The sequence below is a fragment of the Pelophylax lessonae genome (assembly GCF_965119305.1).
Source record: "Pelophylax lessonae genome assembly, chromosome: 3".
Classification (NCBI taxonomy): Eukaryota; Metazoa; Chordata; class Amphibia; order Anura; family Ranidae; genus Pelophylax; species Pelophylax lessonae.
The window spans coordinates 347,028,584-348,135,616 of NC_138770.1; the positions used below are offsets into that span (position 1 = coordinate 347,028,584).

A 1,107,033-nucleotide genomic window follows, 5' to 3' on the forward strand; every position below is an offset into this window, starting at 1 on the left:
TAGAGTTTGAATACCATGTAATAGATATATTGCTTATCAATGTAAAATAACATATTTCACAATTCTTTTTCTTTTTTTCAATTTTTGTGTAAAAAAACAAAAAACAGCTTTGAAAAAAAAAACTAGAAAGTTTTCCTTTTTTTCCAGGCCTTCCCATCTCTAGTTGAGAGCTATCCAAAGTTTAATGTCTTTTGATTGCATGCATCATCAACTTCCCAATGGCCAGATAATCGTATGGATAGCATGAGGGAGCGTCACTGATTTGATAAAGCCTGCGTGCTGAAGGCAGTTAAGTGAGAAGCACAAAGGTACTGCGCAAAACAGAGATCACAAAAAATAGTGGATTAAAATTAAAGTGGGATAAAAATGCTGGGAGTAGAGCAACCGATACAGAGACAAAGAGCACATTCAGAAGACAACACAAAGGTAAATAATCCGATACAGACCAATGAAGCTAAATAAATTACATTTTTGATTAAAAAAGTGACTCATGCCCATCGCTATGTATTGCTCCACCATTGCAGAGGACTAGATCCTGAGGTGAATTGCTAGCTTGCCTTGCCTCTGTGGTATCTTGTTTGCTTTGGGGGTCAGGGGGGTGCTGTGCAAAGGAAGATCGACTGTATATTAGTGTATGTGGCATTTTTGACACCTTTATTGTACTCAATTAATTAATTTCTTTGGGCAGGTAACTGTTACAGAACAAGGGCTTGTGTAGAAAAATATTATCAAATGCTACCTTTTGCATGTGAATGCATCACTGTTCAAAGGCACGTGATTTGACGCGTTTCATACACATGCCAAATGCTTGTAAGCAACACCCCCTAACGCTGCCAGAAAAGGATAGACTCGGGTATCAAGTCACTGCTGCAGGACATTGTGGCATCTTAACATTAGAGTTAGAGCCAGCAAGTAAATAATCTTTCCTCCAGTCATTCGCTTGTCCATCTGCTTTATTTCTCTCTGACTCTTAACTCAATCTGACTTATGTCTTATGCCCTGTGAGTACTGAAATATGAACTCTGTATTGCATTGTGAATACAGGTTTGAGCACAATATACTTTACATATTGTGAACCCTACTGAAGTGAAATAAGGAGGAATATACTAAGCTTATTAGAATATGAACTCTGTACTGTAAGATGAACATTAAAGTATGGTCTCAGTATTATACCACCAATACTGAAATATAGACTGTATCATGAATACTGGAATACACAATCTATTTTGTACTGTGAGTAGTAAATATGGACACTGTACAATGAAAACTGAATTCTGAACAGGGCTATATTTAATTTCACACTTTGCTAGATACACATGGATGTTGACACTCTTTTGTTTTTAAATATATAACCATCTGATTTTGATATTTTAACCTATTTAGCAAAAATCAAACTATGTAAGGATAGATTTTAATATTTTTTTTTTTCCCAGATTGACTGTTCAGTCTATACAACATTCAATTGTTACAGTGTATTTATAAAATGTATAGTATCATTAAACAATTGTCAATATATTCAGTATGAAGAGAACAAACAAAAATTTTTAAGAGTAATCATTATTTGAAATGAAATATGCGTAACGAAATTTATTTCTACAAAATTTATGAAAAACTGACATACTAATACTAAACATTTCACCCAGTCAAGACAAAAAAATGGGGCTGTAAATAAAAAAATAACATTATTTTTGGGAATCATATCTTTTAACCACTTAACCACTTTACCACCGGAGGATTTTGCAGCTTAAAGACCAGACCCCTTTTTTCAACTTGGCACTTCGTGACTTTAACTGATAATTGCTCGGTCATGCAATGCTGTACCTAAACGAGATTTATGTCCTTTTTATCCCACAAACAGAGCTTTCTTTTGGTGGTATTTGATCGCCTCTGCACTTTTTATTTTTTGCGATATTAATAAAAAAAAGAGCGAAAATTTTGCAAAAAAATGACATTTTCAACTTTGTCTTTTAAAAAAATATCCAATATACTCAATTTATGTCTTTTTTTTGGCCAAAATATATTTAGCTACATGTCTTTGACAAAAAAAAAAAATCAATGAGCGTATTTTTATTGGTTTGAGCAAAAGTTAAAGCGTCTACAAACTATGGTGTAAATAGTGAAATTTACGCAGCTTTAATTTCTGACTGCCTATCTCATTTCATGAAGTGCTAAAATGGCGGGGCAGTACAAAACCCCCCCAAACTACCACTTTTTGGAAAGTAGACATCCTAAGGAATGTCCTGACAGGTATGTTGAACTCATTGAATATTTCATTTTTTTGTCACAGGTGTTTGAAAAATGACTAAAAAAAATTTTTTTTTTTTTTTTACACAAAGTTGTCATTGAAATGATATATTCAAAGGGTTGTCCTCGACCAAAAGCCCCCTATAGGAGGAGGTGCCACATCCCGGGAGAGGATTTTATATTACCCCTGAAGAAGAAGCGAATAGCTTCGAAACGCGTTGGGTATTTGACTGTGAAATCAGTTGCACGTCTCCATAGCTGTGTTGCACTGTATTATCTGCCTGCCCATTATTTTTATGTATATGTACTATATTTGTTGTTTTTAGACTTTCAATTGTCATTAATAAAATTATGTTATATTTTTTCAAAAATTCTACATTTATACTTTTTTCTTACTACTTTTAGTTCCGTTAAAGTCCCAACCCCTTAGGGGAACCCTCCTTTTCTATTTTGTTTGAAATTATATATTGCTCACACATGCCATGGGTATATGTGTAATTACACCCCAAAATATATTCTGCTGCTTCTCCTGAGTACAGGGATACCACATATGTGGGACTTTTTGGGAGCCTAGCTGTGTACGGGACCTCGAAAACAAATCACTACCATCAGAATTTCAAAGGGCGTACATTTTTCATTGCATTTTCTCACTAGCTATAACGGTTTAGGAGGCCCTGAAATGTCAAGATACCACAAACCCCCCCAAATGACCCCATTTTGGAAAGTAGACACCCCAAGCTGTTTGCTGAGAGGCATGGTGAATCCATGGAATATTTTATATTGTGCCACAAGTTCCGGGAAATATATATATATATATATATATATATATATATTTTTTTTTACACAAAGTTGTCAGTAAATGATATATTGCTCACACATGTCATGGGTATATGTGAAATGACACCCCAAAATACATTCTGCTGCTTCTCCTGAGTACAGGGATACCCCATGCGTGAGACTTTTTTGCAGTCTAGCCGAGTACAGGTCCCCGAAAACCAACCCCCACTTCAGGCATTCCAAGGGCGTAAATTGTTGATTTCACTCCTGACTACCTATCACAGTTTCGGAGGCCCTAAAATTCCAAGATAGCACAAAACCCCCCCCCCCCCAAATGACCCCATTTTGGAAAGTAGACACCCCAATCTATTTGCTGAGAGGCATGGTGAGTCCATGGAATATTTTATATTTTGCCACAAGTTCCGGGAAATATATATATATATATATATATATATATATATATATATATATATATATATATATATATTTTTTTTTTTTTTTTTGTTTTTTTTACACAAAGTTGTCAGTAAATGATATAATGCTCACACATGCCATGGGTATATGTGAAATGACACCCCAAAATACATTCTGCTGCTTCTCCTGAGTACAGGGATACCCCATGTGTGAGACTTTTCTGCAGTCTACCCGAGTACAGGACCCCGAAAACCAATCATCGCCTTCAGGCTTTCCAAGGGCGTAAATTGTTGATTTTCACTCCTGACTACCTATCACAGTTTTGGAGGCCATGAAATGCCAAGACAGCACACCCCCCCCCCCAAATGACCCCTTTTCGGAAAGTAGACACCCTGAGCTATTTGCAGAGAGGCATGTTGAGTGTTTTGCAGATCTCACTTTTTGTCACAAAGTTTTGGAAATAGAAAAAAGAGGAAAAAAAATGTATTTTCCTGTTTTTTCTTCATTTTCCAAAAAAAATGAGAGCTGCAAAATACTCACCATGCCTCTCAGCAAATAGATTGGAGTGTCTACTTTGCAAAATGGGGTCATTTGGGGGGGTTTTGTGCCATCTTGGCTTTTTATGGACTTCAAAAGTGTGATAGGTAGTAAGGAGTGAGATCAACAATTTACGCCCTTAGAAAGCCAAAAGGTGCGCATTGGTTTTCCGGGTCCTGTACGCGGCTAGACTGGCAAAAAGTCTCACACATGGGGTATCATTGTACTCAGGAGAAGCAGCAGAATGTATTTTGGAGTGTCATTTCACATATACCCATGGCATGTGTGAGCAATATATCATTTACTGACAACTTTGTGTAAAAAAATAAAAAAGAAATAAAAAATAAAAATTAAAATTTTCCCGAAACTTGTGGCAAAATATAAACTATTCCATGGACTCACCATGCTTCTCAGCCAATAGCTTGGAGTGTCTACTTTGCAAAATGGGGTCATTTGGGGGGAATTTTGTGCTATCTTGAAATTTCAGGGCCTCTAAAACTGTGACAGGTAGTCAGGGGTAAAATCAGCAATTTACGCCATTAGAAAACCTGAAGATGTGGACTGGTTTTCGGGGTCGCGTACACAGCTAGGCTCCCAAAAGTCTCACACATGTGCTATCCCTGTACTCAGGAGAAGCAAAAGAATGTATTTTGGGGTGTTATTTCACATATACCCATGGCATGCGTGAGCAATATATCATTTAGTGACAACTTTCTGTAAAAAAACAACAACAAAAAAAAAATAATAATTTTTCCGAAACTTGTGGCAAAATATAAAATACTCCATGGACTCACCATGCCTCTCAGAAAATAGCTTTGGGTGTCTACTTTTCAAAAAGGGGTCATTTGGGGGGTGTTTGAACTGTCCCGGCATTTTATGCTCAATCTTAGCCACACATCACCCACTCTTCTAACCACTTGAAAACCAAGCCTTTTCTGTGCCTTTTTGTTTACATGAAAAAAATTTTTTTTTTTACTAGAAAATTACTTTGAACCCCCAAACATTATATATTTCTTTAAAGCAGAGGCCCTATAGAATAAAATGGTGGATGTTGCAAATTTTTTTGTCACACGGTATTTGCGCACAGATTTTCCAAACGCAATTTTTGCGAAAAAAATATATATTTTTTTATTTATTGCACTTATTATTAATTATTAAAATACACTATATAATTCCAATTTTTTTGGTAAAATGTAAACGATGATCTTATGCCGAGTACATAGACACCTAACATGACATGCTTTAAAAATTGCGCATGCCTGCGCAGCGGCAAAAACATACGTACATTTTTAAAAACCTTTAAAAGTCTCTACAGGTTACCACTTTAGACTTACAGAGGAGGTCTACTGCAAGAATTACTGCACTCGATCTGGCGATCGCGGCAATACCTCACATGCATGCTGCAATTGCGCTTTACATATGACACTAGACCAACGCTTGCGTGCGCCATTGCGCGCAAGCACGGGGGGAAAGGGGGGGGCTCGATTTTTTTTTCTTTTTTCTTTTGCTTTTTTATGTTATTTTGACACCTTTCTTTTAATTTTTATTGTTATCACAGTGAATTTAAATATCCCCTATGATAGCAATCTGTAGTGACAGGTACACTTTTTTTAAAAAATTGGGGTCTTTTAGACTCTAGATCTCTCCTCTGACCTTAACGCATCTGACCACACCAAAATTGGTGTGATAAAATACTTTCCCAATTTCCCAATGGCCCTGTTTTTTTCTGGCGAAACAGAAGTCATAAAATGCTCGTAGCCTCCGGCATCTTAGGCCATAGAGATGATTGGAGCCATTCACATCTCCAATTAGCTCTATGGTTAGATAATTGAACCACCGGCTGCACTCTCGGGTTAACGGGTGGGACAGGAGAGCTCGAGAAAAACCACGGAAGGCTGCGGAAGGCAGCGGTGGGGGGGGGAGGCCCCTCCCACTGCATGTAAAAGCAGTCTAGCGGCCAATTACTAGTACATTGCTGGTCCTTGTTTGGCATATAGGTTTTTTTTTTTTTTTCATGCAGCCTGTGGGCTGAACGAAAAAAAAGAGAACCTATCAGAAATCAGCACAGGAATAATGCGTAGTATTACTCATCATTAACCGCCCAAACAACCACCCACTGAATTTAATGATGGGTATACACGACACTATCCACGTATACCAAAATAGGGTTTTAACTGCAGTGCTGAAATCAGAAAATCACCACAGCTGCTATCAGCAAAGGTATCCATATATGCTGAGCGCAAACACTGTTTGTGTCAGAATATATAAAATCAATGTCATGGTAGCCGACGAGTACCTGCAAGAGAAACAGGTCACAAAAGAATGAAAAAAACAAACAAAGGACATTAAAAAAAGTACAGTAGGAAGAGTAGAAGAACATATAAAATGACTGACACAACAACAGTTTTTGGATCCTTTTATTTTTCTTTCTAACTGTTTCTTGATGTCTTGATTTGGGACTGCGATCTTCCAGCTTGGGTCTCTCAAAATGTCGATGGACATCCAACATCCTTCGAGACCCTGTGTTTGTGTGCCCTACACTGTGTCGTGCTGTACCCTACACTAATACTCCACTAGTGTATGGTAGCGCTCAAAACATTCCCCGATGCAGAGACCAGGTTGGTCAGGACATTTGGGACAATAATAACGGGTGTCACGCCTACATCCGCCCCTGACACGACATCTTTTTGGGGGGTATCTTTGGGTAGGGGTACTCGGGAGGACATAAGAAAAATGCCTCTCATGCAGCCGGCTCACTGCATCTGGAAGGGGAAGTTGGGCAGGCATGCCTCCTGGGTACAGGTAGGCAAGGATGATCTCTTCCTGGAATTCCCGGAAAGATCCAGTTTGTCCTGACGCCCTGTATAGGACAAAGGCGTTCAGCATAGCCAATTGGTAAAGGTAAACAGACACTTTTTTGTACCAGCGTCTGGCTTTACGGGCAACTAAATACGGCGCCAAAAGCTGGTCGTTAAGGTCCACCCCTCCCATGTTAAGGTTATATTCGTGGACACAGAGGGATTTCTCCACAACGCCAGTTGCCGTAGTGATTTGGATCGCCGTGTCTGCGTGAAGGGAGGACAGAACATAAACATCCCGTGTATCCTTCCACTTCACCGCAAGCAATTAGTCCGTTTTCAAGCAGGCTCTCGCCCTCCGACTAAGATGGGAATTTACAAGCCGTTGGGGGAAGCCCCGGCAATTAGGTCGCACGGTGCCACATGCGCCAATTTGTAAATCGAGAAGGTGACTAAATAGTGGCACGCTTGTATAAAAGTTCTCCACATACAAATGGTACCCCTTTCCGGATAAGGGTGACACCAAGTCCCAAACAATCTTACCGCTGCTCCCTATGTAGTCTGGGCAGTTCGGGGGCTCCACACAGCTATCTTCTCCCTCATAGAACCGGAAACTAACTGTATAGCCTGTGGCCGTGTCACACAATTTATACAGTTTGACCCCGTACTTGGCACGCTTGCTGGGGAGGTACTGTTTCATAGCAAGGCGGGCAGTAAATTTAATCAGGGACTCGTCAACGCAGACAACTTGTTCGGGGGTAAACAAGGCTGCAAACCGCTGATTGAAGTGGTCTATGAGGGGCCGAATTTTGTGGAGCCGATCGTATTCAGGGTCTCCCCGAGGACGACAGATTTCATTGTCGCTGAAATGCATAAATCGCAGAATTTGCTCGTATCTCCCCCTGGACATGGAGGCAGAGTACATGCGCATATGGTGAACTGGGCTAGTGGACCAATATAGCCGCAATTCACTCTGTTTAGTTATGCCCATGTGGAGGGAAAGGCCCAGAAAGATTTTAATTTCCGAAACCGTTATAGGTTTCCAGCCGAATTGTCTGGCAAGGGGCGAATTTGGGTTGGCGGCGATGAACTGTTGTGCATATAAATTTGATTGATCCACAATAGATCTGTAAAGATCTTCCGTGAAGAACAGCTCATAAAAGTTCAGGGGCGTAAAACCAGCTGTCTCCACGTGGATTCCAGGTTGGGCGGTGAATGGGGGAAGTACTGGCACTGTAGAATCAGTGGGTTGCCAATTGGGATATGCCAGCGCATCAGGGAGGGCACTATGGACTCTACGGGCCTGTCTACGAATACGCGGTGGCTGCGGGCCACTACTTGTGCTAGCCACCGCACCAGCTGCAACTGCACTTAGGGGACTCGCCACGTCACCAGGTGATACTGCAGTGATGGTTGTACTAGGTCCAGAGTGTACTAGGCTGCTGGCGCTTGCCAGGTCACCAGAAAAATGAGCGGCACTAGTAACCACACTCTGCTCCATACGAACACCCTGCGATTCCTGCATCTCAACAACTCAAGAATGGGGTAGGGTACGCCTAGGTCTAACAGGGACCCATCTGTTGTCGGAGCTATCTGTCAGGGAGCCGCTGCTGTCATCTGGTTCGTATACTGACAGTAATTCGGTCATTGTAGCTTCCCCATCGCTATCAGATGACACGGCCAGTATACTATAAGCCTCTTCACCACTGTACAAACGTTTAGACATTTTGGTAACTAAATTTACCTGTACAGTGGTGTTGACTCACAGGTAATAAAAGCACCTGGTTGTCAAGAACTATTTCAAGCGCTACCAAAAAAACTGCTAATGCTAGCAGGGATCAGTCCTGACTCTGCTAACACAGCGGTTTTGTGTGTTGTGTTTTTTTTGTAAGTGACAGTAATCTATTGATTACTACACTTACCTGGGTGAAAGGGTTAAACGCAGGTGCTGGCAGGAATCAGTGCTGATCGTGCAAACACCGCGTTTTGGGAACCCTAAACTATGGGGGCGCTAGTATAGTTCTGATCAGATCAGATATTGATCTGTTCAAACACTATACTAGTAATGGAAGTGTATGTGCGTGTGTGTGTGGTATTTCTAACTATGCGCCGGGGATCTGGGGGGGGGGGGGGTGGCGGTGACCCTAAACCTCCTTTGGGAAAGAAACAAACTCGCTAGCGCAACCTCAAGTCACAATCACACTAATACAAAATACAGTAAAAACAGTATATTATGTGTGTATTAGTGTGCAATGTGACAGGGGGGAAGGGGTTACCTGGATGTGATCAGGGGGGGGATCAGGGGGTTAAATCTTTATTGGAAGGGGCTGGCGGGTATCCTAAGGATAAAAGGAACGGTGGCAAGCGCTAAACCTTGTCACAAGTCACACTTATATGGGTATATAGAAAATGCTATATACTGTATACAGTGTGTGTTGTGGCAGGGGGTGTAGGGGTGATCAGGGGGGGTCAGGGGGTTAAATCTTTATTGGGTGGGTGGCGGGGACCCTAAACCTTCTTGGGACAGAAACGTAGTCGCCTGCACTTATTCCGATCACAATCACACTAATACAAAAATACAAAAACACTGTATATTACGTTTGTATTAGTGCTGATGTGACAGAGGGTGTAGGGGTTAACTGGCGGTGATCAGGGGGGGGGTCAGGGGGGATCAGGGGGTTGAATCTTTATTAGGGGGGGTGGCGGGTAATTCAAGTGGAAAAGGGGGGGTCGCAAGCGCTACACCTGACCACAAATCACACTTATACGGGTATATGAATCCAAAAAGGATCATGGGAGAAGAGGGCACGTCTTTTCTGAGTCTGTGTTTACATTTCACAGACTCAGAACAGGATCTGATTGGGCAGGACCGATCTACAGGTCCAGGCCAAAAATCATTGGCCTGGACCTGATGACTGATCGGTTCTGAACCCAATTGAGCCATCGGTGTCGGCGGGGACGCGCGGGAGCGCGCACAGGACCGGCGGCAAGTAACGACGTAGACCTACGTCACTCTGCCTGGCCGGGGCTGACTGCCGCAGTAAATATACTGTGCGCAGTCGGCAAGTGGTTAAGGACTGCCCGCCGCAGTTATACTGCAGCAGGCAGCCCCTCCTGCGCAAACCAACGTAAGTATACGTCGGTCGCGTGCCTGCAGTTCACTGTAAGGCCTCATGCACACTGGACGTTATAAAAAACACCAGTAGCTTTGTAGGGAGTTTTTCAGCATTTTTTTAGCTTTTTTGCATTTGCATTTTTCAGCGTTTTTCAGCGTTTTTTTAGCGTTTTTTGGCGTTAGCATTTTTTGGTGTTTTTAGCTAAAATTCACCTCTCTGCTATTTTGGTAACTTTGACTTTCCAACAATGCAATGCTTGCCAGAATTGCATTGCATGAGTGTTCACACCCATGTGATAAGATTTAGGTTCGGGGGAAAAAAGTGTCCTACAACATTTTTGGGGCAAATGTGATGCAATTTGAGCCATACAAAATATATTGCTCAAATCGCATCGCACAGGCATTCCATGTGATGTGCACAGGAATGCGGTGCATTTTTGGTGCAAATCACATGCGGTGTTCAGCATGCACCAGTGTGAACCCAGGCTATGTTCCATGAACGGCACCTCGAAATAGAACCCAGGCTTAAGCAATGGAATAAAAAAAACGTCAAAAAACCCCAGTTAGCAGCATTTTTGTTGGAGTTTTTTGGTGTTTTTGAGGCTTATCTGGGTTTGTTGACGTTAGAGCATTTTTTACAGCTGAAAAACGCCACTCAAAGCCCACTAGTTTTTTTTTTTTTACAGCCAGGAAATTCTTCTGCCAAAAACTGCTGATAACAGCCTGTGTGTGCATGGACACATAGATTAACATGCTGGGGAGTTTACTGGCTGTAGAAAAAATGATTGACCCCAAAAACAGCAGCTGTAATAACGTCCAGTGTGCTAAAGGCCTAACAAGGAAAATAACAAATATGAACAGGGCTTTTTTTCTCAGAGAACAGGTGCAGGAACTCCCCCCTTCTGAATCACCCTTATCCTCTGCCCCCTACCCACCTCTGAGCACTATCTCTTGGCTCAACCCCCTACCCACCTCCCAGTACTACCCCTTTTAGAGAATACAGAACCGAGTATCACTTTGTGCTGCTAAGTAATTTGTATGGAATTTGATACACCCCACCCTAGCAACAATAGACTCCCCCAGCAACAGCAGACCCCACCACAGCAACAATACAGACCCCTGCCCCCCCCCCCAGGAAAATGGACCTCTGCAACAAAATACCACCCGAGCAACAATAGATCCCCAACAGCAACAATAGATCCCCTAGCAGCCAGCAACAATAGATATTTATATGTTTCTTTGCCTAACTTTTTTGCTTAATTCTTTAACCCTTTTCTCTTTTTTTTGGCCCATGCTCTGTTTTTTTTGCACAAGTGCATTTACCACCCAAATGATTTATGATATCTATTAAATGTGCTAATTGTCTAAAGGTGGAGCTTGCCTATGTACATAAATCTTGACATATTTGTTCCAAATTAGCTACGACTAGGGCTTTTGCCAAAATGCATCAGCATTATTGTTTTATTTGTCACTCTGATGTACCAATAAACTATACTTCAAGGAGTTCTGTGTTGCCGGCTGTTTCTACTACCAATGATGTTGGATTGTGGTGGGATACACTGAGCTAAGGCACCTTTATGTGGAACTGGTGTATAGATTGGGTTTTCCTTGCTGAGATTGCTGTTACCCTTCTATTTTCCAGCAACCATAGACTCTCCAGCAGCCAGCAACAATAGACCTCTTCCTCAACAGTAGATCCCTTCCAGCAACATAAGACCCCCCAGCAACATAAGACCCCCCAGCCAACAACAATAGACCTACCGAGCAACAATAGACCCCCCAACAAAAATAGATTCCCACCAGTGACAATAGATCCCCCAGCAACCAGCAACAATAAACCCTCAAGCACACCTTGCCATCAAATACATTCAGTGCTGGAGGTGTCGGAACTGCATTACCCCTCATAGCTGCTGATAAAAAAGCCCTGATGAAGTAACATTTCTCAACTGTGTATAGTAGAATTTGTTCAGCACCTTTACCAGACATACAAGATGCTATTCTCTTATGAGATCATCTTCCTTCTTAGGGCCAGGTCGGACTGGGTGATTCTGCCACTGGCGGCGGGTCTTCAGCAGCAGAATTACCCAGGCAAGGGTACTACTTTCTCAACTAAAATTACTTCCTAACTAGCCTGTAATACTGAAGAGTTTCACAGCACATTGGAAGCCCTGATTGGCTGAAGCAATGAAGGATTTGTCAGAGCCATGACTGTAGAAAGTAATGATGACTGTGCCCAATCGTGACTCATTGCTCATAGACCTGCCCGACACTATAAAAGGTTCCTTCCCAGAGCAGCCATTTGCAGTGTGATATTGGAGTGGAAAAAGATAGAACAGGACTTGCGACTAGCGAGCTAGTATGCTATAGTGTGCTATTGTGAGTGTAAAGTATCAGTGTAGTGTCAATATAGTGATCATGCAGCATGAGTGTAGTACAACCGTTCATTTTTACTGTAGTGTCAGCTCAGTGTTTCAGAGCAGGTTACCTGCAGTATATTGAAGTGTGTCAGGGCAGTTTTACTGCAATATGGTAGTGCGTCAGGGCACCTTTACTGCAGTATATTGAAGTGCGTTAGTGCACATTTACTGCAGTATATTGAATTGCGTTAGTGTACGATTACTGCTGCATATTGAAGTGCATTAGTGCGCTTTTACTGCAATATTTTGAAGAGCGTTAGAGCACATTTACTGAGGTATAATGAGATGCATTAGTGTGCGTTTACTCCAGTAAAGTGAAGCGCGTCAGTTTACTTTTATGGCAGTATATTGAAGTGCATTAGTGCAATTTAAAACGGTATGTTGAAGTGCGTAAGTGCACTTTTACACTAGTATATTGAAGTGCGTCAGTGCAGTTTTACTGCGGTATATTGAAGTGCATCAGTGCAGCTTTACTGTAGTATATTGGAGTGTGTCGTTGGAGTGTGTCTAGGTATTGAGTACTCAAGTTAAAGTGCAGCAAACACCACTTTCTATTGATTAAAATGCATCCAAGAACACATTTCCCCTTCTCTATTACATTTCGGTAATAAGCCCCCCCCCCCTATCATGTCTGGGAAGCCAACAAGGAGAGGGAGATGTTCCCATGGCACTGTGAGGGGGGCCAGTAGTGTCTGTGTCTGCAGGCAAAGGTGGACGTGGCCTGTCCTCAGACAGAACACTATTTCCTCTGTTTAGTGATGTTGTTAATGCTATCCAGCCACAGCATGCAGAGGAGGTGGATGACCAGCTTACTAAACCATCCTCATCCTCCTCATCCTCTAGCAGAGACTAGTGCTCAGTCAACCGCAGCTGAAAGATCAGCTTATTCTGCCTCCTTGTCTACAGCTACTCCTGCCATAGCCCCAGCAATCAGCTGAATTATTTGAACACAGCGTCAGAAACGTGCTCCCTGACGAAGCGCAGGCATTACTTGATTTATCAACAGTATCTCTATAGGGTAATGGTGTAAAGGCACCACCAACACCCAAAGCCCAATTTTTCCTCACCTGTTACTTCTATCCAAAGCCTGTGAGACAGACACCAGAATTTATCTAAATAATTCTCAAATCTTGTTCCGAGTGCACACAATGTTCTCGCACAGTGTCCTCATCATACAGACTGGCTCCCCAAGCCATTGTTTATAAAATGAAGCTTGCAGGAAAAATGTCATTTTTTGCCTTTATAAATGTAATTTTTGCTGCAGCAGGTTCTATACACGGTACAGATGCGCCAATTTACAGGCAGATTTAGGAGACCCCCCAGGCACTATATTAAAATAAGTTTGCATTTTTATTGTTTCACTTTAGGCATCAGTAATAGACTGTTTATTTAAGAATGATGTTTTTTTACAAACTTTTTTCATTAATACATGTCTCTAGGGCAGTACCTGCACCCTTATACCCTTATACAGGTGAGCTTGAAAAACTTGGTAAGTATGTAGCTTTCTTCTAGCAGATCACCATTACTCATATATTTTGCTACATTAAAATGCATTACAAGTAGAAATCCCATTGTTTTCTATGTGGCTGTTCACATCTATGCCTTACAGTTAAATATGTGTTTGAAAGGAAAATCAGGTGAGCCATTCATAGCTAAGAGGTTGTGTTAGCATGCATACTGCAATGCAAGCAGAATATACAGTATTTCACAAAAGTGAGTATACTCCTCACATTTTTTGCTGCAGCAGGTTCTATACACGGTACAGATGCGCCAATTTACAGGCAGATTTAGGAGACCCCCCAGGCACTATATTAAAATAAGTTTGCATTTTTATTGTTTCACTTTAGGCATCAGTAATAGACTGTTTATTTAAGAATGATGTTTTTTTACAAACTTTTTTCATTGATACATGTCTCCAGGGCAGTACCCGCACCCTTATACCCTTTGTATATCCAATAACTTGCATCTAAGACCTCAGTTCGGGTCCCATAGATTTCAATGGTTTTTTTTTACTCAGCTCTGAACTTTCAAAATGTTCAAAAGTTCTGGCGTGAACCGAACCAGGGGTTGTTTGGCCCATTTCTAATTGTGCTTTATAAATGGTGCTATGTTCTGTGACAGAATTTGACCTCTGAGTGAATAGTGAAGACGGAATTAACTAGGCAAATCACTCATCTTGTACTATTGGTAGATTTGTCCAGTCTGTAGGCATCATACAATTCATATATGATGACCTGGATGACCTGGCTTGGATTCCTAAATTGCAAGGGTTCAAATAGATCCAAAAGATGTTCAGGATAATGGGAAATTTTCCTGACAAATTACGACATGAGCTCTGTATTTAGGAATATCACTTCTATATGTTGCTATACCTACACATTTCTACTACACTGCACAGGATTCTAATGCAGTCTTGAGCCTAGCACAATATCTGCAACAGACACAGTAGTAGTAATGCCTTATATACCACTATATTAGAGGAGAAAAGCAGAGGCGCTTCTAATAGTTTTAGAAAGGTAGCATTAAACATCTATTCAAGACACCTCACCTCACCTGTATGATATAACATGACAAACACCATACAATTGATCACTTGAAACAGGTGAGCTTGAAAAACTTGGTAAGTATGTAGCTTTCTTCTAGCAGATCACCATTACTCATATATTTTGCTACATTAAAATGCATTACAAGTAGAAATCCCATTGTTTTCTATGTGGCTGTTCACATCTATGCCTTACAGTTAAATATGTGTTTGAAAGGAAAATCAGGTGAGCCATTCATAGCTAAGAGGTTGTGTTAGCATGCATACTGCAATGCAAGCAGAATATATCTCACAAAAGTGAGTATACTCCTCACATTTTTGTAAGTATTTTATTATATTTTTTCATGTGACAACACTGAAGAAATTACACTTTGCTACAGTGTAAAGTAGTAATTGTACAGCTTGTATAACAATGTAAATGGTGTCAAGAGCAAGGATTTGGCTTTGTTTCTCATGATAGCTCTACTTGGAATAGAAAGGAACTGTACAAAAAAGATGGTTTGCATCTTTCTCTCAAAGGAACAAATGTACTTAGTGAACAACTCCAAGAATTTGCGAAAGAGTATTTAAACTAGGAAGGGAGTGGCAAAAGAGTGGAAATACAAGAGTCCAATTGCCCCCCGAAACAATGCCAGAACAGGTCAGAAGCACAGAGGTTAAGAAATGATAAGCTCAGAGTCCTGTCTACAAATGCTCGCAGTTTAGGTAAAAAAATCAATGAACTTGGGTCAATAATGGCATCTGAGAATATAGATTTAGTGGCTGTTACGGAGACATGGTTTAATGAAAGAAATGACTGGGACATAACCATACCATGGTACTCTTTATACAGAAGAGACAGAGAAGGCAAGAAAGGAGGAGGAGTGGCCCTGTATGTGAAAGATAGCATTAAATCTAACCTAATACAAGTTGGTGAGGCCAACATAGAGTCAGTTTGGGTTACGTTGCAGTTTGCTAATCATGCAGTAACTCGTGTAGGTGTGATATATAGACCACCTGGTCAAGTTAAAGAACTAGATGATCTACTAGTTGAAGAAATAGCTAAAGTGACAATGAAAGGAGAAGTTATCATTATGGGAGATTTCAATCTTCCAGATATAAACTGGAAAACCAAAATAGCAAGTTCTACCAGGAGTACAGATATTCTAAATTCCCTACCGGGGTTGTCTCTGCAACAAGTGGTTGAGGAGCCAACCCGGAGGGAGGCCATTTTGGATTTGGTATTCACAAATGGGGATTCGGTATATGATGTTATTGTAGGCGAAACCTTGGGATCTAGTGATCACCAGTCAGTGTGGTTTAATATAAGAACTGTGAAAGAGTCACACCACACAAAAACAAAAGTTTTAGATTTTAGAAAAACAGACTTTTCAAAAATGAAATTAGTCATAAATGAGTCCTTATCAGACTGGAACGGATTACATGGAGTCCAGGAGAAATGGGACTAAAAAGGTGCATTATTGAAGGCAACAGAAAATTGCATTAGAGTTGTCAGTAAAAGCAAAAAAAGGAAGAGACCACTGTGGTACTCAGCAGAAGTGGCCCAAATCATTAAAAATAAAAAGCTAGCATTTTGTAATTATAAAAAAACCCAGAGCAATGAAGATAAGGAAATCTACAAGATTAGGCAGAAAGAGGCCAAGCAAGTTATAAGAACTTCTAAAGCGCAGGCAGAAGAAAAACTAGCTCAGTCTATGAAAAAGGGGGATAAGACATTCTTCAGATATATAAATGAAAAAAGGAAGTTAAAACAAGGAATAACTAAATTAAAAACAAAGGACGGAAGGTATGTAGAAGAGAATAAAGGGCTAGCCGACTGCCTTAATGAATACTTCTGTTCAGTTTTTACAGAAGAAAAAGAAGGAGAAGGACCTCCACTTGAAAGGATGACTAATGAATCGTTTAATGCATGTGTCTTTACAGAGGAAGACGTTCTAAGATTGCTGTCTAAAGTGAAGACAAATAAGTCACAGGGTCCTGATGAGATACACCCAAAATTATTAAAAGAGCTTAGTGGTGAGCTGGCAAAACCATTAACAGATTTATCTAACCAATCATTAGTAACAGGAGTCGTCCCCGAAGATTGGAAATTGGCAAATGTCGTGTCCATTCACAAGAAAGGTAGTAGGGAGGAATCGAGCAACTATAGACCAGTGAGTCTGACATCAATAGTAGGCAAATTAATGGAAACCCTATTAAAGGATTGTGGAACATCTTAAATCCCATGGATTGCAAGATGAAAAACAACATGGGTTTACTTCAGGGAGATCATGTCAAACAAATCTTATAGATTTTTTTGACTGGGTGACTAAAATAATAGACGGTGGAGGTGCAGTAGACATTGCATATCTAGATTTTAGTAAGGCTTTTGACACTGTCCCACATAGAAGACTTAGCAAAAAACTGCAGTCATTGAGCATGGACTCCCATATTGTTGAGTGGATTAGGCAGTGGCTGAGTGACAGACAACAGAGGGTTGTAGTCAATGGAGAACATTCAGAACAAGGTCATGTTACCAGTGGGGTACCTCAGGGATCTGTACTGGGACCAATTTTGTTTAATATCTTCATAAGTGATATTGCAAAAGGCCTCGATGGTAAGGTTTGTCTTTTTGCTGATGACACAAAGATATGTAACAGGGTTGATGTTCCTGGAGGGAAACGCCAAATGGAAAAGGATTTAGGAAAACTAGAAGAATGGTCAGAACTCTGGCAACTGAAATTTAATGTGGATAAGTGCAAGATAATGCACCTGGGGCGTAAAAACCCAAGGGCAGAATATAGAATATTTGACACAGTCCTGACCTCAGTATCTGAGGAAAGGGATTTAGGAGTAATTATTTCAGAAGACTTAAAGGTGGGAAGGCAATGTAATAGAGCAGCACGAAATGCCAGCAGAATGCTTGGATGTATAGGGAGAGGTATAAGCAGTAGAAAGAGAGAAGTGCTTATGCCGCTGTACAGACCACTGGTGAGACCTCACTTGGAGTATTGTGCGCAGTACTGGAGGCCATATCTCCAGAAGGATATAGATACTCTAGAGAGAGTTCAGAGAAGAGCTACTAAACTAGTACATGGATTGCAGGAAAAAAACTTACCAGGAAAGGTTAAAGGACCTTAACATGTATAGCTTGGAAGAAAGAAGAGACAGAGGGGATATGATAGAAACTTTTAAATACATAAAGGGAATCAACTCGGTAAAGGAGGAGAGCATATTTAAAAGAAGAAAAACTACCACAAGAGGACACAGTTTTAAATTAGAGGGGCAAAGGTTTAAAAGTAATATGAGGAAGTATTACTTTACTGAGAGAGTAGTGGATGCATGGAATAACCTTCCTGCAGAAGTGGTAGCTGCAAATACAGTGAAGGAGTTTAAGCATGCATGGGATAGGCATAAGGCTATCCTTCATATAAGATAGGGCCAGGGACTATTCATAGGATTCAGATATATTGGGCAGACTAGATGGGCCAATTGGTTCTTATCTGCTGACACATTCTATGTTTCTATGTTTCTATGAGTGCACGTGCTCAGCGTCATATCCAGAGGTTGTCTTTGGAAAATAGACGTATGAGTGCTGTTGCAGAGGTTGAAGGGGTGTGGGGTCAGCCTGTCAGTGCTCAGACCATACGCCGCACGCTGCATCAAATTGGTCTGCATGACTGTCAACCCAGAAGGAAGCCTCTTCAAAAAATGATGCACAAGAAAGCCCGCAAACACTTTGCTGAAGACAAGCAGACTAATGCCTCGTACACACGCAACGATTATCGGCCGACCGGTCATCCGACTTTTGTCCAGAGTTGTGTTTTGTTGGTTGGAATGTGCCTAGACTGCACACAAATTTTCTCGGCCAACAAAAATCTACTTCAGAAGTGATGTCATGTGCTGGTTTACTTTCCGTGTGTTTTTTCTTCTCTGAGCATGCCCAGTCTTGCTCATCAGATTTTTGTCTGCCGAAATCTGTACTGACTGACGGAAAATCGGCCGTTGTGTTGACGGCCAACAAAAATTTTATAGCCTGCACACCAGATTTTATTCGGCCGAAAAGTCGGAGTCGGTTGTCGGAAGCATCATACTAACAAGCCGAAAATCGGCCGATCGGACGTTGGCCGAAAATTCACGGCCAATAATCGATGCATGTGTACGAGGCATAAGGACATGGATTACTGGAACCATGTCCTGTCGTCTGATGAGACCAAGATAAACTTATTTGGTTCTGATGGTGTCAAGCATGTCTGGTGGCAACGAGTTGAGGAGTACAAAGACAAGAATGTCTTGCCTACAGTCAAGCATGGTGTTTGGAGTGTCATGGCCTGGAGCTGCATGAGTGCTGTCGTCACTGGGGAGCTACAGTTCATTAAGGGAACCATGAATGCCAACATGTACTGTGACATACTGAAGCAGAGCATGATCCCCTCCCTTTGGGGACTGGGCCACAGGGCAGTATTCCAACATAATAACGACCCAAAACACACCTCCAAGACTACCACTGCCTTGCTAAAGAAGCTGAGGGTAAAGGTGATGGAATGGCCAAGCATGTCTCCAGACCTAAACCCTATTAAGCATCTGTGGGGCATCCTCAAATGGAAGGTGTAGGAGCACAAGGTCTCTAATATCCACCAGCTCCATGATGTTGTCATGGAGGAGTGGAAGAGAACTCCAATGGCAACCTGTGAATATACAAAAAACAGAAAAGTGCCTCTAATTGTATTACTTTATTATACAGAGAGAAGAGCAGTGACAATTTGCAACTCACAAGATGAGAGTATATAAAAAGTCCCATCAGATAGGATGGAAAGATCTCCTACAGGTGAAGAGGGCAGCTATGCTGATCCGACTATGCAGAGACCGTGGTCAGGACAGGAAGAGAAACAGCATCATCATGATCATTCTGGGTTCTGTATTGAGCCACAGGGTGGAACGCAGCACCAGAGGAGCGTGTGACCTCACCAATGATCCAGGAGATGACACATCTGAGCATGCGCCAGGCTCATACTGAGAATGCGGACGTCGGCGGACGTTGTTATTGACGATGGATTTACATCGAGGGACACTATTTTTTTTTTCTTTTTAATAAAGGACTTGTCAAAAACTGCCTTATGTGTTTTTCCTTTTTTACATTTTTCTGGTAAATGGGTAGGGGTACTATGTACCGATACCCATTCACATAGGTGGGGGGCTGGGATCTGGGGGCCCCCTGTTAAAGGGGGCTTTCAGATTCCGATAAGCCCCCCACCCACAGAACACCACAACCACAGCCCAGGGTTGTTGAGAAGAAGCCCTTGTCCCCATCAACATGGGTACAAGGTGCTTTGGGGGACACCCCAAAGCACCCTCCCCATGTTACGGGGAAGTGGCCTGATATGGTCCAGCAGGGGGGTGGCGCTCGTCCCCCCCTATCCTGGCCTGCCAGGCTGCATGCTCGGATAAGGGTCTGGTGTGGATTTTGGGGGGTACCCCATGCGATTTTTCTTTAATATTTTGGCGTGGAGTTCCCCTTAAAATCTATACCAGACCCAAAGGGCCTGGTATAGATTTTGGGGGGGGCCCCATGCCATTTTTTTTTTAATTCTGTCATAGGGTTCCGCTTACCACTTAAATACAGAGCACTTTAACCCCCTTCCTGCCTAGACAAATTTTCAGCTTTCAGCGCTCATTGGCATATATGGGAATCATTGGTCAGCTTGGCATGACACTGCTCACAAACTATAAGTGACAGGGACACAAAACTTGGGGAGCACCGTGAGGAGACCCAGGACTACAATATTTCTATACATTTTAAAAGTGGGGTATGCCTGCACACTACACTGACTGCACTAAACTAACTCAACACACTATCCACTAACTACCTGCCTAATCTCTATTGTCACACACTATACACGGCTTCCATGTAAGCAGCAGACTTATATAGTGTAGGGAGTGGACTTAGCTCCTGAACCGTGATTGACTAAAAGCACCCTGCCCTTGGCCAATCATGGCTCTGACATTGTGCTGTAATTTGCCAAAGCATACAGGTCAGGTGCATGCTTTGGCCAATCACAAGCACTTAATGCACTGCAATCGCGCAGTGTGTTATGGGGCGCTCATCGGCGGGTGAACTTGCCGCCAAAGGCCCCGGGTGTTCGTCTGTTCGGAGAACAGACGAACACCCGATGTTCGAATCGAACTTACGTTTGACTCGAACATCAAGCCCATCTCTACTGCTAGTAATGTATTTTTGTGAATTTAGATAGATGGTTGATCTGTCTTATTGCATGAAGAAAACGTACTGTTTGTCTGTCTTTTTATGCCGCATTCTAGCTCCCTATGCACTTTTTTAAAACCTAATGACATCATTTGATACATACAATCAGTAATTGCCCAGTCTACTTTTCTACTGCATAGACAAAACCTTTTTCTTTTTTACTTGGATTACTAGTTAACACCTAGCAGCAATGCACACTCCTGATGATACCTAATGACCTGTCAACATACCTTCTTTCACTTACGAAGTATTTTGTATGTACATTTTCATCAATCAGACTAGGCTAATTAATTTGAAATAATATATCAACCAATGCATTTAAAGTAGTCAAAAGTGTGTGTGAAATTTTAAACCTATTAGATATATCTCATGTGAATTTGTTCTCGTTAGCAAGTAAGCTAATGTATTCATGGATGCAAAACACTTAATTTTTTTCATTTGGGAACTAATGATCAAATGCATTTAACTCATTTCCAATTTCTACAGCATATTTCCTCTGTGATATCTTCAAGGTTCTGTACAGGCTTTCTTGGAAGATTCCCAGTGTACCATCTGTGTATTACTAATATCTGTTGGCACTTGTTGATGCCTCTTTAGTTCCTGGCTTCTTTAAAAGCCTGTTTACCCTTTGAAAATTAGCTAGTTGTGTCAGAAGGTATGACCTGCAGAATGCCATCATCACTCAGGTTTTACTGATGTAGCACCCTCCTAGGTAGGTGCTAGGAAAAAGCTTATATGTGGCCCTGTCTGCTTATCAGGGGGGCCTGATCATTTAGTTAGGCTGTCACATGTTTCCAGGTCTGATCTGTTGAGTCTGGGGAGTCTCCCCACTGTTTCCAATGAGGGATCTTATTGGACAGTGGAGGAAACCTGGCCAATAGAACAACAGGGCTTATAGCTGTCTCAGTGGGCGGAGATTTCCACAATGCACCCTGGGATGAGTTATAAGTCTGTGGGGAGCATGTGTCAGGGTGTCTTTGGCAGGAATCAGAGTCCCAGGAGGAGGCTGGCGGCTGTCTCTCCTCCTGTCAGAGCAAGTGAGGGTGTCCTGGGCAGTCAGCCTATAGGACCAGAGGTTGAGCTGGGCGGCAGGAAGGATCCAGAGTGCTGTTGGGCAGAAGTTTCCAGGAAAAACAGTGTTGTGAGTACTCAAAACTGCCAGGGGGTCTGTCTGAGAGAGGGGGCCACTTCAGAAGGTCAAAGGGATCCAGGAGCCAGCTAACCAGTAGTTGTGATTGAGAAAGGGGGTGCCAGTGTCTAAGCCCTGAAAATTAGTGAGAGAAAGAGGGCGCCGGTGCGGGCCCTGAAGTGTTCAGCAGTGTATTCAAATAGCTACCTCAGCAGGAGTGCTTAGGGGGAGCTTAAAAGAGGACTTCTTTAGTGTGAAAGCAGTCTCAAGTCAAGCCAGCGTCAAGTCAGCGTTAACAGGCATCCGGCCAGTGTTAACCAGCATCAAGTCAAGGTTAACAGTATTGTTCAAGTGTCCCAATTTAATGAGCCTAGTTTAGTTCAAGGAGTATCCCACTCATCCCTTCTCCTATCTAAGTTACCAATAAATACAAAAACCTAAAGATACCGGACTGGTCAATATCCCAGTGCTCACACTTGGAGAAACATGCTTAAATGTGCTGTTGTTGCTAGCGGTAACCCAGGGGGACCCATATCCAGCAAAACGGCTGGGAATTGTGCTACACTAACCTACAATAGATGTGAATAAATAAGACATGCCCCTCTCTGAGAATTCCATCATCACTCAAGTTTTCCTGATCTGCAATAGATGTGACTAAAAAAGACATATGACATTCTTAATTACTTTCAGTTTCTCAATCTTCAAACTGGTGGTAATTCTTTTAAAGCATATTTTTGGTAAAAATGTATAACCATATAATAATTTCCACGTCATATTTCAATTATTTATAGTCTATCTCCAATAATCTGAATGATCCTGAAGTTTGTAGGCGCACTTTGTCAAGATCCCCATACTCCTACTGCCTTGAATTCGCTGACATGTATTTACTATACCCTGTATGTAGGCACTGCTGTGTCACACATTTCACAGAGCCTGTGAGAGACAGGGGTGGGATAGGGGGTTGGCCCCCACACGAATTACCTAAATGAGTACCAGCAGTTTGAGGCCATATTAGGTTCCAATAGGGTCTTTAAAATTCCTGGGACTTGTTAAACATTTACCAAGTAGCCCTCATTTGAATAAACTGAATACAAGTGTTCTTTTCCCAGGCCAAGAGTAAATCCATGAATGCAACATTATCTAGTTTGGTTGCCCGTTCCAGTATTGAAGGGGCAAGAGAGGTCCACCAATGGCATGGGATAGATGCTCAGGTGGTAGGGAGGAAGTGTCTAAAGATTTCTTTATTTGCTTTCTTAACAGAGCCTGGAATCATAGAGACGAGTTGGGGTTGATGATATCTGACTCTAATATTTTAAGAATCTGATCCCAGAACCCCTTTATAGGGGAGCATGTCTTCCAGTTATATGACATCATCCATAGATGTGTTAGACATCACCAGCAACAATCAAATGCCGATGGGTAATCAATTTCTTTTGAAGGCAGCACAGCCAGAGTAGAAAAGACTGTCCCTGGCAGCAGCTGCAGGTAAGGTCCCTTGTCCTCTGTGGGGAAACAGTGGTCTAGTGGAATAGGTTCAACATGACTCCATCTAAGGCAATCATTTAGCTTTGCAATCAGCAAAGCTCCCTGATGATTGGAGAGCTCTGCCACTGATTTAGCAGGGGACGTGTCGGACCTCTGCAAAGAGATCACTGCATTCACACAGAACACAAAGGTCCCACTCTGTAGCATGCTGACAGGACAAATACTTTTTTTGCCCCGGCTGTGGCTGATTTTTTAACTGATTGTTTAAAACAAACTGTTGGACATTGAACACATTTAGATTTGATGCACTTGGATTATATTTAACTGATTTAAACCGAACGTTCAGTTGGGCAATAACCTAAAATGATTGTTAGCACAACCATTGTATGATGAATTCATTAGAAGTAAAAAATTGCACTCCGACTTGAAGATGAATAAAAATATATTTATTGAAGAATCCAAAAATCCATAGATGACAAAAATATCAGAGACAGGAGACAAGACATAGTTGATGCGTTTCATGAAATTAAATTAGCTTAAGCATAAGTATAGTTATGATTAAACAAATAAACAAATTTAATTTTGTGAAACGCGTCAACTATGTCTTGTCCCCTGTCTCTGATATTTTTGTCAACTATGGATTTTTGGATTCTTCAATAAATATATTTTTATTCATCTTCAAGTCGGAGTGCAGTTTTCTACTTTTAATGAATACAGCTGCCGGGATTGCGGATCTAACGAGCACCCGACTTGGATGTTTTGGACACTACCCACCTGAGGGGTTTTCCCTGTGTATTTATGTGCTTATCTTCATTGTATGGTGAAGCAAGGTAAATTACCACAATGCAGTACTAGCATGAATATATTTTACATTCACATTGGTAACAATAATATTTGCTGTTTTACAATATATTGTAGTGTTTTACTTGCTTTTTAAGGTTTTTTAGGTTAGTTATTGTTTAATAAAATAGTTATATTATTGCAGCAGTGTTGCGTTCTTGCTGAGAACGTGATTATGACAGTAAGTAATTAGAGTGTGCATAGCTGTGCCTGTAGACAACAATGAAAGAACCCTTTGACCCTTTACGCTAAGACATACAGTACTTAACTACATCATACAGTCCATGACAGTGGAAGACGTTTAGTGTCATGATCTTTCAGTGACATTTTTAAAAAAGATGTCAATCCATTGTACTAGGTGAAGCTAGTACTCATTTTATTTTTTATAAGTGATTGTAAAGCTTCCTTCTTTTTTAATTAAAATAATAAACATGTTATACTTACGGTACCTGCTCTGTGCAATGGTTTTGCACAGAGCAGCCCTGATCCTCCTCTTCTTGTGGCCCCCTCTGGTGCTCCTGGCATCCCCCCTCCAACTGAGTGCCCCCATAGGAGCACTAGTGCGGGCTCCCTGATGGGGCTGTTAATTCAGATACACAGCCTGGCTCAGCCCCTCCACCTGCTCCATGCTCACAGGTTTGACTGACAGCAGCAGGAGTCAAGGCTTCTGATGCTTTTAACCAAGCCTGGGAGATAAGGGAGAAAAGCTGCTGAAAATGTGCACAGCGTTGGTCCAAGATCAGGCAACCTGTCACATCAGATACACTAGGAAGCGTGGGTAGAACTTCCATTGTTCCTCTCCCTCTGTGACGTCAGAAACGGGAAACAACGAGAATTTCTCCACTTATGGTGTTGGTTTGTTTGTTTACAAGCCGCTACCGGCTTGTAAATCAGCTAATCAAATCATCTCAATTTGATCAGCTGCAATGGAGGGCAGAGGAGAGATCTGGGGTCTATTAGACTTCAGATCTCTCCATAAAGGGGACCTGTCATGGCCCATAGATGTTGTTCATCCCATTATGATAGCATTAAGGTTTAATTAAAAAAAGAGATATCGGAAAAGAAAAAAATAAATAAATTGAAATAAAATAAATAATACATTTTTTTTTTTAATTAATGCGCCCCCGTCCCCCTGTGCTCAACTGCGAATGCTAATGCACACATAGATCCCACATGCATATGTACACAGAGATTACACCACACATGTGAGGTATCACTGCAAATGTCAGAGTGAGAATAATAATTCTAGGTCCAGACCTCCTGTGTAACTCTAAACGGGAATCCTGTAAAGGCTTTTAAAGCATAGCCAATGGATTAATTTAATAGTATTATGCAATTTGCAATTTTAAAATATGACATGGTAGGTATATGTTCACTCGGTGTAGCATCACCTTTTAAATTTTACCAAAAAAATGGGCATTCCAGTTTGTTTGTGAGTATTAAAAATCATTAAAGTGTTTTTTTTTTCTGAAAATTTATGTTTGGTAAACCGTTGTGCAAATATCATGTGACATAAAAAAATTGCAAAACCCACCATTTTGTTCTCCAGGGACTCTACTTCCAGAAAATATATGTTTAGGTGTTGTAAGTAATTTTCTAGCAAAAAAAAGCATATTTTTACATGTATGTGAGAAATGTCAAAAATGGCCCAAAAAGGCAAGTGGTTAATTCAGAATATGTATTTAAACAGAGGCCTAAAGTGTTAATAAGATGCCAGGCTGTCTATTTAATTTAGTACTGGAAGCTTTGCTTTTTATTTTTATTTTTATTTTCTAGTCTCACTGTGAGGAAAAAAAAAATAACACTGGCATGTACACGTAACATGCAAAGGAAATTGGGCTACCAAGCTCTACATTCTTCTAAAATAATGGTAATGATGCAAAAAACTAAATGTCCAAATTCTATACAGTACACATTTTCACTTCCATTTCCATAATGCTGTCTCTTTTACTGTATAATGTTTTAGTTATCACACAGTGGTGTGCTGTCAACTATATTTTCAGTTTTTTGAACAAGTCTCAAATCTTGCTAGGTGATGTTGGTAATATAAGTAAGTTTTTGTCCCTGCATCCCTACCCGCCCTCATTTTATTACTTTTTTGTTCAAAAGAGTCTTCTCAGTAAAGGAATATGGGTGATGTTCTGTTTCTTTAAATATTTTGCTGTTTAATGTGAGGTGAAGAACAGGAACAGGAAGGACAATGTTTGAAGTATAAGTCTTTTTTTTTTTTTTGGTACCCTTCTCCTTGTCTCCCTATTCCAGGCATGCACTGCAATATTCACTGTACCATTGGTCACATGTAATGATGTGAGAGCCTTTTCTCAAGGTGGCATGTACAAGTAAATTCATTTTGTCACTGTACTTCACAGAAGTGGTGGCACCTTGTTTAGGATTCTAGAACACTGGTTTTCATAATTACAATTTTTATTGGGATTAAACGTGTTGACAGTACAGGAATTTTTATAACAACATATATGTTTTAGGTGTTTGAGCTGAGATATACCGTACTTCAGGGGTGGGGAACCTTTTTTCTACCAAGGGCCATTTGGATTTTTGTAACATCATTCGGGGGCTGTACAAAATGTATGCATAAATGTAATAGGCATTGCTTTGCGGCAAAAAACGCTGTAAAAAATTGCGTGACTTTGAGGTCACAAAAGCGTGAAAGGGGCCTTCAGTAATCAAGGTATAGTGTGCCCCCTTTCAATGCAGACTGACCACAGCGTGCCCCCCCTTTCAATGCAGACTGACCACAGCGTGCCCCCTTTCAATGCAGTGTGACCACAGCATGCCCCCTTTCAATGCAGAGAGACCACAACGTGCCCCCTTTCAATGCAGACTGACCACAGCGTGCCCCCCCCTTTCAATGCAGACTGACCACAGCGTGCCCCCCTTTCAATGCAGAGTGACCACAGCATGCCCCCTTTCAATGCAGAGAGACCACAACGTGCCCCCTTTCAATGCAGACTGACCACAGCGTGCCCCCCCTTTCAATGCAGACTGACCACAGCGTGCCCCCCCTTTCAATGCAGACTGACCACAGCGTGCCCCCCTTCCAATGCAGACTGACCACAGCATGCCCCCTTTCAATGCAGAGAGACCACAACGTGCCCCCTTTCAATGCAGACTGACCACAGCGTGCCCCCCCTTTCAGTGCAGACTGACCACAGCGTGCCCCCCTTTCAATGCAGACTGACCACAGCGTGCCCCCCTTCCAATGCAGACTGACCACAGCGTGCCCCCCTTTCAATGCAGAGTGACCACAGCATGCCCTCTTTCAATGCAGAGAGACCACAGCGTGCCCCCTTTCAATGCAGACTGACCACAGCGTGCCCTCCCTTTCAATGCAGACTGACCACAGCGTGCCCCCCTTTCAATGCAGACTGACCACAGCGTGCCCCCCTTTCAATGCAGACTGACCACAGCGTGCCCCCTTTCAATGCAGAGTGCCCACAGCGTGCCCCCTTTCATTGCGGAGTGCCCACAGCGTGCCCCCTTTCATTGCAGAGTGCCCACAGCGTGCCCCCTTTCATTGCGGAGTGCCCACAGCGTGCCCCCTTTCATTGCGGGGTGCCCACAGCGTGCCCCCTTTCAATGGGGAGTGCCCACAGCGTGCCCCCTTTCATTGCAGAGTGCCCACAGCGTGCCCCCTTTCATTGGGGAGTGCCCACAGCGTGCCCCCTTTCATTGGGGAGTGCCCACAGCGTGCCCCCTTTCATTGCAGAGTGCCCACAGCGTGCCCCCTTTCATTGCAGAGTGCCCACAGCGTGCCCCCTTTCAATGGGGAGTGCCCACAGCGTGCCCCCTTTCAATGGGGAGTGCCCACAGCGTGCCCCCTTTCATTGCAGAGTGCCCACAGCGTGCCCCCTTTCAGTGCGGAGTGCCCACAGCGTGCCCCCTTTCAGTGCGGAGTGCCCACAGCATGCCCCCTTTCAGTGCGGAGTGCCCACAGCGTGCCCCCTTTCATTGGGGAGTGCCCACAGCGTGCCCCCTTTCATTGGGGAGTGCCCACAGCGTGCCCCTTTTCAATGGGGAGGGCCCACAGCGTGCCCCCTTTCATTGCAGAGTGCCCACAGCGTGCCCCCTTTCATTGCAGAGTGCCCACAGCGTGCCCCCTTTCAATGGGGAGTGCCCACAGCATGCCCCCTTTCATTGCAGAGTGCCCACAGCGTGCCCCCTTTCATTGCAGAGTGCCCACAGCGTGCCCCCTTTCAGTGCGGAGTGCCCACAGCGTGCCCCCTTTCAGTGCGGAGTGCCCACAGCGTGCCCCCTTTCAATGCGGAGTTCCCACAGCGTGCCCCCTTTCAATGCGGAGTGCCCACAGCGTGCCCCCTTTCAATGCGGAGTGCCCACAGCGTGCCCCCTTTCAATGGGGAGTGCCCACAGCGTGCCCCCTTTCAATGGGGAGTGCCCACAGTGTGCCCCCTTTCAGTGCGGAGTGCCCACAGCGTGCCCCCTTTCAGTGCGGAGTGCCCACAGCGTGCCCCCTTTCAATGCGGAGTGCCCACAGCGTGCCCCCTTTCAATGCGGAGTGCCCACAGCGTGCTCCCTTTCAATGCGGAGTGCCCACAGCGTGCCCCCTTTCAATGCGGAGTGCCCACAGCATGCCCCCTTTTAATGCAGAGTGCCCACAGCGTGCCCCCTTTTAATGCGGAGTGCCCACAGCGTGCCCCCTTTTAGTGCAGAGTGCCCACAGCGTGCCCCCGTTTAGTGCGGAGTGCCCACAGCGTGCCCCCTTTTAGTGCGGAGTGCCCACAGCGTGCCCCCTTTTAGTGCGTAGTGCCCACAGCGTGCCCCCTTTTAATGCGGAGTGCCCACAGCGTGTTCCCTTTTAGTGCGGAGTGCCCACATTGTGCCCCCGTTTAGTGCGGAGTGCCCACAGCGTCCCCCCTTTTAGTGCGGAGTGCCCACAGCGTGCCCCCTTTTAGTGCGGAGTGCCCACAGCCTGCCCCCTTTTAGTGAGGAGTGCCCACAGCCTGCCCCCTTTTAGTGCGGAGTGCCCACAGCCTGCCCCCTTTTAGTGCGGAGTGCCCACAGCCTGCCCCCTTTTAGTGCGGAGTGCCCACAGCCTGCCCTCTTTTAGTGCGGAGTGCCCACAGCCTGCCCCCTTTTAGTGCGGAGTGCCCACAGCCTGCCCCCTTTTAGTGCGGAGTGCCCACAGCCTGCCCCCTTTTAGTGCGGAGTGCCCACAGCCAGAACAGCGTACCAAGCCCCAGTGCACTTCACTTACCTGTTTTAGCGGCGGCTTCCTCTTCAGTCCTCGCGTCTCTTCGAGTCCTCCCGTGTCCCGCCTCCTCCTCGGTCAATGGCATTGGCAGAGGAGGAGGAGGATCTGTGAGACAGTAGCGAATTTTCATTCGCTATTGTCACACAAATGGGCGGGCTCGAGGCGCACTGCTCTGTGTCTCGGGTCCAGCCTTTTCGGAGATTCACAGTGTCAGAACGGAGCCATCGGCTCCTTCTGACACAGCGGCACGGGGGGCCGGACAGAACGATCGTGCGGGCCGCATGCGGCCCGCGGGCTGGAGGTTCCCCACCCCTGCCGTACTTTAACACGGTGCTATGTATATATGCTGCAGCAGGGGGAAATGGCTTTAATGCCCAGCCACTGCAAATATACAGTATGCATCACCAGGGCCGCTGATAGAAATCATGGGGCCCCGTACAGCCTACCTGACGGGGCCCCCTTCAGCCCCACCCCTGGCCCCTCCCCAGACCCCGCCTTGAAACAAAGTGCAGGTTTGTCTTCAATTGATAAATTTATCATACCACGCCATGCCATTCATAGTAAATATGTGCAGAGCGCAGTACAATCACCACACCATGCCATATTGACATGCATAGTAAATATGTGCAGTGCAATGCAGTATAAAACTCACAACGGACAATCAGCTGCTTCTGCCCACCGCACAGCCACTCGCTCTCTGTCTCAGGCCTAACTCAGAGCTGAGCAGAGGAAGATCACTCTGCAAGGGAAGAAAATAGACGGCAGGCAGCCGGGACCTGAAATTGAGCCACTATAAGGATTGGGCCCGGAATACACATGCGTCCGAAATATCTAAAAAAAAGTCCCTCCACTCGCACCAGCACAGAGGTCAGAGAGGGGCCCAAAAGTGGCAATTACACCCCTGCTAGTAAGAGTCACTAGGGTTGGTGTCACCTGGTGTGGTAAACCATGGTGTCACCCCCCGAGCTCTCTCTTGCAACAGAGACTGAAAACATGCTACAGGAGACAACCAGAGAGTGCAGGCATCATACAGGAGACATTTAGAGAGTGCAGCCATCGTACAGGAGACATTTAGAGACTGCAGGCATCATACAGGAGACATTAAGAGACTGCAGGCATCATACAGGAGACATTTAGAGACTGCAGGCATCATACAGGAGACAGCCAGAGACTGCAGGCATCATACAGGAGACATTAACTACTTGCCTACAGTGCACTTTCACCCCCTTCCTGCCCAGACTGATTTTCAGCTTTCAGTGCTCTCACACTTTGAATGACAATTACTCAGTCATGCAACACTGTACCCATAATAAATTTGTGTCCTTTTTTTCACACAAATAGAGCTTTCTTTTGATGGTATTTAATCACTACTGGGTTTTTTATTTTTTGTGCAATAAAAAAAAAAGACTGAAAATATTGTGAAAAAACGCATTTTTCTTTGTTTCTGTCATAAAATTTAGCAAATGAGTAATTTTTCTTCACAAATTTTGGCCAAAATTTATACTGCTACTTATCTTTTGGTAAAAATAACCCAAATAAGTGTATATTATTTGGTCTTTGTGAAAGTTATAGAGTCCACAAGTTATGGTGCTAATCATTGAAAATTGATCACACTTGACCACACCTGATGTACTGAAGGCCTATCTCATTTCTTGAGACACTAAAAAGTAAGGAAAGTACAAATACCACCCAAATGACCCCTTTTTGGAAAGTAGACATTCCAATGTATTTAATAAGGGGCATGGCGAGTTTTTTGAAGTTGTCATTTTTTCCCACAACTCTTTGCAAAATGAAGATTTTTTTTTTTTTTTTTACAAATTGACGTATTAACAGGTTATTTCTCTCACACAGCATATGTATACTTGCAACTACACCCCAAAACACATTCTACTACTCCTCCTGAGTATGGCGATACCACATGTGTGAGACTTTTTCACATCCAAGTAGTACCGTCCGGCATTCTAGGAGCACAAATTACACATATAATTTCCTGACAACCTATCGTACTTTTGAAGGCCCTGGAGCACCAGGACAATGGAAACCCCCATAAAATGACCCCATTTTGGAAAGCAAACAGCCCAACGTATAATTTTTGAGGCATAATGAGTCTTTTGAACTTGTCATTTTTTTCCACAAGTTTTTGGAAAATGTGGAAAGAAAATGAAAACACAAGCTGTCCATTTATGCAATATTTCTAACACATAGCATGTACATAGCAAAAATTGCACCCCAAAATACATTCTGCTATTCCTCCTGAGTATGGCAATACCACATATGTAACACTTTTTCACAGCCTGGCCACATACATATGCCTAACATTCAAGTAGCACTTTTCACAAAGTTGTCCATTTATCCACTTTAAGACTGGGCCTATTTTTGACACTTGGTGTTTACAAGCTAAAATCATTTTTTTTGCTAGAAAACTACTTAGAACCCCCAAACATTATATATTTTTTTTAAGCAGAGACCCTAGAGAATAAAATGAAGATCGTTGCAATATTTTTTATCACACCATATTTGCGCAGCAGTCTTCCAAATGCAATTTTTTTGAAAAAAATCCCTTTTTTGAACTAAAAAATAAGAAAACAGTAAATTTAGCCAAATTTTCCATAATGTTAAAGATAATGTTACGCCGAGTAATTAGATACCCAACATGTCATGCTTCAAAATTGCGCATGCTCACAGAATGGCGCCAAACATTGGTACTTAAAAATCCCCATAGGCAACATTTTAAAAATTTCTGCAGGTTACTAGCTTAGAGTTACAGAGGAGGTCTAGGGCTCAAATTATTGCTCTCGCTCTAACGATCGTGGCGATACCTCATATGTATGGTTTGAACACCGTTTACATATGTGGGCGGGACTTGCGGATGCGTTTGCTTCTGCGCGCGAGCTAACGGGGACAGGGCGCTTTAATTTTTTTTTTACCTATTTATTTTATTTTTTTTTTTTTTATTTTTACACAGTTTAAAAAAAATGTTTTGATCATTTTTATTCCTATTACAATGAATGTAAACATCCCTTGTAATAGAGATAGGCATGACAGGTCCTCTTTATTGTGAGATCTGGGGTCAAAAAGACCTCACACCTCACAACTACACTAAAAAAGAAAAAAAAAATTGTTGAAAGAGGAAAAAAAAAAAGAAAAAAAAAAAGCGGCCCTTTAAACCGGTTGCTAGGCAACGTCTTTTGACGTAGCTCCGGTCCTCCAAGACCATAGAGTCGAGTGAGGGCCATCTTGCCCTCACTCGACTTCCTGTCTCTGAGGATCCGGGACCGGATAGTTTTCCCCACTGCCGCGGCGGGTCCGGTAAGCTGGCACCGTAAGGTTACTTCCGTGGCGAATCTGCCACTGGGACCACCCTTATCTGAAAGCCGACCGCCCGCCGTTTCAAAAAATACCGGGGTTATGGGGGCTATCTGCTGCCATAACCCCAGTATTTAGCTTTTAATGGCCGGCGCATATAGTCGTTAGGCGGTCAGTAAGTGATTGCATGTATATGGCAAACAGGTGACGATGACTGATGGGGTGACAGGTGACAATGACTGATGGGGTGACAGGTGACGATGACTGATGGGGTGACAGGTGACGATGATTGAGGTGACAGGTGACGATGATTGATGAGGTGACAAGTGACGATGATTGATGGGGTGACAGATGACAATCACTGACCGGGTGACATGTGACGATGATTGATAGGGTGACAGATGACGATGACTGATGGGGTGACAGATGACGATGACTGATGGGGTGACAGGTGACGGTGATTGATGGGGTGACAGGTGACGGGCGATGGTCACTGATGGGTGACAGGTGACGGGCGATGGTGCACGGCGGTACTGATGGCAGTCTCTGGTGACCGGTGAACTTTAGGCTATGTTCACATGTGAGCGTAGCGATCGCGGGCAGAATCACTGCGATTCTGCCCGCGATCCAGAAATCATTGCAAATGGCGGGATGCCTGTGCGTTGCCCCTGATTTGCAATAGCACCCCAAACGCTGTGCGATGTTGCAGCGATTTCCGCCTGCCGAATCGAGGTAACATCACGCAAACAACGCATGACGCCCCAAAGAAACTCTTGTACCTTTTTTGGGCGTCATGCGTTGTTTGCGCGATGTTACCGCGATTTGGCAGGTGGAAATCGCTGCAACATCGCACAGTGTTTGGGGTGCTATTGCAAAAAATGGGCAACACACAGGCGTCCCGCAATTTGCAATGATTTCCGGATCGCGGGCAGAATCGTGGTGATTCTGCCCGCGATCGCTGCGCTCACATGTGAACGTAGCCTTATGGGTGTCAATTTCTGGGCACTGATGAGGTGACTGTTGGGTGACAGGTGACATTGGGGCAGTGCTGTATTTTAGCCTAGGCCAACAAGGCCCAGGCCTAGGGCGGCACTTTGCAGGGGGGCAGCAAAAAAGTCACCCCTCCCCTCCACCTGAGACTCTATTGGCCACTGGTTACTAGAGCCGCCTCTCTCTTACCCCCTCTATCTCACCCCCCCTCTCTCTCTCCCATCCCCCTCTCTCATCCCCCCTCTCTCTTGCTCTCTCTCTCATCCCCCCTCTCTCTCTCACATCCCCCTCTCTCATCCCCCTCTCTCTCACCCCCCTAATCTCTCTATAGCTTTGATCTCTCTCTCTCTCCCTCCCTCCCTCACCCCCCTCTCTCTCTCTCTCTCATCCCCTCTCAGCCCCCTCTCGTGAGATCTCAGGGGTTCATGCTGGGACTTGTAGTCTTTCAAATTTGGAAGGAGTCACATCCGTTAAAAGGGGAGTGGGGCACATTTACATAGGAGGAGGAAGGGGGGGGGCGCCCAATTTTAGTCTGGCCTAGGGCAGCACAAAACCAAAATACACCACTGCATTGGGGGGGGGGGGGGGGGGCTGAGGACTGTGTGGGGACATTTATTAGTGTGATTTTACTTTTGACAGGTGTACAGAGCAGTAACTCACTGTTTCTAGCTCTGCTCTCCTCACACTGGAAACTGTATGAGGGGAGAAGAGCTAGTAACAGTGAGTTACTGCTCTTTGTTTACATTTTCTGATCGGCTGTGAATGGATTCACAGCCGATCACATAGAAAACAGTCACTGTCAGTGACTGTTTACTATCGCCGGTGACAGCTGTGTTCCTACGGCACACAGTGCCACCGAAATGACCGCGCTGCGTGCTCCCGATCGCGCTTGCGCGGTCATCTTGTGGGCACCTCCATTGTGATCGGCTGTGTCATTGGAACACAGCCGATCACGTGGGAAACAGCCACGCTCATTGGCTGTTTCCCCCCTGCCGGTGACGGGGGGTGTCCCAGGGACACCCCGACACCGGCAGTGAAGGGCGGCGTGCACGCGATCGCGCGCCTGCCCTGTTTCCTGGGATCACGTCATATGTCGCGGGCGGCAAGTGGTTAAGAGACTGCAGGCATCATACAGGAGACATTAAGAGACTGCAGGCATCATACAGGAGACATTAAGAGACTGCAGGCATCATACAGGAGACATTAAAGCCCCGTGCACACGTACGGATTGTCGGCCTTAAATATTCGGCCGACGACCGATCGGCCGATTGTAGGCTTGTTAGTATGATGCTTCTGACAGCCGACAGCGCATTTTCGGCCGAACAGAATCTGTCGTGCAGGCATTAAAATTTTTGTTAGCCAACACCAGAACGGCCGATTGTTCACCAGTTAGTACAGATTTCGGCCGACAGACAGCAGATTAGCAAGACTGGGCATGCTCAGAAAAGAAAAAAGACAATGAAAGTTAACCATCACATCACATCACATCACTTCTGCAGTCGGCTGTTGTTGGCTGACAAAATTCGTGTGCAGTCTTTTGCAGTTTTCAACAGACACGACAGCCCTGGACAAAAGACGGCTGATCGTTCGGCCGACGATCAGTACGTGTGTACGGGGCTTTAGAGACTGCAGGCATCATACAGGAGACATTAAGAGACTGCAGGCATCATACAGGAGACATTAAGAGACTGCAGGCATTATACAGGAGACATTAAGAGACTGCAGGCATTATACAGGAGACATTTAGAGAGTGCAGGCATCATACAGGAGACATTTAGAGAGTGCAGGCATCATACAGGAGACATTTACAGAGTGCAGGCATCATACAGGAGACATTAAGAGACTGCAGGCATCATACAGGAGACATTTAGAGAGTGCAGGCATCATACAGGAGACATTTAGAGAGTGCAGGCATCATACAGGAGACATTTACAGAGTGCAGGCATCATACAGGAGACATTAAGAGACTGCAGGCATCATACAGGAGACATTTAGAGAGTGCAGGCATCATACAGGAGACATTAAGAGACTGCAGGCATCATACAGGAGACATTTAGAGAGTGCAGGCATCATACAGGAGACATTTAGAGAGTGCAGGCATCATACAGGAGACATTAAGAGACTGCAGGCATCATACAGGAGACATTTAGAGAGTGCAGGCATCATACAGGAGACATTTAGAGAGTGCAGGCATCATACAGGAGACATTTAGAGAATGCAGGCATCATACAGGAGACATTTAGTGAGAGCAGGCATCATACAGGAGACATTTAGAGAGTGCAGGCATCATACAGGAGACATTAAGAGACTGCAGGCATCATACTGGAGACATTTAGAGAGTGCAGGCATCATACAGGAGACATTTAGAGAGTGCAGGCATCATACAGGAGACATTTAGAGACTGCAGGCATCATACAGGAGACATTAAGAGACTGCAGGCATCATACAGGAGACATTAAAGCCCCGTGCACACGTACCGATTGTTGGCCTTAAATATTCGGCCGACGACCGATCGGCCGATTGTAGGCTTGTTAGTATGATGCTTCCGACAGCCGACAGCGCATTTTCGGCCGAACAGAATCTGTCGTGCAGGCATTAAAATTTTTGTTGGCCAACACCAAAACGGCCGATTGTTCACCAGTCAGTACAGATTTCGGCCGACAGACAGCAGATTAGCAAGACTGGGCATGCTCAGAAAAGAAAAAAGACAAGGAAAGTTAACCATCACATCACATCAGCCCACAGCGTGCCCCCTTTCAATGCGGAGTTCCCACAGCGTGCCCCCTTTCAATGCGGAGTGCCCACAGCGTGCCCCCTTTCAATGCGGAGTGCCCACAGCGTGCCCCCTTTCAATGGGGAGTGCCCACAGCGTGCCCCCTTTCAATGGGGAGTGCCCACAGTGTGCCCCCTTTCAGTGCGGAGTGCCCACAGCGTGCCCCCTTTCAGTGCGGAGTGCCCACAGCGTGCCCCCTTTCAATGCGGAGTGCCCACAGCGTGCCCCCTTTCAATGCGGAGTGCCCACAGCGTGCTCCCTTTCAATGCGGAGTGCCCACAGCGTGCCCCCTTTCAATGCGGAGTGCCCACAGCATGCCCCCTTTTAATGCAGAGTGCCCACAGCGTGCCCCCTTTTAATGCGGAGTGCCCACAGCGTGCCCCCTTTTAGTGCAGAGTGCCCACAGCGTGCCCCCGTTTAGTGCGGAGTGCCCACAGCGTGCCCCCTTTTAGTGCGGAGTGCCCACAGCGTGCCCCCTTTTAGTGCGGAGTGCCCACAGCGTGCCCCCTTTTAATGCGGAGTGCCCACAGCGTGTTCCCTTTTAGTGCGGAGTGCCCACATTGTGCCCCCGTTTAGTGCGGAGTGCCCACAGCGTCCCCCCTTTTAGTGCGGAGTGCCCACAGCGTGCCCCCTTTTAGTGCGGAGTGCCCACAGCCTGCCCCCTTTTAGTGCGGAGTGCCCACAGCCTGCCCCCTTTTAGTGCGGAGTGCCCACAGCCTGCCCCCTTTTAGTGCGGAGTGCCCACAGCCTGCCCCCTTTTAGTGCGGAGTGCCCACAGCCTGCCCTCTTTTAGTGCGGAGTGCCCACAGCCTGCCCCCTTTTAGTGCGGAGTGCCCACAGCCTGCCCCCTTTTAGTGCGGAGTGCCCACAGCCTGCCCCCTTTTAGTGCGGAGTGCCCACAGCCAGAACAGCGTACCAAGCCCCAGTGCACTTCACTTACCTGTTTTAGCGGCGGCTTCCTCTTCAGTCCTCGCGTCTCTTCGAGTCCTCCCGTGTCCCGCCTCCTCCTCGGTCAATGGCATTGGCAGAGGAGGAGGAGGATCTGTGAGACAGTAGCGAATTTTCATTCGCTATTGTCACACAAATGGGCGGGCTCGAGGCGCACTGCTCTGTGTCTCGGGTCCAGCCTTTTCGGAGATTCACAGTGTCAGAACGGAGCCATCGGCTCCTTCTGACACAGCGGCACGGGGGGCCGGACAGAACGATCGTGCGGGCCGCATGCGGCCCGCGGGCTGGAGGTTCCCCACCCCTGCCGTACTTTAACACGGTGCTATGTATATATGCTGCAGCAGGGGGAAATGGCTTTAATGCCCAGCCACTGCAAATATACAGTATGCATCACCAGGGCCGCTGATAGAAATCATGGGGCCCCGTACAGCCTACCTGACGGGGCCCCCTTCAGCCCCACCCCTGGCCCCTCCCCAGACCCCGCCTTGAAACAAAGTGCAGGTTTGTCTTCAATTGATAAATTTATCATACCACGCCATGCCATTCATAGTAAATATGTGCAGAGCGCAGTACAATCACCACACCATGCCATATTGACATGCATAGTAAATATGTGCAGTGCAATGCAGTATAAAACTCACAACGGACAATCAGCTGCTTCTGCCCACCGCACAGCCACTCGCTCTCTGTCTCAGGCCTAACTCAGAGCTGAGCAGAGGAAGATCACTCTGCAAGGGAAGAAAATAGACGGCAGGCAGCCGGGACCTGAAATTGAGCCACTATAAGGATTGGGCCCGGAATACACATGCGTCCGAAATATCTAAAAAAAAGTCCCTCCACTCGCACCAGCACAGAGGTCAGAGAGGGGCCCAAAAGTGGCAATTACACCCCTGCTAGTAAGAGTCACTAGGGTTGGTGTCACCTGGTGTGGTAAACCATGGTGTCACCCCCCGAGCTCTCTCTTGCAACAGAGACTGAAAACATGCTACAGGAGACAACCAGAGAGTGCAGGCATCATACAGGAGACATTTAGAGAGTGCAGCCATCATACAGGAGACATTTAGAGACTGCAGGCATCATACAGGAGACATTAAGAGACTGCAGGCATCATACAGGAGACATTTAGAGACTGCAGGCATCATACAGGAGACAGCCAGAGACTGCAGGCATCATACAGGAGACATTAACTACTTGCCTACAGTGCACTTTCACCCCCTTCCTGCCCAGACTGATTTTCAGCTTTCAGTGCTCTCACACTTTGAATGACAATTACTCAGTCATGCAACACTGTACCCATAATAAATTTGTGTCCTTTTTTTCACACAAATAGAGCTTTCTTTTGATGGTATTTAATCACTACTGGGTTTTTTATTTTTTGTGCAATAAAAAAAAAAGACTGAAAATATTGTGAAAAAACGCATTTTTCTTTGTTTCTGTCATAAAATTTAGCAAATGAGTAATTTTTCTTCACAAATTTTGGCCAAAATTTATACTGCTACTTATCTTTGGTAAAAATAACCCAAGTAAGTGTATATTATTTGGTCTTTGTGAAAGTTATAGAGTCCACAAGTTATGGTGCTAATCATTGAAAATTGATCACACTTGACCACACCTGATGTACTGAAGGCCTATCTCATTTCTTGAGACACTAAAAAGTAAGGAAAGTACAAATACCACCCAAATGACCCCTTTTTGGAAAGTAGACATTCCAATGTATTTAATAAGGGGCATGGCGAGTTTTTTGAAGTTGTCATTTTTTCCCACAACTCTTTGCAAAATGAAGATTTTTTTTTTTTTTTTTACAAATTGACGTATTAACAGGTTATTTCTCTCACACAGCATATGTATACTTGCAACTACACCCCAAAACACATTCTACTACTCCTCCTGAGTATGGCGATACCACATGTGTGAGACTTTTTCACATCCAAGTAGTACCGTCCGGCATTCTAGGAGCACAAATTACACATATAATTTCCTGACAACCTATCGTACTTTTGAAGGCCCTGGAGCACCAGGACAATGGAAACCCCCATAAAATGACCCCATTTTGGAAAGCAAACAGCCCAACGTATAATTTTTGAGGCATAATGAGTCTTTTGAACTTGTCATTTTTTTCCACAAGTTTTTGGAAAATGTGGAAAGAAAATGAAAACACAAGCTGTCCATTTATGCAATATTTCTAACACATAGCATGTACATAGCAAAAATTGCACCCCAAAATACATTCTGCTATTCCTCCTGAGTATGGCAATACCACATATGTAACACTTTTTCACAGCCTGGCCACATACATATGCCTAACATTCAAGTAGCACTTTTCACAAAGTTGTCCATTTATCCACTTTAAGACTGGGCCTATTTTTGACACTTGGTATTTACAAGCTAAAATCATTTTTTTTGCTAGAAAACTACTTAGAACCCCCAAACATTATATATTTTTTTTAAGCAGAGACCCTAGAGAATAAAATGAAGATCGTTGCAATATTTTTTATCACACCATATTTGCGCAGCAGTCTTCCAAATGCAAATTTTTTGAAAAAAATCCCTTTTTTGAACTAAAAAATAAGAAAACAGTAAATTTAGCCAAATTTTCCATAATGTTAAAGATAATGTTACGCCGAGTAATTAGATACCCAACATGTCATGCTTCAAAATTGCGCATGCTCACAGAATGGCGCCAAACATTGGTACTTAAAAATCCCCATAGGCAACATTTTAAAAATTTCTGCAGGTTACTAGCTTAGAGTTACAGAGGAGGTCTAGGGCTCAAATTATTGCTCTCGCTCTAACGATCGTGGCGATACCTCATATGTATGGTTTGAACACCGTTTACATATGTGGGCGGGACTTGCGGATGCGTTTGCTTCTGCGCGCGAGCTAACGGGGACAGGGCGCTTTAATTTTTTTTTTACCTATTTATTTTATTTTTTTTTTTTTATTTTTACACAGTTTAAAAAAAATGTTTTGATCATTTTTATTCCTATTACAATGAATGTAAACATCCCTTGTAATAGAGATAGGCATGACAGGTCCTCTTTATTGTGAGATCTGGGGTCAAAAAGACCTCACACCTCACAACTACACTAAAAAAGAAAAAAAAAATTGTTGAAAGAGGAAAAAAAAAAAGAAAAAAAAAAAGCGGCCCTTTAAACCGGTTGCTAGGCAACGTCTTTTGACGTAGCTCCGGTCCTCCAAGACCATAGAGTCGAGTGAGGGCCATCTTGCCCTCACTCGACTTCCTGTCTCTGAGGATCCGGGACCGGATAGTTTTCCCCACTGCCGCGGCGGGTCCGGTAAGCTGGCACCGTAAGGTTAATTCCGTGGCGAATCTGCCACTGGGACCACCCTTATCTGAAAGCCGACCGCCCGCCGTTTCAAAAAATACCGGGGTTATGGGGGCTATCTGCTGCCATAACCCCAGTATTTAGCTTTTAATGGCCGGCGCATATAGTCGTTAGGCGGTCAGTAAGTGATTGCATGTATATGGCAAACAGGTGACGATGACTGATGGGGTGACAGGTGACAATGACTGATGGGGTGACAGGTGACGATGACTGATGGGGTGACAGGTGACGATGATTGAGGTGACAGGTGACGATGATTGATGAGGTGACAAGTGACGATGATTGATGGGGTGACAGATGACAATCACTGACCGGGTGACATGTGACGATGATTGATAGGGTGACAGATGACGATGACTGATGGGGTGACAGATGACGATGACTGATGGGGTGACAGGTGACGGTGATTGATGGGGTGACAGGTGACGGGCGATGGTCACTGATGGGTGACAGGTGACGGGCGATGGTGCACGGCGGTACTGATGGCAGTCTCTGGTGACCGGTGAACTTTAGGCTATGTTCACATGTGAGCGTAGCGATCGCGGGCAGAATCACTGCGATTCTGCCCGCGATCCAGAAATCATTGCAAATGGCGGGATGCCTGTGCGTTGCCCCTGATTTGCAATAGCACCCCAAACGCTGTGCGATGTTGCAGCGATTTCCGCCTGCCGAATCGAGGTAACATCACGCAAACAACGCATGACGCCCCAAAGAAACTCTTGTACCTTTTTTGGGCGTCATGCGTTGTTTGCGCGATGTTACCGCGATTTGGCAGGTGGAAATCGCTGCAACATCGCACAGTGTTTGGGGTGCTATTGCAAAAAATGGGCAACACACAGGCGTCCCGCAATTTGCAATGATTTCCGGATCGCGGGCAGAATCGTGGTGATTCTGCCCGCGATCGCTGCGCTCACATGTGAACGTAGCCTTATGGGTGTCAATTTCTGGGCACTGATGAGGTGACTGTTGGGTGACAGGTGACATTGGGGCAGTGCTGTATTTTAGCCTAGGCCAACAAGGCCCAGGCCTAGGGCGGCACTTTGCAGGGGGGCAGCAAAAAAGTCACCCCTCCCCTCCACCTGAGACTCTATTGGCCACTGGTTACTAGAGCCGCCTCTCTCTTACCCCCTCTATCTCACCCCCCCTCTCTCTCTCCCATCCCCCTCTCTCATCCCCCCTCTCTCTTGCTCTCTCTCTCATCCCCCCTCTCTCTCTCACATCCCCCTCTCTCATCCCCCTCTCTCTCACCCCCCTAATCTCTCTATAGCTTTGATCTCTCTCTCTCTCCCTCCCTCCCTCACCCCCCTCTCTCTCTCTCTCTCATCCCCTCTCAGCCCCCTCTCGTGAGATCTCAGGGGTTCATGCTGGGACTTGTAGTCTTTCAAATTTGGAAGGAGTCACATCCGTTAAAAGGGGAGTGGGGCACATTTACATAGGAGGAGGAAGGGGGGGGCGCCCAATTTTAGTCTGGCCTAGGGCAGCACAAAACCAAAATACACCACTGCATTGGGGGGGGGGGGGGGGCTGAGGACTGTGTGGGGACATTTATTAGTGTGATTTTACTTTTGACAGGTGTACAGAGCAGTAACTCACTGTTTCTAGCTCTGCTCTCCTCACACTGGAAACTGTATGAGGGGAGAAGAGCTAGTAACAGTGAGTTACTGCTCTTTGTTTACATTTTCTGATCGGCTGTGAATGGATTCACAGCCGATCACATAGAAAACAGTCACTGTCAGTGACTGTTTACTATCGCCGGTGACAGCTGTGTTCCTACGGCACACAGTGCCACCGAAATGACCGCGCTGCGCGCTCCCGATCGCGCTTGCGCGGTCATCTTGTGGGCACCTCCATTGTGATCGGCTGTGTCATTGGAACACAGCCGATCACGTGGGAAACAGCCACGCTCATTGGCTGTTTCCCCCCTGCCGGTGACGGGGGGTGTCCCAGGGACACCCCGACACCGGCAGTGAAGGGCGGCGCGCACGCGATCGCGCGCCTGCCCTGTTTCCTGGGATCACGTCATATGTCGCGGGCGGCAAGTGGTTAAGAGACTGCAGGCATCATACAGGAGACATTAAGAGACTGCAGGCATCATACAGGAGACATTAAGAGACTGCAGGCATCATACAGGAGATATTAAAGCCCCGTGCACACGTACGGATTGTCGGCCTTAAATATTCGGCCGACGACCGATCGGCCGATTGTAGGCTTGTTAGTATGATGCTTCTGACAGCCGACAGCGCATTTTCGGCCGAACAGAATCTGTCGTGCAGGCATTAAAATTTTTGTTAGCCAACACCAGAACGGCCGATTGTTCACCAGTTAGTACAGATTTCGGCCGACAGACAGCAGATTAGCAAGACTGGGCATGCTCAGAAAAGAAAAAAGACAATGAAAGTTAACCATCACATCACATCACTTCTGCAGTCGGCTGTTGTTGGCTGACAAAATTCGTGTGCAGTCTTTTGCAGTTTTCAACAGACACGACAGCCCTGGACAAAAGACGGCCGATCGTTCGGCCGACGATCAGTACGTGTGTACGGGGCTTTAGAGACTGCAGGCATCATACAGGAGACATTAAGAGACTGCAGGCATCATACAGGAGACATTAAGAGACTGCAGGCATTATACAGGAGACATTAAGAGACTGCAGGCATTATACAGGAGACATTTAGAGAGTGCAGGCATCATACAGGAGACATTTAGAGAGTGCAGGCATCATACAGGAGACATTTAGAGAGTGCAGGCATCATACAGGAGACATTTACAGAGTGCAGGCATCATACAGGAGACATTAAGAGACTGCAGGCATCATACAGGAGACATTTAGAGAGTGCAGGCATCATACAGGAGACATTAAGAGACTGCAGGCATCATACAGGAGACATTTAGAGAGTGCAGGCATCATACAGGAGACATTTAGAGAGTGCAGGCATCATACAGGAGACATTTAGAGAGTGCAGGCATCATACAGGAGACATTAAGAGACTGCAGGCATCATACAGGAGACATTTAGAGAGTGCAGGCATCATACAGGAGACATTTAGAGAGTGCAGGCATCATACAGGAGACATTTAGAGAATGCAGGCATCATACAGGAGACATTTAGTGAGAGCAGGCATCATACAGGAGACATTTAGAGAGTGCAGGCATCATACAGGAGACATTAAGAGACTGCAGGCATCATACTGGAGACATTTAGAGAGTGCAGGCATCATACAGGAGACATTTAGAGAGTGCAGGCATCATACAGGAGACATTTAGAGACTGCAGGCATCATACAGGAGACATTAAGAGACTGCAGGCATCATACAGGAGACATTAAAGCCCCGTGCACACGTACCGATTGTTGGCCTTAAATATTCGGCCGACGACCGATCGGCCGATTGTAGGCTTGTTAGTATGATGCTTCCGACAGCCGACAGCGCATTTTCGGCCGAACAGAATCTGTCGTGCAGGCATTAAAATTTTTGTTGGCCAACACCAAAACGGCCGATTGTTCACCAGTCAGTACAGATTTCGGCCGACAGACAGCAGATTAGCAAGACTGGGCATGCTCAGAAAAGAAAAAAGACAAGGAAAGTTAACCATCACATCACATGACATCACTTCTGCAGTCGGCTGTTGTTGGCTGACAAAATTTGTGTGCAGTCTTTTGCAGTTTTCAACAGACACGACAGCCCTGGACAAAAAACGGCCGATCGTTCGGCCGACGATCAGTAAGTGTGTACGGGGCTTTAGAGACTGCAGGCATCATACAGGAGACATTAAGAGACTGCAGGCATCATACAGGAGACATTAAGAGACTGCAGGCATCATACAGGAGACATTAAGAGACTGCAGGCATCATACAGGAGACATTAAGAGACTGCAGGCATCATACAGGAGACATTTAGAGAGTGCAGACATCATACAGGAGATATTTAGAGACTGCAGGCATAGTACAAGTACTGTGGGTGGTGTGGTTGCAGTGTAAATAGCTCTGGGGAAGCCTGCCCTCCCTCTCCTTCTAATATAGACCTGTGTGACCCCTCTCCCCCTCCTCTGTGACCCCCCTCCCCTGTGTGCAGCTATGGCAGGAGCTCTTCTCACTTACATTAGTTGTCCCGTCCAGATAGCATGTCTCCTCACACTCCCAGCCCTTCCGTTGTCAGTAGTGATGTCGCGAACCTAAAATTCGCCGTTCGCGAACGGCGAACGCGAACGTTGGCAAATGTTCGCGAACCGCCATAGACTTCAATAGGCAGGCGAATTTTAAAACACACAGGGACTCTTTCTGCCCACAATAGTGATGGAAAAGTTGTTTCAAGGGGACTAACGCCTGAACTGTGGCATGCCAGAGGGGGATCCATGGCAAAACTCCCATGGAAAATTACGTAGTTGACGCACAGTCGGGTTTTAATCCATAAAGGGCATAAATCACCTAACATTCCTAAATTGTTTGGAATAACGTGCTTTAAAACATCCAGTGTGTGAATACGATCAGGTATGATGTTGTATCGATCAAGTAGTGTAAGGGTTACGCCCGCTTCACAGTGACAGACCAAACTCTGACAGACCAAACTCCCTGTTTAACAGTCAGTCAGTCAGTCCATTTGCACAACCGCAAACTCCCCATTTGCACAAGGTTGGATACCAAGCTAGCCATGTCCCGTTCCTTGTCCTCACTGACATCATTGAAGGTCTCTTCCTCCACCCAGCCACGTACAACACCAAGGGTCCCCGAAAGGTGACAACAAGCCCCCTGGGACGCCTGCTGTGGCTGGTCTTCCACCTCCTCAAAGCCACCTTCCTCCTCTGACTTCTCTTCTTCAGACTCCTCTCTCTGCGTTGCCACAGGTCCAGCAATTGACAACGACAAGGCTGCTTCTGGTGGTGATGGGGACCACAACTCTTCCTCTTCATGCTCATCTACGGCCTGATCCAGTACTCTTCGCAGGGCACGCTCCAGAAAAAACGCTTATGGGATGAGGTCGATGATGTTGCCTTGGGTTCGACTGACCACCAGGTTTGTCACCTCCCCAAAAGGACGCATGATCCTACAGCCATTGTGCATGAGCATTCAGTAACGCGGCCAAAAAATACCCAGCTCCGCAGAAAGAATGAAAGAAAATGAATGTTTTTTCTATGAAAAATTATCCCGCGGATCGCTTTTGGTCTGTTCACAATGAAGCAACGACCTTATCATCTGGGGTGTGCCAACACACTCCTAGAGGTGATCGCTTCATTGTGATACGCAAGCCCCTTCACCACGACAAGGTAACGATCACGAAGGGGAATTGACACATGTATGTGCCTTTTTTTTTGTTTTTTTGCAGCCACAGTGTAGCACCAGAGGCCAGAAAAATTAGGCATGTACACATGCATGAAAAAGCAGGTATTGTTGCAGCCGCTGCTGTAGCAGCGGCCTGAAAAATTTAAGTTTTCAAGGCAGAAAGTGCACTAAAACATTGCGGCTTGAACCGTAGTTGGTGGCGGAGACGTCACGTAAGTCATCCGGCATGCAGAGAATGATTAAATACAGCAGCGTGTGGACCATTTTTAGCCCAAGGCATTTCAGTCATCACCAGGCCTTTTTTAGTCAAATGCATCCCCCACTGTCAGTCCCTTCGAGATCCATGCCTCATTCATCTTAATAAACGTGAGGTAATTAAGACTTTTTTGACCTAGGCGACTTCTCTTCTCAGTGACAATACCTCCTGCTGCGCTGAAGGTCCTTTCTGACAGCACACTTGAAGTGGGGCAGGCCAGAAGTTCAATGGCAAATTGTGATAGCTCAGGCCACAGGTCAAGCCTGCACACCCAGTAGTCAAGGGGTTCATCGCTCCTCAGAGTGTTGATATCTGCAGTTAAGGCAAGGTAGTCTGCTACCTGTCGGTCGAGTCGTTCTCTGAGGGTGGACCCCGAAGGGCTGTGGCGATGCGTACGACTAAAAAAGCTCTGCATGTCCTCCATCAACAAGACGTCTGTAAAGCGTCCTGTCCTTGCCGGCGTGGTTGTGGTAGGAGGTGGATTACTTTCACCTCTTCCCCTGTTGGATTCCCGTTGTGCTGTGACATCACCCTTATATGCTGTGTAAAGCATACTTTTCAACTTATTTTGTAGCTGCTGCATCCTTTGCGACTGCCGGTAATTGGGTAACATATCAGAGACTTTCTGCTTATACCTCCGTATAAGCGTCGTTCTCCTTCAGCCTTTTTATACGAGGGTCCCTCAACAGGCATGACAGCATGAAAGATCCAATTTGCACAAGGTTGGATGCCGAGCTACTCATGTCCAATTCCTCGTCCTCACTGATGTCATTGAAGGTGTGTTCTTCCCCCCAGCCACGTACAACACCACGGGTACCAGATAGGTGACAACGAGCACCCTGGGATGCCTGCTGTGGTTGGTGTTCCTCCTCCTCAAAGCCACATTCCTCCTCTGACTCCTCTTCCTCAGACTCCTCTTCCAGTGTTGCCGCAGGTCAAGCAAGCAATGGTAAGGCTGTTTCTGGTGGTGATGGTGACCACAATTCTTCCTCTTCACGCTCATCTACGGCCTGATCCAGCACTCTTCGCAGGGCACGCTCCAGGAAGAAAACATATGGGATGATGTCGCTGATGGTGCCTTCGGTGCGACTGACTAGGTTTGTCACCTCCTCAAAAGGACGCATGAGCCTACAGGCATTGCGCATGAGCGTCCAGTAACGTGGCAAAAAAATACCCAGCTCCGCAGAGGCTGTCCTAGCACCCCGGTCATACAAAAACTCGTTGACCGCTTTTTCTTGTTGGAGCAGGCGGTCGAACATTATCAGTGTTGAATTCCAACGTGTCGGGCTGTCGCAAATCAAGCGCCTCACTGGCATGTTGTTTCGCCGCTGAATATCTGCAAAGTGCGCCATGGCCGTGTAGGAATGCCTGAAATGGCCACACACCTTCCTGGCCTGCTTGAGGACATCCTGTAAGCCTGGGTACTTCTGCACAAAGCGTTGTACAATCAGATTCAACACATGTGCCATGCACGGCACATGTGTCAACTTGCCCAACAAATTGCTTCCGTTGTCACACACCACTTTGCCGATCTCCAGTTGGTGCTTGGCAGCCGCCAGCAGGTTTACCCAATGCGCAGTGTAAGTGATATACCAGCCCTGACCGTGCTTTGCAGACCACCTATCAGTGGTCAGATGGACCCTTGCCCCAACACTGTGTGCCAGACGTGACATGACTTCCTTTTCCACAATAGAGTACAGGTTGGGGATTGCCTTTTGTGAAAAATAATTTCAGCCGGGTACCTTCCACTACGGTGTCCCAATAGCGACAAATTTTTTGAAGGCCTCAGACTCCACCAGCTTGTATGGTAAAAGCTGGCGGGCTAAGAGTTCCGACAAGCCAGCTGTCAGACGCCGGGCAAGGGGGTGACTCTGTGAGATTGGCTTCTTACGCTCAAACATTTCCTTGACAGACACCTGACTGTGGGCAGATGAGCAGGAACTGCTGAAGGTGAGAGGTGGAGGGGCGGGTTGTTGATAGGGGGCATGGAGGACAGCAGTGGTTGACGTGGCTGAAGATGCTGGACCAGGAGGAGGATGGTGGCTTTCAGTTTGTGTGCTGCTTTTACTCATGTGTTGATCCCATAGGTGTTTGTGATGTGAGATCATGTGCCTTCGCAAAGCAGTTGTACCTAGGTGGGTGTTGGACTTCCCACGACTCAGTTTCTTTTGGCACAGGTTACAAATGGCATTGCTGATATCAGAGGCAGACACACAAAAAAATGCCACACTGCTGAGCTTTGCAAGGACGGCATTCTGGTGGTGGCAACAGCTTGCGTTGATTGGCGTGCTGTCTGGCTGACCCCGGGTGCAGAATCTACATGCTGTCTGACTGCGCCACTAGCTCCTTGCGATGACCTCCTCCCCCTGCTTCCAACTCGTCTCCTCCTCCTCTCTGTCTCCCCATCTGAACTTTCCCCCTCTTCTTCTGTTCTTCGAGCAGGCACCCAGGTGACATCCACAGACACATCGTCATCATCAGCCGCTTCACTTGACAACTCAGCAAAGGCAGCAGCAGCAGGTACAACATCATCATCATCATCACAATGTACGTCCATGTGTATAATGCTGCCTGACTGAGACATATCCCCGTTATCTACATCCTCTGGCACTAATAGTTGCGCATCACTTATTTCTTCCAACTGATGTGAAAATAACTCCTCTGACGGATCAAGTGAAGCGACTGTGGTGCTAGTATTGGTGTTGGTGCCGGCGGGCGGGCGAGTGGTAAATTGACAGGTGCCCGAAGCTGAGCTGGAGGAGGATGGTGCATTAAGGTTCCGAGCGGAAGCTGTAGACGATAGGGTGTCCTGTGTAAGCCAGTCAACTATGTCCTCAGAATTTTTTGAGTTCAGGGTCTGTGGTGGCCTCTGAACACTGGGCATTATTCTAGGGCCTAAGGAAATCACAGCACCACGACCATGACGGCCCTTGCGGGGTGGCCTGCCTCTGCCTGTCATTTTTTTTTTTAATGTGTTGTACTATGAGTGCAAGGTGCTGTGCCACCCTATAGGAGTGTTGGGCAGTGGGTACAGTACACTCTGTGGACCTGACAGTCACTGGAAGCCCAGGCAACTGCAATTATAAAAAAATATATATATTTTTAATTTGAAAGCTGCTGTGCCACCGTATATATCAGTGGTGGGTGGGCAAGCAGTGGCACTGCAGTGGGCACTGTACACTCTGTGGACCTGACAGTCACTGGCACCCAGGCAACTGCAATTATAAAAAAAATATATATATTTTTACTTTGCAAGCTGCTGTGCCACCGTATATATCAGTGGTGGGTGGGCAGTGGCACAGTACACTCTCTGTGGACCTGACAGTCACTGGCAGCCCAGGCAACTGCAATTATAAAAAAATATATATATTTTTAATTTGCAAGCTGCTGTGCCACCGTATATATATCAGTGGTGGGTGGGCACGCAGTGGCACTGCAGTGGGCACAGTACACTCTGTGGACCTGACAGTCACTGGCACCCAGGCAACTGCAATTATAAAAAATATATATATATTTTTACTTTGCAAGCTGCTGTGCCACCGTATATATATCAGTGGTGGGTGGGCACGCAGTGGCACTGCAGTGGGCACAGTACACTCTGTGGACCTGACAGTCACTGGCAGCCCAGGCAACTGCAATAATAAAAAATATTTTTTTTTCAATTTGCAACAAGATGCTGTGCCACCGTATATATATCAGTGGTGGGCAGTGCACTGCAGTGGGTACAGTGCACTCTGTGGACCTGACACAGCACTCACTGCAATTATGACAGAGGAAAAAAAAATATTTTTTAAAATGCAAGGTACTGTGCCTGTGCCACCCGAAATGAGTGTGGTGTGCACACAGTACAGTCTGTGGCCTCTCACACACAGCGGGCAGGCAACTGCAGTGTACAATAGATATATATATATAAAAAAAAAATACTCAATTACCAGCCCTTAAAAGGGCTTTTGGGGACACTAGATATATATATATATATTTAAAAAAATACTCAATTACAAGCCCTAAAAAGGGCTTTTGGGGACACTAGATATATATACATATATATATATATATATATATATATATATATATATATATATATATTTAAAAAAATACTCAATTACCAGCCCTAAAAAGGGCTTTTGGGGACACTAGATATATATATATATATATATATATATATATATATATATATATATATATATAAATTACACAAATACCAGCCCTTAGAAGGGCTTTTTGGGGTGCTGTCAGGATGCTGTCCTTACAGCAGTAGTGGACCAAGAACACTGACTAGCAAGACCAGGAACACTGACTAACAACTGTCCATAGCTATTAACAGCAGCAGCAGCACTCTCCCTGCTCTCACTAACACACTGCTTCAGAATGATCTAAGATGGATGCTGCCCTTGCTTATTTATAGGAGGTGGGAGGGTGTGGGAGGGAGGTATGCTGATTGGCTGGAATGTGCCTGCTGACTGTGAAGTTCAGGGTCAAAGTTTGTCTCAATGATGTATTATAGGGGGCGGACCGAACATCGCATATGTTCGCCCGCAACGGCGAACGCGAACATGCGAAGTTCGCCGGGAACTGTCCGCCGGCGAACAGTTCGGTACATCTATAGTTGTCAGTGGGAAGTACAGCAAAGGGGGAGGTGGAGCAGCTCAAGACAAGAAGTTACAGCTTCCTTATCCCGGGGTCTCCATGCACCTGATTGGTTGCTGGGATGCTAGACGGGCCCAACAACCAATCATTTTGACAGGCGGGACTTGGACGTTCCGGGAGCTCTGCCATTGATGCAGGCATTTACCCGAAGACTATCAGACGGTCTCTTAAGCTGCCCGGGCCCCCCTGCTGAACTGAGGACACAGGGCCCGGTACAACAGGGCCAGTTGTACTGGCCTATCAGCGGCCCTGTGCATCACTATCTTGTTCTGGGGGGTACTCCGTTGGCACCTCCCAGAACCGTGGCTGAGCTGTCACCTACTGTCATTTAGGAGCCTGTAGGTGGGGCTCCTAATGATGTCAGCACTGTTCTTCATTTGTTAAATGTGCATAGTCAAGTGTAAATCTTTATCAGAAGGTTCAGAGCCAGCACTACAAGCAACAATAATAAATAGATGCAGAAAGAGCTATTTATTAAAAAAGTTAAACCTTTTCACTAAAGGAATTGTATGAATGTTTCTTTAAGTTATTAAGTTATTAAATCATGTGAAAACCATATAATTGATTGGGCCTTCAAAGCTGGATAATTATAGTAAATATCCTCACAATTTTTTGAGTGCAAGCTCTCAACATCTTTAGTAAATCAGCTCCATGGTCCCCATGGTATGTAATTTACTACTTAAAATCTCTTTAAACTCTTTTTATTTAAAGGAATACTATACACTTTTGATAAACACACACATATATATATATATATATATATATATATATATATATATATATATATATATATATATCTATAGAGAGAGAGAGAGAGAGAGAGAGAGAGAGCAACTAATTGTTTCATAAGTGATTATGTCATTTATTGTTAATATAAATTACCATTCCATTTCAATGGCTGTGACTCTCTACAAGTGCCAAAAAAAGCCATGTCAACTTCTATGTGCAAAATGTGCAGAATTCCTCCCAAAAGTAAATCTTCTGCATGTGTGATTGGGTTGTGAATTATCTAAAAAGTCTTCACTAGGATACAAGTACAATTCTAAACATCCTTCACAATAGGAATTTATTTTTGGCAATTTACTCCCTATAGCAGCCTATACATTAGTCGTTTTTTTTTTTTTTTTTTCGTTCAGTAGGTTGAACGAAAAAAAAAAAAGACTTGATTCCCCCATCGACATCGAATGTGTGGATGGGGGAATCAAGTTCTTTTTTTTTTGTTCAACCTACTGGTTGAACGAAAAAAAATCCTCCCTGCTGAGACTTTCCCACCATCAGAACACAATGATCAACGCTGCCAGCTATAGCCGGCAGCGCTGATTGAGCAGCAAAAATCCGACAGGGCAGTTGTACAAAAGTCAATCAGTAGATCAACTTCTAAACAACCACCCATAGACAGATCAAAATTCGGCCAGTCCCTGCTGAACAAGTATGGCTGGCTTAAGGCTTGTCAGACATTACATTGTTCTGTATTAGAACGCTGATTTGCTCAAGTGATTATTACGAGTGCAGACCCTCTCATTCAGTCTAGAGAGAACTTGGTGAAAAAAAGCTTCTATTTCTTCAGAGCAGAAAAGGTAGGAATGTGCAACAAATTTTGTTAAAATCCTTACAATGCTTTTTTTTTCCAACAAAAGTGGAATTACATTTTAACAACACATACTGTGTATAACAATACAGTAGCTATAGTGTCATGGAACATTAACATATATAGCATTATTAGTTACATGTTAGTGTCCTGTTTTTAAATAATAAAGTAGGCTTTCACAGTATGCTGATTATAATCCTCTATTTATCATTCAGTGGGCAGATTATTCTTGGTTTTAAGATATGAATAAAAAGTACATTCAGTTCTTTGATGGATTGCTGCTAGAGACTCTCACATTGACAGGACAGATAAGCTGTACTTAAATATTTTACATTTTTAAATTTTCAGGCTATTAATGTTTTACAGAACCTAACCATATTCAGAGGAAGCACTTTAAAAAGTCAGATCCTTTATTTTATTAATGTAACCATGTAATATTTAAAATCTCCTAAGCCTTACCATGCAAGTATAGGTGATAATGAGTTACAAGTCAGAATAAGCAAACCTGCCTCTGTTTGTTTCGCAGGAGATTCATTGAATCCTGTTTCAAATTTGTGAAACCCGAACAAATGCCATTAAAGTACTTGACTCTTCATACAAACTTATGGCCATTTTCAAAGCTAATAGGCAAGTTATTGTACAGCATTAAAAAATGGCCATGGGGAGCTGGGCACTGTTATGGTGAAAGTTTTAAACTACTATACTGTGGGCAAAGGGTCTATACTGTATAATGTAACTTCAAGGATCTAATGGAAAATACACCAATCCTTTACAGTGGTTGCAAACCACAGCTGGTTTAAAAAAAAAAAAAAAAAAAAAGCACCTGTAAGACAAGGGCATAATGTGCTATTATGCGTCACATACTGTACTAGCACATTATGAAATACCTACCTTAGAACAAAGCCCTACAGCAGCGCTTTGTCACCACTGAGAAGGCTGACATCTTCCCCAGGTCTTTCTTCCAGGTTCACATGCTCCAGCTGTGTAATTGGCCAGAGCCTCGATGACGTCACTTCCGCACATGCACGCAGGAGCCCTCAGTTCCACCACGAAGCTCTGAAGTTCCGGCAAGGTATGCCGGACCTTCAGAGCGCATGCACCAGTAATGTCACTGGCTGCACCCATGGTGCACATTAAGGAGAGATATTTATTTTACCTACAGGTAAGCCTTATTATAGGTTTACCTGTAGGAAAAAATCACAAAGCAGACTTTACTACCACTTTAAATGGCATGTTTATGAGATTCTTTTTAGCTGTATGTGGTATTACAGAAAAGTAAAAGTTTCATGGACAGCATCAGTGACACCGAATTCAGCATCACACAACTTTTTTAAGATTTACATCGAGCTTGCCTTACATACAGCAGCAGCTATCTGATCTGATTTATTTTAACTTGCAAAAAAATATTTTTTAGGTAGTTTTGGCTGTAACACCTGCTTTTATCAAATAGCAATAGAACTGATTGGTAAAATCAGCAGCCAGAACAGATTTAGAGTCTTCGGCTTCATTCAAACTGGCCAGTAGCAAAGCAGTTTAGGGCCCTTTGACATTGGTGTGCTTAAAAATGTGGTATGCCATTTTATTAATCTTAGTAAAAGTACAAGGTCTCTTACTATCCGTGAAACATCAATGAACTCCTCAAAAGATGGTATTTTACCCCAGTAAAGCTACATCCTATCTTCTCAATGGTACTACTTGTTTTAGAAGATGTCCCTTTACTAGTACACTTTCTCACATTTTCTGGTCCTGGAGCAGGTTTGTCCATTCTGGCGAAAGTTAGATGAGTTCTCCTCAAAGATAGCCAGTAAAGCTAATAAACTAACTATGGCTAACTGCCTACATTTTTGCCGCCATGCAAACCCATGGTGTGTATTAGGGATTAGCTTCGAGTTCGAGTCAAATGTAAGTTCGACTCGAACATTGGCCGAATTGGCCGAATGACGAACAAATGGGCTTCTTTGCGGGAACTTTGAGTTCCCGCATTATCATGGACTCTGGCTTCTGAATTCCAATAAATAAATCACTGACTGGCAGGGGGAATCAAGATCACAGCTCTCATCATTGCAGGCCTGGAATTCTACCACCTATGCCACCGTTAAGCCTGCTTAAGCTGAACACACTCTCCTCAACTTTTATCTCATTTACTGTGTGTAGGGTGAGATAGGAGTTAGTTAGGCAGGGAAAGTGTGTTCAACCTAAGTGTACTTGACTGGTGGCGTAGCTGGTAGAATACCAGTCCTGCAATTATTATGGGTGTGAGATCAAATTCCTTGGCCAGCGGGTGATTTATAAGTGACATTTTATAATTAATAATACATTGCTAGCAGGGAGATATATTTTTGCATTTTACAGTTTGTTGAGATCAGATAGTGCAGTGTATACCACAAAGTTATATATATATATATATATATATATATATATATAGGCACTTCAGATTATATCAGTTTATGTCAGTTTTGCTGAAAAAATGGCGTGGGGTCCCCCCCCAGTCCATACCAGGCCCCTCGGGTCACAATTTTTAAAAAAACAGCTTGGGGTTCCCCCTAGAATCCATACCAAACCCTTATCCAAGCACACAGCCTGGCTGGCCAGGATGGGGGTGGGGGCGAGCGAGCGCCCCCCTCCTGAACCATACCAGGCCACATGCCCTCAACATGCCCTCACCCCAAAGCACCTTGCCCCCATGTTGATGGGGTCAGGGGTGTCTTCCCCACAACCCTGGGCTGTGGTTGTGAGGGTCTGCTGGGGGGAGGCTTATTGGAATCATGACAAAATAATGACAAAAGCCAGTTTTGGAAAAGTCTTATTAAAAAATAAAAAAATAGTGTCCCCCGACGATCTGTAGCCCGTCTGCCCGGAAAATAGAAAAAAAAAGCTGCTGCTTCTGAGCTGTTTTGATTTTGACAGCTCTTATATAGTGACCTAACGTCACAAGCCGCCCCACAATGCACTGCTTAGGTGCAGTGAATACATTACATGACCTCAGTAATATATTCACTGCACCTGAGCAGTGGATTATGGGGCTCTGGTAACGTCAGAGCCCTATAAAAGAGCTATCAAACTCACATAGAAGTTAGTTAGGCAGAGAGAGTCTTAGGTTAATCAGCTGGCTCGTGGCATAGCTGGTAGAATAACGGAATAGCAAATGAGAGACTGGGCATTCGAATACTATTGCCAGCGGGTGAACAATATTAATTATGAATTTTAATTAAAACCTATTAATTCTCCTGCCCCTTCTGACATGACATCAGTAATTTATTCACTGCACCTGAGCAGTGGATTATGGGGCACTGGTGACGTCAGAGCCCTATAAAAGAGCTGTCAGACTCAAATAGAAGTTAGTTAGGCAGAGAGAGTCTTAGGTTAATCAGCTCGGTGGCGTAGCTGGTAGAATAACGGGCTTGTAATTTAGGGGCTATAAGTTCAAATCTCCCCTGGCCGGAGGGTGATTAATAGTCACTTACATTTAAGCCTTTAAAATGAGGACTGATGTTGGTGATTGTTCGTGTTCGTATGTTCGCTAGAACATTTCCCCTGTTCAAGATGTTCTGGTACGAACCGAACAGGGGGGTGTTCGGCTCATCACTAGTGTGTATGTGAGCCACTCAGGCTGCTAGGAAGTGTAATTCTATGCTTGCTGCTATGAGTGCTGGCTGGGAAGGAGCCTGCCCCCACTCCAGACAAGGATAAGAGCTGAAGATCCCGGGAACCGCACATCAGAACAAGACCCGCCGTTTGAAGAAGAAAAGTGTCAGTCTCAGCCTGGACCCCCACAAGGCTGCACCCAAACTGATTACTTTTTGCCTCCATCCCAGATATACCCCATCCCCTAGTGAGACTTGTTCATACAATACGTATGTGTAGCCATTCAATGGGCTATTGCATTGCATTGGAAAACTTCTACTGTCCCTATCTCGCAGGTTAAATCTAAAACAAACTCCATTCTGCTTATGGAGAAGATATTTTCTACACTATATAACCCAATAGCATTCTTAAACAGTAAATTGTATTCTTGGTTTAACCACTTACCGACCAGGCCTATTTCTAACACTTGGTGTTTACAAGCTAAAAATCATTATTTTTGCTAGAAAAGTACTTAGAACCCCCAAACATTATATATTTTTTCAGAGACCCTATAGAATAAAATGGAGATCATTGCAATATTATTATTATTATTGCTCTCGGTCTAACGATCGCGGCGATACCTCACATGTGTGGTTTGAACACCGTTTACATATGTGGGCGGGACTTGCGTATGCGTTCGCTTCTGCGTGCGAGCTAACGGGGACAGGGTGCTTTCATTTTTTCCCCCTATTTATTTTATTTATTATTTTTGATTTTTACACAGTTTTAAAAAAAATAGAAAATGTGATCATTTTTATTCCTATTGCAAGCAATGTAAACATTCCTTGTAATAGAAATAGCCATGACAGGACCTCTTTATTGTGAGATTTGGGGTCAAAAAGTCCTCATATCTCACAAGGATACTAAAAAGAAAAAAACATGGTTTAAAAAAAAAATCAGCTCTTTAAGCCGGTTGCTAGGCAACGGCGTTTGACGTTTCTTCGGTCCTCCAAGACTAGAGAGCCGAGTGAGGGCCATCTTGCCCTCACTCGACTTCCTGTCTAACAGTATCCGGTCTAAAAATACCGGGGTTATGGCAGCTATCTGCTGCCATGATCCTGGTATTTAGTGTCAAAATACCGACGTAAAACGACGGTGGGTGGTCGGTAAGTGGTTAAATATGTTTATATTTTCCAATGATTTGTTATCTTCTCTTTCTTACCACCTCCTAATGTGTATTTCTCTCTTCACAAATTATAAAATGTGATTTTGTCATTAACGTATTTGTTGTATCAATAAATGATTTTAGTATTGCTTGATGAATATTATATGCTGTATATCCTTTTCCAATCTCTAGTCTGGATAGCTTTATTGTTTTTGTTTTGTACTTTTGTACTATTTAAATACTGGTTTATATCTATGCTTGTACTTTTGTATAGCTGCATTTTATGTTTATGCTAGTCAATAAAAAGTTTATAAACAAAAAAAATTAGGTATGCTTTAAAGTGTTTTGGTTTCCTGACTCCCAGCATACACCTGTGAAACATGGACATGTGACTCAAAAAATGCACCAAAAACACAGATGTGGTGCTCGTTTAATGCAATGCTTTTGACTTACAATGGAAGGTGCATTTTTGGTGCACATTTGAAAGCATGTCAAAAGCGCACTAGTGTAAAAGGGGCCTTAGAGACCCAAAAGTCCTTCTTTAGGACTACCTTTTTGTGTGTCAGCTACAACTGTAGCTATCCCCTTTGCATTTTTTCACAATTATGTTTTTCTTATTTTCTGCTAGGTTAAGAAACATTGAGTTGGACTTTAGTGCTGCTATTTTGGGGGGAGGGGGGGGAGAACATTTTTTATTTTATTTTGCTGTGACCTGTTTTCTTTACCAATGTGCGCTTGTTGTTCACACATGCAAAGCTACTCTTTGTTTGCAGAAGGTTATGGCATACTTAAGCAGTTAAGTATTGTGCACCAAATCACCACAGCTCTCTTGGTGAGTGCAATGGTTCCCAATGCCACAACCACCTAACATTTTGTTAAATCGCCAGCAGTTGCTTTTGTGCCTCACTCCCTTCCATCACTTTCCTTGTGGACTCCGTGCAATTTCTTGGCCTGACATATGGGTTCCCTCCCCCAGAACCATCCTCAGCACGTACTTCTGCAAGACAAGCTGCAAGAGACGTGCCTCCTTCTCCTAGGCACAAAGGCACACACACAAGGGACCCCAGTGGACGCTATGTATCCTACAAAGCATACCTGGTTAATCTTCTAGCGACTCAGAAGGATGGTGGTACCACCAAAAGTCTTCTTCAATGGTGACCGTTCAGACCCTTGTACCCCCTTCTTCTCACTGACCTCATCCTCTAAATCTATGAAACCTTCCTTTTCAATGTCCAAGGCTAAATGCTGCCATGCTGTGTTGTAGCTTGTATAGCTGGAGGAGAAGAGTCAGAGTAGGCCAAAGCTCTTCAAGCCCAGGCCAAAAGGTGGATAACCCAATGTCATCCTCAGCCAGGTAAGGCTGTGTGTAACAACAGCATTAACCTGCTGGGCCCTCTTTTGACTGCGGAAAATCACCCATGTACCTGTCCTAGCATATTACTTTAACCTGATGGTGCAGTGGTTCCTCATTAGGAACCCTGGCTTCCAGGAGGTCTTTTGCCATGCCAGAAGGGTTTGTGGCAACTTTAGGTGGGTATACCCAGCCAGTGTTTACATAGCAGACATGGAGTCTCATCTGTGACACCCCCACTCAACATTGGCCATGCTGCAGGGGCTGCTCCAGAAGCTGCATGCCCTCAATGAGAACCTGTGCAAATATGGTAATAGGACCGAGTTTGGGGAGCTGGAGTCCTTTTCATTGTGTCAATGGCTAATTATTTAGGATGTGTGCAGCATTTTGGCACCTTTTGAAGAGGTAACCAAAATGGTGAGTCCAATAAGCAAGGATTAGTAAAACAAATCCTTTTCTGTTCCTCCTCAAGTACACATTGCATGGCCAGATAGACTGGGCAATTTAGGCACAGCAACAGGAGTTTAAAAAAGAGGACTTGCTGCTGTCTTATGGCCAGCAGGAACCTTTGCCTACAACTTCCATACCTGTGAGCCATAGGCAGTAAGAGGCCTTGGAAGAATATGAGGGGGTGTGCTTAAATGGACTGCATGTGTTTGCTTGATTCTCTGATCCCCCTTCCTCCTAGCAAGTGGTGGAGGGACCAGTCAGTAAAGACTAGAGGAAGATGATGGGACATTTAGTTCCCTAAGATGCGCTGCCAATTGAGAGTATTGGCGCCAAAACTACTGCTCTCACCAAGCCTGGTTAAAAGGAGAGAGCAAGATCTTCCTGGGCAAAAATTATCCAGAGGAGTCAGTGTAGTTGAGGCAGAGAAAGGGAGAGGATCTGCCGTGGGGACCATACTAAAGAGAGAGAGAGAGAGACCGAGTGTGTGATGTGGCAGCCTGTTTTATTGTAACTAAGAATGATTCTTCTTGAAAGAGTTATTACAAAAACTATTCTAAAGTGGATTTTTGCTTTAACGAAGTGGAAAGAAAATTATACATTTTTTTTCAAAAATTTTTACAAATAAATATCTGAAAAGTGTGACATGCTTGTGTGATTTATATTCAATCCCCTGAGTCAATACTTTGTAGAACCGCCTTTCGCTGCAATTACAGCTACAAGTCTTTTTCAGTATGTGCCTCTACCAGCTTGCGCATCTAGAGATATTTATTTGTAAAATAATTTGAAAAACATTTATCATTTTCCTTCCACTTCACAATTATGTACCACTTTGTGTTGGTCTATCACATAAAATCCCACTAAAATACATTTATGTTTCTAGTATTAACATGACAAAATGTGGAAAATTTCAAGGGATATGAGTATTTTTTAAGCCACTGTATATTTCTCTTTAATGTGGATTTCTGGCAGGATCACTTTTTTTTTTTTTACTTTCAGTTTCTTTAGACTTTCAGTCTCAAAAAATGTGCATGAATCACAGAGATGTTCTGAATTTTTTATTTGAATTTATATTTTACCCTGACATACATTGGTAAAGTATAGCTACAGACAAAAGTTTTTTTCTTAGTTTTGGATAGAGTGGAGGTTGGAGAGGGATTACAAAACTTGACAGTTTTTTTTTTAAGTGTTTATTGATATTTATCAAGTATAAAGAAGTAACAGTGAACTTTATACAGTAGTGTATGTTCACATTCAATATCCAGCACAAACATCCAATCAAACTATAAAAGAGAGGATAAAAAATAAAGAATGTTGGATTTCAGCAGTTATAAAGCTGTATGTGATTTCTTTGATATTCAATAAAAAATATTTTGGATGAAAAAAAAAATAAATAAAGAAAAAAGCAATATGGGGAGGAGGAAAAGGGGAAACATTTAACACAAGTGGTACTAAAACATTCACCATAATAAGTCCCTGCCAGTTGGTATACCATAGGTGAAAGTTGCTGGCCACTACCATCCTGGGACCTCTAGTGGGAACAAACTGTGCCAGGGTGGAGACTAACAACCCTGTAAACACAGAGCGCATGTCCTCAGAATAGAAAATGACATCTATAAAATACAATAAGCATGAGTACGATAAGAGACCATTAGAGGCCTTTGGGTGTTTTAGCCATGGCTCCCAGAATTTTTGGAAAGAGGGAAATTTAAATTCTTTAAGATGTAGGAGTTTTTCATATTGGCAATGCACATTTAGCTGCTGTAATACCTCCTCTAAGGTAGGCGGCGAAGGGGATTTCCAATGGCTTGTGATAACTATTCTATCTGCGAACAGAATGTGAGCTATTACTATTCTGTAAGGATTAGGATAGGAATCGATGCCAATGTTAAGTAGAACCAGTTCTGGAGAGCGGGTAGTTTTCTTCCCTGTAACCTCTTCAATGAGGATGGCTACTCTCTTCCAGAATGGTTGGATGTATACACATTTCCACAATATATGGTATAAAGTTCCTATCTGTGTACACAGCCTCCAGCATAGATTAGAGGAAGCCAGGATTGTTGATAGTCTATAAGGAGTCAGATATAATTTGTGGTACATTTTTTGAAAAACATCCCAATGGATGGTGGATACAAGCAGTGGCTTGGAAGCTTTTGTAACTCCCTGTCGCTTAGAGCCGCAGTGAGGATCCCAAGCTCAGCTTGTATGCGGCCATATCCTTTGGATGCCGGCCACGCCCCCCAACACTTGTCAGGTTTTTATTGCTCTCTGTGCCCCCATTAGGAAGATTCACTCTCTTTATATGTCCTGTTTACAATATCACTGAGAGCTAAGAATAACGAAAATCTGTAATTTTGGGTCATCCCCAAAACAGGAATACAGGGAAATTCTTCTATTTGGGTTACTAGGTCTGCAGACCTTGTTGACAAACCAGGATTCACTCTCTTTTGCTGTGAATGTGTTTTGTCACATGAGAATCAATGGGCTGTCTCTTGATTGGCTGAATCTTTAAGGGGGCAGTGATTTTTTTTTTATTAGGCTACAGTGGATCAAAACTATGCATTGGTGAAAAACTGAAAGGCTAAGTTCACACTGTTGTGATCCGATTTTAATCTGACTTTCAGTGCAATTATGTAATGCAATTTTAATGTCACTTGGCTGCTACTTTGAAGTGGTTTGTATATTTTATGGGGCCGTAATAGAGCTGGAATCACACCAAAGTAGCACAGGAACCTTTTTCAAAATCGCTCCGTGGAGAGTTGCATTGATGCAAACCGGCACCATTGTCATGTGATTCTGTGTAGCATCTGTAATAGCATGTGTAAACAGAGCCTTACAGTTTGTTTTTTATTATAATAAAAAATAATAATTGTGTGAAAATGGAATGAATTAACATAAATTATTCATGGAATTGAAATGACCATCACAAAAAGCACAGCCTACACAATGTCCCTGTATTATTATTATTATACAGGATTTATATAGCGCCAGCAGTTTACGCATCTCTTTACAACTTGAGTGTAGACAATACAATACACTGTAATGCAGTAGGAATCAGAGGACCCTGCTTGTTAGAGCTTACAATCTAAGAGGGTGGGTCAAGAGATACAAGAGGTAATAACTGTGTTGATGAGCTGATGGAGAAATAAATGTACATTTGTTAGTTGGGGTCAGTTAGGCTTCTCTAAAGAGATGATTTTCAGGGATTGTCTGAAAGTAGACAAAGTAGGAGATAATCTGACAGATTGGGGTAAAGCATTCCAGAGGATGGGAGAGGCTCGGAAAAAGTCCTGGAGGTCAGTATGGGAGAAGGTGACAAGGGAGCTAGAGAGAAGGAGGTCTTGGGAGGAGGAAGAGGACGATTTGGTTGGTATTTAGAGACCAGGTTAGTGATGTAGCTGGGGGCCAGGTTGTGGATGGCTTTGTAAGGTACTGTTAGTATTTTGAATTTAATTTATTGGTTGAGTGGCAGCCAATGGAGCATTGGCAGAGAGGGGTAGCAGATGCCGAGTGGTTTGTAAGGTGGATGGGCCTGGCAGCGTTCATGATGGACTGAAGGGGGAATAGCCTATTTAGAGGTAAGCCAATAAGGAGGGAGTTGCAGTAATCGAGGTGAGAGATGATCAAGGAGTGAATTAGAAGCTTTGTAGTGACGTTGGTTAGGAAGGGGCGTATCTTGGAGATGTTGCGGAGATTGAGAAGGCAAGCTTTGGACAGCGATTGGATGTGGGGCCGAAAAGATAGTTTGGAGTCCAGGATTACACCTAGGACCTTGGCATGGGGGGACGGGTTGATAGTAGAGCCATGGATTTTGACAGAGAAATCAGGGGAAGTGACATGAGGGGGGAGGAAATATCATGACTCATGAGCTCTGTTTTGGATAGGTAATTACTATGTAATTACCAAATCTGAAGAAAAGGGGTATACAAGAAGATGTGTATTAAACTGAGCTGTAGTTGTAATCCTAAACAGATTAGGTTTTCAATGCCTCAAGTTTTCCCTTACAGCAAACTAATCTATAAATCAGGCAGTGTCTGTGTACATAAATTGATGTTGTCTCAGAAGATTTTAAATGGTATTGCTTAACAGCATGGAAAAGTCCTTAGGGCTCCAGCAGGCAAGGAAATAGAGAATAGTGTTTCTAGTTGTGTTATAAATAAATAAACACAGATCTGCATCTGATGATTTTTGATTGAAACTCAGCAAATAAAAAGTGGCCATTTACGGCTCCTCCACATTTCTTTTATAAGCGAATACTGGGAAATTTTGATAAATTGCACATATTCACTTCGCATTAAATTGCTATCATTGGAGATGTGAAGACATCAATAAAACCTTCACCATAAACATTTAATGAAAATTGCAGTGAAAAAATAAATGTCATGGGGTATAAAAACTTTATTTGCATAGCAATATAAAGACAGATGAATTGAAGATTTGTGCCCTGTATCATTTACTGCTACAGAACTACACTTTTCATAATCCTTGTGGGAAAGTACTTGAGAGTGTAGATGTTACAGCCATGCAAACTCTATATCCCAGGTGATGTGAACTGCTCTACGCTGTCAGTCACAAGGCCTTTGGGTGCAGCTGGACATGTCCTGCTGCTGAATGGCAGGGTACAGCCGTGCCTAAAAGTCTTAGGAATGACACAAATATTAATTTTCACAAAGTCTGCTGCCTCAGTTTTTATGATGGCAATTTGCATATACTCCAGAATGTTATGAAGAGTGATCAGATGAATTACAATTAATTGCAAAGTCTTTGCCATGAAAATGAACTTAATCCCATAAAAAAATTTCCACTGCATTTGTGAAGAAGGATTCAGGGCTCCCAAGAAAGTCCAGCAGGCGCCAGGACCTTTTCCTACAGTTGATTCAGCTGCAGGATCAGGGCACCACTAGTGCAGAGCTTGCTCAGGAATGGCAGCAGGTGGGTGTGAGTGCATCTGCACAGACAGTAAGGCAAAGACTATTGGAGGATGGCCTGGTGTCAAGAAGGGCAGAAAGGAAGCCACTTCTCTCCGGGAAAAACATCAGGGACAGACTGATATTCTGCACAAGGTACAGAAATTGGACTGCTGAGAACTGGGTTCAAGTCATTTTATCTGATTCCAATTGTTTAGGATATCCATTGAGAAGAAAAGGTGAGCGCTACCATCAGTCCTGTGTCATGCCAACAGTAAAGCATCCTGAAACCATTCACGTGTGGGGTTGCTTCTTATCCAAGGGAGTGTGCTCACTCACAATTTTGCCTAAGAACACAGCCATGAATAAAGAATGGTAGAAAAATAATTTACTTTCCATCATGATGGAGCACCTTGCCATAAGGCAACAGTGATATTTAAGTGGCTTGGGGAACAAAACAGGAAAATTTTGGGTCCATGGCCAGGAAACTCCCCAGACATTAATCCCATTGAAAACTTGTGGTCAACCCTTAAGAGGCGGGTGAACAAAAAAAACCCCACAAATTCTGGCAAACTCCAAGCATTGATTATGCAAAAATGGGCTGCCATCAGTTAGAATGTGGCCCAGACATCGATTGACAGCATGTCAGGGAGAATTGCAGAGGTCTTGAAAAAGAAGGGTCAACACTGCAAATATTGACACTGCATAAACTTAATGTAATTGTCAATATAAAGCCTTTGACACTTATGAAATTATTATAATTATATTTCAGTATACCATAGTAACAACTAAAAACACTGAAGGAGCAGACTTTTTGAACATTTATTTTTGTGTCATTCTCAAAATTTTTGGCCACAGCTCTAGAGTAGGGTCAGCAGAAAAAAAGTTTATACAAAAACTGTTTCTCCTAGAGGGGAATGCCAAAATCCCTAAAACAATCAAAAATGTGGATCCTTTTTAAGCATTCATTATGTGCATACACAAAATATAAAATAAATAATTGTATAACAAAAGTTATATATATAATATAGTATATATATATATATATATATATATATATATATATATATATATATATATATACACAGTATATATATATATATATTGTATTTATTTACGTATATGTGTACACTATATGTATACACTATATTGTCAAAAGTATTGTGACGTCTGCCTTCACACGCACGTGACCTTTAAGTTCATGTGCCTTTACACGCACATGAACTTAAAGGTCATCCCAGTCTTAGTCCTTAGGGTTCAATATTGAGTTGGCCCAGCCTTTGCGACTATTACTGCTTCAACTCTCCCGGGAAGGCTGTCTCAAGGTTTAGGAGTGTGTCTATGGGAATGTTTGTCCATTCTTCCAGAAGCACATTTGTGAGGTCAGGCACTAAGGTGGGACGAGAAGGCCTGGCTCGCAGTCTTCACTCTAATGCATCCCAAAGTTCAGGCTGAGGTGCAGGCCAGTCAAGTTCCTCCACTCCAAACTCGCTCATCCATGTCTTTATGGATCCTGGTTTGTGCACTGGTCCAAATCATTTGGTTAAGGGGGGGATCATGGTGTGGGGTTAATTTTCATGCGTTGGGCTCAGCCCTTAGTTCCAGCGAAGGGAACTCTTAAGGCATCAGTATACCAAGACATTTTGGTAAATTTCATGCTCCGAACTTTGTGAGAACAGTTTGGGGATGGCCCCTGCCTATTCCAACATGACTGCACACCAGTTTTACATTATGTGTACGCATAATAGGAATGCCTAAAGAGTTCCACATAGAGTTTTTGTGATTGTATGTTGAGGGTTAGCAACAGTGATGACACACATCTGAATCTCCCTTGCTTCTGAAGACTGATCCGCATTCGGATTGTGTTCCAGAGGTTACTGACAGGCAATGAGGAAGCGATGCACGCTGTTGGGAGGCGTTTGCGGCACTTCCCCATTGACTTAAATTCATAGTGTTTTGGGTCAACTTTGCTGCGGGCGCAGATAAACACCCTTGTCTGCTGCCTATTGCACCTTGGGGGGGGGGGGGGGGGAGTCTAAACAAGGCCCAACATGAACACCAGGGGTGTAACCAGTTTTGTAAGACCTGGGTCACCCTTGGGCAACCTGAGAAAAGCAATGATGTGGCATTCACAGCACTCTGCAGCAAATGGTGGGTGTGGCCTAATTGTGCTAGCAGTGAGTGGGGATTAAATATATATGCTTAAATACTGTAAAAAGTAGTCTTACTTCTAGTACATGGCACACAAATGCCCAAGCCATACCCACAAAATATGCTTTAATTACTACGCCTCAAGCAAGAGTCTCCCAGACATGACACTTGTAAGCAGGGGTTAGGACCGCTTTTAGGGAAACTCTTCCCATGGGTGGGTACTGTGGGTGGGACTAGCTTACTCCTTTATATAAAATTTAGGGCTGGAAGCACTTTAAGACAAAGGCTGATGGGAAAGAATAGCCTTTAAGACATCACTATGTAGGTTGTAGTTTTTGTGGAGTTTGCCCTTTGAGACAATCCTGGCATGGGCCTGCCCTTTAAGATGGCCAATCCAAGGGAAACTACAACTGAGAATTATGAAAGTGCTGGTCGGAATTGTGATACATTTAAATTCAGACTGTACAGATACACTTTTGACCGGTGAACGAAGTGGGAGGTGTACTTATGCATGGGAAAGTATTATGCACTCTGTTTGGGTTACAGCAAAATGTTTAAAAATGTGGACATTTCTTTATTTCTGGAGTTGGACCTCCAGCTGGGAGCATTTGAGTAACTAACATAGCAAAATTCCCCCATAGCCCAGATGTGTTGGTACCTAATCTCGTTCCTGTCGCTGGAGGATGGTGGGAGTAGTATATGGCTAGCATATGACCCTCAGTAAATAAGGGCCCAGCTGACACTTAGGGTATTCAGCAGAATGGGTTACATCACCACCTGGGGAGAATGTTTCAGCGTTGTGGATGGAGGTATGCCAGAAGGAGGACTTATAGAAGGAGTGGACTATACATGATAGCAAGAAGGCACGACAAATGGTCAGCTGTAAGAATAGAATGCGGATATATTCCAATTTGCATGGAATCAAGCCTCGGAAGAGGGGATTAAGCCCTAGATTTCAGTATCCATATACAGGGGGGTGACAATGGACACCAGTCTGTGGCTGGTGCTAGGTAAAGGGTCCACCTTGTTTTGCTATTGTGTGAGTGAAACCTTTGTCCTTATTTACCCAAACTGTAACAAGCTAACAGAACATGTAACAGTTGGATGGATGCCTAGTTCTTATCTGCCACCTGATTGAGGGAATAGATGCCAGTTTACCCACTTATCACAGAACCAGCATTATTTGATCTGCAGAGTGCTGAAACGTTATTGGCTAAACTTTCCATATATCCGTAAGGCCCTTTTTCTGGTCATTGAAATATGGGAACATTTGCGAGCGCCCAAGTCAATGCTCTTTCTTGTAAGAGAAAGACTTCTGCGGGTGTTTTACAGAGTGCAACTATAGAAGACATACAGTATATTTTTGGACAAAGTAGTGTTGTCTAGGCCCGGGGGTGACAACCTATACTTTTATGTTCACAGGCAGCATGCTGTCATTGCAGAATAGAGTGAGTTGCCTAATCATTATATGTGAACTACTTCTAATTGTTCTAGAGAATGCAACTGTTAATGATTGATACTTTATATACTCTACATGTTTTGCTGTGTTATCAGTGTTTGTAACTAACCAAGAGTGTCATGCCTGTATGTGCACATTTGTATATCTGTGCATCTGTCTTATATATATTGTGACAGCAGGCAGGTAAAATAGCCTGGTTGCATCCAGGGTGGCAGGTATGTGTGTTCTAGATTCAGGCTCTATGCAGATTTGTTCAACTAGGGCGAAGGGCTGAGAGTCCTTCAGTGGTAGAGGTAATGAGTCCAGCTGAAGTAAGTTGGCCTCTACAAAAACTTCTGACCTGCTTAGAGATTTTCTCCGTCCTGGAACCAGTGATACCAGCCTGTGCAGTGAGATATAGCTTGTGTGGCAATCCTCTTAGACAGGGAGATAGGTGCTGGGGGCAGTACAAGGCTGCACCTAGTTGATAGCCAGGGTACCTATGTGTGTAGTAAGTTGGCAAATGTTTATTTTCATGTTTCTTTTTTTTTGCCATTTTTTTCCTTGTATACACTGTAGTGTAAATAAACTGCACCTTTGTTTTTCACCTGCAATAGTGTTTGCTGTGCCTAATTGCATGTCGTGAACTCATCCAGGGGGTCACACACACCGCTGCCGAGGTAACCTCCTAACAATATATGTTTTATATTTTTTTTACTGGAATACATTAGATCATTATATGTTAAAACTCTGGTTGATTCACCAGCCTTCCAACAGTTGTGGCACTCATGTAACAGGGATGTTAGGATCTATTAGGAAAATCCCTCCCCTGGTTGGATACTTTGGGTGGGACTAGCTTATTTCTTTATAAGCTGGGGCATGGAGAGTTTTAGGTCAGAGGGCGAAGGGAAGGGATAGCCTGCAAGACTATCTATAGTTCATGTGGAGTTTACCCTTTGGTAGAAGCCTGCTATAGGCCCACCCTTCAGGAGGGCCCATCTAAGGGAACCTACAACTGAGGAATATGAAAGTACTGATTGGCATAATGATACATTTGAATTCAGACTGTACATTTATACTCTTGACTGGTGAAAGATGGAGACCTACTTATGTATGCCTATAAGATGTTAAAAAGGCTGATCGTGTGGACATTTCTTTAGTTCTAGAGTTCGATCTCTGGCTGGGAGCATGTGCGTGTAGCCAGGTGTGGGCTACAGCAATATGGAGAACATCTACTGATGTTATCATGCACCATCCTCTTCTGGCCAGAAGGAGAGCTAAAGCCAAGCAAGGCAATAGACTTCTATGGGGAGCGCTAAGAATCCTGAAAGTTGTAGTTTGAGATGGCTGCCCAGGAAATGTCTTCCTTTTGTCACTGAGGGAGTTAGAGAGAGCACCTCTGTCTGGATAGTCACCTTCCAGTGGGAGATCATACTAGTGGAGATCTGAGCCTGAGCCTGAAACTGAGAGTGAAGACACCTGGGGGCAGCGCAGCAACGCCTACATCACAGCAACTGCACCACTGCCACAGGGTATTTGGAGAGTCCACTCATGTGCTACTTCCCACCGCTGATCACTGGAGGCTTTAGAGCACAGACAGAATAGGACTTCTACAGTGATAGGGCACTGCAGCATCCCAGGGACCGGTGGGAGGGGTATTCGCCCATTGCTGATTCTGCCAGCAGGGACTGAGCCACTCAGAGCAGGACACCAAGAGTACCCAATCCATACAGCACCCATACTACACTCTATACCACACTTATTCCAAACCTAGACTGCACCTATACCAACCCTCTACCCCATTTTACTGTACCTACAGTGATATAGCTACAGGAGTCACAATGGCAACCTGCTCCTGGGGACCCGTGCAGCTCATAGATAATGGCTGTCAGATCAAACTCCCCATCGTGCAGCAGCAATGGGAGCTCCATCAGACAGTGAAAACACTCAGCAAAGTGCAAGCAAAGAAGGGAGAGGTGTCTTACCGAGTGCTGTGCTCTCTGTCTCCCCCTACAGTGCAGTACCCAGCTGTGTGATTGAAGGTACCGTACTGCTGATTTTTTGAAAGGCTGTGCATATACATATGTATGTGTGTGTGCGTGTAATTTAGATTGTGTGTGTGTGTGTGTGTGTGTGTGTGTGTGAGATTGTGTGTGCGTGTTTTTATATCTGTTTGTGTGTATTTGTGTGCAGAGCATTCCAGCCATCCCATGATACACTGCAGAGTATTTCACTCATCTAAAACACACTGCAGAGTATTCCACCCATCCCACGATACACTACAAAGAATTCCACATATCCCATGTTACTGCAGAGCATTTTACATATCCCAGGACACACTGCAGAGCATTTCACCTATCCAATGACTCACTGCAGAGCATTTCACTTATTCCATGACACACTGCAGAGAATTCCACCCATCACATGACACACAACAAAGTATTCCACCCATCCCCTGATACACTTTAGAGCATTACAACTATCCCATGATACACTGCAGAGCATTCCATCCATTTCATGAAGCTGCAGAATATTTCACCCAGTGGCAAAACTACCAGGTACCCAAACATTACACTTGTGACCGGGCCCTGGTGTTCCTCCACCATTGGGGGCTCCAAGACAGCATAAAGGGGGCCCATTGCAGAACATGTGAAAGGGTCCCACTGCGAGGTCGTAATGAAGGGCCCCATGATAGTAGTGAAGGGGCCCGGGCTTAGATGGAAGGGCCTTGGGTCCAGTGGGTCAGGGTTTTTTTGCATTGGGGCCCTGAAGGTTCTAGTTACGCCTTTGCTTACCTATACTGTACCTATCCTGCAACCCAGTTAACTGGGACTGTCTTAAGGTGCACTGATGATCCTAAAGGGTATCAACGATAGCCTGCAGAAGAACATCTCAAAGGACTTCCTCCCCCGTGATAAGCCCCCTTTGTTCCCTTGCCACCTTCACTACCATCCTCCTTTTCTTTTGGACAGTGCATATGCAGTCAGTACAGGTCTCGCATCACCGCCATAAATGTACTTTGGAAGTATAATTCCAGCATTTGGCAGAATAAACTTTATTTCTGCTCACTGTCTCACTTGAGGAGGCCTTGTTACTGTTTCTGCTGATCTGGATACTGCATGTCATCTTTGCCTAGTCCCTACTGTTGTGTACAAAAGTGTTACAAAGTATACAGTCACTTTGTATGCTAAATTGTATTATTACCATCATTAATTTATTTTATGCTTGCCTAGTTATTAACCATATTGGTTAACAGTATTTTACGTATGCGTTTACTACCTGTTTTAGTGCCTGTTTTCTTTGATATGGCACTTCTGTTGGGTAATGAGTAATACTTTCAGTGAATTCCTGTGATATTGTATGTTTGTACATTCAAACTACTGTGTCAGAGGGGCTGAGATTGAGGCAAAGAACAGAGGACATCCTATCCAGCAGCTCCTAGGGAGGGTAGTGCTACATGAGTAACTAAGATGGCAGACTTCCTCTGTAGCCCAGATGTACTGGTACCCTATCTTGTTCCATTTACAGGAGAATATTGGGGGGCAAGTATGACTATTGCTGGTGGCGAATCAGGGCCCAGCTAGCACACTAACCCTAGCAACTGGAGCGTGCAAAGAAGAAAACATGCAGTGCGCAACGATGATAAGTGGGTGTAGCTGAACAGAACTGGATATTGGGGGGGGGGGGGGGGATTAAAGTAACATGGTTCAATATAGTCTAAAGCCAGCCATACATGGATCAAAATCCAGCCAGTTCAGAAGAATCCAGCTGAGATTCGGTCCATCTATGGGCAGGTTGATTGTACCCAAGTTGATCTATCAATCAACTTGGGTACAACCAGCCGTTGGATTTTCTACGTTAGATTACTTCTGGCAGCTACAGTATAGCAGTAATCAATGTGTTCTGCTGGCAGTGAAGGTTCCCCATGCCCCACCCAACAGAACACAAAAGCTGTACAAGGCAGGCCCCCATCAACACTGACTGTGTTTAATGGGGCAATCAAAAGATTTTTCTTTGCCTCCACCAGTGGTGGAAGCAAAGAAAATCGAATCGTCTTTGTGCTGCTTTAACTTACTCGTAGTAAACAATGTCCATAGTCTTAATATCCACAAATACTTATAACTACTGTACCACAAGTGAGGGTTTCATAGACACACATAAACCTAAACATTCATCTTCAAAAATAAAAATAAAAATTTGGACAAAGAGCAAACACCTTGTCTGAGCCAACCTTAAAGAGGGTTTTAAAATAGTCAGGAAATACTTAGTAACCAACAGCATTTAGAAATGTGATCTATGAGTGGAGGATGGGCAGTTGACTGAACGGTTAATTTCCTCCATTCATAGAAGCTGTAGTAAAGTTTTTCTAATTTTGAATAAGCGTAGGTGTTAAAGCAAAACTCCAGGCAACATATTAACATCTGCAGGACCACCCATCCTGACACCCCTGTTCGTCGCTGGCCTCTTCCGGGTACAAGGACCACACTCACCCCCCCCCCCACCCCCAACTTCCGCTGTGATTAGACATAGCAGAATTTTGTCAGCAGGTCCCAACCAATGATTCATGCAGATCTGCTGTGTCTGATCACCACCCAGAGCCCTATGTTGACAAACAACACAGGGCTCTGTACAGAGGGAACAATCCTTTGTTTCTTCTCCCTGTACACATTCCACTTGTTGGGCACACATTTGCCCCTTGATTACCCTGAGATGTTAACCGATTCCCAGCTAGTTTCATTAGTACAGTGCATAGTATTATCACTAATCACTGTATCAGTGTTACTCGTAATGTCAGTGTTAGCTAGTAAGTTCCTACTCAGTGTCAGTTTGTCTCAAACTGCCTGCCCCACTATCACAGTACCACTATAAGTCACTGATCCTCACTATTACTAGTATATAAAAAAAATCCTAGTATATATATATATATATATATATATATATATATATATATATATATATATATATACTATAGTTTGTTGATGATATACCTTTCACACAAACCAATAAATAAACTCTTATAGTGATTTTTTTTTTTTTTTACCAAAGACATGTAGCAGAATACATGTTGGCCTATAAAGAAATTTAATTTTTTATATAATTTTTTTTTTTTTATTATTGGATATGTTTTATAGCAGAAAGTAAAACATATTTTTGTTTTTTTTTTTTTTGGTCTTTTTTCATTTATATAATAAAAATTAAAAAAAAAACCCAGTGGTAATCAAATACCACCAAAATAAATCTCTATTTGTATGAAGAAATTGTGTTTGGGTATAAAGTTGCATGACCGCGTAATTACCAGTTAACCACTTAAGCCCCGGAAGATTTTACCCCCTTCCTTACCAGGGGGTATTTTGCGATTCGGCTCTGCGTGACTTTAACGGACAATTGCGCGGACGTGCGAAGCTGTACCTAAAGGAATTTGACGTCCTTTTTTTCCCACAAACAGAGCTTTCTTTTGGTGGTATTTGATCACCTGTGCGATTTTTTGATCATGCGCTATAAACAAAAAAAGAGCGTCAATTTTGCAAAAATAACAATATTTTTCACAGTTTTTTATATGAAATTCCCCCCCCCCCCCCCCCAAAAAATGTAAAAATTTTAATTTTTTAACATTTTCGGCCAATTTGTTTTATGCTACATATGTTTGGTAAAAAAAAAATCGCAAAAAGCATATTTTGATTGGTTTGCGCAAAAGTTATCGCGTTTACTAACAAAGGGAAAGATTTTTGTCATTTTTGTTGTTTTTTTTTTTTTAACGAGTAATGGCGGCGATCTGCGATTTTTTTTGCGGGACTGCGACATTGCGGCGGACAGATCGGACCCTTGACTGACATTTTTGACACTTTTGGGGTTACCAGTGACATTACTGCAGTAATCAGTGCTATACATATGCACTGTTACTGTAAAAATGACACTGGCAGGGAAGGGGTTAACTGTATTGGAGAGGGAGGGGTTAAGTGTGTCCTAGGGGCGTGTTTCTAACTGTGATTGGACATGGCTACTAGTGTAAAAACAGAGATCAACGGTCCTACATAGTAGAACCGTCTGATCTCCATTTTTACACAGGGGAGAATGACAGGCGGCTTGTTTACATTAGCCGCCTGCCTTTCTCCCTTCCCGGCGAACGGTGACGAGTGACCGGCGGACATCCGGTCCGCCGGTCACACGCACTGACTTGTTAGGGAATGAGCCAGGGCGGGCGCGTGCCTCAGCGGGCGCGTGCCTCAGCGGGCGCGCGCTCGCCCGCTATTGGCTCACAAGCGAGTGACAGGCTAGTGACGTACCCATACGTCACTTTGCCTGGCCGGGGCTGACCGCCGCAGTATATGTACTTGCGGCGGTCGGCAAGTGGTTAAAGTAGGGCAGTGCTAAAAGTGGCCTGGTCATGAAGGGGTAAAACTTTTTGAAGTGGTTAAAAATTAACCACAAGCAGCAGATGTTAGAAACCCAACCAAAACCCAACCCCAGCGGTTGTTAAAAATAAAAATGCAGTAAAGATTGCCATACTCACCTTCCAGCAGTTTTCTCCAGTTGTCCTCATTCTTCTGGAATGAACGAAGGTCTAACATCCATAAGGCCTAAATTGAGCTTTAAACTCTTCATGCAAAAATAAAAATCTCTCTGTACATAGTTCACAACAATTTAAAAATATTTATATAATGCACATCTTTTCTGTCCCCTGCTGTTACTGAGAAGATAACAGTTGATCCTGCCAGTTCCTTGTCAAGCAAGTGATTTTCCTTTTCAGGCTAAAAACACTATGTAGCCATCATTAAAATATAGAATACCACAGCTTTGCCAAGGCCCCTATACCTTCAGGAAGGCATAATGTGCAGGTCTGCCATGCATAATGAAGACAATCATAGACCAGTCCTTACAGTACTTCACTTTCTCGCAGCCTCACATCAGTCAGCCAAAAGTACATGTCCACCAGCCACAGAGGTGGAAAAGGTGATGTACCTGAGGGTTTGAGGTGTTTTGATCATGTATACATCATTAAAATGTAGGTATTTATAAGCTTATGGCTCATTTCCACTGAGCTTTCTGGTACGGTTCGGTTCAGTATGGTACGCTATTTATGCCGTTTCCATTATGAATGGAACCCTAATTCTGAACCGTACCGTACCACTTTTTTGGTACCCTTTCGTTGGGGTACCAAGCACATTAGTAACGTACCAACAGGGTGGAGCTACACTCTGCAGAACTTTGATTGGTTGACAGAGAATTGTCTATCACAGCTTTCCTGCTACACTACGCCTATCATGAAAGGGTACTATTGGCAGTGGAAACGCAATGTGTACCGCTCCGAACCGTAACATACTGAACCGAACCGTACCGTACCACCCAGTGGAAACGAGGCATTAGATAATTATATATTTCTAAATAAAATCTATGTAGGAAATGTACATGCAATAAGGCAGTTTTGATTTGATGCCTGGTAATATTTACCCTGTTACTCTACTTTAAGTCAGAAGTCATTATCTGCATAACTGTCCTTGGTAAATGACTCAAAGTATTGAAGCAAGAGGGTAAGCCAGGCTACTGGCATTTGAATCCACAATGTTTCTTTTGTTTCCTAAAAAACTTCAACCAAAGCTTTAAAAATACTTTCAAACCATACAGAGGCCTCTAACTAATTCATTCTTTTCATGAGCAGCATTTTGTTCTTTTAGTGTCCCCCCCATGCTATTTATTTGTTTGTAGTTCATATAACCTTATTTCCTGAGCACCTAGTTCTTTGTTGTATTCTGCATTTGTCACTGATGCACACTTGGACCCTCTAATAATGCATGTTTCCTTGAAACATAAAAGACAAGCATTGTACCATTCATGAGAAAGACCACAGGTATGAATTTTTCAATAGTTCGTGTTCTCTACGCTCCCCCTTGTCTTAGCAAACAATGCAGGCACTTTCATTATAACTTTTGACTTGTGGGATTAATAATAGTTTCATAGAAGAATTATAAGTTGAGCAATTTTTCAAGGAATATAGTTGTAGAGGAGAAAAGGAAATGGGAACATAAAATAAGCTATTGTCCAGAGGGTTCAATTAAATACATTTTCCTAGAAAATAAAAAATTAAATCTGGTAGGCTATTCATAAATAGGACCCGTAGGGCATAGGCTATTCATTATCTCTGGAGTATTGCCAGGCACATATGTCACAGGTGTGTATAGATAGACTATGTACTGAGTATAAAATAACACAATGTGCATTCACATTTGATCTGCAGTCAAGTGTACCACGTTTGTTAGAATTTAGGCTAAAAGACAAGCTGCCTTTAGTGTCTGCACAGGAGAGCATCTTGGCTCAGAGCCTCAGACCTTTATATATTTGGTCCTCTGAAGCCCAACTCCACTTGTATGCTATAAGTAAAAAAACCTATTGCTCAATCTATTTATTGCAATATTCACCTCCTCTCTTATGCAACCCCCCAAAGACTCACAAATACAAAGTCCAGCACTGGTCCTTTTCTGGATTAAATGACAACCAGTATCGTTCAGTTTACTTTCTGTGGCTTAACATCAGTATGAACACATCCCTTGGGGTGCATCATCTATCTGCCTTGGGCTCAGTACTACTGGACAGAGTGTCATTCACATGCTATTATGTGAGGGATGCTCTGTCCAGGAGTGAGGACCCCCCAGCACTACAGAAGAGTAGGAACTGTTGCAGCACATGACCAACCTGAAGACTGCAGGTATGTATAAAATTTAAAAAAATGAGTGCTGAAGCCATCTACTGAAATATAGACTGAGTACCATAACATATAATGAATACAAATTTACTTCTGATGAAGTTGACATTATAATCAAAACAGGTCAGGTATGTGTATGCTGAATTAAAGTGGAGATAGCTGACAAAGCTAAACGAATTTCAGTGCAAATCAAAGTATTCATGGATGAATGTAATACGGGATTATTCTGACACTGAGTTTGATCCATTTGTGGGATTTATTTGTTTTGTCTCCCTATGGATGTTTGAATAGACATGGCTAATATGTATTTTTATAACACCAGGTTCAGCAGATGTGACTTTATATAACATTTGTCTTTATAAAAATGCTACACTGCTGGATGTAATGCTGCACCTACAAATTGTATATACAGTATACTGTATATTATATAGTTATAGATGTGCCATGCCTAAAGGTCTAGGAGACGAGTACTGTAGCATAAATGAATGCAGTATTGAGGTGGACATTACAAAGCTTCAATATTGACACAAATGTGGGGTTCCACAAAAGGTGAGGCTGGACTTTAGGTTGTTCCTGAAATCTGTTCGTATGATTTGGATGTTGTTAACCACCTATTGGCTTACTACACATTTTCTTTATTATTTTGTTTGTTATATTGTAGGGACAAAATAATTATTTCTTTAAAAAATATTTTTAACAGGTAATTATAAATGATTGCATATTAATATTTTGCGGTCTTTTATCCAGCCAGAAAATAGATCTCTAATCTCTATCTTCAAATGCATGACTATTTAAGGCATTAACAGAGTCCTGCTTTTAAAAACCGTGAGCAGACAGGCTTTTTATTGCAGAAGACGCATGCAATTCCTTCTACAATAAAATAAACCTACCTGCCCCCCAGTCTAAGCAGTGTACCGTATATACTCGAGTATAAGCCGAGTTTTTCAGCACATTTTTTTGTGCTGAAAACGTCCCCCTCGGCTTATACTCGAGTCAAGGAAAAAATGTCCTCTCCGACGGGTTTAAGGTTTAAAAATGGCGCCGCCCGTCGCATACATGTTACCGCGCACGCGCCGCTCGTGTAATTTCGGCTATTGCCGGCGCCGCTCGGGAGAGGCCGGGAATAGCCGAAAGTATACGAGCGGCGGCGGCGCGTGCGCAATGACGTGTCAGCGCCGGGCGGCGCCATTTTTAAAATGAAGGCGCCTCTGGAACAGGTAAGTGAAACAGCTTCACTACCTGCCATGGGCTGCGGGCACACTACAAGGGATGCAGTGCTGCGGGCATGGTCCACATGTACCATGCCCACAGCACTGCATCTCCTGTAGTATGCCCACAACCCCAGATCCTCTAGTACCATGCCAGTACCCTGCAATCTCCTGCACCATGCCAGTACCCTGCAATCTCCTGCACCATGCCAGTACATGCATTCTCCTGCACCATGCCAGTACCCTGCAATCTCCTGCACCATGCCAGTACCCTGCATTCTCCTGCACCATGCCAGTACCCTGCATTCTCCTGCACCATGCCAGTACCCTGCATTCTCCTGCACCATGCCAGTACCCTGCATTCTCCTGCACCATGCCAGTACCCTGCATTCTCCTGCACCATGCCAGTACCCTGCATTCTCCTGCACCATGCCAGTACCCTGCATTCTCCTGCACCATGCCAGTACCCTGCATTCTCCTGCACCATGCCAGTACCCTGCATTCTCCTGTACCATGCCAGTACCCTGCATTCTCCTGCACCATGCCAGTACCCTGCATTCTCCTGCACCATGCCAGTCACCCTGCATTCTCCTGCACCATGCCCGCCGCCCTGCATTCTCACCCTAGGCTTATACTCGAGTCAATGATTTTTCCCATCTTTTTGTGGTAAAAGTAGGGGTCTCGGCTTATACTCGGGTCGGCTTATACTCGAGTATATACGGTAACTGTGATCTTTACAGCTGACCCAGTTATGGTGAGATAGCTATAATAATCTTAGTAGTGTAGTGCTACCCCCTCAGAAGCTGCTGAAGATAAACACATACACACCAGTGAGATAGATGTTTAACTTATATTAATGTCACGGAAATGGCAAAATAGGTACAAGAATACAACTGGCTGACTCTTCCAAATGCCAAAAGACCAATGAGAAAAGGATATATAACACAATACAGTATCACTTTAAGCCACTTCCACCCATCTTGCAGGGATGAGAATTTAACCTTTACCTATCAAACCAAGAGAATTTCCCTAAGTGAGCAACTGAAATAGGAAGAAAAGGACAAACACAGCGCTAGCTCACTTGTAGACAAGTTGCTCACATGCATGTAAATTTTCCATAAGGTACCCTAATACGTTGGTACACAATAAGAATGTATTCTCTTTGAGGAGAAACGGAGTTACCCAAGGGTTGGTAAAGTAGCTAATGGAGTTCTCCTTAAGTAAATACAAGAAGAGTAAAGAGGTCACTTTAACCACTTTACCACCGGAGGATTTTGCTGTCTTCCGTCCAGGCCACTTTTTGCGATTCGGCGCTGTGCGACTTCAACTGACAATTGCGCGGCCGTACCCAAACGAAATTTACGTCCTTTTTTTCCCACAAACAGAGCTTTCTTTTGGTGGTATTTTATCACCTGTGCGATTTTTACTTTTTGCGCTATAAACAAAAAAAGAGCGTTTATTTTGAAAAAATAACAATATTTTTAACATTTTTTTATATGAAATTCCCCCCAAAAAAGATGTAAAAACCAATTTTTTTAAAAATTTTTGGCCAATTTGTTTTATGCTACATATGTTTGGTAAAAAAAATCGCAATAAGCGTATTTTGATTGGTTTGCGCAAAAGTTATTGCGTTTACTAACAAAGGGAAAGATTTCTGTCATTTTTGGTGTTTTTTTTTTAACGCGTAATGGCGGCGATCTGCGGTTTTTTTTGCGGGACTGCGACATTGCGGCGGACAGATCGGACCCTTGACTGACATTTTTGACACTTTTGGGGGTACCAGTGACATTACTGCAGTAATCAGTGCTATATATATGCACTGTTACTGTAAAAATGACACTGGCAGGGAAGGGGTTAATTTTATTGGAGAGGGAGGGGTTAATGTATGCCTGGTGCTTACTGACGTGTAGGGGGGGAGGTGACTGTGTGAGTCATGGACAGATCGGATGTCCAGCTATGCTGAACAGTCCGATCTGTCACTCCCTGTCACTATGGAGATCCGCCCGCTGTGTTTACACACAGCGGGCGGATCTCCAGACTCGATCCCCGACGATCGGGTAAGAGCAGCGGCGATCGCCGCTGCTCCTCCCCTGGCCCGACTCCCGCTGTGAATGAAAACAGCGGGAGCGAGCCTCCGGCGGCGCGCAAGCGCCGCCCAGAAGGGGGAGTGTCTAACGACGTTAATACTACGTCGCTGGACGATAACGAACCACTCTGCCGCAGTAGTATTACTGTGAGCGGTTCTAAAGTGGTTAAAGATAACAGATTGTAACAGAGGTTACTTTCGAAGGAAAAGGAGTGAAACAGATTTTGGCTAAAGTATGTCCCTTTAAATGGAAACCAGAACTTAAGCAGATAATTCCTTTCTTGGATAGCTTGAGCTTGAAGTGGAATGTATATAGAATTCCTGTCTGACAGGGAGGCGAAAGGGGTGATCTCTGATATTCTGAAGGTAGTGTTGATATAGACAGTAGATACTGTATATGGGTGGTAGATTGCAGCACTGGATGGGCTATAGCATCTGTGCCTAAAGGTAGAGGTCTGTACTGTAAAGTGTTCTGAACTCAAGCAACTGAAAACAAACCAGCTTGAAGACCATGGCAACATTGTGTGAGTTAGGAAACCTCTCGCCTGGTCCCACAGCACAGCAAAGCGATGACCTTCCGGTTGGAGGGGGCCCCTTTGTCCTCCGCAGGTATGGCTTTGAAGATGGTGATGTCCATCTGCCAGTAGGCTCCTGTAACCTGTTTCCTCGGGTTGATCAGCTCTCTGGTAGCTTTTGCAACTTTTCATCTCCAGCAGTGTCTCTCCCATCTACCCCGAGTTCTCAGGCTTTCTCCTTTTTAAATGCTCCCGCCCTTTTCTCAGTTCTCCTGGGCTGTGTAATTCAGTTTTTAGCTTATCTGGAAGAAAGATTCTGCTTACAGCATACAAGTACCAGCGTTCCCAGCATTCTTGTATTGGGCCTTGTGATACAGTAACTATGTCGCAGAGCACTGCCATCTTGTGACCAATTACAGTTCTGCATAACAGTAACAATGCACAGCGTTACTGTCACGTACCTGACATGTAGAGGGAGACCGTGTAGAGCCTGACGTGTAGAAGGAAACTTCTCTTACAACCCTGGCTTAAGGGCCACTGGTGTTGCGACAGTGGCCACGAGAGCGCTGTGAGGTAAGAGTGTCTGCAAGATCTTCCGTTGGTCACAGAGGTGTATGGCAGGTGTGTCACCAGAGCTGGGCTGATGGCAGCAGGAACAGCAGATGCAGGCAAACAGCAGATGGAGAACCAGCATCACGAGGCACTATGCAGAGGAGGCTAGATGGATAACTGCAAGCAGCGTCAGACAAGCAAGGTTAGCAATGGATGATCAGATATAAGCATAAACAGCAGACAGAGAATAGTCAAGATTCAGGCAGAGGTTGGCAACAGGATAACAGGCAGTTATAACAAAGTCTTAAGGCAAGCCGCGGTCAGTACAGGTGGAAGCAAGCATGATAAGGATAAGCTGGGTCAAACACAGGAATCAATATACAGGGCACAGGAACATTGGTAAAGCTACAGATCAGATAGAAATTCTCTAGTGCAGCTGCTGCCCTTATATAGCCTATTTGGCGCCAGCATTAAAGGCTAATATGCGCATCTGTGTGCGAATATTTGTCCTCATGTGCCTAGGCGTTTGCCTGTTCCCAGCATGACGGACACATGCAGGACAGCGTCTGTGCATGGGTATCTGCCTTTGCCTAGGAACTTTATCCCTGACAGCTACAGTAGCAATGGCAGACAGTGACTCAATCCAAATGACATCTTGCAGAGAGTAGAAAGCATTATTCAAAAACTTGCGCAGATTTTGTTGAATAAACATCATAGTGTGTCTGGCTCCGGTAGAATACAGTAAAAGTAATGAATGGGGGCTAAAGCATGAAGAAGAAGGGTCTGACTAACTATACAGAGCATCCCCTAGCTACGAAGTGAGGTAAGGACAAAATTATTAGACTAAAACAGACAATGCATGTGTAACATGATACTCCTTGTTGAAAAATTAAAATAAATGAGAATCAAGTTCAAAAATTAAAGTGTAGTTCCAGTTGTTTTTAGGTTGATTAAAAGTCAGCAGCTACAAAAAGTGTAGCTGCTGACTTTTAACCACTTAAGGACCGACGTGATTTTGTAGATGGGCTCTAGGCGGTGCGTGCTCACCCCCAGAGCTGCACTCCCGCTGTTATTGGACACAGCAGGAGCCAATCAGCGGGTCCGGTGGCTACTCGAGTTTGTTCAGGAGAATGACAGAAAGGCGGTCTGCCTATGTAAACATAGCAGACCGCTGTTCTGTCAGACCAGAAGAGAGAGATCTTGTGTTCCTTCTAATCAGGAACACAGATCTCTCTCTTCCTGCAATCAATCCATTCCCCCAGCAGTTAGAAAGCACTCCCTAGGAGCACAATTAAACCCTTGATCACCCTTAATGTTAACCCCTTACCTACCAGTGTCATTTATACAGTACAGTGCATATTTTTAGCAATGATCACTGTATTAGTGTCACTGGTCCCCAAAAAGTGTCAGTGTCAGATTTGTCTACAGCAATGTCGCAGTCCCGCTAAAAATTGCTGATCGTCACCATTACAAATCTATTCCCTTAGTTTGTAAACGCTATAACTTTTACGCAAACCAATCAATTCACACTTTTGGGATTTTTTTTACCAAAAATTTGTAGCAGAATACAAATTGGCCTAAATTAGATTCTTAAATTTATTTTATCGGGAATGTTTTATAGCAAAAAGTAAGAAATATTGTTTTTCAAAATTGTCGATCTTTTTTTGTTAATAGCGCAAAAAATAAACCGCCAAAAGAAAGCTTTATTTGGGTACAACGTCGCATCTTGCGTTGCACTTCCTGAGTGGCCAAGCAATCTTCTGGGACCTGTGACGTGTCCCAGAAGATTGCAGGAAGGGAAGAGGAGAACTTCTGCTCAAGTGGAAGTGGTAGCGGGTACCCGCTCCCCCCCCCGAATAAAAAAAAAAATCACATGCCAAATATGGCAAGTAAGGGGGTGAAGAGTGCCTAAAGCAGAAATTCCACTTTTGGAAGACTCTATTCCAGAAAAACCTGAAAGTCAAGGAAGGGGAGAACAAGAGAATAATAATGCTAACACTAACATACTGAAAAACTTGAAAGTCACTACTGGTGTCTGTAAAATGGCACAAAAGACAATTTAGAAGTGTATTGTCAGAGGGGAAAGCAGCCACATGCACCCATCCTTCTTACCTCACTTTGCATTAAGTTCCTCAGAGGGAAAGGCAGCAACATGCACCCATCCTTCTTACCTCACTTTGCATCACGTTCCTCAGAGGGGAAGGCAGCAACATGAACCAGTCCTTCTTACCTCACTTTGCATCATGTTCCTCAGAGGGGAAGGCAGCAACATGTACCCATCCTTCTTACCTCACTTTGCATCAAGTTCCTCAGAGGGGAAGGCAGCAACATGAACCAGTCCTTCTTACCTTCCTTTACATTAAGTTTCTCAGAGAGGAAGGCAGCAACATGAACCAGTCCTTCTTACCTTCCTTTACATTAAGTTCCTCAGAGAGGAAGGCAGCAACATGAACCAGTCCTTCTTACCTTCCTTTACATCAAGTTCCTCAGAGGGGAAGGCAGCAACATGCACCCATCCTTCTTACCTCACTTTGCATCAAGTTCCTCAGAGGGGAAGGCAGCAACATGAACCAGTGTTTCTTACCTTCTTTTGAGATGTTATCAATCTCCTGCGAGGACACTTCATGTTGAACAGACTGAATGATGACCTTTTCTATGGTGTTAATTCACAATATAGCATTGTTGTATGCACTAAGAAAACGTACTGCTTTCAGTACTTTCTCAGCAGGTTGTGAGTGTGACATGAACCACTGCAACGCAATGACATCCTGGTAAATTGCATTGCACTAAAATGTTACTTGTCACAACTCATAAAGTTCTGTGGAAAAAAAAGCAAACAGTGCCATACGTGTTGCAGAGTGCGATCACTGGGTGCAGCGGAGTCCATTCAGATCAGACATTGTGGAGTAAACAGGAACTGGCTTCTTTATTGGAACATAACACAGAAATCAAAGATGTCACCTTCTCATTTGTAAGAAGAACAACAGACAGGAAGAGATAACCAACAAGTACAGTGCAGTGTACAGGAAATACAACACATCATAGAAAATGCATTGCATATCACTTAGCATTAGCGACATCTACTGTCCTATTTGTGAACTGCAGTTTATCGGATAAGCTGAAAGCTGTTGTATCTCCAACAATACGCTGGGGTCGACTCATCAGCGCTGTCTCACACACATTGCACCAAACAGTCCCTGATTTTGAGGGACTGTCCCTGGTTTGGAACTAAGTCACCCTGTCCCTCTTTCCTCCTCTCTTGTCCCTCATTATGATCTGATCTCTATAGTTGTATATAAAATGCTTTTTTTATCAATCAAAAAGTTTTTCCCAGTGCTAAACTTCTCATTTAATTTCTAAATTGCTGCTTTTGTAAATTACAAAAACCAGTATAAAGGAATACTAGTGATAAAAAAAGCACTTGTGGATTTAAAGTGGTTGTATCCTCACAACGTAAAAAAATAAAACCTGCAAGACAAAAGCATAATGAGCTAGTATGCATTGCATACTAGCTCATTATGAAATACTTACCTTAGAACGAAGCCCCGACACGGTCGCCTGGACAACAGCTGTCATGTTCCCTCGGGGGCTCTTCATGTTCCCTGCAGGTTTAGGAGATATTCATTTTACAGGTAAGCCTATAATAAAAAGTTTAATGGCGGAGTATACTTCCGCTTTAACTAATCACTTTTTTTTATATATATATCATTCTCATTTATGGGGGCATGGCAGGGAGTGTGTTCTATGCTTACATACACTATATTGACAAAAGTATTGGGATGCCTGCCTTTACACCCACCTTAACTTTAATGGCATCCCATTCTTAGTCCATAGGGTTCAATATTGAGTTGGCCCATCCTTTGCAGCTACAACATCTTCAACTCTTCTGGGAAGGCTGTCCACAAGGTTTAGGAGTGTTTCTAGGGGAATTTGACCATTCATCCAGAAGCACATTTGTGAGGGCAGGCACTGATGTTGGACGTGAAGGCCTTGCTCGCAGTCTCCATTCTAATTCATCCCAAAGGTGTCCTATCGGGTTAATGCCAGGACTCTTTGCATGCCAGTCATGTTCCTCCACCCCAAACTCACTCATATATGTCTTTATGGACATTACTCCATCGGACACAGAGGATTACCCGGAGCAGGCACAATCATGTACCGCCCATGTCCGCTTCCTAGACACCACAGTATACATCAAGGATGACAAGCTGCACACTTGATGTACAGGAAACGGATGAAACTATCTCCGCAGTTCCAGTTTTCACCCACAACACACTAAACGGGCATCATACACGGCCAGGCCATCAGATACCACTGAATATGTTCAGACCCAGAAGACAGAGATAAACATCTCAGAACACTCCTTCCATAAAAAAGGTTACAAAGACAAAACCACCAACAACAGCATAAACACAGCTTTGAAAACCTGAAGAGAAAACCTCCTCCAATACAAAGAGAAAAAAAAAACAAATAACTGTGTACCTCTGGTCACCATGCAACTCAGCACTGGAAGGGATAAAAAAGATAATCAAAGATTTACAAACCATCATAACAGAGGATGAAACTCTGCAAGCAATATTCCAACAACCCCCAATACTGGCTTTCAGACAACGACCCAACCTCAGACATAAACTAATCAGAAGCAAACTTCATTCTGATTATGAAGTCTTTAACCACTTGCCGACCGCCGCAAGTACATTTAATGCGGCGGTCAGCCCCTCCTGGGCAAAGTGGCGTAGTACTACTTCGCGAGCCCGCGAGCCTGTAGGGGGCGAGCGCACGCCGCCGGAGGTGCGTTCCCGCCCCTGCTCGTTCACTAAGGTCCCTGCGCGAGTGGCCGGTGGCTCCGATGTCCGCCGGCCACTCGCAATCTCCCGTTGGAGAGGGAGAAAGGCAGGCGGCTGATGTAAACAAAGCCGCCTGTCATTCTCCCTTATGTAACAGCAGAGATCATACGATCCTGCTATGTAGGATCGTATGTCTCTGTGGTTATGTCAAAAGCCACACTCCTCTACAGTTAGAAGCACGCCCCTAGGGACACACTTAACCCCTTGATCTCTAATAAAGTTAACCCCTTCCCTGCCAGTGTCATTTTTACAGTAACAGTGCATATGTATAGCACTGATTAGTGTAGTAATGTCACTGGTACTCCCAAAAGTGTCAAAAATGTTAGTTAGATCTGTCCAATCTGTCTGCCACAATGTCGCAGTCCCACAAAAAAAAAATCGCAGATCGCCGCCATTACTAGTTAAAAAAAAAAACAATAAAAATGACATAAATCTTTCCCTTAGTTAGTAAACGCAATAACTTTTGCGCAAACCAATCAAAATACGCCCATTGTGATTTTTTTTACCAAAAATATGTAGCAGAAAACAAATTGGCCTAAAATGTAAAAAAAGTTTGATTTTTAAATTTTTTGGGGGGAATTTCATATTTAAAAAATTTGAAAAATATTGTAATTTTTTTCAAAATTTACGCTCTTTTTTTGTTTATAGCACAAAAAGTAAAAATCGCACAGGTGATCAAATACCACCAAAAGAAAGCTCTGTTTGTGGAAAAAAAAGGACATCAATTTAATTTGGGTACAGTGTCGCAATTGTCCGTTAAAGTCACGCTCCTCCTAGCAAGGGAGGAGTTTGCACAAAATACCATCAAGGGACATAAAAAAGATAGTTTCTGCACACCTGTGGGTCCTTATTCCTCACAACCAGACCACACAATGGAAGACCTCAATGTCTTAGTTCTTAAAGGGAATTTTAGAACTATCCAGTAAAGGAAAACCTTTGAACTAAGAATGATACTTCTATTTGACACAAAAAAAAAAAAACGATCTAGATTTAGATATGGGTTTCCTTACTCATTATCTAACAGTTTTATGACCCCCTTTGTGACTGTACTCCCCCTCCCCCCCCTGCCCCAATCTATAGCTCTCTCTCTATCTTTTCTCACTAACTATGCTACTTTTATTACCATTGCCACGTACATGGGTTTGTGTGTGTGTTTTTTATTTTTTTTCCTTTCCTTTCCCTCAGAGATTGTGTTTTTTTAATATTCTGCTAAAACCTTTGTGAATCAGTACTGCTTGGATCTTGATAAAGGGGACATACCCCAAAAGCTTGTCCTGAAAAATTGTATGTTAGTGCAAATTAAAAAAAAGTATCATGGACAGAACTCAATTGTCTCTGTCGCAAGTGCACTAATATAGCTACAATCACTTCCAGACATAAATACAGAAATCGCGCCCCATTGTCCTCTGTAATGACCTGAAAGTGAATAACTCAACACTTCTGAATATTTCTATATGCAATATACTGTATCTATTGATTTGCAGAGAATCATGGAGTTTAGGAATCTGGGTCATGAAGGTTTATGAATTGAATGCTTTTCTGCAGAATGCTGCTTCAATATTTTAAGAAGATTACAAATAAACATTTCCAGTTGCTGTTTTACTTTTTTTAACCTGGTTTTCAAACCAATTCACGTTACGTTCTTTGTTAAAGCCTCATGCACACAAGGTGCTTGCCCAGGTCTTCTGAATGTCTTTGTCCCTGGAAGGAGAAAAGCAGCATAAAAAAATGTCTAAATGAATGCAAATACTTTTAGGCGCGTTCAGGCACGTCAGGCATTTGGGCGTTCATTCATTTCATTGGCCAAAATATGAATTTATTCTGACCATGAATGAATGCACAGGGCATTCTAAGGCATGTTTAGTCGTGTTTACATGCGTATAGGCACGTTTGGCGCTTTTTATTTTTTCTAAAATGCTCCTCTCCTGAAAATGCAAGTGGGTTTTTTTCCTGAACATTCAGAGGCAAAAAAAATAAAAATAAAAAATTGTGCATGAGGCCTAAAAGTGGTAGTAAAGAATTTTACTTTAAAATGTATACCTACAGATAAGCCTATAATAACGCTTACCTGTAGCTACAGTAAATATCTTCTAAACATACACCGTTTAGGAGATATTTACTTTAGCAGCGCTGATAATGCCACCGGCGCATGCACACTGGCCATTCATAGAGAGAGCTGTGCCGTGACCGCGGCCGTGACTTGCGAGAGCGACATCATCAAGGCTCAGCCAGATAAACGGCGGCTGACTGAAAATTGACCGAACACGGAAGACTGGGTGAAGATGGAAGCCCTGTCAGCGATCAAGAGCTTTGTGCTCAGGTAAGTCTTTGTGCTAGTATGGGATGCATACTGGCACATTATGACATTAATCACTTGAAGACCAGGCATTTTCTGGCACTTTTTGCATACATGTGAAAATCTTTTTTTTTTTTTTTTCTAAAAACATATTTAGAACCCCCAAACATTATATGTTTTTTTTTTTTTTTTCTTAAAGCAAAGGCCCTAGAGAATAAGTTGGTAGGTTTTGCAATTTTTTTATTTTTTTATGTCACATGGTATTTGCTCAGCAGTTTTTCAAATGCAATTTTTGGTAAAAAAAAACTTTTTAAAATTGTAATGCAAAAAAACACAATACATAACCCATTTTTTTTGTAAAATATAAAAGATAAAAAGATGATGTTGCACTGAGTAAATAGATACTAAAAATATCATGCTTTAAAATTGTGCACTCCCACGCAGTAGTGACAACCTACATAAATTTTACTATCCATAGGCGACACTTTAAAAGCCTTTACAGGTTACCACTGACTATCTACAGAGGAGGTCTAGTGCTAGAGTTACTGCCCATGGTCTGACATTCACGGCAAAACCTCACATGTATGTGACGATCGCTGTTTGCTTGCGTGCGGGACCAACGCACACGTTTGCTTTTGCATGTTAGCATGGGGGGTCAGGGTTTTTTCTACACTGTTGCTTTCATTTTATTTTTTTGATCGCTTTTATTGCTGTCAAAAGAAAAGTAAAAGTAAACGTCCTTGTGATAGCAATAGGCATGTGACAGATGCTCTTTATGAAGGGATCTGGGGTCAATAACACCCCAAATCCCTCCTTTGCACTTGAAAGCATTCAAAACGCCAAGATCTGCCTTTTCGAATACTTTTAATTTAAAGACAATGGCGAGCTTGTCAGCCAGGTAAATCGGAAGTAACGTCATCGCTTCTGGGTTACCATAGTGGAAACCCCATCTAAGCCAATTTTGGCTTTGTATGGGTCTCTGGCCAGCCGACAGACATGTCGGCTGGTAGTTTGGGTCTCCCAGTGGGATGGGGGAGCCATAGAGAGCTGCGGAAGGCGGCGGAAAGAGCCACAAGTTCTACACAAGTGCCAACAGTTGGCTCTAAAAAGGGTTCCGGGGTGATGCCTGCAGTTGCAGGCATTATCCCGGCACAACCATTCAAAGTCAAATGATGTACCAGGTACATGATTTTTATTTTTATTTTTTTTCTTGCGCTTTACTACCGCTTTAATGAGATACAATAAGTCCAAAACTGTTTCTGTATGTTTTCCTCCTATATACATAAGCCTTTCTATATTTAGGATAACTGTATAAACTGAACAGAATCTCAAAAGCAGTCTTTAATATTCCCATGGTAGCCATTGTGCTCCAAGTGTAGAGAATTAAATGGTATATAACACCATGAACTGCTCTCTGTTCTGTGTGTTCCAGGGGCCCCAGAGATAAGAATTCTCTGCTTATGATAAGCTTCATAATAAATATGAGTTTTCTTGAAAAACATTTTCATGGAATGGTAAAATAAAATGTGACTTTTAATGGATAAAGGAATCAGCAGAGATCTTGCTATTAATATTTATTTATAGCACCTGGGCACTCTGCAGCATTATTATGACTATTAGGATTATAGGGAGATTTTGTCGGTGTTCAAAATATTCGAAACCAGCGTTCCATATGACGATAATGGAGAAGTCAAACAGCATGATGCATGACTGCAGATAAGTAAAGTTGTTTATTAAGAAGATGAGTCAGAAATTAAAAGCAAGCCCTCCGAAGATGCAAACACTTCCTTTTGACAGTAGAAGAGAGAGTGCCCTAACCTTTACCTGGCGACAAGCCTGTAAGAAATGATGTTTACCATGACCTGCCCAACAAGATTGAGAATTCCTGTCTTGTAAAAGATTGTCTAAGGAAAATCTCTCTAACTGAGCCTCTGATAGCGGCAAAGACTAACAGGGGATCTCATTTTTCACCACTCTGTTCAAAACCAAAAAAAAAAGTTTTAAATATAGAACTCTATAAAGGGTAACTTCACTTTCATGGGGGAAAAAATAGCCAATCAAAAAAAAAAATATATAGCATATTTAATTATGACACAAGTCATTGTAAATTAATTTTATTAAAAATGACCTTTTCTTTTCAATCTGCAGCGCTGTCATTTTCTGTAAATGCAATAAAATATGGCTACCTAGACGCGTTCTTTACACAGATGGTGTACAGAATGCCCCTCAGATATGTCATTTCCTGCTGGTGTTATTGACTTACATACAAGATACAAGTCAAATTTTTGGCATCCCCTGCAAAATGACATTTTCGGTGAGATTCTCCCAAAGGGGAATCATGTCTAGAGGGATGTCGACCTCGCTGCTTTCCTCATTAGAGCCATGCAGGTGCAGCAGCTGATTAATAATTATTAAACCACTCCTATACACATTCGCTGTGCACATGGACAGGAATAAACAAATATCTATTTCTTCAGAATAACAAAAGGTAGAAATCTGCAACAAAGTGTGTTAAAACCCTTGCAATGTACATTGATCACCGAGAGGGGAAAGTTTTTCTCTCAACAAAAGTTGCTCTTTAAAGCTGAACTCTAGTCAGGTAAATAAGACACATATGCATGCAGCTCTGTGGTCAATAAAACATCATTAAATTTATTTTTTAAATGTAAGCAGCATACTTACCTGCAATTGACCTGATATAAACCTATTGTAGACCCTGTACAGCTGAGCTAGAGTGTAAGGGGAAGAAGTAGTACAAGAAGCAAACCAGTTTGTGTGCTAACAAGAAGCATGCTGATAGAAGGAGAAGCAGAGTTTACAGGGAGACAAACAGTGCCCTGTACTGGGCTGCATGGTCAGCACTTGCACTCTTAGCCCATTCATACCTGGGCAGGGAGTGGTTCCCCTAAGCACATTGAGATTCTTTGAGTGCAGGGCCTTGGGGTACCTTCTGTTGCTTTCCCTTACATGTTAGCTCACCCCTTCAGAGACAGCTGGCCTGGTCTAAACTATTTTACAGCTGCGCTCCCTCATTTCCATTACAGGTCCTACAGACATAAGTCCAACAGCAGCCCACACTCACACAAGCCCTTTACCAGGAGATGTTGGACGAAGGAAGAGTCCATAAACAGAGAGCCTGTTCAGTGCCTTACAAAAACAATTAATTCTTTCTTTATACTGTATACACGGTTACAGTCATCCTGATCCCAGATGACTGCCAAATCCCACAGAGGGTTGAGGAGTAACTCGTACCTTACAGGTGTTGCCCCTAGTCAGGGATGCCAATAATCTAAAAAGTCCTACTCCTCTCCTTGCTTGCTTTCCCTCTGATGGGAAGTTATGGGAAAGGTCTTCACAGCCCACATCCTGCTGTAGATTGACTTTCCCTAGTACTTCCCATGAAAACTAAACACTGGCGGCTCCTTGCCAAAACTTTTTATATCCTAGCCTCTCACCCAGCATTCCCCACTGCTGGAAGGTACTGGGCTGAAATTAACTTTAAGTGCCCCCTGCCTCCCATTGCCATCCTACTTATGGGAACCTCTAGTGGCATCTAAAGAACCTACACTGCCTATCTTTCCAAGTGGTCCTGGACCTACACAATTTATTAACTCTAGGACCATCTTGTGCCCAGAAAGGGGAACTACACCAGGCAAATTCTTATCCTACACTTATACAAACAGTGTACCTGTACTACAAAGGTTAACAGCTTGTTTCTGTGTAGAGGACTTGATAAAGACTATTACTTACCCAATCTTCCACTGCTGCAGGCTCCTCTGCACTGCTAGACTGGTTCCTGTAGCCTCCTCTGCCTTATGCTCCGACATTCTAAGGTCTTCTGGCATTACCAAGACCATTGCAGGGACCATAGACCTTAATTAGATAAGAAGATGCTGGGGAACCATCCATTAATGTAATGGAGGGAATTACCATATTTCAGGGACCAGGGAATGGGGTAAGAAAAACTGCTTTTAAATCTCATAGTCATAAATGAGCAGTTACCCCTTACAGTGCAGATATAGGGAGGGATAAAGAGGTAAAGAGCAGAGGACAGTGGCGTTGGGTGGGTGGGTTGAGGAGTAGGAGACAGCAGCTTCAGATGAGGGGTTTTTAGGTTTCCTGGAGTTCCCAGATAAAAGAGAAGGTAGCGATGATGTCTGGCACAACTCATTTACCCAACCTGGGAACACAATGTATGATAAGCTGTACCTGTTTTTAGTACACCGTTGCAGGTTTGCTAAAAAAAAAAAAAACCCAAAACTTGCAATTGTTTGTCTATCATTACATGATTTTAAGGCTTCTGATGATGTCTAATTGAAAGACAAAACCCATGCAAGTAGGGGCGAGCTGTTCTCTTGGCTCTCAGAGTCCATACACGGATAGCATCGGCTTGCGCTTTCAGAGTGGCAGCCAGTGGCGGTTATAATAATTAGAGGCAGACGACCCCTGGGTGCCGGAGTGGGGGCACCTAAAAATGTGAGTTTTTTAATGATGTGTTGATGTGTTTTAATAAAGACTTTTGCGCAATTATATCCCTCTCTGCTTTATACACATGTTTAGCGCCAACTGGTCTGTGTAAAAAGAAACAGCATTAAAAGCTTTCTTTTGATCCCTTTTGGCATAACCCATAAGGGGTCAACTACATTTGCTGAGTCTGAACCCATTGGGGCTGGGGCATAGCGCACGTGGAGTGAATTGAAGTGGAATAGCACTGCACTGTCACTTTAGGAGCACTGGCATTGATCATTAGAGGATGTGATTGATCTATACCCCAATCAATTTTTTTGATGAAAACTTTGCACTTGCTTATCACAATGGACAATTTCTTGTTTGAATGTTCAATAAATATTATTTTTATGGAGCCACGAATTGCACTTCAATTCAGGCACCGGCACGTTTTGGCACATTTTACTTGATTTGATATTTGTATCAAACATTTTATTTATTTAATAATACCTTTAATACTTATTTAGGCTCTTTTGTTTTTGGATATATCCAGCACATGTAATAAAGAGTAAACGCACTTTATACCATTTGTCTCTTCAAAATCAATGCATCTGCACTTAGAGAATGCAGCTGCCCTGCTGAGCTCGTTGCTAATTAGCATTGCGCAGGTGTTATAATATAAGCTGGATTTTTCTTTTTTTTGTGCCTGGAGTTTACAGGAAAAAAAAAAATAAGATCCTTAATTATATAAAGAAATACCCTTCTTCCGTTTTGGTCTGGGGTAACAGAAACAGGGACATGTAACTCTTTGAATCTGTTTCTGGTTCCCCAACGGAAAAAGTATATTAGGATACACAGTACACTTTATTTGGGTTACCCACAAACTACAAACTGACAGCCATCTGACCTCACTTTCTCTTCCCCTCCTTCTTCCTCCCCCAAATTGCTTCATTGCCACCCATCTAAACCAACCTTCACCCTGGACACAGTGCTTTTCTGCTACTTTCCTCACGCTTTCACTTAGGCACAGCAATTACCCACCCCCACCTCACCCTCCGGTCAAAATCTAGTGATCAAGACAAAACTAGCTAGCTGCTTTACATTTTTCTAAAGTATTTCTTTTGTGTGTCCGGTGTGTAAGGCTGCTGAAATCCAAGGTATTTGCATAAGAAAATTCAGGCTTTGTTCTCCGGAACCCACTAGTATTTATGGCACAGTGCTTTCAGCACTAAGCTGGTAATACACGTAGATCTTGCTGAAACATGATTATTTGCAAATATTTCTCCAGATGTATATATCTCCCAAGCTTCATGTTTGCATGTTGCAATTCAAAGCATAAAGATATTATATATATTGTGTATATATACACAAAAAAAATATATTACTACCACAAAACAGTAACCAAAAAAGTAAAATTACCAGGCATCACATATAAAGTGTCAAACCTTTGGTGACATTTTAAGATTTAAATCAGATTGATGTCTGTGGGTGAAATATGAATGTTCTTAGTGCTGCTGACACTTTAATACATGAGGGTCTACTACTGTATTCAACTTTTTTTTTTATTCGGATCTACTCAGAAATGAATGTGAAGAAATCAAAATGGTATTTGTATGCATTGTCCTGGTTCTGGATGATCTATACATCCTTTTGATAATGGTGTGTGCTATTTTAGGCTGATTGACAATATTTCTTGTGGGACTTGAGATTCAGAATCTAGAGAATTTTTAGCGAGCATAGGAATTGTACAATCAGTGGATATTCTATTAAGTATACCTAGTACCTAATAAGGGTGGTTTTGGAACGTTTTGGAGTTTTGCTCAAGCAGATAAAAGGATTACAGGTCTGAATGGGAAGCGGGTAACTATATATAACCCAATGTATGTCACTGACAGCAGGTTCTGCCCTGATGGCTTTCTAGATGGTGTTTCTCCACCCAGTGTCACCAGCTCAACATAACTTAATGCCTGTACCCCAGCCCAGTCCAGTCCTCTCATACCTATTATCTCCACCATTACCCCTAGTTTGCACTAAGATCAAAATATTCCTTTTTTCTACATCAGATTTTGTCTTTATCTGCATTTGACAGCAGAATTGCATTTTGTCAGAGCAGGTAATAGTCTTCAGTCATTTACCTCTAGTGACCCCAAGCCCACTGTAGCTCTCATTACTTGTTTTTATCTGACGAGAGTGGAATCTAGTGTGGTTTCCAGTTGCTAAAGCACATCCTCTTCAAAGTCTGTCTGTAGTGTATAAAAATCTCAGAAGGTCAGCATTCACTTCTGGCACCAACACTCATTCCACAGTCAAAGTCACTTAGATCATGCATCTTCCTCATTCTAATGTGTGGTCAAACAACAACTGAGCCTCTTGGCTATGTGTGCATGAGATATATTTGGAGTTACAACCACATTCTATTTCAGTTAAGTAGCAGTTGTACTTTGCTTTAATAAGATTCTTTTGTTTTCAGTGTTTCTTTTTAATTTTTTAATTTTATTTATTTATTTTTTTTTAAATCAAGGAACAATACCCTTTAAATTTACAGTTTACATGCCACACTTTTATCTGTACACATTTCTAGGTATGTACCTAGATTAAAATATTAAAGAGAAAATGGGCCATATGTTAAGGGAGTAATAAGGGTCATTTTACAGTGGTCAGTTTGCAGCATAATGACTTTCATCATACAGGACTGGGCAGGAAGACTAGATAAAAAAATATTAAACTAAATTAAATATTTTTACTCACCCAGTAAAAATATGTAATTTATTTAAATATTTTTTTATCTGGTCTTCCTGCCCAGTCCTGTATGATGAAGGTGAGGTACACTGCGAAGCACCATGGCCTTCCAAATGTGTACAAATAGCATTTGTAATAAAGAGCAATAAGAAAGCAAAACATTTAATGTACTTCTGACATGGTACAGCGATGCAATAGAATCCAAGTTCTATGCAATGTGATGCACCTTCTCTCTATTTCAGATAATGTATAGGTCTTGGATGAGTACACAATGCAAAAAATAAGGACAAACCATTACAGCCTGGCTGTAAACTATGATCGTTTTATTGTTCTTTTAATTTGTGAAGGAATAGTTTTTTACTTTGAACTCAGACGGAGGTTGCATGCACCTTTTGTGTGTGTGTCTGGTAGGAAACCTCCTACATGATCTATAGACCACATGGCTTGCAGTTTTCTCTGACTATTGTGAAAAATGATTTTCCTGATAGACTCCATGGCAGCACATGTATGGGTAGGCTCCGCCTCCTCTCCTACCCTATAGGACCCCACTCCCATAAATCTTTGCTCCATACCAGGAGCCGTGTTCCATTTTTGTCCTCCTCCTGCAAGAAGGAAGTCTTACCTTATAGGACACTTATCGGTTTCAGGCGACCTGGTGGCGTGTGAACATTCCTGTTAATGAATGCCTCCTTGTTTTATGTCCAGCAATCTCGGTATTTACTGGGTGGACCCGGGCAGTATTTCATGATGCTGAAGATGCCGTAAAACCTGCATGAGAGGTGGGCTGCATCGTTGGCCAAAACGTCCTTGCTATTAAGCGGATAGGCCCTGATGCCCTGTGACACACGCAAATATTTCTCCAGGCCTGAGACTGTCCTGCTATCGTCATGGTGATGATGTATAAACTTTCTTTCTTTCATTGTACTTCCTGTTTGTAGCGGCTGGAGCACTCCTGCATTCCAGATCGCAGCTTCGGCTCCTCCCCCCGCTTCTCCGGACCTCTGGTCGGTTGTCCAGGACGAGGCTTGGCTCTGGCATGGTTCGCACATGTGCGCGCACTGCTGTCGGTCCCCCATGACGCTATTGCGTCGAGGGGGGGCATGGCTTTGTGGCTCCCGGGAGATTTAAGCAGCTGTCAAATCTGTTTTCATTGGGATGTCTGCAGGCTTTGCGGTGGCTTCCCCGTGCTGCGTCTCTGCTCTTCGGCGGTAAGTCATGCATTGGGCCAGTGGCTGTTGGGGGTTGGGGGGCGGTGGAGAGGTGAAAGTTATTACATATATGCTTACTTTCTTCCTGTTGCAGTCTGTACTTCTATCTGCATCCCCCAGTGGCCAGTCCCTTTGCAACAGGTAAGCTAGTTACCTTAACTCTTACATGTTTGCGTTGGCTGGTTGTGTGTCGGAGCCTAATTGTGTTTTTCCTGTTTCTTTCTCTGTTCAGCCCTTTTAGGTCTGACCAACGCCCCATCTCTGGATCCAAGGATCGGTCTCCTTCAGTCCAGCATCACTCTTCATCAAAATCTAGTCACCATAGGTCTAGCTCCAAGTCCAAGCGTCATGAAGACACTGCCAGTTCAGTCGCACCACGACATTCCCGCCATTCTGACCGCGGTTCAGGGAAGTCATGCTGGGGCTGCCGAGCCCGTGTCCCTGAGGATAGGTCCTTATGTCGAGATGAGAACATATGGAGGACTCTTAAAGACTTTTATATAACATATTCATATATCCATATTCAGTATAGCAGTCTAGAGTCCCCTCTTAATCCCTGAATATATTTAAAAATCATAGTTTTAGAAATTCAGTCTTGAGTCTGTTATGTTGTCTTTATTATGAATATGTGTCAAATATAACATGAAATGTTCTTCCAAAGATATGATAAGATTCCCGGAAAGAGATGTTTATGAAAACAAGCCCCTTATTACCGTAAAATGTAAAAAGCCCCCAATCAATCATTTTTAATTGTCAGACTAACTTTTCACTCGACGTCATTATAATGTCAAGATGACCGTATGTGTAATTAGATTGTATTATGAAATCTTGTGTAATATTGTGAAACTTTGTGTAATCTGTAACTTGGGCTTGTGCCCATTTATGACTATAAAACCTGTAACCAAAATGTAATCTGGGTCACACATCCATGGAAGGATGGTGTGAACCGTTGTACGGCGTGTATTCTGAGTAAACATATGGAGACGAATGCAAACCTGATTGGCGTAGATTATTTCATGGCTCAAACTTAACATTTGAACTTTAACATGAACTTAACACTTATGCGATACCTGTTATTCCAGGGAACTAAAGGAAAAGCAAGACACTGTACAACCAGTGGAGTCTATGGTCAGGCGGATTGTACAGGAATCCCTATGAGACTGGGATTCTGGTAGGCTGTCTGGTCACTCTTCGGAAGCTCCTGGTCCCCTTCCAAGGGATGAATTGGAGCCAGGTACTTCCCAACCAAGTCGCTTTTCGGAAGATTCCACGGACAGCGAGGATGACTTGGAAGACCAGAATGTAGGTTTTGAAATTGCCATGGTCCCACCACTAGTTAAAGCAGTTAAGGAGGCGCTGAAGTGGGAGGATCCAGCGGAATCCCCAGCTAAACAAAATAAATATTTCAAACATCTCAAGAAAGAGCGTTCCCGTTTTCCCCTTCTGGGGGAATTGGGTGAAATTATTACAGATGAGTGGCAGGGAGTTGAGAAGAGAAACTCCTTGTCATCCAAGATCTCCAGGATGTATCCCTTTAAGAATGATAAACTGAAACATCTTGATTCTGCTCCCACGGTGGATGCGGCTTTGATGAGATTGGTGAAACACGTGACTTTACCATTAGAAGACTCAGTCTCCTTCAAAGACGCTCTTGACAGACGGATTGACACAGATCTTAAAAAGATTTATCTCTCTGCATGTATGGCTTGTAAGCCGGCCCTGGCTTTGGCAGCCACATCTAAGGCGATGGAAGCCTGGGTGGACAACGTGGAGGCTATACTTCAGAGTGTCTCCGAAGAAGTGGCCAGGAGCTCGGCCATTCAAGAATTGAGGCTGGCAACGGCTTTCTTGGGGGAGGCATCCATTTATATCATCCGCTTGGCGGTGCGGGTCATGCTGTCCTCCGTCACGGCCTTTTTGATATCGAACCTGTCCAGACAGTGCAAGTAGGCACACGCTTACTTCAATTTGCGCACGTCTGGGCAGCCTCGGTCGAAGATCAGTGGACCGTCAAAACTGTATCACACGGTCATGTGTGGATTTTCGACAAAAGTCCCATTCTTCGTTTCATTCCTACGGCCTTAGCCAGTTCAGAAGAAAAGAAGCTGACTCTTCTATCATTTGTAGAATCCCTGGTTGCCCAGGGTGCAGCAGTGCCTGTTCCAGTAGAGGAAAGGTTCCAAGGCATCTATTCTCTGCTCTTCATGGTCTTGAAGAAAAGCGGCTCTTGGAGACCGGTTATAAATTTAACACACCTAAACACCTTCATCAAGAAAGAGAGGTTCAGGATGGAGACACTTTTCACAATTCGCCAGGTGGTGCAGCCAGAGGATTGGATGATATCCATAAACCTGAAAGATGCTTACTTTCACGTCCCAGTCGCGACAGAAATGCAGAAATTTCTTCGATTCGCAGTAGGTCAAGTGCATCTCCAGTTTACCTGTCTCCCTTTTGGGCTTACCACATCACCTCAAATCTTTTCAAAGATCTTACTGGCTGTAGTAGCCCTGATCAGGGCAAAAGGGATTCGTCTTTACCATTACCTGGACGATTTGCTTCTCCTGTCAAAACACCAAGATCAAATTCTGCATCACAGGTCTCAAGTGATTTCCACCCTTCAAGAATTCGGGTGGCTCCTGAATTTGGAAAAAAGCCATTTGGAACCCACAAAATCATTGGTCTTCCTAGGGGCCCTCTTTGATACTTCCAGAGGCACCATCTCCCTTCCATCAGAGAAAATTCCGGTAATCCGCAGCAGGATTCGTCCAGCATTATCAGCCTCTCATCTCCGGGCTTCCCAGTGCATGAAGATAATCGGGACCATGGTCTCCACAGCTCCCATGGTGAAGTGGGCACAGTGGAGGATGAAGCCCTTTCAGATGGGATTCCTCCAACAGTGGAGTTTCGAGAGTTCGGATGTCTTCATATGGATAACAGCGTCCATGAGGGAAAGCTTAACCTGGTGGCTTCAGCGGGAAAATCTCTTAAATTGCCATTCGATCATTCCAGCATCCTGGTTAGTCGTGACTTCAGATGCCAGCAGGACAGGATGGGGAGCGCTCTGCCTGTCGGAGGTGGCCCAGGGCAGATGGGATTTCCCTACCCGTAGGGTGGTCTCAAATGTACTGGAGCTTCGGGCAGCATTCTGTGCTCTCCAGGCCTTTCAACATCTGGCGACCAATGCCTCGGACCTCCTAAGGCTGGACAACACGACAGCTGTTGCCTACATCAAGAGACAAGGGGGCACCCGCAGTTCTTCTCTTCTGAAAGAGGTGAAACCAATTATGGAATGGGCTCAAAGACATCTGCCCAGAACGTCCAGGCAGACTTCCTTTCGAGGTCTGTTCTGGACAACGAGTGCTCGCTTCATCCAGAGATCTTCAACATGTCTCTAGGATGCCTTGCGGAGGTAGATCTATTCGCCTCTCCAAGCAATGCCAAACTGGAGAAATTCTACACGAGGTGGCGTTATCCCCAGGCCTACGGGGTAGATGCCCTGACGGACCACTGGAGCTTTCACAAAGCTTACGCTTTTCCCCCAGTGCCAGTCATATTCAAGTTTCTTCAGAGACTCAGGACGGAGAGAGTGGAAATCATAGCGATCCTTCCCTTTTGGCCAAAGAGACCGTGGTTCCCTCTGTTGCTCCAGCTGAGCTGCCGGGACCCGGTACCTCTGCCATCCAGGCCGGACCTTCTGTCCCAAGGGCCTATTCTTCATCCCTGCCCAGCAAAACTTTATCTCAAGGTATGGCTCTTGAGACTGAAAGCTCTTGTTTGTCCAAACGAGGCGATCTCCACCATGATGAGTGCCAGAAGACCCGGCATCAACAAGGTTTACGAAAGAATCTGGTCTAAATTTAAAGATTATGTGGATAGCGGGTCTGGTTCCGTTACTGATCCGGGAATCCAGGATATCTTAAGTTTCCTCCAGTCCGGGCTGGACTTGTCGCTGGCAGTCAGTTCTCTTCGAGTCCAAATTTCAGCCATTTCTGCTTTTACTGGGACTACATGGGCGAAACATTCGCTGGTTCGCCAGTTTTTCAGAGGTGCTACCTGTAATGTTCCGGTACCTATGGTACCCTTGTTCCTATATTTCTCCTCTCTTTGCGTCCCATCTTGTATATACAAAGGACGCATACACCTTTAAGACCGGATGACATCACTGCCGAGCGCCGCTATGAGCGGCTATTTCAATCGCCGGTTTGCTCTCACTCATCGCTCGTTCAAACCCACATGTTCATCGCACCTACGCCTGAGAAGTCGGAGCTGCTGACATACCCTCCTTGCTGAACTAAGCCGGAAACCTCGCTGGTGATCCGTATCCCGCTACGGGATCACCCCTCTCCTCTGGACATTGTATTTCCTAAACTATCTAAGTGATAAGTACCCCGCAGGGGATTCTTACTAACCAATCTCCTACTGTCATCTACTGCAATTACCAAGACTATCTGTATCTATCTATTCAATATCATCTGCATAAGACTGTTAGCTCTTGGGACTACCTTGAACTATCCTTGCACTAGGTTACTCTGTCTAAAGTATACTCCATCTGTGTCCTCTTACCATCTGCACTATACTTGACATCAGAACCTATCTGCTTACCATCACCTGCAACTCTCCTATACTACTTCTAGTGCTCACCATATAATAGCCTGTCTCTCATCTATATCCTCATATACTCTGTCCCTCCATTAAACATCTATTAATATATATAGTATATAACAGGCTGTACACGGTGATGAAGTCCTGAGAGTTGGATATGTTGTTCAACACATTTTCTACAAGGCTACTGAGTGTAATAATTCTGCAGCTGTAAATCCATCCGCAAACAAAAACGCATGAACGTTACAGATTGAACGAGCCTTAAAAAAAATATGGATTCAGCAGAATTATCCACTCATGTACTACAATTAAAACAACAAGTAGATGCATTGATCCATGCACTTACAGAGGTAAAAAAGGACAATCAAACCTTGAGACAGCAGCTTGGCTGTCTCACACAGCCTCCTGCTGCTCAGCCCCGTGAGCCTAAGATAAACCCTCCTATAGTGTTTTCTGGTGATCGGAGCAAATTCGGTGAATTTAAAAACGCATGTCAATTGTTTTTTTTGTTAAAACCTCTAACCTACACCACTGACCAAATTAAGGTTTGTACCATCATCTCCTATTTAACGGGTGAACCCCGGGCCTGGGCAGATGCTCTCTTTGAAAAGGATGATCCACTCCTTAATTCTTATCCCTTATTTCTAGCACAACTTGCTACTTTATATGAAGACCCCAACAAGCAGAGTACCGCTGACACCCAGTTACGGGCCCTAAAACAAGGAAGGAGACCTGTTGAAGATTTCGTGGCGAATTTTAAAAGATGGTCCCCTGATTCAGGGTGGAACGACACATCTTTGCGAACGCAGTTTAGACTCGGTCTATCTGAGGCCGTTAAAGACGAGCTCGCCCGAGCGGATTTACCTGGCACTCTAGAGGGACTGATCCAGACCAGTATCAATATTGACAGACGACTACGAGAAAGAAAGGCTGAGAAGATGGACTCACCATTTTCCAGTCCTTCTCGGATGTTGCCTGCTGACCCTACTCCTATGGAAGTAGGAATGATACGTCCACCTCTGACCCTTTCTGAACGTGCCAGGAGGAAAACCGAACATCTTTGCATGTACTGCGCATCCCCGAATCATCTGGTAAACGACTGTCCTCTTGTCCGCAGAAAAGAGGGTGAGTGTTCAAATGTCTTGCTAGGGGGACTCACAACTTCCTTTCCTAATCCTTATCTTTTTGTTCAATTAACATTGCAGTGGGACCAAACTAGGATCACCACCAAGGCTATGATTGACACAGGATCTTGTGGAAACTACATTGACATTTGTTTTGTCTCCCTTAATAAAATACCTATTATTTCAAAACCCAAACCTGTCTCCGTTAGTTTTATTAACGGTACACCTTTATCCTCTGGTCCTATCACCAGTCAGACACAGGCACTTCTTGTAACTGCTGACGAGTCTCATGTGGAGACCACCACCTTTGATGTATTAACTTCGCCACATTTTCCAATCATTTTGGGACTTCCCTGGTTACACATACATCAACCAATCATTGATTGGAAAACAAGAACGTTAGCCTTCTCCTCTCACTATTGCGAGACGACGTGTAACCTCCCCACACATGATAGGATCCTGTCTGTACTGCCAGATGACATTATTCCTAAGTGTTATCAAGATTTATCGGAGGTTTTCCTCGAGAAAAACGCTCAAATGTTACCTCCTCACAGGGACTATGATTGTTGTATCGATCTGCTCCCTAATAGCAAGTTGCCTTACGGACATGTATATCCTCTCTCACAGGATGAACTCTCTCACCTTAAAGAGTATCTGGATGAAAACTTGGCAAAAGGATTCATCCGACCTTCTACTTCCTCCACTGCTGCTGGGCTTTTCTTTGTCCGCAATAAGGACTCTAGCCTTAGGCCTATCATTGATTTCAGACAATTAAATGCCATCACAATAAAGGATCGTTATCCTTTACCTCTTATTCCTGAACTTATCGAACAGGTGCGTGGGGCTTCTTTCTTTTCAACATTGGACCTAAAAGGGGCATACAATTTAATTCGAATCCGTAAAGGGGATGAATGGAAGACGGCATTCAGAACCAGATACGGACTGTTTGAGTACCTTGTAATGCCATTTGGGCTATGTAATGCCCCCGCAGCCTTCCAACGTTTTATAAACGAGATATTCCGAGACTTGCTTGATGTTTGTGTGGTAGTATATTTGAACGATATACTTATCTATTCTCATTCCTTACCTGAGCACATAAAACATGTGAGACTTGTGTTGTCAAGACTACTTGCACATAACTTATATGTTAAATCAAAGAAATGTCTCTTTCATAAAGAGGAGGTACTATTCCTAGGATATATTATATCTAAAAGTGGAATCAAAATGGACATGAGCAAAATATCCTGCATTCTGGATTGGCCTGTGCCAACCACTCGCAAAGCATTACAAAGGTTCCTAGGATTCTCTAATTACTATAGGAAATTCATTAAAAACTTCTCTGCGATAGTGAAACCTCTCACACAAATTACAAGCACGAAGAGACCATTTAATTGGTCAAAGGAAGCAAATGGAGCATTCTCTCTGCTGAAATCAAGCTTTACTACTGCCCCCATATTATGCCATCCAGACCCATACCTTCAATACATCTTGGAGGTAGATGCGTCTAATATGGCAGTAGGAGCAGTTCTCTCACAAAGACCAACAAACACCTCACCTCTTCACCCAGTTGCTTTCTTTTCAAAGTCATTAAGTAGCCCCGAGGTGAACTACCCAGTAGGTGAGAAGGAGTTATTAGCCATAAAACTGGCATTAGAGAATTGGAGACATCTACTTGAGGGCACTCAATTGCCAATTCTGATATATACTGATCACAAAAACCTCCAATACCTTCAGACTAATAGAACTCTTTCCCACCGGCAGGTACGGTGGTTGTTATTCTTTCTGAGATTTAATTTTTTAGTAACTTACACGCCCGCAGACAAAAATAAAAAAGCGGATGCACTCTCACGACTAGCCGAGAGAGATTGCACTGAGGTTCCCTCAGTTCCTATAATACCACTTGAACGTATTATCGGAGTCGTTCGCTCACTAAAGGAGGAGATTTTGCACAGCATAGGGTTGGATTCACCTCCACCACAACTAACTACTGACGCAGAAGGCTTCCTCTACTACAACGATAAATTATACATACCCCCTACTATGCGAACCAAGATCTTAGAATTGTCGCATGATGTACCTATAGCAGGACATATGGGTATGACTAAAACTCTCAATCTACTCACTAGGCAATTTTGGTGGCCAGACATGAAGACAACCGTAAAAAAGTTTGTTTCATCTTGTGATATCTGTGCAAGGTCTAAAATTGACAACACGAAACCATCAGGATTACTTTGTAGTTTACCGATACCCCAGGTTCCATGGGAAGTGGTATCCTTGGATTTCATAGTGGAACTACCACCTTCCAAAGGATTCAACACCATCTTGGTATCAGTGGACCATCTGACCAAGATGGCACATTTCACCCCTATCCGAAAACTACCTTCATCCAAACAAACAGCAGAATTACTTGTGAAACATGTCTTTAAGTTACATGGTATTCCAAAAACACTGCTGTCTGACCGTGGTTCACAATTCATCTCAAAATTTTGGCTAGCTCTATGTCAGATACTGCGAATAGAGCGTAACCTTACTTCTGCCTACCACCCTCAGACCAACGGACAGACAGAGAGAGTTAACCAGTGCATTGAACAGTACCTGCGTTGCTATACTTCGTATCTACAGGACGATTGGGCAGATCTCCTCCCACTGGCGGAATTCGCCTATAACAACGCTACTCATAGCACTACTAAGCAAAGTCCATTTTACCTGAATTATGGGTTTCATCCTACACTCCTTCCTCCACGTATCTTACCATCAAGTAATCCAGTAGCATCTGATTATCTTGCCCAGATAAAGGATTCTCTGGGATTACTCAGCAATACAATATCTCATGCTCATAGCCAACAAAAAAAATACTACGACCTCCGTAGGAAACCCTCTCCCCAATATGCCATTGGGGATCTTGTTTGGCTTTCTACAAAAAATCTGAGACTAAAGATCCCTAGTAAAAAACTTGGACCTCTATTTCTGGGACCTTTTCCAATAGAGAAGCTTATTGGAAAAGCTGCAGTACAACTCACATTGCCAGTAGACCTCAAGATACATCCTGTCTTCCATGTGTCTCTACTGAAGCCCCATGTTCCTAACCAAGGAATAAGGCCTACTATCTCACCTCCACCTCCTGTACAAGTGGAGGGTGGAGAAGAATTTGAGATAAAAGAAATTTTGGATTCCCGTTTCAATAGAAGAAGACTCCAGTATCTTGTACGATGGAAGAATTATGGGCCCCAAGATGACACCTGGCTGGATACCTCCGATATCCATGCCCCTAGACTGATTCGCAATTTCCACTCGAAATATCCGGAAAAAACAGCTCTAGAGGCCTTCTGGAGCAGGCCTTAAGGGGGGGTACTGTAATGTTCCGGTACCTATGGTACCCTTGTTCCTATATTTCTCCTCTCTTTGCGTCCCATCTTGTATATACAAAGGACGCATACACCTTTAAGACCGGATGACATCACTGCCGAGCGCCGCTATGAGCGGCTATTTCAATCGCCGGTTTGCTCTCACTCATCGCTCGTTCAAACCCACATGTTCATCGCACCTACGCCTGAGAAGTCGGAGCTGCTGACATACCCTCCTTGCTGAACTAAGCCGGAAACCTCGCTGGTGATCCGTATCCCGCTATGGGATCACCCCTCTCCTCTGGACATTGTATTTCCTAAACTATCTAAGTGATAAGTACCCCGCAGGGGATTCTTACTAACCAATCTCCTACTGTCATCTACTGCAATTACCAAGACTATCTGTATCTATCTATTCAATATCATCTGCATAAGACTGTTAGCTCTTGGGACTACCTTGAACTATCCTTGCACTAGGTTACTCTGTCTAAAGTATACTCCATCTGTGTCCTCTTACCATCTGCACTATACTTGACATCAGAACCTATCTGCTTACCATCACCTGCAACTCTCCTATACTACTTCTAGTGCTCACCATATAATAGCCTGTCTCTCATCTATATCCTCATATACTCTGTCCCTCCATTAAACATCTATTAATATATATAGTATATAACAGGCTGTACACAGTGATGAAGTCCTGAGAGTTGGATATGTTGTTCAACACATTCTCTACAAGGCTACTGAGTGTAATAATTCTGCAGCTGTAAATCCATCCGCAAACAAAAACGCATGAACGTTACACTACCAGGCTAAGACCTCCTAGAAAACCCAGGTTCCCTAAATGGGACCTTCCCACGGTTCTGGATTTTCTCTCTTCAATCACCTTGAATCGGGAGGATCCATTTTTCCTAAAAATATTTCCATGAAGACTGCCTTTCTAGTGGCTATTACATCAGCCAAACGGGTTTCCAAACTAGTGCCTTGGGATACAAGGAACCATTTCTTACATTTTTCCCTGATCGGGGTAGTATTGGTTCCGATGCTTGGCTCCAATCCGAAGGTAACATCAGTCTTCCATGTTAACCAGGAGATTGTTTTGCCTACGTTCAAATCTCAGAATGAAATGTCCATCCATCCTTTGGATGTGGGGGAAACCCTACGGTTGTATCTGGAGATCACGGCTCCCTTTCGCCAGTCAGACCATCTTTTTGTTCTCATCTACGGGAAAAACGAAGGCAAACAGGCATCCTCAAGATCCATAGCAAGTTGGATAGTTCAGACCATCCAGTGGGCATATAGAGCCAAGGGACTGGCTCCTCCTGAGGTGGTGATGGCTCATTCCATCAGAGGGATCTCTACGTCGTGGGCAGCTTCTCTTAATGTAGCTCCTGATGTAATATGCAAAGCGGCTTCTTGTTCATCAATCAATACCTTCATGTTGCATTACTATGTTGAACCAGCTTCTTTGTCCTCGGTTAATTTTGGTTTAAAAGTTTTGTCTGTTGACGGTGCAAATTAAACCTATTTTCTGTTAAACCAGCAGTTACCCGCCTGGGTGTGTATGGCTAGTTATTTCCCATATGTGTGCTGCTATGGAGTCTGTCAGGAAAACAGAAAATTTATATCAATACTTACCGTAATTTTCCTTTCCTGATGGACTCCATGGCAGCAGGAGTCCCCTCCCATCTGCTGGAGTAGTCTATTTATGGAACACGGCTCCTGGTATGGAGCAAAGATTTATGGGAGTGGGGTCCTATAGGGTAGGAGAGGAGGCGGAGCCTATCCATACGTGTGCTGCCACGGAGTCCATCAGGAAAGGAAAATTACGGTAAGTATTGATATACATTTTCCGTTTTTTTTTTTTTTTCCTTCCTTTTTTAGACCAAGGCTACAGTTATTTGCAGTTTTTTTTTTTTTTTTTTTTTTTTTTTTTTTACTGTATTGTACCTGGTACAACCATTCTACTTTTTTTTTTTTTTTTTTTTTTCAATCAAATGCTTTTCATTGAATTTGAAGTTTTTTTTTTTTTTTTTCTTGCACATATACAAACAAAGCACATCACAAATACCTATACAGATCACAAAAAAAGCAAAAACAAGTAATAACATTATTTTAAATAAGTAAATAAATGTAACAATACCAATAATTTGCTCCAGTATATAGCATTGATCGCTGGGAAATTTTTAGCATTACAGAGCAATAGGTGATTCAATTAAATTTCACACCCATTGACCCATCATAGTGCAGCAACACTAAAGATAGAAGCAAAGAGATCACCCACACTAGTGGATACTATACTGTATATAGGGAGGATAACCAAAAAGACCAGAGCCTATTAAATGTATACATACAACCCCTTTGCTTATAAATAAGTCACTTTCTATCCAGCACAACAACCATTCTTTCTTAGTCTCTGTAGAGTAGACCATACAGCAAAGCTTGCACTTTTCCCTTGTGACAAATCTAGTCAACGCAAGAAATAGAGAATCGGCCTGAGGCTCTCTGTTTTATCCAACAAAAAAACACATACTTTATTATCACACAATGCAATGCCTGCAGTTCTCCTAATGAATTTGGTCATTGTACACACGTTATTTTCTCTATTGGGACATGAGGCTGAGTAGCTGCAGCCTGTTATTATATCCATTTGTGTATCTGGCCAAACAATTCTCAGTAGGTCACCCTGCAATACCAGCAGTTCTTCCTACTGACAAATCTGGTTGTCACTTCAGAGAAATTCTTTTTTTTTTTACTTTCACACTCTATCTGCAATACTTGCAGTTCTTCCTATTGAAACAGAGAAGCAGATTTATAGTAAAGCATTATGAAGTGTAAAATTTAGGAGAAGTAAAGGTGATCAAAAATAAGTGAACCTATGGTGGGAAAACATTGATTCATTTTTGTTGTCATGATCACAGTGCAGCATTACTGCCAGTTACCAAAACTTAAATATAGAGAGTAAAATATTTTATCATTTTGATCTGAGGCTACGATCCTTTTCAGCTTGATATCTGATGCGTTTCAGGTTAAAGCTAACACTGAAATAGCATCTGTATGCCACATACATCCCCGGTCAGCTGTCTAGGTAAGTAATAAACAATCCTAGGGACTTGTTTTCTCAATAGAAGTTGATCCTTTCATTGATCCACAGGCTTATAAAAATGTACTGGCTTATAAAAATGTACACAGGCTTAGAAAAATGTACTTTATAACCCTATGACAGTTCTGAATTGAACTCTAAGGAGGCACCTATACCCCTTGGGTTGGGTCCCACCTACAGGTTTCTGGAGGTTTCTTGTGCATTGTTCTAGTGGGATAACATATATCATATATACAGTGGGTACGGAAAGTATTCAGACCCCCTTCAATTTTTCACTCTTTGTTATATTGCAGCCATTTGCTAAAATCATTTAAGTTCATTCTTCTTCCTCATGAATGTACACATAGCACCCCATACTGACAGAAAAACACAGAATTGTTGACATTGTTGCAGATTTATTAAAAAAGAAAAACTGAAATATCACATGGTCCTAAGTATTCAGACCCTTTGCTGTGACACTCATATATTTAACTCAGGTGCTTTCCATTTCTTCTGATCATCCTTGAGATGGGTTTACACCTTCATTTGAGTCCAGCTGTGTTTGATTATACTGATTGGACTTGATTAGGAAAGCCACACACCTGTCTATATAAGACCTTCCAGATCACAATGCATGTCAGAGCAAATGAGAATCATGAGGTCAAAGGAACTGCCTGAAGAGCTCAGAGACAGAATTGTGGCAAGGCACAGATCTGGCCAAGGTTACAAAAAGATTTCTGCTGCACTTAAGGTTCCTAAGAGCACAGTGGCCTCCATAATCCTCAAATGGAAGACGTCTGGGATGACCAGAACCCTTCCTAGAGCTGGCCGTCCGGCCAAACTGAGCTATCGGGGGAGAAGAGCCTTGGTGAGAGAGGTAAAGAAGAACCCAAAGATCACTGTGGCTGAGCTCCAGAGATGCAGTCAGGAGATAGGAGAAAGTTGTAGAAAGTCAACCATCACTGCAGCCCTCCACCAGTCGGGGCTTTATGGCAGAGTGGCCTCTCCTCAGTGTAAGACACATGAAAGCCTGCATGGAGTTTGCTAAAAAACACCTGAAGGACTCCAAGATGGTGAGAAAAAAGATTCTCTGGTCTGATGAGACCAAAATAGAACTTTTTGGCCTTAATTCTAAGCGGTATGTGTGGAGAAAACCAGGCACTGCTCATTACCTGTCCAATACAGTCCCAACAGTGAAGCATGGTGGTGGCAGCATCATGCTGTGGGGGTGTTTTTTAGCTGCAGGGACAGGACGACTGGTTGCAATCGAGGGAAAGATGAATGCGGCCAAGTACAGGGATATCCTGGACAAAAACCTTCTCCAGAGTGCTCTGGACCTCAGACTGGGCCGAAGGTTTACCTTCCAACAAGACAATGACCCTAAGCACACAGCTAAAATAACGAAGGAGTGGCTTCACAACAACTCCGTGACTGTTCTTGAATGGCCCAGCCAGAGCCCTGACTTAAACCCAATTGAGCATCTCTGGAGAGACCTAAAAATGGCTGTCCACCAACGTTTACCATCCAACCTGACAGAACTGGAGAGGATCTGCAAGGAGGAATGGCAGAGGATCCCCAAATCCAGGTGTGAAAGACTTGTTGCATCTTTCCCAAACAGACTCCTGGCTGTATTAGATCAAAAGGGGGCTTCTACTAAATACTGAGCAAAGGGTCTGAATACTTAGGACCATGTGATATTTCAGTTTTTCTTTTTTAATAAATCTGCAACAATGTCAACAATTCTGTGTTTTTCTGTCAGTATGGGGTGCTATGTGTACATTCATGAGGAAGAAGAATGAACTTAAATGATTTTAGCAAATGGCTGCAATATAACAAAGAGTGAAAAATTTAAGGGGGTCTGAATACTTTCCGTACCCACTGTATAAGTAGTGTGCACAGAGATGGAGATGATCATCACTACTGTACATTACACATACAGTTCGTATGGTGCACCCAAATGTTTTACAAACTGAGAACTGAAAGAAGATGAAAGAAAGAATTACGATGATGCAGATTAAAGAGGAAAGGTAATTTTTAATAACATTCAATTACAATTTGATTTGAGTCACAGTTATATATGATATATATATATATTTTTTTTTATTTCTTTTTCACCAACGCGGAGTTACCCTTTAAGTGACAGGCTGTAATGGAAACCTGATATCTATTGTTAATGTATTAAGTACTATGAACTATGTAATAAGTTCACCTTTTTAAAAAAATAAAAAATAAATGCACATCTTTTTGGAGGTAAAACAATGTGCATTTACTTATTTATTTATTTTGTTGAGAGCCTGGAAAGCATTGCACCCATGATCAGCAGATCATGGATGTAATGCAGGGCTCTTACAGACTGTGTGTAAGCTGTTTGTCCATACATTGTACGGGCAAGCAGTTACACACTAGGAGGAAGCATCATTGAACCACCACAGCACTCAACAGCGCCATGCTAGTTCACTGAGAACTACAAGTCAACTACAAGGCTGCTGGACCTTGTTGTTTTCTAATCACAGAACTCTGTGAATGAGAGCCTGCCGCCTGTCACATTAGGAAGCCGGGAAGGTTCGGGGGCCGGTGCATCTGTAAAATGTTGTGTGTTACACCCTGAATATATGTGTAACATGTAAGATGTTACAAAAGGCAAACTTATCCTTTAAGTTGTTATTGGGTACATTACATTAATACAGTATTTTCTCAATAGAGTCTTTAACCACTTGGCGCCTGCACTATAGCCAAAAAACGGTTACAGCGTGGGCTTAAAATGCCGAGAGGGCATTCATGGACGTCCTTCTGTTCTCACGCTGCCCGTGGGCCCCCTGAGTATTATATATTGTAGCACTGTAGACTATAATAGTGCTACTATAAAGAATGTAATATTCACTGTTCGCTATAATGCAGATATTTTTTGCATATATTATATAGTGTTGCTAAATATAGTTTTCCTGTTGAAAGGTTTTTATTGAATTAACAAGAAACAAAAATACAATGACAATAGCAATAAAGTAGGAGCAGAAGATAGCGAGAGCCGCACATCAGAATTTGCTGTGTGTAGAAAGTGGCAGTCCCAACGTGTTTCACTCCGTCCCTTGGAGCTTACTCAAGGCTCACATTCATACCATGGGTTCTCAAGAGCAATAAGATAGTTCTTTGCACAGAAGTTAACATGCATTTGTTACATACATAGATACAGACTCAGAGCAACCTGAGCTGTTATGTAATTAAACAATGATACGGAGCAAAATGTCTATGTCCTATTCAAGTACATTGTTAAAGTGTCTTAAAGAACTCATTGGCCTTGAACATTACAAACTGCTTGAGCAAATCATGTGAAGGCTACAGTGTGAAAAACGGGGTGTCTTAGTAGACATCTGGTGAAAAGAAGCCCAGCACCGGAAAACCGGCTTGTCCACATAGAGATTAATAACAACATGGGACAATAAGGCCAGTGCTGAGGAGGAGATAAGAGAATTGAAGATAATAGAAGAGAAAATAGAAAAGAGGAAAGATATGAGGAGAGATTCTCCAAAGGTGACGAAACCTCCAGTGAGACTTCAGGTGACACACAAACATGACTTCAATCTACCATGGCATGAGCACTATCTCGTCAAAGTCTGGCGGTAGACAATGCTTAATCCACAGCTGCCAATATTTGTCAAACTTGGATATTTGTTTTTTTACGAGGCCTTCCATCTTTGCTTGGATCAGAGTGTGGTTTATTCTATGTTTCATCTTAGCCACAACTAAAGAGGGGGATTTCCATGTTTTAGCTATTATCTGCTTTGCAGCTGTCAGGAGTTGGATCAAGAGTTTAAATTGTTTGCGCGTCAAGATTTCTGGCCTCACATTGAGGAGGGCAGTTGTTGGTTCTGGTGGTAGATATAATTTGAACAAGTGCAGGCAAGTGCAAAAATCGCTTTCCAAAACACTTGTACCATTGGGCAATTCCTTTATATGTGCACATGTGTGCCGAGTTCTGAGCAGCCATGAAAGCAGAGAGCTGAATAGCTGGGTGCAAATTTGGCTATTCTAGATGGGACTAGGTACCAACGAGTCAGCACCTTGTAGTTCTCGTCCACTGCAATCAGGTTGGGTGAGGATGCCTTCGTTACTGGCCATATCTCCCACCATTCTGCTGTGTCAGAAGTGCAGCCTAGGTCCTCTTCCCATTTAACAACATACAAGGGTTGGCCCTCATCTGGTTTGACCAGCAATTGGGGGTAGAGAATCAAAATGAGTCTTCTATTGTGTGGTTCTCATTTGCAGACATGTTCCAGCCATGAATATTGGTTCAATAGAGTACCTGTGGTTATATTAGATGCCCAAAAATGTTTGATTTGTAGATATCGAAACATTCCTGGCTAAATATAGTTTTCAAACCATTTCAGCTAATGTGTCAAACTAGTCTAGGCTATAGGGAGGAAGAAATTTGTACAGTTGTTAAAAAATTACAATTAAAGCAGAACTCCAGCTAAAAATAATAAAATAAGCCTAAATAGCATATTTAAAAAAAAAAAATCTTTTGCTGCAACATTCACCTATAAGCCAGGAATTTTTTCCACAGTACTTTTTTTTCTGCTGCTGAATATCCTGAGGTGGATGGATAGCGTGATTTATCTCACTTCCTCTGAGCCCAGGGTGTCCTGCACCTGCTCCTGTCTTGGACAGTAAAAGGAAAGCAGCACAATGATGAGCCTATCTCTCTGTCAATCTACTCTCTCCTCCTATCAGCATGCTTCTATTCAGAAAGCAGGTTGGCTCCGTGTATTGCATATTCCTCTTACATCAATAGAACAAAAACACATGCCACCATACTCAAAGTATCATGTGTACTATGAAACAGGTGCACTCACTATTATTAATGATACAAAAAATAAAACATATATAAACAAACTGTGTTGCACTGTCTCTTTAAATTATGAACTAAAAAATGTACAGCAACCTTCTTTCAGTATATCAGAAAAGCCCCTCCTGTCACCGTGATCAACAATGTGAATCACTGTGCTCCAAATACAAAAGTAATACATTAAAATAAGGTTCAAACGTATGTGAATAACACATCACTGCAAAAAAGGTGTTACTCCTCTGTGCATTCAATCCATCCAGTGCTAATCCACCTGCATGCCAAACTGCTTACCAGATTTCTAGTTCCCACAGTTACAGAGGTTTATTAGTGCTTGGTGCTTGGCTCAGACATTCACGCAATTAAAAAACCTTTGTAGGTCTCCAAAGATCAGTCGTACTCGTACACCAGTTTATTGAAGAAGAATGGGTACGTTCAAACAAAAAAATGATTCAACATGTCACAGAAGAGTTCCACTCTCTCTGGCAGGCATGATAACATTACCGCTAAGCTTCCCCTTCACGTTTCATCAGAAGGGATGTCTTCCAGGGGTATATAGGTGACTCCCTTGTGACGAAACACATAGGGTGGAGCTTAGTGGCTATGTTGAAATGTTGGATGTTGGACCTATCCTTCTTTAAAAAACTGTTGATTGAATGACTGCACTATGAAGTTCTGTTCTGTGTCTCTTCCATGCTGGGTACTATTAATCTTTGGAGATCAAGAAATATTCCACTTACGTGATAGCCCTCCTGTATAAGGACTGGAGGGGGTTGATACTAGTTAAAGTTAAGATACTTATGTTGTTTGTATTTAAAAATTAGTTTGATAACGTGTTGATATCTGCATTGTTTTGATCTGCTTTCAAGTTCAGTTGATCTGCATTGTTAAGTTCAAATTTAAAGTGTAACTCCACTTTTGTTGAGAAAGATTACCCCCCCCCCCCCCCCCCCAGGTGATCTATGTACATTACAAGGATTTTAACAAACTTTGTTGCAGATTCCTACCTTTTGATATTCTGAAGAGTCCCTGTGTGTTTTCTCTGTGTCCATGTGGGAAAATGAATCTAATGGGTGTGGTTTCATTCTTATCAATCAGTACCTGCAGGGCTCTAGTGAGAAAAATTGTAGGGTCTGCATCCCTTTAAACGTGTTGCTATTGGGAGTATGTCACCAAAAATGACGTTTTTGTTGCAGGGGATGCCTGAAATCCGACTTGTATGTTAGTGCAGATTTCTGGGAAAATCAGAAAGCCAATCACACAAGCAGGAAATTATGTTTCTGGGGTGTGTTCAGTACGCATTTTGTGTACAGAACCCCTCCAGGTAGCCATTATGCATTGCATTTTCAGAAAATTACAGTGGCTGCAGATTGAAAAGGAAAGGTCATTTTTAATACCATTCAAATACAATATGATTCGTGTTGCAATTGTATCTGCTATATTATTTTTTCTTTATTTGCTATTTTTTTTCCCCCATGAAAGTGGATTCAATCCTTTAAGGTTAAAGTACAAGGTTAAAGCAGTATTATATCTTTCAGAAGATAAAACGCACAATTATAACACTTCTTTACGAATTGAAATGCCTACTTTGCAATAGGTAATCGCACCTCAACATGAAGGTACCAAATTACCTGATACCTTTTTATTGCTGATTAGGGTTGAGCGGACACCTAGATGTCCGTGTTCGACGGGTTCGGCCGAACTTTAAAAAAAAGTCCGGGTCCGTGTCCCGGACTTTTACCGAACTTTTCCCGGACACCGAACCCCATTGAAGTCAATGGGGACCCGAACTTTAAGGCACTAAAATGGCTCTAAAACACCAAAGGAAAGGGCTAGAGTGCTGCAAATGGCAGCAAAACGTAATTAAGAGCATGGCAAGTGCTCTGCAAACAAATGTGGATAGGGAAATAACTTAAAACAACAAAAAAAAACAGAAAAATAAAACAATGTTCTTCTTCATCTCTGAAGGACGAGGCCCATATGGAGTAGGAGGGAGGTTGAGGTGGTGGTGGATGTGGCGGTGACATAGGCGTGCGCACAGGGTGTGCTGGGTGTGCCTGGGCACACCCTAATCACCTAGGGCACATAGCATTGCCAGTGAGGAGATGGGAAAGATCTCCCTGGGACCTGCTCTGCTCTATTTCTCCTTGCCTACAGGTACATGGCCCCGATACATTACTCTCCCTGCTGGCAAACACATGCATGTGTATTTCAACTTTGGGGTGCACACCTTAATGCAATAGGCTGCGCACACCTATGGGCGGTGTAGGTGGAAGCGGCGGTGGAGGAGGACCAGGGCCGGATTAACAGCATCATGGGCTTGGTGCTGAGGATTTTGAAGGGCCTTAGGGCCGTGCCTTGCCATGCACCCAGAGGAGGAAGGGTGCAGCCATGCATGCCTAATTCAACATGGGATGCTGTCTCTGAAGCCCATAAACACATCCATGCATCGCCAACTGTCCCTCCTTGTCCGGCCTTCGCGCTGTGTGGGGAGGTTCTGAGGGTGCTGCCTGGGGAAGTGAGCATAGAAGCTAGACTTCTGTGTTTACAAGTGACAGAAGAGCGGTAACAGTGAATATGGCCAACCCGGGGGCCTATATAAAAGGTAGGGGCCTGGAGCTGCAGCTCCAATAGCCCCTACATTAATCTGGCCCTGAGGAGGAGGACGAGGTAGCCAACACTGCTTCTTTTCACAAATTTTAAATGAGGGTACACCCCAAAAGAGTGAGAAAGAGCAAAAATGGAACAATGGGTGGGTAAGGTCGGTATCCATTGCTATTCTGCACAAGGTACGGAAAAGTCCCGTGGGATCCATGCCTGGTTCATTTTAATGAACGTGAGCTTGTCCACATTGTCTCTGGACAGGCGGCTGCGCTTGTCTGTTATAACGCCCCCAGCCGTGCTAAATACCCGTTCAGATAATACACTGGCTGCAGGGCACGCCAGCACCTCCAAGGCGTAAAGGGCAAGCTCAGGCCATGTGCCCAATTTGGAGACCCAGAAGTTGAAGGGGGCAGACCCGTCATTCACTACATGTAGGCGTGTGCACACATACTGCTCCACCATGTTGGTAAAATGCTGCCTCCTGCTAAGACGTTCCATCTGAGCTGCTGGTGCTGCTGTTTGTTGTGGCGTGCTGACAAAGCTTTTCCACATTTCGGCCATGCTAACCCTGCCTTCTGAGGTGCTGGCGGTGCCCTGGTTGCGTTGGCGACCTCCTCCTCCTCCTCCTCTGCCTTGTGCTTCCACTGTGGCCCCGCTGTCAGATGGGAATGCCAGCAGCATGGCGTCTACCAGCGTGCGTTTGTACTCGCGCATCTTGCGATCGCGCTCCAGTGAGTGAATTAAGGACGGTACGTTGTCCTTGTAACGGGGATCCAGCAGCGTGGCCACCCAGTAATCAGCACAAGTTAGAATGTGGGCAACTCGGCGGTCGTTGTGGAGACACTGCAGCATGTAATCGCTCATGTGTGCCAGGCTGCCCAGAGGCAACGAAAGGCTGTCCTCTGTGGGAGGTGTATGGTCCGTGTCCTCTGTATCCCCCCAGCCACGCACCAGTGATGGCCATGAGCTGGCCTGGGTGCCACCCTGCTGTGAACATGGTTCCATCTCCTCCTCCAGCTCCTCCTCCTCCTCATCCTCCTCATCCTCCAGAACTGTGCCCCTGCTGGACAATTGCGTCCCTGGCGTTTGCGTGTGCAGGAACCCACCCTCGGAGCCCCTTGCGAATGACTGCCCTGAAAGCCTTGGAAATGTTACCTCTTCATCCTCCTCCTCCTCCTCATCCTGTGCCACATCCTCTTCCATCATCGCCCGAATTGTTTTTTCAAGGAGGCATAGAAGTGGGATAGTTAAGCTGAGAACGGCGTCATTGCCACTGGCCATGTTGGTGGAGTACTCAAAACAGCGCAACAAGGCACACAGGTCTCGCATGGAGGCCCAGTTATTGGTGGTGAAGTGGTGCTGTTCCGCAGAGCGACTCACGCGTGCGTGCTGCAGCTGAAACTCCACTATGGCCTGCTGCTGCTCGCACAGTCTTTCCAGCATGTGCAAGGTGGAGTTCCACCTTGTGGGCACGTCACATATGAGGCGGTGAGCGGGAAGGCCGAAGTTACGCTGCAGCGCTGCCAGGCGAGCAGCAGCAGGGTGAGAACGCCGAAAGTGCGCACAAACGGCCCGCACTTTCTGCAGCAGCTCTGACATATCGGGGTAGTTTTTAAGGAACCTCTGCACCACCAAATTCAGCACATGCGCCAGGCAAGGGATGTGCGTCAAACCGGCTAGGCCCAGAGCTGCTATGAGATTTCGCCCGTTATCGCACACCACCAGGCCGGGCTTGAGGCTCGCTGGCAGCAACCACTCATTTGTCTGCTGTTCCATGCTCCTCCACAACTCCTGCGCGGTGTGTGGTTTGTCCCCCAAACAGGCAAGTTGTAAAACTGCCTGCTGTCGTTTACCCCTGGCCGTGCTGAAGTTGGTGGTGAAGGTGTTACGCTGTCCGGATGAGGAGGCGGTAGAGGATGAGGAAGCGGAGTAGGAGGAGTTAGGAACAGGAGGCAAACTGAAGCGCCCTGCAATCCTCGGTGGTGGAAGGACATGCGCCAAATTGCTATCCGCCTCAGGCCCATCCGCCACTGCATTTACCCAGTGTGCCGTTAGGGAGATATAACGCCCCTGACCGTGCTTACTGGTCCACGTATCCGTAGTTAGGTGGACCTTGGCACAGATGGCGTTGCGCAGTGCACACCTGATTTTTTCCCCCACTTGGTTGTGCAGGGAAGGGATGGCTTGCCTGGAAAAGTAGTGGCGGCTGGGCACGACGTACTGTGGGACAGCCACCGACATAAGGTTTTTAAAACTGTGCGTCTCCACCAGACGGAATGACAGCATTTCAAAGGCCAATAATTTTGAAATGCTGGCATTCAGGGCCAGGGATCGCGGGTGGGTAGGGGGGTACTTCCTCTTCCTCTCAAGTGTTTGGGAGATGGAAAGCTGAACGCTTCCACGGGACATTGTGGAGATGGTTGTTGGTGACCCAGGTGGTGGTGTTGCTGACAGATCGTCTGTTTGCGGGGTGGCAGGTGCCGGTATCACTACAGATGTGGCTGGAGCGGCCGAGACTGCAGCAGAAGAGGAAGCAGGATGAGCCAGAGACGTTTCTTGGTTTTGAAGGTGTGTACTCCACTGCAGCTCGTGCTTTGCACTTAGATGCCTGATCATGCAGGTTGTGCTCAGGTTGAGAAGGTTCATGCCTCGCTTCAAGCTCTGATTGCACAGGGTGCAAACCACTCGTGTCCTGTCATCAGCACATTTTCTAAAGAACTTCCACGCTAGAGAACTCCTTTGAGCTGACTTTGGTGCGCTCGTTCCCTTGCTGCGTTGGGCAGTAGCGGGCGTAGTGTCTAGGGCACGGCCGCTCCGCTTCTGCACCCTGCTCCCTCTTCTGCTGTGCTGGTGGCTCTGTGCGACCACCGCCTCTTCCTCCAAACTACTCAGTTCACCTGCATGACGTTCATTCCATGTGGGGTCGAGGACCTCATCGTCCTCCACATCATCTTCCACCCAGTCTTCACCCCTGCCCTCCTTGTCGGTCTCCACAATGCTGAACGCCGCAGCAGTTGGCACCTGCGTTTCGTCATCATCGGAGACGTGCTGCGATGATCCTTGCATGTACTCATCTTGAGAAATAAGTGGTTGGGCATCGCTGCACTCAATCTCTTCCACTTCTGGGGCAGGGCTAGGTGGATGGCCCTGGGAAACCCTGCTGACAGAGTCCTCAAAAAGAATAAGAGACTGCTGTATGGCTTGGGGCTCAGACTGCTGGCCTGATTTGCAAGGGGGTGAGGTGAAAGACGGTTGGACATTGGCTGCAGGTGCCAACTCTGACCTTTCTGCAGTAGACTGGGTGGGAGACAATGTGAAGGAACTGGAGGCACTGTCAGCAGCAAACCAATCTACTATCGCCTCAACTTGTTCTGGCCTCATCACTTCTAGGGGCGTTTGATGCCCTACCAAATACTGATGCAGGTTCTGTCGCCTACTCACACTTGAGGAAGGTGTTTCACTTGTGCGTGTAGCTGGCACAGATCGACCATGTCCTCTCCTTGCAACAGGAGCTCTACCAGCAGCACCACGACCCAGGCCACGGCCCTTATTTGACGGTCTCCTCATATTTCTGTAATTTAAGATCTTGCCCTAGAAAGGTTTTTATTGAATAGCGGAATAGAAAATATGATCCAAAAAAAGTGTATGTATATCACACGTACACAACCACACTAGGCCCCAATTACTATTGTTTGTACCCCTAAAAGGCTAGGAGTAGGGGGAGTATGGAACAGGCAGCACCCTCAAACCTTCAGAAGTATGAGATGAACCCCAACAACTTGGAAAGGTGGATCTCTCTCACACGTACCAACACAGACTATCCCCCAATTTAACTGATCCCCAAAGGTTTTTGATTAAATAGCGGAATAGAAAATATGATCCCAAAAAAGTGTATGTATATCACACGTACACAACCACACTAGGCCCCAATTACTATTGTTTGTACCCCTAAAAGGCTAGGAGTAGGGGGAGTATGGAACAGGCAGCACCCTCAAACCTTCAGAAGTATGAGATGAACCCCAACAACTTGGAAAGGTGGATCTCTCTCACACGTACCAACACAGACTATCCCCCAATTTAACTGATCCCCAAAGGTTTTTGATTAAATAGCGGAATAGAAAATATGATCCCAAAAAAGTGTATGTATATCACACGTACACAACCACACTAGGCCCCAATTACTATTGTTTGTACCCCTAAAAGGCTAGGAGTAGGGGGAGTATGGAACAGACAGCACCCTCAAACCTTCAGAAGTATGAGATGAACCCCAACAACTTGGAAAGGTGGATCTCTCTCACACGTACCAACACAGACTATCCCCCAATTTAACTGATCCCCAAAGGTTTTTGATTAAATAGCGGAATAGAAAATATGATCCCAAAAAAGTGTATGTATATCACACGTACACAACCACACTAGGCCCCAATTACTATTGTTTGTACCCCTAAAAGGCTAGGAGTAGGGGGGGTATGGAACAGGCAGCACCCTCAAACCTTCAGAAGTATGAGATGAACCCCAACAACTTGGAAAGGTGGATCTCTCTCACACGTACCAACACAGACTATCCCCCAATTTAACTGATCCCCAAAGGTTTTTGATTAAATAGCGGAATAGAAAATATGATCCCAAAAAAGTGTATGTATATCACACGTACACAACCACACTAGGCCCCAATTACTATTGTTTGTACCCCTAAAAGGCTAGGAGTAGGGGGAGTATGGAACAGGCAGCACCCTCAAACCTTCAGAAGTATGAGATGAACCCCAACAACTTGGAAAGGTGGATCTCTCTCACACGTACCAACACAGACTATCCCCCAATTTAACTGATCCCCAAAGGTTTTTGATTAAATAGCGGAATAGAAAATATGATCCCAAAAAAGTGTATGTATATCACACGTACACAACCACACTAGGCCCCAATTACTATTGTTTGTACCCCTAAAAGGCTAGGAGTAGGGGGGGTATGGAACAGGCAGCACCCTCAAACCTTCAGAAGTATGAGATGAACCCCAACAACTTGGAAAGGTGGATCTCTCTCACACGTACCAACACAGACTATCCCCCAATTTAACTGATCCCCAAAGGTTTTTGATTAAATAGCGGAATAGAAAATATGATCCCAAAAAAGTGTATGTATATCACACGTACACAACCACACTAGGCCCCAATTACTATTGTTTGTACCCCTAAAAGGCTAGGAGTAGGGGGAGTATGGAACAGGCAGCACCCTCAAACCTTCAGAAGTATGAGATGAACCCCAACAACTTGGAAAGGTGGATCTCTCTCACACGTACCAACACAGACTATCCCCCAATTTAACTGATCCCGAAAGGTTTTTGATTAAATAGCGGAATAGAAAATATGATCCCAAAAAAGTGTATGTATATCACACGTACACAACCACACTAGGCCCCAATTACTATTGTTTGTACCCCTAAAAGGCTAGGAGTAGGGGGAGTATGGAACAGGCAGCACCCTCAAACCTTCAGAAGTATGAGATGAACCCCAACAACTTGGAAAGGTGGATCTCTCTCACACGTACCAACACAGACTATCCCCCAATTTAACTGATCCCCAAAGGTTTTTGATTAAATAGCGGAATAGAAAATATGATCCCAAAAAAGTGTATGTATATCACACGTACACAACCACACTAGGCCCCAATTACTATTGTTTGTACCCCTAAAAGGCTAGGAGTAGGGGGGGTATGGAACAGGCAGCACCCTCAAACCTTCAGAAGTATGAGATGAACCCCAACAACTTGGAAAGGTGGATCTCTCTCACACGTACCAACACAGACTATCCCCCAATTTAACTGATCCCCAAAGGTTTTTGATTAAATAGCGGAATAGAAAATATGATCCCAAAAAAGTGTATGTATATCACACGTACACAACCACACTAGGCCCCAATTACTATTGTTTGTACCCCTAAAAGGCTAGGAGTAGGGGGAGTATGGAACAGGCAGCACCCTCAAACCTTCAGAAGTATGAGATGAACCCCAACAACTTGGAAAGGTGGATCTCTCTCACACGTACCAACACAGACTATCCCCCAATTTAACTGATCCCCAAAGGTTTTTGATTAAATAGCGGAATAGAAAATATGATCCCAAAAAAGTGTATGTATATCACACGTACACAACCACACTAGGCCCCAATTACTATTGTTTGTACCCCTAAAAGGCTAGATGAGGAGTAGGGGGAGTATGGAACAGGCAGCACCCTCAAACCTTCAGTATGAGATTGTGTTCACTGTACCCCACAAAGATTGAGTTCACTGCACCCCACAATGATTGTGTTCACTGCACCCCACAAAGATTGTGTTCACTGCACCTCACAAAGATTGTGTTCACTGTACCCCCCAAAGATTGTGTTCACTGCACCCCACAAAGATTCTGTTCACTGTACCCCACAAAGATTGTGTTCACTGCACCCCAAAAAGATTGTGTTCACTGCACCCCAAAAAGGATGTTGTTCACTGCACCCCAAAAAGGATGTTGTTCACTCCACCCCAAAAAGATTGTGTTCACTGCACCCCACAAAGATTGTGTTCACTGCACCCCAAAAAGATTGTGTTCACTGCACCCCAAAAATGATTTTGTTCACTGCACCCCAAAAAGGATTTTGTTCACTGCACCCCAAAAAGGATGTTGTTCACTCCACCCCAAAAAGATTGTGTTCACTGCACCCCAAAAAGATTGTGTTCACTGCACCCCACAAAGGATTTTGTTCACTGCACCCCAAAAAGATTGTGTTCACTGCACCCCAAAAAGGATGTTGTTCACTGCACCCCAAAAAGGATTTTGTTCACTGCACCCCAAAAAGATTGTGTTCACTGCACCCCACAAAGGATTTTGTTCACTGCACCCCACAAAGATTGTGTTCACTGCACACCAAAAAGGATTGTGTTCACTGCACCCCAAAAAGATTTTGTTCACTGCACCCCAAAAAGATTGTGTTCACTGCAGCCCAAAAAGATTGTGTTCACTGCAGCCCAAAAAGATTGTGTTCACTGCAGCCCAAAAAGATTGTGTTCACTGCAGCCCAAAAAGATTGTGTTCACTGCAGCCCAAAAAGATTGTGTTCACTGCAGCTCACACACAGAAAAATGGATGTGGATCACTGACACCTGCCTATCTCCAATCCCACACCACACAGCAATATCGATTGTAGTTTGTAGAACACAGTTTCCCTAAAATTCAGCAGACTCTGTCCCTAACAGGATTGAGAAGAGATCGTAGATCAGGATTGAGTGCAGACCCCACCCCCCACACAGCAATATCGATTGTAGTTTGTAGAAGACACTGACCCTATATAATTCAGCAGACTCTATCCCTAAAATGCCTACAACTCGCCCTGCCTAAACACTCCGACCTGTCCCTCAATTCTATCCGGACACAAATGGTTTTTTCCTGCCTATCTTTCCCTAATCAGCAGCCAGCACGTTGATGTGTGCTCTGTCCCTGAATCTAAGCAGCATAATGACGCCGCTGCGGCTGCCTCGAACTTATAAAGACTTGGTCACATGCTTCAGACGGCCAATCACAGCTACTGAGACATTTGCAGGCATGGCTGGGATGGCTTAAGGCACACCAGTTAAACGATTGTTGATTGGCTGTTGAAAGCCCGCCATGAAAAGAGCGCCAAAGCATGCAAAACCCGGAAATAAAACGACCGAACACGGATTTTTACCCGAACATACAGTAAAGTGTCCGTGTCCGTGTTCGGGTACAAAAAATCCAATTATTCGGTACGAACACGAATAATACAGTCCGTGTTCGCTCAACACTATTGCTGATAGCTGCTACATGCCCATAACATCTCAAAGCTGAACTCAAGGCAGATATAAAAGAGGCAAATTAATCAGCAATCATTGTATATTGAAAAAGTATACCTACGCTGCTTACAAAGCAAACTAATAAATACGTCTCAATAAATATTGTGTATAAATAATATGTGTAAAGTGCTAGTGCTCAACTTAAAATATACATTCCTATGTCATAAATACCAATCAATATATAAAAATATATAAATACAAATATTATACACGTGAAGATAATGAATGTGAATAAAATCCTTCAATTAAAGACGTGCTCAAATTGTGACAGTCTTTATGCAAAACATAAGTCCAAAGTGCTGCGTGCTCGTAAAACAAGTGCCGGTGCTCTCTGTACACGAGTAGGTGCTCCCCTCCTGGACCCCTACTCACCAGAAGCCAAATAATACACCGCTTTCAGAATATCCTTAGATAGGACGAGCCTTATTGGACCATCAACTCAACAGCTTTACTGTAGATCACACCATCCAGGTATTGCTCAAAAAAGAAAGAGATGCTGGCATCGTGAAGTATGTAACCACTTTATTCGATGCACACAATACAAGATACACTTACAATATGGCAAAGGTTCAAACGCCTAAAAATCATCCCACGGGTTGCCAATCCAAACGGCTGTACTCACTCCCCGTGACCTCGTATATCGGAAGGTGGATGTAGTCGGGCGTAGTACGTACTCGGACGAACGACTTGACGCGTTTCGCTCCGCACACAGAGCGTTATCAAAAAGTTCAGCAATCATTAACACAATATTACCTGTATCTTTTTCTTTGTAATGCAAGCGGTGTAAGTATCTGCCTTCATATCAGCCTCTTGCTGCCCTTGTATAGCACAGCTAAAAGGAGCTTGCTGATGGAAGCAGAGAGTTGAGTGACAGAGAGAAGAGCTCATCAGCCTATTGGTTCTAGTTTCACTGTCCAGTCAGGGGCATAGCTACATGGGTCGCAGGGGTCACAATTGCTACCCGACCCCATCCCCCTGTACACCTGGATAGGAGGGGCAGTGGGGGAAGGAGCATATAGAGGAAATGATTCCCCCATTTTCCTCCTGCAGTCGCTGAATGCCCACATCTCCTTCTCTCCCTCCCACAGGAATTCGGCAACTTTAGGAGGATAATGAAGGGGATTGGTTCCTTTAAATGCTGCCTCCCCTCCTGTCCAGCTTTCTTCTGCTGCCCCCGGGCCCCTGTGCTTTGCCACGGCCCTCCTGTACTTTTTCCGAGCCCCTATGCTCTCTTGGGGACCCTGTGCTCTCTCCTGGCCCCCCTCATCATTTCCCGCTTTCTTGTCTGAAAAAAGAGGGTCAGTGATCCATACTGATCACTGACTCTGTAAATTCATAACTGAAGCATTGTATACTGTGTTTACTATGCTTAAGTTTGTGAATGAACAGGAAGCCTTTGTACAGAGCTATTCCTGTTTATTAATTCGATGCAGCTGAGGCTGCAAAGATGGAGATTGAGAGCTGTGTCCTTAACCCATTTGTCTGTGTTAAAGGTGGAACATCAGAGATCTGTTTAGACTCACCAAAGCCCCCAACAGGGCTTCTAAAAATAACTGTAAAAAATGATATTGTAAAAAAAACAAAAGAACAAAAAAAACACTGATATTAGTGGCAGAACTACCAGGGTTGCAAGGACTGCACTCATGACCAGGCCCTGGCAACCACTGGGCTCCAAGGTAAGGGCCCCAGGCCCAGAGGTCATGGTTTCTTGTACCGGGGCCCTGAAGGCTCTAGTTACTGTTTAGACCTCTGATATCTTACCAAAGCCCCCCAATGGGGCTACTAAAACAATTGTAATAAATAATACTGTAAAAAAAAAAAAAATGGTAAAAAATAATTTAAAAGATAAAATAACAAAAAAAAATACTGATACATGTGGCGTACCTACCAGGGTCACAAAGGTTGCACTTGCAAGTGGGCCCTGGCATTCTGCAACCAGGCTCAGAAGGGCCCAGCCGGGGGTCAGGGGGCTCTTCATGATTTCTTGCACCGGGGCCCTGAAGGTTCTTGTTACGCCTCTGTGTCCAGTCACTAAACTGCAGCAAAGGAAAAATAAGTCTTCTACTCTGCCAGATAGGACTGTACTGTGTGTAAAAACTGTGTAAATCTCTGAACTTAATGAACAGAAATACCAATGACAGGTTAAAAAGCTTCCATTCGTGTATTTATCCTGTGTATTTAGCTGTTTGCCTGGAGTTTATCCCTAACTGCCTAAGCCATGATCTTAATTGTAAGTCTACTGGTCCTGTAACATTACAATCATATATTCTGGGTGACACTGCCATCAGAAAACAATGTTTTATTATTACACAGAAGATTTATTTTTATAAAGGTTGATCATTTGGTGTGTAATTTGCTTGTCAACAAGTCAGAAGATGGACTAAATGAAAGATGTGGATAAAGCTATATCTGTAGATAGTGTATTTATAGCCATTGATTAAAGCTAATCTGCTTGGTGAATTTATTCTCTGGAGGAACTTTAAGTTACAGCAAATGCTTTTTACCTTTTGCTCTGAATAAATCCAGTAATCTTGGAGAAAGCTTCCTACTGGGTTATGCAGAATTGCTTTGCTCTACAATAAATTTGCTGAATGTTAACATCTGCATATAGCGTAGTTTCTTGGTTAAATGATCATTTCTCTGGCTTTTAATATTGCAACATTTTTCGAAACTAACTAAACAGTTTTCTAAAGACATAGACAGAGTCATAATATATCATGACATGCCCTTTTTTTGCTATAAGTTGTCGGTTGACAACTAATCAGTATAATGGGAATTCCAAACCACAATCAGCCGAACGTAACCGAGGGATAGCTAAACCCCTCTGCCCGACAGAGCCTGAGCCCCACAACATTTTATAATGTTAATATCACATACTATTTAAACAAGTGCTGTAATGAGGAAAGTTAGAGATAAACATTCATTAATCATGGTCATTTCCAAGATTTTGCTAAAGCACGTTATGCATGAAAGTGCAAGAATTATGTTGGTTATGTTGCATGTTACTTTTGGTCCATTTTTGCAGGCTGTAGCATCTCAGTCAGAAGTTCAGGGGATTAAGTGCTGCGTCCTTTACAGCCAATAAGGATACACAATTGCAATGTGAGTCTACCAGTATACAAAATTAGGTTTTTGTGATTCACTACTACACTGTAAACACTGTTCAGTTGTATTCCCCATTACAAGCTGTGTAGTTGCCCTTCCTATACATATAAAAAATGCAATACCCAGAATACCTTTAGAATAGGACCTGGGGTACTAGTGGACACCAGGCTTGGCAGTGGCATGCAATGCCAAGCTGCTGCAAGCAAAGCCAACAGAATACTGGCATGTATAAAAAAGGGGATTCACTCCAGAAATAAAAAGAATATTCTCCCACTCTACAAGACTCTGATCCGGCCACATCTGGAGTATGCTGTCCAGTTCTGGGCACTGGTCCTCAGGAAGGATGTGCTGGAACTGGAGAGAGTCCAGAGAAGGGCAACAAAAATAATTAGGGGAATGGAGGGCATCGGCTATGAGGAAAGACTACAAGCACTGAACTTATTCTCTCTGGAGAAGAGACGCTTGAGAGGGGATATGATATCAATGTACAAATACTGTACTGGCGACCCTAGCTTATGGAAAAACCTATTCAGAGATAGGGAATACAATAAGACACGTGGCCACTCAATAAAACTAGAGGAAAAACGTTTTAACCTTAAAATACGTAAGGGGTTCTTCACTGTCAGAGCAGTTAGGATGTGGAATTCACTTCCACAAGCAGTCGTATCAGCAGGGAGCATCGATAGTTTCGCAAAACTATTAGATATGCACCTTAAAGACCACAACATACAGGGGTATACAATGTACGGTTAACAGCAAACACACACATCATAGGTTGAACTGGATGGACTGATGTCTTTTTTCAGCCTCACAAACTATGTAACTATGTAACCTTTCATCTACACTATGGCAGATTCTGCAAGTCTTTATTTTACATTAAAATGCAAAGTACACATTCAAGAAAAATAGCTATTCAGTGATACTGGGTGCTGTAATGACGTAAAGAAAATGTCATCAGCACACAAAGGATTCCTCAAAAGGGTCCAAAACTTTAGTCTGTGGTCACATGATAATTATACAGCAATGGATCAGAGCCACACAGGGCCCCTTTATCAGGGAAATGCACTTGCTTTACAAAGGGGCCCTACGTGGCTCCAAAACGTTGCTGTATATTTATCATGTGACCCCGGAATAAAGCTTTGGACCCTTTCGATGAATCCTTGGTGTGCTGTTGACATTTTCTTCACTTTATTTTACATTAGACACTCCTGGACTAATGTCTATGACAGAAAGGTAAATGAGAGCAACAACATGCACTTGATACACATCGGGGTTGATTTACTAAAACTGGAGAATGCAAAATCGGGCACAGCCGTGCATAATATCCTATCAGCTTCTAACTTCAGCTTGTTCAATTAAGCGTTGACAATAACACCTAGAAGCTGATTGGATTCTATGCAGAGCTGCACCTTTTAACACTCTCCAGATTTTTTAAAATCAACCCTACTCTTTCTTTACATTTATTTCATTGTTGGTTGACCTGTGCCTGTGTTGACCCTTGTTGGTAAGTTGAACTACAGAGGAATAGTGGTAAGGTGTACAAGGTCTACTAACTTAAAAGTCAGTGCAAGACTCTCTGTAGTAAAAATTGTGTAAAACTGTATCCCATTTCTCAGAAGGAGCTTGTGTTGTAGACAATGCAGTACAATACAACGTTACTTTGCATATTAAGGATTTTTTTCCTTATCTTTAAAAGTGCATCCCAGTTTTAGTTTGTAAAGTTAACTGGGTAACAAAAAAGATGGTAGAGCAATCAAAAAAGTATAAAGTAGTCCCCCGTGCTAAAAAAATCTATAAATATCAAATGTCAAAGATCAAAAACAATGCTGCTACTTTAAACAATTAAAATAAATTACCTGAGTGAAACATATACAGTATCTCACAAAAGTGAGTACACCCTCACATTTTGTAAATATTTTATTCTATCTTTTCATGTGACAACACTGAAGAAATGACACTTTGTTACAATGTAAAGTAGTGAGTGTACAGCTTGTATAACAGTGTAAATTTGCTGTCCCCTCAAAATAACTCGACACACAGCCATTAATGTCTAAACCGCTGGCAACAAAAGTGAGTACACCCCTAAGTGAAAATGTCCAAATTGGGCCCAATTAGCCATTTTTCTCTCCCCGGTGTCATGTGACTATTTAGTGTTACAAGGTCTCAGGCTTGAATTGGGAGCAGGTGTGTCAAATTTGGTGTTATTGCTCTCATTTGTTTCTGCTCTGTGGTTTTTGATGACCACGCTTGCAATGAGCATGATCACAATCAATATGCTCATTTGATGTGTTCATATTATTTTCGATATTATAACATCCAGTAATGGAGCACCTGAAAAGCATTACTGTGAAATTATTATATTTAAATGTATATCTGATTACCTACACATGTTGAGTTGCAGAGCTTGTAGTACATTATTTCAGGGAACATAAATTCTAATTTCTGGTAAGCCAAACAAATTCCATTTCCTTTTAAAACCACATACATTGATAAAGATACTTGACAGCTTTTTAAAGTGGAATAAATTGGTATGCAATTTCAGAAGCATACAAATGGTCATTAATAATTGTTATTTTTTTAATTTTCTTAATTTGCATATTTACAATGGAGAAAAGATTGTGGGCTAAGGATCTCTACATTAAAAATAAAAAAAAAGTCTGTGAAAAAGCACAGCACAACCAGCCTACAAAAAATATTATTTAAATCTAGCTCTACTCTTAATACCTTCAGAGCTCCAAGTTCTTTTCCTGTCTGTGTGATTTGGACATGAAGAACTTTTGCATTTTTCAGTTTGTATTTTGGGCGATAGCAGTAATGGAAGTCACGTCATTCACCAGTTGTTACACCCTTCTCAAGTGCCTTACCCACTCTAATAACAGTGCAACTATATGTGTGTAAGTGGCAAACAATTTACTTTTCCGGATCATAGGTTATATTTAACTTTCTACTGTGATTATTATTGTAAAATAAAGCCAACTCTCCTGGTATTTTAAATTCCATTTTGTATTATGCTAGAACAAAAGATTAGACCTAATTTAATATGTATGAGACTTGGAAGGTACAAAGTGGTAAAGTTGTTAATATAACATGCTTTACTATAAAACTGCTCACCTACCAGTACAAAGCGATCCCTTCGTTTTTTTTAATTTCTTCAGTATGAAACTCCGGCTAGTATTTACTTTATTTAGTACCTTACTTCATAAAATATTTAATCAATATCATTTTTTTTTGCATTTTAATTTAAAATAATAATAAAAAAAAAACATATACAAGTAAGCTGTTCAGATAATTACAGCTAAATTCAAGGCTAACAGCAAAAAGCAACCAGCAATTCAATAAAAAAAAAAAAAAAAAAGTCTTCCCACCAAGCAATTAGCATCCTCACAAATACATTTTCTACAATCCCAAGTGGCAGAAAGCAGTATATCTATATATATATATATATATATATATATATATATATATACACACACACACACACACAGTATCTCACAAAAGTGAATACTCCCCTCACATTTTTCTCAATATTTGATTATATCTTTTCATGTGACAACACAGAAGAAATTACACTTTGCTACAATATAAAGTAGTGAGTGAACAGCTTGTATAACAGTGTAAATTTGATGTCAAAATAACTCAACACACAGCTATTAATGTCTAAACCACTGGCAACAAAAGTGAGTACACCCCTAAGTCAAAATGTCCAAATTGAGCCCAAAGTGTCAATATTTTGTGTGGCCGCCATTACTTTCCAGCACTGCCTTAACCCTCTTGGCATGGAGTTCACCAGAGCTTCAGAGGCTGCCACTGGAGTCCTCTTCCACTCCTCCATGATGACATCACAGAGCTGGTGGATGTTAGAGACCTTGCACTCCTCCACCTTCTGTTTGAGGATGCCCCACAGATGCTCATGCTCAATAGGGTTTAAGTCTGGAGACATTCACCTTTACCCTTGGAGGTGTGTTCGGGGTCGTTATGATGTTCAAATACTGCCCTGTGGTTTACATTCCTTATGACAGCAATAAAAGTAATCAGATTTTTTTTTTTAAACAGTGTTAAAAATAAAAAATAAAATAAAATAAATAGAAAAAAAAAATGTTTTTTCGAAGCACCCCTGTGAGCTCGCGCATCAAGAAAATCGCATATGTAAGTCACGCGCGCAAATAAAAATGGTATTCAGATTACACATGTGAGGTATCACCGTGATTATCAGAGAGCGAGAAATAATTCTAGAAAAATACCTCCTCTGTAACTCTAAACTGGTAACCATTAAAAAATTTTAAAGCATCGCCTATGGAGATTTTTAAGTACGTTTGTCGCCATTTCATGAGTGTGCGCAATTTTAAACTATAAAATGTTAGGTATCTAAATATCACGTGAAAAAAAAATATTGCAAGCAATTTTATTCTCCAGAGTCTTTGCTAAAAAAAAAAAAATATATATATATATATATATATATATATATATATATATATGTATTTATTTATATTTATATTTATATATTTATATATTTATATATTTATATATATATATATATATATATATATATATATATATATATATATATATATATATATATATATATATATATATATATATATATATATATATATATATATATATACATAAAAAATGTTTGGGTGTTATAAGTAATTTTCTAGCAAAAAAATACTGATTTTACCTTGTAAACAACGAGTGTCAGAAATAGGCTTGGTCCTTGGCAAATTTGGCAATTTTTTTGTCTTTGTTTTGTAATATTTGTTTAGTTACTATTATTGTCAACAAATTGTCCCATCTCACCCTCCGAGGTACGAAATGAGGCAGCTTGTTGATATTTCCCAAGTTCATTCTGAATCTCCAGAATTTCTGTGTCGATTCCAACGTTTTCCGAGTAGTGTTCTTTCAATATTTTCAACATATAAAGTGAACAGGTGGTCAAGTTATCCTCTCATTTGGTTCGTAGGGAGGCTGAGGGATTCCTGAGGGTGGGAAAATCAGATTCTCAAACCCAGAGGAACTACCTTATTGTCCATATAAGATTGAAAAAATCTAGACCTGTTTTCTAAGAGCTCTCTGAGATGTGTAAATAATGCCCGCATTTCATTTGTTTTAACATTTTCCCCCAATGCACAACTTTTGATATTTTTCATATGGTCCACCCATGCATTTCCACAATAGTCTGCCTTATATTATTAGCTATATATCTCCCATAAGGTCAAAAGGAAAAGAGGGCTTCAGTGCTAACCCACATGGAAAAAAGGGACCAAAGGATATCAATTGTAAATTTCTAAAATGGTTATTTGCTATATTTCTTTCTATTTTTCTACAGTAGTTTTGATAGCAGAACAAGAGAATTGGCCCGCGGGACTTTGTATGAGGTACGTGCTCAGTGGCTGGAAATAAATGACATGCATAGTATATGAATAAAATAATGATTGATTTTATTGCATAATACATAAAAATGACAACATATGCTCAATGGCACATAAAAGCTCAATGGCTCAAGTACAAATGACATGTAACATGAATAAAAATATCACATTATAGTAGACAACTTGGTGTAACCTCTTGCTTTTGTAGGTAACATAAATAATATAATGAGATGACATGGCATTTGGAATATATATTGTGACCTGACGCGTTTCGGGAGAACATCTCCCTTCTTCAGAGATCGATATATTCAAGGTGTCTCTATAAGAAGACAATATATTACAGTATGCAGTGGGAATGGAATATGAATGAAATAAAAAGGTTCAGTAAATGATAAGAGCTAAAGGAGTACTCAATACTCACAGATCATTAAAGCTAAAGTAGTTTTGATAGCAAACACTCTCCCCACCAAAAGGTGTATTAAAACCTATATAGAGTCAAAAACATATTTTGTGTGGGGGTAGAGTGTGAATCAATACGCAACCTTCAACTCTTCTGGGAAGGTTCTCCACAAGGTTTGGGAGTGTGTCTATGGGAGTGTTTGACCATTCTTCCAGGAGCACACTTGTGAGGTCAGGCACTGATGTGGATGAGAAGTCCTGGCTCATAGTACCTGCTTTAATTCATCCAAAAGATGTTCTATTGGGTTGAGGTCAGGATACTGTGCAGGCCAGTCAAGTTCCTCCACCCCAAACTCGCTCATCCATGTCTTTATGGACCTTGCTTGGAAATGCTTCATATTGAAACAGGAATGGGCCATCCCCAAACTGTTTCCACAAAGTCGGAAGCATGAATTTATCCAAAATGTCTTGGTATGCTGATGCCTTAAGAGTTCCCTTCACTGGAACTAAGGGGCCAAGCCCAACCCGTGAAAAACAATCCAAAATCATAATCCCCCTTCCCCCAAATGATATGGACCAGTGCACAAAGCAAGATCCATAAAGACATGAATGAGAGGGTTTGGGGTGGAGGAATTTGACTGGCCTACACAGAGTTCTGACCTCAACCTGATAGAAGACCTTCGGAATGAATTAGAGCAGGGACTGAGAGCCAGGCCTTCTTGTCCAACATCAGTGCCTGACCTCTCAAATGCGCTAATGGAAGAATGGTCAAACATTCCCATATACAAACTGCTAAACCTTATGGACAGCCTTCCCAGAAGATTTGACGTGGTTATAGTCGCGAAGTGTGCGCCAACTCAATATTGAACCCTATGAACTAATGGGCCATACACACTATAAGATTTTCTGAAGACTTTTTCCTTTAGACTTACCAAAACCATATAATATGAGGTCAAACCTAAACACTTTCAATTTGCATGCAATCAGGCAGGCCCTTGCACTACATAGAAAAGGTAAATCTGAAGGGAATCTAACCACAAAAGTTGGATAGTGTGTATCCAGCTTTAGACTAGGATGCCATTAAAAGTCATGTGCGTGTAAAGGCAGGTGTCCCAATACATTTGACAATATGGTGTATTTGTATTCTGCCATAAGAAGTCAGGGGTTAATTTAGTTATTATATGAGAATGTATTAGCCACTTTGAACATGCTTACTGCAGTGTTGCTCAATTTGATTAAAAACAACTAGTTTTATTAATGATGTCTGATGAAAGATTTTTTTATTTTTAGATAGCTTTTGTGCAACAGTCTATATGAGGAACAAAAATGCTTTGAAACACCAAAAAGTTACACGACAATAAGGAAATTTTCAGCTAGTAATCCACATAGATTTATGCAGGGCTTTTTTTCTCAGAGAGTAGGTGCAGGAACTCTCCCTTTGTCTCTGCCCCCTACCCACCCCCAAGCACATACCTTGGTCCCACTTCCTACCCACCTCCCAGTACCGCCCATTTTAGAGAACCGAGAACCAAGTATCATTCTGTGGTGCTAAGAAATTTGTATGGAACTTGTTAAATAAAACAAGAAAAGAAGCAAAATAGATCCCCTGCAGCCAGCAACAATAGACCCCCCCCAGAAACAAGAGATCACCAAAACAACAATGCCCCCCCCCCCCCCCAGCAAAATACCACCCCAGCAACAATAGACCTCCAGCATCAACATTAGATTCTCCAGCAGCCAGCAATAATAGACTTCTCTCTCAACAGTAGATCCCTCCTAGCAACAACTGACTCCCCAGAAATATAAGATCTCTCCCAGCAGTAATAGATCCTTCTCCAGCAACAATAGACCCCCATGCAAAAATAGATCCTCACTAGTGACAATAGATCCCCCAGCGGCCATCATCAATAGACAGCACACCCCAGCACCCCTTGCACTTAAATATATTTGGTGTTGGAGGTGCCGGAACTGCGTTCCCCCTGAAAAAAAGCCCTGAATTTATGTGTGTTCAGACAAAAGATGTCTGCATTGTTTATACTATGGAAAACGTGTGTTCAATGGATTACACTGGGATACACTGGGAGAATCAGTCTTCCCCAGTCCGGGTTTCTAAAAATGAGAGAAACGCCCTGCAATTGTAAATCTTATGGATAGGAAGTAAAATATAATGGATGAAATTTAGCTGAAATACTTAGCTACAGAACATAAAAGGTCAACTGAAAGGGCAGGCAAGAATCTGCTGTGTATATGTGTATAGGATGTACAACTACTCAAGTTCTGAATGGCAAGTCCAGCCTTAGGACAAGTTTTCTAAACTGAACACACTAGCCTAGCTTCATTAGTGGATATTCAAAGCATAGCATCAGCGAAACATAAAAAAGAAAAAAAAATGACTTAACCATTTTCGTTCTTTGGAAATGTTAAACTTGACCTCTTTCTACATGGCTATTTTCAACAAGGCAGATGGCTATTCAGTATTCACACATATATCACAGGTACACCCATCGTTTTATTGCAAAATAGTATTGATAAGAGCATGTCAGAATATTTTATTTGTAAATTGCCAGATTTTTTTCACTTGCCCTTTAGGTTGCTTTGAAAGCAGATCCATGCAAACAGTCACACACATCACTAAAATACATCTATGCAAATTGTTTTACCTGCTAAAGGATTTGTAATTTTGATAAGCCAGTCCTACGATTTACTGGCCTTTGCTAACCTGCGCAGCTATACAGGTGGCAACTCAAATTTCATGATTCAGATTTTCAATTTTCCTTGTCAGCTTTTTATTGCTCCAGCCCACTAATTCGGCTAATTAGTCAATAAATTAGAATGATCACAGTGCCGATTGTTGTTTGCCTAGAGTTCTGCTTAACACTATTTCCCTTAACTATTTATGTCTTTCTTGGCTACTTCTATTCATCTCTGTGATCTCACTCTCAGCTAATGCAATATTCAGTGCCAGGGAAATTCAGGAAAATATTGCATTGTCTGCAGATGGTAAGGAATATAATGACAATGTTGCTGAGTAAGCAGCTCTCAGAACAGATTTTAACAGGAAAATATTTTATACACTGATTTGCTGACAAGTAACTTCAAAATAATTATATAACCAACTTTTCATTTCCTAAAAGAAAAAAAAAATACCTGCTTAGTGGAAACATATGATTTCATGAATAATCCTATTCTCACATATGAACAAAGAAAGGTAATAGAGTCCCAAAATAAGTACAAACGATTAAAACTCGTGTTGCGCAATGCTTTCTGCTTGTCCAAAGTTCTAAAATGGAATGATTTATTGATGAAGATCACGCAGACTGTTAGGGCTGCAGTAGAATTTAACATATGTTTAGAGCAATTATCCTTTTCAGCTTAACATTCCCTCCCCCAGCACATTCACAATAGGTTATTCTTATTTAGAATTCCAATACTTCAAGATCTTTAGTGTGCAGCTTGCCCAGCACACCAATGCTGCTGCCTATTATCCTAAGAATGGTACCCATACATGCATAGCACCTCTCGACAAAGCTTAGAGACAGACTTGGCTCTGCAGGCTCCCTCCAGGCTGTAAAGCCCCGTACACACGCATCGAAAATTGGCAGGGAATTTTCGTCCAACGTCCGATCTGCCGATTTTCAGCTTGTTAGTATGATGCTTCCGACAACCAACTCCGACTTTTCGGCCGAAAAAAATCTGGTGTGCAGGCTATAAAATTTTTGTCCGCCGTCAAAACACGGCTGATTTTCCGTCAGTCAGTACAGATTTCGACAGGGAAAAATATTATGAGCAAGACTGGGCATGCTCAGAGAATAAAGAACACAAAGAAAGCAAACCAACACATGACATCACTTCTGAAGTAGAATTTTGTCGGGCGAGAAAATTCGTGTGCAGTCTAGGCACATTCCAACCAATAAAACACAACTCTGGACAAAAGACGGACAATATGTCGGCCGATAATCAATGCGTGTGTACGGGGCTTAAGACCAGGCCCTGCAGCCTCTTCTCTCCTATTCTCCAGCAGTCACAGGTCCTCTGATGTCATCAAGTCAAACGCAGAGCCCATAGCTTTGCATTAGACATGAGGAAACCAAGGTTAGGTCAAATGCCAGAGTGTAGGGGAAGAGAAAAGAACTGGCTGCTAGGGGATTGGATGATTGAGTACGTAAATGGCTTTTTACAGCTCCATAGACCTATATGAGCATTTAGACATACTCCCTCATTTTAAGGGAGCCTTTTTTTTTCCGGAGATGGCCTTTAACCAGTTGCTGACGACACGCCGTGTATTTACTGTGGCAGTGAGGCTCTCCCAGGCAAACCTTTGTAGGGCTACGTCGGTCGGAAGCCTGCAGCTAGGGGGCGAGCGCACGCTGTCGCCGGTGCGCTCCTGCCCCCGTTTGTCAGTGGGGCAGCCGATGCATTAATCAGGCGGCTCTGATTGCCGCCTGACACCCGTGATCATTACCCACTGAGAGAGAAGGACAGGCAACTGTTGTAAACACAGCTGACCGTTCTTCTCTCTGGAATGATCACATAGCCCCTGGGATCCTTCTATATAGAATCACAGGTCTATGGTCATTCCACAAGCCAAAGCTCCCCCACAGTTAGAAACACGCCCCTAGGTGCACATTTAATCCCTTGATCACCCACACTGTTAACCCCTTCCCTGCCAGTGTCATTATTACAGTAACAGTGCATATTTTTAGCACTGATTACTGTAGTAATGTCACTGGTCCCCCCAAAAGTGTAAAAAATGTCAGTCAGGGGTCCGATCTGTCCGCCGCAATGTCGCAGTCCGGCAAAAAATCGCAAATTGCCGCCATTACTAGTAAAAAAAAAAAAACAATTAAAATGACATGAATCTTTCCCGTAGTTAGTAAACGTGATAACTTTTGCGCAAACCACCACTTATTGTGATTTTTATTACCAAAGATATGGAGCAAAAAACTAATTGGCCTAAAATGTTTAAAAATGTTGGTTTTATTTATTTATTTATTTTTTTGGGGAATGTTAGATAGCAGAATGTGAAAAATATATTGTTTTTTTTATTTTTTTCAGAATTGTCGGTATTTTTTTGTTTATAGCGCAAAAAATAAAAATCGCACAGGTGATCAAATACCACCAAAGCAAAGCTCTATTTGTGGGAAAAAAAGGACATCAATTTCATTTACGTACTGCATCACAAGACCACGCAATTGTCTGTTAAAATAGCGCAGTGCTGAATCACAAAATAGGGCCTGGTCTTTAAGGGGGGAAATCTTCCGGTCCAGAAGTGGTTAACAGATATCAAAATAAAAAGCCTTAAAGTGATTGTAAACTCTACCTATACCCAGTGAAGGGACTTGCCTGGCATGTAGAGGTAAAACAAATCCTTCTACATGAATTATACCTGTGTATTTGTTAGACATTTGTCATGTACCTCCTTGAAAAGCTTGGAGACGAAAAATAATTTTCACAGACTGACAAAGCAATGGACAGAGAGCTGCAGCCTGTATAAATGCTTTGAAAGCTGATTGGAGTGAAGGGACCCCCCCTCACACAGCACACAGGCACAGGGCTGAGTCCATCAATCAGCTGGAGATCCCTCCCCCTGTCGCATTTTAGCTCTTGGTGTCAGGAAAAATTGTCAGAAGTGACTCGTGCAGAACAGAGGAACTGGACAGCAGAGAGAAATGACACTTAGTGCATCGGAGAATGGCTTATACCATATAAATATATGCTTTGTTTAGATTTAATGTCTGAGGCTTATAACTACTTACTGCATTTTGCACAGGACTGTGCTTATTCATGTGTCATGGCTTTTTGCTCTTGATATCTATTAACCTATCTCTTCACCTCTGTTCCAGTGACAATTTGTATCAGTGACAAGGTTACCTGGCCAAACAGATAATCAAAAGCTATCTGTGGGGTTTTGAGGTGCATTCTGCCCACCGATATACTGAGAGATGTAGATTCATATCTAGGTAGCCAATACAATTGTGTCTAAAATAGCAATTTAGTTGAAAGAACTCTACCCATTAAGAATATTTTATAATTATACTATTTGTGCTTCTTTTTGAGGGGGAGCGTACTGTATAATTATAAGTAAGCATTTAAAGCTCTTGAGGGGTGTCCTAAAAAACATAACTATATTTTAAACATGAGGTTTTCTCTTCTGATCTAATCAATGAAGATAAGGCCTTCTACTGCACAGAGAATATGTGTATCATTATGACTCCGTCTTTAGAACCTGAAAGTGGTTCTAAAGGCAGAAGGTTTGGGTGAAGTCCCCCCGTCCCCTTCTACTTACCTTGGCCCCATTTCAATCCAACAATGTGCATCAGAGCAGCAGCTCTCCTGGGTCTCTCTCTCCTCATTGACTCACACAGCAGCTGGGACCCTATGGCTCCTGCTGTTGTCAATCACAGGCAGTGAGCCAATGAGGAAAGAAAATGTGTGAATGTCCATTCACAGGAGCATGGCTCAGGAACGAGCCTGCTTGAGTGCCCCCATAGCAAGAGGCTTGCCATTGGGGGCACTCATAAAGGAGGAGGAGCCAGAACCACCAGTGGGGGACCCAAAAAGAAGAGGATCGGGGCTGCAAAATCATTGCACAGAACAGGTAAGTATGTCATGTTTGTTATTTAAAAAAAAAAAATCTTTACAACCACTTTAAACTGCTGGTTTAAAACCCTCAACATGTTTCTGGGGTCAGAAAAACTCCCCCTTCATCAGGGTTTCAGTTAAAATGAGACCCTTTGATTGACTTGAAATAGAGCTTTTCTGCTTGAATCTGGGCAGAGCAGCTAATTACTGGATCAGGAGGAGTTTTTGGTGTTTTTTTAGTAGACACTAATAAATTAATCTGGACTCTTTTATCTTTTGGTCTGGAGCTCCTTCCTATTGTGCATTTTTTGCAGTCACCTGCTGGGACACTCACTGGAGGGTAGCCTTGTTTGTTGTGAGCAGCCTAACCTGAGCCAGTGAGCTCTTCAAATATGTTTGCCCTTGCACTACTTTGTAAGACCCCAGCGCCTCTTGGATAATTTTTGTTCATAGCGGTCTAAGACTCTGACAGTGCACAAAAAGAAGCCAGAAGGGAGAAAAGATTAAGTGAAGTGGTGCCTGGGATATTCAAGGACACATGGGAGCTGATTTACAAAAACTGGACAGTGCAAAATCTGGTGCAGCTCTGCATAGAAACCAATCAGCTTCAAGGTTTAGAAAACTACTTAGAACCCCCAAACATTATATATATTTTTTTAGCAAAGACTCTGGAAAATAAAATGGCCATCATTGCAATATTTTTTTTCCCTCGGTATTTGTGCAGCGGTCTTTCAAACGCCATTTTTTAAAAAAATTATGAAAAATCACATTTCACTGCATTTAAAAAAACGAAACAGTAGAGTTAGCCCATTTTTTTTATATTGTGAAAGATGATGTCATGCCGAGTAAAAAGATACCCAACATGTTACAGTTTAAAATTGCGCACACCCGCGGAATGGCGACAAACTACAGTCAATAAAAATCTCCATAGGCGACACTTTAAAAAAATTTTTTACAGTTACCAGTTTAGAGTTGGAGTGTAGCTCTTTTTTTTAAATCATTGCTCATGATCTGGCGATTGCGGCGATACCTCACATGTGTGGTTTCAACAGCGATTTCATTTGCGGCGCGACTTCCATTTACGTTTTCATTCATGCGTGAGCTCACGGGGGCAGCTAAAAAATTTTTTTCCTATTTATTTATTTATTTATTTTTACATTTTAGCACAGGTTTAAAAAAAAAAAAATCGAATCACTTTCCTTGCTGTCACAAGCAATGTAAACATCCCTTGTGAGAGCAATATACAGTGACAGGTACTCTTTATGGAGGGATCGGGGGTCTAATAGACCCTAGACCCCTCCACTACACTTCCATGTATTCAAAACGCCAAAAACTGCATTTTTTAATACATTCACTTTTTGAAACTGCCGCCTTTAGCAGACAAGTAACCCGGATGTGACGTCACGGACGCTGCCTCCGGGTTACATCATCGGAGCCCCTGATCGAAGCCGCTTCCTGGCTTTGATCGGGACTCCATCAAGCTGGCGGACATGCCGGCTGGTTGCTCGGGTCTCCCGGTGGGACGGGAGACCTGGGCAGAGCTGCGAAAGGCGTCATGGGGGGGGGGCATCCCCTCCCGCTCGCCGGGGTAACGATTGAGCGGCTCCTGAGCGCATCAGTCTTTACCGCCGGAAAGCCGACCGCCGGCTCTAAAAAACGGTACTGGGATGATGCCTTTAGCTAGAGGCATCATCCCGATACAACCACTTAAAGTCAGCCGACGTAGGTCTATGTCAGTTTGCGTCAAGTGGTTAATTGAACAATCTGAAGTTAGAAGCTGATTGGTTACCATGCACAGCTGCACCAGATTTCCAAATCCAAACTTGCACCAAACTCTCCAGTTTTAGTAAATCAACCCCTTGGTGTCATCTGCAAGATGTGCAATCTTTTACTTTTAGTCCTTAGTGTTTTTTTGTATTGTCCCAGAGCTCCATACAAGTTATGCCAGTGGTTCTTTATGTAAGGCCCATGGTAGATCAAAGAGGGACATTCTCGTGAAGCCCTGTTCTTAGTTGAGAAGGAAACTTAGAAGGAAACCCCTATTTTATTCTAGGACATTGAAGGCTCTATAAAGTCTACACACCACAATTAGGAACTGATCCAATATTTTAAATTCTGCATAGTGAACAGATATATTGTTAGTTAACGTTATCAATAGCCTTCTCAGCATCCATCATCTCAAGTAAAAGAGCTGTTTAGTTACAGGAAAAAAAAGATTCAAAATTTCCCTAACAGCATTGGTTGTCTATGTATAGAAGAGAAGCGATTTGCCGGAAAATTTTCACATTTCTTAATGCGTGTGTTTATCGAGAATACTGTCCTATTTTCACAAATAGTATTATCATGATTAGGCTTGGGAATGACAACTATAGAAACTAGGAACATATCCAAAGAATGCATGTCATAACATTGGAGCATAGAAATGAAAAAGCTGATAAGTTCCAAGACAAGTTCAACTTTAGGCAATTTTATCCATTTAGAAAAGCTAGGAGAAGCAGTAATAAAAAATGGAATCATCTCACTGATACTGTATATACATATTATACAACACTAGGGGGCACAAGTATATTTCTTTGCCTGTCTGACATTTGAATTAGCTTGATCTGCACAATGTATATTTTCCAGATACAGTACAAAATTGTTTCACAGATCAAAGTTGTCCTGCATTTAATTTAAACAGAGCAAAAAGATTACATATTTTAGTTTTGTATCAATATACCTAGCGCACGGCAAAATAATGTGCTTAGTTTGTGGAATTATTTTTAAGAAAATACTTTGTAGCCAGAGTCAGCACATTCTAACTGGAGATACAGAAACCGCTGAAGAATTAGACACTAACCTGACAGCTGAAACACAGAGCACAAAACCTTGTAAATGGTGGACTGACTTCATCCCATTTACAATTCAAATTACAGAGAGCTGACTGTAGGGGCTAAAGACACACTCAATGAAAAAGCTACAGAGAAAACACAGTTTATCTGAGTCTTTTTTTTTTAACAGCCACATATATGGCCTTAATATTTTTCCATACCAAGGGTACACAACCAGAACTAAATATTTTTTTTTTTTACTACACCAGGAATTAATTGGAGCTGTACTAACAATCTTACAATACTCTCTTTAATTGGCCAAGCTGAGACGGTCATTTTGTCAGATATACAAATATCAATAATGGAACAACAACACTAAAGTACTTCAAGTTCTTATCCCCCCCCCCCCCCCGACTGGCCTTTAACCCCAATTTAAATGTAACTAATAGCTATGTTTAATTTATAAGCCCCTTTAATTACCTGAATCCGTAGTCAGATTGCTCCAGGTCCTGAGTCTTCGTCTGGATTGCAGAGTGGGAGGGTCCTGCTTCAGGTGCCCATGTCACTAGCTATGTCATATGGATACTTTCCATCGGCTATCCAGCAGCAGGGTCATCACAGGCTCCTGAAGACTCAAGCATCATGAGGACATTACTACAAGAGGCGGGTAGATTGTGGGACTAAATTGCTGAGGTGGGTCACCAGTCTTCAGGCATAGCAGTGGGTCTCAGGTGAGGTTTTGACATTTTTGTTTAATTTGTTGTAGGCCTTTTTTGGGGGGGTTATGAGAAATGACCCCCCCCCCAAACAGGATATTGTGCTACACCTGTAGGTAAATAAGAGAACCAGAACCTTAGCTAAATCAAAGATTGGGCTTGATAAAAAAGTTAGCAGTGCTTCCACCCAGGACAAGGCCTCTGTTAATAGAGGGGATTATCTTTCTCATAAATGAACCATCAATCTAATTAACCAGTTCTGAACCGGAAGGATTTGCCCCCTTAATGATCAGGCCATCTTTTGCGATTCGGCACTGCGTTATTTTAACGGAAAATTGCGCGGTCGTGGGACACTGTACCAGAATAAAATGTATGTTCCTTTTTTTCCCCCACAAATAGAGCTTTCTTTTGGTGGTATTTGATCATCTCTGCAAATTTTTATTTTTTCCACTAGAAATAAAAAAACAGGGACAATTCTGGAAAAAAAAAAAAACACAGTATTTTTCACATTCTGCTATAAAACATTCTCCCCCCAAAAAAATGTAAAAATCAAAATTTTTCATCCTTTTAGGCCAATTTGTATTCTGCTACATATTTTTGGTAAAAAAAAAACACAATAAACATATTTTGATTGGTTTGCGCAAAAGTTATAATGTCTACAACTAGGGGAAAGATTTATGTCATTCTTATTCATTTTTTTTTTTTTTTTTACCAGTAATGGTGGCGATCTGCGATTTTTATTTACTGGGACATTGCGGCGGACAGATCGGACCCCTAACTGACATTTTTTACACTTTGGGGGGGGGGGCTGTGACATTACTACAGTAATCAGTCCTAAAAAATATGCACTGATACTGTAATAATGACATTGGCATGGAAGGGGTTAACACAGTGGTGATCAAAGGGTTAAGTGTGAGCCTAGGGGAGTGTTTTCTAACTGTATGGGGGATGAACTTATAAAATGACCACAGAGACCTGTGATCCTATATACAATATATAGAATACAGAGAGAAGAACGGTCAGCTGTGTTTACTCTCAGCAGGAAGCGATTGCAGGTGCCCGGCGGCAATCGCAGCCACCGGCCTTGTGCATTGGCAACCCCACTGCCTAGTAGGGGCAGGAGCACGCCACCGGCGGCGCGTGTTTCCCCCCCAGCAACATGCACGTGACCGACATAGAGCTACGTCGCTTCACGCAGCCGAGACAGCCTGCCGCAGTAAAACTGCCGTGGGCGGTCGGCAAGTGGATAAAGTAATTAAGTAGAGGATCTATTACTACTACACTGATTTCCAGCTTCCATGGGCATCCTCCAAGTATAACACATGCATACTTACATTGGTCCAAGCTGTACAAATGTAACTATGGAAAAACGAATTGGAAACTAATATGGAATATACGCACAGCATTCCGGAAGTGAACAGTAGAGATGTCCCAAACTATTCGCCAGCGAGCAGTTCCCGGCGAGCATCGCTTGTTCGCGTTCGCCTCGGCGGGTGAACATATGCGATGTTCGGTCAGCCCTGAAGTCATGGTACAGGCATGGCACAGGTGATGGTATAGGCATGGCATAGGTGATGGTACAGGCATGGCACAGGTGATGGTACAGGAGATGGTATAGGCATGGCACAGATATGGTATAGGCATGGCACAGATATGGTATAGGCATGGCACAGATATGGTATAGGCATGGCACAGGTCATGGTACGATAGATGGTATATGCTCCCTTTCAATGCAGAGACCAGCGTACATGCCCCCTTTCAATGCATTGACCAGCGTACATGCCCCCTTTCAATGCAGAGACCAGCGTACATGCCCCCTTTCAATGCAGAGACCAGCGTGCGTGCCCCCTTTAATGCAGAGATCAGCGTGCGTGCCCCCTTCAATGCAATGAACACTGTGCTGTGCCCCCTTCAATGCAATGAACACTGTGCTATGCCCCCTTCAATGCAATAAACACTGTGCTGTGCCCCCTTCAATGCAATAAACACTGTGCTGTGCCCCCTTCAATGCAATGAACACTGTGCTGTGCCCCCTTCAATGCAATGAACAATGTGCTGTGCCCCCTTCAATGCAATAAACACTGTGCTGTGACCCCTTCAATGCAATGAACACTGTGCTGTGCCCCCACAATGCAGAGTTCAGCGTGCATGCCCCCTTCAATGCAACTGTGCTGTGCCCCCTTCAATGCAATGAACAATGTGCTGTGCCCCCTTCAATGCAATAAACACTGTGCTGTGACCCCTTCAATGCAATAAACACTGTGCTGTGCCCCCACAATGCAGAGTTCAGCGTGCGTGCCCCCTTCAATGCAACTGTGCTGTGCCCCCTTCAATGCAATGAACACTGTTCCGTGCCCCCATCAATGCAAAGTTCAGCATGCGAGCCCCTTCCAATGCAGAGCGCCACAGCATTGTCCCCAATCACTGCAGAGCGCCACAGCATTGTCCTCAATCACTGCAGAGCGCCACAGCATTGTCCCCAATGATTGCAGAGCGCCACAGCATTGTCCCCAATGATTGCAGAGTGCCACAGCATTGTACTCCAATGATTGCAGAGTGCCACAGCATTGTACCCCAATGATTGTAGAGTGCCCACAGCATTGTACCCCAATGATTGCAGAGTGCCACAGCATTGTCCCCCAATGATTGCAGAGTGCCACAGCATTGTACCCCAATGATTGCAGAGTGCCACAGCATTGTACCCCAATGATTGCAGAGTGCCCACAGCATTGTACCCCAATGATTGCAGAGTGCCCACAGCATTGTCCCCCAATGATTGCAGAGTGCCACAGCATTGTACCTCAATGATTGCAGAGTGCCACAACATTGTACCCCAATGATTGCAGAGTGCCCATAGCATTGTACCCCAATGATTGCAGAGTGCCCACAGCATTTATACCCCAATGATTGCAGAGTGCCACAGCATTGTACCCCAATGATTGCAGAGTGCCCACAGCATTGTACCCCAATGATTGCAGAGTGCCACAGCATTGTACCCCAATGATTGCAGAGTGCCCACAGCATTGTACCACAATGATTGCAGAGTACCCACAGCATTGTACCCCAATGATTGCAGAGTGCCACAGCATTGTACCCCAATGATTGCAGAGTGCCACAGCATTGTACCCCAATGATTGCAGAGTGCCCACAGCATTGTACCCCAATGATTGCAGAGTGCCCACAGCATTGTCCCCCAATCAATGCAGAGACCAGCGTGCGAGCTCCCTTCAATTTAATGCACTTACTGCTAACAGAACTAACTACAGAGAAAACAAGGCACAGCAGCTAGCCACAGAAAGAGTTTTTCAGGAAGCAATCAAGGATCTGGTTTGAGTTAAAAAAAAAAATCGAAAAAATTAAGGACGCCCTGCTGATAATCTGTGGACAGAAGAGGGAAGCAGTTCTGATTGTCTGTGGCTGGAAGCTGTGCTGATTGGCTACAGATAAAAATTGGTAAAATTCTGAACACCATAGGTACAGATATGGACCTGGGAAGCAGAATTTAAGTCGTTCTGACACAATGATGCCCCCACACCCTCCTCTTTTGGGTAAATGACACAAAGTGTCATGTAACCTACTTCTTGTTAACCCAAACTGTCATTGGCACACTTCACAAAGGATATCATCACATATCCTGGCGGCGGCTCGGCTCCCGGCGGCGGCTTCTCCCCTCCTCGATACTTCGTCCTCTTCTGCGGCGGCGGGAAAGTGAGTGGCTTTTCCCTCGTCTCGGCCTCTCCTCTTCTCTGCGGCGGGAACCGGCGGGAAGGTGAGCGGCGGTGACAGTGAGTGACTGATGCACGCACCGGCACCGCCCCCATTGCGACGTCAGCGGGATGTCCTGGATGATGATTGGTCCAGGCTGGAGACTGGACCAATCACAGCCAGGATATCACGAAAGTGGGGGTGTCCTAGCGCTGTGCCCTGCGCCCAGGTTACGCCCCCAGAAGTCAGCCAATCGGCGCCTTTCTGGGTCGTAAACCCCCCCCCCCCCACAGCCTCCACATAGGCCGGCGAACGCAATTTCTTTTTTTTTTAAACTTTATTGCTCTTTTTGTAATTTTTTTTTCTTCTTTTAGGGGGGGGGCAGCGCCCTGGCGCCCCCTATGCACAGGCCGCCACTGCATTCCAGCCAATCAGCATACCCTCCTTCCCAGACCCTCCCACCTCCTATAAAAAAGCAAGGACAGCATCCATCTTAGATTCATTCTGAAGCTGCAGTGTTAGAGCAGGGAGAGTGCTGCTGAATTAATAGGGAAATTGTTAGCTAGGCCAGGGTTTTGTGTCCACTCCTGCTGTAAGGACAGCGTCCTGACAGCACCCCAAAAAGCCCTTTTTAGGGCTGGTACATCAGTCTGCTTTTATTTATTTTATATATATATATATATACAGTATATATATATATATATATATATATATATATATATATATATATATATATATATAGCAAGGGTAAGATGATGCTGCACATCCTCCAGTCAAAAAATGAGGCCGGTTTATCTGATTTGCTGCAGCTTCCAATGCACACTGTGAGAAGCCCACAATATACAGTTCACAGCAAGCAACTTCAGTACAGGAGAGGAGCCTGCACAAGTGCACGAGAATAAAGGGAAGGCTGGAGTTAAATTTTAAGTGCTTTCTCAAAGAAAAAGAAATGTAAGTGCATTTTTTTGTAGTTGTTTTATTTTAATTCAGAGTATTATTATTCCTTGGTATGTGAGCAAATGGTAGGTCCTATTACATCAGAATGTGACAGGTGTTACATTTATATATCTGAGACGATGGCCTTTACAAGATAGAAGTAAAGTATTGCTATGTTCCTGTCTGCAGTGCCATGATTCAAAAAGATAAATAGTATTAACAGTTGCCCTGTGTGCTTCTAGTTTAGGAAATGAGTTTGATTAATACACAGTAAAATCTTAGTTGCTGCTAGAAAATCTCAGTGGCAATTTTTTACTTATAGTTATGTGCTTTAAATAGTATACACTGATATTCTATCTACTAAGTTCCTCTGAGCTTTGTTTTTGAGTAATTCGTATCTAAATAATGTTGTTTCATTTGTTAGTTCATGCAAACTGACATTCCAACTTTTGCAGATTTTTAATAACCTTCAGGGACTTCAGCAGCAAGATCTCTGCATGCAATTTGTTAGCATTATGCATCTTCTCTAGCCATAATAAGAGGAGAATTGTTGGATTCTTAGAGAATTAAGATGCCCTTTTCCCCAGCAGTGTTGGGAACTATGGTGGGCAAATTGCACTGCTGAAGAGACATATGATAAGCCAGGGTAGGTTTTCAGACCATCAGCATCCTTCAATAATTGAAATATCAATTTCGGGTGAATAATCATCTAGCACAACTTTTCATTGCCACAGGCAGCCACATAAAAGGTGTTGAGTTTCATTAGCAGTATTTCTGAAATCTGTATGACATTAGCTCTCAACTGCTAATCGTTTGCCTGTTTGTGGTCTTCAGAGAGATATCTGGTCTGTAGGCAATAACCCAGGCACAGCACAAACCGATTAACACATTTTGATCTTTATTGATCTCAGAATGGATAGACTATACTTTTTGTTCCAAATTAAAGCCTAACCCCAGCATATATTTTTAAAACTCTTGTTTTCCCCTGTTCTTATATGAAACCTAAAACGTTTTGACTCTTCCTGTGTGTCAAGAAGTGTTACACTGATGTTGTCTATCAGAGAATTACTACGTCAGTATGGACCCTTGAACTACTCTATACAAGATACCCAACAGGAGGTAGCAGGCTGACAGCATGTTCCCAGGATATTGAAGCACACTGAAACTAGAAGAAGTTGGTAACTGAAACTGGAATGTGGCCCTCACTGGATCTGGGGCTTGCCAAGGCGTGAAGTCTAAGGCCCAGCCAGTAATCACCAGGGACCCCCTCACATGCACTGACCCCAGATTGTGACCCCTAGATTCACCCTGTAATTGACACCATGAGACGCAAGGTATTTGCATTTAAAGCCCATGAAATGATAATAAACTGAAGCAAACAGGAGGACTGTGGATCACACCACATCAGGCAATAATTTGACAAAAACTAGTACACCAGCTAGAGGTCAGAAAAAAAAAAGAGGTCAGGTCAGGTAACAGGCACAGATAAGAAAAATACTGGAGAGAGGTCAGGCCAGGCAGCAGACAGATAACTAGGATAGTTGTTAGAAGTCAGAGCACAGGCAGTGGACATAGAAAACCAGGTAACTTGCTAGGGGTTAGGGAAGGCAGCAGAAATGAATAACCAGGAACAAGCCAAATGTCAGGGTAGGCAGCAGTGATGGAGCATCAGGATACAAAGCCAAAGGTTGGTACATGGAAATCAAACAGTAAGGGTACAGAGGTGGGATGCTAACAGAACTAACTACAGAGAAAACAAGGCATAGCAGCTAGCTACAGAAAGAGTTTTTCAGGAAGCAATCAAGGATCTGGTTTGAGTTAAAAAAAAAAATTGAAAAAAATTAAGGACGCCCTGCTGATAATCTGTGGACAGAAAAGGGAAGCAGTTCTGATTGTCTGTGGCTGGAAGCTGTGCTGATTGGCTACAGATAAAAATTGGTAAAATTCTGAACACCATAGGTACAGATATGGACCTGGGAAGCAGAGTCGTTCTGACACAATGATGCCCCCACACCCTCCTCTTTTGGGTAAATGACACAAAGTGTCATGTAACCTATTCTTGTTAACCCAAACTGTCATTGGCACACTTCACAAAGGATATCATCACATATCCTGGGCTCACATGTCACAGTGTGTTGCATTATCAACATTTAGGACCCCCAGCATTCCCAGGGGGTACCAGTGAGGCCCTGGCTACATCACCATTGCCTTTAAAAGTTAGGAAGTAGGATCAAGGTAAGTTTTAAATACGGTAACTGGATTGTGTTTTAAAGAGCTGCATGCATCTGCTTTTTTGTTTAGAGACGAGTAAGGATGTGTTTTAGAAGTGCTGCCACTAGGGGGGCTATTTATAAAGCAGTAAGTGGGACATTCACAGGTGGTTAAAGTGGAACTATAGCCTTAGGGTGAAAAAAAGGTGGTCAGGCAGGCTTAAAGTATATTGCAGAAAAGACACTGCAGGTCTCTTCTGCAATAAAAGCTTTTCTTCTGCCTACCTGCAATGTTTCTCCTAAATGTACACAAAGCCATGCACTGGCAGCTCATTTTGCATTTCCAACATGCTCTGGGTGCCAAGGTGAATTTGTTTCTGTGCACATGCATGGGAATTACGTAATATTGAGCCAGCTAATCAAATCAAGATGACTGAAGAGACCAAACCCATAAGGAAACTGAATAGTGATGTCAACAGTAGCAAAAGCTGCCTCTGCTCTTGGACACAGCCCGATAGAAATCTATGGGGCATTAATGTTTAGATGAAGCCAGGACAGTGAAGACATTGCATGTAACCAAACAACAGATCTGCGACCAATTGATCGAGGTAAGTATTTAACTGTGGAGGGAGAGGGTGGGTTGGGTAAGGTCAGGGGGTGGGCCAAAAATGATAAATGTAGTTTGTGTTAAAATTCACCTATCCTTTAATAAAGACTAGAGTCAAAGTATTTCAATCATGTCATTTTTCTTTATACAGTATGTGAATAATTATGTTTACTTGTATTTTTTTTCTGTCTGGAGCCTTTACAGAACAACCAATTAGTTTAAAAAGTGACAAATAGCCCTTCTAATAATCCTGAGAATGGCATAGTACATGTTGTGCCCCAAACTGCCATGACTGGTCATTTTTCTAGAATAACTGTTACTGATCTAATTAGAATAATAATAATATTACTAATAATGATTTTGCAGGAGCACATAAAATGTTACCCCTACTTCTAATGTGCTCAACAGCCTGTGTTTTAGTTATGGTTTCACATAAAGACAAATTAGCATTGCACAGATATATTTAGATTTTCTTGTCTACATTTAATACAAATGAGTAACCTATATAACTGATGATGATCACATTTACATAATGACCTCTATTTATTGTGAACGCAATCATATTAATTGAGTTGCTGTCGTAAGGGTAATTTGCTGCAAATTACAGCACCACAGGCAACATTGCAGTGGCCCTTTTAACTTCTACAGTTCCTTTATCAGTTTCTCTCCTGCTGTTTAGCATGCATAGAATATACTATATAAAATCAAAGAATAATGTACATATGACTATGTCAAACAGGAATAGGTGAATATGCAACGTTTGATTTGCATACTTTCTTTAGGTTTTTTTTTTTTTTATAACAGACAGTCTTAAATTAATATATTTTTATATCATAAATATTGTATCCACATTTAATGTGTTTTGTTGTCTAAGTCTGGTGTTGATTAGATAGATAGATAGATAGATAGATAGATAGATAGATAGATAGATAGATAGATAGATAGATAGATAGATAGATAGATAGATAGATAGATAGATAGATAGATAGATAGATAGATAGATAGATAGATAGATAGATAGATAGATAGATAGATAGATAGATAGATAGATAGATAGATAGATACAGTCATCATTTAGGACTATTAGAATCATGTGATATTTGTATTATTTAAGATCTACTAGCTAGCATTTAGTATACTGCGGTACATGAGTTAATCATATAGAATGTTATATAACAGGAGAAGTAGTTTACGAACATCACTGACAGCTGGTCATCAAAGACTGGAGGGCATAAACAAAGATACTAAGGAATTACAGTGCACATGGATATATAAAAGTAAATACATTTTAATCTTGCAGAATACTTAAAAAAGATGAAACAAAGCATTATGGTAGCTTCTACTACATGTCAAACAAATGACTTACCTTAGAATATTGGCTCTGATAGGCAGAGTAGTATATTTTTTTGTCTCAAAAGGCAACTGTTTATTTAGAAAAGTTGCCTATTTATAATTCCCCCTTCCCACAGAGTGCAGCCCATGTGGTTAACCACTTTAAGACTGCTCACGTTGCTGCTACTGCAGCAAAGTGGCAGCCATGGGTCCAGCGACATAGACCTACGTCGCTTGATTCCTGCCTCACTCGCTCCCTCTGTGTTTAGACACAGCGGGAGTCGGGCCAGAGGAGGAGATGCGGTGATCACCATCTCTCTTCCCCGATCGTCGGGGAAAGAGTGAGAAAATCCGCCCGCTTGTGTAAACAAAGCGTGCGGATCTCCTCTGTGACAGGCAGGGACAGATCACAGGATTCAGCATAGCTAAACCTGCGATCTCTGTCTCTGTCACAGAACCCCCTCCCCCCACATACACATTTAACCCCTTGATCGCCATTAGTGTTAACCCCTTCCCTGCCAGTGTGATTTTTACAGTAACAGTGCATATTTTTAGCACTGATTACTGTAGTAATGCCACTGTTTTTTTTTTTTTTTACCAAAAATATGTAGAAGAAAACAAATTGGCCTAAAATGTTAAATAATTTTGATTTTTAAATTTTTTTTGGGGAATGTTATATATCAGAATGTGAAAAATATTGTTTTTTTTTTTCAAAATTGTCACTCTTTTTTTCAAAAATTTAAAATTGCACAGGTGATCAAATACCACCAAAAGAAAGCTCTATTTGTGGGGGGAAAAAAAAGGATGTAAATTTCATTTGGGTACAGCGTCGCACGACCACGCAATTGTCCATTAAAGTAAAGCAGTGCCGAATCACAAAATATGGCCTGGTCAGGAAGGGGGTAAAATCTTCCGGTCTTAAAGTGGTTAAAAATACACTCATTGAGAATTTTTTTGTCAAAGACATGTAGCTAAATAAATTTTGGCCTAAATATATGACAAAAATTGAATATATTGGATATTTTTTAACTGTCAAAGTAGAAAATGTCAATTTTTCGCCAAATTTTCGCAGTTTTTTTGTTAATATCGAAAAAAAAATAAGCGCAGAGGTGATCAAATACCACCAAAAGAAAGCTCTGTTTGTGGGGAAAAAAAGGCGTAAATTTAGTTTGGGTACAGAATTGCATGACCGCGCAATTGTCAGTTAAAATCGCGCAGTGCCAAGTTGAAAAAAGTGGCCTGGTCATTAACCAATTGCCGCCCGCCCACCGTCAAATGACGGTGAAGCAGAGCGGTGTGGCCATTGTTCTGGGCTGACGTCATATGACGGCGGCCCATTCAGGCAGGGCAGGCGCGCAATCATGTGCGCGCCACCCTGCACTGTCGGTGGCGGCGTGTCCCCGAGACACAGCGCGTCACCGGAAGGGGGGAAACAGCCAATGGGCATGTCTGTTTTCCACGTAATCAGCTGTGAACTAATCACACACCCGATCACAATAGTAAAGCCCAGAAGAAGACCGTGCATGCGCGATCGGGAGCGCGCTGCGTGGTCATGTCGGTGGCTCTGTGTTTAATAGAAACACAGCTAGTCACTGGCAGTAGTAAACAGCAACAGTAGAATCCATTCACAGCCGTTCACAAATGTAAATACAGAGCAGTAACTCACTGTTACTAGCTCTTCTCCCCTCACACACTGTTTCCAGTATGAGGAGAGCAGAGCCAGAAACAGTGAGTTACTGCTCTGTATACCTATCAATGTAAAAGCACAAGCACCTGTCCCCACACAGTCCTCAGCCCCCCCAATAGCACCTGTCACCCAACAGTCACCTCATCAGTGCCCAAAAATTGCCACCCATAAAGTGCACTTGTCACCAGAGACTGCCATCAGTACCGCTGTGCACCATCGCCCGTCACCTGTCATCCATTGGTGACCTTTGCCCATCACCTGTCACCCCATCAATCACCGTCACCTGTCACCCCATCAGTCATCGTCATCTGTCACCCCATCAATCATCGTCACTTGTCACCCCATCAGTGATCATCATCTGTCACCCCATCAATCAGCGTCACTTGTCACCCCATCAGTGATCGTCATCTGTCACCCCATCAATCATCGTCACCTGTCACCCCATCAGTGATCGTCATCTGTCACCCCATCAATCATCGTCACCTGTCACCCCATCAGTGATCGTCATCTGTCATCCAATCAATCATCGTCACCTGTCACCCCATCAATCATTGTCACCTGTCACCCCATCAGTCATTGTCACCTGTCACCCCATCAGTCATCGTCACCTGTCACCCCATCAGTCATCGTCACCTGTCATCCCATCAGTCATCGTCACCTATCAACCCATCAGTCATCGTCATCTGTCAACCCATCAGTCATCGTCATCTGTCACCCCATCAGTGACCGTCACCTGCCACCTATCAGTCACCTGCCACCCATCAGTGATCATCCGCAGTCAATCGTCACCCGTCGCACAGCCCATCACAGCCAGCATGTCAAAAAGGATGTACAGCAATGAGGAGGCCCTCCAGGTCCTCTCCATGACTGATGAGAGCATCGGGGAGCTCTCATCAGTATCTGAATCCAATTCCGAATCCGATTCGGAATTTGAAATCACTGATAGTAGCGGATCGGAGATGGACTTGGACTATTCCCATACACTTTCCTTTATAAAATGTATTTTGTAGTGTAATTCTTGGTAAGTACATGCTATGTGTTAGAAATATGAGGGGCCTTCATAAATGATAGGTTGTCAGGAAATTAGATGTGTTTTTTATGTTCTCAGAATGCCTGACGGTGCTACTTGAATGTTGGGCCTCTGTATGTGGTCAGGCTATGTAAAAGTCTCACACCTGTGGTATTGCCATACTTAGGAGGAGTAGCAGAATGTATTTTGGGGTGCAATTTTTGCTATATACATGCAACCACTTACCGACCGCCTAACAACTATATATGTCGGCCATTTAAAGATAAATACTCGGGTTATGGCAGCAGATAGCTGCCATAACCCCGGTATTTTTTTAAACGACGGGCGGTCGGCTTTCAGATAAGGGTTGTCCCAGTGGCGGATTCATCGCAGAATTACCCTTACGGTGCAGGGGAAGAGGTGCCCCCCCCTTCCGCCGCGTCCCAGACGTTTTCCCAGCTTACCAGACCCACCGGCAGCGGGGAAAACTATCCGATCCCGGATCCTCAGAGACAGGAAGTCGAGTGAGGGCAAGATGGCCCTCACTCAACTCTATGGTCTTGGAGGACTGAAGCTACGTCAAAAGTCATTGCCTAGCAACTGGTTTAAAGGGCCGTTTTTTTTTTTTTTTTTTCTTTTTCAACAATTTTTTTTCTTTTTTAGTGTAGTTGTGAAGTGTAGGTCTTTTTGACCCCCAGATCTCACAATAAAGAGAACCTGTCATGCCTAGTTCTATTACAAGGGATGTTTACATTCCTTGTAATAGGAATAAAAATAATTAAAATTATTTTTAAAAAACTGTGTAAAAATAAAAAAATTAATAAATAAAATAAATAGGAAAAAAAATTAAAGCGCCCTGTTCCCGTTAGCTCACGCGCAGAAGCGAACGCATACGCAAGTCCCACCCACATATGTAAACGGTGTTCAAACCACACATGTGAGGTATCGTTAGAGCGAGAGCAATAATTTGAGCCCTAGACCTCCTCTGTAACTCTAAGCTGGTAACCTGTAGAAATTTTTAAGTACCAATGTTTGGCGCCATTCCGCGAGCGTGTGCAATTTTAAAGCATGACATGTTGGGTATCTAATTACTTGGAGTAACATTATCTTTCACATTATGGAAAAAAATTGGGCTAAATTTACTGTTTTCTTATTTTTTAATTAAAAAAAGTGAATATTTTTCAAAAGAATTGCATTTGGAAGACTGTTGCGCAAATATGGTGTGATAAAAAATATTGCAACGATCTCCATTTTATTCTCTAGGGTCTCTGCTAAAAAAATATATATAATGTTTGGTGGTTCTAAGTAGTTTTCTAGCAAAAAAAAATGATTTTAGCTTGTAAACACCAAGTGTCAAAAATAGGCCCAGTCTTAAAGTGGATAAATGGACAACTTTGTGTAAAGTGCTACTTGGATGTTGGGCCTCTGTATGTGGCTAGGCTGTGTAAAAGTGTTACACATGTGGTATCACCATACTCAGGAGGAATAGCAGATGGTATTTGGGGGTGCAATTTTTACTATGTACATGCTATGTGTTAGAAATATTGCATAAATGGACAGCTTTGTGTAAAAAAAATACGTTTTCATTTTCTTTCCACATTTTCCAAAAACGTGTGGGGAAAAAAAATGTCATATTCAAAAGACTCATTATGCCTCAACAATTATACGTTGGACTGTTTGCTTTCCAAAATGGGGTCATTTTATGGGGGTTTCCATTGTCCTGGTACTCCAGGGCCTTCAAAAGTGCGATAGGTTGTCAGGAAATTATATGTGTAATTTGTGCTCCTAGAATGCCAGACGGTACTACTTGGATGTTAGTCCTCTGTATGTGGCCAGGCTGTGAAAAAGTCTCACACATGTGGTATTGACATACTCAGGAGGAGTAGCAGAATGTATTTTGGGGTGCAATTTTTGCTATGTACATGCTATGTGTTGAAAATATTTCATAAATGGACAACTTTGTGTAAAAAAGAAATGCATTTTAATTTTCTTTCCACAGTTTCCAAAAACTTGTGGAAAAAAAGAACACGTTCAAAAGACTCATTATGCCTCAAAAATTATAAGTTGGGGTATTTGCTTTCCAAAATGGGGTCATTTTATGGGGGTTTCCATTGTCCTGGTGCTCCAGGGCCTTCAAAAGTGCGATAGGTTGTCAGGAAATTATATGTGTAATTTATGCTCCTAGAATGCCGGACGGTGCTACTTGGATGTTAGGCCTCTGTATGTAGCTAAAAATATTGAGTGAGCATAAACAATACTTTGAATTTAATGATAACTTGGAAGTTAATAGGTTTGTATTATGGAATGCATATAAAGCATATATGAGGGGCATTTTGATCAAAATGTCATCGTACATTAATCGACAGAGGGGAAAAAAGATAGGAGATATCATGGATAGTATAGCAATAAATGAAATAACAAATAGAAAAAACCCTACGCCACAAGGTACACAAACCATAATAAAACGTAGACAAGAATTAAGGTTATTATTATTAAATAACCAAGAATATCATTTAAAGGTCCTTAAAGCAAAAGAATATAGCATGGGGAATAAAGTGGGGCGCTGGTTAGCTAGGAAAGTAAAGGCAAAACAAGTTACCAAAAGAATTGATGAGCTCATACACCCTATTACACATAAGAGACTTATAAACCCTAAAGATATTGCAAATGCCTTCGCAGATTATTATCAATCACTGTATGACCTAAAAAAAAACAAAACTATACACCAGCCAACAATAGAGATAATTTCAAATTATTTAGCACAGATTTCCCTACCTAAGCTTACGGAAGACCAATTAAATTCAATTTCTGAACCATTTTCCATTCAGGAGATTAGATTGGTTATTAACAAGCTACCTAAATCAGAAAGCACCAGGAGAAGATGGCTTCTCTAATGAATATTATAAGAGTTTGTCCTCAGAAGTGGCCCCCCAGCTAAAATCACTATTTGAATTGGTAGCCACTACTGGTTCATTCCCGTCGGAAATGCTGAAGGGGTTAATAGTTACTATCCCTAAACAGAAAAAAGATCCTAAAGATCCCTCATCTTATAGGCCCATTGCCTTACTAAATACAGACATAAAGATTTTTGCAAAATTGGTCGCGAATAGACTACAGGAGTTTTTACCTCACTTGGTACACGCGGACCAAGTGGGGTTTGTGCCAGGGAGACAGGCCCCCAATAGAAACTAGAAGAATTGTAAATCTGCTGGCGCGGATGGGATATTGTCGGACGCCTTCACTGCTCCTATCTTTGGATGCGGAGAAGGCGTTCGACAGGATCCATTGGGGCTACTTAGAAGCAGTTTTGGGTAAGTTTGGGATAGAGGGATGGCTGAAAAAGAATATAATGGCTCTTTATTCTGCGCCAAAAGCGAATGTATCATTATCTGGATTGTTATCTAAAACCATTGGGATAACCAATGGGACGAGGCAGGGATGTCCCCTCTCACCAGTTGTCTTTGCGTTGCTTATGGAGCCTTTTGCTCAGAGCGTTAGAGACAACGCGGGGATAACTGGCTGGAGGGTCGCTGAAATAGAACATAAGATCAGCTTGTTTGCTGATGACGTTATGTTAATCATCACAAACCCACTCTCTTCCTTGATAGAGGTTGAAAGAATGATAAATTAATTTAGCGCAGTGTCATTTTATAAATTAAATATTACAAAATCACAAATTATGGGCATTAATATCACCACTTTGGCACAAAAACGGATAAAAGCAAAATTTTCATTTGCATGGTCTCCATGTATACCTTTCTTGGTGATTATCCTAACCCCACATACTTCCCAGCTTTACGATCATAATTATAAACCGTTTTTTGATAACCTATTATTACAAGCTAGGGATTTAAAAATACAAGACTTGACCACAGCAGGAAGAGTGGCTACGTTAAAAATGATTATTTTGCCTAAATTACTTTACTTGTTCCGTACATTGCCAATTACCCTTCCATCTCAATATTGCACTTCGGTTCAAAAGCAATTTAACCAAATTATATGGCAAGGGAAACCACCTCGATGCTCATCCCTTATTATGAGGAGACATAGGAGGCACGGAGGGATGGGGGTCCCTTCGGTTCTCGCATATTATAGAGCATCTGTCCTTGACCAACTGAAGTATTGGTGGTCTCCTGAGCAGCATAAAAGATGGCTGAGAATAGAGATGAACGACTGTAAACAGGAGAACCTTAGAATCACAATGTTGGCTGTAATATTAGGAGCCGAGGTCCCTGTTATACAATCTATAGTGGTTAAAACAGCCCTAACAGTCTGGGCAGAAATTGTAGGAAAGCTACTAGAACATGGGATGATGTGCGAATTCCCCACTCCACTGGCAGTTCTTTCGTGCTTTATCCCTAACCTTGATATAAACCTATGGTTAAGAAGTGGTGTTGATAGTTTGAAAGATTTGTATAGCGACACAGGTATCTATTAATTTGAGAGTTTGACAGATCGGTACAAAATACCACCATCAGCATTAATGAGCTATTATCAAATACATTTGTTTTTACAGAAGAACAATCTCACTTTATATCTTAAATTACCAACTACTATGTATAAATTGTATCAAGAACCAATGACTACCTCTAATGGTATTTCAATTATCTACGATATATTGAATAAACATAATATTTACTCTAAATCCACTACTGTTTTGAAATGGGAGAGAATATTGGGGAAAGTTTTTCCCGAAATAAGCTGTTTGAAAGCCTTTGATATTACATACATCTCATCCAAATGTATCAACCATTGGGAGTTATACCAAAAAATCTTGAATTTTTGGTATTTAACTCCTATGAAATTGTCGAGATTCTATTCCTCAACATCAGCATTATGTTGGAGAGAATGCGGTGAGCAAGGATCGTTATTTCATATAATTTGGGACTGCAGATCGATTAGAGCATTTTGGTACAGAATATTCTCCCTGGTATCAGAACTGGTGGGAAAAAATATAGTCCCAAACTCTGAAATGGCGATCCTTTACTTAAATATATACGAGATTCCCCTGGAGTTCCGAGTAGTATGCATCTCTTATTAGCGGCAAAGCTTTTAATCACTAGAAGATGGAACTCTCAGGAGGTACCAACTCCATCCGACGCGGTTGAATTATTAAATCAACAATGTCAGATGGAAAAAATTGTGGCTACCTTAAGTGCAACAAAGAAAATGTTTGAAGTTAGTTGGAAATCATGGTTAAATAATAGAAGATGCATAGTAACATTGGAATAGGATTAAAGCAGCTGGGATAATATAAATATCGTTAGGCAGTTTTAGACTTGCTTTACCTCCCTCCATAAAAATTAATGTTAAATGAGAGAGATTTGAAATAACGGTATTCTAAATATGGTAACCCCCCTAGTGGGGGTCAAAACTATACTGGAAGGAAGGGGAGGAGTGGTTGTTTCTTTTTTTTTTTTTTCTCTTCCTTTTCCTCTGGTAGTATAATGTTATAACTGACAAATTTACTGCAACAATGTTGTTCTTGTTTTTGCTACTGGATTTTGTACTATTTTTTTGTGCTTTGTATATTATTTTGCTATGTGAAAAATTTAAATAAAGAGATATTGAAATTAAAAGTGCAATAGGTTGTCAGGAAATTATATGTGTAATTTGTGCTCCTAGAATGCCAGACGGTACTACTTGGATGTTAGTCCTCTGTATGTGGCCAGGCTGTGAAAAAGTCTCACACATGTGGTATTGACATACTCAGGAGGAGTAGCAGAATGCATTTTGGGGTGAAATTTTTGCTATGTACATGCTATGTGTTGGAAATATTTCATAAATGGACAACTTTGTGTAAAAAAAAATGCATTTTAATTTTCTTTCCACAGTTTCCAAAAACTTGTGGAAAAAAAGAACACGTTCAAAAGACTCATTATGCCTCAAAAATTATAAGTTGGGGTATTTGCTTTCCAAAATGGGGTAATTTTATGGGGGTTTCCAATGTCCTGGTTCTCCAGGGCCTTCAAAAGTGCGATAGGTTGTCAGGAAATTATATGTGTAATTTATGCTGCTAGAATGCCGGACGGTGCTACTTGGATGTTAGGCCTCTGTATGTAGCTAGGCTGTGAAAAAGTCTCACACATGTGGTATCGCCATACTCATGAGGAGTAGTAGAATGTGTTATGGGTTGTAGTTGCAAGTATACATATGCTGTGTGAGAGAAATAACCTGTTAATACGTCAATTTGTAAAAAAAAAAAAATCTTAATTTTGCAAAGAATTGTGGGAAAAAATTACAACTTCAAAAAACTCACCATGCCCCTTATTTAATACATTGGAATGTGTACTTTCCAAAAAGGGGTCATTTGGGGGGTATTTGTACTTTCCTGACTTTTTAGTGTCTCAAGAAATGAGATTTCAGGCCTTCAGTACATCAGGTGTGATCAAGTGTGATCAATGTTCAATGATTAGCGCCATAACTTGTGGACTCTATAACTTTCACAAAGACCAAATAATATACAATTATTTGGGTTATTTTTACCAAAGATAAGTAGCAGTATAAATTTTGGCCCAAATTTGTGAAGATAAATGACTAATTTGCTAAATTTTATGACAGAAACAAAGAAAAATGCATTTTTCCACAATATTTTCAGTCTTTTTTTATTTATAGCACAAAAAATAAAAAAAACAGTAGTGATTAAATACCATCAAAAGAAAGCTCTATTTGTGTGAAAAAAAGGACACAGTTTTTCTTATGGGTACAGTGTTGCATGACTGAGTAATTGTCATTTAAAGTGTGAGAGCGCTGAAAGCTGAAAATCGATCTGGGCAGGAAGGGGGTGAAAGTGCACTGTAGGCAAGTGGTTAAGCAGCCAAATCCTCCAGGGCTAAAGTGGTTAAATACCTGCCTTTCTCCCCATTGAAGTGATCATCACTGTGCAGCTCTGCCCAGCACAACGCAGCCTCTATAATGAAAATATTCCTGGCTGCCTCTATTTATTACACATACCCTGCTTGCCATTTCCCACATATGTGTGCCAGTATGATTATTGCTTACACATAGGAATAATTGGTTGATGAGTTACATGTGGAAGCAAGAAGAGGAGCTGGTTGTGGATGTTTTCTCTTATATTGAATTGTACTATCACTGTAAGGTCCCCCTTTTTTTTTGTAAAGGGCTGTGCAACTGTTGGCACTAAATAAAAAATGTTTAACGTTCAAATTCCCCAGGAAGTTCTCCTTTATGTCCTCCTCCCTCCCTCTTACATTTGTGGCACTCTTTAGGGGATAGGGAAGTAGTTACCTGGTTATGACAGGTAGCCGCTCCCACTTCCAGTCGTATCACAGCAGTTGCAATTGCCATAAGTACCAATGTACTGATGGTCATCAAGCAATTACAAATGTTTGTTTGTTTTTGCTGTGGCAAAAATATGACCAGAATTCTAATCTTCATTTTGAATCAAACCTATGAATAATTGATTGCTTTACATATAATATTCTTTAGCTTTTAATTCAATTGATTTTTTACTGATTTTATTATATTGCAGCAAACTACATTTGGTAACAACGTATTCGAATGTAGCTATTTCATTGCCTTTTTTTTTTTTTATTTACTGCAAAGTGGTTTTTCTTAAGTTTTTTTTTTTTTATGTTCAACCCTAATGAACCTTAAATAGCGCTAACAAACTCATGTGTCCTCTTTTCTTTTTAGCTGTTTTGATGTTATCGGTTTTTATTATTCATATGCAAGCAGTTTTTTATGTTTGCTTTGCTTCTTTGTAATGTTGTTTTTGCAAAAAAAGAAAAAATTTCATTTCTTGCTTAGATAACTTCAAAAGGCTTTGTTGTTAAAAAAGAGAAAGAATTTCAAAATAAAATGAAGTATCTTATATCTGTAAAGACACTAGTTTTAAAATAATAATTGGTCTGACAAAAAAATGTGTTTATATTTTTGCTTTTAAAGGGTGTATATAATGAATTCATTTTTGGAAGACAATGCCATCAATAAAGCCATAAGCAATGTTAAAGCTATTGTCAGTCAATAGGCTGAAACTTACTGAAATAACAGAAATATGAGAATTGTTCAGGTCTATAATGGACAAACAGGAGAAAAGATTATAAAATAAATTAAAATTAAATTGAAACTCAGCATACTAATAATAACATACAAAGCCATCCACAACTCTGCTCTGCTCTGAGCTACATTATCAACTTCATCTCAAAATATTACTAAAACCATGCTCTTTGACCCTCCTAAGATCTCCTGAATTCTACCCACCTGATAAACTCCCACCATGCTCACTCCCCAGGACTTCCCCAGGGCTCCTTCAATCCTCTTGTATTGAACTGAATTGAATTAAATACTGTACTGTCTCCCTTTATTTCCCAAAGTGTGGCACAAGCTGTTGCTAATATGTAAATCATGTATAACAAGAATAATAATAATACTTTTCATGTAATTGCCATATTGCCAAATGTTTGTTTAGGTCAGCTTGTAAATTGGTCTAAATCTTTAATGGATGTTATCACGATAAATAATTTTGTGTAATGTGCAAACATAGAAGCAGCACTTTAACCACTTCAATACTGGGCACTTTCACCCCCTTTCTGCCCAGACCAATTTTCAGCTTTCAGCACTGTCATACTTTGAATTACAATTGCGCGGTCATGCAACACTGTACCATATTTAATTCTTCTTATTTTTTTTTTTTGAGACAGGTAGAGCTTTCTTTAGGTGTTATTTAATCACCACTAGTTTTTTTTTGCTAAACAAAAAAAAAAATGTTGAAAACAAAAATCTTTTTCTTAATTTCTGTTATAAAATTTTGCAAATAAGTAATTTTTATCCTTTACTGATGTGCGCTGATAAGGCTGCCCTGATGGGCACTGATAGGCTGCACTGATGAGCGCTGATAGGATGCACTGATGAGGCTGCACTGATAGGCTGCACTGATGGGCACTGATGAGGCGGCACTGATGGGTACTTATGAAAAGGCACTCATGCGGCACTGATGGGCACTAATAGGCAGCACTGATAGAGGGCACTGTTTGACAGTAATAGGTAGCACTGATAAGCAGCACTTAACCACTTGCTGACCGCTAACATGGAGCGTACTGCGACAAAGTGGCTCGTTATCGTCCAGCGGTGTAGGTCTAGGTTGCTGGACTTCTCCCCTTGTGGGCGGCACGCGCGCGCCGCCGGAGGCTCGCTCCCGCTGTATTCAGATCACCGACGCTCTTCCCCGATCGTCTGCGATCGAATGAGGAGATCCGCCCGCTTGTGTAAACAAAGCGGGCGGATCTCCTAAGTGACAGGCAGTCACAGATTACAGGATTCAGCATAGCTGAACCTGCGATCTGGGCCAGTGTCACACAGTCCCCTCCCCCCACACACGTCAGTAAGCACCAGGCATACATTAATCCCTTGATCACCAATAAAAGTTAACCCCTTCCCTGCCAGTGTCATTTTTACAGTAACAGTGCGTATTTACAGCACTGATTACTGTAGTAATGTCACTGGTACCCCCAAAAGTGTCAAAAATGTCAGTTAGGGGTCCGATCTGTCCGCCGCAATGTCGCAGTCCCGCAAAAAAATGCCAGATCGCCGCCATTACTAGTAAAAAAAAACAATAAAAATGACATACATTTCCCGTAGTTAGTAGCTGCGATAACTTTTGCGCAAACCAATCAAAATACGCTTATTGCGATTTTTTTTACCAAAAATATGATGTAGCAGAAAACAAATTGGCCTAAAATGTTGGGGAATTTAATTTAAAAAAATGTGAAAAATATTGTTATTTTTTCAAAATTGTTGCTCTTTTTTTGTTTATAGCGCAAAAAGTAAAAATCGCACAGGTGATCAAATACCACCAAAAGAAATCTCTATTTGTGGGGAAAAAAAGAACATACATTTAATTTGGGTACAACGTCGCACGACCGCGCAATTGTCCATTGGGGTAAAATCTTCCAGTCTTAAAGCGGTTAAAAATATGCTCATTGAGAATTTTTTTGTCAAAGACATGTAGCTAAATACATTTTGGCCTAAAAATATGACAAAAATTGAATATATTGGATATTTTTTAACTGTCAAAGTAGAAAAATATTGTTATTTTTTCAAAATTGATGCTTTTTTTATTAATATCGCAAAAAATGAAAAGCGCAGAGGGGATCAAATACCACCAAAAGAAAGCTCTGTTTGTGGGAAAAAAGGGACGTAAATTTTGTTTGGGTACGGCGTTGCATGACCGCACAATTGTCAGTTAAAGTCGCACAGTGCCGAATCGCAAAAAGTGGCCTGGATGTAAAGCAGGAAAATCCTCCGGTCCTCAAGTGGTTAAAAGGAGGCACTGATCGGTGGCACTGATGGGGCTGCTCTGATAACGAGGACACTGATGATCAGTGGCCTCGTTATCAGTGTAAATGCATGCCGCCAGAATTGCCAGTTACCGGCTCTTGTGTCCTCACACTGTGACAGTGTGAGAGGAAAGGAATGCCACTAACAGGCAAGTTTGTTTACATGTGATTAAGTACAGCTGAGCACATGGTAAAGGCCCGCTGTGATTGGCCCTTTACCGTGATCACAGAACACCCGGGATGTACATCCCAGGGGACGCAAGGGGGGTGTGGATCTGGGAGGACGTCCCTCCCAGAATGAGAGAGCCATGCTGTAGCCATCTTTCAGCTATAGTGCAGTCATTAAGTAGTTAATCCCAAACTCCAGTAATAGTACAGAAACTAAACCTTAGAATATACTCATTTTAACATAGACCATTTTATACATGAGTCATGGCTCTCTAGACATGGTCTTTAATCCAGTTTTTTTCCATGGCAAAATGTATTTTTTAAGCTAACCTTCCTTTTTTTACATATTAGGCATCTGTAAGGCACCACATCAAAGACATTAGCAAAGTCCAAATATGCTACATCCACAGCTACTCTGCTATCCAAGTTTCTGTGTACTCATAAACAGAGAATAGATTTATTGGACAACCATTTATCTTTAATAACTCTGCATTGGCTATTACTCATGATATTTTTCTCTATTATTTTCCTGAATGTGTTCTCGTAACACTAACCTCTTTAACTATCTCTTCAACTATAGAAGCAAAACTTGTTTTCTATTAAAATTATAAAAACTGCATTGAATTTATGCCAATCTGTTGGAATAAGTCTGGTTATTTAAGAGTGTCCAAAGAAACACTAACATATGTTATTTAAGGACTTATATGCAAAGACTGACTTGTGGGGAGGGAGCAAAAACAATAAATTACTCATGGTACCTGGCTCGCAGCTAGCAGTGGTTAATTTGCCTATTACTAATCTTAGGGCCCACTTTCCAATTTACCCAAAGAAATAAAGAGCAGCTGGAAATCTTTTTCAGTGGGTTGCAGCAGCAATATTTCATACTGTGGGGTTGATTTACTAAAACTGGAGAGTGCATAATCTGGTGCAGCTGTTCATGGTAGCCAATCAGCTTCTAACTTCATCTTGTTCATTTATGCTTTGACAAAAAAAAATGGAAGCTGATTGGTTCCTATGCACAGCTGCAGAAGATTTTACAACCTCCAGTTTTAGTAAATGAACCCCTCTCTGTCTGGCCCTTATCTTGCCCTTGTGGGCCCACATTGACCAGGTTACTTTGTGAGTGAAGTACTGGCACTGCTGTGACCCGCAGCAGATTAGGTGTATTAGAAAATATAATTCAGAAGCTGCTACAACATTTGATAAAGGCAGCCCAGACGTAAGGTTAGGTGGCTCAGTAATATGTAGGCTACGAAAAACACTTAAAATACTGTCAGAAACCAAATATTTTTAAATACCTTAAAATATGCTTTAATATAATATAATATTACAATTATAAAACAGCTTAAGAAAAAAGTAGAAGGCGCAGAGACCTAAGTGCAATATATAAAAATCGCTTTAATTGCACTTGCAGGATGACTGTAAAAATCAGCTTATCATAAATCCAGCATGAAGCAGCGATTGGCAGCTCTCCCTGCTGTTCTCCAACTAGGAAGAGTTTTCCTTTCTCGCTATCTCTGTTCTGAGCCATGGGCACGCTATCATACAACTGATGTGTCACCATCTTTTGGCGGTTCCCACTGGTCTGTTTTTATCAATATCCAGCCAAGATCCAGGACTTATTACACTGCAGATCAATTTCCATGCCTGGCCAAGGGGAGATGCCTAAGCCAGCTTTCTGCCTGGTTTATGATAAGCTGATCTTTATTGTCATCTTGTAAACGCAAGTTAGGCCTCATCCACATTGGATATGTATAATGTGACTATTGGGGGCATCTGGTGGTTTTTCTTTTCTGCCTCTAAGTGCCCCGGCATGTTAGCCTATGTTTCCATATACACACATAGGCATTTGGAGGCAGAAAAAAAAAAACTCCAGGAGCAGCAGTGTTTTGGCAGAACAAATGCCTGATGCGAGTAAACACGTGTGAACATGTGTAAACGCACATTAGTGATAGGTGCGTTTGGTGCTTGAGCGTAATTTTATTTCAATAGCCAGAATAAATTCATATTCTGCCCAATTAAATGAATTATTGCCCAAGTGCTTGATGCTCCTAAATGCACCCAAACACATTGCACACGTTTAGAAGCATCAAGAGTTTTTTTCTGCCAAAATTCTGCTGTCAGGAGGAAAGATATCTAGGAGAGTTAGTAAAACATCCGGTGTGCATGAGGCCTTAAACCAACCTCTTCACCTTCTACTTTGTTTTTGTTGTTGTTTCATATAGAATGTTTTTACGTAATTTTCATTTACCATTCATAATAGAAAATGGAGTTCTTTACCAGCCAACCTTGTACATCAAGTTGTGATTTTTTTCTGTGGTATGTTACAAATATAAAAGGTTTAATGAAAGCTGAGAGATTGATTTTTTAGATGTATCATACATTCAGCCATAGTTCTATCTGAAGAAGAATTAATGAAAGAAGGTCGTGTTATATACTGATTTTCACTCATATAATGCTTCAAATCTATTGATAATTAAAGTTTTCAGCATGTTTCCCCCCAAAAAAAACAAAAAACAAAAAAACCATATACGCTTTTTAAAGAGCTGCTAAAACAGAATAGTTAATATGATGTGAAAGGCTAATCGCAAAGTTCACATGGAATGCCCTTCACTTAATGATTCTTACTAAGTAATTTAATGAAATCTTCCTGTAATGTGCTTTTCGGGTAATTTTATTGTCTGTTGATTCATCAGACACTTCTCAGCTGACAAAAATAAGGAGAAAGGCAAATTCCTTTTTGACTGCCCCTCTCCTCACTGCCAAATGGTTGATATGAGTTTGCTATCAGGAAAAACATTGCACACGGACATTGTACTACACTTAAGCCCCGTACACACGTAGCGATTGTCGGCCAAACGATCGGCCGTCTTTTGTCCGGTGCTGTCCTGTCGGTTGAAAAGTGCTAAAGACTGCACACGAATTTTGTCGGCCAATAACAGCCGACTGCAGAAGTGATGTCATGTGATGGTTAACTTTCCGTGTGTTTTTTCTTCTCTGAGCATGCCCAGTCTTGCTCATCTGCTGTTTGTCGGCCGAATTCTGTACTGACTGGCGAACAATCGGCCGTTCTGGTGTTGGTCAACAAAAATTTTAAAGCCTGCACACCAGATTCTGTTCGGCCGAAAAGTCGCAGTCGGTTGTCGGAAGCATCATACTAACAAGCCGACAATCGGTTGATCGGACGTTGGCCGAATATTTACGGCCGACAATTGCTATGTGTGTACGGGGCTTAAGGGGTTTTAGGCTGTCATTCCTATCCCCCAGGCACTGAAGAAGGGAATATCTTGTGACCCACTGAAACATGCTAGCTTTCTCATATTCATGGATTTTTACATATGATTTGTCCATAGATTTTACTTTTTTTTGGGGCAATTTTTGTTAATTTATAGTTTTATCCAAGGTCCACATTTGCACTGCGGAAACCTTAACCCCTTTTTTTTAATACGGAAATACTAATTAAATCCAGCTTGAGATCCAACACCACTTCTCACAAACCTAGAATAAACAGAAGAACAGCTTGATCATGCCTGTTGTTTTTTCTTCCAAATCATTCAGTTAAGAAGGTACCTAAAAGACAAATGATTTCACTTTCCTGGTGATAGAATGTCATATACTAAAAAACTACATACAGTCAAAAACATGCAATACAATAGATATCACAAAAATGAAAACACCAGCAATAACTCTCAATTTCCTATCCAAGTAAGTTGGAATGCTGAGTTATTCCAAGGGCCAGAGCCGATAAGTTTGTCTGGATTGGATTTTGTTGGAACCAGGAAAACTGCGTTGAGTAATTTTCACCTTTATTCACTTTTATTGTACTGTTGCTTATTGTCTATTGCGACTGGTGAGTATCCTTGCTACTGGTGAGTATCCTTGCGACTGGTGAGTATCCTTGCGACTGGTGAGTATCTTTGCGACTGGTGAGTATCCTTGCGACTGGTGAGTATCCTTGCGACTGGTAAGTATCTTGTGACTGGTGAGTATCCTTGCGACTGGTAAGTATCTTGTGACTGGTGAGTACCCTTGCGACTGGTAAGTATCTTGTGACTGGTGAGTATCCTTGCGACTGGTAAGTATCTTGTGACTGGTGAGTATCCTTGCGACTGGTGAGTATCCTTGCGACTGGTGAGTATCCTTGCGACTGGTGAGTATCTTTGCGACTGGTGAGTATCCTTGCGACTGGTGAGTATCCTTGCGACTGGTGAGTATCTTGGCGACTGGTGAGTATCTTGGCGACTGGTGAGTATCTTGACGACTGGTGAGTATCCTGCGACTGGTGAGTATCCTGCGACTGGTGGGTATCTTTGCGACTGGTGAGTATCTTTGCGACTGGTGAGTATCCTTGTGACTGGTGAGTATCTTTGCCACTGGTGAGTATCCTGCGACTGGTGGGTATCTTTGCGACTGGTGAGTATCTTTGCGACTGGTGAGTATCCTTGCGACTGGTGAGTATCCTTGCGACTGGTGAGTATCTTTGCGTCTGTTGGATCTTTGCGACTGGTGAGTATCTTAGCGACTGGTTAGTATATTAGCGACTGGTGAGGACCCCAGGTTTAGTACCAGGGGAGACAGAGGTAGTGTAGGTAAGGAAGAGCAGGTCGTTAATATTATCCCCATAGAGTAGAGGGTAATAATGTCCAACAGGATTGCGGATGCTACTCAGTGCACTTCTTGCTGCATGTATGCGTTCCTTGATGAACCAATCGAGGGCGAATACTGCTGTGCAAGATGTGAGCGACTTGTTGCTCTGGTAGACCAGATCCTGGACCTACAGAACACAGTGGCAACACTGCGTGGCATCAACAACCTGGAAAGGAGCTTGGACATTGCCTATCAGGCGCTGGTAGGGGCCAGCATAGAGGAGGGAGGAACAGAGGAGACGCAAGCAGCAGAGGTACGCAGCTGGGTGACTGTTAGGAAGGGTAGAGGGATGAGTGCCAGGGAGGCCAATCCTGAGTTGGTACACCCTAACAAATTTGCCGAGTTGCAGGTTGAGGGGGATATCAACTCAGGGGTGGCAGAGCTGGAGAACGCGCCCTCCCCCAGCTGCCAGGGGGGGGTCGGCTCCAGGAAGAAGGGGGGCGGTAACTCAGGAAAGGTTAGAAAGGTTGTGGTAGTTGGGGACTCAATTATCAAGAGGACAGAGAGGGCAATCTGTAAAAAAGATCTCGTGAACCGAACAGTTTGTTGTTTACCGGGCGCCCGAGTTCGGCACATCGCAGATCTGGCAGACAGATTGATGGGGGGGGCTGGGGATGACCCAGCGGTCATGGTGCATGTGGGCACTAATGACAAAGTTAAAGGTAGGTGGAGGATCCTTAAGAACGATTTCAGGGACTTAGGTAATAGATTGAGGAAAAGGACCTCCAAGGTGGTTTTCTCTGAAATACTGCCTGTACCTCGAGCCACACAGGAGAGGCAGAAGGAGATTAGGGAACTTAACAAGTGGCTAAGGAATTGGTGTAGGAAGGAGGGGTTTGGGTTCCTGGAGAACTGGGCTGACTTCTCAGTCGGCTACCGGCTCTTTAGTAAGGATGGGCTGCACCTTAATGGGGACGGTACAGCTCTTTTGGGGAGAAAGATGGCCACCAAGTTGGAGGGGCTTTTAAACTAGGAGACGGGGGGGAGGGCTCAGAAGTAGAGTCAGTCAGGAGGGAGGAGAGGACTGAAGGCAGCTGTAGGGTCAGCAGCGACAGTAGGTCCACAATGTCATTTGGCAGGTCTGTGCGGGAAAATCTCAGACCAAACAGGAATAAACATAACCGCCAATTGCGCTTAACTTCCGTAAAACTAAGAGGGGTATATGCTAATGCCAGGAGCCTAGCTAATAAAATGGATGAGTTGGAAATATTGGTACATGAGGAGGACATAGACCTTGTGGGAATAACAGAGACTTGGTTCGACCCCTCACATGACTGGCTGGCCAATATCCAAGGGTATTCGGTGTACCGGAAGGACAGGGTAGGAAAAAGAGGGGGAGGGGTATGTCTCTATGTCAAGAACAATATAAAGGTGATAGAAAGGAGTGACATTACGGATGGGATGAGCATGGATTTAGAATCTGTGTGGGTTGAACTCCATAGGGAAGGAGAAAAGGGGAAAGTAATTGTGGGGGTTTGCTATAGGCCACCTAACCAAGGGGAGGAGGTAGAGCTGGAATTCTTAGCACTAATGAGTAAAGTGGCAAAATTGGGATCAGTCGTCATATTGGGGGACTTCAATTATCCCGACATTGACTGGGACGAGGGGACTGCACACTCACAGAAGGCCCGCCTAACCTTACTGGATAATTACATGTCACAGTTGGTGGATTCTCCGACTAGAGAAAATGCAGTCCTGGATCTATTGATCACTAATGACCCAGACCTAATCTCGCAGTTAGGAGTCCAGGACAATCTGGGCTCTAGCGATCACAGGATGATCACATTTAGTATAAATAACAATATAAAAAGGCAAGTGGGGAACATAAGAACCCTAAACTTCAGAAGGGCAAACTTTCCAAAATTGTACTCATTGATGGAAAGGGTAAACTGGGACCAAACCCTGGGATCCCTGACCACAGAGGAAAAATGGGAATGCTTTAGGAACATATTAGGCAAAGGCATCTTGCAGTGCATTCCTATGGGAAATAAATTTAGAAGAGACAAAGCCAAACCTGGCTGGCTAAACCGTAGCGTCAAAAAACTTATTAGGGGAAAAAAATTGGCCTTCAAGAAGTATAAATCAGAGGGCACAGTATCGACTTTCGAGCAATACAAGGAGGCAAATAAGAAAAGTAAACAAGAAATCAAGATGGCTAAAATCAACTTTGAGAGACAAATAGCGGAGGATAGTAAAAAAAACCCAAAGAAATTCTTTAAATATATCAACAGCAAAAAAACTAGGGCAGAGCATATTGCACACATAATTAACAATGATGGGAGGATGGTTACAGAGGATACTGAAAAAGCAACCGTGCTGAATGCTTTTTTCTCGTCAGTCTTTACACAGGAAACGGAGGGGTACACTGACCACGACTGTTTGGTTAGTAGTAATACACAGGACTTGCCACTATGGCTAACAGAGGGTGAAATCAGGGAAAGGCTGGATAAACTCAACACAAACAAATCACCAGGCCCGGATGGCGTACATCCGAGAGTACTCAAGGAACTCAGTAAGGTTATATCCAAACCACTGTTCCTGATCTTTGCTGACAGTATTAGGACAGGAGATGTACCAGGGGATTGGAAGAAAGCTAACGTGATTCCGATATTCAAAAAGGGCCAGAGGCATATCCCGGGAAATTATAGGCCTGTCAGTTTGACATCAATAGTATGTAAACTTCTGGAGGGGATGATAAGGGACTATATCGTAGAGTTTGCTAAAGACAACAACATCATCAGCAGTAATCAGCACGGGTTTACAAATGGGCGTTCTTGTCAAACCAATCTATTAACATTCTACGAGGAGGTGAGCTGTGAGCTAGATAGGGGGAGACCAGTGGATGTGGTGTACTTGGATTTCGCTAAGGCGTTTGATACAGTTCCCCACAAGCGCTTAATTTATAAAATAAGATCTGCAGGTATCGACAGCAGGGTTTGCTCTTGGATACGGAATTGGCTTAAAGGACGTGTCCAAAGAGTGGTAATAAACAGCGCATACTCAGACTGGTCTGAGGTAGTAAGCGGGGTGCCCCAGGGCTCAGTCCTGGGACCAACCTTGTTCAATTTATTCATAAACAACATTGAGGTCAGGATCAGTAGTTCGATATCAGTTTTTGCAGATGACACAAAATTGGCCAGAGCAATAACTGCACAGCATGAAGCAGATATCCTACAGAATGACCTGGACAAAATTACAGAGTGGGCAACGACATGGCAAATGAGGTTTAACGTGGAGAAGTGTAAGGTTTTGCACTTGGGGACTAAAAACATAAAAGCACAATACACGTTAGGAGGGGAACCCTTGGGGGAATCAAAAATGGAGAAGGATCTGGGAGTCTTGGTTGATGATAGATTAGGCAACAGCATGCAATGTCAAGCGGCAGCTGCCAAAGCCAGCAGAATATTAGCATGCATAAAGAAAGGGATGTATTCCAGAGATAAGACTATAATCCTTCCACTTTATAAAACTCTGGTCCGACCGCATCTGGAGTATTCTGTCCAGTTCTGGTCGCTAGTCCTCAGGAGGGATGTGTTGGAGCTGGAGAGAGTCCAGAGAAGGGCAACTAAACTAATTAGGGGATTGGAGGACCTTGACTATGAAGAGCGTCTACAATCGCTCAATTTATTCTCCCTGGAGAAGAAACGTCTGAGGGGGGACATGATAGCAATTTATAAATATCTTAATGGGGATCCCAGCTTAGAAAAAAAGCTGTTCATTCGAAGGGATTGCATGAGGACTCGAGGGCATACAATGCGATTAGAGGAGAAGCGTTTTAACCTCAGGCAACGTGGGGGGTTCTTTACTGTTAGGGCTACAAGATTGTGGAATTCTCTACCACAAGAGGTGGTTTCTGCGGGTAGTATGGTGGCTTTCAAAAGACTCTTAGACTTACATCTCAAGGATCAGAACATTCAGGGGTATGTGAGATGATTACAGCCACACACACCTACACAGGTTGAACTGGATGGACTATTGTCTTTATTCAACCTCACCTACTATGTAACTATGTAACTATATGTCTATGTTTGTCATAAGTTTTTTTTTTTTTCTGTAATAATTTTTCTTGCACGTTTTCTCTTTCTTTTATTAAAATGAAATTTAAACATTGCTACGCTTTATCTCTAAATGCTATAAAACAGAAGTTATGCCTCTTGAAGGAAATTACTATATGATGAACTTTGATTCATTTGTAGCTGGTGTCTCAGTGTGTGTCACAAACATTCTGTAAAAGCCAGTATTGCTTTAACAGATACTGTGAACACAATAGTGTTGATTTACTGGAGAGTGCAAAATCTGCAGGTCTGCATAGAAACCAATCAGCTTCCTGTTTTTTTTTTTGTCAAAGCCTTATTGAACTTGCTAAAGTTAGAAGGTGACTGCCTACCATGCAAAGCTACACCAGATTTTGCTCTCACAAGTTTTATTAAATCAACCCCAGTGTGTTTCCGGTAAAACATGTGGTAGCAGCTTTTTGTTTGTATAGTATCTCTCAAAAGTGAGTGCACCCCTCACATTTTTGTAATTATTTTATTATATCTTTTCATGTGACAACACTAAAGAAATGACACTTTGCTACAATGTAAAGTAGTGAGTGTACAGCTTGTATAACAGTGTAAATTTGCTGTCACCTCAAAATAACTCAACACACAGCCATTAATGTCTAAACTGCTGGCAACAAAAGTGAGTACACCCTAAGTCAAAATGTCCAAAGTGTCAATATTTTGGGTGGCCACTATTATTTTACAGCACTGCCTTAACCCTCTTCGGGATGGAGTTCACCAGAGCTTCACAGGTTGCCACTAGTGTTGAGCGAACACGGACTGTATTATTCGTGTTCGTACCGAATAATTGGATTTTTTGTACCCGAACACGGACACTTTACTGTATGTTCGGGTAAAAATCCGTGTTCGGTCGTTTTATTTCCGGGTTTTGCATGCTTTGGCGCTCTTTTCATGGCGGGCTTTCAACAGCCAATCAACAATCGTTTAACTGGTGTGCCTTAAGCCATCCCAGCCATGCCTGCAAATGTCTCAGTAGCTGTGATTGGCCGTCTGAAGCATGTGACCAAGTCTTTATAAGTTCGAGGCAGCCGCAGCGGCGTCATTATGCTGCTTAGATTCAGGGACAGAGCACACATCAACGTGCTGGCTGCTGATTAGGGAAAGATAGGCAGGAAAAAACCATTTGTGTCCGGATAGAATTGAGGGACAGGTCGGAGTGTTTAGGCAGGGCGAGTTGTAGGCATTTTAGGGATAGAGTCTGCTGAATTATAGGGTCAGTGTCTTCTACAAACTACAATCGATATTGCTGTGTGGGGGGTGGGGTCTGCACTCAATCCTGATCTACGATCTCTTCTCAATCCTGTTAGGGACAGAGTCTGCTGAATTTTAGGGAAACTGTGTTCTACAAACTACAATCGATATTGCTGTGTGGTGTGGGATTGGAGATAGGCAGGTGTCAGTGATCCACATCCATTTTTCTGTGTGTGAGCTGCAGTGAACACAATCTTTGTGAGGTGCAGTGAACACAATCTTTGTGGGGTGCAGTGAACACAATCATTGTGGGGTGCAGTGAACTCAATCTTTGTGGGGTACAGTGAACACAATCTCATACTTCTGAAGGTTTGAGGGTGCTGCCTGTTCCATACTCCCCCTACTCCTCATCTAGCCTTTTAGGGGTACAAACAATAGTAATTGGGGCCTAGTGTGGTTGTGTACGTGTGATATACATACACTTTTTTGGGATCATATTTTCTATTCCGCTATTTAATCAAAAACCTTTGGGGATCAGTTAAATTGGGGGATAGTCTGTGTTGGTACGTGTGAGAGAGATCCACCTTTCCAAGTTGTTGGGGTTCATCTCATACTTCTGAAGGTTTGAGGGTGCTGCCTGTTCCATACTCCCCCTACTCCTAGCCTTTTAGGGGTACAAACAATAGTAATTGGGGCCTAGTGTGGTTGTGTACGTGTGATATACATACACTTTTTTGGGATCATATTTTCTATTCCGCTATTTAATCAAAAACCTTTGGGGATCAGTTAAATTGGGGGATAGTCTGTGTTGGTACGTGTGAGAGAGATCCACCTTTCCAAGTTGTTGGGGTTCATCTCATACTTCTGAAGGTTTGAGGGTGCTGCCTGTTCCATACTCCCCCTACTCCTAGCCTTTTAGGGGTACAAACAATAGTAATTGGGGCCTAGTGTGGTTGTGTACGTGTGATATACATACACTTTTTTGGGATCATATTTTCTATTCCGCTATTTAATCAAAAACCTTTGGGGATCAGTTAAATTGGGGGATAGTCTGTGTTGGTACGTGTGAGAGAGATCCACCTTTCCAAGTTGTTGGGGTTCATCTCATACTTCTGAAGGTTTGAGGGTGCTGCCTGTTCCATACTCCCCCTACTCCTAGCCTTTTAGGGGTACAAACAATAGTAATTGGGGCCTAGTGTGGTTGTGTACGTGTGATATACATACACTTTTTTGGGATCATATTTTCTATTCCGCTATTTAATCAAAAACCTTTGGGGATCAGTTAAATTGGGGGATAGTCTGTGTTGGTACGTGTGAGAGAGATCCACCTTTCCAAGTTGTTGGGGTTCATCTCATACTTCTGAAGGTTTGAGGGTGCTGCCTGTTCCATACTCCCCCTACTCCTAGCCTTTTAGGGGTACAAACAATAGTAATTGGGGCCTAGTGTGGTTGTGTACGTGTGATATACATACACTTTTTTGGGATCATATTTTCTATTCCGCTATTTAATCAAAAACCTTTGGGGATCAGTTAAATTGGGGGATAGTCTGTGTTGGTACGTGTGAGAGAGATCCACCTTTCCAAGTTGTTGGGGTTCATCTCATACTTCTGAAGGTTTGAGGGTGCTGCCTGTTCCATACTCCCCCTACTCCTAGCCTTTTAGGGGTACAAACAATAGTAATTGGGGCCTAGTGTGGTTGTGTACGTGTGATATACATACACTTTTTTGGGATCATATTTTCTATTCCGCTATTTAATCAAAAACCTTTGGGGATCAGTTAAATTGGGGGATAGTCTGTGTTGGTACGTGTGAGAGAGATCCACCTTTCCAAGTTGTTGGGGTTCATCTCATACTTCTGAAGGTTTGAGGGTGCTGCCTGTTCCATACTCCCCCTACTCCTAGCCTTTTAGGGGTACAAACAATAGTAATTGGGGCCTAGTGTGGTTGTGTACGTGTGATATACATACACTTTTTTGGGATCATATTTTCTATTCCGCTATTTAATCAAAAACCTTTGGGGATCAGTTAAATTGGGGGATAGTCTGTGTTGGTACGTGTGAGAGAGATCCACCTTTCCAAGTTGTTGGGGTTCATCTCATACTTCTGAAGGTTTGAGGGTGCTGCCTGTTCCATACTCCCCCTACTCCTAGCCTTTTAGGGGTACAAACAATAGTAATTGGGGCCTAGTGTGGTTGTGTACGTGTGATATACATACACTTTTTTGGGATCATATTTTCTATTCCGCTATTTAATCAAAAACCTTTGGGGATCAGTTAAATTGGGGGATAGTCTGTGTTGGTACGTGTGAGAGAGATCCACCTTTCCAAGTTGTTGGGGTTCATCTCATACTTCTGAAGGTTTGAGGGTGCTGCCTGTTCCATACTCCCCCTACTCCTAGCCTTTTAGGGGTACAAACAATAGTAATTGGGGCCTAGTGTGGTTGTGTACGTGTGATATACATACACTTTTTTGGGATCATATTTTCTATTCCGCTATTTAATCAAAAACCTTTGGGGATCAGTTAAATTGGGGGATAGTCTGTGTTGGTACGTGTGAGAGAGATCCACCTTTCCAAGTTGTTGGGGTTCATCTCATACTTCTGAAGGTTTGAGGGTGCTGCCTGTTCCATACCCCCCCTACTCCTCATCTAGCCTTTTAGGGGTACAAACAATAGTAATTGGGGCCTAGTGTGGTTGTGTACGTGCGAGATACATACACTTTTTTTGATCATATTTCCTATTCCGCTATTCAATAAAAACCTTTGAGGATCAATTGAATTGCGGGATAGTCTGTGTCGGTACGTGTGAGAGAGATCCACCTTTCCAAGTTGTTGGGGTTCATCTCATACTTCTGAAGGTTTGAGGGTGCTGCCTGTTCCATACTCCCCCTACTCCTCATCTAGCCTTTTAGGGGTACAAACAATAGTAATTGGGGCCTAGTGTGGTTGTGTACGTGCGAGATACATACACTTTTTTTGATCATATTTCCTATTCCGCTATTCAATAAAAACCTTTGAGGATCAATTGAATTGCGGGATAGTCTGTGTCGGTACGTGTGAGAGAGATCCACCTTTCCAAGTTGTTGGGGTTCATCTCATACTTCTGAAGGTTTGAGGGTGCTGCCTGTTCCATACTCCCCCTACTCCTCATCTAGCCTTTTAGGGGTACAAACAATAGTAATTGGGGCCTAGTGTGGTTGTGTACGTGCGAGATACATACACTTTTTTTGATCATATTTCCTATTCCGCTATTCAATAAAAACCTTTGAGGATCAATTGAATTGCGGGATAGTCTGTGTCGGTACGTGTGAGAGAGATCCACCTTTCCAAGTTGTTGGGGTTCATCTCATACTTCTGAAGGTTTGAGGGTGCTGCCTGTTCCATACTCCCCCTACTCCTCATCTAGCCTTTTAGGGGTACAAACAATAGTAATTGGGGCCTAGTGTGGTTGTGTACGTGCGAGATACATACACTTTTTTTGATCATATTTCCTATTCCGCTATTCAATAAAAACCTTTGAGGATCAATTGAATTGCGGGATAGTCTGTGTCGGTACGTGTGAGAGAGATCCACCTTTCCAAGTTGTTGGGGTTCATCTCATACTTCTGAAGGTTTGAGGGTGCTGCCTGTTCCATACTCCCCCTACTCCTCATCTAGCCTTTTAGGGGTACAAACAATAGTAATTGGGGCCTAGTGTGGTTGTGTACGTGCGAGATACATACACTTTTTTTGATCATATTTCCTATTCCGCTATTCAATAAAAACCTTTGAGGATCAATTGAATTGCGGGATAGTCTGTGTCGGTACGTGTGAGAGAGATCCACCTTTCCAAGTTGTTGGGGTTCATCTCATACTTCTGAAGGTTTGAGGGTGCTGCCTGTTCCATACTCCCCCTACTCCTCATCTAGCCTTTTAGGGGTACAAACAATAGTAATTGGGGCCTAGTGTGGTTGTGTACGTGCGAGATACATACACTTTTTTTGATCATATTTCCTATTCCGCTATTCAATAAAAACCTTTGAGAATCAATTGAATTGCGGGATAGTCTGTGTCGGTACGTGTGAGAGAGATCCACCTTTCCAAGTTGTTGGGGTTCATCTCATACTTCTGAAGGTTTGAGGGTGCTGCCTGTTCCATACTCCCCCTACTCCTCATCTAGCCTTTTAGGGGTACAAACAATAGTAATTGGGGCCTAGTGTGGTTGTGTACGTGTGATATACATACACTTTTTTTGGATCATATTTTCTATTCCGCTATTCAATAAAAACCTTTCTAGGGCAAGATCTTAAATTACAGAAATATGAGGAGACCGTCAAATAAGGGCCGTGGCCTGGGTCGTGGTGCTGCTGGTAGAGCTCCTGTTGCAAGGAGAGGACATGGTCGATCTGTGCCAGCTACACGCACAAGTGAAACACCTTCCTCAAGTGTGAGTAGGCGACAGAACCTGCATCAGTATTTGGTAGGGCATCAAACGCCCCTAGAAGTGATGAGGCCAGAACAAGTTGAGGCGATAGTAGATTGGTTTGCTGCTGACAGTGCCTCCAGTTCCTTCACATTGTCTCCCACCCAGTCTACTGCAGAAAGGTCAGAGTTGGCACCTGCAGCCAATGTCCAACCGTCTTTCACCTCACCCCCTTGCAAATCAGGCCAGCAGTCTGAGCCCCAAGCCATACAGCAGTCTCTTATTCTTTTTGAGGACTCTGTCAGCAGGGTTTCCCAGGGCCATCCACCTAGCCCTGCCCCAGAAGTGGAAGAGATTGAGTGCAGCGATGCCCAACCACTTATTTCTCAAGATGAGTACATGCAAGGATCATCGCAGCACGTCTCCGATGATGACGAAACGCAGGTGCCAACTGCTGCGGCGTTCAGCATTGTGGAGACCGACAAGGAGGGCAGGGGTGAAGACTGGGTGGAAGATGATGTGGAGGACGATGAGGTCCTCGACCCCACATGGAATGAACGTCATGCAGGTGACCTGAGTAGTTTGGAGGAAGAGGCGGTGGTCGCACAGAGCCACCAGCACAGCAGAAGAGGGAGCAGGGTGCAGAAGCGGAGCGGCCGTGCCCTAGACACTACGCCCGCTACTGCCCAACGCAGCAAGGGAACGAGCGCACCAAAGTCAGCTCAAAGGAGTTCTCTAGCGTGGAAGTTCTTTAGAAAATGTGCTGATGACAGGACACGAGTGGTTTGCACCCTGTGCAATCAGAGCTTGAAGCGAGGCATGAACCTTCTCAACCTGAGCACAACCTGCATGATCAGGCATCTAAGTGCAAAGCACGAGCTGCAGTGGAGTACACACCTTCAAAACCAAGAAACGTCTCTGGCTCATCCTGCTTCCTCTTCTGCTGCAGTCTCGGCCGCTCCAGCCACATCTGTAGTGATACCGGCACCTGCCACCCCGCAAACAGACGATCTGTCAGCAACACCACCACCTGGGTCACCAACAACCATCTCCACAATGTCCCGTGGAAGCGTTCAGCTTTCCATCTCCCAAACACTTGAGAGGAAGAGGAAGTACCCCCCTACCCACCCGCGATCCCTGGCCCTGAATGCCAGCATTTCAAAATTATTGGCCTTTGAAATGCTGTCATTCCGTCTGGTGGAGACGCACAGTTTTAAAAACCTTATGTCGGTGGCTGTCCCACAGTACGTCGTGCCCAGCCGCCACTACTTTTCCAGGCAAGCCATCCCTTCCCTGCACAACCAAGTGGGGGAAAATATCAGGTGTGCACTGCGCAACGCCATCTGTGCCAAGGTCCACCTAACTACGGATACGTGGACCAGTAAGCACGGTCAGGGGCGTTATATCTCCCTAACGGCACACTGGGTAAATGCAGTGGCGGATGGGCCTGAGGCGGATAGCAATTTGGCGCATGTCCTTCCACCACCGAGGATTGCAGGGCGCTTCAGTTTGCCTCCTGTTCGTAACTCCTCCTACTCCGCTTCCTCATCCTCTACCGCCTCCTCATCCGGACAGCGTAACACCTTCACCACCAACTTCAGCACGGCCAGGGGTAAACGACAGCAGGCAGTTTTACAACTTGCCTGTTTGGGGGACAAACCACACACCGCGCAGGAGTTGTGGAGGAGCATGGAACAGCAGACAAATGAGTGGTTGCTGCCAGCGAGCCTCAAGCCCGGCCTGGTGGTGTGTGATAACGGGCGAAATCTCATAGCAGCTCTGGGCCTAGCCGGTTTGACGCACATCCCTTGCCTGGCGCATGTGCTGAATTTGGTGGTGCAGAGGTTCCTTAAAAACTACCCCGATATGTCAGAGCTGCTGCAGAAAGTGCGGGCCGTTTGTGCGCACTTTCGGCGTTCTCACCCTGCTGCTGCTCGCCTGGCAGCGCTGCAGCGTAACTTCGGCCTTCCCGCTCACCGCCTCATATGTGACGTGCCCACAAGGTGGAACTCCACCTTGCACATGCTGGAAAGACTGTGCGAGCAGCAGCAGGCCATAGTGGAGTTTCAGCTGCAGCACGCACGCGTGAGTCGCTCTGCGGAACAGCACCACTTCACCACCAATAACTGGGCCTCCATGCGAGACCTGTGTGCCTTGTTGCGCTGTTTTGAGTACTCCACCAACATGGCCAGTGGCAATGACGCCGTTCTCAGCTTAACTATCCCACTTCTATGCCTCCTTGAAAAAACAATTCGGGCGATGATGGAAGAGGATGTGGCACAGGATGAGGAGGAGGAGGAGGATGAAGAGGTAACATTTCCAAGGCTTTCAGGGCAGTCATTCGCAAGGGGCTCCGAGGGTGGGTTCCTGCACACGCAAACGCCAGGGACGCAATTGTCCAGCAGGGGCACAGTTCTGGAGGATGAGGAGGATGAGGAGGAGGAGGAGCTGGAGGAGGAGATGGAACCATGTTCACAGCAGGGTGGCACCCAGGCCAGCTCATGGCCATCACTGGTGCGTGGCTGGGGGGATACAGAGGACACGGACGATACACCTCCCACAGAGGACAGCCTTTCGTCGCCTCTGGGCAGCCTGGCACACATGAGCGATTACATGCTGCAGTGTCTCCACAACGACCGCCGAGTTGCCCACATTCTAACTTGTGCTGATTACTGGGTGGCCACGCTGCTGGATCCCCGTTACAAGGACAACGTACCGTCCTTAATTCACTCACTGGAGCGCGATCGCAAGATGCGCGAGTACAAGCGCACGCTGGTAGACGCCATGCTGCTGGCATTCCCATCTGACAGCGGGGCCACAGTGGAAGCACAAGGCAGAGGAAGAGGAGGAGGAGGTCGCCAACGCAACCAGGGCACCGCCAGCACCTCAGAAGGCAGGGTTAGCATGGCCGAAATGTGGAAAAGCTTTGTCAGCACGCCACAACAAACAGCAGCACCAGCAGCTCAGATGGAACGTCTTAGCAGGAGGCAGCATTTTACCAACATGGTGGAGCAGTATGTGTGCACACGCCTACATGTAGTGAATGACGGGTCTGCCCCCTTCAACTTCTGGGTCTCCAAATTGGGCACATGGCCTGAGCTTGCCCTTTACGCCTTGGAGGTGCTGGCGTGCCCTGCAGCCAGTGTATTATCTGAACGGGTATTTAGCACGGCTGGGGGCGTTATAACAGACAAGCGCAGCCGCCTGTCCAGAGACAATGTGGACAAGCTCACGTTCATTAAAATGAACCAGGCATGGATCCCACGGGACTTTTCCGTACCTTATGCAGAATAGCAATGGATACCGACCTTACCCACCCAAAAGAAGCAGTGTTGGCTACCTCGTCCTCCTCCTCAGGGCCAGATTAATGTAGGGGCTATTGGAGCTGCAGCTCCAGGCCCCTACCTTTTATATAGGCCCCGGGTTGGCCATATTCACTGTTACCGCTCTTCTGTCACTTGTAAACACAGAAGTCTGGCTTCTATGCTCGCTTCCCCAGGCAGCACCCTCAGAACCTCCCCACACAGCGTGAAGGCCGGACAAGGAGGGACAGTTGGCGATGCATGGATGTGTTTATGGGCTTCAGAGACAGCATCCCATGTTGAATTAGGCATGCATGGCTGCACCCTTCCTCCTCTGGGTGCATGGCAAGGCACGGCCCTTAAGGCCCTTCAAAATCCTCAGCACCAAGCCCATGATGCTGTTAATCCGGCCCTGGTCCTCCTCCACCGCCGCTTCCACCTACACCGCCCATAGGTGTGCGCAGCCTATTGCATTAAGGTGTGCACCCCAAAGTTGAAATACACATGCATGTGTTTGCCAGCAGGGAGAGTAATGTATCGGGGCCATGTACCTGTAGGCAAGGAGAAATAGAGCAGAGCAGGTCCCAGGGAGATCTTTCCCATCTCCTCACTGGCAATGCTATGTGCCCTAGGTGATTAGGGTGTGCCCAGGCACACCCAGCACACCCTGTGCGCACGCCTATGTCACCGCCACATCCACCACCACCTCAACCTCCCTCCTACTCCATATGGGCCTCGTCCTTCAGAGATGAAGAAGAACATTGTTTTATTTTTCTGTTTTTTTTTTGTTGTTTTAAGTTATTTCCCTATCCACATTTGTTTGCAGAGCACTTGCCATGCTCTTAATTACGTTTTGCTGCCATTTGCAGCACTCTAGCCCTTTCCTTTGGTGTTTTAGAGCCATTTTAGTGCCTTAAAGTTCGGGTCCCCATTGACTTCAATGGGGTTCGGTGTCCGGGAAAAGTTCGGTAAAAGTCCGGGACACGGACCCGGACTTTTTTTTAAAGTTCGGCCGAACCCGTCGAACACGGACATCTAGGTGTTCGCTCAACCCTAGTTGCCACTGGAGTCCTCTTCCACTTCTCCATGATGACATCCTGGAGCTGGTGGATGTTAGAGACCTTGCGCTCCTCCACCTTCCATTTGAGGATGTCCCACAGATACTCAATAGGGTTTAGGTCTGGAGACATGCTTGGACAGTCCATCACCTTTACCCTCAGCTTATTTAGCAAGGCAGTGGTCGTCTTGGAGGTGTGTTTGGGGTCATTATCATGTTGGAATACTGCCCTGTGGCCCAGTCTCCGAAGGGAGGGGATCATGCTCTGCTTCACTATGTCATAGTACATGTTTGCATTCATGGCTCCCTCAATGAACTGTAGTTCCCCAGTGCCGACAGCACACATGCAGCCCCAGAGCATGACACTCCCACTACCATGCTTGACTGTAGACAAGACACACTTGTCTTTTTACTCCTCACCTGGTTGCCGCCACACACACTTGACATCATCTGAACCAAATAAATGTATCTTGGTCTCATCAGACCACAGGACATGGTTCCAGTAATCCATGTCCTTAGTCTGCTTGTCTTCAGCAAACTGTTTGCTGGCTTTCTTGTGCATCATCTTTAGAAGAGGCTTCCTTCTGGGACAACAGCCACGCAGACCAATTTGTTGCAGTGTGCGGCATATGGTCTGAGCACTGTCAGGCTGATCCCCCCACCCCTTCAACCTCTGCAGCAATGCTGGCAGCACTTATACGTCTATTTCCCAAAGACAACCTCTGGATATGACGCTGAGCACGTGCACTCAACATCTTTGGTCGACCATGGCAAGGCCTGTTCTCAGTGGAACCTGTCCTGTTAAGCCACTGTATGGTCTTGGCCACCGTGCTGCAACTCACTTTAACTTTCTCACTTCTCAAGCTTCTTATAGCCTAGGCTACCTTTATGTAGAGTAACAATTATTTTTTTCAGATCCTCAGAGAGTTCTTAGCCATGAGGTGCCATGTTGAACTTCCAGTGACCAGTGTGAGAGAGTTAGAGTGATAACACCAAATTTAACACACCTGCTCCCCATTCACACCTGAGACCTTGTGACACTAACGAGTCACATGACAACGGGTAGGGAAAATGGCTAATTGGGCCCAACTTCAACATGGTCATTTAGGGGTGTACTCACTTTTGTTGCCGGAGGTTTAGACATTAATAGCTGTGTGTTGAGTTATTTTGAGGGGACAGCAAATTTACACTCATACAAGCTGTACACTCTCTACTTTACATTGTAGCAAAGTGTCATTTCTTCAGTGTTGTCACATTAAAAGATATAATAAAATATTTACAAAAATATGAGGGGTGTACTCACTTTTGAGAGATACTGTATGTGGAAAGGGATAACTTGCAGAGATAACTGACCCCATTGTTGATCACTGTGAGTGTGCTTGTTGTCCCACAAGCTGGGAAATCTCTGTGCAAGATAAGGCTGAGACTTCCGTTGTCATAGCTATGTAAACAATATTCTGCAAAAAAAGAAAACTCAGATTATTTTGTGAGTATTCCGTAGGTCTAAAGTCCATGTCACATCAGTGAATTTGTAGCAGCGATTTGTAAGAGCAACAATATGGCTCTCCTTGGCATTTTTGTTGCTAGGAGAAAATGAATTATAGCCAATGATAGGTCTCTGAGCGATTGACTTCTTTGCAGCATTTGGCTACAGAGTCACCTGCATCAATATGTTTATGATTTCAAATGCAACTAGTTTTCAAAGCACACCAGCAATTTGTAGCATAAGTAAGTATTGTGTCAGCTACAACAGCAACTCTGTAGCCAGCTATAAAAACGCTAGAGAAAATATGTTAATAAGAGAGTAGCTGCTACAAATCTCTGCTACAAAAGTTTCTAGCGGAACATAGTATTTGCTACTTTCACTGCACAGAGAGAATATAAAATAAAAAGCTTTTGTATCCTGTAAAGATTGCATTTCTGGATTCCAGAACTATCAGAAATTTATCAGGTATTCAATACATTTAAAACAGAACTAACTTGCAAATATTCTACCAATGTCGCAAGCTCCATCATCCACTCTTCTTCTAGGTTTGGTATCTTCAGTAGGGTTGAGCGAACACGGACTGTATTGTTCGGGATCGTACCGGACTTTTGGGTGTTCGGTACCCAGACACAGACCCAAACATTTTACTGTATATTCGGGATACAGTCCGTTGTTCGGTAATTTTATTTCATGTTTTGGCGCGGTTTTAATGTTTTTGGTGTGGTTTTAATGGCGCGGTTTCAACAGCTGCAGGGCAGCCAATCAACAAGTGTCTAACTAGTGTGCCCTTCGAAGCCATCACAACCATGCCTACTAATGGCATGGCTGTGATTGGCCAGTGCAGCATGTGACCCAGCCTCTATATAAGCTTGAGTCACATAGCGCCGCACGTCACTCTGCTCCAACTACTGTAGGGTCAGGTTCCTGCTGCTGCTGATATGAGGGAGAGATAAGAGATTATTGTAGGGGCAGGCTGGAGATTGCTTTCAGAGAAAGAATAGGAGAATCTTCTTTAATCAGACAGCGATCTACATCGATTTTATTGTGTGGGGGTGCAGTGCACGATCTTTTTGCCCTGACCTGAGCCAATGAGGAAGAGGGAGACATTTTTTTTTTATCAGTCTGTTAGGTGGGCGGTGTGAGGCATGTAGCAGCCATGTAATGCAAGCTCAGTGCATATGTGTCTGCTTAATCTGGATTAAAAAAAACAAAAACTTTTTTCCTTCATATTTTACTGTGACATACAGTGTTTAGACACTGCTGTTCTAAGCTGCTATTCAAAAATCACCAATTAAAGGGAAAAATAAAAATATTTAATTCATACGTTACTGTGAGATACACCCTTTGGATACTGTTGTTCTATTCCGCTATTCAATAAACACCCATTTAGGGGAAAAAATTAAATTGCGGCCTAGTCTGCGTATTTTAATGTGAGATACACCATTTGGATACTGTTGTTCTATTCCGCTTTTCAATAAAATCCCATTTAGGGGGGGAAAAAAAAATTGCGGCCTAGTCTGCATATTTTACTGTGAGATACACCCATTGGATACTTTTGTTCTATTCCGCTTTTTAATAAAAACCCATTTATGGAAAATATATTAAATTACTGCCTAGTCTGTATCTGTTCGTGTGAGAAACACCCTTTGGATACTATTGTTATATTCTGCTATTCAATAAACACCCATTTAGTGGAAAGAAAGATATTAAACTGCGGCTTAGTCTGTATCTGTACGTGTGAGATACACCCTTTTAGATACTGTTGTTCTACTTTATTATGTGCACGCAGTTTCGGTAGTGATTAGACACAGCAGGAGGCAGACCGCGGGAGGAGCAGGCTCGGTCACCACCAGCCTCCCGCGATCTTTGGCAAAACTGACAGGAGAGCCGTCTGGTTTATAAACAATGCAAGACAGCTCTCCTGTCAGAGAGGCAGGGAAAGATCGTGTGATTCAGCTTAGCTGAATCATCAATCTCTCTCTGCCTTTGTTAAATCCATCATCCCCACAGTTAGTAAGCACAAATAGGGAACACATTTAACCCCTTGATCACCCCCAGTGTTAACCCCTTGAATGACAGCTCCATGTCTGAATGGATACATGGAGCTGTAGCTCAGCTCGGGTGCCCCCATAGCAAGCTGCTTGCTGTGGGGGCACTTGATAGGAGGGAGGGACCAGGAGCAGGAAAGAGGGAACTGAGAAGAGGAGTATCCGGGCTGTTCTGTGCAAAACCAACTGCACAGAGGAGGTAAGTATAACATGTTTGTTATTTTTTAAAAAAAATGAGACTTTACAATCACTTTAACCACCTGCCAACTGCCCCACACAGATTTGCTGTGGCAGGGCAGTTCAGCTGCGCATAAACACGTAGATGTACATGATTATGTGCACGCGGTTTCGCCGGGGTATGCGTGCCACCGAAGTCACGCTCCCGCTGTGATTAGACACAGCGGGAGGCAGACCGCAGTTGGAGCGGGATCGATCGCCTCCGGCCTCTCGCGATCTTCGGCAATACTGACAGGAGAGCCGTCTGGAATGTATAAAATGCAAAATGGCTCTGCTGTCAGAGAGGCAGGGAAAGATCATGTGATTCACCCCCAGTGTTAACCCATTCCCTGCCAGTGTCATTTATACAGTAACAGTGCATATTATTTAGCACTGATCACTGTATTAATGTCACTGGTCCCCAAAAAGTGTGACTTAGTGTCAGATTTGTCCGCTGCAATGTCGCAGTCCTGATTAAAATCGCTGATCGCCACCATTACTAATAAAAAAAAAAAAAGTCCATAAATCTATCCTGTAGTTTGTAAACGCTATAACTTTTGCACAAACCAATTATTATATGCTTTTTGGGATTTTTTTTTTTACCAAAAACATGTAGCAGAATACAAATTGACCTAAACTGATAAAAAAATTTAGATTTTTACATTTTTTTTTTATTGGGAATGTTTTATAGCAGAAAGTAGAAAATATTGGTGTTTTTTTCAAATTTGATGCTCCGTTTTTGTTTATAGATCAAAAACAAAAAAATGCAGAGGTGATTAAAATACTACCAAAAGAAAGCTCTATTTGTGGGAAAAAAGGACATCAATTGTATTTGGCATCGCACGACCGTGCAATTGTCAGTTAAAGCAACGTAGTGCCGATTCGCAAAAAAATGCCTGGTCATTAAGGGGGTAAAACCTTCCGGGGTAGAAGTGGTTAACCGGTTGCCGACTGCTCACAGTATATTTACTGCGGCAGTCAGCCCTGGCCAGGCAGAGTGACGTAGGTCTACGTCGCTCGCCTGTCACTCCTTTTAGAGCCAATAGCGGGCGAGCCCGCACCCGCTGAGGCGCGCGCCCGCCTCGGCTCGTTCACAGAGGAGTGCGGGCGTGTGACTGGCGGACCCGATGTCCGCCGGTCACACTACGATCGCCGGTACAGCGGGAGAAAGACAGAGTGGCTTATGTAAACAAGCCGCCTGTCATTCTCCCCTGTGTAAAAATGAAGATCAGACGGTTCTACTATGTAGAACCGTTGATCTTAGTTTTTACACTAGGAGACCTGTCCCCCTACAGTTAGAATCACGCCCCTAGCACACACTTAACCCCTCCCTGTCCAATACAGTTAACCCCTTCCATGCCAGTGTCATTTTTGCAGTAACAGTGCATATATATAGCACTGATTACTGCAGTAATGTCACTGGTACCCCCAAAAGTGTCAAAAATGTCAGTCAAGGGTCCGATCTGTCCGCCGCAATGTCGCAGTACCACAAAAAAAACGCAGATCGCCGCCATTACTCGTTAAAATAAAACACCAAAAATGACAAAAATCTTTCCCTTTGTTAGTAAACGCGATAACTTTTGCGCAAACCAATCAAAATACGCTTTTTGCGATTTTTTTTTACCAAACATATGTAGCGTAAAACAATTTGGCCGAAAATGTTAAAAAATTTAGATTTTTACATTTTTGGGGGGGGGGGGGGGGGAATTTCATATAAACAATAGTGAAAAATATTGTTATTTTTGCAAAAATTACGCTCTTTTTTTGTTTATAGTGCATGATCAAAAAATCGCACAGGTGATCAAATACCACCAAAAGAAAGCTCTGTTTGTGGGAAAAAAAGTACGTGAAATTCGTTTAGGTACAGCGTTGCACGACCGCGCAATTGTCCGTCAAAATCAAGCAGTAAAAAATCGCAAAAAACCCCCTGGTCAGGAAAGGGGTAAAATCTTCCGGGACTTAAGTGGTTAAACTGCGTTGACTTCAATGCTAATCTGGATAATACACTAGACACATTAAACTCACTCAGAGTTGTCCCTCTGGATTTGGCTGTTTGGGCAGATGTTCTTAATTTGCAAGAAATTTGTCAGTGGAAGCATCCGGGGTTCAAGTTTTATTCTCATGTTTCGAGTACCCATAAATCAGGTTCTCGTATCGATGACATGTTTGGATCTGCCTCGGCCTTCTCCTGTGTTCGCATGGCCTCCTACCTCCCGGCAGGTCTTTCAGACCACTCCCCTCTCGAAATATTGTTATCCTTGGGTAAGAGCTGGGACCCGGGATATTGGAGACTGGCACCAAATTGGTAACCCCAAGGTTCAGGAAACCGTATTCCCTAAAATGTCAGAATTTTGGCAGAGCAATGAAGATTCCACTTCCCTTGATGTGGTGTGGGAGGCGTGCAAGGCTCATGCTAGAGAGGTGAATACATTTCCTCTATTAAGGCCCTGCGCTCCGATTTCGCCTAGCAGACCACTCAACTGGAACAGCGTTAGTTGGAGGCCTCAATGGCTTTTGGAGAGGATCTGACCCCTGAAATCATTCTCAGGCCACAGATTAGGAGAGAGCTCAAGCTCCATTACACCTCATTGGTCCAGTCTGATGCACAATGCCTGGCTGCCAAAGTGTTTGAATTAGGCGATAAAAATGGAAAAATGCTAGCCAATTTAGTAGCAGAACCTTCCTAACAAACTGGGATTCCTGGGATACAGTCTCCTGCGGGGGGCTATGTTGCTGACCCAGAATACATCCTAAGGGAATTCCATCAATTCTACAACATGCTGTATCAGGATTCCCCTCTGGACCCAAAGAGGTCCCTGCTGGATTTCCTGGGAGACGTACGGTTGCCGCTTTTGTCTGCTGAGGATAGGGAGATACTTGACAAACCCCTATCACTCTTGGAGATTGAGGCTGCTATCCAATCCTTTCCCATTCATAAATCCCCAGGGCCAGATGGTCTGCTAGTAGAGAGGTACAAAGTGCATATGGCCCTATTGGTCCCTAGGTTACAAAAATGTTTTGCTCATTGTTTGGATGTTGGACAATTACCAGATAGGATGTATCAGGCACATATTATGCAATTGCCCAAGTCTGACAAAGATTTGATGCAATGCTCTTCCTATAGACCTATATCACTTCTGAATTACGACCTAAAGATCCTCACTAAATCCCTAGCCGACAGGATAATGCACGTGTTACCTTCAATTATCAACAATGACCAAACTGGCTTTATGCCTGGCAAATCCACTGATGTTAATATCCGTTTTCACACTTCTCCAGCTTCAGCCTGCAGAGACCTCGAGATTCTTGGTAGCCTTTGATATCGAAAAGGCTTTTGACACAGTCCGATGGGGTTATTGATGCAGGTGTTTGAGTTCTTTGGTTTCAGCCCGGCCTTTCGGAAGTGGATTCAGATATTATACAAAGTCCCTGTAGCTAGCATTAAGCTGAATGGCAAGTTGTCGTCTCCCTTTCCGATCCAGAAGGGGACAAGGCAGGGGTGCCCTCTTTCCCCTGCTTTGTTCGCTCTGGCAATGGAAACATTGGCGGAGGCATTGAGGGTATCTGATAAGGTAATTGGGATTTGTGTGGGCTCCATTGTAGACAAGGTAGCGCTCTATGCAGATGATTTAATTGTTTTCTACGGGACCCTGGCCCTTCACTTTCGGAAGCACTATGGATCCTGGTCTGCTTTATGGCCCTTTCGGGTCTACATACTACCGTATTTATCAGCGTATAACACGTGCCGGTGTATAACACGCACCTCAATATTAGGAGAGAAATTTCAGGAAAAAAGTTTAAATTTAAAATAAACAGTTTTGAACTCAGAACATTTTTTTTAATCAAATGACATCTCTCCAGTGCCCATGAATGCAGCCTCATCAGCAGTGTCCAGCAATGCAGCCTCATCAGCAGTGTCCAGCAATGCAGCCTCGCCAGTGCAGTCTCCAGCAATGCAGCCTCGCAAGCGCCATTGACACTATCCAAATCAATTTTTAAAAAGGCCGGAAACCAGCGCCGAGAGCAGAAGGGGGTGGGCCAGGCCAAGGAGAAGGGAGAAAACGAGCGTTCATTGTCATCGGAAGTACCGCCTATGATAGACGTCACACGTCTCGGTAGAGGAGGCGGGACTTCCTATGACAGCTCTTCCTTCCTTCTCCTCGGCCCGGCCCGCCCCCTTCTGCTCTCGGCGCTGCTTCCTGGCCTGTTTTTTTTTAATATCTGTGTATAACACGCACTATTGCTTTTTCCTCCATTTTTAGGAGGAAAAAGTGCGTGTTATACGCCGATAAATACGGTAATTAGGGTAAATCCCTTGTGTTATCGATTGATCTATGGGCTAAATGGTTGGCTGACCCAAATCCTCTTTTGCAATGGGCATTGACTATTAAATATTTAGGAATCAATATTTCTCCCAACACTAAGGATTTTAGATATTTAAATGTGTCCCCAGCTCTTCGGTGGTGTAAACAGAGATTAAAAGCCTGGTCACATCTCCCTTCATCCCTTTTCGGGAGAATTAATTTATTACAATGAAAATCCCAGTTCTATTATACAGCCTTAGGCACGCCCCAGATTGGCTATCGAAATCCTTTTTTAAACAATTAGATTTACTTCTAGGCTCCTTCTTATGGCAATTCCAACCAGCTAGATTTAGCAGGAAAGTTTTATGCAGACCTTGGATGCAAGCGGGCTTGGCTTGCCCAGATTTTCATACCTACTATTTGGTGGCCATGCTTACCTACACTCATAACTGGCTTATCTCTGATGACATAAATATTAGAAAGCTGCACCTTCAGGATCCTATGAGACCCTCTGTAAAAGTTATTAAAGCCTGGCATGCTGTCATTACTAAACCCAATATAGTTAGGGGTAAAAGGTCCATCAACATCGCTTTTGTTCAATCCCATGCTATCAAAATTGTATTCCTTACCAGACCCTGGTCTTTGGGCTGCTAAAGGAATCAGGTACCTTTCAGATATTTCTGATGGGAGTGAACTATTTACGTTTGATAGGTTGAAACATAAATTTACACTGCCTAATGCGTTCTTCTGATTCCGGCAACTCTGACACGCCTATGCAGCACAATTTGGGTTCCCCTTTAATAGATTGGAGCTGTATGATTTGAAGGTTCTCTTCCGGGATGACGCTCTCAAAAAAACACTTTCTGTGATCTACAAGTCACTACTTCCCTCCGTTCATATGGGACTAGATGCCCTGTTAACTGAGTGGCGTTCGGAGGAGCAGGACTTGGATAATGAAGACTGGGAAGATCTCTGGGTCAGCCCATTTCAAGCACTAATATTGACTAAAGACCGGCTGATCCAATTTAAAATAGTGCACAGAATTTATTTTACACCACAATGGCTACTTTGCATATACCCTAATTCCTCTTCTTGCTGCTGGAGATGCTCTAGTGACCTTGCTGGATTTGCCCATATCTTTTGGGAGTGCCCTCAGATTAGTAGCTACTGGTGGGAAGTGACCCAGTTTATATCTACCCTAAGTACGCTACAGGTCCCTGTAAAAGTTGGTGTTTGCCTCCTAGGGTTAATTGACTCTCTGGCCATTGGTAGGGTGCGTACTCTCTTGGGTCTCTTATTATTTTATGCCAGCATGCCGATAGTGCTCAAATAGAAACCAGACACAGCCCCTAATCTGCCCTTCAGGAAGTGTTTAATCAATAAGATTGTACCCCTATACAAAGCTACCTATTTGTTGCCCTAGGAAATTTGAGAAGGTCTGGCACTTGTGGATGGATTCTGAGTTTACAACAGTTGATCAGAAGTCCACAGACTGAATTCATTCCCCCTTGATAAGGTTTAGTTTGTGATATGAACAAATGTATTACTCTGCATAGACTCACATTACATTTGTTCAGGTAGAATTCTAAACACCAGTTAATATTCTTCCAATACATTATCCTGATGGTTGAGAGGGAGCAGAAATCTCCTTATAATTTATCAATCCTTGAAGTGATTTTATAAGAGAATGACAAAGCGAGGTGTATGGAAGGTGTGTTGTTTCTTTCCCCCTTTTTTTGGAGGGTTCTATAATATGAGATGTTATTAGTAGGGATGATTGAACTTTTGAAAAGTTCGGTTCGACCAGAACACCCGAACTTCCCAAAAGTTCGGTTCGGATTCCAGAACCCCATTGAAATCAATGGGACCCGAACTTCTGGAATCAAAAAACACAATTTTGAAGCCCTAAAACCCAATACATGCCCCTAAAAAGTGCCTAGGATTCTGGGTCATGCCCCAGGGACTATTAATCACACAAAAAAAAGTTCTTAAAAATTGTCGTTTTTGATAGAGAGCCAATTATTGAAAAAATTATTGAAAAAAAAAATTAGTTTCAGTTTCAGTTTCAGTTCTGTAGCATGTCCAGAACCAGAAAAAAAAGATAATTTTTCTTATAATTTTCAGTAGCGCAGGGATGGGGTTCCGTTCCTTTCACACCTGGGCGTTTTTGTTGTAGGCGTTTATTGGGCATTTTTTGGGCGTCTTTGGAGGCAGGCATAACATCTGAACTTCTGTATAGGGGTGTATATATACACACACATATATATATACACATATACACACACACACATATAGGTGTGAAAGGAGCGGAACCCCATCCCTGCGCTACTGAAATTATTTCATTAGCGCAGGGATGGGGTTCCGCTCCTTTCACACTTATATGTGTGTTTGTGTATATGTGTATATATACCCCTATACTGAAGTTCAGATGTCATGCCTGCCTCCAAAGACGCCCAAACAATGCCCAATAAACGCCTGCAACAAAAACGCCCAGGTGTGAAAGGAGCGGAGCCCCAACCCTCCCTGCGCTACTGAAATTCTAAGAAAAATTATCTTTTTTTTCTAGCGGTCACCCTGACATGGAAGAGTTCTGTCACCCTGGCATAGCAGAGTCAGTTCACCCCACACTACGGTCACCCTGACACTTAACACTTTCCCTACAGAAACTAGATTATTGAATCTAACTATAGTGGTATATAGTACCCTAACTACACTGCATATTCCTTTCCTCACACTAATAATTGCAAAATGACACTGGAGCAGCAGAAATGCTTCCACTCTATTCCACAGCCTCTGTAATACAGTGCTAGAGATTTGGCGGGGCTATGTTGTATACTGGGGGGCGTATACACTCCTGATTGGCCTCTGGACCCCCTAGTCACTCCAATCTGCTTTTACTGATGTTTCTGGGCCAATCACTGGCTTTTAAAGCCCAGTTCCTGTCCCATTGCATGTTGGGTGGTTACCGCAAAAAGTTCGGAATTCGGCCAAATTTCAAACAGCCAATGTTCGGGTCGAACCGACGGTCGACCCGAACCGTTCAATCGTCCCTAGTTATTAGTAGTTGTATGTTTTATGTATTAGCTGGGGAATGCCCAAAGGCTATGTTTTGTACCTATACATCTCAATTTTTCAATAAAAAGACATTTTCAAAAAACGTATTTGTAGGAAACATAATTTTTACTAATTATCAAGTCTATAGCTTAAATTGTTCCAGGCCTGACCTGGAATGTCCGTCACCCAGTTTGCCACAATATTACTGCTCTGATGTTTTAAGTAGAGATCCATTAGGCAGGACATCAGCACTATAATCTTGTTTTACATCTGTTACCTTGTACTTTACTTCTTCTAGCAGATTGTATCCTTTCTCAGCCTGAGACACAGGACATATTTGTCCATGTCAAAGAAAATCTGGAAAGAGTATATACAGTATATGTCTATGAACTATGACTGGGGACATGGGCCTAAGTGTCAGTTAAGCTCTTAAAGGTGGTATCATTCTCAACATACATTTCAGATATCAGTAGATGTAATAGATGTAGAGCTGCAGATAGGGAATTATAAGCCTGTTTTTTTTTTTTTTTTTTAAACCAATCTAATATTCTATATGTTTGCAGCAAGTGTTATATATATGAGGTGCTAGGCCTAAGCTTTGTTTTGCAAGGCCATCAGAATATTTAAAGCTTGAAAATAAGATGCAGGAGGAAGTAAGCGGTTTTGATTTGCACTTTCCTTGTACAGAAAAGGAGACAGCTTAAACACAAGCTCTGTGCGTAGCCTCTACTGCATCTCACGTCACTGAGTACACAGAAGTCTGAAACACTCTTTCAGCACAGGGTTGTTTTGCTGACAGAAAGGACTACAGATATGTGCAACGCCATCAAATATTTTATTAACAGCATAACATACAAATCCAAGCACACTACTGCTGATAAGATAAAGAAGTAAATAATACTTAAAGGCTGATTAAAAATATGACGTTAACTGAGTGCTGTTAACAGAAGATAGCATAAAGGCGTATATGAAAGAACTGTCTATGTCTGAACAACCACCTCCTTTCACCTCTCAAACCTTAGAAAACTATGCTGGTAAGTACAAGACACACTGTGCTTAACCACTTCAGCTCCAGAAGGTTTTACCCCCCTTAATGACCAGGCCATTTTTTGCGATTAGGCACAGGGTTGCTTTACCTGAGAATTGCACGGTCGTGCAACGCCGTACCCAAATACAATTGATGTCCTTTTTTTTCCCACAAATAGAGCTTTCTTTTGGTGGTATGTGATCACCTCTGCGCTTTTTCGTTTTTGTGCTATAAACAAAAAAAGAGCGCCAATTTTGAAAAAAACACCAATAATTTCTACTTTCTGCTATAAAACATTCCCAATAAAAAAATGTAAAAAAAACTAATTTTTTTTTATCAGTTTAGGCCTGCTACATATTTTTTGTAAAAAAAATCCCAAAAAGCATATAATAATTGGTTTACGTAAAAGTTATAGCATTTACCAACTACGGGATAGATTTATGGACTTTTTATTTTTTTTATTAGTAATGGCGGCGATCATCGATTTTTATCGGGACTGCGACATTGCAGGGAACAAATCTAACACTAAGTGACCCTTTTTGGGGACCAGTGACATTCATACAGTGCACAGTGCTAAATAATATGCACTGTTACTGTATAAATGACACTGGCAGGGAAGGGGTTAACACTGGGGGTAATCAAGGGGTTAAATGTGTTCCCTATATGTGCTTTCTAACTGTGGGGGGGATGGGTTGAACAGAGGCAAAGAGAGAGATCTGTTATTCAGCTTAGCTGAATCACACAATCTTTCCCTGCCTCTCTGACAGGAGAGCTGTCTTGCATTGTTTACATTCCAGATGGCTCTCCTGTCAGTATTGTCAAAGATCGCGAGAGGCTGGCAGCGATCGAGCCTGCTCCAACCATGGTGTGCCTCCCGCTGTGTCTAATTACAGCGGGAGCTATGGGGGCATCTGAGCTACAGCTCCGTGTGTCCATTCATACATGGAGCTGCCGTTCAACTCCGCTCCCCTCGCTCCTCATTGGCTAACTGACTTTGGTTGACAGCTGCGGGAGCCAATGGTGACACTGCTGTGTCTCAGCCAATCAGGAGATAGAGTCCCGGACAACCGAGGGACCGGTGGATAGAGATGGACCTCAGGTAAGTATTAATGGGGCTGAGGGAGGCTGCTGCACACAGAAGGCTTGTTATTCTAATACATTTAATGCATTAGGATAAAAAACTATCTGACTTTACAACTGCTTTAATTTGCTGAATTGTGATGCTAGTTCAAGTGCACAATAGTGTGCAGGAACATTAAAGTCCACTTGTTTATTTATACATACAGGTAAGACTATAATAAGACTTACCTTTAGGTACAGTAAACATCTCCTAAATGTGCACCGTTTAGGAGATACTTACTTTAGTAGCAGCCGGTGACAGCATGCAGCCATTCAAACGTCTAGAGCTTGTGAACCTGGATGTAAGACTAGGTGAAGATGGAAGCCCTGTCAGTGGTGACAGCGGATGGTGCAGCGGTCACCAGGAAAAAACTTGGTCATTTTAATCCTGTAAAGCAGCCCTGGCAAGGTGGGACCTACCTACACTATCACAATGACAGAATTTGCCTGTGTAGCTGGCTGGCTGTCCTGACCACAGCTATTACTGTACGTCTTCGGCATCCAATTTTTGTAGCATATTTGTTGTCCAATGCCACCACTAAAATAATTTGGAGAGGGCTGAAGCCTGGGCATTGGAGCAAAATAAAAATAGGTTTTCTGTGTCATCTGGTGATTACATGATGCTGCATAGGCCCGAGGAAGTCAGTGAATATCACTGGTTGCCTCAGAGGATGTACCACCAGTCCAGGGCAGTAAAGGAGTCCTAACTGACACTTTTGACACTTTTGAGTCCAGTGACATTACTACAGGGACATTACTACAGTAATCAGTGTTAAAAATATGCACTGTTACTGTACTAATGACACTGGCAGGGAAGGGGTTAACACCAGGGGCAAACAAAGGTTTAAATGTGTGCTTTCTAACTGTTTGTGGGATTTACTTACTGGATGAACACAGAGATCTGTGTTCCTAAATAGGAGGAACACAGGATCCCTGTGTTTATCACTGACAGAACAGCAGTTTGTTTACATCGGCAGACCGCCATTCTGTCTCCATGGGGAGCGATTGTGGGTGCCCAAAGAACATTGCATCTGCCAGACCTGCTGATTGACTCCCCCTGTAGCCAAACGTGCACACGCCCCACTATCTGCTACACGAAACGACGTACAGGTAAGTTGTTTCGCGTAACAGAGCCAAACTGCCGCAGTATAACTACGGCGACTGGTCGGTAAGTGGTTAATGTTCATGTGTGTGTAAAGGCAGGCATTCCAATACTTTTGATAATATAGTGTATGTTTATTATTGTACCTGTCAAAAGTTCGTAATTATGTTTGGCCAATTCCGTGATTTACATACCGTTTTCATGCTGCAAAGCCAAGACACGTTGGGGGAGATTTAATAAAACAGGAGCATGCAGAATCTGGTGAAACTGTACATAGTAACCAATCAGCTTCCAGGTTTCAATCTCAAAGCCTAATTGAACAAGCTGAAGTTAGAAGCTGATTGGTTGATTGGCACAGCTGCGCCAGATTCTGTGTTCTCCAGTTTTAGTGAATCCCCCGTTTTGTGTTTTTTGGTTCAGCAATGCTTTTTGATTTAGCAATTCAGCTTCCTCTTCACCTCCACATACAGTGGGGACCGAAAGTTTGGGCACCCCAGGTAAAAAATTGTATTAATGTGCATAAAGAAGCCAAGGAAAGATGGAAAAATCTCCAAAAGGCATCAAATTACAGATTAGACATTCTTATAATATGCCAACAAAAGTTAGATTTTATTTCCATCATTTACACTTACAAAACAACATAAAACAAAAAAATGGTGTCTGCAAAAGTTTGGGCACCCTGCAGAGTTAATATCTTGTACTGCCCCCTTTGGCAAGTATCACAGCTTGTAAACGCTTTTTGTAGCCAGCCAAGAGTCTTTCAATTCTTGTTTGAGGTATCTTTGCCCATTCTTCCTTACAAAAGTCATCCAGTTCTTTGAGATTTCTTGGCTGTCTGTCACGCACTGCTCTTTTAAGGTCTATCCATAGATTTTTAATTATGTTGAGGTCAGGAGATTGTGAAGGCCATGGCAAAACCTTCAGTTTATGCCTCTTGATGTAATCCCCCGTGGATTTCGAGGTGTGTTTAGGATCATTATCCATTTGTAGAAGCCATCCTCTCTTTAACTTCAGCTTTTTCACAGATGGCATCAAGTTACCATCCAAAATTTGCTGAAATTTTATTGAATCCATTTTTCCTTCTACTCGTGAGATGTTCCCTGTGCCACTGGCTGCAATACAACCCCAAAGCATGATTGATCCACCTCCATGCTTAACAGTTGGACAGAGGTTCTTTTTATTAAATTCTGTGCCCCTTCTTCTCCAAACGTACCTTTGCTCATTCCGGCCAAAAAGTTCCATTTTAACCTCATCGGTCCACAGAACTTGTTTCCAAAATCCATCAGGCTTGTCTATATGTTCATTTGCAAAGTTCAAACGCTGATTTTTGTGGTGAGGACGTAGAAGAGGTTTTCTTCTGATGACTCTTCCATAAAGACCATATTTGTACAAGTATCTCTTTATAGTGGAATAGTGTACCACAACTCCAGTGTCTGCCAGATCTTTCTGAAGGGATTGTACAGTCAAACGTGGGTTTTGAATTGTTTTTCTCACAATCCTGCGAGCTGTTTTGTCTGATTCTTTTCTTGGTCTTCCAGATCTTGCTTTAACTTCCACTGTTCCTGATGACATTTCTTAATTACATTCTGAACAGAGGATATTGACATCTGAAAACGCTTTGCTATCTTCTTATAGCCTTCTCCAGCTTTGTGAGCATCAACTATATTCAGTTTCATTTTTCTAGACAACTGCTTAGAAGATCCCATGGTGCTGATTGTTGGGGCAGGGTCAGATGAGTCTGGGCATTTAAAACCTTTGAGATTGACATCACCCGGTCTTCCCAGACGATGATTGAGAACAATCCATGACACTGGCAGGTCTCAGCCCTGCAAAGGGGGCAGAGCATGCTATAAATTCTGCAGGGTGCCCAAACTTTTGCAGACACCATTTTTTTGTTTTCTGTAATTTTGAAAGTGTCAATGATGAAAATAAAATCAAACTTTTGTTGACATATTATAAGAATGTCTAATCTGTAATTTGATGCCTTTTGGAGATTTCCCATCTTTCCTTGGCTTCTTTATGCAGATTAATACAAATTTTTACCTTGGGTGCCCAAACTTTCGATCCCCACTGTACATCATTGGACAATAAATTATTGTTATTATTTTCCAAAGAGCAGAAGCTGTCTCAAGAAGCAATAATCTGAAATCAAGAAGTAGCAGAGTGGTCCTTCTGGCTACAGAGGTATGTGCATGATCACAATAATAGTTGGCCAGAAATATGAATCCATTGACAGGTAATACAGAAGAAACAAAGAAAACATGACAAATCACACAATGTGGCTCTACTAGAATAATTTCATGCACTTGGACAAAGGCAAAGCCCAACTCCATGGGGATCCCTGAACCCCAATGCTGAACCCTAGTATGAACCTGGGAAATATTCTGCCCCCCACCCACTCCATTTCTTCCCTCTGTTGCTCTTCTCCTGTCTCTTTTACTCTATTTTATCACCTCGCCTTCCTTCCTCCCTTTTTGTATATTTATTGAATACACATCTTGTCAACTAAAAACGAATGCTTGAAGTTCTACTAGACCTGTAAGAAGGGAGCTTCTCCACAATACAATACATAAAAAAAAAAAAAAAAAAAATGGATAGCAGCTAAACCTTCCCTCACCTATATCAATGTGTAACTAATATGTGTTGGTGACCATAGGTCAACCACAAACACATCATAAATATGGGCTCAATGTAAAAGCGAAAGGGCTACATGTGGTGAACTTAATTAACCTTTAATCTCAAACAAAGCATGATAAAACATACATTTAGACATGATATCAGAAAAGACATTTAAAATCCCCACCCCCCATGTTTCTCATCCCCCCCACTGGATGTATCTCCATCAAATCAACTCCAATTTGCAGACCAATCTGCATCCTGTCACGAATACTGACTTGTATTTTGTATCATACCTTGGTAACGGTGACATGTTTCATACTGTGCTTCATGGTACTTATTCTGAGTCTTAGAAATAAAAGATTTTACTAAAATAAACAGAAGAAACATCATCTGAAGTTTTTATTTCGCTATTTGTCTTAAATTTCAGCTTCATAAAAATACAAATTTTTCCTATGCTAGATTACCAGTGTTGAAGTATTAAAATGATAAGAAAAAACAGATGAAGAACAGTGGGAATCTGATGAAAGGACAAATGTTGACAACCCAAGCTTGTTTGTTACTACTCAGCTATTTATTAGGCTTGTCAGCATATGGCAGAAATGCATTGCTGGTGTATATTTTCAGCAGAGAAATGGATCCTCCATCAGAGTCGCTGTGGTAAAACTAAAGAACAAATACATGAGGTATTTTTAACACGTGTCTCGCTTTTCTTTTATTTGTGCCAAATGGCATCCTAACTTTTTCATTGGATCCCTCCCCCCCCCCCCACATGTGCCCCTGCAATATTTTCTGGGTTCCACATGCCCATAAGCAGACCCAGGAGCGACATGGTGGGGGGCAGGGTTTGGAATGCAAACATCAGTTTAGTAAAAAAAATTAAATGAACACCCAATAACTGAAAATCCCCCTCCCAAAAGGAAATTTGACTGGCCCCCACGTTTACATGCACATACGAATGTAAATGCATACATCTGGGGTGCCTATACATAAAAACATTGATTGTGCTACATAGGGATGGGCCGAACGACCCCCTGTTTGGTTCACACCAGAACCTTCGAACATTGCAAAAGTTCGGAACCAAATACCAAACCCCATTGAAGTTTATGAGACCCGAACTGCTGGAAAAAATCAAAAGTGCCCATTTTGAAGGCTTATATGCAAGTAATTGGGCATACAATGGTTATGGGGGTCCGAGTACTGCCCAGGGGGACATGTATCAATGAAAAAATAGTTTGTAAAAAATGTCATTTTTAAATGAGCAGTGATTTACTGATGCTTAAAGTGAAAGCATCAAAATGAAAAATAACAATAAAAATGAAAAATTCCTTTCAATATAGTGCCTGAGGGGGTCCCCTTAGTCTACCTGTAAAGTGGCACATCTCTGCTGTGTATAGAAGCTGCTGCAGAAATAATTACATTTATAAAGCCAAAAGCCTGCAAGCTTTCTTTATTTTGTAAACAACGGCTTGGGGAGACATTCTGTATGATAAGGCCGCAATGTAGTGCACTGAGAACAAGATTAGAGATTTTTTGGGTAAAGTCTGGTGTCCCTTCTGCAGACTTTTGATAGAAGCAACAGATGTAAAAAAATAGGTCTTTGTGTGTCAACTCTATAGGCGTACTCTTGATGAAAGCAAGAATTGGCCTTGCTGTCAACAATTTAAATGATATGCACCTGTCAAACAGGTGCAGAAAAATTGGTCTTTGGGTGTCCATGGCACCTTCACTCCGTAACCCAGATAGAGGTACTCTTGATGAAAGCAAGAATTGGTCTTGCTGTCAAAAATTGAACTGATTTGCACCTATCAAACAAGTGCAGAAAAATTGGTCTTTGGGTGTCTCTGGCACCTTCACACCATAACCCCGATAGAGGTACTCTTGATGAAAGAAAGAATTGGCCTTGCTGTCAATAATTGAAATGATATGCACCTGTCAAACAGGTGTGGAAAAATTGGTCTTTGGGTGTCTGTGGCACCTTCACACTGTAACCCTTTAGAGGTACTCCTGATGAAAAATTGGTCTTTAGGTGTTAATTGTGCCCATGAAACCTAAACCAAAAAAATTCTTCCAGATCAAATCAACCCCACATCACTAGGCAGCCTAGAAGTCTTTCAGAGACTCCACATTCCAAAAACACTTATTCAGTGACATTCAGGGCTTCAAAGCTTATGGTAATCCAGGACTGATTCATTTTGATAAATGTCAGACGGTCCACAGAGTCTGTGGACAGACGTGTTCTTTTATCAGTAACAAAACCTTCAGCAGCACTGAATGCCCGTTCAGAAAGCACTCTGGATGCAGGGCAGCCCAATTACATACTGGGCAAGTTCTGGCCATTGGTCTATTCCCATGACTCAGTAACCCAGTGGATCGTCAACTGGAAAGCTTTCCATCTATTTTTTGCCCCTAGATAATCATCCATCATATGATGCAGACGTTGGTGATGGGATGTGAAAGCTGAGAACCCTGGGCAGCAAGGGCTAAAACAATTGTGAAATGCATCACTTAGGCAGCCCCCTTCTCCACCGCTTCCCTCTTGACCAACAGAAGCCTCAAAACTATATTTTCCACGGCTCTGTAACCTACCAGAGTTGGGAAAAGCATTAGATAAACTCCTCTTAAAGTGTCCTCAAGAGATTTCATCTTCTGCACCCTCTGTGGGGACAGGATGAGTTCTGAGACTTTCCCCTAGTAACATTGGTCAAGGAGAGTTGCCAGCCAATAGTGATCCTTCTCTTTGATGCCACGTATTCTTGGATCCTTTTGCAGACTTTGAAGCATGAGGGAGCCCATGCACTGCAAGTTAATGTAGGCATGAGAAGCAGACTCCCCTGGGTCACTGAGGATTACAGTATCTGGAACTGCCTCCTCCCAGCCACGTACTACTCCCAAGGGTTCTGGGGTTGGAAAACCATCTGTTGACGGTTGACATATGTCTTCCTCTGCTTCAATGCCTCCAAAACTGCCAGAATCCTCCTACCTCGCCTCTAGCATGTTCTGTGGTGTAGGAAGAATGGTGTCTGCATAAAGCAGGCCTTGAGAGGAAAAGAAGTCCTCCTCTTCCTCCCGCTGCTCTGCCTTGAGTGCCCTGTCCATAATGCCACGCAGAACCTGCTCCAGTAGGAATACAACAGGGATTGTGTCACTGATGCATGCAATGTCACAGCTCACAATCCTTGTGGCCTCCTCGGATGGTGATAGTACAGTACATGCATCCTTTATCAGCAGCCATTGGCATGGTGAAAAAAAGCCAAACCGGCCTGAGGCTGTTATTGTGCCATACTCACACAAGTACTCATTGATGGCCCTCTGCTGCCGCATTGCCAAAGAGTTCCACCTGATGGGCATGTCACAAATCAGGTGGTTTACGAGCAGGTGCAATTCCCGCTGAATTTTAGCCAACCAAGCACTGGCTGTGTATGGCTGAAATGGCTACAGACTCTTCTGACCTGCTTTAGCAGATCATCCAACCCTGGGTACCTATTTAGGAAATGCTGCACCACCAAATTGAGGACATGCGCCAGGCATGGCACATATGTCAACTTTCCCTGTCTAAGGGCGGACAGTAGGTTTGTGCCTTTATTGCACAACACCATTGCTGGCTCCAGCTGACGTGGTGTGAACCACCTCGGGGCCGCCCCTGCAGAGCTGCAAGAATCTCTGCTCCGGTGTGGTTCCTGTCTCCTAGACACACCAACTGAAGCACTGCATGGCACCTTTTAGCCTGACTCATTAAATAGCCCCTTGAACGCTTAGAGGTACTTGTGGTTCGTAGGATAATTCAGCAAAGGAGGGCATGGAGGAGGAGGAAGGGGGTATAGCTGACAAATCTCACATTATAGACCCTTCATTTCTTTGTAAGTGGGCAAACCTACAAAATCTGCAAAGGATCAAATTATTATTTTCCCCACTGTATATTTTGTCGTGGGAGTGAGACTAATACTTCCAGTTAACTCTAAACTGATGCCTTGTAAGGAGGCTTTTAAAGTGTCACCTATGGAAAATATAGAGCATGAAAGTTTGCCACGATTTCATGGGGGCATGCAAATTTAGAGCTTGATATCTATTTACTTGGTTCAACCTAACCTTTTACCAAAATATTCGGTAATATATTGTGTTTATGTGCCCTAAAATATTTTTAATGTAATTTACTAAATTTTACTTTTAATGAACCAGTGAGCTTATATGTGGCATAAAAACATTGGACTTATTTAAAAATTGGAACCATTTTTTTTTCTTTGCTGGGTCTGCTTTTAGGTCCAGTTTACACTAGGAATAGCGCAGGAATGCACTGCGTGTTCCTGTGCAATTCAGATGTGCTTTAGTGTGGTGCGTTTTAGCCTATTCAAAATGAATGGGCTCATATCACACTGCACAGCACCAAGAGTAGTGCATTCGCTACTTTCAGAAATGCACTGCTGTACCATGTGATCCATTGTAGAAAAACGCACTCATTGCCACCTACATTTGGGGTGTCTTTAACGTAATATTGACACCCACTGCATATCGCAACTGCAGGGTGCTTTAAATGCGGTGCGGAAAATATGCACAGAAGTGTTTTGGTGTGAACGGGGCCTAAAAAATACATAATGTTTTGATGGTTTTAAGTATAGTAATCTTCAGGCCTAAAACAATCATTTAAACTTGTGCAAAAAATGGTCCTGGCAGCAAAAGGGCTGAAATGATGGTTCAATTGGGCTTTAGTGGAGTTAAAAACAACACTTTGTTTTTTTCATTTTGGATAGAGTAAGTGAGGGTTTTACCTCACTTTTTCATTTTTTTGCCATCTGTATCCCATCTGGGAGATTCCCTTCAGGTCCTGTCCCATAGCCAAAAGGGAAGTCAGAGAAAATCCCTTGCTAGTGAGCAAATCCCAGGGTGTCCCCAGGGGCACCAAAACTAGTCCCATTTATTACTATTCTTGTGTCATTTTCAAATAGGTGAAGCTCCCTAAAAGGGGCATAAACAGCAATATAAACTACCAGGTGTTCCAGTCCATCTCCACTCCATCCAAAACTAAAAAAAAAAAAGTTAAGTTCGACTTTACCTGTGCACACCCAATAGATATTTAAGCAGAGTAATGTGAAATTTAAAGTGGCATTAAAGGAGTTGTAAAGACAGAAGTTTTTTTTATCTTAATGCATTCTATGCGATAAGATAAAAAGCCTTCTGTGTGTAGCAGCCCCCCCCCCCCTCAGCCCCCTAATACTTACCTGAGCCCCATCTCTATCCAGCAATGTTCACGAGTCCCCTGGCCATCCGGGACTCTCCCTCCTGATTGGCTGAGATTACCTCCTCTTTTTCAAGTCCCCTGCCATGCTGTCTGCTCCTTCTTCCTCTGAGTACCCCCTTAGCAGGGCATGTGCTATTGGGCACCAATTCAGGTGATCTCCAAAGCTGGACTGCGTGTGTCTATAGATACACACAGTGCCTACAAGCCATATCCCCATCAAGCCATGTCTCCCTTCTCACAACAGTTTAACTGACAGCAGCAGGAGCCTATGGCTCCCACTGCCTTCAGTGTCTCCTGTGAGATAAGGAAGAGAGGGGAGCATCCAGGATAGTGCTGGGTCAGTGATATGACTACGGTAAGTTTTTAGGGATGGGAAGGCTAGTTTTTTTTTTTTTACCTTAATGAAGAGAATGCATTAAAGTAAAAAAAAAAGCTTTTGAGTTCAGAACCACTTTAGGGCTCAAATCTAAGTAGCTATTAGAAAAACACAAATAATTGCAGTTTTGTACATATTTAACAAATACCTCTGACTTGATTTTAGCCTCTTGTAATCCCATTGTACAGCAGTACTCACACAAGTACAGGGAAAGGCAGCATATGGGCCATCCAAGTGCCCTGAATTTACATGTGCTGACAAGACACATGTTGACAGGTGGAGAGAGCAGAGAGATGACTTCATCAGTCTTTTGCTTCATTACTGTCCAATCACAGAATGGGAGCAGGAAAAGATCAAACTGTGTTGCTTTACTGTAGGTCAATATAGGTAAATCCCAGGACTGGATGAACATAAAAAAAAGTGATTTGGCAGGTACCAAAGCGTTTATATTTTTTACCTGTGTATTTATGTGTTAATTGGAATTTAGCTTTCATTTGAAAATGTATACGTTGTGTCAAGTTAAGTTGTATATAGTTGTATAAGTTGTACAAAGAATCATATAATAAAGTTATTTTGTAAAATGCAGGAGAACATTATGCAAAATAGAGTTAAAGGGAGTTTGGCCCAATAGGCCCAAAAAAAGTCAATCAAAATACATAGACTTAAATTTGCTTATATATTAAGACAAATGCTATGTAAAAAATGCAGTAAAACGACGACCTGTTTTAATACACTAAAATGGGGTTGTGTTATTTTAATATGCTTTGCAATATTGCTATTTGTAATGTTTTAATATAAACAGACTTTACCTGTGTGGTAAGATCATCATCATGCAAAGTAAAGTTATCAGTAGAGAAGAACAAATATCTAAACATTCCTCTGCTTATCATTAACACATAAAGTACCTGCTTTATGTGGTGTGCTGTTCTGCCAGGAGCCAAAAATATTCCTAATATGGGTTTTTAGACAGTTAAAGAGCAGTTCCAGGCAACAAATAAAAGAATTCAGTGAACTACTAATGTTATCCATCAAATGCTGCAACTGTGCTAAAAATACAGTTTAAAAAAAGATCAGCATTAAGGCAGCTGGACTGTGTGTCCTGGGTCTGGGCTGTGCTACTTCCTTTTTCTCACTGCATGATCAATTAAACTTCCAAAATATGTTTTAAGATGATTAATGGCAATGTCCTAACTCTGGCATGTTTTTACTTCACATTTTCTGTATGTAAAGGATGTAAAGGGCCTGTAGTTGATGTACCAATAGCACATGCAAGTATGCTCTAAAATCACTTGATTATCAACAATTGGTACCTGGGTATATTACCGAAATGCCAACAAGAAGCTCAACTTAAGTTTTCCACCTTTGTGATACTGTATTTGCATGTAAGGGTAGGGTGGTAGTTGTTTGTCATGCCATATTTCCCTCCTCATTGAGTTCCAAGCAAGGGTCACATGAGAGGCCTATCCCAGGGTGGGTTCTTCTGGGCTATGCTAGGAACCTTGTACAGGGTCACTTTATTACACATGGGGTACCTTTTCTTCGTGCTGATTTAATTAAGGATCTGGGACAAGGCTGAGGCTGCCATGGAAGAATACTTGAACTTAAGGCGGGCCTCCTGTCAGGGAAAAAGTCAGAGAATAACTTGCAAATATGCCCAATATGGCCGCGCTAATTCAAATCTTTATACACAACGGCGCATTGGCGTACGCAGAACATGCTAATTGCCAGTGTTCACTGGCCTATATAAAGACACCAGTGGCTATCATAAATTGCTAGATTATCTTCAGCTTGTATCCTGTGTTCCAGTGCCTTGTGCTTTTGTTTGATTACCAGTTACCGACCCAGCTTATCCTTGACCTACTCTGGCTTCTCTCATGGCTCTGAACCCCGCTTGCTTTATGGACCTGCTCCTTTCTATTCCTGATTGTCTTCCTGTGTTTGATCCTGGCTTGACCTCAACTACTCTACCTGTCTCTGTTCCTGATTGACATCCAGTGTTTGACCCTCTGCCTGGCTTCTGACCTTGCTCTTGCCTATCCTACTGTCAAGACCCGTCAGCACCTCCAGAGAACCATTGGCTGTGACTACCTTCTCTACCGTAGGGTGTCTCCACATCTGGCTTCATCAGGCAAGTTCACCGGCAGGCAACCCGTGCATCTTTGGGCATAGCACCCTCTGTCACCACCTTCAGGGGTACTCGCAAGGGGAGCCCTCTCGTAACCTCAGCCTCCAACCAGGTACGTGACACCTCCACTCTGAGAGAAGAACATAAACCATGTACACTTCCACTGTAACTGTTCTCCAGCTAACTCTCGGGTCCCCATGACAGTATACACCTTCTCTGTATTCTGCATTTAGGAGGGACATGCTGAGCCTTGTCCACATCCACCTGTCAAGTGTTTTCAAATACCATTCCCCAGTAGCAGACTGTGCCCCGTCGAGCACTCTGTGATGGCTTCACACATACACTAAACTATTGAACTTCCATACCTCTGTACAGGATGGGAACCTCTGCAGCGCAACGCTGCTTCTGTTGCATTGGGAGACAGACCACTGTCGAAAGGAGTGCCAACAACATCTCCCTCCCTGCTAGAGGCCATTGCACCTATAACAGGTACACGCTATCAACAGGCTGCTGTAAAACTTCTATTACCTTAGGTAACTTCTTGTGTCTTCACACTACTCCACTCCACACTGATGTCTACATACCCCAATGTTTTTAAGACCCACTGAGTAGACTATGTGTCCCGGGTTACTTGCATTACATCCCTTTCAGTAACTTCAGACCAGTCAGGGACAACAACTCAAATGCTTTAACTTAGGAAAGTGCAAAGGCCATTACAGAGTCCAACATTCAAAGGCATAATTCTTCTCCAATTCCCTAACTCTAGCTACAGGCTATGCACTGCCCCAACATACCTGCAGATACATATGTCCAACAGAGGCATTCTTCCAGAGCTGGTGTCTTTGGGGCAAACCACAGGTTCTGATGACTTTACATCCATCCAGGCAGTGATGAGCAACATCCTTCTGTTCCTTGCGAGTATTGTTCTCTGTCTCATTCCCTTACGGGCATCGGACCTGATGCGGGCCCTGGACCTCTCAGCTCTATGTTGTGGGTTCTACACTTTCAAGCTCCCCTCTCGGGGGACTCTGTGTGTGTTCCTTGTGGGCCTTCCTGTGGTCTTCTCTCTGGGGCTTTTCTGTGGGTTTCTTGTACTTGACAGGATCAGTGGGCTGGACCCAGAGAAGAGCCTGCAAAAAGACCAAAGAACTGGGAAAGGCGTTTCTACCATCCTGGCCGGGACAGCGTCTAACTGGCTGTTTTAACCTGCATACAGGCATTATATGTTAATTATGGTAACTTATTTTTGCTTACAATTTCCTTGCTTAGCATACTTTTTTCTCTTAGTGAAAATGCACTTCCTGCACTCCCACTGAAGTGCTCTATGCTGTTGTATTTTGGTAATGGCCACACCCACAAGCACCGTCATGCTCACTTGTAGTGCAAAAAATAGGGGTTGTGTTTGACTAGGTCTGTTAGCCTGTGGATTGCACTGGGCAGTGTGGTCAAACCCTGGGGCCCACTCTATTTAGTCCCCCATTGCAACCACTATAAAAGGAAAATGGAGATTACGTGCACACAAATAATGTAGCTGCTGACTTTTACTAAAAGGACATTTACCTGTCTAAGGATCCAACTTTGTCCTCACCAGGACTGGTTCTTCACTGCTCTCTGGGTTCTTGGCGCTTGCATGTATAGTAAGGGAAGCCAGCTGTGACTTTTCACAGTCGGCTTCCCATTTCTCATGTGTGAGCCTCATTTCTCATTTGTGAATAGTCCCACAGCCTTCTGGGACCTGTGATGTGTCTCAGAAGGCTGCGGGCAAAGGCAGGGGATAAATGTCCACTCGGATTACCTAGGCTATCTGAATGGAAGTGGGAGCGGGTACTTGTCAAAACCAGGTACCCACTCCCCCAAAAAAATATATGTAGCTAAAAATGATAGAGGAGGAGGGAGGAGGTGGAAAAGCATAACTTTCCCTTTTGGGTGAAGTTAAGCTTTACTTTAGCCTTTGAGTACTAATTGGATAGATTGTGCTCTCTGTATATCATGTTAATCTCAAATTTATTAATAAAGTTTTTTTGTAGCTTTTTTTTTTATTTTATTAAGGACTAATCCAACATTTCCTAAATTTTAACACACAAATGCCATTCTTTTGTATTTAAGCAAACACATCTAAAGTGATGGTTTAAGAGTACAAATTATAGTAGAAAAGAATGTAATCCTAGCGAGTTTGAAAAGACTTTGTTTTCTTTTTATGAATTAGTGGTATCAGCTCCACTGCGTATTTCAAGGTTCAGACAAGGAAGCTGATGCTAAAGAATAAAGAATTAAATTTTTTTGTGAGTTTACAACAAGCCATTGTAGCCTTCCAAATGTGAGGGATCTATCAACCTCGAAAGAGACCAACAAGTCAACAGGTCACATTAAAGGTGGAAAAAGTTTATTTGTTTACATCACAGAAACCTGACATTTTAACAGGGGTGTGTTGACTTTTTATGTCCACTGTATGTATGCGTTCGCTTCTGCATGTGACCACAACGGGTTAAACTGTGCCTTTTATTTTATTTATTTAATTATTTATTTGATCACTTTTATTCCTGTTACAAGGAATGTAAACCTCCCTTGTAATAGAAATAAGGGATGACAGGTCCTTTTTATGGAGAGATCTGGGGTGTATAAGACCCCAAATCTCTCCTCTACCTTTGAAAGCAAAAGATAAAAAAAAAAGTGCCAGTAAGAACAGTAAGCCCAAGAAAAAAATGGCGAGCGCCAGGAGGGGGGGTGACCCCCTCTGCTGCTTCTGAATGTGATCCAGCAGCTGATCAGCTGCTCAGATTGCTTTTATGAGAAACAGAATCGCCGTCTGATAAAACATTTTAAATATATCTAAAGCACAAACCTTTTTAAGATTTGAATAGGGTTAGAACACTGCCAGATTTATTAGCTCTCTGTGCTCCTATTGCCCCCATTTCACCTCACTTCCTGACCTGTTTTGTGACACTAGGATAAGGAATTGGGCTTAACTGAGGCTGCCAGTGCTGATTGGATGCCAATCGACAGACCTTTTTCGGTCATGCCTCTTCGTCTTCTGTTGGACTGGCTGCCGTTCTCACGGACTGAACGTCAGCCAGTTTCTATTAAACCAGTTGATGCCCAATATTTGGCCTGTGTGTGCGACCCTTTAGTGTGCCTCAGGTCTTTTACAATCCTAGCAATGTTCTTAATATCATTAATCTTAACATAAAGTATGCCTAAATCAAGGACAGGCAGCAAGGACAGCTGAAAGCATATTCAGTACACTACGAGGGACCAGTGTTGTGGATAAACGTTATAGTTGTAGTAGCAATAATAATAATATTAATAATAACTATTATAAATATAATCTGTCCTATAAGGATTGTGCTAATGTTCCTATCCCCCTCCTTTAACAAAATTGGATATATTTTTTGGGGAGGCATACCTTTTTTGGGGAATGTGCAATTCCTTATTTCTGCCTCAGAAGGCCAAAGGGGGCTCTATAGTGCATACTCTGCATTACACCACAAGCAGAGCAGCTGCCTATGCATTCTTTTTGAGCCGGGCCCTGATGATGTGGCGCAGTACATGTGCATCTTCACAGGGATGTTGCATTACCAAAGAGACAGCCAGCCCTGGTGATGTCAAATTAAGATGGCCGTCTAGGACTGGATGTGCTGCAGTGAAGAAGCAGGCCCCAAAAGAACACTACTGGATCGCTAGACTTGTGAGTGTGCTTTTGGGGAACATCCTGGCTATACAGGTATAAGGGATGGCAAAAAAAAAGTGATGACTGAGACTTAAATGCACCCTTAATGTAATAGTAAAGGCAAACATTTTTTTATTTTTATTTTAAATAATAAACATGTCATACCAGCTCAGTGCAGTGGTTTTGCACAGAGCAGCCCTGATCCTCCTCTCTGGGACCTCCTGCCGCTCCGGACCCCTCCTTCTCGCCAAGTGCCTTCAGAGCAAGCAGCTTGCAATGGGGACACCCAAGCAGGCGCGCTCCTGAGCCATTCCATTCAGACACGGCGCAGCTGTTTGGCCCCTCCCCCTATCTCTCCTCATTGGCTCACTGTGCACATCGCTGGATCAAGAGGGAGCTCAGAAAAGTATTGGGGGGGGGGGGGCTGGAGGCTGCTGCACACAGAAAGTTTTTTTTTTACCTTCATGCATAGAATGCATGAAAGTAAAAGACCTTCAGTCTTTAGAACTACTTAAGGCCCCTTTCACACTTGTACAACTCCACGAGTACAAGTAGCGCCGACTTTGGAGTGCAACTTTAATGCAACTTTGGATGGGTGCAATTTGGATACGACTTTGGCCAGTTTTAATGGACAACTGTTGCACACAAATTGCATTGTATAACATTCAGGTATGACTTTCATGCAACCTCTGACGGTTAACATTGAAGTCTATGGCCCTCAAGTTGCATGAAAGTCAGACCAAAGTAGTGCATGAATTACTTTGAAGTTGCTGCAACTTTAAGTTGCCTATATATGAATGGGTATCTTTGGAAAATATGGGTGAAACATGTCGTGCAACTCTGATGTCCAAAGTTGCAAGACAAGTTGCACAAGTGTGAAAGGGCCTTAATAAGACCCCTCCTTGCCAGGCCCATAGTAGTTGGGTAGGCTGCTATGACTATTGTTATGCCACTGCCAGAAACAATGTGATTGAAGCTGCCTAGGCTGAAAGCCTGGGGAATTTAAAGCACCTATTTATTTATAACAAGCAGCAAGTATACATTTTTTTTAGATCTAAAATAACAATGTGGTTATTTTAATCCTATTCTTTTCATTTCAAGTGTAAATTTCAATGACCGGTACACTTTAACATCCTGAATTTCAAAGGGGAATGCTAAAGTAACTTGCACACATTTATATTTTTCTCCCTCATGGTTTAACTAATTTGTCAAAGTGTGATTTCCACCATACATCAGTGAATGTGTATCCTGCTTTTGTATTGCACCTCTGTAACATGATCAGAGCAAGGAAAATAGCAATTACCTGATAAATATAATCAGATGCATTCTAGAAAGAGAGAAATCCAGTCTGACAACATATTCCCCTGATTGTTCTGACTTTCTGTCAAACACTTCAAGCAACTTTAAGACAGTTTATAATTTCTTTTTTTAGTTACTTTTTTCTACAGAGCACCTTTGAAAATAGATATGGTAAGATACATTCAACATAACCTAAAAAGTATGTTACCCCAACAGTTAATATTCCTGTTATGTGTCTGTTATATCATGCACATATCCTGTTCTCTTTGTATTGCTTCCTTGTGTAAAATACCTGGTGATCCTGCCAGTTCCCCTGTTTTCCTATTTCAAACTGACCATGCTAGGCATAGTAACACTCCCCTCCTGTGTGCTCAGTTTTCTTGCTGTGCTAGGAGCTCAGCCTGCCTGTCCTCCAATGGCCAAGACTTGTGCTGAGACACCCCTTGCAAAGCTAATCACTGGGAAGATCAGAGAACTGCTGTTTCTCTCCCTCTGCTCACATGCCCCACTGTAGTCTCCACCCCCAGCTCTCTAAGGCTGACCATACAAGGAGCAAATTTATTACCTGCAACCACAGGTTGCAGGAAAGAAATTCGCACAATTCCCGCATCCACACAGACATGATGTATTGGGCTGTGCCATGGCCCTGTCATGTCCATTGGGACTATATAAAACAAACGAGCTGGTTGGACTACAAGCCGAACGTAGCTCCAGCGGCTTCTTTAAAATATATGCAGCGGCAAAACACAAGGTGAGAATTATAAGGACGAGATTATATGGGCATTATAGGTCCTGGGAGCGGCTGGCTGGTTATCTATTGTTGTGGTTCCATGGGTCTACCTATGTGTGTGGGGGGTGTTCTTTTGGGACCACATAGATGGATGTGCCATGCCTGCAGCTGTATTGAGGTACTATTGATTAACATGGATGTCAGTGTGGATGGTTGCTTTTGATTATTTGCCTCTTTTGTTTTTTTTTTGGGGGGGGGGGTACTCTTGTGAGTTTTGCTGGTTTGTATGTAGGGAGATGTTGGATGAAGTTGTGTGGGAAGTGGGAGAAGGGGTGTGGTTGTAGTATTGGGATATATGTGGGGATTTGGGAGGTGGGTGGATGGATTGGGAGATTGGTTGAGGCTGGGTCTGCATACTTGGGTGGATGGATTTGGGTCTGGCTTTGTAGATGTTTGGGCAGGATATGGGTATGGATGTGGTTGGATGTGGGATATGGTTATTTATGTTACTGATAATATGTATGTATGTGTGTTGATATATTAGATAGATAACTAGGTCCATTAGCATAGACATATACCCACTCAGTGAAATATTTTTTCATTTTAGTTATTGGGCAACATTTTGGTCCACCTGATTTTCGTATATGTATGGTCCAGTGTCCATCAGACCTGGCCCTGGGTTTTGACCAGAGGCCAGATGGTCATTGAATGACCCAGATTTTTCCATGTGCTTTTGGAGGTTTTAACAGTGTACTGTAGCAAAATTGGTGAGCACATATATTCACTATGATATGAAGAATAAGTGGTTATTCTTTATTACATTTTTGATGTATAATATGTTTTCCCTCTTTTAAATTTCATAATAATGTAGATACACATTAAAGTTCCCTGAAGAAGCAGAGAAAGTATTCTGCGAAACACGTTGAACCCTGATATACTTATGCAAGCACTGGATATGTGTAGCAGTTGAAGTCGTTGTGCTATGGTTTTGTACACATGTTTTTATGTCTAAATTGGAGACCTTTTTATTCATGTTTATACAATAAAATGTATCTTTTACTATATATACTTCTATGTGCTCATCTCAATTATTACAACACCACTTCCTATAAAGTCCTGTTCCTTTTGGTAGGGGTACGTCTTGTTCCCTCTTTCTTTTTCCAATTTGATGCAGGAATCCCTGCAATTTTATTCTCATGGTATGTGAGTTGCCAACTGTATGGTTCTCATTAAAAAATTTTAATCCTACACTTAGAGGCGCCTCTCCTTCTTATAGGGAATTTACACTCTCTATTTGTCCTGTTTACCATTTATCATCACGTTAAAAAAAAAAAAAAAAAAATCCCAAATTTTAGGTTGCCCCAGAAAGTAACAGTGTGGAAATCTTCCAATGTCGACACTAGTTCTGCTGATTTGGGGGTCCCCACAGAATTCCCTTAATTTGCAGAGATTTCCTCTCATTTCCTGTTTGGCTATGGGACACACAATTAAGGGAAATCTCCCAAATGGGAAAAAAAATCTGACAGGGGTTATAACCCTCGCTTTCTCTATCCAAAATGAAAAAAAAAAGTTTTCCTTTCAGTTCTACTTTAAGTTACTATTGTAATTTAGCGAACACATCTCTGCTTCCACTATGTAATTCTAAAAACTGATCTATTGAAATATGATCTCATTTATGAAAAAAGGATTAATGCAGTTTTGACTATTTTGATCGAATCACACTTCAATCAGATAATACAAACAAAGCATGTATCACCACCATTATGGAGCCCAGATAGTAATAAAAAATGACAGGCGTTCTAACCTTTCTCCATTCTATCCAAACAACTAAAAGTTTAGGGGTAGAGATGCACTTTATCCCTTGCAGTTCTGAGGAGGCTGACCTAGCCTCCGAAACACGTTCCTGATTGACTCCTGTGTTGCTGGCATCTGACAGCTCCCCTGACAGTTTGGTTCCCTTGTGGCAGTGCACTGATACCTCTGCACCGAGCCCTGCAGCAGACCTGTCACCCTGGCGGCTTTAGCCTGGATTGGACTCCCCACTATCAATCTCTTTGGAGCTTATTACATGCTCGCTTTACACTGACCCTTGTGAGTGCATCTTTTATCTGGAAACTTAATTGTTATACAAAAAAACATGCTACACCATTGGCGGCTTGGCGCCTCTCTTTCCCCTTTACTTCTTCGATAGGAAATTATTCAGTTTTAATTGTTTTGATAGAATCACACTTCAATCAGTTAATAAAATAAAAGCATGTATGGTCACTATTATGGAGCCTCAGATAGCAATAAACCCTGACATGGGCTCCATTCTATCCAATAAAAAAAAGTTTGGGGTAGAGGTGCCCTTTAACCCTTGCAGTTCTGAATTGTTTCACACATGTTATGTAGCAGTTGTTGATCACTACTACAATGAATGACAAGTTCCTAAATATTTGGATATTCTCACTTAAAGCGGTAGTATACTCTGCTTTTTCATTTTTACCTACAGGTAAGCCTATAATAAGGCTTACCTGTAGGTAAAATTATTTTCTTCTAAACCTGCAAGGTGTAGGAGATATTCACCCTGCATGCAGCTGCTGACAACAGAGGCGCATGCCCTCTGAAGGTCTGGCGTATCTTGCCGGACCTTCAGAGCTCCTTGCCGCCTACTTGCCAGAAAGTGAATTCCTGCGCGCATGTGCGGGAGGGACATAATTGCGGCTCCAGCCACTCACAGCGCTGGAGCCGCCAAACCCGGAAGAGACACCGAGGGAACATGTCAGCTCCCTTAGCGGTGTTCGGGCGGCCGTGTGGGCGCTTCATTCTAAGGTAAGTATTTCGTAATGTGCTAGTATGCGGTGCATACTAGCACATTATGCCATTGTCCTGCAGGTTTATTATTTTTTATTTTTTTATTTACACTGGGGATGCAACCGCTTTAAGATATGAAATCAGTAGTGCTGGCATCCAACAGTCCTGCGCTAGAGGAAAATGACATATCGATATTTCTCAGTCACTTGCATTTCCAGTTACATTTGTTTTCTGCTTTCATTTAAACTCAGGGCGATATTTCACAAGCCATGCATACAAATGTAATGTTCTTATCCTATTAAACTGGAATCCTTTCCATAGGTGGCAGTACAAAGGCTGCCCCTTTAAACAGCATTCAAAGTTAGAATGTACAATTGATCTGTGAGAAGGAAAGGCATTATTTAACTGCACAGAAATTGAGCTTCCAGGATAGAGATGTAGTGCTGTGTCTGCTCTGATCTCTCCAAACAATCATTGTGACCTGTCTCTGTGGGTATTTCCTGAGAATTAAGGGTCATTCTATCTCCACGATCTGTGCCTGCTGATCTACTGTTTTAATTATAAGCAAATGCTTATGTGAAAATATTTCTCAGTTTTGTATGCATGCGTTCCATCTGCTTCTCCTATACAAACGTACATATTGTATAAACAGAAACCATATATATATATATATATATATATATATATATATATATATATATACATACATAAAATATATATATATACAGTATATAGATATATATAAAAAACAAATATATATATATATATATATATATATATATATATATATATATATATATATATATATATATATATATATATATCTAGATATATATAAGATATTTTTTTTTTTACACTAAATTATCATGGGACACCTGCCTTTACACGCACATGAAGTTTAATGGCATCCCAGTCTTAGTCCGTAGGGTTTAATATTAAGTTGGCCCACCCTTTGCAGCTATAACAGCTTCAACTCTTCTGGGAAGGCTGTCCACAAGGTTTAGGAGTGTGTATGGCAATGTTTGACCATTCTTCCAGAAGCACTTTTGTGAGATCAGGCACTGATGTTGGACGAGAAGGCCTGGATTGCAGTCTCCGCTCTAATTCATAACAAAGGTTTCCTATCGGGTTAAGGTCAGGACTCTGTGCAGGCCAGTCAAGTTCCTGCACCCCAAACTCGCTCATTCATGTCTTTATGGACCTTGCTTTGTGCACTGGTCCAAATAATTTGGTGGAGGGGGAATTATGGTGGGGGGTTGTTTTTCATGGGTTGGGCTTGGCCCCTTAGTTCCAGTGAAGGGAGCTCTTAAGGTGTCAGCATACCAAGACATTTTGGACAATTTTATGTTCCCAACTTTGTGGTAACAGTTTGGGGACGGCCCCTTCCTGTTCCAACATGACTGTGCACCAGTGCACAAAGCAAGGTCCATAAAGATGTGGTTGAGCGAGTTTGGCGTGGAGGAACTTGACTGGCCTGCAGAGAGTCCTAAACTCAATCTGAACACCTTTGGGATGAATTAGAGTGGAGATTGGGAGCCAGGGCTTCTTGACCAACATCAGTGCCTGACCTCAAAAATGTGGTTCTGGAAGAATGGTCAAACATTCCCATAGACACACTCCTAAACCTTGTGGACAGTCTTCGCCTGAAGAGTTGAAGCTGTTATAGCTGCAAAGGGTGGGCCAACACCATATTAAACCCTATGGACTAAGAAGACTAGGATGCCAGTAAAGTTCAAGTACGTTTAAAAGCAGGCATTCCAATACTTTTGGTAATATAGTTTATATAATATATAATATATATTATATATATATATATATATATATATAAATATAAACCAAAGAAGAGAGCGGCACTCACGGGTCTTGAAAGGTCCTGAGGAAGACAAGCTTGTGCCTCGTCGAAATGTTGATTAAATCATCATTGTCCATTCACCTTGCTAGACCCGTGAGTGCCGCTCTCTTCTTTGGTTTATATACGCTGCCTCTGCTGTGCACCCGGACTTATTTTTTATTCTGATTTGTGTGCGGTGGCAACCATTGGATATTATATATATATTTCCACTGCTTATTGCTTGACAAGATCTTTATGATTTAAATCGGCACCGTATTACTGTGATCTTGCTTGACATGGCAGATTTCTTTTAAAATAGATGTTTTACCCTCCAGTTTAGCAATCTCCCTAATAAATCTTGATATGGTAATTTGTACACGGTGGCACCTACTTTCCAGATATGTTTTTACAGCTGTGACATCACTAATCAACAGCAAAGAAAGATATGTTTTGCAGGATATCTATTAAAAGTATAAATTAAAGTCTAGTTCCTAGAAAAGTAAAAATCCTCATTGTAGTGGGGCTGCCCCTCCCACTTCACATAGGAATGTTCCAGCCTTGCATTTAGCTATTTGTCTAGAGCTCTGTATTTTTATTTTCAAAGTAACATTTTTGGATCTCTCCATTTGGATATTTTCACGTAAGAGAAGCCTCAAATGGAAACATACGTAAACTTACATGTCTACGATGTATCTTTATGGTAGCCATACATTGAGTTTCATTGTGTTTTCTTTTTTTGTGTGGCTATAGGGTGCACCTTGTGAATGCACCCTGCCTCCGATTAGATGTGAGAATCCCAGTAGGGGTTCCTGCAATTAGCCACAGGAGGCAGTACCCTCCCAATGCTTTCAATGGGACTGCTCCCAGCAGCTAATTGTAGGAACCTCCACTGGGGTTCTCACATCTAATCACAGGTATGAATGCACCCTTAAAGAAGAACTGCAGAAAGGAATACTTTTTGCTGTGTGCTGGGTCCAGCTTAGTTACTCTAATTCTTGGTATGCTACATCTGGAGTGTTGCTGGGAGTAATAAACTATTAGTTGTATTATGCTGGATACCACTTTGATTATTTGGCTGCCCTAAACATGGATACTTTTCTGTGCAGTGTCAAGCCACCAGGTATTTCAGCCATTGATTTTGACCAGCTGCTGGCAGCAGGGCTGGATGGTACACTGCGCCTCCTGGGCACATGAAAATGCCCCTATGCATGTAGCCTAATAATTTTAGTGGAAGTTTCCTAAGACCTGCAGGGTTCTTCCAATGTAAAAAGCTTGACAAATGCTGTTCTAGGGTGTGCAGGCTGCTTGTTTAACCACTTAAGCCCCAGAAGATTTTACCCCCTTCCTGACCAGGGCCTATTTTGCGATTCAGCACTGCGTGACTTTAACGGACAATTGCGCGGTCGTGCGAAACTGTACCCAAATTAAATTGATGTCCTTTTTTTCCACAAACAGAGCTTTCTTTTGGTGGTATTTGATCACCTGTTCGATTTTTTGATCATGTGCTATAAACAAAAAAAGAGCGACAATTTTGCAAAAATAACAATATTTTTCACATTTTTTTATATGAAATTTCCCCCCCCCCCTTCCCAAAAAAAAAATGTAAAAATCTAAATTTTTTAACATTTTAGGCCAATTTGTTTTCTGCTACATATGTTTGGTAAAAAAAAAAAATCGCAAAAAGCGTATTTTGATTGGTTTGCGCAAAAGTTATTGCGTTTACTAACTAAGGGAAAGATTTTTGTCATTTTTATTGGTTTTTTTTTTAACGAGTAATGGCGGTGATCTGCAATTTTTTTTTGCGGTGGCGGACAGATCGGACCCTTGACTGACATTTTTGACCCTTTTGGGGTTACCAGTGACATTACTACAGTAATCAGTGCTATACATATGCACTTTTACTGTAAAAATGACACTGGGATGGAAGGGGTTAACTTTATTGGAGAGGGAGGGGTTAAGTGTGTCCCTAGGGGCGTGTTTCTTACTGTGATTGGATGTGGCTTTGTGTGTAACAGCACAGATTAACGGTCCTACATAGCAGGACCGAGTGATCAGTGCTTTTACACAGGGAAGAGTGACAGGCGGCTTTGTTTACATTAGCCGCCTGCCTTTCTCCCTCTCTTCCCGACGATCGCGAGTGACCGGCGGACATCGGGTCCGCCGGTCACACGCGCCAGCTTCTTCGGGTATGAGCGGGGGCAGGAGCACGCCTCCGGCGGCGCGCGCTCTTCCCCTATTCGCTTCCAGGCTAGTGACATACCAGTACGTCACTTTGCCTGGGAGGGGCTGGCCGCCACCGTATATAGTCGGGCGGCGGTCGGCAAGTGGTTAAAGGCCACCCGCAGGAAAGATAAAAATCCTCCCTTGCCATGAAGCTGCAAGGTTTAAATGCTAATTTAGGTCTGGGAGACTTACCCAATCGCCCGCTGGCCCTCCGCTATGCTCCAGCAGTAGACTGTTCCTCTCATGTCTTTGTGTCTAATTCAAGGCTAGGGTTCCTGCATCAGTTTTCATGACTTAAGAGGTCCTGTGAACATAAGATGGGAGAGAGGAGGCTTCAAGGACCCATCTTGCAGCACGAAGGAGCCTGTAGTAGTGGAGTATTGGATAATTAAAACTGTTTTTATTGGTTTCCCTAGTTTAGGGTTCTCCAGACTTTCTAGGCAAAGGGCCAGTTTACTGTCCTTCAGACTGTAGGAGGGCTGGATAATACCAGTGGGAGTAAAAAATGCTTCAGACATGGTGATCAGCAGGGGTAAAAAAAAAAAAAAAACAGGAGCAGGAGCCAATTAACCTACCAGCATGTTTTTGGAGTGTGGGAGGAAACCTACGCAGGCACAGGGAGAACATGTGATTCGAACCAACAACCCTAGTGCTGCCAGGCAAAAGTGCTAACCACTTAGCCACTGTGTTCGCCACTTGATTTGTCAAGTCCAATGCAGACCCCATAGCCCTTCAGAACCTGAGGACATCTAGGGACAGTCCACTGTTAGAGTGTGGGGGGGTACAATAAGTCCCCTACTTACAAAAGAGTTCCATTCTGGCAGCACTTTTTTAAGTTGAACTTGTTTATAAGTCCAGCAAAGATTAGTGCTTGCAGACAAAGGCTGCAAGCACAGTTCAGTGTGTTCTGGCAGGGGGAGCACAAAGGCACAGCATTGGAGTTTGCTGCACCAACATTGCTTGTGTTGGTACGGCAATCTGTCCATTTTTTTTTTTTTTTTCGTTCAGCCCGCTGGGTTGAATAAAAACATAATGAGTGTGTGTGCCCAGTTTTACAGGATTGGACACGTTCGTGTCTGTGAAAGTTTGTAAGTAGAATGTTCGTATGTAGGGGACTTACTGTAGAGGAGAGCGCAAGCTACTGGGAGAAGCAGAGATGGTGTCCCTTGAAGTGAAAGTTAACTTCCTTCTTTTGCTTTTACCTATAGGTAAGCCTATAATAAGGCTTACCTACAGGTATATCTACTAAACATGCACTGTTCAGGAGCATGCGCTCTGAAGGAACAGCCACCCGTGCCGTTCCTTTAGAGCTCTGTGCCGTGAATCATCACCGCTCAGGCTAGTCACAGAGCCGGAGTCGGTGAACCTGGAAGCAAGATGGGTGAAGATGGGAGCCCCTGCAGTGCTGACTTCTCAGCATGGGAGGGCTTCATTTTAAGGTAGGTTTAACATAAGCACATTATGACTTTACCTTACAGGTTCCCAAAAAAAAAAAAGGCCAGCAGTTTACAACCACTTAACCAAGCATTGGGACAACTCCACTGCAAAGGAGCATTTTTCTTGAAGATCAGCTTTTTAAAATAAATGATCCTCCAGCAGCTTTGGAAGCCATTTGACATTTGAAGTAGGAACAGAGTCTCATTAATTGTTTCTTTGAAATATGTCATTGAGCATTTTCTCCTAATTCTGTAAAAGGGTTCACAGACTGCTTCTCCTTCTACCCCAAAGCTATTTAAAGGGTCAGCTCTTGCTGGGCTTATATAATGTGGAGACAGCAGTAGCAGCAGCTCCCTCCCTTCCCCTTAAAGCCCTTAAAGTGGAGTTCCAACCATTTTTTGAAAGTCCAATTACTACCATGCCCACCCTAAATGCTATAATTATGGCAATACATTTTTTTTCTTTATAAATACCTTTTTATCACTTTTATTCTGCAGCACTTCCGACTGTGCCTGCCTAGGTGATTACGTCACTAGTCGATTTGCAAGGGTGCCTGGGATAGTGGGCTCATGTATGCCAGGAGACGAAATCTCACGCATGGGAGGACCGGGATGTCATTATTGACAGCTTGCTGTAGCAACGGGGCAGGACCTTCCACTGACGCCGCAATTGCTTTGGCAACCTTTCGGGAAGAGAGAGACACGCTCAGTGACTTCACTGCGCAGGTGCTAGATTCGGAGGTGCATGCTGAGTAACCCAAAAATACGCCGGAGCGGGCTTCAGATGCCCACATCTTTGATGGCCACTGCCTGTGTTCTGCCGAAAACTCCAACTTTCCCGAGATCTCCAACCACGTTATTTTCGCTGACTGTGCACCCGGGATAATTGGAGATTTCGGCCACTTGGGGTTTTCACACAACACCGACAGCCTATACACTCCGGTAGTTGCTATAATTAGTGCAGATTGTTAGTCCACCCGCTACTTGTTGCTGCCTTGGAGGCCGCCATGTTTCTGGTTACCAGCGGCGGACTAACAATCTGCACTAATTATAGCATCTACCGGAGTGTATAGGCTGCCGGTGTAACGTTGAAAAACCCTACCTCGTGAAAATTCCCTACCCTCGTCACTTCTTACGTAATGAAACAGCTGAGCAGCTTAGCAGTGCGCATGCTCACAGCTCCGGATACGTCATTGAACAGCTGAGGAGCTTAGCACTGCGCATGCTCGGAGGGTAGGGAATTTTCACGGTAGTGTGTTGTAACGTTACAACGCCTCAGCTGTTGCCGCGGTTACAAGAAAACATCTCCGCTGCAACATGAATCATCTCCGCTCCTACCCCTGTCACTTCCCTGATCTCGGCTACTAAATGTAAAAGCGCCGGGTGTATGAAAATATAAATCACGGAGATCTCTGCTCCGTGATTATATTTTCATACACCCGCCGCCGCTTTTACATTTAGTAGCCGAGATCAGGGAAGTCACAGGGGTAGGAGCGGAGATGATTCATGTTGCAGCGGAGATGTTTTCATGTAACCGCGGCAACAGCTGATGCGGTGTAACGTAAAAGAATCCCTACCCCGTGAGAAATCCCTACCCTCCGGAGCTTAGAGCATGCGCACAGCTAGGCTGCTCAGCTGTTCAATGACGTAGGTGCACCGGAAGTGACGAGGGTAGGGAATTCTCACGGGTAGGGTTTTTTCACGGAACACCGGCAGCCTATACACTCCGGTAGATGCTATAATTAGTGCAGATTGTTAAGCCTCGTACACACGCAACGATTATCGGTCGACCGATCGGCCGTCTTTTGTCCAGTGTTGTTGTGTTGGTTGAAATGTGCTCTAGACTGCACACTAATTTTCTCGGCCAACAAAAACCAACTTCAGAAGTGATGTCATGTGCTGGTTTACTTTCCGTGTGTTTTTTCTTCTCTGAGCATGCCCAGTCTTGCTCATCAGATTTTTGTCTGCCGAAATCTGTACTGACTGATGGAGAATCGGCCGTTCTGTTGACGGCCAACAAAAATTTTATAGCCTGCACACCAGATTTTGTTCGGCCGAAAACTCGGGAGTCGGTTGTCGGAAGCATCATACTAACAAGCCGACAATCAGTCGATCGGACGTTGGCTGAAAATTCACGGCCAACAATCGTTGCGTGTGTACGAGGCTTAAGTCCACCCGCTACTTGTTGCTGCCTTGGAGGCCGCCATGTTTCTGGTTACCAGCGGCGGACTAACAATCTGCACTAATTATAACATCTACCGGAGTGTATAGGCTGCCGGTGTTGTGTGAAAACCCAAGTGGTGGAAATCTGAAATTATTCCTGGTGTACACCCACTGGAAATAACGTGGTTGGCGATCTCGGCAAGTTGGAGTTTTGGGCAGAACACCTGCTTCCCAGATCAAGCAAGAGATTACAGATTTCCAAGTAACAAGTATGAGGACAGTTATGCTAATATCCAAATAATAAAGTACAAGTACTAGGAATCACAGGGGGGTGCTTTTATCAAAAAATGTCTTAGGAGACTGGAGCTGTACTTTAAGTTTGTGGTTGCACCTGTGACTTGGGGCTGTAGCTGTAGACTTGCAGGAAATAGAAAGCCAAGATGCAGTGGTGAGGAAGGAGGAATGCAGCCAGCTGCCTCTCCCCCACACTTCAGCCTGTAGTCTCAGTGTTAACAGCTTCTGTTCATCCCCCCCTCCTCCACTCCCACATCAGCAGCAGCAAATCTGTAGAGAGAGAGCCCAGATCAGGCACATGAAGAAGTGCTCAGCATCAGGCAGCAGGCAGCAGCAGCCCCTCCATTGACTATAGTGCAAGTGCTGAGGATTGGCAGCGCTCAGTAAAAGTTAGGAGGGAGGGCTAGGAGCTGCCTACAAGTTGGACTGGCCGCCTCTGCCCCCCCTCCTTTGACAGCCACTTGATCCTATGTGTGTGATCTGTTGTTTTTCCTCCTCCAGCAGTGGATGTAGGGAGCTGTGGGATCACTTGTGTTTGCATTGAGTGCTGTGGCCCCTCCTGTGCACAGAGCAAGGGAATTCCAGCTCCAGGCTGATGGGATCATCTTCAGGTTCCAGTGACAGCTGATGACAGCACAACCCCATCCCTGAGCTTTATTGGTGATCGGATCGCACTGGATCTAACACTTTGTAAAGGGTTGCTGGTGTGAGTGAAGGAGGCAGACACCAGTGGGTAGAGAGGGGTGGTGGGATGATGCATCCGATGGCAAGGCGGACTGCTCCTTGAAGACTATGCCGAAGTTTAAATGACAGTGAAGGATTTGTGACATGTGCTGTGTATCCGATCTGATCTGACAGCAGCCTGCGATCTCCCTCTCCAGGCGGTGCCCCTGTGTGCCGGGGATGCCATGCCCCGTAACCATAGCGGTGGCGAGGAGCCTGGCGGCTCTGGGCTCTGGATGAAGAGCGGTTCAGGAGGGAGAGGACGGGGCAGAGAGCGCTACTACGGTATGAAGGATGTGGAGTGCGGCCGGGGCAGCAGAGTCCTCCTTAACTCCAACCGAGGAGATGGCTTGCTGCTGCTGGGGACAGGTGAATCGGCCCGGAGTGCTGGGGTAGGAGCGGGGAACCTGCAGGAGAGCCGGCGGGGGAAGCAAGGAGCTCGGATGAGCTTGTTAGGGAAGCCACTGTCTTATAATAGCAGTCAGAGCTGCCGGAGGAACGTCAAGTACAGGAGGCTCCAAAACTATCTCTACAACGTGCTGGAGAGACCCAGGGGCTGGGCTTTTGTCTACCACGTCTTCGTGTGAGTACATCCATTTCACTGTGCCAACTCTGACAGGTCCATCACTGGTGGGCCATCATTTCTGCATTGGGAGGGGGTTGCTTTCTTGGCTTTTGGAAGTTTGCTGAATTCTATCAGTTCAACATTGTTGTGTGTTGTCCTTTCTAATCAAGTACTGTCTGTGATACTTTTTTAAGTTCATCTCCTGAGAAAAAAAAATGTTCCATTGAACCTTCTTCTAAGGTCCAGGTAGTACTGGTGGTTGGACCTTGGAAGAAGGGGTAGACATCTCAAAAGCTTGCCCTGAAAATGTAATCCAAGGAAAGGAAAAATGGGCTGCCCCACAATGCAAGGGTTAAAGTGGTTGTAAACCTCAGGTATAAAATGTGAACAAAGCATATCCCTCTATAGCAGGGTTTCTCAACCAGGCGTCCATAGAACCCTAGGGTTCCTCCAGGGTGAAGAGAAAGGAACCCCCCCCCCCCCCAAGGGACAGAACTCCCTTGGGGTTTCCTCAGAGGTTGCTAGGAGTTCCTTGGGCAATGGGTAATTTCTGCTAATCAGATACGTTCCCACTGACTCCATTGATTTTGTTAACTATCTGTAAGGAGGTAATTCTTCCCACTGACCATCACACAAATACATCATGAGTTGTAGGTATAGTCATTTTTAGTAGGGGTTCCTTAAACAATAAGCAATTTCTGCCACTCAGATAAGTTCCCACTGACACCATTGATCTTTTTTAGCTATCAGTAAGGAGGTAATTCTTCCCACTGACCATCACACAAATACATCATGAGTTGTAGGTTTAGTCATTTTTAGTAGGGGTTCCTTGAGCAAAAAGACATTTTCTGACACTCAGATACGTTCCCACTGACACCATTGATTTTTTTTAGCTATCAATAAGGAGGAAATTCATCCCACTGACCATCACACAAATACATCATGAGTTGTAGGTATAGTAATTTTAGTAGGGGATCCTTGAGCAAAAAGGCATTTTCTTACACTCAGATAAGTTCCCACTGACACCATTGATCTTTTTTAGCTTATCAATAAGGAGGAAATTCCTTCCACTGACCATCACACATCATGAGTTGCAGGTATAGTCATTTTTAGTAGGGGTTCCTTGAGCAAAAAGGCATTTTCTGACACTCAGATACGTTCCCACTGACACCATGGATCTTTTTTAGCTTATCAGTAAGGAGGAAATTCATCCCACTGACCATCACATGAATGCATCATGATGAGTTGCAGGTATAGTCATTTTTAGTAGGGCATCCTTGAGCAAAAAGGCATTTTCTGACACTCTGATAAGTTCCCACTGACACCATTGATCTTTTTTACCTAGCAATAAGGGGGAAATTCCTTCCACTGACCATCACACATCATGAGTGGCAGGTATAGTCATTTTTAGTAGGGGTTCCTTGAGCAAAAAGGTATTTTCTTACACTCAGATAAGTTCCCACTGACACCATTGATCTTTTTTAGCTATCAATAAGGAGGAAATTCATCCCACTGACCATCACATGAATGCATCATGAGTTGCAGGTATAGTCATTTTTAGTAGGGGTTCCTTGAGCAAAAAGGTATTTTCTGACACTCAGATAAGTTCCCACTGACACTATTGATCTTTTTTAGCTATCAGTAAGGAGGAAATTCATCCCACTGACCATCACACAAATGCATTATGAGTTGTAAGTATAGTCATTTTTTTGTAGGGGTTCCCTGAGCAATGAGCAATTTTTGCCACTCAGATAAGTTCCCACTGATACCATTGATCTTTATTAGTGATCTGTAAGGAGGTAATTCTTCCCGCTGATCATCACACAAATGCATCATGAGTTGCAGGTATAGTAATTATTAGTAGGGGTTCCTTGAGCAATGAGCAATTTCTGCCACTCAGATAAGTTCCCACTGACACCATTGATCTTTTTTAGCTACCTGTAAGGGGTAATTCTTCTTCATGACCACAAGTGTAAGGAGCATTCTTCTCACTGACAATCACACTAATGTATCATGAGTTGTAGATATAGTAGTTTTTAGTAGGGTTCCCTGAAATCAGAAAGTTATTTCTGAGTTGAAAAGGTTGAGAGAAGCTGCTCTATATTGTGTATTTGTCTCAATTAAGAGTACTGTGTCACTTTTGTCTACTGCTTCCTCCCTCTGCTATCAGCATGAGTCACTTCTGACATGTTTTCCTGACACCAAGAGAAAAAGGTGACCACCAGTTGGTTGACAGTCTCAGCTCTGTTCCTGTGTGTTGTATGGAGGGAAGTGTGTCCCTTTATTCTAATCAGCTTTAAGAGCTCTCCTTACTCTGAGAGTGTAACTTCAGCTGTCCATCCCCTATTTTTCTGATTTCTCAGACAAGCTTTAAAATTGAGCACTTTGAACAGATGTAGAGAAGAGAAGACTGCAGATAGAGGGATACAACTTATGTAGGATGATTTGTTTCATCTCTGTGTATCATTACCTGGGGCCAGTCACTTCACAGGGTATATGTGAGGGTTTACAATTGCTTTTAGCCCTCGTTCACAAGTCATACCCTATTGTTGATAATGGCCATGTTCAAGTTGATGAAACGCTGAGTTTGCGCTGCCGCATCAATTAGAAAACGTAGATCCTGTACTACTTTTGGCAATTTTGGATGTGACTTGAATAGACATCTGTGCATAAAGCCACACGGATGTCTTCAATGACATGTGGCTTTCAAATAGTGTGATTTTAGATGAAGTCAGACAATTTCAAAGCTAGATTCAATGTGAACAAGGGCTAAATGTTTATTTAGATCTTCGAGGGCACAAAAAGAATGTTTTTGTATCCAGTTCCAGGCAGCTGACACTTTCCTCTACTTCCCTATGGTGGTGGACTGTTCTTTGGCATCCCCATGTCCAGTGCATGGCTATAGGCTCTACATTGGACGAGATGAAGTCAGAGGACCTGTGATCAGCAGAGCATAGGGGAGAAGAGGCTGCTGAGACCAGTCTTAAGGGAAAGGAGCCTTCCAGAGTGGAGGATTGAGGCAGTAAAGCTGCTTTATTGAGGTCACATAGAACTCAAGAAACATTTATCCGTGCAGTGCAAGGGCAGTCCATTTTTCCTTTCCCTGGGGTTCAGCATTACATTTTCAGGACATACTTCAGGGGTGTTTACCTCTTTCCTTGAAGGTCCAAGCAATACCAATGATCAGTACTGCTTGGACCTTAGAAGAAGAGCTAACACCCGGCAATCTTTAATTCCTGAAAAATCTACTGTTTGTGTAAATAAAAAGTATCAAGGAGAGTATTCAATTGTATTGCAAGTGCAATATTATAGCTACAATTAGTGGGGTTGATTTATTAATACTGGAGAGTGCAAAATCTGATGCAGCTCTACATAGAAACCAATCAGCTTCCAAGTTTTCTGTCAAAAGTTAATAAAACAAGCTGAAGTTAGAAGCTGATTGGCTACAACGCAGCGGGACCAGCTTTTTCACGCTCCAGTTTTATTAAATCAACCCCTGTGTATCTAAACCCAAAAACAAATAATTCAAATGCAGTTAACCAATTCTTATATGGTGTTCACATTTTTTTTTCTTATTAGGCTTTTTCCTTTATTTTAAATTGGTTAAGTCTTTTATTTTTCAACTTCCTGTAATAGACCAGCAAAAGTGACAGTTAGAGAGTTGAGACAACCCATTTACCACTGATTGGCTGCTTACAATGGTTTAGCTTTTTTATATTTATGTAAAAACTTTATCCCAAAAGGAAAAAAAAAATGTTGCTTTAACATAAACATAAAACTTTAAACATGTCAGTTGAAAGCCAACTTTTATATGTTGGTCACATCCTTCTAAATCTTCTAGTGCATCTAACACTTCCCCAGATAGAAAATGCAGCTGTCAAAGGGTATCCCCATTGCTCTTCCACTGGAGCGGAGCCACCCTCAGACAGGAAGTGTGTTACTCACTAGGTGAAAATAAAGGCTAAAAAAAGAAAAACACTGCAGCCATCACATTTAAGAATAGGAAAGCTGCTTTTGGTTTTAGATACACTTTTAGTCCTTTAAGCTGAATTACACACAATGTGGGGATGTTTTGTGTTAAAATAGTTGAAGAGTTAGTGCCCTATGAGTAATATTAGTTCATCACTAAGATGGGCACATCTTGTTGCACTTGTTCTTTAAGGATCCTGATGCAAGAGTTTATTATGTTAATGAATGGGCAGTCAAAGCTTGTGTTTTGTCTTCTGCTCACACATTGAAAAGGAAGTAGTGTCACTTGGTTTTAAGAAGTGAAAGAAGGTTCTGAAATAGTAATATGGAGTGTTAGAAGCTTGTTATCCAATACATAATTAGATTTCTGCTTGTGGGGAAGGAAGGCGGAAACCACAAACTGTTGCTGGTGGGCTTTGCCTGTGACTCACAGTGTACTTTGTGAAAATGGCTGGGGACGTGCAGCTTTATTGTATGTGAACTCTGTTCTTAGTCACGTGCTTTGGCTTTCAGGTCATACAAGTGTTCTTATTATTTGTGTAAATTGGATTTCAATAATGCATTAGGGGACTCACGTTGCTTTGGTCTTCAGGTTCATATTGAATGCTGTTCTGAATTCTTTGGAAATGTCTCTGATTTGCTGTAAATTTCAGCATCGTCATGGCTGTATCTCGTTTGCAAAATGTCACTTTTCTATGCGGTGGAGTTGATTTACTAAAAGCAAACAGACACTTTGCAAGGGAATTTCACCCTGAGCTTAAAGAATGTGGGGAGATTTCATTTGCAAAGAGCACCCAACCTTGTGCGAGGAACATAAAGAAAAAGCAGCATTATGCTTGCACATGATTGGATGATGCAAAAAGTAACTTCCATTGCAAAGTGAAAAGTCTATTTGCCTCCACTGATAGTATGTATGCAATTGTAGCCTGTTTATTTTATTTCATTAACAAATGTTTCAAGTAGTTTTAGTTTCATGTTTCTTTTCTTTTTTGTTTATAAATACTGTACTAGTAAGGGAGCTAATATTTGTTGCAAGTGATAGGTTTCTATTGCTCCTTCCTTGGTTTGTCATTTGAAATGATGCACGGTGCAGCTGCTGCACACCAAACACCTGCTGCTAAAATGAAGAACTCATGTTCTGTATAATCCTTCAGCAGTTGTATCCGGTACGCGGCACTGTGCTTTAGTAGGGGGCTTTTTGGTTCCTTTTGGCCCTCTCACTATTCCCTGGCCGGTTATATTGGCTGGATGTTTAACACTAGTGAAAGTAACTGGAAGCATCTGGAAATGGTACCTAACCTACAAGCTTTGTGTCCATCAGCATCAGGCTTGTGTTTCAAGTAGAAAAGATGCATAGAAAATAAACATAAGCCCTTCCGATCCGGTGCAGAAGGGTATCGGGTTCTTTTACAGTTCTGGTCTCATAGAAGGATTTACGAGTAATTGGGGTGCCAACTGTGAATTCAAAATCAAAGAATAATTAAAAAAGATATTTATGGTAGTCTTTTGTCTTCCATATTCAGTGCAAGCTTCTGCTCTTAAAGTGGAGCTCCTCCCCTGTCTGCCTCCTCCCCCCCCCCTCTTCGCTGCCACATTTGGCACATTTAGAGGAGGAGGCGGTACCTAGCCTTGACAGGTACCCTCTCCCACTTCCAGGTCAGTTCACGGAACTGAGCCAGAAGTTTGGTCCACTCTCCTTCCCCCACGACCTTCTGACCCTTCACAGCTCCCAAAAGACTGTGGCCTATTTACTAAACACAACGTGCTTCATGCATGCACAGTAGGAAACCAGCTGTGAAGCCACAAAGCTTCACTGCTGGTTTCCCTTAGTCAAGATGGCAGCACCAGCACCCGATAGCCGATTGAAAAAATAGCTAAGGTAAAGACATTGCAGGTAAAAACAAGTAGACAGGTAAGTGTCCTAACATTAAAAGTCAGCAGCTACAGTATTTGAAGCTGCTGACTTAATTTTTTGGGGGGGAGCCTGAATCTCCTCTTTAAGTAAAACATGATTTTAGGGTTAAAGTTACATTCATTTAATGGGTGGCTAGGTTTGTTCTACTATATGTAGAGATGTAGCCACCCTCATTCCCGAGATGGACAATGGATTAGAGCAGTGTTTCTCAACTCCGGTCCTCAGGGCACACTAACAGGCCAGATTTTAGGTATTACCTTGGGGAGATGCAGACTGGAATACTGCAATCACTGAGCAGCAAATGATATCACCTGTGATGTATTTCAGTTTTCTTGCAAACCTGGCCTCTTAGGCTCCTTTCACACGGCCGCTCCGTGTGAAAGGTCCGCTGCGGGACTTTTTTTTTTTTTTTTCCACGGAGCGGATGACATTTCTGTCATCCGCTCCGTGTGCCCGCATATCATCCCATCCGTTTGCGGATGATATGCGGACATAATGTAAGTATATGGCACTGCGGATGTCAGCGGATGACACCGCTGACATCCGATTTTCCTTCCTTTCCGTTTTTTACACGGATGGAAAAATGGGGTTCTGTTCCGTTCCAAAAAACGGAACAGAACTGAAAGGAGGAAAATCGGATGTCAGCGGATGGTATTCCGCTGACATCCGCAGTGCCATTCACTTACATTTATGTCCGCAAATCATCCGCAAAAAAATAGGATGATTTGCGGACACACGGAAAGCAGCGGAGCGGCCGTGTGAAAGGAGCCTTAGTGTGCCCTGAGGACCAGAGTTGAGAAATACTGGATAAGAGACTATGGGATTTGTAGTGTGTCGCTTGATAAAATGATACGGAAAAGCTAGAGGCCCACCGCTTATTATATTGATACATAGATGGTGTTGCTCTTTGACCGTTTAATTTATACATGGTGATATTTTCTATATGGCTGAATATGGAGGGTTATGGATGCCCAGTGGGGGTTTCTTTAATACACTTTCCTGTATACACCTTTTGTAGTATAAAATAACTTTCTGCCCCCCTTTCCCTATGGGAGAAAGATGCTTTACATCCTATGGATTCCAACTAATCTATGTTTTTTTGAGAGAGAATTGTGGGTTTCATCATACTGATCATTCACATGGACTCCTGACAAAGATCATTTTAAACACATTTTAAGTCCACATGTTGATTACATTGGTTACGAATAATTGAGTGAACCCGGAAAATTTACATTTGACTGTTTTTGTTCTCTGAATTATGTTTTTTGTATTTTTTTTAAATGTAAAAATAAAATTGAAGGTTTTTATATATGCAGTGTTATTCTTGATTCTATATGTCCCTTAAAAAGGTCCATGGATTGTTTTTACATGTTAAATTTAGGAAAGAGGGCATATAGCACACAGTATATTAGACAGACTATTTGCATATCCCACTAGATGCCACTAAGATCAACAGTTTTGTATTGTATTAGCCTGTATGTTATGGTGACCATCAGGGCCGGGACAAGGGGTGGGCAGGAGGGGGGGGGGGTTGCCATGGGCACAATGGTTTATTGCAGGGATGGGGGGCACCTTGACCCTAAACCTAAGGGAAGGGGGGCTGCTGTTTGTTATCCTTGCCCTGGGCGCTGGATAACCTTCTTCCGGCACTGGTGACCATATCATATATATGGCAGCCATACAAATGGCAATCTGATTTAAAGATTCTTCACAGAATCAAACTACATGATCGAAACTATGAATTATCGAAAACGCACATATTGTGTCATTAATCGATTTTGTTGAAATGATTCTGGATGGAAAATCAGGCTGTTGGAAAGTACAGTAGATAAATCAATATGATATTTAAGTGTATGGCGCATGGACCGTTCTTTTCAGTCTTCTAATTTTCTAATCTTATTTTTCTCTTGGATAGTAAATTGGTTGACAATACAGTCATATATAGAAGCGTATGACCACTATTACATTACAGGCATGGCAAACCACTGTCACCCCATTACATTTAATGATTTTCCTGTCATTTCTACCACAACCACCATTGTTATAACCAGGGAGAAAGGACTACACAACTACAGCAACACCCCAAAGGTTACAAACTGGTTCCCCACAGCTTTGGGCAAGTTCCCAAATAATGAATTATAATAGGGTTAGGTTCAATGTAGAAATTTAACTGTAAGTAATTGCTGTTTGGGGACCAGAGCCCACAAAAGCAGGAGTTTAGCAGAGAAAGGTCTGATTTGCTGCTGCAGGCCAAAATGTTTTTTTTTACAGATAGTGCCTTCAAAGGCAAAAAGCAGAATCACAAATAGCTAATCAGGTTACATATTTATTTCAGAAGTCATTTCTTTGTTTTGTTCACAGTTTGCCTTCCAAACTTTGGTGTATATTACCAATCCATTTATGAGAGTTCTATGCACAGAATGCTTGCATTTCTCTGCTTGGGAATTTCATGCTTGGCACGGTCACCAAAAGAAAACAAATCTACTTCCACTGCTGTTTGGAACTAAATATAGACTAAACATCATTTTATACATTGGAATAAATATAAAAACACTACCTTATATAAAGAAGTATTTCATTTATATTCCCTATTGGTTGTCAAGTACTCTTCTAGAAACTGCCTGTCTATACAACTGACTGTCAAAAGACAGCCTTTCTAAATATATAATGTTACACATTCAGGATTACACTAAAACATATGCAATATTCATATCGGTTATAAATTGTTATTATGCATGAGCACACATCCCTTCACAGACATTTAGACTCTGCCAGCTTCGCACACCAGAAAAATCAGGCTAGGCCAATGATGAACTATTGTTTATATACAAACCAAGAATTGTTATATTTTGTGACTCATTGGGGCTGATTCATTAAAACTAAAAAAAGGAAATGGGAACAGAAGTGATGTTGTTGCCTACTGATCAATCAGTAACCTTGATAAAAGTAGAACTAAGGTCAAAACTTTTTTTTTTTACATTTTGGATGGAGTAAGGAAGGGTTATAACCTCTGTCAGTTTTTTGTCATTTCCTTTCCCTTAATTTATGGTCTAATAACCACAACAGTAACTGAGAGGAAATGCCTCCAAAGTGAGGAAATCACCAGATGTGGTGCCCGCAATGCAAGATTTCTGATCTATTCCTGTTTTGGTGACAACTCAAAATTTTGGATTTTTTTTCAGTTTTACTTATAGTGCTAATGGACACCAGGATGAATCTCCCTAACAGGAGCACAGAAAACATTAAAAAACCTGACGGGTATTCTGATCCCACTCTACTGTATCCAAAGCCAAGAAGAAAAAAGTTTTGCCTTCCATTATAGTTATATTTTTAATAAACAGAACGCTGACTGGTTTCTGTTAGCAACAATGCCACATTTTTTCTCATTTTTTTCTGTTGTCACCAAATCAGGCCCATTAATCTTGATATCTGTTTTTATTGCAGGCACTTCCTGTTCAACACAGATATTGCAGGAAAAAAATGGACATTGTAATAATATAACCTACCTTGCACGCTCAGCGGTCAGATAACATAACATGTATTATGTTACTAGTGAGATGCTAAACCCCAATTACTGCCTGTTGTTGGTGTCACTGGGGAAATAGTGTCCCATTTTTGGTATCGGTGGAAAGAATTATGCCCCACTGTTGGTGTCATTGGAAGGAATAGTACCTCAAGGGCCAGATAAAGGCAAGCAAAGGGCTGCATCTGGCCCCAGGGGCATAATTTGGAAACCACTGACTTAGACTAACAGTACTGGCCCTTCCATTCCAATCCCTGTGCTGCTTTGCAGGGGATAACAACATGCATGAATTTGGGTATTTATTCATTATTTAAAAAATAATACCTTTTTTTTTTTAAATGAATAGACACTTTTTAAACTTTTTGCCTGGAATAGTACATAACATAATATCTGACTGGCTCATATATCTTTACTGCTGCAGGGTGGCCACTCTGCGCAGAATCATATAATATATATATATATATATATATATATATATATATATATATATATACATATGTGTGTGTGTGATTCTGCATATCTGGGAAGGGGGCACACGCACCCACCCACCCGCACTGTGATTCATCAGCCAGTGATTGACCACGGGCACCCAGCGATCAGAGTCTAACAGAACACAGCTCTGTGAGTGTAAACAGCACAGAGCTGTGTTTAGTGACAGGTGATCTAGTTGTTTTTTTTTTTTTTATTCCCTGCTAAGCAGGGAGTAAAAACAACTAGATAACCAGTAAAAGCAGCAAACAGCATACACACAAACATTTGTTAGGCACATATTTTACCCCGTGATCGCCTTAGATGTTAACGCTATCCTGCCCAGTGTCGTGTGTACAGTGACAGTGTATATTATTAGCACTGATCATTGTAATAATGGCACTGGTGATATTAACTGCCATTAACATCACCAGTGCCATTGTAATAATGGCACTGGTGATGTTAATGGCAGTTAGTTCCACAAAGTGTCAGTTAGTGTCAGATTGGGCAGCACACTTTCACAGTCCCGTTATAAGTCGCTGATTGCCACCATTAGTAGTATAAAAAAAATAAAATTCCAGTATATATCCCATAATATGTAGACTTTATAATTTTCCCACAAATTAATCAATATACAATTATTGGGTTTTTTTAAAATCAAAGACCTGTAGCAGAATACATTTTGGCCAAATTTGAATAAGAGATTTAATTTTTATGGGATATATTTTAAAGCAGAAAATAAAAAAATATTGTTTTTTTTTTTTTTCAAAATTGTCAGTCTTTTTTTTTGTTATATAATAAAAGGTGATCAAATACCACCAAAGGAAAGCTCTATTTGTGTGAAAAAAATAAAGATATCAATTTTGTTTGGGTACATTGTTGCATGACCACGTAATTGTCAGTTAAATTAGTGCAGTACAGCATAGTAAAAAATGGTCTGGTTATGAAGGGGTGTAAATCTTCCGGAGGGCAAGTGGTTAAATACAATTGCATAATAAACAGTTCCTTTTAAATATTTTAGTTATGAATTTAATGCAAATTTTAAATACAGTCCTATTTCATTTACAGTTTGATATTTGTCAGTTTGTTTCATTCTTATTTTATACTGTCACCAATACATGCAGGTCTTTGGCTACACAAAGTATAAGCGGATATTTGTTACAGTGGGGGTTGTTAGAGTTGAAATCTTGTGCAGGAATGCCCAATTAGCAGGCCAAGCTGCCTTCTCGTGCTCTTACTATGGCCTTGTCTGCAGCCTTGGATTATCAGAGAAGAAAACATTTTTAAAGCATTAGTGATTTTTCTTTTCAGGGCTGGAAAGATACTGTAGCAGGTTAAAAGCAGTGGCAGGTTGTGTTGTTTATATTAGGCCTCATGCACACTTGAGCTAAAAAATGCTACTTTTACAGGCGTTTGAGCTTCCATGTTAGCCTATGTGTCCATGCACACTATAGGCATTTACAGGTGTTTAGAGGCAGAAACAACCTCCACCAAAGTCTCCCTCAGGAGAGGAGCTTTAGAGTTTAACCACTTTACCACTAGAGCATTTTGCTGTCTTACGTCTGGGCCACTTTTTGCGATTCGGCACTGTGCGACTTTAACTGACAATTGCGCGGTCGTGCGACACCGTACCCAAACAAAATTGACGTCCTTTTTTTCCCACAAACAGAGCTTTCTTTTGGTGGTATTTGATCACCTGTGCGATTTTTACTTTTTGCGCTATAAACAAAAAAAGAGCGTTTATTTTGAAAAAATAACAATATTTTTAACATTTTTTTATATGAAATTCCCCCCAAAAAAGAAGTAAAAACCAATTTTTTTTTAAATTTTTGGCCAATTTGTTTTCTGCTACCCATGTTTGGTAAAAAAATCGCAATAAGCGTATTTTGATTGGTTTGCGCAAAAGTTATTGCGTTTACTAACAAAGGGAAAGATTTATGTCATTTTTGGTGTTTTTTTTTTTAACGAGTAATGGCGGCGATCTGCGATTTTTTTTTGCGGGACTGCGACATTGCGGCGGACAGATCGGACCCTTGACTGACATTTTTGACACTTTTGGGGGTACCAGTGACATTACTGCAGTAATCAGTGCTATAAATATGCACTGTTACTATAAAAATGACACTGGCAGGGAAGGGGTTAATTTTATTGGAGAGGGAGGGGTTAATGTATGCCTGGTGCTTACTGACGTGTGGGTGGGGAGGTGACTGTGTGAGACAGGGACAGATCGGATGTCCAGCTATGCTGAACAGTTCGATCTGTCACTCCCTGTCACTGAGGAGATCCGCCCGCTTGTGTTTACACAGGCGGGCGGATCTCCACACTAGATCCCCGACGATCGGGGCAGAGCAGCGGCGATCGCCGCTGCTCCTCCCCTGGCCCGACTCCCACTGTGATTGAAAACAGCGGGAGCGCGCCTCCGGCGGCGCGCGAGCGCCGCCTACAGGGGAGGAGTCTGGCGACGTAGGTCTACGTCGTCAGACGGGATCGTGCCACTTTGCCGCAGTACTATTCCAGTACTCAGTGGTAAAGTGGTTAAAGGATAAATCCACCCTAAACACTAAAATCCCTGCATCTATAGACCCCCTCGATCTAACACTAACCTATCTAGCCCTGTAAAGAAAAAATCAGTATACATACCTTTTTTTTTTAGCCGATCCAACCTGATCCAATGCTGAGCTGTCAGCCATGGCTCTGCTGTGGAGGTGGGTGCAGAGGACACATTTGAAAACGGAAGCCCCATAGTAACTCTATAGGTGACGTCACTTCCCATTCATTTCACAGCCGTTGTCAGCCGTGTCCTCTGCAGAACTTCCACCGCTGGAGATCGGGTCGGATCGGCGAAAAAAAAGGTATGTATACTGATTTCTTCTTTACAGGGCTAGATAGGTTAGTGTTAGATCGTGGATGTCTATAGATGTAGCGATTTTAGTGTTTAGGGTGGACGTATCCTTTAAAAAATGCCTAACGCACCTAAACCTGGGTAAACACACTTATGCGCAAGGCACGTTTAGCACTTGCACTTTTTTTCATTTCAGTGGCCAGAATAAATGTATATTCTAGCCAATGAAAATAAAAAAATGTCCAAGCGCTTGACACACCTAATGTGTTTTGCAAAGACTAGGTTTAGAGGTGTTTTTGAAGCTGCTTTTCTCCTATTAGGAGAAAAGCGTTTATAAAAGCTTCACTGGTCGCAATGTCTGGCATATTTGGCAGCACTCATCCTCTGTAGCCATTCACTGGCTCCCTACTGCTAGTGAAGAACCCAAGTGTTACTTGTTGATGGATGAAAGTACTAGATCAACGTATCATTGCACCTTAGCTGGGGTTTAATCTGTATTGCTGTGAACCAATAAAAGATGATTTTACACATTTTTTTTCTTCCCTTAAAGAGAAAGTTGCCTCTTTTTTTTTTTGGTCACATAATGAGCTAGTATGTATCGCATACTGGCGCATTATGTGAAACTTACCTGAAAACAAAGCCCTCGTTGTTCCCACTAGAGACAGCATCCATCTTCACCCATCTTCCTTTGGGAGCTGCCAGCCACGGCACAGGGCCCTGAAACGGCTCAGGCGGTCGTTCCTTCAGAGCGCATGCGCCAATGACATCATCAGTGCAGTGAACAGTAAATATCTCCTAAACTGTGCACATTTAGGAGTATTTACAGTGCCTATAGGTAAGCCTTATTTTAGGCTTACCTATAGGTACAAACATTAGAGGGAAGTTTACTTCCTCTTTAAGGTTTGCATGTGACGTGCCCCTATAAAGGGATGTTCACCACAGATGAATTCATCGAAATAGACTTATTGTCTTTAAATGTGTGTGTGTGCAGTTTTGCTTTTTACACATTGTTAACATTGCATGTTTTGTGTTTGACCCGATGAAACTTTGATTTACAGTCATGTGTTTAGCAGTGATGATAGAGAGCTAGCTAGTCGTGTGTGCATTGTCACATTGGTAGCTCGTAAATACAGCTCGGGTCCAGGTACTATGATTATCTGTGATATTTGTCAAAGTTGGGTTTTGCATTTATGCAAATCATTTCCTGCATACTAGAAATAACCATTGCTACATAATTTTAAAAACGTGTTTATTATTTTTAAGACATTATAATCTCTATTGCTCATGAGAATATAGAGACAATAAAGTATCTAACATGAATTGATAAAGATAAAGGTATTTAGTGCATCTGTCTATAAAACAGGTGTCATATGTTGACCATTTCATATGTACGTAATTGTGACTTTGTCAGGTGGAGAGTCTGGCGTGTTACTTCCATTTTGTCCATTTCCACTGAATTGGCCAAAATGTGTTCAGTTGGTGGCCCTGTTGGCACCACCCAGCCCAACTAAAGTCAACTCTAAAGCAGAGTTCGGTCAGTTTTTTTTACATACATTTTGTCCATTTCCAATGAATTGGCCAAAATGTGTTCAATTGATGGCCCTGTTGGCACCACCCAGCCCAACTAAAGTCAACTGTAAAGCAGAGTTCCGGTCAGTTTTTTTTTTTTTTCACAAAAAACACCACTGCGATAGTCTTGGGTTATCTAATCCAATTCAGGTATGTTGTAAATAGTGTCTTTTTCTGTTATATAGTTATAAAATGTGCTCACAGTAACCTCTGTAACAAGAATGCTCCCATCTTCAGTGTGAGCATCTGAAGTCCACTCATAGCTTCTTCCAGGATATGGTTACCCAGCATGCACCTCAAGATCTCGTGCATGAGCAGTGTGTACAAAGCGCAGCGTGCTCATTAAAGTGGAGGATGCCATTGGCTCCTGGGATTGATGACACTTATATCCCAGGAGGCAATGGGCGGCTGGATATGACATACCTCGCCGTGGCGAGGTACAGAGAAAGTGGAGTTATTTACTGACCAAAAAAGGTAATATGCTTTACAAAAAAAAATCAAAAACATTCCGAACATTAATGGGACTGTGATTAGCAATACTGGGGGCTGAGTATCTAAAATAGGGTGGAACTCAGTTTTCATTGACTTTTGTGGTAGGGCCAGATGGAATATTCTTGTCTTGAGCAGTGGCTGCATAAAAATTAGTTGCTGTTTAGCATGGATGGGGGAATCAAATGATTACTTTCATTCTGCCACATGGGCCAGCCTAGAGAGAGAGAGTTTTCACTTCACTGTCTTCACTTTCTCAATACTTGTTCTTGGTCCATACCTAAAGGCCCGTACACACGATAAGAAAATCTGAAGGGAAAATTCGTCCGACGACCGATCTGCCGATTTTCGGATTGTTAGTATGGTGTTTTCGACAGCCAACTCCGAATTTTCGGCTGACAAAATCCTGATGTGCAGGCTATAAAATCTTTGTCATCCGTAATACAACGTCCGATTTTCATCTGATTAGTACAGATTTTGACGGAAAAAAATCTTAAGAGCAAGACTAGGCATGCTCAGAGATGAAAGAACACATACAAAGCAATCCAACACATGACATCACTTCTGAATTAGAATTCTGTCGTACGGGAAAATTCGTATGAAAATAACCTCTTCACTTTCCACATCAGACTAGCATGCCACAAAAAACGGACGACAGATCGTTCGATAATCTTATCGTGTGTACGGGGCTTTAGGCCCCATTCAGACTTTTCTAGTCTTGTGCAGAAATGCAAACACCTTGACATGCACAGCTTTAAGGTAGTTCATTCATTTGATTTTGATGGCAATGCACCACATTGGACCAGAAAATGCACCTGCGCTATGTTTTCTGATGCAGTGCACCACAACCCACTGTAGTGTATTACCATGCATTGTGGGGTGCTACAATGCAGGTGCATTGGAGGTGTGATCCTTAAGTGCATTGGGGGGGCATTAAAAAAGAAAATGGCAGTGCAACACATAAATATATGCAGAGTGTGCCACTGTGTGTTGCAGTAATGCACGTTACTGCAGTGCAAAACCAGCCTGCTTTTAATGACTTCCCTTCTGAAAATACTAGTTTCTTGGCTGGAATGCTGTCATAGACAGCTAAGCAACTAGCACTTTCAGGGGATTGGCAACAAAAACCTTCACATTTTTCCTTGTATATGTATCCTTAGAATGCCAGGAGGGGTTTAAGCTCCAGTTTGGCACAGCATATCAGTGTAATAACCCTTTATATTGCTATAACACCCCATCCAATTTGATAAATGTGTCAAAATTTAGTAGATCATATTATGTGGACCTGCAAGACATTTCTGCAAGATGGCCTTTGGTATTTCAGCTAAGTAGTAAAGTGTTGGGCAATTATTTGAAAACATTGACAGGCATGGTTAGATCAGTTCATCAATTTCAGAAGCTAATAGGCCATATTGAGTAAAAAGTACAAGATTAGATGTCAATGTCGATGTACAATGCTAATGTGAATCCTCTGTTTGTGTCTATTTAGTAAATGTGATTCCTCAACGCATTATTCCTTTAGTAAATGCGATTTCTCAAAGAAAAATTTCTGTAGTCAGGGTGTTAGCATGCGTCAAAAAAAGTGTGCTTATAAAATGTCACCTCTTGGCTGTCACAGGCCTTTAGTGTATTATTGGCCTTTCTCAGTGCCAAGACTGTACGTCTGAGCTGGAAATGTAATGAGAATGAATTTGTTCTATAAAGCAGCGACAGAATGCCTGATTTAACCTGTAGAAAGTTAAGGAAACTTTGGGAACTGTTGAACTGATGGCATGAATCAGATTCTCCATCAAGCAGAGTACATAATGAGCCACTGATTGAAAACAAATGTTTGCTTTGCCCTGAGGACTCGAATGTTTCTAGTGATTTGGAGGAGTTGCTACTGTTTTCCCACAATGTTTGCTTGTCATTTATGTAATCTGTGGTTAGAATTAATGTCCTTTGTGACTCTGAAGCAGTAACTTGTTTTTATTGGACTTGTATCTCTCTATACGCAAATTTCAACTCATTTATTTTTTTTTTTTCTTCTACTTTTAGCAAACCATAAATTAATATTTCAGTCTTTCATCGGGAGCGCTAGCTATGGTCGATAATGTTTCAAGCATGACTGGTAATAGCTGTCAAAGCTTAACTTTGCCTTGTTGATTTTATATAAGACTGGCCTGCACTGAGATGGAAACAGAATAAAATGTGTCTAGTTCATGTTAGTACCTGTAAAAGTCAGTAGAGATATGGCTTTAGGTAATGCAGACAAAAAAAAAAGGAATCACAAGCTTCAGCTAATTTCAGGTGATAGAGGATGGCTGCAAAAAAACGTAAAAGGTTCAGAAAAGCATTCGATTTATGGCAGAGGTTTTCTGCTTTTAAAAAAATAGATTTTCCGCTTGAGGCACCCTTGGGGGAACTACAATATTTTGGCAGGAAGATAGCAAGCATATATAAGACAATAAGTACTGTCATATGGCTGGTAAAAGTTTAAAGTGTACTCCACCTTCCCTCTGTATGTCGCTATTGTCCATTGAGGATATCCATCACATTTAGCAGCCAATAGCAAGATGCTGTAATTGGAAGGGGGTATACAAACATACTATTCTCCTCCCAAAATCAAGACTGTGGTTCTGGGGTACTTTGAAGGAAAACTAATATTGTGTTCAGGCACTAGGTACTGCCTTCTTTATATTTCCCAGCAGGTAAAACATTTATGGGTAAATCCACTTTTGTGGCAAAAAATAACAAATAAAAAAAAAATTGCATCTAATATAGCATGTGCAAGCCTTGTTGTAAAGTAATGTTGTTAAATATGACCTTTCCTTTTCAATCTGCAGCCGCTGTAATTTTCTATAAAATTCAATGGAATATGGAAACCCATAATGCTCCCAGGAAGGTTATTTTCTGCACGGGTGACTGGCTTACTGGTTTCCCCAGAAGCCTGCAGTAAGATACAATGACATTTTAGGCACCCACTGCAAATGGAATTTCAGCTTTCATGAGATACTTCCCAAGGGTTAACTGATATTGTCACTAAACCCACATCATAAAAAAAAAACTATCAATAAATGGTGTATTACATGTTGTTCATACTCAGTCACTATGAGATTTGTATTCTGCCAAAAAACTGGTTGATCCTGCTGCTTTCCATCTCCACCTTCTATCCATGTCCCCAATTCAGCTAGGGAGTTTGCAAAACAGTGTTGGCAGTGGGTGTAATTACCACTTGTTGTACCTACTATACTGTTACATTGTACCTAGTTACCATATGATGTGGTCATTTTAGGGCTAGCCACCCATGTCTGTTTCATATGTATGTATTATGTCTTTTTTATTTTTTACTCTTTTTGAATAAAATTATATTTTTTACATAAAACCCCTTTTTTTCATTGCTAACAGCAGTACATTATTTTTGGAAGACCTTTAAAGTCCCATTGGGGGGTGCTCTCCTCCTCTTTTTCGTGTTGGCAACTCAGCACATGCTCAGTTTTCAGTGAGTTTCAATGCTGAACATTTCCTCCCAATCACATCTGAGCAGCCCATGTGACTATGGAGTCACACAATTGGGAGTATACACAGTGATAAATGACAGACCACTCCCTCCTTCCTCCTCCATGCCCGCTAATCGGCTAACCAGCTAAACACAATGAGGGTGGAATATTACATGTAGATTAATGAAGGCTTCACCTTCCTCTTATTCTAAGGCACAGGCTGGAAGGGCGTGTGACTGGCAGAAATCTGCCCACACCATGTTATTTCCACAAAATAATAAAGATTTAATTTCAAATATATATTTCTATGACAATTTAAACAGTTTATTGATATCATTTATGTTTTTTTTATGTTGAACATGTGACCAGCAGCAGAGGACTAGAAGCTCCCCCTGCTTAGGTTTCCCTGCACACAGGCTGGGAAAGATCTGGGTCATGTGAGAGCTGTATAACGATTAGGAAGAAGTTACTTTTTGTTTTTTTAATTAAAATAATTACAGTACCATCATCCACATACAGAAATAGAAGGGACAATGTAAATGAAACAATGTGTGTTTGTTATCGCTTTAAGGGACACATTAGAACACTGAGAATGCACCAGCTGATTATAAAGAACCAGACACTTCATTCAGAATCAGTCTCCAAAGAACATGGTAAAAAAATATATATATTTCTGAAAAGCAACAAAAGGTAGGATTCTGCTACAAAGTTTGTTAGAGCCCCTACAATGTGCGTAGATCACACTGAGGGGAACGTTTTTTCTCAGTAAATGTGAAGTCACTCATAGCATAGCATAAGCATAAGTGCAGATACACATTAACATGTATGTGAACCTCTAGATGCTACTAAAAGCACTCATTTGTTTCTTGCACTACTTCCTGTAAATGATCTCCATCCTGCTTGTGTTCTCACATTCGGTCTTTCTGCTTTTCAGCTTTCTGTTTATGTTATCAGACAGACTAGTTTGTTTTAGTTGACTAGGGTTGCAATACTAAGCTACGGTCTTTATTTAGTAATTAAATAATTCTAGAGCAGTTTCTTGGCAATAAAATAAATGGCTCTATAATATGTCAATTAAAGTTGTCATGGACCCTCAGTAAATAAGCACTGGCTGTATTATCCAAATATGTCTAGAATTTGGCCTGATCTGAAAGTGAAATCATTTTGGGTTTGGATTTTTGACAAATACTGCAAGTTCAGGCTCCCTGCCTGGTATAATGCAGTGGTTCCCCAGGATTTGGTTTATAAAAAAAAAAACATTTAGAGGGAATATATAACTTACTAGTGTTAACCACTTAAGCCCCGGAAGATTTTACCCCCCTCCTGACCAGGGCCTATTTTGCGATTCGGCACTGCGTGAATTTAACGGACAATTGCGCGGTTGTGCAACGCTGTGCCTAAACGAATTTGATGTCCTTTTATTCCCACAAACAGAGCTTTCTTTTGGTGGTATTTGATCACCTGTGCAATTTTTTGATCATGCGCTATAAACAAAAAAAGAGCGTCAATTTTGCAAAAATAACAATATTTTTCACATTTTTTTATATGAAATTCCCCCCAAAAAATGTAAAATTCAAAATTTTTAACATTTTAGGCCAATTTGTTTTATGCTACATATGTTTGGTAAAAAAAATCACAAAAAGCGTATTTTGATTGGTTTGCGCAAAAGTTATTGCGTTTATTACCAAGGGAAAGGTTTTTGTCATTTTTGTTGTTTTTTTTTTTAACGTGTAATGGCGGCGATCTGCGATTTATTTTGCGGGACTGAGACATTGTGGCGGACAGATCGGACCCTTGACTGACATTTTTGACACTTTTGGGGTTACCAGTGACATTGCTACAGTAATCAGTGCTATACATATGCACTGTTACTGTAAAAATGACACTGGCAGTGAAGGGGTTAACTTTTTTGAGAGGGAGGGGTTAAGTGTGTCCCTAGGGGTGTGCTTCTAACTGTGATTGGATGTGGCTTGAGGTGTAAGAACAGAGATCAACGGTCCTACATAGCAGAACCGTATGATCTCCATTCTTACACAGGGAAGAATAACAGGCGGCTATGTTTACATTAGCCGCCTGCCTTTCTCCCGCTGTAACGGACAATCGCGAGTGACCGGCGGACATCGGGTGGGTCCGTGAGCGAGCGGGAGCGCGCCTCCGGCGGTGCGCGCTCGCTCCCTAGAGCCTCACAGGCTAGCGACGTAGTCCTACGTCGCTTTGCCTGTGCGGGGCTGACCGCCGCCGTATATAGTTGTGCGGCGGTCGGCAAGTGGTTAAGAAAGCTTAAAGTGGAACAAAACTTAGAAAACTCAAAGCGGAGTTCCATCCGTTTTTGTGTATATTAAAAGTCAGCAGCTACAAAAAGTGTATCTGCTGACTTTTAATAAACACACACTCACCTGTCTTACGGTCCAGTGATGCAGCCAGCGGGAACCTCAGTTCTCTCCTTCTTCTCCATGCAGTGACGGCATTACTAGTGCGGGCACCCGGTTGTGACAGCGTGCGGCTTCCCAGCCAGGTGTGCACTGCGCATGCACGAGTCATGCTGCGCATCCTGAGTGGACGGACAATCTTCTGAGACCTGTGACGTGTCCCAGAAGATTGCAGGGAGGGAGGGGGAGAGGTGAACTTCCGCTCAAGCCACCTAGGCGGCTCAAGTGGAAGTGGGAGCGGATACCTGTCAAAACTAGGTACCCACTCCCCACCTACAAAAATGACATGCCAAATGTGGCATGTTAGGGGGTTAGGAGGCCGTAAAGCGGAAGATCCATTTTTTGGGTGGAACTCCGCTTTAAGATTTGCTATGCTATAGAACACAATGAGAAATGTTAATTGTGCCTAAACAGTACTCTATAAAAAATTTACATTTTGTCTGAAATTCCTCTTGAAAAATAACAGTGCACTTCCTGATAAATGAGTAAGCATAGACACTTATGTGCCTGCAGCCTCGCACTTTGGGGTTAATTTACTGAAGGCAAACAGACAGTGCACTTTGCAAAATGCAGTTGCACTCTGCAAGAGCAGTTGTTCCAGAGCTTAGTAACTGAGCAAAATCTCTGTTGACTTCCATCATCCAATCATTTGTAAGCAAAAAAGCATTTTTTTTCCCCTTGCACGTGATTGGTTATTGTTTGAAAACTGAAGCCTTAACTCATCTACTAAGCTCTGGAGCAACTGCACTGCAAAGTGAACAGTATATCGGCCTATAGTAATTCAACCCCTTTATATCTGCTGTGTGAGATCTAAGGCACTGCTGCTCCTGACTGCTAGTCTCAGGGGTACAATTTTGGTGATTTTACTGCTGTGATGCTCACTGTACCTTTGCTTGGAGGCTTTGACACGAGGAAGCAAAGGCCTGCCACTACCAACATGGCTGCTTCCCCACAGAGACACAGTACATAACAAAGAATGGTGAGGGCAGTATTGGTGAAAAGATCAGCTGCAGGGAGACCACAGGCATTACTACTCCTTTTCCTCCATGTCTTCCTGTTTTTTGGCATGGCTTTGAAATCTTAGTTTCTCCACTTTACGACCACCCACCACACTTATACTGCGTCAGGGAAAAAAAAAATAACACATTGCTTAGTAAAAAGTGTACACACGGTAAACATTCTTAGGCACACATTTAGCCCCTTGATCGCCTTAGATGTTAACCTCTTACCAGCCAGTGTCAATAGTACAGTGACAGTGAATATTATTAGCATTGACCACTGTATTAGTGTCACTAGTGATATCAGTGGCAGGTAGTCCGTTAACCCCCCCCCCCCCCCCCCCCAGCATCAGTTAAGGGCCATACTCACTATAAGATTTTCTGAAGACTTTTTCCTTTAGACTTACCAAAACCATATAATATGAGGTCAAACCTAAACACTTTACATTTGTATGCAATCAGGCAGCCCCTTGCACTACATAGAAAAGGTAAATCTGAAGGAAATCTACCCACAAAAGTTGGATAGTGTGTATTCAGCTTTAGACCTCAAGTACACCGCAGCTGCTAAACGGACGTTTAGGAGCAGTCGGGCATTTTTTTCAGCAGCCCCTGAACTCCCCTCTATGTTATCTTATCTGTCCATGTACACTGAGTCATTTAGAGGCAGTTGAGTTGAGTGCAATTTTTTTAAAGCAAAAAATTGCATTCAAGATGAACGCTTATTGGCATTTGAAACCCCAAATGCTTGTAACAGCGCGCGCGGTAAACACGGTAACTCACGCTTATAAGCATTTTGTTTATAGGTGTTTTTTAATGGGGATACATCTCTGACCATTTTACAATGTAAAAATGCTTCTAAACGTAAACGCCGTTAAACGCGCATTAAACACGGCATGTAAGCGCGGCAAAATGGACGTTTTTAACCATCAATTACTAGCTGTCAAGTTCCTGCATTCAGGAGAGGTTTTCAAATGTCCCATGTACATGAAGCCTTAGGCTGGCCATACACTATACAATTTTCTTATTCAATTTCCTTTAGATTTACCTTAAACTATGTAGTGCAAGGGCCTGCCTGACTGCATACAAATTGAAAGTGTTTAGGTTTGACCCTATATTACATGGTTTTGGTAAATCTAAAGGAAAGTTGAACAAGAAAATTGTATAGTGTATGGCCAGCCTTAGTGTTAGCTTATCCGTCGCACTATTGCAGTCCCACTATAAGTCACGGATTACCGCTATTAGTAGTATAAAAATAAAACATAAAAATTACAAAATCTACAGTACACTATAGTTTGTAGACACTATAACTTTCATGTAAACCAATCAATATACACTTATTGGGATTTTTTTGTACCAAAGACATGTAGCAGAATACATTCACCTACATTTCTGAAGAAATTCGGTTTGCTTTTTTGGGGGATTTTTGTGTTTTATTGGATACACTATGTTTTATAGCAGAAAGGAAAAAAAAATGTTTTTTTTTTTTTTAAATGTATAATTTATTTCACAAATATTAAAAAAATCCAGGTGATCAAATACCATCAAAAGAAATCTCTAATCTCTAAAAAAAATTATATAAACTTAATTTGGGTACAGCGTTGCTAAATAGCAAAAAATGGCCTGGTCATGAAGGGGGTAAAATCCTCCGGAGCTGAAGTGGTTAAAGTACAAATTAATGCTTGGGATTAAATCTATCCAGCCTATGCCCAAAGCTTCCTCAATAAAACCATTTAACCCTTCCAACCCCTGCAGTGTTATAATTACATCCTCTGACAGCTGTGGCCTTCCAGGTTTGTTTTGCTGAGGGGGTTAGGGAGGGAAGCATGATATGCTCCATTATTGCTTAGAATAATGTTAGAATGTAGTATTAAGATAAATTTGAAGTTTAGGTATGCCATTTTTTTTACATAGTTACATTGCTCCAGCTTCGACCAATGTAAGTATGCATGTACCATGCATGTAATAGCACAGCTACTACAGTCATCTCCACTAGTTTCCAGGTCCCATTGTTCTCTATATAGACAAGGTGGAGAAGTGGGGAGATGATATCATAATCTCTACCTTGTTCAATCAGAGAACACTTTGCATCCATCAAGGATGTTCAAAGTGTTCTCTAGATGAATGCAAAGTGTTTTCTGAATGGTGCCCATGTCAAGTGGATAATCTCCTGTATTGGCAATGCAGCAGCTGCTCGGCAAAGGATCTGGAAACCAGCGATGATCACTGTTGTATTGGTGCATACTACAGTGATTTTCAGTTTCCAAGGGGATCCCGTATGGGAGATACATATTTACATTGGCCCAAATTGGACCAATGTACAGGTAACTATGTAAAAATTGCCATACCTAACCTTCAGCTTCAACTGTGGTCAGCCATGCGGCTTTGATCGGGTCTCCGATGACGTAACCCGGAGGCGGCGTCCATGACGTCACATCCGTGTTACTCGGCTGCTAAAGGCGCCTGATTTAAAAAGTGAATGTATTCAAAAATGCCGTTTTCTGCATTTTGAATACATGGAAGTGCAGTGGAGGGGTCTAGGGTCTTTTGGACCCTCGATCCCTCCATAAAGAGTACCTGTCACTGCACATTGCTGTCATAAGGGATGTTTATATTGCTTGTGACAGCAATAAAAGTGATCAGATTTTTTTTTTTTAAAAACCTGTGCTAAAATGAAAAAAATAAATAAATAGGAAAAAAAAAATAAGAATTTTTAGCCGCCGTGGCTTGCGCACGAAAAAAAAACGTATACAGAAGTCGCTCCACAAATGAAATCGCTGTTCAAACCACATATGTGAGATATCGCCACAATCGCCAGAGCAGTAATTTAAAAAAAAGAGCTACACTCTAACTCTAAACTGGTAACCGTTAAAATGTTTAAAGCGTCGCCTATGGAGATTTTTATTGTTTGTCGCGATTCCACGGGTGTGAACAATTTTAAACCCTAACATGTTGGGTATCTATTTAGTTGGCGTGACATCATCTTTCACAATATACAAAAAAATGGGCTAACTTTACTGTTTAGTTTTTTTTGAATGCAGTGAAATGTAATTTTTCGTAATTTTTCCAAAAAATGGCGTTTGAAAGACTGCTGCGCAAATACCACGTGACAAAAAATATTGCAATGACTGCCATTTTATTCTCCAGAGTCTTTGCTAAATATATATATATATATGTATATATATATATATATATATATATATATATATATATATATATATATATATATATATATAATGTTTGAGGGTTCTAAGTAGTTTTCTAGCAAAAAATACTTATTTTAACTTGAACAAATAAAATGTGTCAAAAATGGGCTTGGGGCCATGTTTAATGTTTAAAGTGGTTAATGTAAAAACACAAAAAATGTTCTCACAATGATGTAAGCATCAATGACATGTAATTGTAGTAAGCACTGCAACAATTCATACCTGTCCATGGGGTGACCGATCAGGATGGCCTCTTGCGGCTATGGCTCGTGGGGGTGCTGCCGGTGGATGTCGGCACTTCCTAGGGCCGTGGAACGCACGGGTGACTCCTCCTAATGTCACTTCACGGATGTGATGGGATGCCGTGGGCGCATATATATATATATATATATATATATATATATTTATATATCTGTGTTCCGGTGCACAGGTGCCTCCCTGTAGCAATGAAACTGCTATAGAGCGGACCTAAAGTGTTTAATAAGGGCATCCAACAACGGACCTTTCATTAAAAGCCCACATGATCATAACTATTAGAGAAAAGATTATTGAATATATTCATGTTTTGTGTTCATTGCTATTAAACTCTGTTAGATAGAAATTTTATATGGAATAAACTAATGGCAAATACAAATGATGTCTTAGCTCGGATATTATTCATGTAATTCTGAAATGATTCTACTGGTTTGCTAAAGAATTTGTACCTGTGAATATGCCTCAGATCAGAATATGGAATAATGTCAAAAGAAGACAGGTGCTCATTTTTAGTTTCCGTTTTACTCATCCAGTCCCAAACCGAGTGTGACATTGTGACAATGTGATCTACTGCTTCCTAAAGCTCTTTTATAGAACATGCCAAGCAGAGGCAGAGGAGATACATAATGGCCAGGAGGATGCTGGAAATAATAAAAAAAAAAGCTGAGAAATTATAAAATAAATGAACTTTTCTGCAGCAATTCCTTTCTGAAGAACCGATTCCTTCCAGCTCTGCAGCTGCCCCTCCAAAAATCTCTTTGGCAGCTTTATGATCATTAATAATCCTGGTGAATAATACGCAGAACAAGTTACTGAGATACTGATCCGTTTGGATAACAAGTGCAGGATGTGTAATATAACCTTATAAGACGTTTGAATAGTTACATTGTATACTTACTATTTACATATAAATATTACCAAACCTACTGCTGTTATATATATGCCTTCATTTGTTTTGAAAATATGACCATGTGCAGATTGAATTATGCAAATAAACGTGGTATTGCACAAAGCGGGACATTAGTGCTGAACAATAAATCTGTGTTCTGCTGAAATGGATGTGATGCAGAAACACAAATGGTGCTCTTGTCCGCCTGTAGGCTGACATACAGGTATAGAGCAGCTGCTATAGAGCATGATATTTCACTATTCTAGGGAATGCAGAATGCACAAGGTTAGCATGACGATGCTCTGAGCAGTTTCATTTTTAAATTTGGACTCTTGCCCGCAGGGCAGCTGATAAGGCAGTACAGCCAGCCAGCCCTCCTGTACTGGGCCCAGGCCCCATCAGTTCAAAAGCGGGGGCTCAGGCACCCACTGTGCAGGAGGGCCGGCTGTACTGTCTTATTGCCGACAACGATCTTCTTCTGTCTCCCACTGCAGTTCTGCCAGATTTTCCTTTCCCTCCCTCCGGGTGCACTGCAAGGGGATTGGTTCTAGCACATGCACCCTTACCATCTGCTGTTCAGGGCCCCCTGTGTGCCCCTTTCCCCTGCAGTGCTGCAGTCTTGCCTCATTTCCATTTGACAGAATCTGTGGGCACACAGGGGGGTGTCATTTACTGGCCCCTTCCTTTCCTGAATGAACACAGTGAGCGATCGGTATCATCGGCGGCCCAACTCTGGGTGAGAGCTGAGACTGACAAGGCTCTATTGAGCGAAACGCATCTTGTGACCGCCTTAGAGGCAACTGTGAGGACTCCTCTACACCACACAGCCCCGCGCGGCAGAGCCGCCTGTGACGTCATCTCCAGGTGACCGCTGTCAATCGATTTGGTTACCTGGATCTCAATCCTTCTCTGGGCTCGGTCAGCCCTGTATGAGGTCAAATAAAGTTCATATTCCTATCACACACCTTCCTGGTCTGTAGGCACCTGTATACTGGGAGCTGAAGCGATCACCAGCTGGCCACTGGATCAGTTACAAGTAGATACATATTTGCCAGCACACCATGGATCTTGCAAAAGCAGTCCAAAAAGCTTTATTGCAAAGAAGATCACATCAAAAAAACATGTAGTGCAACATTTCGGAGCCACGCAGGACCCCTTCGTCAGGCATGTGTGAGGTAGAGACGTCTTTTCAGGGGCAGGATACTGGCCACGCTGTGCCGAAGCCAAGCAGCTCTCACCCAGGGTTGGGCCACCGATGCCATCACGAGCCATCTCATTTAAGGGTCCGTGCAAGTCTGCAGTGGGCAATGAGTAACACAGCCGCAGGCCATAGCACATCAACCTCAGGAGTGTCAACTACATCCTACACAAAGGCAACTAGACTGACCAGTGTCTGTTGTTGTTGTTCTAAGAGAGGAGGAGCGGTGACTCTAGTTAAATTGTCATTTCTATCCGCAATCTACAAGTTTTTTGGAACTTTTTTTAATTTTCATTAATTTTTTGTTTTTCATGTTTATGGAATAAACCGTTTTTTTTTATCGTCAAGCAAGCTGGTTTTAATGACTTGATAAATTACATGATTTTTTATGTTTTAGGCCACGAATGCAGCAATATGTCGTTAAGCGATGTCTCAGAGAGAACTCTTTGAAGTTTTGTTACTTTGAAAAACACCCCTTAGCATTTCTAGCCATGGCCATCTCGAGTAAGGGCAAATGATTCATGTAGCATTTACTTCCTGGAAACCATCTGCCCTTAGCTCAAGCATGAATGCAGGAGAGTGTGCTTAGCTGGGAAACCCCCTCCCCCCTCCTGAAGAGTCCTGGGATGTATGACATCATTTGCCTAGGCAAGAAACCAGGAAGTAGCTGAAGAAATGTAAAAAAAAAAAAAAGTTTAAAAAAATAAATATCATATATTTTCCAATCTATATACTATTGCTAGTAGGATTACAAATAATCGATATTGATTGGTACAGTGAAGTTCCACTTTAATAGCATAGAGAACCATATGCCTCAGACCAGTGCTGAGAATAAGGAAGGCGTCAGAAAGCATTATAAAAGTCCACTCAGCTTTTGTGTTTTTCACTGTTAAAGTTTAGAATCACATGGTATAGAGGGCTGGCGCGGTTTATCTAGATATATGAAGGGCTGCCTACTTCTAGCAGTTTGTGATCTGTTTCACCAGTCATTACATGAATGCGTTGCACTATAGATCAAGCCATTTATGGCTCCTGGCACTAATTTACAAGGCTAGTTGTTTTATATGCTATATGCTGTTCTGTGGATCAGTGTTGACCTTTTTTGTAAAGACATGCATTTTTTTATACTCACATAGACTAAGCTAACAAAGAACAGGAAAAAATGCAGAGGCAAGAGGTTATACTTACAAAGTTGGTTTATATTCCTATATATAATGACAGAGCTAATGTATATTAAAACTATAGTCATTAGTTAAAGCTGAACTTTGGCCAAAAAATATGTTGGGACATTAGCACTGCAAAAATAAATGACCACTCATGAAGTGTATGACATGTACGATTGCTGCTGTCTTTGGGAAAACTTTCATTTAGCTCGTACAGTTCCAGAAGCAGTACACAGATCATAGCGGGTTGCTTGCTTCCACTCTCATTCATTAAGAAAATGTGTTGCATGCTTTTCACAAAATATAAGTGCCGATTCACATATATGCAATGCGGGAACCCTGTAAATCCACTGCGGGTTCCCGCATCACATTCAAATCGCAGGCAGTTCACACTGCCATATGCGAATCGCTGGGGGTGTCAATACAAAGTTAATGACACCCCCAGATCAGTTCGCATATTGCAGTGCGAACTGTCAGTTCGGACATGAATCGGATCGCATACCTTAATTATGAAGAGCGTTTACAATCGCTTGATTTATTCTCCCTGGAGAAAAGAGACGCCTGAGAGGGGACATGATAGCAATTTACAAATACCTCAATGGTGATCTTAGCATAGAAAAAAAGCTATTCAGTTGCAAGGATTGCATGAGGACATGAGGCCATACAATGCGATTAGAGGAGAAGCGTTTTAACCTCAGGCAACTCAGGGGGTTCTTTACTGTTAGGGCTACAAGATTGTGGAATTCTTTACCACAAGAGGTGGTTTCTGCAGGAGTTTGGCTACTTTCAAAAGACTCTTGGACGTACATCTCAAGGATCAGAACATTCAGGGGTATGGGAAATGAATACGTCCACACACACCTATACAGGTTGAACTGGATGGACTATTGTCTTTATTTAGCCTCAACTACTATGCAACTATGTAACTATGCATAGGTGTGAACCACCATGCGATCTGATTCTGCTGCGGACCCAAAAAAGGGTCCTCTGCATGTTCTGTCCGAATCCGATGCAAATTCAGCCATACAATCCGTATGGCTGAATTCTGATCGCGCAGACATTGCATGTGATTTTCAGAGCAGTGCGCTCCGAATCACATGCAATGTCTGTCATCGCTATAGTGTGAACCGGGACTAAGGCTTTATTGGAGGAGGGGAGATTGTGATCTTCCTCCTCACCTACTCCAATCCCAAAACACCTTGCATTCCGTGAAAATAATGCAAGGTGTTATCTTAATTGACGAGGTTCTAAATTAGTGTTTTGCTTTGGTCAGTGTACTCCAGCCAGAACTGGGAGTTTTACTGGTGTGATGCGGGAAACCCTGTGATTCAGTGCCGGTTCCCGCATCGCACCAGAATTGCACAGTGGGTCACACTGAGATCTGTGAACCGCTGGGGGTGTCAATGTAAAGTTAATGACACCCCCATATCGGTTCGTAGATTGCAGTGTGAACTATAAAATGGTGCAGGAATTGGATCGCATAGAAGTGTGAACACCCATGCAATCCGATTCCAGTGCGGACAAAAAAAAGGATCCTGCACCAATTTGGTGCAAATGCGATGCGATTTCAGCCATTCAGCTGAAATCCCATCGGACAGACATTGCATGTGATCTGTACAATAATGCGGTGCGAACTGCGAATCACATGCGATGTCTGGCATCACACTAGTGTGAACCGGCCCTCAGTGCTAAGTGCTTATTGTACTATACAAGCTAAATTACTGGTCATTTATTTTTACAGTGCAGATGCCCAAAAATAGTTTTAGCTGGAGTTCAGCTTTAAAGTGTAAAGTGGAGTGGGACCAGAACTAATGTAAACTATTCAGTGTACCCTGAAATGTGTGACAAATGATGAAAACAAAATAAAAATGGCTATTTTAAAAACGGTGAGGTACGGTAAGGTGAAGTACAGTGAAATAAATCTGTGTTGTTTTTTATTTTTTTATTACTAGTACAATTAAATATGTAAATTCTGTAGCTACAGCGTACCCTTTTTCCAGGGGGTCAACTGCTGTAATTGCTGCTTTGATAACACTGCTATTGTTAATTCAGTCTCTGCAAAATATGTTTTGTCCAGTATTAATAAAACTTTAAAAACTGCTAGGCTAGTGTAAATTAATGGAATACATTTAATGATTAGGTGAATACAATTCATTTGTTCTGTAGAAAAATAATGATGTATCCACATAATAAACTGGTATTTTGATAGTAGCTGTATGTTTCCATTACATGAAGTTATGTGTATTTTTTTGTTTCCTATATTTACATAGCAACAGCATATGCAAAGTTTTACAGAGTGCATTTGCATCTATCTACCTTTACCTTCTAGGAGCTTATAGCTTTCTAAATACAAACATGCTGTTCTAAATTCTTAGTGGTCCCAGGGCTATGATCTTACAAGTAGGTCACTTTCCAAATTCACAATTTGTTTAAAGAAGACGTAGAGTCAAAGCTCTTTTTTGGCCTTACTCCTCCTGTGGGTCACTGGGGTGTACCTAATTCTGCACTCCGATGACCCTGATTCAGCCAACAGCGGGGTAAATCCCGCTGTCAGCTGACGTCACCCAGCCAGTCTAAGCTCTGCAGGGATCCAAACTTTAATGTCGGGATCCTCCCTGATCGCCCTGGCATCTGCCTGAGCAGCACCTGGCTCAGCTTCTCAAGGCCTGAACCAGACGATTTCGCCCCTCCACAGCTCAGCACTCCACTGGCAGTCCCTGGCTCTCTGCTCACTGAAGACCGGGAACTGAGTGATCAGTGGAATTTGATTGCTTAGTTCTCAGGGTAGAGGCAGCAGAGAACAGCCGCAGCATTGGACGGGTACTTAAACCACCTAGATGAATATGTATGCTTGTAATTTTAGGTACCACTGACAAGCTACAAAACATCAAAGATCATTTGGGTATTACTCTGGTTAAATGTCTGTCTTCTTAACTATTTGTCCTCTGCTCCATATCAATTTTACTGCTACAAGGCAGCAAGTGAGCACCGAATCACATATCACACACACACACACACACATATATATATATATATATACGTGATTTCTGACTTCCACCTGCAGGGGGCGTGCACACACCACCAAGGGGCCTCTTCTGCTGTGATAATTCACAGCAGAAGCCGAATGGCGGGTGCTGGCCACTCAATGTCCACAGGCAACTGCTGATCATCGGCAGTACACATAGAACTGAAATATGCAGCCAAGGCATACTGTATCTAATTTCTGACAGGGGGAGGAATGTATTCTGTGTTCCTGCAAAGCAGGGACTAGAATCCATTACTTCCCCTTGTAAAAGCAGCCCATACAGTACACATAAACACAGGCTAGGCACACAGTTAAGCCCTTGATTACCCTAGATGTTAATCTCTTGCCAGCCAGTGCCATTAGTACAGTGACACTGCATATTTATAGCACTGATCACTTTATAAGTGTCACTGGTTCCAGGAAAAGTGTCAAAAGTGTCAGTTAGTGTCAGAATGGTCACCACAATATTGCAGTCCCGTTATAAGTCACTGATTGCCGCCATTACTAGTATAAAAAATAAATAAATGCATAAACATTCCAGAAATGTATCCCATTGTTTGTAGATGCTATAACATTTGCGTAAACCAATCAATATATGGGATTTATTTTACCAAAAACAAGTAGCAGAATACATATTGGCCTACATTTATGAAGAAATTCAATTTTTTAATTTTTTTTTATTGGGTGTGTTTTATAGCAGAAAGTAAAAAAAATGTTTGTTTGTGTTTTGTGTTGTTTTAAATTGTTGGTCTTTTTGTGTTTATAGGGCAAAAAATAAAAAACACAGAGGTAATCAAATATCACCCAAAAAAAAAAACTTATTTGTGGGGGAAAAAAATGACAAAAATGGTATTTGGGCACAGTGTTGCATGCCCGCACAATTTATAATTAACCACTTTACGACCAGTCACATTGCTACTACTGCGGCAATGTGGCTCGTTTTCGTCCAGCGACGTAGACCTACGTCGCTGGACTCCTCCCCTTGTGGGCGGCGCTCGTGCGCCGCCGGAGGCTCGCTCCCGCTGTTTTCAGTCACAGCGGGAGTTGGGCCAGGGGAGGAGCGGCGGTTATCACCGCCGCTCTTCCCCGATCGTCGGGGAATCGAGTGTGGAGATCTCCTAAGTGACAGACAGTGACAGATTGCAGGGTTCAGCATTGCTGAACCTGCGATCGATCCTTGTGTCACTCAGTCACCTCCCGCCACACATGTCAGTAAGCACCAGGCATACATTAACCCCTGCCTCTCCAATAAAATTAACCCCTTTTCTGCCAGTGTCATTTTTGCAGTAACAGTGCATATTTATAGCACTGATTACTGTAGTAATGTCACTGGTACCCCCAAAAGTGTCAAAAATGTCAGTCAAGGGTCCGATCTGGCCGCCGCAATGTCGCAGTCCCGCAAAAAAATCGCAGATCGCCGCCATTACTCGTTAAAAAAAAAACACCAAAAATGACAGAAATATTTCCCTTAGTTAGTAAACGCAATAACTTGTGTGCAAACCAATCAAAATACGCTTATTGCGATTTTTTTTACCAAAAATATGTAGCAGAAAACAAATTGGCCAAAAATGATAACAAATTTTGATTTTTTTTACATTTTTTTTGGGGGGAATTTTATATAAAAAAATGTGAAAAATATTGTTATTTTTTCAAAATTTTCGCTGTTTTTTTGTTTATAGCGCAAAAAGTAAAAATTGCACAGGGGATCAAATACCACCAAAAGAAAGCTCTGTTTGTGGGAAAAAAAGGACATAAATTTCATTTGGGTACGGCGTTGCATGACCGCGCAATTGTCAGTTAACTTCGCACAGTGCCGAATTGCAAAAAGTGGCCTGGATGTAAGACAGCAAAATCCTCCGGTGGTAAAGTGGTTAAAGTAACGCTGTATCGCAAATAATTGCCTGGTCATAAAGGGGGAAAATCTTCAGGAGGCCAAGTGGAGAATGTCAGGCATAAATACTGGCAAAAGCATACACCGATGACACCTGCCTTCTGTTTGATCTTCTTGGCTAGACTACAATGTCCCTTTGCTGCATCCTCAGTCAGCAACTAGCACATGGCAGGCACCACAATGTGAAGGCTGGGCCAATGTTGTTAATCTTAGATGGGTGGGAATCTGCTGGTGTCTAATGGTCAGTAATACAAACCAACCCAGCAGGGCTGTGTAAAATATTTGATAGTACCAGTGCTTTCCCTTCTCTGGACTAGTTAGGCCAGAACTACATATTTATGTGCCTGTGTGCTTAAAGCGTTTGTTACCCTAACATTTCATATTACTGATATGTGCCTTTTGTACCATGTACTTGTATAGAAAAGTATCCTGTTCTCTTCGTATTGCTTCCTTTGTGTGAAATCCCTGGTGTTCCTGCCAGTCCCCCTGTTCTCCTATTAAAAACTGACCACACTAAGCAGGATAACACAACATGGTCAGTTCTCTAGCTATGCTGGGAACTCAGCCAGCTCTCCTGCAATGATCAGACCTGTCCTGACACACACACCCTGCACTTGAACTGGGAATATCAGTGTGCTGCTGCTTCTCCTCCCCCAGCTACTATGTAGCTGAGAACAGAGGATATGCGAGCACTTAAAAAAGGGTAACAAAGGTATTTATATATTATATATTTTTTTATATCTATACATAAATGTTTTGCTGTTAATTTTTATTTTAAACTGAATGGGTTGATAATTTACAATCACTTTATGGTTGTCCTGGTCTATACCTTACTTTTTACCTACTCACTTTTTTTTTTACAGTTTCATCACAATTATACTATTTTGGGCTAAGGAAGACAGTGGGGGTTATTTACTAAAACCTGATCATGCAATATCTGGTGCAGCTCTTCATCAGTGCTGCCGCCAGTGCCCCACCAATCAGTGCTGCCCACCAATGCCCATCATTGCCATCTATCAGTGTCGCCCAGCAGTGCTCATTATTGCCCACCAGTGCCGCCTATCAGTGCCCATCAGTGCCACCTATCAGTGCCTATCAGTGCCGCCTATCAGTGCCCATCAGCGCCACCTATCAGTGCCCATCAGTGCCGCCTGTCAGTGCCCATCAGTGTTGCCTATCAGTGCCCCCTATCAGTGCCCATCAATGCCGCCTATCAGTGCCCAGCAGTGCTGTCTATCAGTGCCCACCAATGCTGCCTATCAGTGCCGCATATTAGTGCCACCCCATCAGTGCCACCCCATCAGTGCCTCCTCATCAGTGCCTGTCAGTGCGGCCCTCATCAGTGCTCATCAGTGCAGGAAAAAACGTATCTATTTACAAAATTGTATAACATAAACAAAAACACTTTTTTTTTTTCAAACTTTTCAGTCTTTTTTTCTATTTGTTTAGCAAAAAAGAAAAAACCTTGCGGTGATCAAATACCACCAAAAGAAAGCTATATTCGTGGGGAAAAAAATGACATAAATTTGGTTTAGGTACAGTGTTGCATGACCGCGCAATTGTCATGCAAAATGAAACAGCGCTAAAAGCTAAAAATAGGCCTGGGCAGGAAGGGGGTGAAAGTGCCCGGTATTGAAGTGGTTAAATGACTATTTTCACACATAGGAACAGACAAGAATTTTCCTACATGAGTATTTTCAAATGTGATAGTGAAAGCCTACTTATGAGATACAGTAAGCAACATAATCTGTCCATTTTAGGAAAACTGGAGTAAAGCTGGTCACAGATAATAAGATGAGCAGATGCTGCTTGCCCGTTGATCAAATGGACAGTCATGAAAATCTTGTTTTTCACTGTTGTTTCTCATAGGATAATCCAAGACCATTAGAATGTTGTGCCTGCTTATTCCCAATCTTCCTTCCTCAACTAGCAAAGACATAAAAGGTCATGTTAAGCAAAAGGTCAAGCAGCTTACGTATTTTATTTCAGCCTGAAACTGGACAAAAACAGCTCTTTTCTAATGGTTAGGTAATGCTTGCAGTTATCTGAGGCATGTGGCCAGCATAGGAGTAAACCTGTCAGGAGGATAAAAATATGGTTAACTTTCCCCCTTGTGTTGTCTTTGAATATGCAGATTTTGGGATCACAAGTCTTGTCCCGCATTTGCTATTTAATGAATCACTCCTCTGGAACAAGCATCTAAATATATTTTTTCTTTGCCCGACAAACTAAATAATGAGGCAAGAATACAGCTATGGAGTTTACACCTGCCAATACATGTGTGTAATGGCAGTTACCATAAGTTTAATCTCACACATCCATAAACATGAATGGCTACCTACAGAGCACAGTGGTGGATGCACTATGAAGATATCTCTGGCATTGGCTAGCCAAAGGGAAAGCAGGAGCAACTGCATAAAGTCTTTTAACCTAGCCAAATCGTGTTTCATCAAGTGAGCCTTAGCCAACTCTGCAGTTACTGCAAAAATATAATATTGTCAGATTGTCGTCCAATGTCCAGAGGAAGCTTAACCACTTTACAACCGGAGGATTTTGCTGTCTTCCGTCCAGGCCACTTTTTGCGATTCGGCGCTGTGCGACTTCAACTGACAATTGCGCGGTCGTGCGACGCCGTACCCAAACGAAATTTACGTCCTTTTTTTCCCACAAACAGAGCTTTCTTTTGGTGGTATTTGATCACCTGTGCGATTTTTACTTTTTGCGCTATAAACAAAAAAATAGCGTTTATTTTGAAAAAATAACAATATTTTTCACATTTTTTTATATGAAATTCCCCCCAAAAAAGATGTAAAAACCAATTTTTTTAAAAGTTTTTGGCCAATTTGTTTTATGCTACATATGTTTGGTAAAAAAAATCGCAATAAGCGTATTTTGATTGGTTTGCGCAAAAGTTATTGCGTTTACTAACAAAGGGAAAGATTTCTGTCATTTTTGGTGTTTTTTTTTTAACGCGTAATGGCGGCGATCTGCGATTTTTTTTGCGGGACTGCGACATTGCGGCGGACAGACCTGACCCCTGACTGACATTTTTGACACTTTTGGGGGTACCAGTGACATTACTGCAGTAATCAGTGCTATATATATGCACTGTTACTGTAAAAATGACACTGGCAGGGAAGGGGTTCATTTTATTGGAGAGGGAGGGGTTAATGTATGCCTGGTGCTTACTGACGTGTAGGGGGGGAGGTGACTATGTGATTCATGGACAGATCGGATGTCCAGCTATGCTGAACAGTCCGATCTGTCACTCCCTGTCACTATGGAGATCCGCCCGCTGTGTTTACACACAGCGGGCGGATCTCCAGACTCGATCCCCGACGATCGGGTAAGAGCAGCGGCGATCGCCGCTGCTCCTCCCCTGGCCCGACTCCCGCTGTGAATGAAAACAGCGGGAGCGAGCCTCCGGCGGCGCGCAAGCGCCGCCCAGAAGGGGGAGTGTCCAGTCACGTTAATACTACGTGGCTGGACGATAACGAACCACTCTGCCGCAGTAGTATTACTGTGAGCGGTTGCAGAGTGGTTAATACAAACCAATGGAAACCTGAATAATGTATAATTAGGTTTGTCACCCATTGCCCTCGGGTCACAATATCCCTTGATAGCCATGGGTAACACTTTTGTTTTTGGATCAACAACAGTTTTCCTAAATCAGCTGCAAAACACTTTCAGTTTTTCTTAACTGTCTTCGGAGCAGATGAGTCTTCCTGAATAATATTGAAATTCTGAGTATATAGCATATGGGGTCTTTCTGAGATGGACGTTAGAAATAATATAATTGCTAATACATATGAAGATCTGATGGTTACACTTTATCACAGAGTGCCTTATGACTAGGGAAGAATGCAGTTCAGAGTTTTCATTTCCCCAAATGTAAAAATTCAGGACATCTCTATGAGATATCACCACTTTGGCATAATGCATTAGGGTTTTTAGCAAACCGCTTGGTGGGTATTGTAGATGCAGTGGGCTTTAAATGGCTTTTAGTGGTCCTTTGCTATCTTGGACCTGTTTTTGCTTAAAAAAATGACTCCACATTAGCCTCTTATTTTTAAAACAAGGAGGTTCACAAAAAAAGTAAAACCTATAGTATACAAATAATGGTCATATACAAAAATACCAAAAATACCAAAAACACTAAATGAAAAAAAAAAGGAGCTGCCCTAAGAACATGCTCAAAATTTTCAGAGTTTCTGTTGAGGCCAAATTTTTCTGATGGTGAAAACAGAAATTTTACTACAGAATACATTTTGGTTAAATCACTTTACTCATCCCTGCTTATGAGCAGTGCTGGGACAAGGTCCTTCAGCGCCAAAAAGGGCTCTCTTTTGGAAGTTACATACTCTTCAATGCAATAAAATGAAGCAGGTGTAACACACTAGATTTATTGTATCCTTCGATACAGCCTTTCAAAGGACAAGTAACCAATATGATTCCTAAGTCTATGACAACTTTATGGAATATAATCCTATTGACGATAAGGTTAATGTGCACAAGCCTACACACACAGATTTGAAAAGCACGATAAATAGGAGGGAGTGAAAATACATTTCGGAGAATGTGATGCGCCAGAGCAGCATGGTAAACAAGGGTAATCGCCAACTGCGTTTAACTAATTGTCTGTGTGGAACGAGTGCCAATTTTAAATTGCAAATAGCATATCTGGCAAGTGGAAATGGCAAAAGAGCTGAGAAAAGCAGCTTACTTTCTTAATGTGTTTGCCTGAAATGTGCATAGTTGGTGTATGGTATCATTTTTCTCTTTTGCTTGGTTATGTGCAGCACGGCAACCTAATTCTAACACTAGAATCTAACAAGAGTATAAAGATATATTTACTCTCTGCTGAAGACTTTTTCATTTACATTTCTATAGAGCACAATGCTAAAAGCTCCGCTATATTAATCATCCAAGGAAGGTCTTGATTGAAAGCAGAGCCAATTTGACGACACTTGCTACGTTTCAGTGGGCAGATTTCCAATAATTTAGACTTGCTAGGATAAATGACTGTAGTCTGCATATCTGTAAGTATGTTATTATAAATAATTAACCTTAGCAATATATTCATACAGTATATTCAATGTACCCTGTGCTTTTCATTAAAATGGTAATTGAAGTGATTGTAAACTGGCTACTGGTTTACCGCAATGAACACTATAATACAATGTAATCAATATGTCCCAAATACAAATTTTTCTATATTTTTACCTTTTTGAGTTGAAGTATGCCTTGTCACGTGAGCGCAATCTCCCTGCTTTTTGATACAAACTGCTGCCGGTGGGTGTGTACATTAGGAGCATCACCTGCAGGAGACCTCAAGAGCTGTAAGAGGTCGCTCATGATTGAGCCTTAGAAATCTATAACATAGACATGAGCCGGGTGAGGTGGAGCGGATGGGGGTCGACAGGGCAGGACTGGCTGGCAGCGAAGAATAGAGAACGACAACACTACGAGAAAGCATCAGTGAGCAGCCACTGCTTATCACTTTTCAGAGCATAACCAACCTATGTGAAGTGCTACCCCCTGAAGGAGCTGTTAGTATGTTTGGATCCCCCTGCCCTGCTTCAGAGATGACCTGTCCTGTATCTGAATTCAAAGGACACGGACACACCTAAACATTTAGAATGGGTCTTAATAAAGCCCAAATTTAAGGAAAAAACGTTTAAAAAAATTGGCACAAGGTTTGTTACTTACATTTGATTTGAAGTGTCCCTCGTGCTAGTGCCCTCTAGTGCTGGCTAAAATAGTGTAAATCTGAGGCTCTCTGCTAACCTGAAGCCATAATCTCCCTGTGCTGTGGGGGTCAATACCAGCACTGCACCTGTGACAGACACTAATCAAGAGTGCAGACTATGCCTTCCCTTTCTGCCCCTGCCCCTGCATCTATAAGGAAAAATGATCTATGTGTGGAGGACAGGCAGATGAATGAAAGGTCACTCTTGTGTACTTGATCCCACTGCAAGGGTAGAATTTGTCTAATTCCTGGAGTTGGGCTTTGAACTGTAGTGATATTATATTATATTATATATTATAAATATCATATTAATATGTTTAGGTTTAAGGGGTTTATTTACATATATAGTCCGATAAGAAATAACATTCTTTACTCTGAGTTTAGCAAAAGGCAGAGGAAAAAAGCATGGTCCAATTTGTACCGAAGGGTAAAAAAAATTCCTTTGTGATCCCCCAAGGCAATTAGAAATCCCCTACATCAACATTCTATAGACGTCCTCCCATGGTCGTGCTGCTCGCTCGCCCCCTGCATCATGTGGGCAGCACACTCGGTGATCATTGAGTTCTTCTGACTTGGCTTATCACAGAGCAGGGTAAAGGGCCAATCACAGTGGCCATTTACCACATGATCAGCTGACAGCTGATCACAGAAGTGAACAGAAGCTGGATATCTGTTTTTTTATCCTCGCTATCAGCATGAGGAAAGAAGAAGAAAGCCGGTAACCGAGTTCTGTTACAGGGACATCGGTCCCAATCTGTGTCCACCAGTGCCCTTATTTAGTACCCACCAGTACCACCTATCAATGCCCACCAGTGCTGCTAATAAGTGCCCATCAGTGCCGCTAATCAGTGCCCATCAGTGCTGCCAATCAGTGTCCAACAGTACCACCTATCAGTGCCCATCATCATTGTCACCTATCAGTGCTGCCTGTCAGTGCCGCCTACCAGTACCCATCAGTCCTACATATCAATGCCCATCAGTGCCACCTATCAGTGCTGCTTATCAGTGCCCTTCAGTGCCTAACAGTGCCCATCAGTGCCACCTATCAGTGCCTCCTCATCAGTTCCCATCAGTACCGCCTCATCAGTGCCTGTCAGTGCCCATCAGTGCAGTCTATCAGTGCCATTAGTGCAGCCTCATCAGCGCACATCAGTGAAGGAGAAAAATGACATGCTTGCAAAATTTTATAACAAACTATGAAAACAATTTTTTTTTCAAAATTTTTGGCCTTTTTTTGTTTCTTTAGCAAAAAAAAAGAAACCCAGTGGTGATTAAATAACACCAAAAGAAAGCTCTATTTGTGTGAAAAAAAAGATGAAAATTTTGTTTGGGTACAGTGTTGTATGACCACACAATTTTCATTCAAAATGTAAAAGCGCTGAAAGCTGAAAATTGGCCAGGGCAGGAAGGGGGTATAAGTGGCCAGTAAACAAGTGGTTAAGATGGTTTTCTGTCCATTTGTGCAAATTTTCTAAGCCAATAAACCTTGATGTAAGCATTAGCCTTGTGTGGGCAACTGTGACAAACACTTTTGCAAAATCAAACCATATATCCACAGCTAATCCTTTGTTTAAAGCTGGCCATACATGGGTCACTTTTTTGTCAGTGGGTTGAACGAAAAAAAACTGACCCTCATCCACACACTCAATGTGGATGTGTAAATCCTCTCTGCTGTGTCATTGTAATCTGACAGCAGGGAGACTCCCTTGCCATCAGAATACATAGATCAGCACTGCAGTCTATAGCCTGCAGGCCTTATCGAGCGATAAAATACTATCAGGGTGATCGAACAGAAGTCGATTGCTAGATGGACTTCTGTTCAACAACAGTGACCACATATGGATTGATGTTCGGCTGGTCCCTGCTGAACCAGCTAAATTTTAATCCATGTATGGCCAGCTTACGATTTTGCCTATATGTTTAAAAAAAAAAAAAACTAGATATTTTTGACAATTTTCAACTTTCTTGAATTGATGTTGACATCACTTAAACGTAATAATGCTTTATAGCAAAAACTTTCCTATGTGGTCTTCAAACCCTTAAGTATCTTCCTAACTACAGAAGTTAAACTTACAGGTCTGCAGTTACTTGCAAAGACTTTGATCACTTTATAGGCACCAATAACATTGCGCTAATTCTTCGGTTTCAAGCTATTTAATAAAAGGTCTCTAAAAATTAGAAACAATGGATTCAAAATAACAGAGCTTCACTCTTTGAAGACATGTGGGTTAAAGTCATCTGTTTCAGATGCTGTATTCACCTTTGTTTTGTCTGTCTCTTTTTGGACCGTATTCATGTAGAGTCACTGTGTTTTTTTGTAGTTGAGGTGGTACTATGCCCTATAGACATGAGTGCCAGCGTTTTGTTTGTATATACCGAGCTGAAAATGGTAATTTACAGGTTTGTCTTCTCTTTGTCCCCAGTCACCGACACAGAATTGTCTTGTAAGGGGCCTTTGACTGCTCAGACTGGAGCATTTTACTATTAATATAGTCTTAGGCCCGTACAAGGGGCAATGTACAGAACACCTGCACAGAAATGCACAGGTGTTCTGTACATTGCTGTGTAAGCAGTACCATTCATGTCAATTGGGAAGCAGCAGCTGCACAGACACTGCTGCTGCTCCCAATTTGAAATCCATGCTGGTGCATGTGAGTCTCCGAATGCACACTGTCTGCTTTCGGGGACCTGCAGCCACACGGATGTAAAAAATGGGAGCAGCCACTGCATCCTAACTGACATAAACAGGAACAGATGGGACAACTGTGCATCTCCATGTAGGCAGACATAACCCTTGCATGGACGTACACTTAAATACGCCCATGTGAACGAGACTTTTTGCAACCAGTCTTTTTCGTTTTGAATTTTTGTGTTCTTGATTTCCTTTTTAGATATTTTGTTATACAGTATTCTTTGTCATGAAAGTTTTCCTTTACCTTTAGATTTAGAAGTTCAATCTTCATTTTCTTTATGGCTTTTTAAACATTGGATGCGAGCCACATATGTTTAACGTTTAGCCCTTTGAATGTATTTCCTATGTGAATATATTTTGTAGTGTGTTTGCATACAGGCAATTTGCTATCTTAAGATGTAGTGTTTTATCTTTCCTTCTTTAAGTTTATTGTTTACAAATTAAATTAAATCATGTTATGGTCACTGATACTCAGATTTTCTTTTATATGAAGATTGTTGGAGATTATTAGGTTCACAGATTATCATTTCTAGTTGGAGCTTCGATAAACTGTACCATAAAATTGCCTTGTAATAGGTTTACACATTTCCATCCTTTTACTGTTCAAGTAGTGTCATTACAGTCAATTTCAGTTAATTTCATGGTAGTTAAAATCACCAATCCTTACCACTGTCCAAGCCCCTGCAACCCTTTTTGGATGTGTAAGGAACTAAGGGGTGAATTTATTTAGGGAAAAAAGACAATGCGCTTTGCAAGTGCAGTTGCACTTTGCAAATGCAGTTTCTCCAGAGGTTAGAAAATGAGGGAAAGCTTTGGTGACTTCCGTTATCCAATCACGAGCAAGCAAAAATGCTGTGTTTTTTTTTATTTTCCTTGCATGTGATTTGGTATTCTTTGCAAAGTGAAGCTTCATCTCATTTACTAAGCTCTGGCGCAACTGCACTTGAGGAGTACACAGTCTATTTGTCTTTAGTAAATCCACCTCTAAGTCTCCAACTCTTCTTTATCACTGGGGGGCCTGTAACAAACTCCAATAATTAACCTCACAGTATGCACACTCAACTCCACCCATGGGCACCATCACTATCTCCAAAACAAGGTTCTCTTTTACACTGACTTTAGGATCATTTCTAACACAGAGACAGACACTGCTACCTTTTTGCATTACTTTTCTGTCTTTCCTAATGAGATCATAGCTAGGAATATGAATAGCCCAATTGTATGAAGGATGAAGCCAAGATTCAGTAATACCAATTAAACCATAGTGCTCTTTATGCATCAAAGCTTCCAACTCTCCTATTTTGCTTGGCAGATATCTGGCATTGGTGAGCAAAACTATAAAACATTATTGCATTTTGCACTCGTATTTATTAGATTTTTTTGTAATACAAATAGTACTGTAATTTCCAATGTTTGTTTGTAAGATGGGATCTTCTTATTGTCTGCCGTAACCCTCCCCCATCTTCCCTCATTCCATCTTCCATTATTGTCTGACTTGTCTGAATTATCTTCCCCATTATATTCTAACTTTCCTTCACCCTTCAATTCTAGTTTAAATAATCCTCCAACCTTTCAATACATAAATATCTCCTGCAGCACAGCAGACTCCCTTTCATTTTGGTGCTATATTTAGCATTTTTGGTTGTACCCCAGTGAAATGTCATCCCTGTGCTCTAGAAACCCAAATCCTTACCTCTTACACCAGGTCTTTATCCATGCATTTAGCTTTCTAAGCCTCTGTTGTCTTTCCTTGGTCATGGCACAGGCATTACTCCAGAGAATATAACCTTGGAGGTCCTTCCCTTTGGCTTACATCTTAATTGATTCTTAAGGATCTTCAATGTATTCATTCATTTATTGGTCTCAACATGGACCAAGATATCTGTATCATGTTTAGCTGTGCTATGCTCAGTAATTTGTTTACCCGATCCACCTCAATCCCTGGCACCAGGCAAACAGAAAACCACTTGGCTGAGGTGATCCAGGTAAGAAAATATTTGATCAGACCTGCTAATTATAAATTCCCCAACTACCAGCAACTGTCTAGTCCATTCTGCATTATTCTTCCCACTCCTACTAGATAGACTGCTCCACTAGCTGTTAGGTTTAGTTAGGTCTGAATGATCTTGAAGTTTGTAAACTTGCCTTTTGAAGCTCCGTACACATATACTTCTTTGAATTCTGTGACACGTATTCACTATGTTCTATGTGTAGGCACGGATGTCACATATTTAACAGAGCCTGCCTTCTGAACTACAGAGGTGCTGAGAAGAGAATTTTTAGGAGGCAGAGTCAGTACAGGAATCACTGCTTGCAGGCAGCAAGGTACCATGGGATACATAGTCCTTAGAAATTGAAAGTAAACAGAGAGAAGAATGTGCAAAGCTTGCAGGGAATCCAGGAAATTGTGGAAAGAGATGGCCAGTAGACACAATCACAATATGAAAGGAGATTTTTCAAGTAAGATTATATTGGATTGTCAAATTTAACAATTTTTTATATTGCTTTTACGATGCTGATGTTATAAAATGAAAGTGCATTCTGTGATTATAGAACTTTAAACCAACAAAAAAATGTGTACATGCAAAAAAAAAGTCATTAACAATACCTTAAGTCAGCGTTTCCCAATTGGTGTTCCGCGAGAACAAAATTGGGGTTCCGCGCTGTGATGCCAACTGCCCATTAATCTACGGGCAGCCCATAAAATTTCAGCCCGTTTTTGGGCTGCCCGTAAATGTCCATTATGGGCAGCGGTGCCTGTAAAGAAGATGATTGCGGGACTGACATTGTAACGGCGCATGCACCGTTTCAATGCCTGCTGAGCTTGGGAAAGCTTGTACAAGCTCGGCCTTAAGGACGCATGCGCAGTTATGTAATGGCACCACGTGGCAACATTTTTAAATCAAAGGCACTCATTCTCTGCGACGCCTAACCGCAACAGCAGAGAAGGTCAGACATGAAGGTAGGATGTGGTAAGGGATAAAAGGAGTTATGGAAAGATGAAAATGATGGAGGGTGAAGTGGTTGGAGGGACCTACAACAGAGGGATGGTTGAATGGACAGTTTAATGGAGGGATGGTTGAATGGACAGTTTAATGGAGGGATGGAGGGATGAAGACAGGGGGTGAGGGAGGGATGGAGAAAGGTAGTGAAGGAGGGATGGCGACAGGGGGTGAAGGAGGGATGAAGACAGGGGGTGATGGAGGGATGGAGACAGGGGGTGTAGGAGGGATGGAGACAGGGGGTGAAGGAGGGATGGAGACAGGGGGTGATGGAGGGAAGGAGACAGGGGGTGATGAAGGGATGGAGACAGGGGGTGATGGAGGGATGGAGACAGGGGGTGAAGGAGGGATGAAGACAGGGGGTGAAGGAGGGATGAAGACAGGTGGTGAAGGAGGGAAATCGACTTGACAGAACTGCAGGCATGCGAATATAAGTGTCAACAATAAAACCAGATATAAAAAGAATTTGCCAGCAAAAGAGAACATTACACTCTGCTCATTGAAAGGTTTGCGCTGCGTTGCGCCGCGCCACTCTGCGCTACTCTATGGCACACATTTTTGGGTTTGGGTTCCAAATTTTTGCTATACCATGTCAAAGGGTTCCACAGGAAAAATTAATTGGGAAACCATGCCTTAAGTTAATAAGAGAAAAAATATATAATATAAATAAAAATATTGTCTGGTGAAAAAATAAACCTAATAAATTAAATACATTAATATATTCATATAGAAATATTATTTCTAAAACATGGTGCATCATACCATCCAAATTTATATCATTCAATAATAAGGGAACAAAAAATGCCCAGATATATAAACAGAAAATAATCAAAATCCACAAATAATATCCAGGTGCTCTAATGGTGCTTGGTGATGAACACAGATAAATCGATCTTCTTGATGTTTTTAGAGTGCAATACCTTTTATAAAAAAATCCTAATGCTGATACTATACTGCACCATGAAGCTTCTTCTATTCCTTGCCCACTTGTGAGATCTGTGTTGGAAGGTATTCACCTGCCTGCTTTGGTTGCTTCATCTTACATGCCTTGTGGTGACACCAGTGCTGTGAATTACTGACAGAGCCATATTTTTATTTGCCATTCCGTGGTTGAGAGCAGTGGCTCTTCTTGCAGAAGCGAGTTTGACCTCTATCATTTGAGATCAGCTTAGTCTGGTAAGAGGCATGATTATATGTAGTGATAGCACCTCCAGATGATGCCAGAATGTGTTCCACCTGCGTTCCAAGATGCGGAAGTGACGTTTTATACTTGAGCCCACCCTGCACATTTTGTCAGTGTACATGATGTCGTCAGACGCACACTGATGAAACGCGTAGGGTCAGATCAAAACATAACACGTCACTTCTGCTTCGTGGAACGCATTGTGGCATCCTGTGGTTTACAATTATGCTTGGAAATTTTCATTCATTGTAAGTGTGTTTTTACCTTTTTATAAATAAATATACTAGAACATACTGCACTATGAGAGCTTCTCTCTTTTTACCTATACATGGGTACCATGAGTATTTAGACCTACAGGAATACAGTTACTGACAGGCTCTCCCAGACTCATCTTTCTACAAGTGGGAATTTTAATTGCATGCTGGTTTTGACTACCTGTAATGGGGGTCAATATCGTCTGGTGAGTGGGATGCACTTATGATTGTTGGTGGAGAGGAGACACACCAGATCACGGGTGATTCGTTAGTTTGGGTGTTTGGAGGATATTAATCACTTATGCGTCTGTGTTTTTCATGAATTGGTTTAATTTGGGACTTTATTTCACTTATCACTATATTTGTTTGTTTTGAAAGCGTGGCCAATTTTTTGTTTGTTTCAGAAACTCAGTGTCACTGATTTTCTGTGGCCTCTTTGCAGCCCCTTCCTGTGTACATGCATGTACTCCAGCAATGACAGTGTGGCTTTTTCAGGGCGGGTTTCCTAGTAGTTACAAAAATGGACCATACTTGCATATAAGGTATCTTGAAACAGCCACTTGTAGTCTTCATCAGAAGCGTGTGTAATGGGTAACAACACAGAAGCACAATTGAAAGATAAGGATATATCGTTGTCACTCTTTAACAGAAAATGCCTGAACAAGGATCTATATAGCAGAATCACTGCGTATTGTTTCACTGTGAGCTGGAAATATTAAAATATTGAAAAATTATAAAAACAAATTAAAGCTTATGTAAGATTTTAATGATTGGGTTTACATATACTTTAATTTTCAGTACTACTTCTATATATACTGTACTCTGCAAAAATGTTAGGCAGGTGTAAAGAAATATTGTAAAGGAAGAATGCTTTCCAAAATAAGTATTTTTTAATTGTTTAATTTTATCATTGTCCAAAATGAAAAGTGAGCAAACAGAAGAAAAATCTAAATCAAATCAATATTAAGTGTGATTATGTTATAGCTTCAACCCAGCATCAATTCTTACACTTGCATAAAGTCAGGAATTTTGTAGGATTAGAGTCAGGTGTATGATTAACCAAACATACTAAGCAGGTGCTAATGATTATCAATTTCATATGTAGGTTGAAACACAGTCATTAATTGAAACAGAAACAGCTGTGTAGGAGGAACAGTCAAACTGTGCTACTAAACTGAGGTTGTGGAAGACAGCTTCATGTCACAGGTCATACACCATTGAACATAGCAACAAGACACAAGGTAGTTATACTGTATCATTAAGATCTCTCCCAGGCAAAGATTCCAAAGCAGACTGTGGTTTAAAGATGTGCTGTTCAAGCTCTTTTGAAGAAGCACAGGAAGAAACGGGCAGCATTGAGGACCGTAGAAGCTGTGATTGGCCAAGGAAACTTAATACAGCAGATGAAAGATGCATCATGCTTACTTCTCTTCCACATCGGAAGATATTAAGTAGTGCCATAAGCACAGAACTGGTGGAAACCTGTGGGACCAAGCTATACCTATCCTCCAGAGAAGTCTGGCCAGAAGTGGTCTTAATGGAAAAATTGAAGTCAAAAAGCCATACCTCCTACATGTATTTAAGGCTAAGCGACTCAACTATGTATGAAAACATAGGAACTGAGCTGCAGAAAAATAGCAGCAGGTGCTCTATATTGATGCATCAAAATGTGAAATGTTTGGCTGTAGCAGGAGGCAGTTTGTTTGCCAAAGGGGCGAATGGTACAATCATAAGTGTCTGCAGGCAGCACTGTAGCATGGTGGAGGATCCTTGCAAGTTTGGGGGCCACATTTCTGCACATAGAGTTGCAATTTGGTCAGAATCAATGGTTTTCTCAATGCTGAGACAGAAGGCCTGTGGTTTGCCCCAAATTTTTTTTTGCAGCAGGACAATGACCCCAAACATACAGCTCTTGTCAATAAAAACAATCTTCAGCATAGAGAACAGAGTCCTGGTAGTAATGGTTTTGCACCCACAGAACCCTGATCTCAACATCATCGAGTCTGCCTGGGAATACATGAAGAGACAGAAGGACTTGATGCAGCCTACATCCACAGAAGATCTGTGGTTAGTTCTCCAAGATGTTTGGGACAATCTACCTGCCGAGTTCCTTAAAAAACTGTCTGCAAGTGTAGAAGAATCGGTGCAGTTTTGAAGGCAAAGGGTGGTCACACCAAATAATAATTGGATTTGGATGGATTTCTCTTCTGTTCATTTAATTTCCATTTTGTTAATTGATAAAAATAACCTACTTTATTAACACATCTATTTCTGAAAGCATTCCTAATTTACAGCATTTTTTTTTTACATCTGCCTAAAAATTTTGCACAGTAGTGTATAAGGCATATTTATTAATTAAAAAAAATTGAAATTAGTCTTACTGTGTCTGGCCCCTATAAAGCTTCTCTCATTTTGTCTAATAAAACATAGATCTGGTTGCAATGATATCCCGTACTGGACACACGAAAAGCTGTAGCAAGCAGTCATGTTCAGTTATCATAGATCAGCCATGACAGTCTTGCAGAACAGTTACACATTGCAGGAAGTGATTTTCCCCTCCCTCCTCCTCTAACTAATGGAATGCATAGGTTTTACACTTCAAAACAGCAATTATCTCAACTCAGAGACATCAGGAACCAGCGCTTAGGCCTGTGCAGAGCTGTAAACAGCTAATTGAGTCCTGGCAGGATGTCTGTTGATGCTGTCCAGGCCTATCGTAAAACTATGACCATGCCATAAAGGATACCCAGAACTAATGGGCACAGTAAAAGGCAATCAGAGAGCTCTGCCCAATTCAAAACTTAACAAATTCACACACAATTCATAAACTCAGACAGGAACATGACACATTAATAATAAGTATATATTTGAATAAGAAATGTCGTACTAAATAAAATAAGGTCATATATGACCACACTAGCACATATAGAAGGGAAGATAGCTGTCAGATATTTCCTGGGTGGCAAGTTTATCTGAGCTACCCTGTACCCTTTAGTATCCCTGGACACGAAATTCAATGCTGAACAATAATCTATCAGTTTAAAGAATGCAACCAGTACATATTGGAAGATATGAATAGAGGTATAAAACTGTCTGTAGAGGAGGGACCTGATATTGTCATAAACCCAGGACAGCCCATGGACACTCCATTTTATTGGTCAGGGGCATCTGCCAACACCCCCTTGATCCCAGAGAAAAAATAAGATGCCTGACCAGTAGAGTGTACTCATGGTACCATCAAAGCAGGAATATCTGTCAAGTTTGAGAAACAATAACACCTGGCTCATTGACTGAACTCTGATAACACCCAGGACATTGATTGCAAGTATTCTTCCTCCTCAATTCTACATTATTTTGCTATTGCTGAATTATGTCTCTATTTCTTTGAAACACTTTTTTTCTGAAAATATTTTATTTTCACCAACTTTGACCTTTTCATTATTAAAACCATATTTTGAAAAGTGTTAACCTTGTCCCTAAGCTCTTAATGCAAGCTAACAAAGAACCAGTCTCTTGAAGAGTGCTACTGTATAGGATAAATCCTATGAACATACCTGTCTGCGGTGACAGTGTATGTTACAGACGATTATTCTAAAATCATTATTGGTATTGCTAAAATTACGATTTTCCCCAAAGTGGGTGGTGGCAGTTAAAGGGTTAATTGCTCATTTAGCCCAGTGTCAATCGTTGTCAGCCTGCTGGCACCTAGATTGTGGTCCCGCGAGCTGGAAAATCTTTGTGCAGGGTGCAGCGGAGAGTGGCATAGTTACGTAAGTAACAGCGTGGTGTGAGAATGGCTGGTCCTTTGTCACGAGATAGTGAGAAGGGCATGGATCTGATATCTGCGTCTGTCACAGTGGTAATTGCAATACTCATGACTATTGTAGTTCCTTGTTATTTGAGTACCTGCTGGCACACTGTTGCTTATGTCTAGTATGTATTATTATTTTACTGAACTGTTTCTTTATTGTTAAATGGAAGTAGCACTAGGATGGAACTCTAGGAATGTGGAGTATCATTATGAATAGTCAGAATATTATGACCCACATTTGTGCTTTAATGGGTAGCTTCTGGTAGGCTGGTTAATGATAAGCAGAGGTGTAACTAGAAACCACAGGTCCCCATAGCAATAATTGTAATGCGACCCCAACAACAGGAAAGTATTGGTTATTTCTTAAAGTGTATGCTCATAAAAACATTTTATTCTTGGTTAAAATGTTTAAATATACCTTTATGTGTAAAGTTTTATTTCTTTTCAGTTTCAAAACTTATATGAATAAAAATCTTCTGGGTTTTAAAATCAGTGGAAAGATATGCTGTACAGGAGTGTTCTGAAAATAGGGCATGTTTCAACAGGGAAGCTAATTTTCCACATATTGTGTAGGTTTGAAATTGCCACTTTTTTAGCATTTAATGGAATAACACATGCAGATGAAAGATCTCATGCTGCCTTTTGTAAATGAAAATTTACATAAAATCCCTTCATCCTTACATTTTTCTCTTTTGAATTACAGTTGGGTAGTTGCCATGCAACTCCAAAACTTACATTTTTTTCCCATCTGATCTTCTCACCATGTATGAACCACTTGCTGACTGTTTGGGACAACCTTAAATCCCCTCGAAGTAACAGCAGGCAGAAAAGTGAATATTTAAGGTAATGATCACAGCATTGAGGGGCATGCAGTGCAGTCATTTTAACCTAAGTATGCTGCAGTTTTGAAAACACACTAAGATTAAAGCCTGGAATTTACAGGTTCCGCTGTATATCATTCACACTGATAGTTTACATAGATGATACATTTTGGATATCCTAATGTTACCTTATGACTACCAGAGCTTTCATTTCAAGAAAGATTGTCTATAAAAAGAACCTAAAGCCAAACATGTATTTTTATTTGGATATATTGTGTCAATGTTAAACTGCTTTTGGGTTTTATATTAATAAATGTGTATCACTGGAAAGATTCACCCGTACTATTTGTCCTAGTGACCATTATTACAGGTTAAGGCTAATCCTTACTATTTGTCCTAGTGACTTTCATTACAGGTCAAGGCTTATACTCACTCTTTGACCTAGTGACCATTATTACAGGTCAATACTAATCCTCACTATTTGTCCTAGTGACCATCATTACAGGTCAAGGCTAATCCTCATTATTTGTCCTAGCCCCATCATTACAGGTCAAGATTCACCCTCACTACGTGTCCTAGTGACTATCATTACAGATCAAGGCTTATTTTTACAATTTGTCCTAGTGACCATCATTACAGGGAAAGGTTCACCCTCAATATTTATCTAGTGACCAGCATTGCAGGGAAGGTCCCACCCTCACTATTTGTCCCAGTGACCAGCATTACAGGTTAAGACTTACCCTCACTACTTTTCCTAGAGACCGTCATTACAGGGAAAGATGCACTGTCACAATTTGTCCTAGTGACCATCATAACAGGTTATGACTTACCTTGACTATTTGTCCTAGTGACCATCATTACAGGAAAGGAGTCACTGTCATTATTTGTCCTAGTGACCATCATTACAGGAAAGGAGTCATCGTCATTATTTGTCCTAGTGACCACCATTACAGCAAAAGACTCATTCTCACTATTTGTCCTTGTGACCATCATTACAGGCAATGTTAACAATTGCAAAATTTTACAGTAGACACCAGAAAAGGAATAGAGCTCAAATCTTTCACTGCCTATGTCAGCTGTTTTAGAGGGGACTTCCTGACCTTGCAGAGGTTTCTCCTCACTTTCTTCTTTGTTTTCTATTTTTTTTACATATGTGTTGATACGTTGGTTTAATGACAGTAGCCTAGTCTATACTATACAGTATATATCTTATAGTGTATTATTGGACTACAATCAAACATTCTCAGTCATATCATAAAAGTGTAGACTTTGTTTAAAATTCTACTAAACAGAGTTTCCGTTTAACTTCCAGCACTCAGATACAAGTCAAAAGCAGAAATAAATAATTTGCAAATCAATTATTGATCAATTTGAGATTAAATTTGAGATTAGTTGAAGATCATTTTAAAGCCAATTTAAGATGTGTTTCTAGATTCATTTACATATTCACAGAGTCTAACCATAGATAAGTAATGGGACAAGTGTAATTATTTCTTAAGTCTGCACAGTCATAAATTAATATCTGACCGAACATTCTGCTTTTTTGAAGAAGGCGAGTGTTGACTTGTTCTCTTTAAAGCTATCCTCTGATTGCTGCGGGTTAATAAGCAACATTGCTGTTTGCATTCCTATTAAAGCCCTCAAAACATTATCTTTTAACATTAATTTCTATTTCTCCCTTTTACTTATTCAGAAAAGCTTTCTCTTCCATGATGTTCACCTCACAACACCCACGCACCTGTATTTTATGTGCACAGTATGAACAGTGTATGCAACACCTCACAAAATTACATGAAGGAAAGCTGCAATACAATATAAACAAAAGGGATAAATGAAGCATGCAGTGTATAATGTATTTCTGTTCTATTTTTAAAGTGGAACTCTAGGCTGGTAATAAAGCCCTCATAAGAAAGAACATCATCCACTGTGCAAATTGCCTATAATTAAAATGTAGCGCTATTGGGATAAATACCATAAAAATGTTTATCCAAGTAGTTCTCCTATGATTCACAGTACTCAAAGTAAAATGCAAATCCTGTCTGTCAGCAGTAGGGTTCACCTTTGCTTGCTACAATATGCCTGTGATCCAGGACTGTCACTTATGGCAGTGCATGACAGCAGTTCATGAGCGTTAGCTAAGAGAAATGTGCAAGTGAGTGGGTGAAACAAAAGCAAGTAGTCAACAGCCACTTAATATACTGATATCATCTTCACTGCCAGGGTTTAAAAGCCTAGCCTGATGACACCTGAAGCAGAATTATTACCATTTTTTTTTTTTTTGAGTGTGGCCAAAATGTGTGGTACTTCCATGTTTTACATGAAGCTGTCTCGGAAAATGAATAATCTGCTTCTTTGTTACTATTATTAGCATTCACATGCCATTCACACTTGTGCAATACAGAAACACACTCAAAAACAGTAATATCACCTCAATGCACGTTATGTTAGAAATCATGGGGTAAAAAGGATGGTGCGGCACAGCTTAAAAAGAAGGAAAAATGCACCTATTTGGTGCAATTTAGATGCAGTTGGCAGCTTATTGAAATGAATGGGCTGCCCATACGTAATGTAAGGTAGTGCATGTAAAAAATGCATGACAACATACGTACACTGGCATGTCACACACATGTGGACCCAGAATACCATTGGCAGTGTGACTACCTGCACTCCTCTTGTCTTTTATTTAATAATGAAAAAATGAAAAAGTGTGCTTGTTGCTTGATTGGGACTAATAGAGAGATGCTTAATTAAAATATGAACAGCATGTGTATATACTTAAATGTTATGTTTTTTTTAATGTAAAATGAATTAATTTGATATGAGTTATTATAGTAAACTGTAAGACAGGGTTTCTATTTTACGTAGGATGTGTAATTTCTCCAAGCAACTTTGAGGATGTGTGCTTGATAGGATGTAAAATTGTGTAGACAACTGTGTAAATAGGAAGTACTATTGTTAAAATGAATAATTCAATATTTAAAAATGCACCATGTACATAGGTAATAATGAGAATATGTGTGATAGGATGCATGACTAGAGATACATATAAACATATATATCTATCAAACCATGTCATTGTTATTTCACTTGTTAGTTTGTTAGGATGTGTAATTTCGCCAAGCTGTCATGTGTCCAAGCAACTTTGAGGATGTGTGCATGATAGGATGTATGATTGTGTAGACAACTGTGTAATAAGTAATGTTGTCAAAATTAATAATTATATAATATTTTAAAATGCAGCATATGTATATATATATATATATATATATATAATATATATATATATATATATATATATACTCTATATATATATATATATATATATACTGTATACATATATACATAAATATATATATATACTGTGTGCATGTATGTATACATATATATATATATATATATATATATATATATATATAGATATATATATATATATATTTATTTATTTCAATTGTTAGCTTTATGAATGAATTATAAAATACATGCTTAGGTGCTACCATAAAAGCAGTGTTGGGGGTAACTAGTTACAAAGTAATGGATTACAGTAACTACATTACTTTTTTTGGTAACTAAGTAATGTAACTAGTTACAATATTAATATTGGTAACTACACTACTTTACTAGGCTATAGGAGGTAACTACACTACTTTACTAGGCTATAGGAACGCGCTTTCCTGCGTTACCCAAGCCATGCGATACAATCGTTATTTTGAAGAATAGAGAGGGAATGAAGTTTATGAATTTTTGTTGCACTTTATGTTTTATTCTGTTTTTTCAGCTTTTGTTCTCATGTTTCCCAAAGCCTGTGTTTATACAATAAACTCTATGCAGAAAGAGTGTCATGTATCTTCTTCTACATGGTCAATTAAGAAAGAGTAAAGTAAAGTAATAAGTAGTGAAGTTACTTTTCAAATGCAGTAACTAGTAAAGTAATCTCATTACAATTTACAGAAGTAACTAGTAACTAGTAACTAGTTACATTTTTTGAGTAACTACCCCAACAATGCATGAAAGTGTCTTTGTGGCATCTCAATAAAGTTTGTTTAAAAAAAAAAAAAGGAAACAGTGCGATCCGCCAAACTCAGAGCATCATCATTGTGCTCATCTAAGCCAGATCGCACTGCACACCAGCCCTTAGGCACATAGGCACAGAGAATTGACACAAAGAAGCAAATATTTTCAGTGTTTCACACACAGTCTATATAATGATTGCCAGTGTGGGGAAGGAGGTTTGTGGAGCTGTCTGAATTGATTTCATGCATGCGTTCCTCCTGGATAGCAGCCAGAGAATGGCCCAACATAAGTTAGCACCAGTAGTTCAAAAAGAAAAACAATTAAATAGCTACTTTTTTTGTAAAGGTGAAAGTCGCCTGTAACTACACTCCCCACACATAATAGAATTTTACAAGCTATTAACTGTTACTTTTGAGGAACTTGAACATGCAGCGAAAACCCTTTAAACATCTTTCACAGATGGGGCTTTTTTTGTTGTATCAAGTCATTTTTATTGCATTTTAATTAGCAAATAAAACACATATGGCACAAAACAATCATCCCGTATTCTTTGCCCCTCAAGATCTATCGTGAATTGTCATCCATAGGATTCTACAAGACAGCTCAAAAGAACATCATAAAAATCAATCATTACTTTAATATTGAGGATTGTACATTTTCCATGAGGATTGATCCATCCCCATCATTATCATGTTGCAGGTAATAACCATTTATTCTCCTAGGGGGACTTAATGACCGGGTAATTCTTACATTATTGTTGGAATTAATTCATGATTCAAACAAACAACCTTTATAACCATTACTGCAGTGAATCTTTTTTTTAATTAGATTTTATTTTGAGATTTTTTGTGACAAATACAAAGAAAACAGATTAAAAAAAAAAATCACTGCAGTAACTCTTATACAATTATACAAATCAGATGAATATAGTATACCATTTGACTCAAAGAAAACTGTTGAGACTGTTGTGTTTCATTAAAATGGTAGTCTGTTAGTAATAAGTGTTTTAGATGCTAGACTAGGAACTTGATAACCAGGGATCCCAAAATGAATTACATTTCTTTGGACTCCCTCTGTGCTGGAAAATCAGTTTTATCATTGGCAACTTGATTCCTTCACTTTGCCATGGTAGGTGATTAGGAGAACAAAACTTCCATGTAATCCCCTTGCCAGCTACAAATAAAAGTCTAAAACCTGGAGCAAATATCGCAGGAGGGAGAGCCTCCTCATCAAGGGAACTGAACAAACGTAAGAACAAATCTAGGGGAATTGAGCTATGGAATGCATTATTCAACGTGTATTTAATAGATTGCTAATGGCAAAAGAGTTTAGGACATTTCCACATGGAATGAATGGGGTCAGGAGTACACTGACATCCAGGATCATTTGCAGTATCCCTACAACACTACTGAAATAATTCTTGTTCAGTACAATACATCCTATTCAAAAAGTTAGCTCTGGGTGAAGGAAAGAAACACCATGGGGACCCCTCCAACACCCTTTTCTAACTCTTCCCTGACATAGGTCCCCAGATGCCCCCCTTTCTACATGGTAAAGGTATTTTAGAAACTAAGTTTTGGCGAAGGGTGAAGTAAAAGTGTGAAATAAACCAATTTCCATGGTAGATTGTGTCAGGAGTGATATTAGTGGAGCATTATTCTGATTCATTTGCCAGGAACCTGATTGTGAAGCCAGACCTTGTCCTAATTGTAAGAATGGAAACAATTTATGGTGTGCCCACCAGCGGTTGTCTCCCAGCAGCTGGACTGTACATTTAATTAGGCTGCACCTGAAGTGGACTGCTGAGGGAATATAAGCCTGCCCTTCACTGAGGTTCAGGGCTTCAATATCTTTACCTGCAAGTTGTGTCCCTGTCTGAGCCTGAACCTGTTCTTGAACCTTATACCCTGATCCTGATCCTGTTCCCTGCTTCCTGTACCTGCCTTCCTGCTCCCCTTGTCTCCTGTCCCTGTCCTGTCTTGCTCCTGTTTGCTCCCTCCATTTTGTATATAGTTAGGTTCGTTTTGAGTTATTGCACTGTTACGTTATATTTCTCTGTCTTGTTTATGGTCTACTGGTGTTGGTATTGGAGTGTGTCTTTTGCCTTATTAAACATATGTATACCTTATCCATCTGGGTCCTGATTCCTTCATGCAGCCAACTGATCTGATCACCCTTGCTGGATGCTTGCATATGGTATCCCTGACACTCCTGACACTGGGAAGATATAAGCCCTTGTTAGAAAATAATTTAATAATTGTATAATTGATATGCTGTATATCTTTAGATTACTGAAAATTAAAGCAATGTACCTTGTTCAATTCTGCAAAATACATATTATTTAATATTGAGCTATATTGAGTATACCCCTCCTAATGCATACTAAGCCTCATCTCCCACCATACATTTTGAAATAGAAGAGTGTAGGTTGTCAGCTAAGGAGTCTACCTCTAATTGGGAGATGGGAAACGTGGTTGATAAAGACAACACTATTCCCTGGTTGTGCTCTTCCCTATAAGTGGTACCCTATCCAGCTATGTGTTGTAATTGAGATGCTACAAAATAAAGCCAGCCATAGACGGATCTTTACTGCAACCACGGGTCAGTGTTCATGGGGGAATCTGTCTTGCAGAACTATCCGGTTCTCCTGGTGGTGGGTGTCCCAGCTGGGAGAACACACAGTAATTCTTACTAACAGCTATTGCCACTGGCAATTATCGTATGAAAAATCCGACAGGCTAGTTGTACCCAAGTTGATCAATCGATCAACTTGGGTACAATCAGCCTACTCATACAGGATTGGAATTTCAATCCCAAATTCAAATCGTCAATGGTCGGCTTAAGTCTTTGCGCATGTAACAGCAAGACCTCTAGAAATATTTTGGTAGTAACGTGAAGAAAGTGCTGCTTCTTCATAAGTGGCTTTTTACATAAATCATTCATACAGATGGCATTCCAGCTGGATTATACTCATAACTTCAGCTATGTGCGTATCTTCAGCTACTTGTATCCTTGGATCTGTTTAATATTTTCACAAGTTTTCACTGAAGTTAACTTCAGATCATGCATTTGTTTGTCACAGGCTCAGCTAGAATAGCGTAGGTTTGGAACAAGCCTACTTTTAGAGCTTGTTCACACTATGTGAAGTGACCTGTGTTAATCTATAGATTAAAGCAGTCATACCACTAGGGCACATAGAATACAATTGTTTTCTATATTCCCTGCTCCCCAACAATGCTGCCATGAGGTAGGATCAGTCATGCTGATTTTTGTGAAAATGCACCCCAGCTCATTTAAAGTCACTGTGGGTTAGCGCCCCACAGTGGTGCAGTGTCACAAATGTTAGAAAAGAAAAAAGCTAAACAGATACTTGCTTTGTAACAATGCAAGGCACCCCCCCTCCCCAACTGCCATACATAGTGTTTTAGCATGCTGGGTGGTACAGTCGAACCGTAAATTAACTTAAAAAGAAAATTACAGTAACATATTACTTTTTTTTTTCCGTTGACTCATAACCATCCTATCATTTATTTGTTTATCTTTATATTTTTTTCAAATACCTAGCAAACTAACAATGGTATGGTGTACCCCCTACCAAGGCACATTAGGCATACAGGCTGGTATCCCTATGGAGGATAAGCATGCATTGTCAGGGTCTTCTGGGAACCTGAGACATCATTTTGTTTAACAAAAATCCCTGATTAAACTTTTTATTTATTTTTTTTACGATTGTGTTTAGATGTACTATTGTAATTCTTTTGTTCCAGTTTGTAAGTCCTAGTTTGCAATATGGAAATATGTTACATAGGTCACATCACAGTTTTAGCTGCTGGGGTTACTTTGCATTTAGGTGTGTGCTCTTTGTAAATTAGATCGTCCAGTCTGGCAATGCTTGCTGTACATGCAAATATTGTTCTGTAAACCTTCTCTCCAATTCGCAAAATTTTATGTGAGAAAGGCCAGTCTATATTGCAGCAGCTGCTCCTTAATTACATCTCCTGTTTGATGAATGAACTTCATCACACACTGTTTGGGAAATAAGTGCAGTAACCCAGAGAATTAGGAATAGTCTTTTAAAGGGAAATGCGGTCTGTTTAACTATATTCTTTGATCATTTTTTCATGCTTTAAGCTGATGTTTTATACATATCTTTTACATTTATTTAAAACATAAACATCCAGATCTTGTTGAGCATTCATTCATTTCTAAAGGGAAGCCACAGTAGAGGCATCTATCTTTGAGACTCCAGATAACTAAATTTCTGTACAGTCATACAGAGCAAAGCTCCTAACTGTCCCCTGATTTTGAGGGACTGTCCCTGATTTTGATCAAAGTCCCCCTGTCCCTCTTTCCTCCTCATTTGTCCCTCATTTTGGTCTCATCTATATAGTTGTATATAAAATACACTATTTATCTTTAACCACTTTAAGACCGGAGGATTTGGCTGCTCAATGACCAGGCCCTATTATGCAATTTGGCACTGTGTTACTTTAACAGACAATTGCGCGGTTGTGCAATGCTGTACCCAAACGAAATTGACGTCCTTTTTTTCCCACAAATAGAGCTTTCTTTTGGTGGTATTTGATCACCTGTGCGATTTTTATTTTTTGCACTATAAAAAAAAATAAGAGTGACAATTTTGAAAAAATAACAATATTTTTCACATTCTTTTATATGAAATTCTCAAAAAACAAAAAAAGTAAAAATCTAAATTTTTTAACATTATAGGCCAATTTGTTTTCTGCTACATATTTTTGGTAAAAAAAATCGCAATAAGCATATTTTGATGTTGTACAAAGTAAGAATCTAGCTCTGGGTTATTCGATTTTTACTTGTTTTACTTTTACTTGCGTTCATTTACTTTTACTTGTTTTTATTCGATTCTTACTTTGTACAACATATTTTATCGGCAAATTAAAATAAAACGATTTTTAATGGTACTGCACTATCGGAGCACTCATTTGTCCTTCTCTTGATTTGGACCTGGAGGATCGGTCCCCAGACACAGGAGTATCACGGACCAGAGTGAACCACAGAGCCCAGCAGTTACCTATAGGCTTGGGAAGCCACAAGCTCGTAAGGTCTTGTTACTATATGTTACTCAAGACCCAATAAGTCTGGTGAGTGTGCACCCCTTTTGTTACAAGTTATGCCGATTATACCAGCAGCTGAAATATTGGAGAAACATTACTAGGACACTATTTGCACAAGATCATTGAAGGAACTTCACATTGGGACTTTTAATATTTTTAATATTAATATTTTGACTAATTGATTTTAATTTTATTTATTGATGTAATTTATACTTCATCTAGCACTCTGCATTTTATCATAGTTTATATATTTTTTGGCTATCACCTTTAGGAAATTAATTTTCTTCACTTGATTGTCCACTATTCAGGTGTGTGAACAAGGAATTGCTCACCCCTGACTAATTAGAAGCAAGCGCTATATTAATCCCTGTGGGATTCATACCTTTATATATTTTAAACTATAGCAGCTGCTAATTAATATTTACCCACTTATTTATTAATATATTTATACACATCACTAGACACACATTTTATTTATTTATTTATTTATTTAGTTACTCCCTTAAATTAGGCTCTCCAGAGGCGCAAGGATATATACTATTTTAGTATATAATTTTTACTAGCAGCTACAAATACTATAGTTGCTGACTTTTAATATTAGGACACTTACCCGTCCAGGGATCCTGATGTGTCTTCATCCCAGCCGATTTTTCAGTCGGCTCTCGGGTTCTGCCGCTTGTTGTAAGGGAAACCAGCAGTGAAGCCTTGAGGCATCATAGCCGGTGGCCTACTGCGCATGCGAGAAGCGCGATGCTCTTTGTGAATGGCCTGGCGGGGGGGGGGGGGTGCGAACTTCCAGGTGACTTCAACATGACAAAGTCATCAAGAAGTGGGAGCGGGTACCTACCAAAACCTACCTACTCCCTCCTTCCCTCCAAAAGGTGCCCCTTTTGGATGGAGCTCCAAGTTTATGAAAAGGTAGGTTTTAAATGTATTAAAGTTAAATTATAACTAAAGGGGCAAAACTTTGTTTTTGTCATGGATAGAGGGGAGATGGATTAGAATACCTGCCAGTTTTTATTGCTGTCTCTCCCTCATGAGATTCCCCCTCTCTATTTGTCCTGTTTACCATTATCATTGAAAGTAAAAGAAAATCCCAAATTTTGGGTTATCCCCAGAAAAGTAATAGGGGGGTGATCTTCTAATATGGACACTAGTTCTGGTGACCTGGGAGCCCCAATAGATTCCCTTAGCTTACAAGGAGTTCCTCTCACTACCTGTTTGGCTATGGGACAGGAAGTGAAGAGAAATCTCCAAAAAGGGGACAAAGATGGCAAAAATAAACATAAATTATGACCTTACTCGATCCAAAAAGAAAAAAAGTTAAATTTTACCCTATAATGAATAAAAAGGGCTGTCATTGCTGGTCTCCTTCTGAAAATGTGAGTTGCATGGCTATTATGCTGCTTTTATATTATCTAAGGCACTGACGTGAAATACATGTCTGGATTAGGAAAGTCAAAAATAAGTCAAAACCCCTGATCTGTATACCTGTTCTGATTTAATGGCTGAGAAAGTAGCCAGGTCATTTGATCAACTTGACAACCAGACATCCAGCAATTTCAGAAGGGATCAGCAATGGCAGATTCCTTGTTTCTCTTATTTTAGGGTTTATGTCTGGGCAAAATATTTTAAGGTTTATGTCTGAGAAAAATATTAATAAAAACACACATGTAGTATAGCTGTCAGTGACCTCTATACCCTCTATAATAATATATTTTTGGTGGGCCATCAGCTTTATAAGTCCTCCTCAGGCTCACAGAACCACTTTGAGATATTGTGAGTTGTGCTAGCCTTTGTCTTCTTCTGGCTGTAGATCTGAGTGCTCAAGATTTCCTATAGACATGTTTTTTTTATGCAGAATGGGGCAACAAAGCGAGTGGAATGGATCACCTCCACTTCCACTCCACCGATGTATAGTCCTTAAGTTCTTTAACACCAAAATCGTTGGATTTGATTATACTAAAAGAAAGTTTATGGAACGAGTGCATTGTGACCTTTCACATATTATTCTTAAAAATACTTCTGATTATATGAAATAGTCATATTATAGTGCCATTTTGCTGTATTATCACTTTTTTATCTTAAGGTCACTGAGTTATTAAGTTTGACAATAACATAGACTTCAATTTAATTGTTTTGTTACTTGACAAATATCCTTTTTTCACTGCTCAATTGCTTGCTGTCACAAGTCAAGGCTGTATTTCCACCAGGTCAACAAGCTCACAAAAGTTATTTCTGTACTTAATATGAAAGCACCTTTGAAAAGAAGATTGCACATTTGTATTACGAAGAAATATAGAAAAGCGATGGCAGAAAAAGAGCAAGTGGTCCTTCCAATTTGCCGTTTTTTGGGGGTTTTTTGGGTGGGGGGGGGGGTGCTCTTTGACTATTGATGTGTGTTTGTCAGAGGCATATTTCCTAAGTGAGTTTTGATGCATTTACATGTGTTTACATGCATTTTGATGTGTTCCAGAAAAAAAAAACAGCAGATTGTACTTTTGTTACAAATGGACTGGAACTGACCGCACTGGTGTGGACAAGGACCATTAAGATACATTGCAATTAGTGTGCATGTGTTCTGGATGCACTGGAGAGCATATGGTGTGAACCAACCCTTATTCTTAGGATCCACTTAGTGCTTTTGCTTGTGTTTTGGATATTACACTACCCTACTCTGGCTCACAGATTACTTGGCTGATCTGAAACAGATTTGTCTATTGATTATAGAAAGTGTCCAAGCAAACTACTGCATCATGAGCAATCAATAGAAACGAAAAAATTATAACTTTATACTACTGAGAACAGGACTGTTCTATTAGAACAATTGTTTAATATTTAGGGGGAGTCAAATTTATACATGCACAGGCCATTTATTTGCTGATGATATCTCAAGCAACTTTATTCCTAAAGTAATCAGTCTGTATATGGGTAGCTTTATTCACTTTGAGAGTTCTAGTGATAGAGTCTACTGGCTATGAGTTTTTCAGGTTCTCCACTTATACCCCCAACTCTTTTTTTAATAGCAGAACACTAGGAATTCAGACACTTACTAAATATGCTGGTTTACTATAGGTTAAGTCCAACAAGGTGCTTGACACCTCTTAGACCTATTTCCTTCGGGTCTTAGCTCCATAGAGTTGCCTGCAGCTGTTCTGCCTGTCCCTCCTCTTGTCTTTCTTAGTCGCAGAGTGCTTTCTTTATGTGAATCCATTCACAAAATACAAGGCCTTCTGTGAATGAACAGTAGAGGGGAGGGCTGCGGACACAGTGGCTGCTGTGTGAGAAAGCAGAATCCCTCCTGTTAGAGTACAGGGAGTATAGTGATAGTGATAGCTATGTTTTTGCCCAGAGTGTAGTGATAGCTCCCAGCACTCAGTAAAACTGTCCGTTGTAAATAGAAGAGATAGGTCCACAGGTGGATTGCACCTAGTTGGACATAGTATGCCAGTACATTGTAGAAAAAGTTTACAAGTCCTGGAGTTCGGCTTTACGTGAAGAATGTATGTACTGAAATTGGCGCCTGCTTTCCCCTTGTTTAAATTGTGCTCTATTTAACTTCCTTCAAATGAATTCCGCTAGGAAGAACCAGGATGGCTGTTCATGTGCATAGTTTGGAAAACTCTTAAATTGAGATAACAATGAATTACTGAGTACACAAATATTGTACTCTAATCTGAAATGGATTTTTGGCAAGGCGTTCCATAGCTCCTTAGGTCCAGTACATTGATTTGATTATTATGGGTATAGCACATTGACATCGCCACTCTGATGACTTCATTTCTTATATGCACAAGGTTTATTCACATGTTGTTCCTGCATATGTGAATGCTTTCAATGGCTCTTGCAGGTCCCTACAAGCACAGGAATTAGGAATACAGGATTTAAGACCACTCCCACCCTTCTCTTAAAAAGCTATTGAGGTTAAAACTCATACTCTATGTAACCTCTATGACAATGTATCTGTATTCTTTATGTCCATATTAGTTCAACTGTACATTTTATAAAAATGACTTATTCAAGTGTGAGTTTTCAATAGATACAAAATTATATAAGTCTATGCGACTCAAAAGTTATATAATGGGCCAACAATATTATACAGTAAGTCAAAATAGCAAAGAATTTAAGTGCAATCAATAAGGTTTCAGTTTATTGCAGTTAGATCATTAAATTATTGAAGTATGCATTAATCCTACATGGATGACATTTAATTTTCCAAAGCTTTGTAAATCATAAACACTTTACTGTTTTTTTCCATAAAATTCTGTCTTCAACCTTTTTCATAATTTTTTGGATCTCAGCACTGCCGATCTCCTATGGCCTCTTTTAACCACATTCTGTCTACATAAACTTGCTTCGGTGTGGGCTGCACATCATTGCTCTGGACCTTCTGATAGTGACAACAGTAGACCATGCCTTGAAAATTTTTTCTGGCATGGCTGCTTGTAGTCTTTACCTAGGGTGCCTTTGACAGAGTGAAAGCACAGGAGCACAATTGGGAGGCAGTTGTTACTCCATAACAGGAGGTGCTTAAACAATGACTTCATGGCAGGATCACCAGGAATTAATTCAATGAAAACTACAGAACTAAATACTTTTTGATTTAGTGTATATCTTTGAAGCTTAAGTGGGATTTGCAAATAATCTGAGGTTCAGCTTTATTGGTTATTAATATTTCTTCAAGATTCATGGTCGTTGTTTATTAAATGGTACCTGGTTTTTGGTGAAAGAATTGTTCTTTATTCTGGCTGCAGAAGTATCACAATGAGAAAAATTAAAAAACCCCACAAAATGACATGCTATTGTATCCTAAAGAGGATAGGGTACGTATGAATCATTGCATGCTAATTAGACAAATTTCTTCAAGTTCGTTGACAGTCCAGCTTAGAACAGAAAGCGTCCTGTCACATTATTATGTGGTCTCTACAGAATGATCCTTGCTAATGTTAATGAAGAAGAATAGATAATGGATGTGATTCATAATTTCTAAAGATATTTGAATAATGTTTATACAAGTATTTCTATGAATGGTGTATATAAGTAATGCTTTTTGAAACTAGAATGGAACACAGCTGAGGAAGAGCAGAGGTTTAGGTACAGATCATGGGGCCCCATAGAATTTTTTCTGTCTATCTTGGGTCAGGCAGAGCCTATTTAAGGCCTTGGCTCCCAGTCTTGGTTCACATTTCACGTGTGGATAGTGTAGGGACAGGTCACCCATCTGGCAGGGACAGTGATTAACAGCAGGGAGAGGTTCCAGTTAAGTAGGGAAAGGATAGAGACACGCCATCTTTCCTGGACACCTCACTATTTGGGTGCAGACTGGCCAGGCTGCATTCAGCTCCTTAGAACAGACACTGTCGGAGCACTGGAGACCTGCTATGCTGTTGCATTCTGTGAGTGCCAGGAGCCTTCCTGCCACACATGTTGTGAATTTCTGAGCCTTTACATTAATACAAGTTCTGCTCTCTGCAAGTGGGCTGTAAGTGTTTACTGCGGCCGCACCTCACTGCCCCCCCCCCCCTACCCACAAGATGGAGAAGGGTTAGAACCTTTGATAGGATTTCTCTGCCATTTAGGTTTCTGCTAGTAAGAAGTCTGCTTACTTTCTGTGTTGGTGTCCACCTTCACTGGGAAAGAAAGCTAAAGCTAGAGCTTCGCACACACCTCACCAATGTGCGAAAAGCCTGCACAAAACCTGATAGACTCTTTATAAAAGTAAAACATTTTTGACCTTGGGATTGTTTATATATATATATATATATATATATATATATATACACACATATATTTATATACAGTATATACACTGCTCCAAAAAAATTGAAGGAACACTTTTTAATCAGAGTATAGCATCAAGTCAAGTAAACTCCTGGGATATTGATCTGGTCAATTACGTAGCATAGGGGGTTGTTAATCAGTTTCAGCTGCTTTGGTGGTAATGAAGATAACAACAGGTTCAATAGATGGGCAACAATGAGATGACCTTCAAAACAGGAATGGTTTTACAGGTGGAGGCCACTGACATTTTTTCCCCTACTCATCTTTTTTATTAGTTTTGAATTTGGATAGGGTCAGTGTCACTACTGGTAGCACCTGGTCCCTATAGAGGTTGCACAGGAAGTCCAACTCCTCCGGGATGGTACATCAATACGTGCCATTTCCAGAAGGTTTGCTGTGTCTCCCAGCACAGTCTCAAGAGCATTAAGGAGATACCAGGAGACAGGCAGTTACTCTAGGAGAACTGGACAGGGCAGTAGAAGGTCCTTAACCCATCAGCAGGACCGGTATCTGCTCCTTTGTGCAAGGAGGAACATAATGAGCAATGCCAGAGCCCTACAAAATGACCTCCAGCAGGCCATGGTGTGAATGTCTATGACCAAACAATCAGAAACAAACTTCATAAGGGTGAGGGCCTGACGTCCTCTAGTGGCCCCTGTGCTCACTGCTCGGCACTGTGGAGCTTGATTGGCTTTTGCCATTGAACACCAGAATTAGCAGGTCTGCCACTGGCAGGAGAGGAGAGAAGATTCACCCTGAGCACATGTGACAGACGTGAAAGGGTCTGGAGAAGCTGTGGAGAATGTTATGCTGCCTTCAACATTGTTCAGCATGGCCAGTTTGGTGTTGGGTCAGTAATGGTCTGGGCAGGTATATCCATAGAGGGACACACAGACCTCTACAGGCTAGACAATGGCACCCTGACTGCCATTAGGTATCAGGATGAAATCCTTGAACCTATTTTAAGACCCTACACTAGTGCAGTGGGTCTTGGGTTCCTCCTGGTGCACTACAATGCCCGGCCTCATGTGGCAAGAGTATGCAGCCAGTTCTTTTAGGATGAAGGAATTTATACCACTGAATAACCCCCAATCTAACATGACCTAAATCAAATGGAACACCTCTGGAACAATATGTTTCAGCCCATCCAATGCCGCCAGGTTGCACCTCAGTCTATTCAGGAGCTCCGTGATGCCCTGGTCCAGATCTTGAAGGAAATACCCCAGGACACTATCCATTGCCTCATTAGGAGGATGCCCAAACGTTGTCAGGCATGCATACCAGCACGTGGGGGCCATACAAACTACTGAGTACCATTTTAGTTGCTGCAAAGAAATTTCAGTAAAATGGACTAGCCTGCTGCATCTTTGAATTTAGCCTTCTGTAGATTGATCATTTTTATTTCCATCAAACAATGTGACATCTTGTCATTCCTAACACATTACCCAGTCCATATCAGTATAGATATCCAGCATGATATTTTTCTCCATTGAGATATAATGTGTTTTTAAGTGTTCCTTTAATTTTTTTGAGCAGTGTATGTATCTTTTTTTGATCAGTACAAACTGTTTCACAAATTACCATTGAAGGCGTAGTCAGAAAGTCAATTTCCAATTTAAATTTTTTAATTTGTCTCCTCTTATTTCTAGATGAAATATATAGTAAAATGTGTGTTATGGTAAACAATAGTTTTGAGCTTTTTGTTTTATTTAGATGTATATTTGAATATATATGAATCATGTAAAAAATGTATATTTACATAATCTTATAAAATAATTTTTAGTGCCATTAGAACTTTTAGTATATAGTTTGTAAATATTTGTAGGTAGTTAGGGCAGCCATATGCTTCCTGCTTTAAAGGTTTTCTGCATGAAATGTTTTTTTACCTATTTACTATGGATCAAAAGTAAAAATAAATCTGTTCTATCTTAAGGAGGCTTGGAGTGTGGACCAAGCTGTCTTTGCTTTACAACCTTTGGTAAAATCCCCTAACTTTAACTTTTTTTTCATTGTCTAGCTGCCCACCTGCCAGATCACATTTCATTACTTGTTCATGTGAAATGTGGGCACTGGCTGGAACTGTAATGCAGTCACATCTATATAACACGTGATCCCTACTTTCTGCTAGCACCTTGTAAAAAATTGCAAACATGGCATAAAAGGTTGGCCAGCCTGACTTCAAGATAAAACTTTAAATTATTCAAAGGATAATTATTAACCTTTATACATAATGCTGGAGCTGTTCACAGGGCTGAAGGAGATGTAGAGGCGGTTGGCCCCCAAGCTGACATCACTTCCACCCTATACCCACGAGGTCCCGGAACTTATCTTCCAGCCCTGTGAGCACTTCCAGTGGCCTTACTTTGCTATCATCGTCAGGACTGATATGTACTGTGAATTCTAACATTTTTTAACCACTTGCCGACTGCCTCACGACTATCTACTGCGGCAGTTGGCCCCCTACAGGCAAAGTGACGTAGGGGTACGTCGCTCGCTCCCACGAGCCTGTAGGGGGCGAGCGTGCGTCGGCGCGCTCCTGCCACCACTCATTCCCTGCCTAGCCAGCACGTGTGACCAGCGGCTCCGATGTCCGCCGGCCACTCGCAATCTCCCTCAGGAGAGGGAGAAAGACAGACAGCTGATGTAAACACAGCCGTCTGTCATTCTCGCTGAAGTAATGACAGAGGCTATACGATCCTGCTATGTAGGATTGTATGTCTCTGTGATTACTTCACTAGCCATGCTAGCCAGATAGAATCACGCCCCTAGGGACACACTTAACCCCTTGATCACCAATAAAGTTAACCGCTTCCCTGCCAGTGTCATTTTTACAGTAACAGTGCATATTTATAGCACTGATTACTGTAGTAATGTCACTGGTACCCCCAAAAGTGTCAAAAATGTTAGTCAGGGGTCCAATCTGCCCGCCACAATGTCGCAGTCCCACAAAAAAAATCGCAGATTGCCGACATTACTAGTTAAAAAAAAACAATAAAAATTACATAAATCTTTCCCGTAGTTAGTAAACGCAATAACTTTTGCACAAACCAATCAAAATACGCTTATTGTGATTTTTTTTTACCGAAAATATGTAGCAGAAAACAAATTGATCAAGATGTTAAAAAATTTGATTTTTACATTGTTTTTTGAGAATTTCATATAAAAAAATGTGAAAAATATTGTTATATTTTCAAAATTGACGCTCTTTTTTTGTTTATAGCGCAAAAAAAAAATCGCACAGGTGATCAAATACCACCAAAAGAAAGCTCTGTTTGTAGGGAAAAAAAAGGTCATCAATTTTATTTGGGTACAGTGTTGCACGACCACGCAATTGTCCGTTAAAGTCACGCAGAATAGGGCCTGGTCATTGAGCAGTCAAATCCTCTGGGGCTTGTGTGGTTAAACTGTTCACTAGATGGTGGTTTTCCCTTTCTATACACACACAAACACAGGAGCGGTGGGGAAAATCATATGCCATTTGGACAGGAATCGCATCACATTCCTGTTCAAATCGCATGCGATTCTTTGCAGTGTGATTTGTGCCAAATTTTTTTTGTATTGACGCAAATCGCACCACAAAGTATTGGTAGTTGGTATCAGTGAGTACTTGACCAAAAGTATCAGTACTAGTACTCCCCAATAAAAACCCGGTATCGGTGCAACCCTAGTGTACATCTTTCCAGTAAGAAATTAGATATCAGAGAAACCTGACAAAAGATGATAATCCTTCCTCACATTCTTAACAGAAAATTGATTGGAGTTTTTTTTTTTTTTTTTTTTTAATGCCACGTTGACTTCTGTGCCAAATAATACCTTGTAAGGTTTTTATTATAGGATTAAAATAGCTTGCAAGATTTTACGCAATAGACTCTCACTACAAAAAAATAAATATCACTTCCCTGTCTAGCGATTCATTATAGCTATTGGAAATTGAACCCAAGCATCTCCCACTCAAAATAAATTCAAAGCAAGATCTACTTTTTTCTATTATTGTCATGGCGATTGCAGAACAGAGATCACCAGGGAAACACCTGCAATTGCTGTGGAGCCGTCTCTGTCTAATCAAGTGTGTTTCTTTTATTTATTTCTTTTTTAATTCTAGTGTATAACAGACAAAAACAAATGTGAACAAGCCATAACATTTGTATCGTGATGACCCGCAGCATTTTGAGAAACCATAAAAATCGTTATATTTAGTTTTGTGCAGAATTTTTCTATATTTATTTACAATCTATATTTATGTCTAAAGCACCATTTGTGCTATTATTTAATTGAATTGTTGCTGATGTGACCCATGCATACTACAGACACCTTATGTAATTCTTGGTCATATGGCATGTTGACATAAATAAACAAATTATCAAGCTTCGATCAGGTTATTAGTTAACAATGAAGACTCTAATATTCCTAACGTGTTTGTCACAAGGTTTATAACCTGAAAATCCCGTAAACCTAGGACACTACTATAAATGACTAATGTGACCTGAACAACAAATTCGTCATAATAAAGCAATTTCCGTATAATCTGGGGCATTGTGTTCAGATGACAGTCTGCTCTTGCAGGCTTTATTTTCTCTACTCATGAGAACATCCTACTGATGCTACAAAGTGGCCTGCTAAAAATGATTGTGCAATAAAGTTCCTAGGTAGTCCCTAATCACTATAGATACACAGTACCTGTTACTTTTCCGCGCTATGCATTACACCTAAAGTATAACTAAAAGCAAACGTTTTTCTTTAGTTTTGGATATAGTAAAGAGGGATTAGAACACCTGTCAGTTTTTATTGCTGTATGTGCCCCTGTTACGGAGATTCATCCTCTTTAACCACTTTAAGACCAGAAGATTTTCCTGCTTAATGACCAGGCCCTATTTTGCGATTCGGCACTGCGTTACTTTAACGGACAATTGTGTGGTCGTGCGAAGCTGTACCCAAATAAAATCGACGTCCTTTTTTTCCCACAAATAGAGCTTTCTTTTGGTGGTATTTGATCACCTGTGCGATTTTTATTTTTTGCGCTATAAACAAAAAAAGAGTGACAATTTTGAAAAAAAAAAAAAACATATTTTTCACATTCGGCTATATAACATTCCCCCCCCCCCCCCCCCAAAATGTAAAAATCTAAATTTTTTAACATTTTAGGCCAATTTGTTTTCTGCTACATATTTTTTGGTAAAAAGAATCGCAATAAGTGTATTTTGATTGGCTTGCTCAAAAGTTATTGCGTCTACTAACTACAGGAAAGATTTATGTAATTTTTATTGTTTTTTTTTTTTCTTTACTAGTAATGGTGGCGATCTGCAATTTTTTGCGGGACTGCGACATTGCGGCGGACAGATCGGACACCTAACTGACATTTTTGACACTTTTGGGGGTACCAGTGACATTACTACAGTAATCAGTGTTAAAAATATGCACTGTTACTGTAATAAAGACACTGACAGGGAAGGGGTTAACAGTGTTGGTGATCAAGGGGTTAAATGTGACCCTAGGGGAGTGATTCTAACTGTGGGGGGGTTGGGCTTGTGAGATGACCATAGAGACATGCGTTCCTATATAGCAGGATCACATAGTCTCTGTGATCATCTCAGGGAGAAGAACGGACGGCTGTGTTTACATTAGCCGTCCGTCCTTCTCTGTCAGCAGGGGGAGATCGCCGGTGTCAGGCAGCAATCGGAGCCACCTGACGCCTGCACTGGCTTCCCCAGCTGACGATCAGGGTGGGGAGCACGACGCTGGCAGCGCACGCTCGCCCCCTAGCCTCCTGAGAACAAGCGACGTAGAGCTACGTGGCTTTGCCTAGGAGCGCTACCTGCCGCAGTAAATCTGCGGCGGGCGGTCATCAAGGGGCGTTTTTATAGCTGCTTTTAGCAGCATGAGATGTTTTTTTTTTTTTTTTTTGCAGCTTAAAAACGCCCCTTCATGTTATTCTATGGCCTCATGCACACACAGGCTTTTAGGAGCTGTAAGTGGCATAGGCGTTTTCAAGCTGTAAAAAAAAAAACCCAGGGCCAACACGTTCTGGAGCAGCAGCGTTAGGCTATAAAACCGCTTGACGCGCCTAAACGCGTTAAGCCACGTCAAGCTTTTTTAAGCTGTAGTAGTTGGATTTGGGAGTGGAAAATAGAAAAGGCCAGAGAAAGGCTGCTTTTTCCTGGCGTCAGAACTGGCTTTGCAGCTCGTTTTTTCAAATGCCCTGTGTGCATGAGGCCTTAGCATTGAAAATGAAAATTAAAGAAAAGCCCACATTTTGGGTTGTCCTCTGATAGAGGAAAAATGGGGACACTAGTTCTGGTGGCCCCCAATGCATTCCCTTAATTTGCAAGGATTTCCTCCCACTTTCTCTTTTGGCAATGGAACAGGACGTGAAGGTATCACATAAAGCACAGGCATTCAAAGGTTTGAGAAACCTGATGCAAAAGCAAAGCTGACCCTTTCTGTTTTGGGTACGTGTAGTTGGCGCATGCATGCACGTGACGTCAGTACATGCTGTGACGTCGTGTGCCGTGCCTCTGTGCACGGGGCCACAAATCTCCTCAATTTCCTTTACCCAGGCTCCCTCTCTCCTGGAATGATAGCATCGGGGGCCTGGGGCTGAGGGCAGTGGTCCACACGGCTGCTGGTGTCAGTCACTGCGCAAGCTGCGACTCGCAAGTATTTATTTTTAAAGGGGAAAAATAAGCCGCTCTTTACCAGTTTTCAGAGCGCTGATTGCCGCTCATGTGACCCGCCGCCTCTCTCCTCCTCTCAGCCTCTCCTCCTCCCATGCCAACTAACATCAGTAGGGAATCCTCGGCCCCACCCGCTGCAGGCAGCTGTCAGACAGGGAGAGGAGAGAACTAGCAGGTCACGTGAGCGGCAATTGGCGCTCTGAAAACTAGTAAAGAATGGCTTATTTTTTTAAAGCACATACACAGACACGGGCACAGGTGCACAGGATTATTAAACAGACCAAACAGGATTGTTTAAAGTGGCTTAAGAACCATTTTAAAGGGGAAGTTGAGATTCTGGGGGGGGGGGCACTTGCCTCCCCACGCAGACGCCCATGGATGACGTCAATCAACGCGCCAGGAAGCCGGACAGCAGTCTGAGGAGCGAGCAGGCAGTGGAGGGCAAGCCAAATCGAGTTGCTTCTGTCACTATGGCAACATGTTTCGCGCCCCTGTGTCTTTCCAAGCCATTATTTTACATTTGGTTAATAAAGACTGGATTTTTATGATAATCACCGTGGGGTGATTATCACTTGCTGTCATTGCGCCGTTATCAGTGATTATTGGCCATTGGGCTTTTCCTTTACCAAAAAGCTTGATTCTAAGTGCTCTTTTGTTTTGTGTGTTCTACTCATGGCAGTCTTACTCCATTGGACTATGTTCTGGCACACTGATACCGCAGGGGAAGTATACAAGGGAGCAGATTGCTATTGCATTATTGTTGCTGTTGTAGGAATGCATACAGCTTGAATGGTTTGCATTATAAGTGGACCTATAATAAAAATTCACATCTTCCTCCCACATTCTGACCTTCCTGCTGTGCATCTATAATAAATTATTTGCAAATAATATATAATCATATTAATTCAGAAAATGTTACCTACATATTTGATTATGTAAATTCATCTGAAGTGAAAGATTTGATTTCAGGCATGACCAAGTGCTTGGACTATTGCATCACACGATGCTGATTGGCTCCAGGGGGCCATAATTGTTTTTTTTTTCTGCCACAGAGGTCAATTCTAAAGGCTGTTTTTTAAAAGAAATTCTTTTAATTATTGTTTAGACAATTCTCATTTTAAGTTCAATATCAGAACACATCTATTTTTTTAAATACTTTTCTGTGCTGATTGATCTTCCTATGCACAGATTGCCAACCCTATTTAACAGGATGGTGAAAAGTGTAGTAGCTTAGAATAAAATATAAGTTTAAGTATGTAAGTAAGATAAATATAAAATCTAACTGATTATAATAGGATACCGCATTATGGAAATAAATCTCTTATTTATAACAAATAAACCTGTTGGTGCATATTGCCTAGATTTAGTACATCAGCAATAATATTTATTAAGATCAGCTAAACACAGTGGCTTAGTAAAATATTTTTTAATAAAGAATCACCATTAGTAGAAGTAAAGCCCAGTATAACTGAGACTAAGAAGTCTACTGTTGCTTCTTGTTAGCTGGACATATGCAGTGCCAGTTACTCATACTCCTATGACTCCTTTTCCCAGCAGTGTTCATCAGAAGCTCTTCTCAAGAACAGAAATAATGCATTGAGGCTCTTGATTCCCTGCTGTGACGCAGCTGTAGCTCAGACTGTATTCAGCCTTGTAGACCAAGGAGCTCATACAGTGCTTGTTCCCATAGTAGTTCCTTATTTGGCAGCAAAGCCTATCCAGATGCACACTAAAGACTTAGTAAACTTTTAATCTTCAAAAGAAACATCTTTAGAAAACAATTGTCAGAATTATTATGCATTTTTAAAATTCTGATTGGAACTCAGATAGCAATGATCATTTTACCAACATGGGAAATTCAGATTTTGGCCATTACACTTCATAGCAGTTTTCTATAAAACCTGGTGGCTGTTTGAAGGTCTGCGGGCTCAACACAGTTCCTCCTTGCAAATAAATACAGCGCAAGAAATGGTACTCTTAAAGGGGTATTAAACCCATAAAAAAATGAATATGTCATGGCTGACCAATCCTTAAATGTGGTGGATGCATTAGTTTTCTTTTTTCCTTCATTTTCACCTGTTGATCAGGCCAGTAGTGCACCTCTTGTCTTAGGCTGGCCATACATTATAACATTTTCTTACGATTTTCTGTACAATTTTCTTTAGATTTACCTTCAACTATGTAGTACAAGGCCTGCCTAATAGGAAACAATTGCAAGTGTTGTTTACTTTTGACCTCATATTATATATTTTTTTGGTAAATCTAACAGAAAATTGTACAAGAAAATTGAACATGTATAGCCAGCCTTAGGCTGTTTCGACTCCTTGGTTGAGGAGCAATAGAGACACCTTTGGACAGCAGCATTGTCAGTCTGGATAAAGTGTAGTGTTAGAGGTACTAGCAAGCAGATTTAGATGAACTTAACCAAAAAAATTGAAGCTGAACTCCAGCTAACATTTTAAAGCAGTTACAGCAACATTTTATTCCTCTTGGGATAAAGGTTTTACATAAATGAATAAAAACTGGCCAGCACCCCTGTCAGTGTTAAATGTCTAACTGCTACTTTTGCTGAACAGTTGGTTTGATAAAGGATAAATGACTTACCGACTGGAACACCAGGGGAAAAGAAAAAAATCCTTAAAAAAGAAAAAGGGTGAGGGGTATGTCTGTACATTAAGAACAGTGTACAGGTAAATAGGAGGGATGATATTAATAATGGAGCTATGGACGAGGCAGAATCCCTATGGGTTGAACTTAAAAGGGAAGGCACTATGGGGAAGGTAATATTGGGCGTATGTTATAGGCCCCCCAACCAGAGGGAGGAAGGGGAGGCGGTCCTCCTTTTACAGATAGGATTGGCAGCAAGGAGGGGTAATGTCATTATAATGGGGGACTTTAATTATCCAGATATAGATTGGGCAGAAGGGACCGCGCACTCAGCCAAGGCTCGGCAGTTCCTAAATGTTCTGCAGGACAATTTTATGGGTCAGATGGTGAACGCACCGACAAGAAACAATGCGGTACTTGATCTACTGATTACCAACAATACAGACCTGATCAAGGATATATAAATACGGGGCAACTTAGGAGACAGTGACCATAGGTCAAATAGTTTCAGTATTAATCATATTAATAGGGTACGCAAGGGTAATATAAGAACACTGAATTTCAAAAGAGCCAATTTCTCCAAACTGCGCTCTCTGCCCGAAAATATCAAATGGGATAGAACCCTGGCAACAAAGAACACGGAGGAAAAATGGGAGTGCTTCAAGAGCATACTAAACAAAGGGATTGGCCAGTGCATTCCAAAGGGAAACAAATTTAAAAGAGCAAAACTAAACCCTGGGTGGCTAAACTTCAACATAAAAATGCATATTAATACTAAAGAAAAGGCCTTCAAAAAATACAAGACTGAGGGGTCATTGGCAGCATACAAGCATTACAAAGAGTGTAATAAGAAATGTAAAGACGAAATCAAGGCGGCTAAAATAGAACACGAGAGACATATAGCGGAAGAGAGTAAAAAGAACCCCAAAAAATTCTTTAAGTATATAAATGGTAAGAAAGCGAGGCCAGAACACATTGGCCCCATAAAAGATGACAAAGGGAATATGGCCAAAGAGGACAGAGAAAAGGCGGAAGTGTTAAATAATTTCTTCTCTTCAGTCTTCACAGAAGAATCGGGGGGCTACACTAACCCAACTGGTAAGGTTAATCTAAATAATACAACTCAGGAAGTACCGATATGGCTAACAGAGGATAGAGTTAGAACTAAACTAGAGAAACTTAACATAAATAAATCACCGGGACCGGATGGCTTGCACCCGAGGGTTCTTAAAGAGCTCAGCCAGGTGATTGCCAGACCATTATTCTTGATCTTTAAGGATAGTCTACAGACGGGTATGGTGCCAGCTGATTGGAAAAAAGCCAACGTGGTACCAATATTTAAAAAAGGGCCGAGATATATCCCGTGTAACTATAGGCCGGTCAGCCTAACATCAGTAGTCTGCAAGATTTTGGAGGGGATGATAAGGGACCACATACAAGACTTTAGTAATGAAAATGGTATTATTAGTAGTAATCAGCACGGATTCATGAAAAATCGTTCTTTCCAAACCAATCAATTAACCTTCTATGATGAAGTGAGTTGCCATCTAGATAAAGGTAAGCCTGTGGATGTGGTGTATCTTGACTTTGCAAAGGCCTTTGACACCGTTCCCCACAAACGCTTACTGTTCAAACTAAGGAAGGTAGGTATGGACCATAGGGTGAGTACCTGGATAGAGAACTGGCTCCAGGGGAGAGTTCAGAGGGTGGTGATAAATGGGGAGTACTCGGATTGGGCGGGTGTGGAAAGTGGGGTCCCCCAAGGTTCTGTCCTGGGGCCAATCCTGTTTAACTTATTCATAAATGATCTAGAGGAAGGGATATCCAGCACAATCTCAGTATTTGCGGACGATACTAAACTAAGCATGCCAATATCTTCTATGCAGGATGTGGAAGAGGATCTGAACAAAATAATGGGGTGGGCAACTACATGGCAGATGAGGTTTAATGTTGAAAAATGTAAAATAATGCACCTGGGCATTAGTAATGCGAAAGCAAACTACTCTCTGGGGGGGGAAACCTCTGGGTGAGTCTAGGATGGAGAAGGACCTGGGGGTACTGGTAGACAACAGTCTTGGCAGTGGCATGCAATGCCAAGCCGCTGCAAGCAAAGCGAACAGAATACTTGGATGTATAAAAAAAGGGGATTCACTCCAGAAATAAAGAGATTATTCTTCCTCTCTACAAGACTCTGGTCCGGCCACATCTGGAGTATGCTGTCCAGTTCTGGGCACCGGTCCTCAGGAAGGATGTGCTGGAACTGGAGAGAGTCCAGAGAAGGGCAACAAAAATAATTAGGGGAATGGAGGACATCAGCTATGAGGAAAGACTACAAGCACTGATCTTATTCTCTCTGGAGAAGAGACGACTGAGGGGGGATATGATAACAATGTACAAATACTGTACTGGCGACCCTAGCATAAAGAACAAACTTTTCAGAGATAGGGAATACAATAAGACACATGGCCACTCACTAAAACTTGAGGAAGAACGGTTTAAGCTAAAAATACGTAAGGGGTTCTTTACTGTCAGAGCAGTGGGGATGTGGAATTCTCTTCCACAAGCAGTCATATCAGCAGGGAGCATCGATAGTTTCAAAAAACTATTAGATGGGCACCTTAAACACCAAAACATACAGGGGTATACAATGTATGGTTAACAGCAAACACACACACACATCATAGGTTGAACTGGATGGACTGATGTCTTTTTTCAACCTCACAAACTATGTAACTATGGGGGGAATTTATCAAAACTGGATCAGCCTGAATCTGGAGCAGCTGTGGATGGCAAGCAATCAGACTCTATCTTCAGCTTGTTGTGTTAAGCTTTGGAGATAAAAGATAGAAGATGATTGGTTGCCATAAACAACTGCCCCAGATTCTGGCTGCTCCAGTTTTGATGAATTCTCCTCTATGTAACTAAAACAAATGCAGCTACTACATCTAAGAATCGGCTTCAACAAAACCTTTTTTTTTTTTTTTGGGGGGGGGGGGCAGTGAGTTAAAGAGGAACTTCCATCTCTAAATTTTACCTATAGATAAGCCTATAATAAGGCTTACCTATAGGTAATGTAAATATCTGCTAAACATGCACTGATTAGGAGATATATACTGTACATGCAGCCAGTGACATCACTGGCGCAGGCGCTCTGATGGAACAGCCACCCATGCCATTCCATCAGATCCCTGGGCTGTGACCGGTGGCTCCCACACGCATTCGCGGGGGCAACGCCATCGCGGCTCCGGACAGTCACAGAGCTAGAGTTCGCTAATCCGGAAGCAAGACAGGTGAAGATGGAAGATGTCTCCAGCAATGACATCACATTGCTTGAAGGCTTAGTTTTCAGATAAGTGTCACATAGTGTGCTGGTATGGGATGCATACTAGAACACTATGACATTACCTTGCAAGTTTAAAAAAAAAAACGTGCAGTGGTTTTCAACTGCTTTAATAGCACTTTTACAGCAGTATGTTTTGTTACTACTACAAAATGAAAACATGTATGCATTCTTTGACAACAAGTCATGTTTCTAATAATCCAATATATAGTGAGTTACGCACAGTTTATATTTTGCCTTATACAAACTGTTTTTCACTGGACAAGCAGTAATCTTTCTCCAACCCCCCGGAACAAATTCAGCTAGTGAAGAGGTAATATGACTATCCATGTGCAACTTTGGACCTAAACATAATCTACTCAAATTAAGATCAAAGGGAACCCTGCCTTCAAAGCAAATATGCCTGCAATGAACTGTGAATTTGTTTTAATACAAAGAAGAATGTGATATAAAATATCTGTGTGGAGCTGTAAAATGTTTAGATAAGATTACCTAACAGAATAAAGTAATTGTGCTGTCAGGATTGGGTCATAATTAGCATTTGATATCTAAACACCAGTTATCATTTTGATAGGAAACTTAGAAAAGTGGTCAAATAAAGACTATTTGTTAACAAGGTGTTTCCTTGTGAGATACAGCTGTTAAAACTAAAGTGATTGCAAAGTCTCGTTTTTTTTTTTCTTTTAAAATAACAAACATGTTATACTTACCTGCCTTATGCAGTGGTTTTGCACAAAGCAGCCCGGATCCTCCTCTTCTCGTGTCCCTCTTTGGCTCTCCTGGCCCCTCCCTCTGGTTTAGTGCCCCCTCAGCAAGCAGCTTGCTATGGGGGCACCCGAGCTGAGCTGCAGCTTTGTGTATTATTCAGACACAGAGCTGCTGCTCGGCCCCACCCCCTCTCTTCTGATGGGCTAACTGAGTTTGATTGACAGCAGTGGGAGCCAATGGCGCCACTGCTGTGTCTCAGCCAATCAGGAGAGAGAGTCCCAGACGGCTGAGGCACTCATGGACATCGCTGTATAGAGAGGGGGCTTAGGTAAGTGCCGAGGAGGGCTGCTGCACACAGAAAGTTTTTTGTCTTAATGCTTAGAACTTCTGCCTTTACAACCACTTTAAAGTGATACTAAAGTCTTGTTTTTTTTTGTTTTGTTAAAAATAACAAACATGTTATACTTACCTGCTCTGTGCAATTGGTTTTGTCCAGAGCAGCCTGGATCCTCCTCTTCTCAGGGTCCCTCTTCAGTGCTCCTGGCCCCTCTATCCTTTTGAGTGCCCCCACAGCAAGCAGCTTGATATGGGGGCACACGAGCAGAACCACAGCTCCCTGTGTCTATTCATACATGGAACCACTGTCCAGCCCTAGCCCCGTCCCCTCTCTCTCCTTATTGGTTTACTGACTTTCAATGACAGCAGCTGAAGCCAATGGAGCTTCGCTTCTGTCTCAGCCAATGAGGAGGGAGAGTCCCGGAGTCTCTCATGCAACATGGCTGGATCCAGAGGGGGCTCATGTAGGTATTAGAGGGGCTGAGGGGGGCTGCTGCACACAGAAGGTGTTTTATCTTAATGCATAGAATGCATTTAGATAAAAAAAACCTTCTACCTTTACAACCACTTTAAGCTGCAATACTAGTCTCCTCACACTCTATCTAGAAAATAATTCACTAACTTGGCTTCTTTAATGAAATCCAAAGGCTATTGAGCTTTTTCTCTGTATGATATAAAGGTTGTATAAGGCAAGATATCGCACATTTAGCAGCTACATTTAGGTGCATAGAATTTAAATTTTAATCAACTTCAGGCACTAACCCCTGCATTGGGTCCTTCCTGCCCTGCACTGGATAGGTTAAAAGCTCATTAGTAAATTATTAAGCCTCAGGATCCGTAAATCGATGCCCACCTATTTAATTAATCCTACCACTGTGCCAAGCAATAAATGTTCACAAGGGATATGTGTAAAAAGCCGCCACTTTGAAAATAATTACATTTTAATTTGTCTAAATGCTCATTAGGTTTAAGAATTGAGAAATGTAATACTTATCTTATTCCATGCACCAGCATCCCTAAAACCTGATATCTAAGCTGAAATTCAATCAACCTGGGGTTTTTGCCATACATATTAACAGCCTGAGTTTTAGATGTTTTTGTCATTAAATGCAACAAATGTATAGTCTACTTCAAAAATGTTCCCTAATTCTGCTTCATATATAAACAGTTCTGTGTCTGTTTGAATAAGGATAAGCAGGATAGGAGTTGGCGCATCACACATACCTATATAGCATCAAGGGGTATGCAGTTCATGTATAGTCATTAGTCTGGTGTAGTTGATGGCTGAAATAGATTACACTCAGGGCCAGCTCAGCTGCAGAGAGAAGTCAGCTCTGAAAGTGGAAATAAAAACAAAAAGCAGAGCGCCTCTAAGTGTTATCAGTTTAATTAAAAGGGTAAGGCAGGTACAGGAAAACTGCTCACATTTAAAACAGTATAAAATAGCTCATCTGTTAGGTGGTCTGCAGGAACTCAGGGGTCCACGGCTGGATGTTTGTGGCTCCAAGAGGTGGTGCAGGGGATGGTGAAGGAGGGAGATGTCTGGAGGGCCAAGACTGCACTTGAGAAAGGAGCGCGCACGCCCTGTCAGGCTACTGCGCACGCTCGGAAAGGCGTTGTGCGATTGGCTGCTGGATCTGTCATGCTGGGCTCCCCTATCTGTCGGTGACGGATGTACTGAGGAGCAGGGCACCCTTCTGAAGCCGCCAGCCATCCTACCTAACGGTCTCTCGGCTCACCAGGTGTCTCCCTAAGGAACAGAACACCTTCCTGAAGCCGCTGGCCATCCTACTATCTGGTCTCTTGGCCCTCCAGACATCTCCCTCCTTCACCATCCCCTGCACCACCTCTTGGAGCCACAAACATCCAGCTGTGGACCCCTGGGTTCCTGCAGACCACCTAACAGATGAGCAATTTTATACTGTTTTAAATGTGAGCAGTTTTCCTGTACCTGCCATACTCTTTTAATTAAACTGATAACACTTAGAGGCGCTCTGCTTTTTGTTTTTGTTTGAATAAGGATGGGCACAGTCTTCTGTTGGAACTTTTAGTTTATCAGTTGGGGGCTACCTGGTTTTAGGTGTACACCTATAAATTGAATCCGTTCACTGGCAAGGTCTTTTGATTACCCATTTTTTTGCAAACATGTTAAAATGCACATTTTAGGCCTGAAGAATACTTAAAACCCTGACTCGTGTATTTAGGCAGTGTTTGTTTAGCCCGGGTTAGGAGTTAATAACTCCCTTCTATCAAAACCTGTCGGAAACTGATCTCTTTTATGGGGGGTGATGGATTTAGTTGTTACTCTTTCCTACAGTGCAAAATAGATCCAATGTCCCCTCTTCATTTAAAATCTCCTCGGGGTGTTATATTTAATGATGTTGAGTTAATATGGATACGCACTATACACTTTTCTTTAGATTTACCAAAACCATATAATATGAGGTCAAACCTAAACACTTTCAATCTACATGCAATCAGGCAGGCCCTCGCACTACATAATTGAAGGTAAATCTAATTGAAATTGAACAACAAAAAGTTGTATAGTGTGTATCCAGCTTAATGCTATGCGGAATTAAAACTAGTCGGGTAACTGCAACATGGGATAAGGGAAGATACCTTTTATGCAACCAGTTCTCACTCTATCATAATTATTTGGCTAACAACACTGACTTTCGTTGCTACATTATTTTTACTGCACAAATGCTCATGTTCTAGGTTGTGAATGCCAGCATTTGTTTTGCTGGCATAGTTTCATGCATATACACTTGCCCGTGCCTGTACTCCAACTAATCTTTCCAAATGATTTACACATTATGCAATACAGGCATGTTACACAATTCATAATAATCCACAACAGTCCACACTGTGATTACATCTATTTTATCTGTGATGCTAGAATTCAATACCAGAGTATAAGCTCCGTGAGCAAGACTCCTGTTCTTTCTGTATTGAACTGTAGTGTAATTGTACTGCTTCCCTTTATAATGTAAAGTGTTGGTACTATTTAAATTCTGTTTATTAATATTAACAATAATAATCATGTTAATACCATAAGGTTTTTTGCATAATGCATGTGTAGCACTGTCCCCATAGGGCTTGTTGTATGATAACTTGTTGGACCTCCACTGATTACCTGCAGACAGTCACTTAGGGACAGTTCACACATAAATCCTTACTCCACATGGCTCATTACTCAGTAAACCGTCCTGAGGTTTTGGTGTTTATTGTGGAACTTGGATGGGAGAAGGGAATAGTGGGATACTCCAACTTGAACAATTTACAGTTGATAAGGACAACTCACACTGCTTTAACCATACTGCCAAGGGTATGGAAAGGGTTATGTCTCATTGCTCTCTCTAGGAACAGACATGATGAACTACATTATCTTCAGTACACTCTCTAGCATCCCTTTATTGACACCCGTCCACTGACTCTTCTAGCTAAACGGGTTGGCCCTCTCAGAACAGGCCTCTTGAAACAGATCTGTACTCACTGTATGCAGAATCAGATCCTTTCAGTTCTGCAGGACGTCCAGATTCAGTTCCTCTCTACTCTTTAGGCCCTCAGGTCAACTACCTGAGGCCACATGGCAACTTCTACAGAGGCAAAGGCAGCTGCCCCAACTCCACTCTCCTGCTGAAAGACCCCGGGCACATGTGCCCTTGGCATTTATACAGCATGCACCGAGGCATTTTCCTCTCCCAATCACCAGGGCTGTACTAAATGCATGTGCACTCATTTGTCAGGTTTCCTCCCACTGTCCAATATGCCTCTCTATTGGACCAGTGTAAAACACTTCAGACAAACTGAGCTGCACCTGAGCACACTGAGCAGATCTCACTAGTAGATCCTGCTCTTTGGTAGGCAGAGAACAATATAGATTTACCTGGCAGTCCTTGTGGTAAGCAGAAAAGATCCAAAACTATACTCTCTCTCTAGCACCTATCTAGGAGGGTGCTACACATGCATACTGGAAGTCTGTGCATAAGGACGCATATGTGTATCTGTTTATGATGTCCTTTACTTATGGTGCAGATCACCAATTCCTGCTAGGAATTGCAACTCAAACCATGTAAAGACTGAATGGTTATTCCCACTATAGTTTCAGGATTGCTGGTGTTGTGGAGGGGCTTGAATAATATTCATATTTATACGTGATTCTGCCTTTTTATAATGACTGTAGATCTTAGATAATGCTTTATTTTCAGGGTACTATGTCATGTAAGGTTCATTATATAGCAAATAAAAAATATATATATTTTTTAAACTAAACATAATAATTGGGTATCTTAGAAACATAGTGGTAAACATTTGAGGGGTCAAAGAAGAAAATATGTTGGGTGGCAGTGCAGAGGTTAAATCGACCCTGCACAGAATGGTACCACTCATTTGAGTGTACCTAAGAGTTATCTCCTCAGTGATAGGGAACCTCTGGATACCAGTAAACATAATTATGTATGTTTCTCTAAAGTTATTTTTCTTTATTTTTTTATGTATCTTTCTGCCACATAGATTGAAGCACTCTTTTTGTATATAAGCATTGTGATTGTACACGTGAAGTTATTGCGATAAACACAGCTACTAATCACACAATGCTTGCATTGTCTCTTATGTACCTCTTCTCTTTTGTTTTTGAAAACTAAAATAAGGATTATATAAAAAAAAGAGCATAATATGAACATCACCCTTTAATGAGCATTTGGAGATAGTAGAGCAAAAATAATCAACCTTCTGTATGAAAGTGCTAGACATTTCAATGCAACAGACACTGCTGCAGGTAGAGATACATGAATGAATTGATAAAGTGTGCTATAATACACTTCAGCATTTAGGTCTGTATTGCATCTAGAGTAGTTGAAACAAATTGAATGAAGAGTATCACTAAACAGCAGTTTAGACAATTGCCGCAATATCTGTGAATTCATGATGTGTGTAAACGCACATGAGACATTGGAACTGTGATCATTGCTTTCCTACTGAACACTCTACAATAGCACAGATATTAATGTAATCAAAAGCATATAATATAACATTTTGTTAACAGTTTTGATGATTTAGATAAAAATAAGTAATAGAGGGGCTGAAATACTCACATTTCCTAGATAAAAGAGTTCCAGTTTCCAACGCTGCCTAGGTCATGTGATCTTTTGGTCTTGTGATCTTTTCTGAAGGGGTGGATTAAAATTCAGACTGGTTGATCATCTCACCTTCAGAATAATTTAGGTAGCAAGAATCCTATGTTTTGATTGGAACCTGGAGCATCATATTCCATAGGAAAAATAATTTCAGGTTCTCCATTTCTCCATTTTATGTTGACATTTGAGCATAGGTCTACTTATGACCTTGTTTGTTTATGGATAATACAGAGAACAGTTTAGCAGGCTATGGCAATGACTCACAACAATGTCTTCTATGCATACCATATGACATAAAGCTACCTACATCTTAAAGATGTAACTTACACTTAAATGCTTGTATCTATTTAATCTAAGATGCATTTTAAAATAGGGTTCTGTACATATATTTCCTTATTGCAGCAAATGACTTTGTCCACTCTGGACCTAGCCCCACCTGATCTTACCATTTGAAGCTTACAAACCATTGGCCATATACCTTCTTTTGTCAATATATTGGTTTTGCAAAAACATGTTAGTTTACAGTACATGCATCTAGGAAATAGATTATAAAGTTTTGGTAATTTCCAGTTTTGTTGTACCACCTACCATGCTTCCCTTGTTTTTGTGCAATTCTAAACATTTTTATAGTAACCTTTGTTAGCATTTAGCTATTTCTTTGGTTTTCTACATACAGATGCTCTAGTTTTACAGAAATACATATTCATAAATCAAAATAAGTATGGGGTTAGAGTAGACTGGATCATAGCCAAAAAAAAATGACATATTAATTAGTAGCAAGCTCAAACTGAATTTCTGCACAAGTTTCCACAAATTATGTCAGTAATTATTTGGATATTGCTGGTTGAATTCACATTATTTTAAAGAAAATAAAGGATGTCTCATCTTAAAAGCAAGAGTTGCCATATTATAGTTGTTAGCCTTTTTTGCGGATTCCAAAATGTGTTCACTGTGCACAAGTACCTTTTAGTGAGATATTATTACTAGACTACCTTACATTGGTGTGCCAAAACTCGGAGCAGCTGGTCTCTGGTAAACTTGTCTGCCTACACAAAGTTGTCGGCACAATTTTCATTGTCTCTTCAATTATTTTTCCCCAGTACAGCACAAAACCCTGCAAAACAAGCTACATATTACTAAATAGATACCAGAGAACCATACATGGGCACTAGCTGGTAGAGAGTGAAAGTATAACTTTGTGAGCCCCAAACAAAAGAGTATAGGTCTTGAGACCAAATGCGTTTTAGTGGGAAATATATTTAGGTAGCCAAATATGTGTGGATAAACTACTGAAAAACTGTATGAATAATTTGCAAGCCAAAAAACTTTATGTGATTTTTAGTACCACCATTTATACAACCACAAGGCTTTCTCTAGATTTTTGAAGCCTGCTAAGCATGTGCCTTCTGCTAAATCCAGCATTGGGCATCACAGGCTGTGCCAAACTAAACTACATTTTGTAAGGTTTCTATTTATAATCTTGTATATTTTTAGTAACTAGGGCAATGATTTGTTGCTAAGCTCAACAAGCAAGCACCTGGGATGGGGAAAATTGTGACTAACCTGACTTTTAAAGTCAATTAAAGATACTTTAAAAAATGGTATATATTAATAATGCTTACAATTTGTAAAACATGGTACTTTTTTGCAGACATCTTAACTAATGTGGTCACATGCACCTCCCTTATTTCTCACCCCCATCCCTCCCTTAAGTATGTTGGGGGGTTACCAGGAACAGACCCACACGGAAGGACATTATTTGATTGTTAGCTGATGGTTAGATATGCTATATTGTCTAGAGAAAGTTAAATACCTAATTTTGATACATACTGTGCATAAAATGTTACTATCTGATGGCATAATAATGTTGTTTTAGATCAACACCTCTGAACATTTCCTACCAAAGTGGGCACCTGTCTATGAAATGCGTAGATATATTATGCTCCCTCTTCTAATTATGGAACCATAAGCAAGCCTTGTTAATGGTGGAATATAATACTATACAGTCAGTAATTAATGTTGATTGTGAATATGTTCAATAAATAACATTTTAACCGTATTCTTAATTGTCTGATGACATTAACACCATTAAAGGAGCCAGAAGGTATTTTTAACTTAATGCATTCTATGCATTAATATAAAAAGCCTTCTGTGTGCAGCAGCCCACCCCCCTCAGCCCCCCTAATACTTACTTCCTGAGCCTCATCTCTATCCAGCGATGTCCACGAGTGTCTCGACCGTCTGCGACTCTCCCTCCTGATTGGCTGAGATACAGGAGCGGCACCATTGGCTTCCACTGATGTCAATCAAAGTCAGTCAACCAATCAGAAGAGATAGGTTGCGGGGACGGGAGCTGTGACTTTGCTCAGGTGCCCCCATAGCAAGCTGCTTGCTGTGGGGGCACTCACCAGAAGAGAGGGGCCAGGATCACAGAAGAGGGACCCGATTAGAGGAGGATCTGGGCTCCTCTGTGCAAAACCATTGCAACAGAGAAGGTAAGTATAACATGTTTGTTATTAAAAAAATTAGACTTTACAATCACTTTAAAGTCCAGATTTCTGATGTTTTTTCCTAAATAAACATATAAGAAGTTGGTTTGGCTAAGCTACATACACAATTTCCACACATTTACTGTTTAGGTTTCTTTGATAATACCAGTCCTGCCCAAATGCAATGAGCTACTTAGAGGCAAACTCAAACACTATTGCATGTTTGCCACACATTATAACCCAAGTTGCAAAAAAACAATAACCCTTGCCTCCAAAAACAAGGCATTGCATAGAAGCATTGAAATAATTAAGAGCTTTTGGTAGCCAATTCTGCTCACGTTATAATTGTTAGTGGTGGGGGAAGACATAGAGAAGCTCTCATTTGGTCTCGGTATTCTTTCAGCAAAGTTTACAATAAGCTGTGCTGTTACTAGAATGCAAATTTTGACTTTTTTCCAAGAGTCAGTAGCTACATTGCTTCCTCAGACCTACCAATGTATGCAAAAAGCAGTAATCTATTATTGTCATAGGAAAGCAGTGTGTCTTTGATATGCAGGCTGCACTCAGTGGGGTTTCTAATGTTCAGCCAGCCTTTCTCATAAACTGACCGTCTGCTGGTTTTTGACTAGTTAGTGCCTGTTTACAACTCATTGAAAGTACTTCTTATATGTATATTTTAAATAAAAGGACCTAAATGTTATCAGGCTTCAGTATGCTTGTTCATTTTTTTTATTCCCAATCCATTTGGAGCTGCTGCTGAGCAGCCTACGCCTATCTCGGATGCCGATATATTTTGTGTTTTTTTGACCATTGTAATTTATGGCCCATTCTATCTGGTAAGAAGCATATGTTAAGTGTTGGCGCTTGGGGGTGGATTTCATCAATCAACGTTACTTATACACTTTTTTGCACTTTTCATTGAAAGGACTTTTTTATGTTCATCTAACACTGGATTTTGCACCTATTTCAAAATATCACGTTCATATGATTGATTTTTTGTCAATGATGTATTTTGCTCATGATTTATTCACAGCATGTTTAGTTGTTTTCATGCCACATTATTTACCATATGATTATTAATGATTGCACTACTAGGATTTACAGCCACTTCTTATTTTTATTGATCATTTACAGCTGGTATCATAGTTGGTTAAGTGGCTGCTTACCTTTTCGTTCTTTTTGCTTGACCTAGCGCGGGTCTTATCCTGTTTTATACTCAATAGGAATTTATTTGGGTTTTGTGGGACAGAGCTGAGCAGAGTTATTGTTCACTGTTTATACATCAAATAATTGTTTATAAGCTGAAAATTTATATTTGACAGTATTGTATTTTTTTTTAACATTGGTAAAACAAAGGGTTGCTTTAGGAGACAGAACTGCTATTAGGTTATATTCAAATAATAAGGCATACAAAAGTTTTAGAGCTACCACAAATATGTTGCCATAATAAAAATATATGCATATCTTGCACTCTTGAGGGATAGTTATAATTGCATTCTGCCATCATACAGAATGTTTTTAGTTGACCTGCATCTAAAAAAAAAAAAGAACATCCTTCGAAAAGCTCTGCCATATGAAATTGTTAAAATATTTTTGTTTAGATTTGAGTATTCTTGTTAAACGGTAAATATAAAGGCAGTAGGAAAATAAAAATATTTAAAAATGTATAATTTTTTCGTAAATGTTTTTTATTGTACAAATACTCATTTAATAACGGTTACTTCCATGATATTGCATGTGAAGACTATACTGGGCTTTCCTATTAAGAAGCCAGGCAGTTGCCCTTTGTATAGTTTATATGAGCAGAGAGATAGAGGGTGCATGTCCCTTTTTTCACAGAAGATTCAGATACAGCCAATGTATTACTAAAGTGTAAAATGGTGGTGTAGAGCTGACTCCTGACTCGATTTTACCACCTTCTGACTGCAAATGGTAAACCATGTGCAATATTTCCTATTTACCTATCTAGCAAAAAATGCATATAATGCTGTCTAAATGTTTATGTTTCAGAATGGAATAAGTTTATAAATCTATTTAAAAACACTATATAATTCCTTTAAAGCTAGTTTGTGATATATACTGTATTTTTCTTAGTTTGATTTTTACAACCTATTTGCTTTACCAAGTGTCATTTAATATCATATGTATATTTTCTATTTCTTGCATGAGGTTGTTTTATGCTGTGCTGCTAACAAAGATACATAATGTAATACAGACTGAACATCGCTTGACCCACAACATGTAACATTGCATGAATTAGTAATGTGGAAAACACTACAAAAGAAGCCCTCGAATAGTTTAATATCTGGATGTGAAATTCATTAACTAGTAACTTCTGCAATTGCCCTTTTAACTGCCTTTCAAGTCAATGGCACATAATGTGTAATCTTAGTGTAATCGCAGCAATTACACTTTAATGAATCTTTCCCTTCCCAGCATATAAATACTTTCCCCGCATCTTGTATTGCCTTTAAACCGAAATAAAAATCACAACACATTGGCCTGGTAACTAATACATCACCTGATAGAAAAAGATCTCTTGAAACATATTGATTATGTTTGATTTGTTTAGATTTAAATTTTTCTGACTAATTTATATTAGGTCAATGCTAAATAGAACACTGCGCTATGAGGTAAGCTGCTAGCACTTGAAATAAAGATACAGATTTCCAAAAACAAAATCACAAACAAATAGTGCAGCGCTTTTGAGACTCAATTCACACCAGCGCGACTTGTCAGGCGACTTGTCAGCCTGACAAGTCGCGGTCCCTATCGGTCCATTGACTGCTACAGGACCCGTTCTAATAGGAGCGACACAAGTCGCTCCGACCTAGAAAAAGGGTCCTGTACTACTTCGGGGCGACCTCGGAGCGACTTGCATAGACATTCATTATATGAAGTCCATGCAAGTCGCGCCGAAGTCGCGGTGCACTGGACTTCACAAGTCGCCCCCGAAGTAGTACAGAGTCGTGTCGCCATAATGTGAACCGACTCTAAAAGATAATAGAATCTAATAAATTAAATATATGTATGACAGTATATATAAATCATATAGAAAAGTACATAAATGAATGGTCAAATCAGGGAGAGAAAAGGTAAATTACACCAGCATTCCCAGAAGAACCATATGCAGATAAGGGAAGAGGGTGACCCGGAAAACCAGAAAAAAGCTTCACACCCTATGTGGCATAGGTAATCACCTTACCAGGTCACAATGACCAATAGGTGGTCAAAATAGGCAGTCAACCGATCATCCATCCATAAGGCAATGGTGCAAATAGGGTCAACTGTCATCCAGTATTGTGCTGCAGCGGTTACGAACCCCACAGGAACGCCACAGCACAATACTTTTACACCTGTATAGTCTAACTTGATGTAAGTGCAACTTATTTTTTAGCCACAATAAATGGTTTATCTTTTAATGCACTATGGGATCACTCTTATCTTTTGCCTTTTATGACATATGAGCTGGTTGACGGTTGACCCTATTTGCACCATTGCCGGTGATTACCTATACCCCATAGGGTGTGAGGTGTTTTTTCTGATTTTCCAGTCACCCTCTTCCCTTATCTGTATATGGTTCTTCTGGGAATGCTGGTATCATTTACCTTTTCTCTCCTGGATTTAACCACTCATTTATGGAATTTTCTGTATGATTTATATATACTGTCATACATATATTTCATTTATTAGGTTCTATTATCTTTGAATAACACTGCACTATGTGTTTGTTATATTAGGTCAATAACACTAAAATAACTGGACTTTTATAGAACTTTGTAAAACACATGTAAATACTTTTCCAACTTTCTGAGATGAGAGGAACACCACTTAGCATTACAAAAAAAATGTTGGTTAAAGCCACAAATGCCTTTTTTACTGCTTCTGTTTCTTGCTACTTGCTTTTCACAATAACAAATGCAATATTTTTAGAGCTGAATTAAAGGTTTAGTATGATATAACACTTTTCAAATACTTTTTCATACTTCATCTATACATCAGGTCAAAAAAAGGACAGCTGAAGTTTGGTAGTTAGGCACTTTGCACATATCTTACTTAAGTCAACAGTAGGTTGATGAATGCAGACCTGGATGTGTGAAGACCTCCTTGACTATGTTTACTCATTTTGTAACCTGCTAGGTGCCATACAGCCTTGCTTCAAAATGTTTCTAGTCTTGCAAGCCTAACACCTTGCCCACACTCCCCCTTCCCCTCTGCAGGCATTTTCTGGATTCCCTGAATTTCAACTGAAGACCTTTGAACAGGCTGATTGGGTGAAGACAGGGATTTAAGTAGTAGTATAGAAGTATAAGGAGTGTGTTCCGCTAATGTGTGAGCATTGAAGTGTAGAAGTCAAGATAGGCTGCATGGAGTCAATCAGGTCATAAAGAAAAGATCTCTATGGGGCAGCCCCTTAGATAAGTATAACCTGTAAGAAATATGCACAGCATTGGGATTAGTAGCTGAGGGTACTGCGCTAACATTTTATTTATCCTTGAACTATCACATATTTTACTTACATAAACCTGCAGTGAGATTGCAAAGGCTATATATGGGGCCCCAGACATCTGTGCTCTTAGAGACTGCAAACTAAACTTGACCAATGCAGAGAAATAGAAAGAAATGAACCACTTCCCGACCACCCGCCGCCTATATACTGCGGCATGGTGGCTCTCCTGTGCTAAATGATGTAGGTCTACGTTGGTCGAGTGCGGGAAGCTAGGGTGCAAGCACGCGCCGCCAGTGGCGTGCTCCTGCCCCCACTCAGCAGTGGGGAAGCCGATGCACGGGTCAGGCGGCTCCAATTGCCGCATGACACCCGCAATCTCTCTCAGCTGAGAGAGAAGGACGATCGGCTGTTGTAAACACAGCGGACCACTCTTCTCCCTGAAATGATCACAGAGCTCATGTGATCCTTCTATATAGGATCACATGTCTCTAACTGTCTCTAAGGAAATTTCACAAGCCACACCCCCCCACAGTTAGAATCACTCCCCTAGGGTCACACTTAACCCATTGATCACCCATAGGGTTAACCCCTTCCCTGCCAGTGTCATTATTACAGTAACAGTGCATATTTTTAGCATTGATTACTGTAGTAATGTCACTGGTAGTGTCAAAAATGGCAGTTAGGGGTCCGATCTGTCCGCCGCAATGTCCCGCAAAAAAAACGCAGGTTGCCGCCATTACTAGTAAGAAAAACAAAAAACAATAAAAATGACATAAATCTTTCCCGTAGTTAGTAGACGCAATAACTTTTGCGCAAACCAATCAAAGTACACTTATTGCGATTTTTTTTTTTACCAAAAATATGTTGCAGAAAACAAATTGGCCTAAAATGTTAAAAAATTTAGATTTTTACATTTTTTTTTGAGAATGTCATACCAGAATGTGAAAAATATTGTTTTTTTTTTTTTTTTCAAAATTGTCGCTATTTTTCTTTTTTTTTTTAATAAACATTTTATTGAGAACTTTTATAGACATACATGTAAGGTTACAAAGAGTGTATAAAAACTCAAGATCAAGTGTCAACAAACAACATTAGTTAGTTAGGACAATAACAAGTACCGAGTGATATGTAACTCATGACTAGTAAACAAGTGATGTTCAATTGGGGGGGAACACAAAAGCATACAGCAAAAAGAAAAAAAAAAAGAAAAAAAAAGCCCCAGGGATAGGGCAACTTGTGCATGGTAAGCAGCGCTCAAGTACCAATAAGTGTCAGAACTGAAGGTGTTAGTACTCCCCATAGAAAAATGATACCTCAGAACCCCTCGGGCTATTTTTCTGTTTATAGCGCAAAAAATAAAAACCGCACAGGTGATCAAATACCACCAAAAGAAAGCTCTATTTGTGGGAAAAAAAGGACGTACATCTCATTTAGGTACAGCGTCGCACGACCGCGCAATTGTCCGTTAAAGTAACGCAGTGCCAAATCACAAAATAGGGCCTGGTCATTAAGGGGGAAAATCTTCCGGTCTTAAAGTGGTAAATTAGAATGGCTGGTCTGGAGTAAGCATGCAGCAAGAAAAGTGAAGTTCAATTTTCTAATTGGCTATTTGTTTTGGGTCTATGACTCAGAATGTTTTGAAACCAAGTAATGGACAGTTTCTGGTTGATAAGTAGCCCCAAGAGTTTTAATAAAGTTTATTTTTAATGTGGCTAATGTTGTAGTGTGAATAGGCTCAGACCATGCCCTTCTAAGCCACATCCAATATGCAGTCCTTTGTAGCCACACCCAATATTTTTCATGGCACACAAAGAGTACAACGCAGTTGGCGTTCCTTCTGCTTTTCTCTGGTGGACCCCAGGTACGCCAGTTCTGACTCTAGCAATGTAGATTCAGAAATATACTGATTAGGAGTTTTGACACCACTGGTTGCAAATTTGCTCCAGATAAGTCTTTTGGAAGGTATTTTAGCTAGAGGATCATAATGATGAAAAGCACATGGCAATTGTAGCCTATGTATTTTTTATATGTTTATAATTTCAGTTGAATGTATTTAGTAGGACCACTATTTGTTGGACCACCTCACCTTTAGTAAACCACAGCCATGCTTTGTGTAGGCATCAAATATGGTTACCTGATAATAGACTAGACATGAGCAATTAGAAAAGTATACATTTCATCCTAAAATGTGAAAAGCGTGTGCCTTCTAGTACGAGAAATGATGTGATTTGGGATATAGGTACTATTTTAGACTGATAGCATATAAATATAATAATTTTTTACCCATCACTTATTTGCATATCTTCACAAAACATTATCTCTGCACAGCTATAAAGTGTAATTTTCAAAAATAGTTTTAAAGACAGTCTTTTACATTTTTTGCACACTTTTGTTTTCTGAGACCAAACCTGAAGCTTATTTTATTATTATGTCTGTGATACTATTAGATTGACCGCACAATCCCCTCTATTAAAAATAAATTAAATCCCAGTACTTTAAGATAACATTAATATATTTGTATTATAGGGAACCTGCTGGTTAAGTATTTGTTCTTCTGCCAGACCTCACTTTCTGAGTCATTATAGTCACATTTAGGCCCTACTGACAATGATAAAACACAAACAAAAGCGCTAAGCGAGTAAACGATATTAAGGGTATATTCTGTTTACTTTCTTCCTATTAGTAATAAGTTGGTTTACAAGCTTATGATGGCCCCCACTTGCCTGGGGTGAAAAAGACTAAGGTTTCAGAACATATAGCAAATATATGAGATATTAGTATAGCGCCTAGTGATTGATCATATTAGCAAGAAAGATAAATATCAATTACACACTAATTAATCTGCAGTAATGGCTCACATTTTAGGGAGTCCTTTATATTGGCACCAGCGCATTTTTTCTTTCATAGTGGATTGCATAGTTAGCTTGTGTAGATTTACCAGCACATTGCTAAATATTGATAAATTGCACCAGCGTTAAGAAAAGGCATTTAATTTAGTTGCCTTGTGATTGCTTTGCAGATGAGTAAAAACTCTCATTTCAATTAACAAAGTAGGCTGTGTGTTAATCAGACGGCAAGTAATCATTAAAAGGCATGACTTATTAAGAGTGATTTATGCTCTTTTTTAGAAGCTTTCCAGAAAATTATTGACTTTTTATGCATTAGAATTTTCATAAGATAACATCGGCTCACATGGAAACTCAATCTGCAGTATAATGAAAAGGTATGCATTTATGAGTTCTCGTTGCCTTACAAATATTATCTGTCTGATTCATATTACACTATCCTGCTGCCCTAACAATTCAGGGCTGACACATGATGCAGGTGTGTTATTTTTCAGTAACAAAATTTAGATACAACATTACCAATTTTTCTGAAGGGATCCTTTTCACATACTTTACTTTTTTTTTTTTTTACTTGGGGCTTTTTCCAAAAAGCTTTATTAAACAAAGTTCACATCAAAGAGAGAGTAGGTTTTTATGCATGGCAGAACTATTTTTCCCTGTAAAGTTCAATGGAATGAAAAGGCAACTTAAAGAACCTGTGAATGAACTGTCTCAAAATGATTTCAAATGCAAGCTTAAAGTGGACCTCCCCCTCCTTTCATTAAAAATCTCCCCCTCCTTTCATCAAAAATCAGTGTACAGTTCTACATGTTGATGTGAAACCATCTTACATTCATTAGTTAAAAAAATATCTTTTTCTTTTACTTGCAGTTCCTGTTTTGTTACTTCCTGGCTGAGTGAGGCACTAGTGATGTAACCCTAGCCTCACTGCTGAATGCTGGGAAGTTCCTATCACATGCTCCAGGGGGCATACTCAGAGTTCCAGGAAGTAAAGTGAGGTGGATTCATCTGCCTTTAGTAAAAATGGCTACCATGAGAAAAATGGGAAGGAATAGAAAAATAAGATATGCAAAGAATGATAAGGTTGCAATTATCTATAGGTATCTCTTTGTAGATTTCCTTTATGACAAATATCTAAAGGTGCCTGTGTTTATTTTGTACAATAAGGGTAAAATTCCTCTTTAATGAGCCCAAAAGTCTGTGTTTGCCCATCTACACAAGCCCTTACTGATTATTTGAACAAGCATGCCACTTTTACAGTCAAATCATATACAAGTACATAATAGATTGGAAACTTTGAAGAAAGTTTTTTTTTTCTGTTGTATCCAGTCTAGAAAAGTTTCCGAAACCTGTCAGTAGCTACATCTTCCTGTTTGGGAGTTGTTTGGCATCACACATCATGGAGCTTATTTCGAAAGCTGCAGAAAAAATTAAGTTGTACCTGAAAGCAACCAGTTTGGTTGTAGCTGTCATCGACTGCAGGTTAGAGAATCCAAGCAAACAGCTTCATGGTATGTACAGTGTGGGAAACACTTTTTTTCATTTGTAGCAATTTTTATAAATTGATCTTGTTGCAGTTTAGGAATACCTTTGGCAAGAGGAATATATTGTTTTTAGTGAGTTATATTCAGATATAAGCTGTGGGGAATTTAATGCTTAGGGAGGTCCTTTCTGTGCCCCCTGCTTAGAAAAATAACAAACCAACCTGTCTGACAAACCAAATAGTTTAACCTATTTTTGTATATACAATATACCTCACAATTTAGGACTCAAATTTTGCTTATGTACTGTTTTTGTTGTTCTAAATATCCCAGTAGTATTCTCACAAAAGTTGTAAAATCAATGCATTAATTTCCACATTGAATTTCAATTATTTCTAGCCTACTCTTATAAAGCCATCTTCTATAAAGAAGTGCACTTACTTTGTGAAGATCCCCACACATTTAGTTCCTTGATTTCTGTGACATGTATTCACTATGTCCTGTGGGTAGGTACTACTGTGTCACACATTTCACAGAACCTTCCTTCTGAACTACAGAGATACTGGGAGGAGGAGTTTCAGGAAGTAGAGTCAGTACAGGAATCACTGTTTGCAGACAGCAATGTACCATGGGATTTGTAGTCCTTAGAAATTTAAAGTAAAGAGTAGAGGAGAAGATGCAAAGCATGCAGAGAATCCAGTAAGTTGTGAAAACAGATAGCCAGAAGACAGGCAGCATTTACATACTTACCTAGGTGGATGCAACATTGGTCCGATGCTGCATCTGTCCCCCGGCGCCTCTAAACTCAGAACCAAGTGATCGAACACCGCGATCACTCGGTTCTGACAGCTCCCCAAGCAGAGAGCTGCTGGGTCAGCAGCTCTCTGCTCTGCCCCCTTCTTGCTCACTGGAACGCTGGACCGTGGAGGGTCGGGGAGCGGCCGGCTCAGGCTCTCAGAGAGGCTGAGCAGGGTGTTAATCCAGAACACTGGCGAATCCTGACTTCTATTGTCACAATGACGCGGAGCCTGGACTGACTTCTGTGATGTCAGCAGAGAGCAGACTTCAGCCCGCTCTCTGTTGAATATGGGTCACAGCAGTGCAAAACGAATTGCTCTCCTGTGATCCATTGGAGAAAAACAGCCACACAAGCTTTGGCTATACTTATCCTTTAAGTAAGTGATTAATACTGTACAGGAAAGAATGATCAGAGGGAATCTAATGGGCACCACATCCCAGCTATATTGAACAAGATACAAAAGGGTGCTCTGACAAAGAGCAGGCATTTTTAAGGTGCGATTAACCTGACACACAACATCAATTTAAAATTCATATATTTTATTTACTTAATTATTATTAAAAGGTATATAACAAAAACAACAAAAAGGAGATTTAGGACTCATTAAAAACATTGGACCATTTCATTTTGGATATTTACAAAGATGATTTCTCAGAGATGATACTTGTGGTATAGCAATCCTGACATGTTTCGCCGATTAATAGGCTACTTCAGGAGATATGTGCTACCACACATGAATAGATAGATCAAATATGGAAGTAAAAAAAAAATAATGTATATATATATATATATATATATATATATATATATATATAATGTATGCACATTAAAAATATATCAATCAAAAAAAAAACTAAAACATAGGTAACATTGAAGATTGGTGGAGGGCATCTTACCAGTTTAATACATCTATATCATTATTAATCCAAAAAAGAAATAGGAAGCATTAAAGCCCATCAGAGCTCAGCACAGGAAGGCACCCAAAAGGCCTCTTGCACACGATACTCCTGTTTGAGCATCTACTTTTTTATCTGTTTTCTTTTTGTATGTATTTGCGTTCGCGCATATGCGCATTTTCACGCAAATGCGCAGAAACGTATTCTCATGTTCTTGTTCTCCACATTTTTTAAATGGCCATTTGGGCACATTTGTGCGCAATCACATGTATTTGCATGCATTTGCGCGCATGAGATGTAAGTTACTGACCAAAAATGCCGATTTTTCTATTTTGTTTTTACTAAAGAATGCACTGCACTTGTTTATTCGCCTGTGTGCAAAGGCACCTTACAATTAATGGGCTGTATTTTAACTCAGGAAAATTAAAAGCTGTACTGAGCTTTTTCAAGCTGCAGTGTGCAAGAGGCCAAAGGAGGGGTGATAATATGTGTTGTTGACAGCAGGAGAGATAATTATGGCCAATGGTATCTAATGATCATAAATAATCAAAAAAGATTAATTGTAAATAGACCCACAAATCAAGGAGATCAAAAAACACCATATTTGTCTATAAATGCTTGCATAATTGCCGCATATACAGAGTGTAGTCAAGCACATGCAGGGGTTTCAGCAAGGTAATCAACATATAAGTATTCATATTAGTATTGACTAATGAATTACCTTAGATAGTGTACAGCACGACTGTCAATGAGCTTATTACCCCAGCCCATCCTGGAGGTGAATCCAGATCAGAACTCTCTTCAAAGGGATTAAAGAGAGAGGCATCAGAATTGCTGTAGTACAAACAAGGGTTTTGTAGATATTTCCAAATATTTCTCTGTGATAAAGCTCACCGTGCTTTAAAAGAGATGATAAATGCACCTGATTGGTGCACCTCATGACTCCCCGCCAACCCTCTCTGATATAACCCTCCCACCACGCCTGATGTGGTGACCTCACAGCATGAATAACGCTTATCCTCATCCCACAGTAAACTTATATTGGAATGTCAAAATAATCATTGTTTGTATGTTATTATAATACTGATGTTATAAAATAAAAGCTTATGCTGTTACGATAGATCTCCTTTAATTTATAGAATGAAAGGTGCTAAATACACCTATAAGCACTTGAGAATACGCACTTGAGTCAAATGAGACTTTAAGTGAACTAATTTGGCTTGTAATACATCAATTCTTAACAGGGTAATAGCTAAACAAAAGAAAGTTTTAGTAACATTGTTGTATCTCTTGCAGCTGTGCAGAGACCACTTTCCCTGCTTCCCTCTGACTATGGGGATCAGATGTATTCTATTTTGTGATGATTAGAATTTTATCCCATCCAGTGAAACAGCATTCCTTTTCCTTTCAGCTCTTAGTAAAAATGTTAGTATTTTAACTGTAAAAAATTCCCTAGAGCCAGCTGTACTAAAAGTGACCTATTAGGACCCCATGAAAATATAAATTTGGTCTTCTATAATCCTCAAAAGGTTCTTGTATATTATTTTATAATCCTGAAATATGGTAATTCAGTTGAAATTGTACCATTTATATTTTCTTAGCTGTCTAAATAAGCTGTGTGTCTGTGGTATATCATTCTTGAAGGCTTTCAGAACAGTTTTAGCAAATCTGATAATTGAAGGTCTTTTTCAAAGACTGCCCATAAAACTGCAGTCCTCTGATGTCCATGTACACCTTGCCACTGCCATTTTGCAGTGGTTTGAACACAAAGAGTAAGGCATACATTCTAAGGCATACAATCTCTTATGACCTTAGAATAATTCTACCAACAACAATAATTCTACTGAATACTAAAAAATAAATTAATAAAAACACAGTCTTGCCAAAATTACGAGCAGTATATGTCAGAGGTCATCATCACTTCATACTGTACGTCTTAGGAAAGCAGAGTGACTCTGCAGTCAGATGGCCAGGGGCATAATACTCAGTAATGCTTCTGTCACCACCCATTTATATGCCAAAAATCTACCTATTACATTATGATGCAGCATTGAATGCCAGGTGGTCCTGGAGTAATACTGTAGATCACCAGATATAGTAAGGGACGTGATCACCAGATTCAAACTTTTGGGTGAAAATGAAGGTCTGTTAACAACCCTTTTTTATTCCATGAAATTCCTTTAGTTGTGGTATGTGTTTGAGGAGGGGAGATAGAAAACACTGCACAAACTAATTCCTGGAATTTTGTTTTCAAGTGTCACGAAAATCCGGTGAGCTTTTCATTTATCTGTAGTGTTGAAATTTTTGAAGATCAACATGTTTATTGTTATGTGAGTATAATATTGCTTGAGTCAGACAGTTTGGATCTTGTACATGCTATACTATGAACTTATGTATGTTTTAATGCTGGTCTGAGCTGGGGAGTATTGGAGGCAATCAGGGCTCGAAGCTGGAGTAATAGAGGAGAGGAGTGGGGGAGGATAGAAAGTCTTGCTTATACTGTACAAAAGAGTCCTGACTAATGGGCCATACACACTATAAGATTTTCTGAAGACTTTTTCCTTTAGACTTACAAAAACCATATAATATGAGGTCAAACCTAAACACTTTCAATTTGTATGCAATCAGACAGGCCCTTGCGCTACATAGAAAAGGTACATCTGAAGGAAATCTAACCACAAAAGTTGGATAGTGTGTATCCAGCTTAAGGGGGAAAATACTGATATCCAGCCAACTATATTCATCTGAAACATGCGTTTCTTGATTCAGTTATAAGGGGTCATGGGAATTGGGTAAGCCTTTCAACTATTCATATGACACATTTGTGAAGTTGTGGAGATAAACACAAACTGGACACAGACTTTAAATCACTGATGATGTTTTTGTGTATTGGTTCTGACCGGAATTAATTTTGTACTTTATACATTTTTGATTTTGTATTCACACTATTGTTAAGTTAAACTTTATATAGTGCTGGTATATACAGTGTATGGTTTTGTTGATCTATGAATGTTTGTCTCCTGGCATTTAACCTATGATCTTGCTGCTACCCAATGTAAATTTCTGAAGTTGTGATATACCTAAGTTAACCAATCCTCTGGATTCAAGAGGATATAAAAGACCCAAACCTTTGTCAGGCACAAAGGTTAACACACTGGCATGGCATATTTTCACTTTTTAATAGGAAAAAAAAACACATTGAAATAAGAGATACAAGACTTGTTTACCAAGAACATTTGTTGATACCCCCACCTTGAAGTACCATTGGGTGTTGAACTGACCAGCTGGTGTTAGGGGTTTAGCATGATCATAACTCTCTTTCTATTGAAAAACTTGACCAAAGGCTTGGTGTGCTGGGACAGTAAGTCCTGAAGTAAAGTAGAAAGTTTATTATAGATTTTTAGTAAGAAAAAAAGAAGAAAGAAATGGCAGATCATCAGATCTGAACTTCTCAAAAACAAATAGCAGATGTGAAAGTGTAAAAAAAATGCATTGCTGTAACTTGCTCGATTTCCCACTTAAATTCATCTTTTCAATCTACCTGATACTGAGCTTTAAGAACACAATCCAGTGTTGCTCCCTTCCAGTCCTGCTGTTTACGATACTACTATTGAATCAGTACAGTTCACTAGCCATGCTTCTTCTATAATACTGGTTAATGGATTTATTTTCATTGTCACCTGGATCTGCCGTTTAGGAGGTCACAAACCATAGCAACATCATTATTAAAAGGGATCAGAAATTGCAAACTTGACAGTGCACACTACTGTTTTGAAAGGAAGTCCCAAATCAATATGAATCAAGCTACTGCCACAAATAATTATGTATCCGGTTTGGTTTTGAAGCAATTGTTACAAAAAAAAAAAGCAAACATGTAAATGAGCCTTATGGGGGAGATATCAATCTGAAATTTTGCAAAGCAACGGGGAGGAAAGTCTTTTTAATATTCTCAAGATACATATTAGAAAGAAGCTTCACGTATCAATGTTACACTCCTATTAGTAACTGAAATTTCAGTGTATTGTTAAAAGCTGGCATATGTACAAACCATCCTTATTAGCTATTACTTTTCAGCCTTGACCATCAATAAGAGCAAAACAATTTTGTAGAAAGAAAGGTACACAAATTGTCACTTCTTATAAGGAGCAGGGTGTTGGCCATTTTGGAGATGAAGGGGATGCATATAAGCATCACCCCGGAAAGGAGAATGGGGTAACATTTATCCCAAAACAGTCACACTCTGCCCTTTGAAAGAGGCAACATTCCGTGTACATTTTAATCTGCAAAATATTTTTTGCCTTTTTTTTTGTGCTCACATATTTCACAAAAACACATTAAAAAGGAGAAATAGCTGCTCAGAAAGCTATAAGATAATATTTTTGTTTTGTTTTTCATGTGAAATTGATTCGATCTTATGAAGAGGGATACTTCATCAAATCTGAGCTGAGAGTGATGCATTGCCTGAAGAAAGGAGAAGAGCTATTTTGACAAACATTGACAGTCTGTAAATGTTACAGGGCTGAAAAACTGGGAAATGAGATCCATGCAAACGCTGTGCGATCTCTGGATGCTGGAGCAGTGAAGACTTTTAAAGGCTGTGTTTATATGCAAGACAACAAGCCAATAGAGTGAAAATATACTGTCAGAGCATCTGCCATTCTTTAGCAAGTCATCAGGCGTTTAAAGATTAGTCAAAGTTGTTTCAGGGCATTAACAATGATTCATGGCACATTCTAATTAACAAAATATCCTTGACTGAAACCCTCAAGTCCTGCAATTTACCATCATTAAATGTGCTGCAAACCCAGTATTTTAGGTTATTTTGTAGTAAATAACTAACAAAATAGATTTTTTTTTATCATGCCTATTATTGATACATTTTATCTAGATTTCCATTAAAAACGTAATGAGCCCAATGTATATATTTTTAAATAAACTTTGTAACTTAATTTTAATACTGGTCCATCTTTTCATCTAGTTTTGGTCAATTGGTAATTTGCTTTACCCACCTGGATACTATAGTAGCCCAAAAAGTAAATGAATTCTATGCATGAAGCTAACCTTAGTTTGAATGGCTAGATGTACAGTGCCATGAAAAAAGTATTCATACCCCTTGACATTTTCCAAATTTTGTCATGTTACAACTAAAAACGTAAATGTTTTTTATTGGGATTTTCTATGACAGACCAACACAAAGGGGCACATAATTGTGAAGTGGAAAGAAAATGATAAATGGGTTTCAAAATGTTTTTTGTATATCTGAAAAGTGTGGCGTGCATTTGTATTCAGCCCCCTTTACTCTGATACCCCTAACTAAAATCTAGTGGAACCAATTGCCTTCAGAAGTCTCCCAATTAGTAGATAGAGTCCACTTGTGTGTAATTTAACCTCAGTATAAATACAGCTGTTCTGTGAAGCCCTCTGAGTTTTGTTAGAGAACCTTAATGAACAAACAGCTTCATGAAGGCCAAGGCATAAAGTAGTGGAGAAGTTTAAAGCAGAGTTAGGGTATACATAAATATCCCAAGCTTTGAACATCCCACAGAACACTGTTCAATCCATCATCCAAAAATGGAAAGAGTATGGCACAACTGCAAACCTATCAAGACATGGCCGTCCACCTAAACTGACAGGCCAGACAAGGAGACCATTATTCAGAGAAGCAGCAAAGAGGCCCATGGTAATTCTGGAGGAGCTGCAGAGATCCACAGCTCAGGTGGGAGAATCTGTCCACAGGACAACTATTAGTCATACACTCCACAAATCTGGCCTTTATAGAAGAGTGGCAAGAAGAAAGCCATTGTTGAGAGAAAGCCATAAGAAGTCCCATTTGCAGTTTGCGAGAAGCCATGTGCGGGACACAGCAAACATGTGCAAGAAGGTGCTCTGGTCAGATGAGACCAAAATTTAACTTTTTAGCCTAAAAGCAAAACGCTATGTGTGGTGGAAAACTAACACTGCACATCACCCTGAACACACCATCTCCACTGTGAAACATGGTGGTGGAAGCATCATGTTGTGGGGATGCTTTTCTTCAGCAGGGACAGGGAAACTGGTCAGAGTTAATGGGAAGATGGAAGGAGCCAAATACAGGGCAATCCTAGAAGAAAACCTGTTAGAGTCTGCAAAAGACTTGAGACTGGGGCAGAGGTTCACCTTCCAGCAGGACAACGACCCTAAACATACAGCCAGAGCTACAATGGAATGGATTAGATAAAAGCATATTCATGTGTAAGAATGGCCCAGTCAAAGTCCAGACCTAGTGTTGACTCAAGGGTCTGAATACAAATGCATGCCACACTTTTCAGATATTTATTTGTAAAAAATGTTGAAAAACATTTATCATTTTCCTTCCATTTTACAATTATGTGCCACTTTGTGTTGGTCTATTACATAAAATCCCAGTAAAATACATTTATGTTTTTGGTTGTAATATGACAAAATGTGAAACATTTCAAGGGGTGTGAATACTTTTTTAAGGCACTGTATGAAAGTGCATACTGTGGAGAGAGCTACACATGAACTGGTTAGCATATTTTTTTAATGTTGATTTTTGTTTTCTGACGTTGGGACATCAGAACTATTGTACGTTTTATAATATTAATATTATAAATACTCTCTTTTTTTATCATCGCAAACAAAAGTGCTAGAAAGTGCAAAACATAAGCTAGAAAACACTGGGTGTAATTGTTGTGGCATCTGAAGAAGGAGTGGGCTGGATTTCCCATTTCCAACTTGGAAAGTATGAGATGTCCTAATTGCTCTTTATATCACAGCATGCGTGTGGGCTTCACTTTCTCCTATTCACATGGGAGAGTCATATGAAGTACACAGTGTCTTTCAAAACAGTTTGTCATTTTATTTTACTCATCTCCAAAATATTTTGTTTACTTTGTCAGGAATTATGAAATTTCATAAAGCTGAACTCCAGCCTTAGCTTCATCTCCTGTACTGAAATTGCTCACTCTGATAACAGTGTGCACTGTGAGATTCTCTAAAACTTGCACCAATTTAAACAAAGCTCCCCTCATTTCCTGGCTGGAGGACATCCAGCATCATCTATCCCTTCCTCCATTAGCTTGACTGTACTTGGCCTACCCCTTTCATTAATTGGAATTCAATTATTTTAATCACGGAGTCTGGGCATTATATGTGAGCATCCTTCAGAGTAATCAGCCTAGGAAAGCTCACTTCTCTAGAATCATGTCCACCCATCCAGGAATTTATATAATTGCATAATTCCTCCTAAGAGTCAGCCCGCTGCTTGCATCATGGCTGAGGGAGGCAAGATGCTGTAATGTTTTCAAGAACCTATATAGCAATGAAAATAGAAAGGTTTTATTTTTTTTTTAAAAAAAGGTAGGTATATCTTTATCCAAAAAGGCACTGTACACAAAACATTACATTGACAGCTAACTGAACACCTTTTCTTAGTCAGCATATTATTGCTACACATTGAATCAGCAGAGGAATATCAATAAGTATTGTCTACCTATCTACCAGTAAGTGCATGATAAGTTGTATTGCAGATTACAAAGTTTTACTAGGAATGGGTGAATCTGCCTGGGTTCGATTTGCGGGGATAGAAGGGAATCTTAGTTGATCCCTGTTTGAAATTTGAGAAACACCAAATTAGCAATGAATGCCAAGTTTACGTGATGTAACTCCTGTTAGTAGATTCAGGCCAACTTAGGGCTATATAGGCAGATTATTGTAAAAAAGGCATTGCAAACTGGGCACTGCCATAGGAAGCTATCACCGTTTTTAGTATGTTTCACTTTTGTTTAATGAATATTATTTACAGGTTTACTTTTTAATAATTTGTATTATGTTATCAAGTTTTTCTCATAAGGCCATCCCTGCCCAAGTCAAGCAAACAACACTGAAAACTGGAAAAAAATATTGGCCGCTGAGAAGGATGCTGCAAGGGTTTTTTTTGGGGTGACCACATATGTTAAAAGAATCATTTCATATCCCCTTCAGTCCTCATTGACTTTTTCCTGTGAGTCTTTTTCCAGGGACAAATTTCCTTTTTTTTTATTATTATTTTTTTACTTCTTATAAGGCACAGGTCAAGCAAACATTGGTTACATAGTTAGTCAGGTTGAAAAAAGACACAAGTCCATCTAGCTCAACCATTAAAAACAAAAAAGAAAACACAACCATACAATCCCAAAAACACAATGCTATACCACAGTTGATCCAGAGGTAGGCGAAAAACCCCAGCAAAACATGATCCAATTTGCTACTGCAAGGGAAAAAATGCTTCCTGATTCCTCAGGAGACAATCAGATATTCCCTGGATCAACTCTACCTTTAAATATGAGTACCCAGTTATGTTATGTACACCTAGGAAAAAATCTAAGCCTTTTTAAAGAAATTTACTGAGCTGGCCAGAACCGCCTTTGGAGGGAGGGTTGGTATGGCAATTTAAATATTTTAAAAATCCACAATTTAAAGTTATGTTCTGTTTGTTGAAGCTTGCCGAGGACTCCTGTAGTCTATTCCATAGCAAAACATGCTGGGGTAAGCAACAAGAATAGTGCCTCGGAATTATACACGGTGTAGAATTGCTGAAATCAGTCCCCTTCCTCCAGTTCATGCCCTGAGCAGTTCCCCTATCCACTATCACAACTTTTTTTTATATATACTTATCTTTAGTTTATAGATTATTATGAATTACATAAAATTGAATTATTGTTTTTTGTAAAGCCCTCCCTGCCCAAGTAAAGCAAACATGGACAGGAACGACACTGCAAACTGGGTAAAATATTGGCCACTTGATGCTGCAAGCCAGGCCCAAATGGACTTTGTGAGGCCACCACATGGGGTGGACTCATTTCAATCCCCTCCTTCAGTCCTTGTTGGCCTTTTTTGTGCATCATTCTCCAGGGACAAAAGGGGAAGGGCAGTCAGCAGCAAAAGTTAAGCATACAGTCCTATGTCAAAAGGCTCCCACTCCCAAAATTAAGCCTTGAAACTCAAAGCAACACTTTCCAACACCAACTCCACCCTTTTCAGTATCAACCTTCCCATAACAGGTTTCACTCCCCCCAGTTGCTGGATCAGAAGAAAGAAACCACCCCTAAGGCCAGCACCTGAATGCAAGCTTGGCAAAGCTGTCTCAACAACTTCTATAGCAGCTGGTGAAAGCACACACTCCAGTGCATGCCCTGGGTGGTTTTAAATTAACACATTTTCACACATGTATATGTTTTATTTTGTTCAATATTTACTTTTTAACTCTTTTTTTAACTTTTATTATCTTATATTTTCCCCCTAATGTCTTCCCTGCCCTGGTGAAATAAACACAAGCAGGGATGGCAAGGTTGTAAATAGAAGAATTAGTTACTGGGTGTTGAGGATGTACCAGGGCAGGTGGTGGTGGCCCAATATGTGCTTTTATTAATAGCATGCACTGCTGCAAGTTTCATGTTAGAGAGAGCCTTCAGTGTAGTAGGAGGATTTGTGACTAAGAAGTTGAACTTTATAAAAATGAATTAAGCCTGGATCACAGAGGACTACCAAACACTCACTACGAATGCTATTGGTAAAATCAATGCATATATTTTACATCAGTTTAACTAAGAAAGACAAAAAAGTTTTCCACTCCTATTCTCACTGCTGCTGCCACTGATGCCAACATTTCTGCCTCCTGGCATCTCTCTCTTCTTTTCCTTCCCATTGCCAAAAAGAAAAATTACGCTCCAATTTTGTCGGAAGAGAACTCGCTGTGCCTTCTGTCCTAACATTTGTTCTCACTGTCTTGTGTCTCCACATTTAGGCTGTGCTTGTTTTGAGAATGTGGTGCCTGAGTTGCCAATTTTCCTGAGACCTGAGGTGCAGAGTATAAGGCACTGCCTAATGTTCACTTCACTGTAGAATAAAGTCAAGTTGTGGCCCTTGGGTACAATAAGGGATATACATATAAAATAGTGAATGTAACTCACTAAACGTTCACTGGTGGTGACTTTTTCACTGTCATTTACTGTAACACACATGAACCAGTTGCATGTTTTGAGAATTTTAGATTAACTGCTTAACTTTATGCCCCAAAGGCTGGCATTTTTTCTTAGCATTTTGCTAACAAAAAAAAAGGGAAAACCTTACTTGTGTTTTTGTGTTTACAAATTATGTCCTATCTGATCACGCAATCCCACATACTGCCCTGCCTCTTTTTAATAGCTTTTTTTTTTTTTACAACTGTATCTGAAGTTTGCTTTGTTTGTGTCTGAACAATTTCTCTAGCTTGATTTGTTAAACTTCCACAATGCTATTTTTTTTCTGAAGTGTCTCTGGACTGTATTCTTTTATTTTAATTGAAAAAAATGTCTTCAATCCACAAAACTTACCTGCTGCTGGTCATCTTTTGGAAGGGTCCCTGGGGTAGTACACTTGATTTTCTTTTTTTTTTTTAACATAATATGCATATGAAGCTGATCATGGAGCACCCTAAAAGCCTAAGGTAAAAAATAAATAAATAAATAAAGAATACGTTTCTCACATCCACCTATAAGGTTCAAGTATGACTTGGAGTTTGAATATGATTGGTGATAAATAGGATCACAGACAACAACAGAGAGAGAGTAAGTTACACAGCAAAGGCTCCAGGACTCCAGGAGGTAAACTCATATTAACTTTGTTTAGAGGTGTGTGTGTTTATTCTGCAGGGTTTCTACAGAACTTCCATGAAGGTAAATTGAGTGAACCTTTTGACCTTAACCCCTTGGAGTTGGCTCCCACTGGCTGTTTAAGGGGTTTGGATTTCCGGGGGGGGGCAGGACTTATAGCAATAAGACTGTGTGATTGGCTGTCATGGCACTCACATGATCTGAAAACTCACAATCGCAAGCAGCAGGGCGTGCGCTCTCAGCACATCTTTGTTGGCGCTATTGCACGCAAATATGCAGCCCCTCGCTGTCAAGGCCCGAGAGGCGGCATATTTACGTGTGCTTGGCACCAAGAGGTTAACACAGTTGGTTTGTTTTTTGAATTCCATCAGTGGTTCACTGAATTCTTTCACTTGTCAAAATTTGCTCTTTAAGTCCTGTGTTAACTGATAAAGAACATCACTAAAACAACAATTGATATGAGAAATGCAAATTAAGCTTTCCTGGACTGAATGAAAAAAAAGGGGGTCCTGCATCCAGTAATGTGGATGCAGGAAACTTCCCTTCCGGGACATTGTATTCTGACAGTGGGGACTCAGCGATGTCTGAATACACTGATTACACTGCAGCCGATTGGCTGCAAGCCACTGATTGAACAAGGTTCTAGTCCAGCAGTCCTGCTTGACAGTCAAACTGGGAGAGATATACTCAGATTAAAAATTTGGCTGGTCCCTGCTGAATCTGCTGAATTTTCATTTGTATGTACCCAGCTTAAGTCTGGCTATGGTTTGTAAATAAATGACAACAAATAAAACAATTCAGTGCAATAGGTATGTGGAGAAAATTCTACTATGGAAACTGATAAAAGCATTTGCAATATTTTTAGAAATTGCTTTTACATACAGATTTTCAAAAAATCTGTTTTATTTCTTTCATACTATTCAGATCAATTTCTCAATTTCTCCGCTACTCAATTTTATTATAACTGAGTACATCTCTGTAATACATGTATGTTTCCATGTGTAATCCATTTAAAGACCCTGCAACTTCAGAAAAATACCTTTTGATCTGCCAGAAAAGCACTCGGCCATACATGGATCAAAATTTGTCTGGTTCATTAGGGACCAGCTGAGATTCAATACATCTATGGGCAGGCTGATCGATTTGGGTACAGCTAGTCTGTCAGATTATTTAAATGTGATTACTGCTGGCAGCTATAGCTGCTAGCAGTAATGATTCTTGTACTCCTAGCCAGGAAGGCTCTCCCGCTGGCAGAACACAATAGCGCTGCGGAAGGCATTCCCCATAAACACTGACTGCAATCAAATATGTGTTGCTAAGTCCTGTTGTGGACTGACAGCGCACAGCATTTTGTTAAGGACCAAGCCTATTTCTGACACATGTTGTTTACAAGTTAAAATCTGTATTTTTTGCTAGAAAATCACTTAGAACCCCCAAATATTATATATATATTTTTAGCAAAGACTCTGGAGAATTAAATGGCGGTCGTTGCAATATTTTTTGTCACGCAGTATTTGCGCGGCGGTCTTTCAAACCCAATTATTTTGGAAAAAGTACATTTCACTGCATTTAAAAACAAAAAACTAAACCATAAAGTTAGCCCAATTTTTTATATATTGTGAAAGATGATGTCATGCCAAGTAAATAGATACCTAACGTGTTACTGTTTAAAACTGCGCACACTCGTGGAATGGCGTTAAACTACGGGGTACTTAAAAAACTCCATAGGGGGTTCACGCGTGTGCCGCCAGCGAACGGGCCATGCTGTGATTAAACACAGCAGATGTCGATTAGCAAGTGCTAGCCAATGGATTACCGCTATATGTTTTATAGCAGGAAGTAAAAAATATATATATATTTTTTTTTTAAATTGTCGATCTTTTTTTGTTTATAGCGCAAAAAAAAAAAAAAACCGCAGTGGTGATCAAATAGTACTGAAACGGCATACATTTTGTTTAGGTACAGTGTTGCACACTACTGCAATGACTACACAATTCTCAGGTAAATTTACACAGTGCCATATCACAAACAAATGGCCTGATCATGAAGGGGGTAAATCTTCCGGAGGTCAAGTGGTAAATATCACTTTAAATGTGTTTGCATGTATATCCTGAACTAGGAATTTGTAGGCCAAAGATTGGAGTGGATTTGCCCTACAAAATACAGAAGTCTGTATAAAGTTAAAGTCTTTCACTTCCCTAAACAGTATCTCATTATAGCCTCTTTACTTATCCATGCTATGCTATTTATTGTATGTTCTTCAGAATAGGTTTAAATATTAGGCATTGTCTTTGAACTTTTATGTTTTAATAGAATGTATTTTTCTGTTGTGCTGCATGTTAAGTGTGGAGATAATAACAGGTAGCAATCTAAAAAGGGGAAAAGCTGTTTTTCTCCTTCACTGAATTCCCTAAGGTGGTGAACTTTTTGTGGCAAACTGTTTACAATAAGAAAGGCACAGTGCATTTTGAAAAGGGCAATATAATTCCATTCTAATTTATGATTTTCTATTTATAAATTTTAAAACTTGAAATGATGGCACAGTAGTTTGTTTGATTAGTTTAATTTTTGAATTTGTCAAAACAACACCTGGAAATTCAAAATGCATCAAAAACAAAAAGTTAATTATATCAGCTAATTACACATTTTTAATGTTTTGTGGAAGAAAAATAACTATTTTGAAGATCTGTGAAAGGAAATAAATGTGAAATTCTTATTGTGACTGGTATTTGTATTCCCATATTTGTTGATGTAGTGGCCTCCATCTCACCTGTGATTTGGCATAAGGGGGTAAGGTATGAATAATAAATGTACAGTATATATAAAATTAAAATAATATTTTGTAGAACCTTTACCTTTTCATGTATTCCTTGCCCCCCTGGAATCTGTCTCCCAATCCCTCAATCTTCCTATGCGTGTTTTGAGACTCTTAGACATAGAAAATAACAGGGTCATGCAGCTTCCTTACCTCCTGATACTGCTCAGACATCAAGCACCACAGTGTTGGAGAAAAGAAGACTTTACATTTTGTTCCCAAGCCAAAAGTCTTGGTGATGGGGGAGCAAAGTAGACAAAAGGGCAAATACCCTATGGTGCATGTCATGCAACTTCAGGCTTCACTTTTTATTTGCCCTACAGATTTTTAATTGGTTTGTTATTCCATATCTGTGTCCCCAGATTGCAAAATATCCTAGCTACATTACAGTAATGTACACATTTAACATATATGTCACTTAAATGAAGTCAAGTTAGAGTTGCCCAGATAAGACTCAAACTAGTTATTTTGATGCCCAGTTCAAGTGGCATCTCAGCTCAGCAAGGAGCCCAGGCTTTTCAAAAATAGGAAATGTAAACATATTTAGCGCAGGCTTGGAAGATTCAAATGAAGTGGGCTTAAAGGCCAGATTTTGTAACATAGCTCTTTAATACGCTAAATTAGATCTACATAGGGCCATACCCACTAATTCCTAAAAGTGCAGCCCTCTTACATGATAAAAATATTAAGAGCTTCAACAAAAATATTTATTATTAATATTTTATCAGTTATAAAAGTGCCCAAAAAACTTTTTTGAAGTATTTTACTCTAAAATGGTGCAAATAAGTTTAGGTTGTATAAGCTATGGGCAAAACCCAACTCCAGGCGTTTCGTCTTCTTTACATGTCCTGGGACCTCTAAAATACCAAAAACTAAACAAAGGGATCCTATGCTGCAATACTCACCTTCAGTTCAAAGCTGCCCCATATAGGACCTCACAATGTTCTCAGTCTTCTGGGATGAATGACACCCAGAATCACTCAACCAAGTAGAATATGCCCCACCCCCTGAACATGTTCCCCTGCACTCAAAGTGTGTTGATGCATTGAATAGTGCATCATCCAAGATCATACATCTCCAGCAGAAAAACAGAGAGAAAAAAAAACCTTAGAATGTCATGTGATCGGTCAAAAGACATCAGAGGAGGGTAATTAACCACTTAACGACCAGCCAGGCTGACTTTGAGTGGTTATACCGGGATAATGCCTCTAGCTAGAGGCATCATCCCGGTACCGCTGTTTGAAGCCGACGGTCGGCTTTCTGTCGGTAACGATCGATGCGGCTCGGGAGCCGCTCGATCGTTACCCGGGGGGCGGGAGGGGACGTCCCCCCCCTCCCGCCGCCTTCTGCGGCTTTGCTCGGGACTCCCGTCCCACCGGGAGCCCCGAGCACCCAGCCGGCGCGTCCGCCGGCTGGATGGAGTCCAGATGAATGCCGGAAATGGCATCGATCGGGGCTCCGATGACGTAACCCGGAGGCGGCGTCCATGACGTCACATCCGGGTTACTGTGCTGCAAAAGGCGGCAGATTTGAAAAACGGCTGTATGCAAAAATGCCGTTTATGGCGTTTTGCATACAGGGAAGTGTAGTGGAGGGGTCTAGGGTCTTTTAGACCCTCGATCCCTCCATAAAGTGTACCTGTCATTACATATTGGTGTCACAAGGGATGTTTACATTGCTTGTGACAGCAATAAAAGTGATCAGATTTTTTTTTTTTAAAAACCTGTAATAAAGTTAAAAAAAAAGAAAAAATAAATAGGAAAAAAAAAAAAAAAAATTTAGCCGCCCCCGTCACCGTTAGCTCGCGCACAAAAAAAAACGTATACGCAAGTCGAGCCGCAAATGAAATCGCTGTTCAAACCACACATGTGAGGTATCGCCGCGATCGCCAGAGCGTGGGCAATAATTTAAAAAAAAGAGCTACACTTTAACTCTAAACTGGTAACCGTTAAATAAATTTAAAGCCTCGCAGATTGAGATCTCTATTGACCATAGTTTGTCGCCATCCCACGGGGGGGCGCAATTTTAAACCGTAACATGTTTGGTATCTATTTACTCAGCGTGACATCATCTTTCACAATATACAAAAAAAATGGGCTAACTTTACTGTTTAGTATTTTTTAAATGCAGTGAAATGTGATTTTTCAAATTTTTTCCAAAAAAATGGCGTTTTAAAGACCACTGCGCAAATACCGCGTGACAAAAAATTTTGCAATGACCGACATTTTATTCTCCAGAGTCTTTGCTAAAAAAATATATATAATGTTTGGGGGTTCTAAGTAGTTTTCTAGGAAAAAATACTGGTTTTAACTTGTGAACAAAAAGTGTCCGAAATAGGGCTGGGGGTAAAGTGGTTAAAGAGCATTTGGGAAAAGGATAACATATTTCCAGGGTGCTAAAGGGAGGATCCCAGAGTGTGAAGTTGGTCTTTAAAATGATCACGATTAGAAAACGTGTAAGGGGATGACCACATGACTAAAAATTACCAGGTCAAGATGCCTGCCTTGGATAATATAATCATACAACATATAAGCTATATGTAAAATATATTGGAGTTTAAGTAAATAAGAAATCACATGTATGTCCTCTTAGTTTTCAGAATTTTACGTTTTTTAATTTACTGAAAGCATAGTGTCTTCCTGCAAGACTTATTCACAGAATGTAGATGATAGAAGAGAGAGCATTTGTCTATAGCAACTAGTGAGAAATTGACCTCCAACACTCTAAGGCAGTGGTCCTCAACTCCGGTCCTCAGGGCCCACTAACAGGCCAGAATTTAAGTATTACCTTGGGGAGATGCAGACTAGAATACTGCAATCACTTAGCAGCAAATTATATCACCTGGGATGTATTTCAGTTATCTTGCAAACCTGGCCTGTTAGTGGGCCCTGAGGACCAGGGTTGAGGACCACTGCTCTAGGGCATATTTTTTTTTTTAATTCCAGCTCCTAGTAGATTGCTATGTCTAGCACTGTTGCTTTTTTTCCCTTTTACTGTGCTTTTTATTTCCAAATATTCAATGTTAAATTTAGGTTGATTGCCATTTAACTCTTAGAACACAAAATCTATATCTAATTGTAACATTTCCATTGTTATGGAATAAATTGTCTGACAACTGCTCATAGCAATATGTTTAATGCTGAAGATTTAAGTTTTGAAGGATAGAACCAAGTTTAGGAATGTACCCAAAATGTAAATCACATAATGTTATACTACTAACAAATGTATATTCCTGACTATTTGTTTAGGGGTTTTAAACCATTATCTGTGTCATAAGATATTGAAACTCCTGTATATTATATAATCCTCTTTAACAGATATTGCAGATAAAAAATTCAGATTTTCCATACATTCAGTATCAAATGCCATTGTAGCCACACAAGCAGTGTTTTACCAAGTGAACTACAGCCTGACTGGTTCTATACTGTTCAGAGAGTTACAGGTAATCAAGATTCTGGAAGGGAAAGTCAAAAGTGTTTTAATAGTAATTATACCAATTTCTTCCAAACTGAAGTCTAACACCATCTATTTCTGTGACTTTAGTCAGGCTATAACACACAGGCTATATCTACAAACTGGATATTTGTAAATGGATGTAAACCCTCACTTATACCCAGTGAAGTGAACAGACTCAGATGATACACATAGTTGAAACAAATATCCCTACATAGGTTTTACTTGTTTATCTGCGATTTTCTCTACCCTACACCTCTTCAAAAGGGCAGATCGTGTTAATATCTTTATTCATCTGTCAGGGGCACAGAGGAGGGGGTGGAGAGGCTGCAGTTACTCTGTGAGGGAGCTGATTGGAGGAAGGAAACACACCCCTCCACACAGCAGAAGAACTGTGTTGTGAATAGGCAGGCTTCATTCTGAGCACCCCCCCCCCCTTTCCCTCCCGACACAAATTTATCTCATGTGTCGAGAAGACTTCTCAGAGGAACAAAGCACCAGAGAGAACCAACACTTAGAGCTTTAGAGAAAGATAAGTAAACACTACAGATACACTCAGGTCCATAAATATTGAGACATCGACACAATTCTAATCTTTTTGGCTCTATACACCACCACAATGGATTTGAAATGAAACAAAGAGGGTTTATACATCCAAATCAGGTGAAAGGTGTAGGAATTACAACAGTTTGTATATGTGCCTCCCGCTTTTTAAGGGACCAAAAGTAATGGGACAATTGGCTGCTCAGCTGTTCCATGTCAGGTGTGTGTTATTCCCTCATTATCCCATTTACAAGGAGCATATAAAAGGTCCAGGGTTCATTTCAAGTGTGCTATTTGCATTTGGAATCTGTTGCTGTCAACTCTCAATATGAGATCCAAAGAGCTGTCACTATCAGTGAAGCAAGCCATCATTAGGCTGAAAAACAAAACAAACCCATCAGAGAGATAGCAAAAACATTAGGTGTGGTCTACTGTTTGGAACATCCTTAAAAAGAAAGAACGTACCGGTGAGCTCAGCAACACCAAAAGACCCGGAAGACCACGGAAATCAACTGTGGTGGATGAACGAAGAATTCTCTCCCTGGTGAAGAAAACACCCTTCATCCTCTCCAGGAGGTAGGTGTATGTGTGTCAAAGTCAACAATCAAGAGAAGACTTCACCAGAGTGAATACAGAGGGTTCACTTCAAGATGTAAACCATTGGTGAGCCTCAAAAACAGGAAGGCCAGATTAGAGTTTGCCAAACAACATCTAAAAAAGCCTTCGCAATTCTGGAACAACATCCTATGGACAGATAAGACCACGATCAACTTGTACCAGAGTGAAAAGAAGAGAAGAGTATCTAGAAGGAAAGGAACTGCTCATTATCCAAAGCATACCACCTCATCAGTGAAGCATGGTGGTGGTAGCGTCATGGCGTGGGCATGTATGGCTGCCAATGGAACTGGTTCTTTTGTATTTATTGATGGTGTGGCTGGTGACAAAAGCAGCAGGATGAATTCTGAAGTGTTTCGGGCAATATTACCTGCTCGTATTGAGCCAAATGCTTTAGAACTCATTGGATGGCACTTCACAGTGCAGATGGACAATGACCCAAAGCATACTGCAAAAGCAACCAAAGAGTTTTTTAAGAGAAAGAAGTGGAATGTTATGCAATGGCCAAGTCAATCACCTGACCTGAATCCGATTGATCATGCATTTCACTTGCTGAAGACAAAACTGAAGGGAAAATGCCCCAGGAACAAGCAGGAACTGAAGACAGTTGCACTAGAGGCCTGGCAGAGCATCACCAGCGATGAAACCCAGCGTCTGGTGATGTCTATGCATTCCAGACTTCAGGCTGTAATTGACTGCAAAGGATTTGCAACCAAGTATTAAAAAGTGAAAGTTTGATTTATGATTACTTTTGATCCCATAAAAAGTGGGAGGCACATATACAAACTGTTGTAATTCCTACATTGTTCACCTGATTTGGATGTAAATACCCTCAAATTAAAGCTGGAAGTCTGCAGTTAAAGCACATTTTAAAGCACAAAGATTAGAATTGTGTTGATGTCCCGATATTTATGGACCTGACTGTATATATGCTTTGCTCAGATTCCATGATTGAGGTTTACAAAACCACTTTAAAAAAAATAATAGAAAATGTAATGCATATCAGTCTCCGAATTGGATTTGCTGTTTTAAACTTGAAAAAGAAAAAATATGCTTGGTAGCCAATGTTCTTTATGTGCTCGGAATGGTGTTTGTGCTGTGTCTTTAGAGACAGCTGTAATTATTACTTACCTTTAGCTACCTGTAGTTGTAAAGGACTAATGTGAAAGTCTCTTATTTAGAGAAACTGTCTCTCTTTTGGAACCCTCTGTCCTGTTTTTTTGTCTGATGCAGAGATCTGTGTAAAAAAAAAAAAACCTCTTATTTGTTTATAGTGCAATAATATTTTTCATCCATACTTCAAATCATTTCCTTGGTAGGTAGTGTTAACAGCAGTGTAAAGGAAAATGTAGTTGTGAAAGAATGAAGTAGCAGTGGGTCTAATAGATTGTTGTCATTCTTGATGATTCCTCATTCTCTACAGTACGACATGGGTTTGTCTAAAAATGTTGAGCTAAAATGTTGACCTTTATTAGAAAATGCCAACTATTTTCATTTCCACTATTTTGAGCCCGTGTGAACTGATTATTGGAATTTTTCCCAATCAGTCTGAGTTGGAAAGCTGCACACTTGGCTAGAAATTGAACTGACCAATAGAATGATTATACCATTTACCCACATCACTTTATACTGGTTTCAAAATGCTTGGTGAGACACTCTAAATCTAGCAAAAAATGTACAATCTGATTTTAACAGTACAAATGCATGTGCAAAACTTTACAGCGCACTGCAACAACTTCAAGTACTGGACATGTACTAGAGTGTCTTGGGATTCCCAGCAGGATAGGGCTTTTCCCGATGCAGATTCTTTCTTGGTATTGCTATTGGAAAGCAGATACTTAGTGCAACACTTGGCTTGAGCTATGGCATGTGTTGGCAACATGGCGTGAATCATTTTTGCACGGAACTATAGCAGCTAACAGAAGGTTATTACTGGCAAAAATACATACAAAAATGAGAACTAAACTTTAAACTCTTTGTCAATTTCACATTGTGACATTTAAGTAAAGATTACTAATATTTTCCATGGTGTTAAGATAATAGGGGGATTTATCAATCAAACGTCAAACCAAAGCAAAGCAATACTGAGTCATTTCAGCAGTTTTTTCTGTATTATTTCAGTCTGGTTCATAAACTCACTCCATCTGCTACTTGAAAGCAGTGCAATGAAAAGAAAGAAAAAACATTTCTCTGAGCACTTCTTACAGTTGTCATCAATGCAAAATCTTTGATAAATAAGAATCAGTTGGATTTAGAGCCCGTTCACATACAGGCGACCCGACTTCCCGGGGTGACCTGTGAAGTTGCGGTGCGGTGAAGTCGCGGTGAGAGACTTCATATCATTGAAGTCAATGCAGGTCGCTCCAGGTCGCCCTAAAGTAGCTCAGGACCCTTTTTCTAAGTCGGAGCGACTTGTGTCACTCCTATTAGAATGGGTCCTGTGCTAATCTATGGCAGGCGACCCGCGGTGACTTGTCAGGCGACCAGATCGCCTGACAAGTCGCCCCAGTGTGAACCGGCTCTGACTCTACATACTGTATGAGCTTGATTTGTTGGCATCTTGCTTAAAAAGTCTACACAACTTAATAAACCCCCCTTTTTTTTTTGTCATTGTAAAGTTTACTTCACCTTGTCACCATAGCCCTGTCTTTTTAGAGCTGTGAGGTCAAGATTTGGTACAGTTCTGTTTAAGGGGCAAAGGTTCAAAAAAAAGTACGTGAAAGGGCATTATTAGGAATCTGAGTTTTAATTCTTAAGTTGATACAATATAGCAACATTACAACCTAGGTAGATCATAGACAATGCAAATTTATTTTCTGCAACCGCACAATTCCCCAAATAACACAGACAGTGTTGACAGGGGAATCTCTCCTGCCAAACAATTGTCTTTTCCCTGGTAGGGGAGGGCGTGGGAAGCTGTCCCCACCAGGAGAAGACAGTGATTATCGCTAGCGGCAGGCTGGTTGTGCTGAAGTTGATCGATCAATCAAATTGGTACATTCTGCCTGCCCATTAATGATTCGAATCGGGGGCCAGTACAGCAGGAACCAACAGAGATTCAAGCCTTGTATGGCTGGTCTTAGGGATAGATTTGAGTGCTCCTGTTTCAGCCAGAGCAGAAATGCCAGTTCAGTAATTAACTCAGTGCTGGTAAACTTTAGTTTTCTTTGGGAGATCCTGACAGCATCTTCATTATCTAATAGAAGGTAGGATGGCCTGATACTCAGCATGACAATTCTGTTTTGACAGGGAATGCATAGGATTAAAGTAAAAACCATTTAATCCCTAAGAGCCCTTTCACAGGAGTGGTCCATTGAGGCCTGCCTGTCAGTTTTTCAGGCGGACCTGATCGGACCCTCCATTCACCCCTATGGACCTGCGGATATCAGCGGTGACATGTTCACTGTCACCCGCCGCTATCCGATCCGATTCTGTCCACCAAATCCAGATGGATGGTGACCCTATTTTCATCCATCTGGAGGTGAGCAGAGACTGACCTGTTATCTGCTTGCTTAGCAAGGATCAGCGGAGCGATACCCCGCTGAGCAAAGCGGTGTCCGCCGAGCGGACCGTCCTTGTAAAAGGACCCTAAGAGGTAACAACTCAGATAAGTGGAAATTCAGACACTTTTAAGTGTATTGGTGAATGGTTCTTTTTGTAAAAAAAAACTGCACATTGACTAGCTCCCTTCAGTTCAAACATTTTCATTCCCTGAGAGGTAAAGCCAAACTGTTATACCAGTTAAAGAGTGGAAATGCTTATTATTACAAATGTTCAGAACTTGGTATTATTTAAATTGATACTAAAGTCTATTTTTTTAAAAAAAAATTAAAAAACATGTTATACTTTCCTACTCTATATAGTGGTTTTGCACATAGCAACCCGGATCCTCCTCTCTCCTGGTCCCTCTTTGGTGGAATTAGCAAAGAGGGACCCTCCCTTCTGTTGAGTGCCCCCACAGCAAGCAGCTTGCTATGGGGGCACTTGAGCTGAGCCACAGCTTCCTGTGTCCATTCAGACACAGAGCTGCGGTCCCGCCCAGCCCCTTCTCTCTCCTCATTGGCTCACTGACTTTAATTGACGGCAGCGGGAGCCAATGGCACCACACTGCCTTCATAGACAATGAGGAGAGAGAGTCCTGGGCAGCCGAGACACTCATGCAATATCGCTGGATCAAGATGGGGCTCAGGTTAGTATTAAGGGGGCTGAGGGGGGCTACTGCACACAGAAGGTTTTTTATCTTAATGCATAGAATGCATTAGGAGAAAAACCTTCTAACTTTACAATCCCTTAAATATCTTTTGACTTAAACATTCTCTTTATGTAATGGCATACATTGTTTATTATATGCACTTAGTTTACAGTACATCAAGACCCAAAGCTCACACTTAAAATAACAGTTTCTCTAGAAAAATGCTTATACAGTATATATGCGTTTTTTTTTTTTTTTTCTCTCTCTCTTGGAAAACGTGTACAACTTTTATTCTATTACCTTTTCCAGTATGATCCTTCAAAAGAGATAGGTGATTAAAAGTCTGCCACTGACATTCCTAATGCTGTGCTAGTGATAGATATCATTATACACAAGGCATGCTACATTAACAAACTCAGTTTCATAGACACTATCATTTCAGGTCTATTCAAAGAAGCTAAGAAAGAGGTATTTACCAGATCTAGCAGATTGTCTGTTATAAAAAAGCAATTACAGATAAAACCTTAATCAGAGGATGATCCATAAAGAAGAATAGCTTTACAAACCACATTTGTTCCAGCCAAAATCCGAAACAGTCTTATCAGCTGTTGCCTTTCAGTATATAATGAGGTAGATATCTGAAATGCAAGAATTTAAAGGAATAGTTTCCCTCAATTTTTCGACTTTTGATTGACTAGCTTTTTTTTCTTTTATTTTTGATTCATGTCATTGATGTGAAGAACTTTCTTAGCACTGATAATACAATGCAAAACCTAACTGATGTAGTATTACAGTATATAGAGAGTCAGAGTTGAGTTTATTGCTCAGCTGCCTATTGGCAATACATTTCTGGTTCCTAAAGCCTCCTCCGTTACCACGCTTCAAACATCATAGTAGACTGTTGTGATCAACAGTTATAGTCATTGCCTAAATATTTTCACAATTGCCATTTGTTGCCCATATATTTTAATGATTGCCTGCTTGTTGGCCACATACTATAATGGCTGCCCATTTATTGTCTGCATATTGTAATGATTGTCTATTGTTTGCCTTTTCTTGTGTTTTGCAACATATGCCTGTTTGTTGCCCTTGTATTGTAACTCTTTTCAATTTGTTGCCTTCATTTTATAACGATTGCACATTCGTTGCCTCCATATTATAACAAATGCCTGTTAGTTGCCGAAGGATTGCCCATGTTATATTATAATAATTGCTTGTTTGCCACCCTTGTATTGTAATGGTTTCCCAATCCTTGCCCACGTAATGTAAACATTGGCCATTTGTAGTCCATGTATTAGGATTGACAATTTTTACATCTTTTTTTTTTTTAGCAGCACATATTAGTATAATTAAATTCCCTGTAAGCCTATTACTATCAAACTACATCACTATTATCGTCTGGTTTCAACAAAATGAACTATGTATGCTGCTTCTTAACCGCTTGCCGACCGTATACAGTACATATCAAGCGGCAAGGCAGCTCTCCTGTAAAAAATCACGTACAGGTACCTGATTTTGCACTTCCATGTCTGGGGCGCACACGCATGCCATTGGGACACGCATGCCATTACGTCCACTGTGGACACAATGACAGCCAATCAGCAGGTTCGGCAGGCTTAATGTCCACCAGGACCCGTCCCGAGAGAGGCAGAACGGCTGTCTGCCTATGTAAACAAGGCAGATCGCTGTTCTGTCAGTAGGAAGGTAGTGATCCTGTGTTTCTGCTAAGCAGGAACACGGATCTCTGCCTTCCCACAGTAAAAGCACTTCCCTCACAGTTAGCAAGCACTCCCTATGAACACATTTAATCCTTTGATCGCCCCTAATGTTAACCCCTTCCCAGCCAGTGTCATTAGTACAGTGACAGTGCATATTTTTAGCACTGATCACTCTTTTAGTGTCACTGGGCCCCAAAAGTGTCAGTTAGTGTCCGATTTGTCCTCTGCAATGTTGCAATCCCATTATAGGTCACTGATCGCAGCCAATACTAATAAAAAAAATACAAATTCCTTAAATATATTCCATAGTTTAAAGACGCTATAACTTTTGCGCAAACCAATCAATATAGACTTATTGGGATTTTGTTTACCAAAAATATGTAGCAGAATACATATTGGCCTAAATTGATAAAGACTTTTGATTTTTTATAATTTTTTTATTACATATTTTTTAGAGCAGAAAGTATAAAACATAGTTTTCTTCCAAAGTGTCTTTGTCTTTTTTTGTTTTTTTTTTTAGCACAAAAAATAAAAACTGCAGTGGTGATCAAATACCACCAAAAGAAATCTCTATTTGAAGGGGAATAAAAGACATACATTTTATTTGGGTACAACCGTGCATTTGTCAGTTAAAATAACCCAGTGCCATATCGCAAAGAATGGCCTGGTCATTGGGGGGGGGTAAACCTTCCTCAGGTGAAGTGGTTATAACACACTTTATTCACTGTGCTGTACTACACTTACCATTTAAAGCCCCATCCTCCAGCAAGCCAGTGAAGATAATTCTAAAGTGCAGCCGATTTTATTGTACCTCCTTCTATGTAAATTTTGAATGCTGGAGGTGGTGGTGGGGGTGATTAGAAACTATTGACCTTTGCAGCTAAATTGGGATAACACCTACTTTATATTTGTTACATGTTCCCATTGATAAAGCATAACTTTATCAATATTTAAAAATGATTGCTTACCTTTTTACTTGCTGAAGAATCCTACTTGGCTGGGAGTTATGTTTACCATAATTAACCCTGTCAATACTGTGCTGGCAGATTTTCATTATCAGTTGTAAAATAGATATGCACACTGTCTATTCTAACAAAGGGTTAAACATTTCAGGGTTTGTATGGTACAATGTATGTAAATGCACTTAAAAAAACTATCACTAGATCTATACCCTAATTGCACATTGCAAGCTATTCTGAATCATACTGTACAAGCTGTCTATAGAGTCCTATGCACAAACCTACTCCAGTAAAAAGAAAAAACAATATATATTTTTTTGGTATGCATTGTGAATGAGGAAACTTAACAAACATACAGTAGGGGTTCCTCAAATATGACTACATAGGTGGAAATGACATTAAAGGAACAGGTGCACTGAACGTTGGGCAAAACTTTCAAACAGTAAAATCCCCAAAACAGTAATTTACGATGTGACTTCATGCTTATGTTTTTTCCACAATGACTATATTCTGCAAATTTAAATGTTTGCATGAGAAAGGAGCTTATAGGGAGGGGTGGAAGTTGACTTTTGCATAAATCTGATCGCTGATTTCTATGTCTATAGTTACTTTGGTTTTATTTAATTTAGCATTGACTTTTACATTATTTCATTTTCGATACAAGTCTATATATCCACTTTTCTTACCTAGATACCTTCAGTTAATGACAGAAAACAATTTCTTTTTAAATCAATATCAGCAACCTTTGAAGTATTTTTCTAAGAGAAATGTTCTTAAAAATTGTTGCTTTTATTATTCTTGAGGACTGGAAGATGTCATGCACTTCTCTTCAGAGTCAATGACACCATCAGAGTACTCAGTATACAGAATCCAGGAAGAGAAATACATTAGATCATGGCAGTTCATTGCAAACAGAGATATGATATTGACCGTTGCTCCAAATCAGAGCACAAAGAGACTGCAGAAACAATTGTTTCAATTTAGTTACTGACACAAGTCATATATTATAAAGTCAAAATTTGTTTGCAGCTGTTGAGGAAATATACCTAATTTTTTAATCAACCTACTTCATCACAATTTCAGGAACTGGTTCTTTAACTAGCATTGGCGAAAGCACCAACTCACTACTTGTGCAGTACTATGTGGATCTCCGTTTTCCAGTCCTCCTTCACTGCCCACCTGTCTACCTCGCAATGACCTTGTCACCTCTAAAATTCTCATCAGAACCAGCTGCCCACGTTTTGAGTACCCGAGGCCTTGTCTCACATTTGGGTCTAGTTGCATTACTGCTATGTGAACACTGAGGACACAATCCAACTGCCATGGGTGACCTAAGCCCATACTCCCCTAGTGGTTTTAGGTCTTTTAGTTAGAATGCCTGTAATCTAAAAACACAAACATAGCAGTTTCTTGGATCTGATAGAAATTAACAAAAAGAGAAAGGTTCACCCATGCTCAGATCACTTTTCAGATGCAGTTGACTGACGATGAAACATTGGAATTGTACCCTGAACAAAAACTCACCCTATTCCTCAGAAGAATCATCTTTTGGGGGACTGTGGACCCTTGCACTCAGCACCCTATTGAAAGGGCCTAACACCTGTCAGATTGGGCGGAGTGGGGCCTGGATTTTGTCTATTGATGTTAGCTACCTGTCATTGGCAGGCAAGACTGTTCAGCCTAAACCCTCAGTATAAATATCTACTGCTGGTGTGCTTTGGATCCTTTATTAACAGTTAAGAGAGTTCACCCTGACTGTTGACAAAGGGGGTTAAGAGGGAAAGGGGTTTCCTTAAATGCTCCACACACCTCTGACTGTTCCCCAGGCAGATGTTTCTGGAGAGTTGAGGGAACCCCCTTTCAGGATGATCTCCCCTACTATAATTTTGTTGTTTCTGGTCTCTGATAAACACATTTAAATTGTCTCTATAGACCTGATAGCCTATGGCATGGTTTTTCCACCACACTGGGGGGATCCCACTTGCTGTGGTGTCTCCATATCTGGGGTTCTAGTCTGGCTCCACAGAACAGATGGTTCCCTCTTTGTAAAGGTACCCCACCTTAAGTCAGTTTCCTGGGTTGGACTCAGTTGTGTACTTAGTTGTTGCCATGCCTTTGTCTCCAGGAAAAAGTGGGAGTCCTCTCTGCGATAGGACAAGTAGTCTGGTCCCTCCATTGGGCAATGCTTAGAGTACTGCTTGCATCCACACTGTCTTCCCTAAAGACAATCCATTCAAATCTGGTTCTCCTCAACTGAAACGAGAGGTTTGAACACCTAGGTGCTCATCATCTCCTGTGTGGCAGGCAGAAATCATTGATTGAGGGCTTTTGTCGATGTTAAACACAGCACTCTGCTGCTCTTTAATAAATAAAAATAAAGTATTTGGTTTGGTGACACGGTCTCTTTACAGTTACATATTGTTGGTCAACCAATCAAAGTTTGCTAGGTTTTGTTCATGTTAAAAAAACCTGCATAATGAAAAATTTGTAAAGAGAGATTCACTAAAACAGATGACTGAGATGAAGCAGCTGGCTTTCTGCCTCATTAGCTTTTCAAGAAGGATTCTCTGTGTCTTTCAATAGGTGATGCTTTAGAGGAAATGGGTCTGATTTATAAGTACAAACAGGATTTACTGGCCATTATTTTTTTTACTAATGGTGGATTAAAACTGTAACAGGCATTTAGAGACATACTCAAAAATGATCAGTTTCAGCTATGCTGATCAAACACAGTACAGGGCAATTCAGTAGTGCTGGGAGTAGCATGTACAATTTACAGATGAGTGATTTCATTTAAACAAACATATTAGAATAAAAAGAGTATAAAGCTATATGTTTTAATGTTCTCATGAAACATTTGACACCATACATTCTCCAGTTAGTTGCTTGCTGGCCAGGGTTGTATAATTTATGACTAAGAAAACGGTTATATTTCTACACATAGTTAGTAATTCCTGATTGTTCTTGGCTTCTTTTTTGGGAAAATAGCATTTATAGCTGTGTGATAGAGGTCTGTGAACCATCAAAATCCATGGTTTCTTAAAAAAAAAAAACAAGCAGATAAACTTTTGGACTAATTATGACTTATTATGGTTTATTATGGCATTCTATATTTTGCATTTCATTTTCTTTGAAAATGTATAAAGTAAATATACTAAAAGTGGACATAACCCCTAATTTAAATACATTTAGTTTGTTTATAAATTGGGTATATTAAACAATTTTAACTTTTTGAAATAAACTACTTCACCATGCCACATTTTACTGGCATTTATTAGGTTTTTACAATGGCAATGATTTCCTGAAACTAGGACATGGTAGGGGTTCTTCTAGAGAATTGAGTCCTGTAGTTACCCTTTCCCCCTACCAAGCAGTGTACTGGCCCAAACTTTTTCCTGTCTTTTACGCTGTCTTAGAAATTCAATCTTAACCTTTTTCAGTCAAAAGTACCGACATCAGCAACTGGATCCACCTGGAAATTGGACTACTATTTTTTTGTATATTTTTCAAAGTTTTTTATGTGTTATACTGGGAAAGGTATGTAGGACAAAGGTCAAAGAGGACCCATACTGTAGCTTATCTTGGTATCCACATTTCATTTTGCATTATTGCTTGGTTGTAATTATATACAGAAGTATCTAAAAATGTTCCACGTCAAGAAAATATATAGTAAGTTAAAAAATGTTCAAGAAAACTGGGAACTCATTTTTAACAAGCTGAATTCTGGGCAAAATGTTATTGACCTAAATTTGTTTTTTTTGGTACTCTCCCATGATCTGGGAGCCATAATTGTTATTATCTGAATTGAATGACAATTTATAGTGGTCTTTTAATAGGCTGCAGCTCCCCTCTCCTGATTGGGTGGCATTAAATCTGCCAATGTTGGGTCCCACCCCTAGAACCAGTAACAAGGCAAAGGGTATTGTTTTATTGCCTGAGTTTCCTTTAGCGTTCTGTGAGGAAAATTTCCTGCCCCTGGGATTAAAGAGACCCTCTAGCCACTCTCATATAGATTCACCTATGAATGGAGCAAAATATCTGTTAATTACCTGGATTTAGTCATATCCAGAAGGGGAATAGGTTTCTCCACAAAGTCTTATTTTAAACCCACGGATAAAAATGGGTTTATATCCATGGACAGTTGCCATCATCCTTTGTGGTTGAGAGCGGTACCCAAAAGGATAAGAAGGAACTGCACGGAAGATACAGATTTTAAAATACAAGTGCAGACTCTGAAAGAAAGATTTGTGGAGAAGGGATAGGATCCCCAAGTCCTAGAAGAGGACATCCAAAAAATAGGACAACTAAAACAAAAAAACTGATTGCCCCCAGGGAGAATGAAAGGCCTAATAAAATAAATGCAGGATATGAATATGCCTTTACTACACAATTCTCAAGCCATTACAGATGGATGAACCATCTGTTTCGGAAGCATTGGGGAATCTTGCAGGGGGACAGAATACTGGAACTGTCCTTACCAGCAAAACCCCAGATGATCTACCGAAAATCTCAGAATTTAAAGGATATGGTGGCCTGCAACCCCATTGAAAAACCACCCCAGTCCGAGATGTTCCCTAATATGAAAGGTTTTTTTCCGTGTAACAGTTGCAAGATTTGCAAGGAAGCGAAAACCAAGAGAACTAATAGATTTAAATCTACGGTTACAGGAAAGGAGTATCAGATAACATTTTTTATCTCATGCCATACCAAAGGAGTTATATATCTTCTTACATGCAACTGTGGACAACCGTATGTTGGTTGAACGATTCGAACAGCCAGCATAAGAATAGGAGAACACTTGTCAAATATCCGCAAGGGCTTTGTGGGTTATTGCCTATCAAAACATTTTGTGACATGTCATCAGAGTAATACCACCGACTTGGAAATTGTGGTAATAGAAAAATATGTTCCAGGAAGCAATCTGAAAAGAGCCATATCCAGAAGGGAAACATTCTGGATTTATGAGCTGAAGTGTTTTCGACCCTCAGGACATAATATTGAATGGGACATAAATGCCCATATCAATAATAGCTAAAACATGCTCCCTCTATCTCTCATATATCTCTTTAAATCTTCTTCCATAAATAAATAAATTCAATTCAGGAATGAAAATATTTAATGTTAAATTAATTTTTATATATTTACAGACCCCATTTATATAAGGAGTTATATTCATTTTAAATTATTTTAAACAAAATTTTACATACCCTTAAATAGGGTATTTTTATTGGTCAACCGTGACACCCCTACCTACTAGCACTCTTAATGGTGCATATGCAAGGCAGGAAGAAAGGAAGTATACCTCGGATGTGTACACGGGATTTAATGTTATTTACTTATATTTTAATTTGTTATTAAACAGGAAGTTATACGATGTAATTATTTTATTATTATGATTTGCTAAGTAAATATGGTGTAATAATACCAATTTATACATATGCGATCTCTGTTTTGAAAAGATGAATGTTTTTGTTTATTAGCAGAAGATAGGAGAAGTACTTCCGGTGTTAGAATAAACATGCTTATTATTTAAGATAAGAAACGGAATGTACATCCATATAACATCATATTTAAATACATACTAAGGCGGGAGACTGGGTTTTATATTCAATAAGAATTAAGAAAATACCAGGCTTTGGTTGTGTAAGCTTGATTCACTTCCGGCCGCTTTGTTGCTGACATCGGAAGTGCCGTCTCTATGATAGTTAAAAGGGCGGAAGTGACGGCGCGGGCTCCCTCCTATCTCAGTGGAAGCCCTTGTCAGGAGGAAACGCGTCAGTGAGGAGGCGCCGCGCTGTTACACATATCGCCGTGGTATGCACTGCAGGCAACCGCGGACAATACAATTACAACAGGCAGTTTTATGCGCGTGAAAATGTAAGTGCTTTATCTTTTATTTAATAAAATTGTTTTGGGGATAATGCACTATTGGCCTCCCTCTTTGTTCCATACATGCGAGAGCATTTTGGGACTGGATGGAGTGTGAGACCATAGGAGATTCGCAGCATATCTACCCCAGAGGGGATCAGGAGTGACGGGAGGAAGAAATACCAAAAAGAAAATTATCATATGCTATAAAATTTCAGCATCTGGTAAGAAGCTCATTCACCCTTTTTTGAGAGGTGTGGGAAGAGAGTATATATCTTTCCTATCAGGAGGGGTCTATTCTCTGGAGGTGGCTGCCTTTTCGCCCTTACTTTTAAATCTGCTGGTAAGAAGCCAACCTGCTAGGTGGTGGGATATATTGAATTGTCACATCAACACGGGAGCACCGCTTGAACTATATCCGGCAAAAAAGTTTTTTTTGCACGTTCATTTTGCACTTTTGAACTGGAAATTTGTTTTGGACATTTTCTCAGGGGAATTTGCACATTTTTTTATGTGGAGCACATATTTATGTATTTATGTTTCACTTTGATGAACATTTGATAGATATTTTAGTATACTGTCATACTATTTATTTATTTTTTGTCACTAAGTTATTTCACTTGGGAATGACACTTAGTATTTAGTGCACCAGACTTATTTTCACGATTTATTTATTCCAGTACATTTGGATCTTTGGTTGCAGCTTAATTATAAAATTATCAGCGCACCTTTACACATTCACACTCTCATATAACAATAATCTGTACAACCTGATGGACAAATATTGTCACTTTTGATGTTGTACCTGAAGTTTTCTGCACCAATGTATTTGTAATTTATTCCAATATTTTTGTAAAGGTCATGTGCTCCCAAAACAGTGGGTTTTTGGGGAAATATGAAGGCGGTCACGAGAATACTTCTTCCTTCAAGTTTCCAACAGAACCCTGTATACCCTCCTATGGCATATAACTGAGAACTTTAAAGTGAGGTCTACTCTCTATTCTGTTTGATAGAGTGAACTAGAGGAGAAGGATTCAACCACTTCAAGGTCAATCAAAAGTTATCCTTTTGACCCAGAGACAGGAGTCCATACCTTAATTATTGAGAGAATATGGGACAGTTTGAAATGGAGGAACAAACAAGAACCAGGGACTACAAGAGTCCTTTTTCATAGAGTTCAAATGGAAAAGTGCAATTTGTGTCTTCTGCTGGTGCTGCACCTGTTTGAATAGCCAGATAAGGGCATGCGTCAATGAACAGAGCCCCAGACCAAAAGATAAAAGAGTCCAAAATAATTTATTGGTTAACACTAAAAAAACAGCCAATGCATTTCAGGAGTCAGACTTTATTTAAAACAAAGATATGAAACCTTGAATGGACTTAAAAATAGGGTTTCCGTGTGAAATTATGTAGGGAATCTCTTTGCTGAATCAGGAGAGTATCTGTGTGAGCTATCAGATACTATTTTGATGGCTTGTACAGGAAATTGCTAACTGGTAAGGGGAGTTTTTCCTGACCCCCAAATTGCATTGGCTGTTTTTTGAATGTAAACCAATAAAATAATTTGGACTCTTTTATCCTTTGGTCTAGGGCTCCTTCTATTGGTGCATTTATTTTTTCTGGTAACCTGTTGAGTACTCTATAAAGGGTTGCCTTGTCTGTTGTTAACAGCCTAACCTGAGCCAGTGAGCTCTCTGAATGTTTTTGTCCCCTTACTACTTTGCTTGAACTCACATCAAAGTTCCAGCACTCCTTGGATGTTTTTTTCTTCACTGGTGAATACAGTAGCCGACAGCAAAGACTCCTGTATCCACATTGTTTAGCACTGATAGAGGCATCAATTGATTTTCTCTCATACACCCCACAGGCTAAACAAAAGAAATCTTAAAATGCATGGCTAGCTTAAGCTGCAGGATCGTAAATAAGAAGATATTTAAGCTGACCATACACATATAGATTTCTTTTGTTAAACCTGTGGTCTGAACAAAAGAAATCTAACAGATTCCACCATCCATGCTAAACAATGATGTTGGACAACTCCCCCACTATGGTGCCAGCTGTTAGAATACCCAAACAGTGGCTGTACCCAATTAGATGCAGGCAGTTTGGCTGACATTTTTCCTCCAGGCTCCTTTCATTTTTCATTTAAGGTATGTTGAGTTGGGTGGTGCCAACAGGACCACACACTGATGAAATTCTGGATGCTTCCCTGGGAGCCGGCCAAAATACGCTCAGTGTATAGCCAGCTTTAGGCCGGCCATAGAAGGTTTGAATCTCTGCCAGTTAAACAGGAATAGACAGGCTTAATGTAACATGTTGATGGATCGACTTGGGTACAACCAGCCTATAGCCACTATATAAATAATCACTGTTTTTGCCCAGCGGAGGCGGGAGCAGACAATTCCTCAGCAGGAGAGATTCCTCTGTCAGCACTGCCAGTGTTAAAGGGGGAATCGTACAAATTTCTTTCCTGTAACCATGGAAATTCTCACCATCTATGCCCTGTTCCTTATCTCATAACACTCTTATCTCTATGAACTTAAGCTGGTTATACATGGCTTGAATGTTGGCTGACTCCTACTGAATTGGCGGAAATTCAAGATTTTAGGAGGTCATGTAGCACCACCTAACTCGAATAATTTCAATTGAAAAATGAAAGTAGCTGGGAGGGTAAACAGTGACTGCCTCCAATCAGATGTTGGATGTCGCAGCTGCTTGAACGCAATAGCTGGCAGCAAAGATTTCTCCTTTCAAGCTTTTTAGCATGGATGGGGGAATCTATTAGAAATGTATGCGTGTATGGCTAAACTGAAAAGTACAGTCAGAAAGCAGACCAACCGGTTTTACACAATGGAGGATGTCTTCTGGAAATCAACAAAAATTTTAATTTAACTTCATAAGCGGTACATAGGTACACTTGATTAATTCACATCTTAGTTTTTAGGTATGTTTTAAACCAAAGAAGAAATGCATTGTAATACATTGTATTCTATTGAAGTAGATTATTAGACGTTATTATATTAACATATTGGTCTTTTTTTTAACAGTTCTTTGCTTTTAAAGTGTGACATAATGTGTTCACTACACATTTTTTATTATAATTAAATTTTGTGGTGTATCTTTATTTCATTTAAGCATTTGCTGAACACAGAGGTACATTCAAAACTCTCTTAATGGTCTGAAATGAACAGTGCTCTCAAATGAATGCATGTTAAAGGGCAGTGTCCATGCTTCTTTTACACTTTAAGCATTGACACTGACCAGAAGTGGTTACTTATAATGAAAATGGAGGGAGGGTCATGAAATGTACCCACCCTCCATGTATGGGCTTGTGGCAAGACATTTCAGTTAAATGCTGTTAAGAAAAAAAAAATGTACGTCAGTTAAGTACTTGTGATTGGTAAATTTTTGAGTAAACGGCCATCTTGGCATGAGTAGCTGCCTATAAAAAGAGAAAAAAAGTTGTTAAGTACAGTCAGTCAGCGGGGATCAGAGGAAGAAGAAGCATACCACCCTCCCGCCCTTTTGTCGCGGCTTATGTTATGAGGTTTTGTCCCTTTCAGAGTGAAAGGGGATTGTTATGTTGGTGGTTGTAGTTTGAGCTTTTTATGGCTGAGCTACATGTGTAGTTATTATATTATATTATTTATTGGTTATGGTATAATTCCATAATTTCATGATACTTTTAATAAAGGGCCGCGGCCTATTGTAACCAAGCCTTGAGTCCAATTTTTTTATTGAATTTTTGATTATTCAATATATAATATGGTATATATGTTCTGCTTACGGTGCTATAAAGGGGACAGTTCAGAAAAAAAGCTATTTTACAGAGAGTAAAATAGGTCTGTAGTCAGCTGATGTGATTATGCATTATGTGACAGTCCATTATGTTGTAAGTGTAAGAATCCATTTCATCTTTGTTATAGAAGACTTTTGTTTCCACAAGCTTTGTGTTGTTTTGTGATTTTGAGAATTAGCAGTAGTTCCCTTTTAAACCAACATTATCGCTTAAGATCTGTTTTTTTTACAAATGCTTTGTCATTGACCCTTTGGCTCTTTTTGAGCTAGCAGATTGACTGTTGCTATGGACAGCAGTACTGACACCAGAATGTGAATAGTCTACGTCTTTAGTATAATACCTACTTTCTCAGACAAAGAGCTAAATTGCAGAAAAGACACTTGCGTAAATGGGAAACTTCCCAGCAGTTAAGAAAGCAAAGACATAATCTGAGAAATATTGCCAGCCTGACAATTGTCTGGGAAACATATAGATATATAGGGTAGCAGGCTAGTGATTTATTCATATGTTTGCTTTCACTGCTTTATTAATGAGGTTTTTAACTGAATTTAACACCTTCATGTTAATGCCATGTTTGGGGATAGCTTGTACATTTTAAAGGCAAATCAAACAGAGTTGAGCAAAATGTTTCTGTTACATAGATGCAGTTTAATAATCCAAATTTAGGGGACTTTTAATGGTTATTGCAGCAAGAATATATTCTAATAAGGCATAAGCAACAAGTAGTGCAGTAAGTCATAGTAGTTTAGAGATGGAGGTAACTGATACACAAAGCAAAGTTCAATTTGGGTTATGGTGATCAAGGCTGCTGATAGGGATATACAAAAAGCTTTCCTGTACTGGGCCCGCCTGCGGACCCGATGGGGCCCACTGCCAGTGGGTGACTCAGAATCCTCCATCCTACCATCCCCTGATCCCCCCTCTTTCCACTTCTCATTCCTTTCTAACTACAACTTCCAGGATCTACCATGCCTGACAGAGAGAGCATATATGTATGAAGCTTGCAGCATAGGAAGTTCAGCAACACAGGACAGGGGATGCAGGGTGAGGTCTAATGGAGGTGCAAATTGAGGAGTAGCGGAGGATAAAAACTGCAGGTAATGGGGATGCATGGACTACAGAGGAGGAGATACAGAGTGGAGTTGCAGAATGTGGGGTAGTATGTGTAGCAGGGGTGCAGACTGAGGTGTAATAGGGGATGCAGACAGTGTGTAGTGAGGTATAAGGGGGGTAAAAAAAGTAGTGGGAGCATTAGGGGTTCAGTGTGAGGTATAATGAGTGATGCAGGGGTTGCAGAATTTGGTGTTTTGGTGGATGCAGTGGGTGCATAGTAAGGTTTAATGTGGATGCAAATTGTAGAGTAGTGGGGGATACAGAGTGCAGGTAATAGGGAATGCAGGGGGTACAGAGTGTGGTGTAATGAGGATGCAGAGTGCAGGTAATGCAGAAAATATAGAGTGGGGGTAGTAGGGGGTACAGAATGTGTGGTCTTTGGGATGCAGGTGGTGCAGAGTGAGGTGTAATGGGGTTGCAAGGGGTGCAGAGTGAGGCATAATGAGGGTACAGAAAGAGTAGTGGTAGATTAAGGGGTGTAGAATGAGGTGTAATGAAGTGTGCAGGGGGTGCACAATGTGTGGTAGTAGGGGGTGCATGGGAAGTGTATGGGGGAGATACTTATACTGGGGGGGGGGGAGGGGGCTTGTCAGGTAAGCTGTACAGAGTTACAAGATTTTTAATGGTGGCCCTGATGGTGATTCATGTGAATGTTGCTGACTTTTGACTGTTTGCTCTTAAATTAGATCTTTCTTGGGAGAAACATGAAAGTTGCCATTTGTTTACTTCTTACTTTACAAATGCTGGATTCCTGGCTGTCAAGAAGAACTTCTAGCTTCAATACTTTAAGTCAATAATCCAAAACAAGCATGCTGATAAGGAGTTGGTATAATGGTACTCCTTCTAAGTCAGTTACTTAAAGTGTTAATAAAACCCAAAACAGTAGAATAAATCTGTATATGCAGTAAAGCATGGTTTTCATACTCACTGTGGAACCTAAGGGGTTAATCCTCTGCGTTGTGTAAAAACATCAGGACAGAGGGTCAGGGGTCCTGCAGTCTCAAATGACAGTAAGAGTAGAATGAAACTCCTTCTGCAAGCTTTACTAAGAGCTGATACAAGTCACAAGACTACTATATACTGCTGATGAGAAAAAGGTATTTAGCAGTTTATATTTACTAAAATACTTGCATTTACATGTTCTGTGTACAGTGGGAAACCAGATATAGTGAACGCAGTGTCCTGGGCTTAGTAACACTTTAAATAAGTCAGCATAGCAGCTGACCATCTAGGATTTTCAGATGGATGAGATTTTGAGTTCAGCAAGGGCAGACCCAAGTTTTACTTAAGCCTGGTACACACTAGCAGTTTTTTCATTCAACCCAGCAACCCAGCAAGAGCTCGAGAGGAGCCACTGTAGTAACTATCCGAATGCTGACTGGTTCAAAAGAATACTGCCTGATATTTGGCCGTGTGTATGGGGAAGCGTTTACTTTAAAAGTTATTATAATTTTTAGCTATTAACCACTTAAGCCCCGGAAGATTTTACCCCCTTCCTGACCAGGCCCTATTTTGCGATTCGGCACTGCGTGACTTTAACGGACAATTGCGCGGTCATGCGATGCTGTACCCAAACGAATTTGACGTCCTTTTTTTCCCACAAACAGAGCTTTCTTTTGGTGGTATTTGATCACCTGTGCGATTTTTACTTTTTGCGCTATAAACAAAAAAAGAGCGTCAATTTTGCAAAAATAATATTTTTCACATTTTTTTATATGAAATTCCCCCCAAAAAATTTTTTAACATTTCAGGCCAATTTGTTTTCTGCTACATATGTTTGGTAAAAAAAATCACAAAAAGCGTATTTTGATTGGTTTGTGCAAAAGTTATTGCGTTTACTAACTAAGGGAAAGATTTTTGTTGTTTTTTTTTGTAATGGCGGCGATCTGCGGTTTTTTTTTGCGGTACTGCGACATTGCGGCGAACAGATCGGACCATTGACTGACAATTTTGACACTTTTGGGGTTACCAGTGACATTACTGCAGTAATCAGTGCTATACATATGCACTGTTACTGTAAAATGACACTGGCAGTGAATGGGGTTAACTTTTTTTGAGAGGGAGGGGTTATGTGTGTCCCTAGGGGCGTCATTCTAACTGTGATTGGCTGTGGCTTCAGGTGTATGAACAGTGATCAACGGTCCTACATAGTAGAACCGTATGATCACCATCCATACACAGGGGAGAATGACAGACGGCTTGTTTACATTAGCCGCCTGCCTTTCTCCCGGTGTAACGGACGATCGCGAGTGACCGGTGGACATCGGGTCCGCCGGTCACACGCGCGGGGGGGTCCGTGACCGCGCGGGAGCAGGCCTCCGGCGGTGCGCGCTCGCTCCCTAGACCCTCACAGGCTAGCGACGTAGCCCTATGTCGCTCTGCCTGTGAGGGGCTGACTGCCGACGTAAATAGTCGTGCGGCAGTCGGCAAGTGGTTAATGTTGTTAGGTGAGCCTCCCATGTTGTCTTGCTACATCTTCCATTCTTCTAAGCTCTTTTTTAATTCTTTCCAGTAGTTAGTCAGAGGTCACAAAACCCACCCTCATTAAACATTTCAGGATCACAATGGTCACCAATACACTGAACACTACCTCTGAATCCTGCTCAAGTTCTAAATCATGAACTTCATCTCACAACACAGTCATTGTTCATATGTACTCTCAAAACTGACTAAATTAATTTGTCAACTAGTCACCTTTGTATCCATGTGATAGATTTTTGGAAGTATTAACTGTCATTGTGTGTAGATAGTTGAGAAAAGCAAAAATTCTAATTGCTTGCAAAAAGTTATTTTATCAATGTTTTATTTCCTGTCAGTGTACAATATTATCCTGTTATCGGTCTTTGCTAAAAAAAAAAAAAAAAAAATAGTTAAACAGTCGTCAAAACAAAATACAAAAAATCAAAAATTTTCTGAATTGGGAAATAAAAAAAGACACCTTTCAACAAAGTACCTGGACAAAGACACACCCCTCCCCTACCATTGCCCCATTTACACAGAACATAAAGAATTTGCGCAACAAAAGAAGGCCAGTTAAACTCACTGCTGCTTTTTTCACCAGTAACTTACATTTGTACTATGGTGGAAAATAACATATACATATGACATAAAGATTTTGAGTTTTTTTTTTTTTTTTTTGTCATAGGCTATACATTGCACATAGCTGCTGTGGTTTTTTTTTAAGGCCTTATTATATAAAACATTTTTCCTTCCCATTTTCTCTTCTGTGATGGGCACTGTATCCCACCCTGATGGACAGTAAATTCAACATTACACATCTGCAATAATTCAGATACTTTTTTTGAAACATCACAAGTTAAAGAAAGAAAATAGTTTGGCTAGAAAATAGTTCATAGTTGTTATGTTCTAGGATGCCTGCAGATATGTAGTGATCACTGGCGTTACATGATTATTTTATTCCCCCTAGTGCAACCCGTTATTATTTATTTATGGCTCTGATCGATTTGTTTTTCTGAACTGTTTATTAAAGATGCTGGCTTGTCGACTTTTGATAAATATATATTTCCTCTAATAACACTGCTTTTCAGTGTATATTGTTTACTTTGTTGTATACTATACTGTATACTATTATGTGCATCACTGTTCTACACATTATTTTATTTTAAATAAAGAACTGAGAAATGGTGACAGTGCATATTCCAGGTGAAAGATCTTAGGTGCCATAATTACACCAGCTGCTAATTAACATTTCTGTCTTTAAGGCGCATAGTATGTTAATGTACCGTGGCAATGCTAATGCCATGACTTTCTTTTTTTAGATATCACTTTTTGCTATACGTTTATATTCAACTGAAAGTGAGACATTTCAGTTACAAATAAAATAAACGTAATGATTTTTTTCTTTTTAATTAATGCAACACTATGAAACATACATTTAAATTATTTAATTGTTAATGTGCCAACAGAAAAAATAAAATTATCAAAATTAGAAAATAAAACTAGCTAAGGTGAGAAGGAAGAGGGGTGAAGAAGCACAAGTTAGAGCAGCCTTTTTCAACCAGGGTGCCCAGGCACCCTGGAGTGCCTTCAGGTTTCTTTAGGGGTGCCTTGACAAATTGCCTAAAAATTGACCAAAAACTGTATACAAACCGAGCCTGCCTTTTAGTTACACAAAGCCACAGGTTTTCATTGTGCACCATTACAACTTTTTAGCTGTCGGCATACTAACAACCAACGTTGTCATATAGTAGGTTGCTAAGGAGGACATTGAGTGCCTGTGCAACATCCTTAGTTGCCCCTCCTCTGTCTTACTCCATCAGCATTAGGGTCACATGAGCTGAGGGAGAAGAGAAACATTGGTATACTAGTCAGTACCAATGTGCAAAGCTGTGTTTGATTTAGAAGAATAAATCACCTCTAATGTTCTGTTCCCTTACTTGTGTGAATGTTGCTCTTATGTGTAATTACATTTAGTTTACTATTAGTGTTTCACATTTTAGAATGGGATGCCTCAAGATTGTGAAAAATTTTAAAGGGTGCCTCGACTGAAAAAAGATTGAGAGATACTAAGTTAGAGTTTATACGGGAGGCAGCAGCCTCGTTGAACTCTGAAAATAATTGCTATTGTTAAAAAAAAAGGTATCCTTATCAAGGAGTGTAAGCATTGTAAATTAAATCTAGGGCACATTTAAAAGCCCAATTCCGGAAAAAAAAAAAACACCCATGTAGTGGGGCGCCCCTTTCATTGCAAGGGTTAATTGCTTGGTATGCCTAGGGGGTTGTCAAACAACCTTTTTCACTTACCTGATTCCTCACTTCAGCCAGTTCTAGAGGTCTCCTCTTCTGCCCTAAGCTCCAGTCTGTTGGCAGAGCCTTAGCATCATTATGTATCATACTGGGTCATTAACCCTGTATATTCCTCTGAGGAGGCTAGGGTGTGACCAGAGCCGGTAGCAGCTTATAGCACTGGAAGGAGTCTACTGGTACGAGGAGTTATGTAAGTATGTACACCCTAATCCTCTGCCCCTAGACTATATTAACTTTTAACCCTAGCAGTGCTGGGGGCCCCACTTCAAGGGTTTTTTTTTTCTTGTTTGGCGGTAAAGAAACATGTATTTTTTGTTTTCGCAGGTTTAGCTACAACAATTTACAGTTACGCTGACTGACTACAGATAAGCATTCACATAGGGATTGTTCTGATTGGCACCAGCTTGCAGGCTAGGACTTCCACAGCAGGTCCTAATGGATGCACATGCAGGAGTTCTCACGATAGAATGGGGATTAGTACATTTATATAAGGTCCTGGAGGCTTAAAGTCAACATGACCTAGCTGACCTAGCTCAAATAACAATTCTCAAATGCACTGCCTGCAAGTACCTGTGTTGGAACCAGGTATAAGATACTGAAGATTGCAATCATACGAATATTCATGAACAGCCAAGCCTATCGTAGAAATGAATAACCCTCACAAAACCTTAATAACTATTATGACTATATGGAGAATTTAAAAACATAGCAAAGCTTTCCTTTGGTATGTACTGTAGTACTGCCAAAAAATAGAGCAGAACATTTGTCATTTTTATTTTATAATGACTAGGAAACTTGCCTTTATAAGTCTTTTTTTATTTTAATATAAATGTAAGGCTAACTTCAGAGGAGTTTTTTGCCCAGGAGAAATGCAATAGCTGTACATTTAAAAGTCTCTCCAGAGTAGTTCAACTTACAGTAGTTGTGAATCACAAGGAAAGTCTGGAAGCTTTTCAGTTCCTCCTATTCAGCTATGATTTTAGCTGACATGGATGTGTCAGTAGTGCGGAAACCTCTGCAACTGTAACAAAAGAACAATGTGTATCTGTTAGATTGGTTTGCCAAATACCTAGAAATAATTAGAAAAAAAAGTAACTAAAAAAATCACATTATCATATTTTTATTGAATAGCTGTATGAAGAGTTAACCCTTCTAATTACACTTTTTTATACTAGTGGAATCTTTGGAAACTTGGTATTGATCATAAGCAGAACAGCAGGAAGTAAATGGCCACTAAGGCACCCAGCAAATGCATTTTCGGCTGCTAATCATTTATATTCTCTTTAACATTGGTGGATCATTTTGTGATGGGCTCAGTGATATCACTTCCAGAAGTTACAGCCAAGTCTCCAAAGCATGAGATCTGCACGGGGCTCAAGATAACATTTTATAGGAGTCACTGTGATACCACCGGCAGCATGACATTTTACGGTGAATCGCACTTAATCCTAATAGGCCACTGAACCATAAACAATAAATATATATATGGCCACTTCTAGCCCTCGACAAATTACTAGACATATAAAGTGTGTGTGTGTGTGTGTGTGTGTATGAAGTATGTGTATTATGTGTTCCCATTCAAACAGCATGCCTAATTTTGTTTTCAATATTTCGTACCTTTTAGATGTTTTTCAGGAGGTGTCATGACTAGAGGCAAAGTTTTTTGAAGTGAGCCTGTACCAAATCTATACTCCAGGGGCGTATCGTGAAATGAGTGGGCCCATCTGCAAGATAAAAAGTGGGCCCTATGTATCAATTTTTACAAAATATGGGCGTGGCTTAAATTGCTCTAAATAATGGATGTGGCTTAAAGGGGTGTGGTTTTAAAAAGTCTGAGATTACTTACATAGTGCAGAATGCAGTAATGTTAAATAGGGAATGAACATTGCGGAGTGTATGGCAGTGGGTACTATGTGCAGGAGAGGGGCGTGGAATGTATGGCGGGGGGTAGTATGAGCAGGGAGAGGGGTGCGGAGTGTATGGTGGTGAGTAGTATGAGCAGGGAGAGGGGTGTGGAGTGTATGGAGGTGGGAAGTATGTGCAGGAGAGGAGTGCGGAGTGTATGGCAGTGGGTAGTATGAGCAGGGAGAGGAGTGCGGAGTGTATGGCGGTGGGTACTATGGGCAGGAGAGGAGTGTGGAGTGTATGGAGGTGGGTATTATGTGCAGCAGAGGAGTACAGAGTGTAAAGTGGTGGGTGTAGTATGTGCAGATTGGTGTCAGTAGGGCAGTGAATGGTGTCAGTAGTTCTTTATTTGTATTTGTTTTTACTTATTATTTTTTTACAATTACATTTTTAGTATTTTTTTTTTATCTTCTCAAAATGCTTTTTGGGGGCCAGTGAATGGTGTATGTAAAGCAGTAGAGCAATGGACAGTGTCAGAATTATTTTATATTTGTATTACTTTTTTTTAAATGTAATTTTTTAAAATTACTTTTTACAATTTATTTTTGTATTCGTTTTTTTCACAACGAGGGGGGGGGGGGGATAGTGGACAGTGTCAGTAGGGCTTTGTACAGTGTCAGTGGTTTTTGTTTTCATTATTTTATCAATTATTTTTTACAGTTTTTTGGTTTATTATTTTTTTTAAATAATTAAAAACATTTTTTTTTTACAGTGCTTCTGGGGAAGGGGGTGGGGGGTATGGGGCAGTGGACGGTTTCAGTAGGGCAGTGGACAGTGTCAGTAGAGTAGTTGATGGTGTCAGTAGTTTTTTACATACCCATATGTCAGTAGTTTTTTTCGTACCCATACGTCCATCCACGCAGCCGAGCCAGACTGCCGCAGTATATCTGCGGCGGGTGGTCCTCAAGTGGTTACGTTATGCTATGTGAATGGGGACATTTGACAAATATAAAGTAGGTGTTTTCCCAATCCGACTGCAAACATAGAAATACACTTTAACCACTTCCCGCCCGCCCTATTACAGATTGACGGCCGGAATGTGGTTGTATTATCCTGACCGGACGTCATATGACGGCGGCAGGATAATACAGCTCTGGGCGCCCCCCGGGGCGCGCAGATCGGCGATCGGTGATGCGAGGTGTCAGCCTGACACCCTGCATCTCTGATCTCGGTAAAGAGCCTCTGACGGAGGCTCTTTACCATGTGATCAGCCGTGTCCAATCATGGCTGGTCACATAGTAAACAGGAACAGCCATTGATCGGCTTTCCTTAGTTCGTGCCTGACAGGCACGAGTAAAGGAGCGCCGATCGGCGGCTCCCCTGACAGGGGGGGGTCGGCACTGGTAATCAGATCATTGATTACCAGTGCAGACCCTCGGAGGGGATGCCACTAGAACCACCAGGGATGCCCACTATGACCCCAGGGATGCCCACTACGGCCACCAGGGATGGCAATCAGGGATCAGGGAGCCCCCATTGCCCTCCCCATCAGTGCTGCCCGCCAGTGCCCTCCCTATCAGTGCTGCCCACAAGTGCCCATAATTGCCAGATTTCAGTGTCGCCCACAAGTGCCCATTATTCCCCACCAGTGCCGCCTATCAGTGCCCATTAGTGCCCATCAGTGCCGCCCGTCAGTGCCTATCAGTGCCGCCCATCAGTGCCCATCAGTGCCACCTATCAGTGCCCATTAGTGCCCACCAGTGCCACCTATCAGTGCCCATCAGTGCCAACTATCAGTGCCCATCAATGCCGCCTATCAGTGCCTAGCAGTGTCGCCTATCAGTGCCCACCAATGCTGCATATCTGTGCTACCTATCAGTGCCACATATCAGTGCCTATCAGTGCCGCCTATCAGTGCCGCCTATCAGTGCCACCTTATCAGTGCCTCTTCATCAGTGCCTGTCAGTGCAGTCTCATCAGTGCAGGAAAAAACGTATTTATTTACAAAATTGTATAACATAAACAAAAAAACTTTTTTTTTTTTTTCAAACTTTTCGGTCTTTTTTTATTTGTTTAGCAAAAAGGAAAAAACCTAGAGGTGATCAAATACCACCAAAAGAAAGCTCTATTTGTGGGGGGAAAATGACATAAATTTGGTGTAGGTACAGTGTTGCATGACCGCGCAATTGTCATTCAAAATGCAACAGCGCTAAAAGGGGAAAGTTGGCCTGGGCAGGAAGGGAGGAAAGTGCCCTGTATTAAAGTGGTTAAGATATGGTTTGATCGCAAATGCATTTAAGAGACACATGAAGAGTTAACAAGATGAAGGAACAGTTTGCAAAACACATCAGCCGTGTAAGAAATACACTTCATGCTCTATTCCCCGCTCCTAGAATACAGCAGCAAAGCAGAAGTACTTAGAAAAGATATACTTCACATCTCTATCCAGCTGTTCTACCGCCATGGGTAAGAACAGAGCATGTCAAAGTTCAAGGCTTTCTGTGTGCCTTCTATTTACTGTCACTGCTACAGGAACAAAAACATTTGGTGTGCAAGAACTTAACTGGCATTTTGGAAACGAAAAGCAAAGTAAAATACTGAACATTAAAGTCTAATTTAGGATTGGGTAACTGTCACCAGATGTCATTATATTAATTAATTATAGCAATTAATAGAAATATTTAGGAAAAATAAGGACAGAAAAGGTTGCATGATAGATATCTTGACCCTATTGCAAAGATTTTTTAAGTCTTAAAATTGGCCCTGTAAGCTAAAAGAAGCAAATGAGGTAAAAAGGGTCTTGTATGCACCATCCTCTTAAGAATAAAACATAGCTTTTTATTACCATCCAATGAGATTCATCAAAGATTTTGGGTAGTTTCCCCTTTATCAAGCTATAGTTCTGTTTAGGAGGGCTATTTTGGTATGAATAACAATTGGCATGTTTGATGACAGTGAAGCCTAATAAAGGCAGATTACTCCAAGATGTTTCTTTAAGAAGCTGCTGAGCTTCTAATTTAATGAAGCTTTTAGAGGATATCAATAAAACAAATATTCTTTAGTCTTAAAGTGAACTTTGTCCATGCAAAACAAAATAACAGATTTACATACACAGGGGCCAGGGCTAAGGACACTCTTACTGCCTTAGTAGAACAAGACTAGGGCCTGGCAACTGGCCACTTAGGCACCCAGCAAAGCATTATCATGGAATGGAAAAGGGAGCAGGACACATGCTCCCCCATGCTTAGAAAGCCCAGGTATTACACTTTCTCTCTTGTGGGGGAACAGTGAAGGAGTGAAGAGAAGGGAATAGTAAGCAAGCTGGTGGGAATAGGTGGATTGGTAGTGCATGTCTTGTACATCTGCTATACTCTAAAGTATATATCCCACCAAATTTCAGATGCCATTGTAATGAGATCATTTGTGATATTCACTTTATCCATTAGTGGTCATAATAGTATGGCTCTATCAATGTATAGTAGTATTTTCTCAAATTTGATTGCAAAAGTAAAAGTAGGCTTTAAGTGTTCACTAAGTAGGGAGGGTTTCATGATCTCCACAAGGTCACTTTTATGTTCAGCATTGCCATATAGCTGTTTCAGAGTAAAGTCTGCTCGTAACGTAACGTGAATATGTATCAGTGTCATGGAATGTATACCTTCTAACAACAAGGCTAGTTATTGTGCAGTGCAATCTATAAAAGAAAAATAATTAAAGATGCAGGACAACTCCAAACACAATACAAAATCCATTAATAAATAAAGTATCTAATAAAAGTAAATACACCCCTCACATTTTTGTAAATATTTCATTATATTATTTCATGTGACAACACTGAAGAAGTGACACTTTGCTACAATGTAAAGTATTGAGCGTACAGCTTGTATAACAGTGTAAATTTGCTGTCCCCTCAAAATAGCTCAACACACAGCCATTAATGTCTAAACTGCTGGCAACAAAAGTGAGTACACCCCTAAGTGAAAATGTCCAAATTGAACCCAAAGTGTCAATATTTTGTGTGGTCACCATTATTTTCCAGTACTGCCTTAACCCTCTTGGGCATGGAGTTCACCAGAGCCTCACATGTTGCCACTGGTGTCCTCCTCCATTCCTCCATGACGACATCACGGAGCTGGTGAATGTTAGAGACCTTGTGCTCCTCCACCTTATGTTTGAGAATGCCCCACAGATGCTCAATAGGGTTTAGCTCTGGAGACATACTTGGCCAGTCCATCACCTTTACCCTCAGCTTCTTTAGCAAAACAGTGGTAATCTTGGAGGTGTGTTTGGGGTCGTTATCATGTTGGAATACTGCCCTGCGGCCCAGTCTCCTGAAGGGAGGAGATCATGCTCTGCTTCAGTATGTCATAGTGCATGTTGGCATTCAGGGTTCCCTTAATAAACTGTAGCTTCCCAGTGGCAGCAGCACTCATGCAGCCCCAGACCATGACACTCCCACCACCATGCTTGACTGTAGGCAAGACACACTTGTCTTTGTACTCCTCACCTGGTTGCCGTCACACACGCTTGACACCATCTGAACCAAATAAGTTTATCTTGGTCTCATCAGACCACAGGACATGGTTCCAGTAATCCATTTCCTTAGTCTGCTTGTCTTCAGCAAACTGTTTGTGGACTTTCTTGTGTTTCATCTTTAGAAGAGGCTTCCTTCTGGGACAACAGCCATGCAGACCAATTTGATGCAGTGTGCAGCGTATGGTCTGAGCACTGACAGGCGGACCCCCCACCCCTTCAACCTCTGCAGCAAAGCTGGCAGCACTCATACGTCTATTTCCCAAAGACAACCTCTGGATATGACACTTAGCACGTGCACTCAACATCTTTGGTTGACCATGGCGAGGCATGTTCTGAATGGAATCTGTCTTGTTAAACCACTGTATGGTCTTGGCCACCGTGCTGCAGCTCAGTTTCAGGCTCTTGGCAGTCTTCTTATAGCCTAGGCCATCTTTATGTAGAGCAACAATAATTGTTTTCAGATCCTCAGAGAGTTCTTTGCCATAAGGGGCCATGTTGAACTTCCAGTGACCAGTATGAGAGAGTGAGAGCGATAACACCAAATTTAACACACCTGCTCCCCATTCACACCTGAGACCTTGTAACAATAACGAGTCACATGATACCGGGAAGGGAAAATGGCTAATTGGGCCCAATTTGGACATATTCATTTAGGGGTGTACTCACTTTTGTTACCAGCAGTTTAGACATTAATGACTGTGTGTTGAGTTATTTTGAGGGGACAGCAAATTTACACTGTTATACAAGCTGTACACTCACTACTTTACATTGTAGCAAAGTGTCATTTCTTCAGTGTTGTCTCATGAAAAGATATAATAAAATATTTACAAAAATGTGAGGGGTGTACATACTTTTGTGAGATACTGTATGTAATTGAGCCATTTACCATACCTACTGCCTGTAAAACAGTCAATCTAAAAACAAGTAGTAATGTTCTAAACTAATTTTCAGCCAGCAAAGTTGCCAGAAGCCAGACACTGACACTAGTTACCTTTGTAAATTATAGTCACAGACTATCCTTGCTAACAGTGTAATCTAATCCAACAGTAAGAAAGCAAGATGATAGCAATCACTGCAATTGTGCTGGAAACTAATCTAGTCTTCTAAAGTAAAGACATAATATGCCAGATAGCTTTATGAATGTTTTTTTTTTTAACAGGGAATATTTGTTCTGAATGTAGTATTGCTTTTGTGTACTTAAAAAAAGAAACTTTTAAAGCTGAACTCCAGGTATAAACTTTATTGCACAATTACATTGGTTCCGTATGGCACAATATAAATGTATGCATCTCATACCTTGGGGCTGCTGGAGGAGTGGAAAATCACTGTAGTAATCAGCCCTACTACAGAGATAGCTGTGATTTTCTGGGTCCTGTGCTGAGTAACTTCCCTACTCCTCACTAACCACAGGGATCACTTTCTCGGCACTGCTGCCATGCACAGAAAACCTTTTTTTAGTGGATAGAAAGGCATTTTCTGAATGAGGTGGAGATTGTAATCCAAGGTTATGTGTGTGAGCTGCTCAGGATGTATGGGAATGAAGTCCTGTTCCCATCGTTGTGAGAGCTGGCTGGGAAGGGAGCTTGTCTATGCTCCGGGCAATGGTAGAGAGTGACTAGGTGTCCCGGGAACCACACATCAAGCAAAGACCTTCTGTATAATGGTGAATGGCAATTTCAGTCTGGACCCCCTGCTCCCCAACACATTTCACTCCACCCACCAGAGCTTACCCATGGGGATGTATGATTTAAATGCCTTCTCCCCCTCTTCAGAGAGTACTTTGTATTCATTGTGAATGGAGATAGTACCAAAAGAGTTAACCCCTGCAGTCAGTGTGCAGAGGAAAACCCACTTAGCACAGGACCCGAAAGTTATCGGCTACCTTTGTAGTAAGGCTGACTTATACAGTGATTGTCAGATTCCCCAGTGCTCTTTAGGTATGCAATCTGAATACTTACATTGTGCCAAGCTGGACCAATGTAACTATGCAATAGAGATCAAATCTGGAGTTCAGCTCTAAAGTTTACAAAAACATTTTCAAATGACTTTCCTATTGGTAAATGCTCAATGTTCTATATTTTTAAGATCTTATATCATGCCAAGATTGTAGATTTTCCCTCCAGCAACTCAGTGTCCATGCAAGCAATGCAATTATGATCCTTGCAGAATTAGGCTAGTCATAGATGGATCAAAATTTGGCCAGGTTAGCAGAGACCGGCTATATCAGTGTAATATGATGGCAGAGAAGTCTTTCCGCTGTCAGAACACAATAGCTCAGCGGGAGTAATTCCCCCATTCACCACAGATGTGTGAATGGGGAAATCAAGTCATATTTTTTTTTTGTTCAACTGGATAAAAAAAAAAAAAAAGAATCATGTATGATCTGCTTTACTGCTGTTTTAAAACCAATTACATTATATGTGTGCTAAAGACTGTGCTGCTCCCTGTTTAGAAGCTTACTGAAACTGAGAGATAGAAAGGGGTACACACAATAACTGTACAGTATTAGGCCACCATATATGGTTCCAATCTCGGCCCATTCAGCAGGAACCAGCTGAGATTCAAACCGTTAATGGGCAGGCAGAATGTACCAAGTTGATCGATCGATCAACCTGGGTACAACCAGCCTGCCGGATTCTCTTGCGATTTTCCTCAGCGACAGCTATAGCCACTAGCGATAATTACTGACTTCTCCCGGCAGGGACGGCTTACCCAGCCCCCCGCCGGGAGAATACAATTGCTGATTCTCTTGTCATGGTTGCAGGAAAGAAATTTGCATGTGTGTGGCCTGCATTACTTAATAATAAGCACTGTATTTTTATGGGATCGCTAATTATGGCTGGCCTATTGTATGTATTTAATTGCAAACTGTACACTGATACTGGTCTTTTAAAGCAATAACATGCATTGGTGAGACTGTACACATTAAAGAGGAAGTAAACTTCCATCTTTAAGTTTTACCTGTAGGTAAGCCTTTAAAAAGGCTTACCTATAGGTAGTGTAAATATCTCCTAAACGTGCACTATTTAGGAGATTTTAGGTGAAATCACTGGCGATGCATACTAGCACATTATGCCTTTGCCTTACAGGTAAGGGGAAAAAAAAAGTGCAGCGGTACAACCGCTTTAAAGCGGAGTTCCGGGCACAGAAAAAAATTTTCAGTGAACATACCCCCGGGACAGTCAGGGCTAGTACATTCCACAATGGCTAGCCTCTGATCTGTCCCGGTTCGCACTTACCTGCAAGAAGAAATACTCACTTATAAAATTTCTTCCACAGCGTTGCCATCTCTCTTGTGGGCAGCTGAAGCCGGCGCGATCCTCTTCCGCGTCTTCTTCCGCGTCCTCTTCTCCCAGAATGCGCCTGCACCGGCCCCTCTCGTCACTTCCGTCGCCCCGGAAGTGACGAGCGGGGCCGGTGCCATTGCATTGATTCCTGGGAGCGATGACGTTCAGCTCCCAGGAATCATTGCAAGCCAGGAAGTGACGGCGCAGAGGGAGGAAGTGAAGAATAGGTGAGTATATTCAATCTCCAATTACAAGGTGAGTAAAAAAAAAAAAGAAAAACCTAACTATCCAATTCCTTTTCAGGTGAAGGAGAACAAGCGGACGGGCACAAAAAAAAAGATCGATTTTGTGCCCGGAACTCCGCTTTAAGGCTAAATTACATTCAAACAGTTATAAATGAAATTTATGTCAAAGACTTACCTGCCAAGATAATTTTTATAGCTGTGCATCCAGTGTTGAGATTTATACAAAACACAGAGAATTACACAACGCAGCTAGCTTAGTGACCTGAATTTTCTGTGCTGCACTTAAGCAATAAAGCTAGGTCATCTCCTTGCTCCCAGCCTGTGACTGGGCATGGAAAGAGCACCAATAGACTGATGACCTCATTTATGTCCTCTCAGCTTCTATTAGCAGGTTCTCTTTCAGCAAATAAGAATGGAGGACACCTAATGGACCTCAAGTCTTCCTCTAAAAGAGTGAAGCTCTGCTGGGGATTACAAAATTCTGAAGACAAGTTCAGTTCATGTGTTTATGCTAGCAGCATTTTACAGCTTTTTTATGAATACATAACTGCATTCATTGTTTTTTTTTTTACCCAGAGTATATCAATTAGGTCATGTTATCACAATAACATGCCATATATATTTTTTAATAAAAATGACTTTTAATAATTAAAGGATCTAAGCTTTTCTGGGTACATTTGTTTACAGAGTAACATAGGATATGTGGAGCAAAAAATTGAAGGATTAAGATTGCAATAGGTTCAACATTCTTTATAACTATAGAGTATTAACCACTACCTAGACGGGAAGGTTTTACCCACCTTAATGACCAGGACATTTTCTGCAAAATGGCACTGCGTTACTTTAACTGACAAATGCACATGTCGTGTGACGCTGTACCCAAATAAAATTGATGTTTTTTTTCCCCACAAATAGATCTTTCTTTTGGTGGTATTTGATCACCTGTGCGATTTTTATTTTTTGGGCTATAAACAAAAAAAAAAGCAACAATTCGGAAAAAAAAAAACAATATTTTTTACTTTCTGCTATATAACATTCCCAATAAAAAACATTTAAAAATCAAATTTTTTTCATGACTTTAGGTCAATATGTATCCTGCTACATATTTTTGGTGAAAAAAAATCCCAATAAGTTAATATTGGTTTGCGCAAAAATTATCACGTCTACAAACTAGGGGAAAGATTTAAGCCATTTTTATTTATTTTTTTTTTTTTACTAGTAATGGCAGCGATCAGTGATTTTTAGCAGGACTGCGACATTGTGGCGGACAGATTGGACACCTAACTGACATTTTTGACACTTTTGGGGGTACCAGTGACATTACTACAGTAATCAGTGCTAAAAATATGCACTGTTACTGTAATAACACCAGGGCGATCAAAGGGTTAAATTTGTCCCTAGGGGGTAATTTCTATCTGTGTGGGGGATGGGCTTGCTGGATGAACACAGAGACCTGTGTTCCTAAATAGGAGGAACACAGGATCCCTGTGTTCATTACTGACAGAACAGCGGTCTGCCATGTTTACATCGATAGACAGCCGTTCTGTCTCCACATGGAGTGATCGCGGGGGGCCCGGTGGACATTGCAGCCGCTGGACCCGCAGATTTGCTCCTCATGTGGCCAATCGGCGCGGGTGCACGCCCACCCATGGCGCATGCATGCCCCTACTAGCTCTCCCGCAAAATGATGAACATGTACGTTGTTTCACAGGACAGAGCCGACCTGCCACAGTATGGCAGCTGGTCGGCAAGTGGTTAAAGGAGTTGTAAAGGCAGAAGGTTTTTCATCTTAATGCATTTTATGCATTAAGATAAAAGCCTTTTGTGTGCAGCAGCCACACTGAGCCCCATCTCCTTCCAGCAAAGTCCAGGAGTCTCTCGGCCGTCCAGCACTCTCCCTCCTTATTGGTTGAGACACAGCAGCCGCGCCATTTGCTCCAGATGCTGTCAATCAAAGTCATTTAGCCAATCAGGAGAGAGAGGGGGCATGTCTGAATGGACACACGGGGCTGCAGTTTGGCTCGGGTGACCCTATAGCAAGCGGTTTGCCATGGGGGCACTCAACATGGGGGAGCAGCGAAAAGGAACCCAAGAAGAGGAAGATCTAGGCTGCCCTGTGCAAAACCAACTGCCCAGAGGAGGTAAGTATAACATGTTTGTTACTTAAAAAAAAGAAGCACAAGACTTTACAATCACTTTAGGACTTCTGCGCTATGATGAGTGAATCTCTAAATGAAATAAAAATCAGCTATACCAAAATGTGCTTGAGGTTGCTGCTTGACACAAATATGTGTTCCCACATATACTAAATGAATACTAAAAAGGAAAAAAAATTAAGCGTTACCTCTCCAAAATGTGAAATAATACTAATTCACAACTCACAAAAAGAAAACTGTGAATATGTTTAAAACCTAACAATAATGATTATGATCCCCAAATAGTGTCATGTGATAAATGCAGTAGTAATAAGTATTATAGTGACAATAATAAGCAATAAAATAAAACACACGCCTAAGTTCAAAAGCAATTAAAGTGAGCGTGACCACGCTCCAATGAATTTTATATAACTTCAGTGTAACTTACAAAAATACATCAAGTCCTTCAGTTAGTGGACATGCCAAAGCACTCCGTGATAGTAGTCATGAACCAGATATCACTCTTCCATAAGTATTGTGTTTTTCACACATAAATATCTAGTGCTCTCCACCAGTCACCTTCTGGGGAGACCCTGCAGGGATCTATATGCGTCCCTGTTGATCCTGGGACTCTTATTCACCTTATGCAGTATACCTAATGCACGTGTAGCGTATAAATAAGAAAACTCGGACATAGTGCTTGAACTGTAAAAAAAGCTAATCTTTTTTTAAGAAAAAAGAATCGCACTCACATTTGTAGGTGCACTGCCTCGGGTGCACTCAGGTAGAATGCTTGTACACATAGGGGATGCATGGTCCCCTTAAAAGTCACTGAGACATGCGCACGTACTCGGCACTGAAACCACCAATCTACTTCCTGGTGATGTGTGATGATGTCACAGGCTCCACCCCCAATCGGTTCATCACTAAACGTCGGAGTCGGAGAGAGTCGGAGAAACATTTCTGTGAAGAGTCCATGTTTGTACAGCTTTCATAATCAGTTTTTTTTTCATATTATTGATTCTAACTTTGAACCTATTTAGTAATGAACTGAATGATACAGTTACTCTCTGTCTGATCATTTGGCCAATTACTGATTTTGTTACATTAGTGGTTATCCAGCAATGTACCAGGGATGCTAAAAAAAAAAATCAAGAAAAAAAATCCAATGCTTGCACATTGACTAGCCTTCAGCAGTTTCATTTTCCCTACCTTTTTTTCAGTCTTGTACCATCAAAGCATTACCCTTTTACGGGTAGAACATTTTGTTGTCTTTAGGAGAATATCCTATTGGAAAGAGATCCTCATATTTTCTTAAAAAGATAAATATGTTTATTAGGAACTTTCTTTGTATAAGTAGAATTGATTTGTTATGTAGACCAGACAATGCTCTCTTTGATATTTTACAGTAATCAATGCAGAAGCCCACAGCAGGAATGTATCTTGCTGAGTCTTTCTAGATGAGCTAAGGGCTAAATAGAGATGAACTCCCAATTATCAATCAATATGTAACATAGTGAGGCTAAAGCCGCATTAATGTATAATGATAATGTGATCACAAAATGGCTGTGCTAGAAGACTTTCTATTTTTATTGATTTAGGGTCTTGAATATTTTGAATAAAAGGAAACTTAAAATAACAGGTTACGCAAAATGAAAGCAATTAGGAGACCTAATGAAGATGTATTACTTTAGAACTATAAAAATATTATCTGATAACTGGAAAAAAAGGTTGCAGCAAAAGTGGATAGGTATATTTCAGAATAGCTAAACACCGAACAAACAACATAACACAGTGAGCATGTGAGGTTAGTAATTATTGCATTTGGCATGGGACTGTAAGAATTCAGCACTGATAAGGCATGTCTGACATTTAGGGATTAAGATGACAGTTATAGGCTGGGTTAAGGTTAGAGTTAAAGGTTAAGATTATGGTTTAGCAGATTAAAACTGGTGGATAGACTAATTTTTTAGTAAGAGTTAAGATGATGTTTTAGCAGATTAAAGCTGGCGGACGGGTGAATCCCACCACAAGCTGTCAGAATACCCCAACAGTGCCTGCATCTGTAATGATGCAGATGCTGTTTGGCCAACATATTTCAACCCTGCTCCTTCTATTTTTCATTTGAAGGATGTCAGAAAGGAGGGTGTCAACAGTGTTAATTTTGGAGTAAATTTTAGCCAGTTCATTAGGAACGGGATGAAATTTTGCTGTGTATGGCCAGCTTTAAGTGTGTGGTTAGGTTTTAGGGTTAATAATAAAGGTTATAATACAGGGTTAAGTTAAGATTTAAAACATATCTCAAGGCAAAATAAAACAACATATATGCAGTACATATCTGTAATACATGCTTGTATGCCTGAATTTTATCCCTGGATGTTTTTTTTGGACCCTGCAAGGTAATGTCATAATGTGCTAGTATGCATCACATACTAGACCATTATGTTAAACTTACCTCAAAATGAAGCATTCCAGCGCTGAGATGTCAGAGCTGCAGGCTCTCCCATTCTCACCCATCTTCCGGGGTTCCGCTTCTGTGACTGGCAGAGCGGCAATGATGTCACCCCCATGCATGTGCGCAGGAGCCATCGTTTACGGCACAGGGCTCTGAAGGAGAGGCATGGGTGGCTGTTTCTTTAGAGCACTGCATGTACAGTAAATATCTTCTAAATTGTGCACGTTTAGTACATGTTTACACTACCTATAGGAAAGCCTTAATTTAGGCTTACCTATAGGTAAAAGCCAGAGTTGGAAGTATACTTACGCTTCAAAGACCCAGTAATTACATAAAAAAATACCTTTTGATCTGCCACAAATGTACCCTGCTCTTGATTTCCTATTGACTTGTGGTCCAAGTAAAGAACTGAGAGGGCTAACTATTTTTTGCTTTAAGATAACATAGAGGCATAGGCAGGGAGCACAGGACACAGGGCAGCTCTAAATTTCTGACAAGATCAACAGGTATTTTTTGCAATTACAAAACAGATATAACAAAATGCATTCGTTGTTATATTTAGCTGGCCAAATGCAGCAAATAAGAGAAGTTCATTGATAGGGTTTATATACACATTAATCTTAACGTAAAAATGTGTTTTGCTTATGCAGGATAAAGCAATGGGTTCACTTTAATAATTTGCCATTCAATATATGTATGTATAGCAAGTGCCATGATCCTGATAACATTTTTTTCCAGCCAGCAATTGACTGTCAGGTAAAAGTGATCACTTTTTCACGGCTGGGATAGCCCATTCCTCCCCTGCAGGTAGGATAGCTGTCCACAGAGGAAATGGAGGAACATCCATTCCCAGATATCCTCTGTGACAAATGATCCTATCATTTCCTGGCTGTTACTGCCAGGAAAGCAGCTGATGAAACATGATCAAACATGTGTTTGATCAGCCACTTCAATGGGCAGGGTAGACATCAGGGGTCTAATAGACCTCTGATGTCTACATTAACCCCTTTCCACAAACGGACATACCTGTACGTCAGCTTGAAGAAATGGTTGTACCGGGGTGATGCCTGCAGCTAGAGGCATCTCCCCAGGATCGTTTTATTAGAGCCAGCAGTCGGCTTTCTTATAATAACAACTGATGTGGCTCAGAACGTCCCCCCCCCTCCCGCTGCCTTCCACCGCTCTGTCCGGGTCTTCCATCCCCCTGTCCCATAAGGAGACCCAAGCGACCAGCCCCCACGTCCACCGGCTTGTCAGAGTCCCTAATGAAGCTCGATTCGGCTTCGATCAGGTCTCCGATGAAGTAACCTGGAAGCGATGTCATAACGTCACTTCCAGTTTACTCAGCTGCCAATGGCGCAGATTTTTAAAAAACGGACAGTATTCAAAACTGCAGATTTTGGCGTTTTGACTATTTTTAAGTGCATTGGAGTGGTTTTGGGTCTATTGGACCCATGATCCCTCCATAAAGAGTACCTGTCACTGCCTATTACTGTCACTAGGGGTGTTTACATTCCTTGTGACAGCAATAAAAGTGATCAGATTTTTATTTTTATTTTTTTTAAAAGGAACAGTGAAAAAAATAAAAAATAAAATAGGTATCACCATGATTGCTAGAGCAAGAGCAAGAGCAATAACTCCAGCAAAAGACCTCCTCTGTAACTCTAAACAGGTAACCATTAACCACTTAAGCCCCGGAAGATTTTACCCCCTTCCTGACCAGGGGGTATTTTGCGATTCGGACAATTGCGCGGTCATGCGACGCTGTATCTAAACTAATTTGGCATCCTTTTTTTCCCACAAACAGAGCTTTCTTTTGGTGGTATTTGATCACCTGTGCGATTTTTTGATCATGCGCTATAAACAAAAAAAGAGCGTAAATTTTGCAAAAATAGCAATATTTTTCAAATTTTTTATATGAAATTCCCCCCCAAAAAATGTAAAAATCTAAATTTTTTAACATTTTCGGCCAATTTGTTTTATGCTACCTATGTTTGGTAAAAAAAAAATCGCAAAAAGCGTATTTTGATTGGTTTGCGCAAAAGTTATCGCGTTTACTAACAAAGGGAAAGATTTCTGTCATTTTGCGGACAGATCGGACCCTTGACTGACATTTTTGACACTTTTGGGGTTACCAGTGACATTTCTACAGTAATCAGTGCTATACATATGCACTGTTACTGTAAAAATGCACTGGCAGTGAAGGGGTTAACTTTTTTTGAAAGGGAGGGGCTATGTGTGTCCCTAGGGGCGTGCTTTCTACTGTGATTGGCTGTGGCTTCAGATGTATGAACAGTGATCAACGTTTCTACATAGTAGAACCGTATGATCATCCTTCATACACAGGGGAGAATGACAGGCAGCTTGTTTACACAAGCCGCCTGACTTTCTCCCTCTCCCCCGACGATCGCAGAGTGACCGGCGGACATCGGGTCCGCCGGTCACACGCGCGGGGGGGTGCGTGACCGCGCAGGAGCGCGCCTCCGGCGGCGCGCGCCTCCGGCGGTGCGCGCTCGCTCCCTAGACCCTCACAGGCTAGCGACGTAGACCTACGTCGCTTTGCCTGTGAGGGGCTGACTGCCGACGTAGATCGGCGTTAGGCAGTCGGCAAGTGGTTAAAATGTTTAAAGCATCGCCTATGGATTTTTAAGTACTGTAGTTTGTCGCCATTCCACAAGTGTATGCAACTTTAAACCGTAACATTTTAGGTAGGTATTTACTCGGCATGACATCATCTTCCACAATATACCAAAAATTCGGCTAACTTTACTGCTTGTTTTTTTTTTTCAGTTAAGTGTATTTTTTTCCCAAAAAGTTGTGTTTAAAAGACCGCTGTGACAATGTAAAAAATGTCAAAACTGCTCTGGATAGCAAGTGGTTAATCCCTCCCTCTTTAGAGCAACATACTTACCTTTCCTTTGCTTCCCTCCCATACCACATACCTGCTGTAACCAGGAGAAACCATCCTGTGTAAACCTTGAATTACTCAAGTCGTAGTATACATAGCTTTATAGATTCTTCCTGTGACAGCATTGGCGGTTGGTCCAGAGCTGGCACCCCGTTTTTTTTTTTTGCTCCCGACAGCTGAACAGTGTGGTGCACAAGTAAAATATAGGAAATCTGGCGTATCTGTTGCCGAAGAGGAACAAATAAAGTCAACATGTTGTTTTCCCCTGAATAAAAAAAGCATATGCTTCCTGATTCCTAGATTTTCACTTACTTCCTGTTTAGGTGAAAATGTCACAAGGGCAGGGTTGAAAATCTCCTCAATCAGGCCCCAGAGAGCAATAAATACCCCAAAAATGTAATACCCCTCAATTTATCCAAAATGCAAAACATTTTGGCTGAAATAAACTTTGTGTGTTAGCCAAAAGGTTAAAGCAAAGCTCAGTTGGGGAGACTGCCCATCCCTCTCCTCCTTGAGGACCATTTTTGCAAGGTTCTTCTGACCAGTATAATTAGGTCAAAGGTCCTTCACTGTTAATATGGGTTGTCCTTACTTCTGCAAAGAATTCTGTGAGCTCATGGCAGTGTGATAAAACAACCCCTGGGTGTGTGTTCACAGCCTTGGCTCGCAAGAAGCAGGTTAAATGACTCTAACTGTTGTCATTCAACCTGGAAGAGGGACATCATTACCTGAAGAATTGAACCTGGGCAACAAGTTGTGGCTCATGCCCCCTGCTCCAGATTTGCAGAAGCCTGTGCCTCTGTGCTTGTCATAGCATTGCATGCTGACTAAGTGCACCTGATTACTTTGCCTGCTTGTTCCTAAATGTTGCTACCTTCATAGATACCTCTGCTGCTTGCCCTTACCCTTGCTGTATTCATAAATGCCATTATTGTCTGTCGTTCATCCTGACCTCTTCAATATTCATTGATAGGCTTACTGTCTGCTGCCAGCCCAGACCGTTGATACATCCACAGACTATACTCCTACTGCCTGTCACCCATCCTTGTTTTACTGGATTTCCCTCCATCCTGTTTACTCCAATCTAAGGTACATGTTCCCTTTACTACCTTGGGTCCACTTGTAACACTGCACAGCCAGAGTACAATGTATATAGTGTTGTGTATTAAGTACTGGGATCCGGTAGTCCTCCTTGCCTGATGGACAAGGACAGTACTAAAGGTGAAGCTAAACTCAGCAACTATTTATTTTGACTGGAATGTCTGTGTCTGGACCTTAAATAATTCTTCCATGGCGATAAAATACATTTCCCACTGAGCAAAAAAACTGCCTCAAGATATAAAGCCAATAGGGAACATATATATGTAATAGAGAAAAGGTGTCTGATGCTTTAAAACCCCAACCACCCGCCCGGCGCTTAGGAGAATAAAACAGTGTTTGTAAAATACCATATTAAATATATATCCACTAAAATCTTTAAGGATAAAATTCAATCTGTTATAAAATCATGTAAACCATATCAACATGTGCATTCTTTATATACACTAGCTGCCGCTGTAGAAAAAAGCTTGCAAAATAAAATGTATAAATATAGCCCAATCTGTGTGTCTCAGTCCAGTATATTATACATTCAGCAGCGCTTATACACACAGCCTCAGTGTGTGCAAGTAAGGGAATTCAACCTCTGAAAAGTTCAAATCTTGCTGAGATTAAACAGTCCATGCATATACAGGAAAAAATATATAAGAAAAAGATATTATCCACAGTCCGCAAGTATCCTCCTTGGATGAGAGGCACCAGTGATTTCACTCAAAGTATACCAAAGCCTCCACCACACCGGCTGTGCTCCCCTATGCAATGGACACTCATCAAATTGCCCTCAAAATAAAGCCTTTATGCATAAGCTGCATGGGCCCTTGCTTCTGGTTACTCTGCCGTCTCCAGAATCCACCAGGGATCACCACCAGGCTCCGTATCTCCTCAGTTCAGGGCATAAGTAAACGTACAGAATTTCTCCCCCACAGTGGATTCTTCACATCGACACGATACAAGTGAAACCGCAAATACAAAACGTACCCACAAGCAGACAAGACAGAATGCTTTCACACGTTTCCGTCTAAGCTGCGGAAATGCTCTAGAGCATTTCCGCAGCTTAGACGGAAACGTGTGAAAGCATTCATAAGCTGTTTGGGGGGGGAAATGAGGATGACTCATGATGGGGACACGTTATCGAGGGGTACTGTGCAAAACACTATTTCTATGAAAACCTGGCAAAAGTGTGGAGCGCAAAATGGATCACCAGGTGTGTGTGCAATGGGGAATGCAGCCATACCTGTCCAGGATGCCCCCGATAGAGGAAGTTGAAGTAAGTTGTAATCAATAGAGACATAGAGTTTGTTATCTCAATGACATAACCAGTCTATTACTCTGGTGGGGTAAGCAGCAGCATAATATAGGACTGGGTCAGGGAAACACAATTTGGGTAAGAGCAGTATGTTTCTTGAAATACATGGTGCATCAACTACTCATAAAATTGTTGCAAAATCTGAGTGAAGACTTTTTCAAAAAAACTCCAGTAATTGGGACCAGGGGGATCTGAAATAAAGTGACCTGGGCAGAGTATAATTTTTTTAAGAATATTGAATCTGATAAACCATCTGACTGTGTTTTATGTCAAGACTCCAAATCTTTCCTTTCCTGTGTCCGCAGAAAAAGTAAACATTTCAAGTCAGAAACATGGTTTGGGGCCATTTGAAAGGGAATTAGCAGCACAGTGGCTAAGTAGTTAGCACTTACACCTGGCTGAACTGGGGCCATTGGTTCAAATCCCAACCACCGCACTACCTGCCTGGAGTTTGCATGTTCTCCCTGTGCCTGTGCGGGTTTCCTCCAGGTACTCCGTTTTCCTCCCACAGACATGCTGGTAAGTTATTTGGCTCCTGTCTAAACTGGCCCTAGTATGTATATGTATGATTGTGAGTTAGGGGCCTCAGATTGTAAGCTCCATGGGGGGCAGAGACCAATGTGAATGCACAATATTTAGTGCTCCGTAGATTGTCGGCGCTATATAAGTACCTGTAAAAAATAATAAAGAAATATGGTTCCAGGCTGTTGGCTAGGTTACATTCAGGACTTCTGATTTTTTTGGCTTTTTTGTAGTTGGATACGAAGCTGACACTGCTGTCCTTTAGTTACAAATGACAGTGGTGTGTGGCTGTCTTTGTGGACATTTACCAGTAATCAGTGAACAGCCCCGCACTCCACACCACCTGTTCTAAATAGACTTATCAGCTAGTCACGCTACTTCAGGAAAGTTGTTTATTTTCCTAAAGTAAAGCAAGACATACAAACCAGAACAAAACAGAAATGGACAGAAGGAGAGAGAGAGATATGACAGATGTTACATTTCTTCAGCGTGTAGGATGTCCTTTTCTCATCTCTCTCTCTAGAACGTCTAACATAGTGTATTATTATATTGTATGTAAAGACGATGTCAGCAAAAAGTGTGTCCCAAGAAGGTAGTAATTCTAAATATAAAAGTAACACCCACTTTTGCATATATGGTTTGTCTCTAAAGTAAAACACATAACTCCACCCAACATACTGACATAGAAACTCAGAATAGAAATATATACATAGCAAAATGGCTTCTATATCCTTCACAAAGACATAATGAAGTAAAATTCAAAAACAAACATATTAAATTATAACATTCATATGTATTTCAGAGACTTTTATCATTTAAAATAATATTAAACTCTAAATCTCTAACACCACCTACTGCACCAGAAAATTCTTATGGTCTCATGGGAAATGTATTTTAATTTGTAAAAATATAAAAATATTTGTATTGTTTATTGGGAAAGGGAGCTTAGAGTTGAAAGTGGGCAGGATCCTAGAGTGACCCACACCTCCACAGTTCATTATTCTGTGACAAAGAAAAACAAAATTGAATCACCCTAAAACTTTTAATCATGCTAATTCAGATTTCCCCAATTGGGCTGTTGTAAGGATATATTTTATGTACATTACAATGCACGGTTGTCTTACAAACCTATACAAATGACACAATGGCTATTGTGTTACTGCAGTTTGGAAAAAAGAAGCAAATATCTGTTGGCTTTGAAATGTATTTTCCCTTTCTCTACATTGATTTGAAATATCAACTTGCTTTTCTCTTGGAAATGTATCATTCTTCAGCTGATCAGCTGTTTACATTCTTGATGAAACCTTTTTACGACCTCTCTTACAAAAAAAAAAAAATATTTAAAAAAGATACAAATTGAATATATTTCTGTATAGTAAAAAGAAATATTTTTTTTTTACGTATTACAAGGGCAAAAAATTATTTTTTACATAACGTACTTAGGATGTGATTTTGTACTACCAGTTTATGTTCTTTCATCTTTAATAATTAATAAAGTTTAGGTGTATGCAGTTCTAAAAAAATCTTAGCTAATGGATCACTGTGGTTTTTTGTTTGAGCAAATATCCTGTCTTCATACTGTTGTCATCCTATATAATGCACCAAAACTAGCAAAGCGCAATATACATACTGGTGTGATCAATTTTGTTTACCTTTTTTCTTTCTTGTCCTAATTTTTAATGGAGTTTAGCTTGACAAATATGATTTAGGAATGAACTCTGTAAACAATTCTTATAATATAAAAAGAAGTGTCTTTTTGTCACATTAAAAAACAATGTAACCCATGAACCCTAAATGTGTCTCACAAATAATTAGGGTCAACAAACTTTAAAGTGTGATATTTACTTTGTTGGAAATACAATCCTGGTCCTGTCAACCATATGACAGATTGACAGGACCAGGAATTGGGACCTTTCCATTACAATTTCAGCAACTTTGGCATTCTGTTTAAAAATGTATTTATTTTATGGTTTAAAGAATTCTCTTAGGTGTGAGAAAGCAATGCATCTCATGTTTTTTTTTTTTATGGGTACTGCTAAACCATCCCCATAATTGGCGACCTTATGAAATGCAGGAAGGGAGAGCCCAAGTTCTGAAATAAAAGGACTACTTAATATTAGACTCTACCATGGCATATTCACTTAGGGCAGCTTTTAGAGACCAGACAGGGCATTATTCCTTGCCCCAAAAACTGGCAACAAACATACAGAACAACCTCTGTGCTGGCACATAACACACTCTTAAACAGGAAATTTTAGATCATCATTAAAATTGTGAATTTGTAGAATAGATTGTTACTGTTTAAAATGTCATATATTTATTACATTTTTTTTTTTTTTTAAGCGGTGCCTTAAAGCTGAACTCCACCTGTACACAAAGTTACTCTTGAAATTGGGGCCCACAATTGCAAGTGTAAATGCTCATTATGTTTAAAGGGGTAGGTATAAAGGGGAAATACTCAAAAATCCTTGCTCCCGTATGTATTCCTATGCCCCTTGACAAAACAAGCATTTAACAGTTTGCAGTACAATTACAGGCTCCACTGCGAGGGTAATTTTTCTCTAGCCCGGAGCTCCAGACACACGTATGGATATAATATGTTATATTTCAACTAAAATGACATATTTTTTTGTTGAGCTGTTAATTGACCTGTTTTTATTCTATCTATCTATCTATCTATCTATCTATCTATCTATCTATCTATCTATCTATCTATCTATCTATCTATCTATCTATCTATCTATCTATCTATCTATCTATCTATCTATCTATCTATCTGTCGTTGGTTTGACATCCAGCTCTACATTATATGACATAGTGGTTTAAATGCCATGACTTATTTCATTTGATGCTGTAAGTAAAAGCAAATGTCTGTTCTAGTTCAATTAATTGACTTTTGTGATTTCCTGCAGAACTTCCTTGTCATGCATTAAATTATTTTAGGTAATTGAATTATTGTCATAAGCACTGCCAGCTATACAGCAGAGCTAATGACTTTTAGTTTGCACGCCATATCCACCATGTAAATTACATATTGCATAAATGTTTACCTGTAAAAGGCCTGTGATTTAGACTCTATTCAACTATATTAAAGTGCATTGAGTAAGCTTAAACCCAGTTTGAACCCATAGACGTGCACTTAAACTACCGCAAATAATCCTAGACCCTTTTCACAGATTCTTCAGCTGTTCGAATGTTTCATCATAAAATCAACTGAGCAGGTATTTCTGTGAAGCACTTTTTGTTGAAACCAAAAACAAAAAAAAGATTGCCTGATGGAGCAAACCTACAAAGAGTATATCAGGTCAAGATTTTTTATTCATTTTTACTACAATTACTTCTTACAATTTCGAGGTATCCTTGTAAAGTAGATGGCTAATTCAGGAAAATTTCCGGTTCATTTTATGTGTAGTTAAATGTGGTTAGATTTGGTAAATGTAATCACGAATCTATGAGTTATAGTACTAGGAGCTACAACTGTTTAGCTTTCCTTATCTACGGCATTATGTCAAACTGGTCTGCTTAAAGTGGTAGTAAAGCCTGCTTTTTCACTTGTACCCTTATATATGCTTACCTGTAGGTAGAGTAAATATCTCCTAAACGGGCACAGTTTACTAGCACATTATGACTTTACTACCACACAGTTTACTAGCACATTATGACTTTACTACTGCTTTAATGAAATCCTCTACTTGTATATAAAGAAAATGGCAGTAAACCCACTGTACTGTAGTGCCAAGTGTAGTATCATTTCTGCATGTCCCCTGCATAGAAAATAATAGTCTGTGTGTGGCAGTAAAAATACACCCGCTCACTGACACTTTATAAATCCATTTTTTAAAATAATAATATGTCTATTATTGTAATATTGACTTTTCATGTGGAATTGCATACATGTAGAGTTTGAGTTAGTTAGAGTCTATCTAAGGGTTCCAAAAAAAATAATATTTGTATTAGGTTATTTTTTTCCTTGTATGTAAAAAATACTGCTGTCACAAAAATAGTGGGTGCAAACAGTAATTAAGGTGGTCTCAGCCTTAAGAGTTTTTACTGTTGACTGCATGCAAGCTCAAGAATAAATAAGTGTAACATTTAAAGCCCAACAGTATTTAAAAAAAGAATAAGCCAGTAAAGTCAGGCTACCTGAAAGTAATAAGGGCTTCTTCCCAGCATCAAGTTGTGGCAACGTTGAAAGTCATGGATATTACAACAATGCACTAAGCATGAAGCAATGCCCTGCAGGGCCATTGAGCTAAAGACAACTCATGAGCATTGGTCTCTGCACAGCGGCTCAACCCTGCCTCACTTTGTCAATACTATGGCATGAGCTTTCCTTTGCCTTTAGCTTCAGCCTCCAGACAGGCATTAGAGTTTTCTTATGATGCTTAGTGATTTTATCCAGCCCAATTTTAGAATAAAAAAGTACATTTGGGCTTTAGATGTATTTATTACTTACAAATTGCACTATTCCTTTGCTTTCCTCTTATTTGCAGCAGGCTCTTTTGATAAAATTATCCAAAGATGCTACTCTCAGGCCTAGGCACAGTCACGGTTATATCTATATTACTAAAAGTCTGAGTGGTCACTAGTACACAATAAGACAAACTGTAAAAAAGAAGGAAATACAGTGATGTTGTACATCTTGCTAAGAGTCAACAACTTGCATAGAACATTCTTTTAAACTTGATAAAGTCTCTGCTCAACTGAAAAAACTGTGATTGATAGTGATGTTTGTGAAAATACATAAAACAACTGTTTATGACACTACAGAGGAAACCAACAATGTCCAAAAAAAATTGCTGAATGTCTCAAAATGTACAACTAGGGATGAGCCGAGCACCCTCCTATGCGGTTCGCAGTAGAACTCCTGAAACGTTCTAACCCGAACAGCGAACCACATTGAACTCTATGGGAGCCGAAAAGAGAAAATTTAAAGTGCCCATTTTGAAGACTTACTGTATATGCAAGTAATTGGCCATAAAAGGGGTATAGGGGTCAGAGTACTGCCCTAGGGGACATGTATCAATAAAAAAAAAAAAAAAGTTAAAAGAAAAAAAATCCTTTTTTCAGGAGCAGTGATTTTAATTATGCTTAAAGTGCAACAATAAAAATTAAAAATTACTTTAAATATAGTGCCTGGGGGGTCCCCTTAATGTCCATGTAAAGTGGAACATCTGTAGCATGCATAAAACATGCTACAGGAAAAATGAAATTTCTAAAGAAAAAAAAAGGAGTCAAATCTAAATTAAAATAGCTCGCAGTTACAATTGCCGGCACCTGGCTATTAAAAAAATAAATAAAAAAACGGCATGGGGCCCCCGCAAAATCCATACGAGGCCCTTATCTGAGCATGCAGCCCGGCAGGTCAGGAAAGGGGAGGGGACAAGCGAGCGCCACCCCTTCCTTAACCATACCAGGCCTCATGCCCTCAACATGGGGAGGGTGGGTGCTTTGGGACAGGGGGAGCTCTGCAACTATATTGATGGGGAAAAGGGTCTCTTCCTGACAACCCTGGGCCGTGGTTATCAGGGTCTGCGGACAGGGGGCTTATCGGATCTGGAAGCCCCATTTAAGGTTGTCCCCAGATTCCCCTACCCATTCCCCAAAAAAGTATACAAATAATAACCACAAGAAACAGTTATTTAAAAGTCCCTTATTAAAAAAATAAAAAATAAAATAATAGTGCCCCTCGATGTAAATCAATCGTCAATCACGATGCCCGCTGGACCCGAAAAATAAAAAAAAATTAAAAAACAGTCTCGTCTTTTCAGAGGCCTCTCTCTATCTGCCCACTCTGCGCTTTGACAGTTATTTTATAGGCTAGGGGCTATGTCACCCTGTGGCACCGCCCCTTCTGACATCACGTGACCTCAAATTTGACAAAGGTTATTACCCTCCCTTACTCTATCCAAAAGTTTTTTTAAAAATTGCCTATAGTTCTACTTTAAGGGAACATTCCCAACTCCATTAGAAAATAAAACAGCCTAGGTCCTTCATAGCTCCCAACTGTATCTTTTTGAAACTATTTAACATCATGCTTCTTTCGTGAAGTGTCCTCCTTTTTTTAATGCAGAAAAATTGATAAATAAATGTACTATCGAACAACTTAGAGTGTTATGTTTAAGTACACTTTTAGTCAAGTTTTTGCCTTTGCTTTTTTTTTTAACTTCCAATATTCTGGAAAAGTATTGTTGAGAAATAATCAGTGGATATAACTGATTATTTTTTTTTGGGTATGAATTCTTCCTAGTCTGTATGATTAAGGCAGTGGCAGAGATATGTTCCTTTGAATGGGCTCTCAATGCACCAAAATAGACCAAAATTCTGACATGCACTATTTTGTTCTGATGCAGCACCCCACAACCCATGACTGAGTTGCTTTATAGAGTTAGGGTGTAAATTAACCTGAAATAAACTACAATGTAGTAACGTAGGCATGGAGAGTTGCAGTAACGCGTGTGTTACCCAACACACTACAATGCATAGGTCTGAATGGGCCCTCAGGATTTTAATCAACCTTAAATAATAAACATTTGTAGAAGGTAAGAACCGATGATTCAGTTTAAACATTTCCATTAAAAACATGTAACATACCAAATCATTAAATAGCAGCCTCACTGAAGTAGAGATCCATGCTCTTGCAGAAAGGTCTCAGTTGAAAGACTTTTCGGGTTAATGGTTTTTCCCTGATTAATACAAGGGGAATAAAATTACCCTAGATGTAAATACTATCTAGCTAGTTCAAATTAACAGTGGCACACAGTAAATCTTTATTGGAATGACTCAGCATAAGGACAAAGAAGGACAGGTACGCTTAATTATTTACCATATAGCTTGTTCCTACTAAATATACATAATTAAGAGGCAGATATAGGCATGTTTTTGCTATATTTTCAAAACAGTAATAAGCTTTGTAATATCTTGTTTGATCTGTCTTATCTTTTTTCCCATAACAATCATAAATACATATCTGCAATCACTGATTTTTATTATAAGAGATGTGAGTTTCTGCCTGTAAGAAATATAGTTCATATTCCTTTGCTGTGCAAGCAAATTGCATTAAATAATTCTGGGGGTAATATTGTTTTTGCTTGGGGGATATAATTAAAGTAAGCATAGTGCAACATTTTAAATAGCAGCTAGTATGATTATGATTGCAGCTGATGGTGTAGTGTGTTCATAAAATAAGCATTCATTAGGGTAGCTAATCACTTTGAATGAAGCTAAAATAAAACATTCTCTTACTACTACACAATTGACTTTGCTGTTTAGAAATAAAATATAGTGCATCTAATATATATATCCAGCTTTTTATAGTGTTGAGTAAGCATTGTTACTTTGCTTATATTTGCCAAGTAAGTAAACATAATACACGTGTAATTCTTTTACTGAGTTTATTGCAGGCAGTCTTCGCTCTCTAGGAGACCTATAGCCACCCTTGTACTTCCCTCCCTCCATTTGCTACATTACTAATGTGTTCCTGTGACTCTAAAGGGATAAACCAGGGGCATTGCAGGTTAGGAGAGACACAGCGTGCATTGGGGGGGGGGCACTAGCAACCAACACATCCAGAAGTGTCAAATTCCAAAGATTCCTGGCAGTTACTGTAGCTCTGCAGGTGATCTAAAATTGGTTGTATCTGAGTCACAAAAAGTAACTTTTATACCAGTACGGTATTTTACGAAAACAGTTTTTGTTTACTTTTTTAATAAGACGACACTGTCTTTTCAATGAGGGACAGCAGAAAGTCAGAAAGTGTTGGCAGTTTGGGTAAAGCAAGGTAAATGGTATAATAAGAGATACAGCCCTCTTACTTGGTTTAATATATAGCTGGCCATGCAGATGGTGGTCCAATGTCATCCTTATATTCCACACTGTTGATTTTTTAAAATTAATAATTGCAGCGCAAAGAGTAATCACCTGATTTTCCATGTCTAAGCTTGCTTCCAATGGTGAGGTCCTCATAAGGGTAGCAACATCATGACCACACCAAATCTTTTTAGAAGGATTTTACTTGTGCTTTATAGCACCCTAAAACACATATTTGTCCACTGTGACTTACTATATTTGATTAAACTGATATTAACCCCAAAACCATAAATAATGAAATCAAGAGATTTACGCTCCTTGATGTGTATGAATCAATAATTGAACATCACCACAGAACAAACAGGTAGACTTCAAAATTTTCAAAAAATAAATGTGAAATATAAAGTCCATAATAGATCCAAGATCAATCCCAAATGTGAATAGCGTCCGTTGTGAGTATAGAAAAGTTTCCTCTCCACCAGCATGCAGACACACTACACACTCACCAGACTCAGTTGACCCCATTACATGGAGTCAAAATGTGCATAAGGGAAGTTCCCAAGGGATCACACTTATGGTCACCACATAAGATCCAAGTCACTGCTGACATCCATCCAATTGTTGGATGAAACTGTACTTTAAAACTCCAATATTGTCATATGAGAATAAAGAGGGAGAGAGGGGAGGGCTCTCATAGTGTAGTAATTAGAAGGATTTTACACCTTAAAACATATATTTGTCCACTGGGACTTACTATATTTAATTAAAGTGATAATAAACCAAAAATCAAAAATGTAATATAATGCAGCCTACCAATCCTTTGATCTGGCTCTGTATCCATTTTCCTTGCCTAGGCTTTTACATCTGTTTTCACCTGGTGATCTGGCCAGTAACACCCCTCCTGTATTATTGAGACACAACTCTGGAGGAATGAGAAAAGGAGGCACATCAGATAGCAGCATTGGCAGTCTGGGGGGGGGGGGGGGTAGTGTTAAATGTATTATTATATTTAGAATCACTAACAAAATGAAGCCAAACTCCAGCTCACACTTTGTTTTCAGTTACAGCAGTTTCTGTTTGGGACAAAGGTTTTGCATTAATAAATAAAATCTAATAATTTTGATTACCCCTGCCAGTGTTAAGTGGTTTGTTTCATCCATGTAAACTGATGCATTCTGCTGGAGAGTTTGTGCTGTGAAAAACAACAGACTTACTGGCTGGATCACCAAATGAAAATGGGAGAAAGAAAGCCTATAAAAGGTAACTAGTACAGCCATCACATCTAAGAATTAGCAAGCTGCATATAATAAATGTTTCTTTTTGGGTTTAATATTGTTTTAAATATTGTAGTAATAATTTCATAGTGGTCACATAGTAATCCATTGATTTTAATAGACAATGTCAGCCTTTTCTTTAATAATGTGTTTCAGGGTTTGGGAGGGTTTTGCTCAACTTGTAAGATGAACAAGGGGGTGCTTAACCAATGCACATTATGCACAAGCAAAAAAAAAATAGATCTCCCTTAATTGAGATTTTCTTTAAAGTGGTATTAATGCGGCTATAAAGATCCTTTTTTTTACTTAAATAATAAACATAGTATATGAAAACTGCTTACAAGCACACCGTATCCTACCTAATTGCAAGCAACCTAGCGCTTGGTGAGGAGATAACTCACACTATAAACTGGTAAATGCTGCTACTTCATAAAAAACATATATATATAAATAAACATAGTATATTTACCTGCTTCCTAAAACTTCCCCTTGTGGGGTCCCCTGCCAGTGCTCTTCGCTCCTCCTCCTCTGTGTGTACCACAACAGCAAACCGCTTGCTATAGGGGCAGACGTGTTGGCTCATTTCCAAGCCAGGCTGTGTGCGTCCATAGACAAACAGCCCTGCTTGGTCCCGCCCCTTCTCTGTTCACAGTATTTGATTGCCTCTCTGTCATGTGAATGCAGTGAAAGAGGAGAGAGCTGCTTCAGACAAGCACATCATTGGATTGAGGAATGAGGATGTTTTTTAAAAAGTTGGCCAGTGCAGCATAATTCCATTTACAGTCCAAGTCTTTTTCTTTTTTTGAATCTGCGGCGGTGAAAAAACCTAAAAACCATTAAGTGAACAAAAAACATGCATGTGAAACACTCCTAAAATGTGCACTTAAAGGTTTGCTTTAGTCCACCCTCCAAAGGGGTAGGACCTCTCCCTGATCCCCCGGGGCGCAGAGCTCCTGACAGGGACATAGTGTACAACTTGTCTGCCTAGCAAGTAAAGGACCCCGTTCTTTTAGATCAGTCAAAGCTGAAAATCAAATACCAGGTCAAGGGACTCTCCCGAAGATAGACCCTCCCAGGGTCTGAGGAGAAAGGAGCGTAAGGGTCACACATCCTCCCCCTAGACGTCAGGAAAAGCCCGAGAACTCATACCCTCCATCCTAGCAAGAAAAAAAGCACACACATAAGTGAAAGTGTGACAAACAGTGGAGAAAAAACAAATAAATAAGTGGCCATGCAATGTTCACTGGCTGACTTAGCCAAAAGGCCCATCCCTAAAAGGCGCAGTGCAGAAAAAGTTCTTGGAGCTGTGACTATGTGACGGTTCACAGTGTAGTCCCACACCCAAGTGTTACTAAGAGCACCTCTAGGGCTACTAATCCCAGGGGCACAGACACCACGGACTCTCTACCTTCCCAGCTCATGGCCAGACAAGGCAGACCCGCTCAAATCAGGGGGAACTTGGCCCATCCAGTTTTCCCTGGGAATTACTCCTGTGCCCTGACAGCCTTCTGGCACCCCAGTTTCTGTTCCAGTCAGTTCCACCAGAGTCTCATCACACCAGCAGGGATACTATATAGCTGGCCATTCCAGCCCCCTTCACGCCGGAACGGCAGCATAGCCCGCCCCCCCCCCCTACTGGTCACTGATGAGAACAGATACTACACTTGATCTTAGCCAAAAGGATTACTGCAAGCCTAGTTTACTAATTTTGTGATACAGTATTTCTGTGTGCGATCTGTCAATAGGTACATGATCTCTGTCTTCTAATGGGTGCTGTGCTCAGTGTGAATTAAAATTGTTACTTGCTATAAATAATAATGCCAATAGCAGCACTCACAATATTACACACACCAATACCAATACATATAAAAACTAAGCTTGTGGTGTTTTTCTAATTTCCTAAAATTTGGGGCATGGCTGATGCCATATGGCAGACACAAACCAACTGTGAATACGCTTCGCAGCTATTGAAACTTTGCAGGGCATTGGGCAATCAGCATTTCTTCCCTCTATTTATATTATTATTCTCCATATCATCCTGTGTAATTAATGTTTGGCGGAGTGATCCAGAGACTCTTTTCAAGTTAATAAATACCTTATGGTATGGGCCTACTTGAAGGCCCATTTGTTCCATACCCACAGTGAGGGGTGTGCTCACTAAAGTGAGGTCAGACCCTAACAAGATCTTTTTATCCAATAAGAGGCGTATTTACTCATCCTGGAGTGGAGCACGATTGGGTGATGATCACCTGCAGCACTAGAAAAATAGGAAGGGCACGTGTAATTTTTAACAATGGATTTTATTTGGGACTTTGTATAATTTTTCAATAATTTCTCTGGATTTTGCACTTTATTTTTTCTTGCAAGAATGCATGGACTTTATGAATTTAAATTACATTTATATTAATGAATTTACCATTTTCTTTAGGCACTATATGCATTTTATGATTAACTGTTTTTTAGTATTTATCCATATGATCTCCGTCTTACCATTACTTGATGTCCATTTGCCCCCTAAGTTGTAACAATAACATTAAAATCATGGGGGTGGGGGGAGTGAAATGATATTAGGAGTTTACTTACTAATCAGTTTTATATTTGTGATAGACATATAATTAATATTAGCATGATTCCAATAGGAAAATTAGTAAAAGCCGTCAATATATTGATCGACTCAAAAAATGCTTTCTGAACATAACTCTTACGGGGTTGCATTGCTGATAGATAAAAAGCAGTTAATTAGCACATAAACTAAACAATTGTAACTTTGTTTGTTTCTAGATATAACATGTAAAAATTGACACCAAAGTTACAAAGGGCTTTAATAACTGTGATATATAAAATGTAATTAAAATAGTTTAAAGATCGTATGCAAAATATATTGCTTTCAAAGTGCAGTATTTTTCCTGCACTATGCTCCAGGTAAATTTGGATATAGTGCTGTCAGCAATGAGACGGTAATGGAACTGCCGCAAGAGTTGACACTTTTCCAAAGTGTAGTAATTACTGGATTAGATATTTTATATAATGGACTTTTTGCAGACTGTCAGAAAGCAATCCAGGAACATCAGAATATTTTATATATTAAATATTTATGGAATCATGGGACAAATAAATTGCTTTCAAAGGAGAGAGAGAGAATTATACTTTGCAAATGTACATTTCTGTTAAGTTTGAAATTGAGTTATAGATGGATTACAAAATTCTGTTAGCCAAGGTTTATTACATCAGTTTACTTGTATAAATTATGCTACGGTTATAAATTGGTAATTGATAATTAGTATGACATGGAAGAATTATATTTAAAGAAAATATAATTTGTTTGTATTTAATTATATGACTTTAATTGGTGTGTTTTTTTTATTTGTCTGCTCAGATCATCTAGACCTATGATTTACTTGACTCCAAATATGTTATCAGTAAGTCATTGTGCGCTCATAAAAAAACATTTAAATGTCTGCCTGTTAGGGAAGCCATACAAGATTTATTTTTTTCTTTTTGTTCAACCAGAACTCCCGGCACTGCCAGACATAAATGCTAACCACTGTATGCAAGTTTGCCAATTTATCAGTCAGCTAAAAAACAAATTAGGAACACAAAACATGGAAAACTCAAAAATTACCTTCTTAAGACATAGGTGTTTAAAATGTAGGTTTGGGTGTTGAGTTAGGTTCTGTAAATTGACACAGGCAGTATTGGATTCATGGTAAGTCATGTAGATAGAGCATTGTGTCTATGAATTATTAATATTGTATTTAAAGAAAATTATTTTGGACAACTTGCAGTCTTTCCTTAGGCCCTGCAGTCCCTTTATTAGCTTTGTCACCCTTCTCTGGACTCACTCCAGATCCAGCACATTCCTTCTGAGGGCTGGTGACCAGAACTGAACAGCATACTCAAGATGTGTCCAGACTAGAGTTTTGTAAAATGATAGAGTTATAGTTTTATCCCTTGAGTAAATACCCTTTTTAATGTATGCTAATATTCTGCTTGTTGTGCTTGGCATTGCATGCCATTGCGGAGCCTGTCATCTACTAGGACCCCCAGATCATTTTCAATCCTGGATTCCCCCAAAGGTTCTCTCCTAGCAAGTAACTTGCATTGGCCCCCAAGTGCATTACTTTTTATTTTTCATCATTAAACCTCATTTGCAATGTAGTTGCCCATCCCATTAGTTTATTGAGGTCTTCTTGTAAGGTTTCTATATCTTGCTGTGAAGTAATTGTCCTGCTTAGCTTTGCATTGTCAGAAAACACTGAGATTGAGCTATGTATACCAACCTCTCCATAATGTATAAATATATTATACATAATTGCCCCTAGGACAGAGCCCTGGGGTATTCTACTGACCACACCAGACCATTCTGAATATACACATTTATCACCACCTTTTGGTCATGCCCCTGTAACCATTTTGTTTATCCAGGTACATAGCCTACTGTCTAAGCTAACAGACCTCAATTTGTGAATTAAGTGTTTATGGGGAACTGTATCAAATGCTTTTGCACAATCCAGATATACTACATCCACATTCCTTCCTTTATCTAGATGGCAGCTGACTTCCTCATAGAATGTTAGCAGATTGGTCTGGCAAGAATGATCTTTCATAAATCATTGCTGATTGCTGCTAATGATACTGTTTTCATGTGCAAATTCTTGGATATAGTCCCTTTTCATCCCCTCCAATAGTTTACACACTATTGATGTTAGGCTGATGGGCCTGTAGTTTCCTGGTATATATCTTTACCCTTTTTTGAGTATTGATACCCCATTGGCCTTACGCCAATCAGCCGGTACAATTCCAGTTCTTAACCACTTCCAGCTCAGGCCTATTTTGGCACTCCTCTCCTACATGTACAAATGATCATTTTTTTGCTAGAAAATTACTCAGAGCCCCAAATATAATAGAATTTATTTTAGCAGAGACCCTAGGAAACACTTTCATGAATTAAAAAAAAAAAAAAAAACACCTAAGTTAGCCCAATAATGTGAAAGATGATGGATGTTATGGCAAGTAAATAGATACCTAACATGTCACGCTTTGAAATTGCCCACACTCGTGGAATGGCGCCAAACTTCGGTACCTAAAAATCTCCAAAAGCTATGCTTTAAAGTTTTTTACAGCTTACCTGTTTGGAGTTACAGAGGATGTCTTGCAATACAATTATTGTTCTTGCTCTTATGTTTACGGTGATACCTCACATGTATGATTTAAATGTTGTTAAGATATGCAGGCGCGACCTGGTCATTTATTTGCATTCAGTTTTTCAAGTCATTTTGGACACTGGCTTTTGTTAGTCAAAAAGGTAAATTATGTGGTACATTACTAATGATCCCATCTTGGTTACTCCTTCTTTTCCTTTGTAAATGCTGAGGAAAAGAATGCCTTTAGAACAGTTGCCCTCTCCTTGTTATTTGTAACCAACTTCCCCCGGTCTATATGGTCTGACTTCTATTTCTAACTATTAATATATTTAAACATTTTTTTTTTTTTTGGGGGGGGGGGGGTTTACTCTTATCTGCTTTGTGCCTCTTGTAGTTTCTTTATGCTGTTCTGATTGCATTGGAATGCCCACAATGACTCCTCAGCCTTCTTAAAGGTAATTTTGTTCTGTTTTATAAACCTTTTTCTTTAAAGTTTAACCCCTGTAAATGTTTTTTTTTTTTTTTTGCCATCTGTGTTTTTTGCCATCTGTGTCCATAGGGGAGATTTCCCTTCACTTCCTATTCCATAGCCAAAACAAGAAGTGAGAGGAAATCCCTCCAAAGTTAGGTAACTTCAGGGGGTCACCGGTATCTCCAGAACTAGTGTCCCCATTAGAAGATTTCCCCTATATTACTGTTCTGGTGTCAACCAAAAAATGTAGGATTTTCCTTTACTTTCACTTTTCATGACAATGGTAAACAGGACAATTAGAGAGTTTCAATCTCCCTAATGGGGGCATAGACAGCAATAAAAACGGTTAGAATCCCTCATCTCTCTCTATCCAAAACAAAAAAAAAGGTTTGCCATAAGTTATACTTTTTGTCATGAACATAATAACGTAATATGTAAGGATAAAACACAATCTATTATTTCTATTGCACACATTTTATGTATTGACTGTGAAAATGAAACATCTTGTTAAAAGCATTCTTAAGGTTTGTTAGCATGGTAAAAGAATGTATTTGAGGTCAGATATATTTATTATGGATTCCTATTTGCGCAGCTTTTGCAATATCTGTTCGCTAGCATTTCTTTTCTAATTGTACATGACCTGTGTGAAGATCTAGAGAAAAAAAGATCAATGTTAAACATGAAAGTTCAGCCTCAGATATTGAATTTAGAACCTTCCAAATTTCACATCAGGAAATTAATATCTCTTTCAGTAAAAGTCTGTGGTATAGCCTGGAATAGCATGAGACCAACCAGGATCTAAGCAGCATTATATACAACGTAGTTATCCTTTGACAAAGTGTTAACATAAAATATGGGAAACTTTAAAATGTGTACTTTGTTTTGTAATGTGTTAATTCCAAACCCGTGGGTGGAGAATATGTTGTATCTCCAAAATTGGTATTTATTAAGCTGTAATGTAAATATAAAGGAAACCTGACACATTATATATAATAAAACATTTACAAAAATGTGAGGGGTGCACTCACTTTTGTGAGATAATGTGTGTATATTTATATATATATATATATATATATATATATATATATATATATATATATATATATTTTTTTTTTTTTTCCTTTGTTGTATGTGCTTTGGAGCTTGACACCGGGCAAGTAGCATTTTAGATGACAGCACAGGAATTGTAGCCCTCATTTTTGAAACAAAATTTTTTAAAACAAACAGGTAAATATACAAAAGATTTGTAATTTAGACATCCAGTCTTGTGATCGGGGTACTCCTGGCGGATAACACATTCAGATCATGTACTCTCTGAGACTTCTCTGCAGACTGTATTGCAGTTGCCTAATACAGCTGGTCTGGGAGTCAGCTGATGATTGGACAATAAAAGGGAAACAGTACAGCTGCTTCACCTGCCTCTCTCAGTATGGGTGCTGCTGTACAAGGGATTATATATGGCTGGTATTAGGATAGATCTTGGTATTTTTGCCAGCTGTATGTAAAATACATTCAATTATTTTTAATAAACCAATAACTGATTTATATCCTTTTTTTTTTTTTCATGTGTGTACTGCACCTTTGTCCTTAGAATTTATTCTTAGCACATAAAGTAGTAAGTCAAGCAATGTAGTCAATGGGTATTACTTTTAAATATGGTGTATTTATGTGCAGTGGAGTTTTAACTTACTTACTATCATTTTTAACAAAGAGTAGTTGTGTGTAAAATTGCAGGATCATTATCGGACAATAGAAATTGTAAATGATCAAATTACGATCTATTAATTCATGTTTTTATTTTTGTTTTGAGAGTCATGTAAATGATAATGCACTGCCCGACTCAATGATACCAGCTTGGCACTTCAGACAGAGACTATGCTGTGACCATGAGACTTTCAGACACACAGAATTTTTCACTTACACGTGCTTGGATGATGTCCAGCAAGTCAGCAGGGCTTCAGCTCACTTACTAAGTCACTTACTAAGCTATGGGGAAAATTCCCATACAAAGTGAACAGCCTATTTGCCTTTAGTACATCACTTCCTACGAGCAATTCACTTTCATAGTTACTGGATTCTGAGAGATTCCTCAATCTAGTTCTCACAATTTTTGGAATCTATTTCTGTAGAAAATATCATAGACCATTTCTCCTATACTTCAGAGAGAATGTCTTTGAATCATGCAGTACATTAACTGTTAGCAATGTACCAATGAAGACTATTAGTGAATAAAAAGAGCAGTTGATTCTACACCTCTAGACATAAAAATAGGGGCTAGTAAGGAAAGAAGAGATAGGCAGTATGGGGGTGGCACGGAATGGTACTCTTGTAAAAATGGTAAAAAAAAAAAAAATTAAAGAAAAACCCGGTTGACATTTGGATGATAGGAAACTGTCTTTAAACCTACACTGGAAGCAAATTGGCTTGATTTAGGTCACGTCACATCTTGGATTTAACAGGTTGTTTAACTTAAAGCTGATTACAAGTTGAATGTTCGTGGTTAATTATCAGCCTTTGAGCATAGTCACCAGAAAGCGATGTCAGCAGGTATCCCAGTTAGTTATTCTCACGGACTGTGTTAAAAGCCAAGAAAATTATTCTAGTGGTGTTATCATTTTGATTATACCAATTTCCAATACAATTTGAGAGTTTAGTGAAGAAAGTATTGTTGTCAAGATTAAAATGGTTGTAACCCTAAAAAAAAAAAAAAAAAAAAAAAAAGGTCCTGTTTCTTCGAAGCATGATCAAAAACATAGTGCTTTTGCAGTGTAATTGGCCCTTTTCTATGTTCTAAAATACCTGGTTGACCCTGCCTGTTCCTATGTACCCCTATGGGTACTGACCACAGTAATCATGGGTGTTGATCCATTATAACCATGGTCAGCTTATGTGCTGCCATCATCCCGCTATTGTACACAGTCTCTCCCTCACCCCCTCTCTCCCTGCCTGTGTGAGAGCTGATCTCCTCCCAGCCCCTCCCCTCTCCTCATGCCACTGTTCCACTGTAATACATAAGACAATTACTTGTATCCCCTCTGTTTTAGCAAGATATTAGGTACAGTGGGTCAGTTTTTTTTTTATTATAATGCTCAATATCTTATTTCACAGCACCGCTGTGCGGTCAGGTGACCTCCTTCTGCTGGCTGGCATATGTCAGAGGGGAATGTCAGCCCCTGTCTGCCAGCTCTCCTTAGATCGGGAAAGGAGAACAGAAGGAGGGTACATGACCACACAGCGGATCTGTGTAAGAAGGTATTTAGGATTATAATTTTAAAAAGACACTCACTGCAGTTTGTGTATGGTGTAAAAAATCGGCGCTAATTCAAAAAATCGTGTGAAATGCCAAATAAAAATATATATCTAATTCAAATGTAGTATATCAACATCAACATGAAACACTGAAAGAAAATCCAAATGTGTCAAAAATAATGTCCCATAAATGTGATCCAACGCTGTGCACTAAATAAATAAATAATATAATCTGTTCCCAAATCTTGAAAATAAATATGTCCAAAATGACAGATTATAACCACAATCTTCTGTGCTAAAATAAATCTTCACAATCAAAACGATTAAACATTCATGAAGTGGAGGTGAACAATGTTGCAAAAATGTGATGCCAATCCCAGTGCTGTATAGTGTGCAGTGGCCGCTTACCTCTGACACACAATCAAGTGCATGTGTGTAAACAAGTTGTGAGTTCTGTCCTCCAAAAACGGCTCCACCGATAGTCTTCTTAGATGAATGGATGGTATAATTCCTGTAGTCCGGATTCAGCAGGTGTCCTACTCAAATGTAGATCCTCAATTCTGCAGCTGTGTGTCACAAGCATCCATTGAGCCTCATAGGGATGTAAAGGATGAGAGCACTCATAGTGTAGTATGTCAAAGACCCGGGTGACGTCACTTCCGTGTTCACGGCCATAACCGGAAGTCCTACTGTGTACTGCATTGAGCGGAGTCACTGCTCATTTTTTACTGCTTGCATGTAAGTGCCATATCTCTTTGCTCATTAAAAGTTCTTTGACATACTACACTATGAGCGCTCTCATCCTTTACATCCCTATGAGGCTCGATGGATGCTTGTGACACATTGCTGCAGAATTGAGGATCTACATTTGAGTAGGACACCTGCTGAATCCGGACTACAGGAATTATACCATCCATTCATCTAAGAAGACTATCGGTGGAGCCGTTTTTGGAGGACAGAACTCACAACTTGTTTACACACATGCACTTGATTGTGTGTCAGAGGTAAGTGGCCACTGCACACTATACAGCACTGGGATTGGCATCACATTTTTGCAACATTGTTCAGCTCCACTTCATGAATGTTTAATCGTTTTGATTGTGAAGATTTATTTTAGCACAGAAGATTGTGGTTATAATCTGTCATTTTGGACATATTTATTTTCAAGATTTGGGAACAGATTATATTATTTATTTATTTAGTGCACAGCGTTGGATCACATTTATGGGACATTATTTTTGACACATTTGGATTTTCTTTCAGTGTTTCATTTTGATGTTGATATTCTACATTTTGAATTAGATATATATTTTTATTTGGCATTTCACACGATTTTTTGAATTAGCGCCGATTTTTTACACCATACACATCACTATTCACGGTGGGGACACCGATTAAAATTGGCAGCTTTTTCTGTATTTTTTATTTTTATTTTATTATTTTATTTTTCACTTTGGCAATTGGCTTGCTCCTATCAAACTCCTCTGGGTAGCGCATTGATCCTCATCTGTATTCACTCACTGCAGTTTATATCTTGCTAATTGAGAGGATGCATGTAATTGTGTTGTGTAACTTTACAATCACTTTAAGTTTCCACACACTTTCATAAGTGGTAAAAAACAAGTTGCAAAAATTATTTTTTTCCCAAAAGATCAATGATTACAAAACTGTCATAATATCTGTCACCCACTTTAAATTAATGACAGTATATGAAGATCCTTTTTTAATTTAAAAAATTTGGATTGGCTAGTTACTGTGTCTGATTTTTTTTAATAGGAAATGTCTCTTTACTTCTTATCCCAGAGACAGGAAGTAAAATAAAAACACTCTTAGACAGTTGTGAGCAAGGTGCAGCGTGGGGTGGTGGGCAGCAAACACACAGAGTTGAAGATAGACAAGAGCAGTAGATTTCAGAAAGAATCAACAATATACAACTAGGCCTGGCAGGTAGGCACAACCATTCATAGCCACTTATGTACAGTAACCGCGGTCTATAATCTTGGATGATACTGACTGTGCCTGCAATGATTCACAAGAAAGCTGCCTGGCCAGTTCACACCCAAAGGGAAGGGTTCCTGGAGCGGAGATAGATGTATTCCATGCACTGTCACTACTCCACCAGAACCATTCCCTGCTCCTAAAGCACTGTCCCTGCCAGATGGGGAACCTGTCCTTACACTAGCAATTCACATAAAGCACCCCAAGTCCGGAAGCCGGAGTCTTAAATATACTCTGACAAAAGATGGCTGCCTAAGTCACGTGCTGCACCAGCGTCCAATTGCACAGCTGTCTCCCTGTGACTGCAGGAAATCATAGAAGAACCAAGTTCCTCACAACTTTCTTCTCCTTCTGCAATGCTGCTTTGGTCGAGTGCCACCTTCAGTGGGGAATATAGACTGCAGATGCCTACACTGTTGTCCCCAAAATAAGTGTACTCATTGGAAATGTACTCTTGCTGTTCCAATGACAACATTACAATTTTGGATTTGCCATTGCCTTCTCTACAATGAAACAGTGGTCATCAGGACTAATAAGAATAGGGTGAGCGCTCGGTGGGAACGGTGCAGGTAGATGACGAGCGGGGGTACAGGTGCAAGAGGGGTGTTTTTTTTTGGGAAAGGTCATTCACCATCTTAGCTTCCTTCAGACTGTAAGAAGCACATGTCCTGCATTTCACCTTGTGAAAAAAATCACAGACACGGAGCTCTGCATACCACCGGTGCAGCTGGCAACGTGGGACACCGCGGACCGCACTCTCCCCTAGGATGGACTCCATGGCATGATTGTACTGCATGCTGAATTGACCTACCTTTCTATGAGTGTAATCACCAATAAATACATGTTTTGAGTGTCACTGCCTGTTTCCTATTAATGTGGTCATCAGGACCAGTGGTGAGGGTGAGTCTCCCCAGTAGAGTCACAGACAGCAATTAAAATGTTATAGAAACTTTAACACTGCTCCTCTCTGTTCATTCACTCCATAATCTACTCTGTGGATGACTCTCAAAACAAAATATAGTATATAGTTGAATGACTTGCGTAATCAAAGATATGTAAATTGAAGGTTTTGCTTACAGGGGGTTGGTTTTTGTGCCATCACTGCTCCGGCCTCTCAACTTTATTCACTCAGAGAACGCTTTGTATTCGTTGAGAACAATACAAGGTCTCCTCTGAATGTCTCTTGTGCTGAGCAGTTACTGTAGTAGGGGCAGCTACTAGTGATTCTCCCTTTTCACATGAATTGGCCAGGTATGAAATATGTAAACTTACATTGGTGCAAGCTGGTCCATTGTAACTATGCAAAAAAAAAAAAAAAACCTTTAGCTAGAATTCAGCTAGAATTCAGCTTTAAAACATTTTGTCTGTCATTGCTGTCAAAATGGGTTATCAGCTATTTAATATAATTGCTTGTCAATAACTGCATTTCTTATGTAAGTTTGTGTTGTATAATTATGAGTCTTGTTTAATTGGAACTATCAGTAGTTTTACAAGTCTGTCTGAATAAATTCTTGTTATAATTTAAAAACTGTTTTACAATTAGAATTCAGCAATTAACCTTTCAAGGTACAGCAGGGGCCTGATCTGCAGGAGATAGTATGTGTACTTGCAACCAAGGCATAGGGTAGGGGTAGGGGTAACCCCGTGTTTCTTAAAATAAAGACCAAATCTCCCAACAGTTCTAATTTCCAGGGGAATAGCCTGCTGTACAAAAAATTAATATGTTTTACATAAAGACATACATTATATCTAAGGCTAGAAACAACTTAGTGAGGTTTGGACATGCCAGCAATTCAGTGACTCAAATACTGTATAAGGTCATATGTAGGTAAAACATATGGAGAATGCTTAATATTTGACAAACACTTATACTGAATCAAAGTATGATGTTAACATATACAGTCCAAAAAATGAACACTGAAGCCCACAAAGGAAGTTATTTGCTGAAACAGATTCCCAGGAAAGGAAAAGCTCCAAACAAATGAAGAAAGGTGAAGATCAGGTGTGCCCAGGAGTAGAAATGAATCCACCAGACAATATAGTGAGAGATGGCTCCTTACCAAATAGCTCTTGCCACTAGATTATAGGAGGCTGAACGCTCATATGAAAGAGAGATCCTCCAATGTAGTGGAATGGCCAGGCAGGAGCATAGGTCACTCTCTCCGGGGACAACCAATCATAGGTCACAGGGATATCCAGTGTATAACCATGGAAATAAAAAGGGGAAACACTCCCATAGTGCATTACCAATGTATAACTTTAATAAATAAAAAGGGATGCACTCACATGTAAAAACTTTGTATGTCAGCGGAACAAACAATGACATGCAGCCGCAGTGTTCCTGCAGAACATTCCTCCTCGGATCGTGGGTCACCCGGCAGTATGGTGGAAAGCTAACGCTGATGATCCATCTAAACACCAGGGACCAATACGAACTCTCGCGCCATCAGGATAAACCACTACATGTTTCATGATAACTCATGTCCTGTGGGGGTTGGTCCTAGGACCATGTAGTGGTTTATCCTGACGGCGAGAGTTCGTATTGGTCCCTTGTTTTTAGATGGATCATCAGCGTTAGCTCTCCACCATACTGTCGGGTGACCCACGATCCGAGGAGGAATGTTCTGCAGGAACGCTGCGGCTGCATGTCATTGTTTGTTCCGCTGACATACAAAGTTTTTACATGTGAGTGCATCCCTTTTTATTTATTAAAGTTATACATTGGTAATGCACTATGGGAGTGTTTCCCCTTTTTTTTCCATGGTTATACACTGGATATCCCTGTGACCTATGATTGGTTGTCACTGGAGAGAGTGACCTATGCTCCTGCCTGGCCATTCCACTACATTGGAGGATCTCTCTTTCATATGAGCGTTCAGCCTCCTATAATCTAGTGGCAAGAGCTATTTGGTAAGGAGCCATCTCTCACTATATTGTCTGGTGGATTCATTTCTACTCCTGGGAACACCTGATCTTCACCTTTCTTCATTTGTTTGGAGCTTTTCCTTTCCTGGGAATCTGTTTCAGCCAATACCTTCCTTTGTGGACTTCAGTGTTCATTTTTTGGACTGTATATGTTAACATCATACTTTGATTCAGTATAAGTGTTTATCATTCATAGTTTAGCGCTACACCATTCTGTTTTTATTATTTTATTTTCAACTTGTACTATTGTTTCAGGTGTTAGCTGCTTCTCCTAAAGCGCAGTGTTTTTTCTGTTTTTAAATGCTTGATATTTGCAAGTAATAGGTCAATGTCAGTGTCTTTGTTGATAATTGGGCCAATGCTTTGGTTGATTACTATGTGATATGAAGAAGTGCATATGTTGGAAAATCTCTGCGATCAATATTTTTTTCTGTGTACAAAAAAAAAATGGAACACGTTTTTCACAATGTAATTGCGGTAATAGACGATTGTTGCAGTCAGGGACAAATATACAACAGGACCTTGACTGTCAGCAGGATGGCGATGCAGGTAGTTCTCTCCTTGTTTATCAGTCTTGTTAAGATGATTTTTCTTGTTTGGCCACTATTGATAGTAGTAGCTTTGCTGCCACTGAGAGATTTAGTCTGATGGCAAATTTTTTTTTTTAAAGAGCTTTTAAAGGTCAGCACTATCTACAATGGTTCATTCCATTTTAGTACATTCTGGCAAGGCTGTCATTTCATAATAGCTGTGGATTTAGGTACGCATATATTTTTCTTTCTTCATTTTTGTTACATTATGCTATTGAAACATTCATTGGTATGAATAGCAGCCACAGAGACGTTAAGGTATTCTGGATTCAGTGACTGAACATAGATACCACAGTGGACGGACATATTTTGTGATAGATACATCAGTACATGCGCTCGAGCAGTCATCTTTTGTGAATTACTATGACTGTAAAAAATTAAAATGATTGATGATTTTCTGCATAGATCCCATATTATAATAAAGAATATTGATAAAAAAATATGCTTGATTGATGCAGGCTTGAATGCATTTACCTAATTAATGTTTTAGCCATTTTACAAAATTAAGATTTCAGGCTTCTTTCTGGTAACTTTAACTTATATGCTAAAAATAAAGCCACTCACATTATTAAGTTCAAAGATTACCAGGATGACAATACAGGATTTTTTAGTTTAGAGCTTTGAATTCATTAAATAATAATAAAAAAAAAAAAAATCAAAGAGAACTAACGGCAGTGTTAATTCTGCACAAATCTTTAAAGCCATTTAAATTAAAATACAATTAACCTTACATAGGAGAGTTCTGAATGTTATTTACAGATATATGTAAAGACTGTGCTCTGACCTTCCTTTAAGTCTTGCACAGTTATACAGGTTCCTCTCCTGTACTGGAATAGCCTACTTTGCTTTCACTGCACACTGCAAGCATCCCACAGAGTGCATTAGAAGCTGCAGCAAGTCATGTAATGTTTATGTCATTTCTTAGCTGAAGGACATCAAACATCATATAGCTCTTTTCTCTTTAGCCTTTCTACCCATGTCCCACCCCTTCTATTTATTGGATCTAAATTTCTTCAATCACGGAAGCTCACTGTTACATGTGGGCATTACCTAGGGAACTCTGCATGCAAATGCATTCTGCTTAGGGATGCCCACTCCTCCTAACTGACACCCACCCATTAAGACATTTTTTTATTTGTATAACTCCTCCCAAGTACCAATCCACTGCTTGCATTAGGGCTGGAAGCTCTTAAGAGGAGTACTGAAGCAAGATGCTGTGATGTTTTTAGTAAGTTATGTACAGCACTCTGCCATCCCCTCCTGTCTGCCATGATATGCCTGCATTACTCAGAGAATCACAGATGACAAAACTGGATCTACACTTAGATATGTAATTAAAAGGGTTTTACGTAAACATTCTGTTAGCATGGTAATGAGTGGGGAGGTAAAAGATAAGTAGATTTACCTTCAGATTTACCCTTTTCAGGATGACGTGTTGTGATTGTGGGCACAAGGATTTTGGTACATTAATCTTGGACTAGGCATATATAATGGATGTCTCTTTAAAATATTTCCAAAGGCAGAAGGTTTTTTTTTTTTAATGCATTCTTTGCAATAAGATAAAAAAACTTTTGTATGTTGCAGCCCCCCCTCTGCCCCCCTAATACTTACCTGAGCCCCATCTCGATTCAGCGATGTGCACAAGTGCCTCAGCCATCTGAGACTCTCCCTCCATTGGCTCCTGCTGCTGTCAATCAAAGTAAGTTATCCAATGAGGAGAGAGAGGGGGCAAGGCTCCGTGTTGGAATGGACACACAGAGCTGTGGCTCGAGTTGGGTGGCTTGGGTGGCTGCTTGCTGTGGGGGCACTAGGCAGGAAGGATAGGCCAGGAGTGCCAAAGAGGGACCCGAGAAGTGGAGAATACGGGCTTCTCTGTGCAAAACCACTACACAGAGCAGGTAAGTATAACATGTTTGTTATTTTTAAAGAAAAAAAAAAACGAGACTTTAGTATCACTTTAGGAACAACAGGTCATAAGACATCGGCCTATGCTGGAACAACAACTTCTAAGACGTGCTTAAAACTTGCACAATACATGTATGTGGCACCTATGTAATAAAAACTTTTTTCCCTTTGGTTGTAAGTTGTAGGTCAGCACTCATTAGCACACCACTGCATGAAGTACAGATCGCAGGCAATGTCTGAATTATTTGCATGCCTTGCTTAATAGGCCGTGTGTGGTCAGCCTTGAGCTGAACACTCTCAGTGAAGCAGACGATACCCCTGCTAGATCTAGTTATATCTCATAATGAGTAATGTGATCTTTTGGCAATGTAATATTCATCTTGAGACTTGAGAAACTCTGAATAAAAACTGCAATACATTAGGTGCATTCGTGTTGGGCTATATTTGTAAATGTGTAATATATTTCTATAGTGACATTTTTACATTTGCTATCAGGCAGTGTGTTCTCTGTAGTTTTTACCACTTTTAAACAATTGCTAATGTATATCAAAAGAAAGAGCCTGAATTGCTAAGATTAGGCTCACAGTGCCAACGTGAGTGACCCATGTTCAGTTCCCTGGGCATAAAAATGACACTCCCTTGGTCATGTTCATGGTCAGTAAATTATATAAGTATATCATTTAGGTGTATTTTTCCCTGATCTCAAATTATATTTTTAAATGGCATACCATTTAGCTTTTTAGTTTACAAAAGCTTTTCTTGGAAAGTCAAAAACCAAACATTCAAAGCTTATTAAAAGTCAATCATAATATGGTAAATACAGCAGCGAGATGTCTCTGGTATGATAATGTATAACATATCAAGCAGATCATGTAAATATCAAATTGGTAACACATTTAGTATCATGATAACATTATAAGACATTTAAAGAAAGTTAGGGACATTTGTCCCAGCGATCCCACTTACTATGGAACAAATGTAGGGAATTGTGTAAGGAGTGAAAAACATATTCTGAGAGTCTGAGGACCTCCATCCTAGAAACTACCTGAGATCATAAAATCATGGGAGACCTCCAATTAAGAGCAATCATTCATTGGATAGCGCTAAATAGGGTATGAAGCAACCTAGACAAGTGAACCGGGATGTTCGGGATCTGTGCAAAAAGAAGGCATGTCCTGGGACAAATAGGGATGTCTCTGCTGATAAAATTAAAAGAAACAACTGCGCTAATCCAACAAAAATTATATAAAAGCAGTGACTTCAACTGTGACTAACACCCCAAAGACAAATAATAATAACAAGTCGCGCTAAAGGTGATAAAACAATAATAAAATTGTGTCAAATAATAATTGAATAGTCCATAAAGTCCATAAAAGCCAAATAATGAAAAGGTGACTTGTAGAATATCCGTATGAATGGGAGGCTTACCAGAAACCAATAAAAACGTGCCAGAATGAGAACACCGATTCCAGAGATTCGGCAAGGGCTAAACACAATGGATCTCACAGTCCAGACCGATCCCCCTCAATGGTATGGTTATATGTGGAATAAAAGTGAAAACACCATATCGTAAAACCAAAATACAAATGTAGGGTAATAAAGGAAAAAAAACACTTTATAAGGATGTGAATCACCTAAGAATCCCGTGGAAAATAAAAGTGCCAAAAGGTACTTCTTACCAAAAGGACATGAACAGGATATGTGTGAGTGATAAGCCTCCAGGGACCATCCATATATTATCCACCGTATCCTGAGCCTCCATTTGCGGCCACATGGGTCTCCCATTCCTGTATATGCCAGCCATTGTCATTCGCCTACTCTTTATCATCATCTGGTAAGGTTGTTTAGGACTTATGGTGATACAGCTTCAGCATGCTTGTGTTCCTTGCAATTCTATATGGGCGTTTTGGATAGAGCTATCTGGTAAGCTGCATTGCTATCGGCGGAGGTGTCTGTTCACATCATTTCACAACATTATTCAGCTTGATATTTTTTACTTTTGGTAAGAAGTACCTTATCGGATCTGTTGGTGGTGGTTTCTCATTTTTTCACCCCATTTGTTACACTATGTATTTAATTTTTGGCACTTTTATTTTCCACGGGATTCTTTGGTGATTCACATCCTTATAAAGTGCTTTTTTTCCTTTATTACCCTACATTTGTATTTTGGTTTTACGCTATGGCGTTTTCACTTTTATTCCACATATAACCATACCATTGAGGGGGATCGGTCTGGACTGCGAGATCCATCATGTTTAGCCCTTGCCGAATCTCTGGAATTTGTGTTCTCATTCTGGCACGTTTTTATTGGTTTCTGGTAAGCCTCCCATTCATACGGATATTCTACAAGTCACCTTTTCAATATTTGGCTTTTATGGACTTTATGTCTCTGCTGATAACTGCAGGATTTTAGCTTTAGTTAGGTCCCACATTCCCTTAAGGTGTTTGCAACTCCAAAATAAATGCAATAATGAGCCTTCTTCCGAGCAGCCCCTAAAGCAAGTAGGTGATGTGGAGGGATAGAATGAATGAATCTGGGCGGGGGTCATGTACCATCTAATAAAAAGCTTAATCAGGGTTTCTCTGCTGGTAGTAGATCGGGTGCACTTACGGAGATTACCATTTAGCTTTTTAAAGAAGAAGACTATGAATATATGACATTTTCAAGCTAATACTCAAGCTAAAGTAATTATTAGAATAAATATAGTTATTTATATCACAGGTAGAATTATACTATAGGTCAATTCATATTAAATATAGACTGTTGATATTTATTTAACTTATTGTTATAACACTTTTCGAAGCCTAAATAATTTAAATTTACAATTTGCTGCTGATAGGCAATGGAAGGTATCCTCAGGAATACGCTGTTGGTATAATAGTCACTGTGTACACAGTTTTGGTGAGTTTCCATGCACATAGCCCTAAGCCAGGTAAAAACATTCACATCATGTTTACTTATGGAGACCAGAGAAGGGTTCCTGCTTGGTCACTTGAGAGCTAAGAACCCAGCATATGGCCTTAGTAAATAAGTATGATAAACGACAGGTAGCATGGAGATATGAGGAAATGTGTGAACAGAAGCCTAGAACTCTACCTGCTTGCTTAAAAGAATGATATATAATATTCACATACAATTTCATAATTTTCTACCATTTTTTTTTTTTTTTTATTATTTTAAAGCTACTATAACTTTAAAGCTTGCATTCTTGTTAAAAAGGTTTGTATTGGCTTAGATAATAAAATAAATCTACTGACTTGTACAGATTAGGAGCTGAACGGGCAAAAAAAAAAAAAAAAAAAATTTGCTTTTTTTTTTCCCAGACTAAGAAGCAACTGAACACTATCCAGGCTCAGCTGCTTTTAAAAATGAGCACACTGCCAAGCTGTGAAGGCGTGAGATTTGTAGCCACAGTTCATGGAGCCTGATTAATTTTGGCTGATTCATGCTTTAGTGAATCAAGTGCTATCTGTCCCTAAAATCTTGTTTTGATACGATATTTTTTCATGTAGGCAATTACTTGGAGACGATTTCTAGCTTATGGCTTTGTTTTTGTTAATCTCAAAGTCTAAGAGTTGGTAACAAACTTTACAATTTACATGACATGGTCTTTAAAATAATTTAAGCGTTAGTTATCCAATCAAGGTAAAATAGGCTTTCATTTTATAAAGGGGGCAATGTAGCTCCAGAAACCCAGGGCACAAGGTCTGCATCTGTTTTCAGGTTCCCCAGGCCCCAATGGCATTGCTGCCCATGATCATATTTTTGTTGCCTGTGGCTGCCCAGCATGTTGCTCCCAGGTAGCCACATATCTTCTGCACAGACATGGGGGGAGCATCCGCTGACCTTAAAAAGGGCACGGCCTCATGTTCCTTTTCCTCAGCCCCTCTGCCCCTGTGCTTTCCTATAGGCAGGGGCAGGGACATAGGGAAATGAGGAGGCTGGAGGGACAGCCAGTCATGCCACCAAATTGTGTGTATCTATGTGTATACAGTTTGTGTGTTTTTTTATGTATGTGTGTGCGTATGGAGTGTCTTGGTGTACAGTGTTTGTGTGTATATGCGCATACAGTGTGTGTGAATAGGGGTACTATTGTGATATGAATAAGGGGGCAATAGTGAAATTAATCATCAAGGTTGCATTGCACTGGGATGGATATACTTCTGACCCCTGTATGTTACATACACTGGATTCCTTCAATATAAATTACATACATCTAGCCCCTGCACTCTATATATGACATACACCTGACTCTGTAGAAAAAATAAAAGAGGTGCACACCACCCTTGCGCATTACTCAAGTGGTGTTTATTGATAAAAAAGAAAAGGAATATACTCACAAACAAAAAAGTTATAAAAGCATTTCCAGTTCACAATGAACACAAAGTCACCAGGACCGTGTTCAGCACACTGGAGGACCTTCCAGATGGCTGACGCGTTTCGATGGGAGATCCCCTCTTCCTCAGAGCCAATCTGTGATGTTGCATTGACATACACCTGACCCCTGCACTGTGTAAATTACATACACCTGACCTGGGGCATTGCTAGGAATGTGAAAGACCCGAGGGACACAAAAGTGGTAAAAGTGAGTATAGCCAAGGATGCTGATGTCAGGAGTATGTAATGTACAGTACAGAATATGGAGTGAAGGGGTCAGTTGTATGTAATGTACAGAGTACAGGGGTCAAGATTATGTAACTTACCAAGTACAGGGGTCAGAAGTACATAACATACATACAGTACAACAGTGCAAGGTCCTGGAGCATGTAAATTAAATAGTGCAGGGGACAAGTGTCTGTAACATACAGTGTGCAGGTGTCAGGTGTATGTAACATACAGAGTGCAGGTGTCAGGGGTATGAAACATACTGAGTGCATGGTTTGCAGAGTGCACCACACACTTTGCTTTCTTTGTGAGCACCATATTTTGTTTTGTTTGTTTACAATCCTAGCAATACCCTTCAGAAGAGCCGGTTCACATACAGGCGACCCGACTTCCCAGGGCGACCTGTGAAGTCGCGGTGCACAGCTCACACCGCGACCTCGGAGCAGCATGCACGGACTTCATTTCATTGAAGTCAATGCAGGTCGCTCCAGGTCGCCCCAAAGTAGTACAGGACCCTTTTTCTAAGTCGGAGCGACTTGTGTCGCTCCTATTAGAACGGGTCCTGTGCTACTCTATGGCAGGCGACCCACAGCGACTTGTCAGGCGACCAGGTCGCCTGACAAGTCGCCCCAGTGTGAACGGGGTCTAAGAATCTTTTTCTTTTACCTTTTTTGTTATAAAATAGCATATCTTGCATTTCACAGAAGGGTAATGTCTAGTACTAATAGATTGTAAATGAGCTTAGCTTAAGACTAATGCACCTCAAATCCTAAATGAAAAAAACATGACATCATACAGTACATATAGGGAGTTTTCATGCGTGATGATTTCATGCTTCCAACGTTGGTAGTTTACAGATTGATTGTTTTACAATGGTGTTGAATCATTCATATTATTCTTTGTTATCCAATGTCTTTATTACAGTTACATAGTAGGGCTTTTTTAGGTGGAATATGTTTAATCTATCTAGTATGAATTTTAAAGTCTGCAGATTGGGGAATACCAGAAAGAATTCCACACAGCAAAGGGTTAGCATACAAACTCCATGGAGAGTGCCCCTGGTTTGAACCTTTAATGCCATAGCGGTAACCATTAAGCTTTTGTGCTGCTCATCTTAACATATTATCTTACAAGGGTTATGAGAAAGGTTGAAAGGTTATCTTTAAAATCTGTGTTGGGGATCCCATTGGCCTGGCCACTTCTGTCTACTACTAATGGGAAAACTGTAAGCAACTGTAGAATAATATAACTGTTTTACCGCGGCAGGTCGGCTCTGTCCCATACGCGCCGATTGGCCACAGGGAGAGCCAATCAGCGGGTCCAGCGGGCGCGATTGCCGCCGGGCACCTGCGATCGCTCCCTGTGGAGACAGATTGGAGGTCTGCTGTTGTAAACATGGCAGACCGCTGTTCTGTCAGTTATTAACACAAGGATCCTGTGTTCCTCTTATTTAGGAACACAGGTCTCTGTGTTCATGCAGCAAGCCCATGCAGTTTGAAAGCACCTCCTAGGCACACATTTAACCCTTTGATCGCCCCTGGTGTTAACCTCTTCCCTGCCAGTGTCATTAGTACAGTAACAGTGCATATTTTTAGCACTGATTACTGTAGTAATGTCACTGGTCCCCCCGAAAGTGTCAAAAATGTCAGTTAGGTGTTGGATCTGTCAGACGCAATGCTGCAGTCCCGCTAAAAATCACTGATCGCCGCCATAACTACTAAAAAAATAAGCAAATGACATAAATCTTTTCCCTAGTTTGTAGACGCGATAACTTTTACACAAACCAATCAATATACACTTAATGGAATTGTTTTTACCAAAAATGTGTAGCAGAATACACATTGGCCTAAAATGATGAAAAGAATCAGATTTTAAATTTTTTTTTATTTGAAATGTTATATAGCACAATGAACAAAAATCTATTTTTTTTTTCAGAATTGTCGCTATTGTTTTGTTTATAGCGCAAAAAATAAAAATCGCACAGGTGATCAATTACCACCAAAAGAAATCTCTATTTGTGGGAAAAAAGGACATCAGTTTATTTGGGTACAGCGTCGCATTACCGCGCAATTGTCAGTTAAAATAACGCAGTGCCGTATCGCAAAAAATGGCCTGATCATTAAAGGGGTAAAACCTTCCGGTCCAGAAGTGGTTAAAAATGTTCTGAATTAATCTGTCAGAAGAATATTATGTACTTACTACAGACTTGTCTTCAAAAACAAGTACACAGTAAACACAGACTTTTTTCTTGTCCAGCATCAATAAGATAATACAGCATAATTGTTGTTTCTCTGCAGCTTATTTTTTTCTGAAGCTAATAGTATAGAAGTTTGTATTTGGAAGATTGCAATTTAATTTCAATTAGAAACCACATTTAAATGACTTACATTATTTCCAGTTCATAGTTTAATGGTCACTTTTACAAGAAAAAGGAAAGAAAATATTTTGTTCATTTAAAATGCTTTGGACTTTGTAATGCAAAAATAGGGCATACAGGCTAAAAACCCATACAATAAAAGCATGGTAGTTGGAAATTTATATGTCACATGATATTTGCGTGACAGTATATCAAACCTATATTTTATTTAAACTATACACTCAATTTTGATTTTAGTGCACACAAATAAAATACAATTTCAATTTTTTTTTGTAAAATTTAAAGGATGAGATTGTTTCAAGTAAACAGATACAATATTAATTACACAACTGCATTTACATGTGCATGCACTTGGGGGAGGAGGGCTTTTTATTTTATTTATTGCAGTTTAATTTTTTAACACTTTTCACTTTTTTTTTTCACTCAACGTTATTGCTATAACATGGGAACTGACAAGCACCCTATGTGATACCAGGTAATCTTTTTGGAAGCTTTGCTTTCTCTGCACTCCAGTTAAGATGATGAAGTACAAACAGTGCTCACTGTCTTGGTTCTAACAGCTCTGAAACCTGAAGTGCTCAGTGTTGAGCACTTCAGGGTTCATTCATTGCAGAGCAGATTGGGGAGCAGATATTCCTTCATCTACTCCTGTTTTCCATCATCAAAGTATTTGTAATGGTTCCAGGCCCCCATGATGAGAAAGGGAGCCCAGGAACCATGTGGGGGGCATGCGGATACTGAGCCTGGTAAAAGCGATCAGGCAACTATATAGCCACCTACATTTTTTTTTTTTTTTTTACTACAACTCGCAGTACTGTGAGCAGTTTTAGCTCTTTGATTGCATTAACATGTGAGAAATTATCTCTATTCTCCTACCTCTGTCCCTATCACTGTCGGTTGACCTTCTGTTCCTATTGTAACCCTCAGTTGGTTAAAAGACCCTAGAGCTGTTGCATCTGTTTGTGATTATACTCATAATCAATTTACACACAAGATAACTTTGTGATGGCTAGCATCATCAATATATTAGCATTATTTCTGTTATTTACTGCATTCCGTAAAAATACAGTAGAAGGACTGCTAATGTGTTGAGGTGTCATTATGATTATTAGACACAAGTAATGTCAAACGTGCGCAGTCATGTTGGAACAGGAAGTGGCCGTCCCCAAACTGTTCCCACAAAGTTGGGAGCATGAAATTATCCAAAATGTCGTGGTATGCTGACATCTTAAGCGTATACTCTTCACTGGAACTAAGGGGCCAAGCCCATCCCCTGAAAAACAACCCCCCACCATAATCCCTCCTCTACCAAATGATTTGTACCAGTGCACAAAGCAAGGTCCATTAAAACTTGGATGAGCAAGTTTGGGGTGGAGGAAATTGACTGGCCTGCACACAGTTCTGACCTCAGCCCGATAGAACACCTTTGGGATGAATTAGAGCAGAGACTGGGAGCCAGGCCTTTTCTCCAACATCAGTGCCCAACCTCACAAATGCTCTTCTGGAAGAATGGTTATACATTCCCAAAGATACACTCCTATACTTTGTGGACAGCCTTTCCAGAAGAGTTGAAGCTTTTATAGCTGCAAAGGGTGGGCCAACTCAATATTAAACCCTACGGACTAAGAGTGGGATGCCATTAAAGTTCATGTATGCGTAAAGGCAGGTGTCCCAATACTTTTGAAAATATAGTGTATTATAAACACGGGGAGTAAAACACATCATATTACCTCCATTTCTATGGCTATAACATCCAATGAGATTGCCTGGTTTTATTTTTTAGATCTGCATTGTGAGACTGAAATCTTGAAACTTGTTGCTATAGGCAGCAAACACCTACTTTAGTTTTATAAATCACCCTGATGTATTCATTTGTTAGTGTTTACAGTAATAATTTACTAAATTTTAAACTTTTTAAAAAATTTTTTTACATGTATACATAAAAAATGTAATTTAGTAACTTTTGTACAGTTAAGCAACAACTTGTATGATGGAGCCAATATACCCTATTGTGTAAATTCTTTAATCTGTGAATTGCAATGCTTGTGGATGATAATGGTGCAGCCTTTGAAACTAGTTAAATTGCACTCGTCACGCTTTAAAATTATCATAGAAATCTCTGAAATTGCTAATAATTTATGTATTTCCTATTGTGAGTAAAATAAGTCAACTAGAAACCTTTTGTCTACCATAAAACTATTCTGTGTACCGGCAAACTACAATAAAGACGTTATTTGTCACACTGATTACACACTTCACGTTAAGTGCACGTCACTTACATTACATTACATTACATCAAATAATATTGTCCAATTTTGAGACATTTTGTTCAGGTGAGTGTTAGTTTGAGAGCTTTGTACTTTAACATAGAAGTGAATGTAAATGGTGTTATTCATGTTGTTAACAGTGTGTGTTAAAGCAAATTAGAATTACAGGGGAAAAATAAAAGTGTTAGAATATCTTTTCTCTAGGCAATATGGGCTAAGAACTGTGTGGCATGGCATCCCTAATTTACAATGTAGATTGAATCTAAATGGTTTAGTACTGTAATATATGCTATTTAAATGTCTAAAAGGATTGCTAGAAACCAAATGAACTGACCCTAAATAACATTTCAGTTTCCGAAAACCTACTAATCTAATAATCTACTAATCTACTATTCCTTGTATGTCGGATGATCTTCCCATTAACCCCAAATGGGTTATCTCTATTTATCTTCATAAATACGATTAAAAGTTTAAATTGAAAAACCATGATGATTATTGCCTCTGTGGAACTTGGAACTACAGCCCCTGCAAGCCATGTATTTTCACTGAAGTTGGTTATACAGTATATTATGCAGGAATGTAGCTTTTCTACATCTCAGTGACATTATTAACCAAATATGGTCATGTCCATTTATGGTCAATGATGTAATCCAGTAGACTCCAACCCTTTGTTTGGATTGCAGTGGTAGGGACCAGGAGATGTCATTCAGTAAGGTTAGGTAATGTATTTGGACATGTTGGAAAGTGGTTGATTTTTTTTCTTCAGCATTTTGGGGGGGCTTCGTAATTGAGTGGGATCTGCATTGCTAAATGGCACGATTGATGGTGCATTTACATTGGGGCTATATATTTTTTTTTATTTAAGGACTTTTTAAAAAATTGTTAGTATGTTAGTCTAGTATTGACTTTTTTTTTGATGAGTAGGGATACTATATACCCCCTAATAATTCACAGGGAAATAAAGTATCTGGGGGGTCCTCTTATTTTAAAGGGGGCTCCCACATTTTGAAAAGCTCCTGCCCACCAGCTCCCACAAGCATAATGTCAAGGTTGTGGGGATGAGGTCCTTGTGCTCATCAACATGGGGACAAGGCTCTTTGACATAGGGTTTATCATGGCAAGATACTCCTCCATGTTAAAGGCAAGTAGCCTAATATGGTTCAGGAGAGGAAAAAAGCTGTTTATTCGTCCCCTCCTTTCCTGGCCAGCTTAGGCAAGGGTCTGGTTTGGATTTTAGGGGGACCCAGTGCTTTTCTTTGTGTTCTTTTTCCCCCTAAAATCCATACCAGGTCCTGAGATGAATTCTGGGGAGGGGAGAGGGGAACGCACATTTTCTACACTATTCCTGCTGTTTGTTTACATCCATATGTTAGTGGGGGAATCCCCAACTGACAGCTAAATGTGCTGGGCAGGAATGAATCACTGTTTTTTAGGGTGCTGGCTCCCTTAAAACCAGGAACCCAGAGCAGGAAGCCATCATACTTAGCACTGGAATAAAACCACTGCTAAATGTTTCACTTCACACTGTACCTGACAATTCAATCAGCCAAACACAGAGGAATCCCCAAAGACTGTACTCAATGCTGAGGTCTTCCTCATATTATTTCCTCTGCTGTTTGCATCTTAGCCTATAGTGTTAAGCTATTTTCTCTACTGGTGAATGCTCTTTAACACTTGTGATCAAATGTTCCTAGGGCTATTTTTCTCTTAAGATAAAATGTTAGTGAAACATCTTACAAACATTACAGATATTATTTGTTACATTTGTGAAAATTATAAAACATTCACAGAGATTTTAAAAAAATGTTTTATAATAAATAGACCCCTTAGTGTTTCTAGTGCACTGCAAACTTTACTACACTGCCAAAGAAATATTTTTTATGGTTTTATTTATTTTTATTTAAATTTAATACATAGTTGGTATTGCAAAATTCATTTATTTTCATACAATGCAATTTTCCTGTTTGAGTTCCATTGTATTTGTCATTCTGAAATACATTTGCTCAGTTCAAGCTGAGCAGAAATATGTCCAGACATATAATTTCCCTGTAAATTGCTATAACATTACTATGTCTGGCTGAATGCTAATTATTAGATTATTAGCACATGTACTAATTGGCAATAAATAAAACAAGAACAAATGTTCTATGGAATCCTTGTTTTGCATTGCAGAACTTTTTAATGGTGTCATTCCAATTCTGTAACATTTTGGTTTCTATAATGTTTGGAGAAGTTTGTTATAACAAGAGTTTAACAGAACTGGGCACTATGCACAGCAGGAGATGAAGTAAGAATATGTAGGAAATAGTCTTGCACAAGCCAGTATTATTGATTGAAAGTGTATTTAAAGCCTCATATTGATCTTATCATTTTGCTTCCTTTTTGTTTGTGAAATATTAAAAGTGTTTGTTATAACTGTTCACTCTAAATTTTTTATTGCTTTTACCAGAAGTCTGTAAGGAACTTGAAGTCGAATTACAGGTATAACCTGCAGAGGGTGTTCTGGAACACTTATCAAGTATACATTACTGTGGAATTTTATTTAATTATGTATGTATAAAGCATAAATGTCTTGATGCTGACATCTAGTGGCAATTCATTTTAACTATAACCTATTATTTTTATATTTGCTAATGGTGTAATCCAGTTTCCCTGTATGTTGGGGCTAGTTGGTTTTGACCTTAGACAGACCACTCTCTTCTTCTTCATGTTCCCTTGAGAAGCTACCTGTCTTCCTAACAGTCTCTTTACACTTCAAACAACTGGTGGACATCCGATGTACTGCATTTTAAAAAAGTAAAACTAAGTTGGGTTAAGCTGCCATGTCTTATTGGACAGTTACACTGTCTGTCGAGGGTGCTTATTCAGCAGATGACTACACTGAACCAAAGGACCAAGGGCCATGTCAATGCATAAATCAGAACAAAGGGTGTGCCATCTTTGATGAGTTATAATCAGACATGGAAGGAAAATAGAGTTTCAAGGCTGCAGCTTTTTTTATTTGGCTTCTAAGGGCCAGTGTTTACAAACTCTGGGCTAGTGTTGATGGTATCAGTTAGACATCAGTGTAGGACACTTCTGAGATCATTCTGAATTCATTGACTGGTTCATTTGTCTTGCAGTTGACCAATGTCTGACCTGAAATTGACATGATTCAAGCAGGTTTTGCATTTCCATACCCTTGTGTGGCACTGCAAAGCCACCCTAAGCAAGCAAACACCCTTTGACCTAGGTCCTAAGGTTGAATAAAGCAGAAATAAGCAGGCCCATGTAACTATTTACCTCAAGTAATTGATGTCATAACTGATCACATGTGCAGCACCATAGCAACTGTAGATCCAAACAGAGGCTAAGACACTGGCTTCATCTGCATAATAATAGAAGGGTTTAGACCTGCTTTATGTGGTAATGGTAAAGACACACCCTGGAACTTTTAGTTAGTCTGGGAATGTGCTGGTAAGGCCTTCATATGTATCACCAGAACAGAAGTAGGTAAGGACCTGCAATAAAGTGTGTGCCAGCTCCAGTTATATGAATCCAGGATAACAGAGGGCTATAACTAAAACAAAACTGGAAAAAGAAATGTTAAATAAATGGAAAAAGAGGTAAACTATTCATATAGCAGTTACATAAATAGTGGGATTTTTCAAAACGTATTGTGACATTTTGTGTCATTAAATTTCTTAACATGTAGGAGTGAATAATGAAAAATAACCTAAAATTAAACAAGTCATTGTTGTAACTTTTCTCAGACATATTGCTGCAATGCAAAATGCATTAAATGTCATTAGCAAAATTCAAAAACCCATCTGATAAACCCATTATATGCCTTAGAACAATAACTATTTCTCATTTTTACAGGAGTAGCATTAAAGTAATTTGCTTAATGACACACTGCAGAAAAAAAAAAAAACAATGCTTAATATGTAATTAAATATACATTTTCATCTGCAATAGAGGTGTAAACATTTAACTCCAAGAAGATGCCACGTGATTCCATAATCATTGTGTTTTATTCAGCTTGTTTAGAAACTTTTTTGTGCGAACCACATAAATGTATTTCTTGGGTGACTCAGGTGTGGATATTTGTTGTATAACACGTGAGGCTAGATTTTAAGAAATATAAATAACACACTAATGTTTTTGTCCCAGTTTATTAGATATTGATTTTATCATAGCTTTAATCCATTTAGAAATTTTATTTAAAGTTTCATAACCTAGGACGTTGAGTTTTTTTATTTCACAAAACTTTTATTGGGTTTTTAAGTATTAGTACAAGGTATGTAAGACAATCACATAAAGAAAAGAATGTGACAATGGTGAGGCAAGTAAAAACGGTATAAATAGGCTTACCGAATAGAGCAGAGATAACACTGCAAATAATATCGCAAGTTATAAGGCACCAGTAAATGTATAAATTCAACTGTAATGCTGGCTGGGAGAAACTCCTTTGGAAACACTACCTATGATGGAGTATGCCTCCATGAGAGCATTAGAAGAAATAAGGTACTCCTGAACCCAGGACAGGGGTGAAGGAGGAGAGAGAAGGTAAAGTGAGCATAATAACCACCCAAAATCTGCAGCAGGCAGCAAAGAGGAGGAAAAGGGAGAGAGGGGGGGAAATTTGCTTGGGGGAAGGGAGTGAAAGAATTCTGTGAGGGCCAGTTCGTTACAAGGTACAAGGGATATCCTTACAAACAGTCAAATGGAAAGTAAAGAGTGGTCCAAGTTTAAATGGTCATTTTAGGTTATCCATAGAATCACAAATCTTCAGGAATTAACCATTGGTGACAGTTAGTATAGATGTGAGCTTCTCTTGGACCATGGTTCCCAGGAACCGCTGCTTAAATTCAGCAAAACTAAGAAACGGTTGACTCCAGGCTCTGGCCAGGGTCTGTCAGGTAGCCAGGAACACAAATCCCACCAGTTTCTTCTGGGCTTTAGTAAATGACAGGATCAACTTATTCCGCAATGCTTCCCAGGTATTGTGTGCGAGAGATATTTAGGACCATGCAAATCATTGCATAGACCCGGGGCCAAAATAGTAGGGCTTTGAGGCATGTCCACCAAATAGGAAGAAGATTTCTAGTTTCCTTGAAAACACAGAGGAGATGCAGAGGAAACAAATTTGACTACCCCTGTCTGAGTCATGTACCAGTGAGAGAAATTTATAAGTGTTCTCCTGGGCGAATATGTTACAAGAGCATTTAGAAGTCTCCAGCCAGAGTTTGCTCCAGGCACATTGAGTTTTTTAAAGTAGATCTAAGCCCTAACCAGATGACATCTCAGTACAGCTCCATCTCTAGGGCTTGTGTTCATTGCTTAGGTAGTAAACCACGTTAACAAAAATGCAGGCTAATGTCATAATATGCTAGTATGCAGAGCATACTAGCACATTATGACAGGCTTACCTAAAAAACGGTTACCTCCAGCAGCGCTCTGTCACCGCTGACAAGAAATCTATCTTTACCTGGTTTTCCTTCCTTTGAACTGAGTGCTGATAACAAGCCAGAAGGTCCCTCTCTTCTTTAGTCCAGAATACACAGCACCTATGTCTGACCAAAGAACAGTTTTTCCACTTCCAGTTTCTGGATCGTGTTCAAATATGGCTTCTTCTTTGCATGATAGAGACCTACCTTGCATTTTTGGATGGCATGGGTAACTGTGTTCACAAACAGTGATTTTTGGAAGTATTCCTGAGCCCATGCAGTGATGTTTCTTTACAGGATCGTGTCTGTTTTTAATGTAGCGCCGTCTGAGGGCCCAAAGATCACGGGCATCCAATATTTAATTTCGGCATTATTCCTTGTCCACATAGATTTCTCCAGATTTTAGAATCTTTTGGTGATATTTACTGTTAATGATGATATATTAAAGGTTTTGCATTTTTTTTCACAATTTCTTTATTAAAAAAAAAAAAAAAAAAAAAAAACAATGTTCCCCTATGTAGATCCATTGTCAGTCATGATGCTGACGCCATCGCTGGACCCGAAAAATAAAAAAAAAAGATCCACCCGTGACGAAGGCTAACTGCTTACTGCAGGCTCTGCCTTTTGACAGTTCTTATATAGGTAAAGGGCAGGGCCACCTGGCGACATCACCTGGTGGCACCACCCCCTTGTTATGTCACCAACCCAGCATGCACTGGTCGGTGACAGCACCTGGGGCGGTGCCACCAGGTGATGTCACCAGATGGCCCACTCTACTCGTATATGAGAACTGTCAAACAGCGAAAGCTCCAGTGAGCAGTTAGCCTTCATCGTGGGCGATTATTTTTGCTTTTTTTCGGGTTCCGTAGTGGCGGCAGGCAGTGTGATTGACATTGGATTTTCATCGAGGGACATTGGTCTTTTATTTTTTTTTTTTAAGGGGATTGTCAAAAACTGCCTCCTGTCCAATTTATTTTGGTACGGATTAATGCGGGGGGACCCTCACGTAATTTTTTTTACATTTTTGTATTGCCGGCAATGGTATTGTATTACTGGCATTTTAAAGACCATTTTTCTTTTTTTATAAATGTCAGTTTTGCTGCAGCAGGCTTTATACACAGTACAAATGCGCCATTTTACAGGCAGACTAAGGGCTCTTTCACACGGGCGGTCCGTATGTCCGCAAATCATCCTATTTTTTTGCGGATGATTTGCGGACATAATGTAAGTGAATGGCACTGCGGATGTCAGCGGAATACCATCCGCTGACATCCAATTTCCTTCCTTTCAGTTCTGTTCCGTTTTTTCGAACGGAACAGAACCCTATTTTTCCTCCGTTCAAAAAACGGAAAGGAAGGAAAATCGGATATCAGTGGTGTCATCCGCTGACATCCGCAATCCCCATAGACTTACATTAGGTCCGCATATCATCCGCAAACGGATGGGATGATATGCGGACACACGGAGCGGATGACAGAAATGTCATCCGCTCCGTGAAAAAAAAAAAAAAAAGGACCGCAGCGGAGCTCTCACACGGACCGCCCGTGTGAAAGAGCCCTAAGGTGACTTTTTATTGTTTCACTTTAAGCATCATTAAAATCATTGCTGCTGTAAAAACAATCTTTTTTAAAAGTTTTTTTAGCATTGATGCATGTCCTCCAGGGCAGCACCCAGGCCTCCATACCCTTTTTATGACCAATAACCTGCATATAAGCCTTCAAAAAGGGGTCTTTTGATTTTTCAAATTTGGGTCCGAAGTTCGAGATGTTCGAGAGTTCTGGTATGAACCGAACCGGGGGGGGGGGGATGTTCGTCTCATCTCTACTGACCTGTTGCCAATTAACCTAATTAGATGTAAAATGTTCTTCCAGCTCTTCCTTGTTAGTACCACTTACTTTGCCAGCTTTTTGTTGCCCTGTCCCAACTATTTTGAGACGTGTTGCTGCCATCAATTTCACGATGGCCTTATTTTTTTCTTAAAATGGTACGTTTTCTCAATTTAAACATCCGATTTGTTTTCTATTTTCCATTGTGAATAAAATATGGGGTCATAAGATTTGCAATTCTGTTTTAATTGTAGATTCTCTTCTAAATTTTTTGGAATTGGGGTTGTAAACCTGCTCCCAATGTTTTTGCTGTTAAAGGTTTTTTTAGTTGTGTTTTATGTAACACAACTGCTACAATCTGTTATTGCAATTGAAAGAGTGACCAATGTAAGACAGCTATACATGGAAAAAGTAGCCCCCAATTTACAGTGAAGCTCTTCCAGCAACCAGCATGACTTCTCTGTGCTGTTATTTCGTTCAGGGAACTTCATAAATGTGCATCTGGCAGCAGGCAATACTAATGTTTTTTTCAGGAGCTGCACTAACATCTGTATATTATCTCATCTACTTAGTAAAAAAAACACATTTCAGACAGTCTGTCCCTTATGTATATCATCAGAAACAGTCACTGCCTGTCTGCTTGTTCTGTATGTGTCCAGTCATCAATTCAGCTTACAGCTGGTGATTCTGCATCAGTGTTCACCCTAATTATGTTATCAACATCTGGAGTGTAGCCGATTCAATCTTCAGTTTATTGAAGCAAGTAACTTGATTGACAGCACACTTAATAAGAGATCCCTTTATGCTGAAAACCTCTAGTTTTACATGCCAGATTTATCATCTGTTATTTAAGTAAGTCTGTACCCTTCCATTTCAGCTAATTGACAGTAATAGCTGGCAGACTGGAAACGAAGAGTGGGAATGCCGGTCAAAAATAGACTCTTGTTATATTGTTGGTGTCCTGTTATTCTGAAAAAAAGTAGATGTAGCATGTAAGTTTCTGCTTAAAAAGATAACATCGTTGTGTGAAATGCAATTTTATGTTTTTGTTTTTGATGATATTCTTAATGGAATACCAATATTGAGTGAATGCAAAACATAGTCTAATGTAAATTTTAGTAGTCTCAGTGATGGAATTAAAGGTGGAAGTTTGGCAGTCCATCAATAACCCACATAACTATTTTAACATAAAATTTTAAAGCAAGAACTAGAACATTCAGACTGTTTTGACTTGGCTGCTCTGCTGTAAAGTAAAATTCCTACTTTTTCTAGGTCAGCAATAAACTACTCTTATTTTGTAATTCAATATCACCCCTTCAAGTCTTAAAATTATTATTCATATTTTATAGGATTTACTGTATATAGCACCAACAGTTTGCACAGTGCTTTACTATATAAAGGGAGGCTTTACAGTTACAAGACATATCAATGCATAAGGATTAGGAGAGCCCTGATCATGACTACTACTGGGAGGCACTACAAAATAAGATGTGGGAAAGAGATAGGGCAGAAATCAACATATTAACATGTGTTATAGTTTTTAAATACCTTGATTATACAGCGCCTTGAAAAAGTATTCATACCCCTTGAAATTTTTCACATTTTGCCATGTTTTGCCATCTTATAACCAAAAACATAAATTTATTTTATTGGCATTTTATGTGATAGACCAACACAAAGTGGCACATAATTGTGAAGTGGAAGGAAAATAATAAATGCTTTTCAATTTTTTTACAAATAAATATCTGAAAAGTGTGGGGTGCATTTGTATTCAGCCCCCTTTACTCTGATACCCCTAACTAAAATCTAGTGGAACCAATTGCTTTCAGAAGACACCTAATTAGTAAAAAGAGTGCACCTGTGTGTAGTTTAATCTCAGTATAAATACAGCTGTTCTGTTAAGCCCTCAGAGGTTTGTTAGAGAACCTTAGTGAACAAACAGCATCATGAAGGCAAAGGAACACACCAAGACAGATTTAGGGACAGAGTTGTGGAAAAGCTTTGAACATCTCACGGTGCACTGTTCAATCCATCATCCAAAAATGGAAAGAATATGGCACAACTGCAAACCTACCAAGAGACGGCTGTCCACCTAAACTGACAGGCTGGGCAAGGAGAGCATTAATCAGAGAAGCAGCCAAGAGGCCCATGGTAATTCTGGAGGAGCTGCAGACATCCACAGCTCAGGTGGGAGAATCTGTCCACAGGACAACTGTTAGTCATCCACTCCACAAATCTGGCCTTTATGGAAGGGTGACAAGAAGAAAGCCACTGCTAAAAGAAAGCCATAAGAAGTTCAGTTTGTGATAAGGCATGTGGGGACACAGCAAACATGTGGAAAAAGGTGCTCTGGTTAGATAAGACCAAAATTGAAATTTTTGGCCTAAAAGCAAAATGCTACATGTAGCGGAAAACTAACTGCACATCACCACCATGAAACATGGTGGTGGTAGCATCATGTTGTGGGGATGCTTTTCTTCAGTAGGGACAGGGAAGCTGGTCAGGGTTGATGGGAAGATGCCTGGAGCCAAATACAGGGCAATCTTAGAAGAAAATCTGTTATAGTCTTCCAAAGACTTTAGACTGGTGTGAAGGATCACCTTCCAGCAGGACAACGACCCCAAACATACAGCCAGAGCTACAATGCAATGGTTTAGATCAAAGCATTTTCCTGTTTTAGAATGGCCCAGTCAAAGTCCAGACTTAAAATTAATTGAGAATCTGTGGAAAGACTTGAAAATGGCTGTTCACAGACGCTCTCCATCCAATCTGACAGAGCTTGAGCTATTTTGCAAAGAAGAATAGTAAAAAATCTCACTCCCTAGGTGTGCAAAGCTGGTAGAGACATACCCAAAAAGACTTGCAGCTGTGATTGCAGTGAAAGGTGGTTCTACTAAGTATTGACTCAGGGGGGCTGAATACAAATGCACGTCACACTTTTCAGATATTTATTTGTCCAAAATTTTGAAAACCATTTATGATTTTTCTTCCACTTCACAAACATGACAAAATGTGGAAAATTTCAAGCAGTATGAATACTTTTTCAAGGCACTGTATGTATAGTCTGTAATTTTACTATACTTTGGACTGCTATATGCAGGCTCTACTGTTTAGTCTCACATGGCAGGTCTTTCAGTCTGCCAATAAACTCAAAAGATGCACGCCCTCTGTGGCTGATATCTTTTTACAACAATAAGCAATTTATTTTGTTTATTTTTTTCAATTAAGGTTTAAATTTATTTCCACAAATTCGTCATCACATTTGTTACTTAGATGCAGTTGAGCAAAGTGCGGCAAAACAATAAGCAGTTATTTTACTTAGGCCCCTTTATCATAAAAGATAAGTTCACCTTTCATAACATGTTACATGTTACACCCATATTCTTTTTCAAGAATTGTATTAGAATTGTGTTACACCCATGTAACATGTTATAAAAGGACCGGCCCCTGCTCCCCCCCCCCCCCGATACACGGCTCTGACAGCTGGCAGTAATTTTTACCCCCTCCGCTTACTGTCAAAATTTAAAAACAACATGGCCATGCGGGATTCCGCCTCCATCACTCATTCACGGTGATCTGTGAATGGAAAACTACAAGTCCCAACAGCCTTAAGCCTAGTACACATGGGCCAAATGTCGGACAGCATTAGCCGGTTAAAAAGAAACCTACCGACATTTGGCATGGGTGTACTGCTGCCGGTCCGACAGAAGTCGGCCGTTTGGGTTGATACCAAAAAAGGTCTGCAGACCGGCTCCCGAGCAGCGCTTTCAGCCAATGCCTGAGAGTGCTGACTAGAGTGTTCTAGCTGGGAAGGGGGGCGTCCTCCTGTCAGAACATAATGGAATAGCAGGGGAACATCATATTGTTAGTACAGCGGCTTTGAGCTGTCGGTATTTTTTTGTTCAACCCGCCGGGTTGAAAAAAAAAAAATAGTGGTGTGTAAAAGCTTTAGCAGCTGTCGGCTTGTAGTTCCTAAGGAACTACCATGGCGCTGTGAGCTCTCAGGTAGTTCATTGTCTCTTCCTGTCAGAGTGTATCAGCTTGCCTGTAAAAGGTACGAGCAAGCAGATGCACTGACAGGTCTGCAGGAGTCCTGCATGGCATCAGCGATCTGCTGATCACTGGTGCAATGTTTTACAGGCTCCTACAACAATAAATAATAAATGCACATTTTTTTTTACCTCATTTGCATTTATTATTTTTTGTAAAAAGGTGAACCTTTCAGCAGGTTGCCATTAATGCTGGCATCTTTTGAAAATCCCTTGTCTAGCAGTCATGCTTATGCTTTGGCTTCAGCCTTTTCTGATTCAGTGACATGGAACAAGTACAGAAATGAGTTTTGACATTTCTCTGACTTTTATTTGCTGTGTGTTTGTTCTGGGTTTGTGGTTTAAAAGTGCATAAGCCATACACAGCCAGAAAGTTGGTATTTGCTGACCAGAAGTGTCAATGCCTATACATTTCTTTAAATGGATGTACTTTGTGTATACTGGTATTGCATTACACCAGTCCCTTTTTTTAATTTGGATAAAGTAGGAAAAATGTACATTTTAGTTCTGCCTGTGACTCCTTCGGGGAAGATTTTCTTTTATCTCTTCCTGTCCCTGGGACACTGGAATTAGAAATATGGAATGTAGTAGTTGTCATCAGGACAGGAATACATAAGCAGCAAAAACATTGTCAGAAATTATAATGCTTTCCCACTATGTATATGTATCTTCACAAGTAAAAATGTTACTGATGTTATTACACAAGTGTTTTCTAGGAGAAAAGTTCCTGCATAATGATCAGTAAAATGCTTGCGTATAGATGCCTTTAAATGCGTAAAGACATGTATGCATACATAATTTTTTTTTTTTTTTTTTAATAAACGTTATTTTTCCTCTTTGCTTAGACTTAATTTAGGTGCTTACAAACGCATACACACACGTTTAAATGCGTTAGTACGTAAAGTGCATGTTCTTAGACAACAGATTTTTGGATTCTATGTTACAGATCTGAAAGCAGCTTATGTTTAAGCACAGCTGCATTCAGATTTGTAATTAAACAATGCTTGTATATGTGTTTATTACAGCCATGTGAATGAGGCCTAATTGTGCCTTTGAAGAAATGTCTCATCATTTCCATTTCTGTTACTTCAGTGCACAATGCATTACATATTACATATAATTCTCTCTGCCATTGTTTACCTCCTTTAATGTGTTTAACTCCAGTAGGTGCTTATTCATAAAGGTGGCCAGTTCTCATGGGGTGGAAATATTTATATACAATTATTGCTTATAATTTCAATAGATAAAAAACATTACACGATTCAATTTTTATCACTCCTCAGTCACAATATTATTGAACATCCAAATTAAATTGGAATCAATTAAAACCAATGGTATTTATAATATTAGTGTTTATAGAGTTTCTCCTTAGAACTGGCTAGCATACTTAGTCAATAGAGATTTTGGCAAAACTCTGTAGCCAAGGCAATACAGTGTGACTTATTCAGAGAATACAAGACCACAGAAGTCATTGCTCTGAGATGACAACACTGAACTGAACACTAAATTATTAAATACGTAATATCTAAAATAGATTTTTTTTTTTGCTTCCGATCAACAGCTTTAAAAGCTTTACAGAGGATGAACCTAAAATTGGATGAATGAACATGTCTTTCAACTTATTCCAAGAGCTGAGATGTTTTGAATTGTAAGAGTATGAACACATTGAGCAAATCTTGTTTTGGATTAAAGATGTATTGCTAGCCAAAAATGTGTATCACAAAAAAAAAAAAACCTTTTATTAGCCCTCAAAGACATTTTTTGCATTGAGATACTTGCACAAAACATATTTAATGATTGGTATCAAAGAAAAACAAAGGAAACGGTTAGTCATTATATGGTCCTTAAACTTCCTTGGAAGGTCAGCTAACTACGTCTAGTGATAAGTGAACCAGTCTGTGCGAGTCAGGATTCATAGAGTTCATAGAGGTTTAGGCTGCTTCTCTAGAGGTGGATGCTCATAGATGATAAGTGATCCATCCCCTTTTTGTCTTATATATATTTGGTTTGACTAGCTTTCTGCCCACCTGCAGCAGGGAAACATTACTGGTAAAACACCAATCTCCCATTGCATATAGAATATACCCATGTACACAAGATCATCCTATTTTCTGATTTCTAATTATTGCATTTTCCTTAACGAGTTAAAGCACCAGGTGCTTTATTGAAAAAAAAAAAAAAAAGTAGAAAGAACAATAAAAATGCACAGGATCCCCCAGATCCTTTTCTATTACTGATTCTCCAAGGATATTGGATTACCACAATAGAAATGTATGTATGCGGTCAGCTAATTAATGAGCACTCAAACACATTATAAGAAACTCATCCAAATATCGTGCACAGAAATATCATTCAAGTGCTCTAAAGAAATAATGAATAATTGCTGCAAAAAGTAGAAAGAACCCCCCTAAACCCAATGCGTAAATATGTGATATAGTGTAAAATAATTCTATGGTAAAAGTCCAAAAAAAATGTCCAACATAAACTGTGTACTGGATCCTCAAAAGATATCCACCCAGATGAACGCAGTCTTCCTGCCACCAATGGCCAAATGCGTAATGCAAATATATCCTGGGTATGGTGATGGTGACACCTTCCATGCTAAAAGTTATAGGAATTCCCACTTACCGGATCGTACTTATCCCTCTTACCATATGGCAAGTAGAGATCCAAGCAAGCTTAAGTGGTCTCAGTGACCTGTATACAGCCTGGTTCCCAGCTTGCCCTCCCAATAGGGTTCCTCCGCAAGACAGGTGACACTTATGATGATCCCAAAGAGAAAACACAAAAGAGAGGAAGCGGGCTCTTCATAGTGTAGTAACATTTTTAATAGATATAAAAACATATTCCCTTGTGGGGCCAATACAAATAAATAAAAGGGAGTAATAAAAAGTGCTCTCGTGCAGTTACCCGCAATGACAAGAGAGCTGTACTATGCAGGAAGGGCTAGCAGTGGTGTGCGTTCAAACTAGTACCCTCTCAGCTTGACACATTTCATCACAAACATGACGTCTTCGGAAGCTGGAGACACATCGATTCTCCAAGGGAATCCCCTCCTAATCTGTATTTTGCATATATATATATTGGCAATAAAAAGAATAGCTTTACATTTCTTAATATTGAACCTCATCTGCCAGGTTGCTGCCAGACCTCATATTTGGTTAGGTTCTACTTGCAATGATGCTATGTCTGTGCTGAAGTTATTTCTCTGCATAATTTTGTGTTATCAGCAAACACTAAAATTGAGCTCTGGATTCCAACCCCTATTTCATTAATAAACATATTGAAAACTATTGCCCCAAATCAAAACCGTGGGGCACACCACTCTTAACTTTAACCATTTAGAGAAATAGCTATTTATTACTACTCTCTAAAATTAATCATGTAACCAGTTTCCTATCTATGTATATACATTTTCATCAACTCCAACAGACCTGATTTTATAGATTAAGCATTTATGAGGTACAGTATCAAATTCCTTAGCAAAATCTAGATTAACTATATCCACTGGACTTCCAACATCTAACTTCTTACTTACTTCCTCATAGATCGATAACAGATGGTCTTTCATAAAACCATTGCAGACAAATTTCTGTGCAGTGTCCCTTACCATTTCCTCTAGTTACCTTACATACTGTTGATGTTAGTCTGACTGGTCTGTAGTTTCTTGGTACACATTTTGATCCTTTTTTGTAAGATGGTACCACATTTGCTAAGGTGTTTTTGAAAATTAAGAATAGCAGCAAGGCTACAGATGAGCTAAGTTACATAAGGACTAGTAGGTGTAAGCCATCCATTGTGTTTTATATGCCGCAAGTGTAATAGCTATGTGTTAGAGTCAATTGCATCATATGCTGTCCCAAAAAATAATAAAACAAAATATATCTAATAAGTATTTATCTGTGCCATCATGTGGGCAAAATAAAGCAATATAATATGTTGCATTCATTACTGCTTGCTGTACTTGTTAGGTCCATTATGTAGTGAGTGTTTCTGTCATCTAGTTTTGGAAAATATTTCCGCATTTTTTAACAGAATTAATAATTGTCTGATTCTTCTTGTCTTATAAGTTAGTATGTCCTTTTATACTTGATACTTTTAATGGACATGAGCAAGAGGCTAAAAATTGTGTGGCACACACCATTCTGTTGCTCTTATAGCTAGTCATACTGAATTAATATGACTGTACTGAAAATTGGGAATAAAATGGAAAATTTCATAATTGTGTTATAAAAGGGCACATTGTCTGATAGCAACCGCACTCTTTCATTGTTTTGGCCTAACAGACTACTGTCCTGCCTTGGTATCATCTACTAATCCATTGTGTGAACTTACTGGATAAGGGGCATGCAGACTGGAATAGTTGCCTGAATATGCCCAGCTTACCCCATTGGTGCTCTTCTGTAGTTCCATGTTAAGAGCATTATAGGCCCCGGGCAATGCAGTGCACTGGGGTCCTGCCTACATGAAAAAAAATGCACTGATATCCTTATTAATTTGGGCATCAATTGTATACAAAATTAAAGTGAAATGCCGAAGTTTTGGCTTTCTGAACATACAAAGACAATATTAATTTCTGCACATAATAAAAGTTAGTACTTACCCTTTCTGTCTTTCTTTCCTTTCTGCCGTGCCGGCTTCCACTTTAGGCTTCTACAGCAGTGCTCCCACCCTTGCCGCTTGCACAGTGGCTGTCCTGGTGTGTGCCTTACCCCCAGCAGACCTTGGAAGCAGGCAGGCACGCCTGCTGTTGTGGGCACCTCTCTATGGCCCGATTAGCATGACAGCAGTGCCAGGCTAATGACAGCTTCCAAGTTTTGTGGCTGGGTCTGGTGAACACACACACATGGACGGGAGTCAGACTCGACTGTCCTGTGTGTGCCTGTTTCCATGGAGGTGGACAGGCATTCCCGCAGTTGTGGGCTCCCCCTCCCAACAGGCGCAGTTCGGCAGGGGGATGCACATGGGAGTCCGGACTAATGGCGACATCCCAACCTGCGAAAACTCATTTTAGGGAGGTGGCAAACTCATTTCAGGGAGGTGGCACTCCACGCCCCCCCCCCACCACCAATTTAACACAACTAGAGGATGATCAAATGAAATGCAATCAGTATACAGAGTTTTACTTCTTCTGAGAGTTATTAAAGGAACACTCTAACCACCAAGACCACTTCAGTGATTTGAAGTGGTCATGGTGGTAGGAGTCAGAAACACTGCACATGCTGGGATAGTTACAATTATGTTCTGGGGGCTAGTTGCACCCCTAGCACATGTGGCTGGTACTGATGGCTGGTACTGCTGGTGGGTACTGCTGGTGGTTACTCCTGGTGGGTACTGCTGGCTGGTACTGCTGGTGGATACTGCTGGCGGGTTCTGCTGGCTGGTACTGATGGCTGGTACTGCTGGTGGGTACTGCTGGTGGTTACTCCTGGTGGGTACTGCTGGCTGGTACTGCTGGTGGTTACTGCAGGCTGGTACTGCTGGCTGGTATTGCTGGTGGGTATTGCTGGCTGGTACAGCTGGCTAGTACTGCTGGTGGGTACTGCAGGCTGGTACTGCTGGCTGGTATTGCTGGTGGGTATTGCTGGCTGGTACAGCTGGCTAGTACTGCTGGTGGTTACTGCTGGTGGTTACTGCTGACTGGTACTGCTGGTGGGTACTGCTGGTGGTTACTGCTGGTGGGTACTGCTGGCTGGAACTGCTGGCTGGTACTGCTGGTGGGTACTGCTGGCTGGTGCTGCTGGCAGGAAATGCTGGCTCGAGACAAATTACATCAATGGAGTGAGTGTGAGGAGCGGCGCCGCGCTGAAGGAAGCATGCAGACCCGATGCTTCCTGTATCTCTCGGTCTCCTCACAGGTGGAGTGCATTTGATATCACTCTGCCTGTGACTGTCAGGTTGGAGCCGGAACTATACAGGAAGCATTGGCTCCATTCTAAAAGCTCAGCTGGCACAGACAGCTGGGTTATTGCACGGCCCTTGGGGGTGTCAGGGAGCCGCAGGTGAGAGACTCCCGCTCATCGTGAGAGACTTGGGATGTCTGGTAATGCTTGGCTGGGGCTGGGTTGCTGGGCAGGTGGGGCCCCACGGGCAAGTGGGGCCCCCGGGCAACTGCCAGCGTGCCAATGCGGTAAGACAGCCCTGCTCTTCTGCCCACCCTCCATCTTTAAATAGTACTCATCCCTAGATTATCTTGCATCCCCACCACACAAACACATGCACACACTCTGTTAGGACCTGTTAAAACACCCTCACATCTCAATCTGTAGATTTGCCCATGTAGTTGGTGAAAATGTGCCAGTGAAGCAAGCTTTAGAATTGACATGATTCAGAGGTGCGGTAAATTCTTTATTTCATCTTTTCATCTCTGACTACAGCTGCTAGCTTGAACAATAACCCATACAGTACTTTTTGTGGTTGGAAGCTGCCCCTTCCTTGGGGGAAATTTATAGTGTTATATGGGGCTTTTAATGCCATTTCTGCAATATTTTAATAAGCAAAGTAAATTTACAATTACATTTGTGTCTTTATCTCTTCAAGTTCGTGTTGTCGAGAAGGGAGAAGGGGGCTAATGTAGGCACTCATATCTAGTGGGATATATCAGATGTGGTTTTGTAACTAGTTAAGTTGCTATTTCGAACACTGACACTGTCTGCAATTGTCAGTAAACTTGTGATATTACCCAGTCCTAGTAAAAAACAAAAACACATTCAGAGGAGAAACATGGAGGCGGCTGTTGCTGAACCTTCCTTCTTAACCACTTCCCGCCCGCCCTATTACAAATTGACGGCGGGAATGTGGTTGAGTTATCCTGACCGGACGTCATATGACGGCGGCAGGATAACACCGCTCTGGGCGCCCCCCGGGGGCGCGCAGAACGGCGATCGGTGATGCGAGGTGTCAGTCTGACACCCTGCATCTCCGATCTCGGTAAAGAGCCTCTGACGGAGGCTCTTTACCATGTGATCAGCCGTGTCCAATCACGGCTGGTCACATAGTAAAACAGGAACAGCCGTTGATCGGCTTTCCTTAGTTCGTGCCTGACAGGCACGAGTAAAGGAGCGCCGATCGGCGGCTCCCCTGACAGGGGGGGGGTCGGCACTGGTAATCAGATCATTGATTACCAGTGCAGACCCTCGGGGTGGGGGGGGATGCCACTAGATCCACCAGGGATGCCCACTATGACCCCAGGGATGCCCACTATGACCCCAGGGATGCCCACTATGGCCACCAGGGATGGCGATCAGGGCTCAGGGAGCCCCCCATTGCCCTCCCCATCAGTGATGCCCACTAGTGTCCTCCCTATCAGTGCTGCCCACAAGTGCCCATCATTGCCATCCTTTAGTGTCGCCCACCAGTGCCCATTATTGCCCACCAGTGCCGCCTATCAGTGCCCATTAGTGCCCATCAGTGCCGCCCGTCAGTGCCGATCAGTGCCGCCCATCAGTGCCCACCAGTGCTGCCTATCAGTGCCCGTCAGTGCCGCCTATCAGTGCCCGTCAGTGCCGCCTATCAGTGCCCATCAATGCCGCCTATCAGTGCCCAGCAGTGTCGCCTATCAGTGCCCACCAATGCTGCATATCAGTGCTACCTATCAGTGCCACATATCAGTGCCGCCTATCAGTGCCACCCTATCAGTGCCACCCCATCAGTGCCACCCCATCATTGCCTCCTCATCAGTGCCTGTCAGTGCAGTCTCATCAGTGCTCATCAGTGCAGGAAAAAACTTATTTATTTACAAAATTGTATAACATAAACAAAAAACTTTTTTTTTTTTTTCAAACTTTTCTGTCTTTTTTTATTTGTTTAGCAAAAAGTAAAAATCGCACAGGTGATCAAATACCACCAAAAGAAAGCTCTATTTGTGGGGGGAAAATGATATAAATTTGGTGTAAGTACAGTGTTGCATGACCGCGCAATTGTCATTAAAAATGCAACAGCGCTAAAAGGGGAAAATTGGCCTGGGCGGGAAGGGAGGGAAGTGCCCTGTATTAAAGTGGTTAAACTGCTAGTTGCCTGACTGCCATACTGACATTCTGACTTTAATACTTTGACCCAGATCAAGAATGCAGAAGGCAGATTAGGAATTCTGACTTTGCCCAGACTTTCTCAGCATCCTTGTTCTGGGTCAGTGGCCCAGTATGTCAGCATAACAGCCAGGCAGATAGCAATGACAGCCCCCAACCTTTCCCTTAATGAAGGTGTTATTTTAAAGCCAGCCATAGACAGTTCAAATCTCAGTTGGTTCAGCATTGACCGGCCAAGGTTCAAACCAACTATGGGCAAGTTATTTGTACCCAAGCCGATCAACTTGGGTACAACCAGCATGTCAGATTTTTACATGCAGTGGCTACAACCGCTAACAATAATCACTGTGTTCTCCCAGCAGAAATGGCTCCCTGTTTCCCCCCTCGCCAGGAGAACACAATAGCTCTGTCAGATGGACCCGTGGTTGCAGAAAAGAAAGTCACACAATTGATGGCTGGGTTTAGTCTATAGCCTCCTTTAGCTGCTAAAAATTTATTTTGGATTAGGTCCTTCTGAACCATTGTTCATTGCATCTGCATACAATTGTTCATTGTGTTGTCTTTATTAGTGATCATGTGAAAAAAATAGGATGTGGGATAAACAACTAAAATAATTTTCATCTGCTTATCAATTTATGTTGTTTTTTTGAGAATACATAGACACCCTCTCTTGCTTACTCAGATACACTAGGGACTATGAACTGTGGAATGTGCAGTGTTCATAAAGAAATGCACAAGACCACAACTAACACACACTGCTCATTTCAAACAAATGGAAGTGGTGAAGAGGAGGGGATTTTGGAGGTTCAGGAGCTCACGGAAGACATTGCAAGGAGGCATCAAAACACAGTAGGAAACATTATGGGGGCATTAAGTGGTGGATGCGTATGGATTATTTTTGGAGAATAAGTGAAACTTTAAGGATAGATTCAGAAGAGTAAGAGAACAAATCTGTTCTGGATTAAATTGTATTTTACATAGTGTGTCTATTTTTAGTACTCCCAAAATGATAACAATACATTAGCTGCCGAAAGGATTGATTTGTTATTTTTTTTCTGGGTCTGACTAAAAAAGGCTAATTTTAGCCATAAGACATAGTTTGTATTTTTTTTTTTTACATTGCGTATGTTGCTGCCTACTGCTGTTATTAAGTTATGTTTTCACCCAGGGTACCTGAAACATAATGTTTCCACATTGATTTCAAAGCAGTCCCAAAGCAGCAGGATAATTTAGAGCTTTTGTAGCTTGACAAGTATCACACATGTTTTGTTTTTTTTTTTCTTACCAGGTTTATTTAGCCATTTTCCCACTCAAGATTCCAGCAGGCATTCATCTGGTCCCTGAATAATAAGCTGTTCTGCTTACTTACACATTTCACGCTGCTGCACTGTTTGCCTACCCACTTTTCAAACCACCGGTCTGCCTGCTAATGACGTCAGTAGCTGTCGTTCTGCTCCCTTGACTTTTTCCTACTAACATACTGTACACTTACTAATTTATCTATTTTTTTCTATAATCATACTTTTTTGTTGTTATTTTAGTTGATTTTATTAGTGTTAATAGGTTTTCACGTCTTTGTTACATTGTGTTGAGCTTTGTCACAGTAAGGCTCTTTCATTGTGTGTGTGTGTTGAAGAGGAATGAAAGAGCCTGGGTGTTGCTTAAGTGGTTAATAATATTGTAGAAGAAATGAGGCAATCACAGGTCTTTTCTAGATGGAATTCTAACAAAGTTGCTTTACCGTGACCAGTGTAGAGAACACCTTGGTTATAATAAAGCAACTTTGATACAGCAGCACCTGGAGAAAAAATGCAAGCATCTAATCTGATTTACACAGATTTATGTGTATATGTGTATATACTGTAAATATATATATATATATATATATATATATATATGATTTTTTTGTTTTTGCTTTTTCCTGGAAGTCAGGAAAGAAAGGTAGTTCACATCAATTTTGAAATAAATGGCATCAATTATTAAGCTTTTAATGCATTTGTTTGCTTTTTAGATGTTTTTTAAAGTGTAAATCATAGTTTTCGATTTAGACTGCATTTGTCTGGTGTTGATGTGTTTCATCAGCTGCTAATGTGTAGCAGTTATAGGACATGCAGAAGCAAACAATGACCATTTGGTACTCCTCTACAATAAATATGTGCCACCTTTTGTATAAAATGGTCCCAGTGCAAGTGAAAGCAGATTTTATAAACTGAGAAACTTTGATTTTAGAATTTTAAAGGAAGCGCATTCACTTAACCTTTTTCATGGAGTACCTGAAATTAAAGTATATCTAGGCAAGTAGGCATAATTGTTTTCAATTTTGAATAGACTAAGCCAGGGTCCATTGTGTCCTGTTGGTGACATTTCCCAACACTTGCTGTCCCATGGATGCACCAAGAGAAATCATTCTGGAGACACAACAGTAAGTGAGAAGAAATCTCATACAAAGTGAGGAGAATTACACATTTTTCAGCAGTTGTGACCACACCAAGTGTCCCCATTGAATGATTTCCATGGGATTTCCCACATTTTCTTTGTCTTGATAACAACTGATCCCCAGTAGTGTTGAGCGAACACGGACTGTATTATTCGTGTTCGTACCGAATAATTGGATTTTTTGTACCCGAACACGGACACGGACACTTTACTGTATGTTCGGGTAAAAATCCGTGTTCGGTCGTTTTATTTCCGGGTTTTGCATGCTTTGGCGCTCTTTTCATGGCGGGCTTTCAACAGCCAATCAACAATCGTTTAACTGGTGTGCCTTAAGCCATCCCAGCCATGCCTGCAAATGTCTCAGTAGCTGTGATTGGCCGTCTGAAGCATGTGACCAAGTCTTTATAAGTTCGAGGCAGCCGCAGCGGCGTCATTATGCTGCTTAGATTCAGGGACAGAGCACACATCAACGTGCTGGCTGCTGATTAGGGAAAGATAGGCAGGAAAAAACCATTTGTGTCCGGATAGAATTGAGGGACAGGTCGGAGTGTTTAGGCAGGGCGAGTTGTAGGCATTTTAGGGATAGAGTCTGCTGAATTATATAGGGTCAGTGTCTTCTACAAACTACAATCGATATTGCTGTGTGGGGGGTGGGGTCTGCACTCAATCCTGATCTACGATCTCTTCTCAATCCTGTTAGGGACAGAGTCTGCTGAATTTTAGGGAAACTGTGTTCTACAAACTACAATCGATATTGCTGTGTGGTGTGGGATTGGAGATAGGCAGGTGTCAGTGATCCACATCCATTTTTCTGTGTGTGAGCTGCAGTGAACACAATCTTTTTGGGCTGCAGTGAACACAATCTTTTTGGGCTGCAGTGAACACAATCTTTTTGGGCTGCAGTGAACACAATCTTTTTGGGCTGCAGTGAACACAATCTTTTTGGGCTGCAGTGAACACAATCTTTTTGGGGTGCAGTGAACAAAATCTTTTTGGGGTGCAGTGAACACAATCCTTTTTGGTGTGCAGTGAACACAATCTTTGTGGGGTGCAGTGAACAAAATCCTTTGTGGGGTGCAGTGAACACAATCTTTTTGGGGTGCAGTGAACAAAATCCTTTTTGGGGTGCAGTGAACAACATCCTTTTTGGGGTGCAGTGAACACAATCTTTTTGGGGTGCAGTGAACAAAATCCTTTGTGGGGTGCAGTGAACACAATCTTTTTGGGGTGCAGTGAACACAATCTTTTTGGGGTGGAGTGAACAACATCCTTTTTGGGGTGCAGTGAACAAAATCCTTTTTGGGGTGCAGTGAACAAAATCATTTTTGGGGTGCAGTGAACACAATCTTTTTGGGGTGCAGTGAACACAATCTTTGTGGGGTGCAGTGAACACAATCTTTTTGGGGTGGAGTGAACAACATCCTTTTTGGGGTGCAGTGAACAACATCCTTTTTGGGGTGCAGTGAACACAATCTTTTTGGGGTGCAGTGAACACAATCTTTGTGGGGTACAGTGAACAGAATCTTTGTGGGGTGCAGTGAACACAATCTTTGGGGGGTACAGTGAACACAATCTTTGTGAGGTGCAGTGAACACAATCTTTGTGGGGTGCAGTGAACACAATCATTGTGGGGTGCAGTGAACTCAATCTTTGTGGGGTACAGTGAACACAATCTCATACTGAAGGTTTGAGGGTGCTGCCTGTTCCATACTCCCCCTACTCCTCATCTAGCCTTTTAGGGGTACAAACAATAGTAATTGGGGCCTAGTGTGGTTGTGTACGTGTGATATACATACACTTTTTTGGGATCATATTTTCTATTCCGCTATTTAATCAAAAACCTTTGGGGATCAGTTAAATTGGGGGATAGTCTGTGTTGGTACGTGTGAGAGAGATCCACCTTTCCAAGTTGTTGGGGTTCATCTCATACTTCTGAAGGTTTGAGGGTGCTGCCTGTTCCATACTCCCCCTACTCCTAGCCTTTTAGGGGTACAAACAATAGTAATTGGGGCCTAGTGTGGTTGTGTACGTGTGATATACATACACTTTTTTGGGATCATATTTTCTATTCCGCTATTTAATCAAAAACCTCTGGGGATCAGTTAAATTGGGGGATAGTCTGTGTTGGTACGTGTGAGAGAGATCCACCTTTCCAAGTTGTTGGGGTTCATCTCATACTTCTGAAGGTTTGAGGGTGCTGCCTGTTCCATACTCCCCCTACTCCTAGCCTTTTAGGGGTACAAACAATAGTAATTGGGGCCTAGTGTGGTTGTGTACGTGTGATATACATACACTTTTTTGGGATCATATTTTCTATTCCGCTATTTAATCAAAAACCTCTGGGGATCAGTTAAATTGGGGGATAGTCTGTGTTGGTACGTGTGAGAGAGATCCACCTTTCCAAGTTGTTGGGGTTCATCTCATACTTCTGAAGGTTTGAGGGTGCTGCCTGTTCCATACTCCCCCTACTCCTAGCCTTTTAGGGGTACAAACAATAGTAATTGGGGCCTAGTGTGGTTGTGTACGTGTGATATACATACACTTTTTTTGATCATATTTCCTATTCCGCTATTCAATAAAAACCTTTGAGGATCAATTGAATTGCGGGATAGTCTGTGTCGGTACGTGTGAGAGAGATCCACCTTTCCAAGTTGTTGGGGTTCATCTCATACTTCTGAAGGTTTGAGGGTGCTGCCTGTTCCATACTCCCCCTACTCCTCATCTAGCCTTTTAGGGGTACAAACAATAGTAATTGGGGCCTAGTGTGGTTGTGTACGTGTGATATACATACACTTTTTTTGGATCATATTTTCTATTCCGCTATTTAATTTAACTGGGCCTCCATGCGAGACCTGTGTGCCTTGTTGCGCTGTTTTGAGTACTCCACCAACATGGCCAGTGGCAATGACGCCGTTCTCAGCTTAACTATCCCACTTCTATGCCTCCTTGAAAAAACAATTCGGGCGATGATGGAAGAGGATGTGGCACAGGATGAGGAGGAGGAGGAGGATGAAGAGGTAACATTTCCAAGGCTTTCAGGGCAGTCATTCGCAAGGGGCTCCGAGGGTGGGTTCCTGCACACGCAAACGCCAGGGACGCAATTGTCCAGCAGGGGCACAGTTCTGGAGGATGAGGAGGATGAGGAGGAGGAGGAGCTGGAGGAGGAGATGGAACCATGTTCACAGCAGGGTGGCACCCAGGCCAGCTCATGGCCATCACTGGTGCGTGGCTGGGGGGATACAGAGGACACGGACCATACACCTCCCACAGAGGACAGCCTTTCGTTGCCTCTGGGCAGCCTGGCACACATGAGCGATTACATGCTGCAGTGTCTCCACAACGACCGCCGAGTTGCCCACATTCTAACTTGTGCTGATTACTGGGTGGCCACGCTGCTGGATCCCCGTTACAAGGACAACGTACCGTCCTTAATTCACTCACTGGAGCGCGATCGCAAGATGCGCGAGTACAAGCGCACGCTGGTAGACGCCATGCTGCTGGCATTCCCATCTGACAGCGGGGCCACAGTGGAAGCACAAGGCAGAGGAGGAGGAGGAGGAGGTCGCCAACGCAACCAGGGCACCGCCAGCACCTCAGAAGGCAGGGTTAGCATGGCCGAAATGTGGAAAAGCTTTGTCAGCACGCCACAACAAACAGCAGCACCAGCAGCTCAGATGGAACGTCTTAGCAGGAGGCAGCATTTTACCAACATGGTGGAGCAGTATGTGTGCACACGCCTACATGTAGTGAATGACGGGTCTGCCCCCTTCAACTTCTGGGTCTCCAAATTGGGCACATGGCCTGAGCTTGCCCTTTACGCCTTGGAGGTGCTGGCGTGCCCTGCAGCCAGTGTATTATCTGAACGGGTATTTAGCACGGCTGGGGGCGTTATAACAGACAAGCGCAGCCGCCTGTCCAGAGACAATGTGGACAAGCTCACGTTCATTAAAATGAACCAGGCATGGATCCCACGGGACTTTTCCGTACCTTATGCAGAATAGCAATGGATACCGACCTTACCCACCCATTGTTCCATTTTTGCTCTTTCTCACTCTTTTGGGGTGTACCCTCATTTAAAATTTGTGAAAAGAAGCAGTGTTGGCTACCTCGTCCTCCTCCTCAGGGCCAGATTAATGTAGGGGCTATTGGAGCTGCAGCTCCAGGCCCCTACCTTTTATATAGGCCCCGGGTTGGCCATATTCACTGTTACCGCTCTTCTGTCACTTGTAAACACAGAAGTCTGGCTTCTATGCTCGCTTCCCCAGGCAGCACCCTCAGAACCTCCCCACACAGCGTGAAGGCCGGACAAGGAGGGACAGTTGGCGATGCATGGATGTGTTTATGGGCTTCAGAGACAGCATCCCATGTTGAATTAGGCATGCATGGCTGCACCCTTCCTCCTCTGGGTGCATGGCAAGGCACGGCCCTAAGGCCCTTCAAAATCCTCAGCACCAAGCCCATGATGCTGTTAATCCGGCCCTGGTCCTCCTCCACCGCCGCTTCCACCTACACCGCCCATAGGTGTGCGCAGCCTATTGCATTAAGGTGTGCACCCCAAAGTTGAAATACACATGCATGTGTTTGCCAGCAGGGAGAGTAATGTATCGGGGCCATGTACCTGTAGGCAAGGAGAAATAGAGCAGAGCAGGTCCCAGGGAGATCTTTCCCATCTCCTCACTGGCAATGCTATGTGCCCTAGGTGATTAGGGTGTGCCCAGGCACACCCAGCACACCCTGTGCGCACGCCTATGTCACCGCCACATCCACCACCACCTTAACCTCCCTCCTACTCCATATGGGCCTCGTCCTTCAGAGATGAAGAAGAACATTGTTTTATTTTTCTGTTTTTTTTTGTTGTTTTAAGTTATTTCCCTATCCACATTTGTTTGCAGAGCACTTGCCATGCTCTTAATTACGTTTTGCTGCCATTTGCAGCACTCTAGCCCTTTCCTTTGGTGTTTTAGAGCCATTTTAGTGCCTTAAAGTTCGGGTCCCCATTGACTTCAATGGGGTTCGGTGTCCGGGAAAAGTTCGGTAAAAGTCCGGGACACGGACCCGGACTTTTTTTTAAAGTTCGGCCGAACCCGTCGAACACGGACATCTAGGTGTTCGCTCAACCCTAATCCCCAGGACATTCAGAGAGGGTAAATATCTGTGAAGACACAGACAGCAATAAAAACCTGACAAAAGTTCCTGTGCTTCCTCACTCTATTAAAAAAAAAAAGTTTTGCTATACCTACACTTTACCCCAAAGACACAGTCTATTTATTGGTATTTGTAGCCTGCTGGTTAGAAGGAATCTCCAGGTAGGACAAAATCACTAACAAGCTTTCATAATGTTAATTTACATGAAACTTTTAAACTAAGGTATTCATACAATAATAGTTGCACTTTATGTATCTGCCTCCCACAGCTGATGTTACTTACTGGTTGAAGGCAAATATGATTTACTGGCAGAGATGAGCAAATTTACTTTTATGAGTCAGAACCTTCTTCTCTACAGGGGATTATGTGAGGTAGCATAAAAATACAACAAACCCATTCAAGGCGCTCAAACGTAGAATGGGCTAGCAGTTATATGTAATAGTAACATGCATCCTTTTTACCCAGTCCCATGCTGCATGCAATCCACTGGAGGAATAGAGATATCCAAAACAGAAACACAAAGGCTATATGCTGTGTACTGATAGAGTCAGGGTATCTATGAAAAACAAGTAGATAAATTGGAGGATGATGATGTACAGTATCTCACAAAAGTGAGTATACCCTTCACATTTTTGTAAATAGTTTATTATATCTTTTTATGTGACAACACTGAAAAAATTACACTTTGCTACAATGTAAAGTAGTGAGTGTACAGCTTGTATAACAGTGTAAATTTGCTGTCCCCTCAAAATAACTCAACACACAGCCATTAATGTCTAAACTGATGGCAACAAAAGTAAGTACACCCCTAGGTGGAAATGTCCAAATTGGGCCCAAAGTGTCAATATTTTGTGTGGCCACCATTATTTTCCAGCACTGCCTTAACCCTCTTGGGCATGGAGCTCACCAGAGCTTCACAGGTTGCCACTGGAGTCCTCTTCCACTCCTCCATGATGACATCACGGAGCTGGTGGATGTTAGAGTCCTTGCGCTCCTCCACCTTCCGTTTGAGGATGCCCCACAGATGCTCAATAGGGTTTAGGTCTGGGGACATGCTTGGCTAGTCCATCACCTTTACCCTCAGCTTCTTTAGGAAGGGAGTGGTCATCTTGGAGGTGTGTTTGGGGTTGTTACCATGTTGGAATACTGCCCTTCGGCTCAGTCTCCAAAGGGAGGGGATCATGCTCTGCTTCAATATGTCACAGAACATGTTAGCATTCATGGTTCCCTCAATGAACTGGAGCTTCCCAGTGGCGGCAGCACTCATGCAGCCCCAGACCATGACACTCCCACCACCATGCTTGACTGTAGGCAAGACACACTTGTCTTTGTATTTCTCACCGCCACACACGCTTGACACCATCTGAATCAAATAAGTTTATCTTGATCTCATCAGACCACAGGACATGGTTCCAGTAATCCAGGCAACCTCTGGATATGACGCGGAGCATGTGCACTCAACTTCTTTTGTTGACCATGGCGAGGCCTGTTCTGAGTGGAACTTGTCCAAGTTAAACCGCGGTATGGTCTTGGCCACCATGTTGCAACTCAGTTTCAGGGTCTTGGCAGTCTTCTTATAGCCTAGGCCATCTTTATGTAGAGCAACACTTCTTTTTTTCAGATCCTCAAAAAGTTCTTTGCCATGAGGTGGTGAACTTCCAGTGACCAGTATGAGAGAGTGAGAGCGATTACACAAAATTTAACACACCTGCTGCCCATTCACACCTGAGATCTTGTAACACTAACGAGTCACATTGCACCGGGGAGGGAAAATGGCTAATTGGGCCTAATTTGGCCCAAAAAATCTGAGGGGTGTACTCACTTCTGTGAGATACTGTATAAATTAATAAAACTTGCTTCCATATAAACAATGAAGTAATATTTATTATGTGGCCATAGATAAAGCACACAGTCTTGCTAAAAACACAGTCATGTGTGAATGACATAGTCTAATTTAAAAGGTAAAAGCCCAAGTCTCCTCCAGCCTCAAACACTAAATGTTTCAAGACTCAATGTTCACATACTAGCCGGAAAGCACATGAAGGCTCACTGGGACCATCTGTTGGTGTCCCGCAAGGAAAGCACACTTCAGTGTGGTGTGTAGTAAGACTGGAGCCCACCAGGAAGATGGCTGCTCGCAGGATGAAGACAAAAATGCAGCAGGCTAAAGTAGGTGACGCGGCCACTCCAGAAGCCCGTGTCAAAGAGTCATGAAGGGGACTCTCTCTCCAATCAGATGAGCTTCTTTTAGGGATTTGACAAAGAAGCTGGGAGCTTTGAAACACGTTATTTGGTTGGAAAGAGAGCCCTGCTGGTCCCTCTCTTTCCTCTGACATGGGCTGCCGAAGTGGCCGTGTCATGTCCTTTGGCCTGCTGCATTATTGTCTCCATCCTGTGAGTGGCCACCTTCCTGGTGGGCTTCAGCCTTACTAAACACCACACTGAAGTGTGCTTTTCCTCCGGGACACCAACAGCTGGTCCCAGCAAGCCTTCCGGCTGGTATGTGAACCTTGAGCCTGTTTCTATCACAAGTGCTGGGGCCTCTATATAGTGTTTAAGGTTGGATGGGACTTGGGCTTTTACCTTTAAATTAGACTGTGTCATTCACACATGACTGTGTATTCATTGAGACTGTGTGTTTTATCTATGACCACATAATAAATGTTACTTCATGGTTTATTTGGAAGCAAGTTTTATTAATTTATACATCCTCATCCCATAATTTATCTTTTTCTTTTTCTTTTTCACGGATACCCTGACTTTACCAGTGTGCAGCATAAAGCCTTTGTGTTTCTGTTAAAGAGATAGTACGCTTCCTTTTTCTTTCCTTCTAAAGAAGTACAGTACTTTATTTATTGCAGTGGTGTCACATATGGGGCAAGGATTTCCATTATTCCATTAACCCAAGAATCTCAGTTTAGTTCATAATGGGTTGATCACTATGTATTCTAATGCCACATTACTAATAAAGATTTGAAGATATTCCTGGTGTTATCGGGTGCTGAAGTTCTGCACTTCAATTCTGGGCATTTGGAGATTATCAGTGTTCTAGCACTAGGGTTAAGTGGTGCTGCTCATACCTTTCATTCTTGTTGTCTACATCTCTGAGGAGTAGGATGGTGTCTTAACCAGGTTTCTTTGGAGAGATTAGTATTTTTCTTCCTAATGATGCAATTTAATGATGTAAAAACCCTTGACATACACAGTCAAACGATATTACCATATTTGCATATTTATGAATATGTATTTATAGCAGGTTTTCCTTATAGAACAACGTGTTGATTTTCCTTTACTTCTACTGAAGTATATTCATTTATTTAGCTTTGAGAGTGAGCACTGTTTTTTTATTTTTTTTTCATGTCTTCCTCATTTTGCCTTAAATGTGAAATGAAAAGCAAATTTACAGTATGTGTATGCATATTTGAATGATTGGCATTCACAATGTTTATAACAGTAAATTGTGGAAAATGTCTTAATGGACAGTTTGTGTTATCAAAAATCATTTTGTTGTGATTTGTAAATCTCAGAAGAGAAATTTGATACATCTTTGTATAGAAGCTGGGGACAATCTGGAGCAATTTTAGTTGGAATGTCCAAACAGGAAGCAGGAAATGCACAAGCTATTACACAATAAAGAAGATGTCTGGTCGTATTTTGCAGCTGCAGACACTACTGGATGGGCCTCTTTTCAGTAAATTGAGTTTTCTATCAGTCTCATTTTTAAAATCAGACTTTATCACAGCATGTAGGGAATAAAACAATTGGAGGGTGTTGTATGGATGTAAAATACTCTGTTATGTGTTTCCTAATTACCGTAGGTGTTTTGTGACATAAAAAAAGAAAGCTCTCTTTGTAGAGTTTTACTATCACATTTACCAACTCAAATATTTATGTATATAAGGCAGTTATTGTAAGCTGAAAATTCCAATGTTTAAGTGCAAGTGACAGAAACATGTCATGGGATAGCACGCAGAAGAGTAAGCCTAGAGTTGAAAAAGGGCAAATCAATACATATCTTTAGAACCTCTCTTTGCAGTAAACAAGCGTTTGCCTTGAATTGTTTTTGCTCCTCCAGCTGCATGCATGTGAAAAGGACGTGCACTTAGGGTTATCTCCATTTTTCCATGTAAAAGTCAATGTAATTGCTCTTAAAGGATATTTTTTTACCCCAAAAAAACAAATGCCTGCTCCAATGCTTTAAGGAGATGTGTTACCATCTTGTGTGGCTCTCAGAAGGCTGTGCTGCAGTCATTCATATCAATTTGGTTTAGTGTATTTGTAAAATCATCAACTTTTTAAAAATAATTAATTTGTAACTTTTTTGTATGCCTACAGGCCCTGGTAACCTGGTAACAGGTAACCAATAGTTTATCTTGTCTTGTCAAGGGAGACCAAGGTCATCAATGTCTACACAATAAAGCACACTCTAAAGTCGACTAAAGTAGAATAGAAAGCATAAACATTTTTTTTTTTTCATTTTTGAATAGAGTAAGGGAGGGTTATAACCCCCTGTCACTTTTTTTACCATCTGTGTCCCATAGGGGGATTTTTCTTCACTTATTACCCTATACCCAAAATAGGAAGAGAGAGGAAATCCCTCCAAAGTGAGAGAATTCTGTTATTTTGCAGAGTCAGTTAGGCCTCCTGCATACAGGGCATGCCAGGAAAAAGCAGCCGTAAAAACTGGCTTTTAGTAGCTTTTTCTATTGGCGTTAATGCGTGCTTAGCTACGTTAGCTTCTAGTAGCATTTCTTTACCTCTATTTAAAATCAATGTTTGCCTATGATAGCTGTGTTTGATCCAACTTTCAGCTCATTGACTTTAATAAAAATCACATCAAAGTCGGATCATGATGATACGACTTGTGGTGTGACTTGTGCTCTAAGGATCTTGAAGGGGAACCCCCACGCCAAATTAACCCCCCCCCCCCAAGTTCCATACCAGGCCCTTTGAGTTTGGTATGAATCTTAAAAGGGAACCTTATGCCAAAAAAACGGCATGGGCCCCCCACCCCCCAAGACCATACCAGATCCTTCGGTCTGGTATAGATTTTGAAGGGAACCCCCACACCAAAAAAAAACAAAAAAAAACAATGTGGGATCCCCCCCAAAATCCATACCAGACCCTTATCCGAGCATGCAGCCCGGCAGGTCAGGAAAGGTAGGGGACGAGTGAGGGTCCCCCAGACCATACCAGGCCACACGCCCCAAAGCACTTTGTCCCCATGTTGATGGGGACAAGGGCCTCTTCCTGACAACCCTGGACAACTTATCAGAATCTGGAAGCCCCCTTAAAAAGGGGGCCCCCGGATCCCTCCCCTCCCATGTGAATGAGTATGGGGTACATTGTTTCCCAACCCATTTACCCCAAAATAGGCAGTTTAGTGTAAATAATGACAAGAGACGGTTTTGAGAAGTCCCTTATTAAAAGTCTTGCTCCAAGCTTAGCTCTTGAACTCTGGCCATACAGCATTTTTTATGTTTTTGCTGTTTTTATTCAAAACAAAGCACAAAGCTAAACGTGCCTATCAGACTTTACCGACAATAATGTGTTCGCTAACCCAAACACAAATTTGTTGATCTGTTGTGAGAATAATTTATTTGTGTGTTAAAAAAAGAAAAAAAAAAAAAAAAGATACAGCATTTTCTCAGACTGGTTAGTAAGGGCAGTTGTACGCATGATAACTATAGGCTGCTCAGAACAACTGTGTGGGGGGACAATTACAGGTTCACAGTCCTCATTTTCTTCTGTCTCCCACACACACATATACACACTCACAGTTACTCATCCCTTGTCATAGTCTACCAAGCCAAACGGGAAAATATGTTAAAGCATTTTTCTCTTTCACACTTAATATATCCTACTGAAAATTATACAGCAAACAGTACATTTTAGAAGACAAATACATGCTGTTGTTTTGGCAGACCAGTGTAATCACAGATTTTGTGAAAATATATGCAAAATGTATTTAAACATGGTGGAATAATGTCTGACAAAACCTCTTGTCTGAACTGTAATCCTATATGTGGCATTGCTTTTAGTTGTCATCAATGAAAAATCATCATGTTTGCGAATTTTAGGAAATACATAAATTGGAATTGTTTTCCTGCACCAAAGGATTTTTTGTTTTGTGCAGCAAGTCTTGTGATTAGGGATGATCGAACGGTTCGGGTCGACCATCGGTTCGACCCGAACATTGACTGTTCGAGGTTCGGGCGAATTCCGAACTTGTTGCTGAAAAAGTTCAGAATTCGGCAACCAGAACCGACCAAAATGCAATGGGACAGGAAATGGGCTTTAAAAGCCCGTGATTGGACCAGAACCATCAGTAAAAGCCAATTGAGGGGGCAGGAGAATGCTAGGAATGTGATTGGAGTTACTAGGGGATCCAGAGGCCAATCATTAGTGAATATGCCCCCCAGTATATAAGATAGCCCCGCCAAATTCCTAGCATTGTAATACAGGGACGTGGAAGAGAGTGAAAGCAGTTCTGTTACTTCTGCTTCAAAGTGTCATTTAGCAATTATTAGTGTGAGGAAAGGGATATCTAGTGTAGTTAGGGTACTATTTTCCACTATAGTTAGCTTTAATAATCTAGTTTCTGTAGGGAAAGTGTTAAGTGTAAGGGGACCGTAGTGTAGTGTAGGGTTAACTGACTCTGACTGCTATGGCAGGGTGACAAAACCCTTCCATGTCAGGGTGACCACTATAGAGAAAAGATCGTTTCTCTTAGGTCACTTATAGAACAGCGATATGGCTTCTCACCTGTCACCCTGCTTTTAGCTGCAGGCATTTATAGGGCTTTTTTGAGGACATGTTTGGAGTCAGGCATGACATCTGAACTTCTGTATAGGGGTATATGTACACACACATGTATGTATATATACACATACACATATATAGGTGTGAAAGTAGCAGAACACTATGCATGCGCTAATGAAATAATTAACAGGCATATGTCTCCGCTCCTATAACACCTATATATGTGTATGTGTATAAATACATATAAGTGTGTGTGTATATATACCCCTATACAGAAGTTCAGATGTTTTGCCTGCCTCCAAAGACCCCAAAAAAAATTCCCAAAAAAACGCCTGCGCCAAAAAAAAAACGCCCAGGTGTGTGTTTTTTTGGGGCATTTTTTTGGGGTCTTTGGAGGCAGGCAAAACATCGGAACTTCTGTATAGGGGTATATATACACACACACTTATATGTATTTATACACATACACATATATAGGTGTTATAGGAGCGGAGACATATGCCTGTTAATTATTTCATTAGCGCAAGCATAGTGTTCTGCTATTTTCACACCTATATGTGTGTATGTGTATAAATACATATAAGTGTGTGTGTATATATACCCCTATACAGAAGTTCAGATGTTTTGCCTGCCTCCAAAGACCCACAAAAAATGCCCAAAAAAACGCTTGCTACAAAACCGGCAAGGTGTGAAAATAGCAGAGCCATATCCCTGTTCTATATTAATTCTAATACAAACAAACTTTTTTGTTCTGGTTCTGGACATGCTACAGAGCTGAAACTTCACAGGTACACTAAATCCAAAGAAATCTCATTTTTTTTTTCAATAATTTTTTCAATAATTGGCTCTCTATCAAAAATGACAATTTTTAAGAACTTTTTTGTGTGTGATTAATAGTCCCTGGGGCATGACCCAGAACCCTAGGAACTTTTTAGGGGCATTTATTGGGTTTTAGGGCTTCAAAATTGTGTTTCCAGAAATTCGGGTCCCATTGATTTCAATGGGGTTCTGAAATCCGAACCGAACTTTCAGGAAATTCGGGTGTTCTGGTCGAACCAAACTTTTCAAAAGTTCGATTATCCCTACTTGTGATGCACACACCCCTACCAGACAGTCAAGTCCCTACGTCAACCTACTTAGCATCTACATCTTGACCAAAAACACTCCATCAGCCCACTTATTGGACAATGAATGATCAGTAGCACAGGGAGGAATTATCACTCTGCTTAATGCAGCAGAATCTGACTTAAACCCCGTACACACGCACCGATTGCTGGCCGTAAATTTTCGGCCAACGTCCGATCGGCCGATTGTCGGCTTGTTAGTATGATGCTTCCGACAACCGACTGCAACTTTTCGGCCCAACAAAATCTGGTATGCATGCTATAAAATTTTTGTTGGCCGACAAAAACGGCCAATTGTTTGTCAGTCAGTACAGATTTCGGCCGACAAAAGTCAGATGAGCAAGACAAGAAGAAAAAACACACGAAAAGTAGACCAGAACATGACATCACTTCTGCAGTTGGTTGTTGTTGGCCGACAAAATTAGTGTGCAGTCTAGAGCACATTTCAACCAACACAACAACACTGGACAAAAGAAAAAACAATTGGTGCGTGTGTACGGGGCTTTACTCCTAGCGCTTCCCCCCCCCTTGACTCCTAGGCTATCACCATCACTAATCCCAGGAGTCATCTGGCTTTTTTTGTCTCGTGAGAGCGAGGGAAGGAGAGTGGAGGAGAGTGGAGGTGTGCTGGAGGAGGGCCAGAATAGAGCAGAGATGAGCAGAGATGGGAGGAGATAGGAGTGATCTTGAACCACTGTGCCCTTACTGTGTACGCACAGCACTCGCAGTCATACTGTGCATGCGCAACATTGGTGACCATATTGTGCACGTGCGAGATTTGGCAATACAAAGGGTAGAGAAGCAGCTGAATTACAAGGAAGTGAAAGGGCGTTGGCTTCAGCTGTCCTCAGTTAAAATAGACGCTATGACATTACAGGGTGAGTGCAATTCCAGCTTACATTTTTCATTGGAAAAAGACAGATTTTGCGAAATGAAATGGGTAAGACAGATAATTGCTATTTTTACACTCCTGGCTCCTCCACCTCAGCGAGTGCCCCCCAAATGCATTAGGGTAAAAAACTTTAAGGCTTTACAACCACTTTAAAGGCTAAGTTTGTTTTTGTTTTGTTTTTTTTATCAACACAATGAAATTTACATTTAATGAGAAGTGTCCATTGTAAAAGCACTGTAGGATGGGCGGATGAATACGATTTTGTCCTTCTCCATTTCTAGAGTGCTTTTCTTTGGTTCAAGCTGTAGTACAATGGTGGTACAGTCAGCATTCTTGACGAGTGCCTATGACAGGTCCAGTGGCTTTAATAATCCCAGAAGTACCAGAAGCTTACTGCTGCAGGAGTGTTGGAGGGGAAGAGAATGGAAGATTTCAACAAGGACAACCGGCAGCAGCGCAAGGGACACTTCTCAATAAATGTCAGTATCATCCCTTGTGCTGATTGAAGGAGTTAATAGCAGCCTCTGCTACTCAGAAATGTTTCACTGCCTGCCATTCACAGAACCCATCTTACTACAATCCCACAATGCACCATATTCTGGGAATAAGCGGATATAATGTATTTTGAGATTGTATTAGGAGGAGTTCAGTGGAAAGTGGAAGGAGCTGGGCAGGCGTTGCAACCTTTCGGTGTAGGAGAGGCTACAGTTGACTTCTACAGCCCTCCTCAAAGTCAGCAGTGGAGGGCATTATCTAGTGGCTTTGAGGAAGCTCAGAAGGGAATATTTTTAGCAGAAGCAGACACCTGAAGATAATGGGACACACACCATTACATATAACGGATATGTATGGTTCTGTGGGCTCAATTCACTAATTAAAATATCTCATGAGCTATTTGAATCATGTGACATATTTTCTCCAATTATCTTATGAGATGCCAAAACCAAAAACATGAGGTAAATAATTCATAAAACAGCGATAAAGTCAATTTTGCTAAGGAAATAAATAAATAAATGTATGAGGTAAATAAGTAGTGGTCCAGGCATGAGGTATTTCAGGGATTTAAAAATATAATACCCAATTTGGAGGAGTCTCTGCCTTTTTGAATCAGTTTCTCAACAGTAATGCATAGAAAGCTAAATATGGAAAAACACAGAATTGTTAGGATAGATTTATTTAAAGTATAACTAAAGGCAAACCTTTTTTTTTTAGCTTTGGATAGAGTGGAGATGGATTAGCACCCCTGTCAGGTTTTTATTGCTGTCTGTACTCTGTACCATCATTAAGGAGATTCACCCTCTCTATTTGTCCGGTTAACCATTATATTTGAAAATAAAAGAAAATCCCAAAGTTTGGGTTGTCCCCAGAAAAGTAATAGAGGGGAAATATTCCAATAGGGATATTGGTTCTGGTGATCTGGGGGGCCCCAAGGGATTCTTTTTATTTGTAGGGATTTCCTCTCAGTTCCTGTTTTGGTTATGGGACATGAAGTGAAGGCAAATCTCCCCAATGACAAAGCTGTCTTTTTTACTGGTGGAGAAACAGTATTTATATTCTGTATGTGCGTGATTTTTAAAACTATTTTCATTTAATACTTGACATTTATAAAGATATTTTGTATTTACTTAAAGCATAACTCCACTTTTGTTGAGAAAAAAAAACATTCCCCTCTGAGTGATCTCTGTACATTGCAGGGATTTTAACAAACTTTGTACTTTGTTGCATATTCCTACCTTTTGTTATTCTGAAGAAATCACTGTTTGTTCCTCTGTGCCTCTGTGCTCAGTGGGTCAAATGGGAGTGGTTTCATAATTATCTGTCAGCAGTGCACCCGCAGAGCACTGATGAGGAAATCTGCTGGGCCTGCATCCCTTTAAACATGTTCCTATTGGGAGTATCTCACCAAAAATGCCTTTTTTATTGCAGGGGATGCCAGAAATCTGACTTGTATCTTAGGCACACTTCTGGGAAAATTGGTGAGCCAATCACACAAGCAGGAAATTATGTTTCTGGGGTGTGGTCAGTATACCTTCTGTGTACAGAACACCTCCAGCTAGCCATATTGCATTGCATTTTCAGAAAATTACAGAGGCTGCAGATTGAAAAGGAAAGGTCATTTTTAATAACATTCAATTACAAAATTATTTGTGTTGCAATTGTATGCGCTATATTGTTTTTTTTGTTATTTGCTGATTTTTTTCCCCATGAAAGTGGAGTTACCCTTTAACCACTTGCCAACCGCCCCATACAGATTTACTGCCACAGGGCGGCTTGGCTGCTCATAATCACATATATCTGCGTGATTGTGTGCACGTTGTATTGGGGGGTGCACGCACCGCCGGAGCAGCGCTCCCGCTGTGATTAGTGGGAGGCAGACCGCGGGAGGAGTGGGCTCGATCACCGCCGGCCTCCCGCAATCTTTGGCAAAACTGACAGGAGAGCCGTTTGGAATGTAAACAATGCAAGACGGCTCTCCTGTCAGAGAGGCAGGGAAAGATCGTGTGATTCAGCTAAGCTGAATCACAGATCTCTCTGTGCCTGTGTTCAATCCATCCCCAAAACAGTTAGTACGCACATATAGAGAACACATTTAACCCCTTGATCAACCCCAGTGTTATAGCTCAAAAACGAAAAATGACAGAGGTGATCAGATACCACCAAAAGAAAGCTCTATTTATGGGAAAAAAGGACATCAATTGTATTTGAGTACAGTGTGGCATGACCATGCAATTGTCAGTTAAAGCAACGCAGTGCCGAATCGGAAAAAAATGGCCTGGTTATTAAGGGGGTAAAACCTTCCAGTGCTGAAGTGGTTAATTTAACTTGGTTGTTATTGATACACCACATGTGTCCTGTGAAAGCAGCTTCCCTTTGACTGGTATTCTAGTCACCTTTTTCTTTAGTAATAATACATATAATGCAGGGAGCACACTGACTTGTGAGATGGCATATTTCTACAGCGTAAACCAATTTACCTCTTTATTAGCACTAAGGCTCCATTTACACTTGAGCGCATCAATTTTAGGCCTTTTTTTTGGGTGTTTTTCAGCGTTTTTTCAGGCGTTTTTTGCAAGTGTTTGGAAGCAGGCATAAACATGTAACAAAAACGCCTGTAATCTGCCAAAAAAAGAAGCTCGTGTACTTTTTTGAGCTACAGGCATTTTGCTTCAGGTGACAAAATGCTCATACGTGAACAGAGGCCATTGGAATTAAAGGGATTTTGCTTGTTGGGTGTTTTGAGACTTCAGAGATGAGCGTTTTACGAGCTGAAAAACGCTCATATGTGAACAGGGCCTAAAAATCTGAGGCTTTCTAATCCTTCGCCACTGTATCCATCCCATCATGTCATGAGTTAAAATACCACATGGTTTTATGAGTAAAATAACTCACATTTTGATGAAATAACTTTATTTTAGTATTGTTTTTTGTGAGTTGCAAAACAATGTCTCTATGAGTTATTTTATCTCAGATACAATTAACCCTTTGTGAATTAAGCCCCGTATCCCCCCAAAAATGTATACTAAACTTTAGCTTTTAGATCCAGAGAGAGGTCCAGACATTCAAATATTTCAAAAATAAAATGCATTTATTAAGGTACTGCTATGATAAAAGTGAAAAAGACTTTCTGGCTTCTCTACCACAATGGGCTGTTTTTTGTTTTACAGTGTTGTTTGGCAAAGTTTTATCTGACTTTTTCTCAGTGTAAGCATTTGTCAAAATAAGAGTGTTTATTTTAAAGCACAGATTGAACAGTCAACCCTTTGTTTGATGTTATGTCATCTAACAGTTTACAGTAGTAATGTTTAGAGGGAACATCTCTAAGGAAGCATTTGTTGGCTCTGTCCCATATCAGTTACTGATATATATAATGGGTACTTTGGACTTTTTTTTTTTTGTTCTTGTTACACCTTGAATTTTCAGAGTAATATAGCTGGAAATTAAAGTAGAAATAAAAGAAGTACCTTTTAATAAGGTGGTACATACCCCTCAGGCCCCTTTCACCCTGGTGCATTTTTGCTGCGGTTTTCCAGGGCAACAAAAACACATGCAAACTGTTCCCCATGCAGTCCTATATAACTGTTCACACTGCAGGTGTGCTGCACTTTAACCACTTCTGGACTGGGAGCCAAATAGAGCTTTCTTTTGGTGGTATTTGATCAGTTGTGCGATTTTAATTTTTTGCGCTATAAACAAAAAAAGAGTGACAAATCTGGAAAAAAAAAATATTTTTTTACTTTCTGCTATATAACATTCCCAATAGAAAAAAATAAAAAATTAATTTTTTTTATCATTTTAGGCCAATTTGTATTCTGCTACATATTTTTGGTAAAAAAAAAAAATCTCAATAAGTGTATATTGATTGGTTTCCACAAAAGCTATCATGTCTACAAAATAGGGAAAAGATTTATGTAATTTTTTTTTTTTTTTACTAGTAATGGCGGTGACTGTGACATTGTGGTGGACAGATCCAACACCCAACTGACATTTTTTACACTTTTGGGGGGACCAGTTATTACAGTAATCAGTGCTAAAAATATGCACTGTTACTGTACTAATAACACTGGCAGGGAAGGGGTTAACACCAGGGGCAATCAAAGGGTTTTATGTGTCCCTATGGGGTGCTTTCTAACTGTGTGGGGGATAGGCTTGCTGCATGAACCCAAGACCTGCGTTCCTAAATAGGAAGAACATAGGTCCCCTGTGTTCATAACTGACAGATTAGCGGTCTGCCATGTTTACAACGGTAGAACGCCGTTCTGTCTGCACGATGAGTGATTGCAGGTGCCCGGCGGCAATCGCGGCTGCCAGATTAGCTTCCCCTGTGACAAATGGGCGCGCCAGCACCCCCTGCTAGCGGTCACGTGAAGCGGCGTACAGGTACATCATTTTGATGGACAGAGCCGACCAGCCGTCGTAGTATTATGGCAAGTGGTTAAAAAGTCATTTTTAAATAATTTTAAGTCAAAAGTGCATCATTGTGAAAGGGCTAATAAGCTGCACAAAAGCACATCAAAAGAACATCAGTGTGAAAGGGCCCTTACGTACTTCTTCAGACTTAGGGGTCAATTCACTTAGCTTTACCACATACACTAGGGGTATCATGTTACTCATTTGTATAAGTATAAAGTCCAACGATTTTGTGGTAAACAAACGATAACTAAACGGCCTAATTCTACCCACAGAACACCCACAGGAAGGGGTACTATTCTACCCACAGAAAGAGATGCAGCACTACCCTCAGAGTGGGGTCTAATTCCACCCACAGAACACCCACAGGAAGGGGTACTATTCTACCCACAGAAAGAGATGCCGTACTACCCTCAGAGTGGGGTCTAATTCTACCCACAGAACACCCACATGAAGGGGTACTATTCTACCCACAGAAAGAGGTGCAGTACTACCCTCAGAGTGGGGTCTAATTCTACCCACTGAACACCCACAGGAAGGGGTACTATTCTACCCACAGAAAGAGGTGCAGTACTACCCTCAGAGTGGGGTCTAATTCTACCCACTGAACACCCACAGGAAGGGGTACTATTCTACCCACAGAAAGAGGTGCAGTACTACCCTCAATGTGGGGTCTAGTTCCACCCACAGAACACCCACAGGAAGGGGTACTATTCTACCCACTGAAAGAGGTGCAATACTACCCTCAGAGTGGGGTCTAATTCCACCCACAGAACACCCACAGGAAGGGGTACTATTCTACCCACAGAAAGAGGTGAAGTACTACCCTCAGAGTGGGGTCTAATTCCACCCACAGAACACCCACAGGAAGGGGTACTATTCTACCCACCGAAAGAGGTGCAGTACTACCCTCAGAATGGGGTCTAATTCCACCCACAGGAAGGGGTACTATTCTACCCACAGAAAGAGGTGCAGTACTACCCTCAGAGTGGGGTCTAATTCCACCCACAGAACACCCACAGGAAGGGGTACTATTCTACCCACAGAAAGAGGTGCAATACTACCCTCAGAGTGGGGTCTAATTCCACCCACAGAAAGGGGTACTATTCTACCCACAGAAAGAGGTGCAGTACTACCCTCAGAGTGGGGTCTAATTCTACCCACTGAACACCCACAGGAAGGGGTACTATTCTACCCACAGAAAGAGGTGCAGTACTACCCTCAGAGTGGGGTCTAATTCTACCCACTGAACACCCACAGGAAGGGGTACTATTCTACCCACAGAAAGAGGTGCAATACTACCCTCAGAATGGGGTCTAATTTTACTGCAGAGGACCCACAGAAAGTTAACACTATTCCACCAGCAATAGACATACAAAAATGTGACATAATACATCATGAGTACACAAATATATATATTTTTTTATTAAATCAAAAAGGCATGACATGCAGTGCAAATTAAATGCAAACATCGGCTGAAATTTAACATCAAGAAAAAAAAAAAAAAAAAACACATTTCTTTTAAAAGTAAACGTTTACAAAAGTGCAACAATGGAGTATGTCAACCATGACTATTACTCCAGCTAGAAGCGACCTCTTGAAGTTGCCTCTTTAATACTTTTAGTGCTATACACCATTTTAACAAGTTAAATTTGGATAGGAATTTGGATAGGAACACGAAAAATAAAAATGTTTACAAAAATTATGAAAAAAATATATAGTCAAGTTTTCTTTAGTTTCCACAATATAAACATAGGCAGCTGCACAGAATTTGGCCAAAAACATAGAGCAATCTAGTAAGAAGTACTTTCAACAGCTCCAGTAGGCTACACATTTACAAAAAAAAAAACATTTTTATGATTGTATGGCATGATAAATTTAGTAAAGGAGCGCAACACAGCTTAACAGCTATTTTTAGGCAACAAAGTTCCACATGGATTACCAAGCATCAGGAGACATACATTTGAGAAGGTAGTTCAAATTTCATCGCCTTCAAATACAGATTTCTGTAAGAAATGTTAGATTAAAAACAGATTAAAAGAAAAATAACAAACAAGTTAAAACGTAAAATGTTATAAAGAAATGATCTTAAACAACCCTTAACCACTGACAGGTTGCGATAAATTACCGCATGAGAAAATGCGGTAGTTACTGAATAATCGAAAAAATACCGCATACGTTATTTAACACTAAATTCTTAGTGAAGTGAACTTCACAACTGATTTACCACATTTTTGTTATTTTACCAGATTTTATTTGCCATTATTTACCCGTTAATGAATGGCCCCTTTATTCATAGAACACACAGAGGGGAATTTACTAAAATTGGTGCACTCAGAATCTGATGCAGCTGTAAATAGTACCCAATTAGCTTCTAACTTCAGCTTGTTCAAATAGGCTTTGGCAATAAAACCTGGAAGCTGATTGGTTTCTATGCAGTGCTGAACTAGATTTTGCACTCTCCAGTTTTAGTAAATAACTCATACAGTGTATGATATAATATTTAGGTCTTTGTTAGGTGCACCTAAACAGGTGACTATTAAACTGGATTAGAAAAATGTTAGAGTGATTTTATGATGACTGCATCTGCCAGTACAAATGAATGTCGTATTCCTGATTCTTTTGTTCATACATAATCTGGAAATTTGTTAGAGATTAGCACTGGTATGGCTTTAATATGTTAAAGGCATTGTATCACAAGGCAAAATATCATTGTGAGAAATAAAACCTTTATTCTCTGATTCCCAGGCTACATGATTGGTCAAGGGCATAAAGCCTAATACATTACACTTCACTTGTGATGTCACTGACCTGGAACTTTTATGATTCACTTTGAAGGCCTGGAACATATTTCTCCCAACAATATATAGCATTTTATTTTCTGTTTGTAAAAACGTTAATGCTACATTACTTATTTTGAATGATTTATGTTTTAAATATACTGTAAACCACAGTTACAAATTGCCAATCTTTCCTGTGAAATTCTGGCAGTTTCTTAAAAATGTGTTCATGTTCCAGGCCCAAAGAATAATCTCCCTAATCCTACTCTGAATGTCCAGTATTCTCCATCACTGGCCCTAGGTTGATGTACAGTCTTTAAACAGCACGTGTAAAAATGTGGAAGGCCCGGTGGTAGGCCTTGGAAAGGCTGTGACAATGAATTTGCCTACATCTGAGGTTTTTAGCCTTCACAAATGATTAGAAAATTGGATACATATTTTAATTATTGTACAATCTATCCAAACTTTTAAAAAAATGTTTGTTACACCCTATTAACCCTATGTTTGTTACACCCTATTGTGTGACTTGTCATGCGACTTTGGGCATTAAAGTTGCATGACAAGTCATACCCTATGTTTTATAATGATAACCATTCATATACATGTGACTTAAAGTTGTAGCGACTTCAAATTAGTCCATGCACCACGTCATTCATGCACTACTTTGGTACCTGAATATTTTACATGTAACATTGTTGCACAGGGCCACTGTTTGAAATCATGGGGCCCCACACAGCCCTCCTGATGGGGCCCGTCAAACCCTCCCCCCTACACCCCACCTACCTGAAATGAATCTAAAGCCCTGGTAAGCAAGTAGGAGTGCGGGGGTGGACCAGTATAAACCATGTATTCATTTAGGCAAAAGTGAACAATAAGGCTGCCCTGGGCCCCTCTTTTTAGCTGATGGGGCCTGGGCCCCCCTGTTTAGATGATGGGGCCTGGGCCCCCCTGATTAGCTAATGGGGCCTGGGCCCCCCTGATTAGCTAATGGGGCCTGGGCCCCTATGTTTAGATGATGGGGCCTGGGCCCCCCTGATTAGAAGATGGGGCCTGGGCCCAGTACAACAGGACTGGCTGTACTGCCTTATCAGCGGCCTTGGTGGTGCAACAGTGAGTCCGATTTTGCAGGGGGACAGCAAGTCACATCCAAGTCACACCCATCTTAAGTTGTGTCACAGTTGCACCAAAGTTGCACTCCAAAGTTGCTGGACTTTGGAGTCATACAAGTCTAAATGGAGCCTTGAGCTTTAAATATTTCTTTCCTGTATTACACTTCTTTTTATTCTGTTGGACCATACTTGTGGAATCAAATGGTTTTGTATTCATATGCAATGCTAGACTACTACACTTGTTTGTCTAAGCAAAGATTTTTCAAGTACAAAAAATATGGAGCTGTCATATTTTATACAAATGGTGAAATATCCTTTTTTACATGGCATATCCAATTTTAATTGGGCTAGATAATAGGATTGAAAAAGCAGTGGGTAAGCGTGTCAATGATGGATGAGGGATGATGCTCTTTCATTGGGTTTCTTTCTCTGTAAAACACACATTTTTAACTAAATTACAGCAAGAAAAGATTTTATTTCATGAGCATACTTTCAATTGATGTTTGAAAATGTTTCATTATTATACACTGATGTATTGTAATAAAAACATATTAACACTGAAATAGTAAATTTAGCACTGTTTGAATGTGTTAAGTATAGAAAATGTTTTGTGATAGATCTGAGGCTCAAAATGTATATGCTTTTAGCAACATAAATGTATATAACACAGGGTTGTCGGTTTGAATCCCGATAAAGGCACTACCTGCCTGGAGTTTGCATGTTCTCTCCCTGTGTCTGAATACGTTTTCAATGGGTACTCAGGTTTTCTCCCACACTCCAAAGATATGCTGGTAGGTTAATTGCTCCTGTCTAAATCAGTCACGTTACAACTAAAAACGTAAATTTATTTTATTGTAATTTGATGTAATAGACTAACACAAAGTGGCACATAATTGTGAAGTGGAAGGAAAATGAAAAACGGTTTTCACAATTTTTTACAAATAAAATATATATCTGAAAAGTGTGGTGTGTATTTGTAGTCAATACTTTGTAGAACCACCTTTCGCTGCAATTACAGCTGCATGTCTTTTTTGGGTATGTCTCTACCAGAGATACATTTTTGCCCATTCTTCTTTGCAAAATAGCTCAAGCTCTGTCAGTTTGGGTGGAGAGGATAGGTGAACTGCAAAGTTCAAGTCTTAATATATATAAAGCACTGCATAAATTGTCAGCACTATAAAAATACCTGTATTAAATTCATATAATAAAATGAGGCTTTCAAGAAGTCTTCACTGCTCAGGGAATGGTCAGCATTTCAAAATGTCGATCCAACCAAATGTTTAATGGTCCAATATGATCACTATACGGGTTTTATTGCCAGTATTAAGGTACCACAGGGCATCTCTTAAAATAGAAAATAAAAAAACACACAATCTATCTATCTATCTATCTATCTATCTATCTATCTATCTATCTATCTATCTATCTATCTATCTATCTATCTATCTATCTATCTATCTATCTATCTATCTATCTATCTATCTATCTATCTATCTATCCAGGGGCGTAACTACAGGGGTTGCAGGGGTTGCAATTGCAACCGGGCCCCATGCTCCAGGGGGCCTGTGCGGCTCCCCTGTACACCTGGATAGGATAGGACACAATAGAGAACCAGGAAGGGGTCGGTAAATATGTAATTTACCAGCTCCTTCCTTTTCTAAATGGACAGAGTCATAGTCAGTCACATTGTAATAATACAATTAAAATACCAAAAAATAAAAACTACTGACACCAGTGGATGAACTAGCAGAATCGCAATGGTCACACTTGCGACCGGCCCCTGGCATTCCACCACCGTGGGCAGGCCCCAAGATGGCAGGAAGGGAGCCCACTGCAGAACTTGTTAAAGGGTCCTGCAATGAGAGTAAAGGGCCCCAGGATCAGTGGGAAGAGCACCATACTTGAAGGGGGCTATTCATGATTTCATGCACCGGGGCACTGAAGGTTCTAGTTATGCCTCTGTGAATAAGTGTTCTGATGCGGGAACATATAAAGGGCCCTATGATGGGGGTAAACGGCCACCAGGATCAGGGAGAAGGGCCCGGAGGAAGGACCCCCAGACCATAGGAAAAGGCCCGGAGACCGATGGAAAGGGCCCCTGTGGTCAGGGAGCCCTAATGTCTCCTGCATCAGGGCCCTAAAGGTTCTAGTTACACCTGCTAGACCTGCTAAGCCATCAAACATGATTAAATAGGTAATAATATAAAATCAAATTTATGTTTTTCTCTTTTTTTTTTTTTTTGTTTATTTAATGCTTCTATTCTAGGGATACACTTCTGTGTCCCTTCATACGCAAAACACTAATTGTAGACAAAACCTAAAATGCAAAATACCCAAGTGAACAATGGTGCCCTGGTTTTACACATACAGTGTGTATGGTAAAGGGCAGCACCAAGAGGCTTTGGCTTACAAATGCAGCTTGTTTTTACCATTGGTTCAAGATACTTCTGAAACATTTCAGAACTCAATGACAGGTGCATATGACCTGCTTTAAACTGCTTTTGCATTCCCGTAGACTTGTATGAGGAGAGAAGAAGTTGTAATGTAAACAAAAACCCTGGTGACGTAGGCCCCAATGTTGACTGGTTACCTGTAAAGTTATTTTAAAGTCTCGTTTTTTTTTTTTTTTTTTAGTTTAAAATAACAAACATGTCATACTTACCTGCGCTGTGCAGTTGGTTTTGCACAGAGCAGCCCAGATCCTCCTCTTCTTGGGTCCCTCTTTGGGGCTCCTGGTCCCTCCTTCCTGTTTAGAGTCCCCCACAGCAAGCAGCTTGCTATGGCGGCACCTGAGCTGAGCCACTGCTCCCAGTGTCCATTCAGACATGAACCTGAGACCCGACCCCACCCCTCTGCTCTCCTCATTGGCTGACTGACTTAATTTGACAGCAGCGGGAGCCAATAGCACCTTGCTGCCATCTCAGCCAATGAGGAGGGGAGTTCCGGGCAGCCGAAACACTCCTGCAACATTGTTGGGTCTTAAGGGACCTCAGGTAAGTATTGGGGGCTGAGGGAGCCTGCTGCACACAGAAGGCATTTTATCTTAATGCATAGAATGCATTAAGATAAAAAAACCTTCTGCCTTTACAATCAGTTTAAGCTCTAGGTATTCGTTCTTTATGATGTTTTGAACTGTTAGGCACCCAAGCACAGTCTGATTACCATAGTAAGTAAATATTCATTCTTATCTTACACTTTAGTGCATTCAGAAGTTTGCTTCAACAGTCCCTTGTCATATATGATGTACCAACTTTATTTCCTTGTCCATATTATATAAAAACATCAATTATATATTCCACAATTAGAGAGAAAGATTAGCTATTGTGAATGTACCACATCCATTGTATTTAGTATTTCCAAGAACCGTACTGTATATGTCAGACTTTAATAGCACTAGAAGGGAGAAGCACATAAAATTGTATAAAAATATACATTTTATTTCAGATTTTAAAATAATATAGTAAAACTTCATGGGAACAAATCTCCTTAAAGCAGCACAGGCCATATACACAATATTGTCAAAAGTATTGGGACACCCGCCTTTACACGCACACGAACTTTAATGGCATCCCAGTCTTAGTCCGTAGGGTTCAATATTGGGTTGGCCCACCCTTTGCAGTTATAACAGCCTCAACTCTTCTGGGAAGGCTGTCCACAAGGTTTAGGAGTGTGTCTATGGAAATGTTTAATCATTCTTCCAGAAGTGCTTTTGTGAGGTCAGGCACTGATGTTGGACAAGAACTGCTTCTTCTGTATCTCCTGTAAATCTCCAGTTAAAAGATTATTTATTTGAAATTTTTTTTCTGTAACCCATTTATTCATCAACAAATAATTATTATTTTGCAAAACTGTTCAATCCTTGGTCTAGTTGGCCTTTTAGAACTCTACAGATGGAAACTGCTGTGAAATTTTAGGAAGTTATTAAAGTGTTACTAAACCCAGGACCCTGGATTTATTATATCTGGTCTACCACAGTATACAGAACATCGAAATGCACTTATTTTAGTAAATATAAACTGCTAAATGTATTTTCTCATCAGCAGCATATAGCTTATGACTTATGACTTCTCTGAGTTTCTGGTTAACGCTTGTAGGAAGAGTTTACATTCTACTCTGACCCTCTGTCTGGACAGTGCTGATTGGTCCTGTGCCGATCACACGCACCCTCCCCAGAGAAAAAAAAAACTCTCTAGCAATACACACCAAACTGAGCATATACAGAGTGACTCTAAAAGAGAAGGATTGGGGACAGTGGAAGGGGAGGATCAGAGCAGACAGGGTTAAACAGCATTTTTATACAATGTGGAGGATTAACCCCTTAGGTTCCACAGTGAGTATAACAAGCATGCCTTACTGCATATACAGAGTGATTTTACTTTTGCAGGTTTAGTAACACTTTAAGGATAGGTACTGCTGCTTAATAGTGAACACCTATTGCCTTAGGTCTATAATGATTTATTGGTGGCCAGTCCATCCAAATAATTTAAGTTACATTTGAAGAACATGTTGCACTGACAGGCTGGAAAGATTTTGCAAAAAAGACAGCTATTTGGCCTAAGGCAAGGGTGACACTAATGCAATGCAGGAAATGTCGCAATCTATGCGTGTTTCCCACACCACATTCAAATTACACACATGTTTTTTTGTCAGCACTGGATTGCACCAGATCCCATGGTACAAAACGACCATGGGATCTGGTTGCAGTAGAATCCCAAAATTGCTGCATGTGGTTGGATGTGAGTCTATTCCAAATGAATAGGCTAAGATCTCACTGCACTGAATGCCATGTGAATTGAACAGGAATGCGGTGCGGGTCCTGTGCAAATAAATGCAGCTCATAGTGTAAACTGAGCCTTAAAGGTGCGTGTTCTAGTGCTGTCATTTTTACCCTAGCCAGATTACTTAGAGTTACCGATCTGGAACAAGCATGGCAATATCTGCTATTTAGCACCTGATATGCAAATTGCAATTTCCCTATGACACTGGCTTACCAATGAATGGTTGATCAGGCCCTAGACATTGTATCTGTTTTGTAACTGTTTGCAATGGCAACTCTTATCTTTCCTTTCTGACTAGTTAAAATAGCTTTGTTGTCATTTAGAGCCGGTTCACACTGAGGCGACACGACTCCTTACTACTTCGGGGGCGACTTGTGCATGCACCACAACTTCGGATCGACTTGCAGGGACTTCACATAATGGAAGTCTATGCAAGTCACTCCGAGGTCGCCCCGAATTAGTACAGGACCCTTTTTCCAAGTCGGAGCAACTTGTATCGCTCCTATTAGAACGGGTCCTGTAGCGGTCAATGGACCGCGAGGGAGCGCGACTTGTCAGGCTGACAAGTCGCCTGACAGGTCGCGCTAGCGTGAACCGACTCTTAGGCTTACATAATCATCAATATCTTTGCTTTCTTTAATATCCTTCCCTTTTTTTATGTTTTTGTAGGTACTTTAAATTCCTTTGAACACCTATTAAAGTAATGGAGTGCTTCATACATATAAATGTTTCTACTGTGAATTTCTTTAATATTTTTAACTATATTGTACTTACAATATACCTAATTTATAATATTTTAATTATTCAGTGGATTTTCTTTTTTACTATCAAATACAATATCTGAGGGGTATTCAGTGCTGAAGCTGTGAGCTGACATTTCAAAGGCTCAAACTCGATATGTGCTGTCACACGTTCATATAGTCTCCCATCTGAATACATTCCTTCTCTGTTAATTGCTTTTATTACTGATATAGACCTGTATGCCCTTTCATACAAATACTGTCTATTAACTTTAGTATAATGTGAATAACATAGGTAACATTAAGGATTTTTTTCTACTTTTAATCTTAAGTTATAATAGTATATTTTTAGTTGAAAAGTAAAAAATGTCCTTCAAAATAGAAAAAAAGATTATTAAATTAAAGATTATTAAAAAGATTTTGTTGAGATTCCTAGTTTTTCATCAAGAAAACCAATTGCACAAATTAAACACTATTTTTAAATACATATTTAAATCCATTACATTTTTAGCTTTGAAATTTTCAAAACTAATCCATATTTTTCTGAGCTTTGTGTTTGCTTAAAGAAGTAGACTTCTCTGGAAGAAATGTGTTTCTAAGTTAAAGCTGAACTGTAAAAATTATCTTTATTGCCAATTAACAATGGTTCAGATTGGCACGATATAATTATCCACATCTTATATCTGGAAGGACTCTAGGGTTGCTGAAACCCACTACAGTTGCCCACGCTGATTGCTGTAACTTTAAAGGTCCTGCTTGAATGCCATCCCCTCTGCATACTGAACATAATCATTCACTTGCTTGGCACTGCTGCCATACATAGAGTGTCCTGTATTTTGTTCTATTGAATACAAGGCATTCTATGATTGGAAGAGGATACATCTTGACATCATCTGACCCCCCCCCCCCCCCGTCTATTTCATCCAACCAGAGAATACCTTGTACCTGTTGAAAAATATAAAGTACAAGACTTTCTCTGAATTGTGGCTATGCCAAGCGAGTGCCGCTCCCCTACCATATTTAGAGGGGAACCCCCCTAACAGGACCCAGAAGATCAACACTATCACTGTGTATAGTGTGGGTTATTACAGCAGTATTTAACAGGCCCGGAAGCCCCTCAGGTATGGATAATTACATTGTGCAAAGCTGGACCAATGCAGGTTGCAATAAAGGAATTAGATTTTTTTACTTTACATCTATTGATATAAATAGTTGTTGTTAACATACTTACTGAGCTCATATATTTTAACTCTCTATATATCTTATTCAGGAAATCTATTAAGCAATGCACTGTCTTGCGTAACTAATAGTTTTCTTTGCTGCAAGAGCGCATGCAGAACACATCATGACACATACAAGTCAAAAATCTTTTGACAGCCATCCTTTTGGCTTCATTTGGCTGTCACATTTGTTAAATGACTGGAAAAAAAATTATTTAGAGAATGAATATTTGATTTCATATGAATGAGAATATGGTATTGATTCAATTACCATCCATTAGAAAACCTCAACTTTTTCTTTTTTTATTTCTTGTGTATTTAAATAATATATTTGAAATGATTTTTAACATAATGCTTCAGTTTTTAAACAGATCTTTTGAAAATATAAATGCATCATTCTGAAATAATCATTCAATGCATTAGTAAATCTATGGAAATCTATTATTTTAGCATGGCTACAAGTTATTGTAAAAAATATGAGAGCACTGTAGAAAGAAATGTGTTTCTTATTTGCAAAGCTAAGAATAAATTAATGTGGCTATATGCCTTACAATACCATTGAAAAATCTCCTTAAAATATTTTACTGTTACAGCTATTTATATATTGCCAACTATTTACATAGAACTTTACATATACTGTAAATTGAACAGTCCCTGATTACAATCTAAGGTCCCTAACCCACATTCATGTATAATATACCTGCCAATTTAGACAGGAGGAAACCAACACAGGCAGGGGGCAAACGTGCAAGCTCCATGCAGGTAGTGTTGTGGTTGGGATTCAAACTGATTACCCCAGTAGTGTCAGGCAGAAGTACTAACTGCTAAGCCACTCTACTGTTATGGTCACCAACCCAAATAAGTTGATTCACTTTCTAAATAATCAGATACATGTTTAAAAATAAAGTACATTTATCCTTTAACTAATCCTCTGCTATGCACTGCCCTAAAGTCTGATATTCACCTGTTCTTTACCTTGACAGACCTTTGACGTGCTGCACACACACGTGCCTCACAACTGCTGCTGCACATTCCCTCAACTGGGCACCTTCCTCTGTGCATGTACAAAACAAATCTCCATTTATTCCTATTGTGTGTCCCAACAGTAGACAGCCTCTCTATAAGGAAGAATTTGTGTGGGCAGGGGACTTTGCAGAGGCCCCTCTAGGGCTTTAAGCAGGCCACACAGCAGAGATCACCTAGAAGCAAAGACAGGTGAGTATAACCCTTAGGATAAGGCTGTGGGAACATAGGAAGTTGGGGGTGTGGTTATCCTTTAAAGAAGAAAAAAGGAAATATAAAGGCTGCTATAGCTGATCTTGAGAAATTACTAATTGCCTGTCTGTCATGCTGATCCAGTAGCTAATGTTTTTTTTTTTTTTGAGTCGCTGCCTTGGAACAAGAATGCAAAATAGGCAGTAGTCAATTAGCTCTGACTTGCTGATTTTGTGAAATTACTAATTGCCTGTCTATCATGCTGATCTAGTAGCTTATGTCCTTTTCGGAGTCGCTACCTCGGAACATTATGTAAAATAGGCAGAAGTCAAGCAGCTCTGACTCAGTTATGATTATTCTGATCTGATCATTAGCTAATAAAGTTGCCAATTCGGTAACCAATGAGGTGACCAACGGAAGCTCCTGTATTTCTGCAGTACAGGTTTCCTTCAGTGGATGTTTTAGGAGAAGTGTAGGATTAGACTGGACATTATCTATGGATTATTTCTCCAAAGTAAACAATAGGTCTATTCTAATGGATCTGATGTAAATTGTTTGGTAACCTCTGTAAAACAACAAATGTTTGCTTTCTATAAATTAATTAAAATAGTAGGGCAATGGGTAACACTGCTTTGGGACTACTTGAGTAATATTTTAGTCTTTCTTTATTTACTACATTAAAATGTTTTACTGTTACTATTTACAGAAGGTACCACAAAGTATGTACTCATGGTGCACTAGTCAAGCAAATATAGCTGGTGTGTGTGTGTGTGTGTATATATGCTTAAAATGAGGACATCATATCTTATACTGTACAAAATAAGGAACAGCAACAAACCAAGTGTTCCGAATCTCCAGGCAACAAACTAGAAGAGTGATAGACATTATCACAGCCCTTCATTCCAACTGGGACACTAAGGAACGTTGAAGGGGCATGTTGCTATCCTTAGATGTCCATAAAGCCTTCGACACAATGTCTTGGGACTATCTGTTTCGTGTTTTGTCTCGTTATGGCTTTGGACCATATTTCCTTTCGACGCTACAAATATTATAAAGATCACTGGCTGCATTGTTAATGGTAAAGGGCTATTCCTTTAACACCCTTGAAATTCATAGAGGACCTCGGCAGGAATGTCCTCTATCCCCTCTGTTGTTCATCCTGGCTCTGGTTACCGTTGCTATTAAAATTCAACACCGCATTTATGTTAAGGGGATCGAGCGCGGAGATAGGGAGCACAAATGCGTCCTTTTTGCAGATAACATCATGTTGTTCATTTCTTCCTCCTTTACTTCTCTTCCAAACCTGTATACTAGTGTTGAGCGAACACGGACTGTATTATTCGTGTTCGTACCGAATAATTGGATTTTTTGTACCCGAACACGGACACGGACACTTTACTGTATGTTCGGGTAAAAATCCGTGTTCGGTCGTTTTATTTCCGGGTTTTGCATGCTTTGGCGCTCTTTTCATGGCGGGCTTTCAACAGCCAATCAACAATCGTTTAACTGGTGTGCCTTAAGCCATCCCAGCCATGCCTGCAAATGTCTCAGTAGCTGTGATTGGCCGTCTGAAGCATGTGACCAAGTCTTTATAAGTTCGAGGCAGCCGCAGCGGCGTCATTATGCTGCTTAGATTCAGGGACAGAGCACACATCAACGTGCTGGCTGCTGATTAGGGAAAGATAGGCAGGAAAAAACCATTTGTGTCCGGATAGAATTGAGGGACAGGTCGGAGTGTTTAGGCAGGGCGAGTTGTAGGCATTTTAGGGATAGAGTCTGCTGAATTATATAGGGTCAGTGTCTTCTACAAACTACAATCGATATTGCTGTGTGGGGGGTGGGGTCTGCACTCAATCCTGATCTACGATCTCTTCTCAATCCTGTTAGGGACAGAGTCTGCTGAATTTTAGGGAAACTGTGTTCTACAAACTACAATCGATATTGCTGTGTGGTGTGGGATTGGAGATAGGCAGGTGTCAGTGATCCACATCCATTTTTCTGTGTGTGAGCTGCAGTGAACACAATCTTTTTGGGCTGCAGTGAACACAATCTTTTTGGGCTGCAGTGAACACAATCTTTTTGGGCTGCAGTGAACACAATCTTTTTGGGCTGCAGTGAACACAATCTTTTTGGGCTGCAGTGAACACAATCTTTTTGGGGTGCAGTGAACAAAATCTTTTTGGGGTGCAGTGAACACAATCCTTTTTGGTGTGCAGTGAACACAATCTTTGTGGGGTGCAGTGAACAAAATCCTTTGTGGGGTGCAGTGAACACAATCTTTTTGGGGTGCAGTGAACAAAATCCTTTTTGGGGTGCAGTGAACAACATCCTTTTTGGGGTGCAGTGAACACAATCTTTTTGGGGTGCAGTGAACAAAATCCTTTGTGGGGTGCAGTGAACACAATCTTTTTGGGGTGCAGTGAACACAATCTTTTTGGGGTGGAGTGAACAACATCCTTTTTGGGGTGCAGTGAACAAAATCCTTTTTGGGGTGCAGTGAACAAAATCATTTTTGGGGTGCAGTGAACACAATCTTTTTGGGGTGCAGTGAACACAATCTTTGTGGGGTGCAGTGAACACAATCTTTTTGGGGTGGAGTGAACAACATCCTTTTTGGGGTGCAGTGAACAACATCCTTTTTGGGGTGCAGTGAACACAATCTTTTTGGGGTGCAGTGAACACAATCTTTGTGGGGTACAGTGAACAGAATCTTTGTGGGGTGCAGTGAACACAATCTTTGGGGGGTACAGTGAACACAATCTTTGTGAGGTGCAGTGAACACAATCTTTGTGGGGTGCAGTGAACACAATCATTGTGGGGTGCAGTGAACTCAATCTTTGTGGGGTACAGTGAACACAATCTCATACTGAAGGTTTGAGGGTGCTGCCTGTTCCATACTCCCCCTACTCCTCATCTAGCCTTTTAGGGGTACAAACAATAGTAATTGGGGCCTAGTGTGGTTGTGTACGTGTGATATACATACACTTTTTTGGGATCATATTTTCTATTCCGCTATTTAATCAAAAACCTTTGGGGATCAGTTAAATTGGGGGATAGTCTGTGTTGGTACGTGTGAGAGAGATCCACCTTTCCAAGTTGTTGGGGTTCATCTCATACTTCTGAAGGTTTGAGGGTGCTGCCTGTTCCATACTCCCCCTACTCCTAGCCTTTTAGGGGTACAAACAATAGTAATTGGGGCCTAGTGTGGTTGTGTACGTGTGATATACATACACTTTTTTGGGATCATATTTTCTATTCCGCTATTTAATCAAAAACCTTTGGGGATCAGTTAAATTGGGGGATAGTCTGTGTTGGTACGTGTGAGAGAGATCCACCTTTCCAAGTTGTTGAGGTTCATCTCATACTTCTGAAGGTTTGAGGGTGCTGCCTGTTCCATACTCCCCCTACTCCTAGCCTTTTAGGGGTACAAACAATAGTAATTGGGGCCTAGTGTGGTTGTGTACGTGTGATATACATACACTTTTTTGGGATCATATTTTCTATTCCGCTATTTAATCAAAAACCTTTGGGGATCAGTTAAATTGGGGGATAGTCTGTGTTGGTACGTGTGAGAGAGATCCACCTTTCCAAGTTGTTGGGGTTCATCTCATACTTCTGAAGGTTTGAGGGTGCTGCCTGTTCCATACTCCCCCTACTCCTAGCCTTTTAGGGGTACAAACAATAGTAATTGGGGCCTAGTGTGGTTGTGTACGTGTGATATACATACACTTTTTTGGGATCATATTTTCTATTCCGCTATTTAATCAAAAACCTTTGGGGATCAGTTAAATTGGGGGATAGTCTGTGTTGGTACGTGTGAGAGCGATCCACCTTTCCAAGTTGTTGGGGTTCATCTCATACTTCTGAAGGTTTGAGGGTGCTGCCTGTTCCATACCCCCCCTACTCCTCATCTAGCCTTTTAGGGGTACAAACAATAGTAATTGGGGCCTAGTGTGGTTGTGTACGTGCGAGATACATACACTTTTTTTGATCATATTTCCTATTCCGCTATTCAATAAAAACCTTTGAGGATCAATTGAATTGCGGGATAGTCTGTGTCGGTACGTGTGAGAGAGATCCACCTTTCCAAGTTGTTGGGGTTCATCTCATACTTCTGAAGGTTTGAGGGTGCTGCCTGTTCCATACCCCCCCTACTCCTCATCTAGCCTTTTAGGGGTACAAACAATAGTAATTGGGGCCTAGTGTGGTTGTGTACGTGCGAGATACATACACTTTTTTTGATCATATTTCCTATTCCGCTATTCAATAAAAACCTTTGAGGATCAATTGAATTGCGGGATAGTCTGTGTCGGTACGTGTGAGAGAGATCCACCTTTCCAAGTTGTTGGGGTTCATCTCATACTTCTGAAGGTTTGAGGGTGCTGCCTGTTCCATACCCCCCCTACTCCTCATCTAGCCTTTTAGGGGTACAAACAATAGTAATTGGGGCCTAGTGTGGTTGTGTACGTGCGAGATACATACACTTTTTTTGATCATATTTCCTATTCCGCTATTCAATAAAAACCTTTGAGGATCAATTGAATTGCGGGATAGTCTGTGTCGGTACGTGTGAGAGAGATCCACCTTTCCAAGTTGTTGGGGTTCATCTCATACTTCTGAAGGTTTGAGGGTGCTGCCTGTTCCATACTCCCCCTACTCCTCATCTAGCCTTTTAGGGGTACAAACAATAGTAATTGGGGCCTAGTGTGGTTGTGTACGTGTGATATACATACACTTTTTTTGGATCATATTTTCTATTCCGCTATTCAATAAAAACCTTTCTAGGGCAAGATCTTAAATTACAGAAATATGAGGAGACCGTCAAATAAGGGCCGTGGCCTGGGTCGTGGTGCTGCTGGTAGAGCTCCTGTTGCAAGGAGAGGACATGGTCGATCTGTGCCAGCTACACGCACAAGTGAAACACCTTCCTCAAGTGTGAGTAGGCGACAGAACCTGCATCAGTATTTGGTAGGGCATCAAACGCCCCTAGAAGTGATGAGGCCAGAACAAGTTGAGGCGATAGTAGATTGGTTTGCTGCTGACAGTGCCTCCAGTTCCTTCACATTGTCTCCCACCCAGTCTACTGCAGAAAGGTCAGAGTTGGCACCTGCAGCCAATGTCCAACCGTCTTTCACCTCACCCCCTTGCAAATCAGGCCAGCAGTCTGAGCCCCAAGCCATACAGCAGTCTCTTATTCTTTTTGAGGACTCTGTCAGCAGGGTTTCCCAGGGCCATCCACCTAGCCCTGCCCCAGAAGTGGAAGAGATTGAGTGCAGCGATGCCCAACCACTTATTTCTCAAGATGAGTACATGCAAGGATCATCGCAGCACGTCTCCGATGATGACGAAACGCAGGTGCCAACTGCTGCGGCGTTCAGCATTGTGGAGACCGACAAGGAGGGCAGGGGTGAAGACTGGGTGGAAGATGATGTGGAGGACGATGAGGTCCTCGACCCCACATGGAATGAACGTCATGCAGGTGAACTGAGTAGTTTGGAGGAAGAGGCGGTGGTCGCACAGAGCCACCAGCACAGCAGAAGAGGGAGCAGGGTGCAGAAGCGGAGCGGCCGTGCCCTAGACACTACGCCCGCTACTGCCCAACGCAGCAAGGGAACGAGCGCACCAAAGTCAGCTCAAAGGAGTTCTCTAGCGTGGAAGTTCTTTAGAAAATGTGCTGATGACAGGACACGAGTGGTTTGCACCCTGTGCAATCAGAGCTTGAAGCGAGGCATGAACCTTCTCAACCTGAGCACAACCTGCATGATCAGGCATCTAAGTGCAAAGCACGAGCTGCAGTGGAGTACACACCTTCAAAACCAAGAAACGTCTCTGGCTCATCCTGCTTCCTCTTCTGCTGCAGTCTCGGCCGCTCCAGCCACATCTGTAGTGATACCGGCACCTGCCACCCCGCAAACAGACGATCTGTCAGCAACACCACCACCTGGGTCACCAACAACCATCTCCACAATGTCCCGTGGAAGCGTTCAGCTTTCCATCTCCCAAACACTTGAGAGGAAGAGGAAGTACCCCCCTACCCACCCGCGATCCCTGGCCCTGAATGCCAGCATTTCAAAATTATTGGCCTTTGAAATGCTGTCATTCCGTCTGGTGGAGACGCACAGTTTTAAAAACCTTATGTCGGTGGCTGTCCCACAGTACGTCGTGCCCAGCCGCCACTACTTTTCCAGGCAAGCCATCCCTTCCCTGCACAACCAAGTGGGGGAAAAAATCAGGTGTGCACTGCGCAACGCCATCTGTGCCAAGGTCCACCTAACTACGGATACGTGGACCAGTAAGCACGGTCAGGGGCGTTATATCTCCCTAACGGCACACTGGGTAAATGCAGTGGCGGATGGGCCTGAGGCGGATAGCAATTTGGCGCATGTCCTTCCACCACCGAGGATTGCAGGGCGCTTCAGTTTGCCTCCTGTTCCTAACTCCTCCTACTCCGCTTCCTCATCCTCTACCGCCTCCTCATCCGGACAGCGTAACACCTTCACCACCAACTTCAGCACGGCCAGGGGTAAACGACAGCAGGCAGTTTTACAACTTGCCTGTTTGGGGGACAAACCACACACCGCGCAGGAGTTGTGGAGGAGCATGGAACAGCAGACAAATGAGTGGTTGCTGCCAGCGAGCCTCAAGCCCGGCCTGGTGGTGTGCGATAACGGGCGAAATCTCATAGCAGCTCTGGGCCTAGCCGGTTTGACGCACATCCCTTGCCTGGCGCATGTGCTGAATTTGGTGGTGCAGAGGTTCCTTAAAAACTACCCCGATATGTCAGAGCTGCTGCAGAAAGTGCGGGCCGTTTGTGCGCACTTTCGGCGTTCTCACCCTGCTGCTGCTCGCCTGGCAGCGCTGCAGCGTAACTTCGGCCTTCCCGCTCACCGCCTCATATGTGACGTGCCCACAAGGTGGAACTCCACCTTGCACATGCTGGAAAGACTGTGCGAGCAGCAGCAGGCCATAGTGGAGTTTCAGCTGCAGCACGCACGCGTGAGTCGCTCTGCGGAACAGCACCACTTCACCACCAATAACTGGGCCTCCATGCGAGACCTGTGTGCCTTGTTGCGCTGTTTTGAGTACTCCACCAACATGGCCAGTGGCAATGACGCCGTTCTCAGCTTAACTATCCCACTTCTATGCCTCCTTGAAAAAACAATTCGGGCGATGATGGAAGAGGATGTGGCACAGGATGAGGAGGAGGAGGAGGATGAAGAGGTAACATTTCCAAGGCTTTCAGGGCAGTCATTCGCAAGGGGCTCCGAGGGTGGGTTCCTGCACACGCAAACGCCAGGGACGCAATTGTCCAGCAGGGGCACAGTTCTGGAGGATGAGGAGGATGAGGAGGAGGAGGAGCTGGAGGAGGAGATGGAACCATGTTCACAGCAGGGTGGCACCCAGGCCAGCTCATGGCCATCACTGGTGCGTGGCTGGGGGGATACAGAGGACACGGACCATACACCTCCCACAGAGGACAGCCTTTCGTTGCCTCTGGGCAGCCTGGCACACATGAGCGATTACATGCTGCAGTGTCTCCACAACGACCGCCGAGTTGCCCACATTCTAACTTGTGCTGATTACTGGGTGGCCACGCTGCTGGATCCCCGTTACAAGGACAACGTACCGTCCTTAATTCACTCACTGGAGCGCGATCGCAAGATGCGCGAGTACAAGCGCACGCTGGTAGACGCCATGCTGCTGGCATTCCCATCTGACAGCGGGGCCACAGTGGAAGCACAAGGCAGAGGAGGAGGAGGAGGAGGTCGCCAACGCAACCAGGGCACCGCCAGCACCTCAGAAGGCAGGGTTAGCATGGCCGAAATGTGGAAAAGCTTTGTCAGCACGCCACAACAAACAGCAGCACCAGCAGCTCAGATGGAACGTCTTAGCAGGAGGCAGCATTTTACCAACATGGTGGAGCAGTATGTGTGCACACGCCTACATGTAGTGAATGACGGGTCTGCCCCCTTCAACTTCTGGGTCTCCAAATTGGGCACATGGCCTGAGCTTGCCCTTTACGCCTTGGAGGTGCTGGCGTGCCCTGCAGCCAGTGTATTATCTGAACGGGTATTTAGCACGGCTGGGGGCGTTATAACAGACAAGCGCAGCCGCCTGTCCAGAGACAATGTGGACAAGCTCACGTTCATTAAAATGAACCAGGCATGGATCCCACGGGACTTTTCCGTACCTTATGCAGAATAGCAATGGATACCGACCTTACCCACCCATTGTTCCATTTTTGCTCTTTCTCACTCTTTTGGGGTGTACCCTCATTTAAAATTTGTGAAAAGAAGCAGTGTTGGCTACCTCGTCCTCCTCCTCAGGGCCAGATTAATGTAGGGGCTATTGGAGCTGCAGCTCCAGGCCCCTACCTTTTATATAGGCCCCGGGTTGGCCATATTCACTGTTACCGCTCTTCTGTCACTTGTAAACACAGAAGTCTGGCTTCTATGCTCGCTTCCCCAGGCAGCACCCTCAGAACCTCCCCACACAGCGTGAAGGCCGGACAAGGAGGGACAGTTGGCGATGCATGGATGTGTTTATGGGCTTCAGAGACAGCATCCCATGTTGAATTAGGCATGCATGGCTGCACCCTTCCTCCTCTGGGTGCATGGCAAGGCACGGCCCTAAGGCCCTTCAAAATCCTCAGCACCAAGCCCATGATGCTGTTAATCCGGCCCTGGTCCTCCTCCACCGCCGCTTCCACCTACACCGCCCATAGGTGTGCGCAGCCTATTGCATTAAGGTGTGCACCCCAAAGTTGAAATACACATGCATGTGTTTGCCAGCAGGGAGAGTAATGTATCGGGGCCATGTACCTGTAGGCAAGGAGAAATAGAGCAGAGCAGGTCCCAGGGAGATCTTTCCCATCTCCTCACTGGCAATGCTATGTGCCCTAGGTGATTAGGGTGTGCCCAGGCACACCCAGCACACCCTGTGCGCACGCCTATGTCACCGCCACATCCACCACCACCTCAACCTCCCTCCTACTCCATATGGGCCTCGTCCTTCAGAGATGAAGAAGAACATTGTTTTATTTTTCTGTTTTTTTTTGTTGTTTTAAGTTATTTCCCTATCCACATTTGTTTGCAGAGCACTTGCCATGCTCTTAATTACGTTTTGCTGCCATTTGCAGCACTCTAGCCCTTTCCTTTGGTGTTTTAGAGCCATTTTAGTGCCTTAAAGTTCGGGTCCCCATTGACTTCAATGGGGTTCGGTGTCCGGGAAAAGTTCGGTAAAAGTCCGGGACACGGACCCGGACTTTTTTTTAAAGTTCGGCCGAACCCGTCGAACACGGACATCTAGGTGTCCGCTCAACCCTACTGTATACCATACTTCCACCTTTCTCAAAAATCTACAAAATCTCAAAATCAACTATGATAAGTCCCAGGCGCTAAACATATCATTACCGGAAAACACAGTTGCGATTCTTAAGAAGTCCTATAAATTCCATTGGCAACCAGTGGTTATTTTATATCTAGGGATAAATATCATGCCCTCCTTGCACACCCTCTACTTCAGAAATTATCCTGTCCTTTACAATTGCCTTGCAGCCGATATGGTTAGATGGTAGCTTCAACACCCATCGTGGTTTGGCAGAATACACTCCCTGAGGAAGAATGTCCTATTATACTTGTTCCGGTACCCTTCAAGTGACACTGGTTCGATCTGATTTTGTAGCTTTCCATCAGAAAGTACTTTCCTTTATCTGGCGAGACAAGAGGCCTAGGGTGAACAAAAGCACACTATTTATCCCTAAACAAAAGGGAGGTCTTGGGGTTCCAGATCTCCCTAAATATATTTATGAGGCCCAACTGGCTCAGCTGATTAAATTCAATTCCCATCAGCCCCACCCACTATGGATGGAAGTAGAGTCCTATTTATGAGAACTGGGACCAATTTCCCACGTAATGTGGCTACTGGCAAAGGAACGACAACCAGTTCTATGCCCTTCCCTCTCATTTTCCTTGAGAATATGGGATAGACTCTCCAAAGCACACAAATTTAACTCTCCCCATAGCCTCTTTGCTCCAAGATAGAAAGTTCACCCATGCCTCTCCCTCTGAGACTTTTGATTGGTGGACAAATAAAGGATTATTAAGCATAGCTGACATTTGTGATCATAAAGGCATTTTAACTAAACAAAGTCCACCCCATGCCTCTCCCTCTCAGACTTTTGATTGGTGGACAAATAAAGGCTTATTAAAGCGGTTGTAAACCCAAAGTTCAAAAAAAAAAAACCTGCAAGACAAAGGCATAATGAGCTAGTATGCATCGCATACTAGCTCATTATGTATTACTTACCTTAGAACGAAGCCCCGACACGGACCCCCGGACATCGCTGCGGGTGCTGCCATGATCCCTCGCCGTCTCTTCCGGGTTCGGCGGCTCCGGCGCGGTGATTGGCTGGAAGAGACGGCTCCGGCGCGATGATTGGCCGGAGCCGCGATGACGTCACTCCCGCGCATGCGCGCGGGAGTGATTTTCCGGCAAGCTCCCGGCAAATAGATTGAAGGTCCCCCCGGACCTTCAGAGCGCATGCGCCGCTCGCACGAGCGGCTGCATGCACTGTAAATATCTCCTAAACCATGCCGGTTTAGGAGATATTATTTGTACCTACAGGTAAGCCTTATTATAGGCTTACCTGTAGGTAAAAGTGTAAAAAAGCGGGATACAACCGCTTTAAGCATAGCTGACATTTGTGATCATAAAGGCATTTTAACTAAACAGGCCTTACAGGAGAAGTATCACCTGCCAATATCGGAACATTTTTGTTATGCTCGAATAGTACTTTTTCTGAGTACATTGTCTCATAAATCAGATATTGTTACTATGTTGTCTATGAAATATCTATGCAACAAATATGACAAGACCCAAGGTCACATCTCAGCGATTTAAGGCATTTTATCTCACACTTCTACTAAGCTGGGGTACACGGTGAAATGAGAGCAAGACCTCAACGAGACCCTTTGAACTTAATGAATGGCATTCATTAGCTCAAGCAGCCTTGAGATTATTAATACATCCATTACTGAGGCAAAATATAAAGTGCTCTTACGATGGTACATGGTTCCGGTTAGGCTGGCAACCTATGTCCTGGGTTCTTCACTGCTATGCTTCCAAGGCTGTAGTGAGGAGGGGACTATGTTCCACATCTGGGGACAGTGCCCTAAAGTGAGGCATTTTTGGATTAGAGTATATGATTTTATCTTTTCCCTTACACAAGTTAACCTGATCAAATCCCCGAAACATGCTTTACTGGGTGGAGTAGTGGAGGAGGCCCCGAGATACCAGAGAAAACTCAATTATATATTTGTGTCTGCTAAAATTATCATTGCCAGGTCATGGAGGTCAGCAGGCATATCGTTTGATCAGCTCAAACACAAACTCTCCTGGATCATGATAAATGAGCGTTTATCTGCGATTTTAAACAACAAAATGAAGGTGTTTGAGAGGGTGTGGGACCCGTGGATAAAATACCTGGCTTCTGATCCCAGGACACTACTAATTGTTTGTTGGTCTGTAAAGATTGGAGTACGAGGTCCCCTTTATCTTTTCTCCCCCTCTACTCCCCCCTCCCTTTTTTTTCTCTTTCCTCCGCCTTTTTTCTGGGCTTTCTAGCCTCTCTTCTCTATTGGTATCTACTATTGCTCCTTTTGACCACCCAGGGAACAGGCTTGTTTTAATAGTTGTAAGAGGGTGAGGAAACGAGGTGATGAGAGCACCTCAGAGGGCTGCAACAAACAGGGCTCACACAGGGTTACCGTGCAAAAAATAATAGAAATTTATTGATAGTGGAAAAAATATAACAAAAGTCAATAAAATTCCTATAGACAGACACAGATAGGAACAAACATAGGCAGATAATAGACCCTGAGGAAGCGTGTGTGACGCACGCGAAACGCATTGACGTCACACGCCGACGTCCCGTCCGCTAACCCGACCCCGCTCTGACACAGCGACTTGTAGCCAAGTGCGGCAGTTACGGCTCCAACACTATTTCCGAGGATCCCTTCACCTGAGGAGTCACTTCCGGGTCCTAAGAAGCTGACTCTGCGTAATGCATCTCGGGAACTGTGTCTGCATCCGACGGTCTGATGACCCCTAGGGAGCAGGAAGTTTGATCTACATCAAGTGGGCAAGCCCCTCATCTGGATTGATGCCATTTACACCCCTCTGAGCGGCATGTGGTATGACCTCAAGCTGTGAGACCAGCGGACTGGTAAGACAGTGCCTGCATTACCCATTTGGGTAACCTTTTGTTGCATACAGGCTGTTTGTTAGCTGTGCGGCTGGACACTTTCCCTACAAGCCGTAATCTAGCTAACATGAAGATGTTACTACTGTTTGCCCTCAGGTGATTTATGCCCATGTTTCAGCTCATATATGAGTAAGATACTCGTGCCTGTATGAATTGGTGTAATCCAATTCATTACATCATCCTGCTCCATCTTATCTTCAGTCACCCACTCCCGATCCCGGACATCATTTCAGTTTTGGACTGTATGATCTCTGATCCTTGGTTGGTTAGCCGTATCATTTACTGTCCCTTTCAAGTCACAAGAGACTGGACCAGTCCTTATTGCTCAGTCAGCCCACTTTTACCCCTCTCAGGGTTATTCTTATTATCAATTGACATATGCTAGGGACAATTTCCTACCATCTGTGAACCATCTTTATTGTCTACATATCAATATTGGGAAATCAGCAATTGTCTCTGGAAATCTACATCATCAACATGATAATGTTGCTGACAAGTTATCTGGTCCTATCATGCCGCATGTGAACTCTATCTTTTGGTCACATCCGTGACTTATACTTGGCCATAATGGAACTATGAGGGTTCTGTATGCTTTAAGGAATAAAGATGTTTATGGTGTTTGTCACTAACCCATCTTTTATATTTTGCATAGTTTTCCTTTTCAGCAATACTTCCGGATCCTCCTCCTGTGGTTCGCTGTGAGCATGCATATACGGCAATATTAATACCACCGTGAGGTGGATTACTTATATTGCAGTGTTCTGGCGTGTAGAGCACTATCTCCCAGATAGGTGGAAGTGAAAAAGTGTCCGTTTTTGACCGGTCACTCCCTATACTCGGTGTATAGTGCTTTCATCTGGGTACCCGGGTGGGTTGGGACGTCCAAGTGTGTAGACCATCTGATACTCCTGAGGGTCGTCAGGGTCTATTATCTGCCTATGTTTGTTCCTATCTGTGACTGTCTATAGGAATTTTATTGACTTTTGTTACATTTTTTCCACTATCAATAAAGTTCTATTATTTTTTGCATGGTAACCCTGTGTGAGCCCTGTTTGTTGCAGCCCTCTGAGGTGCTCTCATCACCTCGTTTCCTCACCCCCTTACAATTGTATCAATAGGCTGCTTAGGGTTCCCAGCTTCACTCTGGCTGAAGGGTACCATTGGATGACCCCTTTAGTGCTGGTCGGCATTGAGGGGTATTTTTTTTCTACCAGTTTTTACCTCCCTTTTCTTGTTTAAATAGTTCACATTATGCGATTGTCCCCCCAAGCGCCCCTCCCGCGATAGGGGCAGACAGCTGTTGAGCATGTGCAGAGTGTACTCAAGGTTTTAACTAGTGAACACATCTCTTACTACAATAAAACTAGGTGTGAGCAACATGCTTTGGCGTAGCATATTGAGGGTTGCTTGCCTTTGATCGGGAGCGGTCTGCGATGTGTTTTATCAAAAATGGAAATGGGGTATTGAGAATATGATTCCCTATGCCTAATAGGAATTTTGGTACATTCCTCTCACTTTTAGAATTAACAGTACCTGGATACCCTCCCCTATGGTTTATGTTTGTTTTATCTCTTGTGTTCTCCTCATGCATATGTTTTGTTTAATGGAGGTTCAACTTAATTGTACATTTTTCTGCCTTTAGATTACTTTTGGTAATGTGTCTATTTTTATATTTTGTAATCTCTAATAAAAAATTGAAACACAAGATATATACTACTTAACAGATTAGTTTGCTTATTTTTTGGGGGGTATAACAAATGCAGTCCATGGCATTATATTAAAGATTATTATTTAAGTTATTTGATGAAACTTTATTTATTTGATTTAGTAATTGAATAGAAAACAGTCTAATGAACACCAGGGGGCATAATCATTTAAGTTATAAAACTGTGTTTTTATGGATTCTTTTTATGAGTGGAAATCTACACTGTAAACTAGTTTATTAGTGAAGACGGCCCTCATAACTTCAAAAGCCAGATAATCCTTCCTGATTAAGTGCTGAGAGAAATGCAATAAGCAGGATGCAGAAAAAAAAACATATTTATGATGGGAATCCAGCAGAGGCTCTCCAGCATAGTGCAAATTATGGTGATTATTAGGATATGCTGTTTTAATAGGTGCAATTGCTGGTAATCCCCACAGAATGATCACAGATCACAAAGGGATTGATTTACTAAAACTAGAGAGTGCAAAATCTGGTGCAGGTATGCATGGTAGCCATTCAGTTTCTAACTTCAGTTTGTTCACCCCCAAACACAATGGCTCTATGGGAGGAATTACCCATCAGTACTCTCTGTGTTGATGGGGGAATTGAGCTATTTTCTTTCCTGTTGCAGGAAAGAAAATTGCTCCATCTATGGCTGGCTTTATTACTAGCATCTTAATTCACCTTAAAGCCCAACACAACACATCAGATTGTGAGTTGTAGTTCTGAGAAGTTGGAGTTGTGCAAACACTGAAACATTTTCAAACTTATGACCGAAGTGTAGTAAAAAAAAAAAAAATCAACACAAAAAAGATTACCTACAGGCAATAGGGTGTGTCCCTTTTGCTGCTGCCTCCTCTCATAGCTAAAATCTTCCTCCATTGGGTCCTGCTGCTGTCAGTTACAGCCAGTAATGAGGGTGCGGGTGGACGGACACACAGAGCGAGGCTTGGGAGTGAACATGCACAAGAGCCGACATAACAAGTGGCTTGTTATGGGGGCACTTAGCAGAGGGTAAGTGCCAGGAGGGCCAACAGGAGATCTAAGAAGAGGAAGATCGAGGCTGCTCTGTGCAAAACCATTTTCACAGAGCATGTAAGTATAACATGTTTAAAAATTACCATTAATACCACTTTAATACAAGTCAGTATTAAAAACATCATATGTAATTGCTAATACCTGTACAGTAAAAAAAAAAAAAAAATAGCCTTGAAAAGAGACACTGTCTGAGCAAAATGAAAGCCAGGGTCAATTATTTTTGACTCCACCTACACCATATTAATACATAAATAATACACATTTGAAGTTCAATAAAGATTTATTGGGAACTGTAAAACAGTTATTTGATATTTACAATCCAATTTAAATTGCTCTTTAAAAAAAAAAAAAATATATATATATATATATATATATATATATATATATATATATATATGTGTGTTTTTTTTTTGTTTTTTTTTTTAATCATGTGACTGGCAAAGCATCAATCAGGGCTGGCCAGACCCAGACTGATATGTAGAGAGTATACATTAACACAGTAATAGAAGCCCAAGGATCTTCTGCAAATGCTAAAGAACAAGGGAAGATCATGTGACAACACAGCAGTCTTGCAGGAATAAGATACTTAGAGGAATTTAAAAAAAAGCTAAATACAGTGCAATAATATATATATATATATATATATATATATACAGTATATATATATATATATACTGAAAATTTAATTTGATCAGTTCGCAGTATTATAACTGTACCTGTTCAGGTTTAAGCAAAAACTGAGTGTATTGGTTTGAAGCAGAAGCGCCTAGAACAAAAGTTCCCTCTGTTAAAAAAAAAAAAAAAAACTGTATAAAAATGCTGTTTTTTTTACTTCTTTGGCTATAAATATTTGCTTGTTAATGGTGAGAAAATTACAATGGAGCACAAGCATAGCAATGGATAAATACAACACCTGCTGAGTCAGCTCTGTTCTTTATTTCTTTAAGACAGGCAAAGAAAACACTTTAGTATGTGCCAAAATGTAGGCTGCACAAATCTAAAAGCTATGTAAGATACTATATGAGAAAGTATAATAGCTAAACTATACAGCATAAAACAAATTTAGATAAACTGCCAAGCCTATTTTTACATTCCATTCACCACATAAAAAAAAATATACAGTGAAGGAATGATCAAAATACTAAGGAAAACTAAAAAAATAAATCTCTACGTTTGCCAGAATAAATTATTAAAAATATACGGTGTGTATATATATATATACATATATATATATATATATATATATATATATATATATATATATATATATATATATATATATGTGTTATGTTATGTGAAAGCTTGTTGTGTCTGGTGTCCTCTGAATGGACCAACAAAATTGTAGAGTGGTTATTTTTTCCTGTTAACCAGGGAATGATTTGTATTAATTAAAGAAACATAAAGCGTAATTCTGCACAGCAATCTTGCGGTCTTTTGGTAAGGATTTAGGTCACATGAAGCAACTTAGTATCAGGATGTTTCTAATTCATGACAGAAACAGTACCAAATAATGGTTACTAACATATGTCTTAATGACTTGTGTAAAGTGTGAGTTTTAGAACTTCTTTTAAAGCATAAACTAGTCATCCTGGTTCATTTAAAAAAAAAAACTGAACTGATTCCCACAAGCACATATTCAAGGTGGAGAGGGGAATGCTCCCCCCTGCACTATTATGTTCTCACAGCATGTAGACTCCTATTGCCTGCAGTGCTGATCGAGCGGCTTTAATTAGTAGTCGATTAGTAGAGTGACTCCTGTTCAGCCGGTCGAGTTCCCATTCATGTTTGGCCAGCTTAAGACATGATCTCTTTTCAGTCTCCCAGGCCAAGGTACATTACATGTAAGTTACTTGGTGGGCCTTTTTCTTGTTAGGTTTTTCCAAAATATCTCTTTAGTGTTAATATTAAAATTACCTAAATTAGATTTACAATTAAATCACTTTAAAAATGTCATCAAACCCATAAATTACAATAATATTTTAGTAACTGAATCTCTAGAAAAATATTACTCTGTTTTAGAATATCCATTTTTTTAATTTATTGAACCTTCTGGGAATTTTTTATGCACTCTTAGGGCGATAAATTTTCATTGCGTTAATGTAATTATTCCATTGAAATGACAATAGCATAGAACCATAATCAAGTCTTCTGATAGCCATTGTATTATGACCAGTCTTATAAACTCCGGCATCCATTATGGATGCTAAATACAGGAACAACAATGATGTAAAATGATTAGATAATCAAATTATTGTATGAACAAGTAAATGTAATAGGATTAAGGTGCCAGAAGTACTAATAGTGGGCTCTATTCAGTGAGCTGTAATGAGATTGTTCTCAGCCAGATAAGCCTTTGCAACCAGACTGGATTACAAAGAGTGGATATGGAGTATTAGTGAATTCTTTCAATTCACTGCTTCCCTGTGCCTTATTGATAAACACCCTAATCCTAATTTGTCATTGAATAACTGTTAGAAAGCTGCTTGTCACATACCTTCAGTGAAGTCTTTGTGGAAGGCTGTTCATTTTATTATATGTGAGTTCTTTTTTAAAGCCTTATAATAATTATGAATATAGTTTCCTCTATGAACACATTAGCAAGAAGCTATGACTGGACTTGTACTGCAAGGGGGTCCTTCAACCCAGCCATAAAATAAAGCAATGACGTTTACTTGGAAGGTACTGCATTCATCTTTATGTCTTATTTTTTGCTTGAAATATATGATGTACCGGTATTCTAACTCAAGTGGGGAGTGTTATTATACTTACTAGAACATTAGGCGTATCAGTCTTGGGACATAAAATTAGGGACTACTGAGAAAATAAGGACTATATTTATCTCTATTGAGTGGCAACTAGTGGTGAGCTAATCCGTTTTTGCAAACAGGGCTCTGTCCAGTCAACACAATAGAATATTTATCACAGATTGCTAATTTTGTACCAACCCAAGCAAACTTCAATGTGAATTGATGAAAAGGTCCTTTGGACTGCTTATCAGTTGATTTCCTGTTTGCACAGTATACAGGCAGGTTCTCCCTCCTATAAACACTGACATTTAGTCAGCAGGTAAATGAGCCAATAGTCAATCACAAAGCATACATGTGAAAGCGGCAAGCTTAGATGGAACAGCACTTGGCTCTAAGGGCAAAGGATTCCTTTACTGATTATCCTTAATGCTGGCATTCTGTGGTGAAATTTACCATACAACTTGGCCACAGGGTTGGATTTGCTAGATTCATGCATCACTTTTAACTACTATGGACAGAGGCAAAATTTTGGTAGAAACATTGAATTGTATTAAAAGAAAATTCCTTCATTGACCATTAACATATAGCAGAAGGGTCACCTAGATTTGGCTGATTATTGCATAGGTTTTATCAGCCACAGACAAGTGGCTGATCACAGATTTTCAGCAAATCTCTGAGCACCCCTCCATCAACACCATGACCCTGCACTATGCTCTGTCCAACCCTTTCCTTCCAACTGTGTGCTGACAGCCAGCTTCCCTCTGTATCTCCTCCACTCTACGTTGTCTTGTGTGTGCCCTCCAATTCTCACTACCGGCAGAGCCAACAGGTTTTGGAATGGACGCAGAGGGTAAAAAAATCTGGTGCACGATGAGGAGGATCTAAACTATTTAGCTGGCCAGTGGGTGATTGGTAAATATGTCTATTGTGTTTACAGATCCATTATTTTCCTGAATCATCACCTGAACGCTTACTACTGACTTTTGCGGTGTTCATTCATAACTGAACAGATAGTAAACATGAATGGTATATGTACTGTTTGTAAATGAACATGGAAGTGCTCTGAACCGAGTTCTTCCATGTTCAATGTTAGTGAATGTAGAGCTGTAGAGGAGTAGGAGATTGAGGAGACAGTGCCCAATTTTATGGGCCTGTGCTGCACCACAGTGGCAGGTATCCAGACAACATTTTTTCCCAGAAGGCAATGCCTGCATTCCACCAGCATACGCAATGATGATGTCTCTGTATCACTGGACCATGAGGTCAGGGGCCGGGTACACAAGACCACAGACATGTGGTCCAGTAAGCTTGGTTAGGAATGATACATCCCATGCCAATCATTTTTGAATCAAGACATCAACGTAAATTGGTTTAAAACTCAGATGTGAAATATGAACAAAGCATATCCCTCTATATTGTATGCTTATCTCTATTAGGAGAACTAAGAGTCATTTTTGACTGCTGCTTTGTCCCTCTGTTATGAGAATAAATCACTTCTGGCAAGTTTACCTGACACTGAGAAAAAATGGTGACAGGGGAGGGACCTCCAGCTGATTGACAGCATGAAATAACAAACAAACAGTGTTGCACCAGACACAAAAATATAATAATAATATAAATCACAAATAACAACTGTGATGAAAATGAGAGTATAATAGGCTTTCTAAATATAGATGTCAAAATCTGACCTTCTTTTTTAAAAAATTTCCAAATCCAGGAAATGTATAATTTCTCTACTCTCAGTCCAAGTAAGTGTAATACCCCTGTTAATAATATTCATCTTATTTCTGAAATTATTAAAAGAATCCATATCTCCCTTTCATATGATCAATAGGTCGTCAATAAATATTTTATAACATATAAGTTCATCGGGTCTATCCAAAAAAATGACCTCACTCTCCCACTGGGCCATAAAGAGGTTAGCTACACTGGAGGCAAACCTTGCCCCCATAGCTACACCTCTTATCTGAAGAATATATAAGGGGGCACAGTATGTGGCCACTTGTGTGGGATTGTGGCCACCCCACCTGTTAAGCAGTCATAGTTATATAGATTAAAAGGGTTGCTGTGGTTATCATTAGGCAATTATGTGGTTAATTTTACCTGGCCATAGGTAACAGGTAACAGCCAATCAGCTATCAAGGAACATTCTAGTGGCTGGAGCAGAGGCTATTTAAGATTGGTGCGGTCTGGAGTTCTTCCCTTTGCACCGAAGAGCACACCAAGGAAAGTTCCTGTGACTGCTTACCTGCCAGCATGGAATCCCTTTTAAGGCAGCTTATAGAGAAGGCGGAGAGTGAAGGCGGAGAGGCCTGGCTGAGGCATTGCCTTAATATGCCTGGGGCCGTTTCTCAGCAGGAGCTGACTGCAGTGGATATTGGAGCCACCCCCTCCATGGTGGAGACAAAGACTGAGCGGCCTGCGGACGGTCCGGGTTGCCTGACAAGAGCGAGAAGAAGCCGGGCCCCGGAGAGGGAGAAGACGCCGGAGAAGCAGGAGCATGAAGCGTCGGGCGAGCCGCCGTGCGGTGTCATGGCGGTGAAGACGGCACAGGTGCGCATGTGCCGAGCATCGAAGAAACGAAGACGAGCCTCCCTGTCTCCTAGAAGGGGCGGGGGAGGGCGGACCGAAAGCTCACAAGTGAACCATGAGGTGGAGAGAGGGCGGCTGCCATCACCACCACAAGCTATCCCTGTGGCTGTCAGGGCAACACCTGCTGCTGGCTCGGCGGCGGTGCAACAATGGTCAAATGGAACAGCTGCTACAGCGCTGCTGGGAGAGGCTGGACAGCAAGCTGTCTCGCCCCCAGCGGTGGGTGAGTTGTCAGATGTGCAAAATGTATCTGTGTTAAATAACTCTTTGTCGTCCATAGTAAAGTCCTTTTCTCATGTTGCTTCTTCTGCTTCTCCTCTATCTGCACAGCAGCAGGCAAGCTGTGAGCCTGTTTTTTCACCTGCTGTGTCCACTGTCTCTATTCCTCCTGTAATTAACCGTTTGTATACTCATATTGACCACAATGTTTCAAATTATTCTAATATCTTTTCTGTACAAGCACCATTACAGGCGGGTAGTAGCGTACCAGAGGTGTGTATGAAAGATGCGATGCCTTGTGAAATGTCACCTCTGGGTTACCACCTGAGCTTAGGGGTTAAAGAGAAGATATGGAAAGGGGATTTTATCTACATATTACCGCTTTTGCCTACGCATAAGGATTTGTCCGTTAGGATGGACAGGAGGGAAGAGAAACAGGAGGAGGAGAGGCACAGGGGGCCCCCAGGTCATTTCATAATTGGGTGCAAGCATTTTGCATTTTTGCCGGGGGGATGGCGGAAAGGCACCCTGAAAGGTGCGGGGGCTTGTCTCAACACCTCAATCACATTTTGGAAGCCTATAAGGGTTTTGGGGGGTTAGGCTGGTACTATTATGACGAGTCGTTACGTCAGAAGCTGTCTGTCCACCCCTCTCTAAGGTGGGGTATGAAGAACGTTGGCCTTTGGCTATCTGATTTCCCCCCAGAGGCAGACCGTGTCTAGGCAATCGCTACCTAGTAATCAGACTGTAGCGTATCGCAAGGGCTGCGGTTTTGCGTTCAATGAAAGTCAGTGTAGTTGGAACGCGTCTTGTTGCTATAGGCACGAATGTTCTTTTTGTTCTGGCCCGCATCCAGTAGTTAAATGCTTCAGGAGAAATGCTGCTTCAGGGTCGCAATCACAGAAGGATATTTTTCCAAAAAGCCTGCACGCCTGTGAGGCTGGAAAGAATGCGGCCGTGGTTGGACAAATACCCAAACAGGGAGAAGGCGCGTTTCCTCATTGATGGCTTTGAGAATGGTTTTCCTCTGCCTTCCTTTTCAGGGGAGGGGTGTTTGGAAGTGAGCAATTTGAAGTCTGTTGAGAACTTCCCGCAGGTAGTGTGGGATAAAATTAGTAAAGGAATTGAAATGGGCAGGGTGGCAGGTCCTTTTGAGCATCCGCCATTTGTTAATTTTCGTATTTCCCCCTTGGGGGTGGTTCCTAAGAAAGAACCGAATGAATTTCGGGTTATTCACCATCTTTCCTACCCGTCAGGAAGTTCACTTAATGATGATATTGATTATGATATTGATGGGAATTTGTGTTCGGTGTCATATGCTACGTTTGAGGAAGCCGTAGCAAAAATTAAAACGTTTGGCCGAGGGGCGTTGCTAGCAAAAGCGGACGTTTTTCGGCTTTTACCAGTGTCGCCGTTGGCGTTTAATTCCCTGGGCTTTCAGTTGGACGGTTTGTATTTTTTCGATAAAAGCCTCCCTATGGGATGTTCGCTGTCCTGTTCATATTTTGAGGCGTTCTCTTCTTTTTTGCACTGGGTGGTGTCCTGTAGGTCGGGTAGCGTGGGCGTGATGCACTATTTAGACGATTTTTTGTTTGTCGGTCCGCCAGGATCGGAGGATTGCTTACAATTGTTACAGAGTTTCCAGGAGATTGCGGAGGAATTTGGGGTTCCGCTGGCAGAAGAAAAGACTTGCTTGCCTGCCACGGAGATGGTCTTTTTAGGTATCCACATTGATACCAACCGTATGGAGTTCCGCTTGCCGATGGATAAGATGGAAAGATTGAGATCTCTTACTAGGCTATTTTTGGCTAGGAAAAAGGTCCTTCTGAAGGAAATGCAGTCTATTCTTGGCTTGCTAGCCTTTGCATGCAGGATTATGCCTATGGGCCGGGTTTTTTTCACGGCGTCTTTATCTTTCTACGTCAGGCTTGAAATCCCCTTTCGCCCATATCAGGTTGGCTAGAGCCTTGAAGGAGGACCTATTGGTCTGGGCTGAATTTTTTTTGACAGATATAAAGGTCGTTCGTTTTTTCAGGCAGATTTCGTTTTTGCTCCTGATTTCCACTTGTTCACGGACGCGGCGGGTTTTGGGGCTATATGGCAGACACATTGGTGTTGTGCAGAGTGGCCTGAATCATGGAGGAGGGAAGGATTGACAAAAAATGTGGTTTTGTTGGAACTTTTCTCAATCCTTGTGGCGTTGGAGTTATGGGGTGAGTTTTTCGCGAATAGACAACTTTTGGTTGAGAAGGATAACAAAGGGGTCTTGTTCGCAGTAAACTGCTTATCCTCAAAGTCCATCTTTGTGATCAAAGTGCTTAGGAGAATTGTTCTTTTATGTTTGCAGCTTAATATATGGCTTAAGGCTAAATACACACCGGGAGTGCTGAATAATCTGGCCGACGCCTTATCTCGGTTTCAGATGGACCGTTTTCGCCAGCTGTTGCCAGAGGCAGACGCGAAGGGTACCGAATTCCCAAACCATATATGGGAGATTGTTGGGATTTAATCAGGAGAACGATTGAGGGACCAGTGGCCCCTAAAACCTAGGCGAGCTATTCTGCTGCCTGGAGGAGCTGGTTGGCCTTCACGGAAGCGAAGGGTCTAATGGATGGTTGCCCGGAGGAGAGATTGGTTCTTGAGTTTGTAGCATCCTTAATACAGCAGGAATACTCTTACAGCTATTTGAGGAAAACGCTGGCGGGCATTTCTTTATTCTGCCGCCTGAAGGGTTTCCAAGCTTGCACAGCCTATTTTTCGGTACAACAAGCATTGAAAGGCTATAAGAAAGCAGTAGCTGTAGTGGATAGCAGACGACCTATTTCAATTGAGCTACTGGCGGATATCTGCGGGGTGACCTCTGCGGTGTGTGCATTAGATTATGAAGCATTGCTTTTCAGAACGGCCTTCGCTTTCGCCTTTTTTGGGGCGGTCCGTATTTCCGAGCTGCTACCTTTATCAAAGAATGGTGGCCTCCTATTTGACCAGGTGGTGGTAGGCCAAGCAATGATTCATATTTGAATACGCCGCTCAAAGACGGATGCTACGGGGAGAGGTGTGGGGGTTACTCTCAAGGCTCAACATAACAGGGGAGTGTGCCCTGTGGCATTGGTCAAGCAATATTTGGGAGTGAGACCGGGGGGTAGTAGGCAATTTTTGATTCATGTGGACTCCGTCCCGCTCACAAAGGATCAATTTGATTTCATACTGCGCAAATGTTTAATGCGTTTGGGTTTGAAGGATTTTAAGTTTTCTTCACACTCTTTCCGGATAGGGGCAGCCTCTGAGGCGGCTAGGAAGGGGTTTTCAGATGGGGTAATAAAGAATATGGGAAGGTGGAGATCTAATTGTTTCAAGTTATATGTGAGACCTAATTTGTTTATTTAATTCTTCAGGTGTTTAGCGCACAGTTTGGATTGTGGTACACTCCTTCATTTATTGGGCAAGGAAGAGAGCGGCACAACGTATTTACAGTACGAATTTAGCACTGCCTCCGGAGTTTAAGTTATTTTGGAGAGGAATTAGAGGCCTTCAGTGGTACCAGCTTTACTTTCACCTGTCTAGGCTGTTTCAGATATGGCCTCACCCATCCATCCTGGTAGTTCATGCTGGGGGTAATGACTTAGGTAGTGTGAAGACCTTGGATTTATTATTTAAGATTAAGCAAGACTTGCATTTATTTTCTCTTTCTTCCCCAGGAACAGTGGTGGTTTTCTCAGAAATAGTTCCTCGTCTTCCTTGGCTGTCCTCGTCACAGAGGAAAGTTATGGAGAAGATGAGGAAAAGGGTGAATAGGGCCATGGAGAAGTTTATGCCGTCTATTGGCGGTTTGTCTTACCGGCATGTCGATTTGGAGGGAGGTATTCAAGGTCTTTATCGCCAGGATGGTATTCACCTTTCGGATGTCGGTATTGACATTTTTAATTTGGGACTGCAGTCTGGCATTGAAAGGGCTGCGGTCGTGGGGCAAGGCCGTCCTTGATGCTCAAACCCGGCTGGTGGGGACGTTGTATTTCAGATGGTAATTTATGTTTATTGTTGCTCGAGTTGTTTATAACTTAGCAATTACAAGTTATTTTGGTATTTGCGTGTTTTATACAAGCAATTAAATGTTCATGATTTCATTTATATTAAACCAATAAAGAGTGCCGCGGCTTTTTCATTGCCAAAGAACTGTGAGTCATGGTTATTATTTAGTAGGGTTAATGTAGATTATGTGAGAATGTGGCCTACAATTCCATATATAAGGGGGGCACAGTATGTGGCCACTTGTGTGGAATTGTGGCCACCCCACCTGTTAAGCAGTCATAGTTATATAGATTCAAAGGGTTGCTGTGGTTATCATTAGGCAATTATGTGGTTAATTTTACCTGGCCATAGGTAACAGGTAATAGCCAATCCGCTATCAAGGAACATTCTAGTGGCTGGAGCAGAGGCTATTTAAGATTGGTGCGGTCTGGAGTTCTTCCCTTTGCACTGAAGAGCACACCGAGGAAAGTTCCCCGCCCCTCCCTCCCTTGTCGCGAGCACCTTTGTGTGGTTGGGTCACCCTGGTATCACAGGGGGGATTTTGTATTCTCAGATGGTAATTTATGTTTATTGTTGCTCGAGTTGTTTATAACTGAGCAATTACAAGTTATTTTGGTATTTGAGTGTTTTATACAAGCAATTAAATGTTCATGATTATATTTATATTAAACCAATAAAGAGTGCCGCGGCCTTTTCTTTGCCAAAGAACTGTGAGTCATGGTTATTATTTAGTAGGGTTAATGTAGATTATGTGAGAATGTGGCCTACAATTCCAAGTAGTCACCTGCGTACCAGAAATATTTATGGCCTAAACAAAACTTTAGACACTCCAAAATAAATTTAACATGGTCTCCATCAAGTTCCGTATCCTGCAAAGCCCATTTTACCACTCCAAGAGCAGCCTTATGTCCTATAATTGTGTACAGGGAACTGACGTCTGCTGTAGCCAGAATACAGTCATCATTGCCCTATAAATGTTGCAAGGATTGGATAACATGTTTGGTATCCTTAACAAATGCTTCTGTCCGTGTGATTAAAGGTTTTTCTGTACTCCTCATATATGCCATCTGTGATCGGAGGTGAAACCTAGGATCAGCCCCCCTGTTTGCAGACTAACATCTCCCCTAATTGAGGGGAAAATGCTGGTATTGACCTGTAGCATCCAGGTCTAGAAACAAGGTGAGAGGCCTCTTTATATGGGGAAGGAAGCACATCACATTCACGGAGGTGTCACCTTTTTGGAGTGTGGGATCAATTTGATGGACATTCTTTATTCACTAACTTTGCACTATATATGATTTGCACAGTCATCTATATTTTGAAAGCCTATTATAAATTGATACCGAATGGCGACAAACATTGGTACTTAAAATTCTCCATAGTGGAAAAAAAATTAACTAAATCTACAGGTTACCAGTTTAGAGTTAGAGTAAAAAAGACCTCAGATCTCACATCTACACTAAAAAGCAATAAAAAACACAAAAAAGGCATTTTTTTAAAAATAAAAAAATAGGCCCTTTAAGGCCATTGGGAGGAAGTGACGTCTGACGTCGCTTCGGTCCTCCAAGGCCACAGAGTTGAGTGGGTGTCATCTTGCCCTCACTCGACTTCCTGCCCAGCACTTCAGAGGACCGGATCATTTCCCCCGCTACCGACGGCTCTAGTAAGCGGTGAAAACAACCAGGAAGCGGCAGGAGGGGGGTGGGCACCTCTCTCACCGCCCGTAAAAGTAATCCGCTGTCGGGACCACTTTTATGTTAAAGCAGACTGCCTGCCATGTAGAAAAATACCGGGATCATGGCAGCTATCTGCTGCCATACATCCGTCATTTAACGCCAAAGTAGCGACGTAAATACATGGTGGCGGTCTGGAAGTTGATAAATAAAAACTTCTGTCACTGTTCAAATCATCTGATTTCTGTGCAACCAGTATGTTGTTAATAGGGGCCCATGAATTCAAAATAGTACTTTAAACTGCAGCAAAATTATCTTCTTTATTATCTTCCAACTTTGTGATCAAAAGTACACTGTGCTGTGTCAAACCCACCAGACCATACGTTTATAATGCATGCATGTGTCAGAAATCCTACTCTGCTAGTGGTGACTTTTTTCCGCCACCCATAATGTTGTTTGGTCACAGCGCTTTTCCCAAGTACACAGTGATTTCCTGTGGTGCCCACTCAGACGCCTCCTCCCAGCCCTATTTCATCACTTCAGACTTTTTCCAAGGAAGGCAATTATTCAGCTGTTGAAAACTGCAAATTCTTGTGAATGCTAAATCTTTTACACAGTATACATAAATAGCTCCTATAATGTTTACACTTGATTTAAGGCTGAATTCACTAAGCTGTTTTAATTGTCATTTGACATAATGATCATTATGTTCAGTTTTGAGAGCCAATAAGGGATGATAATTACAATCACATGGATAGCAATAATGATTATTATGGAAAATAACACATGCATGATGTCATAGCAAATTAATCTGTAAATATTTTATTCCCAAACATAATCCTATCGGAATTATGATTCACCAAACCTTTATGAAATCTTAACTATATTTTGTGTTTTTATTTTTATTAATTAGCATTAGGCTCCATGTTCACTACAACTCCTAAACTTGAGTTTAAGAGCTTTTGGCATTTATTTGCCAAAGTTCCTAAACTCAAATGCATAAAAGCCTGTGTGTCAATGTACACATAGGCTTTTAGTATAGTTTAGTAGCTAGTGCAATTAGGGGAGCTTCAACCTCCCTCATCCTCCCTCCCCTGAACAAGGAAGAATCGCGTTCATGATAGGAACGTTTTGACTGCTGGCTGTAAAACGTGGTAAAATCATTTTTGCCGCATTCTCCCGTGGCCGGCGGTCAAATTAGGCTTGAAGCCTTACACAGTTTTTACTAATGCTAACTGTTAAAGTGTATGTAAACCCTAACGCCAAACAATGCTTATTTTGTCCTATTTGGTTTGTTTAATATACCATTGAAAGTGTTTTTGTTATATTTGTTCGAAACATTTAGAAAAATACTTGTTAAACCTGACGGCAATTTGTGAGCTGATAACTTGTGCTGTGTGCATGTGTTGTCTGTTGCCAATTACATTGCTCTCAGCTATTTCAGAGGACTACAGAACCCCAACCTTCTATTGTCTTCTGTATGTCCTATCTTCTTTCTGGTGTCTTAAAAAGGTGAGTATTGTCATTTTTTGATTCTTTTACTGGCAGATTTACCAGATAAAAATAAAGGGGAAAAAATAAATAAAATACAAATGCAACCACCACATCTATGAACTAGTCACAAATCCTATAATTTACCAGCATTTACTACTCTGTATTTTTCTAGATCTAATCTGTTTTATATATTTTTGAATTTCAAATATATCGCATAATAAAGCTGTATCCTCATTTCAAAGTCTAAACACCAAGCATCTGGATGTTGCGGAAACACATTGTACGCTGGATGCTGGTTGATGCGATAAAAGGGAATTTATTTTTCAACCTATTTAGTAGCTGTGCTTTCAACGGTTGTTCTTTATCTTTTCTGATACTGAACATGACTAAATCAGCATTGTACTGACAGGAAAGACAATTGTGCACAGAGTACAAATCTGAAAGGTTTCTTTCCACGCCAAAATTTGTTGTTGGCTAAGCACTGGAAGATAGCGTATCAAGCAGAAAGGTTGTCCTGTCCTGTCGAATCTGCTTCCTAAGCTTCAACATTCATTATATGATATTAATGATTGTTTAACAGGACTCCCTACAAATCCGTTGTCTTATTTCATTTAACAAATGTATCTGTGTTCAGGACATGGTACACCCAACACAGTAAAATGTTTGCCTAATTTAGTGCAGGAAGACCAGGCCAACAACCTAAATGCCTAGGTGCAACACTTACATGTGAACTGTTCTACCTGCTAATTGACTTGTAAATGTTTTCTGCCAATCTTGTGATTTACATTACTTTAGTGCTGCAATGCCAGTCAAGTGACACCACTATTTTTGGATCAGCTTTGCAGCTTCCCTTGTCAGCTATTTATCTCCAGACTGTTCAATGAAGACAAATCAGCCTCATAACTGCTCCAATGAACAAGCAGATGACACAGGATACTGTAATGCTGAACCAAGAAAAGGACTGAATATATGAATGTCAACTGTGTATTTAACTGTTTGGTCCAAGTTCCAGTTAACTGAATAAGATAGGCTATGCTACACAGGTTGCATCATATGCATATCTTTTCCAGGTCCAATGATGGCAACATTCGACCGACTTTGAAACACCTAAAAGTCAGTGTAGCCTTTTATTATTTCTGATGATCTCAAACAATTCTAGAGCAGCATGAGTGTGGAGCTTTTAAGGAACTCCCTACTAACTATATACAAATCTGTACTTACTGACAATTGTAACAAAGCCTGTGATCAGCTGCAATTAGACATTGTGATTCATAGTATTGCCAATAGACTACATATAATGTTTGTTGTGCTGGCGCTTCTGATGACTTTAATGCATACATATTGTTGTGTTATGTTTGCATTACAACCATAAGCAAGTCATATGGTGTGTGTATATATATATATATATATATATATATATATATATATATGTATTGTGACAGGAAGTCGGGTAAATCTCGGAATGTAGTCACAGAGAGGAGACAGATTCCCACCTTGTTTGGAAAGTTCACTAATTACTGTGGGGTGTCGGCTGCCAAAGGCAGCAGGAAGGTGTAAAGAAGTTGAAAGGCCTTCAGCTGTTCGGAATGAGGAAATGAAGGCCTCTATAATTGTCCAAAGAAAGTCTAATGGATTGCTGCATCCTGACGCCGTGTGGGCTAGGGGTGGAAGGCGGACAGATGTGTGCCTCCCAACGCTGAGGATGCCTAGTAGAAGGACTGCTGTCTCCTGTCACTGTGTGAGCTGGGAAGAGGAGGACAGACAGACGTGTGCCCCCTGAACGCTGTGTGAGCATGGGGAAGACCTCCTGAAGCGATGTGCGCTCAGGAGGGTAACAAGTGGGATGTGAAAGGAAACCAATGGACATTTTCTGAGTGAAGACTTCTCAAGACTTCTCAAGGTGAGAAAACAAATTATCTCAATGTGAAGAGTAAAGGGACATGTTCCATATGAAGAGGAAAAGGGACATGTTGAATGGACATTTGTTATGGAAAGGATAAAAATGGACTATTGAGTGTCTGCTGTGGGACCAGCAAAGTTTGCTCCAACAGTATGTTGGAGACAGACTCTTAGGTAGGTTCCAGTGTGTGTGAAGGTAGCCGCCCACAGAGGCAAGGATTTATTTTCTGTTTTATTTTATTTTGGATGTTTTAGCTGCCTGCAGTTGGTTCATAAGGAGTGCATGAATAAACCAATCTGTTGTTTGCAACCATCTCCCGGCTATCTATTTGTGTAAACGCACCCCCAAAGGGGTCACCCATACGCTTACCACCGAGCTAATCCCTCACATATGGTGGAGGATGCGGGCAGAAGCAGAGATCCCTGCAAAGAAGTGCATATGTTTGATGAACTTTGTTGTGTCTGGTGCAAGGGACTGCACAAACTGTGTGCGCAGGAAAAGAGATCTTGCAAGAGAGAGAAAAACTACATGTGTTAAAGAGACAGTGGTCTGAAAATTTTTTGCTGGACTGTGAAAAATTTGTTTGTGGAGTTATTGAAGATGGGGCGTTCAAAACGCCTGAAAAATGCAAGGATCTCGGAAATGAGAGACCGGATTCTATGGATGGAGGGGATGCTACCGTCTGAACCAGCCCCATCCATGCCCAAAGAGAGTCTACTAAAGAGGAAGGTTGTTGTCCCTAGCAACACTGGGGCAAATGAAACTGCTATGGAGAAGCAGTGTTCTCAGATGAAAAGTAAACTCAAAATGGGGGAGATGCTGAAACAGCAGAGCTTTGCAGCTCAACAAAAGGCTCACCAAAAGAGCATGGCAGGCTGGAAACAGAGACGCCAGCAGCAAATGGAGGTCATCGGTTTGGAGGAAACCGAGTATGTGTGCAGGGCTGAGTTGGATGCCTTGGAATGGAAAATGGAAGAAAAGGAACGAGCCCTGGAGTTGCTTAGGATAGAGCATAGAAACGTGCAGGCTCAGGTGTTCCAGTGGGAAGAATCCACTGCTCTTCTTTTTTCCGAGTTGCACAAACGCAGAGAGACTATAATGGAAAAAGATACCATCCTCATGGAAAAGGAAAGTGAAATTCAGACTTTGCAGAAGCAAAGTATGTGTGAAATGTTGGAGTTGCGTAATCAGCTGGAAAAAAGTCTTCAGTGTTTGGAAGTTACAAAAATAGACCTGCAGGAGTCGCAGGAACAGAATGTCGCTCTGAAAACGACATTGTCTCTCAGCGACAACGAGAAAAGTGAAAGAGAGGCTAAATTACTGAGTACTGTGTATGAGCTCACCACTTTGAGCAATGTGGTAGATGAATTACATGCAGACTGTGAAAGTTGGAAAGATGAAGCCCAACGTTTCCAGCAGCAGCTAAAGGAGAAAGAAGCCTGTGTGGCAGAATTACATTCTCATTCCCAGAAGCTAGCCAATGAGGTGAAAGCTCTTATGCAGGGAAAAGGAGATTGTGAACATAAGAGGGAAAAAGTAGAGGCACACCTTCTGGAATCGCAAGTCAAGGTGTCAGAAGGTGACCGAGTGTGTGCTAAGCTGTCAGAGAAGGCAAACCGATTGCAGGTTAACTGGACAATGTTACAAATCAGCTTTCTCAAGCAGACAGCAAATCTAGAGAAATTGCGGAAGATTTTTCTATCTTGGAATTGCAGCTGCAAGACACGCAGGAACTCTTACAGGAAGAGAGGTGTCAAAGGCTGAGTTTTAGTACAAAGCTCAAACAAATGGAAGATGAGAAAAATGGCTTCCTGGAACAATTAAAAGAGGAGGAGGAAGCAAAGAAAAACCATCAGAGCAGGTCGCAACATTGCAAGCTCAGATAGCAGATATGAAAAAACGCATGGAAGAAAGCGTTGGTTCATTAGAGTGTGTTGAAGATGTGAAAAAGAAGTTTGATCAGATGCTTGGTGAGGAGAAGACTGTGTCTGCAAAATATGCAGTAGAACGCGACCGTGCAAAAACGGAGGCGCGTGATAACAAGAGCAAAGCCCTGTTCTTGGCTCGCTCCTTGGAGGAAGCTTTAGAGTGTAAGGTTGAACTAGAAAGAGTTAACCAACAGCTGTGTACAGAGATGGAAGAATTGGTCAGCTCCAAGGATGATGTTGTGAAAAGCGTTCAGGAGCTAGAAGAGTCTAAGCGAGTCTTAGAACAGCAAGTGGAAGAGATGAAGATTCCGTTGCAGGAACTGGAAGAGGAATTACAGGCAACAGAGGATCTGTCCCAAAGAGGGGATAGTGTGCCTGATGCAGTTTTTAAAAGGATCAGAGTTTTGGGGTCTGTCCTGAGTGAGCCTCAGAAATGTGATGACATGTGGCTGGAATCACCCCTTTGGAATAAACCGTTCCTTCAAAAACTTCAAGCATTGGAAAATGTATCATTAGAGCTTCAGCAAACAAAGGAGCTGTGTAAGAAATGTGATGATTTCTCAGTTCAGGCTGAAAACCTAGTGGAGAAAACTAAAGCGGAGAAAACTAAAGCAAGTGATATAAATCTGGGAGAAAAAAAGCAAACGCCACCTAGTGGAGAAAACTAAGGCTGTTGGTGAAAACGTGAAGCAAAGGAATTTCAAATGCCTTTCAGGGAATATTTCTAAAATGGAACTGGTGAAAGACAGGTGGCAGAAGTTTGATCATGATCCTGAGATGCATTCCATGTGGAATTCAGATAGAGAAAAGGAACTAGGTGACCTTGAGCGGTCAAATAGTTCAGCAGAAAGTGCATTGAAGAAACCTGTAAAAGAATGTGTTGCAGTTCCATGCTTCTTCACTGATGCAGAGAGGAGGTCTATAATGGATACCACCCAGATCGCTGGGTTCAAATGTGTTGCCTTTGACCCCTATGTTGGTGGAAGGAAATTTGATGATGTTCTGGTTGGCTACTTCTGTGAAGAGTTTGGCAAGAAATATAAACTGAATATCAAATCAAATAGTAGGCCTTTACTGCGACTCGCTCAGGAGGGCGAACAGTTTAAGAAGTTGATGAGTGCAAATGCTTCAGATCTGCCTATGAATATGAAATGTTTGGTGAATGATATTGATGTCTCTGGGAAAAGGAACAGGGGTCACTTTGAAGAAATGTGTGACAGCCTGTTGTCTCAATTGGAAAGCCCTCTGCACAGCATCTTAGAGCAAGCTAAGCTCAAGAAACAAAGAGTCAATGATTGTGTACAGCTGTATGGAGAGGCAACTCAAGTCACAGAGGGATGTCAAGAGTCCCTACTTGGAACAAAGCCAAGTGAAGCAGAGGTTCTCAAAGTGTTGTGGAAATCATTTGTTGATTGCAGAGAGAGGCGGCTCAAGAATGTTGAAGACATTAAGACTAGCCCAATTGAGTTGCCTATGGATCACGGTCCTCCATGGTGGATTGGACAGACGGTTATGAGGGACAAGCTGTCTGACATTTATGAGAAATCTGTCAATGAAGATGACAGAAATGAGAAGGAGCAAAATGATGCCAAAAATGCAGTTGAGGAATGTGTATATGAGATGAGAGACAAACTGTGTGACGTTTATGAGAAATCTGTCAATGAAGATGACAGAAACAGTTTCATTCGGAAGCTTGAGGATAATAGGAGGCTTATCAGTGAGAGTCAGCAGTGCTTGACACATGCGTGCCTGGAAATCTGTGTCCCAACCCTAGGGTTGAAACAAGAGGGGGGGTATGTGACAGGAAGTCAGGTAAATCTGGGAATGTAGTCACAGAGAGGAGACAGATTCCCACCTTGTTTGGAAAGTTCACTAATTACTGTGGGGTGTCGGCTGCCAAAGGCAGCAGGAAGGTGTAAAGAAGTTGAAAGGCCTTCAGCTGTTCGGAATGAGGAAATGAAGGCCTCTATAATTGTCCAAAGAAAGTCTAATGGATTGCTGCCTCCTGTCGCCGTGTGGGCTGGGAGAGGAGGACAGACAGACAGACGTGTGCCCCCTGAACGCTGTGTGAGCATGGGGAAGACCTCCTGAAGCGATGTGCGCTCAGGAGGGTAACAAGTGGGATGTGAAAGGAAACCAATGGACACTTCTCAAGACTTCTCAAGGTGAGAAAACAAATTATCTCAATGTGAAGAGTAAAGGGACATGTTCCATATGAAGAGGAAAAGGGACATGTTGAATGGACATTTTTTATGGAAAGGATAAAAATGGACTATTGAGTGTCTGCTGTGGGACCAGCAAAGTTTGCTCCAACAGTAGGTTGGAGACAGACTCTTAGGTAGGTTCCAGTGTGTGTGAAGGTAGCCGCCCACAGAGGCAAGGATTTATTTTCTGTTTTATTTTATTTTGGATGTTTTAGCTGCCTGCAGTTGGTTCATAAGGAGTGCATGAATAAACCAATCTGTTGTTTGCAACCATCTCCCGGCTATCTATTTGTGTAAACGCACCCCCAAAGGGGTCACCCATACGCTTACCACCGAGCTAATCCCTCACAGTATATATATATATATATATATATATATACACACACACAGTATCTCACAAAAGTGAGTACACCCCTCACATTTTTTGTAAATATTTTATTATATCTTTTAATGTGACAACACTGAAGAAATGACACTTTGCTACAATGTAAAGTAGTGAGTGTGCAGCTTGTATAACAGTGTAAATGTGCTGTCCCCTTTAAAATAACTCAACACACATCCATTAACCACTTTACCACCGGAGGATTTTCCTGCTGTACGTCCAGGCCACTTTTTGCGATTCGGCACTGTGCGACTTTAACTGACTATTGCGCGGTCATGCAACGACGTACCCAAACAAATTTTACGTCCTTTTTTTCCCACAAACAGAGCTTTCTTTTGGTGGTATTTGATCGCCTCTGCGCTTTTCATTTTTTGCAATATTAATAAAAAAATGCGTCAATTTTGAAAAAATAACAATATTTTTCTACTTTGACAGTTAAAAAATATCCAATATATTCAATTTTTGTCATATATTTAGGCCAAAATGTATTTTTCACATTTTTTTATATGAAATTCCCCCCAAAAAAATGTAAAAATCACATTTTTTTAACATGTTAGGCCAATTTGTTTTCTGCTACAAATGTTTGGTAAAAAAAATAGCAATAAGCGTATTTTGATTGGTTTGCGCAAAAGTTATCGCAGCTCCTAACTACGGGAAATTTATGTAATTCTTATTGTTTTTTTTTTAACTAGTAATGGCGGCGATCTGCAATTTTTTTTGCGGGACTGCGACATTGCGGTGGACAGATCGGACACTGGCAGGGAAGGGGTTAACTTTTATTGGTGATCAAGGGGTTAATGTATGCCTGGTGCTTACTAACGTGTGTGGGGGGAGGGGACTGTGTGACACAGGCACAGATCGGCAATCTGTCACTGTTTGTCACTTAGGAGATCCGCCCGCTTTGTTTACACAAGTGGGCGGATCTCCACACTCGATCCCCGACGATCACCGCCGCTCATCCCCTGGCCCGACTCCCGCTGTGACTGAATACAGCGGGAGCGAGCCCCCGGCGGCGCACGCGGCGCCCAAAAGGGGAGGAGTCCAGCGACGTAGGTCTACGTCGCTGGACGATATCAAGCCACTTTGCCGCAGTACCAGCTCAGTGAGCGGTCGGCAAGTGGTTAATGTCTAAACCGCTGGCAACAAAAGTGAGTACACCCCTAAGGCCCAATTAGCCAATTTATCCTCCCCGGTGTCATGTGACTTGTTAGTGTTACAAGGTCTCAGGTGTGAATGGGGAGCAGGTGTGTTAAATTTGGTGTTACCGCTCACACTCTCTCATACTGGTCAAGGGCTTTTATTTATTTTTTCTCTAAATGGCTATGCAGTGAAATGGCCATGTTATTGGGTATAGATATACTACATTTCAACATAGCTAAAAGCTGGATCTCACTCTTGAGAAGAATGCCCCTTTGTGGATCTACATTTTACAGAAATCAGCACATTGCAGACACAGGACAGTACTAGCTTATTTTTATATGCAGTTTAATAGAAGGGTTATTTTTTTCATATTGATTTAAAAATTGTAATTTTCAAAATGGGAAATAAAAAAAATAGTGTTTACATAAAAAATAGTTTTTTTTACACACATGTGTCCCTCTTGAGATTGATGTAAATGTACATTAATTACAATAAGTCATGAAAGAATGTCATCTGTAAATACTAACCAGCTATCAGTGAAACCCTCTCTTTAAAAACGATATCATAATTTTCAGCCACATATGGAGTGGCATCGGTTGTTGCCAACACTGTGTCTTGAATCATTAGAAAAGTGCATCTGTCACACGGAATTAACATTTCCCATTTCCCATGAAAAATACATAATTTTGCTCCTCCTGTTTGTATCATTTTAATTCACTTTATTTTTTTAATATACTGTGTATTTTAGCAGTGTGTTTATTACATTTATTGAAGAATCATTTACTGAATTTATAAAATATTCTCACCATTGTGAAACATTAGCCACCCTGAGCTATGATTAACCACTTCCCGACCACCTGCCTCCTTTTTACTGCGGCAGGGTGGCTCAGGCAGTCAAAACGACGTAGACCTACGTCGCTCGCCTGAAGGCCACTAGGGCGCGCGCCCCCCTGATCGTCAGCGGGGAAGCCAATGCCTCCGAGGGCTGCCTGACCCCGGCAATCTCTCGCCGCTGAGAGAGAAGGGCGGTCGGCTGATGTAAACACAGCCTTCCGCCCTTCTGCCTGAAGGATCGCATGTCTCTGTGATCACTTCACAAGTCCAACCCCCATACAGTTAGAATCACTCCCCTAGGGTCACATTTAACCCCTTGATCACCTATACTGTTAACCCCTTCCCTGCCAGTGTCATTATTACAGTAACAGTGCATAATTATAGCACTGATTACTGTAGTAATGTCACTGGTACCCCCAAAAGTGTCAGAAATGTTAGTTAGGGGTCCGATCTGTCCGCTGCAATGTCGCAGTCCCGCAAAAAAATCGCAGATCGCCGCCATTACTAGTAAAAAAAAAAAAACAATAAAAATGACATAATTCTTTCCCGTAGTTAGTAGACGCAATAACTTTTGCGCAAACCAATCAAAATACGCTTAATGCGATTTTTTTACCAAAAATGTGTAGCAGAAAACAAATTGGCCTAAAATGTTAAAAAAAATTGATTTTTACATTTTTTTGGGAATGTTATATAGCAGAATGTGAAAAATATATATATATTTTTTTTTTTAAATTGTCGCTCTTATTATGTTTATAGCGCAAAACATAAAAATTGCACAGGTGATCAAATACCCCCAAAAGAAAACTCTATTTGTGGAAAAAAAAAGGACGTAAATTTCGTTAGGGTACAGTGTCGGATGACCGTGCAATTGCAATTGTCCGTTAAAGTAATGCAGTGCCAAATCGCAAAATATTGGCCTGGTCATTAAGGGGGAAAATCTTCCGGTCCAGAAGTGGTTAAGGCCTCAAAGGGCTGAAACTTGTTAGGCCACTTCTGTATTACCTGCTTGCTCTTAAATGAGTACATTTTTTAAACTATGGGCAGGACTATTACTACAGCATAGTGAAAGTCTTCTTCAGTTGAATAGCATAAGGAAGCCTTCTTATGCACCAGTCTTTCCCATAGGACAACTGACAAGTGAGATTGATCAGGCATGTATTTTAGTAATGTATTAGCCACTCCGTACCAGCATATAAGTGATTTATAAGTTCCTTTTCAGTTTTCTAAGTTGAATGACACCAAGCATTATTCATCTTGGAACACTGGGGAGATCCTGTTAGTGCAGGATGTCATGGACTTGCCTCTTGAGGGGGTGCCACCACCACACCCTTCACTAAAAGTGTAATGATACATTGAGTGGGGCTTATTTTTTCAGATCAGCACTGCTATCTGCATCACCCAGAAGCACCTAGCATTAGAGACATGGCACAGAGGAAGAAGAAACAGCCAGTCATGTGATCAGACTGAAGACATCGATTTGCGTTAAACACATTGCATTTGGTGCAATGTAACTTCAATGTGAAAGACTCAATTTATGAATGCAATTCAGCTACAATAAAAGTAAATATTACTTTACCATAATTTTTTAATTCACTAGTGTAAATTCCTGCCTTTAACCTTGCACCAAGGCTCCGTTTTGCTCTTCCTATTATGACACCTCATGGAGCCCTTTTATTAACAACAGCAATTGTTCAAAATACTTTTTTTGTAAACAAATTTAATTTAGGGAAAAATTAAAATAGAAAAATGTAGGTCATAAATTCAGAAGCAGAGATTAACTGGGCCAATGCAAAATGTGCACCTATGTTGAGAATTAATACACGCGGATAAAAGAATTAGGATAATTGAATGCATTAATCAGATACTCTTATTTTGAACTCTTGGTACACACTCTCATAGTTCTATCCTTTACAATGCAGGGTCGCTGACTGTGTGAATAATTTCATGTGATTTTTGGAGGACCACAGCTTCCCCCACACAATAAGATTAATGGTTTCCCCTGCAGATCTGCTGATAAGAGTAAGATGTAGTTATATTTGTTAATGTGGAATGATCTAGTATATATTATATGAGCAATTAGGCAGCTAGCATCTCTTTTGCCTCTTTCAGCTTCTTTCTGTAGTCACTTCAGGACTAATGATTAATAGTGAGAGATATTGTGTGGAGTGGGAGGTTTCCAGGAAGGCAATTAATTACTTTTCAGCTGCAATAATAGATAATTTCTCCATGTATAGAACAGCAAAGTCATGACATCTTTATGTTTACAAACGTGTTTTATTTATTCATATTTGTACTCTCCAAGGGCCACTTTAAGGCGCTGTAATTTATTTGATGTTTTCTTTTTGGGAACAGCATTTTTTCTGTTCGTGGTTTTATCACTTAAAGGTACACAGTACAATTTCACTAATCATTTTCCTGCTGAGCTGTTTGTTCACAGATTTTACTATTGTAATTGTCAGGCTTTTAGACAACAATCACATCAGAAACAGTGCCAAAAAGCCAATTGTTTGTTTTTGTAGTTTAAGCTTTTAAGCATTAAATGTTAACCTTGTGTTGTGTGCTAATTATTTAGTAGAGAATATCATTTAAAATAAATAGAATGTGCTGAACTAAGTAAAGGGCCATTCTTTCATTGAAAAATCCCTTTGTTCTAGAAAGTTGAAGTGTCCTTAACCCATGAAACACTTTTTTTAGCCCTGTGAAGTTTACATCCCATCTTAGGGCAGAGCCATCATGCAGTGGGAAAATCAATTAATGTTATTTTTTGGCAGGTTTGAAGTTGCCCAAAGGTAAATCCTGAAGAAGCACATCAAGCATTTAAAGGATGACTATTGTTGAAAGTCCCAGTGAGGTTTGCTTCTTTCATTGTAATGATAAGCCCCTTTAGGAACACAAGCAATAATATATAAATATACTATACCCAATGCCTATATGGTCACATCAGCTTGATTTACTAAATTAACAGAAAAAATACTAAGATAGAATAATGCTAATAAAGGGTTAGAAACATTGTATAATGAGCTGTCCATAGTGCTGATCTTGTGCTTCTACACAATGAGTACTAGGCAGGTTCACTTTTAAACTTTTTTTTAAACATTTACAAAACACTGTTTTGTATTTCACCATCACCACCACCCTAACATCACCTTGCCGGTGGTTGTTGAGAGGATTTTCCAAATTTAGGAAACCCCTTCCAAAGCATTGGTGCCTGGTGCTGATATGCATTGGACTGTTCAGCATCTATGATGCATAAAATACTATTTTTATATAGTTTGGTAAGGGAAATGGTCGAACAACACTTAGTGGGTGTACGAAGAAGAATTTGGTTACGATACCAAAAATGGCAACAGTTACATGGGATGAGTGCAGTTCACCTAGCCCTTCTCTGGGCCGACAGTTAAAGATTTGTGAGTTTTTAATTGCTTGGATACAAATTTATCTTTTCATAATTTCTTTAAGTTTTTTTTTATTTATTCACATTTGTTAAAATGTAAAAATTCTCAGTACTGCTGTAATTGTAGCTGGGTATCTTGGGGCTGGGGGGGGGGGGGGGGGCACTGCACAGTTAGGGGCTGGGTACCGGAACCACAGGGAAATTGCATGGTCAAATTGAAAGGTGCATACACTTTTTTCTGTGGGAGACAGAATAGGCTGCCATCCCCAAGCAAATGCAAAAAGCTCATAATGCGCAAAAGCGCATATATGTGAACAAAGCTTTAACATCCCCAAATGTTTCCTATAAGTTAGCAAATCTATGTTATCTACACAGATCTATTTGTTTTACAAAAATGTATGCACATTCCTTTGTGCAAACAGGGACAATGTATGATCTGTTAAGGGGACTGGCAGTATATCAAAAAACTTTTTAAAAAGGGTACAAATCAGAACAAAACTGAAAACCACTGATATCTATCTATCTATCTATCTATCTATCTATCTATCTATCTATCTATCTATCTATCTATCTATCTATCTATCTATCTATCTATCTATCTGTCTGTCTGTCTGTCTGTCTGTCTGTCTGTCTGTCTGTCTGTCTGTCTGTCTGTCTGTCTGTCTGTCTATCTATGTAATCTGTCTTTTTATCTTTCTACTGTCTTGCTTAGCCATTTGTTTTATACGTGATTGTGTCAACACTAGGCTATCAGAAGGAACAAGGGAAAACATTGATAGTCTGCTCAAACCACAGAAGGTATTATTGCTGTTCTGTCCCAGCTTGTTATAAGGCGATGAGCTTTATCTTTCAAAGATGATATCTCTTTTCGATCACCCCCCCCCCCCCCCCCCCGAAAACCCCCTGGGGCATACAGTGTACTTCGAGAAATTAAGCCCCAGGGCCTGTCATGCTATGTTTCCTCCTTTTCTCTGCATCATTTTATTCTTATTCCTTCTGTTATATACAGCAAATATAAAGTGATTGTAAACATTTAATGATTATTTTTTAAATATAATAAACATGTCATACTTACCTGCTCTATACAATGGTTTTGCACAGAGCAGCCCTGATCCTATGTCTGAGCCAATGAAAAGGGAGAGAGCCGATAAAGCCTCTGCTCCCATGCACATCACTGAATTAGGATTGGGTTCAGGTACATATAAGGGGGTGCTGGGGGGTGAAGCTGCATGCAGAAAGTTTTAAACCATCATGCATAAAAACATTTCTGTCTTTAGAACCACTTTAAAATGCTTCTGTGACAGACCCAGCCAGGACAGGGGCTTTTGGAGGGGACTGCAGGGTAGCCTCTTTCCTGCTGAAAATAAACCGTGGCATTTGAGGGTGCCACAAGCATTTAGGAAGATGTCCTGTTCTATAATGCAAGATGACATGTTAATACCATATTTAACAATCAAGAAAGCCATGATAGTCTCTGCCAACCTGAAACTCAGTGAGAAGATGGATGTGAAAAGAAAGCTGGTTATTAAGATCTGTTGCTGGACTTTCTGGGGTGGGCACAGCCCGACTAATCAAAGCTTGTCTAGGGGCCTATCTGTTACTTAGCTCACTGGTTAATTAGTTAGCTGTTTAGAGGAATGCTGTTTGATTAGATCACTGTTAGCTGCTAGCTGTTCACAAGATTTGGAAAAAGAAAAAACTGCGCTAAATATCAAAATCCTAATAGCTGCAACTAAAATGTGACAAACATATGTGTAACAAATAGTGGGAAAAAGCTGCGCTAAATGACATAGACCATATATGATAGGTCTATTAAATAAAGTGGTAAGTCCCAGAAAATAATAGTCCAAAGTATTAAATGATGAATAAACTGTTAAAGTCCAATCCAACACGACACAGAAAAATTCAATGTGAATAGGTACTGCTTACCGGACGTAGCAGTAAGATGAGCGTTAGTGTAAACAAAAACCAGACCAGTGGAACTCTGTAGATGACTCCTGTCAAATGATCTCCACTCAGAATTGTGAATCGGTGAATATGGTGATGAGACAAAAAATATACATAGCGTGATACTGCATAAAAATTCTAATCACCCGTGTGAATGAAGAAAATAATAGGTGTACACCACCACCAACATAGGCCGCTTACCAGAAAAAAGAAAAGGTAAGCATAACATATCTCAGTGAAAGATTGGGAATGAAGAACCACCTCCGTGATAACAAAATAATTACCAGATATTAGTGGATCATGCGATATAAATCACTCAAATGCATAGAGCCACCACCAGAAATTCCTGCTTACCAGATATCAGCAACCAATTGCATGTATCAATCAGGGAAACTGATGTATGGCAATCCACAGGTGAATGAACATAGACACTCCCTTGGCAATATAGCTGATCCGCACAGATGCTCCGCGATATTACATAGGATAAATAATAAGGGGGGGAGAGCCCATAGCGTAAAACCATTTAATAAAATAAATAAAACAAAAGATTTGCACTTACAAAAGTACACAGGAATAGCGCTGAATTGGAGCCGCCGGCCAGTCGGCTTCAAACACCCGCCTGAGTATCGTATTGTCTCGTAGAGGTGACGTCAGCACGCCGCGACCGACGTACGTTTCGTCATAAATGACGTTCTCAAGGTACGGGCGGCGCGCTGACGCCACCTCTTAAATAACAATCGTAAGGAGGATCCTCCCAAGAGACCCGAGTGTCACATCGCCATCTTGGTTGTGGTCAAATAGGATTGGCAACGTCTCTAAGAAGCAGTATTGAATCCTAACATCTGAGAATCATGCCGCAATAGATCCAACTATATAAATTCAACATCAAATCTGACGTAGCACCTATAGTGCTTTTAAAGGCACATTTTATTATGAATAAAAAGTTTGAACATATGGCAAAAATATGGGCAAGTGACTCTCGGGTCTCCAGGGGAATACCCCCACACCATATTGACATATATATACAAACCATTACAGTAAACTAAATAATTAAAATAATCAGGAAGTCAACTAAAAAGGTGACGCCCAACAAATACTCAAATTTTACATATATATAAGGTCACAGTAAAATGACCTCATAATAAAAACCAAATACAAATATTATGTTAATAATAATCATAATAAACATAAGAAAACAGATTAATTGTAAATGGCAAACAGAAAAATAATCAAAAATTAGTCCCAATGGTAGAATCAAAAAAGATTAATGAAACATCAAAAAAACTTGCCCTTACTCATCTCCACAGAAATCAAAAAACATATTCACCTATGAATTGTTAATAAAGGCGTTGACGTCGGTGTCGACATTCATACCATGAGGCGTATATGTCTTCACCTTAAAAATCCACGCCATTTCCAGCCTAGAAAGGCCCCTCACAAAAGGCTCGCCACGCCATTTGGGGGTGAATTTATCTATACCCAAAAAGGTGACATTAGAGGGGTTTTTATTGTGATGGATCAAAAAATGCTTTGACACAGAATGTTTGTCAAACCCCTTGCGTATGTTTGCTATATGTTCGTTTAAACGTACAAAAAGTGGACGTTTAGTTCTACCTATATATTGAAATCCACACGAGCACTGGAGGAGATAAACTACCCCAGTACTCGTGCAGGAAATGAAAGGCTTGATGTCGAAAAGTTTACCAGTGCTAGTTGATCTAAACGTCTTGGTATTTTTGCTCTTAATGTGGTTCAAACGGCATACCTGACACCTATTGCATCTATAGAAACCCTTTAGATGATCCAAAAAGGTAGGTCTAGCCGCAGGGGCCTCAATAACATTGGGGGCCAATAAATCCCTCAAGTTAGAGGTACCCTTAAATATAACTCTCGGTCTATCAGGCAAAATTTGATGTAAGACTGGATCATTCTCCAAAATGTGCCAATGTCGAGTTATAAGCCTCTTAATCTCCATAGCCTGTTTTGAGTAGGTGGTTATGAAAGAGGGACTTGATGTAAAGTTATCCTGCGCTACTAGTGGACGCGTCACCAACAATTGGGATCTGTCCATAGAGCTGACTAGCTCCAGGGACCCACGGAGAAAGTCAGGGTTATACCCCTTGGCAACGAATCTCTCCGTGAGAACCTGGGCTTGTAGGTTAAATTCAGCCATATCAGAGCAATTACGACGTATGCGCATATACTGCCCTTTAGGCACAGCTCTAAGCCAGGAGCTGTGGTGGCAACTATCCACCGGTATATACGCATTACGGTCAGTTGCTTTAAAGAATGTAGAAGTAACAAAAGAACCTTCTCTGATAGAGATGGACAGATCCAAAAAATTAATGGTTGTCTGGCTCAACTCATAATTCAGAACTATTCCCCTCGAGTTGTTGTTGAGAAACTCCAAAAAGGAAATTAAGTTCTGTTTACTTCCATCCCATAGGAGGAGGATGTCATCAATATACCTAGCCCATAATAAGACCTGGGGTCTATCCTGGGCATAGATGACATCCTCCTCCCATTGGGCCATAAAAAGATTGGCCAGCGATGGAGCGTATTTCGCGCCCATAGCCACGCCAGTGTCTTGCCTATAAAATTGGCCTCCGAACCAGAAATAGTTATGTTTTGTCACATAGCTAAGTAATTCCATTATGAAGTCAATCTGCATGTGGGGCAACACTGAATCCCTCCTCAAAAACTTAGAGACTGCATCTAGGCCGAGATCATGGGGGATGACGGTGTACAGCGACGAAACGTCGGCTGTAACCATCCACATGTTCTCGGCCGGGACCATCCCAGACAATAAATTTATAATATGTCTGCTGTCTCGCACATAAGAAGGCATCCTTTGTACCAAAGGCTGGAGGTAAAAATCTATATACTTCCCCACCCGGGACGTCACAGAGTCAATGCCACTGACTATGGGACGTCCCGGGGGGGAAGTCAGGCTCTTATGAACCTTGGGTAAATAATAAACTATAGGTGTCCGAGGACACTTGGGCACCAAATGCAATCTTTCTTTCTTATTCAGAATGTCCAGTTGGTGTCCTTTGTCCAACAGAATTTCAAGTTCACGTTTATACTTGAACTTAGGGTCATGAGAAAGAGGGGTGTATGTTAAACGATCGTTTAATATACAGTGCATTTCGGTTTCGTAGTCTGATCTATCTAAAACCACAATCGCTCCCCCTTTATCAGCAGGTCTAATAATCAGTTGCTTGTTGTTGCAAAGTGAATCAAGACCATCTTGTAGATCCTTACGCATACGACATTTCTTTACATTTAATTTCTCGAGATCCCTAAGGAGAACATCCCTGAACACCTTTACTGAGGGGGCCATAGTACCAGGAGGGTTAAATGTAGAGGCATTGGAGAGACCTGAGTGTTGGAAATTAGTTGAAACTATACGGTTGTCCTTGATGGGATTGCTAGTGACATATCTCTTGATGTTAATTTTTCTTATAAATTTATGGATATCCATATAAGTATCGAATTTATTGATGGTCTTGGGGGGGGCATATTTCAAACCCTTGTCCAGAATTCGCTTTTCAGACTCTGTCAAGGCAGTTTTGCTAAGGTTAAATATGCCCGCCCCTGTTACATTTTGGCTTTTTTTAAATTGGACTCTCCTTCCTCCTCTTGAGCCTCGCTTGGTTCTGCCAATCTCTTTTTTCCTTGACTGGCCTTTGGAAAACCCCAACCTGGGTAACTCTGGTTGACAGTTACTGCGAGACTTGTGGCTCCTATTTCCTGTTCCTTTTGTTGTTGGTTCAAACCGGATACAGGTTGGGCCAAGTTATCAGGACCCACATTGTCCCTTAAGGCGTGGATTTTTAAGGTGAAGACATATACGCCTCATGGTATGAATGTCGACACCGACGTCAACGCCTTTATTAACAATTCATAGGTGAATATGTTTTTTGATTTCTGTGGAGATGAGTAAGGGCAAGTTTTTTTGATGTTTCATTAATCTTTTTTGATTCTACCATTGGGACTAATTTTTGATTATTTTTCTGTTTGCCATTTACAATTAATCTGTTTTCTTATGTTTATTATGATTATTATTAACATAATATTTGTATTTGGTTTTTATTATGAGGTCATTTTACTGTGACCTTATATATATGTAAAATTTGAGTATTTGTTGGGCGTCACCTTTTTAGTTGACTTCCTGATTATTTTAATTATTTAGTTTACTGTAATGGTTTGTATATATATGTCAATATGGTGTGGGGGTATTCCCCTGGAGACCCGAGAGTCACTTGCCCATATTTTTGCCATATGTTCAAACTTTTTATTCATAATAAAATGTGCCTTTAAAAGCACTATAGGTGCTACGTCAGATTTGATGTTGAATTTATATAGTTGGATCTATTGCGGCATGATTCTCAGATGTTAGGATTCAATACTGCTTCTTAGAGACGTTGCCAATCCTATTTGACCACAACCAAGATGGCGATGTGACACTCGGGTCTCTTGGGAGGATCCTCCTTACGATTGTTATTTAAGAGGTGGCGTCAGCGCGCCGCCCGTACCTTGAGAACGTCATTTATGACGAAACGTACGTCGGTCGCGGCGTGCTGACGTCACCTCTACGAGACGATACGATACTCAGGCGGGTGTTTGAAGCCGAATGGCCGGCGGCTCCAATTCAGCGCTATTCCTGTGTACTTTTGTAAGTGCAAATCTTTTGTTTTATTTATTTTATTAAATGGTTTTACGCTATGGGCTCTCCCCCCCCTTATTATTTATCCTATGTAATATCGCGGAGCATCTGTGCGGATCAGCTATATTGCCAAGGGAGTGTCTATGTTCATTCACCTGTGGATTGCCATACATCAGTTTCCCTGATTGATACATGCAATTGGTTGCTGATATCTGGTAAGCAGGAATTTCTGGTGGTGGCTCTATGCATTTGAGTGATTTATATCGCATGATCCACTAATATCTGGTAATTATTTTGTTATCACGGAGGTGGTTCTTCATTCCCAATCTTTCACTGAGATATGTTATGCTTACCTTTTCTTTTTTCTGGTAAGCGGCCTATGTTGGTGGTGGTGTACACCTATTATTTTCTTCATTCACACGGGTGATTAGAATTTTTATGCAGTATCACGCTATGTATATTTTTTGTCTCATCACCATATTCACCGATTCACAATTCTGAGTGGAGATCATTTGACAGGAGTCATCTACAGAGTTCCACTGGTCTGGTTTTTGTTTACACTAACGCTCATCTTACTGCTACGTCCGGTAAGCAGTACCTATTCACATTGAATTTTTCTGTGTCGTGTTGGATTGGACTTTAACAGTTTATTCATCATTTAATACTTTGGACTATTATTTTCTGGGACTTACCACTTTATTTAATAGACCTATCATATATGGTCTATGTCATTTAGCGCAGCTTTTTCCCACTATTTGTTCACAAGATTTACTGGTAAATGTACTGATGATATTGCTGTTTAATGTTTGCATTGTTTAGGATAATGTGATCAAGCTCCTATCTGATTTTGTGTGTTATGAATTCTGATTTACTTATATAGTTACATAGTAGTTGAGGTTGAATAAAGACAATAGTCCATCCAGTTCAACCTGTGTTGGCGCGCGTGGCCGTAATCATCTCTCATACCCCGTAATGGTCTGATCCTTGAGATGTACGTCCAAGAGTCTTTTGAAAGTAGCCATACTTCCCGCAGAAACTACCTCTCGTGGTAGAGAATTCCACAATCTTGTAGCCCTAACAGTAAAGAACCCCCTGTGTTGCCAAAACGCTTCTCCACTATTCACATTGTATGTCCTCGAGTCCTCATGCAATCCTTGCAACTGAATAGCTTTTTTTCTATGCTGAGATCACCATTGAGGTATTTATAAATTGCTATCATGTCCCCTCTCAGGCGTCTCTTCTCCAGGGAGAATAAATTAAGCAATTGTAGACGCTCTTCATAATTTAGGTCCTCCAATCCCCTAATTAGTTTAGTTGCCCTTCTCTGGACTCTCTCCAGCTCCAACACATCCCGCCTGAGGACTGGCGACCAGAACTGGACAGAATACTCCAGATGCGGTCAGACCAGAGTTTTACTTATAATAAAGAGTTCCAGTTTGCACCTAAGCTAGTGTTGTTTAGTTCCTGGGTGCAATTTTCAGCTATAATACCTTGTCCCTGGTTCCACAGTGGAGAAAGCTGTATCTTGGCAGAGGCACCCTGGCGGAGTGCCAGGTGGTCCATCAGATATTCCATGACTGGTTTGCTAATTTAGGCTACATTTTCCATTACCTTTATTGGAATCAAACAATGTGTTTAGACCACATTGCCTAGTTTTTATTTAAGAGATTTTTTTTTCTTTATTATTGTCCCTTACTTTTCTATAAATGTTTCTGAAAGTGTTATACCACAGTTTTCTACCCCTAGTAATAATGAGGATATAAAAATATTGTTGTATCCTTAAAATAAAGGGTGTGATCACACGGCTACCAAGACAGCCATTGGTTACGTGCCTCCTGGGATCCCCGCAAACGTCAAATAGGCTGCCTGGAGCCAATTGACGGCTGGGTCAGTGGCAGGGAGATAGGCACTCCTACATAACCATACGGTATATTTATTACGGTGCTTGTGAATTTTTATCCAATGTAAGCAGATATGCTGGGGGATTGGAGTTTTGGGTTTTAGACCAATAAACTGGATTACGCTATGAGTCTTTTGTATTTCATTTAAATGTCCGACGGTAACGGTATGGTAGCAGGTGGCAGCAGGAGGGGAGTGCAGTAAAAAGTGATCGGGTGGCTATAAAGCAACGTAGACCCCTTTTACAGAATAGCCAATAACCTGTGCTAAAAACAGGTACCAGTATCATAGCCAGCCATGATCCTGGTATAACCGCTTGCTGCCCAGGTCATATTCTGTATATTTATATAGCCTGGGCAGTAAGCATTTCATTAATCTCCACAGAAGGAGCGGAGGGCATTGGTACCAACTGATTTCCATTTCCTAAGCCTTTTGCTGCCTCCCACATCACATATGGGCATTATCTAGGGTGAACAGTGAACAAATGCACTCATCCAGACTGACATCCACCAATCTAGGCAAACCCACTGCTTTCTTTAGGACAAATGGCGCTTCAGAGGATTTGTTTATTGAACAGGGTGTTAGTATGTTTTTAGGTAGCTATGTACAGCACCCTGCCAGCCCCTCCCACCAGCCATAATCTCTGTGAATTGCATAAAGAATCACAAAGACCCAATGATGATGTCACTGTGTCAAAAATAGTCAAATGTAGGTATGTAAAAAGGGTATTTAAAAGGTATATAAAGGAAAACAGAAAGGTTTTATTTAATTTTCATTAGAACGTTGATGAGAAAAGGGGGGAAATAACCAGAGATAGCAAAATATAAGCAAAATAAATGTCCACTTTTATTGAAATACTGTGCGTATATATAGACACAATGGGGTTGATTTACTAAAAGCAAACAGAATGTGTACTTTGCAACGTGCAGTTGCACTCTGCAAGTGTAGTTGCTCCAGAGCTTAGTAAATGAGGTAAAGTTCACTTTGCAAAGAATAGCCAATCACATGCAAGGAAAATTAAAAAACAGCATTTTTGCTTGCACAAGATTAGATGATAAAAGCCAGCAGAACTTCTGCTCATTTACTAAATTCTGGAGCAACTGCTCTATCAGAGTCCAACTGCACTTTGCAAAGTGCACAGTCTATTTGCCTTTAGTACATTAACCCCAATATATCTTTTTGCATTTTTTAAGGAAAAGCTGTGCTGTGTTCCAAAAGCTGCTTGCCATTTTTAAAGCGATAAAAGTTATTGCCCACTTTAGATAACTCCACATAAGATTAGGAAAATATGTAATTAGTATTCATAAGCATGCAATTAGTGTCTATATTTATAATATGCAGTCTCCACCCTTTATTTTTGTTGCTTTCAAAATGTTTCCCATGAAAACCTGAATCTAGAATATCTCAGGTGCAATTGGAGACCAATATAATGAAATGGCTCGTAGCCTAGCAATGGTAAAGCTTATTGAACTACAGCAACAAAGAGTGTGAAATAGGTTTTTCCTGCAAATAGATTTTCACAGTGACACCCTGGGAATATGATAATACAACTAATCTTCATCCAAATGTGGCATAACAAAATGTTTATGTTTTTTTTTTTTTACACTAGAGACATGCAGTTTATGGCACTCCAGCTGTTGTGAAACTGCAAATCCCAGCAAGCTCCCTAATTTTGATTGTCAAATTGTTGACGTTAGTCTCTCTTTAGCTCATATAAGCTGTGTAGAGCAGGTGGTTTATCTTTGATTAGAAAATATTTGGGCTACGGCATATCAGTGAAACAAACCTTTTAGAAGAAGCCATTTTAGCCATTGTAACCATTGCATATATTTCTTTGGACTCAGCCTAAAATATATCAAGAACAAGATGATAGAATTGACAAATAATCCTTTTCTTTTATCATTATTGTGCTAAGGAAAGGATACGGCTATCCAAAAGTGACATCTCAGTTTTGGGTGGCTGTTAGAGTCTTACATAATTTACCATTTTTTGGGTCTAGCAACAAGATCTTTGGGTAAGCTCCCGACTCTGCCCACCTGCATAGATCTTTACAGGATTCTTTCACTCTCATACCTGTGTTCTACACTTTGGGATTGTTGATTCCAGGTTTCTTTCAGTTTTTGCCAGTTTCTTGTCAAAGCTTAATTGAGCAAGCTGAAGTTAAAAGCTGATTGGTTATCATGCACAACTGCACCAGATTTTGCACCTTTCAGTTTTAGTAAATCAACCCCTTTGGTCACAATTTATCTTGCTGCTGTCCAACTCATTAATAATTAATCCAGCTCACTCACTACAGTAAATGCCAAACATATGTGATATTTTTGCTGAACCTTAAAAATGAAAATTCAACCGAAACGTTTTTTTTTCTTTCTGCTTTTGTATTTGTTAATAAACATGTTATACTTATCTCCTCTGTGCAGTTGGTTTTGCACAGAGCAGCCAGGATCCTCCTCTTCTCGGGTTCCTCGTTGCTGCTTCTAGCCCCTCCCTCCTATCAAGTGCCCCCACAGCAAGCAACTTGCTATGGGGGCACCCGAGCCGAGCTGCAGCTCCGTGTAGCCATTCAGACACAGAACTTCCATTTGGCCCTGCCCCCTCATTCTCCTGATTGGCTGACTGACTTTGATTGACAGCCACAGGAGCCAATGGCGCTGCAGCTGTGTCTCAGCCAGTCAGGAGGGAGAGGCCCAGGTGGCTGAGGGACTCGTGGACATCACTGGCACAAGTCTTAGGGGGGCTGGGGGGGGGGCTACTACACATAGAAGGCTTTTTATCTTAATAGAATGCATTAAGATAAAATACCTTTCTGCCTTTATCACCTTTAAGGTAACACTGTGAGGTTTTCCCTTTTCTTTGAATTTACTTGATGTAGAGAAGCAGTTGAAATAGGTTATGTCTTCAAACTATCATCTGTATAAATCATATACAGTAATATATCATCCTAAGCAAAACATGCTTCAAATGTCTGAACTTTTTAGATCATGGTCAATAAACCACAAAATGGTACCATAAACACTTCTAGTTCTTTATTTCAGGGCAGCATTACTATTTTGCTGTAGAAAGGATTGTCATCAATCATTGTTAGAATGTGAATGTTATTCATGAACTTACTAATGAGCTCTAAACTCAACTCTAATGTGAAAATTGTATATTGATGAGCCACTAATATACATGTTCAGCTAGAAAGTGTACTCCATTTATTTCTGTGTTGTTTGTTCCGTTAATATATTAGATAGGGAAATAAAGCAGATTAATTAATATAAAAGTGAAATTATAGAAAAACCTAAAATGGAAAGCGTTGTAAATTATTACATATCATATAAGGAATCTTTTGGTTTTCAAAATGAAAATGATTGTCTTTATTCCAAAATTGGATAATAATGTTGCAGAAATAATGTTTCATTTATTTTGATGTTCCTCAAAGCAGTATTAAACCCAAAAGCCAAAATGTAATATATTGCAGCTTACCAATTCTTGGATGTGGTGAGCGCATTCATTTTCTTTTTAGGCTTTCCTTCCTTTATTTTGCTCTGGTAATCAAGCCAGTATTTCTGTTTTTCAAAAAACCAAGCTGTATTGAAAATGTAGCAGTTAGGCCCCTTTCACATGGGCGTTCCGTATGTCTGTATATCACCCCATTCATTTGCGGGTGATATTAGGACATAATGCATGTCAATGGGATTGCGGATGTCAGCGGATGACCATCCGCTGACATTTGATTTGCATCCTTTTAGTTCTGTTCCGTTTTTTGGAACGGAACAGAACCCTTTTTTTCTTCTGTTTAAAAAACGGAAAGGACGCAAAATCGGATGTCAGCAGTGTCATCCGCTGACATCTGCAATCACATAGACATACATTATGACCGAATATCATCCGGAAACGGATGGGATGATATGCGGACATACGGACCGGATGACACAAGTGTCATCCGTGTCCGTAAAAAAAAAAAAAGTGCCACAGCGGATGAAATAAACTGAGCGGCTGTGTGTAAGGGGCCTTAGGGTCCTTTCACATGGGCTTTCTGTCCGGCGGAATCCGTATTGCTCTGCAGGGTTTGATTCGTCGATCCCCACTGAGCAGGCAGATGACAGCTTAGTCTCTGCTTACTTTGCAGATCCCCATTTCCCTCTATGGGAGATCAGATGAAAATGAACCGCCTATCCTTTTTCATACTCTATCACAGGTGTGTTACTGGCCAGATTACCAAATGAAAACAGAGGAAAAAAAGCCCAAAAAATCTAAACTAATGAAGACACCACATCTAATGATTGGCAAGCTGTGATATATTACATTTTTGGATTTGGGTTTATTACCACTTTATTAAATATAATTTTAAATAATGTTGCATATATTTCTTGTCTTTACTCAATAAATAAAGCACCACCGTGAAAACAAGCTGACTTTAAAGAATAGAAAAAGCCCATTACAAATAAAAATTTAAAAAGCAGCTCTGTTTGTGCTTTTTAATGGATCATAAAATGTTAAGCTTTTAATCTAAACAGGCATAATAATAAATCTAGCCTGTTATCATGTAAAGGGCACCCAAAGGTTACCATCATTCTTGGAACAGTGAACAAAAACCCTGACCCTCTCAGAGACTAAAAATGATTTTTCCCTTCTCAGAAAATTTCCTTGTCTGCAGATTTTTTTTTTTTATTGAATAAATCAGCGTAACATGAATGCTGAATTTTTAGAACATGATAAACTGCAGTGATGTCACATTTTTTGAGAATGACATTATACATTGCTTGAAAAATTATATTGTAATCATCACTATCAAAGCAGGTAAAATGCTAGTGGCAGAGGCCACAATTTTCTTTCTATATATGTAACCACCAGAGATGGATTAAGGCAGAATGGGGACTTAAGCAATGTAGCAGCTTTGGCCTCCTTTTTCTTTTGATTCATGCTAATAAAGATAGCAAAGGGCACATTAGACACAGATTGCCTACAAGTTCATCCTTACTTGCGAAGGCTCAGGCTGGTGAACAGCTTCAACCAGTTATACTGTCCCTTGGTTTACTGCAAAAGTATAAAAGTTGTAGCTGGGTGCCCTTGGCATCCGCCAAGCCTAGGTTGGCCTGTGGATGAGCCAGTGTAAATAATCATACTCATTTATTCACCTGTGTGCAAATGTTGGAAAATATGCAATTATTGAACCATTGATGTAAAAATCTGCCACTGCACCACTACATGGTGACATTTAGGCCTCAGTGGGTAGGCGTGGTACACTGTGTAATTTGTTATATCAACCAACGTGCAAGATAGAACACATCTTTACTTTCCATATGTGTGGGGCGAGGTGCTTCATTGAAATTTTAAGAATGGGATAACTAGGCAAATGTACCTTGTATGAAGCATGAACCCAAGTACTCTATGAATATCTAACACAAGGAAAGTATTTTTTTCAGCCGTATCTATGATTTATTTCAAAGCTATGCATCCAAGTATTCAATAGAAATTTAATTTTTGTAAAAGGTAACATGGAGGGTCAGTCTTTTAAATACCATACAGCTTAACCATTTACCGCAAAGTGACGTACCCGTACGTCGGCTGACTTTGCATGGTTATACCAGGATGATGCCTCTAGCTAGAGGCATCATCCCAGTACTGTTGTTTAGGTCGGCGGTCGGCTTTCCGGCGGTAGCGACCGATGCGGCTCAGGAGCCGCTCGATTGTTACCCCGGTGAGCGGGAAGGGACGTCCGCCGGCTGGATGGAGTCCTGATCTAAGCCAGATGCGGCTTTTATCGGGTCTCCGATGACGTTACCCGGAGGCGGCGTCTATGACGTCGCATCCAGGTTACTCGGCTGCTAAAGGTGGCAGATTCAAAAAGTGAGTGTATTCAAAAATGAAGTTTTCGGCGTTTTGAATACATGAAAGTGTACTGGATTGGTCTAGGGTCTTTTAGACCCTCGATCCCTCCATAAAGAGTACCTGTCACTGCATATTGCTGTCACAAGGGATGTTTACATTGCTTGTGACAGCAATAAAAGTGATCAGTTTTTTTTTTTTTTTTTTTAAAAACCTGTGTTAAAATAAAAAAAAATAGGAAAAAAAAATAAAAAAATTTTAACCGCCCCCGTCGCCGTTAGCTCGCGCACGAAAGAGAACGTATATGGAAGTCGCGCTGCAAATGAAATCGCTGTTCAAACCACACATGTGAGGTTTCACCGCAATCGGCAGAGCATGAGCAATAATTTAAAAAAATAGAGCTACACTCTAACTCTAAACTGGTAACCGTTAAATTTTTTTAAAATGTCGCCTATGGAGATTTCTTTTGACCGTAGTTTGTCGCCATTCCACGGGTGTGCGCAATTTTAAACTGTAACATTTTGGGTATCTATTTACTTGACGTGACATCATCTTTCACAATATACAAAAAAAAAATGGGCTAACTTTACTGTTTAGTTTTTCTTAAATGCAGTGAAATGTGATTTTTCGTAATTTTTCCAAGAAAATGGCGTTTGAAAGACCGCTGCGCAAATACCGCGTGACAAAAAATATTGCAATGACCGCCATTTTATTCTCCAGAGTCTTTGCAAAAAAAATATATATAATGTTTGGGTGTTCTTAGTAATTTTCTAGCAAAAAATACTGATTTTAACTTGTAAACAAAAAGTTTAAAAAATAGGCCTGGGGCTTAAGTGGTTAATAAAAGAAATGTGGCACCATAGCCTGTCATATAGGTAAGTTGATAAATTGTGAGAAAAGTATTTATTGCTGCAAACCAGTCTACATAAAAGCAGGGGGGAGTTTGGAAATATGGTCTATTTGAACAGAATTTTCTTTCTGGTATAAAATGCAGCATAGAGCCTAAAATTGTGAAAATATTTGATTTTTTAATTTTTTTTTTTTCGGGAATGTTATATAGCAGAATGTAAAAAAAAATTTTTTTTTTTTTTCAGAATCGTCGCTCTTTTCTTGTTTATAGTGCAAACATAAAAATTGCACAGGTGATTCAAATATCACCAAAAGAAAGCTCTATTTGTGGGAAAAAAAAGGACATCCATTTTTTTAAGGTACAGCGTTGCACGGCCGCGAAATTGTCAGTTAAAGTAACGCAGTGCTGTATCGCAAATAATTGCCTGTCATTAAGGGGGGCAAATCCAGAAGTGGTTAAGTAGATACCTGGGTTCAGTTGGACAATTGGACAACTCCATACTGCATGTCACAAAAAATGCCCACCTTAATCTGGCACTTGCAATGGCTATCAAGAATCACTGTTTTGTTTTTTCTGTGTAGCTTTTGAGTGGGTATAATAAACTCTATGTAGGAACATGAGAGCATAAGAGTGAGATATTATACAATTTCACGGTTCCACTCTTGCTCATGAAGCTCTGGAGCGTCAGCCATCCACTTACTAAATAATTGAGTACATTTTGAGTTATCCAAACACATCAAGAAAAGGTAAAGGAAGGAGAGAGCTTTAGGAAGGTTAGGCTGTGATAGCAGTGATAAACGGCTGGATTATTAGGAACAAAGGTGAGCCACCATGACAGATGCCAAAAAATACTTTTGGCAATTTGGGAAGACTCCAGATGACAGCAGTTGTAAACCAGAGAGTGCTAAGATGGGGAAGCTTATGAGCCCAGTTAAGGAAAGAGATAACTATTCAGTTTAGCAAAGAAAAATGATTTAAGTACCCAAATAGGAAGATTCTGGAAAATATACTTTAGTTTTGGAATAAATAACATTTTGATAAAGTTTTCACTGCTGATCTCTGAGAGAGAGGGCAAGAACTTTTCACTGTTTATAACTATGTTCTAAAATGATTATGTGCACTGTGCGCTGATTGTTATGAATACATTTCATGATGCTTGCATTTAAAGATATGTTCGGTAAACATATTTTTAGCACCTGTAGATTCCCAATTACTGTAATATATTTAGCATTCTGGAGGGAATTTGGGATGTGGTGCAGGCAAATGTTGTTTAGTTCTTTCTTTAGAGAAACTTGCACATCTGCATCATTTAGATATTCAGTACCGTACTTGTTTGTATCTATGGAGGAAGACTTCCCTGGTGCTGGTCTATTGCAGGAAAAACATTGGTGATCATTCAGAAAATCCATCCAAACCAATCAACTTTCTCCCTTAGAGGCCTTAGAGGACCTGCACATATATGCACATTCCATAATGTTCTCTCATTTTCGTAGACACACTTACATGTTGAATATATTTGTTTATCTTCAACAGTAGGCTCTCCTTTCCTCTCGGTGATTTCAGCTAGTCTCTTTGTTCCTCCGAAGCCCTGTATAATGCTGCCATGATGTTTATTTACTCTTGCGCATGATTCCTGACAAAAATAGTAGTGCATAAACTAAGTGTTTAAATAATGCACGGAATATCTGCACATGCTATGCATCTAATAATGAAACACCAAATTTTTCATACATCCTTGGTATCACAGTAGTGAAACAGCTAGTAGCAGAACTCCAAATAACATGTTCCTACAACCTTTCTATTTTTAATCTTAAAAAAGTACCAATATTAACGTATGTAAATGTATAAAAACAACTAGTACATTGAACATAATCTTTCAGATGAGCTAGCTTTCTGATTGCTCTGCTTGCTTGCATTACACATGATGTTTCTCCACCTACTTCTGCTGATGCTGACAAACCATTGCCCATTGCAACCTCTTTGCTTTCTGAAGTCACCTTCCGCTCTTCTGCTTGCAGTGTTCTTGTTGCTTCTGTATCTGTAGATATAGTTTCATAGGTATGATTGCCAACGTAATGTTCACTTAGTCTTACCCTCTCACTTCTTTCTGTGTTTCTTAGATGTTTCTGATTTACTATCCACTTTCTATCCCTTCTCTGTGTAGCAGGACCCCCAAATGGGAAACACTGAATAGATGATGATTCCACTAAACATCATGGCAGCATTATAAAGGGCTTTGGAGGAACAAAGAGACTAGCTGAAATCACTGGGAGAAAAAGGGAAAGACTGCAGTTCTCTCTTGTTTGTACATAGGCTGCAAGTACAACAGAGCATAGTTCAAAGCAAACTGACACAAGAAAGCAGTCTAGGGAAATGTTTTATTATGATTTATTTCTATGGCAGAGGGTGCAGGGTATGACATTCTCCAGGTTGCAAAGTTCAATAAGAGGGCACTCTATGCCACACTCCATAGAGATCAAACTTCTACTAAGCTTCAGGATAAAGTTCCCCTTGAGAGATTAAGGGAATGCCAGAGGTAGGACCCCGTAGAAGGAGAACCACTTGGCTCAGATGTCTCAGAAGCACACAATCAGCAGAGCCTTGTAGAAAAGTCAGTACTAATGAGGCCATGGAGCAGCTGAACCCGTTTATCTTCCTCCAGATGCCTTGTAGTGAGGTTTTGCAGTCCGGATCTGTTAGGTGAAGTCTTGTGGTGTCGAAGACAGTTTCAAGTGTAGGCCACCTAGCTTGGCTACAGCTAGGACCTTAATGAACAGCAGCTTGAATCTTCAACAGGGGAGGGGGTAGTCACCCCCTAACCAGAGTGGTGGAATCCCTTCAACCGGAAGACCCTGCTGTTTTGGAGTTCACTCTATATATCAGCCTCTCCAATCACCTACTGGGCCACTCCACTCAAGGATTAAGCTACCTACCTAATTCTCCCATCCCTATGTTCCAGAAGCCTCCAAAAAGCAGGGGGGAAATAGTCAAACCAACAACCTGTGAGACCCAGTACAGCCCAAAAAATGTAAAAGCTGCTTCAATGACTACAGAGGAGCCAAAAGAACTAAATTTACTAGGGCTGCACCAATAACGGTATTAGTGCCGATACTAAGCATTTGCATGAGTACTCATGCAAATATTCCAATACCTGAAACCGATATTGTTGTAGAGCGATTTGAGCTCATACAAAATGAATGGGCTCAAATCACACTGCAAAGAATCGCAAGAGATTTGAAGGGGAATGTGGTGTGATTCCTGTCCGAATCACATGCAATTTCCCGCACTGCTTCTGTATGAACCCAGGCTTGTCATAGTGACTTCAGTCTAAATTCACACAGGAGTGGTGAGGGAAGCCGCATGTGATTGGGACAGGAATCGCAATTCTTTGCAATTCTTTTGCAGTGCGATTTTGACCCATTCATTTTGTATGGGCTCAAATCGCACCACAAAGGTATCGGTACTCACTCAGTATTGGCGAGTACTTTACAGAATATATTGGTATTCCTACTCACCGGTTAAAAAAAACAAAACAGTATCGCTGTAACCCTAAAGTTTACTTAACAATCCTAGCAGCCTATCTAGGAGGGTACTACCTCCCCTACTTCATGTCTACACAACTTTTGCCATTAATGTGTTTGTCCATTTCTCAGAATCGTTTCTCTGGGGCTCAGGTGGATCTTTGGCTGATCTATAGTAAAATAATTGTCACATTTGTCTTTCTATTTTGCTTTATTCACAAGCTTTGTTTTTTTTCTGCCATTATTCAGAAGCTTTGATTTTAACAGATGACTCATAGCAATGCTCCTGTTCATTAGTTTTTGTGATAGACTACTATCCAGGCCTTAGCTGGATATATTTCTATGAGCCAACAAGCTCAGATGGCTAACCACGGCAGTCTATTTTGCCTTATGCATCCATCTCTTGCCTGTTTTACTGCTGACTGCTTTGCTTTAAGAATACAATGGTGAATAAATCTGATGTTAAAAGTTCCAAATTTTTCTGAATTGTTTAAACCCATCAGAAGTAAACTGAGAGCAGAGAATGTTATCTTCTGGATTCTATAACTTGTAAAACAGGTGTTGAGTTTTTGATGACTGTTTTTGCCCTTGTGCATTGTCAATAGTTAACTTCCCAGAAAAGTAGTCCACAGTTATTAGGCAGTCACTGTCATTGAGGTGTTCTCTAGTTGCTACAGCCAGGGGGATGACACCAGTCCTCCTGTAGGGGGGCCCCAACAGCACGGGGAATCCGTCCGGTCGGGAGGAGGGGAAATAACTGAAGGAAGCCCAGTGCGGTTCTCTGCAGCAGCTGAAAGCCAGTTTACCTCCTTCAGTCGACTTTCACCTGCTGCAGGGAGAGACACAGACACAGGGCATCATTCCTGTAACTGCTTCTCCTAAACCCTGTTCTTCTGCCTGCTTCTGATTACCCCCCCCCCCTCGTTCCTGCAGCGATGCAGGCTTCCCTGTCCTGGAAAAAATAGCAAATTGTAAAGAAAAATAATAATTAAACATTGTAATAAACAATTGAAAAAAATTGTAAAATAAAATAATTGAAAAAATGTTTAACATTTTCTTTTTTTAAAAAAATATAAAAAAAAACAATTAAAAAAGGGCTAATTCACAAAAATTCTCTGTTATGTTTGTGTCTGCTGATAATGATGTTAGTGTATTTTTTGTGAAAATATTGTCTAGATAAATTGGGGGGTGGGGGGGGCTGCCAGGTAGGCTGTATGGGGCCTCGTCATTTCTAACAGCAGCCTTGGTTACAGCTCTGCTTGCAAAGGCAGCTAAAGTATTTGAGGGTAGCTGTGTCGGCAACAGGCTTTTTCACTGTGTGGAATGCAGCATCCTATATGTCTGTCCATTTCCAGAGCACATCTTTATGTGTCAAAGGCTCAGACAGATTCTTACAGAATTTGGAAAGCTATTTAACCATACTAAATAAATCGCAAAACTCCCTGCACACCTGCAGTCATTTCTTGTACAGCTCATGCTTTTTCTGTATTTACTTCCAAACCATTTGAAGTTAGAAAATGTCAAATGTGTGGCACCTAAGTCATTTTCATTGGGATTTTTTCAGATTTAGTATAATTTGCTTTGCTCTGCATCTGTCCAGGAATTAAATCAACTTCTGATTATAATCTGTTGTTTCACATTCTATGTTGTCTACCAACTGTTAGTACGGTTGATAATCTGCTATTGTTTTGATTTTAGAGAGTCCTAGGTCTTGATTATTTTTTTTAAACATTCTCAAGTAGGACTTTCCCCTATAGGGACAGTGTAAGCTATCCATAGATGAGCACAGCCTTGCACCTCAAAGCTCAAACACATATGTTTGTGCATGTATATCTACACTGATGGTGTCAGCAGAGCAGTGGATGGTGTTAGTAGGGTAGATATTGGTGTCAGTAGGGCAGTGGATGGTGTCAGTAGTTTGTTTTGTTTTTTTTTATAATTTTTTACAATTTTTCTTTTTTTAAAAAAAAAAATCTTTTAGGAGCCCATTTAGGGGGCTGTGGTGAAATATCAGGGGTTTAAACAAGGGGAATCTGCACCACACAGGGTGATTAGGGTCTGCCCAGGCACACCTGACACCCCCTGTGCACACACCTATGAAGCTATCACATATGTACAAATAAAGTAGAAAATGTTGTTAAGAAACCTGATTGATCATCTTATTTCATGTGCTAGAATCCATGATTTACATTACATACAGTACTGAAAATATTGTAGTTTTCTATAAATCTGGCAAAATATCTTCTCTTTTAGGCAAGGGACAATGATTCCTTTTCAGGGGTTTATTTAGTGGGGTCCATTCATGTTCTTAACTTGCCTGATGATGATCTTGCCTGTAAATCATCTTTTAGAGGTTGCATTAAAGATTCAGGCATTCTTAATTCTTGGTAATCTAGTGGGCTCTATTGTTGAATCAATTTCATGTTTTATTTGCCTCCCAGGTACCAATTACATTCTAATAGATCTGTATAATGTGCTTTTAAAGTCTTTAAATCCAAATTGCCATCTGCCTTTTGTTCTGAAGTTTTAGTTCTCTGGGAGATGTTAAGAGACAGAATGTTGAGACTGTGCTTTTATCAAGTCTATAGCCTAACCTACTTTGACTCCCAGAAGAGGAATATGATCACCATCATTTACCACAGTAAATTTAAGTCTGTAACTTTTTTATTACAAAGTTTTCTTAACATAAGTCTGCATGTACCCATGGGTTCTAGAGTGCTTTTGTTTATATCATGAAAACTTGATTAGTAGACCGAATCGTTACTTGTTTATTAATTAAAGTGTAAGGAATAACAAAATCCTAGTGGATCTGCTATCCAGAAAGAAGGTTTAAAATGGTTGTTTTGCAGCATTAGATGTTTCTTTACTTTATTGGCACTCTCTGCTGCTGGCTATAGCTTAGTTTGCAACATTCGAATTAGGAGGGACACTATGAAGGGAATGATCAAAAAAAATATGGCATTAATAGGCATGGCCAAAAGGTGGGTGTGGTCAATAAAGTGGGCATCACATGATTTGCAGTGTGGCACCTTTCCCCTCTACTTTGCTATAATATAGACAAAATAGAGCCTGTGGGTATGTTAAAAAGAAATTAGGAGTAAAATAAGGCCCATCACTGATAGTAACTGTCAGCATTGGTGCCAGTGGGAACAAAAATAAACCCCAGCATTGGTGGTCAGTGGCATTAGCATTAACCCCCCCCCCTCCCCTTCATTGGCGGCCAGTTGCAGAAACATTTAAACCCCCCACTCCTCCTTATTGATGATTTGTGGCAGTATTAATTAATCCCCATCCCCTTTCATTTGTGGGCAGTGGTGATATTAGTTAACAATTCAGTAACAATTAACCCCCCCACACCTCTTCATTGTAGTAGCTGGCAGTGATTCATCCTGATGCCCCCCCTCCCCCCCCCTTTTTCATTGTTGACCAGTAGCAATAATACGTAGCACAAACTTTGCATTGGTGGTTAAAGACAGTAAAAAATAAACCCCCTTTAATGTGTGGTCAGTGGTTTCTTTTACCTGATCAAATACTCTGTTAGAATGAATTTATTTTGGTATTCTGTAAACTTACAGAAATGCCTTTTATTGGTGAGATATGCTCAAATGGAAAAAGTCCTTCCATTTATTGTGCAAAAATCAAAATGGATTTAATAACAAAATATGATAAGATTACTAGATAAATACTATAAAACAAAGTATAAAAGTGAGAGTGTAATTGAAGTTGATCAGTCTGTGACTTATATAAATTGCAGTATACCCTGTTTAAAGCATTTTTCCATACATAAATAAATGTATCAAACTGTGTACTGTACAGCTTAATGTGCACTATTAGCGATATAATGAAACAAATCTATCACAAATTGATAAAATCCATAAGCAGATAGATGAAGTGAAATAAATGAAGTAAAAATCAATATGCAGAAAATAAATAGTGTCCAGATATGACTGTGAGTCCAGTCACTAAAATAATAATATACCATTTGTTATGAGTGATATTAAAATAGTTGGTGCTCTTCCACCTCTGCTGGTCACCAATGTGCTCACAGAACTCCCACCTCTATTATGGCTTAAAAACGCCATGTGTGAATTTTCTTAAGGTGGTCAGGTCAGTCCGGGTGGAAGATACTCTCCTTATCCTACCCAATTGGTCCTTTCAGATTGGGGTGATGGTCCCTTTAAATCGCCAAACTCGTGTGTGTATATATACATACAGGGGTGAAAGATAAATGGTGCCTCCCATCGTGTAGTAAGTTAAAAGCAAGATTTATTGAAAATAAGAAAACCGTTTACATCAGAAATAGTTTAAAACCGCATTGGAATCGTTTTATACTCAGCATAAATGCCTCTCATAACACTTCTGGTCCGCACTCAGTCCAGGGACGTCCTACGCGTTACGTCACAACACGTTACATCATTTACCTGCTTATGAATTGTATGAATTTGTGATGGATTTGTTTCACTTTATCACTAGTAGTCAGGGCCGGCGCTACCGCTAGGCGGACTAGGCAGCCGCCTAGGGCGCCCTGCTGCCTAGGGCGCTGCCACGGGCATTGCAGAGTCTTGGTTCGGGGTGGTGGAAGCAAGCAGCGGTGTTCTCGTGGAGTAGGCATCTGTCTCCGCGCTGCGAGCGGGCGGCGGCCGCAGAGAAAGAGAACAGTGAGGGGAAGGTAAGCCTGAGAGCTTGGGATGGGAGGTGAGCAGCAGTGGGGGCGGCGGCACCTCCCGGCGCCTGGATTTCTTCACTACAATGTCATGTAACACAGCGGCCCGGAGGACTAGGACGGGTGCAGTGGGGGGTGTGGTATTGTCCCGACCGGTGGGGGAGGTAGGAGGGGCCATCTGCAGGGTCGGCGCTACCATTTGGCAAAACAGGATCGATACAGAGCACATTGCGATGGCGCGCCCTGCCTCTCCTGACATCCTGCTGTCCCCCTCCTTCACATACATCACCCCCTCCCTTGTTTCTCTTGTTCTGCCCAGATGCAGGACGAATGAGGAACTCTGAAGGGCGGAGTTGAATGACGTCGTGGAGGAGGCGGGGTTGGACGGTCCAGAGTCAGGAAGAGGGAGGAGTCTATGATCGGTAATAGAGGAAAGTGGATCCGTTGTCCAGTGATGTGAGGAGCCAGCATGGGGATCTGTACAAATCACACTGACAGTCCCCTGCCTAACGGTGAGTCACCTCTCCACACAGCCTGACTGCCTGGTGTGTGAGAGGACCTACTGCCAGGGGGACACCGATCTCCAGCTGCATACTGCCCCCAACTGTATACTACACATGCCCCCAACTGTATACTGCACACCCCCCCACCTGTATACTACACATGCCCCCACCTGTATACTGCACACCCCCCCACCTGTATACTACACATGCCCCCACCTGTATACTGCACACCCCCCCACCTGTATACTACACATGCCCCCACCTGTATACTGCACACCCCCCCACCTGTATACTACACATGCCCCCACCTGTATACTGCACATCCCCCCACCTGTATACTACACATGCCCCCACCTGTATACTGCACATCCCCCCACCTGTATACTGCACCCCCCCACCCCCACCTGTATACTGCACATCCCCCCTACCTGTATACTGCACCCCCCACCCCCACCTGTATACTACACATGCCCCCAACTGTAAACTGCACACCCCCCCACCTGTATACTACACATCCCCCACCTGTATACTGCACATCCCCCCACCTGTATACTGCACATACCCCCACCTGTATACTGCACCCCCCCACCTGTATACTGCACATCCCCCCCACCTGTATACTGCACCCCCCACCCCCACCTGTATACTGCACATCCCCCCACCTGTATACTGCACCCCCCCACCCCCACCTGTATACTGCACACACCTCACCTCCCTACCTGTATACTGCACACCCTCCTTTGCCCCCCCACCTGTATACTATACACCTCCGCCCCAACTGTATACTGTACACCCCCCCGCCCCCCTACCTGTATACTGTACAGCCCTGCCCCTACCTGTATACTGCACACCCTCTTGCCCCACCTGTATACTGCACACCCCTGCCCCCTACCTGTATACTGCATGACCCCCCTCTGCCCCCCCACCTGTATACTATACACTTCCACCCCACCTGTATACTGTAAACCCCCCTGCTCCCACTTGTATATTGTACACCCCCCTACCTGTATACTGCATACCCCCACCTGTATACTGCACACCCCCCGCCCTCCTATACTGCATACCCCCACCTGTATACTGCATACCCCCCGCCCCTACCTGTATACTGTACACCCCCCGCCCTCCTACCTGTATACTGCATACCCCCACCTGTATACTGCACACCCCCCGCCCTCCTATACTAGACACCCCCCGCCCTCCTATACTGCATACCCCCACCTGTATACTGCATACTCCCCGCCCCTACCTGTATACTGTACACCCCCCGCCCTCCTACCTGTATACTGCATACCCCCACCTGTATACTGCATACCCCCCGCCCTCCTACCTGTATACTGCATACCCCCACCTGTATACTGCACACCCCCCGCCCTCCTATACTGCATACCCCCACCTGTATACTGCACACCCCCCCTGCCCCTACCTGTATACTGTACACCCCCCGCCCTCCTACCTGTATACTGCATACCCCCACCTGCATACTGCACACCCCTGCCCCCCTTACCTGAATACTGTACACCTCCACCCCCTACCTGTATACTGTACACCCCAGTGCAAGTGTTGCCCGCCCACACCTGTATGCTGTACACACACAAAAATGCATGTGCTTTAGCGCCTATGATTGGCCTATACATGGTTTGTATCACAGCTCACACCGGAGTGAGAGAAATATTTCTAGCATCAGAACTCCTGCCTGACGCTAAACTGATGATCTGTATGGGGCTTTTAAAGCATTGCCTAAGAAAAAATATGCGGAACTGAAGTTTTTCGTAGTTTCATGGGCGCACATACGAAAAGCCCCTACAGGTCATCAGTTTAGTGTTAGGCAGGAGTTTTAGCGCTAGAATTATTGAGTTAATTTTAAATTATTTTTTTTTTTTTTTTGGGGGGGGGGCGCAAGTAGCTGGTCTTGCCTAGGGCGCAAAATAGTCTTGCACCGGCCCTGCTAGTAGTGCACGTTAAGCTCTACATAGTTTGAAACATTTATTTATGTATGAAAAAATATTTTAACCAGGGTATACTGCAGTTTATATAAGTCACAGGCTGCGCAACTCCGATTACACTCTCTCTTTTAATTAATTATCATTGTGGAAACACTGCAGGAGTTGCAGCAACCATCCTTTTGACACCTTGTAACTATTTATTTATTTGCATCCACATAGCAGTTGGTAGCAAAGGGGGTCACACCTTCATTATCAAACAAAGTATATAGCAACGTCAAAAAGTATAGTTATGTTTGTTGAGATATAAATTGTATAAATGTATAATAAAATGAATGTGTGTGTGATATTTGTAAGTCTTTGTGTAAAAGTTCTCTTGAGCTCCCAAAAGTTTTTCTTTTGTCTCCACCAGGAGCAGCCTCTTGCCCCCACCTTGTCAATGAGGACTGGATTTGTGTTGTAGTCCTCCCAGTCTAGCTACCACAGAAAAGTCCTACCCTTAATATGTGTATATCTAATGCAAAGTTCCTTCCTTCCTTCCTATATTAATGTCTTTATCAATAAACATTACAGTATAAAGAACTTATATACTTTATGATATTTGAAAGTGATTCTAAAGGTATTCATTTTATTTTTTAAAAAATAACAAACATAGTATGCTTACCTGCTCTGTGCAATTTTTTTGCACAGAGTAGCCTTGATCCTCTTCTTTTTTGCTCCCCCACTGGTGGTCCTGGCTCCTTCCCCCTGCCACATGCCCCTAACAGCATGCCTCTTGTTTTAGGGGCACTTAAGCAGACTTGCTCCCTAGCTGCACGCCTGTGAATGGACATTGTCAAACAGAGCATGGCTCTGCCTATAGAACCACTTTAAGGTCTCAGTTTTATATTTTCACAGGGATGTTAAAGTCTATTTATTTCACTTTTCCCATTTTAGAACAAATAAAAATATAGCAACTCAGCACTTTCATACATATTAGTACTGCCAATAGGCAGATATTATATTAAAGAAGGCTTCTAACATGCCCCCATGTCATTGTCCCTTTCCTTAGCATATCAAGCCAGGGCTATAGTTTTACTAATAGGCAGACATCACTCCACCAGACAGTACAGCAGTTCTTTCGGTGCTGAAACACAGAAGAAAAAACCCTGCATCTAGCACCCTGCTGCCATTCTGCACTGTTGCCACGTGTTCTTGGTCCTGTAGCACATAGACACTGCAGGACAATATCCCAAATCCTGGGATTGTCTCACAAGCTCCAGGACACTTGGCAACCCCCAGCAAGCCTTTATTCCATGGGGCTGTATATGCACTACTGTGTTTGTGCTAAGAGTGTGCTGCAAAGCACGGAGACCAAGCTCTCACTGAGAGGGTCTCCTACTAATGGCCTGGTTTTTGATCACCTGATTGCTGTTATAGCCTCTGATTATCTATCATAGTGATCAGTCACTGTATAGTCCACCTTAGTGTTTTTTTTTCTCCTTTTGAATGGAGGAAAAGAGACATTGCACTTGATTTCATAAAGGCAACATAGATTGTACACTTTGCAAGTGCAGTTGCTCCAGAGCTTAGTAAAAGCTTTCCCTCATTTACTAAGCTCTGAAGCAACTGAGTAACTGCACTTGCAAAGAGCACGGTCTATTAGCGTTTTAGTAAATTAACCCTATTGCATCTTTTTCTCCTTGCCTGAGGAAAAAGTATAAGGCTAGGTTTCCACTAGTGCGGCTACGAAGTCGTGCTACTTCTAGCACGACTTCGTAGCAAAAGTAAACCGCGGCTTCAGTTAGACTTGTCCCTCATATATAGAGGGAAGTCGCGCTCAAAAGTAGTACACAATTTACTTTTGAGGTCGCGGCAACTGAAGCCGCGGCAGTGGAAACGTGCCCCATTGAAAACAATGGGGTTTGACTTGCTGTGCGACTTGACATGTGTCAAGTCGCACCGCAAGTCGCACTAGTGGAAACCGAGCCTAAACAAGGGAAAGTGTGTGTGTAAAAATAAAAAAAAAAAGAAGAAGAAGAAAAAGAAAATAATAAATAAATAATAATAAATAGCTAAATCAGGGTTTGGTATAGGTCCGTGTCAATGTTAAAGTTAGGGTCAAGATTAGGATCAAAGGTCATGGTAAGAGTCAGAGGTCAGGGTCGGTGTATTATAGGTAGGAATAAACAAAGCTTTTTTAATTTAGTATCAGTGTCAGTCAGTGTGAGTTTTAGGTTGGATAGAAAGAGCAAAATGCACATTATTGTTGCTGGGCCCTACTACCAGTAGGGAACTAACAAATAACATACATATATGTAGTATCACTGCAATCATCAGGAGCAGGAGAATTTTTTTTTAGGCTGTTCATTGGCAGCAGGTTGTTGCGATAACAACAGAAATATATAGCAACATTTTTAAAGATTACATTTTTTACAAATGAAATCCTGAAAAAAAACAGGGTGGAATCCACCTAAACACACTTAAGTAGTTACAATGATTTATACAGTTTTATAAACAAATGTCAAAGTCAAGTGATTCACATTAGTGTGATGAGGAAAACCCTGCGAATCCAGTGCAGGTTCCTACATCGCACCTGAATCGCCAGCAGTTCATGCACAAATACAAAGTTAATGACACCCCCAGATCGGTTCGCAGATTGCAATGCAAAATGTGGATTTGGACAGGAATTGGATTGCATGGGTGTGAACACCCATGCAATCTGATTCTGGTGTGGACAAAAAAAGGGTCCTGCACGAGTTCGGTCCGAATGCGTTTCAAATTCAGCTATACAGTTTGTATGGCTGAATGGGCATCACACAGACATTGCATGGGATCTGCACAGCAATGCGGTGGGAATCACATGCAATGTCTGGCATTGCACCAGTTTGAATTGGCCCTTAAAGCTCATCCCCATTATATATTGTGTTTATGCATGGGTCTGTTTTTTTTTTTTATGCCAATAGTGGAGTTGTGCTTTTAATGCTTTAGGACTGGTTCACATTGGTGCAATGCAGGAAACCCTTAGAAATCCAGCAGGGCCGTGCAGAAACCTTTGGAGGGACAGGTGCTCAAAGTATAGAAGGGGCACATGCAATTGGGGCTTTAAATAGGGCTGTGCTCAAAATATCAATACAACAATGTTTCGTGACACATTCCTTCCTGATACAAGTTTCAATACAGATAATTCTGTATTGATAGGGCGGAAAAATGCTGTGATGCAGTTTTAAAAAAAAAAAACAGAACAAAAAAGACTATTTTAAGTTTAAAAGTTAAAAAATATTTTGTGTCTTAAGTTGTCTTAAGTTGTGCCAACCTGAAGACTTTTTCTTCGCGCGGCACTTGCGGGTGCCAGGGAGCCGCAGCCCAAATGCGGGACCTCGCGGGAGACTTGGGATGTCTGCCTTGACAAAGGGCACTTCCGGGCATCAAGGGGCAAAGGGTCAGTTGCTCAAGTGCTCAAGCACTCTCCGCTCCCCCCCAACGCATGTGTCAAGAATCCAGTGCGGGTTCCCGCATCGCACCTGAATCGCCGGCAGTTCACACTACCCTCTGCAAACAGCTGAGGATGTCAATGCAAAGTTAATGACACCCTCAGATCGGTTCGCAGATCGCAGTGGGAACTGTGAATTCGGACAGGAATCAGATCGCATGGGTGTAAACACCTATGCGATCCACTTCTTGTGCGGACAAACAAAAAAGGGTCCTGCACGAGTTTAGTCTGAATGCGATGCAAATTAAGCCACACAGTTTGTATGGCTGAATTGGCATCGCACAGACATCGCATGTGATCAGCACAGAAATACGGTGCAAATCACATGTGATGTCTGGCATCACACTAGTGTGAACCGGCCCAAAATTAGCCTTTTTCAATTACCGAGTGCCGTGGAACTCAAGCACTCTCCGCTCCCCCCCAACGCATGTGTCAAGAATCCAGTGCGGGTTCCCGCATCGCACCTGAATCGCCGGCAGTTCACACTACCCTCTGCAAACAGCTGAGGATGTCAATGCAAAGTTAATGACACCCTCAGATCGGTTCGCAGATCGCAGTGGGAACTGTGAATTCGGACAGGAATCAGATCGCATGGGTGTAAACACCTATGCGATCCACTTCTTGTGCGGACAAACAAAAAAGGGTCCTGCACGAGTTTAGTCTGAATGCGATGCAAATTAAGCCACACAGTTTGTATGGCTGAATTGGCATCGCACAGACATCGCATGTGATCAGCACAGAAATACGGTGCAAATCACATGTGATGTCTGGCATCACACTAGTGTGAACCGGCCCAAAATTAGCCTTTTTCAATTACCGAGTGCCGTGGAAAAATTACTAAAAACTTCTCCAAATTGCCCAAAAATTGTGAACAAGCCAGTGAAAAGGTCATACATGTCTTCTGTTTGTGACACAGAACTACAGGTTTTATTGTGCAGCATTACAACATTGGGCATTGTGCATACCAGCTGCTGGCAGCCTAACAACCGATGGCATCATTGCATGATAAGGAGCATGTCAGAAACCTACGCAGCATCCTGCTTGCCCCTCCTCTGCTCCTCTCCTTCAGGACTGGGGTCACATTAGCTGGATAAGGGAGAGAAACTATAATACTAGTCAGTGTTAGTGCCGGTTCACATATGTGCAGCTGCGGCGATCACATGTAATGTCGGAGCGCACTGCTCCTTCATTACATGTGATCGGCTGTGCGGTGCGAGTTTGTATGGCTAAATTCGCACTGCACCCGCAGCAAAGATGCACAGGACCCTTTTTTGCAGCCGCATCAGGATTGGATCGCATAGTGGTTCACACTTGTGCGATCCGATCCTGTGCAAACTGTCAGATCGCACTGCGATATGCGATCAAACTGGGGGTGTCGTTAACATTTCATTGACACCCCCAGCGTATCGCATATGGCAGTGTGAACTGCCAGGGGTGCGTTTGCGATGCGGGAACAGGCTGCGAATTCGCAGCCTTCCCGCATCGCATAAGTGTGAACCGGCACTTAATGTGCAAAGGTGTATTTACTTTGTAAAATAAATCACCTCTAACGTTGTTTGTCTTGTGTGGATGCTGCTGCATTTTCTAAAGCTATTTGTTTGTTTTTTTTATATTTTAGGCCCCATGCACACAGGGCGTCATAAAAAACGAGCTGCAAAGCTATTTCTGAAAACCATGGGCCAGTGCGTTCAGAAGCAGCAGCGTTAAGCTATAAAAACGCCCCACGCTGCTAAAAGCGGCTTAACGCTGTAAATCGGCTTTTAGCAGCATCAGGCATTTTTTAAAATGGGAAAAATGAAAAATGGGATTGGTCACAAATAGAAGAGGGTTGTGTTTCTTTAAAAACGCTGCTAAGCGCCGATGCGCCTAAACGCGCATTGACGCCAATGCGAAATGCTGCTAAAAGCACGTTTGTGACGCCGCTTTTTCCTGGCATCAGAAATAGCTTTGCAGACGTTTTTTTCTGACGCCCTGTGTGCATGGGGCCTAAGAATGTAGTGCCTTGAAATTGTGGAGAATTTTAAAGGGTGCCTTGGCTAAAAAAAAGGTTGAGAAACACTGGCACAGATAATGCTTAGAGAATAGAATGATACATACTGTATATGAACATCAAGAGGGTTTCCTTTCCACGTTTGCATCATGTAAAAAAAAAAAAAAAAAGCCCCTTGTTTTATAGAAAAACGAGTTAAACCAGGCAGCAGAAAACTGTAACAGGTGGTCACTTTGCTTTTATTTTTAACCTTGAGATTTGCTCAGCAAATCTGCTTTTGATTACTCATGTAATACTGCCACACAGAAGTCATTTCAATAAATAATTGATTTTGTTTATTCCATAGTGCATTTTCCCTCCTCTCATTTGCCAACAGCAGGAGGAAATGTTCTCCTTCCTGTTTACTTGTGACAGACGTAAGAGCGAACATATTTGTGAAGTTAATTAGAAAATTGCTCCCTTTTCTGAAGACTGAAATGTTTCAGCGAAATATAGAATATATTAGATTATCATGCTTTGCCATCATTTTGTTGGATTACAGGACATTTCTGTGAGAAATGTAAGACTTTTCAACTGGGGGGTTTTCATGGAAAAAAACAAGACTCTTCATGTCTTGAGGAGCAGTTACTTTTGAAATCTTTCTACGTCAGTATAATTGATTAATACTGATGAGCCCTGGCATTTTCTCTGCTACCATATGGTTGGGAAAAAACAAGGTACAGTATTCAAGCATGAAACAATACAGAGTGAGGCTGCGCTGATCTAAAGTGGTAAAAAGTATGCGTCTAATAAAGTGCCAGCGTGCTGGTAATTAGATGAAAAAATAAATAAATAAAAATGGGCTAGTAAATATAAATGTACCCAATGCAGTAGATCAGGGGTGTCCAAACTTTTTTCAAAGAGGGCCAGATTTGATGAAGTGAACATGCGTGAGGGCCGCCCATTTTGCCTGACATTCTTTTGGACCATTAAAATGAAATGCAAATTAACTATTTTATGCAAAGTTTATTGCAAACAGCATACTTTTCATTTCATCACATGGATAACAAATCTAAACAGGTGTTAAATCACTCTGCCTTTCATATCTGAAGGCCAGATGAAAAAAAAATCCAGGAAGCTGAAATATATGTCAGGAACATTGTAAATTACATTACATATTATTGGTAATAAAGGTTGTCTGTCAACTTTTAGGTCAAAAAAATATAAACAGGAACAGAACACCAAGTATACTTGTTGTGTTCAAATATATTGATAACTGATTTAGACCAACTGACATTAACTGAGATTTTACAATGTATTCATCTCAATCCGGAGCATGCGTGTTCCCTAATAGTCACACAAGGGTTAACCACATATAAGCGCTATATGAACCCACCGATGATGATTAATGATGGCAGCAAAAAAGTCATGAATGATGCCAATGTATTTTTTTCAAATGACCTGTGGGGCCGTATTAAAGCAGCCCGGGGGCCGCAATTGGCCCGCGGGCCGGACTTTGGACATGCCTGCAGTAGATGAACAAATATTCAAAAAGTATCACACAGACTCTGTGAAAATAAATGTGACTCCAAAAAGTGCTAGTAGATAAAAATACAAATATTCCAATACAAAAATAAACAGATAATCAAGAGTGTCAAACAAATCCTGTGTAAGTATATGTAACTCCAAACAATAGTGAGTATTAAACATAAAACCGTAATGCATTAAGGTGATATAAGTGACCAGTGCATCATATCCAATTCATATAGATTAAATGAATAAATAAATATAGTGAAAATGGTCTTAAAAAAAGTCCATCAATATAAAAAGTGTAAAAAACTTGAGTGATGGTAAACACTTTGTGGATGATGTGCCAATATTGAGCGAACTCCAATACCAAGTGGTAAGAGTAGAGGATTAAATTACTCTCTTTTTTTAGTATTCAAGTATGAAAGTTTATTCCTTTTTTGTGGAAGGTACGCTTAGGGGAATACTTAGGCTCCAGCTGCAGCTGCAGGCATCATCTTTTTTCAGACAGTGATTCCCTGCACCGTAACAACAATCATAGCCACAGTTCAGCTGCTTTTGCATTCTTCAGGTAGCAGGAGGGGACGTCCCTCGCTTCCACCGCCCTCTGGTGCTTCTATCGGCTCGCTCGTGCAATTAGCAAGCTGGAGAAATAATTGCCTGGCGGCCGAAGATCACCATAGAGAATACCGCAGACCAGATGCTCTCCGGTAGTCTCTATGACCTTTGGAGGCCCGGGCGCGACGTTATGACATTACGTCTGGCCCGGCAGATGTAAACCCTGCTGCGGAATTTATAGACCCCCACATCTCTCCATAAAAAGGACCTGTCATCCCCTATTCCTATTACAAGGGATGTTTGCATTCCTTGTATTAGGAATAAAAGTGATACAAAAAAAAAATATAATAATTTAAGGGAAAGTGTAAAAATAAAAGAATAAAAATAAAATAAACAATAAAAACATTTTTAGGGGCCCCCGTCCCCCCATACATACTTTGCGCCCACATATGTAAACGGCGTTCAAACCACATATGTGAGGTAACAAGCAGAGAGGGGGGAAGGGAAGGGGACAAACCCACTGCTCCAAGGCAGCCTGCAAAGCAATGATCCCAGAAAGGCTGAAGTGGACCTTCAATAGGGTGCTCGCTGAGGTCCGTGGCCCGGAAAGTTCAGTGATAAAAGAGAGAATGCGGCACTTCCAATAGCAGGAAATCGTGGTGTTTATTGCACATAAAAAGATACGACACTAGACCACAGGACAACACACCAAAAATGGCGTGGCCCGGCACCAACACTTCACCGCTCATGCGCCGTCTGCCTGGGAATAGCCAAACGTGTACGGGCTTTCCCGAGCATCAGGGGCGCATGTGCAGTGAAGTGTTGGTGCCGGGCCACGCCATTTTTAAATGTAAGGCGCCTCACCGACAGGTAAGTGAGATTCCTCCGCAACCCCTGCATTTCCTCATGCGGTTCTGCGGGCATGGTACAGGACATTCTCCTGTACCATGCCCGCAGCACTGCATCTCTTGTACCATGCCTGTACCACCTGTGCCATCTCCTTTCCCATCACCTGTGCCATGACTGTACCATCCATCTCCTGTGCCATGCCTGTACCATCTCCTGTGCCATCTCCTGTGCTATGCCTGCACTATCACCTGTACCATGCCTATACCATCACCTGTGTCATCCCAGTACCATCTCCTGTGCCATGCCTGTACCATCTCCTGTACCATGCCCATACCATCACCTGTGCCATGCCCGTACCATCACCTGCTCCATGCCCGTACCATCATCTGTGCCTTGCCTGTACCATGCCTGTACCATCTCCTGTACCATCTCCCGTGCCATGTCCACAGCCCTGCATCTCCTGCACCATGCCCGCAGCCCCTGTTTTGGGTCTCATGGTGGTCCAGTTGGGTCCAGTAGCTGCTGCATTTCCACCCTAGGCTTATACTCGAGTCAATAAGTTTTCCCATTTTTTTGTGGTAAAATGAGGTGCCTCGGCTTATATTCGGGTTGGCTTATACACGAGTATATGCGGTATACTGCCTTGTTGCATTTGGTGGGCAAAACTGCCTGCCGAATGTGACCTATTCAAGTTATTGTAGTTGTGGTGCATTGGTTTGGGCTTTTAGGGGTTAAGATGGCCTCTGAAAAGCAACCCACCACATATAGCTCTTCAGAGGGTAATGCATGTTTGAATGAGCCCTAAAATAATTTGGGTAACCTACAGTATACTAAGTATCTTTTTTTTCATCAAAAAGGTACACCTGTACCTCAATACAAGAGGGTAAATTATTACAGGGTTCAGGTTACCGGGACAAAAAGGGTGATGCTTAGCAATGTGGGCATGTTTTTTTGTCTGTATATAATAAAAAAAAGGAGGTTGAGTTTGTGCAAAGAAGAAGTTAGGGTCCTTTCACATGGGCAGTCGACTCGGCGGACTCCGCTTTGCTCAGTGGGGAACCATTTCGCTGATCCCTGCTGAGCAGGCGGATGACAGGGCCCTCTCTGCTCACTGTGCAGAGCGGAAACTGACAGAGTCCTGCTCTGCCCTATGGGTATTTTCAGATGATCTTATCCGATCCGATCCTGTCTGCCAAATCCAGACGGATCCTATTTTCCATCTGTCTGGATTTGGCGACAGGATCGGATAGGACAGTGGCGGGTGTCAGCGGACATGTCACCGCTGACATCCGTGGCTCCATAGGGGTGACTGAAGGCCTGAAAAACTGACAGGCGGACCTGATCAGACCTCCCATGTGAAAGGACCAGGGATAGGAGTTCTCAGCCTGCCATTGTTTTATTCACACACCAGATGTAGGAATTTGTAGATTGAAGGCAGTGCTAAGAAGGGAATGTTTCCAGTTGTGATTGCAAGGAGGTTGGGAGATATATACTCAGTATAATCACCATGTACAACAATCCTGTTCCCTTTTTTAAAGGGACAGTCATATTTTAGATTGCATGTTTGAATGAATGTATTGCATGCTATTTTAGAATATGGGATGCATAATGCTGAACAATATTGTTTGTGTGTAATGAAAACTCCTTTGAGAAATGCTGTGCTGTAGAAGTATTAGCAGAATGTGTGACTGATCGGGTAACAAGCCCAGGCCAATCAAGACAGCAGGTGCAGTTTTGATTACAAGACAGATGCTACAAGTGGAGATTTCCACTGAAAATACAAACACGAAGAGCTTGTTAATGTGTGTCAAGGCTTGTTCTGTGGAGTTACTTAAAAACTGATGAAATATTCAGTCTGGTAATAAGACTCCTGCTAAAAAAACATTTCCTGTGTTAGTATTACTGCATATGGGAAGATCATAACGGCATACGGCTTCTGTTAACTGTTTCCCAGATGATCATGCAGTGATTTCCAAAAGAACACCTTACCACTATTTAAAATATTATAGCAGGTTAGTGCTCATCCTCGTACAGCTCTTTCTGGAATCCATAACATATTGGCAAAAAGTTTAAATTTATCAGCATTAAAGTAGAACTCTGCATCTGAGCATCACAAACCAAAAATGCTATTTAATTCTTTTTTTAACATTCAAAGCAAATTTACCCATCCATCCATGTCTCCATGCTTTATTTTGTTAACAATAACTTTGAAAAACACCTTCTAGTATTTCTGGCCGTGGCCATCTTTAGTAAGGGCAGATGGTTCATGTAACATTTACTTACTGGAATCCACCTGCCCTAAGTTCAGGCATACAAACAGGTGAGGGTGGGCTTAGCTGGGAAAAGCTCCTCCTCCCCTACTGAAAGTTATACTAAAGTCTTGTTGTTTTATTTTGTTTTTTGTTATACTTACATGCTCTGTGAAGTGGTTTTGCACAAAGCAGCCCAGATCCTCCTCTTCTCTGGTCCCTCTTTGGCACTCCTGGCTCCTCCCTCCTGTTGAGTGCCCCTACTGCAAGCAGCTTGATATGGGGGCACTCAAGCCAAGCCACAGTTCCCCGTGTCCATTCAGACTCCCAGCCTTCCCCCTTATTCTCCTTTTTGGCTGACTGACAGCAGCGGGAGCCAATGGTGCTGCTCTGCCATTTCAGCCAATGAAGAGGGGATTCTCAGGCAGCCGAGTTTCTCATGCAAAATTGCTGGATCTGGATGAACCTCAGGTAAGTATTAGGGGGCTGAGGGAGGCTGCTGCACACATAACATGTTTTTTTAACCTAATGCATAGAATACATGAAAGGGTAACTTCACTTTCGTGGGGAAAAAAAAATAACAAATAAAGAAAAAACAATATAGCGCATACAATTGCGACACAAATCATTTTGTAGTTGAATGTTATTAAAAATTACCTTTCCTTTTCAATCGCAGCTGTTGTAATTTTTTGAAAATGCAATGCAATATGGCTGCCTGGAGCTGTTCTGTACACAGAATGTATACTGACCACACCCCAGAAACATCAATTCCTGCTTGTGTGATTGGCTCACCAATTTTAACAGAAGTCTGCCTAAGATACGAGTCAGATTTCTTGCATCCCCTGCAACAAAAATGTAATTTTTGGTGAGATATTCCCAATAGGAACACGTCTAAAGGGATGCAGGCCCAGCAGATTTCCTCATTAGAGCTCTGCAGCTGCCACAGCTGATAGATAATTATGAAACCACTCCCATTAGACCCACTCAGCACAGAGGAACAAACAATGATTTCTTCAGAATAACAAAAGGTAGGTATCTGCAACAAAGTTTGTTAAAGACCTTGTAATGTACATAGATCACCCAAAGGGTGATGTTTTTTTTCTCCACAAAATTGGAATTACGCTTTAAGATAAAAAACCTTTCTGCCTTTACAACCACTTAACCTCCCTGGCGGTATGATTATGTCAGGAATTATATACCAAAAGCGGTACAATTTTTTTCATGGAAATTGTATTATAGGCCAACAATTCTTAGTAATTACTGACTTAAACCTGACCAAAACAAGGCCGAATGCTCCATACTTGACACACACGGATATTCGAAACAACAAAACAGCATGTAACTAAATATAATGTTGATATTCCATGCATAATAATTTTGTATCTATCTTTGTCATTCTATTTAGTTGCTTATCATTAAGCTCTATCCCTTGCACCCCTGAGGAAGCGGTACACACCACGAAACATGTCGGGTAGTGGAGTTCGGATTGATTAGAGAGATACACACTGGCTTTGGCATATCCAGGCTGACTGTGGCCTCTGATAAGTCCGCCCACATATTCAAGGATTTGACCTTACTATGATATTTTATCTATTTATGTTGTTACTATGATAATGTTCTCATATTGTCTTGTAACAGTATTGTTCACTATTGTCTGTCCCTGTGTTGGGAAATTTATGTGAGTAATAAAATTTAAACTTTTTAGACAAACATCGTATACACATTTTGTGCTGTATTGGTTACAGAACGGTACCCTTTAAAATCCCAACCTATGCCCCAATACTTGATACTCTTTCCATTTTGACCAGGAATGAGGTACCTTAGGATTTGATAATCAATCTAATGAGCTAATTTTTGCTAAAACAAGAGTCTAGTAAACATCCCAGATGTGATAAATTTGAAACACAAATGCATGAATTATAATCGAATCAATAATATTATTTTATTATTTAATATGTAATATATATAATAAAATTATATTATTGATTAGATTATAATTCATGCGTTATATATTATATATATATATATATATATATATATATATATATATATATATATATATGTGTGTGTATATATATATATATATATATATATACATACACATATATACATATATATATATATATATATATATATACATATATATATATATATATATATATATGCATATATATATATATATATAATATAAAATGTGTTATGTGTTTGTGTTTTGTGCAACGTTTTGAATTTCCCTCCCTAGTTCCGCTCCCATGCAGCATTGCTGCTGCAGGGAACGGAACTAGGAAGTCATCACACCGACGGTGGATGGACGAGCGGCGGGACTCTCAGCTGGCGGTCACAGCAATGAGAGATCATCGCTGGATCGCCAGGAGAAGGTAAGAGACACCGCTGCGCTCTCTGCACATCCACCCCGAGCGTGACTCGGGGATACCGATCCTGGACTAAAAAATCCACCCCGAGTCACGCTCGGGATTACCGCCAGGGAGGTTAAGGACTCCTGGGATGTATGATATCATTTGCCTAGGCCTGAAAACCAGAAAGTAACTGAAGAAATATATATATATATTTTTTATTGCAAGCAAATATGATATAGTTTCCTATACATTTACTAATGATAGCAGCATAAGGGATAAAAATAGTCAATATTGATTGAGAGAGTGAAGTTCTACTTTAAGAACCTCAGTCAATCAGCCTATTACAATCTATCATTTAGGATAGTTCTGTAAACCCGCAGTGTTCTGAAATAAGAATATGATAACTACATTAGTGATCCTCATGGACAAATGTGTCTGCCCAGAGTAACCATTCAAATGAATAAAAGGAGAATCTAGCTAGTTGCCATGGGCAATAATACCAAACCTTTTGGGTCAGTTTACTAAAAGCAAATATTTTATTCACTTTGCCATTGAAATATGGTGGACATTCGCTTTGTAAAGAATACCCAATCACATGCAAGGAAAATAAAAAAAAACAAACAAACATATTTATGCTTGTACATATTTGGATGATGGACGTCAGCAGAGCTTTACCTCATTCACTAAGCTACAAGAAAATTTTCATAAAAAGTGAAAATCCCCTTGCAAAATGAACAGCCAATATGCTTTTAGTAAATTAACCCCTTACCATCATGAGGCCATAAGTCTCATACTACTCCATAAGCAGTTAGCTGCTATTCCTATATTTATTTATTTTTTCTTGCATTATGTCCATTAATAATCTCTCTGACAAAGGCCATCATTAATCAGAGCCCAGGGAAAGTGCATAATTGGCAAATAGGAAGTCATGATAACAAGACTTGTATACTGATCAACATGCAGATCATGTTCTCTTGTGGTTTAGCCTTTATTACTGTACATAATTAGCTTGTATGCTATCTGATAGTGTTACTTATCGCCTGGGTTAATGTCGATGTTATAATGTCACTGACATACTAGTCACCTTTTCTCTGCATCTTGCCATATGTGTGCTCTTTACATTGTCGCATTATAGATTTCCATGGTTTTCAGCACTGGAAGGGGAGTGGATTTGTTGTTTCAAAGTGTTAGCATTGATGGTCTGGCCAGGGTTTTTACGGGGAGGGAGCAAAGCAGTGGGGTTGATTTACTAGAGGCAAATAGACTGTGTACTCTGTGAGGGCATTTGCTCCAGTGCTTAGTAAATGAGGTGAAGCTTGCAAATATACCCAATCGCATGTAAGGAAATTAAAAAAAAAAAAAAACAGCATTTTTGCTTGCACATGATTGTATGATGGAAGTCAGCAAAGCTTCCCCTCATTTACTAAATTCTGGAACAACTGCCTTGTAGAGTGCAACTGTGCACAGTCTATTCACCGTTAGTAAATAAAACTCGATAGCTTTATTTTTCACATATTGTTTTAAATTTATTTTGCTGTTATTTACTATTTAAATTTAATACATACAATAGACATTTACCTAATAGTCGTTTGTGATAAGTAAATATAAATACGGTAAATTAATTGGCTAACTTTATCCAAAACTTGTGTTTTGTTTAGGATATAGCAGGGTCGGATAGCACATTTTGTTGGGCTTTACCCACTTCAGCTCTGGAAGATTTTACCCCCTTATGACAAGGCCGTTTTTGTCTATTCAGCACTGAGCTACTTTAACTGGCGGTCATAAAATGCTGTATTCAAACAAAATTTATGTCATTTTTTTTCTCACAAATTGAGCTTTCTTTTGGTGGTATTTGATCAGCACTGGGTTTTTTATATTTTGTGCTATAAACTAAAAAAGAGCATAAATGAAGTAAAAAAAAAAAAAAACAATAGGTTGTACTTTCTGTTATAAAACAAAATTGCCATTGTTATCTCCAGTGATACTAATACAGTGATCAGTGCTAATAATTTACACTGACACTGTACAAATGACACTGGCTGGGAAGGGGGTTAACATCTGGGGTAATTGAAGGGTTAAATATGTGCCTAAAATGTATACTATGTGTACTGTGTGCTAATTTTACTTAGTAATGCTTTGCAGAGAACAAAAAAAAAAACTAACACATCGCCATTGTCAGAAGAGATTTTTTTGTTGTTTACATACACAAAGCTCTTTCCTGTCTCTCGCTCCGATGATCGGCAGGTCCCGGCCATAAATCATTGGTCAGGAACCGCTGATCGGTATGTGACAGCACAGCCGGGGGGCAGGTGCACGCATGCACATGCTCCTCCTACCAGGACATGCAGAATCACTTATATATATATGTAATTCAGTGCAGCCAGCTTGTACTGTAGCAGTAAAACTACAGTGCATGGTCAGCAAGTGGTAAAAGAGAAATATGGGATTTTTTTTTATTTTAGAATCATACTTACTGAGGTGAATGCAACATTGGTCTGATGCTGCATCTGTCCCCCTTGGCTCTAAGGCTAAGAACAGAGCGATCAAACACCACCTATCGCTTGGTTCTCACAACTCCCTGAGCAGAGAGCTGGTGACCACTGTCTGCTCTGCCCCTCCAGCGCTCACTGGAGAGCTAGACTGTGGAGGGGACAGGAGCGGCTGGCTCAGGCTTTCATTGGCTCGCTGAGAGTATGAGCTGGGTGCCAATCCAGGCATGTGGGTGGATCCTGACCATATAGTCACAATCTTTTCCAAGCCTGGACTGACTCTGTAATGACAGTCAACAGCAGGCTGTTAGCCCGCTGTCTGCTGAAAATGAGTCACAGGAGTGCAGAACAAACTGCACTCCTGTGATCCAAGCTTTGGCTGTACTTCTATAAATGCTGTGTCTGTTTTGACATTTTTACTGTCAAGTTTGAAATTCTCTTCTTGACCCCATAGAGAAGTTATTGCTTCTGATCCTTCTGATAATTGTCACCTGGACAGAAAGTGAGGAGATATTCAAGACACAGACAGCAAAGAAATTCTGGCACAGTTTCCAACCCGTAACTAATATGTGTTTTTTTTTCTAACTTCCTATGTCCTAGAGGAGTTTACCTACCATCATATGTTCCGTCTTACCCCCATAAAAAGTACATTTTCTGTTCTGCAACTTTCTTACTGACACCTATCAAATGCACAAGAAATGATAAACTTTTCGTATTTCCTGTTTCCTTTGTGACACCCTTCAAATGGAAAAAAAGAGTAATGAAATCTTCTAAATGGAGACACAGACAGCAATAAAGCATTGACATAGACTCTTACCACTCAAAGCTCTAAGGTAGGCACTTTACACATGCTTGCCCTGAATAGTCAAGGTTACATTTGATTTTAAAGCCACAGCTTTATTCATTTAGAGTTCGCCATTAAGTCCAACTCTAGTCTACTTTAGAGCTTTAAGTAGTAAGAGTCAATGTCAATGCTTTATTGCTGTCTGTGTCCCCATTTAGAAGATTTCATTTCACTTTTTTTCCATTTGAATGGTGTCACAAAGGAAAGAGGAAACAAGGAAAGCTTAAAGTTCCTTTTGCATTTGATAGGTATCAGTAAGAAATGAATTAGAGTGGAGACTGCGAGCAAGGCCAAATGCACTTCTGGAAGAATGGTCATACATTCCCATACACACTCCTAAACCTTGTGGACAGCCTTCCCAGAAGAGTTGAATCTGTTATAGCTGCAAAGGGTGGTCCAACTCAATATTGAACCCTACGGACTAAGACTGGGATGCCATTAAAGTTCATGTGCGTGTAAAGGCGGGTGTCCCAATACTTTTGACAATATAGTGTATCTTCTACTGATTTCATTGGAAGTTGGAAGGGGATCAAAACATTTTTGTGGTCCTTCAATTCCACACATTTTTAAACAAATAGCAAAGGGAAAACTTTCAAATTTGCTTTAAAATTGCCAAATATATGACCAGCATTATATGTTTTGACATGTATTATATGTTTTTGATTTTGCATAAGGACATTTCTGAGCTGCGATCACCCACAACCAGACATAAAGGACAATGTTTCATAATACCATCTCTGATCTGTTATGACTGTTGTTCAGAAATAGTCTTGCTTTAAATATTATACTAATAAGAGCCAAATACTTGTATCTCAAAGTAAATCAGCAGCAAAGACAATAAATCATTGGGTCTTTATTAAGCTGCTTGAGTGGAAAGTGTGACTAATTCTATTTTGTGTGGAAGAATGTGTGGCATTTCCTCATCTGGATGTGGTCTTGTACCAAGCAAATGGTTAGAACAGCTGATTCTCTTGTTAATGCAAAACATCTTTTTTAGCACACAACGTGAACTTACTTTTTCATTACTGTAGATTTCATTGCATGCATGTAATAGAACAGCTTTGATTGTAAAATAATATTTATACATTTTTTACTAGGTTTTGTCTGGATTATTTTCTTTATCACAATGAATGTTTTGTATGCCAGGATTGGCAGGGAGTGGGGAGAATCCTTAGCAGATTAAGATTTGTTCTGGTTTCGAATACTGCAGTGTACTAATATAAATGATAAGAATGTCAAACAAAAAAACCCATCAAAGCATTACAGGCACATGGATGATCAGTCATTTGGCATGCACCAATCCAAAATCCTTCAACAGCATATTTGGGATTGACTCCTGTGCACAAACAAAATGTTTGCTGATAAATTATGAAAGTGTGAGGGCCAGTTCACACCACATGCAGTCCAGTGCATTGTTTCTGCATCAAAAAGGCATGGAAAGTAGGTTATTTGGTGTCCAATGGCATAGTACACACCAGTGCATTCAATTACAGGACGTTAAAAAAAAAAGGGTAGAACACGCTGCGTTTTTCCTGCACTGAACTGTACTGGAATGCGGTAATACACATCAAAACGCATCAGAATGCACTGGAACGCATCAAAAATTTACCAAAAATGCATCGGAGCCCAGTACAGTGAAATGCATTAAAAATGCACCCAAATGCATCAAAAATGTATCAAAATGGACTGGACCCCAGTACAATGAAACGCATCAAAAACGCACGGGAATACCTCAAAAACGCAATAACCGTGCATGCAGAAACACATCCGGAACGGATCTAAAGTGCGTTTTTGTGTTGTGAACCAAAACCCATCCCTTCATGCTAAGTTGCATCCCCATTCTTTATTCCCCTTTTCAACACTACATTGTGATGCATGCAAAGTAAAAAAACATGGTTTGTATAAATTGTTAGCGTAACATTAAGGAAAGATTTAGTCAGATTGATGAGGATGTAAATTGGCACGCTGCCACTTTTTTTTAGAGGGTTGTGATCTTACTAAAAGTCAAGTAACATTTGTGAGCATTTGATCTATTTTATGCTTGATTTTTAGAATATTTTTAGAATATATACTATTTATATATACAGGGCTTTTTTTCAGCAGGAACGCAGGGGAACGCAGTTCCGACACCTCCAGCACTGAATGTATGTAATAGCAAGGGGTGTGGGTGTGATTGTATGGTCTCTTGATGCTGGCTGCTTGGGGATCTATTGTCACTAGTAGGGATCTGTTATTGTGTGAGGGTCTGTTGTTGCTGCTGGGGGATCTATTGTTGCTGGGGGGTCTTATGTTGTTGTTGGTATTGGTAGGGATCTCCTGTTGAGGTAGGGAGGCAGGTTGCTGGGAGAGCTGTTTTTGCTACTGGAGGGGGTCTAATGTTGCTGGGGTGGATTTTTTGTTGCTGGTTTAGGTATTTTGTTGTGCGTGGGAGTTGGGTAGGAGGCAGAACCAAGGGACAGGGCTCAGAGGTGGGTAGTGGGTGGAGACAATGGGTGACTCAGAAGGGGGGAGTTCCTGCTCCTATTCTCTGAGAAAAAAAACCCTGTGTATATGTATATATATATATATATATATATATATATATATATATATATATATATCATTTTTTTTTTCTTTATGTGGGTGGTCTGGATCTGGTTTGTGGAGACCACAGCCAGACACCCCACCTGCTCATGCAGCTTCTATCAGTGATCTATTGCTGACTGTAATCAGCTGGCAATTTATCACTATAGAGTAGCAGTGATCCACTGCTTTAGGGAGAGGCTGGACAGAGCTGCAATAGCCCTGCCAAAGCTTCCATACTGATGGGAAGCTAAATGCCATATCTCAGAGAATATTTAAAATACAGATTTTCTTTCAATTCAAAAACAATACAGAATTGTTTAAGTGTTAGTTTGCATCAGCTAGGAAATATAATGCAATAATATTGTTTTTAAGTGTCATTCAGGGAAAAACAATTAAAATGATTCTATTAGTATATAAAATGCATAAACATTCATATTATGCTCATCCAACATTTCTCTTGCTAATGTTTTTTGGCAGTCACCAATTCTGCAATGTATTTCCAGTGTGCGGCCAATAATATTATCTTGCTACCACTGAAACTGAGATAGCACATTTCGCGTAAATGATGATGTAGCATGTTGAACACTTTCTTTGATGCATAAGTATTTAACTCTGAAGGAAGCTCTGACAGTGCCAATTCTGGAAGCTCCTTGCAGCTGTAGCGATGATCCTGGTACCAAAAAAAATTGCAGCTACCCGATCACTTTTACAGGGTGTGAGACTTTGCTCTCCTCAGTGATGATTGAAGCTGGAAGCAAGGAGGATTTTGTCACTCTCGGTTTGTTGTTTACAAGCTGGTATCGGCTACACAAGCATCTGAGAAATCTGTTCCTGGCTTGATCAGATGCTTTGAGAGCAGAGGAGAGATGTGGGGTAATAGACCCCAGATCTCTCAGTAAAGAGTACCTGCCATTGCCCATGCTATCACGTGATGTTGTTCATCCCCTGTCAGAGCAATTAAGTTTATCCAAAAAATAAAAATTTAAAGAGACAGCTTTAAAAAAAATTAAATAAAATAGATAATAAAAAATAAATGCAAACGTGTATGTAGGGTCCCGTATGCATATCAAACTATGATTGCCCCACACATGTGAGGTATCACTGCGAACGTCAGAGTGAGAGCATTAGACCTTGTGTTTACTCAAAACTGGTAACCTGTAAAGGTTTTTAAAGCATCACCTATGGATAATTTAATGTACCAAAATTTGTCACCATTCCACGAGCGTACCCAATTTTAAAGCCTGACTTGTAAGATATCTATTTACTCAGCCTAACATCATCTTTTATATTTTACTAATGTCCGCTACTACATTGTGTCTACGTGCACTCAATTTAATTAAAGTGCATTTTTTTCCCCTAAAAATTTGCATTTAATAAACCGCTGCGCAAATTTTGTGTGACATCAACGACCATAATATTCTCTAGGGCTTTTGTTTTCAGAATATGTATAATGTTTGAGGGTTGTAAGTAATTTTCTGGCAACAAATTCAGATTTTTACATGTATTTTTACATGTATGTGAGAAATGTCAGAATTGGCCCTGTAGGCAAGTGGTATTTAGGTGAAATGTTTAACTTTATGTAAAAATGGAAAATAACTCTGCACTTAGGTGTGATTAGAAAGCAGCAGACAGTACTACAGGTCTTGATACTAACCCAAAAGACAGTGAAACCTTTAAAAAGGTGCAGCGCTAATCAAATCAGACAAGATTAATTATATACACATGTAACCAAAAAATTGTGAAATCAAACTTATTTTCTTAAAATTTCACTTCAAAACAATGTGCAAATAAATAAGTGTATAAAAATTACATACATCTAAGTTAAAAAATATAATCTCCTTTAAAAAGTACTAAAAGTCCATACACTGTGCATAGTAAGAAAAAATGTGTTCAACAGTTCACCTTAACAAACGCGTAAAATAAAAGTCCAAATACACATGTGATGAGTCCCCTGCAGACACTTCTTTTGTCTGTAGAAATCGGAAGGACTAAACAGCAAAAAAATCCTCCATCCGAACGCCACTTGTGAATATAATTTCACCTTACTGAATATCATGACCACCATGACCACGGATGGTCTAAGCAGGCTCATATAATGATCGCTTCTGTGAAGGAGTCACTGCATTTCCAAACAAGCCTTCACTGTAGGGCTAAACTTGCATCCACTATTTTGACAAAGTACCTGAAGAAGACAATTTTAACATCCATCTAGCTTGTCAGATGTGCAGTCAGATCCACTTAGAGGGTTAGTTGCGCATTTGTAAATATATGGGAAGCTGCAGTTCCCATGTTAACGTTTCTCTTTACATTGCAGTCCTAACTCTATCTATCTACATTTTTAACTTTGCCATACAGTACAGTTAAGCCCATTAAAAAGTATTACCTGTAGGTACCTTTAAAAACAGCCTGGACTTGCGCCATTTAGTAGATATGGTCATTGGCCCCAGGCGATGATGTCACAGGAGCATGTGCAGTACTGCATTCTCGGAAAACTGAGGGGTTGTTTTACTAAAACTGGATAGTGCAAAATATGGTGCAGTTTGCTTGGTAGCCAATCCGCTTCTAACTTCAGCTTGTTTAACTTCAGCTTGTTTATTTTACCAGTTCTGGAATGGAAGGATTTGCCCCCTTAATGACCAGGCCATTTTTTGCGATTCGGCACTGCGTTATTTTAACTGAAAATTGCGCGGTCGTGCGACACTGTACCCAAATAAAATTGATGTCAATTTTTTTTCCCCACAAATAGAGCTTTCTTTTGGTGATATTTGATCACCTCTACAATTTTTATTTTTTTGCGCTATGAAAAAAAAAAAAAACAATATTTTTCACATTCTGCTATACTGTATAACATTCCCCAAAAAAAATGTAAAAATCAAAAATGTTCATCCTTTTAGGCCAATTTGTATTCTGCTACATATTTTTGGTAAAAAATATCGCAATAATCATATTTTGATTGGTTTGGGCAAAAGTTATAGTCTACAAACTAGGGGAAAGATTTATGTTATTTTTATTTATTTATTTTTTTACTAGTAATGGCGGCGATCTGTGATTTTAATGGGACTGCGACATTGCGGCAGACAGATCGGACCCCTAACTGACATTTTTTACATTTTTGGGGGGACCACTGACATTACTACAGTAATCAGTGCTAAAAATATGCACTGTTACTGCAATAATGACATTGGCAGGGAAGGGGTTAACACAGTGGTGATCAAAGGGTTAAGTGTGAGTCTATGGGAGTGTTTTCTAACTGTATGGGGGGGACTTGTGAAATGACTATAGAGACCTGTGATCCTATATAGAAGTATCATAGGCGCTCTGTAACCATTTCAGAGAGAAGAACGGTCAGCTGTGTTTACAACAGCTGACCGTCCTTCTCTCTCAGTGGGGAGCGATCGTGGGTGCCCGTCGGCAATCATGGCCGCAGATCCCGTGGATCGGCATCCCCACTGCCCCCCCCCCCCAGCACCACTCGCGCGATCAACGTACCCCTACGTCATTACGCGCAGCCAAGCCAGCCTGCCGCAGTAAAACTGTGGTGGATGGTCGGCAAGTGGTTAAGCTTTGGAAAAAAAAAACTGGAAGCTAATTGGTTTCTATGCAGAGCTGCACCAGATTTTGCATTCTCAAGTTTTACTAAATCAACCCCAGAGTGTTCCAAAAATGAAAAGAGCTCCATTCTGTGAAGTGAATCCTGTGCATATGCACAAAATGACATCATTACGGCCTGGCCATTCAAATGGCCAGAGAGTGTGAACCCAGTAGGAAAACTGGAAAAAATAGCCTGGACATTCAAATTTGTGATAGATAGATAGATAGATAGATAGATAGATAGATAGATAGATAGATAGATAGATAGATAGATAGATAGATAGATAGATAGATAGATAGATAGATAGATAGATAGATAGATAGATAGATAGATAGATAGATAGATAGATAGATAGATAGATAGATAGATAGATAGATAGATAGATAGATAGATAGATAGATAGTTTACTACTGCTTTCAGCTTTTCCATCTACTTTAAAGAGAACCTGTGATATAGTAAATGTGGAACCTAGTAGCCTGGAACAGATATGAATAATGGTTCCAAGTCACTGACTCAGTAGCCACTGGCGCCAGGATCAATTCAACATCCCTAGATCTTGCACCTTTAAAAATAAGTCAGTAATTGTAACTTCCATTTTTCTGTTCTAACAGGTTTACTTTAATAGTAATTGTGTACTATCTACTATCTACTAAAAGTACTTTTTTTCATGAGAACCAATGACAATGTATTTAGAATTTGTTTATTTTTTCAAAGTTTTGATATTTCCATTTGTGAGAAATTGCAGATGCATGTTTACAGTTTTAATAAGAACCAGATTTATTCCACTGATTGTTTAGTTTTTTTGTTTTTTTTCTTATCCAACTTCTCATAAAATTGTGAATTGTAATGATCTATATTTAAAAAATGAACTTTTGTTTTTCTTCTGGCACAGTTGTGTCCTTTTCTCCAGTTGACTGAGTGGAGTTACATTTTAACCATTCTGAAATATCCTACAGAGGCCTCAAAATGGAGAATCAGGATTTTATATACACATCCATTTGTGATCCTTTTTCCCATTGAACTGGGAAAGGGTTCTCCTGGGCTCTTTATTAGGAATGGGCTGAACATACCTGGGTTAGGGTTAAAGGCAGGTTCAGCAAGTTTTACAGAAGTTATGATGTCAAATCCAAACCTCACTGAAATCATAGGGGTTTCGATGCCGATTCCAAATCCCATTGAAGTCAGTATGAGCAGAATGTTAAAAATCTGTTCTGTCCATTTTATAGGCTAATAGGCAAGGGATTCCCATATAATTGGCAAGTGGGGCTGGGCACTGCTCTGGGGAATATAAACCAAAGCAAAAATACATTTTAAAAAATCCCATTTTGCACAGAGTAGAGATTTTAATAAATCTAAAGGATTCTAAACCTTTATTTTGTTTGTTTTTTTGTTTAACAACAAACATGGTATGTTTACCTGCTCTGTGCTACTATTCTGGAGTCTCCTGCTGGCGCTCCTGGCTCCTCCTGCCTTCCGAGTGCCCCCGAACAAGCCGCTCACTGGGGGGGTACTCATGCAGGCTCATTCCCGAGCCCCGCTGCCTGCATCTATAGACACAGACAGTGGGGCGTTGCCTTGCCCCCCACTTCCTCGTCATAAGATTTGATTGACAGCTGCGTCGACTGCTGCCACTTCTATCGATCTGTCCTGTGAGAAGGAAGAGAGGAGAGAGAGCTGCTGCTCTTGCACACAGCGCTGGATTGATATTGGGCTCAGGTAAATAGAAGGGGTGCTGGGGGGGATCCTGGACACAGAGAATTAATTAAGATAAAATACCTTAATGCTTTAGAACCAAGTTAAAATGCATAAATAAAAATGCAGATTTTATTTAAATAACATGCCTGGGTGATTTCCTTAATCTGCAGGTGAAGTGGCATATCTGTACAGTGTGTACAACCTACTAGAGAAAAACATTTAAATGACTGATCAGAATTATCCAAATTCAATTAAAAAGATTTCAAGACCACATTGAGAAATTGCCAGTGATTTATTGTTATTAATTTATCTCTCATGGTTATCATAAAGGGCCACTAAGTTAACACATAGGAAAGCATTTAAAGGAAACCTTTTGTGAGAGAAATACAACGGCTGTATGCTTTCTTAATGAGTGTATACAAGAATGCAGCATGTGAATTCATAGGTCCTGATCTGCATACTGCATAGAACATTCATGGAGAATGAAGTGAACAAATCCTGAATTGATGTAATGGCAGGTGATAACTGTAAACTACTCCCTAGGTTGGTTTTGTAAAAGTCAGTATGAATGCTACTTCATACTCTAGTACTTACTTCTCATCCAATTTTACATTGGAGAATAAATGGATTTGTCAAAATTCCCCATGTTCCCACATTGAAACGACATTGATGTGGATAGGACAAGGCCATGTACTAGATAATTGTTCATAAAATGCTACATTTTTAAACTAATTATACAGGCTCCTGTATAAGCAAAAACGATTTATAACGACAGTGTGTTTCCAACTTAAATTGCTGCTCCATTAAATGCTAGACAATAATGTGATCTTAGCGAAAGTGCTACCCGTAGAGGCCATCACAGAGGTATTATATTGCTGTCACACTAACATAATACAAGAAATTCATCTGTTATTTTTAGAACCTTTACTTAGAAATACATGTTTTAGATGCAGATAAAAAGTGCATTGAAAACATGCAAAGGAGTGCAAATGTTGTGTGACAATTACACTCTAAAATCCTTTCCTGTACAGAGATTTTCCTGGTCTGGGACAATGATCTAAGTCAGGGGTCTCCAAACTTTCTAAATAAAGGGCCAGTTTACTGTACTTCAGACTTTAGGTGACTTTAGGTGTCAGTGGGAATTTACAATGTCTCTAGTTTGGTCGTCCATGGATTTTAAAAAATTACACACTGTAGCGTCTGTGTCCAGTCGGTGGAGGAATAGTGCCCTATTATTGGTATTAGTGGCAGGAATAGTGCCTAGTCTTTTTTTTTATCAGTGAGAGGAATAGTGCCCCATCGTTGGTGTCAGTGTAAGGAACAGTGCTCCATCATTGGTGTTAGTGGAAGGAACTGTGTCCCATCATTGGTGTCAGTGGGAGGAATAATGCTTCATCATTGGTGTCAGTGGGAGGAATAGTACCCCATCATTGGTATCAGTGGGAGGAATAATGCCTCATCATTGGTGTCAGTGGGAGGAATAGTGCCTCATCATTGGTCTCAATAGAAGGAATATTGCCCCATCATTGGTGTCAGTTGAAGGAATAATGCCCCATCATTGGTGTCATTTGGTGGAATAGTGCCCCATCTCTGGTGTCAGTGGGAGGAACAGTTCCCTGAGGGCCAGATAAAGGAAAGCAATGGGTCACATTCAGCCCGCGGGCCACAGTTTGTAGATCACTGATCTAAGCACTAGCAGACTCAGAGTGATCATAACTGGAGAAGGTTAGCTGAACAGCTAACCCTTTACACACACACACACCTATAAACTGCCAGCATGTGTTTTTAATGAAAGCATGCACTGCTCATAGCATCTTCTGTTGCAAATCTGATCTTAAACAAATGTCTCTAACATCACAGCAAGACAGGAATGTAACACTGTTTTAGGCCATGGTAGCTCTCTACAGAGGCTAAGTTCTTTAATTCCTGATTAGAGTATTTAGAGTATGATGTCCTCGAGTTTCAGTGGTTATACAGGGAGGATGCCTGCAGGCATCCTCCTGGTATCAATATTTTAAGCTGTCGATGTAGAAGTGATTGAGTGGCTTTAGAGCCACTTGATCACTTCTACAGGATGCATAAGGAAGTACCCACCTCCCATTGCTGCCTTCCCAGGCTCTTACATCCCACCTAGACATCTCGCATCCAGTGCACTGAGCAGAGAGAAAGGAACTGATGATGTTCCTCCCTCACTGTGAGATCAGAAACTGGAAGCGACAAGGATTTCATTACTTCTGGTTTCATTTTGATGTTTACAAGCTATTACTGGCATGTACAAGCATCTGATCAAACCAATCTTCATGTGATCAGATGCTTTGGAGGCCAGAGGAGACACTAGGGGTCTAAAAGACTCAAGATCTCTCTATAAAGAGGACATGTCATGGCCCATGCTATTGCAAGTAAGCAACAAAGTTCATGACAAAAAATTAAAGGTACAGTTTTAAAAAAAGTCAATGTAACTGAATTAAATAATATTTAAAAATAATAAAGTGCCCCTGTCCCCACCTATGTTCAAACATAAATGTGAACGCTCACGTAGGTCCTGCACGCATATGTAAATGGTGATCGCACCACACATGTGAGGTATCACCAGGAACACCACAGTGAGAGCAGTAATTCCAGCACCTGTGTAAATCTACACTAGTACTAGTACAATCTACACTAGTAATGGACAGGCAGTCCATTTACATCTGACCGTCCATAGAGGAGAGTGGTCTGTGTCTATGTCCGCTCTTCATAAGTGGAGCTAACAAGGACTAGCCATCCGCCTGCTCAGCAGGGATCAGTGAACAGATTCCCCGCTGAATAGGTAGACTCCTGGTGGAGGACTGGTGGGACGGTAGGGCCTAGATGGGAACAATGTCTATGTAGAGTTTAATTCACTAGCAGGATAAGTTCAGTCCGATGTGTCATGGTGACTTTCTCTTAGTAGTTTTGATGTCAAATGAGAGCTGCATTTGCAATTTACAGGCATTATTTCTGGTTCCTGGAAATGGCGTTACAGAATTAACACACCCAGCCAAAGGGTCTGAGGTGTGTACTGAAGGGGTGGACAACATTTTATTATGCTTCAGTGGACACACCCTTACTGCTAACTATTCTAAATACATCATTATTTCCAACTTACAAGTTTCACAATTCGACAACCAACATATTATTATACAGAATGAAATTATAATTTGTTAGATAACAAATATGATTTGGATATTATGAATGCCTCTCTTCACCTTTTGAGCTTCATAATATAGGTGTGTTTGATGAATAATTGATTGCCATCTTTCCATACATCAGTTGTAACCACTTTTTTTTAAAGGTGACTCAATCACAGTAAGAATTACTGTGTGTGTATATATATATAAATATATATATATATATATATATATATATATATATATATATATATATATATATATATATATATATATATATACATATATATATATATATATATATATATATATATATATACAGCATTTGGCTATGGAAGTTTAAAAAAACAAAAACAAATTCAGAATGTAAATTCCTTAAACTATTCCACTGACTGTTTTATGACCTGGCTATTTATGACAACGCTGCATTAAGATCCTATTGAGGTTTTTAAAATAGACGCATTGCTTCTTTGCAGGTCTCTGTTCTGTAAAAGTTGCTTTGGCTTCTAAAAATGTGTCACATTCTCTGGCTGCAACCACAGACATTAGATTTATTTATGTATTTATTTATTTTTTGTGATTGGATATCAGCTGTAAGGCCTACAATTTGTACAACTGTTCTGAAAGATATAATTTGTTAAGCAGTGAACGGGTTCCTATTTTATCCCCATTTAGGAACATAAGGTAAGCTTTTGAATAGAGTTTTTATGTGAAGGAAATCTATATTAACCGAAACTGCTATTGCTGAATCCGTTCTAAGAATATGCATTCCCTAGCTACCTATGATTGTATTATTGACCTGAAATCAGAGTTCCTGATCTGGATCAGTATGGCAGCCAGTCAGATAGGGTTTTAAGAAGTCAGCAATGAGTCTTTATGTTTCTCTCATGGCAAATTTCTATTTAAGGTATTTGCATATGTTGTTTGTAAATTGCCATGGGTGCTTACTGTATTTTTAGCATTGTTGTGTCTGTTGGTCTGCTTTTCTCCTGTTGGCCATTGCAGTAAATTGCATAGTAAATGTCATTATCTGACAATTATCTGAGCTACGTGTGTCAGAGCAACCACATAATTAGTCATCAGTTAAACCTAGGTGTGTGCAGCCTATTACATTAGGGTGTGCATCCCGAAGCTCAAATAAACATGCTTTTTCTCTGCAGCCTCAGCTCTGTGCTGAGAGTCTTTCTGTTCATTCACAAATGAAAGCATAGTAAACACCATTTACTATGCTTCAGGTTTTAATGAATACACTAAGTGAATGTTAAAATAAAGGGTAGAATCTATGCGCTCCCAAACGAGAAAACAAGTGTCGGGGATAGACAGATAAATAGATGGAGCACCAGAGGTCCTGCAGCTAGTTCTGTAGTGTCACCACATACGATCAGATAAAAGTATAAAAGAATAACCAGCACTAAAACCTCTTTAAAAACGGTGAACCACACGTTACTGTATACAGTAATTATATAAGAAATATAGAATAGGAGAAAAAATTGTTAAAAGTCCAATAAAGCAATAAATACGTCAATCAATATTGATAAGAAGTATAAAGTGTCCGGTGCAAGAATAATTGAAGTGCCAAGGTGCTAAATAAGTGAAGGCAATGTATAGTAAACTAAAGATATCAAAGTCCTCCGTGCTGTGAAAAGAATAGTGCAAGAAAATATTTTCTTCCACTATTCTTTTCACAGCACGGAGGACTTTGATATCTTTAGTTTACTATACATTGCCTTCACTTATTTAGCACCTTGGCACTTCAATTATTCTTGCACCGGACACTTTATACTTCTTATCATTATTGATTGAGGTATTTATTGCTTTATTGGACTTTTAACAATTTTTTCTCCTATTCTATATTTCTTATATAATTACTGTATACAGTAACGTATGGTTCACCGTTTTTAAAGAGGTTTTAGCGCTGGTTATTCTTTTATACTAAGTGAATGTGTTCACATTTAGAAAAGGAAGGTGCTGGTAAATGACATATTTACTAGCCTCTTCCTCCACCATCCCCCGCAACAGCTGGACAGAGAGTAAGGAAGGAGGAAAGCCAACAGGCCAACATGGGAGAAGTCCGGGTAGTAAGGGGAATCGGCACTGCACGTAGTGATTTGGGTGTGCCCAGGCACACCCCCTCCTATGGATCCAAATATGTTGCTTTCCCAAAATATTTGAAAGGTTAACAGCATACATATATCTGTATGTATTTCTTTTTGTGCTTATATATAAAATGTTTTCGATTAACCACAGATTCCTTTAACTGGAATGGTAACATATTGTACAGCACTAGGGTTGATCCAAAACAAGATGTTCTTCTAAAAGAGTTCCATGAATACCATGTACCCACACAAGACAAAGGAAAAAGAGCCCCTGCATCATTCAGAGAATGAGAGCTACTGTTCCCACATAATGACAAAACAATTACTTCGTAAGCAGTTGGCAAATTAGAGAAGTCTTATATTGAATGGTGCAGTTGTTGTATTGTTTTTGTTAACTATTTGTAGCTTTTTAGCAATTATATCAGGATTGCAAGGCTCATATGGCTTCTTTTTACAGGACTAAGACATTTACAGTGATGGTATGTTTAGCTTTTATCTGTTGTGAATTAATAAAACTCAATTATCATGCTCAAAACAAATTAAACCTATGCAGCCAATAAAATGCAGGTATACTGTTGCCGGCTAATTAATTATTGGTTGCTCTGGGTAAATATGATTTGAACATTGTATTGACACTTATTTAATAAGCCTATCATGTTCCGTGGATTTCTGCACACCTTGCATTTTGAGAAATCCTCTGTTCACAAAGCTTATGCAAAAAAATAAAAAAAATCACAATCCTAGGGGTTTCTGGTGATGGAACCAGCATTAATCCCAGGAGTTAAATTCGTCAGTTTGATACACAGTGCTCAATGGGGCACCCCTACTAGATCACTGTAAATGGAAGATAGGCATATTTGGCCAATGATGTCAGCACCCTGGCTGTTATGGTTAAATTCAGCTGGGAAGATGTCATTTGTAAATGAATATCGGCGGGATCATCATGGACATCAGGGGACATTATCTTCTGGACATTGTGGGAGTTTTTTTTTTTTTATCAATAATTTTATGTACAACATGTGCTTTTATTCACCATGTATCTCTTGTTCTGGTTCAGGTGGGTATGCATGCCCACTGCCCCTCCCTTTCCTGGCTAGCCAGGCTGCCTTCTAAAATAAGGGTCTAGTATTATTTTGGGAAGACTCAATTACATTTTCTTTTGTATGCATGACCCCCCCCCCCCCCAGAAATCCATAATATTGAGCATGGGGTCTAGAATCCCCTTTAAAAAATCATACCAAGCCCTGATACAGGCATGCAATCTAAGTGACCAGGAAAGACCATGCCTGAACAATGCCAGGTATAGACCCACCTCATAGAGAAAGAGAATGCGGATGTCCTAGGTAAAATTCATAATAGTCCCTTATCCTGCAGAAGGGTCTGGTATGGATTTTGAGGGTCAGCCCATACAAAAAACAAACTATAAAAATATGGACAGAAAAGGTAGGGAAACAAGTGAAACGGTGGTACTTTATACCAAATACTTATTAATTTAGGGGAAAGCCAGATACCTTATTTGAAAGGGAGTTTCAAGACTTTGCAGACCACTACATCCACTGGGTCAGAGCTGTGGGGAAGAGCTCATTAACATGGGGACAAGGTACTTTGCCAAGGAGTGCATATAAGGGTCTGGTATGGATTTTAGGGGTGCCCCACAGTTTGAAGCACCTCAAAGCATTTTATTAAAAGGAATTGTGTATTTTTATTGTTGCCCATTAAATCGCTTTAAAAGACCTGCTCCCCACCAAACAATGTTTAAAGATTTTTTGCATTTTTGCATGTCCCCAATAGCAGTACCCTGCTATCCAGGCCCCTATTTAACAATAGCTTGCAAAGTTACCTTTAAAAAAGGGCAGAAAATAAGAATAATCAGTACCTGTGTACCTTAGTTGGGGTTCACAGATTTCAGACTGGGTTCAGCGAAAGTTCCAGGCAAGTCATCACTAGTAATGACTAAAGAAAAAAAAAAAAAAAAAAAATATATATATATTATTATTTTTTTGATCCAGGAAACAAGTCTGACTGCTGTCAAATTTTGTTATCATATTTTTCCAAGGTACTGCCTTTCTCTGGAACAGGTAATAATGTGTATTGTTGTATGTTTGTTTTTCTAGATAATAGGCTATCTTACATTTCTTAGTTAGTACACATTTACTGATATTAGGAGGACAATGATGTCTGTACAATAAAAAAAATACACTGCTCATTGCACTGCTGTAATAGAGGGATCATGGTTAATGTAAGCCCACCTCACAACAACCTGTCTGGTTATACCTTCTTGTTGATCCCCAAAGCATCCCACATAAAAGCAATGGTTTCCATGCATGACATTTATGATGGTCAACAACGAGCCCAAAACAATAGTATGTACTATAGAATAAATTACATAATAATAAGAATAGGCTGTAAACCAGCAGTTTTGGATGCATAAACCTCCTATTTTTGGGATTTGTAAAGGAAGTAGGACATGCAGATATATTCTGTTCTAGGAAAGCTTTAATATGTATTCCACTGGTTAATGGATAAGTTCACCTTTCAGAATGTGTGAAATATTCCACTCACATATAGGATGGAACATGCAACATGTTCCAGCTCCCGCAGCCCCTCCCCTGATCCCCACTTCAGTGGGAGAGCGAGCTGGGAAACTTTTCCCCACACCTTCTGTCACAATTCAAAAACAGCGCAACGCTGCGGGACCCACGCGGCTGCATCGTTCATTCACGGTTTCCTGTGAATGAACAGACTACAACTACCATCAGCCATCGTGGCTGATGGCTTGTAGTTTTGAATGAACTGATGAGCAGTGATCACGGGTGTAATGCTTTCCAGGCTCCTGAAGGAAAAATATTAAATGCACTTTTTTTAAAAAAAAAATATGTGCATTTATTATTTTTTCCTAAAATATGAACTTATCCTTTAAGTTAGTGTATCTCAAGTCAAAACTTTTGGATAGAGTGGGAAAATGTTAGACCCTCCTTCAAGATTTCCTACTGTCCCTATTGGTTAGATTCACTATTTGTCCTGTTGATCATTGTCACTGTGAAAAAGAAAGTGAGGGGAAATCCTTGTTCCAGGGACAACTCTTTAAAGCGGTAGTAAACTTATCCTTTTGAATGGGCCGCAATTACGTCACTCCCACGCTTGCTCACAGGAGTCACAACCAAGGCACAGAGAACTGAAGGGATGGCAAGAGTATGCCTTGGGGCACCTTTAGGATATAATAATTTTATCTATGGGTATGCTTTGTTGTAAGCTTACCTATACGTAAAACTAGCAAAAAAGAGCTTACTACCACTACCTCCCTTTGGGGGATTTCCTTTAACCACTTGCCGACCGCCACACGACTATTTACTGCGGTGGTCAGCCCCTCACAGGCAAAGCGACGTAGGAGTACGTCGCTAGCCTGTGAGGCTCTTGCTTACGGACCCCCCCGCGTGTGTGCTCGGCGGACCCGTGTTTGTCCGTTACACCGGAAGAAAGGCAGGCGGCTAATGTAAACAAAGCCGCCTGTCATTCTTCCCTGTGTAAGAATGGAGATAACACGGCTCTGCTATGTAGGACCGTTGATCTCTGTTCTTATACATCAATCCACATCCAATCACAGTTAGAAGCACGCCCCTAGGGACACACTTAACCCCTCCTTCTCAAATAAAGTTAACTCCTTCCCTGCCAGTGTCGTTTTTACAGTAACAGTGCATATGTATAGCACTGATTACTGTAGTAATGTCCCAAAAGTGTCAAAAATGTAAGTCAAGGGTCCGATCTGTCAGCAGCAATGTCGCAGTCCCGCAAAAAAAAACGAAGCTCGCCGCCATTAATGACAAAAATCTTTCCCTTAGTTAGTAAACGCAATAACTTTTGCACAAACCAATCAAAATACGCTTTTTGCATTTTTTTTTTTACCAAACATATGTAGCATAAAACAAATTGGCCTAAAATGTTAAAAAATTTTGATTTTTACACTTTTTTTTGGGGAATTTCATATAAAAAAATATTGTTATTTTTGAAAAATGTACGCTCTTTTTTTGTTTATAGCGCATAATCAAAATATCACTCAGGTGATCAAATACCACCAAAAAAAAGCTCTGTTTGTGGGAAAAAAAGGACGTCAAATTCGTTTAGGTACAGCGCCGCACGACCGCGCAATTGTCCGTTAAATTCACGCAGTGCCGAATCGCAAAATAGGCCCTGGTCAGGAAGGGGGTAAAATCTTCCAGGGCTTAAGTGGTTAACTTGTAAAGAACTTCACTTGGATAATGGAACATATTTTATCCTCTAAAGCAATATAATTGATTGGTTGTGTCTCTGGGACAGGAAGTGAAGGAACATTTCCCCAATGTTATACAGGCAGAAAAAACTGACATGGGATTTTAGCCATTCCTTTAAATTAAAAAAAAAAGTTTTCTCTGTATATACACTTTAAGGACTGGTTGGTTCTTTTTAGCCCATTCCACGCTAACCTGTCTAATAATTATTTCTCTCTAATAATACTCTCTCATGTACAATTAAAAAACAAAGGTTGTGCAGTAGCATACGCAGACCTGATTGGCGTTTGAGACTATGGAGCATTTAGGAAAAATAAAAGACTAAAAGTCATACATCACATTCAAAATGTTAATCTATGTATAAATTAACAGAGTTGCTAAGTATTGGACAACTTTTTAAACAGGCTCAAAACCATAGCAAAATGTGATCATTTCATATGACACATCTCATGCAAGAAGTAATTTTCCATTTCTACTGGAAGTCGAAAAGCACCATTGGCCACTTAAGATTTCATCAACATTTGTAAATGTTTACCGAATCACTACAAATGTATTTATGCTGTGCTTACATTGCATATATTCTTGTGCACCAATGCAATGTAAAGATAAGTGGTTGATTTACTAAAGGCAAATACACTTTAAAAAGTGCAGTTGCACTCTGCAAGAGCAGTTGCTCCAGTGTTTAGTAAATAAGCAAAAGTTCTACTTACTTCCATCATCCAATCACGTGCAAGCAAAAATGCTGTTTTTTTCCCTTGCATGTGAGCTCTGGAGCAACTGCACTTTGCAAAGTGCTTAGTCTATTTACCTTTACTAATTCAGCAGCTAAATGGCTTATTTTTAGGAGATGTTAAAGAACTTTGGCGGAACATGTTTTTTTCTCTAAAGCAATATAGATCTGGTAACTTTTCCTTCATTGTTATGGTTATCCTGGTGATTCCCTATTGTTAATGTTGGTAGAACAGTCCCTAAACCTCTCCTATTAACTTTTTCACATTTATTTCTGTAATTAGACAGCTACTATGAGATCATATGAGTAGGAAGCACAAGAGTTTTGCAAAAGGGCAATGAGGGAATTTGATTAATTAGGTAGCATTTCATGTGATCCATACTGGCCAAATGATTATCTGTAGACCCAATAATGACATACATTATTAATGTAGGAGAGTGACCTTTATAGAAGGCTTTTGAAATGTGTGCACCTACTAAAAATAAAACTAGCATATTATTTGCTTCATTGTTGCTCAGTTATTAAAATTGTACAAATATTAATGATATGCACTGCTTATGAGCTATCTGAACTTATTGTGAGAGCCTTTCAAAAATGTTACTTAATGTAGAATTAGCCGTATGCATTATGTTGCTGCCCTTGGCTATCTGTTGTATGTTTACTAAATTATATTTTAAAACTGGTCAATGGGGCATTGACACTTGCAACCGCTAAGCTGTTGTCATCACTTGTCAGCAAGGTCTTCCTTGTGTTGATAGGGAGCTAAAGAGTATGGTAAGGCATGGCCTTCAGGTGCTGATTCAGAGAATGCAGGTTTCTTCACAGACCTTTACATTTCCTTGTCACACTTAACCTGCCCAATGAATCAGGTCCTCCCTTTTGTTTCAGACATGTTTCAAGCATTGTCTCTTTAGTACTGGATGTCAGCCATGGGAAGCAATACTAGCCATGACACTGAGCAGGTACAGCATCAGTCCTAAATATTGGTGGAGGAGCAAAGGCTATATACCTGTTCTCAGTCTAATTCTAATCTTACCCTTCTATCCTTGTTGTTCCTGCTGCAATCAGTGCAAACCTTGTTACACCACTTTTGCATTTCTAGCTCATAAAACAGAGAATGCACATTAATTATCTAATTAATTTGTTAGCAATCAAAGAGGGAAAGAATGCCCCTGAATATGTACCTTTATAAAAAGTCAGCAACTGTATTTTCCATATTGATACCCTTATGGTTTCTTTTATATGAATCAATTAAATAGAAGTCTTGCACACATGTTCGTTGAGAAAGTCACTTAGGGTCCATGTACACGGGACGCTGGAAATGGCCGTTTAGGAGCAGTTGGGCGTTTTTTTCAGAAGCCCCTGAATGCAGCTCCATGTTATCTTATCTGTCCATGTACACATGGTCGTTTACAGTCATTTGCAGGCAGTTGCGTTCAGGGACTTTTTTTAGAACGCAATTATTTGTGTTCGAACGTGTGTTTCCCAGCGTTTCAAACGCAGAAACGCGGCCGAAAGTGACTAAACGTGACTGAACGTGATGAACCTACGTTCAGCCACGTTCTACGTTTTTTTTCTTCCATTCAAAATCAATGGTTCCCTATGGGAGCCTATTGATTTGAATGGAAGTTGCACCGCAAGTCGGATCCGACTTGCGGCGTGACCTGCACTGTGAGAATCTTGAGGGGGAACTCCACGCCAAAAATGGGAAAAAAAACTGCGTGGGGGTCCCCCCCAAGTTCCAAACCAGGCCCTTCGGGTCCGGTATGGAATTTGAGGGTAGCCCCGTGCCGAAAAAACGGCGTGGGGTCCCCCCCAAAATCCATACCAGACCCTTATCCGAGCATGCAGCCCGGCAGGCCAGAAACGTGCAATAACGCAAATGGAAAAAGCTACTGAAAGCACGTTTAACAGCTGCTTTTTCCCGGCGTCAGAAATAGCTTTGCAGGACGTTTTTTCTAACGTCCCGTGTACATGGAGCCTTAGAAAGAAGAGTCACAAAAACTACACACATAAATAATGCTCATGTCCCCCAAGAGTATTGTGATTATTCATCCATACTTTTTAAAAAATAGTATATCTCACAGTGCCCATGTGATTTCATGTGTTTTATTAAATGTTTTAGTACTTGTCAGTTCCATTCTTGCACATTCCCCTGTTACATCTGTTACTTTTCACTTAATGATGTGCCAAAGAGTACCTAAAAGCAAGTATCCTAAAGTGGTGCTATAAAATGAATGTGAGAGTTAAAGATAACATCCCACTGTGCCCCTATAAATAATAAATGAATCCCAGTTAATTGAGAACAAGGGTGACAGATGCTGCTTGTTAAAACTAAATTAAAATAAGCCATAATGAAACTTTAAACTTAAATATGTTGTGAACTTTGTTAACTTGATGGTTTCCCTAAATGTTCTTTATTTAAATTCTCATGGGTCACATTACACAGTGAATTCCTTGAGTGTCCCTTATGTGTTGTCAGAAGCTGGGAATTAAAGGGTAGACTTCTACGCTTTTTGTGTGATTGTTTCCAAATTATTTTGGAAATGGATTATCCAGATAACATCTGTTTTGTGTACTGTTGTAATAGTCCATATATGTCTTATTCTTAAAAGAATTAGGTTACCAAGATAACTATAACCAAATTTTCAGTTAGTTCAACACATTTAATGATTGCAGCTAAAGTTCACAAAGCTTTATATGAAAGAGTCAACTGACTGAAACGTACATACAGTGTATAAAAAGGCACTGGAACTTGTCAGATGTGAAATGTATATGAGATGTTGCCCTCATAGTTTGGAGATGTATTATTTATACACACTGCATTCATCCTATTAGCAAAAAGAACTTGCCGTAAAATAAAAGTAAACTAAAATCAAAAAATGTTTTTCTGTAGTGTGTGCGTAGCAGTTCACCATCTGTCAATGTAATATTCAATCTGGAGGGGGGGGCAGTTTTTATGTTATTAAAAAAAGTTAGGCAAAAGGCTAGGTATTTAAACCTCAACTTAAGGAAAGTAGTTAAATACACATATGGCAGCTACTTTCCCTACCACTGAATTTGTAATTTTGTGCATCCAATCTTTAGGTTAGCCCTGCCAGCTAGCACAGTCAGATTAGTGACCTGATTGTCCCTACTGAAGTTAGGCTAAGTCACCTCTCTGCGCTCCTCTTGTGATTGAATACTGAAGGGGCAGCATGTCAGTACTAAGCCATTATTAAAGAAGCAGAGGGAGATTGTATGAAGGGTGGGAATCTTATATGAAAGTTTTTTTTTAAAAAAAACCCAGTATGCTTTAATTTAAAATATAGTATTTTTTTATTTAAAAAAATACACACAATTCTTTTTTTTACCATTTAAAGCATGTTGCTTGTGATTAAAGCTCTAGCAGGTAATCAGAATTATGTTCTCTTTGACTATACTTAAAAGTATAACAAAGTTTTAACATGTACGTATTGCACATTAACACACCGCACTAAAAAGGTCCTTTACACATTTTTACCACTTTTTCTATTGAGAATATTTTATTTCTCATTTGTGGTAATTTCCTTCATACCTGAATTTATATATACATAGTATGTCCTGTTAAAAAAAAAATATAGCAGAACTTTTTTTTTTTATGTTTTATACTCTGCTAAGCAGAAACTGAGATAAAGCAGATGCAGTAAATGCCTTCTGATTTGATTAGCTGCTAAGTCCTAATGAATAGGAACAAACATGAATAGACTGGCGCAACAGAAATCAAAAGTAAACCTCAATGGCCTCCTATAGATCATATGGAAAGATAAAAAAACGGACCTGGATGAAGTACTAGAATGTCCATAAAGTCCATTAGTGGGATCGGTCTATGCACTCCTGAAGGCAGCTTAAGCTCAAGTGAAGAAGCAAACTTGCAGGATACTGAAAGGAAAGAAAAAGCGCCACTCTAAGTGCAGTAGACTCTGTAATTTATTAAACATCCACCAATATTGGGTACTCACAAGATACAAACGAATTAAAACATCATGAATATCCTCAAAGGATCGGTTGTTCCACTGCCTGGGCGGGGAGGGACTGGTGTACTCCAAAGGAATCCGCGTCCGACCATAGAAGTCAGCGGTATCCGGACCCAGGGGACACCTGTAGCACCTCCGGTGGCAAACTTCCGAGTTGGGCGTGGGGCGTGATGACGTAGGCGACGCGTTGTCGGAGCATGCGCTCCTTCCTCAGGCCTCTGGACCCGCCATCTTGGAGAGGGGCATTATATAGGGGAGGAACATTCAGCTGCCGCAGGGTCCTATGGGGAGTCCAATTACTTAACTGTGGACACCTGAACGGCTGTGGAACGTATTAGCTGGTCTTGAGTGATAGTAGATATATACAAATCATATATATATATCAATAACTGTGGTCATATGGAATAAAATAAATATAAATAACATACATGCTAATTAAAATGGCGAAAAATAATGTACCTTGAACCAATCCTAATATTAACAATCAACGATGAAAAGAAAATATAATAAAAATAAAAATAAAAAATAGATAAAAAATATATAAATAAAAATAAATGAAAATATAAAAATAATGAAAATAAAAATAAAAATAAACATAATAATAATAAAAATACATTTAAATAAAAATAATAGTAAAAATAAAAATGAAAATAAAAATAAAAATAAAAGTAAAATTAAAAATAAAAAATAAAAGTAAAAATAAAATTAAATTGGATAAATATTAAATATAACTTAAAAATAAATATATACAGATGGAATAAATTGGAATATATAGAGCTAATAACAATTTTAATGAAAAGAAGGGGAGTGATGTGCATTTGACATGCCGTCTCGCAACCTTCAATAAAATATAAGAAGGGGAGCTGTGTGCACATGAACTTACGTGCACACAATCTCGCAACCTTCGGAGATAAAAACGATCACATGACCTGAAACATATACACATATATACATATATATATATATATATATATATATATATATATACATATACACACATATATATACATATATATCTACACACACACACATACATGGGGGTGTGATAGTCAGATAAAAATGAGCTATAAAATTCTTTTTTTAAAAAATATCATGAATAAAAGAAAAAGGAGTAGTCTGCCGTGTCCAATGCAAAGGACCATCTGGATAAACAATTGCAGATATGTTGGAGGGCCATCCCTCTCTCTCTCCCCTTGTGGGGTGACCCTATCTTGCACAGGACTTGTCTAAAACCCAGGGACACAACGGCCCTACACCAGGGAATTGGTCTCTACTTCCTCATTGAGACCCCCAGACTAGACACTTTAGTACCTGGGGGTCTCAATGAGGAAGTAGAGACCAATTCCCTGGTGTAGGGCCGTTGTGTCCCTGGGTTTTAGACAAGTCCTGTGCAAGATAGGGTCACCCCACAAGGGGAGAGAGAGAGGGATGGCCCTCCAACATATCTGCGATTGTTTATCCAGATGGTCCTTTGCATTGGACACGGCAGACTACTCCTTTTTCTTTTATTCATGATATTTTTAAAAAAAAGAATTTTATAGCTCATTTTTATCTGACTATCACACCCCCATGTATGTGTGTGTGTGTAGATATATATGTATATATATGTGTGTATATGTATATATATATATATATATATATATATATATATATATATATATATATATATATGTATATATGTGTATATGTTTCAGGTCATGTGATCGTTTTTATCTCCGAAGGTTGCGAGATTGTGTGCACGTAAGTTCATGTGCACACAGCTCCCCTTCTTATATTTTATTGAAGGTTGCGAGACGGCATGTCAAATGCACATCACTCCCCTTCTTTTCATTAAAATTGTTATTAGCTCTATATATTCCAATTTATTCCATCTGTATATATTTATTTTTAAGTTATATTTAATATTTATCCAATTTAATTTTATTTTTACTTTTATTTTTTATTTTTAATTTTACTTTTATTTTTATTTTTATTTTCATTTTTATTTTTACTATTATTTTTATTTAAATTTATTTTTATTATTATTATGTTTATTTTTATTTTTATTTTCATTATTTTTATATTTTCATTTATTTTTATTTATATATTTTTTATCTATTTTTTATTTTTATTTTTATTATATTTTCTTTTCATCGTTGATTGTTAATATTAGGATTGGTTCAAGGTACATTATTTTTCGCCATTTTAATTAGCATGTATGTTATTTATATTTATTTTATTCCATATGACCACAGTTATTGAAATATATATATGATTTGTATATATCTACTATCACTCAAGACCAGCTAATACGTTCCACAGCCGTTCAGGTGTCCACAGTTAAGTAATTGGACTCCCCTTAGGACCCTGCGGCAGCTGAATGTTCCTCCCCTATATAATGCCCCTCTCCAAGATGGCGGGTCCAGAGGCCTGAGGAAGGAGCGCATGCTCCGACAACACGTCGCCTACGTCATCACGCCCCACGCTCCACGCCCAACCCGGAAGTTTGCCGCCGGAGATGCTACAGGTGTCCCCTGGGTCCGGATACCCCTGACTTCTATGGTCGGACGCGGATTCCTTTGGAGTACACCAGTCCCTCCCCGCCCAGGCAGTGGAACAACCGATCCTTTGAGTATATTCATGATGTTTTAATTCGTTTGTATCTTGTGAGTACCCAATATTGGTGGATGTTTAATAAATTACAGAGTCTACTGCACTTAGAGTGGCGCTTTTTCTTTCCTTTCAAGTCCTAATGAATGAAGCCTATACCTAATCGTGTTAGAAAATATATACATTTTATTTGTATTCCTTTGCAATCAATTTGACCATTTTAAAGTTGAATGTTCACTTTGATTAATGTATGCTTTATTCATAATTTTGATGATTACAAAACAAATCTAATTTAGAAAATTTCTCTAATTATCAATGTGAAGTGGTAAACATAGGCCGCTGGATACATGCATTTATAAATTTGCTGTAAGAATGTAATTACAGGCTAAAATAACACATGCAAGCAGATGTAATAAGTCATATAGTTACATAGATAAAAATGGTTGAAAAACGATGCAAGTCCATCCAGTTCAACCAATAAATAATATATATATATATATATAGAATCCTATATACACAATTCTATACCCACAGTTGATCCAGGTGAAGGCAAAAACCCCAGCAAAGCATAATCCGATTTCCTCCAGCAGGGTAACAAAATCCTTCCTGGTCCCTCAAGAGGCAATCAGATATTCAGATATTCCCTGGATCAACTTTACCTATAAATGTTAGTATTCAGTTACATTACATACATTTAGGAAAGAATCCAGGCCTTTTGTAAAGCAATCTGCTGAGCTAGCCAGAACCAGCTCTTGAGGGAGTCTATTCCACATTTTCACAGCTTTTACTGTGAAGAAACCTTTCGTATTTGGAGATTAAATCTCTTTTCCTCCAGACTATAGGTATAAGTGATTGTAATAGGGATTGTAGTAGTACAAAATAAATGTAGATTGTATCAATAAGGTACACACAAAGATTTGAGCGGAGGGAAATCTTACTACAATCAGTAGTAATCATCTCTATGCTTTAAGGGACATTGTTAAAAGTGATTGTATTATTTTTTAAGCGAAGTGTGTATTTGTGGTTTCAGGCTCTTTTCACATGTTTTCCAGGCTATCCTTAGCCGCTGTGTTAAATAGTAACCCGTAAAAACCTGTTGTTTATAGAATTTAACAGATCACAGAAATTAATAAGGTATAAAACTGTCCCAAAAGCATTATAATTTTATAGAGGGCTTGAAAATTACTACCCCAGGTTTCACTTTTCATTCTAAGAACTTTTTAAGCAAGTAGAGAAAACACCAGTTGGTTCTCCAAACACAGTGTGTTTATCACTTCCTGTAAAACGACAAAAAAAAGACAAACAGACTTAACTTTCTTCTACAAACTACATGTTCCTTCAATCACGCTTAAAAAAGGGAGTTGAGCAAAGACAGACATGTTTGAAGTCCAGTCTGTGTTACAACCATGGCACCCTCCATGGATACAATGGAGAAATATGTGTAGCCGCAAAGGGACAGCAATTGATTTGCAGGTTCAAAAGTGGAAATAAAGGAATAAGGCTTAAAAAAGGCAATTGCAGCCAACACATATAAATACTTGTAAGCTTCAGTATATCACATTTTTGGTTTTGGGTTTAGATACCCTTTGAAGCAATAAATAAGTAATTAGAATAGTTGCTCACAGTTTCTGTCTTGTTTTAAGGGTTCAATATTGAGTTGGCCCACCCTTTGCAGCTATAACAGCGTCAACTCTTCTGGGAAGGATGTCCACAAGGTTTAGGAGTGTGTCTATGGGAATGTTTGACCATTCTCCCAGAAGCGCATTTGTGAGGTCAGGCACTGATGTTGGATGAGATGGCCCGGCTCACAGTCTCGCTCTAATTCATCCCAAAGGTGTTCTATCATGTTGAAGTCAGGACGCTTTGCAGGCCAGTCATGTTCCTCCACCCCAAACCCACTCATCCATGTCTTTATGGACCTTGCTCTGTGCACTGGTCCAAATCATTTGGTGGAGGGGGGATTATGGTGTAGGGTTGTGTTTCAGGAGTTGGGCTTGGCCCCTTAGTTACAGTGAAGGAAACTCTTAAGGTGTCAGCATACCAAGACAATTTGGACAATTTCATGCTTCCAACTTTGTGGGAACAGTTTGGGGTTGGCCCTTCCTGTTCCAACATGACTGTACACCAGTGCTCAAAACAAGGTTTATAAAGACATGGATGAGCGAGTTTGGGGTGGAGGAACTTGACTGGCCTGCAGAGAGCCCTAACCTCAACCTGATAGAACACCTTTGGGATAAATTAGAGCGCAGACTGTGAGCCAGGCCTTCCCGTCCTACATCAGTGCCTGACCTCATAAATGTGCTTCTGGATGAATGGTCATACATTCCCATAAAACACTCCTAAACCCTGTGGAAAGCCTTCCCAGAAGAGTTGAAGCGGTTATAGCTACAAAGGGTGGGCCAACTCAATGCTGAATCCTAAGAAGTAAGACTGGGATGCCATTAAAGTTCATGTGCGTGTAAAGCAGGCGTCCCAATACTTATGTTAATATAGTGTATATGTTCCTCGAGGACAGGAAGGATTTCTGCTTTTCTATAACCAGCTTTAGTCTGCCATTCTCAGACTTTGTATTCTTAGAAAAAGTAACCTGACCTAAGTTCATTATTGCTAATTAGTAACTAGAGACACTGGATTTTTCGCATTTCTATACAGCAAATTCAGGACCTTTTATATCAATAAAATAAAAACAAAGTAGATTCAAGGTATTATTAGTCTGACTTTTGCCGGTAAAGTTTTTGTTCCCTACTTTATTGAAAAGGAAAGCGCTTGCTGTTTGTGCCTCAAAATAAGAATCTATATACCTAAGAAAACTATTCTCTGCATTTTTGTCATTACTAAGCTCCCTTATGTTAGCAAACTAAAGTTAAGGTAAGCCTTCCCTGAACAATAAAACCAAAGAAACAATTGTGACAATAGGAGTCTACTTACAATAAGAACCACCGAATAATAAGACTAGAAACCTTTATGTTTCACACACTTTTTGACAGATGTGTGCTATAAAAAAAGTGTGCTATAGGAAGGAACCCAGCTTCCAACTGTCACCTCTGTAGTCCAGGTTTGAAAGTAAAATAAAGATTCTAATTGGCTGATGGGGACAACAAGTACATTTTATGTTAGCACGCGTTCCACACATTAGCTCCTTTATCTTTCTATATTGTTACATGCATTATATGTTGCATGGTACAGTAGGTAATTTGGTATGTACCCAAGACATTCATTAATGTTCACTGTACCTGTAAGGCAGACTTTGCTGTAAAGAAATGTAAAACATGTAGGGTTTCCTCTTTTTATTTATTCTTTTACTTTTTTTCTGAGTATGTTCACAGATGTTCAAAGATCACACTTTCCATGTGTCTGTTCATTTATTAATTCTGAGTGAGAGATGACACAAACATAAAATCATAGCAGTTCTGTGACAGAATGTTCCACACCGTTGGGTTTATTTATCAAGCAAGATGCTGATGGAATCTGCTGCCCATTCAGTGCAAATCAGGCTGCCTCTCTTTTTTTTTTTTTTTTATGTGGTTGTAATCCTTATGCCTACAATTCTGGGAAGGTCACTATAATAATTTTACAAATAGATAAGTCAGAATTATGATTGTACATGAGACAGTTAGTACATGATTTAAACTTTTAAAAGTAGAAGTAGAACTTAAAGTGGTTGTAAACCTTTTTTTTTGTATTAAAATAACAAACATGTCTATACTTACCTGCTCTTTGCAATAGTTTTGCACAGAGAAACCCCAAACCTCTTCTTCTTCCCCTGCCAGTGCTCCAGGCCTCCTCCTCTTCATGGGGTACCCCTACAAAAATCTGCTTTCCATTGGGGCACCTGTGCGGGCTCCCTCCAGAGTTCTGCGGCTGTGTCCATTGACACAAACAGAAGCACTCGGCCCTGCTGCTCCCGTGTCACTGGATTTGGTTGACAGCAGTGGGAACCAATGGCTCATGCTACTATTAATTTGTCCAATGAGGAGAGAGACAGCGGCTCTGTCCAATGAGGAGAGAGACAGCGGCTGGAGCCACTGCGCTTGTGCACATCACTGGATAGAATCAGTCTCAGGTAAGAAAAAGGGGGGCTGGGGGAACGCTGCAGCACAAAAGGCATTTCACCTTAATGCACAGAAGCATTAAGGTGAAAAACCTTATGGCTATACAACCACTTTAGGAGCAGGCACCACAAAATGTCAGCTATTATCTTCTTTTTCTTCTTTTTCCCCTCTCTGATTAACTTTCACTTTTTGTTGAGGGCCTGACTTTTTTTACTTTATGGTAAATATTTCCAATGTCATTCCCGTGTCCAGTTCCCTTGTTGGTCACGGAGGCATTCAAAGTTTAGAATGAAATGCAGATTCACTTTAAGAATTGGTCTGGAATTTGTTTTATGTTGGTGCAGTGCTGTAGTCTTATAGTGAATCAGCCTCAGTGCTTCTTTTTTGAATTCCTTATGGAAGACTAGAGTGTGAAGTGTAGCCAAGGGGTTAAATTTGAATACCACCCTAAAGTGAACTTGTGCTTTGTTTCACATTTTCCTTTTCTTCCCTGCTGCTCCTTTCACCTGAATAAGTGAAATACGTATAGTAAAGGTAAGAATGAGCAATGTGATTCACTCCTCTTCTTCCCTTGTGACAGCTTTGATGGTTGTTGATTGGCTGTTCACTCACCCAGCTCTGTCACATAGAGGTGGGGAAAGAGTCATTACCTCTATGAAAGCTCCAAGTTGTGACTTTAAATGAAACTTTATTCTCCCCCAGGGGTCATTTGGGGAGTATTTGTACTGTCCTGCCATTTTAGGGCCTCGAGGTATGAGATACGCAGTCAGTACATCAGGAAAAATCAATGTGCAAATATACACAGGGCCGGACTGGGAATAAAAACCAGCCCTGGAAATAATTTCATACCAGCCCCATAGCATTATTATACCAGCCCAACAGCATAACGCCATTATTTTCTTGTTCATAAAAGGGAAAAACCATGCATTTTAAAGCACATTTGAAGAGTGTATTATATACAGATAAGACAGATAAGAAAGCATATAGGGCTTTATAAGAACAAATGCTGGTTAAAAGTGGTAAAAGTGCGAACATGGTACTGGAGGTAGTCAGAGGCTGAGCGGACATGACAGGGAGACATGTCAGAGGCTGTGGACATGGTACAGGAGGACATGTCAGAGGCTGCGGACATGGTACAGGAGAACATGTCAGAGGCTGCGGACATGGTACAGGAGAACATGTCAGAGGCTTTGTGGACATGGTACAGGAGGACATGTCAGAGGTTTCGGACATGGTGCAAGAGGACATGTCAGAGGTTGCGGACATGGTACAGGAGAACATGTCAGAGGCTACGCGGACATGGTACAGAAGGACATGTCAGAAACTGCAGACACAGTACAGGAGGAGATGGTCAGAGACTGCGGACACGGTACAGGAGGAGATGGTCAGAGGCTGCAGATGTGGTACAGGAGGAGATAGTCAGAGGCTGTGGACACAGTACAGGAAGAGATGGTCAGAGCATGCAGATATTGTACAAGGGATGTCAGAGGCTGTGGACATGATACAGGAGGACATGTAATTAAATTGAATTAAATACCACCACAAGAAAGCTCTATCCATCTAAAAAAAAAGAAGATAATTTGGGTACAGCATTGCATAACTGTGTAATTGTCATTCAAATTATGATAGAGCTGAAAACTGAAAAATGGCCTGGGCAGAAAGGTGAAGTTGAAACAGTCTTAAAGTGGTTAAAAATGAATTGAATGGTGTTTTCTGTTTGTAGTGCTCAGATATAGTTAAGTTCCACTTTAAAGCTTACCCAATGCTTCTTCTCTTCACTCTATTGGGTATACCTGAGTATTGGGGGAGCGATTGAAAGGTAAGTATAAGTATCTAAGAGAGCCAGCATTTACTAAGCCTGTTATTCTTCTCCCCTGGGAAAACTGAAAATCAAGCCTTGAAATGCATACAGGGAGCATGACCCCCTGCTGTATTGCAGCAGTCCACCAAGCTTTTTTTGGGGGATATTGTGAAAACCCTTTTTGATTGATTACCTTTGTGTAATACAGGAGAAGTATTACAATGGTTTATCTAGGTTTCGCTGTAGCACACCAGTCCACCCCGATTTCTGTCTGTTATCTAGCAATCTGAGAATCCCTGCTTGTGATGTTGAGGAAGAATTACTAAACACGCCTACCTTTGGCTTCTTGCTGTCTCTCACATATAGAACATCTGATGTATCAGACTGTTAGTATCAGGAATTCCCTTCTACTTACATATTATATTCAAACCTGACTTGAAAATTATAATGTGGTAATGTGTGAAGCAAAGAGAGCCGAGTTTACACACCACAAGTTCAGGAAGCAATGAGGTCCCCACAGGGGAGGTCAATTGTGAAATATTGAGGAAATAAGGAGAAGCAATAGACAGTTTGTGAATGCTGCATTCAATGAACAGCCAGCGTTTTTCAAGGAGTTCTAAGGGTTCTCCTACATTAAGACTTTAGGAAATAACATGGACACAGGAACAACTTAGGGGTCTCAGGTGAATGTTACTTACTGTGTTGTTCATAATAAGTTATTCGCATTTTATTTTTTCTTATTGAGTTCACAACAGCAATCATTTAGTATTTTCTTTCTCTCACTGTGTCTCCAATAGCAGGCAGTCTATATTTTTTTTGTTCTCTCAATGTGTTTCCCATAGTAACCAAAGAGCATTTTCCTTTAACCATAGCACAGGGCACTTATTTATTATTATTTTTTTTTTTTGTTTTTTTGTGCTCTGTTTATTTTGTTTTGAGTTTTTACTGTGATTTTATCAGCACAGCAACTAAAATATTGTTTACCTATAAAAGATGAGTGCAGAACTTATTGGTATAGATATTTATTTAGAACCTATCATCATCAGGCATTTAAGATTTTCCTGTTTATAAGGCCATGCACAAATCGCCATATCACACAGTTCTGTCTATAGCATTATCCAAAAGATATGCTGTTTCTAAAATTTCTCTATATTTTTTTTTTAAGTCATGTATCTCTCTGTGAAAACTGTGGATATGTAATGTAATCGAAAGGGAAATGTCCCAAAAAAATGGTTTAGAAAAGTGCGTCAAGGTAATCAGCAATACTGTGTTATTGATAGATTGTATCAACAAGTGAAGTTGCTTTGGACAACAAAATAACAAAACATTATTTTAAGGTAATATCTTTTACAGAAAAACACACATGAAAATAAATAGACTGTTGCTGTAATTACTTAAGTTTACTTTTGGAAAACTGGGAATTATATGTTAAGTGGGCAAGCTTTTGTTCTCTGAAATTATTGTTTAGGCATTCCTAATGTTAACTTGCTATATTTCTTTAGATTAATTTACTTCATAATTGGCACCAGGCACAACTTGGCCAAATGTTAATGGCCTTAACATAAATCATGCACTGATATGTTTCTGGAGCCTCTCTGTTAAGTTTATTAAATAAAAACATGATAATAATGCCTCCAAATGTATCCTTTAGCAATATTATGATATATGTTCAAGCAAATTCAGACATGTTAGATTAATAAACTGTCCAAAAATGAAAGTGACAATAAAGTCAAATCCAGCTTAATTTCAGTTATGTTAAGATACATTTACAGTTTATTTTAGTCACCGTATAATTATTTTTGCTTTGGCTAGGCATGCCTCCTTCTTATCTGAGTACTCTCTATCAGTTTCACACAAGCTCAAATATGTATGGGAGATGTGGATCTAACTTGGACCACGGAAAAGGAGACTGGTCACCTGGACTTTCCAAAGAGTATGTCAAGGATGCTGATGACGCAAGTCATTGTGCCCTTTTTTTTAAAGTAGGTAGAGATAATTTAAACATAGCTAGAAACAATGAATCCCCATTACAGAAAAGGTAAAACTTGATATTAACAGATTAGACAAATTTATATACCTCTAGGATACTGACTTTTATAAAAGTATTCTTATCCTTTAAACGTGAATTTTTTTGAGCCATTTATGCTCTGTTTGGAATATAAGTGATTTCCTCTGGGAATAATGATATCAATTATAGTTGATGTACTTGACTTTCTATATTTGGCTCCTCTTCTTTCTAATAGATACTAAAGATAAATTAGGCACTGTAATAAAAGGCTAAAATGTGTTATTAGATCTAAATATGTGTGATAAAGCAAGACATATATTGAAGTACTAATTTTCATGATCACGAGGATTACACAGATTGATGCTAAATAAAATAGCAACATTTAAAATAAACATGGATGGATGGCAGTATATAAATTCTTCCTTCAATATCTAGAACCTTGAAAGTAGAGTCTTACTTGACCTGTGTTGAAAGTTTCATTGAGATTAATTGATATCAATATAATAATATTATTGTTGTTGTTCTTTTATCAGATATTTCATACCCATTGGAATTTTCTTATGAATTACAAAGAGCTTGTTGCAATGTATACACCACGTCCTTATAAAAAACAGCTTGACCTCATTAATCAATTGTTGGAAACCCACAAGAATAGTTTACTGTGGTAGGTTAATATATCATACATTGCAAATCACAAAACAGATTATTACTAAGATGATTTGTACATCCTGGGTTCATATTGAGATCATTCACAGCACTCACAGCATGCAGATTATAAGTATCAGAGTTGTGATAAATGTGCATCCAGAGAATACACTTTTATTATACTCTTGATGAAATCATAAATGAACATCAAGCTGGGGTAAGGCTGACATTATTTTCTGTTTTCTAATAAATTCTGCAGCTTCTACATCCTAACTCCGTCTTCACTCCCAAGTTCACAGAATATCCAAAACTATTCTTTTACACTCATGATCAATGGATCAGTTTGCCCAAAACTAAATTTGGGCCAGGGTAATTTGTGACAGATAGATGTTTTCCATAGATCCCTTACCAAACTGATCTACACACTTTACTTACACGTAGGCGCACAATTTGCATTGTGATTGCAAGGGCATGAAGACAGACATAAGATGGAGGTCAGTTATAACCCAAGATCTGGAGAATCTCACCTCATTCATTTCTGTGCATCCAGTCACTTAATAATAGAGGACTCATATATAGATTCTGCTCTCACACTGATGAAAGTCTAAAGTTCGTGTTCATGTTCAAAAAGCCTTCAGTTTTTCTGAGATTCACTAACCTGTTTGGTGACATTCTACATAGACAAAACCAATAGTGTTCACTTTCTAGTGTGAAGTCATGTAATTATGCTTGGTGACAGTTTTACTAGATGAGATAGCCCCTGAAAGAAAAGCTAATAAGTTCTAATAAGTACTGTAGGCACACAAGGACTTGGGAACTTTGGCCAGCATACCAGGTCTGGTCAGTGTAGCAACGATTTCAATAGTAGCAGAACAGGTATTTATTTTATAACATGATTCTCCTCCACATCAAAACCAGAACTAGACAGCAGTCAGCTAAAAACTTGACAGCTAACCTCCATGAAACTATGATCAGCTGAACTTCGAAAATATAAAGTAGTATACTTAAATATCTTTATTTAAACATAATACATAAAACAATACAGTGATTATAAAGCCTTTTTTTTATTGATTAAATAACAAACATGTTAAACTTACCTGCTCTGTGCAAAACCAAAGCCTTAATCCTCCTATTCTCAGGTCCCTCACTAGTGCTCCTGGCTTCTCCCCTCCTGCCGAGTGCCCCCATATCAAGCCACTTGCTATGGGGGCACTCATGCCTGCTAATTTCCGAGTCCTGCTCTGCATGTAAATAAAACACACAGTGCCCGGGTAGACCCCGCCCCCCACGCCCTCATCACAGGCTCGGATTGACAACAGCCAGAGAGAATGGCTCCTGCTGCTGTATCTGAGTCAAAAAGGGTATAGCTGAGAAAGCCTTGGCTCTCATGCACATCCCTGGGTCAATATAGGGCTCAGGTATGTATTTAGGGGAGGCTGCAGGAGGAGCTACAAGCAGAAGGTTTTTTTATTTTACTGCATAGAATGTAAAAAACCTTCTGCATTTACAACCACTTTATTAATAAAATAAAGAAAAGGCTAACTATTACCTTCAACCAGGCATCATAGGCACTCATCCAGCAGCATGGCTGACTGCCACCAACTGGAACAATACCGTCAAAGCCCCATGTATACCCTTTAAACAGGAAGGGGAGGTCGCCAATGGACACCACCTCACAGCAACAGAGCAGTCTGCTGGTCAGACCATCCCCATATCCAGCGCCAATTTCGGAGGGCACCACTCAGCGCCTCCCATGTGGATTCCCAATGACGCATGCACCTAACGCCCACCACGGCTAATATGGTCACGATGACATCACATGTATGCATGCATGGCGGCACCATAATAATGAACTCAAGCAATGTGTCTCTCCAAAGGAATGCATAAAATGCCTGTCTTCATGGCATAGACATTGAGAATTCTTTTCTACATTCATCTTTCCTTCATAAAACTTCCACAACTATATACCAGTAACTACATTTCACCCTCCATGTGGCAATTGACAAAATGGTATGGCTTTTATTGGTCATCATTAGGTAATCTACAACTACTGTCAGTTTTATTTAACGCACAATAACTGCAATTGCTACAGCAGAAGGTGCCAAAGAACTTACATGGTTCCATTCTGTTGAATCCCAGGTAATGACTATGAACCAGCTTATCCTTGATAGAGGGCGCCATACGATAAGTCATATCTAGTTTATCCAGAACAATTTTCCCAGTTGGTAAGGATTTTTTTCTCAGCGTTTTTTTGGATCTCTGTGTTTGTCCTTCAATGGCTTCCAGATAATTTATTTTCTCTTACGTCCTCTGACAGTCGCCGCCCACTGATGCAGTCTTCACTTATGGGTATTGACCTCTTATCCACAGGAGCAAGCTAGGCATAAGACTTGTTAAAATACAAAACAATTTGCATAGACACACCTGTAGGGGGCTGTCCCTCTGGTCCAATACCCCCCTGCTATCAGCATTCCCAACTCAGTTTGTCTTTTGCCTAGTTAGGAGTAAGATAGGCTTCCCTTGGCTGGGGCTACAGTCTCAGCCTTTTCTTAATTTTTATTTCTGCTAAGTGTTTTTTTTTTTTACACTGATAGCTTTTTATTTGATCCTGCGCTTAGTTAGTCAGACTTCGGAAGACTACAGCGTTTGCAGAGCTGGGAATCAGACTGGTTGTACTAGAGCCTTATGGAATCCCAGCCCGCCATCGAGCGTTTAGCAGGCTATGCGTACGCCCTGGCCTCGCAAACGCCATCAGGGACGAAGCCCGCGAAGTGGCCACTTCGCTAGGATGTCTCAACTGCGGTATGCCGCGTGTTGCTAGAGTCCTGTTTGGCTGACGGCACCCTCACCGCCAGGGGTGGGAGGCTTCCCATCGCAGAGAGGCACCCACGCCTTTGCTGGATCAGTAAGTACCATGCTACCACCTCTGCCTGTGACATTGTATGTCCGGGGGTGTATGTGGGGCCTCTGTCTAGGGGATGGCAGTCTGCTTGAAGTCTGTGTTATCCTCCCCGGTCCCTGCGGGGGCGCTGTTGTGGCCAGGCCGTGCTGTGGGGGGTTTTGGGGGTCCCTGAACTCCTCTGTAATGTTTGGTGTACCTTTGGGGTGCAGGCATGCTTGTGGGGGGCCGCTGCGGTACAAAATCGCGGGGCCGCCATTTTGGGTGTGGGCAGGCTGTTCTGGCTTCACTATGGGCATTCAGCAGCCACTTTACCTGTAGTGTGTTTGCGCCCTTCGGGCGCCATCTTTAGTGTGACAATGTATTTATACATGTGCTCGGCAGCCATTTTCCTGGAGCCTCCCCATTACATTGGCAACCATTTTTCCTTGGCTCAAGTCCTATTTTGGCCTCTAGAGGTGTGACATCATTTCCTTTCTTCAGACAGTCGGATCGAGCTGCAAGCGTGGTAATTGTACAGCTTCACTTCTGGGGGGCTTTTTCTGCTGTTTTTCAGGGGATATTCCTTTGCTGTCAGTTATTTTCCTCATTGTGTGGTATCTCAGGCTAGTCCTCATTGCGGTGCATTGCATTGAAATTCGCCGCTATTGCGGATTTAAAGGGCCAGCGTCAAAAATGTTTTTATGGAGTCCCAGGACAGCAAATTTCCCCCAGCTCTGGTGGAGGGTTCAGGTACGCCTGAATCCTCTACGATGGGCTCCCTTACTGCTGCACTTGGGACTTTAGCATCCAAAGTGGATCTGTTGATGTCTGAGAGGGCTTCTAAGAAAAGGCCCAGGCTTTCTCATTCTTCTGATTCAGAGCTAGATATGGTTGCCACGGACAGTGTACCCCCTGAAGGGTCTCAGTCCTCTCAGTCAGAAGGGGAGGCGGAGGATGAGGAGGGGGACGACTCCCCCCGGGAGGGCCAGAGAACGCGTGGCTATGTCTGTGCTTATTAGTTCTGTTAAGGATACACTACATTTAGAGGATGAGCCCCACCCGCCGGGTAAGTGGTCTTCTTTTGGGACCCGCAGAACGCAGAAAACGGCACAAATGTTTCCTTGTCCCGCTAATTTTCACGAAACGGTGAACGAACAGTGGCGCAATTTAAAGCGCAATTTTGTGGTGCCAAAGCAGTTTCAGTACCGTTATCCCTTTGCGTCTCCAACGGATTCACACTGGCTTGTGGCCCCTAAGGTGGATCACATGGTGTCCAGGTTGAACAAAGCCACTCTAATGCCCACGGAGGATTCACCGGGGTTTAGGGACCCTACGGATAGGCGGGGGTGGAGTCTCTTACTCGTCACTCCTATATGGTGGCGGGTTCTTTGATGAAACCTATTTTCGCCTCTGTGATGGTCTCTCAGGCTGTGGTAGAGTGGGCCAAGGTGCTCAGACGCACCCTTGTGGCTGATTCCGCCCCTCCTGCTACTTTGGAGATGGTGGACCAGATTATTCAGGCTGTTCTATACCTGTGTGACGCGGCCTTGGATGAGGCCCCTTTAGTCTCACGACTATCTGCTGTCGCAGTGATAATCCATTGTATGGTATGGCTGAAGAGCTGGTAGGCTGACTAGACTTCCAGGAAGACGGTGTCTGACATCCCTTATGCAGGGAATCGCCTTTTTGGGGACTCCCTGGACGAGTTGGTTAAGGGGGTCACTGGGGGCAAAAGCACTCTGCTGCCTCAAGCACCCAAGGGTACGTTTTTCCTCGGTAAGCGGGGCCCTTCCTTTAAACCTAATCAGGGGTCCTTTCATGCCTTCAAGGCACAGGACAAGGGCAAATCCTTCAAAGGCGCTGGTGGCCAGAAGAAGCCTTGGACGGGCAAGTCATAAGCCGCCCACGCTGGCACGGCGGCCCAATCCGCCTCGACCTGAAGGGGCGCCCTCACCCGTTTCAGGGGTGGGGGGACGTCTGCATGGTTTTCCCGAACCTTGGATGTCCCGGATTCAGGACAGGTGGGTTCAGGAACTTGAGCTTTAGTTGTCCACAAATTTGTCCACAAATGATTACAATTTAACTAATTTACTAAAGGCAAATAGGCACTTTGCAAAATAATGTTCACTTTGTAGGGGAACTTTTCAATTAGCTTAGTGAATGGGGAAAAATTCACTTTGCAAACAATACCAATTCACCTGCAAGGAACACAAAAAAAATAGTACTTTTTTTTTTTGCTTGTGCTTGTTGGATGATGGAGGTCAGCAAGAGCTTTCCCTCTTTTCCTAAATTTAGAGAAAATGATACTGCAAAGTAAACAAAAGTGATTTGCCTCTTGCAAAATTCCTCTCACCTAACATAAACGTATGCAGTTTGGAACCTTTTTCTGTCTTCAGTATTTTTGTATTACCAGTTTAGTTGCTGATGTCATTGACTTCACATAAATGTTCCAAAATAGGTAATACTGTACAATAGCTTTTAATTTAGATAGAAGCAACTCTGCTGAATTGCTAGATAAAGAGTAGTTCTTTTCCATAAAATGTAATATAAGATTCACATCCTGATTTGATTAGTTCTTTCATTTTTTTTTTTTCTTGTTTAAAAATTTTAAGTCATTGAACTAAAAAAAGGGATTGAAGAAAGAGACTCCCTGGAACAGGAACATAAAGCAGTAGGTAATATACTTAGGACAGATGCAGAACTTTGAGAATGAAAGTCTAGCAGCCAAAAATATCCCCATTATGGATTTCATAGATAAAGATTCTCATTGCACAGCCTTTCACAGTATGACGTTCATCACAAACCATGAATAAAGTCTCTGCTTGAATTATTTTCTGTTTAATAATGTGCTCTGAGAAATGTGCTCTAATGGTTTATTTACATAGACTTCTGAAAGACAAACTCAAGCAAAGGCTGTATACCATTTTTATCATATCTGTCTTAAACCCGTACAACATACTAATTTATCACCTGGGCGCTATGCATTAAATGCATTTTGCACTGTATTTACCTGCTTACAGACCAGTATGAAGCTTCCACTAAGAAATATGAGAGGGATAAGCATTGTAAAGTCTAAGAGTAAATGTTAAAGTGGCCCATTAGTAAGAATATCTCTGTCTTTATTGCATTACACACAAGGAGGGAGAGACAAATGCTTTTGTCCAGAGATATCAGAGACATAGAGGACATCCATCAAAATGCATTTTCATGTCCAAATGAGTTCAATGAGCATTTCACTAATATACATGCTTTCACGAAAGCCTAACAACTTTAAGTAATTTTATCTGAATAGTTGAAAAAAAAAACTATTTTGTACCATTGTGTATTCTAAATTTTTCAGTTCATGTTAAAAAATGATCTTGATGCACTGCACACACACTTCAAGTAAGCTTAAATATGGGAAATAAATAGTTTCAAGAAGAAATCCCAACCCTGTACAATGTGTTGCCACAGCAGATTTATGATGGCTACTGTTTTACTGTGTTTGGACTCTGAAAAACATCCATGACTCATCTCTTTTGGCTTGATTGGAACATGGATTTCAAAGCAAATTTAAAAGTCTCTTGGTTTATTTTCTATAAATATGTGTGAGATTATTCTTGATAAAATTTGCAGCAATCACCTAACAATCCCCAGCAAAACCCGCAAATTCTCTAAATATGTCAATTTCAGCTTTCACTGGTCTAATACTTATAATTTGTGAATGCCAAACAATGCCCCAGTTCAAGTTTTTATTCCTGTCTGCCTGGACCATGACTTTCCCAAACAGGTTCAGGTCATATCAGATTGGGTCAAGTTTAGTCTCTGTTCAATTACACTGAATATTTTATGAGCATGGGCTGACATTTGATTGGGCTTAAAGTTAAAAGATAAAGGGTTGTTTCCCTTTACAAAGATTACCCAATCACGTGAAAGGAAAGTTAAAAAAACAGCATTTTTGCTTGCACATGATTGGATGATGGAAGTCAGCAGAGTTTCGGCTCATTCACTTAGCCCTGGACCAACTGCTCTTGCAAAGTGCAACTGCACTTTGCAAAGTTCACAGTCGATTTGCCTTTAGTAAATCAACCCATAGTCTTGACTGCTGCTGGAGGGAGGACAGTGGGTTTGGAAAGTCTACTAGGTGAATTTCCTTATGAGTACTAGTCAGTTATAAGAATCCAGTGACTTCGAGCAAGGCTGAACAGTCCATCTGGGATGGCTTTCTGTTTTTTTTTGTTATAATTGTATTATTTGATTTTTCATTAAAAAAATAGTGTTGCCTGCAGTACAAATTGAGGGGGAGATTTATTAAAACTGGTGCGCACAAAATCTGGTCTATTTGTCAAAGCTAAATCGAACAAGCTGAAGATAGAAGCTGATTGGTTACTATGCACAGCTGGACCATATTCTGTGTGCACCTGTTTTAGTAAATCCCGAGCTATGAGTCTTTTGCTTAATATTATTTTGCAGAATCAGTTGCGTTTACTCATATTGGCTCTAATACAAAAAGAGAAAACATTTTTAACCACTTGCCGACCGCCGCAAGTACATATACTGCGGCAGTCAGCCCCTCACAGGCAAAGTGACGTATATATACGTCACTAGCCTGTGAGGCTCTAGGGAGCGAGCGCACGCCGCCCATGGCGCGCTCCCGCGTGGTCACGGGCCCCCCCGCGCGTGTGACCGGCGGACCCGATGTCCGCCGGTCACTCGGCGATCGTCGGGGGAGAGGGAGAAAGGCAGGCGGCTAGTGTAAACAAGCCGCCTGTCATTCTCCCCTGTGTAGAAACAATGATCATACGGTTCTATTATGTAGGACCGTTGATCATTGTTCCTACAGCTCAAGCCACAGCCAATCACAGTTAGAATCACGCCCCTAGGGACACACACAGCCCCTCCCTCTCAAATAAAGTTAACCCCATTCACTGCCAGTGTAATTTTATAGTAACAGTGCATATGTATAGCACTGATTACTGTAGAAATGTCACTGGTAACCCCAAAAGTGTCAAAAATGTCAGTCAAGGGTCCGATCTGTCCGCCGCAATGTCGCAGTACCGCAAAAAAAATTGCAGATCGAACAAAAATGACAAAAATCTTTCCCTTTGTTAGTAAACGCGATAACTTTTGCGCAAACCAATCAAAATACGCTTTTTGTGATTTTTTTTACCAAACATATGTAGCATAAAACAAATTGGCCGAAAATGTTAAAAAATTTTGATTTTTACATTTTTTTGGGGGAATTTCATATAAAAATATGTGAAAAATATTGTTATTTTTGCAAAATTGACGCTCTTTTTTTGTTTATAGCGCATGATCAAAAAATTGCACAGGTGATCAAATACCACCAAAAGAAAGCTCTGTTTGTGGGAAAAAAAGGACGTCAAATTAGTTTAGGTACGGCGTCGCACGACCGCGCAATTTTCCGTTAAAGTCACGCAGTGCCGAATCGCAAAATACCCCCTGGTCAGGAAGGGGGTAAAATCTTCCGGCTTAAGTGGTTAATGTAACACAACATATTTGCCACTCTGATGCAAATATTCTATTTCAGATCTATACATAAAATTCTGACTTTGGTGACCAGTACCATCAAAGTGCCTGTGATATGCTGCTTTATTATTGGTATGTTTAGGCCAATACAATAAATGCATCAAATTATATTCTTGTATAACAGAAAGATTTCTTTTGTCAATTATTGGAAGGGTGAATTCCATGTTTTGCTGTACAGTGTAAGTGATGTGTAACACCTCAGGCTAGAGGCCAATTTGCAGGCATAAAATCAACAGTTCACCACTGTAAAGAGTATGTTTTGCAAGGAGAGGCACTTACAGAAATACCTTCCACCCTGAGGGTTGTCCAATTTTAGAAAATCTGGGAGCCGCATTTATTTTTGAAGCAAACATGCATCTGTGGAGTTAAACTTTCAGATTACTTTTGATGTGTTCAATACACTTTTTGTGTTTGTCTGTACATGATTAACATGTTAGATACCTTATCATAGATTGCAACTATATGGAAAGCAAGATGGTGCTATAAGACTGAAAACAATTTAGTTTAACCTTCTATATTCAGCCAAGCCATAGATAGCAGTGCAACTATATCAAGGATTCACTAAAGTTGACCATACATGTTAAGATTTCTCTCATTCAGCCATACAGGCTGAGCATGAGAAATCACTTGGTTTCCCCATCCATGCTAAACAGCCAGCTATTGTATTCTGACAGCACCCAATGCTGCCAGAAAGCCCAAACAGTGCCTGCATCTGATTGGATGCTGATGTTATTTGTCCACCATGCCTCTGCTTGCCGCCTGAACTCACCCCAGCCGGTTTATCAGCCAGGATTCTGCCTTCCGTATGAACTGACCTCTGCCGGTTAATCAACCATGCTTTTTTCCTGCTGCCTGGACTGATCTGTAGTAGTTGGATTGAAGACAACATAGGGGTCTCACATATGCATAAGTGGGAGGCTCACAAGTGTTGTTTTAGAGAAGAGAAAACTATGGTTTTACTTTTCTCCAGATTTCTCCAGGATTCCTGAAGTCTAGAGTCCTTTGAGGCTTTGAGGAGCTTTGGGTGGAAAGAAGCCTCTACCCCTATGTGTCTTACGTGACCGAGGCCCTAAGTCTGATGTTTCTGCCTGCTGCTTGGACCATTCCTTAGGCTTTTTTCTGGCCATATCTCGGCCTGCTGCCTGCACTGACCCTGGCCTGTTTATGGACCATGTTCCTGCTGGCTACACTCCTGCGAGACACAAGTCGCACCCATCCTGCATACCTCATACATCAGGCCAGTCTATCTGAAGCCCAAGCTATAAAGCTGAAAGTGGTCCCTCCACCGTTAAGACTAGCGAACAAGGATTGATGAGAGAAGGTTGCCAAACTTATTTTACACAAATGGGACTCTGGTGGTCCTTTTACAGTTCAGGTTATAAACATGGTGGGCTCAGTCACCATTAGTAAAAAAAAATCTCCATAAATCTCAGTCTGTTTTGTGACTGCATTGCATAGTAGTACATTTTTACAAGGTTGTGATTATAGTTGTATAACTTTCTTCTGTAGACTCACTTACCTTAAGAATACTCAAGGTCATTTTAAACTGCTGTGGCCTCCTTGTGTAAAGGGGGTGTCAGTGTGGTTGAGGAATAACTCCAGAGGGATTACCAAATTAGCAGCTTCTGAAGGAGTCTGCTACATTTGTGCATATGTGGTATGGGAATGATGATCATGTGTCTCATATACCCTTGTTCCCAGTCTGTGACCATTCTGTATGTTAAGATTCTCCACATTAATCATTAAAAATAAATGTTTTTATAAATTACGATACATTATAACAGTCTAGAGTCTCTGGAATACTTCTTAGGTCTACCATAGTCTTTTAATGACTGTAATTGTAATATTTTCCTTGTACTAGCCAGTCTCAGGCAGGTTTTATTTTTTGTAGATTTCAAGCTAAGCAAAGGGAACCAATGGCAGCAAGTTCTGCCATGAAAGTGAAACTAAAAGCAAAGCTTTCGTTTTCTGTGGGATTTTCTTTTACTTTCACTTTTGATGATAACAGGGCACATAGGGGTTGATTTAATAAAGGCAAATAGACTGTGCACTTTGCAAAGAGCAGTTGCTCCAGATCTTAGTAAATGAGCAGAAGCTCTGCTGACTTCCATCATCCAATCACGTGATAGCAAAAATGCTGTTTTTTAAATTTTCCTTCTGCGTGATTGGGTGTTTTTTGCTAAGAGAAGCTTTGCTTCATTTACTAAGGTCTGGAGCAACTGTACTTTGCAAAGTGCACAGTATATTTGCCTTTGAACTGGAGCACGTTATTTGCTCCAGTAATGGGAAATGGAACACCACCTTGGAGTTGGGGGATGGAGTTTAATAAACTAGTATTAGTGCTTGGACATCATGTATACTTTTAATATTCTGTTCTAAAGTAGCAGTTACCCTGTTGCTCCTCTCTGAGGCAGGGTTCACACTGCTCCGACATGAAAGTCCCACGACTTCCGATCTGACTTTTCCCTGCAATATCAGTCAGACATCAGTCAGACATTGTTCAGACTTTAATGAACAGGATCCAATTTGAGATGAGTGCAACTTGGGTCTGGTAGGGATTTGGGTTTTTTTTTTCAATACATTTTGCAGTGCTAACATTGCCTCTGAGCACAAGTCACATGTCACACGTCGGATCTGTTAAGATGCTGATTCGACTTGGATATGACTTCAATGATCTTCTAATGGCTGAAATCAGACCAAAGTCAGACCAATGTAGTGCAGGAAACTTTTCCAAAGTCTGACCGACCCAAGTGGGACCAGTTAAGACGGCTCACATTGGGAACCATTGGTTTATACACGCTACGTGACATGTGCTGTCAAAATCAGATGTCGCACCCGTGTGAATTGGTCCTGAAGATGTGTTCAGTAGGAATGTAGGACAAAGAGTGACAAAGTGACAGCAAAACTTAAAAAATGAAGTTTATTTATCTTCAACAGTATAATGTTGTACATGCAGATATACCCTAACATCAGCTTAAAGTTTAACTAGAGGAAAAACATTTTTTTTAATTTTGGTTAGTTTGGGGAGGGATTAGACCCTCTGTCAAGTTTTTTTTCAGTAAAGACATGCACTCCTCTGTTTGTGCTAGTGACTATTGTCACTGCAATAGAAGATTAGGGGGAATCAAAAGTTTAACTGTTTTACCAGAACAATAAGTTAAGGGTAAGTCTTTCAATGGGGACACCTGTTATACAGTAAGTGATAAAGTATTAGATTAGATTCCCCTCACTTTGGGTAGATTTTTCTTTCACTTCCTATTGCATTACCGACTCTATCGAAAACTAAAAAAAAGTTTTGGCTTTACACGCTTTAATTAATGTCAATGTATTAGAAAGTTAGGAAACTGAATAATTCCTAAAAGTTTTACAATTTTCAGAATTTATTGGATTGAAGATGTTTTGTGTGAAAATGACAGACATAAAAATAAATGTTTTTTTGTTTACCTTTTTTATGTGTTTCATATGCTATTCCTGATCCCTGTTCTCTGGCACAAAATATACAAATCACTTGAGTTGACTAAGTAACAAAATATTGATTCTAGGTGTCACTAATACATTGAATAAATGTGAAAAATTTGCCTCACTTTTAACAACTTTGAAATAAATGCTGACTTCAAATAAAAAAAACTTTATATTTAGGAATATTGAAGTTATTAATTTCTGTGAATTCGATGTATAGATAATGTATTCTTGTGTTCTATTATGGCATTATTGGTGCACAGCTTCCCAAGGAGAAAAGAACTGGCTAGATCAGACGTCGGTGGTTTACATTCAAGTACATAATACAGAATATTTCCGTATGAGTTTTATTTTTTAAATAGATGAGGCTGTATCAGCTATCATCAAGCTTCTACTTGGAACTTACAGTAAACCAGTGATGGCATTAAGATCAATATAGTTACTATTTCTGTAAAAACAAAAAATCAAACATGTGGAGCTTTCATTGACATATAGATTGAAACAGTAGAGGTTATTTAATTGTTTCATTCAGTTAAGATGATATGGTATACAGTACAGGACAACTAATATAGTTCTTGATTCTGTGCTTGTCAATTTTTACTGCTGGGCTGGTTTAACTTAATGCTGGGCTGGTTTAACTCCCTTGTTGCCCAAGCAATCTTGTTATCAGTATTGCAGTAGGGTTTTAGGGCATGAAACCGCCATGTTTATCTTTGTTGGTCTTTCTTGTAAATGCAAACTGTTATTCCTACATATTTAGACAATTGCCTTATTTGAGCTAAATTTTGATAACTTTATGTAATAGTTTTATGTGAAATTACGGTAGTTAAAAAGGAAGATAGAACAGAGCAACCTTGTAGCATCTTACAGTGTTTCACAGTATATAACCTACTATGCAGATTTTCATTCACATACTGTGGTTTGCCAGCTTCCTGAATGAACGATTAGGTATCTTAAAGTGGCTCTTATGCAGCAACTGAAGCATCTGAAAGACTGCAGCTTTGAAACTAATTGGATTCTAGCTGTCAGTTCTCATGAAAATATAAATACTGAATGTGAAAAAAAGGCAGTAAAACTTAGAAGATGGGCTCGTGGTGTATATACATAAAATATATATATATATATATATATATATATATATATATATATATATATATATATATATATATATACATACAGTGCTTTGCGAAAGTATTCGGCCCCCTTGAACTTTGTGACCTTTTGCTTCAAACATAAAGATATAAAACTGATAAAACTGTAATTTTTTGTGAAGAATCAACAACAGGTGAGACACAATCATTAAGTGGAACGAAATTTATTGGATATTTCAAACTTTTTTAACAAATAAAAAACGGAAAAATTGGGCGTGCAAAATTATTCAGCCCCCTTAAGTTAATACTTTGTAGCGCCACCTTTTGCTGTGATTACAGCTGTAAGTCGCTTGGGGTATGTCTCTATCAGTTTTGCACATCGAGAGACTGAAATTTTTGCCCATTCCTCCTTGCAAAACAGCTCTAGCCCAGTGAGGTTGGATGGAGAGCGTTTGTGAACAGCAGTTTTCAGTTCTTTCCACAGATTCTCGATTGGATTCAGGTCTGGACTTTGACTTGGCCATTCTAACACCTGGATATGTTTATTTGTGAACCATTCCATTGTAGATTTTGCTTTATGTTTTTGTCTTGTTGGAAGACAAATCTCCGTCCCAGTCTCATGTCGTTTGCAGACTCCATCAGGTTTTCTTCCAGAATGGTCCTGTATTTGGCTCCATCCATTCCCATCAATTTTAACCATCTTCCCTGTCCCTGCTGAAGAAAAGCAGGCCCAAATCATGATGCTGCCACCACCATGTTTGACAGTGGGGATGGTGTGTTCAGGGTGATGAGCTGTGTTGCTTTTACGCCAAACATAACGTTTTGCATTGTTGCCAAAAAGTTCGATTTTGGTTTCATTTGACCAGAGCACCTTCTTCCACATGTTTGGTGTGTCTCCCAGGTGGCTTGTGGCAAACTTTAAACAACACTTTTTATGGATATCTTTAAGAAACGTCTTTCTTCTTGCCACTCTTCCATAAAGGCCACATTTGTGCAGTATACGACTGATTGTTGTCCTATGGACAGAGTCTCCCACCTCAGCTGTAGATCTCTGCAGTTCATCCAGAGTGATCATGGGCCTCTTGGCTGCATCTCTGATCAGTCTTCTCCTTGTATGAGCTGAAAGTTTAGAGGGACGGCCAGTTCTTCGTAGATTTGCATATATGATGTTTGCCATTACCACCTGTGTGTCTTTGTTTTAAGATTTTAATGTTATAAATAAAGTTGTACTAAGTTACCTATATATATATATATATATATATATATATATATATATATATATATATACACAGTATCTCACAAAAGTGAGTACACCCCTCACATTTTTGTAAATATTTTATTATATCTTTTCATGTGACAACACTGAAGAAATGACACTTTGCTACAATGTAAAGTAGTGAGTGTGCAGCTTGTATAACAGTGTACATTTGCTGTCCCCTCAAAATAACTCAACACACAGCCATTAATGTCTAAACCGCAGGCAACAAAAATGAGTACACCCCTAATTGGAAATGTCCAAATTGGGCCCAAAGTGTCAATATTTTATATTGCCACCATTATTTTCCAGCACTGCCTTAACCAACCCTCTAGGGCATGGAATTCACCAGAGCTTCACAGTTTGTCACTGGAGTCCTCTTCCATTCCTCCATGACAACATCACGAAGCTGGTAGATGTTAGAGACCTTTGACTCCTCCACCTTCCGTTTGAGGATTCCCCACATATGCTCAATAGGGTTTAGGTCTGGAGACATGCTTGGCCAGTCCATCACCTTTACCCTCAGTTTCTTTAGCAAGGCAGCGGTGGTCAACTTGGAGGTGTGTTTGGTGTTGTTATCATGATGGAATACTGCCCTGCAACCCAGTCTCCAAAGGGAGGGGATCATGCTCTGCTTCAGTATGTCACAGTACATGTTGGCATTCATGGTTCCCTCAATTAACTGTAGCTCCCCAGTGCCAGCAGCACTCATGTAGCCCAAGTCCATGATACTCCCACCACCATGCTTGACTGAAGGCAAGACACACTTGTCTTTATAGTCCTCATCTGGTTGCCACCACACTCGCTTGACACCATCTGAACCAAATAAATTTAGCTTGATCTCATTAAACCACAGGACATCGTTCCAGTAATCCATAGCCTGTTTGTCTTCAGTAAACTGTTTGTGGGCTTTCTTCTGTATCATCTTTAGAAGAGGCTTCCTTCTGGGACTCCAGCCATGCAGACCAATTTGATGCAGTGTGTGGCGTATGGTCTGAGCACTGACAGGCTGACCCCCAACCCCTTCAACCTCTACAGCAATGCTGGCAGCACACATACAGTATGTCTATTTACCAAAGACAACCTTTGGATATGATGCTGAGCATGTGCACTCAACTTCTTTGGTTGACCATGGCAAGGCCTGTTCTGAGTGGAACCTGTCCTGTTAAACCGCTGTATGGTCTTGGCCACCGTGCTGCAACTCAGTTTCAGGGTCTTGATAATCTTATAGCCTAGGCCATCTTTACAGTATGTAGAGCAACAATTCTTTTTTTCAGATCCTCAGAGAGTTCTTTGCCATGAGGTGCCATGTTAAACTTTCAGGGACCAGTATGAGTGAGTGAGTGAGTGAGAGCGATAACACCAAATTTAACACATCTGCTACCCATTCACTCCTGGGTTATACAAGCTGTACACTCACTACTTTACATGGTAGAAAATTGTAATTTCTTCAGTGTTGTCACATGAAAAGATATAATAAAATATTTACAAAAATGTGAGGGGTATACTCACATTTGTGAGATACTGTGTATATATATATATATATATATATATATATATATATATATATATATATATACCACATGCCCATATATATATATATATACAGTTAATTCCTTAACCACTTGCCGACCACCCGCCGCAGGTATACTGCGGCAGGCGGGCTCGGCTGCACGAACCGCTGTACCTGTACGGCAGTTCGCAGGAGCGCTCCTGGAGGCAGCGGGGATGCGGATCCACTGGGCCAGCGGCCGTGATTGCCGCCGGGCACCCACATTCGCTCTCCGCTGAAAGAGAATAACGGTCTGCTGTTGTAAACACAGCAGACTGTTGTTCTCTCTGACATGATCACAGAGCACCTGTGATCCTCCTATATATAGGATCACAGGTCTCTATGGTCATTTCCCAAGTCCATGCCCCATACAAATATAAAACCCTTTCCTAGGCTCACACCTAACCCTTTGATCACCACTGGGTTAACCCCTTCCCTGCCAGTGTCATTATTACAGTAACAGTGCATATTTTCAGCACTGATTACTGTAGTAATGTCACTGGCCTCCCAAAAGTGTCAAAAATGTCCGGGGTCCGATCTGTCCGCCGCAATGTCGCAGTCCCGCTTAAAATCGCAGATCGCCGCCATTACTAGTAAAAAAAAAATAAATAACTAAAAATTACATAAATGTTTCCCCTAGTTTGTAGACGTGATAACTTTTGCGCAAACCAATCAAAAAACGCTTATAGGGATTTTTTTTTACCAAAAAATATGTAGCAGAATACAAATTGGCCTAAAAGGATGAAAAATTTTGATTTTTTAATTTTTTGGGGGGGAATATTATAAAGCAGAAAGTGAAAAATATAATTTTTTTTTTTCAGAACTGTCGCTCTTTTTCTGTTTATAGCGCAAAAAAATAAAAATCACACAGGTGATCAAATACCCCTAAAAGAAAGCTCTATTTGTGGGAACAAAAGGACATCAATTTTATTTAGGTACAGCGTCACAATTTTCCATTAAAGTAACGCAGTGCCGAATGGCAAAAAAGGGCCTGGTCATTAGGGGGGCAAATCCTTCCGGTCCAGAAGTGGTTACAAATAAATGATAAACTCCATACAAAGTGGCAATTTAAATGCATAGGCCCACTTTGATCCAGATAAGTGCAAAGGTTTGCACGAATCTAGAATTGCCTAAATATTTGTCATATCTTGATTAGCTACCCCATATTTATTTCTATCCATTATTAAGAGTGCAAATCTATCATATTCTTTTATTCAACGGAATTATGAACAACCCTTTATCATAGCTATCCCTGTTTCCCTTTGCTGTTTTCATGCATATGTTCCTACCTCTATAGCTGTTTGATGCAATTATTGCCATCTTGATGACAGCGCTGATTCTTTTGCTGTTTGTATTGAATACAAGAAAAGCAAAAGCCTTTTGCCAGAGGTGATAAGCTGGAGATACATAGCAGCCAAGAGTAGCTGGCTGTGAGAAAGTAGCAGAGTGCTTAGCTTGAAAGGCCTAGGAGAGAGTATTTGGAGCATAACTCAATTTGCAGCGATAGCAAAGCTGCATTTTATGTTGGGCAGGTTATTACTGAATTATGAGATATGGTATTGCAGGAAATAAGAAATTAATGTGTTGAGCTGAATATGTGGTAAACAACATAGATTGATGCATGGAAATGTACTAGCCAAAGAAATGGCACACATACAGTATGACTATGTATGCCATTACTGCACAGTAAGTTTTACAATAAATTAGGACCAGCTCAAATATAAACTATCACTATGTTCTTTTATTACCTAGAACTGTGTGAAGTAACAAAGATGTACAAAGTGACACCCCGTGTGTAAACTTTAATAACCTACTTTTAAAAAGACTCTTAGACGTACATCTCAAGGATCATAGCATTCAGGGGGCTGTGAGATGATTGTGTCCACACACACCTACACAGGTTGAACTGGATGGACTATTGTCTTTATTCAACCTCAGCCACTATGTAACTATGTAACTATGTAACCTAAAGCAACCAAGCATTTTTTTTCTTTACTTATTTTGCTACAGTGAAGTAAAATTGTATTAGTGACTATAGATGTGAGTGGGTTTAATTTACTAAAATCAAATAGGTTGTTCACTTAGCAAGAGACTTTTCCGTTTTCAAATGAATTTTTTTTTTTGGCTTAGGTTAGGTGAAAAATCACATTGCAGGGATGTGCAAAGAAATATAAAAAAGAAAAAAAAAACAGTATTTTTGCTTTCATATGATTGACCTATAGCAGACATTAGTGCTTCACTTCAGTGAAAATTTCCTTGCAAAATTAAAATTTCCTTGCATATATATTCATAGCTATTATTAAGGCCCACTGGGGGTCGATACACATGAGCCTGGAGGATTGTATGTTGTATTCCCACAAGTAACAAAAAGTATCACAAGAGCTACAGCAGGTGACAGCTATATTCATTCACAAAAATCTTTTGGTTCTTATATTCATTCACAGTTTTACTACTGCAATAATGCCTCATAGCCGTCTTAGACAAAAAAAAGGCTACAGAGCGGCTGTTGTTCTGGGAGGGATGGCCATGGATGTCCTTCCAAGTTCCCCCTGGGGTGTGCATTGGGCACTCTCTGTGATATCTGTGTCCTTCAGACACAGCTGATCATGGATTGAAACAAAGGGCCAATCACAGCGGCCCTTTACCATGTGATCAGCTGTGTCCAATCACAGCTGACCACATGTAAACAAACTTGACGATTATCGGCATTCTTTTCCTCACACACTGTCACAGCATGAGGAAAGAAGAGTCAGTAACCAACAACTGTGACAGGGAATATATACGCGGATAATCAGGCTACTGATCATCAGTACCCTGATCATCAGTGCAGCTCCGGCAGTGCCAGTCAATGCCTATCAGTTCAGCTTATCAGTGGCTATCAGTGCAGCTTATTAGTGCCCATCACTGCTGCCTCATCAGTGCACATCAGTGCAGCCTCACCAGTGACCATCAGTGCAATCTCATCAATGTTTATCAGTGCAGCCTTATCAGTGCCCATCAGTGCAGCCTTATCAGTAACTGTCAGCATGCTCGGTGACAGTTATTCGATTTTACTATGCAAGAGTAAGAAGAGGGGTGTTAGAAAAGTGTAACCCTTTTTCAGCTAGGGTATGTCTTTAAATGGTGGACCAGCGACCCTATGTTTACCCAGTGTCCCTGTCATAAATGGCACTGGATAAATATCTGTGGGGTGGCCAATCTGCTGGTAATCGCTGTGTACTGAGCTGTCATTAAATGGCTTTCTGCACAGGGACATTGTATAGAGCTGATTCAAGGAGCGTGGGTACCATGGGATCGCTGTGATTAGACTCCCCACCGTACCTATGGTACTGTTTACATTGGTGATCTATCCCCATCCCCTTACAACATGAAAAGGAGAGAGATTAATTACTTGTGAATGTGGAAAAAATGAATAGATCAGCAGAAAGATTTCTTTCTTTAACCCTTCCATGCCCCCCTCCTCTCCTACATATACTATCTCAAAGTTGTCTCCCTGTGACCTGTATATTAACCCTTTCACCTCCCTTTTCCTGCACATCTGAACATTAATCCCTTCATCTCCATCCTGCCATTGTTTGTAACTAGTACAATAACCCTTTTCACTCTTACAGGACACCTAGAAGTAAAGCATTGGTAGATGATATATCTTCATTATATTGTTATTATTTAAATCAGACTTGCCTCACAACAGTAGAGGTAAAATGTACCCATAGTGAAAAATAAATACAGTGTGTATATCACTGGTATGTGAACTGTTTTCTTAAATAAAAAATGTTGCACGGTTTATCTGTCACTGGGGCTAACTGGGTGGTGTCATCAGGCAGCACAACCGTTTCTAGAAATGCTCTTGTTTATATAATGAGTACAATTATAGGTTTACTATCCTAAAGTATACGTATGAACAGTTAGGCACGTCTACAATTCTGTAGCAAGGCAGTTCAATTATGCAAAACTTTCATGTGGCAGTATTTTCAAGGATTGCTTCTTTATACAGGTCATCTTGGGCTTACACAGTGGACCTTACAGATAGGGTGCTGTGCTGGCGATGTAGGGTACCAGGATGCTGATGCAGGCTGGGCAACAGAGTCCTTCTCCAAACACCAAGCAGTATATAAGGGCACTCCAGCCTTCTCCTAATCTGTTCCTGCTCCTCAGGAAACTTTCTCTGCACTTAAGCCTATCTCTTACTAACCAGTGTGTACCTGTCCCTATTTGTGCACTTCTGCACTTCTGGGCATCAAAATGACCCAGTAGGGGCTATATATAGTCTCGCTGGGTTCAAGATTGCTGCTCAAATCTCAAGCTCTGTGTTCAGTAAGACACATGGTCAACCAATGGCAGCTTGGAATCTAGTGCAGAGGTCAAGTCATTCCTCTGCAAGATTCCCCTAGTGCCAGAAGTAATTAGAAAATCTAATGAAAAGTTCATTAAAAAAATAATAGCAAATATGGGCAGGTGGTGAAATTGGTCAAACTTTGAAGCCCCATTCTTGGAAAGTGAGAAAAAAACATCAAAAGACACAAACAAGGGATGCTCAACACCAACATACTAAGACAGCATACTCTGATTAATGAAGTGAGAAAGGTACCAAGGGATGAAGCTCAAAAGGCAGAAGCTGCTGATAAATGCAAATTGTATTTAATACAGGTGATTGGATGCATAGTGGTGCTAGCTGCTTCCTATAGTACTGTATATAGAGTAGAGCAATAGGTGGTTTATACACAGGGATAGCGTGGAAAGTTTTTTCACATTAAGGTAGATAAATGGTAATACAACAAAGAAAAGTAGTCACTTAACAAGATAAAAATATTTTATAACGTTTTTATTTCTGACATGCATTGTATGTTTGAGTAAAGACAATATGATGCTTGGCTACACATATTGAAACAATTACCTTAATTTACATGTATGAAATTGTCATGGTAAAGCGTTATTCTGATTTAGCCTGTGGGTAGCTGAAAAATAATTTGCATTTAAAGGATTGTCCTAATCCATCATAATCTGAAAACAATAGAAAACTCTATAACACAAAAAAATGAAAGAAAAATAATAAGCCCATGAACAGATGAGTCTGAGGAGCAGACAGAATCTGTGTACAGCCACTGAGCAGAACATGAGGATAGAATAAACATGAGTATGGTTGTCTGCGGCAAGGCACTGCTGTCATTTAGATACTGTATTTTGTAAAGATGTGGAATTATGATAGTCATGCTGCTACAACTGACTGGCTGCTTTTCTGTCATCACTTTCCATCCTGCACCTGCATCAGAGCTAGAAGTTTAAAATATCACTTATGAATAAGGAGATGCCAGGCCTTCCCTGAAATCAGGTCATTCCCTTTCAGCAAATGTTTATAAATGTTAACTATGTTTAGATATTTTGGTATCCGATATTCTCATAAATCAGGCCATAGTGGCTCTTTGTAGCATACCTGGGACCCAGTGGTGTATTTTGGTTTTGTGCTGCCCTAGGCAAGACAAAAATTGGGCGCCCCCTCCTATTTAAATTTGCCCACTTCTTCCTGTTTAACAGATGCGCGGTCCTCCGAAATTGAAGGACTACAAGTCCCAGCAAGAACCACTCATGAGAGGGGGTGAGTGAGAGAAAGGTAGGTGGGTGAGAGGGGGTGGTAGAGAGAGAGGGGGATTGGTGAGGGAGGGTGTGAGAGAGAGGGGGATGAGAAAGAGAGAGGGGTGAGAGAAGGGGGATGAGAGAGAGAGAGAGGGGGGTGAGAGAGAGAGAGAGAGAGGGGGGTCGGGAGAGAGATATAGGGGGGTGGGAGACTCCCTAGCCCTGCCTGCAGTCCCTCCTGTTCCCCCTTGTCTGTGGGTAGGTGTGTGTGATGCACCTACCTCGCGCTTGTCTTTGTCTTTTTGGCCCTCGGTCAGCCTGTTGATGTCCCAGTTGGGAGTGGAGGTTTGAGAAGGAGTGCAGGCTCTTGGGAGGCACCAGGGATGCTGCACCCGCTGCTGTTAGGACAGGGTGGCGCGGTGGCAGTGGAGGCCACCCGGCTTCCCGCTTGCTGTGTGAAGATGCCGCAGCTCAGCAGCAGCAGCTGCTGTCGGTGGTGGATTGGTGGATTTTGCTTTGTTGCCCTGCATCCCACTGTCAACGGACCGGCAGGACTCTTTGGGCCCCACGAGGACTAGGTGCGGAGGAGGTGGAAGTTAAATCCTCCTCCACTTTGAATTATGGCCAGGACTAGGGAGTCACGGCCGTGACGTCACTGGTTGCTAGATGCCAGCCAGCTCTAGCAAACAGTGGCCAATGGTGGAAGTGGGGGCAGCTATTTTGCTGCCCCCCTGGAGAGTGCCGCCCTAGGCCGGGGCCTTGTTGGCCTAGGCCAAAATACAGCACTGCTCGGACCTGACTTTTCTAGTAGCCCATTCAATTTTACAAAGTTACTACAAAACCTCCGCTTGGTGTTTTCGTGATAGCCCTAAGTGATGATTAGAAGTCTTAAAGTGTGGCTTTCTTCAAAGTGAAGGTTTTGGTTGTTAAAAGACTTATTGAATGCATTTTAGAATGTAATATGAAGTTTCACCTAAATTATGCCAGGAACTGTATTGGGGTTATTAATATGCTTATATTGTGTAGGGACCATGTTCTAAGGAGGAGTGTCCCTAGCTTATATTTAATTTTGCTGCTAGGCTGTATTCAGAGCTTTAAATTCAGGGTTTTTTTGGTACTATGTAAGCTCAATTTTATTGTATGCTTCTGCCTGCTGTTGAAAAGTGTTCCTAGCAATAGGGAGAGAAGATACAATAATTCTTATGAATATTTTACTTCTCCTTGACCAACCACTAGGAGGTTGATTGCCAGTGGGACATGCTGGGATGAATACAAATATTTGGAGTGACCTTCTGGAAGAGAGGCCTGGGTCTGAGGTGTACAAGATCTGAACTACCTAAACTGGAGCACCAAGGGTGAAAACTTCACTACTGAAGTGTATCCTGGAGAGTTGGGTAGAAGTTACTGCCTGTGAACATTGCAGGAGGTTCCCATGGCTTGTCCAAAGAGTATGTATTCTGCATTGAATTTGCCTTTACAGTCTGAAGTGCACAAAGTGCTGGTTCCAAACTAAAGATCTTTTTTATGTATTGATAGCATATAGAGGCTTGGAGTCAACATATTTGGTCATTTTCGGGTATCCTGTACCCTAACTCCTTCTCCCTGAGTTTATAGGTCCATAAAAGGATCTTTAAAACCTTCTGATTGTGATGCCAATTTGTTCCCGCCTCACAAGAAGTCACAAATTCTGCCCTGAGGTGAAATTCTAGACCACCAAGCCACCAGGGATGGACCACACCCCCTCCCCGGAAGACATCACTGCTGACAAACCATGTAGGTGCATGCCTACTCTTGGCATCTGTCTGCATTAGCCATCGGGCACCATCTAGTGCTCCCTGCTCTACACTTTAAGCCTGCTGATCCACCCTGCTGTGAACCTTGTCAGTGAACCCTGTAAGCTTTCAATATACATGGATGTTTTTTATGGACTTCACAATGGAGATTTGTATTTCTTTCCTGGCATTCCATTGGGATTGACTGTGGAGTGATGAAAATAATTTTCCTGGCTGATCTCCCAGCCTGTGTTAACATCTTATGAGCTTTTGGCCATTATACCCTTTGGCCTATCTTTTCCGGTAAGAGGCGTGATGATCATTTCTAGCCGGTGGTGTATCTCTTTACACCTGAGTTGGAAGAACACATGCTAATGGTCTTGTTCTCACTATGGACTTCAAAATATCCTTTTTTTTAATGACATACAGTCATTTATATATGCCATGTGTTTGTTTGCACATTTGTTGTTATTTTTATGCACGGTTAAGTGTTGGATATATGTCCGCAATATGTTGAATGCTGTTCCATTTGCACTCACTTGCACTTTATCTACTGTTTCTTATTGGAACATGCATGTTTAAGTGTTTGCTGTCTTACATTGCACTTATAGTTTGCTGTTCTATATTGCATTTTTTACAATTTATTTGCTGTTTCATATTGCAATTATTTGCACAATATTTGTTTAATCTATAGTGCTGCTTTGACACATAGATTATTAGAATGACCAAGTACTATTAAGGTAGACATTTCTGTGTCACAAGTGTTTCGGGTCAAAAGCAAATAAAATGCAACACACTACTTAAAGCCCAATTCACAAATCCTGAGAAGGGCAGGGCTTAAATGAAGCTTGCATCATTTACCTCTCATGATCAGAGGGTGCAGCTACCTTTCACTGTAACTCAACAGCTAGTGGGCCAGTGAGCAACTCACCAGGTGTACCCGGGAACGGATCCTCACAGCTGCAAGAGCAGTGTGACTGCATGCAAACGCAGGTGTGCCAGAATCGCAGGGTCTAAGGAGCCACCAGGTCTTCACCAGAATCACTGGAGGTGTGGATAATGTGCTGCGAGGCAGCCCCACCATGTGGCGGCTCTCTAGGACACCCATTCAGGCACAGTGCAACCAAATAGCACGCTGGAAGGACACAGGGTACACCCAGAGACGATACTGTGAGAGAGACACACAGCGACAGGAAATGAAGGAATACACGGACAGAAACCAAAGGGAATATAACTGCACAGCCAAAGGGAAACACTGAGAACAAGGACAGGATCAAATAGCACAGAGATTAAGGGAATACTCAGAAACAGCAAACGCCAGAGGAACAGGAGGGTCTGGCTTTAGCATGGACACAGGTTCCTGGAACACTAAGGCTTATTAATACCTAGGTTCAAGGCAAATTAGCAGGAACCCGAGAAGCTCAAACAGGAAGTAAAACCTGGCACTGGATCAATGTAGACGGAAACGTGACACTACCAAAATTTATTATGTTCTGTTCTGCTTTTGTAAAGGAACATTCAGGTAATAATGCATTTCTTTAATGGTTAATACAAGCTTAATTATCTTTTGCTTGTGGAAATGTAAGACCTTTTTATATATGCAGAACAATAGTACATGAGCAGTTAACAAGACAACACTACATGGGTGCATTCACATAAAAGTCCCTAATGAAACTTCTAGGGGGCTGTAAAAACACTAAATTACCAAAAATATTAGGACGCCTGTCTTTACACGCACATGAACTTTAATGGCATCCCAGTCTTAGTCAATAGGGTTCAATATTGAGTTAACTCACGCTTTGCAGCTATAACAGCTTCAACTCTTCTGGGAAGGCTGTCCACACAGTTTAGGAGTGTGTCTATGGGAATGTTTACCATTCTTCCAGAAGCGCATTTGTGAGGTCATGCACTAATGTTGGACGAGAAGGCCTTGCAGTCCCTTCTCTGATTCATCCCAAAAGTGTTCTATTGGGTAGAGGTCAGAACTCTGTGCAGGCCAGTCAAGTTCCTACACCCCAAACTCACTCATCCATGTCTTTATGGACCTTATTTGTGCACTGGTGCACAGTATCATTGGAACAAGAAGAGTCATGCCCAAACTGTTTGTCCAAAATATCTTAGTATGCTGGCGCCTTAAGAGTTCCCTTCACTGGAACTAAGGGGCCAAGCCCAACCCCTGAAAAACAACCCCATACCATATTCACCCCTCCACTAAATGATTTGGACCAGTGCACGAAGCAAGGTCCATAAAGACATAGATGAGTGAGTTTGGGGTGAGAGAATTTGACTGGCCTGCACAGAGACCAGACCTCAACCCGATCGAACAGCTTTGGGATGAATTAGAGCGGAGACTGAGAGCCAGGCATTCCCGTCCTACATCAGTGCCTGACCTCATAAATGCACTTCTGGAAGAATGGCCAATCATTCCCATAGACACACTCCTAAACATTGTGGACAGCCTTTTCAGAAGAGTTTAGGCTGTTATAGCTGCAAAGGGTGGGCCAACTCCATATTGAACCCTATGAACTAAGACTGGGATGCCATTAAAGTTTATGTGCGAGTAAAGGCAGGCGTCCCAATACTTTGAGTAATATAGTGTGTTTGTTTAGAGTTCCAGGAAGCGCTCAGTCCATTAGTACACCTAGTAAAACCGAAAACCACTTGGATTTAAAAAAAACTCTTATGAATCATGATATCAAGTCCATTTGAGCAGACAAATTTGGTAGCTAATGAAATTATTTATATTCCCTGAAAGTCTAGTTTAATCTTCTTTATGCATTTTGTGTTTTTTTTTAAACCCATAGATAGGCAGACTTTCCCATGATGTCATAGCTGGATGGGGAATTTATAGGTGGTCAGCTAGTTCTTGTGCAACAGCATAAAGCTTCCCTCGGCCTCTAGTACAATGATGAAGCGATCCTGTGATAGTGTCACTAATTCTGAAGTGGAATTATGGCATAAGCACACAGCTGTGCCTGCCAGCATTCCTCCAGCTTTTCCAATTGCTATAAAAATGAGACTCTTGGCTGACAATTATTGTGTGAGCAAGTTTCAAATAGATTAAGGAGGAAACTATTAGCAATACCTGTCCAAAAATAACCCTAACTAAAATAACCTTCTGTAGGCTATTTGTTACTGGATTTTTGTAAATGAGCTGGGAGTGGAGAGCCTGTAACTAAACACAAAATTATTTTTAGGAAACAGCTATTGCTGTTAAACATTAGGCTGATTAGGCTACAAAGATATTGAGTAGAGGATGCTTCAGTCCGGAACGTAGTTCCAAAGGACTGATGTAGCAGCTTGCATGTTAAAAACTCCAAAACCAGTTCCAGGTCATATTGACTATGATTTGTAGGTTATTAGGTCATATTTTACATGTTTCACAGTTATACAGAAACGCATTTCAAAAACAGAAAATAGCCTAAAGTGGTAGTAAACTGCTATTTTTTTTTTTAATCCGGCAAGGTAAAGCCATAATGTGCTAGTATGCATTGCATACTAGCACATTATGTGAAACTTACCTTAGAACGAAGCCCTCCAGTGGCGCGCTGTCACCGCTGTAGGCACTCCCATCTTCACTTGGTCTTCCGGGTCCTTGGACTCCAGCTGTGTGAGCCACAATGATGACATGCGGTAGGAGCTGCCGTTTACGGCACAAGACTCTGAAGGAATGACACAGTATGCCATTCCTTCAGAGGGCATGTGCTGGTGACGCCACTGGCTGCATCAAAAGTAAATATCTCCTTAATGGTGCACGTTTAGGATATATTTACTGTACCTATAATCTTACTTTTGGGTTACCTATAGGTAAAAGTCATGCATGAGAGTTTACTCCCACTTTAATACCACACAATCAACATATGACGGGTTCCTTATAAATATAAATAATTGCAGGAATGTTAATATATTTTGTATATCTATAGTGCTTCCATAAAGTATTCAGACCCCCTTCACTTTTTTCAATTTTGTTATGTTGCGCCTCAAACTACAGTTGTTTAAATTCATTGTTTTTCTCATTAACCACTTACTACCCTCCCGCTGTCAAATGATGGCGGAGCGGTGTAGCTATTATCCTGGGATGCCGTCATATGACGGCGCACCAGAACAGCCTCTCTCGCGTGCCCCCGGGGGCGAGCGGAGCGGCAATCGTGACCGCGCTGTGCTGCTAGGACACGGCGCAATCCCGATCTCGGTCAAGAGTCAATGACATGACTCTTTACCCATGTGATTGGTTGTGTCCAATCACAGCCGGTCACATGTAAATGAGGAAGTGCCGTTATTCGGCTCTCCTCGGCTCACACTGTCACCTCATAGGGGACACAGAAAAATGTAATCAGGGCACTGATCACCAGTGCCCTGATTACACAAGAGTGAAATAAAATACCATAGCTGCCCACCATCAGTGCCCACAGTGACCACCATCAGTGCCCGCCATCAGTGCCCACAATCAGTGCCCATAGTGCTGCCAGTCAGTGCCCATCAGTGACTGCTCATCTAGGCACTGATGGGCACTGACTGGCAGCACTATGGGCACTGAGTGTGGGCACTGATGGTGCTGCCCATCAGTGCTCATCAGTGCCACCCGTCAGTGTCCATCAGTGCTGCCTCTCAGTGCCCAGCAGTGCCACCTCTCTGTGCCCATCAGTGCCACCTATCAGTGCTCATCAGTGCCACCTATCAGTGCTCATCAGTGCGGCATATTAGTACCTCCTCATCAGTGCCACCTCATCAGTGCCCATAAGTGCCACCTCATCAGTGCCCATAAGTGCCACCTCATCAGTGCCCATCAGTGCAGCCTATCAGTGTCCATCAGTGCTGCCTCATCAGCGCACATCAGTGAAGCAGAAAATTGTATTTATTTTCAAAATTTACTCACAGAAAATAAGAAAAACTTTTTTTTTTCAAAATTTTCTGTCTTTTTTCTTTTTTTTGTAAGAAATTAAAAACCCAGAGGTGATTAAATACCACCAAAAGAAAGCTCTATTTGTGTGAAAAAAATGATAAAAATTTAATATGGGTACAGTGTAGCATGACCGCGCAATTGTCATTCAAAGTGTGAGAGCGCTGAAAGCTGAAAATTGGCCTGGACAGGAAGGGGGTAAAAGTGCACTGTAGGCAAGTGGTTAATCTACACTCAGTACCCCATAATTATTTACTTTTTTCACAGACTTACCCCTTTATGGGCACCTCTGACACAATAAAGGTGGGATATGGAGCAGCTTTAAGGAGGGATTCTTGGGGTTGCAGAGGTTTTTTTTTTGGGGGGGGGGGGGGGACTCTCTTGCATCTGGCGGTATTACTTTGATAATATTTAGAAGCTAATTCTGCATATTCCATATTCCATTTTCATCAACTGAATGTATCATTGCCTTGAACGTATCTTTAAATCTAAACGGAGTTCCTAGATATAGATTTTCTAACAATTGGAAATCACATTACTTTGTGCACTACTATGTATTTTAGCCTTAGGCTGGGCATACTTGAGTACAGTTATGTCACATTGTTATTTTATTTTCTGGGATCATTAAAAAAAATGTAGTTTTATAACACTGTGAATTTTTCTACATATTCTGGTAAACTGCAAATATTATCAGCAAAATGAAGAATCAATGAGGATAAGTGGATTCTAGTAAAAGATGGAGAGGGGGAAGGGAAAGACAGCACAACTACTCTAGTGTAGTATGTCAATGTAAGCCTTTATGAAAACATTGTAAAAAGATCCTACTCACAAAGGTAGGTGCATCGGCAGCAAAACATAACAAAACCATGTGCCGCTGTCAGAGCACTATCCCGGGCCGCACAGGAGATCAGTCCATAACCCAGTAAAAAGTGGCCTTAAATGACAAATGCTATTTTCTTTTTCTTACTATAGTCTAAAATGATTTTTATTTTTCAAGAAGTGTCATTATCTTAGTTAGAATATTTTCTAGGGACTAATACTCTGGGCTGACCAGCAATTGGACCAAATCAACACTGCTCTTACTGGACGGTGATCCCACACAACCAATTGCTCCTGCTTGTCCTATACCTATTACAAACAAATTTAAGTATTTGGGGATATATGAGACTTCCTCTTCCTTACAGTATGGCTCACTAAACATCCCCCTACTGCTAAACAAATTCAGAGATAAAATTAACATTTGGAATAAATTGCCACTGTTGGTTGCAGGTAAGACAAACCCTATTAAAATTATACTGATGCCCCAGCTCCTCTACCCATTACCTAATTCTCCTACTGTTGTCCCTCCAAAAACGTTCAGAGTAGTGAACTCCCCCTGTAGAACTCTGCTGTGGGAAAGCGCCCACCAAGAATTGAATTGTAACAATTAACACAGCCCAAGAATGGGGGGGGGGGCTTGGCCCTTCCCAACCCCTGGCTCTATTATATAGCAGTGCAATTACATCATTAAATTGGCCCTGGGTTTGTTGAAGATTGCATGCCCTCAGCGACCTGTATTATGCTTGCTCATATCAAAAGAGACTCCGTTTCAGAGGGGTCTTGAATAGCTTAGCTTTGCTAAACTGAATAAGCTCCCACCGACATACGGTCTCATTCAAAAAAACTTGGAACAAGGTTAAATAGCTACAACATGTCACTGGGTATACGAAGTATAGCCCGATATGGCATAATGATGATCACTCGGAGCTAGCCAAATTAGTGCATGGCGCGCGGTGGAAGGTTTATAGTATAGATAATATGTCTCAGATCTTTAAAGATGGTGTTCTGTTACCCTTTGACTCCCTGCAAGCCATATACTTGTTACCCACCCATATACATTTCTACTATTTGCAATTACGGCATGCAGTTTAAGGCGCAGGGGTATGCGCAGAAATTGCGTCTATCTCCCACCCCTATCTTCATCTTGATCCAAGTGGCTGAAAGCTCTAAAGGCTTTATTTTGCAATGCTACAACATGTTGTCCGAATTTCATTAAGGGCATTCTAGCAAGTCAACATCGTTTTGGGAGAAACACCCGGGACCACTCTCAGGTGACCAATGGGAGGAGGCTTATCAGGCTGTGGTAACTTGCTCTCTAAATGTAGCATAGAGACTCTCAGCTTTTCATTCTCTTATACTAACACTACTCCCCCCTGAAACTTTCTAAAATGGGATACAGTACAGAGCCACACTTTAATAGATGCAAAAGTGATCATGGTGATTTAATTAATCTACTACGGCGTTGCCCTAAATTACATCTCTGCTGGAGACAGGTTGTAGATACATTAAATATGATATTTAAGTTACCAATCCCACTGCACCCTAAGTGCTGTCTTTTGAATGTTTTGGAGAAGTCATTGAGGATGAACATCCTTGGATAGTGATAGGAAGGGCCCTATTTTACACCCGTAGGTAGTTCTAGTACAGTGGAGGTCCCCTGATTCCCCTACACATAAGTGTCCTCTGTGGGCAATTCTTTGCTACTAGAAAATCATATTTTTACATGTCGGAGTTGCACTGGTAAGTTTATATAATTGTGTAGATTGGGGTTGGATATCCCTGGCTTCAGACCATGGGAACCTGTATATCAGAGATTGTTACTGAAGAATTAAAATCACATCACAGGTATGACAAGAACATAAAAGGTAACGCGTTTCATGCTAAAGTCAGCGCTTACTGACTTACTGGTTTGAGTAAGCGCTGACTTTAGCGTGAAACGCGTTACCTTTTATGTTCCTGTCATACCTGTGATGTGATTTCAATACTTCAATAAAGTTACAAAGGAGTGCAGCAATATTCCGGATTTTTTCATGTCTCTGAATCTCACAGATGAGCTGTGCAGCACCCTGGGTTCCTGTTCACAAAATGTGAGAGTCGGTCACTCACCTAGAGCGGCATATATTTGGCTTTACTGACCCTGCAATTTTTTACAGTGCAAAATATTGTTTGTTTTCAACTATGAAGTATAATGTTTTAAACGCTGTTCCCTTACTTTGGGAATGTTTTTTTTTATTAGATACAAAATGGCTAATGCAAGACTACAGTACTTTTTCCTTCAGTGATGTTGGTTTCAGTTGAATTAATTTAGTACAGTATCCAGTGATATTTTATACTGTTGAATGCAAGGCATTTTTCATGCATTGATTTATTCTATGATGAGCTGTGTCATGAATTTACTGTATAAAGCCCATGAATGTCTAGTAAGCTGCATATCACTGCAAATCATTGCTCAACTACAACAACTGCTGAAAATTTGCTTTGGTGGTCTAAATTTAATTAAACACATAAAAGCTTAATAAAACTAGCCCTGTTTATTTGTAAACTGTATTTAAAAATATGTATGCAGCTATGTGCTTTTTAAATCATTGATCAGTCCTAGAAAGTCTATGTACCTGCAGATATGTACAGGATATACACTGCACACAGATTCTGATATAACGTAATGTGACTTTGGGGTTATGGGATTAGTTTATGGAACATTTCACATTTGAGAAGGATAAGGCAAATCCCCCTCTCACCACAGCAGACTTATACCAAAGTGAATTATTGCAGGAGATCAAGTGATCTGAAATATTAAATGTGACACAGCAGGATTTCTCATCCAGGAGAGCAATTGATAAGCTGCCAGTTATGTGAATTGATATATCTTATAAACAGAAAGATGCAGAACATGTTTTATGAATGTATTATTAATTGTAAATATTTATTTTAAGGCTTTAATGCAAAAAAATATTCACTGTAAAAATATCCTTTATTACACATACTATATCTCTACCTTTTAAGACAGTGTTAACATGGAAATGCCCACACAGACTTTGATACTTTAGAACAGGGGCGTCAAACTCAATTTAATTGTGGGCCGCATCAGCAGTATGGTTGCCCTCAAAGGACCAGTTGTATCTGGGATGTGCTGGGTACATATTGTAGAGTTCAGGAGTGTGTTATGTACAGAGTTCAGGAGTGTGCAACATACAGAGTAAAGAGTTCAGGAGTGTGTTATGTACAGAGTACATGATGCAGGAGTGCGCTACATAAAGAGTGCAGAGTTCTGTAGTGTTTTATGTACAGAGTGCAGAGTTCAGGAGTGCGCTACATACAGAGTGCAAAGTTCAGGAGGGTTTTATGTACAGAGCGCAGAGCTCAGGAGTGTGCTACATACAGAGTGCAAAGTTCAGGAGTTTTTTTTGTACAGAGCGCAGGTTTCAGCAGTGTGCTACATACAGAGTGCAGATTTCAGGAGTATTTTATGTACAGAGTGCAGAGTTCAGGCGTGCGCTACATAAAGAGTGCAGAGTTTAGGAGTGTTTTATGTACAGAGCGCAGAGTTCAGGAGTGTGCTACATACAGAGTGCAGAGTTTAAGGGTTGTTCTATGTACAGAGCCCAGAGTTCAGGAGTGTGCTACATACAGAGTGCAGAGTTCAGGAGTGTTTTATGTACAGAGTGCAAAGTTCAGGAGTGTGTTATGTACAGAGTTCAGGAGTGTGCAACATACAGAGTAAAGAGTTCCGAAGTGTGTTATGTACAGAGTACATGATGCAGGAGTGTGCTACGTACAGAGTGCAGAGTTCAGGAGTGTTTTATGTACAGAGTGCAGAGTTCAGGAGTGCGCTACATACAGAGTGCAAAGTTCAGGAGTGTGTTCTGTACAGAGTGCAGACTTCAGGAATGCGCTACATACAGAGTGCAGGTCTCAGAAGTGCGCTTCGTAAAGAGTGCAGAGTTCAGGAGTGCATTATGTACAGTGTGCAGAGTTCAGGGGAGTGCTGTGTACAGAGTGCAGGGTGTGCAACCCAAGCCCCAAAAACTTCCCTGCATCTCTCTCTTCTATCTGGCCTGGCTCTAGTACATCCCTGTGCAGGGGGTGCACCATGCTGAGGGAGATCGTTTTCTTACTCTCTGGTGATCTGACCTCCCTGTGAGCAAAGATATCCCTTGTAAATACAGAAGGCTTCTGAATTTACAAGTAACATCAGGGAGCAGGAGCAGAGGATGAATTTCACCACAAAGGGCCACACATCAAAATTAGTGAGCCAAATTCGGCCTGCGGGCCTTGTGTTTCACATATGTGCTTTAGAACATTTACATCAGCGTTTCTCAATCTTGCTACCATGCAGGAACCCTTCAAAAAGCTTTCAGTTCTCAGGGAACCCTACATAAAATGTTACATCTACAGTTTGTGATACATTCGTGTGATTAGCATGATTATATGGCAATCCTAATATTATGATATAATTATATTTTTTAATATTAAACAGTAAAACAAATGATAATTGCCAGAAAGCCTATACAGTCAGTAAAAATTGCAGTGACCCCCTACACTGATGGTTTCCCCCATTTGAAGAAGCGATGGCTCTACTTTATGATATCTCCATGTCAACACCGTTCATTCAATTCAAAAGAGCCCGCCATGTCGAGACAGTGCACGTATTCGCTTTATTAATAATACTGACTGTATCTTTTAATACTTACATTTTTGATATTTTTGATATAACCAAAACTAGGAAACACACAAATAATAAAATTGGCTATGTTTCCCCAAAATTCACTCAAATTCTTTATTTTATGAAGGGACATCAAACAAAAACTACACATACATGAGATATTTTCTAGTCTGTTTGATTTCATATTTTTTCTTTACTTTGATGAAATACCGGGGTTTAACGAGTAGAGCATTGGTCTATGCATTTATTAAAGTTTGAAGTACATACCACAATATCTCAAAGTTCAAATGCTCACAAAGTGCTTCAAAAGATGTCAGGATTGGCAAACATTTTAAAATTTAAGTTACCATTTAACTGTTTTTATCTTGGGGAATGTGTTTAGCTGATTTATTGTATGGTGAGGACCGGAACCATGGCCCTGGCAATGGCTTTGGGCATAATGGCCCTGACAATGGCTTTGGGCGTAATGGACCGGGCACGTCAAGTGGACCTAGGTCTGATTATCAATACGATATCCCCACCAGCAATCAATTTTTTCCTTTGAGGGATAATCAGCACCCAAGGGACAACCTTCTGGGGAATCAATCTAATTCTGGTCCCCTCCCTTCTCAGGGTCCCTCTGATTCGAGAAGCTCAGCAATCACAGAGGTGTCACCTCAAGCCGGGACCTCACAATCCGATTACCCTGGTTGGGTTTTTCCGCCGGCCAAACAGGGGCTAAAACGGCCGTTAGAAAACCCAGAGGAGTCAGAGGGGGGAGGCGGCTACAATCTAAGAGACAGAAAAAGAACCTAGGAGGGGCAGGAATTTTCAATCTTAGCCACCAGGTTCTTTCTGAATCAGAAAAAAATATACTGGACAAAGGCCTTAAATTTGCTCCACCGAAATGTTTAAACAAATTTCAAACATACATGGATATACACAAGTTTGTGAGAAAAATCAATATACAGAAATATCTGTTGAGCAATCCTATTACTGCTAGTGGCAGTGCTTCTGCTCGCTTTCAGCATTCAGGTCTCTCGAACGCATCTCTGTTTAACCCACCGGGCACCCTGGCTGCGCCGTTGAGGGTTTTCAGAGATGTTGTTATTCGAGATCTGAATGACATCCATGTGCGGAAAAATCGGATGAGTCAGGACTCTGTCAAGGGCCTAGACTCCTTGTGTCAAAACAAGGACCTAGTCATAAGACCTGCCGATAAGGGGGGGGTATAGTGGTGCTTGATAGGTCCGATTATCTCGCTGAGATGTATCGGATTCTTGGTGACGCAGACACTTATACCCCTCTCTCTCGGGACCCAATGTCCCGATACAAGAAAGAACTGGAGGGGATAGTTGCTAGAGGCTTTTCTCTTAACATCATCAACAAGAAAGAGAAAGCTTTTTTGATACCTAAGCGTCCTAGGACACCGATAATCTATTATTTGCCAAAGGTGCACAAGAGTCTCACTTCCCCCCCGGGGCGTCCCATTGTAAGTGGCATTGACTCTGTGACGTCCCGGGTGGGTAAGTATATTGACTCGTACCTTCAGCCTTTGGTACAGCTGACTCCCGCATACATCAAGGACACGCGGCATGTCATCAATTTATTAGCCTCTCTTGCTCCAGTTGAAGGTCTATGGCTGGTGACGGCAGATGTAGCATCTCTATACTCCGTCATCCCCCATGACCTGGGCCTTAGAGCTGTGAATGATTCATTGGTTCGTGACTCGGGGATTCCTGGGCGTCAAGTCCAATTCATTATGGAACTCCTACAGTTCGCGACCAGATCTAACTATTTCTGGTTTGAGGGCCAATATTTTCGCCAGGATAGAGGAGTGGCAATGGGGGCTAAGTATGCCCCCTCCCTGGCGAATTTATTTATGGCCCAGTGGGAGGAGGACGTCATCTTTGGTTGTGAGAGGCCCCAGATTATGCTCTGGGCCAGGTACATTGATGACGTCCTCCTCCTTTGGAATGGGTCCAAAGCAGATCTCGATCTCTTCATGGTGGAACTCAACCAGAATGATAGAGGCATAAATTTGAGTTTTGAGGCCAGTCAAGAATCCATCAATTTCCTTGATTTAACGATCTTGAGTGCGGGTGACAAGTTTGTCACCAACACTTACTTTAAAATTACTGATCGCAACTCATATATTCCCACGGACAGCTGCCACCACGCTCCCTGGTTGCGTGCTGTTCCGAAGGGACAATATATGAGAATTAAGAGGAACTGTACTAATATGATTGATTTTGAGAATCAGGCCAAAATCCTCACTAGTAGATTCATGGATAAGGGCTATGACAGTACTTTCCTCAGGAACACATTTGAGGAAGTTAGAAGGATGGACCGATCTGATATGCTTTCCACAGTAGCCCGTTCAAAGACCACGAGCACCTCCTTTAGTGCTCCCTTTGTTACTACCTTTTCAACACAGCACAAGAATATAAAAAACATCATTCGGAGACATTGGCATATTCTTAAAAGTGATCGCCTTTTGTCCGATGTGCTACCAGAGCAACCCAGGGTTATTTTCAGAGGGGCCCCTACTCTAAGGGACAAGCTGGCTCCCAATGTTTTGAATCCCCCTGGACCTAAGCCGACCTTTTTTAGCCAGCTTACTGGCTATTACAGGTGCAACCATTGCCAGACCTGTTCAGTTAATAAAAATAAAAAGAGGAACATCAAGGAATTTCTGTCTACGAGTACAGGTATCACCTTCGAGATTAAGCCGTTTATCTCTTGCTCCACGACAGGGGTGGTTTATCTGTTGCAATGCCCTTGTGGCTTGCAGTATATAGGGAGGACTAAAAGACCCCTATACATTAGATGTAATGAACATTTAGCCAATATCCGTAAAGGGTTTACTAAGCATTCTGTATCCAAGCACTACCGACTAAAGCACAACAAGGATCCCCAGGGTACCATTTTCATGGGGATCGACAAATTTGTCCCTCACTGGAGAGGAGAGCCCTTTGTTAGGGGTCTCTCCAAGTTAGAAATGTCCTGGATCTACAGGAACAAATGCTTTACTCCTTTTGGTTTAAATGTAGACACAGACATTAATGCTTTTATCGATAACTCTTGACTTGTTCTCGATGTACTTATTTCTCATCTTGAATGTTTTGAACCTTTGTTATTGACTGGATTTATCCTGTTCCTGGTGGGAGTTGCACCCGTTCAGGTTCTGTGGCTAAATTTCAATCCTTTTCCTTTACATGTTTTTATACATTCTTTTTCATATTTTTATAATATTTTTATATTATAAGTATTTTTAATATTTATACCCGCTGCGATCTTATAACATATGGTGGGCTTAGTATATATTCTTATTGCTTTCTGATTGGGCCAGTTTTAGCTCGGATTGGGCGATTTATTACCCATTTACCCTTTATATAGCCTATTCCGTTATTTGGCTAATATTAGTGGCCATTGCACCGTTTTTATCTATATCGGGTTGAGTTCATTAATTTAGATCCAATCCAAGAGCAGATCCCTGCGGTGGCAACTCCGGCTGGATTTTAATGTTATTTTTTGCTTGTTAGTTGTTTTATATTTATCAGTTTCCAGGAATGGTGATTGAGCTTCATTAATATTAGAGACAGCTATGGCGGCTTCATATGTGATCAGGAGCTGCAGCCGCTGTTTGAATGCTCTCTCCGCAAATGCCTTTCCATGTTCTAAAATGGCGCTGCCTGCTTCCCCGACTTCCGGTAGGGGCGTATGCCTCTGACGGTACTAATAGTGGTGACTCAGCGCGCTGCCCGCATCCCCTGGAAGACGTCAGTTTTGACGAAACGATCGTAGGGAAGACGTGCTGACGTCACTACTGTGCGGCCGGAAGTCGGGCGGCGGCGGCTGTGATCCTGCTCAACGCTTTTTATCCTTTGACATATTGTGAGTGTTATTCCATTTGTTTTCTATTAAACTGTATATACCATCTACACTATTGTGGCCCCACTCTTCTCTTGCATATGTTTGCTTGGCTTTGATGAGGACGAGATAGCTGGTGCTGTTTTTATCCCTGATTGCATTCGGTGGGAGAGGTGACTTACGCTGGAGCTGGCTTTGAGGATATTTGGTGTATACCCATGCTTAAAACCTGTATCCTTCCGGTAAGCGCATACCCCTTATGCATGCTTCACAACGGTTGACCGAGTGCTCTCTGGTGGTGGACTTTCTTTTACTCGGAGTCTGTTGGAGGCTTCCTTGAACTATTACACTTGACCTGGATACTCTTTTATGAACTTGGACTGTATTCAAATTCCCACTGTTCTTATATTTGCTATATCATTTGTTAGCGCAGCTTTCCAACATATACACTGATTTATTGTATACCTATACCTATAGGATTGTAACATCACGCCCAGCAATGCAGAAGATTGGGGGGGGGGGGGAGTAAAGTAAGTATAACTATGTTTTCTTTTTTTACAAATACATTTTTACACCTACTTACAGTAAGCGATTTGTAAAAGGGGGGGTGAAGTCTGCACAATTAAACTGCAAGGCTTGCATTCATTTAAGGAAGAGGGACTCCACATAACCCCTTTAGCCTCTAGCCATATGGGCGGCTATTGCTATAGGTACACCCCTTTTCAATTTACCAACCCATGTTTTCTTCATTGTTGCATGTTATTTGCTTTTTTATACAATCATTATTGGCTTTGCAATTCATCAACAAGGGCAGCTACTGAATTTACTTAACAGGATATTTTGCTTTCTTTTAGGTATGTTGATTGTAATAGTGTTCTGCCCCACTTTCATGTATTTTTTATGTCTTGTATTGAACTGCATGGGAATATATATTTTTTTCTGTAATATGCTGACATATAGTGGTGGTTCCTGGTCACTACAACTCGTTTACAAATGTGATTTTGGTATCTGCCTCTGTTCTTCCCTCCTGTTTAGTTCTAATTAATTTAGTCCTAGCTAGACCCTTCCCACTTATTCCATGTTCTCTCAGTCAGTGTTAGTTATTCCCAGTGACAGGGTTTAGGAAAGTCATTGTCTTCTTATCCTTGAAAAGTCCAGAAAACATCCTCTGTACTGCAATTAGCTGAAGTAAATTGCAATGGATTTAATGTATGTGTTTTATTGAAGAGTTAAGCTACCTGTGGATGATGCCAAGTTAGGGGACTGTACTGTCTGAACAGACTGGATCTAAGGAGGTGCATAAAGCGGCATTTGAAACAAACAAAAAGTCTGTTCTTAAATCCAATTTCAGGAAAAAAAGGACATGAGCTATATTTACTTTTGTAAATTTACCATTTTACTAGAAAATATCATGGAATAAAAGAACAGATACAAGAATATTTCCAAATCAAACATACTGTATCATATCAATTTAGTGATACCTTCTGCAGTTAGTAACAGAGCACTCAAGTTTAGACAGCTCGTCATTCTTCTGAACCATTGAGGCTGCATTCACACTTGAGCGTAGCGTTTTACCGCGTTTTTTACCGCAATTTTTAACACGATTTTCAGGCGTTTTTGGAGGCAGGCATTGACATCTATCAAAAACGCTGGGAATCAGCCCAAAAAGAAGCTCATGTACTTTTTTCAGCTACAGGCGTTTTGCAAAACGCTCAGATGTGAACAGGGGCCATTTAAATGAATGGGGATTAACTTGTTGGGCGTTTTGGAATGTTTTTTTTTTTAGCATTTTTGGAGCTGAAAAACACTAAAAAACGCCCAGGTGTGAATGGAGCCTAACTGTTGGTAGCTGAAAACAAAAAATTGAATTTTCTGTCTTCTACCAATCTAAAGTTTCATACACTTTGGTGTTTGTAAAGATAACTGAAACCCTTGAGGAAATCTGACATATTCAGGGATTTGTACAATACTGGGCTGTTCTAATAAGCATTTCAGCATTTGATTTTTTTTTTTTTAATAAAGCCTTTTTTTTTTTGTTTACTACCGAAGTCTAGCTTATCCTTAGGCATGTTTGCTCTGTTGTTCTAAACATATTTCAAATGTGTTGCCTGTACAGATTTTGCACTTAACAGTTACTCTGTAATGCAAAAAACAAGGGATGAAAGGATTCTAATTTTAGCTTTCTTTTGAACTTTGGTAAATTGTATATTTGGGAGAATAGATCAGCCATTACTATGATAGCAGTGTATTTTGCCCTCAAGCTGGAAAGGGAGACACAGATCTGCAAGTGGCTGAAGAAGAGATAGAAATGTAGCAGTGAATGATGTGCCCTTAAAATCATTCCATGCTCTAAGTAGCTGATGCACCTAGAAAATGTACTGTACCATCAGAGAAAAAGATGCTGGGTCATACAAGGTCAGTTGTCATATGCCCTCTTCTAATTAGTTCTGCTGAAATACACAGAGATGTAGGAAAGCTAGGATAAGAAAGTATTTCTAAGAAAATGGTTTTAAAGGCAATTAAAAAAAAATAAATAAAAAAACCTCTCACGCTCACCTGCTCTGTGAAATGATATTGCACAGAGCTGCCCTTTGCCTCCTCTTCTGGGGCTCACCCACCTGCTATCTTGGCTGCTTCTCTTCTGTTTCTGCCTCCATAGAAAGCCACTTGCTATGGGGACAGATGTACGGCTTGATCATCATGAGCCATGCTGTGTGTGTCCATTGACACACACAGTGCAGCTCAGTTCCACCCCTCGCTCTCTGTTTACTGTATTTGACTGAGAGAAGCAGGAGTCAATGGCTCCCACTGCTTTCAGTCACGCTTGCTAGAACAATGTGTGTGGCAGACAGGCACAGCACTGGATCGATACAGAACTAAGTTAAATATTTTAGTAGGGGGGCTGTTAGGGGCACAGTAAGTGGCAAACTTTTTTTACCCTTAATAAAGGGAATGCAGATGTTCATAAAGCTGTTTCATAAAACTATCCTATATATTTCATATGTGAGCTTTTCAGTTTAAGCCTATTGTGAGAACTATACGTCCTGACACTAATAGGTTGAGGCCTACTACTGTGGCTTTGTTGTAAAATGGGAAAATACAATGTGAAGTTTAGCTGTGCCAGTGTGTTTTTTTTTTTTTTGCAAACTAGATAATCAGTATGGGTCATCCCAATGCAGTTGTTTCATAAATGTTGTAGACATTTTGAGACACAAGCAAGAATGAGCTCTCTTGTGGCTTTAGGGACTAAGGAAAGCATTATATTTGCTAGAGATCCCTGGATGGAAATTTAGCTTTCACTGATTGACTCTGCTAGGTCATTGGCCTCTGGTTTACTGGAGTAGTGACAGCTGATGAAGCATAATATGTCCATTTTATTTAGGGATCATTTAATACAAAGGCATATTTACTTTTATTCCCCTGTGCCGCAGCAGCTGAAGCTTTGGTCTTCTTTTCTCCAACACTGGAATGTGGCCATGCGCATCCACATTGTATCGTACTATATATGTTGAGAGGGGTGGTGACAAGACTGTATGGAGAATAGAGTTGCGCTAAAACTAGTGAAGAAAAAGTCCCAACAGTCCACATGCAATCAATTGCTCAATATGAGTAGAAAACTGGAGAATCTTGATAGCAATAGTGTGTCAATGCAGCAATACAAGATGTGGGAGGTACTAATAGGACATCCACCCAGGTGATAAACCGAAAGAGTGAATTCCCAGCCACCATATACTGCCTCTTACTGGACAAAAGTGGATCTGAAGCAGTGAGTGGTTAAGGACCACTGCAACCTTTCACAGAATCATACAGCTCCCAGCGCTTCCGCTTCAAGTTGTTGTTGTACAATCCTATTCAGACTCCCATAGGTGCCGTATCTCACATGTATTGGGGGATATTACACAAAAGGGACAGGCCCATAGTGCATTATCTTTAAACAACCTTTATTTGGGTATACACACAATTATGCACTCACCCATTAGATGTATAACAAGCACGTATCACAGCAGATAGTAATCAGCCTGAGTCTGTCCCACAGTGTTCCTTCCGCAATCCAAAAAAATGGCTGTGCTTAGACTTCCGGGTGTGACGTAAGACGCTCGGCTAGCCCCTCCTGATGCATTTCGTCATTCTAACGTTCTCAAAGGAGGCATACCAGTGTTTTGAGTTTGCTGCTATAAAGGCGCTGGTATTTATTGCATTTTAAGACTGTATGGAGACCAACAAGAAGAGCAACTTTGGGGGACTAGTATTCACAACCAAATCCAGAAAAGGGCAGGACTATTCTTATTGAACTCTGTAGCTGCAGGTACCATAGAGCAAATAATCCTCAAATATATCCTCAAATATACGGAAGAAAGTCCTTTCAGATCAGCAGTGCAGCATATTCAGCTCTCACCCCTAGCAGCAAATTGACAGCCTGCCAGCCTTCTAAAGAACACAACTTAAATTACTTAAATGTTCATCTTGTGGATTTTGAAGATGGATTACTCAATTGTGTTTTCAGCTACATATGAGAGTTTGTTTTAGAGCTCCTTTACAGCTTGTTTAGAATATGAAGTGCTTAGAATATCCAGTGGGAACCTTCTGCTCAGGCACCGACACAGAACACAATGTAGCATTTGTTCTAGCTGCCTGCATTTCAATTCCTTACTTATGACAACAAATGCTGCTGGCATACAAAATAGCATGCTCCAAACAGGAGGGAAGAAGGAAGTGTAAAATCCAACTGCGTGAATGAATGACTAGGTGTTTTTCTGAAAACCTTTCATCAGATCCGTAGCACTTCCAGTAAACTTTATACACTATTTTCAACAGAACACTGTGTTGTGGAATGAGCAGAGAATAAGGATATATATATGCCATACTTACTGTTTTGTGTTTATCTGGAAGCTACAAGTAGGAGCTTTACCTGTTCAGCCCTGCACATGGTTGCAGAGGTGTGGATGTGGAGGTGCCATGCAGTAAATGCTTAAAGTTTTTGGGCATTCAAGTAGAGCATGTTATTTGGTTACTGTGTATTTCCTAAATGAGTACTGCAGTCAAAGCTCCCTAGCAGTTATAAGGGCTATTTCAAGGGTGTATTCTGGTTGATCTTGATTGGCCTCTGCTGCTAGCCTAGCTCTTCTTCCTGTATTGGTTCTTCACCTGACCACTGCCTGCCCTGATTTCTGCCTCGTTGCTTGCTTCTGTCTGTATCCTCAAATGAGGCTATTCTATTGTTCACATTCTAGGTATTAGCTACAGCATAAGCTCCAAGTGGGAACAAAAAAAAACAGTGCTGGGTTGTGATTCTTTGATGAAGCCTCCTGCTGGGTCCAGGGCATCTTCTACTATCCTGTATACAGGTGAATGAATATTCATTACACTACTGTGGTATATAACAGCTCAGGCAGAAATTCAAAATGTACATTAAATGGCATCAGAGCGTACCTGCTTTACAGCTGGAGGCTTATCTTGTTTTTTAAAACTATGGCACGGGTACAGGGCCGTCTTTAATATTGATTGGACCCTGGGCAAACTTTTTCTTGGGCCCTCCCAAATCCACTTTTCAACTATTTGTGAGCAGTGCGGGCTCACGTGGAAGCTGCCTTGGGCCCCATAACAATGACTGGGCCCAGGGCAGCTGCCCCTTTTGCCCTGTGTTAAAGACAGCCCTGCACGGGTGTAAATATAATGTATTAATCACAAGTACCTTACTTGTTATACAGTATGTTAATGTTGAGGAAAAGGATAATCCATTTTTCTTTGGGTGTTGTCAGGTCTGAAAGCAACAGTCCTGTTTACTTAAGGGGCTAAAGAATTGAATCTGAAAAATGATTTAAATTTAAATTTGGAAAATATATTTATCAGATAACTTGCTAGAACAAATATTAATCCTCTGTGTAATAAATGTTCAAAAGAAACAAACATAAACTGCAATAATTTGTTATAGAAATTAGATGCACAGTTCAGTTACTTTACATTTTGGCAAGCTATCATCCTTTTCATTATCATACTGCAAAGCACTGAACAATATTTTATTTTATTTCAATATTTGTCATTTAAAATATGATTTTTTTGTTATCAGAACTATTTTACACGTGTCCCTAGGCAGTGTAGATGTAGGCGAGTTTCCCAATTTGTTGAAAATGTCAGAACCTCCTTCTATACCCTAGTGTCGTACAGGTTGTTCTGATCCTTCTATTAGATCCCCATCATTCCCTGGCAATTAGGAACACCCATCATTTGTCTTTTTACTGAAGGCAGTGTACTGGATTTTTTTTTTTTTTTTTTTAAATAAAGAAAAGCAACAAGAGCTACATGTTTCACCTCAATGCAGCAATGGTTATTTAGCACAGCAGTGTTCTGAGAGCAAAGAGAACCATAGCTGTGTATGACTAATGGACAGAAAGAGGTTTCCCACATTCCACGGAGAAAATGCGGCTGCTATGCTTTTTCTTAACTGGCAATATTTTTGAATATGACTTACTTCTAACCATTGCAACTATTACACTAATGGGCATCTAACTTCCCAAGAAATGTAATTTTCTGCTTTCTTCAAGATTTTTTATTCTCTAATTGCAACACTCGAAATGCTCATGTGACTTTATAAAACAGATCCTTCCACTCAGCACTCAGAAAGTAGGAAGTGGAATTCATGATTTTTAAATAGAAGGATCGGCAGGAGTAAACTTTTACCAATTTATTTTGCTGTACATTTTACTGGCAAAGACAAAATTGCTTTTTCTTTTTTTTTATGAAAATGGAGTGTTTAAGATGTTTGCTGACTTTGGATGAACTTTGAGTTCAACCTGAACCCAGCCTGTTCACAGGTTGCGAACAAACTGGCAATATTTGGCAGTTCACCCACCCAAACAAACATAAGCCAGAAGTCTGTCATTTAGCAGTGGTAGCACTACCCTTACTAAATGACATGACAGATCCCTGGCCTGCTTCTGTAAACAACGGGCCAGGAATCCCAGGTGACAACCCTTGCTCTTGACCATACTGGTCAATGGCATTACCCTTGATACCCTGCACTTTGTTTACATTACCTCAGTACCGGTGGTTTTCCTTTGTGATGGGTGTAGCAGCAGGACAGCATCATGAGGCATCAGGTCATGGTGGTGGTGGATCAACATAGTTGGGCAGTGGATCATTGTGACTGATGTGCATCTACATAATTTTTGATTAAAATTGGATTTGTATGAGGAACCTTTTCAATTTTTTCTATGAATGAGTATCAGGGGATATTGTGAACCCTGTGCTCATTTATGTAGGGGGCAGATTTCCAGAGGGATTTCCATTTATTTTAAAGGCTTGCTGCCCCTTCATGTCCACTCAGACTACTTGCCTGGAAAAGGTATGTTATGCATTTTAAAGGGAACCCTATCCCGTTTTCTTTTCCAAAAGAGAAAGTTAAAAAATTTAAAAATGTGGGGCCCCCCGAAAAATTCAGAAAAGATCATTACCCAAGCATGCAACTTGGATGACCAGGAAAGGAGGAACAGAAAATGTGCCCTCCCCTCCCGAAACTATAACAGACCAAAACACTTGATTAACTCATGAACTCTAGACAGAGTTCAAGGCATCTTTTCCCCAGTTTGAGGGGAAAAGGGACCCATCCCCACATCATGTCCCTCAAAAGGGACATGGAGGTCTGCACAAGGGTAACTTATCCACCATATCTTGAAGGCCCTTTAGAAAAATCTCACACAGACTCAAATGATTACAGAGTGTATAGCAGCCTTTGTTACTCAATCACAAAAAAAATAAATGAAAATACCCACACCATGAAAAATTCCTTCATGAAAAAAATAACAATGTCCCAGATGTAAATCCAACATCTGTCATGGCATCCAGTGGAGTCTATTCACATCAATTACAATGATCCGCCACACCCGATAATGTTCACCCACTACTACTCCTGTCACAAATGACAGATCCCTTCCGTATGTAAACAGATAGGTCTTGGATGCTGTTGACATAATTTAGGGAAGAGAGCCCTACCACCACTCAATAATGATGCCTGGCTTCTGTCAAAGATGCTGGGTGAGATCATTAACCAAATATGGTCAGGTCGAACAATACTTCCCAGGGATCTGTAATTTAGCTATGATATTGCTACCACCACTAAGGCCCCTGATCACACCTGAGTGGGAAAAAAATGTGCAATGCACCTGCTGTGCCGTTATTCACTAATGGCACCTCGAATGTTGGTAGCAGTCACAGGATCTGCCATGTATTTTCTGTGTGCTAAAACACGAGATAAATGTGTTAAAGCATGCAATGCAAAGTGTGCTTGGTACAGTGCCAAAATTTGGTACACAAGCTTCTTTAGCACATTTTTGGAGTGGAAAGAAGCCCATTCAAATGAAAAGTGCTGCTTCTAAAAAAGTGCAAAGAAACGCACCAAACGCTCAAATGTGAATGGATCCCTAATGACAGATCCCCTGGTTGATTTGCAAACAAAAGCTTGCTGAGGATCTCTCAGTTAGCAGCAGCAGTGCTACATCTGTTATATGACAGATCCCTGGCCTCTATTTGTAAACTAGCAATGTCCCTTGTAAAGAAGTTCCTAAATAAATCATCCACAACTTTCCCAGTGCATGTTATTTAAAGGATTTTTGTATTTTTAATGTTACCCTTTAAAGTGTTACTAAACCCAGAACCTGCATTCACTATATCTGGTCTCCCATAGTACGCAGAACATGTAAATACAATTATTTTAGTAAATATAAACGGATAAATACCTTTTTCTCATCAGCAGTATATAGCAGTCTTGTGACTTGTATCAGCTCCTAATAAAGCTTGTAGGAGTAGTTTTCATTTTCCCCTGATCCTCTGTCTGGACATGTCTGGACAGTACTGATTGGCCCTATGCTGATCATATGCACTCTCCCAAGAAAAAGCAAAAACTCTCTAGCAATACACATCAAACTGAACATGTGCAGCCCGTCCCCTGGCTCTGTAAATATCATGTTATTTTTTGAAGACCATAAAAAAAGAGGAGGATCAGAGAGACGTCATCACCCCTTAAGTTCCACAGTGAGTATAACAACCATTCTTTACTGCATATACAGACTGACTTTACTGTTGTGGGTTTATGGGTTTAGTAACACTTTAAGTCCCAATATAAGACCTTCTCCCTCTGAACAGTGTTTGTTTGTTTTTTTTGTTTTTTTTTTGGGGGGGGGGGAGGTTGTATTGGTGCATGTCCCCCATGGCAGTGCCCAGCTACCCGTGCCCTTTTTAAGAAATGTTTGCAAAATTAGACTTAAAAGGACCAAAAAAAGTAACATAGACTTCAATGGGGATGTGCAGTATTGGCAAACTTCCCAACAGAGTCAGTTAAAGTGTAGTGAACTGTTGTGAAGAGATAGATGTTTGTTTGTCTGTGTCCATATTCAAAGTGAATCTAATGGGAGTGGTTTCATAATTAGAAATCAGCTGCTGCACTTGTAGGGATGTAATGAAGAAAATTGCAGGGTCTGCATCCCTTTAGATGTGATTTCCCTTTGGGAGTATCTCACTTAAACTGACATTTTGTTGCAGGGGATGCCAAAAATCAAACATATATCTTAGAGAAGACTTCTGGGAAAATCAGTGAGCCAATAAATCACACAAGCGTGAAATTATATTTCTAGGGGGGCTTTCTGTACACCATCTATCCATAATGCATTGCATTTTGCAGAAAATAACAGCACTGCAGATTGAAAAGGAAAGGTCATTTTTAATACCATTAAATTACAATATGATTTGTGTCTGCTTTTCTCACTGTGGGGCTTCCAATCTCTTACCCCTCGTTCTCATTCCTAGAAACTTTTTTAATTTACTCACTAGCAAACACAGTTGCCCTTTTCATGTCACAAATGTTCCTAACATCATGGTAGCTATTATTTTATTCAGATTTTAACATATACAGTGCCGTTCGACTGTATGGGAGAATTGTACCAAGAGTATTACACATCAAACAGAATTTCCTGCCATGTTTTGTGTGTATGTGAGGCACTGGTAGGAGGTTGCATTCATTAAATAACATTATTTATCTAAGAAAGACCTCATCATTGTTCCTTGTTTGTCCCTGTAGTCATTAATAGCCCAAAAGTGCTGTATATGTGCATCTTTTACTCCAAAAGGTTTACCTCAGGAACAACTGGTAGAGACAAACAAATTTAAGTTCTGTGTTGAAGAAAATGACTTAGCTGACAGACCCATACACTGACTTCAGGGAAAATAATTGCTTGAGTCTTCAGAATAAGAAGACTCTAAGGGAAAACACCCATTAATATTTTATACTGTGGGCTCTTCACTTGTGTTAGGGATATTGTTGACTGAACATATTCAAAAGACCTTGACCTTACTTTGAATTCAGTACATGAACATTGGCTACACTAGAGATTTACTTTTCTGTCACTTGGACATATAAAGGCTTGTTAATAATTCTATGAACTAGAAATAACTTAGTAAAATAGTGCAGGCTGAGGACTGCAAAAAAATAAGAAAATGAAAAAAAAAAAGCTTTTTTCCTTTTAAACTTTTATGTAAGACATCTAAAATAGGTCATAGGCACCTGCCATGTTGTATTAGTATATGTGAAAAACAAGATACTGTATATATATTTACTTTAAAGTATAAATATAGTTAGTTATGTTGCAATACCAATGTAAAGGGAATATGTAAAGGTTTTGTTGATAATGTATTTCTTTTTAACTTGTCAAAGCTAAAAAAAGATGAATGAAATAAATATAAAATACATCTTATTCACATTTTTCTTTCTTTGCCTGAGCCATTATCTGGAGCTTTAGACTCCTTTCAAAATTAAAAGGCTCTCATTTTGCAGTTTACCTATTCCAGTGGTAGATCCATTATTTAAAGCCTAAAGTTTTAGTTAGGCAAACTTTGCCTTTTAAAAAAGCAAGTAGTTAACCCATAGTGCTCTGAAAATCCTGTGTCATGTATTATACGTAAATAAACAAACATAAGACACAGATAAAAACGTAAGAAAAAGGTAAAAAAAAAAAACTAAGCTAAAATTGATCCAAAATCGTTATAACATTAAATTGGCATTGTATGTAAAGGAAATATCAATTTACATAATAAACAAAACTCTATCTGGACTGGTGGTAACTCTAGTGAAGAACCTAACCTGTTGCCTGCAGTAAGGTGGATGCCACATTAATGATATTTATAGTTTGGCACATATGAAATATTGTGTATTATTTTTTTGTGTTTTTCACCAGAAGGCTTTTTTTAGCCCCACTGATGAAAAAAAAATCATATAGTCCAATTTGCAATTTACACCCATAATTGACTCATCTCAGTGACTCATTGTCCAAGAGCTACATCTGAAAATTCAAGCAGAAAAGTCCTGCCTACAGGCAGATAGCTACTGCTTAGTTGGTACTTAACCTTCCTAGCGGTATTCCCGAGTGTGGCTCGGGGTTAAATTTCAGTGCCAAAAGCGGTAACCCCAAGCCACACTCAGGATACCGCTAGGAAGATCGCTGGATCCTGGTAGAGGGGTTACTTACCTTGTCACCAGGATCCAGCGATGTATCCCAGCGGTCTGCGGCAGCGGATCTTCCTCCCGATGCTCTGTGTGCCCCGCCTTCCATCTCCTGCGACGTGACGCAGGGGGGGTGGAACCGGTGGCAAATTCAAAAGTAAAACACACCAAACACACTGATACAGTACAAAATAAAATAAATTCATATTAGTTTGTCCCCCAGTGCCCTTTCTTGCAATTTTACTGTATTTTTTATGTATATATATATATATATATATATATATATATATATATATATATATATATATATATATATATATATATATATACATATATATATATATATATATATATAGTATATATACATATAAATATATATATATAATATAAGTATATATATATATATATATATATATATATATATATATATATATGTATATATTTATATGTATATATACTATATACATATATATATATATATGTATATATATATATATACAGTATATAAATATGTATACATACATACTTTAACTTATTTATAGTTATTTATTATATTATAATTTATGATTTTGTGTTTCAAACTTTATCATACCCGAGATGTTATAAAGAAGAACGCACAGTAAAAAAAAAAATCATATGTAAATAGTTGGTTTGGGCTGCTCATTCTTAAGAATTACATGCAAAAAATGGTACCGCTTTCAGCACCTAAAATCCGAAAGAATCATACCGCCAGGGAGGTTAAGCTAATCCATAGTGCTCTAAAAACCCTTGGTTATTCCTTAAATATTTATTTTGTAAAACAGAGATTGTGTATATGCAGTATATATAGTATAAAAAAAAAAAAAATCGAATATAAAGCATTGCTTTTAAAATGTATGAATTGAACAAACAATAGTTAAAACTATTTCCGTTTAAAGAAAAACTGAAGAGAGTTAAAGTTACCTTTCCTCCAGTGGTCCTGTCCCTCGATTCTTCTCCTGTGTGCCAATCTTCAGCCATCTGCATTGGCCAGTGCAGGATGAAATCCCTCCTGCACATGCCCAGGAGGCCATTATTCGAGCACACAGAGACTAGCCCAGCACTGTACACGGAGTTGGGCATGCGCAGCTCTATTTATTTTACCACAGAAGACAGTGAGCAGACAGGTAGGTGCATTGTATTGCAGAAGAGACATTACATGTTTCCTCTGCAATAAAAGCCTACCTGCTTTCTGTTTGTCACAGCAAAACTTCAGTTTGGCTTTAAACGTGCAGACCCTCTCTTTTTTCCAAATCATCTGCAAGATAATATAATATAAATATGATGTTTTATAGATACTGGTTTTCTTCCTGAAGTATATGAGTTACTCCTTTAGTAAATTACCTTACAAAGAGGTTTGCAGAGCCCAAACATGCACACTCATACTGTGTGTGTCACATATTAGGAATCCCCTCCACCTAGGGGTAGATTATGTAATTGGGACTTGGTTGTAGCATCCGTGGAATAGTGGCAAAAGCCACAGAGAAGTACAGCATGTCCACTAAATTAGCTATAGTGACAGCCCTAATAAGGGTTGAGGGGCATAATCTAAGGAACTGCCTTGCATTCATCAGAGCTCCTAAAGCTGGATATGTTATGCTGCAGGCAATTGCAAGTTGCAGCCCTCTGATGCACCCAAGCAAGCAGCTACTGAGAGCAGGTCAGTGTCCCTTTCAGTACTGGGACACTGGATTCAATGGGCTGTAGATAACACAGTTACAACTGATGGGAGTGCACATAAATACACAAAGGCACAGAGAAGAAACAAAGTCTGGGAGTGCACATGTGCTGGTAACAAGAGGTTGGCTGGAAAGGAATCACACTGGTGCAGAAAAGCAGGTAGCTAACTGGACTGCAGAGGGAGCTATAATGGTGAAGGAAGACTGGATTCTGGCAGGAGTTCATGAGGTCACTGGAGCAAGATGCAACCTGGGGAACATGAGGATCACAGGAGCAGGCTAAGGGTCACAGACACAAAAGTACAGGCTGAAATACACAGGGATCAAAAATCTGAATTCTGGCTGGAATACATGGGGATCACAAGGCTAGGTGCATGCTGGAATAAACAAAAACAAAGACAGAAGAGCACCACTCTAAGTGCAAAATGCATAAAAAAGTCTGTTTATTTTATACAAATGGAAACTTACAAGAGGATGAACAATAGAGCGCATGAGAAAGGAGCCGTGGGGGCTCTGAAATGTTTTAGCCACACCCGGTCTTCCCGCCCCTAGCGCTGACGTCACACCCGGCCGGGACTCAGTTGTCTGTGCCTCATGGAGTTCCTGTTTGAAAGCTCCCTGCCTCCCTACCTGCTTGGATACTCCTGGAACTACACCTCCTTCCAGTGTCACAGTCTTACTGACCCCTGGTGGGTCTGACATGCGCTCCATTGTTCATCCTCTTGTAAGTTGCCATTTGTCTAAAATAAACAGACTTTTTTTCTGCATACTGCACTTAGAGTGGTCCTCTTCTGTCTTTGTTTTTGTTTATGCTGCATAGAGATTCCTTCATCTCCTGTGAGCTGCCTTCTATACATGCTTGTCAGTACTGCTGCATTCAGTCCGCTGTCCTTGCTATACTTTCACCACTCAGGCTGTCGCTTTGGATCCTGTGTCTTATCCACCTATGCGCCATCCCCCCTCTATTTCAATTGCATGCTGGAACACACTGGGATCACATAGAAGGCACTAGGGAGCACAGGGGGGTTCAGCTGCAAACCTTTGCACATGTTGCTTGTATAGTGAGCAACCCACAGTCTAGCCCTTTGAAACAGTGTTACCTCTGTGAGTGACTGTGGCACCAAAGGAAGCAGGAAGCTGGTGGTCACACACACAGGTAAAGACCTGAAGCTGGAGCATGGAACAAGTGAGTGGGACAAGATAAGGAGATGGACAGCTGGGAAGACAAAATTCAATGGTCAGCTCATTTTTATCATACAACTGTGTTTGTGGCTGGTTTACGGTTGACAACACAGTCAGAGGAAAGGTATTAGTGTGGAGCAGTTGACCAGCTTGCTGTGTTGGTTCAGCCCTACTTAAACTCTTGATTTAGATCCCCTAAATTACATTATTACCCCCTAAATTATTAAATGCAATTAAGTGCATTACAAAACTGCATTGTACCATGTGTTACTGGAATGCACTGCAACACAAATACCAAGGTGTGGCACAATGCACATTTTGATGAGTACAGCAATGTACTGTTACAATAGCTAACAACCTACCCAAAATGCAGGGCACCACAGTGCATGGGCATTAACACAATGCACGCGTTGGAGGGCACTTCAGAGCTACTGCTGTTTGTTGGGATTATAACATTGAAAGTTATTTCTATATTTTCATTTTTGTAGTACAGTTTCTAATTTCTGTGCACATACCATTTCAGCAGATATGAAGAAACTAAAATTGTCAAACAAGAGGTTTTTCACAAATATATCTGGAAACAGTATTCTAATGGAGATTCCGGTTTTATAATAAAAGGAATTTACATTCATCTTCATATGAACCATATTGCTTATATACTCTTTCTATAGAACGTTTGTTTAGTCAGTTTTTTCCTAGCTTGTATGTTAGCTAAACATTTGAAAACAAATCATAAGCACCATTTACCCAACTGTGAAGCAAAGGTAATTAGCAGAAAACCCTTAACACTTGATTAATGTACGGCCTTTGTTATGTAATCAGTGACAGTTGTTCAGGATACACAGTGTTCAGAACAGTTCTTACCTGGATAACTTACTTTTCCTCCATCATAAAGTACTTTTAAAGTGTTTCAAGGTCTGGTTATTACTCTTTGTACTTTGTAGAAGTTTGGCTGAACAAACAGGTTTTTGATTGCTGCTCCAGGATCAACTAACATATAAGGAAATTTAAACTCTATTAATAGAACAGTTAAAAGGAAACTGACGAAACTCCCACATTCTAATTGCTTGTGAATTCATTAACCACAGGAATTATTTGAGAGAAACAGTGTCACTATTTAAAGCAGCACCACACTAAGCACCAGCGGCAAATTAATGAGCTGGGAACGTGCTAACGTTTAGTCTGCCCTAAGGTATTAGGAAAAACCTTTGAAAATGTATTGGCATATGTAGTGTGAGAATAGGAAAATACTGTAAATCATAGACACTGGTCAGAATTTATTTTTCATTCATCTGACAATAGTAACCAGAAATCTGATTTGTTGCCATTGCCAATTCTGGCATGCTAATCACTTTTGCCTTGACATATTACACAAGCCCATTATATTATTTATTTTATCTATTAGACATGCTGGTTTTGTGAAATCTTGCAGGTTTGCAAAATGTATTACAGCCAGTGGATAAGGCACAATTATTGTAGTTGCTCTTGAGTGTTTTTTCCTTTGTTTGAGTATTTTTTTTCACCATTCTTTTAAAATGAACACATCCAAAAATAAACAAATAAAATAAATAAATAAAAATAAAAAACACAAGGTAACGGCCAAATCCTTTTGCATACCTTTTACTTATTTTTTTATCACAGTATGCATGATCAGGATTACACATGATATGATTCAACAAAGTAACATAAAAAGTATTTATCCTATTATCTAAAAAGACTAAATTTAACAAAATACACCAAAAATAAGCACTAAAAATGTATTAATTTCTCTTATTCTATTACATTTTTACTATTTAAAGCAGCACAACACTAAGCACCAGCAGCAAATTAATATGCTGGGAATGTGTTAACCTTTGTCTGCTTTAGGGCTCTTTCACACGGTCCGCCTCCATAGGCGGATCCGTGCTGCTCAGCGGGAATCTATCCGCCGATCCCCGCTGAGCCGGCGGATGACAGCTCCGTCTACGCTTGCAGTGCGGAGAGGGAGGTGTCACAGCTCCCGCTGCTCTCTATGGGGGATCGGATGAGAGCGGACAGACGGAACCCTGAACGGATGGAAAAATAGGGTTTCCATCCGTCCAGATTTCACGGACAGGATCGGATACGGATGGCAGCGGGTGTCAGCGGAGATGTCTCCGCTGACATCCGCTGCCCCATAGAGTTGCATGGAGGATCCAATCAGATCCGCCTAAAAAACTGACAGGCGGATCTGATCGGATCGCCCGTGTGAAAGAGCCCATAAGGTTTTGGAATAAAACCTTTGAAGATTTACTGGCATATTTAGTGTGGAAAAAGGAAATACTGTAAACCATAGACACTGATCAGAAATAATTTTACTATCATCTGACAATATCAGCCAGAAATTGATTGAGTGGTTGGCATTAGCAATTCTGTGATGCTAATCACTATTGCATTGACATGTTACAGAACACAGCTCTGAGGAAGGGAGCATGTCTCCCGAAACGCGTTAGCGGTCCAAGTACGTGGATGTGTCCTCCTCCACATAGTGGTTGACATGGATATGCGATTTTATTCTTTATGTTTGTGAGTATGTTTTTGGCTTTTTAATAAACTTTTAAAAAGTTGAAAGGTAATGCATTAGGCGTTTACGCCTCCATTTTTGTCTGCGTTCAGTGTTTTGGAGTTTCCCCACTCAAGGAGAGCATTTGGGTTGGGTAACAGAGTGAGCACTTGGGTTATATAGACATTTTGACATGTTACACAGCCCTATTATAATATTTATTTATATATTAGACATGATTTAGCTTCACTGACATTCTGGTGAAATTTCATTTGTAGGCAAAATTCATTACAGTCAGTGGCTCAGAAAACTATTGTAGTTTAGGGCAGTTTTTGTTTTCTTTCAAAGGGCTTTAAATTGTTCTTAAATGTTATTTCTTTGTATTGGAGTGCTTTTTCACCATACTTTTTCTATTATCTGAAAAAAAAACCTAAAAAAATACCGAAACACATCCAAAATAGAATTTTGCTCATTTTGTATCCCTTTTTTTAATCAATGATCATGATCACACATGAGACGATTTAACAAAGTAGTGCAAAGATATTTTTTCCTATTATCTAAAAGACGAAACTAAACAAAATGCACCAAAAAATATGTAAAAAAGAAAGGATCATTTCTCTTTTCTCAATACTTTTTTAACTTTCAGGAATAGTTTGTTTTATGTAAGCATATCCATTTATGTAGTTTACTGTGGATTTGTGAGCACACAGAGGAGTCGTGAATGTCTTTATGTAGTCTAATCAACCAGAGTTTATAAAATGGTCTTGAATGAAAACAAAATGCCATTAAATAATTGTTCATCCATGATGTAACAAAAGGGGTTCCCTTTTGAAAAGATTGGAATGGAAACAAAGCTCATTGATTAGATTCTCAATAAGCCAAATAAGTGTCTCACTTTACAGCAAAGTACTACATTAATGGACCCTTGCTTACATAACAAATATATATTTATTGCAGGAAAAGGGTGCAAGAAAGCTTTGGGATGGGAGGTGACAGCTTATGGAGGTGACAATGTTTTTTTTTTTATATACATCATATAGCTATTGTCCTCTAGCGGGGATCAATCAGCTTTTTCCAAAGCTAATATTTCTAATCAAAGCAGATCTAACATGTACAATTAAAAACTAACATAAATACCATAGTAACATTCTTATCACACATACTTCTAGGCTGTAAAACAGAACAGCAGTCTATGGTGCATGCTTTTAATTAGTTTTAGATTAGTAGAGTGATTATGCAATATGGTAGGGAACTAAAGAGGAACTTCAGGAAATTAGGCACTTTTTAAAATCTGCTTGTATATAAAGAGTTTAGTCACACGAGGTATATGCCACCTCATGGACTTATCCTTTTTTTATGATTTACTGAGCACTGAAAGTAGAGCTATCCTCAAGGGCTCCAACACTGGAACTTCAAGTCTTCAATGCAGAAGCTGCAGAGTCTTTTTCAGCCACTCTTCCCTTCCCTCCCCTCCCTTCCACTCCACTTGTCTAATCACAGAAAGCTTTGTATTTTTGAACCTAACCACAAATTACAACATTTTCTGTAGATGGGCCGTGGTGAGAAGGGGTAGGCAATGCGGTTGCTGTGTAGCAGAGCACATCACTTCTGATGGAGCACTGGGAGTAAAGCGACAGTAAATAGTAAATAAAGGAGTGAACTACAGAGGCGGCATACATCTTGTTATGCCTAACCTATTTTAAGCCTTTATGATTTTAAAAGTGCTGCAATTCCTGGAGTAAATCTTGTAAATTGATGTCACACTCTGTGAAGACTTCTATGAGAGTCAGTAGGCCAGTTACTGGGAAATACCGACTGCATACTATAGCAAAGGTTACAAGAAAGATACATTCGTATTTTTTTATGAGCAATAGAAAAAATATGTTTGGTTGTAGATTGACTAAAAGAAGCACTAAACACAGCAATTTAACAGTTTCAAAACACAGTTACAATCCCAGCACATGCCAGGAATATAACTGTCACATTGGTTGTGCTCATAACCAAACAGTCAAACCATCAAATGGCTGGCGTCATAACTGATCACATGTGCAGCATCATGGCAGTTGAAGATTAAACAGAAACCAAGATGGCCACTTCCTTGGCTGAAAAAGATAAAAGGGTTTTGTTTCGCCTAAGCTCCATTTCACAGGCTAACAATTCAGATTTGTTCTTTTTAAAAAACGGACCTGAACGAAAAACTGATGTAAATGGACAATGTCCATTTTTCATCTGTTTGCCCATAGGAACACATTGCTGTCTATTTTTCATTCATTAATAGATGGATGAAAAATGGACAGACAGAACATCCCTGTGAAAGGGTCCTTAGGCTCAGTTCATACTGTTTGAAACTTGGGATCCAACTTATGAGACCTCAAGTCACATGAAATGTGAAATCCCATGTTATTCAATGAAAGCTGTATTAATTAGCAATACTGAAGTCGCTCCAACTTTAGAAAAGGTTCCTCTACTCCAAGGCAACTTCTATCTGACACGTGCCCATAGAGTTTAGTCCCAACTTCCTATATGCTGTTGTCTCTGCATACCTGCACTTAGACAAAGTCGCATCAAGTTGCATCAAATTAGTACTCAAGTTGTATCAAGTCGCCGGACAAAGTTGCACCATAAGTCGCGCGACTTTCAGGTCGAAGTAATGTGAATTGAGCCTCAGGGTTAATTTAAATGGTACTACATTTAAAATGGCTTGTATTGCAAATGTATTTATGTATACGTTTTAGCAAAATTGGCAGGTACACTGTGACATTTACTGTAGATGTTTATTTGAGGCATGATTTTTGCAGCCATTTTACTTTTAATGCTTGCTGTACATACTGTTTCCTCCTTGGAAAGCTATATTATGTGTTGCCCCATAACTTGGCTTAACTCAAACTTCTTTTTATATATAGCTCCTGTTATTTGGTTATATACAGATGTTGTTATTATAGTTAACCCTGTCCCTTCTGGTCTGGGATTCTGTTACTAGTTTTAGCAAAAGGGCTCAATAACCAGCTAGAGCCAGATTAGACATTCCACTTCTGTTAGTTAGAGGTCTAGTTGCATGACAGATTAGAAATTATTAGGGAGGAACTAAAGCGCAGAGTAGATAGGCTGAGTTCCAGCTCCACACCACAGTTCCTGCCGGTAAGAAGCTCCATTCCAGGCTACTTGAATAATAGTTGGAAGATCCTATTGTGACTGCTGATCTTGTCTTCAGGCCTCTAACCCAAAGACAGATGCTACATCATATTTAGGGGGCCCTGCAACTGAACTATTAACTTATAAAATCTATAAAACTAGATAATTGCCCAGAAGCTGTTCAGCAACGAATGACGTGCCTACACCGGAAGTGACAAGCAGGGCTGGTGCAGGCGCATTGACTCCTGGGATCAATGACGCTCATCTCCCAGGAGTCAATGCAAGGAGGAAGCGACGGCGCGGGCGTGGCCGCAGAGGGAGAAAGAGGAAGGAAGATAAGTATATTTTCATTAAAAACAAGTGAAACAAAAAAAAAATGTAATTATCCAATTCTTTTTCAGGTTTGTGTAAGCTAGCAGATGGTGAAAAGGGAAATGCAGATGCAGGTGCAGTCTGTGATGGTGCATCACTTGGTAAGCTGCACTGTAATCCCCATCTGTGCCCAGGTGCACAGATGGCAAACAATGATCTCCCTGCATCTCCCTACCAGGAGGTACTGGAGCCAGGCCAGGTAGGTGAGATGCAAGGAAGCTTTTGGGGGGGGGGGGGATGAGGGCTGTGGAGGCAGATGTGTGCAGAGGTGGGGCAGTGGTGCTGAGGTCAGAGCCTAGGAGGGGTGGAATTAAGATGTGGACAGGCTGTGAAAGTGAGCTAAACTCTGCACTATGTGCATAGCACACCCCTAAACCCTGAATTATGTACAAAGGGCATCCCTGAACTCTGCACATACCTCGCTCCTTGAATTTATTGCCCATTTAATATCCCCCCACTGTTAAGTGCAATTTGGCCACACCCATCTTTTGATGTGGGGCCTCGCGGGACATGGTTGAGCTCCTGCACCTATTCTCTGAGAAAAAAAAAGTGCTGGATGAATTTGTACAGTCTTGAAGATACAACTGGCCCTTTCAGGAACCACATTGCTGATGCAGTTTGCCATGAAATTGAGTTTGACATTCCTATACTAAACAATCACATTTAGTTGGTTGCCAAACCCAGGCATACAACAATGTAAATGAAAGGGCTTGAGAAGGAAGCCAGCAGCTTTTAAACTAGTAGCCAGCCCTTGTCATGGGACATAATTTCTATAGCTTCCCATGCTGTCATTGGCTTTCACATGCATTGACCAGCCCAGCTCCCAGCAGCAGTACCTTAATACATTGACAAGCTCTGCAGTAGAATACTGCAGAAGACAGTGGTGTCAGGTTAGAGATATCACATTACACGTGCTTCAACCTTTTGAGTCACCATTTATTATAGGCCTTAACAGTCAGCCATTTCACAAATGCATCACTGTCTTGTTCTGGAGTGCGGTCCATCAGCCCCTCCAGAACTGTGACTGAGCTATCACCAACAGATCACAGTCAACTACCAGTGATTGGGAGCCAATAGGATGGGCTCACCATGCTGCCAGCACCCTGCAGCCAGTCACCATGCCACATGATTGGGAGTACCTCCTACTGGTCTCAGGCATTAAATCCCAATTTAAGCACTTGCTCTTGTTGGTGCAATGAGGATACAGCAGGATCCCTTTGCTTTTCCATAAAAACTTACGTCACCTGCAGAAAATTGTAGCATTAGTAGTATTATTGAAGAGCACCACAAGGAAGACAGTAGTGATTGTGAAGAGTTTTAGTGTTTAGTCTGCAGCTGAATGTCGCTTCAATATTTTACTAAAGGGCTGTTTACAGGAACAAAAATTACATAGGAGAAAGGTAATTGCAATTCACCAATGACCATCTTTTCATATTGAAGTAAGAATGTGAATGCATTAGGAAAATTGTATAGGAAGAACTTACAATAGTTTTAAACTTGATCATCTAAATTGAGCCCTAAGGCAATGTAAAGCTGACAGGGAAATAATTGATTTTTTAATATGTTAATATTTTTGTTCATACATAATATCCTGTGCTAATAAGTAGAGAGAATTCCAGAGGCTCAGTGGGAACTTAGTAACCTTATAGACATTTTAAGTTACTATAATTCTGAGGATCATCTAAGTGAAGTGAAGCTAGTAAAATAATAAAGAATCATGACAAAACGTTGGCCCCTTTGGGGTTTTTCATGGGTATTGAGGAAAGGTTGTTTTTATTGAAGTACTGTATTTGTTGAACAAAGCTGATACAAGAGTTTATGTATATTGGGGTTTGGGTTATTTTTCCCCAGCTGTAATGGTTACTGTTTGTCCTTATTTCTATTTAATGTATCAAAGAGTTGGTCACCAATAAGCTAAGAACAAGCATTCACTGTGTGCAGAATAAGAATCAAAAGACTTTTAAGAATGTAGTTCAACAATGCCATTCAGTTTTATGAATCACCTACTAAACTTTTAAAGCACATGTACTGCAGTTGAAAATAATTTCTGAAAAGAAACTCACTTCTGAAATGATTTGCCACTGCAATACCAGCAATATATGGGCAGCAAGGTGGTGGTAAAGTGATACGCAAAGTGATCTTGCATCAGTGGCTTTAGTTCTGTCTGGATATCATGTCTGCATTGAGGTTGTACTGTATGTCCTCCCCTTGTTATTGTGGGTTTCTTAGACCAATGTTGGCAAATATTCAGCATCTTGGCACGTAGTCCCTGGTATGGATTGAAGGTTCTGTTCGTTTTGTGGCACCTTTATGTTAAATGATCCTCTGTAGCAAAAATTGTGTTCTGTTTATGGCCCCATTTACACTTGGATTGGGGCTGATAGCAATTACCCATGGAAGAGTCAGACCCTCCACTTTGCTCTGCCTCCCTCAGGCCAAGCCCAAGGGAGCTCTTTTCAGACCTTTCCCTAGACAGAGCCGCTGTAGTAGCCTTGCTGGCGTAGCCGCAGACAGCTTCTCTGGCAGACAGGGTTAGCCTCGAAGAGGGCTCCTTAAGTGGACGTAGGGGCCAGGGTTCCAAGGGGTGGAGGGGCAAATAGATGTGGGCAGGAAGCCCAATTGAAAATAACGTGAGCAACTTTTTCACGGCTGTTCACATGTAATCGATTATGCAGTGATTACCTGTGGATTGTCGGCCCTGGACAAAGACAATCTTTCAGGCTCTCATGGATTTTAATGGGGCTTCCTCCCCTGCATGGATCGCCACTGAGTCTCCTACAGGTAAATGCAAACAGTCCCATTTGCAAGTGTGAATGGGACCTAAAGCACTGTATAATATGTAAATAGGAAATTGGAATAATAATGATACACTGAATTGTAGCTATACCAGCCCAAGTAAATGCCGTACTAATTCATATCAGAAGAGCTACTATTTACTAGGGAAATGTCTGAACAAACCCTTTTGTGTGACTGAATAATTATATAGCCAGATTGCCATAGCACTTGAAAAATATGACTGATACTATATGTCAAATGATCTTGAACTAGAGTTCATTATATTGAACTAGAATCCTTACAATTGAAGTGCACATTGCAGCATTATATATTGTTTCTGATGGTTGCTGGTAGGATTTTATCTTTTTCGACTGTAATCACAAAGGTTTTGACTGAAGGTCATCATATGTTTCAGCTGTGTCACTTTTAGATCTCCTTTTGTGCTTATAACATGTAGATGACTTCTTACTTATATTCATAAAGAGTAAAATGAAACAGTCTCTACATCCATGCATCAAACGATGAATTAACATGACAACAAAAGGTCTACAATCAGACATATTTTAAGAGTGTCACAGGGGAGCTGCTATTATTTTCATCCCACGTTTTTGCGTGAGCTAAATAGTGCACTTCCAGTTTTTCCCATGATGATATCACTCCTTGTTTCCTGAGAGCTCTCTTATCTTATAATAGAGCACTGAGCTAAAGGCTGAAAACAAGGCATGTTTATTGTTCACTTTCATGTCATTGATATAAAGCAGATAAATGCTATGCTTAGAACATCTGGCTAGCATAAGGGAATGTGTTCCTAGTGTCAGTGGAAATACGATTAAACATCTAATTTCATTATTAAGCAATGAAGCGCGCTGAAAGTTCTAACAACATGTGTGGCGTGTTACTTTTACTACAGTTTGATGGCTGGAAATCTTGTAAGCATCAGTGTCACCCATGACATGTTAAAGAGACTGGATTCCATAAACAGCTGACCCCATAAACTGGTTCAACTCTTCTCAGCAAAGGAGTTCAGTTTTTTTTCTCTTCTACACCTTGATAAATTTCTTGTACATATATTGCTAGGATAGCCAAAATAAAAAAGTCAAGAAACATGATTCATGCAAATCTATCGAGACACCCGTCAAAACAATGCTGCCCTTGACTGGGGAAAATGATGTCATTGCAAGACATAACATTATTATTATGTCTTCACCAGGTACCTATTATGTTATCCTTTCTCATATGGGTAGGAATAGGAATAAGCTTTGGGTTCAGATCTGCCATGAGTTCAACTCATACTAATGGTGTGAATACACCATTAGAATATCGTCCGATCATTCGACCACCGACTTTTGAAAAAGTATTTGTCGGTCGAAAACGTTGCCAACATACACGGTCTGAATATCGCCTGACCATTGTCCGCCGACCATTGAAACAGTGTTTGTCGCACCTCATGCGTGATGAGGTTATACAGATTTAAACTGAACTACCTCAACACCAACGTATAGAATATCGGTCATTCGCAAACAAGACAGTCGAATTTTTCTGGTTTTTCAAACGGTATTTTTCGTTTACAATATCGATATCGCTCATTGATGGCTGGGCATTAACGAGTAGAATATCGGGCGATCGCTCGCTGAACGGAAATTTTCGGCCAATTTTCTTATAATGTATTCCAGCCATTAGTCTATTTGCAATTTGGAAAATGACAAACTAATGTCAACATTTGCTGCCATAGCAACCAGTTACCAATAATGCACTTCCTGAACTGTGGTCAGGTGGCTTAGAAGGGCCAATAATTTGGATTTTCTTCCTTAAAGTGATTGTAAACCCACTCTTTCAACTTTTACTTATAAGGCTTACCTATAGGTAACGTAAATATCTCCTAAACGTGCACAGTTTAGGAGATATTTACCTTTTAATGCAGCCGATGATGTCATCCGCGCATGCGCTCTGAAGAAACGGCCACCCGTGCCATTTCTTTAGAGCCCTGTGTCGTGACTGTGATGTCACGCGGCTCCTGGCCAGTAGCATAGCCGGAGTCCGCAGACCAGGAAGGAAGACGGCTGAAGATGGATGCAGCCTCCAGTAGGGACGATGAGGGCTTCATTTGGAGGTAAGTCTCACATAATGTGCTAGTATGCAATGCATACTAGCACATTATGCATTTACTTTGCAGGGAAGAAAAAAACAAAAAAAAAAAAAGGAAAAGTTGACTTCCTCTTTAACAAGCCAGGGTTCCCAGCAACATTTTGTAAAAATGTTTGGAGACTTCGAGTTGATATTAACAACTGACAATGTATTTTCAGGGAGAGATAGTTGTTGCTAAACATTTCTATGCAGTGCTATTTTCTGTTATATACAGAGGAATGCAGTGATATACTGTACATAGTACTCTACTGTGGTACAATGAATTTCACTGTGCTCAGCTAAACAGTGGGGGAGTTTTACTAAAACTGGTGCACACAGAATCTGCTGCAGCTGTGCATAGTAACCAATCAGCTTTTACCTTCAGCTCGTTCAATTAGGCTTTGACAATAAAATCTAGAGGCTGACTGGTTACTACACACAGCAGCACAGATTCTGTGTTGTTTCATGGCCCCCCAACCTTGCGTGTGAATAAGCCCCATTAGTGCAGCCACTCGCAATTCTCCAAACATTCTCCAAACACCACCACACCAGCCAGTGTAGCCAGATGGGCATATCTAGAACCAGTGTTACTGATTTGCCTGTTTATTGACCATCTATCTGCCTGGACCGATTCTTTGCCCATACTGTATGCCTGGACCGATTCTTTGCCCATATGCCAACCATGTCTCTGCCTGCGCCTGAACTGACCCATCTGCATATCTGACTCACTATGTTCCTGCAAAACACCAGTCCCAGTCTTCTTTTCTTTAGCCTCCTGTACTTCCTGGCCAGTGAACATGGCATTCCGGAGTTCAACTATGTACACCTAGGCTAGGCTTGCTTGGCTGAAACTGGGACTGCTATAGGTGGTGATACACTAAGCTATATTCCCTGACCACTCATATAGAGGTGACCATTACAGTACATTGTTTTTTATATAATTGATTGATTTGTGTGATACACAAGATACAATGCCCAGTACATAAGCAGAATGTGTTTTGGAGTGTAATTATAAGTATGCCCATGCTGTATGTGAGAAATATCTTATTAAATTGACAACGTTGTCCTGGTGCTCCACCGCCTCTAAAACATTTGATAGGTAGTCAGGAAATGAGATGCATAAATTAAGGCCCTTAAAAAGACTGAAGGTGCTCCTTGGATTTTGGGTCTCTGCGTCTAGGCTGTAAAAAAAAAAATGCCTCACACATGTGGTATTTCCATACTTGGGAGGCATTTGTGAGGTGCAATTATGCCTATGCTGTGTGTGAGACGTAATTTGTTAAAATGGCAACTTTGTGAAGAAAAAAAAAAAAATAAACTGTACTTAATTTCTTAATTTTCAAAAAACTGTAAAAACCAACTTGAAAAAGCTTGGACTGTCTACTTTACAAAAAGAGGTAATTTGGGGGGCATTTGTGCTGTCCTGGCATTTTAGGACCTCCAGAAAAAGGAAAGGCAGTCAGTAAATCAGGATTGATTCGTTTTCAAATATACTATATGTACCATAGCTTGTAGACTCTATAACTTTCACACAGACTAAATAATATACACTGATTTTACCAAATAAATATAGCAATATAAATTGTGGCCTAAACTTAGGAAGAAAAATTATTTATTTGCAAAAAATGTTAACAGTATCTTAGAAAAATGTGTTTTTTTCAATATGTCCATTTTTTTATTTGTTTAGTAAAAAATAAAAATCCCCATTGCTGATTTAATACCTGTCTCAAAAAAAGGATACAAATTTCATACAATTTCATATATTTTAAAATTCAGTACAGTGTTGCATGACTGAGTAATTATCATTCAAAGTGTGACAGCGTAGAAAACTTAAAAATGGCCTGGGCAGGAAGGGGGCCAAAGTGTCTGGTATTGATGAGGTTAAAGTAACTATAAATGTTAGATGAGAAAAATGTATTACAAGCTATCTTTTTTGTAATAAAAACAGGCTTCATTGATTTTAAAATTAGCAACTGTATTTTATTATACTAGGTAAAATCTTTAAATGATGCTATTGTAAGAAACATTAAATTACTTTTCCAACTACTATATAAAGTCAATGTATATTTTGTTTTCCACTAGCACATGCACTCCAGACATTTTTAACAGAGCCATTTCAGTATGGAAAGACAATGATTTCACATTCCACTTGGGTATAAGATGGGAAGGATGGAACATCATGTGGGATGATAAAGGCATCTACCCATATAAGCATATTTGGCTCCTACTACTTTGCTGGAAAAGCATTGTAGTGCCATATAGGCGGAATGTGCATACTTAACATGGGTATAGCTGTTGCAAATCTGGCAGCCTAGATTACTTTCATCTCTTTGATTGATCCAATCTTTATGTTTGTGGTTCACTTTGGAATAAGTCAGTGCATTTTCATCAGCAAATGTAGACTAAACAGATGCATGATTAAAAACCACCTGCCTGTCCAAAAATAACGAAATTTTAAACCTGGATATTTGCTTATTGTAATTCAGCTAATTAGTGTGCAGATTTTGAAGGCAGAACAACAAAGCAGTCCTATATAAATCAAAAACACCAGGCAAACTATATTAAATAATGCAGGAGCAGACTGAAAATATTTTTTATATGCATTTGATTCAAATTTCGGCATTTCAACTGCAAGCATGATTAAAAAAACACCGCAAAAACTGCTCACATAATAAAAGAATAACATAAGAATAATCAGTAGATCCAGACTTACTGTATAGGCAACTAAAGTTATATGCATAAAGCAACTTTAGAAAAAAAAATGCAGACGCCCCTTTTATTGTGGGCCTGCTTGTTGGTCCTTAATGCTATGGGTGGCCTCATGGACCAGCAGGGAGAGGTTAGGTGAGAGGGGGGGATGGTGGACATAAGGTACACTTTTACACAAATAGACAAGATTTTCATATACACTATATTGCTAAAAGTATTGGGACACCTGCCTTTACACGCACATGAACTTTAATGGCATCTCAGTCTTAGTCAATATTGAGTTGGCCCATCCTTTGCAGCTACAACAGCTTCAACTCTTTTGGTAAGGCTGCCCACAAGGGTTAGGAGTATCTATGGGAATGTTTGACCATTCTTCCAAAAGCACATTTGTGAGGTCAGGCACTGATGTTGGATGAGAAGGCATGGCTCGTAGTCTCAGCTCATATTCATCCCAAAGGTGTTCTATCGAGTTGAGGTCAGGACTCTGTGCCCGCAAGTCAAGTTCCTCCATCCCAAACTAGCTCATCCATGTCTTTATGGACCTTGCTTTGTGCACTGGCGTGGAGTCATATTGGAATATGACTCCACGCCAAAAAAGTTGGGAGCATGAAATTGTCAAAATGCCTTGGTATGCTTAAGAGTTCCTCTTAAGCATATTGGAATATGACTCCACGCCAAAAAAGTTGGGAGCATGAAATTGTCAAAATGCCTTGGTATGCTTAAGAGTTCCTATCACTGAAACTAAGGGGCCAAGCTCAACCACTTAAAAAAAACCCCACACTATAATACACACTATAATACCCAATCCATCATATAATTTGGACCAGTGCACAAAGCATTTCTTTGGGGAAAATAACCCAAATCAGGGTATATGATTTAGTCTGTAGGAAAGTTATAGAGTCCACTAACTACTATATATATTAGAAAATCGATCAATACTGATGACCTCTCTCATTTGTTGAAGCCCAAAAATGTCAGGACAGTACAAATATTTCCCAAATTATCTCTTTGGAAAGTAGACAGTCCAAGGTATTTAGTAAGAGGCATGGCGAGTTTTTTGTCGTTGCAATTTTTTTTCATCATTTTGTGGAAAATTGGGAAATAAAAAAAATATTCACAATTTTTTTTTTTTTTTACATACTGTCACCAGTGCAGTACAGCATCATCATCATATGGAGGTGATTAGGAAAATTGACGCATGACAGTACGGAAAAAAATCAAATAATTATTTTTTAAATATTTAAAAATTGTTTTCATTTTTATTTTTTTTTATTTTTTATTTTTTTATGATTGTTTGTAACACACTGTGACCACAGCAATATCATGTTATCATAGTAACATTTTACTACTCTGGAGAAGTGAACAGGATCTTTTTTTTTTACACATTATGATTGCTTAAAGCAGTGAATTTCTTTGCTATAAGCAAGCATTTGACTGAATTATATTGATTCATTCAATTTTTTTTTTTTTTAATGATTATCTGTGATTGACCAGAGCTAATCATATGGTACGGATGGGCTGTGATTGGCCCTGTCTGTACCATGTGATCACTGTGACCAATCACAGCTAGCAACCCAATTGTACACAATGGATGGCATGAAAGGAAGCCATCCATTGTTTACAAGTGTCAAGTGATCTGCCGTGATTGGTCACGGTGATCACATGGTGCCGAGGGCAAACTGGTACACCGATCAGGATGTCATTTGACATCCACCAGGATCAACCAAAGGCCTGCCGGCTGCCATTTTCCTGTAGGCTAGGCGGCAACCGGTTAGGCAGTTAGTGAAACAGTTTTGAATAATAGTTGACTATTCTAAGCGCCCCTGTCAGTGTTTGCCTCAACCCTCTAGCTGCCACTTTTGCTGGACAGCTTAATATGGTAAAAGAAGTTGAAAAATAACAGATCTACTGGCCTAATCAACAGGTCAAAATAAAGGGAAAAAAGAAAACTACTGCAGCCATCATAGTTAAGGAAATCAAAGCTTCAATGTACTACATTTTAAATGTTGGGTTTAGATACACTTTAAGCCCTGCCCTTTCAGAAAGCTAAGCCCCACCAACTTCCTTTCACCTGTCAAAAGCCAAATTCTCTGCTGCCCACTTAGGCTCTGCTATTTTAAAGTTGATGACAAGGATGGGGCTTAGCATGGAGTGGCATGAGACTGGCAGAGAATTCAAGGTTCTGTGTACAGCTTGGGATCTAAGAAGCTCCATGGAGACAAAGGATTTACAATGAAGACTTAAGCTGGTCCTACATGGACGGAAATTCATCTGGTTCAGCAGGAACTGGACGAATTTTGATTCATGGATGGGCAGGGTGGTTATACAGGAGTTAACCAGTTGCCGCCAAATCATGTACCTGTACGTCATTTGACTTCAAGTGGTTGTAACGGAGTGATGCCTACAGCTGCATCACCCCGGTATCATTTTTTAGAGCCGATGGTTGGCTGTTTTGTAATAACAATCAATGCGACTAAGCAGCCACTCAACTGTTATCACAAGCAGCGGGAGGGGACACCCCCCCTCCTGTCCCCTTCCGCTGGTCGCCCAGGCTCTCCTGTCCAATCAGGAGACCCAAGCGTCCAGCCAACACGTCCGATTGCTGTCTGGAAACCCGAAGAAAGCTGGGATCGTCTTTGAACGGGTCTCAGGTGGAGTAACCCGGAAGCGATGTTATGACATCACTTCCAGTTTACTGGAGTCTTAAAGGTGACAGTTTTAAAAAATTGAAGCATTCAAAAATGTTGATCTTGGTGTTTTGAATGCTTTCAAGTGCAAAGGAGGGATTTAGGGTCTTATAGAACACAGATCCCTCCATAGGAATACCTGTCACATGCCTATTGCTGTCACAAGGGGTGTTTACATTCCTTGTGACAGCAATAAAAGTGATCACATTTTTTTTAAAGCAACAGTGTAAAAAAAAAAATAATGTAAATTAATAATTAAAAAAAAATGTAAAGTGCCCCCGTCCCCCATGTGCTAGCGTGCAAAGGTGAATGCATGCTTCGGTCCTGAATGAAAGCAAACTGCGATCATCCCACACATGTGAGGTATTACCGTGAATGTCACATCATGAGCAGTAATTCTAGCACTAGACCGCCTCTGTAAGTCTAAAGTGGTAACCTGTAAAGGTTTTTAAATAATCACCCATGGATAGTAAAATGTACAGTGTTTGTCGCTGTTATGCAGGCATGCACAATTTGACATCATCGTGATCGAGCGTGACATCATCTTTTCTATTGTTTTAAAAAAATTGGGTTAAGTATTGTGTTTTTTTGCAATAAAATTTTAAAAAGTGCATTTTTAACAGTTTTTTCCCCAAAAAACACTGCGCAAACACAGTGTGACATAAAAAATTGTAAAACCCACTATTTTATTCCCCAGGGTCTCTGCTAAACAAAAAAGTAGAATGTTTGGGGGTTATACGTTATTGTCTTGCAAAAAATACTGATTTAAACTTGTAAATAAAGAGTGCCAGGAAAGGTCTGGTCTTCAAGTGGTTAATCTACCAATTGACTTCTCTACAATCCCTGCACCATGTTTGTATCCCCATCTTTATTTCCTTTTCAGTGTTTGTGATAGTTCCTGCTGCTCTCCATTTGTCACCCCCTGTAAAACTCTTTACAATGTATTCATAATATTTAATGGGTCGTGCCTTTTTTTCAAGCTGTTATTTTATCATGACTGCATTGGTGGCAAGTGCTTTTAAATATAGTTTTTTAGTGAAAATTAACACTAAACGTTTTCAATTTAGCAACAAAAATGAAATTTAATACACTCTTATCGGACTCTAGAATGGACATTAAACATAATTATTTGTTTTGGTTTTAATTATCGCTGTGTTCACAGCTAACAAGATACATTAAGTGCCCATACTCATGGTAAAGGGTGTAAAATGGCTATTCTTTATTTTTCTCTTTTATAAGGTGTTTTGTAGTCAGAGGGACTGAGATTGGAGAAATGTGTTTATTTCGTTCCTGCACTTTGTCTCTAGGCAACATGCAGCTCATTTTTTATTTGTTTTGAAAACGACCTTGCTTGACATGTAAAACACTAGGCCGGGGGCAAAAAAAGGATATGAGGAAAGTGGTACTTTTAACACCAATACCCTGCACATTTCTAATGAATGCATTTGAGTCTCTTAAACAAGCAAGTGAACAAATAAATACAAATTGACAGTTTGCCTTTCCTCCTATTCGTTTCCATTATCTTTTTATTTCATTTGCTATGAGATACGCATGCAAACAGCAGTACATTTTTAACCACTCAGTTTGAATACTACAAAAAGAATGAAGGACATTAATCTGCTGAAATCACTTCTGAGGCTGAAAATAAATATAATCATACAGGCAAAGCATTTTAAACAGGGAGTAATCTATGACTTTTTAACCTTTGTATTATTTATTTTGTGCTTTGTTTTTGGGTTATCATTTTACCAGGCAATGGCTGTTTGTGGGGGAGTTATGGCAGCTCTGTTTACTGCCTGGCTGAGAACATGAATAACCTTGCCAAATGGCAACAATTCTTAAAGTGGATTTAAGTATAAAAGGGAGCATGCTTAAATATATGGATGCCCCAACATGTGCAAGAGTGCAAAAAGGTCTAATTTTCTGAAAATATACACTATATTGTCAAAAGTATTGGGACACCTGCCTTTACACACACATGAACTTTAACTGCATCCCAGTCCTAGTCCATAGGGTTCAGTATTGAGTTTGCCCACCCTTTGCAGCAATAAAAGCTTCAACTCTTCTTGGAAGGCTGTCTACAAGGTTCATCAGCATACCAAAACATTTTGGACAATTTCATGCTCCCAACTTTGTGGGAACAGTTTGGGGTTGGCCCCTTCCTTTTCCAACATGACTGTGCACCAGTGCACAAAGCAAGGTCCATAAAGACATGGATGAGCGAGTTTGAGGTGGAGGAACTTGGCTGGCCTGCACAGAGTCCTAAAAAACAAGAGAAGGGTGCACCGACCTAGTGCAATATCATAAAACGTTTAGTGGAAATGGTTAAAAGCTCACAACATACATTATACTCACAAAAGTATGCTGTGTATAAGCATAGAACCAAATAAATCCTTTGGCTATCCAGAGACCTCAGGACCATATTCCTTAATAGTGACAAGCGAACTTGATACTTTACATACAGCGCACAGAGTCCTGACCCCACCTCGATAGAACACCTTTGGGGTGAATTAAAACAGACTGCGAGCCAGGCCTTCCTGTCCAACATTAGTTTATGACCTCACAAATGAGTTTCTTGAAGAATGGTCCAACATTCCCATAGACACTCAATTTTAACCTGGTGGACAGTCTTCCCAGGAAGAGTTGAAGCTGTTATAGTTGCAAAGGGTGGGCCAACTCAATATTGTACCCTACGGACTAAGACTGGGATGCCATTAAAGTTAACATGCATGTAAAGGAAGATGTCTCAATACTTCTGACGATATAGTGTATTTTACATTAATTGACAGTTTTTTATGGACACGCGGGGCTTTATTTACATCGGGCAACATGACTGGGCACTTTGCAGTTGCAGGTGCTCAGGAGCTTAGTAAATAAAATAAAGCTTCACTTCACAATGAATACCTAATCACATGCAAGCAAAATAAAAAAATAAAAAAAGCAGTGTTATTGCTTGCACATGATAGGATGATTATTATTATTATACAGGATTTATTTAGCGCCAACAGTTTGCGCAGCGCTTTACAATGTGAGGGAAGACAATACAGTTACAATTCAATACAGGAGGATCTAGAGGGCCCTGCTCATGATGCAGGCAGAGCTCCCCCTCATTTACAAAGCTCTGGGGCAACTGTACTTGCAAAAGTGCACAGTCTACTTGCCTTTAGTAAATCCACCCCAATGTGTCTTGGGAGCTGCCTGCCTTCCAGATGAGTTATGAGTAATGGATGTCATTAAGCTTCTGTCTTTCAAATAGTCATGCATCACCTGACCCTTTCACTTCAATATTTTTCTGGTTTTGCACTACTGAAATATATGCATTATACAACAGACTATGATACTACATGTCTGTACAGCTGTTTCTGTCTGGTTTCTGCAGTGATATGCCTGCAAAAACTGTTGTTCCCATAATTAATGTATTTTATTTTAGGTGGTTTGAAAAATAAGTCTTGTTTCTCTATAGTATGAATGTACTTGTATATTATTGGGATGAAGGTTGATGTTGGTAATTATTTTCGTAGTTCATTTAAAGGCCAATTAACTCTTAGTTGGGCATTAACAATGTGATTGAGAATGAATGAATTATTGAATCAGGGTACAAAAATCCATTGATAGTGACCAATTATTTTATTTGGCCTAAAAAGTATTTTTAAAAACAAGTCTGTACATTAATCAGTTTTTTAGATTCAGTCAAAACATCAAACATTCAGAGAGATTGAATTTTAAGACGTGTGTGTCTAGATTCCTAATCAGGAAATATTTGTAACCTATAAGCAGTCTCTGGTAGCCACCTAACAACTTAGAAAAACTTAAACTGTAGATAAATATCAGGATAGTTACAAACACCAGTGAAACAAATGCCCTTTCAACAAGAACCAATTACTTAAACCTGGCCCAGGAGGGTTTCCTGGTGTTTCTATGACTCACATTCCAAACACACTCCCTCAACTGTTCACAATATGAAACTGTGTCAGCTTCTTACCTTGTGGAAAAAGTAATATCACTCCACATCTATGTGAGTGCTGGTTATTAAGTATCATGGGTTTTTAAAAGGTATTGTCTAGTAACGAAAAGCACCTACCCCAAGTGCAATCCCTCTCTCTATTCAACAAATATGAAAATTTCCTTTCATCTTTTAAACATGTTTTAAATGCCTAACATACAGCAGGATTAGGACTTAGAAAAGGAGTGTCAACTGTGTGTGCCAATTAGGCTCTATTGTGCATACAACCGTAGCAGTCTAACATAGTGAAAATGCTTACCACAATTTTTTAATTAGTATTTGGCTGCTTCATTCATTTACGGTCAGTAAGCTGAGTGTAAGATGGTAACTCTACTGAACTTTTTACAAGTATTGGAGAAAGCAGTGTATCCTTCCTGACTATACAGTGTGGAAGGAATGTGGGGATCACAAAAGAGGTTTCCAGGTAAAATAGTTCACAAAACATTACGAGGGTCTAAAGGACTGCCATGTTTCTTATAGGATCACAGATGAGACACATCCTGTCTATATATTTATCAAAATGGCTGTATCCTCATCCATATTCCGTAATTAAAAATGCCATCGTGTCAACCCTTATGTTGCTGATTAGTCTATACTGCACAGGTCATTGAGTATGTTGGTTTCCACCCAAGACAATCCCTGGTGGCAACTATGTCAGCTTCTTTTACCAGAACTTTAGAAGCTGGCATAATGTTTTAAGGGCATACCAAGGCAACATAATACATTGATTAATGTGCTTTTGAGAAACACCAAAGACTGGCATCATCCTTTATGTTAGCACCATACAGTACAATAAACTATTACGTTTAAGTGCTACATTCTACAATCATCTTAGACTCTACATATTGTTAGAAAGCTTGTCATGTTGCCAAACACATGTTTAATCACAACATTTTGTGATGTATAATTCTTTTTGATCTGAATGCAAAATAAATGACATTTTTTTAAGTCTTTCCTTACCTGTTTCATAAGTATTCCTCATTTTTTTTTTAAAAGTTGCCAACAGACATTTTAAAAAAAAGGGACACTAGTGCAGCAGAATTGTATCTGCTGGCCTTTAACTATTAAAAAGAAAAATGATTTTGAGAGCAGCATCTGTTGTATTCAAGTCTTTCTGTGGCATGCTGAATCCCAGACCCTTCAGTGACAAAGAGATTTACTTAAAACGTCATTTGAAGTGGTGAAGCCATCTGTTGCAATATTAAGTATTTTGTGTTAAAAAAAATATATTTTTAGCAGAATATGTTGATCATAAGCTGTAATAAAGCTAGGCCCTAGGACCCTGCATGGATCCTGGTTGTGCTTATGTAATTACAATGTATTAGTATTCTGTTCTATACTCGCTCAATAAAAAGTAAATCTAGAGCCAATTTTTATAGTTTTGGATACAGTAGGGAATGGCTAACACCCCTTTCTAATTTGTTTCAGGCTTGTTTTTGCTGTTTGTGTCCCATTAGGGAGATTTCTCTTAATTTCCTATTCTGGAGAAGCAAAAGTTAGTAAGAGGGAATTGTACCAAAGTAAGAAGAAATGCTCCAACCCCACTTTAGATAGTTGTCACCAGAACAGATTTGTCCATTGGAAGAATTTCCCTTGTTTCTGTTCTAGTGGTAACTGTAAAATGTTGGTTTTCCTTTCACTTTCCAATATTCTAAACATGGTTGTAAAGCAAAATAAAAACTTCACAAAAAAATTGGCTTTAGATAATTTTTTACTAGAGTGACCAGTTATTTCCTACCTAGAGATAAACAATCATGAACATGACTTGACATGTAGAACATCTATCTGAATATTAATGCATGGGTGGGTTTAATATATGGTAAATAAGTACAGGTAACTTGTTTCATTTGAGCACCTGAATGGGTATGACAACATAGATTAGTGATAGGACTCTCTTATGGAGCATTCATGGAAAAATAAATGGCAATCTAATACCATCTAAGCTGTATTTCCTCAGCAACAAATGGAACTGTGGCTTAGAGTTTAGCACTCTGACTTAGCAGTACGAAAGTCTTGGATTCAGTTTTCATCCACAAGCACTATTTGTACAGTGAAGAGAGATTGTTTCCTTATATTTGCATGGGTTTATTCAAACATTCCAACAAGAGAGGAAGAACATACTGTGTTACCCTTTGCAAACACCTCGCCCAATCACAAAAGTCCACATGCAACAGTGCAGAGAATAACAGCAATCGTAATATTATGGAAAGGACAAAATAAGTACTCCTGGACTTAAAATACTAAATTCAAGACTTATTCATTTCTGAATCACAATTCTTATTAAAGTGTAACTAACTTCACACTCAAATGCATTTGCCATAATGTGTATGTCTTCACAGTATACTTGCACCTTATGGCAGACTTACCTCCTAGTGTGCCCTCCTTCAAGTTGCGAGATCAGTGCTTCCCCTCGTCACTCTGCGTTCCATCTTTGCTGGTTTTCTTCCAAGTCGTTACATTGTGCCAACACCTATCTTTATTTTGGGCATCTTACAGATATCTTTTTTTTGCAGAGGCTCTTCTACCAAAAAACTGTATCTGCTATCATATTTTGTTCTTTTTGTTAACTACACTTAAATCGGCTAAAACTATTTTGTAACCAAGAAAACATACAAAGAGCAGCACATCTTACAGATGACTTTTTTTTGCAGAGGCTCTTCTACCAAAAAACTGTCTGTTATCATATTTGTTCTTTTTGTTAATTAGACTTAAAATGGCTAAGTATTTTTGTAACCAAGAAAACATACAAAGAGCAGCACATATGCAGTAACTCAGAACTACACTTACTCTATTCTTCCATTTTGTAATGTAAACACTATTATGGGTATGGTATCCTGGGGGCACTAAAGAAACCTGGCACTGAGAATTAAAATGTGAATAGCAGAAAGGAGGAACATAGGTTAACATCAGAGGAGAAGTAAGGATTTATCAAGTAGTAGTGGTGTATCCACAGTTGCCATTTTAATGCATACATAATTACTTTATTTTGTAGGACAGCTTCAAGTTTTGCAAGTATCATGACCTGGGTAACCCTACTTTTAGTTTCCATTATTTAAAAGAGAATTTGCTAAGTCTTTGCTATAGCCTGCTTTGCAGCAATAAAAAATAAAAAACAAGTGAAACTGGGTTCGCAACAAGATAGGGGCAGAAATTCAATAATGCTATAAGTGGATTTGGGAAAATTAAGGTAGAGAATAGTGTGCAGAGAATGTGGAAAATATCTCTTTAACCACTTTAAAGAGGAAGTAAACCCTCCTCTGCAACTATGATAAGGCTTACCTATAGGTACTTTAAATATCTCCTAAACATGTACAGTTTAGGAGATATTTACCTTACATGCAGCCAGTGACATCACTGGGGCCTGCGCTCTGAAGGAACGGCCGCTGGTGCCGTTCCTTCAGAGCCCCGTGCCGAGACTGCTGGCTCCCGTCACCGCGGCCAATCAGATGGCCGGATGCCGCGATCCCGGAAGACGGGCGACTGGACATGTCGCCCGTCATACAGGTAAGCGGGCGGCATGGCGGGGGCTCGTTCTAAGGTAAGTATTTCATAATGAGCTAGTATGCGATGCATACTAGCTCATTATGTGTTTCTCTTTCAGGTTGCAAAATAAAAACAAATTTTATGGGTTTACAACCTCTTTAAGACCAGAGGATTTGGCTGCTCAATGACCATGCCCTATTTTGCTATTCGGCACTGCATAATTTTAATGGACAATTGCGCAGTAATGCGACGCTGTACCCAAACAAAATTGATGTCCTTTTTTTCCCACAAATAGAGCTTTCTTTTAGTGGTATTTGATCACCTGTGCGATTTTTATTTTTTGCGCTATAAACAAAAAAAAAGCGACAATTTTGAAAAAATAACAATATTTTTCACATTCTTTTATAGGAAATTCTCAAAAAAAATGTAGAAAATCAAAATGTTTTAACATTGTAGGCCAATTTGTTTTCTGCTACATATTTTTGGTAAAAAAAATTGCAATAAGCGTATTTCGATTGGTTTGTGCAAAAGTTATTGCGTTTACTAACTACGGGAAAGATTTATGTCATTTTTTTTTTTTACTAGTAATGGCGGCGATCTGCGATTTTTTGCAGGACTGCGACATTGCGGCAGACAGATCGGACCCCTAACTGACATTTTTGTTACACTTTTGGGGGTACCAGTGACATTACTACAGTAATCAGTGCTAAAAAAAAAATTTTGAGTTGGACTGGGCACGGAGGGACCTGCAGGAAGGTTTACTCCTCTCCATAGATCTTCAAAAGGCATTCGACTTATGGCCGTACTTATTCACGATACTGGAAAGATGGGAATTCGGCGCAAATTTCTTGGGTATCATCAAGGCTCTTTACTCCTCCCCCGAAGCTTGGATTAGGTACCAGGGCTATTACTCCGACTCGTTCCCAATTTCAAAGGGGACGTGGCAGGGGTGTCCCTTGTCGCCTCTTATATTCGCGATCGCGATTGAAACCTTCGCCCTCGCACTTAGATCTAACCCGAACATAAAAGGGGTTACTTGTGGCATCCAAGAACACAAATGCGCCTTATTTGCAGATGACCTGCTACTATTTGTCACATCACCCTCCATTTCCCTCCCCAATATCTGCAAGACATTGGAGATCTTTGCCAACGACTCTGGCCTCAGGGTAAACATAACAAAGTCTTCTATCCTGAATGTCTCGGTAAAAAGGGAAGAAGCCCAGCGTCTACAATCCTCCTTTGAGTTCCTCTGGAGTGATACCCATACCAGATATCTGGGGGTTAATCTCACGGCTAAGTTTGAGGATCTACACAAAGCAAATTACCCAGCTATCTACCAATCCCTAGGTAAGGAACTACAGAGTTGGTCACTCTACCGCTTATCGTGGCTAGGCAGAATCAATGCCATAAAGATGAACCTTCTTCCTAGACTCCTCTACTTGTTTAGGGCTCTGCCAATTCCCCTCCTTAGGGAACCGTTACGCAACTTCCAAAACTCGATATTCAACTTTATTTGGGGGGGCATGGGTCATAGACTCTCCCGCAAGGTTTTGTATACTCATAGACGTAGGGGGGGGTTGGGAGTGCCTAACCTCTGGCTTTATTACCAGGCAGCGCGGTTAGCTCAACTTTCTGCTGTCTACTCCAGATTTGAAAAACCAGACTGGATACAGATCGAGAGACAGGCGGTCCCCTCATACACTCTGGATTTCCTCCTCTGGAGACCCCCGGACATAGACCTCCTATAATGTCCCCCGTTTTGTCGTCTTCCTTCGCTTTGTGGGATACTCTCAAGCAGTCCTCCTCCCTTACTTCCAGCATGAGACCACTTTCACATTTATTCCATAACCCGGCATTTCAACCCGGTATGGACATCAAGGCCTTTCAATGGTGGCTAGATAAAGGAATTTATCGCATAGGTCACTTCTTCACACCCAAGGGCCCCTTCACCCTCAAACATTGTTCCGACAAGCTCAAGATGCCACCTTCGGAAATGTATAGATTTTTACAAATCTCACACTTTCTTACAACCATTTTGAAAGATGAGACTCCTCCATTTTCCTTCACAAGCTATGAGGTATGGTGCTGTAATTCCACGAAGAGAGGGGGCATCTCCATAATCTATCAGTCACTGATCTCCGACCAAGAGAAGCTTCCGTATATGCAGGCTTGGGAAAGGGATCTGGCGGTCACCTGGGACATAGAGGATTGGGGTAAGGCTAGTATTCGCTCCTTTCAGGGGATCAGTAGTGTTCCGCTAATGGAAGCGGGCCTGAAAGTGATGACTCGATGGTATCTAGTACCTGTAAGACTATACAAGATGTATCCCTCTTCCTCCCCTCTCTGTTTCAGGGGATGCCAGATACCCGGTTCTATGCTACATGTTTGGTGGGAATGCCCTAGGTTACGCAGTACTTGGAACAAAATCTTTCACATGATATTTAAAGTTACCGGTCACAGGATCTCCAACACTGCGCCTGTAGCTCTTCTTCATTCAAAACTTCCTGGAATACCAAAATACACACAAAAGTTGGTTCGTTATATCCTCCTAGGTGCCAAACTCTCCATAGCGGGTTCCTGGAAATTACCCACGGTCTCCATCAGGAAAATAAGGAATAAGATCACCTGGATTATGACCCAGGAAAAGATGGTCAGCATCTTGTCCAACACGGTACCCAAATTTGAACTGGCCTGGGAGCCCTGGGCAACATACGTAGACGTCTCCCTGATACCTGGAGTGACCTTAAGTTAGATTCTCTTGTTGTCAGCTCCTGGGGACTGGCTGTATACTCTTCCTCCTGTCCTGTTTTCTCGTCTTTTCTCCTTCCTTTTCTACCTCTGTTCCTATGCTTCCTAGCGCTTTTCTGGGCCCAATGGCCCCTTCTTTGAGTTTTCCAGAGGTAACAGATTTCAATAAAGTTGTTTTTGACATGGGAGATGGAGCCCTAGCATGTTTCCGAAACGTGGGTGGTGTGTTCAGCATTTTCCTACCCAGTATCTTCCCCCTTTGCACACACTTGCCTTTCTTCCGGGAAGTGAGCTGGTTGGCAGATTTGAAATACTATAATTCACAATGTCACTGTTAATTGCACTGTTTTCTACTACTGTCCATATGATGCTCGGTGCTTTTGCTGTTGTTCCGTCTCTCGGACTGCTATCATATGGTCATGCCGACATTACCCTATTGATCACCCTGTACTATTATTATTGCTCTGTCTCCTAGTTATGTTACTCTCTCAACATTTTTTCTGTATTTTACTGCTATGTTCACTTATTTTTCTTGAATAAAATTTATTGAAAGTAAAAAAAGTTTTGTAACTGTAAAAATGGCACTGGCAGGGAAGGGGTTAACTGTACTGGTGATCAAGGGGTTGAATGTGACCCTAGGGGCGTGATTCTAACTGTAGAGGGGCGTGGCTTGTGAGATCATCGCAGAGACATGCAATCCTATATAGCAGGATCACATAGCCTCTGTGATCATCTAAGGGAGAATGACAGAAGGCTGTGTTTACATCAGCCGTCTGTCCTTCTCTGTCAGTGGCGGGAGATCGCAAGTGGCTGGCGACCATCGGAGACGCCGGTCACACTCACTGGCTCCCCAGCTGACGAGCGGGGGCAGGAGTGCTGCCGGCGGTGCGCGTGCGCCCCCTAGAGTCTCCTGAGCTTGCGACGTAGTACTACGTGGTTTTGCCCAGGAGCGGCTGCCTGACGCAGTAAAACTGTGGTGGGCGGTCGCTAAGTGGTTAAAAACAGCTCACTGTAGGGCAGGACCACCACGTGCACAAATAGATAACCAAGCCCCAACATCCACAGGGGGGATGGTTCAGGACATATATGGCGATCTTAACAGGAACCAGGTACCATTTTCCATAAACTTTTAGTTTCCGGCAATGCCCTTGAACAGAGATTCGGATGTTGCTGAAACTGTCAGAATCGGACCACAATCAATAAATATCCATTGGTGCCTTTTAGGTAAAAGCATTGAACATTATTTTATGATTAAGCTTTATGGTAAGTTCTGCAAAACATTTCTTTGTATATTTTGGAAGCAGTGATACAACTTGATAGAGAAAGTTAGCCATGACACAGTTTAGTCAATTCAGCCGCATCCTGCTATCTTGGCACTTAGCAGCTAATCACAGTTACATTCTCAGTTGTGTGTACGTCACCGATGTCCTGTGCTTGTTTTGTTTGAACTAACCTGACTGGATGATTCTACTGTTCTCTGGAGAAACCACATAAAAGAGCAAACAACTTGATTCAGGTTCTTCTGTCTATTTCATCTTATCTGAGAATGACAACTAGAGTACCAATTAAAGTCAATTGTCCCAGTGTTTTTCCAGGGCACTATAAGTTTACAGTAAGCTGGAAAAATGCCACAATACATAGAGGTCTAACAAAGGTTGCTAATGGGGATGGCACAACATGAGTCACTTGCAAAACAAAGCTTAAAACTACCCAGCCATACTCTTCATTTGATTGTACATCCTCTTAAATGCAGCTGGACTGGAAAAAAAGAGCCTTTTGATTACTGTATTATGTATTTCGTTTTTTTTTTTTTGGTTTTTGTTTTTATGAAAGGTAATTCATCAAACATAATACACTACTCAAGTGTAATTTTTTTTTTTTGTTCCTGTAAAAGCTCATATAAATTCTGTTTCATATACAACTATATTATCTACTTTAGAATCCAGTAGTGTAAATATTACATATTCCTGATTAAATAAATTAGAAGAATCATATGTATCAGAAATATTACATATTTTTAATGCAAAAATATGTTTGATTATTATATTTCAAAGTAGAACTAAAGACAAAACTTTTTTCGTTTTTTTTTTGCCCTATATGTCTCATTGGACAGATTCACTTGCTGTCCCATAGCCAATACAAGAAGAGAGCAGAAATCCATCCAAAGTCAAGGAATCTGTAGTTGTCACTAAGGTCACAATTTTCTTCCTTTCTTTCACTTTCAGTTCTATCTGCAAACAGAGCAAATAGAGAGGGTGAATCTCCCTGATGGGGACATAGACAGCAATAAAAACCTGGCAGAGGTTTTTTAATCCATCTCCACTCTTTCCAAAATTAAAAAAAGGTTTTGTCTTTAGTAATATTTCAAGGTGAACCTTTGCCCCAACTAAATATTCTGAACAAGCAATAAAAGCACTTTCGCGTTTCACAAACTTGTCCTTTTTCATGGAAATTTTTACCAAACATTTTAAAATGGGAGAAGAATACACTCCAAAGACATGCTGGTAGGTTAATTGGATCCTGTATAAAATTGGCCCTACTATGTATGTATGTATGAATGTGAGTTAGGGACCTTAGATTGTAAGCTCCTTGAGGGCAGGGACTGATGTGAATGTGCAATGTATATACAAAGCGCTGCGTAAATTGACAGCGCTATATAAGAACCTGAAATAAATAATAAAATATAAATAAATACAAAAGGAAGAAAGGAAGGGTTACACATTTCAAAATTACATTTGCATTATGTAGGCAAAGCAGATAAATTATTCCAAATGTACATGAAACAAATGAAGGCACACAAAAGAAAACCTAGATTTTTTTAGAATGTTTGTGTGCAAGGTAAAGATTCCTGGGGATAGGGTGAAGGAAATGGGAAGATGGGGGGAGAGCGGGGTCCACTGCAATGCCCAAATACTGATCATTGAAAGGTATTTGGAAGTGAATATAAAGTCAATCCAATAGAGCCATATTTTTCTGAATTGTTCACCCCAGTTTTGCAGCAAGAGGGTTAAAACTTCCATGTCTTTAATTTATTTTGGTCAGCCATAACGATAGTGAGGGAGGGTTTGATTTCTTCCAAATGAACTCGTCCCTTAACCACTTCTGGACCGGAAGATTTCCTCCCTTAATGACCAGACAATTGCGTGGTCCTGCGACGCTGTACCCAAATAAAATTGATGTCCTTTTTTTTCCAATAAATAGATCTTTCTTTTGGTGGTATTTTATTTTTATTTTTTGCGCTATAAATAAAAAAAGAGCGATAATTCTGAAAGAACAAAAACTATTTTTCACTTTCTGCTACATACAATAACATTCCCAATAAAAAAAAATTACAAATCAAACTTTTGCATAATTTTAATCCAATTTGTATTTTGCCACATATTTTTGGTAAAAAAAAATCCCAATAAGTGTATATTGACTGGTTTGCGCAAAAGTTATCGGGTCTACAAACTAGGGGAAATATTATTGTCATTTTTATTTATTTATTTATTTATTTTTACTAGTAATGGTGATTTTTAGCAGGACTGCGACATTGCAGTGGACAGATCGGACACCTAACTAACATTTTTGACACTTTTGGGGGGACCAGTAACATTACTACAGTAATCAGTACTAAAAATATGCACTGTTACTGTACTAATAGCACTGGCAGGAAAGGGGTTAACGCTAGGGGCGATTAAAGGGTTAAATGTGTCCCTAGGAGATGCTTTCTAACTGTGCGGGGGATGGACAGATACGTTGTTTCGTGGGAACCTGCCAACCTGCAGCCGTATATATCTGCGTTGGCTGGTCGGCAAGTGGTTAATTATTCTACTCACCTCCTTGAGTGTAGTTAATCATGTTAAATACTTACTTTTCTCCCCGTACCAGCACCTTTTACTGTGTGGCATAGCCTTTCTTGGAAATAAACCCTGCCAACTTTTCTTTTTAGTGCACCCACATGCTGCAGCTCCATTCATTCCTCTTGCAGCCATCCTCTGAAATTTGGCTCACCCATAAAAATAAATAGGGCCATGGGTCTTGTGCACACTTAGAAGGTCCCCTTGTGGACCATTGCCAAGTCGGAGCCCATTTCCCCTCATCACATTTGGCAAGAAGCTAGGAACTTGATGGGAAGGGGGATGAAATTGTATAGAATGGGGTTGATTTACTAAAACTAGAGAGTGCAAAATCTGGTGCAGCTGTGCATGTTAGCCAAGAAGTTTATAATGTCAGTTGGTTCAATTAGGCTTTGATGGAAAAAAACTGGAAACTGATTGTTTTTAAAAAAATTTAAAAAATGATAAAAAATAAAAACTACAGACACCATCCACTGCCCTACTGCCCTACTGCCCTACTGACACCAATCTTTGCCCTACTGACACCGTCCTCTTCCCTACTGACAAAGTCCACTGCCCTACTGACATTTTTCCACTTCTCTGTTGACTGACACCATCCACTGTCCTACTGACACCAACCTCTGCCTACTGCTCTACTGACACCAATCTTTGCCCTACTGACACCGTCCTCTGCCCTACTGACAAAGTCCACTGCCCTACTGACATTGTCCACTTCTCTGTTGACTGACACCATCCACTGTCTTACTGACACCAACCTCTGCCTACTGCTCTACTGACACTGTCCACGTTTTTATATATTTTAAAGTGTTTGTTTAAATTTATTTATAACAGTGTGTGTGTGTGTGTCTGTGTGTGTCTGTGTGTGTATAACTATATAAAAGGAGATTTAACTTATTTTGAAGATATCACTTATTGTGTCTATAGGACAGAAACTGAAAGGAAATCTCTGGAACAAGACACATATTTTAATTGAACTTGATAGGAGTTTAGCTATTACCTATAGCTTAAAAAATAGCTTTAGATATATTTTAAGTGCAGACAAATTAAACATATTTTATATTGAAGCGATAGTATTTTTTTTTTTTTTTTGGTGTTTTTTATGTGAACCTAGCATACTGTACATGTACAGTTTTTTTTCACGTTTCATATATGTTGCTGTAATTATGTTTCCCATAACTGTGTGGTTCATGGAAAATGTTACCTCTATTCTCAAGAAAAATCTCTAGTGGATATATGTAAGTTTGATTGTGTTATAAAGCACACAGGGCTGCTATGCTTGATGGGACAGTCACATTGGGTACGTCACATCAGAAGTTTAGTGTCACAGGAGACCTGGGGAATGGTAATACGGAGATAATCTGACAGCAGTTGCTGCAGGTGTCAAGTAAATACTGGATCAAGTCATAAAAGAGATTATTCTTTGAAAAAATCCCTGCTTGTATGCTGGTTTACAAGACAGAATATAATGCCACTGTCATGTGCAAGTCTTACCATTTTAAGGTGATAGTAAATCAATTTAAATAATTCTCTCAATAAATATTTTATTTAATCCTTTAATTCTTTGCAGAGTTTCCTTCCACCTATAGTGCTCTTAGGAACAGAATAAATGCTACTTTAAGCGCACCATGCAGGAAAATGAAAAATCTGCTTATACCTTCAGGACCCGTTTCCCCATAAAATCGCTTAATGTTATTAGTTCCAAATTGCACCTAATCAAAAATAGACCTTTACTTACCATACTCCCTTCTTCTGCCCAAGATTTTACTGTATATGTGGACCTTGCATTGTACTGCAAGCTTTTCTTTAATTGCTGGCTCCATAATGATGGTACTGGATCCATAAAGAACATGTTTACTTTTACAGAGAGTAGACTAGTCCAACCTCCCTATTACAAATATACCCCTTCGTACAGACCATCAGATGATGGAAGTCTGGACAGAGCCACAGCAGAGTACTTTGCTTTCCAGTTTTCCTGCATATGCACTAACTTCTCTCTTAGCGATTAATGGGTTGTGTCCAAAGATTCAACCCTCTGGATATTGCCTTTTTAGAAAATGCCAATAAGGCTCAGTTCACATTACTGCAATACAATTTTGACGTGTCTTTTAACGCAATTATGTAGTGCAACTTTGGTGTGACTTTGCAAATTCTATGGGGCCAAGTCACATTGTAAATCATACCAAAGTAGCACAGGAACCTTTTCCAAAGTCCCACCGTGCTAAGTCATATTGAAGTGAATATAATGTGTTTCCCTTGTCATGTGACTCTGTGTGATTCAAGTTGCATCAGAAGTCGCAGTAGTGTGAACCAGCACTCAGTGTGAGGGATAGCTGGGAATGAAAGATATAAACATTGCAATGGCTTCAGCTAAGGGTTTGTTTGGATTTGGGATATGCATGGGATAAAGCCTATTTGTAATAAGAAGGGCAAAAGTTTGTAGACTTCAATGCATTTATTGAAACTAAACTTATTTTTACTGTGTTTGTCAGGACAAAATTGAATACATGCTCCATTCAAAAGGCTGCAAGTACCGAAACATACTAATTGATCCTGCCAGAAATCCAGTGAGCTGAAGACTTTAAGTTTGAGCTGACAGATCTGAACTGAAATCACAAGCAGTGTTATCAGCCCCTTTCCCTTTTTACTACAGAACACCCTACCCTTATGTTATGGAAATGAGGAGATGGGGAGTTGTTCAGCAGGGACACTTTGTTGTCAATTTAATTGCTTTACGACCGCCCTCCGCAGATGTACTGCGGCAGCTAGCCGCTTATGGGTGAATCGCCGTACATGTACGTCGATCGCTCTCGGGAGTCTCAGGGGCGAACGCCCACCACTGCCGGCACGCTCCTGCCCCCGCTCGTCAGTGGGGAAGCCGATGCGTGTGTCAGGTGGCTCTGATTGCCGCCTGACACTCTTGATCGTTTCCCGCTGAGAGAGAAGGACGGTTGGCTGTTGTAAACACAGCCGGCTGTCCTACTCCCTGGAATGATCACAGAGCTCATGCGATCCTTCTATATAGGATCACATGTCTCTATGGTCATCTCAGAAGCCACGCACTCCCCCCCCCCTCCCACAGTTAGAATCACTCCCCTAGGGTCACATTTAACTTCTTGATCACCCACAGGGTTAACCCCTTCCCTGCCAATGGCATTATTACAGTAACAGTGCATATTTTTAGCACTGATTACTGTAGTAATGTCACTGCTACCCCCAAAAGTGTCAAAAATGTCAGTTAGGAGTCCAATCTGTCCGCCGCAATGTAGCAGTTCCGCAAAAAATCGCAGATTGCCGCCATTACTAGAAAAAAAAGAAAAAACAATGAAAATGACATAAATCTTTCCCGTAGTTAGTAGACGCAATAACTTTTGCGCAAACCAATCAAAATACGCTTATTGCAATTTTTTTTACCAAAAATATGTAGCAAAAAACAAATTGGCCTAAAATGTTAAAAAATGTTGATTTTTAATTTTTTTATTTTTTTTGGGAATGTCATATAGCAGAATGTGAAAAATATTGTTTTTTTGTTTTTTTCAGAATTGTCACTCTTTTTTTGTTTATAGCGCAAATAATAAAAATCGCACAGGTGATCAAATACCACCAAAAGAAATCTCTATTTGTGGGAAAAAAAAGGACGTAAATTTCGTTTGGGTACAGCATCGTACGACCGCACAATTGTCCGTTAAAATAATGCAGTGCCGAATCGCAAAATAGGGCCTGGTCAGGAAGGGGGTAAAATCTTCCGGGGCTGAAGTGGTTAAACAAAAAGTTAGAAACTCAGTGAATTTCTAATAGATCAACAGGTATTTATATATGCTTGTAATATTGTTAAAAGAATAAAACATGGGGTTATGTACATGTATTGAAGAGATTTGCTGAATATGTTTTTTTTTTTTTCTTAGACATGCACTTTAACGATCCTATTGTAATTCTATAATAGAGTTGATTTGTGTACTGTGCTTTAGTAGTCCTGGTGTAGATTTTTATTTCTAAGATGTACAATAAAAAAGGCAAAACTAAAAAGAAATGCCAACTGTTTGCATGCTGTCTAAATCATTAAATACATAAATAGTCATTAGCAGCTGATGCTTTTTCACTTTGTCCCAAACTTCAAGCAAGTAAACATTATTTTCAGATAACTTAATTTCCATAATGCCTGCAGATTAGAATACTTTTAAAATGAGTCTAATAGAAACTCAGGTGTTTATTGTATCATAGTAGATGTTCTCACGATAGACTCACTTGGTCTGTTTGTTGAGTTATGTAGCAGATGGCTAGGAACAATAGAATACCTCTTTTTTTCAAGTACAATGCAGATGTTCTCAAAGCCCTTTGATGATGATGTGCTTTTTTTATAAAGAATATCCCTCTAATAATGTTAACTCATGTAGTTCAGGTATTTCGCATTCCTTTATGACCTAGTACAGCTGACTTCAGTTTCAGTATCTGAAACTAGTTGTCTGAAAAACTATGGAAAGCATCTGTAATGTCTAGTTTGCCCATTTACTCATTCCACACATAAAAACATATTAGCTATTAATAAACCTAAACTATACAGCAATCATTCCTTCTGCTGAAATCAGTCCAGGACAAGATCATTTCTGGATGGCTGCTATGGGTTACTGCACTTTAGGTATAAGTGAAAGCAAAAAGCTAAATATATTGTAGGGAATGATGTGTGTAATCTGCATTTCCTGCTAAAACAATGTAATCCTGTTTGTGATGATTACACTCTCAGATCCCATTCTGTGCAGAGATTTTCCTACTCTGGGACACAATCTAAAGACCAACAGACAGAGTGTGATTGTCACTGGAGCAGGTTAAAGTGATATTAAAGGCAAGTTTTTTTTTATAACAAACGTTTATACTTGGCTGCTCTGTGCAGTTGTTTTGCACAGAGCAGCCTAGATCCTCCTATTCTCAGGTCTCCTGCCAGTGCTATTGACCCCTCCCTCCTGCCAAGTGCCCTCAGAGCAAACAGCTTGCTTTGGGGGCACCCAAGCAGGCTCACTCCCAAGCCACTGCTCTGCATGTCTATTCACACACACCCCTCTCTCTTCTCACTGGCTCACTGGCTGTGAATGACAGCCAATGGCTTCCTCTGCTGTCTAAGCCAATGAGGTGAAAGAGAGTTCCCAGAGAGCCAAGGGCTCAGGTAAGTATTAAGGAGGGCTGGTGGGCCGCTGCACACAGAAAATTTTTTACCTTTGTGCATAGAATGCATGAAGGTAGAAAATCTTGAGCCTTTAGAACTGATTGTGCATACTCTATGGCTGCCACCAAGTGTTTTAAGGGAAACACACACCACTCACACAGTCTGCCTTTGCAACCTGAACCTTATGAAAAGTCTAAAATGCTTGCTTAACAATTTTTAAATAGCATTTTGACCACTTACGGACCGCCTACCGTGCATTTACGTCGGTCCTTTGACGTTGAAATACCAGGGTTATGACGCCAGATAATTGCCATAACCCTGATAATTTTTTTTTAACGGCAGGCAGTCCGCTTTAACATAAGGGTTGTCCCAGCGGTGGATTCGCAGCGGGATCACCTTAATGTGCGGCGGGAGAGGTCCCCCCCCCGCCGCTGCCCAGGCGTTTTCACCGTTTACCGGAGCCGTTGGTAGAGGGAGAAAAGATCCGGTCCACTCTCCTCTCAGGCAGGAAGTCGAGTGAGGGCAAGATGGCCCTCACTTGACTCTACGGCCTTGGAGGACCAGAGCGATGTCATACGCCGCTTCCTAGCAATGGCCTTAAAGAGCCCATTTTTTTCCATCATGAAAAAAATGACTTTTTTTTTTTAGTGTAGATGTGAGATCTGAGGTCTTTTTGACCCCAGATCTTACATTAAAAAGGTCCTGTCATGCTTATTTTTATTACAAGGTATGTTTACATTCCTTGTAATAGGAATAAAAATGACCAATTTTTTTTTTTTTAAAGGACAGTGTAAAAATTTTAAGTAAAAGATAAAATAAATAGGAAAAAAAATGAAAGCACCCTGTCCCTGTTAGCTCACGCGCAGAAGCGAACGCATACACAAGTTGCGCCCACATATGTAAACAGTGTTCAACCACACATGTGAGGTATCGCCACGATCGTTAGAGCGAGAGCAATAATTTGAGCTCTAGACTTTTTCTGTAACTCTAAACTGGTAGCCTGTAGAAATGTTTAAAGTGTCGCCTATGGGGATTTTTAAGTACCAATGTTTGTCGCCATTCCACAAGCGTGCGCAATTTTGAAGCATGACATGTTGGGTATCTATTTACTCAGCATAACATTATAGAAAAAAATTGGGCTAAATTTACTGTTTTCTTATTTTTTAATTCAAAAAAGTGTATTTTTCCCAAAAACAATTATGTAAGACCGCTGCACAAATACGGTGTGATAAAAAATATTGCAATGATCTCCTTTTTTTCTCTAGGGTCTCTGCTAAAAAAAAAAATATAATGGTTGGGGGTTCTAAGTAATTCTCTAGCAAAAATAATTGATTTTAACTTGTAAACAACAAGTGTCAGAAATAGGCCCGGTCCTTAAGTCGTTAAGGAAAGTTACGAGAAGCAGTGAAAGCAAACTTTAACAGAAAAAAATATTACAATCAGACAATAAGCAAAAATACTTAGCTAAGTTGGCTTGATTTTTGGCTTCATGCAGAATCCCATTTGCTTGCAAAGTCTAATCTGATGTATCAGAGTCACTGGCTCTCAGAAACATTACTCCCTTAGGATTCTTAGTAGTGTCAATACTAAACAAGAGCTGCAGCTGCTAATTGCAGGTACCTTTTTATGGTCCTTTTATAGTCTTTGGAAAAGGAATTTATCTAACACAACCAATCAAGTTGTTTTGAAGTGTTTTATATTGCTCCAGCAGGCACACCCTTACTGCCAACTTTACGAAATAAATCAATATTTCAATTTGCTAAGGTTCTTTAAAGAGAGAACCTTTAGTGGAGATGCATTAAAGTGCAGTTGCATGTCAAATAAACTTGACTTACAGATATATATTGCTTCAATAGACAGCTTACAACGGATCAATTATAACTGGACTAATTAGGAGTCTTTTGCAAAATGTACTAGAGGAGGTTTCATGACACACCTTAATTTTGTCTAACTTTCTCTGCTTTGTGTCAAAATGTGTCTTATACTGTCTGTGTTCTGTCACCTTCTCTGGCTGCCCACCACTCACATAACACTTTAATTTGGCCATTTGTTGTGACTAGTTTGTGAGTTTTGGAGAATAGGCATGGAGCTGTGTTCAATACAGCTTTCACATTCATCAGACCTCATTATCGTTACACTTTTCAGCGTGTTTTCTTTTCTAGATACCCCTGGCAGACACTATACAATACCCTTATCTTATATTTTTGTTCACTGCTGTAAAAGCAATACAGCTTGGTCAAAACTACTTGGCTAGTGACAGACGAGAGCTAACTAATGAGGCCATCTCAGTTCTCTCATCCAATCAGCAAGTTTTGTTCATTTCTGTCAAAGCAATTTACTTTTGTTCACTGCTGTCAAAGTGATACAACTTGGTCAAGACTTTAGCTGGCTAGTGAAAGAGCGGGAGCTACCATTCTTACATCCAGTCAGGAAGTTCAGTTTGTTAGATTTAGACAATTATGCAATGCATTACAGCCCTTATTAGCCTACAATGTTTTCCTATGTTTCCAAAGTTAAAGCAGATGTTCAAGGGAATACAGGAGCATAGTCTAAGACTGATAAATGCTTTTATGACCAAGTGGCCGTTGCTGTCCAGGCAAAGTTTAGCAGCAGCATCATGCATTGGTTAACTTTCCAATAACTGACTGATCTGTATGCCTTTATATATTTGTAAGGACATACTGTATTTGGCTATTTTGGTGAACTGTTTTATTAATAACAATGCTTTTTTATCATAGGCTGACAAATACACACAAAAAAAAAAAATATATATATATATATATTTCAATTAATTTATTGATTTTAAATTCTACATTTGTAACTGACAATTACAGTATTAAATAGATGGCACTGTAGTTACCACTGCAACCTGAACGTGACAGGGTTGTTTTGTGAAAAAATACTTTAGCCTGCATGTGTTTCCTATGTCTTAGCTGACTTGTTGATCACATGCTAATCAGAGTGGTTCCTGATCATCAGTGGTAACCAAAGCTTACAGGGGTGTCAAACCCAATTTCATCATGGGCTGCATCAGCATTATGGCCGTCCTAAAAGGGCCAGTTATATCTGTAGGATTAGATGCCCAGAGCACCCCACGCCACCTTACACCCTTACATGAGATGTCAACCTTTCCTCCCACCATTAGAAGTCAAGAGTCACCCACCCTTCCTTAAATAACAATGCATCCCCTTACCTTGTGCTGTTGCCAGGAAGAGGATTCGGGTGGATCTGAGAAGAAGAAAGTGGAGGGCTGGAGTCAGCTTCCAGAGTCTGCTAAATGCTGAGACTAGGGGAGGCAGAGGCAAGGTGGTGTTGCGGCTGCACAGAGAGGTGCAGGAGTTCTGCCCTCCTCTCTGCTGCAGACTGCTGAGAAGGGGGGGTGGCAAAGACAAGCCTTTCTGCAGCTGCACAGAGGAGTGCAGGATCTGGCAAAGGAGTTCTGCCCTCTCTTCTGCTGACTACTGAGACAAGGTGGAGGCAGAGACAAGGGGGGTGCCGCAGCTGCAGGAGAGGTGCGAGGGCCACGTGGAATGGCCTGGGGGGCCGCATTCGGCCCACGGGCCTTGTGTTTGACACCTGTGGCTTAAGGTAACAGTCAAAACAGACAAAGTGTCAGCTACGGGCTCTCATTGGGAGCATGTTTCTTAAATTATTGCCAACATGAGGCTTTGTGATTCACAGTGTTACTATTCAGACTGTAGATGGGCAGAGGTAGAACTATATTTAAGTATTTTAATGAATACATTCCTGGATTAAATTGAGTTACTTTATAACCCTGTACAATTAAGAATTAGAACTCTATTGCATAATAGTTAATGATTACTTTATTATACACATCTCTCCAGAGGAAAATGTAAATCTGAATGTCAAATTCTAATACATTAAAATACTTATATAGCAGGTTGTTTTTAAAGAATAAGGAGTCTGTAAGTGAAATATTTACTGAAATAAAATTACGCCAAATGTTGCTGACACTTAGATTTTCAGTGAAAAATGGATAATTAAGGTATTGGCCACACAACAATGAAACAGACTTCTGGCCATGGAAAATCATAAGTAAACTAATTATTCATCTCTTTATATTGCCCCTATGTGTGTTTGCATCAGTCCATAGTCTTTTTAATCTATATAAAAGTGTTCATAATATTTTCAGATAAAACTTGTAAAGAAAAGCGTTTTTCTTCAGATAAGGCTGCTATATACAGTAACATCTGTAAAATCCAATGTGTTCCGAAGTTATTAGATCTTGTTGTGTTTTATAAGTGATGTGTTGTAATAAAAGATTCAGATAACTAGTGGACCATGTGGGTTGGCCCTTTTAAAATTCTATTTTATATATCCCAACAGCTTCATTAGCAGGCAAGATATATAGTAGACGAATATTACAATTATATTTCCAGAGAACATTTCTACATCTACTAGTGTTCTAAAGATATCAAGATGACCCATAATCTGGAGTTCTGTTTCAGGTTACCCTCATTTACTCTTGTTGTTCTATAAAGATATTTTCTAATTAACCTTTGTTGACTTTTTTGTACCTAACTCCTGTTTCTGATGCAGATATGTGGAAATTAGTTGTGACATGTTTTTTTCTTCTGAGTTGGAATTAAATCATTGCTGAAGAAAACATAAAATTACCGGAGAAACATTGATAGCTTCCATTCAGTGCCAGACACTAAGAATAAAAGTTGCTTTACCCAGTTCTATATAAAATGATGATAGAAATAAAGATAGCAACATATGTTATGAAAATAAGCATGTACGTGTGTCACTTCTACAATATTATGTGAAAAATCCTGTGATTTTTTTTAGTTACAGACCCAGTTACAATGATTAATACTGTAAAAATCCCAAAAGCTTTGAATTATAAAAGAAGCAGATGAACAGACTGTTGTTCAAAATATTGTTATTGGCGAAATCAGTGTCCTGTTTGTGCATATGAGGATGATTGAGCGTGGAGTTTGTGTAGCAAATTTACAAGCTGACAGTCATTCCACTTGACCAAGTAAACAAACTCAATTTTTAAACGCAACAAATCATGATAAAGGCTTAGCAGCAATTTACTTTTCTTGGTAACTGCAGCGCTGTAATTATGTTTTTGTATAGGAAATATTCCTAGGCCCTCAACAGGAGTTCTTCACATTTTGCAGCATTCAGGTCACCAAGCTAAAAACACTTTCTCTCCTGTAACAAGATGTTTAAGCTCATCCAGAACGCCAGAAGAGTTTCACTCAGAATTTAATAAAATATATGTAATTCAGTTATTTAGCACTCACAAATTCTACAGCTCCTTACAGAAGACACAGAACTATTTCATCTTTGCCATTAAGGCTCCGTTCACATGCTGGAGTATCGGATCAAGGGCAGAATCATCGCAATTCTGGCCACGATCCTGAATAATTGCAAAATGCGGGACTCCCATGCAATTTCTGTGAAATTTTGCTGCGATTTTTACCTGATGAGGCGCGGTAAATCGTGAAAACAGAATCGCAGGACGCCTGTCACTCAAAAGAAGTTCTTGTACTTTTTTTGGGTGCGACAGGCGTCCCACGATTCTGTTTGTGTGATTTGTAATGACTCGGAAACACGGCCAGAATCGCAGCGATTCTGCCCGCAATCTGATACGCCAGTATGTGAATGGAGCCTTAAACTTCATAAAAGTCAGCCTCTGCCTCTGTAGGCATTTATAGTCCTGATTCTCTGGCATGACCCACCCTATCAGATATAAAATACTCTGATTACAATTAAACAGTGTTCAAGAGAAAACATTTCCAGAGTGTCAGCCTAAGGGGTTTTATTTCAGGACTCAGGAGTAAAGAATTTTTCTTTTACCTGATGGAGCAAGTCATGTGAAGGGTCTGATAAAACTTCCAGTGTGTTTTGGGCTTGTATTGTAAAAGATAACTAGATTACCAGGAGGAAACTCCTGCAAAAAACAAGTCAAATATATAAACTTCATGGGCTTTTATACATAGTTAATTCTATGAAAGCAATTTGTTGTTTATGGGTCTCAAAACACATGCATGGTGAAAACTAAATATATCATGTTACACATACCTGAAACTCACCTTACTTGGCCTCACAATACCTCAATTTAGCTCCATTTTCCGGGTCATTACTGGAATAGTTACATCTCCAGAATTTCTCTTCCGGAGATGTAAACAAAGCACAGTGTTCAAGTTGTAATTTTTCCAGTCAATTTTCCCATGTATGGAAAAAAAGCGTTCTTCTCTGCTCCCCAGCCACTGCATGTATTCTACACTTCTAGGCGTGTGTCCCGCTGTTGAGAACTATGGTTCCTCCAGCTAGCTTGTTTGTCACTATAAGACATCTGAGACAGTGGGAGGAACCACAGCGAGCAATGAGAGGAGCAAGTATTTGACTCATCCAACCTATCAAATAGTGTAAGTCTTCAACCAGTTCTGATTAGGTGTAAATTAAAGACTGTCCACTGTGTTTCCTACATCTAATACATTTTACAAATGTTTTGCAAACCACCCCAACCTATGACTTGCCTTTGCAGCAAGGAACACATGGAAGGGCGACACATGTAAAAAAACAAAAAAAGAAAACAAGGAAAAATTCCCAGCTTACTTAAAACCAGCCTGCAAACAATTGGGGCTCCCTCTAGGCATACCAGACCTTTATCTATCCATTATTATATATGTAATCCAATTTTGGAGGCTCTCAAAATTTGTGGAGTTAGAACATCAGTACACTAGGGTGTTGCAAAGTAGCCCTGCAGCTTACGCATATATTTGCAAATGTGTGCATTTTTTTAACGTGAACTGTTAGACAGGACAATTCGGTTTGTTGCCGGCTGATTGGTAAGTGAGCTGAGAAATTTTCCTTGTTGCTTTTTTTAAATAGTTTATATCTAGCTTGGTCCAAACCATTTGCAGCTGAAAGACAAGCAATAGAAGGTCAGATTGAATGCTTCCAGCAGAATGTTCGATTGAAGTTGAATTCTTTGAAGTTTTGAGTGTAAAAAAGGTTAAGGTGTTTCCTTGTGCTTCATCCAATATTCAGTAACACAATACAATTAACTTACTGTTTGCCAAACTTGTAAAAAAAAAAAAAAAAAAACAACATTCTCAAATCCCACCAGAGTAACTCTGCATTTCTTGTATCCTTTTATTGCATGGGGGCTACATTTTGAATCACCACATGAGAAAGCTCTTGAATATTGCCTGAACTATAGGCCAATAACCTCATTGCAAGCACTTGAAGATTAACCCTGTGGCAAAATAAAGGAAAATATTTCCTGACTTTTTCATGTACCTCAATATTCTATCATGAAAAATGGATCTATCATTTTATCTACCATCCTTTCCGCTATAGTTTCGCCATCTTATCCATGAAGAAAATATTATTGGAAAGTTAATTTATTTAATGGTAAATAAATATAATACACACATGATCTTTTTTAGGGGCAATGTATAAAGTGTAATAACTCATAAAAATATATAACAATTCAATTCAAAGGGTAACTCCACTTTTGTGTGGAAAAAAAATGAGCAAATAAAGAAAAAATAATATGACCACACCCCAGAAACATCATTTCCTGCTTGTGTGATAGGCTTACCAATTTTCCCAGAAGTCTGCTTAAGATACAAGTCAGATTTCTGGCATTCCCTGCAACAAAAATGTCATTTTTGATGAGTTACTCCCAATAGGAACACGTCTAAAGGGATGCGGGCCCAGCAGCTTTTCTTATTAGAGCTCTGCAGCTGCCACAGTTGATATATAATGATGAAACCACTCCCATTTGACCCACCCACAGGTAGGAATCTGCAAAAAAGTTTGTTACAATCCCTGCAATGTACAGAGATCACCCATGGGAGATTTTTTTTTCTGAACAAAAGTGGAGTTATGCATTAAGGTAGGTAAAGTAAACCCTCACCCAGGTTGTTTTGTTGTCTGTGTCCTCAGTAGGGAGATAATATCTTATGTTTGTCCTAATATGTATGACACGCAGATACATTTTGTCACCTGGCTGGTATTCTATTAGTCTAGGTGACAAATTTGGCTGCTGAAGGTAATAACAAGATTGGTATTTTTTCTATAAAATATGACAAGACATTGTTGATCTTCTCTGTGGCTTGTGCTTTTCCCATAGTGATAGCTGCAAAACTGAGCACTAGAGGCCACACTGCACACATGCCATTGCATAGAGTAATAACCTACCAACCGCAATTCAGCAGTCACACTGCCACTTTCAGAAACTTGAAGACAAGACGTAAGGATTAAGAATGGCCAAACAAAAGAGAACCTGCAGGGAGAAAAGTTTTGGACAGAAGGAAGTCACAAAGGGTAGATCCTCTCCACTGAGTGTTCAGAGGTCATTTGGGGAAAAGACAGACACTGAACCTTTCCTTGTAACTCTGAAATATTGTTCAGTGTATGAACATGAAAGGTGTGTTTTAGCATGACTTTCAACTACTTTCAGAACATTTTAAATTACATGGTGCATTGACCAATCAATTTAGATGTCGTAATTAAGTGGAGGTCCTTTTCTTCCTGTGTTTGATCTTTTTCATAAACCTGGCTGACACTAATGCACTTTTAAGTCTCCCACCTACACATACAACTCACATCTGAAAATGTATGACAATCGTTTAAAAATATTTCCCCAAAAATTGTCACAGGTATTTTATGGGAATAGTTCCAGTCTCAATCATCATCAACGTATTCTTTCCTAGTAGGCAATCGTTACACAAATGGTCTTTCAATAGGTGCAATAAAGTATCTATTTAAATACTTATTATTGAAAGATGCTTGTGAATATTTGGCAATATATGACTCAACATCTGCTTTATACAAATCTATGTAGCCTTCAAATAAGGGGCTGGAGAGAGCATTACAGCTGATGGAAACCTGCTGCCAAAGCTGTGCGTGTCGATGTACTTTATTAATCTTGTCAGCCACCATTACCTTTTTATCTGGATCCTGTTAACTTGGAGATTGTATTTAACTTTTGAAAAGATCTCCTTTTTTTTGTTTTCTTTTTCCAGATATGAAAAAGGATTTTGGCACAAGCCTTCAAAGGCTTCGAAGTCAGTAGCATCATGGAAAATTGGCTTGTATGAAAGCACGCGTGGTGCCATAAATACTTGTTTAGATTATTCTAACAGTCTCTCGTTCCACAATTTGTCTTTTGCTCTTATCGTTTAACAACTGACGTTAATAGCAATTCCACTTTTTATTTCAGTTTAAACAGTTCGCAATTACAGTAATTTTTTAAAGATGAGAGGATAATCAAAATCTGCCGGTAATTCAACTGATCTGCTTCTGCAGTTCAGTCAGCCAGAAAACAGTCTGTTCCCAGCTTTTTTTCCTGATTTGAGAGATTAAAAAAAATGGTGCTTCCCCATATATTACTAGCTCTGCACACTCAATATATAGGATGGTTTCCTTCTACCTGCAGCAATGCAAGCACAAGCCAAACTGATACCAGACCATAAACCCTTCTGCACTGTACAGTTGCTTCAGAACAGGGGAGTAAAAAGATGTGGCTTTTTTAGAACTCTACCCCTATGCCCCAGGACAAGAAGCAGGCATCATGATAATGGTGGTAATGTGCAATATATGTTTTTCCATAACAACAGATCATTTGCTACTACAGCTCTCTGTGCCCAGTCAATGTAATGAGCATGCTGATCTTTGAAAAATACTAGATCGTCTTGTAGGTAAGGTGCCTGTAATTGCCATGTTTCTGAACTTTAGTAGGTGCTTTAGGTGCTGCTTTTTCAATAAATTCCAGGAACAACGATCAGGCTGATATACACTATATTGTCAAAAGTATTGGGACACCTGCCTTTACACACACATGAGCTACAATGGCATTCCAGTGATATTCTGTAGGGTTAAATATTGAGTTGGCCCACCCTTTGCAGCTAGAACAGCTTCAACTCTTCTGAGAAGGCTGTCCACAAGGTTTAGGAGGGTGTCTATAGGAATGTTTGACCATTCTTCCAGAAGCGCATTTGTGAGGTCAGGAACTGATGTTGGACAAGAAGGCCTGGCTCACATTCTCCACTTTAATTCATCCCAAAGGTGTTCTATGGGGTTGAGGTCAGGACTCCCCAAACTTGTTCATCCATGTCTTTATGGACCTTGCTTTGTGCACCCATCCGCTGATGTTTATACAGATCACGGTCTTTAACAACTTCAGGTGGAGATTGGATTTTACCAGTTCTCCGGTCAGCTTGATGTCTAAAGTTTGAATGCCTGAAGAAATATGAAACGTTACAACACCAATGTTGAGCTAAGTAATATAAACATTGCAGCAATACTGCATTTACATTTTTTTCTAAAGCTAAAAAAAATACTGACATTTGATGTAGAAAGCAAGACAAAATTCTTAGGTGTTTGGCCACATGGCTATATAATGGTATAGTCCCCACAGCATTTGAATTGTTGAATTATACATGGTATCTATAAAATATCCCATTACTAGTCCTGTGCCTCCTCTCCAATTTTTAGAAACCACTTTTAATAACCTTCTCTTTGAGAATTTTTAAGGTACAGTCATGTGTGTTTCAGGCAGCATTATAAATAAAACCAATTGTTCGGTTGGTTAAAAAAAGTCTGTTACATTGTTAAGTTCGGCACAAAGCCCTAGTGCCTAACTATTGGTTTTATATATTTGTGACTTTAAAATACTTCTGTAAATAATGAATTTTTTTTTTTTTTTTTAATTGATGATGTCTGAAACTCACATGACCTTAAATTTCCCCAGCGAGAAGATTGTTTGTTGTAAGGTGTTCCTACTGCATAACATTCATATGCTAACTCTACAGTGAGTGCTTGTATCAGATAAACCTATGGCAAATTACAACGTTCTGGCTCTCACTAACACTATCATATAGATGCTTCATATGAATGTCAACAAGAAATTGAGTGCCAGCAAGAAGATTTGAAGTCCGGTATGGTGTTTCTTTAACACAGTTGGTACATGGTTGTTGCAAGAATTTAGAGGTACTTTCCGGTAATGTGACATTGGTGGAATGTAGATTGCTGGAGTTTTGACTTGCTTGTACAGACATTTTTGTAGTCACTGAGTTTTAATGAAGTTAGAAATCATCTGGAGTATCATTAAGGCATGAACACTGTTGGCATACCTTGAGGTGCATGATGAGTTTGAAGTATACTTTGGAAGAGCCTAGGAGCAGAACTCATATGTGTTTTTCAAAATATACTTATTTCATTTCATTGTAGTTTTTTCTTTGTTAATGAATAACTCCAGTAGTAGATATTGTAGTTTCTAAGAAATTCCTTGGATAAAATCTCTGTTTTTCTCATTTATACTTTGTATATGGGATATGAAGGCCTGCATTAGTCGGGCCAGAGAGGTTTGCATCACTAAATGTGTAGCATGAGTTATTTTAGTCATGATTCTTATGTTGGTATATTTCCTTTTTAGCATAGTTCCAGCGTTAAACTTATAGTAACCCCTTAAAATTAACTCCTACCCTCCCCCAACACTTAATACCTTATATAATCCTAAAATAAATATATACCAATATAAGAAAATTGTATTTAAAATGTCAAAATATTTTCAAAAGTAATTTCCAACCTTAATAATATCCGCAACTTGCATTCAAATATGATCTGGTAATCCTGCCTTGAAGGTTTTTGTCTAGGTCCCCCTATTGTACCTCATATGGAAACAAAGGGAAAATGTATTGGCCTAATATATGTGCATACATTAATATGATTATACAATAAGCAATGCAAAGAATAATACAAAGTATAGAGTGACCTATTTTTTATAATAGGTAATTTCATGTATTACATTTGTGTATCAAATTCCTGCTAACCGCTCATTATTGGCATCACTTTATGGGGTCCATTGACAGGAATTCTGGTTGATCCATTAGTAATGATCAGACTATTGGAAGATTCTGTTTTCATTTCACATGCACATTCACTTTACAGAGCTCATTGAGCAAACTTCTCAGAAAATGCAATGTGTAGCACTGAATTATCTCTGCTTCTTACCTGCTGTATTCATTCAAATGCCATACATAGTCATGAAGTTGCACTATTTTATTATAATCATCTGCATTGTTTGACGATTTGATTCCATATATGGTTACCTTTGCACCTTTGAACTAGGGTCCAGGAATAAGGGAAATATTTTATCCAAGAACATTACACACGAGGGGAACTTTGGCGTCCAAACTGAAATCAGCATAGCTTACAAAATATAACAAATAAACTGCTATGTCCAAAATATGATCAGTACATCCCTGGCAAATTCATTAAACTTGAATCTTTATTTTATCCTATAAGAGTAGTAAAATCAAACAATAAAACAATAAGTTGCAGCAAAAGATCATGTTTTCTTGACAATCCCTGGGATGTACTGTTCAAATTTCAGAATTGGAGTTTAAACCCTGAAACACAACGGATTGTGCACTCATGAAAAAGGTGGGTCAACATAACCAGCAGCAATGGGTGAGCTGACTTGTTACTGTGTCACTTGCTAATAAACCTACTGATAAAGCAAAAGAGGGAAAAGTCCCCATCACATCATTGAAGATGACCATTTGTTTCAGATGCTCTAAGACATGGGCTCAAACCTTTTGGCTTCTCTGGGCCCCTTTGAGTGTAGAGAAATTTTCTCAGGCCACATATAAAATATATACTATAGTTAACGTAGATAAGTAATAAAAACGCTGCTGCGCCCTTCCCGCGCTGCCACCCCCACCCCCCACACTAATTTAACACAACTAGAGGATGATCAAATGAAATGGAATCAGTATACAGAGGTTTACTTCTTCTGAGAGATATTAAAGGAACACTGTAACCACCATGACCAATTCAGTGATTTGAAGTGGTCATGGTGGTAGGAGTCAGAAACACTGCTCATGCTGGGATTTTTACAGTTATGTGCTGGGGGTTAGTTGCACATGTGACTTAGGCAGCCAGAAAATGTAATGTCCTTATTCATACATGTATGAACAAGGACATGACATATTATGACAAAACAAAACTAGTTATTAAAAAACATATTGCAACAATTTACACACGCTAATGCACATACCTTTTCTACTTATTTTGCAGACTGCTGGCGGTTACAGCTGGTGAGTAATGCTGGCGGAGAATGCCTGTGGTTACTGCTGGCAGGTAGTGCTGGTGGGTACTACTGGCCGTTACTGCTGGTGGTTACTGCTGGCGGGTAATTCTGGCGGTTACTGCTGGTGATTACTGCTGGCGGGTACTGCTGGCGAGTAGTTTTGGTGGGTACTGCTGGCAGTTACTCCTGGCGGGTAATGCTGGTGGGTACTGCTAGTGGGTAGTGCTGGTGGTTACTGCTGGCGGGTAATGCTGGTGGTCACTGCTGGTGGAGAATGCTGGTGGTTACTGCTGGCAGGTAGTGCTGGCGGGTACTACTGGTGGTTACTGCTGGTGGTTACTGCTGGAGGGTAATTCTGGCGGTTACAGCTGGTGATTACTGCTGGCGGGTACTGCTGGCGAGTAGTTTTGGTGGGTACAGGTATGTTGTTTCTCAGGACAGAGCCGACCTGCCGCAGTATAAGTAGGGGGGCTAGTCGGCAAGTGGATAAAGTAAATGTACAGTGTATTAAACTGAGCTATCTTTTCTGTGCTGTCTCTTTAGCTAACTAATAGTGGTGTGTGAATTCGTTGTTAGGGTATAAATATTTATTTGTAACAATGCATGTATGTGTCACATACCTGTATGAGCAGCTTGAGCCCCTAAAAATTGGGAGAGGGACTGGAACATTTGATTCCAGCTTAAAGTGTTTGTTACCCTAAAAAAAAAAGAGATCCTGTTTCCTTATAGCAGAGTAAACAGCACAGTGCTTGTGCTGTCTAACCTGCCCCTCTGGAAAATGTACAAAACCTGGCTGATCCTGCCACTTCCTGTGTCCTCATCTGTGTGCTGACCACGATAGTCATGGCTAATGAGCCCTGATCACCGTGGTCTGCCTGCATGCCTGTGTCATCCGCTGTGTCTCCTCTCTGCTCTCCCCCATCCTCTCCCCCCTCCCTGCCTGTCAGCTTGGGAGCCTGTGTCTCTGTCTCTGCCCCTGCTACTGTTATTAAAAAAGTAGAATGTCACTGCCAGTCCCTCTCTTTTAAGCTCCCACCCTGCACTGTATACATTTTTGTAAGAAACTAAGCCTTGAAATACCTTTTTGTTGAGTAGCTTCTGGCCGGTCACGTGACTCCCGGCTGCTCTTATAACACAATCCAGGGCTACTGTGGGAGAAGCTGAGCCTAGCGGTCCATGACTCCCGCCTGACATCAGAGGGAGAGCTTGGCTCCTCCTGCTGTATCCCTGGATAGTAGTAGCAGAGCGGCCGGGAGTCAAGTGACCGACCTGAAGATACTTCACAAAAAGGTATTAAGAGGCTTTGTTTCTTACAAACACTTATACAGTGCAGTATGGGAGCTTGAAAGAGAGGGGCTGGCAGCAAGGCATAGTTTAGGGTTACAAACCTTTTAATAGGAATTCATAGGAACCTGCAAAATGGCTCCCTCCATCCTCTTAGAGTGCTGAGGTTTGGATCAAGTCATTTTTAGTATTTTAGGCTGCATTCACACTTTTGTGCTTCATGAAAATCATGTGTAGCAAGGTTTCCAGGCCTGTGGCCTGAGGTGGGTCTGCCATCATTTTTTTTTTTTTTTTAACAGAAAAGTTTATTAGAAATTCAGTGCAACAATACAGAAGTGCAGCCAACAAGGTATATTATCCAAACAAAAAGGAGATACTTGTAGCATAAAACAATAATCCATGCACAAATACAGGTAAGGTACACAAAACAGTCAACCCAAAGCAGTAACCCGAAGTGATAGACACACACAATACAGGAGACACAACACTATGTAAGTCCCAGATCCAGATACAGTCAGGGGCCCCGTGGGAGAAGGAGGCGCGGGGCCAGGGGACCAAGGGAGGGGACACCACATCCGTGCCCCACCCCCCCAGCCCCCCAGGGAATCAGAACCAAAGCAACACCCAGGGGCATGAAGGGACAGATCAACACCCCCGCCACCAAGCCCCATCCCACCAAAGCTAAAGGCGGACAGACCGCGTCCCCAGCCACTTGTCCCAGATCTTTCCAAATTTCTGCGGGCACTGACGGCCCATGTAGGTCAGTTTATAAAGTGGAAGGGTCGAGTCCACCAACGCCCGCCAATGGGCGACCGTCGGAAGAGCCGACCCCCTCCAATGTTGCAGTAAGGTTTTCCTGGCATAAAACGACAAGTAAAACAACAACAGTTTCATATATTTAGCCTGAGTTACCAGACCACCCAGTCCCAGAAGAAGTATCCTAGGGTCAAGGGGGACCCGAACCCCCACCACCGTACTCATCACCTCCACCACCTCCCTCCAGTACTCCTGAACCTCGGGACAGTCCCACACCACATGGAAGAAAGTTCCAACCGCCTGCTGACACTTATAGCACAACTCAGAGTGCCCAGGGTAGATCCGGGCCAGGCGCTGAGGAGTATAGTACGCCCTGTGCAGAAATTTAAGCTGGATAAACCTATCCCTAGCCGAGATCATCGTGGGCAAGTACTGCCTAATCCCCGTTTCCCAGTCCTCTTCAGTAAGTGCAGGAACATCCCGACGCCAGCAATCAAACAGGGAGGAATCTCCATCTGATTGGTCGCAAGTGAGGCGAAGATAGACCGACGACAAAATCCTGTCTGCATTACGCGTGGTCAGGAAGCGTTCCACCTGATTCGGAGTAACATCGACTGCCCTCGGGAATTGGGGTCTGCCATCATTACCGGTTACCTCCCAGCCCATGTGAGCTGCGGCCCTGGGTGTGAGAACTGACACATTGACAACTCCGGCATCTTTGTTTGGTTGTTTTATTGTAATTTTAGGGGATGGAAGAAGGGAATGAGTGGGATACTCCTTTGGCTCGACTATGTACAATTCTGGGACTTTTTATAACAAAAATGCCCGTTAGCACTGTCTTGATGCCACCCAATGCTAGCCAACGCTTACTGATGCTTTAAACACACTGTATCTCTGAAAGCTGTGCTGGAACTCTGGACTTAAGTCCAGAAGATCCAGGACTGTGGAATATTGAACATCTGACACTGCTTGCACTGCAAAGTCACTGACTACTCTCTCCAGCTTTGCCCTGGCTTGAGGTAGCTTGCTGTGTATTCCTGTATGACTGCAACTCTCAACTGATGCACTCACACAGTGCATTAACTCTTCAGGGCCCAAACTGCAGGCGCCCCTTTTACCATTTCAGTGTCCTCAACCTAGGTACCCCCTCTATCACTTCAGGGTCCTCTGACTAGGTACCCCCTTTACAGCTAGCTGACTCTTGGATCCAAGAACCTTCTCCGGAGTGGTCCCCACTGACTCTAGGCAGATCCCCAGGGGCAATCCTCAGTACTCACGACCTGTGTAGGCTTTCCTAGGACTGGACCCCTCTCACTCTCCAATGGTTCTCGGCACAACGGATCCCCCTCAGCTCAACTCAGCACTCTCTGGATTCTCAGGCAGCACCCGAGACATCCGCTTCCTCTGACAGGAGGAGAGCCAGCCGTCCTCTCTCTCCTGGGACTCTGCTTCCCACCAAAGACACCCTGTCATGTGCTCCCCTCAGACTTATATCCTCTCCCAGAATCCTTACCGGCAGAATCTTCCTTCTGGGGTAGTTACAAGCCTGAATGTATCCCTGATTGGGTTTCCTCCACTGCCCCATGAGAACCTTCTCACAGAGCCAGTGTGGAGACTCCCTCTTCAGCAGACACATCTGGAAACCATGACACCCTACCAAAAGAAATCATGGCCCTGCTGTTAGGCAGAAAAGGCTACTATACATTTACCTAGCACCTATCTGTGCCATGTCTGGCATCACAGACATGGCAAAAAAAGTGTGGTAAAGCATTTGGTTAAAAAATATGCAAAGCTCAGCACTCAAAAAGGTGCATGAGTTACTTTGCCGCATTTGACTTACTTTAGTTAGCCCATTGAAATGAATGGGCTGCCTTAGGGCAAAAACATGCATATTCAGTTTTGCATGCATTCCGAAACACTAAAATGTGTCTCAGTTCATATAGCTAAGAGTTAGAGGCTGTGATTTGTACGCCTTAAAAGGTTATTGCATTAATAGCCCATGTGCATGGAAATTGTGCAAGAAGTTTGGTTTTAAGTTTTAAGCTTAAAGCATTTGTTACCCTTAAAAAAAAAAAACCAGATCATGTTCCCTTTAAGCATGATATACAGCACAGTGTTTGTGCTGTGTAATTTGGCCCCCTGTATCACCTAAAAAACCTGGCTGATCCTGCCAGTTTCTACCCTCCCCTCTGTACACTGACCACAATGTATCATGGCTGCTGAGCCCTGACACCATGGTCAGTGTACATCTTCCGCTGCTATCTGCAGCTCTCCTCTGTCTCCCTCGGTCCTCCTCCCCCCTCCCTTCCCTGCCTGTCAGCTCTGCTGTTAAAGATGTTATCCTTACACCATCCCCTCTGTTACATTACAACCTGTATCCTAGCCTAGCTTTATTTAAAAAAGCCAATTTCTACCTGTTTTCACAGCTTCTATTGGCATTCACGTGACTCCTGGCTCTCTCTGGAGGACGTCAGAGGAAGTTCTTGGCCCTGCCCACTGGTGATGCCAGGTGGGGAGAGAAGAGAGTCGGGAGTCACGTGAGCACCGATAGGACCTGTGAAAACAGGTAGAAATTGGCTTTTTTTTAATAAAGCACAGGAACTAGGATACAGGTTATAATCTAACAGAGGGGATGGTATAAAGATAACATAGTGGCTTAACAACCACTTTAAGATTGGAACTTAGCTCAGTTCATAATAGAAGGCCTCATACAACTAGAAGAGGAGTTGAATCTTTGGTAATCACATTTTTGGATTAGAGACCATAAGGACAATGTCCTCAAAACACTAATGTGAAGGCAACCCTAGGTTGTATATTTATTTTTCTAAGTTTCACATTAAAAAGCTATGATGTAACATGATTGGAAAACAAATGCAGCCAACACATCTAAAAAAATTAGTAATTTTTATATTATGTACTGTATATATTATCAAAAAAGTCAAAGTCAAAATCTACTTTATTGTCAATTCTTCCACATGTACAATACATACATGTATATATGTATATAAAATATAATATGCATTATAATAAATGTTTGGGTTTAATACTGCTTTAACCACTTGCCGACCGGTCATGTTGACCGTACTGCGGCAAAGTGGCTCGATTCCGTCCAGCGACGTAGACCTACGTCGCTGGACTCCTCCCCCTGTAGGCGGCGCTCCCGCTGTTTTCAGTCACAGCGGGAGTCGGGCCAGGGGAGGAGCAGTGGCTATCACCGCTGCTCTTCCCCGATCGTCGGGGAATCCAGTTTGGAGATCCACCCGCTTGTGTAAACAGAGCGGGCGGAACTTCTAAGTGACAAGGAGTGACAGATTGCAGTGTTCAGCATAGCTGAACATGTGATCTGTCCTTGTGTCACTCAGTCACCTCCCCCCACACACGTTAGTAAGCACCAGGCATACATTAACCCCTCCCTCTCCAATAAAATTAACCCCTTCCCTGCCAGTGTAATTTTTACAGTAACAGTGCATATTTATAGCACTGATTACTATAGAAATGTCACTGGTACCCCCAAAAGTGTCAAAAATGTCAGTCAAGGGTCCGATCTGTCCGCCGCAATGTCGCAGTCCAGCAAAAAAAATCGCAGATCGCCGCCATTACGCGTTAAAAAAAACCACCAAAAATGACAGAAATCTTTCCCTTAGTTAGTAAACGCAATAACTTTTGCGCAAACCAATCAAAATACGCTTATTGTGATTTTTTTTTACCAAACATAGGTAGCAGAAAACAAATTGGCCAAAAATTTTAAAAAATTTTGATTTTTACATTTTTTTGGTGGGGAATTTCATATAAAAAAATGTTAAAAATGTTGTTATTTTTTCAAAATAAACGCTCTTTTTTTGTTTATAGCGCAAAAAGTAAAAATCGCACAGGTGATCAAATACCACCAAAGAAAGCTCTGTTTGTGGGAAAAAAAGGACGTAAATTTCGTTTGGGTACAGCGTCGCTCGTCCGCGCAATTGTCAGTTAAAGTTGCACAGTGCCGAATCACAAAAAGTGGCCTGGACGTAAGACAGCAAAATCCTCCGGTGGTAAAGTGGTTAACAAGCCAAACAAGAGTTTTAAAGCCCTCCCTTACCTCTGTAGCTGCATGCACTTTAAAGTAATTCATTACTAAAGTTTCTCAAAGATTACAACAAAGATCCTAAAATAAGGTTACAGCTCTTTCTATGGGCCTAAACCCATCTGTTTTTGTTTACAACAGAGGGCTGGCAGCCTAGTAAAAGTCTGCAGGAATGGAAAGTAATAGAAAATGAGTTAACATTTTAGTGCCAAAGTGAACTTTGGAGGTTATTTTAAGGCTATTTTACTGCTTGCTAGGAATATACAAATACTTGGTGCATAGTCTGGGCACAAGTTCCCTTTGAGGTCAATCAAGTTTAAAACATAAATATAAAAACAAGATAAAGCGTTAGTAGAATGTGCATTCCTTTATTCCTTTATTTGAAATATCATTTTTTGTACTTTGACAGTGGCAGGGATATATCACTATTGTATTAGCAATTGCAGTGTAACAGAAAACAGCCACTTCATTAGTTATTTTTAAGCCAATTTAGGCTTGAAATTATGCCCACAGTTTCTCTGGCAAATTCACACCTGTGTTCTCTTCCTGGGCGTCCTTTTAATGCACACAAAGTGCAGAGATTTATGTAATCAAAATACAATTGCATTGTCAATTTAGTTATAAGGTGTGCAAACTCAAAGTGGTATTAAACCCTAAGAAAAATGTAATGCATTGCAGCTCACCAATCCTTAAATGTGGTGGCTGCATTCCTTTTTTTCCTTTTCATTTCATATAGTGATCTTGCCAGTAACACATTCCCTGTGATAGGATGTCTCCACTCTGTGGAGGAGCAACAGAGACACGCTTGGACTGCAGCATTGTCAGCTTGGGAAGATGAAATACCATGTTTAGATGGACCTGAGTATCAAAGTAAAGCTAATTTACACATAAAAATGTTTAGGCAGTTATAGCAAACAGTTTATTTTTTAACTTTTGGGATAAAGGTTTGCATAAATAAATAAAAGCTTACTGTTGTAAGCACCCCTGTCAGTGTAAAACGATTTGCCTCAACCCTTCAACCCCTTTTGCTGGACAGCTTGGACTGCTAAACTGTAACTAAAGTCTTAATTTTAGCAGACAAGCAGACAGTTTTTTTTCTCTCTCTCGAAATATTTATTTGATAAAATAAAGCAGTAACAACTGGAAAATAACAGTAGGCTCCATTCACAAAGTGATATCTTACAGCTCCTGAGTATGCGGTAATATACCGCATATCGTTTTTCAAAAAGTTTTTTAGCAATCACTAAAAAGCGCTAATAAAATACCGCATGAGTTATTTTATAAAGTCATGCGGTATTTTAGTAGTGAAAGCTTGCAGTAAATTTGAAAGCCTGAGGTAGCCAGCTTCCTTACAACAGGCTGTCACTAGCTGGTTGTTAATGAGCTGGATTCCCTGCTGACAACTGAAAGTGAAAAAAAAACAATTGCTGGCAACTAAAAAATCCTAAAAAAAAATGGCGTGGGGTCCCCCCAAAATCTATACCAGACCCTTATCCGTGCATGCAGCCTGGCAGGTCAGGAAAGGGAGGGGATGAGTAAGCATCCCTCTCCTGAGCCATACCAGGCCATGTGCCCTCAACAAAGCACCTTGCCCCCATGTTGATGGGCACATGGGCCTCTTCACCACAACCCTGGCCGTTGGTTGTGGAGGTCTGCAGGCAGGGGGCTTTTCAGGATCTGGAAGCACCCTTTAGCAAGGAGGCCCCCCAGGTTCTCCCCCCATGTGAATGAGTATGGGGTACAGTTCCCCAGTGTAGATCCATCGTCAATCATGACACCCACCTAAGGGTCCCAACCCTTAGTTATTTATTTAAGACCTGTCAGACAGCGGAGCTGGCAGATAGTGGGAGCTTTCAGCGCAAGCGCGCCTCTTTTTTGGTGGGGGCCAGGGGTGGCGGTGGGTGGCATGATTGACGATAGATCTACACCGGGGGACATTTATTTTATTTATTTTTTAAAAAGAGGCCTTGTCTAAAGTATTTTTTTATACTACACATTTGTTTTGGTAAATGAGTATGGGGTACATAGCCGGGATCTTGAGCCCCCTTGTTAAAAGGGGCTTCCAGATTGTGATAAGCCCCCTGCCCGCAGACCCCCACAACCACTGACCGGGGTTGTGGGGAAGAGGCCCTTGTCCCCATCCCCTGCCTAAAAGCAGCCCCACTGTTAAGGGCAGGTGGCATGGTTTGGTTCAGGAGGAGGCGCTTGCTCATCCCCTCCCTTTCCTAACCCTTCCTAACCTGCCAGTCTGCATGCTTGGATAGGGGGCTAGTATTTTGGCTTGGGTGTTCCCTTCAAAATCCATACCAGTCCCCAGGGGCCTGGTATAGATTGGGGGAACTCCACGCTTTTTTTTAATCGTTGCTAATTAGTTTTTTTTATTTTAACTGTCAGTGGGAAACCCACCTTTGCTTTACTTTTAATTGAAAGGACTATGTATTCCAAGATAGCTTGCTACCTACAAGCATTTATAATGTGAAATGATTCCTTTACTGACTCCAGCTTCTGAAACTCCTCCTCTCAGCACCTCTGCAGTTCAGAAGGCAGGCTCTGTGAAATGTGTGACAAAGCAGTGTCTTCTTTACAGAGTATAGTGAATATGTGTAACAGATTTCAAGGAAGTAAACAAAAGCTATAGTTTTTTTTTTTCTTTTTTGACCATAGGTACACTTTAATTCCTCCATATTTTTTAAACTGCAGCATTCTGCAGTTGGCTACAGTTGGCTACATGCATGGAAAAAGTGTAGAAAAATTGACAAAAATCAATGTACACATTGGTTGATTTACTAAAACCGGGGAGAGGAAAATCTGGTACAGCTCTGCATCCAGTATTTTTTTTTAAAGCTTAAAAAAGATGCATGGCTTTTTTTTAAGAATCATACTTACCTAGGTGGATGCAACTTTGGCCACGATGCTGCATCCATTCCCTGGCACCTCTAACACTGAGAACTGAGCGATAAAACACCATGGATCGTTCTGTTCTCACAGCTCCCTGAGCAGAGAGCTGCTGAATGTCTGTCAGTAAATCTCAGCTCTGCCCCCCCACCCCCATGCTCACTGGAGCGCGGGGCTGTGGAGAGGGTTGGAGCGTCTCGCTGAGAGGCTGAGCCAGGTTGTCGGTCCAGGCATGTGGGCGGATCCCCAACGCCATTGTCGCTATTCTTGTCCAAGCTTGGACCGGCTCTGTAACGCCAGCTGATAGCAGTCTTCAGCCCGCTGTCTGCTGAAAAGGGTTCACAGGAGTGCAGAATGAACTGCTCTCCTGTGATTCACAGAAGTACAGCCAAACAAGCTTTGGCTGTACTTCTCCTTTAATTGAACAAGCTAAAGTTAGAAGCTGATTGGCTACCATACACAGCTGCACCACATTTAGCATTCTTCAGTTTTAATGAATTAACCCCATAGTTTGGGGCATTGATAGGCTTGTTACTGATCAGGGATATGGCTAAATAGAAGCTGAGACTAGTAGATGTATATACTGCACTGCAGCCCTTGTACCCACAAAATATACCTTCATTAGTGTACCAGAAGTGAGAATCCCATAGACGAATCCAGTATACACTTTAAGTCAAAGGATCATTTTTAGAAAAGTTAAACACTTGCATTAAACGGAATTGCACAAAGAGCATAATCATACAGCTAAAGCCAAATCTACCCTAAAAGGAGAAATTTAAAACGGAGTTCCGGGCCTCAAATACCTTTTTTAACAAAAAATACCCCTATAATACTAATCCATCGCCCTTTACAGAACCGTTATTCTCATACTTACAAGGTGTACAGTATTGGATTTTGGTCAAAATCTTACTTTTAAAAATGCTGTCTGAGAGCGGCCATCTTGGATGTGGGCATCTGAAGCTGCAGTGTAATCTGCTGTGTCCTTCTTCCTGAGTCCAGGGAGTGTTCTGGGAGTTCTTCCTGATTCCAGCCTCCTGGGAGTGATGACAAACAGCTCCCAGGATGCAATGCAAATGCGGAAGTGATGTTGGTGGCCGTGGCCACAGAGGGGGGAGAAGGAGGAAGTACAATCAATAATGCCCTGTAAATAAGGTAAGGGACCCCCGAAAAAAATTGAAAATGCCCAATTGTTGATCAGCATTGCGAGCACTCCAGGAATCACTAAAGTTGCAAAATAGGCTGGAACTCCGCTTTAAAAAAGAGTTAATGACTAATTAGCAACCATCAGAAGTATGCCATGTACTTAGCTTATAAAGTGTGGCATTCATGAGTATGTAAAGTTAAGCACAGTGCCAAGATCTGTTTCATCTGCTGGTAGTGCTGTGGTTCTCAGGGCTGATAGATGCAGTTCCTGTGTCCACCAGCAGGTGTCTCCCAGAAGCCAACAGGTTTCAGTAATCAGATCAAATCTGGTTTCAGCCACTAGGTGGCTATATAAGGCTGCTCCCTCTAGCACACAGCATCTCAGTGTTTTGGTGGGTCCTGCCCTGAACTCTGTTTGCTATGCTGCTCCCAGACTGTGTTGCCATTCGTTCTTGCTCTTGCTCCTGCCTGTGCCCTTGCTCCTCCAGTTTTCACCTGCCTTGTGTGTATCTATTTGTGTATTTTGTGTAAATAGTTAGTTTGTTAGGTTGCTGGTTAGGCCTTTTGTAATTTCGTTTTGATTTTCATGCATTCTCATGTTTATTGCTGTGGGTGTGTGGTTATTGTTCATTGTAAATCAACCTCACTTTAAAGATACACCGTATATATATATGTATATATATATATATATATATATATATATATATATATAGTTTGGTCCCAGTTTCTGTGTGTAGCTACATATATCTGGTCATCTGTGCTGACTCCTGACATACAGTTTGCAAAGTTGAAGTATTGTCATGTACCTGATCTGAGGCCAAGGTGCTGAGAGGGCTCCCCTTGCGGCTAAGTGTGGCACACCACTGAAGGTGGTACAGAAGGTGTAGTGCACAAAGAAGCACATGTTGCCAATAGGGTGCCGAAGAATAAGGCCGGTAGATGCCCGGTGGGTACTGGAGAAGGCAGGGAACACATCCAGACAGATGTCCCTCGGGAACTCCAGAAGAACTCAGCAAACTTGTGCACACGAGGAGCAGTGGTAAGACCAAGCTGAGTCAGTCCGAGGATAAGGCAAGTAGCAGAAACAGGAACTTGGTCGAGGTCACAACAGGAAAGCAGGCAGGAAATAATAGCAAAGTCTATAACGAGAAACGGGGTCATACACGGGTGATCAAACAGGAGCAAGGTTGGTGAAGCAAGCCAGAGAGTCAATGCAAGAAGAAGGAGATCAAGCAGGTCAGGAACAAGCTGGGTCACAACGGGGAATCCAAGTGAAGTACAAAGGAGCTCAGGAACACAGGGAGGCTGATGACAATCAAGCAATGTAATGGATCCCACAGGAGTCTTTTATAGGCCAGCTAGTGGCCGCATCTGCCACACAATGCGTGCGCTATTGCACACTTGCTTTTGCCAATTTGAGCCATCGACTGTTAACGATCCTGCTCCAGCGCGCACAGGGATGTGCCGGATGTACCCATTTCTACTATTGGCAACATTGCTAGTTCTCCCATGGCCATTTCCCTGACAAGTATGTAAATAGAACACAGCCTACCTAGGGAAGAGAGTTAAAGAGATGTCAGAGAAGAAATGCTCCATACATTGGTTGTTGGTGGAGAAGGGCTCCCTTTCAGTGGTGGTCAGCTAAAAATTGGCCCTTTACAATAGTGGTTATTGGTGAAATGTCACCCTTACATTAGTGGTCAATAGTAAAGAATATTAGTGGTCAGAGTGGTGAAGTACCCTCTTACATTCCTGTATAGTGGTAAAATGTTTTCCTATGTTAGTGGTCAGTGGAAAATACCCTCTTATATTGATGAGCAGCAACAAAGTGCCCCCACACGTTAGTTGTCAGTGATGATGTGTCCATCTACCTTGGTGGACAGTGGAGCTGTGGAGCAGTGGAGGTCTCCAAGTGCAGCATAGTAAGCTCCATAGAGGATTTCTGACTGAGGTGAAGTAAGCATTGTACAGCACGTGGCTATTCCCCAGGGGAAAGTAAGCAGCTGAACTAGGGGTGGTAGTACTAATTAGGAGAGGTGGAAGTAGATAGACTGAAATATTAGAATGTTTTCATGTTTGTATTGCTATCTGTGTCCAGATTGAGGAAATGTTTCTCTATCTGTCCTATCTTTGTACCAGTCAGTGGAGAGGAAATGGGAAAAATATTCCCAGTGGGCCAAAGACAGCAGTAAAAAACAGGCACAGGTTTTTCTCTTTTTTACTTGACTTAATAAAAGTGTTTTTTATTTTTTTTATTTAATTTTATTGATGCTTGTGTCCCTGTTGGAAAGAACTGGCTGGAGTTCTGTTTTAACTGAACACAATGTTCACTTATTCAATTCGCTCACCTCAGTGGTACATTAAGGATTACATCGTACTGGACTTGAAATAGCTCTCTGATCTTGAAATATAGAAAAGTGCTGTGTTCAGATGCCTGATCTCCTACTAGCCTCATATTATTGGAAAAATGTTTAAAAGAAAGAAAACTCTAACTCCGCCAAAGAATATTATAGCAAGTAATTCTGTACTGGTAAAGGGAAAGCAGACGTAAGAACAGACTTCCTCACAAACATTCCATTTCACTCCCCAGAAGAAAGTCTACTGTATGTGAGTCACTGTTCATTCACAATGATCCATGAATGCTGGCATCCTGACATTGCATTTTATTATACTGCTTATATTTAACTAAAGCCGAATGACTCTATGACCTACAAAACTGTAGACGGCTATTTCATTTCCTTAACTTGGGAGTTTCTATGCATTAATATCAAGTAGAAAAATCTACTGACTAAATTCAGCAGACAAACCTGTAATTGGCTCTTCTAAAGTGAATATTGATATGAAAAAAAAAAATCTCTTACAATTATCAACACAATTTACTAGTGTTCACAAATATCTCACTATAGGATTTAAAGCTACAGTCAATTCAAAGCAAATATATGCTCAATGGAGACATGATTGATGAACAATCTATAAATAGGAAGCCAATTACACTTTGGACTATAGCCTGCAGTCAGCAGTGATGAGACCTGACATAGGATAGTTTTTACCTAGTACAATAGATTCAAATAAGAGAACATGATGTAGATGACACTAAACTTTGGAATGGGGTTCATAAAATGCATAAACACCCAATCCCAAGTGCAAGTTTAAAAATGCACTTGAACAAACACATATAGTGGTGCTACATTTGGTTTTAATGGTGTCAGTGGCTATCCTTGTCCCTTGTGCAGCATAGAGACTACTGCACTTAACATTGATAATCGTAACTAAACTACTAGATATTGGTTCATGCCCAACAGCCAAAACTTTTTCTATTTTGGAAAGAGTGAGACAGGGATAAATGCTGTCAGGTTGTTATTGCAGTCTGTGAACCTCTTGGGGAGATTTTCCTAATTACCTGTCAAGACAGGAAGTTATTGGAAATCTCTACCGTCAGGACACAAACTAAAACCAAAACACTTATTTTTAAATAAAAATGTGAAAAGGTTGGAAACATTATCAAGGACAACAAAAACATGGGCCAGGAGGATGTATTTTTCTATAATATAACTAAACTAATACTATAAATAAAAACAAACACAAATTAATTTTTTGGCATAAATAAATGGCCGCGGCACTTTATTGGTTATAAATAAATTAAATAATTATTTATTCAAAATTCCATCAAATAATTTTCAATTCCAACAAAATTATAAAACATAAATCTGTATCGCTCAGTCCCAGAACTCGAGCGAAAATAAACATATTTAAAACCACCAAAGTCCCCCCTTAGATCCAAGGGTGACTCTACCACATAAAGTGCCAGCGACGGGTGGGGGGGAGGGGAGCTCGCCAGGCAGTCACTTCCTAACTGAGGGGGATTACCTCAGCGACCCCTTAATAAAGCCTTGGGTCAGAACCTTCTAGAGGGGCGCGCGCTGCTGTGCAGCCCGCCAAAACCATGCTTAACATTTAAAGGGACAGTGTCTTATAAATTAAATAAATTCTGACACAAAATTTTTTTTTTTTTTTTTAAACATCCCCTGTCCCATGTGCGAGGGCACCTATTACTTGTGCCCTCTTACCATGGGCCAGGAGGATGTATTTTTCTATAATATAACTAAACTAATACTATAAATAAAAACAAACACAAATTAATTTTTTGGCATAAATAAATGGCCGCGGCACTTTATTGGTTATAAATAAATTAAATAATTATTTATTCAAAATTCCATCAAATAATTTTCAATTCCAACAAAATTATAAAACATAAATCTGTATCGCTCAGTCCCAGAACTCGAGCGAAAATAAACATATTTAAAACCACCAAAGTCCCCCAAACGCCGGGACTAGTTGCAAACTTGTACCGGCCCCCCCACCACCGCGGCCATTTCTATGCTATTTTGAAACCCTAAATTGAGTATATCTAAACCTATATCAGATAAATGGATTCCATCCTGCCTGTAAAGGCCAGGGAAACCACCTTCAAGGTCCACGTGTCGGAAAGCAAAACCACCAACCAATGGCATAAATTTTGCCATTGCATGATTTACTCTCCTCCTGGTCCTCTCCAAGGGCTTAAATTCCATTGAAGACAACCATTTCAAACGAGGAACAATTTCCGAAAACACCATTGTACAATTCGGAAAAATTAACTTGAAATTGTATAGATCCTTTTTAATCTTGAATAATAAATCTAATGACTTCAAAACTCCCACATCATTCCCTCCCAAGTGGAATATCAATACGGATGGGGCTGGCCAAACTTCTTTTAATCTATAAATCAAGTCACACAAATTAACCCAACTCAGACCTCTCACTCCTTTCCAAAATATATGCAAATGATCAATATCAAAAGACAAATTTTCAGTATAACACCGGTGTGCAGCTCTTTTTCGTGCCCAGTGAACAAACGAGTGTCCAATGATCCATACGGAAACTTTGACACCTATGGAATCAAACAGATAAATTAGGTCTGATATATAGATTAAAACTTTTCGATTCCCACCTTCCCAACTTTTTTATCATAGACTCATCTAAACCCATCCTGGCCGCTTCCGTGGCCGCTCCTATCCTAAACGAATGTGCGGTAATTCTAAGCTTATCCATACCTAAATGCTTAAGACATTTTTTTAGAACAGCTGAAAACTGATATTTTGTGACTACTGAACCATCTATATGAATAAAGAAATTATTTGAAAAGGGGGGCCTGACCTCCAAATATCTGCTAAGAACCGCACAAGGACATATATACTGATCACCACAAGCTGCCAGCTCTAACCAATGGCCTTTTCTAAACTGATCAGTTTTTGATTGGCTAATGAAAACATTAACCTTCTCCCTACCCACAATGACTTCTTTCGCATTAAGGCCTGATTGGCCCACCCTATTGTCTGAGACCAATTCGGAAACACGAAGCGCAGCGAAAAAACAAAGCACAAAGGCTGCCGAAAAAAGTCTAGCCTCATATTCCGAAAAACAGACAGCAGGGGAGGCCAAGCATAATCTTCTAAGTAAATCAATTGATATAGGTCTGCGTGTGTCAGGGGTGAACATCCTCTTTCTATAACCTTTGAGGGCTTGTCTTATTGAGAAAAAACTCATAAACCCTACATAATTCTTCAATTTCAGAAAAAATGAAACCCCGGCTAGGATCTTGTTAATATGGCTATATGATAGCTGCTGTTTCATCAATGTGCATAAAAAAGCTAGCATGTCACCCTCCCTAGGCGGCTCAGATGGAATACCCATCTCATTACAGAATAACAACCATCTCTGATAAGCAGAACCATACTCCGACCAAGTGTGAGGTGCCACCGAGCACTTTATCGCATCAAAGACCAGATCTAAATCAAGGTCCACAGGTGATCTGGGCAATGACATCCCACCGGATCGGCATTCGGATGAAGTTCCCTGAAACGAGAGAACTGAAAACGGGATAGGGAATCAGCTATGCAATTTGACACTCCAGGAATATATTTGACCTTTAACCAGATGTTTAATTTCAAACATAAGAAAACAAGATAACGGAGAAGTCTTAGTACCAATGTAGATTTTGATGACAAAGCATTTATTGCATACAAAACTCCTCTGTTATCCGAGTGTACCAAAATTCTCCTGTCCCTGAAATTAGCACCCCAAAGTTCAAGGGCAACCAAAATCGGGAATAATTCTAATAAGACTATATTATTAGTAAATTTACTCTCAACCCATGACGTAGGCCAAGATCCGCAACACCAATGGGTGTCCCAGACGGCCCCAAACCCTAAAGACCCTGCTGAATCCGTAAATAACTGGAGGTCAGCAGCAAAAACCCAGTCTTTTTGAAAAAATGAACGACCATTATAGTCGTTTAAAAAACGCGACCAAACGCGCAGATCATCTTTTAACTCCGCCGTTAGCCGGATATGCGCCAAAGGAGACTTAAAGCCAGACATTGCTAGAGCCAAACGCCTCGAAAAAATTCTACCTACTGGCATGATACGCGAGGCGAATGCTAGCAGGCCTAGCAGAGACTGAAGCTCTTTTAAGAGAACTTTCTTTCGCCTCAAAAATTCACTAATTGTGGACTGCATCCTAGAGATTTTTTCCCTCGGGAGCTGACACTCGCCAATGGCTGTATTAATAGAGATACCCAGGAATTCAATCAAAGTGTTAGGTAAAACCGTTTTATCCTCAGCCAATGGTATCCCAAAATGTCTACAAATAAGGGAAAATAGCTTTAGCAGCAACAGGCAGATGTCAGAATCAGGGGGTCCCACAAAAAGGAAATCATCCAAGTAATGTAAGACCCCCTGACAACCCGATTCTCGAACCATCACCCACTGAAGAAAAGTCGCAAAGGATTCAAAATAGGCACAGGACAAGGAGCATCCCATCGGCAAGCAGCGGTCGAAAAAGAAAAAACCATCAAAATAAAAACCTAAGGAATTGAAGGCTTCCGGATCAATAGGTAATAATCTGAATGCCGATTGAACATCCGCCTTAGCTAATAATGCACTAGGGCCATATTGCTTAATCATATCAACCGCCTCATCAAACGTAGTATATGAAACTGATGATATAATAGGGTCTATATCGTCATTTAACGAACCACCTCTAGGAAAAGACAGGTGATGTATTACTCGGAAGGAGTTAGGCTCCTTTTTAGGAACCAAACCTAGAGGAGATATACGAAAGTTCTTAAAAGGCGGGTCCAAGAATGGGCCTGCTACTCGCCCAGCCTCAATTTCCTTGCGAATCTTCTCCCTGGCTATATCTATAAATTGATCTGTTGACTTTAAATTTTTTTCAACCTTACAACCCAATCCTTTAAAAGATGGAAGCTTAAAACCTGATTGAAAACCATTAATTAATAATTGGGCCTTCTCCTTGTTTGGATATGCCTGCAGCCACGGGAGCATTTTTTCCAGCCTCACTGAAGTGCAGGCTTTTCTGAAAAATATCCCTGGATGACTGATTCTGCTGACTTGCCCTCTTAAAACATTTTATTGCTGGGTGATTGCCCGTACAAAATGAGCACTCATGTTTAAATTTGCACGCTGCTGCCCACTTACACTGCGTTTCATTATACGCATAACAAATTCCCTTCCTATAGGGGGAGGCCATAGGGGCAGCACTTAATTGTTTTGTTGGCGTAAACTTTTGAGGAATAATTAAATTTAACCAAAGGCCTACGTCCTTCATGCCCCATTTCAGGCTGGGATAAACTGATAGTTTCTGCCGGAAGGACTCATCGTAATAAAACCATCCCAGACCACCGAAGTTCTTATACGCTTCCAGGATATGTTCAACATGCTGGAATAACCCACTACAATATTCTGGAAATTTTTCACCCAAAACCGACGAATAAATGCAAAAGGCTTGAAGCCAGTTATTGAATGACCTATAAACCGGACGCCTCCTATTTTCTTCTTGCCCGTCATCAGATTTTTTTTCATTCTTGAAAGCAAATTCCTTTGCTGACGGCAACAATGAAAGTAAATCGATAAATTCACCTTTCCAAATTTTCTCTTTGATCCCTGCTGTGAGGTGATAACCAAGCGGCGACATATCGCATGGCATCACTTCCTTCAGACACGTCTCGGGAACCGTGTGTGCCAAATGACTAACTCTGGTACCACCATCTGACACAGGTGTAACCGGAACACTACTTACCACAGTCGCCACTTGATTCATATTGCTGACTGGGGACCATACATTACCAGGACCTTGTATGCTGAAACTAGGAACATTAACAGCAGGAACAGGTGTAACATTCAACAAACTCGCAAATTTAGATAAAGATTCTAAAATAACATTTAAATTGTTCAATTGTGCCAACTCACCAACTCCTGTCGGCAGCGTAGCTGATTGGCTAACAGGAGGCGCCATATGCTGTACTTCTGCACTGCTTGTATTCACCTGTGGACGTAAAGCCTGGCTAAGAAAAACCTCTTCAGCTGGTACCTGACTGGAACTATCCTCCCTAGGTTGCCTAGCAACCCTCTCCTCAGATGCTCTCTCAATTCTGCTTCTGTGAGGCCGGGTGTTATCCCGCCTTTCACCACTGGGTGGCGGTGATGGTGAAGCAAACCTTTTTCTCTTCGGGCCTCTTCGGCTCCTTCTCAGCCCTCCCGCAGCTTCTGACAGTCCCGCAGCTGTGCTGTCTGACTCCTGCCTCGAGGATGCTGGCCGCTCCGGAGGACGGCTCCGCTGACCCTGTCTGGTCCCTGCCTTCCCTGCTACTGGTGCCTGAGGTGAGGGGGATACACTCCTCACGGCCGTCTCCTCTGCCCGCACTGCGGCCGCAGATGCAGCCATTCCGCTCACCTCCTCCCTCAGCTGTTCAGGTTCAGCTCCGCTCACCATGAGACAGTTCCGCAGCCATTCTTCTCCCCCTTCTAAAGCTGCTCTTTCCAATACTTGCCGGACAAGGGTCTTCATTATGGCAGAAGAGCCAGCGAATGCCGCAACGCCGCTGAGGAGAGGAGAGCTCGCCAGGCAGTCACTTCCTAACTGAGGGGGATTACCTCAGCGACCCCTTAATAAAGCCTTGGGTCAGAACCTTCTAGAGGGGCGCGCGCTGCTGTGCAGCCCGCCAAAACCATGCTTAACATTTAAAGGGACAGTGTCTTATAAATTAAATAAATTCTGACACAAAATTTTTTTTTTTTTTTTTAAACATCCCCTGTCCCATGTGCGAGGGCACCTATTACTTGTGCCCTCTTACCATTCTTGACTGCTTGGCTAAAATTAAGCTTTTAGCCTTCTACTATATATATCTATGTGTAAAGCTCAACTCATATCTGTGCGGCTGTGCCGGGCACAGTTTGCACGGGCACGAGAGCCCAATCATTTGAATGGGCCACTGTAACCCGTGACATGCAGGGTAGAAATCCCTGTACTATTTTTGAAGTCGCAACCTGCACAGGAACTGCTGTTGCAGTTTCCAGTGCTGGGGGCATGCCATTAGCATTAACGCCGCCAGTCCGCGGGTCCCGCATTTCTCTGTGTGGGTGGTTATGGCTGCCTGTATTTGTGAGGGTCCCACAGCGGCATCTTCCGCACAGATGTGAACCTAGTATAAATGTGAAGAGAACTGGAATTGCATTGTTAGAATAGTTACAAGATTAAAACAATGTTTTTTTTTTTTTTGTTTTTTTTTAAAGCAGCATGGTGTGTTTGGCTGTGTAACGTTGTTGCACTGGTTCTAGTGTTCTCAATAAGCTTTACTGACAACATTTTATATTATTTGATCTATTGATAATATTTGAAAATGTCACTTATTTTTTCATTTTTAATATCTGCTGTGTAATGGTAAAATGAGCACAGCAGCTGCAGCCCTGCCATTTCATTTTCCTTGGGGGCCATTTATACTCCAGACTATCACTTGGAGTAAGTGACTTTAAAATGAAAGGGTGTGATCTTCTTGACAACAGCAGGTGACAGGTCACGCAGTAAGATGGCAGACCTCAAGAACTTAAAAGCAAAGTATGTGCACTCTGAATAAGGTAAAGCATTTGTATCTCCTTCTAAAATTCAGATATTGTTTTCTTGGCATACTGAGGAACTATGGATGCTGATATAGAAAATGTATTTTGTAAGGAAAAAGCTAAAAACTTTATATATTTCTGCAATCACCTCTTTTAGATATATATATATATACTGCTTTAATCTTGATGAAGGGGACATACCCCGAAAGCTTGTCCTGAAATATTGTATGTTAGTGCAAATAAAAAAAGTTTTACGGACAGTACTCAATTGTCTTAAAGGAACACTTTATAAACACATCAGATCTCAATGGGGAAAAATATCATGCTGGATATTTATACTAATTTGGACTGGTTTAATGTGTAATAATAGGAGTTAAAGAATGCCACATTGTTTAGGGAAAATGAAAATTATCAACCTACAGATGGCTGAATTCAAAGACACCCCAAAAATCAAAGTAAAAAAATGATGCAGTAGGCTAGTCCATTTTGCTGAAATTTCATTGCAGCAACTCAAAATGGTACTCAGTATTTTATATGGCCCCCATGTGCTTGTATGCATGCCAGACAATGTTGAGCATTCCCCTTTATGAGGCGACTGATGGTGTCCTGGGGTATTTCCTCCCAGATGTGGACTACTGGCATTAGTGAACAGACTAAGCTGAAACCTGGTGGCATTGGATGGACCAAAACATAATGTTCCAGAGGTGTTCTATTGGATTTAGGTCAGGCGAGTTTGGGGGCCATTCAATGGTATCAATTTCTTCATCCTCCAGAAACTTGCTGCATACTCCCACCACATGAGGCCAGGCATTGTCCTGCACCAGAAGGAACCCAGTGTGGGGTCTTAAAATGGGTCCAAGGATTTCTTCCGATACCTAATAGCAGTCAGGGTGCCATTGTCCAACCTGTAGAGGTCTGTGCATCCTTCCATGGATATGACTTCCTAAACCATCACTAACCCACCACCAAACCAGTCATGCTAAACGATGTTACAGGCAGCATCACATTATTCACAGCTTCTCCAGACTCTTTAATGTCTGTCACATGTGCTCAGGGTGAACCTGCTCTTATCTGTCAAAAGCACAAGGCACCAGTGGCAGACCTGCCAATTCTGGTATTTAATGGCAAATGCCAATCAAGATCCATGGTGCCAGGCAGTGAGAACAGAGCCCTCTAGGGGACATCAGGCCCTCAGGCCACCCTCATGAAGTCTGTTTCTGATTGTTTGGTCAGAGACATTTATACCAGTGGCCTACTGGAGGTAATTTTGTAGGGTTTTGACAGTGTTCATCCTGTTCCTCCTTGCACAAAGATACCAGTCATGCTGATGGGTTAAGGACCTTCTACGGCCCTGTCCAGCTCTCCTGGAGTAACTGCCTGTCTCTTGGAATCTCCAAACCTTCTGGCAATTGCACGTATTAATGTCCCATCCTTGAGGAGTTGGACTGCCCGTGCGACCTCTTTAGGGTCCAGGTATCACCTAATGCTATCAGTAGTGACACTGATCCTAGCCAAATGCAAAACTAGTGAAAAACAGTCAGAAAAAAAGAGTAGGAAAAAAAATGTCATTGGCCTCCACTTGTAAAACCATTCCTGTTTTGGAGGCCGTGCCCATTTAGTCCACCTGTTGTGAATTTAATTAACACCAAAGCTGCTGAAACTGATTAACAACCCCCTCTGCTACTTAACTGACCAGATCAATATCCCAGGAGTTTAATTGACTAATTTACTTGATGCTATACTCTGATTAAATAGTGTTCCATTTTAATAAATCATTTGTTTGAGAAATATATATATATATATATATATATATATATATATATATATATATATATATATATATATATTTTTTTTATACACTAAGTTTTTTATTTCCATACAGAATAATGTTACAGGAAAAACTTTGTTATTACAATGACATACAAGACTCGTTTTTTTTTTTTTTTTTACAAAACAGAATGTTCCTTTTTTGAAGCAAAGGCTTTATGTGATATGATGGAGTTAATAAAATATTTCCACTGGGGTCTCCAGTATGTACCCACTGTGGAGAAGCAACGGGGACATATCTACATATGTTCAAGGGATGCCTGAGGGTGGTCTGTTTCTGGGGAGAGTTGGTTGAACTTATAACTCTGTTTTTGACAATAAAGTGAAGCTAAGAGAAGACACGAGTAGTATCAGAAGCTTACATTACATTGCACGGATTAGTTTCACTTCACATTGTATAGTCATATTTAAAGAAAAACTAACAGTAAAAATTGCTTACCTTAGAAAAATGCAAAATTCTGTATTGTTGTATAGCACAGGGAAGAACATGCCTCAGCCTAAAACAAGCTCACAATAATATAACAGTGGCCTAAAGAGCTGTAAATACCCTTTCATGAAGGATCCCCCCTTTTGTCCACTTACCTGCAGCCATTATAAACTGAAAACGTCCAGATGGATGAATATTGAACAACACAGAACAAGTGGTAAAAAAATACCTCTCCCAAACAATGGTATTAGAAAGTTTTCAGTTGCTTTCCAAAATGTGGTTGCCACCAAACACTCCCATCAACCATGTCTAAAAGTGTCAACCTCCAGCAGTCCCTAAAACAGTTTTTTTACCCATTGTGACTCTATAAAAAACACACAAATAAGAGGGTCCACAAAATAGTTGGTAGTCTGTTTATAATGGCATTCATTTTTAGGCCTGTTCAATAAAAAATGGGCAAAGTGGAATAACCTGTAACAACCAATCATAATTTGTATGGCTTAACTTGATTGAGAATCATTTGTTATTGATCTGAATTATGAAAACTGGAATTTGATTTCCAGAGATTAGTGCATTTTGCACAGTTTGGGCTCTTTGCACTTTCAAACAGTAAACTTGGGCAAGATAAGTAAGTTTTACATTCTCACTGGTACCTGCCATCCTCATCTTACGGGAGAATTGAAGGACCTGCAGCTTTAACAATGCAATACATTATTTTATAAATACACAGGTGAAGTCTCATTCATATCATGGTGGCTTTTATATTATTTATTGGCATGTTGTGTTCCACTGCTTTATATTAATATGGTGCACTTCACTTTGAAAATACAGAATACACTGAATATACAGCCCATTTCTTGTGAAGACATGTCTTCTTTGTTCATGTCTTCTGCCTGCATTAAAATACCTGTCAACCTAGCAATAAAGAGAGATTTCAATTTAGTCGCCATCACTACAAAGAGATGTAAAGCCCCATCTCTGGTGTATAAATACCAATCTGTTTCAATTACGTTATATCTGTGCAGGAGAACAGAAGAAAAAAAAATAATAAACCAGAAAGTGGTGAGCATTTTTGCAAAGTTTTCAGTGTAGTAATATAAACGAATTTAGCAGTGTAAATGTGTAAAGGATCCATTATTCATGATGTGTTTTCCAGGAGTAAGAGCTGTAACCTTTACTTCATCCATCTTTTAAAACAATATGACGCAAGACATAGAAGCAGGGCTTAGATAAATAGGGGTCCTGTGCAAAAATCAAATATATGTATTCTTTATTTGATAGAAAGAATTTGATAGTTTACATTTGAACATACGGATAATATCAATATGTACTATAACATTAAAAAAAAAAAAAAAAGAGAGAGAACAATGTGATACATAGTAGTGTAATTCACCAGAACAAAATGAATGCATAAATCTGATAGGGCTGATCATAAAAGTAAGGGGAGGTAACAATAAAAGTAATAAATACATTTAAAAAAAAATGTAAATTGAATTAATAAAAGAAACAAAACGAGGTGGGAAGGGGACTCGGGCTAGGGCATAAGGGGTAAGGTATGTAGCGAGCATCCATAATAATATTTGTCACAATTCAGTAACTGGTTTCAAGTAAAGCCCTTCCCCCGTCTGAGTACTTAAAGGTATTCCATTGAAACCATGTTTTACTGTAATCTTCAGGTTGATTATGGGAGCAGAACAATAGGTCTTCCATTGTGTTCATTTCTTCAATCTTTGACAACTATAGTGATAGAGTAGGAGGGTGTGGATATCTCCATTCGTAGAAATACAGTACAAGATTAGCGACGTTGATGAACTGCAGCAAAACTGATTTCTCTAGGTATTTTTGAGTTATGAAGGAGGAAAAACAGTCATTTTTCCAACAAATAAAAATCACGGGCCCTATTTGCTGGAATACTACAGGCCTTCTGACATGACTCAATTAATAGTGTACAGAATACTCTACTCCATTGTGTCTTTCTACCTTTCTGATTTAAATAATCTATCAGTTAAAAAGACTGTTTTCCAGAGTTCAGTCAATTCAGATTTGAATGTGTAGCAATATTTCCAGGTCTTAAGCCAACACATTTAAGTTGTGAACCCAAGTGTGAGAATTGAGACAATGACCACTCCGGCATCTTTGGTTGGTTTTGTTTATTGTATTTTGGGGATGGGAGAAGAGAATGAGTGGGATACTCCTCTGGCTCAACTAGGTTAACTGGGACTTTATACAAAAATGCCAGTTGGCGCTGTCTTGACGCCAGCTGAATGCCGACCAGCACTTCCTGGCGTTTGAAGATACTGTTATGCTGAACTTGTGCTGGAACTTCGACTTTAACTTGTTTGTTAACTCAGAAGATCTAGGACTGTAGAACACTTGACTCCTGACACTCAATTTATCTAAAAAGTCACTGAACAGCTCCCTTCAGTCCTTCCCTGACCGAGGTAGCTCCTTGCCACTGCTTGTGCCGCTGCAACTCTTAACTCTGTACACTGCACGCTGTACACATTAACTCTTTAGGGCCCAACCGCTGGTGCCCCCTTTACACTTCAGGGTCCTCTAACTAGGCACCCCCTCTAACATCAGGGTCCTCTGACTAGGCACCCCCTTTACAGCTAGCTGACTCCTGGATCCCTGGAACCTTCTCTGGAGTGGTCCCCTCTACACTCGGCAGACCCCTAGGGGCAGTTCACAATACTCATGACCTTGGCAGGCTTTCTTTGAACTGAACCCCTCTTCCTCCACTGGTCCTCGGCACACCGGATCCCCTCTGCAGCTCAACTCAGTATTCTCTGGATTCCCAGGCAGCCACCCGAGACACCGATCCTTCTGACAGGAGGAGAGACAGCCGTACTGCCCCTCCTGGGACTCTGCTTACCGCCAAAGATGCTGCATCATGCATTCCCCTCAAACTTATACCCACTCCCAGAATCCTCTGTGGCAGAATCTGCCTTCTGGGGTAGATACAGGCCTGAATGTGTCTCTGATTGGATTTCCTCCACTGCCCAATGAGAATCCTCTCCTGGAGCCAGTGGGGAGACTCCCCTCTCAGCAGACACACCTGGGAGACAACACAGCCCAGCTGAAATAATGGCCCTGCTGTTAGGCAGCCAAGGCCCACTATACTACTTTTACCTAGCAACTACCCTGTAAGGTGCTACATCTGAAATTGTGAATACTGCAACACAAGAGTGTTTATTTTGTGAGCTATGAGGAGAGGAGAGACGGAGGAATAATCGGCAGAAAAACAGAAGTGGTGGAGAGTTAGGAAAAGCATTTTATATGTTACAGTATGTTAATTTGGAGGATCTGGTGAGTGAGAAGTGAATCCAGAAAGTTGAGGGATTAAGGAACAAACAAAAAGGAAGTAGTGAGTTTACTTACTGAGTGTAGAGCAACCAAATTAAGCAGTGAAGCTTAACCCTGTCCTGCAGCTTCTAGTTTTCCTGCATAGTGGAAGGCGGATGGATCCTGGTGCTGCTCTTCTGCAGGACCTAAGACTCCAGATCTTTTTTGAGAGCTGCAGATGGTGCATCTCTTTAGGTACAAGGCTGTAGGCAGGTTGGTGGCAGCTCCAGGGGGGCCCTTTAGAATGTGGGGGCCATAGGCAATTTCCCATTTTTCCCACCCCAAATACCAGCGCTATGTTGAAGTCAGTTAAAGGAGTGCCCAAAATCAGCAATAAGGATCCCACTTAGATCAAAATATTGTCGTTTTATTGGTAGTTGAACATGTTAAATCCAACACGTTTCGGGGGAACAGAGGCTTCCCCTTCTTCAAGGCGTAAATGTTGCCATTTGGCTCTGCAACCGACAGCATAACCGGTTTATCTTGGTTATGCTGTCAGTTGCAGATCCGAATGGCAACATTTATGCCCTGAACAAGGGGGAGTCTCTGTCCCCCCCCCCCCTCAATCACGTTCTGCTACCAATAAAAAGAAGATATTTTGATCTAAGTGGGATTCTTATTGCTGATTTTCAGCGCTCCATTAACCGACTACCACTAAAAACTTTGGAAATGACCACTAGGCCGTATCTTAAGGTAGCAGCCCAGACCCCTTAACAAGGGTCCACTGCCTTTTTTCATCCAATTGGGCCAGATTGATTGGGAGTTAATTTCCCCAAGTGGCTCTCTCTCACCTGCCAGCCACCCACAGACCCTCTATCGAGCAGGTCAGTCCAGCGTAGCCATCAAATTTTCAAAAAAACACTCTATGTAGAAGACATTCATGAAGCTTACAGCCTTTACATACTTTTGTTGGTCTGCATCTGCAACAATAAAAGTTCAATCCTTACCAATTATTCAACATATGCAACTAAATTGATTTTTTTGTGTTTAATAATTTTATTGTGTCCATTAATGTTTGATTTTTGATTGCAAAGCTACCTAATATAGTTTATATTGATGGTTTTATTTAATACATTATACTAACATTTTCAGTAGTTAAAAAGTCATAAAATACCACTTCTAGGGTATGAGAATAAAATATATAGTGAGTGTACTCCTTGACAAACAGGTGATGTGCAACAAGATTTGGAATCCCTGGCTCTCTTACTTGCAAGTGCCGGATGGATAGGGGTAGATGTGTATTTGGGTACTGGGGGGGCTGCAGACGGGCATTACTCTCTCTTTCTTTCTCTTCCCTACCTCATCCTCCTTTACTTTTTTCCTGCTCCTCTTTCAGCTATTTCCTGCTTCCCCTTTTTCTCCAGGTGAATTTTTTATTTTGTTAAGAAGACTTTGACAGACAGTCTTTGTGCTCATAATGATACACTGTACCAGCTAATATTAGAATTTTCTGCTGTTTCTACGAAGTTGATGTAATCTGGTTAGATTTTTCTCTTTCTTGCCATCTTTTTATGCTTGTTTGCCATTTTTTTTTGGGGGGGGGGGGGGGGGGGTTGTTACAAGACACTTGATTTTGACGTTTGATTTGTTACACTACATAAGACTTGTTCTGTACTATTGGATTATTGAGCACACTTTTGGGTGATTTGTACTCATCCCCTTTATTTTGCCTTTTTGGTTACTTTTAGTCTACATGTGTCATGATGCACTATTGTTGTACTTTTTCTACCCTTTTGAAAATGATTGCAAAGAGAATAAAATTTGACCTTAATACTACTATTAATTCCCTGCAACTATTAGCTCTTTAAAGAAATGATAAAAGTATTATCCTAAAGTAAACCTGTTATGAAAGGGATATGGGTGTTGCTATTGTTACCTTCTTTCTAAAAATTCTAGTTGTATGGCTTTTATGCATTAGAAGAGCATTGGGAGTTGACCCCATTCAAGCATAAATGTGCCCACCGTCACCATCAAAAAAAGATTTTGGCTGCATGACCAAATTTTACAGAAGGTTATGGCAAGTCATTATCTGGGGCAAGGGTAGGTTTTATTTATTAGGTTTGAGGGGCTTTTCAGTTTGGATAGGTATACTTTTTCTGAAATTTCAGTTGTCCATTCATTTAAAAAAAGTGGTTTGGAAAAATATCCCATCATTTTCTATAATCATCAGCTACATCTAGTGGCCATAATGAATACAGTGTTTTCCTGATTTACTTTATTCTGTAAGAATTGACGACATTTGACCTGGAGAAATAACCTAGTAAAATTCAGTTAGGCATCTATTCAAACAGAACAAATGTATATGCAGTTTCAAAGGATGAGTAACTCAGCAGATTTTTTTGTAAATACATCCCTTATATCAGTCATTAGGATCCTTAAGCACTTTAAGGATCCTGAATCCATTAAAGCAGGCAAGATAAGAGCACAATATAATTCTAGGAGTGTGGTTTAAGTGATAAGCTTGTTAACACATTAGCAGCTCTCTCAGAAACTCAGAAACAATTGATCATGTGTTGTATTTATGGATCTAATCGCCAATTTTTTTTTTTTTTTAAATCTGGCATTTTATTGAACTGCTAAATGTTTCAGTAAGGAAAATAAGCCTGATACTACCGGTAGCTTTTTTAGAAACACATCTTGTAGCTTATGTTACAATATTAAATTGATCCACAGTGTTAAGCAAGCTTTATTTAAAAAGGAAAGATCAAGAGACAAAGTTTTGTATCCTATCTATATGACAGAGTTAAAGTGTTACTAAACCCACAACAGTAAAATTAGTCTGTATATGCAGTAAAGCATGCTTGGTATACTCACTCTGGAACCTAAGGGGTTAATCCTCCACATTGTGTAAAAAAGCTGTTTGATCCCCTTCATCCACTGTCCCTAATTCATCTCCTAAAAAGACAGAGCCTTTGAAGTCACTCTGCACATGCTCAGTTTGGTGGGTGTTGCTAGAGAGTTTTTTTTTTTTTCTTGGGAAGGTGCATGTGATCATCGCAGGGCCATTCAGCCCTCTCCAGAGAGAGGGCCAGGGGTCCTGCAGCCTTATAGGACAGTCAAAAGAGAATGTAAACTCCTCCTGAAAACTTTAACCAGACACTCATAGAAGTCATATACTGCTGAGAAAATATATTTAGTAGTTTATATTTAATAAAATAAGTGCATTTAAATGTTGTGTTTACTGTGGGAGATCAGATATAGTGAATGCAGGGACCTGGGTTTAGCAACACTTTAAGGGTATTCGGTTCAAGTACAGCTGGTAGGTTATTGATCTGTGCTTTTTAAATTCGACTGCTGCAGGTCTCTTATCTCATTTAGATTTCATTTTAAATATACTGTACTATATATTTCCAGAGATGGATCTCGAGCTGCAGTGCCCTAGTTCGAATTTAAAATAAGACAGTGTCAAACCTTTGACAGCTCTTATAGCCTTGGAGGCACTTATTAAAACTAGGTGAGCTTTTTTTTTTCTTTTTTTTAGGTATTCCCTGAGATTTTTACCTTTAGACTCCAGGGGCACAAACAACAGGTAAAATAAAAAGGATATATGACAAGGAAAGGAAATTGCTACTGATCTATACAAAATGTAATACACGTTTACAGCTGGTAGATAAACTAAAGTATTAGCGATGTTTGTGGCTCTGACTTCATGGATCCTTCGGGCTCAGTAGATGCATTCGTATATATCAGGAACACTGCAGTTACGTATACATTATCTAGGTGAGTCTACAAGGAATGCTTTTAAATAAAGACAGCATGTTTTGTTACGTAAATTATTAGGTGAACAGCACTGTAAAAATCTTTTATAGTGTCTACACTTACACACTCCCAGACAGTACAGCCAGACTGGCGTTTCTCAGTTACACTTAATTAGTATGTCAATGCATTTTCCCTGCTCCCTGCCTGTGACTGGACAGAGAATAAGAAGCAGCAAACTGATAAACTCATCTCTTTTTCCTACTGCTGTCAGCATATCATTGTGAGCACTGCAGAACAACTGAATCACTATTAGTACTGCTTCTCCCTCTCCCAGTCTTAGCTGGGTTGTATAGGAGATTGCAAGAGGCTGACATTAAAGCAAATTTAGGTACTTACACTAGTCGCATTTAAAAATATACTAGTGAAAAAATCTATCAGAGCAATAATTAATGTAAAATATCAAACAATACAGTGACACAGTAATTCCAATACCATACAAAATTATAGTGTTTGGCTGCTAACACTACTTGTGTTTCCACTCCACAATAAATTAAAAAAAAAAAACAAGATAGTGCTGCGCCAGAACCTAAATGTGCAATTAACATGAATGTGCAATAAATACACACAAAATACCCAAAAAATGCAAAAATATTCAAATATCGGATGGAAAAATCCAAAAAGTACTCAAATAATTAAATAATGTAATGTGTCCAAGTGATATAAAAATGAATAGTGATAAAGGAGTCCCAATAATCTCACAGATGTCCAACGCTGCACCTCCGTGAATGTGCTTCAATTCACCACCACTGCAAATTAAAGCCTCTCATCTCAATCTCTGACCCAAGAATCAACCAAGGTCAGATGCAGCTTTACCCCGCAGGGGTCAAAGGATGGTAGGAAGGATCGTAGGCAGGACAGCAGAGGGTCTCCCAAGACCAGGTATCACTCATCCATAGGAAGAGATCCCTTGGTGTTAGCGAGGGTCAGCAAATTTTACAGAAGAAACTGGAGGAGGACCAAGTCATTTTATGCCAAAATCAGGTTGGAAGACTCTCGTTTTATTCTGTTTTCAACTCTTTTTAACCTGCCACATAGTAAAACTTCACCTTTGTCAAGGTTCCAGCCAGAAAAATATGAGCAACCTCAATATGAGCTCTACAAAAAGTTATATAGTATCTGTAGTACCACTTAGTCAAATTCCCCTTTTGGTAAAATTCCAGCCAGCAAATGTGAGCAAACAATGTTTCACACCCTGAATATGGGTGTAACATATACCATGTTACAAAAGGTGAACGTATCCTTTAAAAAGGACCTACACAAAACACAGGTTAATATTATAAGTGTGTCAGTTTTAGTAGCAGGATTAAGGGGATGCAAATGGGTAGAGGGGTTATTGTAGTGAATATTGGCACTTTTCCACTGCAAGTACCAGCTCGGCTCTACTCAGCCCTGCTTGGCCCTGCTTGGCCCTGCTTGGCCCGGTTTGCTTTTCCACTGCTGGTACCGCATGGTACGGTGTTGGAACGGTTCGGTACGGTACGGTATGGTTTGCTTTTCCACTAAAGTAGTACTAAAGTTAAGTGGGTGGGATAACAACGGGTTGGGTGGGATTCTCTGACCAATCAGTGGCTAGTAGTGACTGCATGCATAGGATTGTGGGATATGGTACCGGGTATGGTACCTGTTGGAACCACAATCGAGGTGGTACTGTTTTTGAGAACCGTACCGTTCGGTTCCATGCAGTGGAAAAGCGCCATAAGTGTACAAAAAATGCAGCTAACTTTTAAAGCCCATCTCCAGGCATAAATGAAGCTCCCTTTACCCTTCTCTCCCATTCTACTCTTACCAATTCTGATGCTTTTTCCTTAAATACCTTTTGGAACAGACATATACTTTCCTAGGTCCAACATTCAGGCCCCTTGCCTGCACTATTCACAGTACGGGGATTGGTAAAACAGTGATGCAAAAGTGCTCATACTGGCTGGTCTCTGCTGGTCCCCATTTGCTGACATCACCCTCTTCTGGATCCTGAGGGACCCCCGCCCTATACAGCAAATAGAAAATATTAGGAAACATTCACATCTCCCTGCCTGTACGAGTCAACGGTGGGGGGGGGGGGGGGGGGTTGAAAGAGGGAGCTCAGAGAGGAGCTTAAAACCATGATTTCAGTATTAGTCAAATTTTAGTCCTGTGAAAATGGTTCAATTAAAGCCATTTCAGAGTTCAGTCACTTTGGATGCCACCTGCTTTATGTCTTGATTGTGCTTACATATGACTGCACTTCAGGTACAACTGACTACAACTATAAAATATATTATCTGACATTCGCAAATTTAAAAAAAAAATAAAAAAAAAAATATTAACAACCATTGAGATTTTTTTATTTTTATTTCATGTGCCTTTATTTCTATTTCCTTCAAATGTACATGGAAAACAAGCTGTCTAGTAAAACTGACAGTAACATTTATTGGGACAAAGCATAACACTGTCAGAGGTGTCACTTTTTATTTAAATGGCTTACATTTTCAAAAATAACTTAAATTCAAACTCTTTTTGCTGTAAATGCCCAACTCCAATAGCCATACCTGTTCCCCCAAAATGGTATAGCTTGTTCCAACCCCTGTCATTGTCACTTTTAATGGACAGCTTGATAGGCATGTAAATGTAGAGAAAAATATACAAAACAAGTAAATGCATTATTGAATCATAACATTACAAGTATTTAAAGCTTTCACTTATCAATATATTTAATTTTCATGATAGTATTCCTTTAAAGGAAACATATCTCCATGGTTTAAAGTATAACTAAATGCAAAACTTTTTTTTTTTTTTTTGGATAGAGTGGAAAGGGATTTGAACACTTGTCAACTTTTATTGCTGTCTGGGAGAGATTCACCCTCTCTTGTTTAAGCCTCGTACACACGATGAGAATATCGGATGAATAATAGTCAGTTTCTGGCAGCATCAAAAGCATTTATTTTTTTTAAACAAAACATTTTACTAGTTAATATTTTAGACCAAAAAGGGAGCAAATAACAGAAGTTAATTGTTATGGCTTACATTCACTTTAAATATAGAGCTCCTTATAGTCTATAAATCGTCAAATATATGGAAGATCAAACATTTTAAAATGTGAAAATCACATAAAAAAAACATTTTAAAGCCCAGCTCCGGGCACAAAAAAAAAACACTTGCAGTGACGCTCCCCACCCCACATGCTACAAAAGTTAAATGCTTGTTAATACATTGATTTATTGGTTTCAGAAAAAAGTTACATTCCCAGCATGCTGGGATTCCTAACCTGTCACATTTGCTTGTGCTATCAACCAAACTGACATAGCATCAAATGGCTGGCGTCATAGCTGATCACATGTGCAGCATTATAACAGGTGAATATTAAACAGAGGCCAAGATGGCAGCTTTCTTGGCTGAAAACAATAGGAGGGTTTACTTCCACTTTAAGTCTAGACAGTTGCAGAAAAGGCTGTATTACCTATGTGTCCCCAAGCTCCAACTGGCTCCACTGCTGTTCTCCTTGAAGCTCAGGTCTGTGGGTAAAGTCTCAGCATCATCACATACAGTGCATTGGGAAAGTATTCGGCCCCCTTGAACTTTTCGACCTTTTGCCACGCCCAATTTTTCAGTTTTTTATTTGTTAACAAAGTTTGAAATATCCAATAAATTTCGTTCCACTTCATGATTGTGTCCCATTTGTTGATTCTTCACAAAAAAATTACAGTTTTATATCTTTATGTTTAAAGCCTGAAATGTGGCAAAAGGTTAAAAAGTTCAAGGGGGGCGAATACTTTCGCAATGCACTGTATGTAACACTGTACTGTACATGTTGGAGGCTAAAGTGCAACCAAGGCAGGGAGCAGCTTGCAGAGGAGGCTGCGGTTGACCCGTCGCATGGATCAAGGCAGCCTGCTGGAGTGAGGAAAAAGGTAAGTAATACAAACGCTTTTGCAACCCCTTAGACTTAACAAACAATTAACCCTTGCAATGTGGGGGCCCCTGTTGCAAGAGTTAATTGTTTGTTGTGCCCAAAGTTGGGGTTGAACTTTAAGGTACACACCGCAATGAAAACCTAAAATACATACTCACTGAAAATACACCATACTTTACCTACACTCAAGTTTTCTCTTAGTTGTTCCTTTCCACCAAATGTAGCCACCTAGAAATTTTGCAACCCTTACTATATCTAAATAACTGAGACCAGATCCATGCCACCCGTGAGGTCTTTTGAGGCAGTTTATTATATACTCCATGTGACACTGCAGTTCAGTAAGCCACATCAGTGTCACAAAGCCTACTAAAAGTAGAATATTACTGAGCTCAGCACAGCTGGTCAGTTCATCTACCCGTGTGACAGGTGCAGGAAGGAAACTCTGTTCAGTGACACTAAAACTGCACAGGTTCACTGAGCTAAGCGTGTGTGTGTGTGCGCACAGGCATAGCAACTGCCCAAGGCGGCACTCTTTGCTGGGGGAGTTGCAGCACGACCTGAACTGACATACATACATGGTTTTTTTTAATATAATAATTTATTTATTGCATGCCATTTGCTTATCAAACTGAGCGATTTAAAATGCATCTTTGTAACCATATACAAGATTCTTCTGTAAAACTTTAATAAAGACTAATAAAAATTTAAATACACTAAACATTTCCTTTATCACATTTCCGTTTTAAACGTGCAGCTGTTGAAAAGTGCTTTTATATTTTTGTATACTTATAAGACATTTTGTGGTAGCTTAAAAGAAGACATTATGATGTTGCTCAAGAGGAGGTTAAAGAGCATGTCATTCTAAATGAGAGTTTCTAATATAAATTTACTAGGCTTCTTCTATGGAAGAAATCTTGTCTTCTATACAGCACTTGTCAAACACATCTAACAAATGGTAGTAACCTTTGCCATATCTCATTTTCCTACATAAACAGCTCAAGCTAAAACTATAAATGGTGGAAAGTTTAAGCCGCATGGCTTGCATTATCAAAACTGTTAAACAATTATTTTCCATCGCGTCTGGATAGCGCTATCTGTTTTGTGAGAAATGTTGGAAAGATGACTTTTTAAGGGAGATCTTACACCAGCAGGTCATTAAGACGTGGTGTGCTAGGTGATGTTTTAGCTTGTAAATGTTTCCACAATTGCTTGTCAACCATTTTGGAAACTGTACTCTTTAACGTATACATTGCTGATGGTCGTAATAAGTAAAACAAGTGTTAGTTCTACGACCGGGAGACTGCTTAAAAAAAGGGCTAGCTGAAATATAATATATGATGGCTCAATAAATAAAATATGTTTGTTAAGTGTAATAAGCTTTCAGTATGTACATATAGCATCCATAATTTGATAAACTCCTCTCCCTTGTAAACCTATAGATTTCTAGGGAATATTTCTGACATTGTACTGACACCAAATCAGACCTTTCTAGCATGTGTACATATAGTCTGAATAAAAAGGACTTTATGGTGAAAGTAATGCCTGACACTGCTTTTTAATCTCTAAACTCCATAAAACTTCCCTTTTGTAAGTTGTGAATATAGTAGTTACGGTCTTTAACCACTTAAGCCCCGGAGGATTTGGCTGCTAAACGACCAGAGGGCATTTTGCGATTCGGCACTGCGTGACTTTAACGGACAATTGCGCGGTCGTGCGACGCTGTACCGAAACGAATTTGGCGTCCTTTTTTTCCCACAAACAGAGCTTTCTTTTGGTGGTATTTGATCACCTGTGCGATTTTTTGATCACGCGCTATAAACAAAAAAAGAGCGTAAATTTTGCAAAAATAGCAATATTTTTCCCTTTTTTTTATATGAAATTCCCCCAAAAAAAAATGTAAAAATCAAAATTTTTTAATATTTTCGGCCAATTTGTTTTATCCTACCTATGTTTGGTAAAAAAAATCGCAAAAAGCGTATTTTGATTGGTTTGCGCAAAAGTTATTGCGTTTACTAACAAAGGGAAAGATTTTTGTCATTTTTGTTGTTTTTTTTTTTAACGCGTAATGGCGGCGATCTGCGATTTTTTTTGCGGTACTGCGACATTGCGGCGGACAGATCGGACCCTTGACTGACATTTTTGACACTTTTGGGGTTACCAGTGACATTTCTACAGTAATCAGTGCTATACATATGCACTGTTACTGTAAAAATGCACTGGTAGTGAAGGGGTTAACTTTATTTGAGAGGGAGGGGCTGTGTGTGTCCCTAGGGGCGTGATTCTAACTGTGATTGGCTGTGGCTTCAACTGTATGCAGAGTGATCAATGGATCTACATAGTAGATCCATGTGATCAGCTCTCATACAGAGAGGAGAATGACAGGCAGCTTGTTTACACAAGCTGCCTGACTATCTCCCTCTCCCCCGCCGATCGCAGAGTGGCCGGCGGCGATCGGGTCCGCCGGTCACGCGCGCGGGGGGGTCCGTGACCACGCGGGAGCGGGAGCGCGCCTCCGGCGGCGCGCGCTCGCTCCCTAAACCCTCACAGGCGAGCGACGTAGACCTACGTCACTTTGCCTGTGAGGGGCTGACCGCCGCCGTAGATAGTCGTGCGGCGGTCGGCAAGTGGTTAAAGGCTATGGGCAATCCTCCCACAGTTGATGTACCCAGGCAGTGCACACTATTACTAGGCACTGATTTTTACCTACAGTACTGCAAATGTGGTCCAGTCAAGAGATCTAGTTTACATTTACATAAAAGGAGACCTGTACTGTGCCATTGCTAACCTTTTTCCTAAATTGCCTGGCTGGCTCTAGTGTCATTCATTTTTTAGACAATGACCTTGAACCAGCATGCAGCATGTGAAATGAGAGGAAAAGGGAAGGCTGTAATAAGCCCCCTTTTCCTCATGGGAGAGTGGCTGGAAGATAAGTTAGGTTATTGAGGTATTATTTCCCTCTTTTTTTCCTCAGGTAAAAAAGGGAGGGAAATTTAGGCTACCCTGAGGGAGCAGCTGGAGTGGGCGTAGCTTTGCAGGGGTCAGAGCACCTATAGGAATAGGTTTAGTGTAGAAGCTTCTAGAGCCCTCTGAGGCCCCTATATAAAGGGGGGCTCGCCTCAGAGGGGCTCATTTGCCTCAGAAGTCTCAGCGGTGTGAGTTCCCCATCCTCCCTCCCTTGTCGCGGCTGTTATTATGTGGTGGGTCACCTTTGCTATAGCAAAGGGGGACGGTTTTTTATGCTTGAGTGGAAGTTTATGGTTTTACCTGTAATTTTATTTATCCAGCCTGAGCCGTGGTGGCTAGGCTGTTGAGAGTGTTGATGTTTTATTATATATTTATTTAAAAGTTTTAAAACCAATAATAAACGGCCGCAGCCAATATTTTTCCAAAAAATACAGGTGTCTGCTTTTTTATTATAGGTTAATTTTAAAGCATAAGAAATCCTGCCTACTGTCCCATAGGAACTCCTGATTTGCAGGTTACTATTAAAGTCATTGGAGCAGCCAAACAACTGGCATTTTCAGAAAGAGAGGTCAGCAATGGCAGCTAACATATTTCTATCAGCACAGGTTTCTTTAAAATACTTTTCATCTACAATATTTGTTTTATTTAACTTTGCTTTTGTAAATGAAATTTGTGTTAAAGTAATTAATGGCACAACCTGACTGGCCACAGCAAATCTGGCTCACCACACTCCATCATAACAGTAATCTTACTAGAGACTTTGAAAATGACTGATTTAAATTCAGTATATATACTAATAATGTAGTAATTGTGTACTCTACCATTATTAAATGTAGTTTTTATCCTTATACATCATCATGTGGAGGGTTGACCCCAAAACAGGCTCCTTGTTTGCTTCAGATTGTTTCTTTAACCACTTGCCGACCAGCCGTCATAGTTATACTGCGGTAGGTCGGCTCTGTTACACGAAACAACGTACATTGTAGCAATTAGTGGGGGCACCCACACGTGCTGATTGGCTAGAGGAGGAGCCAATCAGTGTCCTTCGGGCATCCGCCGTCCCTCCCCATGGGGACAGAACGGCAGTCTGCTGATATAAACACAGCACACCTCTGTTCTGTCAGTTATGAACACATGGCTCCTGTGTTCCTCTTATTTAGGAACACAGGTTTCTGTATTCATCAAGCGAATACATCCCCCACACAGTTAGAAAGCACCCCTTAGGCATACATTTAAACCTTTGATCGCCCCTGGTGTTAACCCCTTCCCTGCCAGTGTCATTACAGTAACAGTGCATATTTTTAGCACTGATTACTGTAGTAATGTCACGGGTCCCCCCAAAAGTGTCAGTTAGGTGTCTGATCTGTCCGCCGCAATGTCGCAGTCCGGTTAAAAATCGCTGATCGCCGCCATTACTAGTAAAAAATAAATAAATAAAAGTTACATAAATCGTTCCCCTAGTTTGTAGACGCAATAACTTTTGTGCCAACCAATCAATATACACTTACTAGGATTTTACCAAAAATATGTAGCAGAATACATATTGGCCTAAAATGATTTATTTATTTTTTTAATGGGAATGTTTAATATCAGAAATTAAATATAGGTTTTTTTTTTTTGTTTTTCAGAATTGTTGCTCTTTTTTTTGTTTATAGCGAAAAAAAATAAAAATTGCAGAGGTGACCAAATACCACCAAAAGAAAGCTATATTTGTAGGGAAAAAAAGGACATCTATTTTATTTGGGTACAATGTTGCAACACAGCAAAATTGTCAGTTAAAGTAAGGCAGTGCTGTATCACAAAAAATGGCTTGGTCATTAATGGGGTAAAACCTTCCGGTCCTTAAGTGGTTAGTGTGTTAAGCAGATATTTGCATAGAGCACACTGTGTGTTCCCATAAATGAATATATATACTACAGTATATGTATTTTTTGTCAGATTCATATGGTTTTCTGTGACTTCCTATAAAACATGATTTGAAAGCATGTTGTATACTCTACCTGTTTTGGGGGTCTATTGTTTTTCAACAACACTGCCAATATGGCATTCTTATTTATTTTCCTTATCACCTAGTCCCAGTTACAAGTGATGGTATTGCTCTAAGATAAGACACTGGCCACGTATTTCTACCCAATGCTTGTTAAATAAGACTACCATATCAACATGCTGTACAGTACACGAAGAACCTTATCTAACACATTATACACAGAATATGGTATTGTATGTAGGGCAATGGGCAATAGAAAAGCATATCATTCCTATTTGATTTTCAAGTGTATCAAAGTGAGGTGAGCATCATCTGTTTCTGTTAGAGAGAAAAAAAAACAACATGAAAATGAAGCAAAATGCTCCATTTCAAATGAAATGTAATTATGAGCATTTCAGACTAAATCAACAACCCGTAAATATTACAAGAGGGGATTTTAGGTTAAATGATATAAAAAATGTCTTTATTTTCTAATTATATTTAACAGGAGAAACATTCAGATACCAGATGTGAACATCTGGGAGTTTTTTGTTAACACATTCTTTGGATCTTAGAATAGTCCACATAAGTGTAGTAGACCGATGTAAATAGCTGCTTGTATAAAGTTCATCTTCAGGTGTACATCAGGGCCGTCTTATTAGCATCATGGGCCCCTGGGCAAAGTAATGCACTGGGCCCCTACCAGCCTGCCCCAATCTATGCACCTACTCTCAAGAATTAAAGTATAAATATTACATACCATTAAACATATATGTATTAGTACTTTCAATAAAATCAAATTTTAAACAATATAAAAATCATTCCACAAATCAAATTCTAATTAACCCAAAGGGCACATTACAGGGGTGGAGGCAGAAGGGCACAGTACAGGGGGGGCAGGAGGGCACAATACTGGGATCAGGAGGGCCCAGTACAAGTTCCAGGATGGTGCTCAGGACACGGCCATATTTACTGAGACAGCTTAGTAAAAAGCGTGACTCATCCAGAAAATCCGGGACAGTTATCAAGTATGATGTAATGCAAGACAATCATGGGGCCCACATGCACCTGGGGCCCCTAGTGCCCATGCATTAAGACTGCCCTGGTGTACATACTAGCATTTACCTATAAATGTGAGCTTTGTTTCACTTCACTTCTTTTAAAACACAGTGGGGTTAATTTACTAAAACTGGAGGGTGCAAAATCTGGTGTAGCTGTGCATGGTAGCCAATCAGCTTCTAACTTCAGCTTGTTCAATTAGGCTTTGACAAAATAAACATGGAAGCTGATTGGGCTCTACACAGAGCTACTCCAGATTTTGCATTCTCCAGTTTTAGTAAATCGACCCCAGTATCATTCAAATCCTAAAATTACAGTAGTGGCCAGAAAAAAAATATTCAGATTCCAGAGACTAGGTTTCTGCTGTAGATTAGGAAACAAGGTGGTCTGTTGCCATGGACAATTGTTATGTTTTCCTTAAGTTTAAGAAAAGTTACATGAATCAATGCCCATATCTCTGGGAATCAGAGTATTGGGCACTTTGGATACTTTCAACAAATCACAATATTCCAGTTCTCATGAAACGAAGAGTGCCCATTCCTCAGAGACTCTCCTAATATTTAAATTCCAGGTGCCACTATTATTTTATTTTGTAAATCCTAAGAAATCAGGTGGATATGATCACACATAACAGGAGAATCAGAAAATCATAATTTACCTAAAATAAATTGATTTAGTTTGCTAATTTACAGATTTTCATAAATTGATTTGCTTATCTCTATATCTAAGGTACAATAAATGTTATTTGTCACCTACTCCCCACAACCATTAACCATCCATCTACTAAGCCTTAACCAATCAATACAATAGCAACAAGGTATTTCTTTGAAAAAGGATATCTGTTGGCATTGCCTGTGCTTTATAGAAATAACCTTGAGAACTATTGTTTTTTTTTTTTTTTTTTTCTTTTTTAACAAGGTAGTGCAGAGAGTAAAGGTGTGTTGTACCCATAGCAGGCAAACACGTTTTATGTTGTGTCTGTTTTTGTGGAGTCAAAACAGTAACGATTGAAAGATTGATTTCCTAAAAAATAACTGCAGTGTTCTTTGTCTTGTTAAATAGAGGTTTCTGTGGTCAATGGAGTAATCTATTGGTAATATATACAGATCTGTTTTACTTTCCAAAAACACATTTTTCAGATGAATGGGTACAATGCATTCAATATCTCAGTATCTCATCCATGGTCACTGAATTCAGTTAATGGAAACATACGGTTAGACAGTTCGTTTACACATTTGTATTCCTTTACTTGCCTATATATATAAACCTGCCAAAGCAATACAGAAATCTAAATGATAGTTTTGTTTTGTTTTTTATCTTTTTCAGTTTTCTTCTTGTCTTCAGCTGCTTAATTTTATCAGTGTTTTCCACCATCCCTGAACATCAAGAACAAGCTTCATATTGCCTCTTTGTCCTGGTAAGTGATAATACTAAAATTACCACCATAAGTGAATAATTTGACATTTCTCAAAGTTAACTGATGATATAAAAAACACGACTATAAGCCCAATTAAACAAGTAGTTCAAGTCTGCTGAATCAATATGTTTTGAAAATGTTTGAGACAATTATATTAACAAAGCAAAGCTGCCCATAGATGGGTAGAATTTTGAATACCATTTTTTTAGGAAAAGAACATTCTAAGAAAGTTCAGTTATTTATCAACAGTCATTTTCAACCGCAGTGATGAGAAATGAACAAATTTCTAATAGTGTCTGTGGTTTTCGGTAAAGTCTATTTATTCTAAAATCAAATGTTTAAAACAAAATCCTGCGAACATCATTCAAATACTATAAGAATGTTCTGAGAATTTTCTTATGAATTTTCCTAAGACTTTTCTTAAGAATTTTTGTTCTAAACTCCATTCTGTCTATGGCCATCTTTAACACATAGCAGATACTAAACCTGATGTTAACCACTATCAATGTGACCTAAACTGATTTCTAAAATATGTACAAAATTAGGGTCTCTTGATATAAATCATACATTGACACATAATGGTAATCCACAACCATAATGAACATGCAAATACAAATACATTTTGCTGTACAAAGCTATAAAGTATATGCAGGTTTTGGATTCATCCAGCCCAAGCATGGCAGTGTATTGGTCCATAGATGGATCTTTTCCTTTGGATAGCGTGTTATTTATGTTTTCATTATTAAACTTTGAGGATTCTAAAACCATGATGGGAAGTTTGTATGTGACATTATTTTCATAATAGATGGGCTTTGAAAATTCACCTCCCCGAATAAATATTAGGGGCAAACTTTTTATATTTTGTTAACCAAAAGCACCCTTGATTCATTATACCTATGTCCATAAAAGTTGTTATAAAAAAAGTGGTATTGTGCGTACAATGTCTCTCTGACTTTCCATATTCTTAGGCTGGCCATAGATGTATCGAAATTTGGCCAGTTCAGCTATAGCCGTGAGCAGTGGTCATTGTATTCTGACAGTGGGGAAACCTCCCACTGTCAGAATACAATAGCAGGAGGGAGTTTGCCATCAACACTGACTGCATTGATGGAGGAAGCAAGCAATTTCCTTTCCTTCAACACGAAAATTGCATAATCTATGTCTTGCTTAAAGGATAAGTTCTCATTCAGGATCATGTTACATGTTCCACCTGTTTTCAGGGTGGAATATGTAACATGTTCCTGATCCTGCAGCTGCTCCCCAATCCCCACCCTCCCTGTGACAGCAGGCTAGGGATCTTCTCCCCGTACCTGCTATCACTATTTAAAAAGAGTGCGGCCGCATCATTCATTCACAGAGTTCTGTGAATGAATGAACTACAAGTACCAACAGTCTTTGTGACTGTCGGCTTGTAGTTCTCAATGAACTACCAGGGCGCTTTTGAGTGCTCTAGTAGTTCATTGAGTTTTCTTGTCTTTGTGAAATTGTCTGCCTGTATAATGTATCAGTAGATAACTTACACTGCCAGTCTGTAGGAGTCCTGCATGGCACCCTTAATCTGCTTTTCCCCATTTTTTCGATGCTACACCATTACTCGCTTTTACAATCATGATCCATTAATGTATCTTTATAGAGAGGTCTAGGTCACCAATTAACACCACCCACACCACAGTGGTGCAGCGATATATATGAGTATATACATGTACTATGTGTTATTAATCTCTCTCCTCCTTTATCTGTACCAGGGATGCAGGCATATGACTCTACCCTGTCATTACCTCATTTAAAGTCCCACAATCCCCACTTCTGAACCTGTACCTCATCTCATGTAATAAGATTAATTTATTATGTCCATATAGATGGCTTTGTGGCATTTTAGCCATGCAATGATCACATCATTTTCAGCCAGCTATATATTTTGCTGTTTCAATGTTGGTATGTGTAAAATTACTAAAGCAGTAAACATAAAATACATAAATACCCATTGACAGTAGTCAATAAAAAAGTAAAATTTCACCCAAAATTATGTATTTCCCCAGTTATTTATGTATATTCACTTTAACTATAGAAGTGTTCACAGCTTTTACTTCTTTTAATTATATTTTACATATGTAGATTTTCATTTCTTTATCATAGTTTTATGCAGAAATGCAAAGAAAAAATTCTGGCAAGTAAAACTTACTATTTAGCCTTTAGTATTATTTAAAGGATCATGTAAATCTGAAACAGACACAACCTTAGAAATATCTGCATAAAATGGCTGTAAGAAAATGCTGGATTTAGAATTGTATATGCACAGTCCATTCTACATTCCATCGAATCAGCGACTATATTTAGAATGGTTATTATATTTGGAAGAGAGGTGATTGAATGGTAATGAATTGAAAGTATTTCTTGTCATATAGTTGGGTTATTTTATGACTTTTTGCAAAAACAATGGCAATTTTGTATAAAGCTCATTGTCAACTCAGAACTAATGCTGACAGAGCAAAGTATTAGCCCCTGAGGCTGGATGAGATTTGCATTGACACCCAGTGATCATCCCTCCCACATAGCAGGGCCATCTCTGTACTTGTCATCTGGAGACAGAAAGTTCACAGGAGACATGCTTGTTGCATCAAACTGTCTATTAAACATTTAGCAGAACTATAATGTGTCAAGCAATTATGTTATAGCCCATCTACCTCTGCATGTTTTTTTTTTTTTTTTTTTTGCTGTAGTGAAATTGGGATGTTTCATATAAGCATTTTTATATAAGAAGGTTTTTTTTTTTTTTTTTTTTGTTTAAATGCACCACGATAGAATACACTGCTGTGAGCTGCATCAAAACATAATGTTGCACAAATTGACTTGTGGGTGTCACCCAGTGCTCATTAAAATATTACATCTTCCTATATACTTTATATAACTTCACTACTGAAACTGATTTTGTTATCTAGGTTACTGTATTTTGATGTCACTATAGTCCTTTTTGTTTTTATTGCCTGGGGGCCCAGTTCTAGATCTTACGTATCTACTGGATTGTCTTCAGCTAAGGCTTGTTTACATTAGTGATTGCATCTTCTCTGAAAAGTGATCCACGTCCAGATCACTTTTTAGAAATGTTTGACAGGTGGTGAGGAGGGGCACTATTATGCTGCAACTGTGTGGTTCAACACAGCACATTACAAACTATGCTGCGTGCCTTGAAAATGGTGTATGATGCTGTAAATGTAAGGAAATGTGACACTTTGAAAAAATCTGCCGTACATCTTAAAAGTAGCCATACACAGCTAATTTTTTTAACTTCAGCCAGTGGATTGAACAGAAGCAAACTAACAGATTCTTCCATTAACACAAACAAGATGAATGGGGGAGTTCCCCCCCTCCCCCTGGGACATTGTATTCTGGCAATAGCTCCTGCCACTGTTAGTATTCTAACATTAATCAGCCGCTACAGCTGTTGGCTGATCAGGAAAAGTTTCCAATTCCAATATGTCCCTTTGACAGAAGTTGATCAATCAATTCTGTTATTTTTATCCTTGATACAGGAGCTGCTGTCTCTGTACTGTTTGAGGGAATCTACCAGCAGTTCTTTGCAAATCCTCCACTTACTGCATCTACAGGACGTTGTTATCTTAGAGACCCTATTTCTGTACTTAATAGCCTGCCAGTGATTGTAAAATTTGAATCAAATAGTGTGCAAGCTTAAATTTTACATTATGAAGAAAGTCACTGCTAAACTGGGCAGCAGTGCCAGGACAAGATCATCCACTGCCAAGAGCCAAACTGCACCCACTGGGGGTTACTTTCTGCTTTCTGCTATAAAATATATCCAATAAAAAAATGTATATAAAAAAAAAAAAATTTCCATAACTTTAGGCCAAAATGTTTTCTGTCTTTGTTAAAAAAATAAGTGTATATTAAATGGTTTGTTTGAAAGCTATTGCGTCTACTAGAGTTGGGTGAATGGTTCGGCCCGAGTGTGAGTTTGGGGCGAACATTGGCTGTTTACCCCATTCAGAGAACATCCAAATATGCAGGGTGTTTGGTGGGTGTTCGCCCTGCAATGCACTTCACCTTGCACAGTGCATTCTGCTCCCGGATTGAGCAAAGCTTTGCCCAATCAGAGCTTAGCAAAAGCTGGTTGTTATGGAGCAGGCTGGAAAAGCCAGCCGCGGCATCCTTAACGGCTGATGAGTCATCAGCTGTCAATGGCCTTCCCCACTGACAGCTGAATATACAGCTGGTATGGATTTTAAGGGGAACCCCACACTAAAATGTAAAAAAAAAACACCTGGGGTCCCCCCCAAAATTGTACCGGACCCTTATCCGAGCATGAAGCCTGGCAGGTCAGGAAAGGGGGGACAAGGGGGTTTAACAAGGGGTCCCCCTTAGGTGAATAAGTTTGGGGTACATGGTATCCCTACCCATTCACAAAAAAAGTAATAAAAACACAGAGACAGTTTTTGTCAATACCTTTATTAAAGAATAAAAAAACAGTGTCCCCCCGATGTAAATCCGTGGTCAATCACGCTGCCCGCCACACCTGAAAAAGAAAAAAAAATGCTCCCGCTGTCCATGAAGGCCAACCGCCTACTGCCTCCTCCACCGTTTAATAGTTCTTATATAGGTAAGGGCAGGGCCACCTGGCGACGTCACCAGGTGGCACCGCCCTCTTGTGACATCACCGACCCAGCATGCACCGGTCCATGGGGGGACCCCCACGCCATTTTTTTGTTAATTTCTTTCAGTAGCTGGGTGTTGGCAATTAAAACCGCAAGTCAATTTTAATGTGATTTGACTCGTTTTTTTTTTTCTTTAGAAATGTCTTTTTTGCTGCAACATGTTCTATACATGCTACAGATGTGCCACTTTACAGGCAGACTAAGGCAATCCCAACACCCCCCCCCCCTCCCCCTCCCTCAGCATTATATTTACAGCCGGTCCCCGGGTTACAAACAAGATAGGGACAGTAGGTTTGTTCTTGTCTAATTTGTTTTTAAGTCAAACAGGTATATTTTTTAAGTGTAGCTCAAGCCAAAAGAATAATTTTTACGTTTTTTGCATAGCATAGGGAAGGATTACCACCCCTGTAACATTTGTTTTGCTGTCTCTACCCCTGTTCAGAAGATTTCACCTCATTTTCTGTCCCTATGACAACTGGATTTTGAAAATTTTGGGATGTTGTGGAAACAAGGATTAGTAACAAAGCTTTAGTGGAGACACCTTTTTAACTATAAGAACTCTTACAGGAGTGAATTTCCCTTCCTAGGGGGAGATTTTCTCTCACTTTCCGTTGTCTCTCTCCATTTGTAAGTAGGAGTCGTGAGTAAGTCGGATGTTTGTAACCCGGGGAACGCCTGTAAAGGATTTTTTCTTTTTTTAGTGTTGCACTTTAGGCATCATTAAAATCACAGCTCCTGAAAAAACAATTGTTTTTAAAAAATGTCCCTCAGGGCAGTACCAAGACCCTCATACCCCTTTTATGGCCAATTACTTGCATTTAAGCCCTCAAAATGGACACTTTTACATTTTTACTGTTACGCTCCCATAGACTTCAATGGGGTTTGCGGTTCAGGTTAGAACTTTTCCCCTGTTCGGGAGTTCTGGTACAAACCAAACAAAGGGGTGTTCTGCAGATCTTTAGTGTCTACTAAACAATGGGATATGAACTCGACTCATAGTGGGATCTCATAGCGCGATCAGCTACTCATAGTGGGACTGTGATAGTGACACTTTGTGGGAACTGACTAACTGCCACTGACATCACCAGTGACACAAATACAGTGTTCAGTGCTAATAATATGCACTGTCACTGTGCTAATGATACTGGCTGAGAACCAAGGGGTTAATTGTGTGCCTAACAATGTGTAATGTTTGTCTTGTGTGCTGATTTTTAACACAGACTGATTTTTTTTTTCTGTTCTGTACAGAATCCTATATTGATTGTCAACACAGGGCTGTGATTGGACACCGCGGATCAGCAGGTCCCGGCCATGAATTATTGGCTGGGATCTGATGACAGACTCTCACTGTGTCAAATCACAGGGGAATGATTAGGCGGGTGGGGGCATACGCCTGAAAAAGGCAGTGATGTACGGGTACGTCGCAGTGCCTGTAGCTGCCGCCCCGTCCCAGTATACAGTGCCCTACGGAAAGTATTCACAGCGCTTCACTTTTTCCACATTTTGTTATGTTACAGACTTTTTCCGAAATGGATTAAATTCATTATTTTCCTCAAAATTCTACAAACAATACCCCATAATGACAATGTAAAAGGAGTTTTTTTAAATCCTTGCAAATTTATTAACAATAAAAAATGAAAAAAATCCCATGTACATAAGTATTCACAGCCTTTGCCATGACATTTAAAATTTAGCTCAGGTACATCCTGTTTCCACTGATCATCCTTGAGATGTTTTTACAACTTGATTGGAGTCCACCTGTGGTCAATTTTGTTGATTGGACATGATTTGGAAAGGCACACACCTGTCTATATAAGGTCACACAGTTAGCAGTGCATATCAGAGCACAAACCAAGCCATGAAGTCCAAGGAATTGTCTGTAGACATTTGAGACAGGATTGTATCGAGGGAAGGGTACAGAAAAATGTCTGCAGCATTGAAGGTCCCATTGAGCACAGTGGCCTCCATCATCTGTAAATGGAAGACATTTGGAACCACCAGGACTCTCCCTAGAATGGGGCGCCCGGCCAAACTAAGCGATCGGGGGGGGGACAGTCTTTGTTAGGGAGGTGACCAAGAACCCGATGGCCACTCCAGCATTTCCCTGTGGAGAGAGGAGAACCTGCCAGAAGAACAACCATCTCTGCAGCACTCCACCAATCAGGCCTGTATGGTAGAGTGGCCAGATGGAAGCCATTCCTTAGTAAAAGGCACATGACAGACCACCTGGATTTTGCCAAAAATCACCTGAAATAAAATTCTCTGGTCTGATGAAACAAAGATTGAACTGTTTGGCCTGAATGGCAAGTGTCATTTCTGGAGGAAACCAGGCACCGCTCATCATCTCGCCAAAACCATCCCTACAGTAAAGTATGGTGGTGACAGCATCATTCTGCAGGGATGTTTTTCCACGGCAGGAACAGGGAGAGGGAATTGATGAATTGATTGAGGGAAAGATGAATTCAGCAATGTACAGAGACATTCTTGATGAAAACCTGTTCTAGAGCGCTCTGGACCTCAGACTGGATCAAAGGATTTTTCTTTCAACAGGTCAACGACCCTAAGCACACAGCCAAGATAACAAAGGAGTGGCTTTGTGAATGTCCTTGAGTGGCCCAACCTTGAACCCAATAGAACATCTCAGGAGAGATCTAAATATGGCTGTGCAGCGACGCTCCCCATCCAATCTGATGGAGCTTGAGAGGTCCTGCAAAGAAGAATAGGAGAAAATGCCCAAAAATAGGTGTGCCAAGCTAGTAGCATCATACTTAAAAAAAACTTGAGGCTATAATTGGTGCCAAAGGTGTTTCAACAAAGTATTGAGCAAAGGCTGTGAATACTTATGTACATGGGATTTTTTTTTTGTTTTTTATTTTTAATAAATTTGCAAAGATTTAATCCATTTTGAAATAAGGCTGTAACATAACAAAATGTGGAAAAAGTGAAGCGGTGTGAATACTTTCCGGATGCACTGTATGTACTGAGGCAGGTTGGCAAGTGGTTAATTACCAATAGTATTTGTAATATGCAGCATGAAGGGGGTTAATGTACTGCCACTGGTCACTAATGCATTAGTGACCAGTGGCAGTTAACCTCCTTGTGCTGCAGTAGTGGCACAAGTATCAGTGTTTATAAACCCCTTCATGCTGCAGCATAAAGGGGATCACTAACACTGATGCTGGCGCTGCTAATGCAGCACAAAGGGGTTAATTAACTGACTTTGGTCACTAATGCATTAATAACCAGGGGCCGTACATTAACCCCCATTCATGCTGCATATTACAATACCATTGGTAATTAACCTCCCCTCAGTATCCTCTCCCCCAGAGTTAACCAATTTATCTGCAGATGCCCATCTGCTTACTTGTTTGATAAACCGCCTGGTTGGTTCCTCCTCTTGGTCACACTCACTGCGCTGCCCGGCAGCACTCTATGATCCTCTCCCATCCCGCCCCCCCACTGGCCTCTCAGTGACATCACGCCTCGGCAGGACTAGAAAGCGCCTGTTGGGAGGGGATCACTCTGTGGCTCTGCCTGACAGGGAAGTGAAGTGCTGGGTGCAGGAGCGTACGCAGCACATCATTTCAGGCAGGTCTGGCTCTGCAGCATTGTAGCGTGGCCGGTAGTAGTTAGTCACAGTGTACTTGTTGTGCAACAAGGGTTTAGCAGCACACTGCCGGCACTTCACTTGCACCCCCCTTCCTCCGCTAAATTGTGCCGCTCAGGGCCTCAGTCCCTTCTGCCCCCTCCCGTACCGGCCCTATTGGACAGTGATGTTTTTGCTGCAGTAAATCTATAAATAATAGATAGTCTTATCACAACATCTCTAGTTGTCCCTATGCTACTTGTATCTGATGTTGTGCCACTGAGTGACACCTCACTGGGCTGTGCAAAGAACTTTGTACACAAAATGTAGGTGCAATCATATTTTAAGCCAATGTGCTAGAAATTGAGATGCTTACCCTCTCTAAAAAAAACTTTTTCTTAGCACCTTGTATTGGGCATGCAAGGACAAGCTTGTCTTCTGTGCCCATTGTCAGTACAATTATGGGACATTCTACAAAGCAAATGGTCAGTCTCAAAAAGTAAATTGACCTCTGTTCTATGATCTTAATACAGGATTAGGAATTTAATTTTCTTAGTTGATGATGATATTTTCCATGGATCTCATTGCTTGTTAGTGCCAGAGACCTTAACTAAACACTTTGTACAACTAGCACCAGGGAGTTGTAAAATAAAACAAAAACTACCTGAACTACAGTGGTGGACAGGAATGGTTGTCCTAGTAATAATTGTCATTCAGTCCAGTGCTTTATGACAAATCTGTTGTAACACACTCCACTACTCCAGCCAGTGGCATTTCCTAATTCTGCTTGATATAAGCTTGCTATTGATATTGTAGGTCTGTTCGCAGAGGCACCTGTGGACTGCCAATTTGCTATAACATGAATGGATTTTTACAGCAAATGGCCAGAAATTGTATTTGTCTCAAATATAACATCTACTACTGTAATTACATTTATCTCCACAGTGAAAGTAACCCAAAGGAATTAGTGTCTGACAATGTACCAGAAATTGTTTATTCTGAGTTTGAATTCTTTCCTGTGAGAGAGAAATATTATGCATTGGATATCCTCAGTTAATTACCCCCAGGCACTTGGAGAGATTCAACAGAAGCCCCAAGGAAGCTCTACAGACTCAGCTCTTACAGTGAAATCCAATAAAGTTTTCACTACAGAGCTCGTGTATGTGACTAGACATGTGGCTACACAAGCATCACCAGCTGAACAACTACATAGTAGACAACTGTCATATACCAGACAAATATGCACTGAACTATATGTTGCAGACCTACCACTCCCTTCAAAGTCCAGAACCTCTGAGATCAGTAGTTGCTAAGACTTAAAAATATACAAGATAAAAGTAAGGTATATACTGATCAGAATTGTGGTACAGAAGAGGCACACTTTCAGCCTGAAATTCTAGTTAGAGTTAAGAAACTTGGCTTACTGAATTGGGGAAAATCCAAATTTTCCATTACCCTTAGCGGGACAAGTCAATATTGACCTTATACCTATAAAAGGTCTGATGGACACGTACGGAATGTACAGTAAGTTGTCTTGTGCTATTTAACCTCCCTGGCGGTATGATTATCTCTGGAAGTTCATACCAAAAGCGGTACAATTATTTTCATGGAAATTTGGTGTTATGTATTATAGGCCTACAATTCTTAGTAATTACTGACTTAAACCTGAGCAAAACAAGACTCTAGTAGACATCCCAGATGTGATCAATTTTGAAACACAAAATCATGAATTATAATCTCATAAATAATGTAATTTTATTCAATAATGCAGTAAATAAGGAAATTTGTCAAAGAAAGAAAATTCAATACAAATGCTGCGTGTGATAAATCTTGAAACAAGGAACTACACAAAGTCCAACGTCGCAGTCAGGACAAAGGAACCTAGTTTCCTTTCGGACTTTCTTTCCATTTCTATCGCGTTTCGAGCAGCAAACAACACACATCCTGGTTGGTGCTGCCTTTTTTGCAGTTGGCGGAATATAGTCTGCAAAGTGACGGCCGGTCAGACGCTCTGGGTTGACCACGTCAACAGCGCGACGTCCAGGTCTATTTTCAACTCCTGATGGTGTCTGGTACTTTGCACAAATCTGCTCAGCCACCTTCCAGACAAACTCGGAATGAGCAAGAGGGTTTTCACTGTTGGCTTTGTGCAGGATGTAAGCGTTCCATAGACATTGTTCCAGAAGATGTCTAAATATTTTTTTATAGTATTTTTTTTGCTGTTTTCGTACAGCGGGATAGAAGGTCATGGCCTGATCGGCTCTGTCCACACCTCCCATTGTTTTGTTGTAGTCAATTACGACCTGTGGTTTCAGCACATCTGTCCCACGTTTTGTATGGACCGTGGCAGTGGAGGTAGTGTGAACAGTGCTCATAAGACACACATCCTTCTTGTCTCTCCATCTCATTGCCATCATCTTTCCCTTCTGCCAGGCAACCATTTCTCCGGTTTTTAGTTTTTTTTTGGCAAAAAAAGATGGCATGTCTCGACGGTTAGGCCGAACGGTACCATATGCGTCGGTTCTATTTTGTAGCAAAACATCATATAGTTCCGGGGAGGTATAGAAGTTGTCCGTGGTCAAACAATATCCCTGGTTCAGCAAGGGGTCCAGAAGTGTCAGGACGGATGATGTGGCAATCCCATAGTCGCTGTACCTGGGGTTGAATTTAGTGCCTTTGCCGGTGTAAATTTTGGAATTCCATATGTACCCCGTGGATGACTCGCAGAGCATATATGATTTGATGCCAAACCGCGCTCTTTTTGATGCGATGTACTGAATCCAACTTAGGCGACCCTTGTAGGCCATCAAACTCTTATCCACGCTGACGTCCCTTTCTGGCACGTAGGTCCGCTGGAAATTTCCCACAATAAGTTGCCATACCTCCCAGATCTTTTTCAGTTTGGGTGCAGGATGCGTGGCCTCATCAAATTCCTCATTGTTTGTGAAGTGGAAATACTTCATAATCAGGGAGAAGCGATACTCAGACATCACGGTCCCAAAGAACGGTGTGGCCAGTAACCTGTTGGTGGTCCAGTACCATTTTTGGAACGGTTTCCCCACCAACCCCTGAAGAAAGAGGAGTCCCATAAACAGCCACATGTCCTCTTTCGTTACCGGTTCCCACCTTCTGCTTCGGGAAAGCCTGGCATGCAGCGTTGCGGATTGCTGCTGTTGGTAGCGATTCGTCTCGGCGACAATTAATTCAATTACCTCCTCAGTGAGGAATAATTGCAGGTAGGCCAGAGGATTGTCAAGCTCGACATCTACCTTCATCCCAGGTGATCCGGTGAAGGGGAATCTTGGGGGCGCTACCTGGTCCGCATCGCAATCAATAGCGCACCAAGTGCGCACATCGCTGAGGTCAGGGTCATCGCCGTTCTCACTTGCCAGATCCGTGTCAGTGTCAGTGTCGGACGACAAATCACCGCATGACTCGCTATCGCTCACTTCCGCGAGCACCTCCGGGTCGCTGTCGCTGCCGCTGTCACTCAGCTGGTCCAAAAGCGGTTTAGACTGGCGCTTTTTTGATGCCATAATATATATTTTTTTTTGGGCACAAATCACAAGTTTACTGAAGAGAGGGGCACTGTAATGTCAGATCTGAGGTGATCTGTGGTGATACAGTGTAATCCTATCCGGCGATCGGAGCGAAGGACATCGCTGGATCGCCGGGACAAGGTAACTGGATTGCTTCTGGGAGCCAAGGGAGGCTCCGCTGGCACTCTGCAACTCTACCCCGAGCGTGACTCGGGGTTACCGCTCTTGATATGAAAAATCAACCCCGAGTCACGCTCGGGATTACCGCCTAGGAGGTTAAGCATGACTTTTCAGAAGTTTTATTTGACAAAGGACATTTTTCTATTACTATTATAACAACCAAACCAGCAGTCTACAACTGCTCTGTCTCCCAGCCTACATAAATACATTTTGCAAAATCCCAGAAGTTTTTATATTCTTTTTAACATAATTTACCTATTTAAAAATTCCTATAATGATTCCTTGATGGATCAATCAAATATTTGACTGAAAACATGTAAGTGCATGTTTATGAAAAAATAATATCAAATATGTGCCCTGTCCTTTTATGATTGTCAAGTAGATTGAATAACTGAAGAGAAGGGATTGTGATGGCATGTCATGTCCTTTCAGCTGCAGAATGATACTTCATGTAAGGCAAGTTGAGCACTCTCACTTTCAGTCTTGAGTGATATATGGAGGGAAGTTCTGCAGTCCCTGGAGATATAACATACAATAAACTGTCTCCAGGATGCACATAGCTTATACAGAGCCTTATTGCACAGGTGCTCAGTATTTTTCTGCAGACTGCTGGCTCTTCTTACAGTAAGCTAAACAGAGTCTTGTGGGATCAATTAACCTTTACTGCTCTCTGACATGTTACGGCTTTTGATCTTTCTTCCTGTCATATCAACACTTCACTGAACATTTGATATCCCCTGGGCACTTAAAACAGGGATAAATATATAATCCATGATATTTCTAGAGTACATTTTATCTGAGATAATGCAGTCTATACCACTGTTATGCTATCTGAACATGTAACATTCAATCTTGTTTATCAATTGAGTGCTAGTGACCAATGGAGAGGAGGCTTCTCACTCAGGACATCTGTGAAAGGGTAAGGGTTATATAAAGCGCTGAGTGCTAAGACAAATATCTTTGGTGCTCTGGCACCTAGCAGGAAGTATACAACTGGGTAACATTGCTGTACTGAGACAGATGTCAAAATTCTAGGTCCTTTCTATCATTAGGCTGTCTGAGTAACTAAATACTGCACTGAAAGGAAGATTTTTGGTCTCGTTTACAAATCACGTAGCAGGAACACGGGTTTCTGCTCATGATTTTAAAAGCACGATTCATATGCATTTCTTCGTGTAGCACATAGGGCAGCCCATTCACTTGAATGGGCTGCCCTATGTGCACTTGTCCCGCCAAAGAAGCTCAGGGACCAATTTTGGCCCTGGGCCAGAACCAATTTACACACACATTTTGCTTCCATTCTGTGGACTGTTAGTTGCACGACACTCAAGGTAAAATTGGAGCACTTTTGGGGTGCCATTCATGATGAATGGCACCCAAATGTGCATCAGATAATAAAATAAATTAATAAATCTGGTGGATTGATGCAGCATATACCTAGCCGGGTTACAGGGTATAGCATATATTGACCTTACCTTAGTGTGGGTCTAATATTAAGTAAGCGGCTTGATTGAGAGGTGATGGTACACTTTGGTGCAGTACACATGCTTTTTGTGGAAAATGCTTGGTAGGCAAGCATGATAAGGTAGCACTTAAATAACATGAAGAGGATATGTGTTATATGAACAGAACAATGTGTTAAGAGATATAACAGGACTTTCGTTTAATTTTTGTCTCTTGGTCACATCTTAAACTTTCAATTTTAGGCAGGCTTGTTCATTATAATTGTATGCACATTTTTTTCTTATGTATTTGATTTATTATCCTTGGAAGCAGTTCAATGAAGTGAATTTACCATTATTTTTGTATTGTTGTGCCGCACTTTAGATGTTATAGATTGTTTTGGTGTGGGAACACACAGCAGTGGTTTAGAGGCGACATAGATTTCTTTTGCATTATTATGATTTATTGGTTAACTAATTTGTAGCACTGGGATTGTTTGTTTTTACACATCTGAACTCTTTAACACACCTCCTCCATACACAGATATTACCTTTCTAACACCCCCTTTACTGAAAGTTCTTACCTCTGCATCCCCCCCAACCACAGCTTTCGCCTCTACATGCCCTTCCATCCACAGCTCTCACCTCTCTAACTCCCACTTTCTTACAAGCACAGATCTCATATCTGTAAAGCTCCCATCCACAGAAGCCACCTCTGTTACACCCTCTTGATTTACAACTCTAATTTCTGTAGCACTCCCACTCTGCAGCTCTCACCTCGGTAAACCAACCTCCCTTCCATCCACAGATCCCACTTCTGTAATCCCTGCTCCATCCACAGCATCTCAGTTCTGTTACCCCCTTACCATCCACAGATCTCACCTCTTTAAACCCCCCATCTAAGGCTCACATTATCTTCTACAGCTTACAAGTGCACCATTTTCCGCAGCTTGCATGGCTCTATATAGTGGGCTTTTGTAAACACAGTGCAGTATGTATAACACACGGACTCGCTACCAAGTCTTTCTTACCAGGAAACAAGAGAAATGTTCTTGATAGGTAGCCTCAGCAAAATGTAACAAATGCACCAAGAATAAAAAAAAACATGTACATCGAAGCCCGTAGAGCATTGCAACCATGATTGCTGTGTTGCTGTTGCAATTCACAGGATCCTGCACTGTTTATCACCAACCCCAGGTACAGAGGTATAGATCTTCTGTTATAGGGGTGGAGGAAGTAAACCATTGATTACATTGCACTTGTGCCAGTGCAATCTGTGGGCCCACCTGCCTTAGTTGTAGATGGACTTTGTAGTGTCCCCAGTCACATATCTCTGTGAATTGATGACACACTATGTGATGGACAACAAATAGGGGGTGCTGCTCTCCTGTAGTACACCGCTGGGAGTGCGGGCTAAGCCAGAGCTCATCCCAGCTCCAATGACACAAGAGACAAAAAGTTCCTATGCGCCATGCATTATTGCAAGATCCTGTGGCTATGTGAAATGACAGCCTCAACCTGGGCTCCAGTCAAGCCACAACCCCAATGCATTATACTCTGCCCCCAAAGCTTAATCATGGGGAATCCCCATGTCATGGAGCCACTCACAGCAGCAGTAGATTTTAATAAAATACAGAATGCTACAGGGAGAAATTCTCACAATTCAGGTAAATGGAAAAAGGGGCAATTTGAGGGTGGGGAATACAACCATGTTTTATGTAAGATAATCCAAAACAATATCTCTCCTGTGCTCAAGTGGTCAGTGGGAAGGCAAGTAGTCTTGTGTGGTCTTTGTTATCACCACCTACGGGTCTTGCTGCCCCATCAGGACCAAGGGTATCCAAATATACTGATAAACAACAACAAGAGAAGGGCGCACCGACCTCGAGCATTACTACTTAAAAAATGTATTAATATCCAAGAAAGCATACATTGTACTCACAAACTCATATGAAATAGCACACATGTAAGGAAAATTACCTGCCAGGATACTCCTATGGTGCTGGATGACGTGATGGTGTCTGCATATGCCTGGCTGACATGTTTCGATGGAGGACCCTCTTCTTCAGAGCCAAAAGTAGTACTGTGCGTCAGCCAGATATATGCAGACGCCATCACGTCATCTAGCACCATAGGAGTATTCTGGCAGTCCTGGAGGTGATTGGTTCCACTTTCCTTACATGTCTGCTATTATAATGCGTTTGTGAGTACAATGTATGCTTTTTTGGATTTTAATACATTTTTTAAGTGGTAATGCACGAGGTCAGTGCGCCCTTCTCTTGTTTTTATGTTTCATCTAAGACCCTAAATATGGGTGTGACATGAAACATAGTCCCAGAGGTGGACTGCTTATTTAAATAATGTGTGCTCCAACATGTTTTCACCCTCATAAACCTTTATTCTTTATCCACATGTATTTCTATACCATAGTACCACTACAAAACCAAACAATCTTACATGTTCGTATTTCTGAAGGGGAATATGCTATGGTTACAATTCGTCCCTGTTTCCCATGGACAGTTGCCATATTGAGGGGTCTGTGCTAAGGAAACAAAAGTTTCCTGCCATTGTATACAGCCACCCAGCATTGTAGCATTCACCCTATATTGCACATCATCAACTCATTGTTAAAAGAAAATATAGGAACCCAATAGGTTTTACACCTATGCAAATCAATAAACAAAAAAAAAAATAAACTACAATAAAGAGCTGCATGTTGTAAAGTGTAAAAAACACCTACACCATGAAAAGAAACAAAGGAACCCTGCTTTTACATTATAAAATACATATCACCATAGTGAATAAACAATAGTGAATAGAAAAATAAATAAATGCATCATTTAAATGATAGAAAATACAAAAAATTGTAAAGTCCATATACAAAACCCACACGTAAATAATGTCCTCAGTGAGTATAGGAAAGGTTCCTCTCCACCATCATACAGACGCACTATACACCCACCTGACATAATAGACCCCTATTACAGGGAGTCAAATTGCGCATATGGGAAAATCTAAAGATGTCATACATGAGGTCAAAGGAATTAATTCAAACCGCTGCTGTCATCCATTCAATATATATAAATAGCGTATTCAAAGCTCCAGTGTTGCCATATAGAGAGGGAGAGGAAGAAACACTCTCATGGTGCAGTATTTCAAATCATTTATTTAACCACTTGCTGACTGCCCCACGCAGATTTGCTGCGGCAGGGCCGCTCGGCTGCTCATAATCACGTAGATCTACGTGATTATGTGCACGCGGACTGATTAGACACAGCGGGAGCCAGACCACGGTAGGAGCGGGCACAATCGTCGCCGGCCTCCTGCGATCTTCAGATAAACTGACAGGAGAACCACCTGCCTTGTTTACTGTCAGACAGGCACAATGATATTGTGTGTCTCAGCTAAGCTGAAACACCAATCTCTGTGTGCCTGTCACAGAGCCTCCCCCCCCCCCACAGTTAGTAAGTACAATTTAGGAGCACACTTAATCCCTTGATCACCCCCAGTATTAACCCCTTCCCTGCCAGTTTCATTTATACAGAATAGTGCATATTATTTAGCATTGATCACTGTTTTGGTTTCACTGGCCCCAAAAGGTGTCACTTAGTGTCAGATTTGTCTGCCGCAATGTCGCAGTCCCACTAAAAATGACTGATTGCCGCCATTACTAATAAAAACAACAAAAAAAATTCCAAAAATCTATCCCATAGTTTGTAAACGCTACAACATTTGTACAAACCAATTAATATACGCTTTTTGGGATTTTTTTAACCAAAAATATGTAGCAGAATACAAATTGGCCTAAACTGATAAAGTTTAGAGAAAATTAGATTTTTTTACATTTTTTTATTGAGAATGTTTTATAGCAGAAAGTAAAAAATATTGTTTTGCTTTTTTTTGAAATTGTCGCAAAATCGTTTCAAAATGTTTTCAAAATTTAGCGTAAAATCTAAAAACCGGAGAGGTGATCAAATACCACCAAACGAAAGCTCTATTTGTAGGATAAAAAAGGACATCAATTGTATTTGGGTACAGCATCGCACGTCTGCGCAATTGTTAGTTAAAGCAACGCAGTGCTAAATCGCAAAAAATGGCCTGGTCATTAAGGGGGAAAAAACCTTCCGGGGCTGAAGTGGTTAAAAAGAAGGTTGTATTGCACTTACATCAAAGAAGACTGGGATCATCATGTATTGTATAGGAATCGCTGGTTTGCGCTCCACCTGCGTTCCAGCTGACCGGAAATGAGGTATCTGGAACACCACCCAACGCCGTTTCATCAGTCTATATCTGACGTAATCAGGGGTTGTACTGAACTGGCACCAACCCAGTTATAAAACTGAAAACAAACTGAGGTAGCGCATGGACAGTCGCTGTGTAATATTTGCCCAGAAAAGTCGGGAGAAGGGGGATGGGTAGGAAAAGATGTTGGAGTTAGTAGGTTGCACTGAAGATGTTATAATTCAGGCACATTCTTAGTTTTAAACAATATACTTTGGTCATATTGTTTGGTTTTTAGAAAACTTAATAGTCCAATATTGCTTGTAATAAAAACTATAAGAAAACAATAATAATGAATAAGAAAACAATAACGATTCCATACAAACAAACCAAGTATATGACTCAGCTACATAGCATTGTTAAACATGTAAACATGCCTCTTTTTACTTGTGAAAATGTGAGGAATTGTATTTTTAAGGACTTTTCCTCACAGAGCTGGCATTTTAGTTGTTTTGTCACTGCTGTCAGTTTGAAAGATATACTGATTTCTTACATCTCTTGAGGACTTCACAGGTTGTATATTCCCACCAGACTTCCCAATACGCTCCAGCTGCCACATACAATTCCAAACAAATAATGATATTATGATATCTTGATATACTGTATATTCCATAATGTAGGCTAAACAAGTGAGTTGGGTCTTCATCTGTAAAATAGTGACATTTTCTCATATTCTTTATCCTCTGTATTTTTGAAGCAACTAGTGTACCTAAATTGAACTTCATTTCAGCCCCTTGCAATCTCATTTATAGCAACACTTAGACCAGAAGAGGAAGGGGCTGTTCCATGGCCCACTCAGATCTAATGCATACAGGCCTAGACTGGGACAAAAAATAGGCCCGGGAATTTTAGACTGAGCAGCCCATGACATATTTACCGGTCCCTTCCCCACTCTGGACTGAGCAAGGGGGGCCGAGAAAGAGCATGGGGGGGACCAGAGAGCACAGGGGGTGAAGAGCACAGAATGAGTAAGAGAGCAGTGGTGGGGGGAGGACACTGGGAGGGGGGTCAGAGAGCACAGGGAGAGGTGGAAAGCATGGGGGGGCAGAGAGCTCTGGGGGGATGGAGAGCACAGGGGGGGCTGAGATCACAGTGATAATTAAAACAAAGGTGACCAGCGCTATGGATTAATAAGGTGAATGCAGAAACAGACGGTGTAAGCTGCCAACAACCAAACCCAACAAGTTGGGTTGGAAATAAAATAGTGCAAGTGGGGTTGTGAACGGCGCTACCGTTTTTCAAGAAATAGCAATATTATATTTGCTTAGCGTGAATAGTGATACCACTTAATGTGTGCCGTGAATAAATGAATAAATAAATTTTAAAGTGCAATCTTATAAAATGCTGTATAAAAATATTGTGTAAAAATCAATAAAAATAGATTATATAAATGCCTTGTATCTTAAATTATTAGTGATAAAGTGCATAAGTGCTAGTGCAAAGAAAGGAGAGACACAAGGCTGAAATAAATTAGTGAATTTTATTTATTTATTTATTTATTTTTTTTTTTTTTAATTTTATTTATAAAAAGACCAGGTAAAGCATATATCTATCCTCACTATGAACCAGAGGTGATGGTGTTTAGTGAAGAAAAAAGAAGTGAATGCTGCTGTGAGCAAAAGAAAAAAACGTATAACTGAAATTAATAGGTGTAAGATGAATAGGATAAATAAATTAATGTGATGAAATCGGGTTGCAACAACCTGCGTGACCGCTAGGTGTCGCACCCTGCTATATGACCTGATATCAGTTGCAGGAGGGTACCGTGTATGGGTTCCGCTGTCCCCTCTGACTTCGTGGTGGGTCTGCGTGTTCCTCAGAAAGAAGAAAGGAGACCCCTAGGTATCATATCCAAACAACATGATAAAAAAAATGTAGAGACTCACAGGGAGATTCGAGGCTGTCCGCGATCAGTGTTGTGTGGCCGGGAAGCTTCCGCGTTCCACGGCTCTGGCTCCGGGTGCCGGAAATGACGTTAGACATCGCTGACTCCGCCCTGCCGGTTTCGTCACAAGACGTCTACTAGGAGCGGACGCCGCTCCTAGTAGACGTCTTGTGACGAAACCGGTAGGGCGGTTTCAGGGACGTCTACTAGGACGTCACACAACACTGATCGCGGACAGCCTCAGATCTCCCTGTGAGTCTCTACATTTTTTTTATCATGTTGTTTGGATATGATACCTAGGGGTCTCCTTTCTTCTTTCTGAGGAACACGCAGACCCACCAGGAAGTCAGAGGGGACAGCGGAACCCATACACGGTACCCTCCTGCAACTGATATCAGGTCATATAGCAGGGTGCGACACCTAGCGGTCACGCAGGTTGTTGCAACCCGATTTAATCACAATAATTTATTTATCCTATTCATCTTACACCTATTAATTTCAGTTATACGTTTTTTTCTTTTGCTCACAGCAGCATTCACTTCTTTTTTCTTCACTAAACACCATCACCTCTGGTTCATAGTGAGGATAGATATATGCTTTACCTGGTCTTTTTATAAATAAAATTCACTAATTTATTTCAGCCTTGTGTCTCTCCTTTCTTTGCACTAGCACTTATGCACTTTATCACTAATAATTTAAGATACAAGGCATTTATATAATCTATTTTTATTGATTTTTACACAATATTTTTATACAGCATTTTATAAGATTGCACTTTAAAATTTATTTATTCATTTATTCACGGCACACATTAAGTGGTATCACTATTCACGCTAAGCAAATATAATATTGCTATTTCTTGAAAAACGGTAGCGCCGTTCACAACCCCACTTGCACTATTTTTGAGATCACAGTGAGGGGGCCGGAGAGCACTGGGGGGCTGGAGAGCGCAGGGGGGGCTGAGAGCACAGGGGGGCAGGAGAGCACTGGAGGCTGGAGAGCACAGGGGAGACTGAGAGCACTAGGGGAGAAGGAGAGCACGGGGGGGCAGCAGAAAGAAGCTGGATAGGAAAAGCGGCGGGGGTTGCTGCATATAGAAGAACCAATCTCTCCATTTTCCCGCCTACAGCCTCTGAATGCCTGCAGGAGGAAGAGGAAGAGGGAGAGGAGGAGAAGTGGGCTTTCAGAGGCTTCAGGATGAAAATAGAGAGTTGACTCTTCTATATGCAGCAGCCCCTGCCGATCCTCTTATCCAGGCGCACAGGGAGCCAAACTCACTTTCTCTCTGATCCGGTGTCTCCTCCAGTCTCTCCCTCTTCATGGTCACAGGTCAGTTGACTTGTAGTTTCCGCCCCCGGCCTGACTGCTGAACTGACGGACGGCCAGCCACAGAGAAGCCAGGTGAGTTGCTCGGGCTCAAGGAGCAGCCCAGCTGCCTTGGGCCCCACAAGGACATGCGGCCTGGAGGCCCTGGCCCACCTGGCAAGTGTCTGGTGTGCCTTACAGCCAGCCCAGGCCTGAACGCATAGAGATGTACTGAAAATACTAACAAGAGGAGAAAGCAGAGGATAACCGTATCAACCTTTATGCTGCTCCTTTACTCTACAATCACCAGATGGGGTTATCAAGATAGCCTATTTGTGTTGCTTAACTGCAGCTGAGAAAATTGTGGTCTCCAGGCTGACTGTACTGTCTGGTAGGGTAGTGAATACTTCAGGACCATGTGTGCAATCCTTTACATACAGACAGCAGACATAACAGCACATGTACTTCACCTGTCTATTTAGCTGTTTGTCTGGAGTTTAGCTTCAGTCCTGAGTATTTCAATAATCAAGAGAATAGTTTTGAAGTGTTTTATTGTTTCACAGCACTCCAAGCAATGTTTATTTAGCACATGGTTTCAAAGACTTGAAAATCTGGTGCTCTTCTCAAGCATCAGAGCTTCCTGTTACTGCTCATGTAGATCTTCTCCATGCAGGGTCTAAAAATAAAGCTGCCTACCTGCAAACCTGGAGTCCTTGATGTTTTATAAAAGGTTCTACAATAGGGATGATCGAACGGTTCGGGTCGACCATTGGTTCGACCCGAACATTGGCTGTTCGAGGTTCGGCCGAATTTAGAACTTTTTGCCCAAAAAGTTCAGAATTCGGCAACCAGAACCGACCAAAATGCAATGGGACAGGAAATGGGCTTTAAAAGCCCATGATTGGACAAGAACCATTAGCAAAAGCCAATTGAGGGGGCAGGAGAATGCCAGGAATGTGATTGGAGTTACTAGGGGGTCCATAGACCAATCCTTAGTGAATACGCCCCCCAGTATATAAGATAGCCCCCGCCAAATTCCTAGCATTCTTATACGGGACATGGAAGAGAGTGGAATGCTGTTCTGTTACTTCTGTTACAAAGTGTTACAAAGTGTCATTTAGCAATTTTTAGTGTGAGGAAAGGGATATCTAGTGTAGTTAGGGTGCTCTTTTACACTTTAGTTAGCTTTAATTTATTCAGTTTCTGTAGGGAAAGTGTTAAGTGTAAGGGGACCGTAGTGTAGTGTAGGGTTAACTGACAGTGACTGCTATGGCAGGGTGACAAAACCCTTCCATATCAGGGTGACCGCTATAGAGAAAAGCTATTTTCTCTTGTGTCACTTTCGCTGCAGTAATATGGCTTCGCCGCCGTCAGCATTCTTTTTGGCTGCAGGCGTCCATAGGGATCTTTTGAGCACATGTTTGGAGTAAGACATGACATCTGAACATGTGTATAGGGGGTATGTATACACACCCATGTATGTATATATACACCTAGACATATATAGGTGTGAAAGGAGCAGAAAAAACTACTTGCGCTAATGAAATAATTAACACCAATATAGTTACGCTCCTATCACAACTATATATGTCTAAGTGTAATATACATATAAGTATGTGTGTATATATACCACTATACACAAGTTCAGATGTTTTGCCTGCCTCCAAAAACCCCAAAAATATGCCTGCAACAACACACCTGGGCGTTTTTTTTTATGCTAGCGTTTTTTTGGGCATTTTTTGGGGTTCTTTGGAGGCAGGCAAAACATCTGAACTTGTGTATAGTGGTATATATAATGGTAAATGCCCAAAAAAATGCCTGCTACTAAACCGGCAAGGTGTGAAAAGCGAGAAGCCACTAACCAGTTCTATAACTGACCTAATACAAACAATCTTTTTTTTCTGGTTCTGGACATGCTACAGAGCTGAAACTTCACAGGTACACCTTTTAGACCCCACAGACACAAAATCACGCAAAAAAAGTTCTTAAAAATTGTCATTTTTGATAGAGAGCCAATTATTGAAAAAATTAAAAAAAAACATTTTAGGGGCATTTATTGGGTTTTAGGGCTTCAAAATGGTGTTTTTTGATTACCAAAGTTGGGGTCCCATTGATGGGGTTCTGAAATCCGGGCCGAACTTTCGGGAAGTTTGGATGTTCTGGCCGAACCGAACTTTTGAAAAGTTCGATCATCCCTATTCTACAACTGATATTTGCTATGCCCCCTATGAGCTTAGGTAAAGTGACACTGAACAATACTCCAATTCTCCAAAAATAATCCATACATATCCACTACTTATTGGATCTGTAATTTATTTTTAATGAAATACTTTCTTACTGTATTTTTCTGCTGCTTTGTAATGTCCTCTGGGAGCTCCCGAACCTCTCCTTTTACTCCTGACTTCCACATTTTTGGAGTGCACATTAGTAGTGGTAATGTGTTCTGCTCTATACACACTACAAATCCAGTAGTACATAGTCCACAGTCCATCTCAGGATCGAGCAAGAGAGGATGGCTACATTCCTACATACAGTGCAACCATGGACAATGAATGCAGCTACCTTCTAACAGAAAGTCAGATAAAAAAGAAATGTGAAGATTTGGAAAAGGCTGATAGCGACAGAAGGTTTTTTAATTATGTTTAGTTACAAATACATACTTGAATAGGATTATTTTTTTAAACCAGGATTTAGTGTCACTTTAAATGTGTTTCCAGATGCGAAACAGCTGTTTTCTAGACTTAAATTAAAAATAACTTACCTTAAAAATTCAAACATATAAAAGTCTATTCAGGGGTTTCTTCAATGGAAAATCAGGGCAGATTCTAACAGGGAAATAAGGGCATAAGGAAGACATTGCATCAGAATACTTTATTACTCCAACACATTTATATTTCAGCCAAGTTGTTCACAGAAGGTCTGTCTTTCAATTCACAGTGGTAAATCTTTGCTGACCCTGCAATGTGCAATCTCCATGCTTAGCTGTGTTCTCAGTTAGCATACTGTATATGCTTATAATCCTAGGAGGCATATTACTAATTAATTAAGTCCTCTGTGTCAGGCAGCAAGATATGTACAGCATATGCAACTTTTCAGTTGCCTTTTAGAATTAACTCACCACGGACAGAGCCACCATTACCAGCAAGTCTGCTGCTCATTTATACATACTCATAGAGATTCAGTGTGTGTGTTTGTGTATATCATATATCCAAATTTTATTGTATTCTCTATATTCACTGGAGTAAACCATACAAACATTCTAGCACCTTTTTATGAATATTTTTTGTTGTTCTATTAAAAATTAGATAGATAAGTAAGTGCTGGTGGAAATTTTGCAAACTGCAATAATGCATTTGTAACCCTCATTTTTTTACGCATACTGTATGTAACTGCACAACCACCAGGAGCATGCGTTCTGTCGCCGGACACTTCATCATAGCAGGATGTAAGTAAATTTTGTGGAGACTTTTAAAGCTCTTGTGAAACAGAAGGAAATTACACTGCCAATCTCATCTACACTGTAGAGACACCAGGCCAACCTTTACATAGATACCAATACAGTCTTCTAAACAATGAGTATATAATGTTTTTTACACTTATTTAACATACATAATGAATACCAAACATACACTATATTGTCAAAAGTATTGGGATGCCTGCTTTACACACACATTAACTTTAATGGCATCCCAGTCTTAGTCTGTAGGGTTCAGTATTGAGTTGGCCCACCCTTTGCAGATATAACAGCTTCACCTCTTCTGGGAGGCTGTCCACAAGGTTTAGGCGCGTGTCTATGGGAATGTTGGCCATTCTTCCAAAAGCGCATTTGTGAGGTCAGGCACTGATGTAGGTTTCCACTCTAATTTATCTCAAAAGTGTTCCATCGGGTTGAGGTCAGGACTCTGTACAGGCCAATCAAGTTCCTCCACCCCAAACTCGCTTATCCATGTCTTTATGGACCTTGCTTTGTGCACTGGTCCAAATCATTTGGTGGAGGTGGGATTATGTTGTGGGGTTGTTTTTCAGCGGTTGGGCTTGGCCCCTTAGTTCCAGCAAAGAGAACTCTTAAGGCGTCCGCATACAAAGACAATTTGGACAATTTCATACTCCCAACTTTGTGGGAACAGTTTGGGGATGGCTGTTCCTGTTCCAACATGACTGCGCACCAGTGCACAAATCAAGGTCCATAAAGACATAGATGAGCGAGTTTGGTGTGGAGAAACTTGACTGGTCTGCACCAAAACCCAACAGAAGACCTATAGGATGAATTAGAGCAGGGACTGCGAGCCAGGCCTTCTCGCCCAACATCAGTGCCTGACCTCATAAATGCGTTTCTAAAAGAATGTTCAAACATTGGGTGGGCCAACTCAATATTGAACCCTATGGACTAAGATTGGGATGCCATTAAAGTTCATGTGTGTATAAAGGCAGGCGTCCCAATACATTTGACAATATAGTGTATATCACATACCTGTAAAATAGTAAGGAGATACACTGGCACAGGGGCGGACGTACAGGGGTCGCAGGGGTCGCCATGGCGACCGGGTCCCATGCTGCAGGGGGCCTGAGAGGGCCCCCTGTATGTATAGAGAGGAGGATCGGCAACTGCAGCTGAGACCGAGAGCTCCCCGATCCTCCCGAAAGAGCTGATCGTAAACACATTAGAAACAATGGAAAGTGAAAGCAAAGCACAGTGTGTGCTGTGCTCTCTGCCTCCCCCTACAGTGCAATACCTGGCAGGAACTTACAGGAAGGTACAACAGTCCTCTCTCTGCGTTTTTAAAAGGCTTTCTGTATGTATGTGCATTATGTATGTATGTGTGTGTATGCATGTGTGTGTATGTATGTGTGTGTATGTATGTGTGTGTGTGTATGTATGTGTGTGTATATGTATGTATGTGTGTGTGTATGTATGTATGTGTGTGTATGTATGTGTGTGTTTATATGTGTCTGCATATGTGCATCTATATATGTATGTGTGTGCATGTATGTATGTTTGTGTGTTTATATGTGTATGGATATATGTACGTGTGTGTGCTTACATGCCAGTTGTGTGGGGGACACTTATGATCTAGGAAGCAATGTGTGGTGTGCTTGTCATCTGGGAGGTGTTGTGTGTGCGGGCACCAATCCTGAGGGTATGCTCTGAGTGGGGAGCTTGTCAACTGTGAAGTGCTGTGTGTGGGGTGCATACTATCTGTGTGTGGGCTGCTTGTTCTAATAGGGGTGCTATGTGTGGGGACTTATCATCTGGGAGATCTTGTCAGTTGTGTGTGGGACACTTATCATCTGGGGGTGTTGTGTGTGCGTGGCGCATCATGCTGTGAGTGGGGAGCTTGTCAGCTGTCAAGTGCTCTGTGTCTGTGTGTACATGTGTGGGGAGAACATTTATCAACTAGGGGATGATTTTCAACTGGATTTAGGGCACTTTGTAGGGGTGCTTACTATCTCTGTGTGGGGTGCTTGTCATCTGTGGGGTGCTATGTGTGTAGGTCACTTTTCATCTAAGGGGGGGGGGGGGGGTGAGATGCCAAAGGAACACCATAGGCGTCCATGAGCATCCCCATATTGTCCCTTCCTCTCTCTTTACAAAATGGGTCTCTGCCCCCACACTTATCATCTGTGGGGTGCTTGCTAGCTGTGTGTGGGTCACTTATCATCTGGGAAGCACTTTTTGTGGGGTGTTTATTATCTGTGTGTGGATCACGCATCTGGAGGGTGTTGTGAGTAGGGTGCTTGCCAGTTGTGAGGGGGGGGGGGGGGAACTTATCAAATGGGAAGCAATGTGTGGGGTGCTTGTCTGGGAGGCATTGTGTGTGCAGGCACTTATCATCTGAGGGGGGGGGTGCTATGAGTGAGGAGCTTGTTAACTGTGGAGTGCTGTGTGTGGGGTGCTCATTATCTGTGTGTGGGTTGCTTGTTATATGAGGGGGGCTATGTGTGGGTAACACGTATCAGCTGGGAGATGCCTGTCAGCTTTGTGGGACACATCAACTGGGAAGTGTATGCTTTTATATATATGTGTGTGTATATGTGCTTATATATGAGTATGTATATGTGTGGGTATGTGTGTACATGTGTGTTTATGTGTGTGTGTGCACATTACTTTTAAGCCTGACCCCATATATGTGTACAATCAGAAGTAATTTTTTTTTCAGGTTGTTCATAGTACCAGCAAGAAAATGCTATTCCTCTGAAAAGCGATCCATACCCATATCGCTTTTCAGAGGCATTTGACAGGCGGTGAAAAGGCAATATGTTGCTTCCTCATCGCATGCTTTAACACCCTAATGCAGGGGTGGGGAACCTGCGGCCCGCACAATCATTGCGTCCAAGACCCGCTTCCTGATTGGCCGAAAGGCAAACACATGCCATTGGTCGAGGAGGAGGCGGGAGGACTCGAGGAGAAGCCGCCGCTGCAGGTAAGTGCACTGGCTTTCTGCATTGAAAGGGGGCATGCTGTGGTCACTCTGCATTGAAAGGGGGAACGCTGTGGTCACTCTGCATTGAAAGGGGGCACAAACATTGCACTTGCGACTGGCCCTGGCGTTCCGCCACCAGGCTGGGAGGGAAGTGCCCCGTACGGGGGGCCCTTTATGGTTTCTTGCATCGGGGCCCTGAAGGTTCTAGTTACGCCACTGCACTGACAAACGTGTGTACAGTGTAGATTCACCTGTCCACTTATATTTTAACAGTCAGTCGTTACAGTGCATCTCTGGCTGCATATTACAGCATTTTTAAAACATCTAGATGTCCAGTTCAAGTAAAATGCAACCAATGCAGAGGATTAACTCCTTAGGTTCCACAGTGAGTACAACAATCATGCTTTACTTAATATAAAGAACTGATTTTACTGTTGTGGGTTTAGTGACACTTTAAGTTTAACATGGGAGAAAAAAAGGAATTTAAATAAACGTGCATACTGCACTGCACATAAGTATGTTGGTATAATTCAAATGATCTCTAATCACATGTATAAGAGTTTTCAAAGCAATATTTTGATGAATATACTGCACATAATTGCTCTGTTACACATGTTCATGAAAGAGCCCACTGAATACCAAGGAGTTTAATTGCATTTATTTCCTTGTTTATCATACAGGTAAATGTAATTATCTACAAAACGTTTGATTATTACGGTTTATTTGTCTTCCAAACCCACTGGCAAGTAAGCCAGAGCTAAATAGTGATTCACTAATATGAATTAAATTGTGAAATTCCTACTTTAATAATGTTTTATTGTCTCCTGAGTTAACCACATGTTCATAAAAGGAAATGTATTCTGAAATAACCCATTGAAATCAAATCATTAGACTTAAGTTAATAAATTTGTTTAGAAATATAAATAACATTAAGTGGAAGCTGTTCATACGGACCTGGGTTATGTGTTTCACTCTGTGATTGTTACTGTTCACATCACACTTGGAGTTGTTTAGCTGTAAGCACAGAATTGTGTAGGTGTGCAGGTCTTGCATATATGTATTGTTTTAAACATCCAACTCTTATTATTTAGAACTAGTAATAATGTTGGATCTTCATTTTATCTGCTAGTGACTGTTTAGATAGTAGTAAAAACAAAGGTAAAAAAATATTTTTTTTTTTTACTGGGCAGAAATTATGATAACTAGAAATGCATATATACTGTAGCTATAGCATCCCATCCACATAAAGGGAAATATTAAAATTCTCTTTGTGCCTGCAAAAGATAAAAAATAAATTTCAAGCATGGGTAAAGGATAAATTGTAATAAAACCTTAACCATGAAGATTCCTTGTTTGCTTCCTTTTTGGTAGTTCTGGACATTTTATAGATAGGCAACTCCTATCTTCATATTGATTAGTGGTTCCAAATTAATAACTATTGCAGTAAGGAGTAGACACAAAAAGATACACTCCGCATCTTTCTAAAAAAACTGTTCTGTTTTATTTGACGCAATTGAAGGCTTTTATACACATGATTATGTAGGTATCACATTATTATTACAATTGTACTTTTATGTGTACAAGGGGCGTAACATAAGCAGGCTAATTCTAATCAGCACTCAAAAGAATGCAAACATGTAATGAAAACATTATTAGTGCCATGTGCACAATGAGTACAGTGTGCAATACATACAAAATATAATACAATAATATACAGGATATACACATTTCCTTTAGGCTACGTTCACATGTAGGCGTTTTGGGGCGTTTTTCTGCTCTAGGATCAGCTAGAATGGCCCCTAGAATGGCCCCTGTTCTCATCTGAGCGTTTTGACACCATCAGCAAAACGCCCAACGCTAAAAAAAGTACTTGAGCTTCTTTTTGGGCATATTACAGGCGTTTTCCATTGGTCTCCAGTCAATCTAAAAACGCCTGCACAAAAAACGCCAAGTAAAAACGTCTGTAAAAAGGCCTGCAAAAATGCCCATAAAAACGCCTGAAAAAACACCTGAAAAAACGCCTGTAATAGCAACGCCAAGATGTGAACGGAGCCTTACATTGGTCTATTAAATATAACATTGTTTTCTGATTAATGTAAACAAAAAAAAAAACAACCCCTTCGACCCTACCAGACATAATTCAAACAGAAAACTTCCTGTGCTGCACTTTCATCAGTTACATTGTTTTCAGCTATCTCATGGACAACAAAACACCTCCCTTTTGTTATGAAGAAGAAAAGGGGGGAGATGTTTTTTTATTCCTGTCTTAGGGCAGTGCCATCTTAAGAGCATTAAGGGCCCCGGGAATGCAGTGCACTGGGGCCCTGCCTACACAATCACCCATGAGAATAAAAATGCAAATTATCGATAAGGCGATATTTATTGGTACAGCAGTGCCAGGCTAATGACAGCTTCGAAGTTCGGCAGCCGGGTCTGGTGAACACACACACGGACGAGAGTCAGACTCGACTGTCCTGTGTGTGTGCCCGTTCCCATGCAGGCGGACAGGCATTCCTGCAGCTGTGGGCTCCCCCTCCACAGCCTAAGTGGCCTGACAGCAGCGCAGGGCTAAGGGGCGCTTGCCACCTGCTAAGTTCGGCGGCAGAATGCACACGGGAATCAGGACTAATGCTTGGCTGGAGCTGTGTCGCTGGGCAGGTGGGGCCCCCTCAGGCCTGCCCATTCGGAAAGATGGCCCTGTCTTAAGGTGCAAACTTTGCTCCTCTGTACACAGTATAGTAAGTGAACATTATCATCCTAAAGCAGGGTATACACTTTCAGCTTTTTTTTTTTTTTTCATTCAACCAGCAGGTTGAATGAAAAAAACTGACAAGAACCTGCATCCACACAATGTGTGATACGGAGGAACTCTCCCGCTGCGGTACTGTGTTCTGACAGGCGGGACACCCCCCTCTGCCAGAATACACTGATCAACATTGAATGCTGGTTTTCCAGACTGCTCATTAGAACGGCTTCTGTTGAACAAACAGTGGTACACATGTTACGAAAGTCAACCAATTCCTACTAAACCAGCCGACATTTTGGTATGGGTGTTCTGGGTTTTAGGCAGGAATTATGTTGCTGGCAGGATCACCAGGGGAGAATAAAGAAAAAGGGCCACATTAGGACTGCTAAGTTGCAGCATATTACATCTTTGTTCTTGGGTTTGATATGCTTTGAATGCTCCTGTAAAGAAAATCGTAGGATATGAGACATTTAATTCTATGCAATAACAATATAAGTACACCAATTTTGTGCACTAAAGGAAAATTAGGTGTATTTAAAAGGGTAATCCATTAAATGCACTCACAAGTAAAGCAGAACAGCATGCCTGTCCGCAGCTTGCATAGAATGGAGTCTGTAACACTTTTTAATCAGAGTATAGCATCAAGTCAAATAAACTCCTGGGATATTGATCTGGTCAGTTAAGTAGCAGAGGGGGTTGTTAATCAGTTTCAGCTGCTTTGGTGTTATTTAAATTAACAACAGGTGCACTAGATGGGAAACAATGAGGCAACCTCCAAAACAGGAATGGTTTTACAGGTGGAGGCCACTGACTTTTTTTCCCTATCATCTTTCTGACTTTTTTCCCTAGTTTTGCATTTGGCTAGGGTTATAGAGAAGAGAGGGAGGTGTTATGTAGTCCCAGCACCGTGGTTTGCAGTTCTAACAAACTCCCCGTTCTAGGTTGACATCGCTGCTCAGTATAGTTGTCACCCTGGGATAGAAAGAGTGTAATAGTGGGATTACAGGGTGGGAATAAAGGAAATACAGGTCTATAAAAGAAAATAAATGCAGCCTGCACATCTAAAGACTGGTAAGCTGCAATATTTGCAATTTTTGTTATTGGGTTTAGATGAACTATACATTTAAAAAATTCGACCAGCAGATAGCTCATACTGTTTGTTTGGGAAAGGACAATGAAAGTTGCTTTGACTGAAGTGAGTAAAATTTGTATTTCTTTTTTATTATATACTACCCGACTTCCCCTTATTTCCCTACTAAATTTTGATTTTGTCTGAAAGAGTTGTTTTACCTTTATTTTCAAGATTTATATGAGATTTCCTTTTTGGATACAGGGTTGGATCTTTTGCTTATTAGCAAGCAGCTGCACACCATGGAAGAGTTGGATATCTTTGGCTATCTTGTCTGAATGCAGAAGTGTAAATTGAAAAACTGCAGAATAATTCTTTAGTAAGCACAGTAGCAGCAGTGATGGCAGATACAATATTTTTGGCTGACTATAGAATACCATTAGTTAGGGCTGATCTCACTGATAGTACTGAGCAGGGGCGACGGTAGGATTGTAAATGATCCAGGGCACATTGAGGAAAGCAATTCAGCGGAGCATGTAGCTTGCCATGGAGAACAGTGGGCATGACTAGATTACAATTAGCTGTTGGGAGTTGCTGTATATACTGCCACTGTCCTTGTACCCACAAAACATTTTTTAAATACTATGCCACAAAACTTCAAGATAAACAAACAAAAAAAACTTCCACTCAAAAAGCTTTTCTTTACACAAAATATATACATAGAGCTAAAACTTTTTTTCAGCCCACCTAAAAAAAATGTTTTTCATTTTAATAAATGGTCATCACTAGTACGTTGAGACAGTAAACTTGGTAAGCAGTATACAATGTATAAAATACCATGACTAAGCTCTGAGGGGCAGAGCGAAACATGTTGGGGGTGGTGCCTGGTTGGAGCCTAGGCAGAGGTTGCCACTCTGACACTCTGATACTGCCACAAGACAAGACGGATGTGTGGCCATAGGGATTACCTTCTGCCTTTCCCTTTGAGCTATACAATACCTTATTTGGTGCAGCTGTCAAGACTGTGAAGTGTCCAACATGAGCATAGAATGCAGAGATCAGAACACGTAACATTCAAAAGAGCATATAGAGTACAGCTTTCAGAATTGTGTAATGTACAACATAGTGTATACTGTATAGCATGCAGCAGTCAGTACTGTGCAATAGAACTATTCAGACAGCAATGTTCTGGGTATCCCTCCTCTCATGCAACAGAGGAAGTCACTCTGCCAATCACAGTGACTTACTCATTCAGCAGTCTTACCTAGTGGCACCTGTAGTTCCTAGTAAAAACAGCCAAATTCCATTCATGTCATATCAGTGGTTTTCACCAATACAGAGTTTCTTCTGCAGTTGATGCCATAAGTAATTAACATCAAAATCCAAAGAGTTGTTTTAGAATGGGATTTTTAAGGAGAATGACTAATAATAATTGGCACAATTTTCTCTAACAATAAACATAACTTATGCAAGAATGTTTCCAAAAAATGTTTTTGTGCATTTACATTGCTCAGTACAAGAAGGATAATGTAGTTGGTAGTTTTAAGATGTAAACCACTTGGGTTTGACTTGATAGAGTGATGTTCTGTGGGACAAACGTAGGATTTAGTGAAAGCATGCCACATACAATGTTTGTCTAATGCAAGTGCCCATCAAAAGCATTAATAGGAAGAATTGCAACAAGACAGGGAACTTTCAGACACCCATCTAATGGCTTGAAGCAAAAATCACAGGTATGGTTTATAAAATCACCATGTGTAAAAAATATAGTAGGGTTCCATGGACAACCTACTGCAATAAAACAAAATGACACTACTTTTTACCCTTTATGCATGCACAGATAACTGCATGTGATATTCAATTTTCTTTTCTGCACTGCAATTGAGCTTATAAAGATGCAGATATTAAACATGTACTATTGTAAAATTAATCTGTTGGAACACAATAACCGTATAATGGGTCTATCAGTCTAATGTGTAAAAGAAGAACCCAAGAACATAACAAAATATTTTGTTACATTGTTTTTCCTCTATTTGCTCAGTACATACTGTATATACAGACATTTATTGCAAATTATATTTTTCTTTTGATTATGTTTTATTTTCAGTTGGCTTAAGAAACAAAGGATGAAGCACCTTTGTACATATTAATTGCAATGTTCATGACTTAAATATAACAATTTTAAAAATATATTTTCCACTTTTTTAATGTTTTAATTAGACATCAGGTGGACATCAGGTGGTGCCCCAGGCCTATCCTAAATTGGTTTGCTGCAAAAAGGCTCTTTATGGAGTCTATTCAGGACAAAGTTACAGTCTTTAAAATACTTTGCAGTTACAGAGTTACATAGTTAGCCAGGTTGAAAAAAGTCCATCTGGCTCAACCAATAGAAAAAAAAAACCAGCAAAGAAAACCCAACCATACAATCCCATATACACAATCCTATACCTGCAGTTGATCCAGAGGAAGGTGAAAAAAACCCATGAAAGCAATTTGCTACAGCAGGGAAAAAAATTCCTTCCTGATCCCCCGAGAGGCAATCAGATATTCCCTGGATGAACTTAACCTATAAATATTAGTACCCATTTATATTATGTACACCTAGAAAAGAATCCAGGCCTTTTTTAAAGCAATCTAGTGAGCTAGCCAGAACCACCTCTTGAGGGAGTCTATTCCACATTTTCACAGCTCTTACAGTGAAGAAACCTTTCAGTATTTGGAGAAGAAATCTGTTTTCCTCTAGACGTAAAGAGTGCCCCCTTGTCTTCTGTTTTGACCTTAAAGTGAATAACTCAACACCAATTTCACTATATGGACCCGTTATGTATTTATACATGTTGATCATATCCCCCCTTAATCTCCTCTTCTCAAGAGAGAATAAATTCAGTTCCTCTAATCTTTTCTCATAGCTGAGCTCCTCCATGCCTCTTTCTCCAGTTCCCCGACATCTTTTTTAAGAACTGGTTTCCAAAACTGAACTGCATATTTAAGATGAGTTCTTACTAATTAATTCTACAGGGGCAAAATAATATCTCTCTCTCTCTGGAGTCCATGCCTCTGTTGATACAAGAAAGGACTTTGCTTGCTTTGGAAACTGCAGCTTGGCATTGCATGCTATTAACCTGCTGCCATCCACGCTACAGCCTATATACGGCTGCAGCGCGGACTTGAATTTTCGGGAGGCCATTTTTAAACGGCCTCCCAGAAAGACTCTCCCCGCGCGCTCCCGCGAGCACGCATCGGGGAGAATCTGTGTCGGCCGTGTCCCTTCGACACGGCCGATCACAGATCGTGGTGAATGGCCAATCACAGTGGCCATTCACCACGTGATCAAGCCGTCCAATGAGAGATGATCTCATATGTAAACATATGAGATCATCTCTCATCACCGGCGCTCCTTCCTCACACAGAGCCTGCAGTGTGAGGAAGGAGGGGGAGCCTCACAGCGCCGGGGACACACAGCAATGTAATCAGGGCACTGATCACCAGTGCCCTGATTACTAGAGGTAAAACACATACACAAATTGCCCCCCCATCAGTGCCCACAGTGCCCGCCATCAGTGCCCCCCATCAATGCCCACAATCAGTGCCCATAGTGCTGCCAGTCAGTGCCCATCAGTGCCTGCTCATCTAGGCACTGATGAGTACTGACTGGCAGCACTATGGGCACTGATTGTGGGCATTGATGGGGGGCACTGATGGCGGGCACTGTGGGCACTGATGGGGGGGCAATATGTGTATGTGTTTTACCTCTAGTAATCAGGGCTCATCAGTGCCACCCGTCAGTGTCCATCAGTGCCATCTGCCAGAGCCCATCAGTGCTCATCAGTGCCGCCCATCAGTGCTCATCAGTACCACCCGTCAGTGTCCATCAGTGCCATCTGCCAGTGCCCATCAGTGCCGCCTATCAGTGCCCATCAGTGCCGCCCATCAGTGCCGCCTCTCAGTGCCCAGCAGTGCCACCTCTCAGTGCCACCTCTCAGTGCCCAGTAGTGCTGCCTATCAGTGCTCATCAGTGCCGCCTATCAGTGCCGCCTATCAGTGCAGCCTATCAATGCCGCCTATCAGTGCTCATCAGTGCGGCATATTAGTACCTCCTCATCAGTGCCCATAAGTGCCACCTCATCAGTGCCCATAAGTGCCACCTCATCAGTGCCCATCAGTGAAGCCTATCAGTGCCCATCAGTGCCGCCTCATCAGTGCACATCAGTGAAGGAGAAAAATTTATTTTCAAAATTTACTCGCAGAAAATAAGAAAAACTTTTTTTTTTTTCAAATTTTTCTGTCTTTTTTCTTTTTTTTTTGTAAAAATAAAAAACCCAGGGATGATTAAATACCACCAAAAGAAAGCTCTATTTGTGTGAAAAAAATGATAAAAATTTCATATGGGTACAGTGTAGCATGACCGCGCAATTGTCAGTCAAAGTGTGACAGCACTGAAAGCTGAAAATTGGCCAGGATGGGAAGGGTGTTTAAGTGCACAGAAGGCAAGTGGTTAAGCTTAGGATCTACCAGAACACCCAGATCCTTCCTCGCTATGGATCCCCCCAGTTCTACTTCCCCTAGTATGTATGGTGCATGCATATTCTTAGCCCCCAAGTGCATAACTTTACATTTATCAACATTAAACCTCATTTGCCACATAGTTGACCAATGAAACAATGCATTGAGGTTAGTTTGTACGTTAGAGACATCCTGTAAGGAGGTAATTCCACTGCAAAGCTTGGTGCCATTTGCAAAGACTGAAATGGTACTTTTAATCCACGACCCTACATCATTTAGATGAGACATTAAAAAGTAAGGGTCCCAACACTGAACCTTGGGGTACACCACTGATAACTTAGACAATTCAGAGAAAGAATAAAAACATTGGCCCTACACCAATCCAGTGGTACTATTCCAGTCCTTAAGGAGTCCCTAAAAATTAGAAACAAAGGCTTTGAAATTACAGCGCTCAATTCTTTTAGGATGCGTGGATGGATGCCATCTGGTCCAGGCGCTTTATCCACCCTTATTCTCTCTAAATATTTCTGGACCATATCACTTTTGAGCCATTGTGGATCATTTGGGGCTCTGTCAATACCATCCTCATTACGTTCATAAGCTCCCCCATGCTCCTTTGTATACACAGAGCTGAAGAAAGTATTTAATAAATTTGCCTTCTCTTTGTCCCCAGTCACCCACTCCTGATTATTTTGTAAAGGGCCTACATGCTCAGACCTAACATTTTTACTATTAATATATTTGAAGAATTTTTTGGGGTTTGTCCTACTATCTTTTGCAATCTGTCGTTTATTTTGAATTTTTGCGTCCTTGATTTCCTTTTTACATATTTTGTTATATTCTTTATAACAATTAAACAATGATAGTGTTCCTACATTTTTTTATTTTTTAAAAGCTCTTTTCTTATTATTTATAGCTTTTTTAACTTTGGCCGTGAGCCACAAAGGTTTTATTATTAGCCTTTTAAACCTATTGTCCATGGGAATACACTTTGCAGTGAGTTTGCATAAAGTATTTTTGAAAATTTCCCATTTATGTTCTGTGCTCATCGATGCCAATATTCCCTCCCAGTCTAAATCCTGGAGAGCAGCACTCATCCTTGGAAAATTTGATCTCTTAAAGTTAAGTGTTTTTATATTTCCTGTATGCGTTTTTTGCTTACAGCTAACATTAAATGAAATTATATTATGGTCACTGCTACGCAGATGTTTTTATATGAACATTGTTAATAAGTATTCCTTCAATTCTTCTTTCTCTGTTGCAAGTGCCACAAAATTTCCAGTGTTTCCACATATGGGTGAGCATGTGACATCCTCTCATGATGCAATAAAAGAAAACAAATAATCAAAGGCTTAGATGGCAGGTACAGTAGTGTCTGTTTTAGTCTGCTCTGTAATAAATTTGGGAAATGCACAGCCAATCGGGTAGCCAGTGTGATTGTCAGATTAGCAAATGCACATGCCCTTTGGTAAATAGCCTAAGATATACATAGAATATATTTGTGTCTGGTAAGACTTTTAAAACAGAAATGTCACTGAGAGCACTTATAGCAATACAGCAGCAGTTCCTTTCCTACACTTTTAAGGAGATGCTGATTTGTACAAAGTTCCTACTAAGCAGCAGCCATTACATTTTTAAGCCCTTTTCCCCAGTCCAATCTGGTTATACAGTTTTTCATGTGTGAGGAGTGCTTTGAGCAAGGCAGGCTCATCTTCTATGAACTCAGACTTTTTCAAGCCATTTTTTGAGTAGACAGTAACTTTCCCAGATGCACTGTAAATGAATATTACATCATTATACATTTCTTTAGCTTCAGCATCTCAAATGCTGGATGTTTTCCAGCACATGAAAAAATTATTTTCCTAGGGTAACATTCTGCACAAGTAGAGTCCCAGATGTCATTTCAAAACAGCACTGGGACAGTAGCTTTTCGTCACAGAGCTGTTTTAAAACAGCACTGAGAATCAGTGGCTCCTGTAAGTCCCAACCAATGTTCAGGCTGGAGCCACTGTTTGTCACCAACATCCAGTCCTAAGCCCAGGAGGTGAAACAATCAGCATCAACAATCTTTATAGGAGCACTGTAAACATAGTCACATAGTTACATAGTTAGTGAGGTTGAAAAAAGACATCAGTCCATCCAGTTCAACCTATGATGTGTGTGTGTGTGTGTGTCTACTATTAACCACACATTGTGTACCCCTGTATGTTGTGGTCTTTAAGATGCCCATCTAATAGATTTTTGAAACTATCAATGCTCCCTACTGATACGACTGTTTGCATTAGAGAATTACACATCCTTACTGCTCTTACAGTGAAGAACCCCCTGCGTATTTTAAGGTTAAACCACCTTTCCTCTAGTTTTAGTGAGTGGCCACACGTCTTATTGTATTTCCTTTCTCTGAATAGGTTTTTCCATATGCTAGGGTTTCCAGTACAATATTTGTACATTGATATCATATCCCCCCTCAATCGTCTCTTCTCCAGAGAGAATAGGTTCAGTGCTTGTAGTCTTTCCTCATAGCTGATGTCCTCCATTCCCCTAATTATTTTTGTTGCCCTTCTCTGGACTTTCTCCAGTTCCAGCACATCCTTCCTGAGGACTGGTGCCCAGAACTGGACAGCATACTCCAGATATGGCCGGACCAGAGTCTTGTAGAGTGGGAGAATAATCTCTTTATTTCTGGAGTGAATCCCCTTTTTTATACATCCCAGTATTCTGTTGGCTTTGCTTGCAGCGGCTTCGCATTGCACGCCACTGCCAAGCCTGTTGTCTACCAGTACCCCCAGGTCCTTTTCCATCCTAGACTCACCCAGAGGTTCCCCCCTCAGTGAGTACCTTGCTTTCTGGTTTCTGGCACCCAGGTGCATTACTTTACATTTATCAACATTGAACCTCATCTGCCATGTAGTTGCCCACCTCATTATTTTGTTCAGATCCGCTTGTAAGGTTTCCACATCCTACACAGAAGATATTGGCATGCTTAGTTTAGTATCATCCCCAAATACTGAGATTTTACTCAATATCCCCTCCTCTAGATCATTTATGAATAAATTAAACAGGATTGGCTCCAGGACAGAACCCTGGGGGACCCCGCTTTCCACACCCGCCCAATCTGAGTACTCCCCATTAATCACCACCCTTTGCAACCTCCCCTGGAGCTAGTTCTCTATCCAGGTACTCACCTTATGGTCCATACCTACCTTCCTTAGTTTGAACAGTAAGCGTTTGTGGGGAATGGTGTCAAAGGCCTTGCGAAGTCCAAGTACACCACATCCACAGGCTTACCTTTATCTAGGTGGCAGCTCACTTCATCATAGAAGGTTAATAGATTGGTTTGGCAAGAACGATTTTTCATGAATCCATGCTGATTACTACTAATAATACCGTTTTCATTACTAAAGTCTTGTATGTGGTCTCTTAACATCCCCTCCAAAATCTTGCAGACTACTGATGTTAGGCTGACCTGCCTATAGTTACCCGGGATATATCTCGCCCCCTTTTTAAATATTGGTACCACGTTGGCTTTTTTCCAATCAGCTGGCACCATACCCGTCTGTAAACTATCCTTAAAGATCAAGAATAATGGTCTGGCAATCACCTGGCTGAGCTCTTTAAGAACCCTCGGGTGCAAGCCATCCGGTCCCGGTGATTTATTTATGTTAAGTTTCTCTAGTTTAGCTCTAAGTCTATCTTCTGTTAGCCACGGCTGTATTTCCTGAGGTGTGTTGTTTAGTTTGGTCTTACAAGCTGGGTTAGTGTAGCCCCCCGATTCTTTTGTGAAGACTGAAGAGAAGAAATTATTTAACACTACCGCCTTTTCCCTGTCCTCTGTGGCCAAAACTCCCTTATCGTCCTTTATGGGGCCAATGTGTTCTGGCCTCGCTTTCTTACTGTTTATATACTTAAAGAATTTCTTGGGGTTCTTTTTACTCTCTTCCGCTATATGTCTCTCGTGTTCTATTTTAGCCGCCCTGATTTCGTCTTTACATTTCTTATTATACTCTTTGTAATGCTTGAATGCTGCCAATGACCCCTCAGTCTTGTATTTTTTGAAGGCCTTTCCTTTAGCATTAATATGCATTTTTATGTTGGAGTTTAGCCACCCAGGGTTTAGTTTTGCTCTTTTAAATTTATTTCCCTTTGGAATGCACTAGTCAATCCCTTTGTCAAGTATGCTTTTGAAGCACTCCCATTTTCCTCCATGTTCTTTGTTCCCAGGGTTCTATCCCATTTGATATTTTCTAGCAGAGAGCGCAGTTTTGGGAAATTGGCTCTTTTGAAATTCAGTCTCCTTATATTGCCCATGTGTTTCCTATTACTGTAATTAATACTGAAACTAATTGACTGTTTCCTAAGTTGGCCCGTATTTCTATATCCGTGAGCAGGTCTGTATTGTTGTTAATCAGTAGGTCAAGAACCGCATTGTTTCTTGTCGGTGCATTCACCATCTGACCCATGAAATTATCCTGCAAAACATTTAGGAACTGCCGAGCCTTGGCTGAATGCGCGGTTCCTTGCCCAGTCTATATCTGGATAATTAAAGTCCCCCATTACAATGACATTTCCCATCCTTGCTGCCAATCCTATTTGTAAAAGGAGGTCAGCCTCCCCCTCCTCCCTCTGTTTGCGGGGCCTATAGCATAAGCCCAATATTACTTTCCCCATAGTGCCTTCCCTTTGAAGTTCTACCCATAGGGATTCTGCCTCGTCCATAGCTCCATTATTAATATCATCCCTCATATTTACCTGTATACTGTTCTTAATATACAGACATACCCCTCCCCCTTTTTTACCTTCTCTATCTCTGCGATAAAGGGAATACCCCTGAATGGTTGCCATCCAGTCATGAGAGCTGTCAAACCAAGTCTCAGTTATCCCCACAAAATCTAAGTCCTCCTCAAACATCAGCAGCTCCAGCTCTCCCATCTTGTTAGCCAGGCTTCTGGCATTGGTATACAATCCTTGTAATTTTGACCGGTTGCATATATCCTCATTTGATGTTTTTAGGCTGCTCTTGTGATTTCTCCCCATACCCCCCCCCCCCCGGGTTTAGGAGCTTCGAACACCCTACCGCTAATGTCCCCATTTCTGCCCTCTGGATCTTGCTTTCCACTGGCTAATTCTACATCTGTACCTTCCCCCCCATCACCTAGTTTAAAAGCCCCTCTAACTTTTCGGCCATCTTCTCACCCAGTACGGTTGCACCCTCCCCATTTAGGTGCAATCCGTCCCTACCATAGAGCTGGTGGCCGACTGAGAAGTCGGCCCAGTTCTCCAGGAACCCGAAACCCTCCTTACTACACCAGCTCCTCATCCACTTGTTAACTTCCCTAATCTCCCGCTGTCTCTCTGGTGTGGCTCGAGGTACAGGTAGTATTTCTGAAAATACTACCTTGGAGGTCCTAGTCCTCAACTTAGCTCCTAAGTCCCTGAAATCATTTAGGACTCTCCATCTTCCTTTGCCTATGTCATTGGTACCCACGTGTACCATGACAGCTGGGTCTTCCCCAGCCCCACCCAGTAATCTGTCCACCCGATCCGCGATGTGCCGAACCCGAGCGCCCGGTAAACAACAGACTGTTCGGCGCTCACAGTCTTTGTGACAGATTGCACTGTCTGTCCTTCTAATAATTGAGTCCTCTACCACCAACACCTGTCTTTCCTTTCCCTTTCTCCCGGCCTCACTGGAGGAGTTCTTCCCCTGGCAGCTAGGGGCGTCGCTCTGCTCCAGAAATGCTGGTCCCTGACTGGTTTCCCCAACATCACGCAACGGGGCGTATCTATTGGGGTGCTCCAGCCCAGGATCAGCCTCCTTGCCTTGTCCCCTTCTACCCCTCCTAACTGTCACCCCTCTTCTCTGCTCTGATGCCCACACCTCCAATACTCCGCCCACCTCTGTGCAGGCCCCAGCCTGCATCTGACTCATACAATCCTGGCTCTCCTTCAGTATGGACATTTGGCTCAGTGTTGCCAGCTGCTTCCCTAGATTCAGGAGCTGAGCTTCCAGGGAAGCAACGTGCTTACATTTTGCGCATTCGTATTCGCCCTTGATCGCATGATCGAGGAAGGCATACATATCACAAGATGTACACCGAGTCGCATCTCCACACCCATCGGGCATTGTACCTACTAATCTAATCTAATGGGGATTTAGTAATTAAAGTCTGTCCTGTGTGGCTGTTTCCTGGCTTCCTAACTCTACCTTCTCACCCTCTGGTACTCCGCTACACTCACTTGACACTTAGACGCACCACACTCTCAGACGCACAGCACTCCCAGACGCACAACACTCTCAGACGCACAACACTCCCAGACGCAAAACACTCTCAGACGCACAACACTCTCAGACGCTCAACACTCTCAGACGCTCAACACTCTTAGACGCACAACACTCCCAGGCGCACAATACTCCCAGACGCACAACACTCCCAGACGCACAACACTCTCAGACGCACAAAACTCCCAGACGCACAAAACTCCCAGACGCGCAACACTCTCAGACGCACAAAACTCCCAGACGAACAAAACAATCTCAGACGCACAACACTCTCAGACGCACAAAACTCCCAAACGCATAAAACTCCCAGATGTACAACACTCTCAGACGCACAAAACTCCCAGACGCACAAAACTCCCAGACGCACAACACTCTCAGAAGCACAAAACTCCCAGACACACAAAACTCCCAGACGCACAACACTCTCAGACGCACAACACTAAACAGATTCTGCATTTATTTTAAGGCCCTTTCACATGGAGTGGACTGCAACAGAAGTTGACCTGCTTTGCGGGGAATCTGTCCACTGATCCCCACTGAGCAGGTGGACGGCTTGTCCATGTCCACTCCACTTATATAGAGCAGACACAGCCCACTGTCCTCTATGAGATGTCAGATGTAAATGGACCACCTGTCCGTTTACTAGAGTTGAGCCGAACACCCCCCTGTTCGGTTTGCACCAGAACTCCTGAAAATGTAAAAAGTTCAGACCCAAACCAGGTATGGGGGCCTGGGTATTGCCCTGGGGGACATGAATCAATGATAAAAAAACTTTTAAAAAAGATTGTTTTGACAGGATCTGCGATTTTAATGATGGTTACGGTGAAACAATAAAAATTCATACATACAAGAAACAAATGACTCATTTATGCACAAAAGCATAGGAACTGGGGTGCAGAAAAATAGCAGCAGGTGCTCTAGGCCGAGGAGTTAAAATTTGAAATATTTGGCTGTAGCAGGAGGTAGTTTGTTCGCTGCGGGCCTGGATAACAGTAGAGTAAAGAGTGTCTGCAGGCAATTAGGCCACTGATGGAGGCCACTGTGCTCATTGGGACATTCAATGCTGCAGAAATGTTTCTGTACCCTTCCCCAGATCTGTGCCTCAATACAATCCTGTCTTCGAGGTCTACAGAAAATTCCCTGGACTTAATGGCTTGGTTTGTGCTCTGACATGCACTATTAACTGTGGAGCCTTTTATAAACAAGTGTGTGCCTTTCCAAATCATGTCCAATCAAGTGAATTTACCACGGGTAGACTCCAATCAAGCTGCAGAAACATTTCAAGGATGATCAGTGGAAACAGGATGCACCTAAGCTCAATTTTGAGTGTCATGACAAAGGCTGTGAATACTTATGTACATGTGATTTTTTTTTTCGTTTTTTATTTTTTAAGAATTTGCAAATATTTCAAACAAACTTCTTTCATGTTGTCATTATAGGGTATTGTTTGTAGGGTATCAATTTTGAGGAAACAAATGAATTTAATCCATTCTGAAATAAGGTTGTAACTTTACAAAATAATGTGTATATATATATATATATATATATATATATATATATATATACACACACACACACACAGTATCTCACAAAAGTGAGTACACCCCTCACATTTTTGTAAATATTTTATTATATCTTTTCATGTGACAACACTGAAGAAATTACACTTTGCTACAATGTAAAGTAGTGAGTGTAACAGCTTGTACAGCCATTAATGTTTAAACCACTGGCAACAAAAGTGAGTACACCCCTAAGTGAAAATGTCCAAATTGGGCCCAATTAGCTATTTTCCCTCCCTGGTGTCATGTGACTCGTGTCACTGAAAGTCTCAGGTGTGAATGGGGAGCAGGTGTGTTAAATTTGGTGCTATCGCTCTCACTCTCTCATACTGGTCAATGGAAGTTCAACATGGCACCTTATGGCGAAATACTCTCTGAGGATCTGAAAAAAAGAATGGTTGCTCTACATAAAGATGGCCTAGGCTATAAGAAGATTGCCAATACCCTAAAACTGAGCTGCAGCATGGTGGCCGAGACCCTACAGCAGTGTAACAGGAAAGGTTCCACTCAGAACAGGCCTCGCCATGGTCGACCAAAGAGGTTGAGTGCACATGCTTAGAGTCATATCCAGAGGTTGTCTTTGGGAAATAGATGTATGAGTGCTGCCAGCATTGCTGCAGAGGTTGAAGGGGTGAGGGGTTAGCCTGTCAGTGCTCAGACCATACGCCGCACACTGCATCAAATTGGTCTGCATGGCTGTCATCCCAGGAGGAAGCCTCTTCTAAAGATGATGCACAAGAAAGCCCGCAAACAGTTTGCTGAAGACAAGCAAACTAAGGACATGGATTACTGTGGTCTGATGAGACTAAGATAAACGTATTTGATTCAGATGGTGTCAAGCGTGTGTGGCAGCAACCAGGAGAGGAGTACAAAGACAAGTGGGCCTTGCCTACAGTCAAGCATGGTGGTGGGAGTGTCATGGTCTGAGGCTGCATGAGTGCTGCTGGCACTGGGGAGCTACAGTTCATTGAGGGAACCATGAATGCCAACATGTACTGCGATGTACTGAAGCAGAGAATGATCCCCTCCCTTTAGAGACTGGGCCGTAGGGCAGTTTTCCAACATGATAATGACCCCAAACACACCTCCAAAACGACCGCTGTCTTGCTAAAGAAGCTGAGGGTAAAGGTGATGGACTGGACAAGCATTTCTCCAGACCTAAAACCTAATGAGCATCTGTGGGGTATCCTCAAATGGAAGGTGGAAGAGCGCAAGGCCTCTAACATCCACCAGCTCTGTGATGTTGTCATGGAGGAGTGGAAGAGGACTCCAGTGGCAACCTGTGAAGCTCTGGTGAACTCCATGCCCAAGAGGGCTAAGACAGTGCAGGAACAAAATGGTGGCCACAAAAAATATTGACAATTTGGGCCCAATTTATACATTTCACTTAGGGGTGTACTCACTTTTGTTGCCAGGGGTTTAGACATTAATGGCTGTGTGTTGAGTTATTTTGAGGGGACAACAAATTTACACTGTTATACAAGCTGTACACTCACTACTTTACATTGTAGCAAAGTGTCATTTCTTCAGAGTTGCCACATGAAAGGATATAATAAAATATTTACAAAAAATGTGAGGGGAGCACTCACTTTTGTAAGATACTGTATATACAGTAAATATTGTGGGGAGGAGAAAAGGTGTAAAGAAAATAAAATATAATAGAAAAGGTAGAAAGAGCATATTACAAGGTGGAGAGAGTTGGAATCAGACTTGGAAAAAGGAAGCTGGATGTGGAAATAAAGGGTTCACTTGCAGTCTGTCTGCACTGGAGCACTGTTGTTTGTAGCTAGTCTGCGTTAGCTGAACTGCTGTGTTTAATACCATATCACTTAAGTAAACATTATCTTGGCAGATACCTTTGGCCCTCCTGGCACAGCGCCTTTCTTTCAAGAATCGTTTTAAATTTTTAGGGATATGGGGTGAGTGTGGGTGTCAAATGAATGACTTAAGAACTGATAAGGGACACATAAATGAAAGAGGAAACTTTCACACTAAAGCCTAGTACACACTATCATTTATTTTTGTTCAACCCAGCAGGCTGAACAGAAAAAAAAATGCAGAGCCTGGGAGGAGATCCTGTACTAATAAGTTGATGTTAGTATAGCAATCTCCCTGCTGAGCTATCGTGTTCTGACAGGGGAACGGCCCCCCACCAGAACACACCAGTCAGCGTGCTTAGCCATTGGCTGAAAGCTCTGATTGGATGCCGATTGACAGAATTTTTGGTCGTGTCCTTTCACCAGATCCAGATGTTTAGCTGGCTTCTGTCAGACCGGCTGCCATACACACGGGTCGGATGTTGGCCAGTTTCTATTGAACCAGCCGATACTGCCCGATATTTGCCCATGTGTACAGGGCTTAAGACAAACAGGAGCTTATCTTCAGCTCTCTGATAAAGCAATAATAAACAGGCAAAAAATTTGGGGGAGCATACCCATGTATTTCTAAAGCTGCTGCAGCTATGAACCAAAAGACATGTATATTAAAAAAGAATAGCGTGCAAATGCAAAAGAAATAACTACCAAATCTGAAGACAATCCATAAATAAAAATGGGGGTTTGGTCCCACCATATGGCCATATCGTGCTCAAGCCCACTACTACGTCAAAGTACCCCATTATCAGTGGGTCCTACACTATCAGCAGCAGCAGCTTTAGAAATACATGGGTATGCTCCCCCAAATTTTTTGCCTGTTTATTATGTATTCGGTCTGACCAGACTATCGAGGTTGAGCAACCCTCCCCACCCCCCCACACACACCTGTACTCAATCAGTGTCCACCATCAAGTGGATATAGGAGGAGTCCCCTGTAGTGCATTTGCACATCCTTCCCAGCAAGGAGTATTATCTCCAAGGGTTAGGCTGGATTCATCTCTTTTTCATGGATAGTGTAGGACCCACTGATAATGGGGTACTTTGACGCAGTAGTGGGCTTGAGCACGATATGGCCATATGGTGGGACCAAACCCCCATTTTTATTTATGGATTGTCTTCAGATTTGGTAGTTATTTCTTTTGCATTTGCACGCTATTCTTTTTTAATATACATGTCTTTTGGTTCATAGCTGCAGCAGCTTTAGAAATACATGGGTATGCTCCCCCAAATTTTTTGCCTGTTTATTATGTATTCGGTCTGACCAGACTATCGAGGTTGAGCAACCCTCCCCACCCCCCCACACACACCCTCCCCACCCCCCCCCCCACACACCCCCATTTTTATTTATGGATTGTCTTCAGATTTGGTAGTTATTTCTTTTGCATTTGCGCGCTATTCTTTTTTAATATACATGTCTTTTGGTTCATAGCTGCAGCAGCTTTAGAAATACATGGGTATGCTCCCCCAAATTTTTTGCCTCTGATAAAGCAAGACAACAGGATGGAAATTGTTTCTCAATAATATAGATATGTTTAACAGTTTTGGGTTAAATCTGTGTACCATTGGTGATAATAGAGAGGAATGTAGGATGACAATTGCAGACAGACATAAATGCAGTAGTTAAATCAATGTACCATTGTTGATAATGCAGGGTTGTAGGATCTAGGCAGAAAAATGCCTGAAGTGTATCTAGTCAACATTTTTATTTTACTTTTAAATGGGGAAGGGTTTACTGTTGCTTGGAGCTCAGAGAGATTTTCTTTCACTTGCCCCGGGGACAACCTTTTCACCAGATAGGTGAAGGAAGCTTTCCAACAGCAACACAGACAGAAAAATGTTCTTTTTAAAGTTGTGTTGGCAAATTCTAGTGAGATTTCTTTTACTTCCTGTCGTTAGAAATGTGTTCCCAAAAAACAGGAAGTGAGGAGAAATCTCTTTCTGAAAAGATGTAAAACCTACCAGAAGTTCTGACCCTTCCATACTCTAAAACTAGGAAAATGAGTTACGGTTATAGATATACATTAAGTTACACATACATTTTAAATATTATTTTAACAGCACCTCAGATCTGATTTGTCTGAAAAATGGTAATTTTCCATTTTAGACTTGAGGCAATTTTGTGGTATGATTCATTGAATGGCTGTCCTAGGTTTCTGATGGTTGAATTAGACTTATTTATGGAGTGACAGAAGATTTGCTCTCGTTTAAATACAAAAAATCCTCCTCCTTGTAATTCTCCCATAGCTCTGTTATTGTTGTTCTTTCTGTTCACTTGATGGATAGTATCCAGGGATTTCTACAGCACTTCTCTTCTGGCTATATTTCTTGGCAGTAATCAAAGGGAAGATAACAGAAAAAGAAACACATTTTGATCTGTAATTTTATTTGCATTGAGTGAATCGTTTTGGTCTTACTTTCAGTGTTATACTGTTGTAAAATATTTTTACAAATAAAAAATGAATACTCAGAAATAACAACAAAGTCTTCTATTTTTTTTTTTTTTACATGTAGTAATTATATCTGAATATTTGTTTACAAAAATATTAATATAAAAGATGAAGAAGTTATATGCCAATACAATAATATAACCATATGTTAAAAAGTGAAATGTAGATGTCAAAATAAATGTGTAGTTTTTTTTTTTTTCTTTTATCTTTTCGCCTGTTTGGCTTACTTCTTGAAAAAAAAAAAAAAAAAGGAAAGCAACTCAGTGCTATATTATTGTGCTTTACTACTTCATAAAAAAACCTTCTCTGGATAGGACTTTCCCATATTTACACATACTGTACTTTGGTGTAAACCATAATTTATTTGGAACATAAGCTTAAAAAGAATACAAAAACACTATATACAGTTACAAAAAATATGTGATTAAAATATGCTGAGTACAATGTTCCTTATCCCAATGCGTTTCTAAATTGCTTTTTTCCTCAGGGGAAATGAGAATTTGTGAAGACTGAAAAATATACAAGAATAATATCACCTGCAATCAATATATATAATAAACATAACAATCAATACCAATGACAAACCCTGAATGATCACAGGAATATGCAGTCATTAAAATAACCACTGTAATCAGAGGTCACAAAGCAATCCCCTAGGGCGAGTCAGGGACTGCTTCCTTAAACTGACGTATAGATGCCAATCTTGGTGGAAAAACAATTAATTAAAAGGTGATTTTAATTCAGTGGTGCATATTACTAACCCCTATTGATATAATGGTACTAAATCTATGCATTTTCAACAATGGCAGTGTGCAGGGATGTACTGTATACCTCTCACTTCAAAGTTGCTTCAAGAGAGATTTTGTCACAATCATATAGATATGAGACATCAGAAGACAGAAAATAGGGAGATTACATAAGCCAGAGCTGGTGAACATGTAAAAAATAAACAATAATTATACTGTACATACTGTATATATAAACATAATCAATGTTTTAGGCTTTATAGACACATGTAAACAATGGAGATACAAGAATTGCCATCTACCTGCTTAACACAACCATCAAGGAATCACTAAGGCACTGTCATCCCAGGAGTAGAAATGAAGAAAGATTTGTGGCATTAAGGAAGGGGTTTATATAGTATCCACACACTCATTCCGAGGTGTTTTAGATCCCCTCCAACCAAGTTGTTAATGCCACTCAAATGTGTCATATTGGCAACTGGATAACATGGATAAACAAAGATGGCGCTCACTCTAGCAGGTTTTCGCCATGCATGCATGAAACAGATGACCTCATCATGCATGACGGCACCAACGCAATACAGCCTCCTACGTGGGAATACACCCAGGCCATGCCACAATAGGACAGGTACCAGAAAACCACTGCTGAGAGAAGAGGAATGCAGAAAGAGACCAGAGGACTGGCTCAGAGCCCAACAGCTAAAACCAGAGGAATCCACCATCCCCAGTCATAGAGCATCCCCAGGTGTGCCAGGTGATGGAAGTGGACCACAAGTACGCCCTTAAAGGGACAGCATGCTACCTACAAGCAGAGTGTTACAACATTCATATTTAAGAGTAAACCATTGTTTATTATAAATTAGTTTTGTATATAGCTCGTCCATGATTTCCTTGCAAACAGGACTCCTGGCATTTAAGAAATTGCAGGAAAATTGGTTCTTCATCTTAGTGATCTCTCTTTTTTGTGGTGGAGCATGTTTGTAGCCATTCCCACATGAGAGTAACCCTTTCCACAGGAGTCTTACATAATTTTTTATGCGAGAAGCATTTCTGCCTGCAAACTCAAGATGACAGCACTGTGCTATACATGCCATAGGACAGCTATGTAAAGATCAAATGATTGTTGATTTCCTATTGATACAGCTGTTTTAGAGATCCTCTAAGCTAATTGTCTCCAAACTGTGGCCCGGGGGCTGGATCTCTGTGGCCCTTCTTTTGCCTTTATCCACCTCTTGGGGAATATCTACTCTCACTGATTCAAGACACTATTATTCACATTGATAAGAGACACTATTTTGCCAACTGACATAAGCAATGGGGCACCATTTCCCCCACTGCCACCAACAATAGGGCACTATTTCTTCCAATGATACCAATGATGTGTCACTATTCCTCACCCTAATACTAAATGCAGGAATGTTTACTCCCACTGATGCCAGGAAAATGTCACCTCCTGCTGGCCATAGTCTGGTCTCCCTAAAGTTTGAAGGACAATAAACTCGCCCTTTACTTTGAACGTTTGAAAACCCCTGCTCTAATCAATAGGAACGGCTGAGCACTGAGCAATGTGTACTTTCTTAGCCAATGGTTTACAATGAATACACATATAGTATACCAATACTATATATGCTATCTTTCCTTTCATGGAGGAGTGCCTTAAGACCTCTACTAGCCCTACTCCATAACCAGGATGCAGCATACAGATGGGGATTCCCCTTCTCCCTTATTCGCCCACAAAGCTGACATATTTGTATTATGCTTTCCAGGTGGAACTTAAAGTGGTTGTAAACCTCAGTCATAAAATCTTAACAAAGCACATATATCTGTAGTGTTTACTGTTTACAAAGCTTTAAGTGTTGTTTCTCTCTGGTGCTTTGTTCTTCTGTTATCAGCATTAATCACTTCTGACAAGTTTTCCTGACACATGAGATACATTTGTGATGGGGAGGGAGCTTGTCTATTCAGAATACAGCTCTGCATGTTACTTTGTTCCTGTGCCATGTATGGAAAGGGGGGGGGGGTGTTCCTTTCCTCCAATCAGCTCTCATATAGTGTATAAGAGCTGTAACTGCAACTTTCCACCCCCTCCTATCTTCTCCTGGCAGATGCAGAATGATTTTATCACAATTGTGCACTTTTAAAAGGATGTAGGGAAGAGGTGGCTGCAGATAAACAAGAAAAACATATGCATGTGGATTTGTTTCATCTCTGTGTATCACATGAGGCTACTTACTTCACTAAGTATATCTGAGGGCTTCACAGCCACTTTAGGACTTCTGCCTGGCACTAGATATCCAAGCTCCTCCACTTATAGGGTGGTCCAACCATCTGAATTTGTTAGATATTTTTGTCTGACAGGACAGGAAGTTGATTGTAAACACCCTAGATCTGAGGCTACTAACCCATGACAATGCTCTCCCAAATTTTGAATCCAGTGCAGATCTTCAACTAGACTGTCTTGACAGCAACTATGGTGACTATAACCTCCTCACCTCCTAATGTGGTTGCGATTAAGTTAAAGTAGAACTAAAGGCAAAACTTTCTTTGTTGATTTTGAATAGAGTAACGGAGGGTTTAATCCTATCAGCTTTTGTTTGCCTTATGTGTTACATTGGGGACATTTTCCATCACTTCCTGTCCTATAGCCAAAACATGAAGTGAGAAATCCCTCCAAAGTGAGGGAATCCCCAGTTGCAACCAGGGTCATCCGAACTAGTGCCCCCCATTGAAGGATTTCCCCTCTAGTCCTGTTCTAGTGAAAATCCAAAATTTAGGATTTTCTTTCACGCTTGGTGATAATGGTAAACTTGACAAATAGAGAGGGCAAATCTCCCAAATGGGGCACAGACAGCAATAAACATAAATATGTTCTAATTCCTCTCCATTATTTCTAAAACAAAAAAGTTTTGCCTTAAGTTATATTTTAAAATGTGCTCCTTGTACTCGTACTCAAATCAAACTGTGGAACTCTGCTTTTGTAAAGTTTTGAAATCTAAATGCTACTCATGGACAATAAAAATGCTAATTGTTATCTACCCTGGTCTAACTATAACTTATTTCTTTTTCAGATATCTAATAGACTTAACTTGTTGAAGTTTTTCTTTTCCTTTTAGACACTGGCCATATCCATTAGTGCCACATCCCTCACCCCTCAATTGTACTGCTGCTGCCAAAGGTTAGAAACCACGACCACAGAGTGGAGTTTTTTCTCTTCCTGTGGTGCCAAAAGACCCCCCAGATGGGGCGCACCCCCCCCCCCAAGTGGATCCACCTGCTCAGCGGGGGATGTCCCTGCTGATTCCCACTGAGCAGGCAGATGATAGGTCCGTGTCCCTTCCGCTATGCAGAGTGGACACAGATACAGCCCACTGTTCTTTATTGGGGCGGTCGGATGGAAACGGACTGCCTGTTCATTTCCATCTGACTGTCATCCGATTTGATTTGCCAGATGGATGGGGAATGGATCCCCATCCATCTGTTTTTAGTGGACAGGATGGGTTCGAATCTAAGTCCGCTGACATCCCCTGCTCCATAGAGAGCTATGGATGGCCCGATCAGGTCCACCTGAAAAACTGACAAGTGGCACCGATCGGTCTGTCAGTGTGAAAGGGGCCAAACCGTCCTGCCTCCCATTTCTCATGTCTTCTCTCTCTGTGTTTTGTAAATCTCTGCATTGGATCTGGTAATATTATTTTTCATAGTTTTTTTTATTTTATTATTTTCACACAATGCATGTAACTATGGAATTGCATAGATGATAGCTTACAATGTTGGGGGCCTAGCCTACCCAGGTAGGAGGTATACATTCTTCCAAGAAATCTTACTTTGCATTCAGAAGATTTCCATCTGTCTGCACCACCTAGGATTTTTTGTCAGATTTCCCCACCTGTTATTTTATTTTGCTAACTGTGCTCAGCAGAGATTGTGAACATAAGTACATATGGTCATGGCCTTTATTTAGTCAATGATAACACACAGTATACCTACTTGCTTATTTACAGATCCTTTTTACAGATTTTGATGGGGACAAGGGGGTCTTCTCCACATCCCTGGCCAGTGGTTGTTGGGGTCTGCCGGCAGGGGGCTTACTGGAATCTGGAAGCCCCCTTTACCAAGGGGGGCCCCCAGTTTCTGGCTACCCCCTATGCGAATGAGCATTGGGTACATTGTGCAGACAGTTTTTGACAATTCCTTTATTAAAAAACAAAAACAATGCCCCCTGTTGTAAATCCAGCATCAATCACAATGAATGCCGCCAATGACGACCCGAAAAAAGAAAAAAAAAGTCAGCTCCTGCTGTGTGACAATTCTTACAGTGACTCTAAAGGCAGAAGGTTCTTTTATCTAAATGAATTCTGTGCCTTAAGATAAAAAAACCTTATGTGTGCAGCTCCCCCCTCAGCCCCCCCTAATTCTTACCTGAGCCCCATCTTGATCCAGCGATGTTACACGAAAGCCTCTGCTGTCTGGGACTCTCCCTCCTCATTCGTCTGAGGCAATTGGCTCCTGCTGCTATTGATGAAAGTCAGTGAGCCTATGAAGAGAGAGAGAGGAGGAAGGGCCGAGCCTGGCTCGGTGTCTGAATGAACACACAGAGCAGTGGCTTGGGTGCCCCCATAGTAAGCTGCTTGTTGTGAGGGCACTTGACAGGAGGGAGGGGCCAGGAGCATCGGCGAGAGGCCTGAAAAGAGTAGGATCTGGGCTGCTTTGTGCAAAACCACTGCACAGAGCAGGTAAGTACAACATGTTTGTTATTTTAAAACAAAAAAAAAGACTTTAATATCAGGTTAAATAACCAAAGAGCGGGGGCCACCCATTGATGTAATCAGATATGCAATAAAGAGTATGGAAAGTTAAAAAAAAGAATAAAGATGAACCGTCCAAGACTCCAATTGCTTCAGATGTCTTTGAACTGGTTCCAAATGGGGAGGTAAGCAAGGCTTCTTGCACCAGTCCTGTCTTTTACACTCCACATCCTGCATGACATCCTCATTTACATACGGATACTCCAGTCCGCATTCAAGAGAAACTTGCAGTATCCTTTGTAGTTGACATAGACATGGCAGCTTGGTTGTGTCTCCCTTTCCAGGAAGCACACATTAATTCTTGGCCCTCCAAACCAGGGCTTGATGACTTTCTCCTTGAATCAAGGACTTGTAGGCAAACAAATAACTGGTAGTCCATCGTACATTTGGCTAACCATTTCACTTATATCAGAGAAAAAACTGGTGTCAACACAGGATGACGCTGTGGATACTATGGTTAATTATGTGCCGCGTCCTATTTTAGATATCTATTGGAAAAAGTGGAACTGAATGGACTTTATTGGCACTGACAACCAGACAGTTAAGTCGTAAAACTTTAGATATTTTATTTTGAACATATTAAAAAACATATAAGCATATGTGTACCACCACAGGTGCAAGACAAAAAAACATCAAGCAAACAAAAAAATGAATCAAAAGAAAAAATCTTAAAAGGCATATATGGCCTAATCTAATAGTTAAGATAGCCGTAACCTCTCTAACCACCTTAATGGACAAAGTATACCATCTATAAGGCTGTTTAGAAAACAGAAGTATTAGACAACCCTAGGGCTTTTCCTGGTATGCAGGATGAGAAGTTAACATCGAATCCAACGGTGGTAATATTGGTATCTTAGTACTATAGTCCGGTCATAAGGCAAACTCTACATGTTTCGCGCGATGAGCGCTTCTTCAGGAGTTTATATGAAGGCTGTAACAGTTCTATAGAGATACAGAAAAGAAGAAATTAAAATGTATACAAAGTTCATTAAAAGGATATATATATATATATATATATATATATATATATATATATATATATATATGCATCTCCCTCCTTGAAACAAAGAGAGAGAGACATGCATACAAGACATCACATCAAGGCCTTTTGTTTTTAGGCTCACTCTGTGCCCTATTGGCCAATAGGGGATGTCTGCTCAAAAGCAATGTATTTATGTGCTGTGTAATCACCTGTGACACTCGTGATTCATCACACATATTGAGGTATGCTACTTTTATCTAATTATCCATTGCTTCCTTTTTGCCCCTCCCCCCCATTTTTTTCTTTTTTATATTTATTTGCCCCCTAATTTAAATTATATAACTTATTATTGCACTTAATTTTTTATGTGCATTAGATAAATACAGATTTTGATATTTTTCCGCACCTATTTTGACCCTTTTTTTTTTTTTTTTCTGGCTGAATACCAAAAATCCATATATTTTACTTATACATATTTTGTTTTTTGGTCTCCTTTGCAGCAAATATAGAATTGCTCAATTGATATTCATATCCAACACTTTTGACTGCGCTTATGCATCCAAATATCTATTTATACTTATCGTGACCTCACTTACATTTTCTGTGCTTAAAGGGGTAAGATATTTGGATACTAGTATCTTTATCATTATTCATATTTTGTTTCCCTATGACATTCTCCTCCCTTGCTGACCACTACGTATATCTCATGTATTTCTCATCAGATTAAGAATTGATATTTTAAATATCCCCCCACCTCCACTATACACCCCCCCTTTCTTTTGGGGTGTTAGCGGCACGCTTTTGGACTTCCGCCCTTGTGTCTGCCCCGCGACCACAGGCATCAGTATCTACAAAGCGAATAAACAGGGTTTCCGCACATAGTGCTACTAATATTGTTAAATTGGTAAGAAAAAATATAGTTAATTCTCCCATATGTGTCATGTAAACTACATGTCTTGATGTGATGTCTTGTATGCATGTCTCTCTCTCTTTGTTTCAAGGAGGGAGATGCATATATATATATCCTTTTAATGAACTTTGTATAAATTTTAATTTCTTCTTTTCTGTATCTCTATAGAACTGTTATAGCCTTCATATAAACTCCTGAAGAAGCGCTCATCGCGTGAAACATGTAGAGTTTGCCCTATGACCGGACTATAGTACTAAGATACCAAGCCTCCCAATATTACCACCGTTGGATTCGATGTTAACTTCTCATCCTGTATACCAGGAAAAGCCCTAGGGCTGTCTAATACTTCTGTTTTCTAAACAGCCTTATAGATGGTATATTTTGTCCATTAAGGTGGTTAGAGAGGTTACGGCTATCTTAACTATTAGATTAGGCCATATATGCCTTTTAAGATTTTGTCTTTTGATTCATTTTTTTGTTTGTTTGATGTTTTTTTGTCTTGCACCTGTGGTGGTACACATATGCTTATATGTTTTTTAATATTTTCAAAATAAAATATCTAAAGTTTTACGACCTAACTGTCTGGTTGTCAGTGCCAATAAAGTCCATTCAGTTCCACTTTTTCCAATAGAAACCATTTCACTTAGTTTTATCTCTGAACCTTACTAAGAATTGTTTTACCTGCTACTTCTTGTCAGCTTGAGGCGTGTTACTCTCTCCACTTCTTGTTTCTACTCTCCCCATGACCACTGAGATGAAGGTGACTCAGAGTCACTCCAGTTTTCCATTTGTGCTAGCTCCTCTGTTTCATTGTCCTTCCCAGAACTGGGCGAGATAAGGCCTGCCACCTTATCAGGACCCTTTGCAGCAAACTCAGTTGACCTTGCGTTAGTTTCATTGTCATCCTTTTCCCCCCCCCGAAAGAAACTTATTGATGGACAAGTCGGTGCATGTACTCTGCTTAATATTGGCTTGTGTACCCCTAAAGCCTCCGAGGTGCTTAAGAAATCTACCTTAGGTGATCACCAATGGACTCTGTTTTATCATAAATTATGGTTGTGTAAAGTCGGTGTCACGTACCTGTTAGGTGAGCCTGACGTGTAGAGGAGGGCCTCTCATACAACTCCGGCTCGTGGGCCTCTGATAGTGAGACAGCGGCCACAGGAGCATGGTGACATAGAAATGCCTGTAATAAGTCCAGTTGTAGTGTGGCCACAGTGAGTGGGCTGGTATAAGGCAGCTGGGAGCAAGCTTGCTGGGCTGGAGTTGTAGCAGGCCCGATGAGCAGGGTCAAACAAGCTTGGTAGGTAATGGTTGGGCAGGAAGGACATAGACAATAGGCAGCAGAGTAATGGGGTCACAAGCCGGGTCGGTACCAGGAGAGCAGCAAGGCAGGTTCAACAGGCAGGAGCGAAATCCAGAAGACAAGCCAGGGTCAGGGTAGGAAGCAGACAAGCACAAGTTAGAGATAAGCCGGATCAAGTTTAGAGGTCACATGGAGTCTGGAACAGTACACAGAAGCTGCAGACCAAACGGCAGTGAATACACACAGAGTCAGTTTAAATAGACAGCTTGGCGCAATCTAATGGCAAGAAGTTCCAACTACCTTATGGGCCAGACTTCTCTGACAGTCGGTGTTGAATAGGTTAATTTGACAATGAATTATAAATAAGTTCTTGTATTTATATTTAATGTTTATTTAATAAGTTTTTACTGTATATATATTTTAAGTTATTTTCATAATAAATTTAAATGGCATTATGCTTATATAGGTTTTCAATGATCACTGCTTTTTATTGTAGCTAATAAAAACCATGCATGCCGCATATTACGACCGACTTTTTGTGGGCAGAGCTTAGGATATGTGAAGCATATGCAATGCATTTTGCTAGAATATTACATAGACTATTTCTACTAGAGTATTTAGTGTCCTCTATAACTTAGCTAAATAGCATAAAATTAAATTATATATACTGTACACACAGGATGATTGTGGCAACCTGTAATAATTGCTGTTCAAGCAGAAATTTCTGATAAGTGATGGGAAATGTTTCTACATGACTGGAAGTTATGTCCAAAAACATGTATGATTGCAAATGTATATTGGATCTACACAAACATATACATTGTACATATATTTTTTGCTGTGCAATAAACAATAATAATTCTTACCTAAAAAAAATCACCAATATAATTTAAAGTATAACTCTTTTGAGAAAAAAAAAATTCCACTCTGGGTGATCTACCTACATTGCAACAAACTGTTCTGAAGTAAAAGCTGTTTGTTCAATTTTGTTCATGCAATTCCTAAATGCACTCTCAGTATTCTAATGATCTAAAGTTGCAGTGTCTGCATCCATATAGAAGACATTAACCCTTCGGGTTCTGGTTTTAGTAAATCAACACCAGTGATTTCAGCTAATAACAAGTACAATTTTATGGCTTCTGTTTGTAATCATTTAAGATGTATAACAAAGGATTTAATAAAACTTGCTGACTTAGCTTTGATTTAAAAAAAAAAAAAAATACTTCTGACCTTGATATCCAAATTAACATAAAAAAGGTTTGTATAAACAAGCCTTGTTGTGAGCTCTTAAGACCCCCCTGAAAGTAATTCTTAGGAACAATTTAGTACATTAGTCTTATTTTTCTCTGTTTTTTAACCACTTTACCACCGGAGGATTTTGCTGTCTTATGTCCAGGCCACTTTTTGCGATTCGGCACTGTGCGACTTTAACTGACAATTGCGCAGTCAACGCCATACCCAAAGGAAATGTACGTCCTTTTTTTCCCACAAACAGAGCTTTCTTTTGGTGGTATTTGATCACCTGTGCGATCTTTACTTTTTGCGCTATAAACAAAAAAAGAGCAACAATTTTGAAAAAGTAACAATATTTTTCACATTTTTTTATATGAAATTCCCCCCCAAAAAAATGTAAAAATCTAAATCTTTTATCATTTTAGGCCAATTTGTTTTCTGCTACATATTTTTGGTAAAAAAAAATCGCAATAAGCATATTTTGATTGGTTTGCGCAAAAGTTATTGCGTTTACTAACTAAGGGAAAGATTTCTGTCATTTTTGGTGTTTTTTTTTTTTTTAAGGAGTAATGGCGGTGATCTGCGATGTTTTTTGCGGGACTGGGACATTGCGGCGGACAGATCGGATCCTTTACTGACATTTTTGACACTTTTGGGGGTACCAGTGACATTTCTACAGTAATCAGTGCTATACATATGCACTGTTACTGTAAAAATGACACTGGCAGGGAAGGGGTTCATTTTATTAGTGATTAAGGGGTTAATGTATGCCTGGTGCTTACTGACGTGTGTGGGGGGAGGTGACTGAGTGACACAGGGACAGATCGCAGGTTCAGCTATGCTGAACCCTGCAATCTGACCCTGTCTGTCACTTAGGAGATCCGCCCGCTTTGTTCACACAAGCGGGCGGATCTCCACACTCGATTCCCCGACGATCGGGGAAGAGCAGCGGTGATCACCGCCGCTCCCCCCCCTGGCCCAACTCCCGCTGTGACTGAATACAGCTGGAGCGAGCCTCTGGTGGCGCGCGCGCGCCGCCCACAAGGGGAGGAGTCCAGCGACGTAGGTCTACGTCGCTGGACGATAACTAACCACTTTGCCGCAGTACAGTCAATGTGACTGGTCGGCAAGTGGTTAACTCTTTAGTCCATTGTGCCTGATGCCGCTTCAATAATTCTACAATCCTCTATATTATATACATTTTCTGTTATGTATGCATTTTAGTATCAAACTAGCCAGTTTAAAATCAAAATTTGCCAAGACTATGTTTCAACATATTAAATCACTATAAATAACACTGCAGATTTTTCCAACTCTTAATATAGTTTTTGATGCATTTTATCACAGTGTTTGCCACTGTGCAGCCTTTTTTTATTGTATAAATGATCAGTATTAATTCACAAACTACCTGCATTTTAGCATTTTCCAGTTCACAGAGCCTATGCCTGAGATGACAGATCCCCACAATATAATGGAAATTACATAATAACATGTCAAGAAATTGGCATGTGTATTGGGTTGTTGGGATTTCTGACAACCTCTGAACAGTTTCCCAGACAGTTCTTAGCGATAAGCATTCTACCTCTGAGCACCACTCTGAGAAATGTTGCATAAATATGAGTTTGCTGTAGTCAGGCAATCCAGCATGAATAGTGCACACAGGGTCTGGCAGCTGGAAAATAATGATTAAATCTGATATGTGTCAAGGGTGAAAATAAATGGCAATCTTCAATATTTTAGGTAGCAATATGTGTTTGTGTTTATGTATTCTTCAGAACTGATTTGCATGCTGTGTTATTTGTTGTATTTGCCATCTGACTTCCTTGTGCCAGAAAGTTCTGTTGAATAAGTTTGCAGTTTTGTGTATGACTTTTCCTGTACAGTTTAATGTAATTAAAGTAGAACTGTAGGTAAAACATTTTTATTTTCATTTTAGAGTAAGGGAGGGTCATAACCCCTGTAAGGCTTATTTTTGCCATATGTGTCCCATTGCAGAGATTTCCCTTAACTTCCAGTCCCATAACTAATACAGGAAGTGAGAGCAAATCCCAGCAAATTAGGGGATTCTCTTGGGGACCCCCAGGTCACTGGAAATAATGTCCCCATTGGAAGATTTTCCCATTACTACTTTTCTGGGAACAAACCAAAATTTGGGATTTTCAATGATCATGGTAAACAGGGCAAATATAAAGGGTGATTCTCCCTTATGGGGACACAGGCAGCAATAAAAACTGACAGGTGTTGTAATCAAACTCCCCTCTATCCAAAACTTAAAAAAAAAAATTGCCTTTAGTTATATTTACCCCAAACTGAATACCTGACTTGCTTTTCTGTCTTTTGAAAACCTTCACTTCACATTTAATTTATACCAGTGGTCTCCAAAATGTGGCCCTTTGCTTGGCTTTATCTGGCCCTTGAGGCATTGTTTCTGCCACTGACACCAACAATGGGGCATAATTCCTGCCACTGACACCAACAATGGGGCACTATTGCTTCCATTGACACCAACAATGGGGCATCATTTCTTCCACTGACAACAAAAATGGGGCACTATTCCTCCCACTGACACCAACTATTTCTCCCCCAAATACCAACGATCGGGCATTATTTACTCCCACTGGGCACAGTCCTGCCCCCCTAAAGTCTGAAGGACAGTAAACTGACTCTTTCTTTAGAAAGTTTGGAGACCCATGACTCTACTACTGGATTCACCAATTATTGTACTTTGCAGAAAAAGGAACAGGAGGCCTAAGACCCTATTGCTTGTCATTGCAATGGCTGAGGTGTATAGTAAAGCTGGGAACTTCAGCAGAGAGGTCTTGCTTCCAGAGCTGTCATGCATTTCTCAAAACTGCTGGTAACTTTAAAGTGAAATTATATATTTTTCCCCAACATATAATCCAAACACATCTACTTCTTAATACCCCTGTAATCTATTTTTCATGCCTCCTTGTAAAGCCCTCGGTAAGCTCTGGAATCTCCCCTTTTCCCCTCACATTTGTTTGCAACAAGCAGTGCATGTTAGTAGTCATGTGCACTGCCCTATGAACATGTTAACACTGCCCCCTTGAGGACTGCTGAATTTCTCACCTTTTTGGGTCCCTCTGGGTAATGGTTAGCAACTGCATGCAGAAACGTAACACTTTACTTTTAGGCTCCGACAATAAACAGTCTAGGGGTTGTTGTTTTTGTTGTTTTATTTTACATAGGGATGGGAGAAAGGAAGAGAGGGATACTCCGGAACTTGAACTATTCACAATTCTGAGGACTTCTATCTGAAAATGCAGCCAGGCTGTGGATTTCACCTTGCCACTAGATTAATTGTAGATACGGAGTCACTGAATAAATGACTTGGTTGCACACTATCTTCAGGGTACTCGCCTAGCACCCCCTTTCACTCTACCAGCTGACACCTGTCCTCTGACTACTCTACTCTGGGGTGGCCCCCTTCCTGGTAAGGCCCTTAGACACGATCCCCTGTACTCACAATACTGTTTTCCAGGTTCTCCAGTGTCTCGGCCCCTTTAGTCAGCTCTTCTGGACCTCTGGGTTCAGCCCCTTCCTTCTGGATCACCAGGCCAACTGCCTGTGACCATACACCAACTGCTTCAGAAGAGGAGGCAGCCACCACCCTCCTTCCGGGACTCTGCTCACCAGCCAAAGACCCCAAGCACATGTGCTCCTGGCTTTTATACCACACCCCAGAATGCACTGAGACAACAAGTGCCAATCACTGGGGCTGTATCAAAGCCTATGTACCCATTGGCCAGGTTTCCTCCACTGTCCAATGTGCCTCCCCATTGGGCCAGTGGGGACACTTTCCCAGACCAGATGAATCACACACTGAGCACATTGGGAAGATCTAACTCACAGATCCTACTCCCTGTTAAGCACAGAGCAATATAGTATTTACCTGCTGCTCCTCTGATAGGCAGACAGAGCCAAAACTATACTCTCCTATCTAGCACCTACCTAGGAGGGTGCTACATACACAGCCCATAGTCCATAGTCCATAGTCCATCTCAGAAGTAAACAATAGAGGATGGCTACGTTCTTACATACAGTGGGATAATGGGGAACAAATGTAGCCACCCTCTAACATAAAGGTAGATCACAGCAGCAATAAAAATTAATTTGCAGATTTGGAGGGGGCTGAGAAAAATAGAAGGAAGATACATACAGTACTCAAATAGATTTTTTTTTAAAACAACAAAAGAAGGGAGCACCAACCTTGTGCCTTACCACTAAAAAAGTTTATTAAAATCCAGAAAAGGTAGCATACATTGTACTCACAAATGCATGATAATTGCATGCATGTAAGGACATTGGAACCAATTGCCCCCAGGACTACCAGGATACTCCTATGGTGCTGGATGACGTGATGGTATCCGCACATACCTGGCTGATGCGTTTCGAGGGAGAACCCTCTTCTTCAGAGCCAAAAGAACTACTGACCCACCATCAATTTACAAGATGTTATATAGCTTATCTGCACCACCCACAGTACTCCACAATGCCCCAAGGAGAGCAGAGGTCCGGAGTGTGGGTCATTAGGATTGCGTTTGTTTACTGAAGGTCTATAGTGCCCATACAATAAGGGTCCACACAGTGCAAACTGCCATCCATATGTGCAGAAACCAGCCACAAGCAATTGCAAATGATGATGGTGGTTTTTAACAAAGGTAAAGTGATAAAATGACACTAAAAATGAAAACAAACATAAAAAACGTGAATATTGACATAGTAACCAAGGTTTACGCAAGGCCTCAGCATACATAGACTGAAACGTAAAACGGCAATAATGCCAATATATGTCTATATACCCATACGGTTAGGTCCATAAATATTGGGACATCGACACAATTCTAATCTTTTTGGCTCTATACACCACCACAATGGATTTGAAATGAAACAAACAAGATGTGCTTTAACTGCAGACTTTCAGCTTTAATTTGACAGTATTTACATCCAAATCAGGTGAACGGTGTAGGAATTACAACAGTTTGTATATGTGCCTCCCACTTTTTAAGGGACCAAAAGTAATGGGACAGATTAACAATCATTAATCAAACTTTCACTTTTTAATACTTGGTTGTAAATCCTTTGCAGTAAATTACAGCCTGAAGTCTGGAACGCATAGACGCTGGGTTTCATCCCTGGTGATGCTCTGTCAGGCCTCTACTGCAATTGTCTTCAGTTCCTGCTTGTTCTTGGGGCATTTTCCCTTCAGTTTTGTCTTCAGCAAGTGAAATGCATGCTCAATCGGATTCAGGTCAGGTGATTAACTTGGTCATTGCATAACATTCCACTTCTTTCCCTTAAAAAACTCTTTGGTTGCTTTCGCAGTATGCTTCGGGTCATTGTCCATCTGCACTGTTAAGCGCCGTCCAATGAGTTCTTAAGCATTTGGCTAAATATGAGCAGATAATATTGCCCGAAACACTTCAGAATTCATCCTGCTGCTTTTGTCAGCAGTTACATCATCAATAAATACAAGAGAACCAGTTCCATTGGCAGCCATACATGCCCACGCCATGACACTACCACCACCATGCTTCACTGATGAGGTGGTATGCTTTGGATCATGAGCAGTTCCTTTCCTTCTCCATACTCTTCTCTTCCTATCACTCTGGTTCAAGTTGATCTTGGTCTCATCTGTCCATAGGATGTTGTTCCAGAACTGTGAAGGCTTTTTTAGATGTTGTTTGGCAAACTCTTATCTGGCCTTCCTGTTTTTGAGGCTCACCAATGTTTTACATCTTGTGGTGAACCCTCTGTATTCACTCTGGTGAAGCCTTCTCTTGATTGTTGACTTTGACACACATACACCTACCTCCTGGAGAGTGTTCTTGATCTGACCAACTGTTGTGAAGGGTGTTTTCTTCACTAGGGTAAGAATTCTTCGGTCATCCACCACAGTTGTTTTCCGTGGTCTTTTGGTGTTGCTGAGCTCACCGGTGCGTTCTTTCTTTTTAAGGATGTTCCAAACAGTTGATTTGGCCACACCTAATGTTTTTGCTATCTTTCTGATGGGTTTGTTTTCAGCCTAATGATGGCTTGCTTCACTGATAGTGACAGCTCTTTGGATCTCATATTAAGAGTTGACAGCAACAGATTCCAAATGCAAATAGCACACTTGAAATTAACTCTGGACCTTTTATCTGCTCCTTGTAAATGGGATAATGAGGGAATAACACACACCTGGCCATGGAACAGCTGAGAAGCCAATTGTCCCATTACTTTTGGTCCCTTAAATGTGGGAGGCACATATACAAACTGTTGTAATTCCTACACCTTTCACATGATTTGGATTTAAATGCCCTCAAATTAAAGCTGAAAGTCTGCAGTTAAAGCACATATTGTTTGTTTCATTTCAAATCCATTGTGGTGGTGTATAGAGCCAAAAAGATTAGAATTGTGTTGATGTCCCAATATTTATGGACTTGACTGTATATGTAGATACATGTACATATAAATCTCTATATACTCTAACCTTGATACGATCACAGACTGTTTGGGATAGTACTCCACTTCCCCTAAAAAAAGGGATATTCAGTTGATCTGTATAGCTGCAGACCAGTACTTGTGCAGCCATCAGTGCCCCCAGTGGCATCATGCAGGCAGAGTATCATGGTAGTCCTGGGGCGATTGGTTCCAATGCCCTTACATGCGTGTAATTATCATGCGTTTGTGAGTACAATGTATGCTACCTTTTTTGGATTTTAATAAACTTTTTTAGTGGTAATGCACAAGGTTGATGCGCCCTTCTTTTGTTGTTTTTCAGTGTATTTGGATTCCCTTGGTCCTGACGGGGCAGCCAGACCTTAGGTGGTGTGTACAAAGACCACACAATACCACTTACCTTCTCCATATCACTTGAACGTAGGAGAGACACTGTTTTGGAAGATTTTTTTTTTAAACCAGAGTATAGTGTCACTTTAAATCATGGTCACCTATCAAAATTTAAAATATTTACCTATAAATCTTACATTTAACCTGATTAGCAAAAGTCGTTGGCATTTGTCAAAATGACTTATGTCTTTACTAGTTTGTGGTTGGCTCAGTTACTTGTCAGATGACACAGCTAGTTATATAACAATGAGTGGATAGATGATCTGTTTGCTGCACCAGCAGAATACTTATCATGGAACAGTTTGCACTTTTTAAGAGATAATCAGAAGTAAATTAAGTCTGCCTATGGGTGGATAAATCTTTTATTAATTTCTTATATCATGTTTTATATGTCATTGAACTAATCTTGTCATCATTTAAAGACTTCTTTGTATCATTGCAAACTATTCCATTCATTAGACGCTAATTAAAAAAAAAAAAAAAACAGGGGTTGAGGATATCGTTGTGAAACTGCTTATTCTTCTGTTTTAGAACATGCTCATGGAACTTTTTTTTAAATGTAGTTTGACATAATGATGTCAAGAATGAAATGATGTCAAGAATGAAATAGTTAGCAAGTACAAGACTGATAGTTGCGCATAAGGCAGTAAGAAGGATAGCAAAAAGCAAAAGTTAGAGAGATTGATTCATTAGCACATAAATTACCAGATGTAAAGCCTTTGCCATATCCAGTCAACTGTATTCTTGTCATTCTCAATATGGAGCAAAGTCCTAAAGCGGAAGTTTAGCTAACCTTTTTTTTTTTTTTGCCCTACAGCTTTATTGACCTAACTTACCTGTAATGAAGCATGTTTCATGTCATGCAGGTAACTGGATCCTGTAGAAATATTTACTGCAGGACTGTCTGTTCTCTTCCTGTCTGTGAACAGTAGTTCAGGTCTCTGGGCTGATTTCAATAGACAAAGTTCCTCTCTGGGACACGCCCCTTCCTCCCCTCTCATCCATCCACAAAATGTCTTTCATTGTAACATGATCTCTGAATGAGGGAGAGAATATCATCACTCATCAGGCTCTCCCCCATTCACAAATCATCTTACATGCAAGGAAAGCAATGAAGGAGGGGCAAGTCCCTATTGGGAACTTTGTCTATTGAATTTACCCCCAGAGAATTCACCCCAGCTTGTAAAACATCTGATCAAACTGATCTCACTTTGATCACTTTGATCAGATGCTTTGGAGGCCAGAGAAGAGATCTGGGGTCTAAAAGACCCCAGATCTCTCCATAAAGGGGACCTGTTAGGGCCCGTGCTATCACAAGGGATGTTGTTCATTGCTTGTGATAACAATAAAGCACACATAAGTAAACTGCTTTTGCACCACATATGTGAGGTTTTACTGCGAATGTCAGGGAAAGCTTTTAAAGTGTTGCCTACGGAGATTTTTAGGTACCATAATTGCCATTCCACAGACATAACTCTAAAGCATGACATGTTAGGTATCTATTTACTCTCCGTTACATCATCTTTTATATTTTACACTAAAATTCATTGAAATCTATTTTTTTTTTCTGAAAATTTGCATTTGAGAAACCAGTGTGCAAATATCAAATATATCACGCAACATACAAATTGCAACAACAACCTTTTTATTCTCCAGGGATCCTGCCTAATATATATATATACATATATATATATATATATATATATATATATATATATATATATATATATATAAATATAATTTTTTTTATTGGGTATGCTTTATAGCAGAAAGTAAAAAATATTGTTATGTTTCAAAATTGTGGTCCATTTTTGTTTATAGCGCAAAAAAAAAAAAAAAAGGAGGTGATCAAATATCACCAAAAGAAAACTCTAGATGTGGGGAAAAAAAGGGTATCACTTTTATTTGGGTACAGCATTGCACCACCGCACAATTGTCAGTTAAAGCATTGCAGTGCCGTATCACAAAAAATGACCTGGTCATTAGGGGGGTAAAACCTTCCAGAGCTGAAGTGGTTAACAGGGGCACAGACCTCAATAAAAACTGACAAGCATCCTTATCTCTCCCCACTGTATCCAAAACTAAAAAAAAAAAAGTTTTTCCTTTAGTTATACTTTAATGTATTGCTGTTTTTGCAAACATGATAATTCCAATTCATAGTTGTAGCCTGACTATTATCCCTTTGTCACTAGTTTTAGTAGTGTTTTAGGTGTAGACTGGCAGATAGGCAACATAGGTTAGGCTCTTGTGTAGTTACATTTTGGAAGTGGCAGATTTCCTTGTTTTGTAATCTATTTTTATGCATGTTTTCAGGGAGAAGGAAATTACTACTTTACCATGTATAGGAGACACTTATTTATAATAATTGAAGTGCATGTAACCATGCGGATGCAAATGCTGTAGTAGGGGGCGGTGCCATTAATGTGGCCTAGGGATACAAGAAGTTGCCTCCCAACTTAGAAGCCCTGTGGCTAGTATTATTCATCTGGCTATATGTGACTTATTTTTTTAAAAAAAATGAGTAAGCCAAGAGGATTCTCTGACCTACTGCAATGTTGGAGTTGCTCTTTAAACCTAAATACAGTTTGATTACACAACAACCTTATTAATGTTTAATATTCAGAAAAATGCCATGATGGACTGTAATTTAATGTCAAAGTTAATCTATAGTTAATGCAAAATTATACTTATGAAAGGTTACTTAATTCTGTGTCTTTGTCCTTAAAGGACCTAAGTGTGCTAAAAATGGTCAACTTGCGCCACCAAGTGTCAGTTGGCCAGACGTTTCAGCTAATTTTGAAATAAAAAAAAAAACAATGTAAACCAAGATAAACAAGGTAATGAATAAAGCCTCTGAGCCTTTTCTCATAGTTTCGGAGTAATACCAAACTCAGGACTATTTCATTTATTTCCTAATTGTAAAACTAAGGATGTGTTGTAAATGTTATCTTATTTTCTTTGGAAAGAACAATTTTAGATTTATATGTTGTAAGTTACATCCATCTCACCATTAGCAATAAATAGATTTAAAGTAGGAGACAAAAAGAAAGTCTGGAATTGTCATCAAGGCAGGATACATTAAATTATTGCTGAGGTCACTGTTATTGTACGAGGACTGCATGAAGTGATAGATATTTCATGCTGCATGCAGAGAACCAAATCAGATAAAAGACTTCTATTTTTGTCCTTTAATATCCTTAAATGTCTAAAATATTGATTGTATAATAAATGTAATTTAATGATCCTGCTCTTTATTTTTCCACTGAAATCTCATTAATACCTTCATCATCATCAACTTCTATGAATTCTTAGTACTTTTTATTTACACAAATGAGATGAGCAAAAATTATAATATTACTAAATATTAAGGAGACTCGTATTATCAATATCTAAAGTGTGCAAGTTTCATGTGTCAGGTTGCTTACAAGTTTAGTTAAAGCGTTTGTTAACCAAAAAAAAAAAAAAATCCTGTTCCCTTAAAGCATGTTATACAGCACAGTTGCTTGTGCTATTTTATTTGGCCCCTTGTATCACCTGAAATACCTGGCTGATCCTGCCTGTTTCTCCCCTCTGTAAACTGACCACGGTATATCATGGCTGCTGAGCCCTGACACTGTGGTCAGTTTATGTGCCTCTGTCATTGCAGCCCTGCACTGTGCTCCTCCCCCCTCCCCTCCTGCTGCTAAAATAACTTTTATTATCCTCTATAATCTTCTCTGTACCCTGATGTCAAGCGCTCCTGCTCTGTGTTTTCTAAAAAAAATGCCTTCTTTATCATATTTTAGAGCAGCTCCCACCCATCACCGGCCAGTGTCCTGTCAAAATTCTGCTACCCATCAGAAAATGTAACAGAAGTGATGTTCTGAGCAAAAAATGCTTACTGCGCATGTGCCATGCATTCCAACATGGCCGCCTTGCTTTCCAATAGGTTTCCTAATCTGACAGAACAGAAAGGCAGCAGCGGACATCTTCTTACACCCAGCCAAGTCCTCAATTTCACACGTATTTTAGCAGTAAACTGACCTTATATACTGAAATACAGTATTACATTTTTATTGTTATAGTATTATTAGTATTATAGTAAATACAGCAACAAGCCTGCAGGCAGAAGGTGGCGACAGCCATCTTGGTACACCCCACACTGCTCAGCGGCAAACTGATTATATTTTGAAATAGACTATTTTACTCGGTCGCAGTGCAATAGTCTATAGCTGTATATAAGGTGAGTTAACTGCTAAAAAAGTGTGAAATTGAAGACTTGCTTGGGTGTAAGAAGATGTCCACTGCTGCTTTCATCTTCTGTCAGAATTGGAAACCTATTGAATCGCATAGCGGCCATGTTGAAACGCATAGCGCATGCGCAATAAGCTATTTTTTTCTTTGCAGCGTCACATCCATTGCACTTTCTGATCGGTAGCGGTATTCTGATAGGACAACAGCTCTTTCTCTCCTCTTCTCCTCTCGCCCCACCTGACATCAGCAAGGGAATCTTGGCCCCGCTCCCTGCATCTGTCAGACGGGGGAAGGAGAGAGCCAGCCAGTCACATGATCGCCAGGAGCTGCTCTGAAATACGGTAAAGGCTGCATTTTTTTTTTTTTAGAAAACACAGAGACAGGAGCATTTGTATTTAGGGTACACAGAGGATTATATAAAGTTGTCAAAGTGGCTTAACAACCACTTTCATTTGCTGAACAACAACAGTGTTATTCTAGAAATGAAGCCTGTTAATTACATTGGTAAAACTAGTGTATAGTAATTAAAATGTCAAAAGCCTGATCTATGATCTTTTGACATATTGCCAGCACAATGTTTCTTATCAGCACATAGTGATTGTGGATCAATTTTTAAGTATCCATTCATTATTTTGATCAATGTGAAAAATGTCACTTTTATGATGTACACCCTGGTGACAGACCGCTTTTCAGTGACTTGTATTCATACCTAGCATTTATTTTTAGATCGTCTGGCAGGCATTAGCTGTCACATCAGTGAGTTATTGAAGATGTTTGCAATGCTTATTCACACAGATCACAACAATGTATATAAAACAATTAAATGAACTAAGAATGATACTAACTGCTCATTATAATGGAAGCTTAATTAAGCATAACATAGGATGATGTATGTCCTTTTTCATTGCCCTTTACCTAGTTTTATTATTCTACCTTACAGTCCATCTTATACATTTCATTTATCCACTGTTCTGAGATGGAAAGCGCTAGCTGAAGCGCATGTTTATTTTACATGATGGTAATATTACATTTGAACTGAACTCTACAAAAAAAAAAGGAAATAAAAATAAGATATTTAGTCTAGTTATGGACGTATTAACCACATAACCACTGGGGCAATTTTAAGTTTCTTTGCAAACATGTTCAAATCTGCAGTTATTGCTAGAAATTACTGTAAATACCCAAAAGGTATATATTTCCTAATAGAAGAGACCCTGTAGAATAAATTGTGGTAGTTGCAATATTTTATGTTGCATGATATTTGCACAGCTATTTATAAAATGCACATTTTCAAGAAAAAAATACACTAAAATGAATTTTAGTGCTAATAAATGCAATATTATACCAAATTTTGGTTAAACCATAAAAGATGGGGTTACGTTGAATAAATAGATACCAAACAAAATTGTGCACACCTGTGAAATCAAAAAAATTACCCAAATTCTCCATAGGAAACACTTTAAAAGCCTTCAAAGGCTATCAGTTTAAAGTCAGTCAGTCAAAAATGAAATTTTTCCTATTGATAGTATGTTAAATATCTTTATCTTTGATATTATTCATTTTCTGGCTAGCTGCTTGACTAGATTAGAAAGTCGTATCTAAGCTAGACAATCAGCTTCTTCCCGTTCTTCACTGACAATGCTATCTCCCTTTATCTGAATTTGATAAGCTGTCTTTCACTTCCTGAAAAGGTTGTCTATCTTTCTAAGACAGGCATGCCTAGACCTGCCCAGCCCCACCCCCACCCCTCCTATCCCTCTTATCCTTCACCATGATCTCCTCCTGTCTTCAGAGCCTCGTTTAGGCTAGCAGCTTCTCCTGAGAGAGAGAGAGAGAGAGAGAGGGGGGGGGGGAGGGAGTGAGGGGAGGAGGGTCACATGACCGGTACAATATGTAAAAGAAATAAGGTACAAAGAAGCATTTTTGAAAGTTTAGGATATAGATCCATTTCTATTGCTCATAACTAGTGATGTCGCGAACCTAAAATTCGCCGTTCGCGAACGGCGAACGCGAACATCGGCAAATGTTCGCGAACCGGCGAACCGGGCGAACCGCCATAGACTTCAATAGGCAGGCGAATTTTAAAACACACAGGGACTCTTTCTGGCCACAATAGTGATGGAAAAGTTGTTTCAAGGGGACTAACACCTGGACTGTGGCATGCCGGAGAGGGATCACGCAAAAAAAAGTTCTTAAAAATTATAATTTTTTGATAGAGAGCCAATTATTGGAAAAATTAAAAAAAAATAAAAATAAAAAAATTCTTTGGATTTAGCATCTGGGGGGTCTAAAAAGTGTACCTGTGAAGTTTCAGCTCTGTAGCATGTCCAGAACCCCTAAAAAACAGCATTTGTCTTATATTTTCAGGAATATGGCTTCTCTGCGGCTGGCTTTTTCTCTTGCAGGCATTTATCGGGCATTTTTTTAGGCAGGCATGTCATTTTTTGTATTTAGTGTCTGGGGGGTCTAAAAAGTGTACCTGTCAATTTTCAGCTCTGTAGCATGTCCAGAACCCCTAAAAAACAGCATTTTTCTTATATTTTTAGGAATATGGCTTCTCTGCGGCTGGCTTTTTCTCTTGCAGGCATTTAGCGGGCATTTTTTTAGGCAGGCATGTCATTTTTTGTATTTAGTGTCTGGGGGGTCTAAAAAGTGTACCTGTCAAGTTTCAGCTCTGTAGCATGTCCAGAACCCCTAAAAAACAGCATTTTTCTTATATTTTCAGGAATATGGCTTCTCTGCGGCTGGCTTTTTCTCTTGCAGGCATTTAGCGGGCATTTTTTTAGGCAGGCATGTCATTTTTTGTATTTAGTGTCTGGGGGGTCTAAAAAGTGTACCTGTCAAGTTTCAGCTCTGTAGCATGTCCAGAACCCCTAAAAAACAGCATTTTTCTTATATTTTCAGGAATATGGCTTCTCTGCGGCTGGCTTTTGCTCTTGCAGGCATTTAGCGGGCATTTTTTTAGGCAGGCATGTCATTTTTTGTATTTAGTGTCTGGGGGGTCTAAAAAGTGTACCTGTCAAGTTTCAGCTCTGTAGCATGTCCAGAACCCCTAAAAAACAGCATTTTTATTATATTTTCAGGAATACGGCTTCTCTGCGGCTGGCTTTTTCTCTTGCAGGCATTTAGCGGGCATTTTTTTAGGCAGGCATGTCATTTTTTGTATTTAGTGTCTGGGGGGTCTAAAAAGTGTACCTGTCAAGTTTCAGCTCTGTAGCATGTCCAGAACCCCTAAAAAACAGCATTTTTCTTATATTTTCAGGAATACGGCTTCTCTGCGGCTGGCTTTTTCTCTTGCAGGCATTTAGCGGGCATTTTTTTAGGCAGGCATGTCATTTTTTGTATTTAGTGTCTGGGGGGTCTAAAAAGTGTACCTGTCAAGTTTCAGCTCTGTAGCATGTCCAGAACCCCTAAAAAACAGCATTTTTCTTATATTTTCAGGAATACGGCTTCTCTGCGGCTGGCTTTTTCTCTTGCAGGCATTTAGCGGGCATTTTTTTAGGCAGGCATGTCATTTTTTGTATTTAGTGTCTGGGGGGTCTAAAAAGTGTACCTGTCAAGTTTCAGCTCTGTAGCATGTCCAGAACCCCTAAAAAACAGCATTTTTATTATATTTTCAGGAATACGGCTTCTCTGCGGCTGGCTTTTTCTCTTGCAGGCATTTATCGGGCATTTTTTTAGGCAGGCATGTCATTTTTTGTATTTAGTGTCTGGGGGGTCTAAAAAGTGTACCTGTCAAGTTTCAGCTCTGTAGCATGTCCAGAACCCCTAAAAAACAGCATTTTTATTATATTTTCAGGAATACGGCTTCTCTGCGGCTGGCTTTTTCTCTTGCAGGCATTTAGCGGGCATTTTTTTAGGCAGGCATGTCATTTTTTGTATTTAGTGTCTGGGGGGTCTAAAAAGTGTACCTGTCAAGTTTCAGCTCTGTAGCATGTCCAGAACCCCTAAAAAACAGCATTTTTATTATATTTTCAGGAATACGGCTTCTCTGCGGCTGGCTTTTTCTCTTGCAGGCATTTAGCGGGCATTTTTTTAGGCAGGCATGTCATTTTTTGTATTTAGTGTCTGGGGGGTCTAAAAAGTGTACCTGTCAAGTTTCAGCTCTGTAGCATGTCCAGAACCCCTAAAAAACAGCATTTTTATTATATTTTCAGGAATACGGCTTCTCTGCGGCTGGCTTTTTCTCTTGCAGGCATTTAGCGGGCATTTTTTTAGGCAGGCATGTCATTTTTTGTATTTAGTGTCTGGGGGGTCTAAAAAGTGTACCTGTCAAGTTTCAGCTCTGTAGCATGTCCAGAACCCCTAAAAAACAGCATTTTTATTATATTTTCAGGAATACGGCTTCTCTGCGGCTGGCTTTTTCTCTTGCAGGCATTTATCGGGCATTTTTTTAGGCAGGCATGTCATTTTTTGTATTTAGTGTCTGGGGGGTCTAAAAAGTGTACCTGTCAAGTTTCAGCTCTGTAGCATGTCCAGAACCCCTAAAAAACAGCATTTTTATTATATTTTCAGGAATACGGCTTCTCTGCGGCTGGCTTTTTCTCTTGCAGGCATTTAGCGGGCATTTTTTTAGGCAGGCATGTCATTTTTTGTATTTAGTGTCTGGGGGGTCTAAAAAGTGTACCTGTCAAGTTTCAGCTCTGTAGCATGTCCAGAACCCCTAAAAAACAGCATTTTTATTATATTTTCAGGAATACGGCTTCTCTGCGGCTGGCTTTTTCTCTTGCAGGCATTTAGCGGGCATTTTTTTAGGCAGGCATGTCATTTTTTGTATTTAGTGTCTGGGGGGTCTAAAAAGTGTACCTGTCAAGTTTCAGCTCTGTAGCATGTCCAGAACCCCTAAAAAACAGCATTTTTATTATATTTTCAGGAATACGGCTTCTCTGCGGCTGGCTTTTTCTCTTGCAGGCATTTATCGGGCATTTTTTTAGGCAGGCATGTCATTTTTTGTATTTAGTGTCTGGGGGGTCTAAAAAGTGTACCTGTCAAGTTTCAGCTCTGTAGCATGTCCAGAACCCCTAAAAAACAGCATTTTTCTTATATTTTCAGGAATACGGCTTCTCTGCGGCTGGCTTTTTCTCTTGCAGGCATTTAGCGGGCATTTTTTTAGGCAGGCATGTCATTTTTTGTATTTAGTGTCTGGGGGGTCTAAAAAGTGTACCTGTCAAGTTTCAGCTCTGTAGTATGTCCACAACCCAAAAAAAACAGCATTTTTCTTATGATTTTTAGTAGAAAACTAATGCAGTGTCTTTCCAGCTGTCTTTTTTTCTTTCTGGCAAGCTGAAATATGATATGCCAAGGCAAACATGCCTATCAGTTGAGCTATGACACAGACAACACTGCACACATGGGGAAATATGTAAAACAAAAAACAGGAAAAGGAAATTAGGTGACGGTCACAAAACATGATATTGTGATTGGCCAAATAAAAAGTCGCCTCGCGATGAGGTCGCGCCAAAGTCGCGCTAAGTCGCGCCAAAGTCGCACTGGAAGCGACGCTACTTTAGTGGTAGCGGCAGTGTAAACCAGCACTAAAACATCCAGTGTGTGAATACGATCAGGTATGATGTTTTATCGGTCAAGTAATGTAAGGGTTACGCCCGTCGCCCGCTTCACAGTGACAGACCAAACTCTGACAGACCAAACTCCCCGTTTAACAGTCAGTCAGTCCATTTGCACAACCGCAAACTCCCAATTTGCACAAGGTTGGATACCAAGCTAGCCATGTCCCGTTCCTTGTCCTCACTGACATCATTGAAGGTCTCTTCCTCCACCCAGCCACATACAACACCAAGGGGCCCCGAAAGGTGAGAACAAGCCCCCTGGGACGCCTGCTGTGGCTGGTATTCCACCTCCTCAAAGCCACCTTACTCCTCTGACTTCTCTTCTTCAGACTCCTCTCTCTGCGTTGCCACAGGTCCAGCAATTGACAACGACAAGGCTGCTTCTGGTGGTGATGAGGACCACAACTCTTCCTCTTCATGCTCATCTACAGCCTGATTCAGTACTCTTCGCAGGGCACGCTCCAGAAAAAACGCATATGGGATGAGGTCGATGATGTTGCCTTGGGTTCGACTGACCACCAGGGTTGTCATCTCCGCAAAAGGACGCATGAGCCTACAGCCATTGTTCATGAGCATTCAGTAACGCGGCCAAAAAATACCCAGCTCCGCAGAAAGAATGAAAGAAAATGAATGTTTTTTTTTATGAAAAATTATCCTGCGGATCGCTTTTGGTCTGTACACAATGAAGCAACGACCTTATCATCTGGGGTGTGCCAACACAATCCTAGAGGTGATCGCTTCATTGTGATACGCAAGCCCCTTCACCACGACAAGGTAACGATCACGAAGGGGAATTGACACATGTATGTGCCTTTTTTTTTGTTTTTTGTTTTTTTGCAGCCACAGTGTAGCACCAGAGGCCAGAAAAATTAGGCATGTACACATGCATGAAAAAGTAGGTATTGTTGCAGCCGCTGCTGTAGCAGCGGCCTGAAAAATTGAGGTTTTAAGGCAGAAAGTGCACTAAAACATTGCGGCTTGAACCGTAGTTGGTGGCGGAGACGTCACGTAAGTCATCCGGCATGCAGAGAATGATTATATACAGCAGCGTGTGGACCATTTTTAGGCCAAGGCATCTCAGTCATCACCAGGCCTTTTTTAGTCAAATGCATCCCCCACTGTCAGTCCCTTCGGGATCCATGCCTCATTCATCTTAATAAACGTGAGGTAATCAAGACTTTTTTGACCTAGGCGACTTCTCTTCTCAGTGACAATACCTGCTGCTGCGCTGAAGGTCCTTTCTGACAGCACACTTGAAGCGGGGCAGGCCAGAAGTTCAATGGCAAATTGGGATAGCTCAGGCCACAGGTCAAGCCTGCACACCCAGTAGTCAAGGGGTTCATCGCTCCTCAGAGTGTCGATATCTGCAGTTAAGGCAAGGTAGTCTGCTACCTGTCGGTCGAGTCGTTCTCTGAGGGTGGACCCCGAAGGGCTGTGGCGATGCATAGGACTAAAAAAGCTCCGCATGTCCTCCATAAACAAGACGTCTGTAAAGCGTCCTGTCCTTGCCGGCGTGGTTGTGGTGGTAGGAGGAGGATTACTTTCACCTCTTCCCCGTTGTGCTGTGACATCACCCTTATACGCTGTGTAAAGCATAGTTTTTAACTTATTTTGTAGCTGCTGCATCCTTTGCGACTGCCGGTAATTGGGTAACATATCACAGACTTTCTGCTTATACCGGGGGTCTAGTAGCGTGGCCACCCAGTACAGGTCGTTCTCCTTCAGCCTTTTTATACGAGGGTCTCTCAACAGGCATGACAGCATGAAAGACCCCATTTGCACAAGGTTGGATGCCGAGCTACTCATGTCCAATTCCTCGTCCTCACTGATGTCATTGAAGGTGTGTTCTTCCCCCCAGCCACGTACAACACCACGGGTACCAGATAGGTGACAACGAGCACCCTGGGATGCCTGCTGTGGTTGGTGTTCCTCCTCCTCAAAGCCACATTCCTCCTCTGACTCCTCTTCCTCACACTCCTCTTCCAGTGTTGCCGCAGGTCCAGCAATCGATGGTAAGGCTGTTTCTGGTGGTGGTGATGGTGACCACAACTCTTCCTCTTCCTCTTCACGCTCATCTACGGCCTGATCCAGCACTCTTCGCAGGGCACGCTCCAGGAAAAAAACATATGGGATGATGTCGCTGATGGTGCCTTCAGTGCGACTCACTAGGTTTGTCACCTCCTCAAAAGGACGCATGAGCCTACAGGCATTGCGCATGAGCGTCCAGTAGCGTGGCAAAAAAATACCCAGCTCCGCAGAGGCTGTCCTAGCACCCCGGTCATACAAATACTCGTTGACCGCTTTTTCTTGTTGGAGCAGGCGGTCGAACATTAGCAGTGTTGAATTCCAACGTGTCGGGCTGTCGCAAATCAAGCGCCTCACTGGCATGTTGTTTCGCCGCTGAATATCTGCAAAGTGCGCCATGGCCGTGTAGGAACGCCTGAAATGGCCACACACCTTCCTGGCCTGCTTGAGGACGTCCTGTAAGCCTGGGTACTTCTGCACAAAACGTTGCACAATCAGATTCAACACATGTGCCATGCACGGCACATGTGTCAACTTGCCCAAATTCAATGCCGCCAACAAATTGCTCCCGTTGTCACACACCACTTTGCCGATCTCCAGTTGGTGCGGGGTCAGCCACTGATCCACCTGTGCATTCAGGGCGGACAGTAGTGCTGGTCCGGTGTGACTCTCTGCTTTCAGGCAAGTCAACCCCAAGACAGCGTGACACTGTCGTATCCGGCATGTGGAATAGCCCCTGGGGAGCTGGGGGGGTGCAGTTGGTGTGGAGCAAGACGCAACAGCAGAAGAGGACTCAGCCGAGGAGGTTAGCAAAGAGGATGGAGTAGGAGGAGTAGAGGAGGTGGCAGCAGGCCTGCCTGCAAGTCGTGGCGGTGTCACCAACTCCTCTGCAGCAGAGCCACGCATTCCATGCTTGGCAGCCGCCAGCAGGTTTACCCAATGCACAGTGTACGTTATATACCTGCCCTGACCGTGCTTTGCAGACCAGCTATCAGTGGTCAGATGGACCCTTGCCCCAACACTGTGTGCCAGACGTGACATGATTTCCTTTTCCACAATAGAGTACAGGTTGGGGATTGCCTTTTGTGAAAAATAATTTCGGCCGGGTACCTTCCACTGCGGTGTCCCAATAGCGACAAATTTTTTGAAGGCCTCAGACTCCACCAGCTTGTATGGTAAAAGCTGGCGGGCTAAGAGTTCCGACAAGCCAGCTGTCAGACGCCGGGCAAGGGGGTGACTCTGCGAGATTGGCTTTTTACGCTCAAACATTTCCTTGACAGACACCTGACTGTGGGCAGGTGACGAGCAGGAACTGCTGAAGGTGAGAGGCGGAGGGGCGGGTTGTTGATAGGGGGCATGGAGGACAGCAGTGGTTGACGTGGCTGAAGATGCTGGACCAGGAGGAGGATGGTGGCTTTCAGTTTGTGTGCTGCTTTTACTCATGTGTTGATCCCATAGGCGTTTGTGATGTGAGATCATGTGCCTTCGCAAAGCAGTTGTACCTAGGTGGGTGTTGGACTTCCCACGACTCAGTTTCTTTTGGCACAGGTTACAAATGGAATCGCTGATATCAGAGGCAGACACACAAAAAAAATGCCACACTGCTGAGCTTTGCAAGGACGGCATTCTGGTGGTGGCAACAGCTTGCGTTGATTGGCGTGCTGTCTGGCTGACCCCGGGTGCCGAATCTACATGCTGTCTGACTGCGCCACTAGCTCCTTGCGATGACCTCCTCCCCCTGCTTCCAACTCGTCTCCTCCTCCTCTCTGTCTCCCCATCTGAACTTTCCCCCTCTTCTTCTGCTCTTCGAGCAGGCACCCAGGTGACATCCACAGACACATCGTCATCATCAGCCGCTTCACTTGACAACTCAGCAAAGGCAGCAGCAGCAGGTACAACATCATCATCATCACAAAGTACGTCCATGTGTATAATGCTGCCTGACTGAGACATATCCCCGTTATCTACATCCTCTGGCACTAATAGTTGCGCATCACTTATTTCTTCAAACTGATGTGAAAATAACTCCTCTGACGGATCAAGTGAAGCGGCTGTGGTGCTAGTGTTGGTGGTGGTGCCGGCGGGCTGGCGAGTGGTAAATTGAGAGGTGCCCGAAGCTGAGCTGGAGGAGGATGGTGCATTAGGGTTCCGAGCGGAAGCTGTAGACGATTGGGTGTCTTGTGTAAGCCAGTCAACTATGGCCTCAGAATTTTTTGAGTTCAGGGTCTGTGGTGGCCTCTGAACACTGGGCATTATTCTAGGGCCTAAGGAAATCACAGCACCACGACCACGACGGCCCTTGCGGGGTGGCCTGCCTCTGCCTGTCATTTTCTTTTTTAATGTGTTGTGTACTATGAGTGCAAGGTGCTGTGCCACCCTATAGGAGTGTTGGGCAGTGGGTACAGTACACTCTGTGGACCTGACAGTCACTGGCACTCAGGCAACTGCAATTAAAAAATATATATATTTTTTTTACTTGGCAAGCTGCTGTGCCACCTTATATATCAGTGGTGGGTGGGCAGTGGCACAGTACACTCTCTGTGGACCTGACAGCAGTCACTGGCACCCAGGCAACTGCAATTTTAAAAAAATATATTTTATTTTACTTTGCAAGCTGCTGTGCCACCTTATATATCAGTGGTGGGTGGGCAGTGGCACAGTACACTCTCTGTGGACCTGACAGCAGTCACTGGCACCCAGGCAACTGCAATTAAAAAATATATATATATTTTTTTACTTTGCAAGCTGCTGTGCCACCTTATATATCAGTGGTGGGTGGGCACACAATGGCACTGCAGTGGGCACAGTACACTCTGTGGACCTGACAGTAACTGGCAGCCCAGGCAACTGCAATAATAAAAAATATATTTTTTTTTCAATTTATTGCAACAAGATGCTGTGCCACCGTATATATATCAGTGGTGGGCAGTGCACTGCAGTGGGTACAGTGCACTCTGTGGACCTGACACAGCACTCACTGCAATTATGACAGAGGAAAAAAAAAATATTTTTTAAAATGCCAGGTACTGTGCCTGTGCCAACCGAAATGAGTGTGGTGTGCACACAGTACAGTCTGTGGTAGGTCTGTGGCCTCTCACACACAGTGGGCAGGCAACTGCAGTGTACAATAGATATATATAGATATATATATAAAGAAAAAACTCTATTACCTTACCAGCCCTTAAAAGGGCTTTTGGGGACACTATATATATATATATATGTATATATATAAATAAAAAAAATCCTCAATTACCAGCCCTTAAAAGGGCTTTTGGGGACACTAGATAGATATAGATATATATATATATATGAAGAAACAACTCAATTACCAGCCCTTAAAAGGGCTTTTGGGGACGCTAGGTATATATATATATATATATAAAAAAAAAAAAAAAACACAAATACCAGCCCTTAGAAGGGCTTTTTGGGGTGCTGATATTACAGCAGTAGTGGACCAAGAACACTGCAAGACCAGGAACACTGACTAACTGTCCCTAGCTTAACAGCAGCAGCAGCAGCAGCAGCAGCAGCAGCAGCAGCTCTCTCCCTACTCTCACTACACACACTGCTTCAGAATGATCTAAGATGGATGCTGCCCTTGCTTATTTATAGGAGGTGGGAGGGTGTGGGAGGGAGGTATGCTGATTGGCTGGAAATGTGTCTGCTGACTGTAAAGTTCAGGGTCAAAGTTTGCCTCAATGATGTCTTATGGGGGGCGGACCGAACATCGCATATGTTCGCCGGCAGCGGCGAACGCGAACATGCTAAGTTCGCCGGGAACTGTTCGCCGGCGAACAGTTCTATACATCTCTACTCATAACATGTGAGTAATGAGTTTTAGGCTCCGTTTCTACTAGTGCCACTTGTCATGCGACTTTGGACACATAAAGTTGCATTACAAGTCACAGCCCATTGATTTCAATGACACCTGTTCCTAACTTTGCCACTTCGCCACAGCGACTTTAAAAAGGTGACTGCACTACTTTCATGCAACTTTGATCCAGAGAGTGTAAAGTTAGATTAAAGCTGCACTTAAAGTTGCACTCTAAATTGCACTTAAGAGTCGCACTAGTAGAAACGTAGCCACTAGGCTAGAGAGCAACTTTGAGTGCAGCTTGTATCCAACTTTACACTCTCTGGATCAAAGTTGCATCAAAAGTTGCATCAAAGTAGTGCAGGTACCTTTTCAAGGTCACTGATTTTCAAAGTTGCATAGATAGGAACAGGTGCAATTGATTAGTCGCACTAGTGGAAACGTAGACTAATGCTGGTCATACACTATATGAAAAATTGTTCAAACTAATTTTCGAAAAACGAACACTCGGCTGTGAGAGCAGACGATAGTGCCATCACGTAATGACTGATAAAATCGTTCAATAGACATAAATGAATCAATTTTTTGTTTGTTTTTTCACATATGCCTAGTGCAGTTTTGGACGAGAAACACATTAACCTTTCAATTTATCGCTCATTCAGCAGAAAATTTACAGATTTGTGCCCATTAACTGGTGAAAAAGCAAACGATTGGTCCAAATAACTAAATTTCGGTGGATTTTCAATATAGTGTATGGCCAGCATTAGTGTGGTTACCTGTACTACGATCATTGTAGACTGGGAGCTGAGACCCCCCCCCCCCCCGAACACTTCCAGCTACACTGACAGTTAACCCCCCCCCCTGTGTCCAGCTTCCTTCTCATATGGTAGTCTTCATTCAAAGCCCAGCACAGCTATACTGTATATGTGCACCTTTTTCTCATACATACATACATACATGTATTTTCTTTTACATACATGTAATTCACATGTGCATTTAGCTGTTTGTCTGGAGTTCAGTTAAAGCCCTGTAGCAGCGTGTGAGGAAAATGTAGAAATCCTGACAATCCTTTAATTGTCTGTTTCTTCCCGTCTTGCTGATCTCTTCATTTCTTTACAGTTGTAATGGGGACAGGAAGCAAGGAAGACGCTGCTTAGTGGAGTCACAGACAGAAATAAAACCAGCCGAAATGTTAACTCTTCCCATTCTCTATCCAAAACTAAAGGAAAACATTCAAGATGAAGTTATACTTTAAAAAAAGATAGTTTCCCTGAAACTAAGCAGGGCGTCATATGGTACTTTTGCTACTTTTGCACATGATGTCATGAATGATGTTAGAGAACAGTAGCTTTCCCCTAGAAGGGGAGAATCTTCACCTATAAGATTGTGAAAATATTCATTCCAATTACCAAATCATGTGAAAAGCATCTGCACCAGATTGGGTGTTCAAAGTAAACAGAAATTTTCTATTTACATGATTGAATAAATGAAGTGTTTTTTACTGCAGAATCGAAATCTTTTAGTAAATCACCCTCAGCATTGGTAGCCAGGACACCATTCTAACCTTGTTCTTGACAAACAGAGGGACAAACCAGTGGTGTTTTTTCAGCCCAGAGTTCCCACCCTCTCTAGTGCCCCAGCTATCAGCAAGCATCAGGAGCTAGAACATTACTGGCAGAGTGCACAGCAGACCCTCATAAGGTCTCAGGTAGCCCATCCTCAAATAAAACACAGGCTCCCTGTTCATTGGATCCAATAAACTGTGAGGGGTTATGTGACAATAATCCTCTTAGCCTTTAATGTAAGTGGCCTGCAAAAAAAAAGCTTATGTTTTAAAAAGGAAAGACATTTTTCATTTGTAGGATGATGATCTCAATCAGGGTATCCCCCTGTTGGATCTTTTATAGCATTTTACACTCTTATAGACCTGGCAGAGGATGATGTTTCCTTCTTTGATTCAGTGACACCAGACAAATTAGGATATAACTAGATGGTTGTGTCATTAAAGTGATTCTAACGGCAGAAGGTTTTTTTTATCTTAATGCATTCTATGCATTAAGATAATAAACCTGCTGTGTGCAGCAGCCCCCCTCAGCCCCCATAATACTTACCTGAGCACCCTCTAGATCTAAGGATGTTGCAGAAGTGCTTTGGCTAATCCGGGACTCTCTCTTCTCATTGGCTCCATTGGTTCCTGCTGCTGTCAATAAAGACAGTGAGTCAATGAGGAAATAGAGGGGGCGGGGTCAGGGCACGGCTCCTTGTCTGAATGGACACACAGAGCAGCAGCTCTGTGGGCACTCCTTTGGGGCAGTCGGCAGGTGGGAGGGGCCAGGAGCACTGAGGAGGGACCCGATAAGAGGAAGATCTGGGCTGCTCTGTGAAAAACCATTAGACAGAGCAGGTAAGTATAACATGTTTGTTATTTAAAAATAAGTAAAAAAACAAGACTTTAATATCACTTTAAGTTCAGTAGTTGGCACGCTCAGGGCTGTAAATAAATCAAGGCAGATAATGTTGAGTCTTGTTGTGTTCCCCTTAGTCTTGGGGCCCTATGGAATAGAGTGTAAGCCTAGACTGGCCTGTCTAGATTTGACTGAAATATAGATTCTATGTTAGGTTTTTTTTTTTTTTTGGGGAGGTTTAATTGTCTGCGTCTTTGAGATACACAGAACAGTGACATACTGTACATACCAAGTCCTCAGTGCCATCAGTTTTGGGCAGGTTTCAACTTTTTGTTAGTAAGGCATCCTCAAGTCTCTTGATCTTCATGGTTTTACTTGAATTCACAAAGCAGAAACATTTGCTACTTCTGTGTGCTTTTAAATTTACTTGTGGCAAACCTCTTTTGGATCAGCTTACTTTTCATCTATGTTTAAATACAAATTGTGTGTTTAGTGCAAGAAGGGTACAGAGGTTACCCCAGTTCTGAAAATTAAGGATACTGTATGGGCATTTGTTGATGTAGCTTGTGGAAATGTACTCCTCTGTCGGTATTATATCAGGTTGAAAGGAGCACATTGCGCCTAAGGAGGGGAGGGAGGCCTGGTGCAGATCAGGTGACTCCCCTTTTAAAGATTTGGGTGGTAAAGAAAAAAAAAAAATTCCCGGTATACAGAATGCTTACTCAGGTTGGCCAGGAGCTCCTCTGTGGTTCTCCCTTGACTGGTCAAACTTTTATGCCCTAAAATCATTTGAATACAATAATATGTTAAAGTCCTTTTCTAGTTTGGCAAAAACAATGTACAGGCTCGTTAAATGATTCATTGTAATATATGCAACGCTGGGTGAGTGTGCACATTTCATAACTAATTAGTTGAAAAGCAGAAGTATAAACAAAGATGATCTTAGGATTCTGAATGTCAGCATGTTTTAAAACATCTATCACAGTAAAGTAATGAACTAAAACAAAGCATTTAATGACCATAGCTAGTGTTAAAATCCAATAGCCAGTTCGTTTATTAAACACCACTGCTAATTAAATGCATTTAGCAGTTACATCTGCTATCTGGAATCATAAGTGCGTCTTATTAGATGAAAGAAAAATGTCACATCATGTCTCTAGCAGACAGAGAAATGGGCATTATATCGACCATGGCGCATAGAAATACAGTACAGTCGGGGAGCAGTGCAATTTGGGTCATATTTACTACTATATGGTATCTATTTAATTCATTATTTTCACCCCTCTGCTAAAAAGTAGCACTACATCATTACAAATTTGCATCCTCTCTGTTGTGATATACAGTATATAGAGGGCAAAAATATACTAAAGTTGTCAGGAGGCTGCCCAGGATTACATATGCTGCCTATGTACACCACATAGAGTTATCACAAATCTCTTTTTAAATGAGTGAGATGGATTTATGGAAATAGAGGCGGTGTGGGCTGCTATGGTGGCAGCTCTTTCAGAGCATAAATGTGTATTGTTCCCAAAAGCACTTTAAGATAAACTATGTGCACACTTTAAATGTAGGTTATTTCAACGCCAATACAGCACCTTTGATAAGGAATTAGCTTGACTTAGAAATGTTGGATCATGTTTAATAAATGAGCATCTACAGTTAATCTTCTGGTGTGCTAGCATATTATCGTGTCCAGCATAATCCTTGGGTCATTCTGATCTACTTATATTGAGCCAGCTTTAAAAATCATAAAAAGCAAACAAAAATGCTAACCTATGTGCACGTCCATAAAAGCAAGCCAGAAAAAAAGCCATATTCCAACAGAAAACAAAGAAATGCCTTATCTATTTCTTACAGTTAGAAAATGCTGTTTTACTTGCTGGATAAGTGCACTTTTACTAAAACAGTTATCCCTTGGCAACAAAAAACATAGGGTAACTTTGTTCCTTAGATCTCAATACACAACAGTAGGCACAATAATTGCAATGGCAACAACATCCTAATGAACATTTCCCTCTACAAAAATCGTTCTCTCTATGGCTCTAATATCTTAGGCTGACCACAAAGGGATCATTTATAACAATAATTCTTTAGATTTAAGTTATTGCTTTCATCAACTGGGCTGTTTCTGCTGTCTCCCTAAAAGTAGGGAGCAGCTATGTGGAGACAAGGATCCCAAATAATATTGGTGCTTCCCTATTACCATTGGACAAGTATGAATACTGTTCACACACTGAAATAAATTGATCAATGATGAGAGTATATATATCAGCTGTAACTTTGACTATTCACCTACTATTTAGTAGGTCGCCAAAACAGCCCTGACCTGTCAAAGCATGGACACCACTAGACCTCTGAAGGTATGCTGTGGTATCTGGCACCAAGCCTTCAGTAGCAGATCTTTTAAGTCCTGTAAGTTGCGAGGTGTGAACTCCATTTATTGGATTTGGTTTTCCAGCACATCCCACAGATGCTTGATTGGATTGAGATCTGGAGAATTTGGAGCCCAAGGTAACACCTCAAACTGAATGTTGTGTTCCTCAAGTCATTTTTTAACCATTTTTGCAGTGTGGCAGGAGTGCATTATCCTGCTGAAAGAGGCCACTGCCATGAGGAAATATTGTTTCCATGAAGGAGTGTACAAACTGTGATGCTCATTTTTTATGCTTTCAACACATCAACTTCAGGGCCAACGTGTTTACTTGCTGCCTTTTATTTCCCACTGACTTTCAGATGCTGTTGTAACAAAATAATCAATGGTATTCACTTAACTTGTCAGAGGTCATAAAGTTATGCTTGATCGGTGTATATCCCCTCCAATGGTCTTGCATATTTTCAGCAGCGAAAACCAGAACATGGAATGCTTTTTATATACTACAACTAGAATTTCCCTCTTGTGGGAGCCCATGTACAATGGAGAGCCTGTCTCCTAGAACAAGGTTCTCTGGCACCTAAGGCGAGGATGCCAAAGTACAAACCCACCCCTCTCAACCATTGGTTGCAGGAAATAAATATGCACGAATGCCCCATCAACACAGACAATGCTGACAGGGGAATCCCTCCTGCCAAGACATTGTCTGCTCCAGTTTGCCAGATTCTCTTGTGATTATTGATAGCAGCTGCTCTAGCCTCTAGCAATAATCCCCCACCCCTGTCCCATCCCATCCCTGTTGGGAGAAGACAGTGATTATCGCTAGCGGCTATAGCAGCAGCTAGCCATAATCACAAGAGAATCCGGCAGGCTGGTTGTACCCAAGTTGATGGATTGATTAAAATGGTACCTTCGGCCTGCCCATTAACAGTTTGAATCTTGGCCGGTTCAGATTCAAAAGATTCAAACCGTATATGGCTGGCCTTAGGTATTCGCCCATAGAAGGTTGGTGTCCACTTATTTATAGACTTTCCAGAAAAACAGGCCCAAATGCTATAGTCATATGAGTAAAGCAGTACCAGCAACATCTGCCAGTGACACCCCTCCCCTGCCCCCCCCCTCTCCATTATAAGACATGACATGCTGTCATGCTTATGTGCCTGATTTGTAAAAGCCTGAGAGCAGTCACATTATGAATGCACATCTAACGTCCCTCATGGTTTATGTGCAGTGCTCCCAGCATAGGCCTTCAGACCTCTGTACAATGTATGGTGAACTCTTTACCAGTCTGGCTTTTTCAGGTATGTTCCCTGGCATCCAAGCTCCTTTAAAGCCAACAACCCAGCATACTTGCCAAGTCTTCAATGGGTGGGACAGCATGGGATAGAATGCAAACATTTCCAAACTGGCACAATGAGACACTACAAGTGGGTGGGAAACTGTTGTAAAGAAGAACACTCAGATGGAAGACAAAGGTTGAGAAAATGCACACATGTCCAAGGGGAGTGAAACTTTCCACAAAAAGGGGAATGAATGAGGAGCTCAGTTCTGCATTGTAGTAGACATGTGTTGCAGAGGCAGGAGAGGCTACTGTCTTGGCTGCCCCTCTCCTTTCCCTTTCGAACAGCACAACACCCAAGACAGGTACCTCTTCTGTCTCTGCCTCAGCCTGGCCCTGCATGTACTGGATAGATAATGGACAGATTATATTTCCCTTACACAGGCACAGTTTCAGGACTGTGTCATCTAACTCCTAATAGCTAACGGCCACAGCTTGTGAAATGTGTTGAATGTCTCACCTGAGTTTTGTGGGGTATACAGAATTGATGGGGCAAGACAATTGGGAAAGAATAATGAGAAATTATAGTTATTCTGGTAAATAAAATTTGACATGTGAGAAACATGAGAGATCCACCCAGGACTGTCTTTCTGAAAATAAATGTTACTTGCTTGGCTGTCCTACTAATATTCTTGCTTTAACACTTTGAGTCATAGGCCCTGGACAGACATTAACTTTTCTGATCTGTCTACTTTTTCCAGGCCAGTTTTGAATCCAAAAGGCATGCATATTAGCCAGATAACAAGCATTTTTTAGAAAGAGATCAGCCACAGTTGCACTCATGTTTGTCTAATAAGCTAGTCCTTTTAATAGAATGCCAGTCATAATTCTTACTGCTATTATAATAGCTGTAGAAATAGTATCTTGGAAATTATTGCTAGACTGAAAAGATTTCTGTTCTATGTAGGAAGATTAAATTCATCTGACGTTAAAGCTAGACATGAAAGGTCAGTCTAGTTTGTTACAGGTAGAATTAATTAGTATCTGTATTACAACAAAAAGTAATAAGGGAAATAAACAAGCAGGAAATTAACCCCCATAGCCATTAGAGATAAGATTCGAAGAACCTAATGTCAATATTTAATTAAGCTTTAAACTAAGAGCAGAGTTACATTGCTTATGCTTATACATTATGGGAGATCATACTTTGTAGAATATTTGCAGGCTTATTGTCAATATAGTGGATAACAGCACAGAAGTAATTATTATTAGTACAACCCCAATTCCAAAAAAGTTAGGGTGCTGAAAAAAATGTACATAGAGACAGAATATAATGACTTACAAATCTCATAAGCCCATACTGTATGTTATTCACGATAAAAAATAGAAACATATCAAATGTTTAAAGTGAAAAAATGTACCATTTTAAGAAAAAAATAAGGTGATTTTGAAACTGATGGCAGCAACGCGTCTCAAAAAAGTTGGGACAGGACAACAAAAAGCTGGCAAGGTAAGTGGTAATAACAAAGGAAGAGCTGGAAGAACATTTTGCAACTAGTTTCGTTTGCAGCCGATCTGTAACATGATTGGGTGCAAAAGTGCAGAGTCAGAGTGTCTCAGACATAAAGATGGACAGAGGTTCACCAATTTGTGAAAAGCAGCTTCTAAAAATTATCTAAAAATTTCAGATTATTGTTCCTCAAAGTAAAATTGAAAAGACTAAATATTTCATCATCTTCAGTACATATTAGCATCAAAAGAGTTATAGAATCTGGAGAAAAATCTGTGCGCAAGGGACAAGGCCCCCACTAGCAATGATCTCAAGTGAATCCAGCAGGCTGGTTGTACCCAAGTTGATTGATCCATCAACTTGGTACATACAGCCTACCCATACCTGGTTCGAATCTTGACCGGTTCCTGCTGCACCGGCCGAGATTCAAACCGCCTGTGGCGGGCTTTACACTTAAAAAATGTACCTGTTCCAACTTACACACAAATTCAACTAACTTAACTGACTGTCTGCTCTTAATGTTGAAAAATTTGTGAAATCATTACCTAAGGCTTGGATCTTTTTATGCAACTACCTTGCACGATTTTTTTTTTTTTTTTTTTCAAATTGATTTATAAATGTATAACCTGTTGCAATTTTTCCAATTTTATTTTAGGCTAAAGCCAGGACATTTAACTGACATTCCTAGAGATTCTCCAACTAAAGCTTTTTTGTTTGTCCTTTTTGCAATATTAAAGGCTTATGTACATGGGCATAAACAACAATGAATTAGAAATATACCTATTACGAGTTTAAATTATGCATTTGCTATGCATTTTTAATAGACTTGCATATATTTGTGATGCATTTGCATTCATTTTTTCAGAGTAATAAAAGAAAAGTGCAAACTGATCTCTAATTGACAGTAAACAGATCTTGACAGTTCATGTATACTAGTCCAAAAAGTTCTTTTTATGGCTTACATAGTATATTTTTTGCATGGAAGCCTACCACAGAGTGTTACAAAAAGCCTTTATAGACCTTGCTTTGTGCACTGGTGCACAGTCATTTTGGAACAGGAAGGGGCCATCCTCAAACTGTTCCCACAAAGTTGGGAGCATGAAATTGTCCAAAATGTATTGTTATGCTGATGCCTGAAGAGTTCCCTTCACTGGAACTAAGGGGCCAAGCCCAACCCCTGAAAAACAACCCCACACCATAATCCCCCTTCCACCAAATAATTTGGACCAGTGCACAAAGCAAGGTCCATAAAAACATGAATGAGTGAGTTTGGGATGGAGGAACGTGACTGGTCTGCACAGAGTCCTGACCTCAACATGATATAACACCTTTGGGATGAATTAAGAGTGCAGACTGCGAGCCAGGACTTCTCGTACAACATCAGTGCCTGACCTCAAAAATGCACTTCTGGAAGAATGGTCAAACATTCCCATAGACACACTCTTAAACCTTGTGGACAGTCTTCCCAGAAGAGTTGAAGCTGTTATAGCTGAAAAGGGTGGGCCAACTCGATATTTAACCCTACAGACTAAGACTGGGATGCCATTAAAGTTCATATGTGTGTACAGGCAGGTGTCCCAAATCTTTTGACAATAAAGTGTATATATAATTAAGAGGTTTTCCTCATAGTATAAATTTAGGAAATAAATAGCATCTTCTCAAACTGCTGGAATCTCATCAACATACATATTGCATCGGAAGTCAATTACTGTGAATAATATAGATATAGTATATATACTGGAAGTCAACTTGACATTCAGTAATTGTCTCCAGAATTTATTAATAAAAAGACAGCACTTCAAAGAAGGTTTTCAATATTGGAGTACTGCACATTTTCATTTTTTTTACATAAGGTGTCTACAAACGTGGGGACCCTGATAAGTGTTTTTTCAGCATAATGTCTTTGCCTGCTCAAAGCACAAAAAAGTACTCCTCTTCAAAATAAGATACAAAATAATAGGTGTTTTTGTACAATAATTGCTTTGAAGATTGTTTTAGCAAAGTACTAAAATAAAGTAAAGGTTTAGAACTTTTAGAACTACTATATAGCCTCATAAGTGATAGATGATGGTCAAGCCAGGGGGAATACCCAGGCTATGATCGTATGTGTGACTTTTATACAGCAACCTTTTTTTTAAGTATCTCAACGTCACTTAATAAATAAATAAATAAATAGCAGTTGCTAAACTGTTGCTTTACAGTATCAGCCATTCTACAGGAAAACAAAAAAAATTTTGTTACTCTGTTACATACCTGAGTTATGTATAGTAATGGGGGTAAAATTACATTATTATAAGAAAATAATCATCAGATGAATTGTTCCCCTGCTGTACGAAAAGAAAATAGTAATGAAATAAAAGTTTTATAGCAATGATTTTTTCTGATGATTTATTAGATGTGGAACAAAAGCACTGGGCAGTTACTTAAATGGGACTACAGGAACCATAATCATTTAAAATAAAGAGAAAAGAGAAGGCATTTTTCATTTTTAGCTATCCGCATCTGAGAGTATTGTAAATTCTGTTTTAATCTTCAATGTGCACTTGTGACCAGACTATGGACATTAAAGTAGTTACAAATTCATAACAAACTGTAAATGAGATTTAAAACAAGCCATGTCTGACCTCTCTAGCTGAATGTACTGTAAGGTAATTCATCTTCAAAGATCTCAACAAAGACTCTAAAGTCGTGTTTCAGTTTCTATCAGGTTATATCTCATACACACTAGGCGTTTAGCCCCAGTGAGTGGGGTCCCTGCATTTTGTTGCAGGGGCACTGTCCAACCCTACAGTCTGTAAAACTCTGAAAGCTGCTGCGGGTAGATGGTGCACCAAGACAGTATACATCCAGGGATGAATGCCAGGAACTCAGACTGCTTGTGTTTCAGGCATTTGTCCCTTGACATATACTGCTTTAATTGTTGATACCTCTTAGAGCAGCTCATCCAGCCCTGTCCAGCCACAGCAGCTTTCACCCTATCATTGAGTTTCACAGGCTTCCAACATCCTGTGCTTTCCACCCGCACCAAAACGCCAAGTTCTCATTCATCAACCCTAAATGCCCAGTGGTCTTAGAAACATCTGATATGTTAGTGGGCTGGCAGCCTGCCAAGGTACTACTGCAATAGAAAGTAGTATAGAATTAACTAAGATTCTTTTTTAGTGCCTCCTAGTTAATTTCTCTACAAAGCTTAAAGCTACAGATGTAAAAGAGGTCTTTCAATTTTACCGCTTGATCAAGATATGTTAATACCTAAGTGTGCACAGTCTAGGCACAGGTTTACTTTAGGATGGCAGGTAGTTTACAAGAAACTGAAAAAGAATTAAAACAAAGTCATGAAATGCACATGAGGATATAATCTACTGTATCTGCAAGAATTGGTTTTCATCCAGACGTAGTTGTTTGGTGTCACTACTTAAAAGTGCTTTTTGGTACAGTCATAGGGTGCGTTATTTTGTGGCAAATAATTTGAAGAAAATTTAACCACAGCACCTTCAAGGGGCATTGGTGGTTCAAAAAGGCCAGTTTTTTTTGTCAGCACTGGGTGAGTGTTTTCTTAGTGGACTTTTTTTTGCATGCTTAAAGTTTGCATGTGCTTTGCAAATGTGCTTTACAAATCAGCAGGTCCACCTTAGTTAAGCTCTCCCAAGCAGTCCATACTTTATTTTCTCTCCTCAGTTGCTCCATTCAGCCAATAAGAGAAAAGGGAAGTCCTCTGTAAACTAATGGTTGGTGGACTTGTAGCTCAACTAGGTTGATTGGCCTAGTGTTGTGACCTGAGTTGAGTCATATGTCCCCCCATACTGTATTGAGCTTTCTTTATAGCTTCTGGTCCTGAACAGAGGAAAGGGAAGATAAGGATATCTTGGGGAAGGACTCAAGTAATTATGTAGCTTTCCTCTGAATGAGAAACTGCAACCACAGGAATTTATTGATTCCCCTTTCAACACAGTGGGGTTGATTTACAAAAAATCTGATGCAAAATCTGGTGCAGCTGTGCTTGGTAGCCAATCAGCTTCTAAGTTCAGCTTGCTCAGGTAAGCTTTGAGAAAAAAAAAATTGAAGCTGACTGATTTCTATGCAGAACTGCACCAAATTTTGCACTCTCCAGTTTAAGTAAATCAACTCCATGCAGTGTTAATGGGGGACTTCCTCCTATGGAGCTATCGTGTTCTCCCAGCAGGGGGGTACGGGGAGCTGTCCTGTCTGGGAGAACACAGTGATCATTGCTTGCAGCTATAGCCACTGGCAATATTCACATCCTAAAAATCTGACATTCTGGTTGTACCCAAGTTGATCGATGAATCGACTTGGGTATAATCAGCTTGCCCTTACATGGTTCGAATCTCAGCTGGTCCCTGCTGAACCAGCCGAGATTCAAATTGTCTATGGCTGGCTTTAGGGGGTTGCTAGATATTATTTGCATGGTGGGAACCCTCCAGTCATACAGCCCATGAGCCAGTTTAGTATGCTGGCTTCTGCTCTGGTTCCTGCTGTTAAAGGACTGGCGATAAAGGATCCTATGTGAAAGTGTATTTACGTTCATTTTTTACAAAGACAGCTTTATCTATCCATAATTAAAAGTTGATTTTTGTACTGGAAATCTCAGAAATAGATAGCATCTTCTCTAACTGTTGGGACTTTATCAACCTAATCATTAAATCAGAAGTCAATTATTCTGCCTAATTCTGATATAGTAAAAGTAGGGGAAGCCTACTTAACTTGACTTGACTGTAGTATTTGTCTGCAGAATTTAGCCATAAATATAAAGTACTTCAAAGAAGGTTTTCAATATTTGAGTGCAGTACATTTTCAGAGTTTTACATAAGGTTTCTACAGCCATGGTGACCCTGATAAGTGTTCCCTTAACATAATGTCTTTTCCTGCGTAAAGCACAAAAAAGCACTTTTAAGTGCTGCATGGTGCTGCAAGCCTCTTCAAAAGAATATACAAAGATAATAGGTGATTTTGTACAATAATTGCTATAAAGACTGTACTTAAGGCATTCATTTTCAAACACATGAGTTAGAATTAAATCACAATGAAGTAAAATAATAAAAGTATAGACTTTTTCAGCGGCATGTGTATGCTATACAATTTATTTTTTATTTTTATTCATTTTGTTGATATTGGACACTAAACAAAAATGTCATCTAAAAGTAAAAAGCTTCTGTAAACCCAGTAACTAAAATCTTAAATAAACGTTAACACATTAAAGTAATTTTAAACCCATTTTTAAATATGCAATTTCCATTTAAATAATACCAAATTTACATAGTTACATACATAGTAGGGGAGGTTGAATAAAGACAATAGTCCATCCAGTTCAACCTGTGTAGGTGTGCATGGCCGTAATCATCTCTCATACCCCTGAATGTTCTGATCCTTGAGATGTACGTCTAAGGGTCTTTTGAAAGCCACCATACTTCCCGCAGAAATCACCTCTTGTGGTAGAGAATTCCACAATCTTGTAGCCCTGACAGTAAAGAACCCCTACTTTGCCTGAGGTTAAAACACTTCTCATCTAATCGCATTGTATGCCCTCGAGTCCTCATGCAATCCTTTCGACTGAATAGCTTTTTTTCTATGCTGAGATCACCATTGAGGTATTTATAAATTGCTATCATGTCCCCTCTCAGGCGTCTCTTCTCCAGGGAGAATAATTCAAGCGATTGCAGACACTCTTCATAATTAAGGTCCTCCAATCCCCTAATTAGTTTAGTTGCCCTTCTCTGGACTCTCTCCAACTCCAACACATCCTTCCTGAGGACTGGCGACCAGAACTGGACAGAATACCCCAGATGTGGTCGGACCAGAGTTTTATAAAGTGGAAGGATTATAGTTTTATCTCTGGAATACATCCCTTTCTTTATGCATGCTAATATTCTGCCGGCTTTGGCAGCTGCCGCTTGACATTGCATGCTATTGCCTAGTCTATCCTCTACCAAGACTCCCAGATCTTTCTCCATTTTTGATTCCCCCCAAAGGTTCCCCCCCTAAAGTGTATTGTGCTTTTATGTTTTTAGTCCACAGGTGCAAAACCTTACACTTCTCCACATTAAACCTCATTTGCCATGTCGTTGCCCACTCTGTTATTTTGTCCAGGTCATTCTGTAGGATATCTGCTTCATGCTGTGTAGTTATTGCCCTGCCCAATTTTGTGTCATCTGCAAAAACTGATATAGAACTACTGATCCCGTCCTCAATGCTGTTTATGAATAAATTGAACAAGGTTGGTCCCAGGACTGAGCCTTGGGGGACCCCACTTACCCACTCAGACCAGTCAGAGTATGCGCTATTTATTACCACCCTTTGGACACGCCCTTTTAGCCAGTTCCATATCCAAGAGCAAACCTTGCGGTCGATGCCTGCAGACCTTATTTTATAAATTAAGCGCTTGTGGGGAACTGTATCAAACGCCTTAGCGAAATCCAGGTACACCACATTCACTGGTCTCCCCCTATCTAGCTCACAGCTCACCTCCTCGTAGAATGTTAAGAGATTGGTTTTACAAGAATGCCCATTTGTAAACCCATGCTGATTACTCCTGATGATGTTGTTGTCTTTAGCAAACTCTACAATATAGTCCCTTATCATCCCCTCCAGAGGTTTACATACTATCGATGTCAGACTGACAGGCCTATAATTTCCCGGGACATGCCTCTGCCCTTTTTTGAATATCGGTATCACGTTAGCTTTCCTCCAATCCCCTGGTACATTTCCTGTCATAATACTGTCAGCAAAGATCAGGAACAGTGGTCTAGATATAATCTTACTAAGTTATTTGAGTACTCTCGGATGTAAGCCATCCGGGCCTGGTGATTTATTTGTGTTAATTTTATCCAGCCTTTCCCTGATTTCACCCTCTGTTAGCCATAGCGGCAAGTCCTGTGTATTACTACTAACCATATAGTCGTGGTCAGTGTACCCCTCCTTTTCCTGAGTAAAGACTAATGAGAAAAAAGCGCTCAGCACGGTTGCTTTTTCAGTGTCCTCTGTAACCATGCTCCAACATCGTTAATTATGTGTGCAATATGCTCTGCCCTAGTTTTTTTGCTGTTAATATATTTAAAGAATTTCTTTGGGTTCTTTTTACTATCCTCCGCTATTTGTCTCTCAAAGTTTATTTTAGCCATTTTGATTTCATATTTACTTTTCTTATTTGCCTCCTTGTATTGCTCGAAAGCCGATACTGTGCCCTCTGATTTATATTTCTTGAAGGCCATTTTTTTTCCCCTAATAAGTTTTTTAACATTACGGTTTAGCCAGCCAGGTTTGGCTTTGTCTCTTCTAAAATTATTTCCCATAGGAGATGCATTTGTTTAATATGTTCCCTAAAGCATTCCCATTTTTTCTCTGTGGTCAGTGCTCCCAGGGTTTGTCCCAGTTTACCCTTTCCATCAATGAGTACAATTTGTGAAAGTTTGCCCTTCTTTAGTTTTGGGTTCTTATTTTCCCCACTTGCCTTGTTATATTGTTATTTATACAAAATGTGATCATCCTGTGATCGCTAGAGCCCAGGTTGTCCTGGACTTCTACCTCCGAGATTAGGTCTGGGTCATTAGTGATCAATAGATCCAGGACTGCATTTTCTCTAGTAGGAGAATCCACCAACTGAGACATGTAGTTGTTCTGTAAGGTTTCCATGAAAGTGATCCTTCTTTTAGGATCTAGTTCATACACTTCCTGTTATGGGGTGACAACATTATTTTTCTGTCCCCCAATTGTGGTCCTGTGTTTTACCCTGTCACACAGGCTTGTGATGGAGATTACTAGTGGTCTTTTCAGCAAATATTACACAAGCGTGGTCAGGAATCCCACTCTTAGAAGTTCCACGTAGCCTTCACATAGCCAGGAAGTGGTTGCAAAGAGGCTGCATGAGATCAGCAACACTGATATGCAACAAAGGATAAAAAAGGTGGAAATTAGTATTTTATTTAAACAAGCCAATTGTTAAATAATGCTTTTGCAAACAAAATGTAATTCATTTAGTGTTTACATATACTTTAATTATGGAACACACTATATTACGAATACTAACCAATATTGTTAATGTCATTCTAGGAATTCGTAATGATTGTAGTATTTGGTTTGGAGTACATTATCCGTATATGGTCTGCAGGCTGTTGCTGTCGGTATCGAGGATGGCAGGGAAGGTTAAGATATGCCAGGAAACCATTTTGCGTAATAGGTGAGTATGTTAAACTTAAATCATACATATCCAGCATGTGTCTATAATGTAGTATTTGCTGGTATGCCCTGGGCACCACATTACTGGTTATACTATCTTCCTTTTTTCCACCTGTTTTGAGACCATCAATGCCCTACCTGCTCTACACTACATAGAATTGCAGTACAATCGAGACAGGGAATCAGATGAGAAAGACCAAGATACATGATATAAAATACACAGTTAATAGGATATCTGCCCCTCCTACCTTTTTCCCCTGTATTGCAAGAATGGCTGTTATACATTTTAAATGTACGTGGGAAACATTTCCAACAAATGCTGATTACAGCTTATACCTAGGAGTTAATTCAAAGTATACAGTCAGTAAAAAACAACATATCTACTGCTGAATAACTTATTTTGTGATTTGATAAGCTTTTTTAACCACTTTAAGACCGGAAGATTTTGCTGCTTAATGACCAGGCCCTATTTTGCGATTCGGCAATGCGTGACTTTAATTGACAATTGCGCGGTTGTGCGATGCTGTACCCAATCAAAATTGACATCCTTTCTTTCCCACAAATAGACCTTTCTTTTGGTGGTAATTAATCATCTGTGCGATTTTTATTTTTTGCGCTATAAACAAAAAAATAGCGACAATTTTGAAAAAAAAAAACAATATTTTTCACATTCTGCTAGATAACATTCCCAAAAAAATTTAAAAATCAAAATGTTTTAACATTTTAGGTCAATTTGTTTTCTGCTACATATTTTTGGTAAAAAAATTGAAATAAGCGTATTTTGATTGGTTTGCGCAAAAGTTATTGCATTTACTAACTACGGGAAAGATTTATGTCATTTTTATAGTTTTTTTCTTTTTACTAGTAATGGCGGCGATCTGTGATTTTTTGCGGGACTGCGACATTGCGGCGGACAGATTGGACTCCTAACTAACATTTTTTGACACTTTTGGGGGTACCAGTGACATTACTACAGTAATCACTGCTAAAAATATGCACTGTTACTGTAATAATGCCATTAGCAGGGAAGGGGTTAATACTATGGGTGATTAAGGAGTTAAATGTAAGCCTAGGGGAGTGATTCTAACTGTGGGGGGGTTGGGCTTATGAGATGACCATAGAGACATGCGATCCTATGTAACAGGATCGCATGGTCTCTGTGATCATCTCAGGGAGAATGACGGACGGCTGTGTTTACATCAGCCGTCCGTCCTTCTCTGTCAGCAGGGGGAGATCGCGAGTGGCCGGCGGCCATCGGAGCTGCCTGTCACATGCACTGGCTCCCCAGCTGACGAGGGGGGTGGGAGCAGGCCGCCGGCGGCGCGCTCGCCCCCTAGCTCCTCCCAAGCGAGCGCCGTACATGTACGGGACTTTGCCTGGAAGAGCCAGCCTGCCGCAGTACATCTGCGGCGGCTGGTCGTTATGTGGTTAAAGTACATTAATTTAACAATCTTTTATCAGCATATTCATATAACATATACACCTAATTATAATTAGATGTCCCACTGATTAGTTTTGATTGCATTTCCTATTTTATTTATTTATTTTTTAAGTATCCTTTTATCTGTTGAAGTGTTTTACCGACATTGGCAGTCTGATATCAGGGATTCTTCTACTGGAACAACTGACAAATTTGGTTTCTAATGTAATTGGTTTCTAATATGTTCAATAACCTATTTACAGGAGTATCAATGACAGTTTTGCATGTGTGTTTTTTTTATTTGGAAAAGCATCAAATCTAGCAAAAAAAGATCTTCAGTAGGTTAGATGATTATTTTTTTTGTATGTTTACTTTAAAACCATGTTGTATACATGCAAAACAGCACCACAGAGTATATTGTATAAAGTTTGGTAGAGTAAAAGCACAATCTTGTCTGTTCAGTGAGCTGACTGCCTAGACCTAATCCCGATCTATAGAAAACAATAGCAATTAAAAGAGAAAACCCTGCAAAGAAATGATTGTCTGGAAGTACCATCTAAGCGTGTTTATAGAGACAAGATCTAAATGATCAGAATAGGCAACTTTGCCATAGGCCTGCACACATTGCCAGTTGGAGCCATATGTTTAGGGAAGTGCTGGCCAAGGTAGATGTCTGAGGTCAGTCACATCATGCTTGTATGTCTGATTAGCCTATAATGTCGATCGTTACTTAAAAGTTATGTGTAGACATATGCTATTCATGTGTCTATGGTATTCCATGGCATATTGGGAAACAAAAGTGGCCATGCACAGTATTTTAGCATTTCTGAAACATCCAATCTTTGGCAGGCTTCATTGTGACACCTTCATTAATAATTCATTTGTAATTATTTGCAACCTATATGTTGCCTAAAGCAACACTTGACAGAGTATAAGAGTGTTACCAAACTCTTGCTAGCTGTTGAACAACTGCTGAAGTGATTGAACAGAGAAGGGCTAAGTGGAGAATGAGACCGTATGAGTGCTTATTATCGCACACAAAGATTTCCTCACTTAAATTATTAAAGCAATGGTGTTGATTCTTTGTTCTTCTCCATGAGAAGAGTGGAGGAAGATGATAGCTTAATGTGTGCCTGTCTTCGCTACAGAGTGTCAAGGAGATGTTGTTCTCAGGCAAACCTCTGTCTATCCAATAAAACTATTCTGATTTATTAAGAATAAATTAGAAGACTGTTGCTTAGTTATGGCTTTATACTCACAGTAAAAGATATGTAAGCATCCCACTTCTAGTTTAGAATACACAAAAAAAAGTATACTCTTGTCCTACATAAGCTATCTACATGTATATATGCCTAAATCTACATTTAGATTTTTTTATACTAAAATGTTTGTTGTAGATTTTACTGTGTATAGAAATGTTCCTACATTTTAATTTCTTATACTTTCTGGTCCTATAATGTAGCATACTCAAAAAATGTTTTATATTTTTTCATAAAAGTTTTCTCCTGATTCAGGCTTGTCAGTGTATAAACATGAAGCACCCACCCCACCATCACCACTCTGAGATCTTCCTCTTTTCCAAAGTTGATACAAAATATTCAGATTTAATCAACAATGATGTATGCACATGACGTAATAGCCCATCCATGCAAAATCTTAGAACTTTGGAACTTCCTACTCTATCAGTGTGGAAGAATTCAGATCTTTATTAAGACTTCATACAACTTTATTAAAATATCAACCTCTTTATGAATGCCAATGTTTAATGAGTGCCTTGTGGCATGGGTCACCTATTTTAGTAGATGAGTCAATTTAAAACTGGTACCCCTATGTGTAAATATTTTTCAAATGCTTGACTCCCTTTTATACATTCATTTACCAAAACTTTACCCTGTTATTGTGAATTTACTATGAGGAGCAGAAGTACCCCATGAACCCATAAGAAATATTGAAGGTTCGGAACGAGTTGATAAATTAGGATTCAATTTTTTGCTAAAACTGTAAAATCGGGATAACTGGAATCTGACTAAATAGACTTTAGTACCTGTGGGTTTTAGAACTGTGAATAAAAACATGAAATTGTAAACTTCACTGTGGCAAGAACTGATTAGTAATATTCTCTTTTTCAAATGCTTTATAGACTTATCATTTCACTTTTTCTCTAGATATCATAGTTCTTATTGCATCTGTGGCAGTTGTGTCTGCTGGATCTCAGGGAAATATTTTTGCTACATCAGCCCTTCGAAGTCTTCGATTCCTACAGATCCTCCGAATGGTGCGCATGGATCGGAGAGGGGGAACATGGAAATTATTAGGTTCAGTTGTTTATGCACACAGCAAGGTAATCAACACTGCTATTTACTACATAATATACACTATTAAGAATATATGTGGGGATTGTGTATGTTACTGTAGCCAATTTCTGAGACTAGGCTGAAATTGAATAACTTCACTTTTGCTTAAAGTGCCATTAAATTTTGGATAGAATAAGGGAGGGATATACTGTAAGCCCGCTCATTTTTTTTGTTTTTGGTGTTTTTTTGCCATCTGTGACCTGATTGGGAGATTTCCCTTTACTTTCTGCCCCATAGCCAAAACAGGAGGTGAAAGGAACTCCAAAGCGAGAGAATCCCGGGGTATCACCAGAGTAACCACAACTAGTGTCCCCCATTGGAAGATTTATTGCTGTTCTGTCAAACCAAAAATCTCCCTCCTCATTGGCTCAGACACAGCAGTGGGAGCCATTGGCTGTCAATCACAGCTAGTGAGGAGGGAGCAGTTGGCGAACCTGAGCCCTGTTCTGTTCGTCAGTGAACACAGAGAGCAGTGGGCTCAGGAATGAGCATGCACGAGTGCCTCACAGTAAGTGGCTTACTATGAGGGCACTCAGCAGGGGGGGGGGAGAGTCCAGAGCACCAGCAAGGGACCTGAGAAGAGGAGGATCTGGACTACTCTGTACAAAACCATATTTGTTTTTGTTTTTTAATTCCTTTACTATTACTTTAAAGTGTTTCAAATGCCCTTTCTTTTCTAATCTGAATCCAGCTATGATTTTCTAAAGCTGACAAGAAAAAGAAAATCAAATGTTGGAACCATGGAAAAATCTGCAGAGGAGTTTGCAAACACTATGGGGTTTGCAAGGGAAAATCTGAATTTCTAACAAAGAGCAGATAGTAGAACTCTGCAATGACGTTTGACCTGGAGAGCATTGTTTAACAGAAGTTAACCGTAAAAGTTAATATATCCACATCGTGCATTGTGGTGCACTGGTGTGGATTGTAACAAAGCGACGTTCCGGATGTGAGCTGGGGTGCAATTCAAAATGAATGGCACTTCAATACACTAACACATACATGATGCATTACTGCAATGGGATCTAATAAAGGGGATGAAGTTCATATCTTTTCTAAAGAAAACCCAATGAAGCTAGCATGTGACAAAATTGTGCTTTTCTGCTAAAAGGAATGATAAGAATTCCAACTGGCTGTTTATCCTCTTCAGCAGAGATCATGTGACCAAATGCCTTGGCTTTTCCTGAATGGTTCAGACCAAACATTTGCTTTTTCAAATGTTCGCTGAACACCCAAATTTGCAGGGTGGTCACCCCGCCAAACACCCTGCAATGCACTGCGTGCTGTACAGTGCATTCTGCGCCTTGATTGGGCAAAGCTTTGCCCAATCAGGGTGCAATGTAAGCTGGTTGTTAAGGAGCGGGACCAGAAAGCTGGCCGCGTCATCCTTAATAACTGATGAGTCATCAGCTGTCAATGGGCTTCCCCAATGACAGTCTAATAAAAAAAATGGCGGTTAAAAAAAAATGGAGTGGGGTCCACCTCACAATTCATACCATACCCTGGTGGCCCCGCCTCCTTTTAACATCACGGACCGAGAGCACCAGGTGACATTGCCCGGTAGCTCTGCCCTTACCTAAATAAGAACTGTTAAAGCACTGAGAGGGCATTCGGCAGGCAGCCGTCCTAGAAGGTGAGTGTTTTTTTTTTTTCGGGTCGGCGGTGCGGTGGGTGGCGTGCATGACAATGGATTTACATCCAGGGATGTTGTTTTTTTATTTTTTATTAAAGGATTTGTCAAAAATGTGTCTCCTGTTATTATTTTGTTTTGTATACTTTTTTGAAGAATGGGTAGGGGTATGTATGTACCTATATAACCCTACCCATTCACATAGGTGGGGCCAGGATCTGGGGGCGTCCTTCTTGAAGAGGGCTTCCAGATTCCAATAAGCCCCCTGCCCACAGACCCCCACAACCACAACCCATGATTGTCGGGAAGAGATCCTTGTCCCCATCAACATGGAAAAAGACATTTGTCCCCATCCCAAAGCAACCCCCCACCATGTTGAGGGCATGTGGCCTGGTATGGTTCAGGAGGGGGGGAGCGCTCGCTCGTTCCACTTTTTTCTGACCTGTCTGGCTGCATGCTCGGATAAAGGTCTGGAATGGATTTTGAGGGGACCCCACGCCATATTTTTTTTTCAATTTTGGCATGGGGCTCCCCTTAAAATCATACCAGAACAAATCTATACATGTCCCTCAAGGCAGTACCCGGACCCCCATACCCCTCTTATGGGCAATTACTTGCATATAAGCTTTAAAAATAGGCACTTTTGGTTTTTCCTGTTCGGCTCCTTTAGACTTCACTGGGGTTCCCTGTTAAGGTTACATAGCTTTACAATCTGCATGAGGCATTTGTTAGGCTGTATTATTATTTATAGTTCTGTGGCTATATCAACCAGCTATTATTTGTTAATAACAGTCCACTGAGACAGCCAGTCACAAAGATTTAGAGGAGACACAAAAAACATAAAATCAAAACCGTTGTCAATAGAAAACTATTACCTGTTTCCAGTAAACACATATCTGGAGGTTGCATTTTTTTCCATAGCTTTATGTGGTTTGGCAGGTTTTTTTATTGTTAACATGATGTTTGCCTTTTGCAAAAAACACTGCAGCATGTTTTATTATATTTGGGTGCATTTGAATGTGACCATTTTACAACTGATGCAAGTGCACATCTTTTTTTCATGTATGGCATATACACTGCTCCTTAACCCATCAGCAGGACTGGTATCTGCTCCTTTGTGCAAGGAGAAACAGAATGAGCACTGCCAGAGAACTACAAAATGACCTCCAGCAGACCACTGGTGTGAATGTCTCTGACCAAACAATAAGAAACAGACTTCTTTAGGGTGTCCTGAGGGCCTGATGTCCTCTAGTGGGCCTCTGCACACTGCCGAGCACCGTAGAGCTTGATTAACAATTGCCAATGAACACCAGAATTGGCCGGTCCGCCACTGGCACCCTGTGCTTTTAACAGCTGAAAGGAGGTTCACCCTGAGCACATGTGACAGACATGAAAGGGTCCGGAGAAGCCTTGGAGAACGTTATGCTGCCTGTAACATCGTTCACCTTAGCCAGTTTGGTGGTGTGCCAGTAATGGTCAGGGGAGGCATATCCATGGTGGGGCGCACAGACCTCTACAAGCTAGACAATGGCCTCCTGACTGCTATTACGGATCGGGGTGAAATCCTTGGACCCATTGTCAGACCCTACGCTGGTGCAGTGGGTCCTGGGTTCCTCCTGGTGCACAACAATGCCCAGCCTCATGTGGCAAGAGTATGCAGACAGTTCCTGGAGGATGAAGGAACAAATACCATTGAATGGCCCTCATGCTCATCTGACCTAAATCCAGTAGAGCACCTCTGAGATATTATGTTTCGGTCCATCCGACGCAGCCAGGTAGCACCTCAGTCTGTTCAGGAGCTTTGTGATGCCCTGGTCCAGATCTGCAAGGAAATACCCCAGGACACTACCTGTCGTCTCATTAGGAGCATGCCCCTGATGTTGTCAGGCATTTATACAAGCACGTGGGGGCCATAGAAAATGCTGAGTACCATTTTGAGTTGCTGCAATTACATTTCTGCAAAATGAACTAGCCTGCTGCATCATTTTTTCACTTTGATTTCAGGATGTCTTTGAATTCAGCCCTCTGTACGGTGATCGTTTTCATTTCCATCAAATGATGTGGCATCCTTTCCTTCCTAACACATTACCCAGTCCATATCAGTATAGATATCCAGCATTATATTTTCCCCATTGAGATCTGATGTGTTGTCAAAGTGTTTCTTTAATTATTTTGAGCAGTGTATATTTTTCTTTGTTTTCCAAATAAACTTTGTCTACATTACAAAGAATTCCCAAAGTACTCTGGGATAGAACCTGGGGTTATAGCTGAGGAGAGCACGGCAGTAATCAGCTCTTTTTAATCATAATCTTTCTCAAGAAAACTTCAGCAGTTCACTAACCGAAGAATCACTGTTCTGTGACTGCTTCAGTTGTATGTTCGAATTAGACCTTGAGCTATTGATCTCTGTGAACAATTAGCTGTTTTTAAACATTTAGTAGCAACATAATAGTGAAAAATAGCATGAAGCTATAATTTCTGGCTGGATAAAATACTACAAAATATTCATATGAAATATTTAACCACTTAAGCCCCGGAGGATTTTCCTGCTAAAAGACCAGGGGGTATTTTGCGATTCGGCACTGCGTGACTTTAACGGACAATTGCGCGGACGTGCGACGCTGTACCTAAATGAATTTGACGTCCTTTTTTTACCACAAACAGAGCTTTCTTTTGGTGGTATTTGATCACCTGTGCGATGTTTTGATCACGCGCTATAAACAAAAAAAGAGCGACAATTTTACAAAAATAGCAATATTTTCACATTTTTTTATATGAAATTCCCCCCAAAAAAAATGTAAAAATCAAATTTTTTTAACATTTTCGGCCAATTTGTTTTATCCTACCTATGTTTGGTAAAAAAAATCGCAAAAAGCGTATTTTTATTGGTTTGCGCAAAAGTTATCACGTTTACTAACAAAGGGAAAGATTTTTGTCATTTTTGTTGTTTTTTTTAACGCGTAATGGCGGCGATCTGCGATTTTTTTTGCGGTACTGCGCAGATCAGACCCTTGACTGACATTTTTGACACTTTTGGGGTTACCAGTGACATTTCTACAGTAATCAGTGCTATACATATGCACTGTTACTGTAAAAATACACTGGTAGTGAAGGGGTTAACTTTATTTGGGAGGGAGGGGCTGTGTGTGTCCCTAGGGGCGTGCTTTCTACTGTGATTGGCTGTGGCTTGAGCTGTAAGGACACTGATCAACGGATCTACATACTAGATCCGTGTGATCAGTGTCTTTACAGCGAGGAGAATGACAGGTGGCTTGTTTACACAAGCTGCCTGACATTCTCCCTCTCCCCCGACGATCACCGAGTGACCGGCGGACATCGGGTCCGCTGGTCACACGCGCGGGGGGGTCCGTGACAGGGCAGGGGCTGACCGCCGCAGTAAATCTACTTGCGACGGTCGGCAAGCGGTTAATATTTACTTGACTAATAAATATATGACCTAAGAGTTTTTTTTTTTGTAAATTGTGTAAATTGTGAGTAAGGGGTTATTTACCTGCTTTTTAATTTTTTTTTATTTGGTAGTTTGAAGAACCCAACACCACATTTCAAAATACATTACCTATTATCTATCACTTTATTGCAATTAGGAAATGTATGTATTATGATTGAATTTTCTGTTTTGTGTGTTTACCATTCAGGAACTCATCACAGCTTGGTACATAGGATTTTTAGTGCTCATCTTTTCCTCGTTTCTTGTTTATCTGGTTGAAAAAGAAGCTAACACACAGTTTCAAACATATGCAGATGCTTTATGGTGGGGTACGGTAAGTAAAATCCATCTTGAATTGTTTAAATGTTTCTACTTGGACAAGGACTAAGCTTCTTAAACGGAAAACAATGTAAAATTGATTTCAAAGGCCCCCTTTTTTCCCCCTGCTGTAGGTTAACAATCATTATTCTTTAGAAATGAACAGGTCATCTATTTTTGTGCTGTTGCATTAATGGTGAGTGGAAAATATAAATAAATGGGACTGCTAAATAGAAATGATAATTTATGTTATTCATATCACAGGCTTAAGGAGATAGATGCACACTTGAGTGGTTTAAGTAGCTCCCTTAATTGGGTTATTAACTTATTTTTATCTATAGCATTTATTGGCTGCATGAAATACAATACATAGTAACAATGTGCAGTCGGGTAATCAATACAAATCCAGAATGTGGTTCATTGGGGTGTATGTATTTTTAGTATAATTACTTACATCTGTTTTAATTAAATTATTAAATACATTTAGAAGAGAAAAATGACTGCATGACTAAAACAATTTTTCAATGATGGACTGCTAAAATTATTTGTTTTCACACATTTAAATTGCATATTCATGTTTCATCATTAAGAGATAATACATTTGTTTTTGTCTGATTTTCTGATTTTTTTACTGTGTTTATCTATCCAAGTATGCGGGTAAATAATGTAATAAATATTGCTGCTGTGTAGCATTCCTAATTTTTGTTAAAAGCACAGACATCATTTTAGGCAACAACATAGGTCGGGTTTTGTGGCAGCACTAAAGCCATAACTGCATGCATACTTTATGGGTCCTGCTTCATTGTATCGGCTTAGAGCTGCTTATACAGTATCTCACAAAAGTGAGTACACCCCTCACATTTTTGTAAATATTTTATTATATCTTTTCATGTGACAACACTGAAGAAATGACACTTTGCTACAATGTAAAGTAGTGAGTGCACAGTTTGTATAATAACCTCAAAATACCTCAGCACACACCCATTAATATCTAAACCACTGGCAACAAAAGTGAGTACACCCCTATGACAAAATGCCCAAATTGGACCCAATTAGCCATTTTCCTTCCCCAGTGTCATGTGACTCGTTAGTGTTACAAGGTCTCAGGTGTGAATGTGGAGCAGGTGTGGTAAATTTGGTGTTATCGCTCTCACTCTCTCATACAGGTCACTAGAAGTTCAACATGACATGGCAAAGAACTCTCTGAGGATCTGAAAAAAAGAATTGTTGCTCTACATAAAGATGGCCTAGGTTATAAGAATATTACCTAGACCCTGAAACTGAGCTGCAGAATGGTGGCCAGGACCATACAGCTTTTTAACAGGACAGGTTACACTCAGAAGCGGCCTCGCCATGGTCGACTAAAGAAGTTGAGTGCACGTGCTCAGCATCATATCCAGAGATTGTCTTTGGGAATTAGATGTATGAGTGCTGCCAGCATTGCTGCAGAGGTTGAAGGGGTGGGGGGTCAGCCGGAGGGTCAGCCTGTCAGTGCTTAGACCATACGCCTCACACTGCATCAAATTGGTCTGCATGGCTGTCATCCCAGAACGAAGCCTCTTCTAAAGATGATGCACAAGAAAGCCCGAAAACAGTTTGCTGAAGACAAGTAGACTAAGGACATGGATTACTGGAACCATGATAAACTTATTTGGTTCAGATGGAGTCAAGCTTGTGTGGCGGCAACCAGGTGAGGAGTACAAAGACAAGTGTCTCTTGCCTACAGTCAAGCATGGTGGTGGGAGTGTCATGGTCTTGGGCTGCATGAGTGCTGCCGGCACTGGGGAGCTACAGTTCATTGAGGGAACCGTGAATGCAAACATGTACTGTGACATACTGAAGCAGAGCATGATCCCCTCTCTTCGAGGACTGGGACGCAGGGCAGTATTTCAACATCATAATGACCCCAAACACACCTCCATGATGACCACTGCTTTGATAAAGAAGCTGAGGGTAAAGTTGATGGACTGGCCAAGCATGTCTCCAGACCTAAACCCTATTGAGCATCTGTGGGGCATCCTCAAATGGAAGGTGGAGGAGCCCAAGGTCTCTAACATCCATCAGCTCCATGATGTCGTCATGTAGGAGTGGAAGAAGCTCTGGTGAACTCCATGCCCAAGAGGGTTAAGGCAGTGCTGGAAAATAATGGTGGCCACAAAAAATATTGACACTTTGGGCCCAAATTGGACATTTTCACTTAGGGGTGTACTCACTTTTGTTGCCAGTAGTTTCGATATTAATGGGTGTGTGCTGAGGTATTTTGAGGGGACAGCAAATTTACACTATTATATGAGCTGTACACTTAGTACTTTACATTGTAGCAAAGTGTCATTTCTTCACTGTTGTCACATGGAAAGAAATAAAAAATGTTTACAAAAATGTGAGGGGTGTACTAACTTTTGTGAGATACTGTATATTGATGGGTTCTGCTCAGGTTGTAATGTAAAGGAGCACTGTATTGCTTCATCTATTACTACTATTTGTATTGATGTAATCTTTTATTTATATAAAACTCTCATATCCTGTAGAATTTGATTGCAGGACAATACACAATTTCTATACATTGTTAATAACAAATAAACAATGATATGAAACTTAATAGGAGATAAAGGGAATAAAAGCCATTCTTACAGTCTAATAGGAAACAGGTAATGATGCAAAAGGCATGTAAGATTCTAAAAGCAAATGACTAATCTTTTCAACAAACTAAATATTTCTTTACAATGACAACTTTTAGTGAAATGATCCTAAATAATATTGAACTTTCGCTGTATATAAGCAGATTTGTAAATTGGGTAGCATTACTTTTCTTAATATATGTTCACAACACGTAAAACAAACATAAGAGTCTATTTTATATTACAATGTACAGTATAATGAATTAAAATAGAGATTGGGGTAAAATGCAGGGACCACTCAAATTGACTGGGCGCCCCTTCTCCCTTTACAATTCAACCACTGTTAGTAGGAGTAAAGCGTACCTGTTAAAAAAAAAAAAAAAAGTTATATTTATACGTACCTTACCCTCTTCTTTTGCATCACTAAGTGTAACATTACCAACCTTCCAGGAAAATTCTTGGCAAATGCAGGGCAGACAAAATTTCACGACAATACACTTCAATCTATTGCAAGCGCCTCTTTATACAAGATGCCGGCTGCTCTGTACTCCTCAGGATCTAGCCAGAAGGAGTTAGATATCATTCTTACCTTGGTGCTGTGGGTGGAAGATGGGGGTGAGGTAAGTATAGGCCCTAACTATTTTTACATACTTTACACCCATTAATAGCAGGTGATCCGTAAAGGGTGGGGGGCCTGGGCAATGTTAGCGGACTTTGCATTATATTTTAATGCCCGCTTTAACGTCTCATTTGCATTTTCTGAAAATGTATATAGCAACTGATTGTGTTAATATAGCAAATTAGACTGTGAACAATCCTAGTGGAAATGCTAGTTATTTTTAGAACAAATGTTAAGACGTTTTTTTCTTGTAGACACTGGGCTATTTTAAGTCTTCTACTCTGTTCAGGAATTACCAGATCATTATGCCAAGTAAAAAGTGTGCGACAGCAACAAACATGTCCACAGTTGATCTCCATTGGCTAAAATTGCAGCGTTCACAATTATACTATCTACAGGTGCAACTCATAAAATTAGAATACCATAAAAAAGTTAATGTATTACAGTAATTCTATTCAAAATGAAACTCATATATTTTATATAGATATGTTACACACAGAGTGATATTTTTCAAGCATTTATTTCTTTTAATTTTGATGATTATGGCTTACAGCTAGTGAAAACCCAAAATTCAGTATCTTAAAAAATTGGAATATTACATTGATGCAGTAATTTATGCAAAAGGGGCCCCGACCAAGTATTCAGTGCATACCATACTGTACATTAAAGAAAGAAATGCTTGAAATATATCACTCTGTGTGTAATGCGTCTATGTAAAAAATACGAGTTTCACTTTTTGAATTAAATTACTGAAATAAATTAACTTTTTGATGATATGCAAATTTTATGAGATGCACCTGTAATATATTATAAGACAGCTTACTTAATGTTCATTATTGGAAATCAATTGCTGGCAAGTACAGCGGTGATAAGGCATCGATCTGACCCCATTGTTGCTGTTTCCAAAGTACTAATAGGGATAACTGTTAATGTAAGAAAAAAAAATTATAAAGCTTTTATTTAATAGGCTATGCAGTCATACTGATTGTTTTGCCAAAGTAAGCTGTGGCTGAGTTCTAAGACTCATAGGTGTTAATTGGCTTGCTACTTAACTTCATGGATTCAATGTTCTCCTGTTTTTTATGCTTCTTTGTAGAAACCATATTAAATGTTAGCAGTGACAACTGTAAACTATCATATTTCTAGTGAGTCTGAAGGGAACCGTGAATCACAAGATAATCTGTGGCACAAGGTTTAACAAATTAATAATTATCAATAGAATTTTTTACAGGTTTCCTCCTGAGAAGCATGTACCAGTTGTATACATTTTAATGAGCAAATCAATATTGCAAAAAAGCTGTAAGGCTAGGAGGGTCTGGGGACACCACCTAACATACAAACTGTTCACATACACTATAATACCAAAAGTATTGGGATGCCTGCCTTTACACGCACATGAACATGGCATACCAGTCTTAGTCCCTAGGGTTTAATATTGAGTTTGCCCACCCTTTACAGCTATAACAGCTTTAACTCTTTTTGCAAGGCTGTCCACAAGGTTTAGGAGTGTGTCTATTATGGGCGCCCACAAGGAGGGGCAAGTGCCCCCCCCCCCCCGAATCTCAAATTCCCCTTTAAAGTGGTTGTTAAGCCACTTTATACCATCCTGTCTGCTCTGTTTAATAATGCTGTGTGTCTGCGCCCCTGTGTCTGTGTATGTGTTTTAAAAAAAATAAGCCGTTCTTTACCAGTTTTTAGAGCACCGATCGCCGCTCATGTGACCCTCTGGCTCTCTCCTCTCCCCGTCTAACAGCTGCCTACAGCGGGTGGGGCCGAGGATTCCCCACTGACATCAGTCTGGAGGGGGGAAGAGGGAAGGGGGTGAGGCTGAGAGTAAGAGAGAGGCGGTGAGTCACGTGAGTGGCGATCTGCACTCTGAAAACTGGTAAAGAACGGCTTATTTTTATAAAACACATACACAGGGGCACACAGGATTATTATACAGACTGTAGACAGGATATGAAACTTTAAATTAAACTACTACAGCAGCAGTAGGGGAGGGGGTAGGCACTGACACAGCAGCAGACAGGCAGGGAGGGAGGGGGGATAGAGGACTGAGGAGGACAGGAAGGCTGCAGGTGACAGAGGCACGTAGACTGACTATGGTGTCAGGGCTCAGCAGCCATGGTATACCGTGGTCAGTTTACAGAGTTGAGGACATAGCCAGGCCGGATCAGCCAGATATTTTAGGTGATAGAAGGGGCCAAATTACACAGCACAAGCACTGTGCTGTATAACATGCTTTAAGGGAACAGGATAATTTTTTTTTATAGGTTAACAAACGCTTTAAAAATAAATTCTGCCGTTTACCCTTTAAAAATAAATACTCGCGAGTCGTGGCGCGCGCAGTGACGGATGTCGCCTTCATGACATTGTCGAAAAGGGGCAGAGTATGGATGACCTTAAAATGATTCCCCCCCTCCCCTGAAAAGAGTTCTGGGGATGCCCATTTTATCTATGGGAATGTTTGACCATTCTTCCTGAAGTGCATTTGTGAGGTTAGGCACTGATGAAGATGAGAAGGTCTGGCTCGCAGTCTCCGCTATAATTCATTCCAAAGGCGTTCTATCGTTTAAAGGTCAAGACTCTGTTCAGGCCAGTCAAGTTCCTCCACCCCAAACCCACTCATCCATGTCTTTATGGATCTTAATCTGTGCACTGGTGTGCAGTCATGTTGGAACAGGAAGGGCCTACCTCAAACTGTTCCCACAAAGTTGGGAGCATGAAATTGTTCAAAATGTCTTGGTATGCTGACACCTTAAGAATTCCCTTCACTGCCACTAAGGGGCCAAGCACAACCCCTGAAAAACAACCCCACACTATAACCCCCCCCCCCCCCACCTAAATGATTTGGACCAGTGCACAAGGCAAGGTCCATAAAGACATAGAAAAACAAGTTTGGGGTGGAGGAACTTGACTGGCCTGCACAGAACTGAACCTGAACCTGCGATCTGTCCTTGTGTCACTCAGTCACCTCCCCCCCACACATGTCAGTAATCACCAGGCATACATTAACCCCTCCCTCTCCAATAAAATTAACCCCTTCCCTGCCAGTGTCATTTTTACAGTAACAGTGCATATTTATAGCACTGATTATTGTAGTAAAGTCACTGGTATCCCCAAAAGTGTCAAAAATGTCATTCAAGGGTCCGATCTGTCCGCCGCAATGTCGCAGTCCCACAAAAAAAAACGCAGATCGCCGCCATTACTCGTTAAAAAAAAACACCAAAAATTACAGAAATCTTTCCCTTAGTAAACGCAATAACTTTTGCGCAAACCAATTAAAATACGCTTATTGCGATTTTTTTTACCAAAAATATGTAGCAGAAAACAAATTGGCCTAAAATGATAAAAAAATTTGATTTTTACTTTTTTTTGGGGGGGGGGGGGGAATTTCATATAAAAAAATCTGAAAAATATTGTTATTTTTTTTAAATTGTTGCTCTTTTTTTGTTTATAGCGCAAAAAGTAAAAATCGCACAGGTGATCAAATACCACCAAAAGAAAGCTCTATTTATGGGGAAAAAAAAGACGTAAATTTTGTTTGGGTATGGCGTTGCATGACCGCGCAATTGTCAGTTAAAATCGCACAGTGCCGAATCGCAAAAAGTGGCCTGGACGTAGGACAACAAAATCCTCCGGTGGTAAAGTGGTAAAATAAACAAGCTGGAGTTAGAAGCCGATTGGTTTCTCTGCAGAGGTGTGACTAATTTTGCACTCTCTAGCTTTAGTAAATAAACCCCTAAGCATCAAGGGCTCTTCCTTCCCAAAAACAAAAGGCTTAAAATTGTGAGATTTGATGCAAGCTATCAGCAATATTTTGTTTTTAATGATTTTTTTTAAATAATCTGAATTAGTTTGAAAACTGATCCATTTATCACTGTATTCAACAAAACTGGGCTGATTTTTTAAAACAGGAAAACCAATTAAAATATAAAGTTACAAATAATATCAAATCAGGTTTAACTTATTTTATGGGAAAAAAAATGAAAAAAAATAATAATATTAGTTACTATTAACAGTGACTTCACTGTTTATTTTCATTTATTTACTTTAGTTCTGTTTAATATAGCTCCAAAAAGCCATATCCAAGACTGTCTGAAATGTTACAACTCTTTGTCATGGTTTTACCTGTACTTGCCATTTTACAGCTTATTGATCCTTGTGCATAAAAATACAAATCATTTTATACTGTAGATGTGGCGTTCATTTTTGGTTAGAGACAGAAGATTCAAAGAGAAATTATAGTGTATATTCGGTGTAAACATATTTTAAGATAATGTTATAGATTTTAACTTTAAAGTAGTTTTTGATATATTACTAATATTCTTACATGCTTCATCTTTCGCATTTTCTTATTATATAAAACACACAGATTTCTTTTCTTTTTTTTTTTTTACATGTTTTTACAAAACTCAATAGTGATTATTTGACGTCACTTTTATCAAGCAATGTGCTTCAACAGGAAATCTCTGCACTTAAAAAATGGTTAACTGGTTAATTAACCACTTTACCTCTGCCCACAGTAATATTACTGCGGCAGAGTGGCTCGTTATCGTCTGACGACGTAGTACTACGTCGTCAGACACTCCCCCTTCTGGGCAGCGCCTGCGCGCCGCCGGAGGCTCGCTCCTGCTGTTTTCGGTCACAGTGGGAGTCGGGCCAGGGGAAGAGCAGTGGCGATCGCCGCCGCTCATCCCCGATCATCGGGGATCTAGTGTGGAGATCCGCCCGCCTGTGTAAACACAAGCGGGCGGATCTCCCAAGTGACAGGGAGTGACAGATTGGAGTGTTCAGCATAGCTGGACATCCGATCTGTCCTTCTGTCACATAGTCACCTCCCCCCCACACGTCAGTAAGCACCAGGCATACATTAACCCCTCCCTCTCCAATAAAATTAACCCCTTCCCTGCCAGTGTCATTGTTACAGTAACAGTGCATATTTATAGCACTGATTACTGCAGTAATGTCACTGGTACCCCCAAAAGTGTCAAAAATGTCAGTCAAGGGTCCGATCTGTCCGCCGCAATGTCGCAGTACCGCAAAAAAAATCGCAGATCGCCGCCATTACGCGTTAAAAAAAAAACACCAAAAATGACAGAAATCTTTCCCTTTGTTAGTAAACGCAATAACTTTTGCGCAAACCAATCAAAATACGCTTATTGTGATTTTTTTTACCAAACATGGGTAGCAGAAAACAAATTAGCCAAAAATGTAAAAAAAAAATAGTTTTTTACATCTTTTTTGGGGGGAATTTCATATAAAAAAATGTTAAAAATATTGTTATTTTTTCAAAATAAACGCTCTTTTTTTGTTTATAGTGCAAAAAGTAAAAATCGCACAGGTGATCAAATACCACCAAAAGAAAGCTCTGTTTGTGGGAAAAAAAGGACGTAAATTTTGTTTGGGTACAGCGTCGCACGACCACGCAATTGTCAGTTAAAGTCGCACAGCGCCGAATCGCAAAAAGTGGCCTGGACGTAAGACAGCAAAATCCTCCGGTGGTAAAGTGGTTAATATTGGTATTTTATTTAGTGAACCTGGGATGAACCCTTTACATTAAGGCATTTTCTTTATTTTACTGGTCAGTGGGAATAAAGTAGTACTTAGTAGTACTTAGGAGATCCGCCCGTTTTGTTTACACAAGCGGGCGGATCTCCAGACTCGATCCCCCTGCCGCTGCTCCTCCCCTGGCCCGACTCCCGCTGTGACTGAATACAGCGGAAGCGAGCCTCTGGCGGAGCGAGCGAGCCTCCGGCGGCGCACGCGCGCCGCCGAGAAGGGGGAGTGTCTGCCAATGTAGGTCTACGTCGTCAGACCTACAAGAGCCACTTTGCCGCAGTAGAGCTCTAGTGAGCAGCGGTAAAGTGGTTAAGCTTTGGCAATAAAACCTGGAAGTTGATTGGTTTCTACACAGAAATGTGACTGATTTTGCACTCTCTAGCTTCAGTAAATCAGCCCCTTATTGATCTTAATATTTGTTTACACTTCATGCATTCAATAAACACATTACATTCAATGCAGATTGTCAGACATTGTAACTTGAGAATTAAAATGTGTAGTGGAGGATGCCATAATAAAATCTTCTCAATGTCATCCTTAGATCACGTTGACTACCATTGGTTATGGTGACAAAACCCCACACACATGGCTTGGAAGACTTCTCTCAGCTGGGTTTGCTCTGCTTGGCATTTCCTTCTTTGCGTTACCTGCAGTGAGTATTAAACTTAAAGTCACAAAAACAATCCAGATACATAATGCTGACATTTAGATAAGCATTACACAAGGAGTGGTGTTTTACATCTCACATGTTTGCAACTGTAGGATAAAAAATGTCTGTCTATCTATCTATCTATCTATCTATCTATCTATCTATCTATCTATCTATCTATCTATCTATCTATCTATCTATCTATCTATCTATCTATCTATCTATCTATCTATCTATCTATCTATCTATCTATCTATCTATCTATCTATCTATCTATCTATCTATCTACCCATTTGACGATACAAAAATGTTGTAGATAGATAAATAGGTGGACAGATTAAAAGGGGTAGTTGGGGGGGGGGGGGGGACTTTATATGAAAACTGCAAGGGTTATTTACAAGTAGTGTGCAAAAGTGTAGCCAGCAGCAATAATTCAGACTTATGGTTGCTGTTTGTCAGTAGGCAAGTACATATTTTTCACCAGACAACTATTGTTTTCCAGGGCAGCACTCACAGAAATAATTAAGAAAAAACAACAGCAGTCTCTTGCAGTGTTAGTTTATCTTAAACTATATCCCCATGAGCCATATTAATATAGTACACTCAGATTCTTCTTTAACATTCTAGAGGAAAGTTTTTTTTTTTAATATCAGCATTCTCTTAATTAATAAAGTTAATATCCTCCTTTTAGATTGTTGCCTGTGATCTGTAGCCCACATATTAGTCTTTGTCCACTGGAGAATTGTGTTATTGAATTTATTCTTTTTTAGATCAATACCTGCAAGAAGAAGGTTTTTAATGAGGCCACAATGCTGAGTTTAAAAGTACCATAATATGCTCAGTTTTGATTATTTGAGACCAATTAAAATAAAAACAGAAGTTGGAACATTCTTCCACTGTTAACGTATCCTGAGAAGACTCAGTCAATGAAGTGGGAAGATGCTAAATGAAATGTTATATGTCAAGCTGATGACTGTCTTTGAAAGTCAGTTAAGGTTTTATATAACCTCGTTATATAATGTGTGGGTGGCTTCTGACATTTAGCTCCCTAATAGGTGTAAGCAGGGTAACAATAAAATATTATTTTATCCATCCAGATGATTACACTTTATGTGTTTTAAAATGTAATCGATATATGAAATGAAAGAATACATTTTAAATGAAAGTATTTAATACAGTACAGCGGCTAAAATTTCACGCATACACATTTTAATTCACCAAAACTTTTGTTACACATTTTATTAATTATACTTCCTATTTCCATGCTAAAAAACATTTGAGAATAACACTGATACTATAGTGTAATTTGTCTTTTTCATATGCATATTGCCTTCTTACACCATACGATAAGCCTTTTTTTTAAGCTAGGCTACACAGTGATCATAGTTTGCAGAATGTATTAAACACACCTACTTTTTTAGAGATTCCAAGGAAATTACTAGTTGCTGCAACCATCTGTGATTTAACTAGCAGCCTAAATGAGAACTGTTTATTGTGGTAACCTGCAATTTGTCACAAATTATGATTTTACATACCGTTTTTGTGACTAAAATGTGCTCATGTTGGTAAGGTCATGGGTCAAAGGTATAATTTTCTTACAAATCCACGATTTCACATATCCACACATTTTCAGAAATATTGTATCTGTAATTTTGTCACAGAAAATATAGAGTCTAATTCCAAGTTGAGGATATAGTGTTCATGTCAGGACATTGCTCCTCTATACCCTGCTTCATTTAGGATATATCTCTTCATTCCCCCTACTACAAACACTAATGTGTCCATAGAAATGGGATAATAGTCTTCCAACCATTCAGTTTTTTCACTAAAAAAATAAAGGCTATTCACTTAGCAATGTGTGGCATGTCTGGTGTTTGACTCCCAAAGCAGATTTTTAATTTTTTTTTAAACAAACATCCTCTTGTGCACCACTATATAAAATTAGCCCCATCATAACAGAAGGTAAAACAAATCCTAATGGACACAATTTTGCAACTTTGACATCTTTTAGTAAAACATTACATATCTCCAGCTAGGGATGATCGAACTTTTCAAAAGTTCGGTTCGACCAGAACACCCGAACTTCCCGAAAGTTCGGGTCCGGATTCCAGAACCCCATTGAAATCAATGGGACCCGAACTTCGGTAATAAAAAAACACAATTTTGAAGCCCTAAAACCCAATAAATGTCCCTAAAAAGTGCCTAGGGTTCTGGGTCATGCACCAGGGACTATTAATCACACAAAAAAAGTTCTTAAAAATTGTCGTTTTTGATAAAGAGCCAATTATTGAAAAAATTATTGAAAAAACAAAAATGAGATTTCTTTGGATTTAGAGTCTGGGGGGTCTAAAAAGTGTCCTGTGAAGTTTCAGCTCTGTAGCATGTCCAGAACCAGAAAAAAAAAGATTGTTTGTCTTAGAATTGCAGTAGAGCAGGCATATGGCTCCGCTTTTTTCACACCTGGCCGTTTTTGTTGCAGGCGTTTATTGGGCTTTTTTGTGGACGTCTTTGGAGGCAGGCATGACATCTGAACTTCTGTGTAGGGGTATATATACACACACACCCTGACACTTAACACTTTCCCTACAGAAACTAGATTATTGAATCTAACTATAGTGGAAAATAGTACCCTACCTACACTAGATATCCCTTTCCTCACACTTATAATTGCTAAATGACACTTTTGAAGCAGGAGTAACAGAACTGCTTCCACTCTCTTCCACAGCCCCTGTATTACAGTGCTAGAGATTTGGCGGGGCTATGTTATATACTGGGGGGCGTATTCACTACTGATTTGCCTCTGGACCCCCTAGTCACTCCAATCACATTCCTAGCATCCTCCTGCCCCCTCAATTGGCTTTTACTGATGGTTCTGGTCCAATCACAGGCTTTTAAAGCCCAGTTCCTGTCCCATTGCATTTTGGTCAGTTCTGGTTGCCGAATTCCGAAATTTTTTCCGCAAAAAGTTTGGAATTCGGTCGAATTTCGAACAGTCAATGTTCGGGTCGACCTGATGGTCGACCCGAACCGTTCGATCATCCCTAATCACCAGATCTACTTTGTGTAACAAGGTGGATTATATTTTTTTTCAATAACAAATTGGGCTTTTTTTTGGGTGGTAAATGGTAATAGAGATCTCCTGTTTATTATTATTATTATTATCATCAAAGGCAAACTGGTGCAAAATAGTAAAAAATATATATATTTTTTAATTAAACATTTTTTGCTATTACCATAACTTACTACCAAAGAACAACCCAAAATACTTTCTCCTGGTCCTGGCGGTCACAGTGATACCACATATGTGAATGTTATTTGTTGTTTGTACCTGTAGTAGGGCCCAGAAAAAATAGTGCCCATTTTGCTTTTTTGTTTTTATCCTACCTAAAACACACTGACACTAATTGATACTGATACTAATTTTTTTTTTTAAATCTTACCTAAAATATAAAGACCCTAATTTTGACCTTTGTCCCTTACCTTGACCCTAACACTAACCCTGACACTGACCTAGATCAAACCTTGATCAAGCTATTTTTTCCCCTATTTAAAAAAAAAAAAAAATAAATGTATTTACTTTTTTTTTCCTTTACACACACGTGTTTTTTTACATTTTTCTCCCCTGGCATGGATGCATAGAATATTTCTCTCCATTCAAAAGGAGAAGAAAACACAGGGGTGGGCTGCACGATGACTGATCAGAGGCTATCACAGAAATCAGGGGATGGGGAAACGGGTTTCCCAGCCCCTGATCGTAGTACGAGACTCAGGGCCCTCGGTGAAAGCCCAGGCTCTGTGCTAGGAGCACGCTGTGCAGAGGGCTCCCAGTACAAACACAGGTATGCATATATGTGGCCTCACAGAACAAGACCCACTTCAGTGGGGCTCCATATATGTGTACAGTCAGCAGAAAGGGGGTTAAAGTTGAACTATAGGCAAAACTTTTTTCTTTCATTTTGAATAGAGTAAGGGAGGGTTTTATTTTTGCCATCTATGTCCCATTGGGGAGATTCCCTTTCATTTGCTGTCCTATAGGCAATACTGAAACCAAGAGGAAATCCCTGAAAATTAAGGGAATATCTTGCCCCCCCCCCCAGGTCACCAAAACTAGTGTCCCCATTTAAAGGTTACCCCCCCCCCCCCCCATCACTTTCATTTTTGATGATAACAGTAAACAGGACAAATGGAGAGAATGGATCCCTGAATCTCCTTCTAAAGGGGGGCACAGACAGCAATAAAAACCTGACAGGTATTCAAATCGATTTCAACTCTATTCAGAAAAAGGAAGTTTTGCTTTAGTTATAATTTATACAAATTTTACTGCTGGTAAGAAAAGATACAGAGACAACAAATATGTTTTTTTTTTCTGACTGTTGGGTATATAATCATGGTAGAAAAAAAAATAAATAAAATTTAAGGACTTGCGGATGTATCCCCCCCCCCAAAAAAAAAAAAAACCCTGCAGGACAATGGCATAATGTGCTAGTATGCAACGCATACTAGCACATTATGAAATACTTACCTTAGAACAAAGCCCCGACACGGCTGTGAGTGGCCAGAGCCGCGATGACCTCACTCCCGTGCATGGACTTTCCGGTAGGAGCCGGCAAGGAGCTCCCGCAAGATACGCCAGACCTTCAGAGCGCATGCGCCGCTGGTGTCAGCAGCTGCATGCATGGTGAATATCTCCTAAACCGTGCAGGTTTAGGAGATATTAATTTTACCTACAGGTAAACGTTATTATAGGCTTACCTGTAGGTAAAAGTTAAAAAGCAGAGTATACTACCGCTTTAATAGTAACAGTGTGCTGTAGTAAAGCATGGGGATAATAGCAGCATACTTAGATAGTGGTAGGCCTTCATGAATTTACATTACTGGGATATGGGCCTCTAAATAGTGATAATTTGAAATGTCATAGGCAAATATTTTAATGCTCACAACACTTGGGCTATGAATAGGCAATGAAATATGCAGTTGACAAACAGCCAATCGTAACAGTAAGTGGGAAGAAAATGTACAAATATGACATAATGTGGGCAAAAAATGGGCAATTATGAAAAATTATAAAAAAAATATGGGCTGTCCCTACACACACACAACCAATGCAGCCACCTTCCCTCCCCAGGAAAAAATCCTCCCCTATTTTCTTCTTGCTAAATTCCCCCCTCATTTCCCCACATACAATCTGAGGGAGAGGACAGTGGTGGGGGCAGTTATAGACAACCCTAACACCTGTGTGGCTGTTCCTGGGGCAGACTGCAGTACCTGCGTCCATCCCACCCTCCAGGGTTGCCACTGTAGTAAAAGTTCACTTTGTAAAATGAATGCCAGTAAATAGAGGAAATTTGTGAATACCCAACAATGAATGATGGGAATCTAAAATACAGCAATCCTGCTACCACAGGATTGGTTGATTGATGCAAACATAGCTTCTTTTTTATTACTAAGCCCAATGAACATTCATTGATTTACAATGTAAAAAAAAAAATCTAGGTATCAAACCTACAAACTGTAAGCAATAAAGGCATTTTAAAGAGGGGGTATAAACCCTGTCAACTACCCAACTTTACATTTCTATCAAGGGATGAAACAGAGGATCTCTGTACACACCCATAGCCCAGCAATTGTTAGCATCAGTTCCATATTTGGTGTCTGTAGCCCTGAGGACAGCTCTGACAACTGTCGTGCGTTACACGTTCGAGAATATTATTCTGAACAAAGTATAACAAGTTCTTTTTAATCGATTCATTTCTTTTTAACAGCATATACCAATCATAGTGAATTCATACTTTAATAGAGAATTTATAAGCATATTTATTCACAAGACATGTATTCACAAATAATAGTTAGATCTGGGGTGACACAAAAAGATAACTTCACAGAAAATACAAACTTAAATGATAAATGCAAATGGGATATTTGGCTCAGTAATATCAGTAACAAGAAGCAGGATCACGTTTTCCCAGGAATAATAAAAACCATAGACCAAGCGTTCTAAATATCAGACCAAAATTGTCTGCGAATTGCGTAGCCAACCGTCACTCTGCAGCAGTTGGAGTGAGAATAGACCATGCAAAACGGGAGACTAATTAGCTAATATTGCGCTAAATTGGTAATAAAAAAATGTAGAAAAACAAAAATAAGTTTTTAGAGAAAAATCTACTATGGTTGAAATGACTGGGAATGTAATCTATTTACCCTGAGAATAAGAGTTGAAGCATATAAAGAAAACCGTAAAATAGGAAAAAATAATCAAATAATCGGCAATGTATATTTACCACTTTAAAATGGCTGCTGGCTCAAAATGATCATTACCAGAGTCCTAAGATGGCTGCTTTTCCCAAAATGGTGGCTGGTTAGGGAGGAGTTTTTGACTGGCGTCCTTCAGAGTTTCAAGAGTCAAGTAAGGGGTGGAGCAGGATGGAGTATGTATGAGTGAGTATGAGTGTGGATGGATGGATGGATGTGTGTGTGTTGAAGTGTATTGAAGTGTTGTAGTTTTTCCATCTCACATCTGGGTTCCTTTTTATTTTGTATTAAAAAAAGGGCCGTAAAAATTACAATAAGCCGAACCCAGAAGGAGGAACTTCATTCCCATTGGTTGGAATAATTTAACCACTAACTGGTTGGGTCATTGGGCAACACCTCCACTAGTAACCATGTATGTTAAAATTATGTGATGAACATTTCTTAATTTAGTTATAGTACTAATAGAAAGAAATATGAAAATATATCCAGATTCTCATGGTGCAGGCATGGCCATCTGATATTTCTATCATATATCTATGTAAGGTCCAGATCTGGTAACGCCATTTAATGAGTATGCATTATTAATACAGTATATATGTTGATTAAGAATAAATTATTTACCTATATACTATATATTTCACATTTAGTAGAGTTAAAAACTATATGGATACATATACAGTTATAGTATATATTGCTACACAACAACTTGTATATGTAAACTTCCTACACATGAGTTATTTCCAATCAGAATATTATCTACTAGAGGATTATTATGCAAGCAAACTATAAAATCATGATTTGGGATTGGATGTAAAATATGGGATATAGTCTGACCATTATACACTAGTATATAATAGATATAACGTAATTCTCAATAGAATATTGTCCATATAACCATAATCTCTACATCCCCTCTTGGTATATGATGGACCATGGAAGTTGTAGATACTTATGATCATATTCCCAAATATTTTAAAATAATGTCTGAGTAGTATGCATTGGATAACACATTTTACTGCTTTTCTCTTTGAGTTCTGTTGTATGTAAATCTTCTCCCCAAGGTTGTCTCGCCTGGGATAAGCAATTTAGCTGGCTGTGTTTCCATAGTATTATATTCAAGGCTCTTCAAATACAATCTCTTTTAGTGACCATAGGATATAGCTTTTTTATCACAAGGATTGCAAACACAGCTTACCACCCTTCAATAAGGTGATAAAAACACAGGATGTTCTGTTTCACGAAGCCTTGTGAATGCCTTGAGTCTAACCCTGTTTTTTTTTCTTTGGGGGGGGGGGAGGGGGGCTTATTCAGTCCTTAAATCTTCTTATGCAATTTATGAAAGATATGTCTATTTCTTCACCATAGTTCTGACACAACCATCAAAGTCTCAGAACAAAAATGTTAAAAGAAAAGCTAAGAAATATGTATATTGGTTGTTTAATGACCCTTTGGTGCTTGTATTTGTTCTCTATCGTAATTAATGTTTGGCAATGCTTTTTGCAGTATCAGAAACAGACCAACTAACACATTACATTACAGGGTATTCTTGGATCCGGGTTTGCCTTAAAAGTTCAGGAACAGCACCGACAGAAGCACTTTGAAAAGAGGAGGAATCCTGCTGCTAGTTTAATTCAGGTGAGGGCAGAGGAATCTTGTATGTTCTTGTGACCTTTGTGAAATACAAATCCAATGTAATCAAAGCCAGAATATGCATTTACAGTACGTCTTTTATCATAATAACATACTAATGCGTGTTTTAAAACTCTTGCAATTAAATAACTGGATTTGTTATGGGCAGGAACCTATTCCTCTATTATCATTGAGAAAAAGATACTGATGTTTTCTTATCACACAAAAAAAAAAAGTAAAATATGCAGTAACTATATAGGAAAAAAGATTATATAAGGGCTTAAAAGCTGAGAAACCCTTACCTTGTAAAACATGTATCAGATGCATGGGACACATAATGCAGTTTTCATGTCTTCAACAAATGTTCCACCATACTTTATGGTGAAAAAACAATTAAATGTATTCATATAGCACTTTAATCAATATTATCATAACAATGTGACAAAAAATCATAAGCAGAAAAAACAGAGCACCATAAACACATAGCTAACTGTAAGCACATTCATTGGCTGGACAGCAATCAAATGTGTGCATTCATATGGCAAATGCACTTTCATTATTATCTAAGTACATTACAAGCACATGTACGTATCAGTGGTTCCAGAAGCATTTACCAAGAGCAATAAAGACATATGGCTGTGTGCAGATTTGCTATCTTTTCCTGTGCTTCATTGGCATTGCAGTATAATGCACTTTGCCTCTGCATGTCTGCATGTTTATCTTACAAATTTAGCAGAATTGAGAAAGTGAAAATACTATCTCCCATACACTCAAGAAAGCTTTTTGAATAAGTATCACTATTTTAGATGGCCTTTAGAATTTTTCCTTTTCAGGTTACTAAAATAGCATGCACCTGTGTGGTAACTGAAGGCTGAGCCACTGCAAGTTTGGAACATTGGACCCTCTCAAAGCACCTCCAATTAAATGGGAATTATGAAGTGAAAGTGGTACCCCCAACAGAGATAACCTTGTCCCCAGTCTCATTGCTCACATTTGCTGTATCTCTTGCAGTGATGACAGTCCGGGTCTTAAATGTCTTTTCAAAGGTTTTCTTTCAAACACCAAGGGGTTGGGTTAGGTGAAATACACAGCAGTAGCACATCTTCTCAAAGCTAGCAGTCTATGCATGGAGCCCAGATTTAGCCTGCACACAGCAGACAGAAGTGGCATCTAATACAATAGAGGTTCCTATGTTTTCTCTGTATCAGGTAGTGACTCCCCTGCAATATCATTAAAACTACTGAATCAATATGGGTAAAGCAGTGGGCAAGTAAAGATTCATGCGGTGTCCCCAGTAGTACCCTTGTAGTAGTCAGATCATCGTGGGTAAGGTGCATTCCTAAGTAATTATTAAGCACCCATGGTAGGCCAAGTGGACTGAAGCCCTCAGGCCTGGGCAAGAGCCCAGTACCTTACACCCAGATAATAATATGTAGGCAAAGACCCCTTCAGAAGTATGGCAAGGATTTTTGTTAAAGCAAGTCCGAAGATCACCAACAACAAAGTCATCAGTGGTTGGATAAGCAACCAACAATAGGGCCAACCATAATACATTTCTAGTTCATTCCTCTGGATCTCTCAACATAGAGTCTTGATGACACAACACAAGAAGCCTACAAGCACACCCTACTGGAGAAATAAATGTACTACAGCAAAACTGTGCAGGTTTAACCACTTGCCTACTGTGCACTTAAACACCCTTCCCATCCAGGCCAATTTTCAGCTTTCAGCGCTCTCACACTTCGAATGACAATTGCGCGGTCATGCTACACTGTACCCATATGAAATTTTTATCATTTTTTTCACACAAACAGAGCTTTCTTTTGGTGGTATTTAATCATCTCTGGGTTTTTTATTTTTTACAAAAAAAAAGAAAAAAGACAGAAAATTTTGAAAAAAAAAAAAAAGTTTTTCTTATTTTCTGCGAGTAAATTTTGAAAATAAATTTTTCTCCCTCACTGATGTGCGCTGATGAGGCGGCACTGATGGGCACTGATAGGCTGCACTGATGGGCACTGATGAGGTGGTACTTATGGGCACTGATGAGGAGGTACTAATATGCCGCACTGATGAGCACTGATAGGCGGCACTGATAGGCGGCACTGATAGGCGGCACTGCTGGGCACTGAGAGGTGGCACTGCTGGGCACTGAGAGGTGGCACTGCTGGGCACTGAGAGATGGCACTGCTGGGCACTGAGAGGTGGCACTGCTGGGCACTGAGAGGTGGCACTGCTGGGCACTGAGAGGCGGCACTGACGGGCGGCACTGATAGGCGGCACTGATGGGCACTGGCGGATGGCACTGATGGACACTGACGGGTGACAGTGATGAGCACTGACGGGCGGCACTGATGAGCACTGATGGGCAGCACCATCAGTGCCCACACTCAGTGCCCATAGTGCTGCCAGTCAGTGCTCATCAGTGCCTAGATGAGCAGGCACTGATGGGCACTGACTGGCAGCACTATGGGCACTGATTGTGGGCATTGATGGGGGCACTGATGGCGGGCACTGTGGGCACTGATGGTGGGGGCAGTGTGTGTGTTTTTTTACCTTCAGTAATCAGGGCACTGGTGATCAGTGCCCTGATTACATTTGTCTGTGTCCCCAGCAGCTGTCGGCTCCCCCTCCTTCCTCACACTGCAGTGTCTGTGTGAGGAAGGAGCGCCGGCGATGAGAGATGATCTCATATGTTTACATATGAGATCATCTCTCATTGGACGGCTTGATCACGTGGTGAATGGCCGCTGTGATTGGCCATTCACCACGATCTGTGATCGGCCGTGTCCAAGGGACACGGCCGACACAGATTCCCCCCGATGCGCGCTCGCAGGAGCGCGCGGGGGGGCGTGTCACTGGAGGCCGTTTAAAAACGGCCTCCCGAAAATTCGAGTCCGCGCTGCAGCCGTATATAGGCTGTAGCGCGGATGGGAAGGGGTTAAAAAGGCGTGAGGGTGAGGGAACATCCCTTTGAGTACACAAAAGGAGGAAAGCAATGCAAGCAGTATGCAGCTGCATCAATCATTGTGTGTATGGCAGATACAAGCTTCACATGTTTCATTCTGCCATGATTAACAGTTGTGGTGGTATATTGCTCTTGCATAAAATGCACATGCTTTGTTTATATGTTAAAGAAATAGGAGTCTATTTAGATTGTCTTAGTTACAAAAATAATCACTTTATTATTGCACAGCCAGTGTTTCCTGGATTTTCTGTGCATTGAGAAGCAAAATAATCTCGGGCTCAAAAAACCAATAGTCATTTGGTTCAATTACACTACGCAACAGGGTCCTTACATATGCCTGTAAACAAAATATATATTTTTTTTTATCAGAGGTATGTTATTATGATTGAAGAATGACAAATGTACTGTTTACCTTCTGATTTATGGTTTTACCTCTGCATCACAATAACAATCTGAGTACACATCTACCTTTAGCAAAACAGATCCAAACCAAACACTTCTAGCCCCCTTGAACTGATCCACACTAAAGTTAGCCATAGACAGCTCAAATTTTGTCGGATTCCCACTGAATCAGACAAAATTTAAGCCATGAATGGCTTGTCCGTACCACCAGGCTAGACAAAAATTGATTAAGCTGGGCAGTACATAGATGGCCTCTGGCCAATAACCAGCGTGCACAGACACATCAGCACATCCTTGTGCATAGGCGCGCGCATCTGCGTGCTTAGGCACACGCCCTTGCATGTCCAATCCCGGGAATGGCACCAAGTTGCCCTATTTTAACCACTTTACCACCGGAGGATTTTGCTGTCTTACGTCCAGGCCACTTTTTGCGATTCGGCGCTGTGCGAATTTAACTGACAATTGCGCGGTCGTGCGACGCCATACCCAAACGAAATTTACGTCCTTTTTTTCCCACAAACAGAGCTTTCTTTTGGTGGTATTTGATCACCTGTGCGATTTTTACTTTTTGTGCTATAAACAAAAAAAGAGCATTTATTTTGAAAAAATAACAATATTTTTAACATTTTTTATATGAAATTCCTCCCAAAAAATATGTAAAAATCTAATTTTTTTTAAATTTTTGGCCAATTTGTTTTCTGCTACCTATGTTTGGTAAAACAAATCACAATAAGCATATTTTGATTGGGTTGCGCAAAAGTTATTGCTTTTACTAACTAAGGGAAAGATTTCTGTCATTTTTGGTGTTTTTTATTTTAACGAGTAATGGCGGCGATCTGTGATTTTTTTTGCGGGACTGCGACATTGCGGCGGACAGATCGGACCCTTGACTGACATTTTTGACACTTTTGGGGGTACCAGTGACATTACTGCAGTAATCAGTGCTATAAATATGCACTGTTACTGTAAAAATGACACTGGCAGGGAAGGGGTTAATTTTATTGGAGAGGGAGGGGTTAATGTATGCCTGGTGCTTACTAACGTGTGGGGGGGGAGGTGACTGAGTGAGCCAGGGACAGATCGGATGTTCAGCTATGCTGAACACTCCGATCTGTCACTCCCTGTCGCTTAGGAGATCCGCCCGCTCTGTTTACACAGGCGGGCGGATCTCCAAACTAGATTCCCCAACGATCGGGGAAGAGCAGCGGTGATTGCCGCCGCTCCTCCCCTGGCCCGACTCCCGCTGTGAATGAAAACAGCGGGAGTGCGCCTCCGAACGCCGAACGCCGCCTACAGGGGGAGGAGTCCAGCGACATAGGTCTACGTCGCTGGACGATAACGAGCCACTGTGCCGCAGTAGAGGCACAGTGGCCAGAGGTAAAGTGGTTAAGGAGGCCCTGATGTTTGCTAATCGCTGGATGTTCTTCAGCTCCCTGTGATACTTGTTCCTCTGCTATCAGCAGAAGAGTGACTACATCATCTTGGTTGTTCAGATAGCTGCAAGTTTTGCAGCTGCCTAAATATCCAGCAGTGGAGATTCATGCATCCACACTGTTTAGTATGAATTGATGAATGACTGATTCTTACTAAACAAGAGAAATTTAGACATACAGTATGGCTGACATTAAACCTATGGCACCATGTGCTTACTTACCCCACTAGTAGATCCGGGGTCTACTTTGATGCACAGTCATAATCTGCACCAGTGTTAATTTTGGCAGCAAATTTCAATTTAGTTTTAGTCTTAGTCTTAGGACTAAAATGGCATTTTAGTTTTAGTCCTATTTTAGTCTTCTGCAAGTGTTTTAGTTTTAGTCGTATTTAGTCGACTAAAACTCCAGTATATTTTAGTCGACTAAAACGCCCTACATTTTAGTCGACTAAAACTCATTTTAGTCATCTATAACCAAATGGGTGTAGTTCAATTGTAATTTGTAATGCATTATTTAAGCATTTTTCTACAATTTCAAAACTCATTATATACTACTGCTGGTCCCGGAGTGAAAAATCTAATATGTTATTATTTATGCTTTGAGCATGCACCAGTGTTAATTTTTGGCAGCAAATTTCGATTTAGTTTTAGTTATAGTCTTTTGACTAAAATGTCATTTTAGTTTTAGTCGTATTTTAGTCTTAAGACTAAAATGCCATTTTAGTTTTAGTCGTATTTTAGTCATCTGAATTGTGTTAGTCGACGAAAACGTTTTAGTCGGTTTTAGTCGACGAAATTAACACTGATCTGCACAGGCACCAATATCTGCAGGTAGCTGCACATATCGAAGCAGGCTGCCCCTCTGCTACTGAGGTATGTAGCTTTGTTACTAGGTTTTAGTGACAGCAAAGGAAGGTTGTTTAGTGTTAGTTTTTTCAAAAAGTACAGCTGGACATTAAAGCTGAACTCCAGACAAACAGCTAAATACAAACATGGGACTTGCTTTACCCCTGAAGGATTTTTTATTTCTGTCCATCCGGCCCTCAGCTTTACACAACTCTGCCTGATGACATAGCCAGGTGGTGCTGACTTGATTTTTCTCTACTGCACCTAAGCAATGCAGCTTGGCTACCTCCCCACCCCCAGCCTGTGACTGTACGTGAAGGGGCAAAAGCTGACTGATGAGCTCATAGCTCTGCTCACTCAGCTTTCTCCTCCTGTCAGCATGTTCTTTGTCAGCAAATGTGCACTGCAGTAAAGCCTTACTCTCTATGCATGTGTGTCTCCTTGTCTCAATGCTGTGGTATAGAGGACTGCAAGAGTATGACATAAATTCGATTAAGGTAGTTACACTATCTGCATTTAAAATACACTACCGTTCAAAAGTTTGGGGTCACATAGAAATGTCCTTATTTTTTTAAGAAAAGCACAGTCTAGACATTATTAATGTGGTAAATGACTATTCTAGCTGGAAATGGCTGATTTTTAATGGAATATCTACATAGGTGTGGAGAGGCCCATTTCCAGCAACCATCACTCCTGTGTTCTAATTGTACATTGTGTTAGCTAATCATATTAAAAGGCTAATTCATTATTACAAAACCCTTGTGCAATTATGTTAGCACAGCTGAAAACTGTTGTGCTAATTAGAGAAGCTGTAAAACTGGCCTTCCTTTGAGCTAGTTGAGTATCTGGAGCATCAGCATTTGTGGGTTTGAATATACTTTCAAAATGGCCAGAAAAAGAGAACTTTCTTTTGAAACTCGACAGTCTGTGCCAAGACACTGAAGATTTCCTACAATGGTGTGTACTACTCCCTTCAGAGAACAGCACAAACGGGCTCTAACCAGAACAGAAAGAAAAGTGGGAGGCCCCGGTGCACAACTAAGCAAGAGGACAAGTACATTAGAGTCTCTAGTTTGAGAAATAGATGCCTTACAGGTCCTCAACTGGCAGCTTCATTAAATGGTACCCACAAAACACCAGTCTCAACATCCAAGTGAAGAAGCGACTCTCGGATGCTGGCCTTCTAGGCAGAGTGGCAAAAAAAAAGATTAGGACGGGCACAGAAAAGAACACAGACATTGGACAGAGGAATATTGAAAAAAAGTGTTATGGACAGACGAATCTAAGTTTGAGGTGTTTGGATGACCCCAATTTTTTAAAGGGTAGTGTACATTAAATATTTAATGACCAAAAAGCTGTTTTTATTTTCTATATGTGTCTGGAGTTCACCTTTAAAGAATTGCATAAAATCCCAAAAAAATTTTACATTGTCATATGGGATGATATAGCAATAATTCATCATAATACTAAAGAGCTACAAAGAAAACATAGTACATTGTATTCATCAGTCACATTTACATTGCATTAAATTGTATATTAGTAAACACAGCACCCAGTTAAAATGTCATACATTAAAGTAAAACTATAGACAAAACTTTTTTATTATTTTCGATAGCCTAATGCAGGGTTATAACACCTGTCAGATTATTTCATCCCATTTGTCCCATTGGGGAGATTTCCCTTCACTTCCTGTCCCAGAGCCAAAGTGAGAGGAAATCTCTGCAAATTAAGGTAATTCCTTGGGGGCCCTCAGGTCACCAGAACTAGTGTCCCCATTAGAAGATTTCCACTCTAGTACTTTTCTGGAATAACAAGAAATTTGAGGTTTTCTTTTACTTTCTATTTCAATAATATTGGTAAACAGGAGAAATAAAGATAGTGAATCTCCCTAACAGGGACACAGATGGCAAAAGAGCATGTTCTAATTCCTCTACACTCTTTACAAGACTAAAAAAAAAGTTTTATCTTTAGTTATACTTTAAATATTGGGCTTCCCTGAAAAAGCATTGTACTGTATGCACAAGGAACTACATGATGTGCCTGTTGCTGAGAGTGTTATGCTTTGTTATTCTCCAAAACCCTTATCTACTTTTCTAATTCTGATCTGGTTTTATTAATATGCTTTGCTGACCAGTTCTTTATAGGACTCCTGTATTCTTGATTAACAACATTCCTTTTATTCCTTAGGCAACGTGTAATAATAAAATAATGTAGGTTTCTTAAAGGGTAACTCCGCTTTAGTTAAAAATTTCTTATAAAATATGTCATTGATACAGTTGTTTTTGTAATTTAGTGTTAATAAAAATTGTGTTTCTTGTCCAATTTGCTGTCAATTAAAATTGCAAGAATTAAAACATCAATTTGTGAGCTTCAAAAAATGGTAGTCGGTTGAACTTTGACATTAAGACTGCCAAAATCCTTGCAATTTATTTAGAGGGACCCTGTCACCAGACCATTAATTTCAACAACAATGTTACCATAAGATTATATATGCATTTACATATTTTATGCATATTATTATTATTTATCTGTAAAAGGCTGCCTTGCATAAATATTTAAAAGAGCTGAGTCTACTACTGGGAGCTACCATCTTATATGTAATATCAGTAGTCTCAGCAGGATGAGAGCCATAATTCAAAGTCATGGCCGGGATGTAATCAAGGCCAGCCACACGTCACTAAAGCTCCGTACCTGTCATCTTGTTCTGACATCCTGCGGGCGCTTTCCTCCATTCCATTACCTGCCTCTCCTCCAGCACCACCGCTCCTCTCTGGGGCTGCAAATGTCTCCGGGCAACCCGCTCATCACTGTGCTCCTCAGTGGAAGCCATTTTGCCCTCAAGGTCTTCAGTGGCTGCAATGTTGATGAGCACACAGACCCCTCCGGCGGCCTTAGAGCTGTCATTAAAGTGACACTCTAAAGTACTCCCCATCGCTTCTTCTCTTGCAGTTACCCAAAAGGTTATGTAGAGACATGAGAAGAGCGGAGGGCAGAGGAGCAGGGCCAGCACAGAGAATAATTATACACTACCAGATAAGGAGAGGGCTATGACATGCAAGGAGGAAGGGGGCTGTGCTAGGGGATTTATTTTTCCTGAAGTAGTCAAATTTAAGGCACATTGAAAGTAAATATTTTAAAAAAATAGAGGAAGGAAAAATCCTGCAAGTAAGCAATTAAAAATACCTGCATTTTGTGTGCTTTTACATGCATTTTTTTTAAGAGGAACTTCACCCTTATCCTAAAAATTAAACAAAGAAATTTATTAGAAGTGTTTAGTAATGGCAATCTTCAAACCTATTGATAACTGCAGGTTTTTACTCTCTGCAATTTATTTCTCCCCATTGTTTTCACGGTGGCCTTTTTGCTAAAGGCCGATGAATCCATCTCTCTTTACTTCCTGGAACTCTGGGTCTGCCCCCTGAGACATGTGACAGTGTACATCATCTGAGAGGGAAGGCACTGGTAATATACTGTTCCCAGAATGCATCTTTACGTGTCTGATTTCATCATCAGTGCCTCACACCACCTGTAAGTGGAAAAAAAGGAAATTTAGGTAAAGGCAAAAAAAAGTTTGTTTAACCACTTGACCCCTGGAAGGTTTACCCCCCCCCCCTTCCTGACCATACCATTTTTTGTGATATGGCACTGCATTGAGCGGTTGTGCGACACTGTACCCAAAATAAATGTATGTCCTTTTTTCACACAAATAGAGCTTTATTTTGGTGGTATTTGATCACCCCTGCAATTTTTATTTTTTGCGCTAGAAACAAAGAATGACTGACAATTTTGAAAAAAAAAAAATATATATATATATATATATATATATATATATATTTTTTTTTTCTGCTTTAAAAACACATCCAATAAAAAAAAAATCTAAAAAATGTCTTCATCAATTTAGGCCAATATGTATTCTGCTACATGTTTTTGGTAAAATAAAATCCCAATAAGCGTATATTGATTGCTTTGCGCAAAAGGTATAGTGTTTACAAACTATGGGATATGTTTTTTATTTTTTACTAATGATGGCGGTGATCAGCGACTTATAGCAGGACTGCAATATTGCGGTCACTTTTGACACTTTTTTGGGGACCAGTGGCATTGTTACAGTGATCAGTGCTAAAAATATGCACTGGCACTGTACTAATGACACTGGCAGGGAAGGGGTTAACATCAGGGGTGATCAAAGGCATGGGCGTCCGAAATGGGGGGCAAGTGCCCCCCCCCCTGAAATCTCAACTTCCCCTTTAAAGTGGTTGTTAAGCCGATCGCCGCTCATGTGACCCGCCAGCTCTCTCCTCTCAGCCTTTTTATTGTAAGACACATACACAGGGGCACACAAGATTATTAAACAGACTATAAACAGGATATAAAAATGTATATGAATATACAGCAGCAGGAGGGAAGGGGAGGGGCGAGCACTGACACAGGAGCAGACAAGCAGGGAGGGAGGGGGGATAGAGGACTGAGGAGGACAGGAGGGCTGCAGATGATGAAGGCACGTAGACTGACCGTGGTGTGAAGGCTCAACAGCCATGGTATACCGTGGTCAGTTTACAGAGGTGAGGACATTGCCGGGCAGGATCAGCCAGGTATTTTAGGTGATAGAAGTGGCCAAATTACACAGCACAAGCACTGTGTTGTATAACATGCTTTAAGGGAGCAGGATCAATTTTTTTAGGTTAGCAAATGCTTTAAAAAAAATTCTGCTGTTACCCCTTTAAAAATAAATACTCGCGAGTCATGGCTCGAGCGGTGACTGATGTCCCCTTCATGACATTGTCGAAAAGGGGCAGAGTATGGGTGACCCTAAAATGATGCTTCCCCCCTGAAAAAAGTTCTGCGGACACCCGTAGATCAAATAGGTAAAGTATAACTAAAGGCGAAACTTTTTTTTTTTAGTTTTGGATATAGTGGAGAATGATTAAAACCCCTGTTAGTTTTTATTGCTTTATGTGCCCTTGTTAGGGAGATTCACCCTCCCTATTTGTCCTGTTTACCATTAGCATTTAAAGTGAAAGTAAAGGAAAATCCCAAATATTGGGTTGTCCTGAGAAACGTAATAGAGGGGAAATCTTCCAATGGGGACACTAGTTCTGGTGACCTAGATTTCCTCTCACTTCCTGTTTGACTATGGAACAGAAAGTGAAGGGAAATCTTCGCAATGGGACAAGGACAGCGAAAAAAAAATCTGACAGGGGTTATATCCCTTCCTTGCTCTATTCAAAATGGAAAAAAAAGTTTTGCCTATAGTTCTACTATAACTGTGTGCCTAGCTAATGTTTCAGTGTAGTGGGGTAGGTGCTTCTACTAGTGGAAATCATGGATAGGTGTTTCTGCTTTACAGTCTTCCTTACTGACAGAATGACAATCTGCCTTGTTTACTTAGGCAGACTGCCATTCTGTCAGTGTACGAAACAATCAGCGGGTGCCGGCGGGCATCGGGCCGGGGACCCGCTGACCAGCTCCGGCTTTGTAAACTCACGCCCCAACACCCTGAAAGTGCATAATCACGTATATATATATATATATATATATATATATAGGATTCTGCACAGCATGGCCGCCCTGTAGCAGTACCAAACACCGCTGATCGCTAGATTCTCAGAGCTCCCCGAGCTGAGAGCTGGTGACTGTCAGTCACTGCTGTCTGCTCTATCCCACCCCGCCCCCCCCCCCCCTGCTCACTGGAACGCTGAGCTGTGGAGGGGCGATCTAGGCTGAGCCGAGTGTTGGTCCAGGCATGTGGGTGGATCCCGACTTCATTGTCACGATCTTGCCTAAGCCTAGACCGGCTCTGTGACATCAGCTGCAGCCACAGGCGTACAGCCAAACGAGCTTTGGCTGTACTTCTACTTTAAGTTGGTGACAGGGTCTCTTTAATTGATCAAGAGAGGATTGCTTTTTATACCTCAGCAAGGTGGAGTTATACTTTAACTACCGTTTACTTTCTCTGTATTTGTTTGTGTGTTGCATATAACTGACTAATGTTTTAGTACTGATGAAAATACAGCTGGGGTTCTTCAAAATTCCTTTAACTGCATTTTATTACTACCTTTAAGTGCTTCTATAAGCTTGTCTTCTGTGTCTACTTTTGTCTGTATGTGATACCCTTTGTTTTAAGTCTTTCTGGGTTTTGAAAAGCTGCAGTAAAAATCGCCAGAGCTCAAACTAGGATGCAGAACAAATGGGTATTATTATGTGTCTTAAAAGATCTCTCCATCTAATATAATTGTTTTAACATACACTGCATGGCTAGCACTAAAAGTAGGCATGGACATCTGTGACCTTTTTAAACTGTGCTGTATATGAGGTTAAAAGGTAAAGGTGGTCCTGATCAATATTCCAGTGTAATGCAACTTAGGCACCCACATCTACTTATTTTAACTCAAGTGTTGAGGTAAAGTTCAGCAAGGACAGGCCAAATTCAAAACCATGTATGGGCACTGTGGTTGTACCGGTGAACTCCTGCACAACCACCCCAATGTTGGGTTTTCCCTGCTCGATCAGCATCAGTCTATAGCCGGCAGTGCTGATCAGTGTATTCTGACTGCGGAGAAGTCTCTTTGCTGTCAGAACACAATAGCTCAGCGAGAAGGATTCCCCTATTCACATTGAGTTTGTGGATGGAGTAATCAAGTATTTTTTTTTTGTTCAAACTATTTGTTAAAAGAGAAAACTCACTCATGTCTGGGCTGCATTAGTGTGCAAATCAAGCCTACCTAGGTCAGAAGTATGTCCATTAAAATCCATTTGCCTCTCTTACTGACAAGCATGCCTACCCTTACGTAGCTCATGTTTTGGGGCAAAACTGGGTTTTCCTGCTGATATATGTAGAATGAACCTTACAGTAGAACACAAGCCTTAACTTCACTCTCACACAGTTGTATAGGCTCCTTGTCTGTACTGAAATTGCTTATTCTGCTTTTGCTACACACTGTGAGCTTCTCACAGTGTACATTAGAGGTTGTAGCACGTCAGATGGAGCCCACCTCAATTTTGGGATGAAAACCCTTCAGAATCATCAAGCCCTTTCTTGGGCTCTTGAGGAAAATAATGAGGCAGGGCAGTGTGATCTTTTGAGAAAGTTATGTACAGCATCATTTCAGCCCCGCCCACAAGTAATTTTCAGCCTGCTTTGCATAGAGAAGCACAAAGACCCAGTGATGGTATTACTGCGTCCAACAAAGTTATGTAATGAAAATTAAATGGTTTTATTTGCAATTTTCATTAGCGTGTTGGTAATGGGAAAAGAGAAACCAAGGAAGGCAAAATTTAAGAAGATTACAGCCCTGCTGCAAACAACTAAAAAATTACCTCTTGCAGTGGGGCAGTGCCTGTACTGCAATGGTTAATTGCTCATTCTGGTTTAGGAGAACAAAAAAAATAGGATGTGCTTACCCAACCCTCTGCTCCTCCCCCCAGCTAGGCTGGACCTCGCAGCTTCTTCTCTCTCACCCTCCAGAAGGCTAGTGTCCTGGCGTCATCAAGACCAAACAGGGTCCTTTGCCCTTCAATTTACGTGATGGCGCTGAGAGACAGTCCACCACCAAAGCTTGGGGGGGGGCACCATCTGCCAGGGGAGTGGAGGATCAGGTAACCCATATGGAAGAAAAATATATTTCCAATATATTTAGGGAACAATTTTTAGAAATATATTGAATATGGCCAAAATTGTAGCATTTCAAATATATTTCCGATATATTTGGGGGAAAAAAATGAATTTTTTAAAAAATATATTTTAAATATATTTTTCTTCCATGTGGGAAGTAAACTGCTTCTCCTTTCTCCTAGACAAAACAAGCTATTAATCCTTTCATTGCTGGCACAGTCTCACTACAAGGCAAAATTGTACATTTTCCCAGAGTTTGCCTTTAAATTCAAGCTTAATATGTTTAATGAGACACAAGTTCCAAAGCATTATTTGTCTAAACGTGCTATTAGATGGAGAAACCTTTGTACTACCATATACTGTATATTAGTAATAATGTTGTACCAACAGCAGATATAAAGACTGTGAAATGTTATCACCAACTGTGAAATTTCACATAGACACTACGCTAGGAAAATTCATTTTACATTTCAGCGTCAATTTAATTTCATCAAAGTATAATTTAAATGATGTGAAGAAGTGATCAATCAAGTCTGAGAACAATTAACTAACATGAGTGAATAACATCATTGTTTTAACTATAAGTTTGGTATTTTATTTGGCTTCATCCTGTTTTAAATTTGCAGCAATGTTTTGAGAAAAAAATGTGTTTTTGCAGCTCATTCATTTATTTTTATAATGCGCATTTGATATATTTTATGCATTAAAGCAGTTATAACAATGTTCATCATTTTACTGAATATACAGAGTGAGAAAGAAGGTTGATGAAATATTCTGATGTTACTAGTCTAATAATCTATTCAGGAATTATTCTGTGTGGAAACAAAGGAGTTCAGAGGGCAGAGCTGTGATCAGGAATAAAAGTGGATTGTTCTGACTGGCACATAATTTATCAGTTCTGATATGAGCTGTATCCCTATGCCCTCCATAACTTACATAGTCTTTGTTTTACTTGTTACAATTTTAGACTTTTCTTGTACTTCATAAAGCACATTCTGTCAAAAATAATCTCTCAATTTCATGCAACGTGTTCCTGGATTTGCCACTGATTTATTAAAAATATTTGTCAGGCATTCTTAAAAGCGGTGATAAAATTAAAGGTGCGCTTCAATACTATACACAGTTCAGGTGGCAGCTTTAGTTATCAGCGCACCCTTAAATCACTATATCATTCTTAAAAGCGAAACTCCAGTGTAGAGTTTTTTACTCTCTCACTGTCCCCCACTCGCCCTCCCTGAACCTCCCCAAAAATTTTTTTTTTTTTAAGAAAGCTTCATAAATATCTTCCTCAATGAAGTCTTCTTGCCAGGCCAGTGGCACCAAATTCTCTTTCTCTTCGTTGTCACCAACGGCAGGGTGGGCCTTTTTCCTGGACCTGAGCAGTGCTCAGCTAATGATATGTGAGTGCAATTCAGTCCCTGAGTACTGTGAGTCCAGCCTGTATGTCAACAACAAGCTGAGCTCATAAGAAATGGGTGGAGGACCGGCGTTACTGTATGGTGGATAAAGCTTGGAACAGCACTGAAGCATGAAGAGGGTTAGTATAGCTTCTGTAACTTTTGGGGGAGCACAATGTAATTCTGTAGGTGTTAAGGATGGCGGGGAAGGGGGGGTGTTGCAGTCTGCATGTCTAGGACATCACTTCTGGCATAGCTTAACCAGGCCAAGCTTTTCAGCAGGTATTCATGTGTTCATATGAGTGTAAAGTTCCGGTACCTTTGGTATCCTAAATTACACTTTCCACAAGTGTATGCGCCCTACCATTTACTTTTGGAAAGGTGCGCATACACCTTTAAGACTGGAGCTGTCATCACTCAGCGCCGGACTAGATGGCTATTTAAGGCGTCGGCTCTCACTCACATGTGTTCGTTCAAACTGTAACGCTTCTGCGTTTCTTATATGGTGTGGATTTTCAGCTGCAGAAATAGTTCCACATCAGTAGTCATGTAAGAGATATGCTGAGATACCATTCCCAACCTCAATGACTCATCATGTGTGGAAGGTCTTATTTCAGCCAGTAAATACACACAATTAGCAAGCTGGTTCCTAGAGTGACTTTATGTATGTGGTAACACAATGATGAAGATTGAACGAACCTAAAAATGGATTCAGCAGAAATAGCCACTCAGGTGACACAATTAAAACAGCAAGTATCTGCGTTAATACACGCACTTGCTGAATTAAAAGAAGACAATCAGGCTCTGTCGCAGCAGGTAATTAGACTGACACAACTTACCTCTGCTCAGTCCCCTGAACCCAAGATAAATCCCCCTTTGGTATTTACAGGTGATCGCAAAAAATTTCGCGAATTTAAAAACGCATGTGAGTTACTTTTTTTGCTAAAACCTCGTACCTACCTTACTGATCACATTAAGGTTTATACTATTATTTCTTACCTATCAAACGATCCTCGAGCCTGGGCAGATTCTCTTTTTGAGAAAAACGACCAGCTTCTCAACTCCTATGCCTTGTTCCTGGCAGAACTCACTAGCCTATATGATGACCCCAATAGGCAGAGTACTGACGATCTTCAGTTAAGATCCTTGAAACAAGGAAGGAGGCCTGTAGAAGACTTTGTCGCAGAGTTCAAGAGATGGACCCTTGATTCAGAATGGAATGATGCATCTCTGAAAACCCAATTTAGGCTTGGCCTATCAGAAGCCGTTAAGGACGAGCTCGCCCGAGCGGATCTGCCAAAAACCCTGGATGCACTAATACAACTCAGTATTACCATAGATAGAAGACTACGAGAAAGAAAGGCTGAAAAGATGGGAATGCCATTATCTGTTTCCTCTCGGAGTCTGGCCGTTGACCCCGTTCCTATGGAGATAGGAACCATACGCCCACCGCTATCAACTATGGAAAAAGCCAAAAGACGAAATGAAAATCTCTGCTTGTACTGTGCATCCCCGGATCACAAGATAAACGTCTGTCCCCTAGTCAACAAAAAGAAGGGTGAGTGTTCACATGTCTCCCTAGGAGGATTGACAACTTCATTCACTAACCCCTACATTTCTGTTTTTTTGACATTACAGTGGGACCAGAACAGGATTACTACTAAGGCCATGATCGACACAGGATCTTGTGGAAATTATATGGATATATGTTTTGCTGCTTTAAATAAAATTCCTATTATTTCTAAACTCAAACCTGTCTCAGTAAGTCTTATTACCGGTGTTCCGTTATCCTCTGGTCCGATCACCGATCAGACACAAGCACTTCTAGTCACTATTAACGAGTCTCATAGGGAGACTTCTACCTTCGATTACATACCACCTACCCTACGCACCAAGATCTTGGAATTATCGCATGATGTGCCTATGGCAGGACATATGGGTATGACAAAGACTTTCAATTTGATTTCTCGACAATTCTGGTGGCCTGACATGAAAACATCTATACAAAAATTCGTCTCTTCATGCAATGTCTGTGCCAGGTCCAAAATTGACACTACGAGACCATCCGGTCTACTATGCAGTCTACCAATACCCCAAACTCCATGGGAGGTTTTGTCATTGGACTTCATCGTAGAATTGCCTCCTTCCAAAGGATTTAATACCATCTTGGTGTCAGTGGACCATCTGACAAAAATGGCACATTTCATTGCTATTCGCAGACTACCTTCGTCCAAACAAACGGCAGAACTCCTGATGAAACATGTCTTCAGATTACATGGTATCCCAAAAACTCTTTTGTCTGACCGTGGATCCCAATTTATTTCTAAATTCTGGCAAGAACTATGTCACATACTACGGATTGAGCGGAAGCTCACTTCTCCTTACCATCCGCAGACCAACGGACAGACTGAAAGAGTCAACCAATGCATCGAGCAGTATTTACGTTGTTACACTTCTTACCAACAGGATGATTGGTTGGATCTTCTCCCCCTGGCAGAATTTGCCTACAACAACGCAACTCACAGTACAACCAAGCAGAGTCCGTTCTACTTGAACTATGGGTTCCATCCCTCTATTCTCCCTCCACGCATCCTTCCTTCAAATAACCCAGTAGCCTCAGACTATCTTTCCCAAATAAAGGATTCTCTGGGTTTACTAAATACTACCATTGCACACGCTCACAGTCAACAAAAGAAGTACTATGATCTTCGTAGAAGACCTTCTCCACAGTATACTATCGGGGACCTCGTTTGGCTCTCAACAAAAAACTTGAGACTGAAGATCCCTAGCAAAAAGCTTGGACCTCTGTTCTTGGGACCTTTCCCAATCAAGAAACTTATTGGAAAAGCTGCAGTGCAGCTTACATTGCCAATGGACCTAAAAATCCATCCCATTTTCCATGTGTCGCTACTAAAACCCGGACCAAGGAATAAGACCTAATATTCCACCTCCCCCTCCTGTACAAGTTGAAGGTGGAGAAGAATACGAGATAAAAGAGATTCTGGATTCTCGTATCTACAGAAGAAAACTTCAGTACTTGGTTAGATGGAAGAACTATGGGCCCCAAGACGACACCTGGCTAAACACCTCTGACATACATGCCCCTAGATTAATCCGCAATTTTCATGCGAGATACCCAGACAAACCAGCTCCAGAGGCCTTCAGGAGCAGGCCTTAAGGGGGGGGGGGTATTGTAAAGTTCCGGTACCTTTGGTATCCTAAATTACACTTTCCACAAGTGTATGCGCCCTACCATTTACTTTTGGAAAGGTGCGCATACACCTTTAAGACTGGAGCTGTCATCACTCAGCGCCGGACTAGATGGCTATTTAAGGCGTCGGCTCTCACTCACATGTGTTCGTTCAAACACCCTTACTTGGATGCTAACCTTGCTTGAAGCTTCCATGCTTGCAAGCTTACTTCGCTGACGGAACCTCGCTGCGCTGATCCCTGTATCCCGCTACTGGATCATCCGCCTCTCCTGAACCACCCTTCGGCTGTATCGCTAATAGTGCTAAGTACCCCGCAGGGGAATTCTCTATAAACTTATACTAAGCTTACACTATCTAGCTCTGCATAGTAAAGACTGCTATTCTATCATCTGCTATCATACAACATTGCTAAACCTTCCTGCATCCATCTGCTACTGTCTCACCTTCAAGTGTCTATCACCTACCACCTCCACTCAACCTATCCCTCAACCTTCATCATTGTGTTACCACATACATAAAGTCACTCTAGGAACCAGCTTGCTAATTGTGTGTATTTACTGGCTGAAATAAGACCTTCCACACATGATGAGTCATTGAGGTTGGGAATGGTATCTCAGCATATCTCTTACATGACTACTGATGTGGAACTATTTCTGCAGCTGAAAATCCACACCATATAAGAAACGCAGAAGCGTTACAATGAGGAAACCCGTAGACTTGTGAAAGATACAGCATGTCCTTCACCATTTCTTGGATTCTAGCCGTTCTTAATATAACTCCTCAAATTCAAGGAATGCCTAATTTTCCTATAGGACAGGTATTCTCAACCATTGCTCAATAAAATACTCTGTATCCTGTCGGTTTCTGCACATCCAGTAAGATACAGAAACACTTTAAATATTTTAAAATATAAGGCAATTTTCTGAAATTATCATAATTTACTTTTAAGCCACCCAGTGCTAGACAAAGGTGTCTACAAACTTACTCACTAATACCTAAGTAGTCACCTACTTCCATCTCAAAGTCGATATGGGCACAGAAGCAAATAAAAACCTCAACATCAACTGCAAGCAGACACAAGCAGCTCTACTGTGATATTTAAGATGGCATGAAAACTGCAAATATTTTACATATATCCAGTCCAAGCAGATGGATAGCATATCAAACCCCACTTAATTACAGAAAACGTTTTGGAGAATATTATCTGCTGCTCAACAAAGTTCACTATCAAAACTGAATAAATAAAGACACATCTTACCTATCTTCAAAAGAACAGTGAAAAAGGCCATGAACAAATCACTTGATCCAAAACTTGAATCAGGGGCCTCAAAGAACACAGAAGGGCAAATGAGAAACTCTGATGGTTAAGTAAACTAGGTCAAGGACAGCAATAAAAAGCCTGTCAGATGCTACTCAGATGCTACTTCCCTATGCTACCAAGGAAAGAAAACCACATGCCTTTCTTGAGGACCAGTGTACCAAATATTATGGCTGGGAGATCAATTCCAGTTTGTTCCCCATTAAACATGTGCACAACATGCCCCTAAAAATACCACCCCCAGGTGCCCCACCACTGGCATTAGCAGACGGATACCTATGTATTAAGGAACAGGATATCATTTTTTTCTCCTATCTATTGAAAAGGGTTTAGTAACATTTTACATTACCATCCATTTGTCCTTGACAAAAAGAAATGAAATTGCATTCACGAATTCCCACCTCAATAAAATAAATACCATCATCCTGCATTAACTATGTAAAGTGTATTTAAAGCCAAAACTTTACTGAAAAAGTGGGTAAAGGATTAGAATCTCTATCAAGTATCTATCACCACCTGAGACCCTGCAGGGGAGATTTACTCTATCTGTCTATTTGTCCTGGACACTACTGTCAAAGGGACTAAAAGTGAAGGGAATTCTAAAATTACCAGAACAGGATTGAAGGGGAAAATGAGAACACCTGTTCTGGTGACAGCTTTCTGAGAGGTATCACCAAACTCCTATTGCATAAGAAACTTAGGAACAATCTATTGTGCAACAGGTATGAGTGGGATAAGCACGTTATATGTTTTACAGCTATTTACAAGAAAAACAGAGAGCTGAGGGTGGGTCATTGCAGAACTAGAAAATAATTGGTGTTGAGCTTTAAAATAGGAGCGAGTGCATGCCAAACCTATAATTCAAATTCTAAACTGCCCTAAGAATTCTTTATTGAGTATTTCATGGGCACTTAGTTTACTCAGTTACGTATAACCCCATGTAGGTCCTTTTATTAATAATGCATAGTGTTTACTTTCGTCTTGCTTTTAACTTTGGTACATAAGAAAGTGCAAAGCAAAGTGATGCATGAGTTGCAGCAAGAAAGTCAGAGCTAAAATCATTTTCTTTACTTTATACTCACACACTACAATTTATTAGCCTTTCTTTTATGTTGAACTTAAATGTATGTGGCTAATTCCGCTGTGATATGGAAGACTGTAAATAAATATTTTGCTGACATGAGAGCTTTTGAATGGGGACTGTTGAGAACAGTAATCAATTTTGCAGATTTTAACAGATTGTTATTTGTGTTCCTTTTCCCCTTATGATTATAATAAAACAAAGATTTCCAGATAAAAAAAAAAAACAACAAACAATTCCTTACAAATCTCCCAGAGACACAAAGCAAATGATTAGTCACAACACAAATGTATGATCATGTCAGGGCCGGGATCTGAACCCACCACCTCTGCTGCATCCGGGAGTAGCTCTCCTAAATTGCTGGTCAGCATCTTCACTGAACTTTTGGCTGATCTTGCCTTGTACCTTGTTTCTTGTGATCCTTAAACTCTTTGCTCTTCCTATGAATTTTCTCTCTACGCTGTGCCTTTGTGCTTCCTGTTTGGCAAAATGTTGTGCTCTCTCCAGCTGATATCTTGCTCCTTTGGGTACCTGCAGCTGTCCTTATCTCCAATACCACTCGTTACTGACCTTTGGCTTGTTTCTCGACTATGCTTCCTCTTGATCCCAATCTGCAACCAGTTGTTACCAATCTTTGGCTTGTTTACTGACTTCACTTTTGCTTGATCATTACTTGTTATATCTGCTACTGAACCCATGCTTGCTCACTTTCTGGTTAGGTGATCCTGAGGACCCTGACCTGGTACTAATAATCAGCAATACTCATCTCCACCATCAGTAGCTCTGGTGAATACAGGTTAGTGCTAAGACCCAGTACCTTGAATGAGCCCTCATCATCCGCCAGGGTGACCTGCTTGTGCTGGTTGGTGGGAGCCTACTGGTCTCCGGGCCTGATCCCAGACCATGACAGAATAATCTGCCCCAAACGTGGAGGCCGCAATAGCATATGCTATGACTCCTTTCAGGCAGCAAATTGCAAAGTTGCCGGAGTTCGCTGTTACCTATCAAAATAAATTTGTCAAACCAGAATGTGTGGTGAATGTGGGGTGAAGGGGCAACAAAAAGAAATCCATGCTATGCAGAAACAATTGCTGGACTTATGTTCCCGAGATGATGCTAATGATGATGCTAATGCAGGTATGCCTCTATCGCTCAAATTCAATGGAGACCCCTGCCATTACAGAGGTTTCCTGAGCCAGCATTGCATATACACTATATTGTCAAAAGTATTGGGACACACACCTTTTCACACACATGAATTTTAATGGCATCTCAGTCTTGTTCGGTGGGGTTCAATATTGAGTTGGCCCACCCTTTGCAGCTATAACAGCTTCAACTCTTCTGGTAAGGCTGTCCACAAGGTTTAGGAGTGTTTATATGGGAAAGATTGACCATTCTTCCATTTGTGAGGTCAGGCACTGATGCTGGACTAGAATGCCTCACAGTTTCTGCTCTAATTCATCCCAAAGCTGTTCTATCAAGTTCAGGATTCTTTACAGGCAGGTCAAGTTCCTCCACCCCAAACCCACTCATCCATGTCTTTAGGGACCTTGCTTTGTGCACTGGTCCAAATCATTTGGTGGAGGGGGATTATGGTGTGAGGTTGTTTTTTTAGGGGTTGGGCTTGGTACCTTAGTTCCAGTGAAGGAAACTCTTAAGGCATCAGCATACCAAGGCATTTTGGACAATTTCATGCTCCCAACTTTGCGGGAACAGTTTGGGGATGGCCCCTTCCTGTTCCAACATGACTGCAAACCAGTGCACAAAGCAAGGTCCCTAAAAACCTAGATGAGCAAGTTTGAACACCTTTGGGATGAATTAGACCAGAGACTGTGAGCCAGGCCTTCTCATCCAACATCAGTGCCTGACCTCATAAATGCGCTTCTGAAAGAATGGTCAGACATTCCCAAAGACACACTCATAAACCTTGTGGATAGCCTTCCCAGAAGAGTTGAAGCTGTTATAGCTACAAAGGGTGGGCCAACTCAATATTGAACCCTATGGACTAAGACTTGGATGCAATGAAAGTTTATGTACATGCCCTTTTTGCTCTCACAATGGAGCCATTGGCTGAGGCCTTGCGGAGAGCACAGGGGGTTCGGGGGATTTGTGTTGGCCCCGTGGTGGAAAAATTGGCCCTGTATGCAGACGACCTCATTCTTTTCCTGGGGGATCCTGGACCTTCGCTCACTGAAGCTCTGCGCATTATGGCTTTATTTGCTGATATTTCTGGTCCGTGCACTAATTGGGATAAGTCCCTGGTCTTACCCATTGATGAGGGGTCCGTGGCCTCTTGGGACTCTGCGTCCCCGCTGCGGCTGACCCACACTATCAAATATTTGGGTTATCACATTTCCTCGGACACCAGGGGCTTTCTCAAACTTAATGTGCAGCCCAAAATACTATGGTGTAAGCAGCGATTGAAGGCTTGGTCCCAGCTCCCCTTGTCCCTTATTGGCAGGATTCATTTGCTGAAAATGAAGGTTCTTCCAGTCCTTCTTTATACTCTTCGGCATTCCCCTGTGTGGATCCCGAAGTCCTACTTTGCCCAATTAGATTCTGTGGTTTCCACTTTCTTGTGGTCCTCTCGTCCTCCTCAGTTTAGTAAACGGAAACTCCATAGGCCCAAGATACAGGGGGGGGGCTTGGCTGCCCAGACTTTTACTCTTACTACCTGGCAGCTATGCTAAGTCATGTGCATAATTGGCTTTTGTCGGACGATACCAACTCCTCGGTTATCCTTGAGGCGGCACATGCTGGTTCCTATGAGACCCTTCGTAACGCCCTCTACCGGGGCTTGAGAGTTTCGTATCCCCCTTTGACTCCGGCTATGCGGGTGGTGGTGCGGGTATGGACGCAACTGGTGGTTGCACCCGAGTGGAGGCAGGCCCAGTGGTCCCTGGACACACAGCTCTGGTTCAACCCTCACTTGGTGGAATTCCTGTCCATCCCGGACCCAGCCCTGTGGGCTGCTAGGGGGGTCAAAACTCTGGCAGACATCAGCGTTGGCAGTGCCCTGGCTACATTTGATGGCCTTAAGGCTAAATTTCAGCTTCCTAATTCCTTCTTTCTCAGGTTTCTCCAACTCCGCCACGCCTACCGCGCGCAGTTCGCCACTCCTGTGGCCAGCCTGGAACGTAGCAATTTTGAATCCCAATTTTGGGATCCTGGTCTGCGCAAGCCACTTTCCACAATTTACAGGGCCTTATTGCCCTCTGTTCATGCTGGGCTGACGGGACTGCGGGCGGCGTGAAGTGCGGAGGAGGAGGGCTTGGATGATGAGGACTGGGAGGACATCTGGGATGATTCATTCCAGCCACTCATTGTGACCAGGGATGTGTTGATTGAATTTAAAATTCTGCACAGAATATATTATACTCCTCACAGGCTGCATCGTATTTATCCTAGTGTCTTGGCCTCTTGCTGGAGATGTTCTTGTGCCTCTGCGAGCTTTTCTCATTTTTTGGGAATGTCCGCAGATTGCTTCCTATTGGTTGGAGGTGACTCAATTGATGTCCTGTCTGACTTCTATATCGATTCCTTTATCAGGGGGGGTCTGTCTCCTTGGCCTGGTAGACCAGTTGGCGATGGCCAAGGAGATGCATACCCTTATCGGAATCCTACTGTTCTATGCCAGGAAGGCAATAGTTCTTAAATGGAAATCTCCTTACCCTCCAACCTTGGGCTTCTGGAAGGGGCTGGTTAACGCTGTAGTTCCACTGTACAAGGCGACATATATCTCAGGGAACTGCCCTAAGAAATATGAAAAAGTTTGGCAGGTCTGGGTTGCTTCCAGCTCTACGGTAGATGAGAGGACCTCGGAGTCCGACATAGCCTGAGCTCCCGGGGTGGACCATGGGGAGAGAGAACAGAAATCAGTGTTTTTTGACTAGGACCTGTATTACGTTTTCCATGATATCTGTTTCTGAAGGGTACTGAGCAGTTCTGTTGGGGAAGGTTTGGGGCGGGTGTTTTTTCTGTTTTCTTTTTCTGTTTCTTGTCTGTTGGCCGGGGTATGCCCCCTTACGGCCTTGTCTTACTTGTACTAAACTAAATAAACAGAATTAAAAAAAAAAAAAAAAAGTTTATGTACATGTAAAGGCAGGCGTCCCAATACTTTTGACAATATAGTGTAATTCAAAATGCAACCCATTGCATTTACATCTGAGGAAAAGACGGTATTATTTTTTTTCAGCCTCCTGACTGAGGAAGGCCTAGCTTGGGCCTTCCCTTTTGTAGCACAAGGCAGCACCACTCCGAATAATTTTGAGACTTTTGTGACTGCGATTAATCAAGTTTTTGATGATTCCAGACACTGTGCTTTTGCTGAAGCAAAGTTGCATAGTTTTTAGCAGGGTAGGTGCTCTGTTGTTGAGTAGACATCTGAATTCCAACCTTGGATCTCAGATACCACTTGTAACCCAGCAGCGCAAGAGTCAGTGCCACCAAGAGCTCTCTGAACAGGTAAAAGATAAGTTCTCAAGGGTAGAGACTAGAGATTGACCGATTATCGGCAAAGCCTATATATTGAGGGCCGATCTGCACTTTCCCCGATGGTGGCCGATATTACCGATATTTCAGAAAGTGCTTGTAGCGGAGTGATGCCTGCAGCTAGAGGCATCACCCCGGTACCGGCGTCCATAGCCGATGGTTGGCTGTCTTGTAATGACAACCGATGCAGCTGAGAAGCCGCTCGGCTGTCATTAAAAGGAGCGGGAGGGGACGTCCCCCCTCCTCTCGCCGCCTTCCGCGGCTCGTCCGGGTCTCCCATCCTGCACAGCCGCCGAAGATCCGATCAAAGCTGCATTCGGCTCTGATTGGGTCTCCATGCAAAAACCCAGAAGTGATGTCATGACATCACTTCCGGATACTTGCGCCAGATTCAAAAAAATGACAGCATTCAAAACAGCCAAACTTGGCGTTTTGAATGCTTTTAAGTGCAGAGGAGAGGTTTGGGGTCTTTTATACCCCCAGCTCCCTCCACAAGAGTACCTATGAAATAAAAAAAAAAAAAATTAAAATGTACCAAAATATTGGCCCATATCGGCCGATACCGATACGCGATGACCAAAATATCGGTATCCGCAATGAAAAAACGATATCAGTTAATCCCTAGTAGAGACTACTAATGATCTTGAGACTTTCAGCCAATTTTGTATCCAAATTGATTAGAGACTTACAGAAAGAAGGAAGGAGAGACTAGAAATGTGTTGAGGTAATGGTAGCATGCATTTTTCTGCTAGTCAAATTGTTTAGAAAGATCCAAAAGTTTCTCCGGATTCTAACATTCCCAAACCTATGCAGGTTGATGCTATTAAGAAATCCATTTCTACTCAGGAGAAGATGTTTAGAGAACTTAATAATTTTGTGGGGACTCTGGGAATTACGCAGTTTATAGTCCCAATAAAGTGAAAAGAACAATTGATGTGACTGGTGTTATAATGCCTAAAGAAATAAACTCCATTACCCATTCTGTCTCTCTACTGATCCATGAAGAAAATAAAGTAAATTTTCCACTATCTCATTTTGTCATCCCTAATAAACCTATCACAGAGGGCATTGAAATTCCTTGCTCCGCAATGCTGGGCTCTGGGGCTGGGGGGGAACTTAATGGACATAGAAATTATCCAAAGTAATAAAATTCAAACAAGAAATAAATATGTCCCTATTGATATGGAGACTGTTGATAGTTCACCTTTATCATCAGGACCTGTTACCCATCTGGTACTCCAATTTGAGGCTGACCATCATGAGACTATCAACTTTCAGATGATTTTACATCCCCTCAATGCATGGAAGATTGTAGAGACTCTTGTCAAGCAAGTTCTCCACCAAACAAGGAATCACAAGTTGATGTGGAAACTACCCAGTCATATGATAACCTGCCTTCACAATACCATGACTTCTAGGACATCTGTGATAAAAAGAATGCCAACAAATTACCTTCTCATCGCCCGTATTATTGTCCCATTGAATTGCCTCCAGGGGAAGAAATACATTTTGGTATACTTTTTTCAAGTCAGAACCTGAAATAAAAGTGCTTAGGAAGTGGCTTGATGAGAATTTTGAGAAGGGCCTTTTTAAACACCGAACTTCTACTGCAGGGGCAGCCCTGTTCTTTGTGGAAAAAAAGGACTCCACCTTGCATCCATGCATTTATTACAGGGATTTAAATAAAATTATTATTAAAACTGTTATCTACTTCTTTTAATCACTGAAATCACTGAAAACTCAGTTCTGCCTTTACAAAACTAGACTTACAGTGGGCATAAAACCTTGTCTCCATTTGACAAGGAGATGAATGGAAAAATGCCTTTAGAACCAGATATCGGTATTTCGAGTCCTTGATTATGCCTTTTGGCCTTTGCAACACTTCTACAACTTTTCAAAACTTCATAAATTATGTTTTTCAAGATCTGTTTGACCAATTTGTACATGTATATCTAGATGATATTTTCATCTTTTTCTGATACATTATTGATACATTTTTGGGATACATTTTTTCTCCAGAAGTAGTGAGCATGGATCCCGAGAAGATCAAAGCCCTAGAAATGTTAAGGAAATTCAATGATTTGTTGGATTTACCAACTTCTACAGAAAATAACAAGAAATTTCTCTAAGGTGATTGCACCAAGCACACAGCTGACAAAGAAAGGTATGCCCTTTGTGTGATCACCTGAGGCACATAATTCCTTTAGTAAGCTAAAGACTCTTTTAACTCCTGCATCAATATAGTACACTCTGATCCTGAACTACTTTTTATCGTGGAAGTGGATGCTTCAGGCTCTGCAGTGGAAGCTATCATTTTTCAGTGAAGAGGAGAAAAGATTCAGCGTCATCCTTGTGCTTATTTCTCTGATTTAATGTCTTCAGCTAAAAGGAATTATTACAAGAGAGTTGCTGGCAATTAAGAAAGCCCTTTCTGAACTGAGGTATCTGCTGAAAGAGGCTAATCATCCTGTAACTGTTAGCACTGATCATAACAATTTGAAATTCATTCGTTCTGCAGAAAGATTATCTTCTAGATAAGCGCGTTGATCGTTCAATTTTATTATTTCGTTTAGGTGAGATGCTCAGGCACAAGTCTGCTGCAGAGTTTTATGCATTTTTGACGTTTTGTGAACATTTACCTTTGTAAGTACCTTTCAATAAAACTCATATGTTTCTTATATGGACCTTCAGTATATGCTGATTTGTTGTCTTTCTTTGGTGGTGTCACTCCCATTCATGAGTGCTAAGGTGCTATCTCCAAGGCATCAGTGTTATCTGTATTGAGGAGTGGAGTTTGGTGATCCCTATCCAGTGATTAGGAGCCCCTCACCTGAACACTGCTGTTTCTCATCCTACATTCCTTAGACCTATTTGGCTCTGGTAAGCAGCTTTTGTTGGGCACTGCTGTGTGGTGTGCTGTCTTCTCACATGGATCCTGGTGATGGGATCTCATCCTTTCGATTGGATCATGGACTTCTATGTGTTTCATTTTTAGCACTGCATATGGACTTTTATATATTATTTTGTATCGACCTGGGTCAAAGAATGGTAACATCCTTATCAAGGATGTTGTCTGAGCCTCTCCTGTAAGGCAACTATGAATGTAAAATCGTATCTCAAAAGAACTTCCTCTGGGGCCACAAGTTCCAAGACATTCTTTTCAAAGAGGGGTATGAGAACGATCTACTACTCAATCATCCTTCTAAGAACATAAACCTTGAATACAAGAACAGCTTTTGGACTTAAGCACATCCTCTCTATGTACCCAAAAAGGTTTGGGTAGAAGCACTAAGGTTGGTGCCATGTGAAGAAGTGTGACCTTATGTTTGACCTGTGCATGCAGTAAGACCTCCTGGCCTTGTCCCTTGGGGTTACTCCAACCACTCCTTGTTCCATCAAGACAATGGGGGTCAATTTCTATAGACTTTGTGGTCTATTTACCTCCCTCAAAATAAATTACCATTATCTTGGTAGTTTTCGACTGTCTCACTAGGATGGCTCATTTTATATAGGTTAAGGGGGTACCCTTAACAAACTGCAGAAACTAATGTTTCAGAAAGTCTTTATACTACACAGAATTCTTGATGATGTAGTGTCAGACAGAGGAATGCAGTTACTTCGAAATTTTGGAAAAGCTTTTGAACACCATTAGGTGTTACAATAATCTGTCCTCTGCTTTTTTATCCCCATTCTGGTTAGACCAAGAGGGCCAAATAAATTCTGGAGCAGTTCCTTTGATATTTTGTCAGTTATCTTTAGGATGACTGGGTGGAGTATCTTTAGCAGAATTTGCTTATAACAATTCCAAACATGGCTCCACTGCTCAAAGTCCTTTTTAAACTGGGTATCATTCAGTTTTTATTCCTGATCCTCCTATCTCAACCTCAATTCCTGCTGTTACCAACAGATTAACTACATTACAGAAGATTCAGGATTGATGGAGACTTTGAAGGAGGCTCAGGAATGTTACAAGAAGGCTGCTGAAAGACATCGCAGATCACATCCTACCTTTTATGTGGGAGACAAAGTTTGGTTAGCAACCAAAATTTGAATGTACACGTTCCTTCTGCAAAGCTGGGCCAAACATTTATGGGACCTTTCCAGATTTCAGCTCAAATACACCCAATCACTTTTTGCTTAAAACCTCCTGATAGTATGAAGATTCACCCTGTGTTTTATGTATCTTTGCTGAAACTATTTCATGGAAACCCCTTCTCTGTGAGAATTCTCCCACCCCCTCCACCTGTTGAGGTGCAAGTTAAAGAAAAATTTATGGTTGAGAAAATTCTTGATTCCAGGATCTTTAGGAACAAATTATAGTATCTAGTTCAGTGGGAAGGATATGAACCAGAAGACATTTCTTTGGAAACTGAAGAGAACATTCATGCCCCTAGCTTAACAAGAGAATTCCTTCAGAGGTTTCCCCACAAACCTGGCCCTAAGACATCTAGGGAATGTCCTGGAAGGAGGGGAGTACTGTCAGAGGTGGGATCTGAACCCACAACTTTTGCTGTGTCTGACAGTAGCTCTCCTTGCTGAGCCATCTGAGATACTGGACAGCATTCTCTCTGAACCTGGGGATAATCTTGCCTTGTACCTTGTTTCTTGTAAACCGTAAACTCCTAGCTCCTCCAATGAACTTCCTATTTAAACCATGTCTTTACACTTCCTGTTTGGCAGATCATTGTGTTCCCTGCAGCTGATATCTTGCTCCTTTGCAGCTGTCCTTATCTCCACTACCACTCATTACCGATCTTTGGCTTGTTTCTCGACTACACTTCCACTTGATCCCAACCTGCAACCACTTGTTATCGGCCTTTGGCTTGTTTAGTGACTACACTTCTGCTTGATACCTGCTATATCTGCTACTATACCCCGGCTTGCCCACTTTTTGCGGTGGCGAATCTGTGAACCGCTACCTGGTACTAACACACAACAAAACCCATCTCCACCATGTGGAGCTCTGGTGAATAACCAGTTACTACTTAGACCCTGCACCTCAAATGAACCCTCGTCATCCACCAGAGGGACCTACTTGTGTGCACATCCTCCTGGAAGCTGGGAGCCCCTTTACTGCTATAGCTACTGGTCTCCATTCTGACTCCTGGCTGTGGAATGAGAATACAATTTTATACCATGTAAGCAGATTGAGTAAGTAGATTGTTGGAGGATTATTCAGGTACCCCATTCAAAAGAAACCATAAGTAATTTGAACAAATATGCTGACAACTTTCATGGTACCACGACACAAATGCATTTATTAACATAATATGCCTATTTTATATCTACAAGATTAAGTAATACTACTGACTTATTTTTCCCCTCTGCCTGCTTATCTCTTATTTACCCATTGAATCCGTGCTTCAGTATATCTGTACTTACATATGATTACTCTATATCCAAATGTATTTTTACACAATGACACAGTGGAATGAGGGTAGATTTTTCTACGCATTTCACAGTTACCGGAAATGATGCTTCCTCAACAGGGCATCAGGGGTAAATCAATAGGTGATCAAACATAACTAAAGAAATAGGTGATATTATAAATTTGTTTTATATTACACAGTACATTCATTTGTCCACACAATATTCACATCAGTTTTATTTATATATACAGTTAATATGCTATACAGTATATACAGTATCTCACAAAAGTGAGTACACCTCTCACATTTTTGTAAATATTTTATTATATCTTTTCATGTGACAACACTGAAGACATGACACTTTGCTACAATGTACACTAGTGAGTGTACAGCTTTTATAACAGTGTCAATTAGCTATCCCCTCAAAATAACTCAACACACCATTAATGTCTAAACCGCTGGAAACAAAAGTGGGCCCAATTAGCCATTTTCCTCCATGGTGTCATGTGACTCGTTAGTGTTACAAGGTCTCAGGTGTGAATGGGGAGCAGGTGTGTTATCGCTCTCACTCTCTCATACTGGTCACTGGAAGTTCAACATGGCACCTTATGGCAAAGAACTCTCTGAGGATCTGAAAAAAAAAGAATTGTTGCTCTACATAAAGACAGTCTAGGCTTTAAGAAGATTCCCAAGACTCTGAAACTGAGCTGCAGCACAGTGGCCAAGACCATACAGCAGTTTACCAAGACAGGTTCCATTCAGAACAGGCCTCGCCATGGTAGACCAAAGAAGTTAAGTGCACATGCTCAGTGTCATATCCAGAGGTTGTCTTTGGGAAATAGAGGTATGAGTGCTGCCAGCATTGCTGCAGAGGTTGAAGGGGTGGGGGGTCAGCCTGTCAGTGCTCAGACACCACACACTGCATGAAATTGGTCAGGCGTGGCTGTCATCCCAGATGGAACCCTCTTATAAAGTGGATGCACACGAAAGCCCTCAAACATTTTGCTGAAGACAAGCAGACTAGGGACATGGATTACTGGAACCATGTCCTGTGGCCTGATGAGACCAAGATAAAATTATTTGGTTCAGTGTATGGCGGCAACCAGGTGAGGAGTACAAAGACAAGTGTGTCTTGCTTACAGTCAAGCGTGGTGGCAGTGGGAGTGTCATGGTCTGGAGCTGCACAAGTGCTGCTGGCACTGGGGAGCTACAGTTCATTTACTGTGACATATTGAAGCAAAGCATCATCCCCTCCCTTCAGATACTGGGCTGTAGGGTAGTATTCCAACATGATAATGACCCCAAACACACCTCAAAACGACCACTGCCTTGCTAAAGAAGCTGAGGGTAAAGGTGATGGACTGGCTAAGCATGTCCCCAGACCTAAACCCTATTGAGCATCTGTCTCTAATATCCACCATCTCCATGATGTCATCATGGAAGAATGGATGAGGACTCCAGTGGCACCCTGTGAAGCTCTGGTGAACTTAATGACCAAGAAGGTTAAGGCAGTGCTGGAAAATAGTGGTGTCCACACAAAATATTGGCAATTTAGGCCCAATTTGGACCATTTGACCTAGGGGTGTACTCACTTTTGTTGCCAGCTGTTTAGACATTAACCACTTTACAACCGGAGGATTTTGCTGTCTTCCGTCCAGGCCACTTTTTGCGATTCGGCGCTGTGCGACTTCAACTGACAATTGCGCGGTCGTGCGACGCCGTACCCAAACGAAATTTACGTCCTTTTTTTCCCACAAACAGAGCTTTCTTTTGGTGGTATTTGATCACCTGTGCGATTTTTACTTTTTGCGCTATAAACAAAAAAAGAGCGTTTATTTTGAAAAAATAACAATATTTTTCACATTTTTTTATATGAAATTCCCCCCAAAAAAGATGTAAAAACCAATTTTTTTAAAAGTTTTTGGCCAATTTGTTTTATGCTACATATGTTTGGTAAAAAAAAATCGCAATAAGCGTATTTTGATTGGTTTGCGCAAAAGTTATTGCGTTTACTAACAAAGGGAAAGATTTCTGTCATTTTTGGTGTTTTTTTTTAACGCGTAATGGCGGCGATCTGCGATTTTTTTTGCGGGACTGCGACATTGTGGCGGACAGACCGGACCCCTGACTGACATTTTTGACACTTTTGGGGGTACCAGTGACATTACTGCAGTAATCAGTGCTATATATATGCACTGTTACTGTAAAAATGACACTGGCAGGGAAGGGGTTAATTTTATTGGAGAGGGAGGGGTTAATGTATGCCTGGTGCTTACTGACGTGTAGGGGGGGAGGTGACTATGTGATTCATGGACAGATCGGATGTCCAGCTATGCTGAACAGTCCGATCTGTCACTCCCTGTCACTATGGAGATCCGCCCGCTGTGTTTACACACAGCGGGCGGATCTCCAGACTCGATCCCCGACGATCGGGTAAGAGCAGCGGCGATCGCCGCTGCTCCTCCCCTGGCCCGACTCCCGCTGTGAATGAAAACAGCGGGAGCGAGCCTCCGGCGGCGCGCAAGCGCCGCCCAGAAGGGGGAGTGTCCAGTCACGTTAATACTACGTGGCTGGACGATAACGAACCACTCTGCCGCAGTAGTATTACTGTGAGCGGTTGCAGAGTGGTTAATGGCTGTGTTGAGTTATTTTGAGGGGACAGCAAATCTACACTGTTCTACAAGCTGTACACTCACTACTTTACATTGTAGCAAAGTGTAATTTCTTCTGTGTTGTCACATGAAAAGATATAATAAAATATTTACATAAATGTGAGGGGTGTACTCACTTTTGTGAGATACTATATATTTTCCTTAATAGACATATATATATATATATATATATATATATATATATATATATATATATATACAGTATGTAGCCAAAATCCCTATTTGTAGCCTTTTATTGCCATGTATGAGACAAGTCACCAACTCTCTTAAAGTCATCACACAACTTTGTCACCTCTTTGTAGATTACTGGAGAGATGACTTACTATCCACTAGCTGCAGGGACATAAATGCATGAAAAGTCAAATACAAGTAGCCCTAAACGTGACTACTGTCCAGGGCCAAAGGCATGGGATTTGGCAACATGCCAGTTGCATGCTTTATTGAAGTAATCCTATAAATCTTAATGTGTTCTTGTCCTTTTAGAAAGAGAGCAAAATAAATGTGTAATGACTGTTCAGAAAATTATTTAACTTGTAATTTAGCAGTAGCATATAATAGACTTAATTTTTTTAAAGACCTTTTAAATAAAGACTTGTACACAAAAAAGTAGCACCTGTTGTGTTGGCCTTAGATTAACCACTTTACAACCGGAGGATTTTGCTGTCTTCCGTCCAGGCCACTTTTTGCGATTCGGCGCTGTGCGACTTCAACTGACAATTGCGCGGTCGTGCGACGCCGTACCCAAAGGAAATTTACGTCCTTTTTTTCCCACAAACAGAGCTTTCTTTTGGTGGTATTTGATCACCTGTGCGATTTTTACTTTTTGCGCTATAAACAAAAAAAGAGCGTTTATTTTGAAAAAATAACAATATTTTTCACATTTTTTTATATGAAATTCCCCCCAAAAAAGATGTAAAAACCAATTTTTTTAAAAGTTTTTGGCCAATTTGTTTTATGCTACATATGTTTGGTAAAAAAAATCGCAATAAGCGTATTTTGATTGGTTTGCGCAAAAGTTATTGCGTTTACTAACAAAGGGAAAGATTTCTGTCATTTTTGGTGTTTTTTTTTTAACGCGTAATGGCGGCGATCTGCGATTTTTTTTGCGGGACTGCGACATTGCGGCAGACAGACCGGACCCCTGACTGACATTTTTGACACTTTTGGGGGTACCAGTGACATTACTGCAGTAATCAGTGCTATATATATGCACTGTTACTGTAAAAATGACACTGGCAGGGAAGGGGTTAATTTTATTGGAGAGGGAGGGGTTAATGTATGCCTGGTGCTTACTGACGTGTAGGGGGGGAGGTGACTGAGTGATTCATGGACAGATCGGATGTCCAGCTATGCTGAACAGTCCGATCTGTCACTCCCTGTCACTATGGAGATCCGCCCGCTGTGTTTACACACAGCGGGCGGATCTCCAGACTCGATCCCCGACGATCGGGTAAGAGCAGCGGCAATCGCCGCTGCTCCTCCCCTGGCCCGACTCCCGCTGTGAATGAAAACAGCGGGAGCGAGCCTCCGGCGGCGCGCAAGCGCCGCCCAGAAGGGGAGGAGTCCAGTCACGTTAATACTACGTGACTGGACGATAACGAACCACTCTGCCGCAGTAGTATTACTGTGAGCGGTTGCAGAGTGGTTAATCAGATCTGCCAGCTGTCTTCACTGTGAGAAGGCCCAACAGGGAGAGACCTGGAAACTGGCTAAACATAGCCAGATGCAGAAATCCACAATCATTTTTACATATGGCAGCAAGAGACAAAGTTAACACTTTGTGCTCTAACTCGTGTGCACTTAACATCATTTTTCTGATGTGAGCTTCAAGAAATGCTAACACAGTATAAAGGAATTACATTAGCCGTGTGCCTGTGCTTGGTGTTTCAGGTCTTAATCACACACAATTTACTTCTATTCCAACCAAATAGGTCCAAAGTAGTTTCATCTAAACAACCTTTCCATGAAAAAACATACTTTTAACAGTTAGACACAATAGGAAGAGTTAAAGCTGAAATGTGCTTTTTTGTATACAGCACCATACACGTTAGTTATGTGTAATCCTGTGTAATCTTCCTCACAGTTCCTCCTCATGCCACAGGTTTACCTAAGTTACCATCCTTAACTTCATCCTCTGCTACTGAGAAAAGGTGTGTCGCCCACTATTTACATAACTTGTCTTACTACAGTCCCCCAATACACTGTGTTCTGTAAATGGAAGATGAAGTTGAATGGCAGGTCTCCTCTGCCCATTCCTAGAACACAATGCATTGTGGGATTGTAGTAAGGCAGCTTCTGTGACTGGTGTGGGAAGGCAGAACAGAGATGGGCGAGCAGTGCAACTTTTCTCAGTAGCAGAGGCTCCACTTAACCTTAACAGCAATGGAAGACTGCTGCTGAGGACAATATCTGGTGGCTGTGATTTGTCACTGCATGCATTGCGATACACACCATTATTCATAACTAATGGGTATGGTGCTGTATCTCCAAAAAATATACACTAAACTTCATCGCTAAAAAGTTAGGACCTGTACATTGCATTTTCTCCTCTTCTCTGCATAGTAAAGTTTGGAATTTATGAATCAGAAAAGTTATGTAGTTCATAACCAGAGCTGGATTTACTGTTGGGCATAGTAAGCATGTGCAAATAGGGGGCACTGACAAAGAGGCAGCTTTTTCCTTTACAGTCCTTGTCCAACAATTTTTTATTTTTTTTGCCAAACATATATTCAACTTACATTATTACACTGCTCTAACCTCAATAAGGACTGGGGATTAGTCAAACGAGAAAATATTCTGTTTAAAAAAGGAGATGCTAGAATAAAGAGAGGGGGGGCAGGGGTTATTTTGGGTGCCCAAGGTCATGTACTTCCAGTGATATAAATCTATCCCTGCCTATGATGTTCCAATAATTTATTTTGGTTTGCGGTGCTATCAGACTGCATGACATAGTGGAGTGAATGGTCTCAGACACAGTATTTTAAATGATAGGTATTGGTTTACTTATTATCTATTTTTCATTGTATAGAAGGAGATAAAAGTTTACTTTATATCGTTTGAAACAATATCTTGCTTTTTCCATTATACTTGAGCTGTTCTGTAATATTTTAATTCATACTGGTTGGAAAAGCACAGCTTAATATTTAAAGTTTTAATGAGATACAGTATAGAGACAAATATAAAATCACAAAAGCAGGATTGCAAAGTTTAATAGCCATTATTTGCATAATTTCATTTGCTTACCAATACAGAAAATGCTTTATTTATTACTTTTTACTGCATGACCTTATTTAGTACAAACTCCTATGCATCATAATATAAAAACGCATGGTTTGCACTTTTCATTAACAACATAAAAAAAAAAGATTCCCATCAGCAATTGAAAATCGTACTTTCAATAAAGCAGAGGTCCCAACCTATTTTAGCTCATGAGCCACATTCAAAAAGCAGCAAGTGGGAAAAATAATGCTCACAAAATATTTGTGATGATAGAATTTGCCTATTTAAATGAGTTCTCATTTTGTTGGCTTACTGCTCAACCTATATTTTAAAGACATACTTTATCTGACAAACGATTGTTAAAAAACTGCTGACAGCAGCACTGCAGGAAGGAGAGCTATGTGGCCCATGACCCAGCCTTAAGGACATTGCTTTCTGTCACTAGAAATAAGGCACGTGTTCTCATTTTTGGTTATTCATTTTAAAAATTCCGTGGACGCTTTAAAGAAAAAAAAAAAAAACTTGAGAAAAGGCATTCCATCTAGTGAAAAGTAGAAGAAGAGTGGAACAAAGAAGGGTCAGATCTGATGTTATTGTGAAACGGACATGTTGCTTTCATCCAGTTTTTATAAATCATTCTTAGAGAGTTAACATAAATTCTAATATTAGTGGAAATCAACAGGTTTAGTCAAACTTTCAAAGTGTCCCTTTTTTAGGTAAAGTTTCTTAAAATATTCAAAAGGCAAAAGATTGATAAAAATAGACTTGCTCCAACTTGAGTTGCTTTTTGAAGTTTAAGTGGACTAAGACAGGAAAGATTTAATGGTATCCCAATTTTTTATTTAAATGTTGGAATACATTTCAGAAACCTCAATATTAAATGCAAGACATGAGAGCAACATGGTTGCCAAAAGTACTGTGCAGTTGACTGCAAGCTGGTCTTTATATTTGCATTTATCAATTTATCGGTTGTGTTTAAAATTTAGGTCCACATTATTAGAAACATTACTTTCATGTTGCTTGGTTGAATGTAAATGATTTCACAGCAAAATAAGGAGAGGTGGTCCCCCTAAACCCCTAAGTCAGTTGTAGTGGTGTAGTTATGGGCACGATTATCAACTAAGCTTATATTGTTTCTGTGTTATCATTAACTATAAAACCTAAAAAAAAACACTCTTTCCATACAAAAATAATGCCTATGTGTACCATTCATTGTCATCTGGCGTGCCCCAAGATTTCTAGGCCATGATACTGTGATGAGCAAATTACAGCTTTTAACAGAGAAATGCCCATGGCTAACCCCCTAGCATTTTCACAACAATACTTAACAGGTGGGCTCAGTATCCAATGGTGAGGTGAGAAAAACAAAAGGTCAGCCATTGAATTGTCCCGCTCCAAGTCACTATTTGCCTATGGTATGAACTTAATTTACATTCCTATTGTAGGTTTACAGTTATTTTGTATGGAAAGGGTTGCATTAGGTGCATGCCTTCAGCCAGAAGAGTAAAGATTATTTCGGAGTTAACTTGATAGAGTTTTGCAATCCTAATATAAACCTAATTCAAATGGGAAAAAATAGCCTATAATCCTTGGCTCAACAAAAACATATTTGGTTGCACATGTTGCTGATATGCCTAGTCTACCATAGTCTACCATATGCTTCAGTTACTTCTTTTAGTCACAGTCATCACAGCTGTCTTGAAAATCTAACAGGCAATGCACTTGGTGTGAGCGAACTAATAATATTCCTTAACCAGTTTGGTTTTTCCATTATTTCATGTTTTGTTGGTTCCCTTGTGCTTTTTATTTTCTCCTCATACCAGGCTACGTGGCGGTTTTATTCTACTGATTCCAGTCGAACATACCTGACAGCCACCTGGCGATTTTATGAAAGTATTCTTCCACCTCTCAGGCATGTATCAATGCTATGAATGATGAATAAAGCCATGACTTGTACTGGTTTACTAATCTGCTTTTCAATTTTGTTTTATCCCCTGCTCCCTTCTGCCTTGTTTTTCTTTTTTTATTATATATCCTGCACGTAGTGTGTATGGCGTAGTTATGCGGCTGATGAGAAATCGGTTTCCATTGCTACCTGGAAGCCTCATTTGAAGGCCTTGCATACCTGCAGCCCTACAAAGTAGGTACAAATATGGCAGCTGGTGTTGTTCGTACTGTCTGTTAAACCTCTAGAACCACTAGTATTTATGTTAGTTTGTCTCCTGATTATTTTTCTGTGTCACAGTCATTATTAGACCTAAACTAATGTACAGGCTATAATCCCCAGGCTACAAATTAAAATCATTGTATATGACATAAGGCAATGTCTGAAAGCATAAAATAATGCATTTTACACTAAGCTTTAATAATCACCCTGGTATAAAATCAGCATATTCAAGACATGTTCTTACACTTGTATGACCTATTAGATGACTGGGTTTTAGCTTGGCCGGTGCTTTTGTATGATTTTCAGCTTACTTTATTATATTGCTCAGCCTTTCTACCAGCAAAACATCAAGTCAAGGCATCTCTGTTGTATGTTTCTGCTCTATTCAATGGAAACACCAACATTAAGACACAAAGAACAATGATAAAATTAAGAGCAGGCTTACCTGGAGGATTTTGCATTCCTCGCAACAACACAATAACAGATGTAGACCCTACATTTTTGTGCCAAGGATAGAAAAAGTAAAAAGACAATCTGTCAATCAATTTATAACTATCTAAGGAAGTGCACAATGAAATGTAGAAGGGGAATTTCAAAATTTCACAAGTCTTCTTTCCTTCTTAAAAGGTGTTACCACAAAAGCATTGCATAGGCATCAGCATAGGAGAATAGCTGCTTCTGTGTCATGTTATACAAATAGAACTGCTGATTTATAGCACAAGCTACGTTTAAATCCATAGCACCAAGTGTAATGCATGGACTATTTCATTGACAATTGACATTAAAACTACATTTAATACTTTGTTTTTAATTTTTTTTCCATTGCTATACTTATTGCAATTGTTATGAATTGTATTATTGCTACAGCTATTAATTTGTTTCTAGCAGTTTTTGACTTACAGTATCTATCCACTAATTTTAAGAAGCCACACAATAAGACCCCATTCACACTGCCGCGACCAGAAAGTCGCCTCATAAGTGGCGACTTGTTAGCGCGACTTTAGCGCGACTTTGCGCGTATTCAGCGCGACTTGTATGATAGACGACTTTGTACGACTTTTTATTTGGCCAATCAGAATATGATGGTTCTGGGTCATGCTCAATCACACAAAAAAAGTTCTTAAAAATTGTCGTTTTTGATAGAGAGCCAATTATTGAAAAATATATTGAAAAAAAAAAAAAGGGAGGGATTTCTTTGGATTTGGTGTCTGGGGGGGACTAAAAGTGTACCTGTGAAGTTTCAGCTTTGTAGCATGTCCAGAACCAGAAAAAAAGATAATTTTTCTTATAATTATTAATAGAGCAGGGTAGTGGCTCCGCTCCACCTGGGCGTTTTTGTTGCAGGCATTTATCGGGCATTTTTTGGTCGTCTTTGGAGGCAGGCATGACTTTTTTGAATTTAGTGTCTGGGGGGGGTCTAAAAAGTGTACCTGTGAAGTTTCAGCTCTGTAGCATGTCAAGAACCAGAAAAAAAGATCATTTTTCTTATCATTTTTAGTAGCACAGGCATATGGCTCCGCTCCACCTGGGCGTTTTTGTTGCAGGCATTTATCGGCATTTTTTGGGCGTCTTTGGAGGCAGGCATGCAGGCATGCCTCCAAAGACGCCAAAAAATGCCCGATAAATGCCTGCAACAAAAATGCCCAGGTGGAGCGGAGCCATATCCCTGTGCTACTAAAAATTATAAGAAAAATTATCTTTTCTTTCTGGTTCTGGACATGCTACAGAGCTGAAACTTCACAGGTACACTTTTTAGACCCCCCCCCCCCCCCAGACACTAAATTCAAAAAAGTCATGCCTGCCTGCAAAGACGCCCAAAAAATGCCCGATAAATGCCTGCAACAAAAACGCCCAGGTGGAGCGGAGCCACTACCCTACTCTATTAATAATTATAAGAAAAATTATCTTTTTTTTCTGGTTCTGGACATGCTACAGAGCTGAAACTTCACAGGTACACTTTTTAGACCCCCCAGACACGAAATCCAAAAAAAGTCATGCCTGCCTCCAAAAATGCCAGATAAATGCCTGCAACAAAAACGCCCAGGTGGAGAGGAGCCCTATGCCTGTGCTACTAAAAATTCTAAGAAAAATGCTCTTTTTTTCTGGTTCAGGACCATTTTAATGGAAATTCGGATCACAAGTCGCTTCAAATAAGATAAGGAGGCGACTCCCATTGAAGTCTATGGGACAAGTTGGATACAAGTCGCCTCAAAGTAGTACAGGACCCTTTTCTGAAGTCGGAGCGACTTCAGTAGTGCCAATTAAGACGGCACTCATTGATTAACATTGCTTTTGTTATGTCAAGCGACTTGGGGCGACTTGAGGGCACACAAGTCGCCTCACAAGTCGCGGCAGTGTGAATGGACTCTAAATATGCTCCAATACAAAGAATTAGGTGTATTTGTTTTCAACATGCTAACTCAACATAGGAACATTAACTTGTAGCCTGGGGAAAAAGAGTCTTTGATAAATACTTCCTAAGTTCTGGGGAGCAAAATTGTTGAACAAACACAAATATAATTTTGTGTAACTTACATAAACAAATTGGTATGGATAGTATAACTGCAACTTAAGCAAATAATGCAAATCCCTCTACTGCTATATTCCAAAATGTAATACAAGAGACAACTCTAAATTTACTTAAATCTACTTATTATTGCAAATTGTCTATTTAAAAGTCTACAGCTTTCTGTGAAAGTATGTGTCAGCAATGCATTTTGCTTATCTGAGTGCTTTGCCAGTCTGCTGTGGTATGTACTGAGCATGTTGCATGAGGACTGCGGGAAGAAGACTTGTCATGTGTGCTGCTTTTTGAGCTTTGTGCCTGCTGTTAAAGCTACATTACACTATGTTGTGTGTGTTATAATCAATTAATACCTTTATTTCCAGTTATGCAATTGTCACATGCATTGTTTATATAACACGATAATGATTAATACCGTTTGCTTAATTACATTGTTTCTTTTTTTATTTACTAATACCTGAAGGAAAGAACAAGGCGAGACATCTGGCAGGTTTGTATTAAGAGACCATTTATTTTCTTTTTAAATTGTACATAAAAAAAGAAAAATCAAATACAGAACTGATTACGAGCCATGTCACGCAAGTGAAATCGTAGAAGAGATGTGTAGCAGCTGCAAATCTCTCATTATTTTCCCAGACAATTTGTAGCTGCCTTCAAAGTTGTCGTTGTAATTGACTGTAATATATGTACTGTATGTACTACTACAAATCACTGGTGAGCTATGGCCATCAGAAGCAAGATAACATGAGCAGCTACTGAAGCTGATGATTTTGTAGTTAGCTGAAAATACTGCTGAAAATAAATCACTCAACAACTGGCTCGCAAATCATGGGAATAGTAGTGACCCCTCTGTTTACTGCAATAATTTTTTCCCCAGCAATAAAAATCTTAGCTATTACCTATTGCCCTTATTAAATCACTTGTGTGACTTAGCTCTATGAGATGCCAACACAAAAAAAAAAAAAGTTTTAAAGTAAAATCCATTGAAACTGAGCATATGATAAAAAAAAGACAGTAACAACCTCATGTTTAAACAACTGCAAAATCCAGACAAATATCCGTTACTCTTTTGAGTAAAAATTTAGATTTGTTGCATCCCTTTCCCATATCCTAACCTCGAAAACTTGAACAAACTCCTCTGGGGGTCCAGCAAGGCCCCACAGTTGCTGGGGAGAAGCCTCGAGGACCACAAGCCACCCTTTCCATTAAAGCGGAGTTCCAGCCTATTTTGCAACTTTAGTGATTCCTGGAGTGCTCGCTATGCTGATCAACAATTGGGCATTTTCAATTTTTTTCAGGGGTCCCTTACCGTATTTTCAGGGCATTTTTTATTGTACTTCCTCCTTCTCCCCCCTCTGTGGCCATGGCCACCGACATCACTTCCGCCTTTGCATTGCATCCTGGGAGCGGTTTGTCATGACTCCCAGGAGGCTGGAATCAGGAAGAAATGCCAGAACACTCCCTGGAATCAGGAAGAAGGACACAGCAGATTACACTGCGGCTTCAGATGCCCACATCCAAGATGGCCGCACCCAGACAGCATTTTTAAAAGTAAGATTTTGACTAAAATCCAATACTGTACACCTTGTAAGTATGAGAATAGCAGTTCTTTAAAGGGCGATGGATTAGTATTATAGGGGTATTTTTAGTTAAAAAAGGTATTTGAGGCCGGAACTCCGTTTTAAAAGCATCTGTATAAGGTTCAGTGCTCCTACATCACTAAGATTGCATATCCTATTTAAAGCAGAGCTGAAGTAAAAAATACTTACCTCTGTTCCTACAGTCCAAAATTTGCGAGGTCCCATGCAGGCGTTGGCATCTTCTCTTTCAGCTTCTTCCAGGTCCCTGTCTTCGCCCATCTTAATTGTCCGACACAGAAGTGCACTCATCCCTAGAAACACAGGCACTGACCATGCACAGCTTATTGTACATTCTTCAAGGGATTGCGAACAATAAAAAAGCCCGCCTTTTCTTAACTTTGGTTTTCAAAGTTAGTTCCACTTTAAAGATACTGGGAACTGGGAATAAGCAAGTTTGAACTTAACTTTCACAGAAAAAAGTTGAGATTGGTTTATGATTTTGATTGTCTATACCTCTGGATCTACTGATCGTTTTCCTCAAAGGTAACCTCTGCCCTGTGCATTTTTTTAACATATGCTTAGTTTCAAATGATCACAGATTTCAGTTGGGTTTATAACAAGTATACTTTAAAGCTGAACTCCAGGGTGAGCAAATTTTGTCTAGATAAAAGAGATGTGTATCCTTTCTTGAAACGTGGCATGCTTTGTGTATTTCCTCCAGATCTGTTGAGTAATCAAGTGTGAAACCCACCTCTGTGCAGGAGCTTCCTACAATCAATACTGGTCACTCTCCTTGTGCAGGGTGACTGGTCTTGTCTCCGCCCCCCTCCTGATTTTTTTTTCTACAAGCAGGCCTGCTGGGCCCTTCCCACAGTTCTGCTCTCTGTGATGGTGGCACTGCTGCTTTTAGAGGGTAATATTTGGGTTTGCTAAGGTGTTTGGTGCACACAAAGTCTATTTATATAATCTATGACTATTGGGAAATATATTTATATGAAAGTTTTTGTGCCCAGAGTTCAGCTTTACTGCACTTATTTTAATATTTATATTGCAAAGAATAGTAATGTGCAGAATTATATGCAAGTCTATAAGGCTACATTTACATGGGAGATTGGATGTAGGCAATGGATTTCTGTGACAGCAATTAGGACCAGTTTCCCTTCGGTTAGGGACAGATAATCTGTCACACACAATCACAATCTTTTTGCAATACCTGAGACTCCAGCCACAAAAATCCGCTGGATCTTGCCACAAGAATCCGCTGTATGCACCTAATCACCCGTGCCAATGTAGCCTATGTTAAATTACAATATTTTGCAGAAAGCTGCAGTTTTTTAGGGGTTACTTTACATTGTTCTCTGCATTGTTTTTATGGATAGAGTGTTTAAGCAAAACAGAATACTAGTATGTCACCAATCAACCTTTTATAATCCTTTAGGAATTTAATATCTGATATTTTATTAGCATTTGATGGGTTGTAATGCTATCCTCTCCATAACCAAGTAGATGAGGCAAGCATTTAGCAGTAAATAAATCAGCAGTCCCTGAAAAGTATTTATGATGAAATGTGAAACACCAGTACTCTAGAATAGTCATTTGGTCACTCTCCAACATAACATATGATATTGTGCATGTGGTTTAACTTCGGCATCATTAGCCATGATTGACAGATCACGGTTGTGTTGCTACTACAGCAAAAAAAAAAAAAGGTTTCTCTAGTGGTTTGCTAATTTTTATATCATGAAGCAGCTACACAAAGTGTTTATTCCTTTTTATTTCATTTTTTTTTTTTTTTTCATTTAAATGCCTGCAGCATTTTACTAGTTAGGCAAAATATTGTGTTTACCCCGAGCCTTTCAGTGTCCAGATTAACACTTTGTTTACAATGTAAAACCTATTTCATTTTGGGTATGGTTGTGTTTAATAATTATCTGCATTATTCAGGTACAACCCAATGTCCACAGATCTGGATTTATTCAGCTTGGTACAAAAATATCTTTGGTTTGATTTAAACCAACATCATTCTGGTTCTATATTATAGCATTATGTTTAGCCCATCACACTGAGCACAGTAAAATAAACATTCCCTAGTAAACTATTTGTTCAATTTTTTGCTGGCTCCTGAATTTCCAAACTTCACAGGAAAGAGAAACAGTGGACAGTGCAGTCTGGAGTCTGTGAGTAGTGGGGGGGAGGGGGTAGGAAGAGAGGGGAGTAGTAGAGTGCCTTACCATCCTAGGCTAAGGGGTCTGTGGGTTTCTATTGATGCACACAGTGTCGAAAGACACAGCTCTAGTCCTGGCATGCAAAGGTGACGCTATAGGATGCTGCAAAGGAAAGGAACTACCCTGAAACACGAAAACCTGTTAATATGGTGCGGTCATAGCAACATCCTAAACATAGGCGGGGAATAAAAGATTCAAAAACTGCATGCTTAGGAAGTGGACCATTTTTACTAAAGTGTTAAGTAAGGAGAAGAGTAGCCATGTTGTTGACTTCCAGTCAGATGAAGAAGCTCTATTTTCTTTCAGAAACCCCTGCACATGTTTGAGTGCTTATAATGAACACAAGTTTGCATCATCTTACTTTACACATTGATTAATCAGATCCAGGATCTCCTCACTTCTCACTTTAGTAAATCAGGGCTATGATATTTCGGAAAAATATAGCAATGAAATATTTTCCCTTACTTCGCTGCCATAAGAAGAATGTTTCCATATGTGAACATTTACAGCCAATCATTGGCTTGTCTTAGCAATCTGAGAATATCTTAGAGGAAAAGTGAGCATGTACTTTGTTAGTAAGGGTGCAATGCAACTTTCCATTATATATGCAGCCAATTGTTCATCCTTTCATATGAAAATGATTCAATTGAACCATCATTATATTAACCACTTGCCGACCGCTGCACGACCATATACGACGGCGGTCAGCCCCTCCTGGGCAAAGTGACGTACCGGTACGTCTCTCGCCCACGAGCCTCTAGGGGGCGAGTGCGCGCCGCCCCGGCTCGTTCCCTGACATCCCTGCGCGAGTGACCGGCGGCTCTGATGTCCGCCGGCCTCTCGCCATCTCCCACTGGAGAGGGAGAAAGGCAGAAGGCTGATGTAAACAAAGCCGTCTGTTATTCTCCCTGATGTAACTGCAGAGACTATACAATCCTGCTATATAGGATCGTATGTCTCTGTGGTTACATCACAAGCCACGCCCCCCACAGTTAGAATCACGCCCCTAGTGACACATTTATCCCACTGATCACCAATAAAGTTAACCCCTTCCCTGCCAGTGTCATTTTTACAGTAACAGTGCATATGTATAGCACTGATTACTGTAGTAATGTCACCGGTACCCCTAAAAGTGTAAAAAAAGTCAGTCAAGGGTCCGATTTGTCCGCCGCAATGTTGCAGTCCCACAAAAAAAAAATCGCAGATCGCCGCCATTACTAGTTTAAAAAATAACAATAAAAATGACATAAATATTTCCCGTAGTTAGTAAACGCAAAAACTTTTGCGCAAACCAATTCAAAAATGCTTATTGCGATTTTTTTTACCAAAAATATGTAGCAAAAAACAAATTGGCCTAAAATGTTAAACAATTTTGATTTTTACATTTTTTGGGGGAATTTCATAGAAAAAAATTTGAAAAATATTGTTATTTTTTCAAAATTGTCGCTTTTTTTTTGTTTATAGCGCAAAAAGTAAAAATCGCACAGGTGATCAAATACCACCAAAAGAAAGCTCTGTTTGTAGGAAAAAAAGGACATCAATTTAATTTGGTTGCAGCATCACACGACCGCGCAATTGTCCGTTAAATTCACGCAGTGCTGAATTGCAAAATAGGCCCTGGTCTTTGAGCAGCCAAATCCTCCGGGGCTTAAGTCATTAAACCAATACTCTATTTTCAGCATACTAAGACAAAAAAAAATATCTGTACTATAAAGCAACCCATTAAGGAGTTACAAGCATGACTCAGAGAAGTGTTTTGATGCAAAGTGCCTAAGGTGCATTTACGCACAAAAACATACATTTTATCACAAAGATAAAGATCACAACGTGCTGCGCTAAATAAGCATTACATAAGGTGATCATACATATATGCATATGTCATAAGCCAAGTGAAAAAAAAATAGTAAAAGTAAAAATATAAACAGGTCCCAAGAACCTAGTGCTAAAAAAGTTCATAACATGAAAAGTCCATAGCAAGCCACCAAAAATGTACCTATATAAATTCAAAGTTCACAAAGGTACTTGAAGTTTTGATCCATGGATAATGACAGCCACCAGCATGACAACCCCACCACCATGTATAATGAGAGTAATGAGCTTACTAGAGAGTGTGGACTCAAATACCTTAGGCCCCTTTCACACTTGCCGCTCCGTTGGCGGACTCCGTTTTTCTCATTGGTCAATTCGCCGATCCCCGGGTGAGCAGGCGGATGGCAGTTCTGTCTCTACGCTGTGTGCGGAGACAGAGCTGTCAGGTCCACGCTCTTCTCTATGGGGGAATCGGAAGCGAACGGACCGCCTGTCCGTTCTCATTTGATCCCATCCTATCCGATTTGCCAGAAGGATGGAAAATAGGGTTTCCATCCGTCCGGATTTGATGGACAGGATCAGATCGGATGTCAGTGGACATGTCTCCGCTGACATCCGATGCCCTATAGAGATGCATGGGGCGTCCGTTCCGATCCGCCTGAAAAACTGACAGGTGGATCTGAACGGTCTGCAAATGTGAAAGGGGCCTTATAGTAGCGAGTCACACAAGCTGGAGTGAATCAACATCACACAGGGAAGCCAAATCGCTCAGGTGTCTCTGATTGATAAATCTCACATATCCCTACAGCTCTGGTATAGATGGACTCCAGCCAGGACACACTGTCAGTCTATGGAGTTCTGATCTTGGATGACATCCTGATTAGGTTCCTCTCTAGATTTGGACTACGGAGAGGTCCCTCTTCTATTCATCACCATTACATGGGGGAGGGATAATAGTAGTTTCCAATAGGCAGGTAAAAATATTTGAGTTTTTAGCTCATATAACAGATAAGGACCAAGAACCCTTAATCTCAATAGGTATTTTCTATGTTTGCTGATAATGTACCTAGCCTGAAAAAAGAAAATAATCCAGACACTGAAAGTAAGGACTGGTAAGCTGCAATATACCAAATGTTTGTTTATGAGTTTAGATATCTTTTAATGCTACCTTCATAAATAACTAATAAAAATCAACCAAAGCTACAGTTTACTGCAGATTCATTTAGTATTTTACAGAACAATTATTTATACCACTTATTATCACAGATTAACTGTCAAGTCACAATCCTGAAATATATACAAGTGTATAACATGTACAGAATGTAGGTACAAAGTCACATAGCAACTGGTCTCCCAAATGACATAGCATTTGCAAAAGGTTTCTGTGTATTTTCTTCTTCCTACTAAAAATGAATGCCATTTCAATGTGTGCAATGCTTCTGCCTCTGCAGGCATTTCATGCTCTGAAATATAAAAGAACCATAAACCCATGTCTATATGGGAGATTAGGGCTCATTCCCACTATATATATATACCCATATGTCAATGAAGAGTTATTTGTTTATATGCCTGGAGTAATATACGACCGAACTGAAAGCCTATTAAAAGTCAATGAGAGTCTAGCAGGTGCAGCGGCTGTTGATATTAGTGTACTGCAAATGTGCTAACTGCCAACAAGTAGTTAAAATGTATCAGTGAAGCCCTAACATAATATAACAAACTGTTAATGCAGCTGGTAAAATATATATATAAAATCTGCACTGCAGTCCTAAAAGCTAACGCACTAAAAGTAGATCTGGATGTCTGGATTTTTTGTTCTTACAGAATTCAGGATTGCAATAATGTGTATAGATCTTTTATGTGCCTTTGAAAGTATGAGGGCAAGTTATGCAAAATAACCAGGTCCTGTTAGCATGTGTCATATACACAAATAATGTACCTGGCAAGACATACATGGAAAATGCCCAGAAATGTGACTATAGTGCAGATTAATTTATAAATGTTGGCACTAAAAAAATGACATAAGCACCCTGATTGGTTGCTATAGACAACAACTCTATTTACTCAAGGTAAGACTGAATTTGAGGGCAGAGGGGCTTTTGCCTCCCATAGCAAGCACTATTAATAATTGCAGGACTGATGGCTCTGAGTATAAACACTTTATTCAGTCATCCATTAGAGTGGGACTCACTGTTAGTGACAGTGGGCAGTGGGCATTATATAACTACCTGCTCCCCATTTACACCTGTGATCACTGAGTCTTGCATAGGAAAGTCTTCCAGGACTAACCTCCTTTGTGACTTATGCTGTAAGATATAAAAAGTGTGTGACAATAGGCCATGTCCAGTCAAACACCAGCCTTTCACCATGCCCATCAAACAATGAAGATTCATGGCACACTTTGCAAGGTGCAGTGCTCTTTATTTAACCAAGAGAGCTCTGTCCCAACTCAATGAAAGGGCTAGGTGGTCGTGTTTGCTCCCCCCCCCCCCCCAGTCCTAAGTTCCCTAGTCTCCCCATATTTTTTTATTAGACAATCAGGGTTGCTTTATTAAAGGATAAAATAATAAAACATACAGAGAAAAAACAGAACAAAACCAATTTGGCATGGCATTACATAAGTACAAGCAGTACACAAAAGGCAGCCCCCAGTCTGATGTACTCACCTTCCAGTCTGCCACCAACCAAGTAGACCTGTCTCACAATATAAATAAAGAACAGGGGTTTAGTAGACACACATTTGCAAACGCATGTGTAAGCTGCAAGGCCTCTACACGGCACCCTGTGTTACTTGCATTCCTAACACTGTCTATTTTGAGTGTCTCCACAATGGAAGCACATGGCTGCTAATGGATAGATGGGAGACAGGTGAGGGGGAAGACAGCCCAAACCTCCCCCAACCCGCTCCCATCTATGACTGGTCTAATATTTCACAGCTCTGATAGCTATGTTGTATCGATGGTACAAAACTGAAAAGGACTAGTTGAGAAGCATACACCTCCATCCCCTTGGCGGATACAGTATAAAACACAGATTGGGACTTTATATGAGGCATTGGCCTGTAAAGCACAGCGCCTCCATCCCTAATTTCATAAAGTATTTGGGACTTTAAATGAGACACAAGCAGGTCATGCTATTGGTCTCCATCCCCGAATATGAAAAAACTGAGGTCAAATCAGACTGCATCCACCAAAAATCGCATGGTGGGACTTTAAATGAGGAACCAACCTGTAGGCACAGCGTCTCCATCCCTGGTTACATGAACAATATAGGCTATTTGGGACTTTAAGTGAGACACCAGCAGGTAATGCCCAGCGTCTCGATCCCTGTATCAGAAAAACTGCAAATTGAAAGGATTAAAAGAGGTGCATGGAAGCCAGCCAGCCAGTCTGATGTACTCACCTTCCAGTCTGCCACCAACCAAGTAGAACTGTCTCATGATATAAATATCTGAATGTGTCTTTATTTATATCATGAGGCAGGTCTACTCGGTTGGTGGCAGACTGGAAGGTGAGTACATCAGATTGGGGCTGACTGGCTTCCATGCACCTCTTTTAATCCTTTAGATTTTTAGCTTTTCTGATACAGGGATGGAGATGCTGGGCATTACCTGCTGGTGTCTCACTTAAAGTCCCAAGTAGCCTATATTGTTCATATTCTGACACAATGGGAGGAGTTGCATGATCTCAGAGGGAAGGGGGGCAATAAGAAGGGGAGAAACACAGGGAGGAAGGAGGGGGGAGAAAGGGGGGGAGGAGGCACCAACTAAAGCCAAAGGTATCAGGGCATTGCATCTCACTCTCCAAGGAGAAAAAGAGGTATTTAGTAGCTTCACAATTTTGGGAGGTCCACGACTGCCAAACCTTTCCCCATATTTTACTTCAGTTTTTTTTTAATATCAAAGAAAATATTAAATCAACTTCACTTATGCAGGATTTCTTTAAAATATGGGTAATAGTTGCATTCGAGTTCTTGGCATTGTATTTACGTGGAAAAAAATAGATTGTAGAAGTTGTCATTGCATGTTGTAAATCATATGAATTTTAGTTTGTGGAGGGGTGCGTTGAAGAGAACATTGATTTATCCAGCTTGGCAAAATGTAAGCATGGATATCTCATACCTGATGGGTCACTGGGGAAGCTGAAAATCACTGTTGGCACTTGGGTTGTGTGTGAATATCATCAAGTCTCCACAAGTGGTCACTTGGTTGAGATGGCCGCCATTCATAGAACGCTTTGCAATGCCATCATTCATAGAACGTTTTGTATTTTTTTTTTCTCTGAGTACAAGGTGATTCTCAAAGCTGAAAAAAATACACTGCATTCTATTAATGATGGTGAAGTCACTCACACAGAAACCGAGCAGGCCCCAGAAGATTGCAGCTGTAACTGCAGTAGTATTGACTTTAAATAAGATTGAGTGTAATTATTCACATGTCTAGAGGTTTTTGTTAGTTTCAATAAATTGCAGCAGACACAACTAATGGAGGCACTCCTACACTAAATTACTGAGATACATGAGATGCATTCACAAAGTTTGTGACCAATTATAACTGCATTAGTGCTTTGCAAATTGCAGTATGGTACATATATTACTAAGCAGTGTATTTAAAGAACAGTCTAATTGTTAAATTTTAGGAGTAACAGGATTATCACTGCTAAAATTGATATTTCAATCTTTTGGAGATGCTGTTGAGAAGAATTATCCATCAACTTCTATTATTTTTTATCCTTCAGCCTCTTTCATCCAAGCTTTATCGATATGCTAAAACTACTGCAAGGAGATCTCAGTGGTATCGTGATCACATGCAGACTGGATACTGTTTTGACAAAAAGCCTTCATGGCCTTAAGAATATAAAAAAATATTTAAGGGAGAAGTACAGTCAAAGCTCGTTTGGCTGTACTTCTCCTGTGGATCACAGGACCTGTGACCAGTTGTCAGCAGACAGCGAGTTGAAGGCCACTGTCAGCTGACATCACAGAGCTGGCCCAGGCTATGGAAAGATTGCGACCATATGGTCGAGATCTGCCAGAACCCTGGACTGACACCTGGCTCAGTCTCCCAGTGAGCCGCTGAGAGCCTGGGCCAGCCGCTCCCACCCCTTCACCGCCCAGTGCTCCAGTGAGCGCAGGGGTGCAGAGCAGACAGCAGTGACTAACAGTCACCAGATTTGTGCCCACAGAGCTCTGAGAACCGAGCAATCAGTAGTGTTTAATTGATCGGTTTTCAGTCTTAGAGCTGGCAGGGCACAGATGCAGCATTACACTGATGCTACATCCACCTAGGTAATTATGATTCTTAGAAAAAAAAAAAAATCCCCAAGTATGTGAATTAATAATACGGTTTTGTCAAGTTAATTGGCACATGCTTACACTGCTAAATTTGGCTGGGCATCTAGGATTCAATGACCTCTGGTCATAAAATGGCTAACATATTATACCCCACCCAGTGGAAGGGAGGAAGGCAGGAAGGCAATAAGGTTTATTTACTAAAGGCTAATAGGCTGTTTATTTTGTAAGGGAATTTTCACTTAGCAAGGGAAATTTTCTTTAGCTTAATGAATAGGTGAAGCATTGCTGACTTACAACCTCCAATAATGTGCAAGGCAAAATACTTCACTGAGTGCTGTGATGGTAATCATCAGCTTCCCCACATAGTGATGATCATAGAATTTTCACAAACCTGTCCTGAAACCCTTAATCTTATTAGTTGATGTGGGAAAATATCTTCATATTTTAGTATTACCACACTGATACATCAGTCACTGGTCTGGAAAAAGTATGCAGCTGGTAGAGTAGGAAACCTAGACCTGCATAATATTTCCAAGTATTGAAGCTGAAGAACCAATCTGACAGAGAACTAGTATCATGTAAAGGGTTTAGGGAACGGCAGGTATTTTATAATAGGCTTTAATAAATCTTAGGCATGCCTTGTTATATTCACCGCTTTCCTATGACAATCCAAAGCACATTATATTTTCAGTTTCTACAATAAATATTGTAAATCTCACTAATAACTATATCTGATTGTTATACAGTTAGTAATCAATACATGAATCTTATTTTTGTCTTCCCTTAAATATTTAACTAATATCAATCAATCAACTAATATTTGTTCCCTTTGTGTAATATCTATAGATATTCTTTTCTGTTAGCCTCTTTGCATGCTGTATATGTGTGTTATTTAGAAGCAAATAATAAGGCCTAACCCTTGTCCTAGTAGTATTGTGCTTAGTAACCGGATCCTCTATTTCCCCTCACTCCTAGTAAGCTTTATAGTAATACACAGAAGCTCTTCAGGATGTACAGCATTCGGAAGCCTAGGTATTCAGCATCCTGTCTGCTCATATGATATCTGAGAATGCCAGCTAATAGAAGGTGCATGATGGGTGACTCCCCCTCCTTTGTGCTTTGTAAGCTCTAATCTGTTTTTGCATCCCCCCGTGTGGCCTTACTTTGGACTCTGTGAAACTCTTAACTGCTTGCAATGGTCACTGCTGCTTTCTGCCTGTATATTCTGTATGCTGGCAATTTGCTGTTGCCTTTTGGCAGACTTGCTGTTGTCTTATAAATAGAATTTAATATTAAATTGAACAGCTGCACACATGGGTTTATCTAAACTGAGTTGCCCTCATGTTTCTGCAACTGAAACAAAACTCCTCTTCATATTAGAAACTAACAGATACTGAACAGATGGGATAATGAAAGCAACTGGTATCCAGATGGATTAAAACAGTATAGACTGGTACAGTTTGTACAGCAGCAGCCTGTCTACTGCAGTGCTTGTATACCTATAATGGTTTTATTTTATTATAAGCTTGTTGTGTGCAAGTTTGGCACCATGTATACCAGCACAGATCATAGCCTACAAAATATTATATTTCAGAATTTTCTATTATTTTGCAATCCAAAGGCATATATATATATATATGGGGAAATTATCATTTTTTGGGGGCTGAAAAATTACTAATAAGCACTTATATAACACAAAAAAATTGTAAGAGTAAATATTTGCTAAGCAAAAGCTCCAACCATTATGACACCATGGCTGCCCTATTATCATAGCAAGCTTACTTATGGAGCCTGTGCATATAAGTGCTGTATAGTATGGTCTCCAGGTGACACCCCCTTCTAGTGGTGGATACCATAAGCCTTCGCACACATTACTGGCTTGATGGTAATGTTTGCAGCTTCAAACCCATCCTGCATTTGGCCTTGATTGCTAACCTATATGCAGTACTTTCAACACTGATTTCTGATTCTAGTTCCAAGAAAATGAATGTGTCCTCCTTAAGATCTGCTAAATCCAAATACCGTAATTACCTGTTTAGTACTTTTTTTAATATATTTTCTTTTTTAATATGCTCAGAACAAAAAATAAAATAAACATTTGAAATGTTTTCATTTTTGTTGGTTAATTTAGAATTTTTATACGTCATATTTTGACATTATAAATTACATTTCATATGCACATTTACAACCAGTTTATTCAATTTTAAAGTGTATGTCTAGACAAAATGTATTTCTAGATTTGGATATATTGGGGGGGGGGGGGGGAGAGGATTAGAACACCTAATGGATTGTTACTTATACCCAGGGCTCAGTTACAGAGATGTTCCATCACTTCCTGCCCTACTAACAATGTTTTAACCAAAAAGGAAGTGAGCGTAGCTCCTGCCCAACACATTTTATGCAAATGCACGTCTTCAGGGGACATTAGTTATTTTTTAAGCTTAATAACTGTTATGAATCTTTAGTTCTGCACATTAAATGGCTACTTCTGTTGTGGGTAAGTAGTTCTATACTTTTTGATGAATCTGTCATTAGGGTCCAAACGTTCAAGTGACATAGTAATAGCAAAAGCATAAAGGTTCTTAATCACTTTAAACACCTCATTACATGAGGATATGTCCCAGTATTCACTACAGACACACAGCCCCACCTGTTAAACCCAAGGGCACCCCCCAAAAGGGCGAATAGGCTGTTTAATTTGCAAGGGAAGTTGCACAGTACAAGGGAGTTTTCTCCAGAGTCAAGCTCTTGGGAATCTAGCTGTGTCTTTATATTCACCTTTGCTCAGTGCTACCTGAACACCTTTAGGAATTAGTCTTTTTAACAGACTGCAAGGCAGCAGACACAAGACATAATGTAGACCACACATAGAGATGAAAATGTATTGCACCCACAAAATAATAAGGTTAAAATGCATTATAAAGATGGGCTGCCTACTCTTTAATTTGAGTGTGCAAAGAGAGGCATCTTGCTTCAAACATGAATCTGGACAAGTTAAGGGCTTGCGGAAAGGGAAACATTTAGTGCTATGGACATTATAGTAAAAGCTTTTCTCTACTTGTCTAGAACAGACTGATGGAACTTTATGTTTACCAGGAAGAGCTGTCATTTAACAATAAAGCTGGCCGATTTCTGTTTTGAGTTGCCGAAATACTGTGTATTTGTTATAATTAGTGCTATACTTTCACAGTACAAAACCATTCAACCGTTCCATTACATTCAGTGTATGGGAACAGAGTACCAGTGCTAGGTCTGTGTGCCATAAGCAGCTTGATGTGGTCAAAATATTAAATTACGTGACGCTATTGAAAACTGAAAAACTGCACCTTAATCCATAGGTGTACATTAAATGAAAGTAATATTAAAGGTTGATTTTTTTTTTAAATAACAAACATGTCATGTTACCTGCTCTGTGCAATGGTTTTGCACAGAGCAGCCCTAATCCTTCTATTCTCAGGTGCTCCTGGCTCCTCCCTCCTCCTTAATGTCCCTATAGCAAGCAGCTTGCTATGGGGCACCCAAGCAGGCTCACTCCCGAGCCGCTGCTCTGTCTGTCCATTCAGACACAGAGCGTGTCTCAGCCCCGCCCCCACTCTCTCCTCCTTTGCTCATTGGCCAATGGCTCGCTCTACTGTCTCAGCCAATGAGGAGGCAGAGAGCTTGGAGAGTAGCTGCTCTCGTGCACATTGCCAAATCGAGATGGGGCTTATATAAGCATTGGGGGGGGGGGGGCTTGGGGGCTGCTGCACGAAGAAGGTTTTTTACCTTCATTCATAGAACGCTTAACAGTAAAACACCTTGAGTATTTACAAACACTTTTAAGTAGTTATTTATTAAAAGATATACAACAAATCCTTAACTTCTATTCCACACTGTCAACCTACAGTATATTCATTTTCCTACATTTTATATTTATGAAGCCTTGAGAAACAGATATTTCTTCTTGCTTTTTACAGATGAGTTTATTTACTTATTTTTGCTTTCCCTTTCATTCATTCTGATTTGGGTAAAACAGTAATAAAACCTCAGCATTTTTGAGCTTAGCACATTGAGCACAATAAAATAAGATTCCCCTGTAAGCTATTTGTTAAAATTCTTACACCAGCATTTGCAGTTCACAACTTTAAATGCTGCTCCTGTCTCCTGCTGGCTCAGGGATTCTTCCCTGAACTTTCAGGCTTTGCAGGAAAAAGTTAAAGCATTTTTTTACCCTCCCCAACCCCAGTTTTGTTTTTTGTTTTTTAACCCATATGTTAATGGTGTTGAGATTGGCACATTTTAGATACTCATTCACCCAGCGGATTCAGCACTGTTCAGCAGATCCTTCTTTTTTCTTGCAGCGCTCTGTCCCATTATCCCATACCACTATGTTTTGCTGTGGCTTCTGGCTGTTCCAGGTTCAGCTGCCACATCTCTTGGTTACACACCGCTAGGCCTGCCCCCCTCTTATTTTACTCAATGAAAAGCTTTGCCTCCTGGGATATGTGATGTTCATATGCCGGGAGGCAAAGGGGGGGACATGGCATGTCATTCACCTAGACAAATGACGTTCAAGGAAGGGCAGGGCTGGACAAATTCATAAAAAAAAAGGAAATAAAAAAATATCCCTAATCAAGCAGAGGACCAGAAGAGTGGTGGAGAGGAGGGATGATGCTATGGAGGGTAAAGATCAGCTTTAACAGTTGACAGTGCCATTCCCCCGTTTAGTTAGACTTCCGTTTTTGGCAACTGAAGAACTCTCCGTTTGCATGGGAATGTCAGATGGTGGGACAAAAATGGTATTAGTATCTGATATCTGTTAACCTTAAGGGTAAATTCCCTTTAAGTCATGGTCATGTCACTAATTCTTAGTTTGCCAATAGAGACAATTATTGTAAAAACTGGTTAAACCCAATGTCTCTAAATTACAAACTAGTATGGGCTTGTACAAGAATGTCAAAAACATTTTTTTTTTTGTACTTGGATGGTTGGTTATATTTGACTTGGGTCACAAACACATACAGTCTAATAGATTTCAGCATGAAGGGAGGTGAAGTTAAGCTGTAAGAATGTCAATCATCCACTTTCACGTAGATTTTAAAAGCATTTTCTATAATTGGATGTTTGAAGTGATTATAGGTTCACGATACCACACTTTATATTTTGGTAAATTAGGCCCATTGTGTTACAGTCAAAAAAGAAGTTTAAAATTAAATGGGGAAAAAACAGTAATTTATGTCTTGGATTATACGGTATTATTAAACAAGATCCAGAAAAAAAAACTATTAGCAGGCAGTTTTTCAAACTACATACTGTCATTATCTAAATTATGCTGCAAAAAATCCAGCCATTATCCGTCATGGAGGAAAAGGAGGAGATCCATACTACTGTGGGAAATCTTCCTATCTGAGTCTCTAAGGCAGGGGTGGGGAACCTACGGCCCGCGGGCCGTATGCGGCCCCCGAAGCCATCTGATCCGGCCCTGCCATTGGGCTGCCTCCGTAGGGGAAGGGGAGGGGAAACGCCTCCTGATTACACACAGAGCGGGTTCCTCTGCTTACCCGGTGTGGCTGCTGTCATACAAAGTCACGCCTCCTACCTATGATAGACAGCACAGTGGTGACGTCTATCACAGGAGTCGGTCCAGGAGGCGTGACTTCGTATGAGAGCGCCCGTGCCGGGTAAGTAGAAGAACCCTGCTCTGTGTGTAATCAGGAGGCGCTCTAATCCCCATGCGCTCTGCATTGATTGTGGGCACTAATCACTCTGCATTGATGGGGGCACTCATCCCTCTGCATTAAGGGGGGCACTAATCACTCTGCATTAATGGGGGGGGGCACTAATCACTCTGCATTGATGGGGGGCACTAATCACTCTGTATTGATGGGGGCACTAATCACTCTGCATTAAGAGGGGGAAACCTGGAAAACCAGTTGCCAGTAGCAACATCATCAATATCAGCTAACATCACACACCTCACCAAAGAGAAGCAGTTGCAGCCATCACATTAGGGGTGAGTTAATTAAATGTTTGACTAAATATAACAGGCACATTTTTAAGTTGATACTTTTGTACGGCCCCGAATGATTTTAAAAATACCCAAATGGCCCTTGGCAGAAAAAAGGTTCCCTGTCCCTGCTCTAAGGTATATTAGAAGCTGGTTGGCAATTTAACAGTTTGGCAGTACACAAACGTGGGACCTTAGATTTTGTCGCTATTATTTCTAGGAGTGTAGCCCTTGGTTTAGATAATATGTGAAAGTCCTGCAGCTAGCCAAAGTGTTTTGTGTTACTTACAAGTGCCCTTAACCACTTCAGCTCTGGAAGATTTACCCCCCCCCCCCTTCATGACCAGGCTGTTTTTAGCAATATGGCACTGAGTTACTTTAACTGACAAATGTGCGGTCCTGCGACACTACCCCCTAAAAAATGATGTCCTTTTTTCCCACAAATAGAGCCTTCTCTTGGTGGTATTTGATAACCTCTGTGGTTTTTATTTTATGCGCTATATACAAACAAAGACAGAGAACTTAGAAAAAAAAAACAATATTTTTTACTTTCTGCTATAAAACACATCCAATAAAAAATTTTAAAAAATCAAATTTCTTCATCAGTTTAAGGCCAATATGTATTCTGCTACATATTTTTGGTAAAAAAAAACAAAAAACAATAAGCGTATATAGAATGGTTTGTGAAAAAGTTGTAGCATCTACAATATATACATATATTTATGGAATTTTTCTTTATTTTGTATTTTTAACTAGTAATGGCGGCGATCAGCAACTTATAGCAGGACTGTGTTATTGCGGCGGACAAAAAGGACACCTAAATTACATTTTTTACACTTTTTTGGGAACCAGTGACAGTAATAGAGTGATCAGTGCTAAAAAAATATGCACTGTCACTGTACTTATGACACTGGCTGGGAAGGGATTAACATCAGGAATGATCAAAGGGTTAACTGTGTGTCTGACCAGTGTTTTACTACTGTAAGGGTGGTGCTTTTACTAATGGAAGACATGGATCCATGTTCCTGCTTTGCAGGAACACAGGATCAACGCCTTCCATACTGACAATGGCAATTTGCTTTGTTTACATAGGCAGACTGCCATTCTGCCTGTGTAACGAACGATTGCCGGGTACTGGCAGACATCGAGTCCGTCGAACCCGCTGATTTTGTCTTGCCATTTATATGTTTAACAAACCTGTTCACATTTTTTAAAAGTATTTCTTTATATAATGTTCATTCATTTTGTCAGACACTGGCCTACATTAGACAAGCAAATTCTGCTGTGAATGCTTCACGTGTGTGGGAGGGCTTGAGATAAGTGTTTTGATAGCTTGGAAAGGAAATCCATTCGAATATGGGTCCTGGAAATGACAAGCTGTCATATTAACTTTTAGAAATAAGCTTGCAAGCTAATAATATGTTTGGATGACTGTTGTGTCTATTACCAAATACAGTATTGAGTTGTACATTATTTTAGATACCAATGGCATATTTTAATGAAATAATCTAGCATGTATCTATGCTGCATGTTGAAAAGTTAAAAAATAAAAGCATGTCAACCCATTTTTTTTTTCTAAAGGCTCGTACACACGATCCGAAAATCAGACAATAGATCACATTTTTTTTTTTTTTTTTGCATGCTAGTCGCATATTGAAAATGGAGAGGTTCCTAAAGTTACTAATGTGTTGTAGTGTATTTGTACTGTATTTTCGAACAACAACTGTATTGATTAAATGAAAATTGTACGATCTGGTATTGTACGAGAAAAACTTTCGTGTTTGTCCCGATAATATAATATCGGATGAAATGTCGTGATTGGCTCTCGAAAGCTATGTAATAAGGATCCAATTATTGAACGATCGCTTTGAATGCGGTATTTTTTGTCCGATTTTGGGATTGTGTGTACAGGCCATAAGAGTTAAAAATTGGATAAGTAATTTAAAAGTAACTCCTTCCTGCTCCCCTCAATTCAGTATTGAGTCCATCCTTCACAAATTGTGTCCAGTAGAGAGTCAAGTAAAGCAGGAAGGTGTGACCACAGCATGACCATAGCAGATCTGGTTGTTTTTTTACATTATAGAGTGACCCAGAATTTTGGAATCCAGGGCTGTGCTAGACATTAACTACCCTTGTTTAAAGGCATATAAAAAAAACAAAGAAATTTCCAAGCTCAGCTTACCTGCTGCTTCTTCAGAACTTTTCTGGAGGCAACAGATTCACCTTACTTGGATCAGTGGTTTGGTCTTTATGTTCAACATTATCAAATTCTGAAAAATTGTGAACTGCAGCAATCCGATTACCTGAAATTCTAAACACTAAACTAGGGAGCCTTGCAAAAGCACCAGAAGTTCGTGTGATAGTTGATGGGAGCCACATTCCAAGCTTAATAAGTGTTTTAAGGAGCAAAAATTGAAGCAACGATGGCATTTCCCTGCCCGTGGAATCAGATTATTTGATTGGTTACAGATTATGCTAGTGAGCACAGAAAACTCTAGTGTGTTAAGGGCTTACTTGCAGTATTTTTCCTTTCCACAAACAAATATGTATTTATTGTGCCTTTGATCAGGATAGTAAATGTATCCACCACTCCAGCGCTTAATAAGAAAAGTTCCTCAATGGAATCAGACAAGTCTCTCTGGATGTGTCTTCTTTATTTCATTAGATGCTTACCAGATTTTTTGACCCTTAGTGAATATAGGTCTAATACCTCTTGATCCCAAACAACCACTGTGTCTTCTCTTTCTTTCAGTAATGGACCCAAGAACCTAAAGTATTTTTTCACTCCCACATGTCCATTTACTCTTATGTCAAATCTATAACTCATTTGTATTTCATATAGACATGTGGGAGTAAAGAAATACTTCAAGGCACTTGGTGTTGAGTGGTACCTAATCACTTTTATTAATATTATTATTATACAGGATATATATAGTGCCGACAGTTTACGCAGCACTTTACAATTTGAGGGTAGACAGTACAACTACAATACACTTAAATATAGTAGGAATCAGAGGGCCCTGCTCATTAGAGCTTACAATCTAAGAAGGAGGGTCAAGAGATACACAAGTTAATAATTGTGCTGATGGAGAAAATAAATGCACAGTTGTTAGATGGGAGCCCTATAGGCTTCTCTGAAGAGATGAGTTTTCAGGGATCGTCTGAAAGTGGACAAAGTAGGAGATAGTCAGAAAGATTGGGGTAGAGGCTCTGGAGAAGTCCTGGAGGCGAGCATGGGAAGAGGTGACAAGGGAGCTAGAGAGCAGGAGGTCCTGGGAGAAACAAAGAGAACAATTTGGTTGGTGTTTTGAGACCAGGTTAGTGATATAGCTGGGGGCCAGGTTATGGATGGCTTTGTAAGTTATGGTTAGTATCTTGAATTTAATTTGTATGTTGAGTGACAGCCAATGGAGGGATTGGCAAAGAGAGATAGCAGAGACCAAATGGTTTGTAAGGTGGATGAGCCTGGCAGCAGCGTTCATGATGGACTGAAGGGCGGATAGCCTATTTAAAGTTAAGCCAATGAGAAGGGACTTGCAGTAATCGAGACGCGCGATGACCAGGGAGTGGATTAGAAGCTTTGTGGTGTTGTTGGTTAAGAAGGGGCGTATCTTGGAGATGCTGCAGAGGTTGAGGCGGCAAGCTTTGGAAAGCAAATGAATGTGGGGCCGAAAAGATAGAGTCCAGGAATACACCTAGGAGCTTGGCATGGGGGGATGAGTTGATAGTTAAGCCATTGATTTTGACATTGATTTGAGAAATCAGGGGAAGAGAAACGCGGGGGAGGAAATATCATGAGCAGGGTTTTGGATAGGTTGCGTTTGAGGGAGTTATATGACATCCAGGCTGATTTGTCTGTTAGTAAATTGGTGATGCATGAGGAGACTGATGGAGTGAACTGAGGGGTGGAGAGATATTTTTGGGTGTCATCAGCGTAGAGATGATATTAAAAGCGATGGGAGGCAGTCAGCTACCCAGGGAGGTGTAGATTGAGAAAAGGAGAGGTCCAAGAACAGAACCTTGAGGGACCCCAATGGAGAAAGGAAGATTAGAGGAGGTAGTAGAGTTGTAAGTAGCACTGAAGGTGCATTGGGATAGGTAGAATTAGAACCAGTAAAGAGTACAGTCACGGTGACCAAGGGAGTTTCCGCTCTGCGAGGACGTCGAATGACAAAATTTGTCGGGTGGGGCTAGGACGTTGGGCCCCACCGCGCATGTCAGAATCGCCCTCGCGGCCTTGGAGTGACAGCCGGAGGTGATACGGATACATACTAACAAAAACCGCTTGTTCTTTAGTGTCGGGCAGACACTTTTAAAATGTAAGTTATACTATTGTTGTTTTAAATAAACTGATACAGTTTTATGCTATGTGGATTCTCCTTTCTTCTTAAAATTATTGCCTATGAGAGAGCCTGGCCACAAAGACGGGAATATCAACTATAGGGTTAAGAGACGGTCTGCTGGACATTTTATAACAAGGCGTTGAAGCTGGTTTATAATTTTTCAAGCCACTCCATCTGGTGAGTCAGTTTGGGGTGATCGATGGAAGAATCGCACTGGGTGTTAGCACAGATTTCTTAGTTGAAGATTTTGCACATTGCTATATGCACTTTTTTTACTTTTTTTTCTCTGTGACTTTATGAAATATGAAACTATTTTTGTGGTTTTTGATTTTTGGACCACTTTATAATGATATTTGATCTTGTATTCACAGTATATGTTTGTTTTGCACTGTATGGATTTGTAGTTTTAAGATTGTATTTTTTATATGTATGATGTATTTTGCATGTGGCACTGATTTATCACGTTTATATGAAAGTGATTGTTTACATTAATTGCACTAGCACTTTAGGATTAAGCACATCACTTTTTGATAAAATAGGGGATAATGTACTTAATTATCCCCGCTTCATTAACTAGGGGAGTTTAGATCTGCACGGACTGATTTTCTCCTTGTTCAAGGAGTTTGAAGAGAAGGGAAATAAGTAGATGGGCGTAGATTGTGAAGATTGGTGGGGTCCGTGAGGGTTTTTTAAGGATTGGTGTGACTAGCGCATGTTTTAGACTTTAGAGAGTCGGGGAAAGTGACAGAAGAGAGGGAGAGGTTGAAGATGGGAGTTAGAGAGCGTAGAATAGAGTCAGAAGGTGAGCGTAGCATTTGCGAGGGAGCAGGGTCCAAGGGGCAGGTGATTAGATGGGTGTTAGAAAAAAGTCCAGCAACCAAATACTAGGAGGGTTGAACGAGGGAAGTAATGATTGTACTCGTGGACATGGGGTGTTATGTGGGGTAGGTATCTGCACATTGGAGATTTTCTTGCGACTTGTATCGATCTTATTTTTGAATTGATTGGCAATCTCCTGGGCAGTAACTGAGTTGGTGGGTGTAGTTGGTAGATGACAGAGTAAAGAGTTAAAGGTAGAGAAGAGTTGATGGGGACTAGATGAGAATGTGTTAATAATGAGTGTGATAAAAATAGGTTTGCTAGGCAGTGAGGAATAGTATTTTAGGAGGGCATATTTATATTGGCTGAAGCCATCCTGGGACTTAGTCTTACGCCACTGGCGCTCAAGAGCGTAGCTATGTTTTCTGAGACTTCTGGTGTCATCTGTTTGCCAGGGTTGTAGCAGTTGGGGCCGCATTCTATGTGTAGTGAGGGGAGCAAGCTTGTCTAGGGAGGATGACAGTTAGCTGTTATAGATGGAAGTGGCTGGGTTGGGGAATGACAGGGGTGGGATTTTGTCATATAGATGATCAGTAGCAGAATAGAGAAGAGAAGGGTTGAGGTGGCAAAGGTTTCTACGGGTAACTGTTAGGCAGTTGGAGGGAGAGGAGGTGGAAGGCAGGGAGAAAGCGAAACTGATAAGGTGGTGATCAGGGAGTAAGAGAGGATTGTTGGAGAGGTTGCATGAAGTGCATAGATAGGAGAAGACAAGGTCATGGGTGTTGCCATTGGAGTGCATAGGAGCCTGTATTCATTGCTTTGGGTCAAGAGATGAGGTTAGACTGAGAAGTTTAGAAGCAGTAGTAGTATTAGCATTAACAGGGATGTTGAAGTTGCTGAGAACGATTGTGGGGATTTCAAAAGAGAGAAAGAAGGGTAGCCATACAAAGAAGTCATAAAGGAAAGTTGATACCGATCCAGGGGCCGTTACATGACAGCAATTCTTAGAGAAACAGGAGAAAATTGACGGAAACAATGCACCTCAAAAGAGGAGAATGTCAGAGAGGGAGGTAGGTGAAGTACTTGATAGGTGCTGCATGGAGCTAGAAGGATTCCCACTCCACCTCCCTTACGTCAACCTACTCTGGGGGAGTGAGTCCAGAGAAGGCCACTATGGGGGAGGGAAGCAGGAGAAGTAGTATCGGAGTCAAGAAGCCAGGTTTCTGTAATGGCGAGTAGGTTAAAAGAATTTGTGATGAAGTGGTCATGGAGGGAGGTGAGTTTGTTACAGACAGAGCGGGTGCTCCAGAGGGCACAGGAGAAGGGGAGGTTGGTTTTGGGAAGAAGAGGAATGGAGACTAAGTTCTGTGGGTTGCGGCTGCTGCCAGAGAGTGTAGGGTGATGAGAGCATAAGGCAAAGCCAAATGGAGGCCCAGGGTTTGAGGATATGTAGCCAGAGGTATGGAGAAGCAGGAGGGCAAGGGATGTAATGTGGGAGTGTGATTTATATGAAGGGACATGCCCCAGAGTTCTGGAGTTTTTTTCAGTATATGGATGTAAAATTAGCAAGAGTTGGTAAGAGCAGTAACAGGGAGATAACAGAAGGTGGGGTGATATATATATATATATATATATATATATATATATATATATATATATATATATATAAGCTGTGGGGTGGAGAAGAGGGTTAAAGGTAAGAGAGTTTGAGAAGAGAGGACAGAGTGGAAAAGGAGCTGAATAGAGAGACAGTGTTACCTGCAGCCTGTTTGGTCCTTGTTGGTGTAGTTTGCTGTGTATGTTCGCTTCGTGCAATCGCTGAAGTTCAGTGCTTGAAGTGCATATCACTTGTAGAAAGAATCACTTAAAGAAAGAAGCCTTAAGGAAAGATGCCCTGCAGCGTGCTCCCCCAACAACGTGCTGACCCCTTAAGGGTGCACTAAACTTATACTGGTATAAGGGTGGGGGGTGGAAATTAATTATTAATGAGTAAATATAAGGATGCCTAACAATCAAAGTGGACCTTTCACTTCTAACATCAGACTAGCCAGAGGCAAGAAAGGCTATAAATATAAGATCAGCTCATAAAACTTGGTAAGACACTAAAGGGCAAAAAAGAAACATCATGGTAATGCACACATGGCAACAGATGGAAAAGGCCATACCAAAAAGCACAGATAAATAGAGAGAGTAAACAGGTTCCACTTATATATGTGGGCACAATAAATAATTAGATTATAATGTTAGTTTGAAAATATTACACTATGGGATAGATTTACTAAAACTGGTGCACACAGAATCTGGTACAGCTGTGCATAGTAATCAATTAGCTTCTGGGTTTTACTATCAAAGCTTAATTGAACAAGCTGAAATTAGAAGCTGATTGGTTACTATGTGCAGCTGCACAAGATTCTCTGTGCATCGGTTTTACTAAATTTCCCAATATACAGCTTTCTTTTGTGTTTTGGTTTTTGGGTCCATTGTGATGGAGAATTGCTGACAGAAAGAGAAGACACTGTGGTTGTTTGGGATTAAGCTTTATTAAACCTATATTTACTAAGGGTGAGAAATCTGGTAAGTGTCTAATGGGATAAATATACAAGAGACTTGTCTTCTGATTCCACTTAGGAACTTTTGTTATTAAGTGCTAGAATGGTGAATAGATTGTATTGTCACCTGGGGGTGTTGTGTTTTTTCCAGCTTCTGTGGGAAGTGACTGTGTTTTGCTTGAACGCTGATAAATACAGAGACTTGATAGTAATTTTGACTTTTTCAAAAAGAGTAGATTTTCTTGCAGGTTCCTTCCCTCCTGCCACATCACAACACTCTCCTCTTCAGGAAGTGTCTAATTACTGTCTGTGTGGAAACTTCTCCCCCCTTCCCCTCACCCCCTAGCATAGCCTTGAGTGACAAGTTTGAGTCTTCTGGGGATGCTGACACTACATCCGAAATAGCAGTATCCAGCTACAATCTAAGGACTTTTGCACATCTACACAAGGGTAAAATAACATGCATGTTAAGTGTACTTATAATATTTGGGAAGATTGTTGTTGAAATTAATATTTTGACAACAGGATATCTTTAAAACCTGAAAGAAGTTGTAAAACTTTCACACTCTATCAAAATTTGAAAAAAATGCATCCAACCTATACCTAAAGGTGAAGTCCAGGCAAAACCTAATTAACGCTAAACCTGCTCTTTGCCACATTCTAAACCTGTTCTATCTAACCCTGAAAAACAAAAATCACTTTACTTACCTATTCTGCAGCCAATCCGGTCTGGTCCCAGGCTGAGCTGTCAGCGGCAGCTTTAGCATGGAGGCGGGTGCAGGAGAGGCATCCGACAATGGAAGCCCCATAATAAGTCTATGGGTGACATAATTTCCCATTCATTTCACAGCTGTAACCGGACCGGATCAGGTGCAGAAAAGGTAAGTACAGCGATTTTTCTTTTACAAGGTTAGATAAATTAGGTTTAAAATGTGACACAGAGTAGGTTTAGCCTTAGTTAGGTTTTGCCTGGACTTATCCTTTGAGCACAAAAATATCAGGTACAGTTGTAAATAGGAAATCTTCACTATAAGAATGCTTTAATATATTTTCTTGCATTAAATCTGCAGCATTCATATACTTTAAGAAAGCCATTGTCTTAAAAGAATTCTGCACCAAGTAAAATAGGGAGCCTGCCATTGCTAATCTTAGTACGAGAACACTTGGTACATGACTATTTTGTCCTTCACTATTTTGACTTAGGGAATTTCACCTAGGGAAATTCTCTTGCCTATCTATGACCTGTTATTTTTCTTAAAAGTTAAATCTTACATTGCCTTTACCCTTAAGAAATGTTCTTGAAAGGACTGGGCAAATTCATTGAAAACACTTTTAGTATACCCTACCCCAGGTAAAAAGGCAATCTTTACTGTATACATGACATTACATATATTCTTGCGGCAGCCACTGGGCTACATCTCAGCTGGTCTTAACAAATGGACTAAGAATTTCTCTAGCTTTAAGATGACAGTCTTCTGAAATTATTATGTATATCTTGAGGAACAATCAGAGCTGCAATGTACCGCTAAATGATGTCTCGTGTTTTCCATTGTTCTTATATATCTCCACACAGCTCATATTTTATGGGCCCAAGCTCCTCTTCTTGCTGCCTGAAATGTGGACATTTAGATGCAGACCTTTTCAATGGTTTCTGGGTGTGTCTCAAAATTAAACGATTTTGAAACAAAGTAGTGCATTATGTTACCTCGCACTTAGTAAACTACTTACCTCTAACACCTGAATGGCCCTTTTTGGGCAAATAAACATCTCAGGTATTAAAATCTCAAGAGACTCTAAACAACACTTCATTTTCACATCACCTGTAGCGCGGGAAGCCATCCTACATAAATGGATCTACCTGGAACTTCCCAACATTTATTTTTTAATAGGTAAACTATCTTATGTTTTCCACATGGAATGGGTGGGGGCCTCCTTGCATAGGGAATTGCTCATGCAAAAATACTTTGATGTCTTAGAATCTTTCATTTAAACCTTGCCTATAGATACATAGCGATCAAAAGTACAATGTTTTCAATATGCCCAATTATATCATACCAGCCTGTTAACCAGTGACCCTCTACCTAAATCAAAATGTATTTTTGCTTTATTAGATGAGGCCTCCCCTCTTCCCTACATCTGCTAGTTGTTAGACTGACTGCCATCCATCTTCTTATTCAATAATGTCCATCCTTAGACCGAACATTGCCACTTTGTTCACAAACTATTCTGACAAATAGTGCACTGTTATTTTTGTATTGTTTCACTGGCCATTTTCGTTGCAGCCATTTTTATTGTTAACCTCATTCTCACATCAAAAATTACATGAAAAAAGTTTGAAGTATGCAGGCAATACCACCATTTTAAATACATTCAACTCTACCAGACTAGAGCTTAAGGGTGCTTTAGGGGTATAAAGAAGCTGCTTGAAGCATAACAAAGAAATGATGGCAATATGAACCTGTAGGCTGCCATTGACGATCTCCACTTCTAAAAATACTATTTGTCTGATGGCTATACTGATTCACAGGTTTCAATACTTTGATGCACTGACCCGAGATAAGTATGCAGATCAGGAAATCTGATATTAAATACAATTTCACTTTCTGCTTAACAGTCGGTGAAACAGAATGTACTAAAGCTGAACTCCAGACAAAATAAAAAAAGGAATCGCCAGTTTGCTGCAATAGTCACTTTCAATCTAGAGCAGGGTTTTTGCACCCTGGGGTTCCACAAAGCGTCCACAGGGGTTCTACGGGCAAGTGACACAGAACCATGTACAGTCTGACCATGAAAGGGTTACTGTGTTAAGTTCTGTGTACAGAGATAAGGGAGAGCACATCTTGTTTCTCCTTTAGGCTCCTTCCCCCTCTATGCTGTTATCTGTTTTTTGCTGGGAAAAGTGAAAGCTGTCTATGCCACCTGCCTGCGTCCTACCAACCAATGACATCATCGGTTGCTAAGGGAAGGCAGGCTCTCCCTTATCTCTGTACACAGAGCTTAACACAGTAACCCTTTCACTGTCAGACTGTACAGGGCTTTGTGTAATTTTGCTGCAGCAGGGGCAAAGAGGGGGGATTTGTGCTAGCAGGGGGATATTTTCTTTTTTTTTGGGGGGGGGGGGTATTTACAGCCTATTGACCACTTTATGGCTTTTCACACAAAATTGCACATTTTTCCGCACCACACAAAAATGTGTTGCTTTTTTGCAATGGAACCCCCACTTATCTGCCAATTACATATTTATTTGTCCCCACATAAATGCATGGTACCACAGTACCATGTATTTTGGTGGGGCTTAACTTTAAAATCATGCCAGTACCTTTTTCACATGTTTCACAAGCATAGAGCAGCCTAATAAAGAACAGAATACGCAAAAAGGCGCATGGGCTCGGACTCACCTCCTTGTGTGAACGAACCCTCAGACTGGTGTGCCCCAGGATTGTGCACAATTCTAAAGTGTGCCTTGACTACAACAGGGTTTAAAAACACTGAACTAGAGATTTCCCCAGCAGTACTGTTTCTCTGCTACTGTATGCCCTGAGTCTGACAAGCAGCATCTATCTCCTACTTCCTCTGAACCCAGGTTGTCCTGGACCGAGCCAGCCTGTGTGTGGACAGTGAAAGGAGAAGCAGTATAGTGATTAGCTCATCTCTTTGTCACTCTGCTTTCTCTTGCTATCAATACATGAACTGGTTGGCTCCTTGTATTTCTTCTTTCTCTCACACTCTAGCCCTGTTGTATTGGGATGTGAATAGGCTGATACCAGATCAAATTCAGGTACACTGCTTGCATTTAAAAAATATATTTAATAATATGAATATAGAGTGCATGCATTTGTTTTATACCTGTTTTAAGTTCAGTTTTAAAAGGAAAAGACAAGGAGACAACTAACATTTTCAACAGGAGCTCAGCAATGGCAGCCTCTATATCCATTTTTAAATTCCTGGCAATGCTTACTAAAGGTGTGAAAGGTTTGAAGGAACTACGTCATGCTAATGGTGGATATTAAAGGCACTCACATGGGACGGTAGATAGATTAAAAAAATAATTTCATAAATATCATATAAAAAGACATAGTAGACGCCATAATGTCTAAAAACAACACACAATAAGCATGCATAGATAAACAGTGAGGTTAGTGGCATAACCATATAACCTCTACATATGGCTCCACATAAGAAGTGTTGGTTTGGTGTAGTGGTTGATGCGTTTCACTTCGTGCTTCCTCAAGACCTGCCACAAATTTGCCACTAGTTTAATATTAGAAAAAAATATTTTGCTTTGATTAAACATACAATTACAAGTAATGATCATCAGTCACATACCAAGAGGCCCAATGCGGTCACGTACGTCTGGGGGCGAACACAGGGGACAGATAGCAGTAAAGGGCTCAAATGAGTCGCCCTATCTCTTTAGTAACTGTATATAGAAATTGAAAGAATATTGTAAACTAAGCCATGTTTAGAATGTGTGTCTGTATATCTGTATATATAATACAGATATTATGTTGGCATATGTCCATATATAAAGATATTATGTTCACAGAAGTTTATTCTGCTTTATAGGAATAGACTCATGTATACGCTATATAGTGGTATACAGAAAACTTTTATATGCCTATAAGATGTTACCTTTTATTAGCAGGGATGGATGTATAGTGTAGCTTCATGGAGATGATTTCATCACCAGAGGGGATGCATATATAGAGATAGCATAAATTTCCTCTATCTAAATATTTAAAGAGGAACAAATTGTCATTTTACCAAATATCCATATTTGAGAAGTAGTTCAATATCATAAGCTATTCGCTGCCACAGCTACATACCCCGTTCCAAGTGTTAGAAGAGGATGCCTCTCCCTTAGATTGTAAATTGGATCTACTGTATATCTGTAACAAGTATGCGCCCATACAGATTTCCTTGTATGTGCCTTCCTGTAGAATAAACATGTGTTTGTGTTAAATAATGCCTTCCAGTATATCGATCCCCGTGTGCCATATAATGTAATTACCCTACCTTAGAGCATCTGCCCGGTTAACAGCCTGAGTGCTGCTGTCAGAGACAGATATGTTAAGCCCGCTGCTTTTTATCCCCCATGATGCCAAAGACGCTGGCCGGCAGACGTTGGTTAATAACGTCATGGCATTGTGTGCGCCCCATCACTGCGCATGCGCATAATGTCGCCGGTTGCAAGGGTGTTCACCCCAGACATATGTGACCGCATTGAGCCTCTTGGTATGTGAATGATGATTATTACTTGTAATTGTATGTTTAATCAAAGCAAAATATTTTTTCTAATGTTAAATTAATGACATTGGCATATTTGTGGCTGGTCTTGAGGAAGCACAAAGCGAAACGCGCCAACCACTATGCCAAACTAACACTGTGTGTGAAGCCATATATAGAGGTTATATGGCTATGCCACTAACCTCACGGTTTATCTATGCATGCTTATTGTGTGTTGTTTTTAGCAATTATAGCGTCTACTATGTATCAGGTATCAAGTGCTAGAGGCCAATTGAGAGAGGGCTTCCCTTGCAGCTAAGTTCCAGACTCCCCTGGCGGTGAGACAGGAGGAGTCAGGCCCAAAGTTGCACAGGTTGCCTGCAGAAAAGAGCTTTAGGAACACCGCTGTTGTGCTGCGGGGCTACTGCAGGCACGTGGCACTTATGCGATGTAGCAGGAAACTAGGGTCACTGAGACAGAGGGTAGATGATTCAAGCCAATGTTTGGTGCCAGGTGGCTAGCAGAGGAGACAAGGTAAAGTGGAAGCCGAAGTCAGGATGGGTAGAAGCATAGTTGCCAACATTTGAAAAAAATTTCCAGGGACACTTTGCAGCACAGATATCAATTACTTACCACACCCACTTCCCAGAAGCTCCGCCCACTCCACATAATTAACCTCCGCCTACTTATCAGATTATAGGGTCTACTTCATAAAGAGAGAATTACAGGAAATTGAAAACTTAAGGCCAAAGTAGCAGAGTTGGAATAATTCTCCCATTCAGCTGCACTACTTCTGCCTAAAGTTTAAAATTCTCATCACAATTCCCTGCAATTCTAAAGTGTGAAATGTGCTCAGGTGTGACCATAGAAAAAATGTAATATGGAAATATAAATAAAGTGCAAGGTATAAATAAGTATGATTATACTATCTGGTATAATTAGGTTTTATTGTACTTATTTACACCTAATACTTTATTTAGATTTACATATTCCATTTTTTGTATGGTCACACCTGAGCACATTTCACACTTTATTCACCTGTCTTTGAATTCAGCCCTCTGTAGGGTGATCATTTTCATTTACATAAAACAATGTAGCATCCTTTCCTTCCTAACACATTACCCAGTCCATACCAGTATAGATCCTAACACATTACCCAGTCCATACCAGTATAGATTCTAACACATTACCCAGTCCATACCAGTACAGATCCTAACACATTACCCAGTCCATAAGAGTATAGATCCTAACACATTCCCCAGTCCATACCAGTATAGATCCTAACACATTACCCAGTCCATACCATCCTAACACATTACAGAGTCCATACCAGTATAGTCCATACCAGTATAGATCCTAACACATTACCCAGTCCATATTATCCTAACACATACCAAGTCCATACCAGTATAGATATCCAGCATGAGATTTTTCCCATTGAGGATTGAGGTCTGTTTTCATTTTTCTGAGCAATATATATATATATATATATATATATATATATATATATATATATGCACACACATACACATACACGGATATGTACACACATTTATCTAGAGCTAGAAAACTATATATATGTATCAATTAACAGGTGTATAAATTATATCTATAAAAAAACATTATTGATAGTAGTAATTAATGGAGTGTGAGGCCTCCAGCTTGTCGGAAGGTGCTCTGCCTCCCCCTGCTGGCGGATTTTGGAAAGTGCACCATGCTGACACCCTGCCTTCGGTGACACGTTAAATTTGCGACAGGCGGGAAGAGTGAGCGGGCACAGAGAGAGAGACAACCTGCTGCCAGAACTACAACTCCTAGCTGGGGTGAGAGTGACACTGTGTGGCACAAAATTAAAAAAAAAAAAAAAAAAAAAAAATTTTTTTTTTTTTTTGTGATTTACATTGTCCCTGATTAACAGGGACACTGTAAAATACCCGGGACAGGCTCCTATTTGCCGGGATTGTCCCGGGAAAAACGCGACAGTTGGCAGGTATGGTAGAAGGAGGAGATCCGTTAAACAAGCCAAGGTCAAAGTCAGGGAGCGAGCCAGGGACAGATATGGAACAAGCCAAGTCAGTAACCAGGAATCATAGGAAACAGGAAACACGGGAACTTTGGTAGCAGCTGAAAATCAAACAGCACTTTAGACAAGGACTGGCTCCCTTATAAAGGCCCAGGTGAAGTACTGACGGAGATGCTGGGTCCTAGAGTCCTCCTTCTATTGGTGCCCTGACACTATGTCTTTTTATATGATATTTAATAAATTATTTTTTTAATCCATCTACCGTCCCATGTGGGTGCCTTTAAAATCCACCATTAGCAGGACATGGTTCCTGCAAACCTTTTACTATTACTTACCCGGATGTGGTACAGGTCAAGGTCCCTCCTCTTTTTATATATGCTTACTAAAGGTGATGCTGTTTAGACTAGTGTTTGAAACCTAAGATTAAAAGAAACATTTCATGAGATAAAAACAGAGGCTGTTGTAAAGCTTCTTCTGAAAATGCTAGCTGTCTGACTGATGTGGTGATGCTGAAGCTTCAATACCCTAATTGATATTAAAGGTAATTTTTTTTAAATAACAAACATGTTATGCTTACTTGCTCTGTGCAACAGTTTTGCACAGAGCAGCCCCGGACCTTCTGTTCACGATCCTGGCTCCTCCTCTTCTCCAAATGCCGCTTGCAATGGGGGCATTGGTGCATGCTTGCTCCAAAGCCCCACTCTGTGTGTCCATAAGACGCACAGAACGAGGCTCGGCCCCACCCCTGCTCCCTCCTCACTGGCTGTGATTGACAGCAGTGGGAATCAATGGCAAGGGAGAGCAGCCACTAATGTGGACACCACTGGATCACGATCGGGCCCAGGTAAGTATTTGGGGGGGGGGAGCTGCATACTGAAGGTTTTTTAACCTTTGTGCATTAAATGCATGAAAGTAAAACACCTTCAGCCTTTAGAGTCACTTTAAATCACTGACTTAAAGCAAGTATGTAGATGAAGAGTTTTAACTTTTCTCTGACATTCCTATTCTGAATACTTCTGTCAGTCAGTGACTGAATGTATTGAGGCTCAAGGTTCAGCACAACAGTCACAACAGCAACTATAAATAATTAAAAGAATTCAATAATTAAAGTCTGTTCATAACAGGTTTCTACTAAAAAAGCTGTGTGCCGTCCGAATGCATCTCAGTTAGTATACTTTGAATGCTAGTAGAAATAATTTTGTTACTTTAGCAAATATAAAGAATGTTTGCTTAATCTTTAAAAAGAAAGAACTTGTCCACATTTCCCTCTATTAATGCAAGTTTTCATGCACTAAATAGAGCATGAAAAGTGAATTGGAAATTGAATTATTGATGCCAAATGGTTTTGTTAACTTCTACACATTATATATTTACAATGCAGATTTAAAGAACTTACAATGGGACTTGACCTATTTTTATCATACTGATTTTTGTTAGTATATTAATAGGAAAGCAGGACATGCTGAAACAGCATTCTGGATGTTCTACAACATGCTTTCATATGTGTTACAAGACTTGAAAAATTCTCTTTGTGGATTAAACATTAGAACAGTGGTCTTTAATCAGTGATATGAAGCCACACTTGTATAGGCCCATACACACGTAGCGATTGTCGGCCGTAAATATTCGGCCACCGAACGATCGGCCGATTGTTGGCTTGTTAGTATGATGCTTCCGACAACCGACAGCGAATTTTCGGCCGAACAGAATCTGGCGTGCAGACTTTAAAATTTTTGTTGGCCGTCACCAGAACGGCCGATTGTTCGCCAGTCAGTACAGAATTCGGCCGACAAACAGCAGATTAGCAAGACTGGGCATGCTCAGAAAAGAAAAAACACACGGAAAGTTAACCATCACATGACATCACTTCTGCAGTCGGCTGTTGTTGGCCGACAAAATTCGTGTGCAGCCTTTAGCACTTTTCAACCGTCAGGACAGCACCGGACAAAAGACGGCTGATCGTTTGGCCGACATTCGGTACGTGTGTACGGGGCTTATGTCAGCTATCTGTACTGTTTGGCTGCCAGCCAACACCTGGGTATCTGAGAAGCAATTGCATCCCAAGTTTAAATAATCAAATGAAAACAGTCAGCAATAAAATACAATAACTAGTAATATAAATTATGTTCTGTGTATTATATAAAGTTAAAAAAAATCAAAGGAAGTTTGCTGCACACCATTTAATTGCATGCTGACTTCTCAGCTACTGAAGGGATTTGATACTTAGGAAAAAAAATCCTTTCACAAAAAAAAGCCCATTGAAAATATGTTATTTATGTATCAAAGGTTATTATTAGTCGAAATGCAACAGTATATACAATTTAACGGTTACCCTAAGTTTCATGTTATACTGTTGCTTTTAATTTGTCTGTAGTACTGTCCCCGTAGGGTTTGCTGTGCGATGACTTCTTGGGCCTCCTCTGATTACCTGCAGACAGCCACTTAGGGACAGTTCATACATCCATTCTTACTCCTAGTGGCTCGTTACTCAATAAACAATCCAGGGGTTTTGGTTTTATATTTATTGTGGAACTTGGATGGGAGAAGGAAATAGTGGGATACTCCAACTTGAACTATTCACAGTTCATAAGGACAACTCTCACATGGCCTCATCATGTTACTCGTAGAAGCAAACACACTGCTTTAACCATACTTCCATTTGTATGGAGGAATTAGGTCTTTTTTCTCTCTCTAGAAGCAGACTTGATGCAACTACATTATCTTGAGGACACTCTCTACCATTTTCTTGACTGACACCCGTTCACTGACTCTTCTAGCTGAAGGGATGTCCTTCTCAGGACAGGCCCCATGACACAGATCTGTACTCACTATATGCATAATCAGATCCTTTCCAATGTCTCCCTTCCAGTCAGCTCTGCAGGACCTCCAAGTTCAGATCCTTTCTGACTCTCAGGCCCTCAAGTCAACCACCTGAGGCCGCATGGCAACTTCTACAGGGTAGAGGCAGCCGCCCCCTCTCTCCATCAGAAAGACCCCGAACACATGTGCCCTTGGCATTTATACAGTGTCCCAGCATGCACCAAGGCAATTTCCTCTGCCAATAACTAGGGCTGTGCTAAATGCCTATGCACTCATTTGTTAGGTTTCCTCCCACTGTCCAATATGCCTCCCTATTGGAGCAGTGTGAAACATTTCAGACAAACTGAGCTGCACCTGAGCACAATGATCAGACCTCACTAGTAGATCCTGCTTTCTGGTAGGCAGAGAAAAATATAGATTAGGACCTAGGAGGGTGCTACATGTCTTTTGTTACTTTGCTTTCCACATACATTCAAATTACCCAGTTTTTTTTATAGGCCTTTCCGGTAAAAATGGGAATTGACAATGTTGTTCTTAGGATGGAGATCAGGTTGTAATTAGGTTATAAGTTTATAAGTATTTCCCAGAAAAGCTGGCAACCTAAACTCCAGTGTAACTGTGCCTTTAGGGAAAACCTGGTAAAATACTGGGCATTTAAAAATTAGTATAACATGAAAATCGCATAGTCAGCAGTCATCTTCTGTTAAAACTGTATGGCAAAACAAATATCAGATCCAGAGCTGTGCCCTGCACCCTTGTGGGTGGGGCTTAAGGTGTCCTAGTGGGGACCTAAGGAACTGCACTCCCTAATGCCTAAACGGTAGGCAGGAGTTGGCATGTGAAATCAACATTAAGGCACAACTCATAGAAATTGGGGAACTTGCCACCTGTGAAGGTGCCAAACACATAACCCGCTTCACTACAGAGTAACCTTTAACTTTGCTATGTCACCGGTCTCCTGGCTGATTGGCTGCTTTGCATGAGACGCAGACCCTGTAGTCATTGGGAACAACACTGTGGCTTCCTTTGGATAGCATTCTGTACAGTAGACCCATGCACTGTATCTTCTCTAAATCAGCACCCCTTTTGTAGAGAGGAGAAGTTTGCAGGCAAGCAGTAGTGTGAGTGTGTGTGTGCCTGTATATTCTGTATAGAAACCAACTCACTTGTACTCACTTTTGTTGCCAGCGGTTTAGACATTAATGGCTGTGTGTTGAGTTATTTTGAGGGGACAGAAAATTTGCACTGTAATTCAAGCTGTACTTTACATTGTAGCAAAGTGTCATTTCTTCAGTGTTGTCACATGAAAATAATTCATAAAATATTTTAAAATCTGTGAGGGGTGTACTCACTTTTGAGATATATATATGTATGTGTGTATCTGTGTAAATCCAGGGAGTGAACAGTCAGCAGCTTCAGCTACTGAAAATACAAAGCAAAAAAGGGCGCACCAGCCTAGCGCATTATCCTTAGCAAGTTTATTTGGATAAAATTGTTTAAAATCAAATACTCACAAACAAACAAGAAGTTTCAGGCACATCAATTCCATACACCTGCCTCCTACCAGAGGATCAACGTCTTTACTGGAAGCAGAGGGCTGACGCGTTTCGAGGCTGTGCCTCTTCCTCAGAGCCTGGAGGCCATGGTCAAGTCCATAGTTTAAATATAGTATGTAGGGCCAGGCCTCCATATGACCCCTGGGAGATGTGGGAGGAGATATCGCCCAAATGGGCGTGGCTACACAGCCATTTATCCAAAAGCTATTGCAAGTCACAAGTGTAGTTACATTTACATTTTAGTTGGCAAAGCCCCACGTGACCATCTGTTCCATTGGTGAGCTATCCAAAACACTTCCCAGCTCATCGTGGACTCCATTTCACAGAAAATAATAATAATAATCATATTAAATACTAATAATATAAGGATAATAACTGATATGGTAGACTGACCTGTACGTGTCGTGGTCCTGAACCAAGTAGGGCATCGAGCTGAGACCATCGTGTTGGTTGATAGTCCACTAACTTATACTGGGCATATTGGGCATATTCCCTGGTGGTCCAATGGTGTTCACTGTAAGATCGGCTACCAGGATATTTAGGATGGTATAATATGGCAGCGGGGTGGCGGTGGAACGCACGCCGATCATCCCGGAACTAGCGTGCGCACCACCGCATAGCGTCACTTCCGCCCATCCCGGTCGTGACGGCTTCCGGTTTCCATATGCATGGGCGGCGGGACAGCGGTGGAACGCACGCCGCTCGACCCGGAACTGGCGTGCGCATCACCGCGTAACGTCACTTCCGCCCATCCAGACAACAACAACCTCCGTCCTCGGCAAGCCGTTCCTATGGAGACCGCAAAGGGGAGGACACAAGTATGCCCCGCTGATGTGACATATACACCGGACCAAGTCCAGGGGAACTAAATTAAGATGCACCATACGGAGTCGACTCTGGTGGGAGTTGATTGGAGCGCCCACCAAGTTTGGAAAAGGATGGTCGCACATATTTAAAATAACAGTGAAGATATTGTACATCAGATAGAACAACCCAAACCAATAAAATTAAATTAAATTAAAATTGACATTAACACTAATAATATTAATGATGGGTACCTGTGTACTAATAATGTAACTTGCTAAGCCTGAATGAGAATCACATGTATAAAAGAATAGATCAATGGATAAAAGATTATTCAATATTCAATTAAATTATATACCTGTGAATAAGTATATACACATATATAAAAAATTATTATTATTATAAAAAATTATACATACCATGCACATATAAATATACATGTATATACAGACACCTATGTATACATGCTGAACCATAATGATTCATTATATAAAATCCATATTAAAACCATCTAAATATATGTGTACATATAGTGTGACTCGTTAGATATGGCATGTGGAGCTTCAGACACCAATTTACGCGTGCCATACCTCCTCTATAAACATACCTTGGAGAGCTTGAAAAACTAAACTCGGTAAGTCAAAAATAAAAAACTTTAGGTGTGGGACCTATACTAAGGAACTATACGCTTCAAAATAAATTGAGAGGAAGGGAAGGAAAAAGGAAAGGGAGGATGGTGTAGCAAGCAGTGTGTGTATATGTGCGTGCATAGGCTACGCACACACATATCCACACAATTGAGGAGACGGGGAGGGGGGAGGGGCACACACATGCACATACGTCAGCCTGAACATATACACCAGCGTATGCGTGTAGACCCCAAAAAGAAAATAGAGAGTGGTGTGGTACTACGATGGGCCATAGAAGGAACAATGGTAACTGCAGCGGATGTCGGGGGGACAGAGACACATACGGAAGGGGGAAGAAAGCAGGAATGCACTGCGAAAAACTACAGTACACTCTGGATTTCAAGATCTTCATTCAAACCCCCAGGGGCCATAGACCCTAGGGTGAAGATCCAGTAAGACTCCCTTCTGCACAGCCTCTGTAGTTTACGGTATAGTCTGCCCGTGTAACCTACTCTACGTAGGCCGCACTATACGGCCCCTTAGAGTAAGGTTCAGTGAACATAAGTGCAGCATATTGAACAGGAAAACGAAGGCTGGAGTTAAGGACCGCAACAGCTACTCCATACCTCGCCACTTTGAGCAGCACCATGATGGGGATCCAACGGGCCTACGGGTCTTTGGCATTGAGCAAATAGCTAAGGACCCCGATGAGGGGGCTAGATTCCAGAGGCTGTGCAGAAGGGAGTCTTACTGGATCTTCACCCTAGGGTCTATGGCCCCTGGGGGTTTGAATGAAGATCTTGAAATCCAGAGTGTACTGTAGTTTTTCGCAGTGCATTCCTGCTTTCTTCCCCCTTCCGTATGTGTCTCTGTCCCCCCGACATCCGCTGCAGTTACCATTGTTCCTTCTATGGCCCATCCTAGTACCACACCACTCTCTATTTTCTTTTTGGGGTCTACACGCATACGCTGGTGTATATGTTCAGGCTGACGTATGTGCATGTGTGTGCCCCTCCCCCCTCCCCGTCTCCTCAATTGTGTGGATATGTGTGTGCGTAGCCTATGCACGCACATATACACACACTGCTTGCTACACCATCCTCCCTTTCCTTTTTCCTTCCCTTCCTCTCAATTTATTTTGAAGCGTATAGTTCCTTAGTATAGGTCCCACACCTAAAGTTTTTTATTTTTGACTTACCGAGTTTAGTTTTTCAAGCTCTCCAAGGTATGTTTATAGAGGAGGTATGGCACGCGTAAATTGGTGTCTGAAGCTCCACATGCCATATCTAACGAGTCACACTATATGTACACATATATTTAGATGGTTTTAATATGGATTTTATATAATGAATCATTATGGTTCAGCATGTATACATAGGTGTCTGTATATACATGTATATTTATATGTGCATGGTATGTATAATTTTTTATAATAATAATAATTTTTTATATATGTGTATATACTTATTCACAGGTATATAATTTAATTGAATATTGAATAATCTTTTATCCATTGATCTATTCTTTTATACATGTGATTCTCATTCAGGCTTAGCAAGTTACATTATTAGTACACAGGTACCCATCATTAATATTATTAGTGTTAATGTCAATTTTAATTTATTTTAATTTTATTGGTTTGGGTTGTTCTATCTGATGTACAATATCTTCACTGTTATTTTAAATATGTGCGACCATCCTTTTCCAAACTTGGTGGGCGCTCCAATCAACTCCCACCAGAGTCGACTCCGTATGGTGCATCTTAATTTAGTTCCCCTGGACTTGGTCCGGTGTATATGTCACATCAGCGGGGCATACTTGTGTCCTCCCCTTTGCGGTCTCCATAGGAACGGCTTGCCGAGGACGGAGGTTGTTGTTGTCTGGATGGGCGGAAGTGACGTTACGCGGTGATGCGCACGCCAGTTCCGGGTCGAGCGGCGTGCGTTCCACCGCTGTCCCGCCGCCCATGCATATGGAAACCGGAAGCCGTCACGACCTGGATGGGCGGAAGTGACGCTATGCGGTGGTGCGCACGCTAGTTCCGGGATGAGCGGCGTGCGTTCCACCGCCACCCCGCTGCCATATTATACCATCCTAAATATCCTGGTAGCCGATCTTACAGTGAACACCATTGGACCACCAGGGAATATGCCCAATATGCCCAGTATAAGTTAGTGGACTATCAACCAACACGATGGTCTCAGCTCGATGCCCTACTTGGTTCAGGACCACGACACGTACAGGTCAGTCTACCATATCAGTTATTATCCTTATATTATTAGTATTTAATATGATTATTATTATTATTTTCTGTGAAATGGAGTCCACGATGAGCTGGGAAGTGTTTTGGATAGCTCACCAATGGAACAGATGGTCACGTGGGGCTTTGCCAACTAAAATGTAAATGTAACTACACTTGTGACTTGCAATAGCTTTTGGATAAATGGCTGTGTAGCCACGCCCATTTGGGCGATATCTCCTCCCACATCTCCCAGGGGTCATATGGAGGCCTGGCCCTACATACTATATTTAAACTATGGACTTGACCATGGCCTCCAGGCTCTGAGGAAGAGGCACAGCCTCGAAACGCGTCAGCCCTCTGCTTCCAGTAAAGACGTTGATCCTCTGGTAGGAGGCAGGTGTATGGAATTGATGTGCCTGAAACTTCTTGTTTGTTTGTGAGTATTTGATTTTAAACAATTTTATCCAAATAAACTTGCTAAGGATAATGCGCTAGGCTGGTGCGCCCTTTTTTGCTTTGTATTTTCAGTGTCTGGTCGACCACCCTGGTCGTAAGGGGCAGCAAAGCCTAGCCATCATGGATGCCTAATACCAGTACGAGTTCCAGGATTGTAACAGCCTGAGGACCAGGTTCCGAGCGCAGGAAAAAGGGGGTGCTGTCCAGCACCTATCTTTTTTGGAATAGCAGCTTCAGCTGCCCACAGTTCAAATTGCTTCAGCCAGGCTTAGTGGAGGGAGATTTCTGCAGCATATTTGGCAAGTACAGAATCGCGGTACATATAAAATAATATGCAAAGTGGTTGGAGGGAAGCTTCAGAATGGCAAAAATGTTTTTATTACAAATTATGTAAGCAGACTTCAGACCAGGCAAAGTAAGTGAACAAATTAAAGATTCTTTACTGAGGTAGTTGCAGATAATAAGTAACAGTTCCGAAGACACAAAGACATCTTCATGCAGTTTCCTTTACCCAGCTCTCTAGTGCTCCATAAAGTGACTGTACCTTAGGCAGATGGTAAAGTCCATTAAGAAATCATTGCAAAGCAAAAGTAAATTTAGGCAATAAATTCACAAAAGGCAATGATAGTCCTTTAGGGGTTTATTTACTAAGGCTGGAGAGTGTCAAATCAGTCGTACTTGTGCAGAGAAACCAATCAACTTCTAACCTCAGCTTGTTCAATTAAGTAGTGGCAATAAAACCTGGAAGCTGATTGGTTTCTATGCAGAAGCGAGACTGTTTTGTACCCTCCAGCTTTAGTAAATAAACCTCTTTGAGTTCATGATTTGGCAAAAATCCAATAAAGTCCATGGTTGGCAGCTATACATCTATGAGGGTCCACAGGCTCCAGAACCCCTGGGAACCTCAACTTGGCTCCCATCACACCCCCCCTCCTTAAAAGGGGGTGGTCACTCCAGCAGAGTAACAGCTACATTTTGGAGGTATTTCCCCAGGAACTCCACACAGTGCATTTCAGTGAGCCTTTTTTATGGTATGACTTGCAGGGGGTGTTAAAATTGGCAGGGAAAGCATTAACCCCTCCTGCTCAGTTACCCCCAGCTCACAGGTCAACCTAATAACACAAAATAACATTAGGACATTGTAACATCTTGCACATGGCTGACCGAATTAACTTGAGAACATGAGCACAGACAAGAAAAACAGATGAACCCTCTTGTAGGCACCTTCCTACACCTACTTCTGATTATTTTATTTATATAATAATATGTAATATATTTTTTATTTTTTTTCACAATACACACATTTATATATTATTTTATATCTACAATTAAAAAAAAATACTGGCAGCTGTGTACTGTGTGAGGATCTACATAATTTTAGTGGATTGGTAAATAAGCTCTCAGAATAGATTGTTGTAAGTTTTAATGACAGACAAGATCTGTAAATGAGTCTGGCTGTAAAAGGCAGACCATGCATGAGCCGTTTTTTCAAGTTCAAAAGAGCACGCACTCCTTCATACTCTTATGCCTAGCTCTTGAATGCCAGTAATATGTTCATATTATCTTAATGACCATAAGTTAAAAAACTATATTAACATATTTAATGATTGTCTACTTTGACTGAAGATAGTTCAGTCCTTGAAAATTACTTTTTTTTTGTGTGTCTCTGGTGGTGGAGATGGAAAATGTGTTTACATTTGTTTATTATGTATTAACTGGAAATTTGTTTTCATAGTAGAAATTATTTCCATAACTTCTCATGGATATTTATCAGTATGTTTAATTTACCCAGTTTTGATATAATAGAAGAAGATTTTACCTTCATTTAATGACTTTACTCCATTTACCATTGTACTGTGGTTTACCCGTAACAGGGTTTTGCATTAAACTGAAAACTGCACAACTACGCATGTTATGTTTTTCAAAATCATTTTTTGGCCCAACAAATCATTTATCATCATATTATCTAATTGTGTGCCATATGGGCAAGATACAGTAAAATAAAGAAATGAGGAACCGTCATATTCATTGTACCTAAAAAGCTACTATATGTATTTGTTATAAAAAGCTCCCTAAACTGGGAACATATCTAATATTTGTTATATAAATACTGCTTTTATAACTATTATGGTATTAGCCCAAGAGTTAAAATTGCAATATTTGGCAGGCAGCATACCTTTACAACACCTAGATTAAGCTATAAATTACATACCCATAAGCATCTGCCTGGGAATTTACCTAATTGCTCTTTTAAAAGCAGAGAGAAGGAAATGTGAGCTATAAACATAAATCAGTTGCTTGTATAAATGCAATATGCAACACAAGGAGAACATAACAGATTAATGTAGAGACAATAACAGTATATCTTACGGAAAAGGTTTGTCCTAATCTTGTGGGAATAACATGATAACAATTATATTTAACTCATTTGGCTTCTGCAGAATAATTGTTGGAAAGGAAAAACTAATCACGGTAAAATAACTGACATAAAACAGAGGTTCTTGATTAAAAGCTGTTGTATCCGAACACAAAAGGGCAATTTATAAAATATACACTGCTCAAAAAAGTTAAAGGAACACTATGAAAACACATCAGATCTCAATGGGGAAAAATATAATGTTGGATATCTATACTAATATAGACTAGCTAATGTGTTAGGAAGGAAAAGATGCCACATCATTTGATGGAAATCAAAATTATCAACCTACAACTTAAAGACACCCCCAAAAATGATGCAGCAGACTAGTCCATTTTGCTGAAATTTCATTGCAGCAACTCAAAATGTTACTCAGTAGTTTGTATGGCCCCCCATGCACTTGTATGCATGCCTGACAAAGCTCCTTATGAGATGACAGATGGTGTCCTTCCTGGGGTACTTCCTCCCAGATCTGGACCAGGGCATCACTGAGCTCCTAAACAGACTGAGGTGCAACCTGGCGGCATCGGATGGACCGAAACATAATGTCCCAGAGGTGTTCTATTGGATTTAGGTCAGGCGAGCATGTGGAACCCAGGATCCACTACACCAGCGAACAATGTTACAGGTAGCATAATGTTCACCACGGCTTCTCCAGTCTCTTTTATGTCTGTCACATGTGCTCAGGGTGAACCTGCTCTCATATGTGAAAAGCTCAGGGTGCCAGTGGCAGACCTGCCAATTCTGATGTTCAATGGCAAATGCCAGTGGAGTTCCACGGTGCCAGGCAGTGAGCACAGGACTCACTAGAGGACGTCAGGCCCTCAGGCCACCCTCATGAAGTCTGTTTCTGATTGTTTGGTCAGAGACATTTACCGAGTGGCCTGCTGGAGGTTATTTTATAGGGCTCTGGCGGCCGTGCTCATCCTGTTCCTCCATGCAAAAAAGGAACATATACCAGTCCTGTTGATGGGTTTAGGACCTTTTACAACCCTGTCCAGCTCTTCTAGAATAAATGCTCTCCTGGAATCTCCTCTATACTCTTGCGACGTTCTGGCAATGGCACTTTTTGATGTGCCATCCTGGAGGAGTTGGACTGCCTGTGCAACCTGTATAGGGTCCAGGTATCGCCTCATGCTATCAGTAGTGACACTGACCCTAGCCAAATTCAAAACTAGTGAAAATCAGTCAGAAAAAATTAGTAGGGAACATTTTTTTAGTGGCCCCCACCTGTAAAAGCATTCCTGTTTATGGGGTATCCCATTGTTGCCCATCTAGTGCACATGTTGTTAACTTCATTACCACCAAAGCAGCTGAAACTGATTAACAACCCCCTCAGCTACCTAAATGACCAGATCAATAGCCCACAAGTTTAATTGACTTGATGCTGTACTCTGATTAAAAAGTGTTCCTTTCATTTTTTTTAGCAGTGTATTTTTTAATAAAATCTATACCATACTGTTGCAAAGTTTCAGCAGCACAGTTACAACAGTACTTCCCATTACACACATACAGTGCTTTGCGAAAGTATTCGGCCCCCTTTAACTTTGCGACCTTTTGCCACATTTCAGGCTTCAAACATATAAAGATATAAAACTGTAATTTTTTGTGAAGAATCAACAACAAGTGGGACACAATCATGAAGTGGAACGTAATTTATTGGATATTTCAAACTTTTTTAACAAATAAAAAACTGAAAAATTAGGCATGCCACATTATTCAGCCCCCTTAAGTTAATACTTTGTAGCACCACCTTTTGCTGCGATTACAGCTGTAAGTCGCTTGGGGTATGTCTCTATCAGTTTTGCACATCGAGAGACTGAAATTTTTGCCCATTCCTCCTTGCAAAACAGCTTGAGCTCAGTGAGGTTGGATGGAGAGCGTTTGTGAACAGCAGTTTTCAGTTCTTTCCACAGATTCTCGATTGGATTCAGGTCTGGACTTTGACTTGGCCATTGTAACACCTGGATATGTTTATTTGTGAACCATTCCATTGTAGATTTTGCTTTATGTTTTGGATCATTGTCTTGTTGGAAGACAAATCTCCGTCCCAGTCTCAGGTCTTTTGCAGACTCCATCAGGTTTTCTTCCAGAATGGTCCTGTATTTGGTACATCCATCTTCCCATCAATTTTAACCATCTTCCCTGTCCCTGCTGAAGAAAAGCAGGCCCAAACCATGATGCTGCCACCACCATGTTTGACAGTGGGGATTGTGTGTTCAGGGTGATGAGCTGTGTTGCTTTTACGCCAAACATAACATTTTGCATTGTTGCCAAAAAGTTTGATTTTGGTTTCATCTGACCAGAGCACCTTCTTCCACATGTTTGGTGTGTCTCCCAGGTGGCTTGTGGAAAACTTTAAACTACACTTTTTATGGATATCTTTAAGAAATGGCTTTCTTCTTGCCACTCTTCCATAAAGGCCAGATTTGTGCAGTATATGACTGATTGTTGTCCTATGGACAGAGTCTCCCACCTCAGCTGTAGATCTCTGCAGTTCATCCAGAGTGATCATGGGCCTCTTGGCTGCATCTCTGATCAGTTTTCTCCTTGTATGAGCTGAAAGTTTAGAGGGACGGCCAGGTATTCGTAGATTTTCAGTGGTCTGATACTCCTTCCATTTCAATATTATCGCTTGCACAGTGCTCCTTGGGATGTTTAAAGCTTGGGAAATCTTTTTGTATCCAAATCCGGCTTTAAAATTCTCCACAACAGTATCTCGGACCTGCCTGGTGTGTTCCTTGTTCTTCATGATGCTCTCTGCGCTTTAAACGGACCTCTGAGACTATCACAGTGCAGGTGCATTTATACGGAGACTTGATTACACACAGGTGGATTCTATTTATCATCATTAGTCATTTAGGTCAACATTGGATCATTCAGAGATCCTCACTGAATTTCTGGAGAGAGTTTGCTGCACTGAAAGTAAAGGGGCTCAATAATTTTGCACGCCCAATTTTTCAGTTTTTTATTTGTTAAAAAAGTTTGAAATATCCAATACATTTCGTTCCACTTCATGATTGTGTCCCACTTGTTTTTGATTCTTCACAAAAAAATACAGTTTTATATCTTTATGTTTGAAGCCTGAAATGTGGCAAAAGGTGGCAAAGTTCAAGGGGGCCGAATACTTTCGCAAGGCACTGTAGATATTATTTCATCATTACATTTCTGCTTCTTCTATTTTGCACAAATCTGGCATGGTGGCTAACTACTTACTGTCACCTACAAATTGGGTGTTCAGTCTGGCCTGGGACAGGCTTGTTAAATAACAAGTTGTAAAAGACCTACAAGAATTAATTTTTCTCCCCTTGTCCATTTTGTCTAGTCTTTTTTATCAAGATATCCTTTTTGAAAAAGTGGCATCCATTGCTCCAATCACAGAGATGCCTACCAAATGCTTCTAAGACCGGTAAAGAGTATTACAATATTTTTAATTAGTATTACAAGAGTCATATCCCCTTTTACTAGATTATGCCCAACACCTGGCCCTTATGGTACCCACGTATCAGAAGTGTTCCAGTGAACAGTCGGGCAGAATGTTTGGCGAAAATTATCTAGTCACCCACCCATGGGTGATCCTCCAATTGGCCCTTAGTCCCCAGTCTCATGGTCTCTGACAATACTATGGAAACTGTGGACGTAACCTAACTGAGCATAGTCATCTCTTTATAATCACACTGTAGAAATTGTTTTTTCCCATCAAATGCTTTGAATCCAATTGCAGATGTGATATGGGTTCATTACTGCCCCTCTGCTATTGAGGACATATGTGGATTTGACTTCTGTATCTCAGTTCTGAAAGCTGCATTGATTTTCAGCTGTCCTGACCAGTTGGACAAGTTTCTTGGGGGCTAGTAGACACTAAGCAGTCCCTCTGTGTCAGTCTGCATGCTGGTAAAAGGTTTCTACCTGCAGTGGGAGCCTCAAGCCCATATTATAACTGCAGAGGTGATTTCTTCACAACCTCAGAAGACTGCATTCTATAAGTGGTGTAATCAGCTTGGTAAAGGATAATCCAATAGTTATTTTATTTTTTTCATAATAGTTAAATTCTTAAAAAGAAGAAGAGAAAGTTCATTTTAATCACCAAGAGTAGATGGTACAATACTAGAAACAGCAGCCAAAGAACTTAGCCCCAGTACATCTAAGAAAAAGTATAGGTAGCAAAGTGTCACTTTCTGGCCATCTTAGTATTGCGCCAAAAATATACCCATGCTATAGAACAACATACAAAGAGCATGTTAGAAATTCTGCAAATTCATAGTATCTTAGAATAGATTTTATTACTAAATAAAGTTTGGACACATGCATGAGAATGTACATTAGGTAAATACATAATTTGCTTGCTGACAACTAACGTGCATGTTTACCTTCAACTGTGGATTATTAAGGATACCTTTTTCTACATTTAAATTTAGAGGTTTTATTAAAATAAATAACAATTCTTTTTTTAATATAGGTATCAAGTTTGTACAGTATTTTAGGTTCATCTTCATGGGTGATTTTAATTTCATAATATTAGAGAAATAACCACTTGTATGTCTATTTACAACACATTGATTTTAAAATTATCCATGTAATATAGACTTTCTTCTTATTACTGTCTGTCATTTTTTTTTTTAACTGTAGCCGTGACAAACATTAAGAATGAGGGTTCGTTTACAAGCAAAACATTTTTAAAATACATTAGAAATCCTTATGTTGATCTGTAGCTTACTGTTTATAATGGAAGAACAACAAAATCTAAAACATGGCCATCATCTTTTCACAGCCAGAAATTAAGCTTCAAGGAGCGTGTACGTATGGCAAGTCCAAGGGGGCAAAGCATAAAGAGCAGACAAACATCAGTTGGCGATCGTCGTTCTCCCAGTGCTGATGTGACTTCTGAGGCGAGTCCAACAAAAGTACAGAAAAGCTGGAGTTTCAATGACAGAACTCGTTTCCGGCCTTCTCTGAGACTAAAGAGTTCTCAACCAAAACCGGTGGCTGACAGTAAGTTTTTTACCCTAGATCCCAAAGACAGCATGGCAATAAAAGCTACGATACTTTATTACAATATAATTATTAACAAGACTGCCAAATAATCCATTCATGTGCAGAAACTGAACATTACCAATATCATATTCGTCATGAAATATGATTATGTATTTTCACAGACAGTCAGCAGGTGAAACTTTTTGTTAAGTTTTCTATGCTATTTTTATCTTCTTTTTTTAAAATAAAGAACCCTATTATTTACATAGCTAAAGGTTAAATTTATGCATTCAAATGAATGAGTCAGATGTGTGATACCTCCCCCTCTAGCACGGGCAAACATAATTTCACTGTAGAAGATATGGGCATCAGAAGAAATACAATTAGTGGCGTGCTTTGGGTATGACAGTGACGTTTTATTATACAGTTTTTTTAGGAGGCATAGTTTAACCCTTTATAATTAAAGCTCTTTAAACATAGATGTTCAGACCAAATGAGCATTAATATGCTGTGGTTAACTTTTTTAATTCCTTTATATCTAATTTAACTAAATTACTTTTACATATTTTTAAAGGATATAATAATATCTTTTTACCTTTTTAACATTCATTTATTCCTCTGTATATCACTTAAAGTGATTGTAAAGTATTGTTTTTCTTAAATAACAAACATGTTATACTTACCTGCTCTATGCAGTCGGATTTGCACAGAGCAGCCTAGATCCTCCTCTTCTTGGGTCCCTCTTCGGTGCTCCTGGCCCCTCCCTCCTGTTGAGTGCCCCCACAGCAAGCAGCTTGCTGTGGGGGCACCCTAGCCAAGTCACAGCTCCACGTGTCCACTCAGATACGGGGCCACGATCCCGTCCCGCCCCCACTCTCTCCCCTGACTAACTTTGATCGATGGCAGCAGGAGCAAATTGCGTCACGCTGCTTTCTCAGACAATGAGGAGGGGAGTCCAGGGCAACTGAGACACTCCTGCAACATCGCTGGATAAAGATGAGCTCAGGTAAGTATTAGGGATGCTGAGGGGGGCTGCTGCACACAGAAGGTTTTTTTTTTGCATTACAGCCTTAATTGGGACAATAATTGTATATTTAAATGTAATACCACAGTAGTCTCCTCTAAAATGCTATGATAGTAGTAGATGGTCTTATGTATACGTTCTTAGTTTAAGTTAGCCTTTAAGGCTGGCCATAGACAGTGCATAATTATTTTCTGCAGCCACGGGTTACTGGAAAGAAATTTGCATGATTCCCCCATCAGCAGAGACAGTGCTGACAGGGAGATCCTTCCTGATGAGCTATTGTTTGCATCCAGCAGGAGGGGGGGGGGGGGGTGGCGGAAGCGGGGGGGGGGAGCCATCCCCACAGGAAGAAGACAGTGATTATGGCTAGTGGCCAAGTAAGTTTAATCCTACTCCCACCCCTATTCTAAGCTAACTGCCCTGTAAAATAAAGATTTGTATACTTACCTAATCTAAGGGAGTTCTGGTCCGGTTAGGTGATTGGGTCCAAGCACTGAAGCACCGGCTTCAGTGTCGAGGAGGAACAGTGGACAATGGAATATTCTCTGTGTGCTGAAAAAGGCAAAAAATCAAAATAAGGAAAGAGAAAAAAAAAAGAAAGAGAAAAAAAAAAGAAAGAGAAAAAAAGAGAAGGGGTGGAAGTTGGGACTGAGAGAGAAGGGGAAAAAAAGTTCCCAACAAAAGGGGGAAGAACACACAAAACAAAAGGGGGTCCGCCCCTCCCCAGATCCTGCCTCGAGTGATGCCAATCCCACCTCACTCATGTCAAATCCATCAAAGATTTGTAGGCAGAGGAGTACAAAAAGTTGTGCCAGCCGAACCATTTCTGAGTGAATTTCTCCCTTTACACCCTTCTTTGTTGCAATCCGCTCCTCCATCTCATTAATTTCTGTAATCTTTGACAGCCAGATGGTGATCAAAGGTGGTTGGCACTTTTTTTTACCACATTTTATGATACATGTTTTCTGCACACAGAACATAAATTAACCCTTTGTCTGAATCTACCTTTAAGAAGGGCTGCATTAAAATAGATAGGCACTAGGAAACACCAGCAACTGATGGTAAAATAACATTTTAGTCAGTAGTTTGTTATGTAAAATATAGTATATAGTGCAGAGGTAACACAGAGCCCATTGTACAGAGCGCAGGGGTCAAGAGTTAGCTAACACTCAGAGTACAGGGGACAGGAGTGTGTAATTCACCCCATAGCACTCATAATGCAGTGACCAGGACTAGGTAAGATACATAGTGCAGAGGCCAGGAGTATGTAACTTGCAAGGTGCATGAGCTACGTAGGAGTACTTAACATACATAATTTAGAAGTATGTAACATATGGAGTATAGCAGCCATACAGATAAAACATATAGCGTATCATACAGAGTATGGTGGTCGGCAGGAATACCCCCCTCTTCGGCAAACTCCCCTCAGCAATAATCTCCACACCTCCACCACAACCCATCAAACAAAATACCGCTTATACCAGATATCTCCCAAAGCAACCCCCCCCCCTTTCCCCATCAAAAAAATCCTCTCATCACCAAAAATCCCTTATGAGCAAAAAAACATCCCCCCTTTCAAACAAAAATCCTCCCCAGCAGCACAAACATCAAACGTTCCACCCAGCATAAGCATCCTTCCTAAAAGCACGTCAATCCCCCTGGCACAAGGAGGATTGTGGATCTAGTGGAAACACCCATGCACAGGGAATCCAGCATTACCTACACATCCAAAACCTCCTACCCCACTTTACAGTCAACTGCGCTGCAGACACTGTGCACATACTTGGGCAGAGCTCATTGCAGACATGACTGCCAGATGTTAATGAAGCTGTCTCAGGCTTTCTCGGATTGACTCTACTATCTATCTTTTTCTTCGGGTGAAATTCTTCATTTAAACTGTTTACATATAAGATTACATTTAGACATTTTGCCAAGTAATACAAAAAGAATTGGTAAGGGAAATCATGCTATTTTCACTAGGAAATAGTGTAGCAAATACAGTGACACCACTCTAAGTAAGATTAGACTGGTGTGATAGTAGTCCCACAGCTAACACAGTGTGTTGTCAAGAAACACAGGAAAACATTACTGAATAAGGCAATGCTGGTAATACACAGATGCCAAAGGCATATATAAACTCTCTATGGCGCATAAAATATAGTTCAAGTATATTTTCTTTTCTACTTCATAGAGAACTAATTAACTACAGGGCATAGAAAATGTCCTTATAAAATCTTTCACACACAGATTCGCCTGTTTGAAAGGATAGACAGTAGACATTGTTTAGGTATACCACTTCAGAATCTAAATTGTAATTTTTCTAATAAATAGTCAATATGAAATAAAAAGCCTGAACCATTTTAGAAAAGAAAGGTTTGTTATGTGTGAAATTATTCAACCAGTAAGTGGCAAATAAACTCACTTGTGATAGAGCTTTCGCTCAAATGTTTTTATTGTTTAATTGCTTTACTACCAATTAGATTGAAAAATGCACGCATTTGTAATTATTTAAGGTGGAACTCCAGGCAAATAGCTAAACATATTAAGTACATATTAGTTAACTGCTTACCATGCCAAATGATTTGTACAGTGCTGTGAAAAAGTATTCATACCCCTTGAAATTTTCAACATTTTGTCATGTTACAACCAAAAACGTAAATGTATTTTATTAGGACTTTATGTGATAGACCAACACAAAGTGGTACATAATTGTAAAGTGAAAGGATAAATGGTTTTAAACCATTTTTACAAATATATATCTGAAAAGTGTGGCGTGCACTTGTATTCAGCCCCCTTTACTCTGGTACCCCTAACTAAAATTGAGTGGAACCAATTGCCTTCAGAAGTCACCTAATTAGTAAATAGAGTCCACCTGTGTGTAATTTAATATCATATAAATACAGCTGTTCTGTGAAGCCCTCAGAGGTTCGTTAGAGAACCTTAGTGAACAAACAGCATAATGAAGGCCAAGGAACACACCAGACAGGTCAGGGATAAAGTTGTGGAGAAGTTTAAAGCAGGGTAAAGTTATAAAAAAATATCCCAAGCTTTGAACATCTTATGGAGCACTGTTCAATCTATCATCTGAAAATAGAAAGAGTATGGCACAACTGCAAACTTACTAAGACATGGCCGTCCACCTAAACGGACAGGCAGGGCAAGGAGAGCATTAATCAAAGAAGCAGTCAAGAGGCCCGTGGTAACTCTGGAGGAGCTGCAGAGATCCACAGCTCAGGTGGGAGAATCTGTGCACAGGACAACTATTAGTCATGCACTCCACAAATCTGGCCTTTATGGAAGAATGTCAAGAAAGAAGCCATTGTTGAAAGAAAGCCATAAAAAGTTCAGTTTGCAGTTTGCGAGAAGCCATGTGGGGGACACAGAAAACATGAGGAAGAAGGTGCCCTAGTCAGATGAGACCGAAAATTACCTTTTTGGCCTAAAAGCAAAATGCTATGTGGGGCAGAAATAACTAACATTGCACATCACACTGAACACACCATCTCTACCGTGAAACAGGGTGGTGGCAGCCTCGTGTAGTGGGGATGCTTTTCTTCAGCATGGACAGGCAAGCTGGTCAGAGTTGAGGGAAGATGGCTGGAGCCAAATACAGGGCAATCTTAAAAGAAAACCTGTTAGAGTCTGTAAAAGACTTGAGACAGGGGCAGAGGTTCACCTTCCAGCAGGACAACAGCCCTAAACATACGGCCAGAGCTGCAATGGAAGGGTTTAGATCAAAGCATATTCATGTGTTAGAATAGCCCAGTCAAAGTACAGACCTAAATCCCATTGAGAATCTGTGGCAAGACTTGAAATTTGCTGTTCACAGACGCTCTCCATCCAATCTGACAGAGCTTGAGCTATTTTGTGAAGAAGATTGGGCAAAATGTCACTCTCTAAATGCTGGTAGAGATACTGTATACCCAAAAAGACCTGCAGCTGTAATAGCAGCGAAAGGTGGTTCTACAAAATATTGGCTCAGGGGGGCTGAATACAAATGCACGTCATACTTTTCAGATATTTATTTATAAAATATTTTGTAAAATATTTTGTAAAATATTTTGAAAACCATTTATCATTTTCCTTCCGCTTCACAATTATCACATAAAATTCCAATAAAATACATTTATGTTATTGGTTGTAACATGACAAAATGTGGAAAATTTCAAGAGGAATGAATACTTTTCAAGGCATAGTAGTTCTTTGCAGTTCCAGTTTACACACCTATTCTACACCTCTTCATGTGGCAACACCCATGATCTCACCCACAATGATGATGTTAGACTCAAAGTTGCATATGTGTTGGAAGTAAAATGAAATAAATATTATAAGGTTGTAAAAAAAAAGTATGCACTCTCACTGTCAGCAATGCAAAAGGCAAGCCCGAGGATTCACTAGAAATCAAAAGTATTTCAGGCCACTCTGCTTAGACAAGGTTTTAATATATCTGAATAACTGCTCCAATAATGGTATTTCTCAAAGTGGCTGGAATTAACTGGTCTGTTTTTCTTTTCTTTTTTTTTTTTTAATTATATTTCAAATGTATACATATTTTATTTTATACTAGATGGAGCCGATGATCATGGTCATCAGCTTCATCTGATAGTTATGAAGCTGTATTTTCCAAATTCACATTATTCTTATGAAAGACAAACATCTGATCTAAAAAAAATATTCTAGTAGCATTCAATTTTCAGGAAGCGGCACAGAACAAATGTACATGCAGTTTAAGCCCTCTTTAGCTCTCTGATTTTAATAAATACACCCCTTAGTATGAGCTTTATAAACACAGTAAATATGGTAGGCAAATTAATAGATTATCACAGGTACGTATATAGCATTCATTTATGCAGTGCTTTACATAAATATCTTATACATTAACATCAGCCCCTGCCTTCAAGGAGTTTACAATCTAAGGTTCCTATCTCACATTCTTTTATACTGTACTCATACTAGAGCCAGCTTGGACAGGAGACAATAAACCTACTAGTATTTCTTTGGAGTGTGGGATTATGCCCAATGTCTTTTTGAATATTACCCTGTAAGTGGGTTTATTGATAGAATATACAATAAAAACCAAAAAGTGCAGCGCTGAAATCAGTATACAATTATATAGCTGAAAAGCTCATATAAAGAAAACAAAAAAGGAGAGGGGATAATGTCCAAATGAATAGTCCCAATATTAAGTGCAGAGATGTGAATCCACGTGCAAAATAACTTTCTTCCAGTGACACCAGGGAAAAAGTGTAGGAAGGGGACACCCTTGTGCTCAGGTATAACAAGCAGCTTACCGAAATTCAGTGGCTGCTCAATTTAATGAGACAGCCTCTCCCAGCTAGTAGTAAACCAGTAGGTCAACCGATATCAAGCTCAGGTGCTTCGAAAGACTCCAAAAGCCGAAAGCCGTTTCCGGTGTGTTGTTAAACCGATCACATTAATATGTGGCACACTTGGAACTTCTCATATACTCCATTGAACGTAAAGCCATATGTAGAAAGAAACATAGGCCCATAGCGTAATCCCGTAAACCAATAGGTAAATTTATTAAAAAAACTACTTACAATTTAAAAGACAAAAACAGGCATGTAGTATGTGCCGGTCATGGATCTAACCGCGGCGTCCCGCAAGTCTCCAGATCAGCATATGGATAAACAGCCGGCTTCGTTGGGGGGCGTGTGGACGTTTATGTCTGGGATCGCCAACGTTTCGTCATAAGAAAGACTTCTTCTGGGCGTCCAGTTTTTGGCAAACATGCCTGTTTTTGTCTTTTAAATTGTAAGTAGTTTTTTTAATAAATTTACCTATTGGTTTACGGGATTACGCTATGGGCCTATGTTTCTTTCTACATATGGCTTTACGTTCAATGGAGTATATGAGAAGTTCCAAGTGTGCCACATATTAATGTGATCGGTTTAACAACACACCGGAAACGGCTTTCGGCTTTTGGAGTCTTTCGAAGCACCTGAGCTTGATATCGGTTGACCTACTGGTTTACTACTAGCTGGGAGAGGCTGTCTCATTAAATTGAGCAGCCACGGAATTTCGGTAAGCTGCTTGTTATACCTGAGCACAAGGGTGTCCCCTTCCTACACTTTTTCCCTGGTGTCACTGGAAGAAAGTTATTTTGCACGTGGATTCACATCTCTGCACTTAATATTGGGACTATTCATTTGGACATTATCCCCTCTCCTTTTTTGTTTTCTTTATATGAGCTTTTCAGCTATATAATTGTATACTGATTTCAGCGCTGCACTTTTTGGTTTTTATTGTATTTTTTGAATCACTGTTAGTTGATTTTGTGCCAGCTGCTCACTATTGTTCTTAATCATTTGGTTTTCTGTCACATCTAGCGCGGAAATTTCTCTTCTATTTATATTACATTAGAATATACAATAAGCTGGAGCTTAGACATTCCTCCATGCACATTCAATGGTAAATTCTGATTTTACCTTTTTAGGTGACGTCAATCTTGGAACAGAGGAAGCACATGATGAGAAAGGATGTCATTGCGATGTATCCGTTGAAGATCTAACTCCAGCTCTTAAAACTGTCATACGAGCAGTCAGGTGAGTAAAAATCAAAGCCTATTTTATGTGATGTAAGCAAAAGGCTCAAGTCACCCAAAGCAACCAGTTAGGCTCAGCTTTCAATTCATTTGGTGGGGATGCAAAATGAAAATGGAAGGAATGGGATCAGAAGTGTAAAATGTTGGAATTAGATATTAGGGAGTAAAGCCTTTGTTTGCCACTAAAACATGTTGGGATGAAAATAAAAAATGGGTGTACGCTGCTATGTTGTGCTATTACCCACTTCTGGCCTGGAAGATTTTCCCCCTAATGACCAGGCCATTTTTTGTGGTTTTTATTTTTTGCGCTATATAATATTCCCAAAAAAAAAAAAGTAAAAATCATATTTTTTCATCATTTTGGGGCCAATTTGTATTCTGCTACATATTTTTGGTAAAAAAAAATCCCAATAAGCGTATTTTGATTGGTTTGCGCAAAAAGGTTTGCTTATCCCGTCTACATACTAGGGGAAATATTTATGTAATTTTTCTTTATTTATTTTTTTTTTTGGTAATGGCGGCGATCAGCAATTTTGAGTGGGACTGTGGCGGGCAGATCAGTCCCCTAACTGATATTTTTGACACTTTTGGGGGGACCAGTGACATTACTACAGTAATCAGCACTGTTACTATAATAATGACACTGGCAGGGAAGGGGTTAACCCAGGGGCGCTCAAAGGGTTAAGTGTGAGCCTAGGGGGTGTTTTATAACTGTGGGGGGGGGGGTTAATGGAATCAATACAGAGACCTGTGTTCCTAAATAGGAGGAACACAGGGGCTCTGCATTATTATCAGAGAGAACAACGGTCTGTTGTGTTCACAACAGCAGACCGCTGTTTCTCTCTTCATGGGGAGCGATCGTGGGTACCCGGCGGCAATCGTGGCCATTCTATACATTAAGATAAAAAGCCTTCTGTGTGCAGCAGCCTCCCTCAGCCCCCATAATACTTACCAGTGCCCCCTCTCTGTCCAGCGATGTCCACGGGTCCCTCGGCCGTCTGGGACTCTCCCTCTTGACTAGCTGAGATACAGCTGCAGCGCCATTGCCTCCTGCAGCTGTCAATCAAAGTCAGTGAGCCAATCAGGAGAGAGAGGGGACAGGGCCAAATGGCAGCTCCTTGTCTGAATGGACACACGGAGCTGCAGCTCGGCTCGGGTGACCCCATAGCAAGCTGCTTACTGTGGGGGCACTTGATTGGAGGAGCCAGGAGCAGGAACGAGGGACCCGAGAAGAGGAGCATCCAGGCTGCCCTGTGCAAAACTAACTGAAAAAAGGAGGTAAATATAACATGTTTGTTATTTTTTGTAAAAAAAAAAAATATATATATATATAAAAAAACGAGACTTTACAATCACTTTAAGTGCTATAAGACTAGGATTCGCTCACACCTCTAAATACTCTCTAAACGTGTATCAATGTGCAAAATAGTATTCAAAACTGGTGCTGCGCTCCCAGATGCTAATGTGCTAGTATCCCTTTAAATTTGTTTTCATAGCAATTTTCACAATCAGCATATCATATCAAACCATATATAACAGGGATCCTCAAACTACGGCCCTCCAGCTGTTGTGGAACTACACATCCCATGAGGCATTGTAAAACTACGACATTTACAGACATGACTATGGCATGATGGGAAATGTAGTTCCTGAACTAATGAAGGGCCATAGTTTGAAGACCCCTGATATATAACATTAACAAAACAAAACAAAATGAATAATGCATCAGTCCATAAAGTGTCCTTTGATATATATTCGCTTGCATATGTTCAATTTTTTATAAAAGAACAGGCTTATGTTCACATATCCAAATGACTGCTTCCTTAATTAGTGTTCACCACTGAGTGCTCCTATCATCCACATACATTAGTGTTAATACCCTCATCCGATGTGCCCTCACCTGGGGTATAAGATCAACCAATGGTTTAAATGCTTTTTTCCCTCTCTGGGGATCTGTTTTATGCTGTTTCACTCCTTTGGTGGCAATCTTGAGTTTAGAATCCTCCTTCTCATACACGTATCCCCCTGAGGAAGCCACGTGACCCTGTGATGTAACGTTTAGGGGAGGGGCCAATCTGTCGTCAAACTGAGGTGTGCAATGTGAGCATACCGTGGTAATACTGATCGTCTTATACCTGCACTGTAAAGGACTGGATGCTTTTTACAGTTTGGTGCACTCTAAGCTACAGGAAAATGTGAGTGTTTTTATACTTAGTGTCTAATAAATCGGTTGTTTTAAAAGATAAAGCACTATGTCCAGCTTTCTCTCCCTATGATTTGGGTGCATGGAGATAAGTGTAAGAAAAATAGGATTCTAAACTCAAGATTGCAACCAAACGAGAGAAACAACATATAACAGATCCCCAGAAAGGCACAAAAGCGCATATAGACTATTGGTTGGTCTTATCCCCCAGGTGAGGGCACATCGGATGAGGGGACTATCACTAATGTATGTGGATGATTGGTGAACACTATTTAAGGAAGCAGTCCTTTGGATATGTGAACACAAGCCTGTTTTTTTATGAAAGATTGAGTATATGCAAGCAAATTCATACCAAAGGACACTTTATGGACTGATGTATTGTTACTTTTGTTTTGTTAATTTTACATTAGGTTTGATATGATATGCTGATTCTGAAAATTGCTATGCAAACAGATTTAAAGGGATACCAGCATATTAGCATCTGAGAGCGCAGCACTACTTTTGTATATATTGTTAGATTGAAAGCTGTCAGAAACTTTTTTGCCCATGGAATTAACTTATCTTGATACTTAGTAATTTAATTTTGTTATTATATCCCATGCAGGTAATTGTAAATTAGCCAGTAGAGGGAGCCCTCAGTGGCTTAGTGCAATTACTCTGTGTTTTCTGGCCACATAGGGAGTGCATTGTTTTCGGTGAGTTGGTGGACATAACAAGAGGATGGTGAAAAGCTCAATAACTGTGTAGAAATGCAAAGTGGTTAACAGAGTCTGCTTATATGAGGAAAAAAGTGTACACCCATGTGAATGTATTATCACATATTATACATAGAAACAATGCAAAGATTATATACATCAAGATGATCTTTTAAAAGTTTATCTGAAAAAAATTTTTTTAAAAGAAAGTTTGTTTTCTTTTCTATGCATTTTTAAAGTTTATTATTAGTAGAAAAGGGAAAAATTATGAAATTCACATGACTCATCTTGTACAGTACAGGAAAATAAACCATGTATGCTCTTTAAACCCAAATATATGAGTAAATAATGCATACCTTGAACTTATAAAAAGACTAGAGGTGACACAACTTTTCCTTTACTCCAACAGAATTATGAAATTCCATGTAGCAAAGCGAAAGTTCAAGGAGACCCTGCGGCCATATGACGTGAAAGATGTGATTGAGCAATATTCTGCTGGCCATTTGGATATGTTATGCAGAATAAAGAGCCTCCAAACACGGTTAGTAAATAGTACATGTCCTTTTCACATTACAGATATATGCAGTTGAAATAAAAAACTCTTATTTGCATTGAAGTTTGTATTGTTTAGGAACGTTGTCCCTTATTTGAATGCACTCATATTTAAAGAGGAGATTAAGACTAAGACACATATCATGTTGTCACTTCTTATGTCACTTTCCATGCCATCTTGATGTGATGTTATCAGCTGGTAGCTTGGCTCCTACACTGTTCCTTTTGTCAGATTCCATTTAGGTTTTCACTTAAGCCAAATATCAAAAAAATGCAATTGTTCAATTATTGTGCTGCACCTACAGATTTGTAGATTCTCCCTCTAGTTTCTATCTACATTGCATTTCAGTCACTTCAGTCACTTGCCCTCCTTGAATACCAACTGTTGAAGTCAATATTCAGCCACACAAATATATAGAGAAGTTAACCAGTCCCTAGACAGGAGGAGCAGGTGGATGCAGTGGCGTAGCGTGGGGGGTGCAGGGGGGGCGGCCGCACCGGGCGCAACATTTGGGGGGGGGGGCGCATCCCGCACCAGTGTCACTCTAGCAAACTTTAAAAATTCTTCCTAGCGTGTCACTCCAGCCGCCATCTTCAGGCTAAACAAAGGCCGGCCGGCGCCCTGTTATTGGGCCAACATTGTCGTGTGCGGCAGATGGACTGGCCAGTGGCAGAGCCCCGCCTCGCTTCTGGAGCCCGCCTCGCTGTCTTCTAAGTCAGCTCTGCATGTGCCTCCGCCCCGCCTCCTCTAAGCTCTCACAATCCTCCCCGACCCGCCCCCTGTAAGGGCTCGTCTTCACCATGTAGCAGAGCGGATGGATCATGAAAACAGGTAAGTCATTTTGCTGGCTGCAGGACTAGACACAGCCTGGGGAGGAGGAGGCGTAGTTAACAGTGTAGTGTAGTGTAGTTTAGTGGGTAGTAGTAGTGGACAGGGTAGTGTAGTGGACAGTGTAGTGTAGTGGGTAGTGTAGTGGACAGTGTATTGTAGTGGACAGTGTAGTGTAGTTTAGTGGGTAGTGGACAGTGTAGTGGGTAGTGTAGTGTAGTGGGTAGTGTAGTGGACAGTGTAGTGTAGTGGACAGTGTAGTGGGTAGTGTAGTGGACAGTGTATTGTAGGGTAGTGGGTAGTGGACAGTGTAGTGTAGTGGACAGTGTAGTGTAGTGGGTAGTGTAGTGGACAGTGTAGTGTAGTGCGTAGTGTAGTGGACAGTGTAGTGTAGTGGACAGTGTAGTGTAGTGGATAGTGTAGTGGACAGTGTAGTGGGTAGTGTAGTGGACAGTGTATTGTAGGGTAGTGGGTAGTGGACAGCGTAGTGTAGTGGACAGTGTAGTGTAGTGCGTAGTGTAGTGGACAGTGACGTGTAGTGGGTAGTGTAGTGGACAGTGTAGTGTAGTGGACAGTGCAGTGGTTAGTGTAGTGTAGTGGTCAGTGTAGTGTAGTGGAGTGTAATGGTCAGTGTAGTGGACAGTGTAGTGGACAATGTAGTGTAGTAGGTAGTATAGTGGACAGTGTAGAGTATTGGAAAGTGCGGTGTAGTGTAGTGGACAGTGTAGGGTAGTGTAGTTTAGTGGACAATATAGTGGTTAGGGTAGTGTAGTGGACAATGTAGTGTAGTGGTCAGTGTAGTGTAGTGGTCAGTGTAGTGTATTGGAAAGTTTAGTGTAGTGGACAGTGTAGTGGGTAGTATAGTGTAGTGGACAGTGTAGGGTAGTGTAGTTTAGTGGACAATATAGTAGTTAGTGTGGTGTAGTGGACAGTGTAGTGTAGTGTAGTGGACAGTGTAGTGTAGTGGTCAGTGTAGTGGTTAGTGTAGTGGTCAGTGTAGTGTAGTAGTCAGTATAGTGTAGTGGACAGTGTAGTGTATTGGAAAGTGTAGTGTAGTGGACAGTGTAGTGTAGTTTAATGGTCAGTGTAGTGTAGAGGACAGTGTAGTGTAGTGGGCAGTGTAGTGTAGTGGGCAGGTAGGAATCAGGTAGGTCAGTGTAAGGGTCAGTGTCGTGGACATGTAGGTCAGTGTAGTGGCCAGTACAGGAATCAGGTATGTTAGCGTAGTGGACTGGTAGGTCAGTATAGGAATCAGGCTGGTCAGTACTATTGTAGGAAGGGACTCAGGGAGTGCTAAAAGTCTGCAGGTTAGGGGGCGCAAATGACTTGCCTTGCCCCGGGCGCTGACAACCCACGCTACGCCACTGGGTGGATGTTATAAGAACAAATAGGCTTTAATTTGGTAGCTCCTTTTACATATATTTTTTACTTCCTAGTTTTTACTTAGTAAGCCACAGTGAAAAACTAAAAAGACTTATTTTTTTCAACTTTAAGAGATAAAAAAAGTATTAAAAGATATTTTGTGTTGAATGTTTAAAGTTTATGCATAATTTTGAAATATATACAGAGGGTCTTAGATCCCAGAGTTCATATATATCTATCTTTATTGAGGGGTCTCGGCAGCTGCTAGAATTTAGAAAAGATAGATCCATGCAGAAAAAGGAGAAGTCAATATTGGTTAACTGTTTATTTTATTTGTTGTCGATAGATGTCAGTGGTTTATTGATGAGATTTTCTTTACACTATGTTATGGGATTATGCTATGTATTCAATAATTACTCTAAAACAATGAACTTGATCATAATTGGTTGCATTGGTTACACCTGCATCCATACTTAAAAAAAATGTAAACCCCTACTTATTATACTTTACAAAGATAAAGAACAAATATAAAAATAGTGTCTTGGAATGTGAAGGGTTTGAGATCTCCTTCAAAAAAAATGAAAGTTTTACGACATCTTAAAAGACTACACTACACGCTGAGATAGCTTTACTCCAGGAGACACAATGAAACAGATGATGATATCACATGCAGGCGTAAGCTATTGGTGGGGGAGGCAATAGGATACACTGCAGTGGGCTGTAAGGCCGGAGTAATAACTTTACTTCATTAAAATCTATCCTATAATTTAACTGCAGTAGACAAAGACCATTTAGGTCGTAAACGCACTATTCACTTAAAAGTTAGCATACATAACATGGCCATTACTAACACTTATGCCCCAAATACACCTAAGCAATCATTCTATCAAGATCTCACTACTTAGGTTCTGAAATCTTCTGAAGATCACCACATAATGGGAGGGGATCTCAATGTGACCATAAATCCAGAGGAAAATAGATCACTCTGACACACTCCTGGATCTAATAATACTAATTCCTCCTCCAATTCCATTACCACCTTACACCAAACCATGTCTTTAAAATGACAGACATTTGACGGCTAACACATGCCTTGGATAGAGAGTATACTTTTTACTCCTCTCCGCATAACTGTAAGGTTCTGGCACTCTCAGTGCCTCCTATCACATTATTTCCGGTTGATTTCCATCTACCTAGATAGAAGAAACACATATAGGTGTGTTTCCCTTTAAGACTGATGCTGTCATCACTCAGCGCCGGACTAGATGGCTATTTAAATCGCCGGTTCTCACTCACATGTGTTCGTTCAAACACCCTTACCTGGATGCTAACTTGGCTTGAAGCTTTCGTGCTTGCAAGCATACCTCGCTGACGGAACCTCGCTGCGCTGATCCCTGCATCCCGCTTCCGGATCATCCGCTCCTCCTGAACCAACCTTCGGCTGTATTGCTATTAGTGCTAAGTACCCCACAGGGGAACCCTCTATAAACTTATACTAAGCTTACACTATCTAGCTCTGCATAGTAAAGACTATTTATCACATCTGCATATCTAGATTGCTAGCTCTTAAGACTACTGCTACTTATTCCTGCACTGGGTTGATCTCTCTTGTATGTCCACCTGCTACTCTGTCATCTGCTACCATACATGATTGCTAAACCTACCTGCATCCATCTGCTACTGTCTTACCTTCAAGTGTCTGTCACCTACCACCTCCACTCAACCTGTCTCTTAAATCTTCATCACTGTGTTACTACATACATAAAGTCACTCTAGGAACCAGCTTGTTGAGTGTGTGTATTTACTAGCTGAATTAAGACCTTCCACACATGATGAGTCATTGAGGTTGGGAATGGTATCTCAGCATCTCTCTTACATGACTACTGAAGTGGAATATTTCTGCAGCTGAAAATCCACACCATACATGAAACGCAGGAGCGTTACAATAACTCCTTCTCAAGCATAGATTATTTTTTCTGCTCAACATCCTCAGTGCCATTTGTCAAAGGGACTAATATAGATGACATATTGATATCAAACCATAGTCCAATAAGCTTAACTCTAACAGATTTATAATCCCAAGGAAATTTAAGATCATGGAGGTTCCCTTCTTAGCAGAAAAATAGGATTTCCAGTGCCACTTAAAAAATGCTTGGAATGACTTTGAGCTAACTAACTGTAGCCACACATTAAACCCTAACCTAAACTGGGAAACAGCTAAAGCCTTTCTCAGAGGAAAGATAACCGTATATGTTTCACAGTTTAAAAAACACTAAGCTTAAAACTATTGTTTAGCTAGTGCTGCCCTGAGGAAAGCACAACATAATTTACCTCAACAAAACACACTAGAGAATAAAAAAGCCTGGCATGAAGCAAAAAGACAATTTAAGCTATATGCTGACCAACAAGAACATATTAAATCATTGTTTGCCTCACTACAATTTCATAAATATGGCAACAAATTAGGAAAATTACTAGATAAACTCAGTAAAGGCTCCTTCCAACCTACCCACATATTGGCATTAAAAAATCCTAAAGGAACCATAGCGAATACACCAAGTGAAAATTTTTTTTACTATTAGAGTTCTATAAAGATTTATATTCTGAGAAACCCTTAAGGCCCGTACACACGTACCGATCGTCAGCGAACGATCGGCCGTCTTTTGTCCCTGGGCTGTCGGTGTCTGTTGAAAAGTGCAAAGACAGCACAAGAATTTTGTCCGCCAACTATAGCCGACTGCAGAAGTGATGTCATGTACTGGTTAACTTTCCCTGTGTTTTTTCTTTTCTGAGCATGCCCAGTCTTGCAAATCTGCGGTCTGTCGTCCGAATTCTGTACTGACTGGCGAACAATCGGCCGCTCTGGTGTTGGCATACAAAAATTTTAATGCTTGCAAGACAGACTCTTGTCGGCAGAATGTGCGCTGACGGCTGTCGGAGGCACCATACTAACAAGCGTACAATCGGCAGATCTTTCGTCCGCCGACGTTTGTATGCCGACGATCGGTACGTGTGTACAGGCCTTTAGATATTGAAACTGCCACCTCACTTCTGGATCAAAGTAAATTACCCAAACTGACATTTTCACAATAATTTTTTTTTCAATTCACCCATTACTATTAGGGAAGTCCAACATATGATTAAAATCTGGCTAACAATAAATCACCTGGTCCGGATGGGTATTCCTCTGAATTTTTTTTTAAATAACACAAGTCTACATATCCAATACCCTTACAAAAACCTACAAAAACATGTGGGTAGACATATATAAAATTAATAGCTAAAAAGGATAAACACCTTAGTTTGGCAGGCTCTTACAGGCCCATTTCACTCATAAATGTAGACGTTATAATACTTTAAAAAATAGTGGCTTCCTGCCTCCCAGAAATAATACCTACTATAATCCATCATGCACAAGCAGGATTTGTAAAAGGAAGATCAGCAACGTTGAACATTCACAAAGTAATACTAGCTTTTGAATATGCCAAATTCCATCCAGATAAAAATACAGCTATGTTTACATTATATGCTGAAAAAGCATTTGATAACGTCAATCTAGAATGGTTCTTTATGGTGATGAGCAAGATGGGTTTTATGGGCTCCATATTACATTTTATTAACAGCATGTATTCCTCCCCCACAGCTCAAATAAATACTTCAGGATTTATGTCAGATACTATCCCATAATCTAAGGGAACTCGTCAGGACTGTCCTTTGTCACCATTACTGTTAACTTAGCGATTGAGCCCCTCTAGATTCATAAATGACTCAGGCATAAATGTCAGGCATCAAAATAGGTGTTTTAACACTTAAATCAGCATTATTTGCAGTTGACATTCTAATTTTCACTTCAAATTCAATAAGGGATATGCCAATACTACAAGATATTTTTAATACCTTTAAGGGCTGCACAGGATTCAAAATACATTTTTCTAAAAGTAAAATTTTGCCATTAAATACGTCAAAATCAAAAGTATGGGCCTCTACTTTCCCATTTAAAATATCTACTCAATATATCACATACCTAGGGATAAAAATAGGAAGAGAGACTTCATCACTATATTTTTTGAATTACCCACCACTTATTTTTAAAATTGTATCAGAGTTGGAAGCATGGATGAGTCTTCCAATCTCACTTTTTGGGAGGTGTCATCTTTTTAAAATGGTCTCATTTGCTAAACTTTTATATCCAATGCCGACCATCCAACTCAAACATACAGACATCAAAACAATAACTAAAGCCTTTTTATGGCGATCAAAAAAAACATGCATTTCAATTTCCAAGCTAGACCTCCCAAAAAGTGAAGGAGGATTAGGTCTTCCTAAAATTAGGATTCATAATCTAGGATCTCTTTTGAGGATTGGTATAGATTGGAATTAGAACATTCTAACTACTCAAATAAGACACTAGAGGCCGCAATGGTGTCTCCTCTGAATCTAACAGCTATGCTCCATTTCAACTCTAAAACTCTACCTGATAAGATACAAAACAATCTACTTTCATGGGACACTTTTGTCGCATAGCGTACAATTAGGAGATCTCTAAAACTGCTATCGATGATCTCTAAATATCTTCCTTTGCTTGGAAACCCAATAATGGACAGTGCAACCAATGCTGAAGTTTCAAACGTATGGAGAGCTAAAGGAATGCAAACAGTGATGTCCATTTACCATCAAAACTAAAATCTTTTAGAGAGTTATGTACAGAATTTCAACTACCAGAAGACCATAGATACTATTACAATCAACTAACTAAAAATATCAGTTCTTGTTATAGTCTGAAAAAAGACCCTTTTCAGCAATCTCTAATAGACCATACATTACAACTTCAAAGATGCTCAATATCTGACCTTCTTTATTCTCCATTAAACTATCAATTAACTGGATCACAGAGACACTCTGTATTAAAAATATGGCGTAATGAATTTCCAGACGAGGCATTAGATGATAAACGTCTCGGAGGGTATCAAAAAATTAGCAGTTTAATAACTAGCGAAAATTGGAGGGAAACACAATTCAAGCTACTACATCAGGCTTTCACGTTGCTCTTGATTGAAAAATCAGATCCCTTAGTCTCAACCTGTTATTGGTGTGGAACCATACGACCCAAACTGCTTCAAATAGTGTAGAACTGTGCCAAGATATCTACCTTCTGGGACCAAAATCTAAACTACATTCATACTATATCGAGGATTTTGGATGTTTTGGCCCCTCCTCCTCATCAATATCCTTAGCACCAGTTACAATACCATCATGGTCTCCAGTATGTTTGTTGACAACTCGCAGAACTATATTAAAATTCTGGACATCACCTATTGCCCCTAAATTAACTACTGTGAAAAAGGAGCTGAAATCCTTGCTATATATTGAAAAACTGGACACATTAACACAAGCTCCTAACTCTACAAAAAGTATCTTTAACCGATGGCAAAGAATTATGGAACACTCATTTTCAAACTCGTAAATATCTCAACTGATGACACCATTTCTTTATACTGAATGGTACATGAATCGTCTCCCACCCGCCGACAAATGACAGCGGGGCGGCTCTTGTTCTGGGACGACATCACATGACGGTTCAGCCGCAATACCGCACCTGCGGGGACGTGTAGCGCAGCGATCATGGGCGCGTCGTGTCCCTGCGGTTCTTTTTTATTTTTTTTTTAGCAAAAAATAAAAATTCCAGCGGTGATTAAATACCACCAAAAGAAAGCTCTACTTGTGGGAAGAAAAGGATAAAAATTTGTCAAAGTGCGACAGCACTGAAAGCTGAAATTTGGCCTGGGAAGGAAGCTGGTGAAAGTGCCCAGTATTGTGGTGGTTTACGCAAATGAATAATTCTCTAGGCAGACTAAGAATTCTACCAAGCGATTCCTAGTATCAACATTTTTTCTCCACCAAGTGTCTGTGCAAATTCTAAGGATCTTTAACATAAAGTAACCACAATACTATAGACGAACAACTGTTACAATTACGTTATATTATTAATTATATAAAGGATTTTTTTAATTTCTGTTTTCATTCTTTGTTCTTTTTCTTTTATTTTCTTTTTCTATATCTCATTGTAGATCTTCTATACAGATAAATTGATTTACAGTTAAATCCAAATTATTCATAGATGCTTCCACTATAAATGAATAATTTGGTAATAGTTACCTATTTACATATATGTTAATGTGAGTGATTAAAACTGCATGATATTAGGTACACAGATATAATATCAATGCAGTAAAATGAAACATTGGTAGTGGGTTAGATACAAGTTTTGTAAATCTACGCCTTTCTATTTCTGTTTGAGGCTTGTAAATTGCAAATTTTCAATAAAAATATTTGGAAAAAAAAAAAAAAAAGGATTTCATATAAATGTGATTTTTTTTTTGTAATGCAGCAAAATAGTAAAATAAAGTAATACATTTTAATTTGTTCCGCTTTTGATTCTACTCTGTGCATTAAAAAATAATCAATTTGCATGAAATGTTAGCATAACAATAGTATAAGATCAAGTCGGGTTGGCAAGCATACAAGTTAGCATGATAGCAACTTCTTCACAGGTTTGCAATTGCTAAAAAATGCCAAATGACTTTGCATTTGCTTACTAGAGCATCTGCCACTTAAAAAATAAATGCAGTTGTCATTCAGATCACCCAACATCTTTCTTGGGACCAGGGGTTAAAACCTTAGGAGGGAATACTTTCTTTTATTTTTACTAGATTTTGTTTTTCTTTATAGGGGGGTCTTGATCAGATCAGTAGAGATCTCATCAAGCCTTCATGTCCACCTCTTTACCACCTAGTTTTTGATCTGCAACTAGTTGCAATCAGTTAGCAATAGATCACTATAATCTAGTGATCTGATGTTGGAAGAAAATAATAGACTGTGCTGCTTTAGCTTTGCCTCTGCAATGACAGGAAGTGCCATAAAGTTATCTTACTCTAACAACTTAGAGTAAGGTGTTAACACCTCTAAAGCCCCGTACACACGTACCGATGGTCGGCTTACAAATGTTCCTCTTTTCTCCCCGGGATGTCGGTGTCTGCTGAAAAGTGCAAAGACAGCACAAGGACAGCACAAGAATTTTGTCCGCCGACTGCAGAAGTGATGTCATGTAATGGTTAACTTTCCCTGTGTTTTCTATTTTCTGAGCATGCCCAGTCTTGCAAATCTGCGGTCTGTCGGCCGAATTGTGTACTGACAGGCGAACAATCGTCCGTTCTGGTGTCGGCATACAAATATTTTCATGTTTGCACGAAAGACTTTTGTCCGCGGATTGTGCGCAGACATCTGTCGGAGGCACCATACTAACACGCGTACAATCGGCAGATCCTTCGTCCACCGACGTTTGTATGCCGACGATCGGTACGTGTGTACGGGCCTTTACACAAGAGCATTGTGTTCATAGTGCAACAGAGCACTCTATAGATTTGGAAGCCCAGGAGCTAATCATTTCAGCTCCTGGGCTTATTGTTGGACCCAAGCTGCCATTGACTGTCAGCAGTATCAATGCTGAACCTTGCCAGGACCCGAGAGAACTGCTAAGTATTGGGGACATTTTAAAATGGTGCTGGCACAAATACCTGCTGTCCTAAAGACATTTAAACCCAGCACCTGCTTCCGAAGTGGTTAAGCTGATCACTTTCACATGTTAAGATTATAGTTACCTTTTAAGGCATCATTCAATTTTCCAACATGTTATAAAATGGACAAGAATTTGGCATAGATATTGGCTTAAATCATGCAGGCTTATAAAGCAGTGCAGAGAGAAATGAGATTTGTGCAATAGCATATAGAAACCAATCTACTATCACTGGAAAAAAAGTAATTCTGATTAGTTGTGATGGATTTCTGCTCTTTGCACATTGCTCTCTGGGGTATTGAGTAATCTTGAATATAGTTTTGAGTCTGTTATTCAGCTAGGCAAAGGGGAATATTTTAATAATATTTTATTGCAGTAGTCTTTATTAGGATTTTAGAACACAATAACAGAAATAAACAAAACAAAAAGTAAACTGTTGCGAAGACAATAGTACATGGCATGAAGAAATATTGTTATCACCTAAATACATCCAGTACAGGGGTGGAGGTGCAAGATTTGTATTGTAGCTATCATGGCAGTTAAGACGTACGATTGGTACCAGAAAAGTAGCACAGGAAGTAGGCCATCTCCTCCACCTCCCGACACCCCACTTGGGAGCAAACTGTGTCGAGGGGAGGAAGCGAACCCCCCCCCCCCCCACCTGGGCACTCCCTAGTGGAACATGGGCACCAATAACATCCTCATGGTTTTAAACTGTGTTTACTCATCCATAGAGACCACCGTTTGTCGAACCTTTTGCAATTCAATTGGTTAATCGCCATTAACCTTTCGTACACATGGTTTTTTCGAACTGTGTTCATAACTTCTGATATATTGGGTGAATCTATGGAACTCTCTTTTCCTGAGAATATTGTTACGAGCTGCCAGTAATATATGGAACACTACCTGCCTCATCTGTGGTGGGTAGTTGTCCATGCCTATGTTTAAAAGTGCTAGGCCTGGGTTGGAAAAGTTCAGAATACCAGTGATTGAAGAGATTAGCTGGAAAATGTGGTTCCAAAAACTAGTTAAGCTAGGGCATTCCCACATTATATGTAGTAGATTGCCTATTTGACCGCAATTACGCCAATAGTTAGCTGTGATGTAGGGAGAATTTGGAGAGCCTGTATGGTGTATAATGCCACCTGTGAAACAGTTTGAGCATCATCTTCCAGTGATCACTACATTTGGAAAAGCCTTTGGATGGCATTATCCAATACCTTCAAAGGGTAAGTTCGTCCTAATTCCATTTCCCATTTCAGAATTGGGGAAGTCTTTTGGAGTGCTCATTTGTCTTGAAATATATTATAGAATGTAGATATGCCCCCTTTAGCCGGCCTTTGGCCATGCAGGAAATTCCATGCTTTTGGCAGGATATGTAAGGGGAGTAAGGGATGTTTGGATAAGAAATGTAGGATGTGAAAACATGAGAATTAGAGGTTAGGTGAGAGGCTGAACCACTTTTGCTCTTTTAATAATATTAATACGCAAAAGTTAGTTTACTTTTCTAAAATCAATAAAAAATATTCCTTACCATCAGAATGTTTTGAATCTTGAAAACAGAAACCAAACAGCTAAATACAGAGCTGAAACACACATAATGTAACTCCTTTTATACTAAAATATTTGTAATTGTAAAATATCCTTGCTCACTGGACTGTGAATGACTACTATGGCAATGGTAAGGTCCACCGTGTGACCTTCCCGTTATGTGTAAACAAAGCAAAGCCATAGGCCCTCTCGCCCGTCATCATATAGTTACCGTTCCTTTGCAGGTCCCGGACACTTTGTCAGCTGCCAGGTGACTTACTTTATGGGGGCTATTCATCCTAAAGTATTGAGCCATGAAAGTGCTGAGATAAGTACCAGGATGTCATATTGGGAGTGTCCATAATCCCTAGTAATAGAGCTGGGGGCAGGGGAGCAAAAGAAAGCTAAGGATATGCTAGTCGGAATAGGGGCAGTGAAGTTAGCTTGCTGTTTTCCCCTGCATGAGTAAAGCATGGGTGCACTGTAAATAGTTGCCTGGCTCACGTCTACCCTCTTGCCTCAGTTCAAGTACCTTAAGTCACATATTATTAGAATTATTATTATCATACAGGATTTATATAGCGCCAACAGTTTACTCATTAACTAATACAATTTAATTTGGTGTGATCCCTGCACTGTCTTGGAGAATTAAAAACTACCAATACTTATCCCTGATGCTGCTCGTATAGTGACTGTAACCTTTGGACAGTGATCAGTTAAGTATTTAGGGGGGGGGGGGGGGATACTGCGCTTCAAGGATATATTGAACAATACACTCTAACTTCTTAGCTGAGTTGAGAAATGATTCAAACACATAGATAAATATTATGGACCAATATCCTTAGTTCAAAACTTGATAATAAATACGCATAAATAATCAATGAGGTAGTAAACAATAATCCAAGGTGCAAAACAACTAAGGTGCAATTAGAGTAAACAAATATACATTAATTATAAAATGAATATAAGTGCACAGTGGCTAAAGTGCAATAGAAATTGTAAAAAAATATGTAAAGGTGCATATAATTAATATATTCAGATGAAGATAAGGTGCATATTATATGTGCATAAATACTCTCAATGCTGTGCCATCATGTGAGGTAGATATAATTTATACAAAGGTATAATAATTTGATAAATAAGTTGTGCAAACAGTGCTGTTCACATATATATCAATTTAACAAATAGTGAGCTGAAGAAAGTCCATATAATCTTCCAATAATAAATCAATAATTCAAAGTGCTTTAGTGTTAAATATGTTGTAGTGTCCCAATAAACAATCCTGTATCCTTTCCACCTATTTAAGTGCTGGTGCTCTTCAGTGTGTGACCACTTCTAGGTGTGCTAACCGCTCACCTCACTGCTGCAAATAATACGTTTAGAGTATTATTTTCAGTGTTGTCACTCCTTCCTTTATGTGGCTTGAGGGTACATCTATCTAGTCCTCTGGGATACTGCTGGGTGCTGTCAGGGAATCCTGTATCGCACTACTCTTGTAGTTATACTGTAGTCTCAGAGAAACATTGGGCCATCATGGTGTAGTATGTTTAAATTTTATTAAGAAAAATACAAAGTAACTTACAGTTGAAAACGCAGCAATCTGCGCTACCATATCCGCTGCGGGACCTGTTTGAATGTCCCGTACGTCACTTCCGGTGTGCGCTTTCCTACGCGTTACGTCATGACAACACGTGACTTCTTCAAGGGATCATCCCAGGCCTAGGAAAACAATATCATACATCCAAGGAGTCTTCAGGAGGGGAAGAGGGGTTTTCTCAGCTTAGCACACCCTCTTCCTGCACGCCTGAGCTAAGGACAGATGGATTCTAGGAAGAAAATATACATGAATCATCTGCCCATACTCAGAAGTTAGAAGGTTTAAGCAAAGGCAAATTAAGCCCAAGATAAGAGACATCATCATGGGAGCAGTGTGCCCCCATTAGCCAGTGCGGAAGCTGATTCACAGGGCCGGGGGCCACGATTGTCGCCGGGCACATGAGATCTTTCCCAGTGGAGAGAGAACAGTGGTTTGCCCTTGTAAACACAGCTGACTGTTGTTCCCTCAGGAATCAGCACAGAGCACCTTTGATCCTCCTATTCAGGATCACAGGTCTCTGTGTGGATTCCACAAGCTCATTCCCCTCACAGTTAGAAAACGCCCCCCTAGGCATACATTTAACCCTTTGATCGACCCTGAGTAAACCCCTTTGCTGCCAAAGTCATTATTACAGTAACAGTGCATATTTTTAGCACTGATTACTGTAGTAATGTCACTGGTCCCCCCAAAAATGTCAGTTAGGAGTCTGATCTAGCCACCGCAATGTCGCAGTCCCACTAAAAATCGCTGATCGCCACCATAACTAGTAAAAAAAGAAAATGACATAAATCTTTCCTCTAGTTTAGTTTTTGCGCAAACCAATCAAAATACGTATATATTGGGATATTTTTTACCAAAAATATGTAGCAGAATACAAATTGGCCTAAAATTATGAAAAATATAGATTGGGAATGTTATATAGCAGAATGTGATAAATATTGTTTTTTTTTTTCTTCAGAATTTTCGCTCTTCTTTTATTTATAGTGCAAAAAATAAAAATTGCACATGTGATCAAATACCACCAAAAAAAAAGCTCTATTTGTGGGGAAAAAAAGGACATAAGATTTATTAGGGTACAGCTTTGCACGACTGCGCAATTGTCTGTTAAAGTAACACAGTGCCGAATCACAAAAAATGGCATGGACATAAAACCTCCAGGTCCAGAAGTGGTTAAGCATGGACCATGGCCTGGGTGACCCTACATTTGATCTCTACTACATAAAGAGAGGCAAGCTTTTAAACATTCCCAATAGTCTGCTTTACAGCTATAGTTACCTGCAAGAGCAATTTGAATATGGTCAGAGAGAAAACAGGAATATATCAGTCCAGAATTGGTGTGCTATAGGGCAAGACCAACACATATTTAAAATGTGAACGCAAGCCAACGCAGCCACAGAAACAAACCGTTGGGTAATTCGGAACAAATTTAGAAATTCTGGCAAGGACCAAGTACCCGTGAGTCAAAACTTTGTAATTTGTTTCAAGGGCAAACAATATTCTGTACTGAGGATTTGGTTGAAGCCCAGATGTCATTCAAGTCCTCTGCTTCTAAAGTAACTCGGAGGTCCATCTCCCATTGGCATGTACAGTATACATGGGGTGATTATAACCAGGCTTGTCTATAAACTGTAAATAAAGACATATGAGGCCTGGGGTATTGAGGACTTGTCTACATATTTGCTCAAACTGGGTCATTTGATCAAGGGGTAAACATGGCTTAACATGACGAGCATAAAAATGTTTGATTTGTGAAAAGTGAAATATTTCCAAGTTGGGCAGGCCATGTGGTTCCTGTAGGGTCAGAAAGGTTTTAAAAGCCGTGGAGTTGTAGTTAATTTTATGGAGTCTAATCAATTTCACATCCACCCAAGTCCAAAAAGAGGATGGAGAGGCAACAGCTGGGTAAAATGATGGATTAAGTAAAAGTTACAATAACTGTACATGTCAGGAGAGAAGGCCAAAAGGGACCTTAAGCCTAGTCAAGAGAGAAAACTAATGTTTCCTGATCGGATTGGAAACGTGCCTTTGGTCTGTATGGCCCTTTTTGACCAATTTTTTTGTTTTATTACTGTGTGTCTACATTGAAGATATTTCCCTAGTGTTCTAATGGCACATTAGGATGTGATGGAAAACTTGACAGAGGTTCTAAACCAGGGATCCTCAAACTACGGCCCTTCAGCTGTTGCGGAACTTCACGTCCCATGAGGCATTGTAAAACTCTGACATTCACAGACATGACTAGGCATGATGGGAATTGTAGTTCCTGAACAACTGAAGGGCAATAGTTTGAAGACCCTGTTCTAAACCCTTTCTCCATGCTATCCAAAATATAACAAACTACAATTACACTTTAAATGTTTTTGAAATATAAAAATAATTGGATTAAAGCATGCAGATACCTAGATACTGTACCTGCTGCAGGTAAACTATGCTAGATGCCTCAACATATCTGCAGCAGCTTTTGAAACTCTCTTGCTACAGTTAAACCCCAGGCTGTTCTAAAAGGCAAGCGCTGGCTCTGAGTTTTGTTGGATCTTGCATCTAAAGCCTCGTACACATGCAACGAATTTCCACCGACTGGTCATTCGTCTTTTGTCCAGAGTGGTGTCTGTTGGTTGGCATGTGCTCTAGACTGCACACAAATTTTGTCGTCCGACAGAATTATACTTCAGAAGTGATGTGTTGGATTGCTTTCTTTGTGTTCTTTTATCTCTGAGCATGCCCAGTCTTGCTCATAAGATTTTTCCCTGTCGAAATCTGTACGGACTGCACGAAAATCGGACGTTGTTTTGACGGTGGACAAAAATTTTATAGCCTGCACACCAGAATTTTTTCGGTCGAAAAGTCGGAGTCGGTTGTCGAGAGCACCATACTAACAAGCCGAAAATCGACAGATCGGTCATCGGACGAAAATTCCAGGCTGAATTTCGACTCGTGTGTACGGGCCTTAAGTCTTGTTTTTACACATTCCTAAATATTTCTCTCCATGATAGGCAAAGTTACTGGCCAGAAGAAATGTGCAGGAATCAAGAAGAGTCTGGCAAGATTTGGCACTATTGCCTAGTGTCAGAACAGCTGTAATTTAGCCATGATAGAAAGGTTTGGAAAGCTGCTACAGGTATATACCTCCAGATGCCTGCACAATTTACCTGCCATAGATTTTATTTTATTTTTTTAAGATGATAGAGTCTCTGTACTGAAGTCGATCTATTGATTGACCCCAGTACAACCAGCCTGTCCTTTTTTTCACCACAATCATGGCTGCTGGCTATAGCCGGCAACAATGATCATTGTATTCTGACAGCTGGAAAACCTCCTGCTGTCAGAATACAATAGTAAAGCAAGAGGGATTCCCACTTAGTTGACTTAGTTGATGGCAGAATGTAGCAATTTTCTTTCCCTCAACCCGTGGTTCGAGGGAAGAAAATTGCATAATGTATGGCCAGCCTTAGTCAGCATCATGGCATCTAGAATGACTAAACACAACTCTGCTAAGCAGTGCCTCTAGCATTCTAATTAGTGTTCAAAGTCCCTGTCTTTTATCTGTTTTAAATGTTCCATAATATTACAATAAAAAAGATTGTAATCATTTACTTGTTCTTAGGCTTTCAAGTAATAATTTGCTATGTGGAGGAGGACAAATTTAGAAAGCAAGGGAAGCAAATCTGGGGAAAGAAAACAATATTATTCTGATTGAAATGCTTCTATAAGCTACACATTATGATTTTGTTTTGTTTTATCATTTACAGGGTTGACCAAATTCTTGGCAAAGGTCAAATAACCACTGATAAAAAAAGCCGGGAAAAAAACATTTCTGAAATTGAGACCGCGGATGACCTTAGTATGTTGGGTCGAGTGGTTAAAGTTGAGAAGCAGGTAATAAAATATTTTTTTATTTTATACTTTTATACTTCTTTTATACTTTTCTTTTTTTTTTCTTTAATACTTTTATACTTTTCAGTCTTTCCATAAAATAACTTATGAAAAGTAAAACTGTACTGAATTGAATATGTGGGCTACCATAATTGACATCTGTTTCTGATATATATATATAAATTACACTGCTCCAGGCAAGAACTTGAAATACTAGTAGCTTAGCTGTCATGCAAATATATTGCCTTTAATGCTTTGCAAGTTATGGACCCAGAAGTAGTGTAGATAAGAAGATCTGATTTCACTTGTTGCATGCCTATTCTAGTGCAATCATTAAAGCAGCCCATAAAGTATGCGATTTTCCTTCCATCCACCATGAGTGGAAGAGAAGAAATTTCACTCAGTTCCCCAATCTACGGAGTCAATGTGGATGGATGAAACGTACCTGCAGTGCTATTGTGTTCTGCCAGCAAGGAGCTTTCATTGACGGCAGAAAACAATGATTACTGCTGGTAGTCATCAATGCCATGCTACATATTTCTTGCCAAACAATATTTCCTGCATTAGCAGTTTATCTGTTGATAATAGTGTCAGTGGAAACTGCATATTCCTGACTCTTAAAGGTGCAATCCCAACATGAAGGCTGAATGTTTTAGTTTTTAGAAAATAACATAAAAACATAACCTTATTGTCTAATATATGCTTTTATGTTTTATATATATAGTATGTTCAAAAGAGAAACCAACTATGGAAACAGCTCATGTAGTTGGCTGCTATCACAAAACATTATTAATGCAGTCAATGATGCATGTAAATTACCAAAACAAAATGTAACAGATTTATTTCTCATAATTCTAGTGTTATAATTTCTTGACTTGTGTTATATTATTTGAGTTTAATGATTAAAGTGGTTGTACATACAGTGCCTTGCGAAAGTATTCGGCCCCCTTGAACTTTTCAACCTTTTGCCACATTTCAGGCTTCAAACATAAAGATATAAAACTGTAATTTTTTTGTGAAGAATCAACAACAAGTGGGACACAATCATGAAGTGGAACAAAATTTATTGGATATTTCAAACTTTTTTAACAAATAAAAAACTGAAAAATTGGGCGTGCAAAATTATTCAGCCCCCTTAAGGCTGGCCATACACTATACAATTTTCTTGTTCAACTTTCCTTTAGATTTACCAAAACCATGTAATATAGGGTCAAACCTAAACACTTTCAATTTGTATGCAGTCAGGCAGGCCCTTGCACTACATAGTTTAAGGTAAATCTAAAGGAAATTGAATAAGAAAATTGTATAGTGTATGGCCAGCCTAAGTTAATACTTTGTAGCGCCACCTTTTGCTGCGATTACAGCTGTAAGTCGCTTGGGGTATGTCTCTATCAGTTTTGCACATCAAGAGACTGAAATTTTTGCCCATTCCTCCTTGCAAAACAGCTTGAGCTCAGTGAGGTTGGATGGAGAGCATTTGTGAACAGCAGTTTTCAGTTCTTTCCACAGATTCTCGATTGGATTCAGGTCTGGACTTTGACTTGGCCATTCTAACACCTGGATATGTTTATTTGTGAACCATTCCATTGTAGATTTTGCTTTATGTTTTGGATCATTGTCTTGTTGGAAGACAAATCTCCGTCCCAGTCTCAGGTCTTTTGCAGACTCCATCAGGTTTTCTTCCAGAATGGTCCTGTATTTGGTACATCCATCTTCCCATCAATTTTAACCATCTTCCCTGTCCCTGCTGAAGAAAAGCAGGCCCAAACCATGATGCTGCCACCACCATGTTTGACAGTGGGAATGGTGTGTTTAGGGTGATGAGCTGTGTTGCTTTTACGCCAAACATAACGTTTTGCATTGTTGCCAAAAAGTTCGATTTTGGTTTCATCTGACCAGAGCACCTTCTTCCACGTGTTTGGTGTGTCTCCCAAGTGGCTTGTGGCAAACTTTAAATGACACTTTTTATGGATATCTTTAAGAAATGGCTTTCTTCTTGCCACTCTTCCATAAAGGCCAGATTTGTGCAGTATACGACTGATTGTTGTCCTATGGACAGAGTCTCCCACCTCAGCTGTAGATCTCTGCAGTTCATCCAGAGTGATCATGGGCCTCTTGGCTGCATCTCTGATCAGTCTTCTCCTTGTATGAGCTGAAAGTTTAGAGGGACGGCCAGGTCTTTGTAGATTTGCAGTGGTCTGATACTCCTTCCATTTCAATATTACCGCTTGCACAGTGCTCCTTGGGATGTTTAAAGCTTGGGAAATCTTTTTGTACCCAAATCCAGCTTTAAACTTCTCCACAACAGTATCTCGGACCTGCCTGGTGTGTTCCTTGTTCCACACAGGTGGATTCTATTTATCATCATTAGTCATTTAGGTCAACATTGGATCATTCAGAGATCCTCACTGAACTTCTGGAGAGAGTTTGCTGCACTGAAAGTAAAGGGGCTGAATAATTTTGCACGCCCAATTTTTCAGTTTTTTATTTGTTAACAAAGTTTGAAATATCCAATAAATTTAGTTCCACTTCATGATTGTGTCCCACTTGTTGTTTATTCTTCACAAAAAATTACAGTTTTATATCTTTATGTTTGAAGCCTGAAATGTGGCAAAAGGTCGCAAAGTTCAAGAGGGCCGAATACTTTCGCAAGGCATTGTACTTACATATACCCAGTGAAGAGACTATCCTCAGGAGATACACAGAGATATAACAAATTCTCCTACATAGGTTGTATCTGTCTATCTGCAGTCTTCTCTTCTCTACTTTCATTCAAAGTGCTGAATTTTGTAAAAAAAGAAAAAGGGGCAGAGAGTTGAAGTTACACTTTACAGTGAGATGAGGTTTGAGATCTTATTAGAGGGAGAAGACACACACCCCTTCACACAGATCACAGGAACACAGCTAGCTGAAGCTGTCAATCTGCTGGAGCTCCCTCCCCTGTCACCTTTTTTCTCTTGGTGTCAGCAAAAACTGTCAGAAGTGATTCATGCTGATAACAGTGAAACAAAGCAACAGACAGAAATTACACTAAGGGCTTTTATTTGAGACAAGTACACACTATAGAAGGATTTGCTTTATTCATATTTCATGTCTGAGGTTTACAACCACTTTTAAGACTTAAAGTGAACATTTACATATTAGCCTCTTGGCGCTGGTGCCTCCCATCCCTTTAAGGGGTTTAGGATGCTGGGAGGCGGGGCAGGGTTTATGATCATGTGACAGATAACCGGAAAGCTCCTGATCGCAAGTAGTGATCGAGAGCTTTCCATCAGCCGTCCCTAACTGTGCCAGGGGCACGCTCTTGGCGCAGCTGTATTTACACTAACTCACACAAATAAGCGGCCAAGGCCCACCCTCCGAGAGGCCACATATTTGCGTTTGAGAGATGTGAGTGCAGCGCTGCTTTAAAATTATAAATCTATAAATATATATAAAAAATAATGTAGAATTGTGCAATAACTTAATACATCTGTGGTGATCTTCAAAGGAATAATATAAAGTGTACAATCATAAAAATCTAATATTTATACACAATGTGTTCCAAATAGAAAAAATATATAAATAATTGTCCATATATAAATCTTTCCAGAATGCTGTGACTTTTTCCGATATTCATAAAGTGCTTGAGTGTTCAAAATGTGCAATAAGCGGGGTTTCCCCCTTAAGATGTCTGCTTACCATCAACTGGATATAATCAGGCATGGAATAAAGGTTTTACACTCTGTTTTTCAATTGGTGAGGAATATTAGCTGGAACCTCAAGATTCATCGCCCCCGTATCCTCAAAAAGAGAAGCTTTTCATGGTGAAGTTTGTTTTAAACAACACATTTATTGGGTACATGGCGGGGATTTATACTCACAAACAACAAAGTAAAACAAGCATAGAGCGGCTCGGTGGTGTGCTGCTCCCGCAGCATACGATCCTCCGGCCGGGGATCACGTGGTACTCGCTCTACCTATAGCGATAGGTAGAGCGAGTACCACGTGATCCCCGGCCGGAGGATCGTATGCTGCGGGAGCAGCACACCACCGAGCCGCTCTATGCTTGTTTTACTTTGTTGTTTGTGAGTATAAATCCCCGCCATGTACCCAATAAATGTGTTGTTTAAAACAAACTTCACCATGAAAAGCTTCTCTTTTTGAGGATACGGGGGCGATGAATCTTGAGGTTCCAGCTAATATTCCTCACCAATTGAAAAACAGAGTGTAAAACCTTTATTCCATGCCTGATTATATCCAGTTGATGGTAAGCAGACATCTTAAGGGGGAAACCCCGCTTATTGCACATTTTGAACACTCAAGCACTTTATGAATATCGGAAAAAGTCACAGCATTCTGGAAAGATTTATATATGGACAATTATTTATATATTTTTTCTATTTGGAACACATTGTGTATAAATATTAGATTTTTATGATTGTACACTTTATATTATTCCTTTGAAGATCACCACAGATGTATTAAGTTATTGCACAATTCTACATTATTTTTTATATATATTTATAGATTTATAATTTTAAAGCAGCGCTGCACTCACATCTCTCATTTTTAAAAGAGCACCAGCACTTTTCACTGCAGCTAGCAGCTTGATGCACAGTATTTTATTTTATTTTAATATCCGTAAGCGCAGGGCCCCTTAGTTATACACATATTTGCGTTTACCTGGTGCCAAGGGGTTAAATATTTTCTGGAACAGCAAGGCTCCTTTCACACGGGCCGCTCCGTCGGCGGACTCCGTGCTGCTCAGCGTGGGATCGATACACTGATCAATGCTGAGCAGGCAGGTGACAGCTCCCTCTCTGCTCTGTGTGCGGAGAGGGAGGTGTCAGAGCCCCGCTGCTCTCTATGGGGAGATCGGATGAGAACGGACCGCCTGTCTGCTCTCATCCGATCCCATCCGATCCGATCCCCTGGACGTATGGAAAATAGGGTTTCCATCCGTCCGGATTTCACGGACAGGATCGGATACGGATGGCAGTGGGTGGCAGTAGACAAGTCTCCGCGGATATCCGCATGGAGGATCCGATCAGAACCGCCTAAAAAACTGACAGGCGGATCTGATCGGATCATTCATGTGAAAGGACCCCGATAGTAATGGCAGCAGTTACTTTTAGGTGCCTGAAAATATCTGCTAATGTCTCTTCAAATGCCAGAAAAACTGGGGGACTTAATATAAATAGGTTAACCTTCCTGGATAAAGTTAAAGACTGGCCAGCTTTCCCAAGGCTATTGCTCTTAGCTATTGGTTATTGGATCTCACTTAAAGCAAGACACTACAAAATTAAGGTATCCATCAAGATTTACTTCAGGCTCTGTCCAAAAATTTTCAGAATGACAAATCTTGTATTAATCTGAATATGTCTGCTTCAGATGTTCAGCTTGTGGCCACATACGCAAAACTAATATGTAAAATGAATAACTAAAACTACAAAACCAACAAGTATAAAATTCACAATGTGAAACTGTATATGTATTTTCACATTTTTAGAAGCCTGAATATTGTATATTTTAATAGAGGTTGTTTCTGTTTAACTACTAGAGATGCATATGGAGACCCTTAGAATAAAAATACATATAAAATAATTGCTATACATATTTACTTATAAGACAGTGTGAATGTTATAAGTGTTTACTCTCCCATCTGCAGGTGCAATCCATTGAGTCAAAATTGGACAGCCTACTTGATATCTACCAACAGGTCTTAAAGAAAGGATCTGCCTCAGCACTGACTTTGGCATCATTTCAGATGCCATTATTTGAATGTGAACAAACTTCAGATTATCAAAGTCCAATAGACAGCAAAGATTTGTCCAGTTCTGCACAGAATAGTGGATTCATAACAAGATCAGCTAGTGCCAACATCCCTCGGGGATTACAGTTTGTACTTACACCAAATGAATTCAGTGCACCTGCTTACTATGGATTTAGTCCAGCAATGCAAAGCCAAGCAACACAGGTGTCAGCAAATGTAAGTGATGGACCTGTAACTATGGTAACAAACAGTATATCAAACCAAATAAGCCAGGCCTCAAAGCCAACAGCACCAACAACATTACAAATACCAGCTGCACCCTCATTGAAACATATCAGCAGACCAGAACCAATTCACATAATTCCTATGACCACAAAAGAAGATACTTGTGATGTCACCTCCTGCCTTGTTGCCTCAAAGGAAAGTGTACAGTCTGCACAATCAGGTTTAACTAAAAATTTTGTAAGGAGGAAAAGCCTTGATGCAAATAATGGAGTACTGTCTTCGGTCCCCTTTTCACATAAAGATTTTGGCAAATCAATTTCTGTGCAAAATCTGATTCAGTCCACAGAAGAACTAAATGCACAGCTTTCATGCAGTGACTCAAGAGTCTCAAGAGGCAGCCAGGAACTTTATCCACAATGGCGGGAGTCAAAGCTTTTTATTGCAGATGAGGAGTTGGAAACTAAAACTTATGATGCTGCCTCTGAGCCTACTGTTGAAACCACATTATTATCTGACTCTTTGAGGACTGGAATAGCAGTTTCATCTCAAAGCATTAGCAAAACTAGGGATGGTGCAAAAAACCTAAGCCCTCCTCATGTTAAACATAAGTAACATTTCTGGGTTTTTTGTGTTTATGGTTCCTTTAGTCATCAAGATCATTGCATGAATTATTCTGAAAGCCCTTAAAATTATGAGTGCTAGATTCCGAAGGAAACTGAAAGGCAGGCCTTTTCTGGGCCATCTCTTCTACCTGCATGTAAATGCATGTTTCGAGTGAAGAGAACAAAATAAACAAGAATACATATAAATATTAGCAGATTTAACCCTAGAAACTTGAATATATGTTACTTGGTAAAAAGGCTTCTTGCCTACCAAGCAAAGCCACAAAATATTAGAACATAATTTTAAAAATGACCCCATAGTTTAATGGCACTGTTTATAAATCAAATAGTCCAAAGGCCTTGATTCTAAAGAGGAAAACATATTGTCCCAATTTGAAGTGTATAGTCATGTTTACAAATAAAAATATGTTACAGCTGCTAGCAATTGTACCAAGGAACGTAAAAGGACTTGAACTGCTGCTAGTTTTGATGGCAAGTACACATTAACTCACTTCTTTTAATGCACACATAACATGAATGTTGATTTCTGTATATTTTTTGGTAAATTAGTGTTGTGACAAAAATAACGTTGGCACATCACTTTCAGGTTTTTTCCTAAGAACATTCTTTTCCAGTGAAAATTTAATAAACATGGAAAAGGTCACTGCAGTCTTAATAATAAATGCTGTACAAACTCTTTCATTAAGGACTAAACCAGTTTACTATGAAATAAATTCTGCCTCCATATTTCTTTTTAAAGTATTCTTGGATGTTAAATGATAGGCTTGTTATTTGAACATAGTTACATGATGTATATTGTATATATGGAGTCCATGTCTATACATTTACTACCAGGGATGTCATTTTAGAGGAAAGAGAAGGACTGTGGTCAGTGTGACTTTTTTTTTTTTTTTAATTGACGGCCTTGTATCTATTAAAGCCATTTGCAAATAACTACACACAGTCCTAGTCATAATTCAGATGAAAACTCCTTCCATTCTCAAATAATGTCCCTGACTTACAAAAGACTTGTGTTCTCTTGTTTATCTTACGTGAACAAAGGATTGGATGATCAGTTCCAAAAGAGGTCTGAAGCACAAAAGCTAATTACTGTTTGCCATTTCACATGGCGTTTCGATTTTTTATTTAATTAGTACATCAGTTTGATCTTATTAAAGCTTGTTTACTAATACCTTTGTGACATTATCTAGGGTATCTCAACATCTCAGCTCATACTAGAAATAACCTATTTTGAATGTCTGCATCTTTTTAGCCAAATAACAACTCTGTACATTGAAAAGTATTGTATAATGTGTACATCTATACATATTTTTTTTTTCAATTTTATTTTAAGAAAATGTTTCACGTGCCTTTATTTCATTGTACATTGCCATATCTTATAGTTATGCATTTTGGTAGGAGATTATAAAATACAAAAATAGTTTTTATTTTAAAGAAAAAAAAGTTTTTGTTACTTTGCTTCTTTCCTTCATTAGACTCAGCAGGTACCCTTAGTCGATTTAATTGGTAATTTATTCACACATAACTTGGTAAACTGTATTTGCCTTAAATGAAATGCTTGAGAGCTTGAAATTTACTAGTTTTAATTTAATTTATTTAATAAAATTTTGTGCACATAACTGGGCAATTCTATGAATCATATATAAAGATATTGGATATTTTTCCTCAAAGTGGAAATAAAGAGGGGATATCTTTTCATTTTCTCACTTGATCCTGTTCATGTTTTTCCATTGTATATTGTAGAATTTCTGATATAAAACCACTCTAATTAGAAACTACTGTGTTAAATGTCAGTTTTAGGTTTTACATTCAGCATTAATATATCAAATAGCAAGAGATCAATCCATTATTACATCAAACCTAGAACAAATATAATTACAAAAGTTAATACAGACATTTGCTTCTGTTTGTCACTTTTCTCTGTTTCAGAAAAAAGAATAGAGAAGTGTGACAACCTTTTTAGAATATTTTAAAACATAGCAACATTATTCCAACACTATTCCAACCTTACTCCATTTTAATTTTCTTTGTAAATTAGCATTTGCAACTAGCCAAATACCCATTGTGTGGTCAATATACTGTAGCTAGAACAAAGCATTACCGTGTATATGAAATCCAAACAATGGTTTTGCATAGAGTGGTAAAGGAGTCCCTTGTCAAGCTTTTATTATGTATGTATCCCTGGTAACCATTTTCCATCAAACTAAAGTGAAAATCCAAATGTTTGGTTGTCACTGGAACAGGAATAAAGGGGAAATCTTTTAATGGGTACATTGGTTCCACTGACAACCGTCTAGGAGGGCATTGCCCTCACTTTGTAGAGATTTCCTCTCACTTTCCATTCAGTTTACAGTGCAGGAAGGAAACTCTCTCTAAATTCACCCAAATGGCAACGAAAACTGCATTTTTATTAATTCCCTTGTTTATCCAAAATGAAAATAGTTTTGGCTTTAGATATATTTTAAATATGTTGTAAATGTGTTCCAATACAATTTTCTCTACATGTTTTTACATGAAAGGTTTTTATGTAAAACTTTAAAAAAGGTTTAGATAATTGGCCAAAGACAATAAACAGCTGTTAGTTAATGTACAAATCTAAATGTGTTTGTAACAATATACTGTGTGTATATATATATATATATATATGTATATTTAGGGCTCATGCACACTTCAGCTCAAAGGAGCTTGAAGAAGCAGTTCCTACAGGCTTTCGATACTATCAAGGAGGGTTTGTGAAAAAAAACTCAAGAGAAGCTCAAAGGAGTTCAATAAAAACGTGCACAAGAGCACAAAAAAGCACAAGCTTCTTCAAGCTGAATTAAAAGCTCAAATGCCTGTAAAAAAGCAGCTTTTTTTTTGTTAGCTGCAGTGTGCATGAGCCCTTACTGTTCGCATGTTCAGCTTTTGTAGTGAAAAGATTGGCATTGGAGTTATCTTGGGGTATAGATAGCAATCAAATTGGAACATCCAACACAGATTACTCAATTGCCTTATCTTATAAAGACAATTTGATGCCATTTATTTAGCCTATTTGAGTTAAAGTTTCAGGACATGGCAGCTTTGTGGCCTAAATTTACCGTACATCTCTCACCTTCTTCTTAAACTCAGTACTGCTTATGTCTGGCACAAGCTTTTTCATGGGTTTGTCAGTCTTTTACAGAGCAGAATCACAGCCTACATATGGGCATGAAGAAAGATTACACTGCAGTGGTAAGTGCTGGTGCTGTGACTCTTCAGGATGCTTCTGATAATGTGTACATAAGTGTCAAAACTCTTCTTGGCTTCTGAAACGAATCTTAAAAGAAAAGTATGGGGTTTAAAAAAAAAACTACTTGTACTTAACTAAGTCCCCTGCCGCCTTTGCACTGAGAACTGAGCGATCAAACACCGCTAATTGCTCAGTTCTCCCCTATGCTCTGAGCTAGTCACCGGCTCCCTGCTCTGCCCCTCGAGCACTCACTGGAGCTCTGGGCTGGGGAAATAGTGGCTGGCTCAGTCTCCCAGCGGCGCAGCCCAAAGGCTGAGCTGGCTGCAGGTCCAGTCATCTGTGTTGATATCGTCTGTAAAGTCGAGCTCTTTCCCCAGCCTCGACTGGATGAAAACAGTTCACAGGAATGCAGATCGAACTTCGCTTCTGGATCCACGCAAAAGATATATGGCCATGGTTCTCCTTTAATGTTTGACAAACATGTAATATGCAAGGCCAGCTTTCATGTTTATCTGAATAAATTGTTCTAATTCAGCAAATTATTTTTGCAACCTGAGTATTGATAATATCAAAATCAGACCAGTGTTTCCATTGGCTTTGCAGTGTTCCATCTGCAGTGCAAATTTAGCTCAATGGGAATTTATAGTGCAATTAAAAGTCCTTAAAGTTTATTAATCATAAAAAACGCTAATGTCTATCTACAATTGGGCCTTAATTATAGCTAGAGGTCAAATGAAAAACACCTCTTTTTATACCCTTTACCCCACAAAGAAGTGGGCAGAGTAAATAATTTCAATATTCAACATTTGTTCATAGTTTAAAAACAAACTGACATCATAATAAAAATCTGCATAGTTCACAGATGAGCAGTATCCAAGACAAACAAAACTTACCTTGGAAACACAAGGAAAATGGATGTCATTTTAGTTAAAGTTTTACGTCCCAGAATCCCAGAAGTGATTCAAACGCAGGGGCATCCTGGAACCTAACCTATGAATCCAATAAACTTTCTGTACCAAGAACCTCCAGCGCAAATCACCACCTCATGCTGGAAAAAAGCTCTTTTGAGTCTATAAACACAAAATGAATACATCCCCATTGAACACATTAAAAAATGTCTTGAAACATTGAAAGGTCCCACATTAATATTCTTAAGAGACATTCAACAGAGCATTTTAAAGTGAAATCACCCATAACCCTGGTTTTCCATTATTTGGCCATGGTTTACAGGGTGAGCGGGCCTTTTGAAGGACACCCGTATCTTGCTCTTTTGCATTCCTGCTGCTTTCTTTCATATTGGAAGTCAGTGTTTGTGCCACCCTTACATTGGTGCTCAGTGCCTGTGCTCTCCTTACATTGGTGGTAAATTTCTGTGTCCCCTTGCATTTATGTTCAGTGTTCCCAGTTTACAGTAACTATGCCCCCCTTGTAAACTGTTGTTGCTCTGTGGTGGTCCATTTGCTTCCATTACTGCTTATAGTACCCAACTTTCCTTGGTGGTCAGAGCAGTGTTACTTACAGGATTAGATCAGGAAGTACAGGCAGAGGAGAAAGACAGAGGATCGCGAAAGTGGGTGCCAGAGAAGGAAGGGGAGAGGGCTCTTAAATGTGAACACAAGCAATGTCTACATTTGTGATCCCTGAGACTGGTCATTACAGCGATTACAACACAAAACACCAAACACAGTGGCTCTGTGATTTTTGCCTTTGCTCCACTTTCAAATGATACAATGTTTATAAGCATTGTGCAAAAGTGGTCACAGTGTCAGGACCCGGGGCATCCAGCAGATCTGGAGGCAAGTGCCTTGACTGCCCAATGCTTGTTATACCCATTACATTAACTATATTTAGTTCTACTTCATTCCTGTATGTTCTGACATATCTGATGCATCTGTTTTACACTATGTCACATTATTAACATTCTGCATTTTCAACTATCTCAGTATACTTACATGAGCCATAATAAGTTCTTCTTCAGACTACAACTGAAATACCTTTTAAACTAGACTACATTGCTATCGGCTTGGCTGCTGCTATTTTTTTGTAAAGTACAATGAAAAAGGATCCTTAATTTATATATGACAGTGTCAGGACTAGGGCCAGCTTTACTTCTACACAGCTACACCAGCTGATGGGTGGTAAAGGGAAAAATACAGCCTACAGAAGAAGACTCTTATTATTTCTCTTGAGGGAGGCAAGTTATTACTTTACTGTTTTAGGAGTGTGAGGACAAGGCACAGACACTGTATTAGTAGAATGGAAAACAACAAAGGGTTCTCAAGGTTACAGTTTGAGGGTCTCCGCAAATTCAGTTCTGAGCATAGAAAGTTGGCTTCTTTCACTGGGTTTTGTAATCCCTGGATCAGTGTGTGGAGCTTGGAGAGCTTTCCAAACCAGTGTCTTGGTCTTGCTGGGGACCAACAGGCAGGTGTGAACACCCATTATAGTCAAGGGATAGCAGCAATATAGGGCTCCATACCTCGATAGGAGTCATTGAGGTTGCAAGGGAGCATCCAGAATGTGTGCAAGTCTCTGACAGTACAGATGGAGGCCCTAAGCATTAGGACCAGAGCAATAGGAAGCTGCAAGAAAGAAAGCTGTAAGAGAGCTGAGAGCGCTGGAATCAGCAGGACAGAGTTTGTATGGGAGCACAGAAGGGCTGTGGGTTGGTCTGTGGGACCAGGCTTGGAGCCTGACCAGTAGCGCTACAAGAGTGAGCCAGTAGAATGAAGTAATTTATTTCATGTTTCCAGTGCTGGTGGAAACCCCTGTGAGGGCAAGCATTTATGCTTGAACGTTTTTCTTTTTTTTCCATTAACCACTTAAGGACTGCCCACCGCAGATTTACTGCGGCAGGTAGACCCTCCTGCACAAACCGACATAGCTCTACATGGGCCGCGCGCCTGCAGCTAGGGGGCGAGCGCGTGCTGCTGGCGGCACGATCCTGCCCCACTTGGCAGCGGGGACTCTGATGCACGGGGCCACTGGCTCCGATTGTTGCCGGGCACCCGCGATCGTTCCCCGCTGAGAGAGAATGACGGTTAGCTGTTGTAAACACAGCTGACCGTTCTTCTCTCTGGAATGATCACAGAGCGCCTGTTATCCTTCTAGATAGGATCACAGGTCTCTGTGATCATTTCAAAAGCCCAACCCCCATACAGTTAGAAACACTCCCCTAGGCTTACATTTAACCCCTTGATCACCCACTGTGTTAACCCCTTCCCTGCCAGTGTCATTATTATAGTAACAGTGCACTATATGCATATTTTTAGCACTGATTACCGTAGTAATGTCACTGGTCCCCCCAAAAGTGTCAAAAATGTCAGTTAGGGGTCCGATCTGTCCGCCGCAATTTTGCAGTCCCGCTAAAAATCGCAGATCACCGCCACTACTAGTAGAAAAAAAAAACAATACAAATGATATAAATCTTTCCCGTAGTTAGTAGACGCAATACCTTTTGTGCAAACCAATCAAAATACGCTTATTGCGATTTTTTTTACCAAAAATATGTAGCAGAAAATAAATTGGCCTAAAATGTTAAAAAATTTTGATTTTTACATTTTTTTTTTTTGGGAATGTTATATAGCAGAATGTGAAAAATATTGTTTTTTTTTTGTTTTCAGAATTGTCGCTTTATTTTTGTTTATCGCGCAAAAAAATAAAAAATCGCAGAGGTGATCAAATACCACCAAAAGAAAGCTCTATTTGTGAGGAAAAAAGGATATAAATTGTATTTAGGCACAGCGTCTCACGACCGCGCAATTGTCTGTTAAAGTAGCGCAGTGCCGAATCGCAAAAAATGTGAAACGATTACACACCAGTGGCTTCAACAGGGAGACATGAAACACGTTGGAGATCCGCATGCCAGGAGGAAGCGCAAGGGCATAGGCTACCGGGTTTACCCTGCGAAGCACTCGGAAGGGACCAACAAAGCGAGGCGCCAGCTTGGGAGTGGGCACTCGAAGGTTGAGGTTGCGGGTGGACAACCATACACGGTCTCCGGCCTGGTAGGAAGAAGCAGGGGCTCGTCTGCGATCAGCCTGGAGTCTCTGGCGCTGCGCAGAGACCTCAAGGGACTTCTGGATCTGTACCCAAGAAGCACGTAGGACAGAAAGATGATCCTCCACAGCCGGAATATCCTGGGGAGAGAATACCTCCGGTAACACGGCAGGTTGGAACCCATAATTGGCCATGAAGGGAGACGTCCCAGAGGAAGAGTTCACCGCCGTGTTCCTGGCAAACTCAGCCCAAGGCAGGAGGTCAACCCAATTGTCTTGGTGATCGGAGACATAGCAACAAAGGAATTGTTCCAAGGCCTGATTGGATCGTTCTGCGGCCCCATTGGACTCAGGGTGGTAGGCCGAGGAGAAGGAGAGATGAATCCCCAACTGGGAGCAAAAGGCGCGCCAGAACCTGGACACAAACTGACTCCCCCGATCCGACACAATCTCCTTGGGCAAACCGTGCAACCGGAAGACCTCCCTGGCAAAAATCGTGGCCAACTCCTGTGCAGAGGGTAACTTCTTGAGAGGAACACAGTGGCACATTTTGGAAAATCGATCCACAATCATGAGAATGACCGTATGGCCTCGGGATGCAGGGAGGTCCACAATGAAATCCATCCCCAGGTGTGACCAGGGGCGCTCCCTGGTGGCTATGGGTTGCAGAAGGCCCAACGGAAGGTGCCGAGGGGACTTACTCTGGGCACAAACGGAGCATGCCGCTACATATGCGGCGATGTCGGAATGTAGGGAAGGCCACCAGAACAGACGTGAAACAGCCCAGGACAGCTGATTCTTTCCAGGATGCCCCGCGGTCTTGGAGTTATGGTAGGTTCGCAACAACCGAGTGCGCAACTCCTCAGGCACAAAACATCTGCCGTTGGGTCTCTCAGAGGGAGCACCAGATTGAGCCGCCAAAATCTGCTCACCCAGGGGAGAGGTCAGGCTGGTGCGAATGGCGGCCAGGATCTGATTCGGAGGTATGACCGAAGTCGGAATCGACTCCTCCCTGGACAGGTCGGAGTACTGCCGTGATAAGGCATCCGCCCTGATGTTCTTGGAACCGGGTAGGTAGGAGACCACGTAATTAAAACGTGACAAGAACAGAGCCCATCTGGCCTGACGTGGTGTCAATCTCTTGGCCTCAGAAAGGTAGGTCAGATTCTTGTGGTCCGTCAGGATGAGGACCGGAACCACCGAACCCTCGAGCAAGTGCCTCCATTCTTTAAGGGCCTGCACGATGGCCAATAACTCCCTGTCACCAATCTGATAGTTGCACTCCGCGGAAGACAGTTTCCGGGAGTAAAACCCACAAGGAAGCAGAGGACCCTCTGGTGTTCTACGCTGAGACAGAAGGGCGCCTACTCCCGTCTCAGACGCGTCCACCTCGAGGACAAAGGGCAACCCAGGGTTGGGATGCGACAGAATCGGGGCCGACACAAAGGCGGACTTTAGAGCCTCAAAAGCTCGGATGGCCTCGAGCGGCCAGACCTGGGAATTACTGCCCTTCCTGGTCAGATCCGTGAGAGGCTTGGCTAGCATGGAAAAGTCCCTGATGAACTTCCGATAATAATTGGCGAAGCCCAAAAAGCGCTGCAGGGAGCGAAGACCACTGGGCTGGGGCCACTGTAAGACAGCCGAAACCTTCTCAGGATCCATGGAGAACCCCTCAGCGGAAATGATGTAACCTAAAAAGGTTACCTGGGATCGGTGAAATTCGCATTTCTCAAGCTTACCGAACAGCTTGTTCTCTCGTAACCATTGCAACACTCGTCTGACATCCAGAATGTGGGTCTCCATGGATTCAGAATATACCAAGATGTCATCCAAATAGACCACCACACACTGCTGCAACAGGTCACGGAAAACATCGTTAATGAATTCCTGAAAGACTGCGGGCGCATTGCACAACCCAAAGGGCATAACCAAGGATTCATAATGACCGGTCCTGGTGTTAAACGCGGTCTTCCACTCATCGCCCGCCTTGATCCTTACGAGGTTATATGCCGCCCTCAGGTCGAGTTTGGTAAAGACCGTGGCCCCTTTAAGGCGATCGAACAGCTCGGAAATCAAGGGTATCGGGTAAGCGTTCTTGATCGTGATGCGATTGAGACCCCTGTAATCGATGCAAGGCCTCAACTCACCGCCCTTCTTTTTCACAAAGAAAAATCCAGCCCCAGCCGGGGACGAGGATTTGCGAATGTGTCCGCGTGAAAGCGCCTCCTTCACGTACTCCTCCATGGCCTCATTCTCCGCTACCGACAGTGGATAGACCTTGCCACGAGGAGGAACGGCGCCAGGTTGTAACTCGATGGCACAATCGTATGGGCGGTGCGGAGGTAGGGCAACCGCACGCACCTTATCGAATACATCCCGGTACTCCTCGTATTCAGGAGGCAACAGAGAGTCCGAGGAAGTACACAGCAACTTGACAGGCCCATGGATGCAACTAGCCCCACACTGCGGTGACCACAAGAGGATCTCGGCCGATCTCCAATCGAAAGTCGGATTATGCTTCTGGAGCCAGGGGTACCCCAAGACCACCGAGTAGTGTGGAGACGAAATAACCTGGAAGCAGACCGACTCTCTGTGAACGGCACCAATGGCTATCCCCACTGGAAGGGTCTCATGAGTCACGTGTGGCGGCAGAAGGGGTCTGCCGTCTATCGCCTCAAGAGCCAGTGGAGAACCTCGGACCTGCAGAGGAATGGAATTGGCGGCAGCGAACACACTATCAATGAACAAACCACCAGCACCAGAGTCCACCAACGCCTGGGTCGTCACTGAGCCCCCGACCCAGGAGAGGACAACAGTGATCAGTGGTTTGTCAACATGGGAAACCGGGGACGAGGAGACTCCACCCAAGATCTGCCCCCGACAGGATCTCAGGTGCGAGCGTTTCCCGGACGGTTCGGACATGCCAAACCGAAAATGCCCATCGAGACCACAGTACATGCATCGACCCTCGCGTCTTCGGAGTACCCTCTCCCCCTCGGACAGGTGAGCAAAGCCCAGCTGCATGGGTTCACCCCCAGCCAAGTCATCCCCAGGAGGCGTGGGAGGAGAGGGAGGCACGGGTGGGACAGCAAAGGTAGGCGCCAATCTGTTAGGAGGCCTCCGCAGACTCTCCTTAAAGGAAGGTCTCTCCCTGAGTCTGGTGTCAATCAAAATCAAGAAAGAAATAAGAGACTCGAGCTCCACTGGTAGGTCCTTAGCTGCAACCTCATCCTTCAAGGCATCCGAGAGACCATGAGAGAAAGCAGCGACCAGAGCCTCATTATTCCAGCCCACCTCTGCTGCCAGGGTACGAAACTCAATGCAGTATTCAGCTACGGATCGTGAACCCTGTCTGATGGACATAAGGAACTTCGCAGCAGAGGCAGCACGAGCCGGCACATCGAATACCCTCCGAAGAGAAGCAACAAAACCGGAAAACTCGGCAACCACCGGATTGTTGTTCTCCCATAAAGGGCTGGCCCAGGCCAAGGCCTTGTCCGAGAGCAGCGAAATTAAGAAGCCCACCTTTGATCTCTCAGTAGGAAAGGCATGTGGCAGCAACTCGAAATAAATGCCCACCTGGTTAAGGAAACCTCGGCACTGAGTTGGCTCTCCTCCAAAGCGCTGTGGAAGGGGGGCAGAACCGGTCATACCCCGAAACACCGCAGGCGCAACAGCAGGTGTCGGGGTAGACTCTGGCGCAACAACCGGAGCGGCAGTAGGAACGGGCCCAGGAGCGACAACCGACCCATCGGCAACGGGAGCGAAATGAGCCGTGCGTTCAAGCAGGGTTTGCAACGCCACGGCGAACCGACCCAACAGGTGATCCTGCTGATCAAGTCTGGCAACCAGCGTGGGTAGCGAGGATGGCCCTGTACCGTCAGAATTCATGGCTTGGTCCTAATGTCAAGGAACCATGAACCAGACGTACAACAAAAGATAAGTGAAAATAAGAAGGCTTTATTGAAAATCAAGCTGTAAAGCAAAAGTCCAAACGGATGGCGAAACCGAGGCAGAGTCCTTGCGAAGCCAGAGGTCAGGAACCAGGAGAGTAGTCAGACGAAGCCAGGATCAGGAACCAGCAGGGTAGTCAGACGAAGCCAGGATCAGGAACCAGCAGGGTAGTCAGACGAAGCCAGGATCAGGAACCAGCAGGGTAGTCAGACGAAGCCGGGATCAGGGACCAGAAGCAGCAGCAGTCTTAGAAGCATGTGAACACAGGAGGACCAAGCAAGGAACTGAAGCCACAGACCTCCTATATATATGAGCTAGGCATCCAGCTCCTCCCAGTGGGAAGGAGGAGCCGCAGGGTGGGAGGCTACAAGAAACCCAGAAACCAAGATGGCCGCCAGCACATGTCAAACGAAGGAGAACAGCAAGAAGGTAAGACCATGACAACAGTGTAGTGTAGTGGGTAGTGTAGTGGACAGTGTAGTGTAGTGCGTAGTGTAGTGGACAGTGTAGTGTAGTGGATAGTGCAGTGGACAGTGTAGTGGGTAGTGTAGTGGACAGTGTATTGTAGGGTAGTGGGTAGTGGACAGCGTAGTGTAGTGGACAGTGTAGTGGACAGTGTAGTGCGTAGTGTAGTGGACAGTGACGTGTAGTGGGTAGTGTAGTGGACAGTGTAGTGAAGTGGACAGTGCAGTGGTTAGTGTAGTGTAGTGGTCAGTGTAGTGTAGTGGAGTGTAATGGTCAGTGTAGTGGACAGTGTAGTGGACAATGTAGTGTAGTAGGTAGTATAGTGGACAGTGTAGAATATTGGAAAGTGCGGTGTAGTGTAGTGGACAGTGTAGGGTAGTGTAGTTTAGTGGACAATATAGTGGTTAGGGTAGTGTAGTGGACAATGTAGTGTAGTGGTCAGTGTAGTGTAGTGGTCAGTGTAGTGTATTGGAAAGTTTAGTGTAGTGGACAGTGTAGTGGGTAGTATAGTGTAGTGGACAGTGTAGGGTAGTGTAGTTTAGTGGACAATATAGTAGTTAGTGTGGTGTAGTGGACAGTGTAGTGTAGTGTAGTGGACAGTGTAGTGTAGTGGTCAGTGTAGTGGTTAGTGTAGTGGTCAGTGTAGTGTAGTGGTCAGTATAGTGTAGTGGACAGTGTAGTGTATTGGAAAGTGTAGTGTAGTGGACAGTGTAGTGTAGTTTAATGGTCAGTGTAGTGTAGAGGACAGTGTAGTGTAGTGGGCAGTGTAGTGTAGTGGGCAGGTAGGAATCAGGTAAGTCAGTGTAAGGGTCAGTGTCGTGGACAGGTAGGTCAGTGTAGTGGCCAGTACAGGAATCAGGTATGTAAGCGTAGTGGACTGGTAGGTCAGTATAGGAATCAGGCTGGTCAGTACTATTGTAGGAAGGGACTCAGGGAGTGCTAAAAGTCTGCAGGTTAGGGGGCGCAAATGACTTGCCTTGCCCCGGGCACTGACAACCCACGCTACGCCACTGTCCCTGCCTAATTGTGCATAGTTCAGTTGTCGGAGTATCCCACTCATCCCTTCTCCCATCCAAGTTCCTAAAGAAACACAAAAACCCAAAGATACTGGACTGGTCCTTGTCTCAGTGCCAGGGGCGTACCTAGAACATTTGGCACCCGGGGCGGATCCTATATCTGGCACCCCCCCCCCCAGGCAACGAACATTGACGTGTCATGTGTAAAATGTATGGAGACCCCCTTTACATTACACAGAACCCTTACCCCTGGACCCCTTTACATTACACAGCCCCCGTACCCCTGGACCCCTTTACATTACACAGCCCCTGTACCCCTGGACCCCTTTACATTACACAGCCCCCGTACCCCTGGACCCCTTTACATTACACAGCCCCTGTACCCCTGGACCCCTTTACATTACACAGCCCCCTTACCCCTGGACCCCTTTACATTACACAGCCCCTGTACCCCTGGACCCCTTTACATTACACAGCCCCCTTACCCCTGGACCCCTTTACATTACACAGCCCCCTTACCTCTGGACCCCTTTACATTACACAGCCCCTGTACATTACACAGCCCCCTTACCCCTGGACACCTTTACATTACACAGCCCCTGTACCCCTGGACCCTTTTACATTACACTGCCCCTTACCCCTGGACCCCTTTACATTACACAGCCCCTGTACCCCTGGACCCCTTTACATTACACAGCCCCTGTACCCCTGGACCCCTTTACATTACACTGCCCCCTTACCCCTGGACCCCTTTACATTACACAGCCCCCCATTGGAACCCTTTACATTACACAGCCCCATCCCCCATACAACCCTTTACATTACACAGCCCCCCAATATAACCCCTTTACAATACAAAGCCCCCACCAATAGAACCCCTCTACAATAAATCCCCCCATAGAACCCCTATACAATACAAAGCCTCCCAGCCTCCCCCCCATAGAACCCCTATACAATACAAAGCCCCCCCCATAGAACCCCTATACAATACAAAGCCCCCCCCATACAACCCCTTTACAATACAAAGTCACCCCCCCTCAAAATAACCCCTTTACAATACAAAGCCCCCCCGCCCCCCCTCAAAATAACCCCTTTACAATACAAAGCCCCCCGCCCCCCCTCAAAATAACCCCTTTACAATACAAAGCCCCCCCGCCCCCCTCAAAATAACCCCTTTACAATACAAAGCCCCCCGCCCCCCCCCTTTAAAATAACCCCTTTACAATACAAAGCCCCCCCGCCCCCCCTCAAAATAACCCCTTTACAATACAAAGCCCCCCCCCCCCGCCCTACCTATTTAGGAGGAGAGCGGAGGAGGAGGAACTGTTTAAAGCAGAGAGGATGTGAGAGACTCACTGTCACTCCCGAGCCCTGAATACACAGCGATCGGCGCCTCGGCGGGAGCTGCAGAAGTTACTATGCTGGTTAATGAGCAGGTGATTGGTTGATAGGCGGTCCTAGCAACCAATCGCCTTCTCATTAACCAGCATAGTAAACTGCGGCAGCGCCGATCGCTGTGTATTCAGGGCTCGAGAGTGACAGTGAGTCTCTCACATCCTCTCTGCTTTAAACAGTTCCTCCTCCTCCGCGGTGGAAGCAGTCTGGCGGCCGGCCCCGGGTGTCACCCTGATCTTCCCTGACACACTGACACCCCCCTAATGTGTGGCACCCGGGGCGGACCGCCCCCCCCTATTGGTACGCCACTGCTCAGGGCTAACACTTGGAGAAACATGTTTAAAGGTACCTTTGTTGCACCCGGTGACCCAGGGGGACCCACAGCCAACACCTATGCTGGGAATTGTGCTACACTTACCTAGGTGAATGCAGCATCGATTCAATGCTGTGTTTCCCCTTTGCCGTTTCTGTAGTGAGAACTGAATGATCAAACACCACTGATCGCTCATTTCTCCCCCTCCGCTCTGAGCAGAGAGCTGGGGACTGTCAGTCAGTGGCTCTCTGCTCCCCCTTCAGTGCTTACTGGAGCGCTGGGCTGTGGAGGGGGCAGGGAGAGCTAGTTTAGACTCCCAGAGGATCGCTGAGAGGCTGAGCAAGGTGCTGGTCCAGGCATCTGGGTGGATCCTGACTATATAGTTGGGAACTTTCCTGAGCCTGCTGTTGGCTGAAAACAGGGCACAGGAGTGCAGAATGAACTCTACTCCTGTGCTTTATAAGAGAAGAATGGCCATACTTCTTTAAAGATTTCCTGAAGAATGTTCAGGAGTGTCATGCTGGTGTCCCCGACTGCACTCTGTGGTTTCCTCTGCCAGCCCAGACATACCTGCAGGACACAGTAGTTACCCAGCGATTGGCGGAAGAAACCACAAAGTGCAACAGGGGCACCAGCATGATGACACAACCAGCAGTGTCTTGGATACTGAAGACCTTTGTAACAATGCATAGTTCCGTAGAGCAGCTAGCCAGACAGGTAATTTTTAATCATTTTCCTCCCCGGGGGCTTTATTAAGATATTTTAAGCAACAGCAGAATCGCTTTAGGGTAGTTATAAGGTCTGTCAGTCTGAAACCAACCATGCCCAAAAAAAATCTGGCCATGATTTGTGTAGTTCAGCTGTGGCATCACCTGGAAAGCTTTCTAAACTAGTAGATTCTGTGGTACTACAGAGACCAGGACAGTCAAGCTGCGTATTTTAGCCCCCCTCCTCACCATCTATTCCTCTGTTCTCCTGGAACTAACGAGAATACAGATAAGTGTGAAGCCAGGAATGTTAATTGCCATAGATAAATGTTACAGGGAAGATCTGTATGAGATGCTTGCCAAGCTAGTTAGGAAAACACAGGCATCCCAAGTCTCCCGCGACTTGCGGGAGTCTCCCACCTTTGGCAGGCGGCTCACAGACACCTGCAAGTGCCGTGCGATTTCCTGGCTGCCGCGGGAGACTTAGGATGACTGCAGTCAGTGACAGAGTGCTTCCTGTATAGTTCCGGCTCTGTCACAGGCAGAGTAATATGAAATTCACTCCGCCTGTGACAGGAGCCATACAGGAAGCAGCAGCTCTGCTCTCTACTGCAGCCGCTGCTTCCTCCAGCAATACCCGCATGACCAGCACTACCCGCCAGCAGTACCCACCAAGCATTGCCAGCCAGCATCACCCACCAGCATTACCAGCCAGCAGTAGCCGCCAGCAGTACGCAGCAGCAGTACCCAGCAGCATTACCAGCCAGCAGTAACCGCCAGCATTACCCACCAGCAGTAACTGCCAGCAGTACCCGCCAGCAATAACGGCACCAGCATTACCCACCAGCAGTAACTGCCAGCAGTACCCGCCAGCAATAACGGCACCAGCAGTACCCACCAGCAGTAACTGTCAGCAGGCTGCAAAATAAGTAGAAATGGTATGTGCATTAGTGTGTGTAAATTGTTGCAATTTGTGTTTTTAATAACTAGTTGTGATTTGTCATAATATGTAATTTCCTTGTTCATACATGTATGAATAAGGACATGACATTTTCTGGCTGCCTAAGTCATATGTGCTAGGGGTGCAACTAACCCCCACTGAAGTGGTTATGGTGGTTAGAGTGTTCCTTTATTATTTCTCAGGAGAAGTAAACCTCTGTATACTGATTCCATTTCGTTTGATCATCCTCTAGTTGTGTTAAATTAGTGCGGGGGGGGGGGGGCACGTTGGGGCAGGAAAGGCGCATAACTGTTGTTTTATATATGTGATGTGCATGCTTATTTAGTCACTTGGCAAACGGGCATGAGCTGGGCTAAGTCATTTTTGCTAGTGAATAAAAAGGTTTGATTCCTGAAAGTTCCACTTCTGGGCTTCAAATAACTATTTGCTGGAACACAGCGACATGAGATGCAGTCAGTTCTGGGATATGCCACAGCCTGCTTGCACATTGGCACAGTGGCCACACTATTGCATGATACAGAAATGACATCAGCCCCAGGACTACTATTTCTGACGACCGAACAGGATAAGGGGGAGGTGTACAACCAGTGTCATAATCAAATTATTACTCTAACCAAAACAGATTCCTCCTCCTGGAAAGTGAATGCAATCCATAGGACGGAGCTGTTGTGACAGCAGGGTCCTGCATAATTTAAAGAGGTTGTAAACCCATTCAAATTTTTTTTTTTTTCCAACCTGAAAGAGAAACACATAATGAGCTAGTATGCATCGCATACTAGCTCATTATGAAATATTTACCGCCGTGCCACCCGCTTACCTATGACGGGCGACATGTTCAGTCGCCCGTCTTCCGGGATTGCAGCATCCAGCCATTTGATTGGCCGGAGCCGTGGTGGCGTCACTTCCGCGCACGCACACGGGAGCAGATGGTCACGGCCCGGGGCTCTGAAGAAACGGCACCAGTGGCTGTTCCTTCAGAGCGCATGCGCCAGTGATGTCACTGGCTGCATGTAAGGTAAATATCTCCTAAACGGTACATGTTTAGGAGATATTTACAGTACCTATAGGTAAGTCTTATCATAGGCTTACCTATAGGCACAACTACTTGCAGAGGAGGGTTTACTTCCTCTTTAAGATACAGGTGGGTGATGCAAAGCAAGGAAAAGCCCTTTTCCAGGCTGTGCACAAGGCAGATGCCTCTCCTGCCTGATCCCTTACAGCAAAGGGGCATCCCCAAGGAGAATCTCCGGCCTATTGGGTTCCAATGATTTCCATGTGTCCTAATAAAAGTCTGGGCCATTATGCATTAGCTCCTCCTACAGGCACTAAGCTCTTCCATGCTATAGGATAATAATTAACTCTTATTTCTCAGACACCTTCCAACCAATGGCTCTCTAATAAAGCTAAGCCATCACATGAGGCAGAAAGTACTGACACACCACACCCGCCCGCCTTCCTCCGCACTGCGCTCCCATCAGGGCCGCTCAGGCTGAAACTACTCCACCAATGACAACAAACTCCTCCCATCCAGCGCCTATTGGTCGGCACGTAGAGCGGGGTTTAGCGCCGATTACGTGACGTCTGGGATTCGGAGCACATTGCTGCTTGTGATGTCTGATTGGGAGGAAGAAGAAAATGGGGCCCGCGGTGCTCCTGCCAGCCAGGCGTGGGCTCCCCCGTCCCGGCAACGCTATGACAGCCGGGACAGCGGGGGGACTTTTCGGTCTGGAGACAGGGGGTCGGGGGCCCGGAGCTGGCAGAGTCATGAGGGTGAAGGTAGAGAGCAATGGCGTAGGGGTGAAAGTGACGCTAGAGGGCGCCGCTTTGAGAGAGCATCGGAAAGAGGCCCTGGGTACCTGGAATTCCGGAGGAGAGACCCGGAGGCAGGCCCCAGGGGGGAACCCTTGTGTTTTCGTCTGGACAGCTCAGTGATCGGCCAAGTAATTGGTGAGTGGACACAATGTGATGTAAGGTCAGGCCTATGTGTCTCCCAGTACCTGCCCATCCCCTCCAGATGGGGGCTACTTCATACTAATACAATGAGATATCCAAACTGTTATCTGGATGACATTGGAAGTGCGCATTCTCAGCATTGATTAAGGCAATGAGAAATAGAAAACAAGTGTTCTCTATTAGAGATAAGCATAGGCAGGCTTGGACACAAGTCCTATCCCTCTAGGAAGCTGCCAATCACAGGCAGTGAAGGTATCCCCCCCCCCCCCCCCCCCCCCCCTGTAGCTGCACATAGCCAAGGGATGGGGAATGCCTCTGCCGCCTATGATTGGCTGACTGCTTTAACAATCCCAGTGGGTTAGCTGCAGCGGACTCAGACTAGGGTTGCCAACTCATCCATTTAAACCAGGACACGTATTAATTACACAGGACCTGAGGCTGCACAAAAGGCATTAACTGATTGTGTAATTAATGTGTCCTGGTTTAAAGGGATGAGGTGGACACCCTAGAATAGATGATCACTGTTCGCTATGTACTCTGTTTATGTCATACATGTGCAGCATGTCTGGGTTTTTTGTTTTCTTTGCAATGCAGCGCATGTCATAACCATAAACAAGTGTTTTTTACTTTTAAACATAAGTGTGTGGATGGGCCCATTAGAGCAAAAAGGCCTCATGCATACAGGGCATTAGACAGGGTTCGTACGGTCATTAAAAACCTGGAAAAGTTATGGAATTCTGAGATGACACTTTCCAGGCCTGGAAAGGTCATGGAAAAGTAAGATTTTACAAATGTTTTGGAAAAGTCATGGAAATCTGGGGGGGAGCGGCGGGGGGAGCGGATGCTTAAAACTTTTTTTATTGTAAATTAATGTATAATTATTTTATGCTTGTGCACATTTCCGGGTCCGCAGCAGCCGAGGAGTAGATCATACACCATACACCAAGCACCAATCGCTGGCAGCGGGGAGGGCCGGGCCGCGGTTTGCCTGTATGTGACTGGCCAGCAGCAGCAAACCAATCACAGGCGGCGGAAGCGTCACTGGAGGGCGGGCCGCATGAACGTGATGATGACGCGGAAGGTGGCGGTAACCGTTTCAGTTACCGCACCCCCGCGTCATCACGTTCATGCGGCCGGCCCGCTCTCCAGTGACGCTTCCGCTGCCTGTGATTGGTTTGCTGCTGCTGGCCAGTCACATATAGGCAAACCGCGGCCCGGCCCTCCCCGCTGCCTGTCATTGGTGCACGATCATTTCCTCGGCTGCTGCTGGCCAGTGACCGACCGTAGGGCAAACTGCGAGCACCTGAGCACCTACTGTACCAGTCCTACGGGAATGTTAAAAATAAATGTAAATAATTAAGCATCCAATCCTGAGTCGCCTTCGTTTCTGTGAGAACTCTTTTCTGCCTCATGGGACTGTTAGGTTCGGCCTAAGAATAGTAAGCGCCGCATTTTTTCCAGCTGCACCTTCATGACTCACTGCCACCTGAACAGCTTTATTTGGGCAAGCAGGAGCACCACTGTTCTTTCACCCAAAAGTAAGTGCCGCATTTGTGCACCATCAGATCTGTGCCATCCATACCAGTCTGCCTGCACCTCATGACTGTCGCTTGGGCCTAAAAAGATTACTGTGCTGCATTTTGTGCATCGGACTGTCTGTGCCATCCATACCAGTCTGCCTGCACCTCATGACTGTCGCTTGGGCCTAAAAGATTGCTGTGCTGCATTTTGTGCATCTCACTGTCTGTGCCATCCATACCAGTCCGCCTGCACCTTATGACTGTCGCTTGGGCCTTAAAAGATTACTGTGCTGCATTTTGTGCATCTCACTGTCTGTGCCATCCATACCAGTCCGCCTGCACCTTATGACTGTTGCTTGGGCCTAAAAAGATTAAGTGCTGCATTTTGTGCCATCCATACCAGTCCGTTCACAGTTACAGCAATGCCAGGGAAATGCAGCTTTAAAAATGTATGGCTTCATGACGAAAAGTATGAGAGGTGGCTGGAGAAAGATCAGGACCCGGGACGTGCTAAATGTACAGTGTGTCGTAAAACATTTGACATTTCGAACATGGGAGAGGCAGCGCTGTCTAGCCACGCTAAAGGTGCAAAGCACCAGCCTGCAGCTGCGTGCTCGACAGCTTCCAATCCGATCGCTGGCTTTTTCACCCGTGCGCCTGAAGTGACACCGGCTCCCAGCTGCGGCAGCGGTGCTTCCACCTCATCCTCTGTAAAACAAGGGACCATTTTGAGTCACGCTGTATCCAGAAACGAAACTCTAACAGCAGAGGTACTGTGGGCTCTAAAGGTGGTTAATTCACACTATTCATACAAGTCTTGTGAAGACACAGGTCAGCTTTTCCAGACTATGTTCCCAGACAGCAAGATAGCGGCCAGCTTTGCATGCGGCGAACGTTAGTGCTCATATTTATGCACTTTTGGACTGGCTCCTTTTTTTAAGAAACTGACTTCGACAGATGTATCGAAGCAAAGCGTCTGTTATGCTCTTTGATGAAAGTCTCAATCACTATTTACAGTCTAAACAGTTAGACATGCATGTCAGGCTGTGAAACGGTTCCGAGGTGAAAACTAAATACATCGGCTCAGAGTTCATGGGCCATTCATCAGCTCAAGACATTGCTGAAAAAATGAATAACTTGCTCTCAGAGATCGGAATCAAGAATCTTGTCCAGATCTAAATGGATGGACCGCACGTCAACTGGAAAGTATTCGAAATACTCCAGAAGCAAGTGCAGGAAGATGCTGGAAAGTCCCTAATTTAACATTGGTTCATGCGGGTTGCACATACTGCACAATGCGTTCAGAGATGGATGTAAAGCCACCGGATGGGAAGTTGAACACGGGCTCTCTAGCTTGTATTGGCTGTTCCATGATTGCCCTGCACGTCACGAGGATTTTATGACAGCAACCGGTTGTAAAACTCCCATGCTTAAATTTTGTAAGCACCGGTGGATTGAGAATGTCAATGTTTCAGAAAGAGGATTACAACTCTGGCCACACGTCAAACAATACATTGAGATGGTAGAGAGAGGGAAATTACCCAATCCAAAAATAAAGTCATTTGAAGAGGTGAAGATCCCAGTGAAAGTGGGAATATTCAACAGCATTGCAAGAGAAGTCGACCCATTCCTCACCATGTATCAGTCTGACCAACCAATGCTGCCGTTTCTCTCCGGTGATATGTACAAACTGATTAAAGGTAAGGATAAACATAAATTCTGTTTTTGCTAATAATGTTTATTAATATGATCTACACTGCAGTGCATTACAATTTGGCTTGTAAATTAGCAAAAAACACTTTTAATTTTACTTTTTCATAGGCATCATGGGACGATTTCTAAAGGAAAAGCATCTGGAAGAGGCCACATCCACTCTAAAGCTCCTCCATGTCCCTTATCAAGACAGCAGTCTGCACAAGGACTGTTCAAAGATTGACATTGGGTTTGCAGCAGAAACCACCCTGACCCAACTCAAGTCTTCCCAAAAAATTTCAGATAGGCAAAACCTAGAGATTAAGATGGACTGCAAGAAATTTTTGATCACACTCCTGGACAAGTTGCTGAAAAAAGGCTCCAGTGCATCACATGTTGGTGAGAAGCATGCAGTGCCTTGACCCGAGACGCATGGCTGGAAGTAGTAAGGAACTCTGCGTAACGCAAATGAGAAGGATGTTGCACATACTTGTTGAGGCTAAACATGTAAATGAGGCAGTGTGCGACGATATCCTTAGGGAGTTTTGTGATTTGGCTGCTCTTCAGGTGAAGTTCAGGGAATTTGACCCCAAAACTGATCAAGTGGACACCCTGCTCTATGAGACAATGGGAACAAAACCATCACTTTCCAGAGTGTGGAATGTGGTGAAGCTTCTTCTTGTGTTATCACATGGTCAGGCAAGCGTCGAAAGAGGTTTTTCAATCAACAAAGAATTGATAGTTGAGAATCAGAGGGAAAGATCTCTGGTGGCTCAGAGGCTCATTGTTGACCATGTCAGATCTGTAGGGGGCATAACCAAGGTAGAAATCACAAAGGAGCTGCTCCTTTCAGCTGCAGGAGCCAGGCAGAAGTACCATGGGTACCTGGATGAAGAAAAAAGAAAGAACAACAAGCTGTTGACTTAAAGAGGAAGGCTTTCACAGATGAGCTGGAAGATTTGAAAAAAAAAGAGGGCTAGGATGGAGGCGGACATTTGTGCTCTCGAGAAATCAGCGGATGAATTTGCTGAAAAGGCTGATTCTTCAGGCAATCTGACCTTTATCAGCAAATCCAACAGTTTCCGCCGTACTGCAAAAGAAAAGAGAGATTCTCTGCTGAAAATTGAAAAACAGATTGATGAGAAGCTTTCAGAAATGAAAAATTAAATTGTGTTGATTGTTTTTTGGCAATGTTTAAGTTAACTTGTGACTGTTATCGGGTCAATTTATGGCACTTTAGGTTCAGAACAGTGTTGCTGGACACTTATTTTTTAGTTGCTTCCCCTTGATTTATGTTGTATCTCCTGTGGATTACGTTAATCCATTTCTAAGCGGTTCTCAGGGTTTATGTTATGAAACGTCGTTACTGTGCAAGCGTTATTTAAATATTTCATATTCCACTGTACACTACAAAGCTAATCATTTATATTAGTAAAAATATGCTGGGTGTGACATAGATTTTCTTCTTATTTAACACATATACATAGACATTTCATGAAACATTAGGTCATGAATATTTACGTGAAGTCATGGAAAAGTCATGGAATTTCATTGGTGAAAATGTGTATGAACCCTGATTAGAAAAAAAAATAACGAGTTGTAAAGCCACTACCAACGGCAGGAAAAAGCAGCTGCAAAAATGTGCTTTTAGTAGCTTTTTTTCAATTGGCGTTATTGCGTGTTTAGCCTCATTGGCTTTTAACAGCATTTCTCTACCTATATTCAAAATCAGTAGTTTCCTGTGAGAGTTGTCTTTGATCCAACTTTCAGCCCATTGATTTGAAGTCGCATCCAAGTCGGATCATGATGATCCGACTTGTGCTCTGAGGATCTTGAATGGCAATTACACGTCAAAAAGGGGGGGGAAAAAACAGCGTGGGGTTCCCCCCCCCCAGTTCCATACCAGGGGAGAAAGGAGAGGGGACGAGTGAGTGAAACCCCACCCCCCCGAACCATACCAGGCCACACACCCTCCAAATGGGGGGGTGCTATGTGCTTTGGGGCAGAGGGCCTCTTCCCAATAAGTCCCCTGCCAGCAGGCCCCCACAACCACCACCCAGGGTTATTGGAATCTGGAAGCCCCCTTTAACTAGGGGGCCCCCAGATCCTGCCCCCTCTATGTGAATGAGTATGGGGTACATTGTACCCATTCACCCCAAAAAAGCAGTGTAGTGTAAATAAGGATAAGAGATGGTTTTAAGAAATCCTTTATTAAAAATCTCCCTCTGATCTTCTCCCTCCGGTGTTCTTCCTCTGGTCTTCTGTGCCTCCGGTCTTTTCTACCGCCAACCCGGTCCACCTCCGGAACTGTCTCCTGTGATTATGCCAGCTTTGCTCCTTTCGCCCTCCTATAGGCATGGGGCATGGTCACCCGGTGATGTCACCCAAAGACTCAGTCCCTTGTGTCGTCATACAATGTACCCCACACTCATTTACATGGGGGGGCAGGATCTGGAGGCCCCTGATCTGGGCGCCTGGTATAGTCCAGTAGAGGGTGGGGGGTTGGCACTCGCTTGTTTGTCCCTTTACCATTTCCTGACCTGCCAGTCTCCATGCTCGGATAAGGGTCTGGTATGGATTTTGGGGGGACCGCACGCCGTTTTTTTTTTCATTTTGGCATGGAGTTTTCTTTCAAGATCCTCAGCACAAGTCGGATCATCATGGCCTGTCTTAGATTCCATTCAAATCAATGGGCTCTCATAGGGAACCATTGAATTTGACATGTCCTAAAAAAACTGCTTGATGTGGCCTAACGCTGTATGCAGCGTTAAGCCGCATAAGATGTTTTTACAGCTGTAATGCCAGTCCTCGGAACGCGCTGGCCCTGGGGGTTTTCTGTAGCTTGAAAATGCTTATGCCACTTACAGCTTCAAAACTTCTGTGTGTGCATGAGGCCATAGAATAACATAGAGGGGTGTTTTTAACCACTTGCCGACTGCCTAACGCAGATCTACGTCGGCAGTCAGCCCCTCACAGGCAAAGCGACGTAGGTCTACGTCACTAGCCTGTGAGGGTCTAGGGAGCGAGTACGCGCCCCCGCGCGGTCACGCACCCCCCCCCCCTCGCCCGTGTGACCGGCGGACCCGATGTCCGCTGGTCACTCGGCGATCGGCGGGGGAGAGGGAGAAAGTCAGGCGGCTTGTGTAAACAAGCTGCCTGTCATTCTCCCCGGTGTATGAAGGATGATCATACGGTTCTACTATGTAGAACCGTCGATCACTCTTCATACATCTGAAGCCACAGCTAATCACAGTAGAAAGCACGCCCCTAGGAACATACACAGCCCCTCCCTCTCAAATAAAGTGAACCCCTTCATTACCAGTGTATTTTTACAGTAACAGTGCATATGTATAGCACTGATTACTGTAGAAATGTCACTGGTAACCCCAAAAATGTCAGTCAAGGGTCCGATCTGTCCGCCGCAATGTCGCAGTACCGCAAAAAAAATCGCAGATTGCCGCCATTACGTGTTAAAAAAAACAAAAACAAAAATGACAATCTTTCCCTTTGTTAGTAAATGCGATAACTTTTGCGCAAACCAATCAAAATACGCTTTTTGCGAAATTTTTTTTTTTTTTTTTACCAAACATAGGTAGCATAAAACAAATTGGCCAAAAATGTTAAATTTAGATTTTTACATTTTTTTTTGGGGGGGGGGAATTTCATATATAAAAAAAAAAAGGGAAAAATATTGCTATTTTTGCAAAATTGACGCTCTTTTTTTTTTTTTTTTTTGTTTATAGCGCGTGATCAAAAAATCACACAGGTGATCAAATACCACCAAAAGAAAGCTCTGTTTGTGGGAAAAAAAGGACGCCAAATTCGTTTAGGTACAGCGTCGCACGACCGAGCAATTGTCAAAGTCACGCAGTGCTGAATCGCAAAATACCCCCTGGTCAGGAAGGGGGTAAAATCTTCCGGGGCTTAAGTGGTTAAGCTGCAAAAGTAAAACGCCTGACGCTCCTCAAAGCAGCTATAAAAACGCCCTGTGTGCATGAGGACTAAAAGATCGTTTTCAGTGCTCAATAGAACAGCTTTCTTCACTTTGTTTGATACATCCTTGAATCAGCAAGGGAATGAAACTTCAGGAGAAAAAATAATCCTGCAGCTCCTTCAACAGATCAGCAGGTGATACAACCAATTACACGCAAAAGAAACCAGCAGCAGGGTACAGGGATTAAAAATTGATAACACTATTTGTAAACCATAGTATTGCTTAGGGAGGTAGATTGTAAAGCCCCTTTCACATGAATTGTTAGATATCTGCTTTTGGCTGCGGAAAGGGGAGCTTATTTACCGCAGCAAAATGCAACCAATGCATCCCTATGGCCCCATTCACACACTGCGTTTAGCAACGTTTTCATACATTATCTCACAAAAGTGTACACCCCTCACATTTTTGTAAATATTTTCTTTTCATGTGACAACAATGAAAAAATTACTTTGCCACAATGTAAAGTAGTGAGTATACAGCTTGTATAACAGTGTAAATTTGCTGTTCCCTCAAAATTACTCAACATGCGTCCCTTAATGTCTAAATCACTGGCAACAAAAGTGAGTGCCCCCTAAGGTAAAATGTTCAAATTGGGCCCAATTAGCCATTTTTCCTCCCCGGTGTCATGTGACTCGTTAGTGTTACAAGGTCTCAGGTGTGAATGGGAAGCAGATGTGTTAAATTTGCTGTTATCACTCTCACTCTCTCATACTGGTCACTCGAAGTTCAATATGGCCCCTCGTGGCAAAGAACTCTTTGAGAATCTGAAAAAAGAATTGTTGCTCTACATAAAGATGGCCTAGGCTATAAGAAAATTGCTAAGACCCTGAAACTGGGCTGCAACACTGTGTGGCCAAGACCATACATTGGTTTAACAGGACAGATTCCACTCAGAAAAATCCCTCCATAGTCGATCAAAGAAGTTGAGTGCACATGCTCAGCATCATATCCAGAGGTTGTCTTTGGGAAATAGATGTATGAGTGCTGCCAGCCTTGCTGCAGAGGTTGAAGGGGTGGGAGGGGGTCAGCCTGTCAGTGCTCAGACCATATGCCGCACACTGCATCAAATTTGGTCTGCATGACTCTCGTCCCAGGAGTCCTCTTCTAAAAATGATGCACAAGAAAGCCCACAAACAGTTTGCTGAAGACAAGCAGACTAAGGACATGGATTACTGGAACCATGTCCCGTGGTCTGATGAGACCAAGATAAACTTTTTTGGTTCAGATGGAGTCAAGCGTGTGGCGGCAACCGGGTGAGGAGTACAAAGACAAGTGTGTCTTGCCTACAGTCAAGTATGGTGGTGGGAGTGTCATGGTCTGGGGCTGCATGAGTGCTGCTTGCACTAGGAAGCTACAGTTAATTGAGGGAACTATGAATGCCAACATGTACTTTGACATACTGAAGCAGAGCATGATCCCCTACTTTCGGAGACTGGGCCACGGGGGCACTATTCCAACATAACTACCCCAAACACGCTGCCTTGCTAAAGTAGCTGAGGGTAACAGTGATAGACTGGTCAAGCCATGTCCCCAGGCTTAAACCCTATTGAGCATCTGTGGGGCATCCTCCAATGGAAGGTGGAGGAGCGCAAGGTCTCTAACATCCACTGAATCCGTGATGTCATGTAGTGGAAGAGGACTCCAGTGGCAACCTGTGAAGCTCTGGTGAACTCCATGCCCAAGAGAGTTATGGCAGTGCTGGAAAACTGACACTTTGGGCCCAATTTGGACATTATCACTTAGGGGTGTACTCACTTTTGTTGACAGCGGTTTAGACATTAATGGCTGTGTTGAGTTATTTTGTGGGGACTAAAAATATTTACAAAAATGTGAGTGGTGTACTCACTTTTGTGAGATACTGTAACAAACGGTTTTGGGCATTTAAGAAAAATAAAGTTGACAGCGTCCAGGAGCGATGTACCGCAGCTATCTGTATATATAAACGCAGTTAATCACAGTACAAAGAAAAAAGTAAACAGTTGCTATACAAAAAGGCAAGAATTTACTACCGCAGCCACATGTAATCACACATAATTGCAATGTACAAGTGTGAATAATCTTTGTGCCAGGAGTGTTGGAATTTCAAAATAACAAAACCATGCTTTTACCAGCAGCACAACTGCCTGTGTGAAAGGGGTCTAATAGGCTCCCTGTTTAGATAGATGACTTATCAACATAGCAGGCTGGAATAAAAGGATCAATGTGAGCAGTATGCCCGTCACTAAGCACAAGACCTGCTTAGACGATGGTGATATCGGTGGCGTCTGCTACTCTCTATACATTACAACTCAGCCCAAGGTGTGAGAGAGGGGTGGGCGGCAACATGTTTGGAGGGCGCCTCCCCTTTGTCAGAAGGCTCTGGTGGGTCCTGGGCTTACTGATTACATCAGTCTGAGAGCGTGATGTCATCAGCCCACCAAACCCCACTCAGACACCAATCCCACTCAGACAATCAGAGGAAGTTTTGTTTTCATTCACAGAATACAAAACTACCTATGAATGGCTAAGCCTCTGTTTTGTTCCAGGTGTGAGTTAGGACGTCTGTGTTTCACAGCCGGAACCCAGCACTGGGTACAGAATGTAGCTGAAGTTACCAATGCTTAAAGACTGCAGCACTTAGTTAAGCAAGTAGTTTGTTTGGACCAGCTTGGTCCAAACTAACTTTTTAACCACCTGCCGACTGCCCTACAGCAGTTTTACTGCTATGGTGTGGCGGCTGTGCGCAGGATCATGGCTCTCAATCACAGGGGGAGCAACGGACTCAATGTCTGCCGGCACCCATTGATCATTCATTACACAGGCAGAATGTCAGTCTGCCTACGTAAACCAGGCAGATTGCTGTTTTCCCAGTACAGAAGGCAGGGACATGGATTTATGCCTTCCCCTAGTAAAAGCACCTCCCACACAGTAGAAAAAACTGTTGCTAGGAACATGGTTAACCCTTTGATCACCCCTAAAGAACCCTTCCCAGCCAGTGTCACCCTTCCCAGCCAGTGTCATTAATACAGTGACAGTGCATATTTTTAGCACTGATCACTATTGGTGTCACGGGTCCCCAAAAAAGTGTGTTTCCGATTTTTGTCTGCCACAATATTGCAGTTCCACTAGAAGACGCCGATCACCACCATTACTAGTAAAAAAAAAAATATAGACGCTATAAATTTTGCACAAACCAATCAATATATGCTTAAGATTTTTTTTTTAACCAAAAATAGGTAGCAGAATACATATTGGCCTAAATTGATGAAGAAATAATTTTTTTCTGGATATGTTATATAGGAGAAAGTAAATTGTTTGTTTTTTTAAATTGTCTTTTTATTTTTTTTTTTTTTTTTGGTTTATAGTGCAAAAAATAAACGCAGAGGTGATCAAATGCAACCAAAGAAAGCTCTAATTTGTGGGGGGGTGGGGTGGGGGGAAGTACATACATTTGGGTACAGCGCCCCACAACCACGCAATTGTCAAAGTAACACAGTGCTGTAACGTAAAAAATGGCCTGGTCATGAAGGGGGGGGGGGGGGGAAATCTTTCGGAGCTGAAGTGGTTAAAGTGATATGACACATGGACATCAGCTTTAATATCAGCCTTCATGACACTTGCTGACACTGTCCCTTCCATGCAGGGTGGATTTGATTTAAATCACTAATAAAAAGGCTTGATTTAAACCATAATTTTTCAAGAGCAACTGTCATCTCTGTCCCGCAGCAGCTCTTCCTCTGACCTGTTGACCTCACCGACAGTCCTATTCATTTTAATGGGATGGCTGGTGGTGCAGATGCAGTGACACAACAAGATGAGGGATGTGGCGAAAGCAGGTGAGTGGATGCCCGCTAGCCAGGCGTTGCCATGAATGATCTGAAATGACAGGTGTTCTTTAACCCCCCCCCCCCCCCCTGCGCGATATAGCCGAATGACGGCTAGAGCGTGGACTTAAATTGCTGGGAGGGCTTACATTGACGTTCTCCCGTGCACGAGCAGCCTGCGGAGCGCCCCGGCTCGCTCTGTGATCAGCGAGTCCATGATGAGAGCCAGCGATCAGCTGTTTTTTTTTTTTTTCTCCTCACACTCAGTGTGAGGATAAAAAGAAAACGATTGCCGGCTGCTGTCAGAGGGACATCAGTCCCGAAAAAGAGGGTGCAAATTGTGCCTACCAGTGCCACCTTCCAGTGCCCACTAATGCCGCCTGTGACGTGGCGGGTATAAGATCCCTGCCCTTCTCACTAACTCATGACCAAGGACCAGCCAATCTCACACCCTGCCGTCACTTGCGTAACAATGCCACTCTCAGCGGCACCCTGCACAAAGATTTTCCAGCTTGCGGGACCACAATCTAGATGCCAGCAGGCTTAGAGTGATTGTCCATGGGCTAATTAAGCAATTAACCCTTTCACTGCCACCACCTCCTTTTGTTTATTTCAGAGCCGGAGGAAGCTCTTAATTTTAGAAATACCAATTATGATTTTAGAATAATCGTCTGTAACACGCACTGTCACCACAGACAGGAATGTTCAGAGGATTTATTCTATACAGTAGCACTCTTCAAGAGACAGGTTCGTTGTTAGCTTGCATTTAAGAGCTTAGGGACAAGGTTAACACTTTTCAAAATAAAGTTTAATAAAAGGTTAAAATTGGTGCAAATAATTTACAGAAAAAAGTGTTTCAAAGAAATAGAGACACAATTCAGCAATTAGAAAAATAAGGTAGAATTGAGAAATAAGAATACTTGCCTTAAATGTCCTGAGTGTTATCAAAGTTCAGAAGCTGAGCTAGTTGTTATCGGTTCTCAAACTTGATAGATGTTCCTTATTGATGTTACCATGAGAACTCCAACCCCGTCTGCTTCTCTTTTTTCCTCTGAGACCGCAGGGGGTGTTAACAGATGCCCCTGACCAATAAACGCAGTGGCCATGGGCTGCCCTAAGGTTTACGACAATACCAAGGAACCTCCCGTATAGACAGACTTATAACATTCATATCTTCCAATATCTACCAGTTGCCTTCTTGAAACTGATAGATTATTGTGCAGCATTGCATTTTCTATCCATAGATACCAAACACAGGCTATCTCAAAGTAACCTCTGACCCGTAAGGCATCTGACAGCTAGCTTGTCTTCCATAGGAGCTAACGTGGTCATGTATGATCTGGTTCCGTTTAAGTATTTTATTTTGCATTTAACTATACACTTTCTAGAGACATATCTTGTTTGTGTTTAAAGTTATGAATTAGTGTGTGAATGTGTTCAATTAACAGAGCTCTTGAATAGCTCTGTTCTACGACCCATTAGCCGTTATCCTTCTTTGCCCGGTTATGGCTTTACGACCGGCCTGAGTATCAGAACAGATATCCGTCCAGACATCTTTTCAGATAACGGCTTGTTTGAAGTCAAAACTTGCATTCCAGGAATTATTTAGCTCGGGGAGGGTTCTGTGTGAGGTGAGGGTCTTTTGTAAACTGTCATGGCGTCCTATAAGCAAATCGAACAACATGGCCGCCTCCTTCTGTGTCTAGTACAGGTGATCATTACACCACCTACGTGTCCACCAGCGCCACCTACCAGTGCCACCTATCAATACGCACCAGTGCCACCTTTTAGTGCCCATAAGTGCAGCCTATCAGTGCTGCCTCATCAGCGCACATCAATGAAGGAGAAAAATTACCTGTTTGCAGAATTTTATAGCAAACTAAAAACAGTTTTTTCTCAATTCGTCTTCCAGGACAGCCCATGAGACCTAGGGCTCCTCCTACCAGGACAGGAAACACATTCCAATCAAATAAAAGGTGTCGCCCTAGTCCTCCCCTTCATTATTAGTGTTTCTTCTGGGCAGGGGGTAACCTGTTCCTGGATCTAAAGCTCCTGGTCTCATGGAACTGTCCTAAAAAGATCGGGATCGGAAAAATGCATCTTCTCCTAGCCCTTACTTGTTGCAATAGGGGCTGACCGCTTCTCTCCTGTATCTCGTGGTCCACAGAGGCAGGACCGGGGATGTCGTCAGTGGACCGCAGGAGGAGTCGTCTTCCGTCCGTGGTGGTGTCCTTGGAGCAGCACAGGCTGTGTACCCGTGACGCCGCCGATTCAGCTGGGAAACCAGCAAGTTTGAATTTGGCGCCACGAGCAGAGAGGGCGAAACTCCAGCGTTGCACTCTGGCCCTAGGAAGCGGCACAGGTCACTTCCGGCGCAGTGACGCACATCCTCGGCGCCGGAAACAGTAGTTCCGATTTCCAAAGGCGCGAACAGGAGATGTCTGGGCCGCCGGTGTAAGGTAAAGCCCAGCACAGGCTGCGGACAACCAAACAGAGCAGGATGGATCCCACGACAGCAGCCGCTCAGGCGGTAGAGGCAGGCTCTGGCACTGGCACCTCCCAGGTAAGCGATAGGGAATTTTCCCTTCCAGCATATACCTGTGGTGGTCTTTTTACCCTTCCCTCCCTCTTTTAGTTCAATTTGGTTGGTAAAAGAAGGCACTATTTATTTACCCTGTACAAAGTGTGGGTGGGTGAATTGGGGAGTCATAACTAATTATGTGTTTTCCATTGTTATAGACCAAGGCTCAGGACAAGGTCCAGGTGCAGACCCCCAAAAAGAAATGTGCAATTTGTGGGACCAAGCTAAGTTCCACACATGTATAGATAATCTTGTTAAAGATGACCCTACTGTATCCTCACAGAGGATGTTGACCTCAGTAAGGGATGGGCTAACCTCAACTTTCAGTTCATTTAGGACCCTTATGGATAAGTTACAAACTCCAGTACAAGTCCCTGTACAATCCCAGGTCTCTACATCTGTGTCTAACCCAACACGAAGTGTGTATGAGGACACTAGGGAGCAATCGGATCTGGGGAGGAACCCAGGGAAAAAGAATCCTATAGAGGTTCCAGATTTAAATTACGGTATCCCTTGATGATGTAGATGAACTACTTAAAGCAGTGTATGTCACACTGGAGATTGAGGAGGAGAAGGTGCAATTATCCAAGCATGATCTTGTGTATGTAACTCCTAAGAAAAATGTTAGTTTTCCCTGTACACAGCTCCTTGCTAGATACAATCAAGCAGGAATGGGAAAATCCTGAAATTAAACCATTTTTTTCTAATAATTTAAAAAGTTTTCCCTTTGACAGCACAGAACAACCATGGAATAAAATTCCAAAGCTAGATGCCCCTCTTGCCAAAATTTCAAAAGGTATAAATCTGACATTTGAAGACATGGGTTCACTTAAAGACCCAATGGACAAAAGGACTGATGTCATCTTGCGCAGAGCTTGGGAACCCTCGGCAATGAGTCTAAAACCAGCTTTAGCATCTACCTGTATAGCCAGACATTTGGAGTTATGGCTTTCACAGATTCAATCCCACTTATTAGCTGGGACACCTAGGGATCAGATTGTTAAATCCTTCCGCCTTTTGTTTCAGGTAGTAGGGTTCTTGGCTGATTCTTCCGCTGAGTCGGTTAGAATGACAGCCAGAACCTCAGCCCTAGTAAATTCAGCCAGGAGAGGTCTCTGGCTTAAGTCATGGTCTGGTGACTGTGTATCCAAAACACGCCTCTGTTGTCTCCCCTTCACAGGGGATCATCTCTTTGGCCCTGGACTGACAGAAGTTCTGGAATATACTGCTGACAAAAAAGAAATAATTTCCAGAAAAGATTTAAAAAAACCCCATATACTCGAAAGTTTATTTTTTTTTTTCAGAGCAGGGGCAAACAGCAAGGACCACAGGAGGTGCAGACCGGGTGCAAGAAACATTGGACTGGCCACAAAGGTAGGGGAAACATCCTGTTTCACCCTCCTCAGCACCCCGCCAAACCTCTGACTCCTTTCACAAAGTGGGAGGATGATTTAGGGCCTTCCTCCCACAGTGGTAGAAAATTACATCAAGCCCATTTATCCTGAACCTAATATCCACAGGGTACAGACTGGAGTTCAATTCCCAACCCTTAGATAGGATATTAATTACCAGTCCGCCAAAGGATCCAGCCAAAGCAGCTGCGCTAAGTCTCCAGATTGGAGACTTGGTAGATCAGAAGGTTTTGATACCTGTTCCAAAGGAGGAACAGGGAAAAGGGTTTTATTCCCACATTTTTGTGATAAGAAAACCCTTGTGGAGTTGACTGATTTTTTAAGATACAAGCATTTTCGCATGGTAACAATTTATTCCATAAGAAGCTTGCTGTATCCAAAATGTTTCATGGCAACACTGGACTTAAAGGATGCCTACTTCCACATCCCCATTCACCTGGCTTATCAGAAGTTCCTAAGACTGGCAGTGAAACTAGGACCAGAGGTCAGACCCTATCAATTTTGGGCACTGCCCTTCGGATTATCCTCAGCCCCCGTATCTTCACCAAGGTCCTGGGGGAAGCTTTGGCTCCATTGAGACTGAAGTCCATTATGATCACCCCCTACCTGGACAATCTCCTGGTAGTGGCGGATTCAGATCACAAACTAAAGGAGGACCTCCATATAGTTCAGGAGTTCCTTGGATCACTGAGATGGATGACCAACAAACAGAAATCTTGCCTGACACCCTCCCAGAGAGTGACCAGAGAGTGACCTATCTCGGATACGAGATCTCCACTCTGAATCAAAGGATTTTTCTCCCAGAACTCAGTTTTAAAAATGTTTCACATGGTAGCTTCTTTACAGACCAGCCAGTGGGTCTCACTCAGGGACATAACAAGAGTCATAGGCCTCATGACGACTTGTTTCCCAGCTGTCCCTTGGGCAAGGTACCAGCAACGTCCCTTCCAATGGTTCCTGTTAAAGAACGGGGACGGACTTCCTCATTCCTTGGAACTGAAGGTGAAAATTCCCACCAGGGTAAAAAGAACCCTATGGTGGTGGAGATCACCTCTTCACCTTACAGAGGGACAAAACTGGGTTGTTCAAATATCTCAAAGAATAGCCACAGACGCAAGCTCCTCCGGATGGGGGGCCCATCTCCAAAACCAGTAGGCTCAGGGAGAATGGTCCCAACAGGAAGCTCAAACCTCGTCAAATCAGAGCTCATGGCAGTACAAAAAGCCTTAGAGGTCTTTCAGATGAACATAAAGGGGAGTCATCTGCAGATTCTATCCGACAATATAGCTACAGTGGCGTACCTCAACAAACGGAGGTACACGGAGTCAAGGGTTACAGAGCATAGCCCAGAAAATTTTCCCCTGGGCCAAGCTGAACCTGGCATCCATTTCAGCTATTCATCTGAAGGGACTCAGAATGTCTTAGCAGACCACCTCAGCTGCCACCTGGTGTCGGGACAATTGGTCCCTCAATCCCAAGGACTTTGCAGATATTGCAGCCAAATGGGGCCTTCCAGAAGTGGACCTTTTTGCAGCCCAAACAAATAGCAAAAGTTTTTTTTTTTTTTTTTTTCCCCCTGTATCACTTTGAGTGGTTATACCAGGATGATGCCGATGATGCCTGCAGATTTAGGCATCATCTTGGTATAATTTTTTACAGAAAGCGGTCGGCTTGCATGTAAAAGCGATCCTAGCAGATAATTAGCCGCTAGACTGCTTTTACAAGCAATGGGAGGGAAGCCGGTGGTTCAATTATCTAACCATAGAGCTGATTGGAGACGAGAGTGGCTCCAATCATCTCTATGGCCTAAGATACCGGAAGCTACGAGCATTTCATGACTTCTGTTTCACCAGAAATAAACAGCGACATTGGGAAACTGGGAAAGTATTTTATCACACCAATTTTGTCTGTCGCTCATTGACAGACGTAGTCCTCGTTGATTAATAACAACTCGGGTTATGCTGCCCTCTACAGGAGTAGGACTAGACAGGAAAGAAAACGTTCTGGCCACACCCTAGGGGCAGTCCCAGAGGGTATATCCTCTCACTTCCTGCTACAGCAAATCAGTTTTTTTCTGTCTAGTTAGGAGTAAGGACCTAGATACCTTGCTGGGATCTTCGGTCCTGGCAGGATTTTTTTCTTAGAAGATTTTTAGACCGCTTTTTTTCTCCAGTGTTCCTGTGAGATCTTCAAGCAAGAAAGCTGGAACTGGGCGACGGGCTGGATGTTGAGATCCAGTGGTCACCCCAGTTCAGCCTACGAGCGCATGCAGGCCATAGCTCTGCGCTGGGTCGGCCGCGACATAGTCCCACTGGACGGGGACTGACCCTGCGAGTTAAACGTCTCGCTGAAACGCCAATGACCATGAGTCACGGCGTCCGTATTGGTTGACAGCCCTCCCACCCCGGTGGAGAGGGGTACTGTCAGGAGTTGGCGCCCGCCTGGTTCCGGTATGGTGAGTAGTATGTTCCCCCTTCTCCCCCTGATGGGTTTTGTGGTGAACGCGGGCCCCTCTCTGAAATGGTAAGGATGGGTCTCCCCTCTATCCTATAACGTGTCACAGATCCCCCTATTTGAGTGTGATTTTTGTGAACAAGTAACCAGGAGGCTTGGTTTGGGAGCTGACAATCTAATGTCATTTCAAAACTGTAAAGATGACTGAAGTCAGTGGCAGTACTAGAATATTACTGTGGTAGCATAAGGTATCCTACCTGTCAGAGGTGTTCACAGGGCGATCTCTATGCATGTATAACTGCAGTCCAGATCGCATTCCTCCAGCAAGGGCAGGCACGGACCGCATGCGGCCCACCAGAGTCCGGTACCGCCGTCCAGGCTGATCACCATCCAGGGTGAAGTTTGGGGGGCCGATGCACTCCCACAGGCCGCTAGGCCGTATACAGCATCCCGCAGGCCGCTGCTAAGCCGCCGCTATCCTAACAGGCCGCCGCCATTTTCTTGCAGAGCACACGAGGCTGCCATATTGGCGTAGCCTCGTGTCTCCAACATGGGGCGGCCATGTTTGAGGTGACCAAACACCTCATGGAGCCAGGGGGAGGTGCCGGTAGGCGTGTTAAGGGGCGGAGCCGCCTCCTTTACCCAGGAAATAGGGCCAAAGACTTCCTGTCTGTAACAGGACAGCACTGAGCAAGCTGATGAAAACTTCTGTGCATCAGGGATGAGCCTTGGTCTCTCTTTCTCTTCTTTCTCTTCTTTCTCTTCTTTCTCTTCTTTCTCTTCTTTCTCTTCTTTCTCTTCTTTCTCTTCTTTCTCTTCTTTCTCTTCTTTCTCTTCTTTCTCTTTTTTCTCTTTTTTCTCTTTTTTCTCTTTCTCTTTTTTCTCTTTCTCTTTTTTCTCTTTCTCTTTTTTCTCTTTCTCTTTTTTCTCTTTCTCTTTTTTCTCTTTCTCTTTTTTCTCTTTCTCTTTTTTCTCTTTCTCTTTTTTCTCTTTCTCTTTTTTCTCTTTCTCTTTTTTCTCTTTCTCTTTTTTCTCTTTCTCTTTTTTCTCTTTCTCTTTTTTCTCTTTCTCTTTTTTCTCTTTCTCTTTTTTCTCTTTCTCTTTTTTCTCTTTCTCTTTTTTCTCTTTCTCTTTTTTCTCTTTCTCTTTTTTCTCTTTTTTTCTCTTTCTTTCATCCCTCCCTCCCCTCTTATGGGGCTGTTGTCTCAGGTAATGTCTCCTCAGCAGTGAGAACGTTTCTGCCTCTGCCATAGCACAAGAGTGGTGGATGCACTAGTTCTGTCCGTCCGGGAAACCTTTGGTCTTGAGGTTATACCGGCAGAGGTAGCTGAGACTGAAATTCCTTTTTGGTACTTGTTAGCCTACCAGAAGGGTGAAGTACCACCTGCTGTCTTGCCACAGACTGTTAGGTTAAAGAGGACCTCGTAGCCAACGAGGACCTTCCCTTTCTGCTCATAAGGAGTTGTTCGTTCCGCGAGGGCGGGCGATAAGGCGAAACCCTCCAAAGCCCCTTCAGAGGGTTTCAAAGGGCGCTGGTCGGCTAAACAAAAAGTCCGGCTCAGCCAAGCCTGAAAAATACAGCCTGATGCGCCCCTACCCATCTCTGGAGTGGGGGGAAGTCTTCACCGGTTTCCGGATCCATGGCTTGCCGGAACCCCAGGGGTTCGCGAGGTCATATGGTCAGGATCGAGTTTCGATCACTTCCACCGGTGCGATTCTTCCCTGCTAACATTTAACGGTTTCAGGGGTTCTATTCAAACCTGTTCACAATGCCCAGGAAAGAGGGCAAGGTGCGTCCAATTTCTGGACTTGGGGGGAAAAATAGAGTCCATCCGAACAGTGGTGGCCTCCCTGCATCAGGGGGATTCCTGGCGTCCATAGACATTTAGGATGCCTATCTTTATATCCCCATCATCGCAGGACATCAGCGTTTTTCTTCGCTTTCCCACATCCCTGGTTCCCACCAGGAGACTGAACTATCTGGGCCTAAGGTTGGATACATCCTGGGCAAGAGGTTTTCTCCTTGCGGAGAAACTCCAGAAGGTTCAGTCAACCATCCGTCAATTGGCTGGGACGGATGGTGGCCTTCTTAGAGGCAGTACCGTATACCCAGTCTCCTACCCGAATTCTCCTGAAAGAGATTCTTTTCTTATGGAATCAGAATTCCGATTTCCTGGACAATCGGATCCAGTTGGGCGAGCGGACCAGGGAGCCTCTGATGCTCAACCAGGGGAAGTCATTCCTTCCGATAGTATCCAGGTTACCAATAGGGTATCGGAACTGAGAGCGATCAGATTTTGTCTGATTTACTGGACCGAGCAGCTCTAGAGCAGCCCGATTCGGATCCAATCGACTGCGGGAACTTCTTCGCAGGATAGAGGTGGAGGGAATTCCAGTTCTGGAAATTCCGGACTGACCTCGTCGAGCCTGGTACGCCGACTTGGTGAGGCTAGTCGCAGACGCTCCTTGGAGACTTCCTCTCAGGGAGGATTTGCGGTCTCAGGGACCGATCTTCCATCTTGCTTTACAATCGCTGGCTTAATGGCCTGGCCATTGAGACCCAGGTACTGAAGGACAAGGGAGTGTCAGCTTCAGTTATTCCTACCTCTAGTTAAAGCAAGGAAAGCGACTTCCAGCACATGGAAGTCTTATATTTGCGTGGTGTGAATCTCTTGGTTTTCCCCCACATACCTATTCGGTGATCCGAATCTTGGTCTTTCTGCAACAAGGGGTTGAGCAGAAATTGTCCTTGAGCACTATCAAGGGTCAGGTTTCAGCGTTAGCAATCTTCTTTCAGAAACCTTTGGCTAATCATTCCTTGGTGCGGAATTTCATCCAAGGGGTGCGACATCTGGCTCCGCCAGTGCGTGCACCCTTACCGCCTGGGATCTTAATTTAGTGTTGTCAGTTCTTCAGAAACTTCTCTTTGAAGATATTAGGGAGATTCCCTTGCTTACATTATCCCAGAAGGTGGCCTTCTTGGTGGCCATTACTTCTGCACACAGGGTGTCAGAACTGGCCGCATTATCTTGTCGTTCCCCATTTCTGGTTGTTCATAGGGATAAGGTGGTTCTTCTTCCGAATCCATCCTTCCTTCCTAAAGTGGTTTTCAGAGTTTTCATCTGAATAAAAATATTGTGTTACCTTCCCCGTGTCCTAAGACTAGCCATCCTTGGGAGTTGCATTACACTCCTTGGATGGGGTTCAGAAGGATACACTTGACTACTACGAACTTGTTTTCGTAAGACGGACTCACTTTTTGTGATCACGGATAGCCCTTGAAGGGGGTTGCCTGTGTCTGCCGCGACCATATCTAGATGGATCAGTCAGACGGTGGTACAGGCTTATTCTATTAAGGGTCGGAAGCCTCCGTTCCCTGTTAAGGCGCACTCTACTCGGGCGCCTAGTGTCTACTGGGTCTTCCGCCATCAGGCGTCAGCGATCCAGGTTTTCGAGGCGATGACTTTATCGTCGGTTCATACCTTTTACAACATTTTATAAAGTTGATGTGATGGCATCGGCGGATGCCTCTTTTGGCCACAAGGTTCTGCAGGCCGCAATCTGAGGAGACTGTTGGTCTACCTCAAGGGTTTGTTGGGTGCTCGATGAGTCCTTGATGCTTCTGGTTGGCTCCGGTTGGGCCTTCTGGATTTTGATTTCTGTCATCCCACCCCTCATTTGTGGTACTGCTTTGGGACGTCCCGAGTTATTAATCAACGAGGACTACGTCTGTCAATGAGCGACAGAGAAAAATGGATTTTTGTAAAATCTTACCGTAAAATCCTTTTCTCTTAAGCTCATTGACAGACGTAGTACCCGCCCCTCTGTTTTGAGTTGGGTTGGGTTAAATTCTCTAAACACTGCTTTGTGACATAACTGATTTGCTGTAGCAGGAAGTGAGAGGATATACCCTCTGGGACTGCCCCTAGGGTGTGGCCAGAATGTTTTCTTTCCTGTCTAGTCCTACTCCTGTAGAGGGCAGCATAACACGAGTTGTTATTAATCAACGAGGACTACGTCTGTCAATGAGCTTAAGAGAAAAGGATTTTACGGTAAGATTTTACAAAAATCCATTTTTATCACACCAATTTTGGTGTGGTTAGATGCATTCAGGTCAGGAGAGATCTAGAGTCTAAAAGACCCCAATTTTTAAAAAAAGAGTACCTGTCACTTCAGATTGCTATCATAGGGGATATTTAAATTCACTGTGATAACAATAAAAATGATTAAAAAAATGAAAGGTGTCAAAATAACATTAAAAAAATGCAAAATAAATAAATAAAAAATCAAGTCCCCCCCCCCCCCCCCCCGTGCTTGTGCGCAAAGGCGCACGCAGGCCTTGGTCTAGTGTAATTTGTAAACCGTAATTGCAGCATGCATGTGAGGTATTGCTTCGAATGCCAGGATGAGGGCAGTAATTCTTGCAGTAGACCTCCTCTGTAAGTCCAAAGTGGTAACCTGTAAAGACTTTTAAAGGCTTTTAAAAATGTACTTTGTTGCCGCTGCACAGGCGTGCGCAATTTTTACAGCATGTCATGTTTGGTATCCATGTACTCGGCATAAGATCATTTTTTAAATTTTACCAAACAATTTGGAATTATATAGTTTATTTGTAATAATAGTGCAGCACAATCCTAATAGTAAATTAACACACAAGTCCCAAAAGAATTCAGGTGTCCATATAGGCAGATGAACTGTCCCCAGTGGTTAGTGGTCCTAGAACAAAATTCATGCAATTCTGTGTCCACACGGGTGCTCACGCGATCCCACTACCTGTCATCACTGCCGCTCACCTTATCTTTGAGACCCTACAGGGTCAACCAGCATATTACATCAAGGGGTTTGTATATACACCATCACTCCTCCTCCCTTATTTGTATATAAGTGAATGTACCTCCAATTCACCGAGATAACAGAATTCCACTGGCAGATCTTCAGACCAAATTATCTGTGGTGCATGAAAAAAGAACAAACGATCTAGTGCTCTCAGTATAAATCTGTTCTATACTTTATTGATAAAAAGTGAAGATTTGCCTGTGGAATTCTGTTATCTCTGTGAATTGGAGGTGCATTCACTTATATACTACTAAGGGAGGAGGAGTGATGGTGAATATACAAACCCCTTGATGTGATATGCTGGTTGACCCTGTAGGATCTCAAAGATAAGGTGAGTGGCAGTGATGACAGGTGGTGGGATCGCGTGAGGACACAGAATTGCATGAGTTTTGTTCTAGGACCACTAACCACTGGGGACAGTTCATCTGCCTATATGGACACCTGAATTCTTTTGGGACTTGTGTGTTAGTGCAGCGCAATCCTAATGGTAAATTAACACACAAGTCCCAAAAGAATTCAGGTGTCCATATAGGCAGATGAACTGTCCCCAGTGGTTAGTGGTCCTAGAACAAAACTCATGCAATTCTGTGTCCTCACGCGATCCCACCACCTGTCATCACTGCCACTCACCTTATCTTTGAGATCCTACAGGGTCAACCAGCATATCACATCAAGGGGTTTGTATATTCACCATCACTCCTCCTCCCTTAGTAGTATATAAGTGAATGCACCTCCAATTCACAGAGATAACAGAATTCCACAGGCAAATCTTCACTTTTTATCAATAAAGTATAGAACAGATTTATACTGAGAGCACTAGATCGTTTGTTCTTTTTTCATGCACCACAGATAATTTGGTCTGAAGATCTGCCAGTGGAATTCTGTTATCTCTGTGAATTGGAGGTGCATTCACTTATATACTACTAAGGGAGGAGGAGTGATGGTGAATATACAAACCCCTTGATGTGATATGCTGGTTGACCCTGTAGGATCTCAAAGATAAGGTGAGTGGCAGTGATGACAGGTGGTGGGATCGCGTGAGGACACAGAATTGCATGAGTTTTGTTCTAGGACCACTAACCACTGGGGACAGTTCATCTGCCTATATGGACACCTGAATTCTTTTGGGACTTGTGTGTTAATTTACCATTAGGATTGCGCTGCACTATTTATTATGCTTCAGGAGGTGTTTTTGTGAGATTGCCCTTGAGTGCTTAGCTGCTAGTCCATCATATGGTAATATTAAGTCCAGCGCTGAATATTCTTTGATTTTTATATAGTGTATTTGTGCATTAAATTTAAAATGTATATATTTTTTCGCAGAAATTGCATTTGGAAAATCTGCGCAAATACCGTGTGACAAAAAAATTTGCAACATCCACCATTTTGTTTTGTAGGGCCTCTGCTTTAAAAAAAAATATATAATGTTTGGGGGTTCAAAGTAATTTTCTTGTGAAAAAAAAAAAATATATATGTATGTAAATTATTATTTATTTATTTTTTTTTTTTTATGTAAACGAAAAGTCACAGAAAAGGCTTGGTTTTCAAGTGGTTAGAAGAGTGGGTGATATGTGGCTAAGATTCAGCATAAAATGCCAGGACAGTTCAAACACCCCCCAAATGACTCCTTTTTGGAAAGTAGACACCCAAAGCTATTTGCTGAGAGGCATATCGGTAACCTCAGGGGTCGATTCCGATATATCGGGGAAAGTGTATATCGGCCCCCGATATATCTGTGTTGCCGATAATTGGTCGATCCCTAAAGCAGAGGCTCCTGTTTATACCTCTAGGGCTCTTTTTTTTTTTTTTTTTTTTTTTTACTTGGTGATTTGTTTCAAGGGTAGTGGATGCTGTGTTGTCTACCTTGAAACTTTTTGTGACATCAGAGCTGCAAACTAAAGAGAGCTAGTTTTTGATTGGTTGGATAGGTAGAGGTGTGTGTATGTGTGGTGTGTATTTGTTTTTTTTTTTTTATTCTTTTATAGAATCTTTATTTCAGCATTGACCGAATCCAGAGAGAACAGAAAAATGCTTGCATGTATGTCACGTTTGCTACTGGTCAGTGTTTAATTGGGTAGTGAGGCTAAAATCAGGATTGTGGCTTGTGTGCACTTTTTAAAAGTCATACATAGCAGCCTTCCTATTACTATTCTGCCCCCCCCCCCCCCCCCCCAGGTTCATTTTAAAGCCAGGTGTATTTATTAGTTGTATATCTTGAGTTTATACTGATAATAAATGTCTGTTGCAGGTCGTGGAGGATCTAAAATAAAAGAATTGGAAGAAGCATCTGGTTCAAGAATAAAGGTAACTTTTTAGTTCTGTGTAGTATAAATACTTTATCTACAAATGCCAAGTTCTGTTCAAGAATAAACTCAAAACAAAACAAACCGTACAAATGAACCAACCATCACAGATCAACTGCACCACATCTCTAAATGTAAAGCACAAAAACAAGTAATGTGCAGTGGGACTTTTCGGGTGCTACTTCAATCAGATTCACACAAAGCAATTTTTATTATGTTAATCTCTTGTACAAAAGCCCCTTTTAAAAGACTCTTCATTTCATCAGTCAAGTTTTTTTCTTTTTAAAAAAAAAAAAAAAAAAAAAGTTTCCATTTTTTTTTTGCACCAGTCTTTTACATCCACCACCAATGCAAAAAACACACATCCGTTTTTTACATCTGTTTTTTCGTCAATTCCGTTTTTTTTTATTTTTTTTAACGGAACAAAAAGGGCTTTCATCAGTTTCAAAAAACAGATGTGGATGTAAATGGATGATCATCCATTTTTCCATAGAGATGCATTGATGTCTGTTTTGCATCTGTCGATGGATGAACAATGGACAGACAGCTTGCTTGTGTAAAAAGGGGCCCTATATAATTGCTCATTCACCCCTCCCCCCCCATCATTCAGCATTTTTCAAATTAGTACAGAGCGAATGCAACATACATATATCATACATGATGTAGTTGTATATTCCTCCAGACCTATTTTTCACAGTTCCTTGGATTTTGGTCCTTTGTATGTGGTTAGGCCAATACTACCCCCCCCCCCCCCCAACCTGTGATCGCTCGCTCGCCCTGCTGAGATCCTGCATTGGAAGCGAGTGAGGTCTGAAGGAGGCGATAAGCGGGTGCAGGGAAGCTCAGGAGGAGAGAAGGGGAGCCGATCCATCTGCCTTTAGTTGGCGTGACTCACCCCAGCCTTCACCCCTTGGCACACCGTGGATCAGTACGGCTTGCTCGTGGCAACGTATGGCCAGTGGAACCAGGAAAGTTTGAGTGTGCCCTTCTGTGACAGAGAGTGCAGTAAGCCTGTTGATATAGAGAGGGACTGGTAGTTCCATATTGGATACTCCAAGAAACAGAAGTGGTGAGACCAATCCAATTATTTATCTCCTGCCTCCTGTAATCCCTCTGTAAATCAGCTTGATATTAAGTTAAAAAATTGTCTTTCCTTTTCTCTCTGATCAACAAAGTATTTTGTATAGTGTTTGTGATCACTAGAGCAAATTGACTCTTAATAGAAAACCTGTGAAAGGATGGATGGACAGAAAGGAGGGGGAAGGGAAAATGTCAGTAAACATAGGATGATACTCTAGCGTGGAATAGATTGTATACTGCAGGAGGGGGGAACGAGCCTCAAGTGTGGTTTGATAGAGTACCACCCAGAGGGAAGGAGTAGTGAGGCAGGGGGTACCCCAGTAGAATTTTTTTTTTTTCGTTCACTCCCAAGACCATGAGAGGGTCAAGCCAACAACATGCCTGATGCAGAGGTGGGGAGGGAGGAGGGAGTGGGAATTTGGGAGAGGGGATGGGTGGGGGGTTAAAAAAAAATGGAACAATGTTGTGCTGACTTGATGTCAGTGTGTGTTTGTCGCCTCCCCTTCTGAATTTTTGAATAAGTCCCCGTTAAGGATTTCTGAAGGACACCTTTTTTCCTTGTATATGGCCTAGACAGGATAGGAGAGGCGAGAGGAGAAGGAGACCTGACATGAACTTCCTAAAACTCTAAGAGGATTAAACACACCAACTAAGACATAAGGTAGTAGAGGAGCTTAGACGAAACTTTGCCAATTTAGTATTTCTGCAAGAAACGCATAAGGTACAAATGTGAAAATCTACTCTAAATTTTTCCTGGTCTGGTCAGAGGAAAGAACTAGACTAATAAAGGAGATACATGAGATGCAACAGATTTATAAAGAGTTTAGATGGTGGGATACAGCAGGCCTTGGTACTGAAAAGAAGAGACAGGAACTACTTGAAGAGACTAGATGTAAATTTAATAGTTGCCAAGGAAAATAAAAATGGGGAAATGCCTGGCAAGAATGCTAAAAAAAAAAGTCCAAAAATTGTATAGAAAAAATAGAAGTTCACAGGGGGAATATGGTATATTCAACAGATATAGCTAAAGCTTTTCAAACCTATCATGATGCTCTATAGAACATATGAAAAAGTCATATGAAGCAGAACAAAGTAGAAAATAAAGGATACAGGAATATATATAAAAATCAAAATTACCAGTAGATAAATTATTAGCACTAAAGATACCAATTATGCAAAAGGAAAAAACGGAGGCACTAAAGTTCACAGACCGGGAAAAGCCCAGGTCCGGACAGATTTACCACTCGGTATTCTAGAAGATTTAGGGAAATGCTATTAATAAAACTTTGCACTTATATTAATTGGATAGGAGAGTGGGGGGGACATGCGGCCGAAATGATTACAAGCAAACATTATGGTAATACCCAAAGAAGGAAAAGATGCAACCTGATGTTCCCATTATAGCTCAATAGCACTATTCAATGTAGATACAAAATGATATGCAAAAGTATTAGCAACTAGACTAAAACATCCAATGGTAGACTGGATTAATCAGATCAGACCGGATTTATTCCAGGTAGAGAAGGGAGGGATAATGGAATTTAGAACAATGTTGTTGCTACATAAAGTTAGAGGATTTGATATCCCCCCAACCCTTTTGTTATCAATAGATGCAGAGAAAGCATTTGACAGGGTGGATTGGGTGTTTATGCTAGGGGATTTGGGTATTGGTCTGAGAATGATTCACTAGATTAGGGCATTAAATAAGAACCCAATGGCTTTGGTAAAGGTAAATGGTAATCTATCCCCTCAATTTAAAATGTGTAATGGGACGAGACAGGGTGCCCTCTCTCGCCATTGTTATTCATCTTGTCGCTAGAACCATTATTAGCGACCATTAAGAATAATGTAGATATAGGAGGAGTAAAGGTCGGACAACAGAAACATAAAGTTGCTGCATGTTTTTTGTTCTACATTACTAATCCTAGAATAACCCTTCCAAATGTGATGAAGGAACTAAAGAAATATGGGGATTTATCAAATTTTAAAATCAATCCAATAAAATCAGAAATCTTAAATATCGAATTAAATAATGATGGAATGGTATTACAGCGGGAATTCCCATTTACCTGGGTAAAGCTAAAACTAAAATATCTTGGAATAAATTTAACTGCCTCAAAAAATATTTACTCAGAAAATTATATACCAATGTTAAATGAGATGAAAGCAGATATTAAAAAAAAAAAAAGAAAAAGAAAAGCCGCCCATTTTCGTGGTTGTGGAGAATAAGTGCAAATAAAATGATAGTATTACCCAAAATCCATATATAAATTTCAAATGCTACCGATTTGCTATTCCATCAGTATATTTTAGAACAATAAAGATGTTTTTGAAGTGTATATGACTGGGGAAAAAAAATCTAGAATACAGTATGCGGTTCTTAGTAGAGATATAGCAAAGATATTACACAGCAGTTCTAATTTCACGCATGTTGGAGTGGACAAAATTAAATTCAGATGAAAGATGGGTTCAGATTGAAAATACACTAAGTAGAACACAATTGAATAAAAATATTTTGGATTCCACCTAAATATAGAGAAATATACAGACCCAAATGAATTGACGAGAATGGTATTTAAAATATGGGATATGATTTATAGACCGGCAAAATGGGACTATAATTCTCCTTTTAATACTATTAAACGGCACAAAATATTTTACACCTGGAAATGAGACACAATTTGGGCATTGAATAAAGGATATGCTGTTAAAAGATTTAACACACGGAGGAAAGAAGACCATACAAGAACTCAACACTAGGGGTGGGAAACTTTGTTTAAATGAATGGCGAGATTAGCAGTTAAAACATTTTCGTGAGATCTCTGCCACAACCAATTAGAAATGAGAAGGATCTGAATATAGTGGAATAACTTTGTAATCCACTAACAAAAATAAAAAACGTTATATCTCAGATATACAAGGGGTTAACAGAGATGGCGAGACTTGGGAAACCTTCATTCCTTGAAACTTGGGAAGAAGAGATTGGATCATGTTTATGGAAGCACAAAGTCAGTGTTATACTGAGAGCCGTATACTGTTTTGCGAAGGATGTGAATATTGAAATTTATAAAAGCATATCGAGATGGTATAAAACACCAGTAGTAGCACATAAAATCCATTCAGAAAGTTCGGAATTGTGCTGGAGGGGTTGTAACATGCGGTACCATATCTGGTGGGACTGTCCAAAATCCATGACTATTGGCAAAAAGTACAACAGTTTATCAGGGAAATAACTGGAGTGTGTATAATAAACGATCCATGGACATGTCTGCTTCACAGAACAGATCATACAAGCAGTACAAAAATACAATCGTTCCAAACCTGATAAATGCTGCAAAGGGAGCAATCCCTAGGAAATGGTTGGCAGAAAGCTCCCACCTTAAGAGATTGGTTAATTAGAACTGAATACATATAGTATGGAATACTTGTGTAGCAAAGAGGAGGACCAGGCTGAGAGTTTCGCAAATAGAGAAAATGGCGGACTTCAGAAAGACTAACAAATATATAGCAGTATGGATACATTAGGGGGCAGATTGAGTAAGAGTGGGAAAAGAAGTGGCACACTTTAGGAGGGAAATAAGGGAGGAGGGTGGGTCGAAGGGTTATGGGGGATGGGATGGGATTATATGTACTGTGAATTTTGAAGTATTTGGAATTTTTGTACATGTATTAAAAACTAATAAATGAAAAAAAAAAAAAAGTCCAATACTACTGACAAATGCATTGAACTATGCTAGTAGAGATCATGAAAGCATTTTGTTTCCATGGTACAAAGTTGGGAAAGGTTGACTTGTGAGCTAGGAGAGATAATCTATTACACAAAGTTTCTCACAAAAGTGAGTACACCCCTCTCTTTTTTGTAAATTTTATATCTTTTCATGTGACAACAGTGAAGAAATTACTTTGCTGCAATGCAAAGTAATGAGTGTACAGCTTGTATAACAGTGTAAATTTGCTGTCTCCTCAAAATAACTCAACACACCTAAGTGAAAATTTCAAAATTGGGCCCAATTAGCCATTGCTTGACTGTAGGCAAGACATACTTGTCTTTGTACTCCTCACCTGGTTGCCGCCACACACACACTTGACACCAGCTGAACCAAATAAGTTTATCTTGGTCTCATCAGACCACAGGACATGGTTCCAGTAATCCATGACCTTAGTCTGCTTGTCTTCAGCAAACTGATTGCAGGCTTTCTTGTGCATCATCTTTAGGAGAGGCTTCCCTCTGGGACGACAGCCATGCAGACCAATTTGATGCAGTGTGCGGCGTATGGTCTGAGCACTGACGGGATGACCCCCCACCCCTTCAACCTCTGCAGAAATGCTGGCAGGCCTTATACAGGTCCCTCTCAAAAAATTAGCATATTGTGATAAAGTTCATTATTTTCTCTAATGTACCGATAAACATTAGACTTTCATATATTTTAGATTCATTACACACAACTGAAGTAGTGCAAGCCTTTTATTGTTTTAATATTGATGATTTTGGCATACAGATCATGAAAACCCAAAATTCCTATCTCCAAAAATTAGCATATCATGAAAAGGTTCTCTAAACGAGCTATTAACCTAATCATCTGAATCCACTAACTCTAAACACCTGCAAAAGATTCCTGAGGCTTTTAAAAACTCCCAGCCTGGTTCATTACTCAAAACCGCAATCATGGGTAAGACTGCCGACCTGACTGCTGTCCAGAAGGCCATCATTGACACCCTCAAGCAAGAGGGTAAGACCCAGAAAGAAATTTCTGAACGAATAGGCTGTTCCCAGAGTGCTCTATCAAGGCACCTCCAGTGGGAAGTCTGTGGAAGGAAAAAGTGTGGCAGAAAATGCTGCACAACGAGAAGAGGTGACCGGACCCTGAGGAAGACTGGGGAGAGGGAAATGCCAAAATGCCTGAAGTCCAGTGTCAAGTACCCACAGTCAGTGATGGTCTGGGGTGCCATGTCAGCTGCTGGTGTTGGTCCACTGTGTTTTATCAAGGGCAGGGTCAATGCAGCTAGCTATCAGGAGATTTTGGAGCACTTCATGCTTCCGTCTGCTGAGAAGCTTTATGGAGATGAAGATTTCATTTTTCAGCATGACCTGGCACCTGCTCACAGTGCCAAAACCACTGGTAAATGGTTTACTGACCATGGTATTACTGTGCTCAATTGGCCTTGCCAACTCTCCTGACCTGAACCCCATAGAGAATCTGTGGGATGTTGTGAAGAGAAAGTTAAGAGACGCAAGACCCAACACTCTGGATGAGCTCAAGGCCGAAGCATCCTGGGCCTCTAACACCTCAGCAGTGCCACAGGCTGATTGCCTCCATGCCACGCCGCATTGAAGCAGTCATTTCTGCAAAAGGATTGAGTGCATAACTGAACATATTTTTTTGAAGGTTGACTTTTTGTATTAAAAACACTTTTCTTTTATTGGTCGGATGAAATATGCTAATTTTTTGAGATAGGAATTTTGGGTTTTCATGAGCTGTATGCCAAAATCATCAATATTAAAACAATAAAAGGCTTGCACTACTTCAGTTGTGTGTAATGAATCTAAAATATATGAAAGTCTAATGTTTATCAGTACATTACAGAAAATAATGAACTTTATCACAATATGCTAATTTTTTGAGAGGGACCTGTACATTTCCCAAAGACAAATTCTGGACATGACACTGAGCATGTGCACTCAGCTTCTTTGATCGACCATGATGAGGCCTATTCTGAGTGGAAACTGTCCTGTTAAACCACCGCATGGCCTTGGCCACCATGCTGCAGCTCAGTTTTAGGGACTTGGCAATCTTCTTATAGCCTAGGCCATCTTTATGTAGAGCAATAATTATTTTTTTTTCAGATCCTCAGAGTTCATTGCCATGAGATGTCATGTTGACCTTCCAGTGACCAGTAAGAGAGTGAGAGCGATACACCAAATTTAACACGCCTGCTCCCCATTCACACCTGAGACCTTGTAGCACTGAGTCGCATGATACAGGTGGAAGAAAAATGGCTAATTGGGCCCAATGTGGACATTTTCACTTAGGTGTGTTGAGTTATTTTGAGGAGACAGCAAATTTACACTGTTATATAAGCTGTACACTCACTACTTTACATTGCAGCAAAGTCATTTCTTCACTGTTGTCGCATGAAAAGATATAATATTTACAAAAATGTGAAGGGTGTACTCACTTTTTTCTATATATGTATATGTGTGTGTGGATAGATAGATAGATAGATATTCACAAAAGTGAGTACACCCCTCACATTTTTGTAAATATTGTTATATCTTTTCATGGGACAACAGTGAAGAAATGACACTTTGCTACAATGTAAAGTAGTGAGTGTACAGCTTGTGTAAATTTGCTGTCCAATCAAAATGACTTGACACACAGCCAATAATGTTTACACCACTGGTAACAAAAGTGAGTACACCCCTAAGTTAAAATGTCTAAATTGGGCCCACAGTGTCAATATTTTGTGTAGCCACCATTATCTTCCAGCACTGCCTCTACCCTCTTTGACATGGAGTTCACCAGAGCTTCGCATGTTGCCACTGGAGTCATCTTCCATTCCTCCATGACGACATCACAGAGCTGGTGGATGTTGGAGACCTTGCGCACCTCCACCTTCCATTTTTTTTTTTTAGGATGCCCCACAGATGCTCAATAGGGTTTAGGTCTGGAGACATGCTTGACCAGTCCATCACCTTTACCCTCAGCCTCTTTAGCAAGGCAGTGGTCGTCTTGGAGGTGTGTTTGGGGTTGTTATCATGTTGGAATACTGCCCTGAGGCCCAGTCTCTGAAGGGAGGGGATCATGCTCTGCTTCAGTATGTCACAGTACATGTTGGCATTCATGGTTCCCTCAATGAACTGTAGCTCCCCAGTGCCAGCAGCACCCATGCAGCCCCAGACTGACACTCCCACCTCCATGCTTGACTGTAGGCAAGACACACTTGTCTTTGTACCCCTCACCTGGTTGCCGCCACACACGCTTGACACCATCTGAACCAAATAAGTTTGTCTTGGTCTCATCAGACCACAGGCCATGGTTCCAGTAATCAATGTCTTTAGTTTACATGTCTTCAGCAAATTGTTTGCTTGCTTTCTTGTACATCATCTTTAGTAGAGACTTCCTTCTGGCACGACAGCCATATAAACCAATTTGATGCAGTGTGCGGGGTATGATCTGAGCACTGAGAGCCCCCCCTTCAACCTCTGCAGCAATGCTGGCAGCTCTCGTATATCTATTTTATAAAGACAACTTTTGGATATGACGCGCTGAGCATGTGCACTCAGCTTCTTTGACCAGGACGAGGCCTATTCTGAGTGGAACCTATCCTGTTAAACCACCCCATGGTTTTGGCCACTGTGCTGCAGCTCCGTTTCAGGGTCTTGGCAATCTTATAGCCTAGGCTATCTTTATGTAGAGCAACAATTCTTTTTTTTCAGATCATCAGTTTTTTGCCATGAGGTGCCATGTTGAACTTCCAGTGACCAGTATGAGAGAGTGAGAACACCAAATGGAACACACCTGCTTCCCATTCAAAGCTGAGACCTTGCAACACTAACGAGTCACATGACACCGGAGAGGGAAAATGGCTAATTGGGCTCAATTTGGGCATTTTTACTTTCTGGCGTACTCCTTTTGTTGCCAGCGATTTAGACATTAATGGCTGTGTTGAGTTGAGGGGACAGCAAATTTACACTTTTATACAAGCTGTACACTCACTACTTTACATTGTAGCAAAGTGTCATTTCTTCACAGTTGTCACGTGAAAAGATATAATAAAATATTTTTCAAAATGTGAGGTGTATGCACTTTTGTGAGATACTGTATGTGTGTATATAATATATTTTGTGTACATATTTTTGTGTGTGTGTGTGTGTGTGTGTGTATGTATGTGTGTGTGTATATATATATATATATATATATATATATATATATATATATATATATATATATATATATATATATATATATAATATATAATAATCTCTTACATCCTCCGACAGTCACCGCCCCTCTTAAGTCATCACTACTGGGTATTGACTTCCGCTCCGCAGGAGTAGCTAGGCACAAGACTTGGTCAAAAGAACAAAGCATTTAGCATAGACACACCCATGGGGGCTGTCCCACTGGTCAATACCCCCCTGCAGTGATCCCTCCCAACTCAGTTTGTCTCTGCCTAGTAGTCAGTAGTAGTCAGGCTTCCCTGTGCTGGGGCTTCAGTCTCAGCCTTTCTAATCCTTTTTTTTTCTTTGATTTTTCTTTGCAAATGTCAGTTTTTTCTTTCTTTTCCTAGCTGTTTATTTTGTCAGCTTAGTTTAGTCAGATTTTCGGATGAAGATGGATTCTTGCGGAGCTGGGAATCGGACTGGCCGCCCCGGTTCTCCAGGGCAGAGTCAGAGGGATCCCCAGCCCGCCATCGAGTGTTCAGCCATGTGTTCGTCCTGGCATTATGAACGACCCGACCCTGCTCGCAGCAGGGATGCAGCCTGTGAGGTGGCTACCTCACTGGACACGTCTGCGGTGCTGCAGTGTCCTATTCTTGGCTAACGGCATTCCCTGTCAGATGAGGACAGAGGCTTTCCGTTCATAGAAGGCACCCCACGCTATCCGGTACAGGTAAGTTCCTTCTGTGTGGGGCCTCTGTCTGGGGTGGCAGTCCTGTGTTGCTATGTGTTCCCCATGTCTGTGCCTGTGTGGGGCTCCCTGATGCGATCCCTGCGGGGGTCTCTTACATGCGGTGCTGTGTGGTTTTGGGGGCCCCTTCCCCTGTGTCACTTTGGTGTTTTGGGGGTGCAGACTGTGTGTACGGCGGCCGCAGCGGGTGAAAACCATGCGGTCTGCCATTTTAGGTATGGGCAAGCATGTCTGGCTTCACTGTGGGCTGGTAACTGCATGCTGTGTAGTGTTTTTGGCGCCATCTTGCGTGGACAGCGATCGTTCCGAGCACATGTCGGCGGCCATCTTGCCGAAGTCTCCCATTCAGTTCTATGGGCAGCCATTTTCCCTGGGTCTTGCAGCTTATAGTTCATCCTCTGATGACCTCACTTCCTTTTCCTCTGGAGCAGCGATCGGTGTGGTAACACTCTGTGGGGGCTCTGCAGCCTGTCTCTTCTTCCATAACTCCGTTTTGTTTTTCCTGGCTCAGTTTTGTTTCCTTTTTTGGGGGTCTGTGTTCACTGTGCATATAGTGATGGGCTGTGCACTCCGCTGCGATCTTAAAGGGCCAGTGCTCTTTATTGTACTTTTTTTATTGTACCTTTTGCAATGGAATCTCAGGACAGCAAATTCCCTCCAGCCCTGGTGGGGGACCCCAGTCCTGCTGTACCCCCTGTTATAACCAATTTGGCCGCCGTAGTGGCGTCTTTAGTGTCCAAAATGGAGGTGCTGATGGCTGAACGAGCTGCTAGGAAAAGGCCTAGACTGTCTTTCTCCTCTGATTCAGATGGTGATGTGGCTGCTGTGGCTGGCATGCCCTTTTCAGGGTCTCGCTCGTCCCTGGACCCACTGGGGTCTGAGGGGGAGGTGGAGGGGGTTGATGATTCTCCCCTGGGGTCGCCTGAAGTACGCGCGACTATGGATGAGTTGATTTCTTCTGTGAAAGAGACACTACACTTGGAGGATGAGCCCAGTCCTCCGGGCATTGTGACATTGTTTGTTACACATAGGACCCGCAAGTCGGCGCAGGTTTTTCCCTGCCCCGCTGAGTTTCATCACGCTGTGAATGAACTGTGGCGCAATTTAAAACATCCTTTCACGGTACCTAGTCGGTTTAAACTACTTTATCCCTTTGCTCCGTCTACGGACTTGCGCTGGTGTATGCCTCCACAGGTGGATCACTGTGGCCGTGATGAAGGCTACCTTGATTCTCACTGAGGAGACCCCGGTGTTCCGTGACCCCACGGACAGGAGGTTGGTAGTCTCTTGCCCGCCATTCCTACATGGTGGCGGGTTCCTTGCTTAAACCTATTTTCGCGTCCGTCATGGTGGCTCAGGCGGTGGCGGATTGGACTAAGGTGCTTAGGCGCACCCTCACGTCTGATTCGGCCCCACCTGCCACGCTGACTATGGTGGATCAAATTCACCAAGGGGTCATGTACTTGTGCGATGCGGCCTTAAATGAGGCCCCTTTGGCTGCGCACCTGTCTAGTGTCGCGGTACTTAACCGTCGACTGATCTGGCTGCAGAGCTGGTCGGCTGACCAGACATCACGGAAAACGGTGGCTGATTTTCCCTATGCAGGGTCTTGCCTTTTTGGCGAGGCTTTGGATACCTTGGTAAAAGGCGTCACAGGGGGCAAGAGCACGATGCTGCCCCAGAACCCGAAGAACAAGTCTTTTTTTCGTGGCAAGCGGGGTCCCGCCTTTCGACTAAATCAAGGGTCCTTTCGTGCCTTTTAAGAATCAAACCAAGGGCAAGCCCTTCAAGGGCCAAGGTAGCCAGAAGAAGCCCTGGGCGGGCAAGCAGAAGTCTGGCAATGCCGGTGCGGCTGGTCAATCCGCCTCTGCCTGAAGGGGCGCCCTCACCCGTTTCAGGTGTGGGGGGACGTATGCGCGGTTTCCTCCAACCTTGGCTGATCCGAATTCCGGACAGGTGTGTTCAGGAAATCATTCGGTCAGGGTACAAGATCGAATTCCTTTCCCGGCCGGCGGACAGATTCTTTCCCTCAAATCTTCATCTGACCCCGGGGCGTCTGAGGGACCTGCATCAGGCAGTGCAGGACCTTCTTGCCCAGGGGGTTGTCATCCCAATGCCTCATCGGGACAGGTTTCGGGGGTTTTATTCCAATCTGTTCACTGTGCCCAGAAAGGAGGGCAAGGTACGTCCTATTCTGGACCTAAAAGCGCTGAACCGCTTTGTGCGCGTTCGGAAGTTCCGTATGGAATCTCTCCGCTCGGTGGTGGTCTCCCTGAGTCCAGGGGAATTCCTACCCTCTATAGACCTGAAGGATGCGTACCTACACATCCCCAGGGCACTTGGTCGGGGGAGAAATCCTCCCTTCTGATCAACCTATTGGAATTGAGAGCGATCAAACTGTCTCTTCCAGTGGTCGGATCGACTTTGGGGCCATCCTGTTCGGGTACAGACGGGCAATGCTACCGCGGTGGCTTACATCAACCACCAATGGGACACCAGGAGGGCCCGGGACGTGACCGACATTCTGTCTTGGGCCGAGACTCATGTCCCGGCAATTTCAGCAGTTCATATTTCGGGTGTGGAGAATTGGCAGGCCGACTATCTGAGCCGCCAGACCCTGGATCAGGGGGAATGGTCCCTGCACCCGGAGGTCTTCCAAATGCTGTGTGCGAAGTGGGGATCCCCGGACGTGGATCTGTTCGCGTCTCGGCTGAATCACAAGGTGGAAAGATTCGTGGCAAGAACGCGCGATCCGTGGGCGGATGCGTTGGTGGCCCCTTGGCGTCAGTATCGTCTGATGTAGTAAAAGGGAATGGTCTAGCACTTGCAATTGTAAACACCTCCATCCCTAAATTATGCGAAAACAGAGAGGTGGCCCTAAATGGGACTTTATGAGGTTAAATACAATAGTCATAGAAGATAAAAAATATATATAAAAATTATAAATTTCATTATCAAATAAGGATATATGATAAATGTAGGCATGAATATATACATAACCACAGGTGTCATTACAAGCATATAAAACACGTAAAACATAGTGGAAAAATAGCAGCATTACAGCAATATCAACATAGTGACAACATATCAACATGGATATTGTATGACAAAGGGTAATTGGTGTATCAAACTCTACGCGTTTCGTGGGTCCCTACGCCCACTCATCAGGAGTATGTAGATGATTCTGTTTAAAAATGAACAGATGAAATGTAAATGTCTGCTAGGCATACGTAAGACAAAAAATATATATAAAGATTCAACAAATGTGTAACCCGAATAGAGAAACCACACTTACATCTAACTGAATCAAAACTGGTCTGCGCTGCCAAAGGAGAGGATGTCAACGTCTTGTCCGGGAGCTGAAGGGGCAAGACCATGCCGCAACATAGTGGGGAGCCAGGTGAGGAAAGATATATAGTAAAAGAAGGGGCGGTATTTTTTGACGATTGTGTGCCTTTCCTCCGATTCAGTTGTTGTCCAGGTTCCTTCGCAGGTTAGCCTCGGAACCGCACTTGGGGATTCTAGTGGCGCCGGACTGGCCACGCCGGTCCTGGTACGCCGACGTTGTTCACCTGGCGGTCGAGCCTCCTTGGCGGCTGCCAATGTGGGAAGATATACTGTCTCAGGGACCGATCTCCCATCCTGCTTTACAGTCGCTGGCTTTAACGGCCTGGCTGTTGAAAGCCAGGTCCTGAGAGACAGGGGTCTCTCCCCAGATGTCATTCCTACTCTAATCAAGGCTAGGAAAGCCTCGTCTGGCAAAATTTATTATCGCACTTGGAAAGCCTATTTTTGCCTGGTGTGAGTCCAGGGGGTTTTTCTCCTCGCTCATACTCGGTGACGAGAGTGTTGGCTTTCCTTCAGACTGGTGTGAACCAGCGCCTGGCGCTGGCCACGATAAAGGGCCAGGTTTCTGCACTGGCTGTTCTTTTTCAACGCCCTGTGGCGTCTCGTTCCTTAATTCGCACCTTTTATTCAAGGTGTGCGACATTTGGCTCCTCCCCGGAGGGAGCCTTTACCTCCATGGGACATTTAACCTTTGAAAACATCCGGGAGATATTGTTACCTCTGCTGTCTAAGAAGGTTGCCTTTCTAGTGGCGATCACTTCGGCTCGCAGGGTGTCTTGAGTTGGCGGCGTTGTCTTGCCTCTCTCCTTATCTGGTGGTTCACAAGGATAAGGTGGTCTTGGCGACCTCATTCGTATTTTCTCCCTAAGGTGGTCTCTGATTTTCACCTTAATGAGGACATTGTTTTGCCTTCGCTCTGTGCGAAGCCTAAGCATCCTAAGGAGGTTGCATTGCATTCCTTGGATGTTGTCAGGGCGATCAGGGTGTACCTGTCGTCCACTGAATCCTTTCGGAAATCGGATTCCCTCTTTGTCCTTCCTGAGGGACCTCGGAAAGGCATGGCTGCGTCTGCGGCGACCATTGTCAAATGGATCAGACAGACCATTGAACAGGCCTATGCTTTGAAAGGACGGGTTCCACCTTTCCCTGTTAAGGCGCATTCTACCAGATCATTGAGTACGTCCTGGGCTTACCGACATCAGGCCTTGGTGGCCCAGGTGTGCAAGGCTGCGACATGGACGTCGGTGCACACCTTTTCCAAATTCTATAAGGTGTATGTTCTGGCATCAGCTGATGCCTCCTTTGGCCGCAAAGTTCTCAGTGCGGCAGTGCCATAGGGGACCCTTGTTCTTTGTGGGTCCCTGGCTGTTGGGGTGTTTTACCCCTGGGTAATTTGTTTTCCTGGGTTGTTGCTCATGTTGAGCCTTTTCTGTTGCCCAGAAGGTTCTCTTACTGTGTGTGTGTAAGGTTCCTTTCTCTGATGTGGGTACTGCGTTGCCTTGTCAACGGTTGCGTCTCCCACCCCTCATGTCTACACTGCTTTGGGACATCCCAATAGTGATGACTTAAGAGGGGCTATTCTACCAAACTGAGTTGGGAGGGATCACTGCAGGGGGGGTATTGACCAGTGGGACAGCCCCCATGGGTGTGTCTATGCTAAATGCTTTGTTCTTTTGACTAAGCCTTGTGCCTAGCTACTCCTGCGGAGCGGAAGTCAATACCCAATAGTGATGACTTAAGAGGGGCGGCGACTGTCTGAGGACTCGGAGAAAGGAATTGTGTGTGTGTATGTATGTGTATGTGTGTAATATATATATATATATATATATATATATATATATATATATATATATATATATATATATATATATATATATATATATATATATATATATATATATATATATATATATATATATATATATATATATATATATATATATATATATATATATATCTCTATCTATCAGGCCTCGACAAAACCCGGGCGCCAGGTCGCATTTGCGACTAGAATTAGCGACCTGGCGCCTGGGGTGCCCTGCAGAAGGTGTCCTGTCATTTTTGCATGGACTTCCAGGCCGTCCGAAAATTGAGGCCCCGCCTTTTCGGCCTACTTGAGATGAGAGGCTTCCAATGGGGAACTGGCGCCCTCTTGTGGTGGCCAGGAGTAATGACTGTTGTAATTACTGTTTCCACTGCCTGATTGTTCACAATGCATTACCATCTCCCTGTCCAGTTAGTTACCTTTGACAGGGAGTGTGGTTATTTATTAAATTAAATTTATTTTTTAAATGTAAAAACTAAATAATATTTATTTCTTTTTAATTATTAAAAAAAAAATAAAAAAAAAAAATCTTTTTTTTTTTTCCCCCCCCCCCATCGCCATGCCACAGCCGAAGGCCCCTTTCACACGGGCTGTCTGATCACGTCCGCCTGTCAGTTTTTCAGGCAGACCTGATCGGACCCTTCATTCTCCTCTATGGAGCAGTAATTTGCCGCCATCTGATCCTGTCCTCCAAAAGCAGACGGATGGTGGTTCTATTTTCTATCCATCCCGTGGATCGGATCAGATGGCATCGGATGGAAAGAGACAGACAGTCTGTTTTCATCCAATTGCGCTATATTGCGTATTTATGTGTAAATTTAGTATCCGTTTTATTAAATAAAGCTAGGTTGTTAGTTTAAAAAAAAAAAAAAAAACTGGCTCCTAACTTTTTTAGCTGGCTCCTAGATTTCAGGAAAATTTGTCAAGCCCTGATATATATATATATATATATATATATATATATATATATATATATATATATATATATATATATATATATATATATATATATATATATATATATATATATAATCTCTATTACAGACCAAAAGTTTGGACACACCTCATTCAAAGAGTTTTCTTTACAATTTTCATAGTCATGAAAATAGTCAAACTTCAAGAGGTAGTCACCTGAAATGGTTTTCACTTCACAGGTGTGCCCTGTCAGGTTTAATAAGTGTGATTTATTGCCTTATAAATGGGGTTGGGACCATCAGTTGTGTTGTGCAGAAGTCAGGTGGATACACAGCTGATAGTCCTACTGAATAGACTGTTAGCTGCTTTTTTCTTGTCATAATACAAATTCTAAGTACAGGAAAACGAGTGGCCATCATTACTTTAAGAAATGAAGGTCATTCAGCCCGAAAAATTGGGATAACTTTGAAAGTGTCCCCAAGTGCAGTCACAAAAACCATCAAGCACTGCAAAGAAACTGGCTCACATGTGGACCGCCCCAGGAATGGAAGACCAAGAGTCACCTCTGCTGCGGAGGATAAGTTCATCCGAGTCACCAGCCTCAGAAATCGCAAGTTAACAGCAGCTCCGATTTAGAGACCAGGTCAATGGCACACGGAGTTCTAGCAGCAGACACATTTCTAGAACAACTGTTAAGAGGAGACTGTGTGAATCAGGCCTTCATGGTAGAATATCTGATAGGAAACCACTGCTAAAGAAATGCAACAAGCAGAGGAGACTTGTTTGGGCTAAAGAACACAAGGAATGGACATTAGACCAGTGGAAATCTGTGCTTTGGTCTGATGAGTCCAACCACCGTGTCTTTGTGCGAAGCAGAAAAGGTGAACGGATGGACTCTACATGCCTGGTTCCCACCGTGAAGCATGGAGGAGGAGGTGTGATGGTGTGGGGGTGCTTTGCTGGTGACACTGTTGGAGATTTATTCAAAATTGAAGGCATACTGAACCAGCATGGCTACCACAGCTCCTTGCAGCGGCATGCTATTCCATCCGGTTTGCGTTTAGTTGGACCATCATTTATTTTTTAACAGGACAATGACCCCAAACACACCTTCAGGCTGTTTAAGGGCTATTTGACCAAGGAGAGTGATGGGGTGCTGTGCCAGATGACCTGGCCTCCACATTAACTGGACCTGAACCCAATCGAGATGGTTTGGGGTGAGCTGGACCTCAGAGTGAAGGCAAAAGGGCCAACAAGTGCTAAGCATCTCTGGGAACTCCTTCAAGACTGTTGGAAGACCATTTCAGGTGACTACCTCTTGAAGTGTGACAGTAGTCATGAAAATAAAGAAACTTTTGGTCTGTACTGTGTGTATGGTATGTATGTATGTGTGTATGTATGTGTGTATAAATGTTTTTGCATTAATGCAGAAGTAAAAAAAAAAAATTAACGTTTTCAGTGCAGCATCATCAATGAAGCTTATCAGTGCGGCCTCAACAGTGCCCATCAATGCAGCTTCGCCCTGTGCCCGTCAATGCAGCTTTACCTGTGCCTGTCAATGCACTGAGCAGTGCAGGGGAAGAGACAGAGAGAGAGAGGAAGAGAAAAGCTGGCTGGATAATCAGTGAGGATCATCCCGCTGTAACAGCTTTAATTTTAATTGCCGGGCACTCGCCGACACACACAGTCCCGCCTCCTGGCCCAGCTCCTTTGATAGACGTCACACGTCCTGGTTGGCCAGGTGATCTGTCAAAGAAGCCGGGCTAGGAGGCAGGACTGTGTGGGTCGGCAAGCACCCAGTAATTTAAAAAAAAAAAAAAAAAAAGCTGTTACAGTGGGATGATCCGCGCTCTGTGATTATTCAGCCTGTTGGCTGGCCGGCTTTCCTCTTCCTCTCCTCTCTCTTCCCCTGAGCAGCCCCACACTCGCCCTAAATTTTCCACTCGCAAAATGTGAGCGTGTGTGTGTGTGTGTGTATATATATATATGTGTGTGTGTATATATATATGTATGTGTGTATATATATATATATATATATATATATATATATATATATATATATATATATATATATATATATATATATATATATATATATATATATATATATATATATATATATATATATAATATAATATTATAGAGGAAGTTGATAAGTAATTGAATACCGAGACAAGTGTACAAAACTTTGCTTTTTGTAATATGTTAATATATTTGTGTATGTATATATGATAAGGTAATGTTTTTACACTGTTTCAAAATAGTCTTTGTGAATCTGCTTACCATAGCTCCTGAAAAGACCCGATGCCCATTACTAGTGTTATCTAGATAAAGTGAACATAACTAATAACTGTCTAGGGCAGTGATGACGAACTTTCTAGGCTCTAGGGCAGTGATGGCGAACCTTGGCACCCCAGATGTTTTGGAACTACATTTCCCATGATGCTCATGCACTCTGCAGTGTAGTTGAGCATCATGGAAAATGTAGTTCGAAAACATCTGGGGTGCCAAGGTTCGCCATCACTGCTCTAGGGGAATAACTTTGCTGAAGTATACATCTTTTTAGTTCCTGCTTACCCCTATTAGTCCTCAAATCTGTTGAAATATTCCTTATAGCCGTATTAGTAGAGCTGCACGATTAATCGTAAAAAAAATCTCGATTCACCCCCCCCCCCCCCGACGATCTTAACCACTTAAGCCCCGGAAGATTTGGCTGCTCAAAGACCAAGCCCTATTTTGTGATTCGGTCGTGTGAAGCTGTACCCAAACAAAATTGACTTTTTTTTTTTTTTTTCCCCACAAACAGAGCTTTCTTTTGGTGGTATTTTATCACCTGTGCGATTTTTATTTTTATTTTTATTTTTTTTGCGGGACTGCGACATTGCTGCGGACGGATCGGACCCCTGACTGACATTTTTGACACTTTTGGGAGTACCAGTGACATTACAACAGTAATCAGTGCTATAAATATGCACTGTTACTGTCAAAATGACACTGGCAGGGAAGGGCTTAACTTTATTGGTGATCAAGGGGTTAAGTGTGTCCCTAGGGCCGTGATTCTAACTGTGGGGGGCGTGGCTTGTGATGTAATCACAGAGACATACGATCCTACATAGGATCGTAAAGCCTCTGTGCTTACATCAGGGAGAATGACAGACGGCTGTGTTTACATCAGCCATCTGTCTTTCGCCCTCTGCAGCGGGAGATCGGAGCGGCCGGTCACTCGCGCTAGCTCCCCAGGGAACGAGCAGGGGTGGGAGCGCGCCTCCGGCGGCGCACGCTCGCCCCCCCACAGACAGCTGAGCGAGTGACGTACCTCTACGTCACTTTGCCCAGCAGCGGCTGCCTGCCGCAGTATATCTACGGTGAGTGGTCGTTATGTGGTTAACATGACATTTGCTCAATTCTTTACATAGCTGAGAGGGAGCAGAGAACATCTGTCAAAGAAAAAAAAAAGAGCCTCCTGCAAATGCCTATCAACATTAGTCTCCCAGTTTAAGTATAAATACAAAGAATACAATGTATCTTTTCGATCCTGCCGGAGGATGGAAGTTTAACCTAAAGTTACGCAGAGAATCGTGATCTTTATTCCAAGCAAAAAAAATAGTGATTCTCATTTTATCCAGAATCGTGCAGCTCTGCTGCTTAGGTATTTTTTAAAATGTATTAAAATGCAATGTACTTTTTATTGTGATGTATAAATGTGCTGTTGCAAGTTGTGAAAAAGTGTTTTTTTTTTTTTTCTTAAGATTATAAAAGACGATTATGACACTGAGGTAAAGATATTTGGAAGCAGTGAGCAACAAGATAAAGCCAAAGCATTGATCAACCTAATTGTGGAGAAAAGTGAGAGAGGAGAGAAAGGTGAGTTAGCGTTAAATTGGAAGGTGTGTGTGTGTGTGTGTTTTTTCTTTTTTTAAATTTTATTGGGTCATATAGTTCACTGGGAAATACTATGTACCCTCCCGCTGATCCTAAAGGAATCCACTCCACTTGCCACTTTGCTATAATGGCAAAGCTCATAGATCCATTCTTGTGATGGTGTCTGCTCCGGCTCTTGCTGGAACCAAGAGGCGGGGAATTTTGTAATGCTGTTTTAACCGCTTCCATACAGAGCAGTTAGACACCCTTCCTGCCCAGACCAATTTTCAGCTTTCAGCACTCTCACACTTTGAATGACAATTGTTCAGTCATGCTACACTATAACCAAACAAAATTTTTATCATTTTTTTCACACAAATAGAGCTTTCTTTTGGTGGTATTTGATCACAACTGGGGGTTTTTTTTTCGTGATATATGCAAAAAAAAGAGCAAAAATTTTGAAAAAAAACACTTTTTTTTAGTTTCAATTATGAAATTTTGCAAAAAATAAAATTTTCTTCATACATTTGGGCCAAAATGTATACTGCTACATGTCTCTGGTAAAATTAACCCAAATTAGTGTATATTATTTAGTCTGTGTGAAAGTTATTGAGTCTAGAAGCTATGGTACCAATTACTGAAAATTGATCACACCAGATGTACTGACTGCCTATCTCCTTTCTTGAGGCCCTGAAATGTCAGGACAGTACAAATACCGACCAAATGACCCCTTTTTGTAAAGTAGACAGTCCAAGGTATTTAGTAAGAGGCATGGTGAGTTTTTTGAAGTTGTAATTTTTTCCCACAATTCTTGGGAAAATGAAGAAAAAATGTTTTTTTTTCGTTTTTTTTTTCCCACAAAGTTGTCAATTTATAAGCTATTTCTAACACATAGCATGTACACAGCAAAAATTACACCCAAAAATACATTCTGCTACTCCTTCCGAGTATGGCGATACCACATGTGTGAGACTTTTACACAGCCTGGCCACAAAAAGAGACTCCACGTCCAAGAAGCACCTTCAGGCGTTCTAGGAGCATAAATACACATAAAACTTTCTTACTACCTATCACACTTTTCAAGGCCCTAGAGCACCAATACAATGGAAAAGTCCACAAAATGACCCCATTTTGGAAAGCAAACACTCCAACGTATATTCTATGAGGCATTATGGGTCGTTTGAACATATCATTTTTTTCCACAGGTTTTTGGAAAATGTGGGAAAAAAATGAAAACTTTTTTTTTTTTTTACACAAAGTTGTCAATTTATAGGATATTCCTAACACATAGCATGTACACAGCAAAAATGACACCCCAAAATACATTCTGCCACTCCTCCTGAGTATGGCAATACCACATGTGTGAGACTTTTTCACAGCCTAGCCATATAGAGGGGCCGAACATCCAAGGAGCATCATCATGCATCCTAGCCACTTGCCTAGGCCTATTTTTGACATTTGGTGTTTACAAGCTAAAATCAGTTGTTTTGCTAGAAAACTGCTTAGAACCCCCAAACATTATATATATTTTTTTTAGCAGAGACCCTAGAGAATAAAATGGAGATTATTGCAATATTTTTTATCGCACCGTATTTGCGTAGCGGTCTTCCAAACGCAATTTTTTTGGAAAAAATTCATTTTTTTAATTAAAAAATAAGAAACCAGTAAAGTTAGCCCAATTTTTTTCCATAATGTGAAAGATAATGTTACGCCGAGTAAATAGATACCCAACATGTCATGTTTCAAAATTGCGCACGCTCACGGAATGGTGACAAACTTTGGTACTTAAAAATCCCCATAGGCGACAATTTAAAAATTTCTACAGGTTGCCATCTTTGAGTTACAGAGGAGGTCTAGGGCTCAAATTATTCCCCTTGCTCTAACGATCGCGGCGATACCTCACATGTGTGGTTTGAACACCGTTTACATATGTGGGCGGGGTTTCTGTATGCATTCGCTTCTGCGCGCGAGCTAACGGGGACAGGGCGCTTTAATTTTTTTTTTTTTTTTTTTTACTATTTATTTTATTTATTATTTTTTATTTTTACACCGTTTAAAAAAAAATTGATCATTTTTATTTCTATTAAAAGAAATGTAAATATTCCTCGTAATAGAAATAGGCACAACAGGACCTCTTTTTTGTGAGATCTGGGGTCAAAAAGTCCTCAGATCTCACAAGTACACTAAAAGATAGAAAAAAAAAAAAATAATTATAATATAAAATGAAAAAAAAAAAAAAAAAAAAAAACTTTAAACCGGTTGCTAGGCAACAACATTTTCCGTAGCTCCGGTCCTCCAAGACCATAGAGTCAAGTGAGGGCAAGCTTGCCCTCACTCGACATCCTGTCTGTGAGGATTCGGGACCGGATCGTTTTCCCCGCTGCCGGCGGGTCCGGTAAGCGCGGAAAAGGACCGGAACGCGTCGGGAGGGGGGGGGGGCGCCTCTTCCGCCATCCCGGAAGGGTGATCCCACGGCGAATCCGCCGCTGGGACCACCCTTATCGGAAAGCCAACCGTCCACCGTTTAAAAAAATACCAGGGTTATGGCAGCTATCTGCTGCCATAACACCGGTATTTAGGTTTAAACGGACGACGTATATAAACCTTTTTGGACTTGGACATGGTGGCTGTATGAAGGGTGACAGGTACTCGGGTACTTTGTTGGGCAGGTGACAGGTACTCTGGTACTGATGAGCAGGTGGCAGGTACTCGGGTACTCCGATAGGCAGGTGACAGGTACTCGGGTACTCTGATGGGCAGGTGACAGGCAGGTGATAGGTACTGATGAGTAGTACTCACTGACTGATAGGTGATACTGTACTGATGGGTACTGATGATCAGTATTGATACGTGATAGGTACTGATGAGTACTGATGAGTAGTGATGGGTACTGATGAGCAGGCGGCAAGTACTTGGGTACTTCAGGCGTCAGGTACTCTGATGAGCAGGTGGAAGGTACTCGGGTACTCTGATGGGTAGGTGACAGGTACTCAGGTACTCTGATGACGGGTACTCCGTTGACAGGTACTCAAAGTACCCGAGTACCCGTCATCAGAGTACCCGAGTACCCGTCATCAGAGTACCCGAGTACCCGTCATCAGAGTACCCGAGTACCCGTCATCAGAGTACCCGAGTACCCGTCATCAGAGTACTCGAGTACCCGTCATCAGAGTACTCGAGTACCCGAGTACCCGTCATCAGAGTACCCGAGTACCTGTCATCAGAGTACCCGAGTACCTGTCATCAGAGTACCCGAGTACCTGTCATCAGAGTACCCGAGTACCTGTCATCAGAGTACCCGAGTACCTGTCATCAGAGTACCCGAGTACCTGTCATCAGAGTACCCGAGTACCTGTCATCAGAGTACCAGAGTACCTGTCATCAGAGTACCAGAGTACCTGTCATCAGAGTACCCGAGTACCCGTCATCAGAGTACCCGTCATCAGAGTACCCGTCATCAGAGTACCCGAGTACCCGTCATCAGAGTACCCGAGTACCCGTCATCAGAGTACCCGAGTACCCGTCATCAGAGTACCCGAGTACCCGTCATCAGAGTACCCGAGTACCCGTCATCAGAGTACCCGAGTACCTGTCACCAGCCCATCAGAGTACCCGAGTACCTGTCATCTGAGTACCTGATGACAGGTACTCGGGTACTTTGATGGGCTAGTGACAGGTGCTCTTTATTGGGGGGGGGGGGCAATCAGTGTGTTTGGGGTGCACTGTACTTGGTAACTAGCTGTTACCACAATCTCCTCCTCACACAGGATCAGTGTGTGAGGAGGAGAACACGGTGACAGCTAGTTACCGTGTTCTCTGTTGACATTTGTGACCGGCTGTGATTGGACACAGCCGGTCACGTGGTAAAGAGCCAATTTCATTGGCTCTTTACCTAGATCGGGGATCGACTCTGTCCGAGGGACGAGCCTCGTCCCCGATCGCTGCTCTGCGCGCCCCTGGGGGGCGCGCATTGCAGAGAGAACGAGCGGCTCGTGCTGGAGCCGCTCATGTGATCGGCTGTGATTGACACAGCCGATCACGTGGTAAACAGCCAATTTCTATTGGCTGTTTACCTTGATCAGTGATGGGCTATGTCTGAGGGACGAGCCTCATCCCTGATCGCGCCGCTGCAGCTAGAACGGGCCGACGTCATATGACGGCGGCCCGGATCTAGACAACCACTTTGCCGACGTCATTTTACATGACTCGGTAAGGAAGTGGTTAATGTGCACCTGTAAGGAAAGCTTTTACTCGAACGGTAGAAAATCATTTCTAATCCACTTAAATGGCCCTGCACTGCTCTGACAGTATGTTAAAAAAAAAAAAAAAAAAAAAAAATTGAAATGATTTATTTTTTAACATACCCTCACCAAGTCCAGTGTCACTATGGTGACATGGTACTGCTGTAGCAGTAAACATGTACAATGGCTGGCTGCTCTATCGAATGTCAGTGCGACTAGCCATTAGTGTTACTCCTAATTACCACTGCATAAGTCAGTGTCTCTTATCACCACTGCACCAGTCATATTGTCCCTAATCACCACACCAGTCCCAGTGTCACCACATTGTAAGCCAGCATCACTGTTCCTGATTGCTGCCACACTAGTTCTGTGTCACCAGACCACCACTGTAAGCCAGTATCAGTCGGGTTGATTTACTCAAACTGGAAATTGCAAAATATGATGCAGTTGGGCATGGGAGCCAATTGGTTTCTACCTTCAGCTTGCTCAATTAAACTTTGAGGAAAAAAAAAAACCCCCTGGGAGTTGATAAATTTCTATGCAGAGCTTCACCAGATTTTTCACTCTCCAGACCTTAATGTTCCTGATCGCACCTACACAAGCCCCACTGTCACCAGACAAGTGCAGATAGCAACATTGTTCCTGATCACCGCCACACCAGTGCAGTGTTGCCTCTGCTTGTACTAACCTAGACCTGTTTATTGACCACAGTTTTGCCTGCTGCCTGGGCCAATTCTTTGCCTGCTTGCTGACCATGTGTCTGCTTGCAGCCTGAACTGACACAGCTGCAAATTGCATTGATTGTTCCTGCGAGACACTAGTCCCAGCCATCTCCTGTGGACAACTTCACTCCTGGAACCAAAGGGACTCTTTTTTTGTTCTTTCTTTCTTCAGCCTCCTGTATTTCTTTGCCAGTGAACATGGCTTTCCTGAGGGCAGCCAGGTACCAGTAGGCTAGAATTGATGAGCTTTTATAGGAGCTGGGATTCCTATAGGTAGAGCTATGTTTGCTGATCACTCGTAAAGAGCGGACCATTACAGTACCTTGTTTTCTATGCAGTGTTGGTTGGCTCTCAAAAAGTCTCATGTATTATCACCATACTTTGGAGTAGTAGAATGTGTTTTGGGGTGAAATTCTTAGTATGTCCCTGCTGTGCATTAGAAAATATCTTATAAATTCACAACTTTGTGTTAATAAATAAATGAATTTTGTTTTCCCAAAGACCTTGCAAGGCCTTCCAAAAAATGTAAAAGTTGGTGTAAAAAAATTAAATGTGTAATTTTATATCCCTTTGAAAGCTTGGAGCTGCGCTTATACACGTGGTATCCCCATATGTCTGCAGCGTAGCAGAATGTGTGTTGGGGGGGGGGGTGTAAATCGAAGTATTACATACAGAAAAGAATCACGGTTGAACAGTGGTTACTCAGACACTACATAGCCTTAACGCTAGATTTGTTAAACCAATCACTGGTGATTTATAAATATGAATGTTGGAAACCCTAAATTTATCTACACAATTCTGAGTCCATGACCTGTAATTGCTAGCTTGTACTACAAATTTTAGCTTTATGGATAGATGATGTGAAGGTGCCTTGTTCTTAGGGGATTTTTTTGGATTGTAGAACCTGCTGCCCTTTTAATTGCAAGATGCAATACAAGCTAGATAAAAATGGTAAAAAGGCACTGGTATCCCTGATTATAAAATGGATATCAATGGTGCACCAATTTTCTGAAAATTATATAAATGTGTAAAATACAAATATCTGTGACAAATTAATGTTATAAAATTAAAAAATGAATATAAGGTGCAATGCCTGGTGTTTGTCTGTGACAAGGAATAAATTAAGGTAAATAGTAACTTCTTCTTAACCACTTTACTACCAGTCACGTAACCTCTACGTCGGCTGACTTTGAGTGGTTATACCGGGATGATGCCTCTAGCTAGAGGCATCATCCCGGTACCGTTGTTTGAAGCCGACGGTCGGCTTTCCGTCGGTAACGATCGATGCGGCTCGGGAGCCGCTCGATCGTTACCCGGGGGGGCGGGAGGGGACGTCCCCCCCCTCCCGCCGCCTTCCGCGGCTTTGCTCGGGGCTACCCAGCCGGCACGTCCGCCGGCTGGATGGAGTCCCGATGAATGCCGGAAACGGCATCGATCGGGTCTCCGATGACGTAACCCGGAGGCGGCGTCCATGACGTCACGTCCGGGTTACTGTGCTGCAAAAGGCGGCAGATTTGAAAAACGGCTGTATGCAAAAATGCCGTTTTCGGCGTTTTGCATACAGGGTAGTGTAGTGGAGGGGTCTAGGGTCTTTTAGACCCTCGATCCCTCCATAAAGTGTACCTGTCACGACATATTGCTGTCACCAGGGATGTTTACATTGCTTGTGACAGCAATAAAAGTGATCAGATTTTTTTTTTTTAAAAAACCTGTAATAAAGTTTAAAAAAAAAAGAAAAAATAAATAGGAAAAAAAAAAAAAAAAAAATTTAGCCGTCCCCGTCACCGTTAGCTCGCGCACAAAAAAAACGTATACGCAAGTCGAGCCGCAAATGAAATCGCTGTTCAAACCACACATGTGAGGTATCGCCGCGATCGCCAGAGCGTGGGCAATAATTAAAAAAAAAGAGCTACACTCTAACTCTAAACTGGTAACCGTTAAATAAATTTAAAGCGTCGCAGATTGAGATCTCTATTGACCGTAGTTTGTCGCCATCCCACGGGGGGGCGCAATTTTAAACCGTAACATGTTTGGTATCTATTTACTCGGCGTGACATCATCTTTCACAATATACAAAAAAAATGGGCTAACTTTACTGTTTAGTATTTTTTAAATCCAGTGAAATGTGATTTTTCAAATTTTTTCCAAAAAAATGGCGTTTTAAAGACCGCTGCGCAAATACCGCGTGACAAAAAATTTTGCAATGACCGACATTTTATTCTCCAGAGTCTTTGCTAAAAAAATATATATAATGTTTGGGGGTTCTAAGTAGTTTTCTAGGAAAAAATACTGGTTTTAACTTGTGAACAAAAAGTGTCCGAAATAGGGCTGGGGCTAAAGTGGTTAAAAAATGGTAAAAAATATGTAGGTTAAATTTTATAACCACTAATCATATATACCATCATAAACCTTTTTGTAAAGTGCTAGTGCCACAGAATATATTGTGCAAACCCAATAAGGTGCTGAAAGGTGCAATAAAGAACCAATAAAGTGCTAGTGATTACTTAATAAACTTCTAATTAAAAAACGTATGTGAAAAAACGCATATACAAAATAATGTATGAATTAAAATGGAAATTGGTTCCACATATACAAAATAAAGTGCATTTCTAAGGAGCTCAAAGGGTTAAAGCAGTGACCCAACAAAGACAGTTCGTGCAAGGTCGTGAATGATATTGCTTGAATATCAGGTGCTCCAGTGCATAAGGATGATGATCTTTGCCTCTTACCGGATACAGGTGGGTCACACAGACCCCACAAGCCTGTGATCCCTTTATCCTTTGGTGGATCAAACCATAGGAACACCTCCTCTCCTCTTGGATATTGGTTGAATGACTCCAAAAAGATAATTAGCTCATTCTCCTCACTCCTCCTCCTCCAAATAATTGCCTCTCACAGGTGTTTTTTAAAGCCCATGTTCAGGGAGACAAATAGCCAAAAATAGTGTAATACTGCAACTTTATTAACAAATATAAATCTAGTTAAAAAGTGGCTGCTTACTATTAGTTGTGCCCACCCGGCACAGGGCAATAGGCATTGGTTGCTATAGGTCGCTGGATGGGGACAGGATCTGCAGACTCCTGCTGTTTATCCCTCTGTGTTGCTCCCTGTAGCAACCAATGCCTATTGCCCTGTGCCGGGTGAATCTGGTGGACAGAAAGTTAAAATGTTACTAAACCCACAACTGTAAAATGATTCTGTATATGCAGTAAAGCATGCTTGTTATACTCTATGGAACATAAGGGGTTAATCCTGTGCATTGTGCAAAGACTGTTTAATCAGGTCTTCTCTGATTCTCCCCCTTTTATTGTCCTCAATCCATCTCCTAATAGAATAGAGCCTTGGCCGCACTCTGCACATGCTCAGTTTGTTGTGTATTGCTAAAGGAGTTTTTGAGGGTGCATGTGATCAGCACAGGGCCAATCTGCACGATCTAGACAAAGTCAGGGGTCATGCAGCCTCATAGGACATTCAGAGGAGAATGAAAACTCTTCCTACAAGCCTTAAACGGTGCTCGGCTGGACACTGATAGCGTGATGGATCGAAACCTCAATCGGGCTCAAAATGGATTTCTGCTGCTGGTTCTAATTATTAGATATTTCTGGTGTATGCACAAGAAGACCACACTGACACATGTTCAGGTAAGTGATACTTCTGCTTTATTGCTACAGCGTACGTAAGTTAGATTTATGAGTAGTTAGTGTGATCGTAAGCATAATTTTGTTTAATTGGTTATGTCCATATAAGGTAAACTTCCTCCACACTATGAATGTTATCTTGTTAGGTGTTGTCTTGTATGAAGTCGCTATCTTTGTCACACGGATTCCACTCATTGGGAGGGGGTATCTAGTAACGACCATTTTGAGTAAGGAATAAAAAAGCATATTTACATGTATTAAATATAGACATTGGAAAATAGACATTTTGCATAATTCATCCGTGTACGTTACATTCCTTCACAGTCCCCCCTAAAATGGCTATTTTTCTTCTGTCCTTCATACTAAAGCACCTACTCACCTGGCCCATACTCCTCAGCAACTTTTTTAAGGCTGTATATAGAGAAGAGCAGTAACTAGCTCACTACCCCCTCGATACAGCTTGGAGAGGGCAGTCAGGTGCTACCTATCCCTATAAACCTATAGAACCGTGAAATTATGAACAGGGAGTGACTGTAGAGGGGTGAAGGGTTTATCCTCTTCCATCATAAGGCGGTCTTCTTAGTGGAGAAATGTAGGTGTGCTATTGTCTACAGTCTTGCTCATTAACTTCTTTACAAATGGTAGAATACAGCACACAATCAGGGCTGAAAGAACTAGGATTATTAGTACTGTTACTCCTACCTGGATGAGCACCTTCTGCCACCCACTCATCCAGCTAAAATATTGATCCCAAGGGTCTGTAATACCGGAGTTCTTCTTCAACTCAAACAACAGATCTTCCAGTTTCTTTATAGCTTGAGTAACCTTAACATTTGGACCAGTGTAGGTCAGGAATGTATGTGCAACAGCTTCCCATTTTTTTCTATAATTTTACAGACCCCCTTTTTCAGCTAACACCATGTCTAAGGCTATTTGGTTCTGGAATGTCATATAGGAGGTGGAGGCTAACTGTTCAGCAATTCCCTGGAGGGCATCCCTGGTGTAATTCACAAATCTCTGTTGGTTATAAAAATGTAGTTAATGCAATCTACATTCTTCTTGACAGTTATTATGGGGAACAAAGATTCAAAAACCAGCTTTTACCTGATCCCTGGCTTTGAATTCACCAGGGACCCCCCTTGTGACCCCTATAGCATCTATGTACACATGAGGGTCAAAGCTTCCGGAGGGAGCTGTTCGCTTCCTGTGACTGGGTGCTAGGTCAGTGTATTTATCAGGGGTATTATACTACAAAAATCAAAAGTAAACGCAACCACTTGTGTGCCGTATGAATTGTACCAAAATGTAGTGATACCATTTATCTTAGCGATGGCCGCCTGTTGAGTACCTGTTTTGGTGATAATCACCTGCAGAGCTTTTATCAGACTTATAAGAAAAAGGATATACAGCACAATCATTGTGCTTTCGGCAGAATCTTGTCTTCAGGAGATTGGGCTTTCTTGCAGTGGGAGGCGTGTCTCCAGGTGCTTTTCCCTTCTAGCGTGACTGATGTAGCTGTAGTCAGCAGCACCTGGAATGGTCCTTTGTATCGGGATCAAGTGAATTTTTCCTCGTGAATTTCTTCACTAACACCCAGTCTCCTACTGAAGACTGTGGGCTCCCAAGTCTGTTTCTGGATCTGGAATGGAGGAAAATACTCTAGCATTTCCATCCAAGCCTCTGCATCAAACAAGTAATTTTCTCTTGTTTATTGACGGACACAGCTCCTGATTCTTCTTAACCATTGGGTTATACTGCCCTCTACAGGAGTAGGACACTAGGCAGGAAAAAGCTTGACTATGCCTATGGGCAGTCCTAGGGGGTATACACCCACTCTCAGCTATAGGCACTCTTTTCCTATTAGGAAAAAATTCCATTCCATTCAATCTGTTAATGTGTTCCTGTGAGAATCGCAATCAACTGCCGGAATGGGCGATGGACTTGATGATCTAGATCCAGAGGGTCCCCCTTGGAAGGGGTAGCGCTGTTTGGGGCGGTTTATTTTTCGATGGCAGCCATGCTGCCATTGTGTAGGGCCCCTGCCCTTTTTAGCACTGCAGGAGCATCAAGGTACCCTGCCTGCACATCACGATGATCGGCCCCTTTTTAAGGGAGCTATTTCCTGTTATGCAGGCCTCTATGAAGGGGCACGGAAGGTGACCTTGTTTTTTTTTTTTGCAGGGTCCAGTAGTTAGTCCAATGGTGGGCCCTTGTTTGGCGTTCACTTTGTGGGATTGCAGTCGGCGGCCCTCCCCTGACTGTTTTGTATCTGTGCGTGAAACCTTGAAAGTGGAGGGTGAGGCTGATGCTGTGTTGGAGGCATCGGTCCCTTTTGCCACCCACAGGCCCTCAAAGCGTCAAGGGTGTTCACCTTTCCTGCTTTCTTTGACAAAATTGTTGCAAAACAGTGAGGTTGTCCAAAACACACTCTTGTGTTTTGCTATACGGTATCCTTATGAGGATTTCCTGCTAAAAAAGTAGACGGTCCCACCTGTAGTGGACTAGCCGGTTTCCAGGTTGAATTAAGCTACCTTAATCCCTGTTGAGGAGTCCCTGGCTTTTAAAGAACCGGCTGATGGGAGAGCAGAGTCTCTGGCCGCCATATGTTCACTGGCTGATTCGGCACTTAGGCTGGTTTCAAACTCTGTCCGAGTGGGCTAAACTTTTTCTGCCTGCACCGGGAGGGGGGGGGATCAGTCCCCCCCCCCCCTGCTTTTGCAGAGCTGGCGGAACAGTTGGTCCAGGGGCTGCAGTTTGTGATGCCTCTTTGGATGCGGTTTCCTTGTTCTCTAGGCTGTCTGTATCAGCAGTGGTCCATCTGCGTATTTGGCTGAAATCCTGGTCTGCGGACCAGACTTCTACGAAGGCCTTATCTGATCTTCCTTTTGTGGGGGATCGCCTGTTTGTAGCTTCCCTGGATGACATGGTTAAGGGTCTCACAGTGACGAAGAGTACTTCTTCCGCAGGCTACAAAGGGCAAGGTGCCTCATCGTAGATGTGGGCCTTTGCGTCCCTCAGTGTCTCAAGACAAGGGATCAAAGCCCTTTAGGGCCTTCACAGGAGTTTACAAGCAGACCGGGTCTAACAAGCCACGAGAGGGCTCTTCCAGACCAGCGGACAAGACTTCCTCTACATGAAGGGGCGTCCTCACCCGTGTCTGGGGTGGGGGGACATTTTTGCTGGTTTCTGGACCCGTGGACCTCCCTGTTTCAGGACAAGTGGGTCCAGGAAGTCATTTGGTCCAGCTACAGATCGAGTTTCAGTCTTATCCTCCGGAAAGGTTTTTTTTCCCTCCAACCTGCACTTGTCCCCAGACCGCTTTTATAGGGTCTCTTTGGCGCAGTGCAAAACTTGTTACATCAAGGGGTGATTGTCCTGGTTCCAACTTTAGAACATTTTCGGGGATTTTACTCAAACTTGTTTACAGTTTCCAGGAAGGAAGGCAAGGTAGTCCAATCCTGGACCTCAAGGCGCTAAACTGGTTTGTGTGGGTACAGAAGTTCCGAATGGAGTCCATTCGCACAGTAGTGGCATCCCTACATCAGGGAATTTTCTTGCTTCTATCGACATCAAGGACGCTTTGCTTTACATTCCAGTATGTGACCATCGCCAGCGCTTCCTCTGCTTTGCCGTGGGCGAGGAGCCTTATCCGATTGTGTCATTACACTTTGGTCTAGCCTCCGCTCCTTGGGTCTTCACAAAAGTGTTGACCCCAGTGCTAGCATTGTTGCGTCAGCTGCGGATCGTGGTACTGGAGTACCTGGACGATCTTCTGTGAGCGGAGTCTGACTGCTCTGATGGACAACTTGGAGATTACTCAGCAAACTCTGAGGGAGTTTGGTTGGATTTTGAACCTCCAGAAGTCTGCTCTGGTTCCGTCCACCAAATTGGATTATCTGGGTCTGACTCTGGACTCTGCCTCAGTGTTCCTTCCTCTAGACAAAACTCCAGAAACTGCAGGATACAATTCAGCTGTTTAGCAGACGGTCATATCTCAGGACTTGCATGCGGGTGCTGGGCCTGATGGTGTCTACCTTCGAGCCGATTCCGTTTGCACAGTTCCACAAGAGATCCCTGCAAAAAAAAAATATATATTTTTTTCAAATGGGACAAGAATCCAGTCTCTAGACAATCTGATTGAGTCTGGGTACAAGAGGGTCTCATTGGCCACACATTCCTTGGTGCGTACTTTTTCTCCAGGAAGTTTGACACTTGGTTCCTCCAGTTTGGTCTCCATTGCTGCTGTGGGACCTCAATTTGATGCTGTGTTCTCCAGAAACCTGCTTTCGAAAAATATTTGGGAGGTTCCCCTGCTTATGTTGTCCCAGAAGGTGACATTTTGGGTGGCTATTACTTCTGCGTGCAGGGTGTCGGAGCTGGCCGCGTTGTTTTGTCATTCACCTTACCTGGTGGTTCACAGAAATAAGGTGATTCTTCGCCCCTATCAATCGTTCTTTCCAAAGGTTGTCTCTGCTTTCCAGTTGAATGAAGACATTGTGTTGCCTTCCCTGTTTCCCAGACCTGAACATCCTAAGGAAATTGCCTTGCATTTCCTGGATGTGGTTCAGGCACTTAGTGTACCTGGCAGCCACCACAGGGTCTTTCAGGTCAAAATCACCATTTGTAGTCACGGACGGACCTCGGAAAGGGTTGTCCCTTCTGCACCATTTCCAGATGGTTGGGACAGACGATGATTCAGGCCTATTCAATTAGGGACAGGTTCCTCCTTTCCCTGTTACAGCACACTCTACTCAGGCGCTTAGTGCTTCCTGGGCCTTCCGTCATGAGGCATCAGTGGTGCAGGTTTGCAAGGCGACCACCTGGTCGTCTGTGCACAAAAATTTTATAAAGTGTACATGTGTTTGCATCTGCGGATGCTTCTTTTGGTCGCAAGGTTTTGCAGGCTGCTGTTTAGTGGACTGGGTCCTCTTTGAGGGTGTATTGTTGTTTTTCCAGGTGAGCTCCAGTCATTCTTGTTTTGAGCTTCAGGTTACCTGGTTGGCTACGGTTTAGCCTTGGGAATTTTTTTCTGCTTTTTTTTTCCCACCCCTCATGTTTAGCACTGCTTTGGGATGTCCCGATGGTTAAGATCAGGCGCTGTGTCCGTCAATGAACGAAAGAAAATGGGATTTTTGACTTGCTGTAAAATCCATTTCTCTGAGGACGAACACAGCACCCACCCCTCTGTGAAGTTGACTTTCTTCTGACGCTGCTTTAACAAAACTGAGTGCCTATAGCTGAGAGTGGGTGTATACCCCCTAGACTGCCCATAGGCATAGTCAAGCTTATTCCTGCCTAGTACCCTACTCCTGTAGGGGGCATTATAACCCAATGGTTAAGAAGAATCAGGAGCGGTCTCCATCAATGAACATCAGCTAAATGGATTTTACGTTAAGTCAAAAATCCCTTTTTTACCATACCACTGGAATGTGATAATGCCAGTCTCTGTCTGGGGAGGAGTATTCAAATGCCTCACAGCTCAGAGAATGTTGTCACCCCAGGAAGACAAGCTTCCCTATCAACATGGCTTTGAAACACTGAACCCCCCCTTCTTCAGGGTCACTTGATCAGGGTGCAAATCAGACAATGCCATGGCTATGGCCTACCTCAGTCACCGAGTGGGGGGGGGGGGGAGATAGAGACTTGAAGGAAGCCAATCTGATAATCTAGTGGATGGAAAAACACACAATCGTAAGGCGGATTATCTCAATTGTTACTCCTCGGACCAAGAGACATGGGTCCTTCAGCCTGATATGTCAAAGAGGGGGTACCCTTACGTTGCTATCCTGGTTCAACAACAATTTACCATTTTTGTGGTCAGGACCAGTGATCTTTTTGCACTGGCATTGGATGCTCTGATAACTCCTTGGACTCTGTTTAGGCTAATCTTTGCCTTTTTCAAGGGTAATTCTCCCCCCAACTCCTTTAAAAATAGCATAAAGGAGCAAACCGGTGATTCAGATTGCACCAAACTGACCCAGAAGAACCAGATGCACAGGCATACTCTGACTTCTAGCATACTATCTTTAGCTGCTTCCAAACAGGTCAGACTTGTAATCTTGAGGGGGCCCGGCCCTTTTTAATTATGCGGCTTAGTGATCCATTATGCGGCTTAGTCACTGGCTTTAATGGCATGACTATAGAAGCCCAGGTCTTGAGCGACAAAGGCGTCTCTGAGTGATCATTCCCACATTGCTAAAAGCAAGGAAAGCCACTTCCAGAAATATCTACTATCGTACCTGAAATACCTTTTTGCTTGTAAGTAACACATGCATTTCAATCCCAAAGATTCCTCTCTGCCTTTCGTTCTGGCATTCCTACAATCGGGGCTTGATCAGAACTTTGCGTTTTTAAATACTCTACAGCAGGGGTACTCAAATGTAAACTTGAAAGGTCCACTTACAAATTTTCCATTCAGTCCGAGGTCCGGAAAAGTGACCGTCAAATTCCAAATACAGAACGCCAACAACAATAAAAGGCATTCCCCAAAACTTGCCCCCATCCAATGCAGAGCGACCATTGTGCGTGCCCCTATTAATGCAGAGCGTGCCCCCATTAATGCAGATTGACCAGTGTGCGTGCCCCCATTAATGCAGAGCGACCATTGTGCGTGCCCCCATTAATGCAGAGCGACCATTGTGCGTGCCCCCATTAATGCAGAGCGACCATTGTGCGTGCCCCCATTAATGCAGAGTGACCGTGTGCGTGCCCCCATTAATGCAGAGTGACCGTGTGCGTGCCCCCATTAATGCAGAGTGACCAGTGTGCGTGCCCCCATTAATGCAGAGTGACCAGTGTGCGTGCCCCCATTAATGCAGAGTGACCAGTGTGCGTGCCCCCATTAATGCAGAGTGACCAGTGTGCGTGCCCCCATTAATGCAGAGTGACCAGTGTGCGTGCCCCCATTAATGCAGAGTGACCAGTGTGCGTGCCCCCATTAATGCAGAGTGACCAGTGTGCGTGCCCCCATTAATGCAGAGTGACCAGTGTGCGTGCCCCCATTAATGCAGAGTGACCAGTGTGCGTGCCCCCATTAATGCAGAGTGACCAGTGTGCGTGCCCCCATTAATGCAGAGTGACCAGTGTGCGTGCCCCCATTAATGCAGAGTGACCAGTGTGCGTGCCCCCATTAATGCAGAGTGACCAGTGTGCGTGCCCCCATTAATGCAGAGTGACCAGTGTGCGTGCCCCCATTAATGCAGAGTGACCAGTGTGCGTGCCCCCATTAATGCAGAGTGACCAGTGTGCGTGCCCCCATTAATGCAGAGTGACCAGTGTGCGTGCCCCCATTAATGCAGAGTGACCAGTGTGCGTGCCCCCATTAATGCAGAGTGACCAGTGTGCGTGCCCCCATTAATGCAGAGTGACCAGTGTGCGTGCCCCCATTAATGCAGAGTGACCAGTGTGCGTGCCCCCATTAATGCAGAGTGACCAGTGTGCGTGCCCCCATTAATGCAGAGTGACCAGTGTGCGTGCCCCCATTAATGCAGAGTGACCAGTGTGCGTGCCCCCATTAATGCAGAGTGACCAGTGTGCGTGCCCCCATTAATGCAGAGTGACCAGTGTGCCTGCCCCCATTAATGCAGAGCGACCAGTGTGCCTGCCCCCAATAATGCAGAGCGACCAGTGTGCCTGCCCCCAATAATGCAGAGCGACCAGTGTGCCTGCCCCCAATAATGCAGAGCGACCAGTGTGCCTGCCCCCAATAATGCAGAGCGACCAGTGTGCCTGGCCCCATTAATTCAGAGTGACCAGTGTGCGTGCCCCCATTAATCTGGACCGCCGAAGCTTCCTTCTGTCATCAGCGGGGGGGTTAGAATTGAGAGGATCGGGAGGATCGGAGTGGCTGTGTTTTACACTGGCAGCGCTGCATGATTACAAAAAGCCGAGTTCAAGTTCTTACCCGACGGAGAGGATGTCCTACAAAGTCCCGCCTCCTGGACACTGGCTCCTATGATAGACGTCACCAGTGTTCTGTCTATCATAGGTAAGAGCCGGCCCAGGAGGCGGGACTTTGCAGGACATCCTCTCCGTCGGGTAAGAACTTGAACTCGGCTTTTTGTAATCATGCAGCGCTGCCAGTGTAAAACACAGCCACTCCGATCCTCTCAATTCTAACCCCCCCGCTGATGACAGAAGGAAGCAGACCGCTTCGGCGGTCCAGATTTAAGTCCGTGTGGGTCCGGAGGCGGCCCGGAGTCCGCCTATTGAGGACCCCGGCTCTACAGGAACAGGTTTTGGCCTTTTTCCATTCTTTTCCATAAACTTGTGGCTTTGCTTTCCCTTGTTTAAAAAAAAAAAACCAAACAAAAAAAAAAAAAACTTAAGGGCTCTTCCGCACGGCCGGCTCCGATTTCTTCTTCCGCTGCGGCACTTTTTTTTTTTCACAGACACTGATGACACTTGTGTCATCCGCTCCGTATGTCCGCATATCATCCCATCCGTTTGCGGATGATATACAGACATAATGTATGTCTATGGGGATCGTGGATGTCAGCGGATGACACCGCTGACATCCGATTTTGCATCCGTTCCGTTTTTTTTAACGGAAGAAAAATAGGGTTCTGTTCCGTTCCAAAAAATGGAACAGAACTGAAAGGACACAAATCGGATGTCAGCGGATGGTCATTCGCTGACATCTGCAATCCCATTGACATGCATTATGTCCGTATATCACCCGCAAACGGATGGGGTGATATACGGACATACGGAACGCCCGTGTGAAAGAGCCCTAAGTGGGTTTCCCATCAAAAATAAAATTCTGCCCTTGCTTGGTACATTTAAAATCCAATTTTGTAACATGCATTTTCTTAATTCCTGATTGTCTAGATTAGAAACAACAATGTAATCTAGACAATAAAAATATTGTGAAACAATGAATGTTATAGGGGCAGCTGCTGAGGACCAGACTAAATAGATGATAAAAATAGTATGCCTATTTCATGCTACCAACAGCGCTTTTACCATAAATTACTAAAGTGGATAACTGTGCATATTAAACTAATTCAATAATATAAAAAAAGTATTCATAAAGAAATCCAGTAAATAACTCTTAATAAAAATTTATTTCTCTTATCTCCTCTGACAGACACAGCCTCTTCCAAGTTTCATCACTATTGGTTTCATCACTATTGGTTAATGTTGCCCTCTGCAGGAGCAGGCTAGGTAGTCAAACTTCATTAAAAAGCTTTAACTAGACTCGCCTTAGGGGCTGTTTCTCTTGACATTACCCTCAGACTCTTAGAGCTTACTAATCAGTTTCTTGCTGCCTAGTTCAGGAGTAGGACCTAGGATGCCCTGCTGGGAGTCCGGTCTCAGTTTTTTTTATTTTTTCTTTGAAATGTTTTAATTTTATTTTCTCCCTCACCAACGCTAGCTAGTCGGGGGATCCTCCTGGTGAACTACAAGCGACAGCCAGGCCGGGCTTCGCATTGGATAATCTAGATCCTTATGGTACCCCAGCCTGGCCTACGAGCATGCGCAGGTTGTGGTCCGCCCAGGCCTCGCCACGATGGTGCCCCGACGGATGGGGACGAGCCTGTGGGGATTTTTTTATTCGCCAGGACTCGTCAACCCTGGAAGGCCCTGTGTTGCAGCTTCCCCTCTTGGCTGACAGCACCCCCACTCAGGGTGGGAGGCGAGCTGTATCGGAGCGGACCCAGCAGTCCATGGTATAGTGAGTGATGCTACCCCCCCCCCCCGTCTCCCTGGGACAGTTCTCTGGCGGGGGGGTGATGTGGGCCCACTCCTGGGGATGTCAGAGTTGACGGTCTCTGTGAGGTCCCCCCTGGCCGGTCTGGATGGATCCTGCCTCCCTACTCTATATGGGGGCGCTCTCGTGGCACCCACTGCATGGGGGGGGGGGGGGTGCAGGGTTAGTACCTTGTCCTGGGGGGCTTCCTGAGCTCCTGGATGGCGGCGCCGTTTTTGGGTGCCATTTTGGGTGAGGGCAGCCAGGCTGCATCAGATTAAGGGCAGCAGCCATTTTTTTGCATAACATGCTTTTGGTGCTATTTTCAGTGCCATCTTGGATGTGGGCAGCTGCATTGTAAGGGCGGTGGCCATTTTTCCCTGTGTTTTCCCATATACGCTCTATTGGCATCCATGTTTGTGTAGCTCGAGCGCTGTTCGGCCTCTAGTGTATGATGTCACTTCCTTCAGCCATCTTTCAGTTGCTGCAGTGGAAGCGTGGAGAGCGGTTTTCTCTCTGGCACTTTTTATTGCTTTTTTGGCATTTCACCTTAGACACATTGCTTTCTCCGTTAGCTAGCAATATAAAGGGGTACTCAAGCAGCAGCGTGGGATCGCGGTGCGGACCACAATCTCCGATTTAAAGGGCTAGTGTTCCTTTTTTATATTTCTGCTAATATGGAGTCCCAGGGTGACCATTTCACCCCTGATCTTGTTTGTGCATCCGGGAAATCCGGATCACCTTCCCTAGCTTCTTTATCTGCAGCCATTGAAACTTTGGCTTCCAAAGTTGATCTCATGATGTCACAAGGTAATGTTCAAAAACGGCCGATGCCCTCTGTCTTCTGATTCAGAGCCTGACATGGTTGCCACAGACATTGCCCTCCTTGAGGAATACCTGTCCGCACAGTCAGACGGGGAGGAGGAGGAGTCCCCCCCCCCCCCCCTACGCTGCAGCGCGGAAACGTGCTTTGGTTGAAGCACTTGTTCGCTCCGTTAGGGAGACTTTGAACATTGATGATGGGTCTTGGGCCGAGGCGCACGTTCCAGCTATCTCTGCTGTTCACATTCCTGGAGTGGAGAACTGGCAGGCGGACTATCTGAGTTGCCAGTCCTTGGCTCAGTGGGAATGGTCCCTGCATCCAGAGGTGTTTTGGCTCCTGTGTGCCCGCTGGGGGACTCCGGACGTGGATCTGTTTGCGTCTCAACAAAAAGGTGAAAAGGTTCATGGCCAGGGCTCAAGAGCCTCTGGCAGACACCAGGGACGCGTTGGTGGTGCCTTTGCACTAGTATTGGCTGATTTATGCCTTTCCCTCGATTCAACTGTTGAGGTTCCTCCGCAGGTTAGCACTGGAATAGGTACAAGTGATTCTGGTGGCCCCAGACTGGCCTCGTCGGTCTGGGTACGCAGATCTCATCAAGATGGTCGTCTAGCCTCCCTGGCGGCTACCTCTGAGAGAAAATCTGCTGTCTCAAGGGCCGATCTTCCACCCTGCTTTGCGGTCTCTGGCATTAACAGCATGGCCGTTAAAGGCCAGGTGTTGAGCGACAGAGGTCTCTCTGCTATTATTCCTACCTTGCTGAGAGCTCAGAAGGCTACCTCCCAGGAAGATTTATCATCGTACCTGGAAAGCGTACATTGCCTGCTGTGAATCACAAGGGTTGCATCCACGCTCTTTTTCGGTGGCTAGGGTCCTAGCCTTCTTGCAGAAAGTTGTGGAACAGCGTTTGGCGTTGGGCACGATTTAAAGGTCAGGTGTCAGCCCTGGCCATTTTTTTCCAGCGTCCCTTGGCAACGAATTCCCTGATTCGCACCTTTTCATTCAAGGGGTACGTCATCTGGCTCCTCCACGGAGGGGGCTCCCTTGCCTCCGTGGGATTTGAATATGGTTTTGCAATGACCTCCCTTTGAAAACAGAGACATACCTCTGCCTGTGTTGTCCCAGAAAGTTGCTTTTCTGGTGGCTATCACTTCTGCTGGCAGAGTGTCTGAATTGGCGGCTCTGTCCTCTCGTTCACCTTACCTGTTCGTTCATAGGGATAAGGTTGTTCTGCGACCCAACCAGTCTTTTCTCCCTAAGGTGGTGTCTGCCTTCCACCTCAATGAAGATGTTGTTTTGCCTTCGCTTTGTGCGAAGCCTAAGCATCCCAAGGAATTTGCCTTGCATTTGTTTCATGTGGTTCGGGTGATCAGGGTTTACTGGTCAGCCACGGAATCATTTAGGAAGTCTGATTCCTTGTTTGTCCTTCCGGAGGGACCTCGGAAGGGTTCGGCTTTGTCCGCTGCAACCATTTCTAAATGGATCAGACAGACTATTGTTCAGGCCTATTCACTCAAAGGTCAGGTTCCTCCTTTCCCTGTGAGGGCACATTCTACGAGAGCCTTGAGTGCCTCTTGGGCTTTTCGCTATCAGGCTACTGTGGCTCGGGTGTGTAAAGCGGCGACTTTGTCTGTCTGTGCACACTTTTGCCAAATTCTACAAGATTGACGTGATGGCATCCTCGGATACTTCTTTTGGCCGCAAAGTTTTGAGCTCTGCAGTTTGTTGAAGAGATCAGTTTTCTCTTCTTGGGGTTAATTGTTTTTGTTCTGGGGGTAGCTCGTGTTGGTTGAGCTTTTGTTGCCCTATTGGCCACGTTTTGTTCTGGCCTTAATGGCACATTACTGTTCTGATGGTTGCGTCTTTTCCCACCCCTCACACCTGCACTGCTGTGGGACATCCCAAAAGTGATGAAACTTGGAAGAGGCTGCGTCTGTCAGAGGACGAAAGAAAATATAATTTTTGTAAGAACTTACTGTAAAATTATTTTCTGAGTCCTCTGACAGACGCAGCCCCCGCCCCTCTATTTTGGGGTTTTGTCTTCCTGTACTGCTTGCTATGAAACTGATTAGTAAGCTAAAAGTGTCTGAGGGTAATGTTGAGAGGGACAGCCCCTAAGGTGTGTCTAGTTAAATCTTTTTAATTAAGTTTCACTACCTAGCCTGCGTCTGCAGAGTGCGCCATTACCCAATAGTGATGAAACTTAGAAGAGGCTGCGTCTGTCAGGACTCTGAGAAAAGAATTTCACGGTAAGTTCTTACAAAAATTCTATTTCTCTATCGCTCATTGACAGACGTAGTCTTCTTGATTCTCAAGAGCTGGGTTATGTTGTCTCCGCAGGAGTAGGACTAGGCAGAATGACAAAACGTTCTGGCTCCACCCTAGGGGGCAGTCCCTGAGGGTATATCCTCCCTCTCTCTGCTACAGGGAATCAGTTTTTTTCTGTCTAGTCAGGAGTAAGGACCTAAGTTCCTTGCTGGGATCTTTTGGTCCTGGCAAGACTTTTTTTCTTTAAGAAAGACATTTTTTAGGTAGTTTTCTCCAGTGTTTTTTTCCTGTGAGATCTTCAAGCAAAAATGCCGGACTGGGCGACACTTGTGGTCACCCCAGCCGGCCTACGAGCGCGCGCAGACCATGGCATTGCGCTTGGTCGGCCGCGACATATTCAAGTAAGTATGCGGGGCCGGGCGACGGGCTGGATGTTGAGATCCAGTGGTCACCCCGGTTTCTGCCTAAGAGCGCGTGCAGACCAGTGCGCTGAGTCAGCCGCGACGGAGTCCCAGCAAAGGGACTGACTTTGCGAGTTAAAAGCTCGCTTGGACGCCAGGTACCAGAGAGTCGAGGCGTCCACAAACCCCCACCCCGGTGGAGAGGGTATTGTGAAGAGAGGGTGCCTGTCGGTTCGGTATGGTGAGTAAACGTTCCCTTTTTTCCTCATTATGAGGCAGTATATATTATGGGCCCCTCCATATATGATCAGTATATATCTGATACTTACAAGTCCCCCTTGTAATACAGCATGTGTTTGTGGGAAGTGGACTTGGTTCAAGAGCTAACACTCTACCCAGCAGACTGTAACATTACAGCAGACAGAGGAGGTATAATCCTACCTTATGTGCAGTGTATCTCTGTAGATCCATATGTCACCTCTTAGCAGAGTGCAGGTGGATGTGCTGGGAAGACGATATCGGCGGTCCGCCGCCATTTTGCCGTAGACCGAATGCATGTATGTCCTCAGGTCACGCCGGCCGCCATGTTTTTGGAGTCCTATGTCTCTTCTATGGGGGCGGCCATGTTTTGTGAGCCCAGCTACCTCGTGGAGGGCTGGGAACGCTGAGCGTACACAGGGGGCGGAGCCACGCCTTCTGCCCGGGAAAAAGCAAACAGCTCCTTCCAGTCTGTGTAAGACAGACGCTGACTGCAGTTTGTTGGAAACTGCACTGCATCGGTTGGTGAGCCTTGGGGGTCCCTCTCTCTCTCTCTCTGGGATCGAGAAGCAGGTACTCTGAGGGGCGCTATTGCGCTAGGGGGAGACACACAAAAAAAAAAAAAAAAAAGAAAAAAGTTTTTTTGTTTTGCTGGCAAAGGTGTCCTGTATTAACATGGACCCTGCCACTCATGTATCTCCTCCGGATCCCCTCGAGGGGTCTGCGGGATCCTCCAGCACCCCATTGACAATTGAATCTTTGTCAGCTATTATGGAAACTTTTGTGTCCCGGGTGGAAGTGGCTTGTCAGGGACAGGGCGCAAGAAAGCGACCCCCGCCTAACCCCTTATTATCTGAAACTTCGGATTCAGACTCTGAGCCTATTTCTGCAGTTGCAGGTACTTCATCTGGTATTGGTGTCTCGGGTCCTGTCTCTTCAGACAGTGAGGAGGATGTTTCGGCATCCGCCATAGCCCGAGAGGAAGCGTTGGTAAACGCACTCATTGTATCTGTTCAAGAGACTTTAAGGTTACAGGGTATTCCATCAGAAATAGCTGAAACTGAGATCCCTTTTGGGACTAAAAAGCGCATCAAAGTGGCGAAGGTTTTTCCATTGCCCAAATGTTTTGGCAATCCAATCGAAGAAGAATGGCGTCTGCCAAAACGCACTTTTAATATTTCTAAACGCATTGACAGGCGTTATCCGTTTGAGGAAACCCTTATTAAGAAATGGACAGAACCACCTGTGGTGGATTCACCAATTGCTAGATTGAATAAAGCCACGGTTATTCCTTTAGAAGACGCTCCGTCTTTTAAAGATCCAGTGGATCGCAAGATAGAAGCTATGTCTCGCACCATGTTTTCCTTGATTGGATCAGCTTTCAGACCAATAATTGCTATTGGTCTGGTTTCGCAGGCTGTAACTGAATGGACCAAGTGGTTACGCCGGGACTTAGAAGAAGTCCCTCAGGCGGTATCAGATTTGTTGGAACAAATGATACAGGGGTTACAGTTTGTATGTGATGCGGCGTTAGACGCCACTCCATTAATGGCGCGAGCATCAGTCTCAGCAGTGGTTCTCAGGCGTACACTGTGGCTAAAAGGTTGGTTAGCCGACCAAGGTTCCAAAAAAGCATTGGCTAATATCCCCTTTTCAGGAGAGCGTCTATTTGGAGCCAACTTAGATGAGATCATTAAGGATCTCACCGGTGGAAAAAGCACCTTTTTACCGCAAAATTTTAAAGGTAGAGGAACTCGTCAAAGACGAGGGCCTTCTTTTTCTGCTCACAAGAGGTTTTTTTTCGTCCAGCGGGTGAAAAAACTAAGTCCTCCAAAGCTCCTGCAGGAGGCGTCAGGGGTCGTTGGTCGGGCAAGCAAAAGCCCGCCCCCTCCAGACCTGAAGATAAACCATCCAAAGCCTGAAGGTGCGCCCCCACCCATAACTGGGGTGGGGGGACGTCTTCGCCGGTTCCCGGATCCATGGCTTTCCAGAATCCCGGACAAATGGGTTTGCGAAGTCATAAGGTCAGGGTACAAGATCGAGTTTCGATCTCTCCCACCGGCGCGATTCTTCCCTTCCAATATCCGACTATCCTCAGATCGTTTAGAAGATCTGCGGAGAGCAGTCACAGATCTACTACAACAAGGAGTGGTAGTCCACGTTCCTTGGACAGAACGGTTTCAAGGGTTTTATTCAAACCTGTTTACAATACCCAGGAAAGAGGGCAAAGTGCGTCCAATTCTGGACTTAAGAGCACTCAATTCTTTCGTCAACATAAGAAGATTCAGAATGGAGTCCATTCGCACGGTAGCAGCCTTCCTGCATCCAGGGGATGTCCTAGCGTCCATAGACATCAAGGACGCCTATCTTCACAGTCCCATTTTCGCAGGACATCAGCGTTTTCTACGCTTTTCCGTAGAGGAGAACCACTATCAGTTTGTGGCGTTACCTTTCGGTCTCGCCACGGCTCCGCGGGTCTTCACAAAGGTGTTGGCCCCAATGTTGGCACTTCTGCGCCAAAGAGGTATATCGATTCTAGGTTACCTAGACGATCTTCTGCTTCATGCAGAGTCTCCTCAGACCTTGCTACAAAACATATAAATCACTATGATTTCTTTACAGGAATTCGGGTGGCTGGTGAACCAGCAAAAGTCATTTCTGGTTCCCACCCAGAGGCTCGAATATCTGGGTCTAATTCTAGACACAGTCAGGACGAGAGTTTTCCTTCCGGTAGGGAAACTTCGAAAGATTCAATCAGCAGTCCAGTTGTTACTGTCCAACAGCTGGTCTTCCCTTCGGACGTGCATGAGGGTTCTGGGGTTGATGGTGGCTTCATTCGAAGCAGTCCCATTTGCCCAGTCCCATACCCGAATTCTTCAGCAAGAGATTCTTCTCAGATGGAATCGGAATCCGGAATCCCTGGACAATCAGATACGATTGAGCAAACAGACCAGAGAGTCTCTGGTTTGGTGGCTTCGGTCTCCAATGCTCAGCCAGGGAAAGTCATTTCTGCCAATATATTGGACGATAGTGACCACGGATGCCAGTCTATCCGGATGGGGAGGAATTCTTGGTCAGTTATCTGTCCAGGGACTTTGGTCCCCGGAAGAATCCAGGTTACCGATAAATGTATTGGAACTGAGAGCGATCAGACTTTGTCTGATTCACTGGACCGAGCAGCTCCAGGGCAGCCCGGTTCGGATCCAGTCGGACAATGCCACGGCCGTGGCTTATGTCAATCATCAGGGGGGCACCAAGAGTGTCCGAGCGGCTAAAGAAGTGGCTTGCATTCTTCGCTGGGCGGAACGATTTGTTCCAGCAATCTCTGCGGTGTTCATTCCGGGGGTGGAGAATTGGCAGGCAGATTATCTCAGCCGTCAGACCCTGGATCAGGGGGAATGGTCCCTCCATCCAGACGTTTTCCACCAGTTGTGCCTACGGTGGGGCACCCCGGATGTGGATCTGTTGGCATCACGATTCAACAGGAAAGTTCAGAGATTCGTGGCTCGCTCCCGCGATCCTCTAGCAGAAACCGCAGACGCACTGATCGCCCCGTGGGGGCAATACCAGCTAATATATGCCTTCCCTCCTCTCGCGTTACTGCCAAGACTTCTTCGCAGGGTAGAGGAGGAAGGAATCCCAGTAATCCTGGTAGCTCCGGATTGGCCTCGTCGAGCTTGGTACGCCGACATGGTCAGACTGGTGGCGGACGTCCCATGGAGACTTCCTCTCAGGGAGGATCTACTGTCTCAGGGACCGATCTTCCATCCTGCTTTACGATCGCTGGCTTTAACGGCCTGGCTATTGAGACTCAGGTGCTGAAGGACAAAGGTTTGTCAGCTTCAGTTATTCCTACTCTAGTTGAAGCAAGGAAAGCGACTTCCAGAAAGATTTATCATCGCACATGGAAGTCCTACATTGCATGGTGTGAACCTTTGGGGTTCCGTCCTCGGTCTTATTCGATTAGTCGAATATTGGCTTTTCTGCAACAAGGGGTTGAGCAGAAACTGGCCTTGAGTACTATCAAGGGTCAGGTCTCAGCATTAGCCATCTTCTTTCAGAAGTCTTTGGCTACTCATTCCTTGGTGCGGAATTTCATCCAGGGGGTGCGACATCTGGCTCCGCCAGTGCACGCGCCGTTACCCCCCTGGGATCTTAATTTAGTGTTGTCGGTTCTTCAGAAACCTCCCTTTGAAGATATTAGGGAGATTCCTCTACCCACGTTGTCCCAGAAGGTGGCCTTCTTGGTGGCTATTACTTCTGCACGCAGGGTGTCAGAACTGGCCGCATTATCTTGTCGTTCACCATATCTGGTGGTTCATAGAGATAAGGTGGTTCTTCGTCCGAATCCATCCTTCCTACCAAAAGTGGTTTCAGAATTTCATCTGAATGAAGAAATTGTATTACCTTCCCTGTGTCCTAAGCCCAGTCATCCTCGGGAATTTGCTTTGCACTCCTTGGATGTGGTCCGGGCGATCAGGGTATACTTGGAAACGACAGACTCGTTTCGCAAGACGGATTCACTTTTTGTGATCCCAGATGGACCCAAAAAGGGGTTGCCTGCATCTGCCGCGACCATTTCCAGATGGATCAGACAGACGGTAGTGCAGGCTTATTCTATTAAGGGTCGGGAGCCCCCGTTCCCTGTTAAGGCGCACTCCACTCGGGCACTTAGTGCGTTATGGGCCTTTCGCCATCAGGCGTCAGTGGTCCAGGTGTGCAAGGCGGCTACCTGGTCGTCGGTGCATACCTTTACAAAACATTATAAAGTTGATGTAATGGCATCGTCTGATGCCTCATTTGGCCGCAAGGTTTTGCAGGCCGCAATTTGAGGAGACCAGTGGTCTACCTCGAGGGTTTTTTTTTTTCCGTTGGAAAATTTTTTCTTTTAGTCTCATTCTTTGTTTATAATGAGCCTTTAAAACTTCTAGTTTGGCACCGGTTGGGCCTTCTAGATTGGATTTGATTTTGTCAATCCCACCCCTCATTTGTGGCACTGCTTCTGGATGTCCCAGCTCTTGAGAATCAAGAAGACTACGTCTGTCAATGAGCGATAGAGAAAAATGGATTTTTGTAAGAACTTACCTCAAAAAAAATAAAAATAATGGAGGGTTAGGTTCCATAGCTCGTCTGTACAAGTTGTGCAAATAAGGGGTCTGAAAGCAGTGCAAAATCCAAAAAGGAGGTAATGGAAGTGTGTCCCTGCAACAATACTGCTTCCAATGGTGCCCAGAGAGAATCGAAATGGTCACGTCTGCCTTTATAGGTGGCTATCTACGCCTCAGTTTCCATGATTGCGGTCACCCTCCGGACCTATTCCCCGCAGCTAGGCACTTGCGTACTCTTCCAATATATCAGTTTGATGCCTAGCCGCATTGAGCAAGTCAGTAAGGGTGCTGCGATTATTTTGTTGTGGGGATCGTGGAGACATGAGGAAAGAAGTGAGCCGGCAACATTGGAAGGTCAATCTCCAGAATATCTTGTATATCCCTAATTTCTATCCAAAAGGGTTTAATCAAGGGGCAATCTAGCCATACATGCAGCATAGAGCCCCGTTGGCTGCTCCCTTGCCAGCAAAGATCAGAGGCCAAGGGGTACATCTGGGCCAGATTCGCCGGTACCCTCTAGTCAGTAGCTTAAATTTATTTTCTTGTGTTTTTAGTCTCTAGAGCGGTTATAGGTTAGTTGATATAGGTGAGACACCTGCTCCACTGTAAACTCACACTGTAGGTCTTGTTCCCGCTCCCTGATGTAGCCTGGTTTGCGGTGTGGTAGAGAGCAGCAACCGATACAAGGCGGAGATCGTATGTGGTGCAGGTTCTGTAGCTGCCCACAGGCGTTCAAATGCCTTTCGAGTAGACCTGGCTTGGAGGGATTGCTTCTGTGCGGAAAAATTACGGAACTGGCAGTATCTCCAAAAATATAGGGGGAAAAGAACCATAGTGCTCCCTTAAGGTGTCCAGGGGTATTAGGTCACCGCCGACCATAAATTTACCTATGCTGAAAATCCTGTCCGTCACTCAAGTGCCCAGCTCAGTCAACCTTTCTCCGGGAAGAAACCAAGGGAATCCCCCAATTGGTGCGAGGAGCGACAATGTTGGTACTAGGGAGAGGGAATCATTCAGTTTATCCTACACTTTAAGGGTGTGTACAGCTAGGGGTGAAACGGTCTGAGAGGCCTTTGTCAGCTGTATTGACCCAAGGGGCATAGGATAGGTTATGGCCAGCTAGTGTCTTCTCCAGGGGGACCCACAATTTGGAAGAAGTATGGAATCGCCAGTTCAGAATCCTCTGAAGAGCGACCGCTCTGTAGTAATTTTTGATGTTTGGAACACCGAGTCCTCCCAACCTTTTTAGGTCTATTCAGTATAGTTATGGCTCCTCAAGGTCCCCCACCCCCCAGACCTACTGTGTACAGACTTTGCAGCTCAAGAAAGAAGTTTCCAGGTAGAGAATTGGGCACCATCTGCAAGAGCAACAGGATCCTAGGTAGAATGGTCATCTAAAGTATATTCGTATGTCCCAGCCAAATAAATGACGCCTTGAACCATAACTCTAGGTCGGACTGTATTTTGGTGATTCGGGGGATAGAATTGGTCGCATACAGGGATTCGTATTGGTTGGAGAGCTGTATCCCTAGGTATGCCAGAGAAGTTTATTCAGACCTGTCCTCACCCTGCGGAGTAGAGGCTCCAGGGCAAGCGCGAACAGCAGGGGCGACGTGGCATTCCTGTCTCGTGCCTTTCCGGGTGGGGGAACCTGGTGGATAGAATGCCATTCACCTTGACCTGAGCTGTAGGTGATGATTATAGGTGGCAATCCATTGGATCATATGGGGACCGAGACCCAACCTCTCCAGGACCGATGAGAGAGAGAGAGCGCCAATCAACCCTATCGAACGCCTTCTCTGCATTGGTAGAACGTATCAGATAAGGAGGTGTTTTGCGATGTGTTCAGGCCTAGTGGATAAGCTAAATTGCCCTGACAGTTGTCTCTCGCCTCTCTCCCCATTAATAACCCGGTCTGGTCTGGGTGGACTAACGAGGGGAGCATGTATTTCAAGGAAAAAAACAGAGGTTGTGGGACTTTGAGTGAGGTCAGTCATTAACAAATATTAAAAGGTATTAAGATATGTCACAAAATTGAATAAATATTTTATTGCATATTGTATGGTGTACAGTAAAAATATCCATATGTCAAGAACTGAACATGAAGTATATAAATTCATAAAAATCGATCAATGAATACATAAATCCGTCAATACATTAGATAAATGAACAACATGTAAATCAGTCTTCAAATAGTATATCTTCATATCTTATAGGCTCTACGCGTTTCGTGGCTCTATGTCCACTCATCAGGAGCAAATTTGAAATTCTGAGTCTGTGAATGTAAATTAACAATATAGTGTAAAATGTATGTAGAAAAAATACCAAAAATAACCATTGCTCCACTGTAAATAAAAACGGCTACTTACTTTGGTAGCCCAAAAGTAAAAAGTTCCGAAAGGGAGGGAGGTCGCCAACACACAATCGTCTAACCCGGGGCTGAGGCGGGTAGATTGGCCGAGGCCAGAACATGAGGAGCAAGAGATGGAGGGGAAGCTGAAATAAACCCAAATGTGGAGTGTAGGTAGAAACATCACAGAAATCGGCAGTGGTAGAGAAAACTATATCCTTGACCAGAAGTTATAATAATAATCTGAAAAAGATTGTTGAGGAGATAAAATAATAAGCGGTATATCCATTTTTTGTCGTCATATGTGATATAAGGACAAAATATATTCAAATAAGAAAAAATGATCAAGAATGGAGGATATGTGTCATAGTAAGTGTGGTCAGTGTGACCGACTAGATCAAAAAAGGCTGCTGATATGGCCAAGAGTATATATACTGTAGATAACAGAGTGTTTAGGAGTGGAAAGTAGGGTGAATCCAAGGTACCAGAGCGTTCATACGATGCAAAGAAAGAAGGAGAAAATGTGGGAAGAGAAAGAGTTAGTAGGTGTATCAAGTGACTGATAAGTAAAAAATGTGTTGACCAACTTAAAATAACCCAGCAAAAACTACAACCGGGTAGAAAAAGGTGGAAAATATGTGAGCAGGCATCTTACCAATAATTTGGTGAAGTAATGGAAACAGAATGGCAGAGACAGAGAACTCATACAGAGCAAGGAATGTAGTGTCCTAACTCCTCTCGGCTCGAACACCCCTCCGACCAAGGCAAAAATAACCGCCAGCGCAATGTAAGACCGCCATTATATAGGTCGGGAGGTATGATCTCATATTCGGCGCAGTAGCGTCGGATGAGGCACATCCGGCCGGGTGTGAGAGTGGAAAACAAAGGGTTGCCCCAGCAACCCGATGCCAATAGGAAAACAGGGTGGGGCAACTATGCATGGCGCCGATGCGTCCTGTGACATAACCCACCACCAGCCCGGATGATATCAGGGGCGGGGGAGGGCGCGCCAGAATAGCGCATCGCAACCCCGGGAATAGACAAGCTGGGGGGAGAACTCCCTATATCTAGAGGCTGTAAGCAATTGACAAAAACAAAAAATATATATGTTATATTTAGTAAGGATTGAATAAGTTACAAAAAATGCAAAATTAAATCCTATATAATTTTGCAAAAAAAAAAAAGAGGCAAAACATATAAACAGGGAGCAAGGTTTTTTATGTTGCCTAACAAAGGAACCCCAGATCATGAACAATTCGGGTGTCTTTCACCCAATTGGTACAGGAGGAGGAGGGGGGGATTCATGATCTGTAGTGTAAATATTGACTGAACCTCCATCCCTGTTGTAGGAAAAAAACGGAGGTTGTGGGACTTTGAGTGAGGTCAGTCATTAACAAATATTAAAAGGTATTAAGATATGTCACAAAATTGAATAAATATTTTATTGCATATTGTATGGAGAGTACAGTAAAAATATCCATATGTCAGGAACTGAACATGAAGTATATAAATTCATAAAAATATATTTACATAAAAATCAATCATCAATCAATGAATACATAAATCCGTCAATACATTATATAAATAAACATGTAAATCAGTCTTCAAATAGTATATCTTCATATCTTATAGGCTCTACGCGTTTCATGGCTCTATGTCCGCGTTTCGTGGCTCTATGAGCATGTATTTCAATTGGTTGGCCAGGATTTTAGTAAAGATCTTCAAATCCGTGTTAATTAGGGATATGGGCGATAGTTTTTGGGGTAGAGAATGGTCCTTGCCCTCTTTCTGGAGGACAGTGATGTGTGCTAAGAGGGCCCCTGGTGGCCCATTTCCTCCGGCAGCTAAGGAATGAAAGTACCGACACACGTGGTTGGAGTAGAATGAAGAATTTCAAATGATAAGCTTTTGTGTAGCTGTCAGGCCCCAGCTTTTACCCTTAGGAAGAGACTTCATCGTGGACAGCAATTCCTCAGGTGTGATCGGTGACTCCAGGGTGTCCCTCTGTTTTAATGAGGGAGGGAAACCCCAAGGAGGACAGATAGGTCTGAATATGGGAGAGCCTAGAGTCCCAAGTCAGCAATTTTGTTTCCTTTTTTGATGTGTGCGCTGAGGGGTTTGAAGTTTGTGTACCCAAGAGGTGTGTTGTTTATGAAAGGCTCTTGCTAGAAATCTGCCAATTGTTGCCATGCTCATATTATTTATGAGCAACATACCGCATCAGTCGGTTAATTCGTCGATCAAGGAGCTTTGCGAAAAGCTCCCGGTGCTTAGTGAGCTTCTGCAGGACCTCGGGGGATGTACGTTGTTTATGATGTAGTTCCGCGTGATGCAAGGCAGCCAGGACTCTGAAGTCCGGCTTCCTCTGCCTTTTGTGTTTGGCACCCAGTGCGATAAGTACCCTGCGCACCACCACCTTATGGCTTTCCCTGAGGATACCTCCTCCGTGGAGTTCTCCGAAAAGAAGTGTGTAAGAGTCTGTTACCTTCGTAACTATGGGGCCGTCGTCTAGGAGGTTCTCATTTTAGTCTCCAGGACCAGTTCTTAGATACTGACCCCGGTAGCAGGGGAGAAACCATAACGGGAGCATGATCAGAGATGGCAATCTGTTCTATAGTAGATTCCGTCAAAGTCGTCTAGGGTGTTGTAATCTACCAGTAGCAGGTCAATTCTAGTGCAAGTATTGTACTTTGAGTAGTACCTAATGTCCCTTTCGGAAGCATGCATAGCCCTCCAGCGGTCTACCATGAGGTTAGATTGTAGGGCCTTATGGAAATGTTTTAAGTGTAGGAGTGTGTAGGGTGTTTGTGGGAAACCTCCAAAGAAGGGTCAGGGCTAACATTAAAGTCACCTCTCAGTATAGGTTTACCCTCCCGGAAGTCTGCCAGACATTCCAAGGTAGAATCTAGGAAAGTGAGTTGGTGTGAATTTGGTGCATAAAGGGTAGAAAAGGTGTTTCTCTTACGTCCTCCGACAGTCGCCGCCCCTCATAAGTCATCACTATTGGATATTGACTTCCTCTCCGCAGGAGTAGCTAGGCATAAGGCATAAGTCAAAAGAACAAAAGCATTTAGCATACACACCCATGGGGGCTGTCCCACTGGTCAATATCCCCCTGCAGTGATCCCTCCCAACTCAGTTTGTCTCTGCCTAGCGTCAGTAGTAGTCAGGCTTCCCTGTGCTGGGGCTTCAGTCTCAGCCTTTCTAATCTTTTTTTCTTTGATGTTTCTTTGCAAATGTCAGTTTTTTTCTTTCTTTTACTAGCTGTTTATTTTGTCAGTTTAGTTAAGTCAGATCTTCGGATGAAGATGGATTCTTGCGGAGCTGGGAATCGGACTGGCCGCCCCAGATCTCCAGGGCAGAGGGTCAGAGGGATCCCCAGCCCGCCATCGAGCGTTCAGCCATGTGTTCATCCTGGCATTATGAACGACCCATCCCTGCTCGCAGCAGGGATGCAGCCTGTGAGGTGGCTACCTCACTGGACACATCTGCGGTGCTGCAGTGTCCTATTCTTGGCTAACGGCATTCCCTGTCGGATGAGGACAGAGGCTTTCCGTTCATAGAGGCACCCAACGCCATCCGGTGCAGGTAAGTTCCTTCCGTGTGGGGCCTCTGTCTGGGGTGGCAGTCCTGTGTTGCTGTGTGTTCCCCATGTCTGTGCCTGTGTGGGGCTCCCTGATGCGATCCCTGCGGGGATCTCTTTTACATGCGGTGCTGTGTGATTTTGGGGGCCCCTTCCCCTATGTCACTGCGGTGTTTTGGGGGTGCAGACTGTGTACGGCGGCCGCAGCGGGTGAAAACCGTGCGGCCCGCCATTTTAGGTATGGGCAAGCATGTCTGGCTTCACTGTGGGCTGGTAACTGCATGCTGTGTAGTGTGGTTTTGGCGCCATCCGGCGCCCTCTTGTGTGTGGCAGAACGATCATTCCGAGCACATGTCAGTGGCCATCTTGCCGAAGCCTCCCATTCAGTTCTATGGACAGCCATTTTCCCTGGGTCTTGCAGCTTATAGTTCAGCCTCTGATGACCTTCCTTTTCCTCTGGAGCAGCGATCGGTGTGGTAACACTCTGTGGGGGCTCTGCAGACTGTCTCTTCCATAACTCCCTGTTTTGTCCTTCGGCTCAGTTTTTTGTCTCCTTTTGGGGGTCTGTGTTCACTGTGCATGTAGCAGTGGGCTGCGCACTCCGCAGCGATCTTAAAGGGCCAGTACTTTTTATTCCTTTTTTTGTAACTTGGGCAATGGAATCTCAGGACAGCAAATCCCCCTCCTGCCCTGGTGGGGGACCCCAGTCCTGCTGTACCCCCTGTTATACCTGATTTGGCCGCCGTAGTGGCGTCTTTAGTGTCCAAAATGGAGGTGCTGATGGCTGAACGAGCTGCTAGGAAAAGGCCTAGTCTGTCTTTCTCCTCTGATTCAGATGGTGATGTGGCTGGCGTGCCCTTTTCAGGGTCTCGCTCGTTCCATGGACCCATTGGGGTCTGAGGGGGAGGCGGAGGTGGAGGGGTTGATGTTTCTCCCCCGGGGTCGTCTGAAGAACGCGCGACTATGGATGAGTTAATCTCTTCTTTAAAGAAACACTACACTTGGAAGATGAGCCCAGTCCTCCGGGCATTGTGTCATCATTTGGTACACATAGGACCCGCAAGTTGGCGCAGGTTTTTCCCTGCCCCGCTGAGTTTTATCACACTGTGAATGAACTGTGGCGGAATTTACAACGTCCTAGTCGGTTTAAACTGCTTTATCCCTTTGCGCCGGCTACGGACTCGTGCTGGTGTGTGCCTTCACAGGTGGATCACACTGTGGCCGTGTTAAACAAGGCTACCTTGATTCCCGCTGAGGAGACCCCGGTGTTCCAGGATCCCACGGACAGGAGATTGGAGTCTCTTGCCCGCCATTCCTACATGGTGGCGGGTTCTTTGCTCAAACCTATTTTCGCTTCCGTCATGGTGGCTCAGGCGGTGGCGGATTGGACTAGGGTGCTTAGGCGCACCCTCGCATCTGATTCTGCCCCACCTGCCACGCTGGCTATGGTGGATCAAATTCACCAAGGGGTCATGTACTTGTGCGATGCAGCCTTGAATGAGGCCCCTTTGGCTGCGCGCCTGTCTAGTGTCGCGGTACTGAACCGTCGCCTGATCTGGCTTAAGAGCTGGTCGGCTGACCAGACATCACGGTGGCTGATTTTCCCTATGCAGGGTCTTGCCTTTTTGGCGAGGCGTTATATACCTTGGTAAAAGGCGTCACGGGAGGCAAGAGCACGATGCTGCCCCAGAAACCGAAGAACAAGTCTTTTCGTGGCAAGTGGGGTCCCGCCTTTCGACCCAATCAAGGGTCCTTTCGTGCCTTTAAGAATCAAACCAAGGGCAAGCCCTTCAAGGGCCAAGGTAGCCAGAAGAAGCCCTGGGCGCGTGCAAGCAGAAGTCCGGCAATGCCGGTGCGGCGGGTCAATCCGCCTCTGCCTGAAGGGGCGCCCTCACCCGTTTCAGGGGTGGGGTGACGTTTGCGCCGTTTCCTCCAACCTTGGCTGCTCCGAATTCCGGACAGGTGGGTTCATGAAATCATTCCGTCAGGGTACAAGATCGAATTACTTTCCCGGCCGGCGGACAGATTCTTTCCCTCAAATCTTCATCTGACCCCGGGGCGTCTGAGGGACCTGTATCAGGCGGTGCAGGACCTTCTTGCCCAGGGGGTTGTCGTCCCGGTGCCTCATCGGGACAGGTTTCGGGGGTTTTATTTCAATCTGTTCACTGTGCCCAAAAAGGAGGGCAAGGTAATTCCTATTCTGGACCTGAAAGCGCTGAACCACTTTGTGCGCGTTCGGAAGTTCCGTATGGAATCTCTCTGCTCAGTGGTGGCCTCCGAGTCCAGGGGAATTCCTGGCCTCTATAGACCTGAAGGATGCATACCTACACTACTCATCCCCATTTTCGAGGGTCACCAGAGGTAACTTCGGTTCGCAATAGCGGAGGACCACTATTAGTTTGTGGCGTTACCTTTCGGTCTCGCTTCGGCTCCAAGGGTCTTTACCAAAGTGTTGGCGCCTGTTCTGGGCCTGCTAAGGGCACAGGGCATTGCGGTCCTGGGATATCTGGACGATCTCCACTTAAGATCAAGTGCCAGCCAGGACCTGCTGCGCGATCTGTCCACTACGGTACAGACGCTCCAGGAGTTCGGATGGACCAACGTACAGAAGTAGACCTTGTCTCCCTTGGTTCGTCTTCCTTATCTGGGAATGGTTCTGGACTCTGCTCAAGCAAAGGTGTTCTTGCCGGAGGACAAGTTCCGGACCATACAGGGCGAGATCGGGTCCCTCAGGGACAACCAATCCTCGTCACTCAGGACCTGCATGCGGTCCCTGGGGCTGATGGTATCGGCCTTCGAGGCGATACCCTTTGCTCAGTTTCACACACGGTCTCTTCAAGCGGAGATCCTGGCCAGGTGGGACAGGCTACCTCAGTCCTTGGATCGGAGTGTCTCATTGAGTCGCCGGATCAGAATGGATCTTCTGTGGTGGCTTCAGTCCCCGGCTGTGTCAGAAGGAAAATCCTTCTGTCCGTTGCTGTGGACGGTGATTACCACGGATGCCAGCCTGTCAGGCTGTGGTGGAGCCCTGGGCAACCTGTCTGCCCAGGGCACTTGGCCGGGGGAGGAATCCTCCCTTCCGATCAACATATTGGAATTGAGAGCGATCAAACTCTGTCTCTTCCAGTGGTCGGATCGACTTCAGGGCCGTCCTGTTCGGGTACAGACGGACAATGCTACCGCGGTGGCTTGCATCAACCACCAAGGGGGCACCAGGAGCGCCCGGGCGGCCCGGGAGGTGACCGACATTGTGTCTTGGGCCGAGACTCATGTCCCGGCAATTTTCAGCAGTTCATATTCCGGGTGTGGAGAATTGGCAGGCCGACTATCTGAGCCTCCAGATCCTGGATCAGGGGGAATGGTCCCTGCACACGGAGGTCTTCCTAATGCTGTGTGCGAAGTGGGGATCCCCGGACGGGGATCTGTTCGCGTCTCGGCTAAATCAAAAGGTGGGAAGATTTGTGGCAAGAACGCGTGATCCGTGGGCGGACGCCTCGGATGCGTTGGTGGCCCCTTGGCATCAGTATCGTCTGATGTATGCCTTTCCTCCGATTCACTTGTTGTCCAGGTTCCTTCGCAGGTTGGCATCGGAACCGCACTTGGTGATTCTAATGGCGCCAGACTGGCCACGCCGGTCCTGGTACGCCGACGTTGTTCACCTGGCGGTCGAGCCTTCTTGGCGGCTGCCACTGCGGGAGGATCTACTGTCTCAGGGACCGATCTTTCATCTTGCTTTACAGTTGCTGGCTTTAACGGCCTGGCTGTTGAAAGCTAGGTCCTGAGAGACGGGTCTCTCCCCAGAGGTCATTCCTACTTAAATCAAGGCTAGGAAAGCCTCGTCCAGTAAGATTTATCACAGCACCTGGAAAGCCTATTTTGGCTGGTGTGAGTCCAGGGGGTTTTCTCCTCGCTCATACTCGGTGACGAGAGTGTTGGCTTTCCTTCAGACTGGTGTGGACCAGCGCCTGGCGCTGGCCACAATAAAGGGCCAGGTTTCTGTGCCCTGTGGCGTTTCATTCCTTAATTTGCACCTTTATTCAAGGTGTGCGACATTTGGCTCCTCCCCGGAGGGAGCCTTTACCTCCATGGGACTTGAACTTGGTTCCGTCCGTATTACAATGTTCTCCCTTTGAAAACATCTGGGAGATATTGTTACCTCTGCTGTCTAAGAAGGTTGCCTTTCTGGTGGCGATCATTTCGGCTCGCAGGGTGTCTGGAGTTGGCGGCATTGTCTTGCCGCTCTCCTGATCTGGTGGTTCACAAGGATAAGGTGGTCTTGGGACCTCATTCGTCTTTTCTCCCTAAGGTGGTCTCTGATTTTCACCTTAATGAGGACCTTGTTTTGCCTTCGCTCTGTGCGAAGCCTAAGCATCCTAAGGAGGTTGCATTGCATTCCTTGGATGTTGTCAGGGCGATCAGGGTGTACCTGTCGTCCACTGAATCTTTTCGAAAAATCTGATTCCCTCTTTGCCCTTCCTGAGGGACCTCGGAAGGGCATGGCTGCGTCTGCGGCGACCATTGCCAAATGGATCAGACAGACCATTGAACAGGCCTATGCTTTGAAGGAATGGGTTCCACCTTTTCTTGTTAAGGCGCACTCTACCAGATCATTGAGTACGTCCTGGGCTTACCGGCATCAGGCCTCGGTGGCCCAGGTGTGCAAGGCTGCCACTTGGTCGTCGGTGCACACCTTTTCCAAATGGATGGTGGATGTTCTGGCATCAGCTGATGCCTCCTTTGGCCGCAAAGTTCTCAGTGCGGCTGTGCCATAGGGGACCCTTGTTTTTTTGTGGGTCCCTGGCTGTTGGGGGGTTTTTATACCCTGGGTTATTGTTTTCCTGGGCTGTTGCTCCTGTTGAGCCTTTTCCGTTGCCCAGAAGGTTCTCTTACTGTGTGTGTAAGATCATTTCGCTGATGTCGGTACTGCGTTGCCTTTTCTACGGTTGCGTCTCCCACCCCTCATGTCTACACTGCTTTGGGACATCCCAATAGTGATGACTTATGAGGGGCGGCGACTGTCGGAGGACGTAAGAAAACTGAATTTTTGTAAAATCTTACCGTAAAATTCCTCGGAGTCCTCCGACAGTCGCCGCCCCCGCCCCTCTTTTGGGGTTTTTCCTTGTACATCTACTTCTATTCTACCAAACTGAGTTGGGAGGGATCACTGCAGGGGGATATTGACCAGTGGAAGAGCCCCCATGGGTGTGTCTATGCTAAATGCTTTTGTTCTTTTGACTTAAGTCTTATGCCTAGCTACTCCTGCGGAGCGGAAGTCAATACCCAATAGTGATGACTTATGATGGGCGGCGACTGTCAGAGGACTCAGAGAAAGGAGTTTTACGGTAAGATTTTACAAAAATTCCGTTATTTTTGTCCTTTTGAAGCCTTTCAGAAAAACATCTACCTTGGTCTAAATCCTGTTCCTGTGGTTGGAAAGGACAATTCTTATGCAGGGCTATCGCAGTGCCTCTAGATTTTGCTACCGGAGAGATACTAAGGAACCATTGGGAGTAGAGGTAGGTGGGTGGGGAGTTTAGGGACAGAGGTGTGTGTGTGTGTGATGGTTTCTTGCAGAAATACGACCTGTGCCCCTAGCCGCTTCAGCTCCAACCATAGTCTATCAAGTCTACCAGGAGAGCAAAGACCACGAACAATGTATGACACTACCTTAGAGGTTGTAAACCCCCCCGAAAAAAAAAAAGGTAAGACAAAGGCATAATGTGCTAGTATGCATCGCATACTAGCTCATTATGAAATACTTCCCTTAGAACAAAGTCCCCACAGTGACCTCACTCCCGCAGGAGCCACTGGTCACGGCACAGGGCTCTGAAGCAACGGCGCGGGTGGCCGGTCCTTCAGAGCGCATGCGCCGATGACGTCATCAGCTGCATGAAATGTAAATATCTCAAATGATGCAAGTTTAGGAGATATTTACAGTACTTTATAGGTAAACCTTATATGCACAAGTTAGAAGAGTTGGTTCACAGCCACTTTAACCGTAGTCATGGAGTCTAATGCAGAGATTGTCCAGACGACTGAACCAAGACTTCTGTGTATTACACGATGGGAAAGAAACGGGCTGCCTAAGATAATAAATACAAAATAAGTAACACAGCCACAAGAAGAACATATAAAAGACAACTATTGAACATTCAACAAATATTTACGGCCCAAGGCTGTTAGGAAACTGCAAGATCAACCCCTCTTTGTGAATGCCCCTGGCTAGTGTTCTGGACATTTTATAGATGGGCAACTCCTATCCTCATTTTGATTAGTGGTTCCAAATTAATTACTAATGCAGTAGGGAACAGAAACAAAAAGATACTCTGCATCTTTCCAGAATAACTGTTCTGCTTTGACGCAATTGGAAGGCTTTTATACACATGATTACGTAGGTATCACATTACAATTGTACTTTTATGGTAACAAGGGGCGTAACCTAGGCAAGCCAATTCTAATCAGGACTCAAAAGAATGCAAACATGTAATGAAAACATTTAGTGCCGTGTGCACAATGAGTGCAGTGTGCAATACATATAAAATCTAATACAATAATATACAGGATTTACAAATTTCCTTTAAATCTCCTCCTCTTTTAATCAATATTTTGATCACTAACCATACCTGCTATCACCACCTTTAACCTGGAATCTCCACACGCTTAGGTGGAGGTAATCCCGGCCAAAGAGGCAAAACTCCATTATGTAGAATAATAGCTGAGAGCAGCTTTTTTATTACAAAATGAATTTTCAGTGTAAAAAAACGATTGATAAAAGATATTTACAGAGTAATTGGCTGTACACTCCTGTGGCCAGAATGGCCTTCTAGCTTAACCGGTTGCTGACTGCTCACAGTATATTTACTGCGGCAGTCAGCCCCGGCCAGGCAGAGTGAAATAGGTCTATGTCACTCGCCTGTCACTCCTTTTAGAGCCAATAGCGGGCGAGCGCGCGCCCGCCTCGGCTCGTTCACAAAGGATTGTGGGTGTGTGAACCGTTGATCTTTGTTTTTACACTAGGAGACCTGTCCCCCTGCAGTTAGAATCACGCCCCTAGGACACACTTAACCCCTCCCTGTCCAATACAGTTAACCCCTTCCCTGCCAGTGTCATTTTTGCAGTAACAGTGCATATATATAGCACTGATTACTGCAGTAATGTCACTGGTACCCCCAAAAGTGTCAAAAATGTCAGTTAAGGGTGCGATCTGTCCGCCGCAATGTCGCAGTACCGCAAAAAAAATCACAGATTGCCGCCATTACTCGTTAAAAAAAAAAAACACCAAAAATGACAAAAATCTTTCCCTTTGTTAGTAAACGCGATAACTTTTGCGCAAACCAATCAAAATACGCTTTTTGCGTTTTTTTTTTTTTTTTTACCAAACATATGTAGCGTAAAACAATTTGGCCGAAAATGTTAAAAAATTTTGATTTTTACATTTTTTTTGGGGGGGGAATTTCATATAAAAAAAAAAGTGAAAAATATTGTTTTTGCAAAAATTACGCTCTTTTTTTTTTTTTTTGTTTATAACGCATGATCAAAAAATCGCACAGGTGATCAAATACCACCAAAAGAAAGCTCTGTTTGTGGAAAAAAAAGGACGTGAAATTCGTTTAGGTACAGCGTCGCACGACCGCGCAATTGTCCGTCAGTCACGCAGTAAAAAATCGCAAAAAACCCCCTGGTCAGGAAGGGGGTAAAATCTTCCGGGGCTTAAGTGGTTAAACTGTAGACATGCTGACCTTTATAAGCATAGGTAAACACAGAAAATTCTGCATAAAATGGAAGACTTATAGAAGACAATATGACTTCAACATGACTGAACTACTTTTCAAATCACAATATATATTTATTTTTCTTACAATTAAAGCATTTGAATAAATAGTACCACAAACTGATTCCAAGAGGGAAACAAAACAGAGATCCTTTCATTTAGTCATTTTTGCAGTGTCTACTGTGGATCCAGGTGACGTTTCCTTCGAATTTTGTAAATTGTACATAAAATAGACGCTGTATTGTCTCCACACATTTCCTTTATATATAAATATCTCTTAAGAATCCATAAGTCGGGGGTGCATGCGCGGAGCTGGAAGGTCACTAGCTTCTCGGCTCCGTCGGAGGGTAGAGAGACAGGCGGCTTTCCCGGGGCCAGATCGAAATCATTTGCATCAAAAACCACCAGCACCCCCGTGGGAACATCCCGTGCATGCTGTCAGCGAAGAAAAATAATTGGGGACGCCCTCTGAAACACTCCCTGACGACCTATCTCCTCCGCACTAAGGAAACTACCAAAATGACCAAAGATGGCGCCCAGGCCTGTCCTCCGTGGCCTGCAGAGACCTCCTCACCGCCACCTTCCTCCACACCTCCTGCAGCAGAACGCGAGTACGCTAATGGCATTTCTAAGGCAGATCTGGATGCTAGTCTCACGGCAATGTATGATAAATTGGCAGACAAGTTTCAAACTGCAATCCATAAATCAACCAACACTCTGTCACAGGAGATAGCTGCCTTGGGGGGGCGCACAGATTTACTGGAGGCTAAACATGACGAACTGGCCATTGCACACAATGATCTCAGGAAGGACTTTGAGCTCCTGTCTGACAATTATGATTTATTGCAATCTCAAGTCGAAGACTTGGATAATAGAAATCGTAGGAATAACCTGCGTCTCAGAGGTATTCCGGAGTCAGTAACTGAGTTAACCTCTGCAGTGTCCAAACTTTTCAGTGAACTGCTGCCAGACAAACCTGCTTCTGCTTTCTCATGTGATAGAATTCACAGAGCCTTGCGCCCTAAACCTCCCCCTGATAAGCCCCCAAGAGACGTGGTGTTATGTCTTAAAGATTTCCTGGTTAAGGAGGACATCCTGCGTGCTTCCAGGAACACCCCTAACATCCTGTTGGAAGGTACCAAGATCCAAATCTTTCCGGATATTTCACAAGCCACTCTTTAAAAACGGCGCGGTATTAAAGGAGGTCACCTCCATTTTGCAGACAGCCAGGATTCGTTACAGATGGGGCTTTCCCTTCAAGCTCCCAGTACCACACAATGGTTCTGTCTATGTGGTCTATAATTTAGCACAAGGAAAGGAACTGCTTATTAAACTAGGCCTGATGAATGCAGCCCCTGAAGCCTGACCACAAACCACTCCGAGACCCTCACCTGTGTGGTCCACTCCAGCAACAAGAAGAGATCAACGCAGATGGCGAAACCCCTTCAGAGATGGTCCCTTTTAATCCTATGCATACAATATATACTTTTTTTTTTTTTTTTTTTTTTTTAAGGTGTGCATGCGGATCAGCAAGATTTCCCTGTGGTGCTTTTGGGATTCAATGTGGGTCCCCACCGTTGCACAGCAGTATACCACCTAATGATGGGTCCCCATTGTACCTGATGTACCCTACAGTACATTAACATTTTGCTATATAATGCTGACGGTTTGAAATCAACAGATTTCTATGTTTAAGGTTCACAATTGCCTTTCTCTCCCCCCCCCCCCCCCCCCGCTGGTTTGTCCCCCATGTGCTATTTCGTGGGTGTGTGTGCCCTTAATGGGAGCAGTTCGGTGTCATGCTCCGGGTCCCTGGTGCTCCTAGGCGCTGACCCCTACGAATGGTGTCTGGACGTAATTGTCCTCTGTTTTGTTGTAGTTTTGATGGGTTTATATGCGTTGCCCATCTCCCTGAGATATTTTTCATCTCTAAGAGTCTTTAGGACTCCTGCTTGTATTGTCTGTTTTATGATACTACAAAAAAAAATATTTTTTGAAAAATAGTCTTCCACTCAGATGATTATAACTTTTTTATCGGCTCTTCGGTCGGTTGGCCTGTCCGTGGTCTCCTGTCTGAAGGGTGCACTACCTCTCATCTTTGTGATATTTTTACAATGCATTAATCAGATGGTTGCACATAGGTTGTTTCATGCATTTTTGTTACAAACTCATTTAATGTCTGCATTGTTTCATTGGGTTCAAGCTCAGACATCATGCTTACTAAATGTCCAATCGGGTAGATGTTTCCCCCCCAATAAAAATGGGCCTTAAAATAATCTCACACAACGTCCAGGGATTCAATTCCCCAAGCAAAAGACACAAAGCATTTAGACACTACAAGAGATTAGGCGCTGATATTATCCTCCTGCAAGAAACGCACTTTGCCACAGACAAACACCCTAAATTTTGACAAGTCATTTAGGCAATTTCAATATTCCACTTTTCAAAGTAAAGCAAGAGGAGTTGCCATCTTCATCCGTAACAATATTATTTTTGATATATCATCTTCATATAGTGATCCAGATAGTAGATTCCTAATCCTCAAGGGTAGTATAGCTGGTAAATCTATTACACTTGCTTCTCTTTATGCCCCTAATGAAGCTCAGGCCACGTTTTTTAAGCACTTCTTTGAGATCCTCGGCAGATTTGAATCGCCCCACATGGTTGTGGGGGGTGACTTTAACCTCACTGCTCACCCGTCCCTGGATAGGAGCAGAGTCACGCCCTCTTCCAAAGCTTTTCCTAAAACTCTCACCCGTGTCCTTAGCGATTTTCAGTTAATTGACGCTTGGAGAGCTTATAATGTAGGTATTAAAGAGTTCACTTTTTATTCCCACCCTCATGACAGTGCGGCTAGACTGGACTATGTCTTTTGCACACCGGTCTTATTAGCTAGCTCCTCGGAAGCCAGGATACACTCCTGTCCCTGTTTTGATCATAAAATCGTATCATTCAAGGCATGTGGAGTCGGTTTAAAAAGCTCAACATTTAATTGGAGACTTAATGATTCCTTACTGAATGACTCCGCATTTACAGCCCAGATAGCATCCTCTTTGGATGAGTACTTTACCATTAAATGAGAATGGGAATACTCCTACAACAACAGTGTGGATAGCACATAAAGCAGTAATTAGGGGTTTGATTATCGCCCTAGCTTCAGCCAAAAATAAAGCAAAACTGACTGATATAAAATCCCTTACTAAAAAGAGTTGGATAGATTATATAATTTGCATAGCCAGGCCCCCTCCTCAGACTTGATGGATCAAATTTCCGCTAAAAGACGTGCTTTAGATGAAATTTTATCTAATGATACTGAAAAGGCCCTTAGGTTGTCCAAAGCCAAATTTATGCTTAATAGTAACGCCATGTCTCTGATGTTTGCAAAAAAAACACAAGATTCTAAACCCACCCATGTTTATAAACTTAGAAGACAAGATGGGAAGACTGTTTCCCACCCTGAGGAGGTGCTGAAGATCTTTACTAATTACTATAAGGATCTCCTGTCGGTGTCCTCTGATGTATCTCTGGCTGAGTTTGACTCCTGGATAGGGAGACTACAGATCCCCCTCCCTCTGTCTCGCAAAGGGAAGAGTTGGAGGCTCCATGTTCGGAGGATGAGATCCTACGCCTGATTAAATCCTTGAAGTCATCCACTGCCCCGGGTCCAGATGGATTCTCTTCCTCCTACTACAAAAGCTTTGCCTTAATCCTGACCCCTAAATTAACCAAATTATTTAACCATGTTTTACAGGGCGGTAGCTTCCCTGAGGAAATGCTATATGCAAATATGTCACTCATCCCTAAACCCGATCAAGACCATTCTCTCCCACAAAACTTTAGGCCCATTTCGGTTATGAATAATAACTTGAAATTGTTTGGTCGCCTACTTGCCAACAGATTAGCTAAACACATTTGCCAATTGATTAATCCAGATCAAACCGGATTCATCCCGGGTAGACAGCTCACCGACAATATTAGGTTAGTCTCCAATATAATTCAGGGCGCCAACATTAGCAAATCTCCCACTTGCCTAGTCAGCCTAGATGTCCATAAGGTGTTTGATAGCATCAGCTGGGAGTTTTTGGATCATCGGCTTCCGAGATATGGATTGGGTGATGGATTCGTTCATGGCTTTAGGGCCCTGTATGAATCCCCACAGACAAGGATCCGCCTTCCCGGATGCAACTCAGACTTTTTTCAATTGAAACGGGGTACTAGACAAGGTTGCCCCCTTTCCCCTCTTCTGTTTGCCTTGGCAATCGAACCCCTAGCAATTGCTATCAGAAACAATACCAAAATTAGCAGCTATCGTAAAGAGGGAAAGGAGTTCAAACTTAGCCTTTATGAGGATGATCTTCTTCTTTTTTTAGCCCACCCCCATATATCCCTCCCTCAACTACTAGTTGAATTGCAACAATTTAGCTCAATCTCGGGTCTGGGGGTTAATCTCTCTAAATGTTCTCTCATGCCAATCAACCTCCCAAATTGGATGCAGATCTCCATTAGAGAGAGATTTTCATTTACTTGGTGCTCGAGATCATTCAAATATTTGGGAGTGCATATTACTCCTCACTATGATTCTCTATTTTTATTAAATTTCCCTAATATGTTTTAAAAAACTAATATTAGTGCTAAAAGCCTGGTCTACTTATCATATCTCACTTTTGGGCAGAATATTAGCAGTGAAGATTATACTCTCCAAGTTGTTGTTTCTTTTCCGTGCCCTCCCCATCAATGTCCCAAAAACACATATTATATCCTTTCAAAGAGAAATATCAAAATTTGTTTGGTGTGGAAAAAAATCCAGATATAATAAACACGTTTTGCATGCTCCTCAGTCTCAAGGCGGCCTGGGTCTCCCCGATTTTTGGCTTTATTACCTCTCTGCTAAATTCCAGCAGCTGGCACAATGGTGCTCCAAGGATGATAATATCCCTTGGCTAGATTTTGAGCGAGCCACGGCTGCCCCATGCTCGTTGCAAGCCATACTCTGGAACAATCCGAGACCGCCTCGACTCAAAACATTCCCCAATAAAATTATCAACCATTTACTTTAACTTTGGTCCAGACTGAAATCCCCTCTAGAAATGATATCCCGAACCTCACCTTTGACATCCTTCATGAATCATTTGGACTCTCCCTCTTTCCCACTGGATGAAACTGACCTGGAGCCATGGATATCTAGAGGCCTGGTTTCTCTTAAAGCCATCTCAGTCTGTAACACACTCTGTTACTTATTCAATTGCACAATATCCCCAGCTCGGAATTGGGCCACTATTTAATCATAAAGGAGTTTTATCTCTCAAAGTGCACTGCATCACTGAATCCACCATTTACTGTGTTTGAAAACATTTGCTCCTCTTCCCCCTAGAGGGAAGGGTATTGTTTCTACATTATACTCACATTTGGTTGGTGTCTCACTCCCTGAGAAGCAGGGATATATGATTAAGTGGGAAGGGGACCTGAGTTGTGCCTTTTCATCTCTAGAATGGAATAATATGTTAAGCAATCTGCGTAAATGTTCTCGCTCTAGTGCATGCAGGGAATCCCCCCTTAAACTCTTTACTCGATGGTATTTAACCCCTTCTATATTACACTCTTATTATGATTCAGTCTCACCTTCCTGTTTCAGAGGATGCTCCGAGGATGGTACTCTACTTCATCTCTTTTGGAACTGCAATCATTTGCGGCCCATCTGGGATCAAGCTCAAAATCTTGTGTGGAAACCTTTCCCTCTCCCCTAAAATTTGTTTACTTTTTATGAAAGTTCTGGTGTCCCATGCCAAACAGGGAGACTGATCCATACTTTGATGTGTTCTATTCACTGGATGATTGCCCTTAATTGGAGAACAGATATTTTGGTGTGGTCTCGGGTACTTTCCCGAATGGAAAGTATTAAGCTTTCAGAGAAAGTTTTTCATTCTGTACATAACTCGATGCCAGTTTATCAGGCCAAATGGGCCATATGGGATTCCAACGTTTGATACGTGTACAGTCTTGATCATGGGCATTTTGATCCTGTAATTGAGCCATACGACATCCTTTATTCTCTCCGGTCCTATTATTGTTTGACTTGTCTGACTTGTTGTTGTTTTTGTGCAGACCACTTTTTGTAATATTCTTCTTATGTGATGTAACTATTGTATATCTCTATTCTGATATATGATGAAAATGATCTGTAATGTTTTATATGAATTTCTAATAAGTCTTATGAAAACAAAAAAAAAAAAAGAATCCATGTCACCTGGCTTTAGTTTGAGATCCTTCCAAACATTTAGGATCTGGAATTGGTGAGAAAAAACCTAAATGAGTTTGTCAAAATCTTAAAAAATCAGCAACATTCTCTGTGAGATCTGAATGGAGGCTTTCAGCTACTGAGACAAATATATGCAAGTGAGCAACACACTCCCTAACCAAATGTCATAGGGAGAGAGTCCAATATCCCCTTACGGCTTAATAAAAAAAAAATGTATGAAGACATTCAGGCAATGGCTTTCTAGTTTCTTACTTTACTTTATCCACTACATTGTAGATGGTAAGAGGTGTAAAATAAAACCTCAAAACTTTTTGTAAGGACTCTCTCATAAAAATTGTTCCTGTTACCCTCTCTAGCTTCTGGGACTCTGTACTTACAAACTACTTCTGATAACACCTTGAACTGTGGCCTTTGCAATAGCATTTGCCACTGGCCAAACTTCTGGCAATCCAGAAAACATGTCCATACAGATAAAATGCATGCTCGTAAGATCCTGACTTGGGCATCTTGATATAACTTTTTGTAATCTCTGGAAGGGATGTTTAGCTTTTGGTAACACATTTAGTAACGGGTAAAACAAGAAACAGTCATTATAAAAACTGTGGTGAACCCTGACACTATCCCACACTTGTTTACTAAGATAGCCATAACTACCTTTGACTTATGACACGGTCCATATGTCAAGCTGGAGGGAAAAGAGTGGCTGGCAGACACAAAAGATCACCTTTTCCAAAGTCCTGTTTCATAAGAAGTTGCCCCATGTGGACCACTTGTTCTTCTCGTTCTGGGGTCCTTAAAGTTTAAATCTTATTCCCAGCTCTACTGGGCCAGAACAAGCATGGAATCTGTGAGTTGCATAGACCCAGGAAGCGTCCGGGGCTGTAATGCAGCATCCTTAGTTTCCTGGTCTGCTTTCATGTGTGGGTTTTACTGTTAGTATGGCTACCTCAGCAAGAAGCTGGAAGGCAAAAGACAGCCAATCAATTAACTTAGCATGTTTGATTGGTTTACCTGCCAAAGTAAAACAAGTTCATAGGCTTTGCTAAAGCATGGAGCTCTGCTTCTTGAGCTGGGGAAGAAGGATCCAATGACTCTAAATACAGAACGTCCTTCTTGGTGATGATTGCATACTCGCTATGGGTATTGCCATCTTTGGTAAAAAACCGGGATCAAATCTACAAAAAATTTCAATATCTGGGTCTTCGGGGAGTGTGTCCTTCACTGGGCTCACAGCTGCAGATTCCTACGTCAATTTTAAAATGTGTAGTTTTTCTTGGTTTCCAGCCTCCTCCAATACAGGCAATAAGGTTGACTGGGTTCAATGTACGCACTTTTCATTGTTAGATTTGTACATAAACAATACAAATTCATTTTTTGTAAACCTTTTATTAAACACATATTTAGTTTGGCTGTTTTCAATATTTGCTGCACAAAATGTGGGACCATAAAGTTAAATTGACCAAAATAGTGTCTAACTTTGCTACTGCTATCGGTACTCTGATTTAGCTAGGTGAACCCTTCATTATTGGGTCCCGCTTGCATGAGAGATATTACAAAGACTTGTTTTTCTATCATGCCGTTTGTGTAAAAACTCCCGTTTCATGTTTCAAAAATACAACCTTTTCCTGGCAATATTCTAATTTCTCATTGCTTGTGCGGTTTTTAGTTTTAGCAAGATAACACAAGTCCTTAGTTTCCATGCGACAACATAATATATTTCATAATAAATGATAATACCGTGCAGTAATGCAACAGCTTACCACTGCACTTACAAGGAAAAGGAACACCTAATTTCACAATCCACACATTCTGCTCTGGAATCCAAAAAAAAAATAATAAAAACAAAAACTACCAACAGAAAAACCATCAGCCAGATCAAAACTATAAAACAGCTTGGCTGCAGGTGGCATTTATCCCAACAGGGTGTGTGGACTTTGTGATGGGTCTGTTATTTAAAATTGTATTTATTACTCTCACATCATGGACTGCACATCAAGTTATTAGACCTTTTAGATTTCGTCTTTTGTAGAAAATTCTAATGTATCCCATCCATCTTGGCTTTGATCATTATTATGGCAGCTGTATTATAATTATCAACCTCATCTTAATCTAAACTAACCCCATATTTACAAGTTTTCCCAATAACCTGGATTTTATTTCCAACCAGGTTGTCTAAATCAATTAAAATATATTTATAATATTAATAAAACTAACATCACACCAATCACATCTCATTAATACTTGAGTGATAATCTCAATATCACACCCTAATTCCAATATATCTCCTTATGTTTTACCTAATTTCTCTTTTTTTAATGCACTGTTTCCACTAACAAAAGATATTTAATATGTGTTATTCTATACTTTTCTCAATTTAACCTTCATTTTACCATTCTGTTTGGGAAACCGATTCAAAATAACGGTGATCATTGTTTATCATTAGAATAATTAACCCCGCACATTTTGTTATGATATGTGTAGTCCTATCATGGGTGACCTTGCCAGATATCACTAATGTCTCATTCTAGTACATTCCTTTCATGAGCAACAGAAAAGAGGAGGGCATTACACAATATATGCATATCATTCTTTCACTTTCTTTTACCTTATTTCCCTGCTTAAGTTTTACTTCCCTAAAATCTGCTTTCCTTATTTTATTCTGATATCCCTTGCATCCCATGTACTGTAATCCTGTACTTGCCTTACTCTAGCTCCTATGATCAGATGGGCAGCCATAATGCTCATCCCATCTACCCACTCTGACAACATATGAAGTATTCTGTTTGAGCCAGAGCCAAAAGTTGTTGTTCCTCTACAGTATGACTCTTCATTTGTCTGTTTTGGCTTTTTCTCAAGTTTTAGAGTTTACTAGTGTTAGTGCCTGACCCTAAGTGCCGGTTCACACTACCGCAATCCTAATTGGGGCGACTTGTTAGCGCGACTTCATGATAGACTACTTTGTATTTGGCCAATCAGAATATGATGTGTTGTGACCTAATTTCCCTTTCCTGTCTTTTTTTACTTATTTCCTGTTTCTCATGTGTCCTGTGTTCTCAGTGTTTGTTTGTGTTATTGCACAAGTATAGCCATGTTTGGCTTGTCATATCTGATGTCAGCTGTTAGAACAGCGGGTATGGCAGTATTAATTGAAGACGGAAAAGGAAGCGCAGGATGAGGATGAGAAGAAGGCGATACTGGATCCATCCTATCCTTTCTAATCGAGAAGGCAGAGGGCAGTTCTGGGCCATGTATGCAAACTTGCGTGATTTTGAGGACAAGTTTTTCAATTTTACTTGTATGTCCATGGCAAGGTAATTAAACTTTTTAAAAGTAAATTGTCAAATGTGTATAAGCAAATATAGATATGTGCGTACCGCTAACATTGTCTAAAATTTTTCAATTTTTATTTTAGCAAGTGGCATAATTCTTATTTTTCCTTTTTTTATAATAGTTTTGATAAATTACTAGGTCTGGTTGGCATCCATTTGCAGCGGCGGCACACATCTTTTCGGAGAAGTATCTCCCCTACTGAACGATTGCTAATCACACTAAGGTAAACTATAGTGACATGTGACAAGGACTGAGAACCAAGCAAAGCTTAACACCTCAATCACCCAGCGCTTTGCACTACCAATCAAAGGAAGTGCACTGTCTCATAAACACTGACTCAGCAAGCTGCTACCTAATATAATCCAAGTAAAGTGCATATAAGTCATAGGCATCCTAATCAATATACACAGGCAGCGCTATGACCCTAGTATCTAAGGTCTTGTAAAAAAGTCTCTGAATGGTGTGATAGACACATACACAAAGAGAAAAGAGTCCAATATTAGAACAAGTCCATCGCTGGCAGGTTCATGCGGGATCCCAGTGAGGGGTATAACTCCGGTATGGTAACACAGCTGACTCTGTCCCACCACCTCACCTCGTGCAAACACCCAAACTGGATACTCTTACCAGATCTCGTTAACAGAAAAGCCTGTACATGGGTAGCTGACACGTCCGGACCATCCCGATATCCCAGCTCTGAGAACCCTGCTCGCGGCTAAACTCTCCTCATAGAACGTGGTGCATGGGAGGGAGTAAAAAAGAAGCCCATAGAACAGTACCGTTTGGATACAAATGAACCTATTTATTGATTAAAATCTCCCCCCCCCCTCACCCATTACACTCACATTAGCGTGAAATTAGTAAGCACAAAGTGTATATGCTGGCACCGCGGGCTCCGCCGGTCGCTTACCGGTCCTCCGTGCGCTCGTCAGCGTTAGACGTTGCCGATCTGTAGCGAAGCTGCCGTCCCGCGTGCCGTTGCCAAGGTGACCGCGCAAGTCACTGCCCTAACGCGTTTCGTCAGAGGACTTAACGGAGAGCGTGACTTGCGCGGTGATGTCACTCATATTTATCTCATGCCTCAGCCGGACCTTAACCCCTTCGGTAATATTCCAACCACTGCGGCGGGTTGGCGTCCTTGGCAATCACTGATGGGGCATCCGAAAACCGGGTAGTCCCCACATCATACCAATATCTATTCATAAAATCTGTGCATTAATATTAATACGTACTCAAAATATATTAAAATTGCATAAAGACGCACAATCTTATTGAGTTTACTTCTCAGTGTCCTTTAGCATAAATTAACCAAAACTTTACAATGGGTTAATAGCCTTTCACCTTCTCCAATAAGGATACTATCTCAATTATTAACCATGTCTGTTCTTATATCAATAAAAACAAATATATAAAATGATAATCTCTATTATATAAATTAAAATATACATATTTATTATCAAAATGAATTGCTCCATATGGGATAATCAGTGGAGAATCTAGGAGACCCCCATTCTACCGTGGGGTACATAGCATTAAAATTACAAAATCATTGCTCTCTATAAGAAGCATACTCCGAGAACGCACTAAATGGGTGAATAGGTGTCTCGGGTCATATCTATCTAATTTTGAAATCATAGGCCTGCGCATGGTTTCTGCAGTTCTAAACTGATTCTCGCCGGCCATAAAGCTCCACTGCAAGACATTAATCAATATATCAACAATGGCTAAAATGATAAATATTAAAACTAAAAAATTCATAGGCTAAAACCACATGGGTTAGGGATTACCCTCGTCTAAGCAGTATCAGATGACCTAAAAAATATCTGCCCCCTCACCAATGCCCCCATCCGATGATTCCTGACGAGGCCTCGGTGAGGCGCAGCATAAACGTATATATAATTCTCTGTATATTAATAGTCACTGATGAAGCAGTTAACATCTAGCTCCACATTCAGGCCTTTGGGATGGAGTACATCGGTGAGGTAAATCCAGAGTCTCTCTCTGTGAGAGATCCCTCACCATATTAGAGCCTCTCCAATTGGGAATCACCCTGTCTATACCCCAAAATTTAAGCCCTGAAGGGTCCTGGTTATGCATTTTTTTAAAATGTAACGAGACACTATGGTCCTTGTAACGCTTAATAATGTTGGCTATGTGTTCTGACACGCGTTTAGTATGTGTTCTTTTTGTGCGTCCGATGTACATTAGCCCACAGGGACATTCTAAACAGTACACCACATGGGTAGTAAGGCAAGAAATACATTCTTTAATGTCAAACTGTCTCTCATTGGCACTTGAGGTGAAGGTGGTCTTTCCGCGCGGGTGTTCCTTAACCTGCCTGCAGGATATACACCTGCGGCAGGTATAGAATCCCGCCTTATCCCAAAACATTTTAGGTCTGGTGGACGGGTCAATGATTTTTTGGACCACTCTATCACCAAAAGATGGGCCTTTCCTGTATATGAACATTGGAGATTGTGGAATCACTCTCCCCAAAATCTTGTCCATACACAGTACTCCCCAATGCCTTTTTGAAGACTTCCTCTATTTCTTTATATTGCTCATTAAAGTTAGTGATAAACCCCCATTTGTGTTTAGTATTATTATCTCTAACTTTATCTTCCAAGCAATCATCCTGAGAAAGGTTCCTTACCTCCTGAATGGTACTCTCTAAGATCAGGGGATTATACCCTTTTTCTACAAACCTATTTTTTAAAATATCTTATTGTTTGAGAAAATCAACATCACTGGTGCAGTTCCTCCGAATCCGGAGGAACTGTCCTTTTGGGATGTTTTTTAACCATTGTGGATGGTGCCCACTGTGCATAGGAAGGTAGCCGTTCCTATCTGTTGGCTTAAAAAACGCCTTAGTGCCAACCATCCCATCCACCAACCAGATTTCAACATCTAAATAGTGGACGTTGGTCTTACTCCAACTGAAATCAAGCTTGATGTTGTTCCCGTTTGAATTGAGGATCCCGCATGAACCTGCCAGCGATGGACTTGTTTTTAATAATTTTAATATTGGACTCTTTTCTCTTTGTGTATGTGTCTATCACACCATTCAGAGACTTTTTTACAAGACCTTAGATACTAGGGTCATAGCGCTGCTTGTGTATATTGATTAGGATGCTTATGACTTATATGCACTTTACTTGTATAGTGAGATATATTTCTTTTTTTGGTGTTATGCTAAACAAAAGAAAAAGTTATCACACCTTTTTGTTTGAAAATAGGGGTTCTGGAGCAATCTTGGTCAGCAATATATTTTCTGCTACTCGTCAAGTGTATTTTTGTCATTGCTTCACCAGATTGTAGACTATGCATTTTTTACCATTTCAGGATAGCGTATATTGCACAATATAGCATATAAACACTAATTTAACAAATGCACCACAATACTGTCATTTTCATTATAAAACAATATTTATTACGTAACTGAAAAACATACATTACTTTGTTCAGGCAACAAACGGCAACATAAATAACATTAAAGCTGGTGATCATTTTCAAAGTTGAGATCACTTCCTGACCCACTGCTGCCTGTAGGCCTTGCAGACTGGCTTTCAGGTGGTAACATCAAAGGAAAAGCTGGTGGCTGATACACTCTGGCTGGTACAGGGGTGCTTATTGTAGAGGGAATAGGTGATGGGGAAGGATATGGGATTGGGTTTGTTGTCTAGAGGACATTCCCGTATTCATCGTTGTATGGGTGGAATCGAGGGGGATAGTAAGGGTGAGTTCTAGATGATGGAGGGGTTGGATGGGGATAATATGGCCCAGATGGTGGTGGTGGGCAATATGGTGTTGGTGGGCCAAAGGTTTGGGATGAGCTTGTTGCGGTCTCCTCCTGCATACTTGCATGTATGAGGTCCATTATGCCCTTGCGTAGGTTGTGTTTCCGGTCAGGTCTAAAATTTTTCAGGGCGACGCCTGCTCACACTTGAAACCTGGCTGGGCCCTGCTGGCTCCTCCCAGGTAAGCAGACTCCTCGGGCAGCTCTTCAGGCATGTTGTTTGCACTTGATTCTTCTTCCCCAAGAAGTGTATTGGCCGCAGACACTTGCCCCGAGGTTTCATGTGATTCCGCCTGCTCCTCACCTGCACCCTCCCAACTGGCATGTGTTCTGGAATAAAAATAGAATACTTTTTAGGCACACCATTCAATAATTCTAATCAACACTTTACAAACATTACAGATGTTAGTTCACTCTCTCAATGTCATGAAGGCTCTCAAGAAGTCCATCTCGTTGGCATGGACATACGGGACCACCTTTTTGGCTCCCGACCCACTCCTCTGCTCCCTGAGCCTTCTAAGGTGTCTCTGGAAGCAGTCCCGCAAGCCCTTCCATCTTGTTTGTATGATTTGCGCTGAAAAACATAACAAGAAACATAACCAAGATGCATTTTGTCTTTCAGGTACCGGGCAACAGGACATTCCATTGTGAGTTTACATTATCAATTCATTGTGGGCAAGTCGACACTCAGCTACATTATCACTGAAACCTGTGAGATATTATGGGATGTGCTCAATGGAATTGTAATGCAGAAGCCGAATGAAGATTACTGGAAGACAATAGCCCAATGTTTTTGGGAACGGTGCAATTTCTCAAATTGCCTTGGAGATATAGACGGGAAGCACATCTGTGTTGTTAAGCCACTTGGTAGTGGAAGTCGGTTCTTCAATTACAAAAAGTTTTTCTCCTTTGTTTTGCTAGCAGTGGCAGACGCAAACTATTGCTTCATCTACATAGACATTGGATCATATGGAAGCAGCTCCGATTCCCGTATTTTCTTAATCTTTTTGGCCAAATGCTAGGAGACAATCAGCTACTTCTTCCTCGTAACTGTCCCTTACCTGGCACCGATGAACCCCCGCTACCTTTGTTTTTTTTGCAGATGAGGCGTTGGCTTTGGGAGAACACCTAATGAGGCCTTACTCCAACCATAATCTGAGTACACCCAAAAAAATGTTCAATTATCGGCTGACCAGGGCAAGAAGGGTGGTGTAGTGCACTTTTGGCATTCTTGCCAATAAATGGCGCGTACTGCACACCCCTATTGCTTTAAACGTAGAGAACGCAATAAATGCAGTGAAAGCAGCTTGCGTGTTACACAATTTTGTACGACAACGGGATGGGTACAATTTTGAGGATTCTCTTCAACATGATCTGGAAACAGCACAATTGACTGCTGCTCGGGGATCCAGTGATGGTGCCACAATTAGAAATAAATTTACCTCTTTCTTCATGTCACCGGCTGGTGCAGTAGAATGGCAAATGGAGGTTATTGGATCCTAAAGAAAATATATTTTTGGATGCTGGGGCATTTTGAGCTATGTTATATGGCCTGTACTGTGTGTTTATAACTTTTTATGGTATGCTATTCTCTTTAATAAAAATGTGATTCTGATTGATGAGTAAAATCATTGTCTCCATATATATCCTATTGGTGTCCACCAGTGCCACGTATCAGTGTCCACCGGTGCCACTGTCCACCACCACCACTGCCACTTATCAGTGTCCACCAGTGCCGACCATCAGTGCATATTAAAGAGGAAATGAAAAAAGAAGTTGAACTTGCATTTTCTCTTCTCACCTTTCCAGGACGGCCCAACAATGAGAGATGAGAGGCTCCTCCCTACCGGAAACGCAATCAATTAAGATTAGTTAAAAGGCCCCGCCTTTCCCTCTAGCACCCAGTTTAGATTGTGTTTCTTCCTACAAGAAACATTAGTTTGTGTTAACTCACCTACAGACTCCAAGAGTCGAAAGGTACCCTGTGAGCCAGGTTCAGCAGAAGGCCATGGGTCCCCCTTGGGGGACCTTACGAGCGGCGCAGTCCCTGCCCTCCCCACTGGGGAACTCACAGGCCGCCCACACAAGCAGCCCTCGGTCACCGGTGTTGGTGTTTTCTAGGTCTTGTCTCCGCCGCCAGCAGCTCCCCTCCACAGAAATTTGAATTTCCCGCCGGACGGGCGTTCCAAGCCTCATCTTCGAAACCGGAACTTCTGGCGCAACGTCAGACGCGCACGACATGAAGGGGAAGAACGTGGAGGAGAAGCTGGAACCGCTGCATAGCGATAAAGCAGGATCCAAGGCTATCGGAGCTCGGATGCCTGCTGGGGAAATTAAGTCCTCCACGACTCATCCTCCGGGGAAGGAGGAGGAGAGACAAGGCCAGGTGTCGGCACCTAAACCCAGGTCGGAGCAGGGTAAGTGCTGAGCAAAGTATCCTTTATGGGGACTGTGCATCCTTAAAGTCTGCTGGTTGACGACTTTATATACACCTGGTAGTTGTACCATTTCCTGGACCTTAGTCGAAATTATGTTATCGGGAAAAGAAACTTCAGATAGGATGAAAGACTTTTAAGAACATGCAAGAGGAAATGCTTTCTACTATAATGTCCGTTTGGTCTACCCTAGGAATATCTGGTAGTAGGGAACCTATAGGTCTTTCCTCAATGGAGGGGACCTCGTCCCAAGAAAAATCTCTATCTAGAACAGAACCTTCAGCAACAGCTACACAGTCTTCCGCCAAGTCTTAGAAGAAAATAGAATAGATAACTGCTCAGATTCCCCATCTGGTTCAGAAACTGAGGGGGATAGGGACTCTGATTCCTCAGGAGAGGTAGAGTCGGGCAAAAACCTTTTTAGATTGGAAAATTTGCAGGCTCTTCAGGCCATCTATACCTCAGAAGAGATACCTTAGTTGCCTAAGGAAACCATGGCACTGTAAGGTTCTGGCACTCTCAGTGCCTCCTATCACATTATTTCCGGGTGATTTCCATCTACCTAGATAGAAGAAACACATATAGGTGTGTTTCCCTTCAAGACTGATGCTGTCATCACTCAGCGCCGGACTAGATGGCTATTTAAATCGCCGGTTCTCTCTCACATGTGTTCGTTCAAACACCCTTACCTGGATGCTAACTTGGCTTGAAGCTTTCGTGCTTGCAAGCATACCTCGCTGACGGAACCTCGCTGCGCTGATCCCTGTATCCCGCTTCTGGATCATCTACTCCTCCTGAACCAACCTTCGGCTGTATTGCTATTAGTGCTAAGTACACCTCAGGGGAACCCTCTATAAACTTATACTAAGCTTACACTATCTAGCTCTGCATAGTAAAGACTATTTATCACATCTGCATATCTAGATTGCTAGCTCTTAAGACTACTGCTACTTATTCCTGCACTGGGTTGATCTCTCTTGTATGTCCACCTGCTACTGTCATCTGCTACCATACATGATTGCTAAACCTACCTGCATCCATCTGCTACTGTCTACCTTCAAGTGTCTGTCACCTACCACCTCCACTCAACCGGTCTCTTAAATCTTCATCACTGTGTTACTACATACATAAAGTCACTCTAGGAACCAGCTTGTTGAGTGTGTGTATTTACTAGCTGAATTAAGACCTTCCACACATGAGTCATTGAGGTTGGGAATGGTATCTCAGCATCTCTCTTACATGACTACTGAAGTGGAATATTTCTGCAGCTGAAAATCCACACCATACATGAAACGCAGGAGCGTTACAGATTGAACGAACCTACAAATGGATTCAGCAGAAATAACCACTCAGGTGACACAATTAAAACAGCAAGTAACTGCGTTAATACACGCACTTGCTGAATTAAAAGAAGACAATCAGGCTCTGTCGCAGCAGGTAATTTGACTGACACAACTTACCTCTGCTCAGTCCCCTGAACCCAAAATAAATCCTCCTTTGGTATTTACAGGCGATCGCAAAAAATTTCGCGAATTTAAAAACGCATGTGAGTTACTTTTCTTGTTAAGACCCCGTACCTACCTTACTGATCATATTAAGGTTTGTACTATTATTTCTTACCTAACAGGCGATCCTCGGGCCTGGGCAGACTCTCTTTTTGAGAAAAACGACCAGCTTCTCAGCTCCTAGGTCTTGTTTCTAGCAGAACTTACTAGCCTATATGATGATCCCAATAGGCAGAGTACTGCCGATTTTCAATTAAGATCCTTGAACCAAGGTGGGAGACCTGTGGAAGACTTTGTCGCAGAATTCAAGAGATGGACCCTTGATTCAGAATGGAATGATGCATCTCTGAAAACCCAATTTAGGCTTGGCCTATCAGAGGCCGTTAAAGACGAACTGGCCCGAGCGGATCTGCCAAAAACCCTGGATGCATTGATACAACTCAGTATCACCATAGATGGAAGACTACGAGAAAGGAAGTCTGAAAAAATGGGAATGCCATTATCCAGTTCTTCTCAAATTTCGGCCGTTGACCCCACTCCTAAACCTGCTCCAGGTAACCACAGACCCCGGCTACCTAGGGAAAATAGGAAACCAAATAAATATGGTGATCCTGCCTGGTCATGGTCCAAGCGTGCCTTAAACAGTCAGCCTTGTCACTCTGACACATCCCATTTGAACCCTGATCCTACAGAGATGGATGAAGAGCCTATGGAGATTGGTGCCGTACATACTAAGTTGTCCTTACAAGAAAAAAGAGATCACAGGAGAATCTGTGGCCTTTGTTTTTATTGTGGTGAAGGAGGACATTTCATTACATTCTGCCCAATCAGACCCCATAGGCCTAAGGCTCTCCCAATGGAGGCCAGGCGAATCCGAAGGGTCTTCCCTGAAAAACAGCCTGGAAATTACCAAGGCTGTTGCCAGCCCTGTCCCCGTTCTATATCAGAAAAGGACACCCAGAAATTGGCAGATGTTGGTATAGATACTCCTATTTTTGCAAGCACATTTTTAGCTTCCAATGAAAACATTGAGATTCTTGCACCTGACTGCGTACGCGCTTCTAATGGCACGGTGGTATGTAGGAAGGATCTGAGGATGTTTGAAGAAGCATTGGTTGCTAGGACTACTAGGATTACTTCGGATGGTTATGCGTCCGATTCTAGTGAGGGGTTCATGTAGCAGACACCCTAACAACAAGTGATCCGATTTTCATATCGGCAACAAGTGATCCGATTCTCAGATCGGTTACCAACCTGATCCGATTCTCATATCGGCAACAAGTGATCCGATTCTCACATCGGTTACCAACCTGATCCGATTTTCATATCGGCAACAAGTGATCCGATTTTCATATCGGCAACAAGTGATCCGATTCTCACATCGGTTACCAACCTGATCTAATTTTCATATCGGCAACAAGTGATCCGATTCTCAGATCGGTTACCAACCTGATCCGATTCTCGTATCGGCAACCAGTCTTATCCGATTCTCGTATCGGCAACCAGTATTATCCGATTATCGATATCGGATATCGATATCGGCAACCATTTTTCTCGTATCGGCAACCAGTATTATCCGATTATCGATATCGGATATCGATATCAGCAACCATTTTTTTTTTTCCGATTTTTCATATCGGAAACCAGTCTCATCCGATTCTCGTATCGGCAACCAGTCTTATCCGATTCTTGTATCGGCAACCATTTTTTTTTTCTCTTCCCGATTTTCATATCGGCAACCAGTCTTATCCGATTCTCGCATCGGCAACCAGTCTCATCCGATTCTCGCATCGGCAACCAGTCTGATCCGATTCTCGTATCGGCAACCAGTATTATCCGATTCTCGTATCGGCAACCAGTCTTTTCCGATTCTTATATCGACAACCAGCCTTAGAGGCCTTCCGGAGCCGGCCTTACGGGGGGGGGGGTACTGTAAGGTTCTGGCATTCTCAGTGCCTCATAGGTGTGTTTCCCTTTAAGACTGATGCTGTCATCACTCAGCGCCGGACTAGATGGCTATTTAAATCGCCGGTTCTCTCACATGTGTTCGTTCAAACACCCTTACCTGGATGCTAACTTGGCTTGAAGTTTTCGTGCTTGCAAGCATACCTCGCTGACGGAACCTCGCTGCGCTGATCCCTGTATCCCGCTTCCGGATCATCCGCTCCTCCTGAACCAACCTTCGGCTGTATTGCTATTAGTGCTAAGTACCCCGCAGGGGAACCCTCTATAAACTTATACTAAGCTTACACTATCTAGCTCTGCATAGTAAAGACTATTTATCACATCTGCATATCTAGATTGCTAGCTCTTAAGAGTCATTGAGGTTGGGAATGGTATCTCAGCATCTCTTACATGACTACTGAAGTGGAATATTTCTGCAGCTGAAAATCCACACCATACATGAAACGCAGGAGCGTTACAGGCACAAGATAAACTCTATAAAGGGATAGGAAAAAACCCTTCTAGAGTTTTTCATATTCGCCATTCACTGAAGACCTTGACTCTTCAACAATGGCAATTGCCTGAATACAGGTGAACTAGAGGAAATTCTTGGAAAAGGAAATTCCCCTTTAAGGAAGAGGATTCAGAGGAATTCCTAAAAAGGCCAAAACTAGATGCCCCCCTCGCACAGGTCTCTAAAAAGTCAGATCTTTCCTTTTTTGGATGCAGGTAGCATCAAGGATGCTTTGAACCGAAAAGCTGAGACATTATTGGGAAAAGCTTGGGATGCCAATGCAGTAACTATGGCTGCAGGCCTATTTGCCTCTAGTGTGGCAAGAAATGCTTTTTCCTGGATAGATAAACTGAGTTAAAACCTTTGGCAGACAAAAACCCAGGATATCCAAGATTCCCTATCGGCGATATCCAAGGCAGTGGCATATCTAGCGGATGCTGCACTAGTCAATGGAAGCATCTGCTAAAACAGGGGCTCTCATGAACACAGCCAGAAGAGCCATTTGGCTTAAGGAGTGGGAAGGAGACCTCACTTCCAAAACCAAACTTTGTGGTCTTCCATTTTAGGGACCCGCTTGTTTGGTGCAGGGTTAGACGAAGTCCTTTCCAGATCTTCAGAAAAAGGAATTACATTTCCCACTAAGCCTAAGGAGACTAGTAGGACATTTTTTAGTGGCCCCCAGGATAACAAGCAGCAAAAAAGAATAAGGGAACCCACAAAAAACTGGAACTTTAGGAAGGAAAGATCAAGGAACAATTCCTCCTTCCCTTCCACATCAATCACAAGGAATAAAAAATGACTCAAAGATCAAAGTGGGGGGCAGACTAAGTAAATTTTTTCCCAGTTCGGAAGAAATGGCAGTCTCCCCATACATCCTCAGTACCTTGAAGGAGGGCTACAAACTAGAATTTGTATCAATACCCCCTCCAACAATGATCCTTACACAAGTCCCCGAAAAAACTGCAATAGGGCAAGCCTTATTAGGGATTCAGGAGCTGGTAGAACAGCAAGTAATCATCCCAGTGTCAAAGGGTCAGGTTTTCCAGGGGTTTTATTCTCACGTTTTCGTGGTACCAAAACCCTCAGGAAAACATCGCCTGATAATCAACCTGAGAAATCTAAAGTTCCTTCTCTACAAAAAATTCACTATGGAAACCATCTACTCAGTAAGAAAAAATCTACTGAAAGATGTGTTCATGACCACTTTGGACCTCAAGGATGCATACCTGCATGTTCCTATTCACCAGAACCATCAGCCATTTCTGAGGTTTGCAATAGTGACAAAGGCAGGGACTTCTCATTGGCAGTTCAGAGCACTACCGTTTGGCCTATCATCCAGTCCAAGAATCTTTACCAAGATCCTAGCGGAGCCAGTGGCTCACTTGCACAACCAGGGGATAGCCCTGATCCCTTACCTGGATGACTTGCTGCTCTTTGCAAGATCAGAGGTGCAAATAAAGATAGACACCCAGCAAATAGTAACCTACCTACAGAAGCTAGGTTGGCTTATATATTGGGAAAAATCCTCCCTGGTGCCGACTCAAGTACAAATCTCCCTAGGATTTCAAGTGGACTCTGTGTCACAAACTTTTTCTTCCCAAAGATAAGAGGGAACAACAAATAGTTTCAACAGTCTTAGACCTAAAGAAGGCTCAATCCTGTACCAGGAGAAAAATTCTAAAGGTCTTGGGCCTCATGTCAGCCAGTATCCCAGCCATTGTGTGGGCTCAACTCCACGCAAAAGAACTCTTGTTCTAGCATCTGTCCTCCTGGGACAAAAGAATAGAAACCCTAGACGAAATGGTCACCCTCTCTCCACAGATCCAGAACTCTAGAGTGGTGGACCAATCAGGACAACCTAGCAGAGGGCAGACCTTGGGGTCAATGGGACCCAGTAAGGGTTACCACAGACGCCAGTACCAGAGGCTGGGGAGCACACCTAGAAGGGTCGCAGGCCCAGGGGATTTGGAACATGAAAACGGCTCAGGCCTCGTCCAACTTCAGAGAACTGAAGGTGGTCATGAAAGCTTTGAAAGCATTCAGGAAATTCATATCGAACAGAGAAGTTTTGGTATTATCATACAACACCACGACTGTAGCCTACTTGAATCGACAAGGAGGAACTAGATCAAGGTCACTTCTTACCCTGACCCAAGACCTCTTGGGGTGGACTGAAGGGAGGGTAATTTCCCTAGTGGCGGTCCACATCAAGGGGAAGGACAATCTCTAGGAAGGCAGATTTCCTCAGCCGCCACTGCATAAAAGAGGGGGAGTGGGAACTGAATCCCAGAATCTTCCAGTTAGTAATAGAGAGGTTTGGACAACCAGAGAGAGATCTATTTGCCTCAGCCCAGAACAAAAAGGTGAAGAACTTCTCCATAACCAGGGCACAAGAGATGGCTGGACTGGATGCTCTAGCCCAGCCATGGCAGTTCAACCTGGCCTATGCCTTTACCCCTCTGATGCTAATTCCCAGAGTCCTCCAGAAGTTGAGCAGGTCTCAGGGTCTAAATTTAATCCTGATTGCTCCATGGTGGCCCAAAAGACCATGATTCCATTCCTAAAAGCCATGTCTGTGGCTTGTCCTTGGCATCTGCCAGTTTCCCCAGACCTTCTGTCTCAGGGACCTGTTCAGTGTCAGGATCCAGGCTTCTTCCAATTGACAGCCTGGTTACTGAACGCCAATTGCTTAAAGAAAAAGGATGCTCAGATAGTGGTATATACCCTCTTACTGAGCAGAAAACCTGTCACTAGAAAGATTCATTTAAAAATACGAAGAAATTATGTGCCTGGCAGAGGCAAAAGGGTTTTGCTTCTACCTCTATTCCCATTATTCTGGAATTTTTACAAGATGGAGTAGATAAGGGTGTGGCGGTTAGCACCCTTAGGGTACAGATGGCGGCTCTTTTGATATTTTTGGACACCAGTCTGGCAAAAGAGCAGTTATAAAAGATTTTTGTTGGCTAGGAATAGGATTACCCCTATTACTAAAGTCAGGTTCCCTCCTTGGGACCTGAACAGGATCTTAGAGCCGTTTGAACCTATAAAGGAAATCTCATTTAAATTTTTGTCCTTTTAAAAGTGGCTTTCCTGTTAGCCATCACTACAGCAAGATGAATCGGTGATCTACAAGCTCTTTCTATTAAAGAACCTTTTAATGGTGGTCTTCCCAGATAGGATTGTTTTAAAGCCAGATCCTCTGTATTTACCCAAGGTAGCATCCTTGTTCCATAGAACTCAGGAGATAAATCTGCCTTCTTTTTGTGACAAACTAAAAAATAAGAAAGGGAATTCCACTGTATTGATGTGAAAAGAGCTCTTTTCACCTATTTAGAGAGAACAAAAACCTTCAGGAGATCAAACCACCTCATAGTCCTTCATTCTGGGCCTAGGAAGGGATTGCAGACTTCTTATTGGCCAGGTGGATTAGACAAGCAATTACCACCTCCTTATGAGACATTAGGACTTCCTGCTCCAACTAAGGTAAAAGCGCACTCAACAAGAGCCATTGCCACATCCTGGGCTGAGAAGGCTGGAGCTTCATGGGAACAAATTCGCACTGTAGCCACCTGGTCTAGTCATGACCCCTTCCTGAAGCATTACCGTATTGACATACTGTCTCAACAAGACCTAGCCTTTGGCCGAAAGGTCTTGCAGACAGTGGTCCCACCCTAAGGTGGGCAAAAAGGATCTCTATTATCCTCTCATTGTTGGGCCGTCCTGGAAAGTTGAGGAGAGAGCTTACCGTTCACTGGTAATGGTCTTTTCTTCCGAGCCTTTCCAGGACGGCCCGCCTACCCGCCCTTGTTAAAAGGGTGAAAAATATGGATAAATGTAGGCGATATATACGTCTAAAAATTATTACAACACTTCCCTCGAAAATTGGTTGTGGAAAATACTCTTATTACAACTGAGGGCTAGAGGGAAAGGTGGGGCCTTTTAACTAATCTTAATTGATTGTGTTTCTGGTAGGGAGGAGCCTCTCATCCCTCATTGTTTGGCTGTCCTGGAAAGGCTCGGAAGAAAAGATCGTTACCAGTGAACTTACGGTAAGTTTTTCAGACCGTTCATCCAGAGACAGCATCTCCCAGTTCTCAACTATGATTCGGACAATCTCCAGCCATGCATTGTCTCTTTTGGTCTGATCTTTGTAATTAGGATCAGTGGTGTCATAAAGCACTGCATGCTGCTTAACCAGCCGGATCAGCAGCTCATTGTACACCGCTTCTCTCCTTACAATGTCTCTGCGGCGTCTGGAAGACATTTTTATAAGCAGGAGTTTCTCTCACAGACCAGAGATAATGGTATATAGGAAGTGGAGGCGTGGCTGCAATGTGGGGAATGCCTGGGTAATTTTCTTTCTTCCTGGAAAGTCTGATCACAGTCGCTTGACAAAAGATAAGGATCCGACTTGGAGGCGATTCCCATTGAAGTCTATGGGCACAAGTCGCCTTGAAGTAGTACAGGAACCTTTTCTGAAGTCGGAGCGACTTCATTAGTACATATTAAGACGGCTCTCATTCATTTACATTGCATTTGTTATGACAAGCGACTTAGGGTTACTTGAGGGCACACAAGTCACGTCCCAAGACAGGAGTAGTGTGAACCGACACTAAATGCATCACACAACTTAACATCAAAATTTCCCTTTATGTCTAGTGTTTGTCACCCTTCATCCATCCTGCTCAAATAGATAGCTGTTCCTCTAGCCATTTAATCTGCATGATTCTTAGTCCTCATGGACCTTTTGGTAATCCTGTTAACAATTGTGGATCCCTGTCCACTTTAACCTTTTTATCTAGGGGCGCAGTATAGGCAGAACCGCACCTTTGGTTCATATATTTTCTAGTGCTCCTCTTTTGTGAGTCTCTTACCCTTCATTCCCTTAATGAATTTAATTCCCATAATTACTGGCCAGGCTCTCTCTTCTCTACATGTGTGTATACCCTCTTGCCTCTAAACTACTATTACAGCAGATGTGTGCTTCATATAACCTGTTGAATGCACTATTCTTCCCTTTCTTATCTATAACACTCCGATGGACAGTGACAACATAACATATAACCGCCAATCAATACAGTTTGATTAAGGAGAGTAAAATAGGTACGTACCCTTTGTCCCGAAAATGCCTTGCCGATCAAGGAAGTCTGATAACCCAAATGTAAGCAAAAGGCTTACCTCAGTCGGCTGATTATCAGAAATTCCTGGACCGTCTCAAGCTCCTCGTTTCGGATTCTCAGGGTGACCTGTATATTCCCTCCGAGGCAAGGCTTGCCATTAGGCAACTTCTATCCTCGTATTGATTAGTGGTTCCAAATTAATTACTACTGCAGCAGGGAACAAGACACAAAGATACTCTGTATCTTTTCAAAATAACTGTTCTGCTTTATTTGACGCAATTGAAGGCTTTTATACACATGATTATGTAGGTATCACATTATTACAATTGTACTTTTATGGTAACAAGGGGTGTAACATAGGCAGATTAATTCTAATCAGAACTCAAAAGAATGCACACATGTAATGAAAACATTATTAGTGCCGTGTGCACAATGAGTGCAGTGTGCAATACATATAATATATACTAAAATAATCTACAGAATGTACAAATTTCCTTTACACTAGCTATACCACTTCCCGAAAAATTACGTAGCTAGCCGACAAAGGACATACCCAGAACCCGAAAGGAACAGAATAACCAGAACGAAAAAAGGTCACGTAACAGGCAGGCTTTTCAACAAAAATAGGTACATGGATGCAAATTTTGAACTTTTACTCATGCAGATCCTATAAAATAGTGGATTAAGGTTGATTGGTGCTTTTTGATGGCAATGCCTTTCCTTCCACTTTAATTCCTTGTGTTTCTCAGATTAAACCACACTTGCATCAAGGGATGTGAACGTTTTTAAAAGAAACATTTGTTCAAAGGACTAAATCGGAGTCCCAAATTACTTGTCCTTCATGACCATCTACTTGTGCTGATAAAGAAAGAAAGGTTTTCCCAGGATGGAAAATATGAAGGGTTGTTAGGCAGAGAAGCTTTTAGGAATGTCTTGGGCTTTTAAAAAACAAAAGGGGTTTTATGGTGACTTGTGTGTGTGTGTGTGTGTGTGTGTGTGTGTGTGTGTGTGTGTGTGTGTGTGTGTGTGTGTTTTTTTTTTTTTTTCTTTCAGAAAATGTCTTAGAAGCTTCTAATATTATGTAATTTTATTTATTTTTTTAAAGCAGAGGCCCTAGAGAATAAATTGGTGGGTGATGCAATTTTTTACATCACACAGTATTTGGCATCGGTTTTCAAACGCAATTTTTTTTTTTTTTTTTATACACTTTTGAATTTTAATACAGACAATACATACCCAATTTTTTGGTAAAATATAAAAGATGTTACACTGAGTGAATAGATACCAAACCTGTCATGCTTTAAAATTTGCACATGCCTGTGCAACCGCAACGAACAACGTAAATTTTATTATCTATAGGCAATGCTTTAAAGGGGAAGTAAACCCATTAATTTAACAGTTTGTAAAAAAACAGTTACATTTCTGGCACGTGCTGGAAATGTAACACTCCCATTGGTAGTGCTCTCAACCAAACTGTCAAACCATCCAATGGCTGGTATCATGAAGATCAAAGGCCAAGATGGCTTCTTCCTTGCTGGAAAACGATAGGAGGGTTTACTTCCACTTTAAGGGCCTTTTACAGGTTACCAGTTTAGATTTCCACAGAAGGTCTGGTGCTAAAATGTACTGCCCATGGTCTGATGTTCACGGTGATACATTCATGTGTGGGACAATCACTGTTTGCATGCAGGACCGACATGTTCATTTGCCTTGTGCGCGAGCACGGAGAGGGGACTTCTTTATAGGCAGTGGCAAGTGCTCTTTATGGAGAGATCTGACTCCAGCTCCCTCCTCTGCCCTTAAAAGCATTTGATCACAGCCAGATCAGTGTGATCAAATGAGTTACATTTTTAATGGGACAGGGATAACAAATAAAGAGTGATTTTTAGTAAAAGCAGCACACAATGCACACACTACTCGTGTGTGTGTGTGTGTGTGTGTGTGTGTGTGTATATATATATATATATATATATATATACACACACACACACACACACACACAAAAAATATATATTTCTCTTACGTCCTCCGACAGTCGCCGCCTCTTCATATTCGTCACAATGGGGTATTAGACTTTGCTCCGAAGGAGTAGCTAGGCAACAGAATATGTTAACATTAAAGCTTTTAACATATCCCTCCCTCAAGGGGTGGTCCCCTCAGTCAATACCCTCCTACTTCCTGCAACCATATCTCAGTTTCAAAGTCTAGCTTGTCAGGAGTGGCTGGCTCTCTCTGTGCTGGGGCTTTGTGCCCCAGACTTTCTTCTTTTTTGATTTTTTGTTTGAGTTTTCTCTCTACCTTTACTTAGCTGTTCTTTTTGTCAGCATTAGTTAGTTCTTCGGATGAAGAGGATCATGCTGGCTGGGTCTCGGGCTGATCCCCCTGGTCGCAGGTCATGGGTCAGTGGCTTCCCAGCCTGCCATCGAGCGTTCAGCCAGGTAACGCTCCTGGCACAGTGCACAACCCATGCCTGTTCGGTGCAGGGATGATTGGTGAGGTGGCTACCTCACTGGACGCTGTGCGGTTTCTTAACCCCCATTCTGTGCGTCTTGTATGCGACTCTCCCTGCCTCATGTGCAGCGGCTTGTTCGCCTGTGCGGGTCCCCCACGCCATTGTGAGGTAAGTGTATCTATGTGGGGACCTGTCTGTCTGGGGGGGTGTCAGTCTGGGACTGTGTAACCTGCCTCTATTCACACTGTTTGTCTCCCTATCACTCGGCTGCATGCTGTGGGCTGCAAGGGGGGGGGGGAGCTGTGTGACACTGTGTGTGTCAGCCTTGTCAGTGTGAGAAGCTGGGTGCTGTGGGGCATGTTTTGTGGCATGTTTGGGCACTATACAGCGATCGCTGCGGCGATCTAACATGTTTTTTTATACATGGATGACATGTGTGCATTACTGTACTGTGGAGCGGCGGTTTCGGCGCCAAACTGCGCCATTTTGCCTACACTCGCTCCGGCCGCATGTTCTGCATGCATGGCGGCCATTTTATTGTAGCCTCCCATAGGCTTTAATAGAGCGCCCTGGCCGCATCACTTCCTCTTCTCCAGGAACACCGATCGAGGCAGCAGCGGCGAGGGTCTCCTCAGGTTATATCCTTCTTATCCATTGCCTGTGTCAGTTTTATTGTCCCTGTGGGGGTCTCATTGTGCTAGTGTGTGGTGCGGTGGGCTGCGCTCGCCGCGCTTGTTAAAGGGGCAGTTAACCCTTTATTATCCGGCATTTGTAATAGGGGCAATGGATTCTCAGGAGGGCAAATTTCCTACCACCTTGGTGGAAAGCCAGGGGACCGCTGTTTCCCCCCCAGGGGGGGGATTTAGCCACTATTGTGGCTGGCCTTGCTGCTCAGGTGCAGATGCTGGTGGCTGCTCAATCTACTAAAAGACCCAGAGTTTCTCTTTCCTCTGATTCTGAGGGTGAAGGTGATGGGGCTGTTAATGGCGGGGGCCTCCTTATCAGGGTCCCGCTCCTCCCTGGATCTAGTGGGGTCCGAGGTGGAGGCTGAAGTTGAAGGGGTTGATAATTCTCCCCCTGGCTCGCCTGAAGAGCTTGCAATCATGGATGAATTGATTGCTTCCATAAAACAAACGCTGGTTTTGCAGGATGAAGTGTGTCCCCCCGCTGCCTTGGCGGCTTATGGGACGCAGAGAAAACGCAGGACGCCGCAGGTTTTTCCCTGCAATGATGATTTTCAGCGCGCTGTTAAAGAACAATGGCGCAATCTACGCAAACCTTTTGCTGTACCAAGTAGGTTCAAGCTGCGTTATCCTTTCTCGCCTTCCACTGATGAAAGGTGGTGTGTGCCACCCCCGGTGGATCACGCAATTGCGGTTTTAAACAAATCCACTGCGATTCCTGCAGAGGATTCCCCTGTGTTCCGTGATGCCACGGATAGGAGATTGGAGTCTCTTGCCCGTCATACTTATTCTGTTACGGGTTCTATGCTTAAGGCTCTGTTTGCCTCTCTCATGGCGGCCCAGGCTGTCGCAAGTTGGACGCAGATGCTTAGGCGCGTCCTAGTGGCCGATTCGGCCTCGCCGGCGACCCTGGATATGGTGGCTCAAATCCACCAGGGTGTCATGTATCTGTGTGATGCGGACTTGGACCTAGTCCCGTTGGCTGCACGTGTGCACAGCGTGGCGGTGTTGTCTCGCCGCCTGGTTTGGTTGAAATGTTGGTCGGTGGACCAATCTTCACGTAAGACCTTAGCCAATCTGCCTTATGATGGGTCTCGCCTTTTTGGGGGAGTCCTTGGATGTGTTGATTAAGGGGATCACCGGAGGTAAGAGCACTCTCTTGCCCCATTTCCCCAAGGCTAAGGGGGCTTCTGGGAAGAAGCATGCTAATTTTCGGCCCCCTCAGGGGTCCTTTCGTGCCTTTCGGTCGCACTACAAGGGCAAACCGTTCAAAGGTCAAGGCTCTCAGAAGAAGCCCTGATCTGGGAAACAGAAGTCCGGTCAATCCGGATCCGCAGCCCATAACAGTGCGGCCTGAAGGGGCGCCCTCACCCAGTTTTGGGGTGGGGGGACGCTTGCTCGGTTTTCTTCAGCCCTGGGACAGATGGGTTCAGGAGATCGTTCGATCTGGTTACAAGATCGAGTTTCTCTCTCGGCCGGAGAGCAGATTTTTTCCCTCAAATCTTCAACTGTCTCCAGAGCGTTTACGGGACCTGCACCTGGCGGTGCGGGACCTGAGGGCTCAGGGAGTGGTAGTTCCGGTGCCTCATCGGGACAGATTTCGGGGGTTTTATTCCAATCTGTTCACCGTGCCCAGAAAGGAGGGCAAGGTTCGTCCAATTCTGGACTTGAAGGCTCTGAACCGCTCTGTGCGGGTTCGCAAGTTCCGCATGGAATCCCTGCGGTCGGTGGTGGCTGCCCTGGTTCCGGGGGAATTCATGGCCTCCTTCGATTTGAAGGATGCGTATCTTCACATCCCCATTTTCGAGGGTCACCAGAGGTACCTTGGATTCGCCATTGCGGAGGATCACTACCAGTTCGTGGCGTTGCCTTTTGGTCTCGCCTCGGCTCCGCGGGTCTTCACCAAGGTGCTTGCACCGGTTCTGGCATTGAGGGCCCAGGGCATTTCTGTCCTGGGGTATCTGGACGACATTCTGGTTCGGTCTGCGACCAGCCAGGGTCTGGAGAAGGACCTGTCTGTCACGATGCAAACTCTGCAGGAGTTTGGTTGGACGATAAATTTTCCAAAGTCGACACTGAGTCCGTCGGTTCGTCTTCCCTACCTGGGAATGATTCTGGACTCGGTGCAGGCGAAGGTCTTCCTGCCGGAAGACAAACTCAGAACTCTTCAGGAGGAAGTCAGGTCTCTCAGGGACGTTCCGCACTCGTCTCTGCGGACGTGCATGAGATGTCTGGGATTGATGGTCTCTGCCTTCGAGGCGATTCCCTTCGCCCAGTTTCACACGCGGGGTCTCCAAGCGGAGATCCTGTCCATGTGGGACGGGCGACCTCAATCTCTGGATCTTCAAATCTCGTTGAGTCATCGCACCAGAAGAGACCTTCTGTGGTGGCTCCAGTCCCCGATGGTGTCCGGGGGCAAGTCGTTTCGTCCTATCTCGTGGACGGTAATCACTACGGATGCCAGCCTGTCGGGCTGGGGTGGTGTTCTGGGCGTTCTGTCCGCCCAGGGGACTTGGTCGGAGGGGGAGTCCTCCCTTCCGATCAACATTCTGGAATTGCGTGCGATAAATCTGTCTTCATCGCTGGACGGACCGGCTGCAGGGCTGCCCGGTTCGGGTGCAGACGGACAATGCCACGGCGGTGGCCTACATCAACCACCAAGGGGGCACCAGGAGTGCCCGAGCGGCTCGAAGTGGCCGACATTCTGTCTTGGGCCGAGACTCATGTCCCGGCGATCACGGCGGTTCACATTCCAGGGGTGGAGAACTGGCAGGCGGACTATCTGAGTCGCCAGACCCTGGATCAGGGGGAATGGTCTCTCCACCCGGCTGTCTTCCAGATGTTGTGCGCGAAGTGGGGTCTTCCAGATGTGGACCTGTTCGCGTCTCGTCTCAACAACAAGGTGAGAAGGTTCGTGGCAAGGACGCGCGACCCTCGGGCAGACGCGTCGGACGCGTTAGTGGCCCCGTGGCATCAGTACAAGCTGATGTACGCGTTTCCACCGATTCAGTTGCTGTCCAGGTTCCTTCGCAGGTTACACTCGGTACGCAGCACGGTGATTCTTGTGGCACCGGACTGGCCTCGCCGGTCCTGGTACGCAGACCTTGTGAATCTGGCGGTCGACGCCCCGTGGCGTCTGCCTCTTCGAGACGATCTCCTGTCTCAAGGGCCGATATACCATCCTGCTTTACAGTCGCTGGCTTTGACGGCCTGGCTGTTGAGACCGAGGTCCTGAAGGAGAAGGGTCTCTCCCCAGAGGTCGTTCATACCTTGATCAACGCGAGGAAGTCTTCCTTGGGGAAGGT

The 1,107,033-nt window shown here is 41.4% G+C and overlaps 2 protein-coding genes across 2 annotated transcripts in view; both read left to right on the top strand.

Annotated features, from left to right (window-relative positions):
• Positions 1-224,880: 224,880 nt before the first annotated feature.
• On the top strand, positions 224,881-974,234 carry KCNQ5 (potassium voltage-gated channel subfamily Q member 5). Its single transcript, XM_082251332.1, has 14 exons — positions 224,881-226,000; positions 727,157-727,247; positions 823,135-823,261; positions 826,846-827,021; positions 832,318-832,443; positions 841,768-841,878; positions 849,664-849,759; positions 887,815-887,909; positions 890,924-890,950; positions 938,007-938,227; positions 945,691-945,799; positions 949,106-949,237; positions 965,889-966,015; positions 971,663-974,234. Exons 1-14 carry the CDS (start codon positions 225,603-225,605, stop codon positions 972,602-972,604), a joined length of 2,778 nt encoding a protein of 925 aa, XP_082107458.1. The 5' UTR covers positions 224,881-225,602; the 3' UTR covers positions 972,605-974,234.
• A 16,008-nt stretch (positions 974,235-990,242) lies between these two features.
• Positions 990,243-1,107,033, top strand: part of DDX43 (DEAD-box helicase 43) — a gene marked incomplete at both ends in the record, with an annotated part of 462,922 nt that continues 346,131 nt past the window's right edge. Inside the window, 3 exon segments of the mRNA XM_082249917.1 lie at positions 990,243-990,579; positions 1,015,126-1,015,181; positions 1,034,731-1,034,845. Of these exon segments, the coding sequence (XP_082106043.1) occupies positions 990,243-990,579; positions 1,015,126-1,015,181; positions 1,034,731-1,034,845 (508 nt within the window).

What these genes read in the sequence shown, in the direction of transcription:
- KCNQ5 (XM_082251332.1), top strand. Translation starts at nt 225,603, where the DNA reads ATGCCCCGTAACCATAGCGGTGGCGAGGAGCCTGGCGGCTCTGGGCTC. An exon ending in CTGCTGCTAGTTTAATTCAG is followed by an intron (nt 849,760 to 887,814) that starts GTGAGGGCAGAG and finishes TCCTGCACGTAG; the next exon opens with TGTGTATGGCGTAGTTATGC. An exon ending in ATAAAGAGCCTCCAAACACG is followed by an intron (nt 949,238 to 965,888) that starts GTTAGTAAATAG and finishes TATCATTTACAG; the next exon opens with GGTTGACCAAATTCTTGGCA.